Source organism: Pimephales promelas, chromosome 15 (genome assembly GCF_988280905.1).
Source record: "Pimephales promelas chromosome 15, fPimPro1.hap1.1, whole genome shotgun sequence".
Classification (NCBI taxonomy): Eukaryota; Metazoa; Chordata; class Actinopteri; order Cypriniformes; family Leuciscidae; genus Pimephales; species Pimephales promelas.
Genome location: NC_142783.1, coordinates 32,053,067 through 33,108,900, shown reverse-complemented (window position 1 = coordinate 33,108,900; position 1,055,834 = coordinate 32,053,067). Strand labels below are relative to the sequence as shown.

The following is a 1,055,834-nucleotide window of genomic DNA, read 5'->3' as shown; positions in this document are numbered from 1 at the left end:
GTGCTATTGTCTGGAACAGAAGCCAACCAACCCTGTGACGTCACATGTTAGAATCAGTGATGCGCGGGTCAATCAGTGGCGCCTCCAGAAATTTTTCGTAGGGGTGGCCAGATGGGGCCAGTTAAAATCTTGGGGTGGCACACCAAAACTACAGTATAAACCATAATTTCAGAATTGTTTACTGTTGTAATAAACCAGCCTGTAGAAAACTATCAGAAAGACTTAAGGAAACTTCTACTGATATACTTTGGTTTATTGTGTAATATTTAATGTTACTAATGATATTAGTAGGGCCCAACTAATATATATTACATTGTATATAATGATATATATTATATGATATATAAGGGTCCTTGCCCCACAGCAAATTTCCAGATACTTACATAATTGTGATGAATTTAATCATTTTTAAGTTATTAGTTTGCAGTGTAAGATTACAGTTAACACCTTTAAATATTACATATATGTATTATGAATTTTTAATACACTTAATGAGTGTATACATCAGCAGCAAAAAGTAATTCTTGAAAAAATCTGCACAGTAATTTTATAAAATCTAAATATGTTAATAAAAACAAATTACTATTAGTTCTCTTTTAAAATTCAATCAGGCAATCATGTCACAATTTTATATTTATATATTACTGTCAAGAATTCAGAAGTGCATAGCCTAAACTACAAATAAATTATATACAATTAAATTATGCTTATTTAAAATGTATTGAGCAGGCTAGGTATAACAAAATATATTGGCTTTTAATAATATTTCAGTGCGCAAACCCATGATTGAGCCCGTTCTTGTATGATTACATGAAAAACATCGCGGGTGCAGAATGATGTGCTCAAAGCAACATGGAGTCACAGTGTGCAGCAGCACTGCGCTTCATAAGTGCGCATTTAAAAGCTCATGTCACAAATCGAAAAAATGTTGAGCACACAAATCCAAGTGCGATTTGTTCCTTTGTTTCACAGTTATTGTGCGTTTGATGCCGATTCATAGGCTAATCCTTGTGATATGTATGTGTGATCTAACAGAACACGGTAGTGAGTCGCTTAAAAACAGCAACAAACTCCAAGAAAATAAAGTAATTTGATGCGAATATACAGACTTTTATCTACAGATCATGCATTTATAATGTCAATATATCATATTGGAGAGAGTTTTACCGTGCATCCAAGAGGCGCGCGTGCTGTTTGAATATGAATGGAGAATGATGACAGTCGCAGAGGAGGGAAAACGAGTTTATATTTTAATGATGTAAATATACTTCTGTCCCTCACATTAAGCTATGGAATGACTTCAGATGACTTTGTCACCCAAACTGACGTGAAAAAAGCGGGAGGCGCCGAAAAGCGGGCTGTTTGCATCCCTGCCTGTCCAAACGTGGCAAAAACACACCTAAAAGCTGCTGTATACCATTTGGCACTTAAAAAGCACGTCACGACACATAATTCCCCGTCTTCTTTTAGTTAAGAATATTTTTGACTTATTTATAAAATGCATAACTGATGCTACAAAAATTAATACTGGCCATTGGGGTGGCCAGGAGTCGGCCAGGGGTGGCCATGGCCACCCCTGGCCACCCCCTGGTGGCGCCATTGGGGTCAATGTATAAACAACCCGCAACCGACCGACGTTTTCAACTACCCGCCCGCAACTCGGACCGCAAAAAAAAAAAAACATTGTACCCGACCCGCTTCCTGACCGCATTTTTTTAAAGTAGTAAATGCTCATCGGAGCGTTATTGGGCCATATAGACGTGTAACAACACAGCATCGCAAGAAGACGTAGGCCTACACATAACAAAGGCAAAGCCAGCACTTTGGTCATCATCTTTCATTATTTCAGCAAATGTCTCCCACACTTTTACTCTTTCTATTTGTGTGTTTGCGGAGCTTCCACTCCCCGGTCTTCACCTTTTCTCTTGCCGCCTCCATCTCTCTGCAGACTGTAGTGATCATCGTAGACACGGCCGGTTCGTGAACGAATCGTTCTTTTGAACCGGTTCTTTTTAGTGAACCGGTCGAACCAGTACACTCGAACTGAATCGTTCTGGCGTCTTGCGTCAGTGCTGATCCACAAGTTACTAAAGTTACTCACTTTCAGACATGCCTGACAGTCGCCTCCGAATCGAAATAAATCAATATCCTGAATTATATTTTACTCCAGTAACTCCAACAGTTCACTGAACCGAGACATGTTGCTGCCACTGTTGAGAGAAGTGATCAGCACGAGCAGCTGATACTGCGTATACCGAACGCACAGGCACAGCGGTTCTCGAATCACTAGTATGGAACCGAGAACTGTTTAACTTTAGACTGAGCTCGTGTGTTATCTTCGTGCCAGTTATTCAGCCAATAATGTGTAGGGCTGTATATTTCATCAAAAACTGTGTCTAGTACTATATACAAATGTTTAATTGGCATCTTTTTTTCAAACGACCCGACCGACCGCGACCCGAATATCATTAAAAACATTTTTGGATGACCCGTAACTGCGGGTAACCGCGGGTGACCGCAGGCACCCGCTCATTTCGGATCAACCCGCGCATCACTGGTTAGAATACTGCACAATGGCGGCGCCCTGGTGGCGAAAGATATATAACGTTTTTTTTATATATATGTTTACATTTGTCATGTTTCTTATATAATTGTTGATTATAGTCTTGTAAATCATGTAAACTTGATTCACTGCTTCATTTCCCCTTTTTAACAGGGCCCTATTTGACCGGACGGCCATTTGTAGTGCATAGTGGACGTTTTCGACGAGTTCACTCCTTCAAGTGGACTATATTAGTGGAGTAATGTAGGAAATAGTAAATGAGGTCATAGGGGGCGATTTCAAACACAGCAGTGCTATGAACCATATTCACACACAGCCTAAGCTCAACGCCTAGTTGTTTGTGTGTAGTACCAGTTTGTATCATTTTTTGCTGTGTTTGCATGTGTGTGTTGCAATAAGCAAGTCTGTCAACATTGCAGGTTCCTTATCCACCATAAAGAAGCATTCGCATTTCAGCGTGGGCTGATTCCACAGGCCTATCCGTGCCAGATCCCTAACAGAGCAATACGCTGTGTGTGTGTGTGTGTGTGTGTGTGTGTATGGGGAACCAGAGTGACGTCAGTGCTCGGCTACGCTGAGGGGCTGATTCTGAAGGAAGTGAGCCAGGAATCGAGACATCAAGATGGGTGTGTGCGGCCTGATCAGAAGATACTCTACAATAATACGGCTCAATCTGATGCCTATCAAACGCAGTTTCCTGTAGGATAAGCAGAATGAACACACTCCGTTTAGTATTTGGAATGCATTCAGTTGATTAGCAATTTGTGAAACCTTGTGCAAAGTGATCTAAAGCAGTTGCAAAAAGTCAATAGTGTATGGCACTATCATGACTTGAAGGTCTGTGAGGAATTGCACAGGGATAAACATTAAAAGACAATCTACAATCTTTAAATATTGTGTGATAAAATTGTTTATAACTTTGTCTGCCTACAGCGATATATGTTTCTAAGCAGCACGGCCTAAGGAAATGTTTCGTTTTTAATTTTATTTGTGTGCACACATGCAATGTTTGATGACCACGCTGGTTTAATTTTGCACGGTATCTGCACAAGCTTGTGTGACGTGACTTTCCACAAAGCACTGTTAACATGGAGCAACTCCACTTACTCGAATTATCTGGTTGAAATGTGTTTAATATCTCAAATTTAACCCAAATCACACATTTTTTTTACAGAAAATGTATTGTTTTAACAAACATTGCATTTCTGCTCCAGAATGTCGAGTCGAAAGTTAATTACTTTAATTCTACCAAGTGCAAATAACCTGCAGATTGTATTTACATGAACTCTGCCTAGCATTGTCTGATTGAGAACTGTGCTGTGGTGTGTGTAGTCATGCTTTCGATGCGACTGACCTGAGGTTGAATCTACCTTTTCCAAACTCATTCTTTTCCCATCGCATATCAGCTAAGAGAAAATATACAAAATGTGGAAATAAATCGCCTAACATGTATTTTGCAGTGGGACTAAAGTGTTTAAAGTGTAGGGTTAAGACAAGTAATGTCCCAATAAAACAGCATCAGTTTAAGATTTTAATAAATATATATTCATTTTCTGTAATAGAAGTAATAGATCATATAGGCCTACTGAATATATTACATAGGCTACTGTTTTATAATAATATTACGCTACACGGAGGTGCAAATATTTGTACTAGGCATCTACTATTTAAAATACTGCCATTTTCACGTAGAGTAAATGGCGTTAACAAAAACTGTAAAAAGTGATGGATTCTATTTGCACTTACATTATCTTTTTGTAGCAAGCATAACTTTTATTGAACCTTTAATAATATTGTAGAAATGTGAACTGAAACAGTTCATCAAAGTATTTTGGGGGGTGTGGTGCTTGATCGTTTTCCAGTGAGTCTTACTAAAGACATGCCTGAACATGCCTTGAACAGATTAACCCTGTAAAGCCTGGCATATCAAAAAATTAACAAACTTTTTGATGATCCAAAAACAAAATGTTGAGTATCATATATGCTACATTAGGCTTTTATGGCTCATATATAAGAATCCGGAGAAGAAAAAAATATATATTTAAGGCCCAAACTGAGCAAAACTTGCAATTGGGTGTAGTTGCTGAAAATTATATATAAAAAAAAAAAGTAAGATAAAATTCTGATATTGTGTGCACTAAATCAAAGAGATCTTATAGACTACTTCGATAAAACGCACAAATAAACAAAAGATGCATCAACTTTGATACTCACATTTGAACATGATTTTTCTAAAAACATTTGTATGGATAATCAAGTAAACCTAAGTTGCTTCCGTCCAGTAAGTGTTCATCTTGAAATATTACTAACAATCAGCTCATGACATTAAATGCGGGTGTATTTCAACAGTGGCGAGCAACCAAGTCACTCCTTCTAGCCACTTTGCCGAATTTAAATACATTTATGTAAATGTATTTAATTTAAATTCCACTTTTGGAATTTAAATACATTTCTTAATTATAGTTAAATTAAATTATAGTTATAAAAAAAGCATCTGATATAATAAAATAGGTGGAATTTAGTGTTGTCAAAAATATTGATTTATACATTTTGACACCGAAATATCTGAAACGCCATTTTCTGCAGATTAGATATACGATAGCACTATGTGCAGGCACATAAAGCCACCTCTCAGTATTAAATTGTGTGTATTTGACTGTTTAAGCATGCTAATTGATGAATAATAACTCAAAATAATGTCAAAATGCCAGTCTTGGTGAGTATTCATGTAAACAGTTGAGAATAAAAATGGTGTAATGGGTCAGGTTTTAAAGAGACAGCAGCCTAATAGACCTGGGGCCGGTTGCTTAGACTAGTCTTAAAAGTCAGTCATCTACTTTTTTTTTTTTGTCTTCAAGACTGGTGCTAACTTTTTAAAATCAGTTACATAAAAGAGAAGAGTGGTCTAATTTTAATCAGAAAAGTAAGACTGATTACCTCTAGACTAACTTAGTTGGCAAGTCGTAACTTTTGGTCGAAATTGAGTTTGAGACATAATCTGATCCATTAGGTGTTTATTAATGCCTGTGTGGTGTTATTTTTGTAAAAAAAAAAAAAAGATTAATAGGTAAAGTTATAATAGAAGATTATACTACATAACAGTTTGCCAGCTGGGATGTAAAAACTTCGATGCCCAATATCTCAGAACTACCCTAAACGGAGATAAAACCTTATAATTCTAAGCTCACGAAGTCTTAACTAAGTTTTTGCAACCCGTGCTGTCAAATTCTAAGATATTATTAAAAATACCTACGTATATGGCAGTCTTTCCCAATGGTATTGATGTCAAATTTGTGGCCAGTGAAAATGCTTAGTAGCTGGAAAACCACTCGCCACAGTGGCTGCGGACCAAAAAAGTGAATACCACGCGTTTAGAATCAAACTAAAAGGCCTTTTACTTGCTAAAAAAATGTTTAAACTAATCATAGCAGATTGTGTACAAAAGGTCACTCAGAAAAGTTGATCACGATGATCATTTACTTGATTACAACTTACAAACATTCAACACAAGCCCCCATGTTGGTGAGACACAGGAAAAATTGTTTATTTTACAAAATATACGTAACAAAACACACATATTGTATGCGATAACCATGCTCTCCAAACAATGAAGAGCATTAAAAGCGTTGGATAAACCGAGGGAGAGACCAGCGCGTAGTAGCGAACGAACGTGGGGGGCCTAATCCTTCCTTGGACACATCACCAACACTGAGTCACTCTTCATTAATATCAAGAGAAGCGAATACACACACACAAATAATGTACACAGAGCTCTCTCTCACACACACACACAGACTGATTCATTAACAGCTTGCTCCCAATCCTAAAATGCCAAGCAAGTGTCCAGATGGCTGGTAAAGCCGGCTCTCTCTCAACAGAACCGCATCCAACAGGAGCGCTCGCTCGCCATACGGAGCCAAACCGAAGAGGGAGTCCGCCGTTACTCAGAGAGTGACCCAGAACAGCGGATCGAGTGTTTACAGAGCTCGAAACCGTCCCAGAACAGCAAGCCGTGGAGAGAGATTTGTCAACAACAGCAGTGATTAAACATAAGTGACTGGCACGACACTGGCATGATGCATTCGAAGCAAATGCAATGTCCAAACCAACATATTCCAACTGGAAAAGCAGAGAAACGATTCATTTTTTGTCATTTTTTGTGTGGAGGAACCAGTCAGTAAGTGCCAATGAAAACAGATCCTTAAGCAGTCTCCACTTCAAAACTATACTTGGCAACTTGGGCCCCAAAGCATGTGTGGAAAACGATTGCAGTTGAATGAAAATTGGGCGAAGGGAAGTGAAAGTCAGTCACAAGACTCACAAAACATCTCAGCTCATCCAAGCCACTCCAGTCACAACGAAAATGATCTAAGATGACTAAGATGAACGGTTGGGCTGATTCACTTTTAGTGAGGAAGTCTTCACTCTCTGGATTTAGTATCCGTACTTCTCGTTCAGATGCGTCCGCCCGTCGCCGGTCTGACCTGTTCACACACACAAGACACAATCATGTCTTAAATGTCTAGTCATAGAAATGAAATAGCATTTGCCATGCATTTAACTTTCATAATTAAAAGCAAACTAATGTAGGACAGGACTTTATTTGCTTTACAATAAGGTTATATATGTACAAAATATATATAACATATACAATATACATACATGTTATATATATATCAGTGATTCTTGGGAATTTGGATAAAACAGGTTTTAATTTTGAAAATAAAAAGTTAGTTAAATTACAAAATCTGAAGGTATATCATTATAAAGCAAGGTCTTGGCTGTTCAGCAATGCACCGGTGCAACCTCCTCATTTTGTATTTTTTTCATAAAATAGGCGTTTCTCCAGTTATCACTTTGTTTTTGTCAACACCGTCAGACAAAATAAATAGCAAATTATTTTTTATTTGTTTGGTCTAATATGTATTCAGAGTTTTTAAATCATTATCTGGCATTCTTGGTACACATATATGCTGTTAAATGTTGAATATTCACTTTTGTTCATTTTTTATACTGTTTTGCGTGTACTCCTTTAAAAGATATAACATCATACAACATTTACTTTAAGCCTAAATAGAAAAATTAATGTTGTTTTATTTAACAAACATATTTTTGTATTAAAAGAGACTATTACTTTAATAACTCAACAGCACTGAAGAATCATATTTCAAGTATATTCATTTAAAACCAATAAAACTCCCTCTGACGGTGGTGACTTTAGAACTGACGGTGGTGACATTAATCTGACGGTGGTGACTGTGGCCTCTTTACAACATACAATTCCACAATGTATACCACTCAAGTCAATCAATTCTTGCTTAACAACTTCATTTAACTCTTTGGTCCAAAAAATAACAATCTTGAGCACTGTGATAAACATTTTTTTCCTTTTATGAGGTATTCCTCATTTAACTCTGCCTCACTGTGTATTTTCTCTCTCAGCTTTTTTTGGTATTCCCTGTTTCTTCTCCTTCTCTCCTCTACAGATAGCTGCTGCCTAGCCATAACTTTCGAAAATACATAAAGTCAAAGTTGAGTGTAATGACTATGAAATTGGGGGTAATTACAGCGAATGTTAGATTTGTTTAAATGATGTCATGCCATTTTCATTTGGCTTTAGTCATTGGAGATGCATAGCCTGGAATGGATAGTGCATACTATGTGCTGTGTAGGTAGGCTCTGCACTATGTGCATCCATAGTTCTGGTTAGTTCTGGCAGGTCACGTTATTCAAGCTCGCATCAGCCGACTATTAGCTGATCCACCTCCCCCTATAGGAATATGACGCCTATCACTGTACACATATATAAGCTCCTTCAGTATTATCAGCAGCTATCACGTTTATCAGGAGCTCATTGCCCTCCTCCCTCCCCAGCTCCACTCGTCAGTCAGGACTTGACATTCTGATTCCCCAAGAATCTGAATAAATTCTCGAATTATATTGTACTTTAAATTTTGAAATAATCTGCAAAACATTCATGTTGGTTCTGTTCTGTTTACCCCAAGGGGGTTATTGCTGCTCCTATCCATGCTAGGCTTTAACAAATTTTTAGTGTGGGCAAAAATCTAAATGAACGTCATGAAACACAATTTAATCGCATCAAACGTGTTCAGATTAGAACTGCTGTATTCCTGCAGCTGAACCACAGCCGTGAGGATATTAGGAAACATCCTCACTCTCACTCGCGCTAACAGTAGCATGCAGTGTAAGCCTGAATGGAAGAAATATAGGGGGAATTAAATAAATAAAAATATTAAAGAGGTGAATGGAATATTACAGGATAATATATTGGTATTTATTGTGATCAACAATTATATTCTAGCCTCTGTTATAGACCATTTGGGGGGTTTTGTCACCACCGTCACACGGTATGTCACCACCGTCAGATAGAAAACCTGACGGTGGTGACGTCTGACGGTGGTGACAAAACCTACTCTTTCACATGATATGCATGAGTTGTTCACATTATAGCCATCTTGTTTCCCCTCTGTTGCTAGCTACTTCAGACCTCTTCTTAAAAAGTATACACTTATGTCATAATCTAATCTAATATTTTCTATACAAAAGAGACGGTGTTGACATGTTATGGTTGTGACAGTAGCAGTGCCCAAATATATGAACAAGTTTAAGAGAAAATAGCAAAATTACGGGAGCTTGAGTGATCTTGAAGCATGCTGTAAAGCTGAAGGTTTGAAAATGGGGTATGGAGGAATGTAGTTGACCTTGTAGTTGCCTGATTTTATTACTTTTTATAAATATCTGACGGTGGTGACGAATATGTGGGACACATTTTGAACAACCACAAAATAATAGTAAATATTGTTCAAAACTCACTGTTTGTAGTTTTTAATACATATTGCAATGTACTCTTTTGTGTGGTAAATATATTATTCAATTCAATTATTCCTTTTTGTTTTTTTAATAAAGTTGAAATGATTATCTCCTATCCGAGGACAGCTGATTTTGTAGGCAATGGGCCAGCATATAATCATTAAAATAATAAAAATGAAAAATAAACCTATAAAAGAACCTTACATATGTGCAAAGGACCCCCTGATTATAAACTTGATTCTTTTCATTCATGAAAATGTTATTAATTTCCAACAGAATTAGCACTTTTTTTAGTGGGACATGTTTTTGCCAAAGTTTCAAGAATCAGTGATATATATATATTAGGGCTGTGCAAAAGTTAATCGCATCCAAAATAAAAGTCTGTGTTTACATAATATATTTGTGTGCGCTGTATATAATTATTTTGTATATATAAATACCTATGCATGCATGTATATATTTAAGAATTATTTGCGCTTAAATTCTGTATATATTTATAAATACATAATCTATATTATATAAATTTAAATAGTTTATATATGAATAACACATTTTCTTAAATATACACATGCATGTGTGTGCATTTATATATACAAAATAATTATATACAGCACACACAAATATATTATGTAAACACAGACTTTTATTTTGGATGCGATTAATCGCAATTAATTTTTGCACAGCCCTAATATATATATATATATATATATATATATAACATGATGATTTTTGATCAAAAAAAATACATAAATGTCTCGTCTCAGGGGGATACGAGGGTGGAAAGCACGGTAATATGAAAATACTACAGGTTTTACATACTAATACAAAGCTTAATGCTAAATCCTAAAGTATCCCATTAATGGACCTGATCTAACATGAACTAACAGTGAACAGCTGTATTTTTATTAACTAAGATGATCAAAGATTAATAAATGCTGTAAAAAAAAATGTATAGCTCATTAATAGTTAAATGGGTCCCGTACTTTCATTGAAACGAATAATTTGATACAATGGACTTATTGTGTACATACATGTTTTTACATTGTACTTATATTTTTAAAATACCAGCATGCAATTACAGCTGTAACTAATTTATGTAATTACATCTGTAATTGCACAGCTGACCCATCCCTTACACTTTAACCTACCCATACCACCACACCTGTCCCTAACCTTACCCAGATCACACCTCAATTGAAGCAAAAAGTGTTTGCCAATACAACATGAGCACAAGTACATTGTACTTATTTTTCAATGTAAGTACATAGTACTTAAAGCCATTTAACCCTTATGCTGCATTAGGGACATTTTTGGTCTTTTGCAGTTTAATTTCTTCGACCATTTTGGCTGTTTTAATGCAAATGGTATGAAATTTGGCAAAATTGTGACTTTTTGGATACATGTAAAAAATGTAATCCCATTTTGCAAAATTTGTATAACACACACTGTGTAGATCAAATAGTAACACTCAGCACCATAAAGACCAAAAATGGCCCATTGAAACCCATTAAAACGTTGTTTAAATCTGAGGCTGTCAGTGATACATGAAACATGATTTTTGCACAAACATCCTTTCATTTTGAAGCAAAAGCATTATTTGCATTATATAGTGTATTCCACCAGATGACGTCACTACATATTTATTCCCTATGGGTGGAAATGCACCTTATTTTAGGCAATAGGCAATGTTTAATAGGTGGCCATTTTTGGTCTCCAACGCGCTAAGTGGGATTTTTTGCAAAGTGGGACTGTGATAATCCAAATCTAAAGTTTTCTCTTTGCATTTAATTTATTGAAAAAAATTGAATTTTTGTGTTTTTTCCAAATACAAATCGATGGTTTCGCAAACAAAACTGGTAATTAAAGGGTTAAAATCCTGAAATTGAATACATTTTTGGTAGTTATGATGAGGACTGATGCTGGTTAAAAGATTTAACTTGGTAAAAGTGGAAAATAATAATAATATATAATATTTTAGGCAATGTTTAATATGTGGCCATTTTTGGTCCTTAATGCACTCAACGGTGTTAAAAATCTAATGCAGCACAAGGGTTAATATAAAGTGGGACCGTTAAATGTTAGTCAATTCATTAACTAATGGACCTTATAGCGTTACCCTTATTTCTATCCATTAGGGACATTTATCAAGAATGTTAACAGAAAAATGTTAGATTTTCTGAATCTGAAATTGTTCCTATGTACATTCTGAAAATGTAAATAAAATAAAATATTATTCTAGTATTCTGTCAACAAGAAAGGATTCACACACAAAGGTTTTTTTTTTTTTTATGTGAGTGTCCTTGCTGAATAAAAGCGGATCCTGGTAGAAACTGAAATTACATTTTTTTTTTAAAGAAATAAAGATAACCTTATCTTGTAATAACCATGTGACTTTAAAGTAAACTCTTTGGCCAGGTGTTACTGTGTTTTCCCACAATGCAAAGTCTCTAATCCTCTCTAAAGCTGTGTTTGAAATGTCCTTAGATCAAAAAAGCTAATGTTTGGCCTGTAAATTGAGATTAAAGTGAGATTTTCGTGATTTCATATGACTTAATGATATCACAGTCTACAGGGATGAAGAAGGGAAGCTTAGTACCTGACGGAGGAAGCCAGACGCAGTAGTCAGGGTCGTCCTCTGGATACTCCTTGGACATGGTCACGGGAGGCTAGACATATGGAAATATCAGAGCACAAGAAAACCAACTTTCAATCCAATGTTGTGAATTGAACTTATGGACACAATTGGAGCAGCGTTTCCTTCCCATGTGTTCAAGAGAACAAAATGGTCACTTCTTGGGAAATAAAAATGGAAGTTGCTGCAATCGGGGAAGAAACTGTGGCTCTCTTTTCCTCCATCATAAACATCTTGCGTCTCGGCAAAATAAAACGCTGTTCTCTTGCGTTCGGATGCTGGTGTTTATGAACATTCTGATGATAGACTTTGACTCTGGCATTTCAGAATGATCAAACCAAAAAAATGTTTTTGCGATATCCCAAAATGCGCATAAAAATGGATGCAAACATAGCTACTGTAAGCTACAGACAGTTTTTACAAGTTCTGATTCATCCATACAGTGGATCAAAAAAGTATTTGCACAATTAATGTTCACACAGATGTTTCAGCTAGCAGGGATCATGTTAAATCAGTAATATATATATATATATATATATATATACATACATACACACACACATAAACTGTTTTCTATATTAATATATATTTTAAAGTGTAATTTATTCCTGTGATCAAAGCCTTATTTTCAGCATCATTACTATGCTAATGATTTGCTGCTCAGGAAACATTTCTTGTTTTTAGCAAAACAGTTGTTCTTAATATTTTAGTTGAAACCATGATACATTTATTTTTCCAGGATTCTGGAATATAAAGTTCAAAAGCTATTCTAGCTTGCAAAGTGACCATATAATTAATAATGTTAAACCATGAACATCTCGTCTGACAAAATGAACATGTCCAAATACTTTTTGTCTAAATTTATACCAGTTAATATTTATTTGTAAAAAGTCTGGCTTGAAAAGTGTTTTTCTGTTCGTTTCTTTGAAATAAAAGCCACTTTGTTTGATATTTTGGGGCCACTGTAGAGATACAAACCTTTTATGGATGCTTATCTTATGTCTCGAGTTGACTCACCCTGCTTGGGCCAAACGCTTTCTTCTTAGTGCTTGTCTTTGTACTCTGATCATTTGAGACATCACGGTCTACTCCTTCTGCTGGATATGAATCATAATTTAGTGGATCAGATAACTTAAAGGTGAAATTAGAAGCACCAAATGCAAATGCAATCAATGGACCAATGGAAGAAACTTCACAGTTACGCCACAGAGCGCGTGTTATTTTCTACCTTCACTTTTGTTTTGTGGAAGATGGGATGACTTGTTTTTTTCTTTTACATGAAACGTAACTTTCTTAGCAGGCTGGTCCGCATGCTCTTCTTTCTCTAGACACACAAATAGAAATATTTTAGAAAATGCATATTAGCTATGAACCTATGGATTACTTCGATTTTGTCCAATGTGTTAGCTGAGTCAAATCTAAATCAATTAACACACATTTTACTCATTTTGAGTAGCATAACACTGCCTACTTGTGGTCAGTTATAGAATTACACTATACACTCAAAACTGCGAATCTAGCATTAGTAATTTGGAAATTTCGAAGTACCCAGTGTTAAGGCAGAAGGAAGTGATGTTGGTCAAGATCTAACCATTAGTGTGGTGTGCGCTGTCTGAGCTGGCCGTCTCTGCAGACTGAATAACCTCTACGACACCAGCCTCAGTCTTGTTGTTTTCTTCCTCCTCCTCCTCCTCATCTTCTTCTTCCTCTTTCTCACCACCAGGGGGCAGTTCCTTCATATTGAAGAGCTCAGGAGGCAGATTGGCTCGCTTTGGGGGTAACGTCTGCTCATTTAGGAGAGAGAGAGAGATAGTGAGAGAGAGACATTTAACTAATTTTAATCATTTTAAGGTAATTGCCTATCTATTGTTTTTTATTTCATATGGAAAGACTCACTCCTATTGTTCCAGTCTTCAGTTTGAATTTATTCCCTCCTTTCATGGCTCCAAACATAGGTAGAGATAACTTCTTCGGTTTCTCTGAGTCCGTGGACTGACTACTGTAAAAAAATAAAAATAAAATAAATAATAATAATAATAAAAAAAAAAAATATATATATATATATATATATAATAAAATAAAATATTCACACATTTAGGGCCCTATGAAATCAGTTTTATTTTTTTCTCAAATTACGTGTTTTTTGTTATGCTATTAAAAATGTTATGTTTGAATTTTTCCGTATTAACGGTTTAATTAATTAAAATGAACAATACTACTGCCCTTTGAAATGTGTTTTCCTTCTATTTTCTCCAGAAATCCTGTGTGGTCTGTTGTAATTTTTCTGGATTCTTTTGTTTTGATATAATACAAATGTATTAACAAAAACAGTGGTAATCCCATACATGAATAAACTAACAATTTAATTAATCTTTTATTGTTATTATCACTTTGAGAAGTATACTCTGCTGTAAAAAAAGTAATATTTTCAACAAACGTTTAAACAAAAAATACGTATAGTGGATAATGGCAATATGTATCGTGTATAGTTCCCCCAAAATAAAAATTAATGTGAGAGAAAAAAAAAATCATTTTTTTTTCATGGTTTTAGTGTCAGTACTACATTAAACTATTATATATAATGTTAATTATAATGTATAATAATGCAATGGGGGAATATTTGTGGGTCCTGATAATGCAAAATGTCTTATGTTACCCGTAAGTGGCCAACATTATTTTAAATATATCTAGTCAGTGAAAGAGTGCATGCATATTCATTTAAAATAAATCAGTATTTTCAGCTTCAGTATCATGAATATTTGAAGAGTTCAGATGCAAAAGCCTCTAAATGCCATTTGAAATTTTCTTCTTTAATGATGAGTTTTATCAAACTTGTATATTTATGTTCAGTAATTTCACTTAAATAACAATTAATAGGTAATTATCATTGCTATTTAAGTGAAATTACTGAACTTAAATATACAAGTTTGATAAAAATCATCATTAAAGAAGAAAATTTCAAATGGCATTTAGAGGCTTTTGCATCTGAACTCTTCATTTTTATTCTGGTGTCACTATTGTCCTTGGGTTACAAGAACCAAGTCCAAACCTATTCATTTAAACCCACAATGTAATATCAAAGTTAGCATTTTAATCATCAGTAAATTTTTTGTTAACCTTTTATCATATGTCTTGCGGTATCGCAATAATATCATATCGTGATATGTATCGAATCTGGAGGGAACACAGCTCACCCGCCGGGCTGTAATGAGGGCATCTGGGTAGGTTTAGCCAGATCCGCTAGCTTGCGCAGTCTCTGACCTTCCTTCTTCAGCTCAGCTACGTGTAAATGAAGCTTCTTCCTCTCCACCCCATCCAGAGCCACCTCACTCCGGACTGCGCTCATGAACGCATCCAGAGGATCCTCTGTGGAAGAGCTGGAGCCTCCTGAACGAGGACAACAAACAGGAAGTGTAACCTCACACATGACCAAATATGGAGGAAAAACAGACTTTCACCATCTCACCTTTCCCAGAAGAACTGAGCCTTTTCTCAGTGTCCGCCAGCTCTTTTTCAACCTTGGCCAGTTTGGCTAGCTAAGAAAGATATTACATCAATGCCAGGTACAGCACACAACGGACATGGGTAATAATAATAATAATCACAGCGGAAATACTCTTTACCAGCGAATCATACGTGTCAGGACGCTCCTGAATCTTTCCGGCCTTCTTCATGCGCTCCTTCCTCTTCTTCTCCACCGCTCCCGTCCGGTCAAGGAATGTGTCGTCATCGCTGTCATAAAAATCTTCATCCTCCCAGTTCTTCTTCTTGCGTTTGCGGGACACTGTAAAGAGATACGAATAGAAAGTTTGTGAGTGGATAAGTCTATTGAGCTGTCAAGATTATTACAGACATGATACCGGTAACACTTTACTTGAAGGGGTGTGCATAAGACTGACATGACACATGTTATGAATATGAAGGAAGTTTTATGCATGTTTATGACAACTGTCATCTCGAGAAGCTGGTATCGTATCCATGCAGCAGAAATTAATTATAACCGTATAGATATTTCAGTATTGATTCCCACACTTGCCCATATTTACTCTGCAAAATATCAAAAGTTACAGATCTAGTCCTCCAAAACCAAATACATTAAGATTATCATACAACTATTCAGAGAGTTGGCATGATTGAACTGTCATTAAAACACTGAATTATTACAACAAAACATTATTATTAAGTAGATCAACAATTCAAAACCGACAAACTTTTAAAAGGGTAACGTTTTAAATTTACAAATGACTAATCATATTGCAAAACTATTCTAAAATCTAGTTACTTGTTACTAGGCTTGGGCGGTATTACGGTAATATCGTATACCGCGGGATCTAAAAATAGCAACGGTATCATTTTCAATATCGTCACACCGTCAGAAAAAAACAACAATGCACTTAAATAGGAAGTGCTATCTCCTATATAAGTGCAATGTTTTAAATACAATTTATTTAATGGCTAAAATGCTTATATCTGGTTCTCATGACGTGACAGTGTGGTGACGAGAGAGTGGGGGAGAGAGGGCAAAGATTGCAAGTTGCGCACCGAGTGACTTGGTCTCGAAGAAGAACACGACTTCTGCAGTTTGGCAGGGATGGGCATTTCAAGCAAAAATAATATTTAAAGATTGCCTGGTATTATTCGATTATTATTTGAAAATTGCGCCCCACCACCACATGCACGCCACATGCATGTAGTCTACAGCGGGACGGACCGTGTGACGCTTAAATATAAGCTAGGTTTGAAAAAAAAAACTTATTCCTTTCATATTTTTTTAATAATATGATGTTTTTCTATGTATGTTGATTTTATGAAAAGGGAACTTCATGAGATGACTAAGATAAGATCATAAAATGCGCAATATCGGAAAACATTTGGAATGGGTCAGTCAGACATGATTATGACCACTTATTACGTTTTGTTTTGTAGAAATCCTTTCTTTAAAACGAATTTCGTTTTGAATAAATTGCATCTTCATTTTAATTTTTTTTCATCAACGAATTGCCTGGATTAATTAATAATAAGCAAATATAGTGATCAGGACACGCGCGGGCGCGTGACTGGAGCGCGACTCATACATGAACTGAACCTCGCATATAAGAAACAAGATCTGAGAAGTGTGTATAGTAAGCTTGAAATGTCTTCTTTAACAATCTAAAAGAAATTGGCTGCTCTCTGCTTAAGTTTAGGCTAATTCATATGTAGTGTGCATTAGTTTTTATTCGCGTTCACTACCGCGAAGATGCGAGTTTACATGCAATCTTTATCTTTGCTCAAAGCCTTTCTTTAAAACGAATTTCGTTTTGAATAAATTGCATCTTCATTTATTATTATTTTTTTCATCAACGAATTGCCTGGATTAGGCTAATAAATAAAAAGCAAAGATAGTAATCAGGACACGCGCCGACGCGTGACTGGAGCGCGATTCATACATGAACTGAAACTCGGCATATAAGATACATGTCTTAATGATCTGAGAAGTGTGTATATATATGTAAGCTTGAAATGTCTATACTTTTAAACAAAACAATTACAAGCTAAAAGAAATGGGCTGCTCTCTGCTATAGGCTTATTCATATGAAGTGTGCATTAGGCTACTCTTTATTCGTGTTTTCATACCATGAAGATGCCAGTTTGCATCGTCAATGCAATCTTTATCTTTGCAGCAACTGACATAGAAAACACTAGTTTATTAATAAATAATATTATCTCGGCTCCACTCGGCTCGCGTCGAGAGCTCGTGGCGCATGATCTTCAGAAATGCGCTGCCCTCTCTAGAGGAAATATTACCACTCTGCTCACATTCTCTGGTGTGAGACAATGTATCTCCTGTTTACTAATAGTTGATTGACAGCTTTTAGATGCATTATTGGAACCGACACTCTCTGGTTGAACGTGTCATCATGTGTGATGCCGTCTGAGCCTTATCTCGTAATTTTTAATTAGTCACTCACGCGGTAATACCGTATACCGCGGTAAAATAGGGAGGAGGTTTGACGGTATGAAAATTTGGATACCGCCCATGCCTACTTGTTACAAAATTTCATTCGAAATACAAAATCATAGAATAAATCGAATGACGATAATAAAATGATCAACTAACACGGTAATTTAAAAAAAAAATGGTTTATTTGACAAGTCCATGAGCCCCATTTTTCACGCAACACGCAAGCGTGTTGGAAGCGTTTCCAGGCAAAAAAACAATAGGAAACGATGTTTATGTCATTTTGTACACGAATACATATTAATAAATTACATTTTGATGTTTGAAAGTCTAGGATTTTACATAAATTCAGATATCAACGTAATTAAAAAAAAGACTAATAATAATAATAATAATAATTTGTTTCTTAAGCTCTTAACAATGTGATTACATGAAGAAGAAGAAAAACAAACAAAAAAACAACACTCTGGGCTTCTGGAAGATGTAATAATAATATAGACCATTTTGCAAGATGTAAACAACACTGGTCCAGAAGCACTTCCTGTTTTCTTTATTTCACATGTAAAGAAAAAATCTTAAAGATGTTTGTTTAACTTTTTGATTCGGTTGTATATGTTCTGTTGGTTGTATTTTATCCCAGCTTTTATGTAGTGTTAAAAAACTGAAACAGGAAGTGCTTCTGGACCAGTGTTGTTTACATCGTGCAAAATGGTCTATAGTGTGTCTTCTGGCCATCAGGCTAAATATAGGCTCTTTAAAGCTACACAAAATTAGTAAATGTTATTGAAATAAATAGACAGCCCACTTCCCTATTTTGCAGATTTTGGAAGATGTGTGATAACCAGTGTTGGGTGTAACTAATTACTAAGTAATTAGTTACTTTAATTTAATTACTTTTCCCTTGAAAATGTAAAGTAAGGGATTACTCTTCATTTATCTGTAATTTAATTACAGTTACTTCTGATGTAATTGCGGTAAATACTGTGTATAGATCAATCCGATCTCACAGCGATTCGTATGCATTTTATGAGGTGTCTAAATATTACGACCGCACTCGTACAAATTCATATGAATTATTGTAAGATATGTATGAAAAAAGTGTGAAATGTCATGAGATCAGACATAAAACAATAGTGGGTTTAACATCAAAATATATTGTCTGATGTTAAAAAGTATGTTTTTATAATGTAACCTTCTCCACCGTGGTCAGTTTAAGGATAATTCATGCAATTTTATAGTATTTATTTGAAAGAATTAAAACAGATTCTTGTCTATCCTTGTATTATTCAGCTGGTTGAGACTGATATGGGATTTTGAAAGTAATTAGTAATTAAAAGTAATTAAATACTTTTTAGAGAGAGTAATTAGTACAGTAATCTAATTACACTGTTGAAGAGGTAATTAGTAACTAGTAATTAATTACTTTTTTAGAGTAACTTACCCAACACTGGTGATAACAGTTGAAATGGACCAACTAACATGGTCATTTTTTTAACATATGGTTTATTTGACAGATCTATGAGTCTGAGCGCAGTCATGAACCTGCTTTGGCGATGCGTACCTGCTTCCTGTCTCAGAAGACCTCGAGCCTCCAGGATCCGGCAGGCCTCTAAACAGCACTGGACGGCAGCGTCTTTCTTCTTCCCTGTGAGCGTCACCTCAGACATCAGCTGTCTTCCCATGGCATCATCCACCGGCAACCTAAAACACACATCAACGTCACGTTTGTGGAAAATTATCTAGCCACTGAACACTGAGCTGGTGCTAAACTGCTATAAAACCAAAAAAGGTACAAATGTGGTTTGGCTACAAATAGAAATGAAGTGCTTACTTAATTCTGCAGAGCCAAGAGCCGTGGCCTTTCTCTTCATATTCAAACTCTAGTTCTTCTCCTGCAATGAAAATAAACAGTTAAAGTCCCCGTGAACCGGAAGTTGCAAACGACTTTTCTCCAGTGTTGTGACGTATTTTCGAGAGAAACGGAATACTAAATGAGGCAAAATAGTGGGCGTGGCTTTTTTTTTCCAACTAGCACCTGATTGGATCTAGAAAAAGGGGTGTTTCATTCTGAAATGGAGGATGACGCAAGTTTACACACGCTGTCAATCAATGCTCGCTCGGCACTCGCAAACACACAGCAGCTGTCAGTTGGAGGGGCGTGGTTATGGATGTTAAGGAGACACCCAAACCGTAAAGCCTACGTCATCGGTCCTCCAATGCAAAGGGGAGGGGCATTTTCAAAATTTGATTAAAGATTACAAAGCCAAAAAAATGTTTTGTGTGTGGATTGACTTGCATGTATGAATTGTTCACCACAAAACAATCAATTTAGGCAAACAAAGTAAGTATGGTCAATTTTGATTTCATGGGAACTTTAAATCCACGGATGTGTGCGTGTACAGAAATGTATAACATTTAAGGGTACATTTACACAACAACGATGCACTAAAAAAGGAAACGGTTTTCCTTTGCGTGCTTTTGAGGACAGGCAACAACGTTGTCAAAACAATCCGTGTTAAACGTTTTTATTTTTGCGTCTATAGGCTAAACAGCTGTTGCGACGCGAGCAATATCGGCTGCGTCCTGTTTAGACACAGTGTTAAAGCTCATTCTGCCTATAACGCTACGTTACAACATCAAGCAATATTCCAATGTCACAAAAAGAATGTGAAATACGAAGAACGCGATCACATATCGCATTTTTCTTCAATATCAGGGGTGCAGCCCTACTTGCAACTCGTCCAGGCCTGCAAAATGTGGCAGTCGTGAAAACGAACGTTTTTCCGTTTAAAGTTGAAAGTCATGTTGTTAATCTAACTTAAAGGGATACTCCACTTTTTTTTGGAAATAGGCTCATTTTACAACTCCCCCGGAGTTAAACAGTTGACGTTTTACCGTTTTCAAATCCATTCAGTCGATTTTCTGATATTTAGAGGAATATCAGTAACCACACAGTTTCTGGTCTCATTGACTTCCATAGTATATTTTTATAGAAAGTCAACGAGACCAGAAACTGTCTGGTTACTGATATTCTTCTAATATCCGAAAATCGACTGAATGGATTCGAAAACGGTAAAACTCAAATGTTTAACTCTGAGGGAGTTGTTAAATGAGCCTATTTCCCAAAAAAGCGGAGTATCCCTTTAAGTTAATATTTTACCTTCTCTATCATAGAAGCCCTGTAAGGCCTTTTTAGGATCTTTTAAGTAAGCCGCTTCCTGATCCTCCTGGAATTCTGTGGCAAATGGATTCTCCTCATTCTCGTCCTCTTCCGGCACTGCCTCTTCATCTGAACACAACAAAGACAAAGTGTTACGTTCACAACAAACAGGCGGGCAGTTATAATGGATTGAGAATCATTGTTACCCATTCCCCACGAGCAGCCAGTATCTTCTGAGGAGCTTCTCGTTGTAGCACTGGGTTCACTCTCCTCTTTCTCGTCCTCCTCATCTGAGCCATCACCCAGCATCCTCTTCTCCAGCGCTTCTTTCTGTTTTCTAGCACGTTCTCTGAGCTCCGTCACCGTCAGTTCAGATTCTGCTTCTTCGTCAAACTCTGGACCCTGGGGAAACACGTAATCTGGTATAATTGATGTTCGAGCAATATGAGCATGAGATAAATCTATTATGAATATTGGTAACATTTTATTTGCTTAACTAAAACTAATAGAAATAAAACAATTAGAGGTCGACCGATACATTTTTTTTTAATGCCGATGCCGATACCGATCTTTTGAAATCCGGGTCGGCCGATGGCCGATTAATGCTGCCGATTTATTTTGGACGATATATGCTTGGTTTTTAACCACTATTTGAAAGATAAAATGTAAAAGAAATGATAATTACATAACATAAACAAATTTTCTCAACAAAAACATTTTATCCTCTAAAAAAATGTCCTGAAACATGTTTTTTTTTTTTTGACGGACAAAGACAAATGGACACAATTTAACTTTAAATGAAACTTTAAATTATTTAATTTTTTTTATATACGATTTATTATATTTTATTTAATTTAACTTCTAACAATAACATATTTCACTAGTAAATTGCTGTTGAACGACAAAAACAACCACCAGGGAAAATTATATTTTACAAAAACTTTAAATGCACCACAACGCACCGTCCGTCTGTTGTTCTTTAGACAACGGCATCCCGCACGATAGTTCATGAATGCGTTCATATTTAGGTCTGCTGCTCACTCGGTTGGAAAATGACTCTAGCGGCAGCGTGCATCAAACACGTGTGCCGCAATAATCGGCTTAATATACTTGGATATTGGCCGATGCCGATTATATTAAAAAATGCCAAAAAACGGCCGACCGATTAATCGGTCTACCTCTAAAAACAATATTATAATTATCAGGCAACCAATCATTAGTTAGTTGGTGTACATGCAAATAAAATAAAAACATTTCAGAACTTTATTAACTACGGAGGCGTATTGCAATCACTTGAAGAAAAAAAAATCTACTCTGTTTTTCTGAATGAATGAGTTAATTTTTCATGAGAAAAAAAAAAATTGCTCTGTTTTTCTGAATTAATGAGTTAATTTTTCATGAGAAAAATTTTTTTTCTCTGTTTTTCTGAATTAATGAGTTAATTTTTCATGAGAAATTTTTTTTGCTCTGTTTTTCTGAATTAACGAGTTAATTTTTCATGAGAAATTTTTTATGCTCTGTTTTTCTGAATTAATGAGTTAATTTTTCATGAGAAAAAAAGGTTTTCTCTGTTTTTCTGAATTAATGAGTTAATTTTTCATGAGAAAATATTTTTTTCTCTGTTTTTCTGAATTAATGAGTTAATTTTTCGTGAGAAAAAAAGTTTTTGCTCTGTTTTTTCTGAATTAACTTGTTAATTCAGAAAAACAGCAAAAAAAAAAAAAAAATCCATGAAAAATTAACTCATTAATTCAGAAAAACAGAGCAAAATATTTTTTTTCTCATGAAATATTAACTCATTTATTCAGAAAAACAGAGCAAAAAAAAAAAAAAAATTCCATGAAAAATTAACTCATTAATTCAGAAAAACAGAGTACATTTTTTTTTCTCATGAAAAATTAACTCGTTAATTCAGAAAAACAGAGTAGATTTTTTTTTCTTCAAGTGAATGCAATACGCCTCCGTAATTAACTGCTTGACTTTTGGTTACAAAAATATAATATAATATTGGTAACTACAGTTTCTGGTGGAAAGTTACTATTGTAAAGCCACAGAAAATACCATTATGAACAAGTAAGATGTCAATACCTTGGTGAATTAATCTGGTAATCATTCAGTATCATATCGTAGTAGACCAATAACGCTTAAAACAAATATCTATGATTTTTTTTTAAACAGTGTAAGAGCTTTTCAAATATTTTTTAGCTATCCCAAACAGTTGATGCCCCATTGATTTTACTGACATTCATCAAAATATCTAATTTGTGTTCAGCAGAAGAAAAAACTCATACAGGTTTGGAACAACTTGAGTGTGAGTGAATGATTTTCCTTTTTGGGTGAACAATCCCTTTGAGAAATACATACCTGCAGAATAAAGAGTCTCGTGCTTCCCCCGAACTTTAAAACATGCCCCACTCGTAGCCTTATGTATGTTTTAGGGGGTATTTTGTTCTTATTCACAAAAGTGCCATGAGTGCTGCCCAGATCATAGGCATAGAAGCCTCTGTCCTCTCCCAGGCCCCCGTCCTGCCCGGCTGTGCCCCGGTACTGAACCACAGCGTGATAGCGGGAGATGGACGGATGCTCCAGAGACACGTCACACACCGGCAGCCGACCCACCACGAAGTAACTCCTCTGGGTCAGCGGGACCGCGTCTAGTATCGCCCCGTTTTTCAGCAGCTCGAACGAGTAGCTGATGTCAGGAACAGATCCCCACGGCGGCTCGGTGTACGGGACAGGAGGAAACTTGCCCGCCGGAGGGAGTTTGGCAGTGATCTTGGGTCTGATGTCTTTTGGTTTGGGCTGGACCTGGGTCAATGACATGACATGGATCTTTTTGTGTCCAACTGCATTATTTCCTTCTAAACTAATTGTATAAACTGTTTACAACATTGATAATAAACCAGCATATTGGAATGATTTCTGAAGGATCATGTGACACTGAAGACTGGATTGACCAGATTTGCATCACAGAAATAAATTATATTTGAAAGTAGTACATTAAAATAGATTTGAATATTTGAAATTGTAAGAATATTTCACAATATTACTGTTTTTCTTCTTATTTGAGATCAAATAAATTAGCATTAGAAACTTCTTTGAAAAAATTTTGACCGGTACTATATGACTTTATTCTATAAAACCTATTTAGTTTGAACTCATTTTATTTAAATAATGCATGTAATTTTTATGTTTCGTTAAACCCCCAATATGTCAGGTGGTGCAACTGTCTGAATCAATGAACAGATTCATTGAACTATTTAATATGGTATCCTTATGACAAAAACATTGAAAACTAAATGCTATAGCATCATTTTAGGTTTTAAACCAAACACATTTTTAAAATATCAGTAGTATTAAAGCTGTTGAGATAATTGAACACCTTTTTGTATGTTCTCGAGTGTCAAGGTGACAAAACTGCAAAGATAGCTCTTATTACGATTTGTCAAGGTAACATTAAACATGATAACGCATCATCCAGAGGCAGAATGAAAAGGTTAGTACATCTCTCTCAAATCCTGGTAAAAACTACTCATTTTAAGTATGGGAAGGTTGGCAAGTTACACTTTAACGTTATGTCAGATGGTACAACTAACAGTACACATACATACTAATATTTGGTTATACCGCCTGACATAAAAATAGCCAAAATATCATTTTGAACACTTTGACATGTTATTTTACAACAAAAATTGGTTTAAAAACACATTGATTGTAAATGATTTGTATGTCAATAACCCACCTTCTGTGCCTCAGCTCTCTCGGATGGATGATCGGATGGGTCTGTTTGAGTGTCTGTCGGCTGGTGTTTAGTATTAAGATGTGTGTCGTTATTCTCTGATCTTGATTCTTCAGTGAGTTTCTTGGTTGAGTTTGATCCTCCTGGTTTCCTCACCGTGAGAGATGGAGCCGCGAAAATAACAGGTTTCTTAAAAGGATCATCTGTGTTTTCATTATTGCTGGTGATGTCCTCTTTGGTATCACAGGTGGGGTCCAAACTCTTCTCTGTTTCTATTTCAGTTTGATTATTTTCTATTTGCCCGCTGCGTTCAGACTCCATCGTGTGTTCAGTATCCGACATGGTGTGTTTGGTGTAACACTTTAATGATTCCGTTCCTGTACTCTTGAGTAAATAATATTCTTATTAAGAATTCTTATTTTGTTCATAACAATTAATGTATCAGAATATGTTAATGTGGATGTATACTAATTATCTGTCACATATATGTTCAATTTAACATATTAAATTCTGACCTTTTATCTCCAATGTCTAGGAACTATTTACATTTTCCACGGAAATATTTTAGTGTTGTACCTAGCAGCCGCTAGTAGTCGGTTATATGTTTTTTTTTGTCGAAACTGAAAATAAATTATATATTTTGCATTATTTTGCTATTTTTCATCGTTATGATGATCACCTGCTCATAAAAGGTAAAGCAAGCAGTTTGTTTTTGGATGAGTAGGCTTTATAATTGTAACATTAAACATTAGAGTCTACATGACGTCTAGTGTTGTGTAGTGTCAATTCAAAAAGTCTTTAAATACATGAAAGTTTGTAAATATAAATAAATACAACGTGTTATGTGCATATTATAGTATATCAGTATTGAAATTACTGTAATCTTTTAGTACTGAAAGGGAATCTCATGAAGAACATATCCAAAAGAAAAAAAATCATAAAGTAAAATTATTCATATTTTTAGGACCATTAACTTATATATATTTTTCCTTTTACTGTTGAGTTTTTTTGTGACTGTCTGACAGTCTAACGAGAACCATTGATGGTTTCAATATACTTATTTTTTTTTTATTTGTACAATTTGCATAAAATAAAGGCAGTGCAACAAACACTACAATGATGTGTACATATTATTGAAACAATATGTATACATCATTGTTCATACATCAACAACCGTTTATCAATAACGGTTGGTTTAAATATCATGTTGTAAAGCACTTTGGGACAACGTCTGTTGTTTGAAATTGTGCTATAAAATAAAATTCCTTGCTCACTTGCGTTTCAGATTGTCCTCAAGAATTGTGCCACTGCCAAAAGCAACACTGTGTGAAGATGATGCGTTATTGGGGCGAGCTCCCAGTGGCTTCGGCTCCCTCGGGCCGCAGTTCTTTTGACCTTCTGCAGCGCGAGTTCCGCCAGGTGGAGATGCAGGACCCTCCCCTGCACCAACCTTCTGCCCAGCGTCCACGTCCCACCACCATGCTGGACATCCCCTCAGAGCCCTGCAGCCTCACAATCCACACCGTGCAGCTGAGCCAGCATGCCCGTCGTCTCCGGAGTCTCATCGCTGCTGCCCAGCAGGGCCAGCAGCCTCTGCCCACATTACTAGATACCCAGGGTGTCTTCAAACCTGAGGATGTGGATGCTCTACCTCCTTGCCCCATCACACCCACTGTACCTGATGATCTGCTTCCACTGGATAGTAAAGCTCCTCGACATCCATTCCAGCTACGCCATAGTGACCCAGAGAGCGACTTCTACAAGTACGCCAGTAGATCATCATGTATATCAATCATTGTTTTTTCAAAAAAATATGTTAAAGGTCCATTAAAATTAAACTCACACTTGCGACTCTTGTAGGGTGAACAGTAACACGTCTGCATTAAAATTAACTTTGAATGATATTTGATGGGGGCATAAAGTATAAATGTCAGGGTGATGCTACTTGCCTGCTATCATAATGAAGTAAAAAGCCTCATTAAAAGAATGAGATTCATTAAATGAGAACTTATGCAGAAAACAAATAATGTAGCAAAACTTAAATCAGGAAATGATTTCATAGAGAGTGTCTAGATCAATAAGTCTCTTAAAATTTCAGTTAATTTATTATGCAAGCTTAGTTAATCTCATGTGATGCAACTAGCCAGAGCCTAATATTAATTTATTTAAGCTATTTAGAGTTAAATATTAATTCATAATGTTTTTTTAAAAAAAAAAATCCCCTTTGTATATTGGGCAAAATATATCACTTTTTTTTTCTCACTGTTCTACATTCTTGACTCTTGATTGTCTGTAAGGCCTACAATCTCAAAGCCCACATTTACATTCGTCTTGATGAAACTATTCTGTAGACTCATCAGCTAATCAAAAAACAAAACTCTTTTGAGTTTATTTAGAAAAGATCCAAACTTTATTGTCATGTGATTCCTAATTTGTGTCCCCTCTATTCTTCGCCTGTTTTCCAAACTTCTCCTCATTTCCCTCCTTTTAGAGGTAAAGGTGAGCCAGTCACTGAGTTGAGCTGGCCGTCCTGCCGTCAGCTTCTGTACCAGTCGGTCGCCACAGTGCTCGCCCACGCTGGTTTCGAGTCGGCCAATGAGAGCGTGTTGGAGACTTTGACCGATTTGGTTCACGAACACTACCTGCGGCTCACCAAGTTGCTGCGCGTGGCTGTTGATAGAGAGGCCTGTCGGGGCGCTACACCTTTCCCTGATGTGGTGGAACAGGTGTTTCATGAGGTGGGCATCGGCAGCGTCCTGGCGCTCCAGCGCTTCTGGCAGGTCCGCATCAAAGATTACCACAGCTACATGCTGCAGGTGAGACATCTCCAGTGTTATTTCAGCTTGACTGTACATGCAGCTTTTATTGACATCGCTTTGACTGTAGGTCAGTAAGGAGCTCTCAGAAGAGTACGAGAGACTCGTGAATCCAGAAAAGGCTCTGGAGGACTCCAAACCCTTAAAGGTTAAAGAGGAGCCGGTGAGTGACATTGCGTTTCCTTTGAGCGAGGAGCCGGAAGCGGATCTGGCCTCGGGTGACCAGGCCCTGCCCATCGGTGTGCTGGGAACATCCAGTGAAAGACTGGCTGGAGTACTGGAGGAAGGGCATTCCCCTCACACATCAGGTACCTTATTAGTGCTCAATTAAAGGGTTAGTTCACCCAAAAAGGAAAATTCTGTCAGTATTTACTCACCCTCATGTTGTTCCAACCCCGTAAGACCTTCGTTCATCTTCGGACACAAATTAAGATATTTAAGATATAAAGATCGCTCCTGCATACTAGTCCATAGGCTTCTTGAGGGAATGACTCTTGCTGGCATCGAAAAGTCATTAAAGACATCGTTAAAATAGTCCAAGTGACTACAGGGGCTCAATTTTAACTTTATCAAATGACGAGAACACTTTTTGTGCGCCAAAACAAACAAAAATAACGACTTTATTTCAAATATTTACTTCCTTCTCCATGGGCCTGTAGTCAGTTAACGTAGTGTGATTGCGTAAAGCTACGTCACACGAAGGCTCACTATTGGCCGACGCTGGTCATGTGTGTGATGCGTGTGACGTACAATAACAGAAGCTTACGCTATTAAACTAGTAACCTGACTCGAAGCGGAGAGAGAAATAAACGAATAGTTAAAATAAAGTCGTTATTTTTGTTGTTTTGGCGCACAAAAGTGTTCTCGTCGTTTGATAAACTTAAGATTGAGCCCCTGTAGTCACTTGGACTATTTTAACGATGTCTTTAATGACTTTTCGATGCCAGCAAGAGCCAGTCCCTCAAGAAGCCTATGGACTAGTATGCAGGAGTGATCTTAATATCTTAAATATCTTAATTTGTGTTGCGAAGATGAACGAAGGTCTTACGGGGTTGGAACAACATGAGGCTGAGTAAATACTGACAGAATTTTCATTTTTCGGTGAACTAACCCTTTAAGACATGTTTAAATGGACATAAATCACAATTTTTGGTGCTTATGAAAGCATGTCTCACTAGGTAAAAGTAAGCTAGTTGCAATAAAAAGTCTAGGTTACTGTGAGTAGGCTACAAGGGAGCAATTGAATAGGCGAACACTCTGTCTGGAGAAAATACAAGTGTCTCGCTTATAACAAAGTGGAACATTTTTTAACATGCGCCACAGCTTCTTGAGGCTGTCTACACTGTATTTTGACATAATACTCAGTTTACACACTGCTTTTCACCTACTATACAGTTTATTATAGTATCAGACACGGGGTCAAATTCTTGGCTCAGAGCAAAAAAAAAAAAGTCAGTTTTTTAAGTTAGCCATAAAGTTAAAGAAAATAAATATTATTGAGAAAAATACTGTTGTCAAAATTCCATAGGAAATGAATACGGGTCAATTTGACCCACTTCTTGGGGTAGTGATACAAAACTGTTGTGATCAAGAAATATTACAATGACATTAATGCAGGTAAGAAACACCTTTTATTGAAGAATTTGTGGAATATCAAATAAAAAAGTTTAGTAAATCTGGCCCTTGGTCGAAATTACTGTAACTATTTCAAAGCCCACATATAATCATGAAATGAAATGGTTTTTAAAAAAAAAATCGGGGTGTTTGGACTCTGCATTCATAAATTCTTGATTGTTAGACTAGAAAATATGCATGCAAAACATCTATTTGAAACCCAGCTGTGTGTTATCCCTTTTTTCTACTGTAAATATGTCTGTTCTGACAGACACTCGGGAGCACATTATAAAGAATAAACAACAGACTTTAGAGAAATACTGTCCTTTAATCTGTCAACAACACCTCACAAATCAACATGTGGATTCTGCATAATAACAGGAACTTTGCTCACAGCAGGCGATTTGAAGTCCGACCGTGATTGTCTTTGAAATTTATTGTTGAAGGCATCGAGTTTGTTACACAAGCGGCTGTTGAGGTGGTACTTTAAAAAGGATGAGTTGAAGCAAAACTGCTTATTATGGATCAGGCGTTTCCGGTACCGCACACCAGCAGAGAATTATTTTACGGCTGTTAAGCGTAAGGCCATTTATCTCGAATTTTGAATTGGGTAAAATTTGCATATGAAAACATATTTTCCTTTTACAAATGTAGTACCTGAATAATAAATAATGATTTTTCCACGTGGATGCTGGCCTCATTCTTAACAGTGTGTTTCAACCAGTAATGATATTCATATCTATATTGAGCTTTGATTTATTAAATGCATTATAGTTCGTCTTTATAGAAGGTCTGGACTCTATCGCAGCTTTCATTGGCCAAGAAACACAAAGAGGCCGTCTGACTGACATGCAAAGCAACTAATCACAGTTTGTTTTGTTCAGCGTCATGTTTAAGGACACATCAAACATGTAACAATGTGAAATATGGGGAAAATAAGCATGAAAACCTATTCTAGGAGACCCCAAAAACAAAATCACAGTCGATATCGAATACTAAACCACATTTAGTATGTGAAAAACAGCATGTCAAAAGAGTAGGATGTCCAATTTCATTCATTTTAAATCTTTCAATCAATTAATTTTTAATCGGTTTGAGTAGGAAACACTTTAATTAAACAAATTAGTTCAATCAAATTAACTTTAATGAGTTTTATGAACTTTTAGCTTTCTTTTAATTTGGTCAAACTTAAATTGAACTGAATATGGGGTGGGATTTTAGCATTTACTGGATTAGCTTGTTAAACCGAGCCAAGTTTCTTCTGCTAAAAATATTTAAGTTTGAGATTGCATGATAATTTTAAGTTGAATAAATGAATTAGCTTACTCAAATATTTTGAGTTAAGAGCAATTAAAATGTCCGAGTACAAAATAAATATATGCAAGTTCTGCTTACTTGATTTTTAAGTTTAAGAAAAGTTTTGGATGTAACTGATTTTTTCAACTTATTCGGGTTTATAGTGTAGTATTCAAAAAACAATTGGCAAAAAGTCTCTGGATGATCTACTCCTCCCACAGAGATTCTGAAGTGCGCATTCGATGGACACTTTACTATCCCATGAGGCCATGGGAGGGGATTCATGAATGGAAGTGAAGCGATGCAACTGGTCATGTGACAGTATCAACATTGTGGATGTAGTATGTCTGAATTTCATTCATACTACCCGATATTCATACTATATAGACTAGAGCATATTTTTTCAACGGTCGTAAATTAATATCAAATACAAACGTACATTAGTACCTACTCAAACAGTACGCGATTTGGGACGCCCTGGAAAGCTTTGTAAAAGAGCTTTGTATCTTTAAGGGAAACAGCAAGGATACTGCTCAGAATTAAAGTAGTTCACTTTAAAAAAAAAAAAAATTGCTGATAATTTACTCACCCCAATGTTATCCAAGATGTCCATGCCTTTCTTACTTCAGTCGAAAAGAAATTAAGGTTTTTGATGAAAACATGCCAGGATTTTCTCCATATAATGGACTTCATTGGGAACCAAACGGCTCAAGGTCCAAAAGACAGTTTCAGTGCAAACTGCAATCTGTTCAAAGGGCTTTAAATGATTCCAGACGATGAATAAGGATCTTATCAAGCGAAAAAATCGCTCATTTAATCAATAAATAGCAAAGTTTAAGTTTTATAAGCTCAAATGGTCGCCTTGCTCTGTTCTGTGACGCACGTTTGTGACTCTCCTGTTCGAACTCGTTCACCAAAATGAACGAAGTCATTTGGTTCGGTCAACGAGCGAAACGAACGAATTGACTCGGAAAAAGATTTGTTCAAACGCAATCAGCAAAAGTTTTTTTAAAAGTGAACTACTCCTTTAAAGACATGGACAATCGGAAAGTTTGTTAATACTGCAGATGAATCCAGTGTTTGTTTGTTGTGTGTCTTCAACAGTAGCCGCAGGGAACAGCTCCCCCTTGTGGCATCTAGCCCAGGTGAAGATGGAGCCCCAGGACAGTGAGGAGGGCCAGGTCACAGGTCATGGGGTTCTGGGCAGCGACGTCTTTGAAGAGGGTCCCATGTCCACCATGAGTGAGGCTGGCATCCCTCCATCTCCTGGAGGTTCAGAGGGAAGTTACATGTCCCATTCACCAGATTCTCTCATGGGCACATCACCTTTCACCCAGCGGCCAAAGAAACGGATGAGAAAAGTGTAGTGCTTTAAATAAAGAGACTGCAATCGCCTCCACGGTCATTGTGATGCATAGTATCGCCGCCTTCTTCTTTGTTTTGGCTTTGAATGGAAGTTTTCTGTGAAATTAAACGAAAGAGACAAATAACGTGCGTGTTTGAATTCTCTCCCAGCAAATGGCAGACGGTCACTGTTTTACCCAATTATTGAGCAGGACAATTACACGTTTGCCATGGTAAAATTAGCATCTGTTTATTGTAACGTAACAATGGAGGGAGCACAACATGAGGAGTAATTACAGCCTGATGTCTGCTTCAAAACACACAGGGATATCAATCAAGGAGTAATGGCAAATTAATTACAGCATGGATGCATCTGCATGTTAAATGCGCAGGCCATTTCATTTTCATTACATGCACACTCCCTGGCGACACCGTGGAGGTATTGTCTTCTAGCCACCTGCGCCAAAACATTCTGGTTGACTGTAAATTTAGCTTCTCACCCTCGCCGGGTAACAGTGCTCAATCGAAACGAACTATACTATAACGAGCAATCACTCAGCTTCCATAAACTAATTAGTGTGAGCTTCCAGTGGACACGTTTCATTTATTTTACTTAGACAACAAAAACACACAAAATTTTGAGTTCACACATAAGACACATCTTTCAGGACATCATCTTTCAGAAAATCATATACAGGTCATATTTCAAAATTAATAGAAACCCACAGAGTTCTATTTGTCGATACATTGTGACATTATTTTCATGTTTTACCCCCAAATTGTGTTTATTGTAATGCGCATGGACATTTTAATTTTGAGTTTATTCGTACTTCTCATTAGATTTTCATCATTGCAATTAATGATTTCATTTTTGGTAACACTGTAAAAAAAATATTTTCAAGATTTGTTATCACAACATGTTTTCTTTTGTCAAATCAACTTAAATCATTTATTTAGTTGAGATAACTTGTTATTTTGAGTTTCTGATGATTAAATTAATTACCTTCATTTTATTAACTGACTTTTTCCAGTTCAATCAACTTAAAATTTTAAGGCAACCAGGTTATTTACTTTTTTAAGTTAAACCAACAATATTTTTTTACAGTGTACATCTGTCAGGTACGGAGGCGTATTGCATTCACTTGAAGAAAAAAAAAATCTACTCTGTTTTTCTGAATTAATGAGTTAATTTTTCATGAAAAAAAAAAAAATTCTCTGTTTTTCTGAATTAATGAGTTAATTTTTCATGAGAAAACATTTTTTTCTCTGTTTTTCTGAATTAATGAGTTAATTTTTCATGAGAAAATATTTTTTTCTCTGTTTTTCTGAATTAATGAGTTAATTTTTCGTGAGAAAAAATTTTTTTGCTCTGTTTTTTCTGAATTAACTCGTTAATTCAGAAAGACAGAGCAAAAAAAAAAATTCCATGAAACATTAACTCGTTAATTCAGAAAAACAGAGCAAAAAAAAAAATCCATGAAAAATTAACTCATTAATTCAGAAAAACAGAGCAAAATATTTTTTTTCTCATGAAAAATTAACTCATTAATTCAGAAAAACAGAGCAAAAAAAAAAAATTCCATGAAAAATTAACTCGTTAATTCAGAAAAACAGAGCAAAAACTTTTTTTCTCATGAAAAATTAACTCATTAATTCAGAAAAACAGAGCAAATTTTTTTTCTCATGAAAAATTAACTCATTAATTCAGAAAAACAGAGCAAAAAAAAAAAAATGTCCATGAAAAATTAACTCGTTAATTCAGAAAAACAGAGCAAAAACTTTTTTTCTCATGAAAAATTAACTCATTAATTCAGAAAAACAGAGCAATTTTTTTTTTCTCATAAAAAATTAACTCGTTAATTCAGAAAAAACAGAGTAGATTTTTTTTTCTTCAAGTGAATGCAATACGCCTCCGTAGTACGGACATTATCTTTCAGAAAATCATATACAGGTCATATTTCAAAATTAATAGAAACCCACAGAGTTCTATTTGTCGATACATTGTGACATTATTTTCATGTTTTACCCCCAAATTGTGGTTATTGTAATGCGCATGGACATTTTAATTTTGAGTTTATTCATACTTCTCATTAGATTTTCATCATTGCAATTAATGATTTCATTTTTGGTAACACTTTACTTGAAGGGGTGTGCATAAGACTTAACATGACACCTTCATAACCATGACATGACATATGTCTTGAATATGAAGTAAGGGTTTATGACAACTGTCATTAAGTGTCTTTCGCTCAATAATGACATTTTGAATGCAAATATGACCATGTTTAAGATGTCTTTGTTATGACATCTTGACATAAACCATAACATCATAACCTGTCTTTGTCATGACAACACACACTGAAAAACACAAACATCATGGTAATTATGGTAATGGAAATTGGCGAGGATGTTCGTTCTAAAAGCAAAATGTCACAATTTATCATCCTAAAATGTATTTTGTTGGACTGCGCAGCCTTCTAAATAAACAAGAAGCTATCTTAAAAAGTTTTAAAATCGGCTGCAGTTTCACAGACGAGGCTTAAACTAATCTGTTTTGACTGAAAGCAACTTGCACTGACAGATCTTAAAATATGTTTTGTCTCAATATTCACACCAGTAACGTTTTTGTTTTACATGAAGGCCTAATCCTGGCTTAAAATAAGCCCTGTCTGTGAAACCAGGCCATCGTTTTGTAATGTATAAAACACTGTTAGTGTGAAGATTGTGTGCATTTTGTAATGTTTCTGCATTTTCTTCTGATCTTCTTTGTAAACTCCAGACCAACTAAAAAAAAAAGAATGGTTTCCCGTCCTTGTGCTCATTAGGTTCGTCTCCAAAGAGCTTTCTTTATCCCAGCTTCATCTGCAGTTTAATTGGATGTCGTTGCCACCAGGATTTGTTATGGTGACAGAACCAGCAGAGGGCAGTCCTGCATCACACCGTCCTTCACATTTACATCCTCATTCCAGCTGGACTGGTTCTGCTTTTATTGAGCGTCCTGCTCTGTTTGAGCCTGAGAGACGTCTCTGTTTTACACACCTCCAGTGGCAGTGGTGGTTTCCAGTAAGTACTTTCACTAAATGAAAACATGTTCAAAACTCCAGCAGGGAATTATACCCACGAGGCTTGAAGATGCTTACAAATATGTTTGTGAGTGAAGTGTTGAGTAACGTTAAGTGTGGCTTAAAAGGGAGCAAGGGTAATTTCCAGTGTTGTAGTCGAGACCACCTCACTCGAGTCCGAGTCGAGACCGAGACCAGAGAGAGTCGAGTCCGAGTCAAGACCGAGTCCATAGAGAGTCAAGTCCGAGAGACCAGAGACGGTCGAGTCCGAGTCGAGACCGAGACCAGTGAGGGTTGATTACCTAATTTACTTTTATTTACTTAGAGAAATCCTTTTTTTTTTTTTTTTTTTTACTGAATTTACTTAGAGTTTAACAAATATGATCAGTTTAGGGTAAAAAGGCCACATAGTAGGTGGTGTTAAAAGTAATTTTATTACAATTTGTCATGCGCAGTTGCGCACTAGAAAATCACCAATCACTGGGCGTGTCAATCAATTTAAAGAAATATTTTATTAACATACATTAATAATCATGAAAAATATTTTGAATTGAACTCGAGTGGACTCGGGAATAAGTTCGAGTCCTAAAAAAAAAAAAAATGTTCGAGTACGAGTCAATTCCGAGTCCAAATGCACACGAGTCCATGACAAGACCAAGACCATTAAAATACGGTCTCGAGACCGAGTCCGAGTCTCGAGTACTACAACACTGGTAATTTCAGTGTACGTCCAGTCAGGAATATTCCATCTTTGTAGTTGAATTTACACCATTCATGTAACATTACATTCAGATTCAGGTTTACAAATGTTTCAAGTTCTCTTACTTTTTCACAAGCAGTAGGCTATTATAGTGTGTATATAGGAAAGGGAATTCGAGGAAGGTTGTTCGAGAGCTGGGCTGAATACGACAGCATAAAACTCCTTTATATGGTTAGCTGTTTCCCAAACATCAGATCTCTATGGACTCTTATGTTATGTTCTATTATTGATCTAGATGAAGCTACAATACTTCAGATCGTGACTAGCATATGCTTTCGTTTTTGTTGTGATTTCTTGAGCTGCTGTTGTTACATGACCTTCATTGTATCAAAATATCTGTTTTGAGCCCATCTACACACTTGTGTTATTTGACAAAATAATCATTTATCATTTTCGACTTTACAACTTACACCGACAGCTATAGCCTATTACACACTGCATGAAATATTGAAAAGGCATAACAGGGGCACTTTAAGATAATCAGGGTTAGGTACTATTATAAATCGCACAGTGTGCATCCGGCTTAATTTGTATGAATTCTTACAATCTCATTGGTTCATTTTTATAATATCTGCTGTATGTACCATCATTTTTTCTCTTTTCATTCACTTTTTTTCTCTAAAAATGTTTTTTGTATGAATCACATCAAACAAATACATACGAAATTGCCACCTAAATTACTCGGTTTTGGAGTTCTGTAATGTAAATTAATAGAGTCTACCTTAAAGTCCACACTACTGAACAGTATAAACATTGACAGCCCATCAGATTTCACCCAGTTTTAAAAAGCTGATCATTTAAAGTGAGAGATGACATAACTGCAGTGCACGCTTATAGCGTTATTGCCCGCTAGAGTATAATAAGGCCTATTAGTTATGTTTATAGTTCTTGTTCTTGGAGTGAATGGGCCTTAACTCTTTGAAATGTTCCTCCACATATGTTCCTGTTTCAATTGGAAATACATCAACATTGTCATAGTCATCCCCTTTGTATGTGCATTTTGTATTTTTGTGGCATGGTTGTTGTTGCCAGACGGGCCGGTCTGAGTATTTAACAATCTGCTCAGTTACTGGGATTTTCACACACAACCATTTCTAGGGTTTACAAAGAATGGTGTGAAAAGGGAAAAACATCCAGTATGCAGCAGTCCTGTGGGCCAAAATGCCTTGTTGATGCGAGAGGTCAGAGGAGAATGGGCCGACTGATTCAAGCTGATAGAAGAGCAACTTTGACTGAAATAACCACTCGTTACAACCGAGGTATGCAGCAAAGCATTTGAGAAACCACAACACACACAACCTTGAGGCGGATGGGCTACAACAGCAGAAGACCCCACTGGGTACCACTCATCTCCACTTAGGGTTGCCACCTTCAGTGAGGCAAAATAAGGGACACCCATACACGAGATAAATAAATAATTAAATAAATTTTTTTTTTTTAAAAATGTGTCGTATGGAACTGATTATTTCAATATGCCAACTTGACAGCTCAACAATAAACCACGAGAAAAAATTAGATCAAGTATATGTGAGCTTGCAACAGAAAACATTTTATATTATTATTTTACATTTTATTATTTTACTCTTATTTACTTATATAAACTCTTCTGTATATGTTAGGGATTACAGAACCATTAATCATGTTTTGACAATTATGCATGGATTGTTCTTATTTACTAAAATTGATTTTGAATTTGATTTTGAAATTGTTATGTAATTGTCTATTTTTTATTTAAATAATGTAGCACTTTTAAAACTTTCTTTTAATTGCCTTAAAGTGTGTATAACAGATAGGATCACAATTTAGTATGCATATATGATTAATATTTAATAATGCAAATTATAATGTTTAAATTTATTAATCTGTTTAATAACATTAACAAATAGGTTACCTGTCTACCAAGCTCTGTATATTAATATTATATATTTATTTTCCAAAGAAAAAAAAAACAACAACAAAAAACCATAGGCCTATACCTTTAAAAGCAAGGATTGGTCTGTTTCGGCCATAGGTCACGGCATGCTGCTTTGAGTCGCATGTTCTCTAGACTCATCATGGAAACAAAGACACTAAAATGCAACCACGGGCAAATTATTTACTCTACTTCTTGTGAAATTGATTCCATTATAATTAGGCTATTAGTATTATCTATAGCCTACTGTAAAATCCTTATTTGTTTATGTGTGGGTCTATGTAAAATTATGTCTGTTGATATGACTATTTGTATTATTGGTAAGAAAATCTATTTATTATTTATGTATTCAGACATAGGCTATTGTTAATTCTATTATAGCCTATGGAATTCTCTGGGTTTGTTAAGCAAGTTATTTTTCTCCACAACATTCACATTTTTATTATTAAATATGTATTTAATATCTATCTCTCTCTTATTTCTTATTATAACTTATTTAGGCTACTCATTTCCACTGACACTTTCCAGCGAAGTATTTGTTTCCTAACACTCTCGTCGTTACTTTTGCATACGCTTTCGTTTCAGAGGTGAACAAAACTCTATGGCTAAAGACCCGCCCTCTTCTGACTCTGATTGGCCCTGAACCTGATGGTGTTAAACAAACCAATCAAACCAACAATGGCAGGGCGTATTACCCAATCAAGGGTAGAATAGGACGCGTCTTCACAGAATGCGGGTGGCATGATTTGCATGGGATCATGCGTTCGGAAATACGGGACAAATCGCGTCCCGTATTGATTCAAAACGGGACGCGCTTTGTATTTCACAAATACGGGACGATTCCGTATTTTAAGGGACGGGTGGCAACCCTATCTCCACTACAAATAGGAAAAAGAGGCTACAGTTTGCAGGAGCTCACCAAAATTGGACTAAATTGGAAAAATGTTGCCTGGTCTGATGAGTCTCGATTTCTGTTGAGACATTCAGTTGGTAGAGTCAGAATTTGGCGTAAACAGAATGAGAACATGGATCCATCATGCTACCACTGTGCAGGCTGGTGGTGGTGGTGTAATGGTGTAATGGTTTTCTTGGCACACTTTAGGCCCCTTAGTGCCAATTGGGCATCGTTTAAACGCCACGGCCTACCTGAACATTGTTTCTGACCATGTCCATCCCTTTATGGCCACCATGTACCCATCCTTCCAGCAGGATAATGCACCATGTCACAAATCATTTCAAATTGGTTTCTTGAGTTCACTGAACTAAAATGGCCCCACAGTCACCAGATCTCAACCCAATAGAGCATCTTTGGGATGTGGTGGAACGGGAGCTTCATGCCCTGGATGTGCATCCCACAAATCTCCATCAACTGCAAGATGCTATCCTATCAATATGGGCCAACATTTCTAAAGAATGCTTTCAGCACCTTGTTGAATCAATGCCACGTAGAAATAAGGCGAAATGGGGCCAAACACAGTATTAGTATGGCACTCCTAATAATCCTTTAGGTGAGTGTAAATCTGTATTGTTTCAATACCTCAACACCACTCTATACACTTCAAACTTAATGTTTCACTCCTAGCATTTAATTGCTCCAAGGTTTTAAACTCACTTTGTGTTCGTGCTCATTGGCTTCTGTTGTAGAGCTGTATTATATTTGAAGGGCAGGATCACAAACGTTAACCTTTAAGAGAATATATGCGAAACGTTGGTTTGTGCTGAAAAGGTCATACTGCATTGAGTATTTCTGCCTTCTCAATGAACTGTGCACCGTAACTTTGAGTGCTGTTATTTCTAGAAGAGATTATCAAAATTGCAGGAAAGTAAAAGTAAGTTGCTGGTGTGCAGGAACTTTTAAAATGGCTGGTTTTATGGGGCCAAAATGACCCGTGTCCAAAAGCAGTTTTCTTTCTCACTGAAGTTGCAGCTGATTTGATTTGCAACGCAACGGTTTTCATCATTTTCCCAACGAACTTAAAGATCCGATACTCCTTTACATGGAAGGATCCCATATGTTCGCAAAGCTCTGGTACAAATCGTAACCCCCCCAACCCAGAGTAACACTTTAATTGGCCAAACACTGAATAACAACCGTATGATTTGCCCTCTCACATGAAAAGCTTCTCTCCAGCTCAGTTGAATACATTACTCGCTCTCCTACTGTGAGGAAACGTGTACAGAGTTCTTTATCTGATCCATATATTACCTCCATTTAAGACTAAGTGTTTAGAGTCTCTCCTGAATCTGATCTTCAAAAATCCATGTCAATCCCCACCTCTATAGAATAATAATGTCTTTCAAGTGAAACTACATTTGCAGTATGGATTATTCATCCCTTTCAATGGCCGCTTGACATGAAGTGCAGATATTTTGAGCTTAGCTCAGTCATTGGGGTAAATTGAGTGATTTAAGATTTCTTTTATGCGAGTGTGATTAGTAGAGCAAGACAGCGCTTGTGTATGTTGCATTGAAATCTCTCTGGCTGGTCATATTTTGTGGCGAGAGTGAATAATTGAAAAGCACGCCTTGCAATTTTACCTCGTAAATAACATTTGAAATGATGAAAATAATGAAATAATGAAAGAAAAGACACAATGCATGAATTATTTTCTCGTCTTTGCTTGTTTGTGAGTGGTGAGTTAATGCAGACGAACTAAAAAAAGATTAGATTTGACATTTTTTAAATTCTAATACTCCTTTTTAACTAATTATCAATTAAAATGCAAAATTCCTAAAGTAACATTTTCCCTAAAGCAAGCATTTCATTAATAATGCACAGACAAATTATTTTAATCTATTCTCATTTATTTGAATGCAAATATAAGTACTATTTAACAGCCAAAATCCCAGTAATAGGTATGACATGCTAATATGCAACTAGTTAATGAGAATTGTCTCGTGAGAATTGCACCCTAAACTAAACCTAATGGCATTTATTTATTTTTAATTGTTCAATCATATAACATTTGGCCATTTATTATTTTTTTTATTATTTAGCTAATTTCCCTTGCGTTTCTAGTGCTTTTTATTGTCGTTTAATCCAACGATTGTGTGGTTTGAAGGGATATTTGTCTTCACGGGTTAGAGATAAGAGAATGTCTCCAGCTCAAGGCTTTTAACGTCACAGGGTGATTTTGTGAAGCAGTCATTTTCTATTGCTTTTCCTTTCGGATTTGTATCTAGTCAGGCAAACAAAAGTTCTCTCTTTTTATCATCATCGACTCCTGCTTTCTTCTTTCTCTGTCAACATCTCAGGCTGATAGAGGTTTATTAGTTAGGCAGAATTCACTGTTACTGACTATCAAACTAAATTCTGCTGGGAGTTTTGGCACAGAGACTGGATCCAGTATTGGATTATATTTGATTTGTCACCATTGAGCAGGATAGACTGGATGGGACTCTGTGTGCAAGAGGTCTATCAGAAAGGACAAAGAGCGGTGCATTAGAGCAGAGATGTAATGGGCACATATCTGTGGGTCAGATCAGATGATCACAGAACATCTCCTCTCCTTTCTCCATCTTCCACCTTTGTCACTGACATTATGAAGTGTCTATGAGTTTCATGCCATTTGAGCACAGGTTCACTGGTGATGGAATTGGTTGGTCAGAAAGAGTGGGATACTGGAACATTTGATGTCAATGGAAGGTTTGTGAACCCAAACTTTATTTAAACGGATGTAAATATAAAAGGTGGCACGTTGCTGTCGCGTATGATTTTTTCCCACTCAATTATGTTGTTTTAACAATAGCTGTTTAATATATTTTCTCATAATTATATATAGTTTATGTGACTCAACACCTTGTATATAAACAACGTTAAAACTTCATATTTTCTCGTAACAACTAGAAGTTATGTGGTTAAAACAATATATTTTCTCATAACAACATGTCATAAAAACAATAAGCAATGAGATCTTATATAATTAAAACGACATATTTTGCATCTGACAGAGTCGATTATTCAAAAATAATGGGTAAAAATATTAAAATATAACCAGGTTTGAGTGCAATGATTGGACAGCATTATACTGTAGACAGATTAGTAATTTTAAACATTCTGTAAAAAATGTATATGATCAATCAGTTGTGACAACATGTGTTTTTACATTGCTCTAACTCACCAAAATAAGCTAAGCAATTTTCAACTTATACAAGATTCAACTTTTTTAAAAGTCAGTTTAATGTAATTTAAATTTAATCACATTGTAAAAAATAAATACACAAATGACACTATAAACAAAACAACAGTATTAAAAATAAAATAACTCGAGCGGTGGGCAGATCCTCGTTTATGTGGGTCTGTGGCGACACCAACAAATTAACAATAAAAACAGTTTTTTTGACGTCATTATTACAAGAAAATATAGCATTTTAACTACACATTATCTCGTTATTACGAAAAAGACAATTCTAATGACATTTCTCATTAGTACAGTATGTAAAAAAAAATCATTTTAATATGAAAAATGTTGTTTAAACAACTTAACATCTCCTTATTACGACATAATTCAGTGCAAAAAAAATTGATATGTATGGCAGCAATGCACCACCGTATGATATTTGATATAAAGCAAGCCTGTGTTGCGCCGTTAACCTTATTACCTCAGTTTTGTTTGAAAAGTGTCTGTGGACAACATATGGGGACTAAAATTGCTTACACATGAGAGATTTCAGCGTTCAATCAGAATGGGCAAAAACTAGATTCCCTTTAGTTTTTTAACACAATTGCCTGGTTTCCATTTGGGTGTGTTAATGACACAGTATAATTAGGTAAGAGCTAAAAAGATGAAAACTCATTATCCACTTAAGAAAGTCCTAGTGGGGGAAAAAAAGCCTCACGATTTGATGGCTTGCTTATTATGAAATGACAAATGAAGGATTGTGACAGAACGAGGGACCGGGCTGTTTCTTTCACTCGTCCTGCTTCTGTAGGCTGGAGAAGAAGCAGCCGAGGCGATCGGTCGGTCGTTACCATGGTTACCGCTTTTGCTTCTACATTGAAAGGTAGTCAAGTCCCCAAACCATAGAGTGTGTTTTGAGCAATGAAAACCGATGGATACAATCCAAATAAATCTCTTGGAATTTTTAAATGCCTGCCAAGATACCGATTTACTATTCATAGAGAGGTCACAATGTATAATACAATAAAGAACTGGAGCACTGTATTAATTACAAAGACATTTGCATGGAATAAGTTTGGGTCTCCTGCTTCTCAGATGTTTCTTCGGAGAAAAATACCCTAGTAATTGTATACATCTCAACAAAGTCACAAAATGCACACATTTTTCAAGATCCCAAAAGTCTCAAATATTCAACATTTCTACTAAAATGATATCCTATCCACATTCATTTGACAGCTCTACACTCATACTGTATGTTAATTTTTGCTTTGTTTGTTTCCATTTTTAGTTCTTGGAGAATTGTAGGAGGAACTACTCAGTTGGTTCATCTGTTAAATTGCCTGAGAAATAACCTTTTCCCCTTGGTACAATTGATAATCATTTCTCATAATTGATCCATTCTTACCTGTTACATACTCCGAGACTTGGGGTTGAGGATCCAATAGCAGCTTTTATTGGAGCAATCCAGGATCATAACATTGATTTTTTTTTTTTGTGTGTGTGTGTGTTTGTTTTGGTTTGTTATGTTTTAATTATATTTATTGTATTTACATTGTATTTTTAGGTTGCCTATTGTACATCTGACCCAGGACTGCAGATGAAAACTAGCCTTTTGGCTAACTCCGGCATATTTTGACTTGTCATGTTAATAAATAAACAAAAATAAATAAATAAATAAAATAATAATCCATATAGCAGGTGAGGGTCAAAACCACTGGACAAACAATGACACAGTCCAAAACCAGGGAGACAAACAAAAACCATAAATACTGCTCAGAGATGCAGTATGACACACACAAGACTTTGCAAAGAATGACAGGGCTATATATATAGGCAAACACAAACGAGTTAATCACACACAGGTGCAAGTAATGAGAAAATGAGTCCAGGCAGTGGGTTATGGGAAGTGTAGTTCATGATAGGATAGCAGTGTACACACCAGCTGGCACCATAGCAATATATGCCCCTAACATTTAGACTGAAAATAACAAACCATGTGAGGCCAATTTGGTAGAAATGCCATATTGCTTTGTTAGTAAAGCTAAGTCTAGTGGCACACTGAGTAATTTTATTCTGTTAATGTAATGGCTATGTTTTTAGATGCCAACAGCTTTTCTGGTACATTCACTGAAAAGATAGCATCACGAATAATCATGTTCTGTTTGACAGTGTATGGTCCTCTTTCAGCCACTTGTATCTCTTGTGAAATATTCTAGATTCTGTTGCAGGATTTTAAGGAAAGTGTCTGTTGTTGTGGGCTATTCAGGGGAAGAGTCTTAAGGAAAGTGTCAGGAGGATTTTTTTTTTCTTTTTGCTTTGAAATGCCCAAAGCATTATCAATAGCCAATATTATATATTTTTTTTTCTTAGCTTATTTCTTGGCTTCATCAGATTCGTTATGTGGAAATGTCTGAACCTGCAGGAAGCATCAACCCTAAAGGAGAGAAAAAAGTGCAATAAAATTGGTTTACATTATAAAATTGTGTAAAATCGGCTTACCACAGGAGCATCATGCTTTGATAGTTACAAAACACACTGAATCCATACAAAACATTAGCAGGTTAAAGTTACTGTGAAGCCAAGCTAGATAATAAGGTAACTATTTCAAACTAGAGTAAAGGCTAACAAACCTTTATTCCTCCAATGGTGTCCGACAGAATGTTTTTAGGCTTATACTTCAAAGACCGTGATATTCTCTCAAAGGCGCAAACCTAGTTGTCATGACAATCAGAGCAAGGCTGTGTACGTGAATGAACAATCATCTTCTGAGCAGTAGAATAATCCTGCAATCATGATTCCTGCGTAAATAGGCTACATTTATAGCACATCTGTGCCGCAAAACATGGTATTGAATGGAAATAGAAAAATACTTCAATTTATGTGCAAAAAAGCAGATTTTATACAGTGTATACATTGCACATTACATATACTGTGCATATTAGGGCCGTCAAATGATTAATCGCGATTAATCACATCCAAAATAAAAGGTTGTTGTTTACATAATATGTGGGTGGATGTGGGTGCATTGTGTATAATTATTTTGTATATATATATATATATATAAATACACACATATGCATGTACATTTAAGAAAAAAAATATTATTTATATATAAAATATTTATATTATATTTATGTATATAAGATAATTATACACAGTGCACCAGTGCACGTTTATCCAACATTGGCTTTGGAATGAACGATGTCCACAGACAAGGTAGAGTATGTTGCATGATTTCATGATGTATTGCGAATAAAAACAAAATAATGACTATTATAACGCTTGACGTAAAGCAAAGTCAAATTTGTAGTTTTCTTATGTCTCATTAGAACTACAGAAACGCAATCTGGCAATCATACATAGCGTGGTGATAGCAGATAGAGGACCGCTAAGCGAATCCAGAAGTGCCTTTCACCCTGTTATGACTTTGGATTTTGGAAACATAATTTCAAGGAAAAAAATCTTATCCTAGAACACATGTGAATTTCTCATACAATTTTATTGTGTTAATACAATTAGATTAAGCCACAAAGACTGGCTCACACACTAGTGATTTTGACTGGAAGGAGGTTTTTACTCTTAAAGGAAAGAGATAAAAATTCAAAATGCTTTTGAATTTATGGTAAGAATCAAAACTGTGCATGCTTTTACTGTAAAAAGTAATAGAATGATGCATTATATAACACTCTTAGAAGAAAAGGTTCTATATAGAACCTTAAAAGGTTCTATCAGCGCTACATATTTGGAACCCCTAAAAGGTTCTATACACTCTTAAAAAAGGGTTCCTCTGGGTTCTATATAGAACCCTGGGGTTCCATACTTGGCCAATAGAACCTTTTACCAAAAAAAAAAAAAATTGGTTCTATATAGAACCATTTTGGAGTTCCATATATGAAGTGGGGGATGGAACCATTTTTGGTTCTAAATAGAACCATTTCTTCTAAGTGTGTACACAGCAATACAGTAAAAGTGGTCTCCTCAGTGCCTATATGATCTCCAGATTGAGAGGTAGGGAGCAAAGCTACAGTCTGATAGCCTGTGGGCAGAAAATATGCTTGACTCGATTCCGCAATGAACATGGTGGAGCTGTTTCCTAGAAAGAGGACGGGCAGATAGACCAAGGGTGGAGACTTTCATCAATCAATAGGAGACCCAATACTATGCTGTACAGTCTGTTGTCTAAACCTCCACAAACCCTCTGAGCATGTCTGTCTTCGCACAGATTTTCAGCCTTTTGATGAAATGCTGGTTGTGGCTTATTCATAAGGGAGATATTCAATTTGTAAGACAGGTCATAAATGATATGAAGCCCCAAGAACCCGTTGAATATGTATGAAGAACGTGTTGAATATTTCAACCTCTAACTTCTAAACAACTAAATTTGCATTTCCTAAAGGACATACCTGTGCGTGTAAGGTATCAGAACAACAGTAGTTGAACATCACACTCAACATGCATCTTCGTTTCATTTGGCTGCACAAATGAATTAACACATTCATTATGCAGTGTAAATTGTGGCTGAAATTGTTAAATACTGTACATTTGAATGGAACACCAATATTGACAGTTTGTGGAAGTCTGGGATTCGATGTGGGTCAAGATCAGTAGCACACTCCTCGTCTTTCTTTCTTCAGTCGAAAAGAAATTAAGGTTTTTGATGAAAACATTCCAGGATTTTTCTCCATATAATGGACTTCAATGGGAACCAAACAGTTCAAGGTCCAAAAGACAGTTTCAGTGCAAACTGCAAACTGTTCAAAGGGCTTTAAACGATTCCAGACAATGGAATCGTCTGGAATTATTTTTATTATTATAAAAAAAAAAACAAAGTTTAAGATTTATAAACTCAAATGCTCGCCTTGCTCTGTTCTGTGATGCGCGTTCGTGACTCTCCTGTTCGAACTCGTTCATCAAAATGAACGAATGTTTTCGTTCAATTCGCTCATTTCGTTCGTACTTTAAATTGTTGTTAAAAACTTGTTAAGTTTGGTTCTTTACACAATATGTAGATTATTATCATGGTTATCAGAGAACCATGTTCTGTTAGGAAATCTTTTAGGTATTGTACGCACAATTTTGTAGTCTAACGAGCTTTTAGTCAGTCAGTTTATGATGATGACGCATAAAGATGAACATGATGTGTATACATTTTCTCATACTATAGTGAAAAGTTTTGCTGTTTTTAATAAGCTGTAATTTATACGGAGATCCAGAGAAACATCAAAGCATTACAGTAATCCAGTCCTGAGGAAAAAAAAACCAACCTACATTTTTCTCAGTTTAACAACCCATGGGTGTCAGGCTGAAAAATGCAATTTACATATAATGTCTAGATCACACTTTATTAATAAGTAAATATTATATACTGTATATTGCAATTACAATTTAAACGAATGTTGTATCAGCTGAACTTGCTGACAGTCTTTAGAGGTGCAATGTCTGGACTTTATCTTGTTCCTTATTGTCCAAATTATTAGTGATGATCATTAGAATCTTTTTAGTAGTAATTTCATCACATTTTTTTATAATCCAGGTCTTAATTGTTGAGGAATTAGGTGTTCAGTAATTACACAATTCCTTAAGAGTTAACAGCACTGCTCAATTTATATCATTAGTCTGTTAATATTCAATCCTCATTTAATTAATTCCCTTTAAATAACGCGATATGCTTTAATTGCTAAACGCCTTGGTTGCTAATAGACTGTTTAGGGACACTATCTTAATGACTATGGTCTGACATTTCTCTGTGCAAATCCCATTTTATATTCATGAAACCACAAGGTTAGTCAGCTGAGGCTGAAATCTCTTCTCTTCCTCTCTGGTTCATTTAAGGTTAACATTTGGTAAAGCTCGTGAGATTTCTCGGGGACTGAGAACTGTGGGGTTGAGGGAGGTGATGCTAACAATGTGCTTCAGCGTTAAGCTTGCAGGATTCCTTGTAAAAAAAAAAAAAGAAGAAAATCATCTGAAGAAGTTATTTATAAATTATATTTGATTCCACATCCTGTATTAACATACCACAAGACTATAGTCGTGCCTGGTTAGAGACTTGATGTTTCGTGGAAAAAAAAATAACCGAATGAGAGTTTGGAACAGCAATGCTGACAGAATTAACTTCTGATTTCTTTCTGACCTGTTCATTTCTAAATGTTCAATCATATTTCTCAATCAGAACAGGGACAGTACGAAATGCATCCCATTCGACATAGAGCCTGAGATCCGCAGATAAAGGCACTTCTCTGTTCGCTGCTCATTAACTGCAGCCGGGATCCTATAACGCCGAGGCATGATGGCCACCTGCTCCTCTCACTGTCACCACTCCACAGATTTAATTATCTGAGTAATTGGATGACTTTCATATCACTTGGAAGAATTTCGAGGGGCCATTAGAAATGAAGCTATGGGTTTCATCCACATTTCCACTCAGCTTTCATCAACCAGTGGGGAAAGGGGGGTTTTCACAAATTGCTATCGGCAGATTGAACGCAGGTTGGGTGTGGAAGGCCGACGAGCCATTTTATTCGAATATGTTTGGTGGAACCAATCCTAAATCACCATATAACTCTAAAATTACACTTCCGGAAGTTTAACCAAGCTTATTCTCAAATGCAATATTGTTGATTTTCTCCCGTCCTTCAACAACAGCTTATTTGCATCACATTGTGGCAGTTTTACAAACAATATGCACTGAAATTATTCACACACACACTGTTCAGACTGAAATGATCAGGGATCTTGCTAAAAATAAATTTCAGTCACTATAATAAATGCTGACTCCATGTTTATGCCTCTTGACGTCTTTATTATTATACTTTTTTAATGCATGCGGGTCAGTTCAGGGCCGTGATCAATCTCCAATCCATATCTGTAGGAACTATTCCACTCATCGCCTGCACGCCGCTCTCCAAATTTGTCCATGCAACATGTCTCCGCTCTGTGTTGTCAAAGGCCTCGTTTACACTGCATGGTTCAAGTGACCCAAATCGTATTTTTTCCTCTCATGTGGCACAGGGGTGCGTTTCCCGAACAACGACGTAGTTCGCTGCTTCACTACCATAGTACGATGCATCGTTGGAAAAATCAACTAGCTAGTCACGACTGTTTCCCGAAACCCACTGTCGCAAAGTATCGTTCAACCACGTTGGTTTCGCATATGGTGGAGTAATAAGTACTCTTATGGCGCTTTTCCACTGCATAGTACGGTACGGTTCGGCTCAGTACGCTTCGACTCGGAGCGGAACAGTTCGGCTCGCTTTGCGTTTCCACTGCAGTAGTACCCCTTTAAAGTGTGTGGGACTGATCGTTATTTGCGCGCGCCTCTACTGCCATGACATCATCTTAAAAGCGCCACATTTTCAAACCCACAACACAGGAACAATGGAGACTATCGAGGGGATGGTTTTCCTGATTCTCGGTATGTGGTTGTTTTTAACTGCTAGACGGAAAAATGTGTTTAAAATGAGGCTGATGGCAGCAAAACAAAAATACTGCTAAAAAAGTGTCTCGTGTCGAAAATCCAATGACGCTAGTAGTGACGCTGGTAGTGACGATTCTGTCTGACCAATCAGTGATCTGCAGTGTTTCACATCACATTTTAGTACCGGTACGGTACGCTTGGAACCTCAACAGACCAGGTACCATTTAAAGCGACCTGAAGCGAACCGTACTGTACCGTACCATGCAGTGGAAAAGCACCACAAGTGAGCCGTACCGAACCGAACCGTACCGTACTATGCAGTGGAAAAGCGCCATTAAAGTCCCCGTGAACCGGAAGTTGCAAACGATTTTTCTCCCGTGCTGTGACGTATTTCCAAGTGAAACGGAATATTGAACAGAGGGCAGGGTTTTACTCTAGCGCTCCTCCTCTCCATCTCTCGCTCATAGCAAGCTAACGGTTTGAGGGGAGTGGTTAAGCGTTTCCCCACCCAAACTGTGAAACCTACGTCATCAACCGTTTCAGACCGGAAGTAACTTTTCAGATTTTGATTAAAGATTACCAAGGTAAAACATTTTTTTAATATATATTTACTTGCACGGATTAATTGTTCACCACAAGACTAGTAATATGTGCTAACAAAGTAAATAAGTTCAATTTTGATTTCACGGGGACTTTAATGAAACTCTTTGAGATCCAATTAACGCTAGATTTGTTAATATAAATTACAGACATGTCATCTGAGGACTATTTCTAATTGTTCTCAGTTGTTTTGCTTTATTAACAGACTCAATATTTGGCTCGTTCTTACATAGTAGAGCACGTTCGCACATGCGCACTCTTTAAACACGTTACTTCAAATCTTTTGAAAAACTAAGACACGTAAATTACATATGTCTTGTACATATGTCATATATAGGCCTCATTCATATGTGGTAATAAATCGGATATGAATCGGATACGTGCGTTTGCGTGTGCCATGTAAGCAGACAAATCGGATATTCCCCGGTAATGCGAGTCGTACGTCATTAAAAAGTGCGTGATGGAAGAAAGGATACACACAGTGGAGCAATGCGGAGGTTTTATGTCTTTTGAGTGTTTGGGGTGAAGAGTGCAGGCAAAAATGCAGGGTTGTTACAGAAAAAATTCGTTTTTGAAGACATTTCTCGAGATATGAGGCATCGTTTTAAGTGCTGGTGGCTTGAGCCTCTCGTCTTTTTTTCTCCGCCGTACGAGACCAATGTTTTGATGACTTATTGAAATATTGTGGAAAGAAAACACTGGATAATTTTATTCGCATCCGGATTGAATTTCGTGCTGTTTTGCTTAATTTCCCGGGTCAGAACGTCTGCATTTGGTAGTTTCAGCAGTGTATAGTGTAAATGCAAAAATCGGATATGGGTCACTTTTAAAAGATGATGTAAACAGGTCGTCAAAAAAATCGGATATAGTCAGAAAATCGGATTTGGGCCTCAAGACCTGCAGTGTAAATGCAGCCTGTTAAATCATCAATAACCATCTCTTGAGTCCGTAACAATAACTTTGGGGGATGAAATTGCGTCATTACCAACTTTCCCCCAGCCAGCAATGGCCCTGTTGCAAACTTCCATTGACGGTCACCAGGAAGTAACCGATTTCACCTCTTGGGACTTCAGAACCACAGTCACTGGAATATAATAGCACTGGGACACTTCAGCTCTGAGACTGAGAGAGTGCATTTTTTAGGTCAAGGACCCAGGCGGTTTCTGTGGTGCTTCCAGATGAAGTGTTCCCCAGAGTCTGGCTCCAGTTGAATGTTGAGCAGGCTAAATGCACTCGCACACCATGGCTGTTTCAGACATACCTCACAAGCCGAGCTAAAGATCCCCCTGGGTGAGAGAGTTGTTTTGATTGAACCATTTATATGAAGAGGGAACAACCTTGGAGATACAAAGCAACTCCATTATGGATAAATTATGTTGACATAATTCCTCATGAGGTGATGTATGTTCACAGATGTGCTAATGCTGTGAATTAAGTGTAAATGCATTTAACATTCTGATCCAGCTCATTTGCATATTCAAATAAGAGGAGAATCCAAACACTCTAAGCACTGTGATAGAGCATGCACTGTAAAAATGAATATGCTTTATCTAATCAATAAAATTGTGGCAACAGATTACAAGCGATATTATTTATTAAATTGAACAAATTAGAATTGAGTGATAGTTAATCAAATTAACATTCTAATTAATTCTAATTTGTACCATTTAATTCATAATATTGCTTGTAATATGTTGCCACAATTTTATTGATTAGATAAGCATATTATTTTTTTCAGTGTGTGTTTTCTGTTCATTATTTTTTTGAAATTTAAGGTTTTTGCATTGTTTTGAAACTTGACCACATTTTAAAAACATATTTTTAGAAGAAACATTTCCTTGTCAAAGCAGTCATTTTTGTTAGTTTTCCTTTCTATTTTCTTATTATCTTTCTATTTTCTTATTTTCTGTTTTCATTTCGTCAGGTCAAAGGTCACTCTTTGGAAGAACTATACTCGCGTACAGCCGTTACCGGAAGCCAGTGATTATAGTTCATAAAGTTATAAATAGGGATGCTTTTCTTACAAAAACCCATCACTTCACTTCAGAAAGCCTTTTTATGGATTACCATATGGATTACTTTTATGATGGATGGATACACTTAGTATATGAGCCTCAATTTAGCCATTATAAAGCTTGAAAGAGCCAGCATATTTTTTTAATTTAACAGATTATATTAAATATTGTATTTGGCTGAAAGAAGAAAGCCATATACACCTAGGAAGGCTCGAGGGTGATTCAATTATGGGATAATTTTTGGGTGAACTATCCCTTAGGTTGGCTAGGTAATTTTTGGTCATCACACAACAACATACTGATAATAATAATAATAATAAAATACTGAGTGTTGGGATTCTGTTTTGTAATTCTGTTTACATTGATTTGTTTAGAAAAAAAAGTGTATAATTTATTAATTCCATATGGCAATTAAGCTCCCATTGGGTCTATTCCCAAACAAAAATACTTGAAAACAACATTTCAACGGGAAACTTTTATTGTGTGCTGATGATATTTCTATGATTTATGGTAGTATGCCTTACGCCATTTCCTAAATTCTAATCTTTAAACGGTCAGAAATCATGTCAATCTTTTTCATTGCTGTTTGGTCCAAGATTTGTTGTCACATTTTCCAGAAATTTGCTAGCATAAGCAATTTTCAGTTCTTTTAACCCTCTGGGGTTCTTCGGGTCAATAATGACCCGAAGCGTTTAAATAAAAAAAATGTTAAAAATCGTAGCTTCATCGTAATGATCCGAAACTTGGTGACTTTAATGGTACTTGGTATGTGAACACCCAAAAAAATTGGGGACAGGATTTGAAAAGTCTAAGTGGTCGTAAAAAAAAAATAGTCACACTCAGGACCTTCGGGTCAAAAATGACCCGCATTGGAAATGAATGGGAAATTGGCAAAAATGTGAAATGTGAAATGTGAAAAATACGTTTTTTTGTGCGTACAATCTACAAATCAGCCACGATCTTGAAAAAAAGCACACAACAGTGAAGGGGTGAATCTATAAAACATCAAGAGTGCAAAACAGACACACACACACACAAACACACCTTTATACACAAACACACCAAAAAATTCAGATTATACATGTGTTTTGCATTTTTAAAAAGCTCAGTTTGTCCACGAAATGGCATCCATCTAACTTCAAAAATTGCTTTTATGAGGCCTAGCCTTGACTCCAAAATGAACTACAGCTTTAAAAAATGTTTAAATATTTTTTTCTATTATATTCAATGGGGGAAAATTAGGTCATAATTATTGCATTAATACCAATTATAATTTTTTTTTATTTTTGAAATTTTCTCAAAACACCAAAAAAGAAAAGAAAAAAATATTATAAGAAACATGTAAATAAAAAAAATTATGATTTTCTTTTTTAAATATGAATCCCGCCCCGAGTGTGACTGTTAAACGAAGAACCCCAGAGGGTTGAACTCTGAAAGCAGATCTTACTTTTGCAAACTCTGTGCATGTTCCATACTTTATAAGTTTGGGAAAACAGAGCAAACTTGGCAAATGTATGCATTTATCTCATCCTCGACCGGCAGCACCATTTGCTGACAGTTCTCGTTTAAAAACAGCAAACAAGAAATGTATGATTTGTAGATTCTGGTTTGGAAACCAATCTATTAATTTCTCCACGTAAACCATCTCGCCATTCTCCGCTGTCACGCCACGGCCCCTCCTTTTGAAATTGGGAAGTGTTATTGTCTTTAACTCTGGGATTTATCATCATGCGCAAAATGCTCTTGGATGGTTCGAGATTGTCCTGTCCAACCAGGAAATGAAAAATGTGTGCGGAGGGTCAGGTGAGATGAAACGGTCATTATAAATGGCTCGCTGTGAACTGTGTCAATGGCACTTCCCCTGGATTCGCGAGATCGAGGACAAGGGGGAGGGAGAAAAATCACTGTTATTGACTGCCGTGGCAGACATAATGAATTGTTAGGTAGTTGAGACAAATGCTGGTGGACTAAAGATTTAGGTCTGGTCTCAATTGTCTTTGTGGCATCCAAATAGAGTGTATTCCCATGAGCTGTTTTGTTGAGCTATAGCGCCAGAGGTAAACGCACCTTGTTTTGTGTCTAGGTTCGGGTGACTAATAGCATTTGTCCAATGTTTTCTCCAGGTATCAGGTCTGCTTTGGATGTTAGACGACGCCTTTGAGCCGGTGGTGCATGTGTGCCGAGTAGTGAACGGCCTCAGTCTCTTATAATTCCTGGTGGATCTGGCAGGAGGATTTTAGTCATTTCACACCTAGTCGCTTTTAATAAGATCCGTGCAGTCCCTGTCCAAAAGTGCTGAAACATCAATGCCGTTGCATGTTTGGGTGAAACGGCTTCGCATTAAAAATGCAGTCAAGATGTACATGCGTCAGTCATGTTTCAGCTTTCACTCGCATTCATGTATTCATCAAAACCAGGCATTTCAATTCAATTTTTTATTCACTTCTAGGTCAATGGATAAAAAGCCATCCTTTCATGCATGTGTGTTTTATTTTTGCAATAGAATTTCAAAGCTTATATTTGAGGCAAAATCAAGTAAGTCAATCCATCATTCAGCAGTGGATCATAATCAATATCGGTCCCACTTTATATTAAGTGGCTTTACGTACTATGTACTTACATTGAACAATAAGTACAATGTATTATTGTGTTCCTGTTGTATTGTAAAACACTTTTGCTGCTATTGAGGTGTGATACGGGTGAGGTTAGGGACAGGTGTGGTGGTATGGGTCAGTTTAACCCTCTGGGGTTCTTCGTTTAACAGTCACACTCGGGAACTTCGGGTCAAAATTGACCCAAAGGGCGGGAAACATTTTTAAAAAAATTAAAAAAAAAAAAAAAAAAAATGTTTACTTGTTTTTTTATAATATTTTTTATTTTTTGGTGTTTTGAGAAAATGTCAAAAATACAAAAATGTATAATTATTATTAATGCAATAATTATGACCGAATTTTCCCCCATTGAATATAATAGAAAAAAATATTTTAAAATATATATATATATATTTTTTTTTTTAAAGCTGTATTTCATTTTGGAGTCAAGCCTAGGCCTCATAAAAGCAATTTTTGCTGAGCTGAGCTTTTTAAAAATGCAAAACACATGTATAATCTGAATTTTTTGGAGTGTTTGTGTATAAAGATGTGTGTGTGTGTGTGTGTGTGGATGTTTTGCACTCTTGATGTTTTATAGATTCACCCCTTCACTGTTGTGTGCTTTTTTTCCAAGATCGTTGCTGATTTGTAGATTGTACGCACAAAAAAACTCAGTATTTTCACATTTTTGCCAATTTCCCATTCATTTCCGACCACTTAGACTTTTCAAATCCTGTCCCCAATTTTTTTGGGTGTTCATATACCAAGTACCATTAAAGTCACCAAGTTTCGGACCATTCCGATGAGGCTACGATTTTTAAATTTTTTTTATTTAAACGCTTCGGGTCATTATTGACCCGAAGAACCCCAGAGGGTTAAGGGTAGGTTAAGGTGTGAGGTGAGAGTCAACTGTGTAATTACAAATGTTACATGTAATTACATGCTGCTATTTTTAAAATATAAGTACAATGTAAAAACATATATGTACACAATAAGTCCATTGTATCATTGTATTAGAGTGTAGTGTGTGTCTCACGACTAAAATCTGTCAATAGCACTGCAAACTCCAGTGAACATTTTAACCTCTTTGTGAAGTCCTGAATTCACTCGAGTCTACCATCATCACTATTACGGCCAGAAAGGGTTAAGCCTTCCATTTAAATTTCCCAGACCTTGCCTACCCTTTTTTCTATTGCCGTTTATGGAGTGAATACTTCCATTAAATTGGATTTTGGGCCTCAAGGGACCGACAGCCACTAAGGTATCTGTTGTGAGATGTGAATTTCACCAGACAAGCAAAAAGCATTTCATTTTTAATAACTTCGCTATTTGCTCTGCTTAAGCTTCATTGCTTCTCCAGCCAATCATGACTCTTTTTTTTTTTAGCCACAGCAAATAGGTTGATGACCCCATCTCAAACATTGCAGTGTTTAGACAATCTTCAACGAAACATATGGAAATGTCTGTGCTCAGTTGATTCCCCAATGCAATTAACGAGTCCTAAAGCATCGATCATGTTTTTTGTTGTTTTTTGTGGCAATATAGATTGTATAAATATTGTTTGACAGATCTGTCATCATTTAACTGAAACTATCACTGATGCACTGTCATGTTGACAACGCTGATAAATTAATTGTAATAAAATGTGAATTATTTGTATTATAATGACATAAAAGCCAATTTACAGTCTGCACCCTAAATATGATAATCTTTAGTCAATGCAAAAAGGTTGTTTTCAATCAGTGAGACCTTGTACGTCCTTTCAAAATAGTGGTGATGCCACTTACGTCAACTCTTCCTTCATCTCGGGTGGCTTTAATGCACATAATTGATGACTGTGCTTTGTCTGCTTTTGAAAATGACCATTGTTTCCTGTTCAGTGGAACGGTTTCACAGTCCCAGGTGAACAAATATTAACATGTTTTCACATGCATCCATTTTCTCATTTTGAATTGTAAAGCTTGCAAACCTGTGATAAGGCTAAGGCTTATTTAAACAAATTCCTCTCGCCAGTACTATGGTCTTTAAAGCTTGATTTGATTAATTAAGTCATGAAACCTTGTAGGAATTGTGAGGTGAACATAACTGGGGGACAATGCATTCGAGATAATACTAATTTGGTGCGAGCGCTACTTTATGATGATGTATGAGGGAAGTGCTCATGGTTAGGAAGTAAATGATGAGAACAAAAACAGGACACTATATGTATGCATTCAATGTTTCTTCCACAAGCTGAGGGTGAAGAGTCTCGTGTTACTCCACAATTATTTTCACCAGACAGTGGACTACATGCTTTCCCTGTCCGAAACAAAATAAATCCAGTACAGGCATAAAAAAGGTCACCGAAGATCATTGAAAATGCAGATAAGTGTCCTGCCCCTTCTGAGCAGCAGTGACAGTGATGCCTTTAATCAGCAGTCCTCTTCCTAAGCAAATTAAGTTAATGTCAGTAATGGCAGAATGCATTATAAACATGCATCAATAGTTACTTTTCATCCAATTTAACTGCTCACTTTGGCTTGTAGTGATTGTGTTTGTTGATGTTCTGGTCTTAATTTAATGTTCCATGTGTGAGCATTCAACAAAAATGTGCAGAACTGCTTGCAGGAAACATTTGAGAAAAGTTACATGGCTATAAAGCCTTGAGAGAGTGAGTTCAGTCTGAATTAAATAATCCAAAATGAAAACTCATTCTCTCCTTATAACATAATCAGGTTACTTTTTTCTTCCAGTCTCCACACACTTCACTTACATGGAAAAGTACTTTTTTATAATAACATGGATCTAGAAAAACGTGGGGCTGAGTAAAGCTGTGTGGCCAATTCTGATGAATAGATTAAAATGTAAAGATATAGGATGTACTGAATGTTAGTTTGCTTATTGTGCAAGACCGTGACTGTTTAAGTCAAAATGTCATTTTAACAAGAAACTGAGCTTGTAACCGCAGCTCCAAACACGCTATATTTGGTATCCAACTATCTAACTACCAACTACGTTGGTAACGACTGAACATGCGACAGTATTTCCCGAACGATAGTATCCAGCTGCAGACCCGCAGCACACCAGTTTCAGAACCCCAGCGCCAGAACCGGAAGTAAGGGGCGGAGTTAGGTTCTAACCAACACCAGCGCCAGGAACGTAAGTGAGGGGCGGAGCTTAGATTTGAAACCTAACGTAATTTGGAGGGTATTTTACACATGAAACAGCTTTTATTGAACAAGAAACGTCCTACTCTCTATGTATGTTATGATGCTATGCATTACCATACAATAAGCATTTTAAAACATTGGTTTTGTGTAAAATAATTGTATATAGTTTCAGTTATTCGTTTCATTGTATTATGAGTTACTTCCTGATCATGATGGTGAAAAAATAATACTTGAAACTTATGGGCATTTTAATAATTTTAGCTAAGCAGTTTATACATACATGTAAATTTAGGAAGATAAGACCTTTGTTTTTTTGGTTTTTACGAAGGAATTAACTTTGTATAATAAAGCTTTGAAAGATATAAAACAAGACAATCATTGGAGGTTTTCAAAATTATACACAATCTGATAACTGATTAGACCTCTGTGATATTTTATGTTCTACTTATTTATTTATTTATTTTGTTTACACAAATCTTAAATTGTTTTGATATTGAAGATATCTTTGATATATAAGTATTTGTAAGATGATTTTGATTGTTTAATAAAAAAAAAAAAAAACGCATGGGTATTTTTTTTAAAAATATACTTTATTTCACAAGAACATGTGCAGCATGCATTTTTCGTGTAAAATAATGTCAAAATCTAAAAAAGAGAGAAAATTCGGCATTGTTTTGTTAAAAATCTATACAAAATGACCAATTCAACCCAAGATAGGCCTGTTTTATCATGACAATTTTGTTTAAATTTAACTTACAATGTATCAAATGAGGAACTCAAGGCCCGTTTTGTCCTTACATGCTTGCTAAAATAATTATAATGCAATAATAATAATTCCGTCCTCACTCACTTCCGGTTCTGGCGCTGGGGTTCTGAAACTGGTGGTGCTGCGGGTCTGCAGCTGGATATATCTCGAACGATTTGGGAAGCGCACCCCAGAATGGTTGATTTTTTTTAAAGCAAAAAAGCTAATATCAGAGGAAATAAGACATCAGAAATATACGTACTTTTTTCTTATTTTGACTGCATTCAATAAATGTGGTTTTGTGTCGATAAAGGTCTTTTCAGTATTTGTATTTGCTAAGAGGACTGAAGCATTTCTTACCTTGCAAGACAGCACATGTTCCTACAGTGACAGCTTACATCTTACTCTTCTGACCAAAATGATGTCTAGCCTTCTGTTGCAGTAGAAGAATTGTCAGATAGATAGACAGACAGACAGACGGACTGAAATATATGTACAATAGCAGCCCAGAAAATTTGATCATGAACAAGAGTCATGACCAAGACCTGAGCATGTCTTTCAGGTAATATTGCTGGCAATTTCGGAGAGGCTAGCAATAGCGATCTAGCTTTGAAAGCATGAGATCCCACCCTCCCTTCAGAGTCTCCAAAGCCACGCCAAATCACATGACCACTCAAAGCAGAGTCTGCAAAGAGACACGAGCCAGAGCCCGTCTAACGGAGAGCCTTGGCACTTCCTATTAGCCCCGTTGTGTATTATATTGGTTGCAGTTCCATTAGAATTCCACTGGAGGTGATCAAGGGCGAGAGCAGAATGAATGGGAGTCTATGGGGCTAAACGGCTAAATGTGTCTCTTTCACCTGCTTGTCGTTAAATCAAAATATATTTTATTGTTGATTCCGCAAGTTCAATATAGGTTATAGGCCAAAAGTCGAATGAACGAGTACTTATGTCCTTTTGATTTCTTACAGGTTAGGCCGTTGTTGGCTGAAACACGCTAGCATTCTGCTATTGTGTGACGTCATCACATTTTTGAACGGATTTTTAGAACAGATAAGTGAACTTAAAAATGCAATTTTCAGCTGAGTGTATTTTCTTAGCCCTTTCTTTTGAATGCAACTTTCAAATTACTTGACAAAAAATTACATCCTGAGAAACGTGAATTTGTGAAACCCCATTGACTCCCATTCATTCTGCACTCGACCGCGAGCGCCCCCGCATGGACAGAGACGCGTTACTGCAGCCAGTCCAGAACCCGGAAGTAACCAGCCAGTGCCTATTCTCTTCAATTAGACATTCTCCGCACGAGCGTTAAATTACCTCATGTCTCAAAGCACATAATTTTACGATATTAAGGAATGGAAACAACCAACCCGATCTCAAAACCAAGTCGTACGAATTCGACGAATGATTAAAAAGTGGCTAATTCGTAACAATTCATACGACCTCACTCGTACGAATTAATACGATTTTGCTAAATCGTACATATTTTACGAATTGGCCAATTCGTATGAATTCGTACGAATGACCTACCCCTTACCCCGCCCCTAAACCTAACCATCACGTGGGTTTAGACAAATGGTACGAATTAGTACGAGTGAGGTCGTACGAATTAGACACTTTTTAATCATGCGTCAAATTTGTACGAATTGGTCGTGAGATAGTGTTGAAACAACTTACAGTGCTTTAATTGTACCACCTGACTGCTGCAGATTAATTTCTACGTTGATAGTGTTGACATAGGAACAAATAGAGCCACACAGGTTTCCATCTCGTAATTACAGCATACATAAAATCGACATGGTGTGAACGCAGCATAATCTTATTGTTTTGGTACAGGAGGAACTGTAAAAGTGTCTGCTGTTTGTTTGTGACTCTCGATGACTGTCGTCTGTCTACAACTCACGGAAAACACTGATGACGAGTGAGTTGTACGCGAGCAGGTGTGTGAAGGTATGGAAATAGATGTTGACAGGGAGGTAGGACATAGCAAAACAAATTTAGGTTCTGGGAATGTTCTGGGAACGTTAGTTTTTGGTTCCCAGAACATTCCTAGAACTTTCCCTTAAGGTTAAAGTCCCCGTGAAATCAAAATTGAACCTATTTACTTTGTTAGCGCATATTACTAGTCTTGTGGTGAACAATTAATCCGTGCAAGTAAATATATATTAAAAAAATGTTTTACCTTGGTAATCTTTAATCAAAATCTGAAAAGTTACTTCCGGTCTGGAACGGTTGATGACGTAGGTTTCACAGTTTGGGTGGGGAAACGCTTAACCACTCCCCTCAAACCGTTAGTTTGCTATGAGCGAGAGATGGAGAGGAGGAGCGCTAGAGTAAAACCCTGCCCTCTGTTCAATATTCCGCTTCACTTGGAAATACGTCACAGCACGGGAGAAAAATCGTTTGCAACTTCCGGTTCACGGGGACTTTAAGGGAACGTTCCCGGAACATTCTCCTTATAAAAATGAAACCTAAAAATAACCTACATGGAACGTTCCTATAACGTTCGGTTTGGTTTGGTTCCCAAAAAAATAACCTCATGGGACCATTCGGGAATGTTAGGGGAACGTTCTGTGTTTGCTGGGTTGCATTCGAACCAAATGCAATGTTTGTATGAATGTTTTTTATCTTCCAATGAAGATATATGTACATGTTTTAATATTTAGTGCTATCAGGATGTGAAGAGTTTCAACCAGTTCTCTAAGATTTCCTACCCTACCTTTAAGTCTTATCTCAGGAAAACAACCCTCTCAGCCAGACTCTAAACTCTGAACCAAGTAAATGGATCATACTGTATAAGCTGAGATGTGAAATCATCCCCTACCTTTCTTCTGAAGAAGGCAATCAAACGTGTAGTGCATTCACTCCTTTAAAAGAGTCCTTTACTTTTATTTCCAAGTGCAGTACACGTGATTTGAGCTTGTTTTAACAAACTGAGGGATGAGTCCTTTTTTGTTTTGATTTTTTTGTAATCGGTAGCATGTCTCAGATCCGTAACATCACTGTAGGATGATCCATGATCCTGTAGGCAATATAAAGGCCTATCATTTCCATGTTAAGTTAAGTTTTTGTCCTAACCAACATGCAACTATATGACAATGATAATCTGGCTGTGTTTTATATGTTAAAAGGGTATTTAATATGTGTTCAAATATAATTTTGCCTGACCTGTAAACAGTTGCCATACCAAAAGCAACAATGGATGTTTTACATGTGATCTTGCAAATAAATGAAAGGAAAGAAGATTGCTCAAACTATGAACTCTAAATATAAGTCAATTCTGTGTTAGGTAGTATCAGTCAGTATTTGTATTCATTCTTTTATATATAAATATTTGTTAATTAGATGTGAGAACTTGGACATGCTCTTCTGATTTGATTGATTTGGTCACATCTGGTGAGTTGTGCGAATCTTATTACATTGGACCTTGTTTGGACATGACCACCCTATAGTGTATAGCTGAAATTAATACAGAGTGTTGTTTTAAAACATAAAGATACTTTTGCAGTAATCAGTTCAGTTTAACCTTTGATGAAATATGGACTTGAAAAAATGCTCCAAAATTTCTTAGAATAAACAAAACTCACAGCACATGTCAACACTGCATCAGGTGCATGATAAGATATGGCTACATGTGGCCTTATAGATGCTGTATTGACATTTGGGAAGATTAATGTGTCCCTTCCCTACTACACAGATTGATGACCTTCACCAACAAACAGTAATTGTCCTTTTTTTATTTTTATCACGACACAGGAAGGTAACAGAACAGAGAGTCCTGACCGGAGAAAACCAGGGGAACAGTAAAAATGAATCAGCAAGATAAGTGCCTCTAAACAGCAAACATAAAAGAAAGCCATTTAGTGAAATAGCCATTTCTGTAAATTGCACCACTACTCCAAGGGGACATTTTTGAGTTAAGCTTCCCAGAATACATGTAGAGCTCTGATACCTGCAATTACACCAAGAATTGTATGTGGATTTATTTGTTTTGGCTGAATGAAATTGAAGTACCATGTTGACACAGTGCAAAATCAGCAAAAATTATGCGAATGGTTGCATACCATTCCAAACGTATTAAAACAGGTCAGATACACATGCACTTTGGGAAGAAATCAGGAGAATGCGGCATGTTTGATATTCACCATTTGTAGAGCCGTATCTAATTGCACAGCTCCAGCCTGTCACTTCCAAAATGGGCAAATCTCGAAGGAGGGAGGTGTGAAGCTCAAATTAATTCATTATTCAATAGACAATTCTCCAATGTACTGCATCTTCGACTTCTGCTTCCGCTCCCGGCAAATATGGACCATCTGCTGTAATTTCTAGAGTAATTAAAACAACACCATCCTAATGGAAAGATATGTCTTACTCCATCCCATTGATGATGCACAGCATGGGTCATTTGGAGAGGCACAAAACAGCCCTTATTGGAGATAAAGTCCTGTTTGCAATTTCAGAGGCCTTGGGTTCTTTTAAAAAGCAGTCCACAGAAGCAATTCCAGGATCACATTTGAAAAGTTTTACATTTTAGCGTCCCTAAGTTCCATTTCCAGTGCAGTATGGTGAATGTTTGCAGGGGGTCAGAACCTCTCATCAGAACCAGATCTCTGATGGCTGGCTTTTTTTTTAAAGTTCTCCATCTCTCTCCTATGGAAGCTTGTTTCCGACACTGAATAAAAAACGAGCAAACAATAATTGCGACTTTTTATCTCACAATTGCGAGAAATAAAGTCGCAATTCTGAGAAATAAAGTCACAATTCTGAGAAATAAAGGCACAATTCTGAGAAATAAAGTCGCAATTCGGAGAAATAAAGTCGCAATTCTGAGAAATAAAGTCGAAATTGGGAGAAATAAAGTCACAATTCTGAGAAATAAAGTCGCAGTTGCGAGATATAAAGTCACAATTCTGAGAAATAAAGCCGCAATTCGGAGAAATAAAGTCACAATTCTGAGAAATAAAGTCACAATTCTAAGAAATAAAGTTGCAGTTTTGAGATATAAAGTCACAATTCTGAGAAATAAAGTCACAATTCGGAGAAATAAAGTCGCAATTCGGAGAAATAAAGTCACAATTCGGAGAAATAAAGTCGCAATTCGGAGAAATAAAGTCGCAATTCGGAGAAATAAAGTCGCAATTCGGAGAAATAAAGTCGCAATTCAGAGAAATAAAGTCACAATTCGGAGAAATAAAGTCGCAATTCGGAGAAATAAAGTCGCAATTCGGAGAAATAAAGCCGCAATTCGGAGAAATTAAAGTCGCAGTTGCGAGATATAAAGTCACAATTATGAGAAATAAAGTCGCAATTGTGAGAAATAAACTCACAATTCTGAGAAATAAATTCCCAATTCTGAGAAATAAAGTCGCAGTTGCGAGATATTGTCACAATTCTGAGAAATAAAGTCGCAATTGCAAGAAATAAAGTCGCAATTCTGAGAAATAAAGTCACAAGTTTGAGAAATAAAGTCACAATTCTGAGAAATAAAGTCGCAATTCGGAGAAATAAAGTCACAATTCGGAGAAATAAAGTCGCAATTCGGAGAAATAAAGTCGCAATTCGGAGAAATAAAGTCGCAATTCGGAGAAATAAAGTCACAATTCTGAGAAATAAAGTCGCAATTCAGAGAAATAAAGTCACAATTCGGAGAAATAAAGTCGCAATTCGGAGAAATAAAGTCGCAATTCGGAGAAATAAAGCCGCAATTCGGAGAAATTAAAGTCGCAGTTGCGAGATATAAAGTCACAATTATGAGAAATAAAGTCGCAATTGTGAGAAATAAACTCACAATTCTGAGAAATAAATTCCCAATTCTGAGAAATAAAGTCGCAGTTGCGAGATATAGTCACAATTCTGAGAAATAAAGTCGCAATTGCAAGAAATAAAGTCGCAATTCTGAGAAATAAAGTCACAAGTTTGAGAAATAAAGTCACAATTCTGAGAAATAAAGTCGTAATTGTGAGAAAAAAAAGACAGAATTGCGACTTTTTATCTCACAATTTTGACTTTTTTTCTCACAATTGCGAGATGTAAACTGAAAAGTCTCAATGTAAAAAAGGTCAGAATTGTGAGATAAAAAGTCGCAATTCTGTCTTTTTTTTCTCACAATTGCGACTTTATTTCTGACTTTAACACATAATTGCGAGTTTATATCTCGAAATTCTGACATCTTTTCTCAGAATTGTGAGATATAATTCCAATTCTAAGGGGAATAAAGACTAACTTTTTTTCCCCTCAATAGTTTATGTCTCACAATTCTGACTTTAAAACACGCAATTTTAACTTTATATCTCACAATTCCGACTTTACAACACACAATATCGACTTTATATCATGCGTTTCTGACTTTATAACATGCAATTGTGAATTTATATCTCACAATTCTGACTTTATATCTTGCAATTTTGACTTTATAACACGCAATTGCGAAAAAAAAAAGGTCCGAATTGTGAGACAAAAAAAAATAAAACTTTTTTATTTTTCATTCTGTGCCGGAAACAAGCTTCCATACTCTCCTGCAGTGATGGATGGGGTGTAGGTACAGTTCACAGCTAATGGTTCCCTCGCTACTCCTGCAATAATCTGCGGTTACAGAACCTTCTCCCAAGAAAAAGAGCATTGGAGATTTTTTATTCCCTTAAGACAGTGTTTCCCTGCCTAGCCTTATGTGTTTTTTTAACATAATGTCCACTGAGTCAATTGGTTTGCTGACATGATTACAATTGCTTGTTCAATCACAGTACATCCATAGTCAGTCAGTCCATTTTAGATCACAGGAGAAATAGGATTGCTGAAGCTCTCATTGTATGGTGGGATTGTTACAAAATCTCATGACAGACTCTCAATAATGTTTTCTCTGTGGAATTGTTCATGGATATCAGTGTGTTTGCCTTACTTATCAATATGCCAACTGCTATATTGATTGGGTTATTTGTAAAACAGAACTGATAAATAGATCAATGTAATATATATTAACCTGTGTTGTTTTCCCTCAATATTCTTGTTCCGGATACAATCTGGGATTTGCAACACCTTTGGGATTTGTTCTCTGCAGTCATATCTTCCCAAGCAGGAAGTTTTGGGAAAACGTCTGCTTCAACAGATGTCTGCACATTTATCAAGTACATAAAAGACTAAATGAAATTCTGGAGCTTCTTAGAATATCATTAGGCCAAAATATTGCTAAGGTACGTATCACTATTACTATTGCTAATTCTAAGACTTGGGATTTGAATAAACTCCAAATGCTAAAACTTACGCTGGAACTAGTCCTATGTGTTGCAAACATGAATGATACCCCAAATTGTGCATCCCCAAAATGCAACTTATTGAGAAGTTTTCTTGTTGCTTTTCTAAGTGATCATTGAAGAAAATGGTTGGGGAAAAAAAATCCATTGACTACTCAATTACTCAAATAGTTAACATTGACAAATTTCATCAATTGGAATGAATCCATAGATTTCATATTCTGAAAGTGCTCTTTACATGAACCTTTAACATTGCAATCGGATTGACATATTAGTTTACATGTGCATTACATGCATTCCAAACTAAACGCCAGTCGCCGTGTTCAAAGCTACCACAATTTCATTTGGATCGAGCCCAATCAAGCTTTTCAGTCTGATTGAGCATCAATCTGATTATAAATCGATTATTTGGGTGCAAGTACATGAAGCTGTTGAAGTGGAACCCAAGCCATTTCTAGGTAGCAGAATATCACAGAGACTTGGTGGTGGTCTTGTTAGCAACCACACAGAACATCCGAGCAACTGCAGCAATGTGTTAAAACACGAGGCCTTAAGGAAAAAGCTATTCAGGGATTCTTTGACTTGAGTTCTCCATCTCTCTCCAGCAGTGAAGTGATGCATGGGAGTGCAACTAATTGTGCCCTTCTATTCCTGCAATCATTTGCAGCTGCAGAACCCCCTATTGGCGATTATGCACCCCCCATATTTCCCTGGTTATCCTTGTGTTTTCAGTATTTCCGCATGTGAAGTTGGTTTGGTGAAATTTACTACAGTATTCCCTGCATAATTAAAATGCTGGTTTGGACACTTCTGTATATATCAGTCTGTGACTAAGGCCCCGTTTACCTGGTATTAAGATGCATTTTGGTCTATCGGAACGAAGTGAACGACGCTAAATACAGGTGTAAACAGGGTCTAAAACATTTTAAGCTTGTCCACTTTCAACCACTTCCAAAGGTAGTCGAGAACACCTCGCCCAGATTGCTTTCGTTGTGTAAACGGCGACGCTCATGTGGTTGAATGTTGAATTCAAACAGCCACAAAGACCGTCTACTCTCAGTCTACTGACTTAGTGCCTACACATTATGGGAAGCGTGCCAGACAGATGGGTTTTAGACTCTGTCAGCTGAAGACCCAAGTTTGGTTTGAAATTAAAAACAAACAAAGCACAAAGTTCTCTCACCATTCCTGATTTCCAACACACACTCACAGTGGTCAGGTGGTCTTGAGACTATCAGAGCAGAAACGAAAGCTGCTGCTCTTCTTATGTTTTTCCATCTTCTCTAGTTGTGTTCATATGTAAAGTGCATGAGCTTATTTTGAAAGATCTGAAAAAGCCCATACATTTCCCCGCCCATAGACCCTCCCCTCGAAGAAATCAGTTCGGAAGTGGTTGAAAGTGGACAAAAGAGACAGATTAAAACACCAGGGGCCCTATTTTTTATAATGTATGATTTGCAAAAATAAAAACGGCTGGATCTGTGTTGATGAGAGAATCAAAGTGTAAATATTTGCGCCGAAAAACACCTCTTTTTGTGCCGACCCGCCCAGGGAGTGCACGTTTATTTCCTAGTTTACCAACGTGCGTCTCTGGAGGGAAAAGCCCGCTTTGTGTGGATGCAAAATAGGAATTATACATGCATTAGTGTATGAAGTCAATTGCGTCAATTGTAAACAGGTATGTCTCCCTCGTCTACTTGTGATCCAATTGACCAAAATGCACCTTAAAGATGAACTGAACTGAAATTTGAGAAAAGGTGAAATAACAGATGTATTTTATTTATTCTCATTGGTACAATTTTTAAAATGGCAGAATTTGTTAAAAGGGCTAAAATGGTACATTGAAAGTGTTGTTTTTGTTACACGGGCGCCGCCATGTTGGATTTCAACGTTCGACTACGTCACTGGCATGGTAAGCCACTCCGTTGCCTACCCGCACCGGCAGAACAGCCGTAGCTTGTAAACAGTCTGAGGCTAGCTGACGTGGCTGAGGAAACAGATTTTTTAGCGACACACTATTTAGAGATGTGTACTTTCGTCAATTAGTACATGACACGTCTGACAATGCATGAAATGTTTTATTTACACAAGTTACAAGTTCAATGCATCACGTTAACGTTACTCGAATCCTTGATATTCGGGTGAGGGGGAAAAGATCCCTGATGTATACGTTATAGTTCACTGTAAAGGATGGGATTTTCTCCTTCCTAAATGCACCCTCGCCCATAGAGTGAACTGCCAGTACGCTGTTAATCTAAACAATCCTCACGGGCTCAAATGCGTAATCCATGCCGTTAAAAGTGCTCATTTTCGTCTGTGTATACAGGACAGCTGTTGTCTATGCCGCTCCGCGGGTCCTACCATGCCAGTGACGTCATCGGAACTGCCAGCGATAACAAGCGCAATTTTGCGTTGCTTAAAAAAGCTATATTAATATATATTTTTAAAAAATGTTTAGTGTAATTTACTTTTAATTGTCATAAACAACACGTTTTCAACGTCGATATTTTTCAGTTCAGTTCATCTTTAATACCAGGTGTAAATATGGCCTAAATGGGCAGCCGGGTGTCTGCCTTCAGTTGCAGACATAGTCCTTGCTTCACTCTGATCTTCACATTGACGATCATCTTTTTAATGCGATAGTTTTTCCATGTCGGTCCCTACCCAGTACTTCTAATCCAAGATCCATGTTTATGGCAGACTTACAGGGTGCAGGGCTTCTCTACTTCAATTAGCGCACCCTGCTACCCTACCCCTCTCCACACTTCTTGGAGTATGTCTGAAGTGCTGGCAACACACTCCAATCTGATTGCTTGTTAAAGGGAAGAACGCCATGACACAGTCGCATCTTGTTTTAAAACATGGATTTCTCACTATCATTGAAACCACTTGGCTCTTCACTCACATTGTATTCATCACTGATTTATCTCTAAGAGAGGGCACAAGTAGTTCATGTTTTTTGACAAAGTTTCTAGCTAGACTTCAATGAGATGTCAAAGTCCTTTGTTACAAGCTCTGTCATGGTTATTGCCCGTCTCCAAATTGTATCTGAAATGTCATGAGAGCAGCAGAGTTTATTGAACGATTCTGGCAGCCGGGGCCGTTCTAACTGGCTTTCCCAAACTTGCAGGACTGTTCCTGCCAAAATAATATTCAGCAAGGAATAGCTTAATGAATTAGCCTGAAAGTGAAAAGGTGTTTTATAAATACAATAAAACAAACCCATTCACATAAACCCTGGAATGAGGATGATCCCAGACTGACTGAAAAAGGGCTGACAATGAGATATCAGAAAGAGCAGTGTCAGCAGTACACAACTTTACAAGCCCTCATTGCTTCAGTGTAATAAACCCTGGTTTTTGTCTCTGCTATCACTTCTCTGCATTTGGAAATATTTCATTTTCTTAAAGTTACAGTTAGGATGTCTTTTGTGCCTAAACTGTTTTAATTATTCTGATTTCTTTTTTGGATTATTTTAATTTCTTCTATGTAAAGCACATTGAATTGCCATTGTGTATGAAATGTGCTATATAAATAAACTTGCCTTGCCTTGCCTTGATACTAAAATGTGATTATGTAAGGTAACACTTTATGGTTACACTTTATTTAACAGTGCCCTTGTTACATAACTGTAGTCATAATAAATTATGCATAATTACATGCAACTAACACTGACCTATGTCTAAGCCACGCCCCCTCCACTCACTCGGACACAAAGTCAACATTCGGGGACGTTTTCTTATGTTGGGCTAACGTTAGCTTATTGTTACGTTAGAGATATTAAAAATAACGTTCAAATACGTTGTTGACTTAACTTAGATCAGACGTAGACATCCTTGTTTAATTTATCCTCGTTTAGTTGGTGTTGTGGTCTACCGCATAACTTAATCCAGAGCAGACACTTATCTCGGTTGAGATGTGGCTTGGGAAAGGGTAAAAATCATCCACACCGTATTCTAGCCTCTCGGGAACCTTGTGTCGGAGTGCATCCACACCGTTTGACCATTTTAAACTTTAAATGACAAGAAAAAACTAATGAAATCTGACTAACTGCAATGCATTTCAATGAACGTGGTAGCAGAGAATGTCCGAGTGTATTGGGTTAGCTGCGCACTGTGATTGGCTCATCACGTTTGAGGGTGTGACTTAGCCATAGGTCAATCGCGCACTCGACACCAACTGGACAGGTATGGGAATTACAGTCACAAGATTCAATTGTCAGTGTAATTTAAAAATGATGGATGGCCGGTAAATGCGACCACTGATGTATATTAATGTAGCCTATAGTGTGTGTGTGTGTGGATATATATATATGACGAGTTCAGATGCAAAAGCCTCTAAATGCCATTTGAAATTTTCTTCTTTAATGATGATTTTTATCAAACTTGTATATTTAAGTTCAGTAATTTCACTTAAATGGCAATGATAATTACCTATTAATTGTTATTTAAGTGAAATTACTGAACTTAAATATACAAGTTTGATAAAAATCATCATTAAAGAAGAAAATTTCAAATGGCATTTAGAGGCTTTTGCATCTGAACTCTTCATATATATATACAGTATATATTGAAACACTTGTATTTTCCAATGTTAATAGAGAGAAAGAGAGAAATATATATAGAGAGAGATTCTTATCCTTAATTTCAAAGGTTGTGCGAGGAAAATGTGATGCATTAGATTCAGAAAGGAATAAAGTCACAAAGTAGATTTCTGAAGTTCGAATTTGCGTCACCTCCTCGGGGAAACTTAGTCCCATTCAAAGAGGGCTTATGGCTTATTGGAACGACAGCAGATTGTGCAGCTTTGCTTTTGGGATTTTAAACACAGAATGAAAAATAAAACTCACAAAATGAAAGAGGCGGTTTCAAAGACTGAAATAATCTGCTGTGAATACTAGAATGATTATTCACAAAACAACATGTTTTTCGGCATTGTTCTTTTAATTTGACTATTTGATTCATGAGCTCCGTCCTCACAAGAAGAACTGTTTTCTGTCAGGAGGAATGTAGGGAATAAAACAAGGCTGAAAACAAAATGAAAAATTGAGAAACATCCTTTTTTTTTTTTTGGACATATATCAGTTTGTCTGAAACTAGCTGGAGAAGCCCTTAAGGTTCACAGGTGGGGTGGAGTTGGTACTCACTTCCTTACCAGAGGAAGGAACCAGTTTTTGTTACCAGTTCAACCAAAGAAGTGTTCACCGCCCTTCAGAGAGGGTCTGCTGAGACCATCGCTGTCTTTCAGAGAGATAGCTCAGAGAAATCCCCTGGCTTCAGAGAGCTGGGGACTGCATATCAAACCTGAGAGTCTCCCCTGACACCTCAATGCCAACAGCATGCTCACATCCGATGGAGAAATTTTATGCCAAAAGAGTCTAACACTGAGAGACCGGCTGAAAGAGAAGCTTTGTGTTGTCTGTGTATTCAAATAGACACCATGGAGTTAAGCCTTGGCTTTGTTTGTTTAGTGAATCCCAAAGCGTGCATTAATTTTGCTTTGTTTACCTAAGCACTAATGATGCCTAAGTTCAGTAATTCAATGCAAGGAAAATAAAGAAAAAGTGCCTTATTTGTGAAGTCAAAACTCCTTGATGTTTAATCACTCTAACCAATGCTACTTTTGTAACTGTTGCCTTAACAAAATGTAACACTGCTCAAATGAATGTTGATGATGTTGTATTGTTGCATTGATTGATTATTGCATTGTTAAGGCCATTGCACACTGAGTCCGAAATTTTCGTATGCGTTTTTTCGTATTTGTGATTCGGTGGCTCTGAATTGTCAAAACACCATTCAAACTGCTTGCTATGGACGCATAAGATCCAACTTGATTCGATTTTTTTTTAATGTATTTATTTTATTTTTTTTGACGTATTTTTTCGTATTTATTTTTTGACGTGCGAAAATTTTGGACGCGAATTTCGGAATCAGCGTGCAAGGGCCTTTACACAAATCTATCAATCTATACATAAACAGTTTCAGAACCAACTCCCATTGGGGCACAAGCAAATAAGTTCAGTTCATTTAAACATATCATTTAAATATGTAAATATTAGGGCTGGGTAATAAATATCGATTTCTCGATATTAATCAATTCTCATATTTACGAACCGTTATCGATTCTTAAATCTCAAGAATCGATTAGTCATCCTGTTTCATTTGAATGAATGGGACATTGTATCACGGCTGCGCACATCCAAGAAATCGCAATAATCTTTGTCCTTTGTTACTATTGATATGAAACAAAGTCTTAATTTTCAAATTACGTCCATTTTCTTTAGAAATTTAAAATCATAAATAACGTTTTGGCGCTGTGGCGTGAGATCGCTCTGGAGAAGCAGTAGCGCTGATCTCTCTTCCGGCTTAATAATACCAGTCACAGCGCGAAATAAACATGAATGAGCATCTGAAAGTGTGTTAAAGATAGAGTACAACTTATCGAAATCCGTATCATGTCACATTGATTCACTCAATCAGCGTTTCAACCGTGGAAAGACGTCAGTTAAACAGCTTGTAATCAATGTCATGTATCGTCATATTTACCTCAGAAAATCCACATAAACTCGTTAGTCAGCTAGAAAAAATAACTCCAGAGAGGAGCATTTTGCTAAATATATACACCATATTACATATGCATTATAATCTTAATGTTCTTCAATATTTAATGCATTTTTGAATAAAGTTTTTATGACAGCCTCCATTTAAATGTTTATATTTCATATAATCTTCTTATTATAAAAATAAATACAAGTGTAATTTAAGTGTTTGTATAACTACAAAACAGTTAATTATTACCTTCATATTAGGCTAATGAAGCCTAGTCGGTTACAACTAGACTCCCATAGTTTACAGCATTAGTTAAGAGATTTGATTCCATTGAGAAAAAATGCCATTTATTGTAACTGATATCCAAAATAATTGATATTGAATCGAATTGTAATCGAAATCTAATCGAATTGCAAGCTTGTGAATCTAAATCGAATCGACTTGTGAAATTTTTCTCAATACCCAGCCCTAGTAAATATAATATGGAACATCTCAGGTTTATGTTCTGTTTAGTTTATCATGTTTCTGCATTGTAGTTTTTTTGAGTTTGAGTCCCTGTTGATGCAGCAAAAAAAATGGAAAAATTACTGGCAATATGTCTAAAATATAAGTTAGCCAATATGAACTTCTTGTTTATTAAACTGTTGTAATATGCAACATTCTAATTATTATTATACTGTTGCTTGTGTGTAGACACTCGGTAGACATAGCTCCACACAATAAAGTTGACCAGTGTTGTGCCGAATTTCGACCCCCTGCCAATTTATTACCCCCTCGTTGAAGTCAGTACCTAATTGCCTAATCCTAACCCCACCCCTAATCCTAACCCCTCCCCTATTCCTAACCCCACCCCTAATCCTAACCCCTCCCCTAATCCTAAACCCTCCCCTACAACTAATCGTAAACCTACCAATACTAGGGACGTAATAATTTGGCGGGGGTCGAAATTCGGCACAACACCGGCTCTGATGATAACAAATACACATGAGCAACGGTAGAAAGCAGGAGGAAGGTGATGCAAGGGAGTTTTTTTATGACAGTGTTATGAAAATATACGCCACACAGCTGTAGGGGGAACTCGATGAGAAAACATGTGACAACATAAGTGAAAATCAATGAAGAAATGACTAGAGTTGCCAAGTGTCCCTTTAAGAAACCGAAGCAGCACAAAATAAACGTTTACTGGCGCAAATCAGCACAAACAAAAATATGTATTTGTGAATAATTGTGTCAATATTCTATCAAAAAAAAAAATATATAGGTGTATATATATATATATATATATATATTTTTTTTTTTACTGTTTATGGAACTAGTTTACTTTAATGTTTAACCAGGAAGTATGTTTAACTGGTAAAGTTCTGTCCGTGCTGCCGCAGAGTGATAAAAAGTTCAGATCGGGAAAGTGGACACTTTTAGTCTTAAGAAACCAAATAGCAAATGCCAGTGGATATTAGGCATGGGCACATTTTCTTTAGTTGTTTCATTAACTTGACCTCACTAATATCATCCCTGCCCCATTTTTGGCTTTTAGGCAGATAAAGAGACTTTCTTTTTTGCAGACCACTTATCCTATTTCTGTGATGCAGACAGATAGCAGCTCAAGTGTGAGGAGGCGGCAAATCACAGAATGCTGCTCAGACATAGTTATCTGCTACAAAAAAATTCATTTTCCAAGGGAGGGGTGACTTAAATGGAGAGTGGGTGCACAATGCCCCGAATGTGAATTGTTTTTCTAAGAGGAAAGCTGTTTCTGCACACAGAAAACGTGCCGCCCAGGAGATTGCCAAAGTATTCTTGGCAAAACATTGGTGCATGGGTTGTTTGCTTGGGGTATCATTTTTAAAGGTTGGTTTACGCAAAAATTAAAATTCTGTCATTTGATACTCTCCCTCATGTCATTCCAAACCTGTAAGACTTGTTCATCTTTTTTTGGTCAAATCTAAGAGCTTTCTGTCCACTTTGAACCTTCAAAAAGTTCATAAAAACATTTGAATTGAATCTGAACAGACTCGATCGCTTTATATGATGAGCAGATTGAATTTAGGCTTTCATTCGCAAATTAACATTGATCAGTGAACAAACAGAAGCTCAACCGAAATGGTAGTTGCGTAGCTGTCAATGGCAACGCATTCTCACCCCAAGGCGTCACCTTTGACCATGCTTCAATATTTGACGTTTTAGGCGCCCTTTAGCGTCACTTACATGACGCGATCCTACGGCGTCATCTAACTGACGCTAAAGGAAAGCGTCAGTTCGAGGACGCGGTTAGGTTTAGGTGTGGGGTGGGGGTAGGGTACACGCGATCCTAGGGCGTCATCTAACTGACGCTAAAGGGCGCCTAAAGCGTCAGATATTGAAGCATGTCCAAATGCTTCCCAAGGCGTCAGTTAGGTGACGCCTTGGGAGTGAGAATGGGCTGTCAATGGAGCAGAAAGCTCTCAGATGTCATCAAAAAATATCTTCAGTTGTCTTTCGAAGATGAGGGAAAGTCTTACGGGTTTGGAATGGCATGAGGGTGAGTAATTAATGACATCATTTTCATTTTTGGGTGAACTAACCCTTTAATATTGTGCATAGGGCTGGGTACCGAGTTCGGTACTTTTTAGGTACCGAGTATCGAAACATGTCTTGTTTTTCGGTACCAAAATTCGGTACCTCAGTGGTTAATCTCGTTAATGTCAGTGAAACAATAAGCATGCAGCATGATTGGCTGTGGCGGAAAAGACTAGTTTACGCGGCTGCCCAGAGACGTAGCTCGTCGCACGTGCTTCACAGTCTATGGTGTGTGCATGTAAGCGTCCCAACCAACCCGGTCTCATCCCAAGACGTCATATAACTGACATTTTGGGACGTCTTTTGACCATACGTCAATATTCGCCTTTTTAGGGCCCCCTTAAACGTCGGTAGATGAGGTTATGGGATCCTAACTCTACCGCAGACCTAAACCTAACCCTAAACCTAACCCGTCACCTAACTGACGTTAAAGGTAAAGCGTCAGTTGTATGACGGCCCGGGATCGCCATCTACCGACGTTTAAAAAGGCGGATATTGACGTATGGTCAAAAGACGTCCCAAGACGTCAGTTATATGACTTTTTGGGATGAGACTGTGTTATCCCAACCCAGATAGATAGAAAATATGTGGAAATGATCCAAAGTGTACCTATGTGCCAGACTCGATGCCAGAAGCATGCGATGCAATATTTTCGACAAATAGACCGGTAACACGGTAAATCTGATAAGCTCACAGACACTCGAGAGTAGAAAGTTTATCCATTTTTCGACTGCAAGAACTGGAGCGTGTCACAAATGAGACCGAAACTCAGCATATAGGATACTTGCCTCATATATGGGAGATAAGAAATAGGCCTATAGATGGTAAAAATATGTCTACTTTTAAAGGAAACAGCAGTGGGCGTTTACTTCCAAGTCTTCAGTGCGAGACGCCAATAAAAACTGAGCGTTTTTGAGCTAGGCTCAAAACTAGGGTACAAAATAGCCTATTACTTATTCATTTTGATGTTTTTGAATGCAAAAACCACGCAAATGCCATAAGTTGACCTCAGACAACAATATAATAAAATTAAAGCTAGTTCATAACCCCTTTAAAACGGGTTACATAAAATTGGTATCGAAAAAGGTATCGTTCAGGAACCGGTATCGAAGTCAAGGTATCGGTATCGGTATCGAACATTTTGTTACGATACCCAGCCCTAATTGTGCATTTCCTCAAGTCATTTTGGATGAAAGTGACTGCTAAATTAATAAACATAAATGTAACTATAAATGTTAAATGTAACTCGATGTGGAATTGTGTTGTCAATGTTGCCAGTCTTAAAGGGTTACAGCTGGAATGAGAGTTGATGTCACACATTCTGCCTTTGCTAAAGATAAGCAACAAAACACAAAGGACTAAACGTATAAGTAGCTCAGCTTTTTTATATTTCTATAGACAGCAGGCCGTTTATTTGCAGCATCATTCTCCACACAGACGGGATCTATATCACTACGAACACATGCAACATCTGCTTATAAACAGTGTGAACAATCTGACAACAGCTATCCTACCTTTGGTTTCACAGCAGCTGGCAAGCCTGTTCAAACGAGTCCCCTGTGAGTGATATGATTTTAGACTACATCTGTAAAGATGGCGATGTGATCTTTCAGAGGCATTCAATACGAGGCGAAATTGATAACTACTATCCTCTGAAAATGTGGAAATAACACACATCATGAGAAAACAAATATCAGTTCATGTCCCAAAAACAGATTTCACTGGATTCAGATGTACTTTCTATGAGAAGGTGTGTGAAGTCCTTTGCTGAAAAATTAGTTTGCACCGTTAGTCCTTCAAAATCGTAAAATTTGCATATCTGTTGCTAAGCAACCATAGCACTAATCTACCCCATAATTGCAATTAATATATTTAGACGCATAAATAACCTGCTTCGAAAGTTTGTTGACTTTCAGCACACGGTCATAAAGTTAAGGAACAATATTACTTCACTGCCCAGACCTCTAATTACAATGAGGGCTGTGCAAAGATTAATCGCGATTAATCGCATCCAAAATAAAAGTTTGTGTTTACATAATATATGTGTGTGTTGTGTATAGTTATTTTGTATATATAAATACATATGCATGCATGTATATATTTATGTATATATTTGCACGTAAATAGTGTGTATATATAAATACTTAATCTATATTATATATAAATATAAATATTTTAAACATGAATAACACATTTTCTTAAATATATACATGCATGTGTGTGTATTTATATATACAAAATAATTATACACAGCACACAAAAATAAATTATGTAAACACAAACTTTTATTTTGGATGTGATTAATCGCAATTAATGTTTGCCCAGCCCTACTACTACACGCAAAAACCTGGACGTATTTTAAAAAAAGTCATATTTTAGTTTTTTTTTTTTTTTTAGATAACACGCAGATAACACGTTCAATTGAATAAATAAATGAAATAAGTAAGAATAACTAAATATTTAACTAATATTTTAATATAATATTTGAAGAGTTCAGATGCAAAATCCTCTAAGTGCCATTTGAAATTTTCTTCTAAAATGATCATTTTTTATCAAGCTTGTATATTTAAGTTCAGTAATTTCACTTAAATGACAATGAAGATTACCTAGTAATTGCCATTTAAGTGAAATTACTGAACTTAAATATGCAATCTTGATAAAAATGACCATTCTAGAAGAACATTTCAAATGGCATTTAGAAGCTTTTGCATCTGAACTCTTCATTTATTAACTAATACTTTAATATTTTATTTCCACCTTTTTTAAAAACCACTGACAGATACCTAAAATCTTTGTTGACAACAGTCCCAAAGCAAATGATATGAATATTACATTAAGAGATTAGAAGAAAAGAAGAAACATAACATACAAAATAAAGTTTTGCAGGACCAGATGAGAAATGTGATTCTTCAAAGAGTTTCTACATATTAGAATTATTAGAATTACGACTGACAAACAGTGAACCACTGAAACTGACAGGCTACGACTTTTTGGAACGATGGTGGTAAACGACAGCTCTTCTTCTGCCGGTTTGGCTTTCTGAGAAGAAGATTCATGTCTAGCGCTGGAGCACCACTGAGCTGCTTCTTTGTCAGCTGCTGAATGTCAAACGTGCTCTGCATGGCAAACAGGCTGGGATACACTGGCAGCGGTGGCGAGCAGCAAAAATCTTGATTTCGTGAGAAGAGAGGGAGAAGTGTTGTCTCCAATCAACATACAATCCTGGCTTTGTTTCAGGGCACTCTTTAATTATCATGCAAGGCTGCTCCTGACAAGCAGTGTGGCACAGGAAATGAATAATTCTATTGGATAATAGAATCGTCTCAGCAGAAGTTAATCAATATCTGACAACCACGTAACTGGTATGTTAATGAACTAGAGTTTGATTGAAAAGAGTCCAGGAGAAATGCTGCAGTTCGGGGTTTGCTCCAGGAAACAAATATGGCTGAAATACATTATTGAGAGCAAACCTTATTTTTCATGGATGTTTCCCCCTAGTAATTGTTAATTCAATGGCCAATGCACAACCTCTCAATGTTTTTAATTAATCAGTGGCGCCTGCTTTTGCATTTTGAACACATTTCTGGCCCCAAAGCATTGGCCGCAAACTGTTTAGTGCAATAAATACCCGTTTTGGGCTACAAACAAGAATTATGCCTCATATAGATCAGTTTAAAACTCTAAAGCCTGACATATAAAAAAATGGAAGAGTTTATTGAACCTTATTGAACATTTTCATATGTGTCCAATAAGAGACAAAGAGAATATGGAGCTCATTCTGGAGGAGGAAGAAAACACCTCTGCTTTATTCAGAGACCCAATATACTGTAGCATACTACTTACATAAAATGCCTATGTAAGTATCTTATATTATATTATCTTATTATATCATATTTTATTTTATACAGGATTGACAATGGCAATTGTTACATAGGAAGAAGGATGGAAATAAAAATCTACCAACACAATATGGGCAGTATGGTGGTAGTGGGGAGTGGGATGGTGATGGTAATGACAATGGTAATAAATAATAAATGGTTACATACACATACACATACACATACCCACACTCACACCCGCTCACATACACACTTAGATCAAACACTTAAATCACTCTTGCCACTGCTGGAATTAAGGATTTACAAGATTGCTCACTACCACACTATGTTGGTTTGTTTGTATATATGTCTGACTGTTAAATAAATTAAAAAATAAATAAATAAATAAATAAATAAATAAATAAAATAAAATAAAATGCCTACTTACAGTCATCATCTATATTTCCCAAAAATATTTTAGTGAGATGATATCTATGTTTAGTTTTATGATCAAAGGTCTCGGAAATATACAATGGAGAAGTAAATGTTCCATTTGAAATATTACAAAATGTCATTCTTGTTTATTTTATAAAAATCGGTAAAGATTTCACAGCAAAAAGACATGAAGAACAAGCTGAAGAGGACATTCTGAAGAATTATACTAAAAGGCCCATTACTTGCTGAATAAACTAGATTGTGTATAACAGGGTTTTGGGAAAGTTTTTATCATCTTCGAGGCGAAATCATTTTGCGTATCAAATATGAGACCGTAGGCTTTATGGGGTTAAACAAAGGCGTCCTGTTACCTTTCTAAGCATTCAGATGTATTAAAAGAGGAACCTGAGCCATATCACACTGTTGTGAAAGCAGATGAGCAGAGCTTTGCCTGGAGCAAGGTGTTTTATTTATTTATTTATTTATTTATTTGTTTATTAAGTCGGAGCACTGATGTTCTCGCTTGCTCCAGGACTTTGACCGAGAATTCACCATGTGTTTAACTCTTTTCCCACCAGTGTCCTTGAGAAAAGTTGCCAGCCAGCACAAGCATTTTTTTAAAATCATTTTCGCGGAAATGTATCATGGCCACCAGCATATTTTGTTGTTTGAATAAAAAGCCGAAAAAGAAATAAATCTTTTATGGCTTCGGTTCATGCACTCTCTTTTTATCAACACTTAAAGGGATACTTCAGGATTTGTATTAGTAAAAAACCTGTAGTATTTTCGAATTACCATGCTTTCCACTCTCATATCCGCCTGAGACAAGATTTATGTATTTTGTTTGTCTGGAAAAAAATCCTCTGATAACGTGAAAATCGTAATTTTGTGTCATCTGAGGACTACAGTCAGTAGTCGGGTCTGTCCCGCATGTCCTCAACCCACCCATAGAGGGTGATCTCACTCACAGAATGAACACATAGTGTCGGCCATCTTGTTTTGGAAGCTAAACTAGCAGGCTCTTGTTCTGTGGAGAAAGCTGAGTAGTCGGGGTTACCATTCTCTTTTTCCCAGACATGTCCGGCCGTCGATGTCTTGGATTCAGCTTTTGCTTTCTGCAGTCGCCATTCATTGTTTACATGCACAGCTTTTGTTTCAATCTAACTGAATTCATTGCGATTGGTGAATCTGAATGTAGTGTTTACATGAACGCTAAACAAGTGATCGGTTGATGTGTGTTTTAACATTGCTAAGAAAATTCCCGCTCCTCCATGAGAGATACGAGACCGGTGCGTCTCACAGGTGTCGCTCATCGGTAATCACGCCACCGGCCTCGCGCCGTTCTCCTCACTCGTCCCGCTCGCCACAGTAAACATGATGAATGGCCACTGTAGAACGCAAAAGCCCAATCCCGGACATTTTGGGCGATCTCGAAACACATTTACGGGCAGACTCATCACGGAGACTCACTAGTAGCCTAAACTTTTTGTTTAACTACTGCACTCTGTTCCCGGTTATTGGATTTTGGATCAGATTCAGAACGTAGTATCACAGCAGGTCCTGGGTCGACATTTCATTCGACGGGCAGTTTTGATGCTCGCGTTATTTTACATAAGCATCAGATTACATATGCTGTCACTTGTTTCTCCTTCTTTTTCGCCTGTTTTGATCAGGAGATTCTGTACTCTTCAGATGATGTATAATAGCGCCCCCTACACGGAAAGTCGGAAAATTATTTCAATGACAGGAAAAAGTTAACAGTGCAAATAAAAATAGTCATTTTAATTTTTGAAATATAACAAGAACCACATAACAAATACAAAATGGAAAATGGATAATATGAGTGAACATGGATGTCTGATGCTCCAAAAAATGTTGGTATTTTTTACCTCGTATTGTATATTCATTTGGCAATCGTTCCGAAGTAATTATTCTCTGATGTTTTTGCAAGAAGGGCTTATTCATCTCACATCAACAGCAAATCCTTGGCTAAGCAGAACTGATTTTTGGGACTGTGCTCATGAGTTACCAATCTGGCCTCAGGTCCTGGTTCATCGTGTGTTTAATGTGGACGTGAAGCAGGTGGTGGCGGCTTCAAAAGGAAGGATTTCCGTATAGAGAGTGTGGGCGAGAGATCTCTGTGAGCAGAATACAGAAGCACTTCATACTGGCATGAATAACGAGAGAGAGAGAGAGAGCAGACAGTGGATACATGGCTTCAAATGCACAGCAGGTGTTAACTTTGCTACAGGGCAGTGTTAGAAATAAATACTTCTGAGGTGGATTTTTGTTTGCCTCTAACTTTATTAAAAATGTGCAGCTATTAACTTGCAGCTGGCATTTAAGCTAATCCATAAATCATGGACATATATCTATGCAAACAGGTGAAATGATGTTACCTCTTAAGCTACTGCCTGGAGATGAACTGTAAATATTTAATCGGGTAATCTAAAATAAATGTGTGTTATGTGGTCAAATAAAGCATAATAAAAGCATTTAAAGGTAACTTTTGGCCTTCTAGCGATTAAAAAAAGAAAAGCTCTGCATGATTGTGAGGATGAATGTGGTTATCTTACTGCTCATAAAACATTTATTATTGTTTTAAAACCAGTTTTTGAAAAACAAAAGTTTGAAGCGAAATTTACGCGCGTCAGAATCGAAATCCGTTGGCGGCCATTTTTTTATGTTGATCGAGCACTCATCGAGAGAGTCACCACTTTGTATTTGCTCTGGAGAGCAGAACAGCGGCGTGAGGATCATCGTCGCCGTATTTGTGTCCACCGGACCCTTCGACCCAGCTAACAGGGAACGTTCCCAGAACATTCACTAACGTTCTTTAAAAGTTGTGTAAATGTTAGGACAAAACGTTATTAAAATAATGTTTTCGGAACATTCATATAACGTTATTAACCTTCTTGTATTGTTGAGAGAAAACGTTCTTAGAACAACGTTCTTGGAACGTCTTTATCACGTTATTTGTATTTGATGAACGTTCTCATTACGTTGATAAAAAACGTTCTTAGAACAAGGTTATCGGAATGTCTTTATCAAGTTATTTGTGTTTGATAAACGTTCTCATAACGTTCCAGCAACATTATGCTAACCTTAGGATAACGTTCTAACAACATTATGCTAACGTTCCAGCAACGTTCTCCAAACATTAAGACACCGTTCCAGCAACGTTAAGCAAACTGGACATTTCCACGTTTTTAGAACATTTTAAATTAACGTTCCCACAACCAAAATGGAACGTTAGAAAAACGTTCTCAGAACTTAACTTTGTTAGCTGGGGAAGGCGAACCGTTTGGCGAGTTTCACCATTTGCTCGCTCCAGAAGCTGCGCCTGGATGACGGCCGCTGTCAGCGCTACTTCCGCCTGTCCCGCGGCCAGTTTGATGACCTGTTGTCCCGCATCAGAGCGAGGATCACCCTCACCCTCATCCACCTAATCTGTCATTTATTTTTGTTTTGATGATAAATAGAGCTAGCCTCTAAAACTTATTAACCTGTCCTGTGATTTTTTTTCTCTCTCACGTCCAGACACGAACTTATGCACATGTATGTTGGTTGTCTTTAGCTTCATCATAATAATATTTCATATAATCTAGATATGGAATAAATAACTTTCAATACAGAATGAACATGTCTCGTATATTGAAATAAAGTTTTGAGTGATAAAATATTTGCTTTGTTGTGCGAACAAGCATTTAGTCATATTAAAAAACAATTTTTTTAAGCATCCAGATCCTTCACCACGTCAGCAAGCAGCTAGGCTCCTGATTGGTTAACGCAGCACGAATTTGACGCCAAAGTTCAGATTTATCAACTCGTTCGCGTCAAACGCGTGAATGCACAACTAGCACTAACTAAATCATTTGCGCTCAATTCGCACGAACTTGACATGCGAATGAGGCGTATTCATGTCTACGGTGCCGCGCTCTACGCCTCATTCGCGTGTCAAGTTCGTGCGAATTGAGCGCAAATGATTTAGTTAGTGCTATTTCTGCATTCACGCGTTTGACGCGAACGAGTTGAAAAATCAATCAGGAGCCTAGCTGCTTGCTGACTCGTATGAGGCGTATTCATGTCTACGGCGCCGCGGTCTACGCCGTTTCTACGATTTTTTTACGCGTGCAACGTGCCTTTGCATTGACTTAACATTGAAATCACTCGCGACTGACGTGCTATTCGCGTCCGGTGTGAACGAACCATTAGGAAAAAACATTGTGAGCCCTCTTGACTATAAAGGAACTGTTTTCTTCCCATTTCAAGCTATTTGTGATGAAAGTGCCTAATTTGAATGACTCCACCTTCTTAACAATAGGCTCTTGATGGTTAGGGGTGGGAGAGAGATGGGGTTCTACGAAAGTCTATCACCATTTCCACTGCCTTTTGTTGGTTGAACTCTAGTCTAGATTGTTCTTATCACACCACTCAACAGATGAGACACTACCTGCCTATAAGCAGACTCATCATTGCCTTTAACAAGACCGATCAAGGTGGTATCGTCTGCAAATTTAATCAACTAATTTTATAACACAGTCTCATCCCAAGAAGTCATATAACTGACATCTTTGGACGTCTTTTGACCATACGACATACCCTTAAACGTCGGTTACATGGCGATCCCGGGCAGTCATACAACTGATGCTTTACCTTTAACGTCAGTTAGATTTAGGGGAAGGTTTAGGTCTGGGGTAGGGTTAGGATCCGATAACGTCATCTCACCGATGTTTAAGGGTACCCTAAAAAGGCGGATGTTGACGTATGGTCAAAAGACGTCCCGAGACATCAGTTATATGAAGTCTTGGGATGAGACTGTGCTGAATTTTATACTGAAGACTGGATTTTACAACTGCCTGAAAAGATTAAATCTATAAGATGAAAAGATCATGAAAGATGAAACCCTCCAATGCAGAAAGAGTTCCCAAACACATAATGTTGACAGGAAGGGACTATTCGCATTCCCTACCTGTGAATCACTGCCGCGTGTCAAAGAGTCCACGAGACGTGTGCAGTTCAGACGGCAGGTGAAGCAGGCCAAAGGAGCCGTCTGGAATCTCAAATCTGTGCATATGTTTTGTGTTTTTGTCAATCACTTGTCATGCCAGTCATTGGGAAAAGGGCTTCTTTTATGCATCTCAAATCAATTTTAGAGGATGTTGGCTAGTTAAAATGCAAGATTTATTAGAGTGGCAGTATTGAAATGCATGTCAATGGGGACAAGGTTTTTGAATGTCTTCATTTCACACAAGCTATTTCACCAGTGCCATGAATCCCCACTCTGCCCTTAGAGCAAAAATTGTGCTGGCAAATGAAATGAAACAATCTATTTGGCAGGAATGGAGATTTCAAGAAATAACAGACATGCAGACTTAGTTCACCTGCTGCCAGTTCAATCACCCAGAGAACAACTGTCATCTTTCTTTTTCTTCAAAGACGTCGCTAACTCCTATCTGGACCAAACACATAGGTTATTAATAAAGGTTATTTTTTTCAAAGGTTTTGGACCTTTTATTTATTTATTTGCTTTTTCCTCCCACAGAAAATATCAATATCAAATATCATTATTTTTAATGTTGTAATTTAGATTTTAACATTATATTAACATTATTCTCTTAAAAGACATTTACTGTACATCGATAGTCGCTTTTGGTGTACTGTGGAGTGGGTAAAACTGTTTTTAATGGCAGGCTAGCAGTTACCGTTGACTCATGCTAGCCTAGCACTGGCGACCTATGCAACTGGATGAAAATTTTTGTAAACGGTCTCCACTGATCAATAACACTAAGTCTAACTTGGAAATGAGGCCCAAAATGCCCAAAATCCCGAACCACCCTTTTAAAATGGAAATATCAAGATTTTGAGGAATGTTTATTTGTACATCTCTCAATAATCATTTTATTGCATTGTTCAACCCGGTCTCATCCCAAGACGTCATATAACTGACGTTTTGGGACGTCTTTTGACCATACGTCAATATTCGCCTTTTTAGGGCCCCCTTAAACGTCGGTAGATGAGGTTATGGGATCCTAACTCTACCCCAGACCTAAACCTAACCCTAAACCTAACCTGTCACCTAACTGACGTTAAAGGTAAAGCGTCAGTTGTATGACGGCCCGGGATCGCCATCTATCGACGTTTAAGGCCCTAAAAAGGCGGATATTGACGTATTGTCAAAATACGTCCCAAAACGTCAGTTATATGACTTTTTGGGATGAGACTGTGTTACATTGTTACACCAAATTGTAGATTTTTGCTCAGTCTGGGCCTCTGAATATATTTTTCACAGGTTAGGTCACAGGGTTAAAGGGATAGTTCACCCAAAAATGAAAATTGTCTTTCTGGTCTCGTATCGTTCTTATTGTGTGTGTGTGTGGGCGTGGGCATCTCGTCTACGGCACCAGCTGCGTCTGATCAGCGGTGCCTATACAGTATATACTCACAGTTTTTGTCAGATTGTTGTGGAGTTCATGGTGTTTTGTTCCTGTTCCTATCTGGCTTTTGCTCGTGGTATCAATGCCTGTTTTGGATTGTCTTCGTCTCTGCTTCATCGTCTTCATTCACTGGATCTGGACTCACCATATCATCCATCAACCACCACCATCCCAGTTTCCATCGAGGTCCCTGCGTCACTTGCCCGGCCCTGTGTGTTGAATGTTGTATGGACCTGACCCTCTTGGTTTATTTATGAATAACCTGCTTTTGCCTTCTCCTCCTTATTCGCACATAACAAAAACAAGCCCACAGTTTACTCACCCCCCATGTCATCCTATAGGGTATATGACACTCTTCTTTCAGACGAATACAATCAGAGTTATTTAAAAAATGTCCTGGCTCTTCTGTCTTGAAGTCCGCCTTCTGAAATGAATCGATGCATTTGTGTAAGAAAAATATTCATATTTCTCTCATGACAACTCTGTGAGCAAGTAAGACATACTGCTGCTGCACAATTTAGAAAGGTGGAGCTGGGGAAGGTGGAGGGTTTCTGAAGCGAATGTGCTCTGCACTGCTAAGGCAAATGCTGCCCAAGTATTTGAAGGTTGCGCAGAAAGCTCATTGGCAACTGATACAATCAGCAGCGCCCTATTGAGCATAGACATATACACTAGACCTCACCTTGGCTACGGCAGTTCATTGGAACGAATGCGTCAATAGACCCGCCATCTTGAAACAGGGGAGTCCCTCCACTTTAATGCATCAGCGTCAATCTAGTAGGCATAGGTCTAACGGAAATAAAATCATCATGAATGCGATTTTTCTTGTTTTTTTTTTGGTTTGTTCCAACGGTCAGACATGTATTTATCATTGATTCCAGAAAGGAATTTAAAAAAAACAACAAAACATTCTTCCTAGTTCAGATTTCATCCGTGAACATCATACGCTGCACAAAAGTCCGCCACCATCAATGAATTCGAAGTAAAGGCAGATATAGCAGCGTCACCTAGCTACTTCCTATGACAAGACCTCTGTTCCAAGATGGCGGCGGTTTTGACGCATGCTTAGAACCCCAAGGTGAGGTCTAGTGTTTATGTTTATGCCTATTGAGAATGAGAATGTGACGCCGTGCACGTTGCATTGTGGGAAGACGTCGCCATCTTGGAAGGATACACTATCCGTTGCCATGGTTACTTAGACACTGAGACTGAGAGAAATAGCAACAGAGAGAGAGAGAGAGAGAGAGCAGCTCGATATTTTTTTGCATTATGATATTTTATTTGAGCTTATAAAACTTAAACTTTTTTTTTTTTTTAAATGAGCGTTTGTTTCACCTTTATTCATTGTCTAGAATCTTTTAAAGCCCTTTGAAAAGTTTGCAGTTTGCACTGAAACTGTCTTTTGGACCTTGAACCATTTGGTTACAAGTAAAATGCATCATATGGAGAAAAATCCTGGAATGTTTTCATCAAAAACCTTAATTTCTTTTCGACTGAAGAAAGAATGACATCTTGTAAATTATCAGCAAACGTTTTTAAAAAGTGAACTACTCCTTTAAATCCCAATGCTGCTGCTCAGCACCCCTAGTTCCCATATAGACATTCACTCAATCTGATGGGGTTAATAAGAAAGTTGAAATCCCTATCTCACCTATAAACGAAACCTAAAACCTCCCCTCAAACTCTCCTTGGTTGATAAGAATGTGATTCTGGATCAGCTGATCATGTGAAGTACCTTGTACAGCATTCTGGACATATTCCATCTATTACTGTCTTCACAAATAACCTACCAACATCACTCCCTCCACTGCAGTTCTGCAGGGTTTCGCATTGAGGAAAGTTCCCTGAATTGCTGCTAGGTGGCAGTGGATACTTGGTTAGTTCTCATCTATTCATGCAGATGCAGTCTTGCACAACAGCAGCCGGTGCAGAAGACATTAAACGGATGATCCTGATCATTACTATTGCCCATTAAATGCATCGCTCCTCTCCTATGCATAGACATAACACTATGCATGAAATCTAAACAATATTAGCATACCCTTTCATTGGCTCCAAACATTTATATTTATCCACAAATCCATCAGTTTAGCTTCGACAAACGAAAACTGCGTTGACTTGCAGTGGGACGTGTTGTTCATCTAAACTAATTAGCTCCAGCTAATTAAATCAAGTCTTCCAGGCAAAATGGATTGAAGAGTTGCTCTTTCCTTGATTGCATTGATTAATGTGTAACACAATTCAGTTTGATTATACACCCTGAATAGTTATTTACATCATTTTAATATTTTGAAGACAGGGTTGATTTAAAATGATGAAGCCATGTATTATGCAGGCACGTCTGCTGGATCAAAATTCCACACTTATTGTCATTCATGAAGTTGCATCTCCATCGGTTCACAGTCGAGTTCATCGACAAACTTGCTCATATTTCAAAGACGTGCGACCCAAAACACACGGGCCAGCTGCCCTATAAAGCTTCATCCATCTCCTCCTGTTTGAAGACCCTGCAGTGACCTGGAGATAAATCGCGTGTTGAGCCTTGCGAGGATCTCCAAGGACAGAATTAGATCAGCTGGCAAAAGTCAGCACTCATGAAATATGGAATAAGCCTTTGCTCATCAGTGGGGCTTAGGGAGAATTTACCTGGGAGCCCGGGTCTATGCATGCATTTACACAGGCAAGGTGATGGCAGGGACGAGTTGGAGCAGTATAGCCGGTAGGTGTGTAGCCTTAGGCGCTATGCTAGCTCTTATGAGGGGGTTTGTGTTTGTTTACTGTTCAGTGCTCTGTCCCGCTGAGCTTCCTCCTTCCAACCACTGTGCTTTACTTTCCAATGAGGAGGCGCTTGTTACTTTGAAGCCCCTGTCCAAGCTTTTTTTAGGACACTGAAACAGGGAACGGTTTCACCTGAATGTTCGGTAACAACAAGGAAATCTCTGGTTTCCAGAGGATTTGATATGCTTTCTATTTCTGAACTGATGTCAGTCTTGTCCATGGCAGCAGTGGTAAGATGTGCGAGGGCGCATCGGAAAATGATTCATGACAAGCATTCTGGGTAAAGTTACGGAAGCGTATGCCATTTAGATGTCAGGTTACAGGTTTGCTTAACCATAACATTGACCTTGGAATACAGGGAGATTGTAAACCCAACATCCAGAAACAGAGCATTTACATATAGAGCATGACTTGTGCTGGATAAGACATGCTACCAGTCAGCTTTGTGGAAAACCTTTCATTCGAATGTGCTGCACTTCAAAAAACACCTTGTATTTTACCTGCTAATTCGTTTTTGCATGTGTCAAGCCCTAAAATGTGAACAAATTATGGACATGACTGTTTCACAAATTTAAATTATTTAGTTTTTTGTCTTTCTTGTCTTGTTTTACAGAAGAAAAAAAAAACATCCTTAAAACAAGTAGATTGTAGACTCTAAAAAAGGCTGGATTGTTTCAATCCATGTTTGGGTCAAAAATGGTCAAACCTAACTGCCAGGTTTAAAAATGTTCATTTGAAAAGTTTATATTTCGTAATTCTGACTTTATAAATCATAATTGCAAATTTATATCACTTACATTCGACTTTACATCACGCAATTCTGACTTTATCAAGTCAAGTATATTTATAGTATAGTGCTTTTCACAATATAGATTGCATCAAAGCAGCTTTACAGTATCAATCAAAACATAATAACAATGTTCGTTTCTTAGTGGAAAAACATCCACGATCAATGGTATTAATGATTGGTGAATTCATTTGAATATCCCTAACTGAGCAAGCCAAAGGCAACAGTGGCAAGGAACCCAAAAACTCCATCAGGCGACCGAATGGTGTCCTAAAACTCCATCAAGTGACCCAATGGTGTCCTAAAACTCCATCAAGTGACCGAATGGTGTCCTAAAACCCCATCAAGTGACCCAATGGTGTCCTAAAACTCCATCAGGTGACCGAATGGTGTCCTAAAACTCCATCAAGGGACCCAATGGTGTCCTAAAACTCTATCAGGTGGCCGAATGGTGTCCTAAAACTCCATCAAGTGACCCAATGATGTCCTAAAACTCCATCAAGTGACCCAATGGTGTCCTAAAACTTCATCAAGTGACCCAATGGTGTCCTAAAACTCCATCAGGTGACCGAATGGTGTCCTAAAACTCCATCAAGGGACCCAATGGTGTCCTAAAACTCCATCAGGTGACCCAATGATATCCTAAAACTCCATCAAGTGACCCAAGGATATCCTAAAACTCCATCAAGTGACCCAATGGTGTCCTAAAACTCCAGCAAGTGACCCAATGATGTCCTAAAACTCCATCAAGTGACCCAAGGATGTCCTAAAACTCCATCAAGTGACCCAATGATGTCCTAAAATTCCATTAAGTGACCCAATGGTGTCCTAAAACTCCATCAGGTACCCAATGGTGTCCTAAAACTCCATCAAGTGACCCAAGGATGTCCTAAAACTCCATCAAGTGACCCAATGGTGTCCTAAAACTCCATCAGGTGAACCAATGGTGTCTTAAACTCCATCAAGTGACCCAATGGTGTCCTAAAACTCCATCATAAAACTCCATCAGGCGACCCAATGGTGTCCTAAAACTCCATCAAGTGACCCAATAGTGTCCTAAAACTCCATCAGGCGACCCAATGAAAAAAAAATAAAAATCTTGGGAGAACACAGGCTCAGTCGGGGGCCAGTTCTCCTCTGGCGTTTATGAACTAGAGGCCGGATTTGCAGTAACTGAAAGGTAAAAATGCATATGAATGTCACTAGACAGACTTTAAACACATACCTGTGATAAATGCTGGTGCCGTTCACATGCGCATTAAGAAATTATTCTATAGTTATGTACGTTTTAATATAGGCGCGCAGGTTTGTTAATCCCTACAAAACCATGCCTGAACAAACTACTTGTCTATAAATTTGATACAGAATTTTGTTTTACAATTGAAACTATATATCACGCAAATTTGACTTTATATCACTTAGTTGCGACTTAATATCATGCATTTCTGACTTTACAACTCGCAAATGCGACTTTATATCACACAATATTGACTGTTGCAATTTATTTATTTTTTATTCAGTGGCAGAAACAAGCTTCCCAATTTTCCTGTGCAATCATACGATTCTTAATCATTTTACTCCTAAAACTTTAGACCATTAGAGAGAGAACTCAAGCAGTTAAGGAGCTGAGCTGTTAAAAGCAGATGGTTAGCGAAAAAAAAAAATATTGTTAAGCAACATAATTGCTGTATGACAACATTTAAAAAACTTGATTTTAGTCATTTCGTGACCCGAAGAGTTCTATTCCACTGGCACTGAAACACGTCAGTGTAGCCAATTTGTCTTTGTCTCTGTCTCATATCTAGTTCTACACAGGCGGTGCTTTCAGAGGGTCAAGATCTATGTCTGCTCTCCCTGCGTTTCTTTGAAATAATGGCTTAATATTCAATAAATTGTCACAAGAAAAAGTCTCATAATAATATTCTTCAGGTGTAAAATCAGTGGCCATTTTGGGTGCTTTACAGATAAATACCTGGTCGTTAAAGAAGCACATTGCAATTTTATTGGCTTGATCGCAATCATGCTGCTATTTCATTTTGTCAGAACTGCCTGGGTCATTTTGTCATTTTGACAGATCTGTTGAAGCAGAAATTGTGAAGGTGGAATTATCTCACAGACTTGTCATCGCAACTGAACCCCAGCTGGGGCAGAAACACTGCAACCCCAAACTGATCTCATCTGATCACATTTACAGCGTTGGTTACATACAAACTAACTGACCCCTGAGCTGCGGATGCACTTGCTATTCTGGCACACGCGTTATATCCACAAGATCCCTCTTTAATTGCAGGGTCAGTTCCCCTGTAGGAGCCTAGAAGTGTTGTTTGCTAGTATGAATGGGTGAGATGAATTCTGAACATGTTTCCGGCTGGGCCACGAGCCAATCTTTGAAGTTAGTTCGACAATACACAAGAGGGCCAAGCATATGTTCTTCCTTTAGAATAGTCAAATGTGATACTTTGCATAGCATCACTATTCTCTGGACACCGAGGGTCTGTCAGGTTCTTGTCTTTAAAAACATAAGCCAGAACCTTAGAAGCCCTTAGACACAAAATATTCACTCACTTTAATTTGAAATCCTCCCGCAAAAGTGCAAAAACAAAGCAAATGAGTGCATTTACATTGCTAATGTGTTTACCCCCTAATCTGCATTTATGTGGGACAATATTAAATAAATAAACAAACAAATGGGTGATCCATCTTCTCCAGGGTCATGAATATGTAATTTAATCAACTGCAGAATTTAGGTCATAGCTTTCTCCTCTTTAGGCCTTGACACAATGGGTAAAAGGCCAGAAGGCCAGATGATTAATCTTATAGTTTTATGTTCTTGATGTGTTTAAAGGCTCTCAGACAAGCATCATATGCTGAGGTCAGCAGACAACGTTATTATAGTTGAGGATTACTGACCTCTCACATTCTCAAGATGGCAGCTTGCGCTATGTGATTGATTTAAATAAGCTTATTTCCTCACGCATGAGTTCGCTCACCACGGCTAACTGGATATTTATACATTCTGGAATCGGTTTAAATCACAGCAAATCCAGTTTCCATTTTCTCCCCTCGACTCTCTGATTTAGTTTGTTGCCGTGAGAAACATGATGCGTTATTTGTCTGCAGAAACTGAGTGCAAGTACTTTGAAGTTTCTCCCGGACCAGGCGACGACCGAGAAGTGGCGACAATTAGCAGCATATTGATATGACTTTCCTTCAAAAATTAATGGGCCGTGTAATTTAGACAGTGCGTTGCTGTTTATGGAACACCGGCATGTTTTTGCCCAGAAAAATATTAACCCTCTCTTTCAATAATGCATAGTCTTAGCAGTATCTTTCATAGGCAATCAATTATTCAACGCTCTTCTGTTCCTATTGCACAAGTAGTGGTGGCTGTTGTCATATCAGCACAAGTGAAAATATTGGTGCCTTGAAGATTTGCAAATTTAAAAGCGCAACCACAACTACATGAGGAGACAGAACTGGGACGTGAATAATGATTTCTCTGAGGTGATATCAAGCAGAAGATCTTCCGGCGCCGTTGTCTCGTTGCGCAGCGTGTCACCTGTTTTCTTCACTTGGCCCATCAAAACTTTTGCACTCTTAAACATTAAACTTAAAAAGTTAACTAGAGAGAAATTACCGTCTTTTTAATGGTTCAGGAAAGCCTGCACTCTAGGGGCCTCATTTATAAAATCCTGCGTACATTATGGTAAATTCTCAAATGTGTGATTCGGAGAAAAAAAATAATGTGTGTACGCATCTCTTCCAGATGTGGAATTTATAAATCGCAAAAAATAAAATTGTTTGTCTAAATCCAATGCACGTGGCACCCTTTAGCGTCAATATAACACGCACAGAGCTTTGTTCGGTTATGGGTAGGTGTAGGTCTGGGGTAGGGTTAGGGTTAGACCACTAGGAGGCGCCTTCTGGCCCATCTGTGTCTCACATTGACGCTAAAGGGTCTGGTGGGTCGTACACTTTAGTGGTGGTACTTGTGTGTTTCTAAATTGGCAAGAAAGCCCAAAAATGAAATCTTGAAAGCACCTTCTGTCGGTTTCTTTGTTCCAAATGTGCACTGGATTCAATGAGGAGCTTCCTGATTAATCTTATTTCAGATTCTGACGGGTCTCGGAAAACAGATGTGGAAAGACAACTTGGAAAGCGATTATATGAACAGGTGGCTAATATTTGGAGTCTTCACTAACACTGCCATCGCTGGCTTTCACAGGATTTCTCCAGTCTCAATTTATTTTCCACTATGCGTGGCAGCCATAACCCCCCTACAATATTAAGGCAAGCCTGCAATAGGTGAAAATAGTATTATCTTCCATCTCCGCCATCATTCTTTCCGGGTCTGTGTTTGTGTGATTATTTTCATCTAAGATATACTTTCTTATTTGTCATAAGCAGAGTTTTTTGCCATAAAAAGAGGAAGTAGTAAACAAACAAGTAAAACACTTGGAGGGGAATTCACTAAGAATGAATTGTGCACTCTGATCTGCGGTCTGCATTGTTTCAGTAACCAGTTCTGATCATGCTAGTCATGAAACGGCCAAAAATACTACACTCTTGGAAGAAAAGGTTCTATATAGAGCCTTTAAAGGTTCTAACAGCACAACATATTTGGAACCCCTAAAGTGGCTCTACAGAACCCTTTTTAACCTCTTAACTGTCACCCCCCCTTTTTTGAATAGACATGAAAATGCACATTTCGAACCTAAATGGTTGTAATTCAAGAATGCTTTGGAATATAGACATATGATTGGTCTTGTTTTAAAGAAGACATTTGGCAGATTTTTGTAGAAGTGAAATAAATTAAGAAAGTGAAACAGAAAAAAAGTTATAGAAGTTTGAGTTTATGGAAATGTACAATGTAAAAATATTAATTATTCATATTTTACATAAAATATATATTTTCAAAACCTGGGCTACTCTAAAACGGCAGAAAGATCAAAGCCAAAAATCTGAACAAGTTGTGTTTCAAATTTTAGGTTGATATCTCAAAAAATGAGCTTTCAGTAAGATTTTGTTTGAGCGCAGTACCAAACTTTTTCACTAGGGCACAACCAGACTCCATTACTGCCCATATAAGGGCGTCTGCATTTCCATTCGTGTTTTGACTGATATGAACCATTATTTTCACAATTTTCATACAATTTCTGAAGTAGAGATCCTATTCAGAAGTAGCATGGGAAGTTTGGCAGATGTTGAAATGAATTGAACCTCTAAGAAACACATACAAAGAACATGCATGTAAGTCATAGCTAGCTGCCACGTCACAAATGGTGAATTTATTTATTATTTTTTTCTTGATATTTCAAACTTTTCAGACCTTTTTTTCCAAAATAATTGAATGGATTCAATCTTTTGAACTTTTGGCATGAAAACAAACTGAGATTTCTACCATTTTTTCATGATTTTTCATGTTTACTGCTATTTTAAAATAAAGGTCTGAACACGCCTTATGAGTATGAAAATATTCTTGTTGCATATTGATAAATTATGGCTTCTCTGTAATATATTTTGAAAATCAGTCACCAAATATGGAAACTAGAGATTGTAAGCTTTCAAATGATATATAGTTTGCCAATATTACTAAAGGTATTTACTAAGATATTATTGTTTTAAAAATATAGTGGCAAACGGTGACAGTTAAGTGGTTAAGGGTATAAGGGTATAAGAACCCTTTAGGGTTCTTTGTTACCAGGAAAAAGGTTCTATATGGAACCTTCTGGGTTCATTAATTATCATTTGTTTTGTCCTTTCCGGATTCAATATTTCATATTATTGACAAACATCAAGACCCTAAAATGTATTAATGAATGCAAATGAATGATCACAAAATTCAAGATATGGGGGTTAGAATATATATATATATATATATATATATATCATTTTATGTAGTTTATCAATATCACACGAAGAGTGCCATTTCAGTTTTTCTCCTCCAAAATTTAACAATAATAAACAATAATTTAATTACAACAACAAAATGTTGCAGAATAATGTAATATATGAATAAATAATAGCCTATAAAGAACCTTTGTGCCAAAAGGGTTCTATCTTATCATTATAGAAGCTTTTTTTTTAGCATAAAAGGTTCTTTGGAGTTGAGTAAAGAACCCTATGCTTCATATATTGTATATCAACACATTTAAGGCGTCACCTTTGACCATGCTTCAATATTTGACGTTTTAGGCGCCCTTTAGCGTCACTTACATGACGCGATCCTACGGCGTCATCTAACTGACGCTAAAGGAAAGCGTCAGTTAGAGGACGCGGTTAGGTTTAGGTGTGGGGTGGTGGTAGGGTACACGCGATCTTAGGGCGTCATCTATCTGACGCTAAAGGGCGCCTAAAGCATCAGATATTGAAGCATGGTCAAATGCTTCCCAAGGCGTCAGTTAGTTCAGTGGTTCTCAAACTTTTTCAGGAGGAGGCCCCCTTGTGTAGGGTGAATCCTTTTGTGGCCCCCCAAAAGAAAACTCATAACGAAAACATCCTCAAACGTACAATTTTACTTACAAATTTTAGATTGTACCAAAAACAAATGAATTTGTACAATGCTGGAACAACAGTTCTGTTTTTAGCTTTATGTCTTTGAATATACAAAATTAGTTAAATTGTACATTTCATTAAATATAACATTTTTTTTTACAAAAAATGGTTTTGACAGTTAACAGTAATATTGTCTGAAAAGTGCAACAAAAGTATTGAATACTGAACATTTGTGATGTTCATAGTAAAAGATAAACACTGAAAAATTAATTTGCTGATTGTAAAAAAAGTGCAATAAACTTCTTACATTTTAAGGTAGTAAATGACAGTGGCTCAAGTTTGGTTTGCAAATTTGAACAGCAATCTGTTTTTTCAGCAAGAAACAAACAAAAAAAATTCTACTCTACTTAAAGAAATACTTTTTCAATTTAGAAGACATACAATTTTAAGTTTTACAAAAGTAAAACTAAAGTTTTACAATATAACAAAAGTTTTACAATATAAAAGAAATCATGCAATGCAGATTTCACATAGGACAATCCAAACTTACATACAGGTAAAATAATTTTTTTAAAATAATTTCATATTCTAGAATTTCTTTGCGGCCCCCCTAGCGCTATCTAGTGGCCCCCCAGGTTGAGAACCGCTGAGTTAGTTGACGCCCTAATCGGCTGTGTATATATTCATATACTGTATATATAACATTCAATAATACGCCTCATCTGCATAGAAAAGATACAACAAGTGTCTAAAGTGGTGCAACTGTTTAGTGAACGCACCCCTAAAATAAATCGTTTTTGTCTGTCATTGACTAAGCATATGCACATGCACTGACACAACAGTGACTTTGACATTTTGGATAGAGACTGCAAGTATTCCAGCTAGAAGGTGTTTTCGCTTGACTGCTCTCCTCTATCATTGCAGTCCAAAATGAGATTCTGTGGAATGGTGAACAAAGGAGCCCATATCATTGCTATTCTAAAAAGGAGGCTGACTCGCCTTTCTCGTTTTTTACTTGTTTCTTTACACTTCGCTGCCTGAAACAGCGTTTCTCCCATAAAAGTGGCGAGTGTGGCACTGTGAGTTTCGTTGTGTGGAAGCATACTTAAAAAGAAATGCGACGTCAAAGTCACTTCGATCCTTTGTTGAATGGAGCATTTATTTAAGGAGAATGAAACAGTCTCACCAAAAGAGAGAGAAAAGTAATACAAACTTTTATGCAAATTGCATGCGGTCTCATAACACTTGTCATGCCGAGCACAAGGATGATGTGGCATGTGATGTCTTGGAGAATTTTTTTTTTTTGGCCTGAGCAAGTAGACAGTCACTGTTAGGAAAGAGTGTTTACCTTCAAGAACAAAATGCTGAGCAGTTTTGAATCACTGCAAGAAGAGAAACATACTCAGCAGGTGCAAATACAGGCATGTACTCCCACACCCCCAACAGCCTTCTGTGCCCCCATTCCGGTCGCTTTATCCCTTGGGTTGGTATTGGTAGTAATTTATAATTTTCAGACTGTGACAGCCCTTAAAAAAGTCCTTCAAGGTTACTTGCATACTCTTAATATTTCTCTGCACAAGCATACAGATGCCTTGAGAACTTTTTCAATTTTAAAAGGGCCCTCAGTGGACTGATTGAGGAACCGTGCCAAGCTAAGATGTTATATGCATGGAACATAAAAAACAAGAACCACACATGGTGTGTGGAATACAAACAACCCATTCTCACTCACAAGGACTGAAAAAACTGAAGCATGGTCAATCTTTCTCACTATTAAGAAGATAAAGGTCCCTCGAGGCATCACCAAACTGTCAAACTATATTCAGTTGCTTTCATTTACTTGCCTTATGCATCTGAACAAGACATTTAATTCTTTGCATGCATTTGTAAAAGTAGTAAAGGTTTTATTCATAGATATTTTGAGTGCCTATAACCCCCTAATGTTCCCATTGTGAACGCAGTCAGATCTCATTCAAAAGATAATTCAGAACTTGACGCAATCAGCCACGGGACACATGCGAGTCAATGGCGTTTGTGATGGTTCTCAAAGAAGACAATTTTTGAACGTTTGTGATTTGAGTGTTTTAACCCTTGGACGTTTGTTGAGATGTGGTTGAGATGTCTAACCCAAACCCTAACCCAGAGGTTCTCAATAAATGTTGTGATGTTATTTGCATCTAGATGTGTGTCACCTTTTGGTCATGATATTGTATTGACAATACAAGAGTTCAACACTCTCAAGACTTTCAATGAATTGAATCTCTGTACTAAAAGATGGCAATTCATGTGTGAAAATGATTCTTCATGCTCCTCCTAACCATTCTTTCACAGTTTGAGCCTGAAGAATCTTGACATTGTCATCCTGGAATATGTCCATGATGTGTCTTCCTACGTTGTTTAATAAATGAAAAGCTACACATGCAATTTGCACTTAGGGTTAGAAGAACTGTTGCCAAACATTTAACATGCTAAACTTTATAATCTCTGCAGTAATGACCCAGTCATAGACTTTTAAGCATTTGCCTTTTTTTTTTTTTTTTTTTTGGCCAGGCAGTGTATATACATATATACTCTTAGAAGAAAAGGTTCTATATATATGGAGCGAATTGTGTGCCACAACCTCACACACAAACACCTTAAAAGGTTCTATCAGCGCTACGTATTTGGATCCCCTTAAAGGTTCTATACACTCTTAAAAAAAGGGTCCCTCTGGGTTCTATATAGAACCCTGGGATTCCATACTTCACCAATAGAACCTTTTACCAAAAAAAATGGCACTTTGGAGTTCCATATATGAAGCGGGGGATGGAACCATTTCTGGTTCTAAATAGAACCATTTCTTATATATATAATATATATATATAATTGTATGTAATGTTCAAATCATGCCGCAACATAAATGGTGGAATGACAAAATTTTGCCCTATAGTATATAATTTAATGACGATACATTTCCCATGCACTTCAGATCAGTCTGTTGTCTTTGCTAAAGTTGTTCCTAGTTCGTCGATATAGCATCATAGTGTCTTAATACCCCCGATATCCATGCTATTCTATCTATATGCTATGATATTTTTGACAACATGGGAATAAATATGGGTTAAACAAGCCTCATTAATGTCTGAATAACTCAAATATGGCATGAATGAATGGAAGATGGCTTGGAGACCTGCAGTTTATACTTGTTAAATGGCAAGTTATGACAAACTAAAAACAAATGTTTCCTACTAGCAGAGATAAAGATAGCAGGAGGCTAAATGGCAGATAGACGAATTGCATGATATAATTGTTTTTTCTTCTTCTTCTTTTTTTTTTCATGTAACTGCTTTAAGTCCTCAGCTTGACTCTTATTGGGAATGTGTTAGCCTCTGGCTGTCATTTCTCTGTGCTTGTACTGTATCTTCCCAACACCCTGGCTGGCACTGTGTTTGAGCGTCGCACATGAAGAGCTAAGGAGATTAAGACTGTGCTTTGAGGGCTTATAGCAGCATTAGAAGGTCTGAGCCATGTGAGGGAGTCACCCTTTAACACCAAAAGCATATCCCACCATTTGATCCCCAAAAGAGGCAACAACTGACCCTATCTACTTCTCCTTGGTCAATCCTTTTTGTCGTGTAATCACTCAACAGAACAGTGGGGGCAATTCTTGAATCCTAAACTCAAGAAACACTTGTGAAGGCTGTTTCCAAGTCTCGACTCAATAGTGTTCTGTCTGTAAGGTAACCTAAAATGTCTGATTTGTTTGTTCATTTGACAAGGTTCCTATCACTTTTCAATCGAAACTCAGAGAGAAAAAAAATTAGATGTGTGACCGTCAGCATTCAGAAATAAGATTTTGTTGTGATTTGGAATGAAGTGCAGCTCTGTTTGGTGTAATGACCTGGCAAGGGAACTTTGATAGAGTCATTCAGAAGCATCACTATCCCAAACCGAAGCCAAAATCTGTGACACAGCTTTAGATTCAATCAAAGCTCGGCCTTCACAGATGTAAGCATTGATTTGGAGACCCGTCACACCATATACCTGCTGATCTCAGCCAGCCAGATCTCATTTTTTTTGACACACAACCAAAGCCATGACACTTCCATAAAGTAGGATCGGTCACCTTACCTCTTTAACACATGATTCTATTTATGTGAGTGTAACTTTTATAAGAGTGTAAACACCAGCGATTTCAAACTGTGTTATTTGAGACTGTCTTTGGTTTACTCCAGTTTTAAAAAGAAAATACTCTGCAATGGTGTTGACTTATGAGTTTGCTCATGGTTTGTCTTAAAGCACATAAACAACATTAAAAGCTTGATTTTCACCACAGGGGGACTTTAACATCCACGTTTCACAACACATGGACATATGGCCGATCCTTGACACATCCGCGGGGTGCAATGTAAAGTCGAAACTATCACATTAAAAATATCATTATAAATGATATTATATCCAGGGTGAGAATTACACAATGGCGGGGGGGTCAGATAGTTGGGTGCGGGGGATGTGCATATATATATATATATATATATGGCCAAAATTTTGATTTAAAATCAGTCATGGTTAAAAACGTATCTTCATACTGGTGAAGCACCATATTGTGTGTAGACTTTCTTTGACACCCCTAACATCTTATTTTTGATGTCAAAATCTTTAGGCTTGGTCAGACCACACTCTTAGAAGAAATGGTTCTATTTAGAACCAGAAATGGTTCCATCCCCCGCTTCATATATGGAACTTCTATAAAGAACCATTTTTTTTGGTAAAAGGTTCTATTGGCCAAGTATGGAACCCCAGGGTTCTATATAGAACCCAGAGGAACCCTTTTTTAAGAGTGTATAGAATCTTTTACCAAAAAAATGGTTCTATATAGAACCATTTTGGAGTTCCAAATATGTAGTGCTGATAGAACCTTTTAAGGTTCTATATAGAACCTTTTCTTCTAAGAGTGCAGTCTTCAATACACCCAACCTCACTCCCATTCGGGTCATGGCACCAATGTAACCCCTTCAAATCTATCCTCATCCCACTCCGAGCAGGATTTAAACGTCTGGCATGGGAGGCAGGCATGCTAACAGGGAGGCTAAAGACTCGAATTAGTCGCTTTTGCACCTCTTGAGGCCAGGGGAGTGAGGTTTACTCACTAAACCACTTGCTTGACTTTAAGAGTACTCTCTTTATTGAATAATTGTAAGATATTTGAATATGTGACATTAATATTGCTCTCAAAACAAAAATAAGAAGCTTTGGGATATGGATGAACTCTCCCATGATGGTTTCTTCACAATTCTTACCTAAAGGCCCCTATCATCCAATGAGCAGCTTATCAGTTCTGCGGTGCGGGGAGGAAAAACAATTTGAGAGGTTTAACGTTCATTAGTGTCCTTCTGCACTTAGGGGAATATCTCCTGCATTTTAAGTGTTTCTTACTATAGATGCTGCCGTCCAAGGTTTTTTAAAAAAAAAAAAAAAAAAGGAAGGGAAAGCAATTTTCTTATGCAGATCCATATTCAATATTCTCTGTAATAGCAGAGGATTAGTGAGACGTGGTTTGCATCTATTACCTCGGAGATTGAAGCAGCAGAATTGACCTATGGCTCAGCAGCATTAATCAGCAGTTCTCAGGTCAGTCAGAGTGTAAAATGGCATTGGTAACATGTTTAGTCCTCCAGGGGATGTCTTGAGATTAATTAAGATGCTTTAGTCAGTGTTGAACTTTTCCTACACTGGGCAATCGGGTCCCTTGACATTGAACATTGGGGATTTGATGTTCCCCATAATCAGAGAACTGATGAAGCCACTTGTATGAGGGACACCAGCAATATACATCAAAAACAACAAGTCCAGTCGCTTTGACTACACGCAAAAACTTAATTGATATTGTCTTCTGCATTATAATAGAATTTCATAATCGGATAATACTAATGACGATCAAAATAGTTTAAGCAAACTTCAAGTTATCTCATATTTGATGAAGTTTGCATAACTGATTGTGTTATTTTCCTGTGAAGCTGCTTTGAAACAACCTCTATTCTTATAATTAAGCTCTATAGAAAGGTGACTCGACTTTTAAATGACTTCTGCTGTACATTTTACAATAACATGGGCCAATGAAAACCGATTTACTGATTAAACTAGGTAAGAGCCACGGCCTGGAGGCCTAAAAACATTGAGCTGTGGTGCCCTTGTGGACAATGCAGGTTTGAGTCTGGCTCATAACTTTTCTGATCCAGTTCTCTCTTCTCCTAACCTCAAATAAAAAATATTTTAAATAAAAATATGCAAGGACAAAAATCTTTCTTCCACTATATTTTTTTAATGTGATCCAGAAAACCTTGTAAAACCAATGCAATCTTTGTCACTTCTTATCATTTCCTATACACAGCTCCATTCACGGCTAAATTTTCAGCAAAAAAAAAATATATATATATCCTCCAGTACCTGTATCCTTTCTTACATTTTCATGCATCAAAAATATAAAAGACCCCATAGGAATGAATGACCCTGTACAAAGCAATGTCTGTTTAGATTTGGCACAATACCTCTGATGTCCCTATCATGATCCAAGCCATATGGGGACAGCAAGGAAGAAATTAAGGGATGTTGGCAGCGGTTTTGTGCAAGTTTTGAGCATTCCTTACATCCTGATCCGAGCCATGAGCTATTCATTAGTGCAATGACTCTTTACTGAATGTCTTTGGCTTGGTTCAGACAGAATGCTGTCATGTGCTGTAACTGGATTACCGAAGCAGCAAGCCATCCAAGACGCAAAGCGAAAGTGGGCAGACTGTGCCATCTCCATGGCAACTGTGTGGTCTAATAGGGGCGGCTGAGAACGGTTGGAAAGGAGTGAGAAGAAACCCAATGCTCTGAAGAAAAACAACGTTCCATGCAGCAGGACTACTTCACGAATTTGACAAAACATGCTAATAAGAAAATGAGCGTTCACTTAATAAATGCATACGCAGGGAGATGAGTTGGTGAATGCATCTTTTCAGAGTGAATCCGTATTTCCATAAATATGAAGGACGGATTTTCCAACCACTAATATGCATGAAACATATCTTACAGCCCTGCTAGTTTCTTCTTTCAATATCATCCAATTAGTACAAATAAACAAGGTAAAAGCTTTAATTATGTCCTCATCATGATCGTTTTGTTACTTAGGCCTACATTGTGCAGTCGTTAGGTTTTCACTGAAGCTTTTTTTAAGAAGTGTTGCTACAAGGCTGTAACACTTTAGCGAATCAATGGCCTTTTCACTCTCAGTAGCATTTATCTGAAAAAACTTTAGCTGATACAATAAAATAACTCATGCAACCCATCTGTGCTTGAAACAACATTACACAGCATTAAAACAATCCAAACAGTTACGCAAAGTACAAACTAAAAAAAAATTGCGTGTGTGAAATTTGCTTATGCATAGCTGTGGCAGCTTTCAAACCAAATGATATACAGGTTGTAACAAAAAAAAAAAAAAATATATATATATATATATATATACGTGTATAGAATGTTGCTGTCAAGCTATGTCCATTATATCCAGTTATCTTCGTAACTGTAGACAGCCGGATAAGGAGATATTAAAATTACATAATCGTCTTCATTTTATATATATATATATATATATATATATATATATATACAGTGGTTAAAGTGGGATTTGGTGGGTGGGGGAACCCTCAAATTTTGTGTAGGTGTAACTGGGGAAAAATGACTTAAATGTCAGCAAAACATTGGGTGGAGCCTTCGTCCTCCATTGCTCCATTGAAAAGAGTCATGTGATCTCGGGTGGTGTCCATTTGAGCCCTCGCCACCGTCGCTTTTTCAATGATGTACAACTCGCATTGAAAGAGGAATATCCAATCTATATGCTTACTTGGCATACGCAAATGCAATTCTAATTCGTATCAGATTTCTTTCCACATATGAGGAATCCATGTGTTTTTTTTTTTCGGCTTTCACGTTCCTGGGTCATCAAAATCGGAATTGGGTCCCTTGAACCATGTAATATATATATACAGTGGTTAAAGTGGGATTTGGTGGGTGGGGGAACCCTCAAATTTTGTGTAGGTGTAACTGGGGAAAAATGACTCACCATGGGACAACATATTGAGTATCGTGGCATAGCAATACTTTTTAGGTATTTACAGACATGAGCATTAAAATAATAGATATTTAGGGGGGTTGGGCGGCATGCTCCCCCGAGAAAATTTAGATTTCTCTGACCTACATGTATGCAATTTAAGACTTTTGAAGGCCAAAAAAAAAGAAAAAAAAAAAGGATAATAAATAGCTTTGAAACCATGCCAGTGGGCAGCATTAAATTATTTTGTCAAATATCTGTTATATTTAATATATTGAGATTCGTTGAGATTAATTAATCTATTTATTTATTAATTTATCTGAGGTTCCGGCCCACTTTAACCCCTGTATGTATATATATATATATATATATATATATATATATATATATATAAAAGTGGCCCATATCCAATATCTCCATTTACACTATACACTCGGCAAAACAACACAAGCTATATTTTATCGATCCGGGAAAGTTTAGGCCAAAAAGGAGTGATTTGCAACAGAGGAAGACGAGATAATAATACAAGCTTTTGCTTTCTTTAAATGTCAGCAAAACATTGGGTGGAGCCTTCGTCCTCCATTGCTCCATTGAAAAGAGTCATGTGATCTCAGGGTGGTGTCCATTTGAGCCCACGTAATTCGCCACCGTCGCTTTTTCAATGATGTACAACTCGCATTGAAAGAGGAATATCCAATCTATACGCAAATGCAATTCTAATTCTAATTCGTATCAGATTTATTTCCACATATGAGGAATCCATGTGTTTTTTTTTTTCCGGCTTTCACAATCCTGGGTCATATCCGATCTGTGCCACCTGGGAAAAAAATCTGAATTGGGTCCCTTGGTTGCTTTCAGTACCTTCAAACTGAGTATCTCAATGAAGAACAACATTGTTCATACAGTAATGAGCTGACTCAAGTCCATTAGTGATCAATGATTGCATTGCAGTAAAACACAGCTTCTCCAGGATGACACTGTGGTACTAATGAACAAATGTTACGCAACAATTCTACAAACAAAATTTTGCATATAATTGAGGATTATGATGATTACACTCAGTTGGTACTTATAATCTTTCATTTTTAAACTGCAGTGTTTTTTTCAAGGCAGAATGAGAAACGGGCCTCTCTTAATTACACCCTCAATGCAGTGCAGTTCTCTGCTTGACAGCGGATCATTTATCCCCGTTCAACAATATTACGCTTCATAAATACTGAGCGGATCTTTTCATATGCCAAAACATCATTGTTTCATACTCAAACTAGAATGTAGATGGATGGGCGATTTAAATAATCATTTTCTGGCTAATCTATTCTAACCCGTTGCTGCCTCGTTTATATATATGACTGGTCATCTTTTAAAATATGAAAATGTAGCTGAATAATTTAAGAGTGAATGTGTTTGAACAAGAAGAAAGACCTGAAAAGGCTCAACATTGCATGCAAATGTGCTCCCAACACTTTAACCCCACCACATCCAGGCACAATCACACCACACACAATTCTTCGAGCTTCATAAAGTGTGGGATATTGTCCGTGAGTGAATGACCTGCTAATGGCTATCTGGATGAGGTTAGTGGGAGGTGTATTACTACGGCAGATCCTTACCTTAAGCATTAGCATCTTGGACACTTGGGTGCTTATCGCATGGGAGCACAATGCAACAATGGAAAGAATGAAAAATGTGAACGTAGAGGTTCTTTAACCTTGAGTATATCTTCTGTGGACCTGAAATTGCTTCAGCAAAGTGTATTTCAGCATTTGCATTCCGTGGGAAATAAACAGTGGATGCTTTGCTTAGTTCCTTTGGGTAAAAGTGTTAGAGACGCGCTCAGTGGAATATAGTCGGCAGCTGCCGAGCCTGAGAGTTAAATTTTATAGCTGAGAGCGGGAGACTTAATAGAGTCAGTTATCTTTTTAAGTATGAACTTTGACTCAGATGTTTTTTCCTAAGACACACAATAGAGACAAATAAGATTGTTGGTGTACAAAATAGGTTTAATCGTGTTGTATATTTATGTGCATAGCTCATTTAATTGGGTAACCATCTTGCAAAATCATAGCAACCAGTCAGAACAACATAGCAACCACCTAGCAACAAACCAGAACACTGTATCAACCATATAGAAATACAGAAGCAACAACCCAAAATATTAGGGCTGGGTATTGAGACAAATTTCACAATTCGATTCGATTTCGATTCACAAGCTTGCAATTCGATTACGATTTGATTCGGTTCAATATCGATTATTTTGGATATCAGTTACAATAAATGGTCATTTTTCTCAAGGGAATCAAATCTCTTAACTAATGCTGTAAACTATGGTCTATATATATAGTCTAGTTGTAGCCTACTAGACTTCATTAGCCTAATATGAAGGTAAAAATGAACTGTTTTGTAGCTATACAAACACTTAAATTACACTTTTATTTATTTTTATAACAAGAAGATTATATGAAATATAAACATTTAAATGGTGGCTGTCATAAAAACTTGCCAGATTTATTCAAATATGCATTAAATATTGAAGAACATTAAGATTATAATGCATATGTAATATGGTGTATATATTTAGCAAAATGCTCCTCTCTAGAGTTATTTTTTTCTAACTGACTAACGAGTTTATGTGGGTTTTCTGAGGTAAATATGATGATACATGACATTGATTACAAGCTGTTTAACTGACGTCTTTCCACAGTTGAAACGCTGATTGAGTGAATCAATGTGATATGATACGGATTTCGATAAGTTGTACTCTATCTTTAACACACTTTCAGATGCTCATTCATGTTTATTTTGCGCTGTGACTGGTATTATTAAGCCGGAAGAGCGATCTCACGCCACAGCGCCAAAACATTATTTATGATTTTGAATTTCTAAAGAAAATGGACGTAATTTGAAAATTGAGACTTTGTTTCATATCAATAGTAACAAAGTACAAAGATAATTGCGATTTTTTTGGATTAGCGCAGCCGCGATACAACATTCCATTCATTCAAATGAAACAGGATGACTAATCGATTCTTGAGATTTAAGAATCGATATCGGTTCGTAAAAACGAGAATCGATTAATATCGAGAAATCGATATTTATTACCCAGCCTTACAAAATACCCTTGCTACCATCACAAGGGGTACATTTCCCAAAAGCATCGCTAGCAAATTATGGTCGCAAGTTACATCGTTATCAGTTTTATCGAGATGATGTTTCCCCAAAACTGTAGTTCAAATGAACATTCGCAAACAGCATCGCAAGATAGTGTTTGGAACGACAGATCTCGACCTGTGGTTAGAAGCAGAGTTTCTTGTTTTCATGACATAGACTCAATAAATCTTTATCTTGGGCAAATAAGCGACCTGACATTCAGTGCAACCTACTGACTGGAAAGCTATATATGTGTGCAATGAAACACAGTCTGCCCACTGAGTGAAACATGTTCACTCAGCATACTGTATGCAAGTGTATAACCAATGAAAACAACAAGGATAGGTCTTAAAATGGAAGTGGATTCTGACATATAATCGTTTGACATATACGTTCTAAGTTGAGAAGGTCAAAGCAACATGTTTGTTAACTAACAGGGAAGCTGGAAGGTTCTCTGTCATGTATAAAAGCTCAATGTTACTGTACTGCTTTTAGAGAAACATGTAGGCATGACCGGGTGAGAGGAAAGATAAACATGGAAATGCATAGACCCGGCATGAATACAACATCTTGAAGTTTCTCTCCTGACATGTATGAATAAAAACCTTTCTTGGCAAGATAACTGGTATCCGGTCCCGTAAATTGAATAATAACGGGGAAAACAATAGGCAAGTCTACAGAGCCTATGACCGGATCCGTAAAAAAAAAGCAAAATAATTAGGCTAATTAAAATTAGAAATAGTCCTCAGATGCCATGTTTGTAATTTGAAGTAAAACATCTAGCATTAATTAGATCTCAAACAGATTCATTAAAAGTAATTTACTCCACCATGTGTGTGATATCATCAACCAAAGTGGTTGAACGACCATTTTGCGACAATACGATTTTGGGAAACAGTCGTGGCTTGCTAGTTGATTTCTTAAACGATGCATCGTACTATAAGCGGCGAGTTACGAAGTTGCATCGGAAATGGACCCCAGAACAACCTATCAATGCCTAGCAACACCCTAGCAACCACCCAGAATACCCTGGTAACTGCAAAGCAACACCCTATAGCCAGAGGTGTGAAGTCCAGCAGGGGTCAGAAAGTAAAAGTCCTGCCTTGTGTTTACTTCACTCATGAAATCAGTCTCCTGGCTGAAAAACTGTGCTAACCTTATTAATGACATCCCAAATTTACAGTAGCAACCACCCAGAACACCATAGCAACTGCACAGCAACACCCTAGAACAACCCAGAATACCTTAGCAACTGCATAGCAACAGCCACTCTAGCATCTAGTTTTAAAATCGAGTTAAATTTGGTTTTGGAAGACTTTGATGAGAGATAGTGGATTCAATTTGGATTCAAGACTCCTGTTTTTTTATTGTATCTAAAAAGAGAAAAGTAAGTAACCTAAGAAATATAGGCTACCAATGTGCTTTCAATGTACTGTAATCTACAATTGAGTTGTTAAAGACTTCTGATGTTTCTTTTCAATGGGTGGGTGCAATCCGTCTGTTGAATGTGTGTCCCAGAGAAATGAATTGGAACCTGACATAAAACAGTTTTTTTTTTCCAGCTCCTCGTGAATGTTCATCCCACACTCTGTTGAACACTAACCACTACAGTAAGTAGAGTCTCCATGCAAAACAGATAAATCCATCGCTAGCTGACAGTTAACCTTTCCTGCTGACAAATTCAGGTTGGAAAAGAGTAAAAAATAGCAAGCCATGTTGTTACAAAATACTTTCAATTTTACTACAAAATATGAGTTAGTTTTTTTAAATAAGTAATGCACATTATTTTTGATTTCCAGATATTTGATTATTTTTCTTATCTATTGGAGTTCTAGAAAGTGAGCATATATCGTGAAAGACTCGAATCTCGCGTTTCTCGAGGTGTAGATTACGGGTCTGCAATAAAAGGGACACACGCGATCTGTGAAATAATACTGTTTGGATGCGAGACATTCACAGTCGGCTCCTGAGGGTGCTAACAGTGTTCATTGAGAAATATCTCGAGGTGTACATTACATCCGTGCGCTGTCGGATGTTTCAGCCTTGCACCTTTTGACTTTCTTCTCGAAATCAGTGCATCTAGAAAAATAAAGACCACAGACAGTGAAACTTTGTTTCTTTTATATTTAATTAATGGATTTGGCAGATGCTTTTATCCAAAGTGAATTACTTTGCATTCAAGGTAAAGGTTTTATGATGTTCATTTCCTGGAAAATGAACCCATGATCTCCGCATTGTTGCACCTTGTGCTACTGTTTGAGTTTTTACATTCACATCTTATTCTTTTGGCATTGAATTAATTTTATTTAAAGCAAACAGAGGTTGTGAAATAATGAATAGTGATTAATTTATTTTTTTTATTTTTTATTTGAATGAAGTTAATGCGTTATGCAGGGTTTCTAAAATTATTTTTTCCCCATCACATTATTATTATTATTATTTAATTATATACACATATAAAACTCTTTGATCAAATAAGGTTTAGAATAATAGGGAGCAAGATTTACAACTAATGCCCAATGGGGGTAACAGTCAACACTCTCAAAGCAGGTACTTTGCAATGATTATTTTTGATTGCTTTCAATAAATGATCTTAAAATTCAATACCAACAAACCTGGTATTTCTTGTTCACATCCATTTTCTGTTTTTTTCTCAGTTAGAAATAAAGCGAGAGGTATCCTAACAGGACATCCATCATTCCCCCCGTTATGTTACAATTTCAAATCATAAATTCATTTTCGATGACTTTAGAGGAGGGTCGATAAGGCTTTCATGTAAATCTCACAGATGCCCGCTTTCACCTTCAGCTGTTTTCTTGAAGAGCCTCCTCATTGTTCATTTCTCCAGAGCCGGTTTAAGTAGGCCATCGTCATTTGGAGCAATATCCTGATTGTTCAGTTTGAAGACCTAAATGGATTGTAATGGCTTGCAGTACGTACCCTTTTCAACTTTCATCAACATCTTAAATCACTTTTAGAGGACGTGTGATCCTCTCCATTTGCTTAGGGGTGAGCTAAGGCAAAGTATGCTCTAGGATCCAGGTATTATTGTGGTAACACAATTGTATCAGATTCAACATGCATTTTGGAGAAAACCCACTGAATTTGAGTTTTGTTTCTTATACTTTATGCATACTAGCTGTCAGACCATATATACTAATATTGTCAACCCAGGCTCTTTGGAATTGCATCACTTGTCTATTTACAAGCAGTTCATTTTACAACACTAGTGTGACCTCAAGACACTTTTAACGTACTGTATAGCTTGATTTGTAAACTAATTCTATATCTATGGCTTTTCTGACATATAGCAAACTTGCTTGGTACAGTAGTTCACCTGACATTGCAGAGTGAAATGTGCCAAGGCAAAACTCTTTCAGGTGTTTAGTCACATATTTCCAATGAGCATGGTCTGATTATTGAATTTATTTTTTAAGGTTTACATTTGGATAAAGCTATCAGTTTGAATATTACCACCAATTATCCTGTATGCACCTTACTGAAACATTGAACATTTTCCCATTGTGTGTACTAATTTATTCAGAGTAACTGTGTACCCCTGTTGTAACCATTGCTTTACATGCTTTAGCTTGCCTTGCTGTTGGGTGGAATGATTTACATGGTAGAATTAACACTAATTACTACCATATTTAGCCTAATTGCTAGATCACCTGATTTGCATAATTCTTTTTGTGAATCAGCTGTTCAGTGATTTCAAGTACTGACACAGAATTAATGAGGTAATCCACGGTCAAAGATCATTAAAGTGATTCGGAGCCTCTTTAGGTTTTTAGTGAAAAGACCCATATTTTATGTCCTATAGGACTAACAGGTTATTGCCACAGGGAAAACCTGAGAATTTACATCAAACCAAACTGGTTAGACCTCATTCAACTTTCATTTTATGCCTGGCAGAAGCTCTATTTTCTTCTTTCTAGCAGCATCTTTTCCTCTGAAAGGAGATTCAGCTGGTAAAATCATATAGTGTGAGTGTCACACAGGACATGTCAGTTATTTTAAGTAGGTTTATCACTGAAAATTGTATGTTGTCTACTCTTTAAACAGCATTATGGTAACATTGTGACAAGAGCTTTCTCATATTATCTGTCACAACGTTCTCTCCGTATTTATGACTCTTAAGCCGCCTACAGCGCACTGGATCCTTCACTGGAAACACAAAGTAACTCACTCCCGATAAACTCGTTGAATTCTTACACTCGGGATTAATAAATGACGACACCATGATAACTAAAAGTTTGCTAAGATGTATTTCCTAATCAAGCAACGCAATATTTGACTCTGATCAAGCCTATCCAATAGGAGTAGACTGGTGGGAGTGGCCTTGGACAGCAACATGCCCATTATTGGGGTTGAAGTTTTCCTACCTATTTGGCAAAACGGAAGACAACAGCATTTTTCTCTAGTTAGGTCATATTGTCCTTCACATTCTCGTTTTGCTAAGGACTGAACTATCATGGGAAATTATTTGAAAAATCCCATCTTAAACTAAAAAAAAAGGTGTTCTTCATTTTTTTTTTCATGACATAATAAAAATGTTAAAATATTCTCTCACATATTTATAACATTTTTGTGTAATTATTATAAAATAATTTGTCTAATAAATGACATAGAGGCCTTTAAATTAAGAGTTTTCTGATCTGAATCTTTATGAATATGGGCCCTGTAAAATATATTTGTCTAATAACTGCATGCTCATGTTTTTCACTAACAAGGCAAGGCACTCTTACATAAAAATTGACTACAATGGGATCTCTATCTGCCCTAAATTGTGCTTTTACCAAACACAAATTTACTTACGTTTGCATAGAAACTAAAACGTATAACACAGACATAATAACATCACCTTTAAAGATGTACAGATCTTTACAAATCCTTCTGAAATCTATGAATATTGAGTTTACTTGCTTCTATTGCATTGTTTTCAAATGCATTGAGACCTGGTTGTTCATTCAAGGACCAAGACCCTTTCCCCCCATTGTAGTTTAAAAGGAATATAAATGGCATCCCTTAAATATTTGATGAACTTGGTAATGTAATGTCTTATGAGCAATTCCTGACCGTGCATGACCTCCCTGTAAGTAGAAATTTCAAACACCCAGCCCTTCAAATATTTACTTAAATCAGTTCTGCGTTTCAATTTGTAAGCCTATAATTTGCATACAGATTGTTGAACAGTGGTCTACAGAAGTCTATATGTGCCTTTAAAAAAGTTTACTTCTATATATGCAGATCTCTCCCATTATAAGAGGTGTTTAAATTGGGAGCGTTTATTGCTGCGAGGACCTTTCAGTTGACGGACAGTTCGTTTCTATTTTCGACTCACTGCAGCTACTCCACTTTATATTGCCCATCCGTGCAGAACAGTATGCAAGGGAGGATAGTTACAGTAGATGAGTCGCTCAGGCCAGTATGTGTATAATTCATGGTTGAACAAACACTTGTATTTGTTGTAACTGTTGAACTGGCCCCTTAACTAAGAACACCTGACCTGTGGCCAACAGGTAATTTGAGTTTAAAGAATATAACTTGTTGCTCAACCATGCTGGCTTTTTTATTGTATTTTTTTTTTTTAAGTCATGATGGCTTTAAGTCAGGAGTCTATTTTACTTTTAGACTGAATTAATGCAGTAGGCCAACATTTTACAGTAGCTTGCATTGCTTATGTAATGTAATAGTGCAATAAAACAAAATTTAATAATTATAATATATGTATATTGAAATGTAAATGTTATTAATAACAATGACAATTAATTATTAATTTATTAAAGGGTTAGTTCACCCTAAAATGAAAATTCTGTCATTAATTACAGTACTCTCCCTCATGTTGTTCCAAACCTTTAAGACTTTTGTTAATCTTCGCAACACAAACGAAGATATTTTTGATGAAATCGGAGAGATTTTAGTCCCTCCATTGACAACTAAGCAACTACCACTTTGGTGCTTTAAAAAGTGAATAAAGAGATCGTAAAACTAGCATTTGAGCTTACGCAAGAACCAATGAGGTTCATTCTCGCGTTACGCATCGTTTGAGATTCAGCAAGAACCAATGAGGTTCATTATCGTGTTACGCATCACATTGGAGATTCAGCAAGAACCAATGAGGTTCATTCTCGCGTTACGCATCACGTTTAAGATTCAGCAAGGACAGATTCAGCATATGGATTAGTTTTACAATCTTTTTATGAACTTTTTAAAGCATCACAGTAGTAATTGCAGCTGGCAATGGAGAGTACAGAACTGGGTTAGATTTTATTACAAATATTCATTTGTGTTCTGAAGATGAACGAAAGTCTTAGGGGTTTGGAACGACTAACGGGAACTAACCTTTTAATATAATTAATAATAATACTTATTATAGCACCATACACTATAGCAAAATGTGTAAACTCTCCCATATAGTAATTAATAGGTGTGGTTATTCACATAATTTACTTAATTCACTTAATCTTAAAATCATTAGTATCCCATACAAAGACATTCTAGAGGATTCCAGGCATCCAATTATGTTTCAGTCTAAAAATGGTCCTTTTTTATTCCAGCATGAAACTGTCCCTGTGCACAAAGCAAGGGTTTACTGAGTCTGAGTTTGACGGGCCCACACAAAGACCTGACATGAACCCCATCAAACACCTTTGGAATTTGGGAACACAGACTCTCCAGTTTTTGACCTCACTCTGTGCCTAAATGCGAGCAAAACCATGCATGCATATTCTGAAATGTAGTGGAAGGCTTTGCAGAAGACTGAACCTGTTATAGCAAATGGAGGGATTCATGCTTTTTACCATGCTTTTGAGATTAAATGTCCAACAAGACACCGGTACATCATTGAGGTCAGGCATGCTGGGACGGGGTCTGGCTCACTCTTCCAATTTATATCAAATGTGTCTGCTGGGGATTGTGCAGACCAGTCAAGTCCTTCCACACCAGGCTCAGGAAACTATTTCTTTGTGGACCTCGCCGTGTGCCCAGGGGCTGTTGTATCCTGCTGGAACAGAAAAGAAAAGGACCTCCTTTTGAGAAAATTAAAGGGAAAATGCTGCACAATTCTTTAGGATGTCATATTATGGTGTGGCATTTGTAATAGTTTTCACTGGAATAACTGGAATAACCAAATACTTAATTGGAAAACTTTTGACCCTTTATTGTGTATTTCCAACACTATCTCACGACCAATTCGTACGAATTCGACGCATGATTAAAAAGTGGCTAATTCGTACGACCTCACTCGTACTAATTCGTACGATTTGTCTAAACCCACGTGATGGTTAGGTTTAGGGGCGGGGTAAGGGGTAGGTCAGTCGTACGAATTCAAACGAATTGGCCAATTCGGAAAATATGTACGATTTAGCAAAATCGTATTAATTCGTACGAGTGAGGTCATATGAATCGTTACGAATTAGCCACTTTTTAATCATTCGTCGAATTCGTACGACTTGGTCGTGAGATCGGGTTGGTATTTCATAAAAATATATTCTCAACTATTTGTTTTATTAAGTAAATGTTCAGCCCGGTCTCATCCTAAAGCGTCATATACTGACGCTTTTGACATTTCGTCTACATCCAACGCACATGGAACCCATATATATATATATATATATATATCATACCTCATAGACTATTGTAAACTGATAACTTAATGCTCATTTAAAAAAGCTGCAGCCAATGATTGACTAACCTCATAAATATAAAATTGCAAATGCAAGCATGAAGATTTGCTGAATTGCAAGGCCCAGTGCTGGTCTTCTGAGAGCCAAAATCTGAATTGTGATTATGGGAAACGGCAATTTCCGCAGTATAGATTTTACCGTGTCATAATTTCCAGTAGGGCATGGTGCAAACAACAAGGTCAAAAGTTAAATGTTAGGTTAAAATGTTAGATTAAAACAAAAACAATTAGTCTATTGATGGTTTATAAATTATGAATTAACTGTTTATTAATGCTGATTATTTCGTGATTATTGCGCAGTTATAAAGTTTACCAGCCAGTTTATTGTATCAAAATTATGAATTTAATTTAGTATAGTAGTACACTTAACAGAAAGCAAGACCAGTTACTGTACATTGAGATACTTTGCCTTTGTCTAAAACAGCAAAAAAAAAACACCCATTTACTTGCAGTCATTAAAAAAAAATATTGAAATCATCACAAGTGCATTGCTGAAGATAAGAATTTCACATTTTGGATCTGATATATGAGATCTGATTAAGTTAAAGCTGAAATAGCACGTTAATGAGGAAAAAATCATTTTATTGTGCGCAAGAATATAATGCATTTAGAGTATGTGTCATCGGTTTGAATGGGCACGACACAAAGAGAACATTTCAACTCAATGTCTATAGCTGTCATTACAGCACATTGTACATAATTGCAAAGGCAATTTAACAATAAACCATGATTTCCTAAAGACTTTTCTCAGTATATTTGTCTCGGTTATTATGCATACACGTAAAGGTATGATGCCTATGAGCCCCCAGATGCAATAGTGTAAGATTGTCTCCTGAATAACTGATCATAAAGTGCTTATCCCCTCAAATATCGTGCCCTGATTACATCCAAAGTGCTACTCGAAGGAAGCTTATTTGATGCAAGAAAGTGCTGACAAGGATCTGCATTGTTACGAACCTAATATCCTTTTAAGAGAGGAATGTATCCCATTTCACAAAAGCATGCACTAACGTTCAATGCAAGATTCTTGTGTGGCTGCCACCTGATTACTGTCCATAGCTCATTTCTGTTGAGTGTATCTCTGCAGAATTACAGTTTACATGATATTTTATGCAATGGAGGCAGAAAACTGCATTTAATTTGGTAAACATTCAGTGCTGTGTGTTCTTTGTCCAGGTGGCACAATATGCCCTGTAATGAGTAATCCTGTTATAATGTGGGTGTAAAATGGTTACGTAAATCTAAACTCACTTTTCAACGGCATGCTTCTTTTTAGACGGGCTCTGGTTACCACCCGTGGTTCTCCTCAGGTGACGTTTGGACCTGTGAGCAGCAAAGATGCGGTTAATGGATCCGCTGAAGAACATGGTGGACCATCATCATCTATTTTGCTTCCATTTAGCTTTTTTCTATGGCCGTTTCTAGGCCAAAAGCCTACTGGATACCAGACTAGGATGTGTGTGTGTGTGTGTTCTTATGGTTAATGAGGACACAAATGTTAATTATGCCACAGGTATTACAACTTAACATGGTGTCATGTGTCCTGGTAAACCAAATTGCTTAAAGAAACATACTAAACAGAAATTTTAAAAGATCTGAAACGCTAATATCAAGCAACTTTGTTGGCAAATCTGTGGCTATTTTACCGGTGGGATAAATGACTCTTACGCCCGACATAAGTTTAAAAGGGTTTGGTCTGAAATAGCTTCATTATTCATAGATGTGGTTTGGGCGTAACGTGAAATAAACCAATCAGAGTGTCCATTCAGAGCTATACATTGAGGAACATCTAACCATAGCAACCCGGTCTCATCCCAAGACATCATATAACTGACGTTTTGGGACGTCTTTTGACCATAGTCAATATTCGCCTTTTTAGGGCCCCCTTAAACGTCGGTAGATGAGGTTATGGGATCCTAACTCTACCCCATACCTAACCCTAAACCTAACCCGTCACCTAACTGACGTTAAAGGTAAAGAGTCAGTCGTATGACGGCCCGGGATCGCCATCTACCGACGTTTAAGGGGGCCCTAAAAAGGCGGATATTGACGTATGGTCAAAATACGCCCCAAAACGTCAGTTATATGACTTTTTGGGATGAGACTGTGTTAACCATAGAGAGCCTAAGTCCCTCCCCTTCCGGTCGACCGCCATGGGACCTTATTTCGGAAAAATACTGAATGGTAGTCAATGGCGAGAGAAAACAAATATTTTGATCTCGTTTGAATTGTGCCCTGAATTACACATATGATATTTGTCAATTTAAAAGATATGTTTTAAAGTAAATAAAGTCGCAGTTTGATGTAAAACCGTTGAGGTATAAGACTGTGAAAATACGTAATTACAAAGACTACAAACCCCAAAGGCGCACATTTTCTCCCAATGATTGAAGCTAACTTTGCTGAGGCTGTCCGTCATTGTTTCTACAGTCTTACGTTATAATCGTAACGTTACGCCGTCCTACCTGAGTGTTTTGTACCAGACCGCACACACACGAGCAGCGGATCTCGTTTCTCTTCCCGGGAGATGTAGTTCACAGAGCGATTTTCACATAAAACTAAATGTTACTCTGCTGTTGTATGACAAACTGCGACGTTTTTGACTTTCAGAATTATCTTTTACATTGACAAACATCATATGTGTAATTGAGGGCACAGTTCAGACGGAATAAAAAGATAAGTTGTCTCTCGCCATTGACTACCATTCATATTTTTTCCGAAATAAGGTCCCATGAGCCGGAAGCGGAGGGGCGGGACTTAGGCTCTCTATTTCCTTACATAGGAGCTTATCATTCTATCCATCTTCTCTACTTTTTTTAAGGGGGATGTCAACCACGGTTGGGGCCACATCGGTCTGGGCATCAGTCCAAACTATGCACCAAAGCTTTAGCTTTTTTTTAGGCCCTTGCCTAAATCATGCCTCAGCTGACGAACTTGTTCACAGTCTTTTAGGCTTGCATCATTGCATTTTCCAAGGCTTTTGGGCTTTTCCAGTATTGTTGGTATGGGGTCGTTTTTAATGAGGAACCTTTGGTCTGACAGATTTAAGAAAATGCTTCTTGACTTGGATAGATTAAACTATCCAACTTTGGTGCCACTGTGTATGAAAAAGGGAATGCATTTAAAAAATACACCATTCTTCTGGAAGCTCGACTGAATGACAGCATGCTAATGACATGCTTAGATCAAGCACATCTTCATCTTGAGTGGTGTAACTGGTTTGATTGCTCACATAACCCTCTGTCGAGCAGGGAAAGCGACGTCAATGAAGGACTAGAATAAAATCATGACAAATCTGTGAAAAAATATGCTCTACATAGACTGCTGTCAAGCACTGCTGCACAGCTGGGATATCCATGACTGAATGCGGAGACGCGTCAAAAGGTGCAAATTAAAGGTGCCCCTCATGAGTGAACTGTAAGGATGTTCTCTGGTCCGTTTTTCACTGGAATAGATTGCATGTCACATAAATCGTTAACAGGTTAATAAGTTCACAAGCAGTCCATTCAGGGTTTTGAACACCATTGCATGCAACCGTCTCAGCAGAAATGTCATTGACTGGTGTGTTTAGGGGCATTTCAGTCCAACGGTGCTGTTGGATGTGTAAATGTTTTACTTGAAAGGCCCTTCACTGCATTATAAAATGCTAATGATTACCACATCTCAAGTACATGCAATTAAAAATGATTTAACGGAAACTAGTGATCTGTAAAGCATTGCATAATGCTAAAGTGTATTCCCTATTATAGATAGAGAATTGCTGGAAAAGGCTCAAGTTTGAATAGACCATCTTAAAATATGCTAATGTTCCTGTTTCAAAAGCATCACATATTCCGAAGGCACAAATCAATAGGAGATGTTTAAATACTTTAAAAGAAAGTACTTCACATTACCATGAGGCAGCATGCAAATGGTGTGCTGTTTGAAGGCACGCCTGTGGATTTTTTTTTCGAAACCCTTTGTTCCGTGTTTATGAAAAATATGATAGATGTCTTCGGAATGAGCAGGCAGAAAATAATTTGCTGCCTCTTCCTCTCATATTCTGGATAACATCTCTGAATTTTATCTCAAAGTCCACCATCTCCGTCATGCAATTTTAGTTCAAAGACAGTCGCATTGTTGAGGAGTGGATGATTTGTAATTTGTATTTCTGGAGATGTGGTCGCATTCATCATGCAGAAGAGATCCACTTCCTGGCCCCTGTTTTATAATGAATATTCTGATGAGAGACTGTCTTTTACTGAGATGTCCCCTTCAATTTTCTGCCCTGTTAATATGGATTCATGGGACTCGTTCTTCCAAAAGCACTAGTTCTTTGACAGCAAAAAAAGAAGTTTTTAATCCACATCTCCATGCCTTTTGTTGGGTTTAGTGGTCCAGTTTTACAGTTCTTATAACATGTCTTTTACCATTTTAACCATTCCAGCAGGTTATAGATGTAGCCGTGCTTGTCTTGTTGCAAAAATCTTGTCATTCCAAAAACATAAGACTTTCGTTCATCTTTGTCACACAAATGAAGACAGAGTATCAGAGCATAATAATGCCATTAGAAAAGCTAATTTAGATTACCATATGGCAAAAAACTTCTAAAACGTGCACAATAGTAATCCAGAAGGTCTAGGTTGAGGGTTTATAAACGATCAAAAAGAGTATTCGGGGTGGTGACCGATTAAAATTACTTTTACAGAGAGAAATAATTTATATATGAATTACAGGCCACAGCCCTGGTTTGAATGAAGAAATAGATTTCAGTCCCTTTTGTGATATGCTTTTGTGTATAATATTTTTTTTTAATTTTATTTGTATAATTTATTTTATATATTATATATTTTTATATATTTTTTTATAATTTTTAAAATATTTTTTTCTTAATTTTTTTCTTAATTTTTTTATTTTTTATTTATTTATTTTTTATTTTTTTTGTTATGTAACCACCTCCTAGGACCTTCTTTGTATGTGCATGCAATTTGTCACTCAGGTGTCCCCAATTATCTATAAAAGAGGGAATTTTTTGATTGGAAAATATACCCAGAAGAAGGCTGTTAGTGCCGCTAAGCGTGGGTTGTATTTTTTCCCCTACATATCTTTTACATTTTCTATCATGAAATAGCCAGTCTATTAAAGGCTTTTTATAATTTTGGATTTTTTGGATTTTCTTCTTCTACAAATGAAGATATTTTTGATGAAATCCGAGTGATTTCTGTCCCTCTATTGACAGCGACGCAAAAAAAGATCATAAAGAGATTGTAAAACTAATTTATAGGAGGGGCAGAAATTATTATTATTGAATTTTATTACAAATTATAATATTAATATGATTACATACTAATTTAAAATAAAAAAAGTAATTTTGTTTTTCTGCCCAGAATTTTCATTTCGGTGCATATATCATTTAGCTAGTTCATGATAAAATTTACATATTGTGAGAAAAATATAAATAAATAAATAAAGTTGATACATCTGTCAGTGTGGCTGCATGACGCATTGGCAAAATTATTTTAAAATGAAAACTCACGCTGGTGGCTCAGCTAGAATATAGAACCCCAGAATATATAAAATAGATGCATCATGCATTTTTAAATAATTTTCCTTAAAGAATGCTAATTTTTTAGTGGCATTACACTGATTTGATGTCATCATGGAATGATATGTAACAACTATAAGCAGTAATGTCCTTCATAACCGTTACTAGGGCAACCAGAAGCACAGCTATAGTGACAGCGACTGGCTTCATGCAGACGGTGTGAAACGAGTTTGAGAGTTGCATGAAGCTAAAGTGGACATGGTGAAGTATGCTGAAATGCTAACGATCTCTCTCCATTTTTCTGTGGATTATTTGTTCATATGTATTTATTCCTCTAATGCTCCTGTTGCCATGGATCTATTAGAGGATAAAGAACCAAAGTGACAAACAGTGCCTGCGGCCAATGGCCATTTCTTCTTTCAGCATTCAGTTCTTATTTCGTTATACTGTTCCTGACCTGGTTAAGTAGACCGGAGCATTTCTGAGTCATCATATCATGTATTACATGTACAACCTGCACCATATACTCACAATATGAGTCATCAGAGCTCATGTTACAGGCTGTCTCAGGACAATTGGCCTGGCAGTATCTATTGAGAAAGTAAGTATACCAGAGACTGAAGCTTAAGCAGAGCTAAAATGGCTCTGATTGAACAGACCCACTGAGACTGGTGAGAATTATACATTCGATGGCACAGAAATCAGGTTTGAGGTCTACACACTGTAAAATAAATTGCTGCCTTATATTTTTAAGTCGTTCAACTTAAAATGCATTGAACTGACTTTTTCAACTTTGACCGAGTTGAATCTTGCATTACCTATCAAAAAGCTCAAAATTGCTCAAAACTTTAGTTAACGTTGAGTTAAAGCAATGTAACTTTAGTCTTTAGTTGAGTTAAAGCAATGTAAAAACACATGTTATAACTTATTGATCATGTTTTTTTTTTCCCCCACAGTGCAGTATATATCCATATATTTCCAAAATCACACTTAAATGTGTAGGACAGTGAAGTATTTTTATTTAACAGTTTTTAAAGCTTATTTTATTTTATTCCAGATTAATTTGCAGAGATATTTAAATGTTAAAAAAAAAAAAAAATCATTTTCATTTAGTAAGATTACAGAGAAACCACACATTGCTTTTGAGACCTCATGCAGTGATTGTTTACTGGTTGTTGTTTTGATTATAAAATCAAAACGCTGAGAAGAAACGTGTGCCTTGCTGGGTGAAAAATGCTCTGAGAAGCGTGTGAAAAAAAGACATTTCAATTTGGACAATTGAACATGTACAAAATTTACAAAAATGATTGCAAACCCTGTTGATGTTTAATACATTCTTGACTGGGCTGCTGGTTTTTTTTTTTTTTTAATGCTTTTGAGCACAAATATTACATGTTGATTTATCTTCCATTAAATGATCTGCATGTCCTGCTGTGCCTCCTGCAATACAACATCAATGCTATTAAAATAACAAATAACTGATGCAGTCGCCATTTATCATTCTGGGAGTGGTCTTGCTTTACTGTAAAAAAAAAAAATCTTTTTTTTTTTTAAATAAAAAGATTGTGGATTGAATGTTAATGTGACATCTGATAAATTAGTAAAGGTTCTCCATGAAACCCAGCTGTTCCATTTTTAAGGCTATTAAATGGATCCAATTACACATGTAGTTGTATGAATTGACCAATTTCAAATCTACAAGCAGGATCTGTTATTATTGCGATTGCAGACCATGGGAGAAATAAAGCAAGGGTTTCACTTAATTTTGATGGTCCACTCTAGACAATCAACTAACTAGAAGTAAGTTTTCAACTACATGTCAACTAACTTTCATTAGAACTTTTAGGGCTAGGGTTGATAGTTGACATGTAGTTGCAAAGTTACTTAAAGTCAATCTTTAGGGGAGCATCAAAAAAGTGTTCAGATGTTAAGCCAGTCTACTAACACTCTAATGATTAGTTTATTATTATTATTAAATAAATGTATTATTAGTTGACATGTATTGAAAAGTAACTTATAGTTTGTAGAGTATTTAAAAGTGGACTGTCAAAATAAAGTGTAACCCAAAAAAGCAATGCTACCTATGTAGCACTTAGAAAAAAGGGTTCATTGGGGTTCTAAAGAACCTTTTATGCTAAAAAAGCTTCTATAATGACAAGAAAGAACCATTTTTGCACAAAGGTTCTTTACAGGCTGTTATTCATTCATATATTACATTATTCTGCAACATTTTGTAGTTGCAATTCAATTATTGTTTATTAAACTGTTGTAGTAACTTAACATCACATTTTAATCATGCTGGTTTTTGGTCAGCATGATTCATCAAGATGAATCATCTTGATGTTTGTCAATAATATAAAACATTTAATCCAGAAAGGACAAAACAAATGATAATGAATGAACCCAAAACTTTCCACGTAGAACCTTTTTCTTGGTTACAAAGAACCCTAAAGGGTTCTTATTATTGAACCCTTAAAAATGCTTCTGTATAGAACATTTTAGGGTTCCAAATGCATAGCGCTGATAGAAAGAACCTTTTAAGGTTCTACATAGAACCTTTTCTTCTAAGAGTGTAGTTTGAAACAATAAATTGAGGCAACAAATCCTCATTCTCAGACAGATGGACAGACGATGATGTTGTTCTTGTTATTGGAGGATGTTTATTTTAGAATACCAGAACAGACACAAACAGTAACAACCAAGGTGAGAGACAGCACTGCACTGTCACTTGCAGGAAAATAGATGAATAACTATCTCTTTGATCACAGGAAACATGTTGCTGAAAAAGGTGAGGAGACACTCAGAACGACACAAAACGAAAAGGTGGGAGTGAGTATAAAAATTGTCCATGATGAGGGAGGTAACAGTAAACAGGTGAAGGTGTTTCTGACGAATGAGAAGAGATCATGACAATAATGTTGCTGCAGCATTGTATGTACATCTCAGCTGTTGGCTCATTTTGTACTGTCAATATAAATTATGACCCCTCACATCAGTGTTGTAGTACTCGAGACTCGGACTCGTCTCGGACTCGGTCTCGAGACCATATTTTAATGGTCTTGGTCTTGTCATGGACTCGTGTGCATTTGGACTCGGAATTGACTCGTACTCTAACTTTTTTTTTTTTCAGGACTCGAACTTATTCCCGAGTCCACTCGAGTTCAATTCAAAATATTTTTCATGATTATTAATGTATGTTAATAAATGATTTCTTTAAATTGATTGACACGCCCAGTGATTGGTGATTTTCTAGTGCGAAACTGCGCATGACAAATTGTAATAAAATTGCTTTTAACACCACCTACTATGTGGCCTTTTTACCCTAAACTGATCATATTTTTTAAACTCTAAGTAAATTCAGTAAAAAAAAAAAAAAAAAAAAAAGGATTTCTCTAAGTAAATAAAAGTAAATTAGGTACTCAACCCTCACTGGTCTCGGTCTCGACTTGGACTCGACCGTCTCTGGTCTCGGACTCGACTCGGACTCGACTCTCTATGGACTCGGTCTTGACTCGGACTCGACTCTCTATGGTCTCGGTCTAGACTCGGACTCGAGTGAGGTGGTCTCGACTACAACACTGCCTCACATACCTGGCCAGCACTAGTTTAATGTAACCCAATGTTGGATAGTCTGTACCAAACTGGTTAAAACTAGATACGTTTTTTTCAACGGTCATTTTGTGAATGGAATATTCCGGATGGGAAACGTCCTGAATAAAATTAAGGTTTGTTTAAGCCTGCAAATGTATATTCATATCAAATTATTATTGTACAAATATAAAAATGTCTGTAGTCTCACATTTTAACTTTTTATACATGTACGTTGCATATTTTAACGTTGCCTTTGGGAGTTGAGCCCATTTGACAAGACCAAAACTTCACAGTGATATCTAATCTAATCATCCAGGCTGTTTCAGGATTTCACTTGTTGTCAGATATTCAAACTTTGACTGCCTTGCCGCAACTAGCTACTGTTTTTGGTAACGTGACATTTTGGGTTGTGTGTTTAATAGACCCAATACTTTTAATCGAAAGGTTTATCAGGAAGGAGAATCATTTAAAATCATTAAAAGTATTTTGATTATTTTGATTATTTTTCGTATTATTTTCATGTTGCCTCGTCAGTTTATTGGAGTTCACGTCTGCATGTTTTGCAGTGTTTTTCTGAAGTCTTCTTCCTCAGAATGAGCTGAAAATGCAGGCAGTAAGTAATCAGAGCACTAGGAGGGCAAGCTGTCATTTAACTAGAACTGAATTATATATATATTTTCTTTAACCTCTGATTAATTATACAAAATCTGAGTCATCAAAAAATCCACATTCTGGCACGACTATAGTTTCCTGGAGGAGGTTACGGTAAATTTGTCACAGAGCATCCTCTGAGAGATATATAAATCTTTCCTATAGGCTCTTTGCTGAAGATCATATCTCAGCTGACAGCTTTTTGTGTAAAGTAACAGTCCTAAGATTTATTTTATTAGGACATTTATTGTCTTATTTATGTATAGCACTTTACACATCGTTTGAAAGAAGCTTTAAAGAAAACCATGATACTAATGTTTGTAATATCCCAATATCTTCTTGCTTTTCAGATTTAGAAGATCAGAGCTGGGTAATACTTTTTATATTTTAAAAACGTACTAAAATCATCCTGGTTAAACCAGAAGAATTGTGATAATAGCTTGCCTAAACATGGACTGTAAATGTTTCTCTTATGCTTTCCCGAGTGACATAATTCAGATATCTTCAAAGGGTAAATCCACCGGTAGAGACATAAATATGCATTGAAAGTGGGTCATATATGTAGTATCATAAATTTCTAATTTGGGTCCTTCTTGGCCGATTAAAGACAGAAAATGACTTTTTAGCATGCTTGTGGATCGTAAACCACAATCCCCATAGTGCATTGCAATGCTCAGCTCCGCAGGCCACTCCCACTACTCCGCCCATCACTGTAGACTAGAGTTGAGCTCCACTATACGCTTCCGCCTGGAAATCATTTCACACTCTCCTCTCAGGGGAAAACGAGATGGATTTCTAACAATGGAAATCGTAATGCAAATGGGTGGAGTGTCCCTTTAACAAATAACCAATTTGCACAAAACTGCAAAATGTCTGATTGATGTTGGCTGATTAGATGTGACGTCAGTGAACATTTCAGAGTTAAAACTTGTCAAAGGCCATTCTTGAATGAAAAGGCATGAATCATCCTGTGCAAAAAGCTCATTGATAGCATGCTGCTATTCACAAGAGACTGGCATGTACGTTAAACCATCCAGGAAATTGAATTAATTAAATATTAACTGAACTTTACAGAAATAGACACAATTCAGATAAAAGTTTTTGTCGCCCATTTGTGATGTTTTGGTACATTGTTACGAACCAGCTGAATGTTACGGTCTTTACAGTAGCTGTGTTTGCCCTGGTGGACTGCGGGGATTTCTGCAGGGAGAAATGTTGATCCTATTTCTCAGCAGGCCCACGGAGAGTTGTCTAAGAGAAGTGTCTGATATGGTAAATAGGCGCAGAATTACATAAATAATTTAAAGGGGGGCGTTCATTAATAAAACCTACTTTACAAGTCTCTTTTAAGCAGAGAGATTCAAGCTTGTGAGAAAGTGCTGACAATCCTGACCAGAGACGGACAAGGTCGGGACAGGGTCGCTTGTCTCTGTGGCACAGATGAGTATCTGATCGACCCCTAAACAGATTAATCATAATGCATTTTACTTCCACACGCAATCACATAAGCCTCATATGCGGCAGTGCTGTTCGGCATCTTTTCCTCACAAGGTCTTTGTAACTTCCATTCATTCATCTCTGATAAAAGCCTACATTACAAGGACTCAGTGTCAGTAACACAGGCCATTCTTTGTCAAGCTAACAGTTATAATGGAGGATGGATATATCAAATAATAAATGTCAAAAATAGGATATCAGGATCAATGATCTCATATCGAGATCCAAAGTATTGTCGCAAGATGACATTAAAATCGCAAGACGTAAATGTGCGTGTTAGTATGAAAGGAAGTGAGGCTCTTCTCAAAGTACATCAAAGCAAAGGAGACCTTTCAGTCTAATTAGTTTGTCCTTTATAAAAGGATTAAGGGCTCAGATTGTTATATATTCATCATCAGATAGCTTAGGTAAGCTAATGGATGAATCGATGCTTGCTGCAACTGGTGGATTCTGTACACATAGTAACTTCTAGTAACATAAAAGTTCTGCCAGTAGTAGTAAATTAGTAGATAATTTACTCACCCCCATGTCATCCAAGATGTCCACATCTTTCTTTCTTCAGTCGAAACGAAATTAAGGTTTTTGATTAAAACATTCCAGGATTTTTCTCCATATAATGGACTTCAATGGGGTCCAAACGGTTCAAGGTCCAAAAGACAGTTTCAGTGCAAAATGCAAACTGTTCAAAGGGCTTTAAACAATTCCAGACGATGAATAGGGGTCTTATCAAGTGAAAAGATCGCTCATTTAATCAATAAATAACAAAGTTTAAGTTTTATAAGCTCAAATGGTCGCCTTGCTGTGTTGACTGTGATGGACGTTCGTGACTTTCCTACCCTATCTCACGACCAATTCGTATGAATTCGTACGAATGATTCAAAAGTGGCTAATTCAAACTAATTCATACGACCTCACTCGTACAAATTTGTACGATTTGTCTAAACCCACGTGACGGTTATGTTTAGGGGTGGGGTCAGGGGTAGGTCATTCGTACGAATTCATACGAATTGGCTAATTCGTAAAATATGTACGAATTAGCTAAATCGTACTAATTCGTACGAGTGAGGTCGTACAAATTGTTACGAATTAGCCACCTCGTAAAATTCGTACGAATTCCCGTGAGATCGGGTTGGACTTTCCTGTTCGAACTCGTTCATCAAAACGAACGAATCTTTTTCCGAGTCAATTCATTCGTTTCGTTCGCTGAATGAACCAGATAAAAAGCAGATAACACATTGTATCAATTGTATCAGTCAGTGTAGTGGCATATATTCTTTGAAGACTGAAAGCTGTTATGATTGAGCCAGCTGTTGCATCTATCAGAGAATATATCATAAATCCTTTCATAATAATAATAAAAAAAACAAAGCTAAGTTAATTAGTTAACACAAAAGAAAGCAACAGAACAGATTGCAGAATAGTCTGCCAGTCGATAGCAAGTGTTTTCCAACACAAGAATGTGTCTATGACGGCATCTTCAAGCAGAGCTGTTAAGCGCCATCATTTCCTTTCATTGCTCAAGAACTGCAGAAAACAGAATGATTCATTTTTACATTCAAAAAATATATAAGATAGAAACCTTGGATGGATGACATTGTAGAGCGGGTTTGAATATCCTGACAGTGGGTAGACTGAGTTGGTAATATCTTTAATAATAATAATAATAACGGATATTACTTTCCTTCCAGCAGGCATAATGACTAAATTACAGTCATCTCTGATTTTTTTTTTAGCATTTAACACAGGGGGAAGCTGATAGGTAGAATCATAATTGAAATATGATCACATTTCCCCTGTATTATTTTCTTTGCACTGGTTGCCGGCCCGTGTCATGTGCATTTTTATTTAAAAATTGTACTTTTTAGTTTTCAAGGCTCTGACCTTCTGAGTGCAGATTCATTGAGGTCATCAGAGCAGAGATCATTACTTTCTTACCCGAGATCTAGGCTGAAGTTGAGGGGTGTCCATGTTTTTTTTCTCTCCCATTGCTGGGCTAAATGTGTGGAATAGTCTTCAGTATCCCTCAGAGTCTTTTAAACAGATCCAACAGCTAAAAGCACATCTTTTTTTAACACAGTCTCATGAAGATGCGTATCTATACCACGAATGTCATTTCTCGTGGCATTTATACGACAAAAAATGTGCTTATGCAACCCGGTCTCATCCCAAGACGTCATATAACTGACGTTTTGGGACGTCTTTTGACCATACGTCAATATTCGCCTTTTTAGGGCCCCCTTAAACGTCGGTAGATGAGGTTATGGGATCCTAACTCTACCCCATACCTAAACCTAACCCTAAACCTAACCCGTCACCTACCTGACGTTAAAGGTAAAGCGTCAGTTGTATGACGGCCCGGGATCGCCATCTACCGACGTTTAACGGGGCCCTAAAAAGGCGGATATTGACGTATGGTCAAAATACGTCCCAAAACGTCAGTTATATGACTTTTTGGGATGAGACTGTGTTAGCTTATGCTACGCACTAAAAAACCTGGGGTGGGTTTGGGGGGGGGGGGGGGGTCATATGCACGCGAAAAACACGTACCATATACATGCAAAAACTGTTTTTGGCGTATAAATGCCTCGAGAAATAACATTCATGCTATAGATACGAACTTTCATGAGATCGGGCTCATTTTTTTGCATAGGCTCGGTTCCTAGAGTCTAAGAATCTCTTACATCTGGTTCTTTCAGTCTATATATGCAATTTACTCATGCTTTTTGGAGATCCACTAATTTACTGATTCCCAAACAACAAAATCAATCAACCCGAACGATTTCTGCTCTATAGCATTTACTCTTGTGATTTGAGAGGCTAGTCAAAAACTGCATCTGCTTCAGTTCTCATTCCTCTCTGGAAAACAATGCAAACATGTTTTGTTTGTTTATAATTCAGAGTTGACAGTAATTCCCATCATACTGTAACTAAGCTTAAGTCATTAGGACTGAAACCATCTGCCAGTGGGTCCGGGACCAAAAATTAAGACGTTTCAATTAAAATGCTTAAACTTAAATTACACTTAAAATAAATAAATAAAACAGTTTGCAATCACCTATTTGAGTTATGACAACTTCTATGTTATGTTAAAAAAATACATTGAGTTAAGTTAACGTCTACATGTAGCTACTGTCTAAAATCAAAGGCTTTCTCACTCCGGAAACTCTGGAAATGGCTGTTCATGCATTTATTACTTGTTGGATTACCGCAATGGGCTCTATGCACGGCGGTATTTCTGGAGAAAGTGTAAGGATGCTCGATAACTTCCGCCGATCGTAGAGTCCAATACCGAGAATTTATATTGAATTTGGTTATACTAAAGAAACGTTAGTCACAAAAACAGATAAAACAGACACCCCTCGTTGTGTTTATGCTTCTTTTTAAAATTATATTAAATAAACATAACTCTATAAAATGACATCTAAACGTCCTGTACGTTTCATTTCAAAGACGGGAGGACAGTAAATTTTGAAGACTCTGCCATAATCCCGTTTTTCCTCGGTTTTCCTCCGCTTTAATCTCCACAACCGGAAATGGACGAGCATCCTTGCATCAAATGCGGAATTTATGCGTTCCTTATACTTCTGGATATCAAGTTCTCAAATTGCCTGTTTTCAGCTGCCAGTTCGACGGAGAATAGATTTGAAAATTCTACTCTTTGTTTTTAAATCTCTACATAGCTCCTGCCTATCTCTCTGAACTTGTTCGTCCTCCGGAAGCCTAAGATCCCACGGCCAGGCTCTGCTGGTAGTCCCTCAAGCGAGGGGAGAGTGTGTTTGCGTTGGGAGGGACACGACTCTGGAACAACCCTGGCTCTGGAGATTAGAGAACAGCCCCTGCCCTGTCTGTCTTCAAGTCTGTGAAAAAACGACCTGTTTTCTTTAGCGTATTGATCTCTTTTCTTAGGTTGGTTTTCCTCTTTTATATTTGAGATACGGTTTTGACACTCCTGATTTCCCATTTTATATTTGAGTCTGATACTGCTTTGCCACTTCTGTTGGACTATTTAATATTTGAGTCTGATAATGTTTTGCTACTCCTTGCTCTATAGCTTTTCTTTGTGTTTTGTGTTGTTGTGCAGATTAACCTGGCTAACCTGGTTGCCTTATAATTTTTAGTTGATTGAACTGGAAAAAGTGAGTTCATACAATGAAGGAGATTGATTTAATCATCAGAAATTCAAAATAATAAGTTATCTCAACTAAATTAATTATTTAAGTTGATTTGACAAAAGAAAAAAAATGTTGTGATAAATCTTGAAAATATTTTTTTTACAGTGGGCTGTTGTAAATGTGCTATATAAATAAAATTAACTTACTGCAGTGTTGTAGTACTCGAGACTCGGACTCGTCTCGGACTCGGTCTCGAGACCATATTTTAATGGTCTTGGTCTTGTCATGGACTCGTGTGCATTTGGACTCGGAATTGACTCGTACTCGAACATTTTTTTTTTAGGACTCGGACTTATTCCCGAGTCCACTCGAGTTCAATTCAAAATATTTTTCATGATTATTAATGTGTGTTAATAAAATATTTCTTTAAATTGATTGACACGCCCAGTGATTGGTGATTTTCTAGTGCGCAACTGCGCATGACAAATTGTAATAAAATTACTTTTAACACCACCTACTATGTGGCCTTTTTACCCTAAACTGATCATATTTTTTAAACTCTAAGTAAATTCAGTAAAAAAAAAAAAAAGGATTTCTCTAAGTAAATAAAAGTAAATTAGGTAATCAACCCTCACTGGTCTCGGTCTCGACTCGGACTCGACCGTCTCTGGTCTCGGACTCGACTCTCCATGGACTCGGTCTTGACTCTGACTCGACTCTCTCTGGTCTCGGTCTCGACTCGGACTCGAGTGAGGTGGTCTCGACTACAACACTGCTTACTGGTCATCTCTAAATTGTATTTAGTTGCTTTTTTCTTTTCTTTTTACGTCATTTCACGGGAACTGGTAAACAATTTCAACGCCACTGTACAAGTGTGAGGAATAAAACACTGAACTCTAATGAACCATGCTGATTAAGCAAAGACTACTTGACACAATAAACTAGTTCATATTGTGATGGCTTATTGAAAATGCTACTATAGCATATTAATGGCAAATGTTGATTTATAGTCCCTTCATATAACTACTGGTTGTGTGGGCTTACAGCGCTGTAGAAATTTCCTTTTATACAGCTCAGAAAATGTAATTTTACACAACTGTGGACCTCATAAAAGATTCTGCTCCGGTGTGCAAAGAAAGGCAGAGAGACAGAGAAAGAATGGTCTTGGCCCTGGTTTAGCCCTCACTTTTCTCTCCAGATATTGCACTCTTGTCCTTTCCTGTGTTAAACTCCAGCCGTACGTCTCTGTCATTTACTCAGTCCTGAAACCATCCTACAGCGCAGGGTGATTTACATCTAAAATCTGTTGGACTCTGTGTGATGTCCTTCTAATAGAGTCCTAAACCAGCCGGACACCTGAGCCGAAGTTTACCTGGATCCCAAACAAGGGTATTCTGTAGGGTTTACCACCTGCATGATGAGGAGGCGTAATGGAGGCCCAGTTTACAGGCACCATCGAGCACAACTAATCGTGTTTTCCTTGGCAACGAGAGGTTACCCTGGCCTCAGACGACTGCAAAGGCCACGCTGTGTAGTCAGGCTGAGAATTCTTCCTCCACATCCTTCATTGGGGCTGACAGTGACAGCCGATTCACTAACATTTCATGCCAGATTTTCAACCCAGCGATAGGGCCGTTTAAATGCAGTGTGACAAAGAAGGGAAATCAATGTAACTTTCACAGCCAGACATAAACAGAATATCGGAGTTTAAGTTATATATACTCTTAGAAGAAATGGTTCTATTTAGAACCAAAAATGGTTCCATCCCCCGCTTCATATATGGAATTCCAAAATGGTTCTATATAGAACCATTTTTTTTTTTGGTAAAAGGTTCTATTGGCCAAGTATGGAACCCCAGGGTTCTATATAGAACCCAGAGGAACCCTTTTTTAAAGAGTGTTTTGAACCTTTTAGGGGTTCCAAATACGTAGCGCTGATAGAACCTTTTCTTCTAAGAGTGTATATATATATATATATATATATATATATTATTTTTTTTTTATAGATGCGATCCTCTATAATGATTTAATTATTTAGCAACCTTTATGTGTGATTCCAATCCAATGATCAGCAGAAGTCATAAAACATAAATAATAATGAGAGTAACAAACAGATAATTCTTCATGAAATTGACTAAATGCTAAGAAAAATGTTGCTATATGTGAACAAATCATCAATCTTTCTTATCATGGATAATTACAAAAAGGCGTTTAATATAACTCCAGTGAGCTACAAACGATCTGAAGCTAAAATCACTCAATAACTTTAATCAACAACCACGATTGTGGAAATCGTGATGCTTGGATCAATATTTACATAAATGATCTGCCCTGTGCCGCTGGTCTTGGACAGAGCTGAAGGTGAAACGCATTACATTGAAATATAGTTAATCTGACTTTGTGAGGGCTGAAGGTTGCTCATTTATAATTTATATTAAGCACAAGATGAATGGAAGCGCAAAACTAATCTTGAGCAAAATGGGAAAAGTCGAGCTAATCCAGTGCATTCCCATCAACACCTCGCCTCTCTCCTGTGAAAATCTGATAACATAGTCCTATCCTTTAATGAAGACGTGGCTATAAAACAAGAACACTTCAAAAAGTGAGATACAGAGGCTCCATTTATTGTAAAACTTTTTTTTTTTTAACATTCGTCCATTCATCAATGAATTAAATGCATTGATTACTACCATATTGCTAATATTTACAGGTGAGGAATATGGCAAACACGTCAAAATCCTGCCGTCAGTCCTTTTCAACTAATTTGTATGACTATGATCAATAATTCCATCTGAATCAGCTTCCAAAGCATGAATCGTGTCTTATCCAATCAAATGTATTTATGCAAATCGCTTATCTGCAGACAAATGTTCAAACAGTCATTGCTAAATCATGCTTGCACAGCAAGAAAAGGCTATTTTTTTCCGCCACTGAAGTGATGCGGGATGATGTCAGGTGACTTTTGTCTTTTCCCACAACCTCTCTTATGCAATCCCCTCATGCAACTCTGTGATGATGATTTAGACTGATGAGTGATGCAATGTTTGAGAAACCGCGAAACCTTTTAAAAAGACACCGAACCCCTCCGTCATTAGTCTCTTGAGCACGACGATCTTGCTTTGCTTCTTAGACATTCCATTTGATGACATTTTCTGAAATCTCTTTGATTTCAACCCAAGGACTATATGGACTAACAGGAACAGCCAATAATGAGATCAAAGAAATGAAGAGCTTATTGAAGATTTTATATGAGCTTTTTCTCCTTGCTCTGTCATGCCATGAAAACCAGTGCAGCCTGTAGCAAAACACCACTCATTTCAGGCATTCGGTGAATAACATACGGGATGAATGAGCTGCTAAATCTTCAATTAGAAATGAAAGTAATGCACATGTGTGATGCAAATGTTTTCCATAAAAAAAGACAATATAATATACATGTGATTAAAAGTGATTAAGAGAAAACCAACTAAATGGGTTGTACGTCTGGCATATTTCAAGGTAATTAAGAAACTCAAGTTCACCAAGTGTTACTGTTATTAATTCATTATGCAGTGAAACGTCTCAAGGGAATGGTTTATCTAGATTTATACTAGGCAGATCGTTTTCATTACTCTACCCATAATCCTAACTGAATAATACATTTATGGGGCCGGAAACGCATTAATATGCATCTAAGAAATCCCAGGATACACAGTTCTAATTTCCTGACTCCCGAGTAAGGTTGATGCATTATCCCCATTTGTAAATGTGGCATAGGAAGTCCCAAAAATGACTTTATGAGTCATTATTGGTTAACGGCTCTGTATTTTAAATTAAATGTGTGGAATCGTATAGAGAGATCTCAAGACGGAGTTTAATCATTTGTTGACGATTAAATTGCTTATCTCTCTGAGGTCTGAGGTGTTTTTATAAATAAACAAATACATATAGATGTTCCCTTCCGTCTTTGAAGTTCATTATTTTTTTCTTTTTTTTATATTTTTATTCATTTTTATATATATATATATATATATGAAGAGTTCAGATGCAAAAGCCTCTAAGTGCCATTTGAAATTTTCTTCTAGAATGATCATTTTTATCAAGCTTGTATATATAAGTTCAGTGATTTCACTTAAATGGCAATGATAATTACCTATTAATTGTTATTTAAGTGAAATTGCTGAACTTAAATATACAAGTTTGATAAACATCATTATTAAAGAAGAAAATTTCAAATAGCATTTAGAGGCTTTTGCATCTGAATTTTTCATATATATATATATATATATATATATATATATTAGGGCTGTGCAAAAATTAATTGTGATTAATCGTATCCAAAATAAAAGTCTGTGTTTACATAATATATTTGTGTGTGCTGTATATAATTATTTGATATATATAAATACACACACATGCATGTATATATTTAAGAAAATGTGTTATTCATATATCAAATATTTATATTTATAGAATATAGATTATGTATTTATAAATATATACAGAATTTAAGCACAAATAATTCTTAAATATATACATGCATGCATAGGTATTTATATATGCAAAATAATTATATACAGCACACACAAATATATTATGTAAACACAGACTTTTATTTTGGATGCGATTAATCGCAATTAACTTTTGCACAGCCCTAATATATATATATATATATATATTTTTTTTATTTTTATTTATTTTATTTATTTATTTTTGGGTGTGTGCTTGTTTTTAAGGAAAAAATTAACTGAAAAGTAAGACCCGACAGATACAATTCAGATTTAGATTGAAATGAGATCTAGGCATTCATTCATTTAATAGTTAACATCCCAAGACGTCACATAACTGACATCTTGGGACGTCTTTTGACCTTGCGTCAACATCCGCCTTTTTAGGTATACCCTTAAACGTCGGTTAGATGATGTTATCGGACCCTAACCCTACCCCAGACCTAAACCTTCCCCTAAACCTACCCCGTCACCTAACTGACGTTAAAGGTAAAGCGTCAGTTGTATGACGGCCCGGGATCGTCATCTAACCGACGTTTAAGGGTACCCTAAAAAGGACGGATGTTGACTTATGGTATGGTCAAAAGACGTCCCAAGACGTCAGTTATATGACGTCTTGGGATGAGACTGTGTTATAAGAACGGACTCCCAACGTTTTAGTCCAGCTACTTTTGTCACAGCTATTATAATCCTTGAGGTAGAATTCTCAGTGGCATACCTCTGTATATCTGAGGAGCGGCGCACACACACACACACACACACACACACACACACTGAGACTTTGGACCAAGGCTGCAGACATGCTTGTTATTTCTATCACACACTCGATGGAAAGCAAAGAAAAAGGACACACACAAAAAACTGTTCTCGTTCATTTGAATCCACTATAAAGCAGAATGAAAGCCCCTAAAAACATCCCCAATTATAAAATACCCCTTCTCTAATTACTACATAATTATCGTATGTGTAATTTCCAATATCCTTAATCATTATAATTATGGCATGGAGATCCGCATATTACATTTCATACGCATACTAATTGATTTGAACGTTAAATAAGGCAAGGATGAGAATGCGTTGGTCTTTGATAAGAAGATATGACCTCGACCATGTCAAGATCTTCTGCATTTGATTTCACACTAATTATTTGGCAGGTTTGCTTTATAGAAAGCATTACCAATTATCTTACACAGACAGTAATGTGTTAAATGTGGATTGATGTATGATCTCTGGGGTTTGATGAATGAATACAGAGTATATAATGCTTAAATAAAAGAGTAATACATTGAGCACCAAAGAGAGCGAGAGAGGCGGGAAGAGAAATATAACTGTTCTTTCCTTTAAAATACAATCTTTCACATTTGGTTCTTATCTCACAAATATTACAGACGCAACGGCAATCACTTCAAAAGTCACTGCCATCAATGATTATGTATTTTGTGTTTATGTGTGAGTCCAATGTCCAAGGTGTCTGAGTGTTTTAATGCAGGAAATCTGTTTAATTTGAAAGGATTTTTATTTATTCACTGAAATCTGTCCTACTTGTTCTTGTGATGCTCATGAGAGTGTGAATGAGTTACTCTAATGAATCAGATATTTTCAAGTAATCCAGTTTTGGGGTTCACTTTGACACGTCCAGTTTTAACAGCTGGTTTGTGTCTCTACAGACTTCAGAAGGATCCCAGCGTCAGAAACAGTCATGCAGTCTTCAGCGTCACAACAGTTATTGTCCATCTGTCACTCGGGCAAAACGACCACCATGCTTTGTGGTGCAGATCTGGTTTTCTATGTTCAATGAGAAAGGGATTGCATTGCTCTGCATAAATAGACCAGGCTATGCAAATGGATCCACATCTTGTTTTCAACAATTAATCTGGCCATCTGCATGCAATTCTACCTTTGCAGAGATTAGTTAGGAACATTTTACAGTCAATTCTGTACTATGTACATAATACAAATAAATGAGGCTGGATGAATACAATTCCTGCTAAAGCTTTTGCCACTTTCCTGTTAAAGCATTATCTCAATTATAACGTGCATTAAAAATACTAACAAATAGCTACACATTTTTAGCGAATTTGATTTATTATACAAATTACTGTAGGGTAGGCCTATATTTTTATTTATTTATTTATTTTCATTATGCATTAGAAAGACAAACATACACTCTAAAAAATGCTGGGTTGTTTTAACCCAACTTTGGGTCAAATATGGACTAACCCAGCCGTTGGGTTAAATTTTTACATTACATTTTTAACCCAACATTTTGGGTTTGTCCATATTTGACCCAAAATTGGGTTAAAACAACCCAGCATTTTTTAGAGTGTATCATTGTAATGGGGCTATTTAATAATATCTGGCTAAGCCAGTCTTTATGTCTGTCTTTAATTTCTGTATTTCTGTCTAGGGAAATCCCTGTTTTTAAACAATATTTGTATTATTATTACTTGGTCTTATGTAGTCATGTGACTTATAATACAGTAGATGTTTATGACAGGTTGTCTTACTAATGTCAAGTTGTATGACAAAGACACTGCAGGTTATGATGTATTGGTTTATGTCAAGGTGTCATAACAAAGACATATGCCATGTCATGATTATGAAGGTATCTTGATGTTACACTCTAAAAAATGCTGGGTTGTTTTAACCCAATTTTGGGTCAAATATGGACAAACCCGAAATGTTGGGTTAAAAATGTAATGTAAAAATTTAACCCAACGGCTGGGTTAGTCCATATTTGACCCAAAGTTGGGTTAAAACAACCCAGCATTTTTTAGAGTGTAGTCTTATGCACACCCCTTCAAGTAAAGTGTTACCGAAAAAAAAAAAAAAATCTATAGGTGTTTTCTATAAGAGTAGAAAGCAAACATTAGCTTTTCTTCAGGTCTCAACCCTCATTTAGATTTTTCTCTCTTCCTTGCTATTTGTCTCATTACTCTCCTTGTTCTGCTTTGTTTGAGCTTGGACAACAATCTTGCACACGCGTGTTCGGAAAGCATATCAGAACAAACAATTAAATTCCACTAGGCAACTCTCAGCATTAGATTAATTCCCACACCCAATGGTCTTTTGAACAGCCAATCTCACAGCCATGTAGGCTATGCGTCACCTAAAGTACGAATAGACATAACCCCCCGAGTTATCATCCTTATAATGGCTTCGCATAGCAACACCCTAGCAACTACACTGAGTACCCTACACACACAAAAATATAGCAGCAACACCCTAATAATAACCTAGCAAGTCATCAGCATTGTTTATATAGTGCTTTTTACAATACAGATGAAAATCTCACCAATTAGTTTGTTTTGATGAACATTTTAATCTTATTATTATTATTTGAATAACAGTACTCTCCTCTATGGAAATACTCAGTACTGCGTCATACAAATGAAGAGGAACCAGTGTTCCTTACATTTTGTGGATTATTTAATTAACTTCTTTGTTTTGCGTTTCAAGTAATTCCGTTGTTCAGTTCAGTAGTTAAATATGTTCAACAACAAATCAGTCAACATGGCATTTCAATTAAGAAACGTTTTTGATTTAGCCTGCTTTTTAAAATGTATTTATACAGAATTGTGGGAAGCACTTTCCATCTTTGAAATAGCACAGACCTGTTGCAACAAACCCCTTAAGCTTAGATTTAGAAAACCCTTAATTACTGTTGTAAGGAAATGATCACTAAGGAAGTCGCTGTTCTTAATTTAAAGGATTTGTTGCAACCAGCTGCAGGCGCTTTAGAAATGTTGATTTAATACAGTGTGTACAAAACCATACAGTTTAGAGACACAAACAGGTTTTAAAAGGGGTCAAACGATGCTATTTTTTAAAGTCAATTATTTAATTTAACATGCCTTAATGTTCAGAAACCGCATTATTTTCCACATACTGTACATTATTGCAGCTCTTCTATTCCCAGTCTGGGGTGCGTTTCCCGAAAGCATCGTTAGCCAACTATGGTCGCAAGTTCCGTCGTTATCAGCCAGCCCGTTCTCATCCTTTAACGTCATATAGAACGCTATATGCAAAAACGGCGCTATACTACGCATATGGCCCCCTTTATCGTTAATATAACACGCGAACCCAAGACGTTATAAATCCTTTAGCGTGAATGTGACACGCACACCCTACCCCACACCTAAACTTAGCCCTCACAGCGCGTGTTATATTAACGATAACGTGTGCCATGCGCGTAGTATAGCGCCGTTTTGTCATATAGCGTTCTATATGACGTTAAAGGATGAGAACGCGTTGTATCAGCATAGTTCAACGAGTCGGTGTTTCCCGAAACCATCGTTCCAACGGACATTCGGAAACAGCATCGCAAAGTTGTGTGCTTTGAACGACAGCTCCCGACCTGTGGTTAGAGGCATCGTTTCTATATTTCATGACATTTGGAAGTAATAAATCCTTATGTTGAGCAAAATAAGCACGCTGGCATTCAGTACAACCGTGTCTTTTATTCAGCATACATACAAATGTAATTTACGTCTTTTAGTTTGTCAAGAGATTTGAAGTAACGTGCTTGAAGAGTGCGCATGTGCGAACGTGCTCTACTATGTAAGAACGAGCCAAATATTGAGTCTGGTAATAAAGCAAAACAACTGAGAACAATTAGAAATAGTCCTCAGATGACATGTCTGTAATTTATATAAAACAAATCTAGCGCTAATTGGATCTCAAACAGTTTCATTAAAGGGTAACTAAACACCAAAACAACTTTTTTTAGTTAATGATCTGTAAGAATGGAGCTTCATAAATGCTGTTCATTGATTCGAGTACATTTTTTGACAATTGAGTATAAAGTGTTTTGATTTTCAAATATATGGTGTAAAAACGTCTGAGTGCTGCCCTCTTCAGGTTAAACGGAAAGCTCCTGCAGTAGGGGTACTTGCTGACGTAGCGAACTCTCAGACGCACTCTGTCACACCCTTGGTGCGAGCTCACCACGCCCTTGGCAGCCCCTGGTATAAAAGCATCTGGTTCCGTCAAAACTACTGTAGCGAGTCAGGAGTTGGATTTATGAATATTGAAAACGATCAGGATACTATAGCATATAATAGCATCTAGTTAGCATAGCATTTATATAGTTATTTAGATTATTTTTGAAAACGACCAGGATAGAGTATTGTTGCATCTATTTAGCATAGCATTATATAGATAATTTAGATTATTTTGTGTAGCTAGTAGCATAGTACAGTTAGGATAGCTTCAAGTTAGCATAGATTTATCAGTGTTTAGTACAGTGATCAGGATAGTAACGGAATAGAGGTGGACATGGCTTCTCCACACAGCTGCACACGCAGTGCCAAACACTGCTCGTCCTGCATGGACTCCTCCACCGCAGCGGCGTCTTGATGTGAGTGATCATGGATATTTTAATCACAATTTATGGTTAGGATAAAGTTAATCCTCTAGGGTCGACAAACGAGCCGGTGCATTTTGCTGGATTTTTTCATATAGCGGCATAATATCAATAGCGTGCGCTTATTGAGATCAACTCGACGACATAACTCATCAGATGCCGGTCGCGATGCGGGAGTTAAGACCGCAGTTTGAGCCAGCAGCTCGAATGGATTTGGCCCTGTGTATACAATTCACCCTCATCCACTTCAGGTGAAGGTGAAGGTGAGGGAGAAAAGTCCTCGACTTCAAATGGCCGCTCTGTTGCAAAGGCAGCTATTGAGTCACTCCAGACTAGTCTCGCTCTATTTTAGAGTCTGACAGCAGCTGTCACTCACGGCGGGTCTCAGGTGCACGCCCCCTAGCCCCGCTGGGGTCTGCCCATTTTTTCAGCATTTTTCAAATATTGCTAGTGGGTGGAGTCAGGCTCTGACCAGGGGTTTAGTTACCCTTTAAAAGTAGTTATTACTCCACCACGCGCGAAACCAACGGGGTTTACCGATACTTTCGGGAAACCCACTCGTTTTTCCAACGATGCATCGTACTATGGTAGTGAAGCAGCGAACTACGTCGTTGTACGGGAAACGCACAAGTCTGATTACTACAAAGCCCCTCCTTCTGAAAAGCTCAGAGTGCTCTGATTGGCCAGCTGACCCCCTGCATTGTGATTGGCCAAACACCTCAAACATGTGTAATTATGAACTTCAGCTTCCAAGGCTTTAAAGGGATACTGTCAAAAATTCATCATTTACTCACCCTCAAGTTGTTTCAAACCTGTATGAGTTTCTTTCTTCTGCTGAACACAAAGGAAGATATTTTGAAGAATGATTCAAAAACATGAACTTTAACTTTAATTCAATCAGCGGTCACTTTAGCGTGAGGCCAGGAGCACGATATGCACGTTTGATATCAGGAAAGTTGGAGGTCAAGATAGAAAACGTGACACTTGCAAATTTGCAGTCAGTGTTTAAATAACTGCAAGGCTTGTTTACATGCAATTGTGATTATACAACCCGACTGCAGAGCCTTGTATTGCACTCCCGTAAGTGAACCGAGAGAGCGCATGTGTTTTTGTCCACTCAAGAAATGTAATGATGCCCCTAACAATTTATCACTGAAGTGATGTTGGCACTGTGTCAAGATCAGCGTCCTGCTCCACCAGGGCTTTGTGGTTTACAATACAGGCCATAACCTGGGGCTGTTTCAGTATGTCCATATAATCTATAAAAGGGGCTAAACAGTTGCTTGCTGTCTGCAGCTGAGGTTACTGACTGTTACAATCAAGATCCCGTTCTGAACCTATTAAGGAGAAGAGGAAACCAGGGACAATGGAATGGAATGAACATCAAAATAAGAGTCTTAGTGCAGAAAAAAACAGGCAAACTGTGACTGATACTGCATGTCCTATACGCTATCTCACGATGAATTCGTACCAATTCGAGTGATTAAAAAGTGGCTAGTTCGTACTAATTAATACGACCTCACTTGTATGAATTTGTACGATTTGTCTAAACCAACGTGATGGTTAGGTTTAGGGGCGGGGTCAGGGGTAGGTCATTCGTACCAATTCATACGAATTTGGTAACTCGTAAAATATGTTCGAATTAGCAAAAATCGTAAGAATTTGTATGAGTGAGGTCTTATGAATACGTACGAATTAGCCACCTCGTAAAATTTGTACGAATTGCCGTGAGATCGGCAAGCTGAGACATATACTATAGTACATTTTTGTAGCCAAGATTTTGTGTTTCTTGCCCTGAGAAACATTCACTGGAATAAAAAATTGTGACAACCGCTCATAGTCTCACTACTGCAGAAGTTTGCAACTTTATTTCACAAGTTCACATCTTCATTAAACCTATAAGAGCAATGAGGAAACGGTAAACAGATTTGGGTCTCTGTGCAGAATTGAGTTTCAAGCATAAGATTGTTCTCTGTTTAAAGTTCCTCCCTTGAAAGACAGCAATGCAATGCCGGCTCAAAGCACCAAATATTACTGTATGTTCTGTAAACAAGTATCAAATACCTTACAAATAGCATTATGGGTAATAAGCATTGACATTAGCACTGTAAGCCCGATAATAAGTATGTCCTAGAAATAATATACTGAAATTCAAAAACACATACATTGGAAAAATAAATGCAAGATGAAAAATTCACAAGTTAAAAAATAATAATAATGAACAGGAAAAAAAATAAGGTAGAAACCTAATTTTTGTGGATTATTTTCTGCAGTAGTACACATTTAACAAAATGTGTCTTATAAACTGGGTTGGTCAAAGGTATAGTCAAAATATGTATTATTGAAAACAAAATTAAATGATTGATTGCATAAACTACGTTTGCAGAATACTGTGTATTTTTGGAAAAACCACAGAGACAATGTTCAGTATAACTCAAAGGTCAGCATAAAAATAAACAGCAACATCATCATGATGGTTTAGTCCATTATATAGCCTTTAGCTGGAAATAAGTAAATGAACAGAAGCGCTAACATCTATTGAAGGTTATCTTTTGGTCATAAACTATTTATAGTCTTTCAAACGCATGATGAATGTGTCTCACTGAAGAAATTTTATATTGCTTTTAGTGTATGAACAAAAGAGTGTCTGCAACTCGAATCAGGTATCAAGAAAGATTTATCGAAGAGCATCAATTAATAATAGCTCTTTTCACTCGAAGTCTCATCTAATTAAGGAGGTATTGTGTGAGAGAACTGTCAATATGAGAGGGTAGTTATCTAGTTTTTTCCAGTACATCAATGTGGCAACATGCATTTAGAAAAATATTCATGCATGTGTAAAGAGCTTTTGCTTTTGATTTGAACTTTTTAAAATGACCCAGAACCTCAAAAAATGAAAAAGAAAACCCACACTTACAGTAGATACACAATCAAACATCAGGTCTATTCAGATTTCCAAGCTATAGCTGGTTTAGATTCAGAAATGCAATAAGACATTTCAATCAAGCTCTATATCTGAATATATAAATCTTTTTTATACCATAGTCTGTCTGAATACGTGACTCTGATCGAGGGAAATTGCTAAGTAAAAGTAGAAGGGCCCATGGTTTTCTCAGCGGAGAGGGGAACGCCGACTTCACCACGAATCTGTTTGATTATGTCAAGAATTAAAGATTGGGAAGATGGAAAATCGATCAGCAGAAAATCGTCAAGCACTTGCAGACATTCAGATCCAAGAGCTTCAGAAAGGCTATTGAAAATATGGGGGCTACTTCTGCACCCGACTGAAAGCCTTACTGCAAAAAAGAATTTTGAATTCCATTTAACTCCGAAAAGTGGCCAATCAGAAGAGTGGATTGGCATCGTTTTAAAAGCGTCAGTGATGTCAGCTTTAGCAAGCTAAGCACCTTGACCTGCTATCTTAATTAGATGGATAGCATTGTCTACCGAGGTGTACTAGTCTCATCCGAAGACGTCATATAACTAACGTTTTGGGACGTCTTTTGACCATAAGTCTTTTTAGGGCCCCCTTAAACGTCGGTAGATGAGGTTATCGGATCTTAACACTACCCCAGACCTAAACCTAACCCGTCACCTAACTGACGTTAAAGGTAAAGCGTCAGTTGTATGACGGCCCGGGATCGCCATCTACCGACGTTTAAGGGGGCCCTAAAAAGGCGGATATTGACGTATGGTCAAAAGACGTCCCAAGACGTCAGTTATATGACTTCTTCGGATGGGACTGTGTTACAAAGAGAAGGTATACATTCGTTAATGCTCGCTCTAGTGGCAGAATGTGAAGAAGACGTCAAAAATGAGATGTTTTGAAATGAGTATTTCCGCGTTGCAACACCAGTGGAATTGATGGAAAAGGCGAGAAAGGAGATGAAGCAAAAGGGCCGATGACATATTCTTTATTGACCTTTTTTTCTAGCAGATGAGTGACCACTTCTGGTTTAGTTATAGCTGATTGCAAATTCATAGCTATGAAAGAGGTGGTGAGATGGGAAAGGATGCCCACCCGAAACCCTTGAGTCAAAGCGGGGATTAAATAATCGACAAAAGTCTGATCTGGGTGAGAAGAGAGGTAGCTTGAGAGATTAGAAACATTAATCGGAGTTGAAGGGTGGCTTTTCCAGATCTTTGACAGTTTGGGAGAGGCTTTGAACTACTTGCAGAAGTTGAGTGTTAAGATAAGTAGGTGACTTAGCAGGATGAGGTGACGATGATTTGGCAGTTGCGGGACTAGTAGAGAGGGACTCGGGTGGATTACCCAGCCAGGCGTGCATTTCCCGAAAGCATCGTTAGCCAACTATGGTCGCAATTTCCATTGAACACTATTGGTAACGACGGAACTTGCAACCACAGTTGACCAACGATGCTTTCGGGAAACGCATCCCAGAATATGTCAATCCTCTCTGGACAGTGCTAATCATATCTTCTGAAGACCACGTTGCCCATAACGAGTCATGGCATTGAAGGTGCGTGGTTGGTTTTAGGCAGAACGAATTTGTCATCAGAGTCTGAGCAGACGCAGACAAGTGGCATATCGTTAGACATGGCGGTTAGCAGCTGAGCGCAAGCAGTCATTGTATTGTCAGCATCTGCGAACTCAAACATGCGTAAGTGCCGATCATTATTACAGCAAGTATTAGAACGTGATTGGATAGATGCGAAGGTAATAAGTAGGGTTGGGTATCGTTTGAATTTGAACGATTCTGATTCCGATTCCGATTCCTTGTTTCGATTCCGGTTCCTAAAGATTCTCGATTCCGATTCTTTTGAGAGGCAAGGTCAAAAAAGTTTAGCTAACCTTGCTAACCAACGGTCTTTCTGAAGGAAATACTCCATCTGTCACAAATACTCCTTTTGTCACCAATTTTGCATTTTGCCGAGATTTTGTTATTTTTAGAAAAGTGAAGCCACACTTTGGACCGCCGACGTAAGCTACTCATGTTTGACTTCTCGCGGTTATGCCAACACTTCCGTTAGACGCTTCTTCATTGGTGTTGTTCAGCGGTTTCTTCTTCTGGTCGGCGGACTATGAATATCGAAACTAGGAATCGAAATTTTAACTTTTGAACGATTCCGGGAAAAATGAAAAGTTAGTCCCGGTTCCAATCGATACTCGATTCTCGATACCCAACCCTAGTAATAAGTAGGGATGAGCGAGTACAGCATTATCTGTATCTGTATCTGTATAACCATATGAATTATCTGTATCTGTATCTGTACTCGGACTGGGCGGGGCCTAAACCCGGAAGTGGGTCGGGTAGTCTTGAAATGGGCGGGGCTTTAACCGGTATGTTATTTTAAGCATGCAATTGATATGGGTTGATCAGAAATTGTTATATTTATTGCTGATAAGAAAACTATTTACATGACAGCATCAGCATTGAGCTTCAGATCAATGGTTTTGATCACGATAACAACGAACTACAGAACAAGTTTTGCAACAATGAATACAACACATGTGGTTGCAAATATGAAGTAAAATGTAACGAACAAGAGTTTTCATCTCAACTAGGGCTGGGTGATATGGACCAATAGTCATATCCCAATATATTTAGGCTGAATTTCAATATACAAAATATATCCCGATATTTTTTCTGCAAAGTGAGAGCAAATGTTCAGTCAAAGCCAAATATGACATGTCACAAGTAGTTTTATTGAAACATGAACATTTGCAAAATCAAATGAATAAATAATTAACAGGTTTCTTCACCTTAGGGCTGCATGATTATGACAAAAATCTTAATTGCAGATTATTCCCTTGGAATTGTAATTGTGATTTATTAATTGGTTTATTTATTTTGTCAATACAACGTTGGTATGAGCCATTACATTCATTTAAAAAATATAAAAAATAACACAAAGAAAAATAGGGGCATTAAGGGGTTAATATAGACATGACAGTTACCTTGGTGAATAGACAATACTGTTAATGAAACATTGAAACTGCTCCTGGTGAATAGAATTAAAATCATACCTGCTTTGTTTTTATTTCGTGTTATTTACAACGCAACAGTGTTGCATGCTCGTTGTTTCTTTTGCACTTTATATACAGTGAGGCGATCCAGCGCGCGCCGCCGCATTTGCGCGTGCAATTGAGTGTGCGCTACGACTAACGTTACAGTATAACGGCTGACAGGACAAAGTCCGTTTTGCTGAGGTGAAAGACTTTATTTCATGTTATAACATAACATGCTTTAATCAAGCACGCAAAGTGGAAAAGGAGTGACTGGGGCGCGGGGAGCAGTGCAGAGAGCTCTGGGTCAGCACTAAGCAGCTTGCTTGGAGCAAGGCGTGCAGCGCAAACTCTAATTACATATCACATTTAAAATATATATTCTTTATATTGATATATCGCTCAGCCCTAATTTCAACATTACTTTTTTTCTTCTTTTTTTTATCCGAGCACAGATATTGACTCGTATTACTCGTATAATATTTGTACTCGACAAAAGTGCTTTATCCGTACCGGATACTCGTTTCAGCCGAGTATCCGGCTCAACTCTAGTAATAGTGACATCGTAATTGAGTCTTCCTGGCAGAACTTATGCTAAAACTGTCATTTCTGTCATTCTAATCTATGCCAGTTTCATTCAATTCACCTGTTGTTGATTAATGAACTCATTAGTTCCCTTGTTTAGTCTGGTATAGCTACTGCCTGTGCTGTTCAGTTCTTTGTCCTGTTGATGTAAAGTGCTTGTTTTTGCCTTTATTTTCATGTGGATTTTCAGACAGTTTGTGTTTAGATACTCTCATTCGTCAAGTGTTTGTACACAGCCACCCGTGACAGAAGACAGGACCAATAAAGTGGATTCATTACGACTTTTTTCATCTGAAATACATCAGCATCCAAGGTAAAGCAAGCAATCCTCGATAAGCTGAAGGAAAAGGATGCGAATACTACAAACAGCGCTTGCTGTCAGACTAGATGGAGGTATAGAAAAATATCATGTTGTTTGTCAGAGTAGCAGGTCCAGTTCATTCTGGGTGTGCCCTGACCTTTTCAAATGTGATTTCCAAGAGCCTTTCAATCCTGATGGGCCTTCTCCAGAGGAGTGCGGCCAGTGGCAGGCCTCCTCACAAGGAAAGGTCAATTCTTCCGAAAATCCTGAGCCGCAGATACACAGGAGGCAGACTGGCAGAGGCAAGGAGAAGCATACTGAGACAGTGAATAATGTTGCCATTGACGTAACAGAAATGAAGACAGGTAGACAAAGCCAATTAAAGTGGATTTTTCAGGATTGGCTGGAAAAGGTGTGGGATCGTATTGGCGGAAAAACTCAGCAAGAAGACTTCATGTTTCAAGTCCCTACACCATTTGAGTACTAGTAAAATCTGAATCGTGTCACCTTGTGTAATTTTAGAATCCAACTTTATATTAGTTGTTCTTAACTACCATGACGCAATGCATTTCCTGCTACATATTGATCTGCAAATCTCATGCCACATTTTGCATTTGCATTTGTTTTATTGCAGGCCTTAACCTCGGAAATTAGTTAGCATTTTAGCAATTCTGTTGTCCTGACCCAGATAGCAAACTGACATTGAATCAACGTGGAAATGGGCTATATGCACGCATAAGTTCCGCATTTGACGTAAGGATGCTCGTCCATTTCCGGTTGTGGAGATTAAAGCGGAGGAAAACCGGAGAAAACGGGATTATGGCAGAGTCTTCAATATTTACTGCCCTCCCGTCTTTGAAACGAAACGTACATACGTTTAGATGTAATTTTATATATAGTTATGTTTATTTAATATAATTTTAAAAAGAAGCATAAACACAACGAGGAGTGTCTGTTTTATCTGTTTTTGTGACTAACGTTTCATTAGTATAACCATGGAGTATAAAATTCAATATAAATTCTCGGTATTGCATTGGACTCTATGATCGGCGGAAGTTATCGAGCATCCTTAATCCTTCACCGGAAATAACGCCGTGCATAGAGCCCATATGACATCGAAACAACGTTGATCTGACATTGTTTTGCTCATCGAATTAACGTTGAACCAACGTCAGACGCGTCGTTCGTTCAAAACTAACGGAAAATCAACTTGAAATCAACGCGTTGTTTCAACGTTATGAAAGCAAACCAATTTTCGATTTTCATTTAGCTTTGAAGAATGCCGCGTCTGACGTTGGTTCAACGTTAATTCGATGAGCAAAATCAACGTTGTTTCAATGTCATGAGAGACGTCGTTTCCACGTTGATTCAATGTCAGTTTGCTATCTGGGGAAGTTAATGTTTTTTGTTTTTTTGGTTAAAGAAGATTAACTAAAAACCAAAGGTTTGGAAGATAGGTACATTTACTCTAATATATCTGTAATTGGACATAAATAAAAGGCACAGCAGCTTAAAAAAATTGGCCATTAATTGGGCCAGAGAGTGGGTGGAAATGGTCATGAAAGGTTTTGACTGATCATTATAAGTGGACATCAGGTAAGAAAACAAAATGGCAATTTGTTTTGATCATATGACCTGTTTAATTGTTATAAAAATTAATTGCTTTCCATTCATTGCAATATAATTTGACAGCGCAGTCTCACCCCAAAAAAGTCATGTAGCCTAACTGACGTTTTGGGACGTCTTTTGACTACCCTATCTCACGACCAATTCGTACGAATTCGTACGAGTGATTCAAAAGTGGCTAATTCGTACTAATTCATATGACCTCACTCGTACAAATTTGTACGATTTGTCTAAACCCACGTGACGGTTATGTTTAGGGGCGGGGTCAGGGGTAGGTCATTCATACGAATTGGCTAATTCGTAAAATATGTACGATTTAGCTAAATCGTACTAATTCGTACGAGTGAGGTCGTACAAATTGTTACGAATTAGCCACCTCATAAAATTTGTACGAATTCCCGTGAGATCGGGTTGCTTTTGACCATACGTCAATATTCGCCTTTTTAGGGCCCCCTTAAACGTCGGTAGATGAGGTTATGGGATCCTAACTCTACCCCAGACCTAAACCTAACCCTAAACCTAACCCGTCAGCTAACTGACGTTAAAGGTAAAGCGTCAGTTGTATGACGGCCCGGGATCGCCATCTACCGACGTTTAAGGGGGCCCTAAAAAGCCGATCGACGTATGGTCAAAAGACGTCCCAAAACGTCAGTTATATGACTTTTTGGGATGAGAATGTGTTGAATTTGACCATGTAAAAGTTTGTTTTGATGAGTTTAATTAAATTAGAAGAGATGCTGCAGCTGCATATGTTTCCATGATTATCACGGTGTCCTTCAACAACATGCCTACAGTACAACTCATTGTTGGAGTTATAGTAAGGTAGGTTAGACCTTAATGATATGACATTTTATTATCAGATATCAGAAATGACCAGATTTGCAGATATCATCTATATGGCAATCAAGTTGAATTATTCAGTGGAGCTACATTAAAAAATGTGCCTTAATCTTATACCATTTCCAAGAGTGCAGTCAGATCTGCCTCCTCCTTATCTGTAAATGTGATGATCCATTCGGGGTTGTGGGAGATAATCATGGGCTTGTGGAGTCTACGACTCCCACACCACAGTAGGTTTAATTGATTCTGTCCCAGCTGGCCCTCACTTTCAAAATGAAAGAACTTCTCACCAACTCAATTAAGAGTTGGGAACTATAGGTCATGGGGATGGGGTGCAAGAATGCGCCATCTCAGTTGATGCCCATGCAGTCTTCATCACTGCTTTGACTATTGGCACCTCTGGCTTTCTCACTGCCTGTGTCCTGTCACAGTCATCAAGGTAATTGGATGGCTTCAATAACAAATGAAATTCTCACATCTACTGCAGGGGCTTTGCTGACCTTTAAAGTGAAAACAGAATAAAACAATTTCAGCATTATAATGGCATACAGCTTTATCAACCCCAGATCAAGATTTAAATTAAAAATAATCGTTTACTCAATTTCGTTTACATTTTTTTCCATACTGAGACGAAAAACACATTAAAATGACCATAGTCTGTATGATTTCTGTTAGTAATTCTCTCTGCTGAAATTCAATCACACTTTTGTTCACCTTCAAAACCGATGTCAGGTTTGACGATTAGCTATCATTTGGAAAAAACGTCTGTACTCTCATTTTAATGTCATACATTACATAGACATATTAATTAAAATGTTGATTATGTGTTAAATTAGATGATTTTCCTAATAGTCTAATACCATGTATAAACCTACAATCAATTATTATAAAACCTAAAAAAGAATACATTCTGATAAATGTTCTCAGAAATGCAATAGTACAAATTTCACAGCCAATAAGAGATGTGTTCTGGCTGCCAAATAGCACATCTCTGGAGCACATGTTCCTGGCAGAGAAATGTTATTGCATGCTGCGCTGCCAGTCGTTGGAGGGCTGAGAATAGATGCGTTGGCTTATTTCCAAACCGTGCACCTGGAAATGGGCTATCATGGGGAAGGAATGGGCTAGACAGTATTCCCACAACCTTATTGGCTGCATTTTATCAAGGTCAGTTATCTATAGTTCATTACGGCTAATTATTACTCATTATGACTACCTGTTAAAACTAGTCTTTTACATGCAGACAATTATTAGTATATTTGAATTAAAGGAAAAAACAAACTTGCTTTTCAATGATAATTGTTCAGTATTATACTGGTATTTGGAAGTATTATACTTTTAAAATTTGCAATGATAGTACATTTTTTTATGCTTATATAAATCCATGCATTGTATGCAGTTTGAAAGGACGGTAATAGTTAATATGCAGCAAATTCTGTCATTATTTACTCACCTTCAAGAACAACCTCATTTGTTCTTGCTGAAGCTCAAACGTGCTGCGTAACACGATGTAACCCCTTTGAATTGCACAGTAATATATATTTTTTTTCTTTATTTATTTTAGTCCTAAAAGTATTTGTACCCGCCTTTGATTTGTAAACCACAAAGGAACTCCTGTATTTTAGGTGCAGGACTATCCTTAACCTCTAGAGGGCGATTAACGCTGTGGTATGTTGAGAGTCTGTTGAAAATCAGATGAAGAAGCCTGCTTATATGTACGCACGAGGTTAGCGTGTAGCTGCAAAAGACGATCTAACTTTCAATTGTTTTTTTGGTTCAATATGCATATTCTTTTATAAAGAGTAATATTAGTCATTGAGGTTGTTTATTTATCCAGTTGCTGAGGAAAACAACCGGTCAAAGCTTTTGGTTACTGGTTTTTCTTTTACACGAACTCTGATTTTTTTTTTTTTTTTAAAGGCTGATTCAATTTGAGTGATCTACCATTTGAACGGCGAGCCAGACCCTGATCTGCTAACGGATGGACTCAAGAGAGCTAAGCACATACATACTACCTATGTAGCAACAAAAAAGGCCTTTACACACAAACACATTGAAGCTCTTTACACAAACACACACGACCATTGGAGCTTAACACACGGACATTTGAGTTTTTTTTTTTTTTTTCCATATGGACATTTGAGCACTTCATATACTACAAAGGATCCATAAGAAATTGAGACTGTTTTATTTTTTTTTATTTTTTTTATTTTATTTTTTTTTTTTTTCATTTTTGGGTATGTAGGCTACATTCAACTTCTGGTTTGTGAGAATATTGTATAAATATTGAATGTGAATTATTGTAAATAAAATTGCTGGCTGATAATTACTTTAAATTGATTTGGTCCACCTTTTGCTTTTAAATCCTCCCATAGTCAAACCTAGGCTGAATTTAATCTCTAGCTTAACACACATTGTCCCCGTCACAACGAGAATGAACCTCGTTGGTTCTTGCTGAAGCTCAAACGGTGCTGCGTAATGGATTAGTTTTACGATCTCTTCAACCAATTTTTGAAGCGCCAAAGTGGTACTTGCATACCTGTCATTGGAGGGACAGAAATCTCTCCGGATTCATCAAAAATATCTTCATTTATGTTCCAAAGATGAATGAAAGTCCATCGGGTTTGGAACGACACGAGGGTGAGTAAATGATGACAGATTTGTTTTGATTTTTCGGTGAACTGTCCCTTTAAAAAAAGTTCATAAATAATTATCTCCTTAATAAATGGAAACGAATAAATCTCAAATTGTGTTTGTAAGAATTTTAATTAAAATGAGAGATTTTACCATGTCCTCTAAAGAAACGCATGACTCTGAAGTCTTATCTATAGCTTGTGAGATTTCCAGCACTGTTCAAAGGATCAGAAAAGAACAGTTAGCTACTGCAGGCTGATTTATTCATGATATCAAATTACCATGTGCCCCATAATTCCACTGCGAGTCTATTGGCTATAATAACGGCTTCTCCGATAACTACTCAGCTACGTCTTGTGATCTTTTTGATTTATTTGATATTGCTTTCTTCAAGGCTAGCCTGAGAAACTAGGTAATAGATGATTAGCATTTATTGGAGAAGCCTTGAAGAGCGCATAAGTGCTGCTATTGTTGTTATCTCCTTTGTTGCTAATTATTTAACAGCACCTGGATTCCTATTCATCCTTGCCAGCGATCCCCCCCGGGGACGGAGCTGCAGGAAAGATCAGGCCTTGAGCACTTCTGAATTGCCCCAAAGTAAATACTCATATGCCAGGTGCTTAGCTCAGGGCAAAGAGTGGCAGACATCCAGACAGGTGCTCTGCTCCCAAAGCAAGACTCCCAGCCTGAGCAATGTATCGTGCGAAACGGCTGTCAGGCTGTTGGAAAATGCTGATATTAGAGATGTGCACTCTGGGATGACTTGAAAGCAGGCCTCATTTAAAGGTTTCTTCCACGTCGCTTAAGGCAGGGAAGAGGATGAAAACAGCAGACATCACTCATGTGGAGCTTCAGCACCAGCCTCAGCTGCAAACATGATGTGTGACTGGTTGACCAACATACATCAGAAGAAAACAGGCAGATGATGGGAAATATCAAACGAAACACCTCCTCTATGAAAAAAAAGGAAAGTCTGGGAGAAACCACATCTTGAATGAAGTTCTTCCATCGTGCTTAAAGGGATACTCCACCGTTTTTTCCATATTAAACTGTGTTATTCCCTTAACTAAGACGAGTTGACGCATACCTCTCTCGTCTTAATCGCTCTGGCACGCGAGATACTTTGATGGCACTAAAAAATATTTTCAAGATTTGTTATCACAACATGTTTTCTTTTGTCAAATCAACTTTATAAAAATTTATTTCGTTGAGATAACGTATTATTTTGAGTTTCTGATGGTTAAATTAATCTACTTCATTGTATTAACTCACTTTTTCCAGTTCAATCAACTTAAAATTTTAAGGCAACCCAGGTTACTTGCTTTTTTAAGTTAAACCAACAATATTTTTTTACAGTGTAGTAATCACAACATTTTTTTTTTGTCAAAACAACTTAAATAATTTATTTTGTTCAGATAACATATAATTTTGAGTTTCTGGTGGTTAAATTAATCTCCTTCATTGTATTAACTCACTTTTTCCAGTTCAATGAACTTAAAATTTTAAGGGAACCAGGTTACTTACTTTTTTAAGTTAAACCAACAATATATTTTTTTTACAGTGTAGCCCAGTTCATTCAATATGGGCCAAGCAGAGAAGCGACCAAACACCTCCACGTTTTCCCTATTTAAATACAGTTACTCGAGCAGTGTAACTCGACTTATAGGACGGTGACACAAAATAAAACGTTGCGCTTTTCTGAGTGTGTAAAGTGGATAATTATATTGTGTGGCGGAATACCACTGCAAGTGGAACACTTCGGCTAAAAGATGAAAGCATTTAGCTGTATTTATAAACTGCTTAGTAATGTCTATCAATGCTTTAGAAATGATGACTTAACTGTTTACTAATCATAAACAGCATGCAGTTATTGCCAAATGACTTCTATATTGTTAGTAATATTGAAATGAAATAAAACATGTTTCATTTGAAAAGTAGATGTTTTGTCAATGAGCAATGTTTTTGGAGGGATCCAAAAAGATTTAATTGGATTCAGCTCAGTGTCAGCAGCGCCCAATCAGCATTTGCATTTTCTCCATCTATCATATATTCTGGAATATAAATGTGTGCAACTTATATAATGAAATTCACTCAAAACATGAGTAAAGCGCACACATTTATTTATTTATTTAAGCATAAAAATTGTGTCTGTACAAGTCTACTGCACTTACATAAATAATTTATATATAAAACACTTATAAAAGCAGGCACTTTTATCTTAAGCAACTTACATCGAGTTCATGTTATACATTTCATTAAATCGTGCATTTCCTAAAAACATCAAACATATGAAGTTGGAATTGCTAACTTCATGCTCTACTGATTAAGCTACAACAATGAGTTTTTAGGCTTTGGTAAATGACAACAAATCAGATCTAGCATTTTGTTTCACTATTCATTTACATACAAATACATGTTATAAAACACTGCTTGTGGCCTGCTTGAGACAAAGAAAATGTTCATTTTATGTGTTGCCTGGAAGCTTTAAAATATTAATTTAACAAAATGCAAAAGCCATAAAGCTTAAGACCACTTTGCACATTTTTACTAATGAGTTTAGTGATATTGGCTACGCAGACCATTTCCTGTAATTTACATAGGTTCATTAAAATATTGCGTCATATCCTTTTTTAACATTCTTGCTAATCAGTCTAACAATGTGCTCCTATTATTAAGAATAACATGTTATTTATTTTTAAGTTATGCTTTAACAAAGATACTATTCACCGAACTTCGTCTTTGCTCACTACATTCAATAACTCACACCTTTTCATCTACAAGTACATTTTCCATGAACTTATTTAATTGTTCAAAGCATGCAACACCGCCGTATGCAGTTTCCATAAGGCACAAACTACCAAGGATGCACCAAACAGAAGCGATTTTAACCAAGTCCTACTAGTTCACCCAGTGGATGAGCATCTTCCTCTAGTCTGGTAATCTGCTAATTGCAAATACTTGTTAATTTCGAGTCACTATAAAGTCTACAGTACCTTGATCCAATTCTTCAGTGTTTTCTTGCCTTTTTAATCAACTTTATGCTATATGCAAAAATTATACTTTCAGTGCAAAATGTACAACAAATGTTTTGTTTTTGCTAAACTGAAATTGGTAAGTGACTGTTGAAGCACTTTGGCATGGAAACAATAGCTTGTCAATGAGTATTCAATGACACTGAAGCAAATGAGCTTTTATAATCGGTCTGAAACAGACTTGTCAGTAAACTGGAAATTAAAAGAGTACACAGCAAAAAAAAAACCAAACAAACATTTATTTAGGGTGTCAAAGGTGAAACTTGATTATCACCGAAACACGCAACTGCCTTGGCGATGGCATGTGATAATATACAGAATTTGACAAGATCTCTGTACATTAATGAGCTAGAAGAAAGTGTGTCATGGTTAACACATCCCAGATTTAGCCCGATAATGATGCATATTTTATTCAAATGCAGCACAAGTGCATTCAAGGATGCCTTTTCAAATCATTTACAAAACAGGCGCTTCGTTTTCACCCTACTTTACGGCCTTTGTCGGACTTATATGGACTCTATGGCATCTTTGTCAGGCAGTTAAGCCTAGGCCTTGAGCAGTTTGTTTTCTAAAGAAACACTGACTCTCAGGTTAGTGGTGTAGATGGTGTTGTAAACGTGGAATGATCTTCTGGCAGAGATTGTGTTCTGCTTCTCCACTTAAAGGATACAGGCCATCAACCTTTCTGTTAGCTTGTCTTGAAATAACAGCAAGTTCTGAAAAAAAAAAATGAAATAAATTTTTTAGAAGATTTATGTAAAAAAATGCAAAGTATGCATACAAAATCACTTGTAATTGGATTATTGTAAAGTTATTTCCATGCAGGTTGAAATTAGTAGTCCACAGACACTTTTTTTTTTTTTTTTTTCTTCACTCGCAACTGCGAAATGAATGCAAAACACTTGTGGGAAATGCATAACCATTAAACTGCAAAAGAGGACCTTTGACCATGTTTACACACTCTAGCCTTTTTGACATGAATTGCAATTTTAATTTTTCCTTTTAATCACTGTGCACATCCACTCAGCCAACTGGCTGGAAGCAAGACTCAATTTCCCAGTATGCACCATGGCATGAATAAATCATGCAAATTACAGCCATAGTTCAGATGGAGCATTTAGAAAAGGAGACGTTACTGGTAGATTGCCTTTCAAGGGATTTATAAAATAAATCAAACACTTTTATGTTCAGCATGTGTGTGTCTAAGGTTAATAACATCTGCTCTAAAACATTTGCATGTTTAGAGTAAGTGCAAATGTTTCTATTCAGTCAGGACAGTCAGTGCTGTTCGGTTTTAACCGGAGGTTTGCAAGCCACAGGAATACAGTCCGTCTCAGCTTAACTCGAACCCATTTTCATGCCCATTACGGACGGTTTTGCAACAGTAAAAAGTCATTATGGATCTTATTGGGTTTTGCTTTGATAATGCAATGATTAAAGGTTGGGTTTAGTCATTATTTTTAATGCAGTCATATAAAAGTAAAGAGCTTATTAAAAAGTAATAAGGATTTTTTAAATGTGAATTCATTTTTACAGGATCAGTAGAAAATGGGTCTATTTACTCATGTGAATATATTTGGACAGGGTCTGAGGATTCTGCTGAGTCTGAACTGGTTGGTTAGACTGATTACTTGATGTTGTTGTTCTTTGTAAGTGATCATTTTACAGCTATGTTGCCAAACAACAGCCCATTTCCTCAAACACAGTCAATTTATTCCTGAGTTAAACTTGCTGATTCAGATTAAAGACCTCACTGCTGCTCCGTGATAACCCATACAGTGAGACTATTGGATAACACTGGGAAAGCGTGCCCTTTCCGTTATAGGACAAAAAACATAGTGCTTATTCATTAACTAAAATGACACAGTGCTGTATAATTAACTAAAATAACATAGCATGAGTACACCAATAGCTTAACAAAGCATTTGTAACATTGTAGAAGTGCCATAAGACAGTGTTGTAGTCGAGACCACCTCACTCGAGTCCGAGTCGACACCGAGACCAGAGAGAGTCGAGTCCGAGTCAAGACCGAGTCCATAGAGAGTCGAGTCCGAGACCAGAGACGGTCGATACCGAGTCGAGACCGAGACCAGTGAGGGTTGATGACCTAATTTACTTTTATTTACTTAGAGAAATCCTTTTTTTTTTTGTTTTTACTGAATTTACTTAGAGTTTAAAAAATATGATCAGTTTAGGGTAAAAAGGCCACATAGTAGGTGGTGTTAAAAGTAATTTTTTTACAATTTGTCATGCGCAGTTGCGCACTAGAAAATCACCAATCACTGGGCGTGTCAATCAATTTAAAGAAATATTTTATTAACATACATTAATAATCATGAAAAATATTTTGAATTGAACTCGAGTGGACTCGGGAATAAGTCCGAGTCCTAAAAAAAAAAAAATGTTCGAGTACGAGTCAATTCCGAGTCCAAATGGACACGAGTCCATGACAAGACCAAGACCATTAAAATATGGTCTCGAGACCGAGTCCGAGACGAGTCCGAGTCTCGAGTACTACAAAACTGCCATAAGATTTGCATGTGAATGTTCTGCCCTACAGCCTTTAGGAAGTCATAACAAACCACACTATCAATATATTTCACTTGTGTGTGGTTTTGGCATGGACAGTGTACAGCAGATGGTTTTGGCATAGATGTTTTTGGCATAGACATTTGAAGTATTTTTTTTTATTTATTTTTTTTATTTTTTTTTCAACAAATGGGAAATGTATCAAGACACACACACACTTTAAACCCTGCGTTTCTGTTGCTTGTATACAATTTAATTCATTAAAATGATTAAACATTCTTGTTTATTGGACATATTTACTTATTGTGCATATTTCATTTTCTTTAACACACACATGTTGTTTTTTTTTTTGTTTTATGGGGATTTTCCATATATATAATGAATTCTACGATACAAACTCTATATTATATCCCCAAACCCAAACTAAATGTACAAACTCTATATTATACACTAAATCATCATCACAGAAAACTTTCTGCATTTTTACATGTTCAAAAATCATCACTTATTATGAATTAGAAGCTGTTTCCTTCCCAATAAATATCCCCACAAGGACAGATTTCATCACTGTAAAAAATATTGATGGTTTAACTCAGTGTTGTAGTACTCGAGACTCGGACTCGTCTCGGACTCGGTCTCGAGACCATCTTTTAATGGTCTTGGTCTTGTCATGGACTCGTGTCCATTTGGACTCGGAATTGACTCGTACTCGAACATTTTTTTTTTAGGACTCGGAATTATTCCCGAGTCCACTCGAGTTCAATTAAAATATTTTTCATGATTTTTAATGTATGTTAATAAAATATTTCTTTAAATTGATTGACACGCCCAGTGATTGGTGATTTTCTGGTGCGCAACTGCGCATGACAAATTGTAATAAAATTACTTTTAACACCACCTACTATGTGGCCTTTTTACCCTAAACTGATCATATTTTTTAAACTCTAAGTAAATTCAGTAAAAAAAGGCATTTCTCTAAGTAAATAAAAGTAAATTAGGTAATCAACCCTCACTGGTCTCGGTCTCGACTCGAACTCAACCGTCTCTGGTCTCGGACTCGACTCTCTATGGACTCGGTCTTGACTCGGACTCGAGTGAGGTGGTCTCGACTACAACACTGGTTTAACTTAAAAAAGTAAGTAACCTGGTTGCCTTAAAATTTTAAGTTCATTGAGTTAATACAATGAAGGAGATTAATTTAACCATCAGAAACTCAAAATTATATGTTATCTGAACTAAATAAATTATTTAAGTTGATTTGACAAAAGAAAAAATGTTGTGATTACTACACTGTAAAAAAATATTTTTGGTTTAACTTAAAAAAAAAGTAAGTAACCTGGGTTGCCTTAAAATTTTAAGTTGATTGAACTGGAAAAAGTGAGTGAATACAATGTAGATTAATTTAACCATCAGAACTCAAAATAATAAGTTCTCAACTAAATAAATTATTATAATGTTGATTTGACAAAAGAAAATATGTTGTGATAACAAATCTTGAAAATATTTTTTACAGTGCAGATATTGCCATCTTTGTGGGGAGATTTTGTCTTTATAAAATGGTACGGTATACCAGAACTTGTCTTCATAGGACAATGTGCCTTTAAACTTTTCCTAATTAGCTATCACATCTATTGTGTTATATTTTATGGCTCCCGTTAATGCACGCAGCTTCCAAACAGAAGCAAAGTTTGCTCCATGCTATTTGCAAGTCAAATGGCCAAACCGTCTTTATCAGCTCAAGTTCAGCAGAAACGCAAAAAAGAAAGAAACACGTATCCGCCTCAAGACTGCTAAGAGGGATTCACAGATAACACAGCAGAAATGTGGGTCACTCGTGTGTCTGAGTGAAAGAAAGGAATCCTGTTGGGTCACTGATCTGCTTCCCGTTTCTGCAGTGATGATCCTGACAAAGTCACGTAGCAGTTACTCACCACAGGAAGAGGACATTTCTATTTCCTCATCCTGTTTTTACACACACTTCGGCTCTGCAGGATGAAGGTTAAACTGGCTCACCCGCATGAATTATACTCATTTATTAATTATGCTTTTGGCTCAGCATTTAGTCTGCTTATCGGCACAGTGTATTAATGAGCAATACAAAGTGTGCAATGAGCGGAGGGAAACTGCTCTTGCTTTCCTGGCAGAATGTCATCAAATGAAAATTCAAAGGAGTCTTTTGATGGCAGAGCTCGTTTTCTGATTCGAGATCTCCTGGTGTAGACAATGCCCTTGGCAAGATTTCTTCCATCTCAGATAAAATAAAGGAAGTCTGAAAGATATGCAGCGATGGAAATTGGTGGTTAAACACAAGCGTTTTCTGTTGCATGAATGACTCTACCTCTTGTATTTGTTGTGTAATAATGAGATTAAATGTGTTCTCATAATATCTTACACTATGTGAAAATCTCTTTTCTAAGAGGTTCTCTAAGAGATTTTCTAAACACAATACTAAGTACTACCACCACCATTATTACTAATCTAATAGGCTGCTACAAGGCTAAGGGGGTTTTGGTCTCCCTGTAAGAAAATGTTGTCCATTTTAATGTTTAATTCATGTTTAAATCAAATTTAAATGTTAAATTCATCAATCTGGTGCAATTCAGTGTGCAAATTGAATATATTTTAGCTACTTGGAAGCAACTCAGCACAGCCAATGAAGCAAAACAAAACGAATGGGGTGCCAATGTACGAGTTTTATGGGCCGTTAAGACAATAAATAAATAAAAGTAGGCTATGAGATGTATCAGCCCAAAAAGCATGTCGGTCACCGGGAATCTCCCGCTAGTCCCGACGGCCTGTAGGCCTAAATGCCTGTACAATACTAAGGACATTTATTTTGTTTGACACCTTAATGGCTGAGATGAGAAGACATAGGCTTTCTTTTTAATTTGTTGCTTTCTCTGTTTTCGTCCCTGTGGACCAGAGGGTTTATCCCGCTTCATTTTCGATCAATGCGCCAGCAGCTGAGCACTTGCCCTACGTAACGTAATGTAACGTAACGCAGCACCCCATGTTTATGACCCTGGGAATTGGGATTGTCATTCTAAATCGCAACAAAATCAATTAGCTCAGTCTTGTGATTAATGAATGTGTCTATTATTTCTTGGCTTGTTTAGAGTTGTACAAGCTGATTATACAGTATATCACATAGGCCTACTTTAATATTGATTTTATTTCAGACATTATAACAGTCGCACTCAATGCAGTCTACTTACAAAAAAAAAAAAAAAAAAAATCATCACTTTGGTCAACAATAAAAGCAGGCATGCAGAGATTTTCAGTTTGAGCTCACATACAATAATGCCACGAATGAATAAACTTCAATTCTAAAATTATATGAAAAAAACAACAACAAAAAAACAGGTAATCTTAAAGGGTCTATATGCAAGATTGTTCATGTATTAATTGTTTTTCTATTGCCAGTGTGTGAACAGCTTGTAAAACAACTTTAAAAAGAGACCTTACCCAACGTCCAAGGTTGTCTATTGAAGACTGTAAACTGAATTTTTATGTGAGGGACTCACCGGGAGGTTTCACCGCGAAAATCAAAAGGATGTGACGTTTACAAGCGCTCCCGAGAGCCTCTCTTTTGTTCAATGACACATCAAATTAATGTTTGTAATATTCTGAATATGCCGAAAGAGCTCTACTGTAATCTGTATACTTTGAGAACATTTACTTTATTATAAAACTATTATAACTGTGTAATTCGAATTACCTCATCTCTCTACATTTCAGTGAATTGCAGATCTGGTGCAAACATATCCATGCTTTCTTAACTAGCAACACCTAGTGATCATTGTGAAATTGTAGTCTTAACTAAATATATCCTTTTAGAGTTGCCGTAGATAGTGTTGCATCAAATTTTTTTTTTCAACAGAGCACCTTTTACAAACACATCGCAAATGTATTATTGAAAGTAAAATCTATCAAATGCACTTAACTAATCATGTAAAAACATTAAACATCGAGTGTCTGTATATGTTATTTTATCAATTTTCCTTGGCGCTAAACAGGCCAATACGAGACTATTAACTTCTACCTTTTAATTATACTATTGTGTCATTAAAACATGCCAGCATTAAAGGAGTAGTTCACGTTAAAAAAAAAAACTTTTGCCGATAATTTACACCCATGTCATCCAAGATATCCATGTCTTTCTTTCTTCAGTCAAAAAGAAATTATGTCTGTAAATGTGATATATTTCACAAAGTGTCATCTGTGAACTTTATTCACCCTCAATAACCTTTGTCCAGTTACTTGTTTTTGGTTCACCATCTTCATTAACGCAGTCTCTATGTGTGTAGACCATTTCTTGTCCTCTGCTTGCTTGCATTCAGCTTGGACTATAAATCTCAATGTCTTAGTCTTTGACATTCTTGCTGTAAGCTGAAAGCTTACATGGTAAAACAAAGCCATGTGCTCCTAAGCGGCTGTTCGGATCATTTCCCAATGATTAATTGTCAATGAACTGGCGCAAATAAATTCTAATCAGTATCAATTTCCAGCAGAGCAATTTCTCAAAGAAAATGACAGTATTTTTATGTTGTCTTATATCATGTTGTGAGAGCAGCAGAAGTTTGTTTTCCTCTAAACACACTGATTACAAGACATATGAGGTTATAAACCAGAATGCAGCTGACTGAACATTGCGGGATGTTTTAAATTTAATCGTTTTTTAATGGCCTGTTTATCTTTCATTGACATCTACATACATTTTTTTTATATATATATATATCTCAGTACTAATACCACATACAAGATCTATTGAAATCCAACATATCCTTACATACTGAAGTTTAATTTAATTGTTTGTCAATTCTCAATTGGCGTCACACAGGCTGATGACAACCAGCTTAAGTATTGCTGTAAATGTGAATTTCATTGTGGATTCACACAACGCTTTCTGACCTGCCAGAGGCATCCGTAAGATAATAACATATATGCTAAAATGATGAAATATATATATCTGCACACACACAGAGACAGAGAAAGGTAAGATAGATGGAGGTTGTCAAAAGAGAGTTAACTGAAATACTGCAGCAGGTGATATACCATTATTTTTAATCAACAAATCCAATTGGCAGGGAAACAAAAGATGATGTTCTTTCATTTCTTTCCAGGATCCCCCCACCCATTTCCTCACTGTCGTGAGTTTATTGGAAAACCACTCCCATCATATTAGGAGGTGGAAATCCTTCCTGATTTAGGTCAATGTGTCAAGGGGAGAGTCAGGTGTGTATTAGGCAGGGTTGGACAAAATTACACACTTTAAAACTGTTTTATTAAAGGCCAATTCCGGCGCAAAATGAACCTTTGGTCTAATAACACATCGGTACCTAGTCAACAGTTCTCTGAGATTTGTTTTCATGATAATCGAATGTAAAGAGTTGTATCTCTATAAACTGTTTATCTTATAACGCTGAAAAATAAAAAATCGCTATTTAATACCACAAACAAGGCTCAACATATCCCCACAATAACACAGTAACATAATGAGGGTCCATACATGCAAACTGAAGCACTGAGAACTTTGTAAGTGTACAGACAGTTTAATAAGAAGATATTTTATAAAGACAGTCCACTTCACGCATAGAATACCTTTAAATATCTCTTTAAAGTCGGTTGGAAACTGAGGTTTTCGTGAAACGTGTCATAATGTCCATATATCTGAGTGAAACGGCTTCTGAAATTATAAAAAATAGGGCTTGATTTCGTCCTTCGGGAATTGATTGGATCGTTGGAGGTTGGGCGTTGGAAACAAAATGGAGGCAGATTTGAATGCGATTCTCTGAGATGCGGACCCTCATCGGATCTGGCCGCACCCTTTTGTCATTCCATGTGACCGAAATAAAAGAGAGGTCGTTTCGATGGGCGAGGGAAAGGTAATGTCTTTGATTAAAGATTATGAGGGTACATGAATTTTTTTAAAAATAATGAAGTGCACAGATAAATCATTTATAATAACACTACAGTATTACATATAAAAAGAAGATTTGTCAAATTTGATTTCATGCCGACTTTAAATATGACTTCATGGGCACACATAAAATACAGTCAAGATCCTGCATTGAAAATCCCTTTGGATCTTGGCCTTAGGTTTCCCATTTAACCAAAAAGTCAGCCAATAAAGTTGGACAGGGCATTGAATCAGGCAAGATTGGGGCAGCAATTTTTGCTTTCTCTCGAGATTGACTTCAGAATAAGAGGTTGAGCGAGCTCACTGAGGAGTGATGACTGCAGCGGGACTAATCAAAGTCAAAGTCAGCAGCTTCTTGTGTCTGGTTAAATCACATCTTCCCTACTCTCTTTTCCGAACGTTCAGACTGCTCAGCACCAAGGAAGTCTATAACACCTGGAGAAAAACTGTTAGATCTAAAAGGCAGGTGCCTGTTGATTCATGCAGCCCTGGATATGCACAACCTGTATCCTGCCATCTTTACTGGTGAGAACCCATTTTCAGAAGCATTTTATTTACCCAAATGCCCTGTGACTAATTTTACCACTGAAAAAATCTAAATCTTTCAATAAACTATCATTTACCTGTATCTGTCAACCTGGAATAGGACTATGTCACGGAAAAATTGACATCCAAAAGATGCGTCATAGCGCCTCCTATACCATATAACAGTGAAAACACGGATTGTGGTCAATGACGGGGAAAGAGTTCATGTTGGCATGAAACAGAAGTTGCAATAGTCTTTTCTTCCAAATTGTGAGGTATATCCGCAAAGCTTCTCGAACAAGAAACGATGTAGAACAAGACTTGATTTTGTCCATTAGGAATTGATTGGATGGTTGTGGTTTGCTATTGCTGTGATCTCATTTGAGTGACAGATTGCCCCGCCCTCATGCCACTAAACAATAAGACAGTAATTTTAAATTATGATGTGCTCATATAAATAATAATAAAAAAATAATAAATGAGTCCATAAAAAAATCGATTTGGATTTCATGGTGACTGTAAACCAGCTAATCCTTTGTCAGCACTGTTGTTAAATCCTGCTTTTTAAAAATAATATTAATTCTGTGTCGAATTGCATCCTTTATACTTGTATTCAATTGTTGTCCTTTAAAAGGCGACAAGGCAATGCACGTACTGCTTATTAAATGCTTAGCTTATTATGAAGGAGCTAGAGTTATCCATACTGTATGTCCATAAGCGTGTCTGCATTACAAAATAAGGAGAAGAGTATCTGTTCTGCATAGCAAGCCTATTTCTATTTTTTTTCTGGTCCCATCGTCTGACAAAAAAAAGATAAGTTCTTGTGTTCAAAGGCAGCAAATTAGCTGTGCATGTCCCGCAATCCAACCCTAACGTGCACCCCTCCCCCACCTCTACTCAACCAGTTACTGCAGACACATAATGGATTATTCATTTTCAATTTTCGTCATGCATAAGATTTGGGGTCTGAAGGAATTACACAAAATTTGAAATTAAACAACTGTATGCTGATGCGGCTCAGGAATGTTAACGACAATTTAGTGCATTCAATTCTAATCTTCCACACATAGAGTGGTCACGAAAGGCATTATAATACGGCTGTTATTTCGTTAATAATATAATGTCTTGAGAAGATGGAGTTGCAGGAAGAAAACTGTTCATTCAGTCATTTTCTGTTAAGCTCCAAAATACTTTTGAAAGTGATCCGACTCAATTTTGCAAATATTACATGCTCTAAATTGTTTTTAAAAAAAAAAAAGTTCTGGTTCTCCAATCTGATTAGCTGAGAGCCATTTCTTGCCACGCAATACTAATATCACATGGAAACCATTTGACAATTCGTATCAATCCGCTTGTTTCTGCCGGATCTATACTGGCAGTATCAAGACCGAGTCTTTGAAGGGTCGAGTCCGATGCGAGGCCGAGTCTTTGAAGGGTCAAGACGAGTCTTTGAAGGGTCAAGTCCGAGTCAAGACCAAGTCTTTGAAGGGTCGAGTCCGAGTCGAGACAGAGTCTTTGAAGGGTCAAGTCCGAGTCAAGACCAAGTCTTTGAAGGGTCGAGTCCGAGTCGAGACAGAGTCTTTGAAGGGTCAATACCGAGTCAAGACCGAGTCTTTGAAGGGTCAAGACCAAGTCTTTGAAGGGTCGAGTCCGAGTTGAGGCAGAGTCTTTGAAGGGTCAAGACCGAATCAAGACCGAGTCTTTGAAGGGTCGAGTCCGAGTTGAGGCCGAGTCTTTGAAGGGTCAAGACCGAGTCTTTGAAGGGTCGAGTCCGAGTCGAGACAGAGTCTTTGAAGGGTCAAGACCAAGTCTTTGAAGGGTCGAGTCCGAGTTGAGGCCGAGTCTTTGAAGGGTCAAGACCGAGTCAAGACCGAGTCTTTGAAGGGTCGAGTCTGAGTTGAGGCCGAGTCTTTGAAGGGTCAAGGCCGAGTCAAGACCGAGTCTTTGAAGGGTCAAGTCCCAGTCAAGACCGAGTCTTTGAAGGGTCAAGACCGAGTCGAGACAGAGTCTTTGAAGGGTCAAGACCGAGTCAAGACCGAGTCTTTGAAGGGTCAAGACCAAGTCTTTGAAGGGTCGAGTCCGAGTTGAGGCAGAGTCTTTGAAGGGTCAAGACCGAATCAAGACCGAGTCTTTGAAGGGTCGAGTCCGAGTTGAGGCCGAGTCTTTGAAGGGTCAAGACCGAGTCTTTGAAGGGTCGAGTCCGAGTCGAGACAGAGTCTTTGAAGGGTCAAGACCAAGTCTTTGAAGGGTCGAGTCCGAGTTGAGGCCGAGTCTTTGAAGGGTCAAGACCGAGTCAAGACCGAGTCTTTGAAGGGTCGAGTCTGAGTTGAGGCCGAGTCTTTGAAGGGTCAAGGCCGAGTCAAGACCGAGTCTTTGAAGGGTCGAGTCCGAGTCGAGACCAAGTCTTTGAAGGGTCAAGTCCCAGTCAAGACCGAGTCTTTGAAGGGTCAAGACCGAGTCAAGACCGAGTCTTTGAAGGGTCGAGTCCTAGTCGAGACCGAGTATTTGAAGGAACAAATCCAAGACGAGTCCAAGTAAACAGAAATCGGTCTCGAGACCAGACTCGAGTACTACATCACTAGTAAACAATGCTACAGTAAAAACCTGATGAATTGGGATGAACTTTGATTCTTCATTTGGCTTCCTCTTTACCACACGTGTTATTATGTTGTTTGTCAATTTATGTATTTTAGTAGCATGCTTATTCAGCATAAAAGGTTTATTGTGTGGCCATAGCAGCATAGTCATTTAGACCCATAAGATTTGCATTATTTTTTTTTAACTAATTGACAACACAGACTCAAAATGATTTGTTTATAATTCATATTTTGCTACTAATTGAATCACCAGCAGTACTCACAAAGGCTTCTTATCCCATGATTGATTCTTGTGCGTGAAATTGTTTTCACTGTTGGAAAGTGCAGCTGTCAGCTATTGGTACATAGGTGGCAGCCTATTGTAAAAATGGTATGAAATACATTTCGAAACCAAGCATCCCACAAGTTGTTTTATTCCTCATTCTGAGCATGCTTTCTGTCTCACGATGTACTTTGGGGAATAATGATAGCTTTCAGAGTTGTTATCCCACTCATTCTGTAAAGTTAGACTGATCTACTACCCAACTATTTCGAACCTCCGCAGGGCCATTCTGACTGCTCTCGAATTTCGCTGCTCTCTTTGCTCTACAAGCTCTATTTCATGCTACAGTGGCTGGGTACAATGACAGCTCTCTTCAGCGGCAGAGCACTGACTTTATATGAGAAAGACTTGGAAGCATTACCACCGCTGGACGTCATCAGGCGTCTGACGAAAAAGGTCGGGATGGCATTCCGAATGAATGCCCACAGGTGAGCTAAGCATGAGAGGGGCAATTATAGAAATGATGCTTTGACAGTACGTAGATCCACATTCAATGTATTGTAATTAATGCGAACTGCCTCGTCGGAGAAGGTTAAATGAACATGACTGATGTTAAAATTGCTCAAGGGTTTGCAGCAGTCTTCATGTAAAACAATAGAAATGAAATGCGGATGACAAAGAAGCAGAAGGCTCGGGTTACATTTGCATTTTCTACCACTGAGGTTGACTACACCATTGCTGGCCCAGCTGTCAGGTTTCCTGTGCCGATAGGACCTCGGTAAGGCTGCTCTGCCTGACTGGCCACACAGCTTTATGGCATTGTGACAAAAGGCACAACACAATTATTGTCCATTACCCAGGCGACTGGGACTGAATGAAAGGGAGCACACCAATGTGGCCTCCTTGATGGATGTGATTCTGCATGCAAATGCATTCAGCTTCCCCGGTTCATGTCACACCTTGTGCATTCAGTCTGCGTGATTCATTCTTCCTGCCAGGGTTAAGACACATTCCTCCATTTCCACAGAGGAGTGCAAGGGCAGTAAATGTCATTATTCTAAGCCTTACTACAGTATGCACTGCACAGAGATTACTAAAGTTTCATTAGCAAGTAAATGATCAGTGGTGCTTGCCATCCTGTGGACATGTGACAAGTTAGTACCTCAAATTGTATGGTTTGACTAAAAGAGATGTGCTATACTTCTCTAAAGCCCTGTTTACACCTGGTATTAAGATGCATTTTGGTCGATAGGATTACAAGTAGACCAATCTTTCAATCTGATAGACAAACTAAGCGCACAAAATGTATATATATATGTTTACAAAGAACACAGAAAACAGAAAAACACATGGAGAGCAGCAGCTTTTTTTCTGCTCTGATAGTCACAAGACCACACCGAACGCTGTAAGTGTGTGTTAGAAACCAGAACTAACCACTAACCAGACTTGGGTCTTCAGCTGACAAAGTTTAAGTCCTGTCTGGCTATCGTGCTTTAAGCATCTTTTTGTACCCAACGCAATCAACCACATGAGCGTTTTTGCAAAAGAAATGCGGTCAAATGTGTTTTCGACTACCCCTGGAAGTAATCGAAAGTGGACGAGCACAAACATTTTTTAGACCCGTCTGAATACACCTATTAGTATTTACTTTCGTTGTTACCCTGTTTACACCTGGTATTTACACCTGGTAAACAGGGCTTAAATTGCTTTGAGCTTGTCCATTTTCAACTGCTCCCAGAGGTAGTGGAAAATGCATTCGACTGGATTACTTTCGTTGTGTAAACGCTCATGTAGTCGAATGCTTTCAAACACCCACAAAAGACCGTCTGTCAGTTCACTTACCTAATGCTTAAACATTGAAAGCGCACAAGCCAGATAGAATTTAACCTCTGCTGAAGACCCATGTTTGGAGACGATGTTCTCTCACCATTCCTGATTTCTAACACACACTCACGGTTCCCCTAGGTTTTATAATGGGTTGCAGGGGGAACCACAATACGACTGAAAGAGTGTACGACCCTCGGCGACCCAGTTTTTGTTTTTTATCCAACCCGATCTCATGACCAAGTCGTACGGATTCGACGAATGATTAAAAAGTGGCTAATTCGTAACAATTCATACAACCTCAATTCATACGTCTTTGAAGGGTCAAGACCGAGTCTTTGAAGGGTCGAGTCCGAGTCGAGACCAAGTCTTTGAAGGGTCAAGTCCCAGTCAAGACCGAGTCTTTGAAGGGTCGAGTCCGAGTCGAGACCGAGTATTTGAAGGGTCGAGTCCGAGTCAAGACCAAGTCTTTGAAGGGTCAAGTCCCAGTCAAGACCAAGTCTTTTCATACGACCTCACTCGTACGAATTAATGCAATTTTGCTAAATCGTACATATTTTACGAATTGGCCAATTCGTATGAATTCGTACGAATGACCTACCCCTTACCCCGCCCCTAAACCTAACCATCACGTGGGTTTAGACAAATCGTATGAATTAGTACGAGTGAGGTCGTGCGAATTAGTACGAATTAGACACTTTTTAATCATGCGTCGAATTCGTATGAATTGGTCGTGAGATAGTGTTGCTTTTATCTGTATATGATATTACTGAGCAATATCACAAAAGCGTGCTTTTTTTCCCTCCAGAAAATCAGAACAATTTCAAATGTGATATTGTATAAAGCAAGACGTTAATATTATGAGTTACATTGTAGACAATATTGTCAGTATTGTGTTTTTGCCAATGGAAATAGTTCAACAAATCTGCAACAGAACCATTGCTTGGCTGTTGTCAAACCTTTTCACAGTTCAGATTTATGTCATTTAACAGTTAGAAATGACCACAATCTAGACTACTTTAAAGACAATGTCTGTAATGACACTAAAGACATGTTCCTAATGTAGTGTATAGGCCTATTGGAATTTACACTGTCACAAGGCAGTTCAGATACAAACCGTGGCACTTGTCACAAGTAACATGCAGCGGTGAAAAATTGAGCTGCCATTTCATCTTGGTTATGCTGCAGTCAGAAAACATTCACTAGCTTGATGTTGCTGTCAAGGGCAGAGAGAAAGCAAACAAGTGTGCATAAGATTAATCTGACAGTAGACGCTGCATGTTATGTTGCTTCTTTGAAGAGTTTGCAATCTGCTCACAGACAAACATTAAAGAAACAGATGTTCCCCTTCCCTTTAAACTCAACATTTGGAAATGATGGTGCAGAACATCTCAGAACATTCAAAGGCAGGCTGTGTCGAAACTCATCTTGTTATGAAGTCTGCTGAGATGTTGTATGGTTATTTTGAGAGTCTGTTTCCCAAAGTCATGTTCCTTGGGTATTTTTACTTGAAATTACAACAATGCATTCCAAAAACTTTGTTTGTAACGCAATATCACCAGAGTGCTCTTTTATCAAATATCAGCACAAATACAAAATTTGATATTAATTTTATACAACTATATTTTATTATGAAAATTGCTTCAGGGTTTTATTGAAAATATTGAGAACATTTCACTAATAAAACCAAGGATACATTTTCCTATTTTTTTTTTAAAGAAACATGTGTCATGTGATGAAAAACCAAGAAAACCTTTCACATCCAAGTCTAAACGTAGAGATCTTACCCAGGGCTACGCTTTTTTTTTTTTTTTTTTTTTTTTTAATTATTATTATTTGCAAAACACTAATGGTGCAGCTAAAACACTAACTAATGCTTCCCACTCAATGAGCCATTTATCTGGCTGGTTTGTTTCATCTTTTCTACCGTTTGCCAGTAGACTGGAAGGTTTAAAAGACTTTGTAGCAAAGTAAAAACTGCATTAAAGATTCTTTTAATGTGACTATGCTAATGATCCTGTCAAGCACTGGGTGTCCTGGATAAAAACATTGGTTTGTGGTAAAAACTGTAGGATTTGTGTTTTGTAGTCCTCCTGCTAGCAGAGTTTATTTTAAAATGCGCAGTCTTTAACATGAACACAAGAGGTTAAAAATAGATAAAGGCAGCCATGATGTCGCTCAGAATGCACAGAAAAACAGAGCAAGGCCCTTATTTTGGATGCTTTGGTATTCAGATGAAGAATCACAAAAATGTTGCTACTATTACGGGCAACAGCTTGTTAGGCAACTGCATTTTAAGTGTGGCAACACGGGAACAGACAAAACAGAGGAGGTTATCATCTAGCTGGAAACAACCACAAAAACAGAGACCACGCCACCCTGGGAATTTCACCCAGAAAATGATTTTACTTCTTAATTGCAATGTTATGGATACAATTAAGGACACACAGGTACGTATACAATTCAGCCAGAGACGAGGTTCAATTTTAATAGGAACAACACCTTTTATTTCAATCATTTTAAAACAATTTCAGATACTTTGGGGAACACTTACCAGTGGAGGAGAAGGGAGTCACGAGGGCATTGAGGAATCCAACGCTATCTCACGACAAATTCGTACGAATTTGTTCGAGTGATTAAAAAGTGGCTAATTCATATGACCTCACTCGTACGAATTCGTATGATTTGTCTAAACGCACGTGATGGGTCGGTTTAGGGGTGCGGTCAGGGGTAGGTAGGTCAGGGGTAGGCCAACTCATAAAATATGTACGATTTAGCAAAATTCAAATGAGGTCGTACAAATTGTTACGAATTAGTCACTTCGTAACACAGAATTTCCGTGAGATCGGGTTGGAGTCCCCTGTGAACACACACAAACACACAACAGTGAACGCAGCAAAGAAAACGGGGTAAACAACACAGCACACTAAAAGGGGACACCACCCATCCAGACACCAACACCACCACCTTCGGCTCTCAGCAACTGAAATGGTGACAAAAAAAAAAAAAACGGGACACAAACATACATATGGAATGGTAAATGGTAAATGGACTGTAGCATTTATATTGCACTTTCATAGACCTAATGGCCACCAAAGCGCTTTACAAATTGCCTCATATTCACCCATTCACTCAGGCACCATCCAGCTCGTCGAGAGCAGCTGGGGTTAGGTGTCTTGCTCATGGGCACCTTGCCACTTGGTCAGGTGGAACCGGGATTGAACCACCAACCTTCCGGTTTGTAGACAACCTGCATGCACCATTGAGCCACTGCTACCCCAAAAGGATTAGGGCAAAGCAATTATAAAAAAAATAATAAAAAAAATAAGAGATTAAAGTCATTATAATGCAAAATTAAATAGTGACTTATTTAATTTTAATTAAATTTAATATGTTTTTCCTTGAAACACAACAACTTTATTCTTGATATTTAATAAGTTTATTCTGAAGATTGTATTTCGACTTCCTTTCTCGAAATGTAACGAGTTTTTTTCTCGAAACACAACAACTTTATTCTCGATATTTAATGAGTTTATTCTGAAGATTGTATTTCGACTTCCTTTCTCATAATTTGATGAGTTTTTTTTTTCTTGAAACACAACGACTTTATTCTCCCATTATAATAAGTTTTTTCTTAAGATTGTATATCGACTTCCTTTCCCGAAATTTAACAAGTTTTTTTTATCGAAACACAACAACTTTATTCTCGACATTTAATGAGTTTATTCTCAAGATTGTATTTCGACTTCCTTTCTTGAAATTTTACAATTTATTTCTCGAAACACAACGACTTTATTCTCGATATTTAATGAATTTATTTTCAAGATTGTATTTCAACTTCCTTTCTCGAAATTTAACGAGTTTTTTCTTGAAACACATTGACTTTATTCTCGAAATTTAATGAGTTTATTCTCAAGATTGTATATCGACTTCCTTTTCCGAAATTTAACAAGTTTTTTTTTATCGAAACACGACTTTATTCTCGATATTTAATGAGTTTATTCTCAAGATTGTATATTGACTTCCTTTCCCGAAATTTAACTAGTTTTTTTTTTACCAAAACACGACTTTATTCTCGATATTTAATGAGTTTATTCTCAAGATTGTATATTGACTTCCTTTCCCGAAATTTAACGAGTTTTTTTTTTATCAAAACACGACTTTATTCTCGATATTTAATGGGTTTATTCTCAAGATTGTATTCCGACTTTTCTTCTCAGTTTAATCTCGCATTATTTTGACTTTAATCTTGAGATGGTTTTATTTTTATATTATTGCTTGACTCGTTCTGCTACGTAAGCATGAAGCTCACAAATCTTTAAGTGACAGGGATGAAACAACAAACAAGATGAGGTTGGTTTGGACGTATCCCACATTGTAGTCAGAATATAGGAATAAAATTGGGGAGCTCTGTTTAAATGGTCTACAAACATACAACTAAAGAGGAAGAATGGACGGATAAATTAACTGTTGTCAAAGTACACTAGTTTGGCAGAGTAGGTAAACGATAGTGTTCTGTTGGGAATCTCTGATGCTCCACCACAAGGGGCCACACAGCACATGTTCTTCCTTTCATGTGCTAATATTTTGTTGGAAAAACTGTGGGAGCTTTGTCAGTGATCCTTTGGTCAACATTATGATGAGTAGCGAATGTGTGAGTTACATACACCGTAGGGTGCTTTCACTGCATAGAGTCTATGAAGTACTGAAGAGAACAAACACACTTGACAAGTAATGTTTGCATGTTTCAGCATTGAAAATGTACATGATTCAGTGAGGGAAACAAGCACATTTATAATCACATTTTAAAGAGACCATTGTGATTGCGTGTCCATGTTCTTGATGGATGGATCCAGTGTGTTGTAGGCAGCGACTAAAGGCTGCAGAGATTTGTAGATAACTCTTTGACGGAAAAACTGATAAACCTCTAGTCAATACTTCAAACTGGATGATTATGAACACAGGCCAAACGGTGTGGAAAAAAAACTCTCAGTTCTGCCCAAACCCGAAGTAAATCGCTTGTCATGTACAGGTAAGAAACCTGTTGCCATGGTGTTCCATTTTTACCATAATGCTGCCATGGCCATTTTATGAAAGCTTATAATGTGCATGTGATCCAAGTTGCTGACTGTTACACGTCTCCAATGATAGCCATGGTGATCTCCTGTGAAAAAAAACAACAACAACTGAGCCATCAACACACCAAATTCCACTGATTTTGATGTGACATTGGACTATGTGACAAAGACATTATCGACTTTCTGACAAATTCCTTTCTTCGACATTGTCACGTTTCCTGAATGCTGAGTATTACATCAAAACCAGTTGAGCAGTTTGTCACAATCCACATGCACACGATTGTCTCCCTTATATGAGCTCCCCTTCTCCTGGCCCAATCTCTTTGTGTTAAGGCAAGAACTGCTGCAGCTTCCTAATTTAGAAAGTTTTGTGCCCTATTTGCAGATTGTTATTTTCCTGTGCTGACATTTGGCTTTTTTGGCTTTTGAAAGGAAAAAAAAAAAATGCTACAACACCACTTTCATTGTTTTTAGCTGGTTTATTTCGCCTCGTTGTGAAAAACATCCACCAGCCCGAAATCATACAAATGGAAGTCCATGGCCTTTGGATATAGGAAGACAGGAGGCAGGGAAATAAATGTCACTCACGTCCCGATCTACAAAAGTCATCACAATAATCTCGGCAGCACACCGTTGCTTTGAGCTGCTCAGGCTCTTTGTCAAACATATTGAGGAATGTAATTCATGAAGGATTTGTGGCAAATCGCTTCTGCCAGTTTATGTAAAAGGAAAGAATACAAAGCACAAGTTTCTCACTCAAAACAGGGAGACAGTAGCAGATAGAGAAGAAGAAAGAAAACGAAAAAAGACATTTGCATTCGCAACAAGCGGCGGGTGTCACAAAGGCAAGATGGCTCAGCCGAACATTTGCAGTCACAGTCGTTTCGTTTGACAGCTCTTTCCCTCTCCAAACCAGACCAGCCGCTCCAATGTTACCATTCGTCCACTTTGAGTTCCTGTAATGAAATTCTTAAAAACAGCTGAGGACTTATTCCTGTCTCCACTTCATTTCGCTTTTCACTGGAGTGAACGAGCAGTAACTAAAGCTATCGTTTCCGATTGCTGGGGAACGCCGTAATCCCCGGCAATTAGAGACATATGATACAGCTTCAAAAGACTTATTCCCCCCCACCACAAATAAGATCCTTGATGACATTTAATGCACTTATAATTTGCTTTGAAATTGCCCTTTCAAGCCGACACGCACGTAAAGACAGCTTATCGATTACTACTTAACGGGAAGCTGATCTGCAGTTAAAATGGGCAATTAAATGGCTGGTAATTATATATTGATTGAAAGCTGCGGCATTTGTCAAAGGCCGGATGTGTAACCCATGCTGCCAATGTGGAGGTAGGTACAGCCTATGCCTCCAGCTTCGGGATTTCCTCCAAGCCATGATGAAACCTAGTTATGACCTTCCTGATTTTGTTTTCATCACCGTGTTCCTCTGAGAATCTGATTGTTCTGATTGCAGGACTTGGATAATTGGAGAGAGGAGGCACCTCTTTCCTCCACCTTTTAGATGGTGAGGCAGCAGGATTTGTGCAGGCTCGGTAATGGCACCTCTTGGGTGGAAGTATTGATTAATCAGCATCTTGCATCTAGATCCGGTGCGTGTCTGTTGGGATCAAACCTCGCCGGCCAGTTAATTAGCAGCAAAGATTTTCTTTCTATGATGGAGGACAGAAGAGAAAGAAAGGGAACATGTTTGGAATAGTAATGTCTGGAAAACAAGCTAAAATATGTTTTACGAAGGGGGTTTATTCGAATACCAATCATGCAAGAACACAAGTCACCGTGTAAGATGTGTTCCTGGATCAACATCCTGGAACAACGTTAGAGATTTATCCCTTCCTCTAAACCTAACCCTACCCATAACGTATCCTTAAAATCAGAGATGAACGGTGAAGAACACATTGATTAAAACCCAAAATTGTAAACTTGTCCCTCAAATCTGATTGGTTGATAGGAATGTTCAACAAAGATGTTGATCCAGGAACATTATGTACTTGGTGAAATCACATTCACCGCTCTTGCTCACCATCTGAAAATCTCATAAGTCCATTTATACGTTAAAATGGGCCGTGCAATCCTTATAAGGCTTAAAATAATCTCCCCCCCCCCCCCCCCCCCCTGTGAATAGTGTTGAATGTGTTTGCCAGTATGTGGCCTTTTAAGTTTCACAGTGATACTAATAGGATTGGCTAGTGCCTCCGCTGGGACGGCTGATAAGGCTGCGTTACTCACCTCACACCCTGCCAACAGCGGTGGAGGACGTGGCCCAATATGTTCTCATCCTTACCAAGGGAAACATTGTTTTTTTGTGTGTTTTCGAACGCAATCCCATAAAAACGAAGATGAGTGGAAAGTTCTGTGAATTATCTACTGACGATCGTCAAATTAAAGAACACAGACCGAGTGGATCATTTCCATAATACATCATACCAACACAATCTACCAAGAGCAGAGCAAACTAGCGTCTGGTTTATGGGTGGTAAACAATGGCACACATACCAGTAAACTGATGAGATAAAGCTTAGTTAATCACCTTGCGTGATTCATTTAAATACTGAAAGGGAAATTCCTACAAATGCATATTCACTAAGGTCAGCTGCAAAAATAACCCTGTCCACTTCTTTACGGTGCTCATTTTTCATTGCGTGTCTAGTAAATCCTGACAGTAATGGCAAATGAGGGTTTGCGCTAGTGCAAGCTATTAGTAAATCTGGCCCTAAAGCTTTTTTTAAATTTGAAAAACTTTTAAAAACTTATTTTTATCATTACAAGTAGAGATTTGGATGTATTAAATTAATTCTAACCCATAAAATATAGAATGTTATTGGAATATGATGTTTCTTTGTAACATATTCTGTACCTTACCTTGAAAACAAAGTGGTTTATGTGTATAATCCTTGTGTTTTTGCACTTGGGTGGTGGTCTGTGTGCTCATCTATGCCGGCTGTGAAATTTTCTAGAAAATTGCTGTACGTCTTTAAATATCTGGAAACCGTCACATCACATTAAGTGGTTATTTTGTAAATGGAAAGTTGAAAACGAGATGTAAACAAATTCAAAATTAACTGATTGAAAAAAAAAAAACAGCAAGGTGTAAGCACCCTAGTTTGATCTATTAATAGGGTCATTTACACAACACTATTTTCAACTAAAAACAGGAATCGTATGCATGTTGGGCGTTCATTTAAATGACAACGGCATTTTGGCTCGGTGAAAATGCGAACATTTGAAATCAGGTTTCAATGTGCACGTATTTGAAAATTATCGGCTCCATAAAAACTACAAAAACGTGATTTTGTGAAAACGGAGACATCATTCACGTGTTTAGTCTAGCTGTGTAGTATTTCTCTATACGAGTTGGCATCGCCAACTACTGGTCTGGTATGCATAATACAGCAGTTTTAGTTGTTTTCATGGATCTTTGATCATTTTGACAACGTTGTCGTCTGTACTGTATTATGCCATACAACACTTACATAACCCAGTGGATTTGGGAGGAAGATAAAATATAACTCTTTGGCTACCATCATGTAAGGCAGGATTTAGAAAAAAAAATTAAATAAACAGAAAGGCATTTGAAGAAAAGCACAATATGTCAACTGTCAAGTATGGGAGTATCTCTGTTATGCCTCAGGGCTATTTGGCAGCTAGTCGTACATAAGATTCTGCGCAGGAAGATTGTATTTTACCATGTCAATAAATCCTGGGAGAATCCTAGAGTAAGTGAAAAACATGTAGTTGAAACATGGCTGGATGTTACATTAACTGTTGACATTTTATTGAGACTTTTACCTAAAAACTTACTCAGTAAGTGCATTCAGGTTACTCGTTACACAGGGCATGAATAATCATACTAATACCTGAACTAATAGTTGAACTCATGATTAGTGAAGATACGAACTAATCATGAACCAATGAAGAGCGATCCTTAACAACGACAGGAGACATGATGGAAAAACAGCAGCCTTAAACATGTTTGATAGTTCATGCATTAATTAACGTTTAGGGTTAAACTAAATCAATCAGGCTCCGTACGAATGAATAAGACATATATTGACTTTGAAATACATTTAAATAATGTATTAGTCATAATTTAAACTATTGACATTAACAGCAAGCAGCGAACATGAAGTAAGGTCAGGGAAACGTTTGCTGGGATCAGTTGTTCTCTCTCCATCCAGACACAGGCCGTGATGATACTGTACCTTCGATCTCTGGCTTTTTGAAAAGCCACACAACGTCACTTAACTGGGCTGAATGCTAGTTTTAGTACATGTGTACTTGATAGTAAGGTGTATGGTTTGTTAATCATGAGTTAATAATGGTGTGTCCCCTCAAGTAAAGTCATGACAGTCATGCATTAATAAACCATCAATTGATGTTAGTGTATGGTTAGTTAATAATTAATGTAATTATGTAATTATGATGTAAAAAGTCATGACACAATGGTGCACTTATAAATCATTAACTAAAATATGAATAAACATATATGAGTGCCATCCCTAGTCTTTTACACACATGGTACAAAACAACAAAGATAAAAAAAATTATGTGTTCTTTTATTTTTATTTATATAATTAAACATATATGGACTTAAAATAAAGCCCACGTATACCTGTAAAGAAACATATAGGGCCCATTTACATGTAAAATAGGGCATAGGCTATAAGCTATAATGCTAATCCAAGCATATACGTTTAAAAAAAGAAAACTACTGTACATAACCTCCTGAAAACTCCCAAACACAACATACATGCAAACATGTCTTAAATTATTAATTCTGTTTACCAAAGCTTTACCAAAAATATATGAGATTAAAATGCCAGCATTACCATAGGAACATAACTAAGTTCTCCCACCAGAATAACACATATAACTGACGTCTTGGGACGTCTTTTGACCATATGTCAACATTCGCCGTTTTAGGGTACGCTTTAACGTTGGTTAGATGACGTTATCGGATCCTAACTCTACCCCAGACCTAAACCTACCCCGTCACCTAACTGATGTATGGTCAAAAGACGTCCCAAGACGTCAGTTATATGACGTCTTGGGATGAGAGACCAGAAACATATTCTACAGTACATACTGTCCAGGAAGCTATTACGAAACATTAATGAACTATACAAATCAGAAAATATTTTCCATGTTTGATTAGACAGATCTGTGTAATTAATGGCTAAATAATTATGTGCCATTCCAATGATTTGTCACAAAGCTGCAGATGTCAGATTATTATATTACAGTTTAAATTATGGCACTATTAAAATAAATGTTTAATTCAAACTTAGATTACTTCTTATTTATTCTTACAGAGCTTGATTGATTTAGTTTACCCCTAAACGTTAATTAACACATTAACTATCAAACATGTACTAACATGTTTACGGCTGCTGTTATTCATGCATGACTCCTGTCGTATAAGGATCGCTCTTTATTGGTTCATATCTTCACTAATCATGAGTTCATGTTGAAGAAACTATAAATTCAGACATTAGTAGATGATTATTCATGCCCTGTAAGTGTAAAGTGTTACCATCTTTGCGAGTAAAGTATGTTTGCTCCCTGGGATCGTGATATTTTAGTGGCATGCTCTTCCCGTTGAACCGGGACATGTTAAGCCTGCTTTTAGAAAAGAAAACGAGGTGTTTAGAACCAACACCGTCTGTAGATCAATGGCTAAAAGAGGGAGACAAGAAAATACAAAAAAATATTCCCAAATCAAGACCAGACAGGGGAGGAAATGGAATGACTGTCTTACACATGCAACATTTAGATGTATTTAATGTAGTTGTTGTAATGGATTTTAAAATCTACAACATCTAATTTGCCAGTGGACATTAAGTGTCTGCAACAGGATTTTATTCATGTGGCACAAAATGGCCTGTGAAAAATGAGAGAATCAGACCCCATAATTCAAATCTGTATTGACAGATCTCTTCCAGTGCATGACATTAATGACAAGATCTGCTCATGGGGGCTCTTAAGGGACAAAAACAGTATTCTTAGGAGATCAATAAATCTGCAAACTGAGAGAGGCTTCTGTCAACTAAATGCACACCAAAAAAAAAAAAAAAGATACATTTATGTATATTTCTGCAAATCTGCTGGTTCTTGTTACTTTCTTTTCTAACAAAGATTAACAAATGCTGAAATAGTATTGTTTATTCTTAGTTAATGTTAACTAATGACCCTTATTGTAAAGTGTTACCACAGAATACTATACACGTAATTTAAAAAGCATAAGCCAAGTTTATCATTGTAAGCAATCAGTTTTTAAACAATCAGTTTGAGCATGTATACATCTAATAACACTCAGCGTGATTATTAGTCTTAAACAATAAACTCAAGTTTCAGCTTTTGTTGGTTAGGTGTATAGTCAGAATCACTCATGACTCATGAGTAGCAATCTTTTCTCAATCTGTCATTGATGCACCCCCTGCCAACATGAGCGGTGGAAGAGAAGGGGATAAAACAGCTATAACACAATCCCAACGAGAGCATCATCATCTCGATCCAATAACAGTGGCAAACGTCCAAAGCAGAAGAGCATCTTCGTCGTCTCTGTCCAATAACAATGGCAAAAGTCCAACAAGAGGAATTTGCGGGCTGGCAGCCGCAGCGACCCTACTGTCACCAGCAATGACCCGACACACTGGTGACATTAGCCCAGCAGTAGACTCTACTGATCAACTAGCCAGAAGCAGATGCCTCTTAGTGGATTAAACACATTAAAGCGCTTGCACTCAGTAGGGGGAGGTATCACATGTGGCTGCCCCCTAGTGCTTTCAGTGAATCATAGCATTTACCACATGGCAAGTCGCCAAGAGTCAATTGCCATTTTGGTCAGTTGTCACATTCCCAGTTCCCTCGTGCAGTCACTTACCACTTGGCAAGGAGGACCAGCTCCTTAGCAGATTGCACATGCAGTTGTAAATGACGTTCCTTTAGCATTCATGCTCTCATTTCAACCCTCTAATCACATACTGCACTCTAAAAAATGCTGGGTTGTTTTAACCCAATTTTGGGTCAAATATGGACTAACCCAGCCGTTGGGTTAAATTTTTACATTACATTTTTAACCCAACATTTCAGGTTTGTCCATATTTGACCCAAAATTGGGTTAAAACAACCCAGCATTTTTTAGAGTGTGGTAGAGAAAAAATACGAAAGAGGCCGCTGCCTAATTGAATCTTTTTCCTATCACTTCTCATCCATAATTTGATTCTGCAGCTGTCACACACAAATACACACGCACGTTATGAGGACAATCCTTCTGAACCAAACTGAGGTTACACTCTAAAAAATGCTGGGTTGTTTTAACCCAATTTTGGGTCAAATATGGACAAACCTGAAATGTTGGGTTAAAAATGTAATGTAAAAATTTAACCCAACGGCTGGGTTAGTCCATATTTGACCCAAAGTTGGGTTAAAACAACCCAGCATTTTTTAGAGTGTAAGCACCTTGTTCAACCTTGAGAGCTTCAATCTTTCCAGTAACCATTAATCACCAAACTACACCAACTCGTTAAACCCATTGATTTGAAAAGTATAATCTTGTACCATATTGATATAAAAATACAAAGAGAGAACATTTTTTTTCCTTTTCTTTGTTATGCAGTGCATTCAATATTACATTGCGTCAGGGTTTCCCAGAGTAAGGTTTGTGATGGGACTGCGGTGGGTCCATAAAATGATTAAAAGCTAATAATAATCAAATCTGCAAGAGTTCTGAACATTAGCAATAGGCTTTTTTGGAAAGGAAATATTAAAAGAACAAATTAGAATTAGGGAATATTAATAAATTATTAACAATTTTGTAAATATTATGTAATCATGTATTCAACTGTATGATTATGAGTATTTTAAAACATAATATAATCTAATTGTAAGCATTTAATTTTTCCAAATTACTCATAATCGATTACTACCCAGCACTATATGCATTATTAACATGTACGTTTAATTACACTCTAAAAAATGCTGGGTTGTTTCAACCCAATTTTGGGTAAAATATGGACATACCCAGCCATTGGGTTAATTTTTTTAATTACATTTTTAACCCAACATTTGGGTTTGTCCATATTTTACCCAAAATTGGGTTGAAACAACGCAGCATTTTTTAGAGTGTATGTTTTCTATACATTATTCTGCTGAATACACAGCTTCTTTAAAATGAACAAAAAAAAAAAATAAAATACTAAAACATTCGGCCTACACTGTAAAAAATGCTGGGTTGTTTTAACCCAACTTTGGGTCAAATATGGACTAACCCAGCCATTGGGTTAAATTTTTACATTACATTTTTAACCCAACATTTCGGGTTTGTCCATATTTGACCCAAAATTGGGTTAAAACAACCCAGCATTTTTTAGAGTGTATAGAACAAACACGATCACTGTCTGCAACAATTGTAAAATAATACGTTTTAAAAGTAACATGATGCATTAACTTCATTTATAGTACCTCTGAACTAGTTGAAGAATGAACATTTTTCTACAATGTAGTGCGTCTATTTTACAACATGGCAGCTTTCATTGTCAATGTTGAAAAAAAATAATTTTAGAGGTCATTCAAAATTACTTGACCACTCACAGTTGCAACTAACCAATAGATGTGTAATTACATGCAATTTGTTCATTTTACCTTAATGTACAAATGAGAATAATGCAAGCAGAAGCGATTAATTCAAAGAAGAAACAAGTGTTACCTTACTATTACGGGTTGTAATATATAAGTAACAAACAAATACAAATAAATCAGGAAACTTTAATACATAACTCACTAATACATACAAACGCGCCACACAACACCGTAGCCCTCAAACCATATTCACTTTATCGCCCTTAATCCAGAAATTGTTGACAAATGTGGGCACATAGGTGTGATCCTAAATTTTATTTATTATAAATGTTATATCACTGTCTTCGATAAAGTTTTATCTATCCATTTATGGTGTTTTTTAAAAAGAAAATTAGGGGTATTTTTGAATTTATTTACTTCAAAAAGTACCATATTTTCTATGTAAATTTAGCTGATTTTTATTTTGTATTTTTTTAACCACATTAAAATATCACTCCAATAAGTTCTTAGAGCTAAAACCTAAAGATGAAGTGACTTTGCTGTCACTTGGTGTCTTATTTTGGCTTATTTTAGAATGCTCTAAATTACAGTTTTTCCCATTCATTTCTATGGGTGCCCATTTTTGACCCAAAATTAAGGAGGTTTTTTTCACCCACTTAACATTGTAGAATTGAGTCAAAAAAAAGAAAAAAGAAAAAAAAAAGTGTGTTCAGGAGGCAAACTTAGGAAAAGTAGCCAAGTCTTGTACCGCTCAGATCAAGGGAAGTATTTTTGAAAAATAAATCAACACTATTTTGCCCACATTTGTCCAGAGTACGGTTTTAGGTTTAACATTGACGTGGACGTGACAAAGACTGCAGGAACACAAGGAGTATGAACACTAGACTAAACAAGGAACTAATAAGATATTAATTAGACAGCAGTTGAACTGAATACAACATTTTAGACACTGGGAAATGTTACACTTTTATGTTACCATGTTACACTTACAACACCATAAGTAAACTACACACCCATGTGGAGCCCTGGTTCCTCTGGGTTTTTGGTTGAACTCTTTTCTCTTGCACTGTCACCTCGGGTTTGTTCTGTCTTGCTCTAGTCCCCAATTTTAGTAATCTGCTTTGTGCCAGTTCCAATTGCTAAAAGTGCTATACAAATAAATCAGACATGAATTGAATTAACTCGCCTTACTCTCCACTAATACCGTGTGTAAAACACGGAAGAACCTTTTATTGCTCTCGTTTACTGGCATAAGCAGGCCACAGTACTGAACGAGGCCTTAGGCGCCTAGCCAACACAACGTGTCCCAGGAGAACGGGAATGGTCAGCTTCAGGCAAAGGCACAATCACTCACCTACTCACAAACGGGGACAACATGATCTTCAACTCCCTCTGGGATACTAATTGGCTTATCGACCTCATCTCTGATGTACAACCTGCCTCTGAAGGTAAAAAAAAATAAAAAATAAATAAAAAAATCATCGTCTGGAAACAGATGTGTAACTGCTCACCCAGATACAGTAAGTGATGTTTTCAACTGGTACAAAGGAGACCCGATTTTTGTCCACAACATGAGTTACACACTAGTAATTTCTTGTTTTTAGAACTGGTACATATAAACACTTACAGTTTTGCTTTTGAAATTGAATTACCTGCTGCCGAATCACAACCATAGCCTACTGTTCAGAACAACTGGTTCAACTGCTGCAATCTTCTGCTCATGCAAGTGATGCAAGTTTAAGTCTGGCCTATCTAATAATTTACTGTCTGTCCAATATATTGGCCAAAAAAAAAAAAAAAAAAAAAATCTGTCGAATCCAAATATCTCGCATGGCCAATTTTAAACAGTCAAACTGATTTAATCAGTGTGCTGACTGCACAATCAATAACTTCAGAGGTCTGATTATTTATGAGGAAACACCGATGAAAGAGGCATTTGAGTGATAAAAGTTGATATTTTTGTTTTTTTTTTGCACTTGAATGCTTCTTCAACACACTAAAATGGCATTTTGGGGGCCTGAAAATGCTAACTTTTGAAAACGGGTTTTTCAAGTCTCTGTGTAAACTTCCAATATATGCACGTGTTTAATGCTTATTTAAGACATTACTCTTAATGAAACTGTTTGAGATCCAATTAACGCTAGATTTGTTAATAAAAATTGCAGACATGTCATGTCTAATTGTTCTCAGTTATTTTGCTTTATTAACAGATAATGAAGAATATGCTTGCCGACTGTCTTTACAAGGTTATTCACCAAGACCAGAGTTTTGACATAATTTCGTGTGTTTTTAACTGTTAAAGCGATATGATCCAGGAAAAAAAAACTTTTGTTACTGGCGAGCTGTTTGTGAAGCGGATTTAGGCTTTAGCCTACTGTATGCCGTGAAAAACATCTCTGAGAGTGCGTGAGCATGTGATAGTTTAAAATTGCTTGAATTTTTAAACTGGTAAAACTTCAAAAAAGACCCGAAAATGATAAACGTTAGTTACGAAGCAATGCTGGCCCGATCGACGCCTGCAGCGCTTAGCGCTTGCCTAGTGCAGAGAGAGAAGATACAGCACCGCGAGCCTTTAATATAAAAAAATAGATTTAGTGGCCGTCGAGAATCGATTTTTAATCGGCCACATTTAAAAAAAAAAACACGATTAATCTAAAAATCGATTTTTTTTTGCCCAGCTCTACAACCTATATCTTTTATTTATAATACATACAAATGTAATGTACGTCTTTTAGTTTGTCAAGAGATGACGTTTTTGGATGGTGTGCATGTGCGAACTTGCTCTATTAAGTATTTTGCTTTTTTTTTTACAGTGTACTAGAGCATGTTTGCACATGTGCACTATTCAGAAATGACGCTTTAAATCTCTTGACAAACTAAATAACATTTGTATGTATTCTAAATAAAAGATATAGATCGTACTGGATGTCAGGTTGCTTATTTGGCTAAAAATACAGATTTATTGTGTCCTCATATCATTAAAACAAGAAGCTATGCTTCTAACCACAGGTCGAGAGCTGTCGTTCAACCCACTTTGCGATGCTGTTTGCGAATGTTCGCTGGAATGATTGTTTCGTGAACTAAGCTGATAACGACGGAACTTGCGACCATATTTGGCTAACGATGCTTTCGGGAAACGCACCCCAGGTTAGTTCTTCTTGATTACCCCTTGTTGCTGGTTGCCTTACTGATTAGTTTCACCTGCACCTTGTTTAGTTTCCATTGTTAGCCTTACGTATTTTAAGCCCTGTGTTACAGTTACTCCGGTTGGGTCTCATTTGTTCATGTGTGGTTTGCACCACACCACCTAACCTGTTTACTAGTTTAACTAATGTGGTTAATCTTATGGTAAAATGTTACCAAGGCATTTGATGGAAAAAAGGTTTCAATATATGACTGCATTACAAAGAGAAAAAAGCTAAAATCTTCTTTTCTTGAAATCTGTGCATGATCTGCAGAGGATTTCATTCTTCAACACTACATTCATCCTCATTCAGACTGTCTTACCGAGTCTTCAGGCAGATGCCGTTATTTTTAATAAATCATTCAAAGCTATGAAGCACTTAGCCAAGGTCAAAAGTGCTGTGAGCAGTGTTGAACGGAGGCTAAATAGCTTCTTGGCGGCACATCGAAATGGAGTCCACGAACAAGCTGTTTACTGCACTGTTAATTGTAGTGTAAAAGAGCCTCTTTAAGACATGGTTGGAGCTCAATGACAGCGTGTTCAAACGTATGCAATGTGTCAACCTTTACATATTCATTTACTTTAATTATAGAAAAAACTGTCTTTCCATTTTGTCTGTAACATCTCAGGTCAAATTGGATGAGCCCAGAGAAAGAATCACACTGCAGTCAGGCTGATGTACAACCTTGCATGAAAGAATCTGTCATGCCCTTCATGTGTGTCATACACACGAATAAGTGTGCATCTGACACATTGTCCTCTGTGTGGACATTTTCCTTTTAGAATATGAAGGAAAAGGCAACATAACATTGTGGATCGCCTACAACAACATACTGCCTTTAAAAAAGAGATTATGTTTAGACAGCAAATTTTTTTTTATTATTTTTAATTTTGAGAATGTTTTTTTTTTCTCAAAATATATCAGTTGTTACACTCAAAATAAGGCCCCAATTTATCTGCTAAATTTTTGCGTTTAAATTTCACGATAAACACATAGAGACGCATCTAATGAGAACGGGTAGATAAATGACATTGTGAGACTTCTTGGGAGTGAACATTTCAGTGCACTGGAAGGATTTTGCAATTGAGATTATGAGCCATTAAGTGCCCTAAATACTGAGCTAGGGAGCTGATTGAGACGCACACTTAGTCTAGCATTTACCATTGAGTCATAGCCAATACTAAGCATGAGATTTTGACAAAATGACTGAAAAACATAAGTGCACACATCTACAATAAACTTCAAAACCTGTAAATTGAGGAAAATATAATGAGAAAGATGGGAATGTCATTATCTGATTACATTGTAAGCACACCTGATTTTAGGTGTAATCCTGTCTCAGTTGTTGCACTATTTAAAATAGTTGCATGTTCATTGTTTAAATCACCTTTAACTTTGAAATTTTTAAAAGTCAATGGATTAAGTGTCACATCTTGTAATATGACATTGCAGACAAAATGTGAAAGTGTGTATTAAAGAGAGTTCACTCAAAAAAGGGAAAATTCTGTCAATTTTCATTTTCATGCTGTCCCAAACCCATAAGACGTTCGTTCCTCTTCGAAACAAAAATGAAGATGTTTTTAATAAGAAATGAGAGATTTCTGTCCCTTCATTAAAGGTCTATTCAACAAAACTCTAATGGTTCAAATGGTTTGTGTTTGACAATTTGACAAGGAGCAGCCAAATCTTAAAACTCTGGGGAATCACCCAATAAAAAATAAAATAAAATAAAATAAAACTCAGAACAGAAGAGAGTCTGTGATGGAATATTTTTTCAAGGAAGCTCCATGACTATTAATGTGTAAAGCTACAGTAACGTCTTCAGCTAGACAGCTTGAGATCCTTTCCATCTTAAATGGTTATACCTCTTTAGTAGGGTTGGGTATCGAGAATCGAGTATCGATTAGAACCGAGACTAACTTTTCGTTTTTCCCGGAATCGTTCAAAAGTTAAAATTTCGATTCCTAGTTTCGATATTCACAGTCCGCCGAGCGGAAGGAGAAACCGCTGAACAACACCAATGAAGAAGCGTCTACCGGAAGTGTTGGCATAACCGCGTGAGTCGAACATGAGTACCTTACGTCGGCGATCCAAAGTGTGGCTTCACTTTTCTAAAAATAACGAAATCTCGGCAAAATGCAAAATTTGTGACAAAAGGAGTATTTTTACAGAAGGAGTATTTCCTTCAGAAAGGATTATTTCCTCCACAAAGGACGTTGGTTTGCAAGGTTAGCTAAACTTTTTTGACCCTGCCTCTTAAAAGAATCGGAATCGAGAATCGTTAGGAACCGGAATCGAAACAAGGAATCGGAATCAGAATCAGAATCGTTCAAATTCAAACGATACCCAACCCTACTCTTAAGCCTAGTAAGGTTTTATGAGCAGTATGATGTTATCTCTCTTTTTTTTTTAGTTATGAAAATTAGTTTCTTAGGAATAGTTATTTTCAGAACCATATTCATATGCCCAGTAACATAGTGCCAAAGTACAACCAAAACAATGCTCTTCTCCAAAGTGCAAGCAGTTTTGTTTTTAACTGTTAGAGGGTCAAAAGTTACATGGTGCACCTTAAATTTAGGCTTTTATTCACATATAAACATTGATCAGCGAATGTAAGCAGAACCATACTTGCTTGTCGTCCAAGAGCAAACCTCATTGGTTCTTGGCTGGTGTGACACATGAAAGTGATCCATATTGTACCATATTTTGTAAGTTCGCTGATCATGGTTAAAACTTGAATAAATGCCGAAACAAAATCTGTTCGTCATTTAAAGTGATTGTGTCTCTTCAGAAAGCTTGATGCAAATGGATCTCTTTATGACCATTTTGGACCATCAGTATTGTGTTTTGACTTTCAATGGAGGAACAAAAAGCTCTCAGATTCATTAAAAATATCTTAATTTATGTTAAGAAGATAAATGAAAGGGTTATGAGCTTGGAATGACACGAGGGAGTGTAATTAATGACACACTTTTCATTTTTTGGATGAACTGTCTCTTTAAGGTGCAGTTTTTCATGAGTATCCGTCTTTACGGATCAATGCTGTACCAGCAGGCTTACCTAGAATTAATGAAGACACATGAGTAATGTTGTCCTGATCCCCTGTGTCCTTCTTTATTGCTGTTGTAGTTTGAAGGTAGAAGTTGAACAAGCATTTCCTCCTGTTGTCTGTTTGTGCACTACAACTTTTAAGAGTTGTCACTGGACAGAATGCTGCAATATTAAAACAATGCCATAAGCTTTATTGTTTTGTTTTATTTTTTATGATAAGATTTATTAGTGGGTAAAATGTGTCTTCCATAATCTAGCTAACGTTGCATTTTCATGTGACTATATTTTTAGACCATTTCCATATTCAGCTGCCTGTCCTTGAGAGATTTGCAATACACACGTTTGTGAGGTGTGAGTGTAACGGAGGTCAGCAAGTAGTCGCTGTGTAAGTAAACCTCACTCCCCTGGTCCGGGGGGACAAAAGCTGTATGGTGATGTGACCTGAGGTTAGTCCTTCCAGAAAAATGCAGTTTTTTTTTTTTTTTTTTGGTTGTTGCGGGCAAAAATCCTTGATTATGCTTCACGTTTTCTTAAAAAATGTGATGGAATATGCGGGATATTTATACAATTTTATGCGAGGAAACTTGCAAAAACTGCAGAAGAAAAAGAGAAAAAGTGATTCCCCGATTACCTTAATGTATAGAGTAATTTCCAACCCGATCTCACGACCAAGTCGTACGAATTCGACGAATGATTAAAAAGTGGCTAATTCGTAACAATTCATACGACCTCACTCGTACGAATTAATACGATTTTGCTAAATCGTACATATTTTACGAATTGGCCAATTCGTATGAATTCGTACGAATGACCTACCCCTGACCCCGCCCCTAAACCTAACCGTCACGTGGGTTTAGACAAATCGTATCGAGTGAGGTCGTACGAATTAGACACTTTTTAATCATGCGTCAAATTCGTACGAATTGGTCGTGAGATAGTGTTGGTAATTTCTTATTACTTCCTATGATAAGCATACTACACCGCAAAAAAAGTTTACTATGTGGGGCTATTTTTTACCCTGGAGGTCCTGGACTTCTTGTTCAGATACATGGCATTGTGTTGTCAATTCTATCAAATACCAACAGATAAAAAATCAAAACCTAACGTCTTCTGCTAGAAATCTTATAATGGGCCGTGGTTGGATCTTCCATCAGGACAACGATCCAAAACAAACATCAAAATCAACACAAAAATGTTTTACGGAGCACATGCCATGACCTGAACACTATAGAAAATGAGTGGCTGAACTGAAGAGAAGAAGCACCAACATGGATCTGCACTCTTGGAAGAAAAGGTTCTATCAGTGCTACATATTTGGAACCCCTAAAAGGTTCTATACACTCTTAAAAAAGGGTTCGTCTGGGTTCTATATAGAACCCTGGGGTTACATACTTCACCAATAGAACCTTTTACCAAAAAAAAATGGTTCTAGAACCATTTTGGAGTTCCATATATGAAGCGGGGGATGGAACCATTTCTGGTTCTAAATAGAACCATTTCTTCTAAGAGTGTGGAGAGAGTTTTTTTATGGAGGAATGATCTCTGATCTCTTGTCAGGTGTTCTCATCATCACGCCTCATAGGAGAAGACTCAGAGCTGTTGTCAAAAGGAGATTGCAAAAAGTATTTAATAAAAAGGCAATTGTGGCCAATGTGTTTTGGAGAAAAACTTTTATTTCATAGGGGTGTCACGATTTCGATATTAAATCGAAATCGATCGAAATTAATTCAATGGTATCGAAATCGAAATAAAAAATGGTATCGTCGATACTGCCACGCCCCATGTCGCGTCCGTGATGGAAAGTTCAGATCGTTTTACTGACTGTATTGTTCAATCTCGTTCATCAAAATTAACTAAACTTTTTTTCTAGTCATTTCAGGGGCTTTAAATGTTATACTATTAAGTTATGTTACTTGTTTTTGTTATATTTTAAATTTGGCAATGGTGTAGTGTACATTGTGAACAAATTTATATTGCATAATGCATAAATGTGTAGTCTAAAAATTGCATAGCAATCTGCGCTTTACATTTTTTTTTTAAATCGAGAATCGAATCGAATCGTGACCTTAGAATCGATAACTTAATCGAATCGAGGATTTGGAGAATCGTGACACCCCTATTATTTCATAATGTGACCCCCCCCCCCCCCCCCCCCCAAACACATGGGTTTACCTGGGGTACCATTGATTATGAAAAAAACTCCATTGTTGCCATTTTATATGTCCCTGCCATTTTACATCATATTGTTACTATGTCGTTGGTTCCGACACTTTCTGTGTCAAAAAGCACAGTTCTGACATTTTATAGGCTGTACTTGCTCTCTTTTTATGTAATAATCTCATTATGCACACCTGCCAAGAAAATAAATATATATATCAGTGCTGATGAAGAATGTTCGTTTGTGTTTGTGCTTGCTGGAGGTTAACCCAGGCATGAATGTGTTTTTTGGCAGACACTCTCGATGAACACCCCCTTTGATTGGGTTCACAGAGAGGGCTCCACAGACTCCCCTCGGAGAATGATCGATGTAGACCGCAGGAGACAGAATGAGGAGCGCCGTCTCTCTCCTCCTCTCAGCTGCATTGACAGCTGTGTCCGAGCACAACAAAATACCAGAGCTCAAAAAACCAGCTTCAGGAGAAGCACAATTACTGAAGTTACTACTCTAAGATAACTTTTAGGGTAAGAAAGTTGCCCCTTTAAGGGCACTGCCCAAGTGACAAGCCGATTCACTTTTTTACTCATTGTCAATTCACCAACAACTCCAGACATGAATGATCTTGTATTAATATCTGAAATAGTACTTACACTTGCATGAACTAATGATTAGAGAAGGCATGAAAGAATAAAGCGCTTAACTACGACTGGATTCATGCGTGAACTATGGCTTGAGGAACTGATGTCTACTCTACACCTGGAACGAACTAGATACCTTTTGAAAGGCAACATGGGACAATTTCACAAGATTTGGGATCCTCTCATCTGTTGCCTCAATAGGAATGTTATTCTTTAATGCAATGTATTGCAGGCTGACTTAAGAGCAGTGTATTAATGTCACTGGATTGTATATTAACAGCCGGGGATGGGGTGTTGGTTATAGTAATTTTTTTTTTTTTTTTTTTTAGGTTTATTATTTTCCTGCATATAAGAAAATCTATCCTGAAACCTGTAATTATTTCAAGGCTATTTGATGTCTGAATAAAAACCAATTTAACAAGATATCAAAATAAACAAATAAATAATGGCAACCTTAACTACATGTAAGTACATGTTTGATAGTTAAATATATTTAGATAAAATCTAAACCAAACAGGCTGAACAAGAAATATTAAACTTTATTTAATATTGCACTCTGGGTTGTTTTAACCCAATTTTGGGTAAAATATGGACAAACCCAAATGTTGGGTTAAAAAATGTAAATAAAATATGTAACCCAATGGCTGGGTTTGTCCATATTTGACCCAAAATTGAGGTGAAATTAGAGTGTTTGTTAGAGTGTGTCATGATGTAAAATTTTCCCATCTGCAGATTCAGAATAAAATATTCTGGATGGTACATTAGTTTGTGATTACGTGATTCTTGTTTTCAAAAGACAATACTCACTCTAAAAAAAATGCTGGGTTGTTTTAACCCAATTTTGGGTAGAATATGGACAAACCCAAATGTTGGATTAAAAACGCAATTAAAAAATGTACAGTTGAAAGTGAAAGTTGAAGTTGGGTTCAAATTTGAAATTATATTTTTAACCCAACATTTGGGTTTGTCCATATTCTACCCAAATTTGGGTTAAAACAACCCAGCATTATAAATACATGCATAACAATAGCTATGATCAATGATTTGACAGTAGGTTTTACATGATTCTCTTCTTTCAAACTCTTTCTACTGTGGCTTAAACAGCAATGCAAAAGCTATGGCAACGCTTTATTTTTATGGTCCACTTGAGACATTCTACTAACTATTAATAACTTTGCAACTACATGTCATTTTCCGGTCATTAGAGTATTAGTAGACTGTCTACTTTATTTCGATGCTCCCCAACCGACATTGTAAATAAAGTGTATCTGCACTGATCTCACACGGCCTCTCTGCAATCATATTGATGGAAATCCGACGTAGTGATGGAGAACTTTAATCCCTACAACTAATCTTTAATATTATATATTTATATTTAATGCACATCTGTTGAATCCTAAAAAGAAAAACTAGGAGAAATCCTACAGCATCTGTGGAAGACCCCTGTTAAAGAGCAATGCTGTTCTGCTCTATTTGTATTGAAACCTCATTGCTTTGAGTCTCAGCCGAACTGAAGTAGAGGGATTATATCGCCCATGTGTTGATCTTTCTTCTCTTTGGCCTTGAAAACTCCTTGGCCACTTCGAGCAGTTTGTCAGAGGTCACTGTCCAACTGCATGTTCAATTGCCAATGAATGATTATTAAGGCGTTTGTTTGATTCTTCTGCATACAGTACTTCAAATTCATTCTGCCTTCAGCAACAACATCTGTAGCCCGTTCTTATGCCAGCTATGTTTCGATTCACAAGCAGATCCTCTGTACTTTCCACTTTTCATTTTTGCAAACTAGCCATTCTTGAATTTTCTGAGGGGGAAAACAGCCTCTTGGGAATAATGATGTTTTTAAAAAAAGAATAGCAAAACAGTTTTTTTGTTCTGCTGTCAGTGAAAGATATCTTCTCCACCTAATCGTTCACAGACATTTCACCATATGAGTGGCAGGGATATTTCTCATATCAGCGGCAGAATGGGAATAAAGTACAGTAAATCTCACGCTGCAATTGTGTCACTCATGATGGATTTATCAAATGCATAATGTGACTCCATGGGAACAGAACCTTCTCATCATCTTCCTGGAATGGAAAGGCCTGACAGCTACTGAAAAATAACAAGGAGAAACCATTCCATTATAAAGCAACAATAAGCCATGGGAAGCTGTGCGTTACACACGATTTTACCACTGTTCACGACTATATTGTGAATACGGAAATATTCTTTTTGCACTGTTTTGGGCCGTGGGCCCAAATATTCAGTGTTTTTCCATTAATGGACTTCCAATGGTAGTCTTTATAAGCCAAGACACTGACTGATCAAATGAGCAATATAACTTAAAAATGGCGTGTTACCTGTAGACTAATTATTGGAAAAAATACAACCACACACAAGATTAAAGTTGCAGCTCAAGGGACAAGATTACAAACTGTAAAAAAAGTTTTGTTAACGTCAGTTAATGTGAAAAAAAAATTAATTTTTAATTTTTAAAATTAATTTTAATACATTTTAACTCTAAAAAAATTAGATTGCTCACAGTTAATATTACTATATTAACTAACAAATGACACCTTATTGTAAAGCCTTACCAAATAAACTTTTGCCACACGCACAGTCTTTCACTTGCGGGAATACAGTCCAGAGATGATGCATCTTGGAGGTCATCTTGCACTGAGATGCGTAATCTTGTCCAATTAAATGTGCTCTAGAATGACTGTGTCCTCCTCAATGCCACCTGCTATGGACTATCAATAGCAAGAAGCAAAACACAGTTCATTTCTGTAACATATGTTCTGTTCGTGCCATGTCCTAATTACTGTATGAGATGACAGCTCAGAGATTCTGCTCTGATGTTGACTTCATATGTTGCTCTGTTGGTAATGAAAGGAAAGTATTTAATAACTACATTAATCCACCTCTGTATGTAAGAAAATATTGAACATATTTAATAGCAAAGCTCACCAAGTAACAGTCTAAAATAAAATTAAATATCAAACCACCGGTCTTCTTCCACTCTTCCACACCATTCTGGAACGCTTCACAGTTATAACCCAACCGTTGGGTTACACATTTTGGGTTATTATGTTGGGTTGTTTTCCAAAAAAAATGTTGGGTCATTTTTTAAATCATTGGGTCATTTATAGGCTAGTAATAATCCGATCAGTAAATATGTAAGCTGTATAACACTTGTGTATTTTGAATTGATGAACACAATTATGAATATTCAATTTTACACTCTAAAAAATTTGGGTCAAATATGGATAAACCCAAATGTTGGGTTAATTGTTGGGCAAGAGTGTATTCAATGTGTTGATTTAAAGAGTAACTAAACCAACTTTTTTTTTTAGTTAATGAGCTGTAAGAATAGATTTTTATTAATGCCATTCATTGATTCGAGTAGCTTTTTTAACATTTGTGTATAAAGTAGGGGTGTAACGGTACACAAAAATCACGGTTCGGTACGTACCTTGGTTTTAAAGTCACGGTTCGGTACGTTTTCGATACAGCAAAAAGAAAGAAATGCCAGAGAAATTTCCTATTTGTTTAAAGAAAAAATATTTTTAAATAAGTGTGAGTTTTCCTAGATCTTGAAACTTTCAGGTTTATAAATAGGGGTCATCTTTGAAGGATGAACAAATAATGTTTTGGTCATCACATTAAAAATAACATTTAAATATATATTTATTCTTTGAATTTTGAAGTGCTGGAAAAAGATGTGTGAAGTACTTGAAAGCATTTCACCATTCCAGCCAAACTGGTTCCAGTTAGTGTTACTATATTAAATCCATGGTGAATGTTGCTGGTCTGTGCACGAAGGTATTACTAGTTCATTCACGGCACAATGTTTCTCCTGGTTTCCATGACAGCGCTGTTTGATCTAATAGAGATCTACGGTTATTAACGGAGAAATGTGAATGCATCTCACTAGATCTCGCAGCGACGTTATTACCTCAGTGGCGAATTCAAATGTTTTCTTTACCTGATCTCTTAGCGCGGTGTGGTAACAGTGTTGCTTGATCGAGATCGGCTCGCGCTGCACAGATGTTGCCGGTCCGAACTGATAAACGATCCGTGAAGCACATAACGAGGAGCGCAGTTTCGTTCTGCTTTCATTACCCTTGCCATTTAGATGTTGCGCAACGTTGTGTTGGCCGCGTCAGCACGAATTTTGCCGGCGGCAAGAAAAATGGTCCAAGCAATCGTTCGGTTTGTATGCGTACCGAACCGGAAGCCTCGAACCGAAACGGTTCAATACGAATACATGTACCGTTACACCCCAGTGTTTTATTTCTACAATATATGGTGTAAAAAACGTCTTAGTGCTGCCCTCTTCAGGTTGAACGGTGGCTACTGCAGTTGAATTTTCCTATTGGATGTTCACTGTTCAGCACTTCGTGACGTACGCAGATTTCAGTTCACCACGCTCTTAGAGTTACGCCCAAAGAGCTTGTTTCGTCAAAACCAGTCAGGAGTTGGAATTGCGAGTATTGAAAACGATCAGGATAGAGCGTTATAGCATCTATTTCATCCCCTCTATCTATCTCTGCTGGGGTCTGCCCAGTTTTTCAGCATTTTTCAAATATTGCCAGTGGGTGGAGTCAGGCTCTGACCAGCGGTTTAGTTACCCTTTAATGTCCGCTGAAACAGGAAGACAGGGCGGGACATTGCTCAGCTCCTCCCCTTTTTAAAATAGCCAATAGCATTTTACTCATACTTCCTGATAATCTCCTACATATTGCTTTAAATGTAGAATTGAAATGGGTTCGATATGTGCCCTGCCCCAACTCGCACATATATTCTGCTCTGTTCTATAGCAGCAACTGGAGCAGACTGTGTGTGAGCTGAGTGGTTCACGTGACAACAATACCAGACTTCATTCGGCCCAATGGAAAGCATATGTACACTGTCTGAATCATTCCGTCCCCTGTTATATAGTGTGCCAGTCACCATGTAAAATAGTAAACGTGTGAACAAGTGACCGATTTTGCTGCTTCACTCTCTATTTATAATGTTGGGGGCAGGATGCTTTAGATTCTAGAGAGCATTTGATTGGACAGAACATTTAAAGAGAAGCTGAAATGCAGAGGGTTATCATCAAAATCATTGATCCGTATTGGCTGGAGATGTTTTGAATGCTTAATTCTTCTAAATGCGGATTTTATCATTGTTTTGGAGCACATAGCTTAGCCAGACAAAAAGCAAAAAAAAAAAACACTTCAATTTTGATTTCATGTGGACTTTAACGTATATAGGCTACATTCTATGTATTGTCAGTGCGTTAATTGTAACAAATCTGTTTAAACTCTCAAAGACTAATCATCTAGGTTAAGTTGGGTACAGCTAATCCGTATTCTCCCAGTTCAAGTTGATCCGACACAATCGGACACCCTGCGTCTAAACGCAGTCAGTCAACCCAGATAGAGCATTCCCCGCAAAGACTAATTATGAAGCTCCAGTGAAGGTCCACATAATGCGTAAATCCGGACGCCTTGGTATGCGCCATACGTCCGTCTGTGCATTACTGTTATCCTGATAAGCTTCTCGGAGTTGTCCCTGCACCGCAGCATGTCCGTTCTGACTCGTTTGTGCCATCTACAGATTTCCACGGCTCTGGATGATCGCCGCACACACACTCGGTACATGTTCCAACTGACCTGCGCTTCCTCCGACTCGTTCTTTTTTCAAACCGGGCTCTTTTCTCGAGGTTTATCTGGATATCGCTTTAGTTTGCGAACGGGATTGCCGGAGCTTTACTGGATTCACTACAAAACAATGAAGAAACAGACAGCAACTGAAACACGGGAATAAACGGGTGGCGTTCGGAGAGGAATAACAATTTAACGAGAGATCTGGGGATAATGGTCTGATCTAGAAGTGCGTGTGGCCGTTTTCAGCTCAACTTGGTGGAAACTACACATGCATGGTGTGGTAGGACTCGGATATCAGCGCAGGTCGATGTGCACAAGAATGCACCTGCCTTCGTTTCTCTGCTTTTCTTTTCCGTGAAACAGGAAGAGAAGATGTGTTGAAACAGCAGCACCCGGTTAGAATTTAGTGCAAATAAAACGAATGGATACGTTTCCAATGATTAAGGTAAGTGCTGGGCTTGTCACGCTGCTTATCGAGCACCTGTCATTTGTGAAAGGATTTTAAACACCACTAATAAGACATCGACACGGCTTTTAGTGTTTTATATCGCTTAACGCATTCAATTAGTTACACTTCGCCTTCGACGTGCCCGCTTTAACAATAAATCGCCAGAAGAAGGGATTCTTGCACTTTCAGAGATATGTAGATAATTGTGATAAGGAAAGTTGAAGCTTCTAATAATAGCCTATGCAATGTGTCCATTACTGGTCCCGTTTACGAATCAGCCGACAATTCAGGGATCCCAAATTGCTTCAGCTGAAATGACTCACAATTTCATTACTTCTATTTCATGACGACCTAATGCATGTTCTCCTGTAATTCCGTTGGCATAACTTACATATTTGATCTAATTATTGTTGTTCTAGTAAAATTTGATGGCTTATCAATCATTTCTGTTTTTCCTTGTGTCATTTCAGAGCAATATCTAGCTCATATCGTGTTGTGTTTGTCTCTGCGTATACATGATCGTTTATACCTACCTGTGTTCATGGGAGTGGTGGATGAGTTTCCAATGGATACATCTATTGAACAATGCTAATATAACCTTGCAAAACATATAATTCACATGCACTGGGTGGCCATCAAGTGCCATAATACCACCCGAGTTCACACTGGCACAGATAATTATAGTCTTTGTGAAACACGGGAACAGAGAGACTGGACAGGAGCTGTGAATTTCAGCACCACGGACAGCACCAGAGTCTAGTTTTAATTCCATTTGCATTGGCAGATAGCTACCAAAAGATTGAAAGGATGCCTCTTGAATGAGCATTTTTTATCGGACCTTAATGAGACTCTGGCAAATGTCAATGATGATTGAAAGGGCACAAAGAGCATTCACCTTGAGGGCCAGCTCATGCAGCGTGTCAATGTCTGAGGAACACATTCATTAGACGAACAAGCTTCAAGCACAAAGGCAATTTGATTAGGGCTCACGTGCACTGCAGCTCTAATAAGTCCCCTCCCTTTTGTGTACCTTTTCACAGCATTTCCACATATAACTGATGACCAAGTCTGCAATTGTCACAATTAGTCAAATGTAACAGCAAATCAAGCTCTAAGAGCTCTTAATCAGCGTGCTGTAACTCTGCAGTTCATTAATACACAATTATAATTGTTATTTGACCCCAAATATGATGCACAACACCCCAAACTCCATGTCACTATTCCATCCCATGGAAGCCATTGGGTCAGGAAAGTGATGACAGTTTAAACCAATGGTCAACTTTTGAGGGCACTCCACCCCTCAGACAATTACTCCCAATTGGCCTGTGATTAACCTTACGTTCACCTTCTTAGCTTAGACTTAGCCACTTAAAAGGCTCTTTTACCATTCCAGTGGGCTGGACAGATGGTTTGCCATCTTTTCACGGGCTGCCCGAACATAGCAGGGCTCGTGTACTTGTTGTCCCCCCTCAGCTGGTGTCGGCGTAAGTGAGTTGACACACATTTCCCATGATGCCACCATCATTTGTATGCCAGTGTGCAATGAACTGCCCAGCCTCATTTGTCTTCTCTATATGCAAATGCTAATTTTGCCGTTGTTTTATAGAAAGGGATCCAAATGAACGTTGGTTTCCATTTCAGCAGTTCAATAATAGTCGAGGACATGTGTATGAGGTCACTACGTCTGATTGAAAATTTCAATTCATCTGCTCCTTGCTGCACTGCTCATCTTGAGGAGCTGACATTAACCAAAGTAAGTCGGTGTAATCTCTGTCTGTTGGGCAATTCTAATTTGAATTCTCATGAGACTTAGATTATGCAAACTCTGAAAGGGCCCTCCAGACTAAGATTCAACTAAAGTCTACTAAAAAAAAAAAATGCTGCAGAGACCTCTGGGTTCTTACTGTAACTAACGTCCACTCAATCAGAAGAACGGCAGGCCAGAAGTGTTGCCAGTTTAATCTCTGTGACTGGCAGTAAAATACTTACACTGCCTTAGCCCACTGGGGATTAGGGAAATTTCCCTAATGAACTTACAGTTAAAGCCTCTCACCCACTGGACCCAATTTACAGAGTCCTCTTTGAAGCACCCTGGACTCTGCATATGAATGCACCAGTCTGGATTGAGCGTTACGCAAATGATCGAGGATGTCTTTGCAGGACTACCATTTGTTAATTGTTTGTTGTTGGGTTGGCAAGCGTCTATGTGTAGAAGACTTGATCTGACGGCACAGACGGTGTTGTATGAGATCTCAACTGAGCTGGATGATGACATCATCTTTTGCAGAACTACTTTTTATTAAATGATGATATTTACAGTGGAACTAAATCCACACTGAACTGACTTGAGCCGAAATGCATTACTTCAACTTTAAGCTGCTTTGAAACGATCTGTATTGTATAAAGCGCTACATGATGAAAGGTGACTTGACTTTAGCTTTTGCATATTGTGCATGTAAGTGGCAATTATTTAGAAACTCAAGAAAAGGCAACCCTAAGTTTGTCAATTTGTCGTTGTGTTCAAGTTGATTGGAATTAATGGTAAAATCAGGATGTTTAAAAATTGTTGGGCGAATTTTGGCCACACCTGAAGGCAATCCGAGACTGCAAGTATCTGTCATCTTCTAGTATGTTATTATTATAAAGCTATTGTGTCATGAGCAGTAATTACTTCTTGGGTGGCCAGAGATCATGACCATCAGAGCTGATAATATTTCCAGTGTTCAAGGTCAGATAGTGGGGGAGATGCAATCATTTTTACTGCTATTGTGACAGAAGAAAAGGCAGTGTGTCTGTAAACATGTAGCAGTGTTTTTGAGCAAGTCTATGTGTGCATGGATATTGTGGGGGAAAAAACGTGATGTGGAAATAGACCATATTTACATGGACATGTGTATGTTTTCCAAGCGTGTGCGAGAGTGTGTACTTGTTTTATTGAAAATAAGCAGTAGAAAACTTAATGGATTCATTGATTGGTGTTTGAAAAAATGCTCCCAGACAATCCTTAATTACATCCGCTTACACTGCTTTTATTGCATAATAAATGCAAGAAGTCTAGCCTAATATTCTTATGCCCAACATACACTCTAAAAAATGCTGGGTTGTTTTAACCCAATTTTGGGTCAAATATGGACAAACCCGAAATGTTGGGTTAAAAATGTAATGTAAAAATTTAACCCAACGGCTGGGTTAGTCCATATTTGACCCAAAGTTGGGTTAAAACAACCCAGCATTTTTTAGAGTGTAACTTATATTAAAACGTCCACAATATTCGTGCAGAGTGGAAACTGAAAATGGCTTTGTTTCCATCTACCTATTTTTATATATGCAGTTTGGGATATAAACAAGCCTAGATAAATTCTATAAATCTGCATGAAAAAATAAAAATAAAAACACATATGTGCTCAATTGAGATGGTTCCATTTTTGTATCCAATAAAATGATGTGCATAAAGTACAATGGACCGAATAAATCCATTGATGCTCAACAGAAAAAAAAAAATGTGACTTTGATTCAAATGGATGTGATTGGATAACTGAACTAACTGGACCAATCACATCACAGCATCTCAAATATTGGTGTGATCATTCTGAAATCCCCGAGAATGATTGGGTTTAATTCTCTCCCAGAAGAGTTTCACACGATTGCATTTATAAACACCAGCATCCAAAGGCTAGAGAACATGACAGGGTTTATTGAGTTTCTTCTGCCGCTCTGAGACGCAAATCATTTATGATCCAGAGCCACAGTTTCTTCCAGATATTTTGCGCCAATTTCCCGGGAAGTGACGTTTTGCGTTCTCTTGAACACTAACACTGCTTTATGCGCAAATGTTTAATGCTATATATTTCAATTTCAAGTTATTTTTCGTAACTTCGGCTGGAAACACAGCTAATGAGAATTCCAATATCTCGAGGTCTGATATCTGGCATGTGCATACCTTTGATGCTATATTGGATCTAGTGTGGTTCCCCTCAGCATAAGCCTTTTTTTATTATTATTCTGTCTATTAAAAAGATTGTGATCACTTTCCTTTGGGGAAAAGGAACTGATCTCGGGTCAGATGTGGTGATAAAAGTGATGATGAAGGAATGGCTTTTAAGAGCTGATTTCTGACAAAGGCAGAGAGTAACTGGAGCAATGGCACCTCAGGGACAGTGAATGGAAAGGAGCTAGGCCGCGGCCTGAAGCCACACTCTGAATTAGAGACCCCTCCAGGGACTCGGGGGGAGCAGTTCTCATCTCACCGTGAAATATAAGAACATCATTACTCCCACCCACCATCAAAGATGAGGCCTTTGTGCTCACGTTTAGGAATGGCACGGAGTCAGGTTTATAACTTCATTTCGAAATTCCCACACCGTATAAATGGGCCCTCAGGCGCATTCTATTTGCATAAATAATGCTAAAATTGCACTATATTGCATTGTTTAGTGCAAATATTATTAATAGTTTCTCAGTGTTAAAATTGGTGTTTGGAGAATAGTGTGGGAAGCAATATGCAATGCATGCACAAGAAAAAAGTGGCATATTCCTGGAGGCTGCCAGTGAGTAAATTGCTATTGTATACTGAGTGTTTTTATTGCATTGTGATGTGATTGCTAAAGTCTGATTAATCATGTTTCATACCTAGGTTCAGTGGTATTGTCATTTTTTATATAAGGTCATCGATATAAGGTTATAGGTTTTGAATATTTTATATTTTCTGTTTTTTTCCTTTTATTTTAGTTAATTTTTTAGTAATTTGTCTTTTTATCATTTTTATATTTTGAGTTTTAGGGGCTGTTTACACGACACAGCGTTTTCGTGACTTGTAGTTCACTTAAAAAAATAAATAAATAAATAAATAAAAAACTTTTGCTGATAATTAACTCACCCCGTTGTCATCCAAGATGTCCATGTCTTTCTTTCTTCAGTCTTAATTTTAATACATTTTAATTAGAGCCCGACCGATAAAGGATTTTGAAGGTCGATACCGATACAAATATTTTTGGGTTTTAAAATCCGATATATCGGCCGATATTTTATTTATTTATTTATTTTTTAAACTGGACATGATAGTCACAAATTTTGTCATGAGTTATTTGAGTTAAGAGAACTGATGGGGATGATCTTTTAACTGTTTTTCAAGCAATGTAAGTCTCGTGACCAACTCAACGAGTGTTGCCAACAGGAACGGTGTAGAGTGCCCTCTGGTGGAAAAACTATACAACTCCAACACTCATGACATGGTTCAAGCATGTTTCGTCCGTTTTTATTTTATTTTTAAAATATTCATTTATCGGCCATTATAACTGCCGATACCGATAGTTTGGAAAATGCCTAATATTGGCCGATAATATCGGTCTGCCGATATATCGGTCTGGCTCTAATTTTAATACTACAGTTTTAATACATAAGCTACATTTTAATTACAGCTATTTTTATCTTCAGTAAAGGTATTTTAACAAGTGGGTGGGAATGAAGACTTTGAGGTGTTTGTGGATTTATGGCCTCAGTGGCCTGACACACATTGTGTCCATGAATATGCAAAATATCAAAATCCAGGGCACAAGGATAATATCTATTAAACCAATTCTAAATGTCTTGGATCTTGTACATACATACCTGTTTCCTTAAACTTATTAATTAAAAAAAAAATAAAATAAGAAAACTCTCACACTCTGAAATAGTTTTTCTAGATTACGTTTCAATAATGCTTAAAATTAGCAACATCATCTGATAAATATATATATATGATTCTTTTGCTGAAATAAACTGGGTGCCCCGGGTAATATGCAGTAATTTTGGACTAAATAGCAAAAAATTCTCTGCGTGTGGTTGAAGGAAGCCCTATTCCAGTGTTATATTCCCTGAGGGATCCTTGTGTACTCATGCTTAAGTTCATAATATCCAGAGAAACCAGTGCACAGCAATAACACCAGGAGTTTACAGCATATAAACGATCACACAGAATGCTTGGACAGGAGGCCAGAGTTTCATATGTGGTTTTATTATCAAGCCGTGGGCAGTTGGATCCAGTTACATTTAACGTCCATATTTAGATCTGTATCGGAGCAGAACTATGTGTGGTAAAGACATCAGATGTGTTTGGTCACTGCCTTTCTCCGGACTCACGTTCTGAAGGATTAAAGGAGGGGGAGCTGTCGTCCCTTAGGAAATTGTTAAAACAGTTTCGCTCTACAGACCGAAAATGGAGAGCTACGTATAGAGTGGCGGGGCGATAACATTCAGGCTCAGCTGGGGACGTTGGCTCTGTGAGGCTGTAATTTAGAAAGGATCCAAGGCTTATCTGTCGGCATCCTGGTGTTGGCGAGAGAGAGATAGAGATAGAGAGAGGGAAACATACACACTAACAACATACACACACACATAAGCTCAATTCCAAAGCATAGTGTGCAGCATTGCTGTCATTTTAAGACAGAATCGCAACTGGAATGGAACCTAATTTAGCAGCTGAATTGCAACACTCAGTATAGGCTATATATAACTCACAAGAAGTGCATGCGCTACTGAACTTTTGAGTGTTAACAGAAGTTTTGCGTTATGTTGTCAGGCTAACAACATGTGATTATAACAAAAAGGTTGTTCGAACCAAGGATGATACACTCTTAAAAATGCTGGGTTGTTTTAACCCAATTTTGGGTCAAATATGGACAAACCCAAAATGTTGGGTTAAAAATGTAATGTAAAAATTTAACCCAACGGCTGGGTTAGTCCATATTTGACCCAAAGTTGGGTTAAAACAACCCAGCATTTTTTAGAGTGTAAATATAACGATAAAGTATTTTATAATCACTATATATCATCATAAGTCTATGACAACAGTAAAGTGCCCACCTCAGCAACAACAATAATAACACAGAGGAACAATGACTTTCGCAGCATTTTTTTTCCAGTTCATGAATGATAAAAAACATTGATAGCCAATCAGAATCCTCCTGACTTTAAAGAGCTTGACCACTTAAAACGCTTCTAATAAACAGAACGTTTTGTAATGTGGACGATAATAGTTATTGTTATAGTCCATGGATATGCAAAATATCAAAATCCAGGGCACAAAGACAATATCTATTAAACCAATTCTAAATGTTTTGGAGCTTGTACAGTAGTACTAGATCTACACAAGTTGTTTTATAAATGTTTACATACATAATATATAAAATCACAGGTTTTAGTGTACAAAAAAACTTCTACTTTCACTTAATTATGCTAATGTTATTCATAAAAAAGTTGCAGATAATCTGTTCACAAGAAAATGCTTACAGAGTACTCAACAAAGGTCAACATACATGGAGTGAATTAGACAACAGTGCGTGCTGCCCATGAGGACAACCAACCCGATCTCACGGGAATTCGTACGAATTTTACGAGGTGGTTAATTCGTAAAAACAATTCATACGACCTCACTCGGACAAATTAGTACGATTTTGCTAAATCGTACATATTTTACGAATTCGTATGAATTCGTGCGAATGACCTACCCCTTACCCCGCCCCTAAACCTAACCGTCACGTGGGTTTAGACAAATCCTATGAATTCGTACGAGTGAGGTCGTACGAATTAGCCAGTTTTTAATCACTCGTATTCGTACGAATTGGTCGTGAGATAGGGTAGGGACAACCTAACCTATCGATAGAACTGTTTTATTATCATTCATTTGTGGTAAAGTCACCATATTGAAGCACTGCTGCTGAAAAGTGACCAGGAAAAACTGCTAACATTTATATTTTATATACTGGGATTCCAAATGCTGAGGTGGCCAATGCTTTCTCTAAGGTTGGCAGGTGTCCCGGTAGAGCCACCTAAATTTCACAAGGGTTTCATAAAAATTTAAAGTATAAACATTTATCTAACTTTGTCTGCATTTGGTGCATTCTGGGATTGCCTTGTCCATGAAGACCTCCTCCTCTTCCCTTTTTCTTCAAAACGTATACATTTTTTCACAAAGAATCTCCACCCTGCTGAAAAATCCAGCTAAAACCAGCCTAGGCTGGTTGGCTGGTCTTAGCTGGTTTAAGCTGGAAGTAGCTGGTTTTAGTTGGTCATCCAGCCTGGCTTTGCTGGTCAAGCTGGTGTCCCAGCCTGGCTTAGCTGGTCAAGCTGGTCTCCCAGCCTAACCAGCTAAGACCAGCCTGACCAGCTAAAACCAACTTGACCAGCCTGACCAGCTGAAAAAGTGGTCTAAACCCCTCTAAAACCAGCCTGATAAACCAACTGTAACCAGGCTGGGAGACCAGCCAAAACCAGCCAACCAGCCTTGGCTGGTTTTAGCTAGATTTTTCAGCAGGGCAGTGATAAACTTATCCTTAAAACTGTTCAAAAGTCCGCCGCATGAGGCGTTTTGTTTGAAAAATAAATTATGTTTTATTAACAAAGTTTGGGAGGAGCATTTTCAAATAATTGATCCAATTATCACAATAAATAAAAAAATCAACATGTCTATCCAATCAGCTTGAGTTGGAGACCTATATATATATATATATATATATATATGGGATGAGAATGCGTTGATATATACATACACTCATTTGACTCACCAATGTTCCTCAACAGTTTTTCAGCATCCCTCCACCACCCCGTCTCCTCACACTCACCTGGTTACTTCTTAACCAGCAATACGGGGGGAGTGCTTTTGGTTCGGGCAAATATCCGAGCTCGGAGCCCTCTTCCCAGACAGAACGCCAATTATACCATTTATATTCTATCTAACTTATTTGTGTAAGTGTAAACTAGTGAAATGTGAATTTCTCAGTCCAGGTTACACATATATGAGTAGACATTGTTCATTTAAATTTACTACCCTCAACGTGCACTTATTCGGACACACTTAATCTCACATTCATGTTGTTTTCATGGCTCATCAGTTGAGTCCATGACAAGTGGTGCTTTCAAAACATTGCCTGTTGTATCATCTGCCAGGGAAAATGACTTCACTATGCTAGCGTGGATGTGGTGAAGGGTCGATGGACTGGCGTGAGGGTTGGGTATAGGGAGCAGGAAGATGATTCTCTTCTCAAGGACACAGACAGAAACATCTCCATTTATTTTCATGTCAAGAGCCTCTGGGTGTTGTTTGCTCTGAAAAACACAGAGATGCTCTGTTCCGCATGCCGAGCCTCTGCAAAGCAAACCGGCTCTCTGGAGAACTGGGGCTGTCATCGTCCTCCAAGTTTGAGGTTAGCTCAGTTGAGTAAGTGGGCGCACTGATTAACTCTTCATACCGTGTATGATCAGGTGGGTGTAACTTTTGAGGAATCCGGAACACCGCTGTTAAAACAGCTGTCTGAAAGTCTCCAGAGTGGGCCCAGAGCTCCTTAAGAACAAGCTGATCTGAATGTATTTTGGTAGAACAATTTGGGTTATGTGCACCATTCAGGGTTACATTGCTGACAGGCGGAGGAGGGCAGAAATACTGGTGTGTACAGCTTCAGAAATCTCCAGACACCCTGCCTGGGAACACAACCAGTAACTCGACTCTTTCCAACAAAGCGCCAAAGCCCCCTGTGGCATATAAATATTCCAAATGCATGAACGGCATGAAATGCTTTTTCTCTTTTTCAAGATTCTGCAGTATAACACTATTGAGGCTTTACAGTAATGTCATACTATTTCTATATTTCAGGACCGACTTTATCGATCTTCTCTGTCTGAACCTGAACAGACAATCCAGAAGATCAATATGTCTAAACAACATGGCTGAGGTTTTCGGTTTACTGTCATAGTGACCCAGATTTCAGTCACAGGGTGTGTCTTGTGGGTTGGAGAGCTGCACTGTTAATCAAGAAAGAAAAGCTGAAACGAATCCAATTACAGTCATACGAATGTATTGATCTGACAAGAGTTTAATTTCCAGTTGCCACTAGAACTAGGCTACTTGTGAAGGACTATTATGCACATTTAACTGGCATAATGTTGTGTTTTAGAATTGAAACACTATTCATTGGGGAATAACGCGTTTAGTTGATTTTATACTTTTGAATTTGATTGGATCTGGAGGGGGTGAGACATGTTAGGCTATTATGATGTTGGATAGTACAATTTGTCCTGTGTAATCTTGGTTTTGTCTGTAAAAGTAATTTCAGAGTTGGAGAACGTTATCAGATTTTGTTAAGATTGTGGAAACGTATAGCCTTAGCACTTCGTCTATTATAAAATGAGATTTTGGCCTATATATATATATAATATATAATACAATATACTGTACAAGTCCCCTTTTTTATATAGCACTTTTTGGCCTACAATACAGATTATTTCAAGGCAGATATAGTGATAACAGGAAAATAATGCAACAAAGTTTGCTTCTGTACAGCAGATAAAGCAGAAAATAGTGTCATAATCCAGCTAAAGTATGTTCAGTGATGTTTTATTTTGTTATTATTTAATTTATATATAGCTGGATAAAACAGTGATGTCATCGTCCAAATGGCATTCATGCACAAACTATTCATTGAGCACTAGCAAAAGTGTTTGTTTGGGAGTTGAATTGCACTAAATTGTCACGTTTCAAGTTTTCAACATGAATGAAACTACGAAATGGCTTCTTTAATGTGAATTTTACATACAACATTGCTACTTTTAAAAAACCTGTAAATATTGTTAATAATTTTGGCAAAAAAAAAGGCACATACACGCCATACACCCCTCAAAACTGCACAACTGTATAGTAAAACATTAAATAATAAAAAAGATAGTAAATGCATCTAAAAAAAAAAAAAAAGACTGTTAAATTCCATTGTCTGGTGGCTCTGATGAACTCAGAACTATTGTTAGCATTAAATTATAAAGTAAAAATAACTTCCATTAAATTACAGTATCTTACTACCATGCAATTAGATTAACTGTTCGTTCATTACATCACTTTACCTCTGTCTTTATTCCCTTGTATCCTCCTCTCTTCTTTTTGGCTCTGTAGCCTATCACAGGCTATAATGCTAATTTAAATGAGTCATGAATATTCGGCCATCCGTCACAATGAGGTAACTTTAGACCTGACGTGAGCCGCCAGGCCTGTTTCTAATGGTGAGTTCACACCGAACACGAATAGATCGTCAAATACGTGTCTATCGCGTCTAGTTAGACGGTTGAATCTTCCGCTTGAGTTCAAAATTTTTCAACTCGCGCTATATAGTATTAATATTATAGTACTATTTAAAATAGTATTAGTGAAAAAAAAAAATCACTCGTTCACTAGCATAATTTTCCTATGCCACGGGCCGGCCATGATTTCATGGGTTAACAAATTAAACCTTATTGTAAAGTGTCTATCAACTTTGATAATGCATGTGTTTAATTGTTTAAAATATACAAGTTCCATTTCTGGAAAAGTAGGTATTTTGGAGAAACTACTGTATGTTTCTGCCTGACAGCGACGAAATGCAAAGCCACACTAGCCAATGACATTCTCATTTTCAGGACACATAGCTTCGTTTTCACAATCTAATTCACAACCGATGGATAAAATCCAGTCCCATATATCACAGTTTAAGATATCTTGTATTAAGAAAGAAGGAAGTAATTTATGTCAGTAATTCGGGTAGCTTTCTGAAAAGTGTAAATACTGCATTCTGCTGTTTGTTTGAGATGTCCAACATTTGAACTTTTGACTTGACTTTTAGGTGAATGATGACAAAGAAAGGGCAGTAAGAATGTTTTAAAAATAGTTTTGAAACTATCAAATTACATTGTCACTTGTCTTACACAATTAAAAAAATTTTATGAACATTTTCATGGTTTTACAGGCTTTACAGTCAGATATTCTGTAAATACCAATTTCACTGTTTTTACTACAAAGCCTTGACACGCTGGGGTCGTATCCTCTGCCTGTAGCTTTTCTCGACAGCGGCTCTTGCTGAGCATGTTTCTGCAGCTTTTCAGCAACACTTATCATTCATTCGTCTCCATCAGATGCCGTAGTCACAACTGTCAACTAAGCAATATCAGTGCCTTGGTTTCTTGACTTCCAGTGTGAAAACAAAGATAAAGAATATATATATATATATATATATATATATATATATATATATCCGCTATATTGGCATTGTGTACAGAAAATCGTTCTCGCATGCAGTGAAAATAATGTAGTTTTTTCACCCTTTCTACAATGTACAATGTTCTTAGCAAAAATGATAAATTAGCCAAAATCTAAATATATAATCTTATTTATTTTTAAGTTGCATTCAGTTGCTGTCTTACATAATAATCAAGCATTGGCTGCACAAGTAATTTTAACTCAAATGAGAGCCTCATTATGCATTTATTTTAAAATCTTGTCTAGTTGAATTTTCATCTGAAAAATTAAGTTGAAATTGGTTAAAAATAATACAAATACCCCCCCCCCCCCCCTCTCTCTCTCTCTCTCTATATATATATATATATATATATATACTCTAAAAAATGCTGGGTTGTTTTAACCCAACTTTGGGTCAAATATGGACTAACCCAGCCATTGGGTTACATTTTTACATTACATTTTTAACCCAACATTTCGGGTTTGTCCATATTTGACCCAAAATTGGGTTAAAACAACCCAGCATTTTTTAGAGTGTATATATATATAGAACCATGTCATAATAAGATGAATAAATCAGTCACTCACAAAGATGCTGGGACTTTGCGCATTGTCGTGGTGACACTGTTCAATCAGCGCTGTAATTTTTACCATACATGGCAGATTTGAAATGATGTATTTTGGGGCAATCATGCACCACCAATTGGGAATCCTAACAGATAGAGTAGATGTAATTATCCTGAGAAATGAAATGTTACAGACCCACATGCAACTGCTATCCAAAAGAAGCTTTAGCATGGTTACACTTTAAGCAGACAGCACTGATTAATAAATGAGCGTTATACCGATTTAAATAAAAGCTTAACGAGGATTACTTGTCAAAGTGTGATTTGTAGTATCTTATTCATTAGAGCTGCATGCAAGGGGCCAGCGAGCACATTTCCTTCAAGCACTACAGCGCAATTGTGTTAGTCTCCTTGTCATGCTTGTTTTTTTCCGAAGCTGTGTTTACAATGTCCGTGCTGATCATCACAAGGTCTGTTAAAAAAAAAGCAATGATTTAGAGCAAATAACAATGACAAAGTGCTGGTTTCTGTAAACACACACTCACACACACAACCCATGTAGCTCAACACCCGCTCACAGCAATTATTGACACTGTCAGTCACAAACGGCAGGCATGTTTCAACAGAGCAGTCTCTCACATAAGAAATCAACTCCTCTGTATTCCACCGCCATCTAGCATGTGTCTCATCTGAAAATTGCAATTTTTCGCCTGCTTTGCTCGGCAGCCGCGCATCTGAATGTAGCATGTGCCCTGTTGAGATGTCAGTCATGCAAACAAGCTCCTGGGTTTGAGTGCCACTCCAGTGATCGCTGACGTCTGACAGTCCATCACAGTCCCCGTGCCACTGATCGATTCAGTTGGACAAACCCGTTACACGGATTCCCCCCACACACATAAAAAAATGCAATTTTGTTATAGCATGATGGTTTGATCTCGAGTTTTGAGCAAAACTTCTCCAGACAGATAAATTCCAGTTTGTGTCAGCCTGAACTCAAGCTGCCTACGCCCAAATTTACAGCTTTTTCCTCGCAGGCTTTTATGGGAATGTTTATAAGGATTACTTGTCCCAGTCGCGCGGCTTGTTGTCTGTCTCTGTCACCTACAGCAGAGGTGTCGACTACAGCGTGAAATGAAGTCGTGCCGCCGTTCTCATCGTCTCTGACACTCGAAAGGATTTTAATTCAAGCTAATGCATCTTTTAACATCTCTCACAACTGGCATTATCAATTATGAAATAATCGTGTTATCAATTTCAAAGAGCTGAAAATACAGAGTGACGATTTTCACGCTCCCCTTTGAGCGAGATGCGTTCTCTCCTCGTGTGATGTCAAGTGATTTATTTCTCATTAGCGTCTCTTTCAAAAGCATGCTCTGTATTCAGAAGTGTGGATCTTCTGGCGCCGTGCCACACCCCTACGGCAAAACCAATTAGCTGCAAAAACAGCTCTCTACAAAGATAACTAATAATCATCTCCGTGCCATTTTGAGCAAAGTCTACAATGAAAACATCCAACTTTCTCATCTTGGGTTTTTTTCTCAGGTTAGCATAGCATGGCGATAACTAATTGTTGTTAATTGCTATGCAAATTCGTAGTGATGAGATATAAAATGAAAGGTTTCTGTACCTAATAGAGCTAACTGCTGTACATCATAAAATAAAATCTGAAGAAATGCCGTAAAAAGGTTTGTGATTTGTACTGGAGAATATCTGTACAAATTATTTTATCATTTAATCATCACATTAGATGGGATTTTACAGTTAAAGGAGTAACTCACTTTTTTTTAAAAAAACTTTTGCTGATAATTTACTCACCCCCATGTCATCCAAGATGTCCATGTCTTTCTTTCTTCAGTCGAAAAGAAATTAAGGTTTTTGATGAAAACATTCCAGGATTTTCTCCATACACTCTTAGAAGAAAAGGTTCTATATAGAACCTTAAAAGGTTCTATCAGGGCTATGTATTTGGAACCCCTAAAAGGTTCTATACACTCTTAAAAAAAGGGGTTCCTCTGGGTTCTATATAGAACCCTGGGGTTCCATACTTGGCCAATAGAACCTTTTACCAAAAAAAAAAAAAAAATGGCTCTATATAGAACCATTTTGGAGTTCCATATATGGAACCATTTCTGGTTCTGAATATTACCATTTCTTCTAAGAGTGTATAATGGACTTCATTGGGAACCAAACGGTTCAAGGTTTTATTAGGAATTTTGTTCTCTTGAACACGTGGGATGGAAATGCTGCTTTATTCACAAATGTTTAATTCGAGTTCTGCACCAAAGTTAAATTCACTACTTTGGATGGAAACAGCTATTGTCACTGTCTTTACCCAAGTTCTCGTTCATTGTTTCCCACAGTTAATTATTTTCCAGATTTCATTTCTAATTCTGACACTGCAAGTTTTGAGCTGAAATAGTCAAGTTAAAGGGCACCTATTATGGAAAATTCACTTTTACATGGTGTTTGAACATAAATGTGTGTTAGCAGTGTGTGAGCAAAACCACCCTAGAATGATAAAAATCCACCCAGTGTTTTTTTTTTTTTTTTTTTACAATCTCAATAAATCATATGCACTGTCTCAGAACGAGCTGTTCTAAAATTCAGCGCTTTGTGATGTAGAATTGAGCAAGGGGTTTGATTGACAGTGTGGTTGTGGTATAGACCCCGCCCTCTGTGATCTGTACACCATCCTCGACAGCTGGTAATGTCTCTTGGAAACATAAATGTTCTGTCGTGGGTTAATCCTGTTGTTGTGGCTTAAAAGTTAATCCTCAACTGTGGATCGTCGTCTACTGTTTGCGATCCACCGTCACCTCCAGTTGCACACTCTAAAAAATGCTGGGTTGTTTTAACCCAATTTTGGGTCAAATATGGACAAACCCGAAATGTTGGGTTAAAAATGTAATGTAAAAATTTAACCCAACAGCTGGGTTAGTCCATATTTGACCCAATGTTGGGTTAAAACAACCCAGCATTTTTTAGAGTGCAGTAAGTGTATTTTATGATTTTTGAGCAAATAGTCTATTCAGTCGATGTCAGCCAATTCAACAACAAATGCGTCTAAAGTTGTTGTCGTCGTAGGATGTCTGTGTATATAATTTAAAACCTTGTTTGTATAGTGTGCAACCAAACATTTATAAATATATATATATTTTTAAAGATATTGTATTAAAAACTGCATATATGTTCTTGTTCTGTGAGTTAGCCATCTCCTCACATTTGCCACAGAAGCACCTGTATGACAAGTAACGTAACATGACGCCACAGGTCCCTCGCATAAATGTAATTTCGCTTGTACGTAGCAAACTTTATCACAGAATGTGAATGTAGTTTCAAAAACTATGCCAGCGTTAGTGTTTGTGTGTGTTGCACATCCATAATTGCAAAGGAGACGCGATTACAACTCTATAAGTACATAAATGTATCAAATAACCATACCGAGACGTACTGGTCAATTCTCATTTGTGTTTATTCTGCCGGAGTCTCTTCGTACTATTTATATATTCCGATTCAAACGTACGCTGAATGACATTCAAAACAGCGGTTTTTCTCTCTCTCTCTCTCAGCCCTTCTGCTTACCGACTGCCATAGGTACGTATCAAGTTACGCCCTCATCCAAAGGCAGGGCGGGGATATGCAGTACATTTGCATTTAAGGTGGTATACACCAAAACAGCTCATTTTTAAACAGGCCCCAAAAATGACATTTTCAAATGGTTGTAATAAATTAACTGTGGGGTATTTTGAGCTGAAACTTCACAAATACATTCTGGGGACACCTGAGACCAATATTACATCTTGTAAAAAGGGGCAAATTGGTGCCCTTTAAAACCTCTAGATCCATATTTTAAACAGTATAAACACAATTACCATGAAATGAATGTAAATAAATCCGTCGTGTGTGACTATTTCCCACTATTTTTAACATAATTTATTTAAAAAACATAATCACTCCTTTTGTAGTTAAAATGACAGTTATGATATTTTAGAATATTTTATTTAGTTTTTTTGTCTAAAATATTCAGTGATTACTGTGTATTCAGACATGTTACTCATTTGATCCAACTGATTTTTTAATACTAGCCTACATTTGGGAAGTATTTGAATAATTCCCTGATATTTTCAGTCATTTCTTCTACTATACCAAAAAATTTAAAATCTAGCTCAAAAATATACAGTATTTTTTTTTTTCTTTTTCTAACCATTTTAAATGTGGGAATGGTGATGTTTAGGCTGTGCCAGTTGACAACAGTTTGAAAGCAAAAGGAATCCAGCTAATGATGGAGGAGCAGCTCTTTCTGCTCTGGAATATGTGCAGTTGTAAGCGATTCCTGGCGGCCACATATTGTATGTGATATAGATGAGGTGCGTGGGTGCAGTCGTCTTCTCGGGGGCACAGCAGAGGGTTATGGGGAGGGAGCAGAGAGGTTGCCAGAAGACTTCCAGGAACATATGGTGCCTGCACCACAGCTCCTTGACACCTTTCAAGCTGCAGCTGTTACGACAGGTTCAGAGTTTTTTATTTACTTTTTAAGCAAGTATAACGATACCCACTACAGAACAAGGTGATACAGTGGCAATAGCAACAGCATAAACAAAATATATGTATATATATATATATATATATATGTGTGTTGTTAACAATCTGCTTTAGGACTTTTTCTTGGTCACATTGCATGACATTTGTACATATTTACTATGGTCTATCTCATTTTTACAAATCGTAACTGAATTGCATAACATTCTGATTTATTAATTAAATTAATCTGTCAATATTTGCTGCACTCAAGATAATAATATTAACTAGAATGTACATTTCCAGAAGAAAATGTGAAGTGGTGCTTGCAGTGGTTAAACTTCTGGGTGGTTGCTAGGCGGTTTCTGGAGTGTTCTGGGTGGTTGCTAGGCAGTTGCTAGTGTGTTCTGGTGGTTGCTTGGCGGTTGCTAGGGTAATCTAGGTGGTTGCTATGGTATTCTGCTGGTTGCTAGGGTATTCTGGATGGTTGCTATGGTGTTGCTAGGGTGTTCTGGGTGGTTGCTAGGTGGTTTCTGGGGTGTTCTGGGTGGTTGCTATGCAGTTTCTAGGGTGTTCTGGTGGTTGCTAGGGTGTTCTAGGTGGCTGCTAGGGTATTCTGCTGCTTGCTAGGGTGTTGTTAGGCGGTTGGCTCTCAAGTTAATATAAAAATAAAAGCATTATTGTGACAGATGAGTAAAGCTTTGAAAAGACAAAAACAAGTGCCTATAGAAGTCAATACTGCTGGCTGGTTTTGTTTCCATTTCTTTGAGATTCAGTCCACAGCAGGTCATTTTACAATCAATTTGCCAGTCACCTTCATGTGTTCTGTCTGTGCTGATTTAGAATGTATTGTTGTTTTTATTGTTCATTTATTTTGCCAGGAATTATGTGGAGTTGTTCTCATGACTATTTGATGCTCTTAACATCATGTCTGGCTTCTCTCTTGATAAGGCCATTGAGCTTTGGCTAGAGAAATGTTAACTATACTGGATGCAAAAACAGACCGTGATCAGGCTGACTCCTCATCTTTATTGCATATCTGTAAAATGACACTACATAAACATGACTCTATAAATTACAGCCCATCTCTAATCTCGTGTGTATGCGCACAGAGCTAATGCAGAATGGATGAATCAGATGTGGTCCTTCCCCAGCAATTTTTGGAAGCTTTCAATCATGTTGTATTGCCAAATGAAGTTTAACTGACGGTATGAAGGTTTACAATTATGTTCAAGTTGGAATTTGAGATGACTTGTTGCTGCGGATTATATATATATAGTCTAGATGTGACATTAATTCATAAATTATTTCACTGAAAAAAATAATATGCTTATCTAATCAATAAAATGGTGGCAACATATTACAAGCAATATTATTAATTAAATTGTAAAAATTAGAATTAATTAGAATGTTAATTTGATTAACTATTACTCAATTCTAATTTGTCCAATTTAATAAATAATATTGCTTGTAATATGTTGCCACCATTTTATTGATTAGATAAAGCATATTCATTTTTACAGCGCATAACTTATTTTTGTACCATGTGTATGTGCGTCTGTGTGGAAATAAGTGCCGTACGTTTCTTTATTTCTTCTCTTTTTAATTGTTCTTAAATTACAAATCTGCTTCATGCTGAAAATAAATATTCGATTTATTGTCACGTTTCATTTTATTAATGTTGTATACTTTTATTTAGCTGTATTATCTGCAAGTGGGCATTACAATACATTTAGTATGTCATTGAGATTTTTAAAGCAAGCTTTTTTTCTCATCTTCATACCCATTTAACTTATAAAAGAAGCCTTTTATGTGAGTTTTAGATCTGTGTTGAGGAGGAGGACGGTTGGAAAGAGACACAAGGGATTGCTCTTGGATGTGGAAATCTATATAGGTTTGTCCAACCGAATTCTAATTATGCATTTGGCGAGTTAATTATTCATAAGCACAATTGTATGGTGCAGAACCTGGCCCCTTTATCATTTGATTTCTTATGCTAATGTAAATTTGCCTGCTTGGATATATATCTCACTTTAGCTTTAGACAAATAATACAATTCTAGGAAGTGTTTAATCGACTTTTGACATTTATGAATGAAGGACGAGTTCATTGACTGCAAATACTTTCTTGAAGCCACATAAATTCTAGTGACTTTTAAACAAGCTCAAATGTGCAGGTGTGATGTAAGATGATTGATTGTTATAAATAGTTATTTTGCAAGTTTGCTGTAACCCATGATCCTTTGTGGAATTCGAGCTTTGTCAATGCGCCGCAGGAAATTGCAGAGACCCAGCTGTATTTTGGCATGTATCTCTTTCATTGGCTGGGCTCACGGAGAACTGACCCACTGCTGCCTTCAGCACTGATATCACAGCTATTAATAATAAAGCAGCCTGTGGCCCTGGGAATACATGTATCTGAAACAATGAGCGTGCAGAGAATGCACTTTGCCATGATCAGATCAGTATATATTAATGAGACTGAAGCTCTGAACCTGTGATCATTTTTTTAAAAGCTTGGCTTTATATTGCCCTCGGCTTCAGGAGGAATGGTTTTGATGGCAGTGGTAACTATGCTGTAATGTTATAGAGATGGTAAATTGAGTCCTGGCCCTGCCACAATTAAAACTAAAAATGTTTTTTTTTTTTTTTTTTCAGCATAGGGGAACATCTTAAAGTCATAGAGAGGAATGTTTATTTGGTAACACTTTACTTGAAGGGGTGTGCATAAGACTGACATGACACCTTCATAATCATGGCATGATATATGTCTTGAATATGAAGTAGGGTTTATGAGAACATAAACATGACAATCAAACTTAAGAAACCACCTATAGCTTTATTGGTTAACTTTACATTAAACTGTCAGGTGGTTGGTTTTGACATTGGCTGTCATGAAGCCATTATAACTTTTTAATGACAAATTCAATTTGTACCACTGTAGTTGAGGTCACGAGAAATATTCATGAATCATGACACAGTTATAATGCCTCATGACAGCCAATGTCAAAGCCAACCACATGGCAGTTTAACTTCATTTTATGTCAAGCTGTCATGACAAAGACACTGACAGGTTATGATGTTATGGTTTATGTGAAGGTGTCATAACAAAGACATCTTAAAAAATTTCATATTTGCATTCAAAATGTCATTATTGAGCGAAAGACACTTAATGACAGTTGTCATAAACCCTACTTCATATTTGAGACATGTCATGTCATGATTATGAAGGTGTCATGTCAGTCCATATCTATATACTGTATATTCATATATATATATATATATATATTCATATATAGACTGACATGACATGTATATTCAGACAGTCTACAGTCTATATTGCATGTATATCCTCTAAGTGTAGATAAATACACTAGAGGAAATGTGTGAAGCATGTTTTCAGAGAGTTTATTTTCTTAAAAATAATGGAATAAACACCATTTAAAAACAATGTCGTCTTACCTCTGAGAAAAAATGAACAGAGCAGTCATCATTATTTAAATGGTAATGCACTCCATTTACTCAGCCAAGAGTTTCATACTCATGTAAGATTGTGCATTAAAAATAAATAAATAAATATCACAAACATTCGTGGACACAAAACCTTCAAACATAATGGAGTTAGAATTGTTCACGGCTTTGTCATATCAGAAGGGCCAATTCACAAGACAATCATAAATAAATACAATAGAGACCAAAAGCCTTATTTTCTCACTCGATGACATTTACAAAGCGTGCAAAGGCGCATTTGGTTTAGATAAATGTTCTACTGAGACGGCAATGGCATCACACTTGCGGTTTTCTTTCTCTGGATGATGAATGCTGTCATGATTGTTGTGTAAATTGGAAATTTAACAGCAAAGTTTGGAGGTTTTTCTGTAATACTCATCTTTTGTGCTAGTCTAAACTTTACATACAGCTGCACTAGGAAAGACATAAGGAAAATTATGTATGAATGTTTCAAAATGTGTTCTGGTGGTTGAAAAACCAACAGTATTTTGTCATTAACATTAAAGGCTATGGTGGTGAGCAGTGAGCTCATGTTTATTCCATTCTAAATTTACAGTCTAACACTAAAGCTTTTCTTGACGGCTCTTAAAAGCTTCATTTCCTTGAAAACATATCATTATTGTGAACCCATGCAAGACCAACACAAACCGTGGGTAGAATTGACAAATCCTTCAAATTAAGTGCTCAGACCAGCCCCCGTGGAAAACTTCGGGTTTCGAAATTTAGACAGAGTCGGATCGAGCCTTTTAGCAGAATTTGATTTGGGAGCCCCTCCCACTACGCGGATTCACCTGTGCTTGACGATTATTGATGCAAATATCACACAATAATGATACATTATAAATAGAGTTCCGAAGTTACGACATCACTCTGTAGGCCAAAACGCGGAAGTGAGTTAGCATTTTAGCGCTCACGGTTCCCTCACTCTAAAGTCTATGGGATTTTTGAATTGGTTTTTGCTAAATCGCCTGAAATTAAGTCTGTGGTGAACAAAGCCTCTAAATATTTTCACGTTTTGATCCATGACCAGTTATTATAACCTGCTTGTGTTTTTTAAACGTTATTGTGTCTGCTTGTGTTTTTAAAAAACTTTATATAGGCTTCAAAATGTAGAAATTTTGGATTAACTTGTAAAGATTATCTTGATAGACAAAACATGTAAGGGTCACAACTCTTTTTTGAACACAGATCTTATTTTTAGTGCTTTTCCAAAAGTCTACGGAGGAAATGCAAAGCTTTTCGATCGAGGGAACCCATGCGGCGCTAACTTTCGAGTTGTCCTACAAAGGGACGTCATCACTTCGGCACTCTATTAATGAAGTTAGGTTATGTATAAATACAAAATAATAAATAATTAATACAAAATAGATAGCATACTTAAATATATATACATAAAGTGCGTATCTATACCATCGATTGTCATTTATACGCCAAAAATGGTTGTTGCCTGCATACGCACCGAAAACCCCCTGGGGTAGGTTTAGGGGGAGGGGGGTGGGGAGTTCGTACTTATTATACGCCAAAAAGTGCGTATCATATGAATGCGAAAAACGCGTACCATATACACGCAAAAACTATTTTTGCCGTATAAATGGCACGAGAAATGACATTCGAGCTATAGAAACGAACTTTCATGAGATCGGACTCGTATACTTTTACTTTAAAGTTTTACTAACTCTCTGAATGCTTCAAAACATATCAAATATATTATTTTCTAAAATAATGACAACTGAGAAATCAAAAACATGAGAGCAAGCATTCAACAATGACAATTACTGTTGAAAACGGTAAAAAAAAGAAAAGATTATTTCTTAACTGTCCACAAAATCTTTTTTATTATTATTATTTAATTTTTATTATATTAATTTTATTTATTATGACTTTGTTGGATTGTACATGACAGAATCCAACAAAGTCTGTTACTTTAATACCGGTAATGATGTACTGGCGCCTGTTGTGTATGAAATGTATTTTTCCCCTCTGGGCTTGCCGTAGATAGGAACATACCATGAATAATCATGCAAGCATACTTTTATCTTGCTTTTTTTCCACTTCTGTCATTTTCTTGTCTATAATATGTATTCATTCATATTAATTAATTCATTCATTTATGTTACTTGTTTAAGTCATTAAAGATAAAGATTATAAATTGATGTTTGGGTAAATTAGAGTAGAGTATTCTAGAAAATTAAGTATTTTTTCACTTTTTTATTATACTAGAGTTCAAATTTGGAAAAAAAAGTTGACAGTTTTTGTAAGTAAAAATAAAACCTATCTTGGAGGCTTTAAAAAAAAATGTTTATTGTGAGCCCATACACTCCAAACTATGGGGAAAACGCACAATTTACAGTTTTACAGGACCAACTCTGTGGCGGAAATTGCACAGGCTTGAAATCCTCATCTCGTGCTGCTTTTTGCTTTGGAAATGGTGTGAGGAGATATCAGATTGCATCAGGCTTCATTGCGAATCCCACAGTCAGTGTAAGAGGCTTTACTGACTGACTTCTATTGGCAAAAGGGGATAATTCAATGAAACATTATGAGCCCGCTCCATACTCCATAAAAAGATCGCCTCCTCCCCTGCAGTGACAATGCAGCTCTCAATTTGGAAAAAGCTGGAAAGCCTTTACCAGAAAAAAGGGGAGAATTCCACAGAGGGAATAGACTGTTTGGGCATTGAGAGAGAAGACTTTATCTTGTGTGTAAGGAGGGGTCGTCGTCCTGTGGGGTTGAAGGACTGGATTAAAGATTTCCTGCCACACGGGCTTTAGCGGCTGTGTCCGCGGTAGGATGATGACTCTGTTAGTGCTGTGGCATTCCTCCACGAGACTCCTACAGAGGTGGATTTGTTAGATGTACTGATGTCATTCAGTAAGGGTGGGAAAAGTGGGGCAAAGCTCAGAATCAGATTAATTAGACTGAGACACATGACTATCGGCTCACATGTTGGGATGAGAGGAAGCTGTTGTGGCGTAGTAAAACCCACTTTCTCTTGCTTACAAATACAAAACTGCTGTATTAAGTGGATAAATCTCTCATAATTTTGGATAAAGAACGCATGAGCAAATGAAAAATCTGTCATCATTTACTCACCCTGAAGTTTTAAACTCTTCTGAATAATTTTGGTGACCAGACAGTTGATGGACCCCATTGGCTTCTGTAGTAGTTATCTTCCATACTATGGAAGTCAATGGGATCCATACACTGTATGGTTGCTTACTTACATTCTTCAAAGGTTTCTCTGTGATTTTATTTGAACTTTTATTTCCCAGTTATCAAAAGTCTAATCAGTCCTCCAGTGTTGTAGTACTCGAGACTCGGACTCGTCTCGGACTCGGTCTCGAGACCATATTTTAATGGTCTTGGTCTTGTCATGGACTCGTGTCCAGTTGGACTCGGAATTGACTCGTACTCGAACATTTTTTTTTTTTAGGACTCGGAATTATTCCCGAGTCCACTCGAGTTCAATTAAAAATATTTTTCATGATTATTAATGTATGTTAATAAAATATTTCTTTAAATTGATTGACACGCCCAGTGATTGGTGATTTTCTAGTGCGCAACTGCGCATGACAAATTGTAATAAAATTACTTTTAACACCACCTACTATGTGGCCTTTTTACCCTAAACTGATCATATTTTTTAAACTCTAAGTAAATTCTGTAAAAAAAAAAAAAAAAGGATTTCTCTAAGTAAATAAAAGTAAATTAGGTACTCAACCCTCACTGGTCTCGGCCTCGACTCGGACTCGACCGTCTCTGGTCTCGGACTCGACTCGGACTCGACTCTCTATGGACTCGGTCTTGACTCGGACTCGACTCTCTCTGGTCTCGGTGTCGACTCGGACTCGAGTGAGGTGGTCTCGACTACAACACTGCAGTCCTCTTCTCGGTGAGCCTGACAATTTATTCATATCAGTAGAAAAAATGGTGCCGGTGTGCCAAAGTAGGATTAGGGCTTGTTTAAATCCTTAACCTAAAGGATGAGAGGTAGTAACAAGCTTAGCAAATGAGTACATTGTGATGACAAACTTTGATGTTGGCTTGACAGATTCTTGTCTGAAACTTTCAAAGAAATTTTAAAAAGCTTGAAGCTTTGAAAATTTTACTATTTTACTATACTAACAAAATAGCTATATTTCAATGAGATGCGTCCCTATCCACGTACTTAGGCTGAACTACAATTCACAAATGATATGCCGTTTTGTAGTATGAATAGCATGAGTGCGTTCTCACTGAAAATTCGAAATAGAACAAAATGCACTTTAATTACCCGGATGATGCACTTAAAACATAATAGTTATGTCCAAAATTATGCACTAAAGTATTCACTATTATGCGCTATGTACTTAAAATCAGAAAGAGCCAAGTATTTATAAGCATGCTTGCACACACAAGTGATATACCTGATGATGGACTTAAATGAGTAATATGTGTAACCATGTAGTGTATGAATTTTATATAGTTAGTCTCATAGCCCCTCCCTCTCTGTTTCATAATTAAAGCTGAGACAGTTGAGTGCATTGAGTGTCCAACATGTTGGTTAAATAACACATTGCTAGCATATCACTAGCATGTTTCATCATGTTGCTATATGTTTATTTTACCTTTTAGCACATTGCTAGTATGGTTATAACATGTACATGATTTTGAACACTGTTAGCATGTTGCTTGAATGTGTGAGAAAATTGCTTACTTGTTTTAAAACAATGCTAACACATTTCTAGAATATTTTGGCATGATTCTCATATTTTTTTAAACAGATGTCAAGATGTTTTAGCATCATTTTAGCGTGTTGCTAGCCTGTAAAACGGGTCGCTTGCATCTTTCTAACATGTTTTAGCGCATTACTAGCATGTCCTAAGCTATGTTTTGCTAGTGATGGACAGGTTACATTAGCCCTTTTTTTCAGAGATCCATGGTGAATGAACTCAAATCAGCTCATTACAGTGTACTGTCTGGTCATAGTGTGCACAATATGAAGCATTAAGATTAATGTTCAAAGCTGTCTCTATGCCAGAGCTTGTTTGCTACGATTCATCGATTCTACATGGATTCCTGTTTGTTCCTTAATGAAAGACATTGCAAATGGATGTTCAGTGTGAATTTGTATGCCCCGTAGTGGTGAGGAAAGCATGCTAAACTGCACATAATGAGGCCTCATTGTTAACTCTGTATAGAAGGATCCTCTACATTACCTGCATTTGTTTGGAGAGTGCAGTGAGGCATTGCTGATCGCTGTGATAATCTGAGAAACGCTGCACAAAACAAATGATTGTCTTCTGTGTCCTTGAGTAACATTTCTGAAAATATTTGTACAAAACTTGGAAGGAAACGAAACAGAATAGTAATGGCAAACATGTGATAGTAAAATGCTGTGCCGTTTCATACAGTAATCACATTTTAACCATTTATTTCTTAGAGGAACCTTGGAAAAAGTGTTTCATTTAATAACATACAGGTACAGGTTCAGACTCTGCATTAAGCTAAGATGAATTTTTATACATTTATATAACAAAAAGGTACATATTTTTCATTATTTACAAATCTTTGTCGGTTATAATTCATTCATGTTACTTCACAATGCTTTCTCTATTGTTGAAGATACAAATATGTGTTTATGCGCACATATAAATTTGACTGTTCAAACTCAGCCACCTGTCAATATAGTTAAAGGCAGTGTTGTAGTCGAGACCACCTCACTCGAGTCCGAGTCAAGACCGAGTCCAGAGAGAGTCGAGTCCGAGTCGAGTCCGAGACCAGAGACGGTCGAATCCGAGTCGAGACCGAGACCAGTGAGGGTTGAGTACCTAATTTACTTTTATTTACTTAGAGAAATCCTTTTTTTTTTTTTTTACTGAATTTACTTAGAGTTTAAAAAATATGATCAGTTTAGGGTAAAAAGGCCACATAGTAGGTGGTGTTAAAAGTAATTTTATTACAATTTGTCATGCGCAGTTGCGCACTAGAAAATCACCAATCACTGGGCGTGTCAATCAATTTAAAGAAATATTTTATTAACATACATTAATAATCATGAAAAATATTTTGAATTGAACTCGAGTGGACTCAGGAATAATTCCTAAAGTCCTAAAGAAAAAAAAATGTTCGAGTATGAGTCAATTCCGAGTCCATGACAAGACCAAGACCATTAAAATATGGTCTCGAGACCGAGACGAGTCCGAGTCTCGAGTACTACAACACTGGTTAAAGGGGTCATGAACTGGCTTTTTAATTTTATTATATTGTTGTCCGAGTTTAACTTATGACGTTCGCTTGTTTTTTTACATTCAAAACCATCAAAATGTATAACTAATAGGCTATTTTCTACCCTAAGTTTGCTCAAAAATGCTCGGTTTTATGGGCGTCTCGCACTGAAGACTTGGAAGTAAACGCCCACTGCTGTGAGTGGAGAACAGTTTTGCATATTATAATGAGTTTTACTCTCGATTGGGTTTGTCAGCACGAGGTAGGCCTATGTTATTTAGCTACGCGTGTAATGCGTGAATCGGTGGGTGGGACTAAACCAGGTGTTGAAGTAGGCGTTGAACTTCTGCGGGGGAGGTGTTTTATCCTTTTTGACGTCATAGTTCCCCACTTTGAAAAACGAGTGAAAAACGAAAAACATCTGATGTGAAAAATATCACCTTTGTAAAGTACACTGATATAACGCAACACCCATTGTGTAAAATGTCAGCCATCTTGTTTTGTTCCAGTCAACGTATGTCACACCACTGTCTTGCTTCCTCTCACCTCCAAGCGTCGCCAAGGAGACAGAGAATTCCAATATCGTATTTATTTTGACAGCATGTCAGCTCTTGTAAGTGTCTTTTTGTACAAGCTCTGTCATCCCACTTTCTCGTCAGCCACTGGGTTATTTTGTTAATTTGATGGAAATGTCACATTGATGTCATGGTTGAAAAGAGCAGACAGCTTGTAAATAGAAGTTCATTGCAACTTTTGGGGTAAAGCAGAGAAATATGTGGTCAGTTAGAAGAGAAAGATGTGGTCAGTTAGATTAACAGTTCCAATTTGAGAATCGATCATTTGGGGCAGTATGTAACTGTACAGATACTTTTGATTTCACTTTATTTGGATGGTCCCCAACACATTCAGTTGACTATAAGTAATGTTGCACCTACATGTCTACTAAATCTCATTAGAGTGGTAGTAAAGTATCAGTAGACTGGTAGGGTTAGGAATACAAAAAGTTGTCATGAAGTTGCAAAGTTACTATTGGCGCTTTTCCACTACACAGTACCAGCTCGACTCGGTTCGGCTCGGCTCGCGTTTGTTTGGTTTTCCACTGTGTAAAAGTTGTCCCTGTACCTGCTTTCGGGTACTTTTTTTTTGTATCACCTTTGGCGGGGTTCTGAGTGAGCTGAGCCGGTACTAAAATGTCACGTGGAAACATTGCCGACTGCTGATTGGTCAGAAAGAATCGTCACCATTCACTGCGTCATCATTACACGTGCCAGATGGAGTATCCAGAATATCCCGCCATTTTTAAATAGTTTGGCCAGAGATAGTTACTAAACGTACTACTATTATTATGGCAACTCGGAAGAATACGTGAGGTCAAATGAGGAGGTGCAGACTTTCCTTTGTTTGGTGGCCAAAGAGAGGATTCATCGAGAGCTTGAAGGGGGAACGAGGAACGAAAGGCGTCGCTATGACGACCGGGTACCATTTGTGGCGGTACTGTCTGCAATGGAAAACGGAGCGAAAAGCGAGCCGAGTCAAGCCAATTTGAGCTGGTACTGGTAATGGAAAAGCGCCAAGAGTCAACAGAATGGGACCATCAAAATAAAGTGTTACCATTTTTGCTTTATGTAAATAATATTGTGCTATTTCAAACATGACAACACACTAGGGAACTTGAATTTTTGGGCGTGATATCAGTTTTGAGTTTGAAGTTTTGTGGAGTGCATTATTTCAAAAATAATGATATTGTGTGGCTGAAAAAGACTGTTTGTGAAGCTGTTTCATACCTATACAACCGCTCTCTCTCTTGGTCAACGGCAATGCGAACGCAGCTTTGATTGTTCTGGTGCGGTCAAAGACATGGGAGTATCATTGTCATATAGAGCTGGTAAGTCCCGCCCCTTCAGCTAGCCCCGCTGGACCTCTAGGTTGAAAAATCGTCAATGCAAATGAATGAGAGAAAACAATTATTTTCTAATCCCGTTTGAATTTTGCAATGAATGTGAACATATGTTGTCTCTGAATTTTTTATATAACGTTTTGTGTAAAGAATGCTACAATTTAGTGGGTAGAATTTCCATACGGTTAGACTTTGTGTGAGAGCACTTTGTGGACTACAATTCTTTCGACGTGTTTGATATACATCACCCCCACTAGCACACGGATCCCGCTAAACATGCCCGTGTCTTTGGTGCACTTCACCGCCTTCTTTCAGGGAGAGGACAAACTAGTTGAGCGTGGTGAAAACCGTGATTTGTGGAGGGAAAATGTGTAATGCGGCGACGTCACATATGCGACATATGCGTCTTTCTCGTTATGTCTATTCCACAACTGCTAGCCAAAGGATCATACAATATACTGTGAAACTCGTTACGTGAGAAATTATATAAAAACGGGATCAGAAAAGAATTATTTTCTCTCATTCACTTGCATTGATGCTTTTTCAACCTATACCTTTTTCAACCTTAGGAATAAGATTGCATGGGTGTTTGAATTGAGATCTTTTAACGATTAATTGGGCAACTCTAACATCAAAGATGAACAACTGAAAAGGATTCTCAGAATCAAAGTGAAAATGTTTTAGAGATGTTGGTGGTGTGTAGTAAATTTTTTCTTGCGAGTGTGTTAATGTGAGCCTAACATTGGTAATGTGTTGGTGTGTTGATGCGTTCTCACCTGTGTAAAGTCTACCATCTGCTCCTTCTCTTGTCCGGATGACTGGAAGCTGTCTGATTATAAGTAAAGCTCGTCTTGACTTGCTGCCAGTGAGGGATGAAGTGAACATCAAAGCTTAAGCCAGACTGTGTCCAAGCAGGGCTTAGATCTGTCTCTCCGTGCTTACGGATGCTCCAGGGTTCTTTGACTAATGTGAGACTGTTGAAAATGCAGAGCCCAGCCCTCCACGCCGGAGGACACCCAAGGTCCCGTCTGCGAGGACACTACAACATGCTCATAATAAATGAGCAGAGCATTATTTATGACATCACGACCTTATAACAATATATATACTACTCTCGCCCATTTTTATGATCTCATCCAGGGCCCCACAAAATACAAAGAGAATCAATAGATTTCAATTTTGATTGGCCATTTACTTGACTGTATATCTGCAGGATTCTATATTAAAGGGATACTCCACTTTTTTGGGGTAGAGATAGGCTCATTTTACAACTCCCCCAGAGTTAAACAGTTGGGTTTAACCATTTTCGAATCCATTCAGAAGATTTTCTGATATTTAGAAGAATATCAGTAACCTGACAGTTTCTGGTCCCATTGACTTCCATAGTAGGAAAAAAAATATATACTATGGAAGTCAAAGGGACCAGAAACTGTCAGGTTACTGATATTCTTCTAAATATCAGAAAATCAGCTGAATGGATTGGAAAATGGTAAAACCCAACTGTTTAACAGTATCCCTTTAACAGACCGAGGTGCTTGTCAACTGTAACGTTCACTCATTAATAAAAATGTGCTTTTAATTCACTCACCCTCAGGCCATCCAAGATGTAGGGCACTTTTTTTCTTCAGTTGAACAGTAAAGGAGATGTTCAGTTGAAACCGTGGTCCTTAATAATTCATGTAATGCAAGTCAATGGCTACTGTTACTTTGGGAGTCACGAAAACATATACAGGCAAAACAACATGAAAACCCGTGGCTCCTGGCGATACATTGTAATCCCACACTTGTTATAAATTATAATATGTCATAATGCGAAAAGGAAGCTTGCACTACAGATTGATGTAAATTCATCAATGATGTTGATTACTGGTAATGCTGTACATGTTCAGTTTCACTTCATAAGACCTCAATATTATGCATCAATGTATACTTTTTTTGACCCCATACTGCTTAAATCACAAAATAAACATTAAAAATTGGTGCTTAAGGAAGCACTGTCAGCTTATGTGAAATACGATTGGCTCTCGTGTGTCTCATGACCAACTGCATCATACTAAAGTTTGATCTTTGCATCAGATTTATCTTTTGAATTAGAAGTGACTGAGTTCAAGGATATAGACCATTTGCTCTGCTCCTCATAAAGGTATATTATTGGTTTGCAATGAAGTCGTTTGTAATACTGTTTTTTGTGTGTTTTTTTGGTTATTTTTTTACTTGTATCTGCCGGTTACATATTTTATATTGTTGAGTAGTGGTTTGGTGAAGCTAAGGACAGAAAATCTATGAAAGTATAAATATATGTTCAAATAATTTCTAAATGCTCACAAATAATGAAATGCATATTGATGCATATGGTTGGCAGTTCACCGATACATCAACACCCAGGGGCATTTTTAGCATCTTAATAGTGAGAACGGGTTGACTGTAAACAATCTTTAATTGTGAACTAATGAACTATATTACATAAATGACTGTGCTTTTGATGTGCACTTGTTGAATTCATCATGTAAGTTGCTAAAACATCTGGTAAATGAAAACATGTCAATAGTTGATTCTGATGATTCATTTACATATTTATTGAACATTTTAAACAGTCTTTTATCATCTCGCTGTTTAGAATGTGTATTGCAATAATTTTAACATATGTTTCTCTCAAATTGTACTTAAGAACCTAAAAAACAAGGTAACACTTTAAAATAAAGTTAATTCGTTAATATTAATAAGAATGAACAATACTTCAGCATTTGCTAATCTTTGTTAATTTCAACATTTACTAATACTTTATTAAAATCTATTTAACAAAGATTAACAAAAAGCATTGCTCATGGTTATAGTTCATGTTAGTTAATACATTAACTAATGTTTAATAAATTAACCTTATTTTAAAGTGTTACGAAAAATAATTTTCCACATTTTATAGGGCATTGCGACTCACATGAGATGAGATCACCTCTTCAAGTGTTTTAATATACAACTGGAGACATAGCATTCACCGTTCTGTTTTGCTAATCCAAACATCCTGTTACATCTTGTTAAACGCACATCAATTATAAATGTTTCTTGTAGTGCAGATTTCATTATTCAGAATGCATAATAGGAACTAGCAACATATTATCACAAACTATGCTGTGTCTATGTGAATTTGAGTGTACTCACCAACTCATATGTATCAAACTATACACAATACATGGCAGTTTCCTCCTGAAATGAACACTAAAGGCAACTTTTATACCACAGAAATTATTACAGATGATTTTTTTATTTTATTTTTTGCGTAGTTTGTTGCAGAATACTATGTCATGACCTCAAACAGTTTTACCGTAGCATGTGATTTGTAAATGATTTGAACAGTAAATGACTGAATTTGCTGACCAGTCACGCTTAAAAAAAGGCTCAAAGACTTGTAGAAGTGTGCTAAAATGGATGGTTGCTTCAACAAATGCGTTTTATTTTCACCCTTTCTTTTGTTAACAATATTGGGTAATGAAAGTTTGTGAGAATCATTCACAGCAGTAATGAAGGTAAAGTCGTCAGTGAATGATTGCTTAGTAATTAGTAGAATGTCTAAATTGGACCATCAAATTAAAGTGTAACCAAAAACAGTCATATCCAAAAGTCATAATGTCTTAACTTACAAAACAATAAACCCTCTACGCAGATGTTGCAGCCTGCTCTCATGAGAAAACTGGGGTGTTTTATTAGGTGGCGATTTCTTACAGTATGTGCTGTATTTGCTTGATGTGTTTCTTAGGAAAATCTTTGATTCTTTGTTCAGTAGGATTGGAGGATCATAGGTTATTACCTTGAGCTAGTTGGCGTACAGTAATAGCTGACTCAACATAATTCGTATTGATTTTACATCATCAGCAGGTGAAAAGGTCGCACAGTGAAGTAGCGAGGTGGAACAAGTGTGAGATATTGAATGTGAGCTGTGCACACTGTGTACTTAGAAGCCATTATAACTTTTTTAATGTCAAATTCAATTAGTACCACTGTAGTTGAGGTCACAAAAAATATTCATGGCCTCATGACAGCCAATGTCAAAGCCAACCACATGACAGTTATGATGGTATGGTTTATGTCAAGATGTCATAACAAAGACGGTAACACTTTATTTTACGACCCGCAAACAACTGTGTAAGTACATTGAAATTACGGTGGACGTTTCTGTAATTATAGTGTACTTCTGTGTAGGTATAAGGGAACAATATGTTAAGTTTTGGTTAATAAAGGGGTAACAAGCACCACTTTAATTTACAGCCCAGGAGTACAACTACGCAGAACAATGGGGTTAACAAAGCTACTTACTATGTAGCAATACGAAACAACACTATTTGCACTGTAATTGCAGAGAAAGGTACTGTTATCAAAAAAAAATAAATAAATAAATCGTCATTGCAATTCAATGGTATAAGTTAAGTAGGCCTACTAATTACCACATGGTACAGTCTAAATTAAAATCATAGCAAAAACAAATTATTTTGACTTAGCATTAAGTAATCTAGTAAGAAAAGCCAATAAATTTAATTTTTTATCATAGTATATATATATATATATATATATATATATATATAAATCATATCATATATATATATGTGTGTGTGTGTGTTTACTTTTTAACCCACAGATGTCAAAATTACCCTGTAACATTGCACAAAAACATATTTTGCCTGAAATGTGATACATTTTATAAACAACAGATGTACAATTTTTGGCTGGAATATATTAACAGAATATGTAACTGTTTTTTAACTAATTAAATAATTTGCTTGTATATCTGCTTGTTACCTCTTTATTACCCAAAACTTAACATATTGTTCGCTTGTACTTACACGGAAGTACACTATAATTACAGAAACGTACACTGTAATTTCCAACGCGTTCTCATCCCAAAGCGCCATATAGGACGCTTTTGCAAAAGCGTAAATATCCAACGCACATGGCACCCTTTAACGTCTAATGAGACGCTTCGGTTATGGTTAAGTTTAGGTAAGGTGTAGGGTAAGGGTTAGACCACTAGGGGGCGCCTTCTGCCCAAATATATCTGCGTCCCATTTCACGTTAAAGGGTGCCATGTGCGTTGGATATTTACGCTTTTGCAAAAGCGTCCTATATGGCGCTTTGGGATGAGAACGGGCTGTAATTTCAGTGTACTTACACAGTTGTTTGCGGGTCGTAAAATAAAGTGTTACCACAAAGACATCTCATATTTGCGTTCAAAATGTCATTATTGAGCGAAAGACACTAAACTAAAAGTCTTATGCACACCCCTTCAAGTAAAGTGTTACCCAGAATTGCATGTCAATCATGTGGAAATCCTTAACTGAAGAGTTATTTTGAGTGTATATAAACACAACAATGTCTAATCTACTGCATTCAATGTTCACTGGACCTCTTAGGATTTGTTAGCATTTGAACATATTTGAAAAGGTTTTGCATATTCGAATTGTCCTGTCAATATGTTTACATTGCATTGTACAATACTTATGAGATCACTTTTGTAAAACACATTTCCATTGAGCATCTGTGTTTTTTCAAGCAACCCGGTCTCATCCCGTTTTGGGACGTCTTTTGACCATACGTCAATATTCGCCTTTTTAGGGCCCCCTTAAACGTCGGTAGATGAGGTTATGGGATCCTAACTCTACCCCAGACCTAAACTTAACCCTAAACCTAACCCGTCACCTAACTGACGTTAAAGGTAAAGCGTCAGTTGTATGACGGCCCGGGATCGCCAGGGGGCCCTAAAAAGGCAGATATTGACGTACGGTCAAAAAACGTCCTAAGACGTCAGTTATATGACTTTTTGGGATGAGACTGTGTTATTTCAAGCAAGAATATCACACAGCACAACTCTGAAGACAAGGCAGAAACATCTCAGCTGGTGGCTATAGCAAACGAGACCAGGGGAAGCGGTTTTGCAGTCATGTTGAACGACAGATTCATTGGGGAATTGTTTGAATTATGGATTCTCAAGGAGTTCCCCATGCCTGAGACAACTGACAAATTGGGCCTTGACACTTGCTTTGTCGGGGTTTTTGATTGCAGTCAATAATAAAATGAAAAGCATCCAGTCTGCCTTATCCTGAGAGATTGTAATGGTGCCTATTAAACATTCCCTGAAGGGTGCATGCTGTGGCAGATGCTCAAGGTGTGTTGCTGAAGCATGTCATGTAAGCAGAATTTCCCTCGGTGCATTTCACAACTACTACGGCATTTCTGTAAGCATTTTTATATTATTAGAGTGATTAGGTTTCTGAATGAATGATTGTGATTAGTCATTTTCCAAACATCACACAGGAGCTTACTTTCTAAGTGGTACCTTTGCTTTTGTGGTTTGATCTGGCTCTGAGATAAAATGCCACAGTCGAGGTGCAATTTCAATCAGATTACAGATTATCCAGACCCGATTCGAGAAATGAAATCTGTTCGAACTAATCCAACAATATAACTAATCAGCTTACTCTTTGCCTCGCTGCGTATGCAATATGGCTTGCGGCAAAGACGTTTTCAGTGAAAAGGAAAAGCAGGATGACAAAATAATTTCTAATTTTAATTTTCTAATATTATGGGATCAGAGTGCTTTTCTTCAAAATCCAATGTGTCAAGCTCAAACGCGTGCCTAGATATTGCATTTTGAGTCAGTAGGTCACTATGGTGTAAAATGTACAGTATCATGAAGGCCATCACTGTGTGTGTGAAGCTTCATATGGTAAAATTAGATCTATGGCCCAAAACTACTCCATCATCACTCATGAATATTTCAGACCCCCAACATAACTTGGCTGTATGAAATTTTTATTTTACAAGTGTGTAAAGATATGCCTCAGAAATCGTAAATATTTATGCCATTTGGTTTGCGCCTCAGTTATCTAAAATGATTCCCGGGTGTGGATTCTGTGTAGTATCACATCTCTGAGCAAGGCTTTGCCAGCAACATTACTAATTACTATAATTAATTCTCTATGTTTGGCATCTGTGCATGTCACCTAATTAGCAGATGTGGTTCTATTCACTCATATTTCAATGGTTTGCCGGGTAAATTAGATGTGCAATAAGGCTCTTTTGACCCTCTCATCCTTGAAAGGCAATGACAACATATTTTCAAAGAACATACGCGAGATTGGTTCATTGTTTTTTATCATAGTATACAGCTTTCATCTTTTGGGAACAAATACTTTGAAATGACTGATGAAATGTTCTGTCTTATATTGATAACTTCTTGGCCTTTCAATGCTGTGATAACGTGTTTATTTCTTCATTTATCACACGAACTTGACTTCAGAGAGATGTGATGGAGAAACAATGAATGGAAGAGACTCTTATTATGAAAAATCACAATAACCACTGGATCTGCACAAAGAGAGCAACTTCAAATTCTGTTAAAATGCACTGTATTTAATTGGCCATTAATAATAATGTTGTCACAGTCCTTCGTCTGCACCATCCTGTCTGCGTCTCCAGCACTACACTTCCCATGATCCTCTTGTCTGCACACCTGAACCCACTCCCTCATCAGCCTCCCGTTCAGCGTCCTGTTCATCTGTTTCACCTGTCTTCACCTCATTATGTTTGATTCTTCCGTGTATTTAGTTCCCTCAGTTTCATTCTGTCTTGGTCGGTCAATGTTTGATGTTACTCTGTGTACCCCGTCTTCCTGCCTGTATTCAGAATTAAATATATATTGTCTTCATTTGACCCTGGACTCAGCCTGTCCTTCTGCCTGCACACACCGTGACAAATGTCATATTGAGTCTGTAATGTAAGTAGAATTAATTTGAAGTAATAAAAAAAGCTACGCAGGCTTTTAAAAGTACACACTTTACTATCTGTGTGGATGGCATCATTCGTTCGCCACCACAGAAGATAATTTTTGACCGACACATAGTAAAAAAATATTTTCAAGATTTGTTATCACAACATATTTTCTTTTGTCAAATCAACTTTATAATAATTTATTTAGTTGAGATAACTTATTATTTTGAGTTTCTGATGGTTAAATTAATCTCCTTCATTGTATTAACTCACTTTTTCCAGTTCAATCAACTTAAAATGTTTAAGGCAACCCAGGTTACTTACTTTTTTAAGTTAAACCAACAATATTTTTTTACATTGTAGTAATCACAATTTTTTATTTATTTTGTCAAATCAACTTAAATAATTTATTTAGTTCAGATAACTTATTATTTTGAGTTTCTGATGGTAAATTAATCTACTTCATTGTATTAACTCACTTTTTCCAGTTCAATCAACTTAAAATTTTAAGGCAACCAGGTTACTTACTTTTTAAGTTAAACCATCAATATTTTTTTACTTAATAAATATACATATGTAAATATTTTGAGCATGTAAGGTGACCGACTTAAATGCTTTATTCGCTGTGCCTATGGGAGTGGGCGGGGCTAAAGAGCTCATCTTGTAAGTGTTGCTTGTGGTGACTCTCGGATTTACTGTTTTCTGTACAGCATCATGGCTAATGTCGTTTTTCACCATGAATTCAGCTCCTAAAAACTATTATTTTAAAAATGAGTTATATAATGCAGGCTGACGGCTTCAAAAGAAGCAATTTTATGGATTCACAACCTCGTAGCACACAGTAGGGCTTTAAAGTTTTACAAGTTATCATTAAAAATCTATTTCTCTGGACAAAATGAATTGAGTTTTTACTTCTAGAGCCCGACTGCTGAACTCTATAACTATAAATTATGCATAATTACATGCAACTAAACTTAAACCAAACCTAAATCCTGACCCTAAAACAGTTAGTTGATATTACTGTATTAAATGTATAATTACAGACATTGTATAAGAACTCCTTAAAGGTGCAAAACTCAAGTTTTTACTCAAACTCAAAGCATTATGCTAAAATACAAACGTCATGGCAACACCCTGGCAACCACAAGTTTTACACTTGTAAACGCCACATTTTCTTCAGATAATATCAAAGTGTAGTTTTGATTAGTATACTGAGGTGCGTCGTCACCTCACAGCAGAGCACTGTAATTGTGTTTGACTTTCCCCCAAATGATAGATTGCACACCGTCATAAAACATAAATCATGTTTGCCTGCAGGTGTGTCCTTGATACTGCATCATATTTGGATGAGGCACTACAGTGTCGCCTTGTAATGTTTCATATGATAATATCAATGTACAGTATTTAGTATACAGTATAATTGTCACATCCATATGAAATGTTTTCAATGTTTAATGTTTTATAATATACAAGCAACGATGAGCAGTGTTTAAAGGGGAATATATTGTGTTATGTTCTTGGCCTATCAGCGCAGCGGCATTTGATCAGAACATCAACATGTCATGGCTAATACCAAAATAGAATGTGTTGCTTATGACATTTTGTCATGAGATACGGTGAGCAAGAACCTCCACATCAATGAAACACATGGCAGACTACAGCTTCAGATAGCTCTAAGTGACATTGATAACAGCAGCATTATCACAAAATTGTGAATCTGAAGCTGGATAAGAGTGCATGGAAAAGAAAACTGCCTTTTTTTTGAAGACTTTTCTTTAAATGAACGAATGAAACGTTCATTGAAACTATTAAATCTACCCATATCTGTCTTGAATTTACTAAATTGTGGTCTTGCTCTTAAAAAGTGCTGTTGTGGTACCATGGTACAGGGAAAAAATGGTATGTTTCAAGGCACTGAATGATTAGCATATTCATATGCATTGGCATTGAAGATTACCATTTTTATGTTCATTTGCATTTACATTAGACTCCAAGGAAACCATGGCACTTCAAAAGTCAAGGCACATTTATGCAGCATGTTATACATGTTTAAAAAGCAGCTACACAATAATAAACAGGACAATTAAAATGTTATTGTAAAATGTATCAATTATGAAAACAAATAAATTTCCGGCTGTAAAGCTGCTCTATAGAAAATGAAAGTGCTCGATTTACTTCAATGACGGTTATTGAACTGAATTGGAACAATGTTGCAAAGTTCATTGATTATGAAACAGGTTCAATTTCAGCTACGAGCAGCCTTAGCAGAAAACATGTCATGATTCAGCTCCAGTCAGTTCAATGTTGAATCAATTCAGTCCAATAACCTATGAAGGTAAAAGAGTTGCAAAACTCACGAGGACGTATGTGAATTGGAGAACTCGTACAATAAATATTCGTACGTTTATGCTAAAATGTCGCAGCTCCAATGTGAAAACCTGTGAATACAAATCTTCATTTTACAGGTTTTTACATTCACTATAAAAAATATTGTTGGTTTAACTAAGTAACCTCGTTGCCTTAAAATGTTAAGTTCATGAACTGGAAAAAGTGAGTTAATACAATGAAGGAGATTAATTTAACCATCAGAAACTCAAAATTATATGTTATCTGAACTAAATAAATTATTTAAGTTGATTTGACAACAGAAAAAATGTTGTGATTACTACACTGTAAAAAAAATATTGTTGGTTTAACTTAAAAAAGCAAGTAACCTGGTTGCCTTAAAATTTTAAGTTGATTGAACTGGAAAAAGTGAGTTAATACAATGAAGGAGATTAATTTAATCACCAGAAACTCAAAATATTATGTTATCTGAGTTACATAAATTATCTAAGTTGATTTGACAAAAGAAAAAAAAAATGTTGTGATTACAAATCATGATTTTTTTTATTTTTTATTTTTTTACAGTGTGGAGCTTTCACATTGGCGCAAAATTTAAAATTGCAGTGACAGATTTGAGAAGTCGCAAGTGTTTACTTAGTGTTATTAACCAGCTCAATTCAGTTTTCTTCTTCAAACAATAAATGTAAAAAAAAAATAATAATAATGATAATCATGCTAATATTCAAAACCATGGGCATGCTATGATACTTCATGGTGTTTATTTGTTCATCTAAATTCCATAGGTGCACAATGAAGCAGATGCATATTCTACACACCAATGAAATGAAGATAATCTTGTTACTAACAGTGTGTTTTAGTGATTTTTGGTAGTGGTGCAAATGACCAGATAAGCATACACTCTAAAAAATGCTGGGTTGTTTTAACCCAATTTTGGGTCAAATATGGACAAACCCGAAATGTTGGGTTAAAAATGTAATGTAAAAATTTAACCCAACGGCTGGGTTAGTCCATATTTGACCCAAAGTTGGGTTAAAACAACCCAGCATTTTTTAGAGTGTAGAAGCTGTCGACTTGGGCAAGTGGCATAGTGGTTTTTCATGGGCAAACCCAGCAAAAATGTACACTCTAAAAAATGCTGGGTTGTTTTAACCCAATTTTGGGTCAAATATGGACAAACCTGAAATATTGGGTTAAAAATGTAATGTAAAAATTTAACCCAACGGCTGGGTTAGTCCATATTTGACCCAAAGTTGGGTTAAAACAACCCAGCATTTTTTAGAGTGTAGTTCTGATAATGTAAATGTCTAGTTTTTAAGATCTAGATCTTTTGAAACACATGTTCAGATAAATGTATTTTCCCTGTCTTGCAGGTGAACGAGTGACCCAATGAAGTGGAATACTACTTTATCGGAGTGCTGGAAGAGAAGTCACCTTGCCCCAGTTCTCCGAGAGCACAGGAGAGAGACAGACATCTCTGATTGTTTGTTGCCAGTCGGGAGACGGGAAGGTCAGTAAACAAACTAGACTGCATTTCTCCTGCCGCAGTCTGTCATTTTACCTGATGTTCAACTAATGTCAGCTCAGGAAGATATGTTTGGAACCCTGCTTGATATATCAGCGAGTGACAGCTGTCAGTGTAAACACTGCCATTTGAAATGCAACCTCAATGAATATAGATTAAGATTTGGATTATTTTGATCTTTGAGCAGAGCTGGTACAGGGTTAAAATCTACCTTTATACTATTCAGAACAAAACTGTTGGAGAAGGATCATTTGACTATTGATAAATTCTTTTGAATACTGCGTAGGCTGCACAAGTAAAACACATTTTAAAGGGATATTTCACTTCTGGAAAGATGAACGTGTGTTTAAAATGGTGCCTGCGAATCGCACAGCTTGTGCAAACATCTCTATGATTGGATTCTTCCTTAACTGCTGTCACTTTTGTCGTGTTTATTTTGTTATTGCGAGGAAAGAAAACAATAAATGTAATACAACATGATGAGGTGCTGTAATTTAGCAAAGGGGATGAAATCAGAGGTTCAGCATTAAAATCCAGAAAATATTATTGCTGTTTTAAATGTCAATGTCTTGCATATATGACCTTGACTTAAAATTGTAATAAATAAATATGGTAATCGTTTAATGCCATGGCATATGAATATGCTAATCGTTCAGTGCCTTGGAATATATCAAACTGCCCTCTAACACCTACCATGGTACCAACACATCGCTTTTTGAAGGGCAAAATCATGATTTAGTAAATTCTAGACAATTAAAGCTAGACTTAATGGTCAATCCTGATATAGAGAGTGTGTATTTTCACAGCAAGGCACATTTATCACAAAACTCTTTTATTTATTTATTTATTTATTTACTACTCTTTATTTTTGTTCCAAAGCTTCCCAGTCCTGACATTTCATTGAGTTTTGATTTATTTGATGATTGTGTTATTTGCACATGTATATGCTATCGCTTGTTTCTGTTTCTTTTTCACATGTGTTTTGACCGGGGGATTCAGTACTCTTTCAGTAGATGTGTAATTGCGCCCCCTATCACATAACAGTGAAAACACAGGAAGTGTGTTTCATCAATGGTGGGGAAAGAGTTAAAAGCAGTGTTGTAGTCGAGACCACCTCACTCGAGTCCGAGTCGAGACCGAGACCAGAGAGAGTCGAGTCCGAGTCAAGACCGAGTCCATAGAGAGTTGAGTCCGAGTCGAGTCCGAGACCAGAGACGGTCGAGTCCGAGTCGAGACCGAGACCAGTGAGGGTTGATTACCTAATTTACTTTTATTTACTTAGAGAAATCCTTTTTTTTTTTACTGAATTTACTTAGAGTTTAAAAAATATGATCAGTTTAGGGTAAAAAGGCCACATAGTAGGTGGTGTTAAAAGTAATTTTATTACAATTTGTCATGCGCAGTTGCGCACTAAAAATGCACCAATCACTGGGCGTGTCAATCAATTTAAAGAAATATTTTATTAACATACATTAAAAATCATGAAAAATATTTTTAATTGAACTCGAGTGGACTTGGGAATAAGTCCGAGTCCTAAAAAAAAAAATGTTCGAGTACGAGTCAATTCCGAGTCCAAATGGACACGAGTCAAGACCAAGACCATTAAAATATGGTCTCGAGACCGAGTCCGAGACGAGTCCGAGTCTCGAGTACTACAACACTGGTTAAAAGTACTGTATATTACTATAAAGGTATGACTTCTAAGCGAAGAACGAAAAATAATTGTGCTGTGAGTATTGGGGCATTGAATCACACTTAAGCTTTTTCTTTTTCACGTTACAAGTTCACAAGTGCGAGCACAAGTAATAATCACTGACTACAGTTCACTAAACGGCAACCTGTGTCCGGGAAGTATATTAGCGTGCGTTATTCGTCAGTGTTCTTTAACACGTTTTTTTGTGTTCACACCCAAGGGATTTTCGCTTACGATGAGCCAAGTGAACATGCAAATTCGTTCCCTGACATTAGATGGTGCCAATTTGCTCTGCAATACCACTCCATATCTGTTTTCTCTTATCAAGATGTTTGTCACATTTGTCATATAGTTCTTTATGTTCTAGCACCAACGAGAACAGCAGCTCTACATTCATCTTGCCTTGCATTTTCCTCGTCTTATTTCTTCCTGGCTGTGTAGACGGCGACGCTACTTGACATATATCTTCTTCACCGTTGCATATGTGTGCTCGGCAAGACCGTTTTGTGATTGAGCGCCCCCAAGTTGTGTTTTACTGCAACTTCAGAAGCTCCCAAGACGTGAGCAAAAGCGCCAATCTCATTGGTCGGATAGTTTTTGACGTGGCGCGTCAAACTTAAAAAACGAACCCGAGGCGTTTTTTTTTTTTAAATAACACTTTTACGAGTGGCGTTTTACACTTTTACGTTTTACACTCACATTGGTCACGAGGCGTTAAACATCGGCGTTAAACATAACGCATGCAAAATTCGTCCCGTTGTGAACGGGCCTTCAGGGTACTAGGGTTACATACGTAACCGAGATGTTCCCTTTCAAGGGAACTTGTGCTGCGTCGAAACTCTGTGGGAACGCTAATACCCATGTCGCCATAAGAGCAAATGTCCGTACGTGTAAAGTCAGCAGTGGTGGAATGTAACGAAGTACAAATACTTCGTTACTTTACTTAAGTACATTTTTCACGTATCTTTACTTTACTTAAGTAGAATAAATAGTGCATACTTTTTACTTTTACTTCGTTACATTTTGCAGCAATTATTCTACTTTCTACTCCACTACATTTCTACAACTTCTGTTACATTTTCGTTACATTTTCTGATCAGTTTTTCCACTGCCAAAACGTAATCTGACCGTCCGTTCGTTGCACGTTGTCTCACCAGTGACGTTTGGTTGCCATAGATACATCAACTAAATGCGTCTCGCACGCAGTGTGTTTATCATGCAACTCACACGCGAAAATTTGTTTTTACGTGCATAGGAAACACACCGTGTGTAATATATGTTTGGTTTGGTTAGGATTATGGCAAGCCAAGAGGTTCAGAATTACACCATAAATGAATCGCGTTTACTGCCAATAGTTATTAACATATAGTAAGGATAAGCATGATATTTCCTAATTGCAAGCTTGTTTCAGAAATGGTGACATTTTTTTCCATCATTATTGAACATCATTATAGGAGTAGGCTATTAGGTTAAATGAGTTAGAATTAAATGTTTTATTAATCATTAGAAAATAGACAATTGTTATGCAAGTACTTTTACTTTTAATACTTAAAGTACATTTAAAATAAAGTACTTTTTACTTTTTACTTAAGTATGGTTGTCATTGTGTTACTTCTACTTTTACTAAAGTAAATATTTATCTGGGTATTTGTACTTTTACTTAAGTACTGAGATTCAGTACTTCCTCCACCACTGAAAGTCAGAGTGCACAAAAGCACCTGCACCCCTAGAGTAGAGCTGATCGTAGACCCTCACGAATGTGTGTTTTGAGGACCAGTCGGCCGCATCACAATCATCATGTTGGGAAACTCCTTACAATAAAGTTTTAGAAGCAGCCATACTCATAGTCGAGTGAGCTCGTACAGCCAAAGCCGACTCAAACTCCCACTTGCTCAACCTCTGCTTTGATGCAGGACGCCCCTTCCTGGGTGACCCAAAACAAATGAACAGATTTCATCCACAGGGAAGCTCTGTGGACATAAGCATCTAGGGCCCAGAGCAGATTTAGTTTCTCTTGGTCTGATGTCAGAAGGTGTAACAATATTAGTAGGGACCTTAGGAAACTTGGCCTGGATTAGGATGAAGGAAGGCCTTAACCATGGCGGGCGAGAATTCCAGGCACGAGTGATAAACCGAGAGTTCTTGAATGTCCCCTATCCTTTTGAGAGACGAAATCGCTAGAGGAATGTATTTATCAGAAACTATACATTTCTGATATTGTTCAATGTTTAAACTAAAGCCAGAAAAGACAAAGGGTTTCTAAAACATTTTCGTATTGCAGTGGTGATTGCAGCTGGTTCTTGTAGTATATAGACGACTCACAACAGGAAGCGGTGGGCTTTAATTGCCTCCCAACAGATTGCTGGCTCAGAGAGACAGCGGGTTAATTGTGTGGGCTGGAAAAGCCATTTCATGACCTTTATCAAGCATTACCAAACACAACATTTCTGAAGCTTTAATGTTTACAGGTTTGCCTCCTAGTGTGCATGAAATGAGTTGGCTAGCTTCCAAAATAAAAAGGCCACTCCTTCTATATAACATTAATTTGTAAACAAAGTGACACACTGGACATTATAAGAAATGGTGCATCCATATACGGTCAGGTTTAATATTTATTATACACACTCTAAAACATGCTGGGTTGTTTTCAACCCAAATTTGGGTCAAATATGGACAAACCCAAATGTTGGGTTACAAATGTAATAAAAAAATTACAGTTGATGTTAACTTACTTTTTTAACCCAACATTTGGGTTTGTCCATATTTTACCCAAATTTGGGTTAAAACAACCCAGCATTGTTTAGAGTGCAGGAAAATGTTGATACAGTCATGTTTAACTATTTTGGAGATAATTAAAAAGAAAAAAAAAACAATGAAGTTTGGCAGAAGCATAACTAAAATCATGTATTTCCAGTGAGCCTGGGTTGGATTTTCACTGGGTTGGAAGTGTAAAAAACAGTGTTAAAAGTCATGAAACCGCACATCAAATTATAACGCATTTTAAGACACATTTAACTACAAAATATCATACTATTAAATTATTAAAGGGGACCTATTACACGCCATCTGACGGCCAGATTTCTGAGTTCGGTGCTTCAGATGTTTAGACTGATAACGCTTTAAAACACATGCAGCGAGCGAGCGGGACCCTTATATTCGAGATGATAATCAAAACCAAACAGGTGTTTTCGTTTTTTGAAAGAGGCACGGGCTGGAAAGAGGTGCCCACTTCTGGAAATTGGACCGGATTGGATTTAAAGACACATGCACACAGCATGTTTTTCCTTTCACTCAAAAATGCCCCTTTACAACATGGTATAATATCTGTGGGGTATTGTAAGATGAAACCTCACAGAAACATTCTGGAAACACCTGAGACTTGTAAAAAGTGGCATAATTGGTCCTCTTTAAATTTTTAAATGCATATTTTAACCCTTGTGCATCAATTAGAAAAAGTTACACATAGGTAAAAAGAGGACAAAAATGTCCATGTCAAAAAACTGTCATAAAAATGTGACGCTTTGGAGCACAGACTTAAGTTTGGTATCATTTTAAAGAAGACCCTTTGCAGATTATTGCTGAAGTAAAAAAATAATAATAAGTAAATCCAAAAAAAAGTTATATAGGTATAAGTTTATGAAAATTATTTATAAAATAATATTTTATATAAAATATATATTTTTTAAATCAGGTTGAACTCAAAACTACAATAAAATCAAAGCTATAAATCTAAATAGGTTGTGTTCAAAATTTGAGGATGATATCTCAAAAAATGAGCTTTTGGTAACAGTTTGTTTGGGTGTAGTAACATATTTTCCTCATTGGGTCCCAGCAAAACCCCACTGGAGCTCACAGTGATTGGATCTGAATTTGCAGTTTTTCTCTCTCAGTCTGACAAACACACACATGCGCACACACACACATATTTTGTTATAACACACATACTAACCACACTCTGACATCCATACCAACACACCCACACAAATATCTTTGCATAATTTATCCAGTTGGCTTTATAGTATGCCGAACCAGAAAACAGGAATAAAGCGACATTTGTTTTATAGGCCAAACTTAAAAAAAAACGACACCATCTGATAAAAAAAATAGTAAAAAATAAAATTTTGAAGCCTTGCCATCAGAATGAAAGCCTCTTAACAAAGATTGCATAATTTTATAGTTAACTGAACCGGGGATTAAAAATGGCAGTTTTAATGGGTTTCAATGGGGACATTTTTGTCCAAAAGAGGCTGAGAGGGAGTATTTTTTGTACCTAATGCAAAACATATTTTTTTAAGAAAATGACGGTCAAATAGTAAAATTCCAATAAAAATACACACCTGTGCCAAGTTTTTTGCAGTTAGCATTAACACAGGCAAAGTGATCAAAAAAACAAAACAAAAATGTCCACAAGGATGCACAAGGGTTAAAATGTCAAAGCATAACCAGATCATAACACTTTATTGTTTTGGGGGGAATTTTCACTTTTTTTTTTGGAAATATGTCATTTGTGGTATGCTATTTTCTAAATGTGCTATGTTTGATAATCACCTGTGTTTTGTTCACGTTTATATGCAACTAAATCGAATGACTGCTCAGTATTTGCCCTTATACTCTAAACCCAATAATAGGGTTTTCTTCAAATTTGTAAAATGAATGATATAATGCCTTGCCAAGAGCTATTTCAATTGCATCCGACATACATGTTAGCATATGACTGCTGTGAAGTACACTGAAATGATGGCTGATTGTCAGCCGTCAGCTTAGCCAAAGCCCCTCAGGAGACTGTATAAATGTTTAGCACTTCAGGTAAACCATTAGCTGGTGACCTGCCAGCAAACTGCCTACGTACCACATGCCGTCTGCTGACAGTCAGCCAGTATGTCAGTGTACTCCGAGAGTGGAAGTCTGTCCACCACCTGACCACTGTCTCTCGACCATCTGGCACTGCTCGCTCTCTTGAGACGGGATTAAGTGCACTCGCCTGTCACACAAATGACAACAGCTCCACTGCAAACTCCAAGAAACGAGTGTGAAAAACTGCTTCGTTAGAGCGCTAAGAGTGATGCTGTGTGTGCTTTCCCCCACATACAGAGTCCTTGAGCTTTTCACACAAGTAGCAATCTCCCTCGAGTGTCATTGGTTTGCCAGTTTCCTTTGCCTCATACGTAAGTTTTGCACATCGTGTTTGTATCAGCATGTTTTAGTAAGGTTGAATACTTTTAGTTTGACATGGTATTACACCTTATTGCAACTGTGTTGCCACAGATGCAACTCCCTGAGACTAATTGCAAATGCACATTTTTATGGGTGTAGATTTTTTTTTTCAAATATTTGGCTTAAATTTTGGCATGCATTTATTTATTTTTTTCTCAAAATACAAAATTACAAAAGAGTGTGGAAGACTGAATTATATGCAATGCTGATTAAAGATAAAGCCAAGTCTTCTGAAATTCATAGAAGATATTAATAATCCATAACATGTCCACAAATTTATGTCACCACTACCACTGTCTTGTTGCATAACTGATCAGCATGTGCAGATAAAGGATGATAAATTTCATTCTGTCCAGTTTTTCAAGATTCTATTGACCATCTGGCCCTATAAAGATCTGCTTCATTTCTTAACTTGACCACATTAAAAACATATTTAATAATACTAATAATACATTAAGCTCTCATTCGGATAACAGAATAGTGTGCCATTTAAAAATATGGTGTGATAACAAGGGGAAACATTTTCTAGATCTTGTCGATTTTGTCCTTCCAGCTGTGCCAAGTTTGATTTTAGAAACATCAAATTAACAAGGCAAAATAAACAACTCCTTTATCTATGAATGCATGAAATGAAACAATGTGCACTGCTTACAGTCAAAAGTACTTAGATGTTTCTTTGATTTTGTTTTTAAGCCCGAAACGGTCACTCAAAAAATGTGTAGCACTTCCCATTTTCTCTTAAGAATGCAAACTTTAAATAAAAGATACATAAATATAATATTATAAAGGATTTTTCCTTAAAAAATAAAGCTAAAACAACACAGTAGATAAATTATATCATGAATTTTATCTTATAAAAATTGCACGAGTTGCAAAGAACATTACTAAAAGGATCAAGTACGTTTCTTTAAATTCAGAAAAGGAGCAACAGGTTATTCTGCAATGTTGAAATAATAATAACACAATATAAATTATCCAGTATTCATAACTGAGCCTAATGCCGTCTTCACAAAGGCAGCATTGAATCTGAAGTGGAATATGAAAACCATGACTTTTTTATCGTGACACAAATGTGTTCGCCTGAATCAGAATCACAGGACAGAACTGTACACGCTGGATTGATGACATCCAGCAAAGAATACGAGACACACTAAAGCTTATTAGAGTATTGTGGCATTAGCTTAGAAACATATAAACGTCAATCGCTAATGAAATCAAGGTAGATTTAAGTCATCCATCAGAAGCTTGCCAGCGTATAGAGTCAGTGTACCAGTCACTAATGAGGAAGCTTGAATGTTTTTGATAATTTACTCACCCCCATGTCATCCAAGATGTCCATGTCATTCTTTCTTCAGTCGAAAAGAAATGAAGGTTTTTGATGAAAACATTCCAGGATTCTTCTCCATATAATGGACTTCAATGGGAACCAAACGGTTCAAAATCTGTTCAAAGGGCTTTAAACGATTCCAGACGATGAATAAGGGTAGTATCGAGCGAAACGATTGCTTATTTAATCAATAAATAACAAAGTTTAAGTTTTATGAGCTCAAATACTCGCCTTGCTCTGTTCTGTGACGCACGTTTGTGACTCTCCAGTCCAAACTCGTTCATCAAAATGAGTCATTTGGTTTATTCAACGAATAAAATGAACGAATTTTATTACTTTTTCCAAAACTTAATCCTTTTCTTTAGTTTTTCCCATTCCTCAAATCTGGCTGATATGATGTGATTTTTAAGACTAACAGTAAGAACCATGAACCATGTGTTGAGTTTACATGTTTTCCTTGTGTTGGCAAGATTTTTCTCCGGGTGCTCTGGTTTCCCCCAAAGTCCAAAGACATGCAGGCCAGATGACTGAATAATAAATTGCCTGTTGGTGTGAAAAAAGTGTGTGAATGATGGATTATCCATCTGTCCAGTGTGTTTCCCCGTCTTCAGTTGGGGGAATAGGCTCTAGCATCTCTACATGGGAAAAAGGGGTTAGAGAATGGACGGACATATTTAAGAACCGACATTGTCCATCTTAAAGAAGAAAGAAACTTTTTGTTATTTTGATTTGAGGGATTTTTTTATTTATTTATTTATTTTAACCCAGTTCACTATAGAAAGTTATGCACTGTGGTATTGTACACATCAACATCAATCTGTGAGGGCATGCCCCTGTATTGGCCTGTTTCTAATACGTCCTGGAAGATAATATACACAAGTCCATTGGGACACCACATAATGACATACTATTTGTAGTGGTCCTGTTCAGTGGAGATTATTTTTGTGCTGTCCTTAGAGATGAGTTGCCATGGTAATTGGAGCAGTTCAATGGTGAACGAAGTACAATTGCTAATAGCAACGGAAAGCATTTATTTTTGTTGTCAGTGTGCACAAATTGACACTGCTTTCTGCTTTAACCAATTAACAAATCGATTGAGATTCTGGAACCTCTTTGATTGGTGGATGTCACATCAGATCCAGATGGGTCAACAATCTGAGACAAAAGCTTATACTTTAATAAAAAAATAAAATAAAAAAAAGGCACAAGGTTATAAGGAGTATAGGCACCCAGCCGGTGGACACATAAACCAGCGCCTATGCTGTGATTACCATAATGTAATTAAGTCCATAATTGAAATCCATAATCGTGGAGAACTGGGTTTTTCATTTCACTTTACATGCATATGCACACTTTGATTTGATTGCATCCACTCTGAAAAAAAGACTGCATGTGTTACTGCTGTAGATGAATGACATGTTATGCTCATGCAAAGGTTTAAACGCATGACTGAACAGATGAAGCCTTCAAAAAGTGCATGCTTAGATGTCAAGTACTTTATTGATGGTTGGGAACACGGGAATAAAGACCGTTTTAGAAGCGTTTCTGACAAAAAGAGGGAGGCTGAGTACCCTAGAGCTGACAAACATGTCTTTGTATAAAGTAAGCGCGTGAAGGCTGCCTATTTTAACCATCCGACTGCACACTTCAACATTATAACAGTGTCAGATATGCTGGAAATGAACAAAACGCTGCCATTAGCTCAACTGAAGACTTACCATGATCGTCTGAGGACTGCGTTTAGCATTTGAGGCAAATAAAACCTGTTTTTGAATTTAATATGTTGTTTTAGGTGAAGGGAATAGCAACAAAACTGGTGAAAACAAATGTATGAAGGTAATGGAAGCAGCATTCAAACAGGATTATCCTATATTATGTTAAAAAAAATCAATCCACATTCTTTACTCTAACCATTGACAATAATCTCACTGTTCATGTACACATACTTTAAATGTAACTAATGCCATCTGACAGTTGCTTATAGCATTGAATCACTTAGCGGCAAAACCAATCCATTACATCCACATTAAATGTGGATGATGATTGTGTTCAGGCGCAGATGTATTAATGATTTATCTTCCATCATCCATGCAATTTGAATGGAGCCTATCTGTACATCTCATAAGGAAAAACCCTGGATGGAGGGCCAGAACGTTACAGGGGCTAACACACACTTACAGACAGTATGTGTGCGGGAAATCAGGGACCTTCTTACTACAAACCGAGGCACCTTGTCTCCCTAATGATCTAACTTGTCTTACCGAAATCGATGAATCCTTGCCGTGTTAGATGACCTCTGAGATGTGTTTTTATGCGTATTGCTATCGATCAACACTTCCCCATTGGAGAGTGTCTTATAAAACGCTTTGCGGAAGCGTTGCATCTTGTTTGTTCCCGTCTGTCAGCATAGGTCGAGGGTTATCTAACCCCAGGCTGTTCGTTTTGCCACTTCAAACATGCTTATCTTGGATGGTAGCACTCTTCGTGGAGAGGACTACAGCCGGGATAAAAACGGAAAGCATGCTTGTGTGCATAAGCATAAGTGCAGATGAGAAAGTGAGGTAACGAGAGAATTAAGTCACGGAATTCAAGCAGAACCGCTGCTCAAAAAAAGAGGATAGGAGCAAACAAATTAAACATCAAAGCTCCTTGTCACACAAACAAAAGAAGAAAAAGTGGCTTGATGAATCATTCGCTGGAAAAAAATAAAAAGTGAGCCAAAGGTGGAGGAAGAAGACTGGTTGCGTTAAACATTACGTGGCAGAATGTTCTCATATTTATGTCAAGGCCTTCGCCTGAAGCTGGTATAATTAGAAACCAGGATGGCAGGCAGTTGAGTCTACTGCCTCAGAGCTCTGCTCCTTTCATTTCAATTAGGTTCCCCAGTGTCAAACTGCTGGCTCCGACATCTACAAAAGAACATTTGCATGTCTATCTATTGTCTAAATGTCGAAAAAGACATTTGCACACTGGTGGTCTTTCTGTCAGCCCACAGTAGTCATTGCAACTTCAAATTAAAGATGTTCTTTAGTTTCTTGCCAGCTATGGTTTAGTAGGAGGTCACAGTCGTAACAAGAAATGCCTCACTGTGGGATCTTTCCCGTCTCATCACCTATCAATGCGGCACACGTTCCATTGAAACATTTTGTTAAAACAAATTATGACTCATAATTCAGTGTTTGCCAAGGATATTTTTGAAGTATACATGTGTCTTAACACGTTCCCCGCCGGAAGTTTTTTAATAAAGTTGCCAGCCAGCACCAGCCTTTTTGATCATTTTCATCTCGTTTATTTGACCTTCCTAAGACTGACAAACGTACAGTGCTTATTTTATTTTTTAACACCGTTCCTGAACATTGTATCACATTTCTACGCTATCTCACGACCAATTCGTACGAATTGGACGCATGATTAAAAAGTGTCTAATTCGTACGACCTCACTCGTACGAATTTGTACGATTTGCCTAAACCCACGTGATGGTTAGGTTTAGGTCATTTGTACGAATTCATACGAATTGGCCAATTCGTAAAATATGTACGATTTAGCAAAATCGAACTAATTCGTACGAGTGAGGTCGTACGAATTAGACACTTTTTAATCAAGCGTCGAATTTGTACGATTTGGTCGTGCGATCGGGTTGCACATTTATCTATGTGCTGCACATTTCATGGAGAACAGCTTGTTTTCTCTAGCTTTAGTCGGTTTACCGCTCCTTAGGAAAAAATAGCCAAGGTTTTGTGTTCGATTGCAGTTTATATTACCTTAGTTTTCCCAACAAGTATCATGATTAAATGGTGGATAACATTGTATCTATAATGTATAAGAAAAATACAACACAAAAAAACGTAGCACTCTGAAACGTCCTGTGAAATATATATATATATATATATATATATAAATCCGTTTAGCACAATCCTCTTGTTCGTCAACATTGTCAGGGTCTGAATCGGGCTCAAATCGGCCATCCTCAATATTTACACTGGTTGAAAAACTTACAGTTATGGAGGAGCGTGTCATTTCCTGAATATGCGCTAAGTGCTGCAAATCACAACACATTTCGTATTTTAGAAGGAGAGGCTTCATCGAAACAGGAACTTTACGTTGTGTTTTAATTTTACGGTGCGTCCAAGAGAGGTGCTGTAATAGTGTCAAATACGTGAAAAATAATGTGTTTTTTGAACAATCAAGCATGCAAACATGTTCTAGTAAAACTTCGTAAAAGGGCATAATAGGTCCTCTAAAATGGAACTTGCTTCTGGTAAATGAAGTGAGTAAATTCCATGTCCTCCCTGTTTTAACAAATTGGAAACCCTTCCTTCCTAAGGTGATGTTTTGGGACACCCTTCTCTATAAGACAATAACTTTAGAGAAAGCTTGGTCAATGTTTGGTTGCATTTGAAACGATTGCTATGCCCCGGCACTTTTTGGTAGTATTCAGATATATTCCTCCACAAATGCGTTACATTGGTAAAGGTAAATCTGGCATAACTTTACCCACTCACACGGTGCATGGAATAAATCAACTGAACAATCCCGAAGGAGGATCCAGTAGTATACCCTCTTCATTGTTGTTCCAAGTTTAAGTCAACAATTGTAATTGTTGTATTGAGGCTAGACAGAATTGTCCGCTGTGGGGGATCTTCCATCTGAAACTGGAAAGGATTGCTGTAGGTGGTGGGAAGCTCTTCCCTGATGGCATTACATTACCCTCGTTGTCCTTAGGCCAGGTAATACAAAGACCTTTTTGTTGTAGCCCCTAGAATTGGCCCATCATTTTAGCAACCACTTGGGCATCCGCCAACTGCTTGGCACTTTTTAGCTCTAGCCAATCCAGTGAAGCCAGAAACAGATTTTGGATTACGTGATCACCCTCAGAAGTACTGTGGTTACAATTGTGCCAGTTTGGTTGGAGGCCAGGTATCCCTCAAGGCTGAATCCTCTGTTAGCTAAGCATCACACGAACAAGGCAAATACCAGCACTGCTCTAATTTCTCATGCATTTTACTGAAATTTTGGAAGGATTTTGTCTTTTGGTTTTGGTGGTTTTTGAATATGTATAGAAGAATACAAGGGTAATATAGCATTGTCAAGATACTTAAAGCAGAATAAATGAGCAAGCTACCATGCAATTACAAAATTTGGTAGATAAATAATAGTTCAAATAAGTCATTAATAATGTCACTTAGTTAGGCTCTTGTTTTAATTTAGAGCAGAGACATCTTTTTTTTTTTTTTTTTTTTTTTTTTTTTTTTTTTTTTTTTTTTATTTAACAGTCAGACATACATACAAACAAACCAACATAGTGCAGTAGTGAGCAATCTTGTAAATCCATAATTCCAGCAGTGGCAAGAGTGATTAAGTGTTTGATCTAAGTGTGTAAGTGAGCGTGTATGAGCGTGGGTATGTGTATGCGTGTGTACACAAAGTAACCATTTATTATTTATTACCATTGTCATTACCATCACTCCCCACTACCACCATACTGCCCATATTGTTTTTGTAGATTTTTATTTCCATCCTTCCTCCTATGTAACAATTGCCATTGTCAATCCTGTACAAAATATGATAATATAATAATATAATATAATAATATAATATAACATAATATAAGACAACCTTCCCCCACATCTCATCAGTCCCTATCTTTTCTATATTTTTCTTTTTTTTTTGTGTGTGTGTTATGTGCAATGTCTAAAGTGCATTAAAAGAGGGAGTACAGTGCGAGAATGTCTCAAATTGGGCCAGAGATGCTGTCCCGTTGAAACTACTTCTCGCCTGTCTTGCCTGCCTTGGTGTTTGCGATGTTTATCCAAATATACTTTTTTTTTTTTTTTTTTTTCCCTTTTCTATGTTGTGGTGCATTAAAAACCCATGAAGAGATAAGGGGGAAGTTATTGCATTAGTGATGACAATGACGCTTAATTCTAGTTCTACATTCTAATTCTACAGCATTGACAATGGCAATATTGATGATGATAATAATAATAATAATAATAATAATAGTAGTAGTAATAATAATAATAATAATAATAATAATGAATGACAATGATGATGGCAGTGGTGATCACAACGGTGAGAGCAAAAGACAGCAACAACAGCAATTACAACAATGAAACAACAAAAAATTAAATAAAAGTGAAAATAGTAATCATAACAGTGACAGTAAAGATAGCAATAACAATGATGACAAAAACAAGTTCGAACAACTAAAATGCACAAATATTCGTGGGTTGGTTATAGTCTGAGTTAAAAACAGAGAAGGGATTCATAGCTGTAAGAGGTCAGAAAGTGTTGGACGGTAGAGGTCAGTTTCAGATGTGTAATTATGAAGGGGAGATGCGAGTTCCATTGCAATGAAGTCTGTAATAAGATTTTTCCAAATGTTAATGTGTAATTTATTTCTGGTTTTCCAGTTCATGAGGATAGTTTTCTTGGCGATGGTTAGCGCTATGAGGAGTATTTTAGAGTTTATAGTTTTATCAGTGATTATTGTAAGGTCCCCCAGCAAGCAAAGGGAAGAAGACAATGGGATGTGGCAGCCAACTATAGTGGATAGTGATTGTGTGACCTCTTCCCAAAAGTGTTTGATTGGAGTGCAGTGCCAGGTTGCATGGATGTATGTGTCTGTAGAATTTTGATTGCAATGTGTGCAAACTTCTGATGTGAAACCCATTTTAGCTAATCTATTGCCTGTGTAATGTGTTCTGTGGAGTATTTTGTATTGTATTAACTGAAGATTCGCATTTTTGGACATGAGATAGACATTTTTACAGATTTGGGTCCAGAAGTTGGCATCAGTGGCTATTGAAAGATCATTTTCCCATTTTATTGTTGGTAAGTATATAGTCTGAAGTTGATTTGAGATAATTTTGTATATTTTAGAGAGCAGTTTTTTTGGAAAGGAAATGTTGACCATGTCTGATATTGCCGGTGGAAGTTCTAAATTTGTATCTCTGATGTTTATTTTTGCCAGGACAGAAGATTTGATTTGTAGGTATTTTAAAAATTCGTTGTTCCCGATGCCATACTCCTGAGCCAGTTGTGGAAATGGTTTAAATGTGTTGGCTTTGAAAATATGCTTAATGTGGGTGATACCCCTTTCCGCCCATGTGTGAAAATTCAATGTTTTTTTATTGCTTATAAAATCACGGTTGTTCCATAGTGGAGTGAGGTTAGATGGAGCTAATGTAGAGTTTGTGATTTGGTGAAATTTCCACCAGGCTGTCAGAGTGGAGGCTATAGTTACTGCATTAAAACATGTGTGTTGTTTAATTGATTTGGTGAGGAACGGTATGTCAGCTATATTTAATTCTTTGCATAGTGATTGTTCTATATCTAGCCATATAATATCAGATTGGGTGGGGTGAATCCATTTGTATATGTATTGCAGTTGGTTAGCCATTGAGTAATATTGGAAATTTGGTGCTTCTAGTCCTCCTTGAACCTTACTCTTTTGTAGTGTAGTGAGTTTTATCCTTGGTGTTTTATTTTTCCAGTAGAAGTGAGTTATAATGGAGTCTAGTGATTTAAACCAGGTGAGTGTGGGGTGGGTTGGAATCATTGAGAATAGGTAGTTAATTTTTGGTAGAATCGTCATTTTTATTGCTGCTATCCTGCCGATTATGGAGATTGGGAGGTTGAGCCACCTGAGCAAATCGTCTTCTATTTTTTTTAGTAGTGGTGTGAAGTTGAGTGTTACCAACTCTGACAGTCTGGAGGAAATCTTAATGCCTAAGTAAGTGATGTGATCCTGACAAATAGGTATTGGTGATTGATGGGGTGCCACATCCCATTTGGTTTTATGTAAAGGGAGGATGGAGGATTTATTCCAGTTTATTGCATAATCGGATATTTTTGAGAAGGACTGGATTGTTTTAATTATTTCTTGAGTAGATGTTAGGGGTTCTTGTATATATAGTAGGATATCATCTGCATAGAGTGAGATTTTATGTATTTGTTGTGGTGTTTCAATACCTTTGATTGCTGGGTTTTGACGGATAGCTGCTGCTAAAGGTTCAATAAAAATGGTAAATAGGGATGGAGAGAGTGGACATCCCTGCCTTGTCCCCCTATGCAGTGCGAAGCTTTGTGATGTTAGTCCATTCGTTGTGACTGTGGCCGATGGTGATGTGTATAAAATCTTGATCCAGTTAATAAATGACTCTCCAAAGCCGAATTTTTGTAACGTGGTGAATAAAAATTTCCAGTTGACCCTGTCAAAAGCTTTTTCGGCGTCTAATGTGGCAATGAGAGTATCTTTCTGTTGTGTTGATGAGTAATGCATTAAATTGTATAATCTGCGGGTGTTATTAGATGCATGTCTACCTTTTATGAAGCCAGTCTGATCAGGATGGATTATATATGGTATAATTTGTTCAATTCTATGGGCTAATGCTTTGCTAATAATTTTTATGTCGACATTTATGAGTGAGATAGGGCGATAGTTGGATGTGAAGGTATGGTCTTTGTTAGGTTTAGGAATGAGTGATATAAGTGCTGTATTCATGTGGGGAGGGAACTTTGCATTGTGTTTTATTTCTGTTATTGTTCTGCTAAATAGTGGGTATAAGGTTGACCAAAAATGTTCGTAAAACTCAGCAGGGAAGCCATCTGGACCTGGTGCTTTATTATTTTGCATGCTTTTCAGTGCGGAGTGAAGTTCTTTTTCTGTGATTGGTAATTCTAGTGTGTTTATTTGTTCCATGTTGAGTTTTGGTAGAATGATGTTATCGAGGAATTGGGTTATGTCTTCTTGGTTCGGATCAAGATCGGATGAGTATAATTTAGTATAGTAATCTTGAAATGTCCTGTTTATCTCAACTGGTGAATTGGTTAGCTTCCCTGCCGAGTTTCTGATGGAGGTTATAGCTGTTTTTTCTTTATTTCTTTTAATTTGACTGGCTAAATATTTTCCGGATTTATTGCTATGGTGAAAAGTTTCTTGACGGAGCCTGTGAATCAGAAATTGGTTTCTTTTGTTTATTATTTCATTGAGCAAAAATTTGTTTTCTCTAATTTCTTTATAGATGCTTTCTGATTGATTATTTGCGTGTAAAATTTCTAGTTCCTTTATTCTTTCTTCCAGTTGTGCTTCTTTTTCTCTGTCCTTTTTCTTTTTATGTACTGAATATGATATAATTTTCCCCCGTAAAACAACTTTCCATGTTTCCCAGAGCAGTGATGCTGACGACTTTGGAGAGTCATTTATTTCAAGGAAGGATGTCCACTCTCTTTTGAAGTAACTGTCAAATTCTGGATCTTTCAATAGTGATATATTAAAACGCCATCTGGTGGGGTGCTTCTGTATTGCAGATGGGTTCAATGTGAGAGTTACCGGGGAGTGGTCACTGATAGTGATCGGATGTATTTTGGTTTCTAAAATATTTGGTATGATTGAATTACTGGCTAGAAAGAAATCAATGCGGGAGTAGGTTTGGTGAACGTTAGAATAAAAGGTGTATTCTCTGGCGAGTGGGTGTTGTAGCCTCCAACCATCGCAAAGACCAAAATCACTCATGAACTGCTTTATTGTTTTGGAGGATTGCGGAGATTTACCTGTATGTTTTGACCTGTCAAATGATGGATTGATTACAGTATTATAGTCTCCCCCTATAATTATTGGACCGTTGGAAATGTTTGAAAGAGAGGAGAAGAAATTTGCAAAGAAGGAGGAATCATCAGAGTTTGGTCCATAGATGTTGCCAATTGTGATTGGATTATTATTGATTGAAATGTTAATAATGATAAAACGGCCTTCAGGATCGGAAATGGTTGTATGGTGGTTAAACTGTATTTTTTTGTTTATTAAGATGCATACTCCTCTTTGTTTTGAATTATAGTGGGAGGAAAAACAGTGGTTGAAATGTGTAGTTTTTAAGCTATTTTGTGTATATTGTGAGAGGTGTGTTTCCTGTATTAGACATATATCTGCTTGTGTATTTTGTAGGTAATTTAAAACTTTATTTTTTTTTGTTAGTGAACCAACTCCACGAATATTCCAAGTTATGAACTTCAAATGCATGAACCTATATTGTATATTTCATAGTTACCTTGTGTGAGTATAAATCTGTGTGTGTGGATGTGAATGCGGTTGAGTGTGTGTGTGTGTGTGTGTGTGTGTGTAAATCTAGAACAACAAATGACAAATAAAACAGGGAAAACATAGATACCTATAACCAACAACAGAACATATAAGCATTGAGCAAGGTTATTTAGGTGCATTTAGAGTACAATGTGCGTGCGTGGTGCAAGTGATTTAATAAAAGAATATGAGGATTATGAATTGAGTATAAATTGAGTATAAACGGATTGGAAATGTTACATTGCTATTATCAATAATCAGTAAAGCCAGGGAGTAGTGTCTTTGTCTCTAAATAATTGTCCATCAATGTATAATTTGTCCACTGTGATGATTGCTTTTTTACCTTGGTTGATCATTGTCTTGCGGATGGGGAAAAGTAGCTTACGTCTGCGGATGATCTCTTGTGGATATTGGTCGTTGAGTCCGTAATGAGTCCCTTTGAGCTGCCGTCCTTGTCGCTGAACCAGTACTTTTTGTTTGAAATGTTCAAATTTGGCGATGATGGGGCGGGAACGGGTGGAGTTGATGTGTTTCTGTCCTAAACGGTGAACGCGATGGAAAGTGATGTGCTCCACAGTCTCCGGTGTAAGTTTGAGCTGATTAACCAGGAAGTCCTTAACAGATTTTTCGGGGTCTTCGGTGGGTGATTCGGGAATGCCGGAGAAGATTAAATTGTCTCTCATACTGCGTGACTGTATATCCAGGATGGTTTCTTGCATGGCTTTGTTCTCGGTGATGACGGAGGTAAGTTGAGTGTTTACAGTTGAAAGTTTTGCAGTGAGTGTGTCCACGGAGCTTTTCAGTGATTTATTTTCTTCTGTGAGTGAATCGACTTGCTGTTGACTGTATTCCAGGCTGTGGCGGAGGTTTTGAAATTCTTTGTGCAGTACTTCGATTAGTGAAAGTCTAGAGTCCAGGTTTGATAAGCGCTCGTTGATTGATAGGAGTATGTCGGAACAGCAGTTTGTTTTGATCGGAGTGGATAATGGTGATGTTGGTGACGGCGGTGAATCGGTTGATGAGGGAGAGTCCGAAATGCGTGGTTTTTTGGCTTTGCGTGATCGGCCCATTGTAACGTTGCAGAGTCTGTTGAAGTGGTGGTCAATGTAATCCTCCAGTTGGTCCAGGTCCGAGTTGTAATCCAGGTTTTAAGTTAGGGTTAAAACGGTTGATTTTGTAGTTGAAAAGCGAGTGAGGGGAAAAAAAAAAAGTTCGTTTGTTTTTCTAGCAGCAGCGCGCTGCCATGTTGAATTAGCACCCAACGCGCACACACACACTACGTCAATACGTCATCCGAGCAGAGACATCTTTGATAGATAGAAATACAGTGTCTGGCCTATATTATAACACGCATATATCATATAATGTGTATGGTAAATACAACACCGGCGTATTAAAACAATGTGCCTCTACCTACATTTTCCCAACCCTCCAAAAACCTACATATACATTTCAGCTCAAATCAACACTAGTGACAGTAAACACTGTCAAAACAGATTTTTGCCTTTTCACAAAATTATTATTGCAGGGGCAGATTATTGATTAATAAAAGCCTATTTTATGTTAAGTCATGACTCAAAAAAGAGCTCTTGTAGAAGAAAGCTAAAATGGCATGGTTGATTCAGCAAATGTGTTTTTATTACATGTTTTGTTATGTTAAAACTATTATTAAGGTGTAGTGTTGGGTTTTGTGTTGGCCGTATGTTATTTTCAAACTTAGTTTAGCATCACTCACTGGATATTTCCTTCCCAAACTGCTGTACAACAACCAACGCAATAAAATTATTCACGTTCATCTGTTCTGAAGAACACTTTTAGTGCCGCTCATTAGACATTTCACTTTGAACGTGCCATCAAACATGAAAGAAGCAAATATTGCATAATGGTATACATGTAAATAAGTAAAAAAAAAAACAACAAACAACAGTTTTCCATATTAAAACATTGTTTTTGTGTAAAAATGTAGTATTGGCTATAATTCGGTAACAAATAATATAATTCGTCCAACACTATCTCACGACCAATTCGTACAAATTTGACGCATGATTAAAAAGCGTCTAATTCGTACGACCTCACTCGTACTAATTCGTACGATTTGTCTAAACCCACGTGATGGTTAGGTTTAGGGGCGGGGTAAGGGGTAGGTCATTCGTACGAATTCATACGAATTGGCCAATTCGTAAAATATGTACGATTTAGCAAAATCGTATTAATTCGTACGAGTGAGGTCGTATGAACTGTTACGAATTAGCCACTTTTTAATCATTCGTCGAATTCGTACGACTTGGTCGTGAGATCGGGTTGATTCGTCTATAATTCGGTTACAAATAATGTTAGATTCTTGCATTGATTTTTTGTTTGTTTTTTTTTTCATGAAAATTTCATTTCAATAATTGGCAGAAACATTGACTTGAATGTTGTCCTTCAAATGTCCAATGAATAAATTTTTTTACCAAACAAGTTATAACTTTATAGCCCTGACATTATAAGCTCTTTCCATTGACTGTTAATAGTTTCATAGTCTTAGTTACACAGAAGGTCATTCAACTTTAGTCTGTGTGCTGGTGGTTTATATTTTATTTTTCCTTTGGAAATCAAAAGGAACTCAAGGTGACACAGGTCATGGCAAAACCGAACGAGCTGGCCTTTAAAAATGCCAACCTTTATACGGCTTGCTCTCAGACCTTCCCGACAGAAAAGATTCATCATTCAACATTCTAAACAATGACATATTCACAAACGTAGGCAGTGAAAAAGCATGGACACAAAAATAAATGAACAACAGTGATAGCAGATTTATATCTGTACCAAACTATCTCACTTCATCTCCACCGTTCTGCACTGAAAAGTGTTTTAATACCAGGAGGTGGTCATTGCTGTTTACAGTAATAGTCACAATCTCAAAAACACCATTATCATTATTAGATGGAAAGTGTTAGAGGGTTTGAGACTCTGTCATTCTGGGCTACATGTTTCCATCATTGGCAAATGAATAATGCATCAGACAGCACTCAACTAATGCAACAGTGTTGAGTGTAATTCCAAACATAGTGGGTGGCAAGTACACCCAACCAGCCCTGTACTCATTAAATCCAACAGCAGCGAGGAACAGACTGAGTTTATAGACTGGAGATAACATTCATTACTGTCTGCACATGTATACACAGCAGTCTCAGCTGTATATGTATCTCATAGATTCCTATGACGAATTTTTGATTGAGACATCTCACATGGTTGACAAGGTAAGCATTTTCCAAAAGTTTTTACCCCCCACCCTGGCTATGACAAGTTAATAAATACATATGTGCTAAATAAAATAATAATATATAATGTTGCAATTTACTTAACACACCCAGGCCTGTTTTTAAAAGGCAATCAACTGCAATTAAGATGCATTGTAATGCTAATGGTGTACATTTGGCATTGAATTGTGCTTTTCTTGACATAAACATGCAACGCTGTACCCAGTGAGATACTGAGCATGTTTGTTACATCAGAAAAGCCATACATATGGAGCTGATGTGTAATTTTTTTTTTAAATAATGCACTACTTCAAGTGTTTTAAGGTTATAACAGGACTCTCTAAAGAAACTTCTTGACATATTTTCCTGATTGCCACTCTTCTTATTAAATTACCACCTGGACATTCACCTGGACATTCTCAGTAATCCCTCTTACAACGCCCACCCCACTATCACTATCAGAGTGATAATTTAATATGAAAACTAATCATATGCCTTCCATATGGAAACACCGCAAGCAAGCTTTTGTCTTTGAGATCAGACGCCACACCATAAGGGGACTTCTTTGAAGACATCAGCAATTTCAATTCAAAGGGGTTCATTGTGCCTCATGCTGAAAGCTCACCATCAAATCTCTCCTGGACGCATGCAGGCTAGTCATGTGTTCATCGTGTCCTCTATCAGTCCTTTGCACACACAATATCATATGCACTTTTAATAGAAAACAGTAGGATGCCCTGTAAGCTCCTCTGTGAGTGTGGATAGTGTTTACATTTTCAGGTTGTACATATCTCATATACATTGTTCCAGATCTGTGTGTTGCTTGGTGACACACAACGTTTAATGCTTTGGCTTCTTTTTGAACCGTTTTTATTAGCAGAAGACTAACTGGCCAATATAACAACCCTGAAAATCACTGTGATCTCAATTTGGCTATAGACACAAGGCTGCACACTGAACACCGCAGGTGATCACAGCTGTGCTGACTTAAGCACATTAAGGGTTTTCTTAATTAAAACTTAATATACTTAATATGTGTGTGTACTATAACACAAGCTTTTGCATTTGTTTACAATGGAGGCTTATATAGTGTGGACACGTCTTGTGAAATCTTACAACCCTGTCTGCTCGACTATGATATTGCTTTTCTTTTTAGCACGTAGGATTTTGTAGATCTATTTACAACCAGGCATTACATATTCTGTTCTAGTTAGCCATATGAAAAATTGTATTGCAAGTCAAAATAGTTTCTTCATTAGACACCAAGATGTGTTCTTCCACGTACATGATTGGAATGCACTGTTAAATGGTTTTGCATATTAAAGTGGGCGCATGGCAGAAATGCATCTATGATTGTTTCCGTCTCATAGTTTGAAGTGACGAGACAGCACAACAATGCAAACGCTGGGGTTATATTCAGGTTTGTTATAGTACTGGTGTGCTTATATGATCTCAAGTCTTTTTGTGATAGTAAAAAAAGAGAAATATTTATATAGCCTCGTCATGTTTTAGGTGAAACTGTTTGTGTTGTGCTCTGCTGATTATATATATATATATATATATATATATATATATATATATATATATATTAGGGATGCATGATATATCGGCCAGCATATCGGTATAGGGCGATATATGTTCATTTTTAATGTTATCGTTATCGGCCTGGTAAGAAAATGTGGCCGATATTAAAACCGATAAATAAAGTATTATTCCCTTCAGCTGAGAAACTTGTTGAGAACTGTTTATGTTTTAAAATTTGTTGAAATATGATTGAAATCATCATCATTTTCAAAAGATGAAAATCTGGTTCAGGACAACATGTGCAACGCAAATCTGTCATATCGGCTATACAACATAATGAGAACATCATTATAATTGTGAGCTTGGGACGTGGATTTAATTGTGAGACTTTTGTTTTTGTAATCAGGCTCTCAAAATTAGATAAAAATTTGCATTTAAGTTTATCGGCCGATATATCGGTTATCGGCTTTCAAATATAAAGAATTATCAGTTATTGGTATCGGCCAAAATTTTCATATCGGTGCATCCCTAATTATATATATATGACGAGTTTGGTTCCAAAGCGCTATAAATCCATTTTGATGAATTTGAGTAAAACTGTGTTTTCTTTAGCAAGAAAATGGGAAGATGAAAACCACTATTTTCGGTTTCAAATTTTCACATAGCATTTGTAGGTTATAATAACAATAAAAAATGAAATCCAGGTTTTGATTTCCAAAGATTTATTATAAAAACAGATCGTTTTTTCCCCAAAATGCAATAAATCCAATAATTATTTTTTTTTAAAAATGCAATTAATCAAAATAAAATTTTATAGACATTGAATTTCTTGTGCATAATATAAATCCATTGCTTTAATATAACAATATTTGGTAACACTTTAAGGGTTCATGTCATGAATTATCATGAATTCATGGATAAATGAATTATGCATTAATTCATATTAATATCATCAGGAAGTATCAATGTTTTTTTTTTTAACAGTTCAACGTTTTTCATTCATGACTTCATGGATGAACAAAACCTTAATTAAAACATTAACTAAGACGAGCACATCATCATGAATTCTGAATTATTAAGCATGATCTAACGATATCGCTGTTGTCAACCTTGGGACGTCGCCGCTGAACTTTTTTGACGGCGATCAGCTGTAAACTGGCTTGGTCCTGCTCGGTTTTCGTTGACTTTGAATAAAACAACTGAAAGTTTTCCAAAAGATCCTCTGGGGGTCAGTGTGTCAGCGTGACAGAAGTTTGATGCTGTCGTGTGAGAACAAGCAACAGCCGGCATTTCCTCCTCCCGAGTCCATCTTCTTCCTCACGTAAATGATTCGATTTCGATGTCACGTTTACCCATGCAGGATGCCTTACCCTCCGCAGGTTCACCAATGCTGTCAAAATTATTCATTTTTTTGTTTGTTTGTTGATCGAAAGGACAAAATAGAGAAAACCTAGGAAGCCGGGTTAGTTAAAGCGCTGCCGTTACTGTTTACATTGCGTGGAATGGTGCGTTGTGATTGGTTTAGCGGATATGTGGCATTTTGCAGAAAAGGGAGACTGGCGTTTGTCGCGGTTTGGAAAGAAAGGGAGAACATTACATAATAACACGGCGGATATCCCATTTTACGTAAAATTAAACATTGTTTTGTATCTGGTCGGTATTGAAAAGTCCGATTTTTGCAGTAACTCATTTTTTTTTAAAATGGCGTTTATCGCGTTTTGGAACCAAACTCTTCATATATATATATATATATATATATATATACTACATAGCATACATCTCCAATGTTTGATTGCTTGTATTGTCACAAAATGTAAACTATATAATCGCCCAGCTCTAATCTACTAAATTTGACTATAAGCCATGAAGAAATTAAGATATTACAAATAAAATCATGATATTTATTTTTTTAAAGCTGATTTGAAACCAAGTATATTGTGAAAAGTGCTATATAACTCCATCATCTGGATTTTTATTTTATGTATTCATTTATTTACACTGACATTGTTGCAAAGCATTCTTGAATCGCCTTCACCATCAAATATTCATTCAATGCTGTCTTAGACGATGGCAAAATTAAGGGTTTAGTGATGGGTCGATCATGATCGATTTGTTCATTTTGCGTTGACTGCGCATTATGATAACGATTGTGATGATTAGTTCACCTCTCGAGTCGTTCGTTCTTTTGTCACGTGAAGTGTCATCCATATTGGATACAGAAATTTGTTGATAATTCCCAACCTTCCTTACAAATGTAGCATGAGGCAGCAGAATTAAGTTGCCTGCATTTTAGAAGAGAGTTCATGTTGAAAGCTTGAAAGATTCTGTAGGCATTCAGTTCACTTATATCAGAGCTGTTATAAGTCAGTATGTGTTCAGTAATTGAAGGAAATATAAATGGATTTTTTGGGCTGCAGGCAGATGCATCACAGCCATTCAGAAGTATTTATCAACATGTTTTGTGAGCAATATAAAAATCATCTATATTTCACTTTATTATGCATCGCCAGTAAACTATTTTACTGGAGGACTCTTAAAGCTGTGAAATAGACTTCCCTGTCTGCTGCCTTTGACATAACATTTCAGAATAGTCTTTAGTGAAGAATCATTTTACAGATTCATTGTCCCTGAATTAAGCCTTAAAAGGAAACAGATGTTCATTAGCGAATCCTTACTTAGAGCCTCGTTATATGAGACTTTTGGACACAGAGAGGGTCTAAAGCACAGAGATTTGCAGCACAAATTAAGTTACAATGCTTGTATTTATTCAGTGCACTACAAGAAAAGACATCTTTCAAAGTAGGTGTTATTGAATAGGCTGCTTTCTTCCCTTCAATGCTTGATGCCTTCACGCCTACTTAGTGGTCACCACTTGAAAAAATAATATGCTAATAGTGTTTGGCAAAGTGTGAAAGCGGAGACCCTGGACTCAGCAGCAGGTCAGCACACCTGATCTTGCATTCACAACCCACATCTGCACTTCAAAGGAAATAACACAGAACAGCAGTTCTAAGACTGGTTTCAACACCCAATATTACTCGTGCTATTGATTCCTCGGAAATTATGGAGGGTATAAAAGCCCTCTAGTATGTCTTAACCAATGCATTCGGCGTCATATAGTGACACTTTTGAAATATCATCTAAATCCAACGCACATGGCACCCTTTAGCGTCAATATATCACACACAGAGCTTTGTTTGGTGGTAGGTTTAGTTCTGGGGTACGGTTAGGGTTAGACCACTAGGAGGCGCCTTCTGGCGCAGTCTCATATTGATGCTAAAGGGTGCCATGTGCGTTTGATGTAGACGAAATGTCAATATATGATGCCTTGGGATGAGAACGGGCTGGTCTTAACATGCATTACTCTATGACCCCAATGGGTTTTCAAAGTCTCAGATAGTGGGCTTCTTCTCTGTCAAGGTATGTACTTACAAAAAGAATGTCTAGGCGTAAAACCTACCAGTTTGCAGCTAAATTTGGTTGTCAATTCACCCTTTAGTGCTTAATCACATCTCTGTTACACACACCTAGTAATTTATGGGAGTGACAACAAAGTTAATTAACTCCTAGGTGACTGCATTTACAAAACGTCTATGCGGTGTGTACGGAACCGAACTGAACAACTTGTTTTTTGCCGTAGATTTTGGTTTGCTTTTGGGTAATTGAGCAGTCCTAGATTAACCTCACACAGGATACGACAAACTCCTGCCTCACACAAATGCAAAACTGAATTGCACGTTTGCTACTGTGGTAAATTTATTTTCGATTTTTTCCGTTGCACTGTACAGCCCTAGATTTATTTTCACACAAAACCACATCCACAGGGGCAGAGTTACGACCTAACAAGCTGATCATATCAGTCTTTGTGTAATTTTCAGTTCACCTTGAATCATTTTATTTCATTTTTATTGTTTGAAACACGTCACACTTTTAAAAGCACCGCTTTAGCCCATTCTCTCAGGATCGACTCTTTCAGGATAACAACCGCCTCAAATGTAATTATGAATGCAATTATTGAGCAGATGATAATATATCAGAGATCTGCTCCATCAAAACTCTGCCCAACTGGACTCTGAAACCGCTTCGCACAGCAAGATTCTGGGGCATGGAAATTTTTTTTGCCAAAGTCATTTTTCAGTTAAACATAAGAACATGCCAGCTAAAGCAGTCTCGCCATTTCTCATCCCCTTTAAAATATATCCTTTCGCTGATAGGATTGTTGCTAGAAGTTACACCACTGGCTGTGCTGTCAATGGACAATATGAATTATTTTAAATCAGTATAAGTGCTTGTGTCAGCAGATCTGACTGGGTTATTTCTTTCTAAGTTTGGTAACTGGCCAAGCTCCTCTGGTTTGAAAACCATGTTGAATTACCTATTAAACAACTTACCCACGGGGCACAATGTTTCCCCCGAGGCGGAGGAAACAAACCAGCTGGCGTTGAGGTAGTCTGTTAGCTTATTTACTTTGCTTGAATTACTGATAAGGTATTGCAGGTGATGGATAGCAACCCCAGAGGAAATTTATTATGGGATGCTGGGATTGCGAGATGTTTCTGAGGAAAGATAATGGCAGAATTTGAGGCATGGCATATCGACTAGATTGAGATGTCAGACTAAATAGTGCTGGCAGGGGAACTGATTGGCTTATTTTGCTCAGGGTTTGTTGGCATGGAGGGATTGGCCTTAAACTCTTAATGACAGAGTAGTCTCGTTGATATAAGTCAAAGTCATGTTGACTAATGTTGCTAACTGGTATGGACAGCACATTTTAAGGCAGAGCGGAATGGTTTTCACTCATGTATGGGATAAAGATGTGGACCATGTTCGGAATGGAATACTTGGTTATTGCCTGCTGAATACTGCACAGTATAAACTGAAATTATTCCCAAGACATAAAAAAACAGTATGTATTATTTTTATTATACATATAGCGTGCAACAATAGCTATGCAACATTAGCTCTCATGCAAAAACATTGAACATTAGCACACCATATGGCGTCATATAGGTGAAATTTCACCCTTTAGTGTCAATATGAGATGCAGATATATATGGGTCAGAAGGCGCCTCCTAGTGGTCTATCCCTAACCCTACCCCAGATCTAAACCTACCCATAACCGAAGCGTGTTATATTGATGCTAGAGGGTGCCATATGTGTTGGATGTATATGCATTGTCAAAAGCGTAAATGCATTGTCTTTTTGCAAATGAATGTTCGAGTGAGCATTCAAAAAACTATATTTTTAAATATTCAGATGACACGACCATTTTAAGTCTATTGTATGGAAACGATAATATAGGATACATATACCAGCCATATATAAGCCGGTTCGTCGATTGGTGTGATAAAAATTATTTAATAATAAATATAAAGAAAACGGAGGAGATTGTATTCCAAAATGTAGGTGACCATCAAGTGGTCATTCATGACCAAAACATCACCCAAACGCAAACTTAAGTACTTTGTATTATATAGATAGCTCACTTACTAGGAAAACTCACACAGAATGGGTTTGCAACGGCTGCATTGAGTAAATTACGTTTTTATGGAGTTAATAGGAAAATCATAATGTTGTTTTATAAAGCTGTTTTAGAAAGCATAGTTACTGTATGGTTTGGGAACCTAACTATACAGCATAAATTGGTGTTGACAGCACTAAATACTGTTGGACATGAGGAATATTTGATTTGCTTTCTGAATCAGGTAGAGAAAATCGTTGGGGACTAAACTCACTTTTTGTAAGTTTTCAGAGCTTTTTGCCCCGAAAAAGCCTTCATCTAAAAACTTTGTTTCGATCCGATTGGTGTGGGCCTGAAATATTCCAATCAACAGTAAAAAATAAGTATGTAAATGGTTGAATATGACTGTTATCTCAGTCAAATTAAAAATACATTGCGCACACATGCACTGATGTGAAGCATGTTTACGTACATTTTACGTCATACAAATGCCTGTATTTTTTATTTTCGTCACTGGATGAGACTGAATGCTTACTAAATATTTGCTAAAAAGTTTTCTGACAAAAATGTCATTTTCTTTTTAGATATGCCATCAAGGCAAAAACGACAATTATACTCGCTCCCTGCGGCATTATCGCGGTGGCTTTCTCTGGTCCTGATTGCATTGACTAGGCATACATGCAGTTTTGTTTGGAATCCATGTCATGCTCGTCAATTAATATCTGAATCATATTGCAATGTTTGGGGTTCATATGATCAGAACTTTCAGAATTCTGATTGAATTCATTCCAATTGACAAACATTAGTGGATTCACACATGCCTGTTTTATCAGTGTATATGATTGGCATCCAGGCATCATCATGGAAATAAAAATGATAATTGTGTGCATGCAATTCAAGTTTAAGTGACATTCTGTCCTGAATTAGCACCCATGCTTACTGACCAAGAGAAAGCAGCAGTCATGACACAAATTCAAACACAGTATTTTCAACCATTATTGTTATTTATGCATTATAAATATTCAAATTATCACCGGAGCACTGAGATAAAAGTTTGGATATAAACACTAATGTTTATGGTAGTGATCAAAATAGTGCAAATCACATATCTGGCACTTTAAAAAAAAAAACGATTAATCGATTAAATGGCAAGATGGCAACAAGCGACTGTTTGACTCATTCGAAAGATTCGATCAAAAACGCTGATTCATCCAGTGATGAAACAAGTGAAGTACGTATGGGTGAGTCATCGAATCAATCATTCAAACCGTTAGGTACATTTTTAAATATACTGCAGAAATTCATATTATGCCACAACCTTTAGTAAATGGCATTATTTTCATTGCATTGCATTATTTAGTTTAGTTGTCACTTCGGAGTCGAGGGAGAATCGTGATTTGAATTAAAACAAATAGTGCAGCTCTAGGGCACAGGTTCAAATGTAGCTCGTTTTATATGTAATCTTTTTTTTTTTTTCCAAATGAAGAGAAAATTATTCACGATTACATTATGCTAAGTGGCATAAATTTGGCAGACCGTCTTCATAACATGCTAATATTTCATTCACACCATAGCTTATTTCTACAGTCACGATAGAAATCTTGAGCTTCTTTCATCTGTTCCTCTATCAATTTTCTGAACTCCCCGATGTGGGCAAGGACATCCATCAGTTTTATGCCACTGCCTCTTTTCATGGCCTCCAGTGAGCTATAAGATGTCTGTGGCAGGTTTCCTGACTTCCCATCAACTTTAGGCACAAATCTGCCTCAGGTTTACACATTTGTCTTTGTCTAATTCGGCTTCGTACCCCGCATATTGAGTTGCACTTATGAATATACAAATGCATATTGTCACAATAATTTCCTGTCAGAACTCTGACGTCTTAGTCATCTTAGATAAAGATGTAACGTGTACTATGCCGGACTCATAGGATTATTGGGTATGCTGCTTGATTTCAAATATAACTCCAGGCTTCATATAAAAAGCAAAAAGCTTTTAAAAGGCATCAGTGTAGTTTCAAAAGGAGGTTTTGTTAAAGCGGTGTTTGTCCCCCTCAAATATTTCAAGCATCCTCTAGATTGCAGCTTTTATTTCAACGCATTCTCACCCCAAGGCGTCACCTTTGACCATGCTTCAATATTTGACGTTTTAGGCGCCCTTTAGCGTCACTTACATGACGCGATCCTACGGCGTCATCTAACTGACGCTAAAGGAAAGCGTCAGTTATGGCTCGTTTCCACTGAGTGGTACGGTACGGTACAGTTCGGTTCGGTACGCAATTATTTGCGTTTCCACTGTCAAAACTTGTGAATGGTACCAAAAAGCCGAACCGTACCGTACCACTTTTTGGGTACCCTTCCGTTGGGGTACCTAGCACAGTGAAAGGGTACTAAAAGGTGGAGCTAGACTCACTGCAGAACGGTGATTGGTGGACAGAGTATCGTCACTCGCGCGTGCTACAAGGGCATTTGAAGTATATGCAGTTGAAATATAATTCTACTGTTATTGTGTCACGAAATGTAGTTTTAAGAGTTTTTCAGGCGAGAAAGTAGTTTTTTAAAGCTCAAATCTGTGGTTTATTTATAGATTTATGATAATTTGACTGAGATCCATTCTAAGCGATCACCGGACCGGACGCTCGCGCTCGTGTCCCCCGCCTGGAACAGCCTTTCCTCGGCTAGTCGTTCTGATGTTTGCCGCTGAATCGGATTTCTTTGTAGTGGTTAAACATGAGAAATAGTTCGTCTTGTAAAAACCTAACAGGTGATCTTTGGTCTCGTGAATCTATAATTCGTTCCCTGGCCAATAGTTTTGGCAGAAGGCTACGTGAAGTTTCATATCTTTTGAGCGCTGAGTATTTGACTGACTCTGAATTGTTTCTTGATGTTATATTTAAGCTTTACTGTATATCTTTTTGTACTTTTTACTTATACTTTTATAATGGCTATTATTGATAAAACTGAAATTCAACAAAAAAGAGATAGTTTTGTCATTTTTTTATTTTACTACAAGATCATCTGTATGTTTATTGCAACATTTGTACCAATGCGATATGCAATACATTACATTACATATTGCCTGGAATATGTTTTTAATATAAATATAAATAAATATAAATATATTTTTTAAATTTAAACGAAAAGAGGCAGGGTTGTTTTATATTTAATTTTGTTATAAATATATAATGTTATAGGCTACATGCAGAACATAATCAATAGGCTATGCGTTGCCTGAACCACATTTGTTTGCTTTAGAATGTTTAAAATGTATTATGAAATCGAAAAGAAGCAGAGTGGTGTTTTATAACATATTTCGTTTTATTGTAGCCTAAAATGAACATACAGAGATAACCGGAGTCGCAGAGCCAGAGCGAGCAGAGTGCCGCGTTCAAGAACGCGCTCTTCCATTAACAGAATTACTGGACTCGCGTCCTCGGGATCATTCTCCTGAGTCGGACTTTGCGTTGGCTTCTTGGAAACGCCTAATGCCAGCGCTTGTTTCTAGTGACAAACATGCCGAGAAGCAAGAACAAGATCTGCTGTCTGTCATCCATTGTTGTTTACTATGACGCTTTCTTCGCACGAAAATGACGTCGAGCGCTTCTTTCCAGCATACCACGCCTATCAAGTAAGGGTACTGTTGGCGGTGGAAACGCAAGCCTGATCATGGTGTACCCGACCCGACCCGTACTGTACTGTACCGAACCGTACCGTACCCCTCAGTGGAAACAAGCCATTAGAGAACGCGGGGTGGGGGTAGGGTACACGCGATCCTAGGGCATCATCTAACTGACGCTAAAGGGCGCCTAAAGCGTCAGATATTGAAGCATGTCCAAATGCTTCCCAAGGCGTCAGTTAAGTGACGCCTTGGGGGTGAGAATGGGCTGTTTATTTGGACAGCACACGAAACAGGCATTTACTTAAGCAAAGTCTGGTGTAAATAACAGTTGTTATAGCGTGTTTGGAAGAGAAATTTGACCAGAGAGCAGAGCAGAGACCAGACAAGCTCTTATTCTCCCCCGCAATAAGGAGTCAAGCATAGACAATAGTCTTCCTCATAAAAATTCACACTGATCATTAAATACCCTCCATTGCACAGGGTAATAGCAAAATTTGATGTGGATTGAATTTATTAATTAAATGATTACATCTGGTTTTTTTGGTCACAGTTCCCACTGAGCAGAGCCGCTCTGTGCTACGGCCCCTCTGAAGCGGTTTGCTATATTTTTGAAAGTGATGGAGAGAGTTTGGTCTCAAATCGATTTTGCATTAGGGTAAAGCCCGTCACCAATAATAAGTGAGCAGCAAATCAGCATATTAGAATGATGAATGTGACACTGAAGACTGCTGAAAATTCAGCTTTTCCATCCCAATAAATTACATCACAATAGAAATTTGATTTAAAATGCTAATAATAGGTCACTGTTTTTGCATTTTGGCTATGACTAAGCCACGCCTTCAAACGCAATGAGCAGCTAACCCAATACACTCGGACATTCTCTGCTTCCACGTCCATTGAAATGTCAGTTTTCATTAGTTTTTTTCTTGTCATTTAAAGTTTAAAATGGTCAAACGGTGTGGATGCAGCTCCGACACTAGGTTCCCGAGAGGCTGGGCGACGGTGTGGATTTTTGTACCCTTTCTCAAGCCACATCTCAACCGAGATAAGTATCCGCTCTGGATTAAGTTATGCGGTCGACCACAACACCAACTAAACGTGGATAAATTAAACAAGGATGTCTACGTCTGATCTAAGTTAATTCAACAACGTATTTGAACGTTATCTTTAAAATTTCCAACGTAATGTCAGGCTAACGTTAGCGTTGCACATCATGCCACTTAGCTTCATTAACGTATCTATAAATAACCGAGATAACAAATGTTAACTGAATGATTGATGTAAATACTGTAGCATCAAACGGTGATGGCAACGATATACGGTTTATCACGTTTACACTGTGACCTGTTCATTTTTGCCTGGAGCTGAAGCTTTTCATCGACCTTCTCAACAATAAAACGATTAATATAACCCTCCAATGCATAGTTGAGGCCCTTTAGGTGACTTCGAGATGATATATAATCTTTCTGTCTCCAAAAATCACCAATTGCCTCCTACTGTGACGGCTGCCATAGCGCCTGTGTCCGAGTGAGTGGAGGGGGCGTGGCTTAGCCATAGGTCAATTTTGTGTTCTGTTTGCACTGCGAGAATGTAATTGGAATTTGTTGATAATTAACTTTAATTTGAAATTATTTATTTGGATCACATATAAAAGTGATAGAGACGCGGACAAGATCAGAGCCACCGCGTGAAGGGACCGTAACCGGTAGAGCGACTATGAACTAAAGTCATCCATCTCTCTCAACACATAGGACATTACTATGCATGAAAAGGGAAACCATCTCACTAGAATCATGGGAAAACACGCCTTTCTTAGCAGTTCATTTCTTTATCTAGCTTGAGGGCTGTGTTGATATTCCGATACGCTGAGGCTGAGATCTGTGTCTTGTCCCCGGGTGTCTGACATTTCATTCGCCGGTGTCCAAAGCATTGCAGCTGTGAGCTCACTGATGTCTCAAGGCATCACACATACTGAAAGAAGAACAAACATGCCACTGTTAAGACTGCACAGTAAGTCTCTCTCGCTCCTTCTCCGCCTCGCTCTTTGACTCGTTCTCTCTCATACACGCATAAACTCCCACACAGACATACTCAATCTGCAACATTTCATATCTTCAGGACACCCGCATTTTCAAGTGTCACTTGAAGAGCAGAATCCATTTTTGCGGGGCAGAGACGACAACATCGAGCATCTGTGTAGAACAAGATCATTTTTATACAGGCATACTCGTGGAATTTGTTTTAGGCCTCTGGGTGTGCAGTAATTGGTTGAACAAACACAAATCTTGGACATTTTGGGGTTTATTTACACTTTTCCACACGTTTTTACTGATCGGGCAGCTATCGGAGCATGAAAAGGCTGAGTTTAAATGCCCGTCGAACACGATTGAGATGGACGGCAAGCAGGATGTGGTTTGAGATGCAAATCAGATGCCAAATGATTCTGATTGCTCAAGCCACATCCATAAATTCCTCCATTACCAATGTATGTCAACATTTGGATTGTTTGACCCACTCTTACAGAAAAAAAAAACAATTCCGAGGGGTGTAGCAACCTTTATAACTACTTGTGTGATAGTTATTAAGAGTGATATTTCACTTGCCCATATAGTGAAAAAAATAAAATAAAATCTGACTACATGGAACAACAGCTTTAAGACAAAGCAGGATTTCTTTTTCATGTATCGAATGACCTTAAAATTGGTAATTCTAACATGGGCTTGTATGGCTGACACCACTGTCGGTGTGTGAATGAGTGTATTAATGGGTGAATGTGAGGCAAAATGTAAAGCGCTTTGGTGGCCATTGGGTCTGTGAAAGAACTATATAAATGCAGTACCATTTGTTTTAGTTCTGCATATGCATACACTCTTAGAAGAAAAGGTTCTATATACAACCATAAAAGGTTCTATCAGCACTACGTATTTGGAACTCCAAAATGGTTCTATATAGAACCATTTTTTTTTGTAAAAGGTTCTACTGTATACACTCTTAAAAAAGGGTTCCTCTAGGTTCTGTATAGAACCCTGGGGTTCCATAATTGGCCAATAGAACCTTTTTCCCTAAAAAAAAAAAGGTTCTATATAGAACCGTTTTGGAGTTCCATATATGAAGCGGGGGATGGAACCATTTCTGGTTCTAAATAGAACCATTTCTTCTAAGAGTGTATGTGATTATTGTACTTATAACTGGGTAATAACATAATCTTAACCCAAAACCTAATCTTAACCCATGTAGTTGCCTTATATGACTCAGTACTTTAGAGGGTTAATACCCTGTAAGTGCACAAGAAGTGCAACCATCACAAGCTTAGATTGAAAGCATCTTAGCAGCTGTTCTGCATATGCTTCATGAAACCATCATTCGCGTGACTTGCTCCAAGGAAACTCTGGGAACAAGAAACCAACCCCAATTTTTCAGTATGCTTAGCCTTTATACCTTGGAGTCCTAAAAAAAATCAAAGTTGCATATTGCTGTAATTGGTAGACTACATCAGGCAAGAAGAAGTGGCAGCTGGCTGCTTGTAATCCGCCGAGACGAGCTATCAGAAAGTTAAGCGAGATTATACGATGTATTACAAATATGCTTAGAGTGATGAGATGAGCTACTTAAAAAGTCTTGGAGAGGAGCTTTTCTCAAACCTCCACAGAAAAAAGGATGAAGTGTTGGGGTTTAAAATCCATGTGTAACGCATCCCAGTCTGAAGGGTGGGTACGTTGGGGTTCGGTAGAAGACTGAGAAAATGCATTGAAGGTCTGAATATCAGGAGCTTATAAAAAATAAAAAATAAAAAACACTAAACATCTTCCCATCAACATGCTGGATTGAGCTTATTCACACTGCATGCCATTTTTCAGGCTTTAAGTAGTTTACACAGAACTGGAGGAGGGAAAGGGGGACGGGTAGCAAGTGGAAATAAATTGAAAGGTATTGTGTGGTTAGGCTGCAAAAAAAAATCTCCCTTCTTAAATGTCAACTTACTGTTGCATGCTGTGAAAGCCCACCATACTGGCTTTGCTTTAACAGTTGTTTTTGTGTTGGTTGCCAGGGGGCACACATTCAATTCACAACCCAGCACTAGTTGATTTATTTCAGCATACAAACATGAAATATAATTTCATCCATTGCCAAGACCTCAAGCAAAGGTATACCTTATAATATACCTTTGGAGTGGTGATGGCGCAGTGGATAAGACACATGCCTTTGGTGTGGGAGACCCGGGTTTGAACCCACTGCGAGACACCAATGTGTCCATGAGTAAGACACTTAACCCCTAGTTGCTCCAGAGGCGTGCGACCTTTGACATGTATAGCAATTGTAAGTCGCTTTGGATAAAAGTGTCAGCTAAATGAATAAATGTTCGCATTTCTATGAGTAAGAGTTTGCCATAGTAAAATTCTTTTGGGATGGATTTTCATAACTTCATAACAACCAATTGTACAAATGATCTAAAATATATACAGATAGTTATGAATACAAACTAATTGAATGAATTTGTCCATACGGTTAATGTAATGAAGCTTATCCGAAATAGTACGTAGATGAATGATTAAGTCTTGTTGGTGATGTACCATCAGTTCCAACAAACAGGTGAAATTATTCCTCATCCTCATGAGTAGTATCCGATATAGAGGACACACAGCGGTGAGATAAAAAGCAGGTAAAGCAGTCTTGCAGAGAAATGTGACAATTCAAATGGGAACCTATCTTCTAGTACATAGGTCTTCAACCCTGCTCCTGGAGGCCCACTGTCCTGAAGAGTTTTACTCCAACCCTAATCAAACACACCTGAACCAGGTTTGATATAAACTCTGCAGGGCAGTGGGCCTCCAGGAGTAGGGTTGAAGACCTCTGTTCTGGTACCTCTATTTAAACCTAACAAACAAGAAGACTAGCGTCCCCTGATGTTGGGTAGTACGACAACAAAATAGTGAAATATTCAACTGTTACAACCTAAAGATTTTCATGGATAAATCCAGTGCGTATTGTCTATCTCCTCCTGGATCTTAAAGGAAAAAAAGCCCTCAACATTTAAAGTGCCCCATCATGCTTTTTCAAAAATGTCATTTGATGCACAGTGTAATATAGCTGTTTGGGAATGTAAAAGGTCTGGAAAGTTTGTAAAAACGAAATGCATGTGTAACGGAGGCCAGCTAGTAGTTGCTGTGCAAGTAAACCTGACTCAAAAGGGCTAGAAGCTGCAGTTTTTAGCCTCCTTGTTAGAGCGCCCAACTCTCACACCAAGGCCTGCTTGGAGCGGGTCAAGTATGACCCGGGTGGAGGGGTTATACATTGGTGCCGTGACCCGGATGGTTAAAGGTTCTCTAAACGATGCTGGGCCAAAACATTTTTTGTCACATACATCAAACGTCTCCTCACTTTCGGCTAGCTGCCTGTCCCCTAAACACACTGTAAAAAAACGCGGTCTCTGTAGACACCACAGGCTCCACAAAGTTTGAAAAATTACCGACACACGACCAAAGAGACGTCGTTCTGAAGAACAAATTAAAAAGAAGAAGTCGGATAAAGAATGTGCCAAGTTCCGAATTTACATCGGTAGCAAAGCTTTTCTAGATGGGTCTAACTCCGATTTGTTTGAAAATATTCGAACGTCAACACCCAGGATCGCTTTGAGAACCTTTAACAGGTTTGTTTCTTTATTGTCATTGTTATAAATAACAACGAAACAGCATCAATGAGTCCTATAGTATAAGTGCAGTAAAAAGTGTGACTGATCTCGCAGAATGTTACGCACTCTCCGCAGACAGCGGGTGGTGTAAACAATATTTATCTCCGGTAGGTTAGTCCCTATGATTCTCCCCGCTGTCCTCACCACCCTCTGGAGGGCTTGCTGTTCGGCCTCAGCTGGAAAACCACACCAATAGTCCATAGTTCAGCACGCTCTCAATAGCACAATGGTAAAAATTTACCAGAAGCTGCTTAGGGAGTTTAGCTCTCCTCAGTTCCCTTAGGTAGAAGAGGCGTTGCTGTGCCTTTCCCACAACTGAGGTGGTGTTAATGCCCCAGCACAGATTCTCAGTAACAGTCAGTCCCAGGAACTTGAAGCTAGTAACTCGCTGAACCTCCTCCCCTCCAATAAAAAATGTGCTGTGGTTAAGTTGTCCTCTTTTCCTAAAGTCCACAATCACTTCCTTGGTCTTCTTGGTGTTAAGAACCAGATTATGCTCCCTGCACCATGTTGCCAGATGTTCAACATGGTGCAGGGAGCATAATCTGGTCCTTAACACCAAGAAGACCAAGGAAGTGATTGTGGGAGTGGGATGGGAGTGAGGTTTAGTAACGGAGGCCAGCTAGTGCTTTGCAAGTAAATCTCACTCCTCTGATCTCAATAGGCGCTCTAGCAACAGACGCTAGAGGGTGCAGTCTTTAAGCCTCCTTGTTGTTTCATCTCTTGGGTCTGGGTATGGTCAGGATTTACACTCTCTGTTCACCCGTAGTTTGGTTTGATTTATTATGGGTTACTGCTGACTTTATAACAGCTTGGCTTTGCGAGATGCCCCGGATTTCATCATTCTGGTCTAGAATCACTGATGTTTCACTCACGTTGTTGAATACCGGTGGGGGCTAATGCTAATGATGCTAACCAGCCGAACCTTAACATCCTGGTTGTATTCATTACCTTGTCATGCAAACGAAGGATGTTAGTCACATTACAATTTTTGCGAGGCTACCAACAGAAAACAAGATTCTGTACATGTCGATGCAAGCAACAGTTGCTTACACAGAACCTCAAACTTAAGCTTGCCAGAGTTTTCTATTTTTGCCTGGCAAGCAGTAGTATTGCCTTCTGGAAATGTAAATCTGGTTATTTAATCTCTTGCAGTGTATTGGACAAACACACAATACACTTATCACATAAGTATTACTGCAAGCCAATCGATTCAAATAACCAAGAAAGATGATATGTCAAGTCAAATGAGAATTTAGTTTGGCTCATGATAGGAATTTGCCGTTATCTAGAACTGTGTTATACTACCTCAATATTGAACTACAAATACAAATTGAGCCTCTTCTGTACATATTATATTCAGACCCGATGGATGTGGTGTAGAATAAATCCTTATTATGCATTAAACATTGATTGAATTGACGACATTAAGCTTGCCAGTGTTTATTTCTTAAGATAGTATACCTATACTACATGTTTGCAGTCCAGCATGGTAGTCCTCAAGAACTGAAGCATTAGAAAAGAATATGTGGTATTTAAATAAATAAATAAAAAATACAGTGTGCGAGGCTGGTTTTTATTACTTTTGTGGCCTTCCTTCAATAGGAAGCACATTATATTTCTAGATTATTTTATTACCCAGGGAACATTACAGATCCCAAGTAACATCTCTTTCCGACATGCTGCTTGTAGCAAGAATAGAGACAGCGCATTGAACCCAGCGGTCCCTCTCAAATTGCAGAACCTAGATAAGTGGACATGCCCATGGGCCTCAGGCAAGAGGCACATAATAACAACATGGAGGAATATGATAAGCTCTTATCTGAGGGGCACTTGTCCCAAACCTAGTGGAAAATGTGATTACACCTCTCTACACCGAGAGTGAAGTCGTAAAGACAGCCTCCTGAACTAAGGCTGTGTCTTACATTAGGTCTTGCGCTGAGTTCTTCCATTGAAAAGTCAACTTTGCCATTATTTTGGAACCTGTAAATAACAATGATGTATATGATCTATTTATGAGAGATATGAGCATATGAACTATGATTTACATAGTTACTACACAGCATACAGTATATAAAAAAACAATCACTGGGGTTTAAAATAATATTATAAATGAATATCCATGGAAGATAGCGTGTCTCTATATGTCCAGTATCTATTTCCCTGAGGATGTTCCCCTATGTGGAACTAGCTTTACATCAATATTCTTGAGACCAAACACAAGGTCAAAAGCCTAATGAAACTTCATAAAGTGTAATATTAGATATTGATTCTGTTCAAAGGCATCTCTTTTGATCTCAAAACAAGTGCATTTTTTATTTACTTTCTGACTTCATAGTATCAAAGCTACAGCTGTATCAAATTCACATTATCTGGTTCACAACAGTACATTTGCTTTAACTCATACCTTTACCTTTAAATGTGGTGGTATATACATAGTGCATCAAAACCTCTCCTTTCCAGATTTGGACTAAGTTGTTTTTTATTGTCTTTTATAACAAAAGTATTTTATTTAAACACATGATTTTTCCCTCAAACATCTGCATGCAAAAAAAAGATGAGATGTAATTGACTGTGATGGCACTATTCATTTAATTTAAGGGGACGCATATTCCTTGCCATTTTTAAATACAAAAGTCTAAATGGGAACCTTCTAACAAGTTTGAATGAGCATGATGCCTCAGGTATATTGCACTTTTTGTCTTTAATATTTTTTGGGAGCTGATCATTGGTGATGTAAGGTTAATCAAAGGGCCAGTGAGCTGTTGGTTTCACATAAGGTCACAGTCAGGTTAAAAACGTTAGTTCTATTGGCCCTATTGAAAGCTATAGATTTTTTTGTTTTTTGTTTTTTGTTCTGACCATAGATTTAATGGAGGATTTTATACTAGATGCCCTTCTGAAATCAAATCAACTTCTTTTGGACCAATGAGCTGGCAAAGCTTGTAGTGCATTGCATGCAAAAAAAAAGTTTTCATGATTATTTTTCTATGCCGCATTATAACTTCATGATAGCTGTATGCTATGAAACTTTTTGTAGGCCTCCAGAGTTGAAGAAAAATCATCTGTGTTTCTTAGCTCAGCCGGTGTAACTTATTTAGGCGCAAAGGTTGGCTCAGGTTACTTCTATAATAAGAGTGGGCTTGTTTTTTGTCAGGTGGCTGAGCAACTCTCATTTTGTGTTTGGATTTGTGTGCGCAGCCTGCTCTGAAAGCTCTGACCCTCATAAAGCCTTTGTATTGACGCAGGCAAATTGAGGCTGTCTACAGAACATGTGGAACAGACTGTTCTTGTAGATGCGCCATTCTCAGTATTCTTGCTCATTGGGTGCCTTTTTAGTTCACGGGAAGCGCCAAGCTGCAGCCAGACTTGTTAATAATAGGTACGACTTGATGATGTTGAGTTGTTTGAGCTCAAACACATAATTACAATAAGATAGGCCATTAAAAGGTACAGTTTACTCAGAATTCAGAAGTAATGTAAATAAATAACACATTGAAGAAATACAAACTTAGTTTGTTTGAGTAGAAACCACTGATTGGACTTAAAAACACAATAGCAAAAAAACGAGCCAATGGCGGAATTTGCATATAGCGTAACTCCCCCCCACCATAAGGAAGAACGCTGACAGAATGAGGATTTCCCTAATGAGGAGCCAAGACTGAGCTCTGCACAAGGGTCGCCTACACACGTAACCGAGACGTTCCCTTTCGTAGTCACTTCGAGTTACCACGGAATGGGGGTACCAGTGTAATCACGCCACCTCTCGGCTGTCTTCCAGTGCCCTGAGCTCCCTGTCGTGAGACTGGCATGGACGAAGGACTCCCACTTAACACAGGATTGCCAAGGTACACTGGGAAGCATCTCAGTAGAGATAAGCAATCATGCCCATTAGCAAAAATTGGTATCATTGGAATGGAGCCAGTCTTCCATCACACGAAGATGCATCTCAGAATGTGACTGTAAAACACAAAGATGCATGCAAAAGAGGCGGTGTGTAATGATATGGAACAGGCTGTTATGGAAAATCTGTTGTCTTAATGTGTGAACGGCCTGGGGTGTTTTCCTTTTTCTTTTTTAAGTTTAATCTAAAGTTAATTGATATTTCTACAGTTGGTCTCTTGAGGCTCAGCAAGCGAGTGTTCATCTCAAGAGCCTCTTTTAGCCAAACAGAGGTGTTTGTTTATTCTCGATGCGAATGTCAGAGTTTGTCACTGAGCGCTTTACAGCATCTTTCCTCATTTATCTCTAAAGTCTCTTTAAAAAGGTCAAATCCCTCCATTAGATGCTGGTGCTTTTAGAGATTACAAGCAAGCTGTACTGTTTCATTTAAGTGTGGTTATTCAAAATACAATTGATTGTTTTATTTTTTGTTTTGGTGTTTCATAAATGCGTTTAAGTCCAGGTCAACCATTTTATGTCAGGTCACATATCACTGAGCTTGAGTAGGATCATAGTGAGATTTAAACATACGTTGAATGCACAATGGCTGATTTTTATTGTTTCCCACACACACACACACAAAAAGGTTGCATCATATTATGCAAACACACACACAACGTTCTATTTAAAGAGCTGTCAATACCCAACCCATCTGATGTCGCCTGCATGACTGCACTGACTTGAAGCCGTATAGGGAATACGCTTCACATGTGATGCGGTAAACTGGTGTGAAGGAAATAAAAAAAGAAAAAAAGAAAACTAGCTAGAATTGAATAGCCTGCTGCTAATCCGACTCTGAACATATGGAAATTGTTGATGCCTCAGAGCAGAAAGAAATGCAAATGGAGTAGTGTGGAAATTGTTTTCCAAATTGTCATGTTTTGCTCTTATCGGCATCCTCGCTGGAATTATTTGATAACGTAGGATCACAAACAAATGTTCGGATAGAATGAAATTTGTGCCATTATTTACTCACCCTCATGTTGTTTTTGCATGACTTTCTTCTTTGGAACACAATGCATGAATACACAAAATCATGACCAATCTTTTCCTGACAAAAAAAGTGCAATAATCCTATCAGAAATATTGTACATGTGACTCGTGATATGTCGCAAGTCTTCTGAAGCTATGATTGTGTGAGGAACAGACCAAAATTGTAAATAATTTATAATTCACTCCAGTTGGTTGATAACACAGCAATTGGGATACTGAGTCTCAAGACTCAGTTCATGGAAATAAAATATAATAATTCAGATTCATTTTATGAACAGGATAAATCAAGTCATTGGAAAGATCTGACTCAATAAAACGATTGCGAGCATGCCAAGAAGAAATGGGTGGAAGATTTCCAGTGAATTATTGCTTACTTTTCTGTTGTATGTATTCAGTCCTAAAATAACACAGTCTCATCCCAAAAAGTCATATAACTGACGTCTTGGGACGTTTTTTGACCGTACGTCAATATCCGCCTTTTTAGGGCCCCCTTAAACGTCGGTAGATGGCGATCCCGGGCCGTCATACAACTGACGCTTTACCTTTAACGTCAGTTAGGTGACGGGTTAGGTTTAGGGTTAGGTTTAGGTATGGGGTAGAGTTAGGATCCCATAACCTCATCTACCGACGTTTAAGGGGGCCCTAAAAAGGCGAATATTGACGTATGGTCAAAAGACGTCCCAAAACGTCAGTTATATGACGTCTTGGGATGAGACCGGGTTGCCTCAAACAGACCCTGGAGTTACATGGACTCACAAAGGCAGAAGATTTGAAGAATCATCGATTAAATGCATTTTGTATCACTATTCCTCAGCAGTACAACAACAGCTTTTTGTTGTAGCTATTCTCACTGTTTTTATAACGACTGCTTTCTAAACTGTGCAGTCCAATGCCGTTCAGTGTATTAACGGACATGCTGTTTTTACAGTGATGCAGAGAAACTACATATAATCTAACATCTGAAATGTAAGAGAGGTATAAAATAAAATAAAAAGTAAGCACTGTGAAAGATGTTGAGGTTTGGGTCGATCAGCTTGTTGTTCTTGACTGTCATTATCGAACCTGGGCTTAAAATGATACAGTAACACCATAGTGTAATTACAGTGTAATTACACATGTTCGACACATGTTTTTAAGTGGTTCTAAGTAAGAGAAACCTTGTTGATGCTAGAGTTCAGAGGAGAATGGGCTGACTGAAGCAAGCTGATTTAAGAGCAACTTTGACTGAAATAACCACTCGTTACAACCGAGGTATGCAGCAAAGCATTTGAGAAGCCACAACACGCACAACCTTGAGGCGGAGGGGCTACCACTCATGTCCGCTACAAATAGGAAAAAGAGGCTACAATTTGCAAGAGCTCACCAAAATTGGACATTTGAAGACTGGAAAAATGTTGCCTGGTCTGATGAGTCTCGATTTCTGTTGAGACATTCAGTTGGTAGAGTCAGAATTTGGTGTAAACAGAATGAGAACATGGATCCATCATGCTACCACTGTGCAGGCTGCTGGTGGTGGTGTAATGGTGTGGAAGATGTTTTCTTGGCACACTTTAGGCCCCTTAGTGCCAATTGGGCATCGTTTAAATGCCACAGCCTACCTGAGCATTGTTTCTGACCATGTCCATCCCTTTATGGCCACCATGTCCCCATCCTCTGATGGCTACTTCCAGCAGGATAATGCACCACGTCACAAAGCTCAAATCATTTCAAATTGGTTTCTTGAGTTGACTGTACTAAAATGGCCCCCACAGTCACCAGATCTCAACCCAATAGAGCATCTTTGGGATGTGGTGGAACAGGAGCTTCGTGGCCTGGATGTGCATCAACTGCAAGATGCTATCCTATCAATATGGGGTCAACATTTCTAAAGAATGCTTTCAGCACCTTATCAATGCTATGTATATATTCAGTATGTGTCCTGCACATGTACACGTGCAGAGAACATATTAAGCAAGTAAAATTGTTTTTTTTTTCTCTGAGGAGTATTATTGCATGCTTAAAATGCATTTTCAGTGCAGAATATGGAGGTGTTGAAGTGTATTCTATATTATAAGTGCATTCAGTTTTCCTGTGCCAAAGAAAGAAAGAAAGAAAGAAAGAAAGAAAGAAAGAAAGAAAGAAAGAAAGAAAGAAAGAAAGAAAGAAAGAAAGAAAGAAAGAAAGAAAGAAAGAAAGAAAGAAAGAAAGAAAGAAAGAAAGAGAGAAAGAAAGAGAGGCTGGGCATTATTATCACAGGAGAGGTATAAAGATAAGAATTCATACATAGAAACAGGATATTACTGGAGCTCCGCTTATTATTGGTCTCATCATCTGGAATAGCAACGTCCTTCTTTCAAATAAACATTTCTTGGAAATGAGTGTGTTTTTGTTTGTCCAGCCATGACAAGTGAAGAGACTCTCACCAGGGAGGTACAAAAATTATGGCATGTCCACACAACTACACAAAAGAACAGAAAGAAATAAGAAAAAGAGAGCTTTCAAGCACATTCCCTCCGCCTCAACATGCCATGTTGCATTATAGTAGAAGCGTGTTGATAGACAGGCCATCTGACATTGTGGAGAATGCTACATAATACTTTATATTGAGCTAACCTAAATCTTATTGTGGCCACAAAGCTGCATTTCTTTGCTGTTCAAACCCTTTCTGTAAATATGTACTTTAATAAATACACGTTTATCTGGACTTCCTGGGGATTTAAATGGCATCGCACTGCTGTAGAAGCAAAATAAATCACCATTTTAAAGATAGCATGATGGTTAAATCCAAACATCCCGGCATTTATGTGCAGATCTTTTTAACGTGCGCTCTATGCATTGTTGAACGACCATAATTGTGATGTTTTTTCTGCCTTTTTGTTGTAGACTGAGAGCTTTTTGTGGACTATTGAGGTGTGAGCCTGCTGTCCGAGAGTGTTTGAAATCAAGGCTGCGAGAAGAAACCATATGGCACAAAACACTATATAGGTAAGAATGAAGTACTTGTTGATGTGGATGTATTCACACCCTTAGATTCAGACAATTTACACCTGCTTTACCTGTGCTTTTATTTTATAACAGTGATGAAGAAAGGTGGAGAGATGTTGCTCAATAGTTTGTTTCTTTGTTTTGTTTTTGTCTTAGCAGAGATGAGATGAGTTGGATTGTTTTAAAGATCATGTTATTGTCATTGTTCTCTTGAGCGGTACACTTGTCTTCTGGTTGGTCCCTAAAATTACTAGACTATATTGAATTAGTGGTCAAGTTAGGGTTTCTTTCTTTCTTTTTTTTTTTTTTTTTAAAGGGATACTCCACCATTTTTCATATTAAAATATTGTTTATTTGGGAGTAATTTATCACCATTCTTGGTCAAGTTACACTATTCGTGTAACTGTATTTAATAGGGAAATGTGGAGGTGTTTGGTTGCTTCTCTGCTTGGCCCCTAATGAGTGAACTGGGCTAGTTAAGTGCTATCAAAGTGCCTCGCGCGCCAGAGCGATATCTATCAACTCGTCTTAGTTAAGGAAATAACATAGTTTAATATGAAAAAATAAATAAAAACGGTGGAGTATCCCTTTAAGGATAATGAAGCATTTCGGATTGTTTCATATGTGATTGACTGGGATTTTTCTGGGACTGGAAATTTATTTTTACTCCCCTTATAGACAGGCTATATGAATGGAATATTTATATATGATGAAATATTAAATGGAATATGTAATGGTCCATGTCTGGTTGCTTTAGGATCAAGGTTGAGGAATTGCTCTCCCTGTATCGTTGTAGGAAATATTGTTATCATATATCTACAATGTGTAACTGTACAAAAGCAGCAATAATATTTTGGAAATAATATTAGTTTATACATTCAGTATACAGTACATATGCCTGGGGAAGTATAGCCTCAAACTCCATTTATGAAGGAAGTTCAGAATATACAGTAACATTATTTCAATTTTTTTTCATTTGCATCTGAATACATTACTACAAATAATATCAGTGATGTTGTTTCCCTCTTCTCACATGCAACGCATTATCTATGATTTTACAGACATATTTTACTTAAAAGTATGAGTATGATGATATTTTGATCCAGATAATTTCCACATAGAAATATTTGTGACAGTAAATCTAATTTATTTCTCATATTCACCCAGAGATGCAATGCAACATATGATACAATATCAATCCATATGGCAATAGCATCGAAATAAAAGAATACGAACCACAGATAAAAGTCACTGGGAGCAATGGCAGATGAGTTACCATCAAGAGCAATAGACTACTATCTGGCTGCATGTAGCTTTGTCTCCCTGCATTCATTTTTCAAAAGCATGCACAGATGTTAAGCCATTTTTTTTAATCAGTGTGATTGTTGTAATAAAAAATGTATGCGAGGCTGAGGTAAATTATAACAGGGACAAATGTCGCAAACTACATGTATTAAATTTCAAACAAGTTCAAGCACAAATGAGTTTCACAGCACATGCTCAGTAAAGTGCTCTCTCTGTTTGTGAAAACAAAGTGTCGCTACTACGATTTCCAACATTTCCATATCTTTGAATTCAAACTAATGTCTATTTTGTCTCAAAGTTGTTGGGTAAGTGATAACATGTTTACTCGGCCTACATTGTTACCAGTAACAGTTTCCATGTTTTATGGGGACTTTCCATAGACATAATGCTTTTTATACTGCACAAACTGCTTATTAAATCACCTAACCCTGAAGACAACCCTCACAGGAAACATACAGAATTTTCAAAAAACAAAACATTATTTAGTTTGATTTATAAACCGTTTTCCTCGTGGGGAAAACCAAAATATTTCCCCTCAAGTTTTTGGATATTGCCATCTTTGTGGAAAAATATTGTCCCCAGCAACACAGACACGCACAAACAAGATAAAACAATTAGCAATATATAAAAATGGAAACAATCACATAATGTTGTAATTAGTAATATTTAAATATATTACAGCAGCAGTTATATAATTGGGCTTTTATAATAGGTGCAATTTTACAATTGATCCAAACTTTGCCCATATTGGGAGGGTTATTATCACACTAGGTCATCTATTACATTTAAAATTATAATCTAATCTGTTTATAAGCCTATTAATGTTAGACACTTTTGGATAGTTCTAAATAGTATAAGTCTTATACCAAAATAAAAATGCTACAACTGGTCTCGCTGCTATTCATTGTAGAGCTGGAACAAAAGTTAGGAGGGAAGGATACTTTTGTATTCTCCATCAGTTCGTGTGTTCTGTCGTGGTAGTTTTTTGCTAATAATGTGACATGACACATTATTGAAGTGCACATAGCATGAGAAAATGTGACACAATGGCTTCTTCAATTTTCTGTACCCGTCAACTGTCAGAAAAAAAAAAGGTCTGTTGAATATTCATTGCGACTGAAATAACAGCAGTGGATGTTTCACTGTTCTTTCAGTTCAGGGGATTTTTATTACATAATGAGAGATGTTATCAATGTTCATATTTCAGTTCTTTCTCAATGGGATATGTATTTTTACCTTTAGAGCGTTGTGTCTACATTTTGAGTATCAAATTAAATGGGGAATTGTTTGCTGTTCTCGGTTTGCAACGTCACTCCAAACTACAAAAAGTCTTATGCTATGACAGATCTAACTTCACATCAACAAATGCACCATCAGGGGAAATAAAAAGATTTTTAATAATGTTTCTTTTTTTTAAAGCATCAACACACCTACAAAGATGCCTTTAAATCTATAAAAAAAAGAAAGAAAAAAGAATACATTCTTCTGTTTCTCTGTGACTGTTATGAAGGAAGCAGGCAACAACTAACGTCAACACTAGCTTCAAAACAAAACACACAAGAACTCACAAAGACTGGACTGAAACACAGGGCTTAAATATAGGGGCAAACGATCTAATAAGCTCTCTCTTAACTTTATGGCACGATTCCCGACACGTTCGTACACTAAGTATATCTTCTGGACATTCATAAGCTCTCTCTCAGTGTTGTTTAAGCTCAAGACGCCAGTCGCCGACACTGCAGCAGTCTGAAATCAGTACAAGTCAAACTATTGTATATTGACAACGTTGTGGCTCAACAATGATTTTATGTCATGGACATTTTAAGACTACTAATAAAATATGTTTGCAATGGATACAAGCCTATTTATGAAGTTGACTATGTATCAGTACTAATATGGTGGTAATAGCCTAGGCTATTTCATAATGTCATTAAAGTGTTTAAATTGGCAATCGTTTTGGTAATTAAAATCTGGCAAACAATTTGGCTCTAAGATCTATAAATGAGTAAGCATGGTGGTGTCCAGTAAGCGTCCAACTATGGCAGCGATCCAACGTGTCCTTGTACTGAATCAGAGACTCATGATGGGGGAGGAGAGAGAGTGAGATTTCAAGAAAGACTGTAGAAAGGGAGATGGCTGAGAGACATTACAAAAGAGAAAAGCTCAGATGAATATCACTGGAAAAAGAAGGGTTATGATCAGGCAAGAGCTTTAGGACCCACATTAATATTAGAAAATATTTCCAGTAGGAAGGAAAACGGACATGGTACATTGTTTTTGGTCCATTGGTGTTGGTGTTTCACAGAACCAAGATTTTCTGTTGTTGTAATGTTAGCTCTAGTAACAGCACTGTTTGTCTGGAGCCGGTGTGCTGCTGGCGACTAACAACTAACATAGCTGTATATTTTCTTGTGTATTTTATTTTTTGTCCTTCTATGTCATTCATTCACCATTTTTATTTTATGTGACACATTATTTTGCTTCGCGTCAGCTATCAGGTGTCACAAAAATCTGTCAGCATTGGTCTAATTAGGCGGAAGAAGGTTTTTGGGTGGCTGAGAAGTTGCTGTTGTCAACTATGTGTAGTCCTCCTAGTATAGAGCTCCACGTGTCACTTGCAGGCATTGTTACTTTACCTTCTCTTGTATTTGGTCAACTAAACGTTCATGGACCAAAACTTTTGGAAATAATGCAGTTTTTAAGCAAAGAAGTTTTAGTATCAGCGCATTTTGCACGTACGTACCTTCAAATCTCAGTGCAGTGAAAACAGCTGCATATTGGTTACATTTGCCACCGACTATGGATACAATTTTACATTTCACAGACACTATTATCCAAAGGTACATATGGTATACATAAGTGCAACAAAAACACAAAAATAAGCTAAGATACATACTTGCGGGAGCTGTGAAGAAAAGGTTATTTTCTACGGAAAGCACCTGGCTGCTCAAAAACTCAGTTGCATATTTATAGCTGACACTCACTAACCTAAGACTTCACTAGGGATTTGAAAATGTGCTAAAGAATCCGAGGCTAAAAGAATAAATGCATTGCTCTCCAAAGAACGATTCAGAGATAAGGCTGCCGTAAAGACACAACTCACCAATGCACAGTGGCTAAATGGGAAGAGATGGGCAGAGATCTCTGGAAAGAAAGACTTTAAGTGGTTTAATGTCGGTTTTCAGCTTTGGATTCTAGTGTTCTGGTTTATCCCCATGCTCAACCACAAAAACTGGCCTGATTAAATCAAGACCACATTATTTGACCACCAAGTGCTGCTTGATCTTGACCAGTCGGACCAATTTGATCAACCAGCTTCTTCATCAGAAAGATCATGCTGCATTGAGTATCACTACCCTACTTTTTGCTCGTGAACACATTGACTGTGCTGGTCTACCCGCCCGTTCTCATCCCAAGACGTCATATAACTGACGCTTTTGACCATACGTCAACATCTGACGTTTTAGTGTACCCTTTAACGTCAGTTAGATGACTCTATCTAATCCTATCCCTACCCCAGACCTGAACCTAGTAAAGCGTAAAAGTAAAGCATCAGTTGGATGGCGCCCTAGGATCGTCATCTAACTGACGTTAAAGGGTACCCTAAAACGTTGGATGTTGATTTATGATCAAAAGCATCAGTTGACGTCAGATGACGTCTTGGGATGAGAATGTGTTGGTCTACCAGGCTAACTAACACCAAACCAGCATAAACTGCATTAGCATGAACCTTTGATGGTCCATGTTTACTGGTTAAAGAAACAAACCAACCTAGCCAGCTTTTAGGCTTCCAACCAGGAGTGTGTTTCACATACAACAATGCAACTCACGTCTTAATCACTGTAGTGTGATACATTGATGGATAAATGATCTAGCAATGTTTCTCAAAACTTTAGTAACATGGTTGCACCTTCATCACTTGAACAACGTTACTTCCTGTAGGTTGGATCTGTGGTTGCAGGAAACGAATAATTTGCAGAAAGGAATAATTGAAAAATGTTGGGAATGACAGAACTTGCGACAATAGTTGGCTAACTACGCATTTGGGAAATGCACCCAAGGTGTGTTAAAACTAACATGGAAACTCTTGTCAAACATGGTGAATAATGAATGCACATGCAAATACTGTACATCCGAAAATCTCAGAGAACAATAAGGAAAGGTCCCAGTGGCTCAAAGCACCAGCTAGACTGACACAAGACTCCAGAACCAGTCAACCTGAAGAACTTAAAAAGGTGTTTGTGAGTAAACACAAAGAAAAATCGATGGAAATACCAATACACATCACTTAGCAGTGTTGTGCAGTGCAGATAATGTCTCAGGAAATGCTCCCAACCGTTCAATCGATTCAGTTACTTTTTATTTTGATGTTTATAAAACTTTATCTACTGAATATTTCCCTTGACTTGCAATCTGTGCCTCTCTATTCAATGTCAAATTACTGCAGGCAAATCACTTTCAGGAATCCAGCTACTGCTCCTTTTCTTAACCTGACCCCTCGCAAATCCCTGTGGAAATGAGACCGGATCCATCACAACTGTGGCCTTGAGCAAGTCACTTAACCCCAGGTTTCTCAAGAGGGGACTGTGTCTGTCAAGAGCTCATGCTTCTGTTCTGACGTTAAACCGCGGCAAATTACATCAATACGTAAAGATTGTATTGTTTAACAGTAAAACATTCTATTAATGCCGTTGTGATATTGTTGTGTTGTCATATGGAGTTTGCTTTGCCCCAGTGGTGACCATTTCAAGATTTGCATTCATATTTCATGTTGAAGGCTCATCCGTATTCACTTGAGGAATGGAGAATGATGTAGAGTAGCCGTCCTCGTAAATAAAACAAGCAGAAAGCACAACTACATCTCACTGTCCCTGTACTCAAGACTGGGACATAGTGTACAGTAACTAGTGTGCCCTTTTCTCTATAAGTATCGTATTCATGGTACTTACTCCATGCAATTACATTAAGTGAACACGAGTGTTTTTAAATCTGTAGAATTATAGTCTTATAGCAACAAAGAGGATTAGAAGATTAGAAGTACAACAGACTTTATCTACAAAAGAGACACTGTTGTAATTAAGTGTTCATTTTCATCTAATATTATTACATATTAAAGCATTTTTATTGTCTGCTTTTTTCTTTCTTTGACTGAATAATGTTCCATGGTATTGTTCCAGTGTTTTGCTTTATATCATACACAATATTTTCCAGATATTATACAAACATACACGATACTGTTGAATAGCTGGGCTTCAGTCACCTGATTATGATTACGTGCGAAATTCAGATGGAGGGGTTATGAAGAGGAGCGATTTTTCAACTGAATTGAGATTTTCCTGCCATCGAGACGGTAGATATCAGCAACTACCTCGTCTTACAGACATACTTTGACTTTACAAAGTTCGGAAACTGGTGCGTTACACAAACATAGACACTTAAGTTGGGCTTAAGTATTATAATAACATCTATTAACTCACCTTTGACGAAATGATCACTGCACACACGGGCATTTCCCCATACCGCAGACGTATATTTTTCTGAGTTTTTCAGACAATTTCTTGCATTTTCCCCTCTTATGAACAACAACTTTTGGTACACAATGACAAACTCCTCGTGTTTTGATCGATTTAAGTAACCATAAACAATGCAAAACATAGGCATTTTGACTTTGTTACAGTGCTTTCTAAATACAGATACAAATCACTTCCTGCCCTCCATTTGCATTTCGCGCCATACGAAACCCAGCTATTGAAACATAAATGGACTTCAATTGATTTGGAGATATCTATTTATTAACAAACCATATCAAATAATATTAACAAAATGCAAAGGGATTAATTGCTTTGTAATATGTTTTTTTCTTCCCGAGTCTTTATCAGTCTCATATTTTGCTACCACCTACAAAAAAGACTCTGACTCTGCAAAATGACTAATCCTCCTAAAAGTCCTCAGTCATACCTCAACAGGGTATTGTCTCTTATTACTTTGAGATTGCTCTGCTTTCTTGTGGGATAATTATTTCCGTGATAATTAATCAGTCTCAGAGAAAACAATTCCCTCCATTTTAATTCCTCTCCAATAGAGCGCTCATCAGTTAAACAACTCGGTAAAGAACAATCACTAAAGTAGGCCACCACTGAGGTTTTTTTTTATATATTTTTTTTTTCCTCACAGCAGTGCACACAATTCAAAAATTCCCCAGGAGGAGCAGCATCATTGATCCACTGAAAGCTGCATAAGTTTTCTATCTCGGGGAATCAGTGTGACAAAGGCATCAGCGTGAAACTAATGCACCAGAAATGCCACGCTTGCCGCCCAGTGTCTTTGCAAGAACCTTTGTTTGCTTAAACTGAACTCCAATAAAACAGGGGTTACTTTTGGCTACATGCAAGACTTAGAGACTACAGTTTTCCTTTCCGCTGAAAACAGGGCATGCATGCCTGCTTTCTGAATGTGCACTTGGTGTGGCATCCTTTTATAGTCCCCTTCAATGCAACGCTCTCTATGAATATATTCATGCAACATCTTTCCAGAACATAGGCCTACTTAAGCCTACTATTTTTGTTACTTAACTACCAGAGTGTGAGGGCTTTGTACAAATGGAATGACTTGGGGTGTTCATAGAATGACCTACAGGTGCATAATGAGGTTACATTTTGCATAGTTTTAGCATGCATCTTTTATCATCTTAGTTTGTCTCCATACAGTTTTTACTGAAGTGTGGTTTCATGGAATAAAATGCACACACAATGATGTCCATGATAATTAAAGGAGTAGTTCACTTTTAAAAAAAAAAAAATTGCTGATAATTTACTCACCCCCATGTCATCCAAGATGTCCACGTCTTTCTTTCTTCAGTCGAAAAGAAATTAAGGTTTTTGCTGAAAACATTCCAGGATTTTCTCCATATAATGGACGTCATTAATGGGTACCAAACGGTTCAAGGTCCAAATGAGTTTCAATGCAGCTTCAAAGGGCTTTAAACGACACCAGACGACGAATAAGGGTCTTGACCCTTCGAGTCATGACTCGAAAAAAGATTTGTTCATTTTGATGAACGATTTTGAACAGGAGAAAAAACTTTTTTATTTATTTTATTTTTTTTTTTTAAATGAGCGAGCGTTTCGTTGTCGTGTCGTTTAAAGGCCTTGAAGCTGCCCTGAAACTCTCATTTGGACCTAGAACCGTTTGGTACCCATTGAAGTCCAGAAAATCCTGGAATGTTTTCATCAAAAACCTTCATTTCTTTTCGACTGAAGAAAGAAAGACGTGGATATCTTGGATGACATGGGGGTGAGTAAATTATCATACACGGTTTGGTAAACCATTTGCTCAATATTTCTGATTGAGTACATGTGAACAGGCTTTTTCCACAATTGATCAAATTAAATTCACAGAAATTCAATTAGGCCATTAATGCACATTAAATGGCCTAAATGTAGATGCGACCAGTCACTAGAAATGAGTTATCTCATGGATTCAGTCAAGGGATCTAGGTCTGGCAGGTTAGCATGACCTCGTTATAATCTTTCTCCTCTAATGACCAGAAAATTATCCATAAATAACAAGGGCATTGTTCTACCTACTAATTGAGACCATCTCTATTTGTTTAGTACTTGCTACTCTAGCATGCGAGGAACAAACCAGTGTTGTCTACCGCAGTGTTGACGCTCTTGCTTACGATCTTGCTTATTATTAAAACCACGCAGAGCACAACATGCAAATCTATGGATTGTTTGTCCCTTATTACTGGATTCTGTATCTTCAAGCATCTGCGGTGTTAATTATATAACATCATTCCCATGAGTCTGCCTATCTTTGCATAAACAAACAGATTCTGCGACAGAACTACATGGGGCTCACAAATGAACAACAAGTGCAGCTGCTGTAGATGCCAAACGTGTTTTGTTTGTGCTACACGGCCTCAATTATGGAGCAGGGCGCCGAGACCTTTGGTTGAAAGCATCTCATTTGTGATTGTCTCAACAAGGTACTTGGGAACCTTCCATATAGAGGAGACTGCGATTGCTTTTCTCTCCTGGTAGTTCCTGCCTGAAGTCGCAAAAGGCAAAGCATTTTGCGTGCTGTTACATCTTTTACCAATAAACATCTCTGCAGTCTTATATTTTCTCCTCTCTTTTATTATCCACTATGGATTCTTCTTCCACTCGTATTCCTCTATATCACTTTTCTCATTTTTTTCTTTCTCACAAGCTCAGCTTCATATGTTTGAAAGGGTGTTCTGGCAGTTGTTAATTAGCTTTTCTAGTCCAATGATAGTGGAACAAGGAGAAGTGCACAGCGGGCTGGCTGTGGAGAAAGGGATTTTGGGATGGCTTGGCAGATTGGAATGGAAATAGTTTGGGATATTCAGTAATGCGAGCTTCAACACTTGCAATGAGGAGCTCATCCAAATGCATACGTTTTTTTTTTTTTTCATAAGTTTATATATAAATTCATACGTTTTTTTTTTATTTTATTTTTATTTAGGCGATTCATCTTGGGTTTCACTTTATTTGGATTGTCCCTTTGACACATTCAGTTGACTAGTAACGTTGCACCTACATGTCTACTAACTCTCATTAGTGTGTTAGTAGAGTTTTAGGTATATAATAAGTTGTCATGTAGTTGCAATGTTACTTATACTCAGCAGAATGTCTGTTGGAGGAGCATCCCAATAAAGAGTTGGCAGATATTAAGCAGACAGTCTACTAATACTCTAATGAGAGTTAGTTGACATTTAGTTGCAAAGTTACTTATAGTTAACAGAATGTTCAAAAGGGACCGTCAAAATAAAGTGTTACCGAATCTTGAAATGACAACAATTTGACCATTTTATATAATGCACACATATATTTAAATATTACATATTTAATGGGTTGGGGTGTAAGGAGATCGAATCAGGAGATTTCGACCTGAATGCACACTAACGCATGGGGAATAAAGGTTAAGGGATAATCTTTCTCCTTAAGGGTTAAAGTAACTAAATTAAAGATGAGGAATGTTTTGTCATGAGGACACAAGCTTGTAAATCATTCAGAAGTTTTTTTTTGTTTGTTTGTTTTGAAAATGTAAAAATGAAGTAAGTGTTCTGTGATGGGTAATGGGTATACCCTTAATTAGCTATAGGTTTCGGGTTAGTGTAAGGTTAGTGATTTTCAAATTTTCTAGGTTTGAGATTTGAAAGAAGGCAATCTGTGAAGATTATCCTTATGTGTGTGATGCAGAAAGATTTCACAATCGGTTAAAGGAGTATTTCACTTTAAAAAAAAAAAAAAAAACTTTTGCTGATAATTTACTCACCCCCATGTCATCCAAGATGTTCATGTCATTCTTTCTTCAGTCAAAAAGAAATTAAGGTTTTTGATGAAAAAATTCCAGGATTTTTCTCCATATAATGGACTTCAATGGGAACCAAACGGTTCAATGTCTAAAAGACACTTTCAGTGCAAACTGTTCAAAGGGCTTTAAATGATTCCAAACGATGAAAAAGGGTCTTATCAAGCGAAACGAGCGGCTATTTAAAAAAAAAAGAAAAAAAAAAGTTTACGTTTTCATAAGCTCAAATGCTCGCCTTGCTGTTTTGTGATGCGCGTTCGTGACTCTCCTGTTCGAACTCGTTTATTAAAATGAACCAATCTTTTTTCGTGTCATTTGGCTCATTCAACGAACGAAATGAACGAGTTGACTCAGGAAAAGATTCGTTCATTTTGATAAACGAGTTCGAAAAGGAGAGTCACGAACGTGCATCACAGAACAGAGCAAGGCGAGCATTTGAGCTTATAAAACTTAAACTTTGTTATATATGTTTGAAACGACCAATCGTTTCGCTTGATATTCACCTTATTCGTCGTCTGGTGTCGTTTAAAGCCCTTTTAACAGTTTGCAGTTTGCACTGAAACTGTCTTTTGCACCTTGAACCGTTTGGTTCCCATTGAAGTCCATTACATGGAAAAAAATCCAGGAATGTTTTCATCAAAAACCTTGTGAAAGAATGACATGATCATCTTGGATGGCATGGGGGCGAGTAAATTATCAGCGAAGGTTTTTTTTAAAAGTGAACTACTCCTTTAAGGTTGTAAAACTCCTAGTCTGAGCCTGCAGGCTTTAACCATTATTTCCAACAAATCAAAAATGTGTTTTGAGACAAATTGCCCCCGTGCATAAGCGATTAAGCTTTTCTTTTTGAGAATTTCATTCTTTTAACTAAGCTTTTCCCTCATAATGATATCAAGGCAGATGTATAAACCTGACATTTGTTACTTTATTCACCCCAAAGAATTAAAAAAAAGAGTTTTCTTTTAAAAATTAAAAACACACTAATCATGGATGTGTTGTATTGTATGCATGAATGTATCAATTTTATCACACTGAAAAAATGCATATACATATTTAGATATATTGACAAAAATGACTGTAAAAAGATTGTTTAGCCAGCAAATGCAACATTATAGCATCATTATAGCAATGCACTGTTCTGAAATGTCAGAAAGCAATACATAATCCAACAAAGGCATTGTTTTCTCAGCAATATATCTAGAAGCGTTTGCATTTAAATATAGAATATACACAGAATGTGTCAGCTTATGGCTTCGCCACGGCTCTTTCGCCTTCATTTGTTGAGTCAAAGCCTCTCGTGAGTTGTGTCTTGCCAGAGGTGTTATATGTTAGTGAGATATAGAGAATGATGGATGGAGCTTTTAGGTCTGCCCTAAATCTGCATCTTTGCTGTCGATATAGAGGACTTGTAGAGTTCGAGTGACAGCCATAAATCACAGCACTTAAGAACGTGCTGTGCCGTGCTCTCTCGAAGCGTGAGGGGGCTTTATGCCATTTCTCCACATTAGATTAGCCAAAAGGCAGGGGGTGGACCAACCTCTCCTCCTCCTACAGAACCGGGTTCTTCCATTGAGTGGAGAAGCAGGATTTTTTTTGTCATTTTCAAACCCTCTCAGACAACGGGCTTTTACTCTCTCTTTCTCTCTCTCAGTGGTTGTGATATGGGTGGCATCCCTTCATGCCTCAGCATGTCTGGAGGCTGTGCGTGGGATGCTCGTGGTAGGTTGATGTCTGGCAGCCTCAGATAAGAGCAGGACCTGGTTCTCCCACCCGCAGGACCTGGAGGGGGGGAGGTGTTATGGACTGCATCAATGGTGCTGTGCTAAAATCTATTGAGGATGTGGGTGGTAGAGACACGGCTGTGACAGGAAATACCCCGGGATTCGGTCTTTTACAGTGTACAATGTACAATGTACTCCGTATCCGGTTGGGGAGGGTCGCCCATTGGCAGTTACATACCAGAGCCCTTGCTAAAGTATTAGAAATAAAAAAAGGAACATGGAGGCTCATATTCTCACTGTTTTTGTCAGTCAAACCCCTTGGAGATAAAATATTTACTTGTACATTTAATATTTCAGTAAAATTAACAACACATTTGCATGTTTACGGTTCACCGTCAGTTAATGGCCACGTGTCATGCAGGTAAATATATGAAATATATAATCTAATATTTTAGGCCTGGTTTCACAAAAACAGCTTAGATTAAGCCAGGACTAGGTTTTAGTTCAAGTTGGACATTTAACTTGGTTTTAGAAATGTACCTTAGAGGGAAAAAAAAAACATTTCTGGTGTGCATCTTGAGAATGGCACTGAACAATGGCACTGAGATATTTTAGGATCTGTACAGGCAAGTTGTTTTCGATTAAACCTTTTAGTCTGGGACTAGCTTAAAGGAGTAGTTCACTTTTTAAAATTATTTACTGATAATTTACTCACCCCCATGTCATCCAAGATGTCCATGTCATTCTTTCTTTACAGTACCATTCAGTTTTATTGTTGGTTTTTGATGAAAACTCCAGGATTTTTCTCCATATAATGGACTTCATTGGGAACCAAACGGTTCTAGGTCCAAATGAGAGTTTCAGTGCAGCTTCAAAGGGCTTTAAATGTCACCAGACGATGAATAAGGGTCTTATCTAGCTAAACAATCGCTCATTTCAAAAATAAATAATAAAGTTTCAGTTTTTATAAGCTCAAATGCTCGCCTTGCTCTGTTCTGTGATGCGCGTTCGTGACTCTCCTGTTTGAACTTGTTCATCAAAATGAACAAATCTTTTTTCGAGTCATTTCATTCGTTGAATCAACCAAATGACTTGAAAAAAGGGATGTTTTCCATGACTGGAATATTTAACTTAATTTCTTTTCGACTGAAAGACATTGATATCTTGGATGACATGGGGGTGAGTAAATTAATTTTTTTTTTTTTTTTGTGCAGTGAACTAATACTTTAACAATCAGTTTTCATCATAGGAATAAATTACATTTTAAATTCCCTATAAATCCAGCCCTTGTACACACGTCTGAGAGCTCTTGCACCAGCTGATCATCTGTGATAAATTTGAATGCTGACAGATTGATTTCTTCACATATTACAGACCTCCTTGACTTATTCATGAACTTAATTAAAAACAACAAAAAAAAAACATTATGTGAAATGTTTTGTGAAAATATAGCATTTTATTTGATATATTTATTGTAAATACTGTGTACTATTTACAAAACTATTGCTATATTGAGTATGTTCACACTTTGAGCAGTACAATAGTACTGTATATTGTGTTTGTGGACAGATACAGGTGAAGGCCACTGACTGTACTGTGTGTTTCAACCTGCAGTGATTATATGCGACCCGTCGTTCACCTCCCGCAGTGGAACTTCTTAATTCATGTTTAGTGCCCTTATTATACTTTACATTACCGACCAAATGGAGTCATTGTCCAAAATGCAACACGGAGACGGATTATTTTCCCCTAAAGAGCCGTATCTGTCACAGCAGATGTCTTACTTGCAGATCAGCTTACGAATTGGATGAGGAGAGGACAGGAGAAAACGAAAGACAGTTGTTAGCTCCTCAAATTGAAATTTGGGATCCATTATTCAGCTGTCAACACGCGAGAGCATGGATCCATTGATAATGCCGCTAACCGCCCGCTCTGCTTGAGAGGCAACGGAAAGAGCGCTATGCAAAAAAAAAAAAAAAATGGGCATGCTGTTTTTGTTTCCGTTTTTCATTCTGCACCATAAATGCACAGTTATGAATGCTGTCAAAAGTATTCACAGATTCATGCGCGTATATGTCCTCTGTGCTTAAGAGGTCTGTTGCCCTCTGATCTTCACTGTTGTGCTTCAGGGGTTCTGAGGTTCCTGGTGGAAAACTCAATGACGTGGAGAATATGCTACTATACGGACTGCATGGAGAATTCATAAGAGTAGAAAACATGAATGTTAATAATGCAGACTTGGGGCTAGATGTCTAGCCCCAGGGAATCAATCAATCAATCAATCAATCAATCAATCTATCTATCTATCTATCTATCTATCTATCTATCTATCTATCTATCTATCTATCTATCTATCTATCTATCTATCTATCTATCTATCTATCTATCTATCTATCTATCTATCTATCTATCTATCTATCTATCTATCTATCTATCTATCTATCTATCTATCTATCTATCTATCTATCTATCTATCTATCTATCTATCTGTTTATCTGTTTATCTGTCTGTCCGTCCGTCCGTCCGTCTACTGTCCATCTGTCTGTCTGTCTACTTTTTGTCTGTTTTCCAAAGAAAATTTTTTTTTTCAACATTGATAATAAGAAATGTTTAATGATAAATGTTTTTGAGCACCAAATCAGCCCATGATTTCTGAAGGATCATGTGACACTGAAGACTTTATGGCCTTTGAAAATTCAGCTTTGCATCAGAGGAATTACGTAATAATATTTTTAAACATTAAATAGAATAACAGTTGCCTTAATGATATTTCCACACTAGCATACATTCAGGCACGGCTCAGATATATACATATATATGGTTGAACTATGTTCTCAGGATATTTTGCAGAAATTTTAGGGGGCTGTGTTCATGCAACACCGTTTTCAAACTAAAAATCTAGAAAACGTTTTATGCGTTTTGCATGTTCATTTAAACGACAACAGCGTTATGAGGGCCTAAAAATGTTAACTTTTGAAAACGGTTTCAAAGTGCACGTTTTTGTTCATAGGTACCCTTATTTGCAAGTTGTTGTGTGTTTTCAATGTTAACTGTGATAAATACAGCTTAAATGTGGCCTCAAATTCCAGTATTTGGCATGTTCCATTGTGACAACCTGCCCCAGATATTATAACAACACACACCACCCCCTCTTTCCTCCATGGGCGATAACATACTTGCTCAAAATCTCTTTTAGTAGCCATGTCTCTAAGGTATGTGTGTACAGAAATTGACTTTCCAAAATATACCCTGGGAAATACTCTGTGGAGTACAAAATCTGACAGATAGCTCTTCCCGTTTTTATGGGCTTGACAGTATCTGACAAAAATCCATATTATTGTGTTCTGCTTTTAGGGATGTAATATTTAATAAATGTGTCTCATGTGAGCAACTCTTTTTGATAAATGACTAAAGGGAGCAGATGGATGACTGTTTGCCCTATTATATACATACACTTTTATGAGGCTTTGCTTTAGATGTTTGTGAAAAGCACCATTTAAAGGTGAAGTGTTTCTTTTTTTAATGTTAAAATGATTTCTGTCCTCCGGCTTCTGATGAAATATTACTTGTATATTTGATAATTAAGTTGCATGAGAAGGCAGAATTCACCCATTAATACATCTATATTTAGTCAGAGAAAGAGGAATTGGGAATTGAATGCGCGTCCCAGTTGTGTAAATGCCGCATTCAATAGCTATTACACGGTAACATTTGCCTGTCAACTGTGTAAAATGTATATTAATTTCTCAATCACACAATGCAATGCTAATAGAAAAAACACAATGTTTATCAGCTCCGGATGTCTACCATGTTACATTATCTCATTATCAACAAGCAAATTATAGACTGAAGGCACACTTAAATGGAGTGTTTTTTTTATGGCGCGTGAAAGAGTCGCACACACACATACGCGCACTTTAGCAACAATAAACACAAAATTGTAGATTAGCGTAGCGTAGACACAACATAAGCTGCTAAGGTTAATTAGCCTGACGTCGAGCAGAGAAGCAATCTGATTTTTTAACCCCCGCATCCTGCTGTGAAAATTAATTTGGCCACAGTATGAAATAAACCCATTGTCGGCCTGCGCTTCGCTTTCCCTTCATCACTTCCTGCAAAAATGGCGCTGTGTGTCGTCTGCACATTAATCAAAGAAAAGGGGGATACAGGATGTCTGTGTGTAAAGGCGAAAATGATTAGCAGCCATGGATGTGACTAAACCGATAGAGGGAGAGAGGGAAATTGCAAATATATATAGAGAGAGCTTTTAATAAATCTGACCTTTTCTGTTGTGCACTTGTTATGAAAAATGCTGGCGTCGGGAATAAATGAAAGCAAGGGGCAAGGAGACCATTTGCAAGGCAACGGTGAGATAGAATGCCAGTTTGCTGAAGATGAGGCGTCGGAGGGGATGAGGATTTGGCGGTTGAGAGGAAAATTCAATGGGTCAAGTTTCTGGATATGGATTTATATGAGGCCATGTGTGTGAATTATTGCCCGAATGACCTGAGAGAACTGAATGGAAGTGCTGTGGAGAGAGACTATTCTTTAACTAACTCTCTTACAAGCAAGGAATCTTTATCATAGTAATACAAAATAAATAAATAAAAAGTTGTGGTGTTTAAAAGAAGTTTAAAATGGGACACTACTGGTGAATCGGGTAAAATTTTTAAATAATAGATATCACCATGAAACTTCCTCAGTTGATTACTTGCAAGTATAAAACCAAATGTATCATACGTTTTTGAAATTTGTATGTTCAATTATAAAAATTGGGCATTATCTCATTAAATATGCACATTTTTGCATATTAGATCTGAACATATGATAAAGCCAGGTGCAAAATATTTTTTTTTTTCATTTTGTTTACACACAAGATGAAAAAAAAAAAGTTCAGATGGATTTCAGCATATATGCTTATATATGAAATCAAAATATACAGTCAATAACCTTAAAAAAACTATTTTCGCCATATTTTTTTTTATTAAAATGTCACATAAATCAGGCCAGGGAAGATTTATTAACAAATCCCTCTGAAAAGTGTATAACTCGAGAGTTTGTTATACATAGGCTGAGATATTTCTACGCTATCTCACGACCAATTCGTACGAATTCGACGAATGATTAAAAAGTGTCTAATTCGTACAAATTTCGTATATGACCTCACTCGTACAAATTTGTACAATTTGTCTAAATCCACGTGATGGCTAGGTTTAGGGGCGGGGTAAGCGGTAGGTCATTCGTACGAATTCATACGAATTGGCCAATTCGTAAAATATGTACGATTTAGCAAAATCGTACTAATTCGTACGAGTGAGGTCGTATGAATTGTTACGAATTAGCCACTTTTTAATCATTTGTTGAATTCGTACGATTTGGTCGTGAGATCGGGTTGGATATTTCTACTGGAGAATGACAAAAAACTCATTTTGAGAAGAAGGCATTTATAGATTTAAGTGGGATTTTAATACATTTTTATTGGAAAAATGCTCAAAAACAGAAAATATGCTCAGGCCCTTAGTAATATGTGATATTTCAATCTCATGAAAACTGATAATTGATATTTAATAACATGGCAGCCATATAAGGCCTACAACTGCAGTAAATCAATGAATTAACATTGGCAGAGTACACCACGTGATGCGTCTGGGCGAATCACGTTAGCAGAAACCAGCAGTAGCCAATGAGATTTCGTCATTAGCTTTAGATCACCCTTTGGACATTCACGATTGGTTACTAGTAGAAAGGAAATGCCCATATTTGTGTCACACAGCATTATGCACGATATCCAACGACACCGGTCATGACAGACTTCAGTAAACAGAATGCTAACTTCTTGGTAAATTCGGGAGAAATTTAGCGCCGCAAGTAAACTAAATGTAATAAAATAGACGTTTTAACTTATATTTTCAATGTTTTCTTTATAGCATCTTGAAAGAACACATATTGAAGGAGTAAACTAGCCCAAAATCTCAAAACTGATCATTGCGTGAAAAATCGATGTTTTTGCCTGACATGTCTCGCCTTAAAACAACATGATCTCATTTCAGGAAAATAAAATTATATATAAATAAAAAATGTATTTATGTATTGTCACAATTATCTTTAGTTAGTTTCGTTTTCATGGACTTTTAGTTTGTATTTATCCGTTGCCTGTTTCCTTTGTTCAGTTTCCAGCCACCATTGGTTTCCATGGACACTCATTAATTATCACAGCTGTTTGTCATTGTCTCATTATCTCTGTGTATTTAAGTGCCTTCACTTCAGTTGTCTGGTATTGTTGGTGCTGCACACAGTCTTGTTGCTCTTTCTAACCATCGAATTATCTGAGTCTACTTTCCTTTTCTTTATTTAAATAAAAAGCAACGTGTACTCATGTGTCTTGTCCACGACAAGATTTTAGGAGTCAAAATCGTGTAATCGTAACAGACAAAAAAATCATTTAATCTGAACCAGGCATCAGTATATACAAAGAACTTAAGGGAGCAATCTCTTTTTATCATCCCTCATGTCTTTCCAAACGTGTTTGACTTTCTCTACTCTGTAGAGCAACAAAAGAAAGTTCGCTTTATAAAAATGTTTCAGCTGTTTTTGTCTATGCGATAAAAGTCTACTGGGGTCAAGACCTTCTTTAAAGCTTAAAAGGACATAAAATAGCGTGAAATTAATCCATAAGGCTCGAATGATGCATTACGTGTCTTCTGAACTGACTTAGCATGGACTAAAATAGGAAACATTCTTTCAAATATCTTGTTTTACATGATTTTTAGTTTTGGGTGAAACTTTTCGTAAAAGTTCTTATTTATGGCCTATAGTTTTTTTTTTTCTTTGTGTGTGTGTGTAGCTTTTTCATAAATGATGTAGTAAAAAAGCTTCTAAGCAAATCCAACTAGTTCAAAGCTGTCGCCATAGAACGCATGGATTCATGCAATTATGAAAAACTTATTTCTAAATGTGAAATTCTGCCAAAGACTTTTGAGCTGCAGAGAATGAAAATGTATTCACAGCACTAAAACGTTCACCCCAAAAGCTACTTACAGTAGTTTGCTCATACTTCACAAAGATTAGCCATTATCTCCAGAGCTTCTGAGCATAGATTACCTCAGGTAACACCAAGATTCATCCAGCTTTCATGTCTCTGGTGGAAACAGTTGCATTGAATTGTTCTGGCAGTAATCTCTGGTGGAATGGAGGCTAGGACATGTTGACCAGATGAAGTCCATTAGCCCTTCTGTCAGTATACCGCTTTTCTAGTCTTAACACATCCAAAAACGTTAATATTTGTGTCTCATACGTTTTCAGAAGTAAAACTTGGTGAAAATTAAACAGTCAATACCTTTACATCTATATATTCACGATAATTACAGATAGAATGACCACAAAAAGGTGACTTATACCTTAAACATGACTTATCATTTAAAACCACATGACCGCCCACTTTAAAGTTAAAGGGTTAGATCACCCAAAAATTTAAATAAGCCCATGATTTACTCACCCTGAAGCCATCCTAGGGTTATATGTCATTGTTCTTTCAGAAGAAAACAATCTGAGTTATATTAAAAAATGGCTGGCTTTTCCAAACTTGATAATGTAAGTGAATGGCTGTTTGACTGTGGAAGTGCATTAAAGCACATCTATTCATGATAAAAGTGCTCCACACAGCTTAATAAAGGCCTTCTGAAGTGTAGCAATGTGTTCGTGTAAGAAAAATATCCATTTTTAAAAAGTAATCGACTAAAATAATTAACTTCCGGCAGACGGACGTATACATTGATTTACTTCAAAAGAGTAACCCTTGAATTTGAAGCACAACGTAATGACGAACGCAGTTTCCCAGCTCTCTGTGTGTGTGTTTGAACTACGAGAGATGTCAATTGCTGCCATTACGTTGTGCGTTAAGTTCAAGGGTTTGTTTATTTTATAGGTTATTATTATATATTTTTTTTGTTGGTGTTCTGATCTCATAAAAGTGAATGCAATGTTTACAGTGCCCCTGCAGAAAGCCTCGAGCACTTAATATATATTTTAAATGCTCATTATTATGATTTAGTATTTCTCCCCTGACTTATTGACGAATGGCTTAAATATACTACAAACAGTGGGGACTACAACAGAGGACTCGAGGACTGAACAGAGGACTAGAATAGTTAGTAGAAAGTGGACCATCAAAATGAAAGCTTACCAAACTTACTTCAAAGTTTTCTTCTAGGACACCATTGTCTAATAACAATTTTTATTTATTTATTTGAGCTATTCACAATCATGTTTGTTACAGAAGTCTTAATATTACACGACAATGGAAGCTCAAAAGGAGGATGCTGATGCATAATTGCCAGAGTGTAAAGACAGTCATGACATTTACTGCAGTTGTATTATTTTAATGTATAAGGAAAGGATTTCTATAAACCTGTTATGATGAAATGATGAAGCCTGAACTTTGAGTAGTCCAAGACAATGTGTGAAATGAATAAGACAGTAACCTTGGCAAGCTTGTACATGTTGATATCACAGGAAATGTATGTGTTTCCTCTCTTGGGATTTCATTTTCAGACTGAGAGCTGCTTGCTAATTCTAAAGCTCAAAGTGTCAAAGAAACAGAAACAGACTTCACTAAAATAAACATTTGAAGCTGTAAGCCTAAGTCTTTTGTCACACAACTCTTCGTAAGGTGCCAGATGTGGCTTTATAGGGGCAATGATGTACAATTTCCGATTTAGTTACAATCCACATGTTGTTGTGTTGTATTTTTGTAAGACAGTGAAATAATCATTAACCAAAAATAAATTAAATTGATAACAATTGTGAAAAGAGTGAAAAACACAATGTACTACTAGACTGTAGGCCAGTGATTCAATCGAACATGTACTGACTTAAAAAAAAGTCTATTCAATGCTTTTGTTTTGAAGACTTTCAATCTGAAAGTGAACTCTAACATAATATCATCATACTGTACGCTTATAAAGTAGAAGACACCGCTAAACATTGAAATCTAAGTCCATTGCGCAAATACTATCCCAGGTGCAGAATCCATCAGGCGGTCAGACGTCATGAGGATTTCAGAGCAGCGCTGTCAAACTGACTGCCTACTGTCATAATGGTTAGCCCATGTCCAATCAGGCGTCTGCACTGGGAGTTCTCCCCTGGATCTCAAGTAAAATGCAGCTCTACCTTCATCTTGTGCTTCAGCACTGTGTGATTGCAAAGCCTAAGCTTTTACCTCGCCTTTGGATGCTTAGCGGTCTCTGTAGTTTTTCACGTCCTGCTGTTTCATGGGCACCTTCTCCTTTGCTTGATAAAAGACTTTTTGATGTGCTCTTACACTCTTTCGTTTATTAAAGCTATGATTCTTTGGCCTTAATGTCTGCTGAACTGACCAAAAAAAAGAGAGAGAGAAAGAAAGAAAGCTCTATGATTTTTCACATCCCTCAGATCTCCTTTTGTTGATTTCCTTGAAGTTAGAAGTGACCCGGCTAAGCTCATTTAAACACTTTCTCCAACCAACGAGCTGAGATGTTTGGCTCATTTGATAAGGGGAAGCAAATTCCTTTCCCCGGATGGCACGCCGCCATTTCCGTCTGATTTGGATGAAATGCAGATATGTGGAATCTTCTTAGGGGTTGAGTTCCTCAGCAATTGTTATATATGTGTTCGGTGGTTGTGCCGTTAGCAGGCTGCAAAAGAAATGAATAAAGATGAGGCTTGACAAGCAGTTATGAGAGAATTGGTAATGCAGGAAACTTACCTCAGAAATACGGGCCTGCTAAAGGGCAAGCTTCTGCTGTATTCAGCCTAATCAGGTTTTAGCTGTCAAACATGAAAAATATCCCCTTGTCCCAAGCATACGTACTTCTCATAATTTTACAAAATGCTATGCTGTGAGTCCAGAATGAACATTGAAATTAAGTTTGACTCACTATAGGGTGTATTTCAGTTAATCCAGTATGGTGTGGACATAAATTCCAAGTAACCTAGCAGTAATAAAATGCTGTAAATGCATATGGTTTATCTCCTCTCTTTATTAAGATGAAGTGTGTAGTGTTCTGCATGGCGTTCACATGCTAGACCAATGTGCCAATATTGATTTTTGTACTTTGCATTCTTGTGCATATTACATCTGTTGTCTGTTAATTGCCCTTTTTCATTGTACAAAAAATGGAGAGGATATTGGAGGGAGCAAGATAGGAAATAGGTGTATGTGTTATCAACACTCGGGTCTACAACATTGTTGCTCTCTCATAAAATTTAAACAGTGTTGTAGTACTCGAGACTCGGACTCGTCTCGGACTCGGTCTCGAGACCATATTTTAATGGTCTTGGTCTTGTCATGGACTCGTGTCCATTTGGACTCGGAATTGACTCGTACTCGAACATTTTTTTTTAGGACTCGGAATTATTCCCGAGTCCACTCGAGTTCAATTAAAAATATTTTTCATGATTATTAATGTATGTTAATAAAATATTTCTTTAAATTGATTGACACGCCCAGTGATTGGTGCATTTTTAGTGCGCAACTGCGCATGACAAATTGTAATAAAATTACTTTTAACACCACCTACTATGTGGCCTTTTTACCCTAAACTGATCATATTTTTTAAACTCTAAGTAAATTCAGTAAAAACAAACAAAAAAAGGATTTCTCTAAGTAAATAAAAGTAAACTAGGTAATCAACCTTCACTGGTCTCGGTCTCGACTCGGACTCGACCGTCTCTGGTCTCGGACTCGACTCTCTATGGACTCGGTCTTGACTCGGACTCGACTCTCTCTGGTCTCGGTGTCGACTCGGACTCGAGTGAAGTGGTCTCGACTACAACACTGAATTTCAAAAATCTGATTTCCTGAGAATGAGTGATTGGTAGTTTGGAAATATTCAGAAAACAAACTATTTTTCATTTTCTGCAAGATATCGGTTTTAAATGTGAAATTATTATAGACTGGAAAATTAAATGCATCACATTTTCAGTTAACTTGGAAATCTCCTCCTATGTTTAAATCCTTTTTTTTTTTTTTAAATTGCATTTCTCCAGACATTAAAACATAAAGTCAAGTGTTAATGTGCAAGTAGTCTTCAGAGTTTTTGTAGTAGCTTGGAGGGCAAATAGTTTTGGTAAATTAACTATTTGCCTTCTAGCCACTGATTGCATGTCAGTCAAAGTGAAAATATCCATTCTCTCGATCTGCCAATTTATTTGTTTTGTTGCAGATAATTTTGATTACATGGCTAGGGTAATCACCATATTATGGTTGCTGATTTTCTTTGTTTTTTTAGACTAGTTTTCCAATGTCAGTCGCCTTCTGTATAAAAAAAACCCCTCAAATCTCCATACTTTCTCTTCGTAAGTTTATTGATGTGGCATGCAATAAACGTGAGGCTTGAAAACTCATAAGCTGTTCCAACCAGAACTCTGTGCTCTGGGGTTCATAGGAATCTTGGATAGAATATATAACTGAAGGTATTGATAAAGCAATTAAGATTTATTGTATGGATGCTGCCAGCTGGGAGAACTATTATCCTTTAATCCTTGGAAATGAAAAATCACCCCTTCTCCTTCTCACACACACCTTAAACGGCTCCACCAAACAGCTCCCACCATTAGAGAATCAGTCTGGCAGAGCGCTGATTAAAATTGATTTAAGTTTTGAGTATGTTTGGAATTGATGATACAAATGTCTAGAGGAATTATGGGCTGTCATTTGAGGCCAAGCGCAGTCATCCGTTGTGTGTGTGTCAGAAGTATGGAGCCGGCTGCGGATTTCACGTGTGGACTATAAAACGTGTTATACCTCAGTTTCTTCTCAATGCTCTGATTTGAGGATTACTTCATAATTACTTCAGTTATTATCTTATTAAAGTTCTAATGAAGCACATGAGACTTTTGTTAGCTGACAACAGCAATGGCACAACTTTTAAATCCCATAGTTTTGGGTTTGGCACATCCAAACAATAGCTTTTCATGAAGGATTTTTTTTTCAGTCGGGGTTTAAAATCTGTTAAAAACCAGTGCAGGGATCCAAGCTCCATGCTTGCCTTTAAGAGCCTTCGCTAATCCTAAAAGCTGGTTCAGAATGGGAATTAAAAATTGATAATAATCATATCGCCTCTGCAGAATCAATTGGTTTTTTTTGTGTGACCAGAAAGGACTGACCATTATTTTTTTCTGTCGTCTGTCCAGGTCCCTGCTTGTGATTTACCATGGCCAAAGTGCTCTGCAGCCTCCTTCTCCTGGGAAGCGCAGTGATGATGACCACCGCCTGCCCTAAATATTGCGTCTGTCAGAACCTCTCGGAGTCCTTGGGCACGTTGTGTCCGTCCAAAGGCTTGCTGTTCGTGCCCCTCGACATTGACAGGAGAACCGTGGAATTACGTCTGGGAGGAAACTACATCATCAAAATTACCCAGCAGGACTTCACCAACATGACGGGCCTTGTGGACCTCACACTGTCACGAAACACCATCAGCTTCATCCAGCCCTTCTCCTTTGTAGATCTGGAAACACTGCGTTCGCTGCACCTGGACAGTAACCGGTTGACAGAGCTTGGCCCAGATGCCCTGCGAGGCTTGGTGAACTTGCAACACCTCATCCTAAACAACAACCAACTGACTCATATCTCCAAAGAAGCGTTCGATGATCTGCTGCTCACCTTAGAGGACCTAGATCTCTCCTACAACAACCTGCGGGGCGTTCCCTGGGACGCCATTCGCAAAATGCTCAATTTACACCAACTAAGCCTGGACCACAACCTCATCAGCCACATTGCCGAGGGCACTTTTACTGATCTCGAAAAGCTTGCGAGGTTGGATCTTACATCAAACCGTCTCCAGAAGCTTCCGCCTGATCCCATCTTTGCTCGCTCACAGACTAACACCGTTCTTAGTACACCGTTTGCCCCGATCCTGTCTCTCAGCTTTGGTGGGAATCCTCTTCACTGTAACTGTGAGATTCTGTGGTTGCGCCGCCTAGAGCGAGAGGACGATATGGAAACATGCGCCTCCCCTCCAAATCTGAAAGGTCGCTACTTCTGGTATGTTCGAGAGGAAGATTTTGTCTGTGAACCACCGTTAATTACCCAGCATACCCATAAGCTTTTGGTCCTGGAGGGACAGACGGCCAGTTTACGTTGCAAGGCTGTTGGTGACCCTATGCCTCTTATACATTGGGTTGCTCCAGACGACCGACTAATCAGTAACTCATCCAGGGCTTTAGTGTATGAAAATGGTACTTTAGACATCATGGTCACCACCTCTAAGGATTACGGGACGTTTACTTGTATTGCTGCAAACGCAGCAGGAGAATCAACAGCCTCAATTGAGCTCTCCATTATCCAGCTTCCCCACCTTAGTAATGGAACGAACCGCACATCACAGCCAAAATCCAGACTATCTGACATCACCAGCTCCACTAAAACCGGCAAAGGGGAGACCAAAGCCCAACCAGAACAGATAGTCTCAGTGTCAGAGGTCACGGCAGTGTCTGCTCTGATCAAGTGGACGGTTAGCAAAGTGGCGCCCAAAGTCAAAATGTACCAGCTCCAATACAACTGTTCAGAGGATGATGTCCTGATTTATAGGTAAATATTCAGCTTCTTTACCCTTTAAACCAGCCAACAAAACACATGTACTTTTACCTGCCCTTTAGTTTCTCACTGGATATCTGTGGATATTATCATTAGATGTGTTCTAACTCAATTCATTCTTGTAAATTACTTGGAATTCACTTCATTTAGGTAGATAATGTTAATAGGTTCAATAGGTTAATGCTGAAGATAGTTAATGCGGTGACATTTAAAAGGCGGTGAGACATTGTTTTGGCATCTTTTCAAACGACCATTCGCAGGCATACTTATTGGCTCATCCTAATTGTGTTAATGGTGTTCTGTGACTGTTATAGCGAAGACCCATTGACTCGCTTACCCTTTAATCAGTCAGTTACCTACAAATTCTGTCTAAAATGTACCAACAGCACTTGATAAATTCTGTTTTTTTCTTATGAGTAATTTTAAAGAAAGTGTAGGATTGTTATGTGGATTTAAAGTTATGTAATAGACAACGTCCGTTTTTTGTTAAATCATATACAATCATCGTACAAACTAAATTAAAAACATGTTGAACTTTTTTATGAACTTTTTGTTAATAAATTGTTTTTATCTAGTTAATATCTTAAGGATGATTAGATGTTGTTTCCCCCTGTAGAACAGGACTTTTTTTTTTAATATTAAAGGTCAAGACACAGAGTTTCCACAGTAATTTATAATGTAAATGAACCACTATCAGCTGTTAAATGAACGATTTCACCATCTTTTTATCAAATGCAACAATTTCTTTTTGTGAAATAAAGAATCTGTTGAAACCTCAATCACCTCTAGGATTTTTTTTAACATAACAAAACTAACATGATCATCACTATTACAAGCCTGAGGCAACAGGGGCTATTAAAATATTCTCTATTCTTTTGATTTTCATTTCAGCTCACGTTCCTTGCTTCGTTTCTTTATATCTACATCAGTTTATAATCAAAGCGATGGGTTCCCTTATCAAACTGCCTACATTTTAAACCATTAAGCTGTCTAGTTTATCTGACTTGTGAAGAAGAGAGATTTTCATGTTTTGGAAAGATTGTATAATCTACACATTTAGTCATTTAGCAGCAGACGCTTTTATCCGAAGTGACTTACAATTTAGGACTAAACCAAGCGAGTCATCGTGAAGAGGCAAAAATAACGCCAGAAGTGCTCAAAATATAAAGTTCAGACATTGCATAAGCCAGATAAGCGAGGGTTTAAAGGAAAAGGAAATATATATATATATATATATACTTTTTTTTATGTTAAGTGCGCACACAATATGACTATGTTCATTTACTGGTGCCTCTCTATTACTTAATGACTGCTTGATGTTGAACTGCATGTTTGTCATTATTCAGAGATCTGTTTTCTTCCTCCTGTCTTGGAAGAGCAGTGTTAACCTGGATGTTGGCAACAACAAAGAAAAAAAAAATCAATCACTAAGCCTGGAGTGGAAAAGGGTTGGGCTCTCTCGTAAAGCTGTCACCACAGAATCTAGCGTCTTCTCCTGTGATGGGAAAGCAATTATGAATGAGTAATGGACTAGCTGGCATACACGCTTACCGTAGACAATGTGTCAGGCTGCCCTGCTAGATGTGGTTTTAGTGCTTTAAAGGATGTCTCTAACACAAAATACTGGATCCCACGAAATGGTGGTTGTAGGAAAAGCATGCGATTAAGAACCATATCAATTGCACATCAAACCAGACATGTTTGTTTTCATCATTTCTTCATTTACTCACCCTTTTACTTTTTCATGACTATTTTATTTTGCGCAACACACAAGCTGAACGTCTGAAGACTATGCTTTCTGGTCCTTTCTGCGGAGGAATTTTAAGTAGCAAAAGCATAGTAAAATTTTGACTCATGCTCTGTATTTCTTCTGAATCCATGCGATGGCTTTGTGTAAATTGTAAAATAAGCCAAAACTTATGTTATGCAGTGAAAATTGCCACCTCCAGTGGGCTGTTAAGTGCTGCAACTTGATCGCTGAACTTGAGAACTGGATAAACGGTTTATTGAAAAATGTATTCATACCAGAAAATGGAAAAGTCATTAAAATATCTACTTTAGTGTATCTACTTTAATCCCATTTCAGCACCCTTGATGAATTACATTTGTGAGATTTAGTTAATCATTTTGAGGTTAATTGATCAATTTTTTTTGTGTCTGGAAAATAGTGATCTATGACATTGTATTATGTTGAATATCAAAGTGTTTTGTATCTATTTGTTAATGAGAGGTTTGTGGACGCATCAATATTTTTAGATTTGTGGAGTTAAAGTTATAGTTTTTGTTTCTTAACTCAGGAAGGGGGCCAACTTACCCCTCTTTTAATAATTAAATAATTAATAAACAATTATTTTAATATTGTGTGCTAGAACAACTAGCAAATGTTTTTTTTTTTTTTTCCTATAATAATGTATTGGCTGATGTATCATCATCCTGCACTTATTTTATATCTAAATATCTAACAGATTAATAGTGAATCCACATTGTTCTTAATAGGGTTCTACATCTTCCCCCATGATATCCTGTACATATTATTGTTTTCTCATTATTATTATTTTTAGGGGCCAATCACTGAAAATGCGTAGGCACCCTTTGTATCCGTTGGCGTTCTTATTATTAGGGGCCAAGCACTGAAAGTGTGTACCTAATAAGGACATTATTATTATTATTCCAAAACTACTACTACTTCCACTCTGGAAATCTACGGGAGCCCGTAGAACGCTTGCGTGAAAGTTATTAAATTTGGCATAGTCTGAACTGTCACCATAGCAAATTTAGAGTCTCTAACTCAATCCCTCTAGCGCCACCAACTGTCCAAATTTAATACCTAAGCTAATAACTTTTCAACCATAAGGGCTAGAAACAAAATTAATCTGGTTCCTTGGCTCAAGACGATTTGATTGCACCCTATTTTTCATCATTTCCATCATGAAAATGTGTCCACCATTTGGAATTCTCCGAAAAACCTTCTTTTTCATGAAAATGTAACCAGATCTTCTTCAGCAGCCCATTCTCACTCCCAAGGCGTCACCTAACTGACGCCTTGGGAAGCATTTGCCCATGCTTCAATATCTGACGCTTTAGGCGCCCTTTAGCGTCAGTTAGATGACGCCCTAGGATCGCGTGTACCCTACCCCCAGCCCATACCTAAACCTAACCGCGTCCTCTAACTGACGCTTTCCTTTAGCGTCAGTTAGATGACGCCGTAGGATCGCGTCATGTAAGTGACGCTAAAGGGCGCCTAAAACGTCAAATATTGAAGCATGGTCAAAGGTGACGCCTTGGGGTGAGAATGTGTTGTCTTCAGACCATGTCGACAAAAAGCTATGGAATTCATGCTGATTCGTCAAACCGTTCTCGAATACCACGACAAACTAATGCATACTACGTAGCGCTTGCGAAAACAGACGTAAGGCTGTATCTCCACAGCGCTTTATCCCATTCAGACCAAACGTGGTACATGTCATCACAAGCGTTACCTGAGGCTACATGCTGCGTTTCGGAGCAACGCCACCTACTAGTCCAGAGATACAAAAAATGGCTAAACTTCTAAACTGTTTGCCCATAAAACATACAAGTTGTCTCGTTAGATTCAGGCTGTGATGACGAGTTGACTAATTTTTCCATATGGACCATTTTAGGCATTGGCCATTTTGAATTTTGTACCAAAATGCTGTATTTTATGAACGTATCGTTACGAAACTCTGTATGGGTCATCAGTACGATGCCCTGAAGGAGCCTGATAAGTTTTAGACCAGTGGTGAAAAAACTTTGCATATTACTTTGGATTTGGTTGACTTATTGTCACGGCAATCTTCTCCTTACATTTGAAACCATTCGTCAATTCGATAAGAAACCACCATAGGAAATTTGAAAACAGGTTGCTGGCTAAACGCAAATGCTCAAATGTCAAACTTCAATAGAAAGTGGTAAAAAATCCAATCGAAGTCGCCCATCGTTTCTTTTTTTATGCTCGCACACATATAAATCTATAACTCTAAAACAAAATGAGATATTTTCACCGAATTTGACACACATGGTCTCACTCTGAAAAATCTCCAAATGTATGAAATTGTATGATTTAATAAAAAAAAAGTATTAGTCTGAATAAGAAAAAAAGCCTCAGACACTTCTTTTCAATTACTTAACCTTCACAGAGTTGGGTAAATGATTGTACTCTAATTAGTATTCTCAGTCCACATCCACTGTCAGGGATCTGCAAAGAATATTCTAGATAATGATGAGCTAATGCAGTCAGAAAAAGATGAATTTGTGATTACATGCCCTCATGTTCTCGTTGTGCTTTTTAGAGGTTGAGTGGAGAAGTACTACAGAAAATGACCTTAAAGAAACATGTTTTCATTAACAGAACCCAGATCTTTCTTCTAACCAATCAAGGAACCGACACATTTCTATTTAATATAGATTTTTTTGATTCGCTCCAAAACACCAAAAGAAAAATGTGTTCCATTTAAACGATTCAGTGTTGACAAGAATTGCATGTGAAAAGTATATTTTCAAAGTTACACAATCCCCACATTGCCTCCTGTCAGTCAAAAACAACTTATTTTCTGGATCCATTGACTGCACAATAGACCTCATTTCAAAGTCGTTTCATCTAAATGAACTTCCAAGGTTGATACGATCAGTGCTTTCCAAGTAATTAAGTTTTCTCAATAAAAGGATTAATGATTGTTTTGTCAACTCGCAGAGCATTCTGTGCATCCACAATAAAGCAACGAGGAATCAGTCTGAGCATTTTAATAACTACCTAACCATCAGTACCATATACCTGTGGTTTCAAGCCACTGCATCTATTTAATGATTTTAGAGAGCCTGTATTAACATCAATGTCTTGTTGCTCACAGGATGATTCCGGCTATCAGCAAATCCTTCTTGGTCAACAACCTGATGCCAGGGATGCAGTATGACCTGTGCGTGTTGGCCATCTGGGAAGACACCGCCACCACACTCACTGCGACCAACATAGTTGGCTGTGTGCAATTCGAGACGAGTGACGAGTACCCCCGCTGCCAGTCACTGAACAGTCAGTTTCTTGGAGGAACTATGATCTTGGTGATTGGCGGAGTGATCGTAGCCACGTTGTTGGTCTTTATCGTCATCCTCATGGTCCGCTATAAAGTGAACAGCGGTTTGCAGGTTTCAAAGTTGGTGACGGTGAGCAACACCTACTCCCAGACCAATGGGAGACCGCAGGCCGCACAACGAGCCAACAACGCCGCTCCTACGCCACAGACTCCAAAGACTGTTGTGGTGATGCGAGACGAGGTGGTGGAGTTTAAGTGTGGCTCCTTGCAGAGTAGCATCTCGTCCTCTTCATCCTCCTCGGCTGACTCCCTCGGAAGTGGGAAAGTCGAGTCTTACAACCGACGTGGGGATTCCAACACCCTGCCCAACCGGTGGAAGCAGTCGTCATCCAAGGCACGGCCAAACCTGGATAACCTGCTCGGGGCGTTTGCCTCTCTGGACCTGAGGGTTCCCGCAAGAGATCCGGGAGGACCGTCTTCCTCGGGAACCATGGCGATGGCCATGAGACCCCCCACTGACAAGGAGCCTCTTCTAGGCCGAGGAGATTCCGGGAAGCTCGGGACGCTTGTAACGCTGCCATCCGAGAACAAGCCCAAGCGCAGCCACTCGTTCGACATGGGCGACTTTGGTGCTTCGCAGTGCCTTAGCTACCCACGACGCATTAGCAACATTTGGACTAAGAGGAGTCTCTCGGTCAACGGCATGCTCCTGCAGTGTGACGAGAGCGAGGGGGAAGGTGAGAAAGCAACATTTGATAGCTCTGAGTGGGTCATGGAGAGTACAGTCTGACAGAGACATCGGATTACCTCTGCCAAAAACAAACAAAAAAAAAATTACCCATTTTCCGAACCCATCAGGTGAAAACGATATGAACTTGCTGCATCATTTGACGACAAGGACTCGAATGGCTGTAGTGAAAGGACACCTCAGCAGTGGCCATGACTGTGTAATGCATGATTTTCCATGTTAATATTGTCCTTCTGTTCATTTGATCACAAACGAGTTCAAAGGTTTGCGTCCGAGTCAGGCGAGCAGCCGAGGCCAGGGCTGGTCCTGTTCATTGAGACCTGGATGAAGGATGTCTCCAGTTGCCTTCAAGCATTAATGCAGATATGAATTGATACCCAAGAACAAGGTATGAGGGGGGTATCTCCAGAGAAGCAGGGGGAATAAAAGAGATAATGTGTCTGACTGTGCACTGCAGTTTGCCAAGAGGATTTTCTTCAGCTAAGTGGATGTGCATCACAATGGACCAAGTGTTCCCATGAGAGAGGACTACATAATTTAGCAGGTGAATTGGAAAAAAATGTAATGACATTTTGTAGGATCTTATTTTTCTTTTGTCATTTCTACTTTTTAAGTTAATTCTAGTGTTGTACCCCAGTGTTACACCATCCGATTGAGAAACAATATCTTTTTCTGAAGAACACAATACAATGTCATATTTAATTTACACAAATCTGTAATTCAGGAAGATTCCTTTGTCATAATCATATCTGCAACCTTAATCTGCTTATTTTCTGGGATCATAACATTATGTGCCTGTTTTTCTTCTTTGTTTTCTCAGTGCATCTATCACATTTGCTATTAGTTTTTAAGTTTGAAAGTTTGGCTGCCGTCTGATTAAATATTTGCAGTTTTCATTTAGTACTGGTACAGAACAGTGCTGGTCAGTCTGTCTGAGGTGCATATTATTTATATAAATGGATATTTACAAAATTTTACATACCCAACCAACACATTGCATACCCAACCAAAAAATATGCTCTGTTCAATGTCCCTTTGGTCTACCCTTATTAAAGAGGAATGGAAAAAAGTATAAAAATGGTAAATACCAAGCTGGTTGAAATACCATTGTGTTCTCCAGGTACTGTAGGTGAATGTGAGAATATGTGCTCGAATAAAAGCTGGGTTTTAACCCATGTTCGGGTCAAATATGAACAAACCCAACCAATTGGGTTTGAACGTTAAATAACAGTAACGTTAAGAGTAAACCATTGGTTGGGTTTTTCCATATTTGACCTAAACATGGGTTGAAACAGCATTTTTTTTTTAGAGTGTGGTATTATTTACCATCTTAGACAATCACTGTAACATGGTTTCGCAACAGTAATTGCGTGCATAATCTAAGGGTAAGATAATAGGATTTTTAGACATTTAATGATGGTAATTGCCCCCTTCAATGATCAATTTCGAACTCTATTCCCTAGTTTGTTAGTCTTGGTGATTTACATTCATACTCAAGCCCCTCAAGACTTATTGTCTGGTGTAACACTCTGACCAACATTTCAGACTTATGTTGTGAAAGACAGATATTTAGGACAGGATCTGGATCTTTAGAAACCTTTATTAGTGCCAAATGGTGGTGGCAAGCTTGATTTCTCTCAGGGGTGAATCATGAACTGGGGTGAAACTGAGCTTGTCTATCGTCATTGTGCCCTTGAGCGAAGGCACTTAACCTCAGGTTGCTCCACGGGGACTCTCCTATTAGCGTAGGTCAAGTTGCTTCGGATGAAAAGTGTTGGTTACATGATGTTTAAGACCTCGATAAATCACGTATAGTCATTATGTCAAATTTTACCAGTTCTGAAGTGGTAATACTTCCTATGGACACATCTATACTGCATTATGCATACGTTTTAAAGTAGTTGTCCATGTTATTACGAGAGGTTTTATGACAAGTAATTGCTTCTGTCTGGCTTTTATAAAGGGGCTCATTTCTGTGATCTTATATCTTGTCCCTGTTTTGTCGTAATGGTTTATAGATTACATTAGCAAGAGTTATTATCTGTAAACTCCAGTCAATCCAGTGTTAATTTACATTGAAGACATCATAATGCCTGTATTTAATTTAGTCCGGTGTGTATTATAGATCCGGTGTTCCTAGGAAGTTTTACCCAAAGGATCATAACACACAATGTCTATTTTTCTTATTTTGAAAAATCTTTATTTTTCTATTCTGTGAAAAGCTAACTGTTCTATTGCCTTTCTTTTGTCTGATACAATGCCACTGTATATGATTTAGATTGTTTTACTGTTACAGATGTAGACAGAAAGACATGGACAAGCAAACATAGCATTTTTATTTTATTCATTATTATTGGTAGTATTATTTTCCAAACATTTAAGCCACATTATAGATTTGCAACATCCATTGTTTATAATTTCTTACTGTTCTTGGTATATGATTCTTTCTATGACTTTTTTTGTATATAAAAAAATATATATATATATAAGAATGTATGATGGTATTCTGTACAGTGATCCTCTTATTTTCCTGGTCAGAAAAAAAAATGAGAAGGTGCTTTAACGTATCGTTATGATATGCGTAAATGTGAAGCAGCATAGTCGCGTTTTTCACTTGGAGTTGTAGAAAAAAAAAAGAAGACTAAATCATTCTAAACCATTTCTGTGTTCAAAAGATTTTGCTACAACAAGATAAACACACAGAATTCATAATATTTAAAATTGTCTGTTTTTTCTTTTCAGTCTCCCAGAGTTTATTTTTATTTTTTTGTTATTGGCGTGTTTGCTTATTGTCTCTGCTTCTCTGCCTTAAGGTGTTCTCAAACAGAATGATTTGTCTTATTCATGTCTGAATCAATTGGGGATTTCAGTCTCACATAATTTTAGCTAGACATCCGTTTTAATGAATTTCCTCTGAGGGGATATCCTCAAAGATTGGATGAAGTCACTCATGGGGTGCACAATAAAACTTAATAGAGTATAGACTGTAGAGGTTATTTAACATTAAAATATGACGCACTGAGATGCACACACTTACCATGACGTGTAATCTCATATCAAACATGCTTGTCATCCATCAGGATGCCTGCTTCCTCAGATACCTCCCACAGAGTTTAATTTATGCTTTACACATTTCATTTAGCATGTTGTCATGGATCACAATTATTTAAAGTCATATAGCCATGCGCAATCGAATTCTCCTTCATCTTTGGAAGTAAAGAAGCTCACTATGAAAACATACTGGAACTTTCCCAAAATGGCCTTTTATTTAAAAAAAAAAATGTTTTGTTCCTAAATTCTTGGATTTTAGCAGGAGATGTAGGTTAGCAAAATGTATTTTTTATAAAGACTGGTTGAATCTTTCTTCACATCCGTATAGCAATCAATAATAGAAATGGACTAAATATTAAAAAAAATCACATCTAGTGTGGAAGTCACAGGACCAAACACATATTTGGTTTGAGTGCAAATACGATTTCCATTGAACTTGTATTTCCATACCTGCACACACCTAGTCACACGCCATCAGTGTTTTTCGTAAGGATATGCAGAGTTGTAGACTGACGATAGTCACCGAGATCCACAAACAAACAGCAGCCACTTTTACAGTTCCTCGTGAACCAAAACAATGAGTTTATGCTGCATTCATGCCATGACATAACTGTAATTTAAGATGGAAACCCAAAGCTGTTCACGTCCTCAGATTCGGATTTATGCGTTTTTGTCAACACAATCAACGCTGAAATGAATCTGCAGCAGTCAGGTGGTGCAACTAGAGCATTATAAGTTGTTTACGTTCATTAATATTGTAATTTATGTGCTTTGAGACATGGAGTCATTTACCGGTGTCGCTCGTGTCTCTTTGCAGACTCTGCGTGGTCATGTGATTTGGAGGAGGCGTGGCTTTGGAGATGCTCTGAAAAGAGGGCATCTAAGCTAGCTTGCTTGGAAATTTACTACCTTTAACGTAAGACAACCTGCATTCAGTGAACCTTATAGCTGACCTGTTGCAGTGATTGATAAAGGGAATTTAGGATTGATGCAATTATTCCTTAAAACTCCAAAAATTAACAATAAGAGCAAAATGCACAGGAAAATGATGCCTGCCAAACTCCATGCATTGAAAGAGAAGGTTACGTTTACTTTTAACAAGATCCTAGATGATTTCAGTCTGATTTTAACAGTTTCTGAGGCACATTTCAGACCAGATTGTTTTGTGTGTTATAAAAAAGAGTGTAAAAAAAGGTGTAAAAAGAGGCTGTTGTTGAAGAATTGAACGCAAAGGGGGTGTTAAACATCGTAATATTGGCAGAGAAAGCTTTAACCCTGTAAAGCCTGACAAATGAAATAATAGTCAGAAAAAAGCTATAGCTGGTTCAGTCCAGCAAGTGTTCATCTTGAAATATTACGAACAATATGAAAAGATATTTAATATTTAAGAGCAAAAAGACACATGAACTACAGCCTGAAGGAGGCATTTTTAGAAAGATACTAAACTGCTAATTAAAGTATCAATATCAATTAGATGAAAGAAGGCATATATTAAATTATGTACAACAAATTTTACTGTAAATGTTTAATCATATTGGAAATTTAGAGGCCATAGAAATGTGTGAATCAAATGTGATAGAGTATAGGCTTTATTGGGTTAATAAGAGGAAAAATAAAGGTAGAAATAAAAATCCTTGACTACAAGTCTAAATACCTTTTTTAAGCATTTGTTTGGAGGCTGGAGAGAATAAATATACATGAACACCAGAGATTCTCCCCTTATTAGAACAAGGTCTCTTAACACTTAATCGGGGTCACGTCAGCACTGCCCTTCTTACCAGGAAGGAGGCCATAGTATAAGACTAACACATCTAATCTCTAGGATAATCAGATTAACAATACTTCACACGGTTATAATCTGCACGAACATTGTTCGGGTAGATTTTGTGGATCGAGTCCAATTTACAGTTGGATGTTTCTCAGTATTCCATTGCTGTGTAGCCTACTTCCATACAATATAGCTGGCGAACGACAGTCTCGTTCAATCTCGTCTCGTTCACTCGGATGTAAGTCATTTCTGATGTTCATCACTACTGGAGCAACCCTTGAGATACGTTTAAATGGAGCACCCTAAGCCCTTGATCACTTGGAATCCGCTATGGAGCTTATTTACAGTTATTTTAATTATTCATTTAACGCAACCTGCTGTGACGTCACAATCATGGTGCATTGTGGTCTACGGATCTGCCTGAAGTGTACTTATTGAGTACACTGGCTCCTTCAGATGAAACAAGAAAATAAATCTAGAAACAAATCAAGCCAACACAAACAAATCGAACGTGACCTCAACATGGTACCTATAAATTTGTGTTTACTTGAGGTATTCTCCTGTTGTTTGTTCTCCAAGGGTTTGTTGTGCTGACCATTGTGTCACATTTAGCAGATTTGTGATTTTTACCCTAGACTGTTAGGTCTCCATAATGTTTTAGGAGTCCTCCGAAAGTTATGTTGTTCCCGAGCACTGCTATCCGCTTGAGGAAGGTCAAGACCGTAAACTAGAGATTGTTGCGGCTGTAAGAGCAAGCCAAGAAGAAGCTTGTTCAACTGCCTGGATTAAGCTCAGAGCACTAGTGTGAAAAATGTCTTCTTTATCTACGTGAAGTTAGTCACAACTTATTATATACTTAGTTATATACTTCTACTTATGTTCTAACTAATTGCTAATCATCTGTGGGACACATATGCTGCTGTACCAGATTAACCCCCAGGTCAGATTTTAAGAGGTCAGCACTTCTTTAAGATGTCAGTGTCAGAAGGGGTGACGGCATGTTTGTGCTGTGTGTGTGAAGGTAGTCACGTGTGTCTATACACATTCTCATCCTAGGGCGTCATAGGTGACGCTTTTGACATTGCGTCTAAATCCGATGCACGTGGCACCCTCTAGCGTCAATATAACACGCTTCAGTTATGGGTAGGTTTAGGTCTGCGGTAGGGTTAGGGTTAGACCACTAGGAGGCGCCTTCTGGCCCATATATATCTGCGTCTCATGTAGGGTTGGGTATCGTTTGAATTTGAACGATTCTGATTCCGATTGCGATTCCTTGTTTCGATTCCGGTTCCTAACGATTCTCGATTCCGATTCTTTTAAGAGGCAGGGTCAAAAAAGTTTAGCTAACCTTGCTAACCAACGGCATTTCTGAAGGAAATAATCCTTTCTGAAGGAAATACTCCTTCTGTAAAAATACTCCTTTTGTCACAAATTTTGCATTTTGCAGAGATTTCGTTATTTTTAGAAAAGTGAAGCCACACTTTGGATTGCCGACGTAAGGTACTCATGTTCGACTCGCGTGGTTATGCCAACACTTCCGGTAGACGCTTCTTCATTGGTGTTGTTCAGCGGTTTCTTCTTCCGCTCAGCGGACTGTGAATATCGAAACTAGGAATCGAAATTTTAACTTTTGAATGATTCCGGGAAAAACGAAAAGTTAGTCTCGGTTCCAATCGATACTCGATTCTCGATACCCAACCCTAGTCTCATATATACCATTTTGCAAGATGCACAACACTGGTCCAGAAACACTTCCTGTTTCAGTTTGTTACTGTTTTCTTTATGTCACATGTAAAGAAAACATCTTAAAGATGTTTGTTTAACTTTTTGATTCAGTTTTATATGTTCTGTTAGTTGTATTTTATCCCAGCTTTTATGTAGTGTTAAAAAACTGAAACAGGAAGTGCTTCTGGACCAGTGTTGTTGTTTACATCTTGCAAAATGGTCTATAGACGCTAAAGGGTGCCATGTGCGTTGGATGTAGACGCAATTTCAAAAGCGTCAGTGGTCCCCTTACATCCTTTTCACTTTCTTTATTATCCACGAGTTTGGATCCTTGTGACATTATTGGTTCAGTTTTGTTTTGTGTTCTTCTAAAAAGACAGTTAGAACCCTTGTGAGAGCACAAACACACACAAATCAGTGTAGTTTTGACCATTTTATATTGAGTCTTGTATGTTGAACTTTGAATCGTATAAAAAAAAAAAAAGATGTCAAAAAAGATCAAAGATGTCACCTTTAAAAGTCCCAACTGGGTTTCATTTCTGAATGAAATTGGCATTAAAAGTGTAATATTTTGACACAAATTCTCCATTTGCTGATAAACAGCTACTGAATTGAACTACGGGACTGTGTCCAAGTCACCTGTGGTAAACTCTTGCATAAGTTCCTGCAATTGCATTTAATTTATTAAGTTAAAAAAATGTTCTAACATCTCCAAAGTTGCACATGTTTAAATGCATCATGCTTAGAAGCTGTCTATGTTTAACAACTGCAAAGTAGCAGTGTCTATGCAAACGTAAATGTCTTTGCATATGGTATTTTTTCATTATCAACATCCAATGAATAATAAAGAAATGTGTGTTCTGCACATATTTTTGAGGAATCAGCTGCGGCCCTGGCTCTCTTGATGATCTATAGCCAAACGACCCAATTCAGAATCAAATCAATTGCGTTCAGGATCATTTTACCTTTGATTGAGAAAATCCAAGCCATAAAATGTGGGTGATGTTTTTTATGCAAATACACACAATTATTTACCAGATGTTGAGCATGTATTATAGGTAACACTGGTGGTTTAGAAGTTAGACAAATTGACCTAATTGTTCAAACTGAGTCATTTTGGAGGAAACAGGAAGACATAATAGTCTAGTAGTGTTAATTTTACTAAAGAAGGAGGCGAATTAAATTGTGGCATATGTTCAATCCAGAGTCAACCACTGTTCGCCATGCATGTATGTATAAAAGCAACTGTTTACATCGAATAACATGTGCTCAAGGTGTAAACAACCAAATTTAGTCAATTGGTCGTTTTTTTTTCCATTTAGACAATCTGACATCACAGATTTTGAATATTTTCTAAGGCAAACAAGTTATTTATATCAGTACATCTTTTCACAAATGTAACTGGGAGATTTTCTCGTAAAGATGCTGATAAAATAATTTCTCACTCATACGGTACATGATTGTGCTGAGGAATCGCTTCTAGATGGATGTTTTGTATTTATAATGGTGCAATCATATCCATTTTTATTGATTTACCTCATCTCTCGGCGTAATGGTGTTCAGAGCCTCGACTTTGGCAACTGTAATTTATCCTCCCCTAATAAACCTGCCATTTCTCTTGAATTACACAGCGATATTCCCAAAAGCGATTCGCTCTCACAAAGACAAATGCTTGGTAGGAGAGTACATGTCACTGAAGCTATCCTTTAGCAGACAGGGAGAGTGAACCGCTGGTGATGCGCCAAACACGCATTAGTGAAAGCCTCTATTTTTTGGGGTTTGGTTTAGAATAATTGTAGCTGCCTCTTGGCTCACTTGGCAATGCATTTTCGTTCACCTTTGTTGTTTCATCTGACGAATTGGCTCAGACACCGAGCGGATTATTCTATCAGCCGTTGTGGCGTTCCCATGCAAACTAAGTGTGAAATCCGACGCAATAAAGACCGCTCCGGTATCTAAGGTGAGCGATGTTGCCCCACTGATAGCAATCAAGAATATTTTATGGCACGTTTTCCATGCGCAAATGAGCGAGGAAATGGGTTTCATCCTACAGATGTATTAAGGTGAATCACATTTTCCTGGCTCTGTCTGCCAGGTGAGAGGTTGTCTTTGGGAATCATCAATTTCCAGTGCCTTCATGAGGGAGAGAAAAACCTAGGCAGAGGAAAAGACTGCCAGCAAATGCATCAATATCAGCGGCGGATGAGCAGACTGAGAGAGCCAAATGAATTAATGAAACACAGCTGTGTCTGTGTGTGGCTTTCATAGTGTATCTTTACCGCAATAAGTGTCTCTTCAAGTTGATATGAAAACTGGCAAGGTGCAATATACAGACAAATAGACTGAACACTTATATTCTAACATAAAAAAAACATTCATTTTATTTGCATTCAAATTATTTGCTTTGAAATTAAATAATTCAGCATTAAATTAGAATGTGAGTACTGGGTAGCAGTTTGATATAATGTTATATTATATTAATTGTTGCAGATGTTAAAGCAAAAGTGAAACAATCATCCTAGTATTCCCTATAGTTTATTTCCTTAAAATGTGCGCTTGTGGAAAAGTACTCAAGATTTTTATTTTTATTTTTCTCTCCCACGCTATATCCAGTAATAAATTGCAGTTTGCAGTTTTGATGGGCTGTGATTGGATTGGATCAGGAGCTGAGAATTCACAGCAGTCCATCTGCAGAGGATGTTCAGGAGCCTTTTACCTTTTATTGACAAAAACCCAACCATAAAATACATGGGTAACATTTATGCATATACACACACACTTTTACATTTAGCAGATGTTATGTTGAGCATGTATTATATCGGAAGTTATGCTGGTTTAACATGGTGTTTTTTAAGTCACCATTGTAGAGATCAGTGTGTGTTTTAGTTGGGCTCTTGACCCTTAAATTGTTAACTTTAGATGTTGTTTGGTTGTTATACGTGAATTATTATAGCCAGATGAACGAATAGAAAAGGTGATCTGATGGTGTTTGTTGTGTTTTAACAACATCCAAAGACTTTACCATTCTAAACACTTTACCATTGCAATAAGAAATCCCATACAGTATTTAACGTCAGAAGTTTTATCACTTTTAGACTCTACAAACTCATTTTTGTGCAACCCCTACTTAATTTCACTGCCATAGACTTGGTCACCAGACTTAATAAAAAGCCTAACCAAAGTACAAACAAAGTGAGTTTCTGTGGAAAGATCAAGTCCAAGTTTGTTGCGAAGCTCTCCCCATCCTGAAAACCACACACCGATATTGATCCTTGTTTTATTTCTCCATTTTCCCCAAAGCCTGCTTGCCTAAGTTGATCTATGTTTACTTTTTTGGGGATGTTCTGTACTCGAAAAACTATAATCGTGAACCATAATGACAAAACGACACAACAGCGCTGTGTGAGATAATGCATCATAGATAATGCACATATGGATTCCTAATTATCATGATCTATGTATTGTGTCTATGGTTTGTACAAGTGAAACTGGGGATAGCGTGGATATTACATCATTGATAGGCGACAATGACCAGGGATGAGCTATTTTTAGAAATCTGGATTTACAAATCCTTGGGAATTTTTGGGGTAATGTAAGTATACATTATCCTTTCATTATCAGTATTTACAGTATAAAAATATCACATGCTGTCCCTTTAATGAGTCTCAATTAAAACGCCAAAAGAATCCTTTGCAATGGCCACTGAAAGATGTCTTGGGGTTGCATTGGAAAATATTGCTAGAGCATTGAGACATGAACATAGAACATTAGCTGCTAATTTAAACTGAGAGGTGTTTAGAGCAGTGTTCGATGGAAAATATTGAATACTATTTTAGTTTTATCTCCATATGTCAGCTGGTTTGATGAATGGAAATAGTCTGGAGCTTTGGAGGGTCTTCTGAAGAGCAGTACTATTCAGCTCTCTCAACCAGAGCAATCAAACTGAAAGAGTGATTGCTTCCACACTGGATTCCAACTAAAGTGCGAGACCTGTTAAGATTGAAGTACACTCATATTATTCCAGGATGCGTTTGTTTCTATTTCAGGGCCCCAGAAATAGTTTATACATATAGTTTAGAGGCTAAACCAAAAGATAAGTAAGGCAGGAAGGAATAAGTTTATCGGACACAACAGGAGATATATATATATAAAGTATATATAAAGTAGTCCCAATGAATAGTTAATGCAACATACTCCAATACAATAGGTGGCAGTATGCACCTTCAAAAGTCAGGGTTGCAATATGCCATAAAACAGAAAAGAAGAAGTTTTGTCCAATCTATTTTATACTATGGATGTGTTTCCTTGCCTGCTTTAAGTTTAAGGACCTGTGTCTATATTATCAAAGATTTTTCACATCTAATCCTTCATCGTCGAGCTTCTTATTGCAACTGTTGGTGACGGTGAGTTTTATTTATTTATTTTTTTTTAAAGTGTGCATTTACTTTATTATTTTGGGGGAAAAAAACAGATTTGCCTAAGGCCTATGTTGTATTTAATATTATTTGCATGTACAACTATATTTTTTTGAGGTAATTTACACTAATTTTACAGCTGTGCCTGACTATTATTAGGAATGTATATACAAATATTTTGGACTAATTATCTATTGCACCAAATAACATTACCAATGCCTAACAGAGAAGATTGTCAGACAAAGAAGAGAGAAAAAGACAGGCTAGCATTCCCTCTTCTTGGAGCTCTATCCCATACCACTATCCCCTATCCATAACACATCCTACATTCCTCACGAACCACATGAATTCTGCATTGTATTACTGAAATGATTCTGGGTAGACTGTACACGCGTGCATGCCCGAAGAGCCGAACATGGAATATAAATCCCCCTCTCACTAGCTGCCTGCTAGCATGAAAATGTCTGTGACCTCATGCTGCCTGTGCTAATGACTATTGGCTTGGGTGCCATGAAGGACAAAGTGCTCCACCAACAGAATGCAGACTCCATAGTCACCATATCATTTGCCTCCTGAGAGGAAACAGTGGCGTGCACTCTTCTCCATCCCTCCAAGTATACCTCCAAGTATAGATGGACGGAATGAGAGTGGGCTCCAGGAACTCTGTTAGTGTGGACCCACTTTGATGTGTCGTGCAATATTTATGTGCTGTTTCTCTGTGCTGGGCAAATGGAATCTGACCTTGAGCCCTACTTACCAGTGCAGTGAAAATTTGTTTGTTTCCTATTATGCTGCAACGGGGATGCAGTAACTTTAAAGTGATGGAAATGGACTACTCTGAAATTCTTTTCGGAGACTGCATTCTGCTGAAAGCTCTTGGTGGATAGGAATGTGTAAGAGGCATTTTGAGGATGTGTCGGCTGATAATCATATTATATAGTTTGATCGGTGGTCTCTATGAAGGCCAGACGGACAATGCAAAACTTGCAAGACAATGTGCGATTATTTACTTACAGCTAAAAAATCAAGATTTTAATGTTGTTTATGTGTCTAGGTGGTGTTTCTAATGGGCTTTAAGACAAACCATGTGCAAATTCATTAGTAAAGTCATCACCTTTATTTATATAGCACTTTTTACAATACAGATTGAATCAAAGCAGCTTCACAGTGATAACATGAAAATAATACAAGTTTGTTTCTAGAAGAAAATTGCATCATCATCCACCTGAAGTAAGGCAGATCAATAATTTTGTTGAATGGGTAGCATGTACAGATTAAACAGCAACGGTCCTAGTACTGAGCCTTGTGGTACGCCATACTGAACTTTTGATCGATGAGACATCTCTTCATTTGCTGTTACAAACTGATAACGGTCAGCTAAGTATGTTTTGAACCATGCTAAAGCAATTTCCCTAATGCCAAAGTAATTTTCAAGTCTATTTAGAAGAATATTGTGGTTGTTGGTATCAAATGGAGCACTAAGATCAAGTAACACAAATAGAGAGATACAACCACGATCAGATGATGAGAATAAATCATTTTTAACTCAAATGAGAGCAGTGAACAGTGGTATACTATTAGCCCTCGTGTCAACTTATAAGGTTACTTAAGTAGTCAACAAAGACGTACATTAAATAAAAAGTTGTCAAAACAAAGATAGATAGATAGATAGATAGATAGATAGATAGATAGATAGATAGATAGATAGATAGATAGATAGATAGATAGATAGATAGATAGATAGATAGATCATGTTAATTTCCACACCATTTATGTAGTATATACAATGTTGCTCAAAATAGATGGTGAGAAATAGCATGACTAAAAAGGACTAGGCAAGTAATATCATAAAAAAAAATATCCTTTCACAAGGACCCGGATTTGCAATATTGCAAGCGACAGCCTGAAGAACTTACACAAGGTCACCTAATTGTCACTTGTGAAGTTAAATTAGGCTGTTAACCCCAGAAGGAAAGAAAAAAAATAAAGAAAAGAGATTTAAAGTAAGAGGAAGGGGGAACGAGAGGAGGTCATGGTGGAGTGAGTGGGATAAGTCTTCCAGAGATTGATTCATTAACTCATGGCTTTCCCGCCCTCATCACTGTCAGCCTCACTACTTTGATCTCTCTGCCAAAACTCATTTCACACCTCTAAAGTCACATCTCTGCCACCCCATATGTCTTTATGAGAGAGAAAAAGAAAGAAAGACTGAGTAATTGTGTCTCTTTACTCCCGACCTCTGACACCTCTACATTTGAACTTGCCCGTACCATCACCCTGTCTTTTGATCTACCCTGCTATAGTCCAGGTTAACTCTTCCGGCTGGGATGCAAGTGTCTGCCGTTGATCCTGGATGAGCTTCCAGGCTCTGAAAGAGATAATGTTCTGGATTTGAGGGAGATGTAAGATGAAGTGTTCATTAAAAACACAACTGAGTCTCTGCTGAATTGAGATGCAATCTGAATGCAATTTGAGTAATCACATGTCCATATTTAGAAGTTCTTCTTTCCCTGTCCTAGGTTAGATTCGAGCTCACTGTCAGAAAAAAAGGTACGAAACCTGTCACTGGGGCGGTACCTTTTCAAAAAGGGTGCATATTGGTACCTTCATGGTACACTTTTGTACCTAAAGGGTGCATATTGGTACCTTCATGGTACATATTTGTACAATTATGGTACCAATATGCACCCTTTAGGTGCAAAAGTGTACCTTTTGAAAAGGTACCGCCCCAGTGACAGGTTTTGTACCTTTTTTTTCTGACAGTACATGGGCAAAAATAGGGCAAGAGTCAAATATTAACATTCTAGCTATTTTAAATTTGCTTTTTTTGAACAGTCATTCCCAGAGACCGTATCACATTTAAATTATTTGTTTTGTTTTTTTTTGTCTTTTTTTTCACTGCAAACCACACACACCCAGAGCAGTGGGCAACAATTCACAGCAACTGGGGGTTAGGTGTCTTGCTCAAGGGCATCTCAGTCGTTTCCTGCCGGTACTGATAATCGAACCTACGACCTTTGGGGTTACAAGGCCAACTCTCTAACCATTACGGCCGTTTCACACCGTAATGTTTCACAGCAGAGTATTCACACTGGAAACGTTTGTGCAGAGTCACAGCAGCAGCTCCAAACCAACAGAATGTTCTTTAAACGTTGTGTTCCCAGACAACTTTTCGGTTTTATTCAGTAAATGCTTGTATGCAGAATATTTGTAATAAAACTGTTGACTTACCATTTGCAGAAATAGCAGAAGCAATTTCATCCCACGCTTTTTCCTTAGAAGATATGTCCTTGTAGTACCTATTTTGGGGCTCATAAAGCACTTTGTGCTTCTCGGCCCCCATTATCAGCCTCGTATAATCTATTGCTGTAAAGGTGTACATCATCCAAACGGAAAGATTAAAACAAGTTTAAATGGGTAAATCTTCTACAAATATTTTTTTTCAGTGTTGTGGTACTCGAGACTCGGACTCGTCTCGGACTCAGTCTCGAGACCATATTTTAATGGTCTTGGTCTTGTCATGGACTCGTGTCCATTTGGACTCGGAATTGACTCGTACTCGAACATTTTTTTTTTAGGACTCGGAATTATTCCCGAGTCCACTCGAGTTCAATTAAAAATATTTTTCATGATTATTAATGTATGTTAATAAAATATTTCTTTAAATTGATTGACACGCCCAGTGATTGGTGATTTTCTAGTGCGCAACTGCGCATGGCAAATTGTAATAAAATTACTTTTAACACCACCTACTATGTGGCCTTTTTACCCTAAACTGATCATATTTTTTAAACTCTAAGTAAATTCAGTAAAAAAAAAAAAGTATTTCTCTAAGTAAATAAAAGTAAATTAGGTAATCAACCCTCACTGGTCTCGGTCTCGACTCGGACTCGACCGTCTCTGGTCTCGGACTCGACTCGGACTCGACTCTCTATGGACTCGGTCTTGACTCGGACTCGACTCTCTCTGGTCTCGGTGTCGACTCGGACTCGAGTGAGGTGGTCTTGACTACAACACTGATTTTTTTTTTTTAGTCTTGAATTTCTTTTTTGACATAGTCCAGTTCTTAAAACACACCACACATGCTTGTTCTGTGCATTTTGAGCACTTTTTGTGTGAAATCTTTTGTATTTTTTCCATCAAAAGTGTGCTTTCACTTTAATTGAGCGTCAGCAGCGCAGTAAAAATAGACTATCCGGCAAAACCGCCGCTTCAGTGCTGCTCACGCGACGATCCTGCTTGACACTCGCGCGCTGCTGCTGCTCGCGGATTGAACGCACTCATTGATTAACATGCACGGCAAAAAAAATATGTGCTGCTCACGCGCCGCTACCGCTTCCGATGTGAAACGGACGTCAGGCAGCTGGCAGTTGCCGGTAAAGTACTGTAAATTTGACTTAGCTTACCTCAGGCCTTTTTTTTTTTTCCACACCAGCATTTCAACAATAAAAAAAGAACAGAACCTCTGCTTACAAATAAACAAAAAATATTTTATTTTAGCTTCATGCATTCTTTGTTATCAGCACTTGAATGTGTGTACTTACTGCAACATTTGGAGCTGAGGAAATGTTTTTGTCAAAGACTATGGATCAGATTCCATGATGATCCAAACAAAGATGGAGTACTGTAGATCAAGTCCATCAACTCCCCCCCCAAAGCTTCACAGTTGTTTCCTCTTCGTGGGTCGACATTTCATTTGGCAGTTTTGATTTATATGCTATATAATGTTTGATTGTCTTACATGTGCTTCTATCGCTTGTTTCTGCTGCTTCTTCTTGGTTTTTGGTACGAATATGCATGATTCTTCCTGTGTAACTATATTTGCTTAGGAAAAGAAAGGGATGTTAGTTCAACGGTTTTACCAAAAGAACATTTTGGTACATATTTATGCCTACATTTAAGATTTAACTTGAATTTCCATTCTTTGAGATAACACATTTTAATATAAACAAACTAATGCAAACTTAATGCGATGCATAAATGTCATTCAATAATAAAGGAAATGGCTACGTTTTCTTGAAAAAAAATCATGCCATACTTTATTTTCTATATATATATTTGAGTGAAGGTATTTAACGATTAGGGATACTTTGACAGTATTTCCCCAGAAGCAAAAATAGATGATGAGGAGCATATCTTCAAGGCAAAATCATCACCTGTAGCATTTTCTCTGTATGTGAGTCTTCATGCAGTCCGACACTTGCATATGGTCCCCACTGGGAAGTGAAGTGGCCACGATGATCCACACAGGATAGAAATAAATTCCACAGACTGTATAATGAAGTGTAAGCTAGAAGGATCTCGCATTGCCAGGTTCAGAGACAAATCACCGTGCCAGCTGCGTCTAAGAGCAGACGCATCATGGGTAGTAGAGCTCCCTCACTCCATTCCTGCTGGAGAATTCCTTCTATCTTCACCTCCCTCTTCGCATTCTGGACCACATGGTCCAAGACAGCTAGTCAATATTTGGCAGGAACACAGTTCATATTGACTTTGTTTTCAGGAAGACTGGAGCCACATGGGAGTTTCTGTCACTTTATGTTCTCTCCTGAGGTATCCCAGTCCTCTCCGTCGAAATGAGCCTCCACCCACTGCATTTCAACTCTTATCTCAGGAGCGACACGGTAGGATTGGAGTGTGTGTGTGTGCGTTTGAGATTGTGAGAACATGTTTGTGAGCATGTGTGTGGTCACCAATTTTGTCTGGAGTGACAATACTTTTATTATAAGGACAAAAGACAAAAACAAAAAAATGTTTCCTAGCCACTATTATCGGAACAGAAATGCTTCATTTTTTCGTTTGGTTGCTCATTTTTGTCTTCACCGACACTAAGATTTTAGGACATATCAAAGGGATTTTTTTCAAAAATCCCTTTGATATGTCCTGTGTCAACTCCTTATTTCAACGGGATTTATGTGCATTATCGTCAACTGTCAGTACTGTTATTTGCAATTTGTAATGGGTGGCCATGATGGGACGTGAATGAAAAGGAAGATTTTGCAGTGACCATTCAGCCACATCAAATTCACCATGTTTGCTTTACATCCCCTGAAGACAGCTTCATTTAATTAACATGAGCATCTCTGGATTTCATTACTTGATCTTAAAATCAAACACATGATGCTCCCAAAGGTGTCTGGATATGATGATGTATGTGGTTTTGTATGAATAACCAATGAGCCGTTTTTCCACATGTAAACCTCCTGTTTGGGTATGATAAGAGAACAACATCCTGCAGGGAGTAATGGACTCAGAAGTAAGGTCTTTATGTGTTGACACTGGAGGTTTTCTATTGTATGAGTAGGTGCCTCTTCCAAACACACATATATACTGAGCGGATGGGCAACATGCCAAACAAGACCAGCTGAGCAAAAGGCCATAGAGAAATGCCAGAATTCATCATGGTATACTCGAGAGAAAAAAAAGGGTTATATTGTCTATACATTTAATCTCAAAAGTATTCCAAACAGGACATCCACAGCATTTTGTATGAGAGATCAGGGTGCCAGATAATGTCACGCTCGCATTTCATCAGAAAATGATGTTGCTGCAACTCAAGATTTAGACAAGTATATTGAGACTACAAAAGCAAAATCAACTCACACCTTCCTTGTCAACATTCTGAAAAGCTTATCGTTGAAACAATTTTGCTTAAGTAAAAGTGCAAGTATTTATGTATAAAATTACTGATCGATAAAGCATGTTTATTCCAGCCAGAACTAGTCAATAGGGAAATTTAGTGTTGAAATTTAATATGTATTGATCTGCAGTTATATAAACAACACTATTATAAATTTTAATTTGTGCAAACAAGTGAAAATAACTAAATAATATTTATAAAATTGATGAAAAACAAAATGTGACCAATAGTGGAAAAGGAAAGCTCATACATGGCTAAATTCATACACAGAACTCTAAAGGTTTACCATTTGAAACAGCAGCGAAGAAGCATGCTCATTCATTTGCTTTATTTTGATTTTAAGGATAACAATATGTTTTTACAAAATGCATTGGAAATATTATGCTTTGGAATGTAGGGAAGTAAATGTTCCCCAAAACTATAATCAGTCCCTCCAGAAAAACGCGATTATGCGATCGCTGAATTCAATGCAAAATCAGCCAAAGTCCGCATATTTATGCAGGGGCCGCATTTTTTCAAAAACGCAGCAGTTTCGCCGCATAAATTGCCGATTTCCATGCAAAATATGCGGGGTTTGCATAATTTCATAATCCTCGCATTTTCGTTGCAAAAAAGTCACATGTGTCTTAGCAGAAAGTTGAAAAATGTTGCGTTTGCTTCACACAAGAGCAGCCATTTCCCCCTGTTTCCATGGGAACGTTATGAAATGACGCAATTACGCGACGCCAGACAGACTCACGGAGGCGATTGACATCTCACAAATCGAACTCGTATTCTGTCTGTCGCACGTTCTACCGTCACATCGTTACTTAATAAACAACATAAGATAAAAGAAGTAGCAACAAACAGAAATTACCTGCACACATGGGGTGTTTGAGGCGCACATATAACACTGCAGAGAGTTCAACAGGAGCACGCAGCTCTTAAAGGGGCCACACCTTATTTACACTCTTACAGTCTGAAATAAAATAAGATGAGAAATTAAATATTCCCAGCGCTTTCTATGATGTAGTATGCTTGTTTATCAAAGGAAGTAATAAGAAATGACTCTTACATTAACAGGATGTTGGGGGAATCACTTTTTTTCTCTTTTTCATCAAACCGCAATTTTTGCAAGTTCCCTCAATTTTTGCAAATTCCTGCAATTTCATCGCAAAAAATTGCATAAATATCCCGCATATTCCATCGCATTTTTAAAGAAAACGGGCCGCATAATCAATCAATTTTTGCCCACAACAATCACAAAAAAAAAACTCCACATTTTTCTGGAAGGACTGAATACTAGTATGGTAAATGTTAAATATAAATCACAAATTTTTTCACGAATTTTTGGAAATTACCACCACAAAATCAGTCAATTTGATCGCAAAAATCACAAAAAAAAAACAAAAAAAACGTGAAATCCTGGAGGGACTGTATAATGCTTTGATTAAGTACAGATACTTGTCAAATCTTCAGTAGAGTAAAAAAAAAAAAAAGTGAAAATACTGTCCACCACTGTAAATACTGTATATTTGTGAATTCCGACATAATATAAATGACATGTACTGTATGTTATTTTATAATATCACATGTGTTATCAACTTTATTGTTTGGAGGATCTCATTCAGGATAATTAATTGTGAAAGATCAAAAAGCAAGAGTAAAGATGGCAGATTTGAAGCTGCATTCTTCCGGCGGGTTCTCTGTCATTGAGATGAATGGAAACGCTAAGGGATGGCTTTCTCCTGACTCAACAGATCAGTCATTCGTTGCTGAACCAAATCTCAGTTCGTTTAAGAACAAAATGCTCCAGTTTCTTCAGTTCATTTACTCAACATGCCACATCCGTCCAGTTTGTTCACAAATTACACGTCTTGCTCAGTGCCACTCCACTTACTCATTCAGACTCAAAGCGCCAATCCGTTCAGCGCAAAGGCGTGTTTGTTCAATGATACGCTCTGTCACAGCACACCATACGGCGATTTGCTTAGTCTCTGATTTGTCTACTACACACCAGTCAGTGCAGTGAACACTTAAAGGATTTGTTTCAAAAACAATTAAAAACACCACTAATTGAAATTCAAACTGTGTGATGCGATGTTGTGACACGATGATTGATTCCCTATCAGTTAAAGGCCCTGTTCATTTAGATCTGTCTGTTCGAATCCCCCTACAGCGTCCAGATGTGTTAATTGTTTCTCATTTGTGTGTAATGTTTTCTAAGTGTGGGCAGCACGCCTGGACTGTGCTACAGGAAATTGTGTCGCAAGGAATACAAGTACATGCGCAGACCATTTCCAATAACGAGGGTGTTTGAATTGGGATTTTGCAGAATTACAGACAAATAGTCAAGCCTCGAATCACATTTAAATCCATTTAATTGCAGGTTTGTTTGCATTTATCATGGGGCCGTGCGAATTAGTGTAGATATTTGTTGTGCTTGTGATATTTGTTGAAACGCTTCAGCAGACGCCATCTGACAACGAGTTTGAATTACACTTTTAAAAGATTGCCACCAGTGTGTTTGTTTTCAAAGTTGATATTTTCATACAGTGTCTTTCAAGGATTCTTTGTTTAGCACAACAGTAGGCCTTCCTTGCAACACAACAGGAGGCCTATAACACATCTTTGCTGTTTTTTTATGACAGCTTTTTGAATAGACACATTTACCCTTGACTGTTTTCTTGCCCACTTGTTTTGTGTGAGGTTTGTTGGCTTCCTTTTATTGGATTGCTTTGTAACTTTTGAAAGCTGTGGCTTGGAATGACTTTTGGAAGTAAGCAAACCTAAGAAAGTTGAGGAATGTCACTATCTGCGTTTCCATTATCATTCAATTTGCGCAAATTGAAATTGCGAAATGAATATATGCTCAATGGAAACACGTCAATTTCCTACCCTATCTCACGACTAGGGATGGGACGGTATGAAAATTTCATATCACGATTATAGTGTCCAAAATAATCGTGATTATCAATATTATCACGGTTTTGTTAAAAATTTATGAAAGTGCTCAAAAATAACTGATGCTCACACTGAAAACATTTCATTTTATAATTGAAAATCAACAAACAACAAATAAAACAAGCCTCTCTATGCAGTTTTTTTAAGCAAGATTCTATTCTATGGCATTTGCTTCTTTATAATGCCCGTAGTCAATAGCAACGCATTATTACACAGCGCACATCTATATCACAACGGACGAGCGCTCTTGTTTCATTCAAATACAACTTGCCGTCCTGCGTCTCCGGTTTTTGATTGTATTGCAAAAATGAAATCAGAGTTGATTTATTGCTTACAGAGTTTGATAATATTGGTGTGATATATCTTGTCTGGACGATTGTTTTACAAAATGAATTCATAAATAGGTAAGTTTTAAAAAACATTAGCTAATCTCATTATCAATTCAATATGTCCCCGTAATTATGTGGTAAAAATAAAATCGGTTTAATACGTGATGCATCTATACTTTACTATCCCTTAAATTATCACTCTTAATAGTCTTGTTTGAAGTTGTTCGTTCGTCTTTGGCTCAAATCCACTTGCTACGAACTTTTCTTCGCGGAAGCTTCATGTCTATTTTAAGTGAGTGACATAAAATGTTTCAACTCAAAACAACATTTCGTGCCCAATTGTTTCTCAGACGTAGTTTTGGTATTAAGGTCAAAGTTAACTTGCCTTGAGTTCGGGTGATGATCACACAAGACAACTCGGCAGATTTGAAGTGTTTCTATTGCAGTGACTTTTTGTTCGGCAGACAGGGTGACCATCCTCGATCAAGTTTCCCTCAGGACTTTTGTAAAACCCAAAATATGACCACACCTCAGATTTGGTCCTCTTAAAAGGCTTAAAAATCTCCTGAGCACGGTCACTGCCTTCCGCCATTCCTTCTCGAATAGTAATTAAAAAAAATATTGCGTGCTGCGCGCCTGCGCCAGACTGGCCGACAGGATTCAGTGAGTTATTAAAATCGCGATAATCAAACACGGTTTTAATGATAATTAAATTTTAAACGATAATACTAACCGTCAGTACATTTTATCACGGTTTATCGTGAAACCGGTTATCGTACCATCCCTACTCACGACCAATTCGTACGAATTCGTACGAGTGATTAAAAAGTGGCTAATTCGTACTAATTCGTACGACCTCACTCGTACGAATTCATACGATTTGTCTAAACCCACGTGATGGTTAGGGTTTAGGGGCGGGGTCAGGGGTAGGTCAATCGTACGAATTCATACGAATTGGCCAATTCGTAAAATATGTACGATTTAGCAAAATCGTACTAATTTGTACGAGTGAGGTCGTATGAATTAGCCACCTCGTAAAATTCGTACGAATTCCCGTGAGATCGGGTTGCAATTTCTGAAAAAAACTCCCGTTTATCGCAAAAAAGTTTTTACGCTGGCATGAGGAGGTTTTTCAGGCAATTCGAAAAAGGATTTTTTTGCAAAACTGCAATGGAAACGGGTTTTGCGCATTTACGGTCACCTGACTTAGAAGACGCGGTATGTTTGGGGTCTGTGCCAGCAAATAATAATAATAAATATCATCATTATTTTAACATTTATTAGGCCACATATGTAGAAGACACTTTTATCCAAAAAAGGAATAAAGCAAATCGGCATATTTCATTCATAGTACAGGTTGGACAATAATAATAAGAGGGCTAAGATTATCACAAATAAACACACGATTTTGACGAACATCCAAGTGTGTGTACGGACGGAGTATGGAGGCGCACTGGATGGCAGGTGTTGATTTTCATATCAACAGTGAAAACAACTTAAACTATTATTTCTGGTCATACAAAAATAATAGTGCATTATTCGCAACTACTTTTATTTGCGTAATCTCACAATAACTAGAAAACGTTGTGCTTTTGTAAAATAAAACAAAACAATCAGGCGCGCTTTCATGGTCTTTGCGAACTGGTTTGGCTTCAACCCAGCAATGCAAAAATGACAATTAAAATAGGCATCCAATTAGTCAGTTTCATATTTTTTTTGATTTGCAGAGCAACACCATAGTATCAAGTAAAATACTTTAACCTATTACTTATCAGATGTACTTGCCTGAGGTTTGCATATCGTTTTAGTTTATCGGACTGAGGTTCATATATCTTTATGACTTGTTAATTCGGTGTCTTTCTCAAATGAATCACTCCAATGATGTGGTAACCTTTCCAACAATGGACCATGAAGAACTTGGCAAGTCTCCCTGCTGCCAGGTGTGCAATACTGATACTCATTTTTCATTTGTACCTGTTGAATGACCTCTATAGGGGACACTGCAGACAATCATTTATCAGGAAATTTGGTTGGACACCCCATCAGAAAATGCCCAGACATCCATGATTAAAGCTCTGGAGCGATTTAAGAAAGGCCACTGAGGTTGACTAACTTTGGTTAAGGCTGTCATTCTAGTATCCATCATTACCATTTTAACACATCAGTGCCCACATGATGCTGGATTATGCAGTGTCATAATCTCTTTTGATCCAGATTTAATATATCAGCTTGCTTATCAAATCTCTATCATTAATTCAACCAAAGGTTAAACATAAACAATTAAATGAATTAATCCACTAAGTGCTTACAACATATTGAGAACACAGGATGAGGTCCTTTTGTGCATTTAATACAAAATTAGAAAATATTACATGTATTTGGTTTGTCCCCTTTTTGCTTTATGAAAGTGCACAAACTGATATGGACTCCACAAGTCTGTGCAAAACATGATGATGATGATGTTCAGCATGATTTGATGTATATAAGTTCAAAAGAGCATCTTGTTTTTCAATGAAAGCCAATAGATAAGACCTTTTGTATTATATATTAGTACAATGAGATGAATGTTAAACGATTGTAGGCACAATCAATCAAGCAAGCAATCACACATGGTAATGGTCAATGGACTGCATGTATATAGTGCTTTCACAGACCCAATGGTCACCAAAGCGTTTTATATATTGCACATTCACCAATTCGCTCACTCAATCATACACCATCAAGCAATCAATCAATTAAAAAAAACATATTAAGCCAAACGAAATTTACAAAAAACTATCCAAAAGAATTCAATGGATGCATGTATTATTCATCCATTCATACCGCCCACCACCGGAGGCAAATTCACCCACAATATTACAAAAAAAAAGCATACCAAATCCTTATGAGGGAACATGATGGTTTTTATTATTTATTTATTTTTTAAATAACGATTTAAAGTTGCCTGAAGCTTAGTGGTGGTGATTTTAAACCCATGCGACCCGACTTATTTGACTAATTTGACCTTTTTACTTCTGTTGATTGTATTTAGGGTTCAGAATTAATTGTGAGAATTATTTTGATGAACAAAATGTGCAAGAATTACAAACTTGTTTTGGTCACAGCTTGATTTTTGCAAAAATCAAAAAGCCAATTGAAAAAAAAAAAAAAAATCTTATTGGCTTTTTGTTGAGGGCACCAGGGTGATTGTAACTTATGGGTTGGCCTACAAAAATAAGTCCTGCCTAAAGCAGTCTATTACGCCCCACACATCAGGGGGTCTATTAAAACTCAAGGGGCTCAGATGAGGTGTCCAAATCAAACTTTAAAACCTGGTGTTGCTGTTGGACATTTTAGAAAAATAAATGATTAAAATACATTTTCATCTCATGTTTCAAAATACGTGCAGTACAGAGCAATGGCGCCTTTATAAAATTAAAGTAGGCCTATCCAACTTTGCTATCAGAATCACAGACGTTTCATTATTTTACTCTGTAAGTGAGAGATGTTCATATTCTGATTTTATATTGTCATTTTAGCTCCTGAAATGGGTCTAACACACCAATGACATTACTAGAGCACTGGACGTAAATAGAAAACATGGACCAGAAGGATGCTTTTTTTATTTATTATTATTTTTTTTTTTTTTGCATGGATGGAGCAAGAACATAGCATGCTCACATTTCAATTGAATGGTCAATTTTGCCCTCTTTAATTTAATGCTGTCGATAAGACCTCAGAATTAACATCATTGAAATAAGATAACACGGTTTATCTGTCAATCGGAAGTGTTCATTGGTTCAATTGCTTCAAAACCACTGTATAATGTCAGTCATGTTTGAAATAAATCCCTTCTGTGATTCAACAATGTGACTTTTGACAGAATAAGACAGAAAATATAGCTATTATTTGATATTCCATACAGTCACAATGTCGATTAACGTTGGATTTTAAATATACATCATTTTTATGGAAAAAAAGACAACAAAAAAAAAAAACCGAGGTGGCTTGAAGACCACAGATAAAAAATATATATATAATTGCAATCGTGTGTTTATTTTCTTCATGTTTCAATAGTCAAAACATCTCTTATATCTGCATTTTATTCAGCTGCGGCGAAATCTGTCCAATTAAGGAATGTCCTGGAACATAATAAATGTATGACCTCTACGAGTCTCACTTCAGGCGAGGGGTCTATATGAGAGTGTTTAGCTCACCATAATGCTCACATCATCCCATTTTCATTAAAAAAATTTTTAAATAATACTAATAACTTGAGAAGTTTTTCAGCAAACTACATATGAATTACTTAAACTTACACTTACTTGATTCATATTATTTTTCAGTGCTTTTGCTTAACATAAGTTGTTTTTTTTTTTTAAGTAGCAACACCATGTTTCATACTAAGTAAAAAAAATCCCATTATATCCCAATCCCAATATACTCCACGACTATTACAATCTGTAAAGATTTTAAAACACTAAGAATCATACACTTGCTGACTTTGTAAATGATTGGGCATCAAATCATACTGTAAAGTTGAACAACCGAGGATCACAGACTACCAATTTCACGTTGTTCTGAACACAACACGTGCCTCCAACTTCAAGTTATGCAATGATAGAATCGATTATTCAAAAATGAATTATTAACAGTACAGTTAAGGACGAGTTCAGTCGCTAAATTCCTTATGCATGGATTTTTCTCGGTCAGCACAGCAGCAATATTTACACTTCTGATTTGTACTGTACATTGATTGCTTCTTATTATCCTAAAAAGACCTTTGCAGAAACCAGACAGAGCAGTGTTGGGGAAGCAGCGCACATGGTTCTGCACATCTCATGACTCACCCGCTGTAGTCTGCTATACACTCCCCCCATCCAGGGCTCCTATTTGAAGTGAAACCCTCCGGGATAACAGCAAACCAATTAATCTTTCCTATAATAGACCGAAAGCTTGTGGATTATTGTGCTGATTGGAAAGTTTGCTTCGGGAACTTAATTAGCTTTGCAGGTTTACCCGACGACCAAATCTCTTCTGACTCCTCAATTAATTTAATTCTTAATATAATTATCGCACATTGTCCTCATTATCGATTGACTCAAGTTACATGAATGAATAGGGGGGTGTTCTCTGTAGCCTTTGTGATCCCGGTGCTTTAATAACTTTTGTTATTATAAGTAAACGTGATGCGCGACCCCATCTGTCTCCCATCTTTGTCTTGCAGCTCGAAATTAGCAAAAGAAATTGTTGTGCAGGTTAGAAATGCATTTTCCATGAGGCAGAGGCTGATGGGAATTAATTGAGCCTGACACTTTGTGACGTCTTCTAAGTGAGCGGGCTGACTTGTTGTAATTGATTCCATCACGGGTGAACACGTGTTCTCGACCCCAGCAGAGATAACAGCTGGTTCTTTATGTTCCAGCTCTTTTCCAGCAGATAACTGTCGGGACGGGAAAACACTCGGGCCAATTTTGATCAAATTGAGCTTCATTCATGATTGATTCCTGTTGGTCACGCAAAAGCATTTCTTTGGGGGGGAATCATTATGTTGTCTTATCCTGCTGTTATGTGCATTGGACAATTTTGTCTCTATTCGTCCCTTCGAATGACAAATGGTTTGCTGACTGCACGATGCGTAGGCCTATGGAAAACATATTTTAAATTGACTCTAAGGACACTTTTTCTAAAATGCATTCTAATTCGTTACGAACGTGTATAGAAATTAGGGCTGGGTAATAAATATCGATTCCTCGATATTAATCGATTCTCGTTTTTACGAACCGATATCGATTCTAAAATCTCAAGAATCGATTAGTCATCCTGTTTCATTTTATAAATGAGACATTGTATCGCGGCTGCGCGCATCCAACAAATCGCAATAATCTTTGTCCTTTGTTACTATTGATATGAAACAAAGTCTCAATTTTCAAATTACGTCCATTTTCTTTAGAAACTCTAAAACATAAATAGAGTTTTGCCGTTTTGGCGCTGTGGCGTGAGATCGCAGCAGCGCTGATCTCTCTTCCGGGTTAATAATACCAGTTACAGCGCGAAATAAACATGAATGAGCATCTGAAAGTGTGTTAAAGATAGAGTACAACTTATCGAAATCCGTATCATGGCTTATTGAGTCACTCAATCTGCGTTTCAACCGTGGAAAGACGTCAATTAAACAGCTTGTAATCAATGTCATGTATCGTCACATTTACCTCAGAAAACCCACATAAACTCGTTAGTCCACACTCTTTAGTCTTCAATATTTAATGCATATTAGAATTAATATGGCAAGTTTTTATGACAGCCACCATTTAAATGTTTATATTTCATATAATCTTCTTATTATAAAAATAAATAAAAAGTGTAATTTAAGTGTTTGTATAGCTACAAAACAGTTAATTATTACCTTCATATTAGGCTAATGAAGCCTAGCAGGCCACAACTAGACTATATATATATATATATATATATATAGACCATAGTTTACAGCATTTAAGAGATTTGATTTCCTTGAGAAAAATTGCCATTTATTGTAACTTATATCCAAAATAATCGATATTGAATCGAATCGAATCGTAATCGAAATCGAATCGAATTGCAAGCTTGTGAATCGAAATCGAATCGAATTGTGGAATCTGTCTCAATACCCAGCCCTAATAGAAATTATTAAAAATGTAACTAATTTGCTACAAAAAGCCTGAATTGCCTCACATGGGCAACCCGGTCTCATCCCAAATCGTCATATAACTGACGTTTTGGGACTTCTTTTGACCATACGTCAATATTCGCCTTTTTAGGGCCCCCTTAAACGTCGGTAGATGAGGTTATGGGATCCTAACTCTACCCCATACCTAAACTTAACCCTAAACCTAACCCGTCACCTAACTGACGTTAAAGGTAAAGCGTCAGTTGTATGACGGCCCGGGATCGCCATCTACCGACGTTTAAGGGGGCCCTAAAAAGGCGGATATTGACGTATGGTCAAAATACATCCCAAAACGTCAGTTATATGACGATTTGGGATGAGACTGTGTTAACATGGGACATGGAAACACTACAGTAAGTGATATAACATTTTGTCACCCTACAGACAGCACACTGCTACTTGGAAACATGTTGTTTTGAACGACAGCTGACATACTGAAGGCAATTAAATCATGTTCAGTTATTAAGTTAGGTTCAATAATTAGATTACTAGTGTAAAGTTTGGATGTTCCTCCGGTTGCCCTCACGATCCATAGACATGCATAACAGGCGTATTGAAAACTGACGGTGTATGTGTGTGTTAGTCTGTTGTTAAACTTGCCATGTGCCCAAGGTATTTCCCTGCCAATGTTCATAACATAGGAAATGTAAAATTATAATTATAAAATGAACTTTTAGAGCTAACTGCAATGTGATCTTTCTTCCACTGATATTAGTGTCAGAGTTATGGTTTTCTCTCTCCTCCTGGGAACAGCGATCGATACAGCCCATTCTCACTCCCAAGGCGTCACCTAACTGACGCCTTGGGAAGCATTTGGACATGCTTCAATATCTGACGCTTTAGGCGCCCTTTAGCGTCAGTTAGATGACGCCCTAGGATCGCGTGTACCCTACCCCCACCCCACACCTAAACCTAACCGCGTCCTCTAACAGACGCTTTCCTTTAGCGCCAGTTAGATGACGCCGTAGGATCGCGTCATGTAAGTGACGCTAAAGGGCGCCTAAAACGTCAAATATTGAAGCATGGTCAAAGGTGACGCCTTGGGGTGAGAATGCGTTGATCGATAATAGCATCGATCCATTCATAAAGTAATTCTGTGAAGCTCCACGCAAAAGTTATGAAAAAAAGAGAACCTGATTAACATTTCCAGTCACAGTAACAAGATGATCAATACATGTAATTGGAAACATGAATTTAACTTAAGAGTCCATTTACAATTAACCATTTACAGCATAAATATTGGTGGGAATCGTTTACAGCATAAATATTGGTGGGAATTTGCCTAGTGGTGAGTGACTGAATAATGAAACAGAAGAAACCCTTCTTATAATTTCAATTGTCATCCCTCTTCTTTAATAGTTATTACACTCGCCAATGGCATTATGCTGAAATGTGCAGTCTAACATAGCTATTTGCTGTGCCTTATTAGTTTTGCCCAAGATAAGGACATGCAGTCAATCACAATCCCAAGCATCAGAAAAAGTGTCATGATGCGTATAAAATGACTGATCCCCTTTGCAGATAGGCCTGATATCTCAGGAGAGTTAATCGATAGTGGCCAAAACAGGGCATGGGGAAAGTCTATTTGTATGCATGGACTCATTAAATCTGACTTGATTGCATCTAAGCTGCAACTGCCAGACACACAAAAAGAACTGTAATCAATAAATAAACACTACTTGACCAAGACTGGGCCCAGATAGTAGATTACAGATGGAGTTCAAAATCTTGAAGTAAACAGGACACACAGGGACAGAGGCTTAATATAGAACAGATTTAATGCACTCATTTGAATAATCTTTAGAGCTGTTTTCAGAAAGGCTGGGGACGCTCCTATCAACCCTGGGTTTTGAGCTAAGAGGATAACACAAGTGGTGGTAGGAGGGAAGTATAATTGGTCTCACTAACTCAAATGAGCTTTGGTATGCTGTGGTGGGGCGAGTTCATACGACTTGTATATTGAATCCCTATTACAATGCCTCACATGACTTGGGTGACTAATTGAATCCCTAGCCCTCTTGTGTATTTCTGCACTTCCTGTTACAGAGGACTTAAGATGATTTATGTTTTTTTTTTTTTTTTTTTTAGTGGTAATATCCCTGGTGAAATATCCAGGATATACCAGCATGTATTCCAGCGTAGTCTTGCTGTTCTCAATCGAGCTGGTCCACTCTTAGAAGAAAAAGTTATAGAACCTTAAAAGGTTCTATCAGCACTATGTATTTGGAACCCCAAAAAGGTTCTATACACTCTTAAAAAAAGGGTTCCTCTGGGTTCTAAATAGAACCCTGGGGTTCCATACTTGGCCAATAGAACCTTTTACCAAAAAAATGGTTCTATATAGAACCATTTTGGAGTTCCATATATGAAGCGGGGGATGGAACCATTTCTGGTTCTAAATAGAATCATTTCTTCCAAGAGTTTATTCTCTCTCATTTCTTCACCAGCACTCATTCTTCCATGCTGAAGAGCAAACCATCATCCAATGTTGGACCTTGTATGCAAAACATACTTTTTGCTGGATGTATCACCAGCAAAAGTACACACTTGCAAAATTAACTAAGTAAAGCATGCATATGTTGGTTGATTTCTCATAAAACAGCAGGGCCCTTGGTATGCTTGTATAATCACCAAGGTCCAAAATTTGAGCAAGTTAGGGGGAAAGACTCACCTTCTCTGAGGAAATTTTCATTTCAAGATGTTTGAAGGCCTAAAATCTCAGTGGGCACTGGGTAGTATTATTTGTCAATACCAGTCTCTTTGACTCAGAGTCGACTGATATTTATGTGTTTTATGAATCATTTTCTTAGACAACTAAATGTATTACATTAATTCACAATATGAACATGTTCATTATTAATCTTATGCCTAATATGATGAAACGGCTTTGTTACTGTTTCTTGTCCCCTCAATTGACAGTTATTAATTATTACATTACAAGAATCACATAAATGATACACATCTTTTCAATTCAAAATGTCGAAAGTAGACAAAAGTTTATTAGTTTGCCTGAATACCCATATCATGTGCCGAGGTTGAGTGGTTCAGCCTTCACCTTGGGTGAGGCTGAAGATAACACTGACACACAACCACAAACACCATCCATCTTCTCCACCATATCACAACGCATTCTCATCCTAGGGCACCATCTAACTGACGCTTTTGACCATGCGTCTAAATCCGACGCACATGGCAACCTTTAGTGTCAGTTAGATGACACGGGTAGGTTTAGGTCTGGGGTAGGGTTAGGGTTAGACCACTAGGAGGCGTGTCTCATATTGACGCTAAAGGTGCCATGTGCGTCGGATGTTGACGCATGGTCAAAAGAATCAGTTAAATGACGCCTTGGGATGAGAACGGCCAGGAATACACTCTTCATCCTAAATTGATAAATTAATAATAATAAAAAAATGTTAAAATGTATAGGCGACATTTGAGTGCTTAGGTTGTCCATGTGTTTCATCTCATCCACTTAGCAAATAGAGGTTCATTTGACAGTAACCAAACAAAATGAATCACATGTCAGTCTCTGGACATTTCACCTGTACAATAAGATTACCTTTTAATATGATATCAGTCCATCTTAATTGCATCTGACATCCTATATGAATATCAAAATGCAATATTTGCTCAGTATGTTAAAAAGAGAAAAACATGTTCAATAAGCGGACACCATTATTTTCCAAATTACAGTCTTATTTTACAGACTTGCACAGTTTCTGTAGGGTGGTTTAGATATTGAATTACAGATATTGAATTACACCAGGAGTAATATAGGCTATAGATTATTTATAAATGATTTGGTGCAATATTGAGGCAGGCTTCCTGTGCAGACTTAAAGCAATCACCACAGTAATGATTTTTCTCTTCTCTTACAATGCTTTCCACGTGTTCACAAATGCATATTCATTCTGTGTAAGAGCAAAACAAATTGTCATGATTTCACTTCCGTGAAATAAGTTTTAGAATAAAAAAAAAATAAAAAAACATAGATAAACCTCTTTGATGTGTCTATGTAGGAAAGCAATTTTAGATATTTGAAAGGGTTGTTGTGTTCAGAAGCAAATGCAGCCCTTTTCCCTCTTGCAGTAAACTAGTTTGCCCACTAAACTCCACGGCAATACATTGCTTATGATTGTATACACATACAAATGGTGTCATATATAAATTATTTACAACTGAACCAATTATAGACTACTTTGAGGTCTACAAATAATAATTTATATTATTTATATTGTGTTTCTGTTTTGTACTACACCGTCCATAATCAATCAATCAATCACACCATGTGACTGTGTACTCACACTCTTAGAAGAAAAGGTTCTATATAGAACCTTAAAAGGTTCTATCAGTGCTACGTATTTGGAACCCCTAAAATGTTCTATACACTCTTAAAAAAGGGTTCCTCTGGGTTCTGTATAGAACCCTGGGGTTCAATACTTGGCCAATAGAACCTTTTACAAAAAAAAAATGGTTCTATATAGAACCATTTTGGAGTTCCATATATGAAGTGGGGGATGGAACCATTTCTGGTTCCAAATAGAACCATTTCTTCTAAGAGTGTACAGTGAGTTAGCACAAATAACACACACTACTTCCCATGTTTTAAGCAGACTTACAGCAGTAATTATTCTTTGCCATTGACAAAAGTGTTCATGCACACAGCCGTTTTACCATGAGGTATTAGCTCTCTTTACATAGCATGTGCTAAGCCTTCAAATTGAGTGTACGTTTACACTGCAATTTAAAAAAAAAAGTTTTTCCTTTTTGTTTTTCATGCACAAATAATGACATTTTCAAAATGATCACCGTTCACATGGATCCACAAAAATGACTAAAAACTCTATATTCTGCAGCCAGTAGTTGGCGATGTCACTTTGTGAAGAAACACTACAGACTGAACACTTAATGCGATAATCACCTTTTCCACAAATTCCCACTTTTTGTAGTTTACACATAGACAATAACGGTATCCTTGCACTTCGAAACCTGTTTTCAGTCCTCGAAAAAGACATTGTTGTATGCATGAGTGGCCAAAACGCTGTCTGATCCTCAAGGCGTCATATAGGTGACGCTTTTGGCATTTCGTCTACATCTGACGCACAGGGCACCCTTTAGTGTCAATATGAGACGCAGATATATATGGGCCAGAAGGCGCCTCCTAGTGGTCTAACCCTAACCCTACCCCAGACCTAAACCCATAACCGAAGCGTGTTATATTGACGCTAAAGTGTGACATGCGCGTCGGATTTAGACGCGATGTCAAAAGCGCCACCTATATGAGGATGAGAATGAAAATGCATAAAATGTGCTCAGTTTTTAGTTGAAAACAGTGTTGTGTCAGTACTCAGTCTACAACATATGCTGTAGGTAATGCTGCATATTGTTATAAGCTTGATCCAAAAGTACAATAGGGCCCATGTTTAACATGAAGGTATTTTCTGTATTGATTTTTCATTGGTGTTTCACTTTTTGAATTATGCATTGCCAGCCCATTCTCACTCCCAAGGCGTCACCTAACTGACGCCTTGGGAAGCATTTGGACATGCTTCAATATCTGACGCTTTAGGCGCCCTTTAGCGTCAGTTAGATGACGCCCTAGGATCGCGTGTACCCTACCCCCACCCCACACCTAAACCTAACCGTGTCCTCTAACTGACGCTTTCCTTTAGCGCCAGTTAGATGACGCCGTAGGATCGCGTCATGTAAGTGACGCTAAAGGGCGCCTAAAACGTCAAATATTGAAGCATGGTCAAAGGTGACGCCTTGGGGTGAGAATGTTTTCTGTTTTTTTTTTTCTTCTCTTAAAATGCACCAGTATTATATCATTTGAATTCAATGGCACAACCTAAGGCATTCTGAAGACTAGTTTAATTCGAATCACTTTGTATCGCACTTTTTAGGCAATCCAATAAATCTTCAAATAATGTCTAAGTCTTGTCAACAAGGTTTTTTTTTTTTTTTTCTTTGATTAGTGCTGCAGAACATCAATATAAATAGACACACAAGTCTTTTTCTGTAGGGAATGATGTAAACACCCACATACGATCCCTGTGGCCCTGACATACAGCAGTTCTTGGATTCATGAGCTAATTAGTTTGAATTTCCCACAGTTCTCGGTTGATGTGTGGTAAGACTGTTTGGACATGGAATGTCCAAAACTCTTTGCCCTGGGGAAAAGTTTAACTTTCTCTTTATCCTATTACGATGAAAATAGGATTCTTGGTCCACGTTATTGATGTTGTGCCCATCCCTGTGAAAGCCCTGTCCATCTGACTGTATTACCCTGTCTCGTGCATATTGGTTAGGTGATTCATTGTTCTTTAAATGAGTGTGGATTCCATTACTAGTGAAAGGATCATTTGTCCGATTGTTTTTGTAGACTCAGCTATACCTGAAAATAAAAAAAAGCTTTACTTTTGGCCAAATAATGGCTCTTTCAGTGTTTGAATATGAACTCGCAGTGAACTTGATGTAGGTCACTCGCACATAATGGAGAGAATGCATGTAGGACATGTGCCAGTAGGATTACGGAAACATGCATTACATTAGAAACAATAATAAATGAGACCTCTGAGAGATTAATTATACAGATTAAACATTATTTATTCAGTATTTGCCTTGGTTTAAATACAGGGGGAATAAATATTCAACACACCCCTGTTAAAATGTAGTTTTCTTGAGATTTAAAGTAGATATTTCCACATTTTTAATGTAATATTGAAACTCTTTTGGAATGAACCTATCATTGTTTTCACTGCCCTTCAGTAACAGTCACATAATAGTAACACAAAATACACTGACACGTCCATATTGTGTTTATATTGTTTCTATTATTGTAATAAAACGAGTTGGTGGAAAATGTAACAGTATTGTGTATATAACATTTTATTTCAATTCATTTCACCAAATTGAATAATAGTACATTCTTCTAGTTTAGGTATAAAGTCGTCCTCATTACTCCATGATTTTGTCGTCTCGATCATAATAATGTGCTAATGGCTGAAGATTTCTGTTTTTGCAGCTTGCGCTGTTTGTTTCCCTTGAGAAGATCAAGTAAAATTTTTATTTTGTTATCAATCTAGTCTGAATCCAGCACCAGCACATATGTCTTTTTTCTCACACAACCTCAGTCTAGGCAATGAACCAAGTAATATGATCCCGCCCAGATTGAAATTTCTGTGGCAATTGTTTTTCCCACAATCCTTGTCATTTATTTTGACCTTCACCGAATGCCGTGATAAAATATGGATGCAAGGATTTCTTGTTGTGTTGTCTGGTGCGCCTTATTTAAACCTTTTTGGCCAACTTTCTGCAGAACAAAACCGATTATACAAGAAAAACAAAAACAACATGTGTTTACTATCACATGTTGCATCATGGGATAGTAAAGTGTCCATAGTATGCGCACTTCAGAATCTCGCCAGAAGTAGTAGGTCATTTTCGACAAAATGTCATATGGCGTTAGATGAGAACGGGCTCAATATTCATTGCCGATGCATTTAAGGGTAATTAAAAGTAACAATGATTCGCTAATTTGGGTTGCATAATCACTAGATTCCCTTTATAAAATGCTAGTAGTGAGTTGTTTAAAATATGTGTGGAATTTTGATGTACTGTAGGTACAAACCTACAGATATGTGAAAGCTATGAATCATGTTAAAATCAAGTAAATCCCCTTTAGAAGTAAACAAACCACTTCTGCTACGTTAATATGCTGCTGATTTCAGGGCACCGATTATTTTGCGTGGAGAACACGTGATTTATTTTGACAGGATGCGTAATTTAACAGGAGAGGAAACATAATGCCAGAGAATGCCTAATCCTGCTAATAAACACTTGGTAGATCTGCTTTTTCCATCATGAAACCACAGGCAAACGTTCTATCTTGCATTGAAGGTCCTTTGAGAGGTGTTGTTGTTGATTAACAATGCAGTTTTGCTTCTTGGAGGAGCACCAATGAGGTCACGCGTGCAGAGAGAAGCTACTGCACATATGCTCAGGGCACTGCTGAACACTGCAGCTGTATTTTCTCCAATAAATCAGCGTTCCTTTGCATACTTGTTATTAAGATCTTTGAATAGTAAGGGGATACAAAAGAAAACAGGTGTCACGTTTAACCTATGTCTTCAGGGATTGTATTATTATTATTCATTATGTTATTAATTGCACAAGCTCAAACTTCAAAGTTTACTTGTTTCCACTGTCCATGCCGTTTTAGTGCCAGATTCGCAGAAGAAATTATATGCAAATCAGAAAAAAAGTGTCTGGTTAAACTGAAATACTGAAAACATTTCCCCCCTCAGTAAAAAAAAAAAAAAAAAAAAAATCTCCTGTCATTTAGAATTTAGAAGAAAAGCAACATGAAAAAAATATATATCTTTAATTTTTTAGATGGACTCTTGGGTTATATTTATTTATTTATTTTTTTTTATTTTTTTTATTTTTTTTTGTTAAGATTAATGCTACTGGATTTTGAGTTGCAAGAGGGTTATGTGTATATATATATATATATATATATATATATATATATATATATATAACACTTTAGATTCTCAATTCTCACTATTAACTAATGCATAGAGTATTACTATTATATTGGCTGTTTGTTAGTACTTTTAAAGCACAAATTTGCTTTATTCTGCATAACCATATTCTACATCCCTTAATCCATACCCAATACCTAAACTTAACAACTACCTTACCAACTATTAATAAGCTGTATTTAGGAGTTTAGAGGCAAATTTCACCACAAATATTCACAAAATATTCACAAATCTAAAGTGAGGCCTTTTGGGATGGATGGATTAATCCAAAATGTCCTTAAAAATCTCCCTCAAAAATTCAGTTAACTCAAAGGCTTTAGCTTTGTCACACTATTTGTCTGCAGAAATTTGAATAAATGTTATTATTTTAGTATTACACAGACTTTTTCAAACATTCATTGCAATTGGTGTTGCCCATACAATCTTTTTCTGTTCATCCGTGTAAGATATTGTCTTGGTTGGCAATGGGGATGTTTTCTGAGCATAAATTTCAATTTCAAGGTAATTTCCTCAGGTTAAGTTTGTTGCTTAGCAGTTCATTTCGCTGGCAACTAGATCATTTCAATGCCTTGTAATTTATTTTGATGTGTTATAATGCTGATTTTCCCATTAGTTCACTGAAGCTTCACAATTATTCAGCAGTTTTCTAGCAGAGGACAGTGTCTAAGAAACTGTTGTACACTATCACCATGGAAACACTAAAAAGGACACTTTTTTGTCCCCGGTGATTTAAGCTGATGGTTTGACATAAGATGTCTTGGCAGATGACCGTGTTTCTCTGATACAAAATGCCAATTAACTATCCAGTGTGCGAAGGCCGTAGGGTCTGAAAGAATTCAGTTGCTCCGATTTCACAGACCCCCTGGATAACACCCACACTATGCAATCAGTCTGTGTGTGTGCGTGTTCATGCTTATATTACATTGTGTGGACCAAATGTCCCCACAAGTATAGTAAAACCTGAAAATTACCTACATTGTGTGTGTGGTTCAAGTATTCCCTACATTGTGGGGACAAAGCTTTGACCTTGTGGGGAGATTTTCTTTGTCCTCATGAGAAAAACCACTTATAAATCACAGTAAATCTAAACTTTTTTAATAGCAGCTTTAAAATCGAGACACTATGGAAGCTCATTCTCGCCTCACAGAAGGAAAACAAATGTATAAATCACAAAAGTGTTTGGTTCTGGAAGTAAAAACTCCATTAATTGAATTTTGATTGAAATTGATTTTGAGTGGTAACTTATAAACCTATGAACCTTTAACTTATAAATCACAGTCTGTGAGCTATGAGATTGTTAATCAATGGTTTTTGTTTCTTCTGAAGATCTCAGCCTGCGTTATTTAAGGCTATTTGTTAAATAATCGTGTTGAACGGCTACAAAAAAAGCAGCTCTTTAGCTCCGCCCACTCCCATAAAGCACTGCGAATGACATCATCGAGTCTGTCTCCCTACGCTCTCAAAATACTTACATTTGTATGTATATTCATATTTCACAATAAACAAAATATATTTTGAAATGACTAGTTTTATATTTCTACATCGTTTTTAATTTGATTATATTGTTCGCAATGCTTAAACGAGTACTTTTGAAAAAAAAACTTTTGCTGATAATTTACTCACCCTCATGTCATCCAAGATGTCAATGTCATTCTTTCTTCAGTCGAAAAGAAATGAAGGTTTTTGATGAAAACATTCCAGAATTTTTCTCCATATAATGGACTTCAATGGGAACCAAACGGTTCAAGGTCCAAACGAGAGTTTCAGTGGTTTCAGAATATGGTGATGAGGCAGAGCAATCCACAGCACACAACACATATTCAGTCTCAGTTGGTAAGAAGCAACGCATTCTCATCCCAAGGCGTCACCTTTGACCATGCTTCAATATTTGACGTTTTAGGCGCCCTTTAGCGTCACTTACATTTATTTTATTTATTTCAGGTTTATTTAACAGGGACAATGCACACTAATGCTACATGATTAAATGTACAGTGTGCCAGAATTAGCCAGTAGGCTATTTTACATCTGCTGTCCCTGGACAGATCTTGATGTCACACCTAAAACAAACAAAAAAAAAACAACAACAAAAAAACCATAAAAACAATATATCTAGGACAATAACTAATGTCAAAGGTTTCCCCTATCTAAACACAAGATAAAACAATGAGCCAGCCAACCACATTGGCATAGCACAGGAGACACAAACAAGCAAACAGACTAATAAAAATAAAGATTGACAACAAAAGACAAAAAAAATAAATAAAAAGGCAGGACAAGAAACAGTGCAGCAGCAAAATTTCATGTCAAGTGTAATGTAAACAGTCCTGACTATCTATTAACCATTTCTTCAAGTTATGTTTAAAAGAAACGTAAGATTTAAAATTCCTAATGTGAATTGGAATGAGATTCCATTCACGAGCTGCCCTTATTGAAAAAGCTGTTTGACCAAGTGCACTCTTCCTAAACGGGACAACGCAGTCACCTCTTGCTGCACTCCTTGTAGATCTGAGAGCATTTGGTGCTGCTGTGCTCACAAACTGGCACAATACAGGAGGAGCCAGTCCATGCAAAATTGTATACACAAGACAGAGATCTGCGTATATAATCAAGTTTTCGAAATTCAATAGATTATATTTTTTTAAAACATGACAATGATGATAATATATAGATTTCTTATCGAGTACTTTGAGAGTTTTCTTATATAGGGATAACAGTGGTTTGAGAGAAGTGTTGCTAGCTTGTGACCAGGTTGTCAAACAATAGGTGATATGAGATAAAATCATGGAGTGCATGAACATCATGGCAGCCCTTTTTGACATGCAACTACGGACATATCTAAAATTTACCAGGTTAAACTTAACGTGATTACAAACCTTCTTAATGTGTGATTTAAATGTAAGATTGTTATCTATGTAAACTCCAAGATATTTAAACTCTGAGACAACTTGTATTCTCTCCCCTGCTACGACTATATCAGGTTCTACACAGCGGCTTTTAGATTTACTTAAAAACATACATACAGTTTTGGATATGTTCAGTTGAAGACAATTTTGATTTAACCATTCTGTGATCTTTTGCATTGATTTGGATAGCAGATCAGCAGCTTGAGCAGCACTGTTAGCATGTACAAAGACTACTGTGTCATCTGCATACATTTGGGTATTGACCTCAGGGCAAACATTTGGCAAGTCATTTACATACAACGAAAATAAAAGTGGACCCAGAATAGAGCCCTGTGGGACACCAGTAGGTAAGGAAATTATACTTGATTGATGATTCCTAACTCTAACAAATTGAGTCCGTTGTGTTAAATAAGATTCCACCCATTTAATAGTGCCTGTATCAAAATTAAAAGTTTTTAACTTAGATAAAAGAACTCCATGATTAATGGTGTCAAATGCTTTTTTTAAATCTAAGAAAACAACACCAACAACCCCTCCTCGATCCAACTGTGCTTTGACTTTTTCAACGAAATTGCAATTGGCTGTTTCTGTTGAGTGATTAGTACGGAAGCCAAATTGATATGGATGTAGAGAGTAGGAACTGGTATTTAAATAATTTCTCATTTGTTCTGAGACAAGTTTTTCAGCCACCTTGGAAACCACCGGCAGGATACTAATTGGTCTATAGTTGCAGACGGACAAACGATCACCTCCTTTGAACACAGGGAAAACTGCAGCCAACTTCCACACATTTGGGAACGATCCCTGAGCAATTGAAAGGTTAACAATTTTCGTAATTGGGTATACCAATAATTCAGAGAGCTCTTTCAACATAGCAGTGTTCATTCCAATGACATCTTTCGCTCGAGATGGCCTAAGAGATCTAATCACTCTCACTACATCTGCCTCAGTGATATATTCTATGTTGAAAGCTTGCTCTGTTTGTTCTACTTGACACAGAGTATTTTTATATTCAGAAGAAAAACACTTGCTGATATTTTCTACTGAATCAATGAAATAATTATTGAGAGCATCAGCTACTTCGGCTGGCTTATCTCTTAATTTTCCACCAACTAAAACATGTTCAACTGTTTTGGTATTGTTACCATTATGTCCCATCAATTTTCTTAATTGGCTCCAAATAGTTTTAGTATTACCTCCTGCTTTTTCAATTATGGTCAAGAAGAAATTTGCTTTAGCTATCCTTATCTCTTTGACTACTCTATTCCGTAGCATAGTAAAAATATGTCGATCACTGGTTGCTTTAGATTTGATTGCAGATTTTAAGGCCAAATCGCGTTTTTTCATTAAATTTAAAATATTTGTGGTTATCCAAGGAATGGTGTTCTTTTTTTTCCTATGCCGTTGTCTGCATGTAAATGCATCAATTGATCTCTGCAGTTGTTGTGTAAATCTTTGACTGTCTTCTTCCAATGATCTTCCCAAAAGTATGTTATCCCAGCTAATGCTCTGGATGGCACTTATAAACTGGCCCTGCATATTTTTGGGGATATTTGAAGATTCTTGTTCTTGGACAAATGGAGTGAAACGCTTGTTAGTTAGCTTCCTGGCTATTAAGATCATATTGTGGTCTGATAGTCCGGTCAGCATATTAAAGGATTTAACAATTCGCTTTGGTTGATTGCTAAATATTAGGTCTATTTGTGTTCTTGTAGAAGATGTTACTCTGGTTGGCCCATTTATCAACTGTGTAAGATCACAGTCGTCAGTGATCTGTTTTAATGTTTTCCTTACCGATTTGTCTTCCCAATTGATGTTAAAGTCCCCCATAATAATCACCTCCTTATTAAAATTGCATTCCTTTAACATACTTTCGAGATGTTCGTAAAATATATTCTTAGAGGATGGAGGGCGATATAGTGTAATAAGTGAGAAAGACATTGATGAAGATAAAGTTATGTTAAGTCCAATACACTCTAGTTCATTACATGACCACTGTATCTCCTGGCATTGAAAGCGATCTTTTACATAGATTAAAACTCCTCCCCCTTTTGAGCCCACTCTATCTTTTCTATGAACCTTATAACCAGGAACGTATAAAGCTGATGAGGGTGAATTTTCATTAAGCCAGGTCTCTGTTAAACACAAGAAATCCAGATTCGAATCTAATAAAAGCTGATGGATTTGATCACTTTTAGATTTAAAACTTCTGATATTTAAGTGCCCTACTAAAATACCACTCGGTTTTAATTTGGAGTCCCACATAATTCTTGAGTGATTGACAGTCTGGAATATATTCAGTTTCTTATTTTTAGCTATTGCAACATTTAACATTTTTGAGCGTGCACTACATGACGCGATCCTACGGCGTCATCTAACTGATGCTTTCCTTTAGCGTCAGTTAGATGATGCAGTAGGATCGCGTCATGTAGGGTTAGGGTTAGGACGCGGTTAGGTTTAGGTATGGGGTGGGGGTAGGGTACACGCGATCCTAGGGCGTCATCTAACTGACGCTAAAGGGCGCCTAAAGCGTCAGATATTGAAGCATGGTCAAATGCTTCCCAAGGCGTCAGTTAGGTGACGCCTTGGGAGTGAGAATGGGCTGTAAGAAGACATGTAGTCCTTTTTATTTCAGTCTGAACAAATGTAAACCATATTTGTTCAGTCAATTCGTACAAAACCACCACAGCGAGGACATAAAACATCTCAAGTACTTCAGAACATAATCATATGCATTTAAAGCACCCTCATGCCCTCTCACCAGTCTCTACGCCCAGGTCTTTCTCTAAAAGCACATAGTCATACATTAGCGCTGCCTCTTTCCAAATCATGTCTGCATTTGATGCACAAGCATACCTCCCCAATCACCCAGGAGCAATTCAAATCACCAATGCCATCTGTGATATGATTCACTGATTTAAGACTACATTGTAGTGTGCAATGTTGCTTTTGTCATTCCCCCACAACAAAATACCCTCTTTGGCTCACTTCGCACTTCAATTTGTCCTCCAGCTCATAGTGAACAGGTGCACATAAGGTGAAACTGACAATTGAATTTGTCGTGGGACAAGTCGTCTGTTGCACAACTGACATCTGGACACGCGGACTCTCCACAAATGCATTTTTGCCCTTGAGAAGGCGACCGTGCCATGCATTCAGGGAGGCAGGTGCTGTAACATGACAGCGCAACTGCAAATGGATTTGTTAAATGAGGGTCACGGTGTTGCCAACATTCAGGAACATATTGGTCAGATGGTATATTTCCCTATTAGACAGATATGAGAGAGATTCTCGGTGGAGTGTTTTGTAACTGATTAAACCAGCAATATGATCAGGGCCATGACTAATTACGACCACATCTGATGCGTGGCGCATTACTTAGTGGTAACAAGTTCCTTGAAAGTTTGCCAGAGCGTATGTTATGTCATCTGTCTGACAAAGAATATTTGGGATCATCTAGAAATCCAACAAAGCCACAGTAAAGCCACCTGATATTCAAGGCCTCCCACAGCATGCTATTATATAAGATGATTCCAATTGGTGCAATTCTCCCAAAGCGGTCCTGGTTTCAGAACAGTGTCCTTGTTACCCTGAGGACTAAGACAGACATCAGGGAATATTGTTACACCATCAGTGGGATCTGTTCTGAAGCATCTCTGCAAACACGAAACTTCTACAAACACATAAACAGTGTTGGGGAGTAGTTAACTACAAGTAGCGAAGACGTGATGTCAACGTGATCCCTAAAGGAAAGCATCAGATAGATGACGCGGGTAGGTTTAGGGATGGGGTAGGGTTACACGTGATCCTAGGGCGTCATCTAACTGACACTAAATGGCGCCTAAAGCGTCAGATATTGAAGCATGGTCAAATGCTTCCCAAGGCGTCAGTTCAACCCGATCTCACGACCAAGTCGTACGAATTTGACGAATGATTAAAAAGTGGCTAATTCGTAACAATTCATACGACCTCACTCGTACGAATTAATATGATTTTGCTAAATCGTACATATTTTACGAATTGGCCAATTCGTATTAATTCGTACGAATGACCTATCCCTTACCCCGCCCCTAAACCTAACCATCACGTGGGTTTAGACAAATCGTACGAATTAGTACGAGTGAGGTTGTACGAATTAGTACGAATTAGCCACTTTTTAATCATGCGTCGAATTCGCACGAATTGGTCGTGAGATAGTGTTGGTCAGTTTGGTGACGCCTTGGGTGAGAATGGGCTGAAATAAGATGTCCAAAAGAAGGGAGGTGTTTTTGCTACTACTGAGTCAACGTGTAGGCTAAGTCAACCCAATACTGCATGGAGCAAAGTTAACTATGACTCAGGCAGGGAGCACTCCACACTTCCTCCTCCTTTACTTCTCCAGGTGGAGAGATCTGGTCTGTATCACGAACGTCTCACCCAGTGATAGGAAACAATCTTGAACTGGCACTTGAAATTCTTAACAGTCTTTTAGCAGAGTATCTCTCATTCATGTGGTAGTTGCTTATCTTCTCCACACTGCACAGCTTTCTCCACATCAGTCAGGCGACTTCCATGCCTTCTGACTCCGTACTTTGCATCCCAATTCATCAACAGCAATTTGCTCTAACACCGTCCAAGCTGTCTTTCAGTTGGGTGCTGTAACAGGATGTTTTCACATTCAAACACATAGACAGAGAAACTGAATGGAGCAGAATGCAGGCTCTTGAGCGAATATTGAAAAGATTTTAGACACATTTGTTTGAAGTGGCATGATTTGGTTTCGGGGGTATCCTTTAAAACATTTACATGATTTAAAGGTCAAAAAATATTTTGCTCATACTGTACTGCTAACACAGTCTCATCCCAAAAAGTCATATAACTGACGTCTTGGGGCGTATTTTGACCATACGTCAATATCCGCCTTTTTAGGGCCCCCTTAAACGTCGGTAGATGGCGATCCCGGGCCGTCATACAACTGACGCTTTACCTTTAACGTCAGTTAGGTGACGGGTTAGGTTTAGGCAACCCGGTCTCATCCCAAGACGTCATATTACTGACGTTTTGGGACGTCTTTTGACCATACGTCAATATTCGCCTTTTTAGGGCCCCCTTAAACGTCGGTAGATGAGGTTATGGGATCCTAACTCTACCCCAGACCTAAACTTAACCCTAAACCTAACCCGTCACCTAACTGACGTTAAAGGTAAAGCGTCAGTTGTATGACGGCCCGCGATCGCCATCTACCGACGTTTAAGGGGGCCCTAAAAAGGCGGATATTGACGTATGGTCAAAATACGTCCCAAAACGTCAGTTATATGACTTTTTGGGATGAGACTGTGTTAGTTTAGGTATGGGGTGGAGTTAGGATCCCATAACCTCATCTACCGACGTTTAAGGGGGCCCTAAAAAGGCGGATATTGACGTATGGTCAAAATACGTCCAAAAACGTTAGTTATATGACTTTTTGGGATGAGACTGTGTTAGTTTAGGTATGGGGTAGAGTTAGGATCCCATAACCTCATCTACCGACGTTTAAGGGGGCCCTAAAAAGGCGAATATTGACGTATGGTCAAAAGACGTCCCAAAACGTCAGTTACTGTATATGACGTCTTGGGATGAGACCGGGTTGGTACTGCTGCCTGTTTTAGCTCATTTCTCTTTAAAGCCATTGCCTTTGAAAATACCTACTCTGATTGGTCAGTTGGCCCTCTCTGGCGTGATTGGAGTGTGTTTTGGAAATGTAACTGCACCATAATGGGGTCTCTGCTCCCGAGGCTTTACACAGTGTTATATTTATGGTAACCCTTGTTGGTATTGCCATTCCAATTTGAAGCCGATTTCTAATGAGAGTGTCTCCTTGACATAGCAAAATCTCTTCTCTTTAAGGATGGGCCAAGTCAGTAGGCTGATGTTATGAAAAAATGTGTAACATGGTGATGTAGTAGTCACAGAAATAATGGCAGGACTACAAACGAGACATACTGTATCAGGCAACTGCTTTCTTTTGGTGTGCTTTGTAACTTTGCAGATTGTTTACACTCCAAAAAATTCTGGGTTGTTTCAACCAAAATTAGGGTCAAATATGGATAAAATGAAATGATGGGTTATAATTGTCATTTAAAATGTTAAACCAACTTCAACTTTTACTTTCAACATTACATTTTTTAATTATACATTTTAACCCAACATATGGGTTTGTCCATATTTGACCCAATCCATATTTTTTAGAGTTTGTGCACCTATATTACAAACTAAAGGAAATGTAAAATAAATAAACTAAAAATAATAATAATTGGTGCCCTTTAAACAACAATTATATATTTGTCACTTCATAATACAAAACCGCAATGCCTGCAGCGACTCCAGACAAGCCAGACATGATTTGCAAACACACGTTCAAGTCAGGTCTGATGAAAATAAGGGTGTATGCTTGTTAAGATAATTACAGTAATCTGCATGAAGAGCAGAGTGAATACTCTGATTTATATATATTATGTTTTGTTCTTTGTTCACTGGTACAAATGTTAATGTAACCTTCAGCTACATTGAGAAATAAAGAATATTGTCTTTAGAAATAAAGATAAAACAAACATCCACAAAAAAAGATAGGCAACAGAAATATCACAAAAATGTACAGTATGACAGAGAACATAAAAAAAGGAAAAATAAATAAAATAAAATAAACAATCCGTATACAGTCATTCCTTTATATAATCCAAAATTTTGAAAGAAAAATATTGCCATGCATCAACGGTACGAGGTTTAGCCTTGTTAATTCGTAAATAAATATATTTTAAATAGATTCAGCATGTGTACCAAATGAAAGTGTAGCGTAGTTTTAAGGACTGGACGTGTGGAACAGTTGTAATTCTGTATAAAATATTAATTTTGCTGAAATGTTATTCATTCTAAAGTGGACGTACTACACAAAAGCTGTCACTGGGGCTGTACCCTTTCAAAAGATACACTATTGTACCTAAAGACTCCATATTGGTACCTTAATGGTACATATTAGCACCTAAAATGTACATATTAGCACCTAAAATGTACATATTACTACCTAAAATGTACATATCAGTACCTTTTTTTCTGAGAGTGCAGAGTACTTTTCATAAAAAGGGGGTATTTTTCATTATCCCACAAAATCACATCTACTGTCCTGCAACAGAGCAATCTCCAGGTGGACACCCTGAAATTCAATTGGGTTTGAAGCAGCAGTCATGTGAAAGGCTAATTAGTTGAGCTTGCATGGGTCTCTCTCCCATGGGTGGGTGGTCTGTGGTTCACGTCCAATTAAGACTTACACAATCAAAGTAAAACTGTCTGCTGGTGGGCACATAGGAGGCCATTAGAAAGCATGAAGGCCACCTCAGAGAAAGTAGGGGATCTGTGGCCCTAATGGAAACATCTCTGCTGTAAGACCGAAACCTGCTGAGCAGGGGTTAGGATCAAGGATTTAGTGCAAGACATGTCGCTACTTTTAGTTTTAGTTTTCAAAGCATACAATATTTAGAAGCATTTGAGAATGGAAGAACAGCCGAATGAGACTCCCTGTGAGAGTCTGGGTAAAAGGCTAACACCGTGGGTGTGTCGGATATAAGTCTGGATGTGTCTGTTAATTCGTGTCTGTGCACTAGTGAAATCACAGCGAACGCAACACAAAAGAAATTTGGTCTTCTTTTAAAGGAACCATTGCAAAGATATTGAAACAGGTCCATATTGTTTCAGTTTTGGCCAATGTTTGATATGTTGTTTCTGAATTATCTTTTACAAATGTATATGATCAATGATGGAAAAGATTTGCTATTTGCATGTTAAAATATTGTTTTATTGTGGTTTAATTCTCTTTTTCTTTTCAACAAAGCTGTATAGATTTGTATTATTGGCCATTTATTGGTTATTGGCCATCTTGTCTTATCAGTATAAACTACAATTTCAATCTGTACATCCCTAATAAAAACAGTGTCTTAACCAGACTCAACGAGTTGTCGCGGCATGAGATAAAAGTATTTTTTCCGAGTTAGCACACTTTTACTGAAAAAAAAATAATCACGATTTTACTTCTCTTCTTCTTTGTTTTTAATGGCGGTTGGCAACCAGCTTTTGGTGCATTACCGCCACCTTCTGCTCCGGAGTGTGAATCAGACATTAGGCTTACAATCTAATTTCCACATTAAAAAAAAAAAAAAATCAGGATTTTAACAGTAAAAGACAAATGCTACAGTGCAAAAATTTTTAATTGGTTAACAGAAAGTTTATGTACTATATACGGTAAATAACTGATATAAAATACCAGTTTGAAAGTATAAGTGAAAAAGAACAACTCATTGTATAATTTACAGTGAAAAAAAAAAAACGTAAATTGACATTCCCATAATTCCCTGTGTGACACTTCACATTTGATGTATTTTTGTTGAAATAATTATGGTTCCTCATAGTTTTCTTGTTTTTTTTTTTTTGTTTTTTTTTCTAATCAGTTTTGTACATTAGAGTTTTATGTTACATTTAATGTTGTTAAATTAATGTTTATTGCATTTTTTTTTTAATTAATTTCATGTGTGTTACCATGATGGTGTTTAATGTTGGAATATCATTGAATATTAATTTGCTTGACCTTATACACGCCAATGGATTGGAAACATTAATTTAAACTGTCAACTCTGGGTGTATTCTAAGACAACGCTTTTCTGATTGGCTGTGTTTTTTGATTGATTTTGATCTCATAGTCTTGTCATATTTGGTGTGGACAGACAAATTGCTTGTTGCTGAAATCATATCGTATCTCGTCTGGTTAGGACAGTGTTATACTAAGGCATGTTTCACACTGAATAATCAGTGTGGTGCTGTATACTTTGGCTGTGCATCCAATGCTCACAACATAGAGTATTTTCTTTAATATTAGGTATTATAAAATGCTATCAAGAGTGAACTGTCTGCTCCCTCGATGAGGCATGAAGTCACTTTCCAAAACCTTCACCCTCTCTGGGGGAGTGAGCTGTTAACACCGTGCGACAAATTGCTTACACTCTAAAAAATGCTGGGTTGTTTTAACCCAATTTTGGGAAAAACATGGACAAACCCAGCCATTGGGTTACATTTTTAAATTACATTTTTAACCCATTGGTTGGGTTTGTCCATATTTGACCCAAAGTTGGATTAAAACAACACAGCATTTTTTTAGAGTGTATGCTCCTCTGTTGTAAGTCGCATTGGATAAAACGTCTGCTATAAATGCATAAATATAAATATTTGCTAAATTCATGAATGTGAGCGGACGACTGAAAACTAATACAAACCTCATCTTTAGGAAAATTTCGCTATAAATTTCGCACACTTTTTTTCCCTTCCCCTCGCTTGGGCCACAAGCAGTGGTGGAGGATGTACTGAATCTCAGTACTTAAGTAAAAGTACAAATATCCAGATAAATATTTACTTTCAGTAAAAGTAGAAGTAACACAATGACAACCATACTTAAGTAAAAAGTAAAAAGTACCTGATTTTAAATGTACTTTAAGTATTAAAAGTAAAAGTACTTGCATAATTTATTTTCTTAATGTCTATTTTCTAATGATTAATAAAACATTTAATTGTAACTCATTCAACCTAATACTCCTATAATGATGTTCAATAATGATGGAAAAAAAAAATGTTGTCACCATTTCTGAAACAAGCTTGCAATTAGGCAACACATCATGCTTATCCTTACTATATGTTAATAACTATGTTTGGCAGTAAACGCGATTAATTTATGGTGTTATTCTGAAACTCTTGGCTTGCCATAATCCTAACCAAACGTATATTACACAAAGTGCGTTTCCTATGCACGTAAAAACAAATTTTCGCGTATAAATTGCACGATAAACACACTGCGTGCGAGACGCATTTAGTTGATTTATCTATGGCAACCAAACGTCACTGGTGAGACAAACGTGCAACGAACGGACGGTCAGATTACGTTTTGGCAGGGGAAAAACTGATCAGAAAATGTAACAGAAGTTGTAGAAATGTAGTGGAGTAGAAAGTATAATAATTGCTGCAAAATGTAACGAAGTAAAAGTAAAAAGTAGGCACTATTTATTCTACTTGAGTAAAGTAAAGATACGTGAAAAATGAAAGTATTTGTACTTCGTTACATTCCACCACTGGCCACAAGTGCTCATGGCGAACTTTTATCAGACTGGCCCTCGCGGCCTCGAAACACACCGAGAAAACTCCCAACTCTCCCGGTCCCCTTAGATGCCGTGGGCCCCTGGGCAAGTGCCCAGTTGCCATAATGGTTAATCCGGCCCTGGGAACGATGTGTGCGGTAGAAAAGCACTCAAGAAAGCACCTGAACGAGTGGTTAGCTAGAGGGTGCTACGACCACAAACCAGCTATAAGAGGCAATGTCCATGCGCTCCATTGTGAACACACAAACACAGTATCAACAACTTAGCCTATGTGTAGCATGATGATGCTGTTGTCTGGCTCATGTCTCCCTAAGTGACTTAATTTGCTGCAGCTGTGAATAGTTCTGGGCAGTTAATTTTGAGCCAATCGCGAGGGCTACACCTCTTTTATAAACCGGGACTTTTATTTTGACAAATGGTGTTACCGGTACGCGTCCTGTTTACCTGCCCAGCGACCTGATGTCTGCCTGGTTATCGGTCTACCGAAGTGCCGCGAGTATGTTTGGCTTCATTTCTCTTTTAACTCGTTAACTTTATGGCTTGGGCTTATAGGGAATGTTTTGTGCTATAGGATCCCTGGTGCAGCAGCAGCCCTTTCACCAGCTGAGCGTGCGCCCTGTGGTCGGCAAATAGAGCTCAGGGCTTGTGAAAATCATAGGTATGTTGCTATACGGAGTAATAGTGTAAGGGTTAATGTGGGGACTATTTGTAAATTGACATCCTGTGCATTTTAGGGAGTGCTGTTTAACCGGGGGTGCGGCCGCAAGTTTGCTTCATCGATACTGAACATCTGCTGCTTTGCTTATACTCTTCACATTACATGTTCATGGATTTAAAGTTACGTCGTACCCGGCTGCCTTATTCACACTCGGCAAAGGAGTATTGAACTCAATTATTATTATCTCAAGTTAACAGGTGGCTGGCTAGCGTGTTACATCGTTGCCTGTTTAACATTGTTTGATCTTCCTTCCTGTCTCTGTTTTGAAATCAGTGCTTGAGTGGTTGATGGACTGACATCACTTTAATGTTTTTATTTATTTTATTTCTTACTCTTGTATGGAGGCCTTTTCTTGCTGTTGATCTCCAAGAGGATTGGCCTAATTGTGATTTTTCTTTTGTGGTTTGTCCATGTTTAATTGTTTATTTTAATTGAGTCCCTGTTCACATTGTTAGCTAGTACCACCTTGGACTTCAGAACAGGTGACTTATTAGACAATGTTTATGTAGTTTGTGTGCGTAATTTTGTTTAACTTCCACGTGTCTGTTCATTGTCCAGGTGCTGAGAACTGCCAGTGGGAGCAGTGCCCCTTGTGGTGGCGGGTCCCGTGGTGTGCTGTGGCTGTGTGTTCACCAAGTGTGGTCATTTCTCTTATGGTGTGTGAGTGAAATTTTGACACGTGTGAATGGGGTGTTTTCATGGACGCTCCTTGCTTGAGTCACTAGCTTCCCACTGGTAAGACTCCGCTCTATTGCCTTCTGTCTTGAGTGTGTTTATTGAGTTTAAAAGTGAAGGAAAAATAAAAATACTATTTTTGTACTGAACCATTGTCTCTGGCTATCTGTCAACGAACTTGAGTGCCTGGTTGAACTTAATTCTTTGGGTGTAAGTCCCATCGTGGCGTAGTCTGCAAACTGCCTGGGCCTAAGCCCTGTTAATTGTCTGATGTGTCCGTATCCCATTCTGCCACATATGGTAATATCCTGAGAGAAACAACAAAATAAATCAATTTCAATTCATTATTTCATATTGCAACATACTGTGATGATACATAGGTTAATAAAGCATTTCTAACATGTCTTCTTTTTAGTTCAGCGTGATATTTGCAAAAAATAACCTCAGCTCTGAAACTGCAATTTCCTCTGCACTTTAGCTGTCCCTGCTACACAGATGAGGGCAGTGTGAATGCTGTAACCTGTTACCAAAATAAATATGCAGTGCTTACGTGTGGTGTGAAACAGGACTAATAATATTCATATTCATGAACATCCATCTGGCCATGAATACAAATTGTTTAAAGACTATACAGTGGGGTAACATGGCGAGTCGTGGATATATCCAGCATGCACTGTTAACTGATGTTGCTTTTAGCTTTGATCTCTTAAGAAGTCTATTGGCCTGTTTGTAACAAACGTTCGAGACACCATATGGTCTATGCGTATTTAGATGCCACAGCATCACGCATCATTGACAGCCCATGAGAAACTGAAACTTAAGATGTGGTTGTGTGATATTTTGAGTTTTGGTATGGTTTTAGAGTTCAATGGAAGCGATGAATTGTTCTCGGCTTCGACTGCATTTTTTACATTTCTGTATGTCTCACTCACACATAAGGGGGATGGGTTTTCAAAAAGAATGCGAAAGGCTCTTGGGTGTACAAAAATAGGTCATTACAGACTAATACATTCTGACGACAATAAAACAGACGAGGGTGGATCTAATTTTGTGTCAACATCAAAACAGAAATGAAACAATGCTATTGTTGAAAGGAGGTCCTGCCACGTGGTGCCGCTTATGAAATGCCAAGTCTATTTTAAAAACTCTGCAGCTTCTTTGACACAGCAGGGGTAGACGAAGTGTGACTGTGGAAAAAGCTGACTGACAGCAAGCCACCAAGAGAAAGCTAGTTTCCCAGAACCTTAAAGACATCCTAGCTGTGTTTACTGTGGCTTTAATGAGAGAAACACGCAGTATAGCACACTCATCTCCTGAACTCTTAGGTATTACCTAATTGCATAGGCAGTGAGGAAACATTATGGCATGTTTCTATCATCTTTATTTGCTAAATGTATTTCCAAACACTCTTGAAGTGATCATGGCAGTGTGGCTTCAGCGAAGCCCTTTGGCAGTACACTAATAAGTGATTTCTTCCAAGCACTGTGTTTCAATTAATAGAATAGACGACTGACAGACTGAATGTTCTTTATCAGTAATTATTCTCAGCAGGAGCTTCTCAAGGGCAGACATGAACACATAATACTGCACACATACATATTTGGAAAACTGACAAAATTGTTGCTAATCACTACTTATGGGAATTATTAGTTTGTTGAATATTAACATACATTGGAAAATACTGTAAATAGTTCACTTTCTGAATGCAGATACAGTGCTTCAGCCGTGCTAAAACAATATAGTAACCTAGATTTGATTGGTTCCTGCTGTATCAGTAGCCAATGAGCTCACTGCTCAACTTTCAAATCCTTGGTTAGCGTTTTCTGTAGAGTCAAATGTATCAACATTATCATATCCATTACCATGCCAAACACTCTGAGAGTTATCATGACAGAATACTCTCAAGCCAACAGTCAACATTCAGTTTGTATTGGCAAACTTTGTTTACCGAGTTACAAATTACAGTAAAATTTTAATCGCAATTCTGCATCAGTTCAAATTTAAACGGCATTCTCAAGTCACTTCTGAATGTTGCACAACCCTGCAATATACGAATGATGAATGAATCGATGAATTGTTAATATGCTAAGGCATTCTCATCCTAGGGCGTCATATAGTGACACTTTTAACAATGTGTCTACATCCGAAAACCTTTAGCGACAATATAACATGGGTAGACCACTAGGAGGCGCCTTCTGGCCCATATATATCTGCGTCTCATATTGACGCTAAAGGGTGCCATGTGCGTCCAATGTAGACGAAATGTCAAAAGCGTCACCTATATGACGCCTTGGGATGAGAATGTTGATTAATCAGATTAATCAAATGTGTATTTCAGAAAACCTTGGTATTGTTTATAATAATAATGATAATTAATCAGACTTAAAACATTGATGTTATAACCATAATAACACTAAAATATTATATATAATATTCATTTCTTTGTTGATGAATGTATGGGTAGTGTTTTTGTATACATGCAAACATTACAATAGATACACTATACGGTAGATACATAAGTTTTTACTAATAAAACCAATCTTTGACTTTGATTAGATGTGATGATTCTCCAATGAACAGTTGGTATGAACCCTACGCTATCTCACAACCAATTCGTACGAATTCGTACGAGTGATTAAAAAGTGGCTAATTCGTACTAATTCATACGACCTCACTCGTACGAATTCACACGATTTGTCCAAACCCACGTGATGGTTAGTTTTAGGGGCGGGGTCAGGGGTAGGTCATACGTACAAATTCATACGAATTGGCCAATTCGTAAAATATGCATTAGCAAAAACGCACTAATTCGTACGAGTGAGGTCGTACGAATTGTTACGAATTAGCCACCTCGTAAAATTCGTACGAATTATCGTGAGATCGGGTTGTATGAACCCCATTGTATTGTTTTTCCTTATATTGTCAATGAAACTAAAGGCCTCTTCACACCAAGCATGATAACTATACAACGATACAGATGTAGATCTAAAAATCGTTTTCAGTATTAAAGATTAGTCCGCACCACAGCTAAAGCGATAACGGCACAGATAAACGATATCGTTGGATTCACTTTCAGAACGATTTTATGTTCAGAGGAAGAAATAAATACATTAAAGGTTCGGAACAACTTGACGGTGAGTAAATTATTTTTGGGTGAACTATCCCTTTAAGTAAATGAGACTTGCGACTTATTCTCAAAAGCATTCACTTATTTTAAAGACACTTTCTGCAATCCGGTCATCTTCTTGTTTAGTGTCATCAAAGAAAAGAAAAAAAAAACACCGCATGTAGAACATTTTCTGGTTGCTTGGTCAGACTTGAGCAGGGATTGCTTTTATTGATTTTAAGTTTCAACACAAACACACATATTTGCTCTTGTGTGAAAGCAATCTTATTTCCTTGGGTTTAGCACACAAATTTGCTTAGCTTGAATACATACACAAAATATTCCAATGTGTGTTCCAACACAGTGTGATCAGACTGCAATCCATGATGTTAGTCTTTTTGTGATTGCATTTTTTGGTGAATGTTTGAAACATGAATACTGAGGTCACTCATGGGGGGAGATATAGATATGAAGAGTTCAGATGCAAAAGCCTCTAAATGCCATTTGAAATTTTCTTCTTTAATGATGATTTTTATCAAACTTGTATATTTAAGTTCAGTAATTTCATTTAAATAACAATTAATAGTTGCCATTTAAGTGAAATCACTGAACTTAAATATACAAGCTTGATAAAAATCATCATTAAAGAAGAAAATTTCAAATGGCATTTAGAGGCTTTTGCATCTGAACTCTTCATATATCAATCTATGACCTGATTAAATCCAATGAATGCTTTGAAATGAGTGGATGGTGGATTTCTTAATCTGATTTGATAAACAACTTTAATATTAAATGAACATTGGCTATCAATCCTTCAGTCTGACACAGATGTATATTGAACAGTCACACAGTGATCACCAACATTCACTTTATGGCCTTTTGGTTCAAGTGTGATGGAATACGCATTTAACCATATGAGATAATTAGTCTACACATGATTCCAAATCAGAATGTCAAACCACGCGTAATGAATGCCAATCACAGGGTGCATGGTTTCTCTTTTCTTTGAGAGCATATTTTATTTTCTCCATTTCAACTAATTATCAGTACCTCTGAAGCAAAGCCACAGTGAACCGTTGAGGAATGGAGGGATTGTTTCAGCAGAGCACACAACGCTCAACAGGCAGATCTATTGATCAGCACATTATTTTCTAATATACGTAATTGCTCATTCAAATGCATTCATGCCCCCAAGTGTAATTACTCACGCTATTCTCATTCAGGAGCAAGCAAACAGCATGAGGAATTGTAGACAAGTTCAGCAGCAAACGGTAATCCAATAACACAGCGCTCAGCTGGGATCTCTTTCGCCTGAACTCAGGTGATGTGTGGTCAATAATCTAACAATAAAACAAAAACTGTTGTTTCTTCATAATGATTCATGGGTTTGTGCATTTTAATTCAACAGTAAAATATTCCATCTCATATTTGCCAGCTTAATGGAAAGTTGGTGATCCTTTAAGAAAACAATTCGGAGAGTTAGCAGTTGCGACAGATGCATTTATTTTACAGTATGTGTACTTACTGAAAGAAAATACTGTTTATATTATATACCTGGGTGGGTTAAAGGGATAGTACACTTTGAAATTAATTTTTGATATGTGTTAGCTTACCTCAAGTGCATCCAAGATGTAGGTGTCTTTGTTTTCGCAGTAGTTTCAATTTTGACATTTTTAGGTCAAACCGTTCTTGTCTGTCAGTCATATAATGGAGGTCTATGGTCACCACCTCAAAGAGCATGCACAGAGAAGTCCAAATTAAACATGATTTAATGACTCGTAATTGTAAATGTAAGTACACATTGATGGCCTATGACACGAAACGAGCGTTTTTTTGTGAGAAAACCTCAAAACAGTATTTATATCGTTTTTACCTCTTGTAACCACAGCCACGTTTATTTCACAAGGACTGTGAAATAAAATGCATTTCAAAATGCAAGTTCAGACTGTCAGTCCAAATGCAATATTTTTGTGCATATCCAATTGAGATCCGATCCGATTTAGCAAGTGTGAATGGCAAAAATCACATGAAATGCATTTTTTACAAATCTGTTTCGAGCTAGATTCAGATGTGGTTGGAAATCCAATTCAAATCACATTTTTTGGAAATCCGTTTCAGTCTTCAGGCTTTAATCGGATTTTGTATTTTCGTGGTTTATGTGACTTTCTCATGCCACACATTATGTTGTAAATAAGAAAACTCTTTATTGCAGTTGTTTTTGGCGTATACCTATAGCAAACGCAACGTCATTGCCCCTGAAACAAATGCAGATATTTCGGAAAAAGAACGAGTGGCATTGACGCACAAATCGGATATGAATAGTCGGCAGTCAATACTACGGTGCCATTGTCTTGGCTACACAATTAATCAGATTTGATAGCCTTTGTGTGCTCTGCAGTACAGTATGTGTTTTCGCTGGGGCTCTGTTGATGAACACAAACCCATATCCACTAAATCAACCTTGTAGTCGTGTAATGCAAGTGTGCAAAAGCTGTCTAGATAAAAATACCCCAAAATAAATGATACCCTTTAAATAAAATAAAATGCATTGTTTGTTTGGCAAAAACTGGGACAGCACAGAATGTGTCACTATGCATGTATTCTGAGTATATAAAGTGAATTATTTACTCTATTAAGTAGGTGTGTATGCAAATGTGGGTTTAATTAATGTTCTCTAAAATGAAATGCCCCCTTCCCCAAATACCGCCTGCCACAGACTAATATTAGCATCAAATCAAGTAAAAAATAATGGCTCATGTTTGTGATGTAAACTAAACACTATATAGGGGCATCTTCAGATTTTGAGGGTCACTGTCCTACAGAGTTTAGCTTAACAATAACCAAACACACTTGAACAAGCTAATCAAGGTCTTCACGATCACAGAGGCCCTGTTTACACGTGAACGCTCACGGGTGAAAACGGAAAAAAAATATTTTTCACTTTTATCACTTTTTATAAAGTATTATTCTGAGAGATGATGAAACATTGGTCCTGACCTGAAATCCTTGACATGTCTGATATTTCTTAGTGCACAATTACAGCTGGATTCATTACGGAAACTGATGAAACAGGTTGTCTTGATCTGTACGGCCCACTAGATTGCTCTTCCCAGGCCTTTCCATTATAGATTTATTTTCAGTTCTGACATCATACACACCCACTTTTGTCTTTATTGTATGGTGGCAAACTAATGGTTAGCGAACAAAGCTGATAATACAGCAGATTCAGCACAATCCCAAGTAGGAGGGACCCAAGAAGAGAAAAACTGCTGAAGCCACAATACCGCTTGAGTCGCAGTAAACTTTAACTCAGCTTCAAGTTGTTCCAGATCAGCTGACTAGCAGCCGGAGCCCTAAAGGGAAGTGGTGAAGGAGAAGAAAATGAGATGGGAAGAAAAATTATTTAAAAAAATGCTTGCATTTCACCTTAAATTTTCCATTTGCTCACAAAGAGCACGTTTTTTTTCCCCTCAAATCTTTCACAAAATATATTTTTTCCTCAAATCTCATATTTTTTTTATACCTCCATATCCTTGATATACCATGTATACTTAATTATATATGTATACACTAGAAGAAAAGGTTCTATATAGAACCTTAAAAGGTTGTCAGCGCTACGTATTTGGAACCCCTAAAAGGTTCTATACAGAACCCTTTTTAAGGGTTCTTTGCAACCAGGAAAAACATTCTATACTGAACCTTTTGGGTTCATTCATTATCCTTTGTTTTGTCCTTTCTGGATTAAATATTTCATATTATTGACAAACATCAAGACCCTAAAATGTATTTATGAATGCATGTGAATGATCACAAAATTCAAAATATGGGGGTTAGAAAATGTATATATTTATTTCATTTTATGTAATTAATCAATATCACACGAAGAGTGCCATTTCATTTTTTCTCCTCCAAAAATCAGCATGATTAATAAGTTACTAACAGTTTAATAAACACTCATTTAATTACAACTACAAAATGTTGCAGAATAATGTCATATATGAATGAATAATAGCCTATAAAGAACCTTTGTGCCAAAAGGGTTCTTTCTTGTCATTATAGAACCTTTTTTTAGCATAAATGGTTCTTTGGAGTTGAGTAAAGAACCCTATGCTTCATAGAACCCCCTGTTTTTCTAAGAGTGTATGGTGCCTTCTTTCTTTCCTTTCTTATAGTACATTTAAAAACAACTTAGTTGCCCAAAGTGCTTCACAATTTACTTAAAAAGAAAAAAAAACATACATAAACTGATAATAAATAACAAGTAACGTACTGTAATTAATTACACACTATAACTCACGAAAATTAAAGCTGCATGCCACAAGATCAGTTTTAAAGCAAATATTTCCAATACTCAAGATCCCACTTCAAAAGCAAGGGTTAAAAGATGCATTTTCCACAGAGACCTAAAAACCTTGATTGATGGGGCCTTTATACAGAGGGGAAGTTCGTTCCACGGTTTAGGAGCAACTATAAAGGCTCGATCAAACAGCCAACACCATTTGATTTGATCTCTTGCTGGTGTAAAACTCTAGGAGGTCAGTAATGTATTGAGGGGCATATGTATTGCTATAAAAAGCAATAGTGGCATCTTAAAATCAATCATGAACTGAACCAGCAGCCAGTGGAGAGAGGATAGCATGGGAGTAGTATGTTTTTTATTAATCCAACACATAAATGGCTTCCGTTGATGTAATTCGGCAGGTTGATTTGTAAAATTATTGACTTGGATGAAATCAGGTAATTTGGATGTTACCTCGTAAAGGTATTTAATGCTTACATAAGGTATCAAGTGAACTAGGACTGCAACTTGTGCCTGCTCAAAACAACAGGTGCATGTATCAGCAAAAAAACAGTGATTCCATCAGTTCAGTCGCTATAATGATATCACGTTTCTTTGACTTTCTCTGTCTCTCTTTTATGTGTACTTTTAATACCGACTCGGTAATGAAGCAAGTCTTGAGTGGTGAATTAATGAGGGTCTATTTGAATAGTGTGAATGAGACAGGAAGTGGCCCTTCTGCAGGCGTACACATTTATCAGGTGGATAAAGAGAGAGAAGCAGAACGACAGAGTTCGGTGTTCCTTGGCCCCGACCCTGGGGAGTTGGTGACATTTCAATGGGCTTCCGTGTCAGTATCACTCAAGTGTAGAGAGTGAGTGATCTTTCACCTAAACTCCTGATGAAAGTGCCGACAAATGTGACTGTTGAGAGAGTCTTGACAGACTGTAAATGAGGAGAATAAACATTAAAAAGTCAGTCTGTTCCCATCTGCAGTCAAGCAACACGGCATGGTGTTCTTCAGAGGTAAACACGTAATGTTTTAAAGCAAAGATAATGAGATTTAAGAAGCCAATGATGGCTGTTTTAGAATTTGAATATAACACAACAACACACAGTCGCGCACACAAAGAAAAATACAAGTTTCCAAAGGGACTATCATGATACTGAGAGGATAAAGAGCTCTCTTAGATATCAAAAGGTTTACAGAAAAGCTCCCCATGTGATTTCTTTTCCTGTTTAGCAGAAAGACATTACACCCATACAAAACAGTTACAGGTCACACAATATCCAATAAGGATAAAGGATAAAGTGAGATTTTTGGGAAATGTTACTGTAGAATGTGCAGTTTTGGAAAGGAAAACATTCATGTCTTGACCTTAACACAACACTATTTATTATTGTTTGTAACGTCCACCAGTAACTAGTTCTTTTTTTAGTAGGGAATGGGTGTAATTCAGAAAAAATAATAAATGGATATGCTATATCTAAGCAATAAAATTGTGACAACAGATTACAATAAATATTATTAATTAAATGTAACAAATTAGAAATAATTAATCAAATTAATTCCTTAAAAGTTAACCAGTCAAATGACTGTGAATAAAAACATAACCAACACCATCAGACAACCTTTTCTATTTGTTCATCTGACTGTTATAACTCAACCAAACAAAACTTAAAGTGAATGACTTAAGGGTCAAAAGCCCAACTAAAACAAACATTGATCACCACAATGGTGACATAAACTGATGGTTTACTCCTTCCGTGATTCTGCTTGTTAACATCAGGTGTCTTTAATATTGGCTATATAAAATAAAGAGTTCTGTTATTCAGATATTTTTTTTGTTGTTGTAAATTTTACTCATTTTAAATGGTCAATTTTTAAGGAATTAATTATATTAATTATTAGTCAGCTATACTTTGTTAAATTTAATTAATAATCAAGATGCACATCCCTAGTCCATATAGTCTCTCCCAGTGTTGTAGTACTCGAGACTCGGACTCGTCTCGGACTCGGTCTCGAGACCATATTTTAATGGTCTTGGTCTTGTCATGGACTCGTGTCCATTTGGACTCGGAATTGACTCGTACTCGAACATTTTTTTTTTTAGGACTCTGACTTATTCCCGAGTCCACTCGAGTTCAATTAAAAATATTTTTCCTGATTATTAATGTATGTTAATAAAATATTTCTTTAAATTGATTGACACGCCCAGTGATTGGTGATTTTCTGGTGCGCAACTGCGCATGACAAATTGTAATAAAATTACTTTTAACACCACCTACTATGTGGCCTTTTTACCCTAAACTGATCATATTTTTTAAACTCTAAGTAAATTCAGTAAAAAAAAATAAATTCTCTAAGTAAATAAAAGTAAATTAGGTAATCAACCCTCACTGGTCTCGGTCTCGACTCGGACTCGTCCGTCTCTGGTCTCGAACTCGACTCGGACTCGACTCTCTATGGACTCGGTCTTGACTCGGACTCGACTCTCTCTGGTCTCGGTGTCGACTCGGACTCGAGTGAGGTGGTCTCGACTACAACACTGGTCTCTCCCAAAAAAACGTAGCCTACATGTGTTGTGAGAAATTAAGAGAAACGCGACATATCGGCCTACCCCAAAAATAATTGGAATATACGACATTAGGTTCCCATAGGCAAACCACTCTATGTAGTAAAAACAGGTTTTGTTAGTCTCTATAACCCCCTTCAAAAAAAAAAGAGGGTTAGAGAGACTATAAAGGCTGTTTATTTACTACATAGAGTATTTAAAATTGTATTGAAGGCAATTAAAGACAATTATAAATATAAGATCCTTGACATCTCTGATATTCCAATTCTGATCTAATGAAATTGGTCGATTTTCTGTATGTACATTATCCCAACTTATCATCATCAGACATTCAGTTAGAATCATATTGCAATCATTTGTGCAGGCAAGTCTGTTTCAAATCCTTTCTCCAACAGTGCCATCAAGTGATTCATGTAGTCATTACAGCCAAATCTAAGCCATGAGTGGACCGGCATTGACACAAGGTGGATTATTGAAGTTTATTTAGAGAGTCAAAAATGTTGAACATTTTAAGAGCTTCAATAGTTTATTGATGAAGTAATATAAAAATGGACTCCACTCCACCATCCTAAGACAAGACAACAGCTCTATCATATTTTCGCTCATGAGTGGTTACTTAAGACGAAACAACACAGGGCTTTGCTGAGCTCATGGAAAATGAAGATGGTTAAATAATGAACTTGTGTGCAACGTGATGCGGGTAGGATCAACACGTGTCGTTCTTTACGTTAGCATGCAGTGTGCATAATCCTACTGTAGAGACACTTCTGTTCTCAGAGAGCGCCAGAGGCAAACTGCAGCATGAATGCTAAACTTGAACATGTACACCACCAACTAATACCAATGAGATGCTATTGCCTGAAGGTTTACTGCAGAACTTCTGGCTCTGCTGTCCCCAACAAGGCTTCTTAAAGAAAAAAATTTGTTTATAGTCATCTGAAGACATATAGCATTGTGTGACAAGCAAATCTGAAAGATAAGTCAATTTGGAAATCTTTCCTTTCTGCATAGTGGTGGATGATTCACACTCACACAACATGTTTTTCTTTGAAACAGAACTTTTTGCAGATAAACAAAAAAGTTTTCAAAATCGACTATAGTCAGAGTAAAGCAGTCTAAGTCATTGTATATGCTCCCAGCTAACAAAATTATGTTGTGAGAATGTTTTGCTAATGTTCCCATTAAGTTATGAAAACGTTTCTAAATTTTCTCTAAACATTATAACATTTTAAAAAAAAAAAACCCAAAGAAAAACTTTTGTATCCCATTACATTCTTCATTATATCCCAACCAACTTTGGGTCAAATATGGACTAACCCAGCCGTTGGGTTAAATTTTTACATTACATTTTTAACCCAACATTTAGGGTTTGTCCATATTTGACCCAAAATTGGGTTAAAACAACCCAGCATTTTTTAGAGTGTAGGGGAAGACTCATAAATAGTGTTTAATGTAAGTAACGTTAAGTCAATGCCGTTCATAAACACGCTGAAAAGCGATTATGCGTGTTGATAGCACACCAAAAATGGAAATGAATTAGCGTGTCATACATACATCATTTCATGTTTCTTCAGTCGAAAAGAAATTAAGGTTTTTGATAAAAACGTTCAGATTTTCTCCATATAATGGACTTCAACCAAACAGTTCAAAATGAGAGTTTCAGTGCAGCTTCAAAGGGCTTTAAACGCTTTAAACGTCTTATCTAGCGAAACGATCGCTCATTTCAAAAATAAATAAAAAAGTTGCTCGCCTTGCTCTGTTCTGTGATGCGTGTTCATGACTCTCCTGTTCGAACTCGTTCATCAAAATTAACAAATCTGTTTTCGAGTCATCCGGTTCTTTCAACGTACGAAATGATCGAACTGACTCGAAAAAAGATTTGTTCATTTTGATGAATGATGTCAGCACGCTCATAAATCAGACACTGTAAGGTCATCCCAAGCTGCTCTGCCATCAAAAAACATTTATAAAATCTATAAAAAATTACTAGACAAGCAGTTAAACAAGCATTAACCAACATGGACATTCATGCTAGTCTGGTCTTCATGACAGAGTTGTCTAAGAACCATAACTCAGATCTGGTTGAGTACATCAGAATGCTCTTCAAACACTTTCCATAAGAGACAAAAATCATGTTTAATTAATGTTTTTTACAAATGTTTCATGAGGACAGTATTCCCACATCCACAGCAACAACCAGGCGCCGGCAATATCCACTAGCGGTGCTGCATGTTTGATCCAATGTCATTTTACTTTAATAAAGATTTTTTTTTTTTTTTTTTAGACACGGCCATGAGATTACACTCTATCTGCATATCTGAGTCCTCGTGTGTTTGATCAGGACAGACCATGATGGATCTCACTGTTTGCAGATGTGCTTCTGAACAGCTTGGAGTTTTCTAATAACCAGCGGTTCATTGTTTTCATTTACAGCATTGGAAACAACTGTCTTTCTCTGATCTAGCCAGAATTATTTGTGGGACAGATTTTAAGATTTCATGTTGACAAAATAATGTGAATGATAGAGAGATGTTAGATGATGTCTACTGCAAAATATACTTAAATTCAAATCCTTCAGCACAGTAAACACTGTAAAAAAAAAAAAAATAGTCAGTAAAAATAGTGCCTAATGTACTATTTCCATAGGCCTATGTATTTTCTACTGGTGTTTAACCTATTTTTAAAGTAACGCATTACACCGAGTTGTTTTTGGGTTAAAAGAAACAGATTTTCGCAGAAAATTGCCAGTACTGTTTTCTTCTTCTTACAGTGAAGCACATCAGCCAATGAGGTGGCATGTTTGATTAGAAGTCAATGGAAAAGTTTCGTGGGAAAAATACAATTTAAATTGATCTACGTATACAGAATTGGGTTAAATCACGTACTATGCCAGCTCAACTGCTACTGTAATTCATGCTTTAATCACCTACGCAGGTACTGATGAATTTTATTGTGTAAGTGTGACTGAATATATCACAATGAAAGCAGATGTTTGTAGAGAGTTTCCACAAGCAAAGCTACCAATGGAGGGCCACAACGGTAAACTATTTATGTTATGTCCAAGAGGTTTTGGAAATACTGTTAATGCAAGTATGCTAAATGGTTCGATTCAGTTAAACTCAATGGCTGTTTCGTACTATGAATTACATCGATAGTTTTGTATTGTTCATGCATGTTGAGATATATTTCAGATGGGGCGAATACAGCAATGAATGTTATGATCCAGTCATTCTATATACAGTAGAGTGTCTATATGCACATTATGATGCACATTATATGTGCCTTTAGGCACATTCATTTATTTATGGAGGTGAAATGTATGAAGAACCCAGTAAGCTTTGCTCTCACAGGGTGGCTTTTAGTCTTCTAATTAATATAGTTATATTATTATTAATAATATTATTGCTGTCTTAAGATTTTAAGATTTTAAAGATTTCAAATTTATATGATGAAAGTTTCACTCAGAAAAACAAGTAGTTGGCTACGTTTTATTCATTAAATAAGACTTAATTCAACTGATTTAAGCAATTTAGAACTTATATAAACACATAAATTTGGGTTCCATTGGATGTAGTTTAATTGCCATTTGGATTTAAATAGTATATACACTCCTGATGCTTTGTAAATCACAATTGCACAATGCCGCAGTTTGTAACTGCTTGGAAGTAATGTAACTTGTAAGACCGTCTTCACATTCTCTGAAGGGTGTTTTACTTGCATTTAATATCACAGTAATGTTTGCCCAGTGTAAGATCTCCATCTTGTGGACAATTATTGTCAGTGTATATGTGCCTCTTTAGAAGTAATTACTTTAAATATAATCAGTGCATAAAGATTATGCATCGATAGGCTCTATTATTTATTTATTTTGGGGGAAAAAAAAGTGATCTCTTGACTTTTTGCTCGCCTTTAGTTCTATAGTGAGACCCGAGAGAAACGATTGTGAGCTGTAAAGGTGTATATAGTTTGACCCAATGAATGACTACTCTTCCTCTCTGAACTAGTTAATGATTTGAGTCTGACTGAGACTTGGAATCTTGTTTGTCTGATTGAATGAAAGTGGGTGTGTCGACTGATCGGCATATCTTTCCCTTCCACAACAAAGACAGAACAAATTCATTTACACTAGGCCTATTTTTTGTCTTTTTTTATGTAGAATCACATTCATGCAATGACAGTTAGCATTAGCAAATTGGACATGCTTAAAGGATTAGTTCACTTTTGAAAAAACTTTTGCTGATAATTTACTCACCCCCATGTCATCCAAGATGTCCATGTCTTTCTTTCCTCAGTCGAAAAGAAATTTAGGTTTTTGATGAAAACATTCCAGGATTTTTCTCCATATGATGGACTTCAATGGGAACCGGATGGTTCAGGGTCCAAAAGACAGTTAATAACTGTTTCAGATGCAGCTTCAAATGTCTTTAAACGATATCAGACGATGAATAAGGGTCTTATCATGCGAAACGATCGGTTATTTCAAAACTTATTCCAAAAATTTAACTTTTCTAAGGACAAATGCTAGCCTTGTAATATATTGTGAGGCGCGTTTGCAACGTCACGTAATACGTAATTACGTTCAAAAGGTCACGGGCGACGTAGCCGGAAGTACAGAATCAAAATCGTCCGACATCGTTGTTTTACCTTTTAATTCCTTTTTTTGTAAACGGCGTTTGAGTTAGTTTTCACGTTCAACCTATGCGTTCAACTTGTAAACACTCTGACTCTGTACTTCTGGCTACGTCGCCCGTGACCTTTTGAACGTAATTACGTACTACGTGACGTTGCAAACGCGCCTCACAGAATGGAGAAAGGCTAGCATTTGTCCTTAGAAAAATTACATTTTTGGAATAAGCTTTGAAATAACCGATCGTTTCGCATGATAAGACCCTTATTCATCGTCTGGTGTTGTTTAAAGACATTTGAAGCTGCATCTGAAACTGTTATTAACACTATCTTTCGGACCTTGAACCATCTGGTTCCCATTGAAGTCCATTATATGGACAAAAATCCTGGAATGTTTTCATCAAAAACCTTAATTTCTTTTCGACTGAGGAATGGACATCTTGGATGACATGGGGGTGAGTAAATTATCAGCAAAAGTTTTTTCAAAAGTGAACTAATCCTTTAACTTAAATGCACATTGTTCTTCAGGAGGGGCTTTTCCCCTTTTCTCCTCGATGTACTTTCCAAAACTTTCAGCAGTACTTTCCACATTTCATTCGTGCTTTGCCTGTAAAACAATTTGCTCTACAATGACTTTCCCAGCACTACAGCTTAATTCCACAGATGTTTAGTTGTCACATTCTTTAAGATTGAATCGTGATTTAACATTGTTTAAGGCTTATCGGCTGCTGAAAAGAACACCCGTGTAAATCGTCTCTCGTGGGACTCTCTTTACAAGAGAAAAAAGAAAAATGCTTTGTGCATGTTAGCTATGTTGAAGTGTTGCATACCAGTATTGGCACTTAGATGACACTTTAGGGCCATGCTTAAAGGGAAAGTTCCTTTCTTTAATTGACAGCTGTCAATCCAAACAAGTAAGACTTTCGTCCATCTTCGGAACAAAGATTAATATATATTTTTGATGAAATCTAAGATCCCTCCATTGACAGCTACACAACAACCATTTTGATGCTTCAAAATGTTAATAAAGATCATAAAACTGATCCATATGAATTAAGCATTTAGTCCAAATTTTCTGAAAAGGCACAGTTGGTTTATGAACAGATTTCCTTTAGGTGTTTATAATGATGATGTACTCCTTGGTATGATGCACAACCATGCTTTTTTTTTTAAGAAAATAAATTAAAAAAAAAAACAATATCTGTGATGCATTTTTATTTATTTTTTTAATATTTGTATATATTTAGAAATAAAAATATAAAATGCCAGCCAAGAATATTCACATTACAAAACATTGTCAAAACAAATTGCAGACCAAATGAATTGAGGCAACTAGACCAAATAGGCTACTGTAGTAAACACTGAAGCTGAAAGGATGAAAATGACAGTGATTGGAAGTGACAATGAGAAGGCCTTCTCAGAAATAGCTATTTTCATTTCCCAGCAGGACAATACGGTTTTAATCCCATCCAAGTTTTGCTAATCCATAATCCCACTTGCTCCTTCCTCATTTCCCCCATTCCCTCTGTAAACCCTGACCCACGATGCACAAGTCTGGATGTGAGACGGACCGAACTGCTCCTCGGATTTCGGTTTGCTCACTCCATGGCTTGTCTCCTCCGACTGGACCATCTTCCAAGCTGTCATAACAAATCAGAATAAGGACATTAGTGAATTGAAAGATTAGGGAAGTGGGCCAGAGCTGGTTAGCACTGGTCAGCAGCAAGTCATTGAGGGCTTAGGGATTAGCATTACAATGTGCGTGAGAGAGGAAAGCGTATCTAAATGACACCTTGATGATATTATGTTTCCTTTCATTTTCATTTGAATACTGTATACTGTGCTTGAATACTATATAGTGCTTGTCAACCTTCAGTCATTTCATTACTGCATACACATCACACACAAACTGAACATTATCTACTTGTGACCATCTATTTACAAAGAAATACACCTGCTTGTGACTGAATTGAACACATTTATTACAAGACGGATAAAATAAGGAAAGATTAGACATGAATTCGGGTTGCATGGGCCAATGGCTAAAATAACTGCAGTATGTGTTGCCTTTAATAGTAATTACAAACTGTTCAAGGTGTTAAAATATTCAGAATATGAAATCTGGTTATACTGCAGTGTATTTTTATATTTCCCAATTTGACTTGGGTCATGCCAACTCCCTTTTAAGTCACTGTGTTTTGGGTTTTCCCATCATACTAATTTAGTTTAGTAAAAAAAAAAAAAGTTTTCCCATGTGCTTGAAAGATACTCATCCTGACCTGAGTGTTATCTTCCTCCACCCTAGTAAATAGTTTCAGTTTTACATTTGCTAGCTGTTGTTGTTTTGAAAGTTTTTCTCAGAAATGAAAAGTATACCTATATTACATAAAAATGTAATTGCTAGGGCATTAAGTTCAAAAGTACATATTGCTGGATAAATATATTATACTCCTTGCAATGATGACATTCTGCAAACTGAAAGCATTACACATTTTAAAACTTTAATTAATATTTTAAACCATTCAATTACCCTTATTTAATTTGATATTTATAACTGAATAAAGAAAAAAAACACTTTAAATTGCAACCAATCGCAGATGGATTTTTCTCTTGTTATTCACCCACGAGCTGAGTGACATTTACACAATGAACCCATAATTGAATTTCAAAAACTGCACTCTTTATTATGACAGAGACAATCATAGTGCTTGTCCTCTAACATTTTCTTATTCTCTTTAAAAATGAAATCGGGAATGGAGGATGCAATTTCAAGCATGAATGGTACTTGCTTCAGATTCCCTTATCAAAAAAATAAAAAGAAATCAAGAGACTATGGATACTGTATCGCTATTGAGCATCAAAGTCAAAAGGAGCTGAGTTCATAGATCAGAAATTAAAAGCTCAAGTTTTCACATCAGTGAACTCAATAGTACTGCTCACAGGACATTTCTGCATGGTTGTCATAACTGTTTTATCATCCTTATCTTTGTCAGAACATTTCTGGAGTTGTGTTTAAGGGCCATTACAGTACAGATATTAACTTCATTTTCTTGATGACATGGAAAAGTAACCAGGAAGCAAAAGTGTTAAGATAGACATGACAGTTTTAAGTTCACTGAGGTGATAAGTCACTGAACAAAATTCAAATCTTATACGATGCATATTAGATTACTCATAAGTAGTTATACTAGTAATCAAAAGTGTTATGCTGTGTCCCAATTCGCCTACTTATACTACGCCCTAAAAGTAGGCAAGTAGGCAAGCTTTGGGACATACTACTCTGTCGCGTGCATCCTATCACAGTAAACTGACCTGTCAATCATCTCGTCACAGTTAAAATCCTCCATTCAATCTAATTTAATTTCTTACCGTTTCGGAGAGAAATGTTGTCACACGTTCACCTGCCAGTCGTGGGTCTTTCATGCGGAGACTCTCCGAATGTGTTTGCAATTTGAATATAATGATGCATTTAAAAGTTAACGGCTAAACGTATCTTTACAAAAGTTCACAATGCTTCTGCAGATGCAATATAATAATGTAGCCAACATTGAATAAATATATTTTCGTCAGGTTAGATACTGATAATCACTTAAACCCCTTTATCTAAACCTCTCTACATAACTGCCAGACTTGTGCGTCCTCCATGTTTGTAGTTTTTAACACATTTTCACTTGTGTTTGTAGTTCTAACCAAATCCTCGTCCAACGCGGGATGGGTGGTGGGCAATATCAGCCGTTAGAGTGTGCATCGCTCTGCACTTCGGATTCTGACCGGATATACAGTAGTAGACCATCCGGGTCTCTTTGGAACACTCATTTCAACATACTACGATTTGGGACGTACTAATTCTATTTTCGAATACTATTTAGGACGGATAGTATGCGAATTGGGACGCAGCATTAGACTCACCCATGGTTGCTAATTGTTGGTTCACTCCCACATGTCTCTGCTACAGAGATGACTGGGACCCTGGGTGGCAGGCTTAGACTGGGCCTCCTGTCTGACTGGCTTCGCCGGACGAATGGCTGAGGCCCTCGTGCTGACACTGGCAGCCGGCCACGCTCACCCCATGGGCGGGGCAGAACACTGCTACCGGTAGAGGTCCATGCCTGAGGGGGCTTGGGTGTAGGAATAGGTTGTGCCTCAAATAATGAGGATGAGACTGGGCAAAACACTGAACGAGCATTACTAAATACTCTTGAAGAGTCCTCACTACTGTTTTCTCTGGACCACCGCTGCACTTTTGGGGAAGCAGGAGGTGATGGTGCCTTAAAGGGGTAGGTTAACCCTGTCATCGTGATGGGGTCTTGTCGCGTTGCAGGGGTGCTTGGCACTGTTCGTTGGCCAACGGTAGGTGGGGTGGGTAGTTTACGAACTACAGGAGGACTCGATGAAGTTGAAGATGAGGGTTGGCTTTTTAATACCGGAGGACTAGGGAGTCTTCGATGTAACAGAGGTGTGGATGGTAACATTCGAGATCTGGATACAGGTGGACTAGCAGGGGTTTGGCTCCTGCAGGCACTGTTTGGCAATTGTGTTCCATCGGTACGGTTGTCCTTTTGTGAAACCGCTACATCACCTTGGCAGAAGAAAATCTGTCTGTGACCCTGCTCAGCAAATTTCTCAGTCGGTGAGTCAGAAGAATGCCTCAAGTGGATTATCTTTCTTGCTTGTTTGTAGAGGGAGGCAGCCTCCTCACTTTCCGTGTCTGTTTCAAGGCTGGAGTCATGGTGAACACCTTTCAGAACTCCTCTGGCGTCCTGGTGCATGGAACGAACTGGCGACATGCTAACAGAGCCCTTACACAAATTCCCCCTACTGGGTAGCACTGTAACAGACTGCAGAGAGGCTCGTAACCTCTGAGACATTGCGGCCCTTTTTGGCAGGGTGGATCGACCCCTGCTTGTTAGATATTCTCCTATGTCCTTTGCATGTACATTTTCAAAGGAATTGTCCATGAGTACCTCAAGTGGAGGGGGTGGTAGATCGTCAATGTCAAGATCCTCTGTCCTTTCAGAACATCTTGACTCCCCTCGACCACTGAGTATACTATTTTGATGTAACGCTAATGTGCCTGGGGGGTTTAAACCTGGAATGATAGGAACGCCACACTTTCTTACACCAAGCATTTTTGGACTGTCTGGGATCTGTTTACTTTCCTCCAACCCCTGACTAAAGGTGTCAATCAGTTGTTTAACAGAATTCCTTTCCTTATACAATCCTGAAGATGGGCGAGGTGACGGCGGAGGGCTTGGCACAGGCATTACCTTAACAGGCTCTACACCAGGTGGAGCTTTCTTGTCTTTTTCCTTTCTCTTTTCTTTGTCCTTTTTCTTTTTTATTTCCACCTCATCCTTTGCGCTTCCTTGCTCTACTTTTGCATTGTATGACTTTCTTTGATTACTGGGAGAAAAAATGTTCCTATTCAAAGAACGCTGCCTGTCAGAGGCAACTGATGAAATGGTTTGCGGTTGCTGGATTTTCTTAGAAAAACCTTGCTTTGTATTTTCTACAAACTTAACCTTGGCCATCTTCTCCAGCCTTTGGTTGAGTTCCTTTTGAGTTCTCTCGAGTTCAGTGAGTGTAGGATCTTCTGCTTTATTACGTAGAGAGTCAGCTGATCTCGACCGTTTTGTAACTGTTGTCTTTTTCATGGATGTTTTAGAGGTAGCTGTTTGGGGTCTTTTAGAACTTTTGTCACCATCCTCGGTCCACTGGTGACTGCTGTTCGTTGGGCTATCCGCATGTTTTGGCTTTACTCCAGGGCCTTGGGATGGCAAAAAACGAATCCTGCCACTAATGGCATCTTTCAGCTTTAATGTCATTTCAATGTTTTGTGGATTCTCTATCCGCTTTGTTGACAAGCGATGTGGTTGTCTGAGGTCTGGAATAGAAGAATTTGATTGTTTCCTTCTTTTATCCTTGCAATTTTCCTCTTCGCCACCATTCTCCGCATCATCCCCGTCACCTTCATCCAATGAGACAGAGCCAAGTAGTGATTCTGTACTTTTGTACTTTTCCATACTCTGTTCTTTTGCTGTGATAGTGCAAGTTGAGTCTATAGAGTTAAGAGAGCTGCTTTTGTTCATTGTTTTGAGAAGTCTTCCCCGGTATGAGCCTTGGTGTACTGGTGTAAAACCACAAGGACTACTTGATGTATCATGCATGGTTCCAGTTGACTCACAACTTTCTCTGCGTTGGCGTTGTCTGTCTGAACCTGCCAGGGACTCGCTTTCTGCCCCAAGTCCACTGTCTTCACTAAAAAGTGCAGAGTCTTCTCTGCCAGGTTTTTTCTGTGACGCAGCCTCAATCCGAGAAAGCAACCGCATCAATCTAGACTCGGATGCACGTTTTGTCCTGAGCTTCTCATCTAGAATTTCAGTAATGGAGGAAAAGTAATCCACTGCTTCCTCAAGAGCAGTATCCCCAATTCCACACACCGACTGACCCACTTGACGCATCTTCTGTATGGTATACTGAAGGAGTTGTTGTAGCAGGTCTGGTGGGGGCTCACTGCAGGTGGAAGAGGTCACGGTTTTTACTGAGTTGGGTGAGGAGGAATTATTTTTTTCGCAAGGCCAAGCCAGATGCTCTCCATTTTCTTTTAACATCATCTCCCCCTCATCAACGATTTCCTGCAGCCCTTTGTTTATTTCCTCATAGCGTAATGCCATGAATGCCACCATGGGTTGCAAAGAAATTTGGGTTTGGGCTGCATGATCGAGTAACCCTAACAGATCTTCATATTTAGTGATGCTAGGGTTGAGATACGCATACGCTGCATGATGTGCCTTCACAAGTGCCTCTGGAAAGTCTACTTTTTCTTCATGTTTTCTTTCCTTTTCTTTCTTTTTTAGTTTTACACCTTTTTGACCTTTCTTTGACTTCTTTGCACCCTTTTTCTCAGAAGCCTCTCGTTTTTCTTCTTGTCTCTCCTTCCCCTGAGGTAATATGTTAATGCTGATCTCTTGTGCACCCAGTTTGGCTGAAGCAGCCCCGACAGTTTCAGGCTCAGCCGTAGATTGTTTCCTCCCTAATGACGTGGAACTCGTGTTGTTTCGAATTGCTGAGTTGTCCCCTCCATAAGATCCTCCACTGCTGCCATCATTAGATAGTGATTCTCCTGGGCTCTCATGAGTCCCTGGAAGTAGAGTTCTCCCTCTTCTGAACGCACCCTGTACTCCTTGGAGACTGTTCCCCCGTGATGGAGAGCAGCCCATTTCAGAGCAATTGCAGTTCACCTAGATTTTGCAAAAATACAGTCCAACAAAAACAAGGAGGCAGACCTCTCCATCTGACACCAGGATGTTCGAGAGTCACCAGCTGCACATGTCATTTTCAGATGACTCTAATTACCTGACACACAGCTGACTGTCTCTTTGTATCCTCACGGTAGAACGAAATTGTTTGAAAAATAAAATGTAAAGTCCCAATGGAGTCTCTTCTCTTTCAGCTAAAATATGAAAAAAATATTCCTCAATTGATCAAAAGTGTTTGCTGTTCTTTTAAAGCAAACATTGTCACGCATTTTCTCTTTTGCCGTACAGTCTCTCTGTACCTTCTGGAGGACGAACAGCTAAAGAGATTAGAAAGGATTTCAGAGTAGTCCTATGCATGCACATATGTCAAATAAAACACACGGTCTCAAGACCTTAAGCTCATTAAGGTAATCACGGTTGTTTTCAGGTAGCTTTTTATAGCTCAAACCAAATGGCCCACAGAGAAGTTGGTAAATAAAATTCTTCAGTGAGTACGTAAATGATTATGATTATTATTTATTATATAATGATCTTGTTTAAAAATTTTGAAAAAATAAATATATTTATTACCAAAATAGTATATTTTATTGTGACACATTGTTTTTAACAAGGCATACAGACATTTTACATCTTAATAAATTCAGTGATAACAATAGCCTTTGTTGCTGTTGTGTTAGCACAGTAACACAAAAACTCACATTTAGCCATGGCTGGTGATTGGCGTTCTGACGTCAATGCCCGTAAACAATCTTGTTTACACAGAGGAGATCAGAATCAACTATTGGATGAAGAATTCATCCATGAAGAACATTTTTTTTTTTTACATTTTAATAGGACTTTAGAGGTGCATTGCATCATTTATACAGTAATATTGCAAAAAAAAAAAAAAAATCATTCTTAATTTCATTTTCTACTGTTTTTAAAGGATTGGTTTACTCACTCTTAAAATTACAGCAATAACTAACTGTAAACTTACCCTGCCTGTTCCTGCATGATTGACAGGTTGTGTGTATGCGGCTGAAGCTGTGCACTGCAATGTAATCTCTGGATCTCAAGCAATGTTTGTTTTTAAGAAAGGGAATAGTCTTAAATTGGATTTTTTTATTTATCATTTATTACCACTCAAATAATATATATATATAAAAAAATAACATTGACATTTATTACAAGTTGCTTATACAGTTTCATTATTTATGTTTTGACGGTTATTCTGCATTCACCGAACACAATTGTCAATTCTACAGGTTATGTATCACTCAACACCCACAAAGCACACATAATATACAATTCTTTATGATATGTGTTTTTTTTTTTCTTTGTACAGTCATCAAATGGATTTTCTCCTAGGTCGTTTCCGTATTGTCTGGTGAAGAAATTCCATATTGTCTATGTCGTTCTCTTGATGCAACACTTTCCTTGACAATTTAATTGAACCCAAACCTGTATCAATTGAGTTAATGGTATTTTGTGATCCCGTTATACAAATACATGGTTCTTCCGGTATCTCTGGGATGCAGACAGTTGAGTCGATGATGCGTTTTTTGGCTTTTGCTATGTATGCCTCTCGACTAATCTCTTCTTTCTTCTTGCAGAGCGCCATGTACCACTTGGGCGCAAAGTGACAGAAAATAATTCCATAACATGACACCAAGATAGCAGCTGCTTGAATTGAATAGCGCTCGTTGATCTTCCCAATGTACACTGGGGTGAAACAGACCCACACAAAGAGGTATACTAGCATACTGAGGATGATGTGTCCAGTCTCATTGAAACGCTGAGGTACCTTTCTCCCTTTAAAGGCCAGCAAAAAGCAGATTAAAGCTAGCAATGCAATATAGCAAAGCATTATGGCAAATCCAATACCAGAACCTTCATTGCACTGTATCATAATCAACATGCTTTGGTCAGACTCAATGGTTTCCACAGCTGGAGAATCAAATATCATCCAGAAGACACAGATGATTGCTTGAATGAGAGTACTACAGGTAATAATGACAGGGGGGTTGTAAGACCTTTTAACACGCCCCAGTTGAAACGGTATGAAGGATACAAAGGTGCGTAGAGCTTTCACCAAAATACATGAGACTGTGAGGGAGAACCCTAAGGCATACAAGATCTGTCGGCCCCTGCAAATGTGAATATTGGGTTTGCCAATAAACAGTATGACACTAGTATAGCTGAGCGCTAACCCTGCAATGATTACAAAACACACGTTTCCCCCTGCCTGATTCATGACGGGTTTTCCACAAAAGACCAAGAAGATAATCAGGGTGCAGAACAACAACAGATAACCTAATGCAGTAAATGTAAGCAGAACGATTGCATGGGACCCATCCCATTTCCAATAGTCCTCTTCCTTCGCCTTACACGAAGTCCATCCTTTTAAAGACCAGGTACCCTTTTCACAAGGTAGGCAATTTGGTAAGTCTGAAAGAAAGATGCACAACTACTTCAGAAATTCAGATTTATGGTATATTTCCGTTAAGAAAATTTGAACATTATGGATTTTCCCGTTTTAAATTAGGTTAATGCACTCATAGTGTGCACTTGATTTTTGAGATTTTTGGGCATTGGTTCTGGAAGCATTTTTTTCTTTCGCATTTTCCAATGGGGATTTGTTTTTAAGTATCCATAAACCATTATAAGCAATGAACCAAGCCAACCAGCAATGAGGTGAATCACGGCAAAAATAGGCAAAGCCACAACACCCTCGAATTAAAAATGATGGAGAAATGTAAAACCATTCATTTAAAGTCTTTGATTATTTATAGAAACAACGTTTATTGCAAAATATGCACATAAATAAGTATTTTGACAGTTCCCTGCAAGCTCTTTTGGCGCAATTTGCTTGAAGCGACTGATTTTCTATACAGATTCATGGGTAATATTAGCAGACAACTTCCGGGAAATTTAGATTTGCTCTGAAAGTTAGTCTGGCAAAGAGCTCATTCATGCCCATTTCCAATCCATCGAAATCGAGGCACGAATCAGAAACGTTGGGGCGGGCTTTACACGATGACGACAGCGCTGGGATTTTGAAGCAGATTTTGTAGCCGACATTACAAAGATGGATGCCGCCATCGAACATCACTCGTTCGAATCAGCTTTTGCGTCTGTTTTAAGTGATTAGAATGTTTCCTTTTGTTAAAACCCGAGCAAAGAACAACACTCGGAGATGTTTCTCCGCCTATCAACTTCATCGCTCTGATTGGTTTTAGGTCTACCTGGGACGTCCGTTGGTGACAAACCTCTAGAAATTATTTGTCTATGACGCTTTGCCAGACCACAACTGAGAATGGTCTGGTTTTAACCAGGCTAGGGTAATATAGTATCCACACAAATATTGTATAATATGTTGAAATAATTAAAACGGATAACGATGAACAACCTCTAAACTCAGATTAGGTCTGTCTTTAAAGGTTTATAAGTTGTTAAAAAAATGATTTTCTATAGAAAATGATGGGTGTTTTTACTTCCAGAACCCGACTATTGCGTGGTTGAAAATTGCAATGGCAAGTTAATGTCAATACATTTAAATCAGTTGTGTGTCTACGGCATGGCTCAAATTGTAATTTCTACTGAAAGCTTAAACAAGACATTACATGCATAACAACACTATATATTTACAATTTAATACTTACTTGTTTCATTAGAGTAAGTGCCCTCTAAACATTGTATGCAGTTATGGCAGCATGCTGTTTTGAGAAGTTTCTTAGCCGTACCAGGAGGGCAAATAGCAGAGCACATTGAAACAGGAACCTAAAATAAAATGCATAGAAGCGTGGTTAATATGTAGTCTTTACTTCAATGTGTAATAATACCCAGTTGAACAGACAAGCAATATTGTGTTCATGAGCATGGGATTCTGGAATACTTGACTGGCTTATCAAGCAACCTTTGGCTAACCATAAAGACCATGCTGGTTGAAGCAACATAGCTATTCTGGTCCAGTTTGGTTCAGCATAGACATTTGTGCTGGTCTAAGCTTTTTCATGATGTTACTATGCATGCGGTTCCATACATTGTACTTCATAACTGATACATTTTTATAATCACTTATAATTAGTTATTCTCACCGTATTGTTTGGATTACTCCATGTTATGGGGGCCTCAATGTCAACTTCTTTTTTCGTCAGTTTGTAATGTCCAACAACGACGAAACGTCTCTGCCCAGTCGATTCTTGTGGTTGCCAGTTAATTAAATCATAGCCATTCATGAAATTTCCAGATGCATTGAAATAGAATGGCTGACTGTCCATTGTAAAATTAACCCTTTTCAGTTCCTTGAGGAGCTTTTAAACAAACAAACAATACAAAGTTTAAAAATGCATAATCATTGATTATTGGTTTGTTTTGTTAGCTTAAAGACATCTCCAAAATTGGATGTAAACATTTTAAAGCTACCTTCCATGGCGGGAAGTCCCTTTCGCCAGGGCAATCGGTTTCACTGCAGTTTAGAAGACGTTTCAAAGCGTGAGCAATGGACCATACCGCTAACCTTTCGCCATAGGTTGTGCTGATGTCGACAGCTTCCGTCAAAAAATCAGCGTCTTTCCCTAACTGCTTATACTCCTCAAGGAAGAGGTTTACAGATCCCGGAGCAAGAGTCAGCTGCTGCAGAAACTCCTTAAAACCCGGATTAGGACCAGTGATGAATGTGAACCCAAAAATGTCACCTACGCCATTTATTCCATCCATTCGAGATATGTTTCGTGACATTGACCAAGCATCGCTTGCAATCCAAGTACGCGAGATGTTCTGCCGAATCATCTCCTTGAAGAGTTTAGAGACCAGTTCTTCCTTCAGGATAAGTAACACAACTTTAGCTTCAGATGAGCGGATTGTTTCCGCCACCTCTTGGATCCTTTTGTCGATTTCATCGTGAGCTAGGTAGTGAGGCAATGCTTCTTTAAAAGCCTGGCAGATATCTGCATCTTCTGCATCTGCCAAGAAGCTTTGGAGAGCATTTTTCCCATAATCATCATCCCCATAGACCACCCCAACCCAGTTCCAGTGAAAACGTTTCATGAAATTGGCTAGAGCTTTGGTTTGGTAAATATCACTGGGAATGGTGCGCAGGAATGCTGGGTATCGTACCCTATCACTAAGAGTTTGTGCAGATGATGTTGTGCTTATCTGAAAGAGAAAATATGAGAGAGAAAATATACAGTTCAGGAATACATGTTGTTTTGCCATGTTTTGCTGTTGCTGAGAAATTGAGATTCATCAAGAGTATTGTTTTACTGTTTAACGGTTTGACCTAAAAAAATCTAAATCGAAAATACTGTGGAAACAAAGTATTCACCTACATCTTGGATGCCCTTGAGGTAAGATAAAACACCAAAAATTAATTTCAAAGTGAACTATCCCTTTAAATTCAACTCCTACAAAGTGGCTAGGATGAGTGATCGCGTTATTCGCCACTGCTGAAATAACGCCCGCCAACCCACCAAATGCGGGTGTAACATCAAGCCCTGTGCAGATGATAATGTTACTCACTTGTGGGACCATGTATAGACTCAGAAGTCTAGCCACTGCGAGGGAGTCTTCTGAGAAGCGTGCTCCAATGATTGCTTTTACATTAGGCCTTTCAAGCACCTCACATTGGACAGGCAGCGTGCCGTTCACAGCGAGCAGGTGCTCAGTGCTCTGAATGGCTTTCGAGGCATCAGAGCAAGTGTCACAGATGTAGTAGCCCAGTCGCACACCCGGGAGGAAGCTGGAGTTATTGATCGTTTCAATTGTATGCACAACAGCGAGAGTCCTTACAAGTGAGAGGAAATTTAATCTACAAGGAAATGGAAAACTTTGTTAGAAAATACAAACAAAACAACAGCATTTTTTTTTCTAATCTAAGAAATCTTACCATTTTTATAGTAAATTCTAACTGTTTCTGCACACAAACAGTTTACTTATTGTTATTGTTCTATTGAATTCAAATATTCTTGTAACAATATCAATTGGCTGGTTTGTGACAATGAATAACAAACATTGCCACTATTTTTACTTTAGCATATCAGAAATAGTATTATAAATAATAATCATTGCAAGTTAACACACTTTAAAAAAGTAGCTGCCATCATTTTTTTTAAGTACAATCAACTTAGCTGTGTCACTTCAACTTAAATGAGTTGACCCATGATTAAACAGTAAAAATTTGTTAAACTTATTTTAACGAGTTAAAGTAATGTAAAAACATATGTTGTCATAACTTATGGTTATATCTTTTTTTACAGTATACAAAAAAAAAAAAATAATGTAACAAATAGAGTTTTGGAATGCCATTTTTTTTTCGAAACTATCATTTCCTTAATCTCAAATGAATAAAAAAAATAAAATTAATTAACAACAAATATTAATGAAAAATCAATAATATAAATAATTTAGTTTGACATATTAAGGTTTTTTAACATCATCATTGTTATTATTATTATTAACAACATAAATCAAGGAGCATTTGGTGTATCACAGCGTTATTAACATAACATCAGTTTAAAAAGGTACATTGAGTCACAGATATTGAGCTTTTTAGATGCTGGATCAAAAAAGATCAAAACTGAAAGTCTTCTAGGTTGCAAGGTAACACACCACAAGCATAGATCACTGTATATGACAGAAAAACAACAGATACTCACTCTGTGCAGTTGTATTTTTCTGGTCGTTCTCGCACCTGTAGTGTCTGTACTTTGGAATGACAGGAATTGAGCACCCCTATCCGTATATCCCCATCTGCCCAGGCCCCGCACATGCCCAGGGAGTTTTCACAGGCAGACCCAGAACCTGCTACAATAAGAATGCCTATTGAAAGCCTGTACATGACCTGTAAATACATGACAGACAACCTGACTGAATAGTTACACTTGAGATCTGTTCAACTTGGCAACAAGGATAAAATGCAAATGTAATCTGACAGTCTTTCTGGTTTAAATAAGAGAAGGGGGCTGGCTCATTCCGTCCGAAACACAAAAGGTGTCAAGTGATTGTGTTGTTAAAATCACAAACATCAGCCAAACATACCTTTATTCCTCATAATTTCCCCACAGACCGGTTCTGTGTCATCTTTAATACCTCAAATTACATTCTTTTTTGAAAATGAAATTTGAAGCAGCTGTAATTCGCTCAGCAAATGTGTGGAAATTCCGTATGCATCTAAGCATTGAAAATGGCACTGAGAAAAAAAAAAATATGTGAAACAATTAAAATGAAACCACAAGTACATTCATTTAAAGGTGACATTTTGAAGTAGAACATTTTTTAATTGTAAAACATGCTCCAATAATCATTGTTTCATTAAAAAAAATATATATATATAGTATATATATATATATATATATATATATATATATATATATATATATATATATATATATATATATAACATTTTCTATGTTTCCATCCATAGATGTATAGACTAGATGTCACCTTGGGGTTCTAAGCATGCGTCAAAACCGCCGCCATCTTGGAACAGGGGTCTTGTCATAGGAAGTAGCTAGGAAACGCTGCTATCTCTGCCTTTGCTTCGAATTCATTGATGGTGGCGGACTTTTGTGCAGCGTATGATGTTCATGGATGAAATCTGAACTAGGAAGAATGTTTAAAAAAAAAAAAATTCTGGAATCAATGATAAATACATGTCTGACCGTTGGAACAAACAAAAAAAAAAAATGAGAAAAATTGCTTTCATGATGATTTATGGTGATTTTATTTCCGTTAGACCTATGTCTACAATGACGCTTATGCATTAAAGTGGAGGGGCTCCCCTGTTTCAAGATGGCGGCTCTATTGACACATTTGTTCCAATGAACTGCACAGTGTGTGTTCGCATGTATGTGTGTATGAGCTGATATTTATGACGCAACTGATGCTGGCGTGTGCCGTAAATGACTTCCGCGTGAGGACAACAGATCTACGCGAGAGGAAACGGGTAGGAATCACAAGCTCATTCAAACCATGACATCTCCTCTGCACGGTTTGGTGTCATATAGGTGACGCCATATGACATTTCGTCGAAATACTACGCACATGACACCCTTTAGTGTCAATATAACACGCAGAACCCAAGGCGTCATATAGGTGACTGGCATTCTTTAGCATCAATATCAGACACAGACCCTACCCCAGACCTATAACAGTGTGTGTTATATTGACGCTAAAGGATGCCATGTGCGTAGTATTTCGACAAAATGTCATATGGCGTCACCTATATGACGCCAAAGGATCACTGTTGCGTGGAAAGATCATTCCTCCATGCTTTCCCCTTTTCCGTAAGTCAGTTGTGATTGGACGCCCACCAGATACTTTATTAACAGGAAGTCTTACTAGTGATTGCATTGTGTTGTTAAGAGATATTTACAGACTGGAATGTTGCATTTCCATAGTTATTATTAGCATGATAAATGTACCAAAATTCTTAAACATTTTACGTAATATAAATGGTTAATTATATTTTCTATTAAATGTAAAAGGGGTTCTGGCTTCTCAAGTTAAGATACAGTAGCATGAATTACAGCTCACAATGTAATTTTACATTTTGTGTTGACAACTTGACAATAGGAGATTTATTTCCCTGATTAACACATTGGCTGATGCATAAGATGCTAAACTGAAATACACATTAAATGCACATTGCTCTTCGGGAGGGGTATTTTCATCCTTTTCTCCTCGATGTACTTTCCAAAACTTTCAGCAGTACTTTCCACATTTCATTCGTGCATTGCCAGTATAACAATTTGGACAATGACTTTTCAGCTGTCCCATTCTCTTTAAGATTGAATCATGATTTAACATTGTTGAAAACTTTATCTTAAATGACGATTGTTTTAAATGTTTATCGGCTGCTGAAAATAACACACATGTACATTGTCACTCATGGGACTCTTTACAAAAAAAAAAAAAATGCTTGGTGCATGTTAAGTGTTGCATACCAGTCATGGCACCTAGATGGCACTCTAGGGCCCGACTTAAAGTGAAAGTTCCCCTGAAAATTAAAATTCTTTAATTGATTCTCACCGTCATGTCAATCCAAACACACAAGCCTTTCATCCATCTTCGGAACACAGATTAAGATATTTTTGATGAAATCTAAGAGATTTCTGTCCCTCCATTGACAGCTACGCAACAACCACTTTGACGCCTCAAAAAGTTAATAAAGATCATAAAACTAATCCACATGAATTTTGCATTTAGTCCAAATTTTCTTAAGAGAGATGAGCTTGATGAGCTTGTTTATAATGATAATGTACGTGAGTAACTAAATTCCTTGGTATAATGTAGCTACAATCAACATGCTTTTTTAAAAGAAACAATAAAAGAAAAAAATCTTTGATGCATTTTTATTATTATAAAAATGCTTGGTGCATGTTAGCTATGTTGAAGTGTTGCATACCAGTCATGGCACCTAGATGACACTTTTGACAGTCAAGAAAATTCAGAAAAGGCAAGCTATAATTCATGCTGTGTGCTGTATCTTAACTTTAGAGAAGCCAGAACCCCTTTTACATTTAATAGAAAATATAATTAACCATTTATATTACATAAAATGTTTAAGAATTTTGGTACATTTACAATGCTAATAACCATGGAAATGCAACATTACAGTCTGTAAATATCTCTTAACAACACAATGCAATCACTAGTAAGACTTCCTGTTAATAAAGTATCTGGTAAGAGTCTATTCTGTATGGGACGGGGCATGATGGCACCCTCGTTAAAAAAATAAATAAAAAATAAATAAAAATATGACGGGGAGGTTCAGGTGGCTATACCACAAGGATATGTGGTAGTCAGTGTTGGGAAAGTTCACTTTGTACATGAACTAGTTCAAAGTTCAGTTCTCAAATTTTAAAATGAACTAGTTCAGTTCATAGTTCGTACATCACAATTTTGAACTAAGTTCCAAAAAATTAACTAGTTCATAGTTTTTTCTTTAAGTTGCTGTGAGCTATTTTTTACCCGTACCACGGGGTGGAGTGTGTAATGTCATCACACAGCCAATTCCCATTGGCTCGTTCAACAGTACTCGAAGATAATTGGCTCCCTGGCACGATCCCCATTCAGTCGACGTCGACTACTGTACGTCCTCCATTGATTCCCTCCATCAGGGAACGGTGGGTTGCATACGCAAAGATGTTCACGAAAGCTGACAGATATTTACTCTGGACAGAAGTTAAACTGGTACAACTGGTAATTAAAACCGAGAATTATCAGTCGAGCCTTTGACTATCATTCATGCAATCAATGAGGTTTCATGGTTCAGAGGTTTTTCACAAAAATAAGTTTGTGAACCTGTCTCACCATCTTTTAGAGACACGCTCAATTGTATTTTGAATAGGCTACATTAAATTTCACTCTTTTTTTATCAGATTAAATGGCATACTTTTGACATTTGTTCTTGGCACTCAGGTGTTTAAATGCCAGCGGGTAATTCCTAGAACTCACTGGAAATGGAGTTTCATAGGAGGAATGCTGTCAGCTGCTGTCAGTATGTATATACATACATACATACATATATATGAAGAGTTCAGATGCAAAAGTGCCATTTGAAATTTTCTTCTAAAATGATCATTTTTATCAAGCTTGTATATTTAAGTTCAGTAATTTCACTTAAATGGCAATGAAGATTACCTATTAATTGTTATTAAAGTGAAATTACTGAACTTAAATATACAAGCTTGATAAAAAATGTCATTTTATAAGAAAATTTCAAATGGCATTTAGAGGCTTTTGCATCTGAACTCTTCATATATATATATATATATATATATATATGACATACATATATATATATATATATATGAAGAGTTCAGATGCAAAAGCCTCTAAATGCCATTTGAAATTTTCTTCTTTAATGATGATTTTTATCAAGCTTGTATATTTAAGTTCAGTAATTTCACTTAAATGGCAATGATAATTACCTATTAATTGTTATTTAAGTGAAATTACTGAACTTAAATATACAAGTTTGATAAAAATCATCATTAAAGAAGAAAATTTCAAATGGCATTTAGAGGCTTTTGCATCTGAACTTTTCATATATATATATATATGAGTGGTAATTTGAGTGGTAATTGTAAATGTGAAAATAAGTGAAGTGAGCATGCACAATTGAATAATGACTGATAACAATAAACTACAAAAATCTTTTGACCCAGAGTAATTTTAGTATCAAGATACTATTATAGTTTTTATTAATATTTTATATAAAACACACACACACACACACACACACACACACACACACACACACACAGTATCACAGATACTGAAGGTGTTTTTTTTGTTTTGCCATGCGCTGAGTGACGTCTGGATTACGTCACCATGTCGGAAGTGAATCCGGACAAATCGAAGGCGCTGAAACCTGAAGATAAAATGAAAACACAAGCATGAAGCAAGCGACCCAACGAGAGAAACTGCGCTTTTTTGTTTCATTAAGGAGCAGGTATTTTATCGCCGTGCCAGAACAGCACGTCTCGACCCTGTCATGTCTGTGTTTGTTGTGTATTTGAAACAGGCGATGTGTGAATTGATGCTTGGCCCTTCAACAAGCTGTTGCAGTTTGTGCATAACCCAAGTGAGGTTCTGTTTTCTAAACGAACATGATAGTTAGTTTCAGGGGGAACAAATGCATGTATTTACTTTTTTGGGATAATAATCGTCAGGCTTTAATCTGTTTCTAATGCTCTGCTGATCCATTGCATTCAAGCACTGTGTTATGTAACGAGTTATTAAAGGTGTTTTACATTTACAAAGGTCGGTCAGATAATTTTGACGATAAACTATCACATCTGAGTGCTTAACAAGACAAATACTTCATGGTAAAGTGATGGTTTGAGAAAGTGAAGAGACATGGCATCATTACCATGATACATATGTCCAAAACACACAAGGAACAGATTGTTTAAAACAAAAAAAGTACTGTAGTTGTTTAGTGACTTGCTAAAATGACCATATAACACTAGATATTTTTCTGCATTTATGTGCATTTTGATTAAATGTAGTGATTTAATGATATACCAGATGGGCCTATTAATTGTACAGTGCCTTGCAAAAGTATTCGGCCCCCTTGAACTTTTCGACCTTTTGCCACATTTCAGGCTGCAAACATAAAGATATAAAACTGTATTTTTTTGTGAAGAATCAACAAAAGGTGGGACAAAATTATGAAGTGGAACGAAATTTATTGCATTTTTCAAACTTTTTTAACAAATAAAAAACTGACAAATTGGGTGAGCAAAATTATTCAGCCCCTTTACTTTCAGTGCAGCAAACTCTCTCCAGAAGTTCAGTGAGGATCTCTGAATGATCCAATGTTGACCTAAATGACTAATGATGATAAATAGAATCCACCTGTGTGTAATCAAGTCTCCGTATAAATGCACCTGCTCTGTGATAGTCTCAGAGGTCCGTTTAAAGCACAGAGAGCATCATGAAGAACAAGGAACACACCATGCAGGTCCGAGATACTGTTGTGGAGAAGTTTAAAGCTGGATCTGGATACAGAAAGATGTCCCAAGCTTTAAACATCCCAAGGAGCACTGTGCAAGCAATAATATTGAAATGGAAGGAGTATCAGACCACTGCAAATCTACCAAGACCCGGCCGTCCCTTTAAACTTTCAGTTCATACAAGGAGAAGACTAATCAGAGATGCAGCCAAGAGGCCCATGATCACTCTGGATGAGCTGCAGAGATCTACAGCTGAGGTGGGAGACTCTGTCCATAGGACAACAATCAGTGGTATACTGCACAAATCTGGCCTTTATGGAAGAGTGGCAAGAAGAAAGCCATTTCTTAAAGAAATCCATAAAAAGTGTCGTTTAAAGTTTGCCACAAGCCACCTGGGAGACACACCAAACATGTGGAAGAAGGTGCTCGAACTTTTTGGCTACAATGCAAAACGTTATGTTTGGCATAAAAGCAACACAGCTCATCACCCTGAACACACCATCCCCGCTGTCAAACATGGTGGTGTCAGCATCATGGTTTGGGCCTGCTTTTCTTCAGCAGGGACAGGGAAGATGGTTAAAATTGATGGGAAGATGTATGGAGCCAAATACAGGACCATTCTGGAAGAAAACCTGATGGAGTCTGCAAAAGACCTGAGACTGGGACGGAGATTTGTCTTCCAACAAGACAATGATCCAAAACATAAAGCAAAATCTACAATGGAACGGTTCACAAATAAACATATCCAGGTGTTAGAATAACCAAGTCAAAGTCCAGACCTGAATCCAATCGAGAATCTGTGGAAAGAACTGAAAACTGCTGTTCACAAACGCTCTCCATCCAACCTCACTGAGCTCGCGCTGTTTTGCAAGGAAGAATGGGCAAAAATTTCAGTCTCTCAATGTGCAAAACTGATTGAGACTTACCCCAAGCGACTTACAGCTGTAATCGCAGCAAAAGGTGGCGCTACAAAGTATTAACTTAAGGGGGCTGAATAATTTTGCTCGCCCAAGTTTTCAGTTTTTTATTTGTTAAAGTTTGAAATATCCAATAAATTTCGTTCCACTTCATGATTTTGTCCCACCGGTTGTTGATTCTTCACAAAAAAATACAGTTTTATATCTTTATGTTTGCAGCCTGAAATGTGGCAAAAGGTCAAAGTTCAAGGGGGCCGAATACTTTCGCAAGGCACTGTATCTACCTATTTTGAGATTGTATTAGAGATTAGGTACATCATTTCAAATTATGCAGACAGCCTTGTTAATTTAGTTCTGATTTTAAATTGTCGATTGTGAGTAAATTGTATGTAAAACCAAGTGATTCATCTTAGTGGTGATCATTTATATGTATTTTTCTGAATCTGCATTCTATTGACAATCATCCCTTATTGTTTTCTTTAGAAATAAACATCTGTAGTAGATATTGGCTATTAAACACCTATATTGGTTGTAACTGGTTATTGACTAATGTGTGTGTTAAATCAGTTGCACACTACAAGACTCCGTTTCATATCTGTTGATCGTGTAAACATTATTTCAATCAACCAATCAAATTGAATTAGTTAATAGTCAAGTTTAGGCTTACAACCAGGTTATGTGCTTCTACATCATTGTCGTCCACCTTTCATTTCCCTCTGATTTCAGGGATAAGTTATTGGTAGGGTTAGGACTACATTTTTTGGAAAGAAAGTTCTTCCAGGATCAATAAAATGTTGACTCAGGAACACATTTTAGTAGGCAAAATCACATTGACCATTCACTGACTCGATTAGATAATGTTATTTTTATGTCGCCTCAGAAAAACCTCCATGCAATGTTTTGGGAGCATTGTTTTATGGTTATAAATAATACAACCTAACCATTTGACCTTTATTATTGTGTTTTTCAAAAGTAACCAAATGGGAACCAAATACTCGCGGCATGTGAATGTGCCGTGTTTGCTGGGGAATCATTCTGTCCTTTTTTGGATCGTTTTATTGTTCAGGTTTAATAGAGTAGCCCAGCTGACCTGACCAACAAAGCAACAAAGGTAAAGTTGACAGTCATAACAAGCTCTCTCAATACATAAAACTCTGCAGTAGGTAACTTAAATCCTGTCTTTGTGCACTCATCTGTTGTATACTTCAGTATAATCGTGTCTTGTCTTTAGCTGCTGGTCACTATTATGCTTTCTTTGTTACTGAAACCTCTGATCTATTAGAAGATTATTGACTCTCTCTTGGGCAGGTTTTTGCTGTGCAGACACACCTTGAGTGGTTCACTTATAATGGAGATTATGCCACATACTCTTGGTTCTTTAAGTGCTTTACATTGTAACATCGGCATCTAACTACTGGCCTGGCAGCAGAAAACAGTGTTTTTTAGTCGCTTTGGTGGATCCGTGTTAGGGATCGTCTGTATGACTTTTTTAGTACATCCTTGTCGTGCAAACATACCCTTACTCATCATCATTTTAAATCTGTATGCTTTTCTTTCTTCTGAGGAACACAACAGAAGATATTTTGAAAATCAATGAGGTCCAAATCATTTTGGACCCCATTGACTTTCATTGTTTTTGAGAACAAAAAACATTTTCCACTCATTCATTTACCACAATTGAAATGTTGTGAATGCTATTCTTTTCATTTCTGAACTTTCATTCTTAGCTTGTTTTAATAAGCTTTGTAAACTTGTTTTTTTTTCTTTTACGTTTTTGAGCCAGTCGAGATTTTTTTCTGTGATAATAGAAATCATGTTACAGATTAGCTCATATTGGACCCTTTAAATAAATGCAAATTTGATTTGCAAATTGAACCAACCCAACACTTTTTCTTATGCACACGTTTCACACACTTTGTACTTTCCGTGCCACCAAATCTCATTCAAATCACTTGGTCACATGATTACGTAATACTAACTACTGTACATGTTGTAGTGTCTTGACAGTCCACTCGTGAATGAAACTTTTGAAACATTAAACCTCATTATGGATATACCTGTAACCATACATTACTGACTTAATGGTGGACCTCACTAGTATCAATATTAAACTTGGTAAATGACTTTTCTATCTCTACTAGTTAGTAGAAAATCTAAAAAACATTTAAACAAAGAGTAACCCTGCCCTTTTCACGAGGGTGTGTTTCATGAATCGCCTCATGGACTGTGCCTGGTGATGGCAGAGTCCACAGAAATGCACAACTTGAAGGGTTTACTCTGTTGAGGTTTGTTTTAACCCATCATTAGCAGGACAAAACTACCAAAATGTTAGTTATTAAGCAAACGCAAAACAGACAACCAGACTTCCGTGATGGTGAGTGTTGTGTGCTCATTGTTTCTTTCTCTTTTTTTAATGAATCCAAACCGGTTCTGTGTTTGCCGTGAATGAACAATTTGAATTCGTCTTTTATATTCGCTTCAGCCTTCTCTAATCTGTTTATTAGGCACAGAATAAGTGTTCTTTTATTACACCCGAAGCTGAGCGAGTGTGATATTTTAAGCAGCTTTGTAATACAGTGTGCTGAGGCTCACAACGATGCTGTAGCTAATGATGTCGGTAAATTGAGATTGCGAGCTCTGGTGACTTTATTAATGACTAGGGCTGTCTGTTTTGATTTTAATGTTATTAATAACATATGCTTATCAATTGCATTCATTGCAGTTAATTACTTGTGTCATTATTTGAAAAGAACAACAAAAAATTTAATCAAAACAAAATTAAGATAATGTAGGACATTGTATTATTGTGGATGGACAAGTAATGCCTTATTCACACTGACAGCTATTTTAGAGCGTCACAGTAGCATCAACAGGATAGTTCACCAAAATCATTTACTCGCCCTCATGTCAGTCTTGAACTTGGATGACTCCCCCCACAAAAGGCGAGTATCCTATATAGTAAAGATTGTTTATCATACAGTTAGTTGTGTAATAGTATACTTGATCGAGCTCTTAAAGGGACAGCAGCCTAATACACTTGCTGTTGTCTTTGTTCTAACAACAAAGGTCAAAGAAAAAAAAAATACAGTACCATTCTGTATAACTTTTAAAATTATTATTATTTTGTGATTATTATTAAATAAGTTAAGCAAAACAAGAAATTATTGTAAAACTGCATTGTATAAATTATTAATACAATGAAATTAAATAATAATAATTATTAATAATATTTAATAAAAATAATTTAATTTTACAATACTACTCTAAAATGTAAATACTAATTTAATGTCTTAATTTCTTTAATTTAATCTTTAAACCATCAAGTTTAATGTTGGCCACACGTGTTTTTAAAAACTATTTTGTCTATATGATGAGCTAATGAATTTTTAAACAACATTGGATCCTACTAATATTCATTCTATTACAACATTTTTGGATGATTGGACTGAAGGGTGTTTTTTTTATAGATCAGTTTAGCATTTACAGACTTTCAGCTTTTTGCAATGAACAAATCAAACAAATTTAACAAGTAATTAACCCTTTATGGCCTGCCATAGAACAATTCCACCAGATATATCTTATCTTTCTATTTTTACATACTGTGCTATCATTCTTTTGAGCATTTTCATATGCCATACATCAAAATAATCCTTACTCTCCCAATTTGAAGGCTATGTTTGTATAGACCATTTTGCAAGATGTAAACAACACTGGTCCAGAAACACTTCCTGTTTCAGTTTGTAACTGTTTTCTTTATTTCACATGTAAAGAAAACATCTTAAAGATGTTTAACTTTTTATTTCAGTTTTATTTGTTCTGTTGGTTGTATTTTATCCCTGCTTTTATGTAGTGTTAAAAAAAAACTGAAACAGGAAGTGCTTCTGGACTAGTGTTTAAAAATATATGTGCTATTAAAAATATAGTAACTAGATAAATCTCAAAATTTCTATAAACAAAAAGAAAAAGCATTTAAAAAAATGTTCTACATATTTTATTCAATACAAAAAATGGATAAATGTCAACCTCAAACTTGTCAATGTGAAAAACGTGCATAAAACAATTTGAAACTATACAGAATTGATTTGAACTGTTTACATAAATCAATTTTTAAGATACACTCATTCAAAAAAAGGGGGTGAAAATGCCATGTAAAATATTCAATTACATTTGTGGTGAAACAGATAACATTTTGCTTTTGAATATTGATTGAACATTGAATTGGTTAAAATATAAAATAAATGGACCCTATCAGAACAATTAATAATAAAATAAATTAAAAAAGCCGATGAGCAGATGCGTCCGTGTATTTTCGTTTAGACATAACGTTGCGTGTGTGTGAATGTACTTGTATTTGCAAGTGTATAAACGAGAAAGAAGAAGGAAGATATAGCAGATGGGAGTAAAATGCATGGTCAAATGACGCAGCTTTTGACGTCGCACAACGATAAAGCAAAACTGGAAATTTTTTTTTAAATTGGAACACAATATTGCTGTTTTTTACTTCCTTAGGGGCCTTTTTTTAAAAACATAAAATAAAAATCTTACCGTTCTAAAACTTTTGAACGGTAGTGCATATTATTACTTGGATCACTCTTAAATCATTTATCATTTATTTACCGTTTGTTTATTTACCTCCGCTATATGTGACTATTAATGTGTTTTATTCTAAATATGTGTGTTCAGGTGGTGAGGAGGCGATGACCAAGGAGGATGTGCTGAGGGAGTCTTCAGAGGGAGACTCGGTCCTGCGGCCGTACAGTATTATTACCCATAACTCTGAGCGCCCGGTGATCCATCAGGTGGCATCAGCGCCAATGCCTTCAGACTGCGGTGAGCGTGTGGGTCTGTGGGTCTGTTTCACTTTCAGCTTCTGTGAGAATGTTCTCATGCAAGCTTTTAAGTAGGTCACACAAAAATGCTTAAAAGTTATTTTTCACATCAAATTCCGCCTGCGGCTTCACAGCGATGGGTTTTTGTTTTTTGGGGGGGGTCGTAAGACGTCCTGGCCAATAAACAAACAACTTATTTAGCTGTTTTGTGAAGTGTGGCTTTATTTATGGAGTACATGTTTAGACCCTAAATTGTGGACACTGCTTAAGCTGCTGTAAAGCTGAAGTATTGACAAGGTCACAGAAATTCTTTTCCAATTTTCTGCCTGTCAGCACTGATACATCATTCTCTCTCTGTACTCGCTTCTCATTCACTCTCACACTTCAGTTTAATTCACTTCAAACTGAGCTGTTTAACTGAATTTGAGCGATCGGGGCTCTGGCTCAGCATGGATAAATCGAGATGAATAGGTTTAAATCATTTAGATTGACTCATGCAAATGTTTAGTTTGATTGAACCGTTCTGTTTTGCAGAGTTCGCGTTCTTCGACCTGAATGATCCGCTGTGTCGGGAGGTTCTGTTGGATCCTCGGACCACTGTGCCCGAGCTCTTCGCTGTTCTCAGGCAGTGGGTTCCCCAAGTCCAGCGGAATATAAGTGTCATCGGCAACGAGGTCAGAATCTCAAACTCGCGGCCTTTAAAGTCAATGTGAAACGTCCCGATAATTGACCTATGGCTAAGCCACGCCCTCAAACCCGATGAGCCAATCACAGTGCGCCGCTAACCCAATACACTCGGACATTCTCTGCTTCCACGTCCATTGAAGTGCATTGCAGTTAGTCAGTTTTCATTCGTTTTTTTCTTGTCATTTAAAAGTTTAAAATGGTCAAATGGGGTACATGCAGCTCCGACACTAGGTTCCCGAGAGGCTGGGCGACGGTGTGTATTTTTTTACCCTTTCCCAAGCCACATCTCAACCGAGATAAGTGTCTGCTCTGGATTAAGTTATGCGGTAGACCACAACACCAACTAAACGTGGATAAATTAAACAAGGATGTCTACGTCTGATCTAAGTTAAGTCAACAACGTATTTGAACGTTATCTTTAATATTTAGCTTCTAGTTGCGTTGTACATCTTGTCAGTTAGCTTTATTAACGTATCTGTAAATAACCGAGATAACAAATTTTAACAAAGTTGTGCTGAATGATTGATGTGAATACCGTAGCACCAATCGGTGATGGCAACGATATGCGGTTTATCACGTTTACACTGTGACCTGTACATTTTTGCCTGGAGTTGAAGCTTTTTATCGACCTTCTCAATAACAAAATTATTAATATAACCCTCCAATGCATAGTTAAGGCCCTTTAGGTGACTTCGAGATGATATATAATCTTTCTGTCTCCAAAAATCACCAATTGCCAACAGCTGCCGTAGCGCCTGTCCCCGAATGTTGACTGTGTGTCCGAGTGAGTGGAGGGGGCGTGGCTTAGCCATAGGTCAATTATTGTATCGATGTGATTTTTCACATTGTATACTGTATCTATGGAAGCTTGTTTCTGCCACAGAGTGAAAAAAAAATGTAATTGTGACTTTTTTTCTCATAATTGCGAGTTTACATCTTACAATTGCGTGATATAAAGTCACAATTGTATGTTATAAAGTCGAAATTGTGAGATATAAAGTCGGAATTATCTCTATTGCGACTTTTTTTTCTTCAGAATTGCATATTTATATGTTGCGACTTTAATGTTCTGGCTTTATAACACGCAATTGGGAGATTTAAAATCATAAGTGTATGATATAAAGTCGCAATTGCGAGAAAAAAAGTATCTTTATAATTTTCAGAATTGCGAGATGTAAACTTCTAATTGTAAGATAGAAAGGCGTAATTATCTTTTAAAATGTTTTATTCTGTGGCTGAAACAAGCTTCCATATATATCCCCCTGAATACCAGAAAAAAAGGTTGTTTTTTTTAATCATAAGAAACATATGAAGAAGCATCTTTGTTTTTTAAAGATATTTTATTCATATTTTATGCTGTGTCCTCTGTACACCAGGACTACTACTTATTAAAAAACAAAAAGACACACACACACATATATATATATATATATATGAAGAGTTCAGATGCAAAAACCTCTAAGTGCCATTTGAAATTTTCTTCTAGAATGATCATTTTTATCAAGCTTGTATATTTAAGTTCAGTAATTTCACTTAAATGGCAATGATAATTACCTATTAATTGTTATTTAAGTGAAATTACTGAACTTAAATATACAAGTTTGACAAAAATCATCATTAAAGTAGAAAAATTCAAATGGCATTTAGAGGCTTTTGCATCTGAACTTTTCATATATATATATATATATATACACACATTTAACTAAATATTACTATGACTTTTGCCTCAATAAACTCCTTTTTACTGCTTATTAAGTTTAGGTCATACCTGTCAACACTCAACACCTGATTCTCCAGTTTTTTATCCCTATCCCCCGGACCCCTCCTGGTTTGTTATTTCTCCCGTAATTTGCATTGCCCGAACTCCTTTATGAATAACTGGACCAATATGTTTGTCTAATGTTGACCAGTTGCAAGATCTTGTACTAAATGCATTATATTCACACAATCCACACACCATTTACAATTTCAACCTGGCAACCTATACCCCAGTCGGACAGTCGCGGAAAGCTCAACCCAAAAGCTATGGGTAGGATTAAGAGGTGTAGAATATTGCCATGCAGAATAAGGCTTTAAAATGTGCTTTGTAAGTACTAATAAACAGCCTAGTATTGTGCATGCTAATAATAGTGAGAATTGCACCTTAAACTAAAATATTACCATAAATACTGTAACAAATTATTGCTCATTGTTAGGCAATATGTTAATAAATGAGACCTTATTGTAAAGTGTTACCAAATCAACCGTAAGGTCATTTTATTTCAGCTAGTTTGCAAATTAAATATTTCTCATTTTCATGTATTTAAACTTGATAGATATCCAGGATCATCAAATGTTTAGATTTCCAGGAAAATCAAATGGCACTACTCAACTTTAGCCTAGTGTGCCCTACTCTAATAAGCATTTAACAAACATAAACACTGTACATACATAGACACAGAAATGTTGATGCCCTAAACATGCCTATATAAGCGGGTTTTGGGTCAGAAACCCTGTTTTGGACAGAACAAAAATCAAGTATACAAGTATAATTGGTGTTTTTATTTTTCCTTAAAATGTTTCAGAGCCAATAATTGTACTTACATTTCAAGGAAAGATTGTGAAAGCAAACTTATTTTTCTTCTTTGGAAAATAACAAGGACAGTGACATTTATTCATCTAAACATCTAATTCATCTAATTTAATGTTTTCTTGCATCTGTCATAAAGCATACTCACACACTCCCCTGTTGTGCGTTTAGTGTCAGGCTCTGTGAACTGCAACATTATCTTTCTAGACAAGTGTGTGTCTGTCAGCATGTAATCTTTAGCTGGACGTCCTTGCTCTGTATCCCTTCACGTGAGGTTTGCTTTGCTCTGTAGATTCTGAAGAGAGGCTGTGGTGTCAATGACAGAGATGGCCTTACTGACATGACTTTGCTTCACTACTGTTGCAAGGCAGGAGCTCCTGGAATAGGTGAGCGTGTATTCCCATGCTTTGATTAACATTAATGTGATCGCAAGGAAGGACAGATCATTATTCGAGCACTAGTGAAAAAGGAAGATGTCATGTGATTGCAGGCGACGCTGAGAGTGCGTCCAGTCTGGCCCGTCAGCTGTTGTCTCTGGGAGCCGAGCCGTCCTTACGCAGCCGGTGGACCAACATGAACGCTCTCCACTACGCCGCGTATTTCGACGTCCCTCGTCTCATCCGAGTGGTTGTGCAGGCGTCACAGCCGGGAGGTGAGGGGAGATAATGGGAAGAACAGTGGGAATGGAAATCTCCATGTTGAATCTTTTGGCAAGTGTGTGTGATGATGATGATGATGCCTGCGTGTGGTGTGTTGGGTTTCAGAGGTGGATGCGACCTGCAGTGATTTTGACTTCGGCACCGCGCTACACATCGCTGCCTCGAACCTGTGCATCTCTGCGGTGAAGTGTCTGCTGGAGCTGGGAGCCAACCCCGCTTTTAGGGTTTGTGATTTTTCGCTTATGGCTACTGACAAAGCAAACTGTGTTTTTATTGTTATTGTAGTTCTCATGCACACTATGCAGGAGAGTCGTGTCTGCAACGGAAGTCTGTGTCCAAACTGGCCTACATCATGCCCCTTAACTTCTCCTTAACTTTCCCTGCCCTTTACTATCTACTCTTTATACTGTAGCATAAATAATTAAATATTTAAAGGTGATTGTATATTTTCTGATAATAATGATTGTATTTAATACAAATTAAATATATATATATATATATATATATATATTTATATATATAGTATTATTATTATTATTATTTTTATACATGGTTTCAAATGTGCATCATCACAATTCTGGGGAACTTGATACCATTTTTAATGGTATATTATTATACCATAAATACATTATTAATAATGTATTTTATAATTACAGATTATATTTTAAAGAGAGGAAATAAATATAATATAAACTTTTATAAAATATTTCTTTTTATTCCAAAAATGTGATGTACTTCCCTGCACTATGATGCACATTTTAAAACCATGAATATTGATAATAATAATAATAATTATTATTATTATTATTATTATTAGTAGTATAAGTATTATTAATATTAATAGATAATGATTATTAAAATAATAATTATTATTAATTATTGATGGTGATAAAAAATGTTGATGATGATAAAAAATGTTAATCACATTTTTTATAATAATAGCTAAAAATAGTATTACATACATACACTATTATTAAATATGTAGTCATTTTAAAATTAATTATTATTAGTGGAAGTAGTATACATTGTTTTTAAATGTAGGAAGTAGATACCACATTTCTAATAGTATATTTTATAAAAAAGATTATATTATATTTTTGTAATATATTTTTACTTAATAATATTACTACTTATAATAATAATAATAATTATTATTATTATAACATGTTAATATATATATATATATATATATATATATATATAGGAATGCATGTTAACATGTTATAATAACAATAATAATTATTATTATTATTATAAGTAGTAATATTATTAAGTAAAAATATAATAATCAAGTATACAAATAAAAATATAATCTATAAATTATATAAAAATCTATATACAAGTATATACACTAAAATATTTCTTAAATATATACATTGTGAGTGTATATATATATACAGGGCCTGAAATTAACACCCGACCACCTGCCAAATGCGGGTGAATTTTGCTATTGGCGGGTAACACTGTCAATCTACCTGCCACATTGGCGGGTAGCCAATGAGAATTGAGTGATTCATTAGGATTTTTACATTTCAACGAAGTCCGCTATTGCGGTGGACTTTAGCTAAAATGTGGCGGCACATTACTGGGGTAAAGAGGCCAGCTGAAACAAAACAAACAGCCAACAAAAAGATGAGGATGAGAAAAAGAAAAGTAAAGAAGACATTTTAATACAAAGTGAACAATCGGCGGCAATGGCAAGGTTCGTGAGCGGCTGATTTATGACAGCGACTGTTGTTTCGTAACATTCATGCGATCAGAAAGAAGATGAGGCTCTTTTTCTGACTACGTGTGCGAGTATTAAACTGTTGATGAGATGGGATGAGATAATGTAACGCGTCGCTGTTGTAGGTTAAAGTACAATGACAGTTGCACAGATGTGTGTGCGTGTGCAACTGTGCATGTTGGGAGTTGGGAACCGGTGAGAAAATGTCCGGTACCCGGTAATTTTATCAGTAATAACATTATTAATTTAGTTCATATTTAACCGTTCCTGAACGCTGTAACTAAAAGCTGTTAAGAGTAAGACCTGTACGTGACTAAATCCGCCATCAACACAGCCGCGTGTGATTTGTTTACGAGCTGCGGTAGGTCTATCTGTTGAGTATATACTATATATGTTGTGTGTGTGTGTGTGTGTCTGTCAAAATCAATGAATACAATTTTTTTTTTTAATGTATGTTATTAGAGTTATTATTACTTGACAGCACTAAAATGTGTGTTCTTACAAGTTAAAGAACAATATTGTGAAATTCCCCGTTTTTTTTTTTTTTTTTTTACGTTTATGAGGCAAAAAAAAAAAATGGCTGGTAAAAAGTCTCTGTGGCGGGTGAATTTTTAAATCCACCTGCCACAGTGGCCGGTGGCCGAAAAAATTAACTTCAGGCCCTGTATATATATATATATATATATATATATATATATATATATAAATAAATAATACTGGCCATCACAATATATATATATATATATATATATATAATTATACACAGTGCACCCACATATATTATGTAAACAAAAAGTTTTATTTTGGATGTGATTAATCACGATTAATCTTCTGACAGCCCTAATATATATATACATAAAAAGTGTATACTTTTAAAAGTGTGTGTCAATGTGTCTGCATTGTTCCTTTAGACAGACAAACAGACAGACAGACAGACATATAGACAGCCAGACATATAGACAGCCAGCTTTATCATTTCCCTTTCAGTGTGTCCCATCAGCACAGCAGTAAATTAGCCATGCTCATTTCTCTCCCTGAACTCATTTTAAACTCACGGAGCGTCACCGCCAGGGGTCATTCTCCTCACAAACAGCAGATGTCACTGAATAATTGATATTATTTAAACTTTTGTAGAATGCATGCGTTCCATTTCAGCAGGCCTTTTAGCCGGGTGTTAGTCAGAGCGGTGTGTTTGCATGTAAAGGGTTCATCAGCGCAGCTGCCAGCACATAAAACAGGAACTGGGCAAGATGCTCGACTTTCGCTGTGTTTTTCCTCTCTGTTGTGAGGCAGCCAGAGTTTCCCATCCTTCATTTTTTACCCCGCGTTATCTCTGCCAGTAGCGCGGCGTGTTTGTTGCCAGTCTGGGCATCTGTCCATTTATCGTCAGTCAGGATGTTGTTTTTAGCTCAATTTTTGTTCTTCGCCCGGCACCCTAATAGAGATATCGTCAGTGTGTGAAACAAACATCAAATCATCTGATAACGTTGTAACAACGGGCTTGGCAGACTTTTGTGTCAGTGGAGAATGCTCTGGAGTAGCTGAGGTTTAGGCATAAAAATATGCCTTGTTGCCAAGCAACAACACTGATAATAGGTGGAATATGTGGTGAAGGAGTTTGGGTAATAGCAAACAATTGTTGCTCATTGTTTTTAAGCACACTGTCAACCAATTACACCTGTTTTGCTTTGCATTCACAGGACAAAAACTTTTTATATTGCACAATATGACAATTTCGAATAGTGTGTGGATTTATTTTTTTCGTCCCTTGTCTCTTGTGTTATTATTTCAGAACCCTGCTAGTGGAGTTATATTACCATCTCAGTGAGTCATCCTTCATCTGACAGACATGAAACTGTTCATCGTTATGATCTTGTTAACCACTAGGGTGCAGTCTTATGCAGTGAAAAGAGGTTCACCGGTAAGGGAGCACTGAAATGGACTGAACCTTTTTTTTTTTTTTAAAGCAATGTGTCAGCTTCAGTTTCAGGAAATATAATTGTTTTATTTGCTCTCTGATACCAGAGGAGCATAATCAAATATCACCTTTGAATAATTATGGAAATTCCTGCATTACATAAGCAGCGATCGAGGCATTGAGCCGTTTCACACTAATTCTGTTTAAGGTTTTAAATAAAACTCTTCTCTGACCATTGCAACGCTGAGCTGATCTTCATCTGAGCATCATCATTAGCAAACCGCTCATCTCCTGCCCAACAGAAGATGCTTTTATTTGGGGACTGGAAACGATGACTCAGCAGAGTGTGTGTGTTTCTACATGCCTTTTTGTATTCATGCATGATTCACTGTACAGGCGTATGGATTAGAAGATAAGTAATCCATAATCCTCTGATTAAATCACCATATTTTAAGGACGGCAATCGACATTTATCCAAAGGAGTTTTCCAAACTGCACCCATGCTGAGTACCATTGTGCTAACAGTCTCCTGTCAGGGTAATGGTGATAAACCTTTATACAGCAGCTCCATTTTGGATGTAGTTCAACATTCGCTGAGGAGGATATAACCCGAGCACAGGTTTGAAGGGTACCACTTGTCAGGACATTCAGACCTACAGTCAGCATTTCTCCCATCACTGTTCACCTGCATCATCCATCTCTTGGTGATTTTTTTACTAACCTTTCAGTTTTCTTTGATTCAGCCAAAAAACAAAAGATCAAAGTTAAGGGTTGTGTGTGTGTTTATGAGCAAACAAGCACTATATGCAGCTTTGTGCAAAGAGAATCACCTGTAGAAAAGCACTCTGCTACTTGCTTTGTACTCTAGTTTTGACGCTAATGCTAGCATATCCGTACAGCCAAATGCAAGTAAACTTTATTTGACAGCGTGCATGAAAACATTAGCGAGATTTATCCTTGTCCAGCGATTGAGTTATTTCTCTCCTGCGATACAGAGAGAGATGTGGGTATTTTTTAACCCTATCGCATAAGCACTAAGTGTGTTGTTGTTGCGGTCTGTAGTTTGTTGTTGTTCTGTCTCATTCGTTTATTTTACAACTGTGAAACAATGGATCGGACCAGTGCTTCTAGTTTGTGGACAAACTAATTAGTGTAAAAAATTCAAGGCACATTATGTGAGCTATGTAGCAGCTATGCTGATGATGAACTGTACATCACTGCACACATCATGTGAGCTTCATGTGAGTGATTTGGAGTAGGCAACCACTCCACATTGGAAAGGTTGATGTTAGCACGTTGCTAAGCTAACAATGTGAAAAGAAATGCTAAATGCAAGCATTAGCATGTCTAAAGATGTACGCCCTATAGTGTTTTAATGCAAATTTAATTGTCACTTGGTAAGCTAGCCAAATTAGGCAAATGACCTTGGCAATAGAATCACCATTGGATATACATTTTATTGTGTCTTATCGTCAGACTGATACTATATATACTATATATATCCAGCCCGTTCTCAACCTAGGGCGTCATATACTGACGCTTTTGACAATGCGTATACATCCAATGCACATGGCACCCTTTAGTGTTAATATGAGACAGATATATATGGGCCAGAAGGCGCCTCCTAGTGGTCTAACCCTAAAGGGCGTCTCACACCGGACGAGAAGCGCATCGCCGCGCCACGTCTAGGACAACTCCAGGTATCGCACACCCTGATCGCCCGAGCTCAATTTTGAATCAACTCTTGGTAGAAGAACTGCACGATGTGTGAGTTTTAACTTGATTTATTATTTTTTATATTGATTAAATAATAGCTGATGTTTGAACGTTAATCAAGTAAAAGTGTCTATCGTTAAATCTGCAAACTTTGTAGTTTTTTCACATGGTTTTGCAACAGGACGTGGCATGTGTCCGATCCATTTCGGCGTCTCGCGCTCTTCATCCACTCAAAGCCAGCTCGCAAGCCGAAACGTGTGTTTGCGCCGTGCCTGTTGTTTTGTTTCCGGTCTAGATCCACTTGCGCTTTGGTCGAAGAAGCAACAAAACGTCCTCGCGCGGCGCAAGCCATTGAAATGAATGGGTATCAGAGCGCAGCACGAGGACGTTTTGTGCCGCACACACTCGTTTCGGCTTGCGAGCCGGCCAAATAGTAACGTTACGTTTTGAGTGGATGACGAGCGCGAGACGCCGAAATGGATGCCCTAAGATTCTGAATGGAAAGTTTACTTTTAAAAAGTTGCCATATTGTCCCAATGACAAGACCAAGTGATCTGTGTTTTGTCGTTGTGAATTGAGCGATAATCATCGCAGTACGTCCACGTACATTGTGTGAGAGATTATTTGTATATGTTAGTGTGAAATTGAACACTATTCCAATGTTATTTTCAATAATAATAATAAAAGCATTTGCACTAAACAAGCCAATCCACTTTTCCATATTGATAAGAGCATTAAAATGAGAAAAAAAATAATGTAACAAAAAGAAATCAAGAGACATTTAGAATAGATAAAAATGTGCGATTAATCGCGAGTTAACTATGACATTATTAATGCGATTAATCGCGATTAAATATTTTAATATTTTGACAGCACTAATATATATATATATATATATATATATATATATAGTGTGTGTGTGTGTATATATTAGTGCTGTCAAACGATTAAATTTGGCCGGTTTGCTAGCCCAACCGAGTGTGTGCGGCGTGCCTGTTGTTTTGTTTCCGATCTAGCTAGATCCACTTGCACTTTTGGTCGACGAAGCAACAAAACGTTCTTGCGCGGTGCAACATTGAAATGAATGGGTTTCCTACATAGACTGTAAATATATATATATATGTTCGCTCCAACTGATTTGCTGAAATCAGAACAGGAACTGTGTTCTGCCAATTTTTGCTGCCTTGTCGAAAAATGCTACCGTAGGGCGAATTGATCACAGAATGCCGATTAAAGTCGTATGAAATACAATTATAATACAATTCTAAGTTATGAGTAGCTACTGTATACTGTAGACTACTGTTTTTATTTTTAAAACGATGTGAAAAGTAAAAATTATCATAAAATATTCATCTTTGACTTGTCAAAGCACCTTTCCTCATAGTAACTGAAACTTTCAGTTATTCCTTTTCAGCTGGCTGACCGTACAAATATTCATATGATAGTAAGCATTTTTTAAAGGGAAATTATACATTATAACAGGAAAATGTACCTTTTGTAAAAAAAAAAAAAAAAAAAAAACGGAGTCTGCACATGCGCATAACCGGTAAGTAGCAAATCTCGATGGGTAGCATGAATTGTCAGAACACCGGTAATAGAGGAGCGCCAGCCAATGAGATTGCAATTTGCGCATTAGTTCTGCCGACTACCGAAGAAACCAACACCTTCACACTAGAGGTTATGGTCAAATACAGGAGCTGTACTGAAATAATACAGAATCTACAGATTGCATGACGGAGAGAAAAACTCTCAAGTGCTAAATCAGTGTTCAGCAAGTGAAACTATCTATGCTAAACTATATTTAGCATCTAACATACACCCTGGCGAGTCAAATCTTAGAATTTATTAGCCAATGGCAAATGATAGACATTATTTAGTCGCTCAGAGTGCACTCAAATAAACGCAAGCTCAACCGTACATGTTTGATGCATAAGAACAAATCTCACGGTTCTTGCGGAAACTCAACATACACGTTTACCAAATGTAAGTGCTCTGTGTTGTTAATTCGCTGATTAATGTTTATATGCGGATAAAAGCCTGAATTAAATCACATGTAAAGCGATCGTGTCTCTTTTGAAGACTTGGATAAACCGCTTGTTCCAGACATGGATTGCTTTTATGTTGTCTTAATGAATGTTTTGAAGCATCAGAGGTTTTATGCGAATAGACTTTCAATAGAGGGACAGGAAAATCTCAGACTTCAATAAAAATATCTTCATCTGTATTCCGAAGATAATTGAAAGTCTAATGGTTTTGGAATGACATGATGGTGAGTAATTGATGACAGAGTGTTCATGTTTGGGTGACCTATCCCTTTAATGTGCTTTCTAGGTAGGTAGCTCCTTAGTGCCATTGTCTCACGCTCTGATGTATGGAGCTGCATGAGGCACAACATCACACAGCGGTGTTGTTTATCTATGTTCCCATTACAAATTGAGAGCCCTATACTTTCCAGTTGTCTGGAGCTGTACACTGATATGTGTCAAAAGATGGAAAACAACTCCTACTCACCCTGCCATCTAAGAAATGTGTGGTGCATCCAAACCTTTTAGCTTTTCTTGATGTGAAGAGAGGCTTTCAAAATAGATGTCGCAACCATGGACCCCCACCCACATATTAATGAGCATGTCGAAATGGACAAGCGCATTAGGTCTAAAGCCTGCAGAGAGCCAATGGGCTGAGGAAAAACAAAACAGCCACAGTTACTGCTCACTAGCCAAGCCATGTCAAGGACAACACATTTGTTTTGGCCGTCTTCCGTGTTTGGTTCCAGCTCGGTGGCTGAAGAGAAGTCCACTACTCAGGCAGTTGGCTGTGTAATACATTTAAAAATGGCGTCCGGCCGTGCTTCAGCAAGCGTTGAGCTGTTTGGCCGGAGGGGGCTGATGTGACATACTGATGAATATTTTAATCTATACTCTTAGAAGAAAAGGTTCTATACAGAACCTTAAAAGGTTCTAAAGCGCTACGTATTTGGAACCCCTAAAATGCTAAAAAGCTGAATGGATACTCCACTTTTTTTGGGAAATAGGTAGGACTGGGGTAAACGATTATTAACTAAACGATTAGTTGGGCGATTATTTTATCGATTAGTCGACTAATCTAATGACTAATTGGACGACTAATATAAAGAATATTTTTTCTGCTGCTCAATTAATAAAAAAACAATATCTCAAATAAATACTAGCATACTGAATCAAGATACTATAAGCTGGCTAACGTTAGTCTAATGTTATGTATTTGAACACCATCATAACTCTACAACCGCCAAAACCGTGTTATTAAAAATATTTTTTACAAACATTTTTTATCATAGAGAATGTTTAAATATTAATATCAGCTGAGGAGGGAAAACGGAGGCGGAGTTCACCTACTGATCAGAGCGCGTGCTGACACGGAGTTAAAGCCTGGTTTATACTCGACACGTCCGCACGAGCGCGAATGTGCGCACGGCACAAATGACCCGTTGGGTGCGCAAGACCAGGAAGACTGTGGCTGGCAGTGTGTATGGCTTTTTTTGTAACAACGCGCCCGGCGCCGCGTCCGGGAACGACTTCAAGCCGAATCTGCCCGAGCTTGTACGTCTCACCACACCGGCACCCAGTTTGCGCGTCTAAATTGCAATTTTTTTTTCTTAAGGGTTTGTTTACTGTGTGTGATTCATTTAATGGATAGCACATTCACTTCTAGTTGTCTTCGTCCTCTATTCTGCAATGTTTCGGTCTCCCACGTGTGTGTGGCAAGCTGTACCGCCGGGAACATGCAAAAAATAAATAAATAAAGAAGCGTCGACGCAAAAATATGACGTCGACGCAATTTTGACGTCGAATCATCGATGTCATCGACGCGCCGCTACAGCACTAGAAATAGGCTGCCCCAGAGTTAAACTGTTGAGTTTTTCCGTTTTCGAATCTATTCTGGCGGTAACTCTTTTAGCATAGCTTAGCATACATCATTGAAGTGGACAAGACCATTAGCATTTAAAAAAAAAAAAAAAGACCGATTCGATATTTTTCCTATTTAAAACTTGACTCTTCTGTAGTTACATTGTGCACTAAGACCGACTGAAAACGTAAAGTTGCGATTTTATAGGCTGATATGGTTAGGAACTATACTCTCATTCCTGCGTACTCATCAAGACACTTTACTGCCGTACCATGAGTGCAGCGGGCTTAATGATTTGACGCAGTGCCTGAAAATAGTCCCCACCTCAGTATTATTAGCCTATTTTCAGACACTGCCTCATATCATTATGACTGATCTCATGAAATGGCGTATGTATGACACGCCAATTCGAATATCCATTTTTGCCGTGCTATCAACATGCATAATCGCTTTTCAGCGTGTTTATGAACGTTACATTATATAAATATATGACCTACCCCAACCCCGTCCCTAAATCTATACCCATCGCTGGGGTTAATACCATTTATGAGTCTTCCCCTACCATCCTAGGAAAAAAATATCACTCCCCAGATTTAGATCTACATTTTGCTTCGTTCCGCTCGGACTTTTAATGGCGTGTACATAGCTACATGCGGAATCACTCGGACATTTAACGAAAAAGATGATGGTTCGTTTAGGTGTGGATAGCTCAAAATGCGTATAGATAACACGCCACTTGACTTAAAAGTGGCGTGTATGTTAAACGCAAAAGTCAAAAGTTGGCTAAAAGAAGCAATATTTCTCAATTTTTAAGAACCTGACAGTTCAACGGTTTACAAAATAGTGTAGCTTTTCCAAGAAGAAGCTTTTAACCTCAAAGGTAGAGATGTGGCATGACAAAACACTACATTGCTTGGCTTTGTATCTCATGTTGTGGATCCCGGGAGAAATCGGCGGTAATAATCAAACACGCTCTTCTAGAAGATCCTCTCTGTTCCAGGAAGCATTGGGAAGTCTCATTCATTTAGTGAATGGGTTTATTCAATTTAATGTATTTACGTAATTCGTTTAGAGTCAACTGCTACCCACATCCCCCTGCCTATAAATAATATAATATTTAGAAATGCATACATTTAGTTAAAACACTGATGTTAATATATTTTTTAGTTGTATATTTATTATTTTGGGATTTATTTAGTGTTGATTATGTGTTTGAGGTTGAGGCAGCCGTGCAAATTGAGATCGTCAGGAAAATACAATCAGTTGTAATATAATTAAAAAGATGTTTCTCCTTAAATAGCTTTTAATCTAGTTAGACACTTTATGTTAGTAGCTGTTAGTGAATCGAAATGCTTTTTTTAAAAGAGTTGCTTGACTGCAGCTTAACTACTTGCATTATGAGAAGCTTGTTAGCTATTTTCCTAAAGATGGCTCTTGGGATTTGTGATATAAATAAGACGGGTGAACAATTTAAGGAAAATCCATCCTGCAAATCAATACTAAGTTGTTCTGAGAGATCACTTTCATTCTTTAATTCTATGATGCTCCTCTGGTGGCCCAACACTTTTCTAAGATGCTTTATGTTTTATAGCATCTGTTTTAAACCTGTATGTGTTTCTCTAGAATGACAAGGGCCAGTGTCCGGCTGATGTTGTTCCAGACCCTGTAGATATGCCTGTGGAAATGGCTGACGCCTCAGTCCAGGTTAAAGAGCTGCGCACTCTGCTCCGGGACGTCCTGCCCAGACCCGACTCTCCCCTCACTCTCCTTCTCCCTCTCCTGCCTGCCAGACCTCCAGGTGTCCTCTCGGACAAAGCTCGTGCCCAGCTTTCAAGTATGGGCCTTCACCTTGGAGACAAAGTGGTCATCGCTGGTCAAAAGGTACTGCATAAGTTCTGGATTTCTGTGAGCGTGTAATGAGCACTGCTGTTCAAGAGCAAACATGTTTTATTTATATGTAAATGGAAAATATAGTGGCCCCAAAAAGCATTTGGAAACATTTGGACATATATCTCATAAAGTCCACATAAAACATGGAAACCCAATCTGTTTGTGTGTGTATGTACACTACCGGTCAAACGGTAAGATTTTTTATGTTTTTAAAAGAAGTCTCTTCTGCTCACCAAGGCTGCAATTATTTGATTAAAAATGCACAAAAGAACAGTAATATTGTGAAATATTGTTACAATTTAAAACAGCGGTTTTCTATGTGAATATATAGTGAAGTGTAATTTATTCCTGTGATCAAAGCTGAATTTACAGCATCATTACTCCAGTCTTCAATGATCCTACAGAAATTATTATAATATGATGCTCAAGAAACATTTATGACTATTATCCATGTTGAAGTTTTTTTACATTTTTATTTCAGGATTCTTTGATGAATAGAAAGTTCAAAAGAACAGAATTGATCTGAGATGGAAAGCTTTTGTAACATTAATCACTACCATTCAAAGGTTTGGGGTCAGTAAAAATTTATTTTTTATTTTTGGGGGAAAGAAAAATTTGAAAAGATTTTATTCATCAAGGATGAGTTAAATTGATCAAAAGTTACAGTAAAGACATTTATAATGTTAGAAAAGATTATATTTTAAATCAATGCTGTTCTTTTGAACTTTCTATTCATCATAGAATTTGGGGGGGAAATGGTACACGACTGTTTTCGACATTGAAAATAATAATGTATGTTTTTTGAGCATAAAATCAGCATATTAGAATTATTTCTGAAGGATCATGTGACACTGAAAACTGATGTGTAATAATCAGCAACAGTAATGTTGACATTTTAAAATATATTAAAATAGAAAACAGTCATTTTAAATTGTCATAATATTTCACAATATTACTGTTTGTCTTTTTTTTCATCAAATAAAGCAGCCTTGGTGAGCACAAGAGACTTCATTTAAAAACATACAAAATCTCACTGATCTAAAACTTTTGACCGGTAGTGTATGTTGGGAGAACATGTACATCTGTCTGCTTCAAAAATGAAGGAAATGTGTGTACTTGCTGGTCCTCACATATAATATAAGGACAGGGGTTACGGATGCTAGTGTTCAAACATAACAGGTTTGCTGTGATTGATATTGATCGAAGCCGTTGAGAAATCAGATTTAATAGAAACAGGCGCACACCCCCACACATGTTCCACAAAATGAGAGTTGTCAGAAAGAAATCACTTCATGCACTGCTCCTAGCAAAGAACTAAAATGTCAGTGAATAGTATCCTAAAGCTGCCACCCAATCAAATCTGTCCTACATGCCCACCAGTAATCAGCTGGGGCTCTCAAACCCATTTGCAGTGGGTAAGGATAATGGCGGGAGTTCAGAGACTAGAGTGCATGCTCTGCTTTCTCCGTGCAGAAATATTTCTTTTACATGTTTTTGTAGTTTTTTGACCTGCTCTCGCACTCGCATACCTAGACAACAATTTATCCATTAATAAAATCCTCCACCGCATTGGGACTAAAGTAAGCAGAGTGCCGGGAATCTACAGATTGGCTAATCAAAACCCCATTATCTTCAGGGATCCTTGGTGCCGCTGGCTTTCTTTGATCCCCATTTTACTTTTAACATTATTTTTTTCTAAACTAATTTGCCTGTTTATGAATGTCGGCGCATACAAAAACAAGGGCGGCCTGTCGACTGAGCCTAAATATGTGTGGATGCACTTGTTTGTTTCTGGAGTAAAGAAGTAATCACTTTCCATTGCCCTCCGGAGTACAGAGCGAGATAAAGAGAGCATGAAACGGGTTTATTGAACATGTATTATCACCTCGGCAGCCCACGCGGCCAGAAAACTATTACTCACACTGTCCCCCCCTCTGTTTCCTACTGTTTCTGCAGGATGCTCTCGTGGTCCCAGGATTAAATGCTTTACGGAAATGTGTAAATCTTAGTTTAATCTACCCTCTGGTTTGTTTTGTAAGGTCGGGACTCTGCGGTTTTGCGGTAGTACCGAGTTTGCTGGGGGTCTTTGGGCAGGGGTGGAGCTTCACCAACCAGTGGGCAAGAATGATGGATCGGTAGCTGGCGTCCAGTACTTCACCTGCCCAATTAAACATGGTAAGAGTTTAAATGTGCATGTTTTTCTCTTATTATAGTTACTTGCAAAAGGTTATGTTAAATCATTTGCTAACTAGTGTAATGCTAACATTACATTACAACAAGCTAGCCAGGCACAACACAATTAGGAGGAGTCATGTCTGTTCTATGTTACTCAGAATTTTTTGTCTTAACCAGCTAACCAGACTGTGCACAAATGTGATACTGTGAACCAGTGTTGCCAGATTGAAAATATCAAAGTATCGTACCAGAAGCTCAAAATTATCGTATTTGGAAGAAAATGATCGTACACACGTCAAAAGGGGGGGGGGGGGGGGGTTATATAATATATAATCTATATTAGATTATAATCTAATATAGATTATAACAATATATATAATCTATATTATAATATCTAAAATATTAAATATTATAGATAGAATATTATATATCTATAATATTCTATAATACTTCTCTGATGTTCTGTAATAGCTTCCTCTGTAAAATACTATAGTATTTTTATAAAAGGAATTACGTAATATTTTGTATAATATTGTATAATATTTTGTCCTAAAATATTACAAGATTCGTTTTTCCTAAGGGATGTCTCATTCACATTAGCGTTATCAGCTTAAGGTTATCAGCTCAATACAGAGTGAGAGTGCAGTCTGTGAGAATTCGGATTCTTTCAGCAAAACCCCTCGGCAATTTCGAAGTTACTACTGATCACCGTTTTACAAAAGGATTAATAGTTTGGAGTGAAGGTTACGTACAGTTGTTAAGTGACAAGGTTTTGTGGACTTACAATAACTTATATCAACTTAGTTGATTGAGTTAGGCTTATGTTACCAGTAGCTACCGCGATGTCTTACCTGGAGATTCAACCAGATAATAGTCTGGAAACGACACCTCCGGCCATTTGGTGGGTCATTGACCCAGTTTTTAATTAAATAAAGGCAATCATAACCTATTACAGTTCATTTTGCAATGTACCGTTGCCGGTCGGCAGCCGTCAATGACTCGCAATATGACATTTTTGTCATTCAAATACATACGCTGCTTTCCCCCACGCCGACCACGCCCCCCAACTATGACGCGTTGCCGAGAGAGTCGACTGGATTGATGACGGGTGCGGGGGAGACGCACACACGCAGTCTCTCCCTCATACCGTGCTCTCTCGCCTTCATTTTCTCCTCACAAGCATGACGTAAATCAACAGCTAGATCAATAGAAGCACTATGATTATGACCCCCGATCACAAAAATCTGAAATTATCGTACATTATGGGATTTTTTTCATTATTGATCGTACATCGTACAGAGGTCAAAATTATCGTACAAATACGATAATTATCGTACATCTGGCAACACTGCTGTGAACCCAGGTCGATAACTATTAAACATAATGTTTACTAACTAGCTTACCAGGTGAAACGTGATGAAAGGTCAAGCAATAAATCATCTCTTTTTGAGTTTTTGTCTAAGCCAGCAATTGTGATAAGTGAGGTATGACGATATTTGAGCATAAATAGTAGGTTTACAAACTAGTTGACAAGTCCGATTCGCGAACTAATGACTCCTTTGAACTGATTCACTTTAATGAATGGTTAAAACAACTGATCTGTCCAACACTGAACTCAATAGACATAAATCGGAAACACTTTGCAATAATGTTCCATTTATTAATGTCTAGTTAACTACATTAGTTAACATTCTATTAATATTAGTTTCTATCCGGATTCACTCCATGTCAAAACCACCCCAGTCATTCTAGAATGATTAATTCTTTCCAAACAGAGCTATTCAAGTTAGGGCTGTCAATCTTCCTCTACAATACTATTCGAATTCAATTCCTTGTTTTATTTAATATTCAAATATTATTCAAATATTAAATGCTAAAATTTATCTTATTATTAATATTTACGACATTGCACATGCTTATGGATCGCCAATGCCACTATGTGATTGTTGTTACACGTTCAGTCCACTAGAGGGACATCAAATACACATTTTCTTTATGCTGAATACGGTTGAAGCGCTTCTGATGGTTTTCGGCTGATATCTCCACGAAAACACCACCAAAAATTCTGAAACTCATATCGTTCTTTTTAGTTTGACTAGAAGGTTCCAACAAGCTCGATGCGCACAGAATCCGTTGAGATATTTGCGCTTTTCGCTTTACATGTGCTTTGGGGGGCGCAAAAATGTTGTTAAACATTTTTGACAGTTGTTATGATTATACACCATGGATAACGTGCCCACTTGTGTTACGATTCAAAAACTTTATTGTTCATCAGACGAAACAAAGGCATTTCATTTTCAAATGCGTGTAAGCCAAGGCGGCGAAAAGGCAAGATTGCATATAAAAGACAATTTTTTTAAATATACATGAAAAGCAATATTCGAACAGTAACTTCAGCATCCGAATAGTATTGATTTTTTTTTTTTTTTTAATATTCAAATTATATTCAAATTTCGGAATTCTTTCCAACAGGCCTAATTCAAGTCATCTGGTGAAATTATTTTTGGAGAAAAATAAAATATCGCAATGGCATTTTTTGCCAATATCGTGCAGCCCTAATCCTCGCTATGTGTTTTCTATACATCGGTAAATATTGGTATCGGCTATAACAGCAATATTAATATCGGTTATCGGTATCGGCCACAATTTTCACATCAGTGCATCACTAGGTCACATGCTTGACACAATCATATATTGTTATATACAATGATAGGTTCTCTAAAAATGTTACAATGATCCTTAAATCCTTGCATTGTGTTTTTTATTTATGTGGCACATGTTCGGACAAAAGTTTGCCATAATTACGATATCGGCACACATTGCTTTTTCACATTATTTCACACAAATTTTATAGAATCTTCACATATGTATCACAATTAGCCCAACGTGGATGATCATATCATAAGGTCATTGGTGATGCCCAACCCCTTATTTTCATTTTTTTTTATCAGCTGGGCATTTGTCATTGGCAGTTTTCATGTTTTTCAATTCTTTATCCGCTTACAATTCAGGTCTTGCTTTCTTATCTGTCCTCAGTTGCTAACAAAATGATTTCTCTCTGACCCTCTCTAGGCATCTTCGCCCCCCTCTCCAAACTCAGCAAACTCTCGGAACGACGTAAAAACAGTCCCCGCCAGCCCTCCGCTCCCGTCCCCCACCCTAGACGAATTGACTTGGCGCGGGTCACGTCCAAGGTCAACACAGGTACATTTCTCACTGACCCGGTTGCTTAATGACCCTCTTTACAGCTCACAAACCCAATATCAGGAGGAACCCAGTGGCCACCACAGACACAAAGCTAATTACCATCCCAGAGGACCCGCTTGATAAATAAACTTACACAAGCGTGAACAGCGATAGTGGTGATAAAGCTGTTGGTGTTACCGCTTTATTCTGTCCCCTTCGGGGTTGTAGTGACAATAAAAAGCCATGTGAGCACTGAAGAAATGGAGCAATCATTGAGGGAGCTAACGTCACTTGTGTGCCATTACAGCGTTCACCCTAGGGGCCGTTTACACAGACGTGACACCCACCAATGTGTGGAGTGAATCACTCTAACATGCATAAACTCTCTTTTTTGTCACTTATGCACATGAAAGAGGACAAATGACTCATTTAAACTTCTCCATTATCATCCATGACAGACAAGCCTCAGAGGGATTTTCTACAAGGGAAGTTGACATTTTGAAAATTGGACATGTTCTGTAGTGAAATGCTACACTTGCTCCTCTAAAACTATTTTAGCATTAGCTCATTTTGTTTTAGACCTTACATTAATTCAATAACTACATGGAATATTTATACTAAAAAAAAAAAAAAAAAAAACTAGCGCTGTGACATTCTGTAGGGGAAACGTGCAGATCATTGTATTATTCACTCAACCAATTTGTTCAAAAATATTTATACATCCAGTTACCAAATACCACTTTTTTGGTTAGCAGACTAATTGACAATATTGCCTAAAGTTACACAATATTTAATTTCCTTTCAATTTAACTTTTTTCTAAAAATCTAAAACTGCTTGGCTGTTGTTATCTAAAAGTCATGCTGATCTCTTGCTGACATGATGCTACTTAAATATTCATCATGAGTATTATTATTTTCATATAACCATAGTCTGGCCCATATAAATTGTGAAAAAGCTCATTTAATCATGACCAGTTGTAGGATCTGTATCTATAAGTCTAAAATTGTGATATTGATGGGAAAAAAAATGTATTCAGCCGATGTTTTTGATATTTCGAAGAATATCAGTAACCAGACAGTTTCTGGTCTCATTGACTTCCATAGTATATTTTTTTCCTACTATGGAAGTCAATGAGACCAGAAACTGTCTGGTTACTGATATTCTTCTAAATATCAAAAAATCATCTGAATACATTCGAAAACGGTAAAACTCGACTGTTTAACTCTGGGGGAGTGTTAAAATGAGCCTATTTCCAAAAAAAAGTGGAGTATCCCTTTAACATAACACACCCAAATATGCTGTACGCTGCCGAGACTGCCGACACGTTATCATAATATAAGTCTGCAGAGAGCGATAGTGTTCCCACACAGGCTTCCATTAGTGCACTAATGCTGATGAACAGCAGTTCCTCTCATCACCTCCTCTGTTACACTAGAGACTTGCCCTTGCTCTGTCTGTGTGTTGGGGGGTCTTTACTCCAGATTGGTGTACATTTGTTGATCTGTTTTCCTAGACAAGCATTTCCACAGTCTTCCTCCAGGGCTCAGGTATTGTCCACTCAGACAGCTAAATGCAGACATATGGATCTCAATAGCTTTGTGTGGCAAAAGCACTTTTATGGAAAGCCCTTAAGGCATTGCGTTACGAAAAATGCCTTTTCTGCTTCCTCTCATACTTTTTTTTTATTTGATTGTTTTTTCTTCCCTTTTTGTTTTTCTCTGTCTGTCTGTACTTTTAGTGGTTCATAACAATTTAGTGGCAAAGTTTGTGTAATTCTCATAAAAACTATTCAAAATCAAATCATAATGTCTTAATGTTAATATTATTGTCATTATTAAAATTATAATGTTGTCTTAAGCAGCAGTGCTTACTCGTTTATCAAAATGAACAAATCTTTTTCTGAGTCATTTGGTTCGTTCAACGAACAAAACGAACAAATTGATTTGGAAAAAGATTCGTTCATTTTGATAAACGAGTTCGAACCGGAGAGTCACGAACGCACATCACAGAACAAAGCAAGGCGACCAATTGAGCTTATAAAACTTAAACTTTGTTATTTTTTTATTAAATGAGTGATCGTTTCGCTTGATAAGACCCTTATTCATCGTCTGGAATCGTTGAAAGCCCTTTGAACAGTTTGCAGTTTGCACTGAAACTGTCTTTTGGACCCTGAACCGTTTGGTTCCCATTGAAGTCCATTATATGGAGAAAAATCCTCGAATGTTTTCATCAAAAACCTTAATTTGTTTTCGACTGAAGAAAGAATGGCATGGACATCTTGGATGACATGGGGGTGAGTAAATTATCAGCAAAAGTTTTTTTTTCAAAAGTGAACTACTCCTTTAAAACTTGAACTAGCAAGTGACATTTGTTTTTATGCTTTAGTTTTAGCTAACTATAGTAGTCAGTTAATTATCCATTTTATTTATTGCTTTTATTATTATTACTTTTGAAGGGAGAGACCCAGACCCATTTTTCCATATTTGTGAATAATTAATCACTCTTTGTAATGAATTCATGGACTTCAATTCATTCACATCTTTTCAAAGAGGCACAATAATATTTCACCCATTCACCCACTGTTTTTTTGTTCTTAAACGTCTTAAACGTGTTCCTCTATATCTGGTTTGAGGACTCAGTGTTGAGTCACGCTGTCTGCATTAAAACTAATACGCACATCCAAGGACGGACACCGAAGCCATGCTTTCTTGAGCACTTGTGAGTCACTTGTAGACCGACTTCAACTATGACGCACATTCAAACACATGATTACCAAAAGGCCTCCGCATGCCGTCTTGCACCTCCAACGTGCTCACAATAACCATATCCAAGCAATGCATTGTGTTTATAATGACTCTTTAATGATGTCACTGTCCTTTCAGCCACAGCTGAAGAAACCACATCTCCATGGTGTCCTCTAATTAGAGCCGTTTCAAGGTGTTTTTTCCTCTCTTTTTTATTCCCGAGGTGATTTGAATAGTGGACCTTGGTGTATTTCTGTGTTCCCTGTTGATTGATTGTCCAATGAAGCCAAGCTTAATGAGCAGTCCTCACTTCGGTCTGAACAAACAGGCAGTAATTTGTCATGGAAAGGAACGGGGGATAGAAGTGGTGTGTTTGTTACTGCTCTAACCCTTTATATTGTATCTGGTTGTGCAACAATCTCAATTTTCTTTTGAAGTAAACTTGATATTTGGCGAATGATCGTTTATAGGGGTCAAAAAATCATTCGTAAAATATTACACTGTTAATAAATGCACATGGAAATATGTTGGTTGAAAACGTGATTAGTTAGGTTCACCCAAAAATGGAATCAGTCCAATGTATTTTATTTTTGCAATAAAAATAGAAACCTAGCTCGCATTAAAGTCTCTAAAAGTTCAGCCACATAATTTGCAAACTGAGAAAACTTTTTTTATATTTGATTTGAAATGATGTTTTGTTGATTTTAGTATGATAAAAGGCTATTTCTTTGAGAAATGTGATCCATAAAGACAGATGATGAGCCTAGCGCGGGTTTAATGGTTTTGCTTTAGGGTGGCCCATAAATGTTTTGGGTGGGCTGCATAAGAATGACTTTCATAAAATGCGGCATGAATGTTTTACTCTCATTTTTAGCATCTTTAAAACACTCACGTACTACATTTAAATGGACTGAACCAGATTTCATGGACTAATTCATTTGCATTTTGCTACTTGTGGTTCTTTAGTGTTTATTTCGTTCAGCACATCACAATGCACAATTTATGCAGGCTTTATGTTTTAATGGTGCCGAAATGGCTTGTCCTCAAGATTCAGCTTGCCAAAGTTAATTAGGACTTTTCAATGGAAAATTCTATTTAATTGACATAGCATATGGATTGTTGAGAATAAATATGTTCTAAATTTATTCCTGCGAGTCTGAGAACGTATTGGGAACTAAAAGTGTTTGACTGTCTGCATGAATAATGTTCCCAAACATTATCTCTGAATACTTTATACTTTTCATGTCCATCTCTAGTGTTGCAGTCTCAGACGTTTTTAAAGCAGTCAAAACATAGATTAATAAATAGAACAAACTTCTATATAAGCATAACTGGTAACACTTTACTTGAAGGTGTGTGCATAAGACTGGCATGACACCTTCATAACCATGACATACATATGTCTTGAATATGAAGAAAGGTTTATGCATGTTTGTGACAACTGTCATTAAGTGTCATTCGCTCAATAATGACATTTTGAATGCAAATATGACATTGTTTGAGATATCTTTGTTATGACACCTTCACATAAATCAATACATCATAACCTGTCAGTGTCTTTGTCATGACAATTTGACATTAAATGAAGTTAAACTGTCATGTGGTTGGCTTTGACATTGGCTGTCATGAGGCCATGAATATTTTTCGTGACCTCAACTACAGTGGTACTAATTGAATTTCTCATTAAAAAGTTATAATGGCATCATCATGACAGCCAATGTCAAAACCAACCACCTGACAGTTTAATGTAATGTTAACCAATGAAGCTAGGTGGTTTCTTAAGTTTGATAATTGTCATGTTAAAGACAGGTGGTGTTGTCTTAGTAATGTCAAGTTGTCATGACAAAGATACTGACAGGTTATGACGTATTGGTTTGTCAAGGTGTCATAACAAAGACATCTCAAACAATGTCATATTTGCATTAAAAATGTCATAACTGAGCGAATGACACTTGACAGTTGTCAAAAACATGCATAAAACTTCCTTCATATTCATAACATGTCATGTCATGATTATGAAGGTGTCATGTTAGTCTTATGCACAACCCTTCAAGTAAAGTGTTACTGAATAACTTTTTTTATGTAGTGTTTTTGTAATATTGTTTAAATATTAATTGGTGGAGGAATTGTTAATTGTGATTATATTATTATGTTTAACAGGTATTTCTCATAATTCATATTGCTTTCGCCGTTTTAGATTTTTTTTAATGTATTTAATTAAATACATTTAATTGATTTTAAAAATATGTTTTGTTTTTAGATACTCCACTTTATGAAAACTCCTTAACCATGTTAAAGTCACTGTGAACACACACTATATTTACTTTAATATTGTACCTGTAGATCACCAGCAAGACCTCTAGTGTAGCCAAGTACACATTCAACATGATCTACAGTGTGTGCTCTGCTTTATTAATAGCTGTCTGTTTATGCAATATTATTCCAGAGTTAATATTGAACTGTTTAGTCTTAATAATGTTTGCAAAGGTCAGGGATGACACCATCTTGGTTGTTTTGGTGTTCTCACTGTGCATATATTAGCATTTTAAGGGATCCTTGGGGAGTGTGTGTCGTAACACTCCAGTGGATGTGACTTCTTTAAGCGGGCCTTGTGTACGGCACTAATGATTCTGATGCTTTTGTTTTTGTGCTGTTGAACATGATGTACATTCCCTGTTTTACATGCTTCATACGATTCGGAGCAACTGTGACCTCGAAATTCAAAAAGTATTTGTGTATACTTACTCAAAATGTAATTGCACAAGCTAAGACTATATCAAGTAGCATCTGCAAACAGACATATTTCTCCATTACTTTTTGCCTTACTCTATCTATAGATGAAGTTCATGACATTAAAGTTGCATTAAGAGATTTCCGAGAAACACTGTTGATATTTGAAATCAGCCCAAACAAACACAGCTCCGCCCCTAAAATGCACAAACACACAATGCAAGAGTGAATGTCTCTATCATTGCTGAAACCAAGCAAAATAATGATTTATGAAAAATGAATTGAACAAGGAAGAACAAAAATGAACATACAGTTTACTGTGCTGTTACTAGAGCTAACATTACAACAACAGCATATCTTGGTTCTGTGAAACAGCAAAACCAAGGGTTCTCCAGTGTTGGAAAGCTTTTCTAATATTAATGCTGGTCCTAAAGCTCTTGCCTGATCATAACCCTTCTTTTTCCAGTGATATTCATCTGAGCTTTTCTTTTTTTCTCTTTCTACAGTCCTCCTTCAAATCTCACTCTCTCTCCTCCCCCATCATGAGTGGACACGCCCCCCAGTGCTGATTGGCTACAAGCCAATAGATCACCTCCATAGAGGGTGATCTCACTCACAGAATGAACACATAGTGTCGGCCATATTGATTTGGAAGCTAAGCTAGCAGGCTCTTGTTCTGTGGAGAAAGCGGAGTAGTCGGGGTTACCATCCTCTTTTTCCCGGACATGTCCGGCCGTCGATGTCTTGGATTCATGCAGTCGCCATTCATTGTTTACATGCACAGCTTTTGTTTCAATCTAATTGAATTCATTCGGATGGGTGAATCTGAATGTAGTGTTTACATGAACGCTAAACAAGTGATCGGTTGATGTGCGTTTTAACATTGCTAATAAAATTCCCGCTCCTCCATGAGAGATACGAGACCGGTGCGTCTCACAGGTGTCGCTCATCGGTAATCACGCCACCGGCCTCGCGCCGTTCTCCTCACTCGTCCCACGGTAAACATGATGAATGGCGACTGTAGAACGCAAAAGCCCAATCCCGGACATTTTGGGCGATCTCGAAACACATTTTCGGGCAGACTCATCACGGAGACTCACTAGTAGCCTAGACTTGTTGTTTAACTACTGCGCTCTGTTACCGGTAGGCGTGGCCTCCTAGGGCAGCGAAGCAAGTGCATTCTGGGAGTTGTTGTCTTTCATCCACATAAGCCAAAAATACATTTTCTGTCTTTTCTCAGTCTAGAAAGCTCCAAATTCCAAAATAATTTCACATTTCTTCTACATAAATGACCCATTTTAAATTCACATTCATCTTTCCAGAGGTGAAGTATCCCTTTAACTATGGACTGCTGGGTTTGTTAATGTTTGACAACCTGAAAAAGGAGCAAAGGCTTTTTGTCATTTTCAACACTATGTTGCTTCATGCTCTCCAAGAGCAGTAAAAAGATGATGTCCTTCAATTTGAATTCTTTCTACATTCCTCCAACACCACTGCCATTTTCTAAATGAGTGTGGTCCAACACTTTGGGTTTAGATATCTTTTTTGGACTTTTAACACCAGACTGTAAATTCCAAACGTCTTGGCTATCACTTATCATTTAGCTTCCAAACTTGTTTCATTAATGAACTCTTTAGCCCATGAAGGTCTGTGAATATGATGGCTTAATGAGAGACCTCATTTCAAACTGCTTTCCAAGAGCTGGAAGGTTAAAGCTGCTTCTCTCATGTGGCCTATTTCTTGGTCATTTAAGTGCAGTAGATAAAGTTTGTAGGTCTTGTTAGATGTCTGCAGAGCTGTGCCAAGGCTTGGGCACTTTTCCATGGTTCCATAAGATTAACATTTGGCTGGAACTCAGACAGCCTTCAAAGACTACATTTAAAAGGGCTGGAATGCTTAAATAATTAAACAAAGGGACTTTGATAAATGTCGGTTTCTGGTATGTTATTGGTAATTTGGAGTCTTATTAGAATTTACTGAAAGTGCAACAAATATGAACAAACCTCTTACCCTACAGTATGTATTAAACTTTGGCATGAATCTCGTCCTGCACCGTTTGAGCCGTGGCCATGGATTAAATCAAACTCAAATCAAGTTACTGCTCGTTGAGGAGATGATATGTTTCAAAGCCACAGGCTCATGATTTTCTTCTAGCAGATGATAAATAGAAGACCAAACGCATATGCTTGCATTGGAATATGGATCCGAGCCATACCTAGAGATTATATCATATATCATTGTTATATCCAATCAGCCATATCATAGCTATCTTTGAATTATTATTATTATTATATATCTTTAGACCAACGAGGTAATGATTTTGCCAAAAATTCTGACTGAACGTAGTGTTATTTTGGCCACTTTTCCAATAATGTTGGAAATAGAATATCACTGTTATTTTTCTAGGAACGTTTGAAGTTTTGTCATTCAGCCACAAATAAATGGTTTAAAATTCACCCAGTCAACTTGGAAGCAAATTGTTTAGCAGCATTCTCATAACATGTCACTTGACCTTTAGATGTTGCCAGGCCTCAATTTCTGTCAGATACTTGCCTGTTCAGTTTTTATATCCATTTTTCTGTGAATAAAAGGGCTTTACTCACCTGTTTTTTCGTGCTAATTATTTAGTACGTTAATCACTGGTTAATTACTTAATTTGTTTGACCACTTAAATGGCATTCATAAACCTTAGCTGGATTAAATCTAGTGTTAATTCATGCTTCTGTAAATATGAATGGCAGCTTAATGAACATTTAACATTTGTCTAATCAAGGGGCATTCATATTGACAGCAATATGCGGTGTCAAAGGGGCCAAAAGTCAGTTAATTTAAGTGAGAGCTTACAATATTGGTGACAATTAACAGCGCGGGGGTGTTAAAGTCTAGCTTAATGCAAATGATAAGTAATACTACGTTGCGAATACCAATAGGAGTGAAGCACATGTGATCTGCCGTGCATTAGATAGTGTTTTCTAGGCAAGAAGAAGGAAAAGTTAATGGTATCTGGGAGCAATTTTCTTGTTCTGTATAATTCGATTCTGTGTGATGCATGAACAAAAAGATTTTCATGATCATGCAGAAATTTTCCACACATCAAACTCAAACTCAGACTTACTTTGAATGCACTTTACTGCAATTTCTGTGCACTTTCACCTCCAGAATCAGTGGCACCTCCACAGTTCTGAGAGACTAGAGTATACAACTGTATTGCTGCACCTTGATTGCTAAGGAAATCCCAATCATCAAGCACATCCTAAACTAGGTGGCGCAACTATATAACTATATAAACCTTCTATATCCATCCAAACAAAGTCCATGCATAACAAAACTTGGTATAGACATCAGGAAATTAGGGAACATGTCAAATTTTGTCAAAATGTCATTCTGTTCGTAGAGGCTGCTAATATCCAATAAAAGTATCATACATTTCCAACTTTATGATCAGTGAAGTCAAATTTGTCATGGATTTTCTTGTTTCCACCAAAAGTGTGTGCCTGTAATCCATCTTTAAATTGCATCAATTGTGGAAATATTCTTTTTTTTTTTTTTAAATCTGCTTTGTTACAGTTCCACTCTGTCCTTTCTCACCTCTTTTGTGTCTGCACAGGTCTACTTTCACGCAGTTGTTCCACATCCTCTTCTTCTTTGGACTCCAGACAAGCTTCCATACGACCACCAAGACCACCACCACGACAGAGACCACCTATGCGCTCATGGCAGGAACGGACTCCTCCGAGCACCAGATCTACTCCTCCGCCCTCCCGTTCCCTCACCACCACCCCACACTCTGGTACATTACTTTTGACCATCAATAATTAGCCTTGAATGTTTATTTGTAAATAGAAAAATCCACCATCATTATGACAGTCAACCCTAATGAGGGATCAGGTTCCAAACACCACATCTGAGCATCTTGCATCACCCTCAACTACAAAGCCTAATCCCAGCAAATAAATGAACATAAGTGAGTTATTTTATCAAAATAATAAAACTAAAAATACTTAGGCCATTTTTCCACACGCCTGGCGTATGTTTTCAATGGGAGCGCCATTTGGTGGACACACGGCCTATTCAAGCATTATCCCTTTGCCGAGTCTTTATACATTATTTGCATTGTGTAAAGATATCAAAAAACAAGCCATGGGAAGGTATTTTTTTATGTAAGTAACTGGAACATTTCTAACCCAATCGTTATTACGGTAACGATTGGGTAGTCTCTACCAGGTTTTGAATGTAAAATGTGTGATGTTTTTAGATGAATATTAAAGGGATAGTTTTGAAAATTAGCCCATGATTTACTCACCCCGAAGTCATCCTAGGTGTATATGACCTTCTTCCGGACGAATACGATCGGGAGTTATATTAAAAACATGTCCTGGCTCTTCCAAGCTTAATAATGGTAGTCAATGGGTATATTTTTTTGGAAGTGCATCCATCCATGATAAAAGTGCTCCACAAAGCTTTGGCGGGTTAATAAAGGCCTTCTAAAGTGAAGTGAGAAAAATATCCATATTTAAAACCATATCGACTAAGATAACTACTGTAGCTTTCGACAAACAGCCGAATGCAAGTCGACTAAAGCCAATAGAGTAGCATACTTTTGGGTGAACTATCCCTTTATTAGTGCATTTAGAGATTATGAGATGTTTTGAAATGTGATTTTTTTTTTTTTCATCAGGAATTTCTCACAGCAGGACCCCTTCCGTCAGCAGCACAGCATATGAGAGCTCAGATGTGCATTTAGGGGAGCGTGTATTGGTGGTGGGACAAAGGACAGGGGTTGTGCGGTTTTACGGGAAGACCAGTTTTGCTCCAGGTATGACACTATCGCCTTTCTATCGCTTTTCTTTCACTACAACCTCCTGCAGTGTGCGATAGCTCAGGAAAGTGTGCTATGGGTCGGGGTTAATTGCACATTTAGAGATATTCAATGGCTACTCCTTTGTCAAAGTACTTGGATCCTTCTCCTTTATGTAACCTTTGGATGAATTAAAGCCATATTTCAGTAGCAGCATAAATGTTTCAAGATGTCTAATATCACACAATGGATAAAGAAACTTTTTATAAATGAGTAAAAAAAAGGCCAGCCACTCAAATTCACTTAATGTGCACTTTACGTAGGTTTCTGGTGGGACTTTATGTCTGCTACTCTTCCAGGTCTTTAAGTTGAATGCAGCAGTTTTTAAATGTGCGCCGTATAAAGGTTATCCGCTTAATGGAACTGGTGCTCAGGTGAGCTCAGCAGTTCTTCAGCACTGGGAAGTTAGTCACTGTATTTACTGCAATACATTGGATATTTTGCAGAATTTCAAGGACACTCGTTGTATTTCAAGAACCTTCAGCTACATCCTTTTTTGGGCTCAGATTATAGAAATGAAAAGGCATGCCAAATAAAAGAAATGATAAGATTGTAGCAGTTGTATTGTAAGTAGCATGTTAAAATTATGAAGAAAAAAACCATGTACTTGTACTCAAACATGTGATTGAATATTTATGCCCGATTGCTGCTGGTTCAGGGTTTGGAAAACAAGAGTAGCTAAACTATTCCCATAAAAAGCCTTAAAAGGCGTACTCTAGTCTGCTAATTAATTGCCCCTAAGTGCTGTTGAACTCCGCTCTGACTCTGAGTTTTGTGTGGAGAGCACTTTCAGGAAAAAAAAAAAAAGCTAAAAGCAGATTTGGAGAGAAGTCAGTGATAGCTTACTACAACACATATTATATTGGCCAATGCCATTATATGCACAGAAGGGACAACATGTAATAAAGTACATTATGCAGTCATGGTCAGAATTATTAGCACCCTTGGTAAGCCTGTGACAATAAATCTGCATTTTTAATACTTGTGATCCGATTTTAAAAAATCACCAAAATCGAACCGTTCGTTGAAGTAAATTAATTGAAAAATGGAGGAAAATCTCTTTATGAAATATGTTTTTTTCTCCAAAACACATTGGCCACAATTAATGGTACTAATTTATTCAATATAGTTTGTAATCTCCTTTTTGTAAGTAAACAGCTCTGATATGCCATACCATACCATATGCCTTTGAGGCAGTCCATCGCATTACGTTTTCATCAATCCACAGGATATTACGTGTATTATAGCTGTGTGGGCATTAAGCAATTTACCAAAATCCCATGTTACTAAAAATTAAGTGATATTAAGACCGTATTTCTAGAAAGACACTCATCGAGTACATAAAGACTTGGAAGTGCCCGGTATTGAACTGAAAACTAATATCTTATTACCAAATTATATGAACACAAATCAATTCTATTTCAGGCAGAATGAGAGCTATTACTTCCAACCCCTGCTAAGGTTGACCATTATTACACTTCTATAATGAAACACATGCAGCATGAAGCTTGACAACTTTTTCAACTGAACGATAGTTGCTTATGAAGGCTTTGGACCGCTGGAAAGGAACCGAACTTAAGTGGCAGTGCCCTCACTTTCTATTTTCTCTATAAGAACGTGGATCGTGCCATTTTATTGATAGGGTACCTTAAGGTGAAATCCATCTTCCTCTCAATGTGACCTTTTCATCTGCTATTCACACATTTATAGAATACAACTCACCCTGTGGTTTGTTCTTTGTTTACTAAAAAAAGCAACTGTTTGTCCCTGCATTACAAAGCATCACAAAGCTTTTGAAAGGAATAACTGGATTTACTCAAATCGCAGGATTTGGTATTCGTTTGTTTGGGCTCGAGCTGTACTGAGAGATGACAGATTGGAGATTGTTTACCAAGCTCAGGTCGGCAAGAGAATCGCTACATTTCTCAAAACGTGTGTGTGTGTGTGTGTGTGTGTCCCTGGCAGGATTTTGGTTGGGGATTGAGTTGGACAAGCCGAGCGGGAAGAATGACGGATCAGTTGGAGGAGTGCGATACTTCCGCTGTCCTCCTAAACACGGAGTCTTCGCCCCACCCTCACGAGTTCAGAGGCAAGTGGAGAATTTGCAGAGTCTTATTTCTGGCATCTTGCTGACTTTTAGCGTGATTATTTCTAGTCGACTGTGTCTTTGATTGTTGAACTGAGATTTCGACCTTTCTGTACAGAAGCATTAATAAGATTGTGCATCGACATTTGTAAGTCATTTCTGCATGAGAGATGTAACGGTCCCCACAGAAAATAACCGTCCTGCCCTTGTCCTCAAAAGACATTTACTTTGGCATCACAGATACAACTGTTGGGATACTTTTTGGCAATTAGACTTCTGGCAGACAATAACATTTGTGAAAAATTCAATAGTATTTAAAAGAGGAGTCAGAAGCCTTAGCAATTGCATAGAAATGCCCTGGGAGCCACACACCCTATACTGTAGCAGGGGGCTGGTACTTCATAAAGTGTAGTTTATAGTTGACTTTTACTTTAATTTGACAGGAAAGGAATTACTTCCTTTCTACTGTCTTTTAATTAAATATCCAGCCTTTTTTTCTTTGTATCCCATTTACTTTTCTCCAGTCAGTCTTCCATTATGACTTTAATCCTTCCCATTGACAGCGGTCTGCCCTCCATTTGTCCCTCTGTACCTTTTACTGCCTTTATTCTCCTGCCGGTTATTCAACAAATGATCAGTGTTCGGATCTTCTCCATCTGTCATGAATCATATATTCTTAATTCAGAACCATTCACCTATGCCATATTCCGCTCTTTCTTTCCCATTGTATTTTTGTAAAGGGTCTGAGCGACTGATAAGCTCATTGTTCTAAACGCTTTCTTTCGTTGTGTCTTCTTAATTAACCCTCGGGACGGCCTCAGACACGCCGGCAGAGAGATCCCACCCGCTTCCATTCATTTTGTCAGAGGCTCTTCAAATTGAAATAGCCACTATTTATTTCTTAATGCATTTTCCTTGTTTTAAAAGGATTCGACAACCAAAAATTAAAACTCTCTCTTTCATTTACTCTTACATTTACTTTTTTTCTGTGGAATACAAAGAAAGATTTTTTTAGAAAAACAATTCATCTCTGTAAGTCCATTTAATGCAAGTGGATGGAACCCTCAAAGTTGACTCTTCAAAAACCACACAAAATGAACACGACATGACCCGATCAATGTCTTCTGAAGCGAAACTATAAGTGTGTGCGTGAGAAACATACTAATAAAATGAACATTCTTAGAGCTTCCGAACAAATCTTTGGGTTGCGGACTGGCGGGAAAGTGTACCCGAGGTTAACTAGTGAGTCAGTCGGATTTTAGGGAAAAATACGGTCTATTGGAGATGTCCAGTAGACGTCTTAGGCGCGTTGAAAGAACACCACAGACAGTGAAATCACCATGGGAAAATCTTATAATAAAACTGGGAATTGTGACAAATGTGATACCAGATGAGCAGTTTATCTATATATCATGTCTTAATTTCTTTTATAACTGTTTTAATATTCCCAAAACGTATCTTGCCGTGCCTAATAATTGAAACTTATTATAACCTTTAAAACAAAACGTATAAACTAGAGCTGTTGTTAAACGCGTTATTAACTGCGTTAACGCAAACCAATTTTAACTCGATTCAGTTTGTTTTTTTACATGCTTTTGCAACAGGATGCGCAGCACTGCGCTATGAAACCCATTAATATCAATGGCTAAACCACACACCGTGGTCAAATTTCAAAATACTGTGACGATTACCAGTCCACCCAATAGAAACTTTTTGTGTAATCACCTTCTATAAAATAGCCTTCTAATGTTGTATGGTTTTTAATGATGGTTCGCAAAGATTACAGGAATAATAGCAAATATATTTAAAAAGAACTAAAACTCTTCAGGTATGCTGAGATGATTTGATGTTTTAATAAACACCTTTTATAGTAATTTAGTCTATACTAATATCTATACTACAAGCGAACGTCATAAGTTGACCTCAGACAACAATATAATACAATTTAAAAAGCCAGTTCATGACCCCTTTAATGTAAAAACCAAGCGAACGTCATAAGTTGACCTCAGACAACAATATACTGTATATATAAAAAAATAAAAATAAAAAGCCAGTTCATGACCCCTTTAAATTTCGAATATGACCGAACTTGACCCTCAGCCCCACATCCTCTTGATAACGCCTCCTCTAATAGGGTTTGTTGGGAGTCAAGTCAACGTGTTGTCGTCTTCAACGATTTACTGCAAGCTCAGATTTCCATCAAATTATGGAAGTAAATTGTGTTTCATGTTGTCTTCAAAGTGTTGTTACCTGTCCGTTGGAGAAACATTCCCCCCGTCCTAACATGTGATTTTGTTCCTGCTATATATTTACATGTCAAATTGTGTGCGACAACTTTGACAAGCATTTGTCAAAATAAACCCATGTGACTGTCACTATTTTGAAGTGGTAAATTTGTTGTTTGACAGCTACCAGAGTATACGCATGGGTAAAATAATGTGTCTTGACAGTTTTCTGCCAGAGCATCAGTCGTGCAGTTGTGGAAGAAGTAATACTGAACATTCACTTTGTTTTAACTAGCAGGATTCATGGCTCAGTAGACTGTCTGTCAGAGCTGTCCTCGTCTCGGATGAACTATTCCTTCACAGGTGAGCCATTCCTGCTGTCTGATTCCCTCTCCGCTGTCAAATCTTGTATGACTGACGTATTACCTTTTTTTTTTTTTCATATAAAACTGTCGTTTTTCAGATATTTGGTCATTTTTCAGTGGATGTTTGTGTGTGTTTTATTAAAGGAATTCGACGCACTCTCAGCACTTCCTCAGCCATCGCTACTCAGAGAGAACCGAGTCGTAAAGGTCAAGCAAGCAGGTAGAAATAATGTTAATACGACTAACTTTTTTCAAGTAAAGATTTTTTCACTAGCAGTTGTGGCTCGGTGGTTTAGTCCATGTGTTACGCATACATTGACCCTTGGTGCTCGTGATGGAGAAATGTTGGTTTGAGTTATATTATATAATTGTTTGTCCTCATTTCCATTATTTATTTATTTTTTATTTATTTTTCACCAAAATCTAAAGATGCCCAAATCTCAAAGGTTCCTTTAGTTTCCAAAAAGGCACTTTTTGGTAGAAATGTATGTAATCATTAGTATTAATTAATTCTGAATCTGAGAAAGGTTTGTACAGTATGTTACTTTAGTATTATTAATATTATTATTACTGAAGCCGAAATTGAAAATAAATCTCATGTAATAGTCAATCAATTCATTGCATTTTTGTGTAAACCAACACTCAATTAAAAAAGGGTGTAAACATTTCAGTTGTACAACTTTTAAATGTAAGTTGTTTATTTAAATATAAACATTTAAACAGTGGCTATCATCACTTGTTTCATGACATATTTATTTAAACATAAATAATGAAGACAACAGGTTTAGTAAAAATGTAACGACTAATACAGTGTATATATTTAGCTAAATTAGTTGTTTTATTTCTATCTGACACCGATTTGGACATTGAATGGTTTTCCTGAGGTAGATGTAACATTACGTGACCTATTGTTCACCAGCTCTTTTCTTGACTTCTTTCTTCGGTTGAAACACTGATAAACACTTTAAAATAAGTGTAAATTTCTAACATTACCGAAGTTTAATAAAAGTAGTAGTGAATTAGCTAATTTCAACATTTACTAATACATATTTTTGTATTAGTAAATGTTGAATACATACAAGAAACATATCTCTTAACATTAGCATCATAAACTAACATGAATGATGAATGTATAATTAATATATTAATATTTTCAAGGTTCAGTATTGTTTTTAAATTTTTGTAATAAAAGTTCAGCACTTTTTCATGTGGTATGTTAGTTTTCATTCAGTTTCCATTTTAAAAACTATCAGTTGATTAGTTGTTATTGTCCTGGGTGGTCCTAGTTATCATTATCGCTAAAATCCACTATCGGTCGACCTCTTACTTAGGCCGTGTGTCCACCAAAGCGTTTCAGTCAGCTGAAAACGCCAGACACTCTGACCCCATTTACACCTGGAATTAAAATGCGATCTGTATCCAGATAAGTTATCCGGATAATAAAAAACGCATGTTAATGCAAGGTGTAAATGCGTTGTGATCGGATCGTGATCGGATCTGCCTGACCACATCTGGAGGTAGTCGGCTCGCATTGTGTCCGGATCTTTACTAGGTGTAAACGCAATCTGGTTGTTGAAACCACATATTATGTATATTTCACTCCTCCCAAAAATGCTAAAAAATAAACGAGTGAGAGCTTGTTATGTAGGCAATATGTCATGTTATAGTCAGATATTACGGCGCTACTGCGACACGCATCACCGCAGATGAGCAGCTGAGCGTCTATTCATCGAGCCAACGTGCAAACATCGCAAATAAAAGTGAAAGTAAGTCACAGACGCTTAACACACGATCATCTTCAAGTAAAGAAACGAAATTATCTTACCAGCGCTGTTGCCACTCTCTTATTGATGTCTTTGATTTGGAAATTAGCTGATGATCAACAAAATGCTGCTCATATCTGTTGCTTTTGATGGTGTGCAATCCATTAAATCTGCATATAATGCGGGAGTTGAAGATCGGATTTATATCCGTTTTGCAAAAACACATTTATGTGGCCAGGTGTAAATGGAATCGGTACTTATTTTCCGGATAACTTATCTGGATACAGATCGCATTTTAATACCAGGTGTAAATGGGGTCTCTGCTGAAGACGCCGTGTTTGGGTGCTTAAAGGGATAGTTCGGCCAAAAATGATATTTAACACATGCATTACTCACCCTCAAGCCGTTCGAGATGCATATGTCAATCGTGTTTCAGACGAACACATTTTCAGTTATTTTAGAAAATGTATTAGACCCTTCAGTGGATATAATGTGAAGAAATGGGGTCCAGCTCCTTCAAGTCCCAAAAATGTGCATACAACATTCACAAAAGTAATCCATCCGGCTCCAGTGGGATAAACGAAGGCCTTCTGAGGTCTAATCCGTGCGGTATTGTCGTAAAAATATACATATTTAAAACTTTATAAATGAAAATATCTGACTTCCGGCAACGATCGACATACGTTCGGTAAGTTGGCGTACGTTTGGATTGGAGTTAGATTGTTAGATTGGAGAAACTTATTTCGGGTTGAAACTTTGAGATTTGATATATCATCTCTGGAAGGGTCTAGAGCCTCCATTTTTGCACTAAAGTCTAAGTCTCACAGCCCTCTATCAGAATCCAGAGTTTTGAAGATTGGAGAAACGTAATTTTTCGCCCGAAAAACAAAAAAAACAAAAGGGGTACCACTGTCGTTTTTTTTTTCGGGTCGAATTTTTGAGTTTCCATATCTCAGCTCTGGAAGGGTCTAGAGCCTCCATTTTTGCACTCAGGTTTAAGTCTCACAGCCCTCTATCAGAATCCAGAGTTTTGAGAAGATTGGAGAAACTTAATTTTTCGCCTGAAAAAAAAAAAACGAAAGGGGTAACACTGTCGTTTTTTTTTTCGGGTCGAAATTTTGAGTTTCGATATCTCAGCTCTGGAAGGGTCTAGAGCCTCCATTTTTGCACTCAAGTCCAAGTCCCACAGCCCTCTATCATAATCCAGAGTTTTGAGAAGATTGGAGAAACTTAATTTTTCGCCCGAAAATGAAAAAAAACGAAAGGGGTAACACTGTCGTTTTTTTTTCGTGTCGAAATTTTGAATCTCGATATCTCAGCTCTGGAAGGGTCTAGAGCCTCAATTTTTGCACTCAAGTCAAAGTGTCACAGCCCTCTACCATAATCCAGAGTTTTGAGAAGATTGGAGAAACTTAATTTTTCGCCCGAAAATGAAAAAAAACGAAAGGGGTAACACTGTCGTTTTTTTTCGGGTCAAAATTGTAAGTTTTGATATCTCAGCTCTGGAGGGGTCTAGAGCCTCCATTTTTGCACTCAGGTCAAAGGCTCACAGCCCTCTATCATAATCCAGAGTTTTGAGAAGATTGGAGAAACTTAATTTTTCGCCCGAAAATGAAAAAAAACGAAAGGGGTAATACTGTCGTTTTTTTTTCGGGTCGAAATTTTGAATCTCGATATCTCAGCTCTGGAAGGGCCTAGAGCCTCAATTTTTGCACCTAAGTCAAAGTCTCACAGCCCTCTATCATAATCCAGAGTTTTGAGAAGATTGGAGAAACTTAATTTTTCGCCCGAAAATGAAAAAAACGAAAGGGGTAACACTGTCGTTTTTTTTTTTCGGGTCGAAATTTTGAATTTCGATATCTCAGCTCTGGAAGGGTCTAGAGCCTCCATTTTTGCACTCAGGTCAAAGTCTCACAGCCCTCTATCATAATCCAGAGTTTTGAGAAGATTGGAGAAACTTAATTTTTCGCCCGAAAATGAAAAAAAAAACGAAAGGGGTAACACTGTCGGTTTTTTTTTCGGGTCGAAATTTTGAATCTCGATATCTCAGCTCTGGAAGGGTCTAGAGCCTCCATTTTTGCACTCAGGTCAAAGTCTCACAGCCCTCTATCATAATCCAGAGTTTTGAGAAGATTGGAGAAACTTAATTTTTCGCCCGAAAATGAAAAAAAACAAAAGGGGTAACACTGTCGTTTTTTTTTCGGGTTGAAATTTTGAATCTCGATATCTCAGCTCTGGAAGGGTCTAGAGCCTCCATTTTTGCACTCAGGTCAAAGTCTCACAGCCCTCTATCATAATCCAGAGTTTTGAGAAGATTGGAGAAACTTAATTTTTCGCCCGAAAATGAAAAAAAACAAAAGGGGTAACACTGTCGTTTTTTTTTCGGGTCGAAATTTTGAATCTCGATATCTCAGCTCTGGAAGGGTCTAGAGCCTCCATTTTTGCACTCAGGTCAAAGTCTCACAGCCCTCTATCATAATCCAGAGTTTTGAGAAGATTGGAGAAACTTAATTTTTCGCACGAAAATGAAAAAAAACGAAAGGGGTAACACTGTCGTTTTTTTTTCGGGTCGAAATTTTGAATCTCGATATCTCAGCTCTGGAAGGGTCTAGAGCCTCCATTTTTGCACTCAGGTCAAAGTCTCACAGCCCTCTATCATAATCCAGAGTTTTGAGAAGATTGGAGATACTTAATTTTTCGCCCGAAAATGAAAAAAAAACGAAAGGGGTAACACTGTCGTTTTTTTTTTCGGGTCGAAATTTTGAATTTCGATATCTCAGCTCTGGAAGGGTCTAGAGCCTCCATTTTTGCACTCAAGTCAAAGTCTCACAGCCCTCTATCATAATCCAGAGTTTTGAGAAGATTGGAGAAACTTAATTTTTCGCCCGAAAATGAAAAAAAACAAAAGGGGTAACACTGTCGTTTTTTTTTGGGGTCGAAATTTTGAATCTCGATATCTCAGCTCTGGAAGGGTCTAGAGCCTCCATTTTTGCACTCAGGTCAAAGTCTCACAGCCCTCTATCATAATCCAGAGTTTTGAGAAGATTGGAGAAACTTAATTTTTCGCCCGAAAATGAAAAAAGACGAAAGGGGTAACACTGTCGTTTTTTTTTTCGGGTCGAAATTTTGAATTTCGATATCTCAGCTCTGGAAGGGTCTAGAGCCTCCATTTTTGCACTCAAGTCAAAGTCTCACAGCCCTCTATCATAATCCAGAGTTTTGAGAAGATTGGAGAAACTTAATTTTTCGCCCAAAAATGAAAAAAAACGAAAGGGGTAACACTGTTGTTTTTTTTTTCGGGTCGAAATTTTGAATCTCGATATCTCAGCTCTGGAAGGGCCTAGAGCCTCCATTTTTGCACCTAAGTCAAAGTCTCACAGCCCTCTATCATAATCCAGAGTTTTGAGAAGATTGGAGAAACTTAATTTTTCGCCCAAAAATGAAAAAAAACGAAAGGGGTAACACTGTCGTTTTTTTTTCGGGTCGAAATTTTGAATCTCGATATCTCAGCTCTGGAAGGATCTAGAGCCTCCATTTTTGCACTCAGGTCAAAGTCTCACAGCCCTCTATCATAATCCAGAGTTTTGAGAAGATTGGAGAAACTTAATTTTTCGCCCGAAAATGAAAAAAAACAAAAGGGGTAACACTGTCGTTTTTTTTTTCGGGTCGAAATTTTGAATCTCGATATCTCAGCTCTGGAAGGGTCTAGAGCCTCCATTTTTGCACTCATGTCAAAGTCTCACAGCCCTCTATCATAATCCAGAGTTTTGAGAAGATTGGAGAAACTTAATTTTTCGCCCGAAAATGAAAAAAAACGAAAGGGGTAACACTGTCGGTTTTTTTTCGGGTCGAAATTTTGAATCTCGATATCTCAGCTCTGGAAGGGTCTAGAGCCTCCATTTTTGCACCTAAGTCAAAGTCTCACAGCCCTCTATCATAATCCAGAGTTTTGAGAAGATTGGAGATACTTAATTTTTCGCCCAAAAATGAAAAAAAACGAAAGGGGTAACACTGTCGTTTTTTTTTTTCGGGTCGAAATTTTGAATCTCGATATCTCAGCTCTGGAAGGGCCTAGAGCCTCCATTTTTGCACCTAAGTCAAAGTCTCACAGCCCTCTATCATAATCCAGAGTTTTGAGAAGATTGGAGAAACTTAATTTTTCGCCCAAAAATGAAAAAAAAACGAAAGGGGTAACACTGTCGTTTTTTTTTTCGGGTCAAAATTTTGAATCTCGATATCTCAGCTCTGGAAGGGCCTAGAGCCTCCATTTTTGCACCTAAGTCAAAGTCTCACAGCCCTCTATCATAATCCAGAGTTTTGAGAAGATTGGAGAAACTTAATTTTTCGCCCGAAAATGAAAAAAAACAAAAGGGGTAACACTGTCGTTTTTTTTTCGGGTCGAAATTTTGAATCTCGATATCTCAGCTCTGGAAGGGTCTAGAGCCTCCATTTTTGCACTCAGGTCAAAGTCTCACAGCCCTCTATCATAATCCAGAGTTTTGAGAAGATTGGAGAAACTTAATTTTTCGCCCGAAAATGAAAAAAAACGAAAGGGGTAACACTGTCGTTTTTTTTTTCGGGTCGAAATTTTGAATTTCGATATCTCAGCTCTGGAAGGGTCTAGAGCCTCCATTTTTGCACTCAGGTCAAAGTCTCACAGCCCTCTATCATAATCCAGAGTTTTGAGAAGATTGGAGAAACTTAATTTTTCGCCCGAAAATGAAAAAAAAACGAAAGGGGTAACACTGTCGTTTTTTTTGGGGGTCGAAATTTTGAATCTCGATATCTCAGCTCTGGAAGGGTCTAGAGCCTCCATTTTTGCACTCAGGTCAAAGTCTCACAGCCCTCTATCATAATCCAGAGTTTTGAGAAGATTGGAGAAACTTAATTTTTCGCCCGAAAATGAAAAAAGACGAAAGGGGTAACACTGTCGTTTTTTTTTTCGGGTCGAAATTTTGAATTTCGATATCTCAGCTCTGGAAGGGTCTAGAGCCTCCATTTTTGCACTCAAGTCAAAGTCTCACAGCCCTCTATCATAATCCAGAGTTTTAAGAAGATTGGAGAAACTTAATTTTTTGCCCGAAAACGAAAAAAAACAAAAGGGGTAACACTGTCGTTTTTTTTTTCGGGTCGAAATTTTGAATCTCGATATCTCAGCTCTGGAAGGGCCTAGAGCCTCCATTTTTGCACCTAAGTCAAAGTCTCACAGCCCTCTATCATAATCCAGAGTTTTGACAAGATTGGAGAAACTTAATTTTTCGCCCAAAAATGAAAAAAAACGAAAGGGGTAACACTGTCGTTTTTTTTTTCGGGTCGAAATTTTGAATCTCGATATCTCAGCTCTGGAAGGGCCTAGAGCCTCCATTTTTGCACCTAAGTCAAAGTCTCACAGCCCTCTATCATAATCCAGAGTTTTGAGAAGATTGGAGAAACTTAATTTTTCGCCCAAAAATGAAAAAAAACGAAAGGGGTAACACTGTCGTTTTTTTTTTCGGGTCGAAATTTTGAATCTCGATATCTCAGCTCTGGAAGGGCCTAGAGCCTCCATTTTTGCACCTAAGTCAAAGTCTCACAGCCCTCTATCATAATCCAGAGTTTTGAGAAGATTGGAGAAACTTAATTTTTCGCCCAAAAATGAAAAAAAACGAAAGGGGTAACACTGTCGTTTTTTTTTCGGGTCGAAATTTTGAATCTCGATATCTCAGCTCTGGAAGGGTCTAGAGCCTCCATTTTTGCACTCAGGTCAAAGTCTCACAGCCCTCTATCATAATCCAGAGTTTTGAGAAGATTGGAGAAACTTAATTTTTCGCCCGAAAATGAAAAAAAACAAAAGGGGTAACACTGTCGTTTTTTTTTCGGGTCGAAATTTTGAATTTCGATATCTCAGCTCTGGAAGGGTCTAGAGCCTCCATTTTTGCACCTAAGTCAAAGTCTCACAGCCCTCTATCATAATCCAGAGTTTTGAGAAGATTGGAGAAACTTAATTTTTCGCCCAAAAATGAAAAAAAACGAAAGGGGTAACACTGTCGTTTTTTTTTTCGGGTCAAAATTTTGAATCTCGATATCTCAGCTCTGGAAGGGCCTAGTGCCTCCATTTTTGCACCTAAGTCAAAGTCTCACAGCCCTCTATCATAATCCAGAGTTTTGAGAAGATTGGAGAAACTTAATTTTTCGCCCAAAAATGAAAAAAAACAAAAGGGGTAACACTGTCGTTTTTTTTTTCGGGTCGAAATTTTGAATCTCGATATCTCAGCTCTGGAAGGGCCTAGAGCCTCCATTTTTGCACCTAAGTCAAAGTCTCACAGCCCTCTATCATAATCCAGAGTTTTGAGAAGATTGGAGAAACTTAATTTTTCGCCCAAAAATGAAAAAAAACGAAAGGGGTAACACTGTCGTTTTTTTTTCGGGTCGAAATTTTGAATCTCGATATCTCAGCTCTGGAAGGGCCTAGAGCCTCCATTTTTGCACCTAAGTCAAAGTCTCACAGCCCTCTATCATAATCCAGAGTTTTGAGAAGATTGGAGAAACTTAATTTTTCGCCCGAAAATGAAAAAAAACAAAAGGGGTAACACTGTCGTTTTTTTTTCGAGTCGAAATTTTGAATTTCGATATCTCAGCTCTGGAAGGGTCTAGAGCCTCCATTTTTGCACCTAAGTCAAAGTCTCACAGCCCTCTATCATAATCCAGAGTTTTGAGAAGATTGGAGAAACTTAATTTTTCGCCCAAAAATGAAAAAAAACGAAAGGGGTAACACTGTCGTTTTTTTTTCGGGTCGAAATTTTGAATCTCGATATCTCAGCTCTGGAAGGGCCTAGAGCCTCCATTTTTGCACCTAAGTCAAAGTCTCACAGCCCTCTATCATAATCCAGAGTTTTGAGAAGATTGGAGAAACTTAATTTTTCGCCCAAAAATGAAAAAAACGAAAGGGGTAACACTGTCGTTATTTTTTCGGGTCAAAATTTTGAATCTCGATATCTCAGCTCTGGAAGGGTCTAGAGCCTCCATTTTTGCACTCAGGTCAAAGTCTCACAGCCCTCTATCATAATCCAGAGTTTTGAGAAGATTGGAGAAACTTAATTTTTCGCCCAAAAATGAAAAAAAACGAAAGGGGTAACACTGTCGTTTTTTTTTCGGGTCGAAATTTTGAATCTCGATATCTCAGCTCTGGAAGGGCCTAGAGCCTCCATTTTTGCACCTAAGTCAAAGTCTCACAGCCCTCTATCATAATCCAGAGTTTTGAGAAGATTGGAGAAACTTAATTTTTCGCCCAAAAATGAAAAAAAACGAAAGGGGTAAGTAACACTGTCGTTTTTTTTTCGGGTCGAAATTTTGAATCTCGATATCTCAGCTCTGGAAGGGCCTAGAGCCTCCATTTTTGCACCTAAGTCAAAGTCTCACAGCCCTCTATCATAATCCAGAGTTTTGAGAAGATTGGAGAAACTTAATTTTTCGCCCAAAAATAAAAAAACCAAAGGGGTAACACTGTCGTTTTTTTTTCGGGTCGAAATTTTGAATCTCGATATCTCAGCTCTGGAAGGGCCTAGAGCCTCCATTTTTGCACTCAGGTCAAAGTCTCACAGCCCTCTATCATAATCCAGAGTTTTGAGAAGATTGGAGAAACTTAATTTTTCGCCCAAAAATGAAAAAAAACGAAAGGGGTAACACTGTCGTTTTTTTTTCGGGTCGAAATTTTGAATTTCGATATCTCAGCTCTGGAAGGGTCTAGAGCCTCCATTTTTGCACCTAAGTCAAAGTCTCACAGCCCTCTATCATAATCCAGAGTTTTGAGAAGATTGGAGAAACTTAATTTTTCGCCCGAAAATGAAAAAAAACAAAAGGGGTAACACTGTCGTTTTTTTTTCGGGTCGAAATTTTGAATCTCGATATCTCAGCTCTGGAAGGGCCTAGAGCCTCCATTTTTGCACCTAAGTCAAAGTCTCACAGCCCTCTATCATAATCCAGAGTTTTGAGAAGATTGGAGAAACTTAATTTTTCGCCCAAAAATGAAAAAAAACGAAAGGGGTAACACTGTCATTTTTTTTTTCGGGTCGAAATTTTGAATCTCGATATCTCAGCTCTGGAAGGGTCTAGAGCCTCCATTTTTGCACTCAGGTCAAAGTCTCACAGCCCTCTATCATAATCCAGAGTTTTGAGAAGATTGGAGAAACTTAATTTTTCGCCCGAAAATGAAAAAAAACAAAAGGGGTAACACTGTCGTTTTTTTTTCGGGTCGAAATTTTGAATTTCGATATCTCAGCTCTGGAAGGGTCTAGAGCCTCCATTTTTGCACCTAAGTCAAAGTCTCACAGCCCTCTATCATAATCCAGAGTTTTGAGAAGATTGGAGAAACTTAATTTTTCGCCCAAAAATGAAAAAAAACGAAAGGGGTAACACTGTCGTTTTTTTTTCGGGTCGAAATTTTGAATCTCGATATCTCAGCTCTGGAAGGGCCTAGAGCCTCCATTTTTGCACCTAAGTCAAAGTCTCACAGCCCTCTATCATAATCCAGAGTTTTGAGAAGATTGGAGAAACTTAATTTTTCGCCCAAAAATGAAAAAAAAACGAAAGGGGTAACACTGTCGTTTTTTTTTCGGGTCGAAATTTTGAATCTCGATATCTCAGCTCTGGAAGGGTCTAGAGCCTCCATTTTTGCACTCAGGTCAAAGTCTCACAGCCCTCTATCATAATCCAGAGTTTTGAGAAGATTGGAGAAACTTAATTTTTCGCCCAAAAATGAAAAAAAAACGAAAGGGGTAACACTGTCGTTTTTTTTTCGGGTCGAAATTTTCAATTTCGATATCTCAGCTCTGGAAGGGCCTAGAGCCTCCATTTTTGCACCTAAGTCAAAGTCTCACAGCCCTCTATCATAATCCAGAGTTTTGAGAAGATTGGAGAAACTTAATTTTTCGCCCAAAAATGAAAAAAACGAAAGGGGTAACACTGTCGTTTTTTTTTCGGGTCGAAATTTTGAATCTCGATATCTCAGCTCTGGAAGGGTCTAGAGCCTCCATTTTTGCACTCAGGTCAAAGTCTCACAGCCCTCTATCATAATCCAGAGTTTTGAGAAGATTGGAGAAACTTAATTTTTCGCCCAAAAATGAAAAAAAACGAAAGGGGTAACACTGTCGTTTTTTTTTCGGGTCGAAATTTTGAATCTCGATATCTCAGCTCTGGAAGGGTCTAGAGCCTCCATTTTTGCACTCAGGTCAAAGTCTCACAGCCCTCTATCATAATCCAGAGTTTTGAGAAGATTGGAGAAACTTAATTTTTCGCCCGAAAATGAAAAAAAACGAAAGGGGTAACACTGTTTTTTTTTTTCGGGTCGAAATTTTGAATCTCGATATCTCAGCTCTGGAAGGGCCTAGAGCCTCCATTTTTGCACCTAAGTCAAAGTCTCACAGCCCTCTATCATAATCCAGAGTTTTGAGAAGATTGGAGAAACTTAATTTTTCGCCCAAAAATGAAAAAAAACGAAAGGGGTAACACTGTCGTTTTTTTTATTCGGGTCGAAATTTTGAATCTCGATATCTCAGCTCTGGAAGGGTCTAGAGCCTCCATTTTTGCACTCAGGTCAAAGTCTCACAGCCCTCTATCATAATCCAGAGTTTTGAGAAGATTGGAGAAACTTAATTTTTCGCCCGAAAATGAAAAAAAACGAAAGGCGTAACACTGTCGTTTTTTTTTCGGGTCGAAATTTTGAATCTCGATATCTCAGCTCTGGAAGGGCCTAGAGCCTCCATTTTTGCACCTAAGTCAAAGTCTCACAGCCCTCTATCATAATCCAGAGTTTTGAGAAGATTGGAGAAACTTAATTTTTCGCCCAAAAATGAAAAAAAAACGAAAGGGGTAACACTGTCGTTTTTTTTTCGGGTCGAAATTTTGAATCTCGATATCTCAGCTCTGGAAGGGCCTAGAGCCTCCATTTTTGCACCTAAGTCAAAGTCTCACAGCCCTCTATCATAATCCAGAGTTTTGAGAAGATTGGAGAAACTTAATTTTTCGCCCAAAAATGAAAAAAAAACGAAAGGGGTAACACTGTCGGTTTTTTTTCGGGTCGAAATTTTGAATCTCGATATCTCAGCTCTGGAAGGGCCTAGAGCCTCCATTTTTGCACCTAAGTCAAAGTCTCACAGCCCTCTATCATAATCCAGAGTTTTGAGAAGATTGGAGAAACTTAATTTTTCGCCCAAAAATGAAAAAAAACGAAAGGGGTAACACTGTCGTTTTTTTTTTCGGGTCGAAATTTTGAATCTCGATATCTCAGCTCTGGAAGGGTCTAGAGCCTCCATTTTTGCACTCAGGTCAAAGTCTCACAGCCCTCTATCATAATCCAGAGTTTTGAGAAGATTGGAGAAACTTAATTTTTCGCCCGAAAATGAAAAAAAACAAAAGGGGTAACACTGTCGTTTTTTTTTTCGGGTCGAAATTTTGAATTTCGATATCTCAGCTCTGGAAGGGTCTAGAGCCTCCATTTTTGCACTCAGGTCAAAGTCTCACAGCCCTCTATCATAATCCAGAGTTTTGAGAAGATTGGAGAAACTTAATTTTTCGCCCAAAAATGAAAAAAAACGAAAGGGGTAACACTGTCGTTTTTTTTTCGGGTCGAAATTTTGAATCTCGATATCTCAGCTCTGGAAGGGCCTAGAGCCTCCATTTTTGCACCTAAGTCAAAGTCTCACAGCCCTCTATCATAATCCAGAGTTTTGAGAAGATTGGAGAAACTTAATTTTTCGCCCGAAAATGAAAAAAAACAAAAGGGGTAACACTGTCGTTTTTTTTTTCGGGTCGAAATTTTGAATTTCGATATCTCAGCTCTGGAAGGGTCTAGAGCCTCCATTTTTGCACTCAGGTCAAAGTCTCACAGCCCTCTATCATAATCCAGAGTTTTGAGAAGATTGGAGAAACTTAATTTTTCGCCCAAAAATGAAAAAAAACGAAAGGGGTAACACTGTCGGTTTTTTTTTCGGGTCGAAATTTTGAATCTCGATATCTCAGCTCTGGAAGGGCCTAGAGCCTCCATTTTTGCACCTAAGTCAAAGTCTCACAGCCCTCTATCATAATCCAGAGTTTTGAGAAGATTGGAGAAACTTAATTTTTCGCCCAAAAATGAAAAAAAACGAAAGGGGTAACACTGTCGTTTTTTTTATTCGGGTCGAAATTTTGAATCTCGATATCTCAGCTCTGGAAGGTTCTAGAGCCTCCATTTTTGCACTCAGGTCAAAGTCTCACAGCCCTCTATCATAATCCAGAGTTTTGAGAAGATTGGAGAAACTTAATTTTTCGCCCGAAAATGAAAAAAAACAAAAGGCGTAACACTGTCGTTTTTTTTTCGGGTCGAAATTTTGAATCTCGATATCTCAGCTCTGGAAGGGCCTAGAGCCTCCATTTTTGCACCTAAGTCAAAGTCTCACAGCCCTCTATCATAATCCAGAGTTTTGAGAAGATTGGAGAAACTTAATTTTTCGCCCAAAAATGAAAAAAAACGAAAGGGGTAACACTGTCGTTTTTTTTTCGGGTCGAAATTTTGAATCTCGATATCTCAGCTCTGGAAGGGCCTAGAGCCTCCATTTTTGCACCTAAGTCAAAGTCTCACAGCCCTCTATCATAATCCAGAGTTTTGAGAAGATTGGAGAAACTTAATTTTTCGCCCAAAAATGAAAAAAAAACGAAAGGGGTAACACTGTCGTTTTTTTTTCGGGTCGAAATTTTGAATCTCGATATCTCAGCTCTGGAAGGGCCTAGAGCCTCCATTTTTGCACCTAAGTCAAAGTCTCACAGCCCTCTATCATAATCCAGAGTTTTGAGAAGATTGGAGAAACTTAAATTTTCGCCCAAAAATAAAAAAAAACGAAAGGGGTAACACTGTCGTTTTTTTTTCGGGTCGAAATTTTGAATCTCGATATCTCAGCTCTGGAAGGGTCTAGAGCCTCCATTTTTGCACTCAGGTCAAAGTCTCACAGCCCTCTATCATAATCCAGAGTTTTGAGAAGATTGGAGAAACTTAATTTTTCGCCCAAAAATGAAAAAAAACTAAAGGGGTAACACTGTCGTTTTTTTTTCGGGTCGAAATTTTGAATTTCGATATCTCAGCTCTGGAAGGGTCTAGAGCCTCCATTTTTGCACCTAAGTCAAAGTCTCACAGCCCTCTATCATAATCCAGAGTTTTGAGAAGATTGGAGAAACTTAATTTTTCGCCCGAAAATGAAAAAAAACAAAAGGGGTAACACTGTCGTTTTTTTTTTCGGGTCGAAATTTTGAATTTCGATATCTCAGCTCTGGAAGGGTCTAGAGCCTCCATTTTTGCACTCAGGTCAAAGTCTCACAGCCCTCTATCATAATCCAGAGTTTTGAGAAGATTGGAGAAACTTAATTTTTCGCCCAAAAATGAAAAAAAACAAAAGGGGTAACACTGTCGTTTTTTTTTTCGGGTCGAAATTTTGAATTTCGATATCTCAGCTCTGGAAGGGTCTAGAGCCTCCATTTTTGCACCTAAGTCAAAGTCTCACAGCCCTCTATCATAATCAAGAGTTTTGAGAAGATTGGAGAAACTTAATTTTTCGCCCAAAAATGAAAAAAAACGAAAGGGGTAACACTGTCGTTTTTTTTTCGGGTCGAAATTTTGAATCTCGATATCTCAGCTCTGGAAGGGCCTAGAGCCTCCATTTTTGCACCTAAGTCAAAGTCTCACAGCCCTCTATCATAATCCAGAGTTTTGAGAAGATTGGAGAAACTTAATTTTTCGCCCAAAAATGAAAAAAAACGAAAGGGGTAACACTGTCGTTTTTTTTTCGGGTCGAAATTTTGAATCTCGATATCTCAGCTCTGGAAGGGCCTAGAGCCTCCATTTTTGCACCTAAGTCAAAGTCTCACAGCCCTCTATCATAATCCAGAGTTTTGAGAAGATTGGAGAAACTTAATTTTTCGCCCAAAAATGAAAAAAAACGAAAGGGGTAACACTGTCGTTTTTTTTTCGGGTCGAAATTTTGAATCTCGATATCTCAGCTCTGGAAGGGTCTAGAGCCTCCATTTTTGCACTCAGGTCAAAGTCTCACAGCCCTCTATCATAATCCAGAGTTTTGAGAAGATTGGAGAAACTTAATTTTTCGCCCAAAAATGAAAAAAAACGAAAGGGGTAACACTGTCGTTTTTTTTTCGGGTCGAAATTTTGAATCTCGATATCTCAGCTCTGGAAGGGCCTAGAGCCTCCATTTTTGCACCTAAGTCAAAGTCTCACAGCCCTCTATCATAATCCAGAGTTTTGAGAAGATTGGAGAAACTTAATTTTTCGCCCAAAAATGAAAAAAAAACGAAAGGGGTAACACTGTCGTTTTTTTTTCGGGTCGAAATTTTGAATCTCGATATCTCAGCTCTGGAAGGGCCTAGAGCCTCCATTTTTGCACCTAAGTCAAAGTCTCACAGCCCTCTATCATAATCCAGAGTTTTGAGAAGATTGGAGAAACTTAATTTTTCGCCCAAAAATGAAAAAAAACAAAAGGGGTAACACTGTCGTTTTTTTTTTTCGGGTCGAAATTTTGAATTTCGATATCTCAGCTCTGGAAGGGTCTAGAGCCTCCATTTTTGCACTCAGGTCAAAGTCTCACAGCCCTCTATCATAATCCAGAGTTTTGAGAAGATTGGAGAAACTTAATTTTTCGCCCAAAAATGAAAAAAAACGAAAGGGGTAACACTGTCGTTTTTTTTTCGGGTCGAAATTTTGAATCTCGATATCTCAGCTCTGGAAGGGCCTAGAGCCTCCATTTTTGCACCTAAGTCAAAGTCTCACAGCCCTCTATCATAATCCAGAGTTTTGAGAAGATTGGAGAAACTTAATTTTTCGCCCGAAAATGAAAAAAAAACAAAAGGGGTAACACTGTCGTTTTTTTTTTCGGGTCGAAATTTTGAATTTCGATATCTCAGCTCTGGAAGGGTCTAGAGCCTCCATTTTTGCACTCAGGTCAAAGTCTCACAGCCCTCTATCATAATCCAGAGTTTTGAGAAGATTGGAGAAACTTAATTTTTCGCCCAAAAATGAAAAAAAAACGAAAGGGGTAACACTGTCGTTTTTTTTTTCGGGTCGAAATTTTGAATTTCGATATCTCAGCTCTGGAAGGGTCTAGAGCCTCCATTTTTGCACCTAAGTCAAAGTCTCACAGCCCTCTATCATAATCCAGAGTTTTGAGAAGATTGGAGAAACTTAATTTTTTGCCCAAAAATGAAAAAAAAACAAAAGGGGTAACACTGTCGTTTTTTTTTCGGGTCGAAATTTTGAATCTCGATATCTCAGCTCTGGAAGGGCCTAGAGCCTCCATTTTTGCACCTAAGTCAAAGTCTCACAGCCCTCTATCATAATCCAGAGTTTTGAGAAGATTGGAGAAACTTAAATTTTCGCCCAAAAATAAAAAAAAACGAAAGGGGTAACACTGTCGTTTTTTTTTCGGGTCGAAATTTTGAATCTCGATATCTCAGCTCTGGAAGGGTCTAGAGCCTCCATTTTTGCACTCAGGTCAAAGTCTCACAGCCCTCTATCATAATCCAGAGTTTTGAGAAGATTGGAGAAACTTAATTTTTCGCCCGAAAATGAAAAAAACAAAAGGGGTAACACTGTCGTTTTTTTTTCGGGTCGAAATTTTGAATTTCGATATCTCAGCTCTGGAAGGGTCTAGAGCCTCCATTTTTGCACCTAAGTCAAAGTCTCACAGCCCTCTATCATAATCCAGAGTTTTGAGAAGATTGGAGAAACTTAATTTTTCGCCCAAAAATGAAAAAAAACGAAAGGGGTAACACTGTCGTTTTTTTTTCGGGTCGAAATTTTGAATCTCGATATCTCAGCTCTGGAAGGGTCTAGAGCCTCCATTTTTGCACTCAGGTCAAAGTCTCACAGCCCTCTATCATAATCCAGAGTTTTGAGAAGATTGGAGAAACTTAATTTTTCGCCCAAAAATGAAAAAAAACTAAAGGGGTAACACTGTCGTTTTTTTTTCGGGTCGAAATTTTGAATTTCGATATCTCAGCTCTGGAAGGGTCTAGAGCCTCCATTTTTGCACCTAAGTCAAAGTCTCACAGCCCTCTATCATAATCCAGAGTTTTGAGAAGATTGGAGAAACTTAATTTTTCGCCCGAAAATGAAAAAAAACAAAAGGGGTAACACTGTCGTTTTTTTTTTCGGGTCGAAATTTTGAATTTCGATATCTCAGCTCTGGAAGGGTCTAGAGCCTCCATTTTTGCACTCAGGTCAAAGTCTCACAGCCCTCTATCATAATCCAGAGTTTTGAGAAGATTGGAGAAACTTAATTTTTCGCCCAAAAATGAAAAAAAACAAAAGGGGTAACACTGTCGTTTTTTTTTTCGGGTCGAAATTTTGAATTTCGATATCTCAGCTCTGGAAGGGTCTAGAGCCTCCATTTTTGCACCTAAGTCAAAGTCTCACAGCCCTCTATCATAATCAAGAGTTTTGAGAAGATTGGAGAAACTTAATTTTTCGCCCAAAAATGAAAAAAAACGAAAGGGGTAACACTGTCGTTTTTTTTTCGGGTCGAAATTTTGAATCTCGATATCTCAGCTCTGGAAGGGCCTAGAGCCTCCATTTTTGCACCTAAGTCAAAGTCTCACAGCCCTCTATCATAATCCAGAGTTTTGAGAAGATTGGAGAAACTTAATTTTTCGCCCAAAAATGAAAAAAAACGAAAGGGGTAACACTGTCGTTTTTTTTTCGGGTCGAAATTTTGAATCTCGATATCTCAGCTCTGGAAGGGCCTAGAGCCTCCATTTTTGCACCTAAGTCAAAGTCTCACAGCCCTCTATCATAATCCAGAGTTTTGAGAAGATTGGAGAAACTTAATTTTTCGCCCAAAAATGAAAAAAAACGAAAGGGGTAACACTGTCGTTTTTTTTTCGGGTCGAAATTTTGAATCTCGATATCTCAGCTCTGGAAGGGTCTAGAGCCTCCATTTTTGCACTCAGGTCAAAGTCTCACAGCCCTCTATCATAATCCAGAGTTTTGAGAAGATTGGAGAAACTTAATTTTTCGCCCAAAAATGAAAAAAAACAAAAGGGGTAACACTGTCGTTTTTTTTTTCGGGTCGAAATTTTGAATTTCGATATCTCAGCTCTGGAAGGGTCTAGAGCCTCCATTTTTGCACCTAAGTCAAAGTCTCACAGCCCTCTATCATAATCAAGAGTTTTGAGAAGATTGGAGAAACTTAATTTTTCGCCCAAAAATGAAAAAAAACGAAAGGGGTAACACTGTCGTTTTTTTTTTCGGGTCGAAATTTTGAATTTCGATATCTCAGCTCTGGAAGGGTCTAGAGCCTCCATTTTTGCACTCAGGTCAAAGTCTCACAGCCCTCTATCATAATCCAGAGTTTTGAGAAGATTGGAGAAACTTAATGTTTTGCCCAAAAATGAAAAAAAAACGTAAGGGAGAAACACTGTCGTTTTTTTTTTCGGGTCGAAATTTTGAGTTTCGATATCTCAGCTCTGGAAGGGTCTAGAGCCTCCATTTTTGCACTCAGGTCAAAGTCTCAAAGCCCTCTATCATAATCCAGAGTTTTGAGAAGATTGGAGAAACTTAATTTTTTGCCCAAAAATGAAAAAAACGTAAGGGGTAACATTGTCGGTTTTTTTTTTGGGTCAAAATTTTGAGTTTCGATATCTCAGCTCTAGAAGGGCCTAGAGCCTCCATTTTTGCACCTAAGTCAAAGTCTCACAGCCCTCTATCATAATCCAGAGTTTTGAGAAGATTGGAGAAACTTAATTTTTCGCCCGAAAATGAAAAAAAACAAAAGGGGTAACACTGTCGTTTTTTTTTTCGGGTCGAAATTTTGAATTTCGATATCTCAGCTCTGGAAGGGTCTAGAGCCTCCATTTTTGCACCTAAGTCAAAGTCTCACAGCCCTCTATCATAATCCAGAGTTTTGAGAAGATTGGAGAAACTTAATTTTTCGCCCGAAAATGAAAAAAAACGAAAGGGGTAACACTGTTTTTTTTTTTTCGGGTCGAAATTTTGAATCTCGATATCTCAGCTCTGGAAGGGCCTAGAGCCTCCATTTTTGCACCTAAGTCAAAGTCTCACAGCCCTCTATCATAATCCAGAGTTTTGAGAAGATTGGAGAAACTTAATTTTTCGCCCAAAAATGAAAAAAAACGAAAGGGGTAACACTGTCGTTTTTTTTATTCGGGTCGAAATTTTGAATCTCGATATCTCAGCTCTGGAAGGGTCTAGAGCCTCCATTTTTGCACTCAGGTCAAAGTCTCACAGCCCTCTATCATAATCCAGAGTTTTGAGAAGATTGGAGAAACTTAATTTTTCGCCCGAAAATGAAAAAAAACGAAAGGCGTAACACTGTCGTTTTTTTTTCGGGTCGAAATTTTGAATCTCGATATCTCAGCTCTGGAAGGGCCTAGAGCCTCCATTTTTGCACCTAAGTCAAAGTCTCACAGCCCTCTATCATAATCCAGAGTTTTGAGAAGATTGGAGAAACTTAATTTTTCGCCCAAAAATGAAAAAAAAACGAAAGGGGTAACACTGTCGTTTTTTTTTTCGGGTCGAAATTTTGAATCTCGATATCTCAGCTCTGGAAGGGCCTAGAGCCTCCATTTTTGCACCTAAGTCAAAGTCTCACAGCCCTCTATCATAATCCAGAGTTTTGAGAAGATTGGAGAAACTTAATTTTTCGCCCAAAAATGAAAAAAAAACGAAAGGGGTAACACTGTCGTTTTTTTTTCGGGTCGAAATTTTGAATCTCGATATCTCAGCTCTGGAAGGGCCTAGAGCCTCCATTTTTGCACCTAAGTCAAAGTCTCACAGCCCTCTATCATAATCCAGAGTTTTGAGAAGATTGGAGAAACTTAATTTTTCGCCCAAAAATGAAAAAAAACGAAAGGGGTAACACTGTCGTTTTTTTTTTCGGGTCGAAATTTTGAATCTCGATATCTCAGCTCTGGAAGGGTCTAGAGCCTCCATTTTTGCACTCAGGTCAAAGTCTCACAGCCCTCTATCATAATCCAGAGTTTTGAGAAGATTGGAGAAACTTAATTTTTCGCCCGAAAATGAAAAAAAACAAAAGGGGTAACACTGTCGTTTTTTTTTTTCGGGTCGAAATTTTGAATTTCGATATCTCAGCTCTGGAAGGGTCTAGAGCATGGGTCACCAAACTAAGGCCCGCGGGCCGAATCAGGCCCGCCACACCCCTTTGACTGGCCCCCCAACCCCTCTGCCCCCCACTACTTGAACCGGCAATCCCCAAAAGTCGTCATGGCCTATTTTTTTAAATTGCTTTTTGGAAAATAATAACATGTCTGCATTTGGTATTTTGTTGTTTACTGAGCATGCTCACCTGGATAGGCATAAGAGCTGACTAGTTCTATTACTCATGTTGTTGTTATAATTTCAATGTTTATTTATTTATTTTATAGGCCTATTTATTTGACCTTTATTAAGTGCTGTACACAATTATTATAAATAGTAACAGGCCTACCTATAATTTATAATTTTTCATTCATCCTTACCAGTGCCACTCACCTCAACTAGGCAGATGTTTCTTACCTTGACAGGTTTGATGTTATTTGTATTCGAAAATAAATAAATGGAAAATCTGTGGTATTTCAAATTAAAACAAAGTGTGAAGACTCGATTACTACTTTTGCAAACAACTATTAATGATAAACAAATATGGCTGTGCCAGGCTAGTAATCTCTACTATGAGGCCTGCTGGTGGTCAGTTTGGTCTTGGTCACACAATTCTATTTTATATAGCCCCGGCCCCCCATCACAGTCAGGAACGATAATGTGGCCCCCAGAGAAAAAAGTTTGGTGACCCCTGGTCTAGAGCCTCCATTTTTGCACTCAGGTCAAAGTCTCACAGCCCTCTATCATAATCCAGAGTTTTGAGAAGATTGGAGAAACTTAATTTTTCGCCCAAAAATGAAAAAAAACGAAAGGGGTAACACTGTCGTTTTTTTTTCGGGTCGAAATTTTGAATCTCGATATCTCAGCTCTGGAAGGGCCTAGAGCCTCCATTTTTGCACCTAAGTCAAAGTCTCACAGCCCTCTATCATAATCCAGAGTTTTGAGAAGATTGGAGAAACTTAATTTTTCGCCCGAAAATGAAAAAAAACAAAAGGGGTAACACTGTCGTTTTTTTTTTCGGGTCGAAATTTTGAATTTCGATATCTCAGCTCTGGAAGGGTCTAGAGCCTCCATTTTTGCACTCAGGTCAAAGTCTCACAGCCCTCTATCATAATCCAGAGTTTTGAGAAGATTGGAGAAACTTAATTTTTCGCCCAAAAATGAAAAAAAACGAAAGGGGTAACACTGTCGGTTTTTTTTTCGGGTCGAAATTTTGAATCTCGATATCTCAGCTCTGGAAGGGCCTAGAGCCTCCATTTTTGCACCTAAGTCAAAGTCTCACAGCCCTCTATCATAATCCAGAGTTTTGAGAAGATTGGAGAAACTTAATTTTTCGCCCAAAAATGAAAAAAAACGAAAGGGGTAACACTGTCGTTTTTTTTATTCGGGTCGAAATTTTGAATCTCGATATCTCAGCTCTGGAAGGGTCTAGAGCCTCCATTTTTGCACTCAGGTCAAAGTCTCACAGCCCTCTATCATAATCCAGAGTTTTGAGAAGATTGGAGAAACTTAATTTTTCGCCCGAAAATGAAAAAAAACAAAAGGCGTAACACTGTCGTTTTTTTTTCGGGTCGAAATTTTGAATCTCGATATCTCAGCTCTGGAAGGGCCTAGAGCCTCCATTTTTGCACCTAAGTCAAAGTCTCACAGCCCTCTATCATAATCCAGAGTTTTGAGAAGATTGGAGAAACTTAATTTTTCGCCCAAAAATAAAAAAAAACGAAAGGGGTAACACTGTCGTTTTTTTTTCGGGTCGAAATTTTGAATCTCGATATCTCAGCTCTGGAAGGGCCTAGAGCCTCCATTTTTGCACCTAAGTCAAAGTCTCACAGCCCTCTATCATAATCCAGAGTTTTGAGAAGATTGGAGAAACTTAATTTTTCGCCCAAAAATGAAAAAAAAACGAAAGGGGTAACACTGTCGTTTTTTTTTCGGGTCGAAATTTTGAATCTCGATATCTCAGCTCTGGAAGGGCCTAGAGCCTCCATTTTTGCACCTAAGTCAAAGTCTCACAGCCCTCTATCATAATCCAGAGTTTTGAGAAGATTGGAGAAACTTAAATTTTCGCCCAAAAATAAAAAAAAACGAAAGGGGTAACACTGTCGTTTTTTTTTCGGGTCGAAATTTTGAATCTCGATATCTCAGCTCTGGAAGGGTCTAGAGCCTCCATTTTTGCACTCAGGTCAAAGTCTCACAGCCCTCTATCATAATCCAGAGTTTTGAGAAGATTGGAGAAACTTAATTTTTCGCCCAAAAATGAAAAAAAACTAAAGGGGTAACACTGTCGTTTTTTTTTCGGGTCGAAATTTTGAATTTCGATATCTCAGCTCTGGAAGGGTCTAGAGCCTCCATTTTTGCACCTAAGTCAAAGTCTCACAGCCCTCTATCATAATCCAGAGTTTTGAGAAGATTGGAGAAACTTAATTTTTCGCCCGAAAATGAAAAAAAACAAAAGGGGTAACACTGTCGTTTTTTTTTTCGGGTCGAAATTTTGAATTTCGATATCTCAGCTCTGGAAGGGTCTAGAGCCTCCATTTTTGCACTCAGGTCAAAGTCTCACAGCCCTCTATCATAATCCAGAGTTTTGAGAAGATTGGAGAAACTTAATTTTTCGCCCAAAAATGAAAAAAAACAAAAGGGGTAACACTGTCGTTTTTTTTTTCGGGTCGAAATTTTGAATTTCGATATCTCAGCTCTGGAAGGGTCTAGAGCCTCCATTTTTGCACCTAAGTCAAAGTCTCACAGCCCTCTATCATAATCAAGAGTTTTGAGAAGATTGGAGAAACTTAATTTTTCGCCCAAAAATGAAAAAAAACGAAAGGGGTAACACTGTCGTTTTTTTTTCGGGTCGAAATTTTGAATCTCGATATCTCAGCTCTGGAAGGGCCTAGAGCCTCCATTTTTGCACCTAAGTCAAAGTCTCACAGCCCTCTATCATAATCCAGAGTTTTGAGAAGATTGGAGAAACTTAATTTTTCGCCCAAAAATGAAAAAAAACGAAAGGGGTAACACTGTCGTTTTTTTTTCGGGTCGAAATTTTGAATCTCGATATCTCAGCTCTGGAAGGGCCTAGAGCCTCCATTTTTGCACCTAAGTCAAAGTCTCACAGCCCTCTATCATAATCCAGAGTTTTGAGAAGATTGGAGAAACTTAATTTTTCGCCCAAAAATGAAAAAAAACGAAAGGGGTAACACTGTCGTTTTTTTTTCGGGTCGAAATTTTGAATCTCGATATCTCAGCTCTGGAAGGGTCTAGAGCCTCCATTTTTGCACTCAGGTCAAAGTCTCACAGCCCTCTATCATAATCCAGAGTTTTGAGAAGATTGGAGAAACTTAATTTTTCGCCCAAAAATGAAAAAAAACGAAAGGGGTAACACTGTCGTTTTTTTTTCGGGTCGAAATTTTGAATCTCGATATCTCAGCTCTGGAAGGGCCTAGAGCCTCCATTTTTGCACCTAAGTCAAAGTCTCACAGCCCTCTATCATAATCCAGAGTTTTGAGAAGATTGGAGAAACTTAATTTTTCGCCCAAAAATGAAAAAAAAACGAAAGGGGTAACACTGTCGTTTTTTTTTCGGGTCGAAATTTTGAATCTCGATATCTCAGCTCTGGAAGGGCCTAGAGCCTCCATTTTTGCACCTAAGTCAAAGTCTCACAGCCCTCTATCATAATCCAGAGTTTTGAGAAGATTGGAGAAACTTAATTTTTCGCCCAAAAATGAAAAAAAACAAAAGGGGTAACACTGTCGTTTTTTTTTTTCGGGTCGAAATTTTGAATTTCGATATCTCAGCTCTGGAAGGGTCTAGAGCCTCCATTTTTGCACTCAGGTCAAAGTCTCACAGCCCTCTATCATAATCCAGAGTTTTGAGAAGATTGGAGAAACTTAATTTTTCGCCCAAAAATGAAAAAAAACGAAAGGGGTAACACTGTCGTTTTTTTTTCGGGTCGAAATTTTGAATCTCGATATCTCAGCTCTGGAAGGGCCTAGAGCCTCCATTTTTGCACCTAAGTCAAAGTCTCACAGCCCTCTATCATAATCCAGAGTTTTGAGAAGATTGGAGAAACTTAATTTTTCGCCCGAAAATGAAAAAAAAACAAAAGGGGTAACACTGTCGTTTTTTTTTTCGGGTCGAAATTTTGAATTTCGATATCTCAGCTCTGGAAGGGTCTAGAGCCTCCATTTTTGCACTCAGGTCAAAGTCTCACAGCCCTCTATCATAATCCAGAGTTTTGAGAAGATTGGAGAAACTTAATTTTTCGCCCAAAAATGAAAAAAAAACGAAAGGGGTAACACTGTCGTTTTTTTTTTCGGGTCGAAATTTTGAATTTCGATATCTCAGCTCTGGAAGGGTCTAGAGCCTCCATTTTTGCACCTAAGTCAAAGTCTCACAGCCCTCTATCATAATCCAGAGTTTTGAGAAGATTGGAGAAACTTAATTTTTTGCCCAAAAATGAAAAAAAAACAAAAGGGGTAACACTGTCGTTTTTTTTTCGGGTCGAAATTTTGAATCTCGATATCTCAGCTCTGGAAGGGCCTAGAGCCTCCATTTTTGCACCTAAGTCAAAGTCTCACAGCCCTCTATCATAATCCAGAGTTTTGAGAAGATTGGAGAAACTTAAATTTTCGCCCAAAAATAAAAAAAAACGAAAGGGGTAACACTGTCGTTTTTTTTTCGGGTCGAAATTTTGAATCTCGATATCTCAGCTCTGGAAGGGTCTAGAGCCTCCATTTTTGCACTCAGGTCAAAGTCTCACAGCCCTCTATCATAATCCAGAGTTTTGAGAAGATTGGAGAAACTTAATTTTTCGCCCGAAAATGAAAAAAACAAAAGGGGTAACACTGTCGTTTTTTTTTCGGGTCGAAATTTTGAATTTCGATATCTCAGCTCTGGAAGGGTCTAGAGCCTCCATTTTTGCACCTAAGTCAAAGTCTCACAGCCCTCTATCATAATCCAGAGTTTTGAGAAGATTGGAGAAACTTAATTTTTCGCCCAAAAATGAAAAAAAACGAAAGGGGTAACACTGTCGTTTTTTTTTCGGGTCGAAATTTTGAATCTCGATATCTCAGCTCTGGAAGGGTCTAGAGCCTCCATTTTTGCACTCAGGTCAAAGTCTCACAGCCCTCTATCATAATCCAGAGTTTTGAGAAGATTGGAGAAACTTAATTTTTCGCCCAAAAATGAAAAAAAACTAAAGGGGTAACACTGTCGTTTTTTTTTCGGGTCGAAATTTTGAATTTCGATATCTCAGCTCTGGAAGGGTCTAGAGCCTCCATTTTTGCACCTAAGTCAAAGTCTCACAGCCCTCTATCATAATCCAGAGTTTTGAGAAGATTGGAGAAACTTAATTTTTCGCCCGAAAATGAAAAAAAACAAAAGGGGTAACACTGTCGTTTTTTTTTTCGGGTCGAAATTTTGAATTTCGATATCTCAGCTCTGGAAGGGTCTAGAGCCTCCATTTTTGCACTCAGGTCAAAGTCTCACAGCCCTCTATCATAATCCAGAGTTTTGAGAAGATTGGAGAAACTTAATTTTTCGCCCAAAAATGAAAAAAAACAAAAGGGGTAACACTGTCGTTTTTTTTTTCGGGTCGAAATTTTGAATTTCGATATCTCAGCTCTGGAAGGGTCTAGAGCCTCCATTTTTGCACCTAAGTCAAAGTCTCACAGCCCTCTATCATAATCAAGAGTTTTGAGAAGATTGGAGAAACTTAATTTTTCGCCCAAAAATGAAAAAAAACGAAAGGGGTAACACTGTCGTTTTTTTTTTCGGGTCGAAATTTTGAATCTCGATATCTCAGCTCTGGAAGGGCCTAGAGCCTCCATTTTTGCACCTAAGTCAAAGTCTCACAGCCCTCTATCATAATCCAGAGTTTTGAGAAGATTGGAGAAACTTAATTTTTCGCCCAAAAATGAAAAAAAACGAAAGGGGTAACACTGTCGTTTTTTTTTCGGGTCGAAATTTTGAATCTCGATATCTCAGCTCTGGAAGGGCCTAGAGCCTCCATTTTTGCACCTAAGTCAAAGTCTCACAGCCCTCTATCATAATCCAGAGTTTTGAGAAGATTGGAGAAACTTAATTTTTCGCCCAAAAATGAAAAAAAACGAAAGGGGTAACACTGTCGTTTTTTTTTCGGGTCGAAATTTTGAATCTCGATATCTCAGCTCTGGAAGGGTCTAGAGCCTCCATTTTTGCACTCAGGTCAAAGTCTCACAGCCCTCTATCATAATCCAGAGTTTTGAGAAGATTGGAGAAACTTAATTTTTCGCCCAAAAATGAAAAAAAACAAAAGGGGTAACACTGTCGTTTTTTTTTTCGGGTCGAAATTTTGAATTTCGATATCTCAGCTCTGGAAGGGTCTAGAGCCTCCATTTTTGCACCTAAGTCAAAGTCTCACAGCCCTCTATCATAATCAAGAGTTTTGAGAAGATTGGAGAAACTTAATTTTTCGCCCAAAAATGAAAAAAAACGAAAGGGGTAACACTGTCGTTTTTTTTTCGGGTCGAAATTTTGAATCTCGATATCTCAGCTCTGGAAGGGCCTAGAGCCTCCATTTTTGCACCTAAGTCAAAGTCTCACAGCCCTCTATCATAATCCAGAGTTTTGAGAAGATTGGAGAAACTTAATTTTTCGCCCAAAAATGAAAAAAAACGAAAGGGGTAACACTGTCGTTTTTTTTTCGGGTCGAAATTTTGAATCTCGATATCTCAGCTCTGGAAGGGTCTAGAGCCTCCATTTTTGCACTCAGGTCAAAGTCTCACAGCCCTCTATCATAATCCAGAGTTTTGAGAAGATTGGAGAAACTTAATTTTTCGCCCAAAAATGAAAAAAAACGAAAGGGGTAACACTGTCGTTTTTTTTTCGGGTTGAAATTTTGAATCTCGATATCTCAGCTCTGGAAGGGCCTAGAGCCTCCATTTTTGCACCTAAGTCAAAGTCTCACAGCCCTCTATCATAATCCAGAGTTTTGAGAAGATTGGAGAAACTTAATTTTTCGCCCAAAAATGAAAAAAAACTAAAGGGGTAACACTGTCGTTTTTTTTTCGGGTCGAAATTTTGAATTTCGATATCTCAGCTCTGGAAGGGTCTAGAGCCTCCATTTTTGCACCTAAGTCAAAGTCTCACAGCCCTCTATCATAATCCAGAGTTTTGAGAAGATTGGAGAAACTTAATTTTTCGCCCGAAAATGAAAAAAAACAAAAGGGGTAACACTGTCGTTTTTTTTTTCGGGTCGAAATTTTGAATTTCGATATCTCAGCTCTGGAAGGGTCTAGAGCCTCCATTTTTGCACTCAGGTCAAAGTCTCACAGCCCTCTATCATAATCCAGAGTTTTGAGAAGATTGGAGAAACTTAATTTTTCGCCCAAAAATGAAAAAAAACAAAAGGGGTAACACTGTCGTTTTTTTTTTCGGGTCGAAATTTTGAATTTCGATATCTCAGCTCTGGAAGGGTCTAGAGCCTCCATTTTTGCACCTAAGTCAAAGTCTCACAGCCCTCTATCATAATCAAGAGTTTTGAGAAGATTGGAGAAACTTAATTTTTCGCCCAAAAATGAAAAAAAACGAAAGGGGTAACACTGTCGTTTTTTTTTCGGGTCGAAATTTTGAATCTCGATATCTCAGCTCTGGAAGGGCCTAGAGCCTCCATTTTTGCACCTAAGTCAAAGTCTCACAGCCCTCTATCATAATCCAGAGTTTTGAGAAGATTGGAGAAACTTAATTTTTCGCCCAAAAATGAAAAAAAACGAAAGGGGTAACACTGTCGTTTTTTTTTTCGGGTCGAAATTTTGAATCTCGATATCTCAGCTCTGGAAGGGCCTAGAGCCTCCATTTTTGCACCTAAGTCAAAGTCTCACAGCCCTCTATCATAATCCAGAGTTTTGAGAAGATTGGAGAAACTTAATTTTTCGCCCAAAAATGAAAAAAAACGAAAGGGGTAACACTGTCGTTTTTTTTTCGGGTCGAAATTTTGAATCTCGATATCTCAGCTCTGGAAGGGTCTAGAGCCTCCATTTTTGCACTCAGGTCAAAGTCTCACAGCCCTCTATCATAATCCAGAGTTTTGAGAAGATTGGAGAAACTTAATTTTTCGCCCAAAAATGAAAAAAAAACGAAAGGGGTAACACTGTCGTTTTTTTTTCGGGTCGAAATTTTGAATTTCGATATCTCAGCTCTGGAAGGGTCTAGAGCCTCCATTTTTGCACCTAAGTCAAAGTCTCACAGCCCTCTATCATAATCCAGAGTTTTGAGAAGATTGGAGAAACTTAATTTTTCGCCCGAAAATGAAAAAAAACAAAAGGGGTAACACTGTCGTTTTTTTTTTCGGGTCGAAATTTTGAATCTCGATATCTCAGCTCTGGAAGGGTCTAGAGCCTCCATTTTTGCACTCAGGTCAAAGTCTCACAGCCCTCTATCATAATCCAGAGTTTTGAGAAGATTGGAGAAACTTAATTTTTCGCCCAAAAATGAAAAAAAACGAAAGGGGTAACACTGTCGTTTTTTTTTTCGGGTCGAAATTTTGAATTTCGATATCTCAGCTCTGGAAGGGTCTAGAGCCTCCATTTTTGCACCTAAGTCAAAGTCTCACAGCCCTCTATCATAATCCAGAGTTTTGAGAAGATTGGAGAAACTTAATTTTTCGCCCGAAAATGAAAAAAAACAAAAGGGGTAACACTGTCGTTTTTTTTTTCGGGTCGAAATTTTGAATTTCGATATCTCAGCTCTGGAAGGGTCTAGAGCCTCCATTTTTGCACTCAGGTCAAAGTCTCACAGCCCTCTATCATAATCCAGAGTTTTGAGAAGATTGGAGAAACTTAATTTTTCGCCCAAAAATGAAAAAAAACAAAAGGGGTAACACTGTCGTTTTTTTTTTTCGGGTCGAAATTTTGAATTTCGATATCTCAGCTCTGGAAGGGTCTAGAGCCTCCATTTTTGCACCTAAGTCAAAGTCTCACAGCCCTCTATCATAATCAAGAGTTTTGAGAAGATTGGAGAAACTTAATTTTTCGCCCAAAAATGAAAAAAAACGAAAGGGGTAACACTGTCGTTTTTTTTTCGGGTCGAAATTTTGAATCTCGATATCTCAGCTCTGGAAGGGCCTAGAGCCTCCATTTTTGCACCTAAGTCAAAGTCTCACAGCCCTCTATCATAATCCAGAGTTTTGAGAAGATTGGAGAAACTTAATTTTTCGCCCAAAAATGAAAAAAAACGAAAGGGGTAACACTGTCGTTTTTTTTTCGGGTCGAAATTTTGAATCTCGATATCTCAGCTCTGGAAGGGCCTAGAGCCTCCATTTTTGCACCTAAGTCAAAGTCTCACAGCCCTCTATCATAATCCAGAGTTTTGAGAAGATTGGAGAAACTTAATTTTTCGCCCAAAAATGAAAAAAAACGAAAGGGGTAACACTGTCGTTTTTTTTTCGGGTCGAAATTTTGAATCTCGATATCTCAGCTCTGGAAGGGTCTAGAGCCTCCATTTTTGCACTCAGGTCAAAGTCTCACAGCCCTCTATCATAATCCAGAGTTTTGAGAAGATTGGAGAAACTTAATTTTTCGCCCAAAAATGAAAAAAAAACGAAAGGGGTAACACTGTCGTTTTTTTTTCGGGTCGAAATTTTGAATTTCGATATCTCAGCTCTGGAAGGGTCTAGAGCCTCCATTTTTGCACCTAAGTCAAAGTCTCACAGCCCTCTATCATAATCCAGAGTTTTGAGAAGATTGGAGAAACTTAATTTTTCGCCCGAAAATGAAAAAAAACAAAAGGGGTAACACTGTCGTTTTTTTTTTCGGGTCGAAATTTTGAATCTCGATATCTCAGCTCTGGAAGGGTCTAGAGCCTCCATTTTTGCACTCAGGTCAAAGTCTCACAGCCCTCTATCATAATCCAGAGTTTTGAGAAGATTGGAGAAACTTAATTTTTCGCCCAAAAATGAAAAAAAACGAAAGGGGTAACACTGTCGTTTTTTTTTCGGGTCGAAATTTTGAATTTCGATATCTCAGCTCTGGAAGGGTCTAGAGCCTCCATTTTTGCACCTAAGTCAAAGTCTCACAGCCCTCTATCATAATCCAGAGTTTTGAGAAGATTGGAGAAACTTAATTTTTCGCCCGAAAATGAAAAAAAACAAAAGGGGTAACACTGTCGTTTTTTTTTTCGGGTCGAAATTTTGAATTTCGATATCTCAGCTCTGGAAGGGTCTAGAGCCTCCATTTTTGCACTCAGGCCAAAGTCTCACAGCCCTCTATCATAATCCAGAGTTTTGAGAAGATTGGAGAAACTTAATTTTTCGCCCAAAAATGAAAAAAAACGAAAGGGGTAACACTGTCGTTTTTTTTTCGGGTCGAAATTTTGAATCTCGATATCTCAGCTCTGGAAGGGCCTAGAGCCTCCATTTTTGCACCTAAGTCAAAGTCTCACAGCCCTCTATCATAATCCAGAGTTTTGAGAAGATTGGAGAAACTTAATTTTTCGCCCAAAAATGAAAAAAAAACGAAAGGGGTAACACTGTCGGTTTTTTTTTTCGGGTCGAAATTTTGAATCTCGATATCTCAGCTCTGGAAGGGCCTAGAGCCTCCATTTTTGCACCTAAGTCAAAGTCTCACAGCCCTCTATCATAATCCAGAGTTTTGAGAAGATTGGAGAAACTTAATTTTTCGCCCAAAAATGAAAAAAAACGAAAGGGGTAACACTGTCGGTTTTTTTTTTCGGGTTGAAATTTTGAATCTCGATATCTCAGCTCTGGAAGGGCCTAGAGCCTCCATTTTTGCACCTAAGTCAAAGTCTCACAGCCCTCTATCATAATCCAGAGTTTTGAGAAGATTGGAGAAACTTAATTTTTCGCCCAAAAATAAAAAAAAACGAAAGGGGTAACACTGTCGTTTTTTTTTTCGGGTCGAAATTTTGAATCTCGATATCTCAGCTCTGGAAGGGTCTAGAGCCTCCATTTTTGCACTCAGGTCAAAGTCTCACAGCCCTCTATCATAATCCAGAGTTTTGAGAAGATTGGAGAAACTTAATTTTTCGCCCGAAAATAAAAAAAAACAAAAGGGGTAACACTGTCGTTTTTTTTTCGGGTCGAAATTTTGAATTTCGATATCTCAGCTCTGGAAGGGTCTAGAGCCTCCATTTTTGCACCTAAGTCAAAGTCTCACAGCCCTCTATCATAATCCAGAGTTTTGAGAAGATTGGAGAAACTTAATTTTTCGCCCAAAAATGAAAAAAAACGAAAGGGGTAACACTGTCGTTTTTTTTCGGGTCGAAATTTTGAATCTCGATATCTCAGCTCTGGAAGGGCCTAGAGCCTCCATTTTTGCACCTAAGTCAAAGTCTCACAGCCCTCTATCATAATCCAGAGTTTTGAGAAGATTGGAGAAACTTAATTTTTCGCCCAAAAATGAAAAAAAACAAAAGGGGTAACACTGTCGTTTTTTTTTCGGGTCGAAATTTTGAATCTCGATATCTCAGCTCTGGAAGGGCCTAGAGCCTCCATTTTTGCACCTAAGTCAAAGTCTCACAGCCCTCTATCATAATCCAGAGTTTTGAGAAGATTGGAGAAACTTAATTTTTCGCCCAAAAATGAAAAAAAACGAAAGGGGTAACACTGTCGTTTTTTTTTCGGGTCGAAATTTTGAATCTCGATATCTCAGCTCTGGAAGGGCCTAGAGCCTCCATTTTTGCACCTAAGTCAAAGTCTCACAGCCCTCTATCATAATCCAGAGTTTTGAGAAGATTGGAGAAACTTAATTTTTCGCCCAAAAATGAAAAAAAAACGAAAGGGGTAACACTGTCGTTTTTTTTTCGGGTCGAAATTTTGAATCTCGATATCTCAGCTCTGGAAGGGCCTAGAGCCTCCATTTTTGCACCTAAGTCAAAGTCTCACAGCCCTCTATCATAATCCAGAGTTTTGAGAAGATTGGAGAAACTTAATTTTTCGCCCAAAAATGAAAAAAAACGAAAGGGGTAACACTGTCGTTTTTTTTTCGGGTCGAAATTTTGAATTTCGATATCTCAGCTCTGGAAGGGCCTAGAGCCTCCATTTTTGCACTCAGGTCAAAGTCTCACAGCCCTCTATCATAATCCAGAGTTTTGAGAAGATTGGAGAAACTTAATTTTTCGCCCAAAAATGAAAAAAAAACGAAAGGGGTAACACTGTCGTTTTTTTTTTCGGGTCGAAATTTTGAATTTCGATATCTCAGCTCTGGAAGGGTCTAGAGCCTCCATTTTTGCACCTAAGTCAAAGTCTCACAGCCCTCTATCATAATCCAGAGTTTTGAGAAGATTGGAGAAACTTAATTTTTCGCCCGAAAATGAAAAAAAACAAAAGGGGTAACACTGTCGTTTTTTTTTTTCGGGTCGAAATTTTGAATTTCGATATCTCAGCTCTGGAAGGGTCTAGAGCCTCCATTTTTGCACCTAAGTCAAAGTCTCACAGCCCTCTATCATAATCCAGAGTTTTGAGAAGATTGGAGAAACTTAATTTTTCGCCCAAAAATGAAAAAAAACGAAAGGGGTAACACTGTCGTTTTTTTTTCGGGTCGAAATTTTGAATCTCGATATCTCAGCTCTGGAAGGGCCTAGAGCCTCCATTTTTGCACCTAAGTCAAAGTCTCACAGCCCTCTATCATAATCCAGAGTTTTGAGAAGATTGGAGAAACTTAATTTTTCGCCCAAAAATGAAAAAAAAAACGAAAGGGGTAACACTGTCGTTTTTTTTTTTCGGGTCGAAATTTTGAATCTCGATATCTCAGCTCTGGAAGGGCCTAGAGCCTCCATTTTTGCACCCAAAGTCAAAGTCTCACAGCCCTCTATCATAATCCAGAGTTTTGAGAAGATTGGAGAAACTTAATTTTTCGCCCAAAAATGAAAAAAAACGAAAGGGGTAACACTGTCGTTTTTTTTTTTCGGGTCGAAATTTTGAATCTCGATATCTCAGCTCTGGAAGGGCCTAGAGCCTCCATTTTTGCACCTAAGTCAAAGTCTCACAGCCCTCTATCATAATCCAGAGTTTTGAGAAGATTGGAGAAACTTAATTTTTCGCCCAAAAATAAAAAAAAACGAAAGGGGTAACACTGTCGTTTTTTTTTTCGGGTCGAAATTTTGAATCTCGATATCTCAGCTCTGGAAGGGTCTAGAGCCTCCATTTTTGCACTCAGGTCAAAGTCTCACAGCCCTCTATCATAATCCAGAGTTTTGAGAAGATTGGAGAAACTTAATTTTTCGCCCGAAAATAAAAAAAAACAAAAGGGGTAACACTGTCGTTTTTTTTTCGGGTCGAAATTTTGAATTTCGATATCTCAGCTCTGGAAGGGTCTAGAGCCTCCATTTTTGCACCTAAGTCAAAGTCTCACAGCCCTCTATCATAATCCAGAGTTTTGAGAAGATTGGAGAAACTTAATTTTTCGCCCAAAAATGAAAAAAAAACGAAAGGGGTAACACTGTCGTTTTTTTTTCGGGTCGAAATTTTGAATCTCGATATCTCAGCTCTGGAAGGGCCTAGAGCCTCCATTTTTGCACCTAAGTCAAAGTCTCACAGCCCTCTATCATAATCCAGAGTTTTGAGAAGATTGGAGAAACTTAATTTTTCGCCCAAAAATGAAAAAAAACAAAAGGGGTAACACTGTCGTTTTTTTTTCGGGTCGAAATTTTGAATCTCGATATCTCAGCTCTGTAAGGGCCTAGAGCCTCCATTTTTGCACCTAAGTCAAAGTCTCACAGCCCTCTATCATAATCCAGAGTTTTGAGAAGATTGGAGAAACTTAATTTTTCGCCCAAAAATGAAAAAAAACGAAAGGGGTAACACTGTCGTTTTTTTTCGGGTCGAAATTTTGAATCTCGATATCTCAGCTCTGGAAGAGCCTAGAGCCTCAATTTTTGCACCTAAGTCAAAGTCTCACAGCCCTCTATCATAATCCAGAGTTTTGAGAAGATTGGAGAAACTTAATTTTTCGCCCAAAAATGAAAAAAAAACGAAAGGGGTAACACTGTCGTTTTTTTTTCGGGTCGAAATTTTGAATCTCGATATCTCAGCTCTGGAAGGGCCTAGAGCCTCCATTTTTGCACCTAAGTCAAAGTCTCACAGCCCTCTATCATAATCCAGAGTTTTGAGAAGATTGGAGAAACTTAATTTTTCGCCCAAAAATGAAAAAAAAAACGAAAGGGGTAACACTGTCGTTTTTTTTTTCGGGTCGAAATTTTGAATCTCGATATCTCAGCTCTGGAAGGGCCTAGAGCCTCCATTTTTGCACCTAAGTCAAAGTCTCACAGCCCTCTATCATAATCCAGAGTTTTGAGAAGATTGGAGAAACTTAATTTTTCGCCCAAAAATGAAAAAAAACGAAAGGGGTAACACTGTCGTTTTTTTTTCGGGTCGAAATTTTGAATTTCGATATCTCAGCTCTGGAAGGGCCTAGAGCCTCCATTTTTGCACTCAGGTCAAAGTCTCACAGTCCTCTATCATAATCCAGAGTTTTGAGAAGATTGGAGAAACTTAATTTTTCGCCCAAAAATGAAAAAAAACGAAAGGGGTAACACTGTCGTTTTTTTTTTCGGGTCGAAATTTTGAATTTCGATATCTCAGCTCTGGAAGGGTCTAGAGCCTCCATTTTTGCACCTAAGTCAAAGTCTCACAGCCCTCTATCATAATCCAGAGTTTTGAGAAGATTGGAGAAACTTAATTTTTCGCCCGAAAATGAAAAAAAACAAAAGGGGTAACACTGTCGTTTTTTTTTCGGGTCGAAATTTTGAATTTCGATATCTCAGCTCTGGAAGGGTCTAGAGCCTCCATTTTTGCACCTAAGTCAAAGTCTCACAGCCCTCTATCATAATCCAGAGTTTTGAGAAGATTGGAGAAACTTAATTTTTCGCCCAAAAATGAAAAAAAACGAAAGGGGTAACACTGTCGTTTTTTTTTCGGGTCGAAATTTTGAATCTCGATATCTCAGCTCTGGAAGGGCCTAGAGCCTCCATTTTTGCACCTAAGTCAAAGTCTCACAGCCCTCTATCATAATCCAGAGTTTTGAGAAGATTGGAGAAACTTAATTTTTCGCCCAAAAATGAAAAAAAAACGAAAGGGGTAACACTGTCGTTTTTTTTTCGGGTCGAAATTTTGAATCTCGATATCTCAGCTCTGGAAGGGTCTAGAGCCTCCATTTTTGCACTCAGGTCAAAGTCTCACAGCCCTCTATCATAATCCAGAGTTTTGAGAAGATTGGAGAAACTTAATTTTTCGCCCGAAAATGAAAAAAAACGAAAGGGGTAACACTGTCGTTTTTTTTTCGGGTCGAAATTTTGAATCTCGATATCTCAGCTCTGGAAGGGCCTAGAGCCTCCATTTTTGCACCTAAGTCAAAGTCTCACAGCCCTCTATCATAATCCAGAGTTTTGAGAAGATTGGAGAAACTTAATTTTTCGCCCAAAAATGAAAAAAAACGAAAGGGGTAACACTGTCGTTTTTTTTCGGGTCGAAATTTTGAATCTCGATATCTCAGCTCTGGAAGGGTCTAGAGCCTCCATTTTTGCACTCAGGTCAAAGTCTCACAGCCCTCTATCATAATCCAGAGTTTTGAGAAGATTGGAGAAACTTAATTTTTCGCCCGAAAATGAAAAAAAACAAAAGGCGTAACACTGTCGTTTTTTTTTCGGGTCGAAATTTTGAATCTCGATATCTCAGCTCTGGAAGGGCCTAGAGCCTCCATTTTTGCACCTAAGTCAAAGTCTCACAGCCCTCTATCATAATCCAGAGTTTTGAGAAGATTGGAGAAACTTAATTTTTCGCCCAAAAATGAAAAAAAACGAAAGGGGTAACACTGTCGTTTTTTTTTCGGGTCGAAATTTTGAATCTCGATATCTCAGCTCTGGAAGGGTCTAGAGCCTCCATTTTTGCACTCATGTCAAAGTCTCACAGCCCTCTATCATAATCCAGAGTTTTGAGAAGATTGGAGAAACTTAATTTTTCGCCCGAAAATGAAAAAAAACGAAAGGGGTAACACTGTCGTTTTTTTTTCGGGTCGAAATTTTGAATCTCGATATCTCAGCTCTGGAAGGGTGTAGAGCCTCCATTTTTGCACCTAAGTCAAAGTCTCACAGCCCTCTATCATAATCCAGAGTTTTGAGAAGATTGGAGAAACTTAATTTTTCGCCCAAAAATGAAAAAAAACGAAAGGGGTAACACTGTCGTTTTTTTTTCGGGTCGAAATTTTGAATCTCGATATCTCAGCTCTGGAAGGGTCTAGAGCCTCCATTTTTGCACTCAGGTCAAAGTCTCACAGCCCTCTATCATAATCCAGAGTTTTGAGAAGATTGGAGAAACTTAATTTTTCGCCCGAAAATGAAAAAAAACGAAAGGGGTAACACTGTCGTTTTTTTTTCGGGTCGAAATTTTGAATTTCGATATCTCAGCTCTGGAAGGGTCTAGAGCCTCCATTTTTGCACCTAAGTCAAAGTCTCACAGCCCTCTATCATAATCCAGAGTTTTGAGAAGATTGGAGAAACTTAATTTTTCGCCCAAAAATGAAAAAAAACGAAAGGGGTAACACTGTCGTTTTTTTTTTCGGGTCGAAATTTTGAATCTCGATATCTCAGCTCTGGAAGGGCCTAGAGCCTCCATTTTTGCACCTAAGTCAAAGTCTCACAGCCCTCTATCATAATCCAGAGTTTTGAGAAGATTGGAGAAACTTAATTTTTCGCCCAAAAATGAAAAAAAACGAAAGGGGTAACACTGTCGTTTTTTTTTCGGGTCGAAATTTTGAATCTCGATATCTCAGCTCTGGAAGGGCCTAGAGCCTCCATTTTTGCACCTAAGTCAAAGTCTCACAGCCCTCTATCATAATCCAGAGTTTTGAGAAGATTGGAGAAACTTAATTTTTCGCCCAAAAATGAAAAAAAACGAAAGGGGTAACACTGTCGTTTTTTTTTCGGGTCGAAATTTTGAATCTCGATATCTCAGCTCTGGAAGGGCCTAGAGCCTCCATTTTTGCACTCAGGTCAAAGTCTCACAGCCCTCTATCATAATCCAGAGTTTTGAGAAGATTGGAGAAACTTAATTTTTCGCCCAAAAATGAAAAAAAACGAAAGGGGTAACACTGTCGTTTTTTTTTCGGGTCGAAATTTTGAATTTCGATATCTCAGCTCTGGAAGGGTCTAGAGCCTCCATTTTTGCACCTAAGTCAAAGTCTCACAGCCCTCTATCATAATCCAGAGTTTTGAGAAGATTGGAGAAACTTAATTTTTTGCCCAAAAATGAAAAAAAACAAAAGGGGTAACACTGTCATTTTTTTTTCGGGTCGAAATTTTGAATCTCGATATCTCAGCTCTGGAAGGGCCTAGAGCCTCCATTTTTGCACCTAAGTCAAAGTCTCACAGCCCTCTATCATAATCCAGAGTTTTGAGAAGATTGGAGAAACTTAATTTTTCGCCCAAAAATAAAAAAAAACGAAAGGGGTAACACTGTCGTTTTTTTTTCGGGTCGAAATTTTGAATCTCGATATCTCAGCTCTGGAAGGGTCTAGAGCCTCCATTTTTGCACTCAGGTCAAAGTCTCACAGCCCTTTATCATAATCCAGAGTTTTGAGAAGATTGGAGAAACTTAATTTTTCGCCCAAAAATGAAAAAAAACGAAAGGGGTAACACTGTCGTTTTTTTTTCGGGTCGAAATTTTGAATCTCGATATCTCAGCTCTGGAAGGGCCTAGAGCCTCCATTTTTGCACCTAAGTCAAAGTCTCACAGCCCTCTATCATAATCCAGAGTTTTGAGAAGATTGGAGAAACTTAATTTTTCGCCCAAAAATGAAAAAAAACGAAAGGGGTAACACTGTCGTTTTTTTTTCGGGTCGAAATTTTGAATCTCGATATCTCAGCTCTGGAAGGGTCTAGAGCCTCCATTTTTGCACTCAGGTCAAAGTCTCACAGCCCTCTATCATAATCCAGAGTTTTGAGAAGATTGGAGAAACTTAATTTTTCGCCCAAAAATGAAAAAAAACTAAAGGGGTAACACTGTCGGTTTTTTTTCGGGTCGAAATTTTGAATTTCGATATCTCAGCTCTGGAAGGGTCTAGAGCCTCCATTTTTGCACCTAAGTCAAAGTCTCACAGCCCTCTATCATAATCCAGAGTTTTGAGAAGATTGGAGAAACTTAATTTTTCGCCCGAAAATGAAAAAAAACAAAAGGGGTAACACTGTCGTTTTTTTTTTCGGGTCGAAATTTTGAATTTCGATATCTCAGCTCTGGAAGGGTCTAGAGCCTCCATTTTTGCACCTAAGTCAAAGTCTCACAGCCCTCTATCATAATCCAGAGTTTTGAGAAGATTGGAGAAACTTAATTTTTCGCCCAAAAATGAAAAAAAACGAAAGGGGTAACACTGTCGTTTTTTTTTTCGGGTCGAAATTTTGAATCTCGATATCTCAGCTCTGGAAGGGCCTAGAGCCTCCATTTTTGCACCTAAGTCAAAGTCTCACAGCCCTCTATCATAATCCAGAGTTTTGAGAAGATTGGAGAAACTTAATTTTTCGCCCAAAAATGAAAAAAAAAACGAAAGGGGTAACACTGTCGTTTTTTTTTTTCGGGTCGAAATTTTGAATCTCGATATCTCAGCTCTGGAAGGGCCTAGAGCCTCCATTTTTGCACCTAAGTCAAAGTCTCACAGCCCTCTATCATAATCCAGAGTTTTGAGAAAATTGGAGAAACTTAATTTTTCGCCCAAAAATAAAAAAAAACGAAAGGGGTAACACTGTCGTTTTTTTTTCGGGTCGAAATTTTGAATCTCGATATCTCAGCTCTGGAAGGGTCTAGAGCCTCCATTTTTGCACTCAGGTCAAAGTCTCACAGCCCTCTATCATAATCCAGAGTTTTGAGAAGATTGGAGAAACTTAATTTTTCGCCCGAAAATGAAAAAAAACAAAAGGGGTAACACTGTCGTTTTTTTTTCGGGTCGAAATTTTGAATCTCGATATCTCAGCTCTGGAAGGGCCTAGAGCCTCCATTTTTGCACCTAAGTCAAAGTCTCACAGCCCTCTATCATAATCCAGAGTTTTGAGAAGATTGGAGAAACTTAATTTTTCGCCCAAAAATGAAAAAAAACGAAAGGGGTAACACTGTCGTTTTTTTTTCGGGTCGAAATTTTGAATCTCGATATCTCAGCTCTGGAAGGGCCTAGAGCCTCCATTTTTGCACCTAAGTCAAAGTCTCACAGCCCTCTATCATAATCCAGAGTTTTGAGAAGATTGGAGAAACTTAATTTTTCGCCCAAAAATGAAAAAAAAAACGAAAGGGGTAACACTGTCGTTTTTTTTTTTCGGGTCGAAATTTTGAATCTCGATATCTCAGCTCTGGAAGGGCCTAGAGCCTCCATTTTTGCACCTAAGTCAAAGTCTCACAGCCCTCTATCATAATCCAGAGTTTTGAGAAAATTGGAGAAACTTAATTTTTCGCCCAAAAATAAAAAAAAACGAAAGGGGTAACACTGTCGTTTTTTTTTCGGGTCGAAATTTTGAATCTCGATATCTCAGCTCTGGAAGGGTCTAGAGCCTCCATTTTTGCACTCAGGTCAAAGTCTCACAGCCCTCTATCATAATCCAGAGTTTTGAGAAGATTGGAGAAACTTAATTTTTCGCCCGAAAATGAAAAAAAACAAAAGGGGTAACACTGTCGTTTTTTTTTCGGGTCGAAATTTTGAATCTCGATATCTCAGCTCTGGAAGGGCCTAGAGCCTCCATTTTTGCACCTAAGTCAAAGTCTCACAGCCCTCTATCATAATCCAGAGTTTTGAGAAGATTGGAGAAACTTAATTTTTCGCCCAAAAATGAAAAAAAACGAAAGGGGTAACACTGTCGTTTTTTTTTCGGGTCGAAATTTTGAATTTCGATATCTCAGCTCTGGAAGGGTCTAGAGCCTCCATTTTTGCACCTAAGTCAAAGTCTCACAGCCCTCTATCATAATCCAGAGTTTTGAGAAGATTGGAGAAACTTAATTTTTCGCCCAAAAATGAAAAAAAACGAAAGGGGTAACACTGTCGTTTTTTTTCGGGTCGAAATTTTGAATCTCGATATCTCAGCTCTGGAAGGGCCTAGAGCCTCCATTTTTTGCACCTAAGTCAAAGTCTCACAGCCCTCTATCATAATCCAGAGTTTTGAGAAGATTGGAGAAACTTAATTTTTCGCCCAAAAATGAAAAAAAACGAAAGGGGTAACACTGTCGTTTTTTTTTTCGGGTCGAAATTTTGAATTTCGATATCTCAGCTCTGGAAGGGCCTAGAGCCTCCATTTTTGCACTCAGGTCAAAGTCTCACAGCCCTCTATCATAATCCAGAGTTTTGAGAAGATTGGAGAAACTTAATTTTTCGCCCAAAAATGAAAAAAAACGAAAGGGGTAACACTGTCGTTTTTTTTTTCGGGTCGAAATTTTGAATTTCGATATCTCAGCTCTGGAAGGGTCTAGAGCCTCCATTTTTGCACCTAAGTCAAAGTCTCACAGCCCTCTATCATAATCCAGAGTTTTGAGAAGATTGGAGAAACTTAATTTTTCGCCCGAAAATGAAAAAAAACAAAAGGGGTAACACTGTCGTTTTTTTTTTTCGGGTCGAAATTTTGAATTTCGATATCTCAGCTCTGGAAGGGTCTAGAGCCTCCATTTTTGCACCTAAGTCAAAGTCTCACAGCCCTCTATCATAATCCAGAGTTTTGAGAAGATTGGAGAAACTTAATTTTTCGCCCAAAAATGAAAAAAAACGAAAGGGGTAACACTGTCGTTTTTTTTCGGGTCGAAATTTTGAATCTCGATATCTCAGCTCTGGAAGGGCCTAGAGCCTCCATTTTTGCACCTAAGTCAAAGTCTCACAGCCCTCTATCATAATCCAGAGTTTTGAGAAGATTGGAGAAACTTAATTTTTCGCCCAAAAATGAAAAAAAACGAAAGGGGTAACACTGTCGTTTTTTTTTCGGGTCGAAATTTTGAATCTCGATATCTCAGCTCTGGAAGGGCCTAGAGCCTCCATTTTTGCACCTAAGTCAAAGTCTCACAGCCCTCTATCATAATCCAGAGTTTTGAGAAGATTGGAGAAACTTAATTTTTCGCCCAAAAATGAAAAAAAACGAAAGGGGTAACACTGTCGTTTTTTTTTCGGGTCGAAATTTTGAATCTCGATATCTCAGCTCTGGAAGGGCCTAGAGCCTCCATTTTTGCACCTAAGTCAAAGTCTCACAGCCCTCTATCATAATCCAGAGTTTTGAGAAGATTGGAGAAACTTAATTTTTCGCCCAAAAATGAAAAAAAAACGAAAGGGGTAACACTGTCGTTTTTTTTTCGGGTCGAAATTTTGAATCTCGATATCTCAGCTCTGGAAGGGCCTAGAGCCTCCATTTTTGCACCTAAGTCAAAGTCTCACAGCCCTCTATCATAATCCAGAGTTTTGAGAAGATTGGAGAAACTTAATTTTTCGCCCAAAAATGAAAAAAAACGAAAGGGGTAACACTGTCGTTTTTTTTTTCGGGTCGAAATTTTGAATCTCGATATCTCAGCTCTGGAAGGGCCTAGAGCCTCCATTTTTGCACCTAAGTCAAAGTCTCACAGCCCTCTATCATAATCCAGAGTTTTGAGAAGATTGGAGAAACTTAATTTTTCGCCCAAAAATGAAAAAAAACGAAAGGGGTAACACTGTCGTTTTTTTTTCGGGTCGAAATTTTGAATCTCGATATCTCAGCTCTGGAAGGGTCTAGAGCCTCCATTTTTGCACTCAGGTCAAAGTCTCACAGCCCTCTATCATAATCCAGAGTTTTGAGAAGATTGGAGAAACTTAATTTTTCGCCCGAAAATGAAAAAAAACAAAAGGGGTAACACTGTCGTTTTTTTTTTCGGGTCGAAATTTTGAATTTCGATATCTCAGCTCTGGAAGGGTCTAGAGCAGCCTTTCTCAAAGTGGGTGCCGCGGCACACTGGGGTGCCCCCTGACTGTGTCTGGGGTGCCGCCAAAAAATTACGTAGGCTAAAAAAAAATAAAAAAAATAAAATAAAAAAACAACTGACATTTCATATATAAATATATTTGAATTTACATATTTACATTCTTCTTTTAAACATATGAACGTATTAATAAAATTGTAAATTCATTTTAGATAAATATATAAAATTAAGCATAAAAATCCGTCTCGCAAGACACGAAACTTGACGGAAGTGACGCAATCCATAGCAACGCGTTATAGCAACAACACCTCAGACTGACAGAAACGTAAAAATAAACGTAAATTTAGGTCACTTTAGTTACAGCATTGTGGATCTTTTTTTTTTTTAAAAGAAAATCCCCCCAAGAACCGGACAGTTTTTCTGTGAAATGGAGCCTCAGCATACTTCTTCAGTACTGGGGATGCAACATGCCCTCTCCCGTTTGGTCTAATATACTATCAAACCAAGGGATGATTTTGAACTTAAAAGACACCTGACCACCTCTCATCCAACCCTGCTAGGATAGGGCGGCTGTGTGCGTCGCACCAGGCTCACGTCTCGATTGTGGTCACCCCCACCCCCGGCTTGTGTAAGCGCGTATACGCGCTGCATGCACGCATGTAGATCGTTCTCCCTCTCTCGTTGTGGATTATTGTTTGTGTGTGTGGGTGTATGTGTATGTGGGTGTGGGTGTGTGTGTGTGTGTGTGTGTGTGTGTGTGCATGTGCATGTGCATGTGCATGGCACGGATAAAAAACAAACACTATATGGAAAAACATTCCTGCTTATCTCTGGTGCATTTTTTAACATGCATCTTTTTCTTATTGCATTGTATATATATATATATATATATATATATATATGTATATTAATGTCTTCCCCTTTTTATTTTATTTTAACTGCATCCTGCACTTCATTTGAGTTCTCATGGTCTGGATTTGTTATTGGGCGGTCCACCTCTTACGGTTTTATGGCATTTGTGTCTCTGATTAATTATTTTGTGAATTACCTTGCTAACCTTTGTTTTTAAAGGTACTATACAGTTTTTATTATTATTGTTATTTACAGTTCATATTATGCTCTGTTCAGTCTAACTAAACAAGACATTTACATTTGGGTTATGCAGTGTTTTTAAATTATATTTTACACTGGGGTGCCTTGAGATTTTATGCACTTTTGAAAGGTGCCCTGACTGAAAAAAGTTTGAGAAAGGCTGGTCTAGAGCCTCCATTTTTGCACCTAAGTCAAAGTCTCACAGCCCTCTATCATAATCCAGAGTTTTGAGAAGATTGGAGAAACTTAATTTTTCGCCCAAAAATGAAAAAAAAACGAAAGGGGTAACACTGTCGTTTTTTTTTCGGGTCGAAATTTTGAATCTCGATATCTCAGCTCTGGAAGGGTCTAGAGCCTCCATTTTTGCACTCATGTCAAAGTCTCACAGCCCTCTATCATAATCCAGAGTTTTGAGAAGATTGGAGAAACTTAATTTTTCGCCCGAAAATGAAAAAAAAACGAAAGGGGTAACACTGTCGTTTTTTTTTCGGGTCGAAATTTTGAATCTCGATATCTCAGCTCTGGAAGGGTCTAGAGCCTCCATTTTTGCACTCAGGTCAAAGTCTCACAGCCCTCTATCATAATCCAGAGTTTTGAGAAGATTGGAGATACTTAATTTTTCGCCCGAAAATGAAAAAAAAACGAAAGGGGTAACACTGTCGTTTTTTTTTCAGGTCGAAATTTTGAATTTCGATATCTCAGCTCTGGAAGGGTCTAGAGCCTCCATTTTTGCACTCAGGTCAAAGTCTCACAGCCCTCTATCATAATCCAGAGTTTTGAGAAGATTGGAGAAACTTAATTTTTCGCCCGAAAATGAAAAAAAACAAAAGGGGTAACACTGTCGTTTTTTTTTCGGGTCGAAATTTTGAATCTCGATATCTCAGCTCTGGAAGGGTCTAGAGCCTCCATTTTTGCACTCAGGTCAAAGTCTCACAGCCCTCTATCATAATCCAGAGTTTTGAGAAGATTGGAGAAACTTAATTTTTCGCCCGAAAATGAAAAAAAACAAAAGGGGTAACACTGTCGTTTTTTTTTCGGGTCGAAATTTTGAATTTCGATATCTCAGCTCTGGAAGGGTCTAGAGCCTCCATTTTTGCACCTAAGTCAAAGTCTCACAGCCCTCTATCATAATCCAGAGTTTTGAGAAGATTGGAGAAACTTAATTTTTCGCCCGAAAATGAAAAAAACGAAAGGGGTAACACTGTCGTTTTTTTTTCGGGTCGAAATTTTGAATCTCGATATCTCAGCTCTGGAAGGGTCTAGAGCCTCCATTTTTGCACTCAGGTCAAAGTCTCACAGCCCTCTATCATAATCCAGAGTTTTGAGAAGATTGGAGAAACGTAATTTTTCGCCCGAAAATGAAAAAAAACAAAAGGGGTAACACTGTCGTTTTTTTTTTCGGGTCGAAATTTTGAATTTCGATATCTCAGCTCTGGAAGGGTCTAGAGCCTCCATTTTTGCACCTAAGTCAAAGTCTCACAGCCCTCTATCATAATCCAGAGTTTTGAGAAGATTGGAGAAACTTAATTTTTCGCCCGAAAATGAAAAAAAACGAAAGGGGTAACACTGTGGGTTTTTTTTCGGGTCGAAATTTTGAATCTCGATATCTCAGCTCTGGAAGGGCCTAGAGCCTCCATTTTTGCACCTAAGTCAAAGTCTCACAGCCCTCTATCATAATCCAGAGTTTTGAGAAGATTGGAGAAACTTAATTTTTCGCCCAAAAATGAAAAAAAACGAAAGGGGTAACACTGTCGTTTTTTTTTCGGGTCGAAATTTTGAATCTCGATATCTCAGCTCTGGAAGGGCCTAGAGCCTCCATTTTTGCACCTAAGTCAAAGTCTCACAGCCCTCTATCATAATCCAGAGTTTTGAGAAGATTGGAGAAACTTAATTTTTCGCCCAAAAATGAAAAAAAAACGAAAGGGGTAACACTGTCGTTTTTTTTTCGGGTCGAAATTTTGAATTTCGATATCTCAGCTCTGGAAGGGTCTAGAGCCTCCATTTTTGCACCTAAGTCAAAGTCTCACAGCCCTCTATCATAATCCAGAGTTTTGAGAAGATTGGAGAAACTTAATTTTTCGCCCGAAAATGAAAAAAAACAAAAGGGGTAACACTGTCGTTTTTTTTTCGGGTCGAAATTTTGAATTTCGATATCTCAGCTCTTGAAGGGTCTAGAGCCTCCATTTTTGCACCTAAGTCAAAGTCTCACAGCCCTCTATCATAATCCAGAGTTTTGAGAAGATTGGAGAAACTTAATTTTTCGCCCAAAAATGAAAAAAAACGAAAGGGGTAACACTGTTTTTTTTTTTCGGGTCGAAATTTTGAATCTCGATATCTCAGCTCTGGAAGGGCCTAGAGCCTCCATTTTTGCACCTAAGTCAAAGTCTCACAGCCCTCTATCATAATCCAGAGTTTTGAGAAGATTGGAGAAACTTAATTTTTCGCCCAAAAATGAAAAAAAACGAAAGGGGTAACACTGTCGTTTTTTTTTCGGGTCGAAATTTTGAATCTCGATATCTCAGCTCTGGAAGGGCCTAGAGCCTCCATTTTTGCACCTAAGTCAAAGTCTCACAGCCCTCTATCATAATCCAGAGTTTTGAGAAGATTGGAGAAACTTAATTTTTCGCCCAAAAATGAAAAAAAACGAAAGGGGTAACACTGTCGTTTTTTTTTCGGGTCGAAATTTTGAATCTCGATATCTCAGCTCTGGAAGGGTCTAGAGCCTCCATTTTTGCACTCAGGTCAAAGTCTCACAGCCCTCTATCATAATCCAGAGTTTTGAGAAGATTGGAGAAACTTAATTTTTCGCCCAAAAATAAAAAAAAACTAAAGGGGTAACACTGTCGTTTTTTTTTCGGGTCGAAATTTTGAATTTCGATATCTCAGCTCTGGAAGGGTCTAGAGCCTCCATTTTTGCACCTAAGTCAAAGTCTCACAGCCCTCTATCATAATCCAGAGTTTTGAGAAGATTGGAGAAACTTAATTTTTCGCCCGAAAATGAAAAAAAACAAAAGGGGTAACACTGTCGTTTTTTTTTTCGGGTCGAAATTTTGAATTTCGATATCTCAGCTCTGGAAGGGTCTAGAGCCTCCATTTTTGCACCTAAGTCAAAGTCTCACAGCCCTCTATCATAATCCAGAGTTTTGAGAAGATTGGAGAAACTTAATTTTTCGCCCAAAAATGAAAAAAAACGAAAGGGGTAACACTGTCGTTTTTTTTTTCGGGTCGAAATTTTGAATCTCGATATCTCAGCTCTGGAAGGGCCTAGAGCCTCCATTTTTGCACCTAAGTCAAAGTCTCACAGCCCTCTATCATAATCCAGAGTTTTGAGAAGATTGGAGAAACTTAATTTTTCGCCCAAAAATGAAAAAAAAAACGAAAGGGGTAACACTGTCGTTTTTTTTTTTCGGGTCGAAATTTTGAATCTCGATATCTCAGCTCTGGAAGGGCCTAGAGCCTCCATTTTTGCACCTAAGTCAAAGTCTCACAGCCCTCTATCATAATCCAGAGTTTTGAGAAAATTGGAGAAACTTAATTTTTCGCCCAAAAATAAAAAAAAACGAAAGGGGTAACACTGTCGTTTTTTTTTCGGGTCGAAATTTTGAATCTCGATATCTCAGCTCTGGAAGGGTCTAGAGCCTCCATTTTTGCACTCAGGTCAAAGTCTCACAGCCCTCTATCATAATCCAGAGTTTTGAGAAGATTGGAGAAACTTAATTTTTCGCCCGAAAATGAAAAAAAACAAAAGGGGTAACACTGTCGTTTTTTTTTCGGGTCGAAATTTTGAATCTCGATATCTCAGCTCTGGAAGGGCCTAGAGCCTCCATTTTTGCACCTAAGTCAAAGTCTCACAGCCCTCTATCATAATCCAGAGTTTTGAGAAGATTGGAGAAACTTAATTTTTCGCCCAAAAATGAAAAAAAACGAAAGGGGTAACACTGTCGTTTTTTTTTCGGGTCGAAATTTTGAATCTCGATATCTCAGCTCTGGAAGGGCCTAGAGCCTCCATTTTTGCACCTAAGTCAAAGTCTCACAGCCCTCTATCATAATCCAGAGTTTTGAGAAGATTGGAGAAACTTAATTTTTCGCCCAAAAATGAAAAAAAAAACGAAAGGGGTAACACTGTCGTTTTTTTTTTTCGGGTCGAAATTTTGAATCTCGATATCTCAGCTCTGGAAGGGCCTAGAGCCTCCATTTTTGCACCTAAGTCAAAGTCTCACAGCCCTCTATCATAATCCAGAGTTTTGAGAAAATTGGAGAAACTTAATTTTTCGCCCAAAAATAAAAAAAAACGAAAGGGGTAACACTGTCGTTTTTTTTTCGGGTCGAAATTTTGAATCTCGATATCTCAGCTCTGGAAGGGTCTAGAGCCTCCATTTTTGCACTCAGGTCAAAGTCTCACAGCCCTCTATCATAATCCAGAGTTTTGAGAAGATTGGAGAAACTTAATTTTTCGCCCGAAAATGAAAAAAAACAAAAGGGGTAACACTGTCGTTTTTTTTTCGGGTCGAAATTTTGAATCTCGATATCTCAGCTCTGGAAGGGCCTAGAGCCTCCATTTTTGCACCTAAGTCAAAGTCTCACAGCCCTCTATCATAATCCAGAGTTTTGAGAAGATTGGAGAAACTTAATTTTTCGCCCAAAAATGAAAAAAAACGAAAGGGGTAACACTGTCGTTTTTTTTTCGGGTCGAAATTTTGAATTTCGATATCTCAGCTCTGGAAGGGTCTAGAGCCTCCATTTTTGCACCTAAGTCAAAGTCTCACAGCCCTCTATCATAATCCAGAGTTTTGAGAAGATTGGAGAAACTTAATTTTTCGCCCAAAAATGAAAAAAAACGAAAGGGGTAACACTCGTTTTTTTTCGGGTCGAAATTTTGAATCTCGATATCTCAGCTCTGGAAGGGCCTAGAGCCTCCATTTTTGCACCTAAGTCAAAGTCTCACAGCCCTCTATCATAATCCAGAGTTTTGAGAAGATTGGAGAAACTTAATTTTTCGCCCAAAAATGAAAAAAAACGAAAGGGGTAACACTGTCGTTTTTTTTTTCGGGTCGAAATTTTGAATTTCGATATCTCAGCTCTGGAAGGGCCTAGAGCCTCCATTTTTGCACTCAGGTCAAAGTCTCACAGCCCTCTATCATAATCCAGAGTTTTGAGAAGATTGGAGAAACTTAATTTTTCGCCCAAAAATGAAAAAAAACGAAAGGGGTAACACTGTCGTTTTTTTTTTCGGGTCGAAATTTTGAATTTCGATATCTCAGCTCTGGAAGGGTCTAGAGCCTCCATTTTTGCACCTAAGTCAAAGTCTCACAGCCCTCTATCATAATCCAGAGTTTTGAGAAGATTGGAGAAACTTAATTTTTCGCCCGAAAATGAAAAAAAAACAAAAGGGGTAACACTGTCGTTTTTTTTTTTCGGGTCGAAATTTTGAATTTCGATATCTCAGCTCTGGAAGGGTCTAGAGCCTCCATTTTTGCACCTAAGTCAAAGTCTCACAGCCCTCTATCATAATCCAGAGTTTTGAGAAGATTGGAGAAACTTAATTTTTCGCCCAAAAATGAAAAAAAACGAAAGGGGTAACACTGTCGTTTTTTTTCGGGTCGAAATTTTGAATCTCGATATCTCAGCTCTGGAAGGGCCTAGAGCCTCCATTTTTGCACCTAAGTCAAAGTCTCACAGCCCTCTATCATAATCCAGAGTTTTGAGAAGATTGGAGAAACTTAATTTTTCGCCCAAAAATGAAAAAAAACGAAAGGGGTAACACTGTCGTTTTTTTTTCGGGTCGAAATTTTGAATCTCGATATCTCAGCTCTGGAAGGGCCTAGAGCCTCCATTTTTGCACCTAAGTCAAAGTCTCACAGCCCTCTATCATAATCCAGAGTTTTGAGAAGATTGGAGAAACTTAATTTTTCGCCCAAAAATGAAAAAAAACGAAAGGGGTAACACTGTCGTTTTTTTTTCGGGTCGAAATTTTGAATCTCGATATCTCAGCTCTGGAAGGGCCTAGAGCCTCCATTTTTGCACCTAAGTCAAAGTCTCACAGCCCTCTATCATAATCCAGAGTTTTGAGAAGATTGGAGAAACTTAATTTTTCGCCCAAAAATGAAAAAAAAACGAAAGGGGTAACACTGTCGTTTTTTTTTCGGGTCGAAATTTTGAATCTCGATATCTCAGCTCTGGAAGGGCCTAGAGCCTCCATTTTTGCACCTAAGTCAAAGTCTCACAGCCCTCTATCATAATCCAGAGTTTTGAGAAGATTGGAGAAACTTAATTTTTCGCCCAAAAATGAAAAAAAACGAAAGGGGTAACACTGTCGTTTTTTTTTCGGGTCGAAATTTTGAATCTCGATATCTCAGCTCTGGAAGGGCCTAGAGCCTCCATTTTTGCACCTAAGTCAAAGTCTCACAGCCCTCTATCATAATCCAGAGTTTTGAGAAGATTGGAGAAACTTAATTTTTCGCCCAAAAATGAAAAAAAACGAAAGGGGTAACACTGTCGTTTTTTTTTCGGGTCGAAATTTTGAATCTCGATATCTCAGCTCTGGAAGGGTCTAGAGCCTCCATTTTTGCACTCAGGTCAAAGTCTCACAGCCCTCTATCATAATCCAGAGTTTTGAGAAGATTGGAGAAACTTAATTTTTCGCCCGAAAATGAAAAAAAACAAAAGGGGTAACACTGTCGTTTTTTTTTTCGGGTCGAAATTTTGAATTTCGATATCTCAGCTCTGGAAGGGTCTAGAGCAGCCTTTCTCAAAGTGGGTGCCGCGGCACACTGGGGTGCCCCCTGACTGTGTCTGGGGTGCCGCCAAAAAATTACGTAGGCTAAAAAAAAAATAAAAAAAATAAAATAAAAAAACAACTGACATTTCATATATAAATATATTTGAATTTACATATTTACATTCTTCTTTTAAACATATGAACGTATTAATAAAATTGTAAATTCATTTTAGATAAATATATAAAATTAAGCATAAAAATCCGTCTCGCAAGACACGAAACTTGACGGAAGTGACGCAATCCATAGCAACGCGTTATAGCAACAACACCTCAGACTGACAGAAACGTAAAAATAAACGTAAATTTAGGTCACTTTAGTTACAGCATTGTGGATCTTTTTTTTTTTGAAAAGAAAATCCCCCCAAGAACCGGACAGTTTTTCTGTGAAATGGAGCCTCAGCCTACTTCTTCAGTACTGGGGATGCAACATGCCCTCTCCCGTTTGGTCTAATATACTATCAAACCAAGGGATGATTTTGAACTTAAAAGACACCTGACCACCTCTCATCCAACCCTGCTAGGATAGGGCGGCTGTGTGCGTCGCACCAGGCTCACGTCTCGATTGTGGTCACCCCCACCCCCGGCTTGTGTAAGCGCGTATACGCGCTGCATGCACGCATGTAGATCGTTCTCCCTCTCTCGTTGTGGATTATTGTTTGTGTGTGTGGGTGTATGTGTATGTGGGTGTGGGTGTGTGTGTGTGTGTGTGTGTGTGTGCATGTGCATGTGCATGTGCATGGCACGGATAAAAAACAAACACTATATGGAAAAACATTCCTGCTTATCTCTGGTGCATTTTTTAACATGCATCTTTTTCTTATTGCATTGTATATATATATATATATATATATATATGTATATTAATGTCTTCCCCTTTTTATTTTATTTTAACTGCATCCTGCACTTCATTTGAGTTCTCATGGTCTGGATTTGTTATTGGGCGGTCCACCTCTTACGGTTTTATGGCATTTGTGTCTCTGATTAATTATTTTGTGAATTACCTTGCTAACCTTTGTTTTTAAAGGTACTATACAGTTTTTATTATTATTGTTATTTACAGTTCATATTATGCTCTGTTCAGTCTAACTAAACAAGACATTTACATTTGGGTTATGCAGTGTTTTTAAATTATATTTTACACTGGGGTGCCTTGAGATTTTATGCACTTTTGAAAGGTGCCCTGACTGAAAAAAGTTTGAGAAAGGCTGGTCTAGAGCCTCCATTTTTGCACCTAAGTCAAAGTCTCACAGCCCTCTATCATAATCCAGAGTTTTGAGAAGATTGGAGAAACTTAATTTTTCGCCCAAAAATGAAAAAAAACGAAAGGGGTAACACTGTCGTTTTTTTTTCGGGTCGAAATTTTGAATCTCGATATCTCAGCTCTGGAAGGGTCTAGAGCCTCCATTTTTGCACTCATGTCAAAGTCTCACAGCCCTCTATCATAATCCAGAGTTTTGAGAAGATTGGAGAAACTTAATTTTTCGCCCGAAAATGAAAAAAAAACGAAAGGGGTAACACTGTCGTTTTTTTTTCGGGTCGAAATTTTGAATCTCGATATCTCAGCTCTGGAAGGGTCTAGAGCCTCCATTTTTGCACTCAGGTCAAAGTCTCACAGCCCTCTATCATAATCCAGAGTTTTGAGAAGATTGGAGATACTTAATTTTTCGCCCGAAAATGAAAAAAAAACGAAAGGGGTAACACTGTCGTTTTTTTTTCAGGTCGAAATTTTGAATTTCGATATCTCAGCTCTGGAAGGGTCTAGAGCCTCCATTTTTGCACTCAGGTCAAAGTCTCACAGCCCTCTATCATAATCCACAGTTTTGAGAAGATTGGAGAAACTTAATTTTTCGCCCGAAAATGAAAAAAAACAAAAGGGGTAACACTGTCGTTTTTTTTTCGGGTCGAAATTTTGAATCTCGATATCTCAGCTCTGGAAGGGTCTAGAGCCTCCATTTTTGCACTCAGGTCAAAGTCTCACAGCCCTCTATCATAATCCAGAGTTTTGAGAAGATTGGAGAAACTTAATTTTTCGCCCGAAAATGAAAAAAAACAAAAGGGGTAACACTGTCGTTTTTTTTTTCGGGTCGAAATTTTGAATTTCGATATCTCAGCTCTGGAAGGGTCTAGAGCCTCCATTTTTGCACCTAAGTCAAAGTCTCACAGCCCTCTATCATAATCCAGAGTTTTGAGAAGATTGGAGAAACTTAATTTTTCGCCCGAAAATGAAAAAAAACGAAAGGGGTAACACTGTCGTTTTTTTTTCGGGTCGAAATTTTGAATCTCGATATCTCAGCTCTGGAAGGGTCTAGAGCCTCCATTTTTGCACTCAGGTCAAAGTCTCACAGCCCTCTATCATAATCCAGAGTTTTGAGAAGATTGGAGAAACTTAATTTTTCGCCCGAAAATGAAAAAAAACAAAAGGGGTAACACTGTCGTTTTTTTTTTCGGGTCGAAATTTTGAATTTCGATATCTCAGCTCTGGAAGGGTCTAGAGCCTCCATTTTTGCACCTAAGTCAAAGTCTCACAGCCCTCTATCATAATCCAGAGTTTTGAGAAGATTGGAGAAACTTAATTTTTCGCCCGAAAATGAAAAAAAACGAAAGGGGTAACACTGTGGGTTTTTTTTCGGGTCGAAATTTTGAATCTCGATATCTCAGCTCTGGAAGGGCCTAGAGCCTCCATTTTTGCACCTAAGTCAAAGTCTCACAGCCCTCTATCATAATCCAGAGTTTTGAGAAGATTGGAGAAACTTAATTTTTCGCCCAAAAATGAAAAAAAACGAAAGGGGTAACACTGTCGTTTTTTTTTCGGGTCGAAATTTTGAATCTCGATATCTCAGCTCTGGAAGGGCCTAGAGCCTCCATTTTTGCACCTAAGTCAAAGTCTCACAGCCCTCTATCATAATCCAGAGTTTTGAGAAGATTGGAGAAACTTAATTTTTCGCCCAAAAATGAAAAAAAAACGAAAGGGGTAACACTGTCGTTTTTTTTTCGGGTCGAAATTTTGAATTTCGATATCTCAGCTCTGGAAGGGTCTAGAGCCTCCATTTTTGCACCTAAGTCAAAGTCTCACAGCCCTCTATCATAATCCAGAGTTTTGAGAAGATTGGAGAAACTTAATTTTTCGCCCGAAAATGAAAAAAAACAAAAGGGGTAACACTGTCGTTTTTTTTTCGGGTCGAAATTTTGAATTTCGATATCTCAGCTCTTGAAGGGTCTAGAGCCTCCATTTTTGCACCTAAGTCAAAGTCTCACAGCCCTCTATCATAATCCAGAGTTTTGAGAAGATTGGAGAAACTTAATTTTTCGCCCAAAAATGAAAAAAAACGAAAGGGGTAACACTGTTTTTTTTTTCGGGTCGAAATTTTGAATCTCGATATCTCAGCTCTGGAAGGGCCTAGAGCCTCCATTTTTGCACCTAAGTCAAAGTCTCACAGCCCTCTATCATAATCCAGAGTTTTGAGAAGATTGGAGAAACTTAATTTTTCGCCCAAAAATGAAAAAAAACGAAAGGGGTAACACTGTCGTTTTTTTTTTCGGGTCGAAATTTTGAATTTCGATATCTCAGCTCTGGAAGGGTCTAGAGCCTCCATTTTTGCACCTAAGTCAAAGTCTCACAGCCCTCTATCATAATCCAGAGTTTTGAGAAGATTGGAGAAACTTAATTTTTCGCCCGAAAATGAAAAAAAAACGAAAGGGGTAACACTGTCGTTTTTTTTTTCGGGTCGAAATTTTGAATTTCGATATCTCAGCTCTGGAAGGGTCTAGAGCCTCCATTTTTGCAGTCAAGTCAAAGTCTCACAGTCCTCTATCATAATCCAGAGTTTTGAGAAGATTGGAGAAACTTAATTTTTCACCCGAAAATGAAAAAAAAACAAAAGGGGTAACACTGTCGTTTTTTTTTTCGGGTCGAAATTTTGAATCTCGATATCTCAGCTCAGGAAGGGCCTAGAGCCTCCATTTTTGCACCTAAGTCAAAGTCTCACAGCCCTCTATCATAATCCAGAGTTTTGAGAAGATTGGAGAAACTTAATTTTTCGCCGGAAAATGAAAAAAACGAAAGGGGTAACACTGTCGTTTTTTTTTTCGGGTCGAAATTTTGAATTTCGATATCTCAGCTCTGGAAGGGTCTAGAGCCTCTATTTTTGCACTCAGGTCAAAGTCTCACAGCCCTCTATCATAATCCAGAGTTTTGGTAAGATTGGAGAAACTTAATTTTTCGCCCGAAAATGAAAAAAAAACGAAAGGGGTAACACTGTCGTTTTTTTTTTCGGGTCGAAATTTTGAATCTCGATATCTCAGCTCTGGAAGGGTCTAGAGCCTCCATTTTTGCACTCAGGTCAAAGTCTCACAGCCCTCTATCATAATCCAGAGTTTTGAGAAGATTGGAGAAACTTAATTTTTCGCCCGAAAACGAAAAAAAACGAAAGGGGTAACACTGTCGTTTTTTTTTTCGGGTCGAAATTTTGAATTTCGATATCTCAGCTCTGGAAGGGTCTAGAGCCTCCATTTTTGCAGTCAAGTCAAAGTCTCACAGTCCTCTATCATAATCAAGAGTTTTGAGAAGATTGGAGAAACTTAATTTTTCACCCGAAAATGAAAAAAAAACAAAAGGGGTAACACTGTCGTTTTTTTTTTCGGGTCGAAATTTTGAATCTCGATATCTCAGCTCTGGAAGGGCCTAGAGCCTCCATTTTTGCACCTAAGTCAAAGTCTCACAGCCCTCTATCATAATCCAGAGTTTTGAGAAGATTGGAGAAACTTAATTTTTCGCCGGAAAATGAAAAAAACGAAAGGGGTAACACTGTCGTTTTTTTTTTTCGGGTCGAAATTTTGAATTTCGATATCTCAGCTCTGGTAGGGTCTAGAGCCTCTATTTTTGCACTCAGGTCAAAGTCTCACAGCCCTCTATCATAATCCAGAGTTTTGGTAAGATTGGAGAAACTTAATTTTTCGCCCGAAAACAAAAACAAAAGAAAGGGGTAACACTGTCGTTTTTTTTTTTCGGGTCGAAATTTTGAGTTTTGATATCTCAGCTCTGGAAGGTTCTAGAGCCTCCATTTTTGCACTCAAGTCTAAGTCTCATGGCCGTCTATCAGAATCCAGAGTTTTGAGATTTGAGAAAGTTCATTTTTCGCCCGGAAAAAAAATAACGAAAGGGGTACCACTGTCGTTTTTTTTGGGGGTCGAATTTTTGAGTTTCGATATCTCAGCTCTGGAAGGGTCTAGAGCCTCCATTTTTGCACTCAAGTCCAAGTCTCATGGCTCTCTATCAGAATCCAGAGTTTTGAGAAGATCATAGCAACACAAAATTTCGACTCGAAAAAAACGACAGTGGTACCCCTTTCATTTTTTTTTTTTTGTTTGTTTGTTTGTTTTGTGCGAAAAAATAAGTTTCTCCAATCTTCTTGAATCTCTGGATTCTGATAGAGGGCCATGGGACTTGGACATGAGTGCAAAAATGGAGGCTCTAGACCCTTCCAGAGCTGAGATTTTGAGATATTTATAATGGCATACTACATGGGATCTCAATATCTCAGCTTTGAGTTTAACACTGTAGAATTAAGTAAAAAAAAATGTGTGTTCAGGAGGCAAACTTAGGAAAAGTAGCCAAGTCTTGTACCGCTCAGATCAAGGGAAGATCAAGGGGATCAATTTTTTAAAAAATAAATCAAAACTATTTTGCCCATATTTGTCGAGAATACGGCTAAAAAAAGTGGCGCTCCCATTGAAAACAATTGAAAACATACGCCAGGCTCGTGGAAAAATGCTTTGGTGGACACACGGCCCTAGAGTCAATGATTTCTCGGCCCACTAAAAGTAAAATCGAGTAATCGAAAATAATTTTTCGCCTTAAAATTTCATTGTAGTGTTAATTAGTCCCTTGTATTCCATTCTCAAATGCTTTTTGTCGTCTCTCAGGAATCGTTCCAGTAATTTGCGGCGCCGTTGGAGCACAGTCAGCGCTGGCAGGGGGACATCAAGGGCGAACAGCAGCACTGGCCCAGGGCCCAACCGAGTGGGCGGCACCAGTTCCTCTGGCTCAGACGGCACTGTCAAACTCCACCTGGGCATGCAGGTCTTGCTAATTAGTGCCAATGAGATGGGCACCATCCGCTACGTTGGCACAGCTGACTTTGCCCCCGGCCTCTGGCTCGGCCTCGAGCTGCGAAGCCCGAAAGGAAAAAACGACGGCTCCGTGGCCAGCCGACGCTACTTCAGCTGCCGACCTGGCCATGGGGTTCTGGTGCGACCCAGCAGGGTCACGTACCGTGGTATCAACGGAGCCAAGCTGGTGGATGAAAGCAGCTGAGACCGCCACACGCTGAAAAATGGCCTTCCCATCTCTCAACCCATCTGGCTTTCGGTTCGCAACCTGAGGAGACATTTTCTTTCTCACTGCGCTCAGACGTTCACTGCTGATAAACTGTTTACTCCATTTTGTGATCTAAGTAAATATTATGTTGTGAGAAAATATTACATTTGAATTCTTCTGAGGTTTTCATTTTAACTGGAGGTTTGAATTCATATGCGTCAGATGAAGTAAACAGTAGCAATATTGGAGCACTTTATTAAAAGTCTGTTGGCGAAGACAATGAGTTGAATAGCAGGATTTAAGAAGTTCAATAACTATGACAATATTAGCTCCTCAGAAGTTATCTGAGAATGAAGCATTGTTTAGTTTGTCTACTTTTGTCAGCAGGCGCGAGTCCCTTCAGAACATGGCACTTGCACGTTCAGAAACTCGTAATCTTTCGATGAAATAATAAGCACTTTAATATTATCATAATGATACGAGATTTAATCAGCTCAGAGAATCAAAACTTGATTGTTCCACAGATGATGCAGCTGACAGGTTTTTGTTCTGCCTGTAATAACAGAGATACCTAATATAAACTTGCACCAGTTTTATGAAGTCAGTCAACGAAGATAAGAAGGCCAAACAATGAAGGCTAAATCAAGCTACCGCTAGTAGTTTAAACTCAAATCAGAAGCTGTTTTGTGGAGATTGCTTTTCTTTGGGATGTTTTAAAGCGATAGTTCATCCAAAAAAGGCTAAAACCCGCAAGATTTTTTTGATGAAATCTGAGACTGCCACTTTGATGTTTCTTCATAAGAACCATAATAAGGAAGTGAGTCGTGTTTTTTCATACTTTGAAGATCATTCATATAAGTTAGTTATATTAAACAATAAAAGGCTTAGAGAAGAGACTGACAATAATTGGATAAAATCGTTGTTTGCATATTTTTTCCAATTGCATTGAATTGGTTTCAATGATTCACTTATATTTTCCATCCCTTTTATTTTTTTAATTCCTTTCCAAATCCTTAATTAAATAATGTCTAGAATGAGTTCGTATAAATGCAAGACATACAGGTGAATGATTCCTCGAGAATTATCATTTTGCACTAATGAGTTATGATATCAGAAAATCCTAAAAAAAAGAAACATGAGATTGAAAACAAAAAACAAAATCAGTAAATGATGAGGGTTATAAAATTTCCAATGGAAGTTGAAGTGTAATTGCACTTTTCAGCCTGTATCCACAGGGATGTTTTGTGCCGTCTGTACAGTATCTGCTTAGCTGTGTGTTGGGTGTATATTTTGTGTGAATTAAATGTAGTATTTTAGCAGTAAAACTGATTTATTAAATGTAATGCATAAAGAATGTTTGTCAAATTTGTCAGCTGATGACAATAAAAAGTTATAATATTTTAAAATCCGTTGTGTTTTCTACCTAATCCAGATTTCATTCATACTATTTAGATTTTTACAGTTGCAATGTTCATTCCTCATTAAATATAAAACCTACTCGATTCTTTTTTCGTATCATTTGGTTCATTCGACGAAAGAAATGAACGAGTTGACTCGGGAAAAGATTTGTTCATTTTAATAAATGAGTTCGAACAGGAGAGTCACGAACACGCATCACAGAACAGAGCAAGGCGACCATTTGAGCCTATAAAATTTAAACTTTATTTCTTTTTTCTTTTTTTTTTTTTTAAATGGATCGTTTCGCTTGATAAGACCCTTATTCATCGTCTGGAATCGTTTAAAGCCCTTTCAACAGTTTGCAGTTTGCACTGAAAGTGTCTTTTGGACCCTGAAGTCCATTATATGGAGAAAATCCTGGAATGTTTTCATCAAAAACCTTAATTTCTTTTCGACTGAAGAAAGAATGACTTGGACATCTTGGATGACATGGGGGTGAGTAAATTATCAGCAAAGATTTTTTTTTTTTAAAGTGAATTACTCCTTTAACTATTCTGATCCAAATTGCAAATGCTCTAAAACATAAAAGATTATATCAAATGTAAATAATAAATCAGAGAAAAAATAAAAATAACAGGTGCAAAGTTGTTTTTCTTTTTGATGGTAATCAGATGTTTATCCTCAGCATCTGATAACTGAGCACTGGTTTATTTACATGAATGTATTTAGTAATGGGATAAATAATTGATTCACTAAACCGAGCCCAAAAGCTTGAAGCATGGGATTTGGATTTGAGCTGTGAAAAAATGAACCTACATGTACAAGCAGATTGTTGGCTACATACTGAAGATCCTCTTTGTTCACTTATATAACCCAAGTTATAACTTTTGGAAATTAATTTTGCAGCAACTCGTTTAAATAAATTCATATAGCCATTAATGTCCACTTTATCAAGTAAAAGGTCACCTGTCCCCCTTTTTCTCCTTGGTCCACTTTACATCTTATTTGTGTCAAGAATCATCCACTAACTCGGCGTGTATACCTTTAAACATCACATCTTGCTGTTTACATGGAAAGTGTATGAGCAAAGTATTTTGACCAATGAGATTTCATGATTGGCAAGGCTTCTCGCCATGACGCTGCCTAAATAAAAGAGCTATCAACATAATATATAACTGCTTGTCATGGTTGATTAGGGCGATATTAGGAATTGGTCAGGAAATACCACATTGTGACCATGGTTAGCCATCTGCTCTATGTTTACTCGATGCCGTAAATTCAGGGGAACGCTCAGTGCATTGGATTGCCATTGGACTCATATTTATGGAAACAGCTTGAAACAATTCGTGACATGCTGAATTAGTATCCATTTGAAAATGAGTGGACCGCGGCCATGAAATGGCTCGTGTGGTCAGAATGGAAGCTTTGCTCTACCGTGACATTCACTCTGGCTCAAATGTTTTTAATGGGCCTAATTGATGAGGGGAACACATTCCCGAGACATTAGACAGAATAGATCAATAGATTCCTGGTGCTAATGCCAAATTCTGATCCTGCCATCTGCATGTCAAAGCAAAAATTAAGATTCATCAGGCCGTTTGTTAATGTTCAATTATTCAGCGTGTTGGTTCTGGCCTCTGTGACCTTGATTGATAGGAGAGAACTCTATCATAATGTCCTGCTGCTCAAGCCCATCAGCGCTGATGGTTTGACATACTGCACAGTCAGAGATGACCTCCACCTCAGTGCTGCAATTTTGTTTATTTGCAGTATTTGTTTACTGTATCAGATTGAACAGAGTAGGTTTAAATAGGTTTAGGGTTAGTACCTAGTTACCCTGTTATTGTAATTACTACAATTAATGGGACACTTCACCTCTGGAAAGACGAATGTGCATTTAAAATGGGTCATTTATGTAGAAGAAATGTGAAATTACTTTTGAATTTTGAGCTTTCTTGAAATTGTTGCTGCATACCCCTCTGAAACTGGGTAGTTGCGCCCCTGCATAGACATTTTATTTAATTTTTGATTAGACACTCCCCTAATCTACTCCAGTAAAAAATAAAAAAAAAATTCTGAAGGATGACCCACCCACATTTTTTTTTGTTGCTTCCGACGCCCCTGCATTTTAACCAGTAAGAATTCAATTACAGAGCTTTACAATTGAATTCCTACTAGAAATTACAGTTAAAGGACTCTCTAATTAAATTCTTACTAGTAACAACTACAATTACTGAGCTCTCTAATTCGATTTTTCTAGTAAGAATGCAATTACAGCGCTCTTTAATTGTATTAAAAAGCTCTGCAATTGCATTCTTACTAGTAACAATTCAACTAGAGAGCTCTCGAATTCAATTCTTACTAGTACTCAACAACTCAATGCGCTTTATGTCGAGCGTCACGTGACCAAACCGGAAAACAGGTCTCATCGCATCTGCTTGTCAGAGAAAGTGTTAACGGGCGTAAGAACTGACTACGATATCTATGGATTTTTAAGGTAATCAGCTAACCTACTTAGTTCACTCTGTTATTGGCGTTTTACTCAATTTAAATATCTAAACGTTACTGTGAAGAAGAAAAATATAAAACGTTTAAATATCAATCTGCACATGTGAGGGACATTGGTTATGCAAATCTTTGCTCGCTCCTTTTAAGTTATCTCGAGTTAAACCGCAAAAAAATCATGAAGCACATACAAAAGACCTGGACCGGAAGCGACAGTGTTGTAGTACTCGAGACTCGGACTCGGTCTCGAGACCATATTTTAATGGTCTTGGTCTTGTCATGGACTCGGAATTGACTCGTACTCGAACATTTTTTTTTTTTAGGACTCGGAATTATTCCAGAGTCCACTCGAGTTCAATTAAAAATATTTTTCATGATTATTAATGTATGTTAATAAAATATTTCTTTAAATTGATTGACACGCCCAGTGATTGGTGATTTTCTAATGCGCAACTGCGCATGACAAATAGTAATAAAATTACTTTTAACACCACCTACTATGTGGCCTTTTTACCCTAAACTGATCATATTTTTTAAACTCTAATTAAATTCAGTAAAAAAAAAAAATAAATAAAAAAAAAAGATTTCTCTAAGTAAATAAAAGTAAATTAGGTACTCAACCCTCACTGGTCTCGGTCTCGACTCGGACTCGACCGTCTCTGGTCTCGGACTCGACTCTCTATGGACTCGGTCTTGACTCGGACTCGACTCTCTCTGGTCTCGGTGTCGACTCAGACTCGAGTGAGCTGGTCTCGACTACAACACTGGGAAGCGATGCAACCTGTTTTACAGAATGCGGAAGTAAGTTGTGCATATAGCCTATTGCAGAGCTCTTTAATTCAATTAGAGAGCTCTGCAATTGCATTTTCAGCCCATTCTCACCCCCAAGGCGTCACCTAACTGACACCTAACATTTGGACATGCTTCAATATCTGACGCTTTAGGCGCCCTTTAGCGTCAGTTAGATGACGCCCTAGGATCGCGTGTACCCTACCCCCACCCCACACCTAAACCTAACCGCGTCTTCTAACTGACGCTTACCTTTAGCATCAGTTAGATGACGCCGTAGGATCGCGTCATGTAAGTGACGCTAAAGGGCGCCTAAAACGTCAAATATTGAAGCATGGTCAAAGGTGACGCCTTGGGGTGAGATTGCGTTGGCATTTTCACTATAAAAACTGAATTAGAGAGCTCTCTAATGTTACTAGTAATAATTGGATTGGAGAGCTCTCTAGTTGTAATTCTTACTAGTAACAATTCAGTTGTAGAGCTCTCGAATTAAAAATGAATGGAAGTCAGTGGTGACATATAACTAGTAAAAATTTAATTTGTAGAGCTCTCTAATTGAATTGTTACTAGTAAAAATGCAATTACGACGAGTAAGGCTGGGTACAATTTAAGCTAAAACGGCTTGCCATACCTTCCTCACACTCACCTCTCTCTCTCTTTCTATAGGTCAATGGAATTGTCAATAAACCTGATTTCATTCCAGCCTTTGCATCTCATTCTACCCTTAATATCCTGGGCTTGACTGAGACCCGGATCCAACCCCTGCTGTTCTAACAATTTCTCTTTCCAGAACATTCTCATTTTACGGTTCCACGCTGGTGGAAGGATCTCCCCACCCTCATCCGGAATGCAGAATCCCTGTCAACATTTAAAAGTCTTCTTTTCTGTGAGCTCTTAACATAACTAAAAAATAAAAAATAAAAAAAAATACCCTTTTCTTTTAAATTCCTGCTTATCTGGTTTAGTCTAAACCAATCACTTGGTTTAGTCCTCAGTTGTAAGTCACTTTTGGATAAAAGCGTCTGCTAACTGTAAACTTCAACGGGATCAGGGTTTTGTGGTCAACATAATCATGTCTTTTGCGTTGTTGAAGTCACAACGTGTAAGGGAGAACAGTGGGGTTAACATTAGAGAAGTAGTTCACTTTTAATTAAAAAAAAATACTTTTGCTGATATTTTACTCACTCCCATATCATACAAAATGTCTGTCTTTCTTTCTTCAGTCGAAAACAAATTAAGGTTTTTGATGAAAACGTTCCAGGGTTTTTCTCTATATAATAGACTTTACTGGTAACCAAATGGTTCAAGATCCAAATGAGAGCTTGAGTACAAACTCCAAACTGTTCAAAGGGCTTTAAACGATTCCAGACGATGAATAAGGGTCTTATCAAGCGAAACAATCACTCATTTAAACAAATTAATAAAGTTTAAGTTTAATAAGCACAAATGGTCACTTTGCTCTGTTCTGTGATGCGTGTGCGTGACTCGAATGAACCAAATGAACGTGTTGAATGAATCAAATGACATGAAAAAAAGATTTGTTCATTTAGCTAAACGAGTTCGACCGGAATTGGTTGTGCTTACAAGAGGTAAAAACAATATAAATATTGTTTTTCACACTCGTTTTGTGCCTTAGGCCATCAATGTGTACTTACATTTACCCGTCATTAAATCATGTTTAATTTTTAATGCAGCACTTTGGCATCCTTAAGGTGTAACAGCAGAAAATGGATATCGAAATGAAAACCAATCCATGAGGTCAAAGGAACAACCTGTATAGTTTTATGGAACATCTGTGATGAAAATAATTTCTTTAAAAGCATGCCTGATTAATTATTACTTGAACTCAATGATTATGTTTCAGTCAGAACCCTTTCTGCTGATCAACATCTGTGATTATACGTGATATGGTTATTCTGATCATTCTTAATACACATTGTGCGTTTGAGGGCAAGGCCAAAATTATTAAATAGTAATTTATTAATTTTTCAGATCTCATCATTGAATGTCAAATTACAGAGATTAACAGATACGTGATACAATAAGGTTTTACAACATTTTTACAAGTGTGGTCACTTTGTCATCAGTAAATAAAAATAAAATGAAAAGCAATAAAAATCCTTAATTTTCATCTTCATGCAACATCACTGATTTCTCAACCTTCCCTAAACATATCCGACAGTTTCCAAACCTCAGCTGTTAACTGACCAAGTGAAGCCAAGAATATTTCTCTCGAAAATGTAAAACGATGTCAATGACGTGGTAAATTATGACAAGAGGGATATAAACAAATCAAATGTTTTAAATATATTTCCAACATATTTTGTGATGGTATTAATATAGAACTTTCTATGAAGGTTAAAAATAAAGATACAACTATTATTTAAAATTAATTAAAATAAAATAAAGACAAACACTTTTTTTTCACAAGACCACTATTTAAAAAAAAGAAAATAGTGTAAAAATTGCCACAATATTTTCCTTTGTAAAACCCTCACTATCAAAGACTACAGCAGTTCTTTCAGATAGTATAAAAAGAATGTCCAACATTTGCTTTTGAAATAGCAGCTTGATCGAACCGAACGGTAAGCAACATGACTGTAACAATGAGTGTTTAGACATTAAAGTGACAGATTATGTGAAAACTAATTTTCCTCACCAATACACTTGAAATTCAAAAGTCCTTTACTTAAATAAACGGGAATCAATGGAGCATGAAAGATAGTTAATGATGTTCTGCGCGTACAGTTGTAAGGCTCTTATGTACACAACATTTTAATTTTTTTTCAACGCCAATGCCAAACAGTAAACAAATGGAATGATTAAGTAGTTTTTTGTCTTGCACAGCCAATGCTAAAGTCTCATACAGCATAAACTCAAAGCCCTTTCACGTGACTCTTGTCGGCATTTTCAAGTACCATATTGGTCTTGTGTTGTGCAAGTATTTTTGGTTACTGAACAATTTGCAAGTTATATCATTATGTGGGTGGTTTAGGTGTACTAGATGCATAGAGCACAATGCCAAAGGCTGTTCCTTGCTGAAAGAAAACATTTAATGTTATTTTGAACATGAAGCCCTCAACCAAACTTCATTGGCCAACCAACTTTACCAAAAAGTCTATGCTGGTTGATATAACCTTCACTAAGACTTTCCAGTGAACCTTTTCTAATTCATAATTACCTTTGGCTTTTATGATCCAGACTAGCACCAAACCTGAAAACGAATGATAGTTTAAGCTCATCTTCTCAAGTAAATGACAGGTCTTTCCTATTCTAAGCTTCAATAAATTAACATATTTGCTTCCACTATGTTGGCGTCAAATGTTGACATGAGTCCAGTGAAAGAGCCTTCACTTACTGGTCCTTGACCAATTGCTACATGATAGCCAGAGCAACAGATTTTCTCATCGCAAAAGCCAACAACACTCATCGGTTTCACACACACACACACTAGCCATTAGAGATTCCTGTAATTCATTATGTTTGATGATAGATGAAAACTCCTGCATTTAAAAGCCAACCAAGTCCAAGAGTGAACAAAAATGATCCATAATGAATGGGGGCAGTTTGCTTTCTGAAGCACACCCATCAATAATTTACATGACCACCAAATAATAAATTAACAAATGAATAAATAAACAAGCAGGCAAGCAAACATCAACAAACCCGTTTTGATTTTTTCTCCCCCATTATGGAAAAATATCACTGATAATATAGTCTTTTTCACAGAATTAGTCCTTGTGAGGGCTTAATCAGTTCGTCTCTCAAATGTGGCTTTCAGAAACTCAACAGTCTTGTTTCTTCATCCAATCGACATTCTGTTTCAATAACTGATGCTTAGGGAAAGTTTTTCTGAGTTTCCGCTGCAGAACCTTTGCTAGTTACATACTCATGGCTGAAAAGCACAAAGGAAAAGCACAAAGGGTCTTGGCAGAGGTGGACGTAGATTGACAGCACAGTGTTTTGCAAAGTGGGCACTGAAAGAGAGCGTGCACGACGGTTACAGCACAGTGGCGTTGTGTCCTTCCATTTTGGGGAGTCTGGAGTCCTGCACTGTACCCATGGTGACCAAAAGCGGGCGGCTGTCCTCGGGGCCACCGCCCCGAGCCAAAGAGACGGGCCTCTGCTGGCCAGGATGAGGCGGGGGAGGCTGGGGCCCCGGCATAGGCTCCATGGGCAGGCCCTGTTCCTGGTAGCCATACCCGATGTTCCCACATGGGAAGCGGCGTAGTCTGTAGAGCGGAACTGGTGCTAGGGTGGCCGAATCCAGGAGTAAAGGGGTCTGGGCAGGTGGAGGAGGAGGGGGCAAAAGCGGTCGACACAGCCCTTGTTGTTGTTGCAGTTGCTGCTGTTGTTGGCGCTGGAGCTGTTGTTGGTACTGCTGCTGTTTGTGCTGTTGCTGCAGGCCCAGAGCTTCAGCTACTGTCACAGTCCGGCCTGCTTGTTCCTGCCCTTCGCCTGGGATCCGTGGGCCACTCACCTGCCTTTGTGCCTGGGCCTGCTGCCTCTTCTGCTGCTGCTGGAGAAACCACGAGCCATAGGTAGGGTTCCACAGGTTGGTGGGCTTCCCATTACGGCTCTCCTTCTCCAATGGGTGGGCCTGCATGAAGCCCAAATTCACATGTCCTCCATCCTGGGTGGTAGAGGAGGGTTTGACGGTGGGTATGGGGCCAGTGACTACAGGGGGTTGGAGGTGGTGGTGGGGATGAGGCTGAGATGGGGGAGCGGGTGGTAGTTTGTTGTCAGTAGATTTGCTGGCCATGAGAATGACCTCCCCATCTCTCTTAGCCTGATCGGAACGGGCGACACATGGAGCATCCTCCGTGCCTTGAGGGGTTACAAGCAAGGAGGGTGCAGAAGGGTCTTCGGGACGCATGGGTACCCTCTCCTCTTCCTCAGGGACGGGGCCGTACTCGACAGGCAAAGGCACATTCACCACATCTGGATCCTTGGGGAATTGAAAAGTCTGTTATCTACCCAAGGATTCAAACTTGCCAGTTTAAGCAGGTGATAAAAATAGTTGGTGAGGTCAAGGTTTGAGCAATTTAATGTATCACTTAAAAGATAATTAATATTATCTTTATCAACTCAAATTAAATTAGGATATGAATTAAGAAGATTAGATTTTGACAAAGATTGTTCCATACGATGTGCTCTGCTTTATCAACACAGTCTCATCCCAAAAAGTCATATAACTGACGTCTTGGGACATCTTTTGACCAATATCCGCCTTTTTAGGGCCCCCTTAAACGTCGGTAGATGGCGATCCCGGGCCGTCATACAACTGACGCTTTACCTTTAACGTCAGTTAGGTGGCGGGTTAGGTTTAGGGTTAGGTTTAGGTCTGGGGTACAGTTAGGATCCCATAACCTCATCTACCGACGTTTAAGGGGGCCCTAAAAAGGCGAATATTGACGTATGGTCAAAAGATGTCCCAAAACGTCAGTTATATGATGTCTTGGGATGAGACCGGATTGGCTTTATACTGTATACTTTGGCGAATGTCTAACAAATCTACTGTTGCGGAGCATGAACAGACAAAGTTCTCTTACGAGATGTTCTCTCGTATTGCGTAAGCTAGCTTACGCTACGGGAAAGATGAATCTTTTCTGAGAAGTTGAGAAGTTGGCCTCATCGTGGGCATGGTCCAGCGGCATTTTCATTCAAGACATATGCGTGGCAGCGGGATGGGCTTCCCCTTCCACCTTTGTCAGATTTTACAATCTGGAAGTACCTGCCTGTTTTGAGTTGCACTATTGGGATTCACACGGCGTGCCGCTTGTTCTTCCCTCGTGCTTATGTACTACACAATTCCGGCCCGCTTGCTGGCCCTTTCATGTTCACGTACATTATTAATTCCCACTTATAAGGGTCCCCCGGAATCCCTCCCCCGGGACTCATTGTGGATGCTTAGGGCGCACGGCGTTGACCATGTGTTCCCGTAGCGTAATCTAGCTTACGCAAAACGAGAGAACCTCTCGTAAGAGAGCAAATCGGTTATCTAACGTAACCTCGGTTCTCTCTAGATGAGGAAACGAGTATTGCGCTCCCAGCCGTGCTTGCGGTACTAGTGTTCTCGCTTCATTCAATGAAAACCGGAAAACAGCGGGAAACTCGACTATTTATAGACTCGGGCCACGCCGTTTTGGCGGGCTTTGACGCAATGAGAGCATGTCAGCTTCTCATTGGCCGCGAGTTCAACCGAGTTCCCTCATAGGCTGGAGCAGTTCTCCCTGAGCGAACCAATGAGCTGCTAGCTAGCCCGCTCATGGTCTGCTGCAGATGAACTGCGTTGACAATGCTTACAAGATTAAAGGATAATTTTTTGGGCTTCGACTTCTCAGAAAAGATGAATCTTTCCCGTAGCGTAAGCTAGCTTACGCAATACTCGTTCCCTCATCTAGAGAGAACCGATTCGTTTTCAGATGTAGTACCTGTAGACAATAGTCAATCCTTTCCAGAATAGTTGAGAAGTTTGGTCGGTCTTCTGGTTGATGCTGCCAACTCTGTGTCATTATCCGGTACCTATTATACAAAGAAAATAATATGTGTTCTCTTCCTTTCTGTTATATGTCCACTAGATAGAATTTAATCTATGTTGAGATTGTATGAGTGAAGCTTATATTCATTTCAAATAAGCCTTTTTTAGTAGGTTAGAAACTGAATTAAATCAAAACTCCAGCTAGGAAGGTTTAATTATTACTTGATTAGTATATTTTCAGACAAAGAAAAGATAAAGCAGGGGGAAAGTTAACAAGGACTGACAAATTGAGAATTAGAATGCATATGCATCAGACAATGACAGATTCCTAACATTTCAACGCATTCTCATCCCAAGGCGTAATCTACCTGGCAATTTAGACCATGCTTCAACATCCGACGCTTGAGGCACCTACCCAGGTAGGTTTAGGTCTGGGGTAGGGTTAGGGTTAGACCACTAGGAAAGCATCATCTAACTTATGCTAAAGGGTGACTGAAGTGTCAGTTGTGGCGCTTTTCCATTATCAGTACCAGCTCGACTCGGCTCGCCTCAGTTCGCTTTTCAATCCGTTTTCCATTGCAGACAGTACCGCCAAAAATAGCATCCGGTCGTCATAGCGACGCCTTTCGTTCCTCGTTGCCCTATCAATCTCTCACAGGATCCTGTCTTCGGCCGCCATTAGACGCATGGTCAAAAGCGTCATTTAGATGACGCCTTGGGATGAGAACGAAAACAGTGGCCAACATTTAATGCAATCTATTTCTGTTATATGGAGCGCTGCATTTGAGTCCACTCACACTGGCCCAGGGCAGTTCTTGGGCGGGTCCATTCGCCCTCCATTAGTGACAAACTCCAACACCTCTTGGTTACTGCGGCTCGGGTACGGCATGTATCCCAGCGAGAAGATCTCCCACAGCAGAACACCAAATGACCTGAAAAACAAGACAAAAGGAAAGGACTGGGTGAGACGAAATCATAGTAATTACGGGAAAGTAGTGTGAAAAAAAACAGTGGGGTTGCATATGAAAGACCCTGAATCAAGTATGTAATTATATTACAGCACTCACCACGTATCTGTTTTCGAGGTAAAGATTCCCTCCATAAAAGCCTCAGGAGGCATCCATTTGACTGGCAGCATAGCACGGCCTCCTTTCCTGTAATAGCTGGCTCTGTGGAAAAAAACACATGCCCAGACATTGTTATGAATGTCCACATCAGACAGAAACAGAGTGGAGTGACTTATTAACTCCAGTCGCAGATCAGAGAGTGAAAAAGCACGGGAAAATGAAAAGCGCAGAAATTGCACGGATAGACATAAAGGAGAAACTCCATGAGTGACTTGTGCAAGGATGGAATTCATCAACCATGTTCTCTGAAGTCTTCATCTGATCCTTAGTCACTAAATGATTAATTGTGTGAATATGGCTTGGTTTTGTGTTGAAAGAAAAAAAGCATTACTGTTCATTTAAACTGGGAGTGTATTGCTTGAATAACCTAATTGTTCTCCTCCAACAGGCCAGAATTGGTGTTAAAAAGAAAACTTTAATTAAACGGATTATGGGAAGTGACTGACCTAGTTCATTTGAGATGGCTTGCTTAATTTGCATGTTTTCCTCATGACATAAAATATGCAGATGTTCCAGACAAGCAAAGTAAATTAGCTAAATGTTGAATATACACCCAGCCACCGGATCTGTCTGTCTTGGGTCCTTACCATCAACCCTTCAGATTTGAGAGTGGTAAGTTAGGGTTAGGATTTATGGAAAGTGACTGACCTAGTTCATTTGAGATGCATTGCACTCTAAAAATCAGAAAGAGTCAAGTATGTAATTATAGACCATTTCACAAGATGTAAACAACACTGGTCCAGAAACACTTCCTGTTTCAGTTTGTAACTGTTTTCTTTATTTCACATGTAAAGAAAACATCTTAAAGATGTTGTTTAACTTTTTGATTCAGTTTTAAATGTTCTGTTGGTTGTATTTTATCCCAGCTTTTATGTAGTGTTAAAAAAATGAAACAGGAAGTGCTTCTGGACCAGTGTTGTTTACATCTTGTGAAATGGTCTATATTAGAGTGATGTATCTGATTTTCCATTGGGTTCTGACTTTTTTTTAGGTCAAGGAACACCTATGAATTCAGAAAATCAACATCCAGTTCCCCACGAGGGGGACTGATTCGAGATTGATATTATACCTGCAAGAGAAGCCAGATGAGGACTTGATCTTCAGTTTGACAAAATTTTGACGAAAGAAGAATAAAATATATTAAATTAGGGTCTCTCGTTTGTTCCTTCTGATTTCAAAGTTTCGTCAAAATAAATTGAAATATTTTTGTCACAAAGAAAGGACTAAACCGGCCGTGTTGAAGTAGGCGTTGATCTTCTTCTGCGGGGGTGGTGTTTTATCCTCTTTGACGTCATAGTAAAACGAGTCATTTGCAGAGCCTGGCGTCAATAAAAGCTTTTATTGGACTAACAAGGACGTTTTCAGTTTCGAATCTTACAGGATATTCTATAATATGATAAAATCTCAAGGAAAATTTGATTTCTCAGTTCATCACCCCTTTACAATTACTTTTGTCCTTCTGTGATGAAAATTTGCCAGTGGATTTAAAGCTCATAGCATGCTTTGCACTGGATTGGAAAAGGAGAATAAATATTTAAATGGAGTGGCATTTCATGCATTTTTTTTAGGAAAGGGAAAGACATGTAAGTGTTTAATGCTGTTACCTTTGACATTTAGGTTGAGGTTGAGTGCATTACGGTAATATTACATTGAGCAATGACTGTGCTAATGCTAGTGATATATCTTACTCGTTCATTCAATTTACATGTTAAACAAGATACATTTAGCATATGCTCTGCTGGCTGTTAATTTAAACTCAGATAGTTAAGATTAATTGTTTCCACTGAATTATGCTGAAATTAAATTAGTTGGAAAAAGTCATTTTTTTTTTTCCATTTGAGTAATCAGTTAAAACTTTTGTGTTTATGCTACAAATTATAAAAGTCCTCTAAAGCAATAGTTTGTTGGTTGAACAAAACTTCATTAGATGTTGCATAAGTCAAACTTTTGTTGTTGTTGTTATTGAACCAAAACATTTGTTTTTAGAAAGTAAAGTAAATTAACTTCCAGACAGTGTATATGTCTGTCCAGGTCCTGACCATCAAACGTCCTGATTTCAGAAGGGTAAGTTAGGGTTAGGAAAGATAGAGTTAGGGTTGATGGAAAGTAACGTTTTTTACGTTTTCACCCGCGAGCGTTCTCGTGTAAACAGGGCCTTAATTCACGTTTTATTCATAAAATATGAAGACGTTCTAGATAAACAACGTCCAAGAAATAAATGTGGAATCAATTATCAAAAAATCAGATCAGTCCGTCTTGAATCTCTGATCTAAGGGGGAAATTAGGGTTAGGTAGAGTTAGACTTAGTTCATCCGAGTTCATCTCTTGCTTAATTTGTTTGTTTTCTTCTACGGTACAATGGTTTAATTGTACATGCAAATGTTATGGACTTGTTAAGTACATTTCCTGAGATGATTCAAATGAATCAAGACAATTGTTTTCCTATTCTTACTAAAGTGAATCCACTAGTCATAAAGCAGTTAAAAGCTGAATCTAGCCACTAAATAGTAGGACAAGCACCCAGGAGAACATCCTAGTGGGTCCTGGAACAATATTTGGTCCCACTTTATATTAAGTGGCTTTAAGTACTTTGTACTTACATAGGAAAATAAGTACAATGTACTTATTGTGTTCAGGTTGTATTTTAAAACACTTTTGCTGCTATTGAGGTGTGATATGGGTATGGTTAGGGACAGGTGTGGTGGTATGGGTAGGTTTCATGGTGGGCTGAGGTGTAAGGGAAGGATCAACTGTGTAATTACAAATGTAATTACATGAATTAATTACAGTTGTAATTACATGCAGGTATTTTCAAAATATAAGTACAATGTAAAAACATGTATGTACACAATAAGTCCAATGTATCAAAGTAGTAACTTCAATGTAAGTACATAGTACTTAAAGCCACTTAATATAAAGTGGGACCCAATATTTTTATAAATCAGATTTTAGGGTTAAGCTTGGGGCATTATAGAAAAGCGATATTAGGTTAGCTCAGTGTTATGGTTTGGCCTATGCAAAATGATACAATTGTTGGTCCGGAACCAAAATAGGATGTTGATCCAGTAACATGTTCTATTAGAGTAAATCATGTCACTCCCACTAATACCAGGACTGCACCTTAACAGGACTCACACATGTAAGACATATTTTAATTCGGATGCAATGTTCCAAATTTAGTTTAATGGTGCAATGCTAAGAAATGCTAAAGTAGTAGCAGTAACATCATTGCATTTTCATACATTTATGCATTTGGTAGACACATTTATCCAATGCGACATACACTAGATTTAAGGTGTTCAACATTTTGTGAAATATTTTGAAATTCAAAAAGCATAAATAGATTTTAGCTGCTAAAATATTCAACATCCTGTCTGCAGTTTTCCATGAGATCAATTTTTCCCAAAGCAAATCCCAAACCATGCATGAAAATAACTTTTTAAATGTCCATAACTGTTATATGTTATATAACACTGTTATATTACATTCTGTCATCTATTATTCTTATTATTGCACACCTGTATGACTCAATTTCTATGGTAGAACAAAAAAATAGATATTTTGAAAGTTGTGTCATTGTTATTGGTGTTTCCCATACAATGAAAAGCCGAGGGGTTCAGTTTTGTTTGTATCCCAGTCTTTCTCAAAAAAAAAAAAAAAAAAAAAAAAAAAATTGCAAAGAGGTTTGAAATTAAACAAGTGGGTAAATGATGGCAGGATTTTATTTTTTGGGGGGGAACTATCCCTTTAAGGGTTTTTTTTTTTTGCACATAACATCACTCCAGTCAACTAAAATCTACTATAAAAAAAACACCTCAAACAATCCTGGCAAACTCCCAGAACCCCCTTATACTGTGTAGGTGAGTTCTGCACAAGCAATCCCACACATTATATATAAGTTTTACTGAATGCCATATCTGAGAGACTTTCTTCACATTTCTCATGGTGCGATCATTGCAAGTCTGAAATCATTTTCCTCACCCAGAGCTGATGTTATCAAGATCTAGTTCCAATATCTAACCCTCTGCTGACAACAGTAAAAAGTAAATATTGTGAGAGAGGAAGAAAAAGAGAGACAAATAGGTCTTGTCTAGGTTTGTTTTTGTTACAGTTATCCTGAGGTTGCTAAAGCAATAATCTTGGGAGAGTATTATGCTGAGCATTTATCACAAAAAGAAAATGAGAGACTGAGGCTGAAAAGATAAACTGCAGACTGTCTCCTATACAAAAGCATTTGACAAAATCTTGATGATGCTGGTCTTATCGGGCTCTGGTTCTATATAAGGTAGTGTGTGGCCTTCTGGGATTGTGGTTCCACCTCCCGCATGAAAACACACCTCACACACTAACATTACACCCGAGTTTCCAGCAATTTCACTCATGCGAACGGACCTCGCATGCCAGGACTCGAGGGAAACCAACAATGAAACCCTTTGAAGTAGGAAATAGCAGAAGATCACAGAGAACCTTTGTGCTGCCACTGACTATCTGCTCCCTTGTGGGACGGTGAGCTGACACAGTCGAGGAGATGAGGCGGGGGAGGCACTTTGAGATGTTAAAGACACTAAGTATAAACTCAATTTTTGGGATAAACCAAAGTATACATGTATTTCTCACCATATTCGTGTTTCAAATGTCCGTTTTTTAAAAAGTGTGTGTATGGACATAGATACTTCCATCCTAAATAGTAGGTGAAAGACTGTATGTGAAAAGGGGAGAATGTCCAAATGAACAGTATTCGTAAAAACCGTAGGCTACTTGTCTTGCTACCTTAGCCTAGAGTCTGAGGTGTGGATCCAATATACAATTTGAAGAGTTCAGATGCAAAAGCCTCTAAGTGCCGTTTGAAATGTTCTTCTAGAATGATCATTTTTATCAAGCTTGTATATATTTAAGTTCAGTTATTTCACTTAAATGGCAATGAAGATTACCTATTAATTGTCATTTAAGTGTCAGTTAATAACTTAAATATACGAGCTTGATAAAAATGATCAATCTAGAAGAAAATTTCAAATGGCACTTAGAGGCTTTTGCATCTGAACTCTTCATTTATTATCCCATGAGGCCACAGGAGAAGTCACATAATAATGATCTTTATCGGACTTGGTTTTGAGAATGGTCTTAAGACTTAAAGGGAAACTCCACCCAAAAAGGAAAATTCTGTCATAATTTCCTCACCCTCAAGTTGTTGCAAACCTGTATGAGTTTCTTTTTTCTGCTCAACACAAAGAAAGATATATTGAAGAACGATTGTTTGCCACTATTTACTTTCATGGTAGAAAAAAAAAATACTATGGTGAGTAGTTAATGGTGCCCCACAACTGTTTGGTTCCAATAGGCCAGAATTAAGATTTCTTTTGTCACTGTTGGTTCAGGTTCAAAATCAATGCAGGATTGGCTCAAAAAAGTAAATTGATGAAAATTCATACTAATGGTCACAAACTTTTCATACTAATCTCGGTTTGGTTGGTCTTGACCACAACACTAATTCATACACACTATTATGACCATATTTTTTTAATGGTTGCGGAGTAGTTACTGGTTCAAAAGAAGGGCACACTCAGAGAGCAAGGTGCCTATTAATTCATGAAACTGAGGAAGAAAGTGATAACAGGAAGTTGGAAGTGCATATTTAACAATTGAATAAGTGCATTTAGACCTAAAAATAAATCTCTAAACAAGTGGTGTTGACATGCGTCACTTTGAAACAAGTTTGGGATGGGATATATCAAAGAGCTCAGCCCTTCATAGAAAATACGCCAATAACTTTTAGCTACTTTGTCCCAAGTTATGTTGGGGAGGGATTTTCGCATTCTAGAGAGCATTTGATTGGGCAAAAATCTGTGTAGAGCAATATTTTTGGCCATCAATATTTTTAAACTTTGAAAATTGAAAAGTGAATAGCCTCTATATTGCATTTCAACATTTATATGTACACCAGCATATAGGTAACTTCAACATAGCAAGGACTGAAAGCAAAAAAAAAAAAAAAACTATAATTTTCATTTTGATCTTAAAGGAAGGCTTGTATAATAAGGGTGATTTAAGGTTTTTCAGGGGATTTACAGGATGCTCTTGTATTTAAAGACAGCATGCTAGAACAGAATACAACACAAAGAGATTGACAAGAATTCAATAATCCAACAAATAAATACACTTCATATCAATATTCTTTAGTCCTCAAAAAACAATGGATTGTGCATAAAAGCAGGAAGAGGTTTGGACTCCAGCAATGACTGCCTTATTGTAGGATGCGATAAAAGCTATGTTTTGATCGATTTAGTGGCGTTTGATTTTTTGAGCTTTTATATCTAAGCAGGGCACTTTAAAGAGGATCAATTTAGAGATGCAGCTTGTCAGAAAGAGTTTTAATAAGGCTAACAGTCGTACTGTTTGCCGTCAACACGCTAAATCCCCCTCAAAGACTTTGCATCTCTAAATGCATCCTCTTTATAGGACTATACTAAAAATATTGAGCAGAAAATACTAGTTAAACTAGTCAACTTCCCTAATTGGCTTTTGGACGACCACAGCGACAATGAAAAGGTTGAGGACAATGTGAAGTAACCTATGTGAATGAAATTAATCACATCTCAGCATTCTCCACTCTCAGAAGATGAGATGATATATTCACGCAAACCTCCACTGTAATTCTCCTCATCCCCGATCGCATTTTCCTCACAGCTCTGAACTCCTGTCCTGTCTGCAGAACTCAGCGGGAAAATGCAAGACAAATCTACATCAGCAATTAGAGCACGCTTTTATGGCAACGCTCCGGAGGGAGTAAAACAAGGATCCGTCTTTTCCCTTCAGCTTTTCTCTGGCTAATAATACCCTTCTTTCACTAGCTAAGTGAGCCATTTTCAGGCACACGTTTCAGTAGCGCATGCGAGGCAGTCAAGCTCACAACTCCTTTCATTCTGACGAATAATGTCAAAGGACGATTCACAAATTGTGTATCTCTCTAAAGACGATATCTGGAAATATAGCTTATGAAGACATGGCGATTGTTCGATTCTTACCTCTCTAAACACCACATGGCTTCACTGTCTTTGGATTTGAATATACATGAATTGATTGAATGATTGAAGGGGACATCAGTGGTGTAGATACTTGCTGACCTGAACTGAACTGAACATAGCAGTCATAGTACATTTTGCATTATGGAAAAGAGTGGCTGGATCATTTCCATGATGACCAATGCAATCTACCAAGAGCAACGCAAATTAGCATCTGGTTTAAGACAATGCACATCTAAACAGTGCACATTATGCATAAATTAGCAAGTAATGTCCAATTATAATCAGACAACTCAAATGTTCCATTCCATGCGTTCAGAAAATGTATGAGAGTTACGGCAGTGTTACATCAAGCATAGCCATGAGAACATTTAACCAGTGTCGCTCCACGCTGCTAAACCTCTGTGTAAATAATAAGGAAATCGAAATCTGCCCTTTGAATTAGCTGAGCTCTTACTAATTTAGTTTGCTTGACTCTTGCCTTAAAAAGAGAAATATGTTGATAATAAAAGTTTGCAATTGGATTTTCAGAATGAGGTACGCTTTCATCTTTTCTCAGCTGAAATACCGCGGAGGAAATAAAGCAGCCGAATTACAGTCCTTCATATTTTACGGCCAATTGAATATAGACACAGATGCAAAATAGAACTGTCATGTTGTTTTAATTTCAAATATGAGTCAGCATCTCTATGTTCTGTGAACTGTTGCTTGAATATTTAATTATTGAATTAATTATTCCAACCCCAATGAGGGTTTAAAGTGATTTATGAGCTCATACGTGCCATACCTGTAGATGTCTCTGGCCATGCCAAAGTCACCAATCTTAGCCACCCTCCCCGAACCTTTGCAGGTCAGAAGACAGTTCCTGGCAGCAATATCCCTGTTAGGAATACAAGACGGAGAATTTAGCAGACACACACATTTACATACAATTTAAAATAGAATAATGATTAAAAAAAATCCATAACACCAATATTTTATCACACAAATATATTCACCAAGAGCACTGCCAGCTCAAGATGTTAAACACTGTTCAGCAACAATATTGTGGACTACAATTGTTTCCAGTATAATACTCTAAATAAAATTTGTGCATATGTAATATAGTTTTCTTAAACTATGGTACTTTTAGCAATCTATTATGTCTGTTGTCAGTAAAACTACAGTAAGGTTAACATTATATTAACTAGCATTTATTACAGTATTTGCTCATATTTGTTGACATTAGTTAATACACGTTCAGCTGCTAATTCTTTGTTCATGATAGTTCAACAGTGCATTAACTAATGTTAACAAATACAACCTTTGATTTTAATAGCATTTTAGTAAATGTTGAAATTAACATTAACAAAGATGAATAAATTCTACACTCTAAAAAATGCTGGGTTGTTTTAACCCAATTTTGTGTCAAATATGGACAAACCCGAAATGTTGGGTTAAAAATGTAATGTAAAAATTTAACCCAACGGCTGGGTTAGTCCATATTTGACCCAAAGTTGGGTTAAAACAACCCAGCATTTTTTAGAGTGTATAGAAGTGCAGCTCATTTTAACCCATGTAGTTAACTATGTTTACTAATGAACCCTTATTGTAAAGTGTAACCATCACTGATATCCAGATTGTATTTTGAGTTAACTGCACCGATGCGAGATGCTGTCATACATATTTAGAGCATGTCAAATGAACGACTCATCATCTTCACTGCTAGCAAAGAGAGAACACTCCAATTATAAGCCACTAATCAGTCAACACTGAAAGTGTTTGACACCACAGTTAAGCACAAGCTCAGTCCGCATGAATGTGTCACTGGCAGTAGTCTATAGATAGACGATTGAGCAACAACACATTCATTAACAGCGCCTGCCTTATTTTGGCATCTCTGACGTCACCTAGATACAGTAGGATGAATAAATGTCAGGATTAATAAACTCCTGATAGTTGCATTATAGTTATAACATCACTTAAGGTGTCAGATGAATCTTTCTGTCTATAACTGTGGAGAACCAGGAAAGAAGTCTCATCTTATCAGTCAAGAACAACCAAAGATTGCTGAACAAATTAAAAATTATGTAAATTAGAGGGAATTTGTGAGATATTAGTTAACTATATATATTTAATATATAATACAATTTAAATTATATATATATATATATATAATTAAAATAGTATATTGTTTACAATTTAAATACCAAAACAATGGCTGATTATACTGTAGTAATCATTTTCATTCACAATTGACTGTTAAAAAAACACTACATCTCAAACATTATATTAGTGACTTTTAAACTGAGAGTGAAGGATGGATATTTTGAGAGATCATTCTCATTCTGAAAGAACTAACCATTTGTTGCATACAGTATGAACTCTTTCCCCACCAGAGTTAAAAAAAAAAGTTGTTAGCCACCAAAACTTTGCAATATATGCAATGAATATGCAATATATCAAAAGAAAGAACATTGGCTTCATGCCTTTTTTAATCTTGGCTTCATGTCTTCTTTTCTTACAACACTTGAATGTGGGTTTCATAAATAAAAAACATTTTGAGGAAAAAGTTGAGAAAATGACATTTTTGTCAAAGACTACATCCAGATCAGATTCATGAGGATGATCAAAACACAGGATCAATTCCACCAACACTCCCAAAGTTTCCTGTAGCTCGTCCTGGGTCGACATTTCATTCAGTAATATTAGGCAGTTTTGATTTATATGCTGTTTAATTTTGATGATCGCGTTATTTTATACATGCATCTGCTTACACACTTTATTTCAATTTATGTCATTTGCTTTGCTTTTTTTGCTTTTTTAAATATTTATATATGTATATATATATATATATTTTAAAGGCTGTAACACATTCATTCTACAGTGTCTAATAACTAATAATTGTGTGCACTTCAATACATTAATTAAAAAAAGATTTCCTTAAAGAATTAATGACATACTGCTCTCTCCCACACAAAAGTTTTTTTTTTATTTATTTTTTTTTAGAAAGTATCGTATTGGTATCGGCAATACTGACCCTATATGTATTTGGTATCGGATCGATATCAGATTTTGTCATTGCGCCCAGTACTAATTTGGTATTCTTTCAAAAGTTGTGTAATAGCGGCCCCTACCGAATAACAGTGAAAACACGGAAAGACGAAAATTTCTGTCATTGGCGGCTAAAGCGTTCAACACAAAAAAGGAGAGAGTGGCTAAAATTGACAATTCCAATCCGGTTTCTATTCATTTATATCCTTTGTAAAGTGTTTTCCAAAGTATTTTAACTTACAATACTCTTGGTATTCAATCAATCAACATAAATCAAATTTCCCTTCAAAGTTTACTTGCCTCAAAACCTCACATAATAAACAAAAACATAAGCAAAAAACTGCTTGTTTTCAGATAAGTGAGTGGTTCATAGCCAAAAAAAGCTACAAAGTGGTTATCAGTTATAAGGACAGAAAGAAGTCTTGATCTGCAAAACTATTCCCAATTCTTTTTGAAGGTCGAGTCATGATAGTCATGTTTCCAATTACTTGTAGTACCATTTGAAGGCATTTTGTGTCGGACACCCTATATCGGACAGCCTTTTATGCTAAAAAAGGGCAAAACAATCAATCCCCCAAGGCTTGGATCAAACAGTTGAATTTGAAGACCTAGATATATCTTAACTTGGCTGTTTAGTAGGAAACTGCAGATGGGTAAGTGTCTCAGTTTTATAGCTGGATTGATGACTGGACTGCTCATGTAGCATAAATGAGCTCTAAGTGGACTCATTTTTCATGCTATTCTGGATGCGAGTGTCAAAAAGAAGCAGGACTCCCATTGCAGGCACAAGAGGGAAGCAGAACTCCTGAACGGAGTCGAGGAGCGATGCATTTGTGCTGACTTCATAGAAAAGCAGATCATCCATCTGTGTTGTTAAATTGGTCTGTAAAGTGTGTAGGGGTGCTGGAAATGATACCTGTGGATAAACTGGTTCTCCTCTAAGTACTGGCAGCCGCGGGCGATGTCTCTGGCTATGTTGAGAAGATCTACCATGGTTAGACTGGAAGGGTGCTCCTGGGAAACAGGACAGGAATTCAGAATAATGGGTATTGTGATGATTAGTTTTATGTCTGTTGTGTTGTTGAGTTCCCTGTGCCTTTTAGTTTCCATAGTTCCTATTTTAATTCACAAATTTGTTCTCTCCATGTATTCAAGTCCTGCATTTCTGCAGTTCTGTGTTCGGTCTTGTTTGCGTTTATGTGTAGTGGGTTTGCTATTATATTACAATATTAGGATTTCATTGAGGCTAAAGTCATAGTTAAAGGGTTAGTTCACCCAAAAATGAAAATTCTGTCAGTATTTACTCACCCTCATGTTGTTCCAACCCCGTAAGACCTTCGTTCATCTTCGCAACACAAATTAAGATATTTAAGATATTAAGATCACTCCTGCATACTAGTCCATAGGCTTCTTGAGGGACTGGCTCTTGCTGTCCTCGAAAAGTCATTAAAGACATCGTTAAAATAGTCCAAGTGACTACAGTGGCTATCAAACGACGAGAACACTTTTTGTGCACAAAAACAACAAAAATAACGACTTTATTTCAACTATTCGTTTATTTCTCCCTCTGCGCGAGTCAGGTTACTAGTTTAATAGCGTAAGCTTCTGTTATTGTACGTCACACGCATCACACACACATGACCAGCGTCGGCCAATAGTGAGCCTTCGTGTGACGTAGCTTTACGCAATCACACTACGTTAACTGACTACAGGCCCATGGAGAAGGAAGTGAATAGTTGAAATAAAGTCGTTATTTTTGTTTGTTTTTGCGCACAAAAAGTGTTCTCGTCGTTTGATAGCCACTGTAGTCACTTGGACTATTTTAACGATGTCTTTAATGACTTTTTGATGCCAGCAAGAGTCATTCCCTCAAGAAGCCTATGGACTAGTATGCAGGAGCGATCTTAATATCTTAAATATCTTAATTTGTGTTCCGAAGATGAACGAAGGTCTTACGGGGTTGGAACAACATGAGGGTGAGTAAATACTGACAGAATTTTCATTTTTGGGTGAACTAACCCTTTAATAACACTAAAGTGCAATTTCATAATTACTTAATTTGTCTTTGAAACAAGTGTCATTTCTATTGAAATTAATGTCATGTATTCGTAATTGCACATTTGTAATGATGAAATTTCAATTTATTACATGTCACAACTATTAAAATAATCCAAAGGCAAACAATTATATTAACAAAATAATGAAAAGCAACTTAATGAGGTTTATGTAGGCAATATAATAACACTGTGAAGATTCTGTGCCTCTCTCTCTCTCTCGCGCCACTTTTCTCGCCAAACGGTTCCAAGAATGGCAAGAATTCTAAATTCTAAGAATTTAACGGTTCCAGTTATATTTCCACTTGGTCCACTTTAGCATGATTACAAATCTTTCTCGGCCTGGAATTCCTATCACAGTTGGCTGTTGCCTGGCTGTGGGTTTCTCCGTAGCTGGCCAAGTGTGCTATTTTAGCAAAGTAAACACAATTTAATTATAAATTTCAAATAAATATCTGATCATCCTCCATAACACAATCACTATTTACATCTCTGATCCGTCTATAAACTCTAGCATTACAAAAGGCAACGACTGGCGCAGTTTGTTTTGCATTCTAGAAAGATCTGTTATCAGCCTCTCAGGGGAAAATGAAACCATATTCGTACCGGCTGGGCTGGATCGGCACGGAACGAACGGTTAAGCAACGAGAGTGGTTTGGCCAGACAGTGGAAAAGTGGCTTCTGTGTGCATGTGTGTGTTCTTACTAGTCTGGGTCTAGTTTCCCTGAGGAAGCTCTTGAGATCCCCTCCAGCCATCAGTTCCAGCAGAATGAAGCGAGGCAGAGCCTGGAGACTCACCCCGATGCACCGCACAATGTTTTGGTGACTAAACTTGCTGTCAGAGGAAGAGAAAAAGAAATGTGGTCTTTTGCTAAAGTGTCCTGATAAATTTGCATATGAAATGATGGATCTCGTGTGCTTATTTTTACCTGATTATTAGAGCTTCCATTAAAAAGTCCAGTTCGTCCTGCTCAGAGCACACCTCAGGAAGAGTCTAATCAAAGAATCATCTGATCATCAAATCTACACATCATGAAATCATCCATCCATGCATTCATCCAATGCTGTTCTTTTGAACTTCTTATTTATCAAACACTCATGGGGATACACACCTACCTAAAGGATTATTAGGAACATTATTTTTGAAAAGTTTTTTTTTTTGGGATTGTTTGATAAATAGGAAGTTCAAAAGAACAGTATTTAGTATATATTTGGATCTTCAGTAGTAGAATGGTTCCAATATTCATAATAAGAAATTTTTCTTGAGCACCAAATGATGTCTGAAGGATTGATGTGTCGCTTAAAATATAATACAATTGAAAACAGCTATTTTAAATTGCAATAACAGTTTTTACTGCATTTTTTGATCAAATATGTGCAGCCTGGGTAAAATACTTCTTTCAAAAACATTAAAAGCTCTTACTAACCCTAAACTCTTTGAACAGTGATGTGAAAGACAGAATGCAGATCTGACCTTTACAGCGACCTGCATCGGGCTGGGCTCCCCTGGGATCCCCACGGCTAGTCCTTCATAGACCTCTCCAAATGCCCCATGACCCAGTCCTCTACAAACAAAACATACATTATTGTTACTCATTTTGTCAAATTATATCACAAAATACATTTCAGATTTCACTCATTGGAACATTCATTTTTATCGACTGTTTCACGGGGTGACCATCTGGTGGACAGTAGATGTGATTTTGTTTTCGGGACAGTGTGGGACACATGTGGAGAGATACATTTACCTCAATCATAGTATGTAAATATTGATTTACATTAGTTGCCATCACTTTCGATGGTGACATTTTAAATCACCAATAAGCTCTGCATTGACCAGCTCTGTGACTGGCACACGATTTGCCCAGATGTGAGCGATACAATGATTTACTCTACAGGAACGATTCTCTATTTCTCTCTTTTTGATGTGAAGGCCGAGTCGGGTAACCCATACTCAGAATGTGTCCTCTGCATTTAAAGGATTAGTTCACTTTTGAAAAAACTTTTGCTGATAATTTACTCACCCCCATGTCATCCAAGATGTCCATGTCTTTCTTTCCTCAGTCGAAAAGAAATTTAGGTTTTTGATGAAAACATTCCAGGATTTTTCTCCATATAATGGACTTCAATGGGAACCGGATGGTTCAAGGTCCAAAAGACAGTTAATAACTGTTTCAGATGCAGCTTCAAATGTCTTTAAACGACACCAGACGATGAATAAGGGTCTTATCATGCGAAACGATCGGTTATTTCGTAAACTTATTCCAAAAATGTAACTTTTCTAAGGACAAATGCTAGCCTTGCTCTATTCTGTGAGGCGCGTTTGTAACGTCACGCAGTACGTAATTACGTTCAAAAGGTCACGGGCGACGTAGCCGGAAGTACAGAATCAAAATCGTCCGACATCGTTGTTTTACCTTTTAATTCTTTTTTTGTAAACGGCGTTTGAGTTAGTTTTCACATTCAACCTATGCGTTCAACTTGTAAACACTCTGACTCTGTACTTGTGGCTACGTCGCCCGTGACCTTTTGAACGTAATTACGTATTACGTGACGTTACAAACGCGCCTCACAGAATAGAGCAAGGCTAGCATTTGTCCTTAGAAAAGTTAAATTTTTGGAATAAGCATTGAAATAACCGATCGTTTCGCATGATAAGACCCTTATTCATCGTCTGGTGTCGTTTAAAGACATTTGAAGCTGCATCTGAAACTGTTATTAACACTATCTTTTGGACCTTGAACCGTTTGGTTCCCATTGAAGTCCATTATATGGAGAAAAATCCTGGAATGTTTTCATCAAAAACCTAAATTTCTTTTCGACTGAGGAAAGAAAGACATGGACATCTTGGATGACATGGGGGTGAGTAAATTATCAGCAAAAGTTTTTTCAAAAGTGAACTAATCCTTTAACTTAACTTACACACCATATAGTGCATGCTGCGATAAGCTATCTACAGTACATTGGTTGAAAAGAAGGGCAAAATTCTGTCCAAACCAAGCTAGGAAAGAAATAATAAAATCACTGATGTTTAGTGGTGTCCAGTACGTGTTCATCTGTAATTATTTTTGTTGTCTTCTGTTATTTATTTTCTGTATAGAGTAGGAAAAGCTGTTCGCTATCCCAAACAGTGAGTGGGTGTATTACTACTGTAAATACATTTCTGTACAAATTACTGCAACATATATATGGAACCGGGACACAGTGATGTTCCTAACCTAGTGAGAGAGATGTTCCTCCGTGGGACCTCCTTCAGGTCATTGACGGAGGCGGTCTTCCCACCAAAGCAGTAGTTGGGATTGTAGTCGGTCATGATGGTGGAAGCTCTCAGTTTGCTCAGCTTACAGTCGGGACTCTGCAGCTCCAACTGGATGGACTGGAGCTCGGTGTGTTTGCGTCTGTACACTGGACAATAATCACCACAGCATGACATTTTTCTGTTGGCATTCATTTCAAATTCCTTGTGGAAACTGCTGTGTTATAGTAATTTCTTTTACAATTTCATTTAACGATGCAAAAATATTATTTTTATTTATTTCTTTTGAAATGAGACTAATTTAATGTGCGTTGGCATCATGTTTATTACATTCAAAGTAATGTCCTCTGTAATTTTAATGTTCATTGCAAACTGAAATGACATACAAAGTTTTTCCGAACAGGCATGTTTGCCCACGTTTGGTGGACTTGACCCCGGCAGTAAACACATTAGTGTGGCATCTGGAAGTGATTTATTCATAAAGTGTAAACCGACAAGACTTGTCAGAGCCAAGTTAACAGCCCATTTATCATGCGTCTATTCTATTTATCACTCAGAGACTGCTACTACAGTGGAGATGGACAGATGATGTGTTAGGTGTGATGGCACTCCGTGTTTGTGTGTGTGTGTGTGTGTGTGAGAGAGAGGGAGAGAACCTGTGGTTAATGCATTGTGTAAACAAGATGCCAAATATATTCACAGCTTGCGTGGCATGTGCATAAGCTATTTAACATTATTACCATACAGATCGTAAAGATGTGGATTTAAAAAAAAAAAAAATGTTACAAATGATTTACACACTGAATATAATTTCAGCAAACATATTTTTATGTTTCACAAATTGTAATAATTTATTTAATTATGTAGTTTTCTGTTTTTTTTTTCTTTTTTTGTTTTAATTAAAAAGAAAAATAAAGAAAAGAATATTTAAAATTTCTATAAAATTTCTCAATGGCATCGATAACACAAAGCGTTCATACATCCAAACCTATAGGTGTCAGTATAATGTATATGTAAGACCACATTCATATCATTCAGTGAAACACAAAGTGCACAGCATTTACACATAATTTTCTGTGATCTGTCTGCAAGTGCAGTTTTATCCTCATTGTTTCTAAAACCAAAAAAAGATCAATGCGACAATGAAACTATGCTCATTTACAGGATTTGACATGGTCTACTTACTGATCATAATGCCTGAAACAGCCAACAGCAAAGCAGCGATGAGCGCGGACGTCCCCACAGACAAACCCAGTGCCAGATGAGACGGCGGCTGGACGGGCAACAGAGACACCTCTACACAAACACACAGAAATGAACATGCCCTTCACATGAGGCAGGTTTACATATTTGAAACTGTTAAAGGTGCAGTTTTCAAAAAAACTTTTGCTGATAATTTACTCACCCCCATGTCATCCAAGATGTCCATGTCTTTCTTTCTTCAGTCGAAAAGAAATTAAGGTTTTTGATGAAAACGTTCCAGGATTTTTCTCCATATAATGGACAAATCTTTTTCCGAGTCAATTCGTTCATTTCGTTCGTTGAATCAACCAAATGACTCGAAAAACTTTGTTCATTTTAATGAACGAGTTCGAACAGGAGAGTCACAAACGCGCATCACAGAACAGAGCAAGGTGACCATTTGAGCTTATAAAACTTAAACTTTGTCATTTATTTATTAAATGAGCGATCGTTTCGACCCTTATTCATCGTCTAGGAATCGTTTAAAGCCCTTTGAACAGTTTACAGTTTGTACTGAAAGTGTCTTTCGGACCTTGAACCGTTTGGTTCCCATTGAAGTCCATTATATGGAGAAAAATCCTGGAATGTTTTCATCAAAAACCTTAATTTCTTTTCGACTGAAGAAAGAAAGACATGGACATCTTGGATGACATGGGGGTGAGTAAATTATCAGCAAAAGATTTTTCAAAAGTGAACTACTCCTTTAACTCAGAACCACTATATGCACATGTCAGATCAGCATCATGGACTTTAACTCACTTAATGAACATTTATGTAATAGAGAAATAGAGATGTGTAACATATTGTAAATGAACGAAACAAGAGCTAAACGAGGTGTGCAACAGTGGAGTGTTTTATCTTTTCTTTCTTTTTGAGTACAAGCTGACAAAGAGAGCTAAAGTTCACCGCGGTGACCTCTGTCATAGACAGTCTAAATGGCAGAGAATTGAGCTGGGTTTACAGTATCCTTTAAGTGCCGCCCTCGAGAAAGAACTTTATTATTGAGAGTACACTCTTCCCAGACATTCATTTTACCATTTTATGAGACAGTCGTTCATCTGACTGTGGTGAAGTGTGTTATAAATGAACTAACCGGTGGAGTTGATGCAGGAAACTCCGTCCGGGGCCAGCGTGAGCTCTTCATCGCAGTAACACACCATGCCCTCAGAGGTCTCATGGCACTCTCCTGACTCACAGTGACTGCAGTTCTGCACTGGGTTGATTAGAACTTCTCCATCGCCTTCCATGCCTGGAAACCACATTACCGTACAGGGGGATGGTGAGGTGTAGCAGTAAAGATTGTGGCTTACAATCTGAAGGTTGTTGCTTTGATCCCCACAGGGGTGAACTGTTACCATTGTGAGACACCTTAATCCAGGTGTCTGCAGGGATACTGTCCCAGTAATAAGGGTCCTGTAGTGTACAGTATGTTCTTTAAATAGGAGCATCTGCTAAATGAATGCTTACTTAAACGTACACTATGTAACCATTGGCCCTCCCCAGATAGCAAACTGACATTGAATCAACGTGGAAATATGACATAGAAAAAACGTTGATCTGACATTGTTTTGCTCATCGAATTAACGTTGAACCAACGTCAGACGCGTCATTCTTTCAAAACTAACGGAAAATCAACTTGAAATCAAGGCGTTGTTTCAACGTTATGAAAGCAAACCAATTTTCGATTTTCATTTAGCTTTGAAGAATGCCGCGTCTGACGTAATTCGATGAGCAAAATCAACATTGTTTCAATGTCATGAGAGACGTCATTTCCACGTTGATTCAATGTCAGTTTGCTGTCTGGGTCTAGCTTTAAAAAAAAAAAAAAAAAAAAAAAAACGGTGTGCATTTTGTGGAAGAACATTGTTTTGGTTGTGCTTTACCTCTGCATGGATATGTTATCCTACTGCCTAAGAGATATAACCGGTTTAGATGGAAAGGATCTCAAGATGACTAGCTGAAGATGTTACTGTAGCTTTACACATTAATAAACACTTGATATTCAATTCTAGCACAATGCAACAACAACCATAATGAAATGACCCATCACAATAGATAATGCTTTACAAGGACCTTTGTTAGAGAGCTGCATAGTATGGCAATTTATCTGTTCAATAAAATATCTGTGCACCGTCATTTTTGAAAAGCCATGCTAATGTTGATTCATGTTTTATTACGAGCTCTGTCACGTTCTCTTTTTAAAACGGGCAATTCTCCGGAGGTTGGGGATTTAGCGGCTCCATGTAAACCTTTCTCGCTCGTTGTGACAAATAACCTCTGCCACTCACACACCAGACACGCGTCAAAGTAGGAGGGTCAACTTTTCTCTATTTACTGATATGACGAGACACACACTGGCAACTGACGTATGTACACAATTTCCCACGAAAACCATTCCATCAGGTCTAAACTATCAACACTAAACTGTCAAACACTCATAATAGGCTTACCTTAGTGAATTGGGGAAAAAGGATTGATAATGTATTGACTCAAAAAGTTATATTGTGTACCTTTAAAGGTGTAATATCTAACACTTGTTGATTCCTTATAATAAAGACCCGTTTAAAATAAAAACAACTTGCAGTCCTCCTGAAACCACAGAGTTAAGCACCTTGCTTTAAGAGCCACTTTTGATCGTTGTAGCGCCCCTGCCAGTCCAACTGGGATGAGCCTTTGTTGGTTGTAGCATCCCTCAAAGTTTCAAGTCTCTACGACTTACGGTTTGGTCTGCCCGATCAGTTTTAGTGGAGAATGCTGATCCTTGTAAATTCTAACAATTACAGTAGGGTTTCAGCGCTATGTACTTGATCCCCTAAAAAGGGCACTTAAAAACATGTGGAAGTGTGGAATGTTGGACACTTCATGCACTCGACTGTCTCAGTGTTCCTTAAGTAGTGGAATTGGAGGATCTATCATCCTCTGATACTGTGAGACAGAATAACCTTAGAAAGCATTCTTTGCATAGTACAAATTATAAGTGCATAGTGTATAGTATGCACTTTGGAACACAACTAAAGACACTTTCTTGTTTTACCTTTGAGTGGTTCCAGGTATATCTCGCCGTCAGGACTTATAAACGATGTTCCATCATCGCCATCCATTCTGGGATCATTATCATGCCAGGCGCTGCCCCCTTTAGCCATGGAGGAGAGAAGTCTTAAAATGTGGCAAAACTCATAAAATTAAGATGCATGAAAATCAAGGCTGACATTTCGTCTAACCTCTGTATCCTCCACCTCCTCCACCAGCCGTGCAGGATCCCCCACCACCTCCAAAACCTCCTCGAGTTTTCCAGCCTATGACTTGACAGGGTTCCCCTCCCTGACCTCCTAAAATGAGTGGTCTACCACCTTGGGGAACAGGGGCACTGTCATTCCAGCCTCCACCACCACCTAAAATACACAGAGACATCATAAAAACAGACAGTTCACTTTCTCTGTGTGGCTAATTAATTTCACAACAGGTGGCTTTATTTGCATCATCCTCTAACAGATCTAAGAATGCAGAGTATCACAGAGATGTCTCCAGAGAAGTGTCCAAAGAACATCCCTGTACTTCTAAAGCAGGTCAGTGCTGTTGCTTAGCATGCAAATGACCAAATAAAATGTGGAAAATTATTTCAGATGTCAAAGCTGTCCAGTTTTACTAACTCTCTAATGGTTTTGTAGCAGCACAAGCTTTGCTGAAGAATAAATATTAAAAAAAAAAAATCCAGGATAACTGTCAGACCATTCAAAAGGAAGGACGGGTGGACGATGGATGGAAAAATCCAGGATACCAGTCAGACCATTCAACAAATGGAAGGAAGGAACGATGGATGGATGAAAAATTCCAGGATACGAGTCAGACCATTCAACAAATGGCAGGAAGGAAGGAAGGAAGCAAGGAAGGAAGGAAGGATGAAAAAATCCAGGATACGAGTCAGACTATTCAACAAAAGGAAGGAAGGAAGCAAGGAAGCAAGGAAGGAAAGATGAAAAATCCAGGATACGAGTCAGACCATTCAACAAATGGAAGGAAGGAAGGAAGGAAGGAAGCAAGGAAGGAAGGAAGGAAGGATGAAAAAATCCAGGATACGAGTCAGACTATTCAACAAAAGGAAGGAAGGAAGGAAGGAAGCAAGGAAGGAAGGAAGGAAGGATGAAAAAATCCAGGATACGAGTCAGACCATTCAACAAATGGCAGGAAGGAAGGAAGGAAGGATGGAAGGAAGGATGAAAAAAATCCAGGATACGAGTCAGACCATTCAACAAATGGCAGGAAGGAAGGAAGCAAGGAAGGAAGCAAGGAAGGAAGGAAGGAAGGATGAAAAAATCCAGGATACGAGTCAGACTATTCAATGAAAGGAAGGAAGGAAGGAAGGAAGGAAGGAAGCAAGGAAGGAAGGAAGCAAGGAAGGAAGGAAGCAAGGAAGGATGAAAAAACCCAGGATACGAGTCAGACCATTCAACAAATGGCAGGAAGGAAGGAAGGAAGGAAGGAAGGATGGAAGGAAGGAAGCAAGGAAGCAAGGAAGGAAAGATGAAAAATCCAGGATACGAGTCAGACTATTCAACAAATGGAAGGAAGGAAGGAAGGATGAAAAAATCCAGGATACGAGTCAGACCATTCAACAAAAGGAAGGAAGGAAGGAAGGAAGGAAGCAAGGAAGGAAGGAAGGATGAAAAATCCAGGATACGAGTCAGACCATTCAACAAATGGCAGGAAGGAAGGAAGGAAGGATAGAAGGAAGGATGAAAAAATCCAGGATACGAGTCAGACCATTCAACAAATGGCAGGAAGGAAGGAAGGAAGGATGGAAGGAAGGATGAAAAAATCCAGGATACGAGTCAGACCATTCAACAAATGGCAGGAAGGAAGGTAGGAAGGATGGAAGGAAGGAAGGAAGGAAGCAAGGAAGGAAGGAAGGATGAAAAAATCCAGGATACGAGTCAGACTATTCAACAAATGGAAGGAAGGAAGGAAGGAAGGAAGGAAGGATGGAAGGAAGGAAGGAAGGAAGGAAGGAAGCAAGGAAGGAAAGATGAAAAATCCAGGATACGAGTCAGACTATTTAACAAATGGAAGGAAGGAAGGAAGGAAGGAAGGATGAAAAAATCCAGGATACGAGTCAGACTATTCAACAAAAGGAAGGAAGGAAGGAAGAAAGGAAGGAAGGAAGGAAGGAAGGAAGGAAGGAAGGAAGGAAGGAAGGATGAAAAATCCAGGATACGAGTCAGACTATTCAACAAAAGGAAGGAAGGAAGGAAGGAAGGAAGGAAGGAAGGAAGGAAGGAAGGAAGGAAGGATGAAAAAATCCAGGATACGAGTCAGACTATTCAACAAAAGGAAGGAAGGAAGGAAGGAAGGAAGGAAGGAAGGAAGGAAGGAAGGAAGGAAGGAAGGAAGGAAGGAAGGAAGGAAGGATGAAAAATCCAGGATACGAGTCAGACCATTCAACAACTGGCAGGAAGGAAGCAAGGAAGGATGGAAGGAAGGATGAAAAAAATCCAGGATACGAGTCAGACCATTCAACAAATGGCAGGAAGGAAGCAAGGAAGGATGGAAGGAAGGATGAAAAAAATCCAGGATACGAGTCAGACTATTCAACAAATGGCAGGAAGGAAGGTAGGAAGGATGGAAGGAAGGAAGGAAGCAAGGAAGGAAGGAAGGATGAAAAAATCCAGGATACGAGTCAGACTATTCAACAAATGGAAGGAAGGAAGGAAGGAAGGAAGGATGGATGAAAAAAATCCAGGATACCAGTCAGACCATTCAACAAAAGGAAGGAAGGAAGGAATGATGGATGGATGGATGGATGATTGCTAGGCGAACATCTATACAAGATAGCACACACCCTAAAAATCTAACATTTGCAGACATAAATATAATGCACCATCCATCCTCATACATCAGTGCTCTTTGTGTACTAGCACTATATGCAGAGGTAGACTGTGGAACAGATGAACAGAACATCCACCATGTTTTATATCTGAAGGGAAGAAAAAGATATGTGATGTGGTCTAGCAATAAAAAAAAAATCATCCAATCTGAAGTGTTGATGTAGGAAGAAAGAAATAATACCCAAGAGTAAAGAGACTAGAGGAAGATGGATACAGCAACTGACTCGTACCAGTGTTGTGGAGTGTAGATGACAAAATGAAACAAATGAAAACTCTACATCTCAAGTGTGGATCAAACATTGTACATGTGAATGCAGTGATGTCATGATGAATATCTCATATCGAATAGAATTAGGAGTGAAGGTTTGGTGCTGTTCTCTCTGACCCCATTGGCAGTAAATAGAGCACAGTGGGTGATCTAGCCTTTGAAAAGAGCACCACCGATTGAAAGCACACTGAGCGCTCCGCGGGAGACAACCAGAGCATCCACAACACATGCAGAAACCTCAACAGGAGCACAGACACGCATGTGCCTTCAATTGCTTAGACTTGAAAGCAGGGCACACGTGTTATATTACTGTAGTGTTGATATCGCCTTACAATCAGTTAGCAAAAAAGCTGGAGAAGAAATCTCAAGAATAAAACTCATTTGCAGGATCTGTATCTTTCAGCCACTGCTGAAATAGAGAATGAAATAGGGAATTTGAAGAAACCGCCACACAAATCATATTCAATCTCAGACTGGTTAAGGACTATTATGAAGCCCAGGCAGAAAAAAACAAATAGTATGTCCATGTCCAGGAAAGAAAGAAAAAATAATATTGGGGCTTCAGCATTTTTTATTTTTTTTTCATAAGCAAACCCAATTTCCAGGTAAAAAAAAGCATTCCAACTATCCACATGAAGCTATAAAAAATAATAAGCATTGCTCTGTGCAATATTTTCTGTTTCACTGCCTCTTGCTTCCAGTATTTACCAGAAGTAACATGCCTAACATCTGACTCTACACTTCATCAGACTTCAAGAACAGCAAAGATTAGCCTAAATTGTTTACTGTAAAATACAGACAATCTCTAATTTATTACAAAACTAAAAGAGGCAAACCTGCAGTGCCTGATTTTCCATTGCGGCCAGGGATGCTGGGATTCCTGTCCATCACTTCCTCTTGGGTTTCTGATTGGCTGCTGTAGCCGCGGCCTCCACCCCCAGCAGCAATGAGTAGCGGAACATGGACTCCATTCACCATCTGTAACCAATGGAAACATGAAGCGTGACATTCGGTTTTTAACTGTGCAACACTTCAAATTGTTATGAAATAACTTTGAGGTTTGAGTTTTCTGGACTTTCAGGACTTTCTCACCAATTATATTTTCCTAATTAAATGAAGCCTGGTTTGGAATCTACACGGGAAGACAATATAACCACCACTGCTAACACCCAATACTCTTTTAATCATTTTAATCATGGTCAATTATAGATAATTCTAATTTTATTGATATTAACTATATATTTATATCTCTCCCGACTCAGTCTGCCATATTGTTCTTCTTGCCCAATGTTTTTAGGTCATTCATCACAGTGTAATTAGAACAGACCCTTACCATAAAGATATGCGGTAACAACATTTTTATAGTTGGAATTTACTGAATTCAACTATAAACTAAAAAAAAAAAAAAAAAACGGTGGCATGACATTAACATAAGGCAATGAACATTTAACATTTAACATTAAGTATCCCATTAGATTTATTAAAGTTTTTCACAGTAATAGTAAGTAAACTTATCATGTTTTGTTAAGTTTTGATTTTAACAGTGTCCTTGTTACACACGTTGCATGTATTTACAATACTAATATCCGTGGATTATGCATGATTACAAGCAACTAACCCCAAACCAAACCCTATAGTAAGTACAAGTAGATAATTAATATTACTCAGTACTTAAATAATTACACTGTAACAAGGACACCTTAAAAGTAAAGTGTAACCCATTTTTTTACAGTCCTTTACTGTTAAAAATACATTCATTTATTTTAGTATTGATTATTACTGTATTTTGTTGTACAAATAATCAAATTTAAAATGTTTTTATAAAGGGTCACCTTGAAGATGTAGGTGCCCCCCCCTCCTCCGCCACCCCCTCCTTTGAGCTGGGTCTTGTTGATAGAGGGTCCTTGTTGTTCTCTGCAGATCCGGTCCATAGTCGGCACCATCTAACAAAACAAAACAACAAAATTAAACAAAACGAAATGAAAAGAAAACAAAAACAACAATATGAAACGAGATGAAACGAAAACAAAACAAAAACACAAATCAAAACAAAACAAAAAACACAAAACAAATCAAAACTAAACAAAACACAAAACAAATCAAAACAAAAACACAAATCAAAACAAAAACACAAATCAAAACAAAAACACAAAACAAAAACACAAAAACAAAACAAATCAAAGCAAAAACAAAACAACTCAAAACAAATCAAAACGAAATAAAACAACAACAAAAAAACACAAATCAAAACAAATACAAAACAACAACACAAATCAAATCAAAACAAAACAAAAACACAAATCAAAACAAAACAAAAACACAAATCAAAACAAAACACAAAACAACAACACAGAAACAAAACAAAAACAAAACACAAATCAAAACAAAACAAAAACACAAATCAAAACAAAACAAAACACAAAACAAATCAAAACAAAACAAAACAAATCAAAACATAACACAAAACAAATCAAAACATAAAACACAAAACAAAACACAAAACAAATCAAATCAAAACAAATCAAAACAAAACACAAAACAAAACAACGCAAAACACAAAACAAATCAAAACAACACGAAACAAATAAAAACAAATCAAATCAACACAAAACAAAACACAAAACAAATCAAAACAAAACACAAAACAAAACATTTTATGCTTTACAAGATGCTCATCATACTGTTTTCTTTCTGAACAGCACAAAGACGCATGATATACTCACATTAGGGCAAGCGTCCTCTCCTTCCTGTCCCACTAGAATATACACCAGCTCATCCTTCTGTAGAAGGAAGTCTCCGGTCATATACACCCCATGTGACTTATGAACAGCCAGGACGCTGCGTCCACCAGCTGCTCCATACGCCGTGATCCTGAACACAAGACAAATAAGAAGGCAGTCATTCCTTCAAGCTTTCATCCAAAGTGACTCGTACAGCACATATTAGAGGGACAAATCTCCTGGAGTGACCTGGGGTTAAGTGCTTTGCTCAAGGCAAGGGCACAATCACGGTGGCTCTTGACTCACTCCTTACAGGGATCAAACCGGCAACCTTATAATTACGAGATCTAACTTTTAGTAACTAGCGATGCCATGGAAGCTCTGTGGCTAATAGTGAGTGAGCTGCCTTATAAGCAACATTGCAAAGGGACTGGAACGCAGCATCTCATGTAGTGCAAATACAATAGATTTTGAAGTTAGAATGTTCCTAATCTAACAACCTCTTACTCTTTTACGCATTTAAATGACACAACATAACAATTTTGGGCGAAATAGTCCTTTTTAATTACTGTAAACAAGTTTTACCAGTATTTAAAGTTTGGATATATAAATATATTCCGGAATACATGGCAGATCGGTATTACATATTTAATGAAATATATTTGTAGTGTTTCTGACAGATCGGTCCTGTTCGTTTGAGCTGTTTTGATGTTGTTTTTCCCACATAGCCCGCTAACAATGTCGTCTCAGCCAAATGAGATACCTACTTTATCAGACAGCATAATGTTACCTTTTGAAACGACCTTTGCGTCAGGGGCATACGTGAGGCTTTAAAATGTTGTCTAGGTAGGCAGTTAACTTTAAAAAAAAAAAGTTGTGTTTTTTTCTTTATAGACTTTGCTAAGTGAATGTCATTATCAGTCTGGGTACTACCTCAGCAAAGCAGCAATGATGACTTTGGAAATGTGTTTTCTCATTCCTCCTGATCCACGGACAGCAATTACCTGAATGACCTGATGGGCTTGATAACAGGCAGCAATTGTGCCGAAGAAGAATGTCTTCCCATTTCATGGTCGAAAAAGTATCAGCTAAACGCCTGGAAGATATTTTGTGTGGCTTTGGTGTGTGTGTACCTGTATTTCCTAGTCTCTGGGACCCGCCACATCTGGATGCCCTTGAACGGTCCCTTAGTGCCCACACTGACATTGACATTGGTGTTGCGGTAAGAGTTACTGCACTGAGTCGGCGTTGGGCCATCTTGTCCTGTCGCTCCACAGGTGTGGAATGTCCACTTGACAGCTGTGAAAACACAAATGCCCACAGATATAGCAAAGGTACATTTAGATTCTTCATTTTTTTTTCCAGTGGAATAATCTACCGTACACTTCTATTGGTGTAAAACTTAGGTGAAAATAGAAAGATATGCTTTGTGATGTGTTTGGCTGGCTGGGCAGTCAAAAAGCCACAGATAAATGTATGATTTTTTTTTTTTTTTGTGTGTGTGTGTTCTTAGCTGGAAACCTGTGGAATGTCTTTCACAGACCTGAAAATAGTGCTACATAAAAGAGTTCAATCATTGCTAAATGTCAAATGCTCTCACTCGTAAGAGGAATGAGGTTCTGACTGAGTTCGCTTCACTTATACTGTCAGCATTTCGATCAGATATACTCACTTTTAGCTTAAAAAAATAAAAAATAAAAAAAAAACAAAATGGATTCTAAAGTGTAGTGAAGTTTTTCTTCTTCCACGCAACAGACCAGGAGACTCTTGAGGTATCTTACACGCAGAAGTTCTTTATTGCGTAGCTGTAGTCATCTCAAAGATAGTCTAAGATAGTCTAACTAAGGGAAAACATTCCCTTACAATTTATACATTTAGAGGGGAGGAGTTTACATTGAGGGGGGGAGAAACTGAAACAAAGCATGCAAATGAATTAGGAACACACCCTACTCTGAGGCCATTACCAATCCGATTGAATCAGCATAACTTTTCAAATGCTGATGGTGGCAGGAACCCTGGTTCCAAAGAGCCATCCCAGAGCCATTAAAGACAAAAGGTGGAAGTCTCCCTTATAGCTAATCCAATCAAAAACAGGACTATCAGGAAAGGAGACTCTCGCTGGAGACTTTATCAGTTTTTATACCATTGGAGTGGAAACCTAAATTAAACATTTGACAAATTTGTATTTCTCCAATTCCCCCTTTGGGAGTTCTAAATAACTCCCACACTATATACAAATTTAAACAATTAAGAAAGTTCATTCATGTAACTTGTGCTAGTTACAGGCACATACTTATGTTCTGTGTTTGCTTTTTCTGTAATTACATGCTGACACAGAAAACAAACATGCAATTAGGGTCCGTGAAGCTCTTACGGAAAATTTAAACTTCAGTTACATCTGGTGTAATTTTTGCTGAAAGATCAAGACTGTTTAACCATCATGTTTGTGCACAAGAGAGTCAATGCAGCCATCTTCGGCTGTGGCCTGCAAGGTTTCCAGCAAAACAAGGATTCTGGAGTCTTCACATTGTGCGATGTCCTGGTGGTTACTACATCTTGATAATGTTGATTGATGACTGAAGGTTCCGTAAGTCTTTTCTCTGCGTTGTGTATTTTTTTTTTTCTTTCTTTAATTTGGTAAGAGTTGGCTCGGCAGTGGGTCTCGTTGTTTTCTGGAAGTGGTGTCTTCATACGCAGGTGAAGACGTCTGTGCATATGGGTCTCGGGATAGCCATCAAGTGGTATCTGCACAGAGGAAAAAGAAAACAAGAGAGCAGTATTTCTTCAAAGACAAGGGTTGTATCCTGCTGAGTAAACACTGAGTCTGCTATTGTTCCCTCTTTCCCTATTCCTTAATTCTTGACACCTAAAGAAAACAGTGAGGTGAGGATGGACTAAATGGATGGGGAAGGCCTATGAGGGAATCTTCGCCCAAGGGGTGACCCCCGACGCATATGGCATTTCGGTTCTTCCCTTGGGTTCCTCACTGGTTCGTGTCCTTTTTATGTCCCTGTCAGTGGGCAGAATTTTGCAGAACACTTTGCAATGTGACAAATGAGACCAAGTTTTTCTTCCTTGACACAATACTGCTCGATCAACATCCCTTGATGGGGCACATGCCACTTAGGCTCTAATGGCTTGACCTGTCCTGTGACTTGTGTACTTTGATCTGCGTAACTCAATGATGAGTTAATTTTCCTTCATCCTCTAACAAAACATCAGTCGTTGTAGACATCATACGTGAGAATGGGTGAGGATAGTTAAATCAATTTCCCCAATGGGAAAAGGTGACAAAATTGACTTTTGCTTCATTCATTAGTGCTAATACTGCGTGAGGGCATGTACATTTACAGTCTGGCCTAACACTATTATTGATGAAAGGCCTGTGCTGTAGAATAACATTTAAGGCTGTGAGTTTACTTAAAGCAGTCCCCCAAAGAAAAAGCTGAGACAGTCACTTTCCTTTTGTTCCGTTAAACAAACATAAGTTTTTTATCTCTGTTGTAAGTTACTGGGGAAATTAAGCACTCACAGTCCAAATGGTTAACACGTCAACAAGCTGCCCCACCCGTTTAAAGATGTGGGGAATGGCGGCTTCAGAATAGCAAGCAAACTGAGAAGTTGGGCAAAAAGGTTGACTTCGTTAACGTTCTTTCTGCTTTTTCTACACTCTCTGCTCCAATGTCCCGGCTGACCACAGTAATAACACCTGCCCTCTCTCTTAGGACATTTACGTTTCTGTGGGTTTTCTGTGCTGACCTTAAAAGAGGCTGCTGCAATTTGTACTCTTGCCTTAACATCAAAATCTCTTTCCCAAGCAGTTAACCTGTCCAGGTTACTTCTAAGAGTTCTGTGAGACCAAGTCAGATCCAAAAATGGCAAAGCTCTTCTGTAGTCAGCTATAAGGCCATCTGACCAGATGCGGACCAGCGGTCCTTTGTCATTGAGTACACTTTCAGAATCATCCACTATTCCACTGTACGTTACAGCTGACTGACAAAACCTATCAGTATATTCATTCACAGTTTCTTCTTTCTTTTGTACACAGTTAGTAATTCTAGACCAATCTATCTTGGGTCCTAGGATATTCTTTAGGATTTTCAGAACACCTTCTCTCAATTCATCTTTTCTGGCATGTTGCAGTTCAGAAGTAACAGCAGACTCAAAACTGTTGAATTCAGATTCAGTTAGAATTTGAGACATTAACTGTGTGACTTCTGTCAACGACATGTCGTACAGACGCATTTTGCTAACCAATGCTCTACTAAATTCAGTGAACTGTGTGCGTGCTGGCGGTAAACTCTGGGACAATCTCTCTATGTCTCTAGGTCCAAGCGTTGTAGCAACAGTTTGGATTTGAACAACAGAAGCACTGGAAGGAACACTTTCTGACTGTTCAATTCCCTGCTGTCTTTTTCTAGCAGCACACACCTTCACTGAATTTACATGCTTATCTGTTACTGATGGGATGTCTACATCTCTTTCAAACAATGCTTGTAAGTCAGGAAAAGTTTCATCTGACTGTTGGTCTTCAGTGTTACATTTGGCTGAGGCCTGGTTATTGCCCACCTTTGTCTTGAAACAGGACAATTGAGTCTGCAATTGTTTGTTCTGTTCATTTAACTTAGCAATACACCTAGCTTGCTCTTGTGCAATGGATAAACTGTATTCTTTGTAACAACAGATAATAGCTTTCACATTGTTCTTGCGAATACTTGCTCCTAGCACTTTTTTACACTCATCTATAGACCATACTTTTTCTGGGTGAATGCCAAATTTCTTTGTCAAATTCACTCTGACTGACTGAGTCACTATGGAGTCCATGTGCTCTCCTAACAATGACTTAAATTCACTATCTGACCATAATGGAGCGGCAAGGCCACTTTTCTCAGTTGTAGGAACCAACCTAGCATTCGTCACAACCATTTTGTGAGTTTCTTTGTTATCACACAAAACAACTAACTTTCTCTGATCAACAGAGGCTACACTTGTTTACACAGATCGACTGTTGTAAACCTTCTTTGACAGAGCAAAGGAAATCCACAATATTACTAGCACTTTATGCTAATACTTCCCTGTTTGTACAGAGGTTCAAACTTTCATCTCTAAAGTACATTTTTAGAGGGTAACACCACAAAACAACAACAAACAAACAACACAAACTATTAGCATGTTACGCTAATCTTCCCTGAAAGAAAATGGAAAGGATCTTTCACCTTCCTAAACTTTTAGAGGATAAGACCACAATAACTAGCACAAAAATGCTAATCCTTCTCTGTGAACAGAGGTTATCACCAAATATTAACACGTAATGTTAATCTTCCCTAAGTTTAGAGGATATCTTCTCTAGCAACGTAGAGGCACTATTCCGTTACAGAAAACTTCCCTGACTCATTCAGAGGATATCTTACAACTTCCCTGACTTATTCAGAGGATCCCAAAATATTAACATTTAATGTCAATCTTCCCTGCCTGACAACAGAGGATATCTATCATCTTTAAAAGACAACTTTTAAAGGATAACTTTAGTTAATCAAACACTACAGCTGCCTGATAACTCTTTCTCTGACGGCGCAGAGGCACAACTTTGGTACTGGTCTGGTTCTTTGAATAGAGTGAAACTCACCGAATCGTTGCTTGTATGAAAAGATTCAGTCTGGAACTCAGTCAGAAAAGTTCTTTTTGTTCTTGTTCTGGAACTCAGTTCACTTTGTTGATCTTGTTCTGGAACTCAGGTAAGATTTCTCTGTTGAAATCTTTTGTTGCAGTTCTTGATTCAGGTAAGATTTCTCTATCCGGGTCACGGCACCATCTGTAGTGAAGTTTTTCTTCTTCCACGCAACAGACCAGGAGACTCTTGAGGTATCTTACACGCAGAAGTTCTTTATTGCGTAGCTGTAGTCATCTCAAAGATAGTCTAAGATAGTCTAACTAAGGGAAAACATTCCCTTACAATTTATACATTTAGAGGGGAGGAGTTTACATTGAGGGGGGGGAGAAACTGAAACAAAGCATGCAAATGAATTAGGAACACACCCTACTCTGAGGCCATTACCAATCCGATTGAATCAGCATAACTTTTCAAATGCTGATGGTGGCAGGAACCCTGGTTCCAAAGAGCCATCCCAGAGCCATTAAAGACAAAAGGTGGAAGTCTCCCTTATAGCTAATCCAATCAAAAACAGGACTATCAGGAAAGGAGACTCTCGCTGGAGACTTTATCAGTTTTTATACCATTGGAGTGGAAACCTAAATTAAACATTTGACAAATTTGTATTTCTCCAAAAGGTTAAGGTGTATATATATATATATATATATATATATATATATATGTCACAACACATTTTGTGTTTCTGACATTTTTGTATCAGCTCTATGTCAGGAGCTACAGCAGAGACTGAAGGCTGATTCGTCATCTTCATCTTATCTTTGTTTAAGGAACAGTTTTATTTTCAGTATTATTTTTATGTTTACTTATTATTATTTTAATTGGTGTCCTACAACAACGGGCATAAGGTTCATAGCTTAAACTTTAAAAAGAATATAAATACACACAAACATAATGTACTTTTTCATAAACTTAACTGCATGTTAATTGCAATTAAATAAAAACAATAAATCCAAATTTAAAAATGTAAAAAGTTTTAAGTTTAAATTTCTATTAAACGCACGAGGCTGAGAGTGCTTTTTGACCCACTTATGTATGATTTAAGTACATTTTTATTTGTAATTTCATAATTACTTCTATTGTCTTTGAAATATGCTGAATGACCTGACAAACATTTAGTCAATTAAAATGTAATTTATAAAGAAACGTATATAGCATGGGTTTAAATATATATTTGAATTACAAATTAAGTTTTAAAATGAGCCATTAATCAAATAAACTACAGTTAAAGCGATAAACAAGTACTTTACAAGTCTCTGATATGTTAATCAGCTCATCAAAATAAGTGTAATTATTTGAACCATGACAAAAGATGATTAATGTACGAGTAAGTAAAACTTTAAATTTGAAGTTATTAAATTCACTTTTCAGAATGTCTTTAGAAGTAAGTAGCATTTTATTATATTAATATTATATTATAGTAATATGCAAGTACAAAGTTCAGTTTATGGTTAGTTGCATATATAATTACACATCATTTATAGTTATTACTACAATAACTACATGTAAACTGTAAAACGAGGACACTAACATAAAGTGTTACCCAATATTTAAGATATGAAGTACACTTCTTTTTCATTAGGTTGGGGTCTACTTGCAAAGCGGGAACCAATCAAATGACCTGAAAGCTACAAGGAAAACCAATCCAGTTTTGACATGAATGATCAGAACAGAGTGGTATCAAGGTGAGAAACAAAGTCTGAAAAGTACTTTGGTCATTGCATCAAAAATAGGAAACATTCTGAATATATTATACTGACATTTAACATTTTTAGCCAGTAAACTTCCAAAACAGGATTGTCTAAATGCACCTCTTTCTGTGCAGTGACGTTGCTCGGCCCAAGTCTGCGAATAAAATATCTGAATACATCCGAATGAAAGTTTAGTTCCATGCCAGGAACCCATCGGGCTGAATTAATTAGATCTGACGTGAAAGAAATCTTTGAGTTGTATAGAGGTAATGTGCCAGACAAATATCACCAATGGGTCTTATACAACTTCCTCTTATTATAGAGATCTCCAAGGTTTGATTGGTGGGAATGGCTGAGTCATCGGCGGTACTCAGCGCATCATGAGGTTAGCGGCCCGTCTCTTATTCTCATCAGGGGAAGCATTCACACAGACAGAGTCAGAGGAAGTAATCAAGGAGACAAAGGCCGAGGGAGCTGATCTGACAGAAGAACACACTCCCTCTCTCCGCGGCCGGCGCTGAAGATTTGAGTCAGCGTAAGGCAAACTTCCCCATTCGACTGGGATTTGGTTGCCAAAATGAGATGCCATGGTGGCAAGCGGAGAAATCGATAGTGGTGGATGGAATGGGAGAGGGCAGGAACAGAAAAGAGAAGGACAAATTGGAGATAACCAAAGGGAGAGTGGCGGCATGACAGAAAACTCCAATAGTTGCACAATTGATCAAAAACATCAAAACCTTTTTTTTTTTAAAGCTATATCAATTATCCATGACTGAATCAAGGGAAGATTGATGTACAACTTGATTTTCCTTCCAGTTTAAGGAAAACAGCAGCTGGGAATAGAACTCCAGAAAGCTTTACTAGAGAGTGTTTCTGGTAGAACGTGTTTGTGTTTAATTATTAACTGGCTTGAGCGATTGTGGTTTCAAAAAGCTAGAGGTAGGTGGGGGTGTGATCAAAATGCGGTACACTTATGAATTATGATACACTTATTTTTGATGAAAATTCAACTGAAAAATATCGAACAAAACCCTGCAAGTCAAAAGGACATACAAGTCAAAAGATTGGACACATTACTATGTTTAATTAATTAATATACTGTATATATCTTATGCTGCATTTATTTCATCAAAAATACAGAAACAACAAAGTAATAATTTTTATAATTTAAAATAATTATTTTTAATTTTAATATATTTTAAAATATAATTTATTTCTGTGATGCAAAGCTGAATTTTTTCTCCATGCAGTCTTCAGTGTCAAATATCATTCTAAAATGATTTATTTATTATAAATTTTTATTATCAATGTTACTGTCAGGATTCGTTAATGAATAAAACATTTTTTTTTAAAAAGCAAATAAATAAATCAATTAAAAAAAGCATTTACAACAAATTTTGTTTTAAAAATTATCTTTTGAATAAATGCTCTTAAAAAAAAAAAAAAAAAAAAAAACGCTTTTCCTTGATTCATCAAGGAATACTGAAATATTGTATCACAGTTTCCAAAAAACCCCCCAAAAAAACAAACAAAAAAAAAACATTATTTCGATAGTCCACTTTAGACATTTTGCTAACTATAAGTTTGCAGAAGCATTCAACTACATGTCAACTAACTGTCATTAGAATATCAGTATACTGTAGTTGATTGTCAACTACATGACGTCACCAAACAAAGTGTGGACTCTGAGGAAGTCCACAAGTCCAGAGTGTGCCATTTGGGACAGGGCCAATGTCACGTCTTCTTAAATGTTTGAATCTTCCACTTGAGTTCAAATTTTTCAACTTGCGTGGAAGACGTTAGTGGCAAAAACACGTCACCTAATTCGTGTCATTCGCGACGCGTCTATTCGCGTCTTTGCATTGACTTTTTGTGTAATCTACTCACGCAAATAATTAAATTCGCGTTCGGTGTGAACACACCATAACAATTCAGCTTTGCATCACAGGAATACATTCCATTTCAAAATATAATTAAAGGGATACTCCACTTTTTTTGGAAATAGGCTCATTTTAACACTCCCGTAGAGTTAAACAGTTGAGTTTTACCGTTTTCAAATCCATTCAACCGCTTTTCTTATAGAAGAATATCAGTAACCAGACAGTTTCTGGTCTCATTGACTTCCATAGTAGGAAAAAAATATATACTATGGAAGTCAATGAGACCAGAAACTGTCTGGTTACTGATATTCTTCTAAATATCAAAAAAGTGGCTGAATACATTCGAAAACAGTAAAACCCAACTGTTTAACTCTGGGGGAGTGGTAAAATGAGCCTATTTCCAAAAAAAGTGGAGTATCCCTTTAAATAGAAAACCATTATTAATAATATTTCACAATACCATGTGAATTGTTTGCAGTGCTATCGATTCAAGAACAGAATATAGACTAAAACCGCACAGTTTCATGACACTGAGCAATGAATGCTCCTCATTTTGCCGTCTCAGACACTGCAGAGAACAGTTAGACGACGTATTTTAAACCGTTCACGGCTGAACTACACTGGAGAACACCTTGCGTGAGTGAGGCTCTGCTAATGAGTCCTGATGAATAGCAGATTAGCTGCTCGATCAGATTTATTAAGGCTGAAATGGCTTGGGAGTCATTTCACAAACCATACTGATAAATGATATGCTCCAATGAGAGGAACACCTGTATATGCAGTGGGCAAACAGATCAGTCTTCCCAGGGATGATGGCACTTGGTCATGTAGAAGACGTCTGATTTGGGCACATTCAATAGATAAGAATGGTATATGCAGGGAAACTTCCAGTATCTTTACAGATGATGTTGATGCTCACGGTTGGTTTGGTTACAGAATGGCACCCGAATGTGTCTGCAACAAATGCACTGGAGAGATTCATGGAACACATATTGCTTTTCAAGGAAATTTAATGGAGACGAGCAGAAACTCATTAGTCCATATTGGACGTGATCGGGAGCGTGCAAATGATGCATCATCACCAGGTCATTATTACAGTCTGGTGGATTGTATACCAATATTTTACATTAACTGTTAATCAACTTTCATGCCACATGGTTTTCCAAGCATAGATGTACCCCATTAACACAAATTAATAACGAGTAATTACTTAAGATTTCATTTAATACGCCTTGACTTTGAAATAAAAGTTACATAAAGTATATATTATGTATTAGTAACTCATTGACTCCTGACTCCTTGATAACATACCATTTATTGTGATGCATTTAATATGCAAAAGCATGAAACTGATTTCTGCAACGTCAGTCCACCCTTTCACACACACTGTTGCTATTTGACCTTTCAAATCTTCAAATATCACATGACTTGCTAGAAGTGCCATCATTTCCTTGGAGGGAAAGCAACTCCAAAAACAAACTATCAGTTAGCAATTTTTATTTATCTTCCTTATTTTTAGAAGACTTATCTACTAGCATAAAACATAACATTTCCACCTTATTGAGTAAGTATGGACATGATTTTATTTAATAGATTTGATACATCTATTAAAAAGTCTACAAACTCTTAATTTTCTGCTGTTCTTTACTGTGATTGGCTTTATTAGATTAACACTTTTAAGGTCCACCCTGTCCTAAATAGCATTTCCATGATTTAGATTATGCCTCATACTTCTCCAGATAATTTTTAAGCACTCTCATCATGGTTCCCTGGTGTACACCTGCATTTTGAAATCCACATTAACATTAAATGAGACAAACTCTGATGTCACACGCACTCAGATTTGCACCAAAAGTTGTAGTGAGGATGTTGCGACTGGCCTTTTAACACTGTTTGATCTGAGGAGAAATGGTGCAGAAATTATGGCAAGCCGTTTTAGCTTTTATTCATTTCCAGGATATGAATTCTTGATATCAACAATTAAATTCTTGATATCAACAATTACATTTTTTGATATCAACAATTTAATTGTTGATATCAACAATTAAATTCTTGATATCAACAATTAAATTCTTGATATCAAAAATGTAATTCTTGATATCAACAATTGTATTTTCACTAGTGAAATGTCACCATAGGCTGCCATTCAAAACCAATTGTTGATATCAAGAATTGATTTCTTACTAGTTGAATTTCCATTTCAAATATCAGAAATACAATTATTACTAGTAAAAACCTTTATTTTTGATATTAAGAATTCAATTGCTACTAGTTGAAATGTCTATTCTTGATATCCACAATTGAAATGCTAGTATCCATGTTCATTTTCAATATCAATAATTAAATTTTTACTAGTGACAATTTTAATTTCTGATCTCATGAATGTGATTGTTACTAGTAAGAAAGCCATTTTAGATATCAGAAATACATTTTCAGTTATCAAAAATTATAATTTTTACTAGTAACAATTGAATTGTTGATATCAAGAATAGATTTCTACTAATAAAAAAATTAATTCTTGATATCAACAATTCATTTTGAATGGCAGCCTATGGTGAAATTTCACTAGTGAAAATACAATTACAGATATCAGCAATTAAATTTTTGATATCAAGAATTCAATTGTTGATATCAATAATTCAATTCTTGATATCAACAATTAAATTGTAATTGTTGATATCAAGAATTCATATCCTGGAAATGAATAAAAGCTAAAGCGGCTTGCCATACAGAAATAGTCCAGTAGATGGCACACTTTATTTTCTCTGCAGTGCACTTCCGTTTCAGAGAGAGAGAGAGAGAGAGAGAGAGAGAGAGAGAGAGAGAGAGAGAGAGAGAGAGAGAGAGAGAGAGAGAGAGAGAGAGAGAGAGAGAGAGAGAGAGAGAGAGAGAGAGAGAGAGAGAGAGAGAGAGAGAGAGAGAGAGAGAGAGAGAGAGAGAGAGAGAGAGAGAGAGAGGCCTCTGTTCTTAAGTATTCATCTTGTATATCCATTAGAAATCCAACATAATTGGTGCACTCAAGCATTTCAACAATTTCAGTGTGCTCAGAAGGAATTACATGGTCTGGACTTTGAATTAGATGTTTGCAGTGAATAACTCATAACTTGCTGTGAAAACAAACACTTCAGTGTCTTTATAATACACAACACTATACTTTTGTTGGGAGCCGGGAGTGTTGTTTGGATCTGACATCCATGTCTTCAACGTATTATAACTATTTAGGAAGCTATTTTGTTTGCATAAAAGTTGACAATTCATCAAGTTTTTTTTTATTATTATTTTTAGTTTATATATATATATACATATACTGTATATAACTATATTAATTTTCTATTGCAATTTAGTTTTAAATGAAAATCAATACATAAATGAACTACATCACATGTTTCGTTCCCATCATTTGCTTTGTGGGTTAATGCACATATAAACTTTGCTGATTGTAGGCATGCTGACATAGAGAATAAATTATATATATTTTTCAGAATGAAATATCTTGAATGTACTGCACATTATGTTACTTATTGTGCCCAAGAACATGATCTATTTAATGTCGGGTTCAGATTACATAATTGTTGACTGTTACGATAGTCACTGTGTCAGATTTTGGGTAACACTTTATTTTGATGGTCCCTTTTGAACATTCTGTTAACTATAAGTAACTTTGCAACTAGATGTCAACTAACTCTCATTAAAGTGTAGACTGTCTGCTTAATATCTGCCAACTCTTTAGTGTGATGGTCCTCTAACTGACTATAAGTAACTTTGCAACTACTTGACAACTTATTCTAACCCTACCAGTCTACTAATACTCAACTATTACTCTAATGAGAGTTAGTAGACATGTACGTGCAATTGAAGAGTTTGGTTCCAAAACGCTATAAATCCATTTTGATGAATTTGAGTAAAACTGTGTTTTCTTTAGCAAGAAAATGGGAAGATGAAAACCACTATTTTCGGTTTCAAATTTTCACATAGCATTTGTAGGTTATAATAACAATAAAAAATGAAATCCAGGTTTTGATTTCCAAAGATTTAATATAAAAACAGATCGTTTTTTCCCCCAAAATGCAATAAATCTAATAATTTATTTTTTTCAAAATGCAATTAATCAAAATAAAATTTTATACACATTGAATTTCTTGTGCATACTATAAATCCATTGCTTTAATATAACAATATTCGGTAACACTTTATGGGTTCATGTCATGAATTATCATGAATTCATGGATAAATGAATTATGCATTAATTCATATTAATATCATCAACAACGTTTTTTTTTAACAGTTCAACGTTTTTCAATCAAGACTTCATGGATGAAGAAAACCTTAATTAAAACATTAACTAAGACGAGCACATCATGATGAATTATGATTTATTAAGCATGATCTAAAGATATCGCTGTTGTCAACCTTGGGACGTCGCCGCTGAACTTTTTTGACGGCGATCAGCTGTAAACTGGCTTGGTCCTGCTCGGTTTTCGTTGACTTTGAATAAAACAACTGAAAGTTTTCCAAAAGATCCTCTGGGGGTCAGTGTGTCAGCGTGACAGAAGTTTGATGCTGTCGTGTGAGAACAAGCAACAGCCGGCATTTCCTCCTCCCGAGTCCATCTTCTTCCTCACGTAAATGATTCGATTTCGATGTCACGTTTACCCGTGCAGGATGCCTTACCCTCCGCAGGTTCACCAATGCTGTCAAAATTATTCATTTTTTTTTGTTTGTTTGTTGATCGAAAGGACAAAATAGAGAAAACTTAGGAAGCCGGGTTAGTTAAAGCGCTGCCGTTACTGTTTACATTGCGTGGAATGGTGCGTTGTGATTGGTTTAGCGGATATGTGGCATTTTGCAGAAAAGGGAGACTGGCGCTTGTCGCGGTTTGGAAAGAAAGGGAGAAAACATTACATAATAACACGGCGGATATCCCATTTTACGTAAAATTAAACATTGTTTTGTATCTGGTCGGTATTGAAAAGTCAGATTTTTGCAGTAACTCATTTTTTTAAAAAATGCCGTTTATCGCGTTTTGGAACCAAACTCTTCAATTTTACTTATTAAAAACAGAATGTGTTAAAGGGACCATCCAAATGAAGTGAAACCCAATTTGGACTCCTAAATTCTTGTGTCGTAGACAAGAAACAAGTCAGACTACACATTTCCTCCTGACCAATCATTGTTTGAACTAGTGACTGACTTCTGGACACAAGAGAATAAAAAACAATGTTTGTACTAACTTAATGCTAATTCCAGACCTCAACAGTTTTCTTTTTGCACTCAGTTGTGGTAGTCCTTCAATGAAACATTATAAGCGCAGAAAAATTGTTGCTTACGTATACTGTAGCTCCACAAACCTTTCCTCTATTGCACAATTAAACCTAGCAGAACCAATACCACCGTCTCTCTTCGTTACACCATGTTTGAAAGCTGTATGGAAGAGCTTCTCTGCTCCTATTGGTCAATCACAGATGTGATGGAACCCGTTGTGATCTAACATACTAGTCTTTCTGTTGGGACGTCATGTCATCCACTATGACACACCATACAAGATAAAACGATCAATTAATGCGCCCTGATGCCCATTACTGTTTACCAATCACCACAACACCCCATGTCAAATGGATCATGCCAAAATCGGGCTGATATTGTGTAGTCTGAACCTGACATAAGTCCACATGTCATACTGACAAAAAATATGCTTCTAACCACAGGTCAATAGGTTTGCAATGCTGTTTGTGAATGTTCGCTGGAACGGTTTCAGGAAAACCCAGATTTGTTTAACTATGTTTATGAAAAAGAAAAAGTGCCTGTATTTGGCTTACAATACTTTTGGGGAACGGTGTGCTGGGATGTCAACCAAACTAATGAGTTAGGTAGCTGTGAGAGACTAGTTAAAACCAACATTTTGAACAATGACTAAAAACATGTTTTATTTTAGCGCTCATATATACAATAACAAGAACAAACATGAATTGCACCAAACTTCAGACTTTTAAATCACACTGGGGCAAATTTCAGACTGAACAAGCTAGATAAAAGTCAGAAATATTACAAAAACAGCTCAAGCAGATGAAAGTAGCTAAAACTCACATTCTGTAGACGGTGGTGTAGTGGTCTTGATGTTCTCATTGCTCGGTGTGAACAGTGCTTGCGTGGGGCTTATGGGAGCCACCGGAGGAAATTCTCCATTGGCTGAAGATGAGAGAAAAGACACAATACAATGTTGCAGTCCAACAATACTAATGCAGCCAGAGAAGATCTAGCAGGCATTGGAAAAACACAAGCCCATAGAAAACAGCTCTATTTTTGCTAAAAAAAAACATTATTTTAGATAATATATTCCATGACAATACACATTCTATAATGATATTAGCATATCTGTCTCGAGAATTGCTTGAATATACAAGAAACATGCTTTCTGCATATGTTTGCCTATTTTTCACGTTTCGAGAAATGTTAATGATATGCTAATAAAGATGCTTGCTGATGATGTAGAAGTCTCAAAAGGGTGTGCACTAGACCTTAAAATCTTGATATGAATTACTCAACAGGAAAAAGTCCATGTCACCTTATAAATGCACATGTAAACAATGGATAGTACAAAGTGCAAATGAACCTTGCTAATATAGGCTATATTTTCAAGCCACCAAGAATTTATGGGTATCTAGCATTTTTACAGAGAGCTTAATAAAACCTGTTTCTAGGATGCATTTGCATTTCATGAGGATTTGTCTGCTTCCTGTCTCTCTTTGACTGGACTTGATCTTTCCATCACCTCCGCATGCGATTTTCATCGGGTAATATTTAATGGACAAGCCCGCCTGATGCTCAAACATGCAGGATAGTGCAACGCATTCTCATCCCAAGGTGTCATATACGACACTTTTGCCAATGCGTAGACATCCAACGCACATGGCACCCTTAAGCATCAATGTAACGCTTTGGTTATGGGTAGGTTTAGGTCTGGGGTAGGGTTAGGGTTAAACCACTAGGAGGCGCCTTCTTGCCCATATATCTGCGTCTCACATTGGCACTAAAGGGTGCCATGTGTGTTGGATATCTATGCATTGGCAAAAGCGTCAGTATATGACACCTTGGAATGAGAATGGGCTGGATAGAGCAGTCAGGATAAAACATGTCTTATCTATATCATTTTATATCAATTGCATTGTTCAGTTCTTGATTCTTTAGGCTGATGTGTTGACTGCACATATAAGGTAATTCCAGGATTGCTGACCACATAACGATTACAAACCACTATTTTATGGAAGATATTTTATTTGTAGCATAGCAAGCTAGCTTTAGTGATGGAAACTCAAAAAAAAAAAAAAGTTTTGAAATAAACATATGTACGTGTCAACCGTGGTTAATTGACTCCACTAATTTAATTATTGGTAACACTTTATTTTTACAGTGTCTTTGTTACATGTTACATGTACTTACCATAGTAATAACGGTAAAGTATGCATAATTACATGCAACTAATCCTAACCCTATTGCAAGTACATGTAGTTAATTAATATTAATCAGTACTTAAATAAATAATTACACTAACAAGGACACCTTCAAATAAATTGTAACCAATTATTGGTAACACTTTATTTTACAGTGACACATGGTAGAGTGACTAACCCTATACTAAGATATTGCTTAGTAATATCACTCAAATGTATAATTAAACTGATGTAATAACGACACAAAATTGAAAATGAATGAAGGTTTACATTAGGAGTCATTTTCAATGAACTCTTCAAAACCTCAGTGGAGGAAAAAAAAAAGTAACTAACAAATATTCAAGCGTTTGTTTTCAAAGAGTTAGACTGTATTAGTCTGATTACGAAGCATGTCATACTTGTACTTATAATTGGACGTAAAACACAGTCTAAGCTCCACAAAAGTAGACAGCCACCACTATTGGTGTCAAGAGTTAGGTTCATCTTAATTATTATGGCAAGCCACATGAGCTTCTGCATTGTCCAATTGTCAACTCCCTGTGAAGACGAATCATCCCTTTCCCCCAAACGTACAGTAACTGCTCAGACAATACTGGGACTCTGGGAATAATGCTACCTCTCATCTCCATCTCTTTAATACTCATCTACTCCAACAAACCCCCACACCACTCTGACTCGAGCTGGCATCATTCTTCACAATGTAGACAAGCTCCTTCCCATGATGCACCATGTCGCAGGGTTATTATCTTTTTAGGAATCAAGAAAGAAGTTGATCCGTTAAAATCATACCTCTGAGAGACCCTGCCTTGTGTCTCATGCAAAAAGGAAAGAAAAGTTTTGTATTTTTACAACAAACAAATTCTAAATTAAACAAGTATGTAGATAGTAGTTCCTTAAAGGGATATTCCACCCAAAAAATGAAAATTTACTCAGTTGTTGCAAACCTGTATTCTTTCTTCTGCTGAACACAAAGGCAGATATTTTGAAGAACGATTGGAACTTTGTCACCACTGATTTCCATAATATTCATTTATGTTTTTCTATGGAAGTCAATGGTGCCAAATGGTTTGGTTCCAATCGTTCTTCAATATATCGTCCTTTGTGTTCAGCAGAAGAAAGAAACTCATACAAGTTTGCAACAACTTGAGGGTGAGTAAATGATGACAGAATTTTCATTTTTGGGTGGAGTATCCCTTTAAGAGCAGTGTTGGGTAGGTTACTTACAAATGTAGTTGGTTACTGATCCAACTATATATATATAGAAGAGGGAGGATCTATAAAACACTGCCCAATATACTACAACTTTTCCTGCATAGTTTTGTGTTACTCTTGATGACACTCATCGATACTGACAGGTCCTTTAGACATTACACCATGGTAGTGTGGTTTACTCATTTTTTTTTTTGTTGATTATGATGGCATTATTTTAATGTGCTGCTCATTTGCAGTCTGCAATGTAAGGTTTTTCAATTGTATTTGTCAATGAATAAATGATATATATTGAAAACTGCATGTTACTTATTTGATTTGAACTGAAGCACATAAATACACATAAAAATATAGCTGCAAGCAGCCATTACCGGGGCCAAGCGCAAGAAGCGGCAACATATGCCAAAATGGCAAGGAGTGGCAGACCAACTGCAGCAAGGAGCAATTAAGGGCATTTTGAGAGAACTTTGGGCAAATGGCTAAAAAAATCACATAAACATTAACTTATAAGATGATTTAATGGGTTATCACTTTCGAACAATAGGTGGCGCAGTTACGAAATAGATGTGATGTGGTCAGAGGGAGGTGACAATGACACATGCAAAGTTTGGTGTAAAAATGTGAAGGCATTGCAGAGATAAAGCCTAAATAGTAATTTTGGCAGCATGCCTAAACTTTGATGCTGTGGTATACGAAAACGGTTTTGTCTATCATCGTGCAATTCATAACTTTTAGTCGGCACGGTCTGGAGATGATGCGATTAAATTTTCGTGAAAATCGGACAAACGGTCTAGGAGGAGTTCGAAAAAGAAGGCTTTTCAAAGAAATAAAGATGGCGGACAGGAAGTTTGGCTGATTATGCAAAACCTGATATCTATGTTTTTGGCATAACCCAAGGAATCTATTAAGATCAGTTTCATTGCAATAGGCAAATTTATTCAAAAGTTATTAGCGTTCTCAGAAATTAATTATAACTTTTGACCAACAGGTGGCGCTGTCTCAAAATCTTTTGAGTACCTTCAGGGCATGCTGCTTATGGCACACACTGAGTTTCAAAATGTTAGACCAAAGCATTTGTTTAGTATAACATTGTATTTCACAAAACTGTATTGAAGTCAATGGGAATTTCACGTTTTGTTCTATTATAGCGCCACCAAGAGGCTCAGTCCCACAATTTTTTTTATGTGTCCTCAGAGTGACCCCATACATATGTGTGTCAATTTTGGTGCAAATATCTCAATTTACTTCCGAGTTATAAACATTTATATGAAAAAACACGTAAAAAATGACTGACACATGACTTTGTTTGAATTTTACTACCCCTTACTATCAATATTTACGCATTTGGGCATTAGTGTATAGTTAACAAGCTATGATTCCGTGTTTCTGGCGGTGGTTTCGTCTCGATCGGAACAGCGGTTTTGAAGATATCGCCAAGTGTTTTTTTCGCGCTAAATCGCTACGCTACGCCATCCGTGAGACGAAACCCGACATATTTGGTATCGTTGGACTCGGCAACGATTCAGGACCTCAAAAATATGACTCCCGTGAAAATAAGTGTACCACACCCAAAGTTATAAGCGTTTGAATAAAACAATTCACCACTAGGTGGCGCTGTTTCGAAACTTCTCAGGCTCCTTCAGGGCATCGTACTGATGACCCATAACGAGTTTCGTAACAATTCGTTCATGCGTTCAAAAAATACAGCATTTTAGCACATAATTCAAAATGGCCGACAGCCAAAATGGCCGATCTGGGGAAATTGGATATCGGTCGACTCGGCATGACGCCCTGAATCTAACGAGACCAAGTTTTTGATTTTTGGAGAAACCGTTCAGAAGTTACGAGCAAAAATAGCCATTTTTCATATCTCTGGACCACTAGGTGGCGCTGCGCCGAAACGCAGCACGTAGCCTCAGGTCATGCTTGTGATAACACGTACCAAGTTTGGTGTGAAAACGAGTAAGCGTTGCGGAGATACAACCTCACGTCTGTTTTCGCAAGCGCTACGTAAATTTTGTTTACGCGTTTATCAAAAACGGTTATTCGAATCATCTTGAATTCCATAACTTTTTGTCAGCACTGCCTGGAGATGATCCGGTGCGATTTTGGTGAAAATCGGACAAACCGTCTAGGACGAGTTCGCAAAAGTAGGTTTTTTGGAAAATTCAAAATGGCGGCCGTTTTTTTATGACGGAAAATGACGTCATAGGGTGCAATCGAATCGGCATGAGCTCAGGAACAAGAGGAAAAAAGAATTTTGTTGATAGGCCTTACGGTTCAAAAGTTATTAGCATAATAAAAGTGAAACTTTGGACAGTTGGTGGCGCTAGAGGGAATGAGTTAGAGACACCAAAATTGGTGTATTTAAAGTTGGGACTGTCCTCTATCAGAATGTCAAACCAAAACAACTTTCCCGCAAACCGGTCTATGGGCTGCCATAGACGCCCAGTCGGAAGAAGAATAATAATAATAAATATAGCTGCAAGCAGCCATTACCGGGGCCAAGCGCAAGAAGCGGCAACATATGCCAAAATGGCAAGGAGTGGCAGACCAACTGCAGCAAGGAGCAATTAAGGGCATTTTGAGAGAACTTTGGGCAAATGGCTAAGAAAATCACATAAACATTAACTTATAAGTTGATTTAATGGGTTATCCCTTTCGAACAATAGGTGGCGCAGTTACGAAATAGATGTGATGTGGTCAGAGTGAGGTGACAATGACACATGCAAAGTTTGGTGTCAAAATGTGAAGGCATTGCAGAGATAAAGCCTAAATAGTAATTTTGGCAGCATGCCTACATTTTGATGCTGTGGTATACGAAAACGGTTTTGTCTATCATCGTGCAATTCATAACTTTTAGTCGGCACGGTCTGGAGATGATACGATTCAATTTTCGTGAAAATCGGACAAACGGTCTAGGAGGAGTTCGAAAAAGAAGGTTTTTCAAAGAAATAAAGATGGCGAACAGGACGTTTGTCTGATTATGGAAAACCTAATATCTATGTTTTCGGCATAACCGAAGGAATCTATTAAGATCAGTTTCATTGCAATAGGCAAATTTATTCAAAAGTTATTAGCGTTCTCAGAAATTAATTATAACTTTTGACCAACAGGTGGCGCTGTCTCAAAATCTTTTGAGTACCTTCAGGGCATGCTGCTTATGGCACACACTGAGTTTTGTAATATTACACCAATGCATTTGTTTAGTATAGCATTTTAATTCACAAAACTCTATTGAAGTCAATGGGAATTTCACGTTTTGTTCTATTATAGCGCCACCAAGAGGCTCAGTCCCACAATTTTTTTTATGTGTCCTCAGAGTGACCCCATACATATGTGTGTCAATTTTGGTGCAAATATCTCAATTCACTTCCGAGTTATAAACATTTATATGAAAAAACACATAAAAAATGACTGACACATGACTTTGTTTGAATTTTACTACCCCTTACTATCAATATTTTCGCATTTGGGCATTAGCGTTTAGTTAACAAGCTATGATTCCGTGTTTCTGGCGGTGGTTTCGTCTCGATCGGAACAGCGGTTTTGAAGATATCGCCAAGTGTTTTTTTCGCGCTAAATCGCTACGCTACGCCATCCGTGAGACGAAACCCGACATATTTGGTATCGTTGGACTCGGCAACGATTCAGGACCTCAAAAATATGACTCCCGTGAAAATAAGTGTACCACACCCAAAGTTATAAGCGTTTGAATAAAACAATTCACCACTAGGTGGCGCTGTTTCGAAACTTCTCAGGCTCCTTCAGGGCATCGTACTGATGACCCATACCGAGTTTCGTAACAATTCGTTCATGCGTTCAAAAAATACAGCATTTTAGCACATAATTCAAAATGGCCGACAGCCAAAATGGCCGATCTGGGAAAATTGGATATCGGTCGACTCGGCATGATGCCCTGAATCTAACGAGACCAAGTTTTTGATTTTTGGACAAACCGTTCAGAAGTTACGAGCAAAAATAGCCATTTTTCATATCTCCGGACCACTAGGTGGCGCTGCGCCGAAACGCTGCATGTAGCCTCAGGTCATGCTTGTGATAACATGTACCAAGTTTGGTCTGAATAGGATTAAGCGTTGCGGAGATACAGCCTCACGTCTGTTTTTGCAAGCGCTACGTAAAATTAGTTTGCGCGTTTATCGACAACGGTTCTTCGAATCATCTTGAATTCCATAACTTTTTGTCAGCACTGCCTGGAGATGATCCGGTGCGATTTTGGTGAAAATCGGACAAACCGTCTAGGACGAGTTCGCAAAAGTAGGTTTTTGGGAAAATTCAAAATGGCGGCCATTTTTTTATGACGGAAAATGACGTCATAGGGTGCAATCGAATCGGCATGAGCTCAGGAACAAGAAGAAAAAAGAATTTTGTTGATAGGCCTTACGGTTCAAAAGTTATTAGCATAATAAAAGTGCAACTTTGGACAGTTGGTGGCGCTAGAGGGAATGAGTTAGAGACACCAAAATTGGTGTATTTAAAGTTGGGACTGTCCTCTATCAGAATGTCAAACCAAAACAACTTTCCCGCAAACCGGTCTATGGGCTGCCATAGACGCCCAGTCGGAAGAAGAATAATAATAATAAATATAGCTGCAAGCAGCCATTACCGGGGCCAAGCGCAAGAAGCGGCAACATATGCCAAAATGGCAAGGAGTGGCAGACCAACTGCAGCAAGGAGCAATTAAGGGCATTTTGAGAGAACTTTGGGCAAATGGCTAAGAAAATCACATAAACATTAACTTATAAGATGATTTAATGGGTTATCACTTTCGAACAATAGGTGGCGCAGTTACGAAATAGATGTGATGTGGTCAGAGTGATGTGACAATGACACATGCAAAGTTTGGTGTCAAAATGTGAAGGCATTGCAGAGATAAAGCCTAAATAGTAATTTTGGCAGCATGCCTAAAATTTGATGCTGTGGTATACGAAAACGGTTTGGTCTATCATCGTGCAATTCATAACTTTTAGTCGGCACGGTCTGGAGATGATACGATTCAATTTTCGTGAAAATCGGACAAACGGTCTAGGAGGAGTTCGAAAAAGAAGGTTTTTCAAAGAAATAAAGATGGCGAACAGGAAGTTTGTCTGATTATGGAAAACCTGATATCTATGTTTTCAGCATAACCCAACGAATCTATTAAGATCAGTTTCATTGCAATAAGCAAATTTATTCAAAAGTAATTAGCGTTCTCAGAAATTAATTATAACTTTTGACCAACAGGTGGCGCTGTCTCAAAATCTTTTGAGTACCTTCAGGGCATGCTGCTTATGGCACACACTGAGTTTCGTAATGTTAGACCAAAGCATTTATTTAGTATAGCATTGTACTTCACAAAACTGTATTGAAGTCAATGGGAATTTCACGTTTTGTTCTATTATAGCGCCACCAAGAGGCTCAGTCCCACAATTTTTTTTATGTGTCCTCAGAGTGACCCCATACATATGTGTGTCAATTTTGGTGCAAATATCTCAATTCACTTCCGAGTTATAAACATTTATATGAAAAAACACGTAAAAAATGACTGACACATGACTTTGTTTGAATTTTACTACCCCTTACTATCAATATTTTCGCATTTGGGCATTAGCGTATAGTTAACAAGCTATGATTCCGTGTTTCTGGCGGTGGTTTCGTCTCGATCGGAACAGCGGTTTTAAAGATATCGCCAAGTGTTTTTTCCGCGCTAAATCGCTACGCTACACCAACCGTAAGACGAAACCCAGCATGTTTAGTATCGTTGGACTCGGCAACGATTCAGGAACTCAAAAAGATGACTCCCGTGAAAATAAGTGTACCACACCCAAAGTTATAAGCGTTTGAAAAAAGAAATTCACCACTAGGTGGCGCTGTTTCGAAACTTCTCAGGCTCCTTCAGGGCATCGTACTGATGACCCATACCGAGTTTCGTAACAATTCGTTCATGCGTTCAAAAAATACAGCATTTTAGCACATAATTCAAAATGGCCGACAGCCAAAATGGCCGATCTGGGAAAATTGCATATCAGTCGACTCGGCATGACGCCCTGAATCTAACGAGATGAAGTTTATGATTTTTGGACAAACCGTTCAGAAGTTACGAGCAAAAATAGCCATTTTTCATATCTCTGGACCACTAGGTGGCGCTGCGCCGAAACGCTGCACGTAGCCTCAGGTCATGCTTGTGATGACACGTACCAAGTTTGGTCTGAATAGGATGAAGCGTTGCGGAGATACAGCCTCACGTCTGTTTTTGCAAGCGCTACGTAAAATTAGTTTGCGCGTTTATCGAAAACGGTTCTTCGAATCATCTTGAATTCCATAACTTTTTGTCAGCACTGCCTGGAGATGATCCGGTGCGATTTTGGTGAAAATCGGACAAACCGTCTAGGACGAGTTCGCAAAAGTAGGTTTTTTGGAAAATTCAAAATGGCGGCCATTTTTTTATGACGGAAAATGACGTCATAGGGTGCGATCGAATCAGCATGAGCTCAGGAACAAGAAGAAAAAAGAATTTTGTTGATAGGCCTTACGGTTCAAAAGTTATTAGCATAATAATAGTGCAACTTTGGACAGTTGGTGGCGCTAGAGGGAATGAGTTAGAGACACCAAAATTGGTGTATTTAAAGTTGGGACTGTCCTCTATCAGAATGTCAAACCAAAACAACTTTCCCGCAAACCGGTCTATGGGCTGTCATAGACGCCCAGTCGGAAGAAGAATAATAATAATAATAATAATAAGAACCGGCACAGATACAATAGGTGCCTCCGCACCTTCGGTGCTTGGCCCCTAATAATAATAATAATAATAAGAACCGGCACAGATACAATAGGTGCCTCCGCACCTTCGGTGCTTGGCCCCTAATAATAAGAACCGGCACAGATACAATAGGTGCCTCCGCACCTTCGGTGCTTGGCCCCTAAAAATTGCATTCTACATTTTGCTTCCAAAAATGATATGATATGCGACTTTACCCATTACCCATAATATGCATGAGTTGTAACCACAAGGCATTGCTCTGATTATTCATATGTGTTTTACATCCACTGTGGATAAGTGACGGGTAGTTTGACTGCAGCAGCACACACACTGCGGTAGACAATTTTTGGCGGGTGGTCAAAGCGAGAGTTCTTGAACTGTGGAAGAATAATCCTTTGCTCTAGGGAAAAATGTCACTCAGCAGTTTTCCAAATCTGCCAGGACAATCAGAAAAAAGCTTAGTCATCGCTCTTCAAATACTTCAATATGTCTCCATATCCAATTGGACAGTTAAGATACTTGAATGGTGTCAATGATAATCCAAATCCTAAAGCATACGGACATTTAACAGCATAGTTCACCAAAAAAAATATATATATATAAATAAATAAAATTCTGTAATCCGTTAAATGCTCTAATGTCATTCCAAACCCATAAGACTATAGGTTAATCTTCAAAAAAACAAATTAAGATATTTTTAGTGAGACCTGAGAGGTTTTTGTCCCTCCATTAGAAGTCTACCAAACTTGAAGTCTTGTGAAGAGATATGATGGCCCCCTTAAACGTCGGTAGATGAGGTTATGGGATCCTAACTCTACCCCAGACCTAAACCTAACCCTAAACCTAACCTGTCACCTGACTGACGTTAAAGGTAAAGCGTCAGTTGTATGACGGCCCGGGATCGCCATCTACCGACGTTTAAGGGGGCCCTAAAAAGGCGGATATTGACGTATGGTCAAAATACGTCCCAAAACGTCAGTTATATGACTTTTTGGGATGAGACTGTGTTAATCTAAACGATGACCAGCACACACACATAGATAACATCACATATGGTAAATATAAAAGCTGTGTGTGATGCGCATTTTTGGATATTCTAAATTTTGGTTACCTGGATATTCAATGGTTGGACAGGAACCTCTCAGGTTTCATGTAAAAATTTCTTAATTTGTGTATTTTTGAACATTGATCTCTTCAAGACCTCACCGTTTTTTTGCCCATCTCAGATGTGTTATTGATGGGTGCAATGGAGGCTAATGATACTGTGAATGTCACACTTACCAAGGCTCACATTATAAGGATGTGTAAGGGCATGGCATGTGTTAGTATTCCAATATCATATCCTAAATGATGAAGCTAGATGTCAGAGGGCTTTTCTGCCCAGTGTCAGTTTATCTTAAGGGGGATGTCAGATGAGAACTTTTAAATGTGTGCTTTGTAGTTTATATAGCAGCACTTATTGCAGTGCTGCAGGGAGAACGATAAATCAAATGGTGCAGACTTGCACAATTCTCTTGACACAATTGTAGGCTAGAATAGAATTTGCACCTACATATTTGTAAGCTCTAAAAAGTATTTAAAACCTTAAAGGGATACTTCACCTCTGGGAAGATGAATGCATATTTAAAATGGGTCATTTATGTAGAAGAAATATGAAATTACTTTTGAATTTGGAGTGAATTCTAGACTGAGAAAAGCCACAAAATGTATTTTTGGCTTATGTGGATGAAAGACAACAACTCCCAGAATGCACTTGCTGCGCTGCCTTAGGAGGCCATGCCTACCGGTAACAGAGCGCAGTAGTTAAACAACAAGTCTAGGCTACTAGTGAGTCTCCGTGATGAGTCTGCCCGAAAATGTGAAAATGTCGAGATCGCCCAAAATGTTCGGGATTGGGCTTTTTGCGTTCTACAGTCGCCGTTCATCGTGTTTACTGTGGCGAGCGGGACGAGTGAGGGCCGCGGGAGAACAACGCGAGGCCGGTGGCGTGATTACCGATGAGCGACACCTGTGAGACGCACCGGTCTCGTATCTCTCACGGAGGAGCGGGAATTTTCTTAGCAATGTTAAAACACACATCAACCGATCACTTGTTTAGCGTTCATGTAAACACTACATTCAGATTCACCAATCGGAATGAATTCAGTTAAATTGAAACAAAAGCTGTGCATGTAAACAATGAATGGCGACTGCAGAAAGAAAAAGCTGAATCCCGGACATCGACAGGCAGACATGTTCAGGAAAAAGAGGATACTCAGCTTTCTCCACAGAACAAGAGCCTACTAGCTTAGCTTGCAATAAAAGATGGCCGACACTATGTGTTCATTCTGTGAGTGAGATCACCCTCTATGGGCGGGTTGAGGACATGCAGGACAGACCCGACTACTGACTGTAGTCTTTAGTCTCTGGACAACAAAACCCTCCGATTTCTTTTCCAAACAAAAAATACATAAATCTCTCATCTCAGGGGGATATGAGGGTGGAAAGCATGGTAATTTGAAAATACTACAGGTTTTCTACTAATACAAAGCTTAATGCTAAATGGCTCCCTTTAAGCCACACTTTAAGATTGATTTCATTGGATTATATGACAAAATCTCAAATAAAAAAGTGGTCTGGAAATGTTGTTAATGAATGAAGTCCGTTCACTCTGCACAATCGGAGCAACCAGTTATTTATCTAAATGTCCATACCCGGTCTTACATTACAAAGAAGGTGCATTAATTGAATAAAACTATACAATATTTTTTTAATATATGCTATTTGCTATTCAATGCAATTTGGATTGATATCTAATGCAGTTTTTTTTATTATTATTGAGGCTTAAGTCATTTTTGGCACCGCTAAACCTGGAATGGAAATAAATTGAAGGAACTAGAACACACACACACACATGTAACACTCAAAACACATTTACATTAGCTTGAACTAGGTTTTCAGTCAGAATTCAGAGCAATTCTCACTGGACCAGATAATATCTGACTCCAGCTGCCAGATACATTCATAATATTTCAGCTTGAGGCTTGATTTTTTTTTTTTTTTCAGAAAATGGTTGATTGAGTTCAAACTATAAGCTTGTACTCTTGACATACAGTAAGTTGCCCTAAAGCCAAGAAAGGTTCATTAAACAAAAAGTAAATCTTATGTTTAAGACTGGGACAAATCTGAGCTGAACATAGCAACATAACCATTCTTTCTCTCCCTTTGTCTACATTTCAGAATGTCAATATCTCCATTTAAATAGCATATCTGGCACCAATAATACATCGGAGCACTCCACTTATGTTGTCGAAAAAGCGCTCGTTGGGGAAACGCCAAACCATCGCCGAGCAGCTGGCACCGTCATAAAAGCAGCGCTGGGTGATTTTTACGAGTTTTGGGCACCACAGGTAGTGCCGTAGACTGAATCCAAAAAAAAACTAATATGACTTCCCTGACAGACTTTTTTACTTTTTATTTTACTGTTCCATCACAGACTGCCACTGTGGGTAGGCATGCAAATTCTCGTATTGATATGACTCCCTGTTCCGAAGAGAAAACGAATAAAAACAGGATAAGCCCGCCTGCCACCGTGCCAAAGCCGGGAAATAGAGGTAAACACCCCCAATATGAATCCGGTGCCATCTGTTTCAACTGGAGACCAGTAAGACGAAGTTACTGCTCTTACAGGAAACACACAAAGCAACAGAATGGTTTATTTATCGCCACATGACATTGCATAAATTTGTTCATGCACTTTTTAGAATGACATCACAAGCTCATTAGTGGCAGTCCAATTGGACCACCCAAGGGCTCAGAGCGTTGCACCATGAAACAATGTTGAAGGATCATAGATCTTGTGATTTGTGCGGATAAAAGCAGATTTCTGGTTACCAGCTCACGAAACCAGGGCTTTTCAGCTGCAGTCCTCGAGTCTTCCAGGCCACTGTCCTACAGATTTGAGTTTTAAAGCTCAGGCTTTGAGCATTTGTCCAGCTTTAACTGAATTGTAATGAATTAACATGTTAAAATATTTGATTTAAGCATTACCATGCGTTTCTCCTTAGAAAAATATTTTGATATTTAGTTTAAGACGAGACACGGCAGGCAAAAACATCGATTTTTCATGCAATGATCAGTTTTGAGATTTTGGGCTAGTTTAGTCCTTCAAGCTTCTATAAAGAAAACGTTGAAAATATAGATTGAGGTGTTTATTTTATTACATTTGGTTTACTTGCGGCAGTAAATTTCTCCCGAATTTACCAAGAAGTTAGCATTTCAACTCTGTTAACTGAACTCTGTCATGACCGGATAGCTTGTGTTGGATTTCCATAGTATGTGAACGCACCATTACTCTAGCAATAAAAACGAAAAGTGAAACACAAATGTCATGTTTTTCTGTCCAAAGTAATTAGGCAACGTTGATTGCTGTTTGACTCTTAGCGCCGATTTGTGGCCGTCACACTGCATGTGTGATTTTACGGCGCCGACGCCCATTGTCCCCAACTTAAATCCTTTTTTTGCAAACGTGGCAAAATCCTTCATAATGTTTACCAGCAACGGGCTGCAACCATGTCTTGAAATCTTCATTTTCCAGCCACTTCTGCTGAAATTTGCACTTTCCCATTTTTCAGTAGTTTCAGACCTGTCCGTGTCCACTGCTGTGCAAAATGCCCGCGTCACCTCTGAATCACGGCAATTTTGCCCCGGCCGGAAGCAATTACCAAAATGGTTCCGCGTGTTTATCATACTAACCTATTTTTTACATTCGATACTAACGTACATATTTTGCGAGCGCAAATACAAATTTTTAATTATGAAGGCTATATTCAAATAAATTTGTATAAAATTCTCTTCAAAACTATAAAAAAAAATTAATGCCTGTAAGAATCAAATTTAATGCTTTTTAATGCCTTTTAAGGCCTTAATTTTCGCAAAATCCATTTAATGACTTTTAATGCTTTTTAATGCCCCGCGGAAACCCTGTTATTATATGGCTGAATTGGATCATTGGAAGACAGCAGCAAAGATATTGATAAATAAAGTGAGATTTAATACATAAAGTATATTGCATTACACTGTCTTTATTTCTTTTGAGGTTTTCTGAATCTTTTTTGTGCAAGTGAGATGAGTAAATGCTCACATTAAGACTAGAACTACAATAAGCATCATGTTATTTGTAATGCTTTGCCACTGTCTATTTGTTTTTCGATGTTAACTACTGCAATAACTAATGTTAACATAAAACTTTACCGTTCTATTGCACATTTTTGGTATCTTTGCCAACCTGAGCACAATTTATGACACTGAGATTAGATTTTTTCTGAAATTCTGGGGGAGACCGACGTCAGATTAATACAGCGTTTTTCACTAAAGAAAAACCTCAAATTCATCCATTTTATCTCCTTGCTGTCTAGGAAAAAACAATTGATCTTAAGTGATTTATCTTTCCTATGGGAACTGACAAGCATGTTATGTGGATCATAATAATAATAATAATACAAAAATTAAACAATTACATTTTAAACAAATCAGTCATGCCAATGATGCACACTGCGTACCCTAGGAAACACTGCTGGATGGGTACCGCAAACACCAGTGTGATGATGTATAGCTATAATATTAATTATTAATTTAGTCATGGAACGAGGGCATAATATATAACCCACACATTCCCAAGTGTCATCAAAAAGGGAAATGGCAGAAAGGATGGAACAAATGGCAGCCGCATCAAATCGATGTGTGGCAGAAAATGGCGTCAGATACAAATTGCTGGGCAAATATTTCATGGACCAAGTGAGCTATTCAACATCAGTGGCCCTCTCTCTCACGCCAACGGAGAGGGATTAAGACTCAGATCTTACAAAGATATCCATCTCATCATGTCTAATGATGCTTTCAAATCATCACACAGTGAGGATCAAAGTGCCAGGCATCAAGAGAGAATTAGTCTTGCACATATTATTTATGTATGTTCAGGTTAAGCTGTCTGCTTTGCTGTGTATTACTGGTCCTTAATGCAAGGAAACATTGCTGAAAGCTACAACAAACTGGAATTATAAATGAATATGTTTTAAACAGCACAACAAACAACTGTAAAGCCCTATCCACTCCTTCTGGGAAGTAACAGACTTCTTCTCGCACTGTTGCCAGGGTCTAGAAGGCCAAATGTATGATAAAGTCAGCGCCAAGTAGATTCCAAATGCCAAAAGCTGAAGTAAATAAATACATTGGCTCGCGCGGAGAAAAAGCGAGACACCATAAGGCCAACAAATAAAAGATCTTATCCTGTTTAATCCAAGAGGTTTGCATTAATGATTCCCATTCCTGTTCTTTTCCCAGCTGTGCAATATCCTGTGCTGATCTCCTTCAAATCCGTCTTAAGAGCCCTTTCAGACGGCTCACAATTTCCAGCACAATCAAAATGTGGAACTCGAGTGGATGCTTTTCTTGTCGTCTTAGTACTGGCTAAAAGGTCTTGTCATTCTTGTCTCATCAGTGACCGACATCTCAGTTAACGTGCGTCTGAGTCGCTGTGTGAAGAGCTGGTTCCAGCTTCAACAGTCAGTGATTTGTATGAAAAAATCAGGCTTGAACTACATCCATGGCTTTGAGTTGTTACATCACACAATGAATTCATCTTCATTTGAAGATCCAAAATGTTTAGACCCTGGCAACAGTGCAAGAAGCAGTTGTCAAAGAAGAAGATTTGTCAAGAATATAGATATACTCTCACCTAAAGTATTATTAGGATTACCATACTAATACTGTGTTTGACCCCCTTTCGCCTTCAGAACTGCCTTCCCAGATAGCAAACTGACATTGAATCAACGTGGAAATATGACATAGAAACAACGTTGATCTGACATTGTTTTGCTCATCGAATTAACGTTGAACCAACGTCAGACGCGTCATTCTTTCAAAACTAACGGAAAATCAACTTGAAATCAACGCGTTGTTTCAACGTTATGAAAGCAAACCAATTTTCGATTTTCATTTAGCTTTGAAGAATGCCGCGTCTGACGTTGGTTCAACGTTAATTCGATGAGCAAAATCAACGTTGTTTCAATGTCATGAGAGACGTCGTTTCCACGTTGATTCAATGTCAGTTTGCTGTCTGGGTTATTTATACGTGGGATTGATTCAACAAGGTGCTGAAAGCATTCTTTACAAATGTTGGCCCATATTGATAGAAAAGTATCTTGCAGTTAATGAAGATTTGTGGGATGCACATCCAGGGCATGAAGCTCCCGTTCCACCACATCCCAAAGATGCTCTATTGGGTTGAGATCTGGTGACTGTGGGGGCCATTTTAGTACAGTCAACTCATTGTCATGTTCAAGAAACCAATTTGAAATGATTCGAGCTTTGTGACATGTTGCATTATCCTGCTGGAAGTAGCCATCAGAGGATGCTCAGGTAGGCCGTGGCATTTAAACGATGCCTAATTGGCACTAAGGGGCCTAAAGTGTGCCAAGAAAACATCCCCAACACCATTACACCACCACCACCAGCCTGCACAGTGGTAACAAGGCATGATGGATCCATGTTCTCATTCTGATGGCTCCATGTTATTAAATATTAGACCGACCTGAACAACTTAAAGCCCTGTTTATTTCATTAGTCTCTGTATTTTATTGAATTTATGTGTGCTACCATTTGCAATTTGTTCTTATTTTATTACTGGCGATTGAATGTAGTTCAAACTTTCAGATACAGCCTCCTTGTGCCGTGTGTAAGCAATTGCATTATCAAAGAAATGATCAAAACATTATGAAATGAATGGCAGCCGTCCCTGTGGTATTGAATATTGAAATGAGAAATTCCAGTATCATGACAATACCAGTGGAAAGGGCTTTACAGTTGTTTGTTTTGCTATTTTAAAACATTTACATCTATAATTACAGTTTGTTTTAGATTTCAGCAATGTTTACTTGCATTAAGAAGCAGTAATAAACAGCAAAGCAGATTAAACTGAACATACATAAATAATATGTGCAGGTACAATTCTCTCTGGATGACTGGCACTTTAAATTCAAGAGGCCATTTTAGTCATGACGGTTATTTATTTTTTTTTACAAAGGAGCACCATGTTTTTTGGACATGACACATAATCTCCAGGTCGCTGTACAATCATCTGCATACATTTTTAGGTTGTAATGGCAAGCATGAAAGCATCATTTTAGATTTCAATTTATAAAAGCTAACACACACCGAATCAATTCTATTAATTCACCAGCTACCCTGAATCTGAACACAAAGTTGATGTCAACCAGAAAAAAAAGTCAACCAGTCAATATATACTCACGATACACCCACACCGGATCAATTTCAGGCACCTTATAGCACTAATAAAATAAAAATAACTAATGCTACAATCAAGAGCAGTTTCTTAGCGTTCTTTTCAGGTGAAGTCAGCTCCCTAAAAACTGCATTTGAGCTTGAATGGAGGGGGTGGATCCGGCCACGTGGATGGTTAATGGTTATTTTATTTATTTATTTTTAAAATGGCTACTTCTCTCATCTCAGGATGGAAAATGGCTGATAATGAAAATAGTGAAGATGCAACACTCACTTTCAAGGAAGCACTCCATGCTCAGAGTGAAGTTGTCCACAGCAAATGCAATTCCAGCACTAGAGGAAATATCAGCACTGAACTGCAGGTAAAACCTAAAGTGTGACAGAGAAAAGGGGAGATCAATTAAACAGAGTGAAAACAGATTTTAAGCCGAGACACAGTAGAAAGTGGATAGCTATTAACTAGAGGAATTATATGTCTGTAAACATGGTCATAATGTCATTCCAAACCAGATTATTTGGTCAGTCCAACCAAAAATAAGATGTTTAGCAGAATGTCCAGGCTGCTCTTTTTCATTTCAACTAATAATGTACTAATGGGTGCTGAGGCTTTCAAGCTCAAAAAAGAGCACAAATAATAAAAAAAAAGAACTACAGTCAGGATTTACTAAAGATATGCAGTGAAAAATGAACACCGAAAAGGTGTAGATAGGGTTATTTTTGCGGCTGATACTTATTGCATATGCATTTGAAAAAGTTTCCCTTTCAGATTTATGGGAGCAGAGTATTTAAATGAATCATGCAAGGTGATTAACTATAAGGGTTAGCGCTAGTCAATTTACTGGTACTGTGTCATTATTTAACGCCCCGAAAGCATGTCCTTAAACCAGACGCTAATTTGCGTTGTTCATTCTGGTAATGATTCGGCTGCATTGTTCTTTAATGTGTGCATCATCAGTAGATCACGCAAAGTTTCCACTCCCATCTGCGCCTTTTTGGGATTTTGCTCGCTTATTTACCGTTTAGTAAATCTGGCCCTATGACTTGTGCGCTATATCTCTAGTCTTCTGAAGCCATACTTATGTGGAGACTGAAAAATGCACTGACAATTTTGTTTACAACACTGCAGGTTTAACGTTCTCATTTGTTGGAAAACAGCGCAATGGGCGTTCTGTTAAACCTCTACTTTTGTGTTCCAAAGAAGAAAAATGTAGGTGTCATTCTTTAGCTGAGGTGTATCTCCAAACCACCACTAATGTACATTTATGGCTACAGTAAGCCATCAGATTCTGAATAAATCCCTGAGAGGAGTGTTATCCCCTGCCCTAATATCTCCCATGATAATAAATGTGTGAGAATTGGCTCTTTGGGTCATAGGGCATGCAGCTTTGCAGCTACGCTCTGAAGTTTTAGATCAATCTAAAAAAAAAATGGGACTACAACAAGAAAAGGGGAAGGAGGCCAGGAATGAAATTTTAATCGCTCTCTGTGGACTGGAATTAGCGAGACCCTGGATAACAAGAGTGGAGGTTGGGGCGTGGGGAATTGTGGGGGTTTTGTGAGTGTTAGATGAGATTCCAATCAAACATGTAGAGATGTTTCCTCGGCCCTCCTTACTCTCACAAGTCAAGAGCAGTTGCTAATTGGAGTGAAAGTGTGGATGAATGGTGAACCTCTTCATTGATTTTTTTTCCCCTCTGTCAGTTTTTTTCTTCCGGAGAGAGTGAGAAGGTGAGCACGGGATGTGCGGTGCTGTGCCCGGCCCATAGGCAGGGACGCGGCACCAGTGGGATTCATTAAGATATCCGAGTAAATGTGTGGGGTTTTTTGAGAAACCAAAGGTAATTGTCTACAGCTTGCTCTAAGGTCAGTGAAAACTTTTGCATATGTATCTGAAACTTCATTTTGCATTAATTCTCCTTAAGCAGAAGCATTTCAGTCATTGTTTACCTGATTATGCCATTGTTAAGTTACAATTCATGACCGTGGAGGATATTCAGCATACATTTGATGGTTGTAACTATAGACTTACAGATCCACCAAACCGAAGAGTGGTAGGGTAATGAGTTTCCACCCTTTCCCCATATTAGCTTCGCTTGTTGAGTTCCAGAGACTCCGTTGACCCTCGGGTCCGGTGCTGTTCTCTATAATCCAGAGAGATAGCACTCCATTGGAAGATCCACACACCCAGAACTTGACCTGTAGAAATGATCACAAAATCACATTTGGTATAACACTTTATACATTGCCAACTAACTCTCATTAGAGTATTAGGTAGACTGTCTGCTTAAAGGGTTAGTTCACCCAAAAATGAAAATTCTGTCAGTATTTACTCACCCTCATGTTGTTCCAACCCCGTAAGACCTTCGTTCATCTTCGGAACACAAATTAAGATATTTAAGATATTAAGATCGCTCCTGCATACAGTCCGTAGGCTTCTTGAGGGACTGGCTCTTGCTGTCTCCGAAAAGTCATTAAAGACATCGTTAAAATAGTCCAAGTGACTACAGGGGCTCAATCTTAAGTTCATCAAACGACGAGAACACTTTTGTGCGCAAAAAAACAACAAAAATAACGACTTTATTTCAACTATTCACTTCCTTCTCCATGAGCCTGTAAGTCAGTTAACGTAGTGTGATTGCGTAAAGCTACGTCACACGTAGGCTCACTATTGGCCGACGTTGGTCATGTGTGTGTGATGCGTGTGACGTACAATAACAGAAGCTTACGCTATTAAACTAGTAACCTGACTCGCGGCAGAGGGAGAAATAAACGAATAGTTGAAATAAATTCGTTATTTTTGTTGTTTTTTTGCGCACAAAAGTGTTCTCATCGTTTGATAAAGTTAAGATTGAGCCCCTGTAGTCACTTGGACTATTTTAACGATGTCTTTAATGACTTTTCGAGGACAGCAAGAGCCAGTCCCTCAAGAAGCCTATGGACTGTATGCAGGAGCGATCTTAATATCTTAAATATCTTAATTTGTGTTCCGAAGATGAACGAAGGTCTTACGGGGTTGGAACAACATGAGGGTGAGTAAATACTGACAGAATTTTCATTTTTGGGTGAACTAACCCTTTAATATCTTTATTGTGATGCTCCTCAACACACATTCTACTGACTATAAGAAACTTTGCATATGCATGTCATGTCTTTCTACTAACCCAAAACCTAACCTAGCAGTCTACTATAGCCTAATACGAGTTAGTTGACATGTAGTTGCAAAGTTACTTACAGTTGGTATTCAACCAGAATAATACTTTTAGGGATGTGTATTTGCTGCCTTTTACAGAGGAGCTACAATAACAGACTTTGCAAAGTGTCAGTTTATTCTCTCTTTTGAAGGCCCTAAGTAGGACCCCAAAGCCTGGTTCAGATTACACGATTTTAGCCCGATTTTGGCATGATCCGTTTGACGTAGGGTGTCGTGGGGATTCGTAAACGACAACGGACGTCGGGACACAAAATTTGATCGTATCATCTCGTATAGTGTGTCATAGTGGGCGACAACCTACGTCGCGACAAAACACGACATCACGACAAAAAGACTAGCATGTTTAATTTTTTTAACGGTCGTCCACGACGGTTCCGTCACATGTACGAGGTTGACCAATAGGAGCACAAGCTTTTCCATATACAACTTTCAAAAAAGACAAAACGAAAGAGAGACGATGGTGCTAACGTTAAAACTAGAAGTAAAAATATATAAGAACACAATATTTTACCTCAAGTTTTCTTTGGAGGATTGACTGTGCTCTTCGAGCAGGGTTCTCAAGTCTCACGCAATGGCCGTGAGACACGCAATTCAACCAGTTCACACACTCATTTTTCACGCTGAAAAGGCAATGCCGAGCAATCCAGGAAGTCACTCGCTACGAGTTTCGCCTTCTCGATGACATCACGCGCGCCGTTAAAGACGGCATGCGATGACTGGAAAGTGTAGTCTAACATGTGTCTTGTCCACGACACGACAAGATTTTAGGAGCCGAACATGCGTAATCTGACACAGTGGCTATCGTAACAGACAAAAAAAAAATCATGTAATCTGAACCAGGCATAAGAATGGGCACATATCCAGAGGTACAGTGCCTGGTATGCAGTGGTCAAGAGATACTGCAAAGTACATCTGATAATGGAAGTCTGCTGGATCCTTCACAACCAACACCACCACTCAGATTTGCATGATTCATTTAGTGTACCAGGTGCAAAAACAATGCAGATAGCATATGCAAATTAATAAATGTATCAGGAGGTGCAAAACATTCCAAGTCAAATTTTGACAATTGGGCACTAAATACCCTTGACCAGAACTGTATATATTCTTGTATTTTGGTTTCAAAGCGATATTTATTAAAGTAATATTCTGGGTTCAAAACAAATCGAGCCCAATCAAAGAGACCAGCACAGTGGAATATTATTGATTCCCACAAAAATGCATTTTGACTCGGCACTTACAATGTAAATGAATGAGGCCAGGACACCAAACGTTCCCACAAGCATAATAATACCAGTAAATGGTGATCTTGTGGGGACATCTATTTGGTCTCAATGAGAAAATGAGATTCAATGAGATTTTTTTTTTAAATCTAAAATAGCAGAAAGTTTGTAAAGTACATAAAAACCATTAAGTCTATGGAATGACCATGTCAATCAGACGTGCTGAGTGGGTGGTTCTTGGCCAGATTAAGCTGCAAAATGGACCAGACTTTATGCCGACCTTAAAAGTCTGGTTTTGCGAGACTATACGTGTGACCTAGTGCATATTGAGATGCTTATATCACATCTGCTCTGAGGTTCATCCATTATGAGGGACCTTTATGTCAGAAGACTTACAGTGGCCTGTGAAAACGCCAGCTGTTGAAAGGAGCAAGGCTTCTCCTATTATAGAAGTCACACTGAGAAAAGTGGCTCGGGGGGAGAGATCACAGTCGTAATCTTTTGTCCTGGTTCGTGTCTGGATTTAGTCCAGTATGCTGTCACGGCCCACTGTGCCTCCACACCGCATGGGCTCCATTCATACAAGAGTAAGCGAGAGTAAGCACTCACCTCAACATCTATCAAAAGCTGTCAGTCAGACTTCTCATAAAGCTCAAACCAACGCCTACCTCTCCACCTGTATTCATATTTATCTAAACCCCATAATCTCCCTGACATTCTCTCTTTTTCTTACTTTCAAATTTGTATCCCACTGTTTCTCTCTCCTCTCCAACTCTGTCAGTCTGCACCCCTCCGTTCCTTCTGAAACTCAGTGTTTGAGTGCTTTATTCTCAAGGAATATTTTGCAGTTGTGCAATTCACCTTTCCCAGCATGCTCGTCGGTGAGCCACAGACTGATGGGGTCAATGAATTCTGAATCGAATACAGAGACAGTCTTTCAAAATATTTGCACCTAGGCGAGAGCCAGGCATTTGTTCCATTTTTCAAAACGGACATTAACATTTCACATTTGGTTGCCAAATTTCCATGCAATTACATTCAAATGACATCGAAATACGGGTATAACAATAACCTCCTGACACTGGGCTACATTTTGCCAGTAGCGATTACAAAAGCAACCCATTAAAGGTATTGTGCAACCTAAAAATGTCACCTATAGCCTTGAACATTGACAACTTACCGGCTCAAACCAAATCAACGCTGTGAAACATTACCCAAATTGACAAAAAGACTACAATGTAGGACATCCATGTGAAACTGGACTATTTGAGAAAATAATAATGAATTAAACTATACTAGTGTTGTAGTCAAGACCACCTAAACAGAGACCGAGTCAAGACCAAGACCAGTGTGTGTTGAGACCAAGACAAGACCTTGGTTTGTTTTTCACCAAACTTTTTTTTGCTTTTTTTTGCTTAAGTCACATGGCATCATTCTGTTATACTTTTGCGTCTTTTTAAAAAGCTTATTCACGGCAATTATCTTATATTGTTATTCTCCTTTCATGAAGAAGGGCAACATCAGGGTGGGTAAATGATTGCTTAACTTTTATTTAAGGGTGAATCCATTGAATATTCTTCTCACATACTGTAGTATACATGACCATTCTTTGCATAGCTGCATTTTTATTTTAGGAACACAATAATATCATCATTTTTTTGTATTTGAAGGTACTTGGAGGTTTTGAACCCCCTGTTTTAACGCAAAAGCACTGAAATAGAATATTTTCTCCCACTTCACCTATAGTACATACACTGCTATATACGAAAAAACAACACGAGTAGTACATTATTTTCATTACATACTATACTCTCTCTTTTCATTTAAGTCCAAAGTATACTTTGGCCATACAGTTAAAAACAAAAAGTCCACTAGATAGTGTGCAATACAGGGATCACATCTTTTTGCGCTCAAGGCCAAAGTAGAATACTTTGAAAGGCTTGACTGTGTGAGACGAAGCAGAACGTGGAAAATAAAGTGTACATGGGCCTTTATCTGCAGCCATTACCTGTCCTGATGGGTTATCCTAACTTCTATTCAAGCCAAATCAATATTCAGAGCACTTCTGTAGGTGTAGCACTGATCGATGCATGCATTTGCAAATAAGACTGTTCAGAACTTCATTTCCTCAGAGATCCAGAGACCCATTGCACAAAGATACTGGGCATTATGGTTAATTGAGGAATGCAGAAACGCCGTGGTCTTCTTACCATGCACGGGGCGTTCCGCAGGGGGTAGAAGAAAAGCGGGCTTCGCACCTGCGCTGACCCTCGCTGACCTTTGGGCTGAGTGTCGATGGCCAGCAAGGCCCCTGCCATACAGAAAGATGAAAGACATGAAACAAACCACCCAGAGGAATGATGAAAGACCGACTATAACCAGTTAAAAGCTTATAGTCAATCTTTAATAAAGATGATTTATTAACCATGTCTGCTTGAATAATTTCACTTTGTTTTTCATTTTTTCACGGTTAGCCCTGTGCTTGCAAGTATTTTTGTTGATTAGACTTGAACTTTAGGCAGAGCACCTGGTGATGGACAGCTGCTTCTGATGCCTTGGGGAATGGACGGATGGGCCCTCCATTGCGGACCTCTTCCTGGAACCAGCTGCCAGCTGCAATCCTCTCTCCCGAACGAGCAATAGCTGCCGTTGAGGAACTGACCTGGTTGTGTGAGAGACTACAATGAGACATTTTGAGAATACAGAGAGACCTGAGAAAAAGAAAAGGATAAAGGCTACACTTTATTTTGATAGTCCACTTTAGACATTCTACTGACTATAGGTAACTTTGCAACTACACTCTCAGAAAAAAGGGTACAAAAGCTGTCACTGGGGCTGTACCTTTTCAAAAGATACACTTTCATACCTAAAGGCTGCATATTGGTACATATCAGCACCTAAAATGTGCATCTTAGAACCTAAAATGTACATATGAACACCTGAAATGTACATATTAGCACCCAAAATGTAAATATTAGCACCTAAAATGTTCATATTAAAACTTGAAATGTACATATAAGCACCTGAAATGTACATATTAACACATGAAATGTACATAGCACCCAAAATGTAAATATTAGCACCTAAAATGTTCATATTAACACCTGAAATGTCCATATAACCACCTTAAATGTTCATATTAACACCTGAAATGTACATATTAGCACCCAAAATGTACATATTAGCATCTAAAATGTACATATTAGCATCTAAAATGTTCATATTAAAACCTGAAATGTACATATAAGCACCTGAAATGTACATATTAACACATGAAATGTACATATTAGCACCCAAAATGTACATATTATCACCTGAAATGTAAATATTAGCAGCTAAAATGTTCATATTAAAACCTGAAATGTACATATAAGCACCTGAAATGTACATATTAGCACCCGAAATGTAAATATTAGCACCTAAAATGTTCATATTAACACCTGAAATGTCCATATAACCACCTAAAATGTTCATATTAACACCTGAAATGTACATATTAGCACCCAAAATGTACATATTAGCATCTAAAATGTTCATATTAACACCTGAAATGTACATATTAACACATGAAATGTACATATTAGCACCCAAAATGTACATATTATCACCTGAAATGTAAATATTAGCAGCTAAAATGTTCATATTAAAACCTGAAATGTACATATAAGCACCTGAAATGTACATATTAACACATGAAATGTACATATTAGCACCCGAAATGTAAATATTAGCACCTAAAATGTTCATATTAACACCTGAAATGTACATATTAGCACCCAAAATGTACATATTAGCATCTAAAATGTACATATTAACACCTGAAATGTACATATAAGCACCTAAAATGTACATATTAACACATGAAATGTACATATTAACACATGAAATGTACATATTAGCACCCAAAATGCACATACTATCACCTGAAATGTAAATATTAGCAGCTAAAATGTTCATATTAGCACTTAAAATTTAACACCTGAAATGTACATATTAACACCTGAAATGTACATATAAGCACCTAAAATGTACATATTAACACATGAAATGTACATATTAGCACCTAAAATGTGCATATTAGCACCTGGAAATGGCCCCAGAGACAGCTTTTATTCCTTTTTTTTCTGAGTGTACATGTCAACTAACTGTTAGTATTAGTAAACTGCTAACACTTTATTTTGATGCTCCCCAACAGACAAGCAGCATACTGACTGTAAGTAACTTGGCAGCTACTTATTCTACTGACCCGAACCCTAACAGTCAACTACTAATACTCTAATGACTACATGTAGTTGCAAAGTTAATTATAGTTAGTAGAATGTCAAAAGCAGACTATCGAAATAAAGTGGAACCAGATAAATATGTGCTAGCAATCTTATCCCTCAGCGTAAGAGCTTAGACACATTGATGAGAAATCGTCTTTGACCATTTTTAAATGTCTGAAGAGGCACACGAGGGTAGTGGAGAGGGTTTCGGAGTGCAGACGAGGATATTGTTTTGAGGTAAAGGAAAAGAAAGGATGGGGGAAAAAGTGTGTAGGAAGGCAATATTAGAAGCCATTCCATCAACAGACAATTCATTCAAGCCTGTGGAGGGCTGCAGGGATGTGTCTGACCTTCATTAAGAAACACGGGGGGAAGAAACACGGTTGCCTTCCAGCGATCGACTGCATTACAGTGGATGGATTGCCTGATAGCATGTAACTTGCAAGCTTTGCTCCAGGTGTTCATACAATCCAGAGTTAGGCATTTAAAAGGATATGCTTCCAAGCGGTGGATGCATTCATGGGCACAGAGTGATTAAGGGAGAAGTCTGGTTAATAAATAAAGAAGTCAATTAAATAAAGAAAACAAAATGACATTTTTTCCTTGTTTCAAGAGAACAATAAAAAATGTATAAACTGACAAATTCATGCTTTTCCCTGAAACAACCTTGCCTGAACCTCTTTTTTTAAAGACCTTGTGCGTCTATATCAATATTTTATTTAAAAAAAAAAAAAAAAAAAAAAAAAAAAAAATCGAAAGATGAATTTTTTTAGATTGTTAAGATCTGGCAGTAATAGTGTCCCAATTCGCCTGCATATACTATGCCCGAAAAGTACAGTATGTACTGTTTTTGTGAAGAAAAAGTACATATTTTTGAGTGTGTATCAGAAGAGTAGGCAAGCTTTGGGACATACTACTTTGTCATAATTGTGTCTTTAATGGATAGCTTTGTTACGTGCATCCTGTCACCGTTACTCATTACTATCCTCGTCCAATGTGCAAATGGATTTTGGACGATATTAGCCGTTAGAGTGTGCACGGATCTGCACTTCGGATTCAACCCGGGAAAAGTAGACCACCCAGGCTATCTTTGGAATAATACTACTTATTGGGACACTAATTCTAATAAAAAAAATTAATACCTAATTAATAAAAAAAAAAAAAATGAAATAAAAAAAAATGAAATTAGTAACTAATTTCAAATACAATTCAGGAAGGATAGTATGTGAATTGTGACAGAACTGATCTTAAATCTTTTGGTCTTCCAATTTGATTGTTTGATTGATTGATTGATTGATTGATTGATTGATTGATGAATAAACAAACAAGGAGTTGTATTTAAATGCATAAATAAATGATCGACAAACAAATAAATAGCAAGTGCATTCCAGTAATGCATATTTAGTGGGTAAAGCATTTTTCCCCAGCATGTCATGTGTGGCGCTCCGTAATAAAAAGAAAAGCAAAATATTAAACCTTAAAAAAAGAACAAGGATGTTAAGATGACAAAATGAAATGAAAACAAAACAAAACACATGATATATGCTGCTATTGCTATAATTTTGATTTTAGGTTAAGATATGACCCTGATCTTATTGATATACTTTATGAGATCACTTTTATGAAAATCTTAGGGTTAGTACAACTGTGTCCTGTGCAGATCTCTTCATCTCGTGTTCAAAAGTCGCTTTCATCTTAGCAACAAAGTTATTAAAGACACGACACATTCTTGTCGTGCAAGTTAAATGTGCTGAACGAGTTTCGAAAAAGAGCTTGCTAATCAATATTAATATATGTGGTGGCATATGGAGCGTAATCAGTGACATTTAGCTTTGTTCTAACAATAAACAACACTCAGAATCTTGTTCAATCTCAAAATGTTGGCATTCTTTTTGGTCCAGAAGCACTGCAGGTGGACCCACAGAAATTTGATTACTGCTTCTGCACAGTATTGATCGGAGAGGTGTGAGGGAGGATCAGCTAATCATCCGCTGAGGGGAGATGATACAGCCCTGAACTCACCGCCATTAACCAGGAGAGAGTAAACACATCGACCAGCGTGACCACACTCGTGAGGATTAGCATGGAGAGCAATAACAGGAAAAGAGAGAAAAGATGACAATGAAAATGCACGATTTGAATGACGCAGGATGAGATTGCGGTGCGAGGCGGATGGGATGGTCATGGATCAGGACAGTGTGAGCAGCAGATCTTTGAGGAAAGAGGAGTTCCACTGCACATGAAGCAGCAGGGAATGATAGGTAAATGTGAAGGCATCAGACAGAGCAATTGAGATTGAAAAAACTAATAATACAGAGGAAAATGGGCTAAATAGATATGTAATATGACCTGAAATTGCTCAGTGGTAAAGTGTTTAAAAGCACAATGTTGCTCTGATGTTGTGACTGAAATATGCTGCTAAAACTCCCAATTCAGTGAAACGAATGGAAATGTCTTCTAATGCAGCAAGCACAAGTACGTATGTTCACCTCATCCCACTAATTTACATGTATTTTCAGCTCTGCTAATGTTATTAGGCTTGACAGTTGAATAAATTGCATATACAATATTTACAATATCCTTACAAAAAGTACCGTGGCAGTAACATGGTGCACGAATCTGGCCGTACTACCATAGTATTTATATACTGCCATACTGTATATATTTCTACTACAGGGCTGTTGAATGCTTGAATCTAATTGGTTGACGAACATTCTAAGATGTGCAATTATTTTCTGGGAACAGCATGGCTAAAGTAGTTCCCGGCAGGTCTTGACAACATTATAGTTCCATATCAATTCGCCAAATTATTTCAAAGGTTTCAGCCTGTTTCGGCCACTTAAAAAAAAAAAAAAATCTGAATATTTTTTTTTTCTGACACAATGACTAACTATTTCGTTAGCAATTGCATGATATAAACTTGCAATTGCAAGCTATAAAGTCATAACTGTGAGATATAAATTGCAATTCTGAGAATGTTTTTTTTTTGTCAGAATTGGACGTTATAAGTAACAATTACGAGTACATAGAAAAAAAATGTCAGATTTGCAGATATAAACTTGCAATTGCAAGGAAAAAAGTCAGAATTGCGATATACAAGATATACACTTGACATTGAGAGAAAAAAGAGTGAGAATCTCAAGTTTATATCTCACAATACTGACATTATAACAATAATTAAAAGTCAGATTTGTGGGATTTAAAAAAAGATTTAAAGGGATTAAATTTATTCCAAGGAGGAAACAATCTTCCATACATTCAGCCATTATTCCAAACTATAAATATAGTTAATTATATCCAAAATAAGAGATAAGTTAATAAGCGTAAGACAAATAAATCATTTATACATATGAAGAGTTCAGATGCAAAAGCCTCTAAGTGCCATTTGAAATTGTCTTCTAAAATGATCGTTTTTATCAAGCTTGTATATTTAAGTTCAGTAATTTCACTTAAATGGCAATTAATAGGTAATCTTCATTGCCATTTAAGTGAAATTACTGAACTTAAATTTACAAGCTTGATAAAAATGATCATTTTAGAAGACAATTTTAAATGGCACTTAGAGGCTTTTGCATCTGAACTCTTCATATACATATATTAGGGTTGTCAAACGATTAATCGCATCCGAAATAAAAGTTTGTGTTTACATAATATATGTGGGTGCACTGTGTATAATTATTATTATACATGTATAAATACACACAGGCTTCTATATATTTTATAGAGATATTTTCATGTACATACTGTATATAGATTTATATATAATTTATATTATATTATATATACACTCTAAAATTTGCTGGGTTGTTTTAACCCAACTTTGGGTCAAATATGGACAAACTTAGCATTGGGTTACCTTTTTTTAATTACATTTTTAACTCAATGTTTGAGTTTGTCCATATTTGACCCAAAGTTGGGTTAAAACAACCCAGCATTTTTAGGGTGTAAATATAAATATTTTTATATATAAATAATATTTTTTTCTTAAATATACATGCACGTGTGAGTATTTATATATATACACAAAATAATTATACACAATGCACCCATATATATTATGTTAACACAAACTTATATATATATATATATATATATATATATATATATATATATATATATATGGTAACAGTACATGGGGTTAGAGGTTAGAGTTATCCCATTTTTTTTATTCTTTTTTGAGAAAGAGTGTGTCTGGGATGACACTGGCCACTGAGGCAGAACAACTCATTCAACGTCCAATAAACCCAACTTCTGTTATATAATGGGCAAGCACACGCTGGCTTCATAACAGAGTGACTGCTGACCTCCTGAGGCCCCGTCTGCTGTCTCGTCCTCCAAATGGACGCCACTAATACTCACGGCAATGTTCTCCCTCATCGTCCCCTTGTGGACAGTCAGGGTTGAAGTCACACAGCTGGCTCACGCTGATCTCGCGACCCCCTCTGCAGCGATAGCGGCCCCGGAGAGTGACGTTCTGAGAGGTTCCTGAGAGGAGAAAGACAAGCGACACTAATTACAGAGACGTCTCTCCCGAAGGAACCAAGGTTTAAATTCCTCAAGGGCACAATGCTGATAAAGCAGAATTTCAATCCCAGTAACTCTGATACCAGGGTCACCCCTGCTTAAGATTTGCACAAGCAGCGCCGATCATTGCCATTAGCCCACCTTTACCCCATTTTCCTCCTATATCTTCTTTTACAACCACAGGTTACTCCGGGGAGGTTTACTTTATGTCTTTCCGATTGACTTTCCCGCCAAGAAAGTAAATCAGAGAGTTACATTAAAAGCTTCTATGCAAACAAACACAAAGACATCAAGTAAATTCAGCACTTTGTGAAACTAAATGAGGCAGAAAGAAGACATAAAAGAGGCAACGGCTCTCAGCAGTGTCTTGTTTTTATGGCTTCACCGACAGGAAAGGATACCGACAAAGGCTATCAACAAATGAAAACACAAAGAGCTCTTTCCTGTCCGCTAAAGATACAATAGACACTCTAAAAAAAATGTGTTAATGTAATGAGAACTCAAGCACAGCTCCGAAGAGATAACATTTAAACATGAACATATACCTTGTTTTGTGGGACGAGATATGGATCATAATACAATGGCGCCATATGTATTTTTTTTCTTCTTTTTGCATACGGAGCGCTAGCTTAACACGCTTTAGAATATGTAGGACGGAACAATGGCCCAGATAAGTAGCATGTGGCGAATGGATTTATGCGAGTTGAGCCTGACACGACGAGATGTAACCGGGGTTTGCATATCTATGCAAATGGAAGAGCTGTACAAACGGGCCGCGGCTCACCAGGGGTTCATCAGACTGCTGACAATGATGAAGAGAGTGATTGTACAGAGAAGAAAAAAAATAAAAATACGCTCACTGATGTGATTCGCCTTACTTCCGTCTTTAAAAACATGGGGAGAGATGTGATTTTATCACTGGCGGCTACAGAGGCGGAACACACCCTTGATCTGAGTGGCGACAGATTTTGTTGGGAAGACACATGACAAAAGATGTTTATCTGAGATGATAATGCTTCAGCCACTTGAAATCATGTAACTAAATATCCAACATTTGGTGTAGGTCTTTCTAATATTTTAGCAGTCGATACAAGTTGAATTTGTTATTCCAAACGTGTATGAACATCTTTCTTCTGTTGAACACAAAAGAAGATATTTTGAAAAATGCTGGTTACCAAAAAGTCAATGGCTACACTTTAAAAAATGCTGGGTTGTTTTAACTCAATTTTGGGTCAAATATGGACAAACTCAAACACTGGGTTATAAATGTAATTTAAAAATGTAATCCATTGGCTGGGTTTGTCCATATTTGACCCACAATTTTTTTAGAGTGCATCGTCACCTGTCTGGTTACCCTTTTTTTTTTTTTTTCAACATGAGAAAGAAATTGCAGGTTTGGAATAACATGAGGGTGAGTTGATGATGACATAATTTTCATTTTTGGGTGAACTGTCTCTTTAACCTTCAAATGGTCTTGGTTTCTTGTTTACACTTCTGGGCTTCTGGGTCTATACGACCCCAACAATTGATTGAGTAATTGTGCAAAAAATATACATTTTTAATCATACAAATAATATACTATTTGTTTTGTTTACTTCTCATCTATTCAATAATGCTGTGTTTTTGGAGATATAAAGTACTTTTGTATCCATATACCACAGAATTCCTCAACTACACCATTGGCTTGCATGAAATATTTTTTTGTTGTTGTTTATGATACATTGCATTTATGCTCTAGTACTAAGCCTTCATTTCTGTGTAAAAATTTTCAGATTTATACCGGATATTTTTTTTTTTTAAACATTAAGAAAATATTAGTTTTTTGTTTTTTTTTTCACATTTCCCATTCATTTCAATGTGGGGTCATATAGACTCTGAAGACCAGAAGTGTAAACCTTTTTTTACATACAGTACTTCAGAACAACCGAATCAAGCCCAGTTTTTGTGTGTGTGTGTGTGTGTGTATAGATAGATAATGCATGTAAAGTCACAAAATCTTATTCAACTGAAATGAAGGGAAACTTTTTTTTAGTTAAGTAAAAGTTTATTGGGGTTGTTTAGACCATATGACAGGACTTAGGGCTACTACAAGTGAGACAGATTATTTTGTTGCAATGACTTTTTTTTTCAGTTATTTAAACCATGAATTAGCATTCTATGAACCAATCACATACTTAAAAGGGTAAATATGTGATGAATATTATTTAAAAGTTGAAAATTGTTGCTGTTACTTCAATGCTTGGGGAGGTACATGAACGCTGCTTTTATTTCATCGAGTGTGATAATGACCACAGGCGTTTACTACTCCCAGAAACTGTCCTCATTAAATATTTCGATTGAATCATTAAATCGAATCGATTGAGATACTGAAGTAGACAGCTAACACTATCCTGGTCTCTGGGTCTGTAAAGGTTGAGAATGATTGCACTGTATGAATTTTGACACCGCAGCAAAAACACAACAAAGTATTTAAAATACGGTTAAAGTACTGCCGAATGTAGGCTACTTAAAAGCGTTTCTGCTAAACTAAATAATACTTTAATGTCATTTCTACTGAAACTTGCATGTCATTTATTAAAATGTATTTGTAATGATAAAGTTGCAATTTAAAACATTTACAACATAATATAAGAACATTTAGAACACACTATAGTTCTACAATTAGGATACAGTATTTTAAAAGTTATTTAAGTTTGGCTTAAAATGTACAATTTTAAAAAATAATATTACAATGCACTTTTTTAAAAGAGTCCTTAAGTGTGTTTAGAAGCAGTATTCTCTTAAGTGGCATGGTACTACAAACACATTATTTTTCACAAAGAAATAAAATGACACATTAAATTCAGGGAACCAAAGGTAAGATTTGAATAACTGTTCTCTAAATCCATCAAACACTTATTGAATGGATGCACATGTATCAGCTTGTCTATGGTAGTTGACCTGGGCTGCAACAATTACAATTCCTGGTAAAAGAGATGCTGAGTGAATGAGAATTTGTTTTTTTTTTGTTCATTTACTCTCTTTCACTGTCGGCGTGATCGGCCATTTTTTATAACCCACCTGACTCGTTTTCGTTTATCTCCTGGTCACATTCAAATTGCAGCCACATTTACTTTAACACGCATTGAGCAAGAACCATCAGTAAATGGCATAGTAATGAATAGCCCTGCTTCACATCTCAGCACTGGACCCTTGCTAAACAAAAAAAAAAAAAAAAAAGTATTTTTAATCAAACACTGTGAAACAAAATTCGAGGAGGTGTTAATAAACCAATCTGCTCTGATGCAGCTCGGCTTTGTGGTGAAAGAACAAAGATGTGATGGATATGCTGGACTAGCGTCAGTGTGCGAGTGCTAAAAGGCTTTAATTATTGTACGGCAGACATTTGACAGCCAGCCGTAACAGTGAGTCATATCACTGGCGGGAAAACATTCATATCAGTGAGCTGAAAGCTAAGCTAAGATAAAAGATGCTCAATCTGTCACTGCACATGGGGAAAAAGCTTAATGACCATCATGGAGGTTCACAGGCTCTGCGGCACAACTGCTAACCCTTGTAAACACTGCATGGAGGATGTGCTGTCACCAAAACCAGGCTCGGAAATATTGTTTACGGCACAAAGATCCTTCAAGGTCAAGTCACACATTTCAAGCACGCATTATAATTGATAAAATGATTGTTTTCATAATCATGTATAGAAATCCCTGCATTGAACGAAAGCTGAAGATTGACATTCTCCTTGTGTAAAATTTTTTTTTTTATTATTTGAATGTGATTTAATGATTATTTTATAAAGTATTTGTTTACAGCGAATGTAGTCAAATGAGCTCAGAGCTCCAGTTGTATTCAAAGAGGAACTATTTGTAGTCATTTTTATACAACAAGAATGATTACCGACAGAACGAGAATGTAATGGCTCCTTCAGAAACACATTGCCTATGAAGGTCACAGCAAGACGGTTGGAAACTCGGTTTCAGACTCCATTTCCTCCATCTTTGTTGAGTAGCAAGAAGTAGGCCACACAGCATGCTAAGTTCATGCATTTTTAAAAATGCCTCACATTTCTCAACATAAAAAGTTTTTAAAAAAAGTGAAATAAGCAACAAGAGGCCTATTTTTTTATCTACATCACAACCGATGCATTTCTGAAGGATTAGCCGCTTTGGTTTGTTTTGTGCTTCAAAGCGGGTCAATTGTGCACTAGCACTGAAATGCATTGTTAAAGGCTTTCTTTGGAGCCATTTTGGCATTGATTAAATATGAAAGTTTATCATTTAACAAAGACAGCAAAAGGGATGTGAAGGTGAATGGGCCATTTGGTAAACATATTGGATGTGAATGGGAAAGAGAGCAGATTGGAGTGATTATGAGGTCTGTTAGGTTCGTTAAAGCATAAGATCACAGTCTGCATTTACACATCTGAAAGTCCGCACCAAGGTCCGAATCAAGTTTTGAAATACTTTCAGAAAGTATGGGTTTGGTTTCACACTGCAATTATTCAAACGCGCACTAAATAACTTTACATGACATACTTGCGACCTATGTGGGCTGCATCTTGACATTGATTAGTTTGTAAATAGACGCGTGTTGTCAATTCGGTGGGTAACTTTGGCGACATAAATGAACAGACGTGTATCGTTACAACTATATTGTTATTTTTTATGGCATAATTACCTGCAGGACCAACCATACACAAGGCTAGTTCAAATTCGCCAAATGAACGCCCTCATCGTATATTATACACATGTACATCAATTAAAAACCTCTTCTCCTCATACCACATACACAAAGATTTTGGAAATGTTACCTTTTACTATGAATATATAAACATATTTACATATACAGGAAATGGCAATGGAAGACGATTTCGATATATCAAAAGACAACGTTGAATTTTTTCGCAACTGCACGAGAGAGATCACTTCCGGTGCTTTCCGACGCTTAGGCAGACCGAAATGCCCACGCCCTCAGATCACTTGGACGTGGCTGTGGTTACAAGAGGTAAAAACGATATTAAATACTGTTCGTTTTCACACACAAACCGCTCGTTTCGTGTCTTAGGCCATTAATGTGTACTTACATTTACGAGTCATTAAATCATGTTTAATTTGGACATCTCTGTGCATGCTCTTTGAGGTGGTGACCATAAACCTCCATTATATGACTGACAGACAAGAACGGTTTGACCTAAAAATATCAAAATTGAAAATATTGTGGAAACAGACACATAAATCTTGGATGCCTTGAGGCAAGTTAAAACATATCAAAAATTCATTTCAACATGAACTATCCCTTTAAGATTATCTTCAAGATCATTTCACATTTCTGATGTCCTTACATTTCTGAAAGATTTGCATAATACAAAACTGTAAAGTGGTATATGCTTGCTGGTTGGAGCCTGCTCTTATAATGGAGTAGATAATAAAACTGACAGATAGACTAGACAGATAATGGTAATACACAGACCCGGCTTAAAAGGTGAAGTGACGTGAAGGCCAAGTACTGTATAACCCATACTCTTTGTATGAAAAGGACATTGACCTGTTTGTTATACTGATAATCTCATTATCTAATTTTGCATTCATACCTGCACTGTACTCTGCTTTCCATCACTTATCTGTTCTTTCCTTCCTTCCTCTGACTTTTTAATTCTGTCCATATCTTTCAACAGCTATTTCCCTTCCTTGTTTTGAGCCTTATTGGATCATTCCTGTTTTGCAAGACATTTTTACCATGTCCCCATGAGCTTTACACTGATTTTGTACAATTGATAAAAGGCATGTAAATGCAATTAATATACTGTATATATTTCAGGTGTTTCCTTTTTGTTTCTCCAAATATTGTTTTAATTGTTAATCAATATGACAATTTATATTCCATTTCACATTAATAATTTAGTCAATAAATAACAATAAAAATGTAGTGCAACTAAAGTAGTGTGTGATTTGTGATCTTTTAATGTATCAGTCAAAAGGATAAACCGATAACTCAAATTTATCCGTCGAGAACAGCTCATTTATATCTACTGAATTACAATCTAATTTAGCAAACTGCAAGTCATCACTTCTGGTCATATCAAAAGTACATAAAGTTTGTGAAAAGCATGCACTTCTTATCCTTCTGATCGGTTTATTAACACCACCTTTAATTCCCTTCATTTCAGCTCAGTATTAAAAATCATATTACCTTCATTAATTAAAGTAGCCCAAGGGGGATTTAAAGCTGAAGTCTTATGCCTGATCCCTTCATCATAGACAGCAAGCCAATCTGTTTACCTTTATCTCACTGAATTATAAAATGATTATATGAAAATGTGAACCTCACTTTCAGTTTCAAGAATTCTTGGTGCCTATCATGTAGTAAATCAGCCTTGACCATGAGATTTCCACACAGGCCTCTGGGAATGGATTGAGAATGTTAGAAGCGCTCCCTGTGTTAGTTAGGGCAATACAAGCCAATGTGTCTGACCTGCAGGGAGAGCCGGTAAAGTTAATGCCCTTGAATTACACCCTACGCTCCCTTAGGACAACACACGAATTGGGGGGCTTCTATTTAGGAGCTCAACGAACTGTTCAGCCCCATGCTTGATTGGCCGAGGAAGGGCCTTGCCATCATTTGTCTTTGTCAGATTATTCCACAGAGCCTGAGGGGCAAAAGCATGCAATGAAATAACTGGTTCAATTTCTTTGTCTGTTTTTGGGACGTTTTGGAGCTGCTGCATTAGAGGAGGAGACACATCAAATGGGACAAGCCAGTGAGGAAGACAAAGTGAGCTGATACACCAAAGCTCTTATTGGTAAAAGGTGGTATGTGTTCCTGCAAGACAATATAAAAGCCAGAGCATGCATGTTACAACAGTGACCCCTTGCTCACTGTGTGACTACTTGTATACAGACTTCTATTGCAACTGTAGTTCCCAAGGCCAGAGACTATACTATATTCAAGTGTCTAAATTTAGTCTGACTAACAGATGCACACTATGGTGACTGGACTACTTAAAGGAGTAGTTCACTTTAAAAAAAAAAAAAAATTGCTGATAATTTACTCACCCCCATGTCATCCAAGATGTCCATGTCATTCTTTCTTCAGGCGAAAAGAAATGAAGGTTTTTGATGAAAACATTCCAGGATTTTCTCCATATAATGGACTTCAATGGGAACCAAACGGTTCAAGGTCCAAAAGACAGTTTCAGTGCAAACTGCAAACTGTTCAAAGGGCTTTAAACGATTTCAGACGACGAATAAGGATGTTATCGAGTGAAATGATCGCTCATTTAAAAAAAAAAAAAGTTTAAGTTTTATGAGCTCAAATGTTCGCCTTGCTCTGTTCTGTGATGCGTGTTTGTGACTCTCCTGTTCGAACTCGTGTCATTTGGTTCATTCAACGAATGAAATTAACAAATTGACTCGGAAAATCAGTCCTCCCGGAGCAGGACTAGGCATACAATTTATTTACTAATTTAACCCCTTAACGTCTGAATTTATATAGCTGTATATAAAAAAATGTTTTATGTGTGTTTTTGCCTTTAAGTAGATGGTAAATAATGTTGAGATTATCAATTTCACTTTTGCACAACAAATAAATAGAAATTTTGGTATGTTGCAAATCTGCAACAACGGGCATAATGGTCATTTTGGTATGTTGAAAATCTGCAACAGCGGGCATTAATGGTCAATTTGGAGTCTATTTGGTATGTTGCAAATCTGAAACAGCGGGCATAATGGTCAATTTGGGGTCAATTTGGTATGTTGCAAATCTGCAACAACGGGAATAATGGTCAATTTGGTATGTTGCAAATGTTGCAAATGTTCCTGACCGGAGAAATCCTCGTGCCTAAACAGGAAATAAGTCCATCACTTTGAAACAAGTGCTTGTCGAAGGTCCATAGGTCCGTAGTGAATATGCACAAACCGGCATTGGGGGAATGCAGACGTTATCTCGGCTGGTTGACTGAGTTAAATGGTTTGTTGCATATTTGCGACAGTGGGCGTTAAGGGGTTAAAGACATCCAAATGTCTACTCAAGAAAACATGTTTAACCATGTAACTTGTGAGTCTTCAAACAACTTTTACCTCAGAGGAAAATTTGATCAGAGACGTGGTCTGGCAGGTACTGCATGTTCCATTACCACATCTTTGAATGTGAAGTACGACAGCTTGTTTCTTTCTGTTACCATCTATTTTCAAAAATAACTCATCTCTTCTTTACTATAATATATGAATCATGACCCTGGACATCTGCAACTCATGCCATACATAGGTGTTTTTGTGGATGCATGACTGACAAGCAACAAACAATGTCGAACCCTGAGGCTATAAATTCACAGGATATTGAACGTCTCACATGACTGTCATGTTTTCAGACCAGGTCGTGAAAGGCCATTTTGGAAGAATCCAAAAGGCCAGTGTCTTTATATCAAAGGATGCCCGAGAAAGATGGGAGGCAAGTCTGTCTACTTCATGATGTCTTGGAGGCATAAAAGGCCCTTTGATTCTATGGTGGCCCTTGTTCCTTGATGTTTCCCTAGTGCTTGGCAAAGCTGGAAAGTCACATTACAGCTGCCTTTCAAAGATGATTGAGAAAGGGACTCCAGAGAGTAAAGAAAAAGGGCTTCAAGAATCCAGAAATGGCTAGGAGAGTAGATCCATGATGCTCTCTTAAAGTGAGATGTTCTGTATTGGAAAACCTCACAGACAGGACAATACTGTCATCATTGACTTTCTTTTTGACAAAAAAGAGAGAAATTTTGAAAAATGTAATTGCAATGAAAGGGAAATGGAACTTTCAAGCTTCAAAAACACTGAACAAATAGCATAAACATAATTCATATGCCAGGTCTTCTGAACTCATTGAATAACTCATTGAGAACCAGATTTGTTTAAGCAAAGGTAGCATAGATTTTATTTGAATGACTAAGGTTTGGTCTATCTCTCAATACAAATATATAGTATGGACCACATTTTCATTTTATTTTTTCTGAGACTGACAAATTTGTTTTCTTGTAAAGTGGTAAGAATATTCTTTCAAAAAACTAAATAAATAACAAAGAAAGTCATATGAGGCGAACTGACGTGAGGGTGAGATTTTTTGTAAACAAATAGTCCTTTTGGTATGACCAAACATTTCCTTTTCCTTTCAAGTTATTTCACACGATGAAATGTAAAGTCAGAGGAACTTGTCAAGTGTGGTAACTTTAATCATGTTATGATTAAAAATATATAAGTGTCACCTACACAGCCTGACCTCACTCCGGGAAAAACATCAAAAACGGGTTCTTTGAAAGAAATCTCTAATGTTTGAGAGATCAGTGACCAGCTCTGTCAATGGTAGACTTTCTAAAAATCACTGTGGAGAAACTGGGGCAAAAGAGGTTAACAAATGTTGATTTTTACAGATAATTTGTACTCTTTGAAATGAGAAAAAAATTATTGGAGAATTACAGACATGAATGCCTACAGGGCATGACTGTTGGGAGAGGACAGATAGGAATGGACTGAAATGAATACATGTCTTAATTGACTGTTGGCTAGAGTTGATTTTTTTTTTTTTTTTGTATCTTACTAAACAACATTATTTCATTTACATACTAACAAATGGTACAAGAATGAAATAAACAAATCCACAAAAGGAATTCATTCACTGCACACCCATTGGTAGTTGCCACATCGCATCACTTCTCATTTACATAAAGTTGAACTCTGCTCAACTCACTGATGGGCCTCAAATTGCCAACTCTCATTGAAAATGAATGATTTTCCAGTCACTTTGTCGCAGCAAATTGATGTCAGTGTGAATGGCGCCACAAGTCATGACTTAAATTACAAATTTAGCGGCAATCTGTAGACCCCCACGGCCTGTAGTTTGTTTGTAAAAAAAATTTTGTCAGGCTTTTATGTTTTGTACCTAAAGCAAAAGCTCAGACCAAGATCATCTGCTACTGTTGATTTAGGCCAGGCCAGTGGGCTAAATATTTATTACGGTGACATTTTAATGGCTGGCACATGAAAGGGAAAAAAAAAAAATCACAAATAATTTCCTGGCTTTTAAAATTTGATTTGTGCACAACAATTGATCTTGTATCGGTCTCGAAGAGCCAAAACAGCAGCCAGCATGAAAATAAAATCATGTTTGCATGATACTGGGCTGCTACAATGATATTTGACAGCAAGAGCATTGTGAGGTTGTGTGGCTGGTTTGCTGAATTGTTCCACTTTGTTGAGTTATGGTGACGATATCGCTTCTTATTCATTTTAGATGGACATAAAAAAGTGCACATATACCTCCATCATTATTAGATGATATCACTTTAATGGAGCTCTAGGATGTCTTTGATTTAAGTCACCATGTCATTTACGACCGGCAAACAGCAAGGGTCAGATTATTGTCCTTGTCGTTTATTATATGATGCAGTTCCTAATAAAGTTAACAGCCAATTTCTATTGATCTGATTTGTTAAAATGGTTGCATTTACACTTAATAAATGTGTCTCTGCAAAACGAACATAAATCTGACATTCAATTCCCATGCTATATGCAAAATCAATGGAGTTCGAGTCAACGAAAGCAACACATATGAGCTGCATTTTAATTTCAAGATCAAAGATCACAATTAGAGAGGTAAAATCACTACTATTTATGAAGATGACTTTGTTTTGAGCGTCATTTGTGACAGTTTTGGCTTTCTAAAGAGATTCTCTACTCATCTGGGGCAATGCGTTGCAGAAGCGATGTCATATAGGCTATAACAAGATCTCACATGTCCATGTTTTCATATTTTGGGAGGAGTGAAATTTCCATGTGGTTTTATAAACCAGATGCATTCACACTTGTCCAGTTTCATTTGGAATGCACTGTATCTATTTTTATACATTTCTAAATTGTGTACGCACTACACACCAATGCCTTTTGAAATACACACGATCCACTTTTTAAAAGTGTACATAATTACCATAATATCATAATGTCAGTGAAAAATATATACATTTAAGATTTGCAGTACACTACAAACGCACAATTATTTTTCACAAGGAATATTCTGATGAAGTCTGCTCTGGCTTTTGACCATCATCAACAATTATCATAATTTTCATGACATCATCTGCATGAAACTTTAATATACTTTTAATGGATCTTTTTAAAGAGTGGTGGTTGATTAGGATTTTACTTTTCTAACTTTAGTAAGTGTGTAATTTTGATGTTCGAGCATAAACAACATCTGCAAAGTTACGTTACGTTCAAAGTTACGTTCTACAAAGTTCAAAGCAAAGGGAGATATTTTACAACAAATTCATCAACTAACCATTCGGAAATGTCCTGCTACATATCTACATGTTGTCATTTCTTGAGTCTCTGCATCTTTTCCCACAAATTTTCAGTGCGCGTCTGTGTGAGGTAATCGGAGTTTGCTAACACACAAGCTCTTGAAGCTCCGCCCTCTGTGCCGGGAGCAGCAGCTCATTTGCATTTAAAGGGACATACACGGCACGTGTTTTGCTCACACTCAAAAAGTGACAATATTAACAGGCTATAACAAATATCTGTGGGGTATTTTGAGGTAAAACTTTAGAAACACACTCTGGGGACTATTTTACATCTTGTGAAAAGGGCATTATAGGAAGATTTTCTTAATTGACATCGTCAAAGACTTGACTACCCGTCCCCTGGGAGAGTCCGGAGAAGCCTCCTTTGAGCCCTTGAGCACACATCCCTCAGCACACGATAGTCTTACAACCATAAGCGTCACCCCCACTGGACTTTTCCTGGGATCCGCATTCGTATTGCTCGCCTGCTCACGGCACAGCTCATTTCACTCACTCAGTCTCGCGGGCCTGAATGATTGATGGTTGGGGGAAAGACTTGGCGCACCTTCACGGCCCTTCCCAGGCTGTAAAGCAGCAAGCACCACCATGTTAGACCCTGACAGCTGCACTGCTTAATGGGGAAGGATATAGACTGGGGAACAGGAGGCTGCTGGTCCAAGCCCCTATGGATCCCAGTTGCTATAATAGATGAATGAATAGTCGAAGCCTGTTTTCTTGAATGGCTGATGACAAAATAAAAATGCCACAAGGGGAATTGAGTTGTTTGGGCACATGTGCTCCCTATATATATATATATATTCAGAAAACAATATTCATGCAGTCATCTTGTAGAATTTCATTTGCGTGGTTAATAGAGGGATCACATGTTGGCGAGATGGTTTTTAACATTATAATAATAATAATTGAGTAACATGATAATTGATAATCTGAGACATTTGGCCACTGCTTAAAGGATTAATTCAATAAAATGAAATAAGTATCAAATATACATTATTTTAATTAGGCTTTTTTACTATTATTTATGATATTACGCTCATCGGAAGAGGTGAATCATGTCATAATATACAAATAGCTAAATCCGGGGCAATTTTGATTTCATGTTTACTTAAAAATGGTATCGCTGTCTTACTCTCATGTATGTTAGCTTAATCAAATATATATATATATATATATATATATATATATATAAAGGGGTATGTGACAAGTAATATTTGCAACCTTTAAAGGGATACTTCAGGATTTAGCATTAAGCTTTGTATTAGTAGAAAACCTGTAGTATTTTCAAATGACCATGCTTTCCACCCTCATATCCCCCTGAGACGAGAGATTTATGTATATTTTTGTCTGGAAAAAATACTCAGATGATGCAAAAATGGCATCAACATAATGAATGGCGATTGTAGAACGCAAAAGCCGAATCCCAGACATTTTGGGCGATCTCGAAACACATTTTCGGGCAGACTCATCACAGCCTAGACTTGTTGTTTAACTACTGCGCTCTGTTACCGGTAGGCGTGGCCTCCTAGGGCAGCGCAGCAAGTGCATTCTGGGAGTTGTTGTCTTTCATCCACATAAGCCAAAAAATACATTTTCTAGCTTTTCTCAGTCTAGAAAGCTCCAAATTCAAAAATAATTTCACATTTCTTCTACATAAATGACCCATTTTAATTCCGACCAGTGCATTTAAACAAGATAATTATAAGCATCTTATAAAAGTGATGGTAATAAGACTAAACACGGGGACACTCTCTCTCAAGTCCTATGACTCACAGCGAGAGATGATGGGAAATTGAACACCTTCACTTTGCTCTCACAGTAAGGCACTGCAGTGGCCGTTCACTACAGTTCCGCAAGAAAGGGGGAAAAAGGAGAGGATAACTCAAATGGATATATAACATAAATGGACCTCATCAAACCTCTGCAAAACTGGGCTCAGCCTGCTAGACACATTTTTATGTGAGTGGTGTAATCAAAATCAGGTTTGCTGGAGGGAGCAAAAAGCAGATGACTCAGACAGCAACAAACATGGAGTGAGTTAACGTTTTATGATTGGATGATCTACACCTCCGCATTGTCTCGAGTTTGCAGTGATGGCAGTGCTCATTGTAGCTCTGCTGAGATAAGGTGACAGAGCTTTTGAAAGCAAATATGTGCAACCGTGGGCAGTGTGCATGCAACATAACTGAAAATATCTATTTTCACTGTCATAATAAGCAGCACTATCACTATTACTTGCTCATATCTTGAACAAACCAATAACTGCGTTACATTTAGTCATATATAGACCTTATCCAGGAGAGATGTACTACTTTTTTTTTTTCCTTTGATCTCTTTATTAAATAGGGATTTTAATACATTTAAGCCACTGGAAAACTCTCTGCATGTCCCTTTACACATTACACTGATTTTACACAAGTATCGGATCGGAACCCGTGAGTGGCAGATACTCAATATTTATTGACACAGATTGAAAAAAAAAAAAAAAAAAAAAAAAACTTGATTGGGACATCCCTAATTTTAAAACATTAAAAGAGTAGTTCACTTTTCAAAAAGCGTTTGCTAATAATTTACTCACCCCCATGCCATCCAAGATGTCCATGTCATTCTTTCTTCAGTTGAAAAGAAATTAAGGTTTTTGATAAAAACATTCCAGGATTTTTCTCCATATAATGGACTTCAATGGGAACCAAACGAATGAGCGATATATTGTAAATTAATATTATATTGCATATATTGTACTCACTATACATTTAAACTGATTCTCTGACAACAGTGTTTGGTTGAGCGATCGTTTCACTTGATTACACCCTTATTCATCGTCTGGAATCGTTTAAAGCCCTTTAAACAGTTTGCAATTTGCACTGAAACTGTCTTTTGGACCTTGAACCGTTTGGTTCCCATTGAAGTCCATTATATGGAGAAAAATCCTGGAATGTTTATCAAAAAACGTAATTTCTTTTCGACTGAAGAAAGAATGACATGGACATCTTGGATGACATGGGGGTGAGTAAATGATCAGCAAAAGTTTTTTTTTTTTTTTTAAAGTGAACAACTCCTTTAATGGTTTATACTCCTTTTTAATATTTGATTGGATCATTTCAGCTACTAAGGACAATATTTACAATTTATATTAAGTGCAATCAATGTTGATTGTCATAATCAAAGGCAAATCACACAAAGTTTAACTCTATATTTATTTATTTCTTTGAGAACATAATCTATCTTTAGGCATATCTGTGAATGCATATATTGTACTCACTATACAATTAAATTAGATTCTCTGACAACAGCCCTGAAGCAGTCATTTTTCACTTATTAAAAATACTAGTTTAACAGGGCAACGCTCAACACAACAACCACTCAGAACACTTTAGCAACTAATTTGAATTATTCATGCAAACAACCACACACAACTTAGCATTGTGACAGAGAGTTTTTTCCACACTCACACTTTCATCAAAAAAACATAAAAATGTGTCAGTCTTATTTTGTCATCCATTAATTCTAGATCATTTAGCAAAGCTGATATGCCTAAAATAGAACACAAAGGTCACATTTACAGCTATTTTAATTACAGCAATTACTTCATTTCATTAAGGGAAATTTCAAGCCTTATCAACCACATCTCTCTTGTACGCGCACACACACTTTCCAGTGGCAGGTAATTCGAGCTCTAGTGGCAGGTGCTTCAGGAAGGCAAGCTACGCTGTAAAAAATGTCAATCTGCTAATATCTATTATGGCAAGCGAGGGTGGATTAGAGCTGGAGAGAGAGAGAGAGAGAGAGAGAGAGAGAGAGAGAGAGAGAGAGAGAGAGAGAGAGAGAGAGAGAGAGAGAGAGAGAGAGAGAGAGGGCATTTAGCAGCAAGAACAGAGGAACACAGCGTGGCTCGGGACGAGAACAGCCTGTCTAACGCAGTGATCCCCGGAGGGATTTGTTTGGGGGAAAAGAAGAGAAAAAAAAAACTGGGCTACCGAGCTACACAACCCTGAAACAATTAGAGATCTGTCTGCCTCTGAATTTGCATGACAAGCAGCGTTCTGTTCCCTGTGGTCAGACATGGGCAATTTCCCCGCCAGTTATTGAATCAGGAAGCACAGAGCAGAAAAAAAGAGAAAATTAAAACAGAGAATGAGGAAAAACGCAAGTTGCTGCCGTTGATCTAAAAAGCATTAATGCTGTATAGTAAATGTTGTAGTTCAAATGAGGAAGTAGCATGAGGCAGTTGCTCTCCTTACATAGGTTGAGTGTTAAATACATGCAATACGCTTGTACAAAGATTTGCATTGAGGCAATCACATTGCTTCTGGGCACCAAACTTGTGTTACAATTTTCTACCTTTGATTTAAAGGTTTGCAAAATGATTTGGGATAAAAACAATGTGACTTTTGTACTATAGCAATAATTCAAAACTCAAGACATTTGCCTTGCAATTTTACGCCCTGCAATCACTTGCAATATTTATTGAAAGTTTATGACTTACAGAAACTAAACAGAGCACAGTCTCATTTTGCGTTCAAAAGGAAAGGAAAATCAAAAGGAAATAAACCATTTTCTCTTTTGATCATGTTAATATTAAAGCAATCACAGAACCTATGATTCTTTGATATTAAGTACTTTAACATATGTAGTTGATCCTTTATTCCTAACACCTAACCCTTAAATCGGAGATGGGTTAGGTGAATAACACTGATGTAGAAGCATCTATGATTGAAAGACTAAACAACATAAACCGTAAACTTGTCAATCAAATCTGATTGGTTGATTGGAAAGTTGTTCCAGGATCAACAAAGCTGTTCATCCACACTGTAAAAAAATATTTTCATGATTTGGAATCACAACATTTTTTCTGTTGTCAAATCACTTAAATAATCAATGTAGTTCATATCATAATATCTTGAGTTTCTGATGATTAAATCAATCTCCTTCATTTTATTAACTCAATTTTTCCATTTCAATGAACTTAAAATTTTAAGACAATCAGGTTGTCCAAGTTAAACCAACAATATTTTTTTTTTTACAGCGGTACTTGGTTAAATCATGTTCACCACCAAATAAGGGTTGTGTGAACCCCATTTAATGGGTAGTGTAAATGACAGTGGAAAAAAAAGAAAGAAAAAAACACTTTTTTTATAATTGATTATGATTTTCAAAGACATCAAAACCTTCCAATGTCTCGCTGTAAAAAAAAAAAAGTTGGTTTAACTTAAAAAATGAAGTAACCTGGTTACATTAAAATTTTAAGTTCATTGAAATGGAAAAATTGAGTTAATACAATGAAGGAGAATGATTTAATCATCAGAAACTCAAAATATTATGTTGTATGAACTACATAAATGATTTAAGTTGATTTAACAAAAGAAAAAATGTGATAACAAATAATAAAAAAAATATTTTTTTACAGTGTATAGCATGAAAACACCGATGTACTTTGAGAAAGTGAGAGATAAAACACTCACTTATGGTGCAGTTGGTGGTGAAGCGGGGGTCATAGGTCGCCGTCTCCATGTCGCCGGGCTGGTTGTAGCTGGAAGAAATCCTGAAGGGTTTGCTCCGAGCTCCCAAGCTGAGGTGCACCACCGCCCAGCTGAAAAGAAGAGAGAGAACCAGCAAGATCAGCAGCAGAACCCAGCAGCAGGGCTGATGCAGGGCCCGCACTGGGCTGTAGGAGGTCATGGTGGCCCCTGGGAGACCGTCCCCAGTTTGGGCCAGTTCAAAAGTCTCTGGAGATCTCACAGAGGGAGACGTCTGGCCGTCTGACACCAAACCAGACCCCTCTGCCATTTTAGGGTCATCCTCTGCTGCCGTATCGCACATCCCCAGATATCCACTCTGCTTACAGAAGCTATGCCAGTTGAAACTAATGGGCAAGTACAGGACGTGTTTATGTGTGTATTGCACAGATGCTGTCTCCACTGGATGATACCTGTGGAAGAATGCACGGATGCACAGTTGCTCTGTGCGTTTTTAACCAAACTGTCTCTCATAAGGAAGTCAATGACCTAGCTAATTTTATTAAGCAAATTGCTTAGATTTCAATTTGCCAGTGGCCAGAGACCAATGATTTTAGTCTCCTCCTCCCTCTCTCTTCCCCCTCTCCTGGGCTTTTCTTTCCCCCAGACCTGTAACCTGTCTGTTGTGTTGTTGTTGTTTCGCATCTCACTGCGGGATTTGCATCGATGTCTGATTCGCTCCAACAACAGGAGTCGAGACCCATGACTAAGTGGGCGGTGATCCTCTAAACAAATACGCAGACAGCTAGCAATCATAGGGAAATGAAGACGGGCAGATCTCTGACAGACATAATGCACTCGGATACACTTGAGTTAAGATTATTGTTCCACGTTTGAGTTTCCATCAATCCACTGTTTGTATGATTGATTTCACATCATTGAAAAATTCAATGTGAATTGCCATTTTAAACCATTCCAAGGTGTCATATACTGACGCTTTTGACATTTTGTCTACACACAAGTTATGAGACGCATATATATATGGGCCAGAAGGCGCCTCCTAGTGGTCTAACCCTAAACCTACCCCAGAACTAAACCTACCCATAACCGAACAAAGCTCTGTGTGTGTTATATTGACGCTAAAAGGTGCCATATGCGTTGGATTTAGACGAAATTTCAAAAGTGTCACTATATGATGCCCTAGAATGAGAATGCGTTCATTAAACCACATTTACTTAAAAAAAATAGAAATATCCAATGTTATATGTGCTAAATCATGCTTAAAGTTTAATAACCCATATTTACTTCCATTATATGAATACATTGTATGCAAACTGTAGTTTCCATTCAACACTGGAGAGGTTGACCCATAATGACTCTAGCCACTTCCGAGAACCCTGGATATGTGAAAAGAGTCCATTGGTATCAGTAGCCAAGGTTTCAATTTAGTTTGAGACCTGAGACAAAAATGATTAGCTCATGCACAATAGGACCACAAAACAGATTAAAAATATTCTATCTGAAGTTGACTTTAAGTGCCTCTTTATCCTCCGAGGCACAGCATTCGAAGCAGGCCCTTGAGATGCAAGGTGGGCCAATTGACATTCCTGGAGATGGAATGATTAAACATTATTTTTTTCCCCATCACAGATTTTGTAACTTTATTTTTAAACAAAAAGAGCAGGTCTTAAAAAAAAAAAAAAAAACATCTATAAACAAACAGTGCTCAACGCTAAGGAGTTTACTGGTTATACTTTTTCACTGGCCCCACCACAAACAAATATAGCAACTATCACCAGAATGGTCCCGCGAGAACTAAATGATCCCCTAGATGCCATTTTCCTGGTTGCATCCGCACTGCCGGTAGGATCTCTGAAGTGACGGCCTCATTTCGCGATGACTGAGATAGAATGTAGACGCATAAGTTATGTGATCTTTTTGAAAAGGTGTTTCGTATGGCATGTGTTCGGCCAATCAACGTACAGTACACTACTGTCACTGGAAGTTCCTGTTGTGTTGGGTTAGACCATAGACTGTAAAAAATATGGACAACGTGTCTGTGACGTCACCCATAGACTTTCCAAAGAATGGGTTTGAGGCTGTTTATGGGGGGTATGGGCGGCGCCATCTTAGAAAATCTTTGGAAATACAAAATACAAATGTTTAGAAAGGATACAGAGGTGGTATGATGTGTTGTGTCAGATCATGGCCGACACGTCAAATTCCACTCGGCGCAGCCCGTTATCAGCTGTCAATCAAAATTAACCGCCCTTATTTGCCATACATTTTATATCTAAATACAATCTAAACTAACGAGTTAGAAAAAAAAAATCACCCCCCTTACAGTTGTCAGGCACTCTGAATCTATCCAAAAAATACAATAAAAGTCCATGGGACTAACCTGTAAAAGCATGAATTTATGCTGTGAAAACTGACATTTTAACATGGGGTCTATGGACATTTGCTCCCTTTTGGTACCTCCCTCTAGCGGATTTTAGATGAATTGCAGTTAGACCCTCTGAAGTAGGAGCTAATGTAGTCCACTAAAATATAACTAAAATTAAAGTGGGCACTTACACCAATGGTTATACAAACTATGAAAATGCTCTTCCAATGCAAAAGCCATACTGATCCAGTTCTTGATCATTGACTTTTCAAGTTAACAACTCACTGGAGGGAAGATAACCAGTTTATAATCACTTTTGTTGTTGTTTTTCAATTCGTTCCCCACCTCAGATATTATGAGCAGTCAAATAAAACACATGTACGGTGTGAAGATACTACTGTTATTTTCCTTATTTTAATGGCCTAGTTGTATTTTTTTAACATATCAAATGATCCCACATAAATAAATGATGAAGGTCTTGTGATTCACTGCTTTAATCGCTGGTTTGTTTTAAAAATATCTATTCTCAGGTTGTCTTCCTGCCTCTTTGCAATGAAATCAAACCTACGCCCATGTTTAAATGTGAAAAAGTGAGAGGAGAACTGAACTTGTCATCAAAAGCTCTGCTTTTCATCATTGCTAATGTTGTTTTGTAGATCTAGAATAATGCATATTAATGTGCACAAATGTGTAATGTATCATAAGGGTTGCATTTGGAAAATGACTTCAGTGAGAAACACACGCTCACACAAACACAGCTGACTTACTGTAACAAACTATGTTCAGGTAGACACTTGCTTTTCATCTAATAAACCAGTCCTTAACCGCATGAAATAATGAGCTGCCATTTCAAATTTAGCTCTATTTTAAGGTTAAATCGCCTCCTCTTGGCAGGCCTACACAGTCATATCTACATATTAATTTCATTGGACAGCATTGTCATTAGATACACTGTATGATAATAAAATCATACATGCTCATAGCAGTGGTAATATAATGTATAATTTTGTTGCCGTCATTGCCGCTTTACAAAAACTCTTCACTGATAGTCCTGGTCTTTATTATAGTCATTATGTTGCATAGAAAATGACATTTTCCAGCTGACTGAATGCTCAAGAAGAGTAAAACACACTAAGATCATGTTAAGATCAAACTTGATGAGCTGTTTTTGAGATGGTAAAGAAGTTCCCACCTGCGTGAAGTTGGCCCCCCACCCAACGCAAAACGTCGTCAAAATCTGCTCAATCGTTTGTGCTCCGTTTGTGCTGGTTTGTGCTGTAAAAAGTTTCGTTTGTGCTGCTTCGGTTTTTTAGATATTAAAATAATATTTTTAGGTCATTCTGAGGTCACTTAGCCCCCCCACATGATCAAAATTCACCCAAAATAGTCTCGTTCGTTTGTGCTTCGTTTGTGCTGGATTGTGCCGGTAAAATTTTCGTTTGTGCTGCGTCGGGTTTTAAAATAACAGACTTTGAATTATAGGCGATGACGTCATCAGCCCCCCTCATGCTCCAAATTAATCCAAAATAGTCTCGTTCGTTTGTGCTCCGTTTGTGCTGTTTTGTGCTGTAAAAAGTTTCGTTTGAGCTGCTTTGGATTTTTAAATATTAATCATTGAAGGTTAGGTCGATGACGTCACTCAGCCCCCCACATGCTTCGAATTCATCCAAAATAGTCTCGTTCGTTTGTGCTCCGTTTGTGCTGGTTTGTGCTGTAAAACGTTTCGTTTCAGCTGCTTCGGTTTTTTAGATATTAAAAATATTTTTAGGTAGGTCACCTGAGGTCACTCAGCCCCCCACATGATCGAAATTCACCCAAAATAGCCTCGTTCGTTTGTGCTTCGTTTGTGCTGGATTGTGCCGGTAAAAGATTCATTTGTGCTGCGTCGGGTTTTAAAATATTAGACATTACATTATTATTGATGACGTCACCAGCCCCCCACATGATCCAAATTCACCCAAAATAGCCTCGTTCGTTTGTGCTTCGTTTGTGCTGGATTGTGCCGGTAAAAGATTCATTTGTGCTGCGTCGGGTTTTAAAATATTAGACATTACATTATTAATGATGACTTCACCAGCCCCCCACATGATCGAAATTCACCCAAAATAGTCTCGTTCGTTTGTGCTTCGTTTGTGCTGGATTGTGCCGGTAAAAGATTTATTTGTGCTGCGTCGGGTTTTAAAATATTAGACATTACATTATTAATGATGACTTCACCAGCCCCCCACAAATCCAAAATTCACCCAAAATAGTCTCGTTCGTTTGTGCTGGATTGTGCTAAAATTTTACCGTGTGCTTGTGCTAAAATTTTACCGTGGCGTCGGATATTAGATCCGAATGATCCGAAAATATTAGACTGAATGAGAGAGAATTATAGACACCAGCACAACAGTAAGACAACAGTTAAAGGAAGACCGAAACGGCAAACCAAATCACAATATTCTGTTACCTATCCTGTGTGTAGCCTAATTCAACTCTTAACGGACACTAAGGATCATTGGATGTGTGGAATGTAACACAAACTCCAAGGTAGCCTAAGTGTTTTTACCGGTTTTTACATATTATGAGGTTTTGTTAATAGCCTATAATAATACATTGTCAAAAATACATAATCTGTTTTGCTGTGCCCTACAAAGGCAAAGCGCAGTAAACACATTTAGTCAAAAATGAGTTAATACTTGTAAAGGGCTTTATGATATGTCTTGTGAAAAAATATCGGGGTTAAATTATGTCCCGTTTCGGAGATGCATTACCACTAATCTACCCATAACATGTTTGACTGGTTGGTATAAAAACTTTAAAGGCTTTTTTCTCCGTTTCTTTGTTTGCATATTTACTGCACTTTGCCTTATGGCAGCGTGCGTGTAGGCTATAGATACAGTACAGGTCAAAAGTTTGGATATTTTTTTAAAGGTCTCTTAAGCTCACCAAGGCTGATTTTTGTTGTTGTTATTGATCAAACATACACTGATAATGTAAAATATGATTACATTTTAAAATAACGATTTTCTGTTTTAATTAAACATAGCAATTTATTCCTGTGATGTCAAAGCTGAAATTACTGTCATTACTCCAGTTTTTAATGCCACATTATTCTTCAGAAATCATAGTAAAATGTTGATTGATCAATTATTATTGGTGCTCAGTTAAGAAAGGTTTGTATTTTTTTTTACCAATGTTGAATAGCCTACCCATTGCGTGGGTTTTAGATGCTTAATATTTTTGTGGAAACCATAAAAAAAAAAATTCTGATTAATTGAATGCATCCTTGCTAAATAAAAGTCTTTTTCTTTTCAATCAATCAACTTTCTTTTATTATTCTTTTATATTACTTAACCAAAAAACGTTTAATGGTTGTATCTTGGTTTCCAGAAGAAAAAAGAACAATATTAAGCAGCACAACTGTTTTCAACATTGATAATGATCAGAAATGTTTCTTGAGCATCAAATTAATAACATCAGTATATTATCCGGATTTCTGAAGGATCATGTGACACTGAAGACTGGAGTAATGATGCTGACATTCAGCTTAGAACAGGAATAAATTACACTTCACAATACATTCACAGAAAACAGCAGTGAAATAATTGTATTTTGAAATAAGTGGATCAAATAAATACAGCCTTGGTGAGCAGAAGGGACTATTCAAATATTTTCAAACTTTTGACTGGTACTGTGTGTGTTGTATGTGTAGGCTATATATAGGCCTAATTCGTTTAATAACTATTATTATTATGTATGTGGAAACTCATGACAATGAATTAAGTCAAAATGATTTAACTTTTAAAATTTAATCATATCGAACATTATGATCATAACAAAAAAATGTTGACCTTTAAAAACTTTAAAACTCAGCTTAAATAGGCCTATTGACATTTCTAACATTTCTAATTGATTTCATGTCTAATATTTTAAAACCCGACGCCAGCACGGTAAAATTTTACCGGCACAATCCAGCACAAACGAACGAGACTATTTTGGGTGAATTTGGATCATGTGGGGGGCTGGTGACGTCATCAATAATAATGTAATGTCTAATATTTTAAAACCCGACGCAGCACAAATGAATCTTTTACCGGCACAATCCAGCACAAACGAAGCACAAACGAACGAGGCTATTTTGGGTGAATTTCGATCATGTGGGGGGCTGAGTGACCTCAGGTGACCTACCTAAAAATATTTTTAATATCTAAAAAACCGAAGCAGCTGAAACGAAACGTTTTACAGCACAAACCAGCACAAACGGAGCACAAACGAACGAGACTATTTTGGATGAATTCGAAGCATGTGGGGGGCTGAGTGACGTCATCGACCTAACCTTCAATGATTAATATTTAAAAATCCAAAGCAGCTCAAACGAAACTTTTTACAGCACAAAACAGCACAAACGGAGCACAAACGAACGAGACTATTTTGGATTAATTTGGAGCATGAGGGGGGCTGATGACGTCATCGCCTATAATTCAAAGTCTGTTATTTTAAAACCCGACGCAGCACAAACGAAAATTTTACCGGCACAATCCAGCACAAACGAAGCACAAACGAACGAGACTATTTTGGGTGAATTTTGATCATGTGGGGGGGCTAAGTGACCTCAGAATGACCTAAAAATATTATTTTAATATCTAAAAAACCGAAGCAGCACAAACGAAACTTTTTACAGCACAAACCAGCACAAACGATTGAGCATATTTTGACGACGTTTTGCGTTGGGTGGGGGGCCAACTTCACGGTGGTGAAGTACCTAGGTAGTTAAATGCTGATACAGCAAAGCACATTAACCCTTGTGCTGCATTCGATTTTTAACACCAATGAGTGCATTAAGGACCAAAAATGGCCACATATTAAACGTTGCCTAAAATATTATATATTATTATTATTTTCCACTTTTACCAAGTTAAATCTTTTAACCAGCATCAGTCCTCATCATAACTACCAAAAATGTATTCAATTTCAGGATTTTAACCCTTTAATTACCAGTTTTGTTTGCGAAACCATCGATTTGTATAAGAGGAAAAAACACAAAAATTCAATTATTTTCAATAAACTAAATGCAAAGAGAAAACTTTAGATTTGGATTATCACAGTCCCACTTTGCAAAAAATCCCACTTAGCGCGTTAGAGACCAAAAATGGCCACCTATTAAACATTGCCTATTGCCTAAAATAAGGTGCATTTCCACCCATAGGGAATAAATATGTAGTGACGTCATCTGGTGGAATACACTATGTAATGCAAATATAATGCTTTTGCTTCAAAATGAAAGGATATTTGTGCAAAAATCATGTTTCATGTATTACTGACAGCCTCAGATTTAAACAACGTTTTAATGGGTTTCAATGGGCCATTTTTGGTCTGTGTGTTACTATTTGATCTACACAGTGTGTGTTATACATATTTTGCAAAATGGGATCACATTTTTTACATGTATCCAAAAAGTCACAATTTTGCCAAATTTCATACCATTTGCATTAAAACAGCCAAAATGGTCAAAGAAATTAAACTGCAAAAGACCAAAAATGTCCCTAATGCAGCATAAGGGTTAAAATAACACAATCAAAAATAGGGATTAAGAAAATGTTTGTGTTCTTTACTTCCAAAAATGTGTAAACTAATACCACATTTTCAGGATTGTCACATTTGAGCTGAATATTGTGTCTTTTTGTTTTTTTTTTTCCATTTATTGTATTTTTATTTACAATAGACTCAGTAGAATAATGCAAAAATAAAGTAGAGAGAGACAGGCTGTGTTTAAATTTGCATACTACCAGCCCTAAATAGCATATAAGATAATAATTAGTGCATCGCAAATCATAACACACTGAAACAAGTAAGCTAAATGCACCTGGTTGTATGCTTTTATGCTTATGCATTTAATTTTTGAAATGCGTGTTAGTGCATACTGTACTTTCTAGCCAATGTTTTCCATAATCCAGAACCCTCATTAAATCCACTTTTAGCTTTTTCAAGCTGCCAAAACATATTTATATGAGAGCCCATTTCTGACATAAGGGTCGAAAAAAGTAGTAATTATAATATCAAAAGTAGAAATTGTGACACAAAAAGTAATATTTAGGAGATTAAAAGTATTAGTTATGAGATAAAGCTAAAATTGACAAAAAAAAAGGTAACACTTTACTTGAAGGGGTGTGTATAAGACTGACGTATTGACGTATAAGATGATGTATTGGTTTATGTCAAGGTGTCATAACATCTCAAAAGACATCTCAAACAATATCATATTTGTATTAAAAATGTCATAACTGAGCGAATGACACTTAATGACAGTTGTCACAAACATGCATAAACTTCCTTCATATCCATAACATATGTCATATGTTATGATGTTATGGCATTATGAAGTCATGTGTCATGTCAGTCTTACGCACACCCCTTCAGGTAAAGTGTTACCACATTTAAATTGTAAAATAAACATTCGATAATTCAATAAACATGATGACAAAAAAAAAAATTGGAGTTTTTTTTTATTTTTTATTATTATCCATGTAATAATCAGCATAATGTAAAGTCAATCATTAGTAAACGTCTTCTCTTTATGCCGGGATCAGGAAGTATATTGGGTTATCACCACCTGCAAAATTAGCAAGCAGTCCAATTACTGTATTCATTTCCTGTGCTAATGAATTCTGAAGATTATCATTATGGAAAACAGGGTGAGATAAAGCAGTAAAACACCTTCTTGATCTGCCTGCTCTCCTCCAATGCTGTGATAAGCATCTGTGCTTCTCTGTAGCACCTCAATTAAACATTTTGATCTAATTAATCAAGCGTCCTGTGGGACATCCCTCGACTCCAAATAAAACTCTCTCAAGCAAGAGTTATTAACATGACTAATAAGCACTGCTACTGATAACATTTTTCATTATTATTAGCATTATAGCTCAATAAAACATCATCATGCGGCCCGACAGGCTCTGGAACACCAGCTCTGACCTTTGAGTGTCTTTTCATGTGGACACGCGGGCGGCCATTACAAAATCAACTTTAATATATGGGCGGCGACCAACTCTTGCAGGTCAATTCATCATGTGCGTCTCATTAACGATCTTTAATTGGATTTTGCTGTTTCAGCTCATGCTTTGTTACGTTTAAACCTCAGCGACTTTTGAGGTCACCAAGGCCACCTACAAAATGTGTTTTGGTTGCTGTGGTGTTTGTTTGCATAAGTGCAGCTGTTGTTATTGGCAATGTGATATATTTATATACATATAAATTAGGGCTGCCAAACGATTAATCGCGATTAATCGCATCTAAAATAAAAGTTTGTATTTACATTATGCATAATATATGTGGGTGCATTGTGTATAATTCTTTTATATATAAAAATACACACACATGCTTGTATATATTTAAGAAAGATTTTCATGTATATAGATTTATATATAATTTATATTATATATAAATAATATTTTTTTCTTAAATATACATGCATGTGTGTGTGTATTCATATATATACAAAATAATACACAGTGCACCCACATATATTATGTAAACACAAACTTTTATTTTAGATGCGATTAATCATTTGACAGCCCTAATATATATGTATATACATCACATGTTATGGTCATTTCAAAACATGTGAGAGAAGATAAAAAATTTAATGAAATTAAGAAAACAAACACATTTGATGTATTTATAATAATGCACCAGACAAACATACTGCATTTGATAAAGATGATGATAACTTATATTATTTAATAAGAAAGCTGCAAAAGATTGAAAACATCAAAGCATTCCATATTTAACAGAATAGGAATGTCTCTGCTATAACAAAAAATGCTATTTGTATATTATTCAATATTATGCTTTGAAATGGGCATTTTGCTTATCCTAGCAAACGTGATTGGCAACATGCAATTATTTAGTTAGGCATCTGGAAGATCCTTGAAAGATGAATGCTAAATAATAGAGTGACTTGTCATTTGTGATTGCAAGACAGGGAATTCATACTTTGCACGTGACGTCACAAGTAGTGGCTGGCGAACAAGAACGTCTTCCTCTAGCAACAGGCCATCGTCAGTTTCAACGTACAAAAGTTGGTGTTTTGAACTAGCAGCGTACGTGTTCGGACAAACAAAATAATTTACACAACCTATATACATTAATATATTATTATACAAGTTAAACTTAGTCTTTCTAGATGTAAAGCTTTGGCTAACTACTGTAAGTTAAGTAGCTAATAACATTTCTACATTTAACGTCACTAGCAACATTGCTGTGTCCTAACAAAGGCAAAACAGCATGTGTTAGCTAACACTTGCTAACGTTAGCCACTCTAGCAACATGACTAGCAGTATACTGCAAGAAAAAAAGTGACTACTTAGATATTTTAAAAAGATAAACTAAAAACAATGTAAACATAATATTGCGTTACACAAAAAGGAAACATATACTTACTTAAACGACGGTAATCGATGACTTTGCTAGCTAGCAAACTGTAGGCTGTAGTAACTTCGGCAATCTTCTTCTCTTGATTATTGGCAGATTGCAACCAACTTTTAGGTGCATACCGCCACCTACTGTACAGGAGTTTGTAACTCCATGCTATTTCTAACCATAACCACAGACAGTAAAAGCAAGTTTCTAACTGCGGCAAACTGATAGTCATATTTTTAGGGGCTCAGTGGCTCCAGTGTGTCATCGAGCCATCGTTTTAGCCCAGCCCAAAAAAAAAAACCTGAACACAGCAATGGTGCACTGCAAAACTGTCCAACTCCACAATTCAGTACTTTACAGTTCACAGTCTTTGTAATGTTTTAGCAAAATTTGCTATTCACAAAATAGCAAAATAGTGAATTAACATTCACAATCTAAATGTTTAGATTTTTTAAAATTGCCTTTAAAAATAATCTGCAAAATTGTTCATACCATGAATTAAATATCTTTTATAAAACCTAATCAGAAACATATTTATTGCCAAGCAAGTTTTATTGCCAAATTATTTTTGGTTTATTGGTGCATGTCTCAAATGTGCAGCAATCAAAGAAATGTAAACATGTTTTACCTGCATAAAACAATTAAATACATTTTACATAGCCTATATTACTATATTTAAGTAATTTAAACGTCTTTTCCTAAACCTTATAATAGAATCAAGAGTCAGCCTAACCCTAATGGCTTTGGAGCAAAACAATAGTAAGCCATGGCTGGTCGATTTTGAGAGTAGAAATCCCAACACAGTCTCATGAAAATGCGTATCTATACCACGAATGTCATTTATCAAAAAAAAAAAAAAGTGTGTGTATATGCTACGCACTAGGTTTAGGGGGGAGGGGGTCGGGAGTTCGTGCGTATTAAGATGCCAAAAAGTGCGTATCATATGCAAGCGAAAAACGCGTACCATATACACGCAAAAACTGTTTTTGGTCGCAAAAACTGTATAAATGGCACGAGAAAGGACATTCGTGCTATAAAAACGAACTTTTATGAGATCGGCCTCGAAATCCTTGTATTTCAAAGCGGCTTGCCGCCAGCCGGCCGCGGTCCATTGACGATGCGTGTCCACTAGCGCGGAGCGAGCGTTTTCAATTCATTCCTATGGAAGTCGAGCTTCACGCTTATACAACCTTTATATTTATATGTAATATAAATGATGTATGAATACAAGTAGTATATATACATGCAAATATGTCTTAAATATAGTATTATTATTAAACGTAACATTATAATCATTATATATGTGTCCTTAATCACAATTATATATTACCAACTAATAGAAACATACACGAGTGACATTATCCAATAAACAAGAACACATCCTTCTATCATGACACCTCGACTGCATAGGCAGAGCATTATTCAGAAAAACAAAATGTCATTTGCATGCTAATGTTGAGGATGAACGGCATGAAGCCCAGGGCAGCAGATCCTCAGAATCACACTAGATAGATGAGATCAATATAGAAGGAGGAAAAACCAGAGGCTCGGGGCTTCAGAAAAATCGCACCGCCCATTTAAGTGGCATTGATTTTGACTGTCAAATCACATGGCGCATAACAAGCTGGCAGAGACAGACTGCACACACTGATGATTAGATGCAGCACTTTGACAAGCTGGGCCAAATAAATGCTACTTCCTCAAATGGAATGGGATGTATTTAAGAGGAAGATCTTTTTTTTTTCGGTCGTTGCAAATAGGGCATTTACGCTGGGCTACTTGAGATAGGACGCAGTCATATAGATCAAATGTGCATCCCGTTAACTTTTAAATGCATGAGCTGTGGAACGAATCTCTCGATTCAAACTGAAAATGTCTCTGGCTGACGGTTAGCAGTTCTCAAGAGAATAGCAGTGAGGTTTCCTTTGCTTTTCTCAAGATGACATCAAAAAAAAAAAAAAAGAAAGAAAAAAAAAAACGTGAATTGATGAGGGCGAGCTAGCGTCACGTCGTGGCAGGGGTCAGCGGGGCTAATTGGTTGGTAAAATCACTTGCAAATCATCTGGAAAAGCAACAATTACATTCTCTGATATTTGTTTATGTCCAGGCACTATTTTGCAAAATACTGTGCATTGGGAAAACGCTTGCGAATACATTATATTATTCCCTGCTGGCTAAAATTAACAACCGCACACTTCCGTCTCTGGCTCATGTCTCCTGATCTGAGGCAAATAACCAACCTTATAGACATTCAGCTTTACCACTGCACACTTCTAGTGAGTGATGAAAAAGAACAAAGGAAACAAACAAGAGCAAAGTGACAGAATAAAACAAAGTGAAAAAGAACAAATAAAATAGCATGTTTACCACCAGTTGGCATATCCTTTGAGGACTGATTTCTTTTCTTTGTGAGTTCATAGAACCGGAGGAGGAGCTGGAACAAGTGATTCCTTTGTAATTGTTTTAATAGGACACAATTTGTCAAAAAGAATTGTATATAAAGACTGATTAGTCAAATTTGTTGAAAATCAAAGGCAGCATAGCATTACATTTGACCGTGTGTGTGTGTGTGTGTGTGTGTGCATTATTGTATTTTTTGGCTAATGTTTCCCACAATCCAGAAAAAAAATATATATATAATATAATAATACATAATAATATAATATTATAATATATATATATATATATATATATATATATATATATATATATATATATATATATATATATATATATATATATATATACTGATCTGGGACTTTTTCAAGCTGTCAAAGCATTTTTTCTTTGTATGAGAGCCCTTTTCTGCAACATAAAGGGGAATAAGGGGAATAATAATAAAAAGGGGAAAAAAAGTCAAAATTATGATTTAAAAATTGTAATTATGAGATTAAAACTTCAAAATTATGACAGTCAGAATAATGATAAAAAGTCATAATTATGACAAAAGGTTTAATTAAAAGTAGAAATTGTGACAAAGTCACAAGTATGAGATTAAAAGAAGACGAACATATGAGATAAAAAAGTCTAAATTGACAAAATTTCAAAATTATGTGATTAAAAAGTAAAAACTATTACTTAAACGTCATACAATTATAATAGTTAAGGTAAATTGAGACAAGAATTCGAAATTATGTGATAAAAAGTCAATTTACAAAAAGTTGAAAATATCAAAATTGTGAATTAAAATGTCATATTTATTTTACCAAAAAGTAAAATTGTCAGTCAGAATTATAATAAAAAGTCATAATTATGACAAAAAGTTTAATTAAAAGCAGAAATTGTGACAAAGTCACAAGTATGAGATCAAAAGTAGTCGAACATATGAGATAAAAAGTCTAAATTGACAAAGTAAAAATTATGAGATAAAAATGTAAAAAATTTGACTTAAACGTCATAAAAATTATAATATTAAAGGTAGAAATTGAGACAAGAATTTGAAATTATGTTACAAAAAGTTGAAAATATCAAAATTGTGAATTAAAATGTCATATTTAATTTACCAAAAAGTACAATTATATCAGTCAGAATTATGACAAAAAGTCATATTGAATCACACTCCATTGCATCTCTTGGACAAATTATGAGCAACAGTAAAATTGATGACAACATACATTTATCATCCCCAAACAAACCTTGATGGATAAAACCATCCAACCATAATCCAGACTCTTATGATTTACAGCCATATTGTGTTTCCCTTCAGAAATGCATAAAACTGTGTACGTTATGTACCCTGCACATGCCATTTATCTCCAGCACATGGATGGAGAAACAACACAAATATGACCAGAGCAGGAAAAAGCTGCAGTGATTCATCAAGACCGTGAGATACTGATCTGGGTCTTGACCGCAATGTTATCCAACAAACCCCTCAATGGCCAGAACCTGACTCCAGACTCAGACACACACACACACATGATCCGCAGCACATAAATGTTAACCTGCGTTATCTCTCAATCCTGCCCTACGTCTTCATATAACCCACACAAGCTGCTCAAGGGTATCAGGGTGAAACGCTCTGCCATGTGTGTAAATATGGTACGGTTAAAAAGATCCGGACACACTGGGTGCGTGATGGGATGTGGAATGGAACCAAGAAGACATCATTAAACTGTCACTGGACATGGATGAGCTCCCGCCTCATTCTGTCCCGCTCCATCCATCCGGACGGGTGGAGCGAAGGTTGAAGCGAGGGAAGGATGCCAGTTGTGAAGGAACGAGAGCCAGAACAAATCAGGATTTGGGTTGCTAGCAGCCAAACGTAATGTGGCAGTCCTGGGCTCGGAGTGTGTTCGCGAGGGTTCCTGTGAGTTTAAATCCACTGGACTGAATTACTCTGGCAGAGCTAATCATATTATACCTGTAATTGGTTTTGCAATGTGTCTGACACTTAGAGCTCGGCGCACAAGATAGTAGAAAGAAGCTCGGGTTGTTTATGTGCTCAAGCAGACTAGTGTGTCGCTGTGCAGACATGTTCATACACACTCCTGTAATCTCTGCAATATCTCACATCATTTGACATTTAGGCACTTTTTTTTTTTGCTAAGCAACAAGAAACTATTTTCTGACTGAAGATTTAGGACTATCTGCACACACGCACGTTCACACGCACACACACGCACACACACGCACAAAAGAAAGTGTTTTTGAGCTGTGGCTTTGTGGGTGGCACACTAGTCTTGCATAACCAGACCTTTGACTAAACGACAGAGAGTCTGTCCCACTTATTCTGGCCAAGAACTGCCCACTCAGGGGGACAGATTGTTTGATAGACATGTGAAATCGCCTGTGAAAAGTTGATATGCAGTTTAGTAGTGGGTTCACATGGATGGAACAATCTTTGGAGTTCGTAAGGATTCCACTTCTAAGCATTCATCACGGTTTCAGTGGGATCTAGATGGGGGACAGCATGCCTCCTTGGTAAAGCTAGGAAGAGAAATGCAACCAAAATGCTAGGATCCTAAATTGATATTACCAGACTGATATGATCAGGTTTATTTGTTGATTGATTGATTGAAACACTTTATTTTGATGGTCCTTCAACAGACATTCTACTAACTAAGGCTGCATTTACACTGCAGGTCTTGATGGCCAAATCCGATTTTCTGACTATATCCGATTTTTTTTGACGACCTGCTTAGATCATCTTTTAAAAGTGACCCATATCCGATTTTTGCATTTACACTATACACTGCTGAAACTACCAAATGCAGACGTTCTGACCCGGGAAATTAAAGGGTTAGTTCACCCAAAAATGAAAATTAAGTCATTAATTACTCACCCCCATGCTGTTCCAACCCTGTAAGACCTTCGTTCATCTTCGGAACACAAATAAAGATATTTTTGATTGAATCTGAGAGCTGGATCAGTCCTACAGACTGCCTAAGGGACTGGCTCTTGACGGCCCATAAAGTCATTAAAGAAAAGGTTTAAATATTCCATGTGCCTACAGCGGCTCAATTATAAGTTTATCAAGCGACGAGACTACTTTTTGTGCGAAAAAAACATAAATAACGACTTTATTCAACTATTCCATTACTTCCTTATGGGCGCATGCGCGAGAACTGAGACGAGGACGTTCTCATTCGTCTACCGGCTGCTCACCGCTTAGGAGTTTTACTGCCACCTACCGTATAAGATGATGATCCATATATAAGGCGCTCCGGATTATAAGAAACACTGTCGTTTTTTGAGAAGATTAAAGGCTTTTAAGTGCACCTTATAGTGCGGAAAATACGCATATTGAAAAGCGTATGTACAGCACGCATCTTCCTCTGCTTGTAAACAGAAAGTTTTGCGCTTCCGGCTATATCAGCACATCATCTTATACGGTAGGGGGCGGTAAAACTCCTAAGCGGTGAGCAGCCGGTAACAAGAAGTAGACGAATGAGAACGTCCTCGTCTCAGTTCTCGCGCATGCGCCCATAAGGAAGTAATAGAATAGTCGAATGAAGTCGTTATTTATGTTATTTTCGCACAAAAAGTAGTCTCGTCGCTTGATAAACTTATAATTGAGCCGCTGTAGGCACATGGAATATTTAAACCTTTTCTTTAATGACTTTATGGGCCGTCAAGAGCCAGTCCCTTAGGCAGTCTATGTAGGACTGATCCAGCTCTCAGATTCAATCAAAAATATCTTTATTTGTGTTCCGAAGATGAACGAAGGTCTTACGGGGTTGGTACAGCATGGGGTGAGTAATTAATGACTTAATTTTTTTTATTTTTGGGTGAACTAACCCTTTAAGCAAAACAGCACAAAATTATGGATGCAGATTCAAATCAAATTATCCAGTGTTTTCTTCCCACAATATTTCAATAAGTCATCAAAACTTTGGTCTCGTACGGCGGAGAAAAAAAAGACGAGAGGCTCAAGCCACGGGCACTCAAGCAAACGATGCCTCATATCTCGTGAAATGTCTTCACAAACGTATTTATTTCTGCAACAACCCTGCATTTTTACTCAAAAGACACGAAACCTCCGCATTGCTCCACTGTGTGTATCCTTTCTCCCATCGCGCCTATAATTGTGCACTTTTTGATGAAGTACGACTCGCATTACCGGGGAATATCTGATTTGTCTGCTTACATGGCACATGCAAATGCATGTATCCGATTCATATCCCATTTATTACCATATCGTGAGCTTAGAATTATAAGGTTCTAACTCCGTTTAGGGTAGTTCTGAGATATTGAGCATCAGAGTTTTTACATCCCAGCTGGCAAAACTGTTATGTAGTAGTATAATCTTCTATTATAGCATCTATGGATCTTTTTTTTTAACAAAAATAACACCACGCAGGCATTAATAAACACCTAATGGATCAGATTATGTCAAAAACTCAATTTCGACCAAAAATGGAGATAGAACCTTATAATCCTAAGCTCACGATATATGAATGAGGCCTGAATCCGATCTGAGAAAATCAGAATCCATGAGTTTTTTTCCTGCTTACACGTTCACCGGTCATATCCGATCTGTGCCACATGAGAGGAAAAAATCGGATTTGGGCCACTTGAACCATGCAGTGTAAACGAGGCCTAAGTGACTTTGCATCTACATATCAACTAACTAGGTTAGGGTTATATAACCTGACATACTTGATAGTCAGTAGAATGTCTGTTGGAAGCATCAAAATACAGTGTTAAAGGATTAGTTCACTTTTTAAAAAACTTTTGCTGATAATTTACTCACCCCCATGTCATCCAAGATGTCCATGTCATTCTTTCTTCAGTCGAAAAGAAATTTAGGTTTTTGATGAAAACATTCCAGGATTTTTCTCCTTATAATGGACTTCAATGGGAACCAGGTCCAACCGAGGTCCAAACGACAGTTATAACAGTTTCAGATGCAGCTTCAAATGTCTTTAAACGACACCAGACGATGAATAAGGGTCTTATCATGCGAAACGATCGGTTATTTCAAAGCTTATTCCAAAAATGTAACTTTTCTAAGGACAAATGCTAGCCTTTTAATATATTGTGAGGCGCGTTTGTAACGTCACGTAATACGTAATTACGTTTAAAAGGCCACGGGCGACGTAGCCAGAAGTACAGAATCAAAATCGTCCGACATCGTTGTTTTACCTTTTAATTCCTTTTTTGTAAACGGCGTTTGAGTTAGTTTTCACGTTCAACCTATGCGTTCAACTTGTAAACACTCTGACTCTGTACTTCTGGCTACGTCGCCCGTGACCTTTTGAACGTAATTACGTATTACGTGACGTTGCAAACGCGCCTCACAGAATGGAGAAAGGCTAGCATTTGTCCTTAGAAAAGTTACATTTTTGGAATAAGTTTTGAAATAACCGATCGTTTCGCATGATAAGACCCTTATTCATCGTCTGATATCGTTTAAAGACATTTGAAGCTGCATCTGTAACTGTTATAACTGTCGTTTGGACCTCGGTTGGACCTGGTTCCCATTGAAGTCCATTATAAGGAGAAAAATCCTGAAATGTTTTCATCAAAAACCTTAATTTCTTTTCGACTGAGGAAAGAAAGACATGAACATCTTGGATGACATGGGGGTGAGTAAATTATCAGCAAAAGTTTTTTCAAAAGTGAACTAATCCTTTAACATTAATGCTGACAAAATTGTAAGGTTTCATTTTATTTGGATGGTCCCTTTAAAGGTGCATTGCGCAGCATTTCATGTTAAAAATACCAGTTTTTCTAACCCATACGTGCTTAAACAATTGCCTGATGGGCTGAAGGAGCCCTTGTCTTATCACTGCAATTTCCTCTATGATACTGTACAGTAAAATAAATAAGAGGGATTTGGGCTCGAATTTGAGACCGGGCATGACGTCATGCACGTTCACACTCACCTGGCTATAGGTTTGTGTATTCGCCGTCATTCTCCGTATCAGCGAAGACAACTCGAGCGATAAAACTTTAGTCAACTTTCCACAAAAGTAGAAGATGGATTTAAAGAGACAAGTGTGCGTTTGGTCCATGAGCGTGCACACCTCTGGTTGCAGTTTTGCTGGCCGCCAGAGGGGGCGTAGTTCTGCAAAAACTCAGAGACTTGCGCAATGCACCTTTAACACATTCAATTGACTATAAGTAACATTGCACCTACATCTCTTATTGTTAGTAGTTAGTAGAGTATTAGTAGACATCGGTAGGTTTAGGGTTAGAATAAGTTGACATGTAGTTGCAAAGTTACTTAATGTCAATAGAATGTCTGTTAGAGGACCAACACAATAAAGTGTTAGCAGATATAGCAGCGCAGTCTCATCCCAAGACGTCATTTAACTGACGTCTTGGGACGTCTTTTGACCATAAGTTAACAGCCGCCTTTTTAGGGTACCCTTAAACGTCGGTTAGATGACGTTATCGGACCCTAACCCTACCCCAGACCTAAACTTACCCCGTCACCTAACCGACGTTAAAGGTAAAGCGTCAGTTGTATGACGGCCCGGGATCGTCATGTAACCGACGTTTAGGGGTAGCCTAAAAAGGCGGATGTTGACGTATGGTCAAAATATGACTTCTTGGGATGAGACTGTGTTAGATATAGTAGACAGTCTACTATTACTCTAATGAGAAGTAGTTGACATTTAGTTGCAAAGTTACTTAGTCAACAGGATGTTAAAAAGGACCATCAAAATAAAGTGTTACCAAATGTAAATTTAAATGTAAATAATAAAAATAAAATCAAAACGTTATAACATGGATTTTAATAGTTTATATGAATATCAACCTTATTTAACACTTTTATTTGAACATTTAAACATTCACATTCTATGTAAAAAACACTACAGTACTTAAAGTGAGGCATAAAGATAAGATCTCCTTCAGGTTGGTAAGCGGTGTCAGATCTAAGACGTATTTCTTTACTTCTCTCTTGAGAATCACAGTGTGTCAGATGCTTTTGAATTGATCTCAGTGGTTGTAGTCTCTCACTCGTCTCATTCCTCCCCTGTCCCCTCTCATTCAATGGAGCTGTCACCGTTTGCTTCACTTTACTCTGGGTTTAACCCAAAACACTATTTTCTTGGCTTCTTATCTTCGGTTCAATTGGTTTATGCTGTTGTAGTGCCCATGTAATTGATTTAAGGTGTTTTTTTCAATGATAAAATACTTGTTCCTTGATATGCAGAGACAATTGCAAGTAAACCAATTGCTTGGTTAGTTTGATTCAAAGATCAAAGTGTTTTGACGGAATATTTCGGCACGTTACTTTTCTCTTTCGTGAAACACAATAACTAACAGCCTCATTAGTTTCCCTGTGCAGCATTCACACCATATTGAAGACATTTAAAATCATTAAAAATGTTGATTTACCTTACAAGACATATGATGCAAAACACGCTGATGTTAACTTCCATGTATAATTCTTGCAATGAATATGTTGTCGCTGTGCCCTTAAGTCATGAAATTGCTGAGATGAAAGAATATGGAAAAAAAGGTCACATCACATGACAAGCGGCTTGCATTTTAGACTGAATTATGGTTGAAATTCAATTACCCAGGATCCTCAGACTTAAAAAAAAGGGAAATAGAAAAAAAAAAAAGGGAAAAATGCAGCTATGAATGAAGGTCTGGGTGCTTTTGTGAAACTGTCAACACTACAAAGATGGAAGGTGATTTGTTTTGTTAATGCAAAGCCTTCAATCACCCTTTCATTACGATGGTCTGTTTTTCATTTATCGCACGGACAATTCCAATTTTAACTTTATGACATGTGACCTCATCTTCAGCTAATGGTACTCAGTGTTTGGGAAGTTAGGAACACAAGCCTTCAGAGAGAGGTTATACTTTACTGTGAGTTCACATGGACACAGAAAAAACAAACCGTATTACACTTTCACATTTCTCTTATTTTTTCACTTTGTTCCACCTCTCCGCACATACAGCAGATTTCCACTAATAATGCATTCAGTGTACCATGCTCCCTCTCTTTCCCAGCATCCCTCTTGTTTTTTTTACACTCTTTGAACTCATTGATGGCTCTGTTTTGAAGCAGCCGTATTCCTGTAATTCTCTTCAGTTCTCTGCAGTTTAATGTCTAATGACAGTGTCTGTGAAACTAACACAGTTTGCGAAGTGTTGCTTTAACTCTCTAAGTCAAGATTAAATCAGAATATACTTACTGCATGTGCATTGCTGTATTGCGAACGTCTTCATATACTGTACCTTAGTCAATGTCATAATCAACTTTACAACAATATGCATGTCCTATTGAGGTCAAGCTGTTGGACAATGAGTGGTCTTAATTCAGCAACTTTAATTTAATTTTCTTTAATTTTTTAAATATTTTTTTTTAACCACGCATAATCATTATTCTCTTAAAAATACAAACATGTACATACATGTTGCTCATATATTATGCTAGCCCCGTTTGTGCTATATAGAGTAAATTTACACCTTTGACATTAACATGTTTATAAATAAATGAAAAAAGCATGTCAAAACATCCCAAGGACCCCAAATACACCTTGGTCCCCAGGGGGGTTAAAGCAACACCAAGTAACTTTTCCTCTGTGGTCGCCCTACAGGTTGGAAGTGGAATAGTCCATTACCGCTGTCGTAAATAATTAAGCCTAGCACATCCTACTATCACACACACACACACACTCGATGTTTATCCAGCACCGGCTATGGAATGAACAATGTCCACAGACAAGGTAGAGTACGATTTCATGAAAGTATGATGTATTGCAACATCAGAAAGGGGAAAAAAATGACTATACGCCTTATTCACGGCAGCGCCATCTTTGATTTTTAATGAGAATGAAAGCGAGGCTGTGAGGGATAGACTTGCATCTCTTCAATGGGCTGTACTGTTATTTAATGTGTTTTCGGATTGTTCTGCTCATGAAACAGTGGAAAAATATCTTTCTAAGAAATGTCAGTTGACAAAAAACTCCCGACAATGTAAGCTGTGGAAAATTGTAAGTAATCTAGCCGCTTTATTCAGCTTTTTACAGCGGATGCCATTGGAAACACGGTAAGTCTATCCCTCACAGCCTCACTTTCATACCTGTCATGGCGCTGCCCTGAATGAGGTCTATTGTAATGCTTGACGTAAAGCAAGTCAAATTTGTAGTTTTCTTATGTCTCATTAGAACTACAGAAACGCGATCTGGCAATCTTACATAGCATGGTTATAGCAGATATAGGACCACAAAATGGAGGCATAAGTCTTTTATCCTGTTACAACTTGATGAACCACTGAAACGATTTTGGAAACATTATTATAAGGTAAAAAAAACTTGCTTGGTGTTGCTTTAACCAACAGCCAAATTGCTATTTGGCATTGTTGAGGCAGAGAGTGTGTATTTAGGGACCTGGCTATTCTGATATGTATGCCAACTTGTCATGATCCAATCATTTTCCACCCCACAGTTTTGTTGCTGTCACTCATTATGAAAATAAAATGGCTATTCATGCAAAATTACCAACTTTTTTTCAGAGAGATTGTGTGAACAATGATAAAAAACAACAGCTTGTTCAAACAAATCTTTGTGAAAATGAAAGCTCCAAAAAAGAGGCTACAATTTGCAAGAGCTCACCAAAATTAGCAACCCTGTATCACACGAAATACGTTCTGAGGAAACTATTTTGCAAATCGCAATTACGTTACATGCCAACATATAAGCAGTGCTATTACGTTGGTCCTTAACGTAATATGTCTCATTGTTAATACGTAGATTTACGTTTTTGTACGTTTGGATAGATGCTAAAACGTATAATATGGACGTATTTGCAACATTTAAACGTAACCTTATTACGTGTTTACAGCTACAAAACGTTAACTATTTACATATGTTTCATATCATAACGATATCTGTATACTTTCACTTTTAAAGATAAATGTAACAAGACCCCTTAATCCTACTCCAAAAAACATTTATTTTATACAAAATATAAAAAGGATAAAACGTAATGGACAGAGATGTGTAGTTAAATGAGTTTTAGCATTAAAATATATTTTGAGCCACTAATCCCACTCCTATCCCTAAACCTAACCATAACCATTCCTTAAAACTACGTAGGTAACACAATTAAGAAAAAAAAACATAACAGACAGATACATTTCACAATAATTTATTTATTTGTTATTAACATTACCAAAAGTCGTTCACATGATGATGCGTTGCAGTCGCAGTCCTCTGGCAGTATTATAGTAGTTGTGTATGAGGTACAGATCAGAATTAAAGTTATTAACGTTAATCCAAAATGTTAATCTGATTTCGGTTCGCTCTCTGTCTGAAGGCGCGCGCTCTTCTCCATTTCAAATGTGAATGTACTACACCGACTGAAACACGGCATGTCGCAATCTGTGACGAAGCAGGCGAGAGCCAATGAGCGTTTGATATCACTGCCGTAAAACATGTCGTAACGCTTCTTGAAGGCGCATTATTTGAATTTGAATTAATCACCAGCGCGGATTTGACGTTTGCGGTCGCTGCTGAGAAATGAAGATGAAGATCACTGGATAAAAGGCTGGATTTGGATCTGTTTCTTGCAAACAACGTATGGATTCTAGGATTTGGTTTACATCAAGCTAATAAAATGTATGTCTTTTGTGAATGTATCAGTATGTTGTGTTTTATTGGAGAAAATGCTTTTTATATATTTATGAGTAACGTTGGTCTATTATATTAATAAATGCGAAGGAAAACTTAACTGATATGACAGTTGAATGCAAAAGAGTCAAAATTTTAATGCCACGATTATGCATAAATAGTAAAGAAACCTGCTTGGATGTATTATGTTCAGGAAAAACGTAATAGCACTGCAATAGTATTACGTTAAGGACAAACGTAATAGCACTGCTTATATGTTGGCATGTAACGTAATTACGATTTGCAAAATAGTTTCCTCAGAACGTATTTCGTGTGATACACAGTTGAAAATTAGACAGTTGAAGACTGGAAAAATGTTGCCTGGTATGACGAGTCTCGATTTCCATTGAGACATTCAGATGGTAGAGTCAGAATTTGGCGTAAACAGAATGAGAACATGGATCCATCATGCCTTGTTCCCACTGTGCAGGCTGGTGGTGGTGGTGTAATGGTGTGGGGGACGTTTTCTTGGTGCACTTTAGGCCCCTTAGCGCCAATTGGGCATCGTTTAAATGCCACGGCCTATCCGAGCATTGTTTCTGACCATGTCCATCCCTTCATGGCCACCATGTACCCTAATAATCCTTTAGATGAGTGCAGATCTATACAGCTGAAACAAACTTTGTTGCATTATTTTCCTGTTATCATTGTAAAGCTGATTTAAAACAATCTGTATTGTAAAAAGTGCTTTATAATAAAGGGGATTTGACTTGAATAGACTTGACTTGCAATTTTGCTTAATGTTATGTAGGCAGAGTCATGCATTTACAATGATTCTGGGTTGCAAAAAAAGTAAACATAAATAGTATAATGTTTCCTTATTCACTGTTCTCCAGTGCTTCTTCTTAATACAGGTGTCTGATTTACTTACGAAGAAGGCTTGTACAGTATAAGCTGTTTGACCAATTTAGATGGACATCTACCAATTGTTGGCCATGTTGTCACAACCCAATGACCACAAAATAAGCAGCAAGTTTGACTCTAGTGTTAAATGAAGCCTACTTCATTTAAGAGGTCTTTGACAATGCAACCAATGTCCTTGATCAACACGCTTTTACTGTAGCGGTGTCTCTGCCTGTACGGCTCTGAATGCAAAGCTTTGTTTTCTGCCAGTATTTGGAGCAAAAATCAGAGGCAGCTGAAACTCAAAGGTGCGCAATGATGAAACAAATAAAACTGAGAGGAGGCCTTGAGCAATCATTGCAAACTCAAGACGCAAATGCGTTTGGTCCTCTTGTATAGCACACCTTTTTTATTACACAGCTTTGTGCTTGCAAATTAGCCGAGGGCTAATCCATTTCAGCTTGACTTTGGTATCATGCTACCTTGTAGTTGGTATATTAGCTTATTTTTCCATTGCTGCCAGTCCTACGCCGATACAGTCTGTAAATAACTGCCAATGGCAAATACAATGACAACAGTTCAACGCTCGAAACGTCTTAAATAGTTCTGTGGTGGTACAATCATAACTCAAATTATGTGGCAATTCTATTCCAGTTGCATTAGCTTCCTGTTCATTATCGTATCCATTACAGAATGTTGCTCACCTATAAAGCTCTTCATAACTTGGCTCCTCTATCACTCAGATCTTGACAGTTCCACATTTCAAGAAGAGGTCGTTCTGTGGTCGGGCTTTTAGCTGTGCTGCGCCAAAATTAGGGAATTCTTTACCGTTTCATTATACTCAATTCGAATAATATAGTATAATTTGATTTATCTCGTTGACTGGGATTGTGTTAATAGATTGGCGTGTCATCTCTCAAAATGCAAAGGCCTACATGTACGCTGAATATTTTTATTTTTGAATATTTCAAATGTATTATCGGAAAATTGATTGAATGTTGAATATAAATGGAACATTTTTTATTTACATTAGTGGTAGAAAAAAAAATATTTACTGAACATATTCTAATATATTAATTAATATATTTAGGCCACCTAAATGAATGGTGAGACTCTCTATATTTGTTATGGTGAAATAATGATAACGGCAATAACGTTAAATTTAAATACTCCACAGCAACTCTAGGGGTCGCTGTTTGACAAAAACGGGATTCCTGCACAGTGTCCCTTTAATATATTGGATGATGCATTATTATGTTTAAACTCATCTCTTATACAGTATATAAAACAAATGAGTTGCACATTTTCTATATTTTTCCATTTTATAAATTAATATGTTTAAGTTTCATCATGTTTACATGGCACTATAAAAACAACCACTTCACAATGCACATCGTGCATTGTTCTTTTCCACTAGTAGCTGCATGTGGTCGTTATTTATGAGCGTTATATTGCTGCATTCTTAGGCTGAAAATAGAAGCTCTTAATGATGTTGTTACTTCACAATGACCCCTTCACAGGTGGCTCGATCACATATATAGCAATGCCTACACGACTGTTCAATCCTTGCAAAAACAACATCGGTACAGGCACTAAAATAGATCTAGTCTAAGCACAGTTCAAAGTACTTGCTTCTACCTAGACCTTATTATTTTCGATATGTTCTTTTCTCCGAAACTGTCTCTGATGGTGCCATAAACTGAAACAGCAGATATCTGAATCTGACTGGCATGATTTAGTATTCGCTTAAACAAATTGCTCTATTTTTCTGAGATCTGTTCAAGAGGACCCATTATACACACTGGCTGCTTGCAGAGTGGCCCTTCTAACAGCACTGACATTTACATTCTTTGCCTTGCAGTTGTGGTGATTGACAAGGGCCATAGCGAGAGCGACTCTAACGTAGCTGTCAGCCATCAATATCTCTATTTGACTTATATATTCATAAAACTTTCTCTGCTCTTGCACCCAGAGGAACTGCTTTTTTTGTTTTTTTTTTAAATAATATTATTGTCTCCATGTAAACTGCAAAAATCACAAATTTGTTCACTATACATTACGTGATATGTAGGGCTGGATCTGTGCATATGCAAATTAACCAGAGAAAATGGCTCACAATTGCCCCAAATATTTAAAAAAAAAAAGTAATTTCATCTGTTTTCTAGGCCAAATGGTTGATGTTGAAAAGAGGGTTCAAAAAAATGGACCCTTAATGAATTAATAATTTGATTGTGGCCCAAATACTTTGGGAAATCAAAGATTAACACTTAAAATGTTTCATTTAGGAGCAGATAAAAGCTTGGATTCCCGTTTCGCCGCTCTAAATATTCTGACATTTAGCTTCATCCAACAAAATATTAAAGCTCTGAGCATTGGCTGAACTCCTGAATTATCAGTGCTTCATGGGACCTTCTCTACATGAGGTCAGCGAGTAATAAGCGAGGTTGATGGTTGAGTGTATTTTTCCTTCTTCTAACAAGGCTTTGATGTATTCACTGTTGTTTGTGAGGCCTGGTCTTCTAAGTTTGAGTGGACGTACAACAACATCATTAAAACAAGGAATATTGACTGGTTATCTGATCCCCAAAAAAGCCATGGCATCACTCAAGTTTTGATTAATGTAAAAGTAGTGCTCAAAAAAAGAGCATGGACACAATTGGGCTGTGGTGAAGGGCAGTTCTCTAGCTACCATTCCTCTTCGTGAGTACACTTGAGTGTCTGTGAGAGAGATGTAATGAAAGAATTCAACCACCTGCTGAAACCTAATTAACAACACCAACACATTTCCTCCATGCCATCTCTTTCCTCAACAGATCATTATTTTCCTATTATTTATCAAGCAGACACAATCATGCTTTATTTTTTAAATCATTAATTCCTTTTCTCACTTAAGTTCTTCGCCAACTTTTTCCTTTTTCTGTGTGCGAACGAGGAAGGTCATTTCAGGACGCTGAATAAAATATGCTGTCTGTAAACAAACTGAGTGAAAAAGGACTGATCAACAATGTCTGAGTTTGTACAAGGGGTCAGGGTTTGACATGAAATAATCGTGTATTCTGTCCTTTAAATAAGAAAATACGGATACATGTGAAAAAATCAATACGGAAAATGTTCATACCAACACAGTACATTGTGCCCTATTTTTATGGACTTCTTAGGGTGAGAACTTTCTTTTACTACTTCTTCTCTGGAGTCAAAATCTTCAGTTGAGTAAATTATTTAGTGACTTTTTCAACACACTCCCATTACAATATGTATAATATTTTATGATTTGGCAGGTGACAAATTCATTTAAATTACAAACTTTTTAATCCCAATGGAATTTAAGTTCCAATTTCATTGGGTTAAACGCATTTGCCTCAGATAACAAACACAAATATTTGTTTTTGTTTCTATTATTATTTATTTTTATCATGTCTGTACTGTATTTAATAACATGTCTTAAAGGAGTAGTTCACTTAAAAAAAAAAAAAAAAAACATTTGCTGATAATTTACTCACCCCCCATGTCATCCAAGATATCCATGTCTTTCTTTCTTCAGTCGAAAAGAAATTAAGGTTTTTGATGAAATAATTCAAGCATTTTTCTCCATATAATGGACTTCAATGGGAACCAAATGGTTCAAGGTCTGTTTGATTCCCATTGAAGTCCATTATATGGAGAAAAATCCTGGAATGTTTTCATCAACAAAAACCTTGATTTCTTTTCAACTGAAGAAAGAAAGACATGGACATCTTGGATAACATGGGGGTGAGTAAATTATCAGCAATCTTTATCAAAAAATTATCAGTTTTTTTTTTTATAAGTGAACTACTCCTTTAAAGTTGAAGAGTTCAGAAGCAAAAGCCTCTAAGTGCCATTTGAAATTTTCTTCTAGAATGATCATTTTTATCAAGCTTGTATATTTAAGTTCAGTGATTTCACTTAAATGGCAATGATAATTACCTATTAATTGTTATTTAAGTGAAATTACTGAACTTAAATATACAAGTTTGATAAAAAGCATCATTAAAGAAGAAAATTTCAAATGGCATTTAGAGGCTTTTGCATCTGAACTCTTCAGTTGCTTTTTGAGATTTTTTTTCAAATAATAATACAAATCCTAAAATTAAGAATATTCATTTATTTGATTTATAACCACAAACTGTTGTTTGAATAGAATGAATGAAGCTAGTCCATGTGATGCAACTAATAACTGTGATTTTGTCCTGTCAATCATAAATTCTCAAAGCTTTTCAACATGACTATGAATTCTAATGTTGTGACACCAAAGTAGGGTGACTCGAAGTTGAATGAATTATTGTTGAAGCCCATATTCTTTCATCAGTGTGAGAGCATCCCTGCGTGCTTTATCGCTCAACGACAACTGATGCAAGCAGCCATAGCAGCATGACAGAGTGTTATTATGGCTGCCAAAATCATGTGCCAAATGTTAAAGCAACCATTGATTTTTGTGGATTTTGGAAATGCCTCAGGTCTCAAGTTGTCTAAATGGCGATGATCAAAAGGGACAAGGCTTTTTGAGCCAGAAACAATCTGAATCTTTTATGCAGAGAAATGCAGTTTTGTTTAGAAAATGGATGCAAAATAGATGGCATACAGTGTCAACACAGTCCAAATAGGCAGAGCAAAGCTCTCAATGGATTTCATTAAAATGCTCTGCCCTCCCGCAAAAACAGGTCAACTTCATACTCAACACAGGGACAAAAAAAAAATAAAAAATAGAAAGTTCAAAAAGAGACCACATTAATAAATCACAGCAGCTCATGTTTTGTTTTGAACTCCCATTTTTGCTCACATAGTATGTAAGAATTTATTAAAGAATGATGCAAATTTAACACTAGCACACACGAAAGCTGAAAATCCATCCTAGTTGTGTTGTATGTTTGCGGGATATAAATTAGCTGTCTGAAAGAGGACTCTGTAAAGTTGTATGGGTACATTAGTTAATATGCATGCACACAGTTTTGGCAGGGAAAGTTAGATGCATATGAAAGAGTTTGCCCTTTAACATTATAACTTATCTATCAACCAGATGTTTAAAGTTGAGCTGTATATTTATTTATATTTGTTCAAATAATTGATTGTTAATGTGCTAATGGTATAAGCAGAGGTGGAAAGAGTACTGAAAATTTGTACTCAAGTACAAGTACAAGTAGTTGCTAAAATAATACTCGATTACAAGCAAAAGTACTGGTGTTAAAAATGTACTTATGTAAAAGTACAAAGTACCCCTCTCAAAAACTACTTAAGTTCTAATTACTAATTACTTTTAGCCTGTGATATTTATTTACTTTTATGGAAACCAAGTTATAAAAATGGTCTAATATGATTATTATTATTAATGAATTATAATGCAAAATAAATAAACTTATTGGGTTATTTTATTTATAAACTTCTTTTTTCTTTTCTTTTTTTTTTTACAATAAAGATTTCCAAAAGTACCCTACTAATATTTCAAAAGTTTCAAAAGTTATCAGCATTTAGCACTGACACAAATGTGCCATCTAGACAGACTGACGATCAGTGCAGTTACACTGTTATGCCAGTGGGTCATGGCCGGCAAGATACTGTTTTTATGAAAGAGTCATTATTAAACTCTTCATTGTAAGCTTAAAACACGGATTCAATATTAATAAAACATTGTGTTGACAATGACATACAATATAATTTTTTAATCTAAGTTTACAATGCTAAATCTTTATTACGGGATATGTGCTTGTCACCTGAGTAATGCTGAAGCTCATGTTTCAAGTGATGTTTTTAGTCAAATTATCATGAGGTCTACCCAACTTTAAAAACGAAAACAACTGAACTATCACATATCACTGCAGAAACAAAGTTTCTATAAAACGTCTCCTTTCCTTCCTCTGTATAAGAACAACTCCTCCATGTGGGCTCATGGGCACTCGTCATCTGGTATTTCTTCGGAATTTTCAATGAATTCAGTGTCTCGAATGTCCATGTCCATTACGGCAAAGTTCTTTGATAACACTAAAATACAAACTGAAGGACGTGTGAGGACGAATATAGCTCTCCAGGAACCGGGCTTTTTTCCCGCTCCAAATACAAGGGTTTTTATTGGCCCGCCCACGATCAGTTATTTCCATTGGATACCCAAATGCTGGTCAAAGATTTGAATAATTGTTGAATTCAAATTGTACAAGTACTTTGTAATTAATGGCATTTTTAAAGTAGTGAAGTACATTACTTAACTTAATTTGTACTCAAGTACAAGGAAAATTACAGACTAAAAAATGTACTCATGAAAGTACAAGTACATGAAAAAACTACTTAATTACAGTAATCTGAGTAGTTGTAATTCATTACTTCCACCTCTGGGTATAAGTAGGGTGGTATCGCCAATCACCAATAGTTATGAAAGTCTGTTGCACTATAAGATATTTGGTAACACTTTATTTCGATGGTCCATACTATATGGCCACAATTACACTGCAGGTCTTGATGACCAGTTTGGTATTGTTGACAACCAGGTTACATCTTATTATAAAAGTGTAAAAATCCAATATCTCCATTTACACTAGATACTTGACGAAACAACCCAAGTTGGACATACTGACCCAGAAAAGGCATGGTTTGCAATGGACACAGATTAAATGATAATACAATTTTTTTGCTTTCCACATCAACTTTATCTTTAAAGGTCAGCTCCATTGGGTGGATCATCAACCGTCACTTTTTCAATGTTGTACGCAACTACATGTCATCTAAAGTATTAGTAGACTGTCTACTTAATATCTGCCAACACCTTATTTCGATGGTCCCTCAACAGACATTCTACGGACTATAAGTAACTTTTCATGTCAACTTATTACTACCACTTATCTCCACTACAAATAGGAAAAAAGAGGCTACAATTTGAAAGAGCTCACCAAAATTTGACATTTGAAGACTGGAAAAATGTTGCCTGGTCTGATGAGTCTCGATTTCTGTTGAGACATTCAGATGGTCAGAATTTCAGATTTCCATTGAGACATTCAGATGGTCAGACATAATCAATTTAGAGTCAGAATTTGGTGTAAACAGAATGAGAACATGGATCCATCATGCCTTGTTACCACTGTGCAGGCTGGTGGTGGTGGTGTAATGGTGTGGGGGATGTTTTCTTGGCACACTTTAGGCCCCTTAGTGCCAGTTGGCCATCGTTTAAATGCCACGGCCTACCTGAGCATTGTTTCTGACCATGTCCATCCCTTTATGGCCACCATGTACCCATTTCAAATTGGTTTCTTGAACATGACAATGAGTTTTCTGTACTAAAATGGCCCCCACAGTCATCCGATTTCAACCCAATAGAGCATCTTTGGGATGTGGTGGAACGGGAGCTTTATGCCCTGGATGTGCATCCCACAAATCTCCATCAACTGCAAGATGCTATCCAATCAATATGGGCCAACATTTCTAAAGAATGCTTTCAGCACCTTGTTGAATCAATGCCACATAGAATTAAGACAGTTCTGAAGGCAAAAGGGGGTCAAACACAGTATTAGTATGGTGTTCCTAATAATCCTTTAGGTGAGTGTATTCATAAAAGTCTACTCTCTACATTTAAGTAGCCTTTTATTTCAGTAGTATATTATAATATCTGCAAGTAAAAAAGGAGTAAAAAGGTTTTTAAAAAACTTTGAAGGTTTGAAGTACACTGCAAGTGCTCATTCAATACAATTAAGCACACTTCTTTTCCATAGGGTTAGCACAGTGGCAGAATGATCCGCTTTCATCTCCAGGCAGCATTTTCCAGAGCATGATATGTGAATATTCTCAGTATGTGACACGGCGACTCGTGGTTTTATCAAGCTCTCACCATCTTAGCTAATACTATTTAGCCTCAACAAGCCGAGGCTAACCTGACACTCAACAGTGAAGAATGTGAGGAATAGGAGTTCAGGAGCAAGAGGACTTCATTACTCTCTAAAAATGCCGGGTTGTTTTAACCCAATTTTGGTTCAAATATGGACACACTCAAATATTGGGTTAAAAATGTCATTTAAAAAAATGTAACCCAATGGCTGTGCTTGTCCATATTTCATCCAAAATTGGGTTAAAACAACCCAGCATTCTTTAGAGCGTACTGTGTGTCTAAGAGCAACCTTCCTCACGGACTTTCACTGTCAATCACCAGCAAAACCTCTCGGCACACAAATATATTGGCAAAACAAAATGTGCCTTTTCATCTGGAAGATGTTTTCTTTGTCCACCTGCAATACACTGGTAAAATATTCATTAGATGTTTTTGTAGCGTTGTTTTTTTTTTTTTTTTTTTTTTTTGAATGCAAATCTAGCTTTTCTTAAAGGTTTTTCTTCATTCTAAGATAGGGTGACCACCTGCTAATAAGCCCAAGGGGGGACAAGGGGTATGTTTCTGAGGGACAATGTGGGACACTGCTTGGCGCGGCTGTGCCCCCATCCGACGGGCAGACTCTGATAGTGGTTTACCCCTATCTAGAATTGCTACTATTGCCTTACTGTTTGTACATGAATAATTGTTATAAAAAAAGCACATACCTTAGCACATACATTAATAATGCCCTATTCCCTAAACATGTGTAATTGCTGATATATGCTCATGAATAGGCCAACCAACGTGTATTTTTTTTTCTAAATAAAATGAATATTTTTAACATTCAATGAATTGACAGATGCACTTCCACTTACGATTTACTTTAGCTATTTAATTTTATTTATTTTTCATTACAATTAATTCACTTTAAATAAATAAAAATAAAAAATTATAGGATTAACAGGAATTATAGTTCCTCAACACCACAGGAACAGTTTTTAAAAAAAGTCAAAAAAAAAAAAAGTCTAAACTCACGACTCCAGAGGTTCACGGAACGACAAGGTGTGCTGTCATGACAACAATGAAAAAGTTGACATCAACCTAGTCAGCAGGTCACGTGGGAGTGGCAACCAGTCTTGGGGAAGTTCTCACTTTCTGAACTAGTTCAAAGTTTAGTTCACACATTTTAAAATGAACTAGTTCAGTTCAAAGTTTGCACAGAAATGTAAGGTTTTTCCCATCTTCACCGACCTCGTTATAAAATCTGTTTAAATTATCATATGACGCCTTTGTCAACGGCGGCCACGGTGCGACACTGGTGGCTTGTGTTGCCAGATTGGGTGTTTTTTTTCGCTACATATTAAGCCCTGTTTACGTTGAGTTTTAGCCGGCTTTCGCCTGGAAGGCTCTATAGAAATCTGGCACCCCATTGAACGAAGTTAAACTGAGAGAGCGTGCGTTCACAGACACCAGAATGAACGAGTTCACACGTTAATCAGGACAGGCAGTAAAACAATACATTCAGTTCACCCACAATATGAACGAGTTCATGAACGTGAACGAGTTCAGGCACAACTTTTGGCTGCCTGGGTCTCGAGGATATAGACTGACCGACTTTTTTTTTTTTTTTTTTTTTTTTTGAGCAAGCATTGATTATGCGTGACACGGTCTCAATTTGCGGGACGCATGAATTGGGCTTCAAACGCTGTGCGCGCACGCGCTACGCGGGACGAGTGGTCACCCTATTCTAAGAAAATGATTTCATCTACTACTAGCTAACTTTTATCTGTTGCTTTGCAGCACTTTTGTTTGCACTGTTCGTCAGAATGCTCTTTTCTGTAAACAGTGAAACAAAGCCATTCATTTACAGTCATATTCACATGTTTTTAATTTGGTGCACATTTTTCACTGGATTTGCTGCAGTATGTTAATTAAATTGTGTAAAATATGAATCACTTTATTAGTTGAACTGCAAGTCTGTTCATCTTGAAATATTTATGTACAGTCACAATTCTCTAGTGTTATACTTTGCTAGAAGCTCAGTTGATGTGTGTAATGGTGTGTTACACTTTATAATGATATTATTAATTTCGTTTTTTACAACAGATGATACAACAACTGTGATATATCAATAAGCCAAACTCAAGTAAATTCTAGCACTTATCCAGATAACAGGGAACATTCTCAGAACTTTGGCACTCTACCAGTGTCAGTTATGTAGATTATCTGCAATTCATAGCTTTCCCGTGGCCTCATGGGAAGGTGAAGTGTCCATTGAATGCACACTTCAGAAACTTGAAGTATATATATATATATATATATATATATATATATATATATATATATATAGTATACTATATAGTAGGGAGGTATGATATTTCAGATGGAGCCCCTGTCTTGTGTTTCAGACTCTTATTTTGAAATATAGATTGTTTCCCATTGTTCCTGTATTCTGAGTTTCTGTGTTTAGTTCATGTTTCATTTGTCTAAATTGTCTTCCTTGTTAGTCACCTTAGTTACTAATCGCTCACACTTGACCCTTGTCACTTTATGTTTTTAATATCTGCTACCTTTTTATTATGATGGTCCTCCAACAGACATTCTACTGACTATAAGTAACTTGCACCTAAATGTAAACTTATTTTAACCCTACCAAAAGTTACAAATAGTTAGTTGGATGTCTAAAGCGGACCATTAAATGAATGTCTTAACTGAAATTTGGTCGTGGTCCATCGTCAATTTTGTCATTCATTTTTCAGCGTTCCACCATGAACTATCGTTTGAGTCATTGTACACCTAACTCCCACTCTCCAAAAAAACCAAAAAAAACATTCAGTGTCTTCTGAGTCCTTCACAGTTGACTGACCCTTCCATTACCGTCAGTGACCACTCTTCTCCTCTGAGCTCCACACAAAGCTGTTCATTTACTCACTACCACTCACTAACTCTCACTCTCTCAACCCATAATTCTCCCCAGCCTGGCCAAAATCTGTCATGCAGACCCAGATACATCGGCATGTTATCAATCACGGCAACCGTTTCTCAACCTATTGTGCTTTCTTCTCCTTGCACCATCCTACCATCACCCCACAGTAAGTGACTGCCTTGCCATGTCTGAATGATTGACAGACTTTCGTTTTACCTCGTCAACTTCTATCTAATACTGAACACTGAGTGAAAAAAAAAATCTTTTCAAATTTGTTTTTTAATATGCATGCATACCGTTTTGGCAAAGGAAATTAGTTGTAGTTAGTACCTATAAAGTAGACCATCAAAATAAAGTGTTACCAAGAAGTTTAATTATTATGTTAATTACGCTAGTAGGCCATTTAGGTTAATTTTCCCATACTGTGATGTGACTCTGTTGCACTATTAAATTCAGTGGCCGCAAAAAGTTATTAGATAATTGAGTGACACTTAAAGGATTAGTTCACTTTTGAAAAAACTTTTGCTGATAATTTACTCACCCCCATGTCATCCAAAATGTCCATGTCTTTCTTTCCTCAGTCGAAAAGAAATTTAGGTTTTTGATGAAAACATTCCAGGATTTTTCTCCATATAATGAACTTCAATGGGAACCGGATGGTTCAAGGTCCAAAAGACAGTTAATAACTGTTTCAGATGCTGCTTCAAATGTCTTTAAACGATACCAGACGATGAATAAGGGTATTATCATGCGAAACGATCGGTTATTTCAAAACTTATTCCAAAAATGCAACTTTTCTAAGGACAAATGCTAGCCTTGCTCTATTCTGTGAGGCGCGTTTGCAACGTCACGTATTACGTAATTACGTTCAAAAGGTCATGGGCGACGTAGCCGAAAGTACAGAGTCAAGTTGAACGCATAGGTTGAACGTGCAAACTAGCTCAAACACCGTTTACAAAAAAAGGAATTAAAAGGAAAAACAACGATGTCGGACGATTTTGATTCTGTACTTCCGGCTACGTCGCCCGTGACCTTTTGAACGTAATTATGTATTGCGTGACGTTACAAACGCGCCTCAGAGAATATAGCAAGGCTAGCATTTGTCCTTAAAAAAGTTACATTTTTGGAATAAGCTTTGAAATAACCGATCGTTTCGCATGATAAGACCCTTATTCATCGTCTGGTGTCGTTTAAAGACATTTGAAGCTGCATCTGAAACTGTTATTAACACTATCTTTTGGCCCTTGAACCATCCGGTTCCCATTGAAGTTCATTATATGGAGAAAAATCCTGGAATGTTTTCATCAAAAACCTAAATTTCTTTTCGACTGAGGAAAGAAAGACATGGACATCTTGGATGACATGGGGGTGAGTAAATTATCAGCAAAAGTTTTTTCAAAAGTGAACTAATCCTTTAAAGCAGCCTTTCTCAAAGTGGGTGCCCCCTAGCTGTGTCAGGGGTGCCGCCAAAAAATTACGTAGGCTAAAAAAATGTGGAAAAAAAAAAAACCCAGAAAAAAAACCAGCTGACATTTCATATATAAATATATTTGAATTTACATTCTTCTTTTTAAACATATGAACATATTAATAAAATTGTAAATTCATTTTAGATAAACATATAAAATTAATCATAAAAAAATCCGTCTCACAAGACCGAAGCAAGACACACACAACTTGACGCAAGTGACGCAATCCATAGCAACGCGTTATAGCAACACCTCAGACTGACAGAAACGTAAAAATAAACATGAATTTAGGCCACTTTAGTTACAGCATTATGGATCGTTTTTTGAAAAGAAAATCCCCACAAGAGCCGGGGATTTTTATTTTATCTGCATCCTGCACTTCATTTGAGTTCTCCTGGTCTGGATTTGTTATTGGGTTCTTGTATTGGGCGGTCCACCTCTTACGGTTTTATGGCATTTGTGTCTCTGATTAATTATTTTGTGAATTACTTTGCAAACCTGTGTTTTTAAAGGTGCTATAAAGTTTTTATTATTATTGTTATTTACAGTTCATATTATGCTCTGTTCATTACTGTTCTGTCTAACTAAACAAGACATTTGCATTTAAATTTGGGTTATGCAGTGTTTTTAAATTATATTTTACACTGGGGTGCCTTGAGATTTTATGCACTTTTGAAAGGTGCCCTGACTGAAAAAAGTTTGAGAAAGGCTGCTTTAAAGTGTCTGAATGCCATTATATTTGATAGACAAAATATCAAACCGAGTGGTATTTGCTAGACCTTTTTTCGCATATTATCCTTCATCTGCTTAAATTGGATGGAGTTTATCTTTGCTATTGTCGCCTTTAACTTGCTCACTGGTGGTTTGTAAGGCGCTATTGTCCTAAATGTGCCTTAGAATATGTATTGTAAAGAGACCAAACAAAATGTGTTTTAATTACTCAATCTGTCTATTGAACTTTTCTGGCTAACTCTTGCAATTACTTTTAACCACAGCAATTTCATAAAGTTTACTGTATATAGTACATGTGCATCATTATCTGGACACTTACTTTTAGCAAATCACAAATCAAATAAAACAAATTATGGCAATCCGTACACTAATTTCTATGTCTAAAATTAAAGTGTGCTTTTGTGAGATGTATTGTACTTTGGTGTGTTTATGCTTAATTAGCATGGAATTCAATTTGTTTGAACAAATTATAAAATGACTTGGCCACCATTGTGATACTGATTGTCAGATGTTATTCAATAAAAGCCAAAGCAAACGCTGCACAGGTGTCAGACCAAACAAATAGCAATTATATCCTAAAATACAAAAAGTGCATCTCATTTTGATGAAAAAGGACAACTTTCTACAATAACAGACTGATTTCACAATGGATTTCTGAAAGTTAAGTTCTAATAAATGTAAACTCAAGTTAAACTTTTGACAGATTTTCTGGCCTGTGGTTTATTATCAGACAAAATACAGTCCCTTAATTTGTAAGAAAAATAAAATGTATTTAGACTAATGCCCTTATAATGGAAGTTGATCAGGCAAGATAACAGGAGATATTACAAGCAGAAATGTGTAGCATGTTCTTGTTGAAATACTTTCAAAAATATTTCATATATATTCTTGCTTTGGGTGCGAGAGGTCCCAGGTTAATTTCCCGGACGAGCCCCCAATTCTGTATAGTGGCCAAGACGCAACAGATAAGATTCTTACAAATAGGCTTAATTTGCGGGAAAATTTCAGGTTACGAAATGGCCATAACAATGTTGTTAACAATAACAACAAAAATAAATGGCATTGGAAACCTACAGCCCAATTAACCAAGCTTTCAAGGAACGTAACGGAATAGCCTCAGGATATAGTAGATGAGCACATCAGTGTTAACAAGTAGGAATTACCAGACATGGTATTAGGCAGAGGACCCACACAATCGATTACCAGATTCTCAAAGGGCTCATTCATTATTGGTATAGGTCTAAGAGGTGCTTGGGAAATAACTTGGTTTGGTTTCCCAGCAACCTTGCAGAAATGACAAGATCAGCAGTACTGAGACACATCTGACTTCATTGCAGGCAAGATGTTTCAAAAAATGTTTCAAATGATTACGGTATGTCTTTCTATCATCCATCTATCATCCATCTATCCATGGGGGTTGGTGAAAAAAAAAAGGTTTGATTGTGGCCTGTGGAATATTGGTCCAATACTTTAATGGCTGTGCGAAGTTGCTGGATATTGGCAGGACCTGGACACACTGTCGTATACACCGATACAGAAAAACTGCACATTTTAGAGTGGCCTTGTATTGTGGCCAGCCAAAGGCACACCTGTGCAATAATCATGCTGTCTAATCGCCATCTTGATATACCACATTTGTGAGGTGGATGGATTATCTCAGAAAAGGAGAAGTGCTCACTTACACAGATTTAGACAAATTTGAGAAAAATAGGTATTTAGTGTACATACAAAAATCTTAGATCTTTGAGTTCAGCACATGAAAATGGGGCAAAAAAAATGTTGTTTACAATTTAGTTCATGAAACACCTGTGTAACTGTGTACAACACGAGTAAACTCTGCTTTCTTTGGAATCTTAGAGGCAATTAAAAAGTTGTCATCATCAGAAAGTATCTTGAGTGCACTTTGGATTTATCAGATGGCTGCTTTATATCAATATAACAGTGGATGAAAAAAAAAATCAAAATTAAATGAATTTTGTCTATGGCATATATACGTAGAAACAATCTGAATAATGGCATTGGAGGTTGCAGGTGTTTTCCTCTGGAGAATGCTGCTGTGCTGAAGCCATTAGAGTAAATGCAGTGTGACTCTGACCCTGGCACCAGAAAGCAGGCTGGTGTCAGAAGCATTCAGGAAGAGCTACACACTCAGCCGCCTAATTATTTTAATTGCTGCCTGCCTAAATATATAACTACTTTCATATGCTCAGAAGTTGACGATGAAGCGGAGGTGGACTTTTGAAATTTGTTAAGAACAGCGCGTTTAAAAAAAAACTCATACACATACAAATCTACTGCTTGATGGAAAGCTTTAACTGAGTTGAACCTATAGCGTTGACATTGGTGCATTTAAGAGAAAGTTGCGTAGCTTGATGCAATGGTCATCCGTGACTATGTGACCTTAAAAGCTATGAAGGATGTGTTTTAGGTTGGGTTGCATTGTACACTTTCAGTTGAAAGTTGATAAGGTTTAACACCAAAGGCTAATAAAACAAAGGCTTTCTGAAGAATAAAAAGATAAATAACGTAGCACAACTGATCTTTATGACTAAAACAGTTTTAAAATCTTCAAGGAAAAATCGGGGGTTCTTTGATAACACCGAAACCGTATCATTAAAAGACTTATCATGAGTTCATTCGCTTCGGTCTTAAGACTTATTCTGCACACATCAAACATCGTTTGGTCTCGGTCTCTCATAATGAGCACCCATAATTAATTAATTTTGGGGTGTCCAGTCATGGCTAATACAGAGCATGACTAACACTAGAGTTTTTATCAGGCAAGTAATCATTGTAAAGGATTACATGCTGCAAATCTGTCAAGCTTTAGCAGAAATCACAAACAAAGAGACGAGTGGGTCAGAGAGGTAGAATTACACAACCTCTTCAGCCTGCACAGTCGAACTGTTGGTCGCATGGCTATCAGACCCTCAGAAGCACTGGGTTTTATGTGTAAAATTAAGACTAATCCTCTAATCACAACAGCTTTCATAATGAATAAATTACTTAATACGACTTGTATTTATTAATGTTCCTGAGGCAGGGTATTGCCGTACGATTCCTTAAAAATAGAAGGAATTAAAAACAATATGGACATAATTAAGTATTCTATTCGGAAGGAAATATAATTTAAAAATACACACATGCAAAAGGTATTATACTTTTGTAGATAAAAAAGGTTTTAGTCTCTAACAGCAGAATATTTTTAAAGAATCTCCAATATTCACCTCTGTTCTCTTCACCTTTGGGTTACAACCTGTGTGTGTGTTTTCTTTGTTTCTCTTCCCGCTTCTCTTGTTTACTTTCATTACGTAGGTACCCGTGATCGGTCCAGTAGTCTGTCAATCATCATCCGCGCTGACGTCATCCATCACCTCAATCGCCAGTGGGGAAAGAGCACCTCGAATAAAAGACAACGCAAGACATTTCTCTTCCCCACGCGGCTTTGTGTTTATATCTTGCTGTTATTGAGATAACCCTTTTGTTTGTGTGTTGCTTGATTTGAGTGTAGTCGTTTCTTTCGTTTTATGCTATTTACAGTGTACCCACTGTATGTTACTAGTCCTGAAAGAGGCGGACAGGTAAGGACGTTACGTGACATGCACTGCAACACATAGGGGTTTCGGGTTGTCCAGCCTAGTACATTAGGTTAGGCGCGAGTGCCACTTCTTGCACTTTTGGTTTTGTGAGAATATATACGTCAGGGCGTTACGGGTGCTGAAGATGCTGTCCACATCCCCTCTTCCTTTTTTGTGATATCTTACACAAATACTGGATATTGTTTAATTGTTTGTCTTGTTTAATTCTAGTTTGTTTGTTTTTTTTGTAATGAATAATTGTTTGGGATTTTTGCAGTTACCTGGATTGGTGGTTCTTTGTAAAGCACATACATTATACTGTTTATGTGTTTCTTTAATGTAAATTTTTAATTTTAATCTTGGGGGTCAAGACACAACCCATTCCTAAACAGATGAGTATTTTGAACTAATGATTGTACAGCGCTTTAGTACCAGAATAAAGGAGCCCAATGAAATCCCTGCATGCTGTAAACAACTTAGAACTCAAGCAACCTTCTGGTGAAAAATAAAAACCCTGATAAACAGCATCAGACTGCATATTTTGCCTCTAAACATAACTCTCAAAACATCTGATGTGACTATATTGGGGATTGGATGTTTTAACCTGGGAAAGTAGGATGCATCTATCAACAACCTAGCAATCACTTAGCAACATGCTCAAAGCCATAGATATACAGTATATACATGGATGCCTCATTAGCAGCAGTTCCTATGGGTATGTAAGCTATCCACCAATTTGGAACGGTCAAAGTCAGTCAATGAACACTCAAGAGCAAGTTGACTGAGCGTCTGCAACTGTAGTAAGACACATATGTCTGCAATAGACTGCAATAGAATAGAGGCATTTATATGGCGCTTTCATGTACTACTGTACACCCAAAGCACTTTACAATGATATCAGGTAATCTCTCCTCAACCACCACCGGTGTGCAGCATCCAATTGGTTGATGCGACGGCAGCCACAGTACAATGGCGCCAGTGCTCTCACCACACACCAGCTACAGGTGGAGAAGAGAGCGAGTGATAGAGCCAATTCCGTGAATGGGGATTATTAGGAGGCCATGATTGGCAAGGGTCAATGGGTTGAATGCGGCCAGGGCACCGGGGCTACACCCCTACTGTTTTACGACAAGTGCCATGGGATTTTTAATGACCACAGAGAGTCAGGACCTCGGTTTAACGTCTCATCCGAAGGACGGTGCCCTTTGACAGTATAGTGTCTCCGTCACGATACCGAGGTGTTAGACCACAGGGTGAGTGCCCCCTGCTGGACTCACTAACACCTCTTCCAGCAGAAACCTGGTTTTCTTAGGAATATCCCATCCAGGTACTAACCAGGCTCAGCCCTGCTTAGCTTCAGTCTTGGGCTACAGGGTGATATGGCTGTTGGCCAATGTAGCCTAGATGCCCCCTCCCATGCTGACTGGTAGATCATTTAAATGTGTTCCTCCTGGACTTGTTAATATAACATAATTCACCAATGTCAGGTTACGATAAATATATATGCATAAATAAATTGGTTGTTAATACCACTCAGACATAGTTCCTGTTCACAGCTGCCTCTGGAGCATTTACTTGGCAAAATCTTTGTTATTTCAGAGTCTTTTGCAATTACCATTCCATCAGCGTGAAAATGACCAAGCCCTTAGTCTCAGATTTAATGAGCAGCTAAACGACTTCACGTGCATTTACGAGATATATAACTGACAGTCATAGCAGAACCTGGCTGTTAATATTCAGAGTGCAGTCTGCAGCTGTACCTCCACTTTTAAAGGCCTCATAACTGCTGCTGGCATTGAAGTTTTTTAAGATCTATATTTAGGTTGTTACCATTCGCCCTGCGGTCATGTATACACACAGGATCATAGCAGGAGCTTTGCAACCACATGAGACCTTTGTGCTCCAGTGCAAGACTCTGAACCAGAGGTGGTCGTCTGCCAGAGTTGAAGCGAAGATGTGTCGACAGTCTTTTAAGACCCCAACAGAAACCAACAGATCTCACAACAGATCTTTGATTGACACGAGCTGCAGCTTTGGGCCAGATTTTCCTCATCACCAATTCAAAAGGAAAGTCTAGCTGACACATTTGATCGATTTCTCTATTTCATTTGTGTAGGGTTTGACGCCGCTGGGAGAAGCACATCATGTGTCTTGTGATAATAGCTTGGAAGCTCAGAGGAAGGATATGCATCAAAGCGCTACATAGGTAGGGAAGCTCAGGGTTATTGGATTCGGCTGGAATGCATAACTGCTTATGGCATCTTGACCATATGTGTCTGATATACAAAAAATGTGGGAAAGTAAATACAGCACAAGATATTTAACATTGAATACACAGGGTATGACTTCAGCATGCTAGAACAGAGTACAAATTTGCTTAATATTCATAAGTAAATATTATTTAGGAGTCAAATTTTATCGCATTTTTTTATCACAATTTTTTCTTTGTGATGTATGGAGTTATGTGTACCTTGTTTCATAAACCTACTGTATGTCACTGATACCCACACAGTACTTAAAGTGTTAGTTCACCCTAAAATTAATATTATATTATGTTCATTAATATTAATTTACTCCATCCTAGGTGTATATGACTTTATTCCTTCAACCAAACACTATATATATATAAACATCCTGAGCTCTTCCAAGCTTTATAATGGGAGTGAATAGTAACAGATTTTGAAGCCCAAAACAAGCGCATCCATCCATCCATCCATCCATCATAAAAGGATTTAATAAAGGCCTTCTAAAGTGAAGCATGCATTTTTGTGAGAAACATATTAATATTTATAACTTTATTAAGTAGAATCACTGGCACTGGCATGAGATGTCATCCAAGTGCATCATATTTGGAGTCTCTTTACAGTAAGTCAATTCAAAGGATTTGTTTTCACGCTTTAAAGGAGAACCTGTTTGGAGGAGTAACAGAAATCTCTTCTAAATGCAGGTTTTAACATATTGGATATGTCCACACAGACAATTTTGGGGATTGACAACTGCATTTACTTACAGGTGTGAGTCTTGAAAATAACCGTTCAAACAGCAACTTACTGTAATGAACGTGCAACAGGAGTCGTGCAACAGGAGTTGAATTGAAAGTGGTTTGTGCCACGTGTACGCATGAAGTATACGTTTCGGGAGGTATCTGGAGGATACTGGAGGAGAAACGTGGAGAAACCTTTACAGATGGCATGATAGTTCTTATATGCCCGTTTCTCTCGTATGTCTGACCCATGTTAGACAATAATAAATAAGAAATCTTTTGGCAAAGTAACTGGTGTGGCTTCCATGATTCAACCATAACAAGAAAAAACTTCAAATCTACAAGAATTAATTACAGTACATTTAAAATATAAATTCAGATAATAATAATAAATAGTTTTTTTAAAGTGTATTAATATTTCACAATATCACCGTTTTTACAGTTTGAAATTAATACAGCATTGTTGAGCATGAGAGACTTCTTTGAAAAACATTTAAAAATCTGAATTATTCCAAACTTTTGACTGGAAGTGTATTTCACTTGTCAGGGCGACTACAACAACAAGATGCAAAACTAATCGACAAGCTGACCAGTCAGTGCAGCCCCTACAATAAAGCTTCGAGCGAGAAGGAAGGGTTCGGTACGCAGACTTCTTCTGACAAGCCTTGCTGTAGCTCTGCGATGCTCTAATGAAAACAACAGATGCCAGATGTGGCTCTAAATTGCCAATGATGGGCTGATTTTACCAAGCATCTCCATCAACAGTATTACGATGCAGCCTAGTTGGGTCTAATCTTGTTGACGGCAATAAAACAGGTGGTTCAACAGAAGCCAAGCTCCCCTACATAGCAGGGCTTACGACAACAGGCATCATCTCTGACAGATAAAGCTAGCCAGAAATCCATGTGTGAGGCAGCACCTTTCTGTGATATCTTAAGTCGCACTGTTCTCAATAAACTTAATCTTGGCCAGTGCCCATGTGAGCAGACAGATCTGTTTATTCTGCACCGGTAGACAGAATGAAAGCTGGCCCTGCTGCTAGCAGCCCCGCGGACTACAATTGATTTACGCCTGCAGACATTCAACTGAAAAATATTATAGCTGGATTCTCTAAAATCACCCTTATAAAGGAAATAGGAAAAGGATAAAAGGTTGCCTCACTTCAGCCGGTAACACAGGTAATATATGCATAACGTACCCAGCGTGCATCAGCGATATAACCGAAGCAAAAAGCACATGGGCCACTTTCACTATTAATCAAATGCTATTTAAACTCTTTCCGTGCCATAAGTTGCCAGCCGCCACCAGCAGTTTTTATCATTTTTACAAATTTTATGTTTCATGGCCCCCAGAATATATAGTTGTATGAATATCTGAACACGCAATATGTGAAAAGAAAGAACAGACCATCTGATTAAACAAACAAACAAACTTTTTGTTCTAGCTTCATGCAATATTTTTTTATCAACATTTGAATGCGAGTATAGGTTTCATAAAACAAGCAAAATTTATAATACAAAATACATACCTTGTCTTGGGTCTACATTCCATTCCATTCGGTAACATTAGTTTTGATTTATGCTATAATTTTGATAATCACATTATTTTTATGTACCTTCTTACATATGCTGTAATTGTTTCGATCAGGAGATTCGGTACTCTTTTCAAAACTGTGCATTCACACCGGACGCGACTTCCGCCATACTTCCGCCTGTCCCGCGGCCAGTTTGATGACCTGTTGTCCCGCATGGGATCACCCTCGCCCTCATCTATCTAATCAGTCATTTATTTTTGTTTTGATGATAAATAGAGCCAGCCTACAAAAGTTATTACCCGTCCTGTGATTTTTTTTACTCTCTCACGCAGTGTTGTAGTACTCGAGACTCGGACTCGTCTCGGACTCGATACCATATTTTAATGGTCTTGGTCTTGTCATGGACTCGTGTGCATTTGGACTCGGAACTGACTCGTACTCGAACATTTTTTTTTTTTAGGACTCGGAATTATTCCCGAGTCCACTCGAGTTCAATTCAAAATATTTTTCATGATTATTAATGCATGTTAATAAAATATTTCTTTAAATTGATTGACACGCCCAGTGATTGGTGATTCTCTAGTGCGAAACTGCGCATGACAAATTGTAATAAAATTACTTTTAACACCACCTACTATGTGGCCTTTTTACCCTAAACTGATCATATTTTTTAAACTCTAAGTAAATTCAGTTAAAAAAAAAAAAGGATTTCTCTAAGTAAATAAAAGTAAATTAGGTAACCAACCCTCACTGGTCTCGGTCTCGACTCGGACTCGACCGTCTCTGGTCTCGGACTCGACTTGGACTCGACTCGCTATGGACTCGGTCTTGACTCGGACTCGACTCTCTCTGGTCTCGGTGTCGACTCGGACTCGAGTGAGGTGGTCTCGACTACAACACTGCTCTCACGTCCAGACACGAACTTATGCACATGTGTTGGTTGTCTTCACATCATAATATTTCATATAATTTAGATATGGATTAAATAACATTCAATTCAAAATGAACATGTCTCGTATATTAAAATAAAGTTTTGAGTGATACAATATTTGCTTTGTTGTGCATTAGAACCACACCAGGCATTTAGAAATATTACAATATAATTTATTGAAGCATCCATCCTTCACCACGTGAGCAAGCAGCAGGCTCCTGATTGGTTAACGTGGCGCGAATTGACACCAAAGTTCATTTTTTTTTTCGAATTCGTGTCAAACACCTAAAGGCCAATTTATACTTCTGCGTAGGGTGCGCGCAGTAGGTACGGCGTAGCATACGCACAGACGCGTCCCATACCGCGTACCCTTCCGCGTTGCCTGACGCGCACCTCTTCAAAAATGTAACTACACGTCGCGACGACGCGGACCGCAAGATCGGTGATTGGTCGGCTTGGTAGCGTCGTATTTCCTCCTACGCATTTCCGCACGTACCATCTCCTCCGACGTCTTCTGTCATTTCTGCCTTTCAGTTTTAGTAATTTCACTAAAATGAACTGTTTTTCCACCCCAATAAGCTCCAACTCCAACATGATCCACTCTCTTTCAGTCGCTATTGCTTGTAGTAACCTAGCCGCGAGGAATCTAAACACAGTGGAACATTAAAACCCTCCGCCGCCAACTAGCGTTTCGGAGCAATACTGCAGAGCAACCAATACCTGAACGCAGAAGTATAAATGCTCACGACGGCGTCGCCTACGTGCGAAGCCAACGCCGTACACTACGGCGTACCCTCGACGCAGAAGTATAAATTGGCCTTAACCCTAACTAAAATATTCGCACGTAACATGCTTAACGCGCCAGACGCTCAATTTGTGCCATTCGCGCGAACTTGACGCGTAAATGAGTCGCTCTATGCCTCATTCGCGGCGCAGGAATTTTAACGCGCTTAACGCGTCTTTGCATTGACTTAACATTGAAATCATTCACGTCTGAAGCCCTATTCATGTCCGGTGTGAACGCACCATAATAGCGCCTGCTACCGTGTAGAGGTGAAAATACGCAAAATCAGTCACAGTCGGTCTCATAAATGATGGAATATTCCGTCAATGGAGAGGAAAGAGTTCAAAGCTACCAAAACAAAAAAATGCTCATGGCAAAAACAAACAAACAACTAATATCCAAAATAATTTTCCATATACAAATGCGTCTAGAAACGCCTAATTATAAAGACTAAAATCAAATTCACCAACCTACATTTTTTTTAGTTGTCTAATACACATTCAATAGACTTTCTGATAAGCACACATGCGTCTGTCAACATGTTTTTCCAGTTCAGTCACTTTCTTGTTTTCTTTTTATTCACTCCATCATCAACCCTAGTTCAACCTTCATCGACTGTATTAGAGGACGCTTAAAAACATGACAATCCTGACCCCCTAATGCTCGTCCCTGACTAAACATCACCTCCCTTCAGTTCCCTCGCCCACGTGAAGCGTCTCCCTGCAGATGAGTCTCCATGTGGGAGGGCGCTGTGTCACGCTGATGTGATGCGCTTTTCAATTCACTGTAGGATTCGTTTCACGCATGCAGCCTTATCCTCTCTCCACAGACGAACAGCTTCGCTAGCTTTCATCGAAACATCTTTTGTAATGTTTCCCTACACTCTTTAATTGATGAATTCATTATGTTCAGTGTCTACGAGCCTAAATGCGATTCATCTTTTTGGTGCAACAGGTGAACGAGAGACGAACTTCCAGTTGTTACACACAAATGGAGATGAAGGGTCAAGGAAACGGGCAGCGATAGATATAAGACGCTCTGGAAGAATACGTTTGACAGGTGACATTTTCAGTAGGCGGGCATTGCATCTTCATGGAATTCACAGAATGGATGAATGCTTTTGTATTTGCTACACTTAGTTCTAACCCTTCCCCTGTCTCTTGATGAAAGCTTAAACGCAACCGTATCTTTATGTATTCCACACAGTCCGTCAAAACAAATCCCCACACGTCTAGCAAAAGAGGCTGTGCAAACAAAACACAGGAGAGCTTAGGTTCATGTAATCAGTGATCACACCAGAGATTTTACACCTTCAAAAACCTCTGATACATCAAAACAGCCCATCTCTAAATCCTGCTCTGGGGTGTGAACCATGTACAACAACGTAACTGGGATACTTCACCTCTGGAATGATGAGTGTGTGTTTAAAATGGGTCATTTATGTAGAAGAAATGTGAAATTATTGTTTTGAATTTGGAGCTTTCTAGACTGAGAAAAGACAGAAAATGTATTTTTGGCTCATGTGGATGAAAGACAACAACTCCCAGAATGCACTGCCCTAGGAGGCCACGCCTACCGGTAACAGAGCACAGTAGTTAAACAACAAGTCTAGGTTATGAGTCTGCCCGGAAATGTATTTCGAGATCACCCAAAATGTCCGGAACTCGGCTTTTGCGTTCTACAGTCGCCATTTTCATGTTTACTGTGGCGAGCGGGACGAGTGAGGGCCGCGGGAGAACGGCGCGAGGCCGGTGGCGTGATTACCGATGAGCAATGTTAAAAAGCACACATGGTAAATGGTAAATGGACTGCATTTATACAGCGCTTTCATAGACCTAATGGCCACCAAAGCGCTTTACATTTTCCCTTACATTCACACACTCATTCATACACCGACGGCGGTGTATTTTGTATTTTGTATGTTTTCTAAATAAAATATTGTACTGAATGCCAGATTGCTTATTTGGCTCCAGATAAGGCTCAAGATTACGTTCGCACAATTGGAACCCCAAAATTGTGCATAATTGCATTCTATAACCAAACTCCCACCCATTCATTTTCAAGACGCTGCATTTTAATCAAAACCCTGCTGTGTGTACATACCCAAAATGCACAACTAGTTTCTGTCACGCCATACAGTGTGAGAGAGCTACTCTGCGTCACATTATATGAGCTGTGTGTCATTTAAAGGTTTCAGATCCAGCCACAGAGCTCTTCTCAGTTTTGTGATCTTTGTGCAATTCAAATGCTGCACTCAGATATAAACGCGGCTGTCAGTTAATAAAGACTTCACGGTTGAACTCGCACCTCAAATGGACTCTCAAATGTGATAAGGCATCACCCTCTTTGATATTATTTTAGTCATTGTCACCATGGTTACAAATATGAAAATAGAATACGAGCTTGACTGTTTGCACAGCAGTACTCGAGAAACTACTGTGAGCTGCTGTATGGACAGGACACATGAGACTCACACATGTAAGTAAATCTGGTTGTAAATCTCAAAAACTGAGATGTGCAGGTTCGGAAAGACAATAAGAGACTTGTTGAGACTATGTTCTTTCAGAGCTGCTGTACAGCAAAAAATGTTTTTATTTGAATACTTTTCCCGTTATGACTGTAAACCAGCTTTGAAAAAAAAAAAATCTGTATTGTATAAAGTGCTATATAAATAAAGGGGATTTGACTTGACAAGTAAATAAAACAGAATTTTCCTTTCAACTGTTCATTTAACGTAAAATAAAAGGTAAATAAGTCCAGTTTCCGTTGTGTTTTGCTCTCTGTAGCATAAGTAAACAGGAGGTGATGCATGTGACAAGGAGCTCTGAATTATCAATTTGTGTGGTCCGTCTAGATTTAAGACGTATAGTTTTGAAAAACAGTGTTATCAGCTGGTTCTGAAGGGGTATTCATTTGCAATTTGAGGCATGCGCTCATGTGCCATAGATCATTGAGCCAAATTCATAGTCCTACACTGTAAAAAAATATTTTCAATATTTGTTATCACAACATATTTTCTTTTGTCAAATCAACTTTATAATAATTTATTTAGTTGAGATAACTTATTATTTTGAGTTTCTGATTATTAAATTAATCTCCTTCATTGTATTAACTCACTTTTTCCAGTTCAATCAACTTAAAATTAAGGCAACCCAGGTTACTTACTTTTTAAAGTTAAACCATCAATATTTTTTTACAGATCAATACATTCAGTTTTTCCATTTAGTGACTACACTGGCTGTTTACAAACTTTGCTAATTTTTCCCATCTTTCAATTTCTCACGTTCTTCTCCACTCCATGTCACCAAACGGAAGCTGTGTTATAATCCAATACACTGCAACTATTTGAGCAGAGGAGACATCAAAGCTGCTGGAGTTGTAGTATGTCACGACTGCAAGACCACCCCTTAGCCCATCGCACTCCTCAACAATCTGGGAGTTACAAAAAAAAAAAAAAATATGTATGGATGGATGCAGAAAAAAAATAAACTTTAAAATATTAGCAGTCCCTCCATGTGATGGGCATTCTCCAGCCTGATCTCATGGAAAGTCGTACGAATTTTACGAGGTGGCTAATACATAAAAATTCATACGAACTCACTCTTACGAATTAGTGCGATTTTGCTAAATCGTACATATTTTACGAAATGGCCAATTCGTATGAATTCGTACGAATGACCTAACTCTTACCCCGCCCCTAAACCTCCCCATCATGTGGGTTTAGGCAAAAATCGGACGAATTCGTACGAATGAGGTTGTACGAATTAGCCACAGTTTAATCATTCGTCGAATTCGTACGAATTGGTCGTGAGATAGGGTAGGCATTCTCTTGTTTCACAGAACATTTGAGCTTCAGCAAGAACCAATGAGGTTCTTTCTTGTGTTACGCAGCACGTTTGAGGTTCAGCAAGAACCAATGAGGTTCATCCTCGTGTTACAATTTTAAAAAGATGTGTTTAACAACTTCTTGAACTTCTGGCTAATGTAGGAGCATCTCTAACAGTAAGAGGATTTGCATTCCATACATGCAAGACAAAAAAAGCTACTGTGTCGAATAAGCAGGGACAAAAAAACAAATAGAAATATATAAAGGAGAGAAACCAGTTAAAGTGCTAATTCAGAGTAAAGCGGAACAAATCAAAACTTCATGAGAACCCGTTACACCTCCGAAATGAGTCAGAGACTACAGCTAAAGTCAAGGGATATAAAAAGAAGAGGCTGACTGTGAATAGATAATAGAAAGGCACTGGATTGACTAGCTACTATAAATTCTAATCGTGTTTAATGAATGCTACAATGATCTTGTTTATTGAACACTGTGTTTCATTGGACGAATTAGAAATATGCAAATGAGAAATTTGCTAATATATGATGCTGTGGGTCCTAACAAGCATTGTGGTGGTTAATAATGAGGCAATATTATGCAGGACGCAGTGTTGAGGTGCAATGAAATAGAGCCAGGCTAATTTAATTATGGATGGATATTTCAAGGTGGAGGAATATACTTTTCTCGATGGGCATCAAACATCATCTTGAGATGCTTTGATGAAAAATTCCCTAAATGAATTACTATTTTCAATTAAGTTCAATAATAGTAAGAGATGGACTATTGATTTCAAATGAAACACAGTGTTGCTGTGATTCTTTAGAACAGGAATATGGCCAAAACAAAAACGAACGGCCACAAAAAACGGCTACTGACGCAGTTTTACTTCAGACGTGCGGTTATGTGGTCTTGCCAACGCATACTGAGATTCAAGATACACACATCAAAGAACTTACAGAGCCGGAACAAAGCTTCGGATATAATAAGCTGCAAGTTCATTAACGCAATGAAAACTCCATTTCATTTTTGATGGTTCTGGCTCAACAGCCTCAGGGGACATGACCAAAAACATTGCCATCTACAGAGTTTTAATTGTACAAAACAAAATGTGCACACTGCACAGCAGCTGATGCTTATAGCAATGAGTTTCTGAAAGGACAAATCTAGCATTCATGCAGAAGATGGCAAAGAAGTGTGGGTTATTGTGCACTTATCCACAAGAACTGTAAATGCCACATGGATAGACAAGGAAATAAGGATGGAAAGTTGAATGAAAGTAGTAAACTGATGGTGATAAAAACAGAAAAAAAAAAACATAAGCATTGCATGGGAGAGGAATAGATGAATATGGCAGTGCTCAGAGGATTTGATTTAAAGGGAATGTAATGTATTGTAATATTCAACGGTATTTGACTACATTTTAAATATATATTTTTAAAAATTAAAACAAGAGTTTAATAAATTACTAGAATATTCACTGCATGAAGTCTAATAAAACATACCACTCAGATCAAAGGAATATAAATAATATAGGGAGCACATAAGCTAACTGCTAGTCTATGGATCAAACAAATCATAAAAAATTATGGAGGAATTTAGTTATGTTAGAATTACTTCATAATGCCTCATAAGTTATTTATTTCTGGACTAAGGCAGTAACCTTCATCGGACAATCTTAATGAATAAATGAATCTAATACGGCCGACAAATCAAGATGCATTTCTAAACATTTACATATTAAAAACATTTATAAATTAAATAAAATACATAGTTATAGTTAAAAGTTAATATAACCCCATGTATTTTTATTGTAAGACTGCAGCTTAAAGGGTTAGTTCACCCAAAAATGAAAATTCTGTCAGTATTTACTCACCCTCATGTTGTTCCAAACCTCTATGTGTTTATTTGTTCTGCTATACACAAAGGAAGATATTTGGAAGAAAGTTTTAATCAAACAGATCTCAATCCCCATTGACTACCAGTAGGAACAAATACATACTATGGTAGTCAATGGGGATTGAGATCTGTTTGATTAAAACTTTCTTCCAAATATCTTCCTTTGTGTTCAGCAGAACAAATAAACACATAGAGGTTTGGAACAACATGAGGGTGAGTAAACACTGACAGAATTTTCATTTTTGGGTGAACTAACCCTTTAAGACGGAAATTGAGTCAAAGCGGTATTCGTATGGCACAGAGATTTGTTGTTATTTTCAGAGTTTTGCTGGCAAAAAGACACAAGGGGCCCAATTTTAACGATCTAAAATGCAAGTGTCAAGCGCAAAGCGGTAGTATCTTGCTATAAATGACTCTTGCGCTCGACGCAAATCTAAAAGTGGTTGGTCTGAAGTAGCTTCATTATTCATAGGTGTGGTTTGGGCGTAATGGGAAACAAACCAATAAGAGCGTCATATCACATTCCCTTTAAGAGCGTGATGAACGAAGTGCGATTGTTCCATGGCGCAATACTATTATAACAGCGCATTTACCAGACACATTTCACAATCGTTCACAGCCGATGAGATCAATGATTTTGTCAGGGTCATAAAAGAAAGAGAAGTGACATTGGGGATGGGACAAACCCAGCCAAATTAGCTTTGGTTAAACATGCATATAATAATTTGGGTAAATGTGTAAGCTTTATGCCTGTTTTTCCCATCGTCATGAACACGACAATTTCCCTCGTGTTTTAATAGTTTTCCTTATAATAATGTATCATTTGCAAAAAGTAAAATGCATCTGTGTAGATGAGAGAATCATCTACAGTGTATGCGCGTTGTTCACACTCAGTATTATGGCCAAGCATGGGTGCTTAAAATAGCATCTGAATGTACGCGCAATGCGCCACTGACTTTAGTTTTTTTTTTTCTGGTCTTTTTTCTAGTTTTATTTTGATCACAAGAGCAAAAAAGAGTAAAAAAAAATAATCAATTTTTTTTTTTTTTTTTAAACAAGGCCTGTATAGTTCAAATAGTCTAGTTTGCCTTTGATAAAGTCACAACAGGAATCATATTTGTGTCTACTAATGGGCACTAGGACTGATGCAGTTTGGCTGAGTCACCAGGTGTATTTCAAGTTTCTGGCAACAAGCTCTTCTGAGATATGATTTACAGTCTTGTCAGAATGTAGGTTGGTCTTGAGAAAGCTCCTTGACAAATCACTTCTACGAACAGGCTAAAAAATGCGTCATAAGAGAGTAAATTCCTTCTTGGTCATAAGGGAGAAAGACATACAACCTAAAACATCAGTGAGTTATTTAGGAGATGCATATTTATCAACATTTCTTTCCATGATTTAGGTGCCTACTGCTTCTCTCCCTTTGGCTTGAGGGATGTAAAACAAAATGTTAATGCCCAGATGCTGCATCTAAGGCTTTCCAAAAGCTTCACAAAAAAGACGTACAATTGTGCCAATCCTCAAGCATCCAGACCCTTCATTACCATATGTTGAACGGAAATGGAGCGATAAATCAAGTATTGAAAGAATGTGATCCAAAAATTCAGGAAATCAAGCCCATGTAGCTTTTTATTGAGGAACACCTGAGAGAATTATTCTATTACCGATGAATGCGGTTCTCAATGTGTGGATGCAAATTCCCAGTTTGTAAGACTCATAAAAGACAACATAAGGATATCAAGCCGCTTAAGGAATACTCAACCTCAAACATTTCATTTTGTCAACATTTACGCCTCATGATATTCAAAACCTGTATCTATTTCCCTTTTTGTGTGCATAATGGTTAATTTTTGGAAGTATATTCAAGAAAGTGGAATTGATTGAAGTCCGGGAAAGTAATCAGTCTGGGGTGCGTTTCCCGAAAGCATCGATAGCCAACTATGGTCTCAAGTTCTGTCGTTATCAGCATGGTTCAACAAGTCGGTGTTTCCCGAAACAATCGTTTCAATGAACATTCGCAAACAGCATCGCAAAGTTGTGTGGTTTGAACGAAAGCTCTCGACCTGTGGTCAGAGGCATCATTTCTATATCGCATCACATTTGGACGTAATAAATCCTTATCTTGAGCAAAATAAGCAAGCTGACAAAATAAAAGTGCCTTTTATTTAGAATGCATAAAAATGTCATTTCCGCCTTTTAGTTTTTAAAAAGATGTAAAGTACCGTGTTTGAAGAGTGCGCATGTGCACACGTGCTCTACTACACTCTAAAAAAATGCTGGGTTGTTTTAACCCAATTTTGGGTCAAATATGGACAAACCCGAAATGTTGGGTTAAAAATGTAATGTAAAAATTTAACCCAACGGCTGGGTTAGTCGATATTTGACCCAAAGTTGGGTTAAAACAACCCAGCATTTTTTAGAGTGTATGTGAGAATGAGCCAAATATTGAGTCCGGTAATAAAGCAAAATAACTGCGAACAATTAGACAGTCCTCAGATGACATGTCTGTAATTTACATTTAATGAAACTGTTTGAGATCCAATTAACGCTAGATTTTTTTAAAAGTAGTTATTACTCCACCATGTGCGAGACGACATTAACCAACGTGGTTGAACGATACTTTGCGACAATATGTTTTGGGAAATGGTCGCGACTAGATTCCTCCAACGATGCATCGTACTATGGTAGTGAAGCAGCAAGTTACATAGTTGTACAGGAAACACACCTCTGGTCTGCGTTTCCCAAAAGCATTGTAATCCTAAACTGATAGTAGAGCCATCAAATTAGGCTTTCAATGTTTTTGGGAAATGCAGCCCTGAGTGATTCATTAACGAAATGTCTCTCTGCTCAGGGGTTGTTCCAGGTGCTTTTAAACATGCTGTTGTACAGCCACTTAAAAAAAAAAAAAAAAAAAAATAGATCCATCAGTTTTGTCTAATTTTAGACCACTTTCTAGACTTCCATTTTTGTCAAAAGTTTTGGAGAAGGTAGTTTCCAATCAATTTCATTTTTTTTTTCAAACATAAATTTAGTATTTACGAAAAATTCCAGGCTGATTCTAAACCCCACCACAGCACCGAAACTGCCCTTCTGAGATTTATTAACAATCTTCTCTTAGCAGTCCATTCAGGAAAATCTGCTCTTTTAGTGCTCTTAGACTTGAGCTCTGCCTTTGACACAGTCAACCACTCTATCCTCTTATCCCGACTCAAACAAAGTGTTGGCAATATGAGCTTAGCCCTTAAATGGTTTGAATCATATCTGGCAGATAGGAGTTTTGATGTCCACCTTGGGAATTACTCTTCATCGGTTGCTCCTCTTTCTTGTGGGGTCCCCCAAGGCTCCGTTTTGGGACCTATGGTCTTTTCTTTGTACATGCTACCATTAGGGTCCATTGTTTAAAAAAAAATAGAACATTGCTTTTCACTGCTTTGATGATGATGCTCAAATCTACTTGCCGATAAAAAAAACAAAACAAAATAAAAAACAATGAGAAGGATAATCTCCAGCCTTTGCTGAGTGAACTAAAAATGTTGGTTGTATCAGAATTTTCTCTCTCTAAATGATAATAAGACTGAAATTGTTGTGTTTGGTCATGCAGTACATTTTAATGCCTGTGTAGATGCTCTTGGTATTTTAGGATCCCATGTTTGACCTTTTACCAAGAATCTGGATGTGATTTTGATGATGCTTTTAAATTTGATAAACAGATTAGTTCAGTTGTTAAAACCAGTTTTTTTTTTCTTTCTTTTTTTCAACTGAGGCTTCTGGCGAAGGTCAAGCTGATGCGCATGACGTCACAGTTTTTACAAATTCACATTTTTGACGTACACACGGAGACTATAACAGTATATTTTTTTAAAACTTGCACTTTGAAACCCGCATTTGTGTTTGCAGGCCCCAAAAAGTTTTTTTTTTTTTTCAAAAGTTTTCAGAAAAAAAAAAATGTTATCCTTGTTACTACACCAAGTAGTTGGCCTGTACAATTTTTCTTTTTGAACTCTCAAAAACCTATAAAAACTAAATCAGAATACATTCTGACACATTTAGCCTCCAGACGTATTGTTATCATTTAGAGCCATAGAAAACTTGTTTTGTAAAATTAAATTTCCTCCAATAGTTCTTCGTGCAAACTATAAATCACTGTTCCCTTAATCCAATAAGTATTACAACACTTACACAAACTCTCTTTACAGTAGAAATACTGCTCTATGTAAACCAAATTACCAACAAAACGCATATGAGAGACACTGTTCTTCAGAGGTGCATTAAAATAATGAGGGTGGCTTTGCCATTTTTTTTTTTTTTTTTTTTTTGTGAGACTTAACTAACTGCAGATAAATGAAAATCTATTTCAGAATAGAATAATGAATATATGCCATAATGAGATGAGTATATGCCATGATTGTTAAAGCTATCTAAGGGGAGAGCCATGCTCAATATATCTTGAATCGGGTTATTTTATCATTATTTTTAAGAGCACGCTCAAGCAAACATGTAATTGTTAACAGTTTGTCACTGTTACTGTAATTAAAAGAGCGATACAAAAATAGAAAAATCTTTCCAAAAGCAATTTAACACTAAAATCTTGAATTATTCATTGCATTATTATTATTAGTAGTATTTTTAATCATTGCACTTGCCTTCTCTTTAATTATTATTTTCATTTGAACAGATAATAATTTAGGAGCAACAGGCTCTGAAAAAGATTTTTGGAAGAGAAAACTTCAACACGCTTCAATTGCATTCAGAGTAATTTTAATGAAGTTGCAATGCAAATGATGCATCCAAATGTACTAATTCAATTTCATTAGCAACACTTAATTGACATGGGTTGAGTTGGAATTTTGCCCGGCTGATATCATTTTATACTCAGCTTCCATGAAACTCAGCAGGGCAGGTTCCCGTGAGAGAGCTTCACACATGCTCTCTAAGGCTCAAAGCTACAAAGCTACTTTGCCATTCCAGTGTTTAATTTGCTTTTTCAGTATGCCAGTCAGTGGGTGGCTGAGCCTTAGAAAGGAGTGCAAATTCGCTGCTTCCTGTGAAGTTTCCCAATATCCATTATAAATTCTGATTCATGATCGCTAATGAACTGATTTGGAGTTCATGCAATCTATAAGAGGAATGGTGGAAAAGGCCAGACACAGTTGTCTTAATAAAAGGCGCTCAAGCATGCGGCTTGAATCAAACTCAAAGTTCCCCCAATGGAAAAATAATTACAAACCCAATTCCCAAAAGTTGGGACACTGTACAAATTGTGAATAAAAACAGAATGCAATGATGTGGAAGTTTCAAATTTCAATATTATATTTAGAATACAACATAGATGACATATCAAATGTTTAAACTGAGAAAATGCATAATTTTAAGGGAAAAATGAGTTGATTTTAAATTTCATGGCATCAACACATCTCAAAAAAGTTGGGACAAGGCCATTTTTACCACTGTGTGGCATCCCCTCTTCTTTTAATAACAGTCTGCAAACGTCTGGGGACTGAGGAGACAAGTTGCTCAAGTTTAGGAATAGGAATGTTGTCCCATTCTTGTCTAATAAAGGCTTCTACCTGCTCAACTGTCTTAGGTCTTCTTTGTTGCATCTTCCTCTTTATGATGCGCCAAATGTTTTCTATGGGTGAAAGATCTGGACTGCAGGCTGGCCATTTCAGTACCCGGATCCTTCTTCTATGTGGTTTGTGGTTTGGCATTGTCTTGTTGGAAAATACAAGGTCTTCCCTGAAAGAGAGGATGTCTGGATGGGAGCATATGTTGTTCTAGAACTTGGATATACCTTTCAGCATTGATGGTGCCTTTCCAGATGTGTAAGCTGCCCATGCCACACGCACTCATGCAACCCCATACCATCAGAGATGCAGGCTTCTGAACTGAGCGCTGATAACAACTTGGGTTGTCCTTGTCCTCTTTAATCCGGATGACATGGCGTCCCAGTTTTCCAAAAAGAACTTCAAATTTTGATTCGTCTGACCACAGAACAGTTTTCCACTTTGCAAGTCCACTTTTAATGAGCCTTGGCCTAGAGAAAACGCCTGCGCTTCTGGTTCCCGTTTAGATATGGCTTCTTTTTTGACCTATAGAGCTTTAGCCGGCAACGGTGAATGGCACGGTGGATTGTGTTCACTGATAATGTTTTCTGGAAGTATTCTTGAGCCCATGTTGTGATTTCCATTACAGTAGCATTCCTGTGTGTGATGCAGTGCCGTCTAAGGGCCCGAAGATCACGGGCATTCAGTATGGTTTTCCGGCCTTGACCCTTACGCACAGAGATTGTTCCAGATTCTCTGAATCTTTGGATGATATTATACACTGTAGATGATAACTTTAAACTCTTTGCAATTTTTCTCTGAGAAACTCCTTTCTGATATTGCTCCACTATTTTTTGCCTCAGCATTGGGGGAATTGGTGATCCTCTGCCCATCTTGACTTCTGAGAGACACTGCCACTCTGAGAGGCTCTTTTTATACCCAATCATGTTGCCAATTGACCTAATAAGTTGCAAATTGGTCCTCCAGCTATTCCTTATATGTATATTTAACTTTTCTGGCCTCTTATTGCTACCTGTCCCAACTTTTTTGGAATTTGTAGCTCTCATGAAATCCAAAAGGAGCCAATATTTGGCATGGCAATTCAAAATGTCTCACTTTCAACATTTGATATGTCATCTAGGTTGTATTCTAAATATAATATTGAAATTTGAAACTTCCACATCATTGCATTCTGTTTTTATTCACAATTTGTACAGTGTCCCAACTTTTATGGAATTGGGTTTGTAAAAAAAAAACCAACAAACTAGAAAGTTTAGGTGTAATATTGCTCTGTATATCATTGCTGTAACTCAAGTGGTTCACGGGTTTGATTCCCAACGAATGCGTGATAAAATGGATCGATGATAAATGTAAAGTAATTAATCACATTAATTATGAATACGTTCCATTAATGTCTGAAAACCAGACCTGAGCCCTACAGCTTAGCACGTGTACTTATACAACATCGTATTCCACCCGGACAACATTTACAGTAGAGGTCGAGTCAACTCGATCCCAGCAGAAGGTGAAGTCCATCTTCTCACACTTTGATGTTACAGAGAAGACAGAGATCTACCCTTGATCTATTACTTTGAGCTTTTCAAAGACGTCCAAGAAGTTGTCAGCTTAATTTAAAATCCAAATATATTTAGAGAGGAATAGAAAGTTTGAGGCATAGTGAGTTAAGATTATGACAAAGATGTGCTGCTGTTTCAAAAAGGACAAAAACAATATGGCTCATCTGACATTATTGTGATCGATGTTCAATTTTGAATGGCTAAACACCCTTAGGGAAAGGTATGAAACTGAATCACCACAATCTCACTTTAGGAAACTAAAGCCTCCCATTGACTCTGCTATATGATTTATTGCTAGCAATTAATCTGTAAATCTCAGTGCACTCATGAACTTTCTTTGTTGTATGTTTCACGAAATAGAATTGGATAAATTGCCTTAATGTTTTGGATCACAGATAAAACTAAAGACTTTCCATACCTTACAGTTAATGTGAAGGACATGTAGTTACCTTGACATGAATACCTTTTACATTCCTCTTATTACCGCTTTCTTATTCAAGAGATTGGTTGCTTATGTGACTGACCACATTCACTTCCGAAAAAGCAAGAACACTATTGTCATTGCATCCACGTGTTGTGTACAGAATCGAAGCGAATAGCTAGTTGTTAATGCAGTGACGCCGCTCTCTTTAGAGCACTGACGGCTCGTCTGAGATGCGGGACTAGAAAAATCACAGAAACAGAGGTACGTGTCTTGACTCTGTATCCCATCAACCTTGATGTTTGGGGGCCAGCAATACACACACCAGTGAAAAAATGCATGCAGTGCATTCAGATACAGCATTTTAAAGTGCTTTTGTTTTGAATTAGAAGTACATTGATATATTTTGGTTGCACTTTATTTTATAGAAAGTATGATAACACAGTGTCCTTCCACGTTATTAATGTAGTGATAACTATAAATAATGCAAAATTACATGCAACAAACCCTAAATGAACCCCCATTCCTGTAGTTAATTTATTATTACTGAATAATTACACTGTGGTCACACTTTAGATCTAATTCTCACTATTAATTATCTTAACTCAATCAACTCCTAATTAATGTTAATTAATAGTTAGTAAGATAATTTACTGATAATTTACTCACCCCCATGTCATCCAAGATGTCCATGTCTTTCTTTCTTCAGTCGAAAAGAAATGAAGGTTTTTGATGAAAACATTCCAGGATTTGTCTCCATATAATGGACTTCAATGGGAACCAAACGGTTCAAGGTCCAAAAGACAGTTTCAGTGCAAACTGCAAACTGTTGAAAGGGCTTTAAACGATTCCAGACGATGAATAAGGGTGTTATCATGTGAAATCTAATGAAAACAACAACAAAGGTTAAGTTTTATAAGCTCAAATGGTCGCCTTGCGCTGTTCTGTGAAGCGCGTTCATGACTCTCCAGTTCTAACTTGTTTATCAAAATGACCGAATCTTTTTCGTGTCATTTGGTTCATTCAACAAACGAAATGAACTAGGGAATAGATTCATTCATTTTGATTCGTTCATTCGCAAGGTGACCATTTGAGCTTATAAAACAAACTTTTTTTTTTTAAAATGAGCGATCGTTTTGCTTGATAAGACCCTTATTCATCGTCTGGAATCGTTTAAAGCCCGTTGAACAGTTTTCAGTTTGCACTGAATCTGTGTTTTGGACCTTGTACCGTTTGGTTCCCAAGTCCATTATATGGAGAAAAATCCTGGAATGTTTTCATCAAAAACCTTAAAGGATTAGTCCACTTTTGAAAAAACTTTTGCTGATAAATTACTCACCCCCATGTCATCCAAGATGTCCATGTCTTTCTTTCCTCAGTCGAAAAGAAATTAAGGTTTTTGATGAAAACATTCCAGGATTTTTCTCCTTATTATGGACTTCAATGGGAACCAGGTCCAACCGAGGTCCAAACGACAGTTATAACAGTTACAGATGCAGCTTCAAATGTCTTTAAACGACACCAAACGATGAATAAGGGTCTTATCATGCGAAACGATCGGTTATTTCAAAGCTTATTCCAAAAATGTAAGTTTTCTAAGGACAAATGCTAGCCTTGAAATATACTGTGAGGCACGTTTGCAACGTCACGTACTACGTAATTACGTTCAAAAGGTCACGGGCGACGTAGCCGGAAGTACATAATCAAAATCGTCCGACATCATTGTTTTACCTTTTAATTCCTTTTTTGTAAACGGCGTTTGAGTTAGTTTTCACGTTCAACCTATGCGTTCAACTTGTAAACACTCTGACTCTGTACTTCTGGCTACGTCGCCCGTGACCTTTTGAACGTAATTACGTATTACGTGACATTGCAAACGCGCCTCACAGAATGGAGAAAGGCTAGCATTTGTCCTTAGAAAAGTTACATTTTTGGAATAAGCTTTGAAATAATCGATCGTTTCGCATGATAAGACCCTTATTCATCGTTTGGTGTCGTTTAAAGACATTTGAAGCTGCATCTGAAACTGTTAGAACTGTCGTTTGGACCTCGGTTGGACCTGGTTCCCATTGAAGTCCATTATAAGGAGAAAAATCCTGGAATGTTTTCATCAAAAACCTTAATTTCTTTTCGACTGAGGAAAGAAAGACATGGACATCTTGGATGACATGGGGGTGAGTAAATTATCAGCAAAAGTTTTTTCAAAAGTGAACTAATCCTTTAATTTCTTTTCGACTGAAGAAAGAATGACATGGACATCTTGGATGACATGGGGGTGAGTAAATTATCAGCAAAAGTTTTTTTTTTAAAAGTGAACTACTCCTTTAATATGTGCTTTAAACAGCCAATATCCAAGTAATATGCAAGCTAAAAAGCAACTAGTTAATAGAATTGGACCCTAAACTAAAGTGTTATACCTACACGGTACCTTAAAATCAAATGTAACCAAAATACTAAATCACATAAGACAATTACATTGACTTAACTTGGGTTAGTTATTACCCATATCTTGTAGTGACTATATGCACATGCAGAACAGAACTGTAAAATAAAGAGCAACCAATATCTCTTTCAATAGCTAACACCAGTTGTTGACATCCATGTTTCTTGTTTACAGCCTTGCAACACCAAAGCATTGAATACATTTGCACTGTCGAACGCTGGGAGTTCGGGAGTGACTGACGTAGTTCCTAAGCACACAATTTAAGGGATTTGCAGTGGAATGTGGTTGTCATTCACATGCCATATCGGTTCAGACAGCATGCTTCAGCAGCGCAGTCTCATCCCAAGACGTCATACAACTGACGCCCCAGGATCGTCATCTAACTGACATTAAATGGTACCCTAAAACGGCGGATGTTGACGTATGGTCAAAAGCGCCAGTTGTGTGACGTCTTGGGATGAGACTGTGTTCGCTTCAGAATATGATTCCTTGGCTCATGTTACACCTTATTGCATTTTGGTTACTTTAACCGTCAAACGACAGTTTTTCAGAGGTAAAATGTTAAAGTTCTCCATTATTCTTACCAACAAGTGGTTCTTGAGAAACACAGGGAAATGCACCAAGTGTTTTGTTGTACTGCTGAGTGCTTTCCTAAAAATGTAGACGGGAAAAATGTGTACTCGGTAATTGCAAGAGAAACACTTGTTCCTACTTCACGGTGTATTGTCATTGTTATCAATGTTTTTTTTTTTTTCAGCTAGCATCCAGCACCTTTTAAATTACCCTGTTTGTTATTTCTCTTTCAGACTCACGTTTGTGATCTTAAACCAAAGTGCAAAATGCGGAACAAATTAACTCGATGCTTGTGAACAGAACTCTTTTGGTCCGGCTTGAGCTGTCAGTGCTGCCGGATCCATGAAGGAAACAACACTTTATCTTATTCTTATCCATTTTAAATGTTTAAAAGTGGAGAGAGTGCTTCACACACAAGTGGCTGGCTCAGTGTAATGGCATATGACAGGCTTCGGCAGCTGCCTGATTCTTATCTTTAGCCCAAGACACTGTAAGCAAATTAGTTTTAATGCAATCTACATTCTTTCCGTCTTCTCTCTCTCTCTCATAGTCAGATAGCAAATCATAATAAGCTCATAGGGGTTTCCTTTCATCTGCGCTACAGAGTTGCAAAGGCCTTTGAATAAGAAACGTAGCGTCTTTGACATATATTAAACCTTATCATCTAATCTCTCCCACCCTTTAATCATTTATTTATTTATTTATTTTTTAGAACTTTATGTATTTTTAATACAGCTAGAGTGATTAAGCCTCTGCAGATGATCCAAAACATGGAAGGACATTTGGTTTTCAATTAACCAAAGAGGGGCTATGCGACAGCACTCTTGGTTCCACTTCCGTGTACGTGTCACTTCCCCAATCAAAATCTGACTTTGGCATTCAGGACGGCCACTGGAACAGCACCCTGCTACTTCAACACCATCATTTTCTTTCTAACAGACTGCAAATGGTAAAGATGAACAATGCATTATCACCAACCATTGTTCTCAATACTGGCACCCCCCAGGGGTGAGTATTTAGCCCATTTCTTTTGTATTAAATGACTGTCAGAATCCATGTACCACTACTCATTACTTTAAACATGTAGATGACTTGCTCTGCTTAATAGGGATTAGCATTATCACCAACCATTGTTCTTAAAGGAGTAGTTCATTTAAACAAAAAACCTGTTTGGTTCCCATTGAAGTCCATTATATGGAGTAAAATCCTGGAATGTTTATCAAAAACTTTAATTTCTTTTCGACTGCAGAAAGAATGACATGGACATCTTGGATGACATTGGGGTGAGTAAATTATCAGCAAAAGTTTTTTTTTTTTTTTTTTTTTAAGTGAACTACTCCTTTAAAACTGGTGCCCCCCAGGGGTGAGTATTTAGCCCATTTATTGTATATTCTATATACAAATGACTGTCAGAGTCCATGTACCACTACTCATTACTTTAAATATGCAGATGATACTTGCTCTGCTTAATAGGGATTAGCATTAGCACGAACCATTGTTCTTAAAGGAGTAGTTCATTTAAAAAAAAAAAAAAAGTTTGGTTCCCATTGAAGTCCATTATATGGAGAAAAATCTTGGAATGTTTTCATCAAAAACCTTAATTTCTTTTTGACTGAAGAAAGAAAGACATGGATATCTTGGATGACATGGGGGTGAGTAAAAGATCAGCAAAAGTTTTTTTTTAACTGAACTAACTAGTCCTTTAATACTGGTGCCCCCCAGGGGTGAGTATTTAGCCCATTTATTGTATATTCTATACACAAATGACTGTCAGAGTCCATGTACTCATTTACTTTAAATATGCAGATGATACAGACTTTCTTGCTCTGCTTAATAAGGACAGTGACTCTTTTTTGGACTATTTATCCTCTATAGCACATGAGGATAACTTTCTGCACCTCAATATTTCAAGGACTAAGGAACTGGTCTTTAGCTCCATAAAAACATAGATCCATGCGTCTAGCATTACCAGTAACGGAGAGATAGTTGAAAGGGTGTATTTCAAACACCCCGACATTACTTTGGATCAAAATCTCAACTTCACACAGACACATTACTCTGAATATTTCTGTGATTGATTACTTTGTCTTTTTTATGAAAATAAATAAATAAATAAATAAATGAAATCTGCTTGTCCTGTCCCTCATTTGGATGTCACTTTCCAGATGAATTATTAAACGTAATGTAAATGTTAAGAATGAAATAGAGCATTTTTTACACTTCAATGCACAACCCCACTGGCCACTGGAAGGTGAACAAGCCAAGCAGCAATTCAAAGATACAGCAACAACAAGTCTAAAACTCTTTTGGGATTAAAAGCCCCTTTCTATTTATTGGAGCATTTCAACAAAGTACTGAAAGACTGCAGCAGAGGGTTTTAGAGGGTCTGATATGTACATACATTGGAAACTAGTTCAGATTTTGAGCTACAGTAAGCATAAATTACTTGGTCCCACGACTTTTTAAGTGGTTTGGCTGTTCGTTTACACAAAAAAATGGCCTTCTAAAGTGCCTGAAAATGCAAAGTCTTGCAGGAATATTTTTTTGAAAAAAGATCCCATTATCGTCTCCATAAATTACAAAAACATGAATGTGTGAAAACGGTGACGTCATGCGCATGCGCGTTAAGTCTATAGTCGCATAGTTTCTTTGCAAAGTGACATCGCCAACTACTGGCCTGGCAGCAGAATACAGAGTTTTTAGTCATTTTCGTGGATCTTGGTGAACTGTATCATTATGAGATGATATTGGCGTCTGTTCGCACAAAACTCAAAAGACGTTTATTTTTTATTTTTAGTACATCGTTGTTGCATAAGCATACTCTTAGTCTCAGGCTCACGCACCGTTGGCTGAACGTCTGATGCAGATGGCACCCTTTTCTGGAAACACTTCAGGAGTTTCGAAGTGGTTGAATTCTACAGTATGTCTGGGATATCAGAGAATGTCTAATTGAAGAGAATTGGCACTGGCTGGTTACTTCCGGTTTCTGGACTGGCTGCAGTAACACGTCTCTGTCCATGCGGGGGCGCTCGCGGTCGAGTGCAGAATGAATGGGAGTCAATGGGGTTTCACCCCCAGAAATCCACTTTTCTCAGGATGTAATTTTTTATCAAGTAATTTGAAAGTTGCATTTAAAAGGGAGGGCTAAGATAATACACTCAGCTGAAAATTGCATTTTTAAGTTCACTTATCTGTTCTAAAAATCCGTTCAAAAATGTGATGACATCACACAATAGCAGAATGCTAGCGTGTTCCGGCCAACAAAAGCCTAACTCTGCCAAGGCTCTCCGTTAGATGGGCTCTGGGGATATGCATGTGTCGTGTTCTTTATCGGTCCGCCTGGAAACAAATTTCGTGACTTCAAAACCCCTTGTGGAAGAAAGCCGTTGTGTTTACAACTGTGACGATGAGTGCTTACCAGGAACAAATAAACGCTGGATTTTCAAAAGTGAAATTTGCGGCTCCATTGTTGCAGTAAATTTGCACAACGTTGTGAATTAATAATTTATTAGATGCTCGCCGGTCTGTTATTGTAAGGACATCGACATTGTATTGTCACGCCCCTAAACATGCCGGAACAAAAAGAACTGTGATTGGTGGCGTTACATGTCAGTCAAACATCGTCTTGCGCGATCCTTGGCCAAGAAAAGCTGCGATAGAAGCACATTTTTATTTATTAAAAACGTGCCTATAGACTAAACTCATAATACACATGCGCATGGCGCTACTGTTTTCATACATTTGTACATACTGTTTTTAGTTAACATAAAAATTATCCTCTACAACGCATGTCTGTAGGTCTTTATATCACAGGTTCTAATGCTTCTCTATCATTCAATAATTTTATGAATTAAACTTTAGTGATTGAAAAAAAGACAAACAAACATCTTAAAACAGCATAAAATAAAATAAACAATGACAATTCACTATGTGATTACAAGCGCATGGTTCAAATGGATTGGGGCGGTTAGTGACTAAGACACGTGTTTCTGTGCTGGAATACAGTGCAAATGTGTGTGTTTTAGTTCATTCTTCAGTCATTTAGCAAAACTGTGTTTTAGTTAATTCAGGTTGTATTATCTTATATTTTTTTTGTGTGTGTGTTTTGATGTTCAATTATAAAATAATGAAATCAAGTGTCTGACAGAGTGAATTTGATGTCTCGTGTGAAGTTGTTAGCTGATCAGATTCATTTCTAAATTTGGCAGTTGTTCCTCTGTGTATCTGGATCAGATTTCTGTCATGGATCACTCACTTGAGCTTTCAGCCTGAAGCACAATTTCCTATCAGAGTCAGAAACAAAAGTCCCATCCAATCTCAATAATGATCAAGGCTTAGCTGTTTATCTGTCAAGATCTTGAAACGAATACATCAGTCAAGAGCTTTAGTCAGGTATTATTTGCCCAAAGGAGAAGCGTTGTGTGATATTTGTTAGAATTAGATTTGAATTACAATCCTTTGTCAAGTGATGGTTTATCCACACCGTCACATTTAATATTTTATAATCCACACTGCAGTCAAGGTTACATAATGGATAGAAAGTGAAGAAGGCTTAGAGCCTGTTTTTTTGTCTCAATTATGTGACAATTCATATTCAGTCCCTCGGGTTATGACGGTGTCTTTTACATTATATTGTTACCTAGTGCATGCAAACTTTTAAGTAAACTCATTCATAATGTTACAAACAGTGTTGGGGAAAGATTTAAATATACAAAAGTCACTCACATAAAGGATTATTAGGAACACCGGTTCAATTTCTCATTAATGCAATTATCTAATCAACCAATCACATGGCAGTTGCTTCAATGCATTTAGGGGTGTGGTCCTGGTCAAGACAATCTCCTGAACTCCAAACCGAATGTCAGAATAGGAAAGAAAGGTGATTTAAGCAATTTGAGCATGGCATAGTTATTGGTGTCAGACGGGCCGGTCTGAGTATATCACAATCTGCTCAGTTACTGGGATTTTCACGCACAACCATTTCTAGGGTTTACAAAGAATGGTGTGAAAAGGGAAAAACATCCAGTATGCGGCAGTCCTGTGGGCCAAAATGCCTTGTTGATGCGAGAGGTCAGAGGAGAATGGGCCGACTGATTCAAGCTGATAGAAGAGCAACTTTGACTGAAATAACCACTCGTTACAACCGAGGTATGCAGCAAAGTACTTGAGAAGCCACAACACACACAACCTTGAGGCGGATGGGCTACAACAGCAGAAGACCCCACCGGGTACCACTCATCTCCACTACAAATAGACAGTTAAAGACTGGAAAAATGTTGCCTGGTCTGATGAGTCTCGACATTCAGACGGTAGAGTCAGAATTTGGCGTAAACAGAATGAGAACATGGATCCATCATGCCTTGTTACCACTGTGCAGGCTGGTGGTGGTGGTGTAATGGTGTGGGGGATGTTTTCTTGGCACACTTTAGGCCCCTTAGTGCCAATTGGGCATCGTTTAAATGCCACGGCCTACCTGAGCATCCTCTGATGGCTACTTCCAGCAGTATAATGCACCATGTCACAAAGCTCGAATTATTTCAAATTGGTTTCTTGAACATGACAATGAGTTGACTGTACTAAAATGGCCCCCACAGTCACCAGATCTCAACCCAATAGAGTATCTTTGGGATGTGGTGGAACGGGAGCTTCATGCCCTGGATGTGCATCCCACAAATCTTCATCAACTGCAAGATGCTATCCAATCAATATGGGCCAACATTTCTAAAGAATGCTTTCAGTACCTTGTTGAATCAATGCCACGTAGAATTAAGGCACTTCTGAAGGCAAAAGGGGGTCAAACACAGTATTAGTATGGTGTGTATATATATATATATATATATATATATAGCCTAAATCAGTCTTTTCTCCATTGGCCATATACAATTAACTTGGTCAGTGAAAACATTGGAAATCTTTTCCTTGTACTTTTGCCCAGTAAGTAAAGATTCAATATAATTAAGGCATTAAGATTCCTAAAACAACCCAACTTTTCTGAAAATAGGGTTGTATACACACACACACACACAGGGTTAATTGTGTTTTTTGCATCCTTTTAAAGCTCAAAAGCTTTAGTCTATGTTCACTGTTTTTTGCTTCACTGAAGAGGGAACGACTCAAGGATGCGTAAATGATGATACAATTATTTATTTTGAAGGTAATAATCTTCAAATAGTTTTAGCGCACCAGTCCCTACACCAGAACAGTAGATTGAGCATACAAACAAGATCCATAAAATGCTTTTTCTGGCATTGCAAGGTGTGCGTCTTCCAGAACACTTCACTTTCACTTATATAGCTCTAGCTTCAAAATATTTTATTTGGCTCATCCTGTCACTGCGACAACAGAAGCTCTGTGTCTATTTCCTTTCTTTGGAGTTTCAGTGGGCAAACTCAATGGGGAAGATGCTTCACATGTTTGAAAAAGAAATCAATTAGAGGAGATAAGACAAAAAAAAAAAGTTTTCTTTTGTAGAGTGCGTATGTTCTGCAGAGCACTCAACAAGGGCAGCACCACACACATAGGCTATGGCAATCCATCTGAGGTTAGAAGGGAAGCACTTTCAAAGATGCTCGTTCTCCTTCCCATCATGTTAATGCATAAATTAAAGACTCTGTTGTATGTTTACACAGAACTAGCATACGATAAGGCTCCAGAAGGAGTCCTCAGCAAACTTACGGCTAGCTTTGAGGTCTGTTCAGAGGTCTCTTGACAAGATGAGGTTAGAAACATGGAAGGAAAACAGAAAGAAATGAAATAAACAAAACAAAGAAGTATTGTCTTTGGGTGTATTATTTATTGAATAGCTGTGTCTTTGCTTGTATGTGCTTTAAAATTAATATCAAAGCCACGGCACTATGGAAGATGACAGGTGATGCTCTATCGTGTGAGAAGAGGCCTTTTCCCTTTATTGAAAGACCTCACTACAAAGGTGCAATATTAGGCTTTCATCCTAAGTAGAAAGCATCAATTGAGAAATCAGAAACTTTCAAGTGATGGACAAATACTGAAAAGAGGAAATGACTTCGAGTCAAACTCACATAAAGGTCAAGAGATCTCATCTCAAAAGCAAACATCTGAGTAGTTGCCGAATTCTGTGTTTTATACTTTCCAACAAGTACACACAAAATGTTTCTAATGAATATAGATACATTTTCAATTGAATCAAGCATTTTAAAATGTTCAATGACAAATGAATGGAAATGAAATGGAATAAACAAGCAAAGGAGTTGTTTAAAAGGATTATTTAAAAATGGCACATTTAAAGTGGAAATGAACCCAGTCAAGTCAACATTATTAAGTAAATGAATGTCCACTCCAATCAAAAATTATATAAATTATATAGTAAGAAAATTATAAAAAAAATATATATAAATTATATAGTGAGTATAATTTTTAAATTAAAACGTTTAATTAAAACGTTAAAATGTTTTCGATACAACAAAAATAAAGATTATATAATAAATACGATTTTTTAATTATATTTTTATTAAAACTAAGATCATAAAGTATTATATATATATATATATATATATATATACACATATATATATATATATATATGAAGAGTTCAGATGCAAAAGCCTCTAAGTGCCATTTGAAATTTTCTTCTAGAATGATAATTTTTATCAAGCTTGTATATTTAAGTTCAGTGATTTCACTTAAATGGCAATGATAATTACCTATTAATTGTTATTTAAGTGAAATTACTGAAGTTAAATATACAAGTTTGATAAAAAATCATCATTAAAGAAGAAAATTTCAAATGGCATTTAGAGGCTTTTGCATCTGAACTCTTCATATACACACATATATATACAGTATATATACTATATATATATATATATATATATATATATATATATATATATATATATGAAGAGTTCAGATGCAAAAGCCTCTAAATGCCATTTGAAATTTTCTTCTAAAATGACCATTTTTATCAAGCTTGTATATTTAAGTTCAGTAATTTCACTTAAATAACACTTAATAGGTAATCTTCATTGCCATTTAAGTGAAATTACTGAACTTAAATATACAAGCTTGATAAAAATGGTCATTTTAGAAGAAAATTTCAAATGGCACTTAGAGGCTTTTGCATCTGAACTCTTCATATATATATATATATATATATATTTACATTGAGCAATGATGCAGTTATACTTTTCTTAGGAGCATATAAAACAAAGCAGCTAATTAAAACAAAATTAAACATAATTTTGTAGAAGCTAATTATAAACAAAGGTTTATTTTAGTTCAGATTACCATTTGAGGGCAGCAATTGTATTCATAATGTCGATGTAATGTTACTTGAAAATAGCTATGCGTCTGTAGTCTGTACACGTTAGCATTATCATTCATCTCAGAAGACCAGGTACTGGAGGAAAAAAAGGGGTCAGCAAACAAAGCGCAAGTTATCGTAAGGAAACAAATGGTAAATGGACTGCATTTATATAGCGCTTTCAATGGCCACCAAAGCGCTTTACATTTGCCTCACATTCACCCATCACTCCCTCATTCACACACCAACGGCTGTATAATAAAAAAATATACACAAATAATAACTGGACATTTGAACTATTCAGTTTAGAAATGTTGAAGTAGCTCACACCCGTGAACCTTCTTCATAGTCAAGCAGCTTGATTTATTCAGGTATGAGCTGAACAGGAAGACAAACCATTGGCGTAATCCACTGTGCGGTGCAAATCAGTTTTTAGCGGGTCTAATGGTTGGGACAATTCCAATGAGGTTGAATATGCAACAGTCCACAGTTAGTTCCATTTTAGCTTTCCGAAGAACGCTTGTTTTAATTGCTACTATCAGTTAGGGTTTCAAATTGGCATGTTCTCTCTTTTTTGGGAAATCAATTTATCTGGGCATAAAAATGAAAGTATTTTACATAACTTCCACACTGTTGTTGTTATTACTGTGGTGGTGCGGTTCTCTCTTTTAATATGCTATGTATCATTTATCATGTGGCAGAGAGTTTTGTATTGTACTGGGCTTCCACATCATTTGCATTGTGCTATATGATGCATTGTTTCACCACTCCATTTGTCTTTGCATCCTGACAAAATCTAACCCGGACCACAATGTTGCACAGTACGACAGATGTTTGTGCTCCATTAACTGTTATTAACACCTGTTTAAATGCTCGGCATGCATTCAGCAATCCTTTGTATGTGTGTGTTTGATGTGCATGTGGTTGGATATAATGTTGCCACAGATTTTTTACATAAACCTGTCCTGGCGCCTCGGAGGTAAACGAATCAACATGTGCCGCGGTGTTTAGCAAAACACACACGCCACAAACCAATCACTGTTTTCTCTCTGGTGTTTGGTCTTACTCTTCTCTCACTGGCTGATTTAATTGCCAAGATGAAATGCATCAATTTCCTGTAGGAATTGAAAAAGCAGCTTCAAATCTGTTCATGCATTCTCCAATCCCGCCTCCCCTCTGAAAGCTTCTGAGTCTCTGTGTTTGTGAAATATTAAGGATTCGTTTCAATGTAACACACAAGTTCAAGGCTTTGTGGAGATTACTTTCTTTGAGGTTTTATTGATAACTTTATCAAAAAAACTTCATTATCATTCATCACAGGTTAAACTCTGAGGAAAGAGGCTTGTTTAATTCAAATGTCTTCACGATTTTGACAAATGCCGACGGCTAAAATAGCTTAGAGAAACAAAGGAGTCTTTCTTAGAGGAGCACTCACTTTTATTGAACCCAGTGTTATTTAAGTATAACTTTATAGTTATATATCCTTCACTTTTGGATATAGGCTACATCAGGATGTGTGCTTGAGGAGCAATCTGAGGCTTGTTACAGTTTAACAGGTAGTATTGAGAGTGATACGAGAATAAACTTGAGAACAAAACAATGGGAACTATGACAATAAAGGAAATGAGGTATATGAAGTGGGCACAGTCAGATTTTACTGTATAAAAAAAAGGGTATAACTGGAGTGAGTATATTAATAATTGTGTACTAAAATAAATAATTTTGCACATGCATCTGTATTAAATCACTCTTTCGTAACTACCATCTTTTTTTTCAAAGAAGCAACTTTAAAATAGATTTAAAGCACTTAAAGTATAGTTCATTTTTTGGTTTTGGTTTTATTTTACCTCAAGGGCATCCAAGATGTACTGTAGGTGTCTTTGTTTCCGCAGTATTTACAGTTTTGATATTTTTAGGTCAAACCGTTCTTGTCTGTCAGTCATATAATGGAGGTCTATGGTCACCACCTCAAAGAGCATGCACAGAGAAGTCCAAATTAAACATGATGTAATGACTCGTAAATGTAAGTACACATTGATGGCCTAAGACACGAAACGAGCGGTTTGTGTGTGAAAACGAACAGTGTCTATATCGTTTTTACGCCGGAGGTGATCTCTCGCGTGGTTGCAAAAAAAAAAAAAAACGTTGTCTGTTAATATATCGAAATCTTCCATTGCAATTTCCTTCTACAGCATGATGGGAAGGAGAACGTGCATCTTTGAAAGTGCTTCTTCCATTGCAACCGTCCACTACTACTCAACTAATCCACGCAGAAAAAATATTCATTTGGAAAAGCTTTTTCACAAGGCTTTACTTTATCTATCTGTCCTGCATGAATAAACCACAACAAGCGCTGAGTGATTATAAAAACTAGATATCCTCTCTGTGCTTTAATGCATAAAACAATCTCAAGCTTCCTCTGAGAGTTTAAGGAGAAATGAAGCACATTGTATGAATATCATAATTCTGTCTGAAAAGAAAAAATGAGAAAAAAGGAGCGTAATTATGGCAAGTTTAAAGTTTCCATTGCCCAAACCCTGCAGTATAATCAGATAGTTCTGAATAGTGCAATTCTCCATCAGCAAGTTTTGTTCCATCTCCATTCGCGCATGCATACAAACAAATCACACCGTTTTGGTCACTGATTGGCTATTGTAAATAAGCAAACGCAATCTTTTTTACTATATTTTTGTCCCTTTCCATATTCCTTTCAGTCTCAGAGGAAGCAGTCGCTGCCAAGTGACTCAGACAGGGAGAGTGCGGCAAGGACAGAATGGGGACAAGAGCAGCAAATAACAAACTACAAACACCTGCACCGGCACAATGCGCCTCTCTCTCTCCCGGGCGCATGCAATGTTTCGACATGCACCTGACGGCACATGCTTCTGTGAAGTGCCCGTTCTCCAAACCCAACATCTTGCGCGTCCCTCTGTTGACGCACCTTTTAGTGGCCGCTACACATCAGTAAAAGTGCCACGCTAGCCGTGGAAGTGTGGATGCTGAGAGGAGGCGGATTTGCATATGAAACGGCAGGATGCAGATGATCGCTCCTGGGAGCCCAGACCGCACTGCCAAAGGGAGCAAAGGAGGGGTTGTTGGGGGAGGGCTGCCGAACCACACGCCAGGCGAGTTGTGTATTTACACTTCAAACAGCATCGTCTCAAAGAGGAGAGAGTGCAAGGAAGACAAATAGAAAGAGAGAGAGAGAGAGAGAGTCACAGGTTGAAAGAGAGTTAGCAAAATCCTTTATTTTGGATCGGATTCAGCCAGTTAGTCCTTAAACCCCCACTTATTTGCAAAACTTTCTCTTTGTTTTACTTGGCAGGGACAATGACTCTGTTTTGCTCCCGTCTGCTGTCTCTATCACTTGTTGGACTAAATACCTGCATTACGGTCGTCAGTGGAGGTCTCTGAAACGGTGGATGAGATGCATCTTGACATTGTTTTTGAAAGCTGTGCTTGCCACGCGCGCATCCAGGAGATGCTGAATGGGCAGGCCAGAGAGGCGTCGTTTTTGCAATTATAATTTCAAGGGTGTATTTTGACCCACAAACTGTGATGTAATGTGAAAAAAAAAATGTATAGCACGCTGTAAAAATAAATCACTGTTCCCTGCATGTGTAATCCCTCTGTAAATCTACACTCAAAAAAATGAACTAGGGAGGTTGGGCACTTTACATAATATATTTATATATAGTTTACTTATAATAATGATATTTTTGGACTTTAAATGTTTTTTTCTTTCTATTAAGGTCTATGTAATTGTGTCTGAACTTAACAGTACAAAATCCTAATGTGTTGTCTAAACACAAACCATTTATGTAAAGTAAAAAAAAATTGTACATCCATAGGGTGGCAGTGTAGTGCGATCCGACTGCCATTTTGCCCGAACTTAATTTTATTGTGTTCAATCTGCTTAAATCTATGAACAACTTAAGTTTACTTAATCCGTTTGTGTTGGATTACATGATTGATTTGTGTTGCCTCAACTGAAACTGGGCAGTGCTTTTAGTTCCCAGCATGCTTTGCATATGGTTGAATTAAGAGAGAATAAATGTTAAAATTAAGTGTTATTTTATGGGTGTTTTTTTTGAGAAATTTAGAAAAGGGGAAGACTTGATAGCAGTGTTGTAGTCGAGACCACCTCACTCGAGTCCGAGTCGAGACCGAGACCAGAGAGAGTCGAGTCCGAGTCAAGACCGAGTCCATAGAGAGTCGAGTCCGAGTCGAGTCCGAGACCAGAGAGAGTCGAGTCCGAGTCGAGTCCGAGACCAGAGACGGTCGAGTCCGAGTCGAGACCGAGACCAGTGAGGGTTGATTACCTAATTTACTTTTATTTACTTAGAGAAATCCTTTTTTTTTATTTTACTGAATTTACTTAGAGTTAAAACAATATGATCAGTTTAGGGTAAAAAGGCCACATAGTTAGTTGTGTTAAAAGTAATTTTATTACAATTTGTCATGCGCAATTGTGCACTACAAAATCACCAATCACTGGGCGTGTCAATCAATTTAAAGAAATATTTTATTAACATACATTAATAATCATGAAAAATATTTTGAATTGAACTCGAGCGGACTCGGGAACAAGTCCGAGTCCTAAAAAAAAAATGTTCGAGTACGAGTCAATTCCGAGTCCAAATGCACACGAGTCCATGACAAGACCAAAATCATTAAAATATGGTCTCGAGACCGAGTCCGAGACGAGTCCGAGTCTCGAGTACTACAACACTGCTTGATAGTGTGTAATAGTGTTTAATGTTAAATTACATTGGAATTATTAAACCATTTAAATTACAGTGGGTTACCATTGTGGAGAAGAGTGGAGCTTTTTGTTCGTCTGACGACTGATTTCATTATTTTCAATTGCTATGAATTAAGGAGCATGTCAATCTTAGCATTCAATATACTAATATGTGCTTCTGCTAGCAAATAGCTAGCTAAAGTCAGTGATATTAAATATCAATGAATCAAATGAAATATAAGTGGATGAATGAATATAATTAAATGCCTTTGAATCATGTCAGGAAGCCTTTAAAAATTCACGTTGAGACTACTTACAGTAAATTGGATCATTTAAAATTACACAATTCCATTATGTTGAAGTTACATAAACAAATATGTTTGTTTAACGTAATCCAGTTATGTGGAACCTGTTGACAAATTAAAATTAATTAAAGCCAACATATTAATTTTTTGAGTGTATATCAACACAAGCTCATGGTAATTTGTAAATTTTTTTTTACACTTTGGCGAATTGGTAGGAATTCATATGATCTCATTTGTACGTTTTCGTACGATCTGTTTATGCCCCAGTGCAGGAAATGTTTAGGGTTGGACCTTCATCATTAATTATTATTATTATTTAGAATTGTATGTTTCTGTACGATTATCACATCGTAATAAATTCATGTGAAATTGCCACCTCGTAAAAATTGTTTTCCTGTGAAATCAGGTTGTTTAATACATTCATACAACTTTTTTGCAACAAATTTTCTATGAGATATTTTGATTTCAAACCATATTTGATGTTTCAGCTTCATCTGTGTTGAAAAGCTAATATATTTTAGTATTAAACTGTGATAATTAAGAAAATGTGTTGACGGCATGGGTGAAATCTAGGGACATGGTGGTGGGAAAGATCTTAAGTCAATGCTTCTCGCAAAAATATTACGTTCCCCAGAGAAACTTGGCATTCGTTCATTTCCATTGAAATCATTAGAGAGTCAATGGGGAAATGTCATTATTATTCATTATAAAAATAAAACAAATTATACGGAAAATAGGCTACATTTTGTAAAATATCAGATTTGCTATTTTGAGCTACAGAGAGTTAAACACTTTAGGATCACCAGGGGAAAATGTATTCTCTACCAAATTATTATTTTTTTTTAACAAGGGAAATAAAACATGTCGAATTATATTGTTTGCATGCTTACTAGTGAATTTTGTCCCTTTCTAGTGTCCCCCACTGAACACTGCAGTATGCTTACATTGGCGCGATATAAACACAAGTATATTGATCTCCTCATTTGGATAAAAGCGTCTACAAATGTAAGTCAATGTTTAATATGTGCGGACGTGGGGGATGAGGGGCCAAATTATGTGGTCAGAGTTTTTTCACAAATCATTCAAAGATGCATCATTTGTGATGAAAAAAAACGTTACTACAGTTGCCACTGGAGCTCTTTGAAACTATAGAGGAGAAATGCAGTGGCAGTGCAGCATGTCTTGATATTGTCTTTGATGGCTCTGCTTGCATAAGGGATGGAGTTCTTCTAGAATCAATATTGATCTGAGACCTATGTCCTATTTAATCGTTACAAAATAAACCCTAGTACAAACACTAGCCATGCTGGCCAACGCCACACGTCCAGTTCTACTCATGAATGGATTGTATTGGCAGACATCTCTTAGGTAGTATTTGCCTCTCGTTTAGTTCCTAAGCTCTGCTGATGAATGTGAAGCTCCTGGCTTTCTTCCCAGACTGTGAAAGTCAGGGTCATTTCCAGCCCATCGGCGCCATGCATCAGCAGTGAGGGGTCAGCTCCGACAGATGCTAAATGGAGAGCTGAGGAACAGTCACGAGGCCAGGAACAAACAAAATGCCATGAAATACGCCAGACAAACGCAAAGCTGTTAGCTCTTTACCAAATATGTAATTAATCTGCATGTGTCCTTTGGTTGTACTTGAGGTGCAGTTTCATATATTGGATTTTCACCACTCCCACAGTGTATGATTGCAGGAAAAATATGTTTTATTGAACATTTGATTGAGCAACTACATGTAATTTTGTGAGGAAAAAAAGCATACAAGTGATTTGTTTTGACAAATCTTACAAATATTTGAGGTGGCCAGGGTGACCGGGTTGAGAAGGCACCCAGTATTAATACAAAAACTTTAGCTAAAGTACATATTTTGCATAATTTTAATACTTGTAAGTTGCTTAAGTGAATTCTTGTTCAAACTAATCACTTAAGCATTAATTTATTTTGATTATATATATATATATATATATATATATATATATTGTATATATATATATATATATCTGTTCAATACATATACTGTGATTAAAAATATAAAATATATGATGCCTCGTCATGATGCTAGAATATGTTTGTTGTTTTTTCTCTCTATTATTTATTTTGATATATTGTTTGTTCAGATATAAATTAATGTCCCAACAAAGCATTTTTATGATTTTAATGAATACAGTACATATACACACTGAATATTGCATTCTGTTTTTATTATACAATACACTGAGGTGCAAACAGTATTTGCCACTATTACAAGTATAAATCACATCTAAACTATTTACACTTACTGCAAATAAAATCCTGATAAATTCACTTAGTGTTAATAGAATCTATCACTATTTAGCATTTAGATGGGCTAGCAGTTGCTCCCCACGTTCATCAATGAACCTTGGGCACCCATGACCCACCAGTTGTACTTCCTTTCACCACTTTTGGTAGATACTAACCCACTGTATACAGACAATATCCCACAAGAGTTGACATTTTGAAGATTATCTGACCCATTACTATTTGCCCTTGGTCAAAGTCACTCTGATCATTTCACTTGCTAATTTTCACATGGAATTCAGGAACTGACTGCTTTTACTTGCTGCCTAATAAATCCCACCTAATGACAAGTGCTAGTGTAACTCCTCCACCCGGGTCCTACTCGACTCGCTCCAAGCGGGTCTATGGCGTGAAAGTTGGACGCTCTAACAAGGAGGCTAAAGACGGCAGCCTCTAGCATCTGTCGCTAGAGCGCCTATTGAGATCAGAGGAGTGAGGTTTACTTGCACAGCAACTACTAACTGGCCTCCTTTACACTCACACACCCCTAAACCTCACTCCCATCCGGGTCACGGCACCAATGTATAACCCCTCCACCCGGGTCCTACTTGACCCGCTCCGAGCGGGCCTTGAACCCCAGTCTCTGGCGTGAGAGTTGGGTGCTCTAACAAGGAGTTTGTACTAGCAAAGGAGGCTAAAGACTGCAGCCTCTAACGTCTGTCGCTAGAGCGTCTATTGAGATCAGAGGAGTGAGGTTTACTTGCACAGCAACTACTAACTGGCCTCCTTTACACTCACACACCCCTAAACCTCACTCCCATCCGGGTCACGGCACCAATGTATAACCCCTCCACCCGGGTCCTACTTGACCCGCTCTGAGCGGGACTTGAACCCCAGTCTCTGGCGTGAGAGTTGGGTGCTCTAACAAGGAGTTTGCACTAGCCAAGGAGGCTAAAGACTGCAGCCTCTAGCGTCTGTTGAGTGAGGTGTACTTGCACAGCAACTACTAGCTATTTTATTCATTTTACCTGTAATTGGTTGTAATGTTTTGGCTGTTCAGTGTATAGGCTATGAGTTAACAATTAAAAATGATAAGATTGAGTAAAGGAAAATTTGGCACGAACCCAGAGTCCTGACCTGCATCCCTCGCTGGGATAGAAACCATTACAGCAACACTACCGGTATTTGTTTGAATGTTGACCTCTGAATTAACAGTTAATGACATGATCGCTAAAGTTTCATGCATATTTGTCCTATTGAAATGCATTTTCCCAATCAGCTTTTCAAATACCTCATTACCTTTACAGTACAATTGTACCAACATGGTCCACAATTTGTACTTAAATGGGTCACGCAAAACTGGACAACATAAAGGTAAACAACTCCCTAGATGGTTTTCCAAAACTAAATGAACTTGAAATGATGATACAGGCTTCTATCTGGAATAATAGCTCCAAATAACAATAATAAAAAAAAATAATATTGCAAATGTAGTCAATGTAACTCCCTCATAATGCCATGATGTGGGATTTGCATAGGGCCGGGACCTTGCACCGTATCTCTGTCCCGTTTGCCGGCAGAGATGAACATAACAAGACAGGTTAACAAACAAACAAATAATTGAATAAATACACAACTCTTTGTGATTTGTGTAAGAAACGAAGCAGAGCAGTGGCACATGTTTCATAGCAATGACAGAAATTTTCTTAGTGGATGACAAGTATTTATCGATTTTCATGTTTCATGCTACTAAAGTATTTATGCCTCTTGTAGTCTCCAGTTAATGGACCCGTCTGACGCCCCTAGTCCTTGGAGACAAACTCAGAAAAAGGAGGGGGTGAGCGGTGACAGCGACGGGGTCTCAAAGCAAGGGACATTTTGGCCCCCTCTGTGTGGCAGTTGTCGAAGAGATGGAGGCTATTGGCTGTGGTGTGTAGAAACAATAAAAGAATGAGTCACCATTAGGGTCTACAGCCTGCTACTCAAGTAATAAGAAGTGACTTGGGAGGTAATGTATTGTCAGCAGTGAAGAGTTCAGCTCTCAGTGGCACTGGTGCTGTTTGTAGGCTTTGACTGCTTGGCTAACGTCCATAGTACCCGCAAAATATCCCTCCAAACTCAGTCCAACAAACTTGCAGGAAGAAAGAAATGAGTTGAAAAGTAAAAGCCTCAAGGAAAATTGTATTACTCGGAAGTAACACACTTGTGATCCAGTGATTTCTCCACAGACGGGCTCATTTAAGGACTTTGTAAACATTTTGTTTCCTGGTGGACTGACAACAACCTGTGAATCCTAACTTCCAGATGTTGCATAGCAGTTTAGGATTTTGGCAAGTATTTGTTTCTAAATTATAGTTGTTGGTATATAGTAAGAATATTGGAAACCAGGAATGGTGGTAACAACATTTATCCAAATTGAAGTTGTAGTAGATATTGCTCTCCCAACAAACCCTCATGATAATATTTAGTAATTCTAATTATTTAACATTTTGGTGAATTTGTGGGTAATTTGTCTAAATTGGAACATTGTCATTGTTTACCTTCTCGTTCAATGAGCTTAAGACCCATTAAAGTTAGGACTTGGGTGGAACTTAATTCTTTACACTCTTATAAAAAAGGGTTCATTGGGGTTCTGTATATGAAGCATAGAGTTCTTTACTCAACTCCAAAGAACCTTTTATGCTACAAAAGGTTCTATAATGACAAGAAAGAACCCTTTTGGTACAAAGGTTCTTTATAGGCTATTATTCATTCAAATATTATATTATTCCGCAACATTTTGTAGTTGTAATTCAATTATTGTTTATTAAACTGTTGTAGTAACTTAATAACTTGCTGATTTTTGGAGGAGAAAAACTGAAATGGCACTCTTCGTGTGATATTGATTAACTACATAGAATGAAATAAATATATACATTATCTAACCCCCATATCTTGAATTTTGTGATCATTCACATGCATTCATAAATACATTAAAGGGTTCGTATTATTGAACCCTTAAAAAGGGTTCTGTATAGAACCTTTTAGGGGTTCCAAATACGTAGCGCTGATAGAAATTTTAAGGTTCTATATAGAAGTGTTTAAACTAAAATATATCCATTGCTCTAAATTTAGTCAAATGTATTGTGTTCATTCTGGGGTTTGTGTTGTTGCTGTTGTGAGAAACTGTATGGTTTTGTTTCCCTCTTCTTTTCATGCTGGCCACCTCCAATAAATTCTGTGTATGTTTTGTCTAGTGAGAGTCTTGTTTCTTATTGTACCCTAGAAAAGTGGTGCTGATTTCGGTCCTCTGTCAGTTTGAGAGGCTCAAGCTCGATTGTGTCCTTTTTGAATACTTGATATTTTCTGTGATGTAACCTGAATGGAATATGATTTTTAGATCTTTAACTCTTACAATTCTTGCATCTTTCCTCCTTATTGAGGCTTGATCACATTTCCTTCCTGTGTAAGCAAGATTCAATAACTGTAACAATGACAAAAACTGTCTCAATTGAAGACCACTTTGCTCCCTGTTTGTGGTGATGGACTCATTTTTTGTTATGATTTGCCAGGGTTGTGGACTCGAGTCGCATGACTTGGACTCGAGTCCCAAATTTGATGACTTGCGACTCGACTTAGACTTTGACTTGGGATTTGACTTGGGTCTTGTCTGTCTTGACTTGGGACTTGACTTGAGAATTTTCTGTCTTGACTTGGGACTTGACTTGGGACTTGTCTGTCTTCACTTGGGACTTGACTTGGGACTTGTCTGTCTTCACTTGGGACTTGACTTGGGACTTGTCTGTCTTCACTTGGGACTTGACTTGGGACTTGTCTGTCTTCACTTGGGACTTGACTTGGGACTTGTCTGTCTTAACTTGGGACTTGACTTGAGAATTGTCTGTCTTGACTTGGGACTTGACTTGGGACTTGACTTGGGACTTGTCTGTCTTCACTTGGGACTTGACTTGGGACTTGTCTGTCTTCACTTGGGACTTGACTTGGGACTTGTCTGTCTTCACTTGGGACTTGACTTGGGTCTTGTCTGTCTTGACTTGGGACTTGACTTGAGAATTGTCTGTCTTGACTTGGGACTTGACTTGGGACTTGTCTGTCTTCACTTGGGACTTGACTTGGGACTTGTCTGTCTTAACTCGGGAATTGACTTGGGACAAGTCTGTCTTGACTTGGGACTTGACTTGAGAATTGTCTGTCTTGACTTGGGACTTGACTTGGGACTTGTCTGTCTTCACTTGGGACTTGACTTGGGACTTGTCTGTCTTCACTTGGGAATTGACTTGGGACAAGTCTGTCTTGACTTGGGACTTGACTTGGGACTTGACTTGGGCCTCGAATGCAAAGACTCGAAACTTACTAATGACTTGTTCCCACCTCTGTGATTTGCTGAGACTCATGGCAGATCCATTACAAACACATTGCAAAATACAAACATTTGGAGCTCTCAAGAGCTCAAACAAAGATATGCACTGAATTGTTTGCCAAATCACCAATATGCTATGATTACGGAGAAAACTGATCATAGACCAGCAGTTTTAAGCTTTTCCCTCTCATGAAACTGTTGGATGACAGCAAAACCACATTTAACTATTCTTAATTGTCTAACTATTTTAGCATCATTGTACAATTAGATCCGACCTATTTCAATAAGGTCCCCTCACTTTAAAGTTTCTGGTTCAGTCAATAAACGCGTAGTGTTTCTTTACAATGTGACATCGCCAACTACAGGCCTGGCAGAAGAATTCTGCGTTTTTGTCGTTTTTGCAGATCTGTGTAAACGGGGATATATTTTCGTCTGTACGAAACACTTTTCAAAAACGCAAAGGAAAAACTATTCCGTGTTCAGCACATCATTGTTGTGTAAACATACCCCAAAATGGATCTACTATCAGCTAAGTCAGTGTTTCCCAACCTTGTTTTTCGTGGCACCCTTATCTGGTCTCCCTTATTTATCTGGTGTGCCTCAGAAAACAAGGATGGGAAACACTGATCTTGATGAGTGGTTAAACTGAGGAGTGTTACAATTCAACCTCTGTTACAGAATTATAAAATGAATGTGGATAGGTTGTTCTTGGAATAATTTTAGTATTGAGTTCATATTGGCATCTATGACTTTTGATTGTAGACTTACTTTGCATTGCATACTTTGTGTGTGTGGAAGAAATGATCAGTGGTTGTATTGTATCCTGTGCTCCTTAATCTTTTAATGAAGTTTATACACAGCACCGCATTCCTATGAAACAAATCTCTAATCAAACTCTCTTACAGCATTTTATTGGGTGACCAGTATATCAGCCTTTGTTAATTGATTAAAACAAGTGTTAATCCTCAGCAAAAAGCCCAACAGATAGAAATGAGACCAATTAGCAAAACAGATTGCAATCCATGATTAGATATTGTGAACACCTTTATGGAATTCCAGTTACAGGAACAAAACATCTCACAAGCTGGGACTTCAAGGAAACTTAGTGGAGGAGATATAAACTCTGGTTTGGCCACAGGGAAATGTCATAGATATCATTTTAGCTTTTTCAAGGTATGAGTGATATGAGGTACTACTAATATACATTAATAATTTAGTGATGTTATTTCACATAATAGGTCTACCACTGCATGCACATGCCAGTCCGACTTTTAAAATATTTTAATGTTTTATATAATGCATTTTCAACTACTTATGCATAATGACAGCCTAGCTTGACTCTGGGCTAAAGCAAGTTTATAAAATGGATAGTTATGTTTCTGAATTTATGTTCGAAATATATTCTGTGTAAAAAAAAAATATTGAACTACTACGGAAAATAGCCACATTATGCAAAATTCAACATGCATTTTAGATAAAATGTCTTCCAACTCAATGTGTTGTTGGTGGATGCCATTACCTCGTGGATCATTACAATTGTCCAGTGCATACAAATAGGTGTTTAGGAAAGTCCTGTGGTTGTGTGTGTTCCTACAGTACCTGTATTTAGCTTTTTTGCACACAAAAAAATGGCAATTGGACTTGTAGCAAATACTGAAGGGTATGGAAACTAATGAAAAATTAAAAATAAATGGAAAATTGCAACTTTTTATTTCACAATTCTGACTTTTTTTCCTCAAATAATTACTTGATACTGTTTATACCGTTCAATTCTGAGCAAAAATGTCTGAATTGCGAGATGCAAATTGACAATGTGAGGGAAAAAAGTCAGAATTGTGAGATAAAAAGTAGCAATTTCCTTTTTTTTACTCCAAGCTTTCATGCTTTTTTCCACAGTTGTGATCTTTGACAGATCCTCTTTCTGTTTCAGTAACTCCTCAAACTACTGGGGCGTTTGTCTTCTAGCTACGGGAATGGCTAATGAACATAAAGCTAATCTTGTGGCACAACATTCATTTTTCTTCGTCTTGTCTTAGGCGCTGAGGTGTGCTGCTTTTTCTAGCGCACGTAATCCCTCAGGCGAAAAGAGCCTTTGGGGTATTTGAATGTTTTCATTTCCATATATATTTAATTTTGTCGTCTGACATACTTTTCCTTTCTCAGTTTCGTGACTCACCAATAAGCATTCCACAAAGAGACACTACATATAAGTTAGCTACACACATGGCCTTACCAGTACTCCTCAACCTAGTTTTTCACATTTGTTTTATATAGTTCAAGACATAAACGAAGGGACTCAGACCATCAAAAGACAGGCCTAATTCCTCTGTTCTGCGAGAAATAGTCAGATGTTATTAAAATGAGCACAGGCCCATGAGAACAGCCGCTCTGGTGTTAAATAGCAGCTGGAAGGAGAGCAGGATTTTTTGAACTACTTTTTTGGAGTTGAAATGCCATTCAAGACATTTAGGCCAATGATAAGCTTATGTTCAGAAATATTGAAATGGTCTTCAATCAGGAGCTTTTCCAACCCGAACTCATGGGAAAATGAAACAGTTTCACGAGGTGGCGATTTTGTATACATTTATAACAAGTACGCATGAAGGCCCACTGCTAAATATAACCGTCACTGGGGGTAAGCAGATTGAACAAAAACACACAAGTGAGATTGTGTGAATTCATTATAGTCACCAATTTAGCAAAATGTAAAATGGTTACGAATTGCCAAGATATTATGTTTCTCTGCAAACACCCACACGCTAGATCATTTTTTTGTTGATTGCATTTCAGGTCAATATCAGTTTGACATGTTCTTTTTTTTATATTATATTTGCATAGTTTTGAATAACAGCGCAGCCTGCTATAGGGATGTGTATTGAAACCATTGTATGTGTATATTTTTGTATGTAATGACAAAAAATGTGGATGTGAAATCGTTATATTAGTCAGACACAAACGGTTCCCTCAACCTATACATCATGTGCTGCATACTTGCTCAAAAGTAGTAGACTTTACAAAAGTGGAAACTACATAAAATTCAGTGTCTCTGTAAGAATAACATTATTTTTGAGATGTATGAGACACAATAAAAAGCCGCCTGGTCATTTTTGGCTTGGAATTTACATCATCCAGTGGCCACTGGACAAGAGTTGACCTCAGGCGAGGGAAAAATTGCATAAATATGTGGGTTGGTTGGCTGATCAAAAATAATGACCTCAAGAGGAACTCTATAATGAGTCGGAGCACTTTTCCATATCTAAACATGCCACGCATGGCTGAACGCATTCATATTCCGCCCAGTCTTGTAATACACAGTTACTCTGCAGAGGCAAATCCCACAAATAGGAAGTTGCTGTGGACAAGAAGAGAATCTCAAGGACACAATGTCAAATCTAAAGGCTGTACGGCTCAGCAGAGGGACTGGAGGTGTTGCTAATCAAAGAAATTATTATGTTTGGCCACTTTTGTATAGAAGATCAAGAAATGATGATTTTGATGATACATTTGTACTTGAATACAAAAAAAAAAAAAATAAATAAAAAGCCAACTAGATGTACAGTGCTTTGATTTTATCAAATCAATGTTTGTATGTTCCCTGGGATCTAAAGTATATCACTTTGGATACAATTGTCTATTAAATGAATAAATGCATGAAATGTGAGATTGCTTTCCCATACCAGAGCTTGTGGAAAAATAGTGTCATGAAATCAACACTGACCTATTTACTTAATACACTCTTAGAAAAAAAGGCTTCATTCAAAAAATTCATTATATGAAGCATAGGGTCCTGAATAGGGTTGGGTATCGTTTGAATTTGAACGATTCTGATTCCGATTCCTTGTTTCGATTCCGGTTTCTAACGATTCTCGATTCCGATTCTTTTAAGAGGCAGGGTCAAAAAAGTTTAGCTAACCTTGCTAACCAACGGCCTTTCTGAAGGAAATACTCCTTCTGTAAAAATACTCCTTTTGTTGATTTCGTTATTTTTAGAAAAGTGAAGCCACACTTTGGATCGCCGACGTAAGTTACTCATGTTCGACTCGCGTGGTTATGCCAACACTTCCGGTAGACGCTTCTTCGTTGGTGTTGTTCAGTGGTTTCTTCTTCCGCTCGGCGGACTGCGAATATCGAAACTAGGAATCGAAATTTTAACTTTTGAACGATTCCGGGAAAAACGAAAAGTTAGTCTCGGTTCCAATCGATACTCGATTCTCGATACCCAACCCTAGTCCTGAATAGAACCTTTTGGTGGTTCCAAATATGTAGCGCTGATAGAACCTTTTAAGGTTCTATATAGAACCTTTTCTTCTAAGAGTGTACACTTAAAAGGCAGAAAGCTATGTGAAAGCCACGTCACAAACCAATACATTGATGTTTGATAAATTAACTTTCGCCCTAAGTATTTTCTTGTTGAACTTCATGTTTTACTAAGAATATAATCTGATTCAGATTATAGGGAAGAAATGAAATGTGAACAGTGAACACTGCTTTCCAACGTAAAGGCAGCTACAAATAAGCAACAAGAAAAGACCAATCAGAAATCAGCATGCAAATAAATCCAATTAAATAAAGCAATTTCGATTCACTGACGTATTCTCTCAGGTAGATTTTGAAGGCAGAAGATTCTAATGCAAGTCATTTTATTAAATAAAATATAGTTAACAACAATAACAACAAAAAATGATGCTACGTAATATTATCAACACAATAGAATATTTACACAAAAAAAATGATTTAATGTGCATTAAGGGACTTATCTGGGGAAAAAAAAAACTCTAGGAAAAAGGCACATTGTTGCCTCTAATCCTAATTATAACACTGTCAATATTAAATCGTTAATCTTTAATCTGTGCAAAACTGAAATCTCATTTTAAAAAGGTCTCAGCAGTGCAGTGTTCACAAGGTCCATGAGTTGCGTAACTCTTTGAGAGCTCTTCAAGATTTGAAGGTTAGCAAACTCACCCGATGACATGAGGGTGCTCAGTGGTGAGGAGAGCGAGTGGTGACTTGTCCCTCTCGATGAGCCAGACGGTGTAACGTCCACTCTGCCTCGGGTGCAAAAACACGGTGATATCCAGACCACAGGGCCGGTGGGTGGAACGTAGCCAAGGGCTCAGAACCCATGGTCCCGTCAGAGCCGAGCCATTCACTGGGAGAAACCGCCCTGGAGAAACAAACACAGGGAAACATTTATTTATGAAGAGAAATCTTTCTTTTAATTTTCATTGGCCCTGTTTACACCCGGTATTAAAGATGTGTTTTGATCCATCGGATCACAGGTAGACCAGGGAGACACAATCCTGTTAACACCAGGGGCCTCATGTATAAACGTTGCGTACGCACAAAATGGGCATAGAAATATGCGTACGCATTTTTCCACGCGCACATCGGGATTTATAAAAAATAAACTTGGCGTAAATAAGTGCGCACCGTAAGGATGCTCTTGACCGTGCGTACGCACTCTTTTAGAAGATTATAGGTTTTGGCGACACCGATGGTGAGCTGGAGTCAAATGTCTTTTTGCTTACTATTAGACAGAGAATCTAAAGAAAATTATACATCTACAGAAAGATAATACAATTATAATTTCACAAACTTATCACTTGAAGCAAACATCCATCCCTTCTTAAATGACCGCGCCAGCACGCGCGTTGGGCCGTTTGGTGAAACTGACGCACATATAGCCTATAATCCAACGGCAGATGGAGTAAAAACGTAAATCTTCATTATGAGTCCAAATCATAATCACAGTCCATATTCACAATAACAGTTTAAAAATAAATAAGAAAATGGTTTAAACTATATGTTTTACTTCTGATATAAACATTTAGATTAAATATGCCGTTCTCATTACATTACTCAAACTCTTAAACTACATGCAATCATTACTGAGAAGTTATATATATATATATATATATATATATATATATATATATATATTCAATAAATAGAAATAGACCTATTTGTTGTGGATGCATTGCTTTTGAACACTTTTCTTCTGGCATGCTGTGTTTTAATGTTTTAACTAGAGATTTTCTGAGAAAACTGTTTCATGCACAACCATGTCTATCTCTTTCCATTAAAATATAAATCAATTAAAAATACTATTTGGCCAGTGGAAAAGATTGAGAAAAACTTTCTCTGAAATGTATTTAACACTATTTGATTTATTCATTCAAAAACAAGGCAAGGATATAGGCTACTAAAAAAAATGTTTGTAATAATGTGACGGCACATCCGGATTTTATATTTTCCTAACGTCTTGTACCGTTAAACTTGGTATCACGTGGATGAATAATCATATGCAAATGATATGCAGATTAGGATATGCATATTTAAACTAGGCGTTGTAATCTCCATACATGGTTATTTCGGGGAGGAGACGCACGTGCGCACAATCTCCCACTGACTGGGATTTATAAAGTGAATTCTGCGCAGGTTCTGGCGTACGAATGGTTTTATAAATCTGAAAACTTTTGTGCGTACGCAAATTCTGCCTTATGTGCGTACGCACGCTTTAAGGATGAAATCTACGCAAAGTTTTATACATGAGGCCCCTGGTATTTTAATTCATCCCTTTTGTCCACTTTCAGTCACTTCTGTCCTGATTTCTTCAAGGGGAGGTTCTACAGGTGGGTAAATGTATGGGCATTTCAGATCTTTCAATCTAATGGATGAAATAAACTCACTCATTGGAACCGACGGACAAAACACATGGAGAGTGTAAAAAAATCAAAAGCAAATGCAATCCAATGTTTGAGTTCATATTAAGAAATCTAATTTTAGACTTAGATTTTAGTTTAAAAAAAAAAAACCTACAGTTTATGACATTGTTGAGATTTCTTGAGATATTTTTTCAGGTGAAACATCTAAGATAATAGAGATGTCAGAATAAGGCTCTTTGCTCTCTTGGGAGAAACAGTTGAGATTAAAGAAATCTTGTCTTGATTTTTCTTTTCAGTGAGCGCTACCAAAGAGCATTTTACAGCAGTCAGCGGTCATCTTGGTAACACCTGCAGGCAGTTCATTTCTGTGCTGCTTGTTACAGTCTTCTTGCATTCAGAAAGACAACAACTATGAAGGTACTTTTGGAGCAAAACCACTGAGCACCTGTGACTGTGGAGTTTGTATAGCCACACATGTGTATGTCAATTTGAAGTCATGGAGAAAAAGTGAATTTGAAATGTTGCAAACTTAAAATACTCTTTTATCTCTCCCACAAACACACAGTTACACCTTCAGAAATTCTTCACTGCAGGTGCACAAATCCTATTAGGTCACTTGATGGAGTTTTTCGGTTCGTTGCCACTGTTGCCTTTGGCTTGCACAGTTGGGGATATTCAAATTAATTAACCAATCGATTAGCTCTACCAAACGTGGATGTTTTTCCACTAAGAAATGAATATGTTTTGATTGATACTGTGAAGCTGCTTTGATGCAATCTATATTGTGAAAAACACTATATAAATATGCTTGACTTGACTATTCTATTACACATTAAGAAACTCATACACTCAAATTGTTGCTACAGTTGCTGCAGTGAATATGGTGCAAAACACATAATTTGCTAATTAATATGTAAATTTAACGGACACTTGTGGAATATTTTGTCACAAATTCATTCCTTTTCTTGTATATGTTCATAGTACATTCACAATTCCCGCTTGCAAAATCTGCTGGTATGAGTCTTAAACTGTGTTTTTTTTTTCTCTAACAAATAACAAGTACCACACACTGTCACTTTTTCACCATGTATCGGAAATGTGGAGTGTTCAGAGATCAGAGAATTCTGGCCAATCAAAGGAGCTTATTTGAGGGTCTGGATGATGGCGCGAAACGTGCACAATCCACAAAATTTTAGGTTTGATTTTGTTCTATGCTGTTTAGCTATTCTTGTATGTCAGAAATATGCAGAAATCACATCTCATCTGTTTAGTAACCATGGCGATTTCAGTTAGGATCTATTGACTATAGTTTTATTGAGCTTAAAACACAGGATAGATTGATTGTTACTAACATTAGCCCTTAATCATATTTCACCTGGATCAGCACAAACTCACAATTTTGCAGAAGTTGTGATAATTTATTTTAATTTCAGTACAATATTTTGAAGCACAGCCAGGGTGACAATTAAATAGCCTTTTATTATAATGAGATGATTTGTTGTTCAATAAGTTCCAAGAAAGCTGATTTGGCAAAGTTAATTTGCATTAGAAAACTGCCTTGCTTGAGTTGCTGAAAGGATTAAAATATACGGTTATTTTTCGTCAGATCTAGAATTCTGGGTGGTCTAGCAAGTTTTTGGCAATAATGTATATATTAATAATGTTTTTCTAAACTGAAATAGCCAGACTTTTTCTTTCAAGACATACATTTTTAAATAAGTAGCCTGTTTTCTTTTCATACGTCTCTGTACACTTCTCAGAGAGTCTACGGGAATGTGGATCTTATGAGTATGTGTGAAAGTGAAATTCATAAATTGGTGGCCCAGGCTGCAGACGCGGAGCCCATGTAGAGCCAAAATAGATGAGTGAGGGGAGGAAAATGACAACACACCAGAGGAAAACGAAATAAATAATGAAAGAGAGAAGAAAAATCAAAGCTCTGTCTGTGGGCTTTGATTTAGAGTCCTCCCTCTCAACAGCCTCATTCAGCTCTCTCAATCAGGACATTTTCCACAGGGCCAGAGCACGAAAAAAAAGACAAAGGAAACCTTCTTTTGAAAAAAATAAAGGAATGAAAACAGCATCAGTGAAAAGATGGAGGGAAATTGTCCCGGAATGTAGCATTTTCATTATTCACAGAGTTCTCTGAATCCAGCAAGGAGTTGTTAAAGCATCATATGTTTGGCGTTTGGTTTGTTCAACAGCCCATGAATTGTTATAGGCATCTCATTTAACTCTGAACTTAAAATATTGCTCTAAATATGTAAAATTCAGTGCATGCCAAGTGTGCATCATGAATAATACTAATTAACAATAGAGTATACTAATAAAAAGCAGGGAATTTTTGGTTAACCTTCTCTTAAAATTAGTATTTATCATATGTATAAAACAGTTTCTTTTTTTTATAACTTTAACTTTCTTTTTTCATAAATCTGGTTAAAAAATAACAATTTTTTAATGTTTGAAAGAATTCAAGATTAAGGATGAATGGCTTTCACAATCCCCAGTTTGTTGAAATCTTTATCTTAAACATGCTGTGCCCTTTAGAAAAAGTATATAATAATAGACCGCATGTTTCTGTAACTGACTGCAGGGTACTTGAGGTTTTGACTTCTCTTGAAAGTGTATTATTAAACTGATTTATTTTTTTAAACTGTGTTAAAATTCAATGAAACGCATCAAGTTTAAATGTGATCGCAGCAGGGTTTGTGCTAACTTCTCCACACTTACAAAATCAACTGAGTGCGTAATTTGACTACGGATTCCTCAACTTTTGAATACCACTTTTGCATCTTGGCGAAAGCATTACAAAACCAAACACAAGTCTTGCTGCTCACTGCCTAACTTCTGATTTCACATGTCTTACTTGAAAATGTATTTTGGCAATTGTCTGAAAGTCCAAACCTTAATTGTCTTACTTAACATTTTCAAGTCATGTCTTAAACTTGCCAGCCAGAATAATACATCTATCTAGAAGATAGGAAGGAAACAAGTGAATCGTTATACCAATATTATTGTTGATTTTTTTTAGTCATAGTTATCATGTAGCATGATGTGCAGCTGTGTGTTTCCCATTAGGGATGAAAGATAATCACTTACAAAAGGCTTGGTCATCATATATTTACACTTGCAATCATCTTCTAACTACTTGAGAGACTTGAGAAAATATTGAGCAAATATTCAATAAAGCAATAAGCCCATATTCAATGGGTTTTGTGGTGAATTCTGGGAATTTCTCAGTTTTAAATGTTTCAGTTCAGTGGAACGAGGGACCGCAGAACTAGGGAGATGATTGAAGATATAAGTCTAAATCGTTATAGTGTTTAAGTTTCCAGGGCTTCTTTCATTTTTCAATTATGGTGTGACTCTTAATATATTGCTTGGAAAGGATCTGGGAACTTGCAAAATGTGGTATGTATTGTGTGATAATTAAATGCTTATATGAAAAAAATTCTGTGGTCATTAGCTAAATATACATGGATATTTTAAAGAAACTGCTTAATGAAGTTCTTTATTTCCACAGGGACTTTCTTTGGGACTTGATGGCTTGGCTCGCACACACACCGCAGTTCTGTGAACAAATCTGGGTATAGAGGGAATGTATAATGCATTTGCTTTTCAATATTTTTTTATTTCTTTAAATGTGCCTTGCACATCAAAATAACTGTTCCGCAGAAGACAGCATCCACGTGACATATGATTCATTAAGTGAAGAAAAACACCAATTTAAAGGTGACGTATTATGCCGCTTTTTACAAGATGTAAGATGTAACATCTTGTATTTTTCAAAACTTTCAAATGCAATAAACTGCTGACATTTGCTTATTGTTTTTTTTTTTGTTTGTTTTTTTTTTTTTTTTTTTTGCAGGATGCAATATTTTACAGGGTATTAAATTATGCCAAATGATGCTTTTTTTCATTCATTCATTCAAACCTGGCAATATCAGTTAGTTTTATAACTGGAACAATCCTGAAAACTGCAATAGTTGTCTAATGGTGTATTTATCGGAATAATTCACCTTCACTTTCAAATGCATATTTAGAACCTTCCAAACAAATCTGTCTTCTTTAAACATGTAATAAAATACTTGTGTAGCTCGCAATGCATACATCTTTTGGAAGTCTTTCAGTGGAGAAATGTTGCGTATTTCCCCATTATGATGCAGTCACAGAATAAACCGACAGCGGGGCACTGCCCATGCCAACCAACCAATCCTTTGAACTAAAATAAAGAAAAAAAAAAACATTCTGACACTTACACAAAGTAGGCAATGTAAATGTAATGGTCAGCAATTGGCAGGACTTAAGACTGCAGTCAGCAAAAATAAACATGATGTAGCTAGCAAATAAATCAATGCAAGATCAAATGACATGGGTTTCTAAAGATCTTATCAGCCAAGCAGTAAATCAACATGACTGGTGAAAGGCAACGCATCTGGCGTCGCTCATTAGGCTAATAAGACTACACAGCTCTCTCTCTGTGTGTCTGTCAGTCTCTCTCTCCCTCTGCAACATGAGCACCTGTTTGTTTTTCACTTTTTTTCTTTGTTTCCACATGTCCTCAACTGACACCAGGAACTTTGATCTGCACTCAGCTCTATGACACCACAAAAAAGGCCACACTGAGAAAAACAAAACAGTGCATGCATAGATGATACACTGGCCAGCTCCAAAAATCCTATATGTTGAAATATGTCAAGACCACACACTGTCATGTATTGTTTCTTTCAGATCTACAGAAATATATATATAACTAACTACTTACACATAGTAAATATAACATTTAATTTAAAATTATTTTTAATTGTTTTTAAGCTATAATTTAATGACACCTGCTTCTGGACAAGGATTTTTACAGACACTGGTCACATATCATATTATTTAGAATTAAAAACATTTGTAAAACATTTATAAAACAACATGAAATAATATTTAGTTGTGCTTTCATTATCCTTTTTAGTCTTCTGGTTAAGAGTATGTGTTATGTTTAGTACATTTTGTACCCACAAACTGTGTTTTATCTGGTTTTTATGTTTTGTCCCTGATCTCAAGAATCACTGGTATATTATATATAAATATATATATTATATTTATATAAAGAGTAAATATTGTTCATTTGACATTCATTGTAACAATACACCGTACATGCAAACGTACACTTTTCATTTTAAATAAAATATATATTACCATTGAAAAAGTGCCTTTCTTCTAAAGTATTTATTTCACTTGATTACATATTAAATACTATTACTCATACAATGATAATGTAATAAGTGAACAGCACCAAAAAAGCAGTGTTTTTTGGGGCGTTGGTCATTATGTTTCCTTATGAGGAGGGAAACACATATATTTTTGAATTTACTGTATTGCTTTTATGTTCAGATCTCTAGGATGCCATCAAAGACATAATAATTTAGAAAAATCAGAAGACAGCTATTGTTGAGGGATATTGCCGCTTGACGCATTTCAGTCTTTCCTACATCAAAGTCTCAAATTCAATTAGCTGTTTGTGCTAACATTATATGATTGTGGAAAACCATTCACCAAAGAAGGGGGAGAAAAATCATCAGTCTGATACCAATCTACATAAATGCAATTATTCCTTGGATTTTTTTTTATTATTATAACATCTGCATCCTGTCCATAACAACGCTGTCTTGAAGCCCATTTGAACGCAGATCACATCCCATTGAGAAAAGATTGACGGTGTCCAGAACTGTTGTCAATGATGTGATGTTTCACAGCAGGATTACCCAGAATCCACGGCAACGCTGCTGATCAATAAGAATCGGTTTTATTTATTTATTTTATGATCTCAGTCTCCCTCAAAATAAACACACATAAACTAAATTACCAGGCATCTGGCAACAAAACAGTGAACAAAACAGCTTCAAAGATTCATCGCAACAGAAATTCGCAGCCCTCTGAACTCAATTCAAATTACTTTTGAAACCAGATCAAAAGTTCAACACAATTAAAGTCTTATTTGTTAATTGCCTTCAATTTGCTATTCTAGTTTCTTGGAGTGTGTGTTGGCAAACAGTCACACAGTTACCAAGTCACAGTTACCTACAAAAATAAATAAAGTGTCTATAAAACAGTATTCAGAGTTTATCTAATTAAATAATCATCAAATTTAATCTGATAATTACTGCAAAAATCTTAGGTCGATGTAAGTCTTATTCAATTGATTACACGGCTGTAGTGTGGCATTTCGAGTTACTTTATTGTAAAACTGTATTTGAGTGGATTCTGACTAATTTAAACAACTCTGATTGGCCATTGCATTTAAGAAATCAACAGCTGATTGACTGATTGGTTGCTTGGCGCTGTAAACTGCTTGTTCTAGGGCTGTAGTCAAGACCACCTTTGTTGAGTCCAAGACAAGTCTAAGACCAGGACCATTCGAGTCCAAGTCAAGACCGAGTCGAAAGAGGTTCGAGTCCAAGACAAGGCAGAGTCCAAAACGGTTAGAGTCCGAGTCAAGACCGAGTCCAGGACAGGAAAAAAAAAATTATATTTGCGTCACAACACCCAGTTAGAAAGATAGTAACTACAGTAACAGCATGAGAAGACACCCTCTGTTGTAGTAAGCACTTGGTCGGTTAATTTTGGCATTTTCTAAGTTAACGTTACCCTAATAGGCTAGTAATAAATGTACAAAAAAAAGGAATAAGTATATATGGAAAAACCTCACAAACACCAAGGCAGGCAAGACAGGCGAGAAGTGGTTTCAACGGGACAGCATCTCTGGACCAATTTAAGACACTCTCGCACTGTACTCCCTCTTTTAATGCACTTTAGACATAACATACACACACACAAAAAAAAAGGGAAAAAAAAGTAAATGAACACACACACACACAAATGTTTTTCGTTCTGTAGGCATCCTGGATAATATTTCTGTTCGTCCTAAACACATTTTCTATTGTCAATTTAAAACTGAAGAAATCATAACCAATGTCATAACTTCAACGTTACCCAAATGAACCACCTTTAAAGGATTAGTTCACTTTTGAAAAAAACTTTTGCTGATAATTTACTCACCCCCATGTCATCCAAGATGTCCATGTCTTTCTTTCCTCAGTCGAAAAGAAATTTAGGTTTTTGATGAAAACATTCCAGGATTTTTCTCCATATAATGGACTTCAATGGGAACCGGATGGTTCAAGGTTCAAAAGACAGTTAATAACAGTTTCAGATGCAGCTTCAAATGTCTTTAAACGACACCAGACGATGAATAAGGGTCTCATCATGCGAAACGATCGGTTATTTCAAAGCTTATTCCAAAAATGTAACTTTTCTAAGGACAAATACTAGCCTTTCTCCATTCTGTGAGGCGCGTTTGCAACGTCACGTAGTACGTAATTACGTTCAAAAAAGGTCACGGGCGACGTAGCCAGAAGTACAGAGTCAGAATGTTTTCAAGTTGAACGCATAGGTTGAACGTGAAAACTAACTCAAACGCCGTTTACAAAAAAGGAATTAAAAGGTAAAACAACGATGTCGGACGATTTTGATTCTGTACTTCCGGCTACGTCGCCCGTAACCTTTTGAACGTAATTACGTATTACGTGACGTTACAAAAGCGCCTCACAGAATAGAGCAAGGCTAGCATTTGTCCTTAGAAAAGTTACATTTTTGGAATAAGCTTTTAAATAACCGATCGTTTCGCATGATAAGACCTTTATTCATCGTCTGATATCGTTTAAAGACATTTGAAGCTGCATCTGAAACAGTTATTAACTGAATTTTGGACCTTGAACCATCCGGTTCCCATTGAAGTCCATTATATGGAGAAAAATCCTGGAATGTTTTCATCAAAAACCTAAATTTCTTTTCGACTGAGGAAAGAAAGACATGGACATCTTGGATGACATGGGGGTGAGTAAATTATCAGCAAAAGTTTTTTCAAAAGTGAACTAATCCTTTAACGCAAACATGACACCCACACAGCTAGCTACCACCACCATATGTAATCAAACTTAGAACTTTATGACGTAAAGTTTACGAATGCAAAATGAATGGCCATGCAGACCCAGGGTGTGACGTGCGAGAATAATCTAGTGTGATTGGTTATTAGGTGGCCAGTGTTTCACTTTTCCTTCAATATAATTGAAAGACAGACTCGGTCGAGACCAAAAGCCATATTTGGCAAGACCAGTGGCCGAGACAAGTCCTAATCCGAATACCAGCGGTTTTAACCAAGACCGGACTCAAGTACTACGCAAGTTCACGTTCCCCAGAGCGCAAACGCAAATATTGGAGCATTGAACAAATCAGTTTTACTCATATATTATTATAGTATCAACTGACCTTGCTCTTGCTTGCATTTGAGGGTGCTTTGCGTGGATTGCAGGAAAATGTTGCAGAGGGTTGAAAAGCGTAGTGTCAGAAATGACGGAAAATTGTCAATGGTGGGGAAAGAGTTAGTGTAATTGCCTTGTTAAAACTAATTTCAAATAATTTATTCTGACAAACAAAGCAATACTTTTGATAATATCAAATCATTCATCATTCAAAGGTCACAAAGAACGTCAGAATATTAAAAGAGCCCAAAGGAAAAGGTCAAGAAAACACACAGGACAATTTTTTTTATTGATTTGTCATGGAAAAATAAATAAAAAATAATTATTACATATCCTCAATACGTCTGTAAAGCAGCTATGAGTTGGAAACAGGGATGGGACGGTCTTTTGTGACCATAGTATTCATAGGGAACGACTCTATGGCACACAGTTCAACGTGCAATTTATACGTGAAAATGAGTTTTTCCGTGCATAGGATACGCATGGGTTGGTTAGGGTGGGTTTAGTAGTGGTGTGGGGTGCGTGTGTATCAAATGCACGCGGAAACTGCGTATCATATGCACGTAAAAACTCATTGTCGCGTATAAATTGCACGATAAAACACAATGTTTGCTATAGAGACGCATTTACATGAGAACAGGCTGAGTGAACACAGCCATTTTTAAAGGCAGATTTAATTAAAGGGTGGCCGAGTAAAGTGACAGCAGTGCTTTAGGTTTTTGGGAAAGAAAGATTTAGTCTCACCATGTGATCCCCTGATAATTGGCTAATAAAAAAACGCAATGGAGTGTGTCCATTACCTTTAGTTTATATGGTTTCTCGTTCAAATTTTAGATGTAGGTGTGTGTGTGTGTGTGTCCTTTCCCCCCAGTCATGCACCCTTCTTAGATGAGAAATAAAATCAATAGGTAATATGCCTCCTTGGTTAGATTTCTGCGACATTATACGATGATGAGGATTTCAGAGAGGAGAGAAAGTTCTGCTCCACATTGATCGGCAATGAGAAATTGAGAATAAAGACCTTTCTTTAACCGAGTGACTGTGGATGAAAAATTTGCTTTAGTCAAATATTGTGTTTAATGTTCTGCTCCTTAGCCCAGGCGTCTTTTGTCTTTCCGGTTGCTGGACAGCGTGATTTATAAGGGTTCAATGAGAAACAAAGGCAGAATTAACTTATTACAGAGTCATGCAAGAGAGAATTATCCAAGCTCCATTGCAGAATGAAATGGACTTTTTAAAACCGGAACGCGTACACAAATATAAAAATATATATCAATGAGTTGACTGAATGAGCGTGTGCTTAGGTGCGTTTTTGGCAGGTTGTCAAAGACGAGTGTAATGGTCACAGTCGGAGTAATAAAGAACATGAAAGCGCTGGTGACAGGTAGTCCTGACCTGAAACAGCTTTGATAAACAGACAGAAAGAGACCTGATGGCAGTAAAATTATATAAACAAATCACTGGCTGACTTTGTAGACGAGACCAAAAGGAATTCATTAGAAGCCCTCCAGCACAAACACCTTTTGCCCTCCGCCAGTTTTCCAACAGTGACAGATCTGAAAGTCCCATTTATCCAACTACAGAACCACAGAGCTACAAAAGAAGTCCGACGGGAGAGCTGCACCCCTCCTGAGTGGTGTTATTACCTGATTAAGCTACATTAAAAGCAAGTAATAACTCTATTTGTGTCAAAAATCACCCAACTTCTCTGTTCTGCTTTGCCTAATAAGGATTATGTTACAAATACTCCGTCCAGGGTTTTGAAGGAATACTAGTAATACGATGTGGTGGTGCTGGAGCTTACAAAACATTATGAACCTTTGCTAATTTGACACTAGCTAATGTTGTTTACCGCCAGAACATGTCCGCCGCTGTGATTCGGCTGTGGGCGAAAATGACAATATGAGTGATTTGTTGCAAGGTCTTAATGTTAAACGCATGGATCATAAATAGTCATGAAAATAATGACATTTGCATGGCATGGTGACGTGTGGGAGGATGCTCCCTAATGAGATTATGGTTTTAAGCTTGGAAGAGCAGAAACATTGTATATGGTTTGCATGTGTTATAGAATGCTGAGGTAGAAATTAGCTATAAGGAATATATTGAGAGAGGCCAAATGGTATGATGGGTTAATGAATGTGGTCTTTCTTTATTTATTTTAGAAAATAATGTAAAAAGTCTATGGCTACTTTCACACAGTCAGTTTTTTGGATTGACAACCATATTAACTTATAGGTAGGAGTCTCAAAATATCTTGTTCACATATAAACTTACATTAGCATCTTGAAAAGGCCTGTATGAACGTGCAACAAAAGTCAAGCACGTATTCCAATACAATCCTTACGAAAATTAACCATGGTTTTATTATGGTAAAAGTGTAGTAACCATGTTTATTTTGTTGGTTGATTATCATTTGTATGAACAGTTTTACTACAATAGTGTAGCTCAACCATGGTTCATTTGTAGTTACCATGGTTTACCTACTAAAACTTGTTGTTTTTTTTGTTGTTTTTTGTAGGGGCAGTAGCTATAGCGATAGTGACCAAAGATCAAAGATGGTGACGTCCATAAAACCATAGAAATGCATACGAACACTCCAGACACATCAACGCATCCGCCATCTTGGAAAGGTTAACATGACGCTGTTCATCACTCTCACTAACAAATCAATGAATTCATTGAAAAATGTACAGCACTTCACAGCCTACAACTGTAAAAGCCACTGAGCTATACAGTAAATACCAGGCTAAATGGAATAACTTTTCAGAAGTGATATTGTGTTGGTTAATGCATAACTCAATATGTACTATCCAGAAGCAGAATTATTACATTAATGATAAATTAAATGCTGCTAATATTTAGACATTCATACATGTAAATAATGCATGCACAATCGACTTTACTTGAATGCTCACGGACCATATTTGACTGGCTATAGCAGCTCATAAGCACATAACAGCATATAGAAACAGACACTAATGAGGCATCTATGCAAGTATATCAATGCATGAAACTGAAACGACAAGAGACAAGATCAAAAACCTTTAGATCAGATGACACAGAGCTCATATCACTATCGCTGTAAGCAGTGGCGGCTGCTGGTCTTTCAAAAAAGGGGAAACTCTTTTTTTTTAAAGCCTGTGAGATACTGAAAGCAAAACACACATGGATCCCCAAAACACATGGTAGACACGCATTTGCGCAGTGCAGAGCAGATCTCTCACACCGTATGACATGACAGACAACTGTCCCTAGTTGTCTAACTAGTTCTTTTCTTATATTTTTCTTCTCTGAGATCTGTCTTTAGGCTCTAAAACCCTTTCACAGTTCACTTTGCGTATTCAGACAGGAGCCATTTTAGAAAATAGTCTTGATAAGTCGATCCCCGAATGCCATTCATACAGTTCAGAAGTTCACTGAACTTCATACAGTTCAGCTCACTACTAAGCACAACATTCATGGTTTGACTTATCGAGACTATTTTCCAAGATGGCTCCTGCCTGTGGTATACACGAAGTGAACTGTCTTAATAAAGTATCTTCTTATTAAACGGTCTGTACACTTACAAACTTCTCAATGCTTCATTTTGCATGTATGGACCCTCATTATGTTACTGCGTTAGTGTGGGGCTATTTTGAGCCGTGTTAGTGGTATAAACTAGCGATTTCTTTTTACTTAGTAAATTCCCCCATTTACTAGCGTTATACGCTAAACAGTTTTTAGAGATAAAACTCTTTACATTCGATTATCATGAAAACAAATCTCAGAGAACGGTTTACTAGGTACCGATGTATTATTAGACCAAAGGTTCATTTTGCGCCAGAGTTCTCCTTTAATGTAAAGTATCTTTAACACAGTCTCATCCCAAGAAGACACATAACTGACGTCTTGGGACATCTTTTGACCAAACGTCAACATCCGCCTTTTTAGGGTACCCTTAAACGTCGGTTACATGACGATCCCGGGCCGTCATACAACTGACGCTTTACCTTTAACGTCGGTTAGGTGACGGGGTAGGTTTAGGTCTGGGGTAGGGTTAGGATCCGATAACGTCATCTAACCGACGTTTAGGGGTACCCTAAAAAGGCGGATGTTGACGTATGGTGTAATACAAATGTACAAAACAGATGTTAATACTTCAATAGGTCAGTAATTTAACATTATATCAGATAATGAAATATGGTTTATTTCTGTAAATTTTAAGTTAAGTCTGTAAAACCTTGTTACCGTAAAGTCTTGCTATTTTATACAGTAAATTTCTGGCAGCCACAGCTGCCGGTATTTTACCATAAATTGAACACATTTTTTTTTTTTTTTACAGTAGGGCAAATTAGTAGGGATGGGTAATAAATATCGATTTCTCGATATTAATCGATTCTCATTTTTATGAACCGATATCGATTCTTAAATCTCAAGAATCGATTAGTCATCCTGTTTCATTTGAATGAATGGGACATTGTATCGTGGCTGCGCGCATCCAAAACATCGCAATAATCTTTGTCCTTTGTTACTATTGATATAAAACAAAGTCTCAATTTTCAAATTACGTCAATTTTCTTTAGAAATTCAAAAACATAAATAGTGTTTTGGCGCTGTGGCATGAGATCGCTCTGGAGAAGCAGTAGCGCTGATCTCTCCTCCGGCTTAATAATACCAGTTACCGCGCCAAATAAACATCAATGAGCATCTGAAAGTGTGTTAAAGATAGAGTACAACTTATCGAAATCCGTATCATGTCACATTGATTCGCTCAATCAGCGCTTCAACCGTGGAAAGACGTCAGTTAAACAGCTTGTAATCAATGTCATGTATCGTCATATTTACCTCAGAAAACCCACATAAACACGTTAGTCAGCTAGAAAAAATAACTCCAGAGAGGAGCATTTTGCTAAATATATACACCATATTACATATGCATTATAATCTTAATATGCTTCAATATTTAATGCATATTTGAATAAATCTGGCAAGTTTTTATGACAGCCACCATTTAAATGTTTATATTTCATATAATCTTCTTATTATAAAATAAATAAAAGTGTAATTTAAGTGTTTGTATAGCTACAAAACAGTTCATTATTACCTTCATAATAGGCTAATGAAGCCCAACTAGACTCCCATAGTTTACAGCATTAGTTAAGAGATTTGATTTCCTTGAGAAAATTTGCCATTTATTGCAACTGATATCCAAAATAATCAATATTGAATCGAAATCGAATCGAATTGCAAGCTTGTGAATCGAAATCGAATCGAATTGTGAAATTTTTGTCAATACCCAGCCCTACAAATTAGCATGAGAGAGCCAAAACAGTGCCGATAGGAGTGGAAAGTTCAAAGACCACAGACGCAATCAGATTATTTCCATAATGACCAACACAATCTACCAGTTACAGTAGCACCTGGTTTAAGAAGTGCTTTTTTTGGGGTGGTAAATAATGGCGCAAACACCAGTACATTGATGAATGCAAATCTTTTTAAGATAATTTAAACACTCTCCGCCCATACATTTGCGCCTGAAAGGGAAACTCCTACAAATGCATATAAAGTCAGCCGGAAAAATAACCCTGTCCACGCCTTTACAGTGTTAATTTTTCACTGCGTGTCTTTAGTAAATCCCGACTCCTAAAAAGAATGGTTTGCGCTGGCCCAAGCTTGTTCATAAATCTGTGTTAGAATGTCGATTTATAAGAACTTAATAGCATTTTTTCCAGTAGTGCATATCAGGCATGTTCAACTCAGGCATTGGCCCTACTGAAGTCATGAAGTATGGTCTTCCACTGATTGGAAACTATTATCTCCACATTCAGTCATGCTCAACAAGTTTCCCACTTGATTACACATGCCAGTTTTGTGTCGGCACAGCTGCGCACACACAAACACACTTAAGAGCAGGCTACGGTGATTTTAAGGCAAGATTTAGCGACAGCTTCCGTCCATGCCGGCCAGATGTGCAATATTCAAATAAGCCAACAGATTAATTAGGGTGTTGTTTATCATTCCCTGTCCCTTCCCCTCTTCGTAGTTCCAGCTTCCCTCCTCCGAGGCTGCGGCAGACGCCTCGCCTCAACCCGTAGACAACGGTGGATTTAATTAGCCAGCTGACTGAGCCAGAAGTTTAATTATTCACCACTGTAGCGAGAGGCAATGAGAAGACAGATGAACCACTCTTAAGTGGAGCCAGTCGCTCACCCTTAGAAATACATCACTAATGGTGCAGGTCAGAGGTCAGCTACACGTGCAGATGCTCCAAAGACACGTCGCAGCTGCCAATAAGGTTAGCAGGAGGCGAAACTCTGAACTCTCAACCTCTTGTCCTACAATGTTCTTTTTCATCTCTATCCTGCCAGTGTTCTAAAAAGCCCTGCTACTGAAATGCCACAATATCGTCCAATGACAAAAAGGATTGAAATAGCCCCACATCATCACACACACCCTTCACCATACCTAGAGATTGGCAAGGTTTCATTTCAGGCTATTAGTCTAATAGCTGGTTTGATTTGCATTGACAGATGCTCTTATGGAAAGTACCCCATGCCAGTCTCTGGGTATGGTGAAGGTGTGTGATGATGTGGGGAAATTTTAATTCCAAAAGCCAAGGGAACTTTATCGGGATGCATAGTATCCTAGATCCATGAAATAACTAAAAATAAAAATCTGCATATGGGAATTTAACATACTGTAGGGGTGTCCTGACTTATGCACCCTGTATTTTAAAGAAGAACATTTATTTATTTATTTATTTATTTATGATACATTATTCATTCAGAAAGAAAATTGGTGTCCTTAAAGGTTGGATTTTTTACTCATTTTTTGTAATTTAAGGCATTAAGATCAATTCCAAAAGATGATTTTACATTAGGCATCTTCAGCATGGATGTCCAAACTTACACACTATGTGTGTGTATATATATGAAGAGTTCAGATGCAAAAGCCTCTAAATGCCATTTGAAATTTTCATCTTTAATGATGATTTTTATCAAACTTGTATATTTAAGTTCAGTAATTTCACTTAAATAACAATTAATAGGTAATCTTCATTGCCATTTAAGTGAAATTACTGAACTTAAATATAGAAGTTTGATAAAAATCATCATTAAAGAAGAACATTTTAAATGGCATTTAGAGGCTTTTGCATCTGAACTCTTCATATATATATATATATATATATATATATATATATATACCCAAACGTATATATTATATACCCAATATATATATATATATATACATATATATATTATACCCAAATTTGGGTTACCACCCAACATTGTTTAGAGTGCACAGTTTCAATTTCCATAACATCAAACAACCAAACTGTTCCTGCACTATCTATGTGTATAAGGCTCCTCAGCACTATATAATGAAAGATGTGTCCTTAAATCAGCACTGGGCAGCTTCTCTGCACTTTTATAATGAACACTCTCTGCTGGTTTGGAAAACAGCTCCATAATAAACAAGTTATGATGATCCGGAGAGCATAAATAGTAGTATTATCCAACTGCAGACCCCATTATCTCAAAGGTATAGATCCTGGATCCATAGCCATACTAGACGACAGAGCATTAATAAAATGCTGCTTATGGTCACAAATGCATGTATATACACACATAATGTAGGCTGTGTATAATTAGTTAGTGGTGATGATGATGGATCAGCAGAAGATCACTTTGAATGGCTATTTGCACTCTAGTCTCAAGTCTTATGCGTTTAAATACATATTAAATAAATATTATATTAAATTAAATACATATAAATAATATAATATAATATAATATAATATAATATAATATATAAATAAATAAAATATTGTTAAAAATATTGTGAAGATTGTTCAGTTGAAATCATCTTGAGTCAAGGAATCAGAGAAAATATAATTAGTTTCTAGCCCTTACGGTTCAAAAGTTATTTGCATAAACATTAATTGTTAATTAAACCCAATTTGGACAGTTGGTGGCACTAGAGACATTGAGTTAGAGACTCTAAAATTGCTTTGGTTAATGTTTAGACTTTCCTCTATCTGTGCATCAAATTTCAAAACACAGATCCATGAGCTCCTATAAACTCAGATGAAGAACAACCTGGCACTTATATGAATAATGTTTGATAGATCATCATATGATCTAACTTCTCTCAATTAAACTTCATCTAAAACCAAAATCTTCAATGAGGACAGTTCAAGGAGAAGACAAATGCAGCTAATAAACCAAGGGACACACTCCTTTTCACGTATCAAAACTGACTAGTGGAAGTAAACAGGAGCTCTGAGGAATGATTCTAGGATGCCAGACCCAATTTCCTTTAACCCTATTTCACACACTCATAAAATATAAACAAACGCAAACAACACATGCATCATGCATGCAGATCATGCAATAAGTTAGCCGGAGACAGACAAATGATATCGTATATAGAGTGTTTCCCTTGTAAATTACATGGAGATACCGACAGGGTTTTGATCAGTGGGCTTTCTTAACAACCTAGCAACACTCTAGGGACAAATGTCTCAGCCCAGTCATAGCTCAACGAGAGAAGGATGTTCATTTCTTTGAATTGCCATCGACTAAAGCGCATAGTGCTTAACCATGGGGAAAGCAAAAGAGCGACGCAAACGGGGCAATGCCATCCTGGTGGATGAGAGAGAATTTCACTATTGTGAAAAAGTCATTCAGTAGCAATATACTCCAGTCTTCACATATTGTAATTAAAAACATTAATAAAAAAAAAAAAACCCAAACTTTCAAATTCTAGGGTATATGCACAGACACTGCCGCTTCTAATCTTATTATTGTAAATTATATACATAAAAAAAGCTGAGCATATATAAATTATTTACAAACATTATTATTCATCGCAGTATTGTACAGGCACAAGAACAACTGAATGGATCATCTGCAGGGGCGGCTCGCCCATAGAGGGCGCTGGGGCGCCGCCCTCCCTCCGACCTGTCTGTCTGTTTTTTTAATATATATTATAATTGATCATTTTGAAAAATAATCTGTTAATTATATGCTAATACAGCCCATTCTCACCCCCAAGGCGTCACCTAACTGACGCCTTGGGAAGCATTTGGACATGCTTCAATATCTGACGCTTTAGGCGCCCTTTAGCGTCAGTTAGATGACGCCCTAGGATCGCGTGTACCCTACCCCCACCCCACACCTAAACCTAACCGCGTCCTCTATCAGACGCTTTCCTTTAGCGTCAGTTAGATGACGCCGTAGGATCGCGTCATGTAAGTGACGCTAAAGGGCGCCTAAAACGTCAAATATTGAAGCATGGTCAAAGGTGACGCCTTGGGGTGAGAATGCGTTGGCTAATAATGGTTTTACTTTGAAAAGTGTTTTGAACTCACCAGAATGATATTTGCATTCACTTTCGTTACTTTTATCATGTTGGTGTAGTAGTATAGCCAATAGGCTGTCTTCTCAGGGCGCCAGTTCGCTCAGCCCCACAGTGCTGGAATTTAAACCAATGGTTCCCCGGTTGCTATGCAAAAAAGTTTATATTTCGCCAATCAGCGTCGTCAAATTTTATGGTTTGGGGGCGCTGAAAATATCGCCCACAGTATCAGATTAGGGGAGAGCACTGTGCACGCGCACCACGGGACATTTTTTTACCTCAGATGAGAGCAGAATGGCAGCGCCAGTGACGTCGAGTGGAAATAATGTAAAGTTAGTCGTGGCTAGATTACTGTGTTTCATACTAGTTAAAATCAACTTTCTTCTCATACTTGGGTGTTACCCTCAAGAATGTTGTCCCACCCTCTCTTTCAGAGCCTTTTCTCTCTCTCTTTCTCTAGTATCAACACATTGTTATCCATTATCCAATTGTCAATTTGTCAAAAATATGTAGTCTACAGCTGGGGATTGATTAAACTAGATTGTTGTATTACCTATTATTTTTTGTATTACCTATATTATAATTTATCAATATTATGCGTTTGCACTTTTTTCTGTCAGCACACAGAGCATGATAAACATGCAACTTGTTCATTATCATTAACTGTCAAACTGTTATTATTATTATTGTATTATTTGACCATTGGTATTGACTGGTTTAAGTTATTTTATTGGTATAGGTAAGGGCATGGCCTAAGGCCTAAAATGCACCAGAATGCAGGAAATCACATCTACTAAATTCAAAATTTTCAGAGCCCCCCCTCCAATATTTTTCACCAGCCGCCACTGATCATCTGTTCAACGGTTTGTGTATTCTGGATATTTATTCATCTGCATTTTACATGCAAAAGTGATATGTGCACACATCAGTTCAGTTGTGTATTAATGGACCAAGTTGCTTTGTTGGTTGCCTCAAAAATGCAGGAAGCGATTTCTAAGAAACACTGTTGATATCTGAAATCAACCCAAACAAACACACCCCTCCCTTCATTGCTCCGCCCCCAAAACGCACAAACACACAATGCAAGATTTGATGTCTCTTTATAGCTGACGCGAAGAAAAATAATGCTTCTCGAAAAATAAAGCAAAGATGACAAATGAATGACAAGGAATGAAAAGATATGAACACACAGTAGGCAAGAGTACACAAGCAAGAGCTGGTTGTTAGTTGCCAGCAGCTCCAGACAAACAATGACACTCAAAACTGTGCTGTTACTAAAGCTAAAATTACAACAACAGTAATCTCGGTTCTGTGAAACAGCTAAAACAAATGTTACTCACGTATGGAGCAGAAACAACGCAACCTCATGTCCATTTTCAGGCCTTCCCACTGGAAAGCTTTTCTAATATTCATGCGGGGCCTAAAGCTCTTGCCTGATCATAACCCTTCTTTTTCCAGTGATGTTCATCTGAGCTTTTCTTTTTTGTAATGTCTCTCAGGTATCTCTCTTTCTACAGTCTTCAAATCTCACTCTCTCTCCTCCCCCATTATGAGTGGACACGCCCCCTGAAGCTGATTGGCTATAAGTGTGTTGTGCTGTTCGGTCCGAATCACTTTCAGCAGCTTTTTTTCAGAAATCGCATTTTAAATGTACATATATTGTATTTATTTTGATTATGTAGTAATCTTTTTGGGAAAAGAAAATCACTCGTATTTGTTTGTAAATATAATGTCACAGCTGAAGGGGTTGCAGGCACTAGCATCCCTTTAGCTTGAACTCACAATAGAGCACAACCTATCATTCCGTATTTCTTAACTATAGAACCCTTGACTATTGAAATCCTAAAGGCAAGCGCAGAACATTGAATTCGGAGAACAACAAGTAACCCTTAAAGCTATATCTGACTTGAGGTTGAGATATCAACCAGGATCATGACATATGTTTTGGCAGCCTGCTGCTGTAGAACGGAAACTCAAAAAAAAAAAACAAAAAAAAAAGCACAGAGGAGCTGTCTTATTTTTCGAAAATAAAATACTGTGGGCTGTATGAAACGTTGATTTGCCATCATTCTCTAGTACATCCGAGGCAATAATGGAGCTCTCCATATCGATCACAATTATACCAACTGAATAGCGTCGGCAATCTCCTGCTCCTCTTTGGAGACTGAAAGATGGAGAAATCAGATTCTCATCCAGAGAACATTGAACATATTTGGAATAGTGACACAACCGACCAGTCAGTTGCATTGTAAAATCTAACAAATGTTCAAACCAACACTTTTTAGTTGGCTTTACTCAATGTAATCAATTTAGTTGGACATTAACTCTATCCCTGCCAGCCAGAATATTCTGTTGCGTAAGGTCGATCGAGTCCATCAACACCCCTAAATCTTGCAAATTGCTGTAACTTTTCATGGGTTTGGATTCTGTAACATGAGGCTGTTTTGATTGATATGCGGTTGAATGTTTGATGATAATGTTAGCTTACATTATATCGCTTGTTTTGATCCGGAGATTCTCTAGTCTTAGAAGAAATGGTTCTATTTAGAACCAGAAATGGTTCCATCCCCCGCTTCATATATATGGAACTCCAAAATGGTTTTATATAGAACCATTTTTTTTGGTAAAATGTTCTATTGGCCAAGTACGGAACCCCAGGGTTCTATATAGAACCTAAAGGAACCCTTTTTTAAGAGTGTATAGAACCTTTTAGGGGTTCCAAATACGTGGCACTGATAGAACCTTTTAAGGTTCTATATAGAACCTTTTCTTCTAAGAGTTTACTCTTTCAAAAAAAAAAAGGATAATAGCGCTCTCTACCATATGACAGTGAAAACTTAGATTGGCAGAAAATGTCGTCAGTGGCGGGGAAGCGTTGTGTCATAAATGACAGAAAATTATGTAAATGGCAGTGAAAGAGTTAAGTACATTCCCAAAACTTTCCAAGTTTTGTAACATAGTTAATGTGACCCATCTTTGCCTTGATGGATAGCTTTGGGAGTTATTGGCTATTCATGTTGCTTCTGTGTGTGTCACTGTCCGAGGACATGATTGCATCATACAGTCATAGCATGTACACTTCTGTACTTCTTATCTTGAGGGTTTTGTGGCTCAAACCCAGATAAGCTGTTGCATATATACAGTATAATCATTTCTTTGTTTGTGTCCCTATCCAATACATGCTTCTTCACACTGTATTTTTATCAGCATCAATCCATTCTCTGCGACTCATTCAATATATCTGCCATTATTATCTCATATTGCTATTCCTTGATACGCTCTTGGTCTCGGCTCATGATGTCTGTTGTGGCATTTGCTATGACTGTGTCTTTGAAGGAGCTTAAAGAAATGCCCTTACTGATTCCTCCCAGATTTCTTTCTTCTCACCGTCAAGAGCTGCACTCTGTGCTGCCGGCACTCGATATATTATTTCAAAGTCAGATGCAACGCAATCATAAACCACAGATAAAAGTGCCGTGGTGTAATACGCATACACACACAGGCATCCACAGTTGCAAACACGGAGATGTAAAACCTGAGAGTTGGTCCTATAGGCTTTAAGTGATGACCAGAAGTATGAGACGTACTAAGAGAACCTTGTGAACAACACAGTAGTCCAATTATATTGGATACAAAGCATTTGCTAACCTAGAAGCTAAACACATTGAGCCACAATCTGGAAGTTTTTGCCATTCCCGCATCTCATTTGAATCATATCCTAAATTACTCTCTCTAATAGCAATTGTGGTGGAATCAATGCGACTTTCTTTTTGCCAAAATGGACAACCTTTTGATTTGCTGAAGCTAATTACATTGCACTTAATCCAAAATTCACGCAAATAATAATTTCACACAATTTGCTTAATTTGACAAAATTACAGCTTGATTGGAATTGATGGCATGAGATGAGAAGCACCTGGAATAAATCGATGTTTCACCCAAAAATCAAGATTTAAAATTAAAAGAACCAATTTAAATGCATTATTTACTGAATCAGAAAGATTCGTTCACAATTTAAACTCACTGAGTGATTCAGTCAAAGCAGTTCTCGAGTTAACAGTTGCAAAGGAAGATTATCAGTAAATGATGACTTATATTTCAGTCTGCTTATTTCAAAAGCTATCATCTGAACAGGCATATTAATACTGGATATATAAACTGCAGTTATTTAAAGTGGATATTGCCTAAAATCTGTTATATTAATAGAAAATCATATTTACTGTTCCGTTTAATTTGTCTAAAAGCAAATAAAACGATATATATATATATATATATATATATATATATTGTGGGTTTTATAATTTTTTTTCTGGGGTTTTATTATTAGTATTACTATTTATATTTATTAGCACATAACAGAAAATATGATGATGACATAACAAACATTAAGGTCATCGAAAATGTCTTTATTTCTAGTAGGTAAACTGAAATGAAAGAGTTTGTTTTTTTATGGAAAATATGGTGAGATTTCCACTTCAGTCGAAAAGAAATTAAGGTTTTCGATGAAACCATTCCAGGAATTTCTCGATATAATGGACTTCATTGGGAACCAAATGGTTCAAGGTCCAAATGAGAGTTTCAGTGCAGCTTCAAAGGGCTTTAAACGACACCAGGCGATGAATAAGTGTCTGAACTGAACTGTTTGGTTCCCGTTGAAGTCCATTATATGGAGAAAATCCTGGAATGTTTTCGTCAAAAACCTTAATTTCTTTTCGACTGAAAAAAGAAAGACGTGAACATCTTGGATGACATGGGGGTGAGTAAATTATCAGCAAAAGTTTTTTTTTTTTTTTAAAGTGAACTACTCCTTTAAGTTTGTTTAGTTGTTTATTCTCACAGAAGAAAATAGCATGGAGGGTGTCAACAAAGACTGAATTGCCATTGTTGGGTTAACCACTCTAAAAATCACCCCTAAACATAAAGAGGCCAGCCAGGACATCCATTCCCCACAAGTCAATGGTTGATTCAGTCCAATTTGTGTGAGAGATGGACAAGTTTTCCAGAGGAGTTAGGGGGATTCTCATTCTCAGAGTTTTATTGATTGCTTTTGAAATCACCAACTTAAAACTAGGCCAGATATTACAATCCATCCTCCAAGCCTTCACTAAACCATCCTCAAGAGTCTTAGTACCGTGTGATTTAGTTCACGCCTTGTGTCCTGCAGTCATTCTTCATTATCTTAGATGACCTCGTCAGACCCCGGTGAAGCCTTATCCTTCTTTAGAGTCGCATTCCCTCTATCGAGCCAGATGCTGCTCTGACAGACCCAGATGGCCAAAACGTAATGTCTTTTCACAGACAACGTTCAGAGAGATTGTATTATCAGGATAAATTAAACCATGGCATATATAAATAGGCTACGTCTCGTTATCAATGGAAATACAACCAGAAGCAAAACTTTGGCCCTGGATCTCTTCAGCTCCTCCCCAGCAGCGTTGGAAGCCTGTGCGTGAACAGAAGGAGATTTTGGTAGAGTAATTACTATTGAAGCTGAATTCCTCCATTCTCCCTCACACCATCAAAGCCCTTGACTCAATTAACCAGCATAAGCGGATCTCCTGAAGAGGGAAATTTGCCCAGGCGCCACCTTTTGAAATGCAAAATCTCGGTATAGCCAGATTTGTCGGCTTTAGCATCAAGCGTGCAACAGCGAGCGGTGCTCTTGCTTTCCAAATTACAGGGACTGAAAGCAATGGTACTAAATTATCTATCCAGAACGAATAAGCACAGGTGCTGAGGAGAGCGTGCTTTTGCTTGTCATAATTAACATGCGACTTCTAAGAACTTTAGCCCAGAACTCTCGCGTCATAGCACCTGAGGAAAGGACTATGTAATCCTCTTCAGCAAAGCCAGGAATGGGGAAATAAATGCTATGTTTTGGCTTCAGCCCAGTGTGCAGGCTGCATATCTAGATAAGCAATGATAATTATGGCAGGAATCACCCAGGGACAACTCATGGATGTGTGCGGTTTGATAGTGTTGTCTTTGCGGCAATCAAATGAGAGTTTTAGGGGAGCATTATCTGCGAAACACAGGCTTTTTGTGCCTTCCCCCAAGTCTGAGCCAGCTGTCTGATTACCAAATAAAGTCAGTTAGACCTTTCTGGTTCCAACAGTTCTTCTACACTTGGAGGCAATCATATTGCAGTTATGGCTCCAAGTACCTGGACATCGAACAGATGTCCCAAAGCAGGGGACACAATAATCTCTGTACGCTCTATGATTTTAAAGTATTTTTGCTGCCTTATGGATGGATTCTTACTAATGGGTGAATCGAAAAAATGAAAACAAAAATATTGTTTTTTTCCACGCTATTGAACAGAAGGAAAGGATGCATGCTATGAAATTGAAATTTTGGGGTTTTATGTTCAAATGAAATATTCTCTGAGTAGGCCAATGACAATAACTATACTTGTTGGACAATGTATTTTTTAGAAATAATTTGCAATGAACAATATTATTGTCGTTCAAAAAAACATTTTAAACCATTGATATACTCATAAAATGATTGATGCACATTAACGCATGTTTCTAATGTTCTAACAAAACATTAGCATTCTTAATGCATTACTTTTTAAATCTACAACAAAATAGCTTTTCCTTTTTAAATTAGTTGTATAACATTGTATATACTGATAAGCACTGACCTAAAGGATTATAAGGAACACCAGTTCAATTTCTCATTAATGCAACTATCTAATCAACCAATCACATGGCCGTTGCTTCAATGCATTTAGGGGTGTGGTCCTGGTCAAGACAAACTCCTGAACTCCAAACTGAAAGGTGATTTAAGCAATTTTGAGCGTGGCATGGTTGTTGGTGCCAGACGGGCCGGTCTGAGTATATCACAATCTGCTCAGTTACTGGGATTTTCACGCACAACCATTTCTAGGGTTTACAAAGAATGGTGTGAAAAGGGGAAAACATCCAGTATGCGGCAGTCCTGTGAGCGAAAATGCCTTGTTGATGCTGGAGGTCAGATGAGAATGGGCCGACTGATTTAAGCTGATAGAAGAGCAACTTTGACTGAAATAACCACTCGTTACAACCGAGGTATGCAGCAAAGTACTTGAGAAGCCACAACACACACAACCTTGAGGCGGATAGGCTACAACAGCAGAAGACCCCACTGGGTACCACTCATCTCCACTACAAATAGACAGTTAAAGACTGGAAAAATGTTGCCTGGTCTGATGAGTCTCGACATTCAGACGGTAGAGTCAGAATTTGGCGTAAACAGAATGAGAACATGGATCCATCATGCCTTGTTACCACTGTGCAGGCTGGTGGTGGTGGTGTAATGGTGAGGGGGATGTTTTCTTGGCACACTTTACTCCCCTTAGAGACAATTGGGCATTTTTTTTAAATGCCACAGCCTACCTGAGCATTATTTCTGACCATGTCCATCCCTTTATGGCCAAATTGATGGTGAATCAGGAACATCTCATTATATAGATCAGTGGTTCTAATCATTCTATATGGCCTGATTAGATCGTTTTTTTTTTTTTTTTTTAAGTTACATAGCCTGTATCTTAATCTGTTTCATTCAACATCTTTTTGCTTTGATGACTGTATGTGGGTAAAACAGTGTATGCAAGACAGAGAAAGGCTGTGGAAGAGAAGCTTTGTCACCGTATATAAGACATAAAGGTCATTGGTTTGTGTTTGATGTGGGGCATAAAAGATAACAGCAGCTGAAAAGAATTATAAGTGGAGAACATACTTGAGCTGCCTTGTTTTTCGAAATATCATCAATTTTGGCACATTGAATATTCATAAAAAATGTACATTATAGACAAATTGCTGTGGGTGGTTACCAGAGCGTTATCAATGCATTGTGATGTGGTTGTTTTATTGATGGTTGCTATGGTTATAATTTTACAAAGGAAACAAAACATCACTGGTTCAAAGATACTCTTTGAATATATAGTCATGAAATCATGAAAATCATAATGGAGTGTTGTGAGTTTTTTCTGGTTACTGTACCAGCAATAATGTAAATGCATTGTTTTATTATTGAATTGATGAACTAGATTCTGAAGTAATTACTCTGTGTTTGTGTTTTATGTAGATATTTTTATAAAATAAGATGTGATTATGCATTTTCTGACTCGTGCCTGCTGCCTCAGTGTTCATTTGAGAAGATTATCGTGATGAACAAAACACGTAAGAATCACAAACTTAAACTTGTTGTTATATTTACATAACATTAATCAAAAAGTCAATGGAAAAATCCCATTGGCCTGTTGTTGATGCTAACCTTCTGGTTGGCCTACAATTATACTTCATCACTGCAGGACTCTATGTCTATGGTGGTCAGGACACCGGCTCTATCAAGACATTGCTCTGTTTTACCACCCCGATAGATATATAAGCTCAACCAATACAAGCAAATGAGGGGAGAGTTCAATAAACCTGTTTATCGGGAGATTATAGTGACACACTTAACCTTTAACAATAGCCACTAATTATATAAACATTTGTCTGGTGAGTTAAATTGGCTTGAAAACAGAAGATGACAGTATCGTTGGTTCTATTAGGGTTCAGCATGCCCCATATGGTCTTAAAGCGCCAGAATCTTCATTCCCATCTCTCTCTCACACACACACACACACACGCATGTTCTCACTGGGCAAGAGCAGCGGGAACTGATGCAGAGGATGAGTAATAGTTGCTGATAATCAACATAGCTTCTGGCTCTATCAGCTCATTTGAGCCTAATGCCATTTGCTGAGATGCATAGCAATGCAGCCTGATGAAATTAGCCTTTCTGCTGTGAGCTAAAGCAGCGAGCCCTTAAACAAGCCCAACTGGATTACCGTGAACAGTATCATGCTGACAACCCCATCAGTACACATCAAGACCCACCGGCCAGAGTCTGGAGAGAAACATGCAAAACACCGGCATGTTTACGAGTTGCATGGCATGCGATCATGGCCTCCACTGGTCAAATGGGTGTCCCGATCAGAACTTTAATGACATAAACCAGATGGTGTTTTCAGCTTGTTTAATTGATGTACAGCTGGTTCAACTGGAAAGCCAAATGACCTCCAAAATAATAAAAATTCAATAAAAAAAAAACACTATAACCAGCCTAGTATACAGTCTACATCAGGGTTAACCAATCTCGGTCCTGGAGGGCCACTGTCCCTGCAGAGTTAAGCTCCAACCCTGTGAGTTCCTACCGATCCTGAAGACCTTGATTAGCTTGCTCAAGTGAGTTTGATCAGGGTTGGAGCTAACTCTGCAGGGACTGAGATTGGGGAACCCTGGTCTACATGGTACATAGGGATGGGGGAAAAAATCGATTCTCGATGCATTGCGATGCGGACGTGGACGATCCTGAATCGATTCACAAATGTCAAAAAATCGATTTCAAAAAAAAAAAAAATTATATGTATTTATAATAACGTAATATTGACGGAACGCGAAAGACGGAACTCTGAAGCGCGGAAGTGCAGTGGCCGGACCGTCTGAAGCGTGCACATAACAGAGATGAGATGGCACGCGAGATCCAAACACCTTCCTTGTTAGGTTAAAAGCTGACGTGTGGAAATATTTTGGCTTCTGAAGTTGAAGGGGGAAAGGAGCTGGACAAGAGCCGCACTAGTTGTACGCTTTGTGGAATAAAACCAACGACGGAAACACGACAAATATGATAAGCCATATGACACCTTTCCAGCCAGAGGAGAAAAAACACTCGGCTGCACCAGTCGTTATATTGTTTATTTACTACAAGTATGCTCCTAGTTCAAGCACACATTTATTTTCCTGGTCGTTCTTTGTAATTTTAATAAAATATATTGTGCATTAATTCTTTATGGGTCATTACTTTGTACTTTTAAAGCAAATTATTTATAGTCACACACAAAAGATTCAGATAATCGATTTGTAACATTATAAATGTCTTGTACTTTAACTTTTGATCAACTTAATTTATCCTTGATGAATAAAAGTATAGATTTCTTTTTTCTTTTGCCCAAAAAATTAAATAAAAATTCTTACCGACTCCAAACATTTGAACGGTATTGTTCAATGTTACAAAAGCTTTCTATTTCAGATAAATGCTGTTCTTTTGAATTTCTGGGTGATTCTCTGAATCGGGTGCCCTTCAAGTCCCCCAAACTTGCTTCAAATATTTTCAATTGAAGGAAATCACAAAATACATTTTAATGCTGTCAATTAATAGAACCAGGTGCATTTGCATTATAATGCAACAAAATTGCTTTTGGAAAAAAAAATTTAAAGTTAATAAATTTAAAGATAATTAGTTGCCTAAGTAGTAGACAACCAGCATGTTTGCATGTCCTCACTAACCATCATTATATTTTCAATGAATATCAAACAAATAAAAAATGCAATTAATACCAAAATGTTGCTGCTGCTAATATAATCATATGTTGGTCGACTCTAGTGTATTTTCGTTTACTGTTGTGAAATGGAAAATCATTAATCGGTAATCGAGAATCGTTAATAATCGAAAATCGACTGTAATCGAATCGGGACTTCAATAATCGTAATCGAATCGAATCGGGAAATCAGACAGATTAACCACCCCTAGTAAATAGTGACCTGAAAGTGTCATTTTGTCACTTAGTGCCATGGATATGCCTAACCAGAGTCAAATACTGCTTTGCTTTAGTAGGAAATAGGCTACTTAGCAAACTTTTAGTCATAGTGGTGTCGACTTGTATTGTTCCCGAGTGCGATTTACACAGCGTGTTGTTTGCAAAGAATCGTAAATATGGAAAGAATGCTTTGTTACATTTCAAACTGAAACAAAGTGTTCTGATAGTTCCCTTTAGCACCACCCAAGCAAAACACCATCGCATAGGTAAGAAAGCTGTTGCCATAGTGTTCCATTTTTCCCATAATTCTGTTCAAAGAGTAGACAAAGTCTACAATTACCCTTATAAATATGTTAATAACCCTCTTTCGATCTGACTGTCCTTGGATGGGGATACACTCTGTAGTGCCCTGGCCGTCAAATGTCCTTTTGCTGACAAATAAACATTAATTTCTCAGTCCAGGTAACATAGAGAACAAGTAAACATTGTTCATTCTACCGACATTGTAACAACACAAAGCAGGTTGAAAATCGGCAAAATTACCCTTTACCCTTTATCCTTGTGTATATGTTCCAGTGTATGTGCATTCATATCACAGCGTTTCACTGTTTGAGGCAATATATGCTATTTTATGTGGAAACTAATGAGAAAAATAGAACAGAATGGACGACACAGCCAATTCATAGTCCAGATGTTCAGTATAAAGTAGTGCCAATGTCATTGGGTGCCATGCCAAAACAAACACACACCAATCTGTGTTAATGGGCATACAAATGATGGACAAATTAGCATCTACAAGCATGAACAACAAATGCGTAACACACAGTTACAATTATAGAAAGGCTAATTTCTGTGTGAATTTCTCTTTGTTCCCGAATGGTTTATCCGTCAGTAATAGAACACAGATAAATGCATCAAGTGATGGCAGTCATTTGTCATGTTAAATTAAGGGTTTCTATGCTGTGGCGTTATTGCTACCTTTTAAATAAATGCACATGGATAGGAGGATAGCAACTGTACAAGAGCTGTGATTTTACAGTATATAAACACATATCCCTGAAATTACAGCCCAGCAGGAAGACGGATCCAGGTATTTACACATTAGGTACCGGTGCATATTTGGTTTAACTTTACAGTATCTGCCACAGGAAGCTGAACTGATTTTCTTGATTAGGTAGTATTCAGATTCATACGTCTTCTCCACAAAGAAAGCCTTTCAGACATTACTCCCATAAAAAAAAAAAAAATACACTTAGCCAATTATTTTCAAACGGAAGACATCCTGAACAAGAAAAGAAGTGTGAACCACATCCCTCTGAGGCATTTCTTAAACCTGAGAAAATGACTGCCATACATTTCTTTAATACACTGTCACGGAAGACTTATCTTTTGCAATAAGGCCTTTATTAAGCTGTAATTATTTAATGTAAAGGATTGATGGACGTCTTGGATATGCAAGGAATCTGGAGAAGATACTAGCAGCTCGCAGGCATTTCACTTCAAACGCATATTATAATTGATGTCGAACATTCCCTCCATATACTGATCAGTGGGATTGTCTTGAAGTGAAAAGCAACATGAAAGCTCCAACTTGTAATCTCGCAACTCCAGGAGTATTTGCAGAACTACTTCCACGTTTTTATTACGGCTCGGGAGATTCCAATAACATCGTTCAGCGCACATGTTGTTATTCATGAGAACGCATAGGGCTGTCAAGGTTGATTAAAACAACGAATCATCTGCATTGACATTAATTAGCTGAAAAGCTTTTGTAATGCATTGTGAATGATAAATAAAATACTTCAGTTTGCCACATGGCAAACATGTTCCGCTATAGAGTCACTCGGAGAGGATATTCTAATCGAACTCGTTGTCTATTCGTCTAACACGACCCCTTATGGCTAAACCTAACCATTTTTCTATATAAAACAATTAGGGCAACAATTAATCGTGATTAATCGCATCCAAAATAAAAGTGTGTTTACATAATATATGCGTGTATAATTATTTTGCATATATAAATATACACACATGCATGTACAGTATACATTTAAGAAATATTTGCATGAATACACCGTATATATATTTATACATAATTTATAGTAAATATAAATATTACATTTTTTTATATTAATAACACATTTTCTTAAATATATAAATACATGTGTGTGAATTTTTATATATAAAATAATTATACACAGTACTCACACATATATTATGTAAACACAAACTTTTATTTTGGATGTGATTAATCGCGATTAATCGTTGCCCAGCCCTAAAAACAATATAAAACAAACAATTGCTGTGTGTGTTGAACAAATCTAAAAACTCAGATATTATTTCAAGACCGGTCAAGACCACAACATAGTTGCTCATGCATTGTCCGATTTATTTGTTAACAAAATCAATGGGTTTCTATAGTATGTATGAATCTGATACTGAGACTAAGCCCCTAATGCATTTCAGTTGTTTTACCACAGTAAACTGGGATGGAATCAGATAAAATAGATATATACACATCACCTTTAGGTCTGGCCTGAATAAAGAATGACAAATCACTGTTTCTTCAAAGAAATGTCTCTGAACAAGAAAAATAAATGAAATTGTTTTATACTGACATTTAAACACCACAATGAAAATGGCAAAGGATTATTTTTCCCTACATACTCCCATGGCGACCTCCCCCTTTATATATATATATATATATATATATATATATATATAGAATATTCTATATATTCTATATTATATATATATATATATATATATACATACATACACATTATATATGTATATATACATATATAATATATATATACATATATATATATATATATATATTATATATGTATATATACATATATAATATATATATACATATATATATATATATATACATATATATATATATATATATATACACACATATATATATACATATATATATATATATATATATATATATATATATATTATATATATATATATATATATATATATATATATATATATATATATATATATATATATATATATATATATATATATATATATATATATATATAACTGAACCCTCAATCCCAGAATCCAGCAATGATTCTTTGTAAAGGGAAACACTGGAGCATTAGTCATAACCAAGAAGGGACAATATATATTTTATGTCTCTCTCTCTCTCTCTCTCTCTCTCTCTCTCTCTCTCTGGCTCACACAAATCAGGTTACCTGCATTTCCCCCAAATGCCGTCTTTTATAGATCATCCCGGCATTGGAAAAATGATGCTTCTGTCTCACCGCTGTGTTAATGATTTCCTGAAGAGGAAGGATTGCTCCCTAATCAAACCAGCTCCACAGATGGATCATCCTGCAGGGCTGGAACAACCCCATTATGAGTGATCTTTAGGGCAAACCTGTCTTAGCTGGGAGAAACAACATTCAAACAGAAGGCCATGTTTACATTTGCTAACAGGATAGAAGGTCGATAAACCCGCCATTGAGAGAGGAAAGAAAAAGAGTTTTCAAAGACATGCCAGATCAATTATTTTCTGCTTAAAAAAGTGCATAGTGCCATGCAAATATCATGGTACAAAAACGTGGTCCTGTGACTAGAAAAGCGTGTGTTGGGTGTAGTGCAACCAAGGCCATGGGTTTAACTCTAAGAGAACAGTTTTATTGTCTTATATGAGCTCAGCTCAATACTGATATAGTACTTTTGGTAAATGTCATACAGCAGTTTGTCTCGCTCAAACACATTTTTCACCAGCTTCATATAAACACAGTTCACCATTAGCAGTTCAGCTTCTTGTTCCTCCAGGATTTAAACAACAAACTGCAAAAAGGCAACATGATTCCAGGAAGTCTTATAGGGGGAATCAACTTAAGAATGAATTGTAGTTCTCTTCTTAGTTTCTGTACACTATACGTGTAAAAGTCTACAGTAGTGAAATTGAACGACTCTGTAGTAAATGTAGGGAGAAAATTTGAATTTAGAATCAAAACGTCATGACATTCTGCAGGGTAAGAAATAAAGGGTTAACGTGCACTGTTCGTGGCTGTGAGGGACACTCCGGCGTTTGATCATGTGGGATTAGCTGTGAGCCAGTGTGATCTGGATTTAGCCTAAGTCACTGCAGAGGAGATGCTGGTTCACCATGGGAATCTCTTAAACCTCAGAACCCTCAGCCAAAGCATGAAATTGGCTTTATTTATTATTTCTTTATTTTTAGCCAGTATGTTTATTTTACTGGATAGATAATGTTGCATTCAAAACAGTTCATGGAATCAACGCACTGAATGATAAAGTACACTCTTTTAACCCAATTTTGGGTCAAATATGGACAAACTCAAACATTGGGTTAAAAATGTAATTTAAAATTGTAACCCAATGGCTGAATGTCCATATTTGACCCAAAATTGGGTTAAAACATCCCAGCATTTTTTTTTTGAGTAATAGTTGGACTTTGCTACAAAATGCATTGCATGCATATTGTTTAACTGTATATTTTAAGGCAACACTTTACTTGAAGGGGTGTGCCTTGTCATGACAACTTGACGTAAAACTTAGTTGTATTATTAAGCACAATATATAATGAACAAAGCTAAGACCATATCCTACTATTTTTTTTTTCCACATAAAACTCATCATTGCAAGCAAATTAATAATTAGTACAGCAACAACAACTAACATGCAAACCATGTTCATTTGTTTGGTAGTTCCATCCGTAATTAATTTAATTAATTTTGTTTCCATGCTAATGTCTGGTTCAGAAATTAGGCATTAAATAATGACAAACAATGTGGTTGCAGCGGATTAGCATTTGTGCTGATCCGCTGAATAAAGAAGAAAATAACAGCAGCAAATGCAGTATAGATTACAAGACCCTGCAAATATTTGCATTGCAGAGTACTTCAGTGGAAGATAATCCATCACCTCAAATGGACCAACTGTTACTAAGATCCTCTTCTTATTTGCAATCACAAGAGAATTTCTTTACCATACTTGGAGACAATGGCTCAGAAATTGGAATTGCTCTCGTTCATGCGGTGCCATCTTTAATATCTTATTAATTATGAAACCAAGCAATAGGATGTGTTATCAACTGCAAAGAAAATTATTAAAGTATATAATGGGTTTGGGGGAAATGTGCTGCTTTCCATACTTTCATTAAAACCAGCCAGCATGCTGTGTTTTCTTAACTATGTGCGTGTTATTTGAATACAGTACATGGAGAAAATAAATGTTCCTATAGGGGAAAACCCATTGAAGAACACCAGTGTGATGCAGTGGGACCTTTAACCTGTTAACTGTCACCCCCCCTTTTTTGAATAGACATGAAAATGCACATTTCGAACTTAAAAGGTTGTAATTCAAGAATGCTTTGGAATATAGACATATGATTGGTCTTGTTTTAAAGAAGACATTTGGCAGATTTTTGTAGAAGTGAAATAAATTAAGAAAGTGAAACAGAAAAAAAGTTATAGAAGTTTGAGTTTATGGAAATGTACAATGTAAAAATATTAATTATTCATATTTTACATAAAATATATATTTTCAAAACCTGGGCTACTCTAAAATGGCAGAAAGATCAAAGTCAAAAATCTGAACAAGTTGTGTTTCAAATTTTAGGTTGATATCTCAAAAAATGAGCTTTCAGTAAGATTTTGTTTGAGCGCAGTACCAAACTTTTTCACTAGGGCACAATCAGACTCCATTACTGCCCATATAAGGGCGCCTGCATTTCCATTCGTGTTTTGAGTGATATGAACCATACAATTTCTGAAGTAGAGATCCTATTGAGAAGGAGCATGGGAAGTTTGGCAGATTTTGATATGAATTGAACCTCTAAGAAACACATACAAAGAACACGCATGTAAGTCATAGCTAGCTGACACGTCACAAATGGTGAATTTATTATTTTTTTCTTGATATTTCAAACTTTTCAGACCTTTTTTTTTCCAAAATAATTGAATGGATTCAATCTTTTGAACTTTTGGCATGAAAACAAACTGAGGTATCTACCATTTTTTCATGATTTTTTATGTTTACTGCTATTATAAAATAAAGGTCTGAACACGCCTTATGAGTATGAAAATATTCTTGTTTTATATTGATAAATTATGGCTCCTCTGTAATATATTTTGAAAATCAGTCACCAAATATGGAAACTAGAGATTGTAAGCTTTCAAATGATATACAGTTTGTCAATATTATTTAAGGTATTAACTAAGATATTATTGTTTTAAAAATATAGTGGCAAACGTCCCACCTGTGGGACGGTGACAGTTAAGAGCTCCCGAGGGTGGAATAGTCAAAAATAATGTAAAAAAAAAAGTCAAATCAATATTTATAAATCAGATGGTGGGCAGTGTCAACTGGCTATGCACATCAGGAACAGTGATATATTATCTAAACTACAAATCACAATGAAGCCTGGAGCAGCATTCGCAGTTTGAAAAGCAACACTGTCTCCTGTTGGGTTGAATAAGCATTTTAAGAACTCAACATAATTCTAGCATTATTTATTGCCCAGGGTGAATTTCTAATTCAGTTTAAAGTTGTTGACAAGGTTTTAAATGAGGGCACATATAGGTTGTCTATTCTTTAACTCCTATCAAGGGTAAAATTATAATTGCAGGAGATGCCAGTTCCGAGAAAGAAAATGCTCTGGGAACCTATAATTAAAGTGTAATATCAAACAGCATCCAGCTAGAAATACTTTTAAAATGGAAAAAGAATAAAGGAAGAAATAAATCTGAATCTTAATTTCATGAAAACAAAGTTCTGCACCATATGTTTGCATGGTCCCGGTGGCCAACAGTTATGCTATCTGATATCCAGCTGGCTTTTGCCATGTATCACTAATACAAAACAAGTTCAGCTTTAAAAGGTGAATAAATCATAGCAATTATTCCGAAAATTATACTGGGATGTTTGTTTCAGCAATGAGTCTGGCAACCAGGTGAGAAGCAAAGCAAAGGAACCTAAGAGATTTAACTCATTTGACATGCGTTTTCTGAACAGCAATAACAAGCATGGTCTTTGGCTACTAAATGGTGGTCAGAGTTTATCAGAACCATGATTGCATAGAATATTTGCACACACACACACACACATACACACGCAAAATTCATTTGTCTGCAGGTACAAAGATATTTAGTCTCTCTGCAGTTGGCCCATGAGAACGGTGCAAAGTGCATCTTACACTCATTCTTACTATTGAAATGAACAGACTCATTAAGTTTTATCGACCAAGACATCAGCAATTGGTTTTCATTTTCAATTTTGCAATAATAATTACTATCTGCAGCAATGGCCACTGTAGCAATAGCCCCAGTGGTGTTTAATTAATTGATTTATCTTGGGTCACTTCTCAACAATATCAATATATTCTTCTGTCTGGCTAAGCCATTAGATATAATAAAAGCGTGACATGGGGCAATCAGTAGCTTCACTCAGCCCAGACTCTCTGCTTATCTGCTCATAATCACGCCCTCCATCATTTTATTAGCCTTCCTTGTGATATTTATATAGCGTCTTCTGTTCACTCAGACCTGGGAGTCTATTTTCTGGGTACCCTAAAATTAAGTTAAATAAGTTGCTGAGAGAGCAGTTCACGCAAAATTAACCTTTTTTGTATTTTCCAGCATGCATTATTTTACTTAAATTCTGTTTAACATGAAATTCGATGCAAGGCTGAATGTCTATCTATCCATCCATCCATCTATCTATCTGTTCATCTGTCTACCTGTCCATCCATCCATCCATTCATCCATCGTCAATGTCCATCCATTCATCCATCCATCCATTCATCCATGCATCCATCCATCCATCCATCCATCCGTCTATCTGCCCGTCCATCCATCCATCATCCATCCATCCATCTATCTGCCCGTCCATCCATCCATCCATCTGTCTGTCCATCATCCATCCATGCATCCATCATCCATCCATCCATCCATTCATCCATCCATGCATCCATCATCCATCCATCCATCCGTCCGTCTATCTGCCCATCCATCCATCCATCCATCTATCTGCCTGTCCATCCATTCATCCATCCATCTGTCTATCCATCCATCCATCCATCCATCCATCATCCATCCATCCATCCATCCATCCATCTGTCTATCTGTCCATCCATCCATCCATCCATCCATCCATCTGTCTATCTGTCCATCCATCCATCCATGCATCCATCATCCATCCATCCATCCATCCATCCAACCGTCTATCTGCCCGTCCATCCATCCATCCATCTGTCTGTCTATCTATCTATCCATCCATCCATCCATCCGTCTATCTGCCTGTCCATCCATTCATCCATCTGTCTATCCATCCATCCATCCATCCATCCATCCATGCATCCATCATCCATCCATCCATCCGTCTATCTGCCCATCCATCCATCCATCCATCCATCCATCCATCTGTCTGTCTATCTATCCATCCATCCATCCGTATGTCTATCTGTCTGTCTATCACGGAAGAAACAGTGGGAAAAAAAAATCACCCTTGCGTTACCTGTTCTTTTTCTGAATCGTCTATAGTGATTGACTTTATGAAAAATAGATGCTTGGATATTCTGTATAAGATCCTCCTTTATTTTTCATTTGAGGCAGAAAAAGTGAGGTTGGAACAACACGGGGGTTGTAATTATGGATGAGTTATTGCTTTGATGTACCACCATGACAGTTTGTAAAGTTGATTCAAGTTTTATTTGTCACCATATCAAGGTGTGAGTTCCTCTTTCCAAAAATGTTCTCTCAAGACCCAACTCCCATAAAACTGTAGAAAATCTCTCATGCACATAATCATTTCCCGGTGCATCTCATTTCCACTAATTCCACACTCTTCATTTGCTCAGGGCTGATCTACAGGAAACATGACTCCACAGTAATTATACCATTCTTCAAAGGCGGGTAGAGCTCCAAAATAGTTCACACTGACGTACAGGTTGTTGAACTACGCTGGAGGTGAGAGCAGGAAAGGGCTTAAAGAACAGAAAATCATTTCACTTTGTCTCAGGAATGGCAACAAGTTGAGCTTAGAATGCTACATGATCCCTGGAAGCTGGGTTGAGAACGATATCCACTTCTGGTCTGACATCTACATCTTTGATTTTCTTCAACATGAAGTTTCTTCAACATGTTATATAAAGGGCGAGCGCCAAGGATGAATATAAGTACAAACGGTTTACTTTGATGTAAGAAAGTTCAAAGCTTCCTCTGGGCTGAAGTAAAACTCAAAGAATGGAGACTTTAATTGCACCGCCCTTAAAAACGGCCTGAAATATCTCAGTGGATGATAGTTGAGCACAAGCATATTTTGCCTGCATTTATATATGAATATTGGTAGCATGTGGTCAAGGCAGTGTTATTTAGTTCTTTTTTTTGAGTCATGCTGGATCAGAAGTTGTTATAAAAACGAGAGAAGGTAAATGCAAGTGTAACAGGGTGGATGAACTCCACCTACTGAGAGCGTGCACGTGCGTGTAGTTGAGTGGGCGTCGTGGGATGGCGTATAAAGGAAGGGGATTGGGGCGACCGGATGTGTGCTTTGGCGGCGTCAGATGAAACGTTCATCCGTTCACACCGGACGCGAATAGCACGTTATTTTTATTTTTTCTTATTTTTGTACATGTGACTCACCCATGTCTTTTTGCCCACGTGATAACAAACCAGCGGTTAGTCCCCAGTATTCTAGGGTGGCGTAGTCAATATTTAGCTCTATTATTCAATGAGCCCGAGTCTGTGATGCCACACAAGTAATAAAACTTACAGTTAGGGTATATAAAATTAAAAAAAGACTAAACTTGTAAAAGAGCGAAAAAAAACCCCTTCACATATAATTTGCTGTCCATGTCAAAGACTGTGCATCCAATTAAACCTGGTATTTCGGTTCTAAATAATCAACGCATTCTCATCCTAGGGTGCTTTTGACATTGCGTCTAAATTCGACGCTTTGAACAAGTTTGCAGTTTGTACTTAAAGTTTCTTTTGGAACTTGAACCGTCTGGTTCCCATTGAAGTCCATTATATGGAGAAAAATCCTGGAATGTTTTCATTAAAAATCTTAATTTCTTTTCGACTGAAGAAAGAATGACAGGGACATCTTGGATGACATGTGGGTGAGTAAATTATCAGCAAAAGTTTTTTGAAAAGTGAACTAATCCTTTAAGTTTAACATTGACTCACCCCATCCACTTCCAGACAATCACGCTGCATGGGAACTGGAAACCCTTGACCAAATCCAACTACTACGTGGATTGCACTAAGTGAAATTGAAATTTTACAAGAGGTAAAAACTATATAAATACTGTTCGTTTTCTCACACGAACCGCTCGTTTCGTGTCTTAGGCCATCAATGTGTACTTACATTTACGAGTCATTAAATCATATTTAATTTGGACGTGCATGTTCTTTGAGGTGGTGACCATACACCTGCATTATATGACTGACAGACAAGAACGGTTTGACCTAAAAATATCAAAATTGAAAATACTGTGGAAACAAAGACACCTACATCTTGGATGCCCTTGAGGTAAGCTAAAACGTATCAAAAATTAATTTCAAAATGAACTATCGCTTTAAAATCTAAAGTTTGTATTTGTTAACATTAGGTAATGCGCTGTGAAGTAACTTTCATTAACTAAATTTGACAAAGATTAATGAATACTGTAACAAATGCATTGCTCAGTGTTAGTTTATAACTAATGAACCTTATTAAAATCTGAGTTCTGAAATGAAACTGAAAAGAACCTGAATCACAGTTTGAGCAGTAAATTTATTCCATATTCTCACACACAAACATACACAGACACAAGCTTTACATTAACCTCACTAAAGGCTTATAATGATGCCATCTGGAAAGACAAATTAAACCGTAAACAAATTACAGGGATGTGCCGGTGGAAATTACCTGTGAAATCTTCTGGAAGAGACAAGCATCTTGTGAAAGTCAGTAACAAGCATTATTTGACCAATAATAGAGTTTCCACTTCACCCCAGTTGCTGTCGGCCAAAAATCGAAAGGTAATCAGACAGATTTAATATTCCAACTACACGTAAACACCATTAACAATCCACATGCTCACAAACACACAGTGACTATGACAACGGCAAAAAGACCTACAGTACCATATACACACTAATTGGACAAAGTGCAGACAGTGTTTTAATCACATCACAGTGAACATTAGGGATAATGAGGGTCTTATTTTCTTCTTTGAAAGGTACGCTGTAGCTGTAATTATGGGTTATTGTTATATTTGTCTTCCGCCATGGTGAATATGGCAAGATATACAGGCAAACATCTTTATCAATTTATTTGAAAGTAGGTCATTTACTTCACCCACCATGGACCACCATTGCCATCTGGAGATGATCTAAAAAGCAGCGATACAGCTTAAACTGATAGTTTTGCAAGTTATGCAACTGATGGCGTATTATGCAACTAATTTAATTGTATTCAACGCTTCATATGCAATGCCTGCTTGAGCTTTAACATATAACAGGTCATTGTGGCTTCTCTAGAAAGTTCAAATCAATGACAATCTGGTATTTTGTACTTGGGTGATTAAAAATTCGCTTGTTTTCTTTTCTTTTTTAACACCAATAGGCACTACGGATAGATATTAGGATAGATCTGAAACATTTTACACTGAGTCCTATTGAAGATTTGGGAATTTTTGATGAATCACCAAGCAAGCATCATTCTGGGAAAATCAGCAATATTTTGTGTATAGGAAACAGTTAAACCTAACATGCTGAATCAAGTCAAAATATATGTTTGTTTATTCATATATATATATATATATATATATATATATATATATATATATATATATACTGTATATATTTATATATACAGTATATATATATATATATATACACATACATACATACATACATATATATATATATATATATATATATATATACATGTTTATATATATAAGAAGTTAAGAACAAGAAAACTTCATAATAACCCTGTAATAAAACCAGTAAACTAGTAAACTACTGGCCGCTGTGGTTGCCAGCATCAAACCATAAAAATACGGTGTGTTACTGTTTTTGAAATAAACAGATAAATACCGTATTGTCAGCTACAGTATACAACTTTAATTTAACATCTATATAACACAAAAACAGTAACACCCCGTATATTAACGGTATGAAGGTGGCAACCACAGCTGCCAGTAGTTTACCGTTTTTTTCCAGGATAATTTTGACAAAAGGACATGTTTGGGCCTAAATGCTAAGCACCATGTTGCTTAGCATGTCACAGTGTGAATAGCATCAGTACAGTGACGGATGGTGGTGGCTGTATCATAGGGCATAGTTCTCAGCAGCAGCAACCGGACAACTCAAGATACGAGGAAAATGGATGGAGTTAAGTACAAAAAAATCCTTCAGGAAAATGTGCTGCAATCTGCAAGAGCACTGGGATTTGGAAAATAATTAATCTTCCAAATAGACAGTTAAAAAACCCATACAGAAATAATAACCATCCTGGAGAGGCTTAAAACTTAAAATAACTTTTAGGTTAATTTCCTTGAGTGGTGTAAAAACCCACACTTCAGTTTGACTGAGCATCTGTGGAACGGCTTTTAAATTGCGGTTTACTAATGGTTCGCTTCCAAGTTGATGGAGTTTGAACATTACTTGAACTGAAATTTCCAAGAACATTTTAAGACCTGTTGTACCTATAATTTCGTATATTTTATGTAATATCACAGGGGTTAAATGTGTGATATCAGCTGTCTTGTGATATTTAGATGCCTTCCCACCTTGTGCTCCCAAAGTATTTCAAATACAACATCAACTCCCTTACATGAGTTAAAGTGCAGATGCCACTAGTCAAATATTATTCCATTACAAGTAAATCTTGCAAAGACTGATTTTTGACTTAAGTCAATGCATTGATTTATTATAGTTGCATTGTTACAGTACCTTGTGCCTTAAGCAACCTAGTGAATAATAGTGACCAGTTTGTAGTATCCTACCAGACACCCCCCCCCCCCCCATTCCCCAAACAAAATGAGGGAGAGTATATGAAGAGTTCAGATGCAAAAGCCTCTAAATGCCATTTGAAATTTTCTTCTTTAATGATGATTTTTATCAAACTTGTATATTTAAGTTCAGTAAATTCACTTAAATGGCAATGATAATTACCTATTAATTGTTATTTAAGTGAAATCACTGAACTTAAATATACAAGTTTGATAAAAATCATCATTAAAGAAGAAAATTTCAAATGGCATTTAGAGGCTTTTGCATCTGAACTCTTCATATGTAAATCATAAATCATTTAAATCACTTTATTTCCCCATAACTAATTAAATTAACACGTTACATAAACAGCTCTAATTAAAAACAAAACTCAGTGTCAGTTTAAGTTATTTTTTTTTTTTTATTTTTTTTTTTTTTGATGAAGACATCATAGCTTGCAAACTTTCAAATTGCGTATTGTTCCTTTTAACACACAAAACAACATGGCCTTCTTGAACAGAGTGTGGAGTCAGCCCACGTTTCCATGGTTACAGCAGCTAGTGAGCTCTGTGTAGAACATCTCCGCTCTACCTGGATAGCCAATCCAGTAGAAAGAGAAAAAATATCTTGGGGTAGAATTACCAAATGCTTTTTGAAGCACTCCTTTGAAATCCAGAGATACATGGTACATTGGAGGGCAACTTTTTTGAACGAATATGAGGCAGTAAATAACTTATTGTGAAAGACACACAGAATGGATTAAGAAAACATGTTAAATTTGCCCCTTGAGTCGATCTTGAATCCTCAGTGTTGGCCAAAAGACGTTCCTTTACCATTTTAAAATGAGAAATTAGATTAAGCATTACTTTGACATTCTCATTACTATAAGTTACATTGCGACTAGAAGTCAACTTACTCTCATTAAAATATTAGTAGACTGTAGTAGACTGTTAAGTTAGAGTTAGTCGAATAAGTTGACATAGTTGCAACGATACTTATAGTCAGGAACAGATATTAAGCAGACAGTCTACTAATAATCTAATACCGGTAAATGACATGTAGTTGCAAAGTTACTTAGTAAACTGTCTAAGAGGACCATCAAAATTTTTTATGACTGTTGTATTGCTGTAATTTTTAACTCTTTTTTTTTTCTAGTTAAGAGCCTAATGACATCTGGCAAAGGGACTACCAATGAAAACTAGCCTTTGGGCTAATTTGGGTACATTTACATTTAAGAATGTTTATTAATGTACACTGTCCCTTTTCTAAATAAATAAATAAATAAATAAAAATAAAGACCAGATAAGGTACCAAATTCACTCTTAATTTTGGGCTAGATATTCACAAAATGTTAAATCTAGGTTCCAAAACAATTGAATATACATTGAGAAAGAAGAGTTAATTGAATTTAGCATTTAAATGGATACTTCAGGATTTAGCAGTAGAAAACCTGTATCATTTTCAAATTAGCATGCTTTCCCCCCTCATATCCCCCTGAGACGAGAGATTTATGTATTTTTTGTCTGGAAAAAAAAAATCCTCTGATGATGTAAAAATCTTAATTTTGCATCGTGGGAAGATGTCATTTTTTTTGTCCAGAGACTAAAGACTACAGTCAGTAGTCGGGTCTGTCCCGCATGTCCTCAACCCGCCCATAGAGGGTGATCTTACTCACAGAATGAACACATAGTGTCGGCCATCTTGTTTTTGGAAGCTAAGCTAGCAGGCTCTTGTTCTGTGGAGAAAGCTGAGTAGTAGGAGTTACCATCCTCTTGATGTCCGGGATTCAGCTTTTGCTTTCTGCAGTCGCCATTCATTGTTTACATGCACAGCTTTTGTTTCAATCTAACTGAATTCATTGCGATTGGTGAATCTGAATGTAGTGTTTACATGAACGCTAAACAAGTGATCGGTTGATGCGCGTTTTAACATTGCTAAGAAAATTCCCGCTCCTCCATGAGAGATACGAGACCGGTGCGTCTCACAGGTGTCGCTCATCGGTAATCACGCCACCGGCCTCGCGCCGTTCTCCCACGGCCCTCACTCGTCCCGTTCGCCACAGAAAACATGATGAATGGCGACTGTAGAACGCAAAAGCCCAATCCCGAACATTTTGGGCGATCTCGAAATACATTTTCGACTTGTTGTGAAGGGTTGACAGGTAAGTCTACTTGTGGGATTTTTCATGACTTTATCAGACATTTATTAGTACTCTATGAAACTCTAAAAGTTCCCCTTTGGTATATTATTCCATACTTTTTGGTGGTACTTCCATAGCAATTAGCTTGAACTTGGAACTAATTGAATACCTTTAGCCTAGTACACACTGGTTATTTATGTGAAATTAGTGTCTATTGAAAGAAATAACAAAAAGATACAGTATATATTTTCTAGACATAACATTACCACTTTTAACAGGTACTTTCAGCACCTTGACAGTTAATCATTAGCGAGTTACATTATAGCCAAAGAAGAAATTTCAACTGAGTTAAATCAAGCTCGGCATGCATTATTTAGCAGCATTCTACTGGAGCGTCTCTGTGTTAAAATAAAGACAGCAAGCTGAAAACACAGCCAACAGAACAATAGGTACCACTGGGACCAATAAACAAACATTGCAATCCATTCCTACAGTCTTCCATAGATTACAATGCAACAGTTTGGCAACATGTATCGCGCTAAACGTGTGATGTATAGTTGTACGGTTCTAAAAAAAGAAACATGCAGGGCGATTGTGCTTTGGGCAACCCGAATTCTTGCAGACCTTTCCCGATCCCTCACCCACGTCTCTATCCAATCCTATTGAATAACGCATAAGGTTGGAGCAATGACCTAAAGGTTAGCACACATGCTACAGACTACAAATAACACCAGATAAATCATGTCAAAAGATCACTTGGGCCACCATATTTCAAGTTGCCCGATTTATTTTTATAGAGAATATGGCCATCTAATCACATTTGGTGTCTTTACACACATTGTTTCAAGATGGACGACAATGGCATTAAAACACCATTGGTTCTTCGACTCATACATTACTTGGCTTCAAACCTGCCATGCCAATTGATTCAAGAGCTGTAGTGGAGAGGAATATTGTTATTGTTCATCCCACATGATGCTTTATTGTGTTTTGGAGCCTTTTAACTGTTGTTATAAGGAGAATAATGTTGAGATTTTTCAAATCTTCTCCTTGGAGATCAACAGTGAAATGTGAATTTGGAAGAACATGAGGGTGAACTATTTTTTATATAAAACCTTGTTTTAGATAAGATGTGTCAGACCCATTCTGAGGGAGTAGACAGTAAAGGTCATGTGCTCTAGCTGTCAACAGCAGTCTTAGGTCTTCACAGGTAAAGAGGGTGTTTAGGTTCAGCAGAGGGAGCCAGATCTCTGGGCACAGCATTCTAACCCCCACGTGAGGAATACACAGATGAAAAAATAAATGCCTTCAGTTAGAACTTCAATTAGGTGCTTGTTTGACATGGGCCGCTGCCACTAAAATTTCTGTGGAATGCAATATAAGATGCAGCTTAAGCAGAACTTCAGGTGAACTGTGCACTGCTATTCAATGCATAAAATATTCAGATTTGACTGGAAATGATGTATATTTTTGGTGTGGGGGAAGGTCATAGTGAGACGTGCAAGGGTACCAGTTTGATTTGTTCTCCAAAACAGAAAATTGGTGTGCAAACACCAATTTTTTTTTCTCTTATTGTTTTCTTAAAATATGTCCTCTCTGCCTGCAAATATGTAATGAAATGTGTACAAATATATATATATAAAAATTATAGATTCTTAAGAAATTGAGTAAATATGCACACGAAGTTGAATATACACTTGTTCACTTTCTCATGAATGCAATTATCTAATCAACCAATCACATGGCAGTTGCTTCAATGCATTTAGGGTTGTGGTCCTGGTCAAGACAATCTCCTGAACTCCAAACTGAAAGTCAGAATGGGAAAAGGTGATTTAAGCAATTTTGAGCGTGGCATGGTTGTTGGTGCCAGACGGGCCGGTCTGAGTATTTGAAAATGAAAAAGAACAAGTCGCCTTAAGCAAAATTGACATCTCCAGAGTTATGTGACAGTTTTTCATTTAAATGAGGAGAGTTCTCATCAGCTATGTACAGTACATTATGGTTTTATGCTACACCTTATGTTTTCAAAATAATCTTTATTGTATAATTATTTGTATCACGCGTTTCCATGAGAAACACGGTGCATTGTCTATATTTTAGTATTTACCTTGAATTGTAAAAAAGCTACTTGTGATAAACTTTGATTCATCATGTATCTTTTTTTGGTCAGTATTAAAGATTAGAAAAGAGTTTTAAAAAGCATCTTGGTTACTTGCTCATTAAATTCATGATTTTTTTTTATTTATTTATTTATTTATTTTAAGTTAAGTCTGTTGCAACTGTATTTTTAAAGTAAAGTTCTGGCAACCTTGTCTGGCAAACATGATATAAATGGTAAGTTTTTTTTTGTACTTTTTTTTTGTACAAGAATTCAAAAATAAGTTAAAGATTCCAAGAATTGTAAAGGTGCGTATCCACTGCCAAAAGTGAACAGAGCTCATTCCCATAGATATTCTGGTGCCAAGATATCACAGGGCCCCCTGGGGCCCCCATAGGGTCATGTTGAGCCTCTGTACACTAATCTATGTGAAAAGTTATCATTCCTGGTCTCTGTGATGTTCTGAACAGAGATATGGCTGGGGCCCTCAAGGGCGTCTAAGGCCACATTTACATTACATGGTTCAAGGGACCCAATTCCGATATTTTCCTCCCATGTGGCACAGATCAGAAAGGACCCACGAACATGTAAGCGGGAAAAAAAATGGATTCCGATATTCTCAGATCTGTTTCAGTCCTCGATCATATGTGGAATTGGACATAAATCTGATATGAATCAGAAGCAGTATGTGCATTGCATCTGCCATGTAAGATATTCCCATCAATGTGAGTCATATGTCATTGAAATAGCGATGGTGGTGAATGACAGCAAATCAGGTGGACAGCGACCAAGATCACATTACTCTTTCCAGTGGTGCAATGGCCTTCAACATGACTCCACTGGATTGAGCCTTTATCACCCAATGTTTTACTGACCTTTGAAGGTGGTGTGGAAAGCATGTATAATATTTTTATCTGTGTCCATTGCATATCGTGCCATTTATACTTCCTTTTGACCTAAGCTTTTCCAGGTCAGTTTGTACCGTGGCCAAGTAATGCACAACTATATTGTATACAACAAATATTAAAAAGTTCACAACACAACAAAATGGATCCACAACAACAGAAATAAGCTACAACACAACGGAAAATGTACAACACAACAGAAATGAGCCACAACATAACGGAAATGAGCCACAAGACAACGGAAATGAGCCACAAGACAACGGAAATGAGCCACTACATAACGGAAATGAGCCACAGCACAATGAAAAATGTACAACACAACATAAATGAGCCACAACACAGTGGAAAATGTACAACAAAATGGAAATGAGCCACAACACAACGGAAATGAGCCACTAGACAACGGAAATGAGCCACAACACAACGGAAATGAGCCACTACACAACGGAAATGAGCCACTACACAACGGAAATGAGCCACTACACAACGGAAATGAGCCACTACACAACGGAAATGAGCCAGAACACAACGGAAATGAGCCACAAAACAACGGAAAATGTAAAACACAACGGAAATGAGACACAACACAGTGGAAAATGTACAACAAAACGAAAATGAGCCACAACACAACGGAAATGAGCCACTAGACAACGGAAATGAGCCACAACACAACGGAAATGAGCCACTACACAACGGAAATGAGCCACTACACAACGGAAATGAGCCAGAACACAACGGAAATGAGCCACAAAACAACGGAAAATGTAAAACACAACGGAAATGAGACACAACACAGTGGAAAATGTACAACAAAACGAAAATGAGCCACAACACAACGGAAATGAGCCACTAGACAACGGAAATGAGCCACAACACAACGGAAATGAGCCACAAAACAACGGAAAATGTAAAACACAACGGAAATGAGAGACAACACAACGGAAAATGTACAACACAATGGAAATAAGCCACAACACAACGGAAAAAGTACAACACAATGGAAATGAGCCACAACACAAAGGAAATGAGCCACAAAACAACGGAAATGAGCCACAGCACAACGGAAAATGTACAAAACAGCGGAAATGAGCCACAACACAGCGGAAATAAGCCACAACACAAAGGAAAATGTACAACACAACGAAATTGAGCCACAACACAATGGAAAATGTACAACACAACGAAATAAAGCAGCAACACAACGGAAATGCTCCCAACCACTAGAGGGCTCTAGGAGCATGGTATAACTAGTTTTCCATGCCACTGCTCTATAGTCCCGGCAGTCCTAATATATCAATACCACGATTCGTTTTAACAGTATGTAACCATTGTCTATCGACATAAAATATACTTCAAAGTCACCTACATGAATTATAGCTGCGTATTTATACTTGAGAATGCTTGGACGCGCTACCACAGCGCATGATCCCTAAGGGAACGTCTGGCAATTCACCAAGTTGTTAAAAGGTATAATGTAATTTGTATTTATTAAAATTTCTCTCTTCTTTGGACATGTTCAAAGTCCAATGATTGATTGGTAGTAGATTTCTGTACCACAGCTGACTTTTTTTTTTTTCAATACCTCCCTTCATGTATTTAGAATAAACTGTAATAAAATAAAACTAAATTTTTCTTTTATCATGTTTCAAAGGTTGCAGTTCCAGGCGGGTCTACCTGACAAACACAGAAAGGCTCAAAAAGTTGTAATAGTTTGCTGTTCTTCATTATTTTATTTTAGATCTGCACATACCATGTCATTTTGTTCAATTATAAAACTATCATGTCATCTGGAAATTTAAGAATCTGTTTAATGTTATGATGAGGGAAATATTAAACACAAAACTGGAGATCAAACATCCTTCTGGGACACCAGAGTGACAAGCGACCGCAGATGCTCTGTGTTTGTTCTGCTGCCTCCCTCGATCCAACTAGTGTAGACGTCAACCTGCACTTCTCACCGCACACACTTAGTTTCAATATCTTAGATTAAGCAGAAAAGCCATGTTCACATTAAGGTCGAGCTGACCGGAGACAGTAGGTCCACAGATCAGATATCTGTCATCAATGTGGCACAACTAGTAATATCATGCTGTGGTTTCTTTTGTCAAAACAAAATAAGAAGGTTTCACCCAAGTGTCTATTTTTTTTTATGGCCGTGTACTACGGATAGAATACAACAAGTTTGTTTTTTGGCCAACACGAAAGATCCCTAAAGCAGGTAAACAACCATTAATTATATCCATGCAAATGTGACTAAGCCCTCAATCCCAGGGCTAGGTAGGTTCTTCATGGACTCCATTAAAAAACATGGTGCATATTCAGAGACTAACACACTTCAACCCAACATTGTTGGACATCCCTGGAATCAGAAAGAGTGGCGGTCTGCTTCAAAGCACTTCAGCCTGTGCAAACAAATCAACTGAACCACATTGGCAGTGCAGGGTTCACCTCCTGTTTTCCTTAGCCAGCTGATGTTGTCTGGACTCTGCATGCATGATTAAAAGTTCGCTGTAATCTCTATGTGAGCACTTCTAGGCTGAGAATATGCAACTATCCTTGCAAACAGAAGATGCATGCTAAAAAGTAATGAATCCATGATAGCCTTGCTTTCCAAAATATTGTAGCAGAGGATGCCTCAGAAAATTGCTGAAAGTAGTTTTTAATGATGATTTAAGTAATTTTGTTAATGTTAGAATATTTCAAAGTTTTACTGTTGAAAAATTATAAAATATAAATTATTATACAAGCAAAAAGTCAGCATTTTTCTCCATATAAAGCACTTTAGAGGTAACCAAGCGGTTCAAGGTCCAAAAGACACTTTCAGTACAAATGAATGAACCAAATGACTCAGGAAAAGATTTGTTCATTTTGATGAACAAGTTCGAACAGGAGAGTCACAAACGTGCGTCACAGTACAGAGAAAGGCGAGCATTTGAGCTTATAAAACTTAAACTTTGTTATTTATTAGGGATGCACCGAATATTCGGCCGCCGAAAATTTTCGGCCGAAAATGGCCCAAAAGTGCATTTTCGGTTTTCGGCCGAAAGACTTTTATCACCGAAACAATACGGCCGAAATGTTGTGATGACGCAAACAGAAACCGCGACCTGCACGTGCTTGTCTGAGGCAACATGTCTGCGGTGCGGACGCATTTCAGTGTATCTGAACCCGCGATGAGACGGAAACCTTGTTTATCCACCTATATCTGCTCTAAACAACGCGCGCCGCCATGACGACGATTCCGGTTGCGAGCGGGTCAAGAGCGGTGCGCGGGCTGTCTGTGGAGACTCGCGCTGCGGAGGCAGGCGAAAGTAAACAAGGCAGCGCGAGTCTCCACAGACAGCGCGCGCACCGCTCCAAACCCGCTCTCCGTTGTACTATTCCTTGAAACGACAGGGGACGACTCAAGTAACTGTCCTCTAACCATCAGGAATCGGTGAGAAGAAGAAAGATAAACACATGACAGTGCTTATTTTTTAGTAGGCTATTCCACCACCAATACAAAAATAATCATGTAAAATCCAGTAAACCCTGAGATTATTACTTGTGACATTACAAAAAAATATGTATATGGGATTGGGAACTATGTATATGTATGTATAGAACTAAATTAATGCTCTCTTAAATATTTAAATACATTCACTAAACATGTTTCATTAAGTTTCATGTACATTTGTATTAAACATGGACTATTGTTCATTTAAAAAGGCTTTTTATGCTATTGTATGCCAAATTTTTAAAATGTAACTAATTTAGACATGCAAACTGGGTCCTGGTTTGATGAGAAGTTTGCGCTCGGCTTTGTTTTTGAGAGAACGTTTCATTTTAAAACCTTTCTGCAGGCCAGTAGATTATTATTTAGTGTACAAATGAGTGGGGTCAAGTTAAACATTTTATTTAGAATTTTATTTTATACTGTGCATTGTGCTAAATAAATATCTGCATAATTTGTAATTGATTTATTCTTTGAAAATGTGATATTAATATGCAATTGCAATGCCTTGATTTTAGTCAAGTTTGTACATAGCCATAAATGCAATGATACTAATAATTCTTTCGGTGTTTCGGTTATCGGTTTTCGGCCTTGGTTTCCTATTTTTCGGTTTTCGGTTTCGGCCAAGAATTTTCATTTCGGTGCATCCCTATTATTTATTTATTAAATGAATGATCGTTTCGCTTGATAAGACCCTTATTCATCATCTGGAATCGTTTAAAGCACTTTGAACAGTTTGTGGTTTGTACTGAAAGTGTCTTTTGGACCTTGAACCGTTTGGTTACCAAATAAAGTCCATTATATGGAGAAAAACCCTGGAATGTTTTCATCAACAACCTTAATTTCTTTTCGACTGAAGAAAGAATGGCATGGACATCTTGGATGACATGGGGGTGAGTAAAAAAAAAAATCAGCAAAAGTTTTTTTTTTTTTTTTTCAAAAGTGAACTACTCCTTTAATTAGGACCAAGAAATACAGGGTGACATGATTGTGTCTAACAGCTACTTCTAGAGCCGGTTAGCCGTGCAGTGTCGAACACCAGTAAAAACCATTTGGTGAAAATAAAAAAAATAAAAAATAAAATAAAAACCTTTGTTTGGTGACTCTACTTATGGAGAAATGACACAGGTTGCCTTTAATGTTTTGTCCAAAGGCTGGAATTTAACCAAGCTTTGAGGTAATGTTTTCTTCTGGTGAGGATCTAGGCAAATTGTCTCATCTCCGCAGTGATCTGTACCAGTTCCGCTCTCCACCACCTGTTCTCTGGGCATGCAGTACGGAAACTCCCCCGAGTCCATAGACTCCTAAAGCGGCAAGTGGAATTAATGTTCTGTGATCATCCCGGGCTTTGGCCGCTCCAGTTTGCTATTCAAATAATGAAATAATGAGCTCTATATTCCTTTCATTAATGGTGTTAAGCATGCTAATGGGGTAAACGTCAACTCCACATTCATCTGTGCCAGTTTTTGGAGGATAGTACACACCCACAGAATCCTATCCCCAAGAGCCAGAGTTATAGACATTTATTAAAGGGGTTGTTCACCCCAAAATTAAAGGGGTCCTATTATGCACTTTTTTTGCCTTTAGTTAGAGTGTAATGTTGCTGTTTGTGCATAAAAAAGATCTGCGAGTACTCCAAAGGGAGATTTTTTACTGCCATTTTCAAGCACCATTTCAGAATGCCATTTTCAAGCACTTCAACGAACGGCTCGTTTGGACTACAACGCGATTTTTCTAGATCTAATGAAGTCACAATGTTACTAATTTAAATAATCTGTGCCCACAGAATATGCAAAAGGGGGACGAGGCCTGGTTGAGCACCATTAGAGAAGACAGTGTTGTCAAAGAGATGCTGATTTGTTCCACAACGTTTCCAAAACTCATTTGTTTGACCTTCCTAAGGCTTAGAAGATCTTAGAATGGTTAAAACTGTTCCTGATGAATCATTCATGAATATTGTTTGTGTTACAAGGCTTGAATTCCGGCGTGGGATTGAATGTAGTATTTTGTGCTCACACCTAATGTGTGCGCACATAAAGCAGTCCCTCTCAGTCCTAAATTATTGTTATTGTTCGCTGCTTATTGCACTTAGTATCTACTATATATATATATATATATATATATATATACACACACACACACACACACACACACATATACACTACCGGTCAAAAGTTTTAGATCATTAAGATTTTTTATGTTTTTAAAAGAAGTCTCTACTGCTCACCAAGGCTGATAAAAAACAACAACAAAAAAAAAACACGGTAATATTGTGAAATTTAAAACAGTGGTTTTCTATGTGAATATATAGTGAAGTGTAATTTATTCCTGTGAAAGCTGAATTTACAGCATCATTACTCAAGTCTTCAGTGTCACATGATCCTACAGAAATTATTATAATATGATGCTCAAGAAACATTTATGATTATTATCCATGTTGAAAACAGTTTTTTTTACATTTTTATTTCAGGATTCTTTGATGAATAGAAAGTTCAAAAGAACAGAATTAATCTGAAATGGAAAGCTTTTGTAACATTAATCATTACCATTCAAAAGTTTGGGGTCAGTAAGAATTTTTTATTTTTTATTTTTGGGGGAAAGTAATTAGAAAATACTTTTATTCATCAGAGTTAACATACTTTTTTAACATACTTACACATACAAAAGTATGTTAACATCAGAGTTAACATACTTTTATTCATCAGAGTTAAATTGATCAAAAGTTACAGTAAAGACATTTATAATGTTAGAAAAGATTATATTTTAAATAAATGCTGTTCTTTTGAACTTTCTATTCATCATAGATTTTTTGGGGAAAGAATGGTGCACGACTGTTTTCAACATTGAAAATAATCATTTATGTTTTTTGCATATTAGAATGATTTCTGAAGGATCATGTGACACTGAAAACTGATCAACAGCAACAGTAACGATGTTGAAAATTCAGCTTTCAAATTACTTTTAAAAATATATTAAAATAGAAAACAGTCATTTTAAATTGTCATAATATTTCACAATATAACTGTCATTTTTTTTTTTTTCATGAAATAAAGCAGCCTTGGAAGAGACTTCATTTAAAAACAGAAAAAATCTTACTGATCTAAAACTTTTGACCGGTAGTGTATGTATTTATGTATGTATGTAAATTATATATATATATATATATATATATATATATATATATATATATATATATATATTCAAATTTATTAAATAATCATCCAAGATGGATTGGGTCATCCTAAAAAGATGTGTATCTCATACTCCAAAAGAAAAATAATATAGATCTTTCACTATACTATACAACACATATCAAATACTGTATCCTACCAAAAGAAAACCAAAGAAATACTACCAGAGGTCTTAACCTTCAAATACAACTGACTTCCTGCAATGAGCTTTCCTAGTCCGCCTCATTACACTGACCTCCCCAAAAGCCACTTCGTTCCCAGGCTGCTCAGCCTTCCTCGGTGACAGCCATGCTCTACATCAAGTCTCCACAGAATGGTAGGGCACCAGCCAATAGAAAGGTAAATAGCCCTGGCATTTCACTCTCTGCATTCATCAAACTTTTCATCCGCTATTTGCCTTCACATATAAACCCACACGCCTGAGGACATATGGAGAGGAGGTGAGCGCAATCATTCACTGAAAGAGGGCAAGAATGATTTGGCCTGTATGTTTTCATTTTCATTCCAACCAAGTGCATCAGCTCTTTTCCTGCTGGTATTGCTAGGCTGTTATTCTCGGAAAATCTTTAAAGCCCTTCGTCTTTTTGAAGAACATAGCAGCATACATAAATGAGCTCTTCTGTTAATGTGATTACTCATGCTGATTAAGCTGAATCTTCATGGACTTACAGTTGAACTCCCTTAAAACACACTTTTCATATGTACAGGGAACTACAAAGTATACATATATCTGCATATATCTACACGCTTCACTTCTTTTGAAATTAATCAAATGATTGTGATTTCATGTTGCATCACTGAAATCAGGAAAAGAATTACAAAAAAATAACAAATAATTTCCAAGTGCCCAACCAAAGGGAACATTAATCACAATAATGGCGAGAAAAGGGAAATCAAGTAGTCAACTAAAGAATTTTGATGCTCTCCTAAAATGTGTAGGTGTATTGACAATAATATTCAAGATGACTATTTCAAGATGAATAAGAAGAATAATGACTAAAGAAGTGAAAAGTCAATTGAGAATTGCCCTGCCTCATAAACCATTTGCCCCACCAATGGCAATGTAAGGGGCAAAATGGTACTCAAACCAGCCAAGTAATGTTTACAAGGTTTTTCTGACTAACGAAGGCATAGCATGCAAACAGTACAGATTACTAATAAATTCTAAGTAAGTTCAACAAATTATTGGACATTAAGTAAAGTTAACAAAAATAAAATAAATCTTAGTAAGAACAATGTTAGATTTTACAGTTGTGTGAAAAGAACAGCAAGCGTTTGTCTTTCAAGTGCATGAAGAGTTCGTAATTCCAGCCTTCTCCGCAACCTGACTCTCTAATGACGCTTTCTTAATTCATGCACCCCATTCATTTCCCCTACCATTTCTCTTTTATTCTGGCTCTTATTCATCTCGCTATTCCTCCCTGAGAAAAGATGATTGTTGCTGTCCTGTACACCGTGAATCTTCCTTCAGTTCGGTATTTTACTCAACCGCATCACACCACTAAGGTTCAAAGTTTGTGAAAAAGAGAACTGCGTTGAAAGTTGTAATGGGAAACTTTTTTTAAAATTTTGCTTCAGGTGGATATGAGAGACTTAATCAAAGCCCCTTTTAACTTCTCAAAATTAATTTATTTATCAGATGTCTCTGGGAATTAAAAATACCGCTCTGGATAAAGGTGGACACTCAGTTAAAATTGCACTTAAAATAAAATTGTGCCGTCAATACCATATGGAGATATTTCACCTACTGTAACAAGACCCCTTAGTTGTAGTCAGATTGATGCAGGCCTATTTTAATATTTTTGACTTGAATGAAAAGCATTTAGATCTTGCCACACATTGCAGATTGTTGGGAAAGCGTGGTTTACAGTGAAAAATGCAATATCTTTACCTTCCTCCCACCCCTGGGAACTTGCTTTTGTCTTTGCCATTGTCTGGTCTTTGGCCCAGGAGTCCTCCGCTGATGTTAAACTCCAGGCAAACTCAGGATAATATCCAGCAGGCCCACGGTCACATAACTTTCCCTTTGAACTGCAATCTGGAAAAGAAGAAGAACAATATTTGACTAACATTTGTTCTGTAGACTAGGCCTTTAGTCTTCCTCCCAGGGACTCACTGTCCTGGAGAGTTTAGCTCTAAAATCCTAATTTAGCCCTGATGGCAGTGTAGGCCCCTGTGTTTGTTTGGTTTATATTCTTTTTATAAGTGTTTGTTTCTCATTATTTGGACTTTTTCTAGTCTGAGGTGCACATTAGACTGTTAAAAAAACAGCAAGAGATTAATTTCTTTATTTGGTATGTACATAAATCATTAGTTGTATCCACATTTGCAAAACTAACCTTCAGGGTTCATGTCTGCAGCATGGTTTCCATGGGTGGGTGTCTAAGAGGGCGGGCGGCCTTCCTGTTCCCCATTTTATGCCATCCCAAAGGATTCTGGGTAGTGTAGGCATAGTCCATTTCTCAATGGGAGCAGGGGGTTGTTGTTTCATGTTATATTGTGTTTATGTTCATTGTATGTAGATATGTATTTGTTTATTATTTGTATTATTTTTCTTGTGGAATTAAGGTTGATGTATGTTGAATGCTATTTTCATTTTCAGTGTCGTTATGTATTATGTATGTGAACATTATTTAAATTCCCCATTACTGTAAAATGGTTGACCCTTTCAGTATAAAGGAATGTATGTCTGTCTGTGGTGAGGGACCTCCATGAGGAGGGTCACCTTGAGTGGTTTTTGTTTATGTAATTTTTTTTATTTGATATTCTTTATTTGGAAGTCAATAAATATTTCACTGATTGCAAGCAGTGTCTCCTGCCTTTGCTCTGGTCATGTCTTCACATTCATAATCAAACAAATGTGAACCTGCTAGTCGAGCTCTTCAGGATGGCTTGAAAATCACAGGCTTTTGAGATGAAGCAGGTTAGAAATAAACTTTGCAGGACAGAAGGTCCCCTAGAGTAGGGGCATTAAAGACCTATGCTGCTAGACATTTAGAAACAAATCTCTATTAAAGCGTACTCAATAAAGTACTTTGCCCTGTTCGGTGATGCACGTTCGTGACTCTCCTGTTCAAACTCGTTCATCAAAATGAACAAATCTTTTCCGAGTCAATTCGTTCATTTCGTTTATTGAATGAACCAAATGACTCGAATAAAGATTTGTTCATTTTGATAATGCGTCACGAACGCGCATCACAGAACAGAGCAAGGCGACCATTTGAGCTTATAAAACTTAAACTTTGTTATTTATTTTTTAAATAAGCGATCGTTTCGCTTGATAAGACCCTTGTTCATCGTCTGAAATCGCTTAAAGCCCTTTTAACAGTTCGCAGTTTGCACTGAAAGTGTCTTTTGGACCTTGAACCGTTTGGTTCCCATTGAAGTCCATTATATGGAGAAAATCCTGGAATGTTTTCATCAAAAACCTTCATTTCTTTTCAACTGAAGAAAGAATGACATGGACATCTTGGATGACATGGGGGTGAGTAAATTATCAGCAAAAGTTTTTGTTTTTTTTAAGTGAACTACTCCTTTAAAGGGATACTGTATGAGTTTCTTTCTTCTGCTGAACACAAAGGACAATATTTTCAAGAACGATTGGAACCAAACTTTCATGTTAGGAAAAAAATATATATATACTATGGAAGTCAATGGTGCCAAAGTTCCAATCGTTCTTCAAAATATCTTCCTTTGTGTTCAGCAGAAGAAAGAAATTCATACAGGTTTGCAACAAATTGAGGGTAATACAGTTAATACAAGTAATACAATCCAAAAGCAAGACCGGCACATGAAGTTTCAGAGAGGCAGCAATTTTCTGTCCTCGCTCGAACTCCCTGTTTCCATCGAGATCCTAAAGTGAGGTATGCGAAGCAAAACATATCGTGTGAGAAGGCAATGCCTCCGTCGCACCATGATTAACTCATTACACTGTCAATGTAATAATACCCGCCAATCATGGTCTTTTCATCACTATGATTGGCTGATTATTCTGTCAAAGCTGATTACAGCCTCTCTAGCTCGCAACAGGTCCGGAAATCTGCCTGAAGAGGTCAAACTGGTGGAGTTTGACTAATTTCCAAATAAATTGCTCACTAATCATACATCACATTCAGTTACATTCAAATCTAAATGAACCTGGTTAAGTTAAAGGTTCACTTGTAGAGTTTACTGAGGATTTATTGACTACAGATCAAAAAAAGAAGGTGACCATATACTGTAAATTAGGATTTTTACCAGGTAAATTGTGAACAAACTCATTTTAATTCAGCCAACCTTTTTAATCAGAATGACATGAGAATTTTCTCAAAAAGTTGCTGTTTGCCATTTGTATATAGACTGATTGTCGCCTGTTCTCACATCTGTGTCCGTTTCTTCAGCGATAGATCTAATTTAAATGCATTGCTTAAGGTCAAAGACTGTGTTGAGGTGACGGATGAAATGTGTCTTCAGAACGACAAATGATCATAGCTGTGCCATATTACAGTTATCCAGTTCAGTACAAACTGTAATATGGCACAACTTTGATAATTTTTCCGTGGTTATAAGTTCAGCCAGGAGTGTAATTTGATTGGCTTCTTAGCTCAGTTAGATGCACAAAAAAGCCATTATATCAATCAAGCCTGTTAAAATGTGCTTTAAACTTTCAAGGTCTACATTAAATTGTAAAGACAAAAAAAAGTTGTTTTTTTCACATAGCATTTTTCAAGCTTGATAACTAATGATGAAAATTAAATCTGTTCGTAAAAAGAAAAAAAAGTACACATAAATGAAGAAATATCCCTACATGAAAACCTTATCTCCAAGAGGCTGGCAAACGTTAATAAATGTAAACGCAGCTAGATTTTACAGTCTTAAATTAGAGCATTTTTAATAGTGCAATGTCAGGTGAATGCAATTAGCATAACTTATCTCAGGTTTTTCCACATATCTCTGTAATGATAATAATTTTAACACTATTCATATAAATGAGAATGTTAAATTCATTTTTTCAGGAACTTTAGCACGATCATTGTGTTCACAGCTTTCCCACACTTTTCCTGTGGCTTTTCATGTATTTCTGTATTCGTTTATTCTGCTGGAATGGCTTTCAAACTGTTCCAACTGTGTTATGTTCCAACCACACATTCGTCTTGTATTCACTGGAGTGTTAAAAGCACCGGTGGGACCAGGTTGTTTATCAGAGGACTGCTGCTTGAAGCCCCAGGCGCCATGCAAAAATGCACGTTTTCTGTTCTTTTGCGCTGTGTGTGTGCTTCCTTGGTACATAATTTGGTGCTTCCATTGTAAAGAAGGCAAATCACAGAGGAAAAAAAATATCACCCAGAGGTTATGCTCTTTCAAAGCTGAGAGTTAATGGAGTTATTTGTGTTTTATTTGTGAAGTATGTTTTAGTTATAGCCTCAACTTTTTCCCTGCCCTTTGACGCAATATCCCGTCATTTAAGAGACAGCGCTTCCCCGCCATTGACGGTTTTCCGCGTTTTCACTGTTATACACTAGGGGGTGCTATTATGCATCTTCTGAAAGAGTACTGAATCTCTGGATCAAAAGAAAAAAAGAAAAAGAGGAGCAGAAACAAGTGATAAAAGCATTGCTTGAGCATGCACGGGAAAAAAAAAAACGCTTCTTCAGAATGTTGCTTTTTTTGTGAAACTAACCAACATTTAAATGCTGATTAAAAAAATAATGCATGACTATAAATTAAAAATAATAATAATAAAATGAACTGAGGTTCTGTTCTTTCTTTTGATATATCACATGTTCAGATATTCATCCATCAAAATTCTGAGGTTCATGACATTTTGGTGAAAATTATTAAAAAAAATAAATAAATAAAAAGCTGGTGGGGAAAAAGTAAAATTTATTGTAAAATATACTACACAAAATATAAATAATAATAAAAAAAAAAACATAATAAAATGTCCTGTCCAGTTTTCAAGATTATAGTCAATGTTTTCAAATGACTGCCACAAAATTAGCAAAATATTATACTACACTCTGAAAAAAGATGCTTTTTTAAAAAAAAAAATTACACATAGTAACAGTTCTATTTAGTACCGTATCATTTCTGCGCCTGTTCTATTTCCCATGATTCATAGCGGGTTCAAGCATTTTTCACATAGCATTTTTCAAGCTTGATAACTAATGATGAAAATTAAATCTGTTAGTAAAAAGAAAAAAAAAAGTACACATAAATGAAGAAATATCCCTACATGAAAACCTTATCGGGTTCAACTGACTAAACGTTTTTCTACTTCCGGTTGTGTTTGTTTACATATGCTAGAACTGTAGTCCAGACATTAGAAAACCATGCGTTTTATATTCAATGTGAGCGAAATACACATAACACAACATATCGTTAACTTTTAGGTGACAAAATATTTTTTTTAGTAATTCTATGAATTACGCTGCGCAAAACAAAAGTAATAGCCAACTAACCAGATGAAGAAGGGCCGGCCTCCACAGGACATAAAATATTATTTTTATTTAATTTTTCGTGTCTATGAGGGGAAAAAAAAAACAATGTTACGGATGTGACAGTTCTCCATTACGGACATGACCGCTCTGAATACGACTTTAAACCTTCACCGAGATCTTAAAGAGAAACCACAAAGCCCTTCTTTAAAGTGAATTTCGTTTTTTATTAATTCTATCTCAATTTCAATCAATGTTTCATCAACCAATTGCCTGGTTTTACTAAATAAGAAGTAAATATAGAAAATAGATCATCATGATGGAGGCGCCCGTGCACAAACTGGACTCTGGTCTCATAAACAAGCCGAAGAACACGTTAAAAATGTTAATATGCCATTTTTCGATAATGATAGAGACCAACTTGGCAATCAAATCAAAGCTTATGTTTTAAGATCACAACATAAAGAATTTGAAAATGAAACCACTTGTGAGAGAGCATATATATATACGGGTCTCTCTCGAACCACAGAACAGAGAACAACGAGATCTTTAAGAATCTTCCCAGTGAACAGCATAAGCACTGCAACATTTACTATAAGCACTGTCAGTAATGAGGGAGGCTAGTGGCACAACATTAATACTGTGATTTATAATGACTAATAAACAGCTAATATCGTAACAATATTTAATGCTAATAAGCAAATTGTTAATAGTGAGAATTGGACCTAAACTAAAGTGTTATCTATTTTTCATCTACAAATAAGTCGTTTTTTTAAATAAAGAATAAGCTTCTAAATTTCATCAGGACTTTTTTGTTCCACATTATGTAGTTCATGGTTTGAAATTTAAAGAGCTCTTTGACAGGTTATGATGTTACGGTTTATGTCAAGATGTCATAACAAAGACATCACAAACAATGTCATATTTGCATTCCGAATGTCATTATTGAGCGAAAGACACTTAATGACAGTTGTCACAAACATGCATAAACCCTACTTCCATCTTCAAGACATTTGTCATGTTATGGTTATGAAGGTGTCATGCCAGTCTTATGCACACCGTGTTAATCAACACTTGAAGTAAAGCAATTGTTTTGGCTTTACAGCAGCTCTAGAATGAAGTTATTGTCTAGTTAAAGTTAGTTTTGATTGATTCACTTGGGTCAACAATCATTAGTTAATGAATTGGGTCTGCCCACAACACTTTTCTAACAGAAAACCCTTAATGCAATCCGGCCGCTCATTTGCACAAAACACTGCCTGGATGGCTCGAGAAGGCAAAACATGAAATACAAGCCTTGAAAAATGTATAATGCAGAATTTTTTATCACTTCCGCGTAACCATGTGAACCGGAATTATCCGAAACTGGTGCTCTCTCTCTAACAATATCAAGTTTTAAATATGCTGCATTAGAGCTTGTTAATATTTCATGACATAACACTGGCGAAACTGACAGATTTTACAGAACATTCCTGAGCTTTCTTTCACTAAGAGATTATTAACCACAATTGTGATGATGGTGAATCATTTGTTCTAACCCTTATAATGGTGGTTAAATGCCAAAGGGAAACTTACTGTATGTCTCAATGAGAAGTGAAATGCAGTGATGGCTCTTTTCAAGGTTGAAGAATAAGAACTTTAAAATAAATTGATTTCAGAAAGTGCTGGGTATTTATTTTTTTTTTTTCTGATGTGACATGTTGCTCTGAGCTCTCACATTCAATTGGTTGCAGGTCACCAGTTTCATTGAGAGAGTGTGAAATTAACCTTTACTGATACACACTAAGAATAAAACCTCAGCAATCACACACACACAGAATAAGCCTTAAAACTGTCATTTGAGAAAATGTTTCTTTGATTTTTTTTGAGACAAAAGAGTTTGATGTACTGTGAAAACATACTGTAACTATAAAGAAACTCCTACAAGACAATCCATTGAAACTATGCATGTGGAAAATGTCAGAAAATCTGTGTATTGCACTGCGTATTATTCTGTACTTGACAGGAACTTACAATATGTACCTTGAATGCAATGTGCATCGCTATGGATAAGTGTCTGTCAAACGCAAAAATGTAAACGTTTATTCTGGCCACTAAGAAAAAAAATATATTGTACTCAATTTTACCTTGGGAATCAAACTCATTACCCATTGCTAGCACCATTATATAATGCTTGAGCTTTTTTCATGGACATTTATCTGTCTACTAGTAAAATGAATGTCAAAACCCTACATATATAATGTAGTGACAGTAAAAGACAGTGACTCCATCTACATCAAGTATAGGTGTAACACGTACAGTTTTACTCATTTTAAATCCACTAAATTAGACATTAGGCAACATTTCAATACAGAAAAGACTTTTCACATGTTATACTTTGACAGTTATAAATGTAATCCATTCCAACTCTAGGTCTAGCCTACAGTATATCAAAATAATGAAGAAGTGATCCCTTTGTGCAGAACATTTCAGAGTGGATTGTTTTGTGAATCTGTTTCATGAATGCAGTGCAGGCTTCGCATTAGCTGTTATTAAAGGAAGTGCAGACTACATTTGACCTGACAGCAAACCCACAGCTTGTATGGGAACACAGAAAAGTACTCTGGTCAGTTCATTTTACATGAGAAGAGAGTGTTTACATCAGGTTGTATTAGGCACATCAGCAAAAAACAACTTGTTTCATAGGGGTCAGGAAAAAACTGCTTGGTTGACAGCACTCTAGCCGATATGGATGATTGATCTGGAACGCTCCAATTTGGAGATTCGGCTCTAAAATGATTACGCAAGCATGTTGCTAGGCTAATAAGACAGAAAACACATGACGAATTTTAGGGAAAATACAAGGTCCAAGATCCCAAGCAGGTGTAACACTAATCACCATTGTGGTGACTTAAAACCAATTACAGTACTAAACAATATAATTTCTTACAGTGCACTGTAAAAAAATTGCCAGGAATTTAGGATTTAAGAGTATTATTTTACAATAAACGAATGTAGTCAGAAATGTGAAATTAATGCATTTTGGGTTATTTTCTTACAGATTACTGTTAATCAAAAGCAAAATTACTTTGACGTCACAGTAATTTATAGTTCTTGATTTACTGTAAATTTGCATTATAAAGTTGTCTTCAATCATGATTGCCTTCATTTCGAAGGATGCATGCAGCTTTGGAAAAAAAAGGGTTCATTGGGATTCTATATGAAGCATAGGGTTCTTTACTCAACTCCAAAGAACCTTCTATTCTAAAAAAGGTTCTATAATGACAAGAAAGAACCCCTTTGGCACAAAGGTTCTTTATAGGCTATTATTCGTTCATATATTACATTAAATCATTGTTTATTGTAGTAACTAATAATGAATGAACCCAAAAGGTTCCATATAGAACCTTCTTCCTGGTTACAAAGAACCCTAAAGGGTTCTTATTATTGAACCCTTAAAGGATTAGTTTACTTTTGAAAAAACTTTTGCTGATAATTTACTCACCCCCATGTCATCCAAGATGTCCATGTCTTTCTTTCCTCAGTCGAAAAGAAATTAAGGTTTTTGATGAAAACGTTCCAGGATTTTTCTCCTTATAATGGACTTCCATGGGAACCAGGTCCAACCGAGGTCCAAACGACAGTTATAACAGTTACAGATGCAGCTTCAAATGTCTTTAAACGATATCAGACGATGAATAAGGGTCTTATCATGCGAAACGATCGGTTATTTCAAAACTTATTCCAAAAATGTAACTTTTCTAAGGACAAATGCTAGCCTTGCTCTATTCTCTGAGGCGCGTTTGTAACGTCACGTAATACGTAATTACGTTCAAAAGGTCACGGGCGACGTAGCCGGAAGTACAGAATCAAAATCGTCCGACATCGTTGTTTTTCCTTTTAATTCCTTTTTTTGTAAACGGTGTTTGAGTTAGTTTTCACGTTCAACCTATGCGTTCAACTTGTAAACACTGACTCTGTACTTTCGGCTACGTCGCCCGTGACCTTTTGAACGTAATTACGTATTACGTGACGTTACAAACGCGCCTCAGAGAATAGAGCAAGGGATCGTTTCGCATGATAAGACCCTTATTCATCGTCTGATATCGTTTAAAGACATTTGAAGCTGCATCTGAAACAGTTATTAACTGTCTTTTGGACCTTGAACCATCCGGTTCCCATTGAAGTCCATTATATGGAGAAAAATCCTGGAATGTTTTCATCAAAAACCTAAATTTCTTTTCGACTGAGGAAAGAATGACATGGACATCTTGGATGACATGGGGGTGAGTAAATTATCAGCAAAAGTTTTTTCAAAAGTGAACTAATCCTTTAAAAAAGGGTTCTGTGTAGAACCTTTTAGGGGTTCCAATTTAAATACATAGCGCTGATAGAACCTTTTAAGGTTCTATATAGAACTTTTTCTATATAAAGTGTAAGTATACTGCAGATCTATTGTGTCCTTGATCTTCGAAACCACACTCTTAAATGGCGTTTCTCCACCCTGCTTGTTCCAAATGAGGCTGAGAGAAACGATTCAACAAAGCCTGCGACAAGTTCTGGATGTGTCACACGCCTCCTGCACCCACCATAGTGGCAATCTAAGGGAGAATTGATGACTTACCAGATGGCCAAGGACACAGATTTTATTGGCCATTTATCCTCATTTAGACCCCTCACTTATCTAATGTCTTAATTCCCTGAATGTGTGATCATATCCCCTTTGACACTCGTTGAAGCAAACACTTAGAGTCGATCAGTCACAATGACCCTGAAAATGGCTGCAATTAAACTCGGAACATCGCTGGTTTCAAGTAATAGTTTCCTTGAGTTTCCCATTCACATCAAACAACATCACAAACCTTAATCGGAACAGAAAACACAAGATGACAGCATTTCACAAACTGAAATTGCTCTACATGCATACCTTGTGTTTTACACACTGTCAGATGATAATAAAAAATAAAAAAAAAATTGCTCGCTTGTCAGAAAGCTTTTGCAGAGATTTCCATGTCATCAGGTAAGCCATTTTTTTGGCATAAACCTTTAATGAAGCTTCTGAAAAGGCTGTTTTATTTCAGTAGATCTCTACTTGGTTTCAATGCATTTTGCTAAAAACTCCTTATCCTGACAATGTCACCCATTCGTTATATATAGTGGTGCTCAGAGGCTTAGAGACTATTATGCAGAACGTTTTAGCTCTGACATGATTCAATGTACTGTGTAAATGATTAAAAGACCTTTTCAAGGGACAAAAGGGTCCTTTAGTTTTAAATTACCGAATCTACACTGAACAAAATTATAAAACACAAAACTTTTGTTTTCACCCCCATTTTTATTATGGGGGCAAAACCATATTTGAGAGAAATGGGCCTTATAGAGAAAGTCTTAGATCTGTCAGTTCGGCTCATGAAAAATAGGGGCGAAAACAAAAGTGTTGCATTTATAATTTTGTTCAGTGTCTATAACTGGATTATTTGTTAGGTTTGGAATACATTTTCCGCAATTGCAGAACTAATAAATAAATAAGTAAAAATCGTATTGTCGTTTCTCTTATGGCCTCTCAAGTTCCTGAGAAGGACATTTAGACAAATGCACCATAAAAAACTGCAAATGGCATAGTTTGTAATTACTCAAGAACTTTTTGCCACAGCTGAGCTCTCTCTTTCTCTCTCTGGTCTCCACACAACAGATAGTCAGGCGGGTTAGCCTTTAAATGCTTTCAGCCACGAGCGTTTACAGCCCATAAATTTGTTCATTCAGAATGGTCAATTATTCCCCCAGCTTTTTATATCCCCCTCAATTGGTCCACAAGATCATAAAGGACTTGGATGGTGGGATGACCATGCTTCTTGAGTGGGAATATGTGTGCCAAGAGAGCATCCTCTGCATCTGCTGACCAGCGTCTCTGCTTCCACACTGATCCAGAAATCACTCCCTGCAGTGGTCTCAGATGGCACACCAATGGACTGCACACATTCTCGTACATTTGATCCATATTGCACAGATGGCTTGACAATGACAATGTCTGAAATCACCAGTTCCAAACTGATTAGCTTAACCCCTAAACACAAACCTCAGCTTTTTATCAACATTCACTCTTAGAAGAAATGGTTTTATCCCCCGCTTCATATATGGAACTCCAAAATGGTTCTATATAGAACCATTTTTTTTGGTAAAATGTTCTATTGGCCAAGTACGGAACCCCAGGGTTCTATATAGAACCCAGAGGAACCCTTTTTAAGAGTGTATAGAACCTTTTAGGGGTTCCAAATGCATAGCGCTGATAAAACCTTTTAAGGTTCTATATAGAACCTTTTCTTCTAAGAGTGTCACTACCACCTCATTCATTTTTCTAAGCTAGACATAGTATTCCTCAATCTATTCATTATGAACTAAATGACAATAAAAATATAATAAAATGATTAAAGAATGACTGATTTATATTCAATGCTATTTGCACTTCTGGGCGAGTTTGCGCCTGTGCGAGAAGAGAAAGGGTTGTTACTAGGGCTGGGTATTGAGACAAATTCGATTTCGATTCACAAGCTTGCAATTCGATTCGATTTCGATTACGATTCGATTATATTATATATCGATTATTTTGGATATCAGTTACAATGAATGGCAAATTTTCTCAAGGGAATCAAATCTCTTAAATGCTGTAAACTATGGGAGTCTAGTTGTAGCCTACTAGGCTTCATTAGCCTAATATGAAGGTAATAATGAACTGTTTTGTAGCTATACAAACACTTAAATTACACTTTTATTTATTTTTATAATAAGAAGATTATATGAAATATAAACATTTAAATGGTGGCTGTCATAAAAACTTGCCAGATTTATTCAAATATGCATTAAATATTGAAGAACACTAACGAGTGTGGACTAACGAGTTTACGTGGGTTTTCTGAGGTAAATATGAGGATACATGACATTGATTACAAGCTGTTTAACTGACGTCTTTCCACGGTTGAAACGCTGATTGAGCGAATCAATGTGACGTGATATGGATTTCGATAAGTTGTACTCTATCTTTAACACACTTTCAGATGCTCATTCATGTTTATTTCGCGCTGTGACTGGTATTATTAAGCCGGAAGAGAGATCAGCGCTACTGCTTCTCTCTCTCGATCTCACGCCACAGCACCAAAACGCTATTTATGTTTTTGAATTTCTAAAGAAAATGGACGTAATTTGAAAATTGAGACTTTGTTTCATATCAATAGTAACAAAGGACAAAGATTATTGCGATTTTTTGGATGCGTGCAGCCGCGATACAATGTCTTATTCATTCAAATGAAACAGGATGACGAATCGATTCTTGAAGTTTAAGAATCGATATTGGTTTGTAAAAATGAGAATCGATTAATATCGAGAAATCGATATTTATTACCCAGCCCTAGCTGTTACATTTAGGAAACCCTAATATCATGGTATACTCCGGAGTTACGTTTAATGAAAGCTGCTGGAAGGCAATTAGGACGGCAGTACAAAAAAAAAATCTGACCAGACGGTACACAGGCTTCTCTACACTCCACAACAGTCTGCTTTGCTCTGAATACTGCACATAATAACGCCTCTAAATAGCACATAAAACGAAACAAACTGTGGCTTGTCAAGTTGGTAAGACAGTTCCGTCCTCTTCAAGTGAGCAGGTCTTGAACTTTAACGTATGCCTTTAACAAAAAGTCCAAAATTAAATAAGCGGCAGACAGGTCAGGATCAGTAAATTTACAGATAAAATCAAATGTGTCATTATTAGCTTATTGTTGTTACAGCGAATGATTAGCCTGAGGTTCATGCCATGATTCTCTATCTAACACAGTTGTGATTGCTGTTACGTAGAGAAATGATTGAACGCATTTGCATGCATAGAGAAAAACTCACGGAAAGGAATTTGCTTGCTGATGACATTATGAAGGAAAAATGCACAATACAACTATAACTGGCGAGGTTAAATCGCTTCAGTAGGGGATAAAATAAGTGGCTGATTCATTCTAGGTGTTGCAGTTAGATGTACCGCTTGATATGCTTTTGGTGGCAGGAAGACCTATAAAGAGAGTGTGCATTCAGTTTATGAGGCTGTAATGTCACTGTGACCCCGGCCTCCTTTAGCACACGAACTGAGATTGAGAGCTGGGTACCACATGGGGGTTAGCTGAAACACTGCCAGGTGGTCGTTGGAATACAAATGACCACTCACAGCTTAGCCTTAGAGTCAACAAAAACCAAATCACTGAACTATCCATGTTATTCTGTAATATTTCAATCTATTTCTATCCCATTCTTTAGTTAGATTGTTACCTTAAAGCAGGGGTCGTATGCCTCTGACATAAAATATACTGTTAGCACATATTTCAATAGACGACTTTAGACAATCTACCTGGCAATTGCATGCCAACTAACTCTCATTAGTATTAGTAGACTACTTAATATCTGCTTAATATCTTAAAGTCTTTATTTTGATAATTTGCTAACACGTGTCAACTTATTCTACTAGTACTCTAATATGAGAGTTAGTTGATATGTAGTTGCAGACTAGTATAAAGTGGACTATCAAAGTGTATTTTCTTGAAGTGATAAAAGTATTTTCATAATTTAACACATTTGCATGTTTACCCTTCTTTTATGTCGGTTATTGTTCAAATTTCATGCAGGAAAGCAAATAAAATATTTGTAACAAATAAAATATTATAACACATTAACTAATGGGACTATATTGCAAAATGTAACCACGTATTGTATCTTTTTGTAAGGGTTTCATTTTTTATATACATTGTAAAAAAAAATATTGTTGGTTTAACTTAAAAAAGTAAGTAACCTGGTTGCCTTAAAATTTTAAGTTGAACTGGAAAAAGAGAGTTAATACAATGAAGGAGATTGATTTAATCATCAGAAACTCAAAATTATATGTTATCTGAACTAAATAAATTATTTAAGTTGATTTGACAAAAGAAAAATGTAGTGATTATATATATATATAGTATATTGCTGCACGATTTAAACAAAAACAACAAAAAAAATGATTATTTGACATATATTGCAATTATGAACTGCGGTTACGATGTGACAAATATTTAATCTCATTAGAAAATGTTTTATGCTGCTGATTTAAAGAAAAATCCCCACAAAAGAGAGACCAAGTACATTTTCATATATATATATTTTAAAAATTATATTAACCTTTTAAAATGATGAAAACGTGTCAAAAATCACAATTTAAATTTAATTTAGATTCGGGCCAAAGTATTTATTTTAATTTAAAATTTTATGATTTAATTAATTATTAGCCCCAGCATTTGCCTAATGAGCTCCAATTGGGAAACACTGTCATGAAGACATATTTGACATCCTTATGCTTTCTGCGTTAGAATTCTGCACAATATTACAAATCTTCAGAAGCCAGATCATGGACAGTGGGAAATGTAAACTGGTATTCATTAATTGCTATTACCACAGTGTAATCAAGTTTATAAGGTAATATCAAACTACTTATTGGAGTTCTTCGAATCCAAACCAATTATTTTAAAACTTAATTTATAGTAGCTACTAAGTGAAATTCATTTTAGACTCACATTTTTTCATCCCATTCTATTCTGCATTCGTCTGATAGATTTATCCTTCCAGAGTCAAGTCCATTAGGCAGAATGATGAATAGGTTTATTTTCAGCATTATGTTTGAAATATTCACCATGGCTCCATATTTATGCACCCATTTGACCGCTTTATGGCCTGTGCTCACCTCATGTCTCCTATCGGCCTGTCAGATACCCCGAGGAGAACCGGGCAGGGGGATGCATGAGTCACGAGTCAGTGCTGACAGATGGAGGAGACGCAGAATGATACGGACAGACTAAATAGAAAACATTGCGCACCGACAGCCGCATCGCCCAAAAAAATATTAATCTTCAACTCCACCATTCTTGTTTTTTTCTCTTTGTGTAAACCTCTGACGGAAATCAATCTAACTCTCATTTCGTTTTAGATGAATTCTGTTGCTAAATGTAGCGCGCATAGTCTGCTACGTCAACGGGCGGCAGGAAATGGCATGATGGGATTTGAGAGGCTATCTGAAAGGTGTGGACAGGATCCTAGAACTCGCGTCTTGCACCATCAATTTTTACTATCACGCATTCCAGCATATTATGACAGTGGGCCCAGGGGATCTATTAACAAAATGTACAGATGAGTGCCAGCTGCACTAGATCCAGATACAAGATATGAGCCTGTAAACGTTAAGAGTTACTTAAAACAGCATCATATATTATTTGACAGAGTTTGTTTAAACTTGGACTTACTGGTTTTATAAGCAAATGTGACTAGGATAAACACGTTTTGTTTTGATAGATGCCAGCTATTACTTTGCATAATTGTGTAAAAATGATATACCGGGGTCATAAAAATAAACAATGAATGCATGACTTTGGCATTGGAGGAAGTAAGTGCATAAAATAAGTGCACTTGTCCTGCACCATTTGTGTTAAAGACAAGATTGCTAGCTCATAAGCCAGCTTTATGGGGAGATATGTGACATTTATTTTCTAACTCTTCAATGGGTGATGAATATCTCAAAGGCCGAAACTGGACGAGGAACACAAGTGAGGGATGGAGATTTGTGGGATGCACATCCAGGGCACAAAGCTCCCGTTCCAACACATGCCAAAGATGCTCTATTGGGTTGAGATCTGGTGACTGTGGGGGTCATTTTAGTACAGTCAACTCATTGACATGTTCAAGAAACCAATTTGAAATGATTCGAGCTTTGTGACATGGTGCATTATCCTGCTGGAAGTAGCCATCAGAGGATGGGTACATGGTGGCGATAAAGGGACAGAAACAATGCTCAGGTAGGCTGTGGCATTTAAACGATGCCCAATTGGCAGTAAGGCCGTGTGTCCACCAAAGCGTTTTTAGCCAGCTGAAAACGCTAGACGCTCTGCTGAAGACGCCGTGCTTTGGGCGCTTGAGAGCGTTTTGGCAGCGCAGCGTTTTTTTCCGTTGAGGCGTTCCGTTGCTATGATACAGAATATCCGCAGCAGTTTGAATGTTGTGACAGTTGGTCGGTGTGGCATTAGTCCCGCCCCTCCTCCACTGTGATTGGATGTCTGGGTAAAAAGTGACAGTGATGAGCACTGCGTTTTATCCAAAGTTGAACATTTTTCAACTCCCAGCGACCAGTAAAAACGCGGCGCTCGGCGCTTCAGCGTGAAAAAAATGCTCAGCGCCTCGGGGGCGTTTAAAAAAACACGGCGCTCACATTGAAAACAATTTAAAACATACGCCAGGCGCGTGGAAAAACGCTTTGGTGGACACACGGCCTAAGGGGCCTAAATTGTGCCAAGAAAACATCCCCCACTTCATTACACCACCACCACCAGCCTGCACAGTGGTAACAAGGCATGATGGATCCATGTTCTCATTCTGTTTACGCCAAATTCTGACTCGACCATCTGAATGTCTCAACAGAAATCGAGACTCATCAGACCAGGCAACATTTTTCCAGTCTTCAAATGTCCAATTTTGGTGAGCTCTTCCTATTTGTAGTGGAGATGAGTGGTACCCGGTGGGGTCTTCTGCTGTTGTAGCCCATCCGCCTCAAGGTTGTGCGTGTTGTGGCTTCACAACTGCTTTGCTGAATACCTCGGTTGTAACGAGTGGTTATTTCAGTCAAAGTTGCTCTTCTATCAGCTTGAATCAGTCGGCCCATTCACCTCTGACCTCTCGCGTCAACAAGGTATTTTCGCCCACAGGACTGCCGCATACTGGATGTTTTTCCCTTTTCACACCATTCTTTGTAAACCCTAGAAATGGTTGTGCGTGAAAATCCCAGTAAGTGACCAGATTGTGAAATACTCAGACCGGCCCATCTGGCACCAACAACTATGCCACGCTCAAAATTGCTTAAACCGCCTTACTTTCCCATTCTGACATTCAATTTGGAGTTCAGGAGATTGTCTTGACCAGGACCACACCCCTAAATGCATTGAAGCAACTGCCATGTGATTGGTTGATTAGATAGTTGCATTAATGTAAACAGGTGTTCAATCTTGAAAAAATCTAATATGTGTTCAAGACCACTTGGATATTCCACATATGGGACACTTGACATGTTTTGGCAAATATCCACCATGCTTTGTTTTGTATAAAGCATGGTTGAAGGAGCATCATTGTTTAGCACTGCATTATTACTCAGGGCTGGGAATGCATTTATATAGTAATGTTTTGATGATTGTACCTCTCAGTCTCAGCCAAATGCAAAATAACAAACATGCCAGCCAACCCATGAAACACCTGGTTATTCCTGAATGTAACTACTGACCTCAGGTGTTATAAAATGCCCTTTTGTTTTATCTTATTTACAGCCCTCTATCCGCCAGACAAAAGCTGCCAGTCTCCTGGCACACATGCATGGCAGCTGTGCCAGGGGCTTGTTTTGGCAGAGAACCACGGCAAAACAAGAGAGACTATTAGTCCTGGTGTCATGGCAGTGGAGTGGGGGATCAATCTCGATTTTGGAGTGCTGGGAGTTCTGGGTGATAGCAGTGTTCAGCCAAGACCCCCTCGGAAACAACAGCATGCAACAGATGCTGTGGAAACATTGCAATCTATCAGTTCACCAGTAGTGGTGTGGGTCATTCACCTTCATCAAAGTTTGCCCGCCTGAAAATATAAAGCTCAGCTGAGACGGCGTGTCGGAGTCTCCCACCGGCCTTATTTGAATTCATTTGCAAATTTCTGCAGCCAGGAGGAGATTGGAGCTTTGCACACCCCATTAAAGTTGGAGCCATGTTGTGTTCAGCTATCTAGGTCAAATCAAAATGATTTCAGCGTGAAGATTGAGGTGATTTTTTTGAGCAGCGGGGAGACTGGAAGCAGTGACATCGTTGTGACATCAGAGAACCGCTGTGTTCATTTGTAACTCAAGACCGAGCGACTGCTTTGCTTCACAGATTAGATCAAAGCTGGCAATGTCAGGCTCCATAAACCAACATTCAAGACTTGTGTACCCTCAGGAGGCTTTCTTTTTGTAAATATTGGACGGTGTGATGCTACTGAAACATGCGTGAATGTGATGACAAAGAAGAACCGCTGTTTTACTCAGACCCTCAAAATCTAGACCACCCCGTCGTCTAAATCACGTCGATGGATGGCGGACGTTTTCAGCTCCCCGGCGCCAAACATAAATCAAGGAAAGCACGGCCAGTGGAGGGACACTAATTACCCAGGCATAAGGGCTCAAGCTACAGCCACTCCAGCCTCAATCTCCACACGTCAATCACCCTGAATTGGACACGAGAGGGAATGAGATTTGAGGGCTATATGGCGGAAGAGAAGCGTTGCATAAACAGACGTTTGTGACAGCTCTTGGCAACAGCACAGCAAAATTATGCCAGACATTCTGACCTCTGACAGAAACTGTGGCTGTTGAGAGACTTTCATTGTTTTTTGAGCCATATGGGGTTACTGACAAGGCCTAAAAGAGTATTAATGAAGCTCTCAGTGATGATATGTGGGATATTTTGGGAGTGATTATCATAGTTATTTGGTAACACTATACAATAAGGACTTATTTGTTAGCATTAGCTAACATGAAGACAACACACACCAACATGGGGCGAACATAGTGATGGAAAGACCAACTGAGCCGGGACTCGGGACTCGGGACTCGAACTGGGTATCTTCTTGGTGGAAAGTTGTCATGATTCCTCTGTGTTCAATATTTATGGATTTTTTATTTTGTCTTATTGTGCCCGTTTTAATTTGCTATGCATTTAATTCCTGTTTCAATTGCTGTCTTGTAAGGCTGCGTTTAACACTTTTAGACATTGTACACTCACAATCCCTAAGCACTACCCCTCTGGGAAATCCCCACAGCCATTTTGAAGTGTGTTCAACTTCGTCAAGTGGACAAGAGAAGTTTATTTGGACAACAACGCGACAGGGCACTAAAAATTAAAACTACTTGCTCTACCTCAAGATCCATTCGGCCTCTTTTCCCTGACCGCGTCCAGATTTTTTTGTTTGACATCTTCTTTTTTTTTCAGTCCAGATGAAAAAACAAAATTCATCTTCATCTATTTGTTTACCACAAGCACACGCTGATTATTCTTCTATACTAAATTGAGTTGTAGTCTATGAAGTGAGATTTTGAGATTGCACAGCCTGTAGCAGGCATTAGTGTTTGTGTGTTCATGGATTAAAGACTGTCTGCTAAAAGATCTTCACCTCTCCTCGCCCCTGCTATGCCCATGACAACAGTGCTAAACAGTTAGTGAGTTATATTAACAATTACAGTTAGTGCATTCATTTAGGTTTTTAGTGTTGTGTATTCTAGGCTATATGGTCAGATGTTAATCTTGTAATTTTTTTGACACAACATTTTATTGTGTAGAATGGGGTTTGGATTTAAACATTTGTACTTTATTCTTATTTTACACACCTATAATGTTCTTAATAATATTCCAGTAACGTATTCAGCCACTATACTTATTTCCTCTACACAACTTTAAATATGATCATATACTGCAGTGCAAGGAATACGTTTATTGTAAATGGCACTTTGGAACATTCTCAACAGCGATGCACTTAACCAAGATAGAAAAGCATCGAATGTCTCTTAACGGTGGATTATGAATACTTGAGCCTGACAGATTTTCTGAGCTATATCTTTGGAACATCCTTTTAGTTGTGGCTTGTTACATCATTTGTAATCCTTACAGCGTGACACTTACTGCAAGTTCAAGACCAGGCCGTCAAAAGCTATGAGAGCGTGTTGGGAATGAGAAACAGACTTTTATGCACACTGACAGCCAACTGCCTGCATTCATCACATCCTAGAAGAGGCTGCTTTTGTTTCTGACCGCACAGTTCAGGAAGCTTCATGATACTGATGCCAGGCGACTTACCTGAAGTTGATACAGGATCCTCAGGGAAAGTTAGCTCTTCCTCTGCTATCCAAGAAAAGTTCCAGTATTTGGGGCCGGAGGTCGGATTCCCTGAGTTTGTGGATAAGGGTCGTTCTGCAAACAAAAGTAAAATTTTCCGTCAAGGGCCTTTGCAAATATACAGCAGTGTCAGAATATGACTGCTCTATGTGATACAGGCTTTATCTCAATTTTAGAACATCTTAGACCAGGTTTAGCTCCAACCTTGATTAAACTCACCAGCCTGTACCTTTCATGCAGAGATGGTCTTATTTTTGAGACATACAAGGGTCTGTGGCTCTACCATTGGAGAAAGAGTGAAGCTAACTTGGATCACGTGTGCCTTGATAACCAATATAACTTTACAGCATTGACGTCATTGAATTTCGTTCATAGTTGTGCGATAGTCAATCACTGTTTGCAGATACCATAGAAATGAATGAGTGGTGTCGTGAACTGAATCATACCTGTCGCGCAATTGTTAGATGGTCCTCACTGCAAAACACGAAATCAAGGGGGAGGAGTTGAATCCAGATCCAACTCCTCCCAGTTTACATTTGCCTAATCCTACCGATCTCCACCCCCTGATCCCTAACCCCACCCCTAATTCTACCCATCTCCACCCCTGATCCTTAACCCATCTCCACCCTCTGATCCCTAACCCCACCCCTAATCCTACACTCTAAAAAATGCTGGGTTGTTTTAACCCAATTTTGGGTCAAATATGGACAAACCCAAAATGTTGGGTTAAAAATGTAATGTAAAAATTTAACCCAACGGCTGGGTTAGTCCATATTTGACCCAAAGTTGGGTTAAAACAACCCAGCATTTTTTAGAGTGTACCCATCTCCGCCCCCTGATACCTAACCTCACCCCTAATCCTACCCATCTCTGCCTCCTGATCCCTAACCCCACCCCTGAACCAACCCATCTCCACCCCTTGATCCTTAACCCGACCCCTAATCCTACCCATCTCCACCCCTGATCCTTAACCCCACCCCTAATTCTACCCATCTCCACCCCTGATCCTTAACCCATCTCCACCCTCTGATCCCTAACCCCACCCCTAATCCTATCCCTCTCCACCCCCTGATCCCTAACCCCACCCCTGAACCAACACATCTCCACCCCCTGATCCCTAACCCCACCCCTAATCCTACCCATCTCCACCCCCTGATCCCTAACCCCACCCCTGAACCAACACATCTCCACCCCCTGATCCCTAACCCCACCCCTGAACCAACACATCTCCACCCCCTGATCCCTAACCCCACCCCTAATCCTACCCATCTCCACCCCCTGATCCCTAACCCCACCCCTAATCCTACCCCTCTCCACCCCCTGATCCCTAACCCCACCCCTAATCCTACCCCTCTCCACCCCCTGATCCCTAACCCCACCCCTAATCCTACCCATCTCCACCCCCTGATCCCTAACCCCACCCCTAATCCTACCCATCTCCACCCCCTGATCCCTAACCCCACCCCTAATCCTACCCATCTCCACCCCCTGATCCCTAACCCCACCCCTAATCCTACCCATCTCCACCCCCTGATCCCTAACCCCACCCCTAATCCTACCCCTCTCCACCCCCTGATCCCTAACCCCACCCCTAATCCTACCCCTCTCCACCCCCTGATCCCTAACCCCACCCCTAATCCTACCCCTCTCCACCCCCTGATCCCTAACCCCACCCCTAATCCTACCCATCTCCACCCCCTGATCCCTAACCCCACCCCTAATCCTACCCCTCTCCACCCCCTGATCCCTAACCCCACCCCTAATCCTACCCATCTCCACCCCCTGATCCCTAACCCCACCCCTAATCCTACCCCTCTCCACCCCCTGATCCCTAACCCCACCCCTAATCCTACCCATCTCCACCCCTTAGATCTGGATCCAACTCCGCCCCCTGGATTGCAATGAGGTGCAACTGGCAATTGTCTGTGACTTCTCTTATAAAACAGAATAGATCAATCCAAGGCAAAAGTTTATCAGCAAACACTTTCAAGATTAGTCCAAAGGCTGTTGATTCACTTAATGATAAGTCATTTCCTCACAGAAGCGGTTTATTCAGCGTAGTGAAGCCTCTCCACCGTTGACATCCATTAAAAAAATGGCATCTTGTCTCCTTCCCATCGTTAATGTTATACTTTTTTAGGCTAAGGTTGCAGGCTTGCCTTGCTTTGAGGTACTGATGAAGACTTTGATTAGCTTGTTCAGGTGTGTTTGATTGGAGCAAAACTCTGCAGGAAACTGGACCTTGATGGCCATGATTGCAATGATTTAAATTATGCTTCTAATGTTGCACTGCAGTAGGTAATGTACATAATGTTTGCTTTCAAAAAATGTTCTGCCTTTTAAAAAAATGATCTACCTTAATTAGTTTTACTTTAGTTGTTTGCTTATTCTAATCATCCTTCATTACACACACCTGCAAAGATTTTGCTGACACAGATCATTTGTTTATAGAGCACTGCTTGTCTAAGCAAATTACGGGATCAAGAACCACTGAAGGTTTCTTCATCATATGCATTATTTAGATAAGCACATACATTTAGGATACATATGCACAACATAAATTTACTAAAAACGGAATTGTTTTTCCTTTGCATTTTGCAACATTGCAACATTGACAAAATGATCCCCGTTCACACGGATCCATGAAAACGAATAAAAATGCTGTATTATATAAGCCAGGCCAGTAGTTGGCAAAGTCACTTTTAAAAGAAACAATAAGCACCTATAGACTGAACACATAATGTGCATGTACATGACGTCAATGTTTTCAAATTTATTTTGTAGAATATAACAGTATCGTTTTCAAAAGTTTGCATTTGCAGGTCCCCAAAATGAAAAAAAAAAAAACGAAGGATATATTTGCAGTTGGACATAGTTGGTTGCTTAAATGCTTTTATTCGGTCAGAATGCAGATATTGAATGGCTGTTGCTGGTGAAAGATGCATTATGGCAAAATAATCATTTGGATATAAATATTATGGTCTTATTTTGGATCTCAGAGTCTCTATTTTAGTCTTGGCCACTTTTCTTTTCTTTCTTTCTTTTTAAAAAATGACTAACAGTATTATCACACCAGGAGCGACTTATACTGTAGCTTAGAAACTGATAAAGACATACTGATAAAGTCATACACTGTTAAAAAATGGCAAGCAGCAGTTAGAACCATAAAGAGTATTTATATTTAAGCTATAAAAATTAGTTTTGTTGGAATTAATTAAAATACTTAGTTTGATCATAGGTTGTATCACTAAAAATAATACTTATACTTAATTACATTTTATACTCAATTACACTACAATCATTTTTAATCCTTATGCGTTAACTTGGACTTTTATAGTATCATGATAAATCAATGTATTAGTTTTGTGAAGTTTATTTAACTTTTATTTGAAAGAGCCAATGAATCCATTTCAATGTGGAATTGTAATTAGTCACAACTATGGTCATTTATTCTTGTGATGAGATTACGAGACTTCTTATTTTCTCCTACAGCAATACATTTTACAACCATTGTTGAAAACAAACTTGACATAAGTGTAAAAACAGTAGTAGAATTAACTGATAACTGACTATATCCAAGTGTCAAATGTTACCGAATATTGACTTCATACAGATACAGATTCTAGAGAGCATTTGATTGGACAGAAGATGTGATGAGAAGCTGTTTTGGAACACACCAGCTTATTTATAACATTAAGGTTAACATATTCATCCTAATAGAAAAGATTTTGATTTCAGGGGCCCTTTAATACACTTTCTATACTTTATGAATGTTTGTATTTCTATATATCTCCATCTGGACCACACATCGCAGTCCAAAAAGTAAACTGGACAGATTTCTTCGATTGTGCTATGTGTTGACCCTGATTATTCTCTCTACTCTACCTTCCGAACCAGGCTAATTAATAAGAAGATAAATTAGAGAGGGAGTACACAGGGAGTCTGTTTTGGACTATAAATCTTCTGGCTGGTTAAGATCTATCACAGCTCATTGTAGGCTTTGTGGAATGTAACGAACAGTGTGCTTCAGCCAGTACTTTACAGGGCCTCAGAAGCCCAGTCGCACATATATTCTTTAATCATTCCAAATGACGAATAAGAGAGGATCAATAGTAAACAGAAAACTACTTTCATGAGTAGTTATTAAAGTGCATAAGAGATCAGTGCTTGATACCGTATTCCACTGACTTTAAATTGGGAAACATGGGTGTGGGGGGCTTTGGTTCAAACCTGACATACAGTTATATGTATATACCAAACATATATTTTTATTCAAAGATCAACAGTTTGTATTTAGTCTGCCACCAAAAAAAAAAAAAAAAACATGAAGTAAAAAAAACAACAACAACAACAACAAAAATGTGTTACTGTTGTAACAGTGCACAGGCTAAATTAGACCTTTCAGGCTATATCCAACATATTCTCATCTTTTAGTGTCATATGTGACACTATATGACAAAACAGCCAAATACTATGCACATGGCACCCGTTATCAATAATATAACACACGCTGTGATGGGTAGGTTTAGGTGTGGGGTAGGGTAGGGTAGTCTCATATTATGCTAAAGGATTTATGACGCCTTGGGTTCGCGTGTTATATTAACGATAAAGGGTGCCATGTGCGTAGTATTTTGCCGTTTTGTTATATAGCGTAACATATGACGCTAAAGTATGAGAGCAGGCTGCTAGCCTAATGCTAATAAGCCTTATGCCAAAATAATTTTTACAACTAAATTGTCGGTCATTAAATAGGAAAACTAAATAATTGTGTAGATGATTTGCTTCAAGTGTAACACGACATAAGACATTAAGTTCTACGTGTGAACACTTTGAATCACTTTGACGCGCGGAAAAAAACAAAAGTTTAGACGACTCTTGTTTCGACAGCCAAAGAACCGGTTCTGTTTTTTTTGTTTTTAATTTTTTATTGAAAACATTATAAGCAAAGAAGAAAACAGTCACAATATAGAACAAATAAATGGAAAGGAAAAAAAAAAGGTACAAGACCGGGGTACATACTGTAACTGATCAGAAAAGATTACATATCAAAGGAAAAGATTAAAAGACTTAGATATTTCAATTGTTTTTAAAGCCGTCTTGGTACATGAGTTAGAGATAATCCCAAAGTAATGTTGTACTTGCAAGCGTTTCTATGGCGACGTACACACTGACATAACGGCATCGTTCCCTGGGCGCTCTAGTCAGTGGAAAAACAAACAGGTTTTGTAAAGGTTCCCAAGTTGAACCAACTCCAAACCAACTTTGAACCAGAACCAGTTCTTTTTTTGGTGGAAAAGGAGTAAGTGTGTACCTGGGGAACAGGACTGTCAAATAAAGTGCTACCGGGTTTATTCTCAAAGCTTGTATAAAGCCACCAAGTTGAGCGTTTCTCATTTGTGTTGTATTCTCACAACACAAGAATACAGTCCCTTTAAAGTGCACCAGTCCTGCCTGTGGTCAAAAAGATGCTTTCCATTATGTACCTGCCCATGGCTGGTTACCCCTCCATCTTTGAGAACTCTTGAGCTCTCCATCATTTGATCAATGAGGCTTGGGTCTAACTCTGCACCTGCTCACCCCTCGTCATCCACCAGTGCTCCAATCTCAGGCCTGCTTGGCCACAACGCTCTTTCTTTCTGAAAGAGTACATAAATAAGCAAACAACACACGCTTGATAAGAAGCACAACCAGGTGAAGTAAAAGACATGTTTGATAGGACATGATGTAGTGCTGTTCTCGTGGGTTTTGTTTTTGGTGGTGATCCTGAAATAAATTCAATTACCCGTAGAGGGCCATCGGGGGACGTGCACAAGATCCTCCTAAATATCAGTCCACACAGGACAATAAGACATGACAGGGTGGTTAAGAGGTCTTTCAAAAAAAATGTACTAAGCAACTTAAATCTATAAACTTTTTAGAGCAATAGTTTGCCCCAAAATGAAAGTCCATTATTTGTCATGTCATTCTTCTGACCCCCCAATGTAACAAAGAATGAGATGTAAGTAAACATTTCCAAGCTGCTCTGTTACATACAACAAAAGTGGATGATGCTTTAAACTTCAAACTTTCTACTAAAAGCATCCTGAAGGTATAATAAAAGCAGTTCATTTAACTAGTTGGCTAAATAACCAACCAATCAAAAATTGACATTAGATTAGAATTGACAATAATGTGAGGAAAAGAAATCAAGAGACATTTAGACTAGATAAAAATGTGCGATTAATTGCGAGTTAAATGTGACGTTAATGCGATTAATCGCGATTAAATATTTTAATCGTTTGACAGCACTAATATATATATATATATATATATATATATATATATATATATTAGGGCCAGTGTTTGGTGTAACTAATTACTAAGTAATTAGTTACTGTAATTCAATTACTTTTCCCTTGAAAATGTAAAGTAAGGGATTACTCTTAATTTATCTGTAATTTAATTACAGTTACTTCTGATGTAATTGAGGTAAATACTGTTTATAGATCAATCCGATCTCACAGTGATTCGTATGCATTTTGAGGTGTCGCCCGCACTCGTACAAATTCGTATGAATTATTGTAAAATATGTATAAAAAAAGTGTGAAATGTTATGAGATCAGACACAAAAAAAATAGTGGGTTTAACATCAAAATGTATTGTCTGTATTGTCAAAATGTAATGTTTTTTATAATGTAACCTTCTCCACCTTGGTCAGTTTAAGGATAATTCATGCAATTTTATAGTATTTATTTGAAAGAATTAAAAAAGCTGTATATCCTTGTATTATTCAGCTGGTTGAGGTTGACATGGGATTTTGAAAGTAATTAAAAGTAATTAAATACTTTTTAGAGAGAGTATTTAGTACAGTAATCTAATTACACTGTTGAAGAGGTCATTAGTAACTAGTAATTAATTACTTTTTTAGAGTAACTTACCCAACACTGATTAGGGCTGTCAGTTTAACACGTTATTAACGGTGTTAACGCAAACCAATTTTAATGGCGTTCATTTTTTTATCGCGCGATTAACGGTCTTTTTGTCCTTGCAAACTTTGTAGTTTTTTCCACATGCTTTTGCAACAGGACGGGGCATGCGTCCTGATCCATTTCGGCGTCTCGCGCTCGTCATCCACTCAAAGCCGGCTCGCAAGAAGAAACGTGTTTACGGCGTGCCTGTTGTTTTGTTTCCGTTCTAGCTAGATCCGCTTGCGCTTTGGTCGAAGAAGCAACAAAACGTCCTCCGAGGACGTTTTGTGCCGCACACACTCGTTTCGGCTTGCGAGCCGGCCAAATAGTAACGTTACGTTTTGAGTGGATGACGAGCGTGAGACGCCGAAATGGATGCCCTTAGAAGATTCTGAATGGAAAGTTTACTTTTAAAAACTTTTCAAAAGACATTTAGAATAGATACAAATGTGTGATTAATCGCGAGTCAACTATGACATTAATGCGATTAATCGCGATTAAATATTTTAATCGTTTGACAGCACTAATATATATGAATAGATGTGATGGGTCTACAAGCTATATTCCCTATAACCCCCTTCTTTTTACATAGAAAAAAAAAAGAGAGCCGTCCTTTAATCTTACTGGATGAGTGCTTGAGTGAAGCAGTAGTATTTCACACATAATCTCAGATTCTGAACCGCTATGTTAATCACACCTTCTTGTCCTTCAGACATGACTGTCGCGGTGAATAAGGGAGGTGAAAAATAGGGGAAAATAGAGGGAAATTAGAGTTGAGCCTTTGAATTCGGAATGAGTTCATGCAAACCCTCGTGACCCACTTTCCCCCACCCCGCCCTTCATTCCTATATAGCAGCGCAGCATAGATATTATAGCAGCTGTCTCCGTTTGTATTAATTAGCATTGGATGTGGATACATACATTAAGGCTCTTATAAATTGATTACCCGTCCACTCATGGCGGGTCATTAAATTCCCGTCAAAGCCTAAGACTAAAGTGAGGGAGGGAGGGAACGAAGAAAAAAGAAGAAAAAGAAAAATGTCAGAGGCTGAATTAAACTCTGATGCTGCCACAGAGGAGCATTGATTTCTTTCAGGAGCCTGACTGGACTTCCTCAGCATTCTGCACACGTGGATTCAGAGTCACCTGACCTCCACGAGCGCACCTGATTACAGACATGCACTCCTTTATTCCAGTCAGACCTATCAACGGGGTTATGGATCACTGGAGTCGGAGAATTGAGAGTCGGCCCTTATCAATTCATTTCCTATGATCAATGCATTGCTTCAAGTGTTCCCATATGAACAGGCTAAGCTACAGGAAATCCAATTAAACGAGCTTAATTACCAAGCTAATCTCAATGGTAATAACATGAACACATACAGTGGCTTTATGTAAAAGGTTACAAAACCGTTCCGAAGAGACAACCTAAAGCTAAGCTTGTCGCATTTTATGTTTTAAGTCTCTGACAAAAGGTCCCAGATCATTGCTAATACACTAGCTAACTGCACACTTGTGAGACGCTGCGATTAACCGCAAAAACACGAAAGGGCCACAGAAGGAACGGAAAATGCAAATATTCTGAGGGTCAGTTCAATTCAATAAACCACAAAGCATTACTTTAAGGCCGCGTTATTGTAGATAACTAACTATAAAACATTTCCGTTTTGCCAAATGCAATTGGCTTTGGAGAGTAAATAAAAGGCCAGTTGAATTGCATCTTCTAACGGAAGACCGTCTGCAAAATCTGTAAAATCTGGGATTAAGGGTACATGGCTTAAATTAAATCTTTAAAGGATACTCATAAACATTATTTAATTTATTTATTCCCCTATTGTAGACAATGACCCCTACACTCTAAACAATGCTGGGTTGTTTGAACCCAAATTTGGGTAAAATATGGACAAACCCAAAGATTGGGTTAATAATTTTAACCCAACTTCAACTTTCACTTTTTAATTGTATTTTTAACCCAATATTTGGTTTTGTCCATATATGACCCAAATTTGGGTTGAAACAACCCGCCATTTTTTAGAGTGTAAGCACCAACAATACTTACATAATCAGGCAACGCATTCTCACCCCAAGGCGTCACCTTTGACCATGCTTCAATATTTGACGTTTTAGGCGCCCTTTAGCGTCACTTACATGACGCGATCCTACGGCGTCATCTAACTGACGCTAAAGAAAAGCGTCTGTTAGAGGACGCGGTTAGGTTTGGGTGTGGGGTGGGGGCAGGGTACACGCGATCCTAGGGCGTCATCTAACTGACGCTAAAGGGCGCCTAAAGCGTCAGATATTGAAGCATGTCCAAATGCTTCCCAAGGCGTCAGTTAAGTGACGCCTTGGGGGTGAGAATGGGCTGAATCAGAGGCTATATAATAAGCTTTATACCTTTGTTTTACTACAAAGTTGGCATGCTTTTTTCAGAAATCTGACTGGCATTTTTTGCTGTTTAGGTTCAGTTTGACCTCATCTAAAGCACATTGTCACAGTTAAAGAATGCTGGCAGCTGTGTTTCAGTACTCAAGCCGGAAAAATAATTTCATTTATTTATTTTAAAATACATATGGGTCGGTCACTGAGACACCAAACAGGTTATGCAACAATTTCCATTGAGGACAGTTGACATAGGCTGTGTATTAAGTTATCATGAGATTGGGAAAAGACATGAACTATCAACCTGATTCTTCGATGTGAAATATGTTTGTAGAGATATTAAAATGACCTTACGCTTGGTCTCCCAGACACCAAACTGAACACGGGGTTTATTTCTTGTGCTTCAGTTTCTAGGAATTAAATTGTGTTGGTAACCTGACATTGCTTGATTATTTTTTGATAGTGATACATTATTTTAACCTTCTGCTATGCTTCAAGTTGGTCACAAATGTCCACTTCCTTAATGTAGGACAGTATGGTCAACTTTACCCATCATTAAATGTGGTCTAGTTACGATCACTGTCACAGACTTCTGGGACCTAATTTATAAAATGTTGTATAGAAAACCATCCTACAATACGACAATTTCTCAAAATTGTACTGAATACACCTGAAATGTATAAACCGCAAATGATCTTGAAATTGTGCACGGCTGACTGGTTTCCGATCTCTGCTTTATAAATGCCACTTAATAAATGGCAATAACATATATCAGAGCATCAGTCAATGTCCAAATCCTTCTCTTGAGAATGGCGAACGATTTCCAAAGATTTCCGAATATGCACTACTCCAACTCTCTGCCATAAGGAATGGTGTATGCGTACGTTCAAAATCTGTGCGTACGCATGTTTTATAAATAAGGCCCCTGGTCTACCAAAACAGGTAACCGCCTATGTTTTCTCACTCAATCCAGTCATCCACCAAGACACAAAACAGTATTCACACTACAATATGCCTGCAGTCTTAATGGAGGAAGCCTAGCCAGGGAAATCTACACTAAGCTGGTTGAGGTGTGGGAATGATTTATGTGTGACAGTGATGTTATTGCTTTCTGTGATAGTAATAGTGCTTGAAGGCTTTTTGACAACAGCAACAAATCCAAAGGCTGGCCTTGAACCTCTGAACTCATGAGCCAAGAAATTCAATATTTTATGCTGTGAATCCCAGAAGTTTCTTCAATAATCAACACTGGCTCATTGAAGAAAAAAAAAAAAAACATGCGCCTGAGGCGGCATTTTTACAAAATGACATTACGTTGCTTCTTGTATATTTCGAAACACTTTCAAAGTGAAATTTCCAGTCAGTAGTACTAAAAGTGCAATCAATTTTATCGTGAATCTGGCAATGTTTATTACACTGGCTGTTGTATGTATCACGGCAGTTCTGAAATGAAATTTTCGGTGAGTGCCACAAATAGTTTAATACTCAATAGAGTTTGAAAGTAACCTTCCTCCTACACTAAACCTAACCGATAGAGTTCACAAACGTGAACATCTTATGTGCATTTGCTTTGGTAACCATGCTATTTTAGCTTGCAAGTCTTTGAACTCGTGTATCATGACTTGTGTTTCATTACAAGTCCAACAATGTATCAGGTGACCTACCAGGCAAATTTACTGTATCTGGAGCTGGTCATGTGATCATGTAAACCTGAAACCGTAGCCTATTAGTTTACAAAACATGCACTATTGTAAATCAATGATCATTTTGACAGAAAATCTGTCATAAATGATGACTCAGACTTATCCATACAGTTGTCCCCACAAGAAACACGAATGTTTGCAAATCAAACAAACCAACAAAATCTGTTGTTAACACGTGTTTTCTCTACAAATTGTTGTATTGCACCCCCAATGTCAAATGAAGCAATGACATTGACCCATATTTGATTGGATTCGATTTAGCTGGAAAGCTTGTTAAATGCAGAAAATCGCGTACTGTAAATTGTCCAAAATGGCTGTTCTGCAAGCAGCCGTTCATCTCCATTGCCTCTGACGTTGAGGAAGTCATCGAAGGCATGAACACATCATTGATCAGCAAAGCTAATGAGGCAAAATCGTTCACAAAGTGAAGTGGTTTAGATTTTGTGCAAATAAGCTAAGCATGGCCATCCATTCATTTTCAGAACATCTGTCCTAATGTTCCACTCCAGTAGTCTACCCAACAGGCATTAGAGCGGTGAAGATCAAAAACATCTACCTCATCATTCAGATACTCAATAGGTCTGACAGCTTAATGACTCCACAATAGAGATAATCTGGCAATAATGATGAAGCTGGCAATGTGGTGTGAATAACTCTTAAGGGGGATGATGTTGAATATGTACATAGATGATAATGATGATGGTGATGATTATGATGATGATGTTGAAAGTAGTGCACGAGAATGATGATGAAATGGCGATGATGGAATATGGGCAGCATGACCACCATGAAAAAGAAGAGAAATCTGACAATTAGCGTGCACTTTATATCAATGAAACCATTCTGCTAGTTTAGGATGGATCCAAAACTATATCTATGGTGATAGATGTATTGAAATCCAATACAGAATTTAGGCAGGTCTCCCTATTGGCTCATGCTAGTACCATATGCTACAACTATTTCTCATGCTTTGAGTATGCTGAAAAATATCACTCAGTGGCATTTCAATCAATTATAATTGAAAAACAACATGTAATGGTGCTGTATGCTAAAACACACACTTGGGGGGAAAGTGGAACAATAGACAGATAATCACATAGGGTTGAGCCTCTAGGTAAGATGTGCCATCCCCTTAAAGGATTAGTTTAAAAAAAAAAAAGAACTCAAGGTTTTTGATGAAAACACACTGCATAATGGACTTCATTGGGTACCAAATGGTTCACGGTCCAAATGAGAGTTTCAGTCCAGCTTCAAAGGGCTTTAAACGACACCAGACGATGAATAAGGGTCTATTTCACATCACTACTGTACAGCTCCGAAGTATATAATAATTAAAGGAATTGCTATGGGTATAATCCGGGGCACAGTCTTTGGAGGTGTGTCCATAACAACATTATTCTTTTAAATAACTATATTCCATTTAAGTAATTGTTTAATTCATCAGGAAAAAAATCAATTAAAATATAGTAAGATCTAGCCAATAAAGCCAACCGTCTGGAATGGGAGTGGTTTATTTACCTTTGAATGGGTAAAAGACAGCAGCAATAATGCAGCCCTTTTACTACTGTAATATCCCAGATAGCAAATTGGCCTTGGGCCGGATCTGGCTTAATTTCGGCTGAGATTTTGGCCCACATACCGCATGGAATTACGGGCCAAGGTTGGCCCAAGTGCTGTTTGCCGTAAGTCAACCAGATCAAAGCCGTGAGCAAACCAAAACTCGCCCATAGCTTTGCAGTGTACCCAGATATTATCCAGAACTGGGCCAAAACAACGCCGTACTCCCCATATGTCAGCCAGACAAAAGCCAAACTGCCACCACCTTTAGGCCAGAACTCAGCCACATCTTATCCAGAAGCTGCAGAAAACAGCCATAACTGGGCCAATATTATACCAGAGTCCCCAAAACTGAACCAGAAATTATTCCTGTGTAAAACAAGGTATAATAAAAAAATGACACTACAGAAATGCAAAGAACAATATTTTATTGAGAAGGGAAGAAAATCTCAGCCAGATAAAAGGATAAACAACAAAATACAAGCCAATACTAGAGTAAGACAAAACAAAATATAACTATAATTCACATTACAAGAATAATAAAAAGACAGCAATAAATTAAAATGTTACAAAAATGTGTATGTGGCATTCTTAAATAATGAGATACAAAAATTAACAAAAATATGTTGGCCGAGAGATCTCAAAGTCCTGCAACAGAAGAAAACATGCAAACAAGAAAAACACCAGCAAGTCAAGACATCAGTTTCACAACACACATGCTGCAAATACAATGCAAACAATAAATAATAATAAAAATAAAACAATGAACACCATTGTCGAGTAGATTATTTGTGGGTCGGACATTTGGAGAGCATTTATGTATTTGGTTGTGTTTTAGCACATGTGATAAAGATGTTCTTATTTTACAGGGTTTTTTTTCTGTTTGCATCCATTTTCTTCTGTTGCAGAATGTTGAGACCGCTCAGCCACCGTACTAAAAAGCAACAGAAACCAAGCAATACATTAAATTCATACAAACAGTAAAGCAAAAGTGTAAATGTGTCATGCATGCCACACCACCACTGCTATGACATGCTATAGTATCCTTACACTAACAGTGAATATATGATGAAAAATACTAAATGAAATCTTACATCTTATTAAAAATACTAAATGAAATCTTACATCTTATTAATCGGTCATCACTTGAGAGGCTTTTTCTCTGTGGTCTGGGTGTTTCATGATGCCATGGTGACTGTATTGCCTGTCTGTGAGACTGTAAAGTTAAATCCTGTTGCCTGCGATGTTCTGTGAGGTCTTGTGAACTTCTCTACTTGCCATGGCTGCAGTAGCCTCCTCATCGGGGTCATTTTCATCCATTAGTCGCCTGTTTCATCTTTAGGAAAGGTACATTTTTTTAATGATTACTAAATTTGATTAAGAAAGTGTGGTATGGTCAAAGACTATTTGATGTGTAAAGGTGTGTAAAGACTATTCAGTGACAAATTCCCTTTTTGCAATTCAAAAAGAAATGTGCATTATAATGTGTTAAACTGCACAAATATATAAGGACCTGTAAGAAAGGTCTATGTTAATGAATTAACGTTAAAAAATAATCAATCTTACTTTATTTTCCGTTTTGGTGGCCTCAGAAAGATCAGCTGTTGTTCAGCAAGAAGCAGCTTCCGATGTTCTTCACTATAATGTTAATTTTCAATGAAAAACAGAATTCAAACATCAATTCTATTTCCTCTCCAACATAAAAACAAATAAAATCCAACCACACAAACCCCCCAAAAATCGTATGTAGTAATGCGCTATAGATTAAAATCCACGTGTTAAGATAGTGAAAAACTATAAACTTACCTTGATCATGTATTAAAACTTCAAAAGATAAAACCAACACAGCGTGATTGTCGAAGTTAGAACAACTAACTTAGTTATTTGAATTTCACCGCGACTGCGTTGAGTTGCTGAATAGCTGCTACGCAACTTCCGGATCCTCTGGTAGGCGGGATGGTGTCACTGGGTGCATTCTGGGAAAAGTAGTCTTTTTGCAAAGCGGATTTAACACTGTACATGTAAATCAACTACAATTTCCATGATGCATTGCAAACCAGATTGTATCAGCAGCCACAGACGTCGCATCGACTGCCGCGTGGTTTGCTCACACTGCTCTAAAAACACGCAAGTTTCCCGGAGATTTTTAAAAACAGAACCACGTTTTATTTAACCGATTTCAATGGTTTACGTGGAGAACATAAATGTTTCTTCTCCAAATACTTACAATAGGCTATGTATAGGCTATTTTATGGAGATTATATAATTTTTTTATTGAGGAATTGTGAAAACTCAAAGCATGGGTGGTTTTTGCTTCAAAAAATCATAGTTTAACCATGGGTTTTTGTAGTACATCTGTAGGCTACCTAATAAATTCCCCAAAAAGTGAATTTGTGTGTGTGTGTGTGTGTGTGTGTGTGTGTGTGTGTGTGTGGCATATTGATTACCATTTGGATAACCACAAAGTACTCTTTCAGTTCCATTCAATCTTTTGTCTATGCTGCAGACTGAACCATTTGTCTTCAGTCATTTTGCAAACATCTTTTTTTTTCCATTCTGCAATCTGCACATTATCACCTCCTTAACCCCCCCATTAAAATAATCTTGCCAATAGAATAATCAAGGCTTCTTTCCTTAAAACCTGCCTACTTATGTGTAAAAGAGAACTATTTGCATACATATCTATATGTATTTTTAACTAGGTCTATAACAAACTTATTTCATTTTATTATTTTTAACAAAATTAACCCTATTTATGAGGTTGCATTATAATTATGTCTAAAATATGAACCAATTTAACACCACATCTTACACGGCTATTTTACAGTACAGCACTTTCATGAGGTCTGTTATTTGCTCAGCCAACCAAAACCCAACCAGATCTCAGCCAAAAATTTCCTTATTCTGGCAGACCGAACTCAAGCCAAAGCTTAGCCAAACAGATACAATTTGATTTGTTTCTTTTGGTTAGCCAGACTCCAGCCAGAGCTTAGCCTAGTACTGTTTGACACAAGAGTGTGAAAAAAACAGTGCCAGAATTAAGCCAGAAGTGCCGAATATAAGCCAGACTCGGCCCAGACTTTGTTGCTATCTGGGATACGATTATATGGCTGGGAGATCTAACACACTCCCTACACTTCTGCAGATGTTTTCTGCTTGTACTGAAAAGCAAAACTGTATTTTTAATGAGGGGCATCTAAAACGAATTAATGAAAATGTGAGGGCCTGGTATTTAATGCATTTTATGATTGAGCGCATTTGGATATGGCAAAGTAATTTCTTATCTAAATGCAAATTAGTAACACTGGGAATTCATGTCTTGTAAATATTTCAGTTTCCACAACATTTCAATTAGCCCAATGTTTTGTTTTATTCCCTTCCCTTTAGAGTTATTTAAAAGACTGTGGAAGTAATCATTCAAAATTGTGTAGCTTATGAGCTGAAAAGTTTAAGTCAGTTTTTTTTTATTATTATTATTTTGATGCATTAAATGTGCATTATTAATGCATTTCCACATGAAATGATATTGCGTGCATTTGGGTTGAAAACGGTAGAGAAGCCAAACATTTAAAAAGCCTTACATTATGAGTTATGAGCTAAATGTAACTTTTGTGTTTTTATTCAGCAGCCGAGAAAAGCAAAACAAAACAAAAAATACTCTTTCATTTTAGGGCATTGGTTCTGCTTCAGGACTCTTCGCCATTCATGATTTTACATCAGAAATGGCAACCAAACACAGTGTAAAGCCAACATTGTTTATTGTACAAAAATAATCACTTCTGACATAAAATAGGTCTTTGGTTTCATACCATTAAAATGTCCTAAAAGTTTCATAGCTTAAAACGTCCCCCTCAAAAAAAAAGCTTATTTCAATATTGTGGGATCTTTGATGTCACACGGGCAAATACGTTTGCATTTGACTGCCTTTAGACCAAGGCAATTGGTGTGTTGGACTTGAACTTGAACTTTTATATACCGATCGGTATATAAAAATGCACTGTTTTGATTATCTGAAGTATGTTTGAGACTATAGATTATAAAGATCTGACTATGTGAGACTGTAATTTGAATTTCGAATCCCTTTGCTTTGCATGACACATTGACATTACAGTACAGAGTGGCTCTTTCAGCGTCATCCTGAACATTTAATCAAACATTCATTTCATGGGTCATTGAACGGAAGAGAGGCTCTCGGGAGAGTGCGTAAACTTCACATCCTTTGGATTTTCCCGGCAAAACCGGCCTTTGCGTAAAAAAAAATGTGTCTACAGGCTTCCGTTGACAACCAAGTCGGGGATGATCTCGTTTTTTTTTTTTAAAGTTCTGTTACAAGCTGTTCACACATTGGCAATTAAAAAACTATGAATACACGGAAATTCTTACATATAGCCCCTTTAAAAATCATCCATTGTCAAAAGTACTCTTCAGACAGTTGTATCATGGCTAATCAATAGTTGAAAACCACTCTTTAACAGAACCAGATAAATGATTTAACATGTTGGCTATCTCAACAGGTGATCGTACGTACCTACCTCAAACTCTTTTACTTTAAAACCAACAGATATTACCTGCCCTAAGGATCAAACCTGCCATTTTTCAGCCTGAGTATAAGTGAGATGGGGCCGTTTGCCATTCAGAATACTGACACAAACATAATCTATCAATAAAATACCCTCCCTGTATGAAAGTGGATGTGATTTAGAGTTACGCCTCCCTGCTCCCGCCATAATCGGGAAGTTAATGCAATACAGGCCTGTCTTTTAAAAAGTGAAACGACTCTCTATAAATCTCAACTGCAGCTTTGACCTCTTTCTGTCTTTCTGTCTGTCTCTTTCTTTCCCGTTGTACAACAGTGCCAAATAAATCATGCCTATCATTTTTCAGTCACCTTACTGCACACCTGCTGTAATTTTCATTAAAAAATGTTTTGTTTTTTTTAAAGAGTCAAAATGACGTTTGAACCCTAGAACTTTTTATCATTGATTATGATGACACTTCAAAGACGTACTTTGTTTTCAGGCATAAACTTGAATAGGGGTAAACTCAACTTGACCTTAAACAACCCTTTTTACTCCACTCGTGTTATTTTCGAGTGTAACCTATAGTCAATAAGTAAAAATAGAAGTAAGATTAATTTGAATTGTAAACACCAGAATGGAGCCAGGCTGTAAGTGAGTTTGCTAAAACGATAACAAAATAGCCGTCTATGTATTGGTTTACATCATCCAGTAGCATGTGGGGGTGATGGCAGCGCGAAAAGAAAGTAATTTCAGGGCAAGAGGCAAATTACATTTTGATGAATGATTGCAATTTACTTTGGGGGAAATATACTGAGATGAATCATTGACTGTAAGCTTTGAATTATGATCAAGCTCTGTCAACTTCATGACACATGCTGTGAATGCTGTGAGTTTGTCCTACAGTGTAAAAACGCATGTTCAATAAAAACACTTACAATGGAAGCCTAAGGGACATTAATGCACAATGACTAAACATTTAAAATATGAGCATAACTCATACTCACTTGCAATCATTCACTAACAAAAGTCGGATGCAGCTAGTACCTTTGGCATAATATCCACACAAGGATACATGGAGAGGATGTTACTTTTTTTTTTTGGTAACGTTGAAATCTTGTCAATGGAGAAATTTAAACTTAATTGTCAGAATAAGGTGAGTGTGTGCACAAAAATCTGCAATTTGTTGACTTTCTTTCTACGATACAGAAAATTTGTAACGTGGAAAATCCTTTAATCGAGTTGTTGATATGGCACCAGAGTTCAATGCAGACAGTCATGCCATCATTTACAAGGTTAGCAGCATGACATTCACAAACTACTGAAAATATGTCATGTGAAACCATTAAGCACATGGTAAATCACATACTCCCTAGACCAACCACTAATTGGCTGGCCCATTTGCCTGAGGCTTCAGATTCAACATGACTGAGAAGAAATGTCATTTGTGCACAGATTTTCCGTAAGAGGTCTAAATCTTATATCTGCACCTTTGACAGGCAGCTAGACAGGCTTTAGCTCTCAAGTGGCCATTAGCAGCACTAGGGAAAGCATGACTATTATAGAGAACATCCTGTAAATACATTTATATGTTGGAGAAATGTACGCCTCACAATGCTCAGGCATTAGCATGACTAATATTATATAGTCTTAAAAAAAAGCCTTTTTCATGAAATCAGCATGGCTTGATTGAATAAGAAGTGGATACTTGATCGTTCTTTTGAACGAGAATGAGATAGATGTTGAATATGATTGAGATGAGTTCGTTAAAGCGACTCAAATGAATAATCAAAGATTACTGCTCATTCGATGCTTGATCATAGCTTACTGCTTTCAAATATGTAGTTTTCAACTTCATCTTAGATGGAGTTGTCAGTTACATTTCATTCAAGTGTGATCTTTGTTTCCGAAAGTACCTTAACAAATATCAAATAAGAAATACACAAGACTGTTGTAGACGTATAGTAAAATTATTGAGACATTGACACATTGCGTTGACTATAAGTAACATTATTTTTAATCAATCTGCTACCAGATAAAACTAATTTGGGAATAATAACAGAAATAACTAAGCAAAAGTATCTGAGAGAAATAAAACCTATATAAAATTAAAATTTGCAATGTGTCTCTTTCTCGGGGTTGTCAATGATCTCCTTATGGCCACTGACTCCGGTTCCACCAATATTCGAATTCTTCTAGATATTTCCTCTGCGTTTGACACAATCTCTCACAGTATTCTCATCTCACGACTCTCTGCAATTGGTGTTTCTGGAACTGCACTATCTTGGTTCACTTCGTACCGGTCTGATCGCCAGGCTAAGTCCACTATTGCCTCTGACCCACACGGTGTTCCCCAGGGTTCTGTTCTTGGGCCTCTTCTCTTCATCATCTACATGCTCCCATTAGGTAACATCATCCTTCATCATGGCTTTAAATTCCACTGCTATGCAGATGACACCCAACTATGCATCCATTCACAACGCAATTCTCCTTTTCCCACAGATTCCATTAGATAGATAGATAGATGGATAGATGGATGGATGGATGGGATGGATGGATGGATGGATGGATGGATGGATGGATGGATGGATGGATGGATGGATGGATGGATGGATGGATGGATGGATGGATGGATGGATGGATGGATGGATGGATGGATGGATGGATGGATGGATGGATGGATGGATGGATGGATGGATGGATGGATGGATGGATGGATGGATGGATGGATGGATGGATGGATGGATGGATGGATGGATGGATGGATAGATAGATAGATAGATAGATAGATAGATAGATAGATAGATAGATAGATAGATAGATAGATAGATAGATAGATAGATAGATAGATAGATAGATACTTTATTCATCCGTTAAGGAAATTCAAGAGCCTGTATTGATGATTTAAATGCTTGGATGAACAGTAATTTTCTCAAACTCAACACTGATGAAACAGATCTAGTTCTTATTGGCTCACCTTCAAGTTCAAGTTTCACTTTATTTATCCTTAGAAAGGAAATTTACTCTGCAGCAGGATCTAAAAAACAGGAAATAAAAGCACCACTAGATGCCAACAACATTAAAAACACAACACAAGACATCCACTCATCAAATCAGTCAATCAATCAATCAATGGAGACACTCCTTCCCCAGAATCAAATGACCAAAACAATGCAATACAGTATCAGTATATCTAATAAATAATGACAAAAAAATAAAATAAAAATAAAAACCTTGATTTACACCCCGTTTCTGTGTTGACAATGTTCATATTGCTGGAGTTTCGGTTTAACCTTCCACTACTGTCAAACACCTTGGTATAGTCTTTGAGGGGTTAGAGTTAGGCTCCCACTAAGTCTGCCTTCTTTCACCTTCGTAATATCACACGTTTGCGTCCATTTCTGAACATCAGCGATGCTGAAACCTTGCTTTCATCACATCACGGCTTGATTACTGCAATTCTCTTTTCTATGGCTTACTCGACTCATCTATAAATAAACTCCAGGCTAGGGTCCTTACATACACAAATAAATCTTCCCACATTACTCAGATTTTATGCAGACTTCATAGGCTACCGTTTTCGTTAACACAGTCTCATCCCAAGAAGTCATATAACTGACGTCTTGGGACGTCTTTTGACCATACGCCAACATCTGCCTTTTTAGGGTACCCTTAAACGTCGGTTAGATGACGATCCCGGGCCGTCATACAACTGACGCTTTACCTTTAACGTCGGTTAGGTGACGGGGTAGGTTTAGGTCTGGGGTAGGGTTAGGATGCGATAACGTCATCTAACCGACGTTTAGGGGTACCCTCAAAAGGCGGATGTTGACGTATGGTCGAAAGACGTCCCGATGAGACTGCGCTGTTTTCGTATTAACTAAGATTCTCCTTATCACATTCAAAGCACTCCATGGTCTTGCCCAACACTTCTATTCCCCAACACATCTATGACCTCTCATCACTACATGATTTCAAAACTCACCTTAAAACGTATCTTTCCGCTACTTGTTTCCCTTGATTTCTATGTTTATGTACCACAATCTCAGTTTATTTTTATTGTTTCGGTCATGTTTTTGTCTCAATTTATTTTTAATGTTTCTATGTCATGTTTATTTGTACTTAAAGGATTAGTTCACTTTTGAAAAAACTTTTGCTGATAATTTACTCACCCCCATGTCATCCAAGATGTCCATGTCTTTCTTTCCTCAGTCGAAAAGAAATTAAGGTTTTTGATGAAAACATTCCAGGATTTTTCTCCATATAATGGACTTCAATGGGAACCGGATGGTTCAGGTCCAAAAGATAGTGTTAATAACAGTTTCAGATGCAGCTTCAAATGTCTTTAAACGACACCAGACGATGAATAAGGGTCTTATCATGCGAAACGATCGGTTATTTCAAAGCTTATTCCAAAAATGTAACTTTTCTAAGGACAAATGCTAGCCTTTCTCCATTCTGTGAGGCGCGTTTGCAACGTCACGTAGTACGTAATTACGTTCAAAAGGTCACGGGCGACGTAGCCAGAAGTACAGAGTCAGAGTGTTTACAAGTTGAACGCATAGGTTGAACGTGAAAACTAACTCAAACGCCGTTTACAAAAAAGGAATTTAAAACAACGATGTCGGACGATTTTGATTCTGTACTTCCGGCTACGTCGCCCGTGACCTTTTGAACGTAATTATGTATTACGTGACGTTGCAAACGCGCCTCACAATATATTACAAGGCTAGCATTTGTCCTTGGAAAAGTTACATTTTTGGAATAAGCATTGAAATAACCGATCGTTTCGCATGATAAGACCCTTATTCATCATCTGGTGTCGTTTAAAGACATTTGAAGCTGCATCTGAAACTGTTATTAACACTATCTTTTGGACCTGAACCATCCGGTTCCCATTGAAGTCCATTATATGGAGAAAAATCCTGGAATGTTTTCATCAAAAACCTTAATTTCTTTTCGACTGAGGAAAGAAAGACATGGACATCTTGGATGACATGGGGGTGAGTAAATTATCAGCAAAAGTTTTTTCAAAAGTGAACTACTCCTTTAACTGAAAAGTGACCTTGAGAATTCTGAAAGGCACTATCTAAAATAAACATATTATTATTATTATTATTATTATTAAAATTAATATATTACTTGTAAATGTTTGTTATGGGTTCAGTAATGATGTAACTGGGTCAATAATCATTCTCTCTAATCATGCCAAATCACAATTCAAGAGTCACAAGTCATTTGCTGTTTGTGACAGACATAGGGAAAGCATTTCACTTTATCATGTTCAAATCTGTGCAGGACTTCATGCAATTTCAAGCTAAAACATCAAATTGAATTTAATCTCGGTTAAAGTCTGAAAAGCATGGTCGGCAACAGCATGGAAACGCAGTGTTCATTCTTTCATTCCCTAAACACTTCCGCCCATTTTATCAGTTGATGTCTGCATCCTGAAAAACTCTCCAGCTCATCTAGCTGCCAAATCTGCAGGGATGCAATGGACAGATATTAATTGAAACCCTGCCAAGGCAATCTTGCCCTATCTTCTCACCAGAGACGCCTTCATCACCGCGAGCTGACACAAATCACCCAGACCAGACTCGGGGAGTACAAGACGGCCTCTTCAGTCAAAGCAGACGCCCTTGTTTATGATCTCATATGTGTTGAGGTCAACGGTCAACCAACGTGTCAGTCAAACTTCTTGGAGATGTAATAGCGCCTTCACCGCTGCAGAAAAGTGTGGGGTTTTTTTTATCTCAGCCTGAACAAAAGACGCCAGACAGAGTTGGAGGAATACTGTATGCCATCCAGAGAAGGGTTGAAGGAAATGACAGTGAGTTGCATACTAGCGCTTTTAATGGTGCAGTTACTGTCAGACAGTATAAACGTAGCTACGACGACTCTTCTAGCCACATCACAGAGAAGAGAAGCTCTACAATACCCTTTTCCAAGGGTATCACCTGAGGCGATCGATACTGAAGGTGTTGGCAGTAAAAGAAAAGAACAGGATACTGGCTAACGTTCAACAGCAGAGTCTACCGCAATGTCTTATCATCAATCTAAGGAAAGATCTATATCTTTCTTAGCAAGCTTTAATGACATGATATCGCATGCTTGCTTTTGTGAACATTATCGGTTAGGTTTATGGTACACTCTTAGAAGAAATGGTTCTATTTAGAACCAGAAATGGTTCCATCCCTCGCTTCATATATGGAACTCCAAAATGGTTATATATAGAACCATTTTTTTGGTAAAAAGTTCTATAGGCCAAGTGTGGAACCCCAGGGTTCTATATAGAACCCAGAGGAACCCTTTTTTAAGAGTGTATAGAACCTTTTAGGGGTTCCAAATACGTAGCACTGATAGAACCTTTTAAGTTTCTATATAGAACCTTTTCTTCTTAGAGTGTAGGGTCTAGTGTGGTATGCAGTTTTCAAACACGAGAGAGCGTTTACATTTTAGTGCCACTCCCCAGACTTTAAAAGTGTCGCAAAACATGCAAGAAGCAACGTCATATCGTTTTGCAGAAAAGTCACCACAGGCATGTTTTTCAATGAGCATGGCTTATGAACATATTTCTTATGCATTCAGCAAAATGATTTAAATGGAAACCGAGAATGTTGCAAAGTGAGCGTGGGAGTCGTTTTATCTCCGTGATTGAGTGGCAGAAGCGTGGGACATAAGGTCCTCAAATTATGCTTTTTTCATGACAGGCTAGATCATTTATGGGCAAATCTAGGAACTAGACTGACTGGTCTCCAAGGTAACTGTCAGGAACCCAGTAAGGATCAGAGGGGTTTGAAACCATGTGTCAAAAGGTAATTTTCCAAAGGCTAAAGACGCAAAGATGGGGTCCCACTCATCCTGATGTACAGTATAGGGACTGATGGCGCAATCAAGTTCTGTACAATGGGCACCAAAGTGAGATAGAAGGGAAGTAATCATGGACACTGTTGCAGAAATTTTGATTAAGGTCTCTGAGTGCGTAAATTAAATACATCCCAAGTGACAATCTCCTGGGTGGTGATGGCGCAGTGGATACATGGCTTTGGTGTGAGAGACCCGGGTCCAAACCAAAGTGTCCCTGAGCAAGACACTTAACCCTTAGTTGTTCCAGAGGTGTGCGACCTCTGACATACTATATAGCAATTGTAAGTCGCTTTGGATAAAAGCGTTTTTACGTCTTATACGTCTTGACTCGACTCGGCTCGCCTCGCCTTTGTTTGGTTTTCCACTGTGTAAAAGTTGTCCCTGTACCTGCTTTCAGGTAAGTTTTATTTGTATCACCTCCGGCGAGGTTCTGAGCGAGCAAAGGCGAGCTAAGCCGGCACTAAAATGTGACGTGATAACAATGCCGACTGCTGAGAATCTTTACCATTCACTGCGCCATCATTACACGTGCCAGATGGAGTATCCAGAATATCCCCGCCATTTTTAAATAGTTTGGCCAGAGATAGTTACTAAACGTACTGCTATTATTATGGCAACTCAGAAGAATACGCCGTGGTCAAACGAGGAGGCGCAGACTTTCCTTTGTTTGGTGGCCGAAGAGAGGATCCTGCGAGAGATTGATGGGGTAACGAGGAACGAAAGGTGTCGCTATGACGACCGGGTACTATACTGTCTGCAATGGAAAACGGAGTGAAAAGCGAGCCGAGTCGAGCTGGTACTGGTAATGGAAAAGCGTCATTAGTAGGGTTGGGTATCGAGAATCGAGCATCGATTGGAACCGGGACAAACTTTTCGTTTTTCCCGGAATCGTTCAAAAGTTAAAATTTCAATTCCTAGTTTCGATATTCACAGTCCGCCGAGCGGAAGAAGAAACCGCTGAACAACACCAACGAAGAAGCGTCTACCGGAAGTGTTGGCATAACCGCGCGAGTCGAACATGAGTAGCTTACGTCGGCGGTCCAAAGTGTGGCTTCACTTTTCTAAAAATTAACGAAATCTCCGCAAAATGCACAATTTGTGACAAGTATTTGTGACAGAAGGAGTATTTCCTTCAGACAGACCGTTGGTTAGCAAGGTTAGCTAAACTTTTTTGACCCTGCCTCTTAAAAGAATCGAAATCGAGAATCGTTAGGAACCGGAATCGAAACAAGGAATCGGAATCGGAATCAGAATCGTTCAAATTCAAACGATACCCAACCCTAGTCATTAGTGTACCAAACTGGAGACACCAGGAGCTTATTTCAGTCACATTAAGGAATGGGTTATTTTTGTGTGTGTGCACTCTAAAAAATGCTGGGTTGTTTTAACCCAACTTTGGGTTAAATTTTTACATTACATTTTTAACCCAACATTTCGGGTTTGTCCATATTTGACCCAAAATTGGGTTAAAACAGCCCAGCATTTTTTAGAGTGTGTGTTCAATGTCAATGCTGTTTAGAATGTTTGAGCAATTTTTTAGAGTCAAACTTAGAGTCACTATGCTACTCACTGGTTCGTGCTGAGAAGTAAATGAACCCACTATCTTCTCTGACGCCCCATGCTGCCAATTGATCAGTCAACAAGTGGAGTTTGTTCTCATTTATGGAGCATTTGATTTTTCCCATCTCCCATCTCCAATAAAAATGTTAGTGTATCAAAGAGAGTGCAGCAATTTAGTACCCGCACCAATACGACTTTCTAACAAACTTGGTAAAATTCCAACATTTAGTCACAGTCTGGTGTCCTAGTCAGTGTGTGTTGGTTTTCAAACACCACTCTCCCCAGTCTAAATGACTTAAGGCTGTTGCCATCTGCCACTTAGGCCGAGTTGAGGAGCACGTAGTATCTGCTGTTGTCAAAATCGAACCGCTAAATTTAAGTGCGCCGCCTGCTCTTTCGCTCATCTTCACGCAAACCTTTTATCATCTTTCCACGGTTACCCCTCTTTTTAGTTTATTTTTCCAGTTGTCTCCAACCTTGCATGTCTCGTTCTCTAAAGTCTCTCTCTTTCGGTCTACACTCGGTCGCAACAAAACCTTTCAGTCCTCACTTCGCTTTGCCCTTCAATTCCGTCTTTGTGAACTTCCTACATCATTCAGACATTTTCCTCAAAAGAGCCAAGCTAAAGTGTTCCCATGTTTACTTTGTGACAAATTTGGAAACTATTCAAGCCCTTCAGCAGAACACACGTCATAGTATTCTTGATGTCTATCTACATTGTATTTGGCTTCTAACCTGAAGATATGATGCAGTGAAAAATGTGTTGTTTTTGTTTTGACAGTGATCTATCCTTTCTCTGCTTGCACATATATATATTAACACACTGTGAATGCAGAGTTGGTGTAAACAAATCATCTGACAGCTGCTCTTTAAGTTCTTTTTTTCTTTCTCTCACTTTCAGGTGAGAAAGTGCAGGTGTCCAATAAAGCGAGCAGGGCGTAAGCTCATTTATAATTTTGCCGCGACGGAAGACAAAATGCCACCTAAGCACCAGCACTCCAGTGATTAAGGTGATATTGACGGCTGAATTAATTCCTGATTGCCCAGCATGAGGCCGCCTCTGGATTCAAGGCTTATAAACGCAAGCAATTCATTTTAAAGATTTTTTTTTTTTCGTCATTCTCTCCGGCCATTTAATATTTCCCTTTTTCATCAATTTCCATGACCAGGTAAACTGTCTTTAGCATTTACAAAGGCAACTGATTTTATGAGTTTACATTCTGTTGACTTCAAGGTCATCTGTCAGAATGGATGACACCTACCATCAATGTCTGGCGTAGACAGAAGCACAGCTAATGTAAAAGTCCTTTTGGGTCGCAGAGATCAAAGTTGTAGCCATTGCTGTACACTGGTAATTGAAAAACAGGACACAGTGTAGCTGTAAGCCTGCTGTTAATGCCAGAGAGCAAGAGTGTCAGTCCGCATCAGTCAACGACTGTCAGGCGGCTGATGCAAACGTGGGGTATCACATTGTTTGCTCCTATAACTGACAGCTCACAAAGCAATGTCAGGGCCCATAAGGACTGTCACTCTGCATGATGCAACGCTCCCTGGTGGCCAACAGAGCAAGAGCAAGATGGCAGGAGAATGATGCCCACCTATAGTCTTGCTGTGACACACTTTTGACTTTCAGCAAAAACATTGGTGTTCACTGTCTGAAGCCTTAGATTACCAAATAATATCATATATTAAATTGGGTATTTGTGAAATAGATATTTGTGACTTTCAATCTCACAATGGTAATTTAGATGTATTTGCTTCTTGTAATTGCGAATTTATAACTCATAATGTGACAATTGCAACTTTTTCTCGCAACTGAAAAATTTTCCAATTGTGAATGTTTTTTGGGGTTTTTTTTTTTTTTTTTTGCAATTTCAACTTTAGATCTCACAATTTCATTGTATTTCTTTAATTGTGACTTTTTATAACAATGTGATTTTATGATGGGTGTCGTAAAATGCAAATGTTCGTGGCGCGCCCGCGTCTGCCTGCCATCAGTGGGCACTCAACACTCCGTCCGTACACACACTTGGATATTCGTCAAAATCGTGTGTTTATTTGTGATAATCTTAGCCCTATTATTATTATTGTCCAACCTCTACTATGAATGAAATGTAATAAAAGAATCTTCTACATATGTAGCCTAATAATAATAATGATGATGATTATTATTATTATTTGCGGACACAGACCCAAAACACACCGCGTCATTTAAGTCAGGTGACTGTAAATGCGAAAAACCTGTTTCCATTGCAGTTTTGCGAAAAAATCCTTTTTTGAATTGCCTAAAAAACCTCTTCATGCGAGCATAAAAACTTTTTTGCGATAAACGGGAATTTATTCGAAATTGACGTGTTTCCATTGAGTGTATTTTCATTTCGCAATTTCAATTTGCGCAAATCGAAAGGTAATGTAAATACAGCTTGTGACTCATAATGTGACAATTGCAACTTTTTCTCGCAACTGAAAAATTTTCCAATTGTGAATTTTTTTTTTTTTTCAATTTCAACTTTAGATCTCACAATTTCATTCTATTTCTTTAATTGTGACTTTTTATAACAATGTGATTTTATGATGGGTGTCGTAAAATGCAAGTGTTCGAGGCGCGCCCGCGTCTGCCTGCCATCAGTGGGCGCTCAACACTCTGTCCGTACACACACTTGGATATTCGTCAAAATCGTGTGTTTATTTGTGATAATATTAGCCCTATTATTATTATTGTCCAACCTCTACTATGAATGAAATGTAATAAAAGAATCTTCTACATATGTAGCCTAATAATAATAATGATGATGATTATTATTATTATTTGTGGACACAGACCCAAAACACACCGCGTCATTTAAGTCAGGTGACTGTAAATGCGAAAAACCTGTTTCCATTGCAGTTTTGCGAAAAAATCCTTTTTTGAATTGCCTAAAAAACCTCTTCATGCGAGCATAAAAACTTTTTTGCGATAAACGGGAATTTATTCGAAATTGACGTGTTTCCATTGAGTGTATTTTCATTTCGCAATTTCAATTTGCGCAAATCGAAAGGTAATGTAAATACAGCTTGTGACTCATAATGTGACAATTGCAACTTTTTCTCGCAACTGAAAAATTTTCCAATTGTGAATGTTTTTTTTTTTTTTTTTGCAATTTCAACTTTAGATCTCACAATTTAATTGTATTTCTTTAATTGTGACTTTTTATAACAATGTGATTTTATGATGGGTGTCGTAAAATGCAAATGTTCGTGGCGCGCCCGCGTCTGCCTGCCATCAGTGGGCGCTCAACACTCCGTCCGTACACACACTCGGATATTCGTCAAAATTGTGTGTTTATTTGTGATAATATAAGCCCTATTATTATTATTGTCCAACCTCTACTATGAATGAAATGTAATTAAAGAATCTTCTACATATGTAGCCTAATAATAATAATGATGATGATTATTATTATTATTTGCAGACACAGACCCAAAACACACCGCGTCATTTAAGTCAGGTGACTGTAAATGCGAAAAACCTGTTTCCATTGCAGTTTTGCGAAAAAATCCTTTTTTGTATTGCCTAAAAAACCTCTTCATGCGAGCATAAAAACTTTTTTGCGATAAACGGGAATTTATTCGAAATTGACGTGTTTCCATTGAGTGTATTTTCATTTCGCAATTTCAATTTGCGCAAATCGAAAGGTAATGTAAATACAGCTTGTGACTCATAATGTGACAATTGCAACTTTTTCTCGCAACTGAAAAATTTTCCAATTGTGAATGTTTTTTTTTTTTCAATTTCAACTTTAGATCTCACAATTTCATTGTATTTCTTTAATTGTGACTTTTTATAACAATGTGATTTTATCATGCGTGTTGTAAAATGCAAGTGTTCAAGGCGTGCCCGCGTCTGCCTGCCATCAGTGGGCGCTCAACACTCCGTCCGTACACACACTTGGATATTCGTCAAAATCGTGTGTTTATTTGTGATAATATTAGCCCTATTATTATTATTGTCCAACCTCTACTATGAATGAAATGTAATAAAAGCATCTTCTACATATGTAGCCAAATAATAATGATGATGATTATTATTATTATTTGCGGCCACGGACCCAAAACACACCGCGTTTAAGTCAGGTGACTGTAAATGCGAAAAACCTGTTTCCATTGCAGTTTTGTGAAAAAATCCTTTTTTGAATTGCCTAAAAAACCTCTTCATGCGAGCATAACAACTTTTTTGCGATAAACGGGAATTTATTTGAAATTGACGTGTTTCCATTGAGTGTATTTTCATTTCGCAATTTCAATTTGCGCAAATCGAAAGGTAACGTAAATGCAGCTTGTGACTGTGTTTCTTGTAATTGCAACTTTACATCTTACAAAGTGACTTTGTTTCTTGTGCTTACGGTTTTAAAACTCATTATACGACTATATATCACAATGTAAATTTAAATCTCGCAATTGCGACTTTGACTTCCAATTATGACTTTATATCCAACAAGGTCAATTTAAATCTCACAATTGCGACTTTGAAACTTCCAGTTGTGACTTTGTTTCTTGTAATTGCGACTTTATAATTCACCTAACAACTTTACCTTTGTTTCTTGCAATTAAAATGTTATATTTGCCAATTGTAACTCGTTCATAATGCAACATTATTTCTCACAAATTTACTGTTTTTTTTGTAATTGTGACTTTATGTCTCACAGTGTGATTTTATTCTTGCAATTACAAATTTATTTCTTGTAACTCGGCTTTATACTGTATATACAGTACCAGTTGTGATTTTAGTGAGCATTTGTCTCCCAACTGCACCTGTCTTTCTCACTATATCTCTAATCTTGGATTACATCTCGCAATTGTGACTTTATTTCTCCTAATTGAGACTTTATATTTTGAAAGTGTGACATATCTTTATTTCTTACTTTCTAAATAAAATACATAAAAGTGTCAATTAAAGTGATTTTTTTGTTGATCATTGTATCAACCCAGTAAAAAAAATCAATTCAGGTTGCATGAAGATTGAAACTTGCAATACAGAGCCAGCTCTTGCTATTTTTGTGAGCAATATATATCAGACGGTCAGTGAAAGGACTCTGGGTAATCCACAGGCGTCGTGAGGCTGACAATAACTCGTACAGGTGCACAACCCAGGATGCAGACAAGATTAAGGGCAATCGTCAGATAAATAAAAGCAGACGGTACTTATGATGCTCTTTGATGGCTATTTGATGCCCGTCATAAGAGAGTAAGAATTGTCCCTCAGCTGGGCATTCAACAGGTGTGTAAATTGCCTTGTGTCCCGAGAGAGCGCACTGGATCTGATTGCGCCGTCGGTGTACATAATTGAAGCCTCTTGCTACCATGTGTTAGGTGCCACATACTGTAACAAGGATTTGAGGCAATAATGAATACACTTCAAGGGTCCACACAGAGAGCTTGCTTCTCTCTCATCACAGAGCATGAGGTCTATGATGCACCTGATTCCAATTTCTCTGATTTCACAAACCATAGGATGCAGAACCAAAAATGATGACAGCATTTTCAATATGATTTCTATTTCAGTTGTTTCAAGGACAGGAGTAGATGTTTCATGTGGAGCATAGCAAGCACTGCTGCAAAGACCAAGACCAGTCCAAAAATCACTCTATATATCAAGACAACAGTAACCGTATGTATCATTATTATTACAAATGATTTTATATATTAGGGGCCAATAATTACAAATGAGAGTGTCTACAACATAAACAAATCTAGTTTAAAACATATCATGTGTCTTGTTTCATATGGTTCAGACTAATGATTGTTCAATTTTAAAGAATGGATTCAATATAATGAACAAAACTTTTTTTTTTCTTCGAGAACATCATTTTTTCCTAATTTATAATATCATTACAGTTTACAGACATTATGCCCCCTGAAAATATCAAATTGAATTTGAATTCAGAAATTCCTGCCCTTTAAACTGAGGTGTGATTTGATTCATATTTGATTAATACATTTAATAAAATACTTCAAAAACAAAAGGTAATCTAGCTTTAATATTTTCCCTTTTTATTTTGTTCTTGGTGGACCGCTGAATGTGAGGTGCATATATCTACTATGCAAAAAAAAAAGTGCAGCTTGCTCATCTTGACCTGTTTTTATCAATTATTGCTTTGTTTTATGCATTAATCCATGTTTCATTGTCGAAACAACATGTAAATAATGTAAAGCTGTTATTTCTACTGAGAGCCACATGGATATCATGTTGCATAAATAGTGCAGTATTGCAGGTTTTTTTTTACATTTCTATCATGTTACGCTATGGACCGCCTTGGTGAACGCGGTATCAGTGAGTAGATCATGTTCCTGGATCAACATCCATTTTGATCCTGGAACAACATTCTAATCAATTAATCAGATTTGAGGGACAATGTAGTTTTACAGTTGATGTCAAGTTGTCAAGATCCAAGTGATCTGAGGGCACGGGCGCTTTGTGGCTGTGGTTACATGAGGTAAAAACTATATAAATACTGTTCTTTTTCTCACACAAACCGCTCGTTTCGTGTCTTAGGCCATCAATGTGTACTTACATTTACGAGTCATTAAATCATGTTTAATTTGGACTTCTCTGTGCATGCTCTTTGAGGTGGTGACCATAGACCTGCATCATATGACTGACAGACAAGAACGGTTTGACCTAAAAATAACAAAATTGAAACTACTGCGGAAACAAAGACACCTACATCTTGGATGACCTTGAGGTAAGATAAAACATAGCAAAAATTCATTTCAAAGTGAACTATCCCTTTAAGGGTTAAGTTATGGCCCATAACTTATGGGTAGGATTAAGTTCTCATGATGACATAAAGGAGGTCATATTATGAGAAATATGAGTTTCCTTGATCGGTTAAAACATGTTTCTCAACACTGAAGGCCATAATATATATATATATATATATATATATATATATATATATATATATATTTAAATTGTATTGGTCCATTAAATTAAATTAAATCCAATTAAATTAAATCCATAATCTGAACATGGGGCATAACTTTACCTATATCACAACCAAATTTCATTACCCCTCAATTAGTGCATGAATTCTTTATACTCTTCAGTCTATTCCCTAGTGCTTTATCATGTAGTTCAACAGGAATTCACAAACCTCCTGATTTCCACTTGTGAATCTCCACTCAATAAGAATGGTGTGCTAGTCCTAGGATTATTGTTGAATGATGGTACTGTGCTCATATGCCTGATCCATTTAAGACTTGTTCATTTAGCAGCCGTTCTAATTCAAATCACTTTGTTTTGTTCACATAAAAATAAAAAAATACAACAGAACAGAAACTATAATGGGATTATGGAAAAAATAAAGAGTAATCCCCAGGAAGAATTAATCTGACACTGCTCACAGTGTACAGCAACAGCTGTGAATGAAAAGAGAAAACGTGAACAAATAACCCACAACCCAAGGGTAGTATCAGATGCTCTTACACGATATGTTTTACGGTGGCATAATTAGGGCTGTCAGTTGGTTCCAAATGGTTCCAAATCAAGTTATGTCAGTTAATTAAACATAAATGTACAAATTAAGATCATTCAAAGAAATTGTATTACTTGCACTAGACAAGTAAATCATTGAAAAGATATTAAAGGAGTAGTTCACTTTTAAAAAAAAAAACTTTTGCTGATAATTTACTCGCCCCCATGTCATCCAAGATGTCCATGTTTTTCTTTCTTCAGTCGAAAAGAAATGAAGGTTTTTGATGAAAACATTCCAGGATTTTCTCCATATAATGGACTTCAATGGGAACCAAACGGTTCAAGGTCCAAATGAGAGTTTCAGTGCAGCTTCAAAGGGCTTTAAACGACACAAGACGATGAATAAAGGTCTTATCAAGCGAAACGATCGCTCATTTCAAAAATAAATAAAAAAGTGTAAGTTTTATAAGCACAAATGCTCGTCTTGCTCTGTTCTGTGATGAGCGTTCGTGACTCTCCTGTTCGAACTCGTTCATTAAAATGAATTAATCTTTTTTCGAGTCATTTCGATTGTTGAATGAACCAAATGACTTGAAAAAAAATTTGTTAATTTTGATAAACGAGTTTGATTATCCACTCACTGGCAAATGCGTTCAAGTTGTTCATTGTTGGCTTCTGTACACATAAAGACTGGCCATTGTGTCAAATTTAGTGTAGCATTGATGATATATTAAGTGAAACGTGATTAAATCATTTAGATTAATAAAGCCATGCCTGTGATTTATTTGTTCTGCATTCCACAGCTCAAACTCCTTCTCCAATTGACCAAAACCATTTTTGCGCACAAGCCGATAACAGCTTTTTCACTAATCCATGACGACATTTACATGACCCATCACTTTTTAGTGCTCAGCAGTCACAATTAACTAATAAGAAGGAAGTAGGATAGATATTGTTCTGAAGCAGCAAATGCACAAGCCTTTTACTTTTACTTGATGATAAGGTCGTTTGCTGTTCAGAACAGAGGGGTAAAAACCTGCAGCACTGAATCACTTTTCTAAATGTTAGAAAAAAAAGACCGAAATGTATTTTTAGACGGCCCGTGATCATTTCATGTTTATGCAACAGTTTTCGTGGCACATAATTTTGAGAGCTTTTTGCAACAGTGAAATACGATTGAAGGATGGGGCTACATCAACTATATAAGTGATGCCAAAACCCACAGTAACTCACTTCCAATGAGATATGGTTGGTCAGTCGTAACAGGGGTCATTTACACAATCTTGACTATTATAAATGGTCTGACCGGCTTAGTTTATGATCCCCTACAATAATGACACACAGTATCGAACTGTATGTCATGGTCAATCTGCCATTATTCTTTAAGCTTTTAGCAGGAAGCAATAACATCTCTAAAAGACTTTTAAACAACGCATGTTGAATTTCAATGTAATGTCAAATACTGTGTCAATAAAGTAAGTAAATAATGACGTAAGTAAACCATTTGTCTGATATTTGTGATCTCTGGCCGAGAAATTGAATTAAACTTGTTCTGCGAGTCTAAAAGTAAAAGGTGACGTAACATTTTACTTGCATTTGATCTTAATTTAACATGTCACCCAGGGAAATGTTTAAGATGTGTACTCTGGATCTCTGTAAACTACAATTCATTTTTAATGTCCAATAATTGCTCAGGAAAAGCATGCGGCTCCTTTTATTCTTTAAATTCCATCTCCATCTGAATAAATACCCGAGCTCCATCTGTTGAGGATGATGAAAAGGGGTTCTGGTGGTACAAAACATGTTATTTTAATTAAAGTGTTATGTGTCTCATTTTAAATGAAAGCTAAATCACCATTTAATAGAAAAACGTACATTGACTCTCAACAGAATGGTGAACAGATGTCACATAGAGAAGTGAAATTACTATGGATAAACTAAGCAAAAATAACATTAGAATAAAAAATATATATTTTAATTGTCTGGTGGCAATAATCAAAGATAATTTCCAATCAAAAAATAAAAAAATAAAAATAAATAAATATTTGCATACTTTACTAACAAAATATTAATCTCCAATGCATGTTCATGCAACAATGTCTGCTCTCATGTCAATAACAGGCCTGCATTGCTCTCGTGAACTCTCTTACATTTGTGTTTGTTTGTTTGTTTTTTCGCAAACAAAGCACTTGTGTTGCTTCTAAAGTTTAGTACAAATCCATTAACATAGTATGTCATTTACTGACACATCACTTGAGACACTATGCTTTATTTTGAGTACTTTTCTTAATATTAAGGAGCTGTATGCAAGAAATTTATTTCAGTTAATCATAATTTTTTTCCTGATATGTCACTAGACATTAAGAGATCATGTTCATTTCAGATACTTATATCACTGACAGTCCAGCCAAGATATTGTCATTTAAAAAGTGAAGTTGCAGCCTTCAACTGATGTTGATGATGTCATATTGTGTTTTGTTCTGATTCGTCACCCTCCACCGATCTACCAATCACGGAGTCAGTAGTGTTGCGGCATTCGGGTTGCCAGCTCTTCTCTAGTTACCACAGCTACACATACAAACGTGTCGGAATCGGATAAAATAATGTCTAACGTTGCGAAACCAAAAAAACCTCGATATGAATCCGAAATACTTTGTGACAAAGTCTGAAATAAATAATTAACAGAAAAAAAAAGTGTAGGACTCGTCACATGCATTGGAAGCTTCTTGTAGCAGCATACGTTCCTGCTGGATTCTGCAGCATATCTGGCAACCTCGGGTCAAGCGGGAAGGGGGAGGGGATAAACTGCTCTACAGTAATTTGAAAGTGATTGCAGTACCAGTTTTGGCCACAATTTTGCATACGGCTCCTTTAAGTCTAAAATGAGTTTTAATACCACTATTAGTAAGGATAGTTAGATTGCTTTATAATATCATCCTTTAAATGCAAGATAGTTAAAGTGTATCTAAAATATACTTGTAATAGTTCCACTTTAGCGCAATCAAAAATACTTCAGTATATCTTTAGTTGAACTTCAGCACTACTTCTGGATAGTTTAAGTATATCAATTTAGTAAACAGAAGGAACAATTGTAGGGTATTTGTATTTAATACATAAATATGTAAATGTATTGTAGTATACTTCTCATTAAATAAATGTATTTCAAATACATTTTAGTATATTTATTTTTTACCTATAGGGCAGTCATTCCATTTCCTCAAACTGCGGTCTCACCATCCTCGTACCATAGGGATGACCGTATGATGACCGAAAAAAACTCCCTCAGAGCCCCGCTCGCAGGCAGCGAGTCATCACGCATGTCTCGCATTACACAAATTCATCCACAGATGCACACTTATCATTTGTGGTCTAAAAATTGCAACTTAAAATTCCAAAGAATTTACAGTCAAGGGGTTTATATGCTTAATCTACTCTGTGATAGTAGCAATTGGATGCAGTCTGATCACAACCAGCCAATATTGTGTTGGCACAGAGGTGGGATATGTACCCGTTTACCTCTGTAAGGAGGTGAAATAGCAGTAATTACGAACACATACAGTAATGAAAATAATAGCACCGCTGAGAAGGGGATATATACCTTACTGGTTGCCAGGAGGCCATGAGAGCAAATTAGGATTTCAGAAGGTAGTCCTTCATATCATAATTCACCTCGTGTCAAAACCCAGCTTGTTCTGTGGAACACAAAAGGTGAATTTTCAAAGACACTCAGCTAATATAATGAAAGTGAATGGAAAATGGGGTTGCTAAGCTCCCAAATAACAATAAGTACGAGTACCATAAAAAAATAAATAAAATAAATCATGTATGGGGCTATATTTATTTTTAAGTCAAACAATAGCTTTGTGCAAGGACGTCGTTAGTCACTTAAAACCTCACACTTTAGCTCTCTTTGGCTTATGAAAGTTCATGTGAGAATCTGAATTGTTAAAATTGTTGATGGTTGATGCAGGTAATAAACATCCAAATGATTTGTTCATAAATCAGGATCTCAATGATCTGTTTGCAATGTTAAACAGCTCATAGATTTGAATTTCCAATGTATCAAATATAATTGTCAGCGTTTCCTGGGAGGCATTGTATCAGTGAAGCTTCGAAAAGTAAATAATGAGAAAAAACAAAGTGTAGCATGTAACTGTAATGTGCAAGCAGAGATGTGGATCTAAGTGCAAGATCTTATAATAAATAAAGCAAACAAAAACACAGAGAACACTAGGAACAGGAACATACATCAAACGACAATTGACAAAGGAGGCTAACAAGACAACAAGGGGGGCTGACTAATAAGAAAACACATGGGAAAAACTGACCGACTACTGCTGCGTCCCAATTCGCATAGTATCCGTCCTAAATAGTATCCCAGAATAGAATTAGTACATCACAAATCGTAGTATGTTGAAATGAGTCACTCTGACGGCGAATATTGCAAACAACCCATCGCGCGTTGGACGAAGATTCGGTTAGAACTACAAACACGAGTGAAGTGTTAAAAAACTACAGACATGGAGGATGCGCGAGTTCGACCGTTATGTAGAGAGGTTTAGATTATGGGGTTTGAGTGATTAATTATCAGTATCTAACCTGACGAAATATATTTATGCAATGTTGTGCACATTATATTGCATCTGCGGAAGCATTGTGAACTTTTGTTTAGCCATTAACTTTTAAATGCATCATTACATTCAAATTGCAAACACATGAGGAGAGACTCCGCATGAAAGCCCCACGACATTTCTCTCCGAAGCGGTAAGACATTAAATTAGATTGAATGGAGGACTTTAACTGTGATGAGATGATTGACAGGAGATTATTTTTCTTCACAAAAATACATACTTTTAGAGCGTAGTATAAGTAGACGAATCGGGACGCAAATCTCACCGTGGGTCCCTGCTGTCAGGAAAGGGCATGTAGAATCAAGTAAACATGGACATCTTCACTATAGGGAACACTTTTAGTCTAAACCTCTACTGCTCTAGTTTTCCATCCAATGGCAACATGTCTTCCAGTGTTTCTCTTTTGTGCTCACTTTCAAAGGTGGACAAAGGGGTTCCTGATAGGCTAAGTCAGTGGCTTCCGTAATTGTTCCCAGTTTTTGGTGGACTGTTGCCCAGGGAACAGGTGCTTAACGCTTCCAGGCATTTTGGCCAGTGTAGACAGGAGAAAGGAGATTCCCTGGACTCTAATAACCTGCTGTTGTGTCAAACAGCTCTGCGGGGTGAGTGATGATGCGCTAAAGATTTCCTGGCAAGGAGATCGAACTGGCATCCTCCTTATTTGTCAAAAGGAAAGAGAAGGAAGATCTTAGAAGTGACGTTGTCCCCTCCGCTCAGCCGTATGGAAAACCTGATGTTTTGAAGCAATTTGTAACGGTTTAAGCCATTAGTTTTGGCTCAGAGATTGTACCTTCGAGGCAGTGATTATGCTTTGTAAATAGTCGTTTATAAAGTCAGGCTTTCAAGGAGAAGCAGGTTAATTGGCTTGTTCAGAAACTCCAGGAACTCCTTTGGCCATCATATCCACTAACCACTTGACCAAAATGACATCCACAGTCAGTGCGCCTCTTTTGAAAACAGGCGAATCTGTGTTCTTTGTGTTTGAAGATTCCTTTCTGGCCTGAACGTTAATGGTAACTGTCTGCCCCAATTTTTCCTCGGGAAAATAACAATAGTGTAGCTTTTGATGTTTGCATGGGCACAAATCTAATAATACATTCACTGTGACAAGAATTGGTATTGGAAGTGAAAAATTACATATTTACAGCCAGACAAAACAGGACAATTATAATGAATCTCTTCGTCTGGCTTAAACGGTTTTGAAACTCACAAGCCTGCGACTTTATCCTTTTGAGTGCATATTTTTGTGAGATTGGTGCCACCTTATTAAGCTATTCCTAAATGTGCCTCCGCCATTATACAATAGATGCATTGAAAGACTGCTTTGCCTGTTGAAAAACTTTTAAGTGGAAATGTTAGCCTATGTGCATTGGTAATCAGCACATTAGACAACAATTAGTTCTGTGTATGATAACTTAATGTCATTTGATGAGTACAATCTAACAGCATCTCATGGATGATATTCACCACCTGTAGTAACCAGTATTGGGGAGTAAATGGCTAAAAGAAAAGCTTTTCATATAGTGTGACAGTAGTAGGCTTTATATTTGTGTTGTATGTTACTGATGTTTCTAAACAAAGAAAACCAATTCCCATTGTCTAATTGTCCCAGTGTGCAAATGTTAGTGTGGATATCTCTTTCTGTGCTCAGCGTGGGCATTATAAACCGTAACCTCAAACAGCACTCGGTGACGTTGTGTAGGAATGTTCAATTGAAAGGGCAAAGCAGGTTAATTGCAAACCAAATGACTCCAAGCTAGTTCCTGTCTTCATTGTAATTTACTAGTTATTTTCCTCTTGTAGAGTAATTACCAAGCCTGTGCGGTTGAAAGGGTACAGGTTTGTTGAATCCACTGATCTATGACTCCGACAGACAGCCTCATAAAGATGTTTGTGCTATTGATTTCTCTGTTTGTTTCTAATACTTATGCACAGTACTTCATTTTGTTTAATGTACGGATCCTGGTATGTTCTTCGTAAATGGAGGGGGATTATTAGGAACACCATACTAATACTGTGTTTGACCCCCTTTCGCCTTTAGAACTGCCTTATTTCTACGTGGCATTGATTCAACAAGGTGCTGAAAGCATTCTTTAGAAATGTTGGCCCATATTGATTGGATAGCATCTTGCAGTTGATGGAGATTTGTGGGATGCACATCCAGGGCACGAAGCTCCCGTTCCACCACATCCCAAAGATGCTCTATTAGGTTGAGATCTGGTGACTGTGGGGCCATTTTACTACAGTCAACTCATTGACATGTACAAGAAAACAATCTGAAATGATTCGAGCTTTGTGACATGGTGTGTTATACTGCTGGAAGTAGCCATCAGAGGATGGGTATGGTGGCCATAAAGGGATGGACAAGGTCAGAAACAATGCTCAGGTAGGCCGTGGCATTTAAATGATGCCCAATTGGCACTAAGGGGCCTAAAGTGTGCCAAGAAAACATCCCCAACACCATTACACCACCACCACCAGCCTGCACAGTGGTAACAAGGCATGAGGGATCCATGTTCTCATTCTGTTTACGCCAAATTCTGACTCGACCATCTGAATGTCTCAAGAGAAATCGAGACTCATCAGACCAGGCAACATTTCTCAAGTCTTCAAATGTCCAATTTTGGTGAGCTCTTGCAAAATGTAGCCTCTTTTTCCTATTTGTAGTGGAGATGAGTGGTACCCGGTGGGGTCTTTTGCTGTTGTAGCCCATCCGCCTCAAGGTTGTGTGTGTTGTGGCTTCACAAATGCTTTGCTGCATACCTCGGTTGTAACGAGTGGTTATTTCAGTCAAAGTTGCTCTTCTATCAGTTTGAATCAGTCGGCCCATTCTCCTCTGACCTTTAGCATCAACAAGACATTTTCGCCCACAGGACTGCCGCATACTGGATGTTTTCCCCTTTTCACACCATTTTTTTGTAAACCCTAGAAATGGTTGTGCGTGAAAATCCCAGTAACTGAGCAGACCGCCCGTCTGGCACCAACAACCATGCCACGCTCAAAATTGCTTAAATCACCTTTCTTTCCCATTCTGACATTCAATTTGGAGTTCAGGAGATTGTCTTGACCAGGACCACACCCCTTAATGCATTGAAGCAACTGCCATGTGATTGGTAGATTAGATAATTGCATTAATGAGAAATTAAACAGGTGTTCCTAATAATCCTTTAGGTGAGTATTGGCATCTCTATAGAATAAACTGCAAATGCCAGCTCTAATTTAGTAAACCTGCAGTAAACTCGCTGTGTTCTCTCGAAGCAAGATAAGGTGATTACAAGTCACCAAATGAGTGAAGCAATAACCGATTCACCACGAACAGTTGGTGTTTCAGACCTCAGAAGCAACATGCCTAAAGATGCATTTAAAGAAATGGAGTGCAGGGCCCCGTAAAATTGGTGTCACTTTTCACTCGGAAATAGCCGACCGTCTAACTGTTATTCAAACACGTGCGATAAAACACAGTGCCATTTCCTTTACCGTCACCATAACACCAGCTGTGATAAATCCAACCAGCACAATTCCCCATCTCTCTTACCTCCCCCTAAAGGAGAAACCTGTGTCTGTTGGAGGATTTTTGTCGTGAGAGATTTAGTCACTGCTCTCTGTGCTAATGCAGGTTTTCACCCATTCGTCACCTTGCCCCTTATCTCTACCTTTTTCAATGCTCAGTGGTATCTTTCTACAACACAGATAATTCCAGGGAATGGCAGCCATCCCGTGCGATGGCTAGGATTGGGGACGATAGATTTCACAACGGTGAAGGACACAGGCGGTCTGCTTTTTCGCCCCCCATTTATGGGTTTAGTAATTTAGAGAGCCGTACCGTTACTGATCACACTCTGACAAAGCTTCTTCAAGGGCAAAGGGATGCATCGTGTCAAGGTTTGCCACAAGGCCACAGACTGAGTACGGAAGTCCGTTGTTAGCTATTGGCGTCAAATGTACAATTCTACTCTTGTTGACTTCTGTCACGTGTGGTGGCTTTAGACGAGACCGGACAAGGGAATATACAACATGTTTTATTATAATTTGCATTATTAATTTATACTGCAATGACACCTTTAAACACTTCTGCTCTGACATTGTGTAGGTCTCTGCAATAATTTCATCTGATTTATACCATGTAGATCTAAATTGATTGTATATCATATACAACACCTGGATCAATTAAGAATTCCAAAGGACAGAAAACGTTCTTCAAATGTAAAACATTTACAAACAAATAAGCAGGTGTTCACTATTGTTTTCCCGCATCTCTCGACAGCATTGCGAAACCCAGAGACAAACTCACCATTTACTCCCAGATCTTTTTCTCATTTCCAATCTGTTTATCTCATCAGTTGTAAACCCCCCTAACACTCATCTCAGTGATTGAGACTGTATTGTGTAATTTGATGCCCAATTAAAGTCTCCTCGAGAGCTTTAGATGGAACTCTCTAACTGTGAACATGCAGAAAGTCTTTAAACACTTGAGCTATACATGTCTGTAGCATTGAGTATGTAGAGCCAACTTAATTTATTACAATAAAATTGCAATATTGAATATTGCCGTTATGATTATGTATGGCAACTTATGAAATGAAATACAAAAGTGACATGTACCTCTACCAGGCATGTGCTCAGTAAAGACAAAAAAAAAAACATTTATTATTATTAAAAATATTATTTTATTAAATTAATACAGCAATAACTTACACTCTAAACAATGCAATGCAAACCCAAATGTTGGGTTAAAAATGTAATCAAAAATTAACCCAACTTCAAATTTCACTTTCAACTGTAAAATTTTAAAGCAAATTTTTAACCCAACATTTGTCCGTGTTTGACCCAAATTTGGGTTGAAATAACCCAGCATTTTTTTAGAGTGCGCTATTGTATGTTATTTTACTGTAACATAAAAAATTGAGCATTTAATAATAATAATAATATATTATAATACAATCTATGTTATAATACAAATATTAACAGAACCGCTATAATTAATAATAATAATTGTAGTATTTTTGATACATTAGGAGGTGTTTAGGAAACTGACAAGTATAATTCCGTTTCCTATTGGAGCAGAAATGACAAACTTCCGTTTTGATGAATTGTGTGCCTGGCTGCCTGATTAAAATGTTATTTTATTTATCAAATTCATTAAGCCAACTATCCATCATACAAATCGCCCTTATGTTGCATAGCCATTGCACAAAACAGATAAAATCATTTAATTACACCTTTCAGAGTGTTTAATCACTGAAACTAACCCAACCTGATTACAGTTGAAACGCATAATTAATTAAACATTACTGAAAGGAACATTGCCCATCATTTTCTCCTCTGATCTCCAGAACTGATGAGCAGATGTCCATTTCCGAGAGCCATACTCGCTGATGAAGTGTCACGTGGATTTCGTAATGAGGAAGTAAATGCATAAATGCAAACATTCCCCTTCGCAATTAATTGATTCTCTGCTCGTTTCCTGTGAAGGAATCCAAATCCGCAGTGTTGTGGGATAATTAGACAGAAAGAGGACCGGCCCTGACGAGAGCTTTATTAACGTGCGAGAGAGTGATGGCGCCACATCTTTGGCCACCGAATGAGATGAAAATTGCTCTAGCCTGGGGGGAGCTTCGGGAGGGTCGTCTTCATGCTGGGTGTAAAGCTGGCATCCCGGTCCTGCCACATCCATCTCTGCCACTCCCATGGGACTTCTAACCCCAGGCATTGTTTTAATCACCACAGAGGCATCTCCTTATCCTCCTTTCCTACTTATTTTCCCCACCTGTCTCATGTCCCTATCCCTTGTCACACATTAATCTGCATCTTTTTTTCTTGTGTATTTTTTGCTGCCTTTCCCTCGTTCCCTCTGCTTCATCTTGAGACGCAGAATGCCAGTTTAAATGCCATCCGAGAGCAGAGTGCCATGCTTTTTATGGTGCATTTTGGCACCATCCATCAATCAAACCAAATAATACATAAAACTACGCCAACGAACGTGATCTTGGGTATGATTTATGGGTTGCACGCCAACTGTAGCATTTCATCGTTTGCATATTCCTGGTACCAGTTTTGTGGATATTATAGTTCTCATAACTTTTCCTGGTAACACTTTACTTGAAGGGGTGTGCATAAGACTAACATGACACCTTCGTAATCATGACACATGTTATGAATATGAAGGACGTTTTATGCATGTTTAAGACAACTGTCATTAAGTGTCATTCGCTCAATAATGACATTGTTTGGGATGTCTTTGTTATGACACCTTGACAAAAACCAATACATCATAACCTGTCAGTGTCTTTGTCATGACAACTTGACATTACTAAGACAACACAACCTGTCATAAACATGACAGCAGATTAATTATCAAACTTAAGAAACCACTTAGCTTTATTGGTTAACATTACATTAAACTGTCAGGTGGTTGGTTTTGACATTGGCTGTCATGATGAGGCCATTATAACTTTTTAATGACAAATTCAATCAGTACCACTGTAGATGAGGTCACGAGAAATATTCATGAAAGTTATAACAGCCAATGTCAAAGCCAACCACATGACAGTTTAACTTCATTTTATGTCAAGCTGTCATGACAAAGACACTCACAGGTTATGATGTTATGGTTTATGTCAAGATTTCATAACAAAGACATCTTAAACAATGTCATATTTGCATTCAAAATGTCATTATTGAGCAAAAGACACTTAATGACAGTTGTCATAAACATGAATAAACCCTACTTCATATTCATGACATATGTCATGTTATGGTTATGCCAATCTTATGCACACCCCTTCAAGTAAAGCGTTACCCTTTTCCTTTGGATAGCGGCCTGCATTCTTTGCATCTCTTCCGATGCTTCCACGGGACATGCTGCTCTTTGAGAAATGCTACTGCGGTCAATCTAAAGACATGAATCAATAACACAGTAAATAGCAGTTGCTGAGCCGATACCAGTGGTATCGTTAGCACTCAAAGTGGTACTTATTTTAATGACTCAAACAAACCGAGGTTCAGATCCAAAAGACGAAAAGGAAACCCACGGGGAAAGTAAAATGGAGTTTGGAGTTGGACCAAGAAATTGTGAAAACAGCTTAAATGAAATTACTATCAAACCAAACCAAAAACATTGTTTATGTATGCATGTGCTATTTGTGTATGCCAAAAAACATTGAAATATGTGTAGGATTCAAGCCAAAAATCGTGATTCAGTGTTTTGCACTTAAATTGCACTATGAAAAAAAGTTATTTGGATGCTTCACTAACCTAATGTGGTGGTACAGGTACAGAATTGGATAAGATCAGATGAGTTGAATCTTGAAGAAAAAGGCAAGACGCCTTTGAAACTTTGTCTTGCTCATCTTATACATGTAATGGCTGTTTCTTCAGGGAGTTTAAGTGTGAGGGTGTCTGAAGGCTGAGTGCAATGGATTCTGGGTTCGTACAGACCATAGCGTTCCTTATTGATCTGCTCTTAATGTTAGAAAGAAATAGAAAAATTGAAGTCCAGGAGAACTAGAAAAAGTTGAAGTAAGATCGAAACAAAGAAGAGAAATTATTAAGTGAGTTAACTACTGGAATGGCCAATATCTGTTTGAACCTCTGCTGTGTTAAAGGGACTGAGCCTTCTCATCAATGTGCTGCAAACAAACTCCGTCTACACACACCTACACACACAAAAACATTATGCATTTTGGCTGTTCATTTACAGGACAGCAGCAATGTGGGGGTCTGGAAATGATTATAACTTTAGTTAGTGTGTGATGTTGCTGTTTGAATGTAAAAAAAGATCTGCAAAGTTACGACGCTCAAAGTTCAAAGCAAAGTGAGATATTTTATTTTAAAGAAATTGCTTTATAAACGGCTGGTAGAGACTACACAACATTCCTCACAGGTTAGTGACATCACCAACCCTAAAATTTACATAAACCCCGCCCCCCGAATGCGATTTATCGATTTATCATGACCGAATATGCTAATCAATATCTCGAAGATAACTACACATAAGCTGCCTAAATTCAACAACTAACCATTCAGGGGTGTGTTTCCCGAAAGCATCGTTAGCCAACTATGGTCGCAAGTTCCGTCGTTACCAATAGAGTGCCGAAGTTACAACGTCACTCTGTAGGCCAAAACGCGGAAGTGAGTTAGCATTTTAGCATTACGGTTCCCTCGCTCTAAAGCCTATGGGATTTTTAAATGGGTTTTTTGCTAAATCGCCTGAAATAAGGTCTGTGGTGAACAGAGCCTCTAAATATTTTCACGTTTAAATCTATGACACAGAAAACACAGTTATAACCTGCTTGTGGTTTTTTAAACTTCATTGTGTCTGATTGTGTTTTTTAAAATCTTTATATAGGCTTCAAAATGTCTAAATTTTGGATTAACTCGTAAAGATTATCTTGCTAGACAAAACGTGTAAGGGTCACAACCCTTTGTTAAAGACAGATCTTATTTTTTGCGATTTTCCAAAAGTCTATGGGGAAAATGCATTGCTTTTCGAGTTCCCTTTACCGAGGGAACCCATGCGGCGCTAGATTCCGGGTTGTCCTACAAAGTGATGTCATCACTTCGGCACTCTTTAGAGTTCAATGGAAATTGCGACCAACTTGCGACCATAGTTGGCGAACGATGCTTTTGGGGAAACGCACCCCAGAAACGTTGCTTCTACAAGTCTCTCCATCTTTGTCTGAACATGAGAGGCTTTTGAAATGTTCAGTGCATGTGTGTGTGAGGAGTTGTTGAAGTTCCGCCCCCTGTGCTGGGAGCAGCAGCTCATTTGCATTTAAAGGGACAGACACACACAGTGCTTTTTTGCTCAACAATATAGTAAAATTTAAAAAGCCAGTTCATGACCCCATTAAACTAAAGCCCAAACTTTTGCCAACATCTCAAGGAGATTGTGAAACCAACCTGAAAATTATGCAAAAACACTGCCAAATATGGATCTTTTCGAGGTGTGAAAGTAATTAAATAAGTATTTTTGTTAAAGGATATTGAATTATTATCAAGAAATTGAAGCATTATTAAAGGGTAACTAAACCCCTGGTCAGAGCCTGACTCCACCCACTGGCAATATTTGAAAAATGCTGAAAAAGTGGGCAGACCCCAGCAGAGATAGAGGGGACGAAATAGACGCTAAAACACTCTATCCTGATCGTTTTCAATATTCACAATTCCAACTCCTGACTCGCTACAGTGGTTTTGACAAATAAAGCTGGTTTTTATACTGCCGCTCGTACCAAGAGCGTGGTGAGCTGAAACCTGCGTACGTCACAAAGTGCGGAACATCCAATAGGAAAATTCAACTGCAGTAACCACCGTTCAACCTGAAGAGGGCAGCACTAAGACGTTTTTACACCATATATTGTAGAAATAAAACACTTTATACACAAATGTCAAAAAAGTTACTCAAATCAATGACTGGTATTAATAAAGATCCATTCTTACAGATCATTAACTAAAAAAAGTTGGTTTAGGGTTTAGTTACTCTTTAAGGCTATTTCATATGCTAATTAGTTACGCATAAACTAGTTACGTTCAAAGTAATCAAAGTTCTCAAGTAAATATTTTATACTCGTTTACATTGGCTTTGCAATAATACCAACATATTCTATTCATTTCTTAAGTTTCGCATTGTGTCGGATAAACTGAAGGAGAAGACAGATCTTTTGAGAAAGTGTGTATTAACTTGCATATGGTCTGAGGCTGAGAGCGGAGTCCTGAGAAGCTCATTTAACATTGGCAAAAGTACTTAAATGGTCAAATTTATTATATTTTATCAAAATCTGCAGGCGAATACAGTAGCTACCCCTTTCTTTGTGCAGAAAAGAAGGAAGGGGAAGATGAGGAAGAATGGAAGATCAGGAAAAACAAGGTGAAGGTCAACCTAGCAATATGAGCAGAAGAACAGAAATTGGCTTCTTGGCACCAATGTCTAAAATCCCGTTACTGCTTCGGCTAGTCAATCCTCTTTATTGATTTGTTGCTGTGATTATATGGTTTTAAAGTGAAGAGTGCAGGACTTGCTCGATAAGAATAAAAGAAATGGGTAAAGAAGAAAAGAAAACAATGCTGCCCTGGTTTAAAGTGAATTTGGAGAGGCTAGCAAAGAACAGCATGTGTCTCACAAATATGTGCGTGGTCATTGCAGGGCTTTAGAAATAATCAAAACACAATCGTACTAGCCTCTGACACGATATTTATATTTTATATCCATGTTTAAATCTATTAACTCTAAAACTGTTGTGTGTTGTATCCGTAAAGTAAAAAGGTAAAAGTGTTTGCATTTGTTCCTACAAATTTCTTTTTTGGTTGCACCACATGATTTTGGTTGCACCACAGTCATTATTAATAAGCATTAAAAAAGTATTTCTATAAGTTTTCTTTTCAAGAATGTTGAGACTTTTGTCATTATCATAATAAGGCAGCTAAATCACCTTTTTAATTAAATGCCCCTCATCATTGAAGTGTTATTAAGTCATTGTATGCATGAAATTTGCATAAATTAATAGAAAAGATATGAGTATCATGACATTTATATGATACATACTCTATGACTTAATGGCTTTTAACAATCAGTCCAGATCAAATTAACCATGCGACATTGTTTGTTTGTTTTTCCCCCTCTCATAAAACTTTTTAATTTGGATACCACATTATAAAACATTAGTTGTAAGCACAGACTGACTTTGAGGACTGAAGATAATTATTAACACAATGGGACACACACAGCATGAGTTTCAGGTCACAATCCAGTCCTAAATGCCAGACGAATCATGTCATTCTTTGAAAGCAAAGCGGTTTTGAATGAGAACTAATTCCAGTGGGAGACTCATTCACCCCGTCCAGTCTGAGAGGTGCGCCCCTCTGGGCAAACGTCCCGTTGGCACATTACGCATGCCGGAGGATGTGGGATGCAAAAGGATGCGGGGGTCAGTGAAGAGCTGTGAAGGAGAAACAGAGAGGCTCTTTCTTTGCTTGGGAAGTTCCTGCCATTTTCACCTCACACTTTCGTTGAATATCACACAGTGAAAACACCTGGAGATTTAAGACAATTTCCCAATCCAGAACACAGTCTGTGTTCTTAAACATAGATATTACTACTCAGAGTTTTGAGTTTAATCATAAAAGGCATCCCGGAGCAACGAAATGGGTGTGAAATGAACAATAAGCTCTTAATTATCTCGTCTAGGAAGCCAAGTCAAATCTTGATAGCGGTGGCTTTCCGTTTGGCAAGTGCACTTTTTGTTCACACCACCCGAGGCAACATTAAATCCCATTATTCATTATTTGAATTCTGGCACAGTCGTAAAAAGATTGATTTCATCTTCTTGTCCATGCTCATGCCAACATGATTAAGATGAAGACGATAATGCGGCCATCTCTCTCTCTCTTAGAAATTGACTATGAAAACAGCAATGGCCCATGGACTGTCTAACCTATGTATCCTACTGTAGTCCACTGGGTTAGGAAAAAATTACAACTTTCTGTGTACTTCCAAGTCTCCAAAGATACAGAGTGCACATCACCGCTCAAATTCAGCTCTGACCTGCAGTTTCTGAAGCACAGTGGGGATCCAAGGCAGCCTCAGGCGGCCCGCTCCTAATACAATGAAAAACAGATAACATCTGCACTCGGCTGCCACAACCAGACAGATGGTGAACAAGGGAACAGTGGGAGGAGGACGAGGAGGAAAAAGCACCACAAGACTCGGTTTACAGCACCAACTGCCTTTCCAAGGTTTACCTGACGCAAGAGAGACCCATCAAAGTTATCAGCTGAGCTTTTCATGTCATCATCTACTGTAGCAGCAGGAGCGAGGGATGTCTGGATTCAGAGGGAACTGCTTTGGAGCCAAAAGCTCGTCTAGACTGACTGGTTTTAAAAAATAGAGATTCAACAAGAGCTGGAAGCGAATCAAACTGAATGGCAACCTAGAAACTATTTAAAAACTAAGCATTGGTTCTGATTCCTTGAAGAGTTAATGCAGATCAAATGTGATATTATGTAGGAATGAGAAAACGACAACGGGCGTTTTATCCGAGAGAGCCAGCTGGTGTCTAAATCTACAGAGCTTAAAAAACTGAGCATTTTAATACCATCTTAAGACATATTAAGTGATATGAGGACAACGAATATGTATGTGCATGTTATATCTGTTATACCATTATAAATATGTCATTGATTTACATTAAAAAAAAAAAATATCAGGCATATTGGACATAAATATCAGTAACTGTACCAAATTGCATTTTATTTTTAGCTCGAGTCTCTGAATAAAATCGAGGTGTTTTTCTCTCATATTTCAAACTACTGTATATACACACAAATAAATGCATACAAATAATTATCATTTGCTTTACAGGGTTATCCGAAATGGTTTTGGTGAAAAGAAAATGGTATAACAATATTACATTTATTAAAAATACAACAAATAAAATAAACAGGTTTTGTTTTTTTATAATTTGGGAAAAAAAGTAAAATATTTATATTTGAAGAGTTCAGATGCAAAAGCCTCTAAATGCCATTTGAAATTTTCTTCTAGAATGGTCATTTTTATCAAACTTGTATATTTAAGTTCAGTAATTTCACTTAAATGGCAATTAATAGGTAATCTTCATTGCCATTTAAGTGAAATTACTGAACTTAAATATACAAGCTTGATAAAAATGCTAATTTTAGAAGAAAATTTCAAATGGCACTTAGAGGCTTTTGCATCTGAACTCTTCATTTAATAACATGAATTAAATGAATGCATTAAACAGGATAAACATGAAAAAGTGTTCAATTTGCCTTTAAACTGTGTAAACATCAACTATCAGCATCAACAAAAAACTGGTACATGACTTTACAACTGAAAAAAAAAACAAAAAACACGAGACTTTGCCACGTTACTGAAGTTGACCAATCAAGTTTTCTGCAATCTAGTTGACAAAACATCATATTGCTTAGATGGTAAAAATGTTCAGTGACTGAAATCACAGCTAAAGCAAAAATACTGAACTCTTCTCGGGGGGCTTTGCTACACCACGTAAAAAATAAAAAAATAAAAAAATAAAAAAAAGCTTTTGTAAGCAGTGTACTCTTAAACTGAAAGCTGAATCAAAAAGCAGGCCCAGGGGATTCTTGCTCCAGTAATGAGATTAAAGACCCAAGTGTTGCACACAAAGTCAGAACTCAGTTTGTGCTTTTTCCTCCCAGAAGCAGAGACACTCTTGGGAGAGCATTGCTTTATAGCACAGGAATGCTTCTTTTATACTGCAACCTGTTTAATATGCACAAACATGAGCCTAATTGTTTGAGATGATCGTCCCACATACTTTGAATCACTCAACCTGTTAGCATGTTCTGTTTGAGTGTGTGTGGCATGCATTTTGATTTCCCTAAAGAGTGAAGACACGGTGGGTCTTTCAATATTGCTCTGTTTGATGTGTATAATATCTAAAGAGGAATATCTGTTAGCATTCCCATGCATCTGAATGGGAGTCTCATAGACACTTCACTTCACAGAGTGCATGCAGTTTCCAATATGCATACTATAAAATGTCACAGAAGAGTGCACAGGTACAAACATGTAAATTAATCGCTAGTCTGGACTATGGCAAATGAGGGGAGTGCTTGGAAAACCTGTTTGGACACAATATGTTTTGTCTTCTATCAGTGGAGCATATATCACACACTGCAGCTTTAAATCTAGAAACATATATTGATCTACTGCTGCTGCTGTCGGTGGGGTCAGCTGAGCCCTGGAGCATATCCAAACCTGCACTTTCCCTGCAGCAATATATGTAAGACTACTCTAACTGGAGATTTTCCGAGCTTTTGCAGCTGCATTCATGAAATGTTATAAATAAATACTAGACATTCTGTGAAAAACTATGCCATCAGATCAATAAAGGGGCCCGCATTGTGTCTCCTGAGCTCTTCTATAACTTAACCTCAGCTCATAAAAACCTCACAATCCATTATGATTATTATTACAGCTGTATCTCTAGCTGACGGGGTTATCAGATTAGCTTGTTTCCACAAAACTTCACAGGTTGCACTATTTTATAGTAAGTGCACTTACAGAGAACTTATTGGATAATTTAAGGTAACATGGGTAAAGGTTAGGTTTAAGTTCAGGGTTATCACCCAGTTAGAGTTGCCCCCTCTTTGTATTTGCATGAATAGACAGACAGTGAAAAAGTAACCTATGCTGTTTACGTTGACGTAAACATCAATAAGAGGAAATGTTACCTGAGCTGCAAATAAGGATGATTTCAGAAGGATCATGTGACGATAAAGATTGGAGTAATGGCTCTTCAGGAATAAACAAACAGGAATTAATAAATATAATTTAATAAATATATAAAAAAACAGTTATTTTTAAAATGTAATATGTTACAATATTTTGATTAAATAAATGCATATATTGTATTTTAATAACCATTATCATTATCATCATTATCCCCTCTACCTATAGGTATTGTGAAATTTGCTAGTTTCCAACATACTGGTTAATGTGACAACTCCAACCCGATTTCACGGCAATTCGTACAAATTTTACAAGGTGGCTAATTCGTAACAATTCGTACGACCTCACTCGTCCAAATTAGTAAGATTTTTGCTAAATCTCACATATTTTACGAGTTGCCCAATTCGTCTGAATTCGTAAGACCTCTTTTGTACGCATTAGTACGATTTTTGCTAAATCGTACATATTTTACAAGTTGCCCAATTCATATGAATTCGTATAACCTCACTCGTAATTAGTACGATTTTTGCTAAATCGTACATATTTTACGAGTTGCTCAATTCGTTTGAATTCGTAAGACCTCTTTTGTACGCATTAGTACGATTTTTGCTAAATCGTATATATTTTACAAGTTGCCCAATTCATATGAATTCGTATAACCTCACTCGTAATTAGTAAGATTTTTGCTAAATCGTACATATTTTACGAGTTGCTCAATTCGTTTGAATTCGTACGACCTCACTTGTACGAATTAATAAAAAATTTTCCAAATCGTACATATTTTACGAGTTGCCCAATTCATGTGAATTCCTACAAATGACATAACCCTGACCCGCCCTTAAACCTACCCATCACGTAAGACAAATTACTACGATTAGTACAAATTAGTACGATTTTTGCTAAATCGTACATATTTTACGAGTTGCCCAATTCATATGAATTCGTATGAATGACATAACCCTGACCCGCCCCTAAACCTACCCATCATGTAAGACAAATCGGACGAAGCCACCCTTTAATCACTCGTAAAATTTGTACGAATTGGTTGTGAGATAGCATAACCCCTCAGAAAAGGACTAATCAAATGCTACGTCAGTCATGTTTCAATCAAAACAGAGTTAAATCAAAACCCGCCAGCGGGGTGGGAAAATACCCCATTTGGTTACTTTGCTGGCAGATGACTTTAGCATCCTTGTCATTCTGTATATGACTTATGTATCTGTTATGAGAAAGTCACTGTGCTGCGACATTATTAACCAAGACATCGGCTGTTCGATGAGGCACAGGTCTAGCACAGATGACAATGGTCTATTTAAATGACAGTTAACCAACATGGTCTAGCATCCATGTATAATGTTGCAAATTCATCAATGGCCTTTATCAGTGTAATACTCAGTTTTTGTTGTTGTCATAATTTGTTTAACAGAATTGCATTCTAGTAAATGTTTATGTTGAATACTGACAATTAAGCTGATTAAAGGGATAGTTCACCCAAAAATGAAATTTTTTTTTTGATAAAAAACTAATGAAGATATGAACTGAGAATAGCATTGTGAGTTGGTTTCTTAATTTACATATGCCATGTGGTGACATCTCCACCTCATTTTATTCGTTCTGGATATTGCACTGCCATTAGAAAAAGTGACACTTTACCCCTAAAAAGCTTGTAATGCATCTCTGACCTTGGAGCAAATGGTTATGTTCTTTATAAGTGATCTGATTCAGGCCCTATTACACTTTAAATGAACATTAATATCCATAGTATATCGGGTCATCAGTCAAGTGGTCAGCCAAGAGCCTACTATTATCATGCATTTCTAGCAGCCAGCACATGTCTATGCCATGCCACCTCAAACGCTCACTACATTCCTCTCGCTCAGCCATACCACTCTCCTTTCTCATTGAAAATGAACTGTGACCTAGCATCTAACTCTGAGCAGTTCACCGTTTTCAACTTCAACTGCCCTCTCACCTCAGCTGCTATCTATCTGCACCAACCAAATAGGATAAGAGGTGTATCTGCTAGAAACCAGTACAGGTCAAACTAGCCAAATCATAAAATAAAATACACCCTATCTGCTTAAATGTATAGAATGTGATTGATATCAAACATAGACCGGTTGCACCAGCTGTGCATAAATTATAACTTAGTGCCCTTTTACATTGCAATCAAGCTAAGTTAAAGCTGATATACCTCGAGCAGAATCAAAAAACGAACTGGTGTGATGTCATTTTGAACATTATCAGACAAAAGTTCATTTCATGAGTTCAGATCACATGCCAAAGTGAATTTTCCCGAAATGTTCACTCTGGCTGGTAAACGCCTTCCAACTACCATTGGTCCATCACAATTACGTAATAGGTAGGTGTGGCTATGTGGCTCCGCCTTCTTTGACGTGTCTCATTTCTTCTGTTCAGTTGGTCAACGTTCCAAAAAAAAACCTCAAACTGAAGTTGTCATTTTAATTAAAATTCATTTCTGAGATTCATAACTGTAAAGCTGCTTGTTTAAAAGCAATCAAATGCATAAAGTGTTAAAGAAATATAAATGTGATGTGGTGACCAAAGTACCGAATCGCAGACCTTGTATACACTCAAAAGTGCTGGGTTGTTTCAACCCAGTTTGCGGTCAAATACGGACAAACCCAAACGTTGGATTAAAAATGCGATTTAGAAAATGAACCCAATGGCTGGGTTTGTCCATTTTTGACCCAACATTGGGTTGAAACAACCCAGCATCTTTTAGAGTATATCCATATCGCTTTCTTAACTGTTGTTTTCTCACATTTACAGACTTAAAAAACAGTCTTCTCAAGTAATTTTACACAAGTTCCTCCCACTTACGGTTTTATCCGAATATGACAGTCATACGAATAATTTTGAGATTGTTATAGATACAAATACTGGCTCTGATGCACACCCCTCAGCAATCTGCTTGATACAATCAGAAGGACAGCAGCGTTTTGAAGTTTGCTTTAAAAGAAGAAAAAAAAAACATACTTAAATGAGTACAACAAAAACCAACGCACATGTGTAAATGACACATGACTAACCACTCGTGATCAGACCACCCAAGAGGAATGTTAATATGAGGAGTGAACAAGTCTTAAAGGGATACTCCACCGTTTTTTTTTTTTCGTATTAAGCTATGTTATTCCCTTAATTAAGACGAGTTGACACATACCTCTCTTGTCTGGCGCGCGAGACACTTTGATTGCACTTAACTTTCCATTCATTCAATAGGATCCATGCAGAAGCAGATAAGCGACCAAACACATCCACGTTTTCCCTATTTATATACAGTTACACAAGTAGTGTAACTCGACCTAGGAAGGTGACATAAAATAAAAAGTTACTGTTTTCTAAGTGTGTAAAGTGGATAACTGAATGGCGGAATACCATAGCAAGTGCTTTGGAGCACTTTGTCTCAGCACATATATCACATCTATGGACTCGGCGCAGTAATATCATCACTCTGGAGAGGGAGATGATTTTTCACGAGTGATGATGTTACTACGCCGAGTCGAAGTGCACCCAAGCACTTGCTGTGGTATTCCGCCACACATTATAGTTATCCACTTTACACACTTAGAAAAACACAACGTTTTATTTTGTGTCACCATTTTTGGTCGAGTCACTCGACTCGTGTAAATGTATTTAAATAGGGAAAACGTGGAGGTGTTTGTCTCTGCTTGGATCCTAATGAATGAACTGGGCTAGTAAAGTGCTATCAAAGTGTCTCGCACGCCCGAGTCGAAAGAGGTATGCATCAACTCGTCTTAGTTAAGGGAGTAACATAGTTTAATGTGAAAAAACGGTGGAGTCTCCCTTTAAGAATTTCCTTTATACCTTACATAGTGGTCTGTTTAGGTCAGTAGCAGTAAAAAATAATGCTATTTCTGAGAGCACCGTCCTATCAAAGAAGTGGAGATCACAGTGTTCAGCGGGTGTTGGGGTGCTTCTTAAGGGTAGGTCTCCAAACACTGATTAAAGATAGAGATCACAGCAGGAAGGGGAAGTAGAGAAAGCTACATCAAACAGCCTTAGTGTCGTGAAACAGGTATGCACTACTTTCTCTCACTAACACACTCTCTCGTGCTTGTATCGGCAGGATGAACAGAGACGTGGGCTTTGGGCAAGTCGTATTAATTCCTTATTCCTGGTTTAATGAGTTGAAAGGAATTATGCTTCGAAATCATAACCATTTCCATAATGTGAACTAGTGAGGCTAAGGAACACCCTCCATCTTCTCCTCCCTGCCTCTCTAACAACTGAATCCACATAAGCCCCATGGCTTGATCAAAGTGAAACTCTATAAAAAGAGGATCGGAAAGGATACGTTTCTGTCAAAGCAGTAATTGGTGCTCTGCGGGCGCCTGACGCTATAACACCATCCCTCCAAGAGAGCCCTGAGTGATTTGAAAGGTGGCCACTATCGTATGTGTTGAGATGTACAGCAGGCTGACGAAAGACACGCAAGTGTACCTTGCTACTTGACCTTTCACCTACCACTGCACTGACCAATACAAAATAATAGTACCAAAAGGGTCCATGCTTTACCAAACTGATTGTCTTTTAGAAACACTGTTTTGTTTTTCTGTTGTAATTTGGGATAATGAAAAAATGGCGGCAGTAAGATTTTTATATTTCTTTTAATACTACTATAAAGGATGCACTAAATTGATCGAAAGTGACAGTAAAGTATAATATTAGAAAAACTACTGTATATTTCAAATAAATTAATTTTTTTGTAACTCTATTCAACAAAGAATCCTGAACAATAATAATGATCACTGTTTGCACAAGAATATTAGGCAGCACAAGTGTTGATAAAAGTAGTAACAATATACAAAGAAATGTTTTTGAGCACCAAATGAATTCACCAAATGAATGATGCCGAAAATTACATTAAAAAAAATATTAAAATAGAAATAAAATATTTTAAATTATAATAAGAATATTAATAGTAATAATTCACAATATTATTGTTTTTACTGTTAATGCTTCTTTCAATATATATATATATATATATATATATTATTTTCTTCTTCTTTTTTGAATGACAGTGTATTTTAACAGTGTTTTTACTAAATATTAAGAATTTGTCATTTATAAACATCATAAAAAAATTGTTGTAATGTCAAAATTATTGACTTTGGCACAGTTATGAGGGTCTGCAGGGTTCCCATTTATTGTTCCCATTTGCACGTTTTCATTTATTTATTTTTCTTACAAGTTGGTCTCATCGCATGACTTATTTTTTTCTTTTAAAAGTTTTGTAATATTAATGAGCAGTTGGTGTTAAAATGTCTTTCTAAGACATAAAAATATAATTCTACGCCAAACTACTTCGGCTTTTCAATAAATTATTCCTTTAATGAGGCTTTTTTTTTTCTTCATAATATCAGCACATTTGCATCACCCTGATATCTTTGACTTTATGAGTTGCATTTTTAATGCTTTTTAAATATTTTCATAGATCCAGACAAAAACAAGTGCCATGTCATTGAGTTATCTACCAAATGAAGCTTTTTTTTCTGTTTGGCTCAACTCTGCATTGCAGTCTCAATTCAACAATTTCTGAATTAGTAAAAGGCTTTGCAGTCTCGCAATCATTCCAGCCCACATTGAAAACAAAATATATATTCGATGGATTTTTCCCATTTCATAAGCATGTTGTGTGCTAAAACCATGTTGTTCATAGTGTCCAATTCATTCGTTTGGGATGTTCTGTAAACCTTGTTTGAGCTTGCAACAGTGACCCAATGATCAACTGCATTTAGGCATTCAAATGCAACTTCAATTTTTGTCCATGATTCCCATCCAGCTGTGCCTTTCTGCATAGATTTCCTCCCGACCCACTCGTAATTTCCCAAATGAAACCGTGTTTGTCTGCTGTAAATGATCAATTTGCCCAGTGCACTGTCTGATGTGCGGTGTAACATTAAGATATGGTTTTAGCTTGGACAATAGTGTTGGCTGCTGACTGTGAACGGGGTAATTACACTAATGCGAAGCAATGAACTGTGCAGTCCATGATTCCAGTGCGTGGATAATAATATGGTTTTGACTGACAGTGCAGTCCTTAAATGGCGAGATTTGTACAGGACAGTGAAGTCCTTAAATAATTTATTGCGGAGGGCAGTGAGGCGGGAGGATATGCAGTGCGGCTGTGAGGATTTTACCCAGGCAAGGTCAGCATAAAGCAGGGGTGTAAATGACAGCATACAAGAGATGTGAACGACCTAGCAATGCCCTCAGAATCAAGGCAACACGTACTGTATGGAATGCAGTGCATTTCTAAGATAACTTCAATGATCTTTTATTGGAGTCTCTGTCTTCACAGCTGAGAAGAAAACGTCTTTGACGTCTTTTAAACATCTTTGGGGGTTTTTCTACAGATATTTACACTTAAACATAAAATCCTGCTATCATTTATTTCTTTCTTCTGTAAGTGTATACAACAAACAAACAAGAACCAGATAGTTAATTTGGCTTTTGTGCAATATATATTTTAAGTCTTCTGAAGTCATTGTGTTTGTTTTCAGGGGGTTTGGTCAACTTGGGTTTGGGTTTTTACTAGGGCTGTGCAAAAGTTAATTGCGATTAATCGCATCCAAAATAAAAGTCTGTGTTTACATAATATATCTGTGTGTGCTGTATATAATTATTTTGTAAATATAAATACCTATGCATGCATGTATATATTTAAGAATTATTTGCGCTTAAATTCTGTATATATTTATAAATACATAATCTATATTATATAAATATAATAAATATAAATATTTTATATATGAATAACACATTTTCTTCAATATATACATGCATGTGTGTGTATTTATATATACAAAATAATTATATTCCACACACACAAATATATTATGTAAACACAGACTTTTATTTTGGATGCGATTAATCGCAATTAATTTTTGCACAGCCCTAGTTTTTACACAAATAAAAGTAGTAACACAGTTTGAATTATGCATTACTCTTTTCTGTATGAGCAAAATTTTGTTTTTTAGTATTTTAGGTATAACACTTGGAAGTGTGCATAATAATAGTGCACGTCTATATAGGTTAAGAAATAAGTTTGGCTTTTTGTCATAATTTTTACTTTTTATCTCATAATTTTGGCTTTAATTTGTACTTTTTGTCATCATTTTGTTTAGTTTTTCTATATAATTATTTTTCAATTATGACTTTTTAAGAAATAAGTTTAACTTTTTTAGAGTTTTAATTTATAAGTCAAATTTTTAAATAATAATTTTTAATTTTTTTAATATATATTTTTTATTTTTAAGTCATGTGACATTTTAAGTTACTTTTTATGTAATAATTTTCTTTTTAAGTTCTTTCAACAACAACAAAAAATATATATATATATTGAATGGCAGTGTATTTAAACAGTATTTTTTTTTTTTACAAAATATTAAGAATTTATAAACATCATAAAAAATTGTTATGATGTCAAAATTATTGACTCTGGCACAGTTATGTGGATCTGAATGGGCCCCCTTTATTTTTATTGTTTCATTTATTATTTTTTCTTGCAAGTTGGTCTCATCACGTGGTTTGATTTTTTTTTCGGCTTGAATTTAAACGTTTATTCATAATTTTTTGTCATTTTTTTAGTCAATTATGACTTTTTAAGAATTAAGTTTAACTTTTTTTATAAATTTTTTTATTAACGTAATTAACGTTTAACTTAATTTCGAATTTCTGTCATATTTTGTCATATTCAACATTAAGTAATAATTTGGGCATTTTATTTAATGATTTTCTTTTTAAGTATTTTTTTTTTTTACTTTTTAAGTCAACTTTTTAAGTAATAAGTTTCTTATAATTTTTACTTTTTAAGTAATAATTTAGTTTTTTTATGACATAATTTGGACTTTTTAAATCATTCTTTTTGGTTTAGTAATTCAATTTCAACTTTGTAATAGACTTTAAATTTAGATTTTTCAAATTTTTTGGTCAATGTAGTAATTTTTACTTTGTATCTCATAAATGCAGCTTGAATTTCAACCATTTAATGTCATAATTTTGTTATGACTTTTTAACTTATATAGAGCCAGTGACCATGTAAAGTTTCTACTACTAATAAAACATATTTGAGGTTAATTGATAGGCAAATGTTTGGATTCCCAGGCTGAATATAATGTAATGTACAGTATGCACAGTATTTACCTCAAGAAACCACCATTGACGATCTGTCCCTCACAGACTGGGTGACTTCGCCACTTCCTGGTCAACTAACGTTTACTAGACTATTAGGGGGCAGTAGTAGTCATTAGTGAACTATTATCATTGTACCCTAAAGCAGGGTGACTGTACTTGCTTAGATAAGTGTCAGCTGATTTATCAGTAACTTGGTCATCAATTTCCCCAAAACTACAGATAATGTCACACTGTATCTGTCAACATATTGACAATAGTGTTCCCTACACATAAATCCATTGCATCTTAGCACAGATAAGAGGCAGCCTCTCTGTATTCACCGTGTTGTCCAGCATACAGCAGGAGATCTGCTTAGAAGTATATAGAAGTATCAAAAAAATCAATAACCTTTTCATTGAGACAATAAATAAATCTCTGTGAGTTTGATCGACTGTCAACATTTTGGTTGGGCACAAATTGTACAAAGCGACCTACTGTGTTCATTTCCTTCCCTGAAGAACTTTCAAAATGTCACTTACACCCTGTTAGCCCCTTACTCTTAAAATAGTGTTTTTTTGCCCTTTCTTTAAAGGTGAGATGTGCCTGTTCCACTATATCGTTTCCAAATAGAACAGCAAAAGTCATTTTAAGCCTGTATTCAAACAAGTTTCCTAAACACTTTTTTCCCCCTTCTCTGTGTCGTGGAAATTGCTATGTCCATGGACATACCGTATATCATTAGAACCAAAATATTTTTCTGTTGGGCTACTTAAAAAAAAAAGATCCATGGTATTTACATTTTCCACAAAAGGCTTACTTCATCTCTGTGCAATAAGCTAGGAACTAATTTGAACATTGAAGAAATTGCACACATCGCCCTTTAAAAGATAGAGTGGATAATCTTTTTTTCTGGTTTGGAAAGGACACTGTCCACCAGTCTTTGTAAACATAATTAGACTAAAGATCAAATATAACAGTGACAATCTGTTTCCAAAGAGATGTTAATTAGGAATAATGGCAGATGGACTCACTTCTCCAATTATACATGCATTGAGGTATAGCCTTCTCTGTCTTAAGTGTTTTGCGCTTAATGGCATGCACTTAGTCAGTTCCTAATTAGCCCCTAATTAATTTGGAAAACATTAGGGTAATTAGCACCTTGTTGTCCTTTGTCCACAAATGATCTGAAAATTGTGCATCTTGCCCTCTTCTTTGGTGTAGATTTTAACTTACGCTTGTGAACCAGTTAAAGGGTTCGCAAGTCATTATATACAGTCCTCAGATGAATTTTGTTCAAAATCATATGCTGTTATTGTGGTCCATAAAATGTCAACAATACGGGTTTTGAATGGCATAATGATTCATAACAAAATGTTAATTTTTAGTTGAACTGTTCCCTCATCCAGCACACTCTGTAAACGTCTGATCTCCTCAAGAAAATGCTAGTTTGTTATCCTTTAACAATGATCTTGCCCTCAGGGCCCAGATATGGATTGCATTAGAAATAAGGGGATGAATGGACAAATTGTCTTCATGCCGACTCAGAGCCTGGTGTGGCCAATTACACATTTTGGTACAATGCAATTTGGGCCACTTAAAAACCATGCAATACAGTCACATGTAGACTTGTAATGCTTCACCTTAAATCATCCAACCATTTACCCCAACTGGGAGAGAGCAGGAACGAGTGAAAGGGAGAGAAATAGAGGAAGCAAGAGAAAAGGGATCAGCTAATCACTATCAGCATAGGGCACACTGAACCATGTCAGGGCATTCGGCAGCAGGCTGAAACTATCTAGGGAGATCATTTAGTCAGAAACTTGAGGGCCAAAGCTGTAGCGTCTGCTGGCTGTTGATAAAGGGATCCCTATCCATAACTTCCACATCCTAGTCTGCAACCCAACAACTAACCATGCGATTAGCCCAAAATAGAGTCAGGAACGAGCCAAGAAGTATCTATAACCAAACGATCACTTGATATTTTCTGGTTTAACACTGGCACGGAAAGTAGATCATGTAATTTGGGTAGAATTCCCATTGCCACTTTGGACCAACCAAATTTCAAGAGTTGCAAGAGAGCATACCATTTTTAGAAGAAAAAACGCCAGCACGAAGGTCCAGCCTTATTAGTATATGATTGTTAAGTAAAATAATGATGATAAAACACAACATAGAATTTGTCAATTATCTAAATAAATTGAAATTCTTCAAGAAAAGGTGGAATATTCAAACTTCAAACATTATAATCTTATAAACCAAACTAATACTACCACATTAAATCAGAGCTGCAGGTTATATGCATTCAAAAGGAACCCAAACATGTTTACTATGAGGCAAGGATAAGAATAAATACTATGCTAAATGTGAAATGTGCATAGTAATCCCATATTCAGGTTCATAGGTTATGCACTCTATATAACCAACAACTCAACTTTGTTCAGATCTGATTAGAAAAGTAAAGCCAAAGGGTTATTTAACATCTTGACACGCACTGACCAGGCCCACTTTGTCTACCATGGTTTACATTTACTATATAGAATACTGTCTGTATTGATAACAAATTATACATCATTTGAACGTTTTAAGGGATTTGTGTCAATCTACAGTGTCTGTTTTACGATATACTGTAAATGCTCCAGCAACAGCAATAATGTCAATGACAAAATGCAAAATCAAAATGGGTGTTCGTTGTTATGAAATAGCGATTGCAAGATGAATCCAATCTGTCTCACTTGGATAAAATGTCCATTGAAAAACATCCAACAGCACTTTTTGTCCACAAAAAGGTTAAATCTGAGAAATAATGATATATTGTCCATTGTTTATGTCAGATTTTGCCTGAACAATCTGCCGTCCATCATCAATCTTTAAGAAAATTCTGAAATCTGAGTACCGTTTATATTGTAAAACTGTTGGTATACGTTAGACTCTCACAAACAAATGAGCTAGTTTATATTTCAAAATAGGGAGGTAGTTTTCCTTATAATATCCATATGATATCTACATGATTAGATTAGAAACAAAAAGAGGGTGAGTTAGGACACATTTAAAGAGACACTGCTCTCTTTTCAAAGTTAGAAAGAAGTCTACAAAGTCTAGAGTTTGCTGTTCATCATCATAACTTTACCAGTCAAACATATTTTGGGGGTGAAGGAAATGTTACGCCATGTTCTTGTGTCAGAGATTTGCACAGTAAGGTGTTCAATGCAAGGAAATTGGGAAAGAAACACTACCTAAATAAAATCATGAAAGTAGGCCGAACACTGCCTTTTAATCTCTCATTTAATTAGAGATTAGAAAGCACTTAATGTCCGTCAGACACCATGTGCGAGGAATCTCAACTGGATTTAATGGCTAAGATAAGCATTTGGACCTGTGGTATCTGCTTTCCTACTGTGACAGAACTGATTTTTTTTTTTATTTCCACTAATGAATGAACCAAATATGAGTTATATATCCGTTATAGGCTGTTGTGTTTTAGCTATAAGTTTGCATTTTTTTGCATATTAACAACTACTATGTAATTACTATATCAATAACTCAGATACACTCTGTTTTTATGTGTGTGCATGTTGGTTTGTTTGAACTTTTTTACATTTTTTTTTTTTTTTTTAGTTTCTAACATTTGTGACTCTTACAAGCATAGCTTTCAAGTGTCTGTGAAAGTCATTGTGAGTGCATGAACAGCTTCAGGCGTTTGGATGCCTTTGAAGTCTTGCATTCTGATATTTGAATAAATGTGGAAGAATGTACCCTTATTTGATGAAATATTCCGATATTTATAGTGAGCGGTTAAACATTTTCAAAGCTTTGTCACCTACAACTTCAATATTGACAAATGCTTTTGCATTAGATGATTTCATCTTTATTATATGATGCAAATATTTAATTTTGTCCTGTGCAGCATTTCATTCATGAATCAAAAAGAGCATGCTTCATTAATCAAGGGTGAATTCAGTTAATAACATAATGAATATATCGTGCGATAAGGTCTTGTCTCTTTGGCTTAACCAGGTGGCTCATGCTAATAACTCGAACCACTTGGCCACTGACTGAACAGAGCACACACACTGCTAATTAAACGTGCTCCTGTGAGATTTAGTCATTTTTACATTCATTTGCTTCTTCATAAGTCACAGTCGTGGTGTAGTTTGTACACATCATTTAACATGTTGTTTCTTGCCTTAACCCTTGTGCATCCTTGTGGACATTTTTGTCCTTTTCAGTTTTGTTTTTTTGATCACTTTGCCTGTGTTAAAGCTAACTGCAAAAAACTTGCCACAGGTGTGTATTTTTATTGGAATTTTACTATTTCACCGTCATTTTCTTAAAAAAATATTTTTGCATTAGGTACAAAAAATACTCCCTCTCAGCCTCTTTTGGACAAAAATGTCCCCATTGAAACCCATTAAAACTGCCATTTTTAATCCCCGGTTCAGTTAACTATAAAATTATGCAATCTTTGTTAAGAGGCTTTCATTCTGATGGCAAGGCTTCAAAATTTTATTTTTGACTATTTTTTATCAGATGGTGTCATTTTTTTTTTAAGTTTGGCCTATAAAACAAATGTCGCTTTATTCCTGTTTTCTGGTTCGGCATACTATAGAGTCAACTGGATAAATTATGCAACAATATTTGTGTGGGTGTGTTGGTATGGATGTCAGAGTGTGGTTAGTATGTGTGTTATAAAAAAATATGTGTGTGTGTGCGCATGTGTGTGTTTGTCAGACTGAGAGAGAAAAACTACAAATTCAGATCCAATCACTGTGAGCTCCAGTGGGCTTTTGCTGGGACCCAATGAGGAAAATATGTTACTACGCCCAAACAAACTGTTACCAAAAGCTCATTTTTTGAGATATCATCCTCAAATTTGGAACACAACCTATTTAGATTTATGGCTTTGATTTTATTGTAGTTTTGAGTTCAACCTGATTTAAAAAATATATATTTTATATAAAATATTATTTTATAAATAATTTTCATAAACTTATACCTATATAACTTTTTTTTGGATTTACTTATTATTATTTTTTTACTTCAGCAATAATCTGCAAAGGGTCTTCTTTAAAATGATACCAAACTTAAGTCTGTGCTCCAAAGCGTCACATTTTTATGACAGTTTTTTGACATGGACATTTTTGTCCTCTTTTTACCTATGTGTAACTTTTTTTAATTGATGCACAAGGGTTAAAATAGTCAAACTACAAAGGACGAGGTGCACATACAGTATTCTAGGGATCAAAGATAAGTCTTAACTGAGACCACATTCATCCTGGACAGCGGTGAACACCCCCTGGATGTTATTTTTCTATTCATATAGCAATAAGTGCAGCGCTGGCATTGGGAAGATTGCATACTGAAAAACCTAATTACAAGCCTGTCAATCATCTCACCTGTGTGATTACACTGGCATTTGTGTTTATCATGTGGGCTGCATCTGGGAATAATTCACTGCTCTAAAATAGATATACTAAGCGTTGATGGAGTGAAGCACAGAAGTGCTGCTGCAGGCATTCACTCGTCTGGTGGTGGTGGCGGGTTGAAGACGGTCCAGAGATTCACACTTCCTTCTTTGCTACATCAATCTAATGATTGTAACTGTTAACCTTAAAGACCGAGATCTTTTGTCACTGGATCAATGCATAGCTATAGGCACAATGTACTCTTGTTTGCCAATTATATTTCAAGATTGTGTTTCGAACCTTTGTAGCATCCAGCAACAAACCACTAGAGAGGGTAATACATAATTTTGTAAAGAAAGATTTTATCTCGTGGGTCTGTTTTGGAGACTTTTTAGTTCTATTTTTTATTTTTTTTCCTCAGATTTACAGAAATGTGTTCACATTCAGGCAATTTGATAGTTTACAAAATGGCACGAAACTGAATGGCATGTATCTAACCATTGCTCGTGAGGGTTTGAACTTGAGGCTAATTGCCCTTTTTTTATCATTTGAAAATTTGCAAATATCATAATGATTTCTGTATAAAATAAAACACCTACACATTAATGGCTTCATTAATCTATTGATAAGGATGATAGATTAATATAAGTTATGTGCATTACAAAAAAATATGTGGAAAGTTAAATTGAGCACACGGAGAAAAAAAATACATCCTAATATAATACCAATTTTATTTATTTTTTTTTTTTTATAATTTGCATAGCTGGGTACATGGAGAAAAAATAGCAACATCGGCTCAATTAAAAAATGGTGAAATTATTCAATTCAACTGACTTATGTAGTTCACTTTAAAAAAAAAAAAAAACTTTTGCTGATAATTTACTCGACCCCCATGTCATCCAAGATGTCTTTCTTTCTTCAGTCGAAAAGAAATTAAGGTTTTTGAAAAAAAAAACATTCCAGGATTTTTCTTCATATAATGGACTTTACTGGGAATCAAACGGTTCAAGGTCCAAAAGACAGTTTCAGTACAAACTGCAAACTGTTCAAAGGGCTTTAAACGATTCCAGACGATGAATAAGGGTCTTATCGTTCATACAAAAAAAAAAAAGTTGAAGTTTTATAATCTCAAATGCTCACCATGCTCTGTTCTATGATGCACGTCCGTGACTCTCCTGTTCGAACTCGTTCATCAAAACAAACAAATCTTTTTTCGTGTCATTTGATTCATTCCACGAACGAAATGAACAAATTGACTCCAAAGATTCATTCATTTCGAACCACTAGCAATGACTTCCATCATTCGGAATTATGATTGTAACGTTATCTAATATGGGCATGGGGATATGAAAATGCCTAACAATGGCTAGTAGAACTAAATGGATATACTGCATGCACTAAAACAGCCCTGTGGCCTCTTAAAATACAAGAAGATGCTAAATAGCCTTCCTGTGTAAACATTATAATGTGGTGCATCAATCTGCATCAATTTAACAATGCTGCATGTACACTTGCATTCACGAGTATAAGCACATACTGCTATCTTAGATTAAGGCAAAAACACTAAGGCCCCAAAAGCCTCTCACAACACCTTAGCTTCACTTTCACACACATAATCGGAAAGTGTGCAATATTCAATTATGAGCTGTATGAACAAAACACTATTATTTCACTGCTAAAAATGCAGAGAGACAACAAACTAATAAGAACAGCAAAGATACACTTTCCCATGACACAAATATCACACTATTAAACATAAACAGGAAACATACTGTCTTACAAGACCATAATAAGTTACTATGATAATAATATGAGGGAATTTTGTGTATAGAATTTGCATAGGTGTTATTATTTGTTAGCTTACTTAATTAAATGAAGCATTGCATTATATTGTGCTGTGTTTTAGGTTTGAAGGAAAATGGGTCTCATTTACTAATAATTGGCTTTATGCCCAGCTGCACTACTTCCTGAACTTCAGCCAGCTCCTTATTTCCTGTCTGCCATTATTGGACAAACTGATTAATTCAGGTGTCACGGCAACAATAATCACACACAGACTGAATGAATCAGTTTGTCCAATAATGGCAGACAGGAAACAAGGAGCTGGCTGAAGTTCAGGAAGTAGTGCAGCTGTGCATAAAGCCAATTTTGTGGATTATTTGTATCTATATGCACAAGGGAACTTCTCACGGAAAATGTCTGCCAAGTTCACAATGCATGCATATACGCACGCACATTAATTTGTCCTTAACCTCGTTTAGATGTTAACCTGTTAACTGTCACCCCCCTTTTTTGAATAGACATGAAAATGCACATTTCGAACTTAAATGGTTGTAATTCAAGAATGCTTTGGAATATAGACATATGATTGGTCTTGTTTTAAAGACGACATTTGGCAGATTGTTGTAGAAGTAAAATAAATTAAGAAAGTGAAACAGAAAAAAAGTTATAGAAGTTTGAGTTTATGGAAATGTACAATGTAAAAATATTAATTATTCATATTTTACATAAAATATATATTTTCGAAACCTGGGCTACTCTAAAATGGCAGAAAGATCAAAGCCAAAAATCTGAACAAGTTGTGTTGCAAATTTTAGGTTGATATCTCAAAAAATGAGCTTTCAGTAAGATTTTGTTTGAGCGCAGTACCAAACTTTTTCACTAGGGCACAATCAGACTCCATTACTGCCCATATAAGGGCGTCTGCATTTCCATTCGTGTTTTGAGTGATATGAACCATTATTTTCACAATTTTTTATTTTTACAATTTCTGAAGTAGAGATCCTATTCAGAAGTAGCATGGGAAGTTTGGCAGATTTTGATATGAATTAAACCTCTAAGAAACACATACAAAGAACACGCATGTAAGTCATAGCTAGCTGCCACGTCACAAATGGTGAATTTATTATTTTTTTCTTGATATTTCAAACTTTTCAGACCTTTTTTTTCCAAAATAATTGAATGGATTCTATCTTTTGAACTTTTGGCATGAAAACAAACTGAGGTATCTACCATTTTTTCATGATTTTTCATGTTTACTTTATTTTAAAATAAAGGTCTGAACAAGCCTTATGAGTATGAAAATATTCTTGTTTTATATTGATAAATTATGGCAGTCACCAAATATGGAAACTAGAGATTGTAAGCTTTCAAATGATATATAGTTTGTCAATATTATTTAAGGTATTTACTAAGATATTATTGTTTTAAAAATATAGTGGCAAACGTCCCACCTGTGGGACGGTGACAGTTAAGTGCTTTTAATGAATTTTGAGTATTCTAAATGAGCGACCGCATGTCAGAAAACAAATTTTGTTGATATCACTTTCAGAAGCACTTTTTTTAGCTTGATGAATGATAAAAAGCATTGACAGCCAATCAGAATCCACCTGACCTTGTAAAGCATGAGCATTTAACATCACTGCAGCACACGGCAGTATTGTTTTGGATGTTAAAATAGTTATCATGCATCTTCACAGATACCAGTTGTGCTGTGAGTGGGTCTTTAGCCATGAAGTGTCATAGCAATTTAATAAAACCTGCTTCCTTGAACGTATTTTATTCGCTTGATCAACCCACACAGCCAAAGAACAAGAAAAACCCCAAACACAATAAATGACTTTCATTCTGGAGAAAACTCAATCAGATCTGCAAGCGATAAAGACCTTAGAGACACTGAGGCACAAGGAATGGATAATAACCAGCGTTCCAGTAGAAAGAAAGTTTTTGCATGGCAGCCCAAGCATGACGTCGCAATGATTACCTCAGAGGGGCTGTTGCTCAAATTCAGCTCCATGTTAAACACATGCTATGTACACAATGAGCAAACTGAAGTATTAAGACCAGCAAAGAGCAGATGGTACAAATTGATGAATCTCATTGTATATTAACAAACAACAACCCATGTGGCCCGAACACTCAATCACTAAACACACACACTATAATAGTGAACACGTCCCCTGATGTCTCTGTCTGTCATGTATCTGAGACTCATATCACACATGCACAGCATTTTGTTTAAGTGCTGTCTGACATTGCAGGTGAAAGTTTTTCAGGGCAGTTTTTCATGTTCTCACCAAAAAATAATGCAACTCTTCAGACGTGTCTCTTCTTATCGCCTTTCTCTGTTCTGTGATGCGCGTTTATGACTCTCCTGTTCGAACTCGTTCATCAAAATGAACAAATATTTTCCCGAGTTATTTGGTTCATTCAACGAACGAAACGAACAAACTGACTCGGAAAAAGATTAGTTCATTTTGATGAACGAGTTCGAACAAGAGAGTCACGAAAGTGCATCGCAGAACAGAGCAAGGTGAGCATTTAAGCTTATAAAACTTGATAAGACTCTTATTCATCGTCTGAAATCGTTTAAAGCCCTTTGTTTGCAGTTTGCACTGAAACTCTCATTTGGACCTTGAACCATTTGGTTCCCATTGAAGTTCATTGTATGGAGAAAAATCCTGAAATGTTTTCCTCAAAAACCTTAATTTCTTTTCGACTGAAGAAAGAAAGACGAGGACATCTTGGATGACATGGGGGTGAGTAAATTATCAGCAAAAGTTTTTTGAAAAGTGAACTACTCCTTTAAATATTTTAGCTAAATGACTTGACTGAACTAAAAATGTCAATATGTCATGGCTTAAAATTTGCCATTATTGCAATAACTATCAGAAATCAAGTATATGCAAATCTACTTGAACGGTAATGGTGAACTTGACTGTAAATGCAGGAACAATTTCATTTTGACATCACAAGACAAGTTAAACATGACAACTAAATCAACAACATTGTAAATAAACCAGAGAAACAATGAAACCATATTAATTATTCATTCTGGGAAAGGGGCATTCTTTCTTTCTTTTTTTCATTTTCAGTGTAGGCCTGTTTGAGCACAATAAGAAATGCATTCATCCTTCTCACACGCTATGCTTCCTAGGATGTCTTTATATAAGAATAGAAAAGCTGCATTGAAGATCTTTAATTGTGTTCCTGAAAGTTGCATGCTGTTCGACCTTTGGATTATTATTTTGAAGAAGAAAAAAAAATCAATTTAATTTATATTCAAGAAGCAAGAGGTCTTCATTGTCAGTTTGGTGGTGAAACGTAGTAATGGCTTCCCCTCGCAGAATTAGAGCGAGATTAACATCTCTGATAATTCGGAGACTTTAAGGTACGTTGCCATCATGTCAGTTCCCCATCTGATGACATCTTAATTAAACGCCAAACGTCATGTGAGAAAACAAGATAAATAAGATGAAACCAAATTACCCGTGTCATCAGTAGTTACATATCCAGTGATAATGAAACCTTCCTCGATAAAAGCTCAGAGAAACATCCCCGAGCAAGTTATCCCCATTGTCAATTTCGCAAATGGTCAAGTCCCCAATTAAGGGAAACAAATGCAGGGTTGTTCCAACAGGCCAATTACCAGACCATCAAATTCCAGGCAAAAAAAAAACAACAAAAAAAACTGATATGGTGGTTGAGGTCACGGAAGTGATCATTGTAAAGTGTTGATTGGATAACTCATGCACGGAAAAGATCATAATGAGCTGGTGAGAATAAACAAGAGAGGCGTGTGGCGTAAATGCACTTTACAGCATTGTCCCGGGAACTCTGAATTCATTCCGACAGGTATTTCATCCAAATTCATCCAGACTAGACTTTTTTTTTATTTCTGCTCCTGCCTGATTGGCATATCTATGCAGCAGGACGGTTCCTGCACTTTAACGCCCCAGTGATTCAGGTAATAGGAGCTTCAGCGCTCAGGTGTTAGCTAAGACGCGAAGAGCCACAGACCATGCTAATGTAACGCTGTCTGTATGTAGCTCTGATCTGCTAATACTCTCCAGTTCCAAGGTTATGATCAGAAAAATCTGTGGATTTGAACTGAGCCGATAATCTTGTTATTTTGCACAGCTAATTCTACTAAAGCACACCTGTGTTTTGCAGTGATACGTACTGTACTGTAGCACTTCTATTAAAATTAAAACCTTGACACACAATCCTATAGCCCTGGGGTCGGCAACTTTTTGGCAAGAGGCGTTTTTAAATTATGGCTATGTGTTGAACTTCAAGGACTTTTCCCTGTTTTTTTTTTTTTTTTTTTTTTTTTTTTTTTTTTTTTGCTTTATTCCATTAAAGTCAAATATTCTTGAAAACATGTCAGCATGCATTTATCATTTATTTTGGGTTCTTTTCAAAACCACTGTAGACCATTTCAATATGTATATATTAGGGCTGTGCAAAAGTTAATTGCGATTAATCGCATCCAAAATAAAAGTCTGTTTTACATAATATATTTGAGTGTGCTGTATATAATTATTTTGTATATATAAATACCTATGCATGCATGTATATATTTAAGAATTATTTGCGCTTAAATTCTGTATATATATATAAATACATAATCTATATTATATAAATATAAATATTTTATATAGGAATAACATATTTTCTTAAATATATACATGCATGTGTGTGTATTTATATATACAAAATAATTATATACAGCACACTCAAATATACTATGTAAACACAGACTTTTATTTTGGATGCGATTAATCGCAATTAACTTTTGCACAGCCCTATAAATAATGATCACTGCCCAGTATCATTTCCAATTGTTACAAATAATTAAGGTGTTTATTTGATTTTTTTTTTTTAAGTTTTGGCAAATTAGTTTACCAAAGAGATCAAAGAGACTTTGCTATTCATATTTTTGCTTTGCTCGTTATTAAAAAAATGTCTTGCCACACAAGGTTCTAGCATAAAAGCATATATTTGGTAAGTGAAAATGCATTTTTCACTGAGACAAAAAAGAGGCTCAAGTCGTGACAGATTTCCTTCAGTAGGCTGCCAGAATGATTTTGATTTGAATCACAAATGACACATCGTTCACACATCAGTGAGTGTCAGATGTATCTATTCTTACAATTTGATTGTAATGCATTGTTTACTTGCTATTACATTTGGCACCTGGTTAGTGTTGTTTTTATTTTATTTTTTGTTATGTTTTTTTTTTTTTTCTAAAATAAGCTAAATAAAATGACAATCATTCCTTTCTCTCCATTTTCTGGTCATATTTCTGTGTTTGGCATTTCTGAGGCTGCCCACCCTGTTTAAGCCTAACAATAAAATGATTTATTGTCACTATGATAGTCCTTAAACCACAAGCTATATGCATATTTTATTGGTTTATTCTTGTCCCAGACTTAAACTGGAAAATCCATAATAAAAATATATTTTACACTTATTATTACACTTAAAATGTTGATAATATAAACAAGGGATGAAATGAATGTATTGTCTATTTAAATCTTTAATTGTCTAAAGCAGGGGTGTCCAGTCCTGCTCCTGGAGGGCCACTGTCCTGCAGAGTTCAGCTCCAACTGCAATTAAACAAACATAAACCAGCTAATCAAGGTCTTACTAGATATTCTTGAAACTTCCAGGCAGGTGTGTTGAGGCAAGGACAGTGGCCCCCGAGGACCCCTGATCCAAACAAAGAGTAAAATATATATACAACATTTTCATGTTCGCAACCGCCCTGCATCATTTCCACCACACTTTCTACAAAATTTTGAGAATTTGTTTATCACATTTTGGCTTTGCTGGTTAAAGGCACAATATGTAGTTTTTTTTTCACCACAAGAGGGTGCAGTTTCCAAAAATAACAAAGGCGTAGGTTTATGACGCAGTGATGAGCTGAATGATGGGACTTGCTGTCAAGCTGATGGATCTAATAATGTTTATGCATGAGCGCAAACATTCATGTTTTTTAACATTACAGTGGTATGAAGCAGGTCAAGATTGCTAAAGAGACAGATATCACACGCGAGTCCCGCGGATATAAAGGAATAAGAACATTTAATTCTACCGAACTACCCGCAAGTGCTGGATTACTCACAGGTCAGTTTATTAAACAAATTAAATTTGTGAGGTAACGCAGCGCTGCTTCACTTGGTCTAACGTTACACTATCACACTAAACGGCATTTAAATTTATGATGCATTGAAAGTTATGATGTCATACTGTTAGTTTGTTTGCTATAAGAAAACTGCCAGTAAGCTAGATCAACATTAAAATAACATACTGACCAATCATATTCTATGTTAAGCTAACGTTATATAACATTGATTTGTTTTATGTACATTTGCTCACCTGTCTAATAAAGCTGACAAGTCGTGACTCGTGTCCAAGTCCAAGTTAGTCGCGGACGTGGAGCTCTCGGCAACTCAAAAACGCCACGCTGATATTGATAATAATTTTAGTTCTCCTTGATTGTCCCAAAGTCTGCTTGCCATGGTCTACGTTTGAAAGAAGCAAGAACTGCGTGCCGCTAAATGTTACGCACTACATTGTCGCCATGGTTACGTCAACGCTATGGCAGTATGAACGGAAACCGAGGATTGCGCAGATATTGCGTTATTGACAGGCGACATTTTTTTTCTGGGAGGGCCACTTACTTAAAATTGGAATTTCTCTGAAATAAAAAAAATCTTTGGAGACTTTTGGGGTTTTGTAAGTACACAACTGCAGGAAATATATCACACTGAGCAAGTGATTTTTGGATATTTTATTTCAAAATTCTTACATATTGTAACTTTAAATATATATAACATTCAACATTTGTTACCTCACAAAGTTCAAGGAAGAAGAAAATGAACTTCTAAAAAATGGCATCAGATACACTTGGCAGTCCCTCCAGAAAAACGCGATTATGCGATCGCTGAATTCAATGCAAAATCAGCCAAAGTCCGCATATTTATGCGGGGGCCGCATTTTTTTCAAATACGCCGTACTTTCGCCGCATAAATTGCCGATTTCCGTGCAAAATATGCGGGATTTGCATAATTTCATAATCCTCGCATTTTCGTTGCAAAAAAAGTCACATGTATCTTAGGAGAAAGTTGAAAAATGTTGCGTTTGCTTCACACAAGAGCAGCCATTTCCCCCTGTTTCCATGGGAACGTTATGAAGTGACGCAATTACGCGACGCCAGACAGACTCACGGAGGCGATTGATCTCACAAATCGAACTCGTATTCTGTCTGTCGCACGTTCTACCGTCACATCGTTACTTAATAAACAACATAAGATAAAAGAAGTAGCATCAAACAGAAATTACCCGCACACATGGGGTGTTCGAGGCGCACATATAATATAACACTGCAGGGAGTTCAACAGGAGCACGCAGCTCTTAAAGGGGCCACACCTTATTTACACTCTTACAGTCTGAAATAAAACAAGACACTCTTTTTCATCAAACCACAATTTTTGCAAGTTCCCTCAATTTTTGCAAATTCCTGCAATTTCATCGCATAAAATTGCATAAATATCCTGCATATTCCATCGCATTTTTAAAGAAAACGGGCCGCATAATCAATCAATTTTTGCCCGCAACAATCACAAAAAAAAACTCTGCGTTTTTCTGGAAGGACTGAATACTATTATGGTAAATGTTAAATATAAATCGCAAATTTTTTCACAAATTTTTGGAAATTACCACCACAAAATCAGTCATTTTGATCGAAAAAAATCAAAAAATAAAATCGTGAAATCCTGGAGGGACTGACTTGGTGATAATCCGTTTTCTACTAAGACATTTTCGCTCTGAGAATGTTCATATTTTAAGCGCCGACAGATGCAGCCCAACGCCGACAGTCAACAGATTACAGCACGTCACTTCTCAGGCATATTAACTCGATGCAGCTTGTTCAATCAAGCTCCGGCAGATGCTAACAGACTCTGACAGGGTTAACACTGATCCAACAAAATACAACAAAGTGTCTTTTGCCGTCTGTCGGTGAGGTGTGGCCTCTGGCCTTTATCGTTTGCCATCTCTGAGACTGCCGAACCAGTTGAAGCCTGACAATAAATAGATTTATCATCACTACGAAAGTCCCCAAACCACATGCTCAGCGATACACACACTTCTACTGAAAGTCCACAACGTGTTTCGAGCTGCGCCCACGTCCAACCTCCGCATCATCCCTCAGTCCCGGTCATGCGATAATTGGTACAAAGATGGCCAGTCTGGCAGAAAGTTAAAAAGAGAATCTGAGAGCAAGTTGGAGAGAAGGGTAGAGCCAGCCGAGAGACTTCACACAGGCTCTTCTTCTAATCCCTTGTGGTCGAGGATCCATTCAGCCACAGCTCCTCACCTCAAATGAGATCTCCAGGGAAAGGAACAGCCCGGATCAGAAAAAAAACCCTCAATGCCCACTGGGACTTGTTTCCTCCAACCATACCTTCATCTCATGAATAGAGTGCATCTGTTCTGTTGGTTTTTTGGGGCATGGACGGTGGCAGAGAGGACGGACGCTTTGGGCGGAAGACTTAAGGATACAGCAAGCAATCCATCTTCCATTTGCCAAGGTAAAGATGGCAGTGAGATGATTGCACGGAAGAGCGAGTAAGAGGGACGGCGAACTAATCCAGCGGCATCTATTAAATCTGACACTTCTCTTAACGAGATTTGACAAGCTTTCCAGAGAGAAAGATAACCTCGCCTCGTCAGTGAAGGAGAAAATGGGAGGAAACATTCAGAAATGCTGATGTGTTCCTTGCCGTGGCTACGGTGGAGCATTACCTTTCAAGATACATGTGTTTGCAGACCCAAATCTCTGTGCAACTGTGCCACGCTCTTAGCCGCTCTAATGCCCAGCGGCCGTTTTGCACAACCTGAGAAACGAGATCACAAATGAGACGGCTAATGAGCACGAGAGGCATCTTGTTAGCAAAGATACTCCTTACTCAGACACCTATTCGCCCAGGCCAGAAAAATGCAAACATAACAACACACACACACTCCCTAGTTAGACTCAACACTCGAGCTGTTCTGACTCACAAGCTCATGTAAGCTTCCTGCCCTTGATTTGACTCTTTACGCCTTGACTTGTGAACTTGAGAATAATTTTGCCTGGCATTCGGTCTATGGTCTGCCACTTTGGAAAAGATCCTTATCCGATCTGAAGTGAATGGCAGCTGCCCCCCGGTGAGAGTCTGACCACACAATAAAGTCATCAGCAGCCCTGCTAAAGTACACAATTTCCTGACAGAGAGCAAATAAATGTATTGACAAACATGAGGGATAGAGACAATTGATTGACTCGGACGCTGGTGACTTGCGGTGGAGACGTTATTTACCGCCATCAGTTTGCAAAACACATCCTAATTTTAGAGACACGGTACATAGAGAGATTGCGTAACTTGAAGGGTATTGAATCACATTGTTTGGTACACAAACCTGAAAGAATCGATTCTTCTCAAGAGTGAAAAAAGACAAGGCTCCTGAAAAACAATGGGAAGGTTGTGGTAAAAACAACAAGGCTGCACAAACAGTATGTAATATTTAATGTATTGTGTACATAAGGAATGTTGTATTGTATTTAGCAGTGCAATTCAGGTGAAACTTCAAAATAACAAAACAAAACGTTTTTTTTTTTTTTAAATTGTTACTTGTATATTTTTCAAGGTACAATTATTATAATCATTATTATTATTATTTACAAATATATATGTTAAGTTCTGGAGGTGTGGCACCACTCTTTTTTTTCTTCATTTGTATACTTTAAATGACTAATCTATTATAAACTCTTAGAAAAAAAGGGTTCATTGGAGTTCTACATATGAAGCATAGGGTTCTTTACTCAACTCCAAAGAACCTTTTATACTAAAAAAGGTTCTATAATGACAAGAAAGAACCCTTTTGGCACAAAGGTTCTTTATAGGCTATTATTCATTCATATATTACATTATTCTGCAACATTTTGTAGTTGTAATTAAATGATTGTTTATTAAACTGTTGTAGTAACTTAATAATCATGCTGATTTTTGGAGGAGGAAACTGAAACGGCACTCTTCGTGTGATATTGATTAACTACATAAAATTATATAAATATATACATTTTCTAACCCCCATATATTGAATTTTGTGATCACTCACATGCATTCATAAATACATTTTAGGGTCTTGATGTTTGTCAATAATACGAAATATTTAATCCTTAAAGGACAAAACAAAGGATAATGAATGAACCCAAAAGGTTCCATATAGAACATTTTTCCTGGTTACAAAGAACCCTGAAGAGTTCTTATTATTGAACCCTTAAAAACCCAAATATGTAGCGCTGATAGAACCTTTTAAGGTTCTATATAGAACCTTTTCTTCTAAGAGTGCATATTTTCTAATATGCTAATTTATGTTGGTTAGACTACATAAATTGCTAACATTTAGTAGACCATATTTAGCAGACCAACGTCCAACCAATATCAAGCTAAACTGTTTAGCCAATTACATATTTTTAAAGGATAAAATACAGTTAGGCCTGCAGCTTTTCACATCAATACACACAACGCATTCTCACCCCAAGGCGTCACCTTTGACCATGCTTCAATATTTGACGTTTTAGGCGCCCTTTAGCGTCACTTACATGACGCGATCCTACGGCGTCATTTAACTGACGCTAAAGGAAAGCGTCAGTTAGAGGACGCGGTTAGGTTTAGGTGTGGGGTGGGGGTAGGGTACACGCGATCCTAGGGCGTCATCTAACTGACGCTAAAGGGCGCCTAAAGCGTCAGATATTGAAGCATGTCCAAATGCTTCCCAAGGCGTCAGTTAAGTGACGCCTTGGGGGTGAGAATGGGCTGATACACATGACTGTACTGTGCCATCAGACAATCAGCTTCATCATGAAGTAAATTACATGTAGCTCAAGAGTACTTGGTCACATGCCATTTACAACTTGCTCAAAAATTGAATTGAATGCCCATTCAAATCACATAGATCCTACGCCAGCTGAGCAACTGCCATTGAGATAAATATGATTACAAACTCATCACTTTTTCCAGGTATTATATATAGTACATACTTGGCCCAACCTTCGAAGAACCATCCTGTGAACATCAGCACGGTAAATTTACCCAGCCCATCCCACTTCTATTACCATAAATTCAATGACTGTGAAAAGATTTGTGCCAGACATAGAGTAATGCTGATGCAGATGGTGTTACTAAGAATGCCATTATAATCTCTGCAGGACAATATCTTTCGGGTTTTTTTCTGCGCACTCTGCAACATTTCGTCTGGCATTTTATGCCAAGCGAGTGTGTGTTATTCATTAGAGGCATAAATCTCAGATATTTAATTACGATGTTTGTTTAAGCTTTAGCCAGGTCTTCGGCCGTCTCACTAGGGAAAAACATAATTGTTTTATTCTTCCCTGCTTGGCAAAAGCTTTAATTTCACCTCCTGCCAATCCACGGATGCTTAAAGCAATCATGGGCCGTGCACAGACATTTTGTGGGGTGCTCAAGTGAGGGGAAAAAGGGGACCCTTTGTTGTTTACATGTTTTAATTAATATCAACATTGTTTATTGAACTGTTGTATTAAAATTAACTGTTGTATGAAAATTAAAATATTAAAATTACCGTTTGAGTTGAAAAAAAAATCTCTGCTTGGATTTAAGTTGGAAAATGCTTAAGAAATACCAAACAATAATTCACCTCTTGAAGGAAATAAATTAATTGAGAATTGATGCCATGGGTCAAATTTAAATAGCACCACTTGAGGTCTGTCTGCGCCCGTGCATGAGATCCAATGATCTCACTGGTATAACTATTGCAAATAATAACTTATCACCTGACAACTGGGATAAATCACCTGAATTGATAAAAGGTCATTCATTTGAGCTTCTCAATGGCATTCAATTATAGCACAGCTGAGATATGGGATAAATGGAAGTGAAGTAGGCTTGACATGAAGATAGGTCACTATGATGAACTAGTCATCCAATTGCTTTAGTGAGTCCACTTAGATTTTGTGCTTTTGTTTTGATATGTTGGTGGCTAATGCAAATGCTAACAGTGTGCTGTCCTTAAGCTATTAAACTTTTGCACAACCTAGGCTCATTATTACAAGAACGGTTTGACCTAAAAATATCAAAATTTAAAATACTGTGGAAACAAAGACACCTACATCTTGGATGCCCTTGAGGTAAGCTAAAACATTTCAAAAAATAATTTCAAAGTGAACTATCTCTTTAAAATGGCATGGTTGCTTCTGAAAAATCATGTTCATCTCACATTTGCTCTTGTTAATTCTATCGGTTCGGTTTAGGGTAGGGTGTTTTTTTTTTTTTTTTACATTTTAGCCAGACATTAAAATTGTGAAAGCTTTGTGAAATGTGCAATAATTCTGCAGAATTGTTGCCAGAGGCTCTTGTTTCCAATGAGCCTAGGTTGCGTTAAAAAAAGCATAAAAGTTACAAAATAGTATTTTTCCTCCAATAAATAATTATTTATGGAGGTATTGTATGTAAAATAAAAAAAAGAAACATGAAAAAAACAAAAACAAAAATAAAGGCCTGTCGAAATGCATCCCAACTGATTCTGGTCAACCTGAACCTGCCAATTATACAGACATTTTTAAAGACAGAACAGCTGAATATTTGTTTAGCCCAGTGTTTTCCAGTTCTGTTCCTGAAGGCACACAAACAAAACACATTTTCATATCATTTCTAATTAAACACACCTGATTCAACTCATTAGCTCATTAATTGAGAATACAAGACATAAAGGGGGCAAACCAGTTCAGTTTTTTTCGACGGTTGCAGGTTTGATTCCAGTGTTGTAGTACTCGAGACTCGGACTCGTCTCGGACTCGGTCTCGAGACCATATTTTAATGGTCTTGGTCTTGTCATGGACTCGTGTGCATTTGGACTCGGAATTGACTCGTACTCGAACATTTTTTTTTTTTAGGACTCGGAATTATTCCCGAGTCCACTCGTGTTCAATTCAAAATATTTTTCATGATTATTAATGTATGTTAATAAAATATTTCTTTAAATTGATTGAAACGCCCAGTGATTGGTGATTTTCTAGTGCGCAACTGCGCATGACAAATTGTAATAAAATTGCTTTTAACACCACCTACTATGTGGCCTTTTTACCCTAAACTGATCATATTTTTTAAACTCTAAGTAAATTCAGTAAAATAAAAAAAAAGAGAAGGATTTCTAAGTAAATAAAAGTAAATTAGGTAATCAACCCTCACTGGTCTCGGTCTCGACTTGGACTCGACCGTCTCTGGTCTCGGACTCGACTCTCTATGGACTCGGTCTTGACTCGGACTCGACTCTCTCTGGTCTCGGTCTAGACTCGGACTCGAGTGAGGTGGTCTCGACTACAACACTGTTTGATTCTCAATGCCAACAGGGTATGACCGAGGTCCCCTTGACCAAGACACAATCACCCCCCTGTCGTGCAGGAAAAAATGGCTGCCAACTGTTCCGTATGTGTGTGTCCATGGTTTGCAGTGTGTGTATTCACTTCTCACTGCTCCTAATGTGTGTGCACTAACTGGGTGGGTTCAAATTCTGACTAAGGGTTTGCATTCTTGGCCGTCACGTGTCATTTTCACTTTTCACTCAAATGGAAGGGTCAGATGAGGAAGATATCCAAAATGTGTACTTCTGCTGTGCCTCCAGGAACAAGGTTGAGAAACACTGATTTAGGCAACCCAACAACTAGCCGTAGAATGTTTTTTTGCACTGAGCAAGTAAACATCTTCCAGGCTGCTGTATAAAGCAGGGACTGTCAATTTACTCAAGAAGATTTTTTTATGACGGATTCAATATTTTAAAGGGTAACACACAAGCCAAATAAGATTCACAGCAGTGTATTGTGTATAGAAAGTTCTGGAACGGTGATAAATTTATGCGGCTTGTGTCTGAAATAATATTTGGTGCTCTCGGCTGGCGTGCTAACCTGAGTCAGCTGTCACTCAGAAAAATAAGATTACCATTGAGTTTGACTGTTGCAGGACTGGAACCGGCACAACATGCAGGCAATGATCTTTGGTGACACGTCTTAATATCACACAACACAACATATGCTCAGGTCTGATGGTAGACATTTCACTCACCAATGTCACCTCCCTTTCGCCTTTTGCATCCAAAAGAACTCTAAAGTTCTAGTTGTTCTTTAAAAAGTTCGATAAACAGAATATCTAGTTGCATGTCAGCACTGGGCTTGGAAAAATGGATAATTGAAGTAGAAATGAAAGGTACCCAAAGTCAAGAAAGACAAAGTGCACTACAACCCAGCGCTGGATCATTAAAACAGACGCTGGCTCAAGCATCTAGTTAGGCAAGGCAAGAAACAACAACGTACACAGCAATATACTGTATGCAAGCGAGAGAGGGTGTTGAAGTAGAGCTTCAGCTTTAATTGGCTTTTTTGTTTTTCATCAATTCCGGCTGAGTTGTAATTTATGAGTTTGATCGTTCATAGTTGCTAGAAGCTAACGAGGGTGTTTATTGGGTTCCAACAAAGAGCTGTGATGAACAGCAATGTGTGAAATAAATTAATTAATTCATTAATAACTAACTACAGCACTTGGTAAAAAGACGCCATTAAACAATAAAGTTATATAAAATGAATTGTCAATGTTACTTCAACTTGGGAAATTGGCGTGAATATTGATTATGTTATCATCGCAGACGAAGATGGCGAATAAAGATCCAATACGAAGTTTAATGAGAATAATACAAACAGGCAGAGCAACACACACTAAACGCAACAGTGACCGGACAACAAACTTAAGGATAATGGCAATATTATCTTATCAAGTTGTTTTAAATATGTTTAGACTTTGCTTTGGCTGATTATTAAAATGAGTATTGCAGAGTAGATCTAACTGTCTTTGAGTGTATTCGGTAGTGCGGCGTGTCTGAAGTAATATCTATCTGCATCTGTAGCTGTGGGGCATCACTGTTAGATTACTTTAATAAGACAGGTAATGATGAAGAAATGTAACTTTAATAAGTTCATCATTGGTGATACTAACTGAAGATGTTAATTACATCCAATCCCAAGTGCACACACATAATGATGGTAAAAGCAGATGCAAGCTGCAAGGGATGGTGTTAATTAGGTTCAAGATTTCTTTTTGCAAATACTGAGGAATTGTAATTCTTGCACCACGGCTCAGCAGTGACAAGACTAATTGCAAAAGTGAAGCACTTTTCCAGCCGTAAATGAGCGAGTTTGGTAATGGTGCAGTGTAAACAGTCTGTGAGGCGAAAAATGTTGCTGAGATCTCGGATGTATAGCAGTCCAGGCGCATTTGAAGGTTACGGTAATGAGCACATGATTGGGAATGACAGGAGTGAGACAAAACATACTAAACCACGACAAATGGTGGAAAATCCGTTTAACATTTGCATGGAGCGAGTTTGCAACAGAACGCCTATAGGCATTTGAGCTTGGTGTGTGTACATTAAAGCTTTTTTTTAGTTTGTTTGTTTATAATGTCTTGACCTTGGCGTGGTGAGAATTTAGGAGCCCAGATAGATGCACACAATCCCACAATGCCCCAGCTTAGCCTTTGTTCACATCTCTATTAAGCTCTGTACTCATTCTCATGTGAACTATGCGCACTGCATAACATTTCAAATGCTCTTTAAATATGTTATTACTCCATAGAGGCATAAATCCAGCCGTAGAGAAGGATTCTCACTACACAGCTTGCACAGAGAGTCCCCGGCTGGGGTTTGATCTATGATTAGGTGTAGGCAAGGGAAAGTACAAGATTACATTTAAAAAATGAAGGCTTATGTCATGACAAAGGTTTTACAAATTCACTGGAAGGTAATGGGAATGATTAATAAGATGGGAAAGAGAAGGCCTGGATCATTTTATACTCACCTACTATAACAAGAGCACCATTAGCACATGCATTATCTCTCTCTCTCTCTCTCTCTCATTTCAATTTCAAATGAGCTTTATTAGCATGACTGTGTAAAATAGCACAAAATTGCCAAAGCAATAGACATATACAAACATAAATCAATAAAAGGGGAGGGGAGGACATTTCATATTATACATAAATATATCACAATACAATAAATAAATAAATCAAAATAAAAAAGTACAGACAGTAGTTTAAAGGGAAAAGAGGGTTCAGCCTTTATCCCTCATATGTGTTATTCAAGGTCTCTCTCTCACTCTCTCTGCAAAGTTGTCTATTTAAATGTTAGCATATTATTTAACCCTTACATATGCTTTTTGGTAACCCTTTTTTTTTTACTTTTGCTGATAATTTACTCGCCCACATGTCATCCAAGATGTCCATGTCGTTCTTTCTTCAGTCGAAAAGAAATTAAGGTTTTTGATGAAAACATTCCAGCATATTTCTCTATATAATGGACTTCACTGGGGATCAAACGGTTCAAAGTCCAAAAGACAATTTCAGTACAAACTGCAAACTGTTGAAAGGGCTTTAAACGATTCCAGACGATGAATAAGGGTCTTATCAAGCAAAACGATCGCTCATTTAATAAATCAATAACAAAGTGTACATTTTATAAGCTCTAATGCTCTGTTCTGTGATGCACGTTCGTGACTCTCCTGTTCAAAATGGACAATTGTTTTTCCGAGTCAATTTCGTTGAATGAACCAAATGATTCGGAAAAAGATTCGTTCATTTTGATGAACGAGTTCGAACAGGAGAGTCACGAACGTGCATTGCACTGAAACTGTCTTTTGGACCTTGAACCGTTTGGTTCCCATTGAAGTCCATTATATGGAGAAAAATCCTCGATCCTTCATCAAAAACCTTAATTGCTTTTCGACTGAAGAAAGAAAGACGAGGACATCTTGGATGACATGGGGGTGAGTAAATTATCAGCAAAAGTTTTTTTTTTCAAAAGTGAACTACTCACTGTTAAAAAAATTCTGCATATTCTTAGACATATTTATCTCTCCTACTATTGAAGTTAGATCCGTGTCTGTCAAGAAGAGATGCTTAAACGAGAACACTAGTGTAATATTTATGAAGGCCGTATATCTTTAACACCAAGCATATCAGCGGACTCTGTTGATTCACTCCTCCAGTCCTTTAACTCAAAAGTACAGAATGTAATTGATGATATTGCTTCTGTGAAAGAAGAGTGGCAGACAAAAATCACCTTGGAGAAACTCAACAGCGATGCAAAATATGAAAAGACAATGCAGCTGAGCGCATGTGGCGGAGGACAACACTTTTAGTCCATTATAACATCTATAAAGACAGCCTTCATGCTTTCAGTGTGGAACTAGGCAAAGCTAGACAGAATCCTTCTCAAATATTATAAACAGAAACAGAAACAACACACACACTCTTTTTGCAACTGGAGAGAGTCTAACAAACCAGATTCCCAGGGAAATGCTCTCTGACAGCATGTGCAGTGAGTTTGCTTCCTTCTTCTCTGAGAAAATCAATAATATCAGAAAGGCGATCAAGGTAAGACAGGGGTAAGGTAAGACAGATCAGACCACATCCGCAGAAAGTCGTTGTCTATGTCTGATTTTGAAGAAATTAGTGGTAAAATTTGGAAGAAACCGTACAGCACCTTAAAACATGCCCTTGATGCAATCCCCACTTCCTTTTTCAAAAGTGTGCTTAACTGCTTAGAAGTGGCAAACTCCTCACTTCTCTCTGGGACCTTCCCAAAGTCCCTGAAAACTGCAGTTGTCAAGCCCCTCCTGAAAAAGAGCAATCTGGGTAGCAACATATTGAGCAAATACAGACCAGTCTCAAATCTTCCTTTCATAGGCAAGATCGTTAAAAAAAGCTGTCTTCAATCAGCTGGACAAATCCTAATCTCAAATGGATCCTTTGACAATTTCCAATCTGGTTTCCGACCACATCACAGCACAGAGCACAGCGCTCATGAAGAAAATAAGATACTCGTTTAAACACTGACACAGGCAAACACATCAATTCTGGTACTACTTGACATTGTCAATCACAACATACTTCTTGAGAGGCTGGAAAACTGGGTCGGGCTTTCTGGGATAGTCCTTAAATGGTTCAGGTCAATACTTGGTAGGGAGAGATTATTATGTGAGTATAGGAGACCAAAAGTCTGAGTGGACATCCATGACATGCGGAGTCCCTCAAGGCTCGATTATTGGGCCAGTCCTATTCAACCTGTACATGCTCCCAATGAGCCAAATAATGAGAGAGAACCAAATCGCTTACCACAGCTATGCAGACGACACACAGCTCTATTTAACCCTATCGCCTAATGAACTGTGTGCCTGTGCTAATGCATTGATGAAGTGAACGATTGAATGTGGCAAAACTTTCTGGAGTTAAACAAAGACAAAACTGAAGTCATTGCGTTTGGAAACAAAGATGGAGTTCACAAGGTGAATGCATACCTTGACTCCAGGGGTCTAACAACTAAAATCAAGTCAGGAATCAAGTCAATTTAGAACCCTAAAGGGGTTTCTTATTATTGAACGCTTAAATCGGGCTCTGTATAGAAACTTTTAGGGGTTCCAAATATGGAGCGCTGATAGAACCTTTAAGGTTCTATATAGAACCTTTTCTTCTAAGAGTGTAAGAGTAAAACCACACTCTTAGAAGAAAGGGTTCTATATAGAACCTTAAAAGGTTTTATCAGTGCTATGTATTTGGAACCCCTAAAAGGTTCTATACACTCTTAAAAAAGGGTTCCTCTGGGTTCTATATAGAACCCTGGGGTTCCATACTTGGCCAATAGAACATTTTACCAAAAAAAAAAAAAAAAAAAAAGAGTTCCATATATGAAGCGGGGGATGGAACCATTTCTGGTTCTAAATAGAACCATTTCTTCTAAGAGTGATGCTAAATAAGACACACCAGTGTTTTGCCAGATGAGAAGTTTATTCTATGTATAATCTTTTTACTACTTTAATTCATTTTATAACTGTATCATTTATCTCTTTTAATTCCTTTTATAACTGTTTTTGTTTTACTTTCCTTTGCTTTGATTTTGTGCCTATTTTTTATGCAAAACACTTTGAATTGTCATGGTGTGTGAAATGTGCTATATAAATAAACTTGCCTTGCCTTGGCTTACTATAGTAATAACAGTAAATTATTCATAATTACACGTGCATGCAACTTACATTAAACCAAACCCTAAACATACACATGTAGTTAAGATCACTCAGTACTTCTACAAGGTAATTAAACTATAACAACAGCACATTAGAATAAAGAGAACGTGCTTGGGTACTATTTCCAACTAGTACATTTCACAATTAATTACAAAGAAACAGCAAATAACACATTGAATAAAACATCATTTTAAAGTAGAAAGCTGGAAATGGTATTTTCTTTAAAAATGTACTTTAATAATCTGTTTTATTTATAACTTAAACAAATGTTTGTTTCACTGTGTATTTTTATATTCATTAATGACATACGATGGATTCAAATCTTGTGCACGTCAAGGCCGATGGATACGTTCTGCTGATTACTCATTATATCTGACATTTATCTCATGAGTAACTTGCTTGAAGCAAAATGCTTCTTTTTTAGTATGCAGCACTAACTAACTAAAGGCAAAATGAGCTCCGCTGATCAATGCATCTCTCTGGAAGTTTGGCCACATTTCGATTTAGTGTTGGAAGCATCAAGGAACCACCATTGACAGAGACACGGAGAGACCCAGAGACCATTTTTTTTTTGCTTATTGTTACAGCAAACATCATGCAATGATTTGTAATATTAAAAAGCACATCGGGAGGACAAACAGATCATTTGTCATGTTAAAATTTGAAAAATTAGGATTTGAGGATCTTTTAATCATCATTATATTGCATTTAATTATATGTTCTGCCCCCTAAAATACACAGAGCTTTGATAATAAGCACTTAAATGATATCTTACAAGGTGTTTTTTTTTTCTCTTATGGTAACAATTCCATATACTACTGTATACGAGCCATAGCAGAAGAGAATTGTATTCATGCAGGTTACATAATAGTAAGACCTTTACAGTCAAGTGGATCAGAGAGCAGGACTTTCTCTGTCAGATTAGCTGTGTCAAAACTAGCATTAATAAAGCTCAGTTTTTAACACCACACACATTCTGCCCTTTCTCTTCCCGTGTCTTCGGCAAATGCAATCAAATGTGTGAAATCTCATTTCAGTAGTGAATGTATGGCAGCATTTTGTGCATAAGACTTCAGTAAAATGCTCTCTATATTTTGGTTCTCCTTTGACTTGCCTTCCTTTCAGTATCACACAGGGTGAAAATAGGATGAAGATTGAAAAAGCAGTTGTTCAGGAAGCTAGTGGTCAATAAAATGATCCTTTTTAAAAGGGATTATTTCGGCTCTGAAATCCGATTGGATAATCCATGTTCTAAGCTACTGAAAAACATCTGATAGATAAACATTAAAGGTGCTGTATGTCATTTTTTTGACTGTACTAAAGCATAAAATACCATAATATGTTTGTAGAGAAACATGCTAAGCTCACATACTCATTTCTCTGAAAAGCAATGCTACAGCAAGTTATTCTACTTTGAAATGTGTGTTCCATGTCGCAAGTTCATTGGCTGCTGATGTCACAGCGACCAATCAGCTGTGCTATGTAGATAACGATGTGATAACAAATTTAGTTAAGGACCAATCAGCCTGCACCATTTTAAGTTTCATGACAGAACCTTGTATTTCTGTTTTAACACACATGTTGCGGCAACTGTAAGTTGTTACTTTGCAGAAGAGTTGTTTATTATGATTTGTTTGCTAATACTCTGTATTAAAGGGATAGTTCACTTTGAGGTCTATGGTCACCACCTCAAAGAGCATGCACAGAGAAGTCCAAATTAAATGATCTTTGAGGTGGTGACCATAGACCTCAAAGTGAACTATCCCTTTAATACAAAGATCATTTAATTTGGACTTCTCTGTGCATGCTCTTTGAGGTGGTGACCATAGACCTCCATTATATGACCGACAGACAAGAACGGTTTGACCTAAAAATGTCAAAATTGAAACTACTGTGGAAACAAAGACTACATCTTGGATGTCCTTGAGGTAAGATAAAACATACTGAAAATTAATTTCAAAGTGAACTATCCCATTAATTATCATATATTCATTATTATTATTATCAATCTATTTTACTTTAGTCACCCCCACTTCTGTTCTGTTTTATAATGCTATATGACTGGAGCTATTTTATAATGCGTGTGTCTTGGGTTAAACGCATACTCAGCCTTCATAACCTCTTTTATCACTCATCTTTCTTTCATTCACTCCCCTTTTTTAAAACCTTATTGAATTCCCCTCTCTAAAGGGAAGGCTAAATCATCGGTTGTACGTTTTGCTGTTCTCTCACCCCTTGTTGAAACCTCTGGGGATTCTTGGTTGAAGAGGCCAAAGATAGAGAATGGATGGAGTACAAGATGAATTCACCGAGTGATTTTATTGACAGTCTTAGGCTCTCAATTCCTAATAGAAAAGTAAACAACAGTAAAGAACAGCGTTGCGAATGCCAGTTCAATAAAGTGGCGTGAAGCCTCATAAAACCCTTCCGTCTACGTGAAGAGATGGTTAAAGCCCTTTTCCTCTTGTCATTTTTCTCTGAGACAATTTTTTTGAAGGAAAATAAGGAGCATCTGCATTAGTGTGGAATAAATTAACCCTTCAAAATATTAAATAAGGACATTTAAAAAATGGCGTCTACCTGTATTAGCGCTGATGAAATGTCTACATTTGAAGCAAATCCGTTGACAGCCAACAAGCACGTATGGTATATCTCTGAAGCCGATTCAGCCGGAGGCTTTTTTTCCCCCTTGCAAATGCAGTTAGTGACGCTAAATTGATTGGATCTCTCCATCACAGACTTGTTGATCAGATGTGTTTTTTTTTACCTCTTAATCAACTCTAAAGTTTACATTATATCTCATTAAATCTAACCCAGCTTCTTTTACACAACTGTGTAACACCCTAGCAACCACCTAGAAACACCATAGCAACCACCCAGAACACCCTAGCAACACCAGACCAACCACCCAGAATACCCTAGCAACTGCCTATCACTATACCCTAACAACCGCCTAGGCTAGCAACCACCTAGAACTCCTTTGCAACCGCCTAGCAACACTATAGCAACCACCCAGAACACCCTAGCAGCCCAGTAGCAACACCAGACCAACCACCGAGAATACCCTAGCAACTGCCTATGACTACCCTAGCAACTGCCTAGCAAATACCCAGAACACCTTTGCAACCGCCTAGTGGCAACACTATAGCAACCACCCAGAACACCCTAGCAACCCACTAGCAACACCAGACCAACCACCCAGAATACCGTAGCAACTGCCTATCACTACCCTAGCAACTGCCTAACAACCACCCAGAACACCTTTGCAACCGCCTAGCAACACCATAGCAACCACTCAAAACACCCTAGCAACCCACTAGCAACACCAGACCAACCACCCAGAATACCCAAGCAACTGCTTAGTAACCACCCAGAACACCTTTGCAACTGCCTAGCAACCACCCAGAACACCCTAGCAACTATCTGAACAACATGAATAAGCCATATCTCAGCATCAGATTATTGTATATGGTTGTTGGCGTGTATGCAATCATGTGCCACACTCTAGCAACCGGGTGGTGAGTTTTGCCACTGTAAGCACCACTTCTAGTTTTATACGTTCTAGTTTTATACAATATTATTAAGTTGCATCAAATAAAGTAGACATGCAGGATAAGGTAGAAATAGCTTCTTGAGGTAAGAACTGCACATATAATTATCATTTTAAATAATTCAGAAATTCCAATCTGTGTCTCGTTGCTACTGTAAGGGGTTTCACATATTTTGGCATGCAAAGTCACCTAAGAGCAACCAACCGAGCAACACCTGGCCAACAGCTGGCAAACACCACACATGCTGCACAGCAAATCAGATTTAAATGATCTGAAACATAATTTGATCTTTCAGCAGGAGTCTGAATCAGACTGAACCCAGAGGAATGCAATCTGGTGAATCAATACATGCTTTTGAAGTATTAATGATAGGAACTCTTCAGTAATTGATCGATTTTCAGTGAATGTTTTGCAGGTAACACCCGTATCGAGCAGTAAATGTTAAAGGAATGTAAAATGAGAGGTCTTTCCAACCATGCCATATTCTACCAGTATCACCACAGGAACCATTTCATGTTTGTATCACTCGGTTTGCAGCATTTCTCATGGCAGAAGAGCAAACCCAATATCATTTTTTCAAATACTACTGTTGTTGTGTCACGAGAAGTAGTTTTGAGAGGTTGTTTTAGGTGAGAATGTAGGCCTAGTTTAAACTTCACATATGTGGTTTATTTATAAAGATAGCACCTCTGAAAGTTTTTTTCGATGTTTTTTTTAGAGATGTGAGCGGATGTTCAATGCTCATGTATCCGCCGAGAACATCCTTACTGACTCCGGAACGGATCCGGATCAGAGTCCTCTTGCACAGCGCAGTGGAATCGGATTAGATAAGGATTGGGGATCCAGACCAGATCTGGACCCGTTTATAAAGCAGCTCATCCAGCCCAGATCTGATCAATTAGGTCGATATCTTATTCAAAATGCATCATATAGCCAAACCTAGCTACAGAAATATCTCAAAAATAGCTGACAAACATTATATAGACTAGATTTTCATCTTTAAAAGCTTGAATATTCCACATTTTGCTTTCAACAGCACCTTGTGAAATCCCCATAAACGCTGAAAGGATAATCCGACAGACATTTCCTCAGCGTATTATGAATATGAGATTGACCAGAAAAATTAATGCTGTATCAGATGACTCGCTCATTCGATCTCTCTCTCATAATAGTCTTCTCTATGTAATCATTTTTAGCATATATATATATATATATATATATATAGCATACAGTAATTATTTACATAATACTTTTACATATAGGCCTAGTAGATTTTAACTAGGGACAACTCAGTTTTCCTTCATTACAATTTCAAAAGTGACAATTCCAAAAAAGGAGGCTTGAGATAATCTGATAAACAATTGAGATCATGTAAATGCGTATTATACAAACACATATAATACAAACGTATAATACACACGCACGCACCCCACACCACTACTAAACCTACCCTAACCAACCACATCCCATGCATGTAAAAACTCACTTTAGCGTATAAATTGCACGATAAACACAATGGGTCTCATTCATGAAACATTCGTAAACATACGAGTAAATGAGAATGAGAGTGATTTGCGCGTAAAGAGACCTTCCCGAAAACTCTTCTCCTGATTCACAAATACGTCGTAAACGTCAGATCATGTGATAGTGAAATGTGTGTGTGTTAATGAATTCCAACCAGTCGTAAATGGGATGCGTGTGCACGTTCATTCTCAATTACCATAAATCAGGCCCATTATATCCGACTGACATTTACAGCCTACATAGGCATATAATAACATGAATGCGAATGAAAAAGAAAGATTTCTCGGATGCTTTTATTTATTAAGTTTTATTATCAGAAGTTCATTCAAAAAGCCAAATTTTATTTTCAAGCGTACATAGTGGCGTATCAGGTCCTAAAAAAAGGAAGCTTGGCAGCATATTACAGAGGCAGTTAATGGAGATTCATTTGTTAATCGAACACTTCCAGAAGTGAGAAGAAAATGATTTGACATTAAGCAGGACAGCGGAAAAATCGTATTCAAACTGGAGAAGGACCGCCATCGATCACCAGATCTATTACTGGCTCTCATAATAAAAGTAAAAAGAAAAACCATATGTAATTACTATATAAAATATTTTTTTTTTAAATGCTGTTTAAATATGTATCCGATTAAGGTGAATTAAAATGCAGCCTTATTAATGAGCTAAATGTTCGGATGTTAAGCGCACTATTTAGGGCCTACGCGTGGCTGGGAGCAGGAGTAAATTTCTATCGTACCAACTAACATTTGGAAAATATGAACATTTTAATGAATCCGAAAATTTACGCCAGAACCACTTTACACACGATTTACACACAAATTCGTTCTGCTCGTGTTTCATGAATGAGACCCATTGTGTGCTATAGAGACGCATTTAGTGTGATCAGGTTGAGCAAGTAGTTCTACACACGACACAAGATTTAGACAAGTACTATATAGTAGAGATTTGGGAGTTAGAATAGGAACTATCTTGCACAAATTATAACATGGCTGTGAAATAGCTACTCCAACTCCCAAATCTATGATATTCTGATCCACAGATATGGCTGAGATTTCACTTTGAATGTAAGTCTATTGATTTTTTTTTCAGCCGTTTTATCATATTCCATGAAAAATGTTTAGAAAAGTAATAGCACATCGTTCCTCAACAAACCTGCCTGGTGCAGGATACCTACATTAACAAATTTGTTTAATACTAAGAGTTTAAATACCTAACCCTACATATAGCAACCCCAAATGCATGGTTCGCCTTAGCTGATGCTTTCCTTAGAAGCTAATGTAACTCCTAACAGCACAAACTTCACTTTCTTTAACAATACTATACATCGTTCGGTTCTAACTCAGAGTTCCAGCATCAACTATGCTTTTCTTTTCTAAATATATGGATTATGGAGATTTCGGTAATGACATGCAGGAATGCTTCATGACAATTGTGTTTTCATCTTAAGGTAATGAAGGAGAATCTATCTTGTTTATTAGATTTTTTTCTGCCTTCAGGGTTATGATGCCCTTCCCAGGGTTGAAATGTGTTAAATGAAGACATAATGAGCAGGCGTTGCTGATAGCAGGCAATGTGCCTGAGGTTCAGAGTTCTGCCTAAACATATAAGAGCTTATCTCGGAATATTTCAGAGAGCTTTAATGTTGTTCGGGATAGTCTGGTATAGCACAGCAGATTCAAATCACACATATGTCTCTTCCTTATTTCTTTAAAGCATACATTATCTTTGCTTTGCTCAGTTGCTTTGAACAAGACGTGACTCAACATTATTCATTTAAAATTTGAATTTCATTATCCAGATAATACACAAGTCGGATATTTTTATTATTTTTTTACACGCAGTAAAAAAAAGAAAAGAAAATGTTTAATAACTAAGTGAGGGCCAGACAGGGAACGTGTGGTATTCACGTGTACCAGATGTGGGCCGGATCTGGGCCGAGACTGTTGCTGTCTGGGTTGGATCCCATTCCATCAAATTTGCTTCCACTTGGGACTGAAATGGGATGAATTCATTACTCATTTGGTAACTGAATTTTAAATTTGATGTTTTGCATAATATAAATCAATGGATACTTGTGAATATAATCTACAGACACTTTTTACAGGTTTCCCACAAACAGATAGCACACATCTTTTATCCTTTTCTTTTCTTTTAGTGACTATTTATAACTAATTAGACTTGCTGCATAAAGCCATATAATTTTGGCAACAATGCTGAAAAATTCCACACAAAAAAAAAAAAGTTTGACCTCCTGGGATCGATTCAGAAAATTTTCTGAAGGTTAAGTACATCATTTCAGTGACCATTTGTTTGAGAAAACAAAAAATCCAGGCTTCCAGGACCCATTTTGTAGGTTATTCATGGAAAGAGCCCTTCATACCTTTAACCTTTAGTATTGTGTATGTACCAGGGTCAGCCAGTGCTCTTCAAGTGGAAGCACAGATTATAGCAAATTACAGTAAGTACTAAAATGTATCGTGTGTGTCTGTGTGTTTGCAGTGTTGCTCCTAAAAGCTGCTTCTCTAACTACCAATGAACAATACAATTACTAAACAAAAATAATTGGCCAAACACAGAACTGCATTTTACAACTTTTATAAATGGCAATACACAAGAGATAACATTATTAACGTCAAAACTAAGTGAGTGACTTCCATAAACTGCGTTTATCTCTGAGCACTCCAAGCTTTTTTTCCAATGTAAATGATTCAAGTGAAACATGGCTGTGCTGTAGAGCAATATTTAACTTTTATCCACTAAAATGTTGGGGAAAAAAACACTGGTAATACAGATGACATTCACCATGTGTGTGTGTATGTATGTGTGTTCATATACACACATACACACACACATACATACATGTGTACACACACACAAAAACACACACTTGTTGATGGTTTAGTGGAACGCTGAGTCTTAAAGCAATCACCACTAATAAGTACACAGTACAATGGAAATGGGACACTAATGACTAATTACTAACATTCAAGACGAAGGAGGTCTTTACTCTTCCCACATACCAGATGCACCGATAATTTCCAAGGATACACTGTATGTGTAAACAAAATTATTTCCAACATCCATTTAGCAAGAGTTTTCAACACAATGGAGATGGTGAACAGCTAAATATATAAAACTTATGAATAAGGCTGAATAATCAAAACCATTGTGCATTGTGTTTAAACATATGCCACATTTTAAAGACCTGTTTTGAGGAAAAAGTTAAGTAATCAAAAAAGCTTACGTATATGATATGATATTTTGAACCATATATGGCTCTTCATTGTAGACCGGTGTAATTTGGTTATTTGTTTGTTTGCAGCATCATACTGGCATGATACAAAAAAGAGCCATATCTTGGGTCGAGTAAATCATATAAGATTACAATTTCCTGATAATTTACTCACCCCAATGCCATCCAAGATGCTCGTGTCTTTCTTTTCTCAGTAGAAAAGTTGTTTTTGGAGGAAAACATTCAGTCCAAATCAATGCAGTTTCAAAAGGCTTTGAAGAGCTTCAAATGACTCTGCACAATCCCAGCTGAGGAATAGGGTCTTATCTAGCGAAACGATTCGTCATTTTCAAAAAAATTAAGTGTATATACTTTGTAACCACAATTATTTGTCTTGTGCTGGTTTGCGAAGCGACTCATTATGTAATCACGTTGGAAAGGTCAGGCTGGACGTAGGCGGAAGTACCGCCCCATTGTTTTAAACATCCAGGATACGCACAAAAAAAGGACAATTTTTATGTCATTCAACATACTATAAAATTTAACTGATCCTCCTACTCCACACTTGTAAACAATGGGGCGAGTTTTCCACCTACGTCCAGTTTGAACTTTTCAAGTGATTACGAAATGCCTGGCATGTCACAGACCAGCACAAGACAAATAATTATGGTTAAAAAGTACCGGTATATACATTTGATTTTTTTTTTTAAGAAAATGGCCGATCGCTTCGCTACACTCTAAAAAATGCTGGGTTGTTTTAACCCAATTTTGGGTCAAATATGGACAAACCCGAAATGTTGGGTTAAAAATGTAATGTAAAAATTTAACCCAACGGCTGGGTTAGTCCATATTTGACCCAAAGTTGGGTTAAAACAACCCAGCATTTTTTAGAGTGTAGATAAGACCCTATTCCTCAGCTGGGATCGTGCAGAGCCCTTTGAGTCTACATTGATTTGGACTTCACCTGTTTGATTACCATTAAAATCCATTGTTTGGAGAAAAATCCTGAAAAGTTTTCCTCAAAAAAAACTTACTTTCTTTTCCACTGAAGAAAGAAAGACAAGAACATCTTGGATGGCATTTGGGTGAGTAAATTATCAGGTAATTTTCATTTTGATTAGAACTAATTTTTTAATAGAATAAGTTGACATGTACTAGCTAAGTTACTTATAGTCAGTAGAATGTCTGTTGGGGAGCATCAAAATTAAGTATTAGCATGACAGTCTAGTAATACTAGTGATTGGTAGTTGACATAATTGCAAAGTTATTAAGTAGAATGTCCAAAATAAAGTGTTACTTCATATTATCTTGGGGATTGGCTCTTCTGAACTGGGACGATAAGCAACCACACAACAATTCACGAAACATCCAGAACATTGTGGCGGCGACATTTCGACTGTCAAGAACCATTCGCCATTACAAAATATTAATATTACTCTCACCCACAGCATGTTCTCTATATCCATAGCAGTGTCAGTATGAGAAAAACATTATTAATATATTATGCCTCGTGGCCTTTCGTTTTATTGAGGAGATAACTTTTTGTAGGTCATGGTATGAAAAACAAAAAGTTGGTTGACAAACTTAGAAGAGCAATTTGAATAAAAATCTGAGTCAGATCAACACAAACCCCAAGACGCAGGACATTTTGATTTAAAGTCATGTTCCCATTGGCATTTTTACCAACCATAGTTATCTTCAAAACATCTGACTGCAATCGAATTGAAATGCTGACCTTTCCACTTAATGCAAGACCCCATTTACACCTGGTATTAAAATGCGATATGTATCCAGATAAGTTAACCGGATAATAAGTGTTCTGATCTTACCAATTCCATTTACACCTGGCCAGTGGCCACATAAATGTGTTTTTGCAAAAACGGATATAAATCCGATCTTTAACTAATCGCGTTATATGCAGATTTAACAGATTGCACGCCACCAAAAGCAAAAGATATGAGCTGCAATTTATTGATCACCAGCTAATTTCAAAACCAAAGACATCAATAAGAGAGAGTGGCAACAGCCCTGGTAAGATCATTTAGGTTCTTTGAAGATGATTGTGTGTTAAGCGTCTGTGACTTACTTTCACTTTTATTTGCAATGTTTCATCGATGCTCATCTGCGTGTCGCAGTAGCGCCGTCATATCTGACTAAAACATGACATATAGCCTATATAACACGCTCTCACTCGTTCATTTTTTAGCATTTTTGGGAGAAGTAAAATAAACATATGTGGTTTCAACAACCAGATTTACATCTATTAAAGATCCGAACACAATGCGAGCAAGACTACCGATGTGGTCAGGCAGATCCGATCACACCGCATTTACACCTTGCATTAAAATGCGTTTTTTATTATCCGGATAACTTATCTGGATACAGGTCGCATTTTAATACCAGGTGTAAATGGGGTCCAAATGACAGCAGAGATCAGAGAGCAGGGAAATCACATTAGCTGAACTGAGCTCAACTAAATACAAACGCTTCATTGCGAACTGTACGTTATTTCACAGAGCTGCGGTTATAATCAAGGCTCAGACTATCTTCATTTTGCACAAAAAGCAGCATGAAGCAGAGACGTTGAGGCATCTGGAAAGATATGCCTCAGCAACGGAATGCATTTGAATCTCTTTTTCTCATCCCTATGTTAAGAAAGTGCCAAACGACGCAGGTGTCCGTTCTGATGGGCTGGAAAGTTCCTAATCAAGAGCGACTAATCAGAGAGCTCTGACCTCCAACGATAATTTCCACTCATATCTGCTGCGTCAGAGATGGGAGAAAGAAACTGTAAAGGTCATCTCTCAGACATGTAACTGGAAAACCACTCCATATTCAAAAGCATACTACACTCTTCTATATAGAACCTTAAAAGGTTCTATCAGCGCTACGTATTTGGAACCCCTAAAAGGTTCTATACAGAACCCTTTTTAAGGGTTCAATAAAACCCTTTAGGGTTCTTTCTAAGCAGGAAAAAGGTTCTATATGGAACCTTCTGGGTTCATTCATTATCATTTGTTTTGTCCTGTCCGGATGAAATATTTCCTATTATTGACAAACATCAAGACCCTAAAATGTATTTATGAAAGCATGTGAGTGATCACAACATTGAAGATATGGGGGTTAGAAAATGTTTATATTTATATCATTTTAAGTAGTTAATTAATATATATTATATTATATTAATTAAAATATATATATATTAATTAAAATATCACACAAAGAGTGCCTTTTTAGGATTTTTTAGCATAAAAGGTTCTTTGGAGTTGAGTAAAGAACCCTATGCTTCATATATAGAACCCCAATAAAACCTTTTTACATCTTTCTGATGTTGTTGGGGGTTGCTTCATATTTTTTAGTGTGTTGACTACGTTGACCAGGGCAGTTTCTGTGGCATTTATAGGGAGTTCTGGATATTTCCAAGACTTCACACCCAAGTCTTCATAATGTTCTGGTTCCAAGTGCAAATTCAAGAGATCTTCAGGAATTCAAGTCTGATCATTTATAAAAGTAATTGCACCCCACTGAAGTCAGATAAAGTATAATTTATGTCAGTAGGGAAGGGTAGCATGCTCAAGGTTAATATTTTTACATTTACATCCTAACTGTAAACATGAACAAAAGAAATAGCCAAAATCACCAACTATTCATCAGTATACTATTCACAGAAGCAGAGAATAGAGCAGATGAGAGGAGAGAAATTGGATTGAACAGCTCTAATATAGGATTATTGCCAAAAAAATAATAAGTAGATGATTTTGCATTAGCTTGTGCATCTAATAAATTCCACTAATCTTTTCTGACAATATGTGTTTGGTGATAATCAGTGGAATCAGGAGCTGAGAATGGACGTGCTAGAACCAGAATAATTGTGGTAAAGGTTTAGAAGAGTCAGAAAAGCTTTTTATTTCTTCATAGTCCCCCTGTATTACTGAGGTTTTTTTTTTTTTTTTTTTTGGGGGGGGGGGGGGGGTGCACATCCTAATGAGAATGTGGTCTCAAAAACAAAAAGGAAAAGAAGAAGAAGATGATGTCATATGCTTTCACTGTTTGTTAGTTATTCTTGTATTTCAAACAGAAGGTCAGATGGTTTGTCACACTGTAAAAATGAATGCGCTTTATCTAATAAAAAAATTGTGGCAACAGATTACAAGCAATATTATTAATTCAATTTAACAACAGAATTGAGTAATAATTCAGACTGATCTCATGAAGTAGCGTGTGTATGACACGCCAATTCGTATTTCCATTTTTGCCGTGATATCAAGACCCATAATCGCTTTTCAGGGTGTTTATGAACGGCGTTGACTTACAGTTATTACTGTATATATAAATAAATGACTTACCTCAACCCCGTCCATAAACTTAACCGGCATTTATGACTGTTCCCTTACCATCCTAGGAAAAAAAGATCGCTCCCCAGATGTAGATGTACATTTTACTTCATTTCGCTCGTACATTTGACGGCATGTAGACACGCGGAATGACGCGGACGTTAATGGCGTAGACATACACGCATACACGCGGATAGCTCAAAATGAGTAGAGATAACACGCCACTTGACTCGAAAGTGGCGTGTATGTTTACGCAAAAGTCATGATGTCATGTTGAATAATTAATCAAATTAATTCCTTAAAAGTTAACCATTTAAAATGAGTAAAACGTACCAAAAAAAGTGTACATTTAAGTCACCATTATGGTGATTGGTGTTTTAGGTTTGTTTTAAAATGACGGTTTTCCCCTTCAGTGATTCTGCTTTCAGGTGTCTTCAATGTTGGCAATTTAAAATAAAGAGTTCTTAATTAATCTTGGATATTTTTTGTTTAATTTTTTGGTGTAAACTTTACTCACTTTTAAGGAATAATTTGATTAATTATTACTCAATTCTAATTTGTTCAATTTAATTAATAATATTGTTTGTAATCTGTTGCCACAATTTTATTGATTAGATAAAGCATATTGATTTTTACAGTGCACTAACAAACAGAGGGACTATAATAGGTTGAAATTCCAGAAAATAATTAAATATTCTCATAGAGTATCTAAGCTTGTGTGTAATAATTGCAACTACAAAGCTCTTGTGATGTCAAATCTCTCGAGAACTTTCCAGTCATCTATTATTGGTTGCAATGCAGGCACATAATGAGAGATCCTGACCTGTAATTTGGCACGCAAGAAATCACTGGTTTGTTATTGTGTTTTGGAAGCTTCTGGGTAAACCGCCTGTCTTGAGATACCCTACACAAAAAAATCTATTTCAAACTGAAGCGCATCTCAATTTGAGAGTCAAAGGCAAAGAACTGGAGCCGTGGTCACGCAGCTGCCGAAGATGTGCCTTATCTGCTACACCGCAAGGGTGATAATTGCGTTTTGAGGTCTTCCTAACAAAAACAGATTTGAAGGGGATTAACAGACTTGTCCAAGCTCACATAGCCAACCTGTGATTAAAAGAGGATCGGACGATGTGGCTCCGTTCCCACCGAGTAATCAAGTGAGTCCCTGGACGAGGCAGTTTGCCAGTCGGTCTTGCACCATGGAAGCATATTACCCAAGAGGCATTCAATTACATTTCTTTCTCTTGATTCTGTCAAGGTATTTCTTTTTTCAAGTGTTTGACTCTTAGGGAAATGTCTTTAGTGAAGTGGTTGATTTCCCAGCAGCATTTGTTTAGTTCTGCCACGCTGTTGGTAAGATGAACTTGCAGAACTAATTGAAAAGTTTTCGGCAGCAGTTAGGGATTTAGAAGTGCAACAAAAGTGCTGGGCTAATTCATATTCCTCTTGTGTTGTATTTGGGGAGAAAAAAAAAAATCAGGAAAAATAAGGTGTTTGACAAGACACATTGCTTAGTAGGTCCTTGGAAGCATACAACCTTGAATGGGGGTTTCCGGCTTGGTTGTAAAATGAAATCTCAACTGCATGCTTATCTAAACACAACAAAATAACCAACGCATTCTCATCCTTTAACGTCATATAGAACGCTAGTGACAAAACGGCGCTATACTACGCACATGGCACCCGTTATCGTTAATATAACACGTGCTGTGAGGGCTAAGTTTAGGTGTGGGGTAGGGTGTACGTGTCATATTCACGCTAAAGGATTTATAACGTCTTGGGTTCGCGTGTTATATTAACGATAAAGGGAGCCATGTGCGTAGTATAGCGCCGTTTTTGCATATAGCGTTCTATATGACGTTAAAGGATGAGAACGGGCTGAAATAACTGTTAGCCCTTCACTTTAGTTTAATCCCCTTTGCCCAATAGCCGTAGTCCAACAGTTAGATGCCAGGGAAGCCAATGTCACTCCTCAGCTGGCCGGTGGGATGCCAAGGATGGACAAGAGTCCAAACCATGGCTCCTCTTCAAAGCTTACATTTGTCACTTTAAAAGACAGGGAAAGAGTGTGGGGGATTATAAAGGATAGCTGAAAGGAGTCTGTCAACAGGAAGAAGTGCAGTCCATCTCCGGAGGACAGCACTAAACACTGCAGGCTTTTCCTGCACACAATGCGTATCCCAGTCTAAATTATTCCTGGCTGGCTAAGCATTCACAGGCTTTGGGCTTTGTCCCCTGCCCGAGTCTCTCTCATGCCAGCCACTGCAGAGGGACTTAGACCACCTTAAAGATTAATACAGGACCCTTGAGGTCTGAAACTTGGCAGTAGGTGGCAAGCAAGAGGTTCAGTTGTATTAATAGATGAATGAATTGCTTGGTTACAAGTGGAGCCGTTTTCAGCAGACCTGAAGAATGGGGCCAGCTGGACAGATTTGATCTGAATAATGAGATCGCCATTGTGTCTTTCAGAAAGGATCTTGGGCAAGATTGTTCAAGGGGTCACTGTTTCTGTTAAATAATTTCAAATCGAAATGTATAGGAACACTAATTGTAAAAAATGGTACCTTTAGAGGTACAACAGCCAGTCACTGGTATTTAAAAAGGTGCATATTGGTACATATCAGTGGGAACCAAACCCAAACGGTTCAAAAGGTCCAAAAGACACATTCAGGACAAACTGCAAACTGTTCAAAGGGCTTTAAACGATCCCAGACGATGAATAAGGGTCGTATCAAGCGAAGCGATCGCTCATTTAATAAATAAATGACAAAGTTTAAGTTTTATAAGCTCAAATGCCCGCCTGTGACGCACGTTCGTGACTCTCCTTTTCAAAGTCGTTCATCGAAATGAACGAATCTTTTTCCGAGTCAATTCGTTCGTTGACTGAACCAAATGACTCGGAAAAAGATTCGAACGGGAGAGTCACGAAAGTGCATTGAAGTACAGAGCAAGGCGAGCATTTGTGCTTATAAAACTTAAACTTTTTTTTTTTTCTTTTTTTAAATGAGCGACCGTTTCGCTTGATAAGATCCTTATTCATCGTCTGGAACCGTTTAAAGCCCTTTGAAGAGTTTGCAGTTTGCACTGAAACTGTCAAAGCGGCATGATCCCATTGATTTCAATGGAGAGCTGGTGAAGAATGAAGGCATGTCCAGCCAACAAATTCGCTGTCTGTGTGAACTCGGCTTAACGCTCAGTCTGTAGCACATGCACATACGCCTGCTAGGCCGTGGCTGTAAGATGTTTCAGGTTCTACTTAAGAAGCTACTGGCTTACACAATATTACTACACGCTGATGATCCAATCTTGGCGTACAGGATGCCATCGCAAGTAATAGACCAAGCTAACCTGGCTCAAATCAGGCGTCTCTCATCATTTATGACAAACTGCTTTCTTGCAGTCAGCCTGACAGTGGGACTTTCTTTCCTATTACTGTTTATCATAGACTTCTAGGGAGATGAATTGCAAAGCAGGGTGCCTTATTTGTCACATCAGTCTCCATAAGCGAGGCAGAGACTATTTGGCGGGTGCTAGATTTGATTTACCAGGTGATAGCAGCTGGAAACACCGCGAATCTAACATGGCCTCCGTCTGTCTTGTTGGCAGCTAAGAAAATTTCACCTCGCAATGGGAAGGTGTGCTAATTAAACGGCAGCAGATAAGGACACACCGACGCTGCCTCTATGTTAAGCGCACTGTTTCTATCTGAACATCTCCAGACAGCAATATCACAATAGAAGCTTCATCAGTCATATCAGCCGCCTGAACCGGGCTGAAGTTTCTACCTGAAATGAAGGATTTGTGGCTTTGAAGGTGAGGGGGCGAAGACAATTTGAACAGAGCATGAAAGGGAAAAGGCTCCTGAAAAGGCTGCTGTTCTTTTTAGAAAGGCAAAGCAATAGGCATAATTTATGTTTTGTTTTTATAATTTTTTTTTATATACCTCATAATGTATAATATCTGACAGTGACAGTGTTCATGTGGCGCATGAAACTATCCATTTCCCATTGGAGTTGGTTAATTAAAATTAATAGTTACAGCAGGTTAGAACACAAAACCCATCATACTTCATGAAAACATTATTATTATTATTTATTTCAGACCCATGGGTCCATATACTGTATATAAAAAAAGAACAATTTAAAAAAAAAAAAAAACGTACAAGCTTTCATTCCACTGTTTCCAAAAACAGGAAAAATACCTTAATGTAATATTATTTAAGACCATTTGATACTATTTATGAAGTTGTACATATAGGCTACTTCTGTAATACAGCATGCAAAGTGGGTACACTGTTAGATACAAGCATTTTTACATTTATAATTGCAATTCTGTTGTTTAAAATGAGCTAATACTCAATAACAGACCTAGGGATGCACAATATATCGGCCAGCATATCCCTATCGACCGATATATGTTCATTATCATTATCGGCCTGGTAAGAAAATGTGGCCGATATATTAAAGCCGATAAATAATGTATTATTCCCTTCAGCTGAGACATTTGTTGTGCACAGTTTATGTTTTTGAATTTCTTGAAATATGATTGAAATCTCTTCAAAAAATGAAAATACGGTTTGATACAACATGTGCAGCGCAAATCTGTCATATCGGCTATACAACACTATAACATGGACATGGATTTAATTGTGAGACTTTTGTTTTTGTAATCAGGCTCTCAAAATTATATAAAAATTTGGATTTAAGCTTATCGGCCGATATATCGGTTATCGGCTTTCAAATTTAAAGTATTATCGGTATCGGCCAAAATTTTCATATCGGTGCATCCCTAAACAGACCTGACCTCTGGATCAATGCATCATATAGATTATATACATTTCAGGAAAAGATGATGTTAAATTATTAGTGCATAAACTTTGAGCAAACTATGTTGGTGCAAACACTTGTGCCCACTACTGATCCAAAGTTACACCTGTGGTCAAAGGGGAAGGTTATTATAATATTTATTGAGGCTGAAGATCTCCAGAGGATGTGAGAGAACAGACGTGGAGATTCATAAATGCTTGGCACTCATTTATTTGCCAGATTGGCATCGACTGTCACTGTCTGGCAACCAGTGAGGGTTTAAGACTTTAGGCACGCTGCCGATCTCAGCCCAAAACGCCTGCTGAGCTCTCTGATTCAAATCTACAGGAAGTCTAGGGTCTTTAACCCTTCTTGTGTTACTCATTTCATCAAACACACGCAAACATACAGATGATAATGTGCCCCCACCACATGCATACATTTGCATTCATTATTTTACATATTCGCTCATTATATCTGCTTATACAAGAAATCAATGCTGGTGAACTCAGTGCTTTATTCAAATGTAACTGCGCATCCCGTAATATACTCTGAGAGAACATAGTCCACGTTGACATCTGTGCTTGTGCATTGTTCTGAAGGCCACATACGGGTCAGGCTGGCCCTGACGGCTGGTCATCCAAATCAAAACTGACGAAATATTGCAATATCCTAATCTATCATAAGCAGTATTGTAATACTCATATTCAAAGTATGCTTTTGTGTCTCTCAGTGCACTGAAAAAGAATAAAACCATCATTTTTCACGGTAAAAAAACGGCAGCTGTAATTGCCAGAAATTTACCGTCAAAAATACTGTAGCAACGTTATAGGTTTTAAACTTAAAATTGATCTGATCTGATATAATGTTAATTTACCAACCTATTCATCTGTTTTGTACCATTGTAATACATTGACCAACCAATCATCACAGCAGTGATGGGAGTCATATGATCAATCAAAGCTCAACTTTTCCACAAGAGGTTTAACACTTATATAAAGCACCCGCACAGTGTCATTCACACAAACATTAAACAACACACATGAAATAAACATTAATTTAACATTAAATGTATGTAAATAACTATGAGGAAACAGTTATTTCAACAAAAATACATTGTGGGAATTGTGGGAATGTCAATGAACATTTTTTCACTGTAAATTATCCAATGAGTTGTTCTTTTTTACTTTCAAAAACGGTATTTTACAGTAAAATTACATGAAATTTACCATTAGATCTATCACAGTTATTTACCGTATATATAACAGTTTTGCACTGTAGCATTTTTACAGTTTTTTACCGTTAAAATCACGATTATTTTTTTACAGTGAGTGAATATTTACCTCACAATATAAATGTAAGATGTAAGAAATGGATATCACAGTTTGACTGTGGTCAGTGGTGCATTCTGATTTTAATTCAATTCATAAAGATGATATACAGTAGAGATTTCCTCATTGTGCCTTTAAGGGTTCTCTATAATTATGACGGTGACACTCAGCAACCCCGGAATTAAGATGACACGTAACGTGAATGATACAGAATAACGCCAGTGTAAATAGCAGAGTAAAAATTAAATAGTGAAGAGGAGCACAGTATTTGCATGATTTCTTTACACGCCATGGTGCATGCTGGGAAGCATAGCTCACTCAGGCGTTCAGGTGATTCACACAAGCTTGCATTAGATAGTGTTAGCACACAGACCCAGAGATCTACGGACGGCGGTAATGTGCCCTCGACATCCCCATCTACCTCCCCGATTCTCCTCATTTCATCCGTCTCAAGCTCTATTTACAGTAATGGATGGTCCAGTATCTAGACATCTTCCAATGGGAAAAGAGAAAATGAAGTGTGTGTGTGTGTGTGTGTGTGTGTGTGAACGAGTTGTGAAGAAATAGAGAGACACAACCTGTATTTTCTCCGTCTCTCCCTCACTTTACTCATCATATTTACATCCAATACTTGTAGAACACACACACACCTCACCTGGGTGTTACAAAGTGTAAATCTGAGAGCACATCTGCTGCTGGAGTTCACGTTAGCTTATTGGAGAGACAGGCGGCATACTGAGCTCTCATACCTGGCAGAAGCTTCTTCGCTAGCAGGTGGAAAACAGGTGGACCCGACAAAAGACACACGGGCAAACAGATGTGTTTGTGCATCAAGCATCACGCGATAGCCAAGTATATGTCCAAAACTAAATTCTGACAACTGAAACGACAACTAAAGACAACTAGCACTGAAAACTTTAAAGGAGTAGTTCACTTAAAAAAAAAAAAAAAAAAAAAAAAAAACTTTGCTGATAATTTACTCACCCCCCAAGATATCCATGTCTTTCTTTCTTCAGTCAACGAAAAGGAATTAAGGTTTTTGATGAAAACATGCCAGCATTTTTCTCCATATAATGGACTTCAGTGGGAACCAAACGGTTCAAGGTCCAAATGAGAGTTTCAGTGCAAACTGCAAACTGTTCAAAGGGCTTTAAACGATTCCAGACGATGAATAAGGGTCTTATCAAGCGAAACGATCGCTCATTTTAAAAAAATAATAATAAAGTTTAAGTTTTATGAGCTCAAATGGTCACCTTGCTCTGTTCTGTGATGCACGTGTGTGACTCTCCTGTTCGAACTCGTTCATCAAAATGAACAAATCTTTTTTCGTGTCATTTGGATCATTCAACAACAAAATGAACGAGTTGACTCAGGAAAAGATTTGTTTCCTTATTCATCGTCTGAAAACATTTAAAGCCCTTTGAACAGTTTGCACTGAAACTGTCTTTTGGACCTTGAACTGTTTGGTTCCCAGTGTATTCCATTATATGGAGAAAAATCCTGGAATGTTTTCATCAAAAACCATCAAATCAGGACTCAAACTCAGGTCACTTATTTATACAGATATTTTGATGATGCAAATTTTGATGATGTTGTGACCAAAATAAAGTTGGACCCCTTTGACTTTTTATTGTGTAGCCAAAAAAGGTCAAAAACACACTTCAAAATGTATTTGTTTGTGTGTGTGTGTGTTCATAGAGGTCTGGAACAACATAAGGATGAGTAATTGAAATTGTCATCAAGCTGTACACATGCACGTAAAATCATGACCCAACTATCCAGGCATGTCCGCACTAACCACAGAGCTAACGGGATCCGCCTTCTTCATTTGTATTCACCGTTCACATCCGCATAAGAGCTGTCTGGCTTGAGAATAAGAAGATGACAGGAACCAACAGTTATTTTCTCTCTCTCTCTCTCTCTCTCTCTCTCTCTCTCTCTCTCTCTCTCTCTATCGGTCCTCTTGACTAGAGACAGAAAGACAGAAAGGCTGCGGAGAGATAGAAGCTGCCACTTGACACATCTCAGATTCTGAGGCCATCCCGCTGATGAAAATTCATTTCAACTGTCTTGATGTGTTTTCCTAAGAGACTAAAAGTATTTTCAATCTTAATCTCTGTAAAATGGCATCGAATGAGACTGAGAGGACATAAGGGCAACTGAGAAAGAAAACTGGTTATTGCTATGTATAATACATGGCCGAATGAACGCAGACACACCACATTCATATGGCTCCCGTCCTATTACAACAGATTCCACTTTTCTTTTACTAGATGTTGGAACTTTGCTGCAGGTATTTAATCCAATTTAGACACAAGTGCTTCATTCAGAGGTCTTGGATCAAACTATTTTTGAACCAACATTCTCTCTTTAGATCTGCGACTCCACCAAAAAACCAAAAAAACAAACAAAAAAAGTCGCAGTTTGGATTTAAATAGACAAACACTTAGAAGTCTATGACTGGGTTATTAACTATGAACAAACACAAATGATGGGTTAAAAATGCAGTTGAAAATTTACAATTGAAAGTGAAATTGAATTTTTAACCCAACATTTGGGTTTGTCCATATTTTACCCAAATTTGGGTTAAAACAACCCAGGATTGTTTAGAGTGAGTGAGTGAGTGAGTGAGTGAGTGAGTGAAAGAAAGAAAGAAAGAAAGAAAGAAAGAAAGAAAGAAAGAAAGAAAGAAAGAAAGAAAGAAAGAAAGAAAGAAAGAAAGATCTAGTTTCTCCTGCATTTTGCAGTGTAATTAATTCTGCATGTCCTTGGCTATACTAATTAAAAGTTGACAGCTCAGCTTGATAAAAGCTAGGAGCAGACAGGCTAAAGGCGTTGACAGTTAATCAATAGTAAAAGACAAATATGACATTAACCTCATGTGTCATGTGACTAGAGCAGTGCACCACCCAGGGTGACTGGATAGCACAACCCCATTAGCTTCTAGATGCTGCAACTACACCGTCTGGTACTAGAACATTTTTTCAATTGAAAGCCATTCAAAATTAGTCATACATCACTTTGCCTGTGTTAATGGTAACTGCATAAAATTTGGCACAGGTGAGTATTTTTATTGTAATTTTACTATTTCAACGCTATCTCCTTAAAAAAAAAAAAAAAAAATTTGCAGTAGGTCCACAAAATACTCTCTCTCAGCGTCTTTTGGACAAAAATGGCCCCATTTTTATTTTATTTTTTATCCCAGGGCCATTTAACTGTAAAACAATGCAATCTTTGTTAAGAGGCTTTCATTCTGTTGGCAAGGCTTCAAAATAAAATATAAAAATGTTCCTATTTTTTTAATCAGATGGTGCAAATTTTTCAGGTTTGGTCTATGAAGCAAATTCTGGCTTTAATCCTCTTTTCTGCTTCCGCGTATTATAGAGCCAATTGGATAAATTATGCAATGATATTTGTGTGGGTGTGTTGGTATGGGTGTCAGAGTGTGGTTGGTATGTGTGTTTTATATATATGTGTGTGTGTGTGTGTGTGTGTGTGTGTAATAGAGAGGAAAAACTCAACTGCAAATCTAAAATCCAATCACTATGTGCACCAGTGGAGTTTTGTTGGCACTCAAAGAGGAAAATCTGTTCCTTCGCCCAAACAAAATCTTCCTGAAAGCTCATTTTTTGAGATATCAACCTCAAATTTGGAACCCAGCTTTTTTTATATTAATTGCTTTTGATTTTCTAGCCGTTTTTGAATTCAACTTAAATATATATTTCATATAAAACAATGTTCATAAATAATTTTCAAGTTAAATCTATATAACTTGTTTTTTTGGATTGACTCATTTATTTTTTTATTTTTTTATTTTTTTACTTCAACAATAATTTGACAAGGGTGATGTGATACCAAAATGATACCAAACTTAAGTCTGTGCTACCAATCTTCAAATTTTTATTACAGTTTTTGACGTGGATTTTTTTGTCCTCAATGGAGCTATGTGTAACTTTATTTTAAATGAGGCACAGGGGTTAAACTCATTAAGATCATCTGACTGAAGACTGGATGAAAGACTGCTGAAAATATTAGATATATTTTAATGTGAATTGTGAAGTCAATTGTGAACACTAATAACTTTCTTGCTATTTTCACTAAATCATGCACACACATCGTACAATATAATAATTAGTTCTCTCGATTTAGTAAATAGTGGCCACGTTGACTAAAACAAGGGGTGGTGATGACACAGTGGATAAGACACATGCCTTTGGTGTGAGAGACCCGGGTTCGAATCCACTGTGAGACACCAATGTGTCCCTGAGCAAGACACTTAACCCCTAGTTGCTCCAGAGGCATGCCACCTCTGACATATATAGCAATTGTAAGTTGCTTTGGATAAAAGCATGAATACATGTAAATGTAAGGGGACGGATTATAACAACATGGACTCGATTTAGTAAAACGAGGGAACGAATTATTATAACATGCACATGATTTACTTAAAACCAGGGGATGTGCTGACGTATTGTTAAGTCATGGGAATGGATTGTTAATATGATATACATAAATGATATTTTAAAAAATGTGCGGGGCTCCATTTTGGCATGAGAGACTTAAAAAAAAAAAATAAAATCATTCCAATTTATAGTAGGGTATAGTACAGATTGTGAAGGACTTGGTAATGTAAATGCTATTGCAGTGCCCTAATGAGGTACCATGACCCAAGACTCAAAACACACACTTAAGGTAGGCGAGCAACTGCCACCGAGATGAATGGAAATGCTAATTTCACCTGGTTGTATCGCAAAACAGCTCTTTGTTTTTTTCCTTTTTGTCCCTATCTCTTACTGCTTTTCTCTAAAGCACTAGGCCCGTTTTTGGTTTTGTTTTTAGCTGCAGCTGTGATCTGGCATCATGGGTAACACTGATAAGAACTGGACCTCTATCAGAGCGTAATTAACACTATCTCAGAGTCAGGGCGGCTCGGAAATATGGCAGTCATTTTAATGACTTCTAAATATAAAAGGCATAAGCTAAATCCATGTCTGCACAGAGTTTTATTTTTCTCCCACTGCTTCTCATGAATTATTCACACCGGGGTGTGTTTGATTCATTTCTTTATCTGTGAAGGCAGTAATGAGGCTTTATTGTGTGTATGGAGTGGACAGTGGTCGAACTTGGTATTGATCTTTCTCTTCTGAGGCTCTGCGTTTGTCTTTCACAAACTCTCAAGGCACGCACAAGGCCATTCCAAGGATAGAAAAGACTATCAGTACTCATTCCTACACTTCTTGGAGTTTGAGGATGTGTGTAATTGTTTTTCATTTTCGGAATAGATTTTTGAGTTGGGCTTTGTCCACGTAAATGTGTCGTGGGTGGTTGGCGTGATGTTGCCATAGTGTTCTGAGCTGTCTTTAACTTCCGGACCAGACTCGTAATTCGTCTACTAAAGGCCAATGCACACTACACCGACAGACGGCAAACAATGGCAACAGACACTTTGTGTTTTGTCAGATCAGTGTGTTACCCCTTGTGGAATGTCTGGTGATAGTCTGTGTTGTTGGTCAGCATTTGTCCATCCAGTGTGAATTGGCCTTAACAGCAGACTCATGGAAATATTTCCACAGCATTTCAAATGATGTACTATCTTCATTGACATAATTTTGCATGAATGACAGAGGTGGAAATTACAATTTGATAACACATCATTACATAAAATTACAGCTTATCTGGAATGCAAGATAGCCTAAGGTATAAATTAAGACTAAAACAATCGCATCCATACAAAAAAAGCTTGTGTAAAGCAGCCAAAATCGATGATTTCCACAGAAGTTTTAACATTAGCTTTGTACAACAAAATTTAATAAAATTCTGATTTATAAAGATCCACACTTGAGACATTAAAGTGTCACAGACACAAACGTTGTGTGAACCTGCATATTTACCTGAAATGTGTACATTCTGGTATGTAGACCAGGATTCAATGTGGAATTGCTTTGAAAACTAACTAATAGCACAACACTTCGCACCAAAGGTCAGATTTACTAAACAGGGTAAATTAGCACAAGAGCGCAATCCCATAAATGCGGCAATGGGAGTGAAAAGTTCTGCAGGTGATCTACCTATGACGTGGAAATTAAAGAACGCAGGCATAGCCGGATCATTTCCATAATGACCAACACAATCTACCAAGAGCAGCGCAAATTAGCGTCTGATTTAAGACCTGATGATTTTGGGTGGTAAATAAGGGCGCAAACAACAGTGAATTGACGAGTGTAAACCTTAAAGGGATGGAAAGATGAATGTTTATTTAAATAGGGTCATGTATGTAAGAAATGTGAAATTATATTTGAATTTGGAGCTTTCTAGACTGAGAAAAGCCAGAAAATGTATTTTTGGCTTATGTGGATGAAAGACCACAACTCCCAGAATGCACTTGCTTCGCTGCCCTAGGAGGCCACGCCTACCGGTAACAGAGCGCAGTAGTTAAACAACAAGTCTAGGCTACTAGTGATGAGTCTGTCCAAAAATGTATTTCGAGATCGCCCAAAATGTCCGGGATTGGGCTTTTGCGTTCTACAGTCGCCATTTATTATGTTTACTGTGGCGAGCGGGACGAGTGAGGGCCGCAGGAGAACAACGCGAGATTACCGATGAGAGACACCTGTGAGACGCACCGGTCTCGTATCTCTCACGGAGGAGCGGGAATTTTCTTAGCAATGTTAAAACGCACATCAACCGATCACTTGTTTAGCGTTCATGTAAACACTACATTCAGATTCACCAATCGCAATGAATTCAGTTAGATTGAAACAAAAGCTGTGCATGTAAACAATGAATGGCGACTGCAGAAAGCAAAAGCTGAATCCCGGACATCAAGAGGATGGTAACCCCGACTACTCAGCTTTCTCCACAGAACAAGAGCCTGCTAGCTTAGCTTCCAAAAAAGATGGCCGACACTATGTGTTCACCCTCTAAGGTCGGGTTGAGGACATGCGGGACAGACCCGACTACTGACTGTAGTCTTTAGCTTCTGGACAACAAAATCCAGATAAAAAAAATACATAAATCTTTCGTCTCAGGGGGATATGAGGGTGGAAAGCATGCGAATTCGAAAATACAACAGGTTTTCTACTCATACAAAGCTTAATGCTAAATCCTGAAGTATCCCTTTAATAAATCACCTTGCATGATTCATTTAAATACTCTCCCATAAATGTTGCATCTGAAAGGGAAACCCTTACAAATGCATATGTACTGTAAGAACCCAGATAGCAAACTGACATTGAATCAACGTGGAAATATGACATCGGAACAACGTTGATCTGACATTGTTTTGCTCATCGAATTAACGTTGAACCAACGTCAGATGCGTCATTCTTTCAAAACTAACGGAAAATCAACTTGAAATCAACGCGTTGTTTCAACGTTATGAAAGCAAACCAATTTTCGATTTCATTTAGCTTTGAAGAATGCCGCGTCTGACGTTGGTTCAACGTTAATTCGATGAGCAAATCAACGTTGTTTCAATGTCATGAGAGACGTCGTTTCCACGTTGATTCAATGTCAGTTTGCTGTCTGGGAAGGTCAGTCACAAAAATAACCCAACACCTTTACAGCGCTAGTCTTTAGTAAATCCTGACTGTCATTTTTTAACGCCAAAAGAGTTTTTGCGCTGACGCAAGCTTTTATTAAATCTGGCCTCAAACCTCTCTTTCTGCCCATAGCATAAACAGTAGAGAATGAGGTTGAAGTTATGTTTAGGAGTTTGTTCAGCTCACAAGAACTACAGGTACATGCCAAGTATGAGCAATAGTGATATTGACGCTCAGGGCCGTCGCTAGAGGGAGGAAAAGTGGGACTGATTCCCAGGATTCCCAGCAAATGTCTGTTAAAGAACATTTAGGTGTGACACTCTGCACTCTTGAAATCAAAAGCATATGTCTGTAAATCTGTTTTTTTAAGTAACTTGATTTTCAGCCAGTGGGCTTGGCGAACTGTTTATGGATGTAGGTGGCGTGTGTATTACGACGGCTTCATAAATCAGTAGTCAAACAAGGAGGTAATCGCTACTTACGCAGCTTTTTTTTGTATGACACTGTCATATGGTATTTCCAATCTGGAGAAGAGCTCGCAATCATATTGACAGCAAACCCATAAAACACCTAGTGGTAAAGCTGTAATGCATTTATATAAAGTGACAATCCCAATCATAAAAAAACTATACTATTTTCCTTAGTAAGAACAAGCTGTTCATTCATTTTTCTTTTTCTTTTTGGGCTTAATTAATGAGATATACGAGAGCTCTCGGTTGCCAGGGGTTTTGGCATTCTGACCAATCACGTCACATAATGGTGACACATTCGCCTGACAATATGGCATTGCCAGTGATTAGCAGTCGCCGACAGCGGCCTCCTGGGCAATATATCCCCAATCTCATTGGAATATTCATCGGGCCACAAAATCGATGGACGACTTGTGAAATATGAGGTGTTTTAACACCGTTCCAAACCTATTTCCAGTATGCACTTTTTACCTAATTAGAAGCACAGATCCGTTTTCTCCTTTCATCCACTGCCTGCCATTTCCAGCACGCAGAGACTATGATGAAGGCTAATTGCATTAGCATCCATTTACTGCTTAGCCAAAGGACAGCTGCGTACCACTTCGGTGTATCGCATTAGCGCCACACGCAAACATGCATGTGCATGTGCATGTGAAATAAAGATGTTTCGGTTTTGTGAGTAGTGAGTGTGGGGGTGTTGAGCTTCATATCTCTTCGTGTTTGTCAAATGGCTTTTTTTCTTCCTGGTAATGTGCTGTCGTGTTGTGCATACACCTGAAGAAAGGGGAGACAAATGTGATCTTATGTAAGCACAGAGATATAAATAGGACTCGCACACAGAATGCTAGTAAATGAACTCAACGGTTTCCTCAAATACAAATTTTAAAACACACACATTGTGACCCATGTGCGTCAAAGGAGATAAATTGCTTGACTTAAGACTGACTGTGCTGTCTTGTTATCAAGGGAACCGCAGGTGGGAATTAAAATATCAAGTCGGCCACTTCCAATGTCTCCACTAGACGGTAGGTATATCTTACACTTCTTTGTAAACCCCTCACTGGGTAAATGCCAAAAGTAGAAAATAGATCAGATCAGCAGCCCTTCGGGATCCCACATGCTGAGTTGCAACTGTTTGGAGGCTGACACAATTTCCCAGGATGCTCTTCTGTGTCTGCCTGAAATGGAGGCATGAGGAAGGGTTGGTGTCGGTGTCAACCACGACCTCGTTGAAGACCTGCTCATCATTTGGATGCCAGATGCATTTCGTTTGCCCACAGAGCGTGGACACACAGAGCCACAAGGGTAAGCCTGTGCAATTGTGTCCAGCATTAAAGATAGATGTTCTCGGATTGCTCTTTTAGTGAGCAAACACATTTTTTTTTTGAATCGGGTGTTGAAGCACCTGGACCGATTTGAGAGTCTCAAAGTCATGGATACGAGGAGGATTATGATATCTGTGTCATTTCAAACCTATGTGCTTGTATGCTCTGCCAACGAAATGTAATCATTATAGTGACCACAGGCTGTAATGTTCAAAAAAGCACTATGAAAGCAGTCCTAATCCACTTGATCAATTTCTGTGAGGAACTGCCATGTGATATTGATATAGTTCAATAATCAAGACTTTAATACCAAATAGCAGACTTGTCCAGATACTTATAAATATCAGTGTATTCGGCAAAATCAGTTTGAATTTAATGATTTTAATGACTCACTCATAAAGACTCTTTCATTACTGGATGAATCAACTTTTTTTTTAACGAATCTCTTGGATAAATGAATGATTCAATGACAAATCCATTTTTAACAGTCACTTGTTGCCACCTACTGGTGTAACGCTCTAATACACTCTTAGAAGAAATGGTTCTATTTAGAACCAGAAATGGTTCTATTTAGAACCAGAAATGGTTCCATCCCCCGCTTCATATATGGAACTCCAAAATGGTTCTATATAGAACCATTTTTTTGGTAAAAGGTTCTATTGGCCAAGTATGGAACCACAGGGTTCTATATAGAACCCAGAGGAACCCTTTTTTTAAGAGTGTATAGAACCTTTTAGGGGTTCCAAATACGTAGCGCTGATAGAACCTTTTAAGGTTCTATATAGAACCTTTCCTTCTAAGAGTGTAGATACAATCAGCATCAAGCAACTTTCTGTTTTGATCGCTAAACTTTCAAAGACTCTGAAAACAATTCATTCAGTTCAAAATGAAGTTAAGTCTAATAATAAGCACTCTCTTTAAGAGTAATTTGACTTGATTAAACAAATCTTTGGTTGAAACATTTATATCTGTAAGCTTCTGTCTGTTCCTCTCTTCCGACGGCTTTAGGTGGCCTCTGAGGGGCCCGGCTCTGAGCTCCAAAATGCTTTAATAGGACAGGCGCTCCTTCAAAGGTCATAGCTCATAAAAATGCCAGCAGGATTGTGTCTATCTATTCCAGCTAAAATGTCAGGGAAACCTCTGATTCAAAGCACCTTTCTCTCGGTTATGCCTGTTATTTTCAAAACTTAAATGCACATAAATGCTCCATATTGTATGTAAACCGGCTTTTACCTTTTCAGAACAAAATAGTACTGGTGCTTGTCAGTACAAACCTCACAGTCAGGGTTTCATGATTGGTTTTCAGGAAGTTGCTAGGCTGTTCTGAGTTGTTGCTATGACCCACGTCTAGATGATATTCTGATCCCCAGATAAGAGAAATGTTCTTCCTCAACGTCTATGAGACTTTTTTGCACCTTTTATCATTCACCTTGCATAAGTCTGATAGCTTAGAAAAGCAGAGGCATATCTCTTCTCAACAAGCTGCGCGCTTTGAGGTATGATTCAACCGTAGCACAAACACGCTGAACTTTAATACTTTACATAAAGGTTGTTCAAATCTTTAATCTTAAAGCCTCCCTGTTTTGAAAAGCAAGCTTTTAATGTTGTTTATGTGTCTATGTGGTGTTTTTGCAATGAGAAATATGCTTTAAGACAAACCATGTGCAAATTCATAAGTCAACACCATTGCTGAGCATTTTCTCTTTAAAACTGCAGTGAACCAAAGACAGTCTCAAAAACGCCGTTTGAAATCGCTGGTGTTTCTGAAGTCACAAACTACCAAACCAATCAGGTCAACGTGTGATCGAGTGGATCTCTGAGCTGAGTGAGTGAGCGGAGGCGGGGCTCATTTGCATATTCATAGAACCGCTTATACTAAATAAGGCAAGGGTAGGGTTACATTCAAGCTGTTTTAAGGCATGAAGAACATTTAAATGTAATTTTTTATGATAAAAAATTAGTTTTAAGGGATAAAATGATTGATGGCAGGGGGACTATAAGGGAGAGCAATAGTAATAGTGATGGTTAATTTAATTCATCTGCAGATAATTCAAAAGTTACTTTATTGCAAGTGTTTCTTGCAATTTTGGCTTTGGACGGTAACATGCCCAGTGCATTATGTGTGTTGAAGTTCTCCTTTCTATTTGGAAAAAGGCAAGACAACATCCTTTTTTTCTCTGTTTCTCTATACAGGTAGCACAGAGTGCCAAGTTTTATTGAAAGCCTATTTTGCCAGCGGTGAAGTACCCATTTTATGAATATGCATAATAAAAACTGTAACTTTTCACACAAAAAATAAAAATATAAAAATATATTTATAAAAAATAAAAAAATAAATAAAAAATGGGATATTTGGATTTTATACCAGCAGTTCCTCTGCATCCGCATAGCAGCAATCTGAAGCAGTCAGTAGTGGATTGAGATTATTCTGCTATGAATCCTCTATCTGCACCCTGAGGTCAATATCAAATGCTATCATGTGTCTGTTGGAGGCATGAGGCAGAGTAACACTAATTTGTGACTAAAAGATCAAATGAGATTGCTAATGCAGGATTGTGGACTCACATTGGCTGGATCGCACTGAGTCAAGTCTGCTTTCTAAAGCACCCACGGGTATATCTCCGCTAAAATGACAGAACAAATTAAAGCCACAACAAATTGCTTAAAAGCATTCCAGAGAAAAATATTAAATTAAAGTAGCTTTGTGTGTCTATATAAGAGAGATGTTAGTTACTAATGATAACTTTTTTTAAAAAAATTACCATTGGAAGTATTAAAATAACATTTAAAGAAAAGCAACCCTGATGAAACAAACAACATATGTGCTGATGTTATTTTAATTTAAATTAGTATACTAAGTAAACCGAAAAGCTGAACTAACACATTTTAAATAAAATAATAAAAGCATGCAATTGTCAACCCAGGGCTTCAGTGGTTTTCATGCACCCACGGTTAGACAGCAGGCATAAAAAACAACTTTGGCTAAATATATCATGAAAACCCACATGGAAAGAAACTATATGAGGATATATGCGCATATATGAAACCTATATGCAGTTTATATGCACATATATGCTGCATATATACAGCATATATGCACATATATGATAATATAAAGTATGTCCTGATGTTATTTTAATTTAAATTAGTATAAGTAAACAGAACAGCTGAACTAACACATTTTAAATAACATAATAAAAGCATGCAATTGTCAACCCAGTGGTTTTCATGCACCCACGGTTAGACAGCAGGCATAAAAAATAACTTTGGCTAAATATATCATGAAAATATTTCAGCCCAAAGCATGAAATTAGGCTGTTCTGGGTGCTATGAAGTCTCTGTGATCATTTGTTGTCTAGATTCACAAGACAAAGAAGATAAAGGTAGACGGGATCATGCAATACAAAGTGACTTTAATGATACAACACACACAGGAACAGACAGAAGGGTTAACAGTACGTGTGTGAAACACACTACACGCACACATCAACCGACAGAAACAAGAACAGAGCGCGTGCAATTTCATTATAGTGTACACTATTATATGTCATTGACACAAAATCTTCATTCATCCGTTCTCACTCACACTTCCAACGAAATCCAGCTGCAGGCAACAGTGCACACGTTGTGATAGCAAATGCATGTTTTAAAACGCACTCCTTGTCAAAATAACGCCGGCACATGTCGACGACCTCTCTGTGAGGAAGTGGAGTCCTTTCAAGGTGCAACGCATTGAAGAGCCTTCTATCTCAATATATGCACCATCAGCCCACCACCAGGTGTTGGCTTCCCACTTCTAGCGGCTGTCAATAAACATCCCCTTTTGTAAAAACGGCACATCTCAGCCAAGAGGCATCGAGCGAAAATGCTGCAAGGGCATTTCGCTAGCTCTGCGCATTTGCATAACTCTCTGGCAGCTGTGTATTGTTTTTGGCGGAGGAATCAATACCAGTGCAAGTTGCCAGTATAACTAAATTCTGTATTCGAATAAACATGTAGCCTTGGAATGTGATGACGCATAACAGAAAAGAGGGGTTGGCGTGGGGTTCTATATACAGCACAGGCAATTGCCGCAGAGTCCGATCCTGTCCGTGTTCACAAAGCATGTCTTTGGAAGCAAACAATGGGTGAAGAGTTTTGTTGTTGTGAATCTCTGGTGTCTGAAAGCTATCGTCTGATTGACCTTTGCAATATTGTTGCGTCTGCCTCTGTTTCCCGCCAGGCGTTCTGCAAAACGTACGAGTCTGCACGCACGCTAACACAAAAGGGCTGAATCAATAGTTGTACTCCATCCATTTGCATGGCTGTGATGTTCCTCTGCAGTCTTCCGGTGGAGGAAATGCGTATGTGTGCTTGTCTAGAAGCAACAAATGCACACTCGTACTCAGCCATATTCCAGACATTGACTCATTGCTCTGTAAGATGTTACTTAAGGTGTTTTGAAATAAGGCGTGGGGGTGGAAGAATCACAGGCAGACAGCAGGGAACAGCAAGGGTTGCACTGACATTTAAAAGTGAAAATGAAAGGCATTTTCCATCATTCATTTCCAAATCTCAAATGGTAATTCTTTAAAAAGAAAATTCTGTATTCTATTGCAGTGTTAATTATAATAATCAAAATAACTTCCCCAGCTTCATCATGAGGTCGGGACAACATGTCAATCACATGAGATCACAGTGTCACTTCTGGCTTGCAGTGATGTTCGATTCTTCAACAAATCGTTCTTTTTGAGCCAGTTTTTCAGGGAGTAACCGGTTAAGCCAATTTACTAATGGAACTGAATCGACGCACAGCCGAAGTAGCACGTCCGACTCAAAAGAACCGGTTGGCAGTGGCAACGAGTAACAGGTGAGACTAATCAACCAATGGAACACTGAATAACTATGGCAACCGAGGAAACAGGAACTAACCACATTAAACATCGGCAAAGTAAGTCTAAAGAATATCAAAATAAGTCACTGGACCCAGACACAGTGAATTCGTGACAGCGAACCACAACAATCTAATCAATTCCCAGTGGACAAAATCAATGTCGCCTTACATTATTTCTTGTTTTAGAAGTTGTGTTCCTTGGATATGTCATAGGAAGAGAAGACTGTCGCAACTTGTTTCATAAAGACGAATATTTTAAATGATATTAGTATAAATGACAACTTTGTACTAATTGTATAGCTAACTAAGGTTAGAGTAGTTCACATTAAAAAAAAAAAAATGCTGATAATTTACTCACCCCCATGTCATCCAAGATATTCATGTCATTCTTTCTTCAGTCGAAAAGAAATTAAGGTTTTTGATGAAAACATTCCAGGATTTTTCTCCATATAATGGACTTCAATGGGAACCAAACGGTTCAAGGTCCAAAAGAGAGTTTCAGTGCAAACTTCAAACTGTTCAAAGGGCTTTAAACGATTCCAGACGATGAATAAGGGTCTCATCAAGCGAAACGATCGCTCATTTAATAAATAAATAACAAAGTTTAAGTTTTATAAGCTCTAATGCTCGCTTTGCTCTGTTCTGTGATGCGCGTTCGTGACTCTACTGTTCGAACTAGTTCATCAAAATGAACAATTTTTTTTTTGTATCATTTGGTTCATTCAACAAACGAAATGAACGAGTTGACTTCGGGAAAAGATTCAGAAAATATCATCGTCTGGAATCGTTTAAAGCCCTTTGAACAGTATGCAGTTTGTACTGAAACTCTCTATTGGACCTTGAACCGTTTGGTTCCCATTGAAATCTATTATATGGAGAAAAATCCTGGAAAAGTCTTACTGGAACAAAGTGCATGTTTTCCAACAGAAAGACAATGAGACACATAAGGTTGGCTCAGGTTTTCATTATGCACTTTTTTATTGAATTCAATTAGCCATTTACCATGGCAACATGTTTACAGGCACTTGGGAGTTTCAGAATTACCAGATGCGTGTGATTACACTGCACTCCATAGTCTTAAAATATGTAGCATGCATATTAAATCATGAGGCTCTTTTCCAGTCTCTATAGTGAATACCTCCAGTGCATCGCTCACCTACATCTGTTGACTTGAGCGCGATATTTCCAGCTCATTAAACCTGTTTACTTAATGACTAGCGTCCTTGTGGAGGAACAACATCAACAGTATGTTATTCACCGTTTTTATTATGAAAGCATTTTTTCTGGCCTTATTGCTTTTTACGAAATGTCGCTGATTCTTTATGGTGTGAGTGTATGAAGTCACTGGCAAAATAAACGATTATTGCAAAACATCGCCAGCAGAAGTATGATGCATATTTGCAAGCAAGCTAATAAAGCAACAAAATACTAGTTTGTGCACTCATGAAAATTACTAGCTAAAGCAAATACGTTTGTATCTGTAACGATAATCCACTGGGAGGCGAGTTTAATGAACCCATGTGCAGTTTATTGAACAAAACATATGCATATTAATAGCAGACAATAACTTGAACCGACTACAAGCTTGGCCAAACAGCGGGTTACATAAAACAATACACAACAAGGCAACATGGCAAACATGAGGGTATAACTAAAAACAACTGCATTCTGCTGTCCGGCCAGTAGATGGCGATGCTACTTTCTAAAGAAACACCACATGCCTACAGACTTAACATGTAATTTGCATGCCCATGACATCACCGTTTTCACAAATGTATGTAGTTGTAGTTTACACAGAGACGATAACGGTATTGCAAAGTTTTTTTAGAAAAAGTTTGCATTTTCCGGCCGTTATCGTGTAAACGAACGTCCAAAACGCATTAAAAGATTTCAGCACTTTTTAAAACGACAAAAATCTAGAAAGATGGCCAATATGCGTTTCAGATCAGAAAAAGACAAAACTATAATATAGAATTTAATACTATATGACATCACCGGTGGTGGGCGGGGCCTTCTCGTTGTACACGGAGATTGCTGTACACTGAGATTTGAGTTATGCTACTGGGTCATTTTACAAAGAAGATATTGTTCTGTGCTTAAAGACTATTGATTTGAGGTCTGGTGCGGTGGAGATGCTGCCCGTGTCACTGAAGTGCTCTGCTCATGTATAATTATACTAATCGAATGCAAAACACTTGACGAATATGCAAATGCTCCCAGTGATTACTGAGGTCATGACAGAGTTTTTGACCCCCTGAAAGACTGTCAAAATAAATGTGCTGCTTTCATTGAAGACAAGAAATATGTAAATAGAAAGATGGTCTGAGGTCTTTAGGAGGTCTTTCCCAATTTCCTATAGCTAATTTCTTTCTAGTCTAAGGCTGTCAGTTATGAAGTATATAAATATTACAGAACAAAATAAACATTTTCTAAACAGCATCAACAACCAACCATTGAACTCAACTGTGACATGTCACAAGGCACATGTCTCAAGTCCATCAACACCCCCATAGCTTCACAGTCCCTTATACTACTTCCTGCTTTTAATATTTCATTTGGTGACTTTAGGCACAGGCTATACTATTTGATGAATGTTTGATGATCGCATTACCTTAAAGTCCCCGTGAACCGGAAGTTGCAAACGACTTTTCTCCAGTGTTGTGACGTATTTTGGAGAGAAACGGAATACTAAATGAAGCAAAATAGTGGGCGTGGCTTTTTTTTCTAACTAGCACCTGATTGGATCTAGAACGCAAGTTTACACAAGCTGTCAATCAATGCTCGCTCGGCGCTCGCAAACACACAGCAGCTGTCAGTTGGAGGGGTGTGGTTATGGATGTTAAGGAGACGCCCAAACCGTAAAGCCTACGTCATCGGGCAAGGTCCTCAAATGCAGAGGGGAGGGGCATTTTCAAACTTTGATTAAAGATTACGAAGCCAAAAATTTTTTTTGTGTGGATTGACTTGCATGTATGAATTGTTCACCACAAAACGATCAATTTAGGCAAACAAAGTAAGTATGGTCAATTTTGATTTCATAGGGACTTTAAATGTGCTTCTAGAGCTGGTTGCTTCTTCTTCACCTGTGTTTTGAGATTCAGTATGTCTGCTAGCGCCCCCTAGCATGTAACATTGATAAACAGGTTTGCCGGAAAATTCTATTGATGGCGGGGAGAGTTAAAGGGGTAGTTCACCAAATATTTTATTCTGTCAATTACTCCACCTAATCTTTATTTATTTATTTATTTATTTTTATGAAACCTGGGAGATTTGAAATTATAGACTTTAAAGATTCAAAATGTTCAAAAGACACTGAAGAAGTAATATGAATTCGAGTTTAATCAAGGTTAAGTCGGAATCGCTTTATATGACTTGTTTTGTTTGTCTGTTTGTTTTCAAAGGAGGGACAGAAATGGGTAAAGAGTAATCAGAATTAAATGAATGATGACAGAATTTTCACTTTCAATAAACACTTTTACTTATGGAAATTACACCAAATGCAAAGGCTATCACTAAATATCAAAGTTTTAAATCTGATTTGACTAATATGCTTTATGTAAAATAACATCAATTATTACAAACATGCATATGCATTATATATATTTACATGAGTGTGATTGATATTGATAAAATTGCATTTTATTTGTAGCTTTCCTTAAGAATCTAAACAACAGCTTCAATGTTTTTATGAGTATTATTATTAAGTTTGGAAAATGCATGATTCAAATAATGAGGAAAAAGCAATCACAAATTAAGCTTGAAGGTTATGATAATGTCAGTTATTCAATAATTGCAATAATACAATTAGTTTTTTTTTTCTTGTAATCCAAACAAGAGAATTTAAAAATGCCCACAGGTTAAGCCATGTTTATTCAGTTAACTCAAGCACACAATAATTACTTTAAGCCATCATAACCTGAAATCAGGTAACATACATTTCTCCATGTCAACATGTTTTCCACACATCATTCAGATTCCCGAATAAGTAACCAGAGCCACAGGTCAGTTTGTGCTTTGGGAAAAAATAACCCAGCATTGACAGAACAGGGACGCCGAGAGGAGGAATATAATCAAGATTACAGTATTTTTCAAATGGATACACTCTGTGATTGAATCAATTCAAGGCAATTTCTAATGCTAAAGTAAATATTACATATACAAAAGTGATTCCCCACTTGTCAGATAATATTACTTCCACAATACTCCCTGTTAAATTAATGCATTGGAACATATACAACTGAAGCCCATATCAGCAAAGTAACCCTTCTTGAGGCAATACACAAACTGTCATTGTCATACACAAACTTTAAAATGTAGATGCACAGTGTCTACAATTGTTTAACTACACCGTATTCCAAACTTCTCTGCAATTCAAAACTATTTGCACTGTAGAGTAACTTCATTTTTTTATTACTAAAAGTCCTAAGGGAAGTCAGTTCACTCAGCAGCAATTTTGCTAAAGCCTCGAGGGAGATATTTCCAGCCAAGCAAGTAGCTCTAATGTACTTGAATAAGAGACCTGAAGGGGTCTTGCTCGGAAATCCTACAACTGCCCAAACCCGCTGTACTTAAAGGGTCTGTCTAAATTACAGTCATCATTTAGTGACCCTCAAGTCCTGAAGAATTGTTGGTGACCATCGATGGAAAATACTGTATACATATACTCAGACATTTTGCAAAATATGGTCTTTAAGTTGCACAGAAGGTATTCTATATTCCTGTTTTCTATATTGTGGCCCAAAACAGCAACTTCATCAAATAATATGTAAATCATATATATACACTGATGTGAATAAGTTTGGACACCCATGCTAAAGTTGCCTAAAAAGAGGAATAAAAAAATCATCTTTTGGATATTGATCTTAATGCCTTAATTAGAAAAATTAGGAAAACTCCAACCTTTAAGGGCACAAATTTTCTTTGTGAATGAATAATGTATCATAAATAAATAAATGTTTTTCCTTAAAATACAGGGTGCATAAGTCAGGACACCCCTATGTTAAATTCCCATAGAGTCAGGCAGATTTTTATTTTTAAAAGCCAGTTATTTCATGGATCCAGGATAATATGCATCCTGATAAAGTTCCCTTGGCCTTTGGAATTAAAATAGACCCACATCATCACACACCTTCCACCACACCTAGAGATTTAAGGGAAAGCATTTATTTATTTATGATACATTATTTATTCACAAAGAAAATTTGTGTCCTTAAAGGTTGGAGTTTTCCTAATTTTTCTAATTAAGGCATTAAGATCAATATCCAAAAGATGATTTTTTATTCCTTTTTAGGCAACTTTAGCATGGGTGTCCAAACTTATTCACATCACTATATATATATATATATATATATATATATATATGTAAACTGAGTTTAATTACAGATATACATATATAAATGATGAACGTTAAATATCCATATAACCACACTTTCTAAAACTTAAATATTCTTCTTTTAGCTATGGTTTCTTCTCACTTGTCTGAGCTTTTCTGGTTGGATCTATTAAAGTGTGGGAGTTTGACCTGCAGTTGCTGGGCATCTGATTAACAATTCAGGGACTGCAGTGCAACACAAGCACAGAAGTTGACAGCTGAATGAAGGATGAGCCTTGACAGCGTTCACGACTCGCTGAAGACGCTGGAGACTGGCTCATCTGAAGGGATAAGCAATGAAATGATCGTTTCTGTGCTTTATGTAATAATACTACATAGTACAGATTCTGGCTCAGTGAAGCAATCGTTTAGTTTTTGAAACAAAAAGATTAAACTTGAAATAAAATGAGTTGAAATGGGATAAATATAGACAAAAATGGGATAACTTAGATTTTTGCACCTAAAAAAAGTGCACTCTATTATTGTAATACACCATTTTTTGGTTGAACAGTGAACTTAAAACGTAAAATGTAGATGCATTAATGAAGTGATGATACACAGGGCAACTTTTTGAGTAACACAGTCTCATCCCAAAAAGTCATATAACTGACGTTTTGGGACGTATTTTGACCATACGTCAATATCCGCCTTTTTAGGGCCCCCTTAAACGTCGGTAGATGGCGATCCCGGCCGTCATACAACTGACGCTTTACCTTTAACGTCAGTTAGGTGACGGGTTAGGTTTAGGGTTAGGTTTAGGTATGGGGTAGAGTTAGGATCCCATAACCTCATCTACTGACGTTTAAGGGGGCCCTAAAAAGGCGAATATTGACGTATGGTCAAAAGACGTCCCAAAACGTCAGTTATATGACGTCTTGGGATGAGACCGGGTTGTTTTGAGCAATGTTGCTGCAATCTTGACGAGCAATTGTTGCTTGGGCACTTTCCCATTGAAAATGGGCAATACATTTCCATCTGTTTAATTTAGATTGCCTAGTAAATATTTGTATTGCCAAAAAAAAAAAAAAAACATGTTCAGTGCATACAATATGACCTGTGGAATGTGTGACAATTTCTTAGTACAGAAATTACTCAAAAAACTTAGAGGAGAACTCTAATAACACATCGGTACATAGTCAACTGTTCTCTGAGATTTGTTTTCATGATAATCGGATGTAAAGAGTTTTATGTCTAAAAACTTTTTAGCGTATAATGCTAGTACTGTGGGCATTTAATAAGTATCCAATAAGTCTGTTTTTAGCTGAAGATTTATCATTATTATGTGGAGGTTTTTTTTTTTTTTTTTGGAGCCCGTCTCAAGGTAACACTAGCGAAAAGGAGAGGAAGTGTGAGAGAAATAGAGAGAATCAATGGAAGGTGTCTAATCCAGTAATGCTGAAAATCACATACTTGAAACTTCCTATTTGAGTAAATACGCTAGGTAATGGCTGCTTAGTTTTCCAGAGGCCAGATTTATAGTATTTTATAAGTGTCTACGTTAGCAGTAACTCAGTCAATACAATGAGATAGATGGACGTGTGAGGGTATTTTATTCCTTATGAGGTAAATCTGCTCATAAAATAGCAAGAGGACATAAAATTGATAGATTATTTGCATGCACACAAAATGCCTAATTAGATGTAAATGTTTGTTTTTAGTTAGCTTGCTTAAAGTCAACATGAAATGTGTTTTGTTAATATTCCGATACTCAGTATTAAGTAAAACAGGAAACAAATTAGGCATTGACACAACCTTAAAAAATATTGTTAGTTTAACTTAAAAAAGTGAGTAACCTGGTTGCCTTAAAATTTTAAGTTGATTGAACTGGAAAAAGTGAGTTAATACAATGAAGGAGATTAATTTAATCATCAGAAACTCAAAGTTATATGTTATCTGAACTAAATAAATCATTTAAGTTGATTTGACAAAAGAAAAAATGTTGTGATTACTAATTAGTAATCATGAAAAGATCATTTTTACAGTGTTGAAAACACATGCAGAAATAAATAAATAATATGTCTGTGGTGTAATGATCAAGTAAAAAAGTTAGTGCATTTTTTTTTATATATTTTAATAGACTTCACATTTTGCTATTTATTTTCTAAAAAGTAATACAAGCTTTTTATGTAATTATTCCATTCCATATTCCATTGTGATATCAAGGCAGTTTTATGACCCTGATTTATTTATCTATTCCTCCCTAGGAATACAAATATTTTTCATTAAAAATGGTCATAGAGGAGGAATATTCAAGTCTGCATGTATGAACTGCATTTTTAATTTATGTTTCATTAAATGAATAGATCAAGACAACATTGGCATAATGTCATTGACCCAGTATGAATGGTCCAGCTTGTACTGTAATTACTGTGTGAACAGAATGAATGGCTTTCCAATCTCAAGAAGGATGACTGAGTCACACATTTGCACAAATCCCTTCCTTAGGAAAACATCCTGGAAAAGGACATGGATGTAGAAGAAGAAACCAGATGATATCCCTGAACGTATTCATAGAGGAAGCAGCATATAATTCATGAGAGAAAAAAGGTCATTCTAATGATCGATGGACAACCAGAAGTAAATCTAATGCAGGAGGCGATTCTTTCTCTTCTGACATTCATTTGTGTCAATAAATGTTTTCAATACCTGTGGAATCTGGGACAAAGAGAGAGAAAAAAAAACTGTGCACGCTTATCAGCTCGCAAACGACATCTCAGAACAATTGTAGAACAAGTCGATAAGAAAAGGATGAAACACACAGGCACATGGTCAACAAAATGGCTTTCAGAGGTACGTAAAAACACTTTAGCCACACTTCATCTAAACTTCACAAAGACGCCCCATAATCCAACTAATTTCTCAAGGGTCGAGGGGGTTCAGGAAGGTCAAGAGGACTATTTATCGCATTGCATCTTCCAGAGTGAACGTGCTGTGAGCGCCTGCTGCGAGCAATGCATAACAAAAAGGAACCGAGACGATAAGAGCCAGCTTAGCTTTAGACACAGTCAGCAGACGCTTACACTTTCTAGCTAACAAACAGGTGCCCTAATGACTTTCATAATGACCAAACGCACTTTGTGTTAACGCTGGGAAACTGAGGCTCTGGCACCCCACAGCTATTCAAATATTAAAATCACACTGCGCTCTCGACGTCATACTGGAACATTAGCGGCACACAGCCAATGTCCTTGCCTGCCAGCAAAAACAGATATTTACGTAATGAACACAAGTATAGTCAGGGGGCGACCACAATAATTGTTCTACTTTTCCTTTGCCTCAGGTGGCGATAGACTTAAGAAGAGTGGGATTTATTCATTTTTTTTGGATTCGTGTATACATGACACATATATTTGAAGTTTTTTTTTTTTTTTCAAATGATTTTGATGTTCTGATGGCTTAGCGAACAGTCCTTTGGTACATTAGATAAATTAATTAGGACTCTGGAGGGATTATATGTTAGATTCATTTTTTTATATATATATTTAGAGGAAACAAATCGTCAACTTTGCCAGCTCAGGAACTATTTTTGGTAGATTTTTAGGAGGAAATTAACCCTTGTGCTGCATTAGATTTTTAACACCGTTGAGTGCATTAACGACCAAAAATGGCCACATATTAAACATTGCCTAAAATATTATATATTATTATTATTTTCCACTTTTACCAAGTTAAATCTTTTAACCAGCATCAGTCCTCATCATAACTACCAAAAATGTATTCAATTTCAGGATTTTAACCCTTTAATTACCAGTTTTGTTTGCGAAACCATCGATTTGTATAAGAGGAAAAAACACAAAAATTCAATTATTTTCAATAAACTAAATGCAAAGAGAAAACTTTAGATTTGGATTATCACAGTCCCACTTTGCAAAAAATCCCACTTAGCGCGTTAGAGACCAAAAATGGCCACCTATTAAACATTGCCTATTGCCTAAAATAAGGTGCATTTCCACCCATAGGGAATAAATATGTAGTGACGTCATCTGCTGGAATACACTATGTAATGCAAATATAATGCTTTTGCTTCAAAATGAAAGGATGTTTGTGCAAAAATCATGTTTCATGTATTACTGACAGCCTCAGATTTAAACAATGTTTTAATGGGTTTCAATGGGCCATTCTTTATGGTGCTGAGTGTTACTATTTGATCTACACAGTGTGTGTTATACATATTTTGCAAAATGGGATCACATTTTTTACATGTATCCAAAAAGTCACAATTTTGCCAAATTTCATACCATTTGCATTAAAACAGCCAAAATGGTTAAAGAAATTAAACTGCAAAAGACCAAAAATGTCCCTAATGCAGCATAAGGGTTAAAGCTACCAAGAACATTAGCAGTGCTCTTCCTAATCAAACACACATGATTGATCAGCTTGATAATAAAGACTTTTAACGCTGTTGAAGGAGTAGTTCACTTTTCAAAAAACTTTTGCTGATAATTTACTCACCCCAATGTCATCCAAGATGTCTTTCTGTCTTCAGTCGAAAAGAAATTAAGGTTTTTGAAGAAAACATTCCAGGATTTTTCTCCATATAATGGACTTCAATGGGAACCAAACGGTTCAAGGTCCAAAAAGACAGTTTCAATACAAACCGCAAACTGTTCAAAGAGCTTTAAACGATTCCAGACGACGAATAAGGGTCTTATCAAGCAAAACGATCGCTCATTTAATAAATAAACAACAAAGTTTAAGTTTTGTAAGCTCAAATGGTCGCCTTGCTCTGTTCTGTGATGCGCACTCGAACTCGTTCATCAAAATGAATAAATCTTTTTCCGAATGTCAATTCGTTCTGAAATGTTGCTGTGCAGAATATAAGCATCCATGATTACCTTTTTGTAATATTGCTTACAATTATACAATTCTATAAACAAGTGGGTAACATTGAGGAACTTATACGTGTGTTTAAAAAAAAAAATCTTAGCTACAAAAAATGGTTTGAAAAACTCAAAACATAAACTATTGCATGTCGCCAAGCAACAAATAAAAAAATCAGATTCTAATGCTGAAAAAAAAAGAATATAATCCACAAACAGCTTTTCATATGTGCCCTAAAGTTATAATAAAGAGATTTGAGTGTTTAGATGTATCATAAAGATAATAAGTAGCTGTGTAGAATGAAGTGTAGGTGGATCTTAATGAGTTTCAGGGTCATGCCAACACTGCATGAAGGTCGAGAGGAAGTAAAGGTTGTAACCTCACCTAATAAATACAGCTCTCACATCAGAGATAATGATTATATGTCAGATCAGGAGAGTGGACGTGCATATGTATCTGAGCGTGTGCGTGACACTCCTGTCTAGATGCAATGGCAACCATAAAAAAAAAAGAAAGTTGTATTTATGTCAGACGTGAATAAGCTTCTTTGGAAGATGGAAGTTGGAGGGCGAACAAGCATAATGTGCCTCGAGAGCCAGTTTATGACCTCTTAGCACTGATTGGCTTATTGCATATGGCAGGTAATTTATGTATCTCTTGAGAAAACGGGCAAGAATGTTTTCTAATGCCTCTGCAAACAATATTTTAGAGTAGACATGAGCCATAAGAGACACTGGACATTATTAGCCCGGTAATGGCAGACAGTTGGGATGTTATGAGTGCATAGCACAGCAGTTGTTAGTAAAACAAAAAAAAAAAAATTACAATAAATTGCCAGGACACATTTTATTAACCCTTATGCTGCATTAGGGACATTTTTGGTCTTTTGCAGTTTAATTTCTTTGACCATTTTGGCTGTTTTAATGCAAATGGTATGAAATTTGGCAAAATTGTGACTTTTTGGATACATGTAAAAAATGTGATCCCATTTTGCAAAATATGTATAACACACACTGTGTAGATCAAATAGTAACACTCAGCACCATAAAGACCAAAAATGGCCCATTGAAACCCATTAAAACGTTGTTTAAATCTGAGGCTGTCAGTAATACATGAAACATGATTTTTGCACAAACATCCTTTCATTTTGAAGCAAAAGCATTATATTTGCATTACATAGTGTATTCCAGCAGATGACGTCACTACATATTTATTCCCTATGGGTGGAAATGCACCTTATTTTAGGCAATAGGCAATGTTTAATAGGTGGCCATTTTTGGTCTCTAACGCGCTAAGTGGGATTTTTTGCAAAGTGGGACTGTGATAATCCAAATCTAAAGTTTTCTCTTTGCATTTAGTTTATTGAAAATAATTGAATTTTTGTGTTTTTTCCTCTTATACAAATCGATGGTTTCGCAAACAAAACTGGTAATTAAAGGGTTAAAATCCTGAAATTGAATACATTTTTGGTAGTTATGATGAGGACTGATGCTGGTTAAAAGATTTAACTTGGTAAAAGTGGAAAATAATAATAATATATAATATTTTAGGCAATGTTTAATATGTGGCCATTTTTGGTCCTTAATGCACTCAACGGTGTTAAAAATCTAATGCAGCACAAGGGTTAAAGCTTTACGAGCCCATGCAAACAGCCCTAGTCAAACAGGTTGGCGCGTATGGTCGGGTTGCGGTGAGATTGTGGCGTTAGAGATTATGGTTAGGTCACACAAGAGTTTATGGGGAAGGATCAACCTCAGCAGCAGGAGGGATCTCAAGCACAAAGAAATGCTGATGTACAGGTAAGTAAGCTGGACTGAGGGGACGGAGGGGTGACTCTGGTACCCAGAATCACTGTCGAGCCCTCTTGAGGTGTCGTGGGCAAGTGGAAGACACACTGAGGAAGGTGTCCACTAGAAGACCCCAGAGATGAACCCAACTCAGCTCAATCCAGACGGTTGTGACTGTGGTGGATCCCCGGAGCCGGCATCGCAAATATACTTCAGCCATTACCACCAGACAGAAGCATATTCACATCACCATATGGAAGGAAGCGTAAACGGACGGAGACGCATAGGTTACTGGAAAGCTACGTCTTAGTTGGTGCTTACCTTGGCGAAAGTTGAGTGCAAATCAGCAAGTTTTAACATCTACTCTTGAGTATATGGAAATCTTAACCATCCCTTTTGTACAGAAACATGGTGTTTGGAAAAAAATATGAGATAATAATTCAAAGCTTTTGCAAAAAAAAAAAGTTTGCCAAGTTTCTCGGGGAAACGCAAAAGCATTTCCAAATAATTTTTCCGTTAATCAATTTTTTTTTCTTCACCATGTCCCTTTAGGGGCTCCGTACCGTTATGATTCAATCTATTGCAATTACTTGTGGCACAGCAATGGATCTTTTTTTGGCATAACTGTTGATGAATCGTATCTCCCAATTTAAATATCTTAATATCTAAATATCCCCCGTCTGTTATTTGCCATCTCGCTGCTTTCTCAATTGGCAGACACTTGGGCTATTGTGGAGCATGTGGTGTCTCGTTTTCTCTCGCACAAGAACGGATATGTGTCTACAGATCGGTATCTCTCCCTCTCATAGCCCACATATCTCCCTCTCATTTGTCATGCCGGTCGTTCTCTCGATCCCTGGCTGTCAGGAGACCTGACGGAGGCTCTACTCCCCGAGGTGCTATTGACCCACCTTGATGGGTGTCTTCAGATCAAACCTGTGCTGTTTATTCAAATCGCTCTGCTCTTTGGAGAGCCAAGTGATTGATCAATATGCAGATCTCTTCATGTGTGTGCTGGCTTCAAGTAACTGAAACCTGAAAGAAACCATGACATCTTTGCAGGGCTCCACATTGTTGTTCAATTGTACTTTTAACAATACACTTTTGTGCATTATAGAATGCAAATTCAAGAATATGAATACAAAAATATAGTAAGGTTACTCAAAAAAAAGCAGCAGTTTTCACATTTCAGTTCTTGACAATAATTTGCTGCTATTCAGCACAGTTTGGCAGTGTGATATGATGCAAAATAGTTAACATTTAATGGTCTAAAAATGCATTATTTGAATGAATTGAGAGTGAAAATGTAATGCTTAGGGGTGTAACGGTACACAAAAATCACGGTTCGGTACGTACCTCGGTTTTAAAGTCACGGTTCGGTACGTTTTCGATACAGCAAAAAGAAAGAAATGCCAGAGAAATAATAATAATAATAATAATACATCACACTTGTATAGCGCTTTTTTGGACACTTAAAGACGCTTCACATGGGACAAAGACAAAATAAAGCAAAAAAAAAAAAAATAATAATAATAATAAATAAATAAATAACGGTGTTCTAAGGAAATGCTAGTTTGAACAGGTGGGTTTTGAGTGCTGTTTTGAAATTTGATAGTGAAACAGAGTTTCTAATGGATGTAGGGAGTGAGTTCCAAGTGAGTTGTCAATGTCCTATTTCTTTAAAGAAAAAATATTTTTAAATAAATGCGAGTTTTCCTAGATCTTGAAACTTTCAGGTTTATAAATGGGGGTCATCTTTGAAGGATGAACAAATAATGGTTTGGTCATCACATTAAAAATAACATTTAAATATATATTTATTTATATAATATTTGAATTTTGAAGTGCTGGAAAAAGATGTGTGAAGTACTTGAAAGCATTTCACCATTCCAGCCAAACTGGTTTCCATGACAGCGCTGTTTGATCTAATAGAGATCTACGGTTAATAACGGAGAAATGTGAATGCATCTCACTAGATCTCGCAGCGATGTTATTACGTCAGTGGCGAATTCAAATGTTTTCTTTACCGGATCTCTTAGCGCGGTGTGGTAACAGTATTGTTTGATCGAGATCGGCTCGCGCTGCACAGATGTTGCTGGTCCGAACTGATAAACGATCCGTGAAGCACATAATGAGTAGCGCAGTTTCGTTCTGCTTTCTTTACATTTGCCATTTGATGTTGTGTTGGACGCGTCAGCGCGAATTTTGCCGGCAGGAAAAATGGTCCAAGCAATCGTTCGGTTTGTATGCGTACCGAACCGGAAGCCTCGAACCGAAACGGTTCAATACGAATACATGTACCGTTACACCCCCTAACCGATTATGAAAATAGTATCACTACTATCATAACAATCAATGAGTCAAAAATTAAGAAAATCGAAAAAACAGAGGTCAAAACACTTGCCTAAATTGCCTGGGAACATTTCAGGATCACCCTCACAGGCTGTTTGACATTTAGGTTACAACAACTTGCCAATGCATATCCCTAAAATTAACCCTACCCATAACTACTAATCCCTAAAATTAAAGGGAAGTGGTAGGGGAGTAACACTGATATAGAAGCACCGAACCCTGGTTGTAAGCCTAAACTTGACATAAATTGCAAACTTGTATCTCAAATCGGATTGGTTGATTGGAATGTTGTTCCAGGATCAACATGTTCATATTGCCTGTATGCTGCAGATATCATTACCTTTGAGGGAAAAGCCATTTTGATTGTGTTATCTGTCCTCAGCGGCGTAAACTAAGGCAGCTCTGTGCTTCCAGATTCTGTGTAAAGATGTAATGCCACTTCAGGTCGATCCCTGTACCTCAGCCAAATCTGAGGGATATCACCAGATCAAATGGTTAGACTGTGATGGCAGTGGGACACGGTCTCTGTGGGCATGGAGGAGCCTGTCCATCTCAAACCAATATTATGAAGCAAATGTCACTGAAGCGTTTGAAATTGGCCCAGTTGCTGAGTTATGTATGCATTGCTTTGGGCCACTGTGAGATGAAAAAATATCACTTGCTTAGATTCAAAGCAAAAAAAAAAAGGCTCAATAAAGCAGTCTGGCTTATTATTATGCGATGAGGTCGGCATGATTGTCTTATTGAAGAACTGCAATGCAGAATTTTTTTGTTCTTATTTTCTCTGGGCAGGAAAGATAGCTATGGGAAAACTTTATTAATGTTCCAATGTGTAAGCAAAACTATTTTCTCTCCCTGTTTCGGGGCTGAATCATGCAGGATTGGTAAATGCCAGCAGTTTTGCGATATTTTGTACTGCACAGTCAAGTAGTTAGGGTGAGGCAATCACTCACTCTGAAATCACTGTAATCTGCCTTCTGTATTGTTCTGAATTTTTTCCCAACAATATCTGATGCAACACATTCGGTTGGTTACGTTAGTCGACAATTTACTTACAGGTTATAAAAAATGATTTTTTTTGCTCTTGAGTGAAAAGTCAATGCAAAATATGCAGGTTTGTATGTTGTTTAGAGCACTGAACCACAAAAGAAAATCTTATGCCGAGTATATGCTCTGTTATTGTGGCAAAATGTGACACTAGCATGTTAAAACTGTACTTTTCTTTCAATATCTCAAAGCTGGAACTCACGAAAATGATTTCATTTGTTTTTTGTTTTTCTATTGACAAGTCTCAGCCAGATGCATGAAAGCAAGAAATTTAAATTTTTTTTTTAAAATCCATTTCAGTGAAGGAAATTAAAAGGCCCTCAGATTTCGGGGTAAATAATTTGTGGGTCTTACCTCTTCCTCTCAAAGAAAACTGAAAAGCTCTATCACAGTAAATGCCAAATCAAGTACTTTCCATAATTGTAATCATACACAGAACTATAATTATGTTCAACTGCATGAAAGCCAGTGTTTATCCCCAAAAATACATCATATTGAGATTGCCTATCATGTGTTCTGACAAGCATCCGTTCCTAGGTTGACTCCTGGAGAACAACTGAATGTTCTCGTCATACTGCTCTCATCGCTTCCACTGATACACCTGCTCTGATATGACAAGCAATCACTATGTCTAATGTTATTTGAACACAAATATAACAATGACATTTAACAGGAACATTCGCATTGCATTTTTTCAGCTTTTTGTATCTGACGCCTTCTCAGCTCCTGTGACCACACTTTGTGACCACAAAGTGTCCACTTCACAATTTCACATGCAGTAGGCCGTACTAGTAATACTCACCTAGCATTTCATGAATACTGAGTATCCGGTTCTGCTTTTTGCATGCTTTAATAAGAAAGAATATTTGGATGTCAGGATTGTTATTGATCTACCTTATCCAAAGTCACCCAGTACAGCAGCGAACAATATTTGAGTCGGATGAGCAATATTTGAGTTTGATGACTAATGGCATCCGTTTGTTTGCTTGTTTTCATTGCAGTATTCCTCTTGCTTTTGCCGTAGTAATGCTATTAACCAGAAATGATGGTCTTTCTTTTTACCTCTGCTATTCCGGAAGTTTTTGTTTGCTCTTTAGCACCACAAAGGGCCTTCTTAAAGCGTTATTTAAAGCATTTCACTTTTCACGACCTGGCCTGAGGACCCGTCTTTGTCGACACAGAGAGCTGGTAGTTCTTTGGGGTCTCACTCATTGTTTCTGACAGAATCGCCTGGCAAATGGAAAAGTGCCGCCCAGGGCACACATAAAGGAGCGTGATTGGGGGTAAATGGTTGCCACCACGTCTTTTTCCAGCAAAGGCAATAAAGTCAATACAATCAATCTCTAATGGCTCCTTCCCCTGTGATGGTCTCTGTTTAATCAGAGTAAGAGCGCGAGGTAGCCTTCCTGCTCCACTGCCGCCATTAATTCTGCTTCTCCCATCCGTTTGTTTGTTTTTTTTATGGCTTCTCCAGCAGGCGGGTGACATTCATCAGCCGTCTGATTGAGCCCTGCTCAATACTAAAGCAGTAAAGCCGGGGGGAGATGGATGACTCGCGGGCCGCTTCATCACCACTCAAGGCAAGCCAAGCGCATCTTCAACGTGGGGCCCTCGGTCATCCAAATCCTGACCCACATTTATTTGAGAGCTATAGCGGAGCTCCAATGGGCCGAACATGTGAAGACCTCTTGATCTCTTCTAATCCTGTCCTGAAGTGCTTACTCATGAGTGATGGTGCTGACTCTTCAACTTGAAGCCTGTGATAGACCCTTGGGTGCCTGGCTTTGACTCAGTGGGCAGGAGAGAGCCATCAAGTGGCCATCAAGTGAGTGCAAATGGGTAGACCAAAGAAGCTGTCAGACTGCCAGCTTTTGAAGAGCTGTTTACTTCACTCATTAGCCCTGGTCCTCCTCTTTGCAGCCTGCCAAAACCTGGACCTGGCTATGTCCACATGTGCTCCATCACCCAGACCAAAGCCGTATAATCTGGATGAGCTAATCTGACTGTTAAAGAACAGTCCATTGGAAAAAAAAAATGATTCTGTCATCACCATGTACTTAATCACCAGATTATGTTTAAGATAGGGCTGTGCAAAAGTTAATTGCGATTAATCGCATCCAAAATAAAAGTCTGTGTTTACATAATATATTTGTGTGTGCTGTATATAATTATTTTGTATATATAAATACCTGTGCATGCATGTATATATTTAAGAATTATTTGCGCTTAAATTCTGTATATATTTATTAATACATAATCTATATTATATAAATATAAATATTTTATATATGAATAACATATTTTCTTAAATATATACATGCATGTGTGTGTATTTATATATACAAAATAATTATATACAGCACACACAAATATATTACGTTAACACAGACTTTTATTTTGGATGCGATTAATCGCAATTAATTTTTGCACAGCCCTAGTTTAAGAATATCCTTGGACATTTTTCCATATAGTTAAATGGAACATTTTGTCAAACCCCAAAATAATAAAAAATCATCATAAAAGTTTTCCGTTTCACTCAATAGCATATATTATAGACCTTATGTAGCCCCGCCCCTTTTCAGCATTGCGCTCGTTGTCTTTTGTCTTCTGGTATTTTCACAGTGATCTTGCCTATTTATGAATGAACGGCTCGTTTTAAAATTTTCCCGGTCTACTGACATTTGTTAAGACATCTGCTTTAAACATTACAATCCTCATGATAACGTTCGCCAACTTTACATTAAGTAAATCCACTTCAAAGACAACTTTGTGCCAGAAGTTGAAAATTAAATTTCAACGATCCTCTTCGACTGGCTCATTGACTTATTGTTGAATCTCAAATTGAACTTGAGAACTTGTCCAATTCACAAACGAATCATTCAGACCAGTTTCGTGATCTGAATCAACTGATTCTTTAAACTACTCGACTCAAAAGAAGGATCTGTTCAAGAATTAGACATCATTACTTCTCAGTACTCAGCACCAAGGAAAGCTATAGTAGATGGAATAAATACTTTTATGAAACTTTATGGAGCTTCTAGGAAATTTTGGACCATGACGGCCCAGTTCACATTTACTTGATTATCCCCCAGTTGCACAGAAAAGGCTTAAGCCTAGTCCCAGACTTAAATGCATGTTTTTGAGCTGAATGTTTTAACTGAAAGCAACTAGCTTGTTATTGTGCTATATCAAGTTGCACACCATACACCAGTATTTTTTTTTTTTTGTTTCATAACGGAACTTTTATAAAAGTGACTTAAATGTCCTAATTAAACAAAGGCCTAATCCTTGGCTTAATCTAAGCCCTGTTTGTGAAACTAGGCCTATTTTGCTGTTTCCTCTAAGTATTCTAGGATTTGGGTGTAATAGCAGGAATTGCATTTTCTTGGATAACCACAAAAACATTTTCCAGACAACAGTGATGAAAATACACTCCCAGACTTATTATCTCTATTGCCTCCGAGTTAGAAACAAAATGCTGTTTTCCAGGTCCATGTGAAATGCATAAAAACATTTACTCCCCCTAAACCTTGACACCTTAATACAGCATTTAAATGCAAACGGATCCTGCCTTACAGCCTGAGTATATGGCATGTCATTTATTCGTTCCGAACACAAACTAGAGCTAATTTAGCTACTTGGATTTAAGATTCAGTCAGAGAGAAGCTTATTTATTTCTTTTTGGGTGGTGGTTATTTATTCCATGATTCATGACATTAATTCCCTATGGAATGACAGCAGAAAAAGAAAGACTAAATCGAGGAAGGAAAACAGATAGGATAAAATTAATGCTAGACTTTCTGTCACAGTTTTTTTTTTTCTGTCTGTCAGAAAAGGCATTTTGTCACAAGTTTTGCTTCAGTCTATTTTCATTCTACACTTTAAATTAATGTTTAAAAAAAGCAAAACTTTGAACAACTATCAAGATTGTTGCCAAGCAAATGAAAGAGACCCCAACACACCACACTTCTACACTTTCTGAATGACGAGAGGCAGACGTTTGAAAAAGAAAAATGAGCAAAAACTCTGGGGTGAAAGCCAAGTCAGTGGTCTTTCAAGGAAGGTCATTTTAATGTCACTGATCTGGAAGTTATCCAGTGTGATCGGTTACACTTTCTTGCCAATGCACTGATGTGTCAGCTCAAAGTGATCCAGATCACCTAGAACTGATAAACTGTTGAGGTGATGTAAATGTTTGTGTATCCTAGCCAAGTCTTTGTGGTGTGAGCAAGCCCTAACTCGGCTCTTACATAACCAGTCTCACTTAAGAACCAAGTCAGTTCACTCAGCGGCCATTTTGGTAACACCCCCAGGCAGCTATTTGTGGTCATGGAAGAGCAGATCCTGAATGAGAAAATGGGATTGAAATCTCTAAAGATTTCAACCATGGGGGGGAACAACCAAAATCCTCAAATATAATCAATATAAGCAGCTTTATTGTTAACTGAATTAAGGAGGATTGTTTCCTAGTCACTCTTGAATGGTTTCATGCATACTGCAACTAGATTTACTTGATTTAATACTACAACATTTCACCACAGAGAGGAGTGTCAATTGGAGTGTAATATTATGTATTTACACAAGTTTAAATTACAAATCTGCATTATGTTTGTTACCTCAATTCAAATTTAATTTAAATTCAAGAATTGAATTGGAATTTAAAAGGCATTTTCAATGCATTTGAGAATGATGGACAACCCTGGGCAACTCTATGCTGAGATGCTATATTTAGCAGGATTGCTTTCTCTCATTCACATATGCATGGTTCGTCTCCAGCACTTACAATATCTCTTGTATAGTTAAGCATAAATATAGAAAGCAGTGAGACCTTGAAATTATGTTCTGTTTGTTGCGCCAAATAACAGCGACCGACTCGAGAAAAAAGAAAGCAATTTGTCTTGGAACTCTTCCCCGAATCCCAATCAAAATGAGATTCTAGAAGACAAGAGTGGTGGCAAAATAAGCAGACGCCAGTTATGATTGATGATGCCGGTGTTACATGCAAAGTCCGCAGTCTTTCTCGGCAGTTCCCAATTTTGGGCTTCGGTATTTCAGCCGGAATAATCTGTGCTCTCAAGTGTACAGCACAAGCCTACTTGCTCTGAATTTTAACCGCCAATCCGAGAAGTTCTGACTTTGTCAAACTTTGATGCCTTTCTCCTTGAGACTTTCTCTTTTTTCATTCAGAGCTTCAGCAGTGGATAAAAAGTAGGGTGAAGATAAGCTCTCCATAAGAAGAGGTATCAGAGCACGGGACAGTTAGGATTGGCACTCGGCATTCAGTTCTAGTGACCTGTCTTCAAAGAAGAGCTAGGGCTCTCACCAAGCGACTCCACACTGCTGAGCACGTAGACGTGCGTGGTGTGAGCTGAGGTGATAAGCCCCAAGCTCCATCTTGTTTTGACTGTACTCCTGAGTCATAAGTGCCACTGGTTTCAGTGGACGATGTGAAAATTGTCTCCTCAGGCATTATTTCATGGTGCGTTACTTCACATCCTATTAAAGGTTTAGTTGGTAACACTCAATTTTAAGGTGACCTAGCTACACGTCACTGCATGTACTTACTATAGTAATAACATGCACTCTAAAAAATGCTGGCTTGTTTTAACCCAAATATGGACAAACCCAAATGTTGGGTTAAAACATTTAATTTCAAATTTTAACTTTTTGCTACAAAACCAACTTTTTTAATTGATTTTTTTAACCCAACATTTGGGGTTGTCCATATACATGTATGACCCAAATTTGGATTGAAACAATCCCCACTCTAAAAACGCTGGGTTGTTTTAACCCAACTTTGGGTCAAATATGGACAAACCCAAATGTTGGGTTAAGACATTTAATTTCAAATTTTAACTTTTTGCTTCAAAACCAACTTTTTTAATTGATTTTTTTAACCCAACATTTGGGTTTGTCCATATACATGTATGACCCAAATTTGGATTGAAACAATCCCCACTCTAAAAACACTCTAAAAACGCTGGGTTGTTTTAACCCAACCTTGGGTCAAATATGGACAAACCCAAATGTTGGGTTACAACATTTAATTTCAAATTTTAACTTTTTGCTTCAAAACCAACTTTTTTAATTGATTTTTTTAACCCAACATTTGGGTTTGTCCATATACATGTATGACCCAAATTTGGATTGAAACAATCCCCACTCTAAAAATGCTGGGTTGTTTTAACCCAACTTTGGGTCAAATATGGACAAACCCTTAAACATTTGGGTTTTTCATGTAATTAAAAAATGTAACACATTGGCTGGGTTTGTCCATATTTGACCCAAAGTTGGGTTAAAACACCCCAGCAATTTTTAAAATGAGTGTGTATGCATGATTACAAGTAACTAACCCTAAACAAAACCCTTACCTACAGTAAGTATAAATGCAGTTCATTAATATTACTCAGGGCTTATTTGAGTAAGTACAATGCAACTACATCACCTTAAAATAATATGTAACAATCTAAATGATGGTGAAACAACAAATGGTGAAATTCGGCAAATGGTTCGCCTTCGAAGGGTCCGGTGGACACAAATACGGCGACGATGATCCCCACGCCACTGTTTTAGCTCTCCAGAGCAAATACAGTGTGGTGAATCTCTCGATGAATGCTCAATCAACATAAAAAAAGATGGCTGCCAACGGGTTTCGATTTTGACGCACGAGGCGAGTGTAAATTTCGCTTCAAACTTTTGATTTTACGCGTGTCAGTTTCGCTCTTGACTCGCGAATTAACACAAAGTGGTCAAGCGTCAAACTAGATGCGGTAGATTCAATACAGATTCATGAATCAATCAAGATATGTTTCCTGTACAACAATGTATCTTACTCATTAACTACCACAGAACAATGCATCATTGAAGAAATAATTAGCTAGTCACGACTATTTCCCAAAACCCTACTAACTTTGTTGCTCATCTGTTGTTCAATCCACATTGGTTCCACAATAGAACTGTTATAATGATGTCATGCAGGATGCAAGATTATTGTTGTAAACAGCGAACATCTGAGGACATCTTTTATTTTTGATTTAAATATATTTGCATTGTGTCAATCTCTGAGAGCTGTTTGAGAATGCTCGTTTGAACTATGTTTTCGGGAAACACTGAATTCGTTAATGCTGCTGACATTTTACAATACACTAATGTTGTATCCTGGAGTTTGAAACAAGCTAAGAACAGTGTGAATGATAGGGAAGGATTATGGTCTCTGCTGGTTACATGCTGGGGTTTATTAAACAAATGAACAGCATGGGGCCTTATCAGTGTAATGTTAAATGTGGAGTCATAGAGACATGTTTGTAAAGGTTAACAGCTGTGTGTCAAACCAACAGCATTCAGAAACACACGTCACTCTCATGACAGTTAATCAGAACGCAGGTACTTGGTCTTAATGCCACATGCTGATTTTACATTTCTATGAGCTCCAACCTCTCTAATGACATACTCGTTCACTGTCCGCATTGTGAAAGGGGACCTAGCGCTCTCCTTGACTATAAAGGGATAATACACAGAGAAATTTACCTTCGGTCACTTAAATGTAACTCTACACTCTATATCTCGCAATTCTGACTTTATAACATGCAATTGCGACTTTATTTCTCCCAATTCTGACTTTACAACATGCAATTGCAACTTTATATCATGCAATTCTGACTTAATAAACCTGCATTTGCGACTTTATATCAATCAATTTTGACTTTATATAACGCAATACTGACTTTACATCACTCAATTCTGAGAAACAAAGTCAAAATTTTGAGATGTAAACTCGCAGTTATGAGAAAAAAAGTCGCTATTACCTTTTTATTTGTCATTCTGTGGCGGAAACAAACTTCCATACATATACAACCACAGCAATTATTTCATCGGCAGGCAAAGTTTGCACAGAAATGTAAAATTTTTCACAGACATGGTCACAAAACTCGTTTAAAGGATCATACAACACCTCCTTGATGCTTTGTCGACCACATGCTGCTTTTTGTCTTGATGACGCATGAGGCGGTGCGACGCTGGTGGCTTGTGTTGCCAGATTGGATGTTTTTTTCGCTGCATATTAAGGGCTGTTTACGTGTGTTTTAGCCATGTTTTTGTCTGAAAGGCTCTATGGAAATCTGGCACCCTATTGAACAAAGTTACTGAGAGAGCGTGCGTTCACAGACACCAATGAATGAGTTCACAGTATCGTTCATCAGGCAGTAATACCGTACGTTCAGTTCACATTCGCCCAAAATATGAACAAGTTTCCCATTTCGCTGTTCCAGTTCGAGTTTGATGAACCTGTGAATTCGCATCACTCGAAGACGTGTGACTAGCAGAAAATCGATACGTCATGGTGTGACCGCTCGGCTGAATTAAAAGAATACATATTTTTGCAGTAAAGTCGAGTAGATTGTATATTTTTACATTTTGAATGTACTTTTTGTTATGTTGAATTTAAAAAAAGCGTGTTAATTCATATCACAACCTTTACAGAGTCCAAAGAAATTCTCGTGTGACCATAGATTAATTCTGCGTAAATTATGAGCTGAAAATGGTACATGCATACATAAAAACATGGACACAAAAATACAAGACCCTGCCAGAAGGACCTCTGAAGCTCCAATTTCCCTATGCCTGTCAAGACAATAATAAAATTCCCACTAAAAAAAAGAAAAAAAACACAGGCTAAGAAGCAAGGCAAATCGGTGCGTAATCCTTTGGCGTCATGTGCACTACATCCTAAACTTGGCTCTAATGCTATACACTAAAAGGAACCACTTGGCCCACTCCAAGCATACAAATCAATTACTTACATGCATTTCGGCAATAACCGAAGATATAAAATAACAGCTTGTTTCATTCCCATTCAGAGTCTGACTCGTATCTCTTCTGGATTAGAATTGCACTGGTAGTTGATATCCCGTGGTGGATGTCATTTTCCTGCAGATTCGCCTTAAGTCAGCACTAATTCTTTATCTTTCTGTCTCTTCTCTTCGCATCTCACTTCCTTGCTCTTTGTCTCATTGGGGGGGGTTGAGCTGACTCAGAAGCTGTCAAGAAATATATCCACTCGACATGCCCGTCACATAGAAATGAGATTAAGCATGCCTGTTTCTAACATCTAGAGGTCTGACACCCAACCTGTGCCTGACGGACCCAACAAGTCGTCTGGTCTAAGGCTAGATTTGAGTTAGCACTTTTTGACACATGCACTATAAAAAGTGGTAACTTGCAATTGAACTACCTGATATAACAGATTAAAAAAGAGTTTTGTTGGTTTAAATCGGTATATTTAAGAGGATAACATCACTAAAGTATATTTTTTTGACTTAAAACAGTTAATTTAGATTATTGTCATCATTTAGTCAATTTATCAATTTAGTCATCATTTTTTTCCCCAGTGTGTACATGGTCCTTTATATTATTGTCAGAGAATGTGTCTTGTTGAAGAAATAAGGAGCAATTTAAAGAAATAAGGAGGTTAGAGTTCAGTCCTGAATAAAAAAAACCATTTGCTGCTTGTTCAATTAAATTAAAATGAGCTTAAGTCCAAAAGTTTTGTCCAAACTTAATTTGATTGTGTTCAATCTGCTTAAATAAATGTAAAAGTCAAGTTTTCTTTATCCGCTTGTGTTGGATTACATGAATGATTTGTGTTGCATTAACGGAAACTGGGCGGTGCTTGTTAGTTCCCAGCATGCTTTGCATATGAAGAAATATAAATGTTAAAATTAAGTGTTTAATTTATATGTTTTTGAGAAAAATAGAAAAGGGGAAGACTTGAGGACTTACAGTGGGTTACCATTGTGAAGAAGAGTGGAGCATTTGGTGCTAAAAAGTGCTACTGGTAATTAACAATTGGCTTTAGTCTAAATATTGATTAGTGTGACACTAAAATAAACTATAATGCATTGGATGAATGGATGTATGAATTATACCTGAATCATATCAGTTGGTCTAAATCATTGCAAACTAGTTGGGCTGACACTATTAAATTAAGCTGTGCCCAAATGCAATGCCAATGCAAGAACATTCAATTGGAATAACAGAATTGAATGCTGAAATAAAGTTAATCATGTGGAAATCCTTTCCATGATTTTTTTTTTTATGTTCATTCAAATAGTTATTTGTTTGAGTTCAGGTCAGATTCTCAGGTTTTGTTTATGGCTGTGTTCAGGTATAAATTACATCTGTTTCACTTTATTTTGATGGTCCCTTTAACACAATCTGTTGACAAGAAGTAACGTTGCACCTACTGTACATGTCTACTCTCATTAGAGGGTTAGGATAAGTTGGCATGTGTGTTGGGAGACTATCACAATACATTTTTTAGCAGATATTAAGAGGACAGTCTATTGGTTACTGTAATAAGTGTAAGTTGACATCTTGTTGCATAAAGTTACTTATAGTCAACAGAATATTCAAAAGGGTGTTTACCGAATAATCCAACATAATATTCATAAAAGATTCATCTACAGAAATGTATGGGTCAATCAGCAATTAATGTTGTGTAAAGCGTCCTGAAATGGTCCTTTTTTACTTTTTGAAACAGTACACATCAAGTGGAACCTTGAGTTTAAAGGCTTACTGTCAAAGTGCTGGTCTCATCTCGTTTTTCTCTCTGAAAGTCTCGAAGGCTGAACTTCAATAAGCCTGTGTTGCATCATCTGCCAAGTTACTAAACTTGCTTCCGTGTTTGGAATTGTAGCTTCCTCATTTCTCATTGTAACCCAGAACACACTGCAAGTTACTCTTAGTGATCCATTTTATATAAGGCCCATGAAAGCCCTTGACAAGTGCATGTTGTGATCATTCACATGCATTCATAAATACATTTTAGGGTCTTGATGTTTGTCAATAAAATAAAATATTTAATCTGGAAAGGACAAAACAAATGATAATGAATGAACCCAAAAGGTTCCATATAGAACCTTTTTCCTGGTTACAAAGAACCCTAAAGGGTTCTTATTATTGAACCCTTAAAAAGGGTTCTGTATAGAACCTTTTAGGGGTTCCAAATTCGTAGCGCTGATAGAACCTTTTTCTTCTAAGAGTGGCCATAACCACCATATTTATGGAGGACAAAAACCCCCCAAATATTAATAATAGGCGAAACCTAGAATTTCCTTCACTGTTCTATTTTTTTTTAAGCTTCATACAAAATGCTTAAAACATGGTTACAGTCTTGGTTTAAATGTGTATATCTATACTAAACATGAACTAAAAGTCAAAATTGTAATTGTGAATTCAAAGGGTCTTTAAAAGCTCAAAGTTCAGAGTACACAAAGACTAAACGAGTGTTGCATTGTGTTCTCAAAGCGTGAAGAATGAAGTTTTAAAAATTGCTTTGTATATCAAAGAGTTTACAAATGTTAAGAGTTTTAGGAATGTTATGAAGCTTTTCAAGGAAGGCGTTTCAGAAGCATCTCTTTTGAGGTTATTTATTTGGAAGTAGGTCTTAGTGCAACACTTGCCTCTGGCATTCAGCAAACCCTTGACACTTCATCCCTCATCCAGCTCTTTATGGCTCAAAGTCACATTTTGTTCAACAGTTTTTTTGCTTTAACAAGTTTTCGTCTGAGGTTTGTCAGTTGAAATAACTTTCAGCATGATTACAGTTGCATCACTATGACCAACCAATCAGAAATAACCTCAAGGCTAAATTCCCCTGAAATTATAGTGGACATGTGAAGACGAGTGCAGAACATTCAAGAAATAGATGGAACTTTTTTGTTCATTTAATGATATAGGAATCATATTAAAAAAAAAATGAATAAATAAATTGAAATGGCATCATGATACCAGAGGGGAATTTTAAAGCTTTCTCTTACAAAATGTTACTGCTAAGGTTGAGTAACACTACCGTATACGTTCAATTATGGTTGTTACTAGTCTTGATGTTGATATATAATAATATTATAATTATTATGATTATGAATAATAATAATAAATGACAACACATACTAGGCAGTAAATACTGTAAATTGGTACAAATGTGTCAATCACAAGAGATTATTATTATAGAGGAAAATTGTTGCTGCTTTCAATGGATAGGATCACTTTACATTATTTACATGTTAGAAGTTAGAAAGATGAAAAACATTAAAACACAGAACGCAACGAGTCAAGATGAGCAAAAAAAAAACAACTTGTTATTAAGGGGTTTTGTTAAACACAGTTGTTGCCAAGCAACATCACTGCATTTCAAATTAAAATAGAGGGTAACACTTTATCACACAACTGATGTGAATCATAAAGTCGCATACAGTGTGCATATCATCACAGCTTCATATTTTGGTTATTCCAATTAGAATTATGTTTAAGTGTTAAAATTCAACACTTCAGCACAACCATCGTTCATTGGTTTAATGATGAATAATCTTTAAGCATCCAACCATCAATTTCTAAATAAATGAGAATACAATCAAATGAGATTTTACTAGATTATTACTATTGTTATACAAATATGATATAATTATTTTTATAATATTTTTAGCAAAAGTGCTGTGGTACTGTATGATATACATTTACTCAAACCATGTTTTGGTCTTATCCATTTATTTTGAGTTTCTAACATATTTATGTTGTCTATATCTCAAACAGACTTCTTTCCACTTGTCGCTTATCAAGTTTTCCAATAATAAGGAAGATATTCTTAAATTTGGCCTTGATAAAACTAGAATATTGTCATCCACGCTCCACTGCAGTTTGGCTAATTATAATTCTAGTTTATAAAATCGAGCATGCATAATTATCAAAACTTGCCTAAAAGTGATTTCTATAGGAAGTATAACACATGCACATAATCACCTTATCCTTAGATAAGAGCGCTGTACTAGTTAGTGAGGTCATTTTGTGTTGAGTGATACTTGATTGCACTCTGCATTCCAATGAAAAGTGTGCTGATACCTACTTATAATGCAGCGACATTGCACTAGAGGCTCTAAAATCACCTTGCCACATCAAACGCAATGTTCTTCTACACACATGTACACACTAAAGTAGTTGCTTAATGAAGTCTCAGGGAGAGCACACGTTTTCACTCGGTATGCCTGCACAAAGATGCCCATGAAACACATGCACAAAGCAATTAATCAAAAACTGTGAGTTTGGGGAAATATATGTAACATTTACAATTGAGGATTAGAGAATGTGGGTTTACATCAGCCACCGAGTACGAGAACAATGCCAAATCCAGCTTTAATTCTCAGAACCCCAAAGAAATGCTAAAACTATTTGAAATCGTCAAAGACGCCCAGTAATAATTCTTGTAATAACTAATCATGAATCATATCATCTATTAATTATGATAATGAAATGTTTCAATCATTATTCAAACCTCTATTACTTCACTTGGTCAAGAGTAACAAGGTCTGTAATAGAAAGCTGCGGGGAAGTTAGCATCACCCTGGTCCTCTCAACAAAAACCCAATTGGATTTATCCATTGGCCTCATGATATCCTTCACAAATGAACACAACTTTTTTTCGAAATACAATCGGCGGAAGTAAAAAGCTAAGCGTAGGTTATAAACGGTCACATGACTTCAACGTTACCATCACAAAGCTTCCGACAACTCTTTCAGTAGCCTATTTATTTCAAAAGCATGTTCCCTTAAAGTTTGAGTTAGTTTACAAAAGCATGTGTAATACCCGAGCGGGATTCAAACCGGCGTTTTCGATGGGTGCGCTAACAAGGACGCTAAACACAGCAGGCTCTAGTGTCAGTCGCTAGACCGCCTCTTGAGACCAGGGGAGTGAGGTTTACTCGCACAGCTCTTACTAGCTGGCTTCTGTTACAGATGATTATAAACACAATGAGGCTGTCAACATGGAATCGTGAATAGATGAGTTAACATGCTGTTTAAGATCCCCGACAAACTCACTAATCGCATTTAGCCACTTGTTAGCAACCACCTTTTACAAGACAAGTGAAAGCTTTTAAAAACATATGTTGTAGAATAAAACTTAAAGGGATACTCCACTTTTTTGGGGGGAAATAGGCTCATTTTACAACTCCCCCAGAGTTAAACAGTTGGGTTTTACCGTTTTCGAATCCATTCAGATGATTTTCTGATATTTAAAAGAATATCAGTAAGCATACATTTTCTGGTCCCATTGACTTCCATAGTTTATATTTTTTCCTACAATTGAAGTCAATGGGACCATAAACTGTTTGCTTACTGATATTCTTCTAAATATCAGAAAATCGTCTGAATGGATTCGAAAACGGTAAAACCCAACTGTTTAACTCTGGGGGAGTTGTAAAACGAGCCTATTTCCAAAAGAAGTGGAGTATCCCTTTAACATTGAGCTTATGTTAACCACAGACCTTATTTCAGGCAATCAACCAAAAAAACATTGATTTTGGGACAATGGAACCAGATAAGCTCTAATGCCAACTGCTATTTCCATGTTTTGGTCCACAAAACATCATCCCTCAGCAGTCTACAGTGAAGAATAACCCCAGAAGTCCCATGGCCCATGCCTAAGCTATATACATTTTGCCATCAGTGGAGGCCATTTGCAGATGGCCCTTCCAAGTGAACCAGTGCACATTAGCATTGGAGATAGATGGCGGCAGGTTAGAAGGGCAGCTCATTAAGATGCATAGATTTTTATCTATCTGCATGGCTAGCTGAGCCAAACATTAAAGTCCTTCAAAGATGGGTCCCTTTAAATTGAAAGCAACTATAACTGAATTTTTACACAGGCCCAATGTTCCTCTTGGGAACAGAATGGGAATTTGGTCAGTAAAATAAACGTAATATCAGAAAAATTACATTTTCATCAGCTTACTAGGTGCAGTCAAGCAACATATCTGTTTGTTGTGACTGTTGCGAGTGTTTCTTCAAGTTGAGAGAACCTATTCACACTTCAGCTGAGTGTTCACAAGTACTGTGTGTGAAATCAAATGAGTGGAAATAGTGGCTGAGGGCCTTAGTGATCATCTTACAATATCAGCTCCAAATTACAAAGTAAAAAAATGACAGTAAAAATAAAATATATAACACAGTGGTTTGGTATTCAACTTCCGTTGCCAGTCCTGGAAAGGGCCTAAAGCAGTCTGAGGCCTGGCCAATGATTCAGCTATACACATTTGAACTTTTTGTTGTGGATAAACGTTTTTGTAATTACAATTAAAAAAACATTTCACAATGCACCTAAAGTGATCTTGACACACTCAAATACTGCTCCACATACTTTAAGATCAATTTCATATCAGTGTGTGCACATTTTTTTTTTAGAATTCATATTAGTAAGTATTATTTGTCAACCCCCTTGACAACAATCCCTAATTTATAAATTAAATGCATGTTTGAGCTGTTGCAACTTGCAATGATATATCTCATGTCAGTGCTATTGTCTTGTCTCAAGATGCACACCGATAATGTTCTCTAAGGAATGTTTGTAAAAAAAAAAATGTCCTAATTAAACTAAGGTCTGATCCTGGCTTGATCTAAACCCTGTCTGTAAAACTGGGCCATTATGTTTTAACATAAACTAATAAACTTAATGTAATGCATATTTGTCAGTCATACAGAAATTAATCGTATTTCTACACTCATTTAAACATGGCATAGTTTGTTATTAACAATTTTAAACTTTTTTATCATTTTTTTTTTTCAAAATTAATTTATTCAAATTGCTTAGAATCAACAATAAAATGAAATAAGGGTGAAACAAAGCCGTTGGTTGTAAACAGGTGCACCTCCAGTTAAAAAATACATAAATAATGAACCCCTGTGTCATTTGACACCTTATTGATTTTCCCATGAGTGTTTGATTGATACAAGCTTGAAAAGTCAAGAGGCAATTGATTCTCACTTACTTCGATCCTATCATTAGAGGATGCCTAGATGCTGCACACGCTCCGAGAACTTACATCAAGGCTCAATCTGGTGAGACGGCACAGACGACACTCAAACGCCTCCAAACGTAAACCCTTTGACTGCACTGGAATTCAGCGCCTTCTGTTAACCCATAAACCAAAAGCTTCCTTCCACGCAACATTAGTTTTCAAGCAACCCTATGAAAGAACCAAATCCGAAAACAACATATCCTATTAGGTGAGCAAGGCTCCTGTGAGAACACTAACCATGCTTCAAAGCAAAATCTGCATTAAATCTCCGTGTGGGGGAGCAGGTGAGCATGAAGACATTGAAATTCACTTTCAAGTATGTTATATAGATGAATGTAGATCTAATTTTGGAGCAGGTCTAAGTGAAAAAAATTGAAAAATCTCAAAAAACAAAGTCTTAAATATATAACCTACGACTGCAGACTATAAATAGTAAATATGCTAATCTCCCCAAATTGCTGTTTTGCAGTAATCTGCATAATTAGCACTGTTAGCTCAATTGGTGTTGACATTGAGGGAAAATAAAAAAACACTGACAAAAATTGCATTCTCCTGATTGTTTTCATCAAGGCACCGTTTTCTCTGTAAGTCTTTCATATGCAGAGATAATAGGCTTATGTGCCTCAAACAAATCCTGGAACACATGTCCCAAGCCATTCGTGATGCTCAATGCTCAAAAGTCAAGACCGCCTCTGAAATACTGGTCAAAATAAGCCTGCCAATACAATAGGCTAAAAGCGGCTATTAACCACAATGTGGTGATGAGCATTTAAATAATTGTAGCTACTCCATGCTAGTCCTGTGTAGGGATGGGAATAGAAGGGTTAGTTCAACCAACCTATACTGTCCTTGTCCAGAAATGCAATAAAGACATCATCAAAGTAGTCCATGTGACATCAGTGGGTTAGTTTGAATGTTTTGAAGCATCGAAAATAACAAAAACTACGACTTTATTCAGCATTGTATTGTCTTCCGGTTCTGTTGTCGATCTTACGGGCTTGGAACGACATGAGGGAGGGTCATTTATGACAAAATTTTCATTTTTGCGTGAACTAACCCTTTAAGGTCAGGAATCGGACACTTGTTTCGATCCTGCTTATCAATTCATGTGTGCGCATTTTAATGTGGTTTTAAATCATTCAAGCGCAAGAAGACACAAAAGAGAACTCAATTTCCGTGCACAACTCATAGTGTGCGGCAACACATTCTCATCCTAGGGCGTCATATAGTGACGCTTTTGACAATGTGTATACATCCGAAGCACATGGCACCCTTTAGCGTCAATATAACATGCTTCGGTTATGGGTAGGTTTAGTTCTGGGGTAGGGTTAGGGTTAGACCACTAGGAGGCGCCTTTTCATCTAATATTGACGCTCTTTCGTGCCTTCTTGCTTTTGAATGGACAATTCGAGATTTGCGGAAGTTCAAGGGTGCGTTTCCCGAAAGCATCGTTAGCCAACTATGGTCTCAAGTTCCGTCGTTATCAGCATATTTCAACTAGTCGGTGTTTTCCGAAACAATTGTTTCAAAGAACATTCGCAAACAGCATCGCAAAGTTGTGTGGTTTGAACGACTGCGCTCAACCTGTGGTCAGAGGCATCATTTCTATATCGCATCACATTTGGACGTAATAAATCCTTATCTCGAGCAAAATAAGCAAGCTGATATTCAGTACAACCGGTGACTTTTATTTAGAATACAAACAAATGAAATTTATGTCTTTTAGTTTGTCAAAAGATTTAAAGTAAGAACGAGACAAACGCTGAGTCTGTTAATAAAGCAAAATAACTGAGAACAATTAGAAATGGTCCTCAGATGACATGTCTGTAATTTATATATAAAAAATCTAGCCTTAATTGGATCTCAAACAGTTTCATTAAAAGTAGTTATTACTCCACCACATGCGAAACCAACGTGGTTGAACGATACTTTGCGACAATGGGTTTCGGGAAACAGTCGCGACTAGCTAGTTGAATTCTCCAACGATGCATCGTACTATGGTAGTGAAGCAGCGAACTACATATTTGTACGGGAAACACACGCCAGAACGACAGGGTTTTGCAGCTTAGAGTGATTAAGATTAAGTTTTAAGATGCCAACAAAGCGTTTTTGCAATTGGAGAATCAAAAGTATTCTATTTTATTCTAATTCTCAAGACAGATCAAAGCTTATGTGAGTAATTTCTGCATTGTAAGCGACACCCAAAAGGTTCCCAAAAAGGTATTGCATTGCTCGGACAAACACCCCAATCTCAGACCATTGGATGTACTGATGTTTCTGTCTCTGGCTGCTCAAAGAAACAGAGCAATGTTGAAAGTGCCACCGAACCACAGTGTTTACATCCTCTAGGGAAATCAATCTGTGAGAATGGCTTACTTAAGTTGTCTCTGCACATTAAACTGAAATTGGAGAAAGTATTCTACCCTCCAAAAAAATTACAGACATAAACATTGTTGGAAAAAGATTAGAGAATCCTTTCCTGGCTGTGTTCTTTCCAGTTTCAGAGATAAACTGTTCCAAGCAGGTGGATTATTGATCTTCTCAACTCGGAGAGAGAGGCACGCTGGTTAAAAGAGGTTTACCGGTAGGGGGTCAAAAACAATCCAGATAACCCAGTATGAGAATTTCACTTGACGCTTGACAAATGAGGCAACTATAAACTGGCATTGTAAGACAACAAGCTGCATGAAGGAATCTTTGTATTTATTTATTTTGCCTCCCGAAATGTCGCTATTTGTGTTCCACATAATAATAAAGGGTTGGTTATCACAAATAGGTTTGGAATGACATGATGACGACAAAAAGTTTCAGTTCCTTGGGGTGGTAAAGTATGATTTCACTTTTCTAACTTTAGTTAGTGTGAACTGTTGCTGTTTGAGCTTAAAAAACAGTATCAAAGCTACAACGCTCATAAACCAAGTTCAAAGCAAAGGATGATATTTGCTTTTAAAGAAAAGGACTACAACAAACGGCTGGTAGGGACTACACGACATTCCAAAGTAAGTGACATCAGCAACCCCAAAATATACATAAACCCCACCCCGGAAAAAAACACACAGTCCATGTTGAGAAGAGGAAGAGTGGTTGTTTAAGAGTACATCTGTGAGTCAGCTCAAACTTTAGCGTCACTTTTTATCACATGCAACAGAAAGTCACTCCGTGTGCATCTCACAACAGTTCCCATATGAGTGATTTATAGATTATCATGACAGAATCCTAACTGAAGATAGCTAACTCCACATCAGCAACATAAATGCTTCAACTAACCTTTCAGAGACGCCCTGTTGTTTTCTACATGTTGTCACTTCTTCTTGAGTCTCTCCATCTTTGAGTGACTCCATTTAAACATTTAAGGCAGAACAGTTTCTGTCATTTTAGTGTGTTTGCGTGAGGTAATCACAGCTGCTAAAACAAATGAGCTCTTGAAACCCCACCCTCTGCTGCAGCTCATTTGCATTTAAAGGGCCAGGCACAAAAGGTGCATTTTTGCTCACCCTCAAAAAGTGACAAATTTAACATTCTATATAAAAATATAGATGGGGTATTTTGTGCTAAAACTTCACACACACACTCTGGGGACATCAGAGGCTTATTTTACGTCTTGTGAAAATGGCATTTTACCACCTATTTAAATGAAGTCTACAACAAACTAACATTAAAAAACACTTTATTTTGATGGTACACTTTAAGTCCAATAACTATAAGTAACTTTGCAACTACATGTCAACTAAGTCTCATTAGAATGTTAGTAGACTGTTGGAAGAATAAGTTGTTGTAGAATAAGGTTGACATTCAAATGTGCTTATAGTCTGTAGAATGTCTGTTGAGGAGCATCAAAATAAAGTGTTAATAAGCAGACAGTCTACTAATACTGTGATGGGGGTAAGTTGAAAAGTTACTCATAGTTACGATGTCTAAAGCGGACCATCAAAAAGTGTTACTAAAAAGATCCTGATTGTGCATATTGATCTATATTCCGACTACTACTACTACTACTATAAATATTACAACAAAGGCTTATTGGAGTGCCTCTACCTACATTTTTGCAAAACTCAAAATAATTTAACCAATACATACAATTCGCTGCAGTTCCCACAAGGAAGTAAAACACCAATCAACTTGATTATTGATTAATCAAGACTTTTTATGCATGTTTCATTAAACTCAATACACTTTTACTTTAAAACACTAACGTATTTTGACATTATCATCTTCATTTTGTGTGGCTTTTCTGGTCAACCTGTTCTCACGTAAATGCGTCTCTACAGCACGTATTGTGTATTATCGTGCAATTTATATGTGAAAATTAGTTTTATGTGCATATAATACGCAGTTTCCGCGTGCATTTAGATACACAGTTCATTTGTTACACACCACACCAATAATTCTACCCAACATAATAGACACGCACCCCACACCACTACTAAACCTACCCTAACCAACCCATGCATATCCTATGCACATAAAAACTCATTTTCGAGTATAAATTGCACGATAAACATGCGTGCTATATAGATGCATTTAGTGTGATTGGATGGATTTAGCATTTGCGATGCAGAGCCCACGGGTCCTTTGAAACACGATGAAAGAGCTCAAGCAATTCAGAAATATGTTTTTGTATCACGCTTGCTTTAGTTAAAGGAGTAGTTAACTTTAAAAAAAAAAAAAAAAAAACTTTTGCTGATAATTTACTCATCCCCATGTAATCCAACATCTTTCTTTCTTCAGTCGAAAAGAAATTAAGGTTTTTGGATTTTCTCCATATAATGGACTTCAATGGGAACCAAACGGTTCAAGGTCCAAATGAGAGTTTCAGTGCAAACTGTTTAAAGGGCTTTAAACGACACCAGATGATGAATAAGGGTCTTATCTAGGACCCTTCGAGTCATGACTCGAAAAAAGATTTGTTCATTTTGATGACCAGGAGAGTCACGAACGCTCTTCACAGAACAGAGCAAGGCGAGCATTTGTGCTAATAAAACTTAAACTTTGTTATTTATTTTTTGAATGAGCGATCGTTTCGCTAGATAAGACCCTTATTCATCGTCTGGTGTCGTTTAAAGCCCTTTGAAGCTGCACTGAAACTCTCATTTGGACCTTGAACCGTTTGGTTCCCATTGAAGTCCATTATATGGAGAAAATCCTGGAATGTTTTCATCAAAAACCTTAATTTCTTTTCAACTGAAGAAAGAAAGACATGGACATCTTGGATGACATGGGGGTGAGTAAACTATCAGCAAAAGTCGGGTATGTTTAGGGTTTAGTGTAGGTGTGTAGGTGTCACCGGACACTGAACTCCCACGTACAACAACAAACGTAATACTTGCCTGATTTTCTATAAAACTGAACGTTTTTCCTGTGAGCCTGTGTTGAAATATTATTTGTTTCATGCTATTCACATCACATACCGCAGAAAGCAAGCTGAGGACAAATGAAGAACATGGAATAGTGTGCTCGTGAAGAGGAAATTTTGATTGCAACGAAGAATGCTGAGAGCAGCAGAGGACAGACAATGTCACAAAGCACCAGGACTGAGGGGAGACAGAAATCTTAATGACTTTTCTGACCCTCAGATGAGAAAGTCTCAGCGGCCTCTGGGAGTCTTGAAGGATTAGACCTGACCACTCCGCAAAAGACAACAAGCCTTTGATACCTCTATTACAGATTATGTGATGTTCGTGGATCATACTTCATCTGCTCAAGGTTTTACAGTGAAAGATTCAAATGTTGTACACATATATTTGTGTATGTTTGGAATTAGAAACACACTGAAATGCAATCTATGTTTGACCTAATCTGAAAAGTAAAGAATTTGTATTTTTACGAATCCTCTAAGGAGAGGTCAGATGTGAAATTGCTGGAGTTTCTGAGAGGGCATCGCCACAGGTGTCCGAGTTCAATACTCAGACTCTCATTTACAAGTAAATTACTTTTTTAATGGCACATTTATTTATAAATGGAATCTAGATGGGATTAATGAAAGTCATTTGCACTCTTTATATTGATGAATTGAATTATCTTTAAAGCTCAACAAGTATGAAGCCTAACTGAAACACTGTCGTTTAAAAATCACACCGGATGAAATAGAATGAGTTCACTGAGTCAAATAAATGATAAATAAATTGATTTCATAATTACACAATCTACACTATAAAAAATGCTAGGTTGTTTTTTCAACCCAAATTTGAGTCAAATATGGACAAACCCAAATGTTGATTTAAAAATGTACTTTAAAAAAATGTACCGTTGAAAGTAAAAGTTGAAGTTGGGTTAACATTTTAAATGTCATTTTTAACCCAACATTTGGGTTTGACCCAAATTTGGGTTGAAACAACCCAGCATTTTTTAGAGTGTATACATTCCATGTACATCTATAACATTTTAGTGTTTATCTAAACAAAACCAACAAAAAATGAACACATATGATTACTAATAACATTAGTAATTAAATAGTATCATTAGGCATTAAATAGTATCCTCTTTAAAAAATGCTGGGTTGTTTTAACCCATGATTGGGTCAAATATGGGCAAACCCAATCGTTGGGTTTAAAAATGCAATTAAAAATGTTAAACCAAAGCTTGGATTTGTCCATATTTGACCCAACCTTGGTTTGAAACAACCCAGCATTTTTAGAGTGTGCACTCTTAGAAGAAATGGTTCCATCCCCCGCTTCATATATGGAACTCCAAAATTGTTCTATATAGAACCATTTTTTTTTGGTAAAAGGTTCTATTGGCCAAGTGTGGAACCCCAGGGTTCTATATAGAACCCAGAGAACCCTTTTTTAAGAGTGTATAGAACATTTTAGGGGTTCCAAATACATAGCGCTGATAGAACCTTTTAAGGTTCTATATAGAACCTTTTCTGCAATATTAAAACATAAAATTTATCACAGAAAAAGCAAGTTTATGTGATTTCAGCATGATTATAGTTCTTGTAATTTCATAAATAACTCAAGAGGCACTTAAGTCTCTGCGGCTACAGTATCTTCGCTGTAATCAAAGTATGATTGGTATAAAAGATTCCAGACTGACTATAATAATTATTTATCAACTTGAGTAAAAACAGCAGAGCATGTAGGGGGGAAAAATACCACCATGGTTCCATCGATCTGCTTCTTAAAAAAGGACATCTTTGACAGAGAGGGTTGATGATGGATGCCATAGAATATTTATAAGGTTTTTGAATGAGCAAAGAATGAATCAGCCTTGAATAGCATCATTCACTGATGAAGGGTTTCAGAGACCTTTCAAATCACAATATGTGGGCTGCACCAGAAACTCGAATCCTGCTTGAAGCAGCAACAGAAAAATCATCAAAAATGAGGAAGCTTTCAAGGGAGATGAATGAGAAAGGTAAAAGGAAAGGAATGTGTCAGAATCAAAGACCAAAGACTGGGTATACATAGGCAATATTATGTTAACCTAACCTCAGCAGAAGTGCTGTTTACTCTGATAAAGCAAATAGTATCAAAGCTGTGGGAGTCAAAAAAAAAAGTAAAGAAAACTGAGAGGGTCAGCAGCTGTTGGACTTGTAATGAAATAACCCATAATTTGGTACTAAAGCCTGTACTTCAGAACATGCCGTATACACTACAAAAATAGTGCTTATGCAGGGGTCATAAAAACCTTAACTTATCTCTTGAGGTCTGTGAACTCCCTCAAGACGTGCAAAATAAACTGATTCATCAAGAAAACATTGCAAATGTTTTATCAGAAACACGTTGCTGTTGCCAAATAATGAATGAAAGCCTGTAGTGGTTGCTCGACTTTCTCGATTCTCAACACTAAATTACAGTACGATGAGAAAACAGATGAACGGTTTTTGGATTTTACAGGAGGGATGGGGCGAGCCATTAAATGGGTTTTGCATCGGTCAGCTCATGCGATTTTACCTCTTGTTGTGTGTGCAGTGATGCTGTGCAGTCTTTAATGGTGTTGCAGTGCCACCCTTGTGAACAGCCAATGAATTACCAAGACTGATAGCATTGCAACAATACAAAGGGGGAAGTGACAAATGTCAGCATAACCAAACTTTTTTTTTTTTTTTGCTGTACACAAACTTTTCTCACTGTTATGCAGTGGATAATCCACATTATCACACAAATAAACCCCAACAGGGTGATCAAGATACGTTTATGATGACATCATCAGGCTTATTACTCAGCTAATCAGCATATTTATAATTACATGGATGTGAAATATTGAATTGAGCTGAAGGTCATTATTAAGATATCTGACTGCAGATTAAACATAAACCAGCACAAGAAATGAACTGTGTATTTTTATATTCAAACAGGGCCTTACATTTATAAATTGTTGATAAAACAGTTTCCACCTTTAACCTTGGAGACTGCTCTGCATGTAATTACACTGCAAATTAACACTTTATTTTACTGTGTCACTGCTATAACTATAAATTATCTTTAATTACATGCAACTAACTCTAAATCAAAAATCCAATCATAATCCTAACCTAAGTAGGATGTAGTTAGGCTATACTCAGTACTTAAATGTTTAATTACAATTTAGCATGGACACCTTGACATAAAGTATAAAGTAAACCTTCTATAAACACTGCAATCATCGCGAAGTTGACTTCTTACCACTTGAAGCGATGTGAACGAAGAGGCGGGCGTCCGAAGCTCTGATGGCAGCGGAGTACTTGTCCTCTTTCCCCGGGACCTGCACTTTCCGCTCGGGCATGAGTCGGACCCTGAGCCGGCCTCCCTCCGCACCCAGCCACCACTCCAAAATCCGCGTTAGGTCCATTTCCAGGAACACAACCGGCGCGTCCTCGTACACATGCAGTCCTCCACATCCCGTTTTAACCATCTCTTCGCCCACCTCCACCACAACTTGATTGGACTTTCGACTGGCGCTGGTCAAGCCTAAATTCAAAACTTTCGGCACGGGACGCTTCTGTCGATAGGGGAGCTGTCCAGTGCTGGATCTGTTGAGGTTCATCCCGGCCAACTTTACGTCAATCAAACTGGCGATGGTTTTCTGCAACGGAACGCAGCGCATGAGCAAGTTCGCGCGCACCGTGTAACATCCATTAAACGACAGACAGTCTCCGTTAAGCGGGCGCTTTATAAACAGAGCCAAGTAGTAACGTAACAGCGACGGGACGGCGAAATCCACCGAGAGCGTCTTCCTCTTGATCCGAGAGGGGGAGGTCTGGTTGGAGTCCTTTCTGTCGGTGGCGTTGAGGAACGCGGACGTGGGAAAAGTAGTAAGCGCGTCCGCGGTTCTCTGAGAAGCGCACTGCAGATCGGGAAGAAATGCCGCAGACCAAAGAAAAAAGTAGAGTATCCGTGCGATCATGATTTTAGGCTGAAAAGATCCAATTTTCTGTTTGGTTCAGCTTCACTCCGGCACCGTCGCCGCTCTCCAAATGAAACGGGAGACGAATGGAGAGCTATTCGAGTCTACATTTCTTCTCCTTGTGCGTTAAGATGTGCTTGCTTTTGTCAAAGCTCTTGAGGTTGCTATTTAATTCCCGCATATTAAAGAAGAATAATCCACAAAATAATTCCTTGGGGTCATTAAATCTCACCAAAAAGATTCGCCTCTTGAGGAGCTTCTTGGTATGCCTAACAAGTTCTCCAGGGCTGCTCAAAGGCTCCTTGTATCTGCATGCAATACCTCAGAGTCGTTCTGTCAGCAATCCTTTTTTTTTTTCTTTTTTGTATCTTCAACAGTCGTATAATAACAGATCCTTACACATTTAACATGTCCACTTTTCGATTAGCCAACATATTTACACGACAAACTGCGCGCGTTGAAATCAAACACAATTCGTGGAATACTGTGTTTCTGCCAATCATAAACACAATTTTATTTGTATCACATAGTGTGACTAAAAATACTTTTCGCTTTTTGGACGTGGTCGATCTAAATCGAGCGGGTCTTACCTGCGCAGCCAGTCAAAACGAGGGAGCCTTTTCAGCGCGAGCTGCTCATTTGAGGCTGCATGCGCGCGAGCACACTGTGCGCGTGCCACCCCGGCGCTCCGATTTTTTTTTTTTTTTTTTTAATTTTGGGGAGGTTGTGAAACTCACTTCTGAACCTCTTTATGACGTCACCATCAGCAGGTCTTTAGACGTGAATGAGCCCCTAAAACTACCATGTCGACACTCGTCACTGCGCTCGAAACTCATTGAAATTACCGAGATGGCACCTCCTTATGGCGGCATTGCGCCGTAATTAGTTTTTAATGAATATCTGTGTATGACGAGTGTCGCCTCCCAATAACTTAGCTACTCATTTGATCATTCACAGCCTCTGTAATTATGCCTTTCCACGTCACGGAGCGATTGGATCGAGCGCTTTAGATGCGTCAAAACGCAGACGCACTTTTTTCCCCCTTTCAAAACAAAAGAAGATATTATACACCTATTATAAGCAAATAGAGCCTACTATTGCTGTATACGAAATACACAATTGGATCAAACAGACATTATTGGTTTCTTTAATTTCAGTTTGTCACAATCCTGAAAAACCTAATTATTGGACAACAACAAAACATTAGACATTTTTTTGTCAGACACAAGTATTGTGAAAGCCAGACAGACAGACGGATGGATGGATATATAGATGGTAAGATTGAATTATTTCCATTGAATAGCCTAAGAATGTTTTCAAATTATGATGAGATAATGTGGATCATCGAGCTTTGCAAAAAGTTTGTCATTTAAGCAAAAGAGGGGCATACCAAATAGAAAATTATCAAATGTATGTTTATTTCTCAATTAAAATTCGCTATTTTTAAGATGATATAACGTGAAATAATAATAGTGGATTCAGACTTGCAAAGTTAAGATTAAATATTGGAATATTATCTAAAAAATAACATGAATGAAAGGACATTTATAACTATGTACATTAAGAACTAATTAATTAAGCATTGTATAATGTAATCCTGCTCTGCCGAAGTTATTAAAGAAAGTTCAGGAATGATTATCAAGTGTCTCACGGTTTTGCTTTCCTCCGCTAGATGGGAGTATGTCGCGTTTATTGGTGTGACTGTGCCATCGTGACGAGCTCATTAATGCTCTCATTGCACTGGGATTTAAACAGTGTGCCAGACGGGTGTTATCATTCCCGGAAATAGAGTGACTAATTGCGCGCTATATTCTAATTGTTATGCTATGAAAGAGACAATCCCTTTAATAGTAAATTTGTTTAATTAAGACAAGGTACTGTCGAGCAATGCTTTGCTGAAATCAGATCTGACGTGTTGGGACTTGCGTCGTGCAACTTTCTGTAAGCCAGCGCATCACAATAATGCAATAAAGAGTCATGTCAGAATCAAAAGAATTTACAGGCTTGGCTTCAATAATTCAGTTGGAAATATTTAACTTTGAGGATCATTAAAAACCTTTCAAATATTAATTAGAATAATGCATTAGACAAAAAATGACATTTACAATCTCTACAAATGTGGATCAGTCCTTTGTGGATAGAATGTAACTCTCCACCCTAGCTTCATTTAGTATCAATGAATATGCTAATTAGCCCCGCCTCCAATCACTTACTCAAATCCACTTGGCCGACTCAGGTAAATGCTGAACAATGGTATCGCTCTTTACAACGGTATTAATATGATTAGCCGTTTGCTTGACTATGTTATCAAACAGCTAATAACGTGTTGTGACTGTTAAGGCCCTTTCACACCGGATGCGTAACGGAAAAGCGAAACGAAAAAGCGAATAGTTCGCGTGAGAATATTTCGCGTCAAAACCATTCACATCAGCCGCGACGCGAATTTGCGACGTTCAGAACTTCAACATTCCAAAACATTCGCGCCGATGAAAGCAGACCTGATTTTCATCAGAAAACGTAGGCTACTCTATACTTATTATTATAGCCTACTAGGTGAATAAATATAGATTTTATATTAGATGTCTTTTTGAAGTGATGTTAACATGATGCTTTAATAGGCTTAAAGTCCCCGTGAAATCAAAATTGAACCTATTTACTTTGTTAGCGCATATTACTAGTCTTGTGGTGAACAATTAATCCGTGCAAGTAAAAATATATTTAAAAAATGTTTTACCTTGGTAATCTTTAATCAAAATCTGAAAAGTTACTTCCGGTCTGGAACGGTTTCTTTTTCTGATGACGTAGGTTTCACAACTTGGGTGGGGAAACGCTTAACCACTCCCCTCAAACCGTTAGTTTGCTATGAGCGAGAGATGGAGAGGAGGAGCGCTAGAGTAAAACCCTGCCCTCTGTTCAATATTCCGTTTCACTTGGAAATACGTCACAGCACTGGAGAAAAATCGTTTGCAACTTCCGGTTCACGGGGACTTTAATAAAAAATAAAAAAATCCCAATCTCTAAATAGCACATTTTCAAATAAGCACATAAGTCCATTAGGAAAGATAAAGATGAATGCGTTAATTCTTACCGGATTCGATCAGTGCATTTTGAATTTATATTGTTTGTCTCATGATCTGGCAGCTTCGATTGGACCTTCTTTTTAATTATGTGCATGTCAGTAACTCGCAGTAACTACTGGCAGGTGGAGCTCACTTTCACCAGTTCACTTTAGGTCCACAGTTTCCTTGTCCACGCAGCATTCATCAGAGCAAACACTCTCTCCACGAAGAGTTTGTTTGTTTGTGATGGCTCCATTAACGTCTGTGCTGTGCATTTTCTATGTTTTCTTATTACATTTTTCTAAATTGTAGAATTGTTATTTAAAGGACGATTAAATAAAAGGATGCAGACAAAAAAAAATGCGGTAGCCTACAGTGACATGACTTGCTATGACTTGCGGGACGTGGAACATATAGCTTCTTCATCACCATCATTATCATCCAGTGAAGACAAGCTTTTTATTTTATTTAAAAGCAGAAAAGAAGGTTTGGGGCACCCACTACCGGAGCTAGAAACATATGGCAGAAGGTGAGCTGTCCCATTCATCAGGTGCTACGTTTACATGCAATCAAATAAACACTTTTAGTAAACGTATTGAAGGCTCAAATGGACTGAAAAGTCTTGTAAACACCCGGTTGGGCTCGATACGAACGAACGAGCACAACGTCCCACCAGTCCTTGTTTCAGATATTCATTCACAGACTCGACACACAAGCAATCAGAAGGTCCGTCCGTCATTGCTGCGGTCACGTCACCTTTGTTTCCCTGTATATGATTGGCTGAAGCCTTTTCTTTCGCCTCAAAAATCGACATCGAAGCGAAAAAAATAAAAGTCGTTTTTTCGCCGCAGCAGATTCGCGTTCGGTGTGGAAGCACTCATTACACAAACAGCTGATCAAAAAATAAAACCATCGCGCGAATTATTCGCGCGTCAAAATCGCGTTCAGTGTGAAAGGGCCTTTACACACACCATGTTCCCGTTCACCACCTCAGATTCAGACAGCTAAAAATCATCAGAAACGCTTAGAAAATCACAGAACGTCAGTGGAGAAAGGCATAGTTCATCATAACATCCTAATATACATCATAGAGCCACTATATTTCTAAATCTACCAAAAATAGCGGTATTACTTTAGAGACTCTACTGTTAGTTTGCTGATAATGATATGCTAAAGCCCGCCGGCGCGTTGATGTGATCGATTATAATGTAGTTTGTGATGTCAGAAACACCAGGGATTTCAAACCGCGTTTTTGAGATTGTTCTTGGTTCAGAGAAAATGCTCAACAATGATTCTGACTTATGAATCTGCACATGATTTGTATCTAAGCACATTAAAAACACCACATAAACAACATTAAAACTTGATTTTCACCACAGGGGGACTTTAAGAAAGTTGCTTAGGTCACGCAAAGGACATTTTTCGAATAAATCACGTAACAACATACATTAAAAATAGTTAAAGGATTAGTTCACTTTTGAAAAAACTTTTGCTGATAATTTACTCACCCCCATGTCATCCAAGATGTCCATGTCTTTCTTTCCTCAGTCAAAAAGAAATTTAGGTTTTTGATGAAAACATTCCAGGATTTTTCTCCATATAATGGACTTCAATGGGAACCGGATGGTTCAAAGTCCAAAAGACAGTTAATAACTGTTTCAGATGCAGCTTCAAATGTCTTTAAACGACACCAGACGATGAATAAGGGTCTTATCATGCGAAACGATCGGTTATTTCAAAGCTTATTCCAAAAATGTAACTTTTCTAAGGACAAATGCTAGCCTTGCTCTATTCTGTGAGGCGCGTTTGCAACGTCACGTAATACGTAATTACGTTCAAAAGGTCACGGGCGACGTAGCCAAAAGTACAGAGTGCAGTGTTTACAAGTTGAACGCATAGGTTGAACGTGAAAACTAACTCAAACACCGTTTACAAAAAAAGGAATTAAAAGGAAAAACAACGATGTCGGACGATTTTGATTCTGTACTTCCGGCTACGTCGCCCGTGACCTTTTGAACGTAATTACGCATTACGTGACGTTACAAACGCGCCTCAGAGAATAGAGCAAGGCTAGCATTTGTCCTTAGAAAAGTTACATTTTTGGAATAAGTTTTGAAATAACCGATCGGTTCGCATGATAAGATCCTTATTCATCGTCTGGTGTCGTTTAAAGACATTTGAAGCTGCATCTGTAACTGTTATTAACACTCTCTTTTGGACCTTGAACCATCCGGTTCCCATTGAAGTCCATTATATGGAGAAAAATCCTGGAATGTTTTCATCAAAAACCTAAATTTCTTTTCGACTGAGGAAAGAAAGACATGGACATCTTGGATGACAAAAGTTTTTTCAAAAGTGAACTAATCCTTTAAGGGATCAAATATCTTACCACACTTGCTTGCTCAAGTTTTCATGTGGTGAGAACAGACAAGTAGGCCTACAGCAGTTTATTTTACATTTCGATGCGGGATACCAACTGATACTTCATTTCACCGTGTCCTATTGTGTTTCAGTGTCTATCCGTCCATCTCACTGGTTCATTGACTCCCATTACTCATAATATGTCCATGCCTGTGACGTTTCTCCTAAAAGCCGACACATGCTCCTTGATTTAACACCTATGTGTGTGCATATGAATATACGGGCAGTTTTTCAATCATTTGAAACACATTACCAAGTTGAGTTACATGAGCTTTCCAAAAGCATGCCGAATGCTTTATGACCCTGCCTGGGGCTTCTCTGTCTCACACACACTCGTACACTTCCATGTTTTAGTATCTATCTTACTGAAGCAGAGGAGCTGTTGAATCCGAGCTAAGCACCCGTGCTGTGCGAGGAAACGCTCTCTTTTTGCACTACCCTCTCTGGACCTACATCCACGGAAAATAAAGTCGGGTTGTTTTATTCATATGTGGGGGCCAGTGATAACAGATAGTGTGTTGTAGAAGGGGGATGAATCGGCTTCGTTAATATTCAACACATCTTTCACAGTAAATCTGAGCTTCTACGCTGTACTCCGTATGAATGTACAAGCCTTTGAAATTGATGGCGAGGTTTCGTTTCATGCAGTAATGAAACGAACAGTGCACTGTGAATTGTTCAGTGTTCTCATTAATGGGCAAAAGAGGTGGAATAAAACGTGCAAATGGCAGAAACTGTTTTACTGTTGCGGTGGCCAAATCTGGTGAACCCTCAGCAGCTGTTTAAAGAATTTAAAAGAGATATGGAACAAAATAGTTCTGAATTATAAAAAAAAAAACATGAACATAAAATCTCCAGAATGCTATAAATGAACATCTACAAGTCTACATTGAATATTAAGGATCCCTTGGAATATCTAAAGTTGTAAAATTCAAGTTTTGCTTTAAAGGGATAGATCTGAATCTCATGGCAGTTCAGAACTATTTTATGTATTGGTGAGTTTGAGGGTAAAATGTATAAATTTGTGAAATCTCATTTTTGTAGGTTTTTTGTACAATCTTCATACAATTCATACAAAATCACCACCATGTAAAATAGTTATTTGTCTCATGAGATCATCCAGCCCCTTCTCATACCAAGGCATTATATACGACGCTTTTGCCAACGCGTATACATGCAGATCCAACGCACATGGCACCCTTTAGCGTCAATATGAGACGCAGATATATATGCGCCAGAAGGCGCCTCCTAGTGGTCTAAGCCTAACCCTACCCCAGACCTAAACCTACCCATAACCAAAGTGTGTTATTGACGGTAAAGGGTGCCATGTGCGTTGGATGTCTACGCTTTGGCAAAAGTGTCGTTTATGACGCCTTGGGATGAGAATGCGTTGGATCATTTACTCACACTCATGCTGTTCCAAACATCTATGACTTTACAGTGTTTTTTTTTCCATTCAATGAAATTCGAAATTTTTTAGAATTATGAATTGCATTCTAATAATGCATACATTACATTTATGATACCTTGTCTTGTCTTTCGAATTCAAGACTTCTTGGTTACTTCTATTTTTATGAAAAGAGCAAAGATGCATTTCCTTCTGGGATCCAAAAAAAAATAAAAAAGAGAGAATGGATTCGGAACAACGTTTTAAATGATTCTTTTAAAGTCGGCATGAAATCAAATTTGACAAATCTTCTTATTATGTAATATTGTAGTGTTTTTTATAAATGATTTATCTGTGCACTTTATTATTTTTTCATGTACTCTTATAATCTTTAATCAAATACATCACCCTTCCCTCCCCCATCGAAACGACCTCTCTTCTATTTCGGTCTCATGCAATGGCGAAAGGTTACGGCCAGATCCGATGAGGGTGCGGCTTACGGTGCACCGCCTCTCAGAGAATCGCATTCAAATCTGACGCCCAACCTCCAACGATCCAATCAATTCCCGAAGACGTAATCAATTTTTTTTTCTAATTTCAGAAGCCGTTTCACTCGGATTTACGTCACAACATGAAAAAAAAAATGACAATCTCAACTTCCTTTTCACGCCGACTTTAATGAATTGTCTTACGGTGATTGTTGCTACTCAAAATTTGTATTTTCAAATGTAAGGTGTGGGAGTGGCTTTAGCAGCAACTTTCCCAGAGTGCACCAGTGCTTAAATTTCTGTAAGATTGCGTTAAAAAAAATCAATTTGAATGAACAGGCTGTATCTCCTCAGAATGCAAAGTGCCTTCAGGTGTATCAGTTTTCAGGAGCCTGTGTGCACCTATAGTAAAAAGATTTGTTTTATCAATGGCTTCTTTTGCAGTCCCCCAAAACTCAAGAGTACTGTAGAGTGGAGGTGTTGTGATAAATTGCAGCAAAATATGCACTTACAAAAGGCTCCCTCCTAGCGCTCGATCATATCTGGAGAAGCCATAAATCAGGCTAGTTGCCAGCGCGATCTAGGTTCTCCCTGTTCTGGCCACCTCTCCGCTGTAGCACCTGAGGATGTTTGATTACTACAAAGTAAAAAGTTCTCCCTTTGAACCGCCCTGTTTCTGCGTCGGCCAACGTGTTGGGGTGGATTGAAAAGCAGTCCAGTGCTGCTCATGTCATGCATTTTGCATTGGCTGTGGGACGGCTCAATGCATCCCTATTCCCAACGCATGCCATTTTTTCCCCATGTTTGATGAATACAATGCAAACTACATTTGAAACCAAAAAAAATAAAAAAATTGACAGGCCTTTTATAAAAACCACAGAGGTTGTATGAGCTGTCTTTCACTGACTTTGTGGGAACTGAGGATAAATCACCTCTGTCAGACACTCAAAGTGTCAAAATTAATTCGGACATGACATGGAAGATGTTGGCTTGCTGGTGGTGGATTCATTTTCTCCTCCTTCATTTCTAAAACCTTCTAGAATCTGCTCAATCTGCCCACTTTCTAAATAAAGCAGAATCCTAGAAGATCGTTGCTCGGTGAAACTTTGCTAGTGAAATCCAATCACTCCAATTGGAATCAGTGTGATCGGGAGGGCGAAAAATGTCCACAGGCAGAGTTTCCTAATTTTCAACGTGAATTAGACTGAAACGCATGTGCATGACATCATCGTCTTCAGAGATTTTTCTCATTTTTGTTGTTTACAAGGAGACCGTTTTCAAAAACGTGCACTTTGAAACCCGTTTTCAAAAGTTTGTGGTTTCAGGCACCCAAAACGCTTGTTGTTATGTAAATAAATGGCCAAAACGTATTAAAAGTTTTCTGGTTTTCGTTGAAAACGGTGTCATGTAAACAGCCCCTAAGACAGCTATGTTCTTGGAGAGTTTATTTCTAACCAGCTCCAACACAACTTCCTGAAGTTTCTAGTACTTCTAGCTGGTTTAGATGTGTTTAATTAGGATTGGAGCTAAACTTTGCTGGAAGGCAGCCCTCCATGACTGGGATTTAAAAACCTGCAGTGTAGCATTAGCATGTTTTGCTAAGCTAACATACCAAACACTTTGCACTTGACCACTTTTCTACTTATATGATGTATTTCTGTTGTTTGGGTTGCCGGCTACGATGGTAAATGCTTAATGGTAAACAGGTTAGGGAATTTATAATATATTTATTTAGAAAAATGCAACTATTTCAAGCGCATATTTAAGTGGCTCTTGTACATGCAGCAATATTGGACGCCTTGGGAATAAAAATGGGTTGTTTTAAAAATAAAAATGGGCTCCATTGGCAGCTCTCTAGGATTTGGTACACTCCAGTCATCAGTGAAACATATGGAAGGGCTGCACTGCTTGTTAACGCTTGTAAAACCACAGGAGTGGAAAAACTCATCTACTTCTTTATCATTTTTATCTCCTCCCAAAGAGCTTGAAGTGAAGCTTCTGAGGAACAATGTCAGAGCTTTGAATTGACTTTGGAACTTCGCCTTCCTGCCAGATGTGCAAGTCACAGAGCCCTAAAACCACAGTTCATCGTTCATATGAAAGAGCTGAGGACTGCATATTAGCGTATTCAGTTTAAGATTTGATGTGATATGCAATTATTCGAGCATGACAGAATTGGAGAAAACTCTCGATTAAAATTATCTCCATTTTTGGCAAAAACGTGATTTCCTGTTTGAATAATGATTAGGTTATGACAGGGCAGGTTTAGAAAGCAAAATATCATTTGGCTTTGTAACTTCAGAGCAGAGGTTTTTTTTTTTTTTTTTTTACAATATATTCATGAAATAGATTTAATCATGATCTTAGGCTTTGGTGAGTTTAATATTGTGATCAAGATGATAACAACTGGTATTACAAGCAGAGCAGCGCCATCCAAACCTATTCAACTGATGTGATTTCAATTTATTTGTATTTTTTTTATGAAAATATAAAGAAAATGTATGCATTGTTTGACACAGTAATGCTTCCTGAATGGTTGCAGTTCAGCTCTCAGGTTCAATGTCCAGTAGTCGCTGCCTGAACAGTAAATAGGCATTGTTGAAGTAAATATGGGATTCTGATTTAAGGGATACTCCACTTTTTCTGGAAAGAGGCTCATTTTACAACTCCCTCAGGGTTAAACATTTGAGTTTTACCGTTTTCTAATCCATTCAGCCGATTTTCTGATATTTAGATATTTTTGCACAGGTGCAGATATTCTGATATTTCTCATTGACTTCCATAGTATTACTATGGAAGTCAATGAGACCAGAAACTGTCTGGTTACTGATATTCTTCAAAATATCAAAAGCGAAAATATTCGAAAACGGTCAAACTCAACTCTTTAACTCTGGGGGAGTGGTAAAATGAACCTATTTCCAAAAAAAGTGGAGTATCCCTTTAAGGCACAAGAGAAGAAGTTGTCAGTTATTTAATGCGGTCATGTGTTTGATTCCCAGGGGACGCATGAACTGATCAATTGACCTGAATTCAATGTAAATCATTAGGATAAAAGTATCTGTCAAATGCACACATTTCAGGTCATTCATGCGGGAAAAGAAATGTGTGAAGAAGCTCTGGATCTGTAAGATAGACACAGGATAAATAAGTAAATACTAAGGATGGGGCAAATGACAATCACAAGCTTTTCATCAAATATATATCTTTTTTTTTCTTCTTCCTACATGTCCCGTGCAGGTGCAGGGTCTGCTTGTTGGCAAGCCTTTCTCCACTTTCTCCAGTCCAAGGCATCGATCCTCGGGCATCGATGTATTTCATGTCTTCCATGATTTGGTCCATCTACCTCTTTTTGGTCTTTTCCCCTCATGGTTGAGCCGCAGTGCTCTTCTCGCCACTGACTCTTCACTAAGGATCACATGGCCATACCATCGGAGAAGGGCTTCTCGCATCTTCTACGTGATAATTGCTACTCTCATGATCTTCCTAACATCCTCATTCATAACGTGGTCCAGTCAGGTCAGTGTGAACTGTCCCTTTTAATGTAAAAATCCACCCAGGTTTAATGACATGTGACAAAACAGACAGTGGTTCGCCACATAAACACCAGACCATGGACTTTATAACATCCGAACCACTGGTGCCTTCATCAGTCACCTCAACAAGTCAAAGCAGACCATGGTCCCATGGTTCTCTGACATGCACAGCCCATTAGATGTCTGCACAGGCATGGAGAATGGGGCAGAGTGGAGAAAACTCAATTAGTTTCCTGTTGACCTCTGAATGCTGCGTGATGACCTTTCCTATGATGAGCCCAACAGAATTATACCACGGCTGGGTTTCAGAACGATGTGATCTCAAGCATCACTGGCCAATTCAATTTCTTATATGGATTGCCAAGACAAATGCAAACATGTGGGAATTCTCACACTTGTGTTGTCGATGAAAGCCCAATGACCAATATACTGAAAGAAAGTCAAGCATGACTCTGTTAGATGCAAGGCAAGCATTAGATGTCTGATTGTGACTGTGTGTGTGTTTACATCTTTTAGAATGGCGAAAAAGTTACACTATTTGAGGTGTAGGACTTAATTTTGATCTCTTTTCACAGATGACACTTGGCAAAGTATTGCTGAAGTGAAAAAAAAGCTCTAAAAAATGTTTTACTCTAAAACTGCAAACAAATCAAATTCATAAATCTAAATAAGTTGTTTTCCAAATTTGAGTTTGATAACAAAAAGGAAAAGAGCTTACGGTAAGATTCTGTTTAGCCGCAAAAGTTTTCACCAGATGACATTTGTCTCCCATTAATTTCCAATGCAGTCTGTTTTACTGCGAGGAGTAAGTGTGAGTATTTTTTTTTTTTTTCAAATGTTTTGTGTACTGTAAAAAAATATTGATGGTTTAACTTAAAAAAGTAAGTAACCTGGTTGCCTTAAAATTTTAAGTTCATTGAACTGTAAAAAGTGAGTTAATACAATGAAGGAGGTTAATTTAACCATCAGAAACTCAAAATTATATGTTATCTGAACTAAATAAATTATTTAAGTTGATATGACAAAAGAACAAATGTTGTGATTACTACACTGTAAAAAAAATATTGTTGGTTTAACTTAAAAAAGTAAGTAACCTGGGTTGCCTTAAAATTTTAAGTTGATTGAACTGGAAAAAGTGAGTTAATACAATGAAGGAGATTAATTTAACCATCAGAAACTCAAAATTATATGTTATCTGAACTAAATAAATTATTTAAGTTGATATGACAAAAGAACAAATGTTGTGATTACTACACTGTAAAAAAAAAATATTGTTGGTTTAACTTAAAAAAGTAAGTAACCTGGGTTGCCTTAAAATTTTAAGTTGATTGAACTGGAAAAAGTGAGTTAATACAATGAAGGAGATTAATTTAACCATCAGAAACTCAAAATTATATGTTATCTGAACTAAATAAATTATTTAAGTTGATATGACAAAAGAACAAATGTTGTGATTACTACACTGTAAAAAAAAATATTGTTGGTTTAACTTAAAAAAGTAAGTAACCTGGGTTGCCTTAAAATTTTAAGTTGATTGAACTGGAAAAAGTGAGTTAATACAATGAAGTAGATTAATTTAACCATCAGAAACTCAAAATAATAAGTTATCTCAACTAAATAAGTTGATTTGACGAAAGAAAATATGTTGTGATAACAAATCTTGAAAATATTTTTTACAGTGTGTGTGTTCACATAGCAAGTGCCAAATTCAGTTTTTAAGGTTCTTATTTTATTTTATTGCATTTCAAAAAAATGTCATTGTTTGTCATTTCAAGTGACAAAAATGACTTTTTTCATGGTTTTATATTTAGATAACTATAACCGTGAGCTGAGACTTCAGTTTGAATGGCTGTCCACAGATGGTGCCTACCAGAAGGGGCTAACAGGGCTACGCTAACAAGCTAACCCTTGACCACTGGGGTTTTGAAAGAAAAATTGTAGTCTTGAATCCTTGAACACAAAAACAGAGCGCGCACACATACACACATTCAAAATCCTGCATTATATGCTTGTGATGACACTGTTCCTCATGCACAAAATTATTTTGCACTGAAATTTGTATGTAAATCTCATTTGGAAAATGCCAAGCCACTCATTTGTATGAATAAGCACTGCTTTCTTTCTTTCTTCTTTCCCACTCAGGCTTTAAATCCATTTGTAGCTTCATGGTATCCTCATTCTCTGCTTCCTGATAAGCAATGGTGAGGCTTATAGTTTACAAACGGACACTAATACAGAGCGCCAGTGTCTGTGTATTGTGTATGCGAGTTTGCTATTCAATATCTGTCTTATGTTGCAGTCCTCTGATCTCCAAATAGCAACAAGACCAAAGCTCTGCTAACAAGAGCCGCACAGTGTACATCACCATCAATACAGCTGAGACGTCTGTAATGAAATGGCCTTTATTCCGTGACCTTGTTTCAGCTAGTGTCACCAGATGAGATCATGCTAAAAATAATCTAACAGATCATGTTTTTTCATATCATACTCCATTTCTCCACATGTTGTGATTTAACCATGTTCCTCCATTAGCATACGCTGTTGGTCCTGAAACAACATACAGGGGTTGGACAATGAAACTGAAACACCTGGTTTTACAACACAATAATTTGTTAGTATGGTGAGGGCCTCATTTTGCACCCAAATACAGCACCAATTGACAGATAGAAGTCCTTCACAGTGACCAGAGGAATTATGAGCCGTTCCTCTTCCAGAACAGTGTCCAGGTCACTATATGATGCTGGTGGACTCGCTCCTCCAAAACACCTCAATAATATTTAGATCTGGTGGCTGTGCATGTTCAACGTCACTTTCATCTTCATCAAACCCTTCTGTCACAAGTCTTGCTGTGTGTGTTGGTGCATGATCATGCTGATACACGGTTCATGATCCTCCAGAAGGGTTTGGTAGTCCTCGGCAGTGTCGTGTCCATCAAATACAATCAGGATTGTCATGATATTGGAGCTCAAACCATCACTGATCCACCCATGCTTCACTCTGAAGATTGGCCGCCAGGCATATAGATGTGAAACCTCCAACATTGGCCAGTGTTTCAGTTTCATTGTCCAACCCCTGTATATTGAAACAATCACAGGCTCAACCTCAATACTGTGCCCTTATCAAAAGTGATAATCCTATACATTTTGTGTCTGTTTCTGTCCATTTCTCCTTTAATAACGTCCAGTTAACTTAGCAGTTCCATTAGTTAGTACATAGTTTACATTTTGCAATGATATACTGTAAACCATCAAGCGTTTGAGATTTGCTATATAATATATGTCACTTTACATTGTGATTTATGTGGTTTACTTTTATGTGGTCAAACGTAACCTCTACTCAAATACTCCATGTATGATGAACTTAACTGATTTGAGTAAACCTACACTCTAAACAATGCTGGGTTGTTTGAACCCAAATTTGGGTAAAATATGGACAAACCCAAATGTTGGGTTAAAAATGTCATTTGACATTTTTAATTAGTAAAATTAGTAAATTAGTAAAAATCATAAAATAGTAAAAAATCATAAAATATCACTTTATTTCAACATTATTGCCCTATACAGCACCGCACAAAGCACAATAGGAAGTGAAAATATAGTTCCACAAATGATACTTTGACACAAATAAAATCCTTCATGTATCTCAACTCGAATAGAAATTTCATTAAATTAAGTTGTGACAACATCTTGAAAGAATCGTGTTGGATTAACCTTTTCACAACTATTTTAAGTAAACTGAACAAGCAGCAAAATTCATTAATTGAAACATGTCATTTCAAAATGAAAACATTGAGTTAACCCAAAAAGTAACCGTTTCAAGTCAGTTTAACTCAATGCAACAACAAACCTAATAGAAATAAAAATGAATTGTTTAATTAAAGTGATCAGCGATCATCAAAGTGGTCCATTAATTCTCTATTTAGAGACGCAGGAGTCTCAATGTTGTGGGCTGTATAGGTGAGTGTTGAACTAATATCAGTCTCGGTAAAGGAGAGGGTTAAATCAAGCTCAGTCGTTGAGGAAACATGATGAAATGCGAAGCCAATTCAAGCTCAGTCGATCACTGAATGAAACTAAATATTCCACAGGTTTGTATGCTTTTGCAATCCAGAGCCCCCACCATCTTTGATGTGTTTCAATCCATGCTAGCATTAGATGCATTAGAGATAATGCATCTATTACATCAATAGAAACATCTGAATTCCAACACTCACGGGTTGAACAAATCAAATAGAGCCCACGCACATACTCAGACGCAATCCGAAGGCTCTTATGGGCATTAAGGGAAGATGAATGCGATGGGGGTAATACAGTGACTCAGATGGCAGTAATAGGTTAAGTTGCCTCTGCAGAGGAAGCAGTTTGGGCATTAAGGTTTGCTAATTGTCACCCTCCCCATTCCATCCACGTCTCTTCCCTCCAAAAGCTTTCCTAATATCCTTTTATTATTCTTCCTAATAAAGAAGCTTGTGTTTTTCAGTGTAGCTCTGTTTCTTTCTTCCTCGGTCACTGTGTGTTTCAAGGACTCCTGGGAGATTAGACTGTGGGGGTTGCAGGGACAGGAAAAGAATTGAAACAGCTGGACTATTGTTGTATTTTATGATTCCTTGCTACAAAAAACATGCTAGCAAAACGAGACAAGATAATTAGGGTTAATTTAATGTTTTATTTTAGAGTGATTTAATATTTTTTAATCACACTGACCTGTGAATTTTCTTAGCATCAGTGCGATTCAAGTTTGACGTGCCAAATAACAGCGGCATGTGGAGGTATTCTACGAAAAGGAAGCAAAGACCTACGTGTGTGTTTATTTGTTTAGTCCAATTCAAAGTAATGTTTCAGTTTCACTTTATTGACACATTTTCCAGGTAAAATATATTATGATAACAATGTATTTATTAAAAACAAGTACATATTGGTTATAGTTGTCCACTTTAGACTTTCTACACTCTAAAAAAAAATGCTGGGGTTGTCTTAACCCAAATATGGACCAACCCAGCCATTGGGTTACATTTTTAAGCACATGTTTGGGTTTGTCCATATTTTCAACGCATTCTCACCCCAAGGCGTCACCTTTGACCATGCTTCAATATTTGACGTTTTAGGCGCCCTTTAGCGTCACTTACATGACGCGATCCTACGGCGTCATCTAACTGACGCTAAAGGAAAGCGTCAGTTAGAGGACGCGGTTAGGTTTAGGTGTGGGGTGGGGGTAGGGTACACGCGATCCTAGGGCGTCATCTAACTGACGCTAAAGGGCGCCTAAAGCGTCAGATGTTGAAGCATGTCCAAATGCTTCCCAAGGCGTCACTTAGGTGACGCCTTGGGAGTGAGAATGGGCTGATATTTTACCCAAAATTGGGTTAAACCAACCCAGCACTTTTTAGAGTGTGACTATTATTAACTTTGCAGCTATATGTCAACTAACTCTAAGATAGTAGACTAGGTTATGTTAGGTGTTAGGGTTCAGGTTAATAGAATAAGTTGTAGATGTTAGATGTGTTAGCAGATATTAAGCAGACACGTCTACTAATACTCTAATGAGAGGTAGTCGTAAAGTTACTTACAGTTAGTAGAGTGTCTAAAGTGGACAATCGAAATAAAAAGTATAACCGAAATCTTAAGCATTTTTAAGCAATTCTACGTTAATAAAATATAAGAATGCAGGTTTTGGTGTTCGGTTTTGAATGCAAAGGGTTTTGTTTGGGTTGATTTCAATTATCAATATTGGTCAACAGCATATTTCAAAAACGACTTACCCCACCTTTAAGACATAATAACCGACTGTCCATTCAAGCTCAAGAAGACACAAGAGAGAAGTCAATTCAGTATCTGCATACCGAATTGAGTTCTATTTAGCATCTTGTGGTTTAAAACCGCACAAATGGGCACACAGGAATCGATAAGCGGAATAGAAGTTTTGATTTTATAACAATCATCTGAATCCTGACTCCCAATCATCATCGTCAAAGCTCAGTAAACACCGAAACGAGATGTTCCTTTAATTTCACCAATATTAGTGCTCACTAAAAAACAGTTAGATCACAGAATGTTATTTACGGTCACTTAATATTTAATTGAACTTGACAAAAGGTGGTGATATATAAAGGGATAAGATATCTATAGGATATCTATATAAGAAGTCTATTTAAACCAATTTAATTCAAACTGATTTTTGTGAATTTTGTCTCATATTTTGTGGTATTCCCTTTGTTTCGTTTTTGTACCGGCGAATATTTTCTCATTCAATTTGAGAAGCAATGCCTCCCTTACCTATTTTGGAGAGAGAACCCTGGCACGTCAAAGTTGGCGCTAATGCCAAAAGTTGTTGGAAAACGGCGACATGCAATTGCCAATTCGGCATTTGTATATATACCAAATATGTGAGTCGTAATATGTGAACGTGTCCTGCATGGATAACCTTAAAGTCTTGGACAGATTGAGAAACTCAACTGCAAAATAGTGAAAGCCTTATCTTTTTGGGGGGAACTTTAATATTTTTCAATATTACTTTTATTGCCTTTATTTTGGATTTAAGCGACTGTGAAGCATTTAATTTGATTAATCACTTAATTACATTAACATTGTTTAATTGACAGCCTTAAAAGATGGACAGAACGGAGGCAGATAGCAGGATGAGAAACACCTGCCTGTTTTTCCTTTCCCCACCTACAATGCAAATCTTTTTTCATAATGGGTAAACAGAAAGGAGGGACAAAAGAAAGATGAAGGAGAAGATCGGAGGAGGTAATTTATTTCATTTCTTTTCACCTGCTGGAGCTGAGTCACCCTTGATGGTGTAATACTTCTGCCAGATATTCATTCCCCTCAGGCCATATCATAATCCCATTTCCTCCTGTCCTGGTACTTCATCTTTCTCACTTAATGTAAGTCATATGGTTTTATTGCTGGGAGCCCCCCTACTCTCCAGCATACTCTCTCACTCTTAATGTGTTCAAACATTGTTTCTTTGGTGTTGGCTGTTTTCTTGCTTTCCTGAGATTTTAGATACATACAGGATTGTACAATGGGGAACAACTGTTGCTGAAGTACAAAAATTCATTCATTCGCAGGTAATGTGTCTACTTTTATGTCTACTCTAGATGGTAGAGTAAGATGAATGAATGAATGAATGAAAATGAATGAATTAATGAATATATACAGTATATATATATATATATATATATATATTGTTGATGTCACACGTGAAGTCTGTGGCCCCGTCCACAAGTTTAAAAACGGAGACCTTTTGCTACGTTTGCACCTCCCGTCCAGACTAGAGACTAAAACGGAAAAAAACGAAGACCTAAAACGGAGAAGTTTAGAAACGCCGCAGCTCCGGAGGGCGTTTTAGTGTAGACGGGACAAAACGGAGGAGTTTAGAAACAATGACTATGATTGGGTGTCATTAGTCATGACGTGTCCTTCCCTGATTCGTCAGCCACTGTTTACACCAGCACGCGCATGCCCAGTGTTGGTGAATGGTCACGTGATCCGCGTTTTCAGTCGTTTTAATGCAGTAGTGTGGACGGGGCCTGTGTCTCAAGCTCATATCTGGAGTCATAAATCATAGATTTTGACTACTTGCTCTTAGTACTTAGCAAGAAAAACATTCCCAATGCCCCGGAAATGAACATTTCTGTTAATCAATTAATAACCAATATTAAGTGTTCACACGGATGAACCGAGTAATTGTAGCTCCGTCAAGATGTACAAGTTATCACATCAATAACTGATCCAAATATTCATAATCAATTATAACAAGTTATGATTGATTATTAATATTTCATAAACCTAATTTGCTACATAAGAATCAAGTTATCCTTCAGTTTGCTCACTCAACACTCAATCTGTCCTCAAAGTTACTGCTCACTTGATCCTGCCTTCAGATAAACTGACCATTGTGTTCACCAGTTCTGACTCTCTCGTATGTGGATATCCTGACACTTATTAGATCAAATATATGTTTATTCCTGTTTTTAATTTCAACAGTCTCAAATAGTAACATTACAGCAGCAGCAAGTTAAAAAAAGTGAGATAATTTAGATGAGAATTCAGTCGATGTATCCCTGCTTTCCAAAAGATTTCTCCTGGGTGGTTGGAAATAGTCTATTAATGCTTATAGTTATTATAATGTCTGAAGTCGACCATTTAAATAAAGCACAACCAAAATCTAATTTTGAGTTTTTTATGTTGAAAAATTAAAAAAATGATTTTGCTGTGTAAAATAATAGCGAAAATCCTTAATTAAAGTTTCTCTTTATTGTTTTAGTTTCAGCTTTGCTGCTTTCATAACATATCAGAAAGGAAATATGCACCAGCACTGCTTAATTGGTCTCTTTAACAGTAAAAATCATGCTGGTACAGGCTAATGTCTGCGAACATACACACACTTACACACACAGAAGTGCGACGATAATAGGTCTGCGGTATAGAATCAGTCTGCTCAGTTTCCACTCGCTTGTTCACTGCGTGCCTGTTGTTATTAGCCACGAGGCTTAAAGAATAGAGATACGTTTAACACTTCCTCTGAAACTGCACTAAGGACTCCCTGATCCACAATTTATTCCACGTCACTGCATTTCAAAGACTATTTTTGTCCAGATGCAGTTTTCCAGTTACTTTCACTTGGGGAAAAGTGGTGGATCTCATGTCCTTTAGTATTGGTTTTGACTTTGTGTGCCAACAATTTGAAGGTTTAAAGAAAGACTGACTCTATTTGGGGGCAAAACTTCCTTACAGGAGACACACACACACATGCATCTCTGCACTGGGTTTCACTAAATGTGCCACTTGCTCAGAAGATGAAAAATGTGGCCTTGATTTCCGACTGTCAAATTAGGCTTGGGCGAGAGTGGGCAGAAGTAGGAGATAAAGAGAGAGAGATAAAATGTGAGAAATGCTAAAGCATGAAAGTGTCCAGTGAGTCAACCAACTGGACAGGGTCAAGGCCATCATCTTGTTATTTTGTCAAAACGGGTAACAAATGAAGAGACAGTAGCAAGCGCACTAAAGAGAAGCATCGATATGCAACAAGGTCACCAGAACGTATTTTATGAAAATGAATATCCTTGCGTTGCACTCTCGACCATTCATTATGTTCTCCTTCACACTGTAAATCAGACCCTCTGAGCCACTTTCTATTAAAATTCACAAAGACCATAGTTGCACTGCAATCATTTTCAATCAATTCTCCAACCAAGTAATGTCTTTCTTAAGAAAACCATTAGAGCTGCGTGCGCAATTATAATATTTCTTTTAATTCTTAAATGTTGGTTGCTTTAAAATTGGTTTACTAATGAATGCATTTCTAAATGTTTGTTTTACTTTAATATTGAAAGTGCATTTTCTGTTTGAGTGATTGGAAGCGTTAAGAATGAATATTTGCTATGCTGAAAATGAGAATTTAGCTTACTTAAATGTTACCCAAAGTTTGCAGAAACCCAGCTTGACCTATGACCTATAGTTGCCTCCCTATGAATGTTTCAAAAGAGGTAAGACAGCAAAGATCATTAATAAGCTAATGTTTATTGTAATTTTTAGCTCAATTATCAATATTTTGGTAGATAGCCTACTTTTATCTAAAGCACCTACAATAAAGCATTTTTATCCACGAATGCAGTCAAAATGATGCTGTGAAAGTGACACTTTGGAATAGAAAAGTGGTACAATTAGTGGTATTTCTGAGTGTTTTAATACAAACCGCTCTAAGGACACTTACTGGAAGAAATTAAATCTAAAAAGGATTGTAATAAGGTCAACGAGTCAATTGACTAAGAGTCTAAGTACTTTTGCCAGTGATTACCATAAAAATATCCATTCCTCCTTGACTTGTGTCTTTTATAAGCCTTTATGACACAATGCTTCACAATGACCAATACATTTGTTGAATTATTTACTGTATCAAACTTTGTTAATGTTGGTTAGCCTAATGATCATTGGTTGTTCAAGTTTGCTCAGGTCATTTAAACAATGTTTACACAACTTTGTATGTGACAAAAGATGTAGGCTACGGTATGTCCCAATTCACAATATATAAAAAAAAGTATAGGCAAAAAGTACCTGTATGACCTACTTCCGGCAAGATTCTGAAGTGTGCTTACGATGGACACTTTACTATCCCATGAGGCCACGGGAGAGGATTTGTGAATGACAGTGAAGCTGAATAAATCAGCTACATATCAGATTATAGTGATAAAGGGCTTTCAGCCAGTAGTGGTCAATGTAAGCGATGTACATCAGAGTGAACGAGACAGAGGAAAGGTAGCAAGGGAAGGGCATAACAATTTGACTTAAACACAGCCCAGGAGTTGAAGACCTATATAAAGCAAACCACGTAAATCTAGACAAGAACTGACCAGAGACTGAACATGGAGTGTGTGTATGTATATACAGTATATATATATATATATATATATATATATATACACATACACTGGACTAAATGAGTGAATTAACAAAGGACGGGTGGACACAATAGATATGGTAACAAATGAGAACACAAAGTAGGTGAAAACATGGAACTAGGAACACAAAAAAAACATAAAACTAAATACAAAATAAGAGTCCTGACACAATATAAACCTTACAAATACATGCTTTAGAATCGGTCCTGCCTAGTAAGCCCTTAATAAGCTGACTAAGGAATAGATGTTACTGGGTCAACATATTTTTTAACATTTCTGTCTGAAAATGTAACTAGCTAAAATGAACCCTATCCCCACCCCCAATCATACCCATAACTTATCCCTAAAATCAGAGGGAAATGATAAGGGGGTAAGAATAATGGAGACACCCCTAAACTTGGCTTTAAGCCTCACCGACATGAACTGTAAACTTGTCCCTCTAATCTGATTAATTGGAACATGTTTAGTTCCCTTTCGAGGGAACTCGAACTGCGTCGGTGACGACACTAGGGGAACGACCTTCAGCTAGTGTCGTCTTTCTCAGGGAACAAAAGTTTTTCATTGTTAGTTCATCTTAAGTAGTTATCTTATACACATTTGTAAAGTGTTACAAAAACTACATTTCATTCTAAAGTCTCATTTCAATGATTTCATATCAATGTATTTTGTTGGGGGCTTTTTTTCAGCAAAAAAAAAAATATACAGCAATATGTATAATCAATATTTGATTAAATATTCGGTGTATCATCTAATAAATATCTAACTGAAATAATAAAACTGGCTTAGCACAGAGGTGGGCCTGCGTTAGCTCTTCACATTTCCCATCAGTTACATGGCATAAAAAATTCATCTGCTGTCTGCGATCTAAGCTGGTCAGAATTTGCCCCACTTCATCTGCTTGAGTGGAAAGAGAGGTTTTGTAAGAGACAAAGAGAGCAAGACGGATCATGCCGATTCCCTGGTGTCTATATAATTTATTGGTTCACAGGACCTTTAATTTAATTATAACATCTTATTCAAAGCGTGACTTCCGGCTTCAGTTACCCATGGTAAAACAACTAAATGGAAGTCACAAAATGAAATGAAACAATCACTGCTTTTGTCTCTCATTAATTTTTTAGTCTCAGTTGGAAAAGAGGCAGCTTGATTGGGCATTTCAATTACCTGTAGTATTTTCAAATAACCGTGCTTTCCACCCTCATATCCCCCTGAGACGAGAGATTTATGTATTTTTTTGTCTGGAAAAAATCCTCTGATGACCCAAAAATCGTCATTTTGCGTCTTCTGAGGATTTTTAGTCCAGAGGATAAAGACTACAGTCTGTAGTCGGGTCTGTCCCGCATGTCCTCAACCCGCCCATAGAGTGTGGATCTCACTCACAGAATGAACACATTGGCACATCCTTTATTGGAAGCTAAGCTAGCAGGCTCTTGTTCTGTGGAGAAAGCTGAGAAGTCAGGTTATCATCCTCTTTTTCCCGAGATTGATACCTACTCAGGTCAGTATGTTCAAGAAGAACGTGAGATAACCAGGGGCTAGAGGGAGTGGCGCGTGCTGGTCTGGAAGAGAGAGGGCAGATAATGTCTAAAGAAGTTGTTAAAGTGGAGCATAAAGTATCCGTTGCGGTATTCACATCCAGAGACGATAATTTTGAGGGTGAGGGAAGAGAAGATGACAATTACAGGTGGATCTCAAAGAAGAAAAGTAATGAAAAACCTTTTCATAACAGCTTAATGAATCACATTATATTTGAATAGTGTAACAGTACTGACTCCGTGTTTGGATTTGTATTGATTTTGTAACTCGGACAGAGTTTAGTTGATATATTGCCTGAAGGTCGCCCTGATAAAAAAAAAGTATCTGGTAAACAACAGAAATGTTAGCGGGCACCCTCTGAAATAATGCAAATCTAGTCCCAGGGGAATTGAACTGACATTTTAAACGCCACAGCAACAATAGTGGATTTCAAACTCTATAATGAAATGTTTCCTCTGTCTTTCACAAAAAGAGGTAACATACTGTATGCCTAAAAGTGCAAATCAGACCATATATTAAATTGGGTTTCCTGTGAAGATGCTTTGCTGACTGCCAAGTTGCCATTTTTTTCTTTTTCACCGTGCTCTGAGGTGCATTAACTGTAATTGATCTGAGCATTGCCAAGTTGCTTGATCTCTCCTTAGACATTTGGGTTTCAACCTTCTGTTCATTTCCTCTATTACTAGAGAAAATTACAGTACTGGCGCTGGGTTTTGAACAACACCATTGTTATGAGCACCAAGAAAAGCATAATACATCTATAAAAAGAAATATAAAAAGAACACATCACATCATTTCTGCAATAAATGAAGCATGAGATAATGCAATAATGAGAGTGTTTGAAGTGGGTGGATGATGTGGAACAGTGCAATCTGGGATATGATCTGAAATCCCTTTGTTCATACCAAGAACTTTTCAGTCACACAACGCCTCAGGTTTCCCATATGCTCTCTTAACCCCACCTTCTGACGCATTTAAACCGTAATCCAACCCAGATTGATCATTTAAAACTACAAGCGGGGCACAACCTTATGCTTTTTGACTTTCTCAGTTTGTGTAAATCTACATAGGGTTCAGAGTTTGTTTGTTTTTTCCCCCCACAATAATTTCACACACGTCTAGTACAATTATGTGGTTTTGTTTTATTAATACAGTCTTGATATACCCCGAAAAGAATGGAAGTGAAATGTGACAACATGCCCCATAGGCGGGGTACATTGTAACATGACCATATGACAGCTTGAAATGCTTTCTGGTCTAATAAAACATATCTACAAGACCAACTAAAATATTTTATAAAATAAAATAAAATATAAATTATAAAATAATTTATAAATATAAATATTAAATATAAACAATAAAATAAAAATTATTAACTTTTTCATATAAAATAATGGCAGTTTTTAAAAATTAAAAATGTAATAATTTTTGAGTTTGACAACGAACACACCGGAAAACACAGCTATCCAACTATCAAAGCATAATAGTAATGAAACATTTCTGAACATTGACTCTCAGTCTTTATTAACCATTTCCTCTTGTTTTCTCAATATAGAATTCATAGAAGTATCTAGAATAGCATAGTTCGAATAGAGGCACATTATAACGCATGCCCCACTTGCACAACTGGGATTTTAAAGGAGCTGAATACAAGAAAAGTGTTTCAATTAATCATACATTTTCCCTGATATGTCACTTGACATTAAGAAATCATGTTCATTTCAGATACTTATATCACTGACAACAGTAGTCCAGCCATGATACTGTCATTTAAAAAAGTGAAGTTGCAGCCTTCCACTTATGTTGATGTTGTCATTGTGTGTTTTGTAACTTTCACTTTTTAATTGCATTTTTAACCCAACATTTGAGTTTGTCCATATTTGACCCAAATTTGGGCTGAAACAACCCAGCATTTTTTAGAGTGTTCAATCTCTAATTCTCTTATCACTATTTGATGTATTTTATAGGAAGTGACTCTCTCATGACCGGTGTTCAATGACAAAGAGCTGGGCTGTGCATTCAATAGCCCATTGAGTAAGCGAGAGTGATATTCATACAAGCTTCATCTGCACTTGTTTTGTTTGAAGACATGTCATTAGTCATTGGTGCCAGCGGTCAAACGAAAAGCCAAATGAAAACATGATTAGATTGCTTTGCGTTTTCATTACCATGAGATCAATGGGTTTTGTCTTTGTCTTAGCTGTGCACTGCACTGACAGACTAAATGGGTTCCCATAAAGGTTATTGGAAGTATATGATTGTTTGGTAGCTTTCTTCATTGGTTTGCTTTTTTCAGAAGATTCATTTTATCAGAGTATACTCTAGCATATAGCTATAGCTGCTGTGGCAACTGATTTCAATTAGTTTTTCTTTCATAACTTTGTGTAAAAACATTTAATTGAAAGTGGCTCAAACTCTATTGAGATGACTTGGAGTGAGGTCAAACGGTATATTTTACACACCATTAAGCCATGAACAGATGTGTTCATTTTAAAAGGCAATGATCTGTTAATACAGCCATATGATTCAGCAAATGGTCGTAGGTGCTGAAATTGAACCAGTCATTCGCATTGGTGTAAATATAGTGTACACTATGTCCACTAACTTTGGTGGCATTTCTGATCTTTGTGGATTTGAAGTGAGATGAAGGCAAGATTAATGAATTGCTTTACTGTTAAATCTAATTCAAATCAGGAACAGGATTGGACCTTTTACATGCAATCTGCAAGCAATCACATCATTGCTGCATGACACAACCTGATTGGCCTCTGCTGATCCTGCAGCCATTTGCTCATGCCATGTGTGTAGTATTTCGACGAAATGTTATATGGCGTCGCCTATATGACGTCAAAGGATGAGAATGTGTTGAGCGCTTTTTACAATACAGATTGTATCAAAGCTTCACAGTGATAACATGAAAATAATACAACACAGAGCAATAATATTGTTGAATATTAAATGTCCCCAACAAAGCAAGCCAAAAGCCAAGGCAACAGTTGCAAGGAACCAAAACCCCATCAGGTGATTGGATGGAGAAAAAAAAACCTTGGGAGAACAGGCGAACCAAGGAACAGTGATTACAAAACAAATTGGATTGAAACATTAAGAGAATTTGTCCATTTCCATCTGTTTGTAAGTCGAAGTAATCACGCCGGTATGGAGACAAGATGTTGAGGATCAACATCTCGATCTTCGGTCACGCATTGTTTACACGGAGATTTCGGACGTTTTACCTTTCACTAAACATATTTAGATATACGGGAAATCGCAATGGAAGACGATTTCGATATATATCTAAATATGTTTAGTGAAAGGTAAAACTTCTGAAATCTCAGTGTAAACAATGCGTGACGTAGACACGTAACGTCTGGAGACGGTTCAGTTCGGTTCAGTTGGACATCTGATTCAGATCAGTTCGACGGCTGTTAACAAGAGGTAAAAACTATATACTGTAAATACTGTTCGTTTTCTCACACAAACCGCTCATTTCGTGTCTTAGCCCAGATAGCAAACTGACATTGAATCAACGTGGAAACATGACATCGAAACAACGTTGATCTGACATTGTTTTGCTCATCGAATTAACGTTGAACCAACGTCAGACGCGTCATTCTTTCAAAACTAACGGAAAATCAACTTGAAATCAACGCGTCGTTTCAACGTTATGAAAGCGAACCAATTTTCGTTTTTCGAATGCCGCGTCTGACGTTGGTTCAACGTTGATTCGATGAGCAAAATCAACGTTGTTTCAATGTCATGAGAGACGTCGTTTCCACGTTGATTCAATGTCAGTTTGCTATCTGGGAGGCCATCAATGTGTACTTACATTCACGAGTCATTAAATCATGTTTAATTTTGACTTCTCTGTGAACCGAGGGAGGACCCCCTTAACCTCCAGTGTATGACTGACAGACAACAACGGTTTGACCTAAAAATGTCAAAATTGAAAATACTGTGGAAACAAAGACACCTACATCTTGGATGCCCTTGAGGTAAGCTAAAACATACCAAAAATTAATGTCAAAGTGAACTATTCCTTTAAGGATGAGTTGGGATGGGTCCACTATAGAGGGTCCCTCGGGATAAACAAAGAAGTCCATACTTGCTCTGTAGGGACTCGCAGGATATATGTAGGGAAATGTCTCCTTGTAGTATTCATTTATATAGACTAGTGTAGCCTACGTCCTTTTAAACGTAATTTGTCAAAAGTATTGTTGATTTATTTAGATGTAAAATGCATTTAAGTAGACACACATTTAGCGCACCTTTAAGTACAGTAGGGGGCTATAAGGTGAAATGAGATGCTCTTTTTTATTTTCCTTCTTGTTTAAAGTTCTTTTTGTTATAGCGCCTTGAATGTTGAGTGTGTGAGAGAGACAGAAAGAGATAAATGAGGTTTTTAAGTTGACTTATCAAGAGGCAGCAGTCACTGCAGCCGCTATGACTGAGCTGAACTACCTGTCAGCAGATCAATACTGCACGTCAGAGATGACGGATCGTAAGGCTACTCTCAGAAATCTTGTGTTTTCCTATTACATAAAGTGACCTGCTGACAGGCATTACACGAACACGAGCGTATGGGAATCCCACTTGCCTGCAGCCGATGCATCCAAAACGTCCATTCACGGACAGTCACACTCAACCTAACCCGCTCTGACAGGGCCAAGGAGCCGCACGGCAGTAATGCACTGCTGCTGTCTCTAAATGAATCAATTTAACAGGACAAACTGAATGTGTGTTTCACGGGGAGATCATTAATTCTCTCTGACAGACAATCTCAGATAAAAAACACTGCAGCTGCCAATATTTTCTTTCTAAGTGAGGTCAGGCGTTTGGGATTGATGTCACACTGCGTTGCATAAGGATGCCAGTGGTGATTTTAGAAAAAGAATAAAAAATGATCTGGATACCTAAGTTGACACGCACAGGCCCTTCCATTAACCTACCCCGGCTTAGCTGGTTTATCTGGTGGCCATCTTAAATTACCTTTTAAAACCTGGTTACCACAGGCTTTCAGCACTTTTATCTGTGGTTTAGTCGGCCAAGCAGTGTTACACTGGTCAATAGTCTCCCCTCCAAAAAAAAAAAAAAAAAAAAAATGCATGGACAAATCGTAATTTTGAAATTTTCAATGAAATTTTTATTTCACGCCGACTTCAAGAGATGTTTTTATGCATTTTCTATTTGACATGATGGTAGTTAATGAACAAATGATGGAGGAAAAACATTAGGTGACACTTTATTTTGATGGTCTATAAGTAACTTTGCTACTACATGTCAACCAAGTCCCATTCGAGTACTAGACTGTCTGCTAACACTTTTTATGCTCCCCAACAGACGTTCAACCGACTATAAGTAACTTATAACCACTTAGGACATAGAAAGCCATCTACTACAGTCTACTAATACTCTAATAAGAGTTAGTTGACATGTAGTTGTATTGTTTTCGGCAAATATTGACTATTCTACAAAATTCAGCAGGTGGATTTGAAGTGGTTTGTAAGATGTGAAGGAAAAAGTAAAAATGTTAGATGCTCCGAGTGATGTCCCTAGTTCTCCAGATATAAATTACTAAATGTTAATTCATTAATGAAAAAACTTTGAAGAATTATTCAATAGCCCCAATTTGCAAAGAACCGTGAACTTGCAGGATTACTCGTTTCAAGTATGGATCTGGTTATGAAAAATCTAGCATCCAAAAGAGAGTTATCATATCAAAATTTTAGAAGCCATTATAGATGGAGTTATAAGCCTTAAAAACTGAGATGCTGATGCCCAAGGATGCTCAGTTATAAACCCCGACCGATAAAGGATTTTGAAGGCCGATACCGATACAAATATTTTTGGGTTTTAAAATTTGATATTCCGATATATCGGCCGATATTTGTTTTTATTAATTATTGTTGGATTTCACACACGTGTAAAAGAAAAGCTAACTTTTCTGCACAAGATACGTTTGATACTTTTTCTCTGTCTAAATGTTCACTCCTCGCAAGTATAACTTGCATTTTACAATGCAGGGACCGTAACTACAGATATGCTACAGTAATCATTAATTTATTTAGGCAGAAAAAGTTCATTGTGGTTTCCAAGCTCATTAATGTTAACGTTAGCGGTCTTCCACTGATGATAGTGGCATTAGCCTGCTTTGTGGTTAGCTAGTTTATGATGAGCCATAATTTAGCAATAGATAACATCATACTGCAAATTGTAAAACATCCATTTTCAATATAACAGGCCAAGGAGAGATGATTGAAGCGTGTTTCGTCTGTTTTTATTTTATTTTTTTAATATTCATTTATCGGCCATTATGACTGCCGATACCGATATTTTGGAAAATGCCTAATATCGGCCGGCCGATATATCGGTCTGGCTCTACTCAGGTATTTTTCTGTTTATATTTTGCAGACCTCAAATCACATCCTAAAAGTTCCTGGCAGCCGTTCTTTCAACTTCCTTCCGGTAAGTGTTTCTGTAATGAGCTATCAATGATTTTGTAATATTGTGGAAAAGCTGTTGAAACGTCTCCTCTGGCAGTCTCTGGATGACGCTTGCCAAGTATAACATTATTGTTTGTAAGTGCCCCTCAAGTGGGTACATGACAAACCCAGTGTGCGCAATTCTAACGGATGAGAAAATGACTAACACCCCAATCCCCAGATGCGTCAGCTCAAATATTAATTTACGGCCCTCAAAAGTGCAAGGGCAAGTAATATTTATGGCTAATGGGGCCGAATTGCATGATTTCCATTTCCTGTTAGTCTCTGTGTTATTAGTCTCAGGCTGCATCTTCTAAAGGCAATATGGCAAATGATTTCTCTTTAATATCACTCTAAGTTCTATGAATATCACTTTGATCTTTAAAAATGAATATGATCTCCACTGAGATCACTTATTCATGTTTTATGTGTAAAGGTTCTAAACCGATTTAGTTGGAAAGTGCGTCAATGGAAATTGTAAATGACATGCAACATAAAGTGCATTACTACAGGGGCGTAGTGCTCTGGAAAGTGTGGGGAAGGGCACAGACAAAACACTTATAAGCTTTGCTCATTTATTAATTATGCGACATACATTTGCTGATTTCCCATTGATCCATTGAGTGAAAGTTTAAAAAAACCAAATGATTTCATAGTTTTGATATGTTAAAGGTGCAGTAAGTGATTTCTGAGAAACACTGTTGATATCTGAAATCAATCCAAACAAACACAACCACTCCCTTCATTGCTCCGTCCTCAAAATGCACAAACACACAATGCAAGATTTGATGTCTCTTTATCATAGCTGAGGTGAAGAAACATCATGTTTCATCAAATATAAAGTAGCCTAAAGATGACAAACTAATGATTTGGTTGTTAGAGTACATTCAAACCAGACCAATTCAGTTCGGCCAAACTTTTTTTTTTGATACTCAGCTTTTAGTCATTCTACTAACTATAGGTACCGTATGGTACGCTTGGAACCTCGACAGAGGAGGTACCATTTAAAGCAAGCCATACCGTACCATGCAGTGGAAAAGCGCCATAATACTTGTAGTTGAAAAGTTACTTTGTTAGTAGAATGTACAAAAAGTGGACTATTGAAATAAAGAGCAACCAAACAAATAATAGAGTTTATCTGTGCTGCTGTAGCAATGGCACCGTTTAGTGCATCACCTGATATCAAGTAAGCATGTGATATTATAAGTGATTGTTGAAAGGATTCACTGTTTTTGTTGCGGTTTTCTTGAGTCAATACTATTCATTTTTTTAATTTCATATCATTGCAATTTTTCTTATTGTTCTCAAATGATGATTAAAAGCTCATGGAGATGGTTTGTAGGCCCCTATCAGTGATGCGCGGGTTGATTCGAAATGAGCGGGTGCCTGCGGTCACCCGCGGTTACCCGCAGTTACGGGTCATCCAAAAATGTTTTTAATGATATTCGGGTCGCGGTCGGTCGGGTCGTTTGAAAAAAGATGCCAATTAAACATTTGTATTAATATAGTACTAGACACAATTTTTGATGAAATATACAGCCCTACACATTATTGGCTGAATAACTGGCACGAAGATAACACACAAGCTCAGTCTAAACAGTTCTCAGTTCTGTACTGGTGATTTGAGAACCGCTGTCCCTGTGCGTTCGGTAGTAGCCTACGCAGTATCTATGCGCAGTATCAGCTGCTCGTGCTCATCACTTCTCTCAACAGTGGCACCAACATGTCTCGGTTCAGTGAACTGTTGGAGTTACTGGAGTAAAATAGAATTCAGGATATTGATTTATTTCGATTCGGAGGGACTGTCAGGCATGTCCGAAAGTTAGTAACTTTAGTAACTTGTGGTTTAGCGCTGACGCAAGACGCGAACTGTTTCGAACGATTCAGTTCGATACTTCGATTTAGTGTACTGGTTCGACCGGTTCACTAAAAAGAACCGGTTCAAAAGAACGATTCGTTCACGAACCGGCCATGTCTATGATCACTACAGTCTGCAGAGAGATGGAGGCGGCAAGAGAAAAGGTGAAGACTGGGGAGTGGAAGCTACGCAAATACACAAATAGAAAGAGTAAAAGTGTGGGAGACATTTGCTGAAATAATGAAAGATGATGACTGGCTTTGCCTTTGTTATGTGTAGGCCTACGTCTTCTTGCGATGCTGTGTTGTTACACGTCTATGGCCCAATAACGCTCCGATGAGCATTTACTACTTTTAAAAAATGCGGTCAGGAAGCGGGTCGGGTACAATATTTTTTGACTTTTTTTTTGCGGTCCGAGTTGCGGGCGGGTAGTTGAAAACGTCGGTCGGTTGCGGGTTGTTTATACATTGACCCGCGCATCACTGGCCCCTATAACATTTTGTTTATGCTATACTATAACTTGGTTGAAATATTAGCAGTGCATGACTGTGTATAAGTTAATTCTGTGAATAAGTGCATGACTGTGAATAAGTTCGCTATAATTATGTGGGACAGTGTCTGCTGTCTATCAGCAGGATACCCTTTTTTTCTTTTTAGTAATACGATATGATTCGAAACAAATTGTATCCTCTGAGGATTTATGAAGGATTTTTCAGATTTTCTCCGATTTTTGACTCTCTTTTGGGCCTTGGGCCTCGTTTTTGTTAATGCACTCTCAAATCATTTACTCGAGCCCTACAGGAAAAAATTTAACAGTCTACTCTAAATAACACCACACCAGCTTTGATTGTTCAGAGTGTGCAACGATATAAATCCACATCAAGTATAAAGTTGTTACATTGGAAATCATTTAGATGTTTGGTAAAAGCACTAGAAGGTTTTTCTGATAAGATCAAGATGGGATATATATAAACTGGTGATAGCTCTTGGGATTGGATGGTTTCGTAGAAAATATGTTCAAGGTGTCCCTTGTTTTGTCATTAGTCTTGTATATTTAAACCCTCATGCTTACCAAGTGTCTTTGTCAAGTATTGTTTCTTATAACCTTTGTTGTGTAAGTCTATGTCCATGGTTTTGTTTGCCACGTCATGTTTTTGTTACTTGTTATCTAACTGTCTATAAGTAACTTTGCAACTACATGTCAACCAAGTCCCATTCGAGTACTAGACTGTCTGCTAACACTTTTTATGCTTCCCAACAGACGTTCAACCGACTATAAGTAACTTATAACCACTTAGGACATAGAAAGCCTTAAACTAACCATCTACTACAGTCTACTAATACTCTAATAAGAGTTAGTTGACATGTAGTTGTATTGTTTTCGGCAAATATCGACTATTCTCCAAAATTCGGCAGGTGGATTTGTAGTGGTTTGTAAGATGTGAAGGAAAAAGTAAAAATGTTAGATGCTCCGAGTGATGTCCCTAGTTCTCCAGATATTATGTTTTGATCCTGTTATGTTGATTGTTGAATAAACTGCATTTGGGTTCTCTCGCTACATCTTGGCTCTAGATTAGAAGATCCTTACAGATACATGATTATTCATGCCCTGTTATAGTAAAGTGTTTTTTTACCCAGAACCAATTTTGAAGAGTGTGCATGTGCGAACGTGCACTATTATGTAAGAATGAGCCAAATATTGAGTATGTTAATAAAGCAAAATAACTGAGAACAATTAGAAATGGTCCTTAGATGACATGTCTGTGATTTAGATTTAAAAAAATCTAGCGTTAATTGGATCTCAAACAGTTTCATTAAAAGTAGTTATTACTCCACCACGTGCGAAACCAACGTGGTTGAACGATACTTTGCGACAATGGGTTTCAGGAAACAGTCGTGACTAGTAGATTTTTCCTATGATGCATCGTACTATGGTAGTGAAGCAGCGAACTACATACAGTAGTTGTACTGGAAAAGCACCCCTGATCGGCAGAAAGTGTGATCAACTCTATAAAAGCCAAAGTTTGGGCATTTTGTTGATCTGGAGCATTCAGGTGCATTCACAATGCCAAGGAGGAAAGACATCACCAATGATCTTACAAAAGCAATTGTTGCTGCCATCAATCTGGGAAGGGTTAAACGCCCATTTCCAAAAATTTTAAGTCGATCATTCTACAGTGAGGAAGATTATTCACAAGGGGAACACATTCAAGACAATTGACAATCTTCCCAGGAGTGGATGCCCCAGCAAGCTTTGACCATGCAATGCTTAGAGAAATCGCAAAACACCCAAGAACTACACCAAAGACTCTTCAGGCCTCAATTAACATGTTAAATGTTAAAGTTCACGACAGTACAATGAGTAAAACACAGCCTCTTCTCTCTAAAAAGAACATGTCAGCACGCAAAGTTACCTGCACGTACCCTTTTGAGACCTAACATGACAAATGGGACACCCCACAGTCTTGCATACTTTATAGACATGCACACGCACCGGCCATTGTAAGTGCCATTTTGTGCACGTGATGTGCCATTTTGGATGGGGCCATAGTTTCCAGGTTTTATTTATTTTTAAAACAAATTTTGGAGGGGTTTTTTATTTTATTTTGTACTTTAGAAATAAAATCAGGTTTTGCGTGAACCGTTTATATTTTTGTATGCACTACAGTTACAGCATCCTGCCTTACAAACAATGGTTTGTGGCATCATTAATCAATTCCTTAGTCCCTAACACACAAGGACATTTTCCCAATGGCAAACCAGATTTCAGAGCAGCATCTTTACGACCGTTCAGACTTGGTGGTTTTCTTTGTCTTTGTATCATAGCAACTGCAAAGCATGACTTAATATTGATTCCTTTGCTTTTCAACATACCATACTGTCAACATGTTTCCACAAACTCAAAAAGCAGTGTTTCTTTTTCCAGTAATTTCTGCAGAACATGCCAACTTCTCCAAAATTCAGTGTAGTTTTGATTTTGTGTCGAGAGAGAAACGTTTCTAGGTGAATCCCGTTAGACTGAACTTAACTTTCTCTCTCTGACTCGAAAATAATAATGCCTCGTACAAAATCTCACTTGGAAACACCTTAGGGTAAAAGTCTACATGCAACTCTTTAGATCAACAGCTGCTGCTCAAGGTTATTACCTGAGGAGTGAAAACAACAAGGTCCTTTGATTAATCCTGGGAAATCGGAATCGAATAAAGAACATTTTTGAATTGAGTGCCAAATGAACCACAATGCCGCTAAGTATCTCTGGAGGGAAATGAATAGAACATTCTGACACCTGAATGGTCCAACAAGCCACAAAAAATCTATCAGCGACAAACAATGACAAGCATTTTCAGCCGATAGGCCCACAAGACAAGTTCAGTTATCCCAGGAACGGTGGAGGAGCGAGGGAGAGCAGGGGACGGGTTTGATGAAACTGTCTGCTCATTAAAGAGAACAGGCATTAATCACCAGTCAGCGGTAACCCACAGGTCCCACGTGGTTGGAACTCAGCGAGGCGTTGAGGTGTCCAGGCTCTGATTAGGAAGACGCCGGATGACGGGAGCGGAGGGGGGTTGTTGAGAGACCGCTCCATTAATTGCAAATTATTTACATGCCAAAGTTCTTATCAGCTAATTTCAAGAGCCGGCACGATCTGGATAATTCCATCCGGAGTGACGACACACGGCTCAAGAGGGATTGGACTCTTTCTCTCCACAAATTTATGGTTTCTTGCATGTTTAGACAGATGCTGCATTAATGTGTTTATGCAACATGACATCATGACTTTTTCGTAAACATACACGCGACTTTCGAGTCAAGTGGCGTGTTATCTCTACGCATTTTGAGCTATCCGTGTGTATCCGCGTGAATGCGTGTATGTCTCTACGCCATTAAAGGGTTAGTTCACCCAAAAATGAAAATTCTGTCAGTATTTACTCACCCTCATGTTGTTCCAACCCCGTAAGACCTTCGTTCATCTTCGCAACACAAATTAAGATATTTAAGATATTAAGATCGCTCCTGCATACTAGTCCATAGGCTTCTTGAGGGACTGGCTCTTGCCGTCCCCGAAAAGTCATTAAAGACATCGTTAAAATAGTCCAAGTGACTACAGGGGCTCAATCTTAAGTTTATCAAACGACGAGAACACTTTTGTGCGCAAACAAACAACAAAAATAACGACTTTATTTCAACTGTTTGTTTATTTCTCCCTCTGCGCGAGTCAGGTTACTAGTTTAATAGCGTAAGCTTCTGTTATTGTACGTCACACGCATCACACACACATGACCAGCGTCGGCCAATAGTGAGCCTACGTGTGACGTAGCTTTACGCAATCACACTACGTTAACTGACTTACAGGCTCATGGAGAAGGAAGTGAATAGTTGAAATAAAGTCGTTATTTTTGTTGTTTTTGTGCACAAAAGTGTTCTCGTCGTTTGATAAACTTAAGATTGAGCCCCTGTAGTCACTTGGACTATTTTAACGATGTCTTTAATGACTTTTCGGGGACAGCAAGAGCCAGTCCCTCAAGAAGCCTATGGACTGTATGCAGGAGCGATCTTAATATCTTAAATATCTTAATTTGTGTTCCGAAGATGAACGAAGGTCTTACGGGGTTGGAACAACATGAGGGTGAGTAAATACTGACAGAATTTTCATTTTTGGGTGAACTAACCCTTTAACGTCCGACTGATTCCGCGTGTCTGTACACGCCGTCAAATGTCCGCGCGAAACGAAGCAAAATGTAGATCTACATCTGCGGAGCGATCTTTTTTTTCTTTTCCTAGGATGGTAAGGGAACAGTCATAAATGCCATTAACCCCAGTGACGGTTAGGTTTAGGGACGGGGTTGAGGTAAGTCATATATTTATATATACAGTAAAAACGTTAAGTCAACGGCGTTCATAAACACGCTGAAAAGCGATTATGCGTCTTCATAGCACGCCAAAAATGGAAATACGAATTGACGTGTCATACACACGCTACTTCATGAGATCAGTCTGGTTTATGGGTGGTTGTGAAGATGTTGCTGAGGTGTTTCAAATGCATTGCTATATGTTTGTGTGGTTGTTATGGACATTCCTGTAGTTTAAACAGTAGAGCACGCTGCTTGCGAAGCTAATGGGTCATGGGTTCAAAGATAATTCAATAATATGACATAGATGACATCCATCCTCCTGCCTGGTGTCAGCTGTGTGCCAGAATGTCCCACTGCGTCTCAGATCAGCCAGATGAAGAAAGCCGACTCACTCTGAGAGGGCTGTCATGAGATGAACTATGGTAGCATGCAAAGGCCTCGCTGTGACACGGGGGTTTGATGGAAACCTGAAGATGCCTGCTCACAAAGACTCGAGATAATAAGAGACATGTGTGCATTATGCAGTGTCATGAAAAGGAGTTTTAATAGGATCAAATACAAGGCTGGTGTGGTGATGGCGCAGTGGATAAGACACATGCCTTTGGTGTGAGAGACCCAGGTTCGAATCCACTGTGAGACACCAATGTGTCCCTGAGCAAGACACTTAACCCCTAGTTGCTCCAGAGGCGTGCCACCTCTGACATATACAGCAATTGTAAGTCGCTTTGGATAAAAGCGTCAGCTAAATGAATAAATGTAAATGTACAAAGCACTCGAGAAAGTGTAAACAAGCCTTGTGGTTAAGAAATCTGAACATTAAATCATTTTACCATCTCTATGAATAGAAAGGCTAATGGGACACTTTAATAACCTTTCCCCTTAAGATATACTCTATGAACTAAATTGACTGAATCTATATTGAGAACTGAATCTTTATCTCATGCACTATAGACATTTACATTAATGCACCCTCATGTTGTTTACTGAGTCCATGCAAATCAACTGGGTTTGAAAAGAGACTATTGATACCTCCTGATATAGGCTGATATTTACTTCCATGTAGGCACAGAACACACGTGATAGTTGATAGTCACCATTATTCCTTTCCTTTCGGTGTGTTAAAGCTCAGGACGAGAGGCGACAACACAGTCAGCTTTCATCGCTGGATAGTACTTTGACGTCGGCTTGGTGTGTCCTGGGCTTTACATGTCAGTCAGATGTTCTCCAACATATCGATCAGATGTTTAGATGTCAGTCAGATGTTCTCCAACTTAACTTGATCGATTATGATCTGACGGTCTGGAATTACGTATGGTCCGTGGGGAAAATCCCTTGAGGGAAAAATGAAATCCTAAGCAGTTAATCCTGTCAGCAGCATTCAGGATAAGCATATTAGGATTCATTTTGGCATAGTAGAATTGACATTGCACTCTGTTTCGTAATTCCATGACTAAAGTCCGGCTTACATGTATCATTTTGTGAGGCTTTGGTCTAATGGTGCCAGTTCGCTGGTTTCTGATAAAGGTAAATATTAGATATTTTCCGACAGAGTAAGGAGACAAAGATAGATTGATGTTCCATCCCTAGGATGATAGATGTCAGTCTTACTGTGGACTGTGGAAATATTTCATGGGGGTTTATAAATTATGAAGCCACTCAAAACAAAGCACAGGCAGACTCGATCTACGGTGTGGAGCATTTCACATGGCAGTCAGATGGAAGCTGAGCAGAATTATAATTCCTCTACATCTGATATATTTGTTTTGGTAAAGGCAATCTTAGTACACCAACAACATTTTGGCAACCATATTTAAACAGGATTATTTGCACCTTAAGAATAATATTAAGATATTTACTTTTTTTAAGATATATGAGTGGTACAAGTCTTATTAACGTTAGGTTTTGAACTTAAGTTTAAAAATTTTAAAAGAAAAGAAAATATGCACAACTCTACTGAAAACATGATAAGACAACTAGCTGTGTAGCAAGTGTGATGAGTTCATTAGTTTTATAATTAAAGTTTTGAAAATGTACCTCTTAGTTGTCCCAAAATAGTTCCAAAACAATGATCGGGGGAAAAAATTCACTGCTTTTGCATTCCAGAGGGTGAACGCAAAGCTTTTCGCAAAGAACTCAAAATGTTTACGAGCGAACGCAAAGTTTCTCAGATAAACGCAAAACATTTGAGGGATAACGCAAAAGCACCATCTCAATTTTTTTCCATCATTTTCCATTCCTGTAGTGGGTGCAACAGTAATCCTCGTAGGGGGAAAACACTTTAGAAGGGAAAAAATTGACATAATATATATTTATGTTATATATATATATATATATATATATATATATATATATATTATATATAATATATATTTATCAAACTGAATGTAATATTTTCAGACACTTAATTGCATGTTTATTTTCAATTCAATGAAATTATAAATTTATATTAAATTCAATTAGTTGGAGTTAAGAGTGCTTTTAAAGACCATCTAAAGCATCATTAAATATAATTTCATAATTAATTGTATTGACTTTGAAGTATATGCTATTTTTTTTTACATTATTTCAAAATGCACTTTTTAAGAGTGCACTTCATGAAAGATCATGAATAATATAAAATACTATACTATCTACAAGTACAGGTTTTTAAAAAAAATCATAAAGTCTGTTTCTGAATGAATGTATTTTTAAACAATAAAATATATATATATATATATATATATATATATATATATATATATATATATATATATATATATATAAATATATGGTCCAAACGTGAGGAAATTGAAATTTTTTGTTGACATTTTTATGCCTCTCGGGCTTTTGATGAAAGAACAATACAAGTTGTTTCTCTCAAGAAGGGCTTCTCTTCCATCGTGTCATCAGTGTTTTCTCAGCAGTGTGTGAAGGCTGGCTCCCTAAGCCAAGAGCGGGGCCTGATCCTCACCAGCACTCATAAATGTTTGACTGATATTCAGGCATGGCCACAGAGCAATGGCTTATTGTTACAGCTCCATGGAATAAAAAAAACCTTTCTAATAACTCTACTACAGTGGAGCCCATGTGAGAGTTATCCGAAATGTTGAGTATGTGTAGCTTACGATTCTGCCTCAGGTGCCCGAGGATTTATCTTTTAATAAAAATCACAGAAAAGTGAAGTGCTGTTGAAATTTGAATGCAAACACATGTGAGGAAAAATCTCAGCATAGCTTTTAATACACAAAGCACATCCGTTGCAAGAAAGGTATTGTGGCAGACACAGTAGGCCGTAACCAGGGTTTGAAAATTAGTGAGGTCCGGGGTGAGTTTGTCAATAAGCTTTTTTTTATTAATGCCGACAGTAAAACGTTGCCAGATATTGCTACGAAAAACAAGAAAAACAAAATAATAATAATAATACAAAATAAGTGCAAAGTTTTGGAATTAACATATCACTAACCCTAACATGCAACATTCCACTTTAATAACTTCCTAAAGTGTGACATTAAATCAGAAAAACAGGTCCAGGAGAATACTCCACCTTTCCATTAGGTAGATCTGGCACCCACGCCCTCACTCACGCGCTCTCAAGCCCCGTTCACTGCGCTATCTTCTCGAAGCAACATGAATTGCAAACACTCATATGAGGTGGTACAGATAATTAATCATTCAGAGAGCTTGACATTTTATTTTTGAATGTAAAAAAATTACGAGGTCCAGTGACCTCATAGCTGGCTACGGCCATAGTACCTTAACATGTACTGTAAATACCATGAAGAATATGGTAATCATCATTCACTGTGGCCAGACGATTTCGATATATCTAAATATGTTGATATATGATATATCTAAAGCTGATAGAAGCATTTGTGAAGCCACAACACACACAACCTTGAGGCGGATGGGCTACAACAGCAGAAGACCCCACCGGGTACCACTCATCTCCACTACAAATAGGAAAAAGAGGCGACAATTTGCAAGAGCTCACCAAAATTGGACAGTTGAAGACTAAAAAAATGTTGCCTGGTCTGATGAGTCTCGACATTCAGATGGTAGAGTCAGAATTTGGCGTAAACAGAATGAGAACATGGATCCATCATGTCTTGTTACCACTGTGCAGGCTGGTGGTGGTGGTGTAATGGGGTGGGGGATGTTTTATTGGCACACTTTAGGCCCCTTAGTGCCAATTGGGCATCGTTTAAATGCCACAGCCTACCTGAGCATTGTTTCTGACCATGTCCATCCCTTTATGGCCACCATGTACCCATCCTCTAATGGCTACTTCCAGCAGGATCTGAATATGCAAGTTAAGATTTTTAGGTTAAAAATCACTTTTTTCCAGTGTGCTTTTTCAATAACTTTGTTTCGATGACATTTAACAAACTGTTTGACTCTACCCGTCATTTAATAAGTCACATTGTTGTGGCCTATATGCTTTGCTTTGTCTATGTAATAAAATAGCTTATTGGAATAATCACATTGGCCAAAACTGATTGGGTCACGAGTACACAATGCAGGCAGCCCAGAAGAAGACACGCAATTATTTTTGGAGGCCGTCTAAATTTGATTGCATTGGCTTTCTATTCCACACACTACACGAAATAGCAGTAACCCTCAGAAGTAATTTTGCTGGAACTAACGAGAGAGAGAGGGAGGACGCTCCTCACTTCAGCTAAAACAGCTTTGATGAACGGCCGCTGTCCCACAGCGCACGTTGTCATTAGCCTGACACCAGATAGAAGTTAAGTCTTAAGAAAATGGAAAATTGATTTACCTCTTGCTTTGGAGCAAATGGTTAATTCCCTGGAATTCAGACCTCCTGCATAAACGTTGCAAGAGACGCTGCCTGCAATAGGCTTTCTTTCTCTTCATCTTTCAGCAGTAATGACAATTTCAGCCGATGTTGTCTAGGTAACAAGTCAGCATGCATGAAATGAAATATGAGCATCCAATTGAAGATTTGGGGAAAATGTTGAGTCTCTACAGTCCAACAAATAATTGAGTAAAGTTCTGCCTCTTTTGTAAGCATGGGCTTGGGTTTGAGAAATAGGTGCTGGAAAAAAGAACACTAAAAGTTGAGTGTATAATGGTCAAATACGGAGGATTGGTTCCTGAAGACAAAGAGATAAACTGTAGGTCTTTTGCCCCCCAAAATCTGTAATATTCTCCTCTTTGAGAGACACTTCTCTAGTAATGAACAGATGAGATTGGGACTCCAGTGAAAGTTTTTGAAAGGCCAACATTTAAGAGTGACTAAAGGAAAGCTATTAAACATTTCACATTTCCACAATTATTGCATGGGAAACACATACGGCGAGGTACTCTGTTAAAAGAATATCTTGTTTTAATGTATGGAATATTTCAGTAAAAAACAACAACAAGAAAGTCATTGCTATGGAATCACAGACTCAAGACAGGTTTTTAATGGAGAAGCTGATATATTTTATGTAATAAACCAACGCATATAGTGCGTCCTTTAGTGTCTCTTTTGACATTGTGTCTAAATCCAACGCACATGGCACCCTTTAGCGTCAATATAACACACTTCGGTTATGGGTAGGTTTAGGTCTGGGGTAGTGTTAGGGTTAGACCACTAGGAGGCGCCTTCTGGCCCATATACATCTGCATCTCATATAGACCATTTCACAAGATGTAAACAACACTGGTCCAGAAGCACTTCCTGTTTCAGTTTTTTAACACTACATAAAAGCTGGGATAAAATACAACCAACAGAACATTTAAAACTGAATCAAAAAGTTAAAACAAACATCTTTAAGATGTTTTCTTTACATGTGAAATAAAGAAAACAATTACAAACTGAAACAGGAAGTGCTTCTGGACCAGTGCTGTTTACATTTTGTGAAATGGTCTATAGAGTGCCGAAGTGATGACGTCACTTTGTAGGACAACTCGGAAGCTAGCGGCGCATGGGTTCCCTCGGTCCAAAAGCAATGCGTTTTCCCCATAGACTTTTGGAAAATCGCAAAAAAATAAGATCTGTGTTTAACAAAGAGTTGTGACCCTTACACGTTTAGTCTACCACACTCTAAAAAATGCTGGGTTGTTTTAACCCAACTTTGGGTCAAATATGGACTAACCCAGCCATTGGGTTAAATTTTTACATTACATTTTTAACCCAACATTTCGGGTTTGTCCATATTTGACCCAAAATTGGGTTAAAACAACCCAGCATTTTTTAGAGTGCAGTTAATCCAAAATTTATACATTTTGAAGTCTATATAAAGATTTTAAAAAACACAATCAGACACAATAAAGTTTCAAAAAAACACAAGCAGGTTATAACTGTGTTTTCTGTGTCATAGATCAAAACGTAAAAATATTTAGAGGCTTTGTTCACCACAGACCTTATTTCAGGCGATTTAGCAAAAACCCATTCAAAAATCCCATAGTCTTCAGAGCGAGGGAACCGGTAGTGCTAAAATGCTAATTCACTTCCGCGTTTTGGCCTACAGAGTGACGTCGTAACTTCGGCACTCTATAGATGCTAAAGGGTGCCGTGTGTGCCGGATGTAGACGCAATGTCAAAAGCGTCAGTATATGACGCCTTGGGATGAAAACGGGCTGAATGAACAATAGGAAATGCAGGTGCAAATCAGAGTTATTGTAGTATAGGGATGATGAATGGATGAGTTTACTGTCTTTGCAGGTGATGAAGGAGATCGTGGACCAGGGATGCACACACCTCATGCATAACATTGATGTTGAGGTCATCTTCAAACAAAAACAACACTGGAGGCACAATGGAGATGGGAACACAGAATCACCGGAGTAACATCCGAGCTTTAGTTCTCATAAACGGGACCGGACAGTCTCTGCATCCCAAAACTGAAAAATGCTGCCTTCGGAGAACATAAGATATCTTCATCTGATCGATTTTTGAAAGCAACGTAGATGTGTTCGTCTCTGCCTTTGATAACCCACAATCCTGTGCTTTCCATTCTGTGACAGTTGAGCTATAAATTCAAGATGCCATCTGAAAGTTGCCAAAACCATGAAGGACGCCCTTTTTAATCTTGCTTATTTATTGGAAAAAAATCGTATTAAATCCAAAATGATATCTATCATCCTGCTCATTAACAACCATATAAACATTCACCACACTCTCTAGTCAGCTTGCTTACGATTCTGGAATTTATGGCAGGCTAAATGCGAGTTGAGAGGACATTCATGTCCAATTTTTAACTAGGAAACTTGTATTCATGATAATTTCGATAACATGTGAAGGCAGCATAATACCATTTAAAATACAGATAGCTATTCTGTAATTAATATTATGTTATGTTATATTATATATGCTAAACAAAGAAAATGTCTCATTTGGAAAATTCAAATACTGTCTAAAGTATAATACAACATATCTATATTTAAAACATACAGTTGTTGTCAGAATTAATGACACCCCTGGTAAATATGATCAAAAATGGCAGTACAAAATAAATCTGCATTGGTCAATCATTAACCATAGGCATGGGGTAATTTATATCCCTGTTTGCACCAAACACACCTATGTTTGCTGCCAAAAAGCCCTTTTTTTGTTTCATCTGACCACATGACCACATATTTTACAGCCATCTTTGATCATATTTACCAAGGGTGTCATTAATTAGGCCTACAACTGTATTACATATTATTAAACATATATTTCAAAGCTTTTCAGTAATTACCAAGAATACTCAGACACATAAGAACGAGATGATTAGTTGAATACACACAATGGTAAGTTTATTGACACTGCAGCAACTAAGCAGATGAGTAATGGCAGCAATATAATACAATACAATAATTATTCTCAAAATATTATAATTTTAGGACAGAATTTGTAAGAAATCATTGTAATTTACAAAAGTGTTTGGCATGTTCAAAACCAGAGAAAACGCTATGCAGTTGGACATTTGGCTCATTCTTATGGTTTAAGAAGGTAATTGAACTTCATATGACAACTAGCCCCATCAGTGTCCCTTTTACATTTGAAATATAATTTTAGCCCTTATGCTATTTGTCCTATTTCTGTTCCTGTAGCTCAAACAGTATGGCAGTGTCAGTGTCATGTGATCAATCCCCAGGGAATACATGAAATACCTTAAAGTCGTTTTGAATAAATGTGTCTGACAAATGTATAATGCCAAGCCCCTGAAAAGGGTTCAGGCAACAAGTGAGCGATTACCAAACAATACAACAGTTCCATCTAGTGTTTGGTCTCAAAGGCTAAAAGAAAAGCTCATTTCCAGTGGATAATGTTGCTGCATTTCATTGGTACATGTATGCATGTACTTCTGAAATTAGATGGAACCAAGCTGTGTTTCTCCTCCAGATGAAGGTGGTTTTATTTCCTGCCAACATTTACCAACAACAACTGATTTAAGATTACATTCACACGTGTTTCTTAATGCAAAAGTGTTGCAATATCTACAACTGTGGATCCAATGGAAATTTTTTTCATGTTTAACATCATGTTCTGTTTTCATGTTTTATGGGGTGTCTTCAGACAAAATTATTTTTATACACTGTTAGACCTTACCAGGTTTTTTACAGTAAAATACTGGCAACATCGTTGGCCAGTAATTTACTGTAAAAATGCACTAAAACTAATAAGTTGTATTTTTTAGTTAACTTGAGTTTTAGTGCATTTTTACAGTAAATTACTGGCAACAGTGTTGTAAAAATGCACTAAAACGAATAAGTTGTATTTTTTAGTTAACTTGAGTTTTAGTGCATTTTTACAGTGTTGCCAGTATTTTACTGTAAAAAAACTGGTAAGGTCTAACAGTGTACTGTATATTATCCCCCTAACACTAACCCTACCCATCACAGACACATTCTGCATTTTTACATTTTCCACCCTAAAAAAAATGAAAATGCAGGAAAACATTAGTTTGCAACTTTGCATAAAGTGATGTTACATGTACATTATCATTGTGATTTGCATATCAGTCCTGCCAATTATGCACAACTGTGTAAACTGAATCTTATCGTCCTCATGTTATTCCTCTTTTCTCTCAGGTTACACAGTTAGGGACCGGTGTATCTGACATCACTTCCTCCTGCGTGTGCCTTTGATTCACAGCAGAAACACTCGATGAAACCAATGATGGACGCGTTCCTTGTATCTGTATCTCTATTGATGTTGACAGGTAAAAATAAACAAATATGATCTTTTTAAATCTTTACCACACAATGTACAGATTATTTGAGCCTAAACATGATTATAAACAAACACTTTCTCCACAGCGGGATGTCTTGGTAAAAGTGTGGATCAGACGCCTGATAACCTCATCAAGAATCAAGATCAATCTGCTGTGATCGTGTGTGCTCACAATATACAGAACTATGACCAAATCCTGTGGTACAAACAAAGTCAGGACACGCCAGGCCTCGAGTTAATGGGATACCTTTATTTTAAGGATGAAACTAAAGAGACTGAATTCACAAACAAGATCAAATTGGATGGAGATGCACAAAAAAATGGCACTTTGACGATCAACCGCCTCAGACTGAATGACAGTGCAGTGTATTTCTGTGCAGCGTATGACACAGTGTTCACAATCACCTCTGACTCACACAAAAACCTCCTCTTATAAACATCTGTTCCTGTGGCAAGAGTTTTCATTCACGTTCCTCTTCACACCTGTGGATTGTGATTCAGACAATACCTGTTACTTAAAGAGTTGCTTAATTCAATACATCGCAATTCAGGAGCTGAAGTTAATTCTTAATTTCTGAATTTTGCCCCTCCCTGAGATCACCACTACAATCATGATGTCACATCCTGTATTAACAACAAGATTATAATATAACTCATATTGGTGCTCAAATGAACTGCACACACAAAAAGGTTTCACAATGACTCAGATGTACTGGTATGGACAATGGCGAGGGCAAACTATGACTCTTATTGTGTTCACAAGTTCTGTGAGCGATCCAGACTATGGATGGAGATTCTGATCCAGTCAAATTCACAGCCAACAAACCAGTTCCCGAGAGAAGAAGTTCACAATGAAGTGAACTTTACCAAGAGTTCATCAAAAACAGCTGCCGCTAATAATGACAGTGATCAACAGCAGGGGGCGATGTGATCCCACAAATCTGCAGCTTGTTCATATTAATATATATCCTGTGTTATCCTGTCAAGAACAGGATTCAATGCACTCATAGCCATCGCTGAACATGATCATTGTTCTGCTAATCCTGTCACTGTGTTGGAGTCAATGTACAGTTTATTTATTCAGAGCATTACAATGTCAAATAATACAATATAAGAACTGTACTGTGTTGATACCGAAATAATCCTTCAGCATTTTGCAGGTGCTTCAAGTGGAGATGGTGTTTCACAGCCTGGCAGTGTTTGGACCCTCGAGGGGAAATCTGCTCAGATAAACTGCTCACACAACAAGGCTCAGGACTATAATCAGATGTACTGGTACCAGCGGCAAAAAGGAGAGAGTTTGAGGCTCATCGTGTTCACAACAAGCTATGGGGATCCAGACTATGGAGATTCTGACCAAACTAAATTTGAAGCTCATAAAAGCGTTCCTGAAAGCGGATCTCTCACTGTGAAGAACACACAGCCAGATGATAGTGCCATATATTTCTGTTCAGTGAGCAAACACAGTGTGTCAAACACTGAAGGCAGATGTACAAAAACACCTTACACAGATCAGATCAATATACCATCCAGAAGGGGGCGCTCTGGTACAGTTCAACAGCAGTCTGACACACAATGTCTTGTGGAGTTTTTACTATCCATTTAATATACTAGTATATACTACTCACGCTATGTGCACCAAACTGTATCTCTCAATGGCAGAAATAATAAGAGTATGTGGATCTGAATTCAGAAATGCATAGAGAAAACAAAGCCTAGATGACATCACTTCCTTCATCACCTGCCTTTAATTCCCCGTAGAGTCGATCATCAGAAAAAGAGAGACGACATGAGTAATGCTCACTGTGTTTCTGTCCTGTCCTGTGTCTCGCAGGTTCAGTCTAGTGTGTTTGTGTCACTGAGATATTTGAGCTCCTCACAGCTTTATATTGTTTATTCATTCAACAAAAACCTCTGTGTGATGAAGGTGAGGCCTCAGAATGAAATTAAAGTGTTTTTACTCCTTGAGCATGAGCTCCATATTCTATACTCTATGAGCCATAAAAACCTTACTCAAACTTTTCCCCTAATATATATATATATATTTATGTCTTCTGAGGGTAACTTTTTTCCCAGTGTACTATTATTAACCATCAAACATTGGTCTCTTTCTGAATAAAGATGATCATATTTCACATTATTTTGTTCTTTCCTGTTATAACCTATGATGTCACATCCTGTATAACAGAAACGTTTGACTCGTCAAGCTCAGGACTCAGTCTACTGTTTGCTGCATCAATTCTGAACATGATTACAATCTTCTTTATTTCACTAATTCTGTTACTGCACTGCCAAGGTATCTAAAATATGCTAATATTATCTCTGAACTGTACTAAACTATAATCGTTTACTATGCACTTTTCCTTCAATATTCACAGGCACAGCAGGTGATAGTGATGTTGTTCAACAACCTTTTCTTTGGAGAGAAAGAAAGAGTTCAGCAGTTATGAACTGCACACACACGAAGGGAGCAGCTTACTACCAGATGTACTGGTACCGCCAGCGTACCGGAGAGACTATGAGGCTTATAGTTTTCACTACGACCAACTCAAAGCCAGAATTTGGAGAGGTCGATGAGAATAAATTTGAAGCTCATAAAAGTGTTGCTGAAAGTGGATCTCTCACGGTGAAAGATCTCGAGCCGGGAGACGGTGCCATATATTTCTGTTCAGTGAGTCAACACAGTGTGTGAAAGTCTGCAGAAACCTGTACAAAAACATCTGTTTATGAAATATTAATGACAGTGTTAGTCAACAGGTGGCAGTCTGAGACAACCAATTTAATGCACGACAACAGCTGAGGTAAACAATTACAGACCTGTGACTGATTTTTGTGTCACATGACCCTTCCTAGCTGACATCACTTCCTCAGGCAGAAGAGCTTGGAGAAAGAAGCCATGATGAACACGTACCTTAGCGTTTCTGTAATGATGTTTACAGGTAATAATAACAACAAATAAAAGTACACTTGTTACAGAAAAAAGTAATTGTACAGATCTTTTAGCCTAAACATCACTGTACACTGTTTTCAAATGATTTTACTTGGTTATACATTGTTTTTTTCTCTCCACAGCGGGATGTCTTGGTAAAAGTGTGGATCAGACGCCTGATAACCTCATCAAGAATCAAGATGAATCTGCTGTGATCGTGTGTGCTCACAATATACCGAGCTATGACCGAATATTATGGTACAAACAAAGTCAGGATACGCCAGGCCTCAAGTTAATGGGATACCTTTATTTTAAGGATGAAACTAAAGAGACTGAATTCACAAACAAGATCAAATTGGATGGAGATGCAGAAAAAAATGGCACTTTGACTATCAAGAAGCTCAGACTGAATGACAGTGCAGTGTATTTCTGTGCAGCGTATTACACACAGTGTTCACAATCACCTCTGACTCACACAAAAACCTCCTCTTATAAACATCTGTTTCTGTGGCAAGAGTTTTTATTCACGTTCCTCTTCACACCTGTGGATTCTGATTCAGTGCCAGACCAACACAATACCATAACACTTAATTCAATTTACATCGCAAGTTAATTCTTAATTTCTGAATTTTGCCCCTCCCTGAGATCACCACTACAATCATGATGTCACATCCTGTATTAACAACTAAAATTTGAATAATCACTGAAGACTATAATATAACTCATCCAGCCTCACTGTAACACGATGAGGAACATTATCCTGTTGATTATTTTGCTACATCGGAGCCAAGGTATTCAACCGATCTCTAGGACATCGTAATAATAACGTTTTGAATCGTTACAGAAATGTTTTTATTTTAATTGCAGGTACCAGTGACGTTTCACAAAGTCCAGGTGTTTTAATGGCAGTGAAGGGGATGTCTGCTCAAATAAACTGCACACACAAAAAGGACATTACATTCAACCAGATGTACTGGTATCGACAACGGCGAGGACAAACTATGACTCTTATTGTGTTCACAAGTTCTGTGAGCGATCCAGACTATGGAGATTCTGACCAAACTAAATTTGAAGCTCATAAAAGCGTTCCTGAAAGCGGATCTCTCACTGTGAAGAACACACAGCCAGATGATAGTGCCATATATTTCTGTTCAGTGAGCAAACACAGTGTGTCAAACACTGAAGGCAGATGTACAAAAACACCTTACACAGATCAGATCAATATACCATCCAGAAGGGGGCGCTCTGGTACAGTTCAACAGCTGTCTGACACACAATGTCTTGTGGAGTTTTTACTATCCATTTAATATACTAGTATATACTACTCACGCTATGTGCTCCTGTATAACAGAAACGTTTGACTCGTCAAGCTCAGGACTCAGTCTACTGTTTGCTGCATCAATTCTGAACATGATTACAATCTTCTTTATTTCACTAATTCTGTTACTGCACTGCCAAGGTATCTAAAATATGCTAATATTATCTCTGAACTGTACTAAACTATAATCATTTACTATGCACTTTTCCTTCAATATTCACAGGCACAGCAGGTGATAGTGATGTTGTTCAACAACCTTTTCTTTGGAGAGAAAGAAAGAGTTCAGCAGTTATGAACTGCACACACACGAAGGGAGCAGCTTACTACCAGATGTACTGGTACCGCCAGCGTACCGGAGAGACTATGAGGCTTATAGTTTTCACTACGACCAACTCAAAGCCAGAATTTGGAGAGGTCGATGAGAATAAATTTGAAGCTCATAAAAGTGTTGCTGAAAGTGGATCTCTCACAGTGAAAGATCTCGAGCCGGGAGACGGTGCCATATATTTCTGTTCAGTGAGTCAACACAGTGTGTGAAAGTCTGCAGAAACCTGTACAAAAACATCTGTTTATGAAATATTAATGACAGTGTTAGTCAACAGGTGGCAGTCTGAGACAACCAATTTAATGCACGACAACAGCTGAGGTAAACAATTACAGACCTGTGACTGATTTTTGTGTCACATGACCCTTCCTAGCTGACATCACTTCCTCAGGCAGAAGAGCTTGGAGAAAGAAGCCATGATGAACACGTACCTTAGCGTTTCTGTAATGATGTTTACAGGTAATAATAACAACAAATAAAAGTACACTTGTTACAGAAAAAAGTAATTGTACAGATCTTTTAGCCTAAACATCACTGTACACTGTTTTCAAATGATTTTACTCGGTTATACATTGTTTTTTTTTCTCTCCACAGCGGGATGTCTTGGTAAAAGTGTGGATCAGACGCCTGATAACCTCATCAAGAATCAAGATGAATCTGCTGTGATCGTGTGTGCTCACAATATACAGAACTATGACCAAATATTATGGTACAAACAAAGTCAGGACACACCAGGCCTCAAGTTAATGGGATACCTTTCTTTTAAGGATGAGACTAAAGAGACTGAATTCACAAACAAGATCAAATTGGATGGAGATGCAGAAAAAAATGGCACTTTGACTATCAAGAAGCTCAGACTGAATGACAGTGCAGTGTATTTCTGTGCAGCGTATTACACACAGTGTTCACAATCACCTCTGACTCACACAAAAACCTCCTCTTATAAACATCTGTTCCTGTGGCAAGAGTTTTTATTCACGTTCCTCTTCACACCTGTGGATTCTGATTCAGTGCCAGACTAAACACAATACCATAACACTTAATTCAATTTACATCGCAAGTTAATTCTTAATTTCTGAATTTTGCCCCTCCCTGAGATCACCACTACAATCATGATGTCACATCCTGTATTAACAACTGAAATTTGAATAATCACTGAAGACTATAATATATCTCATCCAGCCTCACTGTAACACGATGAGGAACATTATCCTGTTGATTATTTTGCTACATCGGAGCCAAGGTATTCAACCGATCTCTAGGACATCGTAATAATAACGTTTTGAATCGTTACAGAAATGTTTTTATTTTAATTGCAGGTACCAGTGACGTTTCACAAAGTCCAGGTGTTTTAATGGCAGTGAAGGGGATGTCTGCTCAAATAAACTGCACACACAAAAAGGACATTACATTCAACCAGATGTACTGGTATCGACAACGGCGAGGACAAACTATGACTCTTATTGTGTTCACAAGTTCTGTGAGCGATCCAGACTATGGAGATTCTGACCAAACTAAATTTGAAGCTCATAAAAGCGTTCCTGAAAGCGGATCTCTCACTGTGAAGAACACACAGCCAGATGATAGTGCCATATATTTCTGTTCAGTGAGCAAACACAGTGTGTCAAACACTGAAGGCAGATGTACAAAAACACCTTACACAGATCAGATCAATATACCATCCAGAAGGGGGCGCTCTGGTACAGTTCAACAGCAGTCTGACACACAATGTCTTATGGAGTGTTTCCTGTTCATTTAATATACTAGTATATACTACTCATGCTATGTGCACCAAACTGTATCTCTCTATGGGAGAAATAATAAGAGTACGTGGATCTGAATTCAGAAATGCATAGAGAAAACAAAGCCTAGATGACATCACTTCCTTCATCACCTGCCTTTAATTCCCCGTAGAGTCGATCATCAGAAAAAGAGAGACGACATGAGTAATGCTCACTGTGTTTCTGTCCTGTCCTGTGTCTCGCAGGTTCAGTCTAGTGTGTTTGTGTCACTGAGATATTTGAGCTCCTCACAGCTTTATATTGTTTATTCATTCAACAAAAACCTCTGTGTGATGAAGGTGAGGCCTCAGAATGAAATTAAAGTGTTTTTACTCCTTGAGCATGAGCTCCATATTCTATACTCTATGAGCCATAAAAACCTTACTCAAACTTTTCCCCTAATATATATATATATATATATATATATATATATATATATATATATATATATATATATTTATTATTATTATTTTTGTCTTCTGAGGGTAACTTTTTTCCCACTGTACTATTATTAACCATCAAACATTGGTCTCTTTCTGAATAAAGATGATCATATTTCACATTATTTTGTTCTTTCCTGTTATAACCTATGATGTCACATCCTGTATAACAGAAACGTTTGACTCGTCAAGCTCAGGACTCAGTCTACTGTTTGCTGCATCAATTCTGAACATGATTACAATCTTCTTTATTTCACTAATTCTGTTACTGCACTGCCAAGGTATCTAAAATATGCTAATATTATCTCTGAACTGTACTAAACTATAATCGTTTACTATGCACTTTTCCTTCAATATTCACAGGCACAGCAGGTGATAGTGATGTTGTTCAACAACCTTTTCTTTGGAGAGAAAGAAAAAGTTCAGCAGTTATGAACTGCACACACACGAAGGGAGCAGCTTACTACCAGATGTACTGGTACCGCCAGCGTACCGGAGAGACTATGAGGCTTATAGTTTTCACTACGACCAACTCAAAGCCAGAATTTGGAGAGGTCGATGAGAATAAATTTGAAGCTCATAAAAGTGTTGCTGAAAGTGGATCTCTCACAGTGAAAGATCTCGAGCCGGGAGACGGTGCCATATATTTCTGTTCAGTGAGTCAACACATAGTGTGTGAAAGTCTGCAGAAACCTGTACAAAAACATCTGTTTATGAAATATTAATGACAGTGTTAGTCAACAGGTGGCAGTCTGAGACAACCAATTTAATGCACGACAACAGCTGAGGTAAACAATTACAGACCTGTGACTGATTTTTGTGTCACATGACCCTTCCTAGCTGACATCACTTCCTCAGAAAGAAGAGCTTGGAGAAAGAAGCCATGATGAACACATACCTTAGCGTTTCTGTAATGATGTTTACAGGTAATAACAAATAAAAGTGCACTTGTTACAGAAAAAAGTAATTGTACAGATCTTTTAGCCTAAACATCACTGTACACTGCTTTCAAATTATTTTACTCGGTTATACATTGTTTTTTTTTCCTCTCCACAGCGGGATGTCTTGGTAAAAGTGTGGATCAGACGCCTGATAACCTCATCAAGAATCAAGATGAATCTGCCGTGATCGTGTGTGCTCACAATATACCGAGCTATGACCAAATATTCTGGTACAAACAAAGTCAGGACACGTCAGGCCTCAAGTTAATGGGATACCTTTATTATAGTGAGAATAAAGAGACTGAATTTGAAAACAAGATCAAACTGGATGGAGATGCAAAGAAAAATGGCACTTTGACTATCAAGAACCTTAAACTGAATGACAGTGCAGTGTATTTCTGTGCTGCGTATTACACACAGTGTTCACAATCACCTCTGACTCATACAAAAACCTCCTCGTATAAACATTGTGTTTCTGTGGCAAGAGTATTATTGTGGGTTTGATTCAGAGCCAGTACTGAACACATACAGTAGGTCTAGCAAACAGTAGCACATATTTTATAATAAAAAAACCTAAAGGTCTTTAGTTTGTAAAGACTATGTTTTCCTATTGTTTGATGATGAGTGCAACAATGTTAGAAGAATCATATAATAATCAAATATAAATTGAATCTGTAATATGACTGTTTATTAGTAAGCTACTTATTAAGCAGATATTAATGCCATAACTTGAGTAGTATGGCCTTATTATTATTACAAAATAGTATTATGAACTTAACCATTACAAAAACTACCTTTCTTACCATTAATAAGCAGCAAGGAGTTTATTGAGGAAAAACTTGGTTAAGAGTTAATATGTGTTCCCTAATCTAAAGTGTTACTATCGAATCATATTAATAAATAGTCTGATGTCTAAGCGCTTCTATAGGGGAATGTAAGAGCTTGATCTCAGATTATAAATCAGCTTGGAGGTGTACATATGAATTTACTCCAAATCTGCTCGTATACAGTAAAAAAATATATTTATAAATATATAGTAAACTTAAAATGCAAAAAATATGTATAAATAGTAAACTATAAGTATGATGTTAAGTTCACTGAAAGAAAACATACAAGTTTACTTGCAGTATAAAACACTAAACTAGTTGTATACTTCAGTGTACTTTCACAAACTATAAAATGCGCTACATGTATTTGACTATCAGTATACCTATACATTCACATGTAGTTTATTTACAGTACAAACGAAAAACGTAGTACTCAAAGTTTACTACTGTAACACTTAAAGTATACTATACTTTTATACACTAAAAAGTGGGCCAATTTACTTGAACTTGAAGTATACTTGTAAGGGACAGTTACCTTTTAGCAACAAATAACAAATAAACTACATTATCATTGTAATTTGCACATCAGTGTTGCTATTTATGCACAACTCTTTCTGTGTAAACTGAATCTTATTGTCCTCATGTTATTCCTCTTTTCGGTCAGGTTACAGGAACTAATATATCTGACATCACTTCCTCCTGCGTGTGCCTTTGATTAACAGCAGAAACACTCGATGAAACCAATGATGGACACGTTCCTTGTATCTGTATCTCTATTGATGTTGACAGGTAAAAATAAACAAATATGATCTTTTTTAAATCTTTACCACACAATGTACAGATTATTTGAGCCTAAACATGATTATAAACAAACACTTTCTCCACAGCGCGATGTCTTGGTAAAACTGTGGATCAGACGCCTGATAACCTCATCAAGAATCAAGATGAATCTGCTGTGATTGTGTGTGCTCACAATATACCGAGCTATAACCAAATCCTGTGGTACAAACAAAGTCAGGACACGTCAGGCCTCAAGTTAATGGGATACCTTTATTTTAAGGATGAGACTAAAGAGACTGAATTCACAAACAAGATCACATTGAAAGGAGATGCACAAAAAAATGGCAATTTGACGATCAACCGCCTCAGACTGAATGACAGTGCAGTGTATTTCTGTGCAGCGTATGACACAGTGTTCACAATCACCTCTGACTCACACAAAAACCTCCTCTTATAAACATCTGTTTCTGTGGCAAGAGTTTTTATTCACGTTCCTCTTCACACCTGTGGATTCTGATTCAGTGCCAGACTAACACAATACCTGGAAGTGTAGTCTTACTTAAAGGTGCTCTAAGTGATGTCACACGTTTTTTTACGCCACAACATTTTTTTGTCACATACAGCAAACATCTCCTCATATCCGCTCGCTGCCTGTCCCCTGAACACACTGTAAAGAAACGCAGTCTCTGCAGACAACCCAGGCTCCACAAACGGCAACAAAAACAATGGCAGTGAAGGGGAGTTCTGCACGTTCTATATAGTGCTACTTATTTGGAACCCCTAAAAGGTTCTATACACTCTTAAAAAAGGGTTCCTCTGGGTTCTATATAGAACCCTGGGGTTCCATACTTGGCCAATAGAACCTTTTACCAAAAAAATGGTTAGATGATAATGACAGTGATCAACAGGGGGCGATGTGATCCTGCAAATCTGCAGCTTGTTCATATAAATTTGCTGTAGTGCATCTGAACTGACTCACATGATCCAGTGCTTATCATGCTTTTTTTGGAACTGGTCACAGGCTTTCAACAGTGAATAGTTTTACTGCATAGGGTCGAATGTCTTAAATCAGAACAAGCCATCAATGTTAAATGTATTCATCTTAATTATAGTTTTTTCTCTTTCATTTTTTTTTTTTTTGTAGAATGTCCACTTTTCCCTTCACGTAGGCTACTGTACTTGTCAGCATAGTATGCATGTATATAAATGCTTGTCAGTGTCCCAGAAATAGGGCTGTCAAACGATTAATCGCATCCAAAATAAAAGTTTGTGTTTACATAATATATGTGGGTGCACTGTGTATAATTATTTTGTGTATATATATATATATATATATATATATATATAAATACACACACATGCATGTATATTTAAGAAAAAAATATTATTTATATATAATATAAATTATATATAATCTATATACAGTATGAAAATATTTCTTAAATATATACAAGCATGTGTGTGTATTTATATATGTAAATTAATTATACACAGTGCACCCACCCACATATATTATGCAAACACAAACTTTTATTTTGGATGCGATTAATCGTTTGACAGCCCTACCCAGAAATGACATCACTTCCTACAAGTGCACTCCTGCATTTCATTTGAAGAATCCTCTCCGGTAGCACATGAAGCAAACATGACTCGCGTTCTTCTCAGTGTTTATGTTCCTCTAGTTTGCCTCACAGGTAATCCGATCTAATGGAATAAAGTTGTACACAACTTTATTGTTTCTGCTGCAACAGTCTGACAGATTTTACTGTTTGTATTTTCTCTCGATTACAGCCGTCTGTCTTGGTAAAACTGTTCTTCAGTCTCCTGCTGACCTCATACAGAATCAAGATCAATCTGCTGAGATCAAATGTGCTCACAATATACCGAGCTATGACCGAATATTATGGTACAAACAGAGCCAGAGCACACTAGACTTTAAGTTCATTGGATATCTTTTATATGAAAATGAAAACCCGGAGTCTGAATTTGAAAACAAGGTCAAAATGAATGGAAATGGAAGAAATAATGGCACTTTGACTATCAAGAAGCTCAGACTGAATGACAGTGCAGTGTATTTCTGTGCAGCGTATTACACAGTGTTCACAATCACCTCTGACTCATACAAAAACCCTACTGTGATGCTAAAGATGCTAAAGTCACTGTCACTCTGCACACCTGGAGGGCTTTCAGGACCCATGATGAAGACAGATGCTTCAGCAGCACGGATCAACCCAGCCAGACATTAATATGATCATAACTATCATTATATTGAGTCTGTCAGAGGTTGTTTTAGAATGAGCAGAGTCAGCATTTCTCCTGTGCATTTAATTGTGAAACCACAAGGGGGCGCTCACAAGCATCTAATGAAATAAGGGGTGTTTCCTAACCCTGTTCCTGGAGGCACACCAACTTTTTAAATGTCTCAGTCATCTTTAAAACTCAATTATATTTGTCTGGTCTTGGGAGTCTCTACTAATGAGCTGATGAGTTGAATCAGATGTAAGACTTTGAAACGGTGTAGTGTTGTTGTTGGTGCAGGAACAGGGCTGGGAAACACTGCCCTACAGTCTCGTTCATGCGAAAGTGGCGGGTCCATTTTGAGTCCACAAAAAAGTGCATATGAAGTGTGCCATTTGGGACAGGATCATAACAGGCGGATTATGTCATGAGCCCATTTCACACTTGGTTTCTTTGACACAATAGAAGGTGCATTAAAGCAGACATTAGGGTTTTATAATTAGGATATTAAATCAGGAAATTTCTGGCAGTTTTTAACGCACCAATCTTTTTTTATGAACCCTTGAACGTGTCAAATGGGAGAATAGCTACTCTGCGCAGCCTGTTGCAAACATCAGCCCATTTCACAGTACAGTTTCTCGACCAACAGGGGGTGCTATTACAGCATCATACTAGAGATACATTTCTAACAAAATCAAATTTTTACCCCATCTAGTGGTGAAAAGGTAAATGACCATCCAGTGAATATTAGTTTCTGTTCCTCTCAATTCCGATTTTGTTTTAACTCCTACGGTGGCCAATGTAGTCCAAGATTAACATGGCTTCCAGTTCGACCTCGTCCATGAGTGTTAACTCAAACGTAAACATGAAAGGCGAAGCTTGAATTAATGGGCATGTCCCTCTTTGGCTAATATACTTTCAAGATGGAGGGTCAACATGGCGACCGACATTAGAACCCCTTACCCGTATGTATTTTTAATGGCATATTATACACTCACGAGAATACTTTATTACTCGAACGAAGTAAATATACATTAGCACATATATTTTTGAAAGAACTAAGTGTTTAAGTGTTTTTTAGCTAAGAATTAATTCAAAGAGTTACACAGTGTAGCTTTAAAAAAATGTTTTACCACAATTATTTTTTAATGGAAAAACAAACCTATGAAAGGGGCATATATTGAATAAAACGAGTGATGTACGATACATCGGCTGCCATAATGGTATATGTTCATTTTTTAATGTTATTGTTATCTGCCCAGTGAGTAAATTTTGCCGATATATTAAAGCCCATAAATAATATTTCCTTCAACTGAGACACTGGTCACAATGATGGTTTTGAATTGCTTGAAATATGATTGGTGAAATATGCGTGAAATAGTGCTACATGTGCAGCTCAAGTCATTTAGGCTACACACAATTATAATGAAATTTCAGTCTCTAAATCCTATACAAATTTGGATTTAGATTCACAGTATCTGCCAATGTATTGGTTATCGGCTTTCAAATATAAGTATTATCGGTTATTATCAGTGCATCCCTAATTATGACAGTTGAAGCAATCTCTTTTGCAGTTAAATTTAACATATTGGCATCATAAACAGACTAACGGCCAAGCGAAATCCAAAATATGTGGACCAACAATACACAACGAGCCACCTGGCAGCATTAGTGTTGTAGTTTCTTCGAGAGGTAATGAATTATGAATTAAGAGTATACACTCAGCAAATCAGCAGCAGACCGGTGTTTGCACTTATTTCAGGTTACACAACTTTTCCCCTTGTAGTAGTGTTATGACCTATGATGTCATATCCTGTACAAAAACAGCAAGAGTTTGTATCTATTGAAAGGCTGGGACTTGCTCTCACCCCACCAAAACAAACATGACTGGAAACATTATTTCATTGATTCTGATACTGTACTGGAGCCAAGGTACCAAAAGCTTTTTTAAATGATCTCCATAACAACTGAAAATACAAACTTATATTCTTACCAAGTCAATTAATTTTTTTCCACAGGCACTATGGGTGGGGATGATGTTGTTCAAGAGCCTAGACTTCTTCATGCACTGAAAGGGAGATCAGCCCAAATCAACTGCACACACACTAAGGGTTCAACCTACAGACTGATGTACTGGTACCGCCAGCGTACAGGAGAGACGATGAGACTCGTGGTGTTCACAACCTCGTACACCGATCCAGAATATGAAGATTCGGAGAAAAATAAATTTGTGGCCAGTAAAACCGTTCCCGAGAGCGGATCTCTGACTGTGAAGGATTTGGAGCCGGATGACAGCGCCATATATTTCTGTTCAGTGAGTGAATACACAGCAAATCAAACTCTGGGCAGACTTGTACAAAAACAGGTGCATTAAAATAAGAGGTGAATACTGATCAACAGGGGGCAGTGTGGTTCTTTTTCTCGCATTGCAAAGTAAATGTCTCTGTTTGCACACAATGAATGATCATGAACTTCACTTCTCTAACAGTCTACAGTTAAACTCATTGTGTGTAGTTTGCATCTTATCTTCCCCATTTTATCCCCTTATTTCTCTCAGGTCACACCCGGTATAGCTGACATCACGTCCTCCTGCATGTGCCTATAATTCCCAGCAGAAACCATGATGGACATGTTTAATAGCATATCTCTATCTCTAATGATACTTACAGGTAAAATTAAACAAAAATGCACTTGATAATTTACTTCAATATCATACAGGTTGTTTTAGTCTAAATATTACTGTACACAACTGTTGTTTGTTTCTCCACAGCGGGATGTCTTGGTAAAACTGTGGATCAGACGCCAGATAACCTCATCAAGAATCAAGATCAATCTGCTGTGATCGTGTGTGCTCACAATATACAGAACTATGACCAAATATTATGGTACAAACAAAGTCAGGACACGCCAGGCCTCAAGTTAATGGGATACCTTTTCTATGAGGATGAGACTAAAGAGACTGAATTCACAAACAAGATCAAATTGGATGGAGATGGAAGAAATAAAGGCAATTTGACGATCAACGGCCTCAGACTGAATGACAGTGCAGTGTATTTCTGTGCAGCGTATTACACAGTGTTCACAATCACCTCTGACTCGTACAAAAACCCTGTCTTTTAAACGGCTTGCTTCTGTGAAATGCATATCTATGTTCCTGCCCACATCTCAGGATTTTGATTCAGAGCCAATTCTCAGCACAATAGGTCTAGTCTTAAAGCAAATATGTTGTTTAAAAAAAAAATCTAAAGGATTTTAGTTTGTGACAGTATTAATTGATGTTAAGTTGACAGGATAAAGACTGATCTATGACATGAAAACAACATGTGTGCCTCCTATAGTTGACATCACTTCCTCTTGTGCCTTTACTTCATAGCAGAAGAACTCAAGAGCTGACATGATGAACTTTTTACTTTTACTGAGCATATATGTATGTCTATTGTGGCTAACAGGTAATAGTACAGATTTGAATATGATGTTGTGCAAATAGTGATAATAAGAATATAATTTTATTTCAAAACATTACTTCTCACTGCAAACAGTATTATCTCTCTCCATGCACAGCGGCAAATCACGCAAAACCGGTTTACCAGAGTCCCGGTGACCTCATGAAGAACCAAGATGAACCGGCTGTTTTCATATGTTCTCACAATATACAAGACTACAACCAAATGCTGTGGTACAAACAGAGTCGAGACACGTCTGGCCTCACGCTGATGGGATACCTTAATTTTAACCAAGAAAATAAAGAGCCTGAATTTGAAAACAAGATCAAACTGGATGGAGATGCAAAGAAAAATGGCACTCTGACTATCAAGAAGCTCACGCTGAATGACAGCGCAGTGTATTTCTGTGCAGCGTATTACACACTGATACACACAGCCAAATCTTAATACAAAAAGCTGTTACCTGTTACTCTAACAGGACTCACCACAGATCTGCCTCATCTGCAAAAGACTCAGGGTTTGATTTGCTGCCAACATTGAGTTGAGATGTAGAGTCTTATTTCTAAGAATGTTTGAGTAAGTCCAAGTGTGAGTAAAACAAGGCCCACCACATGTTGATCTCATTTAGTCAATTAAGTTGATACACAAGCCAGGGTTGCCAAGATTCCAGAAGCTATATATGAAGAGTTCAGATGCAAAAGCCTTTAAATGCCATTTGAAATTTTCTTCTTTAATGATGATTTTTATCAAACTTGTATATTTAAGTTCAGTAATTTCACTTAAATAACAAGAAATTACTGAACTTAAATATACAAGTTTGATAAAAATCATCATTAAAGAAGAAAATTTCAAATGGCATTTAGAGGCTTTTGCATCTAAACTCTTCATATATATATATATATATATATATATATATATATAAATAAAATATAGGCATTGACTGAAATGCTTGTATTGCGATATTTTATATTGATAAGATGTGAAGTTTTGTGAAGGAAGGCCCTTGACAGGGAGCATTTGAGGTGTTTATGATCAATACGACATAGCTGTTTTCAATTCGCATTGCAGTGTGACAGTAAAATATGGGTTTTCGGTATGGGAATGACACATTTTGAATTTTGGTATATGGTCATTGGGTTACTTTTGGATATAGTTTCGATAGGCCATTGGGCTAGTTTTGTTACGCAGACCTGGCAACCCTGACACGCATCCCTGAAAGATAGAGGGAGCCATTTCTCTGTTAATACTAAACCAGAAAAATAGAAAAATGTGCATGTTTTAATTATATTGTAAGAATTATTATGGCGTGGATAATAATAATAAAAAAGAATCTGTTAATGCTAAACAACAATATGTTAATTGTCCCTTTAAATGGAATTTTTACTATATAACTCACCAGCTTGTTGAGATGACATCATTTCCTATTAGAAGTGTCTTCCTGCATTTAATGCACAGCATTGTCCCCAAAAGCATAAGCAAAGATGACTAGTATTCTTCCAAGTGTTTGTGTTTCTCTAGTGTGCCTCACAGGTAACCATATGGAAACTTTTTAGTTATTATTTTATTATGTGAACTTGTTTTACACTGATAACAGATGTATTTTCTCTCGATTACAGCCTGTCTCGCTGAAACTGTTCTCCAGTCTCCTGGAGACCTCATACAGAACCAAGATGAACCTGCTGAGATCAAATGTGCTCACAATATAAGAAATTACGATCGTATTCTTTGGTACAAAAAGGACATGGGCTTTAAGTTAATGGGATTCCTTAATCTTGAATATGACAACCCGGAGCCTGAATTCACAAACAAGATCAAACTGAGTGGAGATGGAAGAAATAATGGCACTTTGACGATCGACAGCCTCAGACTGAGTGACAGTGCAGTGTATTTCTGTGCAGCGTATTACACAGTGTTCACAATCACCTCTGACTCATACAAAAACCCTGCGATACCAAAGCTTAAGCTTATCTGTGGCTGCAAATTCAACTCTACACCTGGACCTGTGAGGTTTGATTTCATACCAGTCATAAAACACAAAAGTATTCTTGTTTCAATGATGGACATGTAACATGATCGGCAGACTAGGCCTGTTACGAGATAAACTGACTACAAATACTTTAACGTAATATTTGGCACAATTTACATCCACCAGTCCATAGTTTATTTCAGATCCATAGTGATTAATCCTAGATATGCAACAATCAAAATTGTATGTAAATAAAGTAAACACTGGCTCAACTCACCCGACACCCGCTATATACATCATAGACATTTTTACAAAGGTTTCAAATATATATATATTTTTTAAATCTTTTTTTTTTTATTCTTATTTTTTTTTTTCTTGTAAAAATCCGATTCAAGTATTGATTCAGAAACTAACATTTTCATTTTTACACTTCTTTCAGTCTAAATGCACAGCAGGAAATTGTTGTAATCATAAAAGCTGTGGATAGGGGGCGCTGAGGGTCCATACTAGACTAAAGCCATGATCATGTTGCAACGCTAAAAGGGGATGAGGAATCATATCAAACCAAACTTTATTTTTTTCACTCCAGTCTATATCAACATGATCAGAGTCCTCTTTGTCTCACTATTTTTGCTAACAGGTGAATATTTTATTATATAAAACATGAGTTTAAAGGGAGTTGTTCAGTAATGCAGTGCTCTTACACCATTTGCTATTTTTGCTTCTTTTCACACAGGTTCTGTCGTCAATGGAAGTGTTCAACAAAGTCCCTCAAATCGAATTAAAACCGAGAGAGATTCTGCTGAATTTGTCTGCACACACAACATCACATCATACACCATGATCTTCTGGTACAAACACACACGAGGACATGAATTTACATTACTGGGATATATCTGGAATAAAAATTATTTTCCAGAGGACGATTTTAAAAATAAAATCAGTTTGAATGGCGACGGAACCAAGAACGGATCCTTAAAAATCGAAGATCTTGCTCTGAGTGACAGTGCGATGTACTTCTGCGCTGCGAGTTAACACAGTGTGACATGCAGTCATGACACAATACAAAAACTCTGAAAGCAGCAGAATCATGAAGCATCTGCACCTGCTCAACACATCTGATACACACATGCCGGTGGCAGTCGTGTGGTCTGTATATCAATAGGAAAACTTATACAGGTCACATAATGAATTCACATCTTGTTTGATGAAAATCATGTCAAACATATCAAAACAAAAGAACAATGTAAATATCATTAATCAAATTAAATTAACACAATTTTTACAGATATACAAATATATTTGGGGTTTCTTCTTGGGTAGAGAGTGTATATCCGACACAGTCTGTGACATCATTTCCTGCATCTCCTGCATTTAAACTCATAGTTGAGTCGATCAGCAGAGAGAGACGACATGAGTAATGCTCCTTGTGTCTATGTTTTTGTTCTGCGTCTTGCAGGTAATCATGTGTTAGCTAATATTGTTATGTTAATTCACTGTACCATTGAATTGACTTTTTACAAAGTTTATGCATTCATGTATCTTTAAACAGTGAGCGTTCTTGGTGAAAGTGTTGTCCAGAGTCCTCCTGATCTCTTGAAGAAACAAGATGAATTTGCAGAGATCAAATGTTCCCACAAAGTACAAAGCTATGATGTCATACAGTGGTACAAACAGAGCCAGAGCATCATGGACCTTCGGCTCATGGGATATCTTAATATTCAACACGAGGTCACAGAGACTGAATTTACAGACAAGATTAAACTAAGCGGAGATGGAAGAAATAATGTGACTCTGAGGATCGACAGCCTCAGACTGAATGACAGTGCAGTGTATTTCTGTGCAGCGTATTACACAGTGTTCACAATCACCTCTGACTCATACAAAAACCCTACTGTGATGTGCAAGTTCATCTTTACACCTGAATCTGTGGTTGAGGAAATATAATCATCAAGAAGCAAAATCAGCAGGTTCAACATATGCTAGTCTTTTATCAAATATAATTTTCAGAATGAGAGAATGGCATACCGCATCAGAGCACAATATGTGAAATAGTAAACATTTTGCAAAAACATTTCAAAAAGTAGTATGCTAAATTGTCATCACATGACCTCTTTATGTTTGTCAAATTGTAGTCTTGTTTAATTCAGGGGTGTCTAGTTATAATCTGATATTTATAATAGGGATGGGCATTCGATTAAATTTTCTTAGTCGGAAGAATTAACGATCGACAATCGATTAATCATTAATATTTTTACATTCAAATTTATTATATTTCACAAATTAAAAATGCAATGAAAATACAACAATAAAGCGTGTTTTTCCTCGAATAGATCTTTATCACAAGATGATCAACTTGTGGCAGTTAAACTGGGCGTTCGGTTAGGCTAAATTTGAAGATATGCGCGAGTTGGCCCTCGTGAGACCCTCGTTTGTTCCAAAATAATAAATAATAATAAAAAAAATAACTTAATCAAAAACATAATAACATTTAGATCTGACGGGTTTTGTCAACATGTAACTCAATCAAGGCACAGAGTCGAGAAAGGGTGAGAGAGATTAGATTTGGTTGATTCAACAAACAAAACGAATGAATCGACTTGGAAAAAGATTCGTTCATTTTTCATGAACGAGTTTGAACAGGAGAGTCACGAACGTGCATCACAGAGCAGAGCAAGGCCAAACTTTGTTATTTATTTATTAAATGAGCGATTGTTTCGTTTGATAAGACCCTTATTCATCGTCTGGAATCGTTTAAAGCCCTTTGAACAGTTTGCAGTTTGCACTGAAACTGTCTTTTGGACCTTGAGCCGTTTGGTTCCCATTGAAGTTCATTATATGGAGAAAAATGCTGGAATGTTTTCATCAAAAACCTCAATTTCTTTTCACCTGAAGAAAGAAAGACGTGGACATCTTGGATGACATGGGGGTGAGTAAATTATCAGCAAGAGTTTTTTGAAAAGTGAACTACTCCTTTAATCAAGCAGTCGAGATGTAGTAGTTATTGTAATCATTAGAGGAGCTCATATGATAAAAGCTTTGAAATATTACTGCATTGCTCAAAAACAATTTACATCACTTTAGCACAGCAATCAAAACATTATTTAGTGCATTAGGGGGGAAATATTGCATTTGCTTGATAAACATGAATTATTTTGTATTCAGTAAAAGAAAGAACGTCATACAGGTTTGGAATGATAATAATTAAAGTAAATGGTGAGAATTCACATTTTTGGATGAAATGTCCCTTTATCTGTTGCCGGTCATTCACTTTCCAATTGACCTCCTGTTTGCAACCACATAGATTATCCAACTGCTGGAACTAGCATCTAAACCGTTTGCACCCATACTAAATATTGCTCTTCTGCTGTACTTGATGGTTTGAACACAACCCAGAACTTTACATCGTATGATGTAATGACACACGAGAGACAGTGATCACACCTCTTCTGTTCAGTAACAGCGAATGAGAGCGGCCACATATTGTGTTGGCACATCAAAAAAAAAAAAGTATATTCCTGCTTCAAGTTTGGCATGGTTTTGAAACCAAGTGGCAAGATGAATCCAGTAGTAGTATTTCTGATAATATCCCTCCAGTGGACCTCAGGTAGTTGACAATCTCGATGATAAATGAGCATTGAAATCATATCTGAGTTGCATTTGTTATGTTTGCATGTAAAATATAACATCCTTCTCTCTTTTTCTGCCAGGTTTTGCTGATGTAAATGATATTACACAGTCTCCAAACATAATGTTCCCACTTAAGGGAAATGCCACTCTGACTTGCAGTCACACGAAAGGTTCAACTTATAACAGAATGTACTGGTTCATTCAGCATCAAGGACAGACTATGGAGCTCATCGTGTACACGACCACTTTTGACGTGGTGGAATTTGGAAAGCTCAACAAGGACAAATATTCAGTGAATTATAAGACTGCAGAGAAGGGTTTTCTTACTGTGCTCAATCTGGAGTCTCCTGACAGTGCGCTGTATTTGTGTGCCGTGAGTGAACACAGTGCGGCAGAATCACTTCACAGATGTACAAAAACTGTCACGAGAACTGATATAACGGATCACACGGACAGGTGGCACTCGTGCACAACATCACAATACAGCCTAGAATAGATGACTCTAATAGTCTCTTGTAGGATTAAAGCGATAGTTCATTTTGAAATTAACTTTTGATATGTTTTATCTCACCTCAAGGGCATCCAAGATGTAGGTGTCTTTGTTTCCACAGTATTTTCAATTTTCATATTTTTAGGTCAAACCGTTCTTGTCTGTCAGTCATATAATGGAGGTCTATGGTCACCACCTCAAAGAGCATGCACAGAGAAGTCCAAATTAAACATGATTTATAATGACATGATTTTAAGTACACATTGATGGCCTAAGACACGAAACGAGTGGTTTGTGTGAGAAAACGAACAGTATTCTTATCGTTTTTACCTCAAGAGGTACATGAAATGCCATTGGACCTCATTTATTGCCATAAATTCAGGTGCAAGTCATGAATTTCAAATATGCACAAGTTCAAACAAAAATCAAGAGCGAATCGGTGAATAAGAACGTTCATTGTTTTCCTTACTCAAAGCTGTACTGTATTGGCTTCAGAAGACCTTTTTTCCCCTATAAGTGCTTTCATATGGTTATACACAGACTTTGAATGCCATTTGATGTGGCGGAGTAATCGAAAACATAATTGTAAACTATTCTTCAGAAATCCAGCTTTTGGATACGTAGCAATGCTGAAATTTGACACACAAACAGCAGGAGGCGGTGTTAACCATGACTCCTGTGAACACAACCTTTCTTGTACTAACTTAACCTACTATTACACTCAAAACAAGTGTATGTTCTCTCTAAGGTAATGAGAGGAAGGTTATGGTGAAGTTGTCCACACACACACACGCATCTCTTTTCTGAACATGATCAGGACTCTCGTCAGAGTTGCTTTTCTCATCTGTCTGTCAGGTACAAAATATTTGACTATTCTCATCCTTCAAATTGTTAATGAAGTTATGCTATCACCGAAAACATATAAAAAAAAATATTAGAGGCTAAATGAATAAACTGAACTGCATTAAGTTAATTATATATTTTCACTTTTTTAACAGATATTTCAAATAGTCAAGATGTCAATCAGACTCAAACGGATCTAATCAAGTTTCCTGAACAATCAGAAGAGCTCCGCTGTTCTCATAGTTCATCATCTTACAATGTCATGCTCTGGTACAAGCAAACACGTGGCGGAAGTTTGGAGTTGCTTGGATATCTTGTGGGTTCCAGTGAAACAGTCGAGGATAAATTCAAAAATAAAATAAATTTGGATGGCAATGCAAATAAATACAGCGTTTTAAAACTACAGAGTCTCTCGTCTGAGGACAGTGCGGTGTACTTCTGCGCTGCTAGTATACACAGTGCTGTGGGTTCCCTTTCTTCTCTGCAAAAACCCAGCTGCCATTGCCATTACAATGAGTGGAAACTGGAGCTTTCAAGCTTCAAAAACAGTGAAAAATCACCATAAATCTGCCCAAAAAGTGCTATACACTCTTAGAAGAAAAGGTTCTATACAGAATCCTTTAGGGTTCTTTGTAACCAGGAAAAGGGTTCTATATGGAACCTTTTGGGTTCATTCATTATCATTCTGGATTAAATATTTCCTATTATTGACAAACATCAAGACCCTAAAACCATTATAAACCATTTTTTATTTATGAATGCATGTGAATGATCACAAAATTCAATATATGGGGGTTAGAAAATGTATATATTTATATCATTTTATGTAGTTAATCAATATCACACGAAGAGTGCCATTTCAGTTTTCACCTCCAAAAATCAGCATGATTATACAACAGTTTAATAAACAATAATTTAATTACAACTACAAAGTGTTGCAGAATAATGTAATATATGAATGAATTATAGCCTATTAAAGAACCTTTGTGCCAAAGGGGTTCTTTCTTGTCATTATAAACCATTTTTTTTTAGAATAAAAGGTTCTTTGGAATTGAGTAAAGAACCCTATGCTTCATATATAGAACCCTTTTTTCTAAGAGTGTGTATTCTGAAGCCATTCAACCACAGCTTTGTGTGATGGACAGCCTGAAATTTAGGGGGTTTGGGGGCACTTTACCATTCATGTTGTAGTTTGAGAAATGAACAACAGAGGGAAGTGTTGTAATTGTGTGTAGATGTACCTTAGGTTTGAACCCAATATCCTCTGTTCAAGATGGAAACATTTCTTAAATCTCATATTCATTTGGCATTGGCAACAGAACACAACATCACTCAATGCTCTTAATACAAATTAACTTATAAGGCCTCAAACATGTGTCAACTTATGATCAAATTAACTTTTGCAACCTGTATATGTTCTTCACTCTGGATTCAGGGTATGTGTTCTTAATCTTTTATATAAAATATGATATCCTCCTAACCCAAAATGCAGAGATTCATTCTTCATGATTTTGTTTTTGCAGGTTCCTCTCTCAGTGATAAAGTTCGGCAGACTCCTCATGAGATGCTAGTGAATGTTCTGGAGTCTCCAGTGCAGCACTGTTCTCACAGCATCTCAAGCTATAATAGTATCCTGTGGTACAAACAAACCCAGGACAGACAGATGGTCTTTTTGGGATATCTCCTTGGTTCAGTGACTCAGTTAGAGACTGAAGTCAAAAACAAATTTGTTCTAGAAGGAAATGGAAATGATAATGGCAAATTAACCATAAAAAACCTTGAGTTTAATGATACTGGCACATATTTCTGCGCAGCATCTCCACAGTGCCACATGTGTGCTGTATCACCGCTACAAAAACCTGCTGACAGGCTACATTTGCCCACATTAAATTGTAGTTGTTATGTCTTATGATTTAATCTGACAATGTGGTTTACCGTCCAAACATCTGCTAAAGTTCAGCTAACAAGATACTGTATGTTTTGCTAATGTTCTCCGAACATTCAACATTTTTGAATGCTCTCTGAACATTATGAAACAACTTGTCAAATTAAAGGAGTAGTTCACTTTTCAAAAACCTTTTGCTGATAATTTACTCATCCAAGATGTCCATGTCATTCTTTCTTCAGTCGAAAATAAATTAAGGTTTTTGATGAAAACATTCCAGGATTTTTCTCTATATAATGGACTTCAGTGGGAACCAAACAGTTCAAGGTCCAAAAGACAGTTTCAGTGCAAACTACAATCTGTTCAAGGGCTTTAAACGATTTCAGACGATGAATAAGGGTCTTATCAAGCGAAACGAGCAGCTATTTAAAAAAAACAACAAAGTTTGAGTTTTATAAGCACAAATACTTGCCTTGCTCTGTTCTGTGATGCGCGTTCGCGACTCTCCTATTCGAACTCATTCATCAAAATGAACGAATCTTTTCCCAAGTCAATTCGTTCATTTCATTCTTTGAATGAACCAAATGACACGAAAAAAGATTTGTTCATTTCGATAAACGGGTTTGAACAGGAGAGTCACAAACGTGCATCACAGAACAGAGCAAGGCGAGCATTTGTGCTTATAAAACTTAAACTTTGTTATTATTATTTTATTTTTTTAAATGAGCGATCGTTTCGCTTGATAAGACCCTTATTCATTGTCAGGAATGATTTAAAGCCCTTTGAACAGTTTGCAGTTTGCACTGAAACTGTCTTTTGGACCTTGAACCGTTTGGTTCCCATTGAAGGCCATTATATGGAGAAAAATCCTGGAATGTTTTCATCAAAAACCTCAATTTCTTTTCGACTGAAGAAAGAAAGACGTGGACATTTTGGATGACATGGGGGTGAGTAAATTATCAGCAAAAGTTTTTTTTTTAAAGAGAACTACTCCTTTAAAAATGTTATGCCGGGTTTAGACAACACGATATCAGCACGAAACAATCCATTTGACAAAGGGTGCATAATCTGACACAGTGACTATCATAACAGACACAAATATTATGTAGTCTGAAACGTTGAAGAAACATTCCATTACTGAACCGAAAGCATGTTTGTTCATAACTTTAAGAGAAACTTGTTGAAGTTGTGAGAATGTTCCCTGTTAGCCAGGAGGTCTGATGTCATATCCTGTGTCTTTTTCCTCAAATGAGTTCAGTTCAACTCTCACTAATGGCTCATTCAACATGACACAAGTTTTGGTTGTGGTTATTGCCTCTGTGTTCTGGCAAACAGGTAATTCAGTGCCCATCACTATTTAAAAATGTTACATTACTCATAATTATTACATCATTTCCTTTTGTCCAGGACCTGCTAGTAGCAGTAAAGTCCACCAAGAACCTCCTGATCTACTACTGAATCTTAATGGCACATTGGATCTGAAGTGCAGCCACGGCAGTAATGACTATGTCAGTATATTGTGGTATCAGCAGCTGATTGGTGCTTCAGATCTTAAACTCATTGGATTTCTGTATTATAAATCACCAACTATTGAGAAAGAGTTCACAGAGATCTTTAATGTGATTGGGGACGGAGAAAAGGAAGCATATCTCCGATCTTTAAAATTAAGGCAAACTCAAGACAACGGCATGTACTTCTGTGCTGCACGAGCACAGTACTGAAAATGAACATCGAGCCCCACAAAAACCTTCAGACATCTCTCCTGTTACACAACATCCTTACACATTTGCAAAGAATAATTGAATCCTGTCAGCTGGGGGCAGTGTGTCTTCACACACATCTATATACTTGATGAATCCGCATCAGACCCGTCACTACAACTGAAGCATCCATAAACTCAAAATGTTCCTGAAACTCATTATATATATAAGTTTGGCTTCATTAGTCTCAGGTAACGTTGATCCTTTTTGGTTGTGTTTTTTAATGTAATAATATTCCTCATAATTATACAACCTAAAGTTTGTAACGGTAATTTCTGTTCTTTCCACAGGTGAAAATGTGGACACGACTGTTCACCAGAAACCTCACGATCTGATAATAAATGACGGAGGATCTCATGAGATTATTAAGTGCTTCCATAAAATCCCAAACTATGACCGCTTGCTGTGGTACAAGCAATCCAAGAGCAAAGAGTTAACATTCATGGGAAATCTTATAGGCGAGACTGGATACCCAGAAAAAGATTTCGAGAACAAAATTAAAATCGAGGGAGATTCCAATAAGTTTCATGGCTCTTTAACTTTGATGAGTCCTACATCAGAGAGTAGTGCTGTTTATTTCTGTGCAGCCTATTACACAGTAACACCAAATCTGTTCCTCCCATACAAAAACATATCGCTAAGAAATATTGTTGGTCTCACACCTGTGATAAACCATTATAACTCTGATCCAAAACATACGAGTTGCCTTCCTTACAACAACATCCTCACAAACTGAACTTACAACGGATTCTCACATTGTTGCTAAGCTAATAAACAATACAACAATATACACAAATATTGGGTCAAATAGTCCATTTAAATAAAATTTCAGTAAACCATTAGTGTAGAACCTTCACACAGGGTCCCGCTTTATATTATGTGTCTTTAACTACTGTATACAACCAGTGGTGGAATGTAACGAAGTACAAATACTTCGTTACTTTACTTAAGTATATTTTTCACGTATCTTTACTTAAGTAGAATAAATAGTGCATACTTTTTACTTTTACTTCGTTACATTTTGCAGCAATTATTATACTTTCTACAACTTCTGTTACATTTTCGTTTCATTTTCTGTTCAGTTTTTCCCCGGCCAAAACGTAATCTGACCATCCGTTTGTTGCACGTTTGTCTCACCAGTGACGTTTGGTTGCCATAGATACATCAACTAAATGCGTCTCGCACGCAGTGTATTTATCGTGCAATACGCGAAAATTCGTTTTTACGTGCATAGGAAACACACCGTGTGTAATATGGTTAGGATTATAGCAAGCCAAGAGGTTCAAAATTACACCATAAATTAATCGCGTTTACTGCCAAAGATAGTTATTAACATATAGTTAGGATAAGCATGGTTTATATTGCCTAATTGCAAGCTTGTTTCAGAAATAGTGACAACATTTTTTTCCATCATTATTGAACATCATTATAGGAGTATTAGGTTGAATGAGTTAGAATTAAATGTTTTATTAATCATTAGAAAATAGTCATTAAGAGAATAAATTGTTTTGCAAGTACTTTTACTTTTAATACTTAAAGTACATTTAAAATCAGGTACTTTTTACTTTTTACTTAAGTGTGGTTGTCATTGTGTTACTTCTACTTTTACTAAAGTAAATATTTATCTGGTTATTTGTACTTTTACTTAAGTACTGAGATTCAGTACTTCCTCAACCACTGTGTACAACCTATAGGTGCAATGTATTATTGTGTTCATGTTGTATTGCGAAACACTTTTGCTGTTATTGAGGATGACCGGTGAGTTTAGCGACAGGTTTGATGGTATGGTTGGGTTTAAAGGCAGTGTTACGCGTCACAAGTAACGTGAGTTATGTAATCAGATTACTTTTTTCAGGTAACTAGTAAAGTTACAAAGTACTTCTAAATTTACAACAAAATATGAGTTTCTTTTTCAAAAAAAGTACCGCAAATTAGTTTGTTTTCCTATAATATGGCAATTGTATTAAATGATTAATTGCTTTCTGCTCTTAACTTGGCTTAACTTAATGAAGACTTTTAGTTAATACAATGTTGGTTGGCAGACAGAATACACTTTTGGAAACTGGTTTTAACTATCAGACAAAACTCTAATACAGTTTTAGATAGCAGGATGATCTGGTGAAGAGACTGGATCCAATATTCCTTGCATGGAAATTCAATCTGACAGTTTTGGCGTAATCGGCAAGACGTCAGCTCCATCAACACGTAGCAAAATTTTACACAAACCCCAAAGAAATATATCAGCAAATGTGACAAGCACAGCTACAGATTGTAAGCTGCCACGGGAGACATGCATACTCTCATTTCTTGCCTTCTCGCAACTCCATTTAGCAGCTAGATTACATCACTTCTTGTTTTTGAAGGAGGGGCTAATCTTTTCCACCATTAAATGTTCAATCCACTAGATGTCCTCACATGCAACTAGCAGATGAGCTCCATCACAACACTTTCTTACAAAATGTTTGGTTTGCTGCTTTTGCTCTTGCTTCTTCCAATCGGTAGGCTAAAAATATGAGTGTAACTTAAATATGTTAGCAATGTGAAAATAAAGTGACGTAAAAATGGAAGTTTATTAAAATATCTTTGTGTTTTTGGAATAATTTAGACTGATTGTCTTCATTCAAATTCTCACAAATGAATTATTTTACAGATTTGGGATTAAAGCAATCATCTGATCTCTTCATATTCAAGGATCTCAATGTGACTTTATCGTGTTCCCAGATTGGAACATCCCACAACAGCATGTACTGGTTCAGACAAACATCTACTGAGCCCCTGGAGCAGATAGTGTATTTCTATGTTAATTCAGAGACCTGGGAAAAGAGTTTTAACCAGCGAGCATCCGCTGTGAGGAATGGTGCAACTTTAGACCTGACTCTTTTTAAATTGCAGATCTCTGACAGTGGAGTTTACTTCTGTGCAAAGCAGGATGCACAGCACTATAGACCAACATATAAGTTCAACAAAAACATGCAGTCCTTCCCCTGCAGATTAACATCTAACACCTGCTCATCGGCTGCCTGCCACTCAGTTCATTTATACAGGCAGGGATGAGTACGTATTGCATAAATTTGTAAGGCATTATTATTTTAGTTTACACACAGAATTGAATCTTTATATGAGAAATGCATTCAGTAAATATATAGCTTATGATAAGCTGTAATAATACTTACTTTTTTAGGTCAGATTTGTTTAATTTTGGTCCATTTATCCTACACCGGGTCTGATAATTATATATATGAAGAGTTCAGATGCAAAAGCCTCTAAGTGCCATTTGAAATTTTCTTCAAGAATGTTAATTTTTATCAAGCTTGTAAATTTAAGTTCAGTAATTTCACTTAAATGGCAATGAAGATTACCTATGAATTGCCATTTAAGTGAAATTACTGAATTTAAATATACAAGCTTGATAAAAATTAACATTCTAGAAGAGAATTTCAAATGGCACTTAGAGGCTTTTGTATCTGAACTCTTCATATATATATATATATATATATATATGCAAAAAAATTATATATATATATATATATATATATATATTATTTTATTTTATTTTATTTTATTTTTTTTGCATGCTCAATCTCAATGTAACTTCTCAATTCTCAGTATGACAGACACCAGCAAACCAAAGCATATTTTCTGACAATTAACCAGTAATATATGATCTTTTTTTACACAAACTAAACTCAATTTAGAGCTGATTTTGAGTCGTTTAGAGTCAATTTGTGGAAATAGCCAGTAGGGGTCTCCTTTGAGCCTAAATACAAGTTGTTGTTTTGTTCACACACTGTTGTTCATTCATATCACTCCAGCACTGAATCAAAATGTCATTTATAGCGTGCTTCATTAATTTAACAACACTGCTATTCTGGGTCTCGGGTAAACTATTACTTTATTTGGTCCTACCGTTTATGCTTTTCTTACTCATTTTAACTAATCTTTATATATATTTGTCTGTTTTAAACAGGAGAATCACTAAGTGACAAAGTTCACCAGACTCCAGCGCATCTGATAACAAACGGCGAGAACATATTTCAGCTCAGCTGTTCTCACACCATTACAGACTATCGCATGATATTATGGTATGAGCAGCTGAAGGGTGATACTGCTCTAAATCTCATTGGATATGTTAATTATAAGAATCCAACCATTGAAAGTCAGTACACAAATCAGTTCAAGATCGAAGGAGACGGTGCAAAAGAATCTACTCTTGAATACACGTTAGAAAAGAAACTTGGTGAGGGAACTGCAATATATTACTGTGCTGCCAGCAAAGCACAGTGATAGAGACCCTTTCATCACTATACAGAAACCTGTTAAACTTCACCACAAAATCTTTACCACCTGAATAAACCCACAAAATATCCTTCTTCTCATGCAATGCACCCATATCAAGTTTCTTCATTGAGATAAAATATTAATAATCTTATAAATCGTATGTTTATATAAAGATTAAAGGCATAATGATCAACTGTATTAAGGTAGATTATAGTGTTCAAGGCAAGGGTCTATTTCATACATTTTAAGTTGTGGAAATGTATAACAAATTTTTATTAGGTTAAACATAAATTTCATACTTCTTTTACTGGAGCAATTCACAATATTTCATGGGCAATAACTTTGGAAATGTTGTTCTATAAAAAAGTGTTGTTCTGTTCCTCGCACAATCCATTTGTATAGCACATGGGACATCAATTACTTAAATATTATTTTCTATTTTGCCATTTTTGGAACTCAACAACCTCACTCCCAATACCATTTTGCTGCATGGAAAAGTAAAACCTGCAAAATATCTTTGTTGTGTCACACATTAAAAAAAAATTATGCAACAGGTCTGGATGGAACAACACAAATGCAAGTAAATGCATCTTTTGGTGAATTTGAAAGAGCTATGACATGCCAACTTTTCAATAGGTGGAGCTGTACTACAACACAATCACTATAGAAAGTAATGCAACCTCTGAAATGTGAAAATTCACAGCATCTCAGTTTTTGAAATGTTTGACAGTGCCATTGCTGGACTAATGTGCTGACATTATCTTTCAGATTGAGCTTTTCTCCAGTTACTGAGTGTCAACATGAGATTTGTCGTTGCAGTTACTGTCGCATTGATCACTTTCTCGGGTAGGACTCTAAAGTAATTCCACTTTTCCTCCATTCTGTTTTTGTCATTGAATATGTTCTACTTTTTCACAGGATTTTCTCATAGTAACAAAGTCGACCAGTCTCCACCTGATGTGATTAAGAGACCAGGAGAATCTGCAAAGATCCGTTGTCAACACAGTGTGACCAATTACAATCAAATCAACTGGTACAGACACAACCAGGGCCAAGAGTTCACATTCATGGGATACTTGCTTGTAAAAGGACCAAGCCCAGAAAAAGAGTTCACTGAAAAAATAGAAATGTCCGGGGATGGACAAAACGATGGATCTTTGACCATTAAAAGTCTCTCGTCTAGTGACAGCGCAGTGTATTTCTGTGCTGCATATTACACAGTGTTTCAGATCCCTACAGTTCATTACAAAAACATCTCTTTGATTCTGCTATTAGGAGAAGCGAAATACATTAAACGTTTAATATCTTGATTCGCACCTGCTCCTGTGGTTTACTGTATTTGAGACTCTGTCAGTTATAAAACAATAAATCAACCAGAGGTGGCTGCCACTTGTTTACAGTTTTTTTAATTTAACACCATGACAATAAAAGAAACCCGAAGACTTCCTGTTTATTTTCACTTCTTATGTTCTGAATCCCTTTACATTAGTCATGTACTTACTACTTACAAGTGATTCATTGAAGGTATTCATAGTCCTTTGAGTGTTTAATTAAACTACTACAACAGTATTAAAACACTTTAACTACAGTATGCTTACTTCTTCATGTTGTATTGCAAAACCTGGTCAGGTTTAAGGATGGGTTAAGTTTTGAGGTTTGAAATTAAAAACTAATTGCAGAATGAGATCATGCCTTGTTCCCACTGTGCAGGCTGGTGGTGGTGGTGTAATGGTGTGGGGGGTGTTTTCTTGGCACACTTTAGGCCCCTTAGTGCCAGTTGGGCATCGTTTAAATGCCACGGCCTACCTGAGCATTGTTTCTGACCATGTCCATCCCTTTATGGCCACCATGTACCCATCCTCTGATGGCTACTTCCAACAGGATAATGCACCATAATCATTTCAAATTGGTTTCTTGAACATGACAATGAGTTGACTACTAAAATGGCCCCCACAGTCACCAGATCTCAACCCAATAGAGCATCTTTGGGTTGTGTTGGAACGGGAGCTTCGTGCCCTGGATGTGCATCCCACAAATCTCCATCAACTGCAAGATACTTTCCTATCAAGATGGGCCAACATTTCTAAAGAATGCTTTCAGCACCTTGTTGAATCAATGCCACGTAGAATTAAGACAGTTCTGAAGGTGAAAGGGGGTCAAACACAGTTTGTATTATTTTATTATTATTATTTTTAGTATGGTGTTCCTAATAATCCTTTAGGTTAGTGTATATAAATGGAGTAAATTAATAACTGTTTTACAACAAAAATGAAACATCACTGAACTCCTTTAAGCTGGACTGTGATGCTATTTTCTTCTGTGGCATAGTTTCCCTGTTATCTCTGAAAAGCTGTTTTGAAACAATCTGTATTGGGAAAAAGTGCTATATAAATAAAAAGTGACTTGACTATACATTAAATAAGGTTAGCATAGCTGTATAGCAGAACAATTGAGGTGATTTTTCTTTCCTGCAGTCAAAAACACGTCACTTCCTTTCACTTGTGACTTTTATTTTGTCTCAGTGCTGTCAGTTTTTGTTCAGCTGATTTCCATAGACTGCCTATGCTAAACCTCACAATGGTGATGATGTTTGCTCTATTCTTCACCTTGTTGCCAGGTAAGATTCTTCAAAATATACACTTTAAAGGCAATGAATTTCCTGAAAATTACCATGCATCATTCATACACAACTTCACTCTTTTTAGGTCTTGTACAGAGTCAGAAAGTTACTCAGTCTCCTCCAGACCTGATGAAAATCCTCACTGAATCTGCTGTTCTCAATTGCTCACATTCTGACCAGAGCCTTGAACGCATCCTCTGGTATAAACAATCTGAGGACAGGGGATTCATTTTTCTTGGTTATCTCAACAACAATTTTCAAAATCCTGAAGATGAATTTGAAAACAAAATCAGCTTGGATGGAGATGGCAGAAGTCATGCCACACTAACAATCCACAAGCTGACATCAGTCGACAGCGCAGTGTATTACTGTGCAGCACGAACTCACAGTGTGTTAAATCCCCACAACCCAGCGCAAAAACCATCTTTATCACATCACAATATCTGCAGTGTGCACTAAAACAGGAGATACCATTCGTTCACCTGCTACAAACCACTAAACCTCTATCCATTTCACTGTAAGATTAGCAAAACAAACTACTTCTCTGCTCTTCCTTTTGACTTATAATGGTGATCTTTGACCATTAAATATGGCGCCAAATCAAAGCATTTTAGATCCCTGCAGTTTTACAAAAAGCATCTCTTTGACTCTGAGATGAACAGATAAACCAATAAGAAAGTGTTCATTTCCACCTGTTCAACCATGACAGTTTTCAGTGAGAGGATTTGTCAGACTTAAGGTAATATGTACTAGTTTTATTGAAAGCTCATGTTACAAGCGAAGTAGTAACTCTTTAAAGGTAGATGAAAGCAAAAAATTGTCAGGCCTTAAATATAATGCTGAAAGTCTATTTCATTAAAGAGCAGATTTTTTCACTTTGATCACATATTTGGTGCAATTACTATCAAGTCCACTAGGAGTCTCATTCAACCTGATATAAAATACATATTTCTCAGAGGAAGTGGGACAGGTTTCTGTTTTTTTAGAGAACACTGAGAGAGTGTGTAATGTGTGTTTTATTCTGTGCTGAAGCTTCAACATGACATTTACAGTGCGTTTCATTTATTTCACAGCACTGCCATTCTTCATTTCAGGTACTAAATCATTCATTTATGTATTTTCATACGGCTCTAGACTTTCTCATTGTTTTTAATGCACTTTTCCGTCTCTTTCAAACAGGGGAATCACTGAGTGACAAAGTTCATCAAACACAGAAAGATCTGCTGGTTAAAACTCGTGAACCTGTTACTCTCACCTGCTCTCACACAATACCAAACTATTACGTGATATTATGGTATGAGCAGCTGAAGGGTGATACGGCTCTAAATCTCATTGGATATGTTAATTACAAGAGTATAAACACTGAAAATCAATACACAGATCAGTTCCAGATTGCAGGAGACGGTGCAAAAGAATCTACTCTTGATTTCAAGCTGAATGTATCTGGGACTTCTGTAATGTATTATTGTGCTGCTAGTAAAGCACAGTGTTAGAGATCATTCAATCTCTCTACAAAAACCATCTGTTATAACCACAAACCAAAACTGTAGGGCCTTCTGTTAAACTATTGACAATTCACAGTACATGTCAGGGGGGTAAATAAAAAAACTTCCCAATTATAATTTTGTTTTATTTTGGATTTTGGTTAAAAAAAAGGCCACACTAAATGGGGACTGTTTTACCAAACCCTCAGAATATTAAAATACACACACAAACACACACACACACACACATATATATATATATATATATATATATATATATATATATATATACTGTATATATATATATATATATATATATATATATATATATATATATATATAAAATACCCTCACAAATGTTCAGTACTGCAATATAAAAGCCCGTTGGGAAAATAGCAAATCGAAATTTCTGAAAATCTAGAGTGAAAGATACAAACCATTTCAATATTTAAAAAAAAAAAAACATTTTGAGAGAATGATTTATATTTTACAGTGAAATTAAAGTTTATCAGTTAAATTTAATGTAGGTCAGGTATAAAGATGTGATTTCACCAGTAGTATTATTGTAATAATATACAAAATTCAAAGTTAAGCACTGTTGGACACTGTTTTGACAAATTAAACATCAAAGCCATTTAATTCACGTATCTTATCCAAAAATGACTGCATAAAAACTTGTTTGATTTAAAACACTGATTAGATGTTCTAATGAAAATATAAGAAAAACATGTCCTGTTTGGCTTCATTCATGTGACTTTTAAAAGTGTGCTAATTTTTCCTGGTACAATCGAAATATCTAATCACTATATTTCATTATTTTTACCTAATTGTTTTTACATATGAATAAAAAAAAAAAACTTTAGTGCAACATTCCAGCAGTTAAAAAACACTGTTGTATTACTATCAAGTCCACTAGGAGTCTCATTCAACCTGATATAAAATACATATTTCTCAGAGGAAGTGGGACAGGTTTCTGTTTCTCAGAGAACACTGAGAGAGTGTGTAATGTGTGTTTTATTCTGTGCTGAAGCTTCAACATGACATTTACAGTGCGTTTCATTTATTTCACAGCACTGCCATTCTTCATCTCAGGTACTGAATCATTCATTTATGTATCTTCATATAGCTCTAGACTTTCTCATTGTTTCTAATGCACTTTTCCGTCTCTTTCAAACAGGGGAATCACTGAGTGACAAAGTTCATCAAACACAGAAAGATCTGCTGGTTAAAACTCATGAACCTGTTACTCTCACCTGCTCTCACACAATACCAAGCTATTACATGATATTATGGTATGAGCAGCTGAAGGGTGATACGGCTCTAAATCTCATTGGATATGTTTATTACGAGAGTATAACCACTGAAAATCAATACACAGATCAGTTCCAGATTGCAGGAGACGGTGCAAAAGAATCTACTCTTGGTTTCAAGCTGAGTGTATCTGGGACTTCTGTAATGTATTATTGTGCTGCTAGTAAAGCACAGTGTTAGAGATCATTCAATCTCCCAACAAAAACCATCTGTTATAACCACAAACCAAAACTGTAGGGCCTTCTGTTAAACTATTGACAATTTACAGTACATGTCAGGGGGGTAAATAAAAAAACTTCCCAATTATAATTTTGTTTTATTTTGGATTTTGGTTAAAAAAAGGCCACACTAAATGGGGACTGTTTTACCAAACCCTCAGAATATTACACACAAACACACACACACACACACACACACACATATATATAAAATACCCTCACAAATGTTCAGTACTGCAATATAAAAGCCCGGTGGGAAAATAGCAAATCGAAATTTCTGAAAATCTAGAGTGAAAGATACAAACCATTTCAATATTTAAAAAAAAAAAAAAAAAAAAAAAAAAAAAAAAACATTTTGAGAGAATGATTTATATTTTACAGTGAAATTAAAGTTTATCAGTTATCAGTTAAATTTAATGTAGGTCAGGTATAAAGATGTGATTTCACCAGTAGTATTATTGTAATAATGTACAAAATTCAAGTTAAGCACTGTTGGACACTGTTTTGACAAATTAAACATCAAAGCCATTTAATTCATGTATCTTATCCAAAAATGACTGCATAAAAACTTTTTTGATTTAAAACACTGATTAGATGTTCTAATGAAAATATAAGAAAAACATGTCCTGTTTGGCTTCATTCATGTGACTTTCAAAAGTGTGCTAATTTTTCCTGGTACAATCGAAATATCTAATCACTAGATTTCATTATTTTTACCTAACTGTTTTTACATATGAATAAAAAGAAAACTTTAGTGCAACATTCCAGCAGTTAAAAAACACTGTTGTTTTACTATCAAGTCCACTAGGAGTCTCATTCAACCTGATATAAAATACATATTTCTCAGAGGAAGTGGGACAGGTTTCTGTTTCTCAGAGAACACTGAGAGAGTGTGTAATGTGTGTTTTATTCTGTGCTGAAGCTTCAACATGACATTTACAGTGTGTTTCATTTATTTCACAGCACTGCCATTCTTCATCTCAGGTACTGAATCATTCATTTATGTATCTTCATATGGCTCTAGACTTTCTCATTGTTTCTAATGCACTTTTCCGTCTCTTTCAAACAGGGGAATCACTGAGTGACAAAGTTCATCAAACACAGAAAGATCTGCTGGTTAAAACTCATGAACCTGTTACTCTCACCTGCTCTCACACAATACCAAGCTATTACATGATATTATGGTATGAGCAGCTGAAGGGTGATACGGCTCTAAATCTCATTGGATATGTACGTTACAAAAATCCAACCACTGAAAATCAATACACAGACCAGTTCCAGATTGCAGGAGACGGTGCAAAAGAATCTACTCTTGGTTTCAAGAATGTATCTGGGACTTCTGTAATGTATTATTGTGCTGCTAGTGAAGCACAGTGTTAGAGATCATTCAATCTCCAAACAAAAACCATCTGTTATAACCACAAACTAAAACTGTAGAGCCTTCTGTTAAACTATTGACAATTTACAGTACATGTCAGGGATGATTTAAAAAAATAAATCGTTTTTGTTATAGGCAGGCCACATTAAAACAGCATGGGGGACCTTTTACCAAACCTTCAGCATTTTAAGGTACATTCATTCAGTGCAAATATGAAAGTCAGTTAAGTGAAAAAAATAGCAAACTACATTTTAAAAACTATGAAAATCTAGAGTTGAAGATAAAAAACATTTTCATTGTGTGAAATTATTTATATAATTTTTTACAGATAAATTAGGTTTAATTTAATATCAGTAAAATTTAAGTAGTTTAATTTAAGTAATATATTTTATCATTTGCAATAATATATATATATATATATATATATATATATATATAAATAATTTTATTTTATTACAGATGGACAAAATAATGGCTCAAAAAAATGACAAAAGTGACAAATATTTTCTGTGATGCAGGTATAAGCACTGTTGGATTTATTATTATTATTATTTTTTACAAAAATTAAAAATTTGTCATGAAAAAAAAAGTGATTTGAATTTTACTGGTACAATCAAAATATCTAATCACTATATTGCATTGTTTTGACTTCATTGTTAGTATATGCAAAAAAAAAAAACATTCCAACAGTTTGCTACTATTGCATTACTATTAAAACCAGTAGGAGTATAGGAGTATCTACATACTAGACATAATTAAAATAAAGACAAATTTATCATGTGTTTTTATGGGGTGCAATGAAGTCATATATCATACTGCAGTCACAGGCTGCATTGAAAATAGCACACTTCCTTACTTTATACAGGCGAAAAACATCACGGTAACTTATGTAACGTCTAGAGCCCAAGAGGAAGCCACACTTCGAGTGGAGTGGGCCACGACCTAACTCGTAGTGACTACGAAAGGAAAACAGTAGTGACACACCAAACATTACTTGAGACACCAAACCAAACAAAAATAAAAACAGTATTTACAACTGTGACAATGATGAGCACATATCAGAATAAACTAAATGCTGGATTTTCAAAATATGTCAAATGTACACTTCAAAAACATCGAAGAGTACCTCCCTGTTATTTTAGGGGCAACGACTTTACATTTCCTAGACAAAACGTGTGATTGGTTGCTCTACATGTCAGTCAGACGGCCTCTGGGCCTTGGCCAATGAAAGCGCTGCGATAGAGTCCAGACCTTCTGAAGGCTTCATGAGATTACAGACAATCACTCACGACTGTTTAGATTCATCTCTCCACCACTGAATAGAAACATGAGAGTTTTCAGCATAATTACTGTTACACTAATCAATCTCTCGGGTAAGGTTGTAATGTTAACCAGATCCATGTAGTAAAACATTTCACTTCACTTTTTATCAGATTTTTTCTCTTTGTTCACAGGCTTTTCTTACAGTTATAATGTCGACCAGTCTCCACCTGACGTGATCAGGAAACCAGAAGAAACAGCGAGACTGCAGTGTTTACACAGCGTGACCAGTTACAATCGAATCAACTGGTACAGACAAACCCAGGACCAAGGGTTCACACTGATGGGACAATTATACTTAACAACACCGAACACAGAAACAGATTTCACAAACAAAATAGAAATGTCTGGGAATGGAAATAGCAATGGATCTTTGAGCATTAAAAGTCTCTCGTCTAGCGACAGCGCAGTGTATTTCTGTGCTGCATATTACACAGTGTTTCAGATCCTTACAGTTCATTACAAAAACATCTCTTTGATTAAAAATCTACTGTCTTAATCTTAATCCACACCTGCTTCTGTGGTGTTCATTTCAGACTGCCTGTTTTTATAGCAAACAATCCAGTTTGTGAAGCTTTGCTTTCGATGTTAAGTGATTCACCATGAAAAACTAAATCTTAAATAATATACAAAGGGATGTCATCATAGCTATCCAAACTCTATAACGCAGCAAACAAACTATAAAGCACTGAAAAAAACATTCAAACCTTGGCTTGATGAACACTGTGAATTTCGTCTTTTCAACAGGTGGCGCTGTTTCACAACACATCCACTGAAGAGGAGGACCATCGGACCTGTGAAAGAGGTTCAGATTCACTTCAGATGAATTTGCAACAAATGGAGTAAGACAGATAAAAAAAAAGCTAAGCTGTATTGATAACTTATAGGCCTAATTATTTTTTTTTCCCTCTATTCCAAGAACCCTGTGCGAACTTGATAATGATGAGAAATCCAGTTCTATTCTCATATTTGCTCTGTTGGCATTTTGGTAAATAAATTTAAATGCTTCTTTTTGGACAAATTTCTTTCTACTCTTGCAATGCAGTAATATTGTGATTGTATCTTCATCTGTTTAGCAGGCCATTGGTTCAGCAGTGTTGATCAAAAGCCTGCTGCGGTCATTGTGAGTCCTGGAGCGTCCTGCACTCTCTCCTGTTCCCACAGTATCTCCAGCTACAACACCATACTGTGGTACTACCAGCGTGGGCAAAACATGCACATTATAGGATATTCCTTTCATTCGACCCCCAATCTGGAGAATGCGGCAGATAAAAAATACGATCTGAAGGGAGATGCCAAGAGTTCAGTGAGCCTGACGATCTCAGAGCTCTTGCTGAATGAAAGCGCAGTGTATTTCTGTGCAGCAAGTGCACACAGTGCTCTAGGGCCCCCATGAGCCCTACGAAAAGCCTATCTTATCCTATGTTTTGTGCATCTGTCATCTTTCAAGCATTCAAGCATTCAAACTGATTATCCTGTGTTTTGTTAGTATTAACCTTGTGACTACTTGTGATGAGTTTTGATTGCTCATTTAACTCTCATCACTGCTGTGATGATTGTTGGTTGTCAGTGTATTAAAATGGTACAAAACAGATATCAATTCATCAAAAGGTGGCTAAATCAACATTACATCAGATAATGAAATACGGTTTACAACTGTAAATTTTAAGTTAAGCCAGTATAACCATAAACGTATTTTTAACGTTTAAAGTTCTGGCAACCACAGCTGCCGACAGTGAAAATGATAAAGTTCCACTTTATATCGATAGTCCACTTTAGACATCCTACTAACTTCGCAACTACATGTCAACTAACTCTCATTAGAGTATTAGTAGACTGTCAGTAGACTGGTAGGTTATGGTTAGCGTTAGTAGAATAAATTGACTTGTAGTTGCTACTTATAGTCAGTAGAATATCTGTTGTGGGACCAACAAAATAAAGTGTTATCAGATATTAAGCTGATAGTCTACTAATACTCTAATCACAGTTAGTTGACATGTAGTTGCAAAGTTACTTATAGTTAGAATGTCTTAAGTGGACTATCAAAATAAAGTGTTACCGGCTTACAGTTTTATTTTTTACTAATGGACATTGTGATTCGGATTCAGCTTGTTCAGAGAAGAGGCGTGCCGTAATCCAACACATTCTCATCCCAAAAAGTCATATAACTGACGTTTTGGGACGACTTTTGACCATACGTCAATATTCGCCTTTTTAGGGCCCCCTTAAACGTCGGTAGATGGCGATCCCGGGCCGTCATACAACTGACGCTTTACCTTTAACGTCAGTTAGGTGACGGGTTAGGTTTAGGTCTGGGGTAGAGTTAGGATCCCATAACCTCATCTACCGACGTTTAAGGGGGCCCTAAAAAGGCGAATATTGACGTATGGTCAAAAGACGTCCCAAAACGTCAGTTATATGACTTTTTGGGGGTGAGACTGCGCTGTGTAATCTGGTGGCCTGTGTGAATTGGCCTTTATTAGTTAAAGTTATTTTAAGGTTCTGACTGTGTCTGGTTTCTACCAAGGTTTTTTTTCCTCCACTTTACTGTCACCGGAGGGAGTTTTGGTGCATTGACATTGTCGCATTTGTCTTGCTCAGTTAGGGATTAAAATACGATTACTATTCAGCAATGCAATCGCTTTGACTGCACTGACACTGTCAAACGAGACAAATCTTGAACTGACTGGATAAATTAAACTATTGTATTTTGTAGATATACATCATAACTGATAAGTTTTGCAAAATGAACACCCCGTTTATTACTGTGAATCTGCTTTAAAATAATCTGTACACAAGCGGTATATATAAACGTGACTTTAGCATTCATCCACAAACTCCAAAATGATAAGTCAGTGATTTCAATAGAACTTTAATTTGAAGAATTTTCTATTGAGAAAACTTGTCCTGCCCATTTCAACATGACATCATTTCCAGTGTCTAGTTCTGCTGCTTAACTGAAGACCTCAGTAGTGTTCATGGCCTGAGCATCATCCAACATGACTATATTTGTATTTAAAATCATCTTCTTCCTGAGCTGGTTTACAGGTATCTTGATTTTAGTGGAATTATAAATCGCAGATTATTATATAAAGGCTACAGTATTTGTGCTTAACAATTTTTGATGGCTTCTCAGGTTGCCTGATCTGTGAGAAGGTGCACCAGTCGCCTTCAGATGTGCTGTGTAAACCCAATGAGTCTGTGGAGCTGACCTGCAAACATAAAATTAGTAACTATGACACAATATTGTGGTATAAGAGGTCCTATGGAGATTCTAGCCTGAAACTCATCGGTTATGCACGATATAGCAACTTAAAAGACTATGAGGAATCGTATAAGGATCATTTCAGTTTAACTGGAAATGGACAAGAAGAAGTTACTTTAAAGCTTCTTACAGCAAGACCAGACCAGGACACTGCAGAGTATTTCTGTGCAGCATCTTATACACAACGCCACAAAAATCCTCTCTTCCATGACAAAAACTGCTCTCTTATCTTCAACGCATCATCACACACCTGCGTGAAACCACGTGAGCGAGATCTAGACAACATCACTCAACACAATCAGCTATGGGGTGAAGAGAAAACACATTTAAATGACTAATTTGATACAATGCATTTATTGTGTACATGCATGTTTTTAAAATACCTGTGTGAAATTACATTGTCACTAATTTTGGTAGTTGCATCTATAATTAAACCGTTATCTCACATCAATAGCAACAAACGTTTTGCAATGCAATACATGAACACAATGGGTCTCATTCAAGAAACACGAGCAGAATGAATTTTTGAGTAAATCACGTGTAAATTGGTTCTGGTGTAAATTTTCAGATTCATTAAAATTGTATTTTCCAAATGTTAGTTGCTCCCAGCCACGAGTAAATAGTGAGTTTAACATCTGAATGTTTAGCTCATTAATAACTAAGGCTGCATTTTAATTCACCTTAACCGGGTACATATTTACACAGCATTTTTAATTTTTTAATAATTACACAAGGTTTTTCTTTTTACTTCTGGGACTGTTTGATTAACAGATGAAACTCCATTAACTGCATCTGTAATATAATGCCAAGCTTCCTTGTTTTAGGATCTGATATGCCACTATGTAGCCTACGCTTGGAAATAAAATGTTTTGAATGAACTTCTGATAATAAAACTTTGATTTCTGGATCTCAGAAAATGTTCTTTTTCATTCGCTTTTGAGAAGACATGTTGAAATCCTTCGTTTGGTGTCATAATATGATGCCCATATATAGTTGTCAGTCGGACTTAATGGGCGGGATTTATGGTAATTGAGAATAAGGTAGATTGAAGTTAACGCACACATTTAACCATCACATCTAACATTTACAAAGTATTTGTGAATAAGGAGATGAGTTTTTGGGAAGCGCAAATCACTCTCATATTTACTTGTACATTTACCAATGTTTCCAACCCGATCTCACGGGAATTCGTACGAAATTTACGAGGTGGCTAATTCGGAACAATTCGTACGACCTCACTTGTACGAATTAGTATGATTTTGCTAAATCGTACATATTTTACGAATTAGTCAATTCGTATGAATTCGTACGAATGACCTACCCCTGACCCCGCCCCTAAACATAACCGTCACGTGGGTTTAGACAAATCGTACAAATCCGTACGAGTGAGGTCGTATGAATTAGTACGAATTAGCCACTTTTGAATCACTCGTACGAATTGGTCGTGAGATAGGGTAGAATGTTTCATGAATGAGACCCAATATGTACATACATTGTATCTAAAAATTATTTTAATGCAAGTTCACTGTAGACAGCGACATCTATATAGTGTGAACAAAAACAAAACCCCTAAATAATGGCTGTGTGGTCATTGTGGTGGTTTGTGATGTCATTTCCTGTCTACAAGAAAGGAGCTCAATGCATCTCAGTGCAGTCGAAGACTCAACATGATGTCTCGCCTCTCCATCCAAATTGTGACAGCGCTTTTGCTAACAGGTGTCATATTTATTTACATTTATATACATATCAGTGTTTAGTTTCAGATTTCAATTTTACAATTTAAGAAAAAAAAATACATGAATTGATTTTGAAACTTTTCTGTAACGATCAAGCTGTTCTCTCTGTCCAGTCCCGGCTGTGTGTAAAGACGTGGATCAGTCTCCAGCTGATGTGTTGAGTCCTCCTGACGGTCTGGTTGAACTGACATGCAGTCATTCCATCAAGAGCTACGACACTATATTATGGTACCAGCGCTCTGGTGGAGATACGCAACTGAAACTTGTGGCTTATATGTACTATAAAACTCCAAAGACTGAGGATCCATTTACAAATGACTTTAATGTATCAGGTGATGGTGAAAAATCTGCTTCACTTCACATACAATGTAGAAAACAAGCCCAAGTCACGGGCATGTATTACTGCGCTGCCAGTATCACACAGTGCTGCAGGAGTTCAGCCCTCTTTACAATTACCTTCCTCTGGGTTTACAACACCTGCACACACCATCACTACACACACCTCACAACAGATCATTCATTGTATATTAGAACATGTTCTAAAGAATAAGATAAACAATGACGATTGTCTTTTTATGGGAGTCAATAGGTGTCTAGAATTCAGGATTTATATAAGTAAACTGATTATCAACTACTTCATCAGTTCATAATTTGATGGATTATATTAGATCCTTCTTCAGTCATACTGGAAGTGTTACAGGCTTCATCTTGAGCTGATTCCATATTTCACTCTATTAGTAAAAGCCCTGCAGAATATTATAAATATGCTGTAACAAGGTTCTCTGTCGTGGGAAGGAGGAGGCGGGAACCGGCGAACAATACAATATGTTTAATAACACAACATAAAATAAAACAAAATACAGTGTTTTTTAGTTGTTTTCACGGATCCGTGTGAAAAGGGATAATTTTGACGTTGTCTGTGCACAAAAAAAACACAAAAGAATAATGTTTTCCATTTTTAATAGAGATGCACCGATTGATCGGCTGATGACCAGAATGGGCTCTATGCACGGCGGTATTTCCGGTGAAGGATTAAGGATGCTCGATAACTTCTGCCGATCGTAGAGTCCAATGCAATACCGAGAATTTATATTGAATTTTTATATTTTATTTTTTTTATGGTTATACTAAAGCAACGTTAGTCACAAAAACAGACAAAACAGACACCCCTCGTTGTGTTTATGCTTCTTTTTAAAATTATATTAAATAATCATAACTATGTATAAAATTACATCTAAACGTATGTACGTTTCGTTTCAAAGACGGGAGGACAGTAAATATTGAAGACTCTGCCATAATCCCGTTTTCCTTGGTTTACCTCCGCTTCAATCTCCACAACCGGAAACCGAAGAGCATCCTTGCGTCAAATGCGGAACTTATTCGTGCATATAGCCCATTGGCCGATTTTCACGTGATCGGCCTTGACCGGCTACCGGCTGGTCAGTCTGACGTTTGCTGATTTTATGCCGGTCAAAATGTACTCGGGCGGCACATGATTATTGATTTACATGGCGCAACGTCAGCATCACACGTGCACACGGAACGCACATGTAGGAAACCTTGTTACGGCCGGTTCACAACGCAAGCGTGAGCAGACCGTATTTTTTCGGTGTGCATGTTAATCAACGAGTGCGTTCACACTGGGAGCAGGACTTGCGCGTGAGCAGCAGTGAAGCGGTTTCGGCACAGAGTCTATTTTTGCTGCACTGCTCACGCTAAATTAATGTGAAAGCACACTTTTGATGGACAAATTTCACACAAAAAGTGCCCAAAATGCACAGCATTTGCATGTCTAGTGTGTTTTAACAAGAACTGGAGTAGGCTATGTCAGAAATTAAAATGAAGACTCTTCATAGAAAATATTTATAGAAAATTTACTCATTTAAACTTGCTTTTATAATTCAGTTTGGGTAAAAGTATATGGTGTTTTAGAAATATAAAAATAGAAAATAAATATTTGTGTTATTGAAAATAAAAAAGTGGTTAGAAAAAAAGAAAAGGTCAAACTCAATGACAATCGGAAATCGGCCAAGAAAATTGTAATCGGTGCATCTCTAGTTTTTAATACATCATTGTATATATAGTATACCTATAACGAAAAGAAATTACCAATCATCAGAACGCTTTTTTGACGTCATATCCGGGAGACAAGTCAATATATTTGAGTATAATCACAGGCTTCATTTATCCCGTGCGAATGCGCCACATGAAATTCAGATGTGGCGGGGTAATTTCTAAATCTCACAAGGTCACCAGATAACACTAATCCCGTGCGAATAAGGCTTAACAGAAAAAAGGTAACACTTTATTTGACAGTGTCTTTGTTATGTACTATCTGTTGTTCTAACAGTAAATTATGCATGATTACATGCATCTAACCCTAAACCAAACCCTAAACTTAATATTAATCAGTTATGAAATGTACAGTTACACTGTAGCAAGTACACCTTAAAATAAAGTGTTGTCAAAACCATTTTGTATATCAAAGTTTGCACACTAGAGGGCAGAAACTGTTTTCTCAATTATAAAGATATGATAGCTTCCTTTTTGACATCAAAAAAAAAAGTTTAAGAATGGGTTGGATTGTGCTCTCTCATCATTTGTCTTTAGGTTCAACATGAGTAGACATCTGATTAACACTGCTATATTGCTGCTCTATTTTACAGGTAATGCAATATATTTAAACAGTATTTATTCTGGATCAAGAGTTACAGTAGAGCTACCGTTATTGTTACTGTAAATACTGTAAATTCTCTTAACAGGCTTCACAGTGAACTCTATCATCACACAGACCCCTTCTGAAATATTCTCCAAAACCAACACAGAATCAGTGAGTCTTCACTGTTCTCACAGCAGTTCAAGCTTCAATGTCATCCTCTGGTACAAGCAGCCTCTTAATGGAGAAATGCAGCTCATGGGGTATCTATACAGGACAAATGGCAACACCGAACAGGTTTTCAAGGAGAAAATCGAGCAATCGGGGAATGGTGCAAGTTACAGCAATTTGACACTGAAAAGCCTTTCCTCAGATGACAGTGCGATGTATTACTGTGCTGCAAGAGAACACGGTGCTGCGTGTTTCCTGCACTTCTGCACAAAAACCTTATCATGAATCTCTTATACATTACATCACAGTGTCACTCGTTCTTTATGTTAAGAGGCAGGGCTAAAAGCGTACCGAGGTAAAAAGCGCATTGGACTTTGTTATCTTTTAAACCACTAGATGGCACAAAAATTCAGCTTAGCACTTTTCTTAACAACCACTTTTGATGATGCACGTGGAAATTTGCCTGATCCTGATCGCGTTTGATTATAAATGTATCAGTGTTTTAAAAAAAAAAATATTGGATTTATGTAGCAAATGAGAATCGATACAATGTCTTAATGTTTTTCCGTTTTGTTCAAGGTAATTAAAGAAACAGTTCTTCAAGAACGGAAGAATATGTAAAAATACGTATTTGCGGTAAAAGGTCGCCCTGCTCTTGGGGTGAAAGGCACGATAATGAACATTCGGATGACTTTTACCTAGGTTGACATGGCATGGTTAGATCCAGATGGTAAATATATTAAGCTGGGTGTCCACCTTAGAGTTAATCACCATATTATACATATACATATGTATATTAGGGCTGTCAAACGATTAATCGCATCCAAAATAAAAGTTTGTGTTTACATAATATATGTGTGTGTAGTGTGTATATAATTATTTTGTATACAAATACACACTTATACATTTAAGAAATATTTACATGTATATACTGTGTATATATATATATATATATATATATATATATATATATATATATATATATATATATATATTTACATATAATTGATTTTATTTTGGATATGATTCACAGTAGAGCTCGACCGATAAAGGATTCTGAAGGCCGATACCGATACAAATATTTGTTGGTTTTAAAATCCGATATTCCGATATATCGGCCGATATTTTTTATTTTATTTTTTTCAGGAACGCACAACAAAACATTAACAGATTTCCCTAGTTATTTGTAGTTATGTATGAGTTTTAATTAAAATAATATTATAATGCATTTTAAAAAGAATTTTTTTCTTTTATTGTCGCAACAAAGGAGGAACCAAAGCTCATTAATTAATTAACAAAGCTCATTAAATTCCACTGATGATAGTGGCATTAGCTAGCTTTGTGGTTAGCTAGAATGTGTTGCGCGTTATAAACGAGTGTTGCCAACAGGCTAGGGACGGTGTAGAGTGCCCTCTGGTGGACAAACTTATACAACTCCAACATGACATGGTCGAAGCGTGTTTCATCCATTTTTATTTAATTTTTGAAATATTTATTTATCTGCCATTATAACTGCCGATACCGATAGTTTATAAAATGCCTAATATCGGCCTGCCGATATATCGGTCTGGCTCTAATTCACAGCCCTATATATATATATATATATATATATAAATAAATGTATCATAATTATTGTTCAATAAAAACATTTTTCTCTGCAATCATACACTAGTGAAAAGCACCTTTGTCTTAGGGTATGCCTTGAGTCCTGTTGTACGCTGTGTCCTGTTGTGACCAACATTTATTTTTATTATGTCAAATGTAAAAAGGTTACAGGGCCGGACCTACTACTTGTTACACTCCAGAAAATAATTCTCAATCACATTTTTTGACAGACCATTTCTCTATAATCACATGCTGTGGGTCTAAATGTCCATGCATCCACCGGGGGGCAGCAGACGTAAAAACACACAGATGTGAACCGCATAAACAGGCTCCACCCACGTATCCATTAAACCAGGCTAGCTCACTCATAAGTTCACATTCATCATGAGTGAAATTCCAGTCAAATGTTTCCTTCTTCAGTGTTGTATTGGTGAGGCGTGTGATATTACTTGTGAATACTTATCTATATCGTCACTGCAGTTTAACCTCTAACTGTCTCTCTCCTGGCCTTACAGGGCTGTCTATGGCTTTAAAAGTCACACAGACACCTATTGACCTTTTCTTAGTCATTGGAGCCAGCATGAACATCACCTGCAGACACAATGACAAAAGCTATGACAAAATCTTGTGGTACCAGCAGGCAAACGGTCAAAGTCTCGAACCGCTTGGCCTCCTTTCCTTCAAACAATTCTTGCCTGACAGAGAGGGTTTCACCATAAGCGGAGATGCCGAGAAAGAGGCGAATCTGCTGGTGTCGTCTGTGAAAGCTGAGCACAGCGCTGTGTATTTCTGTGCAGTGAGTGTTGCACAGTGCTTCAAGTTCATGCGAGACCGCTTAAAAACCCCTCCCCATCACATGACACATGTGCACCTGGACTGACAGCGCAGTCAAATGAGGTGAACAACAGTCTCGGCCTCAAGATACGAGATAGCGGTTCTCTTATGACTGCCGAGTGCTGACGAAACGTATATTTAGAGAAGCACTGTGATTTCATTGTTCAGTTGCTTGGTTGAATCAATGTTATCAGCATGATCAGAGCAACCATTATCACTACATTCTGGTTAACAGGTAAGCATTTCCAGACCAGTGCAACACAGTCTAAGTTCTTTATTTTATACGCACTGTATGCTCTCCTCACCCTATTGTAGTGTGTGTGGTGTGTTCTCTTGTCATTCAGCAGTCTCCCAAACATCTTCTACAGTCGGTGGAGGAGAAACAGGCAAATCTTTCTTGTCATCATGGTCAAAGCAGCTTTCCATACCTGTACTGGTATCAGCAGAAGATCAATAGTGCTTCTTTAGACCTTATAGGAATGCTCAGTTTTGAAGCTCCTTCTCCAGAGGATAAATTCAAATCCAGATTTACAATATCAGGACATGCTACAAAAGATGCATTCCTGATCATCTCCAGCATATCTGCTGAGGACAGCGCAGTGTATTTCTGTGCAGCTAGTGCCGCACAGCCGTACAATTTGTTATAATCGCTGGCAAAAAACTGACTTTGCACCTGTTTGCAACTTCATGCCAAAACCGGTAATATGAACATTTACAAATAGAGGGCACTAATGAAAATGTGATGTTTCAGTATACATCTGTTTATATGAGGGGTTTAATGGAGAACAGCAGCATAATGCCTTCATCAGCCTTGTGCATTGCTCACGATACATGATGAGAGGTTTCGAGGTGGGATATGGGTAAGGTTAGGGACTTAGGTTTAAGGATTAACATGTAAGTGAAGGGTCAATATTGGAATTATAAACGTAATTAGGGATGCACCGATATGACAATTTTGGCCGATACCGATAACCGATAATTCTTTATATTTGAAAGCCGATAACCGATATATCGGCCGAAAAATCTAAATCCAAATTTTTAGAAAATTTTTGAGAGACTGATTATAAAAAAAGTCTCCTCATTAAAAGCCAAGATACAAACACAATTATGATGTTCTTATTTTAATGTTGTGTAGCCGATATGACAGACAGAACTGGATTTCCCCTTTTTAAAGTGATTTCAATCGTATTTAAAGCAATTTAAAAGCATCATGTTGAATAGTGCGCATCTAAAGTGCCTCAGCTGAAGAAAATAATACATTATTTATCGGCTTTTAGATATCGGCTAAATGTTCTTGTTGGGCTGATAACGATAACATTAAAAATGATCATATATCGGCCGATACCGATAATGTGGCCGACATATCGTGCATCCTTAAACATAATTACACCTGAACTTACAGTAGATGTACGAATCTAAATGTAAAAACATGCATGTACACAAGTGCATTGTATCAACCGATTAATTTAAATATTAGTAAATAAATAGTAGTTAAAGACACCTATTATAACGTGGGACCAAATTTATTGTAAAGCTTGATGTTTATCTGAAGACCAGCCTTGTTAGTAGCCAACTCATGCCAACATTAATCATAAAAATATTACATCTACTTTATATAGAGACAGGACTGGATTGACCTTTGTTTGTGAACTGAAACAGGATTGAATTAATAAATTAAAGACTCCGAACACACTTGAATTTCAGCATATTATAAGTATTAACCCTCAGGTGCTCTTCGTTTCGGAGTCACACTTGTTATCTTCCCGGTCAAAAGTGACCGGACACCTAAAAATTAAATTTCCTCCATCCCAGTAAAACCAATGCAATTTATTTTTGTTCTATAATATTTATTATTTGTAATTTAGTATTTTGAGACAATTTGATTGAATGTATTAATATTTATGCAATATTCATGGTCTATTTTGCCATGGAAAAAAAATAAATAAATATATATATATATATATATATAATTTTTTTCAAAAAATTATTAATGCAGTATTTTTGTTTAATATAGAGTCTAGGCCTTCAAAAATATATATATTTTTTGAAGAAAATTTGAACCATCTGGTTACAGTATAGAGAAAAAGCGTAGAATCATGGTGTAACCACTAGATAGCATGTATAGCTCTCTATGGAGAAGCATGTGAATTCCCCAGATGTTTATGAAGACATTTTTTTTTTTTTTTGGTGGATTTGAATATATAGTTGAAGCAATCTCAAAAACGATTTTTTATTAAAAAATAAATAAATAAATAAATAAAATAAATAAATAAAAATTGGTGAATTTTTGTGTTTTTGTCAATTTCTCATTCATTTCCTATGGGGGTCATTTTTGACCGAAGACCACAAGTGTGACTATTTTTTTTACGACCACTTTACGGCCTGCTCGGATCATGACCTCAATTTTTTTTTGTATTCACATGCATAATGCCATAAAAGTCACCAAGTTTCGTAACATTCTGATGAAGTTGTGATTTTTTAATTTTCAAAACAGAAAATTTTTCAAAATTGAAATGACCGAAGAGCACCTGAGGGTTAAAATTAGGCGTTTAATTCGTCCTGTGCCGTTTGTAGTACAGACATGACAATACCTCAAATTATGGAGCTTTTTTTTTGCATAGAGGTGTGCTATTACTTTCCTTAAATTATGAAACTCAGAATTATTGCATTCAGAATTTGAAGCAAGATGAGAAAAATCCCACTTACATTTGCATTGGAGGAAAAGCCACTGCTATATAATGACTAAAATATCCTAGACACTTGTGGGTGGGCTCATTTGACTTGGACCAATAAGCAAACACCGACATCTAGCATTTTAGTGGTTGCTTTCTGAGGTGAACAACAGTCTCAGCCTCAAGATATCTGATAGTTGTTACATTTATGAATGCACAGGAAACATTTCAGAGAGGCAAACTGCATTGTGAATTAATTTTTTGTTGCTTAATGTTATCAGCATGATCATAGCAACCATTATCACTACATTCTGGTTAACAGGTAAGCATTTCCAGTGCAGTCTAAGTTCTTTATTTTATACGCACTGTATGCTCTCCTCACCCTATTGTAGTGTGTGTGGTGTGTTCTCTTGTCATTCAGCAGTCTCCCAAACATCTTCTACAGTCGGTGGACGAGAAAGCGGCAAATCTTTCTTGTCATCATGGTGACAACGACTATCCATACCTGTACTGGTATCAGCAGAAGATCAATAGTGCTTCTTTAGACCTTATAGGAATGCTCAGTTATGAAGCTCCTTCTCCAGAGGATAAATTCAAATCCAGATTTACAATATCAGGACATGCAAAAAAAGATGCATTCCTGATCATCTCCAGCATATCTGCTGAGGACAGCGCAGTGTATTTCTGTGCAGCTAGTGCGCACAGCTGTACAATTCATAACTACCACTGACAAAAAACTGTGCAACTTTGCACCTGTATGAATTGCAAACCTGTTTGCATGGCAAAGCTGGCAATAAAAAAGTTCACAAACAGAGGGCACTATAAAAAATGGTTTAGTGGGCAAGTATCTTGAATATACTACATCAAAACAACCAGACTGAAGTTGAACAAAAAAAGTGATGGCAGGAAAACAACTACTTTTTGCACTATACATATTGGGTTTATATTTACTGTAATGGCGGCAAATTAATTTAAGGCACCGTAAATCGATGTATATTTAAATTAATGGCAATAATAGTATTGTGTTAAATATATTCCTTGTTTAATTTGATAGCTCTATGAACATTTGATTTTGTGCATATTACTGATCTACAATGCATCTTGACCTAAGAATAAGTCAAATATTTCTTAGCTTAAATCCTATGAGAATCTCACTGACGGGGTGGGACTTAAGCCACGAATGTCCAATCACAGATGAGAAGAAGTCACGTTTCCCGAATGCTTTAGTTTCGGAGTCTGCATCTCTGTCAAGACATTTATTCCAAGCAAGAATGATGCAGCTTATCTTAATTGTCCTCTATGAGCTGTTTTGGTTCACAGCAGGTAACTTTTGTACTCTTCTTAATGAAGAATATTTTATAAAAACAAATTAAGTTAAAAATTATGATTCGATGGAATCGACATGTGTTTTTCCCTGTAAAGACATTTCTCTGGGTGCATCTGTTGATCAGCCGGCTGACATGATAGCTCATCTGGGAGAGTCTGTGAACATCAGCTGCAGCCACACGTACAGCAACTATTACTACCTTTACTGGTACCAACAACCAACTCAGGAAAATTCCTTCCTAGCTCTTGGGCACCTTTACCTAACAACTTTCAATCCTGAGAAGGGCTATGATCGCTTTCATATTTATGGAGACTCAAAAACCCAAGCAACACTTCAGCTCTCCAGTGTTATATCAGAAGACAGTGCAGTGTATTTCTGTGCAGTGAGTGACACAGTTGGACAAAACTCTGCGGTGTACAACATAATCCCTCCCCTTCTCATAGAGGCTCTGAGCAGTTCATTTTTTTTAATCTGTAATATATATATATATATATATATATATATGAAGAGTTCAGATGCAAAATCCTCTAAGTGCCATTTGAAATTTTCTTCTAGAATGATCATTTTTATCAAGCTTGTATATTTAAGTTCAGTGATTTCACTTAAATGGCAATGATAATTACCTATTAATTGTTATTTAAGTGAAATTACTGAAATTAAATATACAAGTTTGATAAAAATCATCATTAAAGAAGAAAATTTCAAATGGCACTTAGAGGCTTTTGCATCTGAACTCTTCATATATATTACATTATATATATATATATATATATATATATATATATATATTACAAGATAGATAGATAGATAGATAGATAGATAGATAGATAGATAGATAGATAGATAGATAGATAGATAGATAGATAGATAGATAGATAGATAGATAGATAGATAGATAGATAGATAGATAGATAGATAGATAGATCTAGACCCACTTAAGTCGTACATCTTAAAATATATTATTTTAATAATTACCTATTTCCTTTTTTGAAATATTTGTTGTTGTGTATGTGTAACACTGACAAGCATTATGGTAAACTAAAACATACAGTACTTAAATGTTATTTCTATTGAACTGTTTTTTACTGCTCCATTTTAGACATTCTAACTATAGTAACTTTGCAGCATGTCAAACAACTCTATTAGTAGAGTATTAGTTAGTATACTGTAGGGTTTGTGTTTGTAGAATAAGTTGACATGTAACCTCTTGCACATTTGACCAATTTCAGCTGCAGCTTCAACGTCTATTTGAGGGTGGGACGCTTTAAATTGAGACAGAGAGCATTTGATTGGACAGGAAATTTGACGGGAAGCTGATGTGCAGAGTGATGTCATCAAAATCATTGATCCATATTGACCAAAGTAAGAGACTGTCCGTGGATGTTGGATGGCACGTTTTGAATGCTTATTTTCTAAATGAGAATTTTGTCATTGTTTTGGAGCACACTACAGATAACAGTAAGGTTAACATATTCATACTGAAAGTCAAAATACTAACATTTTGATTATATTTAACTTTTATTTAATTAATATTATATTATCTATATGAACAGTGTTTTAAAAACTACTTTTAGAATTTGAAGTACGATACAAGTGCACGTTCAATAAAATTAAGAAACTAGAAATAAGTTTCAATTCAAATACACAAAACTTTAGAGAGTACAACAAAATATATTTATTTTACACCAAAATGTTGTTTTAATAAGCATTACTATATCGTCTAAGTGTACAATCTGTGGTATTGCACATCTGCTTATGCATAACTCCAGAGCTGTGGGGTGTAACAGACGGTAGGGGGAGGTCTAATTCTAGTGAATAAACTTACAGTAGAGATACTGCTAATGTGTACTCACTGCTAAATCTTACTCTCTCAACAGCTTCATGATAAAAGGATGTTCCGCGTTGCTTATAGACTAGCCATTTTTATCATCTTACATGCACGTATGATGTTTTTGAATTATTTGACATAATTTATTCTCTTTTAAAAAACTCATTTCGTAAGAAAATCATAACAATTTAATTTCATTTTCTTCACACAGGTCTGTCAGATTGTGTTCAGTTTGATCAGCCTTTGTCTCTCTTCAGAAAGCCAGATGAGAAGGCAGTGATGTCCTGTACTCACGATGATAAAAACTTAGATGTCATGTTATGGTATCAACAACTTCATGACAGCAAATCGCTGGCCCTCATCGGTTATGGCTATGATATGGCTGACCCAAACTATGAATCTGGATTCCAAAAGAGATTTAAGATGACCAGAAAGGACACCACGACTGGAGCTTTGCTAATCTCTGACCTGAGTTATTCAGATTCTGCTGTCTATTACTGTGCTGCTAGAAGACACAGTGTTATATTCTCAATCACTTGCCTGACTAAAATCCTGCGCATTAAAACAGGAAATGGAAACGTAACTGTGGTTTTTGGTTTTAAATGACAGTGTAGTTTATAATCTGATAAAAAGGCTTATAGCAGAGCTGAAATTCGTAAAGAGGGTGATTATTGGCAGCTATAATTGAGTGAATCTCACAAAACCTTGTAATCTCATAAAAACTGTGAAGGAAGGCATGGAAGCTTGTTTCTGCCTAGGAAAAAAAATGAAAAAGGCAATTTTGACTTTCACAATTCTGATTTTTTTTTCTTGCAATTGCGAGTTTAGGGATACATCATATGAACTATCAATTCTGACCTTTTTTCTCATGAATTTGCAACTCTGAGAAAAAAAAACATCAGTCTTTTCCCCTCAGACTTGGACTCGAGTTTATGGTGAGTATTGTGAGGTATAAACCCGCAATTGTGAGAAAAAAGTACAAGAAATTATTTAATAATAAATACGTATATACTGTAATATGAAAATAAAATATTAAATAAAAAATAATTTAACTTTTTTTAATTTGCTGAATTCAAATAGTATGTTATTTGAATTATCTTAATCTTTTTAATTCACAATAGATTCACCCAATTATATTCTATTTTAACCCAAGCATGATGTAACAAAGGGGCGTGGCTTATAAATCTCCAGTTTGTCAAGTAGTGAATAATACAAGAGGACCAGAGAACACATCGCAGAGGGAAATTTAAATGGCAATGTTTCTTCTTCTATCCATTTCACTGCTTTTTCTCAAAGGTATTATTAAACTGTAATATAAAGGCAAGATTTTTATGGTTTTTCTGATGTATGCTTTTATGGGATAACAAACCTGATCTATTATTGAATTTCCAGCAGATTTCAGTGACAGTGTTTTGATCACTCAATGGCCGGAGTACATATCCAGCCTTCCAGGATCTTCAGTTGATCTGCACTGTTACCAGAATGACACAGACTATGACTACAAATACTGGTACAGGCATATAAAAGGTGAAGGGCCAGTGCTTGTTGGAAACATCGTCGGGACTACCGATTCTATCGAGAAGGACTTTGAAACTGGCTTTAAAGTTTCAGGTACAGAGACAAAGAAATGGACCCTGACTGTGGATGTTAAGGAGGGGATTGATGCGGTGTATCTGTGTGCTGCGAGTTTACACAGTGAATAAAAGACAATAAACTATACGACAAAAAACTCTTTGGGTGGCAACGGCAATCACACCTGCCTCAACCACAAATAAATGAACACATATCTTTACAGACAAGTCAGTAGTGCCTGAAAACCTTTGTACTGATGACGTTATACTCCTCCTTCCCCAAAAACCACCTTCACAATAAGACCTCTTTGATACAGTCAGTAGGGGGAGATGTATATAAATCTTATTTTCAGTAAAGTCTCACATACTTTCTCATCACATTATTTTGGCTGTGTTTGACCCGTGCATGTGTGCTTGAGTTTTTCTAACCCTGCTTTAGAAGAATGTTTAGAGTTGTCTATAGTCTGTGCATTTTTATCTTCTTGTATATAGGTAAGATGTTTTGTGACGGCAATATATCTTGTATAATATTTTTTGTTAGTGTCTTTTGCTTTGAAATAGAATGTCTCAAAATCTTTTTTTTTTTTCACAGAGAAGGCGAGGTGTGTGAACATTCAGCAGAACCTGACACCAATATTAGCCAACAAGACCAGTTTAGCAGATATAAAGTGTATTTATGATGACAACGGCAAGCCAAATATGTTATGGTATCAGCAAAAGGAGACAGCCATGGCCTTAATAGTGTTAAGCTATGGTGCTACAAGTGACCCAACCTATGAGGATGGATTTAAAAAGCGGTTTACATTGAAAAGAACAGATACACTGAACGGCGTTCTGGAAATCTCTGAACTCAGTCTATCAGACTCTGCTGTTTATTACTGTGCTGTCAGTATGCACAGTGCTGAAGTCTTTATCACCTGCCTGACAAAAAACCAAACCACTAAACTTACAGGAAATACACACGAGTAATTTTTACGAGTGATGATATTACTGCGCCGAGTCGAAGTTCACCCAAGCCCTTGCTATGGTATAATTCCCCCATACAATATTGTTATCAATTTTAAACGCTTAGAAAAGCGCAATGTCTTATTTTGTGTCACCAGCCTAGGTTGAGTTACACTACTCGAGTAAATTTATTTAAATAGGGAAAACGAGGAGGTGTTCGGTAGGGTTGGGTATCGAGAATCGAGTATCGATTGGAACCGAGACTAACTTTTCGTTTTTCCCGGAATCGTTCAAAAGTTAAAATTTCGATTCCTAGTTTCGATATTCACAGTCCGCCGAGCGGAAGAAGAAACCGCTGAACAACACCAACGAAGAAGCGTCTACCGGAAGTGTTGGCATAACCACGCGAGTCGAACATGAGTACCTTACGTCGGCGATCCAAAGTGTGGCTTCACTTTTCTAAAAATAACGAAATCTCTGCAAAATGCAAAATTTGTGACAAAACGAGTATTTTTACAGAAGGAGTATTTCCCTCAGAAAGGATTATTTCCTTCAGAAAGACCGTTGGTTAGCAAGGTTAGCTAAACTTTTTTGACCCTGCCTCTTAAAAGAATCGGAATCGAGAATCGTTAGGAACCGGAATTGAAACAAGGAATCGGAATCAGAATCGTTCAAATTCAAACGATACCCAACCCTAGTGTTCGGTCGCTTCTCTTTTTGGCCCAAATTTAATGAACTGGGCTAAGCTAAGTGCTAACAAAGTTTTGCGGCAAGACAGAGCGATTGAGTGCACGGACTAAGACGAGAGAGGTATGCATCAACTCGTCTTAGATAAGGGAATAACATAGTTTAATATGAGAAACCAGTGGAGTATCCCTTTTATCAAAACTAACTTTAGCAATACAGTAACTTTATTCTAGAGATGCTGTAAAGCCAACACAATCTCTGTTACTTTCATTTCCTATTATCACTGAAAAGCTGCTTTGAAACAGTCCATATTGTTAAAAGTGCTATAAAAGGTGACTTGACAAGTCAGTAGAACCTGAGAACTTGCATATACACATCTGTAATCATGGCATTATACTCCTCCCCCAAAAACACTTTTACATCGTTGATGTGATACAGTCAGTAGAGGGAGATGTGACTTTATTTACTGTAGAGTTTTTCCTCTCGTTTAGTTTCACGTCACTTAATATTTGCTGTGTTTATCACCAGGGTTTTTCTAACCCCTGTTTTAGAAAGATGTCTGAAGCTGCATATGGACTGTGCATATTTTTCCTATTGTTTATTGGTAAGGTGTTCTTTGTTAAAAAAAGATCCATAATTATTATTCTTTATCATGTTTGTTATTGTCATTTGCTTTTTAGTAGAATATCTCTAAATGTAAGTCTTTTTCCTCCACAGAGAAGGCGAGGTGTGTGAACTTTCAGCAGAACCTGACACCAATATTAGCCAACAAGAACGGTTTAGCAGAGATAAAGTGTAGTCATGATGACAATAGCAAGCCATATATGTTATGGTATCAGCAAAAGGAGACAACCATGGTCTTTATAGCGTTAAACTATGGTGCTACAGGTGACCCAACCTATGAGGATGGATTTAAAGAGCGGTTTACATTGAAACGAACAGATATACTGAACGGAGCTCTGGAAATCTCTGAACTCAGTCTATCAGACTCTGCTGTTTATTACTGTGCTGTCAGTATGCACAGTGCTGAAGTCTTTATCACTTGCCTGACTAAAAACCAAACCACTAAACTTACAGTTTACAACACACACACAAAATCTATTACACAAACAAGGGTCCACTAGCGATCTTGCGCCGCAGGTAATCGCAATCATGTTGATTTTCTGGAGAAAGACCACATTTTGTGACTGCGATATAAATATGAGTAGTACACTATGCTAATACTATTTTCAATTTAGCCAGTGACTTTTTAAAATTCATGAATAAATTAAAATCTTGTACAACTCAACTCTTGTACAAATGATTCAATGACTCACTCTTTTACAATATTATCTTTACAGTATCATCTTTGCAACATGCTACACTGTTAGACCTTACCAGGTTTTTACAGTAAAATACTGGCAACACTGTTGCCAGTAATTTACTGTAAAAATGCACTAAAACTAATAAGTTGTATTTTTTAGTTAACTTGAGTTTTAGTGCATTTTTGCAGTAAATTACTGGCAACGGTGTTGTAAAAATGCACTAAAACTAATAAGTTGTATTTTTTAGTTAACTTGAGTTTTAGTGCATTTTTACAGTAAATTACTGGCAACATTGTTGCCAGTATTTTACTGTAAAAAACCTGGTAAGGTCTAACAGTGTAATGTAAAACTACACAGGCGTCCGGTGTGGATCAAGCACTATTTTGATCGAGTTGCTGTCTATGAGGGCAAGAGCTTCTGGAAAGGAAGAATAGTGTCATCATTTTTCCACCAATGACTAAGCAACAAAGGGGTGTGTCTTAAATAAAGATCCACAAACTTAACTGAACATCAGAGAATAATTCATGAAAACCATCTCTAAATGGAGTCTTTTCTTCTCCTATTCACTTTGCTTTGTCTTAAAGGTTTGTCTTTTCTCTTGGTTTTAACCAAATGTAGATTTTTAATGAACAACATATCTTGATTTTGATAATAAATCTTTGTATTTCCAGCAGATTTCAGTGACAGTGTTTTGATCACTCAATGGCCGGAGGACATATCCAGCCTTCCAGGACCTTCAGTTCAAATGCACTGTTACCAGAATGACACAGACTATGACTACAAATACTGGTACAGGCATATAAAAGGTGAAGGGCCAGTGCTTGTTGGAAGCAACCATTTCAACTCTCCCTCTATTGAGAAGGACTTTGAAACTGGCTTTAAAGTGTCGGGTACAGAGAAAAAGAAATGGACCCTGACTGTGGATGTTAAGGAGGGGATTGATGCGGTGTATCTGTGTGCTGCGAGTTTACACAGTGAATAAAAGACAATAAACGATGACATAAAACTCTTTGGGCGGCAACGGGAATCACACCTGCCTCAACCACAAATAAATGAACCATATCTTTACAGACAAGTCAGTAGTGCCTGAAAACTCTCATATACACTTGTATTGATGACATACTCCTCCCTTCCACCAGTAACACCTTCTCAATGATGTAATACAGTCAGTAGGGGGAGATGTTCCTGTGTATTTCAATATAGAGGTTTCCCACTAAAGACTCATACGCTCTTGTCACATTATTTTTGCAAATAGAGTTTAGGAACACTAGTTTAGAAGGATGTTAAGAGCTGCATATGGACTGTGCATGTTTTTCTTCTTTTACATGGGTAAGAATTCATTTAAGATAGAAATCAATATTTTTTATCAATACTTCATAGATGTTTAAGGTTGAATTTGGTAAATTTGAAGTGAATTTTTTTTTTTTAAAGCCTGACTTTTTTTTTAAATAGGGAGGGTGAGATGTGTGGAAGTTGAACAGAAGGTGAAGTCCTTATTTGCCAACAAAAATGACAAAAAAGAAATGGTCTGTAGTCATGATGACAATACCATGCTAGTTATGCTATGGTATCAACAGAAGAATACAGCAATGGATCTAATCGGTTACAGCTATGGTGTGAGTGAGCCCACCAATGAGGATGGATTTAAAGAGCGGTTTACATTGAAACGAACAGATACACTGAACGGAGCTCTGGAAATCTCTGAACTCAGTCTATCAGACTCTGCTGTTTATTACTGTGCTGTCAGTATGCACAGTGCCACAGACTAAAACTACTGCTCAACTAAAACTCAAGCACACAGGAAACCAAAACATGTGTTAAGCAAGTAAGCGATAATGCACATCCAGCCAGATATTATCGCAGAATAAACCCCTTCAGGATGATCAGGGATCTTTTATTATTAACTGGATAAGGATGTTGATTATCCCACTGATTAGATGGCTATTTCCCCACATGAAATAATTAAATAATTGGAAACAAAACATCTACATATAGATATTTTTTTAAATATTCAGATAGCTCACTAAACGCAAAGCTTCTGTGAAGAAAACAGTTGCTAGAAAGCAACTTTTAACAAAGACAACTGAACAATTTCAAAGTAAAATCATACCACACTTATTACACATTTTTTCACCACAAGCAAGAGCGAGTCCGCCGTGTGATATAAGAAACATGAAAGATATGCATGCAGTGGACTCGCTCTCTCTCTTGTTTCATTCAAACGCAGCTGCTGCCATTTTGTGACTATTGTTTTGTACACTGTTGGATTATGAGATACAAAGGTACGATTTTAACACCATAGATATCTATATAAAGGCTAGATATCTCGTCCCCACTGCTGGCCAATGGAGGTCGACGTCAGCACCTGGCGGCCATCTTGTCACAGGCAGCTCGCTCACTCGTAACATTGTTTTAATGGTGCATGTACTTTTTAAATCACCGTAACTTGCTCAATTTTCTACCGATTTTCAAACGGTCTGGTTTGTTATAAACGGCAGAGATGTAGTTATGATACTGCATACTTATGAATAATAAGTGCATAAATAAATAATCATCCAGAATTACAGCCACGTTAATAACGTTTGTAAGAAACCAAACCGTTTGTAAATCCGTCAAGATTTCAACGAGATAAGTGTATTTCTTACATCAGATACCACAGAGCCCGTCAGAAAGCCTGTCTGTGACAAGATGGCCGCCGGTGATGACGATAAATACTCCGTCGTGAGACATCTAGACTTTATATAGATATCTATGGTTAAAACAGTTTAATCTGAAATCAATATATCAAATCCCCATAATGAAATGCTGTGTAATAAGTAAGATGAATGAGTGTATACCGTATCTCTTAAATGTGCGTTTAGTTTGAATTTCCTGCTGCAACTGCTCACTCCGCGGCAGCTTTGCATTTAAAGACCTAATAAAATATTTCAACTCAGATCAAGATTTCATGTCTAATTATTTACAAATATGGCAAGTACCCGTGTAAAAAGCGGGATAATGTACATCATCCTCATCATCCTGTTGGGGGTTATTTTCAGAAAACCACCAGCTGGATGTACATTATTACTTAAAACTAGTGGTTATCAATATTTTGATTTAAAGACAGCCCTTATTGTCCATCACAATATTTGAAGCCCTGCCCTCATACAGACTAAAATATTTGTAATTTTAAAATAACTTTTGATGAACAGAAACTGGAAGCGATTCATTTTGTGATTCCAGTAGTTTTAAATTTACTTCTTGACATTTCAATTAAGTTTAAATTTGATGTCATCCTGGGGGGCCCTTGGAAACTTACTGAGGTCCCCTGGTTGAAATACACTGCTTTAAAACCATATAGTTACAGATTATAGCCAAAGTCATTCTGCTATCAACATTTACAAAAGTGACTCTTAATTCATGCACTACATTTTAATGATGCCATTGGTGATCATTCACAATTAGTTTTATTCCTTTATTGAGGGTTGGGGTTATAAGACACACAGTATATTATGCCATAATTATAGATAATATAGACTTCAACAGAAAAATATAATTTAAATAATGCTAAGAAACACATGAAAATGATTGGAATACATGAGTATTTGAACAAAGAACTGTGAGCCAACAGGGGGAGACGTAACACGGGTTTAAAACAGTTGCAATGCAGGATATTACAATCTTTCCTCGCTCTCTGTTGTCTCTAAGTCTCTTTATAACACTTTCATTCTCTACAACGCTGTACTTCAGAGATGTGTGGCCCTGCTTTTAGGCTGGGCTTTTTTCTCATCATATTTTTAAGTATGCTTTTAAAGTAATACAAATACACAATGTTGAATTTTTTCCAGAATGTTTTCTAACTTTACTAAGATTTTCTCCACAGGGACTGCAGATTGTGTACAGTTTGAACAGTCTCCACGTTTGTTTGCCAATCAAAATGGCAAGGCAGAGATCAACTGCAAGCATGATGACAATAACTTAGTTGTCATGTTATGGTATCGACAACAGAGCACGTCTCTAGATCTCATCGGCTTCGGTTACTCAGGATCTTCACCAAACTCTGAGCCTGGATTCACAGAGCGATTTACACAAACTAGAGAGAACACAGTGACAGGATCTCTAACCATCACAGACCTCACGCCGTCAGACTCGGCTCTTTATTATTGTGCTGCTAGTACACAGTGCTGCAAAATCAATTATTACTAACAGAAAAACCCTCAACCTCTATTCTGAGATATGTATTTTTTTTTTCTTCATTTTTATGTTACTGTAAAATATTGAGATATGATTATTATGACACAAGTGGTGAACCACTATCAGGTGTGTTACACAAACCATGACTAACTGCCAATTCCTTTCAGATGAGAAGTAAACAAAAAGCAATGGAAAATGAATTGTGTCTGCACTGCAGTTAGTGCTGTTTATTTGCACATGCTCATGCCTTCTGTGTTATTTTAGTGTGTGATGTATATTGAAGATACCATGAAAATTTGAATGCACAGTTTTTGACCTATCTGAGTGCTATAGATCGTGGAGGATGCATTGCAGCATATTACTGTGAATGTGTAATTCACCAATTTCAGACCATCAAACTGTTTTAGCTTATCAATATTTCAATTGCATTTCAGCATCTCAATTGGCAAGTCAAGAAAACACATATTTTCTTCTTTTTTTTCAGTGTTCAGGCCCAGAGGCAGTAAAGCAGCACTAAATGCTTCTTGCATGTGTCAAAGTTGGGAAGATGTTTTAATGTTGGTGCACCTTTGTTGCAGTACACCTTTTTCTTCTGAACAAAGTCTTGTGCATTTTTTTGGCTTATATGAGGCATGCCCTAATACAGTCTGATCTCCTGAAATGAATCCAGTTAACTGTTTACACACTTTTTTTCAGCCATACACTGTAAAAAAAAATATTGTTAGTTTAACTTAAAAAAGTAAGTAACCTGGTTGCCTTAAAACTTTAAGTTGATTGAACTGGAAAAAGTGAGTTAATACAATGAAGGAGATTAATTTAATCATCAGAAACTCAAAATAATAAGTTATCTGAACTAAATAAATTATTTAAGTTGATTTGACAAAGAAAAAATGTGATCACAACATTTTTTTACAGTGTGATCACTCAATGTCTTCAATACAATTCTGAAAAGTTGATATATGTACTTTGATTAATCAGATTATATATTTAATTGTAACTTATAAAATGTCATCTTAACTTAATCTGAGTATTCAATGAAGAAACTCCGATATGGTACACACATTTGTCTTAAGCATTAGATTGGAAACTCAGCTGGGTGATTTGTATGGTAGTATGCAATTATTCTGCAATGTTCTCACAACATGACTTTTTATGCAAGATGAAATGTACAATGCAATAAATGCTGCACACAGAAACAGAAATTGAACATTCATTTTCCGTTTAAGTAAATATAACAAAATGAGAAAGGCAAAATTATGGGATCCCATGCCAAACTCTGAACACCACATGCATTTACACAAACTAAGAAAATCAAAAAAAATATTACATTGTGCCCCGATTTTCCCCGACTTGTGCTTTTCATTTAGGCTAGGTCTCTCTTGAACAATGTCCATGAATCACAATCTACAAATCACAGCCCCTCCTCTTGGAGTTTGCTACTTTTTGCAACTTACAGTACATTTCCACTTGATCTAGGCTCAATCCACTGAGAGATGAGGAACAGCCGCATCCCAATACTTCTTCTGAAATGGCTCATTATTATCTGTCAAAGTGAGAGTCATATCTGCAATATGGATATTTACACAGTTTAGACAACTCTTTAACTTATTCAAGACAAACTTGCTGAGCACATGCTAGACAACTATGCATTATTACTCATTACAATTATGCAATACGTGCCGGTTCAGTGTTATTTGGTTATGTAACATTTGTATATTTCTGCAGGTCAGACATGGGCTCACACCGTGCTTCAGTCGACACGTTTCATATCAGCGCTACCAGGAGCTGAAGTGACTATAGACTGCAGCATGGCAGCAGGAGTGAGCATGGGTAGTTACACTATGCTTTGGTACAGGCAAGTCCACTATGGACAACCTGTAGAATATCTTATAAAAGAGTATGAAAAAGCAACACAGAACTTTGAAGCCATTCTAAAGGACAACTTGTTCAGTCTGATTGTTTCGAACGTCGGTGCACATGACAGTGGCACATATTACTGCGCTGCGAGACACAGTGAAGCCAGAACTGAGCACACTCTAACAAGAAGCTTGATATGATTGACACCTGGTCTAAGAGAAACTTTGCTCTAAGAATATCCTGGTTGAAAGCCGCTATGGTTATAATAAGACATGGAAAATTCTGTAATCCATTGGCTGCGGTGTTGGGAAAGCCAGGTCATCCCGGTATATTTTTCTGTTGATGTGAAAAACAATCGGGTACATTTAGCAATATAGCATGTGAATTATGTACATGATATATATTCCAATGTTATGATGAACTATATGCTTTTCCCTAGACGTTTCGAGTATGGATGCTGATTGTTAGAAAGCAGCTGTCTGAATCAGAGACGACGAACGGGAATGTTACATTAGCAACACATTATTAGCTGTTTGAAAACATAGTCAAGCAAAAGGCTAAGCATATTAATTACCGTTATGTGTATACATAAAATTAGAGCCCGACCGTTAAAGGATTTTGAAGGCCGATACCGATACAAATATTTGTTGGTTTTAAAATCCGATATTCCGATATATCGGCCGATATTTTTATTTTATTTTTTTTTATTTCAGAAACGTGCAACAAAACATTAACAGATTTCCCTAACATCCCCATCAGTTTTTATAATTGTTATTCAAGCAATGTATGTCTCGTGACCAACTCAACGAGTGTTGCCAACAGGGACGGTGTAGAGTGCCCTCTGGTGGACAAACTATACAACTCCAACACTCATGACATGGTTGAAGCGTGTTTCGTCCATTTTTTTTTTTTTTTTTTTTTATTCATTTATTGGCCATTATAAGTGCCGATACCGATAGTTTGTAAAATCCCTAATATCGGCCTGCCGATAAATCGGTCTGGCTCTACATAAAATGCATTACCATTCTGATACATGATCGACTTGTATACAAGCCTGTATAATTCACTTTTCCACTTCTTCTGGATCAGTTTCTGGTTCAAACATATATGTCTGAATTAAACCAGTATTCCCACTTGCCATCGTGCAACGTTTACAGCAGTTGACAGTGGATTAGTTGTAAGGCGGGGACTAATTTTCCACCAAAGATGTTGTACCATTCAAGCTATTTTAAGGCTAGATTTTTTTTTTCACAGAACAAACGTTTAAATATGTCAGTTTGGTGATCACAGGTGAGTTTTAAAGGATAAAATTGACTAGTCAGGGTGACAATGCTGCTTTTCATCATATTTTCAACTCAGGATTTCTTAAAATTTTGTATAAATAAATCTCCTCTGTTCAAGTCTTTATTGGTTTTACCTCTTAATAGCTACATTTATTATTAGCCATAGTCACGGATTTAGAAACTTATCCAAAAAATGTTAGGGTATTATACTTTAAATATGTGTAGTATATTTTATACTAGAAATTATGAGTAGCTTGGTGTGTAGCTCATGAGCGCTGAAGAGATGTGTTGGCACATGTGCTTTTATTTTCACAGGAAGTTGTCATATGCCATACCACAGACCCATAACAGTCCAGGAAGTCATTCACAGCATCACTGAACACCTCATTCACTCATGGGACAGAATGGAGCTCAGCTGGCTCATATTCACGTTACTGCTGACTGTCTGTAAGCCTATTGGATTTAGAATTTTATTTTCAACCTTTTATACTTTTTAAAAATTTCCTTGTGAAAAAGTGCACCTTAGAATTAAAGAGCATTTCTGGAAGTAATATATTTTATGTATTTTTGTGAAGTGAATTTAAAGTTTCAGACAATTGAATGCATGTTATTTGCAATCAAATTAAAATGTTTTATTGTTTAAATTTATATTAAATGCAATTAATAGAACTTTAGAGTGCTTCTTTACATTCTCAATTTCGATGCAAGTACATTTCACAATTGCTTTTACTGTTTTTGAAATATTATTACAGTGAGTGACTGCCATTGGTGAACTTAATTATCAATGTCATTTCTTTTGAAACTTCGAATGTATTTAAATATTTGTAACATTTGTATGTTTAACCACTTTAAAATTTCACGTTTAATTCAAAAGTTACTTGTGGTTGTAGAATTTACTCGCAATGTCTGAATGAAAATTGTTTCAAAATAAATACTACACCAATTTATTTTCAGTGTATATTATCTAAAAGTAACTATTTTTTAAAATATAAACTTTTTAATATTTGAAGTACACTACAAGAGCACATTCAGTACAATTAAGTACACCTCTTTTTCACAAGGGTTACCGACAACATGGATGTATCTTGTAACATGTATCTTTATCTACAATCCTGTTTTCCAGATAAATCCAATGGAGAGATCCGTCAACAGCCAGACATCTTCGCCACCAATTCTGTGACATTAACATGTGAACATGATAATTCCGATCACTATAGATTGTTCTGGTACAAGCAAACAAAGCTGGACGTGGGTTTGACTTTAATGATATTTTCTGCTGGCCAAAATATGGCGGAGAATGAAGCTTCATTTGATTCTTCTAAGTATAAAGCAACCCGTCCTGAAATAAAGAATTCCTCACTGCAGATTCTGAAACTAGAGACTGAAGACTCGGCTCTTTATTATTGTGCCACAAGCACACAGTATCATACTACAGCTGCACTGCTAAACAACAACCACAACTCCAACAACACTGTGTTGACATCAGGGGGATGAAAAATGTAGACATTCATCTATATCAGCTAGAATAATGATATATTAAGGGTGAAATAATACCCTCATGTCACAATTCGATACTTTTCACGATACGATACTCCAAGACATATGATAAAAGGCTAACAAAAAAGTACTGTTGATTAAAATGCTAACTTTGACATTACATTGTGGGTGTAAATGAATAGGCTTGGACTTGGTGCTTGTAACCCAAGGACAATGGTGACACCAAAATAAAAATATTCATGATTCTGAAGCAGAAAATACAGAATTATTTTAGACGAATATTCTTGCACTAGATACATTTAATATATTTATAATAATGTTGGACACTTTTTACTGGTCAAGTTACAGTACATAAGTCATTTTGCATTATCAGGACCCATAAATATCCCCCCATTGCATTATTATACATTATAATCAACATTATATATAGTACTGACATTAAAACTTTTGTGAGAATTTTTTCTCACACAATAATTTTTTATTTTTGGGGAACTAACCACAATGCATATTGTTGTCACTATCCACAAAACGTATTGTTGCATTTTTGTATTACAATATATTGTGGCACAATATATTGTTACACCCCTAGTGAATATGTACTTACTTTCAAAGGTTGATGGTGACATGAAACCATTGCTTTACCATTTTGCAAAGTGGTAAATCTACTCTTATAATAATCTTTAATATTAATAATATTAATCTTTTATAATTGGTGTTTTTGTTTGTAAGTTGTAATCAAATAAAGTCAAAAACTATAGGAATAGTTTAATAGGACTATAGGACTAAATCAGACTTCATATAGGTTAGAAAAAAGGGATATTTATAATAATAGTAGGCTATAAGAATAGTAACTAGAATGTACATTTCCAGAAGAAAATGTGAAGTGGTGCTTGCAGTGGCAAAACTCACCACCTGGCATACGTGCCAACAACCATATACGATTACGATATTCTGATGCTGAGATACTGCTTATTCATGTTGCTAGGCGGTTGCTAAGGTGTTCTGGGTGGTTGCTAGGCGGTTGCTAGGGTGTTCTGGGTGGTTGCTACTTGCTAGGTTTATCTGGGTGTTTGCTATGGGGTTGGTATGCGGTTGCTAGGGTAATCTGGGTGGTTTGCTAGTAATGATGAAAAAGGTTAGATTAGGTCTACAATTGCACTTGTGTGTATACCACATACGCAAGGCTTTCATATGTCATTTCCTGTTTGCTTTGTTCACTCACTAAGTGCAGTCAACTCTATCTAGAAGGGGTGAGAGGCAACAAGGGGTTGAATCTCCTCTTCTGTGTCATGGGACTGCTGTGTTTGGGGTTTATTTTCCTGCTACTCATTAGTAAGTTTATCCTGTAGTCAAACATTTATGTAGAAATCATATTGTTGTTGCAAGTTGACATAATCAATTGTTTTCTACTCAACAGAGTCATTAGCAGCAATAACCATCACTCAGAATGATCAAGTCAGTAAAACTCAAGTGATTACCCAGCGGGATCAACCGGTTATTCTCAAATGTAACCATGATGATGGCAGCTATTATTATATGTACTGGTACAGACAGAGAAGTCAAGGAGAACTGTCCCTTGTTGCAATTTCTCTGGGAAAAGATACTGTAGAAATAGTTGCCCCATTCACTGACACCAAATACACAATGAAACGTCCCGAGATTAAAGAATCTACGCTGGAGATCAAGGATCTAGTAGACGAGGACTCAGGCATTTATTTCTGTGCCTCCAGCATTACACAGTACCTTAAGTTAACCAAGCAGCTGTACAGTAACCCCAATCTGAGCCACAGTGAACAGAGGGGAAATACGTGATAATAAAGGTGGCTCCCTAATCATGGCAAAGGGGACTAATCATATATATACATTTATGAAATTATGAATATATTGCTTAAACTGAATGTTTATGTAAATCCTGAAAAGTAGTTGTAAAATTGAACGTCTACCCTAAATGTATTCATGCACATTATAAATCAAAAAATACCTATACGTCACTTCAATAGAGGAGTTTGAGGAATAATACCCATAAATAAATATAGCTAATATAAATGACCATACTTATATGCAATATGTGTTAATATAAAAAATTAATTATGAATTTAAGTTCAATTAGAAAGCTCTAAACTGAATGATAAATGTCTGTTGCACTGCTTAGTGCCTAATATGTCAAATGTCCACACAGTTATTAACAAATATGTACACGACGTAACCCTTGGCCCTCTAGCGGTTAAAAAACAAAACTGCATTCATTTTGCGGAATTACTTATTTGTGCTTCGGCTCTTTGAACGGATGAATATGGTGCTCTCTCATAACAAAAATAAATAAATAAATAATTTATATTTACAAACATAAAATAAAACATTCACAAACAAGAGATATAATCAGTTTAGATGGAAAGGATCTCCAGCTGAAGTTACTATTGCTACACCCATTAATAAACGCAGTTTTTAACTTACCTTTTGCAAATAAACTCCAGCACAGCGCTACAACCATAATGAATATTGATTATTGACCCTATATACAATAGATAATTCTTTACAATTACCTCTTTTCGAGAGCTACATATGGCAATTTATCAGTTCAATAAAATACCTCAACGTTACTCACCTGTTGAGTAATCAAAACATCACAAACTCCCGCCTCCGCGTCTTCAGTTCTCGCATCTCCGAAAATCCAAGCTAATTGATCCTCGTTTTATTAAGAGCGCTGTCCTCTTCTATTGTTGTTTTCTTTGTCGTTTAAAACTGGTAATTCCTCGGAGGTTCGTGATTTATTAGTAGCTCCGTGTCAAGCTTTCTCGCTTGTTGTGCGTCAGGCCATACGCCCATAGATAACATGGTGACCGAGACCGGAAGTAGGGTAAACTTTTTTACGGTGAAACTGAAAGCGTTTAACGCTAGCACAGTTGCAGTCGGTGGACTAAAAAAGCGGTCCGTCCTGTTGCTTACCTTTTTATGTGGTTTATGTCAACCCAAAGAATAAACAACCTAATTTATCACTTCACAGCTTTCCGTGTTTTCATGGAACAACTGGGGAGAAGTTAAATCACGTCGGACACAGACGACAACAATACGACCAGCAGCTACGATCGACATTCATTCTCAAAATGGACTGTGAACAGCTTGTTTTCTCTCAGTCATTTATATCTGACAAAAGTAAGAATAGTAGATGTTTTCAATTTTGTTGATAGTTTTCAGGGAGCTGTGAAAACATCGAAATTGGACAAGGTTACAAATTCTTGACGCCTACATAAAGTCGTTCCATTCATTGGCTATGGCAATCTCATCATAAATGGTTTAACAGTATTTGAAAACATACATAATTATATATATTGCATATAACAAAAGCAATTTTCATACATTTAAAAATGTGAGACAATATATTTACTAATATGGTAGCCTCTGCAAGTTCCGTCGTTATGGGAGTACGACGGATTTAAATTCCGTCAATATCAGGGCCCCCCTGTCCTTGTCTTAAATTACCCTTTTCATTATTTTAGGGCCGTCAAATAGTGTAATAAATGTCTTAATTTTAGTTTGAATGGATCGGAAGGAAGGTTCACCCTGCTTATGGAGATCTAATCAAAGCCTGGACTGGAGCATTGCTTTGGAAATCAGATAAATAATTTGTAATCTTATCTCTGGATCTGCACATGTGTTCATAACCCATACAAAACAGATGCATGTATTATTGCTTGTCTTTTAATCCATATAGCCGTGTGCTCTCTGTGCTGTCTTCTGACATTAATATACAGACAACTTTCAGAAGAGCAGTAAAGTTTAATATGAATGAATCTTCGTCTGGATTAAAGATCATATGCTGACCTCTGCAGGATGATATGAGGAACTTTAGGGCTGTTGTTATACTGTATTTTACAGTAGCAGATGACATGACATCATGATGTGTTTCTTTCCACATTCATCACTGTAATCTCTGATTAGGTAATCATCAGCAATAAAGATGTTTAAAGGTTGCTCTTGCTTTGCTTCTGGTTTGTTTAGTATGTTTCTTATATTGTCAGATTGGAAAAATCATTATTTTATCATATTATATGTTAAGCAATAAGAATTCTGCCACTGAGAGAAAAAGTCAATAAAACACAATTTTTGTAATTCTTTACAGGATGTTGTAGAAATATTGAGGTCTTTTAAAACTGCGCTATAAAGAAAATAATATTATGAACGAGCATTTATTAAAGAGTTATTAACAGAAATATTTGATTACACTGTGGTCATTGTTATCATATGCCTTTCGTTGTCTTTGCAGGGCACGTATTATTTAGCTGAAGTGCTAAAAATTTCTTGCACATAGATTTTTTTGTAACAGATGTTTACTACAGTTTAATTTGTCTTACATGGATTTAAACAATAGTAATAACATTTAAATGGTCCTAGTGCATAATATAATATAAGTGCAGTAGACGCCTGAGCTGGCGGCCCCGCCATGTCCCGTTGGATCTTCGGCGTTACCTGCTTGTCGGCTCCACCCTGGTCTCCTCTCCCACCTGCTCTGCCCCCGTCAGTCGGCCCGCTGGAGTCATCAAAATCTGTTATCTGTGCTGTTGTCCAGTCTCTCTAGTTGGAATTTTCACTCCAAAATGGTGGCCGCGCTACCAAAAAAGCATCAGCGTTTCTCTCTTGTTCTTCTATACTCTTTGGCCAGGAGGGGGAAGTAATGTCACAGTGGTGTTACGTTTAATTTGTTTTCATTGGACTTGTCTGTCGTCAGATCACTTGTCATTATCATTATTAGTTCATCTGTCTCACCTGTTACCTTGTTAGTCTTCCCAGCTGTTTCTCGTTTCCCCATGTATTTAAGGCCCGGGTGTCACAATTCTATTTTCGAATACTATTTAGGACGGATAGTTTGCGAATTGGGACGCAGGGACAGTGTCTGGTTGTGTTTCCCTTGTTTGGCACTAGAGGTCCTCGTTCTTAAGGGGTCCTTCACATTTGACTTCATTTCCCAGTATTCTGTCTGTCACTGTCACTCATCAGTTCATTGCACTCAGCTTTCCTCGTAATCATTGTTCCCAGCTGTTCATTGTTAGTCTTGTTAGATCTGTGTATATATTGCCTGTCTGTGTCAGTATGTGTATGGAGTTGTTGTTGTATGTCACGCTATTCTTCTGAGGTCTGTTTCAAATCGGTTTTTGTTTCTTGTTTTGGACTGCTTTGTTTGATTTTGACCCTTGCCTGACTGACTACGATTGTGGATTGCCCTTAAATAAACTACTGGTATTGGATTATCTGTTCTTGTGTGTGTTCTATTATAGTTAGCATATGTAACATGTGTATGAAAGACAATTCTTTATATACTTTCAATAACACTTTATAATAAGGTCCCATTTTTAACTTTATTTAATTAGTTAACAAGCATCATCCATCCACCCACCCATCCACCCATCCATCCATCCATCCATCCACCAACCCACCCACCCACCCATCCATCCATCCAGCCACCCACCCACCCACCCACCCACTCACCCACTCATCCATCCATCCATCCATCCATCCATCCACCCACTCATCCATCCATCCATCCATCCATCCATCCATCCACCCACTCATCCATCCATCCATCCATCCACCCACTCATCCACCCACCCACTCATCCATCCACCCATCCACCCACTCATCCACCCATCCACCCATCCATCCACCCATCCACCCATCCATCCACCCACCCATCCATCCATCCATCCATCCATCCAACCATCCATCCACTCACCCACTCATCCATCCATCCATCCATCCATCCATCCACCCACTCATCCATCCATCCATCCATCCACCCACTCATCCATCCATCCATCCATCCATCCATCCACCCACTCATCCACCCACCCACTCATCCATCCACCCACTCATCCATCCACCCATCCACCCATCCATCCATCCATCCATCCACCAACCCACCCATCCATCCATCCATCCATCCACCCACCCACCCACCCACCCACCCATCAATCCATCCACCCACCCACCCATCCATCCATCCACCAACCCACCCATCCACCCACCCACCCACTCATCCATCCACCCACTCATCCATCCATCCATCATTCACCCATCTATCCATCCACCCACTTATCCATCCATCCATCATCCAACCACCCACCCACCCACCTGTCCATCCACCCATCCATCCATCCGTCCATCCACCCATCCACCCATCCACCCACCCACCCACCTGTCCATCCACCCATCCATCCATCCATCCATCCATCCATCCATCCATCCACCCATTCATCCATCAATCCATCCATCCACCCACCCACCCACCAACCACCCAACCATCCATCCATCCATCCACCCAAATATTTTTTTTTTAAAATTAAAAAAGGTAGCTGCAAAATTATTACATCAAATTACAGTTACTGGTTTACCTCAAATAAAAATTGTTTGTTAAATATCAACCAAAATTAATACATGCAAACAAAATAGATTTTATGAGTTGAATCAAGTAACAATAGCTCTTTAAGGTATCAGTTGCAGGTTAGCACTTCTCCCAATGTGATTGTAAAGTGTCACCGAAGTGCCTTTCAGACTCAAACCATTGAACAGATCCAGTTGTTGCATTGTTCCCACACTGATGATAGTTACATGAGGATGTGGGAGGGGTCGGCAAACTGTCATTGAGACATTTTTAGGAGGAGGAATCTGCACCTGCCCAAATTCTCAGTAATCACAGAAATAGCAACATAGACTTTATACAGATAGACATAAAAAAAGAACATGTGCAAGAGAATGATGAAAAATAAAGATAAAATGGGGGACGGGGGGAGTGTGGGGGGAAAGAGAGCAAGAGAATTTTTCGTTTTTGTCTAATGTTTTAGCACCGTGGGGACAGGGGGCCACGGTGATACAATCCCATAGAGCCGCTGTACAAAAACCTCCTGCCATGTACAGTCAATTACACAGAGACAGAGAATACAAACATTGCACAGATTTCTATTGGATTTCAACCGCAAATATTGGCTAATGATCTCTAGGACAGAGGGAGCAATAAGATTTTGAGTTATTCCCACATTGTAATGAATTTGATCACATTTTATTGGCGATAAATACGTGTACGTGTTCTTGAGGTTGGACTTGATATTTTTCCTGAAATATATATATTTCACATTTACATGCTTTTACATCAAACAGCCTTCTGGGAGACAACTATTATGGAATTATTGGATTTTTATATGGCCATGGAAAAAGAGGATTTCTAATGCAAATTTCGGAGCGCTGGTTTACATTGTGCCTCTGGCTCACAAGCATACTTTGGAAATGGAACAAAACTGACCGTTTTAGGTAAGTTTGCTTGATTTAATTGTTTAAATGCTCTAACTGACCAGTGTTCAATAGACTTTTATAGTCCTTTCATATATTTATTATGACTTAACTATGGAATAAGTAGAGGCCCATTCAAAAACGCTTGAATTATTCATAACATTGTTTGTGCCATAAATATCTCACTGTGACAATGCTTATCAAGCTCACTTTGGAGATGGAACAAAATTAACAGTTCTTGGTAAGAAACACTTTTAACTATGCTAATATATAGGCCTAGGTGGGGAATACTAAATTCCAAAACTAAGTGGCTGATGATTGTCATTGAAGACTATGCCGAAATTTCGAGTAAAATACAGTGTTCAATTTGAGACTGTTTTTGACATGACATTCGTATGCTGTGCCAATTATCAAGCCTATTTTGGTGGCGGCACTAAATTAACCGTTCTTGGTGAGTACTACTTCAGATTCAATTGGAAACTTTTACAAATATACTGAGCAACTGTTTTATGAGTTTATCATCTAAACTAACCTAATTGAAAACATAAAATGTGTCATGTGAGCAAACAGATATATATCACAATACAATCAAAAAGAACCACATATGAGTTTAGTAAACGTAGGTCAAAGTAATTTTATCAGTGAGCCTGCATGCTGTGCTTTGGATCCAGCCAGGCTATCTTTGGCCAAGGGACAAGATTGACTGTTTTAGGTAAGTACATATAAAAGACAATGACGTGGACACATATAATTACCAATGGCAATTGCATAATAAAGTGGAGTAAGATTTCGTAAGGTAGACGTTAGTGATACAGTCTTGATACTCTGTGCTCAAACACGCAAGCATACTTTGGAAACGGCACCAAACTCACTGTTTTAGGTAAGAAAAACAATAATTATAACTTTAAATCTTCTAGAAATACTAAGTGTGATAACAAAAAAGTATCAGTCTTCATTGTGTCTTATGACTGCTTGAATTTGTTTGTGACCAAGATTTTGCTGAATATTGTTGGCTAGTGTGTTGGTACCATTTTTTATTCATCATGTTCTATGTTAAGTCGTTCCTTAGACGATGTTATCGCCAGTGCCAGTTGGATGTAGTTAGTATAAAATCGTTAGTGGAGTTTTTTACCGCCGCTGGACATCAGTGTAATCAGTTCAGTCCGGCACACTTCGGCAGTGGAACTAAACTTACAGTAACAGGTGAGACGTTTTTGACTGCATTTGTTGGATAAGTATTATTAGGTACTGAAGTTTGAGGATAATAAGTCTATTAGACCTGGCACATATCCTAGACATTTTATTAGTGCATACGTATGCTGTGTCTACTACTGCTCAGGCTTATTTTGGTGAAGGAACAAAGTTAACTGTACTTGGTAAGAAACACACCTCATCATACTTTTTAAATGACAGAGATTAATCAAATGCAAGGCTTCTATTCAAAAATGCTGTTTGTATGTAGACATTGGTCAATTCTACTATATATCAGAGTTAAAGCATGTTGAGGGTTTTTCAAAAATCCCAAAACTCTTCATTGTTAATTTGCTCTTTATTGTGGAATTAGTGAGGGCATGTAGATGGTATTAAGAGAAGTGGAGGTTTTGTCTGTAGCGTAGAATCAGTGTGAACAACTACAACCCTGCATACTTTGGTTCTGGCACCAAACTCACAGTACTGGGTAAGACATATTTTGACCTAATTTTGCTTAGATTGTGAGAAAACTAAGAAAAAATGTATTTGATGACTCCTTGACATGAGGCTTCAAAAAACATGGTGTAATTTTATCATTTGCAAAATAAGTCAAATTAGAAAAAAATCCTCTTCCCAATTAAGCGAAGATAAAATGGCTAAGTAGCATTTCTGAAGCTTCAACGATTAGACTTAAGTCCACAAAGTCAGAGTAATTTTATTATTGCACATGTGTGCTGTGACTCTGGTGGAGGTCAACAAGCTTTCTTCGGCAATGGAACAAAGTTAACAGTTCTTGGTAAGACATAAAACTAAAAGCTGATATTTGCAAAAAATGTTGTACTGTAAATGTTAGAAATACCTTTTAGCTCAATCTAGATTTGATTGTCAATTGTAATACCATTCTGAGAAGTGTTGGTGTTCTCCAATTACTGAAGGAAAAAACAGTGAAATATGTGAGAAATAGCTTGGGGAGGTTTCATCTGTAGCATAGAATCAGTGTGATCAATACGACCCTGCATACTTTGGAAAAGGCACTAAACTTACAGTTCTAGGTGAGTAAGTCAAGTATCTTGATGTTCAGGCCTAAAGAAATGTTATGTATTGAGTAGAATCTTCACAATAATATTGCTTGAGTGACTCTTGAGTAAATTTGTTAGTGCACATGTGCACTGTGACTCTGGTGCTTCTCAGGCTTACTTTGGCAATGGAACCAAGTTAACTGTGTTAGGTAAGAAAATCTATTTTTTTTTTACTTATCTCGGATTATACAAGTGGCAAAGTCTACATTGATAGCTTGAGGTTTTAATTGTAGCTTAGTATCAGTGTGAACACTGGCGATCCTGCATACTTTGGTAATGGCACTAAACTTACAGTTCTAGGTGAGTAATGTGATATATAAACACTTCTCAAGATCACAGAAATGTAGCTATGAGATGTTTTGGGAATTACTAACTTTGATAACCAATGCATCATCTAAATGTATTATATTTATAATATTTATGAAATGAGCACACTAAGTCATTGCGGTAAATTTAATTGATGTAGTCGAGTTGCATTCATGAGGCATTTAAGTCAAAACTGAACTTGCATTTGCCGCCCTGAGTGAATTTGTTAGTGCACATGAGTGCTGTGACACTGGTGGTTATCAAGCTTACTTTGGCAATGGAACAAAGTTAACTGTTCTGGGTAAGAAAAATCTATTTTTATAATTATCACGGATTATACGAGTGGCATTGATAGAGTACATTGATAGCTTGAGGTTTTAACTGTAGCTTAGTATCAGTGTGAACACTGGCAATCCTGCATACTTTGGTAATGGCACTAAACTTACAGTTCTAGGTGAGTAAATTCACATAACACTTCTCAAGATGTCACAGAAATGTAGCTATGTGATGTTTAGGCATTTACTGACTTTGATATCTTGAATGATGAATCTTTAAAATGATGCTGTTTGTGTATTAAATGAGCACACTAATTGCTGTAAATTTGATTGATGTAGTCGAGGTGCATTCATGAGGCATTTAAGTTTAAACCGAATTTGCATTTGCCGCACTGAGTGAATTTGTTAGTGCACGTGAGTGCTGTGACTCTGGTACTTATCCAGCTTATTTCGGCAATGGAACAAAGCTCACTGTTCTGGGTAAGAGAATATTGAAAAAAATGTTCTTTCTGCTTCATTGATTTCTATTGACATGTCGATGCTAAACGGTAAATCCCAATGGACTTGTGTCAAATGTGTTATCCTACATTAAAATGAATAGATCTCAGTGATCTTGAGATAATCAGTCTTTAAAATGAAGTTAGATTGAGGTAAGCATGATTTTGACTATCTGAGGTATTAACAGTTGCATAGAATCAGTGTGAACATGGGTAGTGAAGCACACTTTGGCGAAGGTACTAAACTTACAGTCCTAGGTGAGTCATTTCCTTAATATTTATAACTTACAACTTAACTTACAAGGATATTTAGTAACATATCCAGTGTTGTTCAGGTCTAAAATGTTCAGGTCTAAAATTGCATTGTTTTATATGTCTTGAATGTACAATTGACTATATGGTAAATTACTCCAAGTATTTGTTCTATATAGATATTGTTATGATAATCACAAGGCGTTCGAGTAAAAACAGGTGCTAGGTCTTTAGCATTTGGTGTCTTTGGTAAATTTGTTAGTGCACATGTGTGCTGTGACACTGGTGCTGGTCAGGCTTATTTCGGCAATGGAACAAAGTTAACAGTACTGGGTAAGAAACATCATTCTATGCTATTTCATTAACAAAAGTAAAATTGCTATATTGAGTTAATATTGGATGAACTGGCAGTTCTTGAGAATCTCATTATGTCTTTAAAATTAGGTTAGATATAGTGGGATAAGTAGTTGTAGATGAGGTTTTAACTGTTGCTTAGTATCAGTGTGAACTCTGGATATCCTGCATACTTTGGCAATGGCACTAAACTTACGGTTTTAGGTGAGTAATTTGAGTATTATTTACTTCTAATACTTAAGTAAGTTGTCTTTAAAAATGTAGTTAGATGATACTGGGATCAGTGGCAATGTTCACATGCTCTGAAGTAAAGTTGAAGTTTTAACTGTAGCTTAAAATCATTGTGAACAATCGCAGCCCTGCATACTTTGGCAATGGCACCAAACTAACAGTTCTAGGTGAGTAAATGTATTATGGGTTTTATCAGGATATCTAAAATGATGTTGCATTAGAAGAATTGGACTAGTTAACTCATCTTCAAGAATAAATAGAGGCACAAGTGGCAATGTTCACATAATCTACACCATAGCTGAGGTTTTAACAGTAGCATGAAATCAGTGTGAACAATGCCAATCCTGCATACTTTGGCAATGGCACCAAACTTAAAGTTCTAGGTGAGTAAATTTAGTGTCATGTGTGATATTTATAAGCTAATATTTTAATAGAATATCTAATTTTGGTATTCACAAGAATGCATCAGAAGAACTGGGATAGCTGTAAAAATGAAGTTAGAAGTAGGATAAGTTAGTCAATGTACACATGATCTCTATAGCTGAGGTTTTAACTGTAGCTGAGAATCATTGTGAACAATCTCAGTCCTGCACACTTTGGCAATGGCACCAAACTAACAGTTCTAGGTGAGTAAATGTATTCTGCTATTTTAAAGGGGTTTTATCAGTATATCTAAAATGATGTTGCATTAGAAGAATTGGACTAGTTAACTCATCTTTAAGAATAAATAGAGGCACAAGTGGCAATGTTCACATAATCTACACCATAGCTGAGGTTTTAACAGTAGCATGAAATCAGTGTGAACTATGGCAATCCTGCATACTTTGGCAATGGCACCAAACTTACAGTTCTAGGTGAGTAAATCGGTCATTAAGGGGTTTTATCAGTCTATTTAAAAATATGTTGCATTAGAAGAATTGGACTGGTTAACTCATCTTTAAGAATAAATAAATAAATAAGTAGTGGGACAAGTGACAATATTCACATAATCTACACTGTAGCTGAGGTTTTAACAGTAGCATGAAATCAGTGTGACCAACACCAGTCCTGCATACTTTGGCAATGGCACTAAACTTACAGTTCTAGGTGAGTAAACTGAACATTAGGATCTTTAAGACCTTAAATGATTTCAGTAGTATATCTAGAATGATGATGTTAACTAGAAGAAAAGAGTTAGATAAGTGTCATGATCTCTATAGCTGAGGTTTTAACTGCAGCTTAGAATCAGTGTGAACTACAACAGCCCTGCATACTTTGGCAATGGCACCAAACTTACGGTTTTAGGTAAGAATATGTTTGTTTGCTTGTCTCTTGTAGTATGTTTTGTGAATGTGTTGGTAATAATAGTGTAATTAGTGAATGAGGAGTGTTGATATGAATTAGAAATCCTAGGATAAGAGTAGAAAGTCATCACTGTTCTTCTTCTGAGAATACTCTGTGCTAAAAGCAGTGTTGAGTCTTATAATAAACAAGCTATTTGCCTAACTCAAATCCTTCATAATGTTTAAATTTGGTGAAATGGAAAATATTTGATAATTATTTATTGCATATGGGATTGAAAATCAATGTTGGTCTACAGCCGTGTTTAAAATCTTCATTGAGTGTCTATTAACTCATCGAATGCAGTGAGATTAAAGTGATAGGAAGAGTTTTACTGTAGCTGTTGAGCAGTGTGAACAACAGACCTGCATACTTTGGTCAGGGGACCAAACTCACTGTTCTGGGTAAGAAAGTACATTTTCTGAGTTAGTTTGGGATAATTGTGAAGTGTTTTTGCAGCAAGTGCAAATAACGGAATATATAGATGATATATATATTTAACACAATTGTGGGTGAAATATGGACAAACTCAAACATTGGGTTAAAAATGTCATTTAAAAAAATGTAACCCATTGGCTGGGTTTGTCCATATTTGACCCAAAATTGGGTTAAGACAACCCAGCATTTTTTAGAGTTACACTCTAAAAAATGCTGGGTTGTTTTAACCCAATTTTGGGTCAAATATGGACAAACCCGAAATGTTGGGTTAAAAATGTAATGTAAAAATTTAACCCAACGGCTGGGTTAGTCCATATTTGACCCAAAGTTGGGTTAAAACAACCCAGCATTTTTTAGAGTGTACAGTTGTAGCTGTTCATTGGAAACTCTTAAAGTTTGTACACCATATGAATCTGTGTTTTTCTAAACCTGTAGTATTGTTGCTATTCTGTATGCTGTATAAAGTAAGATATGAGCTGTGTATAACTGTGAGCTGGTGAGTGCAGATACAGCGGCTTCATGTAAAGTTGTTTGTGGTTTTCCTGTTGAAGAAGCAATTGAGCACATAAACTGTAGAAAAGCAACCTAATTATTTACCAGCTTCCTGAGTTGAGTGTAATATGAGACATTTTTTTTTTTTTACTCTTTATGTTCTTGCAGATTTTTGGGTTCCACTTTATATGAAGTTTCTTTATATTTCTATCATTTACATTAATAATGTAATACAATGCACTTATATATAGATGGTTTTGCATTACATATATTATTATAAAACCTGCATGTATTACATCTGTGAATAATTTCAGTACTAACATTTCTGTAATTACATTTATAATTACACTGTTGACACTTCCTGGTAACACTTTATTTTCCTATGTGGTTTCTACAAAAATAACTATAGATTGAGAATAATTTCATGCAGCTAACCCTAAACCAAATCCTAACCCTATAGTAAATACATGTAGTTAATTATTTTAACTCTACTTATACTGTATAATTACACTGTACAAGGGGACCTTATAATAATTAAGAATTTTTCAGTTTCAAAGTTGTTCATGTAAATATGAATAATTTCTGACTGTCATATGCTTATAATATTTTTTTACAGATCGTGACATTAGTACAGAAGAAGACATAAATGTCAGAATTATACAACCGTCTGAAAAGGAGATCTGTAAGAAGAAGGTCACTCTTGTGTGTTTGGCCAAGGACTTCTACCCAGACCATGTGAGTATAACATGGATGGTTGGAAGCAAAGAAAGAACAGAAGGAGTAGCGACAGACCCTCATGCCACCAAAGACGAAACAAAAGGAACGTTCTCCATATCCAGCAGACTTAAAGTCCATAAGAAAGAATGGAACAACGAAAAAAACGAATTCCGCTGTAAATTGAACTTCTTCAATGGAAGCAAGACTCTGGAAGTTTGGAATACAAATACGGTCAAAGGAATTAAAGGTATGCATTAGAAATAAATAGATAAAAAAGAAAAGAAAAGCAACTGCTGACTGTGAAAATAACATTTTTTACATATTTTAATATTTTGGTTTTCTAATAATTTATCATCTAATTGCAGGGAGTGGTTATTCCAAAGGTAAGGATTTACTCTTGTCTATTTGTATGACTATGTGCAAGAGATGAATATTAGGAATTAGGGTCAGAGGTCAAAAGTTGAACAGTAATGCTGTAGAAATATAATATGTTCTAATCTGTTCTCTTCATCTCCAGAGGACTATGTAAAATCATCACAGGTTGTTAAGCTCTCATATGGCGTGGTCATTGCTAAGAGTGGACTGTATGGCCTCGTCATCTTTGTGTTTGTATGGAGAAAGGTAAGGCTGATTCAATTTTAATCAGTTTTAATAATTTCAAAGATAAGAATTTTGAAGGATGTTAATCATAAGCATCTTGTTGTGTTTGGTTACAAGTGCATTTCTTATTAATTCTTACAACAGACAGACAGATAGACAGACAGACAGACAAACAGACAGACAGACAGATGGACAGAGACAGATAGACAGTCAGACAGACAGACAGATAAACAGACAGACAGACAGATAGACAGTCAGACAGACAGACAGACAAACAGACAGACAGACAGATAGACAGTCAGACAGACAGACAGACAGACAGACAGACAGACAGACAGACAGACAGACAGACAGACAGACAGACAGACAGACAGACAGACAGACAGACAGACAGACAGATAGATAGATAGATAGATAGATAGATAGATAGATAGATAGATAGATAGATAGATAGATAGATAGATAGATAGATAGATAGATAGATAGATAGATAGATAGATAGAAATTCTTTTCTGAATGTCTTAATGTTTGTCTGATATTTGTTTTACAGGGTTCACATGGAAAGTGAAAGAACTGAACATGTCTGATTTGATGAAGTTACCAGAGAACTCTCTCCATTTCCAGGAGAAGAGATGCTGTACATATGACTGAAGATTCTCTCTAGATTTATCTCTCTTTTTGCTCTTTTCTGAATATTTATCAAGTGTGAAGATGCCTAAGATCAGATTAATCATAAAATCTAGTTGCTGTATTGGTATTTTTTTGGTTGTTTTGCTTGTTTCCTTGCAATAGCATTCTACTATAGAAAAATAGATTCAACAGAAGTCAAAATAATTCATTATTTTACACATTGAGATTTAATGTATTTTGTTTTTATTTTAATTTGTAGCCTATACATTATACAAATAAAATATTTGATGCATGGATATAATCCCCAAAGAAAATTCTCAGTTATTTCATAGGGACATTGTTTTTTTTTGTTTTTTTTTTTTGCTGTAGCCAAACTGATAGAGTAGATGTCATAAGTCTGATTCTCAGGAAACACAAATAAATTGTATATACCTTAAAAATTCCTTTGAATCATGATAACAAATATATAAGTGGTTGTTTTATTCTGCATCCTACAGTATGTGCTCTATGAGAAGCCCTCTAGTGAATACACTGTTACTGATCACTGAATATTGTTATCAACAATACATAACTTTTAGTGATCCCACTTCAACTCTTGCCTTGAAGAAACATGTTCCAGCGTCTTTAAGTTATTAGCTGAAGGAGAGTTGTTCTATATAACCTGAATGAAAATGAATGACACTTTGTGAAGGTTTTTCTCTGTAAATCCTATACGTTCCATACAATGCATTTGGGACAGTTTGTGACTGTCAAACATAAATAGAACATGTTCTTAGTTAATGTGATGTACTACATCTGTGGTTACTCTATAGGGTTCCTGTGTGAATTTAAGTGCAACTGACTTCATATCCACCAAAACTAGATGCCCAGTTGGTTAAATTAATTGCAATTTTTTTTTATATAACAGTGAGGTTACTTCTAAAAAAATCTCTAGCATAATTTCCCTGCAGTGGTACTGTATTTGGTTTGAAATGTTATTCAATCCAGTGACATTTACCTATGCATCCAGCCACTATGTACTTTTTCATTAGTTTTATTTTTATAGATAAACTATACATTTCAGTGTTTCAGCTCACACGAGACCTCTCTGGGTAACAGCTGGGAGGCCCCTATGTCTTTCATGGTCTCAAACTGAAAAGGGGCCCCAAAACCAGTGTACCACTGCCCATTATTAGCTGCTAGTTGTTGAGGTTTAGGTAACAAGATAAATCATCGTGTACTAGCTACGCGAAACTAGAATTTGGAGAAGGGACTAAACTGACGGTTCTGGGTAAGTTTACATTTTTAAACTCTGAAATATTACTTAAGTAGACATAATTCAATAAATGCACTTGTTTGACTTGTGAAATGCATTAAGATGGGTCATATTGCACATAACATGCAAATGAAAAATAGATAGCAAGGACCATACAAGGCCACTAGATAATATTTTATTTGATATATTTAAAAGGTTTATTTAATAACTAACTTAAGAATGATAAGTGTTTTTATTATCAATAATATATTAATTTCCTATTTTCAATGAGTAAATTGGGGAATATTTCCACTGAAATAATAATTTAACTATCTACACAAATGTAATAATAAAAGGATTTACAATAAAATACAGGTGGTAAACGCATAAAACTATCAAAAACAGTATACAAATGAAATCATTGAAATATTGGACTCTAAAAAATATTGCATATCTAAAAAATGCTGGGTTGTTTTAACCCAATTTTGGGTCAAATATGGACAAACCCAGCTGTTGGGTTGAATTTATAAATTGCATTTTTTAGTCCAACATTTGGGTTTGTCCATATTTGACCCAAAATTGGGTTAAAACAACCCAGCGTTTTTTAGAGTGTGCTATGTGCATTTTCCTTTTGGACGGATACAGTACATCATCCACATACCGTACATATTAGCATAAATCACAAAATACATGAAAGTGTGTTGCCATTTAAAATCATTGTACAAAAAAGAAATGACCATGCTGCGAATTATCAATTAAAATCAAGCATTTCATTAAGCCATTTAATAATGACAGTAGTAATAACAAAGTAATTGTTGTATAATAAACACTTTATTTTAGTGTCCTTGTTACACGTTACACACTCTTAGAAGAAAAAGTTCTATATAGAACCTTAAAAGGTTCTATCAGTGCTACGAATTTGGAACCCCTAAAAGGTTCTGTACAGAATCCTTTAGGGTTCTTTGTAACCAGGAAAAGGTTTCTATGGAACTTTTTGGGTTCATTTATAATCATTTGTTTTGTCCTTCCCAGATTAAATATTTCATATTATTGACAAACATCAAGACCCTAAAATGTATTTATGAATGCATGTGAATGATCACAAAATTCAAGATATGGGGGTTAGAAAATATACATATTTATATCATTTTATGTAGTTAATCAATATCACACGAAGAGTGCCGTTTCAGTTTTTCTCCTCCAAAAATCAGCATGATTATTAAGTTACTACATCTGTTTAATAAACAATAATTTAATTACATACAACAAAATGTTGCAGAATAATGTAATATATGAATGAATAATAGCCTATAAAAGAACCTTTGTGCCAAAAGGGTTCTTTCTTGTCATTATAGAACCTTTTTTAGAATAAAAGGTTCTTTGGAGTTGAGTAAAGAACCCTATGCTTCATATATAGAACCCCAATGAACACTCTTTTCTAAGAGTGCATGTAGCTTATATAGTAATTCCCATAAATTGTGCACAATTACATGCAACTAACCCTAAACCACACTCATTACCCGTACATGTAGTTTATTACTCAGTAAATATATTACACTGTAACAGACACCTTCAAATAAAGTGTAATCAAACTTCTGTGCTCTCCTTCTCAAGCTACAAACATCACTCTACCTAAAGTCAAGATCCTTCCACCATCTCCAAGAGAAATCTGTTCCAAGAAAGAGACAGGTTCAAATCTGACGTTAGTGTGTGTGGCGACGGGCTTCTATCCCGATCATGTGAGTTTGACCTGGAAAGTGAACGGCGAAGAGAGAGAGGACAGTGTATCAACCGACCCCACAGCCCATCAGGACAATACCACATTACTGTACCATATCAGCAGCAGAATCAAAGTCTCTAAAAAACTCTGGATGGATCCCAGAAGTCATTTCACCTGTACTGTTCGATTCTACAACGGAGAAGACTATGTCAATGTCACAAACACCATAAATGGTCAAAAAGGTTTGTGAAAATGCACTAAATTCACATAGACAGATTATTAGACTGTAATGTTTGGATGTGATTGCAAAAAATTGCAAGGAAGGTTTTGTGAAATATATTCTTTGCAGATGTTTGATAGCCTTATCTATTGAGATTGATAGGCGTGTCTGAGACAACAGCGATTATTGATATTTAATTGTCTAATTTGACAGTCATTGCATTCATGACTTCCATATATCAGACCTGTTTGTGTATTGGTGTTTTTTTAGAGAAGCCAAAGGGATTGAAAGTGCTTGGCTTTGGCTACGTCGTGTTCCTCTGCAAGAGCCTGATGTATGCACTGATCGTGTCTGGTGTAGTGTGGAAACTCAAGGTAATCCCTGATAAACATGATGCACATCTCACACGTCAAATATGTATTTAGAGTATATATGACTTAGAGTACGTTTACACGACAACACGGATCCGTGAAAATGATTACAAACGCTGTATACATACTGTCAGGCCATCAGTTGCCGATGTCCATTTGTAAAACAAGAAAAACTCTGCGCCTATAGACTGAACACGTAATTTGCATGTGCATGATGTCACCGTTTTCACAAATTTGCATTTTTGTAGTTTACACCGAAACGATAATGGTATCGTTTTTTAAAAATGTGCAATTTGAAACACGTTTTTAAAAGTTAGCATTTTCAGGCCCCTAAATACTGTTATCGTTTGAATGAAAGGCAAAAATACTGTTATCGTTTGAATGAAAGGCAAAAACTCATATGAAGTTGAAAACTGTTGTGTAAATGAAGGACAAATACGTTATGATCCCTTAAGTTAATAGGAATTAATTTTCCCCTACAGTTTTCAATGAAGATGAAACCATTTCCAGAGGACTGACCATGAACCTTCTCCTTGAGAGGCCAGAAGTGTCTTTCGTTAATATTTACGAAATGTGTAAGATTTCTGTGTATTTTTTTTGACTAGATTCGTGTAGTTTTGTGAGACTTCAAATCACACATATGATATTATTTTTCTAATTTTGAATAATAAAATTTGACAAATACCTTCTAAACCATGAGTATCCTGTTTATTGCACATAATAGCCTGAAACATTAATCAGGAATGAATAAACTAACAATGAGAAACATATTACACTCTCAGAAAAAAGGTACAAAAGCTGTCACTGGGGCTGTACCTTTTCAAAAGGTAAACTTTTGTCCATTTTAGGTGCTAATATGTCCATCTTAAGAGTTAATATGTATATTTTAGGTGCTATTATGTACATTTTAGGTGCTAATAAGTACATTTAAGGTGTTAATATGTACATTTCGGGAGCTAATGTCAATTTTAGGTCCTAATATGTACATTTTAGGTGCTAATAAGTACATTTAAGGTGGTAATATGTATATTTTAGGTGCCAATATGTACATTTTAAGTGTTAATATGCACATTTTAGGTGCTAATATGTACATTTTAGGTTCTAATATGTACCAGTAAGGTACCAATATGCAGCCTTTGGGTACAAAAGTGTACCTTTTGAAAAGGTACAGCCCCAATGACAGCTTTTGTACCTTTTTTTCTGAGAGTGTAAGCAGAATGCAATGGAAGTTTTAGATTCTACTTTCTGTGATGACTAAAACATCCAGTATTTGACTTTTAGACCTTTGATTTTATGAGAAACAGGATATTTGCATATGTTTTGAGCAGTGGAAAATATGTGCTTTTGGAAAGTGTGGGTTGTTATCTCAGTTATGTAAGAATCTTCCACTGCAATAAGAAAATAAGACTTTATATGACGCGTGACTTTGATATTTCTCATAATGTCAGCTCTAAAGCTTTTCTATAATTCCTGGAACAATTCAAAAGTACTGAGAACAATGAGCAACAACAACAAAAAAAATATGGTTACACTTTATTTCAATGCTTAACTTTAAACATTCAACTTACTATAAGTAACTTTGCAATTGCATGTCAACTTACTGTCATTAGAGTAAACTGTTAGGGTTCGGGTTAGGAGAATAAGTTGACATGTAGTTGCAAAGTTACTTATAATAGGCAGAATGTCTGTTTGGAGAGTCTACTAATACTGTAGTAAGTTGACATGTATTTGCAAAGTTACTTATAGTTAGTAAAATGTCTATAGTGGACCATCGAAATGAAGTGTTACCAAAATGATT

At 37.3% G+C, this 1,055,834-nt stretch overlaps 10 protein-coding genes, 3 long non-coding RNA genes and 2 gene segments (V, D, J or C); 10 read left to right on the top strand and 5 right to left on the bottom strand.

Moving 5' to 3' along the window:
* Positions 1-6,082: 6,082 nt before the first annotated feature.
* On the bottom strand, positions 6,083-25,232 carry slc4a1ap (solute carrier family 4 member 1 adaptor protein). Of its 4 annotated transcripts, none has more exons than XM_039653451.2 (15): positions 24,870-25,232; positions 23,492-23,935; positions 21,334-21,529; positions 21,128-21,256; positions 19,799-19,859; positions 19,529-19,668; positions 15,650-15,810; positions 15,493-15,562; positions 15,221-15,413; positions 13,923-14,025; positions 13,618-13,810; positions 13,255-13,350; positions 13,044-13,123; positions 11,991-12,060; positions 6,083-7,047 (listed from the first exon to the last, which is right to left on the bottom strand). In XM_039653451.2, the coding sequence occupies exons 1-15, from the start codon at positions 25,206-25,208 to the stop codon at positions 6,998-7,000; spliced, it is 2,325 nt and encodes a 774-aa protein (XP_039509385.2). In that variant the 5' UTR covers positions 25,209-25,232; the 3' UTR covers positions 6,083-6,997. The 4 variants fall into 4 exon arrangements, with proteins under 4 accessions (XP_039509385.2, XP_039509387.2, XP_039509386.2 ...); XM_039653453.2 differs by having other exon boundaries at positions 13,044-13,120; XM_039653452.2 differs by having other exon boundaries at positions 13,923-14,022.
* A 191-nt stretch (positions 25,233-25,423) lies between these two features.
* Positions 25,424-32,082, top strand: supt7l (SPT7 like, STAGA complex subunit gamma). The gene is made up of 5 exons (XM_039653484.2): positions 25,424-25,558; positions 26,152-26,629; positions 27,358-27,682; positions 27,753-27,990; positions 31,697-32,082. The coding sequence occupies exons 1-5, from the start codon at positions 25,468-25,470 to the stop codon at positions 31,957-31,959; spliced, it is 1,395 nt and encodes a 464-aa protein (XP_039509418.1). The 5' UTR covers positions 25,424-25,467; the 3' UTR covers positions 31,960-32,082.
* Positions 32,083-196,108: 164,026 nt separating this feature from the next.
* LOC120464113 (leucine-rich repeat and fibronectin type-III domain-containing protein 2) lies at positions 196,109-317,677 on the top strand. Its single transcript, XM_039653456.2, has 5 exons — positions 196,109-196,979; positions 237,161-237,297; positions 282,960-283,061; positions 307,598-308,993; positions 313,868-317,677. Exons 4-5 carry the CDS (start codon positions 307,618-307,620, stop codon positions 314,835-314,837), a joined length of 2,346 nt encoding a protein of 781 aa, XP_039509390.1. The 5' UTR covers positions 196,109-196,979; positions 237,161-237,297; positions 282,960-283,061; positions 307,598-307,617; the 3' UTR covers positions 314,838-317,677.
* Positions 317,678-363,950: 46,273 nt separating this feature from the next.
* Positions 363,951-365,485, top strand: LOC148973598 (uncharacterized). Its single transcript, XR_016146612.1, has 3 exons — positions 363,951-364,444; positions 364,520-364,606; positions 365,225-365,485. It is a non-coding gene; the product is annotated as an uncharacterized LOC148973598 (long non-coding RNA).
* Positions 365,486-381,207: 15,722 nt separating this feature from the next.
* pcare1 (photoreceptor cilium actin regulator 1) lies at positions 381,208-387,213 on the bottom strand. Its single transcript, XM_039653381.2, has 2 exons — positions 383,838-387,213; positions 381,208-381,568 (listed from the first exon to the last, which is right to left on the bottom strand). The coding sequence occupies exons 1-2, from the start codon at positions 387,146-387,148 to the stop codon at positions 381,436-381,438; spliced, it is 3,444 nt and encodes a 1,147-aa protein (XP_039509315.2). The 5' UTR covers positions 387,149-387,213; the 3' UTR covers positions 381,208-381,435.
* A 1,121-nt stretch (positions 387,214-388,334) lies between these two features.
* LOC120464129 (G protein-coupled receptor family C group 6 member A) lies at positions 388,335-394,058 on the bottom strand. Its single transcript, XM_039653479.2, has 6 exons — positions 393,823-394,058; positions 392,687-392,975; positions 391,592-392,323; positions 391,264-391,479; positions 390,829-390,946; positions 388,335-389,614 (listed from the first exon to the last, which is right to left on the bottom strand). Exons 1-6 carry the CDS (start codon positions 394,017-394,019, stop codon positions 388,515-388,517), a joined length of 2,652 nt encoding a protein of 883 aa, XP_039509413.2. The 5' UTR covers positions 394,020-394,058; the 3' UTR covers positions 388,335-388,514.
* A 4,409-nt stretch (positions 394,059-398,467) lies between these two features.
* LOC120464132 (CAP-Gly domain-containing linker protein 4) lies at positions 398,468-498,161 on the top strand. 3 transcript variants are annotated; one of them, XM_089120564.1, is made up of 15 exons: positions 398,468-398,624; positions 405,231-405,377; positions 405,911-406,050; positions 408,925-409,018; positions 409,123-409,284; positions 409,397-409,515; positions 420,160-420,417; positions 422,466-422,601; positions 425,674-425,805; positions 434,870-435,052; positions 435,941-436,078; positions 438,086-438,209; positions 440,727-440,794; positions 440,941-441,016; positions 496,362-498,161. In XM_089120564.1, exons 2-15 carry the CDS (start codon positions 405,245-405,247, stop codon positions 496,750-496,752), a joined length of 2,154 nt encoding a protein of 717 aa, XP_088976690.1. In that variant the 5' UTR covers positions 398,468-398,624; positions 405,231-405,244; the 3' UTR covers positions 496,753-498,161. The 3 variants fall into 3 exon arrangements, with proteins under 3 accessions (XP_088976690.1, XP_088976688.1, XP_088976689.1); XM_089120562.1 differs by lacking the exon at positions 398,468-398,624 and adding an exon at positions 402,815-402,921; XM_089120563.1 differs by lacking the exon at positions 398,468-398,624 and adding an exon at positions 402,816-402,921 and having other exon boundaries at positions 440,730-440,794.
* Positions 498,162-503,404: 5,243 nt separating this feature from the next.
* alk (ALK receptor tyrosine kinase) lies at positions 503,405-922,868 on the bottom strand. Of its 4 annotated transcripts, none has more exons than XM_039665984.2 (29): positions 921,331-922,868; positions 762,136-762,249; positions 742,723-742,869; positions 686,098-686,299; positions 597,468-597,595; positions 580,524-580,649; positions 574,427-574,561; positions 574,110-574,210; positions 569,495-569,661; positions 567,740-567,834; positions 549,853-549,954; positions 535,663-535,828; positions 534,533-534,680; positions 533,642-533,752; positions 532,646-532,787; positions 528,881-529,051; positions 528,694-528,792; positions 526,753-526,908; positions 525,603-525,713; positions 524,380-524,566; positions 522,636-522,726; positions 522,091-522,155; positions 521,867-521,996; positions 520,024-520,121; positions 516,862-516,954; positions 508,996-509,097; positions 508,726-508,860; positions 507,882-507,972; positions 503,405-506,395 (listed from the first exon to the last, which is right to left on the bottom strand). In XM_039665984.2, the coding sequence occupies exons 1-29, from the start codon at positions 922,049-922,051 to the stop codon at positions 505,448-505,450; spliced, it is 5,082 nt and encodes a 1,693-aa protein (XP_039521918.2). In that variant the 5' UTR covers positions 922,052-922,868; the 3' UTR covers positions 503,405-505,447. The 4 variants fall into 4 exon arrangements, with proteins under 4 accessions (XP_039521918.2, XP_088976686.1, XP_088976685.1 ...); XM_089120560.1 differs by lacking the exon at positions 921,331-922,868 and adding an exon at positions 915,992-916,132; XM_089120559.1 differs by lacking the exons at positions 762,136-762,249; positions 921,331-922,868 and adding an exon at positions 743,171-743,211.
* Positions 775,172-777,111, bottom strand: LOC148973597 (uncharacterized). The gene is made up of 4 exons (XR_016146723.1): positions 776,567-777,111; positions 776,327-776,398; positions 775,886-776,096; positions 775,172-775,694 (listed from the first exon to the last, which is right to left on the bottom strand). It is a non-coding gene; the product is annotated as an uncharacterized LOC148973597 (long non-coding RNA).
* A 62,748-nt stretch (positions 922,869-985,616) lies between the features above and the next one.
* Positions 985,617-986,150, top strand: LOC148973596 (T cell receptor beta variable 3-1-like). The segment is given in 2 exon segments: positions 985,617-985,662; positions 985,756-986,150. Coding segments are annotated over 2 exon segments (441 nt in total).
* Positions 986,151-990,414: 4,264 nt separating this feature from the next.
* LOC148973595 (uncharacterized) lies at positions 990,415-992,849 on the top strand. The gene is made up of 4 exons (XM_089119966.1): positions 990,415-990,602; positions 990,690-991,006; positions 992,260-992,386; positions 992,459-992,849. Exons 1-4 carry the CDS (start codon positions 990,539-990,541, stop codon positions 992,770-992,772), a joined length of 822 nt encoding a protein of 273 aa, XP_088976092.1. The 5' UTR covers positions 990,415-990,538; the 3' UTR covers positions 992,773-992,849.
* Positions 992,850-999,648: 6,799 nt separating this feature from the next.
* Positions 999,649-1,001,202, top strand: LOC148973594 (uncharacterized). Its single transcript, XM_089119965.1, has 3 exons — positions 999,649-999,706; positions 999,795-1,000,097; positions 1,000,889-1,001,202. The coding sequence occupies exons 1-3, from the start codon at positions 999,652-999,654 to the stop codon at positions 1,001,200-1,001,202; spliced, it is 672 nt and encodes a 223-aa protein (XP_088976091.1). The 5' UTR covers positions 999,649-999,651.
* A 4,174-nt stretch (positions 1,001,203-1,005,376) lies between these two features.
* LOC148973593 (uncharacterized) lies at positions 1,005,377-1,006,368 on the top strand. Its single transcript, XR_016146722.1, has 4 exons — positions 1,005,377-1,005,473; positions 1,005,555-1,005,669; positions 1,006,168-1,006,225; positions 1,006,340-1,006,368. It is a non-coding gene; the product is annotated as an uncharacterized LOC148973593 (long non-coding RNA).
* A 16,367-nt stretch (positions 1,006,369-1,022,735) lies between these two features.
* LOC120475343 (uncharacterized) lies at positions 1,022,736-1,050,794 on the top strand. Its single transcript, XM_089119964.1, has 11 exons — positions 1,022,736-1,022,810; positions 1,022,907-1,023,209; positions 1,026,696-1,026,995; positions 1,029,884-1,030,174; positions 1,031,920-1,032,024; positions 1,036,249-1,036,620; positions 1,043,127-1,043,312; positions 1,049,161-1,049,508; positions 1,049,627-1,049,644; positions 1,049,779-1,049,882; positions 1,050,412-1,050,794. The coding sequence occupies exons 1-11, from the start codon at positions 1,022,765-1,022,767 to the stop codon at positions 1,050,427-1,050,429; spliced, it is 2,091 nt and encodes a 696-aa protein (XP_088976090.1). The 5' UTR covers positions 1,022,736-1,022,764; the 3' UTR covers positions 1,050,430-1,050,794.
* On the top strand, positions 1,050,494-1,054,733 carry LOC120475363 (T-cell receptor beta-2 chain C region-like). The segment is given in 4 exon segments: positions 1,050,494-1,050,498; positions 1,053,308-1,053,687; positions 1,053,936-1,054,039; positions 1,054,519-1,054,733. Coding segments are annotated over 4 exon segments (525 nt in total).
* The last annotated feature ends 1,101 nt before the right edge of the window (positions 1,054,734-1,055,834 follow it).

Bases quoted from the DNA above. Each gene is read 5' to 3' on its own strand.
- slc4a1ap (XM_039653451.2), bottom strand. From the start codon at position 25,208: ATGTCGGATACTGAACACACGATGGAGTCTGAACGCAGCGGGCAAATA. The intron at 15,563-15,649 runs GTAAAGAGTATT...TATCTTTCTTAG, and splicing joins CTGACACGTATGATTCGCTG to CTAGCCAAACTGGCCAAGGT. The intron at 14,026-15,220 runs GTGAGCTGTGTT...ATTTTTTTACAG, and splicing joins CCCTCATTACAGCCCGGCGG to TAGTCAGTCCACGGACTCAG.
- supt7l (XM_039653484.2), top strand. From the start codon at position 25,468: ATGTTTTTTTTTGTCGAAACTGAAAATAAATTATATATTTTGCATTAT. The intron at 27,683-27,752 runs GTGAGACATCTC...CTTTGACTGTAG, and splicing joins ACCACAGCTACATGCTGCAG to GTCAGTAAGGAGCTCTCAGA. The intron at 27,991-31,696 runs GTACCTTATTAG...TGTCTTCAACAG, and splicing joins GCATTCCCCTCACACATCAG to TAGCCGCAGGGAACAGCTCC.
- LOC120464113 (XM_039653456.2), top strand. From the start codon at position 307,618: ATGGCCAAAGTGCTCTGCAGCCTCCTTCTCCTGGGAAGCGCAGTGATG. The intron at 308,994-313,867 runs GTAAATATTCAG...TGTTGCTCACAG, and splicing joins GATGATGTCCTGATTTATAG to GATGATTCCGGCTATCAGCA.
- pcare1 (XM_039653381.2), bottom strand. From the start codon at position 387,148: ATGGGCTGCTCTCCATCACGGGGGAACAGTCTCCAAGGAGTACAGGGT. The intron at 381,569-383,837 runs GTGAGTCTAATG...TTGTTATGACAG, and splicing joins CCAACAATTAGCAACCATGG to CTTGGAAGATGGTCCAGTCG.
- LOC120464129 (XM_039653479.2), bottom strand. From the start codon at position 394,019: ATGTATTTACAGGTCATGTACAGGCTTTCAATAGGCATTCTTATTGTA. The intron at 391,480-391,591 runs GTAGCTTTAAAA...TTTGTTTAAAAG, and splicing joins GGGACTTCCCGCCATGGAAG to CTCCTCAAGGAACTGAAAAG. The intron at 389,615-390,828 runs GTAAGTATTAAA...TCTTTCTTTCAG, and splicing joins CACTTACTCTAATGAAACAA to ACTTACCAAATTGCCTACCT.
- LOC120464132 (XM_089120562.1), top strand. From the start codon at position 402,873: ATGTTAGTTATTAAGCAAACGCAAAACAGACAACCAGACTTCCGTGAT. The intron at 405,378-405,910 runs GTGAGCGTGTGG...TCTGTTTTGCAG, and splicing joins GCCAATGCCTTCAGACTGCG to AGTTCGCGTTCTTCGACCTG. The intron at 420,418-422,465 runs GTACTGCATAAG...TTGTTTTGTAAG, and splicing joins TGGTCATCGCTGGTCAAAAG to GTCGGGACTCTGCGGTTTTG.
- alk (XM_039665984.2), bottom strand. From the start codon at position 922,051: ATGATCGCACGGATACTCTACTTTTTTCTTTGGTCTGCGGCATTTCTT. The intron at 533,753-534,532 runs GTGAGTATATCA...TTGTTTTGTTAG, and splicing joins GAGAGGACGCTTGCCCTAAT to ATGGTGCCGACTATGGACCG. The intron at 522,156-522,635 runs GTCAGATCTGCA...TTCTTTGATTAG, and splicing joins CGATGCAGGTCGCTGTAAAG to ACTCTTCCTGAGGTGTGCTC.
- LOC148973595 (XM_089119966.1), top strand. From the start codon at position 990,539: ATGTGTCAACTTATGATCAAATTAACTTTTGCAACCTGTATATGTTCT. The intron at 990,603-990,689 runs GTATGTGTTCTT...TTGTTTTTGCAG, and splicing joins TTCTTCACTCTGGATTCAGG to GTTCCTCTCTCAGTGATAAA. The intron at 992,387-992,458 runs GTAATTCAGTGC...CCTTTTGTCCAG, and splicing joins CTCTGTGTTCTGGCAAACAG to GACCTGCTAGTAGCAGTAAA.
- LOC148973594 (XM_089119965.1), top strand. From the start codon at position 999,652: ATGCTAAACCTCACAATGGTGATGATGTTTGCTCTATTCTTCACCTTG. The intron at 999,707-999,794 runs GTAAGATTCTTC...CACTCTTTTTAG, and splicing joins ATTCTTCACCTTGTTGCCAG to GTCTTGTACAGAGTCAGAAA. The intron at 1,000,098-1,000,888 runs GTGTGTTAAATC...TCTTTCAAACAG, and splicing joins CTGTGCAGCACGAACTCACA to GGGAATCACTGAGTGACAAA.
- LOC120475343 (XM_089119964.1), top strand. From the start codon at position 1,022,765: ATGGCAATGTTTCTTCTTCTATCCATTTCACTGCTTTTTCTCAAAG. The intron at 1,030,175-1,031,919 runs GTACACAGTGCT...ATATTTCTGCAG, and splicing joins TCTTTATTATTGTGCTGCTA to GTCAGACATGGGCTCACACC. The intron at 1,032,025-1,036,248 runs GTAGTTACACTA...TCTACTCAACAG, and splicing joins GGCAGCAGGAGTGAGCATGG to AGTCATTAGCAGCAATAACC.